The sequence below is a fragment of the Caretta caretta genome, chromosome 5 (assembly GCF_965140235.1).
Source record: "Caretta caretta isolate rCarCar2 chromosome 5, rCarCar1.hap1, whole genome shotgun sequence".
Lineage (NCBI taxonomy): Eukaryota > Metazoa > Chordata > Testudines > Cheloniidae > Caretta > Caretta caretta.
Genome location: NC_134210.1, coordinates 69,691,372 through 70,844,804, shown reverse-complemented (window position 1 = coordinate 70,844,804; position 1,153,433 = coordinate 69,691,372). Strand labels below are relative to the sequence as shown.

General features: G+C 41.7%; 5 protein-coding genes, 2 long non-coding RNA genes and 1 other non-coding gene across 19 annotated transcripts; 5 read left to right on the top strand and 3 right to left on the bottom strand.

The window, feature by feature from the left end:
• Positions 1-81,439: 81,439 nt before the first annotated feature.
• On the bottom strand, positions 81,440-83,307 carry LOC125636893 (uncharacterized). Its single transcript, XM_048850684.2, has 2 exons — positions 82,423-83,307; positions 81,440-82,035 (listed from the first exon to the last, which is right to left on the bottom strand). Exons 1-2 carry the CDS (start codon positions 83,000-83,002, stop codon positions 81,515-81,517), a joined length of 1,101 nt encoding a protein of 366 aa, XP_048706641.2. The 5' UTR covers positions 83,003-83,307; the 3' UTR covers positions 81,440-81,514.
• Positions 83,308-137,118: 53,811 nt separating this feature from the next.
• On the bottom strand, positions 137,119-350,879 carry MAN2A1 (mannosidase alpha class 2A member 1). The gene is made up of 22 exons (XM_048849432.2): positions 350,172-350,879; positions 337,218-337,478; positions 314,303-314,447; positions 279,651-279,822; positions 270,160-270,287; positions 268,554-268,727; positions 263,925-264,111; positions 260,884-261,061; positions 251,314-251,516; positions 226,862-227,047; positions 222,831-222,945; positions 219,398-219,465; positions 194,771-194,936; positions 186,480-186,716; positions 186,235-186,357; positions 177,943-178,057; positions 172,375-172,508; positions 170,313-170,454; positions 167,590-167,723; positions 153,491-153,685; positions 141,654-141,764; positions 137,119-140,227 (listed from the first exon to the last, which is right to left on the bottom strand). Exons 1-22 carry the CDS (start codon positions 350,304-350,306, stop codon positions 140,075-140,077), a joined length of 3,462 nt encoding a protein of 1,153 aa, XP_048705389.2. The 5' UTR covers positions 350,307-350,879; the 3' UTR covers positions 137,119-140,074.
• Positions 350,880-360,648: 9,769 nt separating this feature from the next.
• LOC125636420 (uncharacterized) lies at positions 360,649-373,151 on the top strand. Its single transcript, XM_048849435.2, has 3 exons — positions 360,649-366,809; positions 367,464-367,663; positions 372,083-373,151. The coding sequence occupies exons 1-3, from the start codon at positions 366,407-366,409 to the stop codon at positions 372,089-372,091; spliced, it is 612 nt and encodes a 203-aa protein (XP_048705392.2). The 5' UTR covers positions 360,649-366,406; the 3' UTR covers positions 372,092-373,151.
• A 16,505-nt stretch (positions 373,152-389,656) lies between these two features.
• On the top strand, positions 389,657-389,821 carry LOC125637484 (U1 spliceosomal RNA). Its single transcript, XR_007356964.1, has one exon. It is a non-coding gene; the product is annotated as a U1 spliceosomal RNA (small nuclear RNA).
• Positions 389,822-505,640: 115,819 nt separating this feature from the next.
• On the top strand, positions 505,641-609,571 carry PJA2 (praja ring finger ubiquitin ligase 2). Of its 5 annotated transcripts, none has more exons than XM_075128603.1 (11): positions 505,641-505,775; positions 551,157-551,357; positions 555,522-556,590; positions 573,062-573,247; positions 582,325-582,510; positions 584,489-584,600; positions 598,229-598,303; positions 603,209-603,250; positions 607,596-607,710; positions 608,033-608,154; positions 608,903-609,571. In XM_075128603.1, the coding sequence occupies exons 2-11, from the start codon at positions 551,159-551,161 to the stop codon at positions 609,026-609,028; spliced, it is 2,232 nt and encodes a 743-aa protein (XP_074984704.1). In that variant the 5' UTR covers positions 505,641-505,775; positions 551,157-551,158; the 3' UTR covers positions 609,029-609,571. The 5 variants fall into 5 exon arrangements, with proteins under 5 accessions (XP_074984704.1, XP_048705969.2, XP_048705970.2 ...); XM_048850012.2 differs by having other exon boundaries at positions 505,662-505,796; XM_048850013.2 differs by lacking the exon at positions 603,209-603,250 and having other exon boundaries at positions 505,664-505,796.
• On the top strand, positions 563,999-570,547 carry LOC142072151 (uncharacterized). Its single transcript, XR_012668486.1, has 2 exons — positions 563,999-568,298; positions 569,957-570,547. It is a non-coding gene; the product is annotated as an uncharacterized LOC142072151 (long non-coding RNA).
• A 52,925-nt stretch (positions 609,572-662,496) lies between the features above and the next one.
• On the top strand, positions 662,497-738,145 carry LOC125636441 (uncharacterized). 2 transcript variants are annotated; one of them, XR_007356598.2, is made up of 5 exons: positions 662,497-662,540; positions 727,886-728,044; positions 728,330-728,394; positions 735,002-735,145; positions 735,317-738,145. It is a non-coding gene; the product is annotated as an uncharacterized LOC125636441 (long non-coding RNA). The 2 variants fall into 2 exon arrangements; XR_012668485.1 differs by having other exon boundaries at positions 734,932-735,145.
• On the bottom strand, positions 715,275-1,151,653 carry FER (FER tyrosine kinase). Of its 7 annotated transcripts, XM_048849501.2 has the most exons (21): positions 1,151,593-1,151,653; positions 1,116,593-1,116,724; positions 1,115,781-1,115,861; positions 1,097,399-1,097,663; positions 1,091,308-1,091,481; positions 1,085,263-1,085,362; positions 1,050,556-1,050,739; positions 1,042,676-1,042,813; positions 1,041,697-1,041,816; positions 1,029,059-1,029,181; positions 1,019,877-1,020,066; positions 966,658-966,750; positions 957,425-957,628; positions 949,511-949,633; positions 886,534-886,590; positions 876,847-876,962; positions 875,274-875,368; positions 816,353-816,476; positions 739,706-739,860; positions 727,844-727,966; positions 715,275-726,250 (listed from the first exon to the last, which is right to left on the bottom strand). In XM_048849501.2, the coding sequence occupies exons 4-21, from the start codon at positions 1,097,603-1,097,605 to the stop codon at positions 726,108-726,110; spliced, it is 2,469 nt and encodes an 822-aa protein (XP_048705458.1). In that variant the 5' UTR covers positions 1,097,606-1,097,663; positions 1,115,781-1,115,861; positions 1,116,593-1,116,724; positions 1,151,593-1,151,653; the 3' UTR covers positions 715,275-726,107. The 7 variants fall into 7 exon arrangements, 5 of the variants coding, with proteins under 5 accessions (XP_048705458.1, XP_048705456.1, XP_048705459.1 ...); XM_048849499.2 differs by lacking the exon at positions 1,115,781-1,115,861; XM_048849502.2 differs by lacking the exons at positions 886,534-886,590; positions 1,115,781-1,115,861.
• Positions 1,151,654-1,153,433: the final 1,780 nt, after the last annotated feature.

Below are 1,153,433 nucleotides of genomic sequence, written 5' to 3'. Positions count from 1 at the left end.
AGCCTGCAGATTCACCATCCCATCTGTGGCTCTGAGATACCACAAATTATTTTCTAGCACTTAATGAAATAGGCAGGGAACCTCTGGTCCTTGCTATCAGTTGCCCGTGCTAATAGGGAGTTGACTGTGTCAGCCCCAGTGCTATGTTAAGAAAATATCTGTCACTGAATTGAACAGGTAAAGCAGGTTTGCATTGCATAAACAAGACTATTACTCAGATCTCATTTTAAATTATAAGAATGCACGAAAACCATTCAACAGACATTTGTGCATATTAGCCTAATATACATTAAAAGCAGGAAGGAAATTAATTGTAAAAGAATGTACATTTCTGATTAATGTTTAATATGCTGTCTCCTGCGCCCTTCTAGTTGGCACCAAAAAAAAAAAATAATCAAAGGTATTCATTTTCTCATAAAATATGTATTGTTTTTTATTTTAAAAGAAAGAGGCAGATCAATTTTAGTTTGAAAGGCACATTAAAAATGTAAGCTCAAGAGCATGGGATACATTTCACAGAAGATTGCAACTGCTAACAGTTTTTTCTCATCTACCAGAAGAAATCAAATGAAGCCAGTTTGCCTCTGGGGTTTTAAACATCATTACAATTCATCTTAATAATGAAGTTAAAATTAACTGAAAGAAGACTAAATTAAAGGGAAAAAACCCTCTCTTTTTCTCTCTGCCAACATATGGGTTTATTCATGGAAAATGGATAAAAGTAACGTCCTCTGGAGATATTTAAAGAATATGTCAAGATATCTGGGATATAGGTCACAGTGGATCCAGACTGTACAACAGTCTCTCTATATTTACAAAAGTAATAAATTTGTGTTCCCCAAACAATACATAGAGAATACAAAATACAGCAAATAAGCAATGCTGTAACTCCACTGCTAATAAGGCTCATAATTAAGTTCAGGAGCATAATTCTGTAATAGATACCTTTCCAAGACAACCTTTCTTTAATTTCTCCCCTGGAGAATGAAAGCCATGGTGTACAGGTCAGTGAGAGCATCTAATCTAGACAAGCCCCCTACTAATTGACTTTGCTTGCATTCTCCGGGCTTGAACCTGAAAAGTGCTGAATGCCCTCCACTACGTCTATACTGGCCTACATACTTGAGTACTGGATCATGTACATGCTTACACATGCTCCCTCCACCCATGCCAAGTGTCCACATTATGCTGTGCTGGACATGGGTATAACACTGTTTACCTGCATATGCCCATGCCCACACCTTCACTGTATTATGTGACGTTAGCGCTACCATTTCAGGAACAGTATGCCACAGTTCTGTGCATCTCAAGGAAACACTCTAGGAACCACAGTGCTGTGTGTTGTTGGTACTGTCCCCTGCCTTCACACATTTGCCAATGGCTGTTCCTAATCACATCACCCCTCACTGTTATTTCCTGCCAAAGTGAGTAGAAAATATGGAGCAATGGAATGGTGATCTGGTTCTGCTCCTTACTGCAGGACAAATGACTATGCAGTAGGGTAGGCAACTAGTGAGACGCTGGAAGGAATTTGGGCAGAACTTTCTGGCACGTCGAAGATGCTGACCTTGACAGTCAATGAGAATTCTTCAGCTCGCATGGTACAGATACGGTAAAGTCTGGTATTGTCAAAGGATGTTCAGGAGTGGACCATCACTTCTGGTTAAGAAAACCAGCATGGTGTGGTGGGATCACACTGTTCTGGAAACCTGGGGTGACCATCAGTGGCTTCAGAACTTCCAAATGAGGAAACAGACCTTCATGGAGCTGCGTGAGGGGCTTGCACTAAACCTCCAGCTCCAGAACACTTGATTCAGGGGAGGCAGACCCGTTCAGAAGCAGATTGCTATTGCCTCACGGAAGCTGGCAACACCGGACAGCTATAGGTCTATTGCAAACCACTTTGGCGTTGGAAAGGTTTGGGAGGCAATTAACACTGTGATCTACCCATGTGTGGTTGCCATAAGAGAGTTCAAAAAATAATAGCTGGATTTCAGAGGATGGGACTTCCAAACTGTAACGGGACCATCAACAGCACCCATATGCCAATACAGTACTTGGCCCACCACAAAGGAAAGTGAGTATGTGAACTGAAACCGTTACCATGACAATTCTTAGCGGTGCCCAGGGTTGTGAGACACCTTGCCACCACCTGCCCCTACCATGAGGAAGTCTTGTCTGTGCCTGTTAGAAGTCAGAACCTTGGCATTACCAGCCACAGGCAGCACAAGCATTCCCCTCTCAGCCTACGTGGGCTCCATTATTCATCTGCAGGTTAGTAATAGGCATATTCCCACCCACCCAAGCCCCCAACCAAGCTTCCCTCTGTGATGTACAGCTCTGTTCTACTGGGCACACAGAATTCCCAAAGCCTCCACTCCCAAAGGAACAGTACACCACAGTACCTGTTATACTATAGAACACAGCTGCACTTAATGCACAGCACTTAGCTTTGTTCATAGCAAAAGCAAATATGTTTATTTAACAATCACAACTTCAAATGACAGCAAGCAGAAATATTGGCAACAAAGGGTTACATAACATTCATTCTAGAGTCTAGACTTAATTAACAAGATAAACTTCATTAGAGAGGAAGGTATCTGACCCAAAGTTCTTCTCCCACCATTTACCACCCTGGTTGGCTGTGATCCTTTTTTCAAGAAGAAAACTTCCTAGGTGAAGAATGCAGAGTCAGTCTCTGTACCTACATTTGTAGTCCAAAAATCTATGCCTCCACTTGTACACAGGACTCTCTCCTGCTGGTTTATTTTCTTCCATAAATTCACTCTCGCTGAAGATTTCACAGTTGTTTCATTAGTATTTGGCTCACACTGTAAATGGGCATCCATTGTGAACCATACAATACTCAACTTACATAGAGACAGACTGCTGAATAACATCTTCTGAAAGTAACTGAACAACTTCTGGTGACTGACCCCCAATTTACAGACCTTAAATATACAATTTTTCAGTATGTATATAAGCATAAATCCTCACATATTATCTGCACATACATCTCTTAATGATTACGATGACCCATGTAACATGAACTTTCAGTAGAGATCTTACACAACACTCTTTGGTGAACTAGTATGTAAATACCAGAACTTTATGCACCATTTGCCCTCTGCCAGTTGGTATCAAGAGGTCTCTGGGCTACAGTTACTATTTACTTGTTCTGCAACGCTTAGTGGACCCCAGAGGCAGATGAATGGGAAACCCTGGAAAGGTTCATGATGCCAGACTGCTAAGGAGCTCAGGATTATACATGAAGGGGGATGAAGGGACTTTATTTCCCAGAAATGATATTGTTCTGTACTGTATGTCTGTGTCAACTGGTATTTTGGTGGGGCCCACATACCTGCTCCTAAGTGGTCTCATGAAACTGTATCCCAGCATCAATGACCCTGGCAAAAAGTAATTAAATTACAAGCTTAGCAGATGCAGAAGGATCATGGAGTTTGCATATGGTAGACTGCAATTTCATTGGTGCTGCCTATACACCTGTCTGGATGCCAATGTGGCAAATGCCATTCATAAAATCATTGCCGGCTGCACATTCCATAATGTTTGTAAGGGTAAAGGGGAATATTTCCATCCCAAGTTGGTTCAGGACAAGTCTGGTTTACAAATTCTATAACAGGCAGCCAGATCCTACCCACATGCACATTGGTCCTGGTTCCCAGCAGGCAAGGGGAAAGGAGGGATGCCATATGCACACACAACTTGGCACAGCAGGGAGGCACAGGGTGCCATCTGCCTGTGCCAGTGAACACCTTCACATCCTGTATAGCTGCTGGAAATGCCCATGAGGGAACACTGGCACACATTTGTGGGACTACATAACTTTGTGAGGGTTTTGTTCCTCTGTAGCTGAAGGTCATTAGCCATTCGTTCCTTCACACATTAAAAACAATTATAACAGGGCACCTTCCACTGGGTTATCATCGTTGGGTTGGGTTGTGCTGTGGAGCATGGCAGCCAAGTTGTAATGAGATCATTGTGCAATGTTTTTGTTTTCACTGTTCATACTTGTTTACAAACTTCTTATCAGGCGCACTCAGTCTCTCGCAAGGACCTTCTGAAAATTTGTTTGGGGTTGGTATGTAACCATTCTCTTTTTAACCATTCATTGTCAGCATTACTAACTGTTTTAGAGCAATAATCACTACTCTGGGAAACAGGTTAATGTTTAAGGGACAAGAGTAGGGGAGCACAGACTGTTTATGCACAGGGTAATGGCAGATGCTGTCATTGCTTGTATTGTTACTGGAATTGTGTTTCCATTTTCTACATGTGAACTAAGCCATAAAGGTGTTTATCTACCCCTTTTCTTTGTTTTAGGCTTCTGCTGCATTGCAAAATAATAGTGCTTTCTGTGAGCACTTAATACTAACTGCCCTGTCTCCATTCCTCTGGGGTATCCTTGTGACTTCAGATATTTCTCAAGTTGGAGGGGATGGGACACAGAGAGAAAAGTGTTTGCAGTATCATGGTGCCAGATAGTTATACAACATTCAGTTTCATGTGCAGAGAACCCTAGGGCCCAATCCTAAACCTTGAAATAGCTTCAGTTCATTTTAGGAAGGAGCGGGGGTCTCACACAAGTTAAGGAAAGTATAAAATTTATTAAAAGTGCTAGATGGAATGTATAATTGAAATATTTTTACAAAGAAAGGTCAACCAAAATATTTAAAAAAATCCCCTCCAACTTGAGAAATATCTGAAGTCACAAGGATACCCCAGAGGAATGGAGACAGGGCAGTTAGTATTAAGTGCTCACAGAAAGCACTATTATTTTGCAATGCAGCAGAAGCCTAAAACAAAGAAAAGGGGTAGATAAACACCTTTATGGCTTAGTTCACATGTAGAAAATGGAAACACAATTCCAGTAACAATACAACCTGGAACACCAGCCAAATGTTATTGTCTCTGCACCCTTCTCCCTGCCCTCCTCCTGACAAGGGGGGAATGATGAGCAAAATTAATTTTTGAGGAAAACAGGGGATGTCTCCTGCATGGAGTTGGGCATTTGGTGGGATTCTGGAAGGCCTCTGTGGGCTTATAGTCCTTCACTTGGATACTTTGGCGGGGTGGGGAGGTGTCTGCCTGAGAGGAGTTTCGGGTGCTGGTGGAGGGTGAAGTCCTGGAAGTCCTGTAGGCTCCACATTCTACTCCTGGTCACTTGGGGTGTGCTTGAAACAGGATCCTCTGATTCAGTAAAACCCTGCGTGACAGCTGAATGAGGTGGTGGTTCATGGATAGGCTCTGTGGCCTCAGAAGCGGACGGACCCCAAACTTGTTTGGCCACCATTTCGATGAGCCTCTCCACTAGGGAAAGCTCCTGTTCCCTATAGCGTGCCTCCTGCTTCATGAACTGTTTCATCAAAGTCTCTTGCTGCTGAAGAGCTCAATCCTCCCATGCCCTAAGGAATTCGAACTGCTCCTGGTTTCTCCTGTCAATTCCTATGGGCAGCTCTTCCAAGGTACTTCTCAGTCTGCCTCAGCTGTCTCTGTGCTGCTCCAACCTTCCTTGCGAAATCGTTTCCCACTCAGGAGCTGAAAGTCCTGCCAATTCAAAGAGAAGGGGTAGTATTATTTCCCCCACACATAGCCCCACCCATGCTCCACCCTGAGGCTCCACCCTCTCTCTGCCTCTTACCCTTAGGCAGCCCCACAACACACTGCTTGCTCCTCTCCACCGCAGAGAGGAGTGAGCGGCCAGCCAGCAGACAGGCCTCAGGGGAAGAGGTGGAGAGGAATGAGCAAGTGGCAGGCAGGTAGACAGGCCTAGAGGGAAGACACAAAGAGGAGCGGGTGGGAGGGCTGGGGGAAGAGGCAGAGATGAGCAGGCAGGGGAAGCGAGGTGGGGGAGCAAGCAGAGCGCAGGTAGGGGGGCCTAGAGGTGGACAGGAGTGAGTGGAGGGGAAGAGCAGATGTAGGAAGATGAGGAACGAGGGCGGGGCCTCAGGGGGAGAGACAGAGTGGAGGTAGCCCTGGAGGGGGACAAGTTGGAGGAATTTGAAAAGAGGAGGGGGCAACACAATGTCATGGTTTCAACAGTGCAGTTCAAACTCAGAGACACAGCAATACATGGCATATTATCCAGGGAAGAAATGGCAGTGCTCAGAACTTCAAATGCCCTAAATCTTAAAAATTAAAAATTTAGCACTAGAACAAGAGGGGATATTGGTGGTGGCGGGGAATCCATTGCAAAACTTACCAGCCTGAGGTTTCCAGTCCCTGCTGTGGCTCGGAGTCCTCCTCAGGTTCAACAGGGGAGCTTTCTCCGCTTGCTTGTCTGGACAGAGGTGTAGAATCACATTTTTCTCATCCTCTGGGGCTTTTGGGGCATCCTCCATAGTTCCTGCTGCCTCCTTGCCCTGGCCCTCATCACATCCCACCAGGCAATGAGTGGATCATGAGCCATTTGAGGCTCTATCCTAGGAGCCCTTGATGGCAACTGGTCCAACTTGTTGTTGAAGGCAGATGTATGAAGAGCCCTCCTGGAGCAACTGTTGGTACAGGAGCCTCAAGTGCTTGATGTGTTCCTAGCCCTGGGCTGGAGTCCACTCAATGCCTGCCTACTCCAGCCCCTGTGCAATTTCCCAGTACAGTAATATGTTCCTACCACTCCAGGAGATGTCATGGAGGAGAGTGTACTCCAACCACATATTGATCAGAACCAACAAATCATTGCGGGCCAGGCAACTGCTCTTGGAGCAGGATTCATGTTCACCTGTACTGATTAAAAGAGTGCAGCAGAAAACTTTTCTGATGCCATCAGCACAGCTCGCTACTACTAGTGAAAACAAGGGGACAGGGTCCTTTGTAGACTGGATAAGGTCAGGAAGAAAAGGGTTCATTGAATTCTGGTACTGGGGGAAGAGGTCTTCTGAAACTCGAGACCTGGTACACCCTTATCCCCATCCATACTAGCATGAGTATGCAGCCATGCCTGAGTCCGAGGACTGTACTTACCTGCACCCTTCAGGCATGCTAGCTTACTTGCCCTCTGCTCACCTTCAGACACGTGCTTCTGGGGTTTAGGTGTGAACAATGGGAGGGTGCTCACACAGCCATGTGTATGAACCTGTGTACAGTCACTAGTGTGGACGTACTGTGAGAATGAAAGATGCTCGGCATCAGTTATAGCGCCTCACAGGATTTCCATCTTCCATCTCTTCATTAAAGATTAAGAAAATATACACTAAGCTTATTGGAAATTTTACAAATTAGAAATGTTCACAAATAAATCCTTTAGGGAAAATAGGGTTCTTATCCCCCAGATAGAGCAATGTTGCTGACAATAATGGATTGTGCCTAAAGTTCCAGAAAGGAGAAGACAACTGCAGTTGGCAGGAAAGATCCCTGTTCTATTTACCTTCTACACTCTGACCAGCAGCATAATTAGCAGCATAATTTCTCTCATTTTAAAAACCTCTTTGGCCATTTTAAATGTCTTTCATATTTAGCCCAGATCTGTGGAAAAATCTGCACGTTGTGCGTTTTGTAGCAGAGACAGAGAATGGACAGGAGAGATGATCTGGGGAAGAATTTTAAACCACGCTTTTGTCTTGATGTTTTGGAGAAATCTTTGAACAACAACAAAAATAGAGAAAGGATGAAAAAGAGAAAGAAGTAGATTCACGACAGGGAATTTGCCCCCTGACAAGTTTCTTCTCAGATTCTTCTAATCTAAGAACTGCAACAAAGTAGCTAAGACAGCAGGAGCTAAACCTAAAGCTCCTGGCGCCAGAAGGGGCACAGCAGCTGAGAGATGCCGAGAGCATTCACTGTAGCTGCAGTCTTCCCCCTCCCCCTCGCTGTTAAAACGCCTTATGACTTTACCGGTGTGTTCACTGGGCCTCAGTTTTAACCACAGTGATAGCATATAGAGTTCCACGACGCTATGCACATAGTCTGTGTAAATACACACTCTTATTATTGCTACCCCCTCCTCCCTTTTTTCCCTCCTAGGCTCTGAGTACCCCAGAGGATTGAACCATTGGTAATTGGGGTCAACCTTTAACACTCTTTAGTCTGGTTTCAGAGTAACGGCCGTGTTAGTCTGTATTCGCAAAAAGAAAAGGAGTACTTGTGGCACCTTAGAGACTAACCAATTGATTTGAGCATAAGCTTTCGTGAGCTACAGCTCACTTCATCGGATGCATTCAGTGGAAAGTTTAGAAGATCTTATTATATACACACAAAGCATGAAAAAATACCTCCTCCCACCCCACTCTCCTGCTGGTAATAGCTTACCTAAAGTGATCACTCTCCTTACAATGTGTATGATAATCAAGGTGGGCCATTTCCAGCACAAATCCAGGGTTTAACAAGAACGTCTGGGGGACGGGGGGTAGGAAAAAACAAGGGGAAATAGGCTACCTTGCATAATGACTAAGCCACTCCCAGTCTCTATTCAAGCCTAAGTTAATTGTATCCAATTTGCAAATGAATTCCAATTCAGCAGTTTCTCGCTGGAGTCTGGATTTGAAGTTTTTTTTGTTGTAAAATAGCGACTTTCATGTCTGTAATCGCGTGACCAGAGAGATTGAAGTGTTCTCCGACTGGTTTATGAATGATTTAATTCTTGACATCTGATTTGTGTCCATTTACTCTTTTACATAGAGACTGTCCAGTTTGACCAATGTACATGGCAGAGGGGCATTGCTGGCACATGATGGCATATATCATATTGGTGGATGTGCAGGTGAACGAGCCTCTGATAGTGTGGCTGATGTTATTAGGCCCTGTGATGGTGTCCCCTGAATAGATAAGTGGGCACAGTTGGCAACGGGCTTTGTTGCAAGGATAGGTTCCTGGGTTAGTGGTTCTGTTGTGTGGTATGTGGTTGCTGGTGAGTATTTGCTTCAGGTTGGGGGGCTGTGTGTAGGCAAGGACTGGCCTGTCTTCCCAAGATTTGTGAGAGTGTTGGGTCATCCTTCAGGATAGGCTGTAGATCCTTAATAATGCGTTGGAGGGGTTTTAGTTGGGGGCTGAAGGTGACGGCTAGTGGCGTTCTGTTATTTTCTTTGTTAGGCCTGTCCTGTAGTAGGTGACTTCTGGGAACTCTTCTGGCTCTATCAATCTGTTTCTTCACTTCCGCAGGTGGGTATTGTAGTTGTAAGAATGCTTGATAGAGATCTTGTAGGTGTCTCTCTCTGTCTGAGGGGTTGGAGCAAATGCGGTTGTATCTCAGAGCTTGGCTGTAGACGATGGATCGTGTGGTGTGGTCAGGGTGAAAGCTGGAGATATGTAGGTAGGAATAGCGATCAGTAGGTTTCCGGTATAGGGTGGTGTTTATGTGACCATCGTTTATTAGCACTGTAGTGTCCAGGAAGTGGATCTCTTGTGTGGACTGGACCAGGCTGAGGTTGATGGTGGGATGGAAATTGTTGAAATCATGGTGGAATTCCTCAAGGGCTTCTTTTCCATGGGTCCAGATGATGAAGATGTCATCAATATAGCGCAAGTAGAGTAGGGGCGTTCGGGGACAAGAGCTGAGGAAGCGTTGTTCTAAATCAGCCATAAAAATGTTGGCATGCTGTGGGGCCATGCTGGTACCCATAGCAGTGCTGCTGATCTGAAGGTATACATTGTCCCCAAATGTAAAATAGTTATGGGTAAGGACAAAGTCACAAAGTTCAGCCACCAGGTTAGCCGTGACATTATCGGGGATAGTGTTCTTGACAGCTTGTAGTCCATCTTTGTGTGGAACGTTGGTGTAGAGGGCTTCTACATCCATAGTGGCCAGGATGGTGTTATCAGGAAGATCACCAATGGATTGTAGTTTCCTCAGGAAGTCAGTGGTGTCTCGAAGGTAGCTGGGAGTGCTGGTAGCGTAGGACCTGAGGAGGGAGTCTACATAGCCAGACAGTCCTGCTGTCAGGGTGCCAATGTCTGAGATGATGGGGTGCCCAGGATTTCCAGGTTTATGGATCTTGGGTAGTAGATAGAATATCCCAGGTCGGGGTTCCAGGGGTGTGTCTGTGCGGATTTGATCTTGTGCTTTTTCAGGGAGTTTCTTGAGCAAATGCTGTAGTTGCTTTTGGTAACTCTCAGTGGGATCAGAGGGTAATGGCTTGTAGAAAGTGGTGTTGGAGAGCTGCCGAGCAGCCTCTTGTTCATATTCCGACCTATTCATGATGACAACAGCACCTCCTTTGTCAGTCTTTTTGATTATGATGTCAGAGTTGTTTCTGAGGCTGTGGATGGCATTGTGTTCCGCATGGCTGAGGTTATGGGGCAAGTGATGCTGCTTTTCCTTAAGTCTGCTTCAGCCATGCCACCCCATATGCATGGAGCAAGCTCCCCAAAAAAGTCCATAGAGCTAGTACTCTGTCCACCTTCAAATCCCTTCTTAACACTCACGTCTGATGCCTACCAGCTGCTAATGGTGGAAACCTGCTGATTTTCACTTTCAGACCTGACAAAGTGAGACTACTGCTACTGATCAAAAGTAAACCTAACAAAGCAGAAGCTCTGGGGTGCAAACTGTGTACATAACTAGTCTAAGCCAAACAGATTTGTGTTACTGTTATCCTACCTTCCCGCCTCATTTGTTTTTTCACCCACATGTTATGTCTTGTCGTTAAGATGGTAAGCTTTTCATGGCAGAGTTTGTATTTCATCATCGGCCTGCATCTAGAGCAAGAGGATCCTGACCTAGTTGTGACCTCTTGGCACCACTGCAGTACAAGCAATATGTAAGAGTCAGGCTGTGGCTTTTTGTGTAGCTATGTGATGTATTACCCTCTTCCTTAGGATTTTCCTTTAAAGTAAAACAAACATAAATCAGTACCTGAACTACCTTAGCTTCCCTCTCAATGCATGTGAAGAAGCTGGTAGGCTTCTCCCTTAAGGAGGTCCTGTCATCCTAATTCTCTACCCTATTTATGAATCTCTTAAGATTTCAATGGTCTGGCTAACTGGGTGAGTGAGCAGAATAGCTCTGCAAATCCGTACAGCATCCTAGAGCCTGACACTGTTAGTTTTAAAAAAGGGAAACTAATATTTCTTTTTCCATCTTTAAAAAGGCGATTGCCAAGTAATGTGAATTTTTCAAAAGGAAACTGAAATCTGGTTTTGTTCTAATCATTTTTAAATTCTGTTTCTTCAGTCCACATTGCCTGTAGCAAACTCTCAGCTTGAGGATGTGAAGAGTCATAGCAGAGAAGATATTGACTGAGCTGAAAGCTAGAGGAGTGGGTCTCAATGGACTTGAGGTGTTGGGCTTTAATGGCATTAAGTGCAATGAGTGGCTATTTTTCTGGCGCTCAGTAAGTATTCACTTGCACAGTATGTCCAGCCTTGGTAATCAATAAATCTGGTGAGGTTCCTAGAACTGTTGGATAAACTTGCAAAAGTATCAGCATTCCGTTGTAACTCAGCCAAAAGAGACCTGTTTGAAACATCCTGGCAAGAGTGCTTCTGATAACCACAAGTAAATGCCTCCTCAGATTGGCTAATGCTTGATGGATTGATCAATGTGATGCTGTCATTGCTTTCCACCAACTCCATTCATATATTTGGAATAGTCTGGAAGAAATAAAAGGCTGGAAAATACCAAGAGATGCAAAAATAATCAGCCTCTAGCCTTTCAAGAGAATTTATTCCTTTTATTCAGCTTTTTTGAGGCAGCTTTGTGTGACACACAAAGGTGGGATTCATAGGGGGACTTAGGTATTGCAGTGTTTGGCATTGCAGAACCTAACGCTTAAGTGCCCTGATGCCTAGTGGAATTCACAACCCTGAGTTAGGCATCCAGGCTCCTTACACAATACAGGGGAGAGTTAGATGCCTAAGAATGAGATCCACAAAAGCCAGCATGCTGATCAGGGAGCTGCCTAATACCAAATACCAATGGGAAAGGCCAAGGAGAGGTGTATGGCCTAAGCCCTGCCCCTCAAAGGGATTTAGGCACCTACCTCCAGGTCAGAGGGAGGCCCCAGTGTCCACATGGAATTTGCAGCTGTGAATCTTCATCTGGATTAGGTGCCTAAGGCAGGTCAATGATTTTTCAGGAAAAATGACAGTGATTGTGGTTTTATGAACTTTAGCCCATTCACTACAGGATGTTAGAGACCCAGGCTCAAATCCTGGATCAGGGACTTGAACTTTCACCCCATTCCTGGTGAGTGGCCTAACCACTGGCCGATAGGGTATTTCTGGGTGATCTTTCTTATTCTCTCCTGTTGAAGCTGTTGCACTGTATATAAATCATTAAATATTCATTGGCACAAAGGGACTGGAACGAAGGTCTCCCACAGCTGTGCCCTAACTACTAAGCTATAGACACAGTCTCAACTGCACTCTCTCTGGATCAGTATTGTTACCGAAACATTGATTTCAATGTGACCCAGTGTTCTCTCACACTATCCATGGATTGTATGCAGTGCTGTTTTAGCTGCATCAGTCCCAGGATATTAGAGACACAAGAATTTGGTTCAATAAAAATATTACAGTATCCACCTTGTCTCTAACATCCACATATTGCTAGTTTTGTAAGCTCATTGGAGCAGTATCTATCTCTCAGTTTTTTTATACTGAGTTTAGCACAACAAGGCAACAGTCCTAATTGGGATGGGTGGGTGCCAAAGTAATATAAATATCTAATAGTAATAAAATAACTAATAACTACGGATATTTTCTAGTCTACCTAGGACTATGGCTTCTAAAGGAATGTTCTTTTTCTACTTTTGCTTCTCTGAGAAACTGCTGATGCACTGGACTGACTGAGGACCATCTAAATGCACTAGCGCTGTTTATTCTTTTAAAGCTGACCCAAGACACTAAAACTGGTAGAAAATACAATTCATTTCTTTCTAAAACAAGGATCTTAAAGATTATTACTTGTGTAAAACATTACAAATAGTGCAATTCACTTTTTTTCATACAGATATCATAAATCTGCCTAATACTCATTTATATAATGTTGTTTATTTGCATCTTGGACTACCACATTGCAAAATCCAAGGTCCACTGTTAGACTACAACTAAATCAAACTGTAAGGAAAGGTCTACAAGAGAAACCAGGGTAGCCTGAATGATTATAGTCTATCTGAGCGGCAAAGAGTCCTGTGGCACCTTATAGCTTAACAGACATATTGGAGCATAAGCTTTCGTGGGTGAATACCCACTTCATCAGATGCATAGTCTATTTGATTATCTGGAATTCTGAGAAGAGATTTTACATTTCTACAATTGAACTGTTGAAAGGCTGGAGCCTATGGACATGTACTGAATTGGAACAAATGAATTGGTCCGACTATGTGTGGGAGTGGCTAATTCTGAGAAACTTGTGCTGGTGCACAGTGACATTTCTGCTGTTTCAAACTGTCAACAAATTATGTAAACCCCCATTCCAAACATAGTCTAATAAGTTGTTTTACATGGGGAGTTATCTTTATTTTCCATTGTACAGAGTGTAAAACTGACACTGAAAACAACACCTCTGTCTTCAATACTCTAAGCCCATAACTTACATTTAGAAAACATAATAATATATCAGTGCCAGTGGGGGAGTAAAAATGGTGTTTAGTTTCCTACACACAAATGATTCTTACACCAAAAACTCTATAAATTGTTTCTGATTTTTCATTTGTTGGTAGGAATAGTTGAGCTTCTCTCCACATTGTTAGCTTCAGTCTCAGCAGAAAGACAAAAATAAATTACTGAAGTTTATCAGACTTACAAATCTGAGGTATTTTCAAGTGAAATATATTTGCCTTTAACTTATGTTGTGTGTAAGTGTAGGGTGTTCTTCAGTGAGGGTATGTCTACAGTACGAAATTAGGTCGAATTTATAGAAGTCGATTTTTATAGAAGCAATTTTACACAGTCAATTGTGTGTGTCCCCACTAAGCGCATTAAGTCGGCGGAGTGCATCCTCACTACCGTGGCTAGCATCGACTTACGGAGCATTGCACTGTGGGTAGCTATCCCACAGTTCCCGCAGTCTCCGCCGCCCATTGGAATTCTGGGTTAAGCTCCCAGTGCCTGATGGGGCAAAAACATTGTTGCGGGTGGTTTTGGGTACATGTTGTCAGCTGCCCCTCCCTCCATGAAAGCAATGGCAGACAATTGTTTCATGCCTTTTTTCCGTACGGATGCCATACTACTTTCAGCAGATGGTGCAGTAGGACTGCTAACTGTCATCATCAAACCACCGCTTCCGCTGCCACTCTGCTCTCCTGCTCTTGTTTTGATAGCAAATTTCTCCATGTTGGCTGTCATGGGCTCTGGCTTCAACTCTGCTCTCCTAAATCCACCTCACAGGTCATCAGCCTCTGCTTCTGCTGCAACTCTGCTTTCCTGCTGTCCTGCAGACACCATACCACGGCAAGCCTGGAGCCCGCTCAGATCACCGCGGCAGTTATAAGCACTGGAAACACCTCACACATTATCCTGCAGTATGTTCAGAACAAGAACCTGCAAAACCAGGCAAGGAGGCGATGGCAGCGCAATGACGAGATTAATGAGGACACGGACACAGACTTCTCTCAAAGTACGGGCACCAGCAATTTGGACATCCTGGTGGCAATGGGGCAGGCTCATGGAGTGGAACGCTGATTCTGGGCCCGGTAAACAAGCACAGACTGCTGGGACCACATAGTCTTGCAGGTACGGGATGATTCCCAGTGGCTGAGAAACTTTCACATGCATAAGGGCACTTTCATGGAACTTTGTGACTTGCTTTCCCCTGCTCTGAAGTGCAAGAATACCAAGATGAGAGCAGCCCTCACAGTTCACTAGCGAGTGGCGATAGCCCTCTGGAAGCTTGTGTCGCCAGACAGCTACCAGTCAGCCGGGAATCAATTTGGAGTGGGCAAATCTACTGTGGGGGCTGCTGTGATCCAAGTAGCCAATGCAATCACTGAGCTGCTGCTATCAAGGCTAGTGACTCTGGGAAATGTGCAGGTCATAGTGGATGGTTTTGCTGCAATGGGATTCCCTAACTGTGGTGGGGCGACAGACGGAATGCATATCCCTATCTTGGGACCGGACCACCTTGGCAGCCGGTACGTAAACTGAAAGGGGTACTTTTCAATGGTGCTGCAAGCACTGGTGGATCACAAGGGACGTTTCACCAACATCAACATGGGATGGCCAGGAAAGGTACATGACGCTTGCATCTTCAGCAACTCTGGTCTGTTTGAACAGCTGCAGGAAGGGACTTACTTTCCAGACCATAAAAGAACCGTTGGGGATGTTGAAATGCCTACAGTTATCCTTGGGGACCCAGCCTACCCCTTAATGCCATGGCTCATGAAGCCATACACAGGCACTCTGGACAGTAGTCAGGAGCTATTCAACTATAGGCTGAGCAAGTGCAGAATGGTGGTAGAATGTGCATTTGGGCTTTTAAAAGCACGCTGGCAGAGTTTACTGATTTGGTTAGACCTCAGCAAAACCAATATTCCCATTGTTATTACTGCTTGCTGTGTGCTCCATAATATCTGTGAGAGTAAGGGGGAGATGTTTATGGCAGAGTGGGAGGTGAGGCAAATCGGCTGGCCGCTAATTATGTTCAGCAAGACACCAGGGTGGTTAGAAGAGCACATCAGGGCATACTGTGCATCAGAGAAGCTTTGAAAACCAGTTTCATGACTGGCCAGGCTACGATGTGACAGTTCTGTTTGTTCCTCCTTGATGAAAACCCGCCCCATTGGTTCACTCTACTTTTCTGTAAGCCAACCGCCCTCCCCCATTTGATCACCACTTGCAGAGGCAATAAAGTCATTGTTGTTTCAAATTCATGCATTCTTTATTAATCCGTCACACAAATAGGGGGATAACTGCAAAGGTAGCCCAGGAAGGGTGGGGGAGGAGGGAAGCACCGGGTGGAGTGGGGAAGGAGGGAAGGACAAGGCCACACTGCACTTCAAAAATTATTAAATACCAGCCTTCTATTGCTTGGGCAGTCCTCTGGGGTGGAATGGTTGGGTGAGGAGGCTTGGGCATAAGAAACATCCACTAAAATAACCACACAAAGAAGTAGGGCACTGAAAACGCTGAGTAGAAGGTGAAACCCACCTGGGTCCATTCTAGCTATAACGTGACAAAAGCAAAGAATATACCACCCAAAATTACACTTTTTAATATATGTCTACACTACGAAATTAGGTTGATTTTATAGAAGTCAATCTTTAGAAAGCGATTTTATACAGTCAATTGTGTATGTCCCCACTAAGCGCAGTAGGTCGGCGGAGTGCTTTATGTATTGTATAAAGTTGAAGATTAGTGATGTAGCTTCATCTGAAAAGAGAGTGGGAGGAAAAACCATATTTGATGTCCCTTGACCTTTTAAATCAGTTAACATCTTTTTAAGTTACTTCACAAATTAGTCAAGCCACATTTATTATTTGGAAAATATCATTTTCCCATTATCCTCAGCATACCCTTTATAAACACAATTGTTATGATCCTTTCATTTAATTTGAATTTATAAAGTTTTGTAGAATTTTTTTAATTGTATTCTTGGAGTGGGAATTGTAACTCCTATTCAACAAATAGAGGGCATTTGAGAATTTGATGCTGAATCTAAAAATCCCTTTTAGCCCCGAATCAGGAAAGCATCCCTTTTCAGGACAGTTTAAGCATGTTCTTCACTTTCAACATGTGCTGAAGTGCTGTACTCAGTAGGCATGTACATAGGCAAGTGCTTAGGTATTTTCCTGGAGTCTTTATTATCCTTTATCTCTTTTTTAAATGTCTTGTTTTAGGTTTCAAAGCAATAAAATCAGTTAAAACTACCCTAAACTATTTTTCATAGTTCACTTTTCTGAAAATAACAAGTAGTACTGTAGCTATTTTAAATTGCAGAGAGGAAGGGTTTGTTTTTCCTACTTTTCTGTTGGATGATGTCCTCTGGTATATCACAACATTATACATCTAGAGATGGAGAGCGCTACATAATGCACTTTTGCAGCTTATGGGTTTGCTTATGCTAAGCAGGAGAACATTCTTTGAATTGAAAATTGTACCTGGGAGAAAAGTGTGGATTTATGCCAGGGAACTTATTTTTAAAATTTTAACAAATATATATTAAAATACAAATCTTCCAAGGAAGTTATAATTTGCATAAAATAAATACTAAATTTCAGAAAAAAACTGAAAACTCAACACCTTGCAGGATCAGGTCTTTAGATGTTTTTGTCATCGAAGTCATGGCTGTAATAAATATGCAGCTGTACCTATGATCTGAGTTTGAACTCAGTTCTCCTTAGCCAAAATACTAATCTATTAACCTTTTAAACAATACAGGTCTTAGCAACATCAGAATCATTTTTATCGACAACTGTCCTTACAGCTGCGATCCAAATCACACAGAACCACCATAACACCTGCAACTGTGCTTTAAGTTTTGAGTTTAAATTTCTGGTTACACTGCTGAGAAATTGCTAAATATCTTTCAGCTAGACAATATGCCTCTTCCAGGTTATATCTCTTGCTTAGATCAGGCACACCACTATTCTTAATGTTCTTAGGATGACGTGGAATGCAAGTTATTTCCCCCCACACTTTTTCCTCACTCCTTTGGCCCAAACTAATACTGGATATTAGGGCTGTCGATTAATGGCAGTTAACTCATGTGATTAAATAAAAAAATTAACTGATTAAAAAAATTAATCACAATTAATTGCACTGTTAAACAATAGAATACCAATTGAAATTTATTAGATGTTTTTCTACATTTTTAAATATATTGATTTCTATTACAACACAGAATACAAAGTTACAGTGCTCACTTTACATTATTATTTTTTATTACAAATATTTGCACTGTAAAAATGATAAAAAATAGTATTTTTCAATTCACCTCATACAAGTACTGTAGTGCAATTTCTTTATCATGAAATTGTAAGTTACAAATGTAGATTTTTTTTGTTATATAACTGCACTCAAAACCAAAACAATGTAAAAATTCAGAATCTACAAGTCCACTCAGTCCTATTTCTTGTTCAGCCAATCGCTAAGACAAACAAGTTTGTTTACATTTATGGGAGATAATGCTGACTGCTTCTTATTTACAGTGTCACCTGAAAGTGAGAACAGGCGTTTGCATAGCACTTTTGTAACCAGTGTTACAAAGTATTTATGTACCAGATATGCTAAACATTCATATGCCCCTTCATGCTTCAGCCACCATTCCAGAGGACATGCTTCCATGTTGATAATGCTTATTAAAAAAAATGCATTAATTAAATTTGCGACTGAACTCCTTGGGGGGGGGGGAATTGTATGTCTCCTGTTATGTTTTACCCACATTCTACCATATATTTCATTTTATAGCAGCCTTAGATGATGACTCAGCACAGTGGTGGGCAACCTGTACATTCACGGCCGGCTGCAGCTCCAAGTGGTCATGGTTTGCCGTTCCCAGCCAACAGGAGCTGTGGGAAGTGGCACGGGCTGCAGGGACATGCTGGCCGCCGCTTCCTGCAGCTCCCATTGGCCAGAAATGACAAACTGCAGCCAGTGGGAGCTGCGGGCGGCTGTGCCTGCAGACAGTCAATGTAAACAAACTGTCTTGTGGCCTGCCAGCGGATTAGAGGAAAGTGATCAGGAACAGCCAGCATGGATTCACCAAGGGAAGGTCATGCCTGACTAATCTAATCGCCTTCTATGATGAGATTACTGGTTCTGTGGATGAAGGGAAAGCAGTGGATGTATTGTTTCTTGACTTTAGCAAAGCTTTTGACACGGTCTCCCACAGTATTCTTGTCAGCAAGTTAAGGAAGTATGGGCTGGATGAATGCACTACAAGGTGGGTAGAAAGCTGGCTAGATTGTCGGGCTCAACGGGTAGTTATCAATGGCTCCATGTCTAGTTGGCAGCCGGTATCAAGTGGAGTGCCCCAAGGGTCGGTCCTGGGGCCGGTTTTGTTCAATATCTTCATAAATGATCTGGAGGATGGTGTGGATTGCACTCTCAGCAAATTTGCGGATGATACTAAACTGGGAGGAGTGGTAGATACGCTGGAGGGGAGGGATAGGATACAGAAGGACCTAGACAAATTGGAGGATTGGGCCAAAAGAAATCTGATGAGGTTCAATAAGGATAAGTGCAGGGTCCTGCACTTAGGACGGAAGAACCCAATGCACAGCTACAGACTAGGGACCGAATGGCTAGGCAGCAGTTCTGCGGAAAAGGACCTAGGGGTGACAGTGGACGAGAAGCTGGATATGAGTCAGCAGTGTGCCCTTGTTGCCAAGAAGGCCAATGGCATTTTGGGATGCATAAGTAGGGGCATAGCGAGCAGATCGAGGGACGTGATCGTTCCCCTCTATTCGACATTGGTGAGGCCTCATCTGGAGTACTGTGTCCAGTTTTGGGCCCCACACTTCAAGAAGGATGTGGATAAATTGGAGAGAGTCCAGCGAAGGGCAACAAAAATGATTAGGGGTCTGGAACACATGACTTATGAGGAGAGGCTGAGGGAGCTGGGATTGTTTAGCCTGCAGAAGAGAAGAATGAGGGGGGATTTGATAGCTGCTTTCAACTACCTGAAAGGGGGTTCCAAAGAGGATGGCTCTAGACTGTTCTCAATGGTATCAGATGACAGAACGAGGAGTAATGGTCTCAAGCTGCAGTGGGGGAGGTTTAGATTGGATATTAGGAAAAACTTTTTCACTAAGAGGGTGGTGAAACACTGGAATGCGTTACCTAGGGAGGTGGTAGAATCTCCTTCCTTAGAGGTTTTTAAGGTCAGGCTTGACAAAGCCCTGGCTGGGATGATTTAACTGGGAATTGGTCCTGCTTCGAGCAGGGGGTTGGACTAGATGACCTTCTAGGGTCCCTTCCAACCCTTATATTCTATGATTCTATGATTCTACCCTGACAGGCTGCATGAGGCCCGTGTGCTGCAGGTTGCCCACCACTGACCCAGCACATGTTCGTTTTAAGAACATTTTCACAGCAGATTTGACAAAATGCAAAGCAGGTACCAATGTGAGATTTCTAAGGATAGATATAGCACTTATCCCTAGGTTTAAGAATCTGAAGTCCCTCTCAGATTCTGGAAGGCACAAGGTGTGGAGCATGCTTACAGAAGTCTTAAAATAGCAACACTCAGATGTGGAAACTATAGAACCCGAACCACCAAAAAAGAAAATCAGCGTTCTGCTGGTGGCATCTGACTCAGATGATGAAAATGAACATGCGTCGGTCTGCTCTGCTTTGGATCATTATCGATCAGAACCTGTCATCAGCATGGATGCATGTCCCCTGGAATGGTGGTTTAAACATTAAGGGACATAGGAATCTTTAGCGCATCTGGCATGTAAATGTCTTGCAACACTGGCTACAACAGTGCCATGAGAATGTCCGTTCTCACCTTCAGGGGACATTGTAAGCAAGAAGCATTATCTCCTGCAAATTGTAACCAAACTTGTTTGTCTGAGCGATTGGCTGAAGTAGGACTGAGTGGACTTGTAGGCTCTAAAGTTTTACATTGTTTTATTTTTGAATGCAGTTAATTTTTGTACATAATTCTACATTTGTAAGTTCAACTTTCATGATACAAGTACTGTCGTGCAATCTGGTGAATTATTAGGTGAATTGAAATATACTATTTATTTTATTATTTTTACAGTACAAATATTTTTAATCAAAAATATAAAGTAAGCACTGTACACTTTGTATTCAGTGTTGTAATTGAAATCAATATATTTTAAAATGTAGAAAACATCCAAAATATTTAAATAAATGATATTCTATTATTGTTTAATAGTGTGATTAATCGCGCAATTAATTTTTTTAATCACACAATTAATCATGATTAATTTTTTTTAATCGCTTGACAGCCCTACTAGATATTCTGTTCCTGCAAGCTTTGTTTTCTTCTTAGGAGATGCAGACTTTTTTTAAAAAACATGTTTACCCAAATCATGTGTCATAACTTCCAATCTGGTACATAAAAATCTTCCCATTAGTAATTCAGCAAGAACACATTTGTAGAACTATATGGTGGTGGTGTTTGATAAGAGACCAGGAAAGAAGCTATTTTCTGATTTATAGATAGTGTATCTTCTTTGACAGTTTTCATGTTCATTCAAAAATCCTAACTAAATGTTAGCTGCCCCAGTAGAACTCAAATTATAAGTTATATATACATATTAACCTGCAAAAAGTTATTTAACTTTCACTATGTTCCCTGGGGTCAATTATCAGAAATAATTATTTTTGGTAACCCATAAGTCACAAAAATGAAGCATAACACCTTAATGGTACCATCTTGCATTGCACTGAGCACATACAGATAACTTCTAGCCATGTTGATTCTGAATCAGTTGTATGTCAGAAATCTTTCATTCAATAAAGGTCCACTAAAATCTATATGAACTGGTGGTCTTGGACATGATTGCTATTTCCAGAAATTTGCTGGTGCATAATAAGACTTCAGTTGTGCAAACTGATTCTTCAGTATCCCTGTCCATATCCAGGTACCGAGCATTTAGTCTGACTAAGGCTTCCATAGAAACCACACCACATTGTTTTCCTAAAGTTTTTTTTAAAACCCAAGGAGGACACTTTTCAAAAACTAGAGCAGGATGAATAAAAAAATGTCAATTAGTTTTGCCTCTTTTTCTATTCCTAATTATCTGGGAACAGATCACAATTTTCTTTAATTAATTTGGAATTATTCACTATGCAATAAGTGTCTCAAGATGAATGATGGTCTCCTCAGATGGTCGTTACTGTTCACGTGACCACACCAGGCTCACTTCACAACAATCCTCTGAATAGGGTGACCAGATGTCCAGATTTTATAGGGACAGTCCCGATTTTTGGGTCTTTTTTTTGTATAGGCTCCTACTACTCCCCATCCCTGTCCTGATTTTTCACATTTGCTGCCTGGTCACCCTACCTCTGAAACATCTGGCACACAGGTGATACATTTCCAATTATATGTGGTCTAAATCTATCATCTCACAAGGATTATTTCAGTACTTGTTAGATAAGTACGTACTTTACTGATTTTTATACATTTACCGAGGTTATACATTAATCTTTAAGCTACTCTGTGCCTGTGGCCACAAAGAAGTTTTACGCTGGCATACAACAAAATAGTTCATAAACCAGTGGGAGACCTGTAAAGTATAGAAATTGGGTAGTATCCATTTAAATAGTTTGCCAGCCTTCTGATACTGTTCACTGTGTTCTGTGTTTTAGAAGCTGCCAAAACCACCAAAGCAACAGTGTAAATAAGTAGCTAGGCCTTGCATGTTGTGTATATTCAGTAAATATAGTTAAAGAAATTTGGAATCTGTGCCCATGTGGTGCCGTCATATTATTATTATGTTGTAAAAGGCACAACGAAGTTCTGACCTTAAATTGGGATCCATTTTCTGTTTTGACTTTGTTGAGAATATCAGAGATCATGAATGCTTTGCCTAATGCAGGCAACATGGCATTCTTAGGGTGAAATCTTGCCTCCCTTTGAGGTCAATAGGAATTTTTCCATTGACTTCTATGGATTTCAACCTTAATGTTTTGTATTCTACGATAAGATATTTTACTAATTCATCTGTAACAATGAATACTAATTGGCCAGCAGGCAACAGGCCACAAAAGTCTATTAAGAGAAATGTGCAGATGTACCTTTGCAGTTCTGACATTAGTAATGGCTCAGATTTGCTTGCATTTAATGCCAATTGACAGTCATGGCATGTTTGTGGTTTATCGCAAGCTAATCAATTAATGGGAACTGGGGTTCTGGATTAGGGATGTGGTCAGAGAAAAGGGGACATAGCCAGGTTGTCCCTATGCTGTGTGGTTCCCCAGTAATAGTTTCAGTGCTTTGTGGCCTTAGCAGCTAGTGCTAGCCAGAACACGCCTCAGACAGCTCTAATTTAGTACCTGGGGACTGTGCCTGTACACAGTAGCCTCAGAATTTGGAGAATGCAAACTGACCTTTACACACACATCCTCAAATGGCCAAATAAACAAAGGGCACAAATAGCAATGTTTTTAAAAGTGGTCTACATAAATTTCTTCCCACTGAGTGATGCTGAATGGAACAGTAACTTTTCTAACTAAATGTTAATTACAGCATAAAAGCACATTCTCCCCTTGATTTTTGTAGCAACATCCTTTGACCTCTAAACATTTCTAACGTTACATCTGAGTCTTGCAATATCTCTCACAGAAGTGCCCTCTGAAAATGGCCCAAACTGGTAACATTCTGCCCTTTTTAGCTTTGCTATAAATTGTACCATGGATTCACATTTTTCTACCTCTAATGAAATTAAAAATTTTCAACTGTTGCAAATGGCTTTGATGCTAGATGCTACAGCGATGAGCATGACATTAATGCCTAGATAGAAAAAAAACGCTGACCAATGCACACTTATTTCCCATAGCTTTTTGATGTCAGAACATTTGGGGATACTAACATCTTAATCACACTATGTGTTTTTCCTACCCACACACACACAGAGGCAAAGGAATACCTTTTCCCCCCTCATAATCGTCTTTTTTATCATTTACTTCAAACCATGGTCTAGCCCAGGTGTTCTCAACCTTTTCCTTTCTGAGGCCTATCCCAATACGCTATAAAAACTCCACAGCCCACTTGTGCGACAAAAACTGGTTTTCTCCATATAAAAGTCAGGGACAGTGTTAGGGGGTAGCAAGCAGGGCAATTGCGTGGGGCCCCATGCCACAGGGGCCCGCACAAAGCTACATTGCTCAGGCTTTGGCTTCAGACCCAGGTGGCAGGGATCAGGGTTCCAGGCTTCAGACCCATGCAGTGGGGCTTTGGCTTTCTGCCCTGGGCCCCAGTGAGTCTAATGCTGGCCCTGCTTGGCAGACCCCCTGAATAGGTTTGCCAGGTGTCCAGGTTTCAACTGGAATGTCCCATTGAAAAGGGACCCAGGCAAGTCTAGTCGGCACCACTGACTGGGCTGTTAAAAGTCCAGTCGGCAGCACAGCAGGGGTCCAGGGCTAAGGCAGGTTCCTAAGGATGAAGGAACACCTTGAAAAGGCAAGACTACAAAAGGCATGTGGACAAACAGACAGCAGGGCTGCACCTACTTGGCAGGATGAAAGATATGGCTTTCAACAGAACACCTCTGCAGGGCCGGACCTTCCTGAAAACTAGACTATCAGGTCCGTGGCCCATACCACATTCAGAAACAAATCAACCCATTCACCTTCAAGCTTCAGCTCCCTCAATCCCTTAGAGACCACCCCATGTTCTACATCTCATTCCTAAACTATACACCAAAAACATATTTCCTCAAAGTGCCTAATCACCATCCCCACTGGTGCAAATATATGGTCAGGAAAAATACACTGTTCACAAAGTCCTTGACTAAGATCAAATGGGGCATGTTATGGATTGATTGGGAAGGTTACGGCCCAGGGGAATGCACTTGGGGGAGCCATCTGAAAATGTTCACACGCCTGCTCTGAATGGGGCCTTTCATAGGAGTCACCCTGAAAAACCTGGACTCACATCCCCAGAGGGCACCCCTATGGGCGGGGACGATGCTACAATCCACAGCTCTTAACCCGGCTCTCAAACCCCGGCCCACAGGATTCCTGGGAGCAGCCACACTTCAACCTTTCACCTGGTAGCCTGCTGACAATGGCTTACCAGAGACCAATGAAGCTGAGTCCCAGTGTGAAGCTCTGCCCTGAGGTCCAGTTGGCAGCCGGACCGGCTCTAGGCACCAGCAAAGCAAGTACGTGCTTGGGAGGGCACATTTCCAGGGGCGGCATCATTCCGGCCAGCCTTTTTTTTTCAGAAAAATCCACCAATGTACAAAAAAAAAAATACATGAAGATCAAAAAAATCTCCAGTAGTGCGATAGGAGCTGTCAGGGCTCCCTCCCCACTATGAACTCTAGGGTACAGATGTGGGGACCCGCATGAAAGACCCCCTAAACTTATTTCAACCAGCTTCGGTTAAAACTTCCCCAAGGCACAATTTCTTTGCCCTTGGAGGGTACGCTGCCACCACCAAGCGATTTAACAAAGAATCAGGGAAAGGACCCCTTGGAGTTCCTATTCCCCCAAAATATCCCCCCAAGCCCTCATACCACCTTTCCTGAGGAGGCTTGAGAATAATATCCTAACCAACTGGTTACAAAGTGATCACAAACCCAAACCCCTGGGTCTTAGAACAATAGAGAAATCAGTCAGGTTCTTAAAAGAAGATTTTTTTTTTAAATAAAGTAAAAATCACTTCTGTAAAATCAGGATGGAAAATAACTTTACAGGATAACAAAAGATTCAAAAACACAGCAGAACTTCCTCTAGGCTTAGTTTCAAAGTTACAAAAAACAGGAATAAACCTCCCTCCAGCAAAGGAAAAATTCACAAGCTGAACAAAAGAATCTAACATGCCTTGCCTGGCTTTTACTTACAATTTTTGTAATATGAGAGACTTTTAGGATGGTTTATAGGAGAAGGAGTTTTCTGACCTGATGCTTCTCTGCTTTCCAAGAGAACACACAAAGCAAAACCTTCTTCCCACACGATTTGAAAGTATCCTCTTTCCCCATTGGTCCTTTTGATCAGGTGCCAACCACGTTATTTGAGCTTCTTAACCCCTTACAGGTAAGGAGGAATTCTAGGCTGCCCTTAGCTGTATGGTTATGACAGGAGCATGACATGAAAAATATCGTGTCATGTTGTGACACGGTCACTCAATGTGAACGTGCGTAAATGTGTAAACATTAACGGTTCTTGATTAATTAACTCAGGAATCACGCTTACTTGTGTGTACTGTGCCGCCCTATTGGCGCCATTCGCACCAATTTCAGTGTTGTTTCAGTGCCAGTGGTTATAGGGCTAAAATGCCGGGACAAAAATGAAAACGACTCAGTGAAATGAAAATTTCTTACTAACTACAAATTCTCTGTTTTCATTTTTTAAAATTTTTAAACAGTAAAACAAAACAAAAACATCGCAAAGTGCAAACATGTGAAAACCAAAAAAAAAAAAGAGGGGCCGCCAAAATTTTTTTTTGCTTGTGGCAACAAAAAACCTAGAGCTGGCCCTGATTGGCAGCGTCCCAGAGCAACTAACTGGCATCTCACTTGTGGTTCTTAACTTCCAGGTTGGCTCCTGCCTCTGTCACTCTGGTATCCTGACCCAGCCTGGCTCCTGTTCCCAACTCCTGATTCTGATCTCCTGGTATCCTGATCCAAATGACTCTTGCCTCCTGTCCCATGACTGCAGACTTTGTATCTGACACCTAGATCTGGCTGCTCACAACCCAGCCATGACAACAGGATGGGTTCACTCTACAACCCCCAGACCCATTTCTATTACTTTTTCATTTTTTTCCTGCACCTCTGCCATGAAATTTACTAAAAGTTGTCATGCCAAAACCATATCCTGAGGATTAATAAAAATTTAGAGGCGCATGGGCCTGTAAATTAATCTTTCCTTTAGAATGATGGGGGAATTTGTTTTTATTGTTCTGTTTAAGACATTCATGGCCTTAATAGTGAGATTTGCAAATATTGCCAATGGAAACATTTATAACATGTGTAAAAATTCATCACAGACCCTAATGGAGCACACAATACATTCTGCACCATTTAACCCCAACAGACTGTGCAGGGGTCACTAATAGAATGGCCAGAAAGGGACCCCGGCACTTCTGCATGCTGCAGAGGGGATCACATAGGCTGCAGTTGGGAGCATGCTGATAGAGAAACTATAGCATCAGCAATAAACAGATCCTATGATCCTAACACACTGTTCCAATGCTTTGGGGCCAGTATTCCTGCCAGTTTGCTGGAGGAGCAGCAGCAGCCATGTAGAAACTGCCCTGAAGCTACTACTCTTAAGAAAGGGAGATGGAGTGGCTTTTGCCCTTTGTATTTCCCTCACACTTCACCGTGATGATCACTTAGGCTTCATGAGGGTGAAGTGATGATGGTGGGGGAGAAAAGGATGAAGAATGGAGATAGAGGGAAGGAGAAGAGGAGAAAGAGTCGAATGTTTTTGGTTGTTAAAATTAAATTTTCTGCAGTTTTAAAACCCCCTTTCTTTTCTTTTGTGTTTGGGTAGTTTAATTCCCCCCTTTAATTCCCCCACTTAAAATTACAGAATAATTAAAAATTATCAGCATAACAACAACAGGCAGGTGTTTCCTGTAAACCTGATAGCCACCATATCCTGGCCTCTTAAAATTCCTCTCTTATCTGCCTAGGAGTTTATAGCATATAGAGCTTAGAGTTTATTCACACCAGGGCACAGTTACTTTTGTAAAGGAAGAAGCATCCTGCAATTATCCTTAGGACAATGTTTATCAGTCAAAAGCAGTAGGTTTTATCATGATAGGCACAAGTTAAGATATTTCTTCACTTTTTTCCTGGCAGTTGAAATTTAACCAAAATGAAAACAACAATAGTTTTTTGGTCTCTGATGTCATTAATTAAAAGAACATATTTTTTTTGACATCTTTAAATCTAGACTCAAAATGACAAACCCGGAAATATAAAACCCGGCGTGTTCCCATGGCTCTCTGCCTCATTCTAAAGGCAGACTTGATCAAATGTATTCAGAATTTCTAAGCGTCAAGCTCTAGGGAGGCCTGCCTTTTGCTGCATACATATGTGTAGCATTATCAATTTTGAGGCAATAACTCCATCCAGTAATAAAGGGGAGACAAAGGTGTAGCAAAAAACATCATTAGAATTGGTTTCTTGAGACTGCTGAGGTGCCTTTTCTGACCTAAACTATTGTAGTAAGAAGGGTCACTTTCCTCAGTAACTGCATTAGTGGCTTAAAAGAAACAATGCTTAGTATTCTGCTCTATCCATCTATGTACGTGACTGCTAATATGAAACCATGGGGAAATCCTGCAGCTGTAAACCAGCGGTGGACTATAACCTGTAGTTAACAGTGTCAGGCTGAGAGACAGACAATAGAATGAAGGCTAATGAAGGTCCCCCTTCAATTAAAAGGCAAACCTAAAACAAAAGAAAAGAGGGGAAGAAATCAATTTGCTGTATTTCCTGTGCTTCTGGATCATTGCCATAAAAAACATCTGCAGGATTTGTTTTGACCCTATCAACCAGATCCCATCCTTTTCCATGCCATCGTGTTCACACAAAGAAGTCACAATTTGCCATGAGTATATGTACTTGTCCAATGTAGCCTAACTCCTTTTCTGATGAGACCATGGGCAGGGGAGAAAATGCATTGATCGAAGGGGCACTGATCACAAGTTGAAAGAATGTAGTTCTACATTTCCAAAGGCTGTACAAAAAGGTTTGTACCTTCTAATGTTATTTTTATACAAATAGGAAAGATGCATGCAAGGGAAGGCTCCTCCACAAAACAGGTTGAGTGAAGGGGTTTCATCATTTTTCCTCCAGCTATTCAGTTGTTGTTCTGCCTCAGCATGCACATGCATCAGAAAGAGCTACAATCCATTTCTGCTGGGAAAAAGGCATACCATTACAAGAAGCACTTCAGAAGGTGAGTGAATCTATTACCCAAGATCTAGATTAAGGAAAGTTTACAAGAAATAAGTTTCCCAAACATCATCATCATTTACAGCTGGAACAACTTAGATTCATATTCAGAAGAGAATAAGTAAGATTCTTTCCAGCCTGGGGGGAAATGGCAAACCTATGAGGCTCTTATTCAGGGGATTTTATCCTGTAGCTTTTTGTTTCAGTCCATTTCTCTTTCTTTGGCCCCATTTTGTTAACCTCTATAAAGGACAAGAACTTCCACTTTTGGGGGGAAAACAAACTAAACCTGGAGTGGTGGGCAAACAAGAGCATAAAAATTAGAACTGTTGCAAAGCTAAAGCCCAGACAAAGAATCTGACCCTTTTTGAAGGTTTGGATGAATCCTCTAGTTCTTTATCCAATATCCAAAGTATTTTCTGCTTCAGTGGGCCACCTCTTACCTTTTCGGATATCTCCAAAAAAGTCCATGGCGTTCCCAGCTGGTCTGGCAGCATAGTGATTAATGCACAAGCTATGTTTATTTTTAATGCACTCCCCAGTTCCCCTGCACACAATGAAGCCCGGGGCAAACTCTGCAAGGGGGGAAGTCAGCAGCCCATCCAGCAGAGAATGCCAGATTTAATGAAACTTCAATGCTGTTTCAGATAGTCAAAGAATGAGAACATTGGTGGGGCGGGGTGAGAGGGGAACAAACAAAAATGAAACAAAAAACCATAAAAATGTGCATACGTTCAATTAGAGTGGTAGGTGCAGAGGTCCCTCAGCCCACGGAGACTTCCCAGACCACTGAAACCCACTCCAAGGGAGAGGAGCTAGAAGCCCCTGTACAGCTGCCAAATTTCTTCAGTTCTGATTTATGTAACTAGAGAGGGCATTGCAGCAGATCCTGGCTCCTCTTCCCCTAAGTGAAGGTGGTGGTGGGGGGGGTCATACTCCCATCTTCGCCTCTTTCAGTCATATTGACCTTCATATTATAAAATGGTGGAAGAATAGGAGGGAAATGGTCTAGGTAGAAAAACAGGGAGACTCTGAATAGGGATAGTAAAGAATGGATATGGGGAAAAGAGGCAAGAGGATTTTAAATGAGACTGATTGAGGAGGGAGAGAGAAAGAGGGGGGGAAAAAACTCCAAAACATTCCCCCACCAGAATAATAAATACTTCCCTGCAACCACCCCAGTTAATTCTAGCCCAAGTTAATTTGCCAGCCCCTTGGCAGACCCCTCAATATATTGCCCTGTACCCCCCCCCCCCGACACCCCACACACAATGCATGTGTGACACACACAACCCCTACCCAACGACTTCATCTCCTATACCCATCTCAGACCTCAATACCGATTTCTGTTACAAACCTTTAGAAAGCTTATAATTTACCGACACTAAAACTTATTTTAAAAAAAATTGGTATCCAAAGCCTCAGCCCAAGAGAACATTCTCTAAAACAATTTTAAAAGAAAATGGGTTTGAATGCTCCTTTGGTATAGAAATACGTGCTGTGTAATTTTCCTTTATGACAGGCTATAATGGATCATGCTTAATGTGTTTTTTTGTTAATTCCACACACTTTTGTGACATGAATTTTTAAACTTAGAAACTAAACTGTTCATGTGCAGAGAAGAGTATATTGAAATAAAGAGAGCCTGCTACATCACCATATTGCCTGTAAGCAGTGCCACTATCCATCCAACTCTGAGCGGAGACCCAGCAGCTGCTGCCTCCTTTCCCGTCCATGCCTAAGACAGCAGCCTGGGCAGCCCCACAGCTGCAGAGCACGACCCTCACAGAAGGTAATAGGCTGAGGTACCTGCATCCCCACCCTATGGTGGAGCTGCTAGCAGAGTACTGGTGCTGCAGGATGGGAGGGAACTCGAGATCCTGACACTTCCCCAATTCTTCATTGCCCCCACACAGGCACCCTACTAGAGAGGGGTCATCTTCGTGGGCCCTCTCCTTAGGAAATTTCTGGTTGGGCCCCTGCCTGTAAGTATACAAAGGCCTGACATTCAAAGATATTTAAAGCACCTAAAAATGTAGACAGGTGCCTAGTGGGATTCTCAAAAGTGCTTGTGGCACCTTAGAGACTAACCAATTTGAGCATAAGCTTTCGTGAGCTACAGCTCACTTCATCGGATGCATACTGTGGAAAATGCAGAAGATGTTTGTTTTTATACACACGAATCATGAAAAAAATGGGTGTTTATCACTACAAAAGGTTTTCTCTCCTCCCACCCCACTCTCCTGCTGGTAATAGCTTATGTAAACACCCATTTTTTCATGATTTGTGTGTATAAAAACAAACATCTTCTGTATTTTCCACAGTATGCATCCGATGAAGTGAGCTGTAGCTCACGAAAGCTTATGCTCAAATCAATTGGTTAGTCTCCAAGGTGCCACAAGTACTCCTTTTCTTTTTGCGAATACAGACTAACACGGCTGTTACTCTGAAACCTGTCAAAAGTGCTTAAGCACCTCACCACCATTTCAGTAAATAAGAGTTAAGGGCCTAACCTAACCTGCTTAGGCACTTCTTGAAAAATCCCACTAGGTGCCTATCTGGCTTTTAGACTCCTAAATACCTTTGAATATCTAGTCCTAAATCTCTAACCTGGCAATGACTTCATAAGCTAGCCCAAACCTGCAACTCGTACTAGCTGCACTTATGCTAACAGTCCTTATTCACAGAGGTATTCCCATTGAAGTCAAAGGGACTCTCTATGTGAGTCAGGATTACTCATGTGAGTAAGAATTACTTACTTATTTAGTAGCATTGTTCCTTGGCACAGAAAAATAGAAATAAAGCACTTTTTCTGAAGTATCACCATAATTAGTGTCAGAATGCAGCCTACCTGAAGAGAAATGATGGATACATAACTCATGCCTGTTGTGAAGATCATTCATTGTCCAAAATACCTTTTTTTCCTTCTATTTTCTCTAAGCTTAAGCATTGCTGCAGGTTGATATGACTTTCCTTATTACCAAAACACACTTCAAAGCAATGTCAGATTGTTGTAGAGAAACTGATTTACAAGCTACCAGCAGAGCACGGTGTAAACAAGATAATAGGCATTTGTACTCAACAGGTCAATTAGTATTCAGTTATTCTGAATAATGACTGACTCTGTACTTGGAAATTTTAAAAAGTGCATGTTGCTTAAAATAAATGTCCTCCCCATTTCTGCTCTGTTCAGTATTCAAGAGGCTCAGATTGTTTTAGAAGCACTACGCTGTGAAATATATTTGAAAATTTCAGGTATATCAGAGTTTCCGGTAAAAATGTTGTCATTAAATACTAATAAAAATTTTCATCTTGCTAAAAAAAATGAATGTTTTAACATGCAAGAGTGTTATGCAAATCCGCATCAAATATTAATAATCAAAATATTTTAATATTCAAATATTGAGTATTTAAATTAAATGTTTAATTTTTCAGTATTAAAGGTTATATACTATGTGTGGAGCTGGTAGTTAAGGGTACACAACACTTTTTAATTTTAAGACCCTGTTTCCAGCTGCTTATAACTGCCAAGCCTAATTCACAGGAGTTGAAATTTTCCAATGCCAAGCGTCGGTCTCAGGCTGACATTTTGAAAAATATAATCTATAACCATGTGGTCAGTGTGATTATTGAAAAACACATTGTTTTGCCAATGTTAAAATGATGCCTACAAACGTTTCATCAAAAAGCTTTGGAGCAAGGATTTGAAATTTGGCAGGGAGGTGGCTTTTGTATTAAGAATGTGTCTTTTGCTGTTCCTGTGGAAAACATCCACATTTGGCCAAGTTGCAAGCCTTTGAAGGATCTCAGCTGGCACATGTTCAGTAGAGACTTGTTAGAGTTTAGCAACTAAATTCTCTGAAGATTCCATCTGTATTGGGCACGTTCCAGCCCAGAGATGCAGTGGCTGAGCAGGACTTTCCCTGCCATTTCCACCCCTGCCTGCCAGGGACTGCTATGGTGCCAAGCACCAGAACTGAGACTAGGGAGACAGTCTCCTCTGTGCTCTCAATGCCTCCCCTACTGGCTCCCAGGCAGCACAGAGGAGAAGGAAGCAAACTGTTTCAAATGCAGAGAGGATAAGAGTTGGATCTTGGGCCAGAGTGAGTAGATTGGGACAAAGAGCTTGTGGGATAGAGACTGGGAAATGATGCAGGGAGACAGAACTGTCTGGGCAAGGAGGTTAGAACTAGAATCCTACAAGATTTGGGACTGGGGACAAGGAAGGCATAGGAGGAGACAGTGGGGGGCTGAGATTGGGCAAAGAACATGGGGAGCAGAAGTGGGGAGACTGGGACCAGCTGGGCAAGGAAACTAGGACAAGGATCTGGGGGGGGGGGATGAGGGAAAGCCTAAGATTGGATGTGGGACCACAGAGGATGAGACTGGGACTGGCTGGACAAGGAATCTGGGGACAAAGAACCTGGGAGGGGCAACTGGGATGAGGAACCTGGGTAGGAGAAAGACTGGGACCCTAATCCAAAGCCTAGGAGTGACCACTGGGAGGGGGAAAAGACAGGGTGTCAGGACAACCAGTTGTGAATTGAGCAGGAGCAGGCATAGGATGAAGCAGGCTAGATGCAGGAGTAGAGTGTCAAAACTACAGATCACAGGGAGCATCTCCAACAAAATAGTGACACTGAGCAGACTGGAGTGGTTGCTTTCATTAGAAGCCTATATACCTGCCTTGGGTTAGGCTCTTGCTTGTGGCTTGGGTTGGCCCTTAGGACTCACAGGTAATGATCTCAAATGACTCATCAGGCTCAGAAAAGTCACCACACAGGGATAAGGAACTAAGGGTGAAGAGACAGGAGTGTGACAGGCAGAAGCTGGAGAAGGCACCCTCCTCCCCCTGTTCCTTGTCCAATCTCAGTCTTCCTCTCCACCACCACTGTTTCCTATGCCTTCCCTGCCACTATTCCCAACTCCTGTCAGATTCCAGTCCCAGTCTTCTTGCTCAGACAGGAGCCAGGGTGGGGGAAAGACTGGGACTCTGACCCAGAGCCTGGAGGGGAAGATGCGGGCTGGATGGATAGAGACAGTGATGAGGAACAGGGGATGGAGAGAAAGCACAGGGTCAGAGACTGGCTGGAGATGCCAAGGAATAAAAGAGTTCAGCCTTGGGGGAAATAGTAGAATAACCAGATTGATACCCAATGTTCCTAAAACTCACCATTCCTCTGCTATCAGAAATATCTGTGATACCCAATGGCAAAAAGGTAACTCAGCCCTCTAGTGTCTGTCCCACATGGAGGATGGCACCCACTATTGCCACCAGTTACTCTCTTAGCTCAAGTGGCAGAGATCTCAGTGGTAGATCTAAAGGTTCTAACCTTGCAGATGTTTTTTCAGTTTGCTTTCTTTTAAATATAGAAAATTAAAAGAACTATGTTAAGAGAATGTTAAGGTTGCTAAGTGAAGCACTCAAAAGTGAGGAAATGCTAAAAGTAAGATGTTCTGTGCAATATTAATTCACTCCCTATGTGTGTACACATTATAATATCATCTTTGATCACATGATCATACAGAATACTGTTTTTTTCCATAGGACTCCTGCCTCATTCAATGCGCAGGATGGACCTGCTCTGGAGACAAATCAGGGTTGTGTAGTGAAGGAGGCTGTCTTCTGTAGCACCCTGCTTCATTTGTTGCAGAAGTTGGAAGGTGGGTAGTGAATGATTCACTCATGAAGGGAACAATTGGAAATAAAAAGTGACAATGGAAAAAAGGAGATGTAGATAGCAATCAATATAAATTAGAAGTGATGAAGTGTAGAAAAATCAATAAAGGGAGCAAAAGATATCAGGGAAAAATCTATTGCTAGCAGTGGTAAGGACAATAAGCATAAAAGGCAGATGTGTTTCTGTTGTGTATTTGGAAAGGAGCAGGATGATGTACTTGTATCACATAAGGATGATGTAGTACTAAGGAGGATTTTAAAAAACATTTATTAAGGATAAACATTTTTAAATCAGCACACCTGGATAACCTACACCCAAGTGGAAAGAGTTGGATGAGATCTCTGGCCTTCCGGCGGAAATTTTTAATAAATCTTGAAATTCCAAAAGACTGGAAGAGTGCAAGTGTTATGCCAATATTCAAAAAGAATAAGTGGGATGACTTGGGTAATCATAGGCCAGTTAGTCTAATATCAATCCTGGGTAGAATAATGGAAAAGCTGATACAGGATTCAGTGAATAAAGAATAGGAATATAAGTAATGCCAGTCAACTTGGGTTTATGGAAAATAGGTCTGGTCAAACAAACCTGATTTCATTTTTTGATGAGATTACACATTTGGTTGAAAAGGCAACTGTGTAGACATTATATACTTAGATGTCTCTGAAGTGTTTGAATCATTACCACATGATATTTTCATTAAATATGAACACTATACAATATCAATAAAGCAGCTGTTAAATGGATTAAAAACTGGCTAACATGTCAAAAAGTAGTTGTTGATGGAGCATCAGCATCACATGGGGGTGATTTTAGTGAGGTTCGCTAGGGACTGGTACTAGATCCATTACTGTGCAACATTTTATCAATGATCTGAAAATAAGTATAAAATCATTGCTGATGAAATTTGCAGATGACACAAAGATTGGTGGAGTGGTAAATAATTATGAGGATTGGGCAGTCATGCAGAGCAAGCTGCATCATTCTGGTAAAATGTGTTTTAATACAAACAACTGCAAAGTCATATACATCTATGAACAAAGAATGCATGCCATGCCTACAGAATGGGGACTTTCTCCTGGAAAGCATCAGAGGGGTAGTTGTGTTAGTCTGGATATGTAAAAGCGACAAAGAGTCCTATGGCACCTTATAGACTAACAGACGTATTGGAGCATAAGCTTTCATGGGTGAATAAAAGGATTTGGGGTCATACTGGAGAAACAATTCATCATGAGCTTCAGTGTGATGCTGTAAAACAAAGGGCTCATGCAATCTTTGGGTTTATAAACAGGTGAGAAGTGAGTAGGAGTAGGGTAGTGATTTGTATAGGACATTGGGTGAGACCAATACCAGAATACTATCCACAGTTCTGCATACAGTTCATTTTTAAAACGGTGTTGAAAAAGTGGAGAGGGTGAAGAAAGAAGCCACAAAAAGTCATTCCAGGGCTAGAGAAAATGCCTTATCATGAGATTTAAAGAACTCAATCTGTTTAGTTTATTAAAAGACAACTGAGAGGTGACTTGATTAAATGCATCCATACCTTCATGGAGAGAAAATACTGGGTACTGAAGGGCTCTTTAATGTAGTGGAGAAAGTCTATAACAAGAACCAATAGTTGGAAGCTGAAGACAGGCAAATTTAAATTAGATATAAGGTAAAACATTATAACTGAGGGCAACTAACCATTGAAGCAAATTATCAAGGGAAGTGATGGACTGTCCATTTGTTGAGGTCTTCAGATCAAGACTGGCTGCCTTTCTGGAAGATAGAGTTTAGTCAAATACAAGTTATTGGGCTCACTACAAAAGTTACTGGGTAAAATGTAATGGCCCACAACATACATGAGGTCAGACCTGATGATTAATGGTCCCTTCTGGCCTTAAAATCTATCTGTGCAAAGGCAGTTGAGTGCTGCCCTGAAGAACTGCGTTCTCTCCCTGCTTCTGCCACAGAGTTCCTAGGTGATGTTCGACAGGTCACTTTAACCAAACTTTTCACAGGTGGCCACTATTTTGTTTGTTCTTCATTTCCTGGGTGCTCATCTTGAGATCCATGGGACTGATGGGCAGAAGTTCTGAGCACTCACAGCTGCAGCTGAAGTCATTAGGAGCAGTGCTTGGAGCATAGAAAGTTCTATATAATGCTAAGCACTGTAGGTATTTCAAATTGGGCAACCAAAACTAAGGTCAAAAGTGTCCGCGAATCTCTCTGTGCCCCTATTCCCCATCAGTAAAATGAGGATTATAGCACACACACCCCACTTCCTAGAGGTATTGTGAAGATAAACTTATTTATATGCACGAAGCAGACAGATACTGTAATGTTAAGTGCCATAGAAAAGCCCATGAGGAAATCAAGAATTCTATATTCAGAGCAGGGTTTGAATAATATGTAATTCTGGGTCAAACCTGACCTACCAGTGGTTATTTAACATTCTTGAGCCAATAAAATGTGTTTACAAATTGGCTGGAAGGTTTAACTCCATATCTATGGGGCTACGGTGAAACTTCACTTGGTAAGAAATCATCCGTCCAGAAGAGCTTTATCTTCACATAGCATGTGTATTGTGACAAAGTCCCGAGCCTGTATTGGTGGGTCCCATGCTTCTGGGAGGTTTCAGTGTAGAAACTCGAAAGGCCCCAATGTGATCTCCCTTTCTCAGTGTAGTGGCAAGAGTCACAGCCTATTGAGCTACTTCCATCACCGGCCAGTATGGGAGATGAGAAGGGGGAATACCCCCCAGTCTCTGTTGCTCCATAGAGCTCAGTAGGCGCAGTTCGGCCTCCTGCCTGGACCAAGTCCTGCTTCCCTTCTCCAAGGGATCTCTGTAGAGTATGGTGGGGGGAGGGACCCAGGTTCCAGCCCAGAGACCCTAATGGTAGCAGCTGTTGGTGGCTTTCCCTTCACCACTGACACTGCTTTGATTCCCTGGGCCACTTCCCCCGTGGACCCCTTTTCCTAGCTTCACCCTTACCTCAGGATTCAGCAATGCTTCCTCTCCTCCAGCTCCTTTCACCTCAGCCCCCTAGAGGGCACTGGAAGGAGAGCTTTTAAACAGTATAAGTGGGACCTTGATTGGTTCCAGCTGTCTCCATTAGCCTAACAGCCTTAACTGGTTAATTGGCATCAGGTGTCTTAATTGGCCTGGAGTAGCCTTTGTTTGGCTATCAAGGGAACAAGGGCCAGCTCATTCTAAAGGCTGATATACCTACCTTCCAGAACTCTCTTACATTCTTCTGGTCTGAATCTGTCACGATATGTATCCTATCCTATATGCACACTTTAAGTTCATTGATTTTTCTCAGCTCTTACATAAAGGTTAATTTGTTAAAAATTTGATTTAATCTGGTACTTAAAATGTGCAGTTAGGCAAAACCCTTGATTGTTGCAGCTGAATAAAAATATCAAAAGCCTGCACCCAGTGTTTTCTGAAATTTATTTCAAAGCCCTTTTAGTGTGTCTTTCCCTCTCCTCTTCAACTAGGTTTCATTATCACCATTGCAGCAGGAAGCTGGATTATTAAATGGTGAATCTGTAGGTAAATTAAACAATTGCTTTTTCATCCAAATAATATTCTAATTTTAATACTTATATTTTAGGAACTTTTTTTTTTATAAAAGCAAATCAGAACATACAGTACTCTGTCTTGGGCCAGGTCTCCAGAGCTACCCCATCTACTACTAGCTTCTGCCCACAGCACCAGATTATGTGGTCCTGGACAGGTTTCGAGTTCCTTTCCACATTTGATTATGCTCCCCTTCCTCTTTGCAGAGGGGACAGTCAGGTGCAGTCCTGGACTTTTTAACTTTACTGTTTAAGGCACTGACCCTTTTCTAAAGCATCTGGCCTTTACTGGTATCACAGCTTTTCATGGCTCAACTACCCTATCTGCAGAGCACTGTGGCTTGTAGTGTTCATGTGAAGTGGGTATGATTAGCAATAAATATAGCTTTAGAACCTTTCTGAAAACAGCATAGCATCTCTTCCCACATCATGGCATGCTCTAAAAGGAGACCATGTGTGCACAGCAGAGCTGAGTTCACTCAGCATTTCCTTCCTTTGTTGATTTCCGTCTCTTCTATAAAAGTATTTTAACCTCATTTGTTGTGGTTAATTATGTGTGTATGTTAATAATGAACACCCCAGGATTCTTTCCAAGCACCACAGAAAATGCAACGTGTGTGGAGAGGCTATTTAAGATTTCAAAAGAAGAATTTCCCCCAACCCTTCAATCCCCAGGAATACAAAATCTTGAGAAGATGATGTGAATGTGCCTGGCTACACATTTCTACAGCACACACCTTTGAACACATAAAAAGAATGTCTAGACAATGATGTATCTAGAAAGTACAAAAGAAAATGAGATTTACCAACCATCTGGGTACCACAGGAACTTCCCCTCTCTCCTCCTCCCACTTCTCCTATGCCAAAGCAATGCATATTCTGTCTTATCAATTAAAACAGCCCATAATCATTGACTCACACTCCTTTGGTCTCTGTTAAAATACAACAAACTAAGGCAATAATGCCAGCTGATCTCAATCAAATTGCAGTCTGCTCTCTTCTGCTGTGGCTTTTGTCATTATTCCTTCCACCCTTCCTTTCCTTTTATTTCCTCACATCAGGTGTCTTGTGCTTTATCAGCTCTTATAGGCGTAAACTGCAAGATGACAGGAATGCAAGGTTTCAAAATCAAACATTAAAGACATTATGTAAGAGACTCTGTAACGCATGACAATTTTTCCTAGCAACAGCACACATGCTCTTTTTACATTACTCATCCCTCCAAATGATTTTTGCTGGATACTGTAATGTTTCTCCCTTTCTTCCCCTGGTTTTATAGCTTAAAATAGCTTAAAACTGCCCTTTAAATCACTTTTCTTCCTTACCCAGCTACAAAATGGCATCAGGCCGCAGAGGGAGAGATGGGAAACAAAATGAAAGATCTGGTAATAAGTGGCCACAGTTTTCTGACAATCATAATTTTCACTTTCATGGTGGATTCAATTCAATAGCTGAAAGTGAAATCTGAGAGAACTAAGTTCTTTATTAAAGGCTCTAGTGAGACTTAACCACATTAGGCAGCATCTAAGTACAGGCACGGTGGGCTTATTTAATATATGTAACAGGCAACACAAAAACATGGGGAAATAATGAAGCTCTAGTGTCCCTTCTTGCTTCTTAGGTTGTTATAGCCTTGATGTGATTAAAAAACACTTGTGTGTGAATTAAATACATAATCTTATTATAAGAAATAACATCTGGTTTGCCTTATTCACATGCCCCAGAGGGTTAATTTGTTTGTCTTTGTTCAGAAATGGAAGACAGACCTGCCTTTGAAGAGGCAGCTGGAAAATTATCTTAGATAGCTACAGAACTAACAACACTGAGAAATCACAGAAAAAGCCATGTTTCTAAGACCTCAGTGTGCATGGATATCTCTATCTGCCAACAAACAGTGACAGGCTGTAAATGGACTTGGCTTGAGACCTACCTCTCAAGAGCACAAGTCTTAGTATATTTCTTTCACATATATCGGGTTTTACTTTTGAGTCCTTGTCATGTTACATTGTGTACATAACCCCAGGATAGTAAAGACATGCCCTGGGGGACCAGACAATTCAAAGGAGGATCTTTAAAAAAATATTTCCAAAGGTGCAAATTCTTGTCTATTTCTAAATCAGAGATCCACTGGAATTCAATTTTTTGTTTGTAAAGACATGGCTGCAAGTGCTGTGATACCAATATTGTTATAGACCTAGATACAGGGAGCAAAGAAGAATCTAACTGTCATACCATCTGGAGTAGCTCACAGCTGTGAATGCCTATCTCAGGGCAGACTGTCAGAAAACTAGGACAGATACCCCAAACTGGTGGTGTGTTCTACAATTAGATTTGACCAAGCCACAAACAAATGTGAACTCTTGGATCACTATACCCTTACCATGGAGTCACCTTAGACTCTCCAGCCTATCATGCCACCCAGATAGATCGAACTTTGTGATAAAAGGTCACTTAAAATCACACCACATCAGGTTTCTACTAGTCCCAAGAGACCAGTCACTTATCCCAGATGAATTGGTACTCCAGATCTTACACCAAAAGCAACACTGGCAGATAATTCTATAATAAACTAACCACAGTTTTATTAGCTAAGAAAGAGAATGCGAGTTATGGAGAGGTTAAAGCAGGTAAAATATAATAAGGGGTGAGTCACAGTTTGTAATTCCAAATGGTGGCCATGATGTAATAAACTGCCAGTTTCCCAAAAGTCTTTCAGGGTACCCAGATTGTCTTTGGGGATCTCCGCTTTGCATCTGGTACATTTCCCTGTAAGCATCCCAACAGTTCAGAGATAAAAGGTCTTTCTTTGAATTCATATTTATAGTATCTTCACACAGAAAAAAGAAAAGGAGTACTTGTGGCACCTTAGAGACCAACCAATTTATTGAGCATAAGCTTTCGTGAGCTACAGCTCACTTCATCGGATACATACTGTGGAAAGTGTAGAAGATCTTTTTATACACACAAAGCATGAAAAAATACCTCCCCCCACCCCACTCTCCTGCTGGTAATAGCTTATCTAAAGTGATCACTCTCCTTACAATGTGTATGATAATCAAGTTGGGCCATTTCCAGCACGAATCCAGGGTTTAACAAGAACGTCTTGGGGGGGGGGGTAGGAAAAAACAAGGGGAAATAGGTTACCTTGCATAATGACTTAGTCACTCCCAGTCTCTACGTAAAAGAATAAATGGACACAAATCAGATGTCAAGAATTATAACATTCATAAACCAGTCAGAGAACACTTCAATCTCTCTGGTCACGCGATTACAGCTATGAAAGTTGCAATTCTTCAACAAAAAAACTTCAAATCCAGACTCCAGCGAGAAACTGTTGAATTGGAATTAATTTGCAAATTGGATACCATTAACTTAGGCTTGAATAGAGACTGGGAGTGGCTAAGTCATTATGCAAGGTAACCTATTTCCCCTTGTTTTTTCCTACGCCTCCCCAGACGTTCTTGTTAAACCCTGGATTTGTGCTGGAAATGGCCCACCTTGATTATCATACACATAGTAAGGAGAGTGGTCACTTTAGATAAGCTATTACCAGCAGGAGAGTGGGTTTGTGGGGGGGTGAGGGGGGGGGAGAAAACCTGGATTTGTGCTGGAAATGGCCCAACTTGATTATCACACACATTGTAAGGAGCGTGATCACTTTAGATAAGCTATTACCAGCAGGAGAGTGGGGTGGGGGGAGGTATTTTTTCATGCTTTGTGTGTATAAAAAGATCTTCTACACTTTCCACAGTATGCATCCGATGAAGTGAGCTGTAGCTCATGAAAGCTTATGCTCAAATAAATTGGTTAGTCTCTAAGGTGCCACAAGTACTCCTTTTCTTTTTGCGAATACAGACTAACACGGCTGTTACTCTGAAACCTCTTCACACAGAAAGCAAGCTGATAGTGTCTCTACTCATGTGGCCTTTTCCTTTTATGATGATGGGTGAGGAATGCACATTGAATCTCTGACCTCAGGTCATCACACACAATGGCCATTTGCACTGGATTTAGCACCTTTGCTGATAAAGTCCTTAATTAGAATTCCCCAAGGCTTCTTTGATGTCTGATGAGTTATTTAGTTACAGGGGTATTTACAATGCAAATTTCAGAGGAACAGCCGTGTTAGTCTGTATTCGCAAAAAGAAAAGGAGTACTTGTGGCACCTTAGAGACTAACCAATTTATTTGAGCATGAGCTTTCGTGAGCTACAGCTCACTTCATCAGATGTATACCGTGGAAACTGCAGCAGACTTTATATACACACAGAGAATATGAAACAATACCTCCTCCCACCCCACTGTCCTGCTGGTAATAGCTTATCTAAAGTGATCAACAGGTGGGCCATTTCCAGCACAAATCCAGGTTTTCTCACCCTCCACCCCCCCCACACAAATTCACTCTCCTCCTGGTGCTAGCCCATCCAAAGTGACAACTCTTTACATAATCAAGTCGGGCTATTTCCTGCATAGATCCAGGTTTTCTCACATCCCCCCCACCCCCATACACACACAAACTCACTCTCCTGCTGGTAATAGCTCATCTAAACTGACCACTCTCCAAGTTTAAATCCAAGTTAAACCAGAACATCTGGGGGGGGTGGGGGGGTAGGAAAAAACAAGAGGAAACAGGCTACCTTGCATAATGACTTAGCCACTCCCAGTCTCTATTTAAGCCTAAATTAATAGTATCCAATTTGCAAATGAATTCCAATTCAGCAGTTTCTCGCTGGAGTCTGGATTTGAAGTTTTTTTGTTTTAAGATAGCAACCTTCATGTCTGTGATTGCGTGACCAGAGAGATTGAAGTGTTCTCCGACTGGTTTATGAATGTTATAATTCTTGACATCTGATTTGTGTCCATTTATTCTTTTACGTAGAGACTGTCCAGTTTGACCAATGTACATGGCAGAGGGGCATTGCTGGCACATGATGGCATATATCACATTGGTGGATGTGCAGGTGAACGAGCCTCTGATAGTGTGGCTGATGTTATTAGGCCCTGTGATGGTGTCCCCTGAATAGATATGTGGGCACAATTGGCAACGGGCTTTGTTGCAAGGATAAGTTCCTGGGTTAGTGGTTCTGTTGTGTGGTATGTGGTTGTTGGTGAGTATTTGCTTCAGGTTGCGGGGCTGTCTGTAGGCAAGGACTGGCCTGTCTCCCAAGACTTGTGAGAGTGTTGGGTCATCCTTTAGGATAGGTTGTAGATCCTTAATAATGCGTTGGAGGGGTTTTAGTTGGGGGCTGAAGGTGACCGCTAGTGGCGTTCTGTTATTTTCTTTGTTAGGCCTGTCCTGTAGTAGGTAACTTCTGGGAACTCTTCTGGCTCTATCAATCTGTTTCTTTACTTCTGCAGGTGGGTATTGTAGTTGTAAGAAAGCTTGACAGAGATCTTGTAGTTGTTTGTCTCTGTCTGAGGGGCTGGAAATGGCCCACCTGTTGATCACTTTAGATAAGCTATTACCAGCAGGACAGTGGGGTGGGAGGAGGTATTGTTTCATATTCTCTGTGTGTATATAAAGTCTGCTGCAGTTTCCACGGTATACATCTGATGAAGTGAGCTGTAGCTCACGAAAGCTCATGCTCAAATAAATTGGTTAGTCTCTAAGGTGCCACAAGTACTCCTTTTCTTTTTACAATGCAAATGTTTGCTAGTACATTATAACAGGAACAGATAAGTGAAAACAATGCATGCAACCTCCCTTTAGTTTTATGAAGTTTAAACACCAAAAATACAAACTTTGTTTGGAATGTTGGCAGGGAGCAGAGCCTTTTTGCTTTGGCATCACATGGCTGCTTGTAGATGGGAAATATCTTAGAACACAATCAGTTTGTCAGGTCTAGGGTAACCAGATAGCAAATGTGAAAAATCGGGACAGGGGGTGGGGGGTAATAGGAGCCTATATAAGAAAAAGACCCAAAAATCGGGACTGTCCCTATAAAATTGGGACATCTGGTCACCCTACTCAGGTCCCAGAGGTGAAGAGGCCCAGTGAACTGCCATGGGCTAAGAGTCAGAAGTGAAAACGTGAGCTGTGTAGAACCTCTAGATAGTAAGTATTCCACTTCATCTGCTTCCACACCCCACAAATTTTAAGAACTACACATAAAGGGACATTTTAAAGTAATTTATGTACACAGTTTAACCTATTTTAAAATTGTTTTCCCATATGCAATAGCCTCTAATTTATTTATTTTTTATTTAAGTGAAAGTGCTCCTCTCTAATCAAATGAAAATAAAAATAATGCAGAGGTTTAGGGTGAATGTAATTATAGGAATACGGTAATATCCCTTTAAATATTTTGTGAGCCTTCTAGCGCCAATCATTGTGTTCTGTGTTTTAGAAGCTGCCAGAAACCAGTACATGAGCAGTACATCTGTACCTACATCTTTTACGTTTGTGAATACTTAGTAAATATGGTTATTTGGGACTTAGCTGTGCCTGGGTGGTTTCTTTATATTATTTTTGTTGTATAATGAGCAAAATACACAACAGTAGCCCTACACAAACATACTACTTTGTGTTCCCCGGGCTGGCTGGCTTTGCAGCAGTAGCAAAGTGGATTTAAACACTATTCCTGCAGTTGTACCGATGTCGTGTCATAGGTGCTCCTAATAAGCAAGGAAAGACATACAATCATGTTAATTTTAAGCTTTACTAGAAATAGGGGGATGACATGTGCTCTGCGATTGGGGGTGGGGGACACACTAGAGTAGCAATGTTAGCCAAATGGAAAATTGATAAAACTGACCAAGTATAGTCTAATGTTGTTCTGAGACTATTACAAAAACAGCGTTTTAAATATTTTGACAAGTCTGGGGTTTTTTTTTAAATTAAAGCTATAAAAATCTGTCTGTCTTTTTGATGCATTGAGTCATCACAAAATCATTTCCAAAAATGTCTTCCAAGTTGCATGTGTGCCCCAGCTTGCTCTGGCCCTTTGAACTCCTTTCATATGTTGTTAAGGCTGGGAAAGCAGCAGACATAGGGCATGACTTTTAGTGAAACAAAAGCTATCCCCAAGACTATTCAAGAAAGTGGGCAGAGTTTTAGATCAATGCAATGAAATTTCAGGGCTTACAGCAATTCTTCAGCAGGAAACACAGGCTAGAGAACAAACAGGAAGAATAGTTAACATATTCCTAAGGCACTCTCAGAAAGGGGAAGAAGAAAAAGAGGCGTTCCAACAACTGATCTCTGGTGATTCATTTTCATTGTGCCATCATTTCTGTTTTATGTTAACAATGGTCTTGATACAGTGTCATGTTACCCAGCACAATAATAACCAGCCTAATTTCAAGATGTGGGATTTTTTTCTTTATACAGGGCATCAAACAATGTAATTATGGCTATAATATCTGCTGCAACAAGCTAATTAAAATGTAACCCTCCCATTCTCACATACCAAAAAAAAAAAAAAAAGAAAAAAAGACACAAAGCCTTATTTTTCTATTGTGGAAATGTAACTAAACAGGCACATTTCTGTACAGGAACCCAGCCCACATGTTTTACTCAGCTGCAATGAATCCAGAGCACAGACTCTTAATGGGCTTTGAAGAGTTTGGATCTGATAGCGGGTTCTCAGCACTGAATACTCCCATTGAATGAATGTCCAGGGTATACATGTGAGAGATTCAGTTATTGTCTCTGTTGTAGATGTGTTACCCCCACTAAATACAGTAAATTGCTAAACTGGGTAACATGCTGCCCCGATTACACTTTCTACTGGATCTTGCTTTCTTTACATTTTTGATATAATCTCCTTCTCCTAATGCAGGTTTGTGTCATAATGGACATTTAAGTGGACAGCTCTGTTTCCAGCAAGCAGCAAGAAAAAAAAACCCCAAACAAACAAACAAAAACCAGTGTACCGCAGAAAAGGAGAAAAATTGTGACTAGAAAGGTACAAAGAACCACATACCTCATTCCCTTGCTACATGGCAGCTTTACAAAGCTTTTCAGTAGGTATAAGTTGCTATTCTATTTCAGAACTCTGTGTCAGTCCTCACAAAAATAGTGCTCCCCACCCCAAATAGGTCTTGTAGCCTTTTTCTGAGACCTGAACAAACACTCACAAATACCTGAATCCTTCTTGTGCTGTCAAATGTCACTTAGGGCATGAACAAGACTTTGCTGTTCCAATCCATCCTGGGTTACTCTTTTCATGTCCTCTGTGTTGTTAAGTCCCATAAATGTTTGCCTCTATAGATACAGTTTGATGGAGGGATATGTTCTGTGGGCCCCTTTCTCGATCTGCCCAATGGCAAACTCGCAGATGCTCTGGCTTCATTCTTAATACATGTCCCAGATATTTCCATCTTCTTTTCTGGATAACTTTAGCAAAAAGGAGTTGTAGAACTCTCATGCATGTTAGGCATTTGTGCTAAATTCATTCAATTTAATTCCTAGTCATTTCCTTTAGACCTCTGTTATTTTCTTCTCCACTCATTTGCATTTTACTGCCAAGGTATGTGAAGTGACTCACCTCTTGTATTCCTTTACCTTTCAATGAAATTCTTGAGTACAAAGTTGAATAAACACACACAAATACACGTACATAAAAAACACATCCTGTAGTTCAAGGCTGGTAGTGTGGTGTATGTAACTGTTACAGCTTTACTTTCTCTGTACTATATTGACAAGTTACGAAGGAGTTCTGACACTCCCCAGGGTAAAATCTGGACTGTTGAACATCTGTGTCCCCTCAATTCTCCAACCTGGAGTGCCTTTTCTACTGCTCCACTGGGACAGCAGCCACTCCTGGACTGTTCACATACCGCCTCTACCATGAAAAATCGTTCTATGAGGTGAGTGCTCTAACCAGTCACTCCTGAATTATATTGCAGAGTGACACCAGCAAATTCCCAGTCCCAGATTTGTCCCCAGAAATGCACATCTTGTACTGTCCAGCACCCTCCTGGACAATACAAGCTCCTAGAAAGTCTGTCATTTCATTAACAGAAAATGATATGCATATCCTTGATGAGTGCCTGCTGACTTACTCTGATGGCGGGCTACCAGCTCTTTACGTGGCTGACGACTAGGCTATCAAATGGCTCGGCACACTGCATACTCAGAGATATGCACAAACTCTGTTATCTCTAATGGAGGTTTCCAAACACTTCAATCCAAACACACACTGGTTTAGATAAAATAATAAAACAAGTTTATTAACTACAGAGTTTTTAAATGATAAGTAATAAGGCATACAAATCAGAATTGGTTACAATTGGTTTATAAAGGTAAAAAGTAAACTAATACCTAACTTAACAAGGTAACTGAATTTAAAGCAAAAGCTTTCTCTCACAATATGTTTACAGCAATCTGTCTGGATTTCTCAGCTGGGACCTTTCCCCCAGTTCAGTGGTGCTTCTTTTGTCTTTTAAATGTTGTTGATGCTATGAGTAGAGATGAGGTGATTTTTGTCATCTGCTCATCATTTTTGTATCTTTTCCTCCTCTTTGAGAATCATCTCCTGCTGGGGTTCAGGCAACAGCAAGTCTATCTGCCAAGGTGTAAATTTCTTGCTCTTCCTGCCAAAGAATGACCACTTAACCAGGTGATAGTCCATTTGATTACACTGACCCCTGGCTGAGGTATCAGTTTGCCTTTTGTCTGTAAGGAACTGGTCTGTGCCTGCTTTTCTAAACTTGGAACGTGTCTCAATAATGTCATACAGTAGGATCTTATAACTTTACATACTATATTCACACACACACACACACATATTTTTTACCAGGACAATAATGATCAGCAGATTATGAGTTTTCAAATGAAATCTCACAAGGCTCACTTTGTACAAAATTTTTCATAGTTTTGTAAAAGTGGTGAACATAAGGGTACAGTCTGTCACAGGAGTCATATATCTGTGATGCTAGCAGCTGCCATTTTATGAGGTAGATTTGATGAATCACGTTGCAATGGAGATATACACTGTATTCTCATAGATACTCTACTTTTGTTCTTTTCTGCTTTGTTTTTTCTCATAATCCAAAATTAATATTATGAAGACAAAGTGTTTGCATGTTCTTTGTGTGGAAAAAATATAAGGGCTAGTAGTTAAGTACTGCAATTCTACGGGAAGGATATGTATGCATTTTCACATAAAACCTATCACTAGCTCCATCAAGGATCTCCTACATTTTTGAGGGGAAAATACATATCGGATAAGCAATCATATCATGTGTCATGGCAAATCAGTGGACCCAATGTTCTTCACCAACACCGGGAGTTTGTCTACACATGAAAATTAATCCAGAATAAGGTAGAACATGGATGTAAAGTGGATTAACTATTCCTGATTAATAGCAAGGGGGACACTTTAATTCTGGAATAAGAGTGCCTTATTCTAAATTAGTTTAATCCACTGGATGAAAGTTGGGATAAGATGAATTGAGAATGTAAAGAGTAAATCATACATGGACAGTGTGCTGGACAGAGCATGTTGTACAGGGATCAGTTCATGGAAAGCAATCAAGCCAATCCCAAAACATGTGATTCAATGTATAGTAAATGGAAGGTAATGTGGAAATGTATATGAAGGAACAGAGTTTTTGTGTAACTTAGGATGTGTGGTATATCCTGCACCCACCTTGATCCTGATCCGTTCAAGTTTAGTTTGATCATATGCCAAAAAAGAAACCTCAGTCACGAGTCTGGAGTTGAACTGATTTCTTGCATTCCGAAAAACTAGATAAAGAGTTCTTCCAGAACTGGGCATGGTGTTCTGGATATACCAAGTGGAAAAGATTTCAGAGGAAACCCCAACATCCTCATATGAAGTTAATAAGGAATAACTATCCATGTAAACAGCCCTAACATAACTGAGGGTATAGACATGGTTCGTAATAATCAACAGTATGGATAACATGTATCATATAGAGGAGAACATGAAAAGAAATACTGCAACCAAAAGAAATAGAAATAAAAAAATAAGGTGGCTGAAATTTTTGCCTCTAAAAGTCTTAAGAAAATTATTTTCTGCTCATCTAAATTCACTGTGTAATTTAAACTGGATACAGTGTTTTTTGCTTCTTGTCCTAAACTGCTGTGTAGCCCTGAGGTGCTCTGTTAAGTATCTGCTATATACCACCCCAGAGATGACTACACCGTAATGGTGGGTAAGTGATTCCTGACCCATATATTTTCTTTGTAAAATACCTTGAGATTCTTCAGGATGAAAGGCACAATATAAATTTATTTATATGGTGCCACATATATGCATGGCACACTATGGGTAAAAATAAAATGACAAGACCCGTACTTGAGGAGTTCAAATAGGATAGGACACTACAAGAGAAGGCAAAGGCCAGTTCAGGGTGCACAGTGAGCTGGAAGTAGAAGCTGCCTGCAACTTGATCTTCCATTATCTATGTGATATTATCATCACTGATCTGTGGCTGGCAACACCTCTCCCGCAAGGCCTCTCTCCAACTACGAACAGAGCAGGTAGAGAACTTAACATGTTTTGTAAGCACTCTCCAGCTACAATATCTCCAGTGAAATATTATTGCTATGAAGCAGCCATCCTGGGTTTGAGGTTCTAACCATCGCAGATGTTCTGTTCTGTTCTGTGGCCGAGATCCAAGGGTAACCTATGTCCACAGATTTCAGAGTAACAGCCGTGTTAGTCTGTATTCGCAAAAAGAAAAGGAGTACTTGTGGCACCTTAGAGACTAACCAATTTATTTGAGCATGAGCTTTCGTGAGCTACAACTCACTTCATCGGATGTCCACAGACATTAGATTCTCAAGTGGAGAATAATGCAGACTAGTGTGGTAAGTGTGCAAAGCTCTTAATCTAAAATAAAGGAAGTTTTCATTAAAAAATAATGGCATTAGCAAATCCAACATTGTTCAACAGCTTCCTCTTTCCAGAATGCTGCACTGACAGGAAATCTACTGCTGTCACTGTAATCAGAGAACTGACCTGTCAGTTAAATCCTTTAGCCTTGAACGTGACACTTTGCAGTTCAAAAGCCATTTGGATCTGGAGTGGGTGGGGTAGATAGTGAATCACAGGGGATGTCTGGAGGCTGTTTGGTATGTTTGGATTTTTTTCAGAAAGGGAAGCACATTCCAGTCTTGATCATGAATCCAGAGAATTGGTTTGATGATCAAATGCCATTTTATTCCGTACGTTCCAATTCCTTATACTCATTAGATCAGTAATTATTATTTGTCATACAGCATTACAGGTAACGATTGCTAAACAAGATCATGTAAGTGAAATAGAATTGATTAAGTGTTTAATCACAGACAGTTTGACTCATTAATATATTTGTATTGTATTCACATTAGGCTCAGAAAAAGAAAAATAACAGTTAAGAAGGTCTGAGCAAATTAAAGGCAAGGCTGTTTTAAACCACCTAAACTTGATGGTTGTGAAGGAGGGAAATGGATTTAATCCTTGTTTAAATTCTAATTTCCATTTTCAACTACTCAGGAGCATTTGGTGATGGTCGGTTATAATCACCACTCATAGGGTGACTTTACCTTTTTAAGCCTCCCAAAAAAGACAGACTTTGAGCCAGAAACAAACCTGTAGTGGGTCATCTATGGGTGTGTTTGGTGTTGATAGATTTAGAACAGATGATTTGAGTTCTGCTTTGACTTTAGGTTAGTTGGAAGATTTTGAGTCAGAAAGAAATCAGTTGCTTGGACCTATAGTCCTTTCTCAGCAAAACTCCCAATGAAAGCAGTGAGCATTTTCCTTGAACGTGGAGGTAATTTATTAGAGGCGCAATAGCACCTCTGTAGATGGGTTCAGGCTCAGGTTTTCACTCAAAGCAGTTCAATCTCTTTGTAGTATATGAAGAATAGATAATCTTTACCAGATTCACAGCATATAATATAAAGGTTAAAAACTGAATTTCCTGATGATTTTCAAGTATTTCTGGTAGTGAAGCTGAGATAAAAGAAATTGAAAATAGGTCCTGTAAGATGGATTTTTCTGAGTATCTCCTTTTTCCAAATCCCTCTGACTAACAAATTGCTGGTTTGTTAACAGTCACACTTTCACAGGACTTAAATTTTCATAGAGTATTTCCCGCAGCCCCCTCTCCACGCTCCCACTTGGCACTCCAGGCTCCAGCTATGGGTGGGGAGGTTTCAGGGCTTTAGCCGCTCGACGCTTCTGTCCCACAGGTTCGAAAATATTTACCAGAGCTTTGCTCCAGCAGCTCTGGCTGAATTTAAGTCCTGCATTTTCATATACTTAAAACTCACTAAAAACCATGAGACAAATGTACACCTGAAGAAAACAGGCTGTAATTAGGCTAATTTCCAATTATTTTATCTAAGTGTTGTCCACAATTTCCCCTTTTCAAAATGGCTGCCATTTCCTGTAATTTATAATGAAATAGAAGCCACAGACAAGCCTGCAGCTAGAAAAGATGCGTGATCAGGTTTGTCAGTCTCTGCTTGGCTAAAGCTGGGTGCTGTCTTTAAATTTTGCACATTCACAAGAATTTCCACATATGTAAGATCTGAAGATAGCAGCCAGCTTGATCAAAGCGGATTCTGTCAGATCTAAGGGAATTTGGTGGGATATAGGCAAAGGTGGGAGGGGCTGGTGGGGGCAGAATCAATTCTAGATCAGGTTGTACCAGGAGAGTGCTCCTTATCTGAACCAAGAAAAACAGTTTGGGTTCTGTTTTGTGCATGGGCCTAGTTTCATGTGATTGGGGGAAGGTGGTATTATTTCCAAACCCATTTTTCCATCTGTTGTAAAGCTGTTAATTTGGCAGGACACGAACTAGAAGAACCGTAGAAGGGTTTGAAATAGTGAAAGTGCTTGACTATCTTCAGGAAGAATGCTCAAGTGGATTAGAGCATCTTCCGCACCACTTATCGTGTATTTGTGTTCTTTACTAAATGGCAGCAGTTCATTATCAGAGGTATTACAGAAACTCAAAAGCTAGAACACAGTTGTTTCTTCCCATCCCTAAAGCTCAATAGAATTTATATTTGCAAAATTCTAGTATTTGTGCTAAAATATATTGAATTATGCATGATAAAAAATAAAAACTTGCTATAAATAACAAATCACATTTTTTACAATGATTCAGTTAATATTTATAAGGGATCCCATAGCTTTCCATAATAAAAGCTCAGGAAAAGCAATGACAACTCCAAAGTAGCATTCAGTTTGCTGCAATCAGACAGCTATTTGGTGCTGCTTCTGAACAAAATATTTAAGAAACCCACACACTAGAACCAGGCAATTCAAATGGTCCTAGCACTCCTATGCTTTGCAATGTGCTAGAGCTGCAGAGTTTTATTTTTTTTCTGTTTAAAAAGATGAATAATAGCATCACAATGATAAAAAATACTCTCAAAAATTATGAGAGATTGTATGGGATTAGTCACTGTCCATAAAACACTGACAAGCTTCAGCTATTGAACTTTACCCCAGCAAATATCAGGAACCTCTTCACTGCTATGCAGTCCAGAATGAGAGGTGAGAAAGTGCTCGCAGTCCAGGACTCCAGTCTAAGTTAGGCAAACTTTTTTTTAAATTGAAAAGTGCAGATTCAGGTTGACCAAAACATTTTGCAAATTCATGTTGATTTCAGCAAATTGTTTTGGTTGAAACACCACCTCCATCGTCTCCTCCTTATGAATATTGCCCATTATTTTGTTTGCTTGGTCATAATCCAGGGAAACACATTCTAATTATTTGTTCTTTTGTTGATTAAGAAGTGTCCTGATCAAATGCTTGGTCAGAGTTTTTCAGTTGCAAACTCTTGCATTAGTGAGAATGTTCACAGCACTTCAGCTAATGATTACTGAGACCTGTGATAGCAGAAAGGAGAGAAGCTTTCAGTATAAAGATCTGGAGTCCTGCTTGGTGATGTAGCCCGAATATATTCTTGCTCCATTTATTAGAGGTAATAGTGCTACTCGTCTTTCAAAGACATGTGCTGTCTTGCCAGTAATCAAATATCACATCTTCCAAATTCTCTCTTGCCTTTAGTCAATGCACAGAGTGGTTTAGTCAAAGGCTCTGGTTTCCTCAGAGCATCAGGCAAGTTCTGTGAGAGGACTGTAGAGGCATCACCTCCCACCCTTCACTCCAGCTCAAAAAACATGTGCAACATTGAAAAAAGTCAATCAAATCATTAGCTCTTAGAAAAGAAGTTAATTTCCATTTTTATCATCCATATCATCCTATTGGATTGAAGAAGGTTTGGGTTTAAGTGATTGATAAGCAAAATGTCATTCTGGATTTTGGACTGATGACCTTTTCGTTATCTCAGCTGTTGAAACATGTTATTGATGGATTCCTCACAGGCAGCTCTCTAAGTCAACAGAAGAGATAGTATTGCTTAATTAACACGTCATATACAGCAACACTACACACGCTGTTGAATCAGACAATCATGTAATTATGGAATTGTTGTGGGTTCTGTATTTGGGATTCAGTGCACAGAACCTTGTCTGCGCATGGACTAGAAGTAGACAGCACAAAGCAACACCAATTAAAATTGATGCTGCCTACATGACCTCATCAGTGATAAAGCAACTGATATAGCCTGCATCTCAGAGACCTGGCTGGAAAACACTATGAGCACTGTGCTTCCCTCCTAGTTTCCGCCTGCTGCCCAGGATTTTTGGCCCGTCACAGATCCAGACAGGACAGGAAGGCAGGTGGCACAAACATCAATTCCAAAAGAGATGCTTCAGGTAAGACAAATTCATTCAAACTCATTCATCTGACAATAGAAACCAAAGCCAACGATAGCAGCTCACTAATACCTTGTTGGTATTAGGGTGAAATACCCAGACTTGTCATCCAGGGATAATTCAGCCTGTCCCAAAATTTATCTTCTCACTGGCATCCCTAGGACTTGCACTGTAATCTCTGGTCCAATGCGCACAGCCAGTCATACCCGAGACCTGATCTTTGGCCTAGATGTTGAGATTGAGGAACCTCACAACACTGACTTCAACAGACCATCATCTCATTAAGGCAGTGGTCAGAGCTCTTCCAGCTCCCAAACAAGACCGACCCATGACCCTGATTTAACCAGGAAGGTGCCTGGACCCCACCAAATTCCCGTAAAGAACAGCAGCATTCCACCAACAAGACAAGGAGTTGAGGACCTGTTGAATCATTATCGTGGTACACTAACCTCAACAACTGATACAGTGGGCCCAAAAAAGCCTTCCTCACCTTATCACCCATGCAGATTTCCTTTGTTTGACACCCTGAGCCAGATGAAGAGAGGAAGTGGAAACAAGTGCTGATGGTAGAAAATGAAGACTGCTACAGACAAAACATACATTCCTCCAAGCCTATGCTGAGGCTGTATTACAGACCAAAAGAATCTTCCCTTCTACCTTAAAAAACACAGAATAGTGTGACCAACAATGAAGAAACCCACGTTGGTCACATCAGTTCTAGCCAAGTACTGCGCAGTGTCAAACTTTCTATGCTGAGCAAGCTCATGGAGAAGCTAAAATGCCAACTACAAGCTCATCTAACTGAAACAAATATTCTAGATGCAGCACAATCCAATTCAGGCCAGGCTATAGAACTGAAACTGCCTTAGTGGCACTGACGGATGATTTCCTCCCGTCAGTGGATAAAGAGCAGACATTCATTCTCATCCGCCTGGACCTCTTTGCAGCATTCAAGACTGCGTACCATCAGATACTGTCTAACCTGAGAGAGGCAGCAGGGGTCCAAGGTAACGTGCTACACTGATCTGAGTCCTTTCTGAAGGAATGCATCCAATAAGTAGTGATAGGAAACTGCACCTCCACCACTAGATCCCTCACTTGTGGAGTCCAACAGGGATCAGTGCTCTTGTTGGTCCTATTCAACATCTACATGAAGCCACTATGTAAAAAGGTCAGACAACAGGAACTCAAGTGCCAGCAATACGCAGTTAGCACACAGCTCTCTACTTGTCCTTCACCGCAAATGACCATATCACTACCAGCAAGATGACTAGTGTTCGGACAAGATCAGCTCATGGATGATGAACAGCTGGTTGAATCTGTACCTGAGCAACACAAAAGTTATACTGGTGGGCAGAGGAAATCATTCTGAAGAATTGCTTCCTTTGGTTGAAGGCATGTGCCCACAATTGGTCTATTCAGTCCATAGCTTAGGAGTTCTCCTGGATTCCTCATTGACACTAAACTGTCACATAGCAGCATCCATGAGTAACACTTGCTACCATCTCCGGTTGGTTAGGAGACTCCATCCCATCCTTACGGGCAATGACCTTGCCTTGGTTATTTATGCCTTTGTCACCTCTCAGCTGGACTACAACAATGCAATATCCCTGGATACGAAATCTTCAGGATTTGGGAAATGTCAACTAGTACAGAAGATTGCAATGCATTTCCTTTGCAGCACTGGCTACCACAAGCATAACAGACCTATCCTATGCTGACTTCCCATGAAACATTGAATCAAGTTCAAGGTCTTGGTTCTTATCTTCAAGGTGCTCAGTGGTCCATGCTGAGTAGTCCATGCTCAGTAAAGCTCTGGGATGCAGACTACAGTTGACAACTATGTTCACCAGGTACAATGGAACTCTCTACCACATGGGTGAAGCTTTTCTGTGCAAGTGACAGCTTTCTTGGGGAGCCAGTCCAAGACTGTGGAATGAACTCCCTCAGAAACTAAGAACCATCACAAACCTCCGCCCACTCCTAGTGCAAGATGTATTCCTTTGACCTGCTTTCTCCTACATAAATGCAAAGTAAAAGATATATTATATTTAAAAAAACCAAACAAACAAAAAACAGCAAAACAAAACACTCCACATACTTCTCCCCCAAGGGACAGGATGAGAGTGCTGACAACGTGTGAGAGTTGTTAGTCATGTGACTATTCCACAGCTGGAAGGTGCTCAGATACTACATGATAGCTTGTATGAGAACCTATATAGAACAGAATAAATGTGAAAACTCATATCTTCTGTTCAGCAAGGTCAAATCTAAATAAAGCATCAGCCTGCTCTCGCTAGTGTAACTAATTAGCCCCCCCAACAAATGCTGACATATTCAAAGAGCAGGATTCATATTTGACAAAGGGAAGGTTAGTACTTTATAAAATTGTTTCTCATACGTTTGCTGAATCTTTCAAAACAGAGAGCAATGCTGAATTATCTCTGTGCTGAGCTGCAAGCTAGTGAAAGGGACAAATAGACATTTGTACTCCAACATGATAAGAGAGGAAGAGCAATGGGAAAGAAAGATAAAAGGATGGCAATACAGCAGAGACAAAACAAACAGTGTTCCAGCTGCATAGGGAGGGAGAGGGAGAAACCGAAAACGTCATTCATTTTATTTCTAAATGTCAGTCACGCACACTGGTTCACAATGTGCTGCCCGTTTACAACACATACTCTACAGTGCACATCCATTAACTATTCAATACCAATGTGAACATAATTTAATAATTATTTTTGTATGAGGAGTAATAGGCCCAAGGTGCCAGGTTTGGATCCACATCTAGGCTCTCTCACTGCTTTGGCATGTTCAGATGACTATAAAAACATGAATCAGCCCTAACATTTACTTCCAAACTGTCCCACAGTTCAGGGGAATTTAAGTCAAACTCAGTTTTTCAGCCCCATGTGCCACAGAGTATAGCACAATGCATTTATACATGTGAAAGGACAGTGTCCCTATTCCAATCAAGAACAAAGGTCAGTCACAAGACTGAGGTCAAACTGCACTGGAAAGAACATGTCTATTAGAAGGCTCTTAGCACAGAATTGGCACTTTAAAAATAACAAGGACTAAGGAAGTGGGCATTAAGGAAGGATCTGAAGGTAAATAGAATGGTAAGGAGGAACACAGGCAGAGGAAGGCTGAAAACACAACAATTTTGTTTTATTCACAGTGTTCCATTCTCACAATAAGCAAGAGCTCACAGAGTGAAGCTCTGGATAAACCTCTTTACTGCAATTAACTCAGGTTATCAGAATCTAGGTTAGCTTAGCCCAAAGATGAACAGCCACGCTGCAAAGCCATAACCAAGTTAGTGTGTCCTCAATGGCATGTATGTCGTTAGTAGAGCTGATTGGGAATTTTTTGACAAAATTGATTCCTCAGAAAATGCTGATTCATCAAACATGAAACTTTTCTCAGGAATGTGTTGGTTTTGACTAAACTTTTGTTGGGAACGTTTCTCAGGTCCAGACTGTAATTTCTTGTTAAAATGAGGGGGAAAGACAGAGAGATCCGCCCCAGAATAGCCAATAGCCCAGTGGTTAAGCTCTCCTGGGATGTGGGAAATCCAAGTTCAAGTCCCAGCTCTGACTAATTCAAAACAGGGACTTGAGTCTGGGTCTTCACACACCAGGTGAGTGGCCTAACCATTGGGCTAATTGACTATTCTGGGGTAGGTCTCCTTTAGTCTATCCTCTTTCAGCTATGCTAGGTGCAACTCAGTCTGTGCCCTCGCCTTTCTGGTTTTGTGCCCAGATGTTTGTGCTATTGTTTTATTCATCCCTTGCAATTTGTCCATGTTTCCACTTTTTGTAGGATTCCTTTTTGATTTTCAGGTCATTAAAGAGCTGCTCATGCAGCCATACTGGCATCATACTATTCTTCCTATCTTTCCTTTACAATGGGATAGTCTGCTGTTGTGCCTTAAATTTTGTCTTTTTGAGAAATTGCCAGCTTTCCTGAACTCCTTTTTCCCATAAATTTTCTTCCCATGGGACCTCATCTACCAGTTCTCTGAGTTTGTTAAAGTCGGCTTTCTTTAAGTCTATTGTCCTTATTCTGCTGCTCTCCTTCCTTTCCTTAGAATCATATCTAATAAGATCTTCAGAGGTGCTCAGCACCCACAGTTCACATTGACAGAGGCCTACCGCCTCTGAAATGACTCCTCATCAGGAACCAAAGATTCACACAAGCCAATCCATCGAAAGGAGGTTTACAAAAGAAAAAGAGGAGGAGAATGCTTGTCTAAAACCAACAGGCCTACATTATCCAGACAAAACAAATTAAAACCAAAGTGTACTATGGGAGATAACATTGTTTTGCTTACCAGATATGCAATGCAATAATAACGCTACTTTCATTTCTATAGACCATCCTGCACAGTTCAACGGAATAAAAACAATTCTAAGCATATACTAAAATATCATTTAAAAAAAAAACATTATAATTAAAGTGTGGAAAAAGATGTGAGGGGGGGAAAAACAGTAAAAAGGAAATATAATGGAGGGCCACCCATAGTTATTCTAACATACACATACACAACAAAGGCTTTTATCTGCTTTTCAGCGTGAGATAGACTATAGATTTCAGGAGGAAAGGAGCTCTTCATCCTAGGACCAAGCCAGCAAGGGCCCAGTCATCTGCTCACAAAAGGTATGTATGTGAGAGAGTACAGATTGCCATCAGGAATCAAGGAGGGGGCCTCAAATACAGAGACAGCCTACTCCATCAAAGGCTTTTAAAACCCACAGTGCCAGTTTAAAGTCAATCTGCCACTTTAAAAGCAGTCAAAGTAAAGCAGGGCATGCATAATATGCACACAATTGCTTAAGCCAGGAAGCAAACATACTACGCTATTGTGAACAAGTTCTAAGTGATGTAGACACAATGCTTAGAGCTCTTCTAAGACAGAATTACAAAAAGTGAGCCTCATTGTCAAGAGATCAAGTCTTGTTTTGTAAGGTTTTTATGGGCTCAGTAAGGATATAGCTTGCACACAATGCACAAATGAAAAAAAAACACATCACACAGGTTTTTACTTGAAAAGAGCACGGTCAAAAGTGTCACCAAGATTCTTAAATGGACTCACTATCTCCAACTTATGAAGTTGAGGATAAAAGGATAAGTGAGCCTCTCAGTTTAGAAAACCTACATCTTGCAGTAAGACACACTTTCCCAGGGTTGATACTGAGGTAGAGGGACTGCACCTAAAATACAGTTCGGTTTCTGTGAGCTGCATTTCCTGCCCATTTCTCCCCCCATCAACCAGCATGTCTGTTCACAGTTGTATAAGAATAAACCAAGAAAGATTGATGCCATCCTTCTTTTAATTCTCTGCTAGTACCAAGCTTCTCACCAAGCAGTAGCATGAATTCCACCCTGATTAGCTAGGTATGCTGCATGAACTCTTTCAGAAACCAGCTTCTGTCATGTACACCTTGTAGATGATAGGTTGCAGGTCTGCTACTAGCCAGTCTGGCTCTTGTACCAGATATGGAGTAGCTACAGAACTTCCTTCCCCAGAGAAATACACCCCAGACGTGTTCACTTTAAGATACTGCCCTGAATGGCTGTTTTGCACTTTAGTTAAGGTGTGTTACGCATTGTCATAAATATAAAGGGAACGGTAATTACCTTTAAAATCCCTCCTGGCCAGAGGAAAAATCCTTTCACCTGTAAAGGGTTAAGAAGCTAGGATAACCTCGCTGGCACCTGACCAAAATGACCAATGAGGAGACAAAATACTTTCAAAAGCTGGGAAGAGGGAGAAAAACAAAGGGTCTGTGTCCGTCTGTGTGATGCTTTTGCCAGGGACAGAACAGGAATGGAGTCTTAGAACTTAGTAAGTAATCTAGCTAGGTATGTGTTAGATTATGATTTCTTTAAATGGCTGAGAAAATAGCTGTGCTGAATAGAATGAATATTCCTGTCTGTGTGTCTTTTTGTAACCTAAGGTTTTGCCTAGACGGATTCTCTATGTTTTTAATCTAATTACCCTGTAAGGTATTTACCATCCTGATTTTACAGAGGTGATTCTTTTTTACTTCTATTAAAAGTCTTCTTGTAAAGAAAACTGAATGCTTTTTCATTGTCCTTAAGATCCAAGGATTTGGGTCTGTGGTCACCTATGCAAATTGGTGAGGTTTTTTTTCCAAACCTTCCCCAGGAAGTAGGGGGCAAGGGGTGGGAGAATTTTGGGGGGAAAGACGTTTCTAAACCACGTTTTCCCAATAACCCAGATAAAAGTTTGGTGGTGGCAGTGGAAGTCCAAGGGCAAAGGGTAAAATAGTTTGTACCTTGGGGAAGTGTTAACCTAAGCTGGTAAAAGTAAGCTTGGGGGGTTTTCATGCAGGTCCCCACATCTGTACCCTAGAGTTCAGAGTGGGGAAGGAACCTTGACACACATGGTACCACCTAGTAGCTGAGAATACAATTTAGCATTCCATTATAGCCTCCTTGAGCCCACTGCTGGGGCTGTATCTGGGTAAGCACAGAAACTCTACAGAGAATATTAGGAGATTCACACCTATATAGGGGTAAATTGGAGGGGTAGAGGGTCTGGCTGAATACGTGTGGAAGTATCATTCAAGCATCCCTCTAGAGTAGAGAGCAACACTTAAGAGTCCATAGGGAAAAGAGATACACCATTGCACATTATCATCATACTGTGATACTGTACCCCAAGTTTAGAAGTGGCCTTGCCATGAAGTCTCCAAGCAGCTTGGAAGGATGAGACACACTGTACGTCATTTCCAAGTGATTTGGGATAGGCATCCAGTGGGGGTGGGATGTAAATATATTTGTACATGCAAACAGAGACACAATGATACAGGAGGCAACCACAAGCACCACTCTTTTAAAGTGTTGTTGCTTGTTAGTCAGCGCAAATGGCTTCAACCCATTGTGATTGTGTCTTTCTGCCAGGCTCCACATACAGCATAAATAAAGGGTGGAGCCTCCCTGGGTCTGGGAAAGGAAGGCTGATATGCAGGGGCAAGTAGCCCACTGCCCAGTGGCCTGAGCTGATCAGATGAACCACAAGTTCCCCTTCTTCTCCTGAGAAGAGAAGCAGAATAGAAGGAAGAACCTTGCCTTGGCCAGAAAGGGTAAATAAAGAGCTCTAAAGGAAATAAAAGTCACTGTTCGCCCTCCCTCCCCATCTAAGCACTTGACTTTTGGGGAGAGGGAGAAAAGACTATGCCCAGGAGACACTGGTTCCTGGGTGTATGTGTGGAAAGAGAGAAATTGGTTGGGGGAGGGGGGAGAAAGTGTGTGATGAGGGTATGGAAGAGTGAACAGGCTGTTCTGAGGGGGACAGGAAAGACGGAGAGAGCTTGATAGAGAACACAAGGGAAAAAGAGAAATGTGACATGAAAAGGAAGAGGGGAAAAAAGGAAAGTGACAAACTTGAGCCTGAAAGGAAACACAATGGAAGAGGGAAGAAAAGGCACTTGTGTTAGGAAAGCAAAAATAGATCAAAGGGAATGAAAAAAAGGAAAACAAAGGAGACAAGCAAAATAGTGTTACTTTTAAAGGAAATTTTGAAGCTAATTTATTAAAAAAAATAGATGTTTCCATTAGCTCAAATGGCAGAGGTCTGTGCTTTTTGGAAGTGAAATGGTCCAGCTTTATCTCTGTGGACAACTACTGCCTACTTTTCTGGTACCACCATATATTGCATTTAACATGGATGTGAAACATGGCTCTCTGCAGAAAACCAACAAAAAGCTAGTTAGACCAATAGGGGAAAACACACAGAGGTTGATCAGAACCTGATTTAAAAAGACAAGCAAACAAGGAAAGTGGAAAAAAGGGTGAGAAAAGTATGGGGAGTTGAAAAGTCCTGGGCCACATGCACTCAGTGGCATGATAAGAAACACACTAACCATCAGAAGTTACCCTGGATACTTCTATCGGTGTATATTTATTTACAGATTTCTCTGCAGTGCAAGAATATATTTTATCTTTTGGTTTTTTTATGCAGCAGAAATCTCTATTTCCTGGTGGACAGAAATTTATTGGATGCCACAAGTAACACCCAGATGCACAGATGACCTGACAATGTGTTTAATTAAGGCTTTTGAGGTTTCAAATCCTCATGAGAATTTGTTTGGCTGGCAGCAGGAAGATGCCAGCATTGCTAAACTGTGTTAAAGTGACTAGTGCTCAGATTTTACTGAAATTAGGAAAAGGACTCTGGCCCATGGTTGACATGACAGAAGCACAAGTGCTGTCAAACATGATAATAAATCACCTGTCACAGAAGGAAGAACAAGAAATGTTTCATGCAAACAGAGGCTTCTGTGATTGATATGCAGCCCCAATCACAGCCAAGAAATACAGTGAATGGACAAACAATGTTAAGTTTGCTGTCTCCAGAGGAGGTAATACATATCCTGCAATTATGAATGAGGCAATTAGACTATCTGTTGAACACACATTTATGAATAGTGGTACTTTACAAATATTGGCGGAATTAATGCTCTTTGGAATGACAGATCTATTTCCTCTTGCGCTGTATGTACAAACAGGATAATTTTTAAAATAGTGTGAACATTTATTTTTGCATTATTTATTATTTTTCTATTGCTTCTAACATCTGCCTTTTAAAAAGATGAAACAAAAATGCAAAGATTAATGCAAAAAAACTATACCAACTGTCGTCTCGATCAGGGTGTGCGCGTGCACACAGACACACAAACACACACACAATATAAAACAAAACTTTTCAATGATTCAAGACCATCAACCTAGTCGCATAGCTAGCCTACTTAAACATGAAAATTATTACTGTTACTCATCTCCTCTTCTCCTGCTCTCCTGTTATTTTTCACACTCACTTATCATGTTTTGTCTCATCTTAGATTGTAAAAATAACTTTTGAAAATAGGACTTAGGCACTTTTGAAAATTTTTCTCATGTCTTTCCATGTGTCTGTACAGTGCCAGATAAATGGGCTCCTGGATCCTAGCTTTGAACCAGGATACACAGGTGCCACTGAAATAATAAAAATAACTGAATATGTACTATGGCAAGCCACCTCCTCCCTCTTGCTGGGCTCAGCACTTCCCCCCCTGGTGGTGTGGAGGGGAGCCTGGAGAAAGTCAGCCGCATCCCAGACAATGTTTATTTTCCCACTTGGAAATATTTTCCAAGTAGGACTCGGGGCAGGCCCAAGGAGTATTCCTCTGCCAAACAAACAAACAAAAAAATTCACAACACAAAACAAAGGGAAATACCTTTGTCTACCAGGGGGTGAGACCTTGTTATTGGCCCCAGGGTGCCAGTCCTTCCTTTAAGCAATCAGTCAGTTAGGTAGTTTCCCCTTTAGGGAGAAGAGCAGCTTTCCACCCTGGAGACGCCTTTCTCCCTGCTGCCACCAGCCCTACAGCAGCTTGTCTCTCCTCCTCTTTCATCAGAGGAAAGGTTTTTAAAGATCTCAGGCAGCCCTTAATTTGACTCAGGTGTCCCTAGGTGACCTGAGGTAGCCCTTTCTCAGCTTCTAGGGGAAAAAGACCTTTATCATTCTAGGGCTAATATACCTGTCTTCCACAACTCTCTTGAAGCTGTCCAGCCTGACTAGGTGGCAGTGCTAATTCCACTCCCTTCACACCCTTGATTAATACCACATCCAAAAACCCAATGCAACAGTAGACAGATGAGCTGTGGAACTGGATGCACAGTCTGGATAGTTCAGAGGGTCAAATTCAGCCCGGTACTGTGGTAACCACAAATCATTAACACCAGATGGCTATTCAGTGGCCTACCTGAAATGGGTTGACTGTTTCAGTCCATTTCCAAGCAACCAAGTCTCCACATCACACAAAAATACACTATGACAAATTTCAGAGGAACAGCCGTGTTAGTCTGTATTCGCAAAAAGAAAAGGAGTACTTGTGGCACCTTAGAGACTAACCAATTTATTTGAGCATGAGCTTTCGTGAGCCACAGCTCACTTCATCAGATGTGTACCGTGGAAACTGCAGCAGACTTTATATACACACAGAGAATATGAAACAATACCTCCTCCCACCCCACTGTCCTGCTGGTAATAGCTTATCTAAAGTGATCAACAGGTGGGCCATTTCCAGCACAAATCCAGGTTTTCTCACCCTCCACCCCCCCACACAAATTCACTCTCCTGCTGGTGCTAGCCCATCCAAAGTGACAACTCTTTACATAATCAAGTCGGGCTATTTCCTGCATAGATCCAGGTTTTCTCACTTCCCCCCCACCCCCATACACACACAAACTCACTCTCCTGCTGGTAATAGCTCATCTAAACTGACCACTCTCCAAGTTTAAATCCAAGTTAAACCAGAATATCTGGGGGGGGGGGGGGGGGGGTTAGGAAAAAACAAGAGGAAACAGGCTACCTTGCATAATGAAGTTATGCAAGGTAGCCTGTTTCCTCTTGTTTTTTCCTAACCCCCCCCCCCAGATATTCTGGTTTAACTTGGATTTAAACTTGGAGAGTGGTCAGTTTAGATGAGCTATTACCAGCAGGAGAGTGAGTTTGTGTGTGTATGGGGGTGGGGGGGAAGTGAGAAAACCTGGATCTATGCAGGAAATAGCCCGACTTGATTATGTAAAGAGTTGTCACTTTGGATGGGCTAGCACCAGCAGGAGAGTGAATTTGTGTGGGGGGGTGGAGGGTGAGAAAACCTGGATTTGTGCTGGAAATGGCCCACCTGTTGATCACTTTAGATAAGCTATTACCAGCAGGACAGTGGGGTGGGAGGAGGTATTGTTTCATATTCTCTGTGTGTATATAAAGTCTGCTGCAGTTTCCACGGTACACATCTGATGAAGTGAGCTGTGGCTCACGAAAGCTCATGCTCAAATAAATTGGTTAGTCTCTAAGGTGCCACAAGTACTCCTTTTCTTACTATGACAAATGATACCCTCCTTAATACTCTCAGCATAGAGCCAAAAACTAAATGAGCATACACCTTGAACCACTCTGACATCTAGAGATTGTCATTCTAAGCTTATATCTGTATTACCACTTACCCTGGTATAACTTATGTCGCTCAGGGGTGTGAAAAACGCCATCCTTCTGAGCCACCTAAGTTACACTGACCTAAGTGCCAGGTGTGGACAGTACTTTGTCAGTGGGAGAGCTTCTCCCGTCAACAAGGCTACCACTGCTTGTGCAGACTGGAGTAATTAAACTGACAGGAGAGCTCTCTAATGTAGCCATAGCTTTAACCATTGCTTAGACATATGTAGAGGCCATAGGGTCGTACAAGGAAGTTTGAACGGTCACTACCGCATGCTGTCCGTGTGCTGTGAATAAACAGAAAGCTCCAGTCTCTGGAGATTTCAGTCTTTTCACAAGCACTAAATTCATTTTAAAAAAAGAAGGTGTTAGAGCCTTTTCACTGGGGATGTCTATGCAAGGTTGTGGTAATCAAAGAACACTAAGTTTGGAAAATGAAGTTGCATCTTGATGCATACATGATCAGTTACCTACCTAAATCCCCATTCATTCAGCAAGATGAGAACAAAGTCTACAATGCATAAACCTTCTATAGCAAAACCAATAGGGAAAAAATAACCATATTGAAATAAATATCTGAAATGAAGCTTCTCACAGAAGGATTAAACATAAGGACCATTGCAGGAGATCTTGATCATGTTTGATTTTACTAAGGTTAATAACTCTGAGTTAGATGATCTTCTCAGTTACACAAGAACAAGTTTAGAGTAACTCCACTGAACGCTTTATCCTGATGTATCTGAGGCCAGAATCTGCCCCTCCCCACCAGTTATAGCCAGCTTTTTAATAAGAAGTCCAGCTTTGATACCCGCTCTTCAAACTTTGCCAAAAATGGAACAATAGCCTGAAATTTTGTATCCAGGATCCTAGATCACAGTATAATATTTTTGAAACATTTGGGGCATGTGAGACAGGTCAGTTAAAATTTATTATGGAAGAAATATTGTGATAATTTGTTACCAGGATTATTGTTGTTAATAATATTTGGATTGTTGTATCGCAAACACAACTCAGCTTGGAAACTTCAAATTTGTTTTAATCTGTTGGTTTTGGAGAAATCAGCTGCCTTTGACTAGTCATTTTGTGGGGCTAGCGATAACACAGACTAGCTTTTTAACTTCAAAATTTTAAATTACATTGATATTATGGCATAGTTTCACTCTGAAGAATAACTGTATAAATGGCACCTTTTTACTTAACAGATTTGGTCTCTGTGCCTATCCACCAGCATGGGGACAAAGCACACAGCCATACCCAACTCTGTTTTTGCCTCCTCTTTTATTCTTCTGCCACATAAATGCAAACAAAACAAAAGTAACAAAAGGGATAATCCTGACCTGGACTGATAACCCTGAATCCTCTCTCCCATAATAGCTCCCCCTTAGCCTCAGAGATACCACAGTGTTTACCTGCCCTGTTGCAGCCTCCACCTTCTTCTCCAGAAAGTGTTTGTTTGTCCTGTCCCTCCTTCTCTAACAGAGCTGGATAAGTATCTTCCAGCAGGGAATCAGAGCCCATCATTAGCTTCTGCTTAGCTAGATCTGCTGGCTCCAACAGAAGTTAGTGGGTTTGCATAAATATCACTAAAGACAGTACTCAAAGACAATGGGGTTGCCCAGAAGTAACTGAGAGCTTAATTTTCTTTGGAATAAGCAAGGTGGAAAAAAAAAATCTAACCTGCCTTTCAGTCTGGTTTATGAATTTGCATGGTTGTCAATTAAGAATAAACATTATTTCATTTATAAACTGAACACATTTGCTGCAGAAATAACTGAGACCAATACGGAACCACATGTTGCCCTTGTCAGAAAAGAACTGTACGCTAATGTATGATTTTAGTAACTTTTACTGATAAAGCTCTTATTTCACACACTTAAGGTTTACACATGCCCTGGACGCAGTCCATATAAAACATGAGGCAGGCCTTATTAAATATTACATTGTACACCCCCTACACTACTAAGAAATGGGCACATGTATCAAATAAGACATTTCATGCAAAGATCACTCTTAAAAAGTTTATTCGGGTTTTGGAGGTTTTATCAATTCCAGGGGTATACCCCACTTTTAAATATAAAGAATCACTGTCAAACCAGCAGAAGCTTCCAAAGAGAATGAACTTTTAGTATAACCACTGTATGTCAAATCAGCCACCTTTCAGTGAATTACTATAAATGCACCAGCTATTGAATCAAAGTTATCACCTCGTAAATCATATCAGTATCAAGTCAATGTCAGACACAGTGCATGGTTGAATAGATATATCCCCCTGTAAATTAAAAACCTGATATCTACAGCAGCTAACATTTACAAAAGCAATTACACTCAAAACTAAACTGGGAGTTTAACTTCCTGGGAAACTCTTGATATATTAACTTTCTGGGAGGACTTCAGTACAACCAGAGAGAAGTTACAAACAGTAGTAGATTTTTACATGGCCCCAGATGTAATATAGACTTTTGGAGATTTATCATGCTATTTTAGAGCAAATTACTTGATAACACTGTGTCAAATATTGCATTTTTACTTTATCTGTGCAATTATATGAATGTAAGAGATTATTGTTTGTTAAATAGACTGATTAGCAACATGTTTTCTGAGGCTTAATAATTATACCTGATATTACAAATAATAATATTTTCAAATTTTCATAGAACGTTTAATAATATCTGTTCATATCCAAATATATTAGGATGCACAGTGGTTGCCATTAAAATCTCTATAACTGCTGTTTTCAAATAATATTATTGCTATATTCATAGCAAACAGTAATGTTAACTAACTAAAATGTGTAATTTAAACAGTTATTTAATGTTTTATAATTTTATCTACACACATTAAAATTAAGATAATAGAGCGGATGAAAATTTTCTGATGGAACCTTTTTCCATTGCAAAAATGTCAATTCATTGAAATCAAAATGTTCCATGGAAAAATTTCTTTTGAAAAAATTTGAAATAATGTATTTTGATAAGGTCAAAATGTTCTATTGTGACCTTAGCAGAATGGAATGTTCTGATTTTTTGTTTCAAAATGACTTTTTGCTTAGAAATTTATTTTATTTTATAGTCTATTATAATAGAAAATAGAACATTAAAATCAAAATGAAACATTTTGATTTTATTGAAAAGAAACATTTCAATTAACTGTAAACGATTTTTCCCAAAAAATTTCATTTTGCAGAAAATTTCAAAATTTGATGTTTTGTTCTGATTTGGAATGAAAACAAATTTCAGAATTGTGGAAATGGGACTGAGTGTGATCTCAAATGAAAGAGAAGAAAGAGCAGATAGCGTGTGTAAGTGTCTGTGTGAGAGAGAGAGAGAAAATGAACAGGATAATGTTCAATTTCTTCTATTACTGTTAGCTCCTGATTATATGGATGAATCAAGAGAACAGTGACACATGAACAAAGTAGTAAAATTCTTATATGGACTAAGCATATTTTCTACAAGAGGAAATCTTTCTTTCAGAAGGGAATCTGTAAGCTACCAGAATTTACTAGGAAAACATCCAAAAAGTTTTACAATGGTGTTACATGTGAAAAAGAAAAAGAAACCAATTTTCAGATACATTAAAACTCCACTTTTAGGCACATCACAGGACTCCAGGTTTTGGTAAAGTTTTTATTTTTCCTGGCTCACTTTGAAGATTACTACTTCAGAATGACAGGTTTCAGAGTAGCAGCCGTGTTAGTCTGTATTCGCAAAAAGAACCAGAGTACTTGTGGCACCTTAGAGACTAACAAATTTATTTGAGCATAAGCTTTCATGAGCTACAGCCCACTTCATCGGATGCATTCAGTGGAAAATATAGTATTTTCTACGGAACGCATCCGATGAAGTGAGCTGTAGCTCATGAAAGCTTATGCTCAAATAAATTTGTTAGTCTCTAAGGTGCAAAAAGTACTCCTGTTCTTTTTACTTCAGAATGATATTTCAGTATAAAACAGGATGAACTCAGAGTCCTCCATGCAGGCCATGAAAAGTTTGAGGATATGGCAGTTCCTCTGTTAAATGTTTTATAATGTCGACAATTAGAGGGGATAGCTGGCATCCTAGAAAATGCTAAAAATTTAATTATTTAGGCTGAAAGCATTTGCTACAACAACTAGATACTCATTTCTGGTTAGCAGGGCCATGAGACGACCAGTTCAAATGGCTCCACTATGTTCAAATGGCTCCAGTAGAACTGTGTCCAGGCCCTCCTCCCCCCCCTTTTTTTTAAATTTCTCCCTCCTTCCTTCCACTGTGGGGCCTTAGCCTTCTCTGTAACTTTTCCCTTCACCTCAATTAACCTTATCTGCATTCTTGAGCTCTGTCTCATTAGTTTCACCTGAGATAGCGCTGAGTTTCTCAGAGATATTATGACTTTTCACCTGATTTCTCTAAGATATTAGTTAGATCTTTCACTCGCTAGTGCAACCATTCCAAACCTAGCAATTCATTAGTGAAGAACTCGTGGGTGAATTCTTATGGTCAACTGTGATTTCCACCCTGAATACCTATTAACAGAAGAGCGGTACTCAAAAATGCAATCCGTAGTAGGCCTATGAAAAAGATAATCAGAAAAGTGCAAGCGGCCTACAAAATATCTTGAAATGTGCAAAGTTTGACCATGTTGCTGGTGAACAATCTGCAGAAATGCTATAAATGCATTTCTGACCCTTCCTTAGCTAGTGAGGACATCAATTTGTGTTTGTCAGGCTTGTTCAGTTCTGGAGTCTCTGATTCCAGCTCAAAACTTGGCATTGGCTTGTTGAGTCCCAGAGTCTCTGATTTTCAGGAGAAAGATGCCCATTGGTTGCTAGTGCAACTGTTATGGACATGGACTCTGAAAGTGGTTTGGTTATTGGAAGCAGGGGGCAGAATTTTGACTTTGCAAGGGAGATCTGGCTACTCAGCCATATGTGACAGATTATGTTGACTTTTTTTTTTGGGGGGGGGTAGAAAATGGTCCCGTTGTTAATTTAAAACAAGACTTTTTGCCTAGCAAATGCAAATGAAGGCAAGTATTAAAATTGTGGTTCTTTGTCAAAACTCCTAATGGGGAGTTGCACCAGTGATCTGGGTTGCTATGCAATTTGACTCTTGCCTTCTTGTTCTGTTTCATTTGTTTGCTTTTCCAGCCAAATTCCTCATCTTCCTTTGCAAACTGTAAAACTGGGTCCACAAACTTTTTCCACTTTAGCAAGGGATTATGTCTACATGAATGTTCAAAAGAACACTTAGTGACAATCACTCTCTGGATGAACTTGCAGAATGGCTGGAAAAGGATTGCACAACTGAAAAAGATATACAAATCTGCTATCAGATACAGGAGGACATATGATGCAATATTTTGCATTACTCAGGTGAGAGATGTTTAGCTTTGCAAGATTTAGATGAGAAATTAGACAGTCATCACAGTAGGTTTTTGTGTTTACTTTCATTGTTTGCATGCTATGATAGCGTGTTGTGAGCTCATGTTGAAATTATTGTGGCCAGAGCAGTACCTCAAAGATGATGTACTTATCAAACAAAATTCAAAATGAATTTATCAGTAGAATAGCAAGGAAAAATATGTAGACTATTGTTGACAAGTTTAGGAAAGTAAAATACTTCTTAATTATGTTTGATTGCATTCCAGACCTCTTCCAAATGGAACAAATGTTTCAGGTGTTGAGGTTTTGAAAGACTGAGCAAAGGTTGATGACAGCTGTGTAGATTACATTGATATTCACACCAAAACAGGGGACAGTATGACAGAGGTTATTTTAGAGACGCTGGAAAAAGATCATTTAGATATGGTTAACAGGAGAGGACAAACCTATGACAACACAGCTAACGTGGCTGCAGCATACAAAGATGTTCAAAATCAAATTCAGCAGATAAATCAGAATGCATCTTTTGTCCCATGCTGCCCACTCACTGAATCTTTTTGGAGAAGCTGCTGCAATGGTTTTTCCCAAAGTTGTTCTGTATTTTGGAATTATTCAAAGATTGTACTTCACTTCTACTAGTTGTTGGAATGTGTTGAAAATCATATTAGAATTACATTAAAATACCAAAGCACAACAAAATTGTCAACAAGGTTAGAGGCAATCTGTCCACTATGAAATTAGATTGAGGGGATTCATAAGAATGGCCATATTGGGCCCATCTAGCCCAGTACCCTGACTTCTGACAGTGGCCGGTGCCAGACACTTCAGAGGGAATGAACAGAACAGGACAATTTTCAGTGCTCCATCCCGTCATCCAATTCCGGTTTCTGCCAATCAGTGGCCTAGGGACACCCAGAGCATAGGGTTGTCTCTCTGACCATCTTGACTAAAGGCCTTTGATAGACTTATTCTCCAGGAACTTATCTAATTCTTTTTTTGGAATCCAGATATACTTTTGGCCTCCACAACATCCCATAGCACTGAGTTCCACAGATTGTCTGTGCACTGAGTGAAGAAGTACTTCCTTATTTTTGTTTTAAACCTGCGGCTTATTAATATCATTGGGTGACCACTGGTTCTTTTGTTATTGAAGGTTCTTTTCCCTAACACAGAAATAAAACTTCTTTATTCACTTTCTCCACACTGTTCATGATTTTATAGACCTCTATCATATCCCCCTTAATCATTTCTTTCCTAAAGCTGAAAAAGCCCAATCTTGTTTATTTCTCCTCAGATGGAAACTGTTCCAAATACTTAATCATTTTCGTCGTCCCTTGTCTGTACTTTTTCCAATTCTAATACATCTTCTTTTGAGATAGGGTGACCAAAACTTCATGCAGTATTCAAAGTATGGGGGATACTGTCAATTTATATTGTGGCATTATGATATTTGGTGCTTTATTATCTATCCCTTTCCTCTCCTCTTTAATAGGATATAGAGAACCCCCTTTAATAAATCTTCCCTCTGTGAGACGTCTCTGTCCTTGATGCTTGTTCTTGAGGCTTTAGATGAGATCAAGGCGACACCCAATCATACTCCAGCCCTTAAGTGAGAACCTAACAGCTTGCAAATAAAAGTTTCAGAATTTTCATTTCTTGTTTTGGCCAAGATGTGGTGTACTGGACCTCAGCGGCTCCCTGGGGGCTGAATTCGGGAAAGGAGGGAGACCTGTCCTGTCTCTGGTCCTGTGCCCTCAAGGCCTCAAGACTAGAAAAGAGGATCAGCTGCTGCTGGAAGTGATGCAAGGAGTGCCAGGAGCTGGGAATACTGGTGCCACGGATAAAGACCCCGGACCACACCATCATCACCCCGACTGCCAGAACGATGCTGGAAAGGACCCTGAAAGACGCCATCTGCTGCCACTATGCCAAGAACCTCAAGCAGAAGCCAGACCAGGGCAAGATGTTAGAAGTGTCCAGCAAGTGGGACGCCAGCAACCACTTCCTCCCTGGGGGGAGCTTCACCAGGTTTGCTGACTGGCAGTTCATCCACCGGGCTGGACTCAACTGCATTTCTCTCAACAGAGACATCTGCCACAGCAACCAGGACAAGAACTGCAGGAAGTGCGGCTATGCCAACGAGACCCTGTCCCATGTCCTGTGTGGATGCAAACAAAACTCCGGAGCCTGGCGGCACCACCACAATGCCATCCAGAACCAGCTGGCCAAAGCCATCCCGCCGTCCCTGGGGAAGATCACCGTCGACTCCGCCATCCCCAGGACAGACAGTCAACTGCGACCCAACATTGTCGTGACCGACGCAACAAAGAAGAAGGTCCTCATGGTAGACATCATGGTGCAATTTGAAAACAGACCACAGGCCTTCCATGAGGCCCGAGCAGGGAAGGTGTTGAAGTACACCCCACTGGCCAACACCCTGAGAGCCCAGGGCTATGAGGTCCAGATCCACACCTTGGTCATGGGAGCCCTGGGCACATGGGATCCCCACAATGAGCCAGTACTGAGAGTCAGTCGACACTATGCCAGGCTCGTGAGAGTATCCAACACCATCAGGTGGTCCAGAGACATCCACATGGAACACATCACACGACACTGCCAGTACCAGGTCAAGTAACTGAGAACGCCAACCAGGGAAATAACCCACTTCCTACCCTGACGAACCGAGGGACACACCCCACCCATGTACTTATTCTCTACACCAGTACTGACTTGGACTCTTAATATATTCCATGGGTGGCGTACCCGAGCCCATCTATCCACTGATGCTTTAAAAACTCCCACACCCCATCTGGATGTACACTGGTTATGTGATATGTATGTACCTTGTGAACCTTGTAACCCATACTTGCAATCCCCCGTAACCCAAGCCCAAGCCCAACCCCAGATGTACAGTACCTTCCGCCTTAATTTGTGTAAATTTGATTTTAAATGTTAACTTTAATAAAAATTTTGTTATCAGAAATTAACATTGTGAGCGAAATCTTGCAGAGTCCAGATCTTGACATTCAGATAGTTCATGGTTTGCTTGGTGGCCTTCAATCCACTTTGTTAGAATTATGGCTGGTATCAGAATTACAGGCTGAAACATTAGAAATACCCATGCAGTTCAAAAAGAAACAATCCTGAAGGGGGAAAGTAATGCCAGACAAACTTGCAAAGGATGAAGGGTCATCAGATCCTCAAAAAGTTTCCGAATGAGAGGTTTTCAACCCCATCTTAAACACAATATTAACACATTGGGCAATAAGATGAGTGAGTACGATGGAATCGGAGAAAGGTTTGCTTTTTTGACAGGTGAGAAACTGAAAAGTCTCAGCTGCAAAGAGGCATACTCAAACCATAGCATGTAGCTACCCTGAGGATTTAAACTCGGGAGTTCTGGAGACAAGATTGAGCCCTTCACCTTTTCTGCAAGCGAATCTTTAAGGAAATGAAAGTGCCAACTGATTTCCTTAGCTATATTCCCAAAAGGTCTTTAGATGCCAGTTTCCCTAACACAGAAATAACACTAAGTATTTTTTTATTTTTATTTTGCTGTTGTCTTGTAACAAAGGCTGCTAATGAAAGGAGTTTCAGCAAGCTAAAATTAATCAAGACCTATCTAAGAACATCCATGAGCCAGGAAAGGTTAAGCGATCGGGCAGTTATTTCTGTAGAGACTCTGAAGCAAGGCAGATAGACTGGAATGAGTTAGTTAATGAGATTGCTTAAGAGAAGGCTAGGAAGGTCCCTTTGTAAAAGTACTTAGCGGTGATTGAATTTTATTTATTTATTGAGAGGGGGCATAGAATAACCTTGGCACGGCATTGCTGGTTAGTATGTGATTAATCCTGCTATTTAACTAAAATTACAATTGAGGAGATGCTAACCCTATAGTATATGAAATAATACTTGAAAAAAGAGCCTTAAAGAATGTATGGATTTTCGAAGGGCAGATTTCTTAAATCCAGCTCTACATACATGAAGAGCAGAGCAAACAATTCATAACACACAATTTGACAAATTTCTTCTCTTTTGCTTGCAAATTATCTGCTAACAAACTGTTCCATTTTCAGATTTATTTATTATTCATGATTATTTTTTAATTCAATCAGTTAATAATTCTTGAGCTGCGGATTGGTCAAGACACTTCATTGTAAATTCTCAAAAAAATGAAATCCACACTATGTTGGGTAGGTACATGCCTGACATTGTACTGTCTCTGTGCCCCGGCAGGATGACATATGTAACTAAATATTAGCAGTGTGAATTTTGAATTGCATATCTGTGTGTTAAAAATGCACAATAGTTTTGCATCATTTATGCAAAGTGAATTTCACTTTTGAAGAATATTCAAGTTTAAAATGCAGTTTTCGCAAGTATTTGTGCTGGTAAAGCTACTTCACTAGAACTGCAGAAAGCAAAACATAAAAGGGGCTCAAACAAATCCAAGATTAATTCATTTAAAAATGCAAATTCATCTTTTTTGTTAGTGTTTTTGGTATTCAGCTAGGTCTATCTATAAGGAGGGACACAGAAAGCCATTCTTCCTAGTTAGGATCATTAGTTCTACAACTGATCTTTTAGAATGTAAGGCAGAACAGTCTGTGTTCTGAAATATACTTACAAAGAGACATTTTCCCTCTACACAAGGGAGGAAAATTAGTACAAATTATTCTAGAGATATGTTCATAAATTGAAAAATTAAAGCTTAATGAACTTGGAAAAACTATGGTTATATTTCTCTCCTGAGCATGAAAGCAGTGAAAACTAAAACATTTTAATGATCCTTTAATAAAAAGAAACAAAAGATTAGAGTGAATATTTACTGTACATAGTTAATTTATCTCTTGCTTTTTAATAAATCAGTTTAGAAAAGACTATTGGTGTAATAATCTGGGAGATAAATTGTCTTTTGATTTTCTGGAGCCTAGTTTCTCAATACACAATCTTTTGTGAAATTTTCTTCTACAGAGCCCACCCCACTGACTACAACACTGCAATGGGAAATCTAGACCTGTAATGTTCTTATAACTTAAATACAAAGTGCATAGATGGTTGATATCACTCTGTTTCTCTTATTTGACTATATTAAGAATAGGAATTTCCCACTGAAATGTTTTTTTCAATAGAAAATGTGGCTTCTGCCAAATCAAAATTTTCCATGGGAAAGTGTCAATTTTGTAAAAATGTGCTATCAGGAAAATTAAGATCAATGTTTTGTTTTGGGTTGAATTCAGTCAAATCCTTATTGATCTGTTGAACTAAATTGAACCATTTTGTTTTGAGTCAGGCTGACATTAATTTGCATCTTCTGCTGTGCAGCCGACCAAAGTCATTCAATATCAAACCAAGCTAAAACTAAATAATTCAACATTTCAGAATAAAATTATTTTGGAACTTTTCACTCTGTGAGAAGTTTTGATACTTCAACTTTTCCTCCCATTTCCAGGTGAATATAAATATCAAAATATCAGGATTTCCTGTTGGATGGAAAAGCCAATTTTCAATAAGCTCTACTTAAAAACATTGATAAGTATAAGGATAGCCATTGTGTTACCAATATAGATGAGCATAATAGCAGCTATATTAAACCTGATCCAAGCTAGCATGTTCCAGCTAGTATGTCTAGAAGACATTAAATAAATGGATTTAAGCTGCAACACTAAATAATTCTGGAACAGAACAGAACAGAGAAGGGAATATAGTGAAAAGCATGAAAATGGGCTTGAGATCAATCAAAAAGGCAGGTTTGTTGGCCAATTTTTTTGATCAAATATTTTTTATGTTCATATGTATTATAAACACACAAGGATTGGAGCCTCTGTGTCCCACATTGTAAACAATTCTAACACTGTTAGAATTCTGTATACTTTTTGGACAATGTCATTTAAAAGTGTGTTTGTGTGCATAATTCAGAGCCCCTGAGCTTCAGATGATACATAATTAATTACAAGTGCTAATGAATTACTATATTTTTACCTGTATCCTTTCCAGGTTGTACACATTTAGATAAATGAAAGAAGGACTTTGACTAAACTACCTTCAACCTGAGAACAACATTCCAATTCTTATCATAGGCAAGGCTATGTCTACACAGGAGTTACTGCACAGCAAGCCAGCATGTGAATTTACAGAGCACCAGCTAGTTGCACAGTAACGTCTCATGTGTACCATGCTACAATGCAGTGAAAATCCCAGAGTGCAGTTTAGTGACTATGCTTTCAAACAGTAGTATACTAACTGTACTCTGGGGCTTTCACTGTGTTATAGCAGCATGTATATGGTGAATTAATAGATTGCCAGCTGGTGCACTGTAGATTCACACGCTGGTTGGCTGCCAATGGCATACCATCTATGTATGCATTGCATGCCTGGCTGGCTGTGTGTTCAACTGGCAGCCTGCAGGCTGGATCCGGTCCAGCGCTGACTCCATCTGGCCCACATGCAGGATGCCATTTTGTGCACAGCTTGACCTTGCACAAACCGTACAGGTGAAGTCACACCGTACACCATTTTGGCCCACCTAAGGCATGCAAGTGGGCTATTGCATGCCTTACTAGAACTAGAACAGCATGCCGCTGCTTTCTGCAGAGTAACTTGCTGTGTAAATGAGCCCTTATTAACATTCCTGTGAGAGAACATACCCATGTCCATGCTCTACACACTATTGTAAAAATCTTTGTACAAAGTATGCCTTGTGAGGTATCATTTGAAAACTCATAATTTGCTGGTTTCAGAGTAGCAGCCGTGTTAGTCTGTATTCGCAAAAAGAAAAGGAGGACTTGTGGCAGCTTAGAGACTAACCAATTTATTTGAGCATAAGCTTTCGTGACCTACAGCTCACTTCATCGGATGCATAATTTGCTGGTTATTATTGTCCTGATAAAATGTGTGTGGCAACATTGGATGTGAAGTTATAAGATTCCACTGTACGGTGTTCTTAACACGTGTTTCAAACTGAGGTTGCCAAACAGGTCTGTCTCAAAGAAAGAGATGTGTGCTCTGCTTAATTTGTATTTAAGAAGTAAACAGAAAGAAAAGGAGTACTTGTGGCACCTTAGAGACTAACCAATTTATCTGAGCATAAGCTTTCCTGAGCTACAGCTCACTTCATTGGATGCATACTGTGGAAAATACAGAAGACATTTTTATACACACAAACCATGAAAAAATGGGTGTTTATCACTACAAAAGGTTTCCCCCCCCCCCCCCCCACTCTCCTGCTGGTAACAGATTATCTAAAGTGATCACTCTCCTTACAATGTGTATGATAATCAAGGTGGGCCATTTCCAGCACAAATCCAGGGTTTAACAAGAACGTCTGGGGGGGGGGAGGTTGGAAAAAACAAGGGGAAATAGGTTACCTTGCATAATGACTTAGCCACTCCCAGTCTCTATTCAAGCCTAAGTTAATTGTATCCAATTTGCAAATTAATTCCAATTCAGCAGTCTCTTGCTGGAGTCTGGATTTGAAGTTTTTCTGTTGTAATATCGCAACTTTCATGTCTGTAATCGCGTGACCAAAGAGATTGAAGTGTTCTCCGACTGGTTTATGAATGTTATAATTCTTGACATCTGATTTGTGTCCATTTATTCTTTTACGTAGAGACTGTCCAGTTTGACCAATGTACATGGCAGAGGGGCATTGCTGGCACATGACAGCATATATCACATTGGTAGATGTGCAGGTGAACGAGCCTCTGATAGTGTGGCTGATGTTATTAGGCCCTGTGATGGTGTCCCCTGAATAGATATGTGGGCACAGTTGGCAACGGGCTTTGTTGCAAGGATAGGTTTCTGGGTTAGTGGTTCTGTTGTGTGGTATGTGGTTGCTGGTGAGTATTTGCTTCAGGTTGGGGGGCTGTCTGTAGGCAAGGACTGGCCTGTCTCCCAGGATTTGAGAGTGTGTTGGGTCATCCTTCAGGATAGGTTGTAGATCCTTAATAATGCATTAGAGGGGTTTTAGTTGGGGGCTGAAGGTGACAGCTAGTGGCGTTCTGTTATTTTCTTTGTTAGGCCTGTCCTGTAGTAGGTGACTTCTGGGAACTCTTCTGGCTCTATCAATCTGTTTCTTCACTTCCGCAGGTGGGTATTGTAGTTGTAAGAATGCTTGATAGAGATCTTGTAGGTGTTTGTCTCTGTCTGAGGGGTTGGAGCAAATGCAGTTGTATCGCAGAGCTTGGCTGTAGACGATGGATCGTGTGGTGTGGTCAGGGTGAAAGCTGGAGGCATGTAGGTAAGAATAGCGGTCAGTAGGTTTCCGGTATAGGGTGGTGTTTATGTGACCATAATTTATTAGCACTGTAGTGTCCAGGAAGTGGATCTCTTGTGTGGACTGGACCAGGCTGAGGTTGATGGTGGGATGGAAATTGTTGAAATCATGGTGGAATTCCTCAAGGGCTTCTTTTCCATGGGTCCAGATGATGAAGATGAAATCAATATAGCGCAAGTAGAGTAGGGGTGTTAGGGGACGAGAGCTGAGGAAGCTTAGATGTCTATTAAAAAAACCCACAAGAAACTCTTGTACAATGCCCCCTAAATGTTTCCCATCCTCCAGTTCTGAGAAAACAAATCTACACAGTTTCTTGGCATGGTCTTCCGGAGTCCCAGACTTAAAGTACCTTAGAGGTCTGTGTACAGATCTATAATAAAATTGAATAATTTGCAGTTAGAACATCTTTCATCTGAGGATATCAAAGCCCTTTGCTTATAACTACACCTCACAACACCTCTGTAAAATAGGTACAATGTATATCCACTTCACAGATAGCAAAGTGGGGTATATGAAGATTAAATGACTTTTCAAAGTGAGTCAGTGGCAGGACCAGCAATAGAACGCAGGAGTCTTGGCTTCCACTCCTGTGCTCTGACTACTAGACATATTTCTCCCTAAAACTAATCATATTACAGAAAAAAAATCATTATCCTTAAAAGGGTTTAACACAGGGCAGTTGAGTTTTGCCTGATTAAGGGTATGTCTACACTACGGAATAAGGTCGAATTTATAGAAGTCGGTTTTTTAGAAATCGGTTTTATAAATTCGAGTGTGTGTGTCCCCACAGAAAATGCTCTAAGTGCATTAAGTGCATTAACTCGGCGGAGCGCTTCCACAGTACCGAGGCAAGCGTCGACTTCCGGAGCGTTGCACTGTGGGTAGCTATCCCACAGTTCCCGCAGTCTCCGCTGCCCATTGGAATTCTGGGTTGAGATCCCAATGCCTGATGGGGCTAAAACATTGTCGCGGGTGGTTCTGGGTACATATCGTCAGCCCCCCGTTCCCTCCCTCCCCCCGTGAAAGCAAGGGCAGACAATCATTTCGCGCCTTTTTTCCTGAGTTACCTGTGCAGACGCCATACCACAGCAAGCATGGAGCCCACTCAGGTAACCGTCACCCTATGTCTCCTGGGTGCTGGCAGACGCGGTACGGCTTTGCTGCACAGTAGCAGCAACCCCTTGCCTTCTGGCAGCAGACGGTGCAATACGATTAGTAGTTGTCCTCATCGTGTCCGAGGTGCTCCTGGCCGCGTCGGCTGGGAGCGCCTGGGCAGACATGGGCGCAGGGACTAAATTTGGAGTGACTTGACCAGGTCATTCTCTTTAGTCCTGCAGTCAGTCCTATTGAACCGTCTTATGGTGAGCGGGCAGGCGATACGGACTGCTAGCAGTCGTACTGTACCATCTTCTGCCAGGCAGGCAAGAGATGGGGATGGCTAGCAGTCGTACTGTACCATCTTCTGCCGAGCAGCCATGAGATGTGGATGGCATGCAGTCCTTCTGCACTGTCTGCTGCCAGCCAAAGATGTAAAAGATAGATGGAGTGGGTCAAAACAAGAAATAGACCAGATTTGTTTTGTACTCATTTGCCTCCTCCCCTGTCTAGGGGACTCATTCCTCTAGGTCACACTGCAGTCACTCACAGAGAAGGTGCAGCGAGGTAAATCTAGCCATGTATCAATCAGAGGCCAGGCTAACCTCCTTTTTCCAATAACAACGATAACTTAGGTGCACCATTTCTTATTGGAACCCTCCGTGCAGTCCTGCCTGAAATACTCCTTGATGTACAGGCACCCCCTTTGTTGATTTTAGCTCCCTGAAGCCAACCCTGTAAGCCGTGTCGTCAGTCGCCCCTCCCTCCGTCAGAGCAACGGCAGACAATCGTTCCGCGCCTTTTTTCTGTGCGGACGCCATACCACGGCAAGCATGGAGCCCGCTCAGCTCACTTTGGCAATTAGGAGCACATTAACCACCACACGCATTATTCAGCAGTATATGCAGCACCAGAACATGGCAACGCGATACCGGGCGAGGAGGCGACGTCAGCGCGGTCCCGTGAGTGATCAGGACATGGACACAGATTTCTCTGAAAGCATGGGCCCTGACAATGCATGCATCATGGTGCTAATGGGGCAGGTTCATGCTGTGGAACGCCGATTCTGGGCTCGGGAAACAAGCACAGACTGGTGGGACCGCATAGTGTTGCAGGTCTGGGACGATTCCCAGTGGCTACGAAACTTTCGCATGCGTAAGGGCACTTTCATGGAACTTTGTGACTTGCTTTCCCCTGCCCTGAAGCGCATGAATACCAAGATGAGAGCAGCCCTCACAGTTGAGAAGCGAGTGGCGATAGCCCTGTGGAAGCTTGCAACGCCAGACAGCTACCGGTCAGTTGGGAATCAATTTGGAGTGGGCAAATCTACTGTGGGGGCTGCTGTGATGCAAGTAGCCCACGCAATCAAAGATCTGCTGATATCAAGGGTAGTGACCCTGGGAAATGTGCAGGTCATAGTGGATGGCTTTGCTGCAATGGGATTCCCTAACTGTGGTGGGGCTATAGACGGAACCCATATCCCTATCTTGGCACCGGAGCACCAAGCCGCCGAGTACATAAACCGCAAGGGGTACTTTTCGATAGTGCTGCAAGCTCTGGTGGATCACAAGGGACGTTTCACCAACATCAACGTGGGATGACCGGGAAAGGTGCATGATGCTCGCATCTTCAGGAACTCTGGTCTGTTTCAAAAGCTGCAGGAAGGGACTTTATTCCCAGACCAGAAAATAACTGTTGGGGATGTTGAAATGCCTATATGTATCCTTGGGGACCCAGCCTACCCCTTAATGCCATGGCTCATGAAGCCATACACAGGCAGCCTGGACAGTGGTCAGGAGCTGTTCAACTACAGGCTGAGCAAGTGCAGAATGGTGGTAGAATGTGCATTTGGACGTTTAAAGGCGCGCTGGCGCAGTTTACTGACTCGCTTAGACCTCAGCGAAACCAATATTCCCACTGTTATTACTGCTTGCTGTGTGCTCCACAATATCTGTGAGAGTAAGGGGGAGACGTTTATGGCGGGGTGGGAGGTTGAGGCAAATCGCCTGGCTGCTGTTTACGCGCAGCCAGACACCAGGGCGGTTAGAAGAGCACAGGAGGGCGCGGTACGCATCAGAGAAGCTTTGAAAAACAGTTTCATGACTGGCCAGGCTACGGTGTGAAAGTTCTGTTTGTTTCTCCTTGATGAACCCCCCCGCCCCTTGGTTCACTCTACTTCCCTGTAAGCTAACCACCCTCCCCTCCTCCCTTTAATCATTGCTTGCAGAGCCAATAAAGTCATTGTTGCTTCACATTCATGCATTCGTTATTCATTCATCACACAAATAGGGGGATGACTACCAAGGTATCCCAGGAGGGGTGGTGGAGGAGGGAAGGAAAATGCCACACAGCACTTTAAGCACAGCACTTTAAAAGTTTACAACTTTAAAATTTATTGAATGACAGCCTTCTTTTTTTTGGGCAATCCTCTGTGGTGGAGTGGCTGGTTGGCCGGAGGCCCCCCCACCGCGTTCTTGGGCATCTGGGTGTGGAGGCTATGGAACTTGGGGAGGAGGGCGGTTGGTTACAGAGGGGCTGCAGTGGCAGTCTGTGCTCCAGCTGCCTTTGCTGCAGCTCAACCATACACTGGAGCATACTGGTTTGGTCCTGCAGCAGCCTCAGCATTGAATCCTGCCTCCTCTCATCACGCTGCCGCCACCTTTGAGCTTCAGCCCTGTCTTCAGCCCGCCACTTACTCTCTTCAGCCCTCCACCTCTCCTCCCGGTCATTTTGTGCTTTCCTGCACTCTGACATTATTTGCCTCCACGCATTCGTCTGTGCTCTGTCTGTGTGGGAGGACAGCATGAGCTCGGAGAACATTTCATCACGAGTGCGTTTTTTTTTCTTTCTAAGCTTCACTAGCCTCTGGGAAGGAGAAGATCCTGTGATCATTGAAACACATGCAGCTGGTGGAGAAAAAAAAAGGGACAGCGGTATTTAAAAAGACACATTTTATAAAACAGTGGCTACACTCTTTCAGGGTAAACCTTGCTGTTAACATTACATACATAGCACATGTGCTTTCGTTACAAGGTCGCATTTTGCCTCCTCCCACCGCGTGAACGGATTTTGGTTGAATGCCAGCAAACATACACGGCAATGCTTTGTTCTACAGTGATTCCCCAGTACGTGTTGCTGGCCTGGAGTGGTAAAGTGTCCTACCATGAAGGACGAAATAAGGCTGCCCTCCCCAGAAACCTTTTGCAAAGGCAGAACCGCAAATGCCAGAGCAAAGTAATCCTTTCACATGCTTGCTTTTAAACCATGTATAGCATTTTAAAAGGTACACTCACCAGAGGTCCCTTCTCCGCCTGCTGAGTCCAGGAGGCAGCCTTGGGTGGGTTCGGGGGGTACTGGCTCCAGGTCTAGGGTGAGAAACAGTTCCTGGCTGTCGGGAAAACCGGTTTCTCCGCTTGCTTGCTGTGAGCTATCTACAACCTCCTCATCATCATCTTCTTTGTCCCCAAAACCTACTTCCGTATTGCCTCCATCTCCATTGAAGGAGTCAAACAACACGGCTGGGGTAGTGGTGGCTGAACCCCCTAAAATGGCATGCAGCTCATCATAGAAGCGGCATGTTTGGGGCTCTGACCCAGAGCGGCTGTTCGCCTCTCTGGTTTTCTGGTAGGCTTGCCTCAGCTCCTTCAGTTTCACGCGGCACTGCTTCGGGTCCCTGTTATGGCCTCTGTCCTTCATGCCCTGGGAGATTTTCAGAAAGGTTTTGGCATTTCGAAAACTGGAACGGAGTTCTGATAGCACGGATTCCTCTCCCCAAACAGCGATCAGATCCCGTACCTCCCGTTCGGTCCGTGCTGGAGCTCTTTTGCGATTCTGGGACTCCATCATGGTCACCTGTGCTGATGAGCTCTGCATGGTCACCTGCAGCTTGCCACGCTGGCCAAACAGGAAATGAGATTCAAAAGTTCGCGGTTCTTTTCCTGTCTACCTGGCCAGTGCATCTGAGTTGAGAGCGCTGTCCAGAGCGGTCAGAATGGAGCACTCTGGGATAGCTCCCGGAGGCCAATACCATTGAATTGTGTCCACAGTACCCCAAATTCGAGCCGGCAACGTCGATTTAAGCGCTAATCCACTTGTCAGGGGTGGAGTAAGGAAATCGATTTTAAGAGCCCTTTAAGTCGAAATAAAGGGCTTCATTGTGTGGACGGGTGCAGGTTTAAATCGATTTAACGCTGCTAAATTCGACCTAAAGTCCTAGTGTAGACCAGGGCTAAGACACTTAAAAAAATTTTTTTTGGTTTTGGCTCTGTTATTGTAAGAGCTCTACCATGAGCTGTCTGCAACATTCTTGAATATGCTATTTTGCTGATCTGCTGTTATGGTGTTAGCTGTTTGGGGTGAAATTTGCTTTCAGGAGTGTTCATTTGTAACCCTTAGAAAAAGAAAACCTTGTAATGCTCAAATTGTATTTGTAATCCGTCAGGACTCTGTTTTGTAACTCACCATATTTAGCATCCACATCACCATTCTGAGCTGCTATTAAGCAGTTTTATCTATGTTGTCACTGTGCCACAGATAATATCTAGATTTACACATTTCTTCCCCCTGACCCTGAGAGAGCTGTCTTTGTGCTGGAATGTGGTAGCTGGAAATACAATTCTGGATGGTTAGAAATTAGTTGTGCCTTGGCAGACTGAACAAGAGGAATTTGTTTTCCTACATAACAATAATATTTTAATACAGTGAATGGGATATTCCAAGATTCAGGGAACAAATTATTTCCAAGATTGCAACTGGTAGTGTGAAAAGTTCAAACTGAAAATAAAATAACACCATTCCCCTTATTTACATACGTATTATTATTTATATAGTGTTCAGTGTGTGCTAGGTGCTTTATAAACAAATAATAGATGCACTATGCAAAGGGATGAAAAAAGTACTGATGAATACATATGGAACACCAATACAATATACATGGACTACAGTAAATGAGATAAAGAAGCTTTCATATACCATACTTAAAGCAGTAGTCAGTAGTGTCTCTTCCTGTGCTCTTGATGTTTGGAATGAAAGTCTTGACATGATGGCTCACAGTGGGTGGGTGTTCAGAATCTTTGATTTCCTAGGACAAACCCCCCGCCCCACCTCCCCACCCCCTTGACCTACTTGTTCCATGAGTATCTTATTTTACTTGCCAATTTTCTCCACATTTTCCTTTATCTGACCTATTGTTCCATGTCTTTTCTGTTTTATTACAATCTGTTTGTGGTAGGGACAACATCTTTCTCTGTTGTTGTAGTAAATCACCACGTAAATGTATTCAGCTATATTTTTATTATTAACAGATAACTAGCTTTTCTGGAATTGTGCTTTGGTGTTCAGAGAGTGACTAGAAAATAAGTATTCAAAAGAATAAATGAATAATTCCTTTGGGGTACTTGAATCTTGAAATTTTCTGGTGAATTAATTTCCTTCAGACAAAAAGTACGAAACATCCAAATCAGAAACTCTTCCTCCCCACTCCCACTTATTATCCAGTTTCCTTCATGGATTTCCCAAATAAAAACAGACTTCTTGGCTCAGACAATTCTCATTAGGAGTATTTTATGAAAAAAAATATAGGTACTGTTTGTATAAATTAGATTTCCTAGACAGAAAACCCATTAGACAGCCCTTTCATCTTCTTTTCTTTCATCTTTCTTTTGGAAAAGAAAGTTGACAACTATTTCAGAATATAGCTTTTTATGCATCTCAGAGACGTTTTAATTGACTTCATTCAGTCATTCATAGGGAAGGGACAGAAACATTAATTAGGGTTCCTGCCTCCTCCCCCTAGCATTTTTGTAGGCTAGCTACAGCTGTTCTAAAGGACTGGTGTATTGTTCTCTCTTTTTTGATAAATGCCCCAGTTTGACAAATGTTATATGTGACCTTTATTATTGTTATTTATATTGCAGTAGAATCTAGAGGCTTCAGCTAAAATCAGGGTCCCGTTGTTCCAGGCTGTCAGGGTTCCCTCCCCACTCTGAACTCTGGGGTACAGATGTGGGAACCCGCATGAAAGACCCCCTAAGCTTATTTCTACCAGCTTAAGTTAAAACTTCCCCAAAGCACAAATCCCTTCTTGTCCGTGGATGGTATTCGCTGCCACCACCAAGTGAGTTAGACAAAGATTCAAGGAAAAGAACCACTTGGAGTTTCTGTTCCCCCAAATTTTACCCCCAAACCCCTTCACCCCCTTTCCTGGGGAGGCTTAAGAATATTATCCTCACCACTTGGTACAGGTGAGCACAGACCATATCCCTGGGTTTTTAGGACACTAACAACCAATCAGATTCTTAAAAAAAACAGAACTTTATTATAAAAGAAAAAAAGGTAAAAGAAGCACCTCTGTAAAATCAGGATGGAAGGTAATTTTACAGGGTAATCAGATTCAAAACACAGAGGATTCCCCTCTAGGCAAAACTTTAAAGTTACAAAAAACTGGGATAAACCTCCCTCTAAGCATAGGAAAAAGTCACAAGCTAAAACAAAAGATACTGTAATGCATTTCCTTGATATTACTTACTATTCCTGTAATTTTAGATGTATCATTCAGTAGGAGCTGGCTTGGTCTCTCTCTTTGTCTCCAGAGAGAACACACACAGAGCACAAAAACAAAGCCTTCTCCACCTCCCCCCAGATTTGAAAATACCTTCTTTCCCCGTCGGTCCTTCTGGTCTGGTGCAAACTAGGTTAATTGAACTGATTAACCCCTTACAGGTAAGGGGATGGGGGGAGGGATAGCTCAGTGATTTGAGCATTGGCCTGCTAAACCCAGGGTTGAGAGTTCAATCCTTGAGGGGGCCATTTAGGGATGTGGGGCAAAAATTGGGGATTGGTCCTGCTTTGAGCAGGGGGTTGGACTAGATGACCTCCTGAGGTCTCTTCCAACCCTAATATTCTATGATTCTATGATACCTCTGGCCAAGAGGAATTTTATATTACTGCATACAAAAGGTTGTGACCCTTCCCTTTATATTTACGACACACACAGGCACCGCAAATACATAGTAAGGGCCTGCTCCTCCCCTGAAGAGTTTACATGCTAAATAGAGAAGACAGACCAAAGTTGGGAGGGAGGGTGGGCAGAGGTGCTGAGAGGTGGAGTGACCTGCCCACAGTCACACACAAGGCCATTAGCAGAGCCAGGTCTTGGGAATCCCAGTGTTCTAGCCACTGCTCTGTACTGCAGGTTTGACTGACAGTTGTGATCCTCTGTAGCACGTTTTAGGTTATGACTTTAGATTTATTGCCAAGTGTCACAGGGTCACCAAAAGCTTCCTCCCTCTTGAACCTGCACCCTGTGTTTAGGCTGGTATAATAAAGAATCTTCCACACCTTCTTTTGCTGGATCACCCAACAACCTTTATTTACAGTGTTCATGCAGTTCCCAGATCCCCCAACAGCTAGTGCCCCACAGACCCTCCCCAGGGTCCCCTGGCTTTTGAGGCTTTCTTCTTTGATAAGGAGACAGCGATACCACCCTCCTGTCTCCTCCCAAGCTAGCCTCCCCACTGAGGTTTGCCCAGGGCTTTTATAGCCCTCTCATGCCTCAGCCCAGCTGTCAGTACTTAGTTGAGCATGTGCCTCTGAGCCAGCCCCCAGTAGGGCTTGTAGCTGGGCTCCCTGTTGAATAGCTGTGTGTCTACCCCGGCTTCCTGGCCAGAGAGCAGGCTGCAGCCAGCATTTTGGCAGGGACTTAAAGGGGTTTACCCCTGCCCTGCCACATCAAGATAAATATTCTAGTCAAGTGCTCTTGCCCCTCAGCCATGCATTTACCATACACGATCTTGACTGTTACAGTGCCCTTCATAGCTGTCTTTCTTCAACTGCTTCTGTCCACTGGAGTGGCTCCAACACCGCTCCCCATTCCCTGTGCTGTATTGGCTACCACATCACCAATACACTCACTAGACAGATATCTTGAATCCTTGACCTCTGTTTCTTTGTGCCCTGAAGCCTAGTCTCCAATCTGCTGTTGGTAAGGTGATACATATGTCATGTTGTACGGGTTATTATACTGCTTATGATTCCAGCCAAATAATGCTACAAAGTGAGCAACAACCTTCATGGTTTCAGAGGAACAGCCGTGTTAGTCTGTATTCACAAAAAGAAAAGGAGTACTTGTGGCACCTTAGAGACTAACCAATTTATTGGAGCATGAGCTTTCGTGAGCTACAGCTCACTTCATCAGATGTATACCGTGGAAACTGCAGCAGACTTTATATATACACAGAGAATATGAAACAATACCTCCTCCCACCCCACTGTCCTGCTGGTAATAGCTTATCTAAAGTGATCAACAGGTGGGCCATTTCCAGCACAAATCCAGGTTTTCTCACCCTCCACCCCCCCACACAAATTCACTCTCCTGCTGGTGCTAGCCCATCCAAAGTGACAACTCTTTACATAATCAAGTCGGGCTATTTCCTGCATAGATCCAGGTTTTCTCACATCCCCCCCACCCCCATACACACACAAACTCACTCTCCTGCTGGTAATAGCTCATCTAAACTGACCACTCTCCAAGTTTAAATCCAAGTTAAACCAGAACATCTGGGGGGGGTGGGGGGGTAGGAAAAAACAAGAGGAAACAGGCTACCTTGCATAATGACTTAGCCACTCCCAGTCTCTATTTAAGCCTAAATTAATAGTATCCAATTTGCAAATGAATTCCAATTCAGCAGTTTCTCGCTGGAGTCTGGATTTGAAGTTTTTTTGTTTTAAGATAGCGACCTTCATGTCTGTGATTGCGTGACCAGAGAGATTGAAGTGTTCTCCGACTGGTTTATGAATGTTATAATTCTTGACATCTGATTTGTGTCCATTTATTCTTTTACGTAGAGACTGTCCAGTTTGACCAATGTACATGGCAGAGGGGCATTGCTGGCACATGATGGCATATATCACATTGGTGGATGCGCAGGTGAACGAGCCTCTGATAGTGTGGCTGATGTTATTAGGCCCTATGATGGCTAAGTCATTATGCAAGGTAGCCTGTTTCCTCTTGTTTTTTCCTACCCCCCCCCCCAGATGTTCTGGTTTAACTTGGATTTAAACTTGGAGAGTGGTCAGTTTAGATGAGCTATTACCAGCAGGAGAGTGAGTTTGTGTGTGTATGGGGGTGGGGGGGATGTGAGAAAACCTGGATCTATGCAGGAAATAGCCCGACTTGATTATGTAAAGAGTTGTCACTTTGGATGGGCTAGCACCAGCAGGAGAGTGAATTTGTGTGGGGGGGTGGAGGGTGAGAAAACCTGGATTTGTGCTGGAAATGGCCCACCTGTTGATCACTTTAGATAAGCTATTACCAGCAGGACAGTGGGGTGGGAGGAGGTATTGTTTCATATTCTCTGTGTGTATATAAAGTCTGCTGCAATTTCCACGGTATGCATCTGATGAAGTGAGCTATAGCTCACAAAAGCTCATGCTCAAATAAATTGGTTAGTCTCTAAGGTGCCACAAGTACTCCTTTTCTTTTTGCGAACCTTCATGGTGATTTTGTAGGACATTTTCAAGTCCTCTCTCTCCATGTTGACAGAAAGATGGGATTTCCTGCTTGATCAGAAACTTGCTGGAGTTGAATGATTATGGTTGTGCTGTTCTGCTGGTTGTGAGAGCTTATAATGGAGATTAATGCTGGAAAAAATAGAACAAAATTTGTTGCAGAAGTCAAGGTATCCTTTGTTCAGAGGAAAGTTCAATAAAAAAGTGGTTTTTTGTGGCCAACTTTTGAAGTGAATTTGTTTAGCTGAATTTTAAGTCAATTCTTCTGTAAACTGAGAGATTTATTAGGCTACAGGTAGTGCTGAGGGGGTGTGTGTATGTAAGGAGGAGAGAGAGAGAGGTGACAATCTGTGTCTGTGCTATTTCAGTGAATATTTTATCCTTTCAGATGTTTAAAGGTCATGTGTAAAGTACATTTAGTCATTTGAGTTTTAAGAAAGTGGATTTTCGTGAGTTATGTATTGAATTCCCCTGTAAATACTTGGGATTTCACCCAGTGCTGCTTACATATGAAGAAACTGTAATTTACCAACTCATTTGATAGGTTGGATTCAACACTGTGTTTTTGATGGCTTCTGCTGGTGTAACCCAGAGTACAGAACTCTAGCAGCTGAAAGTCCACTTGGACGGCTGTTGTGGTCATGAAAGGTGACCACAACTCCTATTCTTCTGGGGCACCCACAGACAGTCAGTACAGCCTAGAAGTCCCCCTCAGAATCAGAATCCTTGTGCTGGGTGGGCTGGTTCTGTGAACATTGCTGCTAGAAGAAAGGAATTTTTGGGATATGTTAAGTTCTTGTTCTTCTTCTTCACAAGCAAAAGATCCATTAAAATTTGCCGTCCAATAGCAGTGCGTTTCAATGGAGGGAACCAAAAGACGCTTGAGGTGATGGATGTCTTTTTTAAAAAATAATACATTATAGATGGGTCTGGTAGCACTGCCTATTATTAATGTTGCCCAACACTTCCCATTATAAAACCTTGTTTTAAGTTGCTTATAACCATGTCAGATGTCTGCCTCAGGCTGATTTTTTATAATTGCAGCCAAAATGGCTCATCCATGTTAAAAAAAAAAATCTGGCAACCTTTTCTTTGAGAGGCTCATCACCAAATGAGCTTATCTCAATTTTTCAGAGGAAGACAAATTTTCTGTTCCCTACAGGCATCCCGCTCTAGCAAGGGAATACTACGCAAAGAACTTCATGTGCGAACAGCTGCTGCTCCGCTTCATTCTGAATGAGGAATCATAACTCTTTTAATAGCCCTTTGGATGCTCTGTGTGTGTGTGTATTACACACACACACACACACAAATAAGCATTCATGTCATGCTAGTCTGGAAAAATGTCAGTATTCTAAAGAGTTAATCAAGAAAATGCTCTTTCATTACATTCTAATAATTTATTACTCCAACCATTATTAAACCAGCTGATCTTCCCATAGCAGCTGCCATTTCTCCTCCACTGGAACCACTTTACTATTCATTAAAACTGTATCAGTATTTACATTTAATTAATAAATGGCCGAGCAAAGTGCCAGTGATGGGGCTGAATATCCAGGGTTTCCAAGAGTGCTCAGAGAGTTTTTTTCATCTCCTGGACCATGGCTCTCAGGTGCATTAGAAAAATGACTTCTTTGATGCTTAGGAGGGAGGAGTGACCGATTCTCAATTCACACATGCCTCTAGCTGATTAATTCTTGGAATGGGACTGGCTCTGACAATACACTAGGTATTTAATCCAACAAAACCATTAATGCAATATCAGCAGCTCCAGGAAATAACAGAACAATTAAAAGGCCAATATTCTGCTTCAGATCAGCGCAGCAGATCTTGACTGGGAGTTTTGCATATGTGTCAGGCAGAATATTGTAGTAGAGATACCCATGGGGATCTGAAAGGACTGTGCCAAAACCATGACAATGTAACTATTAAACATCCACAGTGGTGGTCACATTGTGAAGGCAAAATAAGGATGGGTTATTTAAAAGGTTATTGCATCTGCTATTGGGTGCATATTTATCACAATTGTGTATACAAAATAAGTAAGTGTATGTACAAATGGCCAGCTACTGTAAATAATAATAAATATTCTGAATGTGCCTACAAGCCCTATCCAGCATCAAGTCCCCATTGTGTTAGATACTGTACAAATGCAAAGTAATGGACAGTCCCTGCCCCCAATCCCTGACAGCATAAACAGGCAAGACAGACGTAGAGTTGGAAACAGGAATATAATATACAAGTGGAGTAAACAGAATTACCATGACTATGCAAGTGTCATGTTATTTCATAATATTGTTTGGGGTAAGTTTTATTTTTAATAATTTTGGGTGGGATTTTATTTATGGCAGGGTGGGTGAGGAGGAAAGGTAGGAAGGGATTAACTAAAAGGAAAAACAAAGGTAGGGAGGTGGGAGATTGAGAAGGGAAGAATGGTGAAGAGACAGGAGGGCAGGTGGAGTGAGACTGAAGTGAAGGGACTGTGAGAGAGGGGAGAGGAAGGTGCCAGAGCAAACAGCCAATCACCAGGGGGAGAGAATGTTCAGAGCAAAAACTGCAGAAAGATGCCTGATGACAGAATCTGCTGAAACTGCTTCAGCTGCGGCTCCTACTGGTTTGAGTTTTTGCTCCCAGGCAGACTGCGCTGGACTCAGTTGACGTCAGTATAATGAGAGATGCAGGATGCTCAGCAAATTTTGAAAATCAGACCACTTATTTAGGAGCCTAACTTTAGGCACTTATTTTTTTAATGTGGCCTAAATGTTTGTTAAGAGATAGCGTGTCTGCCACGTTTTCTGCTTTGATTGTGGATTAGTAAATTGAGAAGGAGTGAAGTTCTACTCTAGTAATGTATATTTCTAGTATATTTCATCTGAGGATTTAAAAACACATAACAAATATTAGTTAATTAAGCATTATGGGTCATTTGTCAGGTTGGTAAACCATTGTTTGGGACTGAAAACTGAGTTCCTATTATCCCATTCACATCACTGAAGCTCAAATATTGGATGAAACTCAAGTATTTTCATGTTCTAAACCTTGACTAAAAGTCATAAAAATCAGGATAGTGACAATGGGACCCGTAGGCTCCCACTCCTAGTTAACTTCCACAGACTCCTTTCCAAACTCAGTCTCTTCTCCCTTCCTTGTTCCTTGCCTGATCCCAGTCTTTCCCAGCCAGTTGTAATTCTCCCTTGCATTTCCCTCCTTGACAGGTCTGTCTCCCTTGTTCTCCTCACTTGTTCCTAGTCCCAGTCTCTCTTTGTCCAGCCAGTCCAAGTCTCCCCACAGTTCCTCATCCAATCTCAGTGTTCTCCCCACAACCAATTGGCTTCCAGTCAAATGAATGCTTCCCTTGCCACTTCAGGCGTCATGAATGTGATGGACCGGGATAGAGGGGTGTACTGGGGTGTTTGTCCATTTATTTTATATTGTCAGTCCTCTTCTTGAAAAAGATTTCCCAGCTGAGACTCAGGAGTCAGAATCTATAGAAAAGGATGTCCCTGACTGCTTTTCCTCACCTGTTAGAACTTCTTTTGTTCCCTTTCCTGCTTGATGACTCTGTACAAGAGGCTGCTCGGCAGCTCTCCAACACCACTTTCTACAAGCCATTACCCTCTGATCCCACTGAGAGTTACCAAAAGAAACTACAGCATTTGCTCAAGAAACTCCCTGAAAAAGCACAAGATCAAATCCGCACAGACACACCCCTGGAACCCCGACCTGGGATATTCTATCTACTACCCAAGATCCATAAACCTGGAAATCCTGGGCGCCCCATCATCTCAGGCATTGGCACCCTGACAGCAAGATTGTCTGGAAAAGAAGCCCTTGAGGAATTCCACCATGATTTCAACAATTTCCATCCCACCATCAACCTCAGCCTGGTCCAGTCCACACAAGAGATCCACTTCCTGGACACTACAGTGCTAATAAATTATGGTCACATAAACACCACCCTATACCGGAAACCTACTGACCGCTATTCTTACCTACATGCCTCCAGCTTTCACCCTGACCACACCACACGATCCATCGTCTACAGCCAAGCTCTGCGATACAACCGCATTTGCTCCAACCCCTCAGACAGAGACAAACACCTACAAGATCTCTATCAAGCATTCTTACAACTACAATACCCACCTGCGGAAGTGAAGAAACAGATTGATAGAGCCAGAAGAGTTCCCAGAAGTCACCTACTACAGGACAGGCCTAACAAAGAAAATAACAGAACGCCACTAGCTGTCACCTTCAGCCCCCAACTAAAACCCCTCCAACGCATTATTAAGGATCTACAACCTATCCTGAAGGATGACCCAACACTCTCACAAATCCTGGGAGACAGGCCAGTTCTTGCCTACAGACAGCCCTCCAACCTGAAGCAAATACTCACCAGCAACCACATACCACACAACAGAACCACTAACCCAGGAACCTATCCTTGCAACAAAGCCCGTTGCCAACTGTGCCCACATATCTATTCAGGGGACACCATCACAGGGCCTAATAACATCAGCCACACTATCAGAGGCTCGTTCACCTGCACATCTACCAATGTGATATATGCTGTCATGTGCCAGCAATGCCCCTCTGCCATGTACATTGGTCAAACTGGACAGTCTCTACGTAAAAGAATAAATGGACACAAATCAGATGTCAAGAATTATAACATTCATAAACCAGTCGGAGAACACTTCAATCTCTCTGGTCACGCGATTACAGACATGAAAGTTGCAATTCTTCAACAAAAAAACTTCAAATCCAGACTCCAGCGAGAAACTGTTGAATTGGAATTAATTTGCAAATTGGATACAATTAACTTAGGCTTGAATAGAGACTGGGAGTGGCTAAGTCATTATGCAAGGTAACCTATTTCCCCTTGTTTTTTCCTAACACCCACCCCCCCAGACGTTCTTGTTAAACCTTGGATTTGTGCTGGAAATGGCCCACCTTGATTGTCATAAACATTGTAAGGAGAGTGGTCACTTTAGATAAGCTATTACCAGCAGGAGAGTGGGTTTGTGTGGGGGGTGAGAAAACCTGGATTTATGCTGGAAATGGCCCAACTTGATTATCATACACGTTGTAAGGAGAGTGATCACTTTAGATAAGCTATTACCAGCAGGAGAGTGGGGTGGGGGGAGAGAAAACCTTTTGAAGTGATAAACACCCATTTTTTCATGGTCTGTGTGTATAAAACATCCTCACTGCATTTTCCACTTTATGCATCCAATGAAGTGAGCTGTTGCTCACGAAAGCTTATGCTCAAATAAATTGGTTAGTCTCTAAGGTGCCACAAGTACTCCTTTTCTTTTTCCTCTGTTTGGGTTTCTTTTCTCAGTTTTTTTCTCATCATTCCAGCTTCCCACAGCTTGTATTCACAGATATTCTTTAATTAGAATTTCAATTCTTTTGCAGAAATAGCCGTGCTCTGTAGACAATTGCTCTTAGAATTGTGACAAGGAGTTTAGTCCTTTGGGCCCTTACCCATGCACTTGTATTTCTTGCTCTGTCATTCTTTCACATTTCCCCCTTTATGCTATTTTAACTATGGACGTCAGCATTGCCTAGTATGTAATTTGTATTTATGACCCAAATCAATAAAAACTCCTGCCAAACTAGATGCAGCCCATTCCATCTGGATAGTTGATATACTGATTATAATAACCTCTGACGTAATAGGTTTGATTGAATAATATAGTGCAATGGACACTGAAGACAGGAAGAAATAAACATGAAATGGCTTTAATTTCATATTTTCAGGCTTCCTAGTCCACTGAAATATCACAATTAATGAGCATACTCATTAATATGCTTAAACATTGCTAAGAGGATTGTCACTGCTTATCCACATTCTGGTGTGCACATCAATATGGTGAAGAGGAAAAAACCATCCAGAATCTCTGAGCACACCTGAAAGATGTATCTGGGAGTGAAAGTGGGTATAAAGTAGAAAGCGAGTAATAGGGTCATTCCCATTTCTCTTCCTTTGTTTTTTGTCACAGCAAACATCCTGTATTTGATCTGCATTTTGTAAAGCTTCTTTGACATCTTGGATGTGAATACTTGCTGTGACTGTCACAGCTGCACTAAAGACAGAAATGAACACCCTCAAGGTCAGGCAGCTGTGAGAAAGAATCACATTTTTCTGTCACCACTTACCTGCCCCGTAGCCCAGCAAAAACTCTATTCTCCACGTGCTGTATGTAGGCAAGTCATTTTAATTTCCCTTCCTCACCATTTCCTATACAAGATCGCAACTTAAAAACTGCCTAGATCAGTGAAGGATTTTCAGTCATTCTGGCCATGCTCAGAACCAGGTCCCCAGGCTGAACAGCTGCAGAACTTAATCTAGCTTCCCAGTAATGAATTCATTCAGCTCATTCATATGCAAGTCATGTATAAGATCACAACTTTAAAGTAAGACCAATCTTTTTAAATGGAGTGAATGTACAGTAGGCCTAGACTGCAGAGACTTGTATAGAATTCATAAAGTATTGGCTGTGTTAATCGAGGAAGCAGCACACTTTGCTGTTGGATACCTTTCTCTCTGTGGTACTATTTAATTTTTTCTCTTACTTACAAATGATGCCAGCCATTGATGCATCTTAACTCCATCTGAGAGACAGGAACATGAGACCATCTTGCACCCCAGAGCATGGATGAGCAACGTTATAGACCAAGTACACCTTATCTCTGATGTGCCTGGTGCACACTAGTCTGGGTGTGGAAGCAAACAGCCAGCTCCTCAGCAGGGTTCTGAATGGAAAGGTATTTTCAGGTGCCCACTAGTGGGTAAACAGAACTATTGTATGAGAAATATGAAGTTTCTGCAGTCCCTGGGGCTGCCCCCCCACACTGCCCCCGCCCCCAGCACTGTCCCCGCAGCTCCCATTGGCCGATTCCAGGCCAATGGCAGCTACAGGGGTGTCGCTTGCGGGCATGGGCAGCACATGGAGACACTCTGTCCTTCTCCCCCCAGGGGTCCCAGAGACGTGCTACCAGGTGGCCACTTCCGGGAGAAGCTTGGGGCTATGGCAGCCAGTCTGCTTGAGCCCTGTTGCGTGGCCAGCCAGGAGCTGCCTGTTGTAAGCACCTCCCACCCGGAGTATGCACCTCGCACCCCCTTATCCACCCCAACCCCCTGCCCCAGATCAGAATCCCCCTCCTGCACCTAAACTCCCTCCCAGACCCCACACTCCCATCCCCAGCCCCCTTCGGCACCAAACTCCCTCCCAGGAAAAAGACTTGTATACAGAGGCCCCACAATATCTAATTGCCCCAGGCCCACAGGAGAGTTAATCCATTCCAGCTGGAAACGGAACAATATGGTAGTAATACCTGGCCCCAATCAGAACTCCTCAATGCCTCCTATCTATGGCTGTGGCCTCGCAAAGCACTTACAAAGGTGCTTAATTTTAAACACATGGGTAGTCCCATGGACTTTAAAGGACGACTCATATACCTAATGGAAAGTTCATACTGAAGTACTTTGCTGGATCAGGGCATTTATGTCAAGTTGTAATCATCTGGTCATTTCAGAGCAACTTCCACAGCATGCGATAATTTAAAACTCCTGATGTTAGTGAGGGAAAGCATGTTATTTGCCACAAGTGAAAACAGAACAGAAGACATGTGGACTGAAGAAAGAGGAGCAGGGAATGGAATATGAAAGAAAATTTTGTGTTAGAATTGAAGAGCAGGGAAAGGGATACAGAGAGGCTGCATTATCTGAAGTAGGCATGGGAGTAGAACTCAAGAACCCACATTCTAATCCCAGTTCTGACAGTGACACATTCTGTGGCCTTGCGCAATGTTCTTATCCTCTGTGACTCAATTTCCCCATTCATTAAATACAGATAGTACCATAGCACTTGCCTAACTCACAGGGGTTTTGTGTGGATTAATATTTGTGTAGAGCTTTCACGATGTTAAGCAGTATTATACAGAATTATGTGCACTAAGCTTTGCTTTGCTAGAGATTCCATTTGAATCCTTTCTACATGGTTATATCTACTTTAGGCTTATCTACACTACAGAGACTACATTGGCACAGCTAGGTGCTGCAGCTGTAGTTCCATAGTGGAGACACTAGCTATAGTGATGGAAGGGTTTTTTCCAATCACTCTACTAATCCAGGTTTCAGAGTAACAGCCGTGTTAGTCTGTATTCGCAAAAAGAAAAGGAGTACTTGTGGTACCTTAGAGACTAACCAATTTATTTGAGCATAAGCTTTCGTGAGCTACAGCTCTTTTCATCGGATGCATACATAAATTGGTTAGTCTCTAAGGTGCCACAAGTACTCCTTTTCTTTCTACTAATCCACCCCCTCATGTGGCAGTTGCTAGGTCGATGGAAGAATTCTTCTGTCAATCTAGCAGTGTCTTTACTGGAACATCCCCAATGGTGTGAATTTTTCTCACCCCAGAGCAACATAGTTAGGTTGACCTAAGTTTTAGGTCTAGACTGGGCTTTAGTACCACTATGACGGGATCCCCGGGGTGCAGCCTGAGACTGTGCCCTTAACTCTCCAGCCTGGGCTGTCTCTCACAATGCTTTGCTAGTGACAAGCAGCAAACTCCTCCAGGTGCTGTTATCACTCAGCACAACCACATGTGGAGCCCCCACATCCAGCTAGATTGCATGAATGCTCCCAGAGCCACTCATGAATCACACAGAGAAAGGCCAAGCATGGGTCCGCTGTGTTCTGTTTTATATCTTTAGTCCATGTGCTTGGAGAACACAAGTCCAGGCAAGGGTGAGCAATGCCCCTGGTGTGGCCTTATGCAAGTGAGTTATTGCATTGTAGCTCCCTTGCTGGACAGTGGCTGTTGATGGTTGTTTGACACACACCTGGGCATTGGTTAGCTCCCTTGTCCCTGGGGATCTAATATCTAGGCGATTTCCCAACTCACAGCATATTTTAGTGACAACCGTACAACACATTCTCATAACTTCATATGCATTAATGATATACATATTTAGATGGAACAGTGGGTTTCAGTAGATTATAACCTTTCCCACGATACCTCACATAGCATGCTTTATATGAAATATCACAATTGTATACAAATGATGAATATGGGGCTACAGGGTGCTCCTCCGAGGTATAGCATGTCACAAGCACATTAGGTCCAAGTATATCTCCAAATGCCCAAGGTGAAGAGATGCTTGTTTCCTAAAAATGCATCTCAGAGGCTCAGCTTCAGCTTTTGTGCTAGATCCTTTTCCCAGGGCAGCCAAACCAGGCTGCTGACAGTAAGAAGGAGAAAAGGAGTCTACTGCTAAGGTTTTGGCTACACTAGGAATTGTTTTCTGTCTGCTACTGCGCTATTAGCGCCCCTCCTCTGTGGTAGGAGTGCGAGTGTTGACCCACATTATTTACATCAGAAATAACTGACGCTGAAGCTGTTGCTCTAACTGTGTTAGTCCAAGGCTATTAGAGAGACAAGGTGCGTTAGATAATATATTTTATTGGATCAGCTTCTGCTGGTAAAAGAGACGAACTTTCGAGCCGCAGAGCTCTTCTTCAGGAGCAAGCTGGGAAGCGTGTCTTTTTCACCACCTGAAGTTGGTCCAATAAAAGGTATTAGATATTAAAAGATATTACCTCATCCACCTCATCTCTGAAACTGAAAAGTTAGTTAGTAATGGTCTCCTGAATCCCAGATCTTTTTACGTATCCTGCATGAATAATTTTTGTCCCCATCAGTTTCAGTCTGTGTCACACCTAGGACCTCACAGTGGGCCAGGCTGAGAGGTCTGAGGTTTCAATCTCATTTGCCTGGCCTGGGTAGTAGACTAGGTATAACCATTCTATAATAGCATTTAAAACCCACGTTCAAGACGGAAAAAGTTCAGCTAACAGGGTTTCATCCACAGTGTATTGCTGAAGAGTGGATTACTTTTCTTTAAATGTCTCTTTTCTAAAAGATGTACCCTCTTGACCACATAAGAATCTCATTCTGCCATTAGAATTCTGTGCTTGGCTGAAGCTACCCAGTTCAGAGATCCTTGAACTACAGTCACTAACCTGCAATTAGGAAAAACACATTCATCTAGTCCATTAGTCATTTGTAAGTACTGAGCTATTGTATGTTGCCAATTGCTCAAAACTGACAAGGCTAATTACCATCCTTTCATTAGGGTTTGCCCTATTTTCAGCCAAACCTTTAGCATTTCACTGTTTAAAAACAACACTTTACGCAAATTCTTCGACAGAACTGTCATAATTCTGATGGGATTCAGCAGGCAGCGTGTCTGTAGGGATTTGTTTGTCTGAAATACTGTTGCCAGGATACTGTGGTGGCAGATGTCAAAAGACAACAAACTGAAAGGACAGACTAGAGAGACTAGCCAGAAATCTGCCCCTCGCATACTGATAAACATAGGGCCTGATCCTGTCCCCATTGACATCAGTGAGAACAAGATCAGGCTGTTAGTTTCACTCAGGGATGTGCTACAGGCTCTTGGAAGCTCTCCTGAGCTTTTGTTAAATTTCTAACACCAAATTGAAGGTGATTTCCCTGCTGCTAGTGAAGTTCACCCTCTCTCTGGATGCTAAATCATTCCTGCCAGAAAAGACTTATCCCTGGAGCTCCTAAAACTGCGTCTGGAGAGCAAACTATATGCCTTTGGAGTGAACCACACAGCCCAAAGCAAAACAGGACCCTGGGGAAAGTATCCCTTAACAGTTCTTGTAGGTGATCAGATACCACGGTTATGAGCTCAATATAAAAACCGTACACTTTAATCATGCAATCTAACCTGCCTGGGCAGATCCATTGAAGTCAGTGGGGCTCCATACATGTGCAGGAGTCTGCCCAACATCCTGTGGCTGGAAGATTAAGTTAGACAAATTCAGACCGGAAGCATGGCTCACATTTCTAATAGTGAAGGCAATTAACCATTGGAACAATTTACCAAGGAATGTGAAGGATTCTCCATCACTTGAAGTCTTCAGATCCATATTGGAGGCCTCTCTAGAAGATGAGCCCCGACTCAGCCAGAAGTTATGAGCCTGATGCAGAAATCACTTTCTGAAATTTTGTGGCCTGTGTTATGTAGGAGGTCAGATTAGATCATCATATTGTTCTCTTCTATCCTTAAAATCTATGCATCTATGTGGAACAGATTGCAAAATGAGGGAGTCTAAGATCTTTTCACTGTACTCATCCCCATGCTTACTGAACCACTTACATGCTCTCCATCTCTAGACTCCGCTTTAAGTTATAGGTATAAACACTGTGCTATCAAGGTACTCAGGTACAAGGTACAGCTATCAAGGTACTCAGAATAGTTTCAAATATTTATACAAAATACAAAACATTACCAAGTGCATTTAAGATATGTTTGTTTAGCTGCAAGAGAAAACAGATACATTACCCAGTCCTTCATCCATCCTCATCTTTTATGCAGCACATGCACCCTGGGACAGAGTTTATCACAGACTGCATGCAAACATTTTTGGGGAGCCCATTGTTAAAATATTGCCAGCACAACTGTACTTTCACTTTGTGCTGTTTATAGCCAGTATAATAAATATACTTCAGTTAAACTCTCTTCAGGGAGCCACAATCACTAAGGAAAGCAATAAATAGTTAACCTTCCCCCTCTCTTTTAATATAACACTAACATGAAAAAGGGCATCTTCTGTGATTCATTAATACATGACTCTGATTCATTAAAAGCACGAATTCGCAGGTCACGAAAATACATGTTGTCACAGAAACACATCCAAATCCCTTTGAAATCAGGGGCATAATACGGTGTTTTAGACTGTATGATTTGATATATCTTGCCTTTTTCTTTTGTTTTGCTATTTTATGGACCATCCCTTTTCATCACGAAAGAGAGTATATATGTTGTACAAGACAGACGGTATTCGCCCCAGGCTTTCTTTCACTATGAAATTCACCAGGGTTTTTTACCAGCTACATTTATGAAAAGTTTGAGAGTTTCAGTTGCTGAACAAGTGCTTAATGTGATGCGAAGTACTGAGGTCTACAGGATGTATTGTGTGGTATGTTTTAAAAGATCCCCCGGCTCATGTCTTATTTAGCTTCATAAAAACATGTGCCCATTGCCTAAGTCTGAGTCTACGCATAGTATATATGACTAAATAATAACTGATACTAAAAATAAATATATTGCCAGCAATCCTTATCAAAAATATGATAGTGATTGCCATACTGGCTGGTAGAATCACCAGCATCAAACAAAGTGTTTGGGACCAGAACTGTAGTACTTGTTATAAAGGAAATGGCAACATCAGAGCAGTCCCCAAAATTATTTCAGCTCTGCTATAAAACCTAAAACAACCACTCTCCTAGATTCCTAAGCCAATACATTAAATGATCATTCTTAACATCTACATTGCTTCAGGGTAATGGCCTGAGCAAACAGATGGACCTTTTGCAGTGGCCTGAATGCAGTGTCAACAAATTTGGGAGTCACAGCTGGAGCCCCAGAGTGGAAGGCCAGTGACTATCTCATTATATGACGGGTACATAGACATCCGTTATGTAAATGAAACAACCTGGCTAAAGAGTCACTCTTCTATTTTGTGAGGGCTCTCAATAAGGGTATGACATGACCATACTGTCTAAACTTGCCCATCAGAGCACTGCATGGATTAATCACTGTTCAACATGCAGTGAAGTCTGTCTTACATGACCATTCAACAGAACAACAGACGTGGCCTCCTAATGACAGTAGAGCAGAATTGTAGTCAGGACATTTCCAGTTGCCCAATTAGGGTGCTGTCTTGTACAGGTTTCACTGTACTACTTCACAGTTTGTTACATTTGTTACCAGGTTATCTGCCCCTTGCCAAGCTACATGTCAGCACTTGCGGAAGCAGAAGGTGCAGGAGACAGCACTGTTGTTATAAATGCTAACTTAGCAAGACAACAAAGACAGGAAGAGCTTTGAAATCAACAATCTTGAAATGTCTTGAAGAGACTGCAAAAAATAAAATAAAATCATAGTTCAACCACTGTACTCTGGAAATTATTTTAGTTAGAACTAATGAGTCACAACCTTATTTCTTGAAGTCCACGCTGTGTTTATAAATGAAAAATGGAGATAAAAGGTTTTTTGTGCTTTTGTTAAGTTTACTAAAAGCAATAATTCCCTTATAGCACCTGAAATGGAAAATATAAAATCTGACTCTCTTGTGAAAATGTTAGTCTATGAAGAGGAGTACTGTGCTAATTCTTGCAAAGCCAGACAACATTATTAGCATGCTAAATTTACAGCATGTTTGTTGTTCAGTGAATTGATTATGATATCCCATGGAAAAATGATCAATAGCAGGTGACTGCAACAGAAGAGAGCAAGAAAAAATGGGCCCAATTAACAGAATGACTTTTATGCAACTCCATTTCTTTATTTTATTTATTTTTGTAACTTACAGTGAAATAGTACCTTGTCACATGGAGTGCATCACACATAAAAGCAAACACCAATTTCTAACTACCTACAATGGGAAGCAATCCTACAGCCATGTCCACCAACCAGAAAAGAACTCAGAAGAGCAGGAAAACAAAGGATCTTAGCTTAAAGTCTTCCAGCAAAAGCTTAATCCGAAAGCAAGTCTATGCTGGGCTCTGAAGGTTAACGAACCTGGTTTTGGATGGATTGGCAGTAGAAGAATGTTCCAGTGTTTGGCACCCTCTATGAAGATCACCCTTCTCTCAACCTCAAGAGCATACATTAACACTCTACTAAATTCAATGTATCCATCCCTGAGTGAGAGATCTCCAAAAAGAAAAAATAAGCAGAGAACAAGAGTGTGATTTTTTGTTTTATTTTTATCTATCTGTATTTAAAATACTGACCAGGAGAAAATTCCTTGTAGCATGTAAAGGATGGCTAAGTATCATGTTCTGTACTAAGTATCAGGAGACCAAAGAGAGTTTTTGGAATATAGTAAAACGCCAAGAAAGAATGGATATGATATTTTAAGAAAGAGGATATTTTAAATGGTGTAGAACAGACCATCAGAAAAAAAGCCCACTCACAATGGACATCCACTTCTAATTGTATTTTCTCTTTATGGTATATTTGATTAATTATTTTTTTAGTTTATGTATTTCCAAAGCATTATATTGTTTCCCCATGTGGGATATAGAATCGTAGGTAAGAGGCAATTAATAAGCTTAGCAGGTATGGATGAAGCATCATTAATAGCTGTTAGGTGATTTGTTGCCAGTTCCAATAGCACCTAAATTTTGAGATAAATATTTTCCAAGGCTTAGTTATCCCAAGAGATAACCTGTATCATTTTTCTTTCATTAACAATGGAGCAGCAACAGCAACATATTTATTTATATGCACATTTCCAGGCCTAAAAGCTTGTCCTTTTAAAATTGCTAGCACTAAATTCTCATCAGCCCTTGATGAAAGGAGGCATTATGAATCAGCAGCAGCCCTGCTAACATCTGTGCACAATGCATATTAAAAAGAAATACAAACAGCAAAGAAGGTCCTGTAGAATATATCAGTTTCTACTCCAAGAGGCTTATGGAATAAAATGTGCAAAATTACTTACTGTTCTTAATCATACCAATCACAAGTATTAGTAATGAACTGGACCTAGATCATCTTAGTCGTGTTGGGATACCAATGTATTTAGTAATGTGCAGTTGACCCCTTAATGATGAACATCAGGAAATCAATGCTTCAGCATCATGTAACACATTAGCAACCTCCACCTTATATATCTGTAAAGGTAAGCCTCGCTCTGAGTGTGTCCATCCCTTATTCAGTCCTTCATTTTCAATCTACCAGTCTAGATATTTATTTACAACGTATGGTTTAAAAGTAAATTACTTAATCCTCTAAATTATTGCAGTCCTAGTAGTGGTAGAAACTTTTAACTTCTTTGAGTACGTCAGTGTAGACGTGCAAGTGCCACAGGTGTGTGAGCTCAGAATCTATATAGCCAAGCCCACTGGGGCCAAATATTTGCCCTGTACTTCCTCATGCTCTCTGACAAGGGCGTAGCAGCCTTAACCTTCCCTCAGTTCCCTTTTGCCAACTACAATAAAGCAACAGAACCTGGATTGTGTCTGACCCACTTTGGTGTTTTGTCTGAGTCTCAAAACCTACATTGTATGAAGAGATATTCTTCACTTGCTTAGTTCTAGTTGAGGAGAGAGAGAGAGAGAGAGAGAGAAAGTTCCAGGGGGGGGCCCAGGGACTGTGAAGTGAAGTTGCATAACCTTTGGAAATGGAGGAGTCTAAGTGCTCTGAGGATTTAAACCCTGTGCTTGGTGCAATGGTTTGCTGACCCTGATAGACAAGCACAATAGATGTCTTCTGCCTCAGAGAAAGACACATCTCTGATAAATGCTCTATTTCACACTCCTCCTCCAGCACCTGGACGGATGCAAGGCTCAAACCGCACCTCTTGCAGCAATCCATGAAAGTAGCCTCCAACCCTGGGGAGAAGATGACATTTAAATGAAGGAGACATTCCTCAGCAGGTGCTTCAGCAATGATACAAGGTCAAAACCAACGCCTAAATCAGCACCAGCACTGGGATCCCCTGCATCACCAGGCATCTCCTCACCACCAAAGACATCAGTACCAATATTCTTGGTGCTGACTTAATCCAGAACATTCTATGTCAGATGCAGAGCAGCACACACACCAGCACAGATCTGAGTGGGCATCACATCCATCCTGGAAGGAGGACTCTAAGGACAAGACATTGATGGCCCTCGTTTGAAGGATGGTAGCAAGGCACTGCTGATGAAGAATGCCAGGGAGGCTACAGTACTAATACCGACATAGACACCGAGTTGGTACACTGGTACCAACCTTGGCAGCAACCTTGGAGCCTCTGGACCAGGGGCCAAGGTTCACACTGAAGATCCACCGTCACCTCCCTTCCAGCATAGATCATGGCACCCGCTCTGACATCAGCACTAGAACCACTCTTGACAATGCCACTGTTGCCAGAGGAATTCGTCTCCTCCTCCTCTTCCTCTGATTCCAGCAGGGAGACAGCCCTCAGCTATGAGGCTGGAACACTAAGTGGTTATCCTAGGAGTACCCAATACCAAGGACTGCTACAGGAGTGTCAATGAGCAGGCTACCCATACTCCAGCCAATACCAATACAATCTCCCACAATCGCCCTACCAGAAGCACCATCCTGCCAGTCCTGGAGTGATGCCCCATTACACAAAGTGGAGGAGGTCCTGGTTGCCTACAGTGTCCTTAGCTAGAGCCTTGGAACCAGAAGAGCGTCTGTGCAAGTTGGTGGAATGGTCCAGGAGATGCTCCGGCTACCTTCCCCACCTAAGGAATCCTCTTCCTCCCCTGACAAAGCTGCACCAGCTGGGGATGACTTTTGTTTTGGCTGAGAAATAGGTACTTGAAACTGTTGCCATGTCTACTCCATCCAATTCCTTTCCTTACCCCCACCTGCCCCCTTTCTCCATCCCCCATTTGGAAGTACAGACATTCCTCAAGAATTCAGGGGCAAGAGTTTCTACTCCCTTTATTTATCATTCCAAAGCAGAAAGGGGGTCTTTGGCCTATCCCAGAACTGAGGAGGCTGAAGAAATACATATGGCATAACACTTACCTCCATTATTCTATAGCTTCAGGCTCAGGACTGCTTTGTGGTTCCTTGCTTGCAGGATGCATATTTCCACCCACATTTCCATCCATCCAGTGCACGGGAAGTAAGTCAGATTTACAGTAGGGCCAAACCATTATCAATACAAGGTACTTTCCTTTGGACTCCTCTCAGCATCGAGAAGCTTCACCAACTGCCCAGCCTTTGTAGCTACAGAAAAAAACGGTTTTCATGTCTACTCTTATCTGGAAGATCGGCTGTTATCGGGAAACTCTGACAAACATCAAATGAGTTTGGTCTCTTGTTCAGTTGGGCCTCATGGTGAACCAACAGAAATCATCTCTCAGTCCAGTGTGGCCAACAAGGGTTAAGGAGAGACTCTGATGGCACGGGCATACTCACCTCATTAATAAATGGGGTAACTGCACTGCCCACCCAAGCATGACAGTGCAGACTTGCCTCAATGCATTATGAGGCCATATGTAATTAATATACAGAAATGCTTAAAAGTGACTAAATTCTAAACCAAAACCTTAATCCTGGGTACTGCTGGCTGCCAAGGCTTTTCAGGAAGCTTTGTCAGAAAGTGAGGGTGGAAGTGAAAGATCAGAGCAAACCCAACTTTTCTAGATTGAATTTCTCAATCACCAGTATAACAGAATTACTGGTCAAACCACTATCCAGTCACCGTGGCCTGGGCATTTACTATGGGAAGGGTGCCAATAACATTCCAAAGAGACATCCTTATCATCCATGAATGCATGGGCAAGACCAAGGAAAACAGTTCAAATGGTGAACATGGAAAAAATAAATGATCTGGTTGCATGTCTGTAGAGTGGCTGTGACCAATAGCAGCATAAGTGCTAGTGCAATATTTACATTTTGTTCTTTTGAATGCAAGTATAAAATAAATCTTTTGTTCTTTGCTGTGCTCTAAGATACCAGATAAATCAATTTATCACTGAAGAAAGGTGCACTTAATAAAATTAATATCCCAACAAAGAACAATAAATCATGTTTAAACATAAGGCCTTCTATTCAGTGGCACTCCATACCCTGAATAATTGTTTGCAGGAACAGGCTCAACCTCCAAATGTCGCTCAAGAGTCTCATACCTATATTAAGTTAGCAGAGGCATAAGAAGTCTCTTTGTGCAGCTTGACATTTTATCCTTGTAGCTTTAAACGAGATAAAATTCTTGTTACTTTTCTGAACTCTAATCATTAATTAATTCCTCTGATACAGCCACTCTAGTCTTCCATTCAGCCCAAACATTTGGCACACAGCCCTGGATCTGCTTTAGGAACTTGCTGCCACTGAATCTCCTGTGACTGGCGCTCAGGCAATGACTGCATCACTCTTTGTTGAACCTTTTTAACTTATTTATTAGGACTATTTTAAAAAGCTTGCCAAGACAAATTAGGGCTAAAGCTCAACTAGAAACTACAAAGCCATTTAAGTATTAGGCACTATGTAATTACTTTTGACAGAGAGAAACCGAGCAATTCCTTGTCAGATAGACAGGACACTGAATCTAAATGAGTGCCTTGTTTTGGAAAGGTAACGACAACAATACAGCCTGCTGGATGTCCTTGCAGCAACATATTTACTAATTTCCATTACATTCTTGCGAGCTGAGCCCTCCACGAATCCTTGACAAGTACATTGATTGATATGTCTAGTTTATTACACATGCAATATGCATTTCAGAATGTCTTCTGAAACCCTTGTATATTAATAATTCATTCTGTGCACTTTTAGGCGCCTCTCCCATCTGAGTTTCTCAAAACCCTTAAACACAAATTAAGACTCCAAATCCAGTAAGGTAGGGGAAATATTACAATCGAGGAGACTGATGCAAGAAAAGGTTAAGTGACTTCACCATGGCCACACAGGAAGTCATTGGCAGAGTCAGGACTAGAATCCATATCTTCTGACTCCCAGTCCTGTGGCTTGATAGCTCAACCATCCTTTTTTCAATGGAAATATGATTATTGGCCATTCTGAATCCCCTGAGATTTCAAATTCTACTCTTTCACGGATTAGATCTTACTCTAATTCCATCTGAACAATTTCATTATTGGCAGAATCTCACAGAAAGCAAAGGATATGCAGATATTTTCAAACACTGATTAATTCAGATGAAATTCATTCCTTACAAATAAGCAGAGAATCCTAGGAACAAAGAAGAAGAAGAAAGAACAAAATGCTAGAAAACCCTCCTGAGACACCAGAACGGTCATTGCTATCAGTCTGGAGACATTAATTTGTTTCATCATCTCCTTGCAGGAAAGAGAATCCAGTTTCAAAGAACTTTTTGTTTCCCACAATTCTTCTTTCCCTTTGAAATAGCATCATCCCCAACCCAAATGTAATAGGGCAGTTATTTTCACTTTAGAAAGATATCCTAAAGTAAGAAATTTTCAGAGTATCCTGTTCTCTGTGTGCAAATCCACACCTTTGTAATGGTAAGACTGTTGCAAGAGAAATGCCTGTTATCAGGTTTATGTGATATCAAATTTGGTCATTATCTTGGAAGACAAATATCTCATGTTGACAAAAATCCCTTAGAGTTCACTGTGGAGAACTTCTAATTTCCACATCGAAATGAGGTTTGAATTTGACCAAGCATCAATTAAATGCTGTGCATTCTGACAATTACCTGAGATTGAGATAACAGGTTGACATAGCACTGCATCATGATGCATGTTCACTTTAGGTTTTTGGTTTCCTTCCAGAATTAGAATCAAAAGTCTTAGGCCTTGAAAGATGGCCCTGGTTCAGTTGTTCAATAATAGAATAGCTAATACACCAATTCAGCAATCTCTCTTTGGAGTCTGTTTCTGAAGTTTTTCTGTTGTAATATCGCAACTTTCATGTCTGTAATCGCGTGACCAGAGAGATTGAAGTGTTCTCTGACTGGTTTATGAACGTTATACTTCTTGACATCTGATTTGTGTCCATTTATTCTTTTACGTAGAGACTGTCCAGTTTGACCAATGTACATGGCAGAGGAGCATTGCTGGCACATGATGGCATATATCACATTGGTGGATGTGCAGGTGAACGAACCTCTGATAGCGTGGCTGATGTGATTAGGCCCTGTGATGGTGTCCCCTGAATAGATATGTAGGCACAGTTGGCAACGGGCTTTGTTGCAAGGATAGGTTCCTGGGTTAGTGCTTCTGTTGTGCAGTGTGTGGTTGCTGGTGAGTATTTGCTTCAGGTTGGGTGGCTGTCTGTAGGCAAGGACTGGCCTGTCTCCCAAGATCTGTGAGAGTGATGGGTCGTCCTTCAGGATAGGTTGTAGATCCTTAATAATGCATTAGAGGGGTTTTAGTTGGGGGCTGAAGGTGACAGCTAGTGGCGTTCTGTTATTTTCTTTGTTAGGCCTGTCCTGTAGTAGGTGACTTCTGGGAACTCTTCTGGCTCTATCAATCTGTTTCTTCACTTCCGCAGGTGGGTATTGTAGTTGTAAGAATGCTTGATAGAGATCTTGTAGGTGTTTGTCTCTGTCTGAGGGCTTGGAGCAAATGCGGTTGTATCGCAGAGCTTGGCTGTAGACAATGGATTGTGTGGTGTGGTCAGGGTGAAAGCTGGAGGCATGTAGGTAGGAATAGTGTTCAGTAGGCTTCCGGTATAGAGTGATGTTTATGTGACCATCGTTTATTAGCACTGTAGTGTCCAGGAAGTGGATCTCTTGTGTGGACTGGACCAGGCTGAGGTTGATGGTGGGATGGAAATTGTTGAAATCATGGTGGAATTCTTCAAGGGCTTCTTTTCCATGGGTCCAGATGATAAAGATGTCATCAATATAGCGCGAGTAGGGGCGTTAGGGGACGAGAGCTGAGGAAGTGTTGTTCTAAGTCAGCCATAAAAATGTTGGCATACTGTGGGGCCATGCGGGTACCCATAGCAGTGCCGCTGATTTGAAGGTATACATTGTCCCCAAATGTGAAATAGTTATGGGTGAGGACAAAGTCACAATGTGCAGCCACCAGGTTTGCCGTGACATTATCGGGGATAGTGTTCTTGACAGCTTGTAGTCCATCTTTGTGTGGAATGTTGGTGTAGAGGGCTTCTACATCCATAGTGGCCAGGATGGTGTTATCAGGAAGATCACCGATGGATTGTAGTTTCCTCAGGAAGTCAGTGGTGTCTCGAAGGTAGCTGGGAGTGCTGGTAGCGTAGGGCCTGAGGAGGGAGTCTACATAGCCAGACAATCCTGCTGTCACTTTAGATAAGCTATTACCAGCAGGAGAGTGGGGTGGGGGGAGAGAAAACCTTTTGTAGTGATAAACACCCATTTTTTCATGGTCTGTGTGTATAAAAACATCTTCTGCATTTTCCACTTTATGCATCCGATGAAGTGAGCTGTAGCTCACGAAAGCTTATGCTCAAATAAATTGGTTAGTCTCTAAGGTGCCACAAGTACTCCTTTTCTTTTTGCGAATACAGACTAACACGGCTGTTACTCTGAAACCTGTCAGTAGTAACATTGTGATTCAATGACTGCCACAGTATATACTGGATAACTTTTAAATGTACAGCAATGCATCCTTATTCTTATATTGGGGTAAAAAGACCTATCTTGTTTTCATAACCACTTTTATCATTATGTACAGCAAAGTGTATAATGCAACAATAAGCCAGAGCAAGCTTGCACCCTGCCAGCCTCCACAATGGGCTTAGTGCCTAGTAGTGTACTGTTGTTCTATTTTGATCCAAGCTGTGATTGATTCTCTCTCTCTCTACCAGTTTTTTGCCTGCTCTGCCTTGCCCCCCCTCCAGTCACACAGATCTGGTCACAATACCCAGTCAAGCCCTATGCTAGTTTCTGGGCAGACTCTATTAAGCCCTCTTTTAGAAGTGGCCCCTTAATTATTTCTTACAACTATATTGAGCAAAGGGTGTATTCACACATCAGTTTTAATAAGGCTTTAATTCAACCCATAACAAGCTTTCACCCAGCTCATAACAATCCAAAGGGTTCCTCTGAATGCTTCTCTTTTTTTTTTAAACCCTTAGACTAACCCTGTAATTTCCAAGTGGACATATGGATATATCTAAGTGGATGTATAAACCTGGGTGTGTTAAAAGAGGTTGAAGGTTGGAATTCGGCTTTTCAGAAAGGGAGTGGTAGCAGATGAGTACTTCAGCTGAGAAAGGACAGTTGTCAGGATAGATAACTTGGAGAAAGTGTTAAATGAGGATTTGGTCAGATAGGTTGTCTACAGTAATCGATGTAGGAGGGTTTGACAAATGGGAAGGGGACTTTCGTCTGGGAAGGGAGTTTGCTGAGGGTTCAGCATGTGCCAGGGATGGGACCAACAGTAGGCATTTGTGAGAGTCAGAATCAGGCACTTATGAGGTAGGTTTGACAGCTTGAAGTGAGTTTGGGTTGAGGCATTTATGGCAGCGGGGCAGCAGATGGGGGAAAAAGATCAACAAGTAGGAGGCAGGATCTGAGTGGAGAGGGTAGCGATGGACAGTTTTGCCAGTTAAAAATTAAGAGAAAAGTTTGGAACTGTATGTTTGTCATACATGGTAAGTGTTAGCGGAAGGACAAGTATACGTGTTATCCAAAGCAACGGGCTGAGAATTAGGAGATCCAAGTTTTGTTCCTAACTCTTCCATAGACCTTGCAATTTGTACCATGCTTATTGTTATGTTCACAGCATACACACTGAAGTTAAATAAGAACATGAATACTTTTGGCGGATGGTTTATTTCTTAGAATTCAGAATGATAAATGAGAACCCCAAAAAATCTAGACACACATCAGGCTGCTCCCAAAAATAGAGAGGCACAAGTCCCCACCCTCCTTACTCTAAGCTGTTTTTCTGCAGACTGACTGCTGCTAGGCCCAGATTACATGCTTACTTACAGAGTCCCCAAGACTGCAAGTGAGATCTGGAAAACTCCCTAAAATGTGAAGTGACAGCCTACAATTTTAACACCATTTTCAACACACCACCAATTATCGCTGTAGTAACTGAGTGCTGTGTGACTTTGGACAGCTCAGGCAACCTTGTGTGTCCCTCTGTTATAATACTTCCCTACCTCACAAAAATATTGTAAGGCCTTTGAAAACTTTGGATGAAAGGCACTATAGAAATGAATATTTATCATTACTACTACCCCAGTACAATTTCAGACAATCAGTATACCTGCTCTTGATGTCCTAAAGGTTCAATGTAAATTTTTACTACCGTTTTGTAGATATGCAAAGCACATGGCCATATAAAGAAAATTCAGTGTAATAAAGATAATAATAATAGATCATACTTAAGTGCTTTGTATCTTCAAAGTACCCTACAAACACCAACTGATTAATCAAATAAACACAATTAGACAAGTATGCTTATTTTCCAGGATACTAACCCTGCTGTTACTGATTTTATAGTAAGCAATTTAAACAGCTTAAACAAGCAATCAGATCACATTTGTGTCCTACATCTAGATCCATCATAGTCAAAAATTAAGATCTTGGGAAAAGCTGCCTGCCCTGGGAATATAGGATAGCATTAGAACACTAATTACTGGCAACATAGGGCAGGGAGGGAGAGACAGGAATATACTGTGCACAATTCTAAATATTTATTACATAATATTACCACTAATGGAATCCAATGTGCTGTGTTTTCAGATTTCTCAAGAGAGGGGCAGTTTGGATGTTGATTCTGTATGCTTAATGTTGTTTTATTCTCAATATTTTGCTATGAAGAAGATTCTGAACATGTATTAAACTGAATTAAAAGCAGCAACATTGGTTCTTAACTAGCTTTTAAATTTGTCTTTTTTTCTGACCTTCAATGTCAAAGTGAAAAACGTAACTTGTACGGACATTTCTGAGCACCATTTATGCCTGTTTAGTCTTCACATGAACATTTCAGTTTAAACTATCCCAAGATTTTAACAGATCTGGTTAATACTGGAATGATCTTCTGAAACTTGTCTTTTCCTTCTTGGTATCTCCATTGCCATTTTTACAGATGCAGAGCTTACTCATTTCCCCTCTATGTTACCAGCACATAGATGTGTCTGTGTGCTATTATACCAAGGTATTTTTCGAATCTCCTCTGTTTATTTAGATAGGATATTACTTCATGAATATTTTTAAACTATATAACTAGCTAAATCATTTGGAATGTCTAGTGTTTGACATGTTTACAGTTTTAGCTCTATTTGTCTAAGATATTATTAGCAGTGTCTCATGCAGAATGCCCATCTAAACAAATAGGTAGATAACCAGTGGCCCATGAAATAAAGGGTTAGTTTGCCACCTGTTCCACCAAATGGCAGCTGGGGCAATGCCATGTAGTACAACTCACTGTTGTACTGATATTCATCTCCTGAAATAGTGCCTCAGAGGTGGTCCTTTTGGAAATGAGATTGCAGAATGGCAGGTTAGTGGGTAAGTACAGGTACAGTACCTACACGGAGGGGTATCTTACTATCTGTATTGCCCTCCAAGCTCTGTTCCATGTAGGGTAGGAGGTGGAAAAGGGACATCAGAAAACAGCAATGACTCCCTGATCCTGTTACAGACAGGTTGCTGCACCAGTTTGAGCAGCCTAGGAACCAACCAACATCTGAAGGAAGGACCAAGTTCCAGATCTGAGAGATTGGCCATTGAGGGGAGGGAACCAATAACAGCTAAAGAATTGTCAGACACACAAAGTTTACCTGTTGGCCAGAGCCTGCTGGCTTTAGGCTAAGCCAAGTTATAGACTCTCATAATTGTAGGATTGGAAGGGGCCCTGAGAGGACATCTAGTCCAGTCCTAGAGTGACCAGATGTCCTGATTTTATAGGGACAGTCCTGATATTCGGGGCTTTTCCTTATATAGATTGGTGCCTATTACCCTCCACTCCCATCCAGATTTTTCACATTTTCTGTCTGGTCACCCTATCCAGTGTCCTGCACTCATGGCAGGACTAAGTATTAACTAGACCATCCCTCACAGGTGTTTGTCTAACCTGCTCTTAAAAATCTTCAGTAATGGAGATTCCACAACCTCCCTGGGCAATTTATTCCAGTCCTTAACCAACCTGACAGGATGTTTTTCTTAATGTCCAACCTAAACCTCCCTTACTGTAATTTAAGCCCATTGCTTCTTGTCCTATCCGCAGAAATTAAGGAGAATAATTTTTCTCCCACATTCTTGTAACAACCTTTTATATATTGGAAAACTCTTATGTCCCCCCCCCCCCCTCAGTCTTCTCTTTTCCAGACACCCTCAGCCATTTCTCCATCTGCAGTACCAGCTTTTCCCAGGGTCCACAAGACAGAGAACTTTGAAGAATTTGCAAACAACCTCTTGGTCATAAAGCATCAAAACCTTCTTCTTCATTAGTTCTGATTACACAACCTTAGTGTGTGTAGTACTATTGCTCTTTTCAAAGAGGAACCCAGTAATCATATACAAATGACAAGAAGTCCACTGGTGTATGTCCCCATCTGCTCAGGAGAGTGGCTTTTAGGTAGATAGTGACATGGAAACAGTGTCAAAGGGACAGTGGTTATTTTCTCAGAACAGCTTTAAGATGAGTAGATATAATGTCTTCTTTAAGAAGTCATATATATTTATATTATATAGGTCAAAATTCTGAGAAACTGGTGGGCTGTTACCTAAGATTGGATGTTGGTTAATTCTAAGGAGGTCTATCATAAATTATGTTGATAATATCTGTTGTCTCCCCCAATTATGTGCTGTGGAGGAGAGATTAATGTGCACATAACTGTAAACTGGGAAGAAATCTTAATTAATTGCAATTGGAAAAGCAGCTCAAATGTTAGTGACCCTGAACTTGGAATTGATTTGTCCCTTCCTGTATGAAAACCTTTTGAGTGGTGTATCGGGTTAGTGACAACTGGGACTGATAAAATCTTTTGATATGAGAACTGAAACAAGAGGGGGCTGACATCTCACGTCATTTTAGAGATAGGATTCACATTACGATTATTTTTTTCATTTAACATTAATCTGATTATTTGATAACTGGTTGAACATATTCTTTTTGATGGTTTTCTTTTTGAACAAACAGGAATGGCAGTGGTAGCTAGCTGAAGATATATTTTGTAATTTTTTTATTTTATTAAATGGTAGGGGGGAACTAACAAAGCTCATAAAGTGGGAAAGTCACCTCAAATCTATTTATTTAGTTTAAACAAGGAGATTCCACTCAAACCATCATGTGGAGGTAAAATAGAACTAACCACCCTTGACTATTGAGTATGGCTTTGTCTACTCTACAAATACTTTGCTGGCATAGTTATAATGGTATAGCTATACTGTCAGGGTCCATCTGTATAGATTCAGTGGATATGGATAGAAGGAGTTTTTCTATCAGCATAGTAACACATCCAGCCAAACGTTATCAGAATAGTTGCACCTATGCTGGAGTTTTTGCTGGTATAGCTATATTGACTGGGGTGTGTGTAATTTTTCATATAAATGACTGACGTAACTATGAGGACAAAACTTTGTAGTGTAGACCTGGCCTGTTTTCTCTAACTGTTCTCCCAAAATAAGTCACTTGTAAAAACTGAGCTTTGCCCAACTCCTGATGCTTGGCAAAAAAAATCTGTTTGAAAACAAATGATGTGCTAACTCAATAACTGAAAACATTATTCAAAACATGTTCTTGAGTTTTAACTTAAACAGTTTACACTACTAGCAAAATAAAATTTTCAGTATGCTGAGCAATTGTAAAACAACACATTTTGAGCTATCTTGAAACAATTAAATAAAACTCACCCTGAAGTATGAGAGCAAGCTTAACTCATCTTAACTACTTATTTCATTAGCAAAGAGTGAAGCTGAATGCAGGTTAAGTTAGACAAGTGGAACTTAATTAAACCCTGTTCACAGCTCTGTCCATGTAACTGTGTTGCTTCCAGTCCAGCTCCATACATTTATTGTTTTCTGGGGTCCTGTCAATAACAGTCCCTCCAGGGAACATGTTCCCACTGACTCCAGTTCCACTGATCATGATGCACCACTGATGTTATTTTACTGCTACACCTTATCTTTGACAAGGCACCTGAGGTGTATGAAACAAAATCAGAAGACTGCTATGTGCTGTAGAAATTTAACATTTCCCCCCCCCACAAACTTCCTCAAGTAAATATCCTTAATATGTAGGACAAACAACATGTTGAATTTTAGGTTGCCTGCAGCTTATCAGTATTTAGTAGTTTTTTGCTTCACTGCCCTGAATTAATTTCTAAAAAGTGCAGGGCTTTACAGACATGGTTAACTGCTTATCCTAGGCAAATTAAATTAAGCCTCTGGCATATGATGAAAAGTTTGCTTCACCTAATTGAGCATCTAATGGGTATGGATGAATTTGAGCTACACATAGAAATATTGTTTTCAAAGCTTTTTTGATTAACATCCATTCAAATGGGTTAAGAAACACATCACATTTATTCTTATGTTTTTGCAAGAAAGCTTAAAATAAGTTATTGAGCCCTTCAGAAGGCTTCACACCACTCTTATGTCCTGCGTCAATACCTGTGGTATTCACATATTACTGCAGACATTCCCCACACCCCACTTTTCCTGTTGAATATACAATTGCCTCTTGGTTCTTTCACTGAGCTTTTCCATACAACAAAGGGCACTATCATTAAAAGATTATGCTATTCAGAAGCTTTTAATTATCCTGATCAAATTCAGAATCTTAACTTTTTCCTCTATAGATTATGCACCTGGCAACCAGATGCAACTTCCTTGCCTCCTCAATACAAAATACTAGGCAGGTGGGTGAGTGAAGTGCTGGTGATGAATCAACCTGAAGGTTCTTTTGAGATTTCAGAAAGGTTTATATTCTTGAACTCGTAACTCTTCTCTGAATTCATCTTAATAGTATGGAATTTGTACAAAAAAATAGAGGTGGGCTCTTGATTCCTTTGCTCATCATTGCACGTCAGTAAAACCCAAGAGTATGTTTAGTCTTTGAGTCCTGGATAAACAAAGAAACAATCTCTAATGGACAAAAGCCACATTTAGATTTTTATCCCAGAAACATCTTTCCGTTTTAAGGAAATCCACATGCTTTTAGTGTGGATTTTAAATGAAGTGTGTGTGAAAAAAGTTCAGCCATTTTTCTCACACTGTACAGCTTGGTCACCAGTCCCTTTACTAAGGACTCTCATGGTAAGCTACAATTGTTTTCTAGGTTTCAGTTAAAAAACCTCCTTTACAAATCATTCCTCATTTGACCACATAGCTTCCCTTTCTGAAGGTTAGCACCAACCTTCCCCCTCTTATAAATTTTGTTCTAGCTTCACCTCACTTTCAAATTACTTAATTATTGTGCTCCTGCCTACATCTCTACCTTAATCTCCTCCTATAACCATTCTGCGCCCCCCTTTCTTTTTAATTCAATCCTCCTTTCTTATTGTGTCCTTCATTTCTTTTTCTTACTCTTGACTAGGTGCCTCCATTCATGCCTTTCCTTGGGCCCAGAACACTTTCTCATTCAATATGTATCATGCAAACTCCTTTTCCTTCTTCAAAAAGCTTCCATAAAAAGAACATGACACTGTGGTCTTGGTTACATGATGGAATGATGCACACTATGGGTGTGTTATATCTAAAGCGCATTAAGTTAAAGTGCACTAGAGAACATTTAGTGCATACCAGCAGGATCTACATGGACCAATTCATTCACAACAGACTAGTGCACTTTAGAAGTCACACCTCCTCGGAGCAGATTACCCCACCACGTAGACAAACCCTGTTTTTGACTGGCTTGTTACTTTATTTCTCTCTTACATCATTTAACACAGCTGTTCAAATATGAAAATTGTTAACAATTCTCCCCTGGACACAAAGAGCTTATATTCAAACACTAAAAGAGATCCCAAGAAGATTATCTCCTTAAATTAAATGCCAAGAGATTAAAACGGGTCTCATTCCCAAAGAACTTTAAAAATGTAAATGAAAAGTCAGTGAAATTTGGCCAAGAATACCACAATTCCTCATTATCTATACACCTTTTGGGAGTTCTTGATACTTTTCATGTAATCCATGTATGTGACAGAACAGAACTTGATCGCAGATGTCCTTAGTGAATCATTTACCTGGTATTAAAAACAATCACCTTTGTGAAATGGGAATGATTTAGATGTTTCGGTAAGTTTATCTGTTGATAATCCATAGAAAAGTTGCCACAGTCTAGCCTTTATTTATACTTACAGTTTTCTTGGGCAGTACCTACTCTCCACTTTTTGGTCAAATTATTTGCTTTAATTTTTGCTGCTAGTATGAAAATAAACAAGCAAAGGCATTATCTAAGTTTTCAATTTTGCCAGCTATCCTGGATACTGCAACCATATTTGCCTTTGAAAAGCAAATTTTAATATAATAGTTGGGCAGAGTCTTTATTTAGACCTAGAGCATGTGTGATTATTAAATTACAGTACTTTTCCCTCACAAAATAATGGGTAGAACTTTTTTTTTTTTTTAAAGGGTTGACATCAAGAGTTTATTGTCTGAACAGGGGCAGAACCTAAAGTGCTTTTGCTGTTGAACTCCTGGAAGAACAAATTCAAAAAGCTTTTATAAGTTAGCCCAACAACTAGAGAGAGGACTATGTAAGTTTGTAGAAAACGGACTCATCTCTTAGATTTGATGAAAAATGTATCGAGGATATCTGCTATTAAATCCTATTGGCCTCCGGATGAACTGCAGTTTGACTACTAGGTAGCCAGTGCTGATTTTTGCCTTCTACGAACTAGCTAAAGATTGCATACAATCCATATAGGTTTTAGCATCCTCCAAGATATTCTTTTCACCAGATTTCCAATTCAAGACAACTGTATTTTGCACTCTGATGGAGTCTATGTCCCCTTCAATCCAATACTGGAAGATTGCCCCACTCCCAATTTTCACTGCCCTACTTTTAGAACAAAAAGTAAAACTGCAGATCTCATTTTAGGTGGCTTTAAAAAGACAATACACAGTAGAGCTGTTTTTCAACTACTTCTCTATATAGTTACAAATATTTATCATTCAATTTTTTTAGAAAGTCATTCGTTATTACACCTGCATGAAACTTGGATTGCATCTACTCACTCTTTATTAAACGAATGACAAAAACGTGAATGCCAGTGGATAGGAAAGTCAATATAAAGACTAATCAGTTTCCTTTTTTTGTATAACTTCCATTTCAAGGTCTTCCTTTCTCCAATTAGTTTCCCCAAATGGATTGTTTAATGCGTAACTAATCTTGAACTTGCTCTCTCTCTCTTGCTGATGGAAAAATTACAGTTCATTTTGTTCAAGCCATGGTGCTTATGTTGCACATTTATCAAATGGTGATATTTTAAAAAGCTGCATGACAGCTGTTTTGCTTTTCCTCAGTGGAAATATTAGAGTCAATTGCATTGATAAATATGCAAAGCTCTCCTTTGGTATATAAAAGAAAAAGAAAATTACTTTTTTCTGTCAGTTCAGAATCTTCCCTGCATGATCCTGGGAGTTATATGCCCATGTACCGTGTTATTGGAATCATATTACAGCTTCAGGTGGGAAGTGTGGCCTGTTGGCAGAAAGGGATAAAAGTTATTTTCTCCAGGCTAGCCAAAAAAGTAGACATGGAAGTTTGAATCACATCTATCATTTCTGCCACACCAGATAGATCTGAACTACAGTGAAACAACACATATAAGTCATATGCTTTCACTGAAAATGGGTCTGAATCAAAGTCCCAACTCCAAAGCCCCTTGCAACACTTGTTTTCACTCTTTTTTGCCACTGAAGCAAATCATTTTGCAAATTCTTTTTGCAACACAAAATTCAGAGTGCAGCATAAAGGTAAGTCTGCTGGAACTGTAAAGTAAAATGCATTACAAAGGAATACAGTGAAGGTAAAATATACATAGGATTAAGACGTCATTATTAGAAAACCACAGAAGGCTGGGAGGTGGATCAGAATCCCTCCCCCTCAAAATGGATATAAGGTGTAAGGCACTTGCACAGCCCGATCATGGCTGCTACTACCATCTGTAGGAAGTAGAACCAATCATTACCTTCTGAGAGGAAGTAGTTCTGTATTGTGCATGAAACCCACTGTCCAGACCAGGGTGGGCAAACTTTTTGGCCCAAGGGCCACATCTGGGTGGGGAAATTGCATGCAGGGCCATGAATGTAGGGCTGGGGCATGGGTTTGGGATGTGGGAGGGAGTGCGGTGTGCAGGAAGGGGATCAGGCCAGGGGATTGGAGTGCAGGAGGGGTGTGGGGTGCGGCAGGAGGCTCGGTGCAGGCTCCGGCCCCACTTACCTTGAGCGGTTCCGGGATGGCAGTAGTGTGCTGTGGGGCTATGGCAGGCTCCCTGCCTGCCCTGGCCCCGCGCTGCTCCCAGAAGCAGCCAGTACCATGTCCCTGCAGCCCCTGCGGGAGGGGGAGAAAGAGGGCTCCGTGATCTGCCCTCACCTGCGGGTACCTGCCCCCAATCTCCCATTGGCCGCGATTCCCCATTCCTGGCCAATGGGAGCTGTGGGGGGGGTGGTGTCTGCAGGCAAGGGCAGTGCGTGGAACCTTCTGCCTCCCTCTCCCGCAGGGGCTGCAGAGACATGGTACCGGCTGCTTCTGGGAGCAGTGCAGGGCCAGGGCAGGCAGGGAGCCTGCCTTAGCCCTGCTGCGCCATGGGGCTGGCAATCCCACAGGCCAGATCCAAAGCCCTGATGGGCCAGATCCAGTCCACGGGCTGTAATTTGCCCACCCCTGGTCCAGACCCTTGTATCGTTCCCACAGTCCACCTACAATCCATCTGACAATACTTCTGCACAGACAGCAGCTATGGATTTTGGTCTCACAGGCCACAGAAGGGGCTGGAATCTCTGTTTCATGCCCCTGATGAGGAAGAAATTTTTGCCGTGTGTGTTGGCAGAACAGGCCAGAGGACTTGATCATAAGAGCCCAACTATAAATGTTTACTAAGTCCCTAGAGACTGAAGAAATCTCATTTCTCTGCACTTGTCAGAATCTCTTTTCCCTCACACTAGGGATGCTGATCTCTCTTCTCTTCTGGAAGCTTCTCTCCCTTTTTTGCCAGAGGATATTGGATTGATTAATTAGCTTGACCCTCACAATCAAAGCTACACACAGCAGTCATTTACTTCATAGCACTTCTGTTAAACATGAGGAAATACATGCTTTTGAATCTACTAACACGCAAAGTTTCACACAGGAAGAAACCTGACAGCTTTGAGTTTTAGGAATAATCAATATTTTCTGTTAGGTTTTCATTAAATCTAAAACATCTAAAGTCTTTTAAAAAGTACTGTTACAAAAAATGAGAGAGTATGATATTCACACACTTTTAAGTAAAAAAGTAAAGTGTCACAGCTGTATATTTATTTTTAAATGCATGTAATTAAAGATCTCTATGCAAACATCACTTCAGAAGTTTCCACATAAAGACTTATATAGTGCCCTCTGCATTACTGTATCATGTTTAATTGGGAATTACTCTTAAGGTGGATGAAACTGTCCACTGAGAATCGCTATTAAGAGGATTCTATTATTTGTATGTTATGTTATTGATATGTACTGTAACACAGAGTGCTGAATTGCAAAAGCTGTGCCAAACAAGTAACAGAGTCCTTACACTGAAGTGTTACAAAGGCAGGGAAATAATGTATAAAAAATACATATGTCACTCAACAGTACTAAAAATAGAGAAGAAAACATATCTATAATTAAGGGTATGGACCCACCCACTAGGGCAGACAGGCAGCATACTTCTTAAAAGTATACTATAGGAAGTGCCCAAGTAACTCTCAACATTTTATTAGAACTTAACTATAGTAATGCTGTTGTAAGCTGTACCATGTCAAACTGTTACTAACTCACATTGACTTCAGTGGGTCCAGGATGTAACAGGATTGTGGTCTTCAATTTCCGACACAAATATTTGTCCCACTGCAGGTATTTCTACAGTATAATTTTATATAGTGTCTCTGTGACAGGTTGGGTCACAGAAACCTCTTGGGAATGCCACCTGATGTGCCTAGACTACCTCAGAGCCCATTTTTCCTGCCAGCTTGGGACTTCAGTACCTTGCCTATTTGAGCCAGACATGTTTGCCTGCTGCAAACACACATCCAAGTCTGAATCACGTCCTGCACAAGCTGCAGGCTTAACTGAAAACAGCTTAAGAAGTGCACCTGTCTCTAGCACTTAGATACCAAGCTCCCAATGGGGTCCAAACCCCAAATAAATAGGTTTTACCCTGTATAAAGCTTATACAGGGTAAACTCAAATTGTTCGCCCTCTATAACACTGATAGAGAGATTGCACAGCTGTTTGCTCCCCCAGATATTAATACTTACTCTGGGTTAATTAAAAAGTCATTTTATTAAATACAAAAAGTAGGATTTAAGTGGTTCCAAGTAATAACAGACAGAACAAGGTGAATTACCAAGCAAAATAAAACACACAAGTCTAAGCCTAATATAGTAAGAAAACTGAAAAAAGATAAAATCTCACCCTCAGAGATGTTTCAATAATCTTGAAACATCCACCCCCTTATATATCTTTTGCGCAAGGCGGGAATCCTGTGTCCCTCTCTGGGTCCCCACCCCTCCTTCTAAATGGAAAAGCACCAGGTTAAAGATGGATTCCAGTTCAGGTGACATGATCACGTCATTGTAAGACTTTATTAGCCACTTGCCAGCACACAGGTATACAGGAAGACTTACAAGTAAACAGAATCATTTACAACCAATTGTCCTGGTTAATGGGAGCCAAGCCACCATTAATGGCCCATACTTTACATAACCACAGTAGGAACTCAGAGTTATATTTCATATTTTTAGTTTCAGATACAAGAATGATACATTTATACAAATAAGATGAACACACTCAGTAGATTATAAGGTTTGTAATGATACCTTACAAGAGACCTTTTGCATGAAGCATATTCCAGTTACATTATATTTATGCTCATGAGCATATTTTCATAAAAGCATACAGAGTGCAAAGTCAGTCTCCTATAGATATTTATAGAAAGTAAATAACAGGTTAAGTAATGAGTCTGAATAAAGGCACTGCTGTATCAAATGTCAAATGATTTAAGCATTTAAATTTGAAAGACTTCAGAGAACAACGAACTGTGAAAATGTTAAAGAGCAGCTCAATCTCTAACAGGGAAAGACAAGTCTGGTGGTATAGTGCAGAGAAACAAGAACTACAGGTAAGATCCCCTCCCCGCCATTCTTTCCATAGCTTCAGGAGAGTCAGTCCAGAAGGATTTGACAAGCAATCACCAAAAGAGCTAGCGCCAAACTGGGCAGGTGAGAGAACAGATATTTTGCAATTGTCACTGACTCCATGTATTGGCCATCAAAAACTAATGAAAAAAAACTACAATGAAAGTAATGAACAAATCCATACTCACTCTCTCCTCAAAATCCACTTCTGCCAAGATGCTCACCAAAAAAAAAAAAAAAAAAAAAAAGGCCAGCATGTGTTGGTTAAATTATGGGATAGTCGAAGACAGCTGATATTTATTTATAGGTAAAAAGAAAAATTGCCAAGAATTCAGAAATCCTCGGTCATGCCTGTGATGGAATGGAGCTACTCTATAGTAATATTGTATGCTGCCCTGGTTATTGGGATGTTTAGTGTATGAATATATTGGGTTAGTTTGGGGGGTGGGGGATTAAGGAAAACAAGCAACAAGGAAGAAGATAGCTTCTAGATTAACACTTATGGGTTGTTAAGAGACACTGTCATGCACAGGAAAAGACATGGGAACCAGAAGATCAAAAAGACTATGGACATTTCAGACAACACTCTCTCTCCAGCAAAGAGGGCTGCTGTTCAGGGAGACCAGGATGACACACAGGCACCTGTTAGGAATATCTGAAGATGTGATGCCTGTCTAGATGGTAAGCCCCTAGGTAAGATAGATATGAATTTTGACTTATTTTAAATCCCCTTTCCTCCATAGCCTTTGTTCCTCATAGACTTTAAAGTCAGAGAGGACCATCATGATCATCTAGTCTAATCTCCTGCACATACAGGCCACAGAACATCACCCACCCACTCCTGTAATATACCCTCAACCTCTGGCTGAGTTACCAAAGTCCTCAAATCACGATTTAAAGACTTAAAGTTACAGAGAATTCACCATTTACTCTAGTTTAAACATGCAAGTGACCCATGCCCTATGCCCCAGAGGAAGGTGAAAAAACCCCTAGCATCTTTGCCAATCTTACCTGGGAAAGAATTCCCTGTAGTAACTCTGAGCCCTTCCCATTTAGTGTCCCATCTCCAGCTGTTGGGGATTTTTGCTTCTGGTAATTGCTGATGGGCCCCAGGCAATTGTATGCAGTCCCATCTTACCATCCCCTCCATAAATTTACCAAGCTCAGTCTTAAAGCCAGTTAGGTTTTCCCCCTACTGTTAAAACAAACACCACATTGGTTTTTAGAAAGATGTTTGGTCAATACATACACCTCTCCTTTGTCAGACTCCTGTCAGAAAGAATTGCAGCCTCCAAACCCAGTCAGACCTGCTGGGTGAGCACAGTTGGTACACAGGGCATCACAGATCATGGCCCAGTCTTTGTGGGGGAAAAGGAGAGGTAAAGGACTGAGACTGGCAGGGTACATATGATGCTTCCCAGCGGTGCCCAGTGTTGTGAGGCACCTCAGTATCACCTGCCTTTAGCATGAGGAAGTCTTGTCTGTGCCTGCTGTGGGTCAGCTTCATGACTCCACCACTCTGGCAACACAAGCACTGCCTTCCAGGCCTTCGCAGATCTCACTTTCTCTTTACAGGTTCGTGATAGGCACATACCAACCCCAGTCCTCCAAGCATCCTTCTGGAGTGCTCAGCTCCTGTTCCACTGAAAACTCTCAGAGTCACTACTCCCAAAAGAATAGTACACACCAGCTTACAGGGATTCCACTCAGGATCAGCACTCCACTTAACACATAGAGAGAGAAAGATAAAACAAGAACAAGTTTATTATCAATAACAGACTTAGCCTTTAAGAAGCTACATGGTCAGCACCAGATGTTCTAAAATGTGGTAGAGGTACTAGGCCTTCGTGATGGTGAACAGAAGGAAGGCAGAAGGAATGAGGGAAGGAAGGCAGAGATACTAAAGGTAGGAGGCGAAATTCTGATTTAGCAGCTAAAAAATTAACAAAATATGGGTGAAAGAACAAGCAACATAATATTGGAAAAATTGTATCATCATGGCATTGCTGAAAAAGATCACTTTTAGTGCACAAACTCTGGAGGTATTGTTCTGCTACCAACCCAGGGAAAAGTATTGGCTACCATTCATGCTGAATAGAATGAAGACAGCAGTGGATGGAAATATTACAAGAAGGGCAGGCTGAGTTCTTTCTAGGTAGATCATGTTGTGAATAGGTATTCACTCTTCAACAGATTATCAAAAAAGCAACTGCTTGGCAAAACACCATCTTAATCAACTTTACCGGCTTGAAGAAAGCATTTAACAGTGTCCAGAGAGACCCTGTGAAATATTACTAGAAGCTATGGGATGCCAGGTAAGCTGATAAACATAATAAGGAGTTTATATGATGGGAGGAGAAGTGCGCAAGATCAGATGCAGTCCTGGGGGAGTGGTTCAATATTGTTTCTAGAGTTAGACAAGGGTGCGTATTATAACCAGTCCTCTTTGCATTAGCAACAGACTGGATGATGAAGCAGGCAACAAAAGGCATTGACGATGGTATAAAATGGGTTACCCATGACAAGTTACACGATCTTGACTTTGACAATATTGTTTTACTAAGGACGACGGGGAATGCAATGATTGCCCTTGCATCACAGGTAGATCAGGAAACAGCAAAAATTGGACTGAAAGTAAATGCAGAGAAAACCAAGATTATGAAGGTAGGAAACTAGACAACAGGGTAGTGAGAGAAAGGTAGCTAGGAAACTAAGGCAGTTAGCCCACTGAATTGACCAGCAGACGAAGGCAGGAAAGTAGGGTTGTGGGGTTCCCCCTGCCCGTTTCCTTAACTTATAGGTACTCTACAAGGAAGAAATCACAATACGATGACAATGGCATGTTACCAACACCACTGCTAGCTGGCCACCTAAGGCAGTAGAATGTTTTCCATACCCCACCCAGGTCCCCGTCCATCACAGTCAAGAACTGGTACACTATACTGGCAACAGGAGGTGAGGAACAGACGCCAATGGCGGAGGAGTAGAAGCCACCTACTTCCAAGGCTTGGAGGCTCATGACCTCCACACCCAAGAGAAGACATACGGTGCTGGTGATTGTCTCCCTCAGAAGGGAGTCCCCGAGGCATCCATCTGCCAACATGACAGAGAGGTGCACTGAGAGGTGCGCTGCCTGCCAAAGCCCACATCTGAGATGTTACAGAAAGGTTGCTGAGGTGCATTCCTCCCTTTGACCACTACCCCATGCTGCTCACCCATGTGGGCACTAATGATACTGCTAGGTCTGACCCTGAGCAGATTAGCAGTGACCACAGGGCACTGGGAGCAAGGGTGAAGTAGTAAAGGACACAGGTTGTGTTCTCATCCATCCTCCTGGTTGAGGATAAGGGTCCAGACAGAGACGTGTGATTTCTGGAGATGAATGCATAGCTGCACAGATGGTGTTGATGGGAAGGCTTCAGCTTCCTCAACTATGGGATGCTATTCTGGGAAGGAGGACTGCTAGGAAGAGATGGACAAGAAAGGGAAGAGCATCTTCACACACTGACTTGCCAATCAAGTAAGAAGAGCTTTAAACTAAATCCAGGCACTACTAAAATAAATGGGAATTTTGTCATTGACTTCAAAGGTCCAGGATTTTACCCAAGGTTATTTACTCCTTTTTGACTCTTTAAAACATTCTCTGGAGAAAAACATCACAGCTGACTTGCCATTAAAGTGAAAACCTAAGTGAATTACTGTAGCTTTCACACACAATCCCCACCCCCACCCCTCTTCCCCCAATCTAAATACTGGCCTGAGGCACAGAACAGGCAATATTCTGACCTGAACTATGAAAAGCATAAGGTCTACTATCTAGCAATCCATCATGACTAGACATGGATCATTTAACCAGTAGGAAGAGGAGGCACCAGGCTTTCCAATGGCTACATTTGCTTGTAGCTCTGGAGAGTTCCAAGTTAATGAACTTTTGAAATTGTGACACTTTTTAAAAGAGAAAAACTGACCTAAGTGGAAGTTCCAAAAATGTATTACTTAGATTTTTCCCTCTCCCTCTGAGGTCTGTATACGTGAACTCTTGGTAAAGTATTCTGACTGTACAGGTGAATTGATATAAAAATCCCAATAAATTTTTGGAAAAAGTCTCTAAAATATACCAAAAATAGCTTTTCTGTAAATGATATAGCATACACAGTCCAATACATGATGTGACAAAGATTTTATTAGCATTCATAGAATCATAGGGTTAGAAGGGACAGCAAGGGTCATCTAGTCTAACCTCCCCCCAAGAGGCATGATTTGTTGCGTCTAAACCATCCAAGACAGATGGCTATCCAGCCTTCTTTTGAAAACCTCCTAGGGTCTGTTCCATTGTCCTACTGTTCTTACAGTTACGAAGTTCACTTATTAGCATTCATTCATTTCATGCTACAGTGCCCCCCTCTTTAGGGGACAAGATGGCAGAACTCTTTGGAGGTAACTTGAGAAACATTGGGGAAAACATCCAAACATACCTCCCACTCTCTCTTTTGGACAGATTCCCTGTTGGCCACCATCATAATGAAGTAATATTTTCCCATAGCATGGCAAAGCTGTTTGAAGTGGATTGAGAAGTGAATTTTGGGCTTGTGCAAAGAGACCCCTAATTGGATGGATTTGCAGAGGGACCCAGCTTTGTTTGAACCAGCTTTACTTTATTTTAGTGGAAATGTTTATGATACTATCTATCTGTTATCTGTACAGCCAAAGAGTGAGATCCACTAACATAATCTAGGAGTCAGAGTCTGCTCCACAGAACATTTTAAGCAGATGTGAGTAGAGGAATTAGGAACTTTGCTTTTCTAATATGTATTCCATGCACACTGATACAGATCAAGCAGGGCATATTGTGTTTGCGATAGCCACAAGCTGTATGGAAAATAAATACTATATTTTAGAGTGTTTGGCCAGGAAGCATTTGTATGAGAATTCACACAGGGAATTTTTGACATAGGTAGCCAACCCTGGACAATGTTCTCAGGAAAGCTTATCAAGTAATAGTGAAAGACTGCAAGGGGCAATAAGTGCTCCTCTAGGCCTATTTGGTGAAAACCATGATGAGGTACCCAAGGGCAGATTGCATAAACTTAAATAAAAAAAGGGACCAACATGATGAGTGGTTTGGACTGCATCTACACAGGGAAATTTATAACTTGTAATTCACTACCATGGAATTGCAAGAGTGGTAGAGGATATTCAGAGGGCCCAGGAATTATTTACCAGTGTAATTAACTCTGTTTAGAGCTAAATGAGACAGTGGTAAAAATGCATAAGTCCTGTCTATACTACAACCTCCATCACTACCACGAGTGCAGCTGCAATGATGGTTGACTACAAGTCCTAAATTTGCCATTGGGAGTGGCTGGAAGTGGGGAATCATAGCTGCTGCTTTGGCTGATTGCTCACTCCACTGAACAGAAGTGTTGAAATAATGTACAAAATATGAGTTGAGTTGGCACAGGAGTGAAGAACACCTTGCAGTCTTTGTTGTCTGAAGATTCATCAACACTCATCAGTGGGATACTGTCTTATAGAGGTCCATCGGTATAAAATGAGAGCAGAACTTGGCAGAGCTGAAACACATCTCATTTCAAAGTACAAAGAAATCATCATGATCCTTGCTAATTTATACCACTTTTTCTACAAAAGCAGAAATGTCCTGACAGGCCTGGTCACTTGCAGACCTACAGTTTAAGCTATTCTACATTCACATGTCATCATTTTTATTTGAAGACTTAGTTATCAGTCATGTTTTCTTATCTTGTTTGCTGTTAGTCTTCTATTAACTTTATCTTATCTTTCCTTTTTGTAAGGTATTTGGAGCAAGAACAAGCTGAGCATCAAGCTCTGAGGAAGAAGAGCAAGTGCAGAATAAATGCTAAGCATGAAACAGAGACCAGAGCCATTGTCATGGCAATGAGGATCAGATGTGAATGGTTCAGCTCCCACTATGCTAGTGGGTGGGTGAAAATCCTTACTTCCGGACTCATTGCTGAAATCTTTGGTTAAACATATCAGCTCTCTAAAATCTGCAACCTAATTCACAGAAATTCCAAATTAGAAGATCTGGAAAAAGAACATTTGGGTATAAACTAAACCCAAAACAGATTATTATTGTAGAACATGGATTATTAAAACTGTTATAGAGGGCCAAATTATCAGAGGTGCTGAGCACCTTTCAAGATTTGTCCCTTAGCATTTTAAAGGAATTGTTACAGTGTTCCAAACAACTAAGTGGCTCCTAATGGAATATCCTTAAATATTTGTTTCCCCAAAGTCTAAATACAAACAGAATTTTTATAGTGAGTACAACATGTATGGGCCTGAACACTACACAGAAAAAAGACATGATCGCTTGTCACATGGGGTAAACAATATAAACAAATGAATGATTTCTAGAAAGTATTCTATTTACCTTTATTTTTTTGCTGAAAAGATCATGTGTGTTTGATACAGCCTCTCAACTAGCACGGATCTATTCTCCCTGCATTCCCAAAGTTCAGTACATTAACTACTTAAAAAGAAGTACTGGACACGCTGATGGAGTCTTGACGCAAGACCTGTGAATCCAGCCCATGCTTTTCCTGGCTGGTGAAAATGCCATGAGAAACTGCCACTCATGGCTGAAATAGACAATACTTCATTCAGAGAAGAAATCTCTCTCTTCCTCCTTTAAACATGCAACAGTGCAACCAACACAGAATAAGCCCACCCTAAATACATCAATTATAGCCAATTATTGCCCAGTATCAAATCTACTGTTCCTGAGCAAGCTCAGAGAAACTACCCAAAGATCAACTACAAACACATGTAATTGAAGCCAACATTCTACTACAGTGATGATATAGAAAATATGGAGCTTAATAACAATAATGCCAGACATGCACATTACACCAGAATCTTGGCATAATTTAGGCCTAAGCCTTCAAAACATGTCGAACAACAGATGCTGTTTTTCTATGTTTCACCCAGAGGAGATGTAGGCTGAGTCACTACAACAGCTCACTAGCTAAGCTTAACCACAAACGCTTGCTAAGTTGTGAAGTAACTTCCTTTTTTACTCCTTTTCTTCTATTTTATACGTTTTATGCCTATAAAGTTATAACAGAGATACCATACCAAATAACATAGCTTTATCTACTGTATCCTAAGGTATATACCTTTATTACCAGATAAATCTTTAAATTTAAAAAAAAAAAGTAAGAAACAATATCAGAATATTAAAGCTACCTAAAGGCATTCTGAAACAGACCCCCTTCAGTTTGAGGTTTTTTCATTGCTTAGGCAACCTCATCACAAAGTATGGCAAATAGTGCAGGCCATGCTGTCTATTTTAAATAGAAATGGATTAATAAGAAATATATGACTGATCCTTAAAGTTATATAAACAAGATTTTTTTTTAATTAAAGAAGCTGATACATTAAAATGGTATGCTGAGAAGCCCATGTGAAGTGAAAATCTAAGGTGAACCAACCAAAATGGTGTAAGACCTAAATGATCATAAGGCCTGATCAGCTGTGATTGGCAGTTGCACAGAAAGACTTTCACATATGAAGCAAACCTACTAAAACTTTATCACTATGGTGTAGGGAATTATCAAGTACTGGTACAGAGGGGTATATGGTTGTTTTGTGTTATTTCATTGATTATAATATCCTACTAGTGATGGAACAAGCAAAAGGGTTATATAACTTTATATTGCTGCATCATGAACTACTTAATGCCAGAAACATCAAGGAGTGTGAAGAGAGAAACTTTACATAAAGACTTTGTTCTAACTTCAAAACGAACTTTCCTGCAGACAGCAGAGTGCAGAAGGAAAGAGCATGGAATCACGAAAATTGGCAAAGGATCATAGTTCCAAGGGCTCCCCCAAAATACGTTAGAGATGGGAGTTAGGCCAGTAGATGCTCAGTGTGTGATCTAACATGTATTACATAAATTGGTATGACACAAGATGTTTTACATGAAGACAACAGAATTTTCCACACAACACTGCAAGAAACCATAAGGGAGACACCTCGTTTTCTCACTGGATGAGAAGAGGAGACATAACTTGTTGGACATTTCAAATCTTTGCCAGAAACATGGGTCACTCTGATTGTCTCACATCACCTTTGTCAAGCAGAGGAACCAGGTCATGCCACCTAGGAGAAAACATATAAAATGCCCCGTGTTGTTCAACACATTACTCCTTGAAGCTGAAACATCTGGATGAGGGAGCAGGAAAGGACTGATGTGAGCAGGACAGTTATCACTGGCCAGCGAGAGCACCCCCAGCTTGGTAACAACTTAAGTCTTGTCTCGGATAAGCATCCTGTTGACTCTCTTTCACACTCCTATATAGGGACATCACTGTGAAATCCACAAAGTGAATAGAGTTTGCTGCCATAACCATTGTATTCCTATCTTGAAAAACCAGTCATTGCAACTGTGAAACTGAACTGGAAAACCAACCTTCATTCCAGTTCTAACTGATAAGTAGAAAAATAAATTGTGTGTGTATTGTTTACCCAAGTGACAACCTGGTTACATTAAGCTAAATGCTTCTCAGAAAGTATGTGCGTTAGTTAAAATTCTAAGACTGATTAAAATGTATGATGTGTACTTGTCTTTTACTAAAAAGGTTAGCCTTAGTTGTCTAGAAGTTATGCTAAATCAAGAAGTAATTGAGAACATTGAGGCTGGATAAACTCATTACAGTAGTTAAATTTAGTATTGATTGTAATAGGAAATTGTGCAAAAGTTAGCTCTGACTACAACTGAGTGTTTCAAAGAGTTCAACCCAAAAATTACACAATTTATGGTCAAGACCTTCTTCAACAAAAGCAGCAGCTTTGGCTTTTAAGCTTTTACCATGATTTGAAACTTTAGTTAAAGTGGCATACGAGCTTACAGCTCTAGTGAAATTCCTGAGAAGTTAGAGTAGCTGCAAAATAATTACTTAACTATGTTTTGGGTTTAATGTGTGATAGTCTTGTGTGTGTACAAGTGGCAAAGCTGGGCTATGAGTAAAACCTGGTAAGGTAATGTTGAACTGAATTAACATTTTTTAATAAAAAAATAGCTTGTCTAAATTTGTATATCTGCTTTAGAATGGTTTTGGTTGAACTGACATGAGCAGTCCCATAATTACATTGGCATATAAACTAGAAGATAAGGATCGGTACTGAAGGATCCATAGTTCCACCATGATACCAAAATTACCTACCCAGACTTGTACAGAACTAGGAACTCATCTTTGTAATAAGAGCATGATAAGACCTTGAATTGATTGAACAGATTTATTATCTCTTACAAACTGTAACATCCCATGTTGAATTTAATTTCGACATTGTAAACACAATCATATAACCATCTTTATTTTTCTTTCTGTAATTCTTTTTTTTAATTAAAAGCTATTTTGGCTAATAAAACTCAAATTTATAGTAATCTGAGTTTCTACTTTAGCTAAGGAACACAGAACTAAAGAACAAAATGCAGTACAAGGTAACTGGTTAATTAAGTTATTTAATCACTGCATGTTTTATAATGAAGACACTTCATTTTCAATTTTTATTTTGTTTAAAATTTCCTAGGAATTTACCAATGTTTATAAAAATTTAAAAACAGGTGAAAATCATTGCAAAAAATTAACTTGTTTTCTGAGTAAATATTCTCCATCTTGTTTTTGTTTTAAACTTAAAAAAAACTTACATTCTAAAACAGTTAGATACAGTTTTTGGTTTTTGACTCATATTAGTTCACTAATTTTAATTTGCCTAGAATGCTGATAATTATCCAAAATATCTGTAAAAGCTGGTAATGTGTATATCATAGACTTGGGATTGTCTACAATACGGACACCAGTGCTTGAGTCATTCTGGCTCAGCTTTTGGCCCAGCACCCTGTTTCAGAAGAAAGATAGCAGCTTGGTAGTCTGGGCTACCCCAGTTACTGAGGCACCATCTCTCCTGAAGTGGGCCTGGAAGAAAAACAGGTGGAGAAGACAGCATGAGAAGATGGCAGCTTCGCCTTCTCCACCCTCTTCCACTTCTGGGTCTGCTCTGGAAGGAGAGATGGTGGCTCAGTGACCTGGGCATCCCAGGGTAACCAAAATTTTGTCGCGGTTATTTTTAATAAAAGCCACGGACAGGTCGAGGGCAACAAAGAAAAATTCACGTAAGCCTGCAACCTGCCTGACATTTACTAAAAATTATGGGGGGGGGGGGTTCAAAGGGCAGGCGACTAAAGCCTGAGCTCCGCTGTGTGTGTGTGTGGGGGGGGGGGATGCTGCCAACCACCACTGCTCACAGCTCTGGGGCCCACACTGCACCCCGGCAGCTCAGAGCTCCAGGACCCACTAGCTGACAGCTCCAGCTCACTGCCGTGAGACATGGGGATGAAGCTTTCACAGACATCTCAAAATCATGGAATCCGTGACCTCAGTGACAAAATATTATCCTTACTCATGAACCTGAAGCTCTGAAATGGGTGATCATGAAACATTAGTATAACTTTTACTTTTTTGGGCAGCACAAGCTATAGAGGTCATATTCAGTAGAGAAATAGTCCTTTGTTGTGTTATATTCTCATTAACCTGTGTTATTAAATAATTCATATGGAGAAGGGAAAGTACAATAATCTAAATAATATATTATTGATACAATGTAATCTAACCTTTTGTATTTCAAACACCAAATCCAATAGTATAGTATATATGATAAATACTAAGTAGTTCATAAAATGTAGATATTAAAGAGGATGACAATTAGACCCAGAATCTAAGAATACAATCTGTGTAATGTTTAAAGTGTTGCTGTGAAAAGTTCCTAAAAAGGAAGAGGAATGGGAACCAATAAAGCAAACACCTTTACACCTCAAGAGTTCCCCAATATGAACTATGTCTAGGGTCCTCTGTTAAGTTTATGTTTTGTATATATCTTTTCAAGGAGATAAATTGATACCATTTATCAAAACTTTTATGCTATTTGTTTCTTAAATCCATATAGCCAAATACCACAAGGATAAAGGAATTGTGCCAAATTATACAACAGACTGAGTTTGATCTATATAGTTTCTCTTACCATATGCAGTTAGCTGCCACTCAAAGCCATTCACCATAAGTCAGGGGAATTTGTTTAATCCCCTTTACAAGGCTGCACATTTTAGAGTATGACAACAGAAATCAAAGTAGTTATCTAAAGACAGCTATTTCTTTGGAAATTATACCAGCAGGCCAAGTGTGAAATATACTGGACAGTACTTTCACGGTATCTTTAAAAATATGTACACACCTTTTTCACATACATGTCTCCAATATGGAGATATGAAGCACCCATATTTGCAGATTTTGATGGATTCTAAAATATAATATGTTGACTTTACTGTCAACTATGATGTTTCAGAAAGGGAAAGGAAGGTTACTCACCTGTAACTGGAATTTTCAGAGTATATTCTCTGTGCACTCACCCATTTTGGATGTGAGTTCCCCTTTGTTTTGTAGATGGTTGAGTTCGCTGATGCTCTTTATTGGCATGTCACCTTACAGATTCAGATGTTTGACATGCTGCTATAAAGAGATCCTGCTATCTAATCTACTGTCTAGTCCTGCAAACTACTAATATAGAGCTAATGAAAAAACTGTCCCCTTGGAGATGCTGCTGCTCCTCCTTATATTGCTCTTCTCCATTTTAGTGTCAGAAAGGACCTTCTACTCCCCTCTTAAAATCCTGCTTCTTTTTGAGTTCAGCTCATATCCCTAACTAAACAGGAGATGCTCTCTCAGACCATGAACTGAATCAAGTTATCCAATTGATCAAGATGGGATTCTAAAAAACTGACCCACTGCAACCAACTACCATGATACACCAACCCCCTCTAGGTGTCTAGGAGATGTGCTCTGAGCACCATAAGCTTGAATGCAAGCACTTGCACACACTGAACACTAGGCTGTGCGGGCTCTATAATTGGGTAGCTCACCATTAATAGAGTCCAGATAATAGTATTTACTTTACTAGGGCTCCCAGAAAATAAAAGGTGCAAGCAACCTAGGTATAATTACTTTTACTGCTACCATACTCATCAACTTATGCTAGCTCCTTGGGCAGTCCAGGACCTGGGTATAAAGATCCATGAGGAACTTCAGGCTCAGTGCCAGGGATAGTTCTTATCCTTTCCTCTCACAAAGGAATGAAACAATGGCCTGCAGACCCAAGTGGTTAGAGCTCAATTCTTCTGTCCAGTCTTGTTGGCCCATCTGCACGGTCTTGGTGTCCACACACTAAGTTAACACTTCTGCCTGCAGGCCACTATGCTGTATCCTGTTGCTGTGACTCCTGCCAACAACAGGCTGGTTTACTGTTCAGCTCTCAGTTTCTCAGTCACAGCTCCAAGGCTGTTGCCTGCCCAGCCTTGTCTCTGACAGCTAACACCTCGGCTAGAATTCATGTGCAGCTTCTTGTTCTCTGCCAAGCCTGATCCCTTGTGACCTCTTTCCTATTCTCTTGGCATTGTGGAGGTCTCTACTGACCAGGTTTTGAAATAGGTAACAGTCCTTTCCCTTAGTTCACTCTGGATGGTTAGAAAGCATCCAGTAACGAGCCAGCAAGATCAGTATGCTATAATCCTCACCAAAAGAAGAGATTAGTTTAACATGGTTCAAAGTCTGCAGCTTAAAACTGACAAGAAGGAAGGATGGGTGGAAGTATGATCCCTTTCTTGTTTCATGGTCATCCTGTGCTCCAGCACCAGCAGACAACCAGCCAGCTCTCCATGAATCAATAGCAAGTGGTCCATGACCACATTTTGGAGTCCATTGCTTTAAATCCTACTACTAAATGCTTTATTTGTAAGTGGCATCCATGTGAGCTCCCACATTACTTTCCTGATGGTGCTGAACAAAAACAAATAATTTTGAAAGGAGAAAACATTATTTGCTCCATCACTGGTAAACTATCTGTAACCAATTATGATTCCACAGTAAGGTGATCTTAAAAAGGGTGCTTTGGTACTCCACAATCAATCAGCATGTGCCCAGTGTAGTGCATGCCACACACTGCAGCGTACACCGTTAATTTTGTTCTTTATTCTCTAACTTCTAGTTTAAAATCCTGGAGCTTGGAATTTTATATTTTCTTACCACCTGGTTAAACATCAGTTAACCTCTTGGCTCTGGCTGAATGTGTCCCCCATTAAGACAATGGCATGCTAATTCTGTCTCATATAAACAGCATCCATTGCTATTCACTATCATTAAGCTAAATCAGCTCCTTGGGAGACGTCCTAATAAAGCAAGCATCTGTGCCAATTAAAGGTGTCACAAATAAGTGGTGTATGCTGTAGTTAGCTTTAGAAAATGCAAGACATTCATAATCATTTTAATGAAAAAATATAATCCAGTTAGTGTACTGTCATTTTGACTGCATTTTCCAACAGTCTGCACTTGTTAATTTACTTAATGAAGTTGCTGAAGTAAATTGGGAGTAGTCTCCACTTTATCACTCTCAAATGCATAAAAACAGAACTGAGTTGAATTCTTCTTTTAAATCTTATTAGAAAACAACTCTAAAATATTTTGAAGATGCTCTCATTCTGTTACTTGTTACAGCATTTTCCTTTTTGATTTTTACAGAGTATCTCCTTTTGAATTAAGTCTTTTCCTCATTTTCTTTGGTCAGAAGTCACATATGTTTAGTTTTCTGAAATTAGTATCTATCCTTTATTTACTTGGTACCAGAGAATACTGAATGAGACATCCTCTTCAAGGCCCTTCATTTTCAGTTTTTATTTATTTTTACCATTTTTATTCCCAGTTTTCACAAAAGCCATTATGGGGTTGTTGATTTTTTTTGTTTGTTTTGTTTTTTTTTTGTTTTGTTTTTTTTAACTGATTTTCATTGTATTTTGGAAGTGCCGGAACTCCCTAGACCCATCTCCCTGCTCCAGAAGGAGGCATGGATGCTTGGCAGCCTGGGCCACCCAGGGTACTGAGCTGCCAACTCTCCCCCTGGAGTGGACCCCGAAGGAGAAGAGGTGTGGGAGACAAGGGCACCATCTCCTCATGCTGCCTCCTCCACCTCTTCCACTTCCAGGCCCGCTCCAAGAGAGATGACTCTGTAACCAAGTTACTGAAATGCCATCTCTCTTTCCAAAAGAGGGTGTTGGCTCAGAAGTACCAGAAAGACTCGAACATTGGGGTCCATATTGCTGTCAATCCCAAGTCCACCACATACATATTACCAGCTTTATAGATAGCAAGGACAGTTATCAGCATGGAAAGCAAATTTAAGTTAGTGAATTACTTTTCATGTTAAAATGGGTCAAAAAACAAAAAAATCTTCTGATGTTTTACAACTTTTTTTTTTTTTTTTGGAAAAAGTTAAAAAAAAAAATCAGGAGAAGAGAGTAATATTTACCCAGAAAACTGTAAAGTTAGTTTTCACACTGATTTTCCAGTGTTTTTAATTTTTGTAACAAACACCGATACATTCCTGGGAAATTTTAAACAAAATAAAAAATAAAAATGAAGGGCTTTAGGCGTCCTTCACTAGCAACGCATTTCACAACAGAAAATCCTTATACCCATCAAATGTTACTGAAGCCTCAACCATTTAAAATCACCTCTATTTTCTGTTTTTAATCAACTGTGGTCAAGGCATTGATGACACAGACAGCATATCACCATAAGGTTATCTTTTATTAGAGATCTTATATTCCATTTCCCCAAAAAGATATAAAACCTTCCCAGAGAAAATATCAAAAACCTTCCATTTAAATCAGTTTGTTTCAGAGACAGGATGAACAAGAAAAATCAAAGACATTTAAGATACGGGAATGTAAAAAAATCTCAGGACAGGTACAACTCTGGTCTGGAAAATAATTACAATGTTTGAAACCATATCTTGAACAGCATTTTCTTTAAATCCATATTTGTGGGAAATAAGGATACTTGGGTCTCTTAACCACCAGTGTAGCTATGAAAATTAGAAAAAATGTAAAAGAATATGATTAATTGGATGGTGTATGCACAGGGAATGCACAGAAAACCAAAAATGTCACCAAAACTGCAATAATACAATTAACGTATTGAGTAACCATTCACAGGAGGTATGGAAAGAAGGCAAGAGCCCAATCTTGAATTGATCACCTAAGCAAAATCTCTGCTTGCTGACTTTGGTGGAAGTTTTGATTGAGGTAAGGAGTTCAACACTGGGCCCCAAATTGACTCTCAAGTCATAACTTACCATAACTTATAACTTAAACAGAAGGCATTTAAGGTTTTCCCCCAATAAAAAAAATTAAAATTACTAGAACAAAGCAGAAGTCTGCTGGTAAAGGAGTATTCAGGCATTATGATTGTACAGCTGGTGACAAATGAAAAACTGATACAATACATTGTTTAATTATATTGAAACAGATCCTTTGGAAACAAGTCCAATAGGCAAGAATACTTTAAAATGTATTGCATCAAAACTTTAATTTTCTGCTTAACAGAATTTAAGATATTATTTTGAATATCCTCTTTGCACTGAATGCACAAAGTGCTCTGAAGATTTCTCACCTACGTATGCAACAAAAATAGAAAATCTTACCACAGTTTTCTGCTGGCAAGTCTAAAGATTGTAAATTTCAACTAAAAAGGGGGAAAAAATCAAATACTGTAACCAAGAAAATTTACAGTACATGTTTACTGCACGAAAATATCAATTTACTGTTCTATATACCCTCAAATATAATTCTCACTTTTTATAAACGGTTAGTGGTCAATATATCCTTGACATAATTCACACCAGATTCTACTAAATATTCTATTCTTAAGTACAAAATATTTAGCAGATTGAACTAATTATGAATTATGCAATCATGATAAAGAGAGATCCAAACCATGACAGTACATACAAAAAAAAAAAAAGGTAAAAATTTAATTTTATGTTTGAAGTTGGATGTATGGCTACAAGATATAAACTGATATACCACAGCACCAAAATTATCTAATTAAAATAGTACAGCAGTCAATTTTAGAGTTAGCAGATAGTATGTCTTTTCCAGTTACAAGGGTTTATCATCTATTAATATTAAGAAAATCACTGATAAATGCATAAATAAAGCCTAAGCAAAATGAAGTCAGAGGAACAAAGATTAAGGAGGATCAGTAAAGGGAATAATACTCAGACGCAAATTAGTATATTTTAATTGTAAACAGTAGCTGTATTCAGGGAAAAAGAATTTTCATACTCACATGGCTTCAGCACTCAATGCAAAATACTTGATATGGTGAAAATGAAGTGAGAGGAGTAAGAAGCTATTCCTCAATAAGGTACACATTGACAGCATATGTAAGCATGAGTATTAGGTTTGAAGAGTGGCATTTTTAAAATATAGGCACGTGATTTTCAATGCACCGTTTACTACAATCTGTGAAATGCAAATACATTGTATGATGGGTTTTGCAAACTATGTCTTACACACTATCAATTCTCTGCATCAAGTTGCAGTTTCCTTGACAGTGGCTGAATTAGAATATTGCAATATTCCTTAGTCTTCCAATATTTTGTTTTATGACATCATTTCAGTACATTCAAATAGTCAAAATGTTCAGAAAAACACAGCACAAATTTGGTGCCGGAGGACATAGATCAGAGTGTGGCCAGCATGGTCAAATAGAAGACACACAGTTTAAGTATTATATAAACTACCCTTTTCCCCAAAACAGTGATGTGAACAGTAAAATAGTAACGGGACACATTAAAAAATAAGGCACATTTATCTTGATATGATAATCTTGATACAGAAAACCCATTTCAGAGAACATCAGTATCCAAATGAGTTTTGTAAAAAATCTTGTATTCATGATTATTACAGATTTACTTTTTTATTGTATATGATAATGGAATAATTGCACATATCCCAATGTGTCAAGTAACAAAATGGGACTTTTATTAAATATTTCTATAATTTTCCATTGCAGGATTAATTTGAAATTCTATCTTTTCTTAAGCTATGAAATTCACAAAGTGATGGTAAGGCAAAAAGTGTTAAAATCTACCATCGCTTACAATACGAAGTCTGCTGTCTTTCACTTTACCACAGAATTCAAGTCTCCATCCCATTGAATAAATTGAAATTCAATATGGAATAAACTGAGATTACTGTCACTTGTATAAATGATTTCAAATATTTGGACATTAGCTATTACAGAAGAGCTTTTTATTCCATTTCAGTTCCAAGCTGTATTAGGGATTTCAACATTGCAATTATTTGTACATAAATTAATCAAGGATCAGCAAAAAAAGTCATTTAAGTCCCACTTCCCCTCCCTTCAAAAACAAAAAACCCCAGAAACCATTAATTAGCATTTAACCTGAGATTCAATTTGTTGTCGAGAGGTTAACAACCTTAGAAATTTCTTCAGGTGTTGCATTAACTTATACTGATGTTGGTATTTTATGTAAAAACAAAAAAGTTGTTTGCAACATGGCTATTCACTGTGTTGGTCAAAAAAATAATTCTAGAATGCATGTTTTCTCACAGTATCCAGAAGCTGGAATAACAATGTGCTTCTTTATTGCACGTCAAACTTAGAGGAAATATAACTGCAGATTCCTCTTCACTATATGAATATTAAAGCCAGGTTTCATCTCAGTCGAATCCGGAATGTGTTTATCTCCATAGAACTTATACTGATCTCACTAATATTTCTGGCATCTGGAGGCGAATGCATCAAAGATAAAGATGTAGGTATAAGACTTTCAACGATTAGCTTATTAAAGAGTTTGTGCACCTTTATCTGAAAAATACAAAATTAAATAAAAGTCAATGATATTTAGAAAATCTAATACAAGTTTGAAAGCCAATTTTAAAGTAACTAAGGGCTTGTCTACATGATATAGCAATGCGCACTATTGCTCTATAAATTCTAATGCACACGATTACTGCACACTAACTGGCCTGTGTTGACCCTGCTGGTGTGCATTACAAGTTCCCCACTACGCATTAATGTAGTGCTGTTTGAAACAGTACTACGTGAATGTGCACTAAGGAACTTTTAGTATGCACCAGCAAGGTTAACACAGACCAGTCAGTGTGCAACACCCTAGTGTGCATTGCCGCATCATGTAGACAAGCCCTTAGTTACTTTAAAATTGGCTTTCAAACTTGTATTGCAATTGCAATTACTGCACACTGCAGAACCGTGTAGACAAGCCCTAAGTTAACTTAATTTTAAACCTTTATAATGATCATTATGTCACATCTCATTACAGGCAACAGCATGCATGACAGGGAATCATAACACCAAAGTCATTGAAAATTCCTAACTGACCATATTTAAAATGTTATAAATTATGCTAGAAAGAACCCATTTAGACAGTAGTCACTTTGTGTCACATTTGAAAGCAACTAATTAAAATGTATCAATACACAGGAGGTTTGATTATAAGTATTATGTTTGGCAATATTGTAATGAAAATTTTAATCAAGAAAACATTAAATCTTGCCCCACTAACCTTCCAGACAACCCTTCAGTAAACTACTTCCAGATTGGATTAAACCTACTCTGTGAATTTTATGGATTCATTGCCACCAGACAAAGTTCTATGACCCCCCCGCCACCCAACCTGATTACATAATCAAAGAATCAGAGATGGTAAATTAATTAATGTTTGTGAAGTGTTCGTATACCACAGAGATGTGGGCCATACAAGTACCTAGATACACAGAGCAGTTGATAGAAATGCTTAGGTTGCTGTGATGTTTGCTGCAACCTTCAAGGCAGCATTCACATGGGAGAATTCATATTTATGTTAACTAATCATATGTGAAGACGACAAATATATTATGTAGTTTTAAATGTAAGTATTTCTGTAGTAAAATCATTTCAAATAGTAGCTTTTTGTTTAAAATCATATTTACAGAAAGTTAATAAGACTGAACTCTAACCTGGAAGTTTATGGCAATGTTTTACAAGGGTGTTTTTACTTGCCAATGCCAAATTAACCTACACACATCAGAATCTTCATATAATTGTCAATACAGAACATGTCACTTGGCTTTCAAAACACATTAAATCGCAAGCATCCTGAAAACATGACATTTTAAACAAACAAATAAATGTTCAACCAGAATTCATAAGTAACTGTTCTAAAACATTTTAAATTAAGCATGTATGCAAAAATTATCTTATAAGTTAAAAATCTTCTAATATTTCAACATACCTTTCCCTGAGTAGTAGAGCATAATAGCCCTGTGTCTTTGTTTGAATATTTACAGTCAAATCCTTTTCTGTGAAGGATCAAGGCTGCTTCATCAGATGGCCCAGAATCTGCCTGCAAACAAACAAAATGTAAGTGTACCTTAGAAACTAAATGCTACGAACAGGAGACTTTTAGAACCTCAGACTAATCATTAGGATTTGACCTCTGAGCCACTTATGTTATGAATACCATTCTCCCTAAACCAACAGAACACATTTCATGTAACAGCTGTAAAAAAGACTGAATGTGCAAGAATTGGCAGCAAGATGATTTTTAAAAATGTTCTTTATTTTTCAAATATCTGAAAAACCTGGTCCCAAATTTAAATGTAGTGGTAATAGCTGTATTGACAGGCTTCCCAGAATAAGCAAGGAAGTAAAGGCTTCATAATTATGCAACCACGCCTCCAGGTTTAATTACTGACCATGACTTTGGTCCCTGCCAAGCTTTAACACTTTAGGCTTAGAAACCTAACTACTAATCGGTTACAAAGCGTACTAGAAACTATGACCAATAATGTACAACTATGAGATTAACTGTGCAGATTGGTACATGAGCCCAGAACCCACAAGAGGGAATATGCGAGAATTCAGGTACTCATTGAAACTCAGTTGTGTTTGATCTAATATATAAAGCCTCTTCAAGTAATAATCACCACAATTATTATTACTAATTGCTTATATTACAGTAGCATAAAAAAAGCCTCAATCAGAACCCGGCTTACTAGGGACTCTGCAAAAACAAAGAAAGACAGTACAGCTGTCTGGGAAATAATTCCCAAATTGGAATGAAAAGCCAAAACTCCAAAATTTTTCATAGAAGTGAACTTCTGTAATATTTTGTTTCAGAAATGAAATATGCTCCCAGTGCTCCCCAGGAGCCTGGCTGGCTGCAGAGGAGCCAGGCGACCAAGCTGACAAAGTACACAGCTGGAAACTGAAGGACACCTGCCTGGTTTTCATCACAAGTTTCATAGACATTAACACATTTCCACAGAACATTTTGATTTCAACGAATTGGTGTTTACTGAAGGAAAAAACTTTGCACTGGAAAATTCCTGACCAGCTTTAGCAGAGTGTACCTGCTTTAAAGAGCTTATAAACTCAGATGACAAATCATGCAGGAAAGGGCAAAAGACAGGAAAACACCAAAACATGCAATTTTTATGTACAAATATACTTTTTTTTGGCCACTGAGCCTAAGCATTTGGGACTATGGAGTATTGGCACAATTTTAGAGCTAATCAGAAATTTTCTGAAAAAACACTTTTTCATTGGAAGATGCAGATTTGTTGACAATTAACTTTTCTATGGAAATGTGTAGATTTTGGGGAAACTTTCAATGGAAATCAGGCAGGCAATGGAAACCCACCTAATTTCTGCCAGGTCAACCTTCCTCTCACCTTCACAGCCCACCAAGTGAGTTACCACAGAATTATGGTGCACAGGCTTCCTGGCTCTGCCTTTTAGGGGCAAAAGATTTTTTCAAAAATTGGACATTGGAAAGGGAGGGAATGAATAAAGATAACTTGTCCTTCAATTGAACAGAAAGGTATCTGATAAGACCCTTCCATTTTTTGCCATTTGAACACAAAATGTGGTATTAATATATTATTGACCAAAATAATAAGAATAAATGGGATAAAATAATTATCAATATTGAGTTTCTAACTATGAAATACCACACTTAGTGTTAGTTCAAAACGTAATTTCAAAGTTAATTAAATTACACTCAGAAAACTAGACAAAACATTTTTGTTTTGCACACAAAATAACAATGTCTGTGTAAAGAGCAGGTTCGAGAAACATTATTTAAAATTCATGGTGCAGAAGCCTGACTTCCTATAGGGGTGACGTGATGCTAGAAATGACAAGCCAGCCATCCAGTGGACTTATCTTGTAGTCATCTGCATAACACATGATGGTATGGATATTTCAACTTCATTTTAAATTAAAAATTATCCTAATTAAGAATTTGAATCTATTAAAATAGAAACATATTAATAAAAACAATTACATGTTAATGAATGGACTTCAAGTAAAGTATAGGCATGTCTATGACTTAGTAATCATACAGGCTATGCCTACGCTGCAGAACACTTGCTTCAGCATGTAGGAAAGGTGTAGCAAGACACCGCAGCAAATGCAGGCTACATCCACACTGCAGTGTATAGCTACATAATGCAGTAAAGGTCTCTTGCAGGAAGGAGGCAGAAGGAAAAGGTTCTGGTAACAGGCAGCTGCTAGAGCCTTTCGCTGAAGCCTCCATCCTAACAGAGTCTTGCATTGCAGTGGGAGACAGGGACAGGCACTGCTTAGGCATGTAGAGAGCTGTGATACATGCATCCTTCCTCACTTAAGCAGTGCCTCACCATCTACATGGCTATTTATACCTGTGCTAGGGGAAGAGGGGATGTGCAATGTATGTACTCTAGAAGCTGCTGCAAGGACTGTGCAGTGCAGACATACCCTTACCTAGAACTATTTGTATATACTCATTCTACCAATGGGTAAAGGAGTCTAAGTAGGTCTAATTTATACAATGGGATGATGTAAAAGTTGCCTTCCCTCTACTTTAATCTATACCTCCTTACTCCACCTCAGCATGTAAATTACACTGAGCGTAATTAGGTCTAGGGGAGTGACTGAGTATAACGGAATCAAACTTACAACATCCCATACATCACTTATGAATTTGGCTTGCTATGATTAATGTATGAAAATCTACTTTCCTCTTCTCAGCCTTCAATAAAAATTAAATATTTTCAATCCTGTAAAATTTTACACATTACTATGGGACAAAAACTGCTAAGCTACTGCACTATCAAATCTCCCAACTTTTCTGTACAGCTGCCAACCCTTCAACATGGATTTAATTTTGAACCCTCAACAGTTTAACACTGTCAGGTTCTTGGCTGAAAAAAACAAAAACGCCCTGTGCCATGAATTCTCATACGCAGTAACCCAGGGCAACACTGCTAAGATTTTGATCTGAGTGAAGGAGAAGAGCCATTTAAACAATTTTCAAGTGATTACCATAAGACTTATAGTCATTTATTGGAAAGTTTAAGCAACACTATAAAGATACATATTTTCTCTAAAGGAATATTTAAAAACAGTTTTTAATGTTGAAAACCAATTTATTTATAGTATATCATCTTACATCAATACACTTTTTTTTTTTTTTTTTAAAGAAATGTTCCATATCCCTGAAGCAGTATGACAGGAAGGTTGATGTTTTACAATATTAGGAATTACCATTTTTTCCTTAGAGGAAAAAAATTTAAAATTGAAACATTTTATCATAGGATTTTTCTCACTTGTTCTTTCATGGACTTATTTTGATTTCTGTTGTCTTAAATCTAAATAATGCTTTCCTTGTAATTTTGTAATTGAAGGCTCTTTTTAATATGTAAAATTGTAATACACTATAACTTCTCTAAAATATTCATTGACAGCTAGAGTGGTGTAGAAGAATTTATAATTGCAGATAAATATGTTTTGTAGGTGAGCTAATAAGTCATGGCATTTATCATTTTCACTTTGAATTTTCTGAAAAAAAAGGAAAGGCTGCTTCTTTGTGCAAGAAATTCATTTCACTGGGTAATGCAGTTTTTGCTGTGGAAAAAGAAGGTTTCATACCTACAACTGTTATTCACTTCGCATACTGCCTCTGCAGATTTACACTTTGCAAGTGCCGTATCATTACTGCCCTGGAGCCCTCTACAAAGCACTGTTTGAACACATGCACCTTTGTGGTTACACAAGGGATCACAACCCCAACCAACACATTCAAGCTCCGGATCAGCAGTGGCACCTGGAGACCAGTTACAGATAGGAAAATAGAGAATTCCCTCTGCAGATGTTCACAGATGGGAGTAAAAACCTCTTGAAGGAGGGCTGTAGCACAAAAATGAGGCTAGCAAATTGCTCTCCTGAAAGGAGCATCTGCTTTGGCCTCTAAGGGTATGTCTACACTGCAATTAAAAACCCGTGGCAGGCCTGTGCCAGTTGACTCGGGCTTGCAGGCTCGGGCTATGGGGCTGTTTAATTCTAGTACAGACATTCAGCCTTGGATTGAATCCAGGCTCTAGGATCCTGTGAGATGTGAGGGTCTCAAGGCTCAGGCTGCAGCCTGCGCCCCAACATCTACACCACAATTAAACAGCCCCTCAGCCTAAGCCCCGAGCGCCAAAGTCAGCTGGCACAGTACAGCCACAACTTTTTAACTGCAGTGGAGACATATCCAGAATCACAAAATTAGTGCTAAGTAAATTTATGAATTGAGCTGTTGTAAATGACATTGTCAAAATAAATCTGAGGGAACAGTGGCTTGAAAGAGTAGATCCTGGAGTTGTCAGTTATAAATTTAACTCCCAAGAAGGTGGTGGGTCCTGCACCAAAGGGCTGATGTGGGCTGGGCTCATGTATCCACCTCACATTCTGGTGAACACTTACCCCCGCATCCTAAGTCCCTGAGGCTCATGTGAGGGGAACAAAGTCTTTGAACTAGAAGATAACAGGTTGCTATTGATTCCACATATCCTGTTGAACATCATGGTAGCTTGTTAATATTAAAATCACTAAATAGCCCTATATAGGAAAGGATGTGGACAGAAGGGGAAGACATGGGCCCCCTCACATTAAAGATAGTATTACTTGTTTTAGAGTTATTGATAGTTCAGAAAGACAGAACCTGTAATGCTTATATATCAACGTACTGTCTGATAAATCACAAAAAGGGGCACAGGTGCGGTTTGCTGTGCAAATCAGATGAGGAAACAGGACAAGCAGCACATTCAACATCTATCTAGAATATGTAGAAAAAACTATGGGGGATTTCAATCAAGGACACACATGCTGGAGGTCTCATGCTGGTGTAGAAATATCCTGGGAATTTCTAAAAATTATAGATAACTTAACTTAAACATTGCAACCATCTCCAGATAATTCTATATTAGATTTCATTCTCATGGATAAAGATGTAAGATCACTGAATTAAAACTGATGGCTGCCTTGATTCAAGTGATCATAATCTAATTTCATTTGCTATGTGCAAACAAAATACACTCCTGACCAGTAATATATACACTGGTTGCTTTAAAAAGGGACCATTTCCAAAGCTAAAAACAATTATGAGCAAAACTAAGTTGGAGGAAATATTAAAGCATAAAATATGAAGGATAATTGGGAATTGTTTACAAAGGCTTTATTAGATGCCAATCTCTACCCACCCATTCCGCAGTCAGGAAAGAGGTCTTCTTCAGTTAAAAAAATCATGGTTAAGAGGGTAGGTGAAAGCAGCAATACAAAAACAAAAACCCAATATGTAACTAATGGAAAAAGAAGCAAGTCAATAGTAAAGAGTACACATCAGCAGTTAGGAATTACAGACAATTATAAACAAATCTAAAAGTATCAGTGAAAAATCAATGGCAAGTAGGGTGAAAAAACAATTATATTTTAAAAAATATATCAGGAACAAATTAAATTCTTACAGTGGTACAGATCTGCTACTAGACAATGATGGTAAAATTAACCATCATGATGCAGAAAAGGGAGACATTCAATAATATTTCTGTTCTGTATTCAGAAAGAAGCAGAATGGCTGTATCCATATCTTACAGGAGTAAGAAAATACTTTTTTCCCCATCAGTAATTAGGGAGGGTATTAAACGGCAACTATAAAAAATTAGTGGGACCATATAACTTGCATCAAAAAGTATTAAAATAATTGGCTGAGGAGCTATCTGAAGCATTAATATTGACTTTTAACAAAACTTGGAACACTGAAAGTTTCAGAGGACTAGAGAAAAAGCCAATACTTTGCCAGTATTTAAAACATATGGAAAAACAGGATGACACATGAAACTATTGGCTGGTTAGCCTAACATCAATTCCAGCTATATCATGGAGAAGCTGATATAGGATGCAATCAGTAAAGATTTAAAAGATTGAAACATAATTAATGCCAACCAATTTGTTTTTAAATGGGAAATAAGTAAAAAAAATCTTTGTTTCTTTTTACTCAAATCAAAAGTTTGGTTGAGACAGGTAACTGTGTTGGCATAATATACATACTTCTGTAAGGCATCTGTTTTAGAATCATAGAAGATTCTATTGGAATCTTGGAAGGGTCGGAAGAGACCTCAGGAGGTCATCTAGTCCAACGCCCTGCTTAAAGCAGTACTTAAATCCTGAGTGACATTCTAATAAAAAATTGCGCTATAAAAAGTCAATGCAGCCATTTTAAATGGATTAAAAACTGGCTAGCTAATAGATCTCAAGAAGTATTTATAAATGCAGAATTGTTGTCCAACGATCTAGTGGGATCCTGCAGGAATCTGCTATTAGCCCAACATTCTTCAAAAATCTGGAGATGACAAAAAATCTGGAGTAGCAAATAACTACAAGATCAGGTGACCAGTTATATAGACCACCCTAGATCTCTTGGTACACTGGTCTCATTTGAATACCACGTGTTTTAACACAGCCAAATGCAAGATCATGCATTTAGCAATAAAGAATGAAGGAAACTAAGAGGGGGTGTGTGATTGTACAGAAACAGTGACTGTGAAAAAGGGCTGAAGAGTTCTTGGGGATTAGCAAATAGTGGGGTTAGAAACTCTTTCTTCAGTGTGCTTGTGGCACCTCTTCTATGACCCACTATAGATGGAGGAAATCTTCCTCCAACACGTCTCTCTCATGAGATGGGTCCCCAAAGAGGAAGGAAGAAAGGAAAGGAAAGTGAAGTGGCCTGGTGCAGAACTGTATGGAACAACCTTTGCAGGTGTGTTTAGTACTCAACAGTTGGAAGTAATACTGCACCAGGCACTGGTAAAGGAGAAGACATAAGGTCCAAAGGATGGAGGCAATGGTGTGTAGTTTTCAATCATCCCACCAAAAAGCTGTTGATTGCAAGACAAAGTTCATCTGATGAGCAGTGAGGAATCCTCCTTCTATATGGACATCTTTTATTAGAAGCAGGCTTAGTCAAGGAAGCAGACTTGCACCATCTCTGAGGCTGCATCTCCCTGTTCTTGCAGAAAGGGAAACTTTCGGAAGCTGAATATTAGATTCAAATGTTTCCTTCTTAAAGCGGACAGACTTAGTAAGCTCTAAGGATTGGGCAGCAACCTGTGTTGTTCTGATCTTTTCCAAAGGCCTCGGCCTTCAAAGGACAGTCTTTGATGTTCTTTTATGACTCAGAAGAAAGGCCAGAGGATCTTAACCAGAACCATCTGGGCTCTTCATTCTTGACCCTACAGGTCACTACAGGACCCAAGGAGGATGGCTTCGCTACCCGCCGGAGGCTGCGTAGAGACTTACGAGAGTCTCTATGCAAAAGAATAAATGAACACAAATCAGACGTCAAGAATTATAACATTCAAAAACCAGTTGGAGAACACTTCAATCTCTCTGGACACTCAACAACAGACTTAAAAGTGGCCATTTTTCAACAAAAAAACTTCAAAAACAGACTCCAACAAGAAATTGCAGAACTGGAATTCATTTGCAAACTGTACGCCATCAAATTAGGCCTGAATAAAGAATACAAAAACTAGTTTCCCCATACTAATTTTCCCGTACTGTTACTCACACCTTCTTGTCAACTGTTTGAAATGGGCCATCCTGATTACATTGGCCTCATTACCACTACAAATGTGATTTTTCCTCCCTTGGTATTCTACTGTTGAGAATACCCCACTTCCACTTTAATTGAATTGTCTCGTTAGCACTGATCCCCCACTTGGTAAGGCAACTCCCATCTTTTCACATACTGTGAAAAGTACTGCCTACTATATTTTCCATTCTATGCATCTGATGAAGTGGGTTTTAGCCTGTGAAAACTTATGCCCAAATAAATTTGTTAGTCTCTAAGGTGCCACAAAGTACTCCTTGCTATTTTTGCTGATACAGACTAACATGGTACCACTCTAAAATCTGCAATATCAAGTATTTTCTTCTTGAAGAAAGGCTCAGGTAGACCAAAGATTTAGTTGCTAACTTGCTCCCTTAAGTTTTAAGAGTTTCATCATCTTCTTGCGAAATAGGTCTGAACCTTCAAAAGGCAGTTTAAAAATTTGGATTTGAGGGATAGGGTGGAGGTCCCGAACTTAACAGCCATTGTATTGATCTTGTGGCAGCTCCCAATGAATAGCTGAATCAAAGTAAAAACTGATCTGGTCATCAATGACCGATAATTAGTGGTGTGGAGAGCAGTAGAAAATTTTAACTTTGACCCACATAACCTAACCTCCTAGACACTCTTCTGAGGTAACCAAAAAGATTTACTCCACTACATTACGTGGATCAAACCTACACATCTCATTGAACCACTTTCTTCAGGCTGAAGTTCTCTCTTCACTCTCCAAAGGCATTTGGACCACAGCCACTGCACTTCAAAAGGACCAGAAACACAGATGGGCAGGATTGAAGAGGAAGTTACTCACCTTGTGCAGTAATAATGGTTCTTTGAGATGTGTCCCCCTATGGATGCTCCACTATAGGTATATCTGTGCCCCTGTGCCTCTAATCGGAGATTTTAGGTAGCAGTGTCCGTTCGGCCTGTACATGCGCTCTCCCTGCCTTGTGATCTGCCTCGGGGCTATCTAGTGCCATGCAGGCGAACCCCCCCTCAGTTAGATAGCCCTGAGGCAGACCACAAGAGATGGAGAATGTATGAGCTGAATGGACACTTACATAAAATCTCCGATTAGAGGTGCAGGGGCGCAGATACACCTACTGTGAAGCACCCATAGGGACACTACTCGAAGAAGAAGTAAAAGCTCATGCTAGACTGGTCAAGAGCAACTGAGCTCCTTCCTCCCTATCTGCTGCCTCTCCTGGCCAGCTTTCAAGAGGTAACTCTTTCCCAGACTTTCTCCCCACCTTGCTGTTGGTACTGTGGATACTGAGCACTCCAGGAACAGAATTAGGAGAGTGGCTTCTTCTCTCCACCCCTCAATTTCATGTTGGTCCAACAAACCCAGCCACAGGGAACAGTCATCTATTCAACTCCCACCCCTCAATGACCACTGCTGAGCCCGCAGTACCAGCTCCCAGAGGTGGTGGTGAGTTAAAAGATGGAGGAGGGGCCAACTGCCCAAGGGGGGAATTGAGAGAGGAAAAATTGACAAGGGGGTAGCCACGTACTAATAAAGGATAATTTTGCCCTCAATACAGAATGAATTCATAGAATCATAGAATATCAGGGTTGAAAGGGACCTAAGGAGGTCATCTAGCCCAACCCCCTGCTCAAAGCAGGACCAATCCCCAATTAAATCATCCCAGCCAGGGCTTTGTCAAGCCTGACCTTAAAAACTTCTAAGGAGGGAGATTCTACCACCTCCCTAGGTAACGCATTCCAGTGTTTCACCACCCTCCTAGTGAAAAAGTTTTTCCTAATATCCAATCTAAACCTCTCCCACTGCAACTTGAGACCATTACTCCTTGTCTTGTCCTCTTCTACCACTGAGAATAGTCTAGAACCATCCTCTCTGGAACCACCTCTCAGGTAGTCGAAAGCAGCTATCAAATCCCCCCTCATTCTTCTCTTCCGCAGACTAAACAATCCCAGTTCCCTCAGCCTCTCCTCATAACTCATGTGTTCCAGACCCCTAATCATTTTTGTTGCCCTTCGCTGGACTCTCTCCAATTTATCCGCATTCTTCTTGTAGTGTGGGGCCCAAAACTGGACACAGTACTCCAGATCAGGCCTCACCAATGTCGAATAGAGGGGGACGATCACGTCCCTCGATCTGCTCGCTATGCCCCTACTTATACATCCCAAAATGCTATTGGCCTTCTTGGCAACAAGGGCACACTGCTGACTCATATCCAGCTTCTCGTCCACTGTCACCCCTAGGTCCTTTTCCGCAGAACTGCTCCCTAGCCATTCGGTCCCTAGTCTGTAGCTGTGCATTGGGTTCTTCCATCCTAAGTGCAGGACTCTGCACTTATCCTTACTGAACCTCATCAGATTTCTTTTGGCCTAATCCTCCAATTTGTCTAGGTCCCTCTGTATCCTATCCCTGCCCTCCAGCGTATCTACCACTCCTCCCAGTTTAGTATCATCTGCAAATTTGCTGAGAGTGCAAACCACACCATCCTCCAGATCATTTATGAAGACGTTGAACAAAACCGGCCCCAGGGGCACTCCACTTGACACCGGCTGCCAACTAGACATGGAGCCATTGATCACTACCCGTTGAGCCCGACAATCTAGCCAACTTTCTACCCACCTTATAGTGCATTCATCCAGCCCATACTTCTTTAACTTGCTGACAAGAATACTGTGGGAGACCGTGTCAAAAGCTTTGCTAAAGTCAAGAAACAATACATCCACTGCTTTCCCTTCATCCACAGAACCAGTAATCTTATCATAGAAGGCGATTAGATTAGTCAGGCAAGACCTTCCCTTGGTGAATCCATGCTGACTGTTCCTGATCACTTTCCTCTCATGTAAGTGCTTCAGGATTGATTCTTTGAGGACCTGCTCCATGATTTTTCCGGGGACTGAACTGAGGCTGACTGGCCTGTAGTTCCCAGGATCCTCCTTCTTCCCTTTTTAAAAGATTGGCACTACATTAGCCTTTTTCCAGTCATCTGGGACTTCCCCCGTTCGCCACGAGTTTTCAAAGATAATGGCCAATGGCTCTGCAATCACAGCCGCCAATTCCTTTAGCACTCTCGGATGCAACTCGTCCGGCCCCATGGACTTGTGCACGTCCAGCTTTTCTAAATAGTGCCTAACCACCTCTTTCTCCACAGAGGGCTGGCCATCTATTCCCCATGTTGTGATGCCCAGCACAGCAGTCTGGGAGCTGACCTTGTTAGTGAAGACAGAGGCAAAAAAAGCATCGAGTACATTAGCTTTGTCCACATCCTCTGTCACTAGGTTGCCTCCCTCATTCATTAAGGGGCCCACACTTTCCTTGGCTTTTTTCTTGTTGCCAACATACCTGAAGAAACCCTTCTTGTTACTCTTGACATCTCTCGCTAGCTGCAGGTCCAGGTGTGATTTGGCCCTCCTGATTTCATTCCTACATGCCCGAGCAATATTTTTATACTCTTCCCTGGTCATATGTCCAACCTTCCACTTCTTGTAAGCTTTTTTTTTATGTTTAAGATCCGCTAGGATTTCACCGTTAAGCCAAGCTGGTCGCCTGTCATATTTACTATTCTTTCGACACATAGGGATGGTTTGTCCCTGTAACCTCAACAGGGGTTCCTTGAAATACAGCCAGCTCTCCTGGACTCCTTTCCCCTTCATGTTAGTCCCCCAGGGGATCCTACCCATCCGTTCCCTGAGGGAGTCGAAGTCTGCTTTCCTGAAGTCCAGGGTCTGTATCCTGCTGCTTACCTTTCTTCCCTGTGTCAGGATCCTGAACTCAACCAACTCATGGTCACTGCCTCCCAGATTCCCATCCACTTTTGCTTCCCCTACTAATTCTTCCCGGACACTCCTGCACTATATCTTTATGATGATGTTGCAAACTAAAGTATTCTTAAAATAAATTGACACAAGAAATATTCTGAGTTCTCTGACCACTGCTGGAAGCAGGATGAACTTAATATACATATATGTGATGTGGAATGTCAAATCCTATGTTTGTATGATGTTTCAGAAATAGTGACTGGTGAGAAGATGGAAATCCTTCAGCTGTTGCGGAAGAAAGATCTGGTGACTACATCTTATGTGGATTCATAATTTACTTTTATAGAATGAAATATTTTCCAGAATATAACATTAGTTATATCATATATTTGTTCATAACAATAATATTTTGAACATACCTTTGATTGTATTGTCCTTAGATTGACCACATGCATGTCACAAGGCATGGATGAAGTGAGTGGAGAAAAGACATTCAAAATCTGTTGGACATCAGATTCCGCATATGTAGTCATTGGAATTACAGGATGATTTAAGAAAGAAGAAGTTATATGGCTCAGAAGAGAGGGGAAACTGACTGATGACTTCTCTTCTTTCTATTAAAAAAGATAAAACCACTTTGCATTAAGTTTTTATATGGCTGCCTTAATTAAATGTAAATTTGTAAATTAAGACATATTAATTATTTTTTAGAAACAACAAAGACAGAACTTCTCAATCAGCTACTCATCTGCTTCTCTAATAATAAAAAATGGTTACATACTGGTTCGGTAACTGTTCTTCAAGATGTGCTGCATATGTCCTTTCCATTTTAGGTGTGTTGAGTGCCCGTGCACCGAAGCCAGAGAACTTTTTCCAATAGTGGTACCCATTCATGTGGAGCATGTGCCCTCTGCACATTTGTTCAACTAACTGAAGTTATGAAGGGGCGGAGCCTCCCTGACCCCATTCAGTTCCTTTGCCCAGGGAGCCAGAGTTTGCTGTTGCTCCAATGTAGAGAGCAAGGAGGATGGATCGTGGAATGGACATGTGCACACATCTTAAAGAACAGTAGTTTCTGAACAGGTAACTAACATTTCTTCAAGTATCAGGGGGTAGCTGTGTTAGTCTGTAGCCACAAAAACAAGGAGTCTAGTGGCACCTTAAGACCAACAGATTTATTTGGGCATAAGCTTTCATGGGTAAAAAGCCATTTCTTCAGATGCATCTTCTTCAAGTGCTTGCACATGTCCATTCCACTTTAGGCGACTAACAATTCCAGATGGAGGAGAAAATTGGTGTCTACCTAAACAAGGACTACAACACTACTCTTCCAAACATATCATTGTCTCCTAGGGCATAGGAGAGAGCATAACGAGCAGTGAATATATGAACAGAAGACCAAGTCATAGCTCTGCAAACATCACTGATGGGAACATGACCTAGGAAAGCAGCTGATGCTGCTTATGCTCTCATAGTGTGCTAAAACTCTTTGAGGTCATGGAGCATTATCATAGCACTGATGAATACAAGAGGAGATCCAGGAAGAAATCATCTGTCAAGAGACAGGATGCTCTTTCATCCTGTCAGCAAAGCACATGAACAAGAATTTAGGGTGGAGATGCCATAAAAACTCTTTAATTCTGTTCAGATAAAAGGCCAAATCTTATGAATGCCCAAAGTATGAAGGTTTTCCCTATCTCTGTTGGTGTGAGGTTTTGGAAAAAAGTTAGTAAGTATGTAGAATGATTTAGATGAAAATCTGACACCACTTTAGTAAGAAATTTGGGGTGTGGATGCCAACTAATGTTACCTTTATAAAACAATATCTAAGAAGGGTCAGCTACCAAGGCCTGAAGTTCTGCTACCTCCTGGCCAAAATAATGGCCATTAGGAATGCTATCTTCATTGAGAGATGAGAGGGGGGTGTAGCTATAGGTTCGAATGGTGGCCATGTTAAAATGGAAAGAACCAAACTCAGATCGCAGGATGGTGTGGGATCCCTAACAGGAGGCAAGGTCTGTCCAAACCTTTCAAGAAGCTAATGTCACAGGCAACACTGCTGAAACCGTGGCCTCATCTCTGTTCTTCCTCTTTCCCCATGTCCATGTCCCTGCTCCTTCTCTTCTTCCCCCCTCCAGGAGGCACCACCCCCAGGCCAGCCCAGATCTTGGAGCCGGGCCATGCTAAGAGCCACTCAGGGAGCCCAGGCTGATATGGGGAGACCCCTGCCCAAGAGCAGCCCTCGGCTCCACCCACCACGGTGCACTGGCCAGGGCAGGTAGAGGGTCCAGGGCTCCCCACAGCGGTCCTGAATCCCTGGGAGGCTCTTATTACAGCTCAGCTCTGACTTCTGGCCAGGCCAGGGGATAGGGTCTTGGAGGGAAAGAGAAGAGGGGCAGGCCACGGAGAGGGTCCGGGCCTCAAGACAAGGGGGACTAAGGTCCTCTTCAGTCCCCCCACTGGAAAGAGGCTGGAACTGCCGGCAGGGGCTGCACTTCACAGTGGGGGAGCTGATCACCTTATCAGCTCCCCTGCCACAAAGCACAGGTACTGCCACTCCGCGCCCCCGAACTACGTCCATGTTAAAAAGTGGGTGGACAGTACAACGTAAGATGCCAGAGTCTATAACTCTACATTGCTAGAATGTGGCACTGGGAAGCACCTTGCAGGAGTTATCTTAACTATAACTAACTTCGGTACTGGTCATTTTATGTGAGTGTGTTGAGGACTTAGCCCTCAAAGAAGAAGAGGGCTTCTTCCGGCCAGAAGAGGTCAAAGGGCTGGACTTCTGACTCCTGCATGGCACTATAGGTGGAGAGTGGTGTCGTCTCGCCAGCTCTCTTCAACTCTCTTCCAAGTCTGGTGGTGCACTCGAAGATGGAGTTGAGTCCAAATCCCTGCATATTGAGCACCTGGGTTCCAAATGAGAGCACAAAAGCTGCTTTGACCAGGATGTCTTGAAGTTGAACTTCCCTCAACGTCCTACTCCTCGTTTTAAACACCTTACAAATAGGGCAGTTATTATACCTGATGTGTCCTTCTCTCAAACACTTATCATTGGGAGTGAGGATCACTGACTGGCCTAAATTTGTTATAGCCAGAACAGTACTTAAATCTTGGGGACTTGGACATGCCTGGGAACTGAGCCAAAAACAAGTACCACTATCTAAACTACAACTATACTAAACTACTTACAATAAAAGATCTCTAGAAAGTTTTCTTAAAGGGAAATACGGGAAAGACCATAAGAAGCCACATACACTCCGACTACCAACCATGGGTGTGAGAAGGAACTGAGGAGGATTGGGACGGCTCTAACGCTTTATACTTTCAGCTAGCAGCATGTACTGCCCCAACAAGTACCACTATGGGGAAAAGTTCTCCAGCTTCAGTGCACTGGTGTGTACACATCTAAAATGGAACGCAAGCACTCAAAGAATAATAATAATATATAGCTCTTATACGGATACTCCGTAGCTTTCTCAAAAAGCTTTGCAAAGGAGGTATCGTTAACACTTCTGTGCTTTTCTTCAATGCCAACCATCAAACCTCCTGTAAAATCTGTAAAGTCTCTTCATCCTCCTTCAAGTACCTCCTTAAGACTTACCAGTGCTGTAATGCCTACAAAACACTCCAGATGATAATGGCTATACAGTTAGCAAAAAGACTATGGTCTCATAGGAAAATGTATTATTTACTGTTATCTTGTCTTGCCACCCCACTTGTCTATTTCATCTACCTACTCTGTCTTGTCATACACCTAGACTGTAAACTGTGGAGCAAGGATTAAATTGTACAGCATTAATCTCAGTGGAGTCCTGATCATTTACTGTAATACAAATAATTAATTGTGCCAGCAAATTAAAATTAAAGCAAGCTACAGAATTCCATACAATTTAAATGCAAATGTTTTGTATATTTGATTAGTTCTCAACAGATAAGATACATGCTAACTTTTGAAGGAAGAAATGAATGTTGCTTTTCCTCCTCTTGGTTAGCAGCACAACACATTTTTTAATTATTTTTTTGTGTGTGGGTACAACAAACAGCAAACATCTGATATGTGATTCAGCTGAGAACTAAACAAGTAAACATACATCTAAATCACAAACAGGTTGTTCAATCTTAATTATAGGCAATGGTATAAACATTTCAAGTATATTATTTCATATATTTTACTGAAGATTTGCTGCACGTGTCAAAGGAAGACAGAGGATTCTGGAAGTGAATCACTAGCTAGGTAAGTGGTGTAGGGCTCTGGTTTTGTGAAATATTGGTCCACCTTCTACAGGGGAGAGGAGGCTATATTGTTTGGCCAGTCACCACTTCAGCAGAAGGGGGACCAATCTTCTTGAGGACAGGCTGGCTAGAGTAGTCAGGAGAGCGTTAAATTAATAGCATAAGGGGAGGGTAAAAAGAGGGAAGGTATCAGCACTCAGCACAAAATCAAGATATCGAGAACAAAATTTATCAAGGAATCAAAGGACATGAACAGGAGAAATTCTTTAATTACCTATACATCAGTGCTAAGAGCCTGACCAACAACCAAGAGGAACTGGAATTGGTCATCTAGGAGCATAAATTCAATCTACAGTAGAAGCTCAGAGTTACGAAGCTCGGGAATGGAGGTTGCTCATAACTCTGAACAAAACATTATGGTTGTTCTTTCAAACGTTTAGAACTTAATACACCTTGGAAACTTTACTATGCAGAAGAAAAATGCTACTTTTAACCATCTTAATTTAAATGAAACAAGCACAGAGACAGTTTACTTACCTTATCAATTTTTTTTAAACTTTCCTTTTTTTTTTTTTTTTAATTAAAAGTAGTTTACATTTAACACAGTACTTTTCTGTAGAGTACATGGAATTTTTGGTCTCTGCTGCCTGATTGCATACTTCCAGTTTCAAACGTGCTTCAAATTTGTAAACATTATAGATGAGAATTTCCTAACTCAAAATATGTTGCAGCCAGCATGGAGGAATTCTATATTAGACCTTGTTCCAAAAGATAAAGAACTGACCATAGGACTAAAAGTAATGTATATACTTGCTGCTTTAATAGGGCCAATTTCACAAAGCTGAAAACAAGCATGAGCCAAATAAGCTGTGGAAAATAATTTAATCAGAAAAACTTGAACTATTAATGGGACTCACTTAGCACCTTACTAAATGCCCCAAAAGCCTCAATCCCACAAATGAGGAAGAAGGCTGTGCTGGTTAAAAAAACCAAACTGTTTAGAGAGCAAGTGAAGGCAGCTTTAAAATATAAAATATACAAATAATATATAACAAATGGAAGAAAGAGAAAGTTAACATTAATGAATAAGTCAGAAGTTAGCAGTTGCAGAAAATTGATAAGGGACACAAAAGGAGAAAAATGTATGGCAAGCAGAGTTACGGACAGTAGTAGAGTTTTTAAAACACACTAGGAACAAAAAAGAATTCTGACAATGGTATTGGTCCATTACTAAATGGAAATGGTAGAATTATCAATAATAATAATACAGAAAAGGTGTTCAATAAGTATTTCTGTTCTGTATTTGGGGAGGAAAAAAAAGATGATACAGTCTCATCATATGGCGATAACGACGTTCTTTCCATTCCACTAGTGTCTCTGGAGGATGTTGAACAGAAGCTACTAAAGTCAGAAATTTTAAAATAAACAGATCCAGATAACTTGCATCCAAAGAGTTTCAAAAGACTGGCTGAGGAGCTTGCTGATTCTCAATAAGTTTTGGAGCACTGGGAAAGTTTCAGAAGACTGGAAGAAAGCTAATGTTGTGCCAATTTTTAAAAAGGGAGCGGAATGACCCAGGTAATTATAGGCCTGTCAGCCTGACATCAATCCCAGGCAAGATAATGGAATAGCTGATACAGGACTCAATTAATAAAGAACTAAAGGAGGAGAATGTAACTGACACAAATCAACATGAGTTTATGGGAAATAGATCCTGTCAAACTAACTTGATATCTTTTTTTCAGTGAGATCACAAGTTTGGTTGATAAAGGTATTAGCATTAATGTAATAAACTTAGACTTCTGGAAGGTGTCTGACTTGGTCCCGCACAGCACTTGGATTAAAAAATCAGAATGATATAACATTAACATGGCATACATTAAATTGATTAAAAACTGGCTAACTGATAGGTCTCAAAATGTAACTATACAGAGAGAATCATTATTGAACTGGTCTGTCTTCAGTAGGGTCCTGCTGTGATTGGTACTTGGAGCTAAACTAGCATCTTTATCAATGACCTGGAAGAAAACAAAATCATCATAGATTAAAGTTTGCAAATGACAAAAATTAGGGGAGTGGTAAACAATGAAGAGGACACTGATTCTGAATTGCTTGATAAACTAGATGCAATATGCATTTTAAATATGGTTAAAGGTAAACGTATACATCTGGGAAGAAAGCGTATAGGCCAAATTTACAGAATGGGAGATTCTATTCTAGGATGCAGTGACTGAAAAAAATTTGAGGTCATGGTGGATAATCAGCTGAACATGAGCTCTCAGCATGACTTTATGGCCAAAAGAGCTAATGTGATCCTGGAATGCATAAACAGGGGAATCTCAAATAGCGTAGAGAGGTTACTTTATCTCTGTATTTGGAACGATGTGACCACTGCTGGAATAGCGTGTCCAGTTCTGGTGCCCACAATTCAAGAACCTTGTTGATAAATTAGTGAGGGTTCAGCGAAGAGCCACAAGAATGACTGAAGGATTAGAAAACATGCCTAATAAACATGCCTCAAGGAGCTCAATCTATTTAGCTTGACAAAGAGAAGTGTAAAGGGAAAGAAGCTGTAAAACAGTTGACATCAAATGCGATATCTCGAACCACAGGATGGCTGGTCCACATCCCACTATATGCTCTTGTAGAGGAGCACAAAGAGCTTTTCTGTGCAGGTGTGGGTCCACAATCGCTGCTTTACAAACTCCAGTTAAGAGTGCATAGGCACATGCACATTCTGTGGTGGAGCCCCCACAGGGACATATACTTGAAAAATGCAGCAACTCCACTGAATAGTTCTGCACGGTTCTTTCATACAGTACTACTGTCTGTATTTGAAACAATTTTTCTAAAAATGTTTTCAATCACAAGTAGGACTTTTAAAAACTAATCTAAGTACTCAGTTCTATACTTAAACATTTAGTATAATAGCAAACAGCTCTAGATATTCAACTAAATACCTCCCAGCACAAGCTTAGTTTTCACCTAAATATTTCTAAAACATATTTCTAATATTTCACCTAAACTTAAAATCCCTGATCTAGGATCTCCTAAATTTATAAACACATGCAGGCAATGTTTATAGTGTTGCTTATCACAGAGTGCTCCGGAATTATCTCCAACATATGTTTCATAAGACACCAGCATAAAACTAAAATAATGAATTCTGTCAAACTGAAAAGGTATTTGAAACATTTATTTACTTCTTGTCTTATACCACCAGCACAATACTATGATAAGATAAATATCTCTTGAATCAGAGGGGTAGCCGTGTTAGTCTGGATCTGTAAAAGCAGCAGAGAGTCCTGTGGCACCTTACAGACTAACAGACGTATCTCTTGATTGTGAAAGTTATCCTATCATTCTAAACATCTTTATAAATTATGTTGAACACCACTCTTGCCAATTCTGTTATTCAAGACAGACTGAGGAAATCTCTCAACTCCAAAATATTAAATCTTTTCATTATTTAAAGTTTGAAAAATTCATGACTTGTTAATTGTTATAAAATTATATTTAATATTCTTCCTTTTGTTAACACTCCTTATCCCCCATTTAAACCTTTCCCCTGCATAATGCCATTATTTAGGAGTAAATACGTGTTTTTGAATAATTGATGAATATACAACATGCTGCTAGAAGTAAGGAAATATACACTACATCCTGTAATGACCAAACAATACTATTGGTTAAGAAAGCATTACATGACTAATGACAATTTACCATTATTACCCCCATAACTAGTCAATGTCTGAATAGTCACAGTCACAGTTAGTCTTGCCTTCTGAACATTTCCCTGTTCTTTTTCTGCATAATCTCTCCCATCCCATCTAATTCCTCATAGAATTCTCATGTCCTACTTCTCCATTTTTATTTGACTTCCGCTCAGAATTAAGGGTTCTGGAAGCAACACCAGCTAGTGCCATCTTTGTTTTGGTCTAACAAGTATATCCACCAGTTGTGTTTTAGGCTATGGCAGCAGCCACTATCAAATGCTCCAAGATCTATATCACAGCAGTTGCAATGTTTAAAAGGAGCTGCCAAAGCAGTACCAAGGATCCCGATATGCGTTTAAAGACGTATACATTTGCACTGGCTGTTACAGCTCCCTGGAAACCCGCTTTTAAGGAGAAAGCATATAAGTACAAGTGAAGAAAACTGGGACAATATTTTTCTTTTTTTTTTAATTTAAAGGCAGAAGGAAAGATGCCATGAGCAAGAGGTTGGTAAAATGTGGGTCGAACTATTTCTGCTTTCCATTTTTTTAGGAGGGGTGTGTGTGTGTGTTTATATGTATATTTATATATGTATATGTGTATATATATAAGCTTAAGTCATTTATTTAAAACAAAAATTATTGCTTTTTGTGTTTAAATACAACCTCCCTTATGCAAGAGCATTCACAGTCAAATGTCTGAAAGCACAATATCCAGGGCTACACTCGATCTAAATTTGCATTTGATAGTAGGTTGAAAACCACACAGAAGTATGAAATAAATGGAAGAGATTCAAATCAAAGTTTTATTTGATCAGTTCCATACTATTAAAATCAATGAAATTCCAGATTTTAATAAACATTTCTTTTTACCTCATGCAGTTACAGAAATGCCAATTTGTCTGGGAATTTAGCAACTGAAGTTGGAGGAAGGAGGGATCACAGCAGTTTGATACATGGGGAGAGGAAAAGCTAAAAGCTTTGTCATTGGGATGTGGACAGGATTTTAAAGAATTGAGCACCACCTCTACCTTCTTCCACTCAATTTTTAAAATAACTTTCCAAGTGGTGACATGGGAATATTTATTAGTAAATACTAATACTCTGCAGAGGATTTCAAAAACCTTTACAAAAGGTGTGAAAACATCAACTGACTAATGGGGAAAATGGAGCGGATGGTATGCTGAGACTGTCTACAATGTTATACAGCCTATCTGCGACAGCTAGTAGCAAATATCCCCAACGGCTAGTGATGGGACACTAGATGGGGAGAGCTCTGAGTTACTACACAATTCTTTCCTGATGTCTGGCAGTTGCGTCTTGATGAAAAGCTCAGGGTTGGGAAGGAGTTTTCCCCAGGGTCAGGCTGGCAGAGACCCTGAGGTTTTTTTTGCCTTCCTCTGCAGCATGGGGCACAGGTCATTTGCAGGTTTAAACTAGTGTAAATGGTGCATTCTCTGTAACTTGAAGGCTCTAAATCATGATTTGAGGACTTCAGTAACTCAGCCACAAGTTATGGGTCTATTACAGGAGTAGGTGGGCAAGGTTTTGTGGCCTGCAACATGCAAGTCAAACTAGATTACCATGATCATCCCTTCAGACCTTACAGTCCACGAGTCTATGAGGCTTACATTGAGGCGTAAAACAGTGGGGTGGCCGGCTGTTGACAAGAGTTGTTGGGATGGGAGAAAACTCATCAAAAAGTTTCAAATGACTGCTGCATTCAGATTCTCTCCATGACAAAGTAAGAGTGTCCTGGAAAACTCCAGCAGCTCCTGGGTGCTGGAGCCTTTCCCTGCTACGGTCTCACCCTTGCCAAAGCCTTTCACTGCCCCATGTAGCTACACACCAGAATGTGGATGCAGCCTGCAGTGTGTAGCTGCACATAATCTACTTGTCACTGCAAGAAGTCTGCAGTGTAGACATAGCCTTAATGGCTTCATTCATGGATTTAATAACAGAGTCCCACATATGAAATTTTGCAGACCATTTCATGTGTACTATTGCATTTAGGCTCTTTGAATACAAAAGTGAAAGAGTGGATCTGCCCCCTTTTATACATTTCCATGATTATACTAGGTAAAGTTTATTATGGCAACTTCTTGATTTTTCATTTGATAGCCATTTTAATCTAAATTCATTTTTGAAAAGTTTAATTAGTCAATTAAGACCCAAAGTACCACTCAAAGTTGATAAATATCTGCCTCAAATACTGCTAATATAAAATAATTCAAAGAAATGGCAATAAGAAAATATTTAGCAGGATGACAAGTATGACTAGAAAGGCTGTCAGGAGCAAATTAAAATATAATTCACTATTCCACACAAAGAAAGTGGAGTATGGTAACACTGTAGTCACAAATACTTTAAAATGGCCCATCAGTATATTTTATCACCAGATTTTCTTTATTCTCTTCCCTTTCATTTTCTATAAAATGAGCTGATAGCTTGCACCTGACAATGATTTTAAAACAAGCTCATGTTAAACTGAACAGTCATAAAAATTATTAGGTTGCAGTAATAGAATATACTCATCTTATTATAAGATTTAAAACCTAAGAAGGTGCCTGATTGTAGGAAAGTGTCCCAGGGACCAGCAAAACCACTCAGCCACTATAGTGCAGCCTTCTGACAAATGATGCACACTCCTGGCTAGGAGGACTGCCACTGGTCAAACTCAGTGAGCTATAGGTTCTGCAATGACACATGCCACTCAGCCTGCAGTAAGCCTCATTAAAATCTGCCTTCCTCCCATGCATGAAGATTGTAGTGAAGGAAGAGAGTAAGCATGAGTCCAGTCACCTCAACCTGTTTATGGTACAGTGAATGTTCTTACTTCCTCACTTAGTCCAACTCCAGCTCCTTCCACTGCCCTTTCGTTGGTACTGTTATGTGCATGTCAGCTGCTGCCTAGTGCAGTACCTGTATACCACCTTTCTTTATACAGATTTCTTGAATTTTTTGCCTAACTTTCTCTTTCCCTCCATTTTCCTTTTTCAATTTGATTGCGTCATATGTTGCTCATCTCATAGATCAGGGTCCCTAGAGCAGCAAAGAGATACTTGGTGATGCATATGGCTGGTATACTCAAGAACAACTACTTACTGCTATCAGTGTTGTTCCGCTAGATGACTGCTGGATGGATACGTATCCTGGGTGATCAGTGCACATCTGGACACATGAGCGCAGATGTTCCTGGCTAAAAGAGTTCATTGAGACTGTACATGTACACCTAAACAACCTCAACTTTTTATGCTTCCAGCCAACCATTTCATCTCGTATACTCATTGGGCCTTGCATTTAGGAAGGAAACATTCTGATGAAGAACTTCTGGATAAAGAGACTTTAAAGTTTATACTTCTAAGATCCTATGTATTTTTGTATATATGGGTTCATGATAGACAGAGTTTAAGGCCAGAAGGGACCATCATGATCATCTAGTCTGATTTCCTGCAGATTGCAGGCCCATAGAACCTCACCCGGCCACTCCAATAGTAGGTCCCTAACCTCTGGCAGAGTTACTGAAGTACTCAAATCTATATGTAAATCTATATATAAGTGTGATTGCCTATCGTTCTACACCATTGTTGTGTAAGGTTATCTAATTTTGGTCCAATCGTCACAGCAGGGTCTTAACCAGAGAAACTATTATACAAATAGATAGCTATCTATGCTAATTCTCACAGTATGGCAATGTTTTTACGTATGAAACCCCCCACACTCTTGCCAATCTGACCTACACAATGGTTCTGATTGTGAGTATTTTTTCTGGCAACTTCATATGGTCTTAAAGAAGGTGGGAGTAGTTTGCTGTAAAGACAGGTGTACTTCAGTAATGCTAGAGTAGTGTAGAAATAAGAGAAAGGTTTAATAACTAATGATTTTTGAGTGGATGCTGCTCCCTGCTATGCAAAACAGGTATTAACCTTTCATATCCTTGACTTGTGTCATGTGACTGGAGCCAGGAAATAAAGATCACACTCTGACCAGTCACATCTATTACGTAGTATCAGAAGAAAACTGAATCTTTGACCAGAAAAAAGAGCAAACGAAGACACTTGTATCCCTCAGTCTGAAAAGCAAAATGGAAGAGAATTGGAGGCGGTAGCAGAACTTCCAAATTTTCCTGGAAGCAGGTGGTATTGCAGAGAAACTGGAGATGGTGAAATTTCTTCACAATGCTACAAGTGGCAGCCCCAGAGGCTTTGGAGATCTATAATGCAATCCAGTAGAAGCAAAAAAATGACTAAACAGCTAACCAAAATTTCAAGAATACTATGAGCCATGCAAAAATGTCACTTATGTTGGCACATTTTCTTTACTAGGAAGCAGTTGCCAGGTGTGTCATTGAGCCTTATGTTAAAGAGCTATGTATTAGACCTAAATCATATCAATCTGAACTGTTAACTAGATGAAGCAATTGAAGACCAAATTATTTGTGGTATAACTGATAAACAAGTCAAAGCAAAGTTATATTATGAAAAATTGAAATTAGTGAAAGAATTGATGTTCGTCTCATTAAAAATACATACCAAGGCATAAAAAAGTAAACAAACAGCAGAGACCATATATATTTGTAAGAAACGCAGAGGCAATCATCACACAAAGATTTCCAGCACAAGGAGTGCAGTGTCATGCATGCAATAAAAGAAATTAAGTAGGTTACTCTCAACACAAATTGCAAGGAAATATAAAATATATTCAAGCAAAATATATTAATAAACATATAGCTGGAGGACAAAGCCCTGTGACACAGTTCTTTTTTGGTTCTCAATAAATTTGCAAAGCAATTTCCCACAAAAAGATTGATGTGTGGCATGAGAAAAATTAAAAATTTAAAATTAACTTTTGAAGAATGTGGTGAGATGTTTAATGGACTGGGATGCATTAAGTATGTGACATCACACAGAGAGATCCCTGAAATACTTTCCAGCTTCCTAAGTTACATCTTTAATGCACTTACCATCAACTTACCTTTTTGATTATATCTATTGATATAATTCTACATTTGTAGATCTGTGATTTACGTTTATACAAATGTAATTCTACATTTTTATTTTATCTATAGATATAAGCTCAAGAATCTCCTTTCTTATGTAACGGTGCTAGCAGACAATCAATAGGTGATAGCCTTTTTATTTGGAAGCAGATTAACAGGTAACACCGAATATTTGAGCGATTGATGTGAATGTCGCAATGTCATCGGGAAACAGTCCAGGTAAGGCGAATTCATCCACTTCGATACATTTATGAAACTTTTTACAAGTAGGTGAATGTGTTACAGCCTGAGGATGAGATTTTCAAAGCAGTAAAGGTGATTTACACGTCTTCCTTTGAAACTGGAAGATGTGTGGCTAAGTCCCCTGCAGTGCTCTGAAAATCTCAACTCTAGTTTTCACTTTTGTTTTTGTGAAGTCAAAATGAGGTTTCTCCAGCTTACCTGTGAAAACTGATTACAAACATATAGTATTTGAAATGTGGCTGGATTCAAGTTATGGGAATCTTACTTTTTGCACTACCGATCTTTAGTTTTAAAAGCCTTAGTGTTGCATTTAATTTAAATATGTCGAGTGTTTGTGCAAAAAGTCTCAACTTTTATGTTACAGACTTAAGAAGATCACCTATTTAGCTTATCAGAGAAGCTGAAGAGGTGACTACATCACAGTCCATAAGTACCTATGCGAGGAGAAGATTTCTGATGGTAGATGCCTCTCTAAACTATCTGACAAAGAGATAAGATTCGATGGCTGGACGTTGGAGCTAGAAAATTAACAATGGAAATAAGGCACAATTTTATTTTTTTAACACTGAAGTTAATACTTGGAACAACTTACCAAGGGATGCAAGCGATTCTCCACTCTCTGAAGTCTTTAAATCAAGAACAGATATCTTTCTAAAATATATGTTCCTGCTCAACGAGATGTTATGGGCTTAATGCGGGAATTATGGAGTAAAATTTTATGGCCTGTTATATAAAGGAGGATGTCGACTAGAGGATCACAATAGCTTTTGGCATTAAAAAAAATAATCTATGAATCAAATGAACACTGGAATTTAACTTTAAGTGGTATATTGTAAGTATCCTCATCACTGCAGTGGTTGCTATCACCCATATAAAAAAAATTAATTCCAGCTCCTTTGTATATTACAAGTTCATACACAATTCCTCATCTTTATAAACTGCCTTCTGATTTTAAATCCACTCAGTTTTGTAGCTTCTCTCACCAGTCTCTACTTTTGCAATATGATACTCCTTCCCAAACCTTTTTCCCCGCAGTGATGGAAAAACAAAGGAGAGAAGAGAAAAAAAAACCCTGAGGGAATAAGAGGGGACATACAAGGGTAAATATTTGTAAAAGGAAGAGTGAATCAAACTGACCAATACTATTATTGCATACAACATTCTCATATCTTCCTGGCTTACATAAAGAGAGACAATTTAGATAGGTCAGATACCTACACGTCAGGTACTTTTGCTTAAATATATCTGTACAGAAGTATCAAATATTTGTATCTTCGGTTTTATTGAAAATACAGCAGACAAACCCATGTAATTATTCCTACCTCATCTACTCCATTTCTTCTCTCCAGCAGAAGTCGGAACAGATTAGCTGTGATCTTGTTATCTTGGAGACCCTGTCCAAGGCCACGGTTGTCATCCTGCATAAGTCGACGGTCCATGATGACTTCTAACTGTCCTGAAAAATAAATATTGAGGTTATGTTGATGATAGTAGTTTGTGCTGCTTTTATTAACCACATGAACTGCAAACAGCAATGGTAAAAATAATCCAGACAATATTTCTTACAGTTGGAGAGTTTGTGATATCTATGGTACTGGGAGGGTTGAATCAGCATTTTCATATTGCCCTGGCTTTGGTTGCTTATAATATTTTCAAATTTTTACCTATCAGGCTAAAATTTTCAAGCACTGGTGTCATAAATATAAAGGGAAGGGTAAACCCCTTTGAAATCCCTCCTGGCCAGGGGAAAGCTCCTCTCACCTGTAAAGGGTTAAGAAGCTAAAGGTAACCTCGCTGGCACCTGACCAAAATGACCAATGAGGAGACAAGATACTTTCAAAAGCTGGGAGGAGGGAGAGAAACAAAGGGGTCTGTGTCTGTCTGTAGTCGTCTTGGCCGGGGATAGACCAGGAATGGAGTCTTAGAACTTTTAGTAAGTAATCTAGCTAGGTATGTGTTAGATTATGATTTCTTTAAATGGCTGAGAAAAGCATTGTGCTGAATAGAATAACTATTTCTGTCTGTGTATCTTTTTTGTAACTTAAGGTTTTGCCTAGAGGGATTCTCTATGTTTTTGAATCTAATTACCCTGTAAGATATCTACCATCCTGATTTTACAGGGGGGATTTCTTTATTTCTATTTACTTCTATTTTTTATTAAAAGTCTTCTTGTAAAAAACTGAATGCTTTTTCATTGTTCTCAGATCCAAGGGTTTGGGTCTGTGGTCACCTATGCAAATTGGTGAGGCTTTTTATCCAACATTTCCCAGGAAAGGGGGGGTGCAAGTGTTGGGAGGATTGTTCATTGTTCTTAAGATCCAAGGGTCTGGGTCTGTAGTCACCTAGGCAAATTGGTGAGGCTTTTTACCAAACCTTGTCCAGGAAGTGGGGTGCAGGGTTTTGGGAAGTATTTTGGGGGGAAAGACGCGTCCAAACAGCTCTTCCCCAGTAACCAGTATTAGTTTGGTGGTGGTAGCGGCCAGTCCAAGGACAACGGGGGGGGAATATTTTGTACCTTGGGGAAGTTTTGACCTAAGCTGGTAAAGATAAGCTTAGGAGATTTTTACATGCAGGTCCCCACATCTGTACCCTAGAGTTCAGAGTGGGGGAGGAACCTTGACAACTGGTCTCTGGATAAGACTGTTTTCCCCCCCAAATTTAGACAAAAGTTTGTAAGATGTTTGAGCTGCAGGAGAATGAAAAATACTTTCCCTATTATAAAAGAAATTCCAGAAATTTCTATTTGAACAGCTCTAGCCCTACAACAAGGGTACGTGAAAGCTGAAATTTTACAGGAAAAGAGGTTACTTAGGAGTAACTCTTGTTCTTCAAGAATTGCCTCTGTGCATTTACACTTATGAGATATGTCTCTGGAAACAGGCTGCTAAACTGACTTGAAAAGCTTGTGCCCAGGGGTTGCATGAGAGATCTCATGTGAGCGTGATGTCATTGGCCTATTCCCTTTAACGTAGTGCACCTCCAATATTTCTTCTTTCTAACTACAAATGTTACACAGAACTTTGATGTAGAGAAGATGGCCAGATAAACTCTATGAAACTAACACCAAAAGGGAATATTAGATTGTCTAGCCTGACCTGTATATTTCACCCCATACCCCTACATTAAGCCCAAATACTTTATTTAGACTAAAGCTTTTCAGTCCTCAGGAGATTAAGCTATTTTGTGTCACACTGAGAAAGCAGACAGAGCACTAGATAACTATCAATAAAAGAAAAAAGAAAAAGAAAAAAGATAGTACATAAAGATCTACTGAGATTGCACCTAGAGTACTGTACACACATCTTTCAGCACCACTTCATATGCTTCAACAGTAGTTATTCATGAACGCTTTTTATGCATAAAAGTAAACAATAAAAACTAGTTTTATGAACTGGGTTGGTAGATAGGAAACTTCTATTCACCTTCTCTTACAATGCAAGAATAAGGGAATTTTTCAATGAAATCAAAAGGTAGAAAATTCAAAACTGATTAAAGAACATACTTTTTCACACAACACAAAATTAGATGGTGTAACTCACTACAATAAGGTATCACTGAAGCCAGAAGCTTAGCAGGATTCAAAAACAACACTTTTAGAAATTAAACAAGACTATCCAGAATTATAAAAGTAAACATTAAAAAACAAAACAAAACAAGAGCAATGGATTAGACATAATCCCATCTCCTTAAGGACATAAAACAACCTCTAACTAATGGGAGTTAGGAAGAGACTTTCCCTGGGAGTAAATCTCATATCTGCCTACTGCATGGCTTCCTCTTAGCAACTAGTGCTCGTCACCGTTGGAGATAGGATACTAGAGTAGCGGGACATCAGTATTCTGATTCAGAATGATCACTCCCATGCTCCTAATATATTCCTCACAAACTATCATGTTTTAGATGTAGTAAAAATGCTTCCTTTTTCTTTACATTCTCAAGGAAGAGATATGACAGAGCATAGTAATCTGTGAAACAACCCTCTGAATACTTGACATGATTTAATATGTAGGTCAGACTTTGAAAACCTTTCCCATACTGTACTTACCACTTTTCAAGCTTGTAACACCTAGAGACTGAGCAGAATGTAGAGTCAAACGAATGGCATCATCCTGGATATAAGTCATTGTAGTCACTGGATAGATATTTGCTTGAAGAGGCAATTTGTTCATTGTCACTCTGGGCTGAATCTACAATATCAAAATTAACGTCAGTATATTCCATTGATATTTAAATATGTAAAAAAAAGCAAAATATCTTTCTAGGCATTTATCTTATATGCTTTGGGATCAACAACTGATAGACACCAAAGCAAGTCCCTCCACCATATCATTCAGCTTTTCAGGGACTTATGGCCAACATTACTTCAGAAGTGGTGTAACTTACACATACTTGTAGTTCAAAGTAGTTTTCAAAAAAATGAAAGGTTCTTCAAGGGAATTTGCATAAAGAATTGTAATGGCTCTTAGGATAAGGAGCAGTATTTTTGAGAGATTTTTTTTTCTTCTTCTTTAGAAAGTAGATTGTGAATTAGCTCAAAGTAGTGTAAGTTATTCCTAGGATTTCTAGCACAGATATAATTAATAGAAATCTACAGACATTTCTTGCCATCTGTATAGATAAATGTATAGTACTATTAAATATTCTTTACTACTTTAAAACTTCACTTTATTATTTTTTATTTAAGAGCAGTACTACTTTGAAATAATTAAATAAAATGGCAATTTCTTACTCAACAGATCTGGGTCCCTATGTACTCAGAATTATACCTGCTGAGAATAGTGAAACTAAAGTTTTTACTTCTGCAAACACCACAGAGCCAACACAGCTAAGAAAAATGACGTGAATTCTTTTGCATCAGGTGCATCACCAATACTATGGCTTACTGTGTTCCAATCAATTATTGTATAATTTATATGCATCACAGTAGCTGCTAGAGGTCCCAGATAAGATCAGGGCCTGCTAGGCACAGTGCAAACATGTAGTAAGATTCATGCTCCAAATATCTTAAAAATCTAAATAGACAAGACAGAAAAGGAAAGGAATACAACATATCAATAGTGTGTCTGACGGTCTGTTAGTGACCTTTTAGTTCAATTTATTTTTATGCTTTGACCCTGAGAACTAAAACAAAGATTTTTCAGGTCAATACAATGTGGACTGAGAAAAATTTGTGGTTGCCAGAAATATTCTTGACACAACTGATGTAGCTTTGAAGTCCATTTTAAGGGTGGCTTCTACTTTCCTGTTTGCAGGGGTTTGGTCCTTTGCTGGGGTTAGTTGGTTGTTTTGCTTTTTGAAAAGAAGGCACCTTCCTCAGGAAACATCATGCCCTTTGCCACGGATGCTACCACTTTATCAATGATGGGGAGAATGAAAAAGGAATGTTTGGGTTCTTAGATTCTGCAGAATTTCATGGCCTCCTGACAGAGCAGATGCCAAATTACAAACCCTTAGAAGTTATTTAAATCTTAAAATTTCCTTGAAATGGAACAGACATTTCTCTTTGAAAGTCTCTCCAGTAATTGTAACATGCTAACTTCCACAATGACGAACATCTACTTTAGTACCTTATGTAGACTGAAGTTTGAGACAAAAATCTATTTCATCTACATATTCTGCAGCACGCAGAATGCTGATGGCACTCAAAAACAATGAAAAATGAAATACTTAATTTTTAAGCATATCTCCTCCTCCTTCAATATTCATGCACAGGAGATTATTTTTTAAGAAGTCTACAGCACCATACAAAATTAAAATAATAATAATAATAATAGTCTATAAACAAAGGATATATTAGTACCATCATATTGTTATAACTAAACACAGTTTTTGTATATAAGATAGGCTGATTTGTCATAACAGACATAAAATAAACATTCTTGAATCTTGGAAAAGCTATTCATAGCATTTAAGTGGTTCTAAGTCATGTAAAAAAAATAGTATATATTTAAACTAATGCCCACTTTCAAAATAATTAACATTCTCATACTAAACTATTATTTGCTTGAGTAAATAAGACCAAAAAAAACAATTAAAATCAAGTATTAAGCCATGATGATTCTAAATTGTCATAGTTACTATATTCAGAATTAACAGATGGTAATTACCTGATATCCATTAAGGTCAGTGTAAAACCTGTTTTGGCTGTTTATGTCAGATGAAATTCTCATTGCAATCTCACGATTGTATTCTCCTCTAATGTCCACAATATTGGACAGCTCAAGAGACTCGCCTTCCAACCCTAAATTTAAAAGTACATTTACAATTTCTGATTATTAAAAAATAAAAACCAAGTTCTATAGAGCTCGCCGCATAGCATAACAATGTTCCAATTTCCCTCAATCAAATTTCCTTTCACACTAATGTCTACCCTGATAGAGAGGAGTAAGCTTTGAACCCAGAGCATGTATCACTATTATAGAATTGCATAGCAGAGACTCTCTATACCATTGCTACCTACCAGATTAGCCATATAATTTTGAAAGGTTTCAGAGTAACAGCCGTGTTAGTCTGTATTCGCAAAAAGAAAAGGAGTACTTGTAGCTCACGAAATCTCATGCTCAAATAAATTGGTTAGTCTCTAAGGTGCTACAAGTACTCCTATAATTTTGAAAGCTTCATTAATGTGGAGTAGAAAAACTATGTGGATTATTAATATCTGCAGATTACTAATAGCCCAAACCAGTATAGAAGTCAGCACACCTCCTGCAGGCAATGGAGTGTGCAACGTTATTGCTGGGTCCTGCCCCTGAGCACTAGCTAATGCTCTGGAACAGGGCCGGGCCATTTACTGTCTGGAGTTGATGCTGCTCCTCCACCTTAAATTGTTGGTGCTTGCTACTGCTGCTCCTTTTGGGTGTAGGTGTGCTGTTGCTAGTCTCCTACCACTCCTATGGCAACTCTGTTACAATCACAGGAGTGAAGAGAAAGTACAGAACCATTTTAATACGAGTAAATAGGGCTTCCAAGGGCAGAGAATTTGAAGACTTTGTTTTGATGTGACTGGGAACACAAAGTATGTCTTTTGGGCGATGGAGGGGGGAGGGACGAGGGCCAGATTTTAGAAGTTAATTAGGTACACATAACGACCTATGAGGAGTTTCAAAATGGAGCTTACAGGTTAATTTTTTATATGATAGTATACCACATCTCGGCCAAAACAAGAAAAGAAAATTATGAAATGTTTGTTTGCAAGCTATAAGCTTCAGACTTAAATTCTGCAGTAAGATTGTGTACAGCCTTGATCTCATCAAAGCATCAAGAAAATCCTCAACTTAATTTTGAATGGATTACCTCTACCCTGGTTGACCATCTTGTCATGCTTTGGCTTTCTAATGTAATTTAATATGTTTTCCAACATATTTCAACAACTAGTAGAAGAGGAAAACAGGGTATACAATCTTTGAACAACTCCAAAATTTAGAATAACTTGTGGAAAAAACATTACAGCTGGTTCACCTACAAGATTTAGTGAGTCAGCAGCACAGGGGACAAAAGATGCATACTGACTTATCTGCTGAATTTGATTCTGAACACCTTTGTATGCTGGAGCCATGTTAGCTCCTTGTCATAGTTTTGTCCCCTCCAATTAGCCATATCTAAACAGTACTTTTTTCAGCATCTCTAAACCTGGCATATCCTTCCCTGTTTTGGTGTGAATATCAATGAAATCTACAAAGCAGTCATCAACCTTTTCTCCATCTTTTGATACTTCAATATACCTTAGCACCTGAGACATTTGTTCCATTTGGAAGAGTTTGGAATGCAAATACAATGGAGAAGTATTTAAACTTTCCTGAATCTGTCCAAAAAAAGGTCTACCATGCTTTTTATAGTACTGCCCTTAATAGCTTCTATACGATCTCACAACATGCTACCATGCCCTGCAAGCAATTCAAATAATCACCAAAATTTACCATTATGACAACTTTCTAATTTCTCATCTGAACCCCTCAAAACTAAATCTCTCACCTAAGCTCCGCAAAATATTGTATCGTGATAGCAGATTTGCATATCTTCGTCAATTGTGCAACCCTTTACCAACCATTCAGCGAGCGATTGCCTCCACCTGTTCTTTGAACATTCACATAGGCATAATCCATTGCTAAAGTGGAAAAAATTTGTGAACCCAGTTTTACAAGTTCACAAAGGAAGATGAGGAGTTTGGCTGGAAAAGCAAACAAATGAAACAGTACAAGAAGGCAAGAGTCAAACTGCATATCAACCAAAATCACTGGTGCAACTTCCCATTAGAAATTTTGACAAGGAACCACAATTTTAATACTTGCCTTTATTTGAATTCAGTAAGCAAACAGGCTCGTTCTAATTTAACTCTGGGACCATTTTCTACCAAAAAATGGTAAACAGAATCTGTCACTTTTGTGGCCAAGCAGCCAGATCTCGCTTGAAGTCAAAATTCTGCCCCATGCTTCCAATAAAAAAACTTCTTTCAGAGTCCACATCCGTAACAGTTGTGCTAGTAACCAATGGGCAACATTCTGCTGAAAATCAGATTTTGGGACCCAACAATTCGATGTCAAGTTTTGTGCTGGAATCAGATACTCCAGAATGGAACACGCCTGACAAACCCAAATCAACGTCCTCACTAGCTAAGGAAGGGTAAGAAATGCAAGTAACAGAACTGTCTGCAGACTGTTTACCAGCAATATGGTCAAATATTTCAAGATATTTGGTAGACCACTCACACTTTTCTGATCATCTTTTTCATGGGCCTGCTACAGCTTGCATTTTTGAGCACCACTCTTGCACTTGTAGGTATTCATGGCGGAAATCACAGCTGACCATAAGAATTCACCCACCATGCTCTTTATGAATGAATTGCTATGTTTGGAATGACTGCGCTAGAAAGTCTAACTAAACTTAGGGAAATCAGGTAAGAGACCATAATATCTTTGTGAAACTCAGAGCTGTATCAGGTAAAACTAATGAAAAAGGAGCTCAGGAATGCAGATAAGTTTAATTTAGGTCTAGTGATGGGAACAGTTACAGAGCAGGCTAGGGCCCCAAAACGGAAGAAAAGAGCAAAAGGTTAAAGAAAGGGGAGCAAGGCCCGGTTTCACTTAAACCATTTGAACTGCCCTTTACATGGCCATTTGGAGCAGGTGGTCCCGAGCTCTATTCCTACTTATAAACCATGAGGTTCACACAGTTTAAAATTTTTATAGTGGATATAGTTCATCATTTGTATTCCCAAATCACAACTAATTAACAGGTTTCAGATCCAACTTGAGTGGCAAGTAATGATGGGGACAGGTCAGGTGTACAGACCAATCTGGACTACTTGGTAAGATGCCATTGTGTGTTTTAACAAAGCCAATTGTGAGGTCATACATAAAAAACAAAGAATGTAGGTCACGCACTTACAATATGCATGCCTGAATCCTGGAATTCAGTGACATTGAAAAGAATTTAAGGTCATGGTAGGTAACCAGTTGAACATGAGCTTCCTGTGCAATACTGTACAGGGTGGATGCAATCCATGGATGCAAAATTGAGGAGGAGTAGAGAAGTGGTATTACCTCTAATACTGCACTAGTGAAACTATTATGGAATATGTGTCCCCACTTAAAAAAGGATAGGGGAAAAACTGGAAAGGGATCAGAGAAGATCCAAGAATGATTCAAGGTTTTGAAAGCACATAGTGAGAGACTAGAGCTATGTAGTTTATCCCAGAGAAGATTTAGAGGTGCCTTGATCAGAGTCTGCAAGTACTTACATAGGTGGGACCGAGTATGCCCCTGTATCCACAACCTACACAGTATTGTAATAAATCTTTGTAACAAAGTATGCCTTGGAAACTCATTTTTCTGATCAGTATTGTCCTAGCAAAATATGTATGGCAACATTGTATGTAAAGTTATAAGATTTTCCTATATGATGTTATTAACACATGTTCCAAACTCCACGGCACTGCCCAAACAGAAGTAAGCAAACAGATCTCTCCTAGACAAAGGAATGTGTGTGTGCCTTTATTTGCATTTAAGCAGTAAACAGAATCATCAAGTAGGGAGGGAAACAAAGAAAGCTCAAACAATTGAGAAAAAGCCAGCAAGAACATCCTTCCATATTGACTCTGTCTCCTCGTTCCCAGCTGGAAATGTTTTTCAAAAGGGGGACTGAAACTATAAAAAGGAGGAACACACACCCCAACGCACCTCTCACTCTCCCTGCCCATCACATCCACTGCGCCTGAACTGACAAAGGAAGCATTAGTTGGACTCTGGGGGAGGGGTCCTGACTCTACTGAGTTTGGTCAGTAAGACTGCTGAAAGCACGTGGTGAGAAGCTTTGCTTGAATCTGATTAGTTTAAGTTAGGCATTAGTAAAAGTTTTATCCTTATTTTCCTTGTAACCATTTCTGACTTTTATATTTCATTACTTGTACTCACTTAAAATTTCTCTCTCTTTGTAGTTAATAAACTTGTTTTACTGTGTTATCTAATCCAGGGTGTTTAAACAGAAGTGTCAGAAGAACTATCTGAGATAATAAAATGGCATATTCCCTTTAAGGAATAATGAACCTAAAATATTTTGTACTGTCCAAGAAAGTATAGGACATACATTTCTGAAGGAAAATCTAAGACTAGGGGTGTGTTGGGGTCACCCTGCAGTATAACCCAGGCTGGTGAGAGCCAGAGTGTAACCCAAGTGTGGCAGGCAGGCTGCAGTTACACACAGACTTTGCATGCTGGAAGGCTGTTTGTGAGTGGCCCAGGTGGAAGATATTTCAGCAAGGCATTGTAAGACATCTGAGGTTGCAGGGCAGGGTGACAGCTGCTCAGTAGTCTGGATTGTATCCTGGTATATCACAATACAGAAGAGATTTCTGACAGCAGATGGTTTGTTTAATCTAGCAGAAAAAGGCCTACTGAGATCCAATGACTGGAAGCTGAAACTAGACAAATTCGTATTAGAAATAAAATACAGATTTTTAACAGTGACGGTAATAAAACCTTTGGAACAATTTATCTAGGGATGTAGTGGATTCTCCATCATTTGAAGCCTTTAAAACAGGAGTAGGGTCTCAAAATATTACAATTCTCCCTCCCTCATTTTAGCGATCGTTACTAACAATTTATTATTTCTACAGTATAGTAGCCAAAGGCCCCATTCAGGATTGCGTACCCATTAAATGCTGCATACAGCTGAGATGGATATAGGGAGACACAAAGGAGCCATTTACATTTCTCATTCCTGGGGCTGGTTTTACAATGCCTTGGTCCTCAGCACAGGTGCAGCCTCAAGGCCACTCTAATCTACAACAGCCGCACAGTGCCAGAGCAACAGAAATCCCCAGCCACACCACTGCTACATCCGTTAACCCAGGAATGCCACCTGTACTGGGTGTTGAGTGGTGTAGGAACCACTGTGGCAGCCCTACACCATAAGAGGATTTCCCAATGTTGAGGGAGTCGTCCACCAGGAAAATCTGTTGCATTTAAGTCTGCCTTTAGTTGAGTGACTGCTGCAAGACTCAAGAATAAAGCATTTGTCCTTAAACTTAGTGAATGCTGCAATCAGAAAGCAATTCCTAAACCAGCACTGTACTAATCATAAGTTATGTAAGCACTGGAAAGCCTACGTAAGGCCAAAACTAAACAAAATTATCAAGAAAATACAAAGACATATATAACTGCAGTTTTAAAACCTCTTACCCTGAACTTTGTAGAGTCGCACTGTGTGTGTCAGATGATGGAAAAAACAAGTAACTTCTGAGAAAATCTTTCCATGAGTAACTCTTATGGTAGGTGGATCCGTGAAAACATAAGGCTGCAAAAACAAAGTTAAAACAATGGCATGAAAACTGTTTGCAGCATAAAAAAATCCGGTAATAGCTCATCTTAAGTGATCACTCTCCTTACAATGTGTATGATAACAACCATTTTTTCATGTTCTGTGTGTATATAAATCTCCTCACTGTATTTTCCACTGAATGCATCCGATGAAGTGAGCTGTAGCTCACGAAAGCTTATGCTCAAATAAATTGGTTAGTCTCTAAGGTGTCACTAGTACTCCTTTTCTTTTTGCGAATACAGACTAACACGGCTGCTACTCTGAAACCTGTCATTATGCAAGGCACTGCATTTAGCTGTATGGAGTGGAAATCTATCAACTGCATGAAAAAACTCGTACAGATACAGACAGACATCTTCCTTTCCAAATGCAAACAGATGGACATCATACCAAAGGACTAAAGGTAAAAAATGCATTACAATCTACATACCATACAGACTATGCTGACAGCTTGTGCCACACGCTCTCAAAGAAACTGCGGAACCACCTGATCAACATTCTCTACGAGCAAACGGGAAAGACTAAGAATGAGCTCTCAAAAATGGATACTCTCATAAAAAACCAACCTTCCACACAAACTTCCTCGTGGCTGGACTTTACAAAAACTAGACAAGCCATTTACAATACACACTTTGCTTCTCTACAAAAGAAAAAGGACACTAAACTATCTAAACTACTACATGCCACAAGAGGCCACAGTAATGGTTCCCTTAACCCACCCAGCAATATTGTCAATATATCCAACTATACTCTTAGCCCAGCAGAAGAATCTGTCCTATCTCGGGGCCTCTCCTTCTGCCCCTCCACCCACAAGAACATGATACAGTTCTGTGGTGACCTAGAATCCTATTTTTGACGTCTCCGACTCAAGGAATATTTCCAACACACCTCTGAACAACATACTAATCCACAGAGACCTTCCTACCAACACTACAAAAAGAAGGATTCTAGGTGGACTCCTCCTGAGGGTCAAAACAACAGACTGGACTTCTACATAGAGTGCTTCCAACATGCCCGCGCTGAAATTGTGGAAAAGCAGCATCACTTGCCTCATAACCTCAGCTGTGCAGAGCACAATGCCATCCACAGCCTCAGAAACAACTCTGACATCATAATCAAAAAGACTAACAAAGGAGGTGCTGTCGTCATCATGAATAGGTCAGAATATGAACAAGAGGCTGCTAAGCAGCTCTCCAACACCACTTTCTACAAGCCATTACCCTCTGATCCCACTGAGGGTTACCAAAAGAAACTACAGCATTTGCTCAAGAAACTCCCTGAAAAAGCACAAGAACAAATCCGCACACACACACCCCTGGAACCCTGACCTGGGGCATTCTATCTGCTACCCAAGATCCATAAATCTGGAAATCCTGGACGCCCCATCATCTTAGGCATTGGCACCCTGACAGTAGGATTGTCTGGCTATGTAGACTCTCTCCTCAGGCCCTACGCTACCAGCACTCCCAGCTATCTTTGAGACACCACTGACTTCCTGAGGAAACTACAATCCATCGGTGACCTTCCCGAAAACACCATTCTGGCCACTATGGATGTAGAAGCCCTCTACACCAACATTCCACACAAAGATGGACTACAAGCCGTCAGGAACAGTATCCCCGATAATGTCACGGCAAAACTGGTGGCTGAAATTTGTGACTTTGTCCTCACCCATAACTATTTTACATTTGGGGACAATGTATACCTTCAAATCAGCAGCACTGCTATGGGTACCCGCATGGCCCCACAGTATGCCAACATTTTTATGGCTGACTTAGAATAACGCTTCCTCAGCTCTCGTTCCCTAATGCCCCTACTCTACTTGCGCTACACTGATGACATCTTCAGCATCTGGACCGATGGAAAAGAAGCCCTTGAGGAATTCCAACATGATTTCAACAATTTCCATCCCACCATCAACCTCAGCCTGGTCCAGTCCACACAAGAGATCCACTTCCTGGACACTACGGTGCTAATAAGCGATGGTCACATACACACCACCCTATACCGGAAACCTACTGACCGCTATTCCTACCTACATGCCTCCAGCTTTCACCCTGACCACACCACACGATCCATTGTCTACAGCCAAGCTCTACACTACATCCGTATTTGCTCCAACCCCTCAGGCAGAGACAAACACCTACAAGATCTCTATCAAGCATTCTTACAACTACAATACCCTCTGCTGAAGTGAAGAAACAAACTGACAGAGCCAGAAGAGTACCCAGAAGTCACCTACTACAGGACAGGCCTAACAAAGAAAATAACAGAAGGCCACTAGCCATCACCTTCAGCCCCCAACTAAAACCTCTCCAACGCATCATCAAGGATCTACAACCTATCCTAAAGGACGACCCATCGCTCTCACAAATCTTGTGAGACAGGCCAGTCCTTGCCTACAGACAGCCCCCCAACTTGAAGCAAATACTCACCTGCAACCACATATCACACAACAGAACCACTACCCCAGGAACCTACCCTTGCAACAAAGCCCGTTGCCAACTGCGTCCACATATCTATTCAGGGGACACCATCATAGGGCCTAATCACATCAGCCACACTATCAGAGGCTCGTTCACCTGCACATTTACCAATGTGATATATGCTATCATGTGCCAGCAATGCCCCTCTGCCATGTACACTGGTCAAACTGGACAGTCTCTATGTAAAAGAATAAATGGACACAAGTCAGATGTCAAGAAGTATAACGTTCATAAACCAGTCGGAGAACACTTCAATCTCTCTGGTCACTCGATTACAGACCTAAAGGTTGCAATATTACAACAAAAAGATTTCAAAAACAGACTCCAACAAGAGACTGCTGAATTGGAATTAATTTGCAAACTGGATACAATTAACTTAGGCTTCAATAGAGACTGGGATTGGATGTGTCATTACACAAAGTAAAACTATTTCCCCATGTTTATGTCCCCCCCCCCCCAGCCCACTGTTCTTCAGATGTTCTTGTCAACTGCTGGCAATGGCCCACCTTGATTATCACTACAAAAGGTTTTCTCCCCACTCCCCCACCCTCCTGCTGGTAATAACTTATCTTAAGTGATCACTCTCCTTACAATGTGTATGATAACACCCATTTTTTCATGTTCTGTGTGTATATAAATCTCCTCACTGTATTTTCCACTGAATGCATCCGATGAAGTGAGCTGTAGCTCACAAAAGCTTATGCTCAAATAAATTGGTTAGTCTCTAAGGTGCCACTAGTACTCCTTTTCTTTTCGCGAATACAGACTAAGACGGCTGCTACTCTGAAGCACAACATATCAGTTATTAAAATAGGTTTAAATCCCAATTTAAAACCCCCTCCAAAAATAACTTTTCATCTATAGTAGATGAGTGTAGGTCTGGTAATCTGAACACAAGACTGGGATCTGGGAATATATAATCCCTACTTTTACATTGACTTTCTTTGTGGTCTTGGGAAATTTTCTTAACCCTACTCTGTCTTAAAATGAGGATAATCTTCATTACATACCTCATGGGTATGTTGTGAGAATTACTGATTTAATATTTGTGAAGCATTTTGGAGATGAGAGTAACGTAAGTGTTAAGTAACGTATTACTATGATTACATATATATTAGGTTCAATATTAGGGAAGTGGCAGCCAGCAAATTCCTCGGTCCATGCCACTTCCCACAGCCCCCATTAGCCTGGAATGGCGAACCACGGCCAGTGGGAGCTGCGATTGGCTGAACCTGCGGATACTGCAGGTAAACAAACTGGCCCACCAGCGGATTTCCCTGATTGGCCTGGTGCCAAAGACTGCCGATCCCTGCACAACAAACTTAGCTGAACCATTAACTGCACTCCTGACAAAGCTTTAGTACTAGCTCAGCTTTGCCCCATCCCAGGAGGACCACTAGGTCCAGGAGCTGAAGCTGTCTCAGGAGCACAATTGCCTTTCAAACTGCCAACTCCTAGCCCTGGTTTGCTGATCTAGAGTGGGTTTGTGAGACTGGGACTACTGGTAGGAAGGCTGAGGATAGGAGCCAAATTCCTTCTTCTGACTGCCCAGTTAATACTCTCTGAGTTGTTTGAGTGGGTCAGCAGAGGAGGAGCTCCTGTGCATGAAAGGCTATTAGTAGTAGCAGATCTCAAACTCATTGATCTCCAGCAATGACTCCAACCAATGAATCATCTGTACTTTTCTGACTAAGATTTTCTATGCTGGGTGCTCAAGGAATTTGTCCAAGAAAAAAGGATGACTGTCTCATGAGACAGATTCAGGGACAAGTCCTCTCTCCCTCCTCTTGGAAGTAGAAAATGGGGGAAACTTGTCCCTGAGGCTGTCACAGGAGCTGGTTTTCAGCCCCACTTCTCAGACAACTTTTCCCCATCTCTTGATTGCCATGAGGGAAAGTAAGTCTGATGAGCCAAAGGACTACTTTTTGAAGTTGAAACAGACCATATTTTATATTGAGAACTCAGAGTAGAGTTAGATGGCACAAAGACTTTTTTGGTTTGTCTTTTTGCCATCCAACTTTGCTAGGAGCTCTTGCAACCAAATAATATAATCTGTTTCAACTTCAAAAAGTAGTCCTCTGGCTCATCAGATTGATACTTCCCCTCCTAGCTATCACAGGAACAGAGCAGTTCAAAATGAGCAGTTCATCAGCTTTGTCAGGACATTAACATCCCATACCACAAAGGGCTTTCTTAATGGTGCACAAATTGGATGACAAGTTGCTGAAAAGACACTGGTCTACCTTCAATCAGTTCACAATAAACCACGAGTACTGTCAAATGTATCTGGATGCTGTTACTCTAAATTAGACCCAGGCAGGTGAAGAGGATAGTTAAGTAGTTTGTGTATGAGGCAAGTAATGGAGTCCATGGGGTTTGTTTGCACTGCACTAAAAGATTTTTCCACTTGGACTTGTATGTCTTTCTGCTAAATGTGCTTTTAGCACCTCAGAAGTCAAGAAACACCCGCTCAAATACACCATGCACATGGATCTCTATGTCAGAAGGCAAGCTCTTTGGGAGAAGGATTCCCATATTGTGACGAAGCAGATATTGTGGTTCTGACTGATGATCTAAGACCAGACTCAACAACATGAATCATACTGGCTATGGCCATTTGCAACAAAGTAAAGAACCACACTTGTCTAGAGCAATAAGAGCTACTATCTTCAAACCATTGTCTCTTCTGAAATTTGGCAGTACATTTACAACAACAGAGTTTAGTATAAAGCCATGTAACAGCCTCTTTACAGAGTGTCACGTTAACTATGATCTTTTTGGTACCATGATGAGAAGCAGAGATTTTTGTTCGTGTGATTTATGACACGATCCACTGATGGTGTCTTGTTAGTAGAGGAAAATCTGATCTGCCAGTTTGTAATTCAGAGACCATTTGTGAAGATCTGTTTCAGCTCAGCCCTATCTGTGATTGTGTTCCCCCCCCCACCCCCGTCAGACACATGGTGACAAGGCTCATCTTGTAGGACACACAATATTCCCACACCTGCACTGTTTCTCAAAATAGGGAGCACAACCTGGTGTCTCCCTCCATGTTTATGTAAAAAACGGTTGCCTAGCTGTCCATTTTAAAGAGGACAATTTTTTAGGATACTGAGTCTCTTAAGGTCCTTCGTACATACAACACTGAGGTAAAAATGCTATTACTATTGAGACCAAGGTCTTTTGATAGAACAGAAAGCAGACCAACAGGCTTCCAAACTTGGGGCAAAGATTGTTTCATTGTCTCACCTGAAAATGTTGCCCAAACCTGAAGCCAGGCCAGGTCTACACTCTCACAGACTTTAAGCATCCAGGGTGGAGGCCTTTTTCCATAGTTCCACCTGACCTATGGCTCACAGTTCACAATGTGAAGTGTAGCAGTCATGAACTGGTAAACTTTTTGCTCAATTCATTATCAGCACCACCGCTTAATTTTTGGGAAGGCAGTACCATAATTGTGTTTAACCTTCCCTCTAGTTATGGCTCTGTCTCCACCTACCCCCAAGCTCCCATAGGGAGCTGAGACACCATACATCCTTGGGGAGAATATATTTTTTCCTCACTGTCTTGAAGGTTGGGATAGCAATGTGAGGTTTTTGCCACACTTTCTTCAGCAGCTGGTTCACAGTGCAAGGTTGTGGCATCTCTACCTGATAAGGGTTCCTGACCCAGGTTAATAACTATTGTAGCTCCTGTAAAGTCCTGTACTAATTGTCTTTCAAAATCAGGAGTTCTTGGAAAGAAATATCTGGCATCAGAAGAGTTCCCTGTCAAAGAATGAAATTAAATTGGTTTGGCATGACTTGTTCTTGACAAATCCATGCTGGCTATTACTTTTGACTCTATTATCCTCTAGGTGCTAACAAGCTTATTGTTCAATAATTTGCTCCAGTATCTTTTCAGGTATTGAAGTTAGGCTGATTGGTCTAAAATTCTCTAGGGCCTCTTTGCTCCCCCTTTTAAAGAGAGGTAGTATGCTTGCCCTTCTCCAGTCCTCTGGAACCTCACCCTTCCTCCAGGAATTCTGAAAGATAATTGCTAACTGTTCTGAGATTGCTTCAGCTAGTTCCATAAGTACCCTAGGATAAATTTCATCAGGCCCTGCCTGTATTCCCAACTTGAATACATCTAGCTTATCTAAATATTCTTTAACTTGTTCTTTCCCTATGTTGGGTTGCATTCCTACCCCCGTTGTTAATATTGATTGTGTTAAAATATTGGGTCACAATTTACCTTTTTCGAGAAGACTGAAGCAAAATAGTCATTAAACTCCTCAGCCCCCTTTTTTGTCATATGTTATTAGCTCTCCTTCCCTGTTAAGTGGAGGGCCTCCATTTTCCTTTATCTTTCTCTTGCTCCTAATATATTTTTAAAAACCTCTTCTTATTACCTCCTTTGCTCAGTATAACTCATTTTTGTGCCTTAGCTTTCTGATTTTGTCCCTACATGCTTGTGCTACTCTTTTGTACTCATCCTCAGCAATCTGTCCATATTTCCACTGGGGCTCTTAAGAATACTGAGATGTGTAATTATGTCAACCTGACTGATAAATTGTTTAGAGTTCATTGTTGGCTTTACCAGGAGCTTTGTGTACGAGGCAGCATGTTGGTTCAGTTCCCCAGGAAACTGACTATGACTCAGTCACAGTCTGCCTTTCAGTTCCTCTGTCCTTTCTTCTGTAGTGGAAGTGGAGGGGAGGGTGGGATATATCCTGTGTGAGCCTTATATACCCCCAAAGCTAAGGTGGTGGGAAGCAGCAAGACTACAAAAGTTGCTCCACCCACAGTATGGCTGGCCAGTACAAGGGACTGTAAACATGTTATATGCCCTTTCTTCCTTGTGCGAACACACAGGAAGGGCTTCAATCTGACCCTACATCAGCAATTAAAGTTCCTCTGAGGGAAAACTGGGACTGGAAGAATGAAGAGAAATATTAAGGTGCATGCTATCATTTACCTTTATAAAACTGTTTCACTAATATGAATATACATGGTAACAAGTACAGATACACTGCATGTTTCTGAATTTCCAAGGAAGTTGAAACTAAACACAAGTTAACTGAAAAGAATATGTGATTTTTAAAAATAATTGCTGAACAAAAATAATGCCTGTTTGTAGTAGATGATGGCTAAATTAGACAGCCACTTGCTCTTCTTTTTATGTTTATCATCATCATTTATGCTGCAGTAGCGCTGAACATCTCAATGAAAGTTGGGCTGCATCATGCTAGGCACTGTATAAACACATCATAACAACAGCCCATCCCACAAAGAGCTTACAGTCTTAAAAAAGTTTAGCATATTCACTCTATTATTCCATGTATAAATTTAGTATATCCAAACTCAGACTAAAGGGCGAAAAGAGAAATAGGGAGAAAGAAAAGCTGGAAAAAATGAATGAATATCTGCAATACACTTTTAACGTAAGACACGAAAATGAGGTCTTGGCCACTTGTGGTCATTGAAAATCTCATGGCACTTTCTGCCAGGATTGTCAGTGTCCCCTGTTAAAATTCCAACATGCATAATTTGAACACAGTGCTTCACAACAGATGTAGCTATATTTCAATGGTGGGTCAACCACTGCTTCTAGACGTAGTTTGCAAAGTGTTCTGGGATCTTTCAGGATGGAAAGCCTTTATTACAAATATAATATGAGTACTATTACCTTGGCCTCTCCATCTGGTAAGAAGAGATAAGCCCCGCTCTTATCTCTGTTACTTGTAGTTCCATACCACGCAAACTCCACTTTTATTTGATGATTTTTGCCATCTTCTTTTGTGTTAATTTTCTAAAGATAAATAATCACAATTTGAGAGGGTGACACATTTAGTTTTTACGCATCAGAATCTTTTATGCATCAATATTCTTATGAATAAGAAATACAATATTTCATATTGTGAGCCAACATACCTTCAGAAGCCCTGAGATCCCAGAAAACCATAGTTTCATATAGGAGTTCTCTAAGGTAATATCATCTGCAGAATTTTGCATCTCCTTGATCTTGAAAACCTCATCTGAGTTCACCTGCACATTATTTCCTCCACTAGTATATATATTATAATCAGCCAAGACCATTTCTGAACTCAGAACCTCCAAAAGCTGATAAACTCCCAGACCCAAAGGCGGTAGGTGCACCATGAAAGAGATCTGTTGGAGCAAGAAGAAAACATATTAAAAATGTACTGTTATCATTAAAATAAATTTCTGAACATACTGCACCAAATTCATGCCTGCTGAATTTCTATTCATCTCAATAGTTACACAGCATTGATTTTTGCCCAATTTCCAAGAATGCAAATTAATATTAGATTATTAATAAGAATATTTCAAATTATTAAGTCAAATGTTCTAATATTTCATCACAAATAAAAACGTTGCTGCTATTCATCTGATTAGCAATATTTCAGAAGGGCATGATCATTGTTTACAAAGATGAACAACAGTTAAAATTTTTAGTCTATTGCTATAAAGAAATATGATCTGTAATCTTGAGTTGAGCATATTGCCACACATTAAGGAGATGAGCATAAAATTGGTGCCACAGGTCAGAAATATTCTAGAAAGCGGAGAATGTTGGAGCACAACATTAACAGATCATTATGGATCTGAACAGGAGCATATAATGGAATGTGGCCCAAACTGCCATTGATTCTTTGCTGCTTACTTAGGCCTTGTCTACACTATGAAATTAGGTTGAATTTATAGAAGTCGTTTTTGTAGAAAGCATTTTTATACAGTCAATTGTGTGTGTCCCCACACAAATGCTCTAAGTGCATGTAGTCGGCGGAGTGTGTCCACAGTACCGAGGCAGCCATCAACTTCCAGAGTGTTAACACTGTGGGTAGCTATCCCACAGTTCCTGCAGTCTCCACCGCCCATTTGAATTCTGGGTAGAAATCCCAGTGCCTGATGGGGCTAAAACACTGTTGCGGGTGGTTCTGGGTACATATCGTCAGGTCCCCGTTCCCTCCCTCCCTCTGTGAAAGCAAGGGCAGACAATCGTTTTGCGCCTTTTTTCTTGAGTTACCTGTGCAGACCATACCACGGCAAGCATGCAGCCCGCTCAGCTAACCGTCACCGTATGTCTCCTGGGTGCTGGCAGACACAGTACTGCATTGTTACACAGCAACAGTTTATTGCCTTTTGGCAGCAGACAGTGCAGTATGACTGGTAGCAGTCATTGACGTAGTCCAGGGTGCTCTTTTAACCAACCTCGATGAGGTCAGGGGTGCCTGGGCAAACATGGGAGTGACTCAGCCAAGTCATTTCCCTTTTAAGTTTCGTCTCATGGAGATTCAGTCCTACCGGCAGTGCACTGTCTTTTAATCTGCAGCCAGCAGAAGACAATGGCCAGCAGTCATACTGCACCGTCTTCTGCCGAGCACACAGGTGATGATGATGGCTAGCGGATGTACTGCACAGTCTGCTGCCAGCAAGATGTATAAAGATAGATGAAGTAGATCAAAACAAGAAATAGATCAGATTTGTTTTGTATTCATTTTTTCCTCCCTCCCTCCGTGAAATCAACGGCCTGCTAAACCCAGTTTTAGTTCTATCCTTGAGGGGGCCATTCTGTTTCTCGCAAACCCACCCCCTTTGTTGATTTTAATTCTCTGTAAGCCAACCCTGTAAGCCATGTTGTCAGTCGCCCCTCCGTCCGCCAGAGCAACGGCAAACAATTGTTTCGCGCCCTTTTCCCTGGATTGCCCGAGAAGGAGCAGACGCCACAGTACAACAAGCATGGAGCCCGTTCAGCTCACCACAGCAGTTATGACCATTGTAAAGACCTCATGCATTATCGTGCAGTGTATGTAGAACCAGCACCTGAAAAACAAGGCAAGGAGGAGACGGCAGCACAGTGATGAGGACATGAACACACTTTTCTCTAAAACCGCATTCCCCTGCAATTTGGAGATCATGGTGTTAATGGGGCAGGCTCATGCCATGGAACGCTGATTCTAGGCCGGGGAAACAAGCACAGACTGGTGGGACCGCATAGCGTTGTGGGTCTGGGATGATTCCCAGTGGCTCCAAAACTTTTGTATGCGTAAGGGCACTTTCGTGGAACTTTGTGACTTGTTTTCCCCTGCCCTGAAGCACAAGAATACCAAGATGAGAGCAGCCCTCACAGTTCAAAAGCGAATGGCAATAGCCCTGTGGAAGCTTGCAACGCCAGACAGCTACCAGTCAGTCGGGAATCAATTTGGAGTGGGCAAATCTACTGTGGGGGTTGCTGTGATGCAAGTAGCCAACGCAATCACTGAGCTGCTGCTATCAAAGGTAGTGACTCTGGGAAATCTGCAGGTCATAGTAGATGTCTTTCCTGCAATGGGATTCCCTAACTGTGGTGGGGCTATAGACAGAACGCATATCCCTATTTTTGGACCGGACTACAAGGGCAGCCAGTACATAAATCGCAAGGGGTACTTTTCAATGGTGCTGCAAGCACTGGTGGATCACAAGGGACGTTTCACCACCATCAATGTGTGATGGCCGGGAAAGGTTCAAGACGCTCGCGCCTTCAGGAACTCTGGTCTGTTTAAACGGCTGCAGGAAGGGATTTACTTCCCAGACCAGAAAATAACTGTTGGGGATGTTGAAATGCCAATAGTTATCCTTGGGGACCCAGCCTACCCCTTAATGCCCTGGACAGTAGTCAGGAGCTGTTCAACTATAGGCTGAGCAAGTGCAGAATGGTGGTAGTGTGTGCATTTGGACGTTTAAAGGGTCGCTGGTGCAGTTTACTGACTCGCTCAGACCTCAGCGAAACCAATATTCCCATTGTTATTGTTGCTTGTTGTGTGCTCTGTCAATCTCTGTGACAGTAAGGAGGAGACGTTTATGGCGGGGTGGGAGGTTGATGCAAATCGCCTGGTCACTGAATACACACAGCCAGACACCAGGGCGGTTAGAAGAGCACAGCAGGAAGCGGTGCGCATCAGAGAACCTTTGAAAAATAGTTTCATGACTGGCCAGGGTAGCGTGACAGTTCTGTTTGTTCCTCCTTGATGAAAACCAACCCCCTTGGTTGACTCTAATTCCCTGTAAGCCACCCGCCTTCCCGCCTTCGATCACAGCTTGCTTGCAAAGGAAATAAAGTCACTATCGTTTAAAAAACATGTTTTCTTTATTAATTGATTATAAAAATAGGGAGATAACTCACAAGCTAGCCCAGGTGGGGTGTGGGAGGAGGGTAGGAGGGAAGGAAAAGGCCACTTTAAAACTTGTTCAATGCCAACCTTCTGTTGCTTGGGCTGTCCACTGGGGTGGAGTGGTTGGGTGCCCGGAGCCTCCCACCCCGCGTTCTTGGGCATCTGGGTGAGGAGGCAATGAAACTTGGGGAGGAGAGAGGGCGGTTAAGCAGGGGCTGCAACAGTGGTCTGTGATCCTGCTGCCATTCATGAACCTCCACCAGATGCTGGAGCATGTCCGTTTGATCCTGCAGTATCCCCAGCGTTTCCTCATGCCTCCTCTGATCTGCCTGCCGCCACCTCTCCTCACGTTCATCAGCCACCGTCCTGTACTCTGCTATTGTGTCCCTCCACACAGCTCTGTCAGTGCCGGACAACTGCATGAGCTCAGAGAACATGTCATCGCACGCTTGTTTTTTTCGCCGCCTTATCTGAGATAGCCTCTGGGATGGAGGCTTGAAACATTTGCAGCTGCTGGAGGAAAAAAGGGGAGTGAAGTATTTAAAAAGATACATTTTACAGAACAATGGCTATACTCTTTCACAGTGAACAACACTATTCACATCACATGGCACATGTGATTTTGGTACAAGGTCGAATTTTGCATCTTATGTTGAGTGCCTGCGGCTTTGGTGTTAGAGATCACACATGTAGGGCCGGGCAACGGAATTCGGCTTGCAGGTGGCCATGGTAAGCCATAGTCTTTCGGCTTCTGAAACCTTCAAAACAGCAGCCCCCTCCTTTTCCGTACCAAGCAAAGCCCGTTGAGTTGGCCATTTAATGCTGCAGTTTTCCTGTTAACGTGCAGCAGCAGAAACCAAACTAACCCCCTCCCATCAACCAATTCTCTGGGATGATCGCCTTTTCCCCTCCCCCCACCACCTGGCTGGTATCAGGGAAGATCCCTGCTAGCCAAACGCGAACAGCTCAGCACCAATGGCCCCCCCTCCCACTGTGTGGCTAACTGTGGGGAGGATTTATTTTCAGCCACAGGCAAACAGCCCAGTAGGAACGGCCACCTTAATCAAATTCCCCTATTTCAATCAGGTTACCATGAACGATATCACTCTCCTGAGGATAACACAGAGAGATAAAGAACGGATGTTGCTTGAATGCCAACAAACACCGGGACCATATGCTGCCAGGCTTTGTCATACAATGATACCAGATTACTTGCTACTAGCATGGCGTGGTGAAGTGTCCTACCATGGAGGATGAAATAAGGCTGCTCTCCCCAGAAACCTTCTGCAAAGGCTTTTAGAGTACCTCCAGGAGAGCTTCATGGAGATATTCCTGGAAGATTTCCGCTCCATCCCCAGACACGTTAACAGACTTTTCCAGTAGCAGTACTGGCCACGAATGCATCCCAAGTCCTCAGGGCTACTTAATCATTAAAAAATGCTTGCTTTTATAACAACATGTATTATATTTAAAAAGATACACTCACCAGAGGTCCCTTTTCCGGCTTTGTTGGGTTGGGAGGGTATTTCAGTTAGGGTGATAAAAAGATCCTGGCTTTCGGGGAAAATGATGTGCTGTGCGCTCTCCCCAAGCTCGTCGTCCTCCTCATCTTCCCCTTCTGCAAAATCCTCAGGCATGGTGGAGAGTACCCCATCCTCGGAGCCCACAGACAGGGGTGGGGTAGTGGTGGCGGCCCCCCCTAGAATTGCATGCAGCTCAGCATAGAAGCGGCATGTCTGGGGCTCTGTCCAGGAGCGTCTGTTTGATTCTCTGGTTTTCTGGTATGCTTGTCTGAGCTCCTTAAATTTCACGCGGCACTGTGTTGCGTCCCTGATGTAGCCTCTGTCCCTCATGGCCTCTGAGATTTTTGAAATGTTTTGGCATTTCGTCTTTTGGAACATAGTACTGATAGTACGGATTCCTCTCCCCATACAGCCATCAGATCCAGTACCTCCTGTTCCGTCCATGCTGGAGCTCTTTTTCGATTCTGGGACTGCATGGTCACCTGTGTTCATGAGCTTGCCTGGCCAAACAGGAAATGAGATTCAAAAGTTCCCGGGGCTTTTCCTGTACACCTGGCTAGTGCATCCGAGTTCAGAGTGCTGTCCAGAATGGTCACAATGGTGCACTGTGGGATAGCTCCTGGAGGCCAATACCTTCAAAATGCGTCCACACTAACCCAAATTCGAAACGGCGATGTCAATTTCAGCGCTAATCCCCTCGTTGGAGAGGAGTACAGAAATCGGTTTTAAGAGCCCTTTATGTCGAAAAAATGGCTTCATTGTGTGGACGGGTGCAGGGTTAATTCGGATTTAATGCTGCTAAATTTGACATAAACTCATAGTGTAGACCAGGCCTTAGAAGCCATATAAAGCTCTTCACAGCAGAGAAATATTTCTGGGTGGATCTCCAGAAACAATGTGCCCAAAGCTCCATATGTAAACTTTCCTTTCTCCTTCTAGAACAGCCACTGCAGAGCCTCACGCTTGAGATTTATTAGCAGTAATTAGCCCATTAGAAGAGGGCTGAAAAGAATATACATTGTAGGAAAATGATTCTGAAATGGGAACTCAACCTGGCTTCCAGATCAAAAGAGTAATGTTAAATAAACATCTGAACAGAGTTCCATGTAACATTGTTTGGTTTTGGTTTTTTTTGACAAATCTCAGTGAGACATTCACAGTAGAACAGAACTACAAGCACATGAAGATTGAGAAGAATCTCTATGATGCAGTACGGTTTGAAATTTCCCAGAATTATCAGACAGAACCAAAAGCAGGCATTGGCTCCAAGGCAAGGATCAGGCTTGAGAACAGAGAAATGGAGACTACATCAGAGTCCAGACCCAGAGGACTAGGGATCCAAGACCCTACAGCTCAAGTCTTGGATCTGAAGGTCTACTTAACTCAAATGTCATCTCAGGTCCTCCTCTGATAATGTTTTTATAGCCAAACACCCTCCGCCCCCTTAGTCAATAGAGTGGTGGAAACTATGCTTTTTCTTTCACTTCAGGATAGCAGATGATAGATCTGACTGTACCTGAATTTCACCTCTACATTATTCTTTGAAGTCCACATTTCCCAGAGCTTTTTCTATCTGAGGTGAAGATCAGACAGAGGAGCCACACTGGAACTCTTAAACTTTTCAATTTTGCTTTTTGCTACTAGATACCATTACCACTATATTTGTGACATTCCTTAAACTTCCTTACACTAAGGAATAGTGTGATAATGTTGTTCATTTACAATTGAAATTATTTTAAATAACTTATTTACAGAATTTTTAACAATCCTAATTCTGAAATACAGTATTTATGAATCAAAATCTATGTCTACAATAACCCAACAATCCAAACTAATGTGTTTAAGTCCTATAGCATACAAATTTTAGCCTTCCAGTTTAACATTCTTGTAAGTTTAAAGTGTCCCTATTTTCTTACGATTCAGCTGTATATTACGTATACCCTGCCAGTATGAGATCTTCTAAGAATGTAACGACTACTATCAACATTTCTTTCAATAACAAGTATTTTTAAAAAATTTATTCTTAGCACACTAATATACTATTATATTCATATATTCCTATAAGTATATTTCTTTGTCTGCTCTGCTAGGTATGAAATTGCTGTGTTGAGTTCTCCACTACAATCATTCCCCGCCCCCCTCCCCCTTTTCTTTTCCTATCAAGAAGGAGTAAGGGGAGTGTTTTTCTCTCTTCTGAACCTCTCATAACAGAAGTTATGATATTAAGGCTGTGTACTCCAAAAAGCTAATTCATTAAAATGGTAAACAAAGAAGACAAACAATGGATTCTTAAAATGTACATCATATGTTATTTTTAAAAAAAATGTGTTCTAATACGTTAGTTCAATAGTTCTGTGATACTCACTTTCACACAATGCGTAAATGTGCACTTCTCTCACAACACTCCCTCCAACAGAGAGCATTGCATATTTTGGAAAAAAAACATTTTTTGTTTGTTGGAATGATAGTACTATCACCACCACTGTAGACTTTTTTTTTTTTTTTTTTTTAAAGAAGAGCTCTTCATATCTGAGCCACTTTACTTAATAAGAAAGGGGCCCTATTTCCTTGGCTTGAGTCTTTGATCCTTCTTGCATAAGGAGGAGCTCAAGTCTGTTTTTAATAAAAACAGTTTCCTTTAAGCAAAATACATTTAATAGTATGGCCTGATACAAAGCACACTATAAAAAACAGGCTTCCAAAGGATGGGAGTTTTCATTCCACTGCTCTGTGAAGCTTTTAGAGACTAAGATTTGAATCTGTGATATTGTTGTTATTTTGGGGTAACGGAAAAATCCTTGTAATAAAGACTATTTATTAAAAATGAAAAGCTATAAAAATCATCACTTGAAACACTTCAAAATTGGCCTCAGGGCTCTCCTTGTAACCAGGGCATCGAATTCAAGGACATACATCCCCACAGAAATGCAGTGAAATGGCTATAACATCCCTGTGATGTCTAATTGCCATTTAAATTAATGAGGATAAAGCAGCAAAGTATCTTAACATGTATACACAGCAGCTGCTATGCAAACAATTTTCAACAACTTTCAAACAAATATTTCGACGTATCCACTTTTTTGACTCAAACATGGATAAACAGAAATGTAAACAGGATACAGAGATCAATGCACTTGTAGAAAAGTTGGGGGGGGGAGGGGGAGAATTCTATTTAAACACATATACTCTAAGTTTCAACCCAAAGCAATTTTAAATGATACCAAATAATAAATTCCCCAAAACGAGGCTCATTATTGAAACACTTAATCCAGTATTAAGCTTTGCTAATATCACAAAAAGTAATGAAGTTTAGAAAGTTGATGCTATTTCTTAGACCTAAATGAAGACAGAAATGATTTAATATTCCTTCCCTCTCTTACACAGAATCTTCTTTATAAAATTGATACAAGATTAATGTATCTGAAGTCTAGTTTTCTTTATTTTATTTTCTCCTCTAATGTGAAGCTATAGTACATATCTAAGTGCAAATCAGTATAACTTACACTTTTTATTTCAAGTGACATACCTGATATGCTTCATGTGATACTGTAGTTGTGCCATCCCATACTCCACTAACCTGGACCATAACAGGTTTTCCCGAAGGAGATAATACTTTAATTTTGGGTGAACTCACATAGATTGAAACCACTGAGAACCGCTCCTGTTCTGTAGGATTATAAACCACAAGGTACCTGCAAAAATATTTTTGCCATATTATCTTTACGAAAATCATTTTTTCTTTTCAAGTTATTGTATTATTTTACACTAATTATGTTCGTGGAATAATTAAACCTATTATATATGTATACAATGAAAATATATGAAAACTATAAACAGGAAAAACAATGGACATCTTTCTTAATGCTACTTTTTCTCACAGGCTTTAGACAGAAAGAGGTAATTTATGGTACTCACAAAAATTCGAATACGTTTAGCAAATGAGATGCTTAGGAATTTTCTTTAGCTATTACAAATACAGTCTTAATGCAAAAATTGTTCTTAATGTCAATGTTCTTTAAAAGACTGAATTATTGAACACTAAGAATAAAAGGCTGTTCACTGTTCAATTCTGCATTACGTTTATTTGTAAATCACGTAAAATAAGAATGATAGCTTCCTATTGGGTTCAGTGTAAATGGCAAAAGAATCAAAAGGCAAACTGTAAAGATTTTGAAACATTTTAGTAAGAATTTGTTAAGACCTTTGTTTTTGAAATACCCACTGCTGAGGCTGAAAGTTTTGAAGGGAAAAAAACAGTGATAGGAAAAATAATAGCCTTTAAAACTTATTGAAATCTGGTTATAACTAGATTGGATATACATTCTTTTTCCATATGATCATATGAATGCAGTTTAAAGTATCAATACTCATTTATGTCTTCAAAGTTACATGCTTAACTATTGCAGGATAATACTGTATGGAAATATTTCCAGGAACTTTGTGTCTATTTGCAAAACATGTTTGTGTGTATGTAATTTTTCCACATAGCATATTCATATGAAAAGTGCAAAATACCATAAATTGGATTGATAAATGTGTTCACCAGAAAATACAGACCAGACAACGTATAAGTTGACAGGCTTCTTATAGCCCAAGTTATACGAGTATTTCCTTGCTAGTTGGACATAGACAACATGGCATGTGAAGTTAAGTATACAGAATACTAAAATCTCTGAGGCATGATATAACCGCATAACTCTGATTATTTTCCTCAATATGTGTTTGTGTGTCAGGGAAGTGGAAGAAAGAATAAGTTTAGAGTTACAGAATAAGAAGATGAAGGTAGTAATAACTGCTGGGCAAGTTCCTAAGCACAGGACAGATTTGGATGACAACAAGGAGTTGTGGTAAACCAGAAAGATGAGGCAGAAAGGACAGCTGGAAAAAAGTGATGAAGTAGAAAGGCAAGAAAGATGAGAGGAGAAGGAGTGAGAGACAGCATGGAGAAGACCAGGAGCAACAGGGTAATTATAAATGGCCACTGGCCAGCTAGTCAGTTTACAACCTATGGCTTTGCTAACTAGTTTAGAAAAGGTACAGCCTCATACCAGGCATCATGGAACATGCCACTTGCCAGCTGACAGTGAGGGAAAGATTAGGTGATAAAGTTTCAGAGACCAGCTGAAGAAGTCCCACTGAATAAATAAAGGATTTCACCACTCTGAGTATATACCAACTTTTTTTCCAGACAGATGTTAACCTTTAAAACCATGTTTCATAGAGAAGAATTTAGTATTAGCTTTATTGAATACTTGTTTTATATTTCACATTTAGATTCTCCTTTTGAATAGAAAGGTGTGAAAACTAAAATCACAATTCAGAATGTAGACATTTCATTTGATGGAGCTACAGTTAATTATGGAAGAGTTAACTTAATGGGGAAAGTTGTCACAGAAGAAAAACACGATTATATCAATATATGTTGTATTTTCTTGTGCATGGATGTTTAATATTTTTTCATATTCTACTTCAGTAGAACTGAAGAATTCATTCTCAGTATGTATGACATAATTAAGTTATGCACATACAACAGTGGCTAAAAATAGTTGCATACCATTTTAAAATGTCATTGAACTCCTACCCTCAAATCACACACCCAGTATCATTAACTGCAAAAAAAATTTCTAGATTAATTATGAGACATCACATTGGTATAGGACTTACTTCCCCTATACAATATCTTGCAGAACGATATCCACCAATATACAATTGCTGGGTATATCCTGCCTACATCAAACATGGAGGTAGTTTGGCACCATCTAAAGGTTTTATAATCTGAATTTAAAGGTAAAAACTACCTCCATTTCAGAGGCAGTTCGCAGTTACGCTACTCTCACCATTCAGAGCACTTTTGTGGTACTGCCTCAGGGTAAAATAAGTAATATCTATGACGGGTTTGGTCACCGAGACCCCTTTGGGACCATCACCTGACATACTGGAATTACCTCTGAGCTAGTTTGGGACTCCAGAACCCTGCCTAGTTGAGCCAGACACGGTAGCCTGCTTCAACACAGACCCAGGTCTGGTCCAAGCCCCCAAAGCTGCAGACTAACCAAAAACTGCTCAGCAGGTCACCTATCTCCAGCACCCAGACACCCAGTTCCCAATGGGATCCAAACCCCAAACAAATCCGTTTTACTCTGTATAAAGCTTACACAGGATAAACTCATAAATTGTCTGCCCTCTATAACACTGATAGAGAGAGATGCACAGCTGTTTGCTCCCCCAGGTATTAATCACTTACTCTGGGTTTACTAACAAACAAAAATGATTTTATTAAGTACAAAAAGTAGGATTTAAGTGGTTTCAAGTAATAACAGACAGAACAAAGTAAGTCATCAAGCAAAATAAAGCAAAAACACAAAAGTCTAAGCCTAATATATTAAGAAATTGTTTACAGGTAAAATCTCACCCTCAGAGATTTTCCAATAAGCCTCTTTCACAGACTAGACTGCTTCCTAGTCCGGGCCCAATCCTTTCCCCTGGTGCAGTCCTTGTTAGTTCCAGCTCAGGTTCCACCCCCTTTTATAGCTTAGGCACAAGGCGGGAATCTTTTGTCTCTCTGGGTCCCCACCCCTCCTCCTAAAAGGAAAAGTACCAGATTTAAGATGGATTCCAGTATCATGTGACATGGTCACATGTCCTGTGAGACCTCATTCTTCATTAACCATGGACTGGCCCACATGCACACAGGAAGGCTTGCAGGTAAACAGAGCCATTACAAGTCTTTGATTCTGAAGCACCTTTAATGGCTTTCACTTAATGGGTTTACATCAGTAATACAAGTTTATATCTTATTCTCCTAACTTCAGACATAGAAATAACACATGCAAACAAATAGGATGAACACACTCAGTAGACCTTAAGCTTTGTAATACCTTACAAGAGACCTTTCACAAGAAGCATATTCCAGTTACATTATATTCACACTCAATCATATTTCCATAAAACATTACGGAGTGCAATGTCACAATATCTTCCTTCAAGAAATTAAAAATTCTCTCCTGTCTCGATTGGCCAGTAAGACCCTGAAGAAAAAAGTCTGCAGTCAGAACATTTTACCTCAGAAGTATCAGTGAGGTGTGGCCTAATGCACTGTTAATAAAATACTCTTAGAAACTCCTCCTCCAGAACAAGACAGTGCACTGTTGCTTAGATTTCCCCCTAGGTTCATCATTGTGTTTGATTCTTCAATTAAAAAAAAAAAGATTCATGGATAAAGATCTTGTCTCTTACTGGGAGTATGTACCGTGCCTAGTAAATACAGGCTGTGGTTTTGGTCTCGCCCTCTAAGTGTTCCTATAATACAAATAAATAAATAAATAATGAAGTGGTCATCATTAAAATCTTCACTAGTACTGTTTGCAAGTACTTAACATTACCACAGTACTCCTTATAACCAGACAAGGTACTATCATGAACATTGCAGGAATGTTATTTATGCAAATGCAAAGTTGTAGAGATTCTAAAGTGATCACTATAATTACTCACATATATAGTGAAAGTTTCTAAGTTGTTTTAAGACAACTGACCTTTTTTCAAATAATACAATTTAACAATTGGCAAGACCAACTGTTAAATTAAATAAAAATTAAAGAGGGGAAAATTACTCACCTCTAAATCTGCTTCTTTGAAGAGACCTTCACTCGTGTCTTGAGCTACCAACATGAAGGCAAAACTAACCTAGCCTATACGCTTTTTGGCCTTTACAGGAAATTGTAGCAGCAGGCATCATACAGATTTTCTGACTCCCTGACCAATATACGCCAACAGCTGCCTCTACAACCTTCCAGACAATTCCTGCTCCTAACACATAACGAACTGAAATGTCTCTTATATGAACTAATGAAACAAAAATTTGTCAGGATAAAAACTACAATGTTCAACAGTACATCAATTCAAAAACATCCTCTAATTCGGTGCCGGATTGAGGAATGTGAATCCTGCATACCTTCAAAGAAGGAGAATTACAGTCAAGCAATTCTCCCTTCTTATAAATAATTAGTATACTCTTGGGCTAAGTTCTTTATGGAACATTGTAAAATAAAAAAAACCAAACAAATCATTGCAACAGGTAATCATAAAAACAGATCAATACCCAACGGATAAGAAGCTAACAAGAATCTATTTTTTCTATAAAAGGGAAAGAATGAGGCCTCCAAACAAACATGACTCGAACAAACAGCACCTCTAGGATATATCCTCATAAAAATAAACCTTTCAAAATTTTGGCCAGCTCAAGTAAGGATAATCTCAAAACAGGGGTCAGGAAAATGCAGGCACCCCTTCTTTAGAAGCAGCTCTATGGAACAGAGAGAAGTCTCTACGTTGGAAGGTAAATACAAGAAATCGTTTCTTGAAAAAAAGTATGTAGTGAACGCTGTGTCGTAAAAACATGACTGAAATATTCTTGAGGCTTGCAAGAAGCTGCTCTGCCTCAGATAGCATGACCCAATGAGACCCAACTGCTGGCTAGCCAAGAAATGGCAATAAGAGATACAAGCCAATAGTCATTTAATCTACTGAGATTGTTGGCAAGAACATTTACCAAAAGAAAAAAAAAACAGCTGAGAGGACCCTGAGGTCTTCACTTCCTTTCAAATAAAGCCACGTGGACCATACTATGGCAAACTTGTGATGAACCCCACCTCACTGGAATGGGCAGACACGCTGGTCCTGGAAAATATGCTATGGGGGTGGGAAATCAATCAATTAGGAGCCCAAAGTACACCCACACTGCTAATTCATTGCCATCGGAAAATGGCCTTCCTGTGAAAGAAAATTAAGGTCTTAGGATCTAATTTTTCTAAAGGGAGCTTTCATCAGTTCTGTCAAGACTACTTCAACATCTCACGACATAGGGCTTTTTAACAGGAGAGTGTCAACAGTATCAAGCCCCATATAAACCTGATGACAAATGTCTTAAGAGACACTATTTTCAACTAGTTAATAAGTCAAAATAGCAACCAAATATAATTAGAGTGTATCAATCTATGTTAGACTCTGGGAGATGAGGTAAAGCAAAGCAGTTTGTGTGTGGAGCAATTAAAGGGATCCACATGGGTTTGCTTTGACCACATTACAAACTTCTTCCACTTACAATTGTAAATTCTTCTGAGAGACCAAGAGGGAAATAAGCGACCTGTTTAAAAGCTGCCATATCTATGAATCTCTACCACATGAGGAACCAAGATGCCAGGGAAAGGAGCTCGAGCTGGGATGAATCCGTTTGCCCTCTTTCCCAGGAAGGCTTAGATTTACTGCCACATCTCTTCCTTATATAAAAAAATGCTTTATTGCATTTTTGGGGATGTGATGCAACATAAAGGTTACTCGCCTGTAACCAGAGTTCTTCAAGATGGACTCCGCATATTCACACTCAAGGAAGGCATTGACCAGGATTGTACAGCTTACACAATGGAACTCTAACTAGCAATGCCTGCTGGAGCACTCACACACCCCTTCCCTCAATTTTTCTGAGCATTCTGAAGGCATGGCTACAGAAGGGGCATGGTGCTTCAGGTGCCTCAGCATCTTCCACTGCATCCTCAGGCCCTGTATGGTAATCAGGGCTTCAAGGAAGAGGGGAAGGTGGGCAGTGAGTATGAATATGCAAAGTTCATCTTGAAGAGCTCATGTTGCAGTTGAGTAAACTTAATTTTTTCACATGTTCTCTGCATATTCCCACATTTGGAATAGTTTAGCTACTAGCACTCCCACCAAGGAAGGAAAGACAGGGAGTCCTAATTAAGTGAGGATTGAAGAACCACCCTGACAAGTTTAACGTCCAATCTGGATGCTAGATCCACAGAGTAAAATTTGGTAAACATGTCAATAGAACTCTTTTTTGCTACTCTGCATATTTCAATATGTGGGATATGTCTGTGAAAAGCCAGAGATGCTGCTTTGGCTCTAATAAAGTGGGACTTAATCCCTTCAGGGAGAGAGACAGATGATGTCTTATAGGCTTCTTGGATACATAATCTAACCCACTTGAATAGTGTTCAGATTGTAACAGCCTGATTTTTAATCCTTTCTGCATTAAGTTAAGAGATTATCTAAACTCCTCAATTCTGTTCAGGATAGCCAATAAGCTAACAACCTTTGCACATCCTCATGCACAGTCTTGCACAACTTCTAATGCTTCTATTGGGAAATACCTAGCCAGGTCCTAAGTCACCTTTTGCAGTTCAACAGTTTATGTTTGGTTGTCCATACTGAGTAAACTAACAGTTGCATAATGATAAATCCATCTATCAGATGAAACCCAGGGTTCTGGGACAGAGTAACGTTTTGGCTAGACTTTCCTCTAGCCATGGCTGTTTCTGCCAATTGTCATGAAGGGGTTGGAAAACATTTTCTACTGCATTAGGAGATCTGATAAGCCATATACACTTTTATCATTAATTCACCAAGAACAGGCCACTGAAACCTCTGCATCTTCAATACCATCTACCATAGGATTACCACTTCCACTCAAGCAGTTTACTACATTTCACTAATATGTAGGACCATTAGCACTGACTTGACAAATGAGGTTTCTGACTGCTCCTAGACCCTCATCATCAAGATCATCAAGACCAGTGATCCTGCTGATACAGCCAACTCTCTAAGTTAGGCATCAACATTAGTGAAAAGAGCACAACTCTTGCACAAGAATTCTGACAGACTTTGATGAAGGATCTTCCAGCTATGTGCTGAGGATGAGACTGTTGCCAAGGCAGCCTTAAAAACAAAGCTGATGAATCTAACTAGGTCTGAAATCATACACTGCCCCAGAAGTTCCCTGAATCTGTTTCCAATTCCTGTCTTGTGTTTCAACAGTAGCACAGTAAAAGACAACTGGCTCTCACTCCACACCAGCTGTTGAGATTTCTTCTCAAGAACCAGAGCTAATTTACCACCAATTTGAGGCAGCATCAATGCCACCTCTTCAAGATACCTGAACTTATGATGCTGTCAGTGCACATTGCTTTGAGGCAACCTGGGGGGTTGGATCTGTATCAACACCAAGTCCTGGTGCTCAGTGAAAGAGCCTGATTTGCGTTTTTGTTTCAGGGATTGATCCTTTGAAGCAATGTAAGTCTGATCCGAAACAGACTTACTGGAGTCTTCTGGGGAGCTTCCAGGAGGAATTTCTTATTTCCCACAAAATGTGACTACTCTGAATGACGTTTCCAGACAGATCTGCTCAATTACAATGCAACGGACACAGTTGTAATGTTCATCCATGACCAAAACTTTTCTACCATAGATACATTGCTTGAAGCCGCTGAGCTTCTTTCCTTGAGATGCAGGAAGAAAGCCTAAAAAAAGAAAGCATCACTGAAAGAAATGCATCCAAGGTTGACAAGAGATGCAGCCAAGAATCTAGAGTGTGCACCAAACAACAAATAACCCTGTGCAGAAAGGAAAAAAAGGGATGACAAAAAAAGAGCCAATAAAGTGTGAACACAGAAAAAGCACTGAAAGGGCAGTGTACATATTTTAGTGACTTACTCTTCTTTATTATATTTCATTATAAACCCAGTTGTAATGGATCATAGAGCAAGTGCCCATGAGAGAGAAAATGATTGTATACCAAAGGAAAGCTAGGAGTCTAGAGAATCAACCTATAAGATTTGAAAAATAATTACAGATTACATACAGATTTGTGGTAATCTTGGAAAACAGCATCTTAATCTGTACATCATGTTACACAGTGAACTAATGCGCTATTACGAGTTTATGAATATTTCTTCTGTAGTCTAAACATATTATAACTGGGACAAGGTTAAACATCCTTATTAAATGCTAGATGCTACAGTATGTGATGCGTACAGGCCAAATAAATCAGCCATCTTGCTAAGTGGCAGATGCTTATGGAGAAAATGTAGAGATAAGCAATTTTTAACCTTCACATATAGAAATGCATTGCACAGAATATCCATTTGTCCACTCGAGGCCAGAAACTAGAATTTCCTGTGTGAAATGCCTTGCCCATGGTACAATAAAAATATTTACATTCCAAGTTCACAGACAAATGTATTAATAAGGATCTATCATGGTTAATATTAAAATTCAAGTCAAATATTTATCAACAAATAAACAATTCTTAGTCATTTAAATCCCAGTGCCATCTATGCAGATTTTTCAGGACATGGCTGAATTCTAACTACAATGCAAAAGGTGTATGTGGGTTTTTTTCATTGCATTACAAGATATACTGCACTTGTGACAAAGGTGTGTGAAAACTTCTCACACTATGATTTCCTAAATAAAAGTATGTGAGGAAGATAAGCCTACATAGGAAAACTGAACTCTTAATCATGATTTTTAAGAGTACATAGATTTACTCTGAAAGTGCTAGTCCAATGATTTATTCAGATTTTGTTAATCACAAATCATGTTCAAAATTGAGTTATTCATGGATAATGAGTACCAAAATATAAAAAAGGGAAGTTAACTACCTGTCTATGGAACAGAAGAACAATTGCTTAGTCTTAAGAACAAGGAAACTTGTGTGCACGACTGTGTGTGAATGACTTTTCTATTATTTCGCTTCAAACCTTTTGCTAGTTTTTTTTTCCGTGCCCTCCCCCAAAATTGGGAGTTTTAGTTAGAATTTTTATAGGATGGTTGGTATACTTCGTGATCAATAGAAGCTGATGTCAACTTCTCCAATAAGTGGACTCAGAATGTCAACCCCCTGAAGTATGTTGAAGACTTTCCAGGATTGAAGGGAAGGATCTTTGTTTGCATACATTGACCTAATCAAACCCCACTGGATGATGCCAATGACTTTTAAAAGGGATAGTACCCTTGTCTGATTCACCAAGAAACTCTTAGGAAAATTAAAAGGAATAGGAACCAATCAGGCCATCATCTTCACAACTTGACATACAAGGAGAAACCAACTGCTTGCTTCTGGCTTTGGCTTCCAGATGCCACCATGCTCTGGACAAGAAGGCCTGTGCTTCCCCCACCCTTGCAGCTGGGCACCAAGGAGTAGGAATCCAGCAAGATGCGGCATCTAAGATCTGGCATCTACAAGCAAGTAACCTCTAGCCAGCCAGCAAACCTGTCAGCATTAACCAACTGAGCCAAGAAAACCACTGACCAATCTTTTCAACCACATACTATCTTCTAGAAATTGAATAAAAAACACAAGAGTTACATCCTGTCGAATATCATCTCTTTTGCTTTTCAATTTTTATTAGTAGAAAGATGTTTCTACTTTAGCATTCTAGCACTTAAAAAAAATCTTCAGCAGGTAACTGGTAGTAAAAATGTGTGCGCACACGGGCATGCAGGATCCACTGTCTGCACATGGGGAGTGGGTAGAGATTGGGCACCCATTCCACACTTATGCACACACACACACACACACACTTTCACTACCAGTCACCTACTGAAGGGTTTTTTTTTCCTTTTTTTAAATAAAATATGCACATCTGATCTTTTAGATAATGAGATTATTTAACATAAGGCTGTTTGAGAAGCTAAGTGCAATTCTCAAATTCTGCTTTAATAACGTATACCATATAGACCAGGGAACCAGAATCTATGATCCAAAGACCATAAATTCTCTGTTATAAAAACCAAATTACCAAACAAGTTAATAAAAGATTCCATCCATAAATAATAATTGGGATAACAAGAATTCAGTCGTCTTCTTAGCGTATGCGCAACATGCTAATTGGCACGTGACCAGGATTCATCACTGAATTTGGTTCACTGGTTGGTTCATTAACTTTCCCGGCTTAGGCCACGTATTGACAGGGAGTGAGAGGTGAATACTGATCCATTCCCCCCAAGAATTCAGTGATTCAGAAGGACAGAAAATTGAAGCAGGATGAAGCTGACATTTTACGATTAAACTGATTTTTCTTTTAGCCATCAGTAAAGAAGGGGCAGAATGATTAATTTAGAAGTAGATCTAAATATTAAAGGTTAAGAAATAAATTGGCATTACCTCCAAAAGCAGTATTGACTGTCAGAATTCTGTGTAATGTATAACAAGGGTGCTTAAAAACAGTGATTTTGTGGACAAGAAAGAAAATGTTTCATTGACATTTAAAATTTCTCACCATTCAAGCAAAGCGCCTCCTAACAAGGTCTCAGATCATGCCCCCTAGATCTGTGCACAGCAGGAAGTGGGGTTCAGCCACCTCCACATCAGTCTTCTCCCTCAGACTCCATAAGATCTGAGGTGTGTGTGTGTGTTGCACAGGTGGAAACTGGGCAGGCAACAGGTACACTGTTTCTCCCTTTAGCCTTATGGACACACTCTGGTGACAATAGCACAAACTTGAGTAGTTCTCCCCAGAGCAAGCAGCTGGCAGGAGGAATTCAACAGAACTGCACCACCAGGGAACAGAGCCAGTTAAGAGATACAGGACCTCTGAAGAGAGAGCAGTAACCTTCTGCTGATTCTATAGAATCTGCACAGATCCTCATGGATCTGCCAAATTTGGAGGTGGATCCGATGGCCTTTTCTTAGGATGACAAATATGAGGACATCTCCACGAGGGAATAGTTTGAGAGTTCCTCCCCACAGAGTCCCCTCCCAAGAGTTAATGATCAGGGCCAAGAAGAACAGACACATTTTCAAAGTGCCAACTATTCACTTTTGCATTTCAGAAATTCTGCTGTTAGTGAAAGAACATAGGTGTAGCGTAGATTGAAAAATATAAATATCAGAGGAGATTCTTATTTACTCACTTTAAAAGAGTTAACTATTTGCCCTTTGACACATGCCATGGAAACAGAAATAGATTTGGGCCCTGTGATTCAACAATGTTATGTGACCTTACTTGAACAATATCACTCTATACAAGCAAGATGACATTATAAGAAGAAATTTAGAAAATGTATTAGATATAACAAATTCTCATTCTTCTGTTGAGGCCTATCCTCCACATTAGTCAACTACTTCAGCCAATTATCAGATATGGAACACCCTCAAGAAAACAGCACTCACAGTGAACACAGACACAATGGCACAATAAATAAGAATGATGAATTTTCAGAGAAAATACAAAAAGCCAACACCAACCTAAGACAACACTTTCTATAAATGTTATGTACCTACTAGATATTCCAAATACAGGTACTTCCTGTGATTCTGACACAGTCCTAGCGGCATTTATATCCTATTCTAGAGCACAAAACTACTCTCTCATTAAGGATTAAATCCAAAGGCACTATTTTAAATTTTTCTTTTACCACAAAGTTGTGAAGTGTTCTGAAGTCCAAGATGGGCTTGAAGCCCCCTGACTTTTTCAGGATCAGGAAGTACCTTCACTAAAATCCTTTCCTTGTTCCTCTTGTAGTGCAGGCTTTATTAATCTGTATTTAGAAGGGAAAAAAAATCTGATTCAGAAGAAAAGAAGATTTGAAATATGCCATATCACTTCAGTCTGTGCCCTGACAGCCCTGGACTAACTACAATGTTGCTTTAAGCAACACCAGAAGAAAGGCTGAAGGAGAAGACCAAACATTGCAGCTAAGAAACAGTATACAGACATCCTGAGATACTGAAAGGGAATATTCTCTACTTCCAAAAAATACTTTAAAATACATGCATATGGTCCACAAGGTTCCATTTTTCGTAACTCTTGGCTAGGATAGTTATTTTATCTACGAAGAGCTCATTCAAGTTAAAGTAGTGGTACTGCAGTTCACAAGCCATTTCCATAATAAACCCAACTCAACTTATTTGCAATGGGTACCAAAAAGTTGTTCCTAAGAAGATGCAGCATTCCTCATTTTTGATATTATGGTCTTTGCCATGGCAAGTGAGATATCATTTGTGAGTGTCTGAAAATGACACCTTCATAATGCAATGACTGCACTATTGTTGCAATCAGAAATAAGATAAGCTACAAAACTGTTAAAATCATAGAATCATAGAAGTGTAGGACTGCAAGGGACCTCAAGAAGTCATCAAGTCCAGCCCCCTGCAACGTGGCAGGACCAAGTTAACCCAGACCCTCCCTGACAGGTTTGTTCAGCCAACCTGTTCTCAAAACCCTCCAATGGTAAGGATTCCACAATCTCCCTTAGAAATCTATTCCAGAGTTTAATTATTCTTATAGGTAGAAAGTTCTTCCTAATATTTAACCTAAATCTCCCTTGCTGCAGATTAAGCCAGTTACCTTCTTGTCCCAACCATCCTCTTTATAATAGCCCTTAACATATTTGAAGACTTATTAGGTCATCCCTCAGTTTTCTTTTATCAGGATTAAACATGCCCCATTTTTTTAATCTGTCATCATAGGTGAGGTTTTTAACATCTTCCTTCAATTTTGTTACTCTCTTCCGGACTCTCTCCAATTTGTCCACATCTCCCCTAACATGTGGCGCCCAGAACTGGATATATACTTCATCTGGGGCCTCACCAGTGTTAAGTACAGCAGGACAATTACCTCCTGTATCTTATATACAACACTCCTGTTAATACACTCCAGAATGATATTACTCTTTTTCACCCCTTCATAACATTGTTGACTCATGTTCAATTTGTGTTCCACTATAATCCCCAAATCCTTTCAGCAGTACTATTATCTAGCCAGTTATTCCCAACTGTGTAGTTTTGCACTTGATTTTTCCTTCCCAAGTGAAGTATTTTCCATTTGTCTTTACTGAATTTCATTGTTAAATTCAAACCAATTCTCCAATTTGTCAAGGTCGTTTTGAATTCGAAACACTACATACAAAATCTTAAATTTCAATTCAATTGTAAAAAGTTGCAAAGTTAAACAATTTAAAACAATGCATAAACTAGTTTCTGCAGTGTAATTTTGAAATTGTAACCACAGCAGAAAGACTATTGCAAAGAAACTAAGCAAATTAAGTATTCAGAACAGACTATCACTACTGCATCAAAAATAATAAGAAACCAATAACTAAAGGACAAGTATAATTATATACAACCATTTCATGTAATAATGGTTTATGATAAAGATTTGAAAACTTTTAGAATGTATTATAGTACTTGAATTCAAACAAAGGGATGCACAGGCAAAATTGAATATTCATAGAGAAATAAGAATGCTTTGGAGTGCAATGAGTCACTAAAGAATAGATAGGCTTTCCTGTGGAAAAACCAGTATCAACTCTGTTTCTCAAAAATGAACCAAAAGCGAGTCTTCACAGTGATTATCTTTCTTGTCTTTATAGGTCAAAATACGTAACTTTCCTCTCTATTAAGTGAACTGTTTTCGGACTTTTGATTTTGGTTGGTTTCAACAAACAAGACTGCCCCCTCAAAACAAAATGCACATACATACCCTGATCTTATTTATCACTTAGTTTCAGTATTCCAAATAAGCTGTTAATAAAATGACAGTTACTTATGCAAATTACATTGAACCAACACGGAGGTCATGGGGTAGAGTTTATTAAAAAAATTAGCAGATATGTTCATACAGTAAAAAGTACTCTTCTTATCGAAGACTTTTTTTTTTTTAAACACTGAAGACAACCACCTTTGGTTTTGTTCATTTTCAACTACCATTTCTGAGAGAGCTTTTGGTGTAAAAAAAAAAAGCCTAATTTCACGCTTACGTGCTTGAATATAAACTATCAAAATCAATACATAACATGAGCTGTCCATCAATTTCAGTGTTATAGGAAGAAGCGAAGTTGATTATGTCAGAGAAATTAAAAATGCAACTATTTAATCACGGTAATTATGCTCATAAAATTCCATGATTGTCTTAATCCCTAAAATATTTGAACTATTCTGATGTGATCATTTAGTCCAAACCTATAACTAAATTGTCATAAAAATGCAAATACTTTTTTTGGAAAAACATACTTCTAATGGTCCCTCTATCCCGCTTGTCTGAGGATAAAATAAAAGCAATAAAAGTCAGTGAGAAGTTCTACTTTAAAACAGCTGGCAGGATATAATCCTTTTTGCAACTGTTACTACAATTTTATCCAAAGCAAAACTCCAGCAATATTTCTAGCAAAATTCAATTCTAAACTAGTTTGTTATACTAAGGAAGAAAATTATAACATTTTAATTATAAAATTACTTTGCAAAAATATTTACAAACTCATAGATGACCGGTGAGGTCCCAGAAGACTGGAGAAGGGCTAATGCAATGCCCATCTTTAAAAAAGAGAAAAAAGGAGGAGGCGGGGAACTACAGACCAGTCAGCCTGACTTTGATACCAGGAAGCTATGAGAGCAATGCATAAAATTTTCAATTTGGAATACCTGGAGGATGAAGGGGTAAACACTAGCAACCAGCATGGATTTATCAAGAACAAATCATGCCAAACCAGCTTGATTTCCTTCTTTGACAGGGTAACTAGTTTGGTGCATAGGGGGAATGCAATGGACGTAATATACCTGGACTTCAACAAGGTTTTCGACATAGTCCCACATGACATTCTAATAAGTAAGCTGGAGAAATGCAGGCTCGACAAAACTAACATTAAGTGGATACATAATGGGTGAAACAACCACAAACAAAGAGTAACAATTAATGGAATGATGTCAGTTGGAGGGAGGTCTCAAATAGGATTCCACAGGGATCTGTTCTAGGTCCAGTGTTGTTCAATATCTTTATTAATGATCTGGATGTAGGAATAGAGAGCATACTCAACACATTTGCAGACAACACAAAGCTAGGGAGGATAAGTGCCAGCACTTTGGAGGATTGAGCTAAGATTCAGAGAAATGTTCATAAATTGGAGAACTGGACTATAGACAACAAAATGAAATTCAACAAAGACAATTGTAAGGTGCTACACTTGGGGGGAAAAAACAAACACACAAAAACAGCATAGAGGATAACTGGCTTGGTAGCAGCACTGCTGAGAAGGATCTGGGAGTTGTGGTGGATCACAACCTCAACATGAGTTAGCAATGCAATGCTGTTGCAAGTAAGTAAGTAAATAAATAAATAAATAACCAAATGCCATTTTAGGTTGCATTAACCAGAGGCATAGCATGCAAGTCACAGGAAGTGATAGTACTGCTCTACTTGATGCTGGTTAGGCCTCACTGGAGTACTGTGTCCAATTGTGGTCACCAATGAAAGGATATGGAGAAACTGGAAAGGATCCAGTGGCGAGTGACAAAGATGATCAAAGGGATGGAATGCAAACCATACAAACAAAAACTAAAGGAATTGGATACAGTTAGTTTGGAAGAGAGGAGATTGATGGGGTCTTCAAATACTTGAAAGGCTGCCTTAAAAAGATGGGAAAAGTTGTTCTCTCTTGCCACAAACAGCAGGACAAGAAGCAATAAGTCCAAACTACAGCATAGCAGATTTCGATTAAATCTCAGGAAAAACTTCATAACTGTAAGAACAGTAGGACAATGGAACAGACTGCCTAGGGAGCTTGTGGAAGTTCCTTCTCTGGAGGTTTTCTAAAGGAGGATGTCTTGGAAGGCTTAAGACACAACAAATCCTGCATCTTGACCAGGGGTTACACCAGATGACCCTTGTGGTCCCTTCTAACCCTGTGATTCTATGAAATTCTTTGCAATTTATTAACTCTGTATAGTTTATATACAACACTAGTATTCTTTTTTAATACTCATATTTTACATGCTAGAATATCACAATAATTAAGGAAGTCAAATGTTATTTTTATTATGCTAGTCCAAGGAATTATTCCTATACAGTTTATTTTATTTGTATGTAGTTATAACTATCATTTTATCACTTATCTCAGGTTCCATGTAAAAAGATTACAACATCTATATGGTGATCAAAATACACTCTTATTCAGAACTCTATATCCTTATAAACCACTTAGGAGACTCATGTAAACTTATTCTATACCTGAAAGATGGGCAACACAAACAGGACTTGAAATTAGACTTGCCAGGTTCTAAGATTATTATGCCTCTGGGTGATGTTTTAATCTTTGTAGTTCAGCAAGACACCCAATTTTCCTATAGCACTTCCCACCACAGCTTTCTCAACTTTGGCTCAAGTCCTCAGCCCAGGCTTTCCTTCCTGTCATTTCACACTACAAGTCTCCTTTACAACCAAGTTACACTTCTTGTGCATATATTCCTTACCACATATTATATGGATAATGTATCCTTAGCATACATTACAATTCTGTATTCTGACAACAGTAGCAAAAGAATCTTGTCAAGTGCTTTCTTGAAAAGGTAACAGCAACTTCACACTGACATTTTTTCCAGAGATAATTAGTGAGGTTGATTGGCTGACCTACTGTCCAAATGAGATCAGAGTGGAGATGAGAACTGATTGGCTGAGTATCAGTGTGAAAGATGACTGATGTAATATTTGAGGGCTGGGGCGAACAAAGAATCAATTTCCTCAAATGAAAGTATGTCCACCATTTATTACTCAGGTTTGGAAAATGAACTTCTGTTGTGTCTTTATTTGCTGCTAGATACTGAGATAGGAGCCATAACCAAGGGTATTTTTTTCAATTTGGTCTTGGCAAGACAACTGACCTTGCATTTCAAGAAACAGACCTCACTGTAGTTATGCATGGCTTCGTCACCTTGAGTATTTTCTAATACAATGTGTTCTACATAAGACTAAACTTTAAGACAACTTGAAAAATTCAGTTAACACAGAACGTTGGCCTGCTTATTAAGAAATATGTCTCAAAAATATTACATCTATGCTCCATGACTTGCAGTTATCCATTTCATTTCTGGATAAATTTTAAAAAGTTTGGTTTGATCCTAGAAAACCTTGCTATTTGAGAGCTAGATATGTTAGAGACTACCTCTCTTCCTGTGATATTCTGACAACTTCAATGAGATAGAGTGCCTGAGCTGACGTCCCTTTGATTTCAATTAGACGAACAGAGGTTCCAACCTACCTGAAGACCAGTGATGGTTGACCTCCTGCCATCCTAGTAGCAGGCTCCTACATGAGAGTCCCCTGTTACCACTACCACAGGCAGAGGTTGCACTGTGGGACAGGGTTTCCCCCTGTGGGTTGTGGCTCAGGCTGCAATAGCCCAATCCTGTTTTTCTCTATTGTTAAGAAGCCCTGTGATAAAGGTCAGATGATGCAGATCCTCATTTGCTAGGCCTTGTGAATCCTGGAACTACTTCAGAACAGTATATGATTGGTCCTACATGTACTTTGATATATGCACATAAGATTGTTACTTTAGTATATACTACTTTACATGAATGCTTGGCAGTTATGAGAGCTGAACTGACCTCTGTTTTTCCCAGAGTTATCACTACTCATGCTAAGCTACATCTCACAATACCCTACAGTAGCACAAATGAGCATTTGGCTTAAGCCGATAGGAAACTAGTCACAATCAAAATACCTTTGTTCTATATCTTAGTACAAGCCAAGGAGGTACCTTCAAAGGCCAATACCTGGAATGCTAGTATCCAAAATAAAGATAAGGAACAGAAGAGAACAAAAAGGAAAAGAATTAAGACAAACTAATGGCTTGGGATGTGGTCACAATGTGACATTATCCTTAAAAAAGACTGTGAACCCCCCTTCCCCCCCCCAACTCTGAGCAGAAGTAATGGCTATGAGAAAGGCTGTTTTCATAGACAAATGTAGAAGGGAGCAGGTAACCACAGGTTCAAAAGGGGGGCTTCATAAGGCATCTAAGTACCAAGTGGAGGTCGCAAGTGAGCGTAGGGCATCTGATTTGTGGAAAGTTTCTCAAGGGATTGGGGAATCCTCATCATTGTAGCATGAGCGAAGATGGAAAAACCCTCTGCTATATGATGGAAGGTTGTAATAGCTGTCATGTGTACTCTAATTCTTCTTAGAGACAATCTTGTCATTTTTAGCTCTAGGATGTATCTGATAACAGAGAGGATGTAGGTGAAAGATGTCTGAGGCCACACCAGTGATTGAATCTCTCCCACTTTTACAGGTAGGTATTAGGAGTGGATTTTCTTCTGTGCAAAAGCACTCTCTTTACACATCCTCAGAACAAGTTGTTTTTAACTCTGCAAACCATCCATCTGCCGTGCCTTGAGTTGAGGAATCTTGAGGTTGAAGGATCTGAACTCCAACAAAAGTGAAGGCATCCCCCATGGAGTAATGATCCAGACTGCCTCTAGAGAAGAACTGGGAGCACTACTTGTTCTCGGCTGTGGAAAACAAGCTTATCTGCACGACACCCCAATAACGAAACAGGTGGTGGAGTGTAATGGGATCTAACTCACTGCTTCAATGCAGAGGGAGGATGATCTCATTCTCCCTGGATGGTGGTTATAAATATGCATGACAAGTTTTCTGTCATGATCTTCTAGTATTTGCCCCTGATTAGTGGAAGAAAATGGAGACAAGCATTTCAGACTGCTCTGAGTTCCATTAAGTTGATGTGCAGAGTGGACTCATGAGGTGACCACTTGCCATCAGCAGTGTGCAGGTCTATATGAGCTCCCCATCCCAGTAGGGATGCATCTGTTATTACTGACATTGGAGATGGTTGTGCAAAGGCAACCCCTGTGCAAATATTGTGAGGGTCCTTCCACCAGTCGAAGGAATTCCATGATCGAAGGCATTGAGAGTAATTTGTTCAAACTGTGTTTGCTTGGCAAATAAACAGTTCTGAACCACCCCTGAAGGCAGTACATGTGAAGTCGGGTGTGTTTTATTGAGCAGGCAATCACTGAAGTATGGGAATATCAGAATTCCTTGTTTGTGAAGATGAGCAGAACCCTGTATTGCAAATGCTCTTGACCCAGAGTGAAGTATAAGAATTTTCTGCTGGAGGGGTGGATTGCTATATGAAAGTAAGTATCTTGCAGGTCGAGGGCCAAGAACTAATCCCATCAGTCCAATGATGGAATTGTTGCTGCAAGAGTTATCTCCAAAATCCACCTGTCCATAGAGATATGTCCCATTCCTGACAGAAATGAGAAAGGAGGTTGCCAAAGCAAGGGAGACATGTAGATTGTTGCAGCAAATAAGTGAGGATGGTAACTCAGCACCTTGACCACCCCATAAAAATTGATGTTTCAAAGTTGTAGGTTGTGAGCTTGATGCCCGAGAGGTAGATGGTCTCCTCTTCTGGAACCGTTGTCTCTTACGCTGGGAATTCATAATGTCTCTGGGAGAAAGAAAGCTGAGTGGGAAGAGATGTCTGCACCATCTGGGACTCACTAAAATTTCTTTTTTGTGCAGGGGTGTAAATTCCCAGCGAAAAGAAGATGGTCCTAGAGTCTTAAATTATGCAGGGACTCGTCAGTTTTTTCAGCAAATAGCTTCCATCTGTCAAAAGGAAGGTAATCAACTTTGGACTTCCCTCAGAAACCCTGAGAGCTAAAGCCCTCCTTATGACTGGGATCGCCTCACAGCATGAAAGGCAGTGTTTAAAATTTGGAGGACTGGGCATGCCCTCCCAGCATTTAAGTTCTCCTAAGGTGAGAAAATAAAGAGGAGAGGACAACGGTCCTTACACTAAAACTATAACAATATATATGTATATATGAATAAAAAATTAAATATTTTAATTTTGTTTTAAGTTATAGAATTACTACAACTAACTAATACAAAGCCAACACTAAAGTACTAACACTAAACTAGCTAGTTAGATCAGAGAAAAAAAATACAGTTGAGGTAAGCTCAACTCAGACACTGCTGAGGCTCCATCTCAGGGCAAGGCAGTTGAGAGGAGAGATAGGGTGGTTTGCCCACAGCTCTTTATAGCCACTGTACAGAGCAAAAGACTCCATGGGGTGCATGTGTGGGCTGAACAGGCACTGCTACCTAAAATCTCCGACCAAAGGCACATAAAGTGCATGCGCACCTAGAGTGGAGCACCCATAGGGACACTCATCTTGAAGAACAACAAGATGCTCCTAACCAAGTTTACATCACATGTGGTCCCAACTCCTTTCTTTCCTGCCTGCACAATAGATCTCTGGCCATTGTTCACTGTCAGCAGACTTTTAGATAATTTAACACTATTTACAAAAATTACATTTTAGTTTTTCATTTAGATCATTATTTATTGTTAGTATTATTGTTGAGAAAATAGTATTTGGTCTCTCCTCGGGTATCTGCCTTTTGTCTGATCTGGAGAGGAAGCCAAGATGTCAGCTACAGATAAATATTGTTGTTTGTTTTAAATGGATGTTCTGCTAAAGAGTGCACACCCTCTGCTGCTTACTAAAAAACAGTTCCTTGGAGAACTGTTCCTCATCTCTTTCAAAGGAAGTAAAATAAAACCTTTGCACACAAGCCATGTCACTAATCATACAATGTCAGGTGTTTATATAAATTACTTTAATAAATTATAGTAAGTTGAGGCCTTAACATAGGTTGTCATAATTTCAAATTCAAGTTTAAATAGGTTTATTTAAAAAAATAAAAATGTACCTAATTTAAAATTTAAAAATCTTGTATTTTTTCTTAATCCTTGATTTTTATCCACCCTGCCTGGCACCATCAGTGCCTGAAAAACTAGGATTTCCTCAAAGCTTTGATCACAGAACTAACAACCATCCTTTATACCAAGGGCTTTTGTATCAAGGCAGCTTTCAGCACTAATAAATCTCACCAAAGAAGCTAGTGAGCCAATGAAGAATTCAGTCTTAGCCAACAAGTACTGTGTTTACAAAAAATCAGTGTATACAGCTGCTGTAAGGGCTTACTGCAGATTGATTCCAAACAAAGATATCTCACCTCCACCTGAGAATAATGTGTTCTTTCCTTTTGGTAGAATGGTTTAAGGACAAGAACAATGAAAGCCCATGGATTGGTAGTTCAACTCTTATTATAGATCTATGAAAAAGGGTTCTGGTTTATCACGATAATGTTTCTCTCACATGACAAGTGTGCCTCCTCTCCCATCCCACTCATATACATGCCATTATTCCCCTTCTTTAAAGGTCTATTTGGATATGGATTTCTTTTTTGATTGTGAAGTTTTGAACGCCTTTGGGGTTTCTCGCTGGACTTCTCCTTCAGTACTATGACACAACGAATGAATGATATTGGTCATATGTCTTTTGAGACCTGTCTTGTTTGTTTACTCATTTATTTAGATAAAAAGCACGTATTCCAAGATCTAAGCACCTGCACATCATTTCAAAATCCATACAGAAATTCTAATTTATCAGTATCTATTCAACTCCACAACCACAATAAAAAGCTCTTACCTGCTCAGCATATTCATACCATCAAACTATTCTATAAAAGAAATCCTGAGAAAATAGAAAGGCTTTACAGTGTGACCTCAAGTTCAAACCATGACTCTGAAAAAGGGAGTGAAGTCCAGAGCTGAATTATATACTAGACTACACTTTCATACAACTTTCCTTAAACAGGAAATCCTTTTTGTATAGAAGAAAAAAAAATCTCTTCTGGAAATTAGGCCTGACTATTTTAGAGTGCCAATACAAAGAAAAGTATCTTCAAAGGCCCTCAGCTCCCGTATCTGCTTTCTAAAAAAAAAGAGTTCACACCACAAAAAAAGCAAGCAGAAGTACATACATATGAAGTATTCCTTCAGGGAATGGAGAGTAGTTCTCTCTGTGCAGCAGCAGCCCCCTTCCTAGGAGATTGTACTCTTTATATGTTCCTTCAGAAAACTGGATGCCACAATCCCGCCTCATTCCCTTGAACTCCTGTGGGTTCTAGCTTTCCACTCCCCATGTAAATGGCTTCCTAAGAATGGGGGAGAACACAACTACAAGGGCATCCTCTTGGACTCCATAGAATCTGTGCAATCAGTCACAAGCCTTTCAGTGCCAACAGCCTGCTACCAGCCCAATGCTACTGAAATCTGGGTGTGTCATTCCAACCGTTGTGGCATCACAAAATAAGAGAGATGACCTTTTACACATTACTGATATATAGAAATAGCTATGGAAGGAAAGTACAAAAAGGTAGGTTCATTGAAAAATGAGAGAGAACTAACTAATAATTCAAATGACAGATTTTGAATTCTTTTTAAAGAATTCTAGCTGAATTATAAGCTTAGGTATTATCTGTAACTATGATAATGATTCGAGAAAAATTCTATTTTTCAATATACCAGTTTTGTGTATAGTCAGCTTTCCTGGCTCTCCTAGTTAGTTTTCCTTGTTGTTTGTGTGCATCTTTTACAGGCAACAAGGATGAGAAAACACATTTTTAAAAATCAGTTTTAGTACCTGAAATTACATTTAGCTCATTTTAGAAACTGACTAGACTTCTAGTTGACACTTTTATATCTGTATTAAATAAGAAAAATAAAAAGTTGGTAAGGAATAAAGAATCAGTATCAATCATCATTCATTACAAGCAGATACAAGAATGCTTTAAAATTTTGAACATATAAATTTATTAGCTCGTCTGGATGAATCCTAAGGTTTAAAAAAAATACACTGAATGCTAACTATTTTTAACATAATCATGCGCCACACAGAGGCACTGGAAGACCAGAGAAAACCAAATATAGTGCCAGTTTTCCATTAGGGAAAAGAACAATGAATCTATCTTTGCTAAAATATTGGAACACATATGAAAAGAAAAAAATGTACTAAACATCTACAGGATAACAGACCGTGAATAAACAGTACATATTTATAATTAATACATTATTGATCAATTATAAAGCATCTGGTAACAGTCAAGAGATGTAACACAACTGAATTTTACTAAACCTCTGATATCAAGTCTTGTGTTAGAGGACGTCATATTATACATGACTTTGAAACTGATATGGAAACAAAAAAGGGCCAGAGATGTAGCTTGTCAAACAACAGGATGGCAACACTCCTCTTTAAACTCTTCTCCTTCACTTCTACACCTCTATTTTCTTGCCTCTTCATTACCTCATGAGTAATTTAGATTGCATGCTCTTCGGAGCAGGGGGCATGTCTTGTGTCTCTATGGCATCTAGCACATTTTTGAATGGCCAATGAAAAACTAACATTAACCCCTTTGACCAGGGGGTTGGACTAGATGACCTCCTGAGGTTCCTTCCAACCGTGATATTCTACGATATTCTATGAACACAGAGCTATAGTACAGCTAGCTGATATTACTTCTATTCTGGACAACTACCAGTAAGATATCTTTCTAACTGGTTAGAGGGAGTTCAAAGAAGAGCAACAAAACACTGGGCTAGTGGAACTGATTTAAGAATTAATACTAAAAAGAAGTAAACAGGTATATCTTGGCTAATACACAACTGTGGCTGGAGACATGAGTAGTTCAAATATTTGAAATGTGCAAATATCAAGGAGGGAGAAATTATTTAGAATGGTATACACAGGAATAACTAGGAGTAACATGAGGAAATTAAGTGGAGTAAAATGTAAGATGTATATACGGAAAAATTTCCTCTGAGAACTTACCTAGTTCATGGCAAGCTGGGGTTCAAATCTACCTACATTAGCCTACTGCACACTATGTGTCTGTGTGGACCCTGCCACTGCTCACTAGAAGTTACAGAGTGCACTTTAATCTACTCCACTTTGAAATGGGAGTGGATTAAAACGTACCAGGGAAGTTTTACCGAGCAGGAGAAGGGTCCACACAGATTAAACTAGAGTGTAACCCATTTGGAGCATGGATGGGACTCACAACATGTGTCTGTACAGCATCCATCACAATGGGACTCCAATCCTGATCAAGTATAATAATAAATAATAATAATGATAAATGTAGATTTTTTAAAAAAATAATGTTAATATGTTAGAAAGATGCAGTAATAAAAGAAAACATTCCAGCTTTGCAGTTGAAATTTTAAGGATATGAAATTCAGCATTTAGCTATTGTGTTTCTCCCACAATGCTAACTTAGCCACTTTGCACATACATATTATTTTCTATTCTTATTTTCCTTTTTAGATGGAAACTCAGGTACTGTTGTGCTATAAATGCATGTTATATTGTATAATTACTAGGCTAGCTGTAGCTGAAATAGTAGTATGAGAGAAATATTTAAATCTTGGAATTTTTCTACTTGAATGCTTTATTTTGCAATCTTAGCATTCCATTCATGCTAATTTTTAGCATGAATAAAGTGGGAAACTCCCATTGTGCAATTAAAAATGGGTAATATTTTTAATTTTGGAAAATTCAACATGAACTAAAATTTTACCAAAACTAATTATTTTAGAACAAAATAAATTGTACAAAAGTTAAAAACACTAAAGAAAATAAGTGATTAGCAGAAGAGACATTGCTATATGGAAACTTTCAAATACTGCGTATTAATGCATTATTTACCTTGGCTGTATACTCAGCTTTATAACTGTCTTGCGTGGCAGAGAATCTTGTGAGGACTGAACATCATCCTACAGGGAAAAAAAAACTTTGAATTTATATAGATATACATAGATCAAACTAAAAATCATACATTTCAGTTTTAGAAGAACCAACACTTAAAAATGCGCTATCTACATCACACCAATAGCGACTTCCAATGAAACCTAATTTACCACAATATGCAGGAAGACACTAGTCACCACTTCACCAGATAATCATCTCCAAACCTGTACTTAACAAGAAGATTATGAACATACGTGTCTAAATAGATTTTAATAGAAAGGAAAAATGTATACTTATTCATCCAATTTGAAATCATTGTTCCCATTAAGTCATTTATTGTTATACCCAACCTTCACACTCACTGACACCTATACACGTTTCTACAACTGTGTACTAGACATTCTAATCACTAATATAGCTGGTGTGGTTTACAAACAATTTCAGTACGTTGAAATTAACTTTCTATTGCTGGAGGTTCACCCTCTCAAGCACTATAGTCCTACAGTTTAGTTGCAGAAGCCATAGGTTTACTCTTTGTTAGAATTCAACAAACTATTCTCTCCCTGCTCCACCACCCAAGTATACACACACACACACACACACAAAAGAAGAGAAGGGAGGATTGTGTGGGCATCCAGATAAATTAAGGTTTGGGGTTTTTTTAAACGAGGTGTTGGTTCATCAGCAGGCCAGTATATGTCAGTAACAGTGTAAGTTTATGCAGTAAGCACCTTCAAAAACAGGTTTATTTCCTAAACTCTAGAGTCTCTCTATAAAATGCTAAGACTGTTTGCCTGTCCTTGCACAAGGAGTCTTTATATAGCTACCCTCTACCATGGGTACAACTCCCCCTTATGATCTAGTCACCCTCTAACGGTCACAGCCTAAAGAAGGTAAGTTTTTGTACTACTACATAAGCAGTAACTTTTGTGTTACTGCTAGTAAATCATTAAGGGTTGTGGCCTACAGCTCTCCATTTTGTCTAAAAATGTGAATGAATATAATAAAATAAACAAAACACACCTCTTCTAACACTGACTTGATAAGTTCACACCTATAGGTTATTTATACTGGGAGTAGCAGCCATTATACTTAAAAATAGTAAAATAGCTTTCATTAGAACTCTCTAATTTCAATTACTCAGAATATTCTCAAAAATTCACCTCTATGGCTGAAATTGTCCATGTCTGGTTTTTACCCAAAGTTATTTTCTTAAAGGTCTGAGTAAGAAATGCTTGGAAGAGATGCTCAGCTAGGATCTGTGACAACCTCTCTTTTTGCATCCATCCACTGGCTCCCCCTTCTCTATCTCACCAAATTTAAATGTCCTCATTTTGAAAGCTCTCCGTAGCATATCCCCACCCTACCTATCATTTCTCATTTACTATCAAAATGTTGACTCCCACCTCCATAACTCACATTTGTTACATTTTCAAAGAAGCACCCTTGTGCTTTTTGCCATGCTGCCCCTCATGCTTCAGAGAAGCTCCCATAAAACATCCACACAGCTACCTTATTATCCTCCTTCAAATCACTCCTTAAAACTCTGAATTTCCGTGATGTCTACAAAAGAAATTTGACAACGGTTATGCCACTGGTGTGGAGAGACTATTGCCTACCACACTGACCAATACAGACTCATTGTTTCCTTGTACTCCTTGTGTCTCTGTATCCATCAGTTGTCCCTTGTCTGATAAGATTGTAAGGGGGGGAAACCATCTTTCTGCGCTATGTTTGTACAGTGCCTAGCACAATGGGGCTCTGGTCCATGACTAGGACTCTTATGTGTTATGGTAATAAACATACTCCTATTATACTACATGACTATAGAAGAGTAATACTGAAAACTCAGCATGAAGCATGAGCACAGCACAACTGCCCTGAAATATAATTCAGGGGAGGAAGCAATTGCCTGAAGTATATGTAACAATTAACTGTTAAAATGTAATCTGGAAGTGCATTCAGGGATTTACTTTCCAGCCAGCAAAAAGCTTAATACATAAGTAATGATTTTGGGAAATCTGTGTGCACAATTTGTGAATCCTGGGTTAGATAATAAACTCTGTATGTATCTTTACCAAGTTGCAAACTTCATTTCAAATGTGCAGTACTTTTTGCCTTCTCTATGGTCTGTTTGCCCCCATCTTGGACTGGAATTCCACAGGTGGGTGGCAAAGGTCTAGTAAAAGAGAGTTGTTACGTGCACAACCATTGAAATGTAATCGCTCTTGAGAAAAGACTGGCTCCCAACCAGGAGAGCTGGTTTATCAGGGGAGAGGTTACCTAGCTCCAACGCGAGCCCAGATGATTACATTGAAATTGTAAAGCCCTGTAGCCCAAGCCCTCCAAGCCCAAGTCAGTTGACAAGGGCCAGCTGTGTTTGATTGCACTGTGGACTTGCCCTCAGGGATCTAGAAGCTGGATTCCTCTCTCAGCAGAGTAATGAGTGCCCCATGAGGATGCTCTTGATTGGATCTGTGATGACATAGATACTGACCAAATTAATATGTGCCTTAAAAAGTTCAAGTAATTAAAGATATGTGAAAATAAAACTGTGTAAGTATATATGAATGAAAAAATATTTCAAGATGTTACTTATGCACATTGCTGATTGTAGAAACATTTTCATGTATTATATTAAATTATTTAAGCGTCATATGACCATGTAACTAGAGACTGCATTGTAACACTTATGTGCAAAGGCACAGACTTAAGATGGATTTTGGTATGGAATAATATAGTTTGTTAAAAGAGATGGACTAAAAAAATTATAGTATTTGCTTTTTTTAAATTAAATATATTCCTTTAGTGTGTTTCTCTTCTGAAAAGTGACTTCAAAAATGGCTTGCAGGAACTTTGAGCTCATTTTTCCTCAGTGGATTCCCATATCAAATTCTCTCAATTTACAAATAAAAATATGTCTGTTCTATATTCCAATTCTGCAGATTCAACCTGGGCTCAGATTCAGAATGGGCTCTTTCTTTCCCCTTCATCATCATAAGTAATTATGACCTACAAGTCAAGTTAGGCCTACAGTTACACTTGTGCAACCTCACTATCATCAATTTTCACAAGCAACAGGTATAGATAATTGGATAATAGATAAATTCTGTTGATGATGCACATGAAACAGAGTCCAGTACACTCACTTTCAGCTATGTAGGTTCTGCAGGGCCAACTGCAATAAGTAGTAAAATCTATTTTTGCTGTCAACACCACCTGTAATTCTAACTACATACAGAGACCAGATCTGTTGAGTAAGAAGGGACAATCTTTACATAGTTAATTTTCAGAGTAGAAGTTGAACTTCTCCACATCATTCATCATTAGTCTTAAAAGATTATTCATATAACTTTTAAAAAATACAAAAACGATAAGTAGGACAACTCACCATCTTAAGGAACGGAGTTGATGGGTTATAGATGTAGGTATCTTTGTCTTTTAGGATAAGAATATGAGCAGAGTCAATGATCACCCTCTTCAAATTCATTAATGAGTGGAAAAGCCTGTTGATAAAATTTTCAATTGTTACTAGTTTTGAGATTATATGTTTATAAAAAGCCATTATAAGACCCTTGGAAAAAAAGGATATAGAAATATTATTAACTATTAAAAGTATTGCTTTAGCTGAGTCTAATTTTTTTATTCTGACCTAAATTTCCAACAATGACCAGTTATTTTGGGTGCCCAACTTGAGATACCTTGAAAGACCCTAATTTTGAGGAAATACTGAGCACTTGTCTCCTGAAAATTAGACCCTTACTTTACCCTGTCTCAATTTGGGCACCCAAAAATCATCACCATCCTTGCCACACTATCAGAAGCATATGGAAGAAGGCAAATGGCCCCAATCATCCCTACCCTGGGCTCTTGTGTCTAGCTCTTTCATATTTAGCTGCAATAATGCTGCTTCAGCCATTATTGTACTACAGAGCATGCCTTTAGGTCAACTTCTCCATCTCCATTAAATAAATTTCAGTTTACTTAGCATGTTACTAGTCATTCTTAAAAGATGTCCAAAATATGTCCAACTTTCTTAGGTACTACTTGCCTTTTATGTAGGTGTGTCCATTCTAAGCCATCTTTCATTACATAATAAGTTCATTTTACTTTGGATAGTCTATGCAGACAACTGCACTGAAAGCTGTGTCAAATTTGCATGGGATAGAATTACTTTTCCAGGACTCTGCTCCATAGAAGATGATACTTAAGATCTTTATAAGCAGTCAGTGTGATGTTTTTGCTAATCACACTGGACTTCCATACTGCATAAAGTTTTTTAAATACAGCACTTGTGTTACCTATTCTGGGCTTCATATCGAACACGTAATCAGCAGTATCGTGAATGACGCTACCCAGATAAGCTTTTTGTTGGGTTTCCCAGCTTCACCTTCCCTATGGGTGCTCCACTGTAGGTGACTCCACAGCAGTACCGCTGATGGAGGAATGGGGCTTCAGATTCAAATCTATAACTGATGCTAATACTGTGGAGCCAAATATGGCATGGGATGATGAGCATGGATAATATTTTAAAAACATATGGGCAGATGCCCAAGTTTCTGCCCTGCATATTTCTGATGAAGGCTACAGAAGTGGAAACATCTCATGAAAGGAGTTTGGACTCCAGACAGGGATTGAAGATTGTGGGCATTATAGCAGTAGTTAATACAGTTTGATATCCATTTGGAGAGTCTCTGATTTGATATTGCGGATCCCTTGGATCTCTCTGCAATTGAGAGGAACAGTTTAGGATAGTGGTTTTCAACCTGTGGATTGCCGACCACTGGGAATCCGCAGACTATGTCTAAGATTTTCAAAGGGGTCTAACACCTCCATTCTAAATTTTTTAGGAGTCCTCAAATGAAAAAAGATTGAAAACCGCTGTTTTAGGAGATTCCTAAAGTCTTCTGTTCTATCCAAATAAAATGTCAAAGCTCTCCTGACACTGATTCTCTGTTGTCACGGTGAGGCTTTGGGAAGAAAATATAAGCCTCAATTTGCTCTATTAATGTTTTTTTGATAGAAGTAACTGCTTGTCTTTATCCGACAACTATTCAGTCATCATTTTCTAAGGCTGTCCATGCACTTTGACTCTTGAATATTTTGATGTGGCTATTAATTGTTTAGCCTGGGTATTCACTTTTCAGTACCTCATGATCTTGCATTACGTTAGATGTCATAACTCCTACTGTAAGGCAGAGAGAATGCAGAATAGCACAGATACAAATATGATGCTGGAGCTGATTTTTTGTAGAATTCATTTGATCCTCTTCTCCTTTGCACTGAAGAACTTCAGAATTTATCATGCCATGATAGGATGGCTTGGGAAAAGTCTGTAGAAGCTGCAAAAAGTCTTTAATGCTGCAGACAAATCATCATCACGTATCATGCTGGAGGACTGCTTCTTTATGCTAACCATTTGAAGCAGGAAGCATGCACCCAAAGATGTCAACACTGCATTTATTATGGAGACTCAAGATACTTCCATTTTGGGAACCATACAAAATCTTAGCTCTTTGGACAGTGTAAAGTTAATGAATTTGCCTATTTTGGTATCATAATTTCTTTTGGCACTTATTTGCTCTCTATCATCTTCCACAGTGAAGGGGAAGGCATACTTCCTACCTGCAATACAACACAAAATATTTGCATGGTCTTACTGTTCCCTCACTCTTGTCTGTCTAGTTCTAGCTTTATCTTCTTCTGGTTATCTCACTGAACTGTTGAGGTCCCCTTTGGATTATGCTCTGGAGAAAACAGTCTTTCTTGGGTTTATTCTTTGTATCAGAGCCTTCCCAATTCCTCAATCAATTACATGCTGGAAGCAAAAAGAAAAGGAGTACTTGTGACACCTTAGAGACAAAAATTTATTTGAGCATAAGCTTTCGTGAGCTACAGATCTTTCTAGCCTTGTTAGATTTTCTTTTTTAATTTGAGATTTCTACTGTTTATCTTTTCCTCATCTCACGGAATAAAGAGCTATTTTCATTTTGATTTCTTATTTTTCATTACTAGGGCAATGTCCATTTATTTTAGTCTGTCTCAGAGTAACCCCATAACTGATGGATCAAGATTATCCAAGCTTGTCAATCAGACTTTTTTGCTTTGCCTTTTTCTAGTAGATCTACATATGTGAGAAGATTAAGCCAAGATTTTCAAGCATAGGTACCGCAAGTTAAATTTCTAAATCTGCATTAAGGCATCTAAAGAACTGGCCTGATTTACAAGAGTGCTGAACACCCAGCAGCTCCCATTGACTTTAATGCAATTACAAGAAATGCCAGAACCTAGTTATAGCCTAAAGGAACAAGTGATGTTCTAATTAGAATGCCCATAATCCCTTTGACAATCAGTGAAGAATTAATTTATAGGCATCCATAGCAAATCAAGTGATACTGATAACACCAAGAATTTGAATTCAAGTGATCTCTTAGAAGGGTGCCTCATTTTTCTTATATTATAAATAGAGATAAAAGGAAGTATATAATTTATATAATATTGAACTCTTTCACATTCCATGCTTTGGAGAATTAATGCTAAATTGGGACTGATCCAGCTTTCCCTACCTTCCAAATGGCACAGATACACATGGAGAGCAGATAGGAAAGTTTGGAGGATTTTTTTTTAAATATACTCTCTGAATGTAATAGTCAGAAACAGAAGAGTGTTTTAAGGGCATTATTTCAAGCATTGGCTTATTTAATATAGTATTCTCTCTCTATCAATAAGACATCCATTCAGCAAGTTCACCAGTACCTACTTTTCATATTTTCTGTACATAAACATGTTCTGAATGAATCATTCATTCATATAGCTATAGGTGTGTGTGTGGTAGGGGTGTTTTAAAAGCAATATCTCTACTTTGCAACTACTTAAGAGAATATTATAAATTATTCTATCAAAATATAGAGAAAGTTATTCACTTCCAAACTTGACAAAGAATCAATCTACAAATGAGCTAATAAGCATAGTAATAAGAAAATGATGTCCCAGGTTGAAGATAGGAAGTTATATAGTGGGAAAGACTAAGATAATCACATAATACCTAGTCAACATCAAGTTTCTTGATCAGTGCTTAACAGTGGCAGAGACTTAATGCAGCAGTATCTAGTTTTGCTTTGAATGATAGCCCTGTGGTTAAGGCACAAGCTGCAGGCTTTATCTTCAACCTTCCTTTAAAACCCCTGTGCACATTGTAGCCTCTATGTGCCTCAATTTCTTACTCTACAAAATTGGGGAACTACTTCCCTACTTTATATGGATACGCTGAGATAGAAGAGAATATATAAAATACAAAGTAGCAGTAATATTTTCTCAGTGGTATATATTTTGGTAGCTATATTAAAAATACAGTATATTCATAACAAAAACACAGGAGAAAATAAATGTAAATATTTAAATGTACTCATTAAATTATATTACCTAGTTCCATAATCCACAACTACCCAATCTTTAGATGTTCCTGTGATGGCATCATGGTGCTGAAAGAGTCCTAGGTTCCTCCTAGCCTCCGTCAGCAATTTATAATTTTCCACTGAAGGAAATGCATTCATCTTTTCATATTTTTTGGACTCTACTAGTGCAAAAGAATAAAGGATCTCAGCAGCTCTGGAAAATCAAAGAAAAAAATGAATGGAGCTACTTGTTTACACACAAACATGCACACACAAAGCCAAACACACACTTTAAGAGATGAACCACAGCGCTTTCACAGCTTCCCCTAAAAGTGGTCCTCTAGGTTCTTTAAACTAAAAGTTAAATTTTGTCAATTACAATATAATTCACTATTTACAAATAAAGCAATAAAGAAGTTCATTTGCACAAATTTGTAATGATCAGTGATCATACCTTAGATGGATGCATTCAGGATACCTTCTGTCACAGAAGAAAAATTAAACTTTCAAGAACACACAACTTGTTTAACCAACAGAATTACTCCTCTCAAAAGGTACATACTGTATATATTGCATGCAGTATTCATGAACTCTTATTTAATTTTTAAGACCTCTGTTTGGGTCTTAGTTTGGTCATTGAGAACCCAAACTAATTTCTTCCTAAATAACACAACAGTCAAAGTAAAAGATTATGACAACACATCCAAACTGTCTGAGCCCTGGTCTACACTACAGGGTTAGGTCAAATTTAGCCACGTGAGGTCGATTTTATAATGAATGTGTCTACACAAACAACCCTGTTCCATTGACCTAAAGGGCTCTTAAAATCGACTTCTGTACTCCTCCCCGGCGAGGGGAGTAGCGCTAAAATCGACCTTTCTGGGTCAAATTTGAGGTAGTACAGATGCAAATCGACTTTATTGACCTCTGGGAACTATCCCAGAGTGCTCCAATGTGACCACTCTGGACAGCACTTTCAACTCCGATGCACTAGCCAGGTACACAGGAAAAGCCCTGGGAACTTTTGAATTTCATTTCCAGCATGGTGAGCTCAGCAGACCATGCAGTCCCCCAAGAATCGCAAACGAGCTCCAGCATGGAGCGAATGGGAGACACTGGATCTGATTGCTGTATGGGGAGAAGAATCTGTGCAGGCAGAACTCCTATCAAAAAGGAAGAAATGCTAATATATGTGCCAAAATCACACAGGGCATGATAGACAGAGGCTACAACTGGGACACACAGCAGTGCCGCGTGAAAGTCAAGGAGCTCAGGCAAGCCTACCAAAAGACAAAGGAGGCAAATGGTCGCTCTGGGTCAGAGCCCCATACATACTGTTTTTATGATCAGCTGCATGGCATTCTAGAGGGGGACCCTACCACTACCCCACCACTGTCCGTGGACACCTGCAACATGGAGGAGGATTTTGTGGATGAGGAAGAGGAGGAGGAGGAGAATGCGCAGCAGGCAACTGGTGAATCTGTTCTCCCTGGCAGCCAGGACCTTTTCATCACCCTAGAGCCAATACCCTCCCAAGGCGGGATCCCCGACCCTGAAGCCGGAGAAGGCACCTCTGGTGAGGGCACATTTGTAACTACAGTACGGGGTTTAAAAGCAACGTTTAATGTTTGATTTGCCCTGAAGACTTGGGATGCATTTGCGGCCAGTACAGCTACTGGAACAGTCTGTTAACGTGTCTGGGGATGGAGCAGGAATCCTCCAGGGACATCTCCATGAAGCTCTCCTGGAGGTACTCTGAAATCCTTTGCAGAAGGTTTCTGGGAGGGCTGCCTTATTTCGTTCTCCACAGTAGGACACTTTACCACGCCAAGCCAGTAGCAAGTATTCTGGAATCATTGCAGCACAAAGCATGGCAGCAAACGGTCCTGGGTTTTGGTCACACTGAAGAAACATTCGGTCTTTATCTTTCTGTGTTAGCCCCAGGAGAATGATATCATTCATGGTCACCTGGTTGAAATAGGAGAATTTTTGCAAGGAAACAGTAAAAGGACCCCATTCATGCTGGGCTGTTTGCGCTTGGCTAAAAGGGATCAACCCTGAGAATAGCCACGCAGAGGGATGGGGGGGAGGTGTGTGCTGCACATCCACCCGAAAACCGCAGCCCCTCCTTTTAAATGGCAAACCCAACCAGCATTGCTTGCTATGGGATAGGAGAACGCTGCAGTTTGAAAACATTCCCACATGTTATGAAGGTGTTAGAAGCCAAACCCGCGTAAGCCTTTGGTTTACCATGGCTGCCTGGAAACCAAATTCTGTTGCCCAGCCATGTGTGATGTGTCACCATACCGGCAGGCGCTCAATATAAAAGACACAATGTGACCTTGTACCTAAAGCACATGTGCTGTCTGCTGTGATTTGCTTGATTCACTGTGAAAGAGTCTCCCTTCTATTCTCAGAAATGTATCATTTTAAATTTTACTCTCCCTTTTTATCCCTCTGCAGGTCCAAATGTTTTTATGCTCCCGCTATCATCTCCGTCCCTGAGGCTATCGCAGATTAGAAGGTGAAAAAAACGCACTTTCGATGACATGTTTTCCGAGCTCATGCAGTCCTCCACACTGATAGGGCACAGCTGAATGCATGGTGGCATTCAATGGCAGAGACCAGAAAAGCATTAAGTGAGCGTGATGAGAAGAGGCAGGATGCAATGCTGAGGCTAATGGGGGAGCAAACAGACATGCTTAAGCGTCTGGTGGAGCTGCAGGAAAGCCAACAAGAGCACAGACCGCCACTGCATCCACTATACAACCGCCTGCCCTCCTCCCCAAGTTCCACATCCTCCTCACCCAGACGCCCAATGCCACTGGGGGGAGGCTCCAGGCACCCAGCCACTCCACTCCAGAGGATGGCCCAAGCAAAAGAAGGCTGTCATTCAAACAGTTTTGATTTGTTGTGTGGCTACAATAAGCAATGTGCCCTTGTCCTTCCCTCCTCCCCCACCGCATCCTACCCCACCCGGGCTACCTTATCAGTTATCTCCCTTTTTTATTTTTAATTAATAAAGAAAGAATGCATGGTTTCAAAACAACAGTGACTTTATTTCCTTTGCCAACCATAATCGAAGGGGAGAGGGTGGTTGGCTTACAGGGAATTAAAATCAACAGAGGGGGCGGATTTGCATCAAGGAGAAACAAACACAACTGTCACACTGTAGCCTGGCCAGTCATGAAACTGGTTTTCAAAGCCTCTCTGATGCGCAGTGCTCCTACCTGTGCTCTTCTAATTGCCCTGGTGTCTGTCTCTTCAAAATTGGCAGTCAGGCAATTTGCCTCAACCTCCCACCCCGCCATAAACGTCTCCCCCTTACTCTCACAGATATTATGGAGCACACAGCAAGCAGTAATAACACTGGGAATATTGGTTACACTGAGGTCTAACCTAGTCAGCAAACAGTACCAGCGAGCTTTTAAAAGTCCAAAGGCACATTCTACCACCATTCTGCACTTACTCAGCCTACAGTTGAACTGCTCCTTACTACTGTCCAGGCTGCCTATGTATGGCTTCATGAGCCATGGGAGCAAGGGGTAGGCTGGGTCTCCAAGGAGAACTATTGGCATTTCAACATCCCCAACAGTAATTTTCTAGTCCAGGAAGTAAGTCCCTTCTTGCAGCTGCTCAAACAGCCCAGAGCTCCTGAAGATTTGAGCGTCATGCACCTTTCCCGGCCATCCCACATTGATGTCAGTGAAACATCCCTTGTGATCCACCAGTGCTTGCAGCACTATTTAGAAGTACCCCTTGCAGTTTATGTACTGGTTGGCAAGGTGGTCCGGTGCCTAGATAGAGATATGCGTTCCATCTATCGCCCCACCACAGCGAGGGAAACCCATTGCAACAAAGCCATCCACTATGACCTGCACATTTCCCAGAGTCACTACCCTTGATAGCAGAACATCAGTGATTGCACTGGCTACTTGAATCACAGCAGTCCCCACAGTAGATTTGACCACTCCAAATAGATTCCTGACTGACCGGTAGCAGTCAGGCATTGCAAGCTTCCACAGGGCTATCGCCACTTGCTTCTCAACTGTCAGGGCAGCTCTCATCTTGGTATTCCTGCACTTCAGGGCGGGGGAAAGCAACTCACAGAGTTCCAGGAAAGTGGGCTTACGCATACGAAAGTTTCGCAGCCACTGGGAATCATCCCGTACCTGCAAGACTATGCGGTCCCACCAGTCTATGCTTGTTTGCTGGGCCCAGAATTGGCATTCCACTGTATCAACCAGTCCCACTGCCACCATGATGTCCCAATTGTCACATCCTGTGCTTTCAGGAACGTCTGTGTCCTCCTCACAATTGTCCTCGTGCTGCCGTCTCTTAGCCAGGTTCTGCACATACTGCAGTGTAATGTGCAAGGTGTTTACAATGCTCGCAACAGCAGCGGTGTGCTGAGGGGGCTCCATGCTTGCTGTGCTGTGTCATCTGCACAGGTAACCCAGGGAAAAAAGTGATTGTCTGCAGTTGCTTTCATGGAGGGAGGGAGGGAGGGGAGACTGACGGTATGTACCCAAAACCACCCGCAACAATGTTTTTGCCCATTGGGAGCTTAACGCAGAATTCCAATGGGCAGCAGACTGCGGGAACTGTGGGATAGCTTCCCACAGTGCACCACTCCGTGAGTCGATGCTAGCCACGGTAGTGAGGACGCACTCTGCCGACATAATGCGCTTAGTGGGGACATACACAATCAATTTCTAAAAATCGACTTTTATAAAATCGACCTAATTTCGTAATGGAGACATACCGAGGAAGGGATCCACCAACTGACCACCAGTACCAGACAAGACCAAATACCTCAAGACCCTGTATCTTAGACAAAGTACAGGAGTTCACCATACTACAACTGGGTGCTCTCCTGGACCCTGAGTACAAAGTCCATCTACTCTCTGGACAGCTCAGGGGTACCTGGGGAACTTTGGAGGCACCAACCACAGAGGACATTGAGAATGACCTAGAGTGAGTGCCATCTACAGCCACAGTGTCCTCTAAGTGGAGCAGAGCAGATGCTCTCCATAGGGGGCCACAGCCACTTGGACCACACTCAGGACTCCACGGCAGAATGAGAAAAGAAGGAAGTGGCAGCTGAAACAGCATCACCTCAGCCATGTAAAGACTTGATTCATGATTGTTATGGTTAGGGGAGACATGACATAAGGACCTCATCAGTGCCTCTGTAGAGCCAATCTATATCGACTTTAAAAATGTCACTTTGTATCGTCCCTTCAGGGCATAGGAAACACTATTCTCCACTCTCTTCCAGCATCCTGAAGGCAGGTTTCAGCAACTGCTGGGAATGGGAAATAGCCATCACATCACATCCTCTCCATTTATGCTGTTTGTATGTTCCCTTCTGAGTGTGAACCATCTTCCCCTCCCCCCATCTCCATTCCTCTCCTTTGGCACCCAGATGGCAGGATTTGGGTAATGCTGTTTGCTGTTTCAACATTTCCTGCTGGACATGGGAACCAGCATTACCCCATCACCCTTAGTCTCCACTATCAGTCCCCTCCCTGGCATCCACATGGGACTGAAGAGGGATTCCAAGGGGGGCAGGGGATTTAAATACTGTAACTGAGGTTTATTGTAAAACACACTGCTGCACACATGGTCACCTACTCAAAAGGCTACTGACAGTCAGCACTAAGACCCAGAACCAGAGAAGAAGAAGAAAGAGGAGGGCACTGGGACATCCTTCTGATGAAAACGCACGGTGACCGGCAGACAGTATGGCCACCTCTTTGAGCTTGAAAGGGAGAAGCTGAAGCAGGAACAGCAACGAAGAGGGGATGAGTATATGGTGGCTATGTACATCCGCCATGACCCTGCCAGGAGAGATCAAGATCTCCAACACCAATGTGAGGTGAGGCAGCAGCAAATGTTTCTGTGAGTGCTGAGACTGCCATACAGAGGAAAGGATATTTAACACATTCTTTTTCCAGTATCACCATCAAAATAAATGTACTTTCAGAGGCAGCTTTCTTATGCACAAATGCAAATACAGAGCCCACCAGTGATACCTACCCCTCCAAGCTGGGAAGGAGAACTAGGAGCTGCATGGAGAATAAAAGATTGAGCCACCTGTGCTTCTAGCCTCACAACAGCTGCCTCAGCAAGCTGGGCAGGGGAGACTAGGAGATGAGCAGGGAAAAGCAATGGATCCTACTTCATCATTCAGAGCAAGATCCATGGCTTTCCACCAGAATGCAGGTAACAAACACAAGTCGAAGTGGAATATTGTAATAAGCTGCTGGGGGAAGTCCACTTCCACCCATGTGACCAGAACAGACAAACATTTTACCAAAATAAACTGCAAGAGTTTGGAAGGAGTGGCTCGATACTGCAACACTAAGAACTAAGGGAAATGCCCCTAGAAAGCAAGCATCTCACTTGGGTCATTATTGCAACAGTGTACATACAGTTACTCAAGGATAACTTGAGATAACCTTTGCAGTGTGCCCACTCTGCCTTCAGCTACACTAGCTTCAGTGGAGTACCTAAAGGAAATTAACTCAGGCTAATAAGACAATGAAGTATATGTGGGGAAAAACAAGAAACAGCAGAGGTGTATGTTTTATAAAACAGAAGAAAACACAAAAAAGGGGAAAAAAAGAAAAGAAAAGAAATCAGCATGAGGGTAAATACTGATGAAGATGAAATAGGGAATAGGAATGCCAAAATGGCTGGAAAGAAAGTCATAAAACAGGAAAAAGGAGATACATATATGGAGAGAAGATTAATTTCTTAAGTTTAATAGTTATTGCCACAACATACAGTAAAATACACAACGCATATTTGAGTTTCTATTTGTAACCTTTATGTTGAAATGCTCCCAACTAATATTAAGCTGTTAAAGACAAGGATGCTATAAAATCCAACTAAATTTTCAGGTTTGAGCCTATAGGTTGGTTACAGAAAATGTATTTAATAGAAGAGCACTGGGCAACACTTTGAAAGATCCAGCCAAACTTTATTTAAAAAGAAAAATGATAAGTTAAGCAAACAGCCATGCAATTACTCCTTACACAAATGCTACTATTATACTCACTCTCAAAGATGAAATGGTGTATCAGTGGGAAATCAGTCCACTGACAACAGTGCGAAGTACAGCCTTAAAATCCTGGAACCTAACAGTACACTTTTGATGTTAGTTGGAGCTATCCCTGAATTTAGCTAAACTACTCCTTATATACTCTGTTATACTAATAATTAACATTAAAATTGCCTTAATCATAATTGTAGCTCTGCTACCTTCTTATTCACTCTTTACATTACACATTATTTACATTAACATATGCACCAATGTCCTTCCCACACTCTAGACAGCATTTTAATAAAACATTCACAATTCACAAAAACACGTTAAAAACTTTGCTCAATCGATTATAACCAAAACATAATAACAACAACCCTGGGTCATGTCCTTGCTAACTCTTACTTTCTCATAACACTCTGTCTCCTATTTATTTTGGACTTCTCACAATAGCTGCTTCAATATCTCATACTTCTCTACCCTTAGGCTAACCTAGGCCCAAAACCTAACTTTTATTTATTTATTAACCCAAACTATTCTATGGACTACATATTAAAATATCTTATGAGCAGCCCATATTATTTTACTAACACTCCTCTCAATTTACTACAATACACACACACACACACACACACACACTCACTCTTCTGGTAAATCGATGGGTGTTAAGTTCCTGTGTTGTGGGTTGCTCTAGAGACAGTGACCAGAATACTCTCGTCCTTCAATCCAGCCCTGGTTTTGGGTGTTTGTTGTGTTGCAGAGGTTTGCTTTTTAGGTTTGTTTGTTTCCAGTGTTGTCCCAGTATATTAGAGACACAAGGTGGGGGAGGTAACAGAAGTTGGTCCAGTAACAGATGTTACCTCACCCACATTGTATCTCTGTTTATTTTTGGTTGTGAGGAGACTGGGGGGCAGGGGAGGGAGGGCAATGGGCATAGGAGTCAAGTGATCTAGTAAGGTTAATGAGTCCCTGTGTGACACTGAAGAAGGGATTTTTCTTCCTCCATCCTGAATTGTGAGCTCCTTCTTTCCCCATGACCACCAGCATCTTCAGTCACAGTAGCTTGTCCCTAAACTCCATGTTTTCCCAACTAATGGGCCACCCCAGTTCATATATCCAGTGGGCCCTTATTCTTAAATCCACTCAAGGTACTATAATAGATCCAAATTCTTAGTTCACACAGCTTCTGAAGTAAGCAGGGGAACTACAGGCCAGTCAGCCTCACCTTAGTCCCTGGGAAAATCATGGAGAAGGTCCTCAAGGAATCAATTTTGAAGCATTCAGAGGAGAGGAAAGCGATCAGGAACAGTCAGCATGGATTCACCAAGGGCAAGTCATGACTGACTAATCTAATTGCCTTCTATGACGAGATAACTGGCTCTGTGGATGAGGGGAAAGCGGTGGACATGTTGTTCCTTGATTTTAGCAAAGCTTTTGACACGGTCTCCCACAGTATTCTTGCCAGCAAGTTCAAGTAGTATGGGCTGGATGAATGGACTATAAGGTGGACAGAAAGCTGGCTAGATCATCAGGCTCAACGGGTAGTGATCAATGGCTCCATGTCTAGTTGGCAGCCGGTATCAAGTGGAGTGCCCCAAAGGTCAGTCCTCGGGCCGGTTTTGTTCAGTATCTTCATAAATGATCTGGAGGATGGTGTGGACGGCACCCTCAGCAAGTTTGCAGATGACACTAAACCGGGAGAAGAAGTAGATACGCTGGAGGGTAGGGATAGGATACAGAGGGACCTAGACAAATTAGAGGATTGGGCCAAAGGAAATCTGAGGAGGTTCAACAAGGACAAGGGCAGAGTCCTGCACTTAGGACGGAAGAATCCCATGCACAGCTACAGACTAGGGACCGAATGGCCAGCAGTTCTGCAGAAAAGGACCTAGGGGTTACAGTGGACAAGAAGCTGGATATGAGTCAACAGTGTGCCATTGTTGCCAAGAAGGCCAATGGCCTTTTGGGATGTATAAGTAGGAGCATTACCAGCAGATCGAGGGACATGATCGTTCCCTTCTATTCAGCATTGGTGAGGCCTCATTTGGAGTACTGTGTCCAGTTTTGGGCCCCACACTACAAGATGATGTGGAAAAATTGAAAAGAGTTCAGCAGAGGACAACAAAAATGTTTAGGGGAGTGGAACACATGATTTATGAGGAGAGGCTGAAGGAACTGGGATTATTTAGTCTGCAGAAGAGAAGAATGAGGGGGGATTTGATAGCTGCTTTCAAATACCTGAAAGGGGGTTCCAAAGAGGATGGATCTAGACTGTTCTCAGCGGTAGCAGATGACAGAACAAGGAGTAAGTTGCAGTTGGTCTCAACTTGCAGTGAGGGAGTTTTAGGTTGGATATTAGGAAAAATTTTTTCACTAGGAGGATGGTGGAGCACTAGAATAGATTACCTAGGGACATGGTGGAATCTCCTTCCTTGGAGGTTTTTAAGGTCAGGATGGGATGATTTAGTTGGGGATTGGTTCTGCTTTGTGCCAGGGGTTGAACTAGATGACCTCCGAGGTCCCTTCCAACCCTGCTATTCTATGATTCTATCACATTAGGTGAATTAATTTATCACTTAGAGCAGTTTAAGGCTTTTGTTTTCCACTCCAAAAAATAGGTGACTGATTGCGTTTTACTGCAATCTCTTAAAACCATGATTTCCTTTTAAACCTCAACCCTGTTCTAAATTTTAAAGTGGATCAAATCCCTAAGGATAAATGAACTGAATGTATGAAAAACTACATTATTTCTGAGAAATTTAAACTTCAGGAAAGCAATTTTCTTGTCTCTAACTTAATCTCAGTCTAGGAAAGCTAGCAGAAAGTCTCTTTACAGAATCAATACACCACATCCCCTACCATCAACGAAAACTCCAGTAGTGAGAAAAATATCCGATACAAGGGATCTTAAAAATAAAGAAAATTAATAATGTCATAGAAAGACAAATCATATCTAACCAAAATAAAATTCTTCTTGCTTTATGTATTTCAACAGAGAACTATAAATAATCAATCCATAATTTATCCCGAAGCACTTTCATAAAATTAGCTAAAAGTAGGACCTGAGAAATCCCAAAAGCCGTTGAACATTGGGCAACAACTTTGAAATGAGCCGCTTTTGTTACTTATGCTTGCAACTTTTGGTCCCTCATTGTTACAACCTGTCTCAAGACAGTAATTTTTGGCATGAAGTTATAGCATGGAAAGAAGACCATAGTGCACCCTACTAATCTCATTTGACAGGTCTGATTTAACTAACGCTGTGCAGCTGCTCTAATGATCTGTGACAACTAAGAACTCTGTCCTACAGGTCTTGAAATAGAAATATTTTGCATAGTAAATTCAGCAGCTTTTTGAAAAATGAAAATAATTAGTTGTAAAATTTTAAAAATTAAGTAGACAGCCTGAACAATGGAATTCATTTTAATTTCAAAATTGTGCAAGTCAAAAAATGAAAAACGAATGTAAAATTCTCTCAAGGCTCCTCATTTGACTTCTGAAATTTTCTAATGGGTATTGGACAAATTCAAATTTACTCTCCTATTCAAATAAGTACCACACTATTTTGTTTCTTTGTTTTTAAAGCTTAAACTAATTTAACAATATTGCAAATTTTTGTTATAAGTTTTAGCCTGTGCAAGTTGTTTACTTACAATAAGCCAGAGTATTGTAGCTACCTTGGTCTTGTTTTCCACCCTCTAGTAACACAAAACTACTCCTCTAATTATTTTTCAGTTAAATTTAAAGCTCCTGAGTACAGCAGAGCTATACCTTGTAAATGAAGTGCTTGGTGTTGAACTTGCCATTGGTGTGTATGAGGACAGTTTGCAGAAAAAATCCAGGGTGATGGAACCCTGGACTGAATTGAGATACAGGTTATTTAAAATCACTATTTCCCTTCTCTCACTTTCTTTCCTCAACAAAGTTTTGGCAGCATGGCAAAATAATAAACACAAATATTTTAAAGCCAGACTAATCCTGCTGCTTTGCCACCACTGTACTCGAATGCCTTGGAACTATAGGAAGGAGGAAGTGGGAGTAGCTGGGCTTCTCCCTACTCTGAGACAGTACATGGCCCGTAACACACTGCCCTCCCTAGACTCAGCACCTAGACCCAACAATTCATCCTCCCTTTGGGGATAACAGCTTTCTGCTGCCAGAAAACATTGTTAGTCCTATAGCTCAAGTGGTAATGGTCTGTGTTACAATAATATACATTCACAGTTCAAATGATGGACAGTTTTGAGGTACACAACTGAATTTGTTTTTACCTTTTCCTTTTTAAAAAAACTAGGAAGTTGCATACAGAAAAATTCATGTTAAAAATACTATTTAGGCTGCAACTCAAGCTCTCAAAAGTTAGGAAATGCCAGATTACAGTTGTTCACACAACCTTAACATGACCCATTGTGCATACGCATTATAATATATAGTCTTTAACTCTATAATCACATCCCCCCCCCCACCCTCCTCACACACACAAATCCAGATTTATTCATTGCACAGGGTGGGCATACAAGGGGCAAGATTAAGGTTACATGACCAAACAAATCACAGCACTGCTCTATACTTTCAATGGAGAGATGTGCTCTCTTAAATGATGGAGGCTCACCAGCACTTCTCCTTCCTAACTGCACTCTATGGCTCTGCATGGAAGGGACTACAATCTATCAGTCTCCCTTTCTCTCATTCCCACCCCTTGCTACTCTCTCCACTGTAGTGCTGGCAAAACAGAAGCACCAGACAACTACCACAAAGGACTGTCTGTTTAAAGAATTAAACAAATGGGATTTAACAGGCAATACTTGTGTATCCTATGTAGTCCCCCCATTACCAACAGCACAAGGTTCCTGGGCACATGCAAATGAGTGACAGATTTCCCTGCCTCTCAATCTATAACCCTTGATATCATTAAGCCATTGTTGCAAGGCTGACTTATTCCTATATCTTAAAAATGTTTCTGAAAAGCAATTTATTTACATATATCTGAAATTGTGCTTTGGAATGCACCAGGCTACACTAAATAGCAAGCACTTTTATTATAAACTCAGATAGGATCGCCCCTGAATCAGGGTGGATAAAAATCAATGATTTTTTTAAAAAAATCAAAAAATCAGATTTTTTATTTAAATTGGATTTTTTGATAAAATGCTTTTTGAGGAAAAACCGATCTAAAGATCGTTTTAATTAAGATACATTATAGCTCAAAGATATCTCATCATGGAATAGGGATTATAAATTCTAATTCTATAGTATGAGACAATACATTCATGTAATGTTTAAAAAAAGTTTTGTAAATGAGTTCCAATAGTTCGTGGATTAGGGACCCAATCTTATGGGATTCCAGGGGCTTCTGTATAGATTATTTAGGTTAATCTTTCTATCTACCAATGGGACTCAGTGCTCAGTCTAGAAGACGGCAGCAGCTGCTCTGAAAAAAGTGGAAGGAACCAAGCTAACTCTCCCACAAGACGTGTGATGGAACTCAGAGTAGTGGACTGTTTTGAGCACTATATCAACAACTGGCTTCATCTGATGACAGTTTGTGAACAAAACTGTGAAAAAATAAATGGCACTGTCACAGCCAAAGTTCTCAACATTGGGTTTAAGAGAAATGTTGAACACATGCTGAGTACCCTGAAGCCTATTTCTGTAGCCTTGAACAAAATGCAGGGAAATAGGTGTTTTATTGCTGACGCTGTTGAAATTTGGAAGGAACTGAGTGAGGTCTTACAAAGAGAAATATGCAATGACAGAGTTAAATTACAAGCATTAAAAAACAAATGGGACAAGCACTATCTCCAGTTCATTTTCTTGCAAATATTCTCAATACTCGGTACCAGGGTCAAACCTTAACTGCTGAAGAAGAGGAGGTGGCTATGACATGGACATCCAGCAATCAGCCCTCATTAATGCTAACTGTAATAAACTTCAGGGTTGAAGGTGAACCATTCAAGAAATGTATGTTTGCTGATGATGTTTTAAAGAAAGTCATACCAGTGAACTGGTGGAAGTCACTTAAGCACTTGGATTCAGAGACTTGTTGAAGTGATAATCTCACTTTTAACAGCAGTAGCTTCTGCCGCTGTAGAAAATATTTTTTTCCTTTGAACTAATTCATTACCAATTGAAAAACTGTTTGGAACCTGAAAAAGCAGGAAAGGTTGTTTTTCTTTTCCAGATTACGAACAAACAGGAAAATTAAAATGAAGACGACCGAGTTAGCTGCAGAAGCCAATATATTAAGCTTCTCATGTTGACCTGGCTGACACAGTCAATTTAATTTTTTTTTTAATATTTCATTTAACTATTTTAGTTCAAAACAATGTTAACAAAAACAAATCTGATTTTAAAAAACTTGAATGTTTAACTAAATTCAAAAATGCATATGGTTGTTTGTTAAAATATTATATGTTTGCTGTTGAAGAAAAAAATCCAGACTACCTAACGTTGTTTTAGCTAAAAAAACAATTTAAATGTCTGTCTGGTGATGCTCTGCTCCTAATACAGCATGGCAAGAAAATCCTCACAATATTAATGATTAAACTCTTGAATTGGAGATATTTATGAAACCATTGGGAGGTGAATTATCTGCTTCCATTACCTTTGGTAAATGAAATAATCAAACAATCATTCATTTTCTGATATAGCTGTAAAACTAATCTGAAAAGTTTTCAAAATAAATCACTTTAAAAATGTATAGTGTGTGCCTTCTAAAAATGAAACCTACATCTGAGTTGTGAAGAATATGTATTAAGGTTATAACAACCAACAAGAATGCTCTTCTATGTCACAATCTGTGATTAAATCGAGTCTTCCTGACTAGTGATTTAAATCAATTTGATTTAAATCATGAATCCACCCTGCCCTGAATCCCATCTAAAATATTCTTTCCATGCTGCAAAGTAGTTATCTCAGAGGTTTTTCATAAGCCTTATCTATTTTGCAGCTGCCAACACTCTATGTTCCTTTCAAAAATAAAAAAAGGCCAGCCATAGAACAAATTGTCACAACACCAGAAACATACAGGGTTTATTACAACTGTTAATTTATTTAGATTTGTAAATACACATATCATAACCATAAAGCTAAGGGCAGCCTAGAATTCCTCCTTACCTGTAAGGGGTTAAGAAGCTCAAATAACGTGGTTGGCACCTGACCAAAAGAACCAATGGGGAAAGAAGATACTTTCAAATCTTGGAGTGGGGGGAGGCTTTGTTTTGCATGTTCTCTTGAGAAGCAGAGAAGCATCAGGTCAGAAAAACCCTCCTCCTATAAACTATCCTAAAAGTCTCTCATATTACAAAAATTGTAAGTAAAAGCCAGGCAAGGCGTGTTAGATTATCTTTTGTTCTGCTTGTGAATTTTTCCTTTGCTGGAGGGAGGTTTATTCCTGTTTTTTGTAACTTTGAAACTAAGCCTAGAGAAAGTTCTCCTGTGTTTTTTAATCTGTTGTTACCCTGTAAAGTTATTTTCCATCCTGATTTTACAGAGGTGATTTTTACTTTTTTTAAAAATAAAATCCTTCTTTTAAGAACCTGACTGATTTCTCTATTATGCTAAGACCCAGGGGTTTGGGTCTGTGATCACTTTGTAACCAAGTGGTTAGGATAGTATTCTCAAGCCTGTCCAGGAAAGAGGGTGTAAGGGCTTGGGGTGATACTTTGGGGGAATAGGAACTCCAAGTGGTCCTTTCCCTGATTCTTTGTTAAATCACTTTGTGGTGGCAGCGTACCCTCCAAGGGCAAAGAATTTGTGCTTTGGGGAAGTTTTAGCATAAGCTGGAAAAAATAAACTTAGGGGGTCTTTCATGTGGGTCCCCACATCTGTACCCTAGAGTTCAGAGTGGGGAGGGAACCCTGACAACACACAAAAGAAATCTATTCCAGGTTCTGATGGCAAAGGTGTACTAATTCAAAATTGAACCAAACAGGAAAGACTAAGCCAACAACTACGAATCATCCCAAAACCACAGGAGAATTAAACCAAGTGTTAAAATCAACTCAACCAACATCCCCTTTGCTTCAGAACAGCAGCCCTTGTTGCGGTCCTTTATCCCCAAAAGCCTGTGTAAATGAAAGATGGAACTTTCAGCACACTCTGACGGTGAACAGTTTCAGACTATTTTGGACCAAGTGGTAGAACACTACATGTTCCAGAATGAAGGGCCCTTTGCACTCAGTGAAGGTGCTTAAACTAGAACAACCTGGACATAAGGAGGTGACCTCTTGGTGAATTTACTGCAGACAGTCCCCCCTCATATCCAGATGGTTCCATCTTAAGCATCTCTATCACCATAACCATTGTTGAGGAAGAAAGATAGTCTCTCAAGGAGACAGATCTCATGTAATTTACATACAGCTTTATTGGTCAAAACCAATACCTTAAACCTCTGCCCCGAAACAATAAGCAGTCAATGTCAAACCCTGATCATTTGCGGCATGTACTCTCAATGAGATACATCACATAATATGCAGACGGCCACATTCTGTGAAGAATTCTGTTTGGGGGTTTTTATTTAAGATGTAGGTTGATGTACAGCATGTTGCAGTAATCTAACGTGACAGATATGGACGGCAGTAACAGCTCCTCATCCAAAAGAAATAGTTTTAATCTCTTTGCCGGACAGACGGAAAAAGGCCTTCCTAGAAACTGCTACTATATGATTGTGGCACCTTAGAGACTAAAGGAAAAGGAGTACTTGTGGCACCTTAGAGACTAACCAATTTATTTGAGCATAAGCTTTCGTCAGCTACAGCTCACTTCATCAGATGCATGTAGTGGAAAATGCAGTGGGGAGATTTATATACAGAGAGAACATGAAACAATAGGTGTTACCATACACACTGTAACAAGAGTGATCAGGTAAGGTGAGCTATTATGCATCATCAAGGATCTACAACCTATCCTCAAGGACGACCCATCACTCTCACAGATCTTTGGAGACAGGCCAGTCCTTGCTTACAGACAGCCTGCCAACCTGAAGCAAATACTCACCAGCAACCACACACCTCACAACAGAACCACTAACCCAGGAAACTATCCTTGCAACAAAGCCCGTTGCCAACTGTGTCCACATATCTATTCAGGGGACACCATCATAGGGCCTAATTACATCAGCCACACTATCAGAGGCTCGTTCACCTGCACATCTACCAATGTGATATATGCCATCATGTGCCAGCAATGCCCCTCTGCCATGTACATTGGTCAAACTGGACAGTCTCTACATAAAAGAATAAATGGACACAAATCAGACGTCAAGAATTATAACATTCAAAAACCAGTCGGAGAACACTTTAATCTCTTTGTCAGGTTTCAGAGTAACAGCCGTGTTAGTCTGTCTTTGCAAAAAGAAAAGGAGTACTTGTGGCACCTTAGAGACTAACCAATTTATTTGAGCATGAGCTTTCGTGAGCTATGCATCTGATGAAGTGAACTGTAGCTCACGAAAGCTCATGCTCAAATAAATTGGTTAGTCTCTAAGGTGCCACAAGTACTCCTTTTCTTTTTTCAAGCTCTTTGGTCACTTGATTAGAGACCTGAAAGTGGCAATTCTTCAACAAAAAAACTTCAAAAACAGACTCCAACGAGAGACTGCTGAATTGGAATTAATTTGCAATACAATTAACTTAGGCTTGAATAAAGACTGGGAGTGGATGTGTCATTACTAAAAAAGTAAAACTATTTCCCCACGTTTATTCCCCCCCCCACACAGACACACACACTGTCCTCAGACGTTCTTGTCAACTGCTGGAAATGGCCCACCTTGATTATCACTACAAAAGCCCCCCCCCCCCCCCCCACCACCCCAGCTCTCCTGCTGGTAATAGCTCACCTTACCTGATCATTCTTGTTATAGTGTGTACTGTAACACCCATTGTTTCATGTTCTCTGTGTATATAAATCTCCCCACTGTATTTTCCACTGAATGCATCCAATGAAGTGAGCTGTAGCTCACGAAAGCTTATGCTCAAATAAACTGGTTAGTCTCTAAGGTGCCACAAGTACTCCTTTTCTTTTTGCAGATACAGACTAACACGGCTGCTGCTCTAAAACTTAGAGACTAAAAAATTTATTAGAGCATAAACTTTCATGGGCTACAGCCCACTTCATCGGATGCATAGAATGGAACATATAGTAAGATATATAGATAGACAGATAGATGGATCTAGCTATCCACACACACACACACACACACACACACAGAGATAAGTTGGAAGTTACCATAAATTGTGAGAGGCTAATTAGTTAAGATGAGCTATTATCAGCAGGAGAAAAAATGTATGTAACGATAATCAAGATTGCTCATTTAGATGTCTAAATGGGCCATCTTGATTATCACTACAAAAGTTTTTTTCTCCTGCTGATAATAGCTCATCTTAACTCATTAGCCTCTCACAATTTATGGTAACTTCCAACTTAACTGTATATGTGTATATATCTTACTATACGTTCCATTCTATGCATCCGATGAAGTGAGTTGTAGCCCAAGAAAGCTTATGCTCTAATAAATTTGTTAGTCTCTAAGGTGTCACAAGTACTCCTGTTCTTTTTACGGATACAGACTAACACTGCTGCTACTCTGAAACCTGTTATTATGTGATTGTGTTACATAGGAACCAATAAAACGTTCAGACTGCAAACAAAAAGATACAGTCCTGGCTGAATATCTTCTGGCTGCCTCCCAACAACATTCCAGCATTCCTTTAATCTAACCTGGATTGATCTTCAGACATCTTGAGCTTATCCATGCCACAATCTCAGACACCTTGAGAAAGGTTTTCAACAGCACATACAGGGTCAGATGAGACAGAGAGCTGCATGTCATTGTAACGTTTTGGGATTTCACCCAGACCAGGAAGGGGGTTGTGTCACTGCCTGCCCTGTAACCCCGGGTGCTTCTGTGCAGTGCAGAGCCCTAACAGCAGCAACTTGCTTACAACACAGTATCCTCTCCCTGGGTTCCAACAGCCTGGTTACTCCTTACTGGGTAACACCAACAGCCCTTCCAGTCTGTAGTCTCCCCAAAATCATCTCCCCTGCTGTGTCCAGTCCTTTTGAGTCTATATGCACAGAAGTTATCAAGTTAACTGCCCCCAAAGAGACAGAGCACATACCAGTTTGTTAATTTAGCTAAGGACTTCACTCTTCAGTTTAATACCCAACATGGAGATGATTTTGTAATACAACAAAAATAAGTTCATTAACGAAGAACAGATATTTACGTGACACTAAGAAAACAGAATGCACAGATATAGTTACAAGTAAAACAAAATAAAACATACTTTCTAGTGACAAACAATTTCAGCAAGTTAGAACCTTTGTCTAAGCAGGTTTCTCACTTACAGTTGGATCTAGCTACTCGTAGTTTTCAAGCCAAGAGGATCCACTTTTCATTAGCTGAAAAGGCTCTGCTCTCCCTTTGTCCCCTAGCTGATAGAGATGACTGATATCAGTTTTTAACCTTACAGTGAGTTAAAAGTCCAAACACAACTGAGTAGCTCAGAAAGATTAGCAGTATGTATATCAGAATTGAGCTCCAAATGTTCACTCTAAAGGTCAGGACTAATTATTAATGCAATCTTACACTCAAATTTTGAAGGCATGTTTTTTTAATTCTAAATTCAAATGGCTATTATGTCACCTATGCAGTGGACAAAAAGTTGTATATCTCGTGAACCTCTGCTTTTTAATAAATATTTTCTACACTAATTCCTACTACATTATAACAAATGGTGACTACTAATATTTTCACAAATAAGGACTGGCTTCAATAAATTCTGCATAATCTATATATTATATTTGCATATAATCATAATTGTACTTTTAATTTGCATAAAACTATGCTAAAAGAAAATTAACATTACAAAGTAAAGAACTCGAGTTAAAAAATGTTAATGTTACCAAGTCAAGCCCACAAAAGAATTTAAAATTAGGATTAACACCACCCGCAGCAGCAGCAGGTCTCCATTTTTTCTGTTTTGTGTTGCATACCGAATGAGATAGCTGGGGAGCATTCAGCAATATTAGCACCAAATCTCTAGCAAAGCTCTACTGAGCATAACACAGGTTGCAAATGGTCTTTATAACTCCTTATAACTTGGCCAATCCTGAAAAGATTTTCATGGCAACTGCAAAAGGTACCTCCCAGCCCCCAGGCCTATCTATTTTCCCCTTCTCCCCCCAACTAATTACAGATCCTGCTACAAACCAGGGAGGCATTAGGCAGGGGGAAGGTTTCATTAAGTATCTTAAAACAACAGTTCAAAAAGTTTCTACAGTAGGAACTATTAGTATAGGAGTTGCTACCACTCCCTCTATATTTCTTTAAAGAGTATTCCTAATTCTCTTGTTTACCCAAACAAGGTATCTATGATTCAAAATGTATTTAGTAACTATTTGTTTCTAGAATTTGACATCTGAATGGTCATTTAAATTGAAAGGTATTTTTCTCTCATGAAGACTAAGGTCCAACACCCTATATTTTAATTACCAAATTCTTAGGAATATCCTATACTTATAACGGATTCCTTTAAGGAGCAGGAAAGCCTTTCCCAATCTGTTCTAATGAAAACATCAAGAATATAAACATGTTTTTTGTTCACTTTGTAGAGGCTGGTAGGGGGCAGTGTCCTGTGAGAGAAGCTGAGTCCTGATTAGGGGCAGGGCTTCCCTGATTAGGGGGCCTATAAAGGCAGCCAAACAGTCAGCCAGTGGCACAGGAGCAGCAAGCAGAGCTGTAAACAGGAGAGTTTGAGTGGGAATTCATAAAGGGAATTTGAAGTAAGGAATGTGGTGTTCTGTGTTTGTTTGGATCTTTGTTTTTCTTTTACCCTTGACAGGAATTTAGGTGGGAAGGCTATGACAGGTACAATAATTCCTTGCTTAACATTGTAGTTACGTTCCTTAAAAATGCTACTTTAAGCAAAACAATGTTAAGCGAATCCAATTTCCCCATAAGAATTAATGTAAATAGGGGAGGTTAGGTTCCAGAGAATTTTTTTTCACTAGACAAAAGACTATATATACACACACACACATATATATATACACACACACACACACACAGTATAAGTTTTAAACAAACAATTTAATACTGTACACAGCAATGATGACTGTGTAGCTTGGTTGAGGCGGTGAAGTCAGATGGTGGAAGAGGGTAGGATATTTCCTAGGGAATGGCTCACTGCTAAATGAGGAACTAGCGCTTGGCCAAGCCCTCAAGGGTTAACACACTGTTGTTAACGTAGCTTCACACTCTAAAAGGCAGCACAAATGGAGGGAGGGGAGACAGCACAGCAGAGAGAGACAGACACACACACCATGTGTATTATGAGAGACGTGCATTGCCCCTTTAAGTACTCTAACCCCACTCTAAGTACATTGCCTTTTTAAGTAGATCGGCAAGTTGAGACAGCTGCTGCTGCCAGCAAGCTCCCTCCGTCCTGAGCCCTGTCGTGTCCCATCCCTGCTCTATGGAGGTAAGGTACAGGAGCGGGGGACAGGATGGGGGGGAGGAGGACACCCTGACATTAGCACCCCTCCTCCCCCGGCTCTGCACAGCAAGCAGGAGGCTCCTGGAGCAGCTCCAAGGCAGAGGGCAGGAGAAGCACACGGCAGTGGAGGGAGGTAGAGTAGAACTTCCGGCAATTGATAGCCTGCTGGGCAGCTGCTGCACAGGGAACTTAGGGGAGCTGATAGGGAGGTTGCTGGTCCACCCTGGTTCCAAGCCCCCACTAGCTAGCTCCAATGGGCTGCTCTTTCTGCAAGCAGTGGACAAAGCAGATGGCTGTCAAACAACGTTATAAGGGAGCATTGCGCACCTTTAAACGAGCATGTTCTCTAACTGATCAGCAACGTAACAATGAAAAAACCTTAACCGGGACGACTAAGTGAGGACTTACTGTACAAAGGCAGCAGTGGAACTGGCCAAAGCCATGGAAGAGACAATGAAGATGACCGGATGTGGAAGCTGAGGGATGTACATAACCCTAGAGCAGGTACCTAAGAAGAGCTTCATTTGTATGACATGCTACTTGATAGAGCTGATGGAAGAGAAGATCCGAGGGTTGGAGATGCAGGTGGAAACTATGGTTGACTTTTGAAGGGGGTTCGAGCAGATGATGGAGCAAAGGCAAGAGAAGGCTGAAGGGAAAAGCCAAGACTTGCAGATGCAAGCTGGACTGAAGAACTCGGTTGGGTATGGAAAGTGGTCAGTGGAAGCATGTGACTACAAGAACCAGGCATAGGAAAAGACCAGCTAGTGAAGGAGAAATAGAGCTCAAGAACAGGTTTACTGAGTTGGAAAATGAAGGGGCATAGCAAACTGTAACTGAAGGAGGGGGGGCAAGGAAGACAAGAAGAGCAGCTAGTCCTGTAAGAAGAGACGAGCCAATGGAGATACCCAGAGTTCAGAGCCCCAGGAGGCTACAGAATGACTTGAGAAGATTGTAAGGGAGAACAAAAGACAGGAGGACTCACAGCCAAAAAGAACAGGAAGAAGGCCAGAGAATCACACCATCATGAGGAAAAGGCAGGTCTACGTGATTGGGGACTAACTACTAAGAAAAAGAGACAGGCCTATCACCAGAGCTGATCCAGAGAACAGAAGGGTGTGTTGTCTTCTGGGAGCTAAGATACGGGACATGGACCTGAGGCTGAAGAGGATCCTAATGGGAGCAGAAAAGAATTCACTGATTATCCTTCATGTGGGAACAAATGACACAGCTAGATTCTCGATGGAACGTATCTAGGGAGACCATGCCAGCTGGGAAACACGTAAGGAAGGCTCAGGTGATCTTCAGTGGGATTCTGCCTGTCCCTAGAGGAGGAGAACGAAGGCAAGACAAGATTATGATGATCAACAGATGGCTCAGGCAATGGTGCTATAAGGAGGGCTTTGGGATGTTTGTCTACTGGGAAGCGTTCATGGACAGAGGACAGTTCTCATGGGATGGACTCCACATGAGTAGGGAGGGGAACAGACTTCTGGGATGGAGGTTGGCACAACTTATTAAAAGAGCTTTAAACTAGGAACTCAGGGGAGACTGTTGGGAGATGCTCATGTAATCTCTACGCCTGATTTTAACATTGAGAGGGAGGAAAATCAAGTAAGAAAGGATATAGAAATGGAGAAAGGAACAGCACTGGTTAGAAGAATTGACATTAAGAGGAAGGATAGTGCTGATGCCCATCAGAGAGGAGACACTGGCAGTAGAATGACTGTAGCCAATCGAGTGAGGAATGTGAATGAAGCCAAACAGCAACAGTTATGATGACTGTACACCAATGCAAGGAGCCTGGATAACAAAATGGAGGAACTAGAACTACAGGTGCAGGGAGTGAAACCAGATATTATAGGGATAACAAATATGGTGGAACAGTAGTCATGACTAGAGTATAGGTATTGAAGGGTAAGTTCTGTTCAGAAAAGACAGAAATAAAGGCAAAGGTGGTGGAGTAGTATTGCATATTAATGATGAGGTATACTGTAAGAAAAATGGAGTGGGTGATGTTCTGTGGCCTGCAATATGCAGGACATCAGACTACATGATCACAATGATCCCTTCTGGCCTTAAAGTCTATGAGTCTATTAATTCAAACCTTATCAAGCCAGGTTGCTTCCAGGGTTCCTGCATCAGGATTGTTGAGCCAAACATTCTAAACTGCAAAGGCTTGGTTCCTGAGAATGATGGGAAAATTCTACCTTGGAACAAATGGCACCCCTTCTGGAAGAGAAGGGCACTTTCCTCTGCAATACTGTTTACATCATCATCAAGATGTTCCTTCTGAACGTGGCATCAGCCATTACAATCTGAAAAGCCCTGTGAGATGCTTCCTTCAAGGTGGCCAAGATCACCCCCCATTATGCAAGTTCTTCTCTATTCAGAAGTGGTCTAGTTGAGATCCTGAAACCCTTGAAAGGTAACCCCCAAAATGGCCCTTCTAAAAGCCAAGATGTCTTCTGAGCAGTAGTCCTTTTGGAAGCCAGCTTCAGGTTAAAGCCAACAGGATTCAGAAGGTATGTGCCAATCCAAGAAACAATCCTTTCAGAGCCTGCGATGGGGTCCACAGGTGGCAGCTCCCCCTGGTCGCTCTGGGGATTAACTCTTTTAAGGTGCTGAGCCCTCCTCTCACAGACTCTTCACCTGTCCTTACCCCAAAGGCCGCTCTCACCCCAGGAGCTGCAGCTTCCTCTTTGTGACTTGGCTCTTCAGTCAGGTCACTATGATCCTCCCTTTCCAGGGTACCAAAGTTTTTCAAAGTCTCTCTCCACACTAGCAGTCTCAGGCAGTTTTCACCCCATGGTGCCACTCCCACAGTGGCTGGCAGAGGAACCTGGGAGCACCCTCTACTCCGGGACCGTCTAAGTCAGCAGCCAAGGTCTGTTCCCTTCTAGACTTTATTGCCTTTCCCTGAGCCCTTTCCTTACTATCTGGCAATCCCTGCACAACCCAAGTTTGCCAGCCTCCCAACTGCCTCCAGCCAGTGAGTAACTATAGCCTACATGTCTCTGCAGCCTCTCAACACTCCTCCCTTCTCCCAGGGAGCAACTGCAGACTTTCCCAGCAGTCCCCCTCTGCTTCCAGTTTCTTGGCTTCATAAATCCAGCTCAGCTTCTTGCTCCTCAGCTGGGCTCCCTTCACTGGGCTCCTAATCATGGGATTACTTAGCCACCTGATTTCCCCTCAGCACTGGTCTATCATACTAATTAGCCACCTTCTCAACCTGCATTAACTTTTTTTAGAGCAAGTGTGGAGTAAACACCCCATCACAGAGCCCTAATTGCAAATAGTTCTGCTTTCAGTACCTCTTGTAGCTATTGGGAACAGCCAAGTAACTGCCAAGGAGAAGTACCTGACTAATGATACAGGTCCTCAAGTAATCCCTGCCTCATTTTAAGTAGATTCCAAAGAGCTCTCATAACTTCACTGGGCACACAAATACTCCCGACTACTTCTGATTTGCCACAATATTCCGGCAAAATTCATTCTTTTTATCTCCCTGTCCAAAAAGCCATATCATTCCAGAAAATGATAGATCATTTGACAGCAATCAACACAATTATTCAAGTCCCATCTACAGAGACAAGGATCAAGAATACATTTGCTAGTTTCATGGTATCCAAAGTGACTGGTAACTTCCATAGTATCTTAAAACAATTAAGATATAGGTGGAACTTTAAAAAAAAAAAACTGTTTAGATTGACAAATATCCCATATATTTGTAATTCCATTAAAATGCCACAGCCATATTTCTTCTTCTACATAGATTTTGACAAAGTCCAAATTTTGATGTCAGTTATGAACCTTTTCTATAGTATAATGAAAATAAGCTTCAGAATTTATTTGAAAATGACATTTGATATCTCTGCAGTATTAGATATAAACATTTACACAATACACGTATGAGATGACTATACCTACCTTAAATAGGATTCCAGAACTCTATCTAGCCTTTTGTAGAAGGGTCGTGATGTAAAGTATCCACTCCAATAATGATTATCTCTGTCTGCATATGTGAAGAAATCTCCACTCAGAACAGGAAAAACTGAATTGCTGTTCTTTTCCTCCAAATGACCTGCTTTGCGCAGAGCTTCAAAATAATCTGATAAAGTCCCAAACTGGGCCTGAAATAAAATTATAAGAACTGCTTATGTGACTGACAGATTTCCATTTTATTAGTTTAGAAATTTAGGGTTGAAGTGTATAAACATGGTGGCTTTAAATACGTACTTCAGTACACCTTCTGCAAGAAAGGTCATCACAGAAATATTGCTTTAAATAAAGAAGCTTAAAAATTTCCCTTGACACCTTTGATTCAGGGTTGACATATATATCCCATGAGAAACTATTTCCAACTCACAAAATTAAAACTACCCTTTGTGTTTCCGAGTATAAATACATTCTCTGTAAAGCAGCAGCAGTTTAATCAAGTCAGATGAACAAAATAAGTTTTTCATTTCTCTCTTATAGGCACATATCAGGGACTTGATCAAATCTAGGCTTCAGCTGTAAGAAAACTGTCCTACATTTCTCCTCTCTCTCAAAAAGCTGTCTATTGGAGTTTAGTAACCCAGCATCCAGTAATCCAGTTTATGGAGATGTCTGAAGAGATTACCTCTCATATAATGAAACAAAAGCACCATTTTTAACTTGATTCATTATTTTCAGCTTTATTAGCTCTACTGTGTCACAGCAAAGTTTCTGTTATGCTTTCAAAGCTATTTATAGATCGTGAATAAAACCGACATACATCTGCTTTCAAAGGCCTTCTGCATTTTTCTTCAAAAGTCTGCTTACAAACAACAGTTACATTTTTATTCAAACTTAGTGTTGGAAACAGGAAACTGAAAATAAGTCTACAACCCTTACATTTAGTTTTAAGCGTAGTTGTTTTAAAGAGATGATAGTTGAGCAAACTGGAGTTTGAATCAGACAAAAATATTATGATTACAAATGGAGAGGGAACAGCATGAAGACATAAGAAAAGCGATGTCCCTGTGATCAACTGAGAATTTATACACTTGAAATAATACAGTAATTAAAAAGGCAGTATTACACAAATAAGAAGCTTTATAAATCAATGCTTTCATAATGTTTATATTAAATATTGAAACAAATAAGACTTTTTCACAACCTTAAGTTAATTGGCAATTAAGGTGTACTGTTGTGAAAATATTGGTGTCCAGTTTGGGCGTTTTGAAAAAGGTATTTGCAAATGAGTGATTTTGAATTTGTCTTCTTACACTAACGTCTTTTGTGTTATAAGCTTACTTGTTTTAGGATATGTACTTCAGTAAATTCACACTGGAAAAAGATAAAATCTCTTAGAAGTACAGTATTTCCATGTGGACATTTCTGGGGACTCTGGCCTTTTACTTTTAATTTCTTTGTTATTCAACGCAATTAACAAACACCTAAAAAGCTTTCACTGTGTGAATTACACATCCTTTAATTTATGATTTACCTTCTTTTTTTAGGTTTAGGAGTGACAATACAGTTATGAAATTAGGCTAAATCAAGATTCATTGTCAACTCCCAGAACCCAATATATGCCTGATCCTGCACCACTAAAAGCAACAGGAGTTTTACTATTGACATCAATGGACACAAAATCAAGCCCATTACATGTAAGCAAATAAACAGTCCAACTAACTATAGGGAGGATCAGCCACCTCGGACACTTTCATGTGCATTGATAGTGCTTCCAGCACACCACAGGATTTAAAGACATCACATAGCTCAGTGTGATTTTGCTATGTTGCCCATTAAGAAAGATATGGTAAGGATTACTAATTAATGTTTATTTTACTATGTGTACTTGCCAGAAAATTATGCTAGTACAATTTATCTTTCTGTAGGCATATCACTTGTTCACAAATGTAATACATGTTTAAGTTTTAGCCTGCTCAACTATTAGTTTCCAAGATATAAAATCTCAGTTTAAAAAAAAAAATCAATACTTAAAGGAAAGCAGGAATACCAAATATTTTCAAAACATTAAACACCTATACTCACTTTCAAAGTGCCATACACAGCTTTTATTTGAGAAACTATATAGAACTTATATTAATTGACGAAGAATAGCTGAAATAGTTCAGAGTAGGGTCAGTTACAGATGACAATACTTTGGAGCCAAAGATTGAATCGGAGGCAGAGTCCCCATTGATCGCATAATGTTCTGTGAAGGTACGGACTGACGCCCAAGTCGTCGTCCTACAAATTTCTGAGATAAGGACATTCTTGAGGAAGATGACGGATAAGGAGATTGACTTCATGGAGTGTGCGCGAATACCAGCTGCAGATGTTATGTTGCAAACCTGATAACATTGCTTAATGCTGCTCAAGACCCATTTGGACAGCCTCTGGGCTGATATTGCTGAGCCCTTGGATCTTTCTGAAATAGAAAGGAAAAGCTTGGGAGATTTCCTAAGAGCCTTCGTCCTATCCAGATAAAAGGTCAGAGCTCTCCTAATGCCTAGCACATGTAGTATAGCTTTCCTGTAATCACTGTTCCCGAGTAACAGCCGTGTTAGTCTGTATTCGCAAAAAGAAAAAGGAGTACTAGTGGCACCTTAGAGACTAACCAATTTATTTGAGCATAAGCTTTCGTGAGCTACAGCTCACTTCATCGGATGCATACTGTGGAAAGTGTAGAAGATCTTTTTATACACACAAAGCATGAAAAAAATACCCCCCCCCACCCTGGATTTGTGCTGGAAATGGCCCAACTTGATTATCATACACATTGTAAGGAGAGTGATCACTTTACATAAGCTATTACCAGCAGGAGAGTGGGGTGGGGGGAGGTATTTTTTCATGCTTTGTCTGTATAAAAAGATCTTCTACACTTTCCACAGTATGCATCTGATGAAGTGAGCTGTAGCTCACGAAAGCTTATGCTCAAATAAATTGGTTAGTCTCTAAGTTGCCACACACTCCTTTTCTTTTTGTAATCACTGTGAAGCTTAGGGTAAAAATTCAAAAGGTGGATCAGATGGTCCATGTGAAAAGGAGAAGTCAGCTTGGGGCTGAACTTCGGGTGTGGTCTGAGTGTGACCTTGTCTCAAAAGAATACTGTGTAGGGGGGGGATGTGCCATCAGAACCGCTATTTGCCCTATTCTCCTAGCCGAGGTGATTGACACCAGCAAGGCAGTTTTCACTGACATGTACATAAGCGAACACGTCACCCTGGGTTCACAGGGATGTCTAATCAGGCTTTTCAACACTAGATTTAGATCCCACGTAGGGGTGGTATGTTGGGGTGTGGAAAAAGGTTTACTATACCCCTAGGGAAACATTTTGTGGTTAGGTTTGATAGCACTGAGTATCTGCCTACTTGTAGGTGAAAGGCTGCTATGGCCAGTAGGTGGACCATGAGTGAACTGAAAGATTGTCCCAATTTTTAAGAGTCCATACATAGTATAGGATCTTCGGAAGGGTAGCCGATGTCAGAGAAATTTGTTGGGAATTACATCAAGTTTGAAACCTGGAACACTTTTACAGGTATATACGGTGTGTCATGGATTTTCTACTGTGTAGTAATTCCTCTTGTACCTCCTCCGAGCAGGAGCTTTCTGTGTATGGGAACCATGAAGTAGACAAGCCTTGAGGTGGAGAATCCCCAGGTTGGGATAAGTGCATCCTTTGTTCTGCAAGAGGAGGTATGGAGTGGATTGGAGAGAGATAGTCAAGCACATCGTGAGTTGTGCCAGATAAGTCTGTCTCGGCCAGGTGGGAGCAATCAGTATGACATGTGCTCCTTCTCTTTTTATTTTCAATAGGACTTTTGACAGTAGGGGAAATGGGGAAAAGGCATAGAGAAGGTCCTTGTCTCACGGAAGGAAACAGTCACCCAGAGAGTGCTGTATTATCCCTGCTTTGGAGAAGTAGTGTGGACATTTCCTGCTCAGGGAAGTGGTGAACAGGTTTGTGGTCAGTGTCCCCCATTACCTGAATATGTCATGAAGCACTGCTGGGTTTATCTCCCATTCATGGTCATGTAGGAACTTGTGACAGACTGTCCGCCATCATGTTTTGTATGCCAGGAAGGTAGGCTGTTGACCATGTAATGTTATGTGAGATGCATCTGTTGCATAACTTTAGTGCTTCTGCACAGAGGGACAGTGACCTGGCTCCTCCTCATTGATTTTTGTAATACATACAAGCTATGTTGTCTGTTAGGACTCTTGTGTGTATTCCCTTGATCAGCAAGAGAAATAGGTGCAGGCACTCCTGACAGCCTTGAGCAAGAGGAGGCCAATGTGGAGGGATGCCTTGTATTGTAAGGTCATTTAGGGATGCATCAGCAGTGAGAAGTAATGACAGGGAAGTCTGCGAAAAGGGGATTCCTTTGCAAACATTTGCTGGGTTTTTCCACCAGTCCAGGGAGCTTTTGACCTTGGTGGGCAGCGACAGATATTTGTCTAGTCTATCTCTGTTTGGTCAGTAGATCGAGCTGAACAACATCTGGAGACACCATATGTGAAGCCTGGCATGAGGTATCCCCGCTGCACCAGCTGCCATATGCCCCAAGAGTTGAAGGCAGTGGCTGGCTGATATCTGGGGGCTGTTTTGTACTGTCTCTATAAGCGCGGACAAGTAGAGGAACTTGTGGTGGGGTAGAAGCGCTTTGGCCTATAACAACTCAAAGTCAGCCTGTAGCGGAGCAATTGCCCCACTCCTGAAAAAAGGTAGGCTCATTGAGTGTGGCTGCAGCTGTGCCCGCTTCGCCAATCAGGCCACAGCTGGCCCTGATAAAAGGGCTGAGGGCGGAGCTGGGTCACAGTCTCTCGCTCTCTCTGGAGAGAGAAGGACCTAGCTGCCTGAAGGAGCAAGGATACCTGAGGCTGAGCAGTGCTGGGGAAGGGCAAAGGAGCTGGGGAGCTTCAGCCTGGCAATTCCCCAGGCTGAGGCCTTGGTTTAAGTCTAAGAAGGTACTGGGGCTGCAGAGGGGGCAGCCCAGGGATAGGCAGAGGCAGCTGGTCCAACTCTCTTGCCAATGATGAGTGGCCATTACGGACTGCAGTTTGCCCTAGTGAGAGGGGGCTAGATGACGACTGGCAGTAGCCACTGAGGCAAGGTGGGTGTAGAGGATTGGGGGTTCCCCTGGAGGAGAGACCCAGAGTGTGGGTAGTACTGCAGTGGGGAGAACCCCAGGGTAAGGGGCACTGGGAGGGACACGGGAACAAGAGATAATTCCCAAGATGACCAGCAGGAGGCGCTGCACCAGTGAGTCTTCGGTCCACTACACAGCTCCTATGAATTCCAGGCGTTGTACTAGGGTAAGAGCTGATTTATGGCTGTTGATCTATAGGCCCAGTTCTGTGAACAAATCTATTGTGGTTTTGGTAACCCAGTGAGCCTCGTTGAAGGAGCGGGCTCTGAGGAGGAAATCATCCAGGTAGGGATAGACCATGAACCCCTGGGACGACAGGTGTGTGGCCACTATTGACAGAATCTTGGAGAATACCCTCAGAGTCGATGATAGCCCAGTTTCATATTCCAATGCTGGAATAATCATTGCTAGAGTAACCATCTTGAATTTTTGAGCTGTGACAAACTTGTTGAGTGCTCAGAGATCTAGTATGGGTCTCCAACCTCCCTTCTTCTTGGGCATTAGGAAATAGTGACAGTAAAAAAGCTTTGCCTCATAGATGTTGAAGTACAGGAGCCATGGCTCCTAACTGTAGTATGCAATCTCTCTCGTCCTAGTAAACTCTCGTAAGAAGAGTCCCTAAAGAGGGACAAGGAAGGATGTTGAGTAGGGGAGAGGTAAAGTAAAAAAAATCTCCAAGACCCATCAGTCTGACGTTATGTGTTCCCAGGTGCTACAGAACGTGGCAAGGCGATAGCCAAATGGATGGGATAGGATGGTCACTGTAGTGATTGAGGGGAGTGGTCTGTCAACACCTCAGCCAACATGTCAAAATTGGTGTTTTGAGGTGGAACGTTGCGACATGGAAGACTGTGGACCTGATGGTTTGCATTTGGAGAACCTAGATTTCTTTCTTTGAGGTTCATAAAAGCATTGAGTCAGGTAGTGAGATGTACGGAATTTATGTTGCCGCAGCGGACTAAATCTTCTCTTTGTTACGGTTGTTTACATCCCTAATGAGCACAGAGGTGCCCTGGAATCCCTAACAGTATGGAGGGATGCGTCAGTCTTTTCAGCAAACAACTTGGTGCCTTCAAAATAAAGGTCTTCAGCAGTTCTTTGCATCGCTTTAGAGAAGCCCAAAAGGTGTAACCATGACACATGTCATATAACCACTGCCGTGGAAATGGACTGGGATGCTGTATCGGCTACATCAAGGGCTGACTGGAGCATTGTTTTGACTACTAGTTGTCCTTCCTGGACAATAGCTCAGAACTGGTCGTGCTTTGACTGGGAGCTGATCAATAAAGCTGTTGAGTTTTGAATAGTAAATGTTGTCATACTTGGTCATTAAGACTTGATAATTTGTTATTCAAAACTGCAAAGTGGCGGAGGAGTAGGCCTTTCTCCTGAAGCGGTCCACGCATTTCCAATCCCTATCATAGAGGGATGGATCTCATTTGGTGCTGGCGGCTGCAGGATTTTACCATGTCCACAACGATGGAGTTGGGCGGAGGGTGAGAAAGAAGATATTCCACCTCCCTAGGCAGGATGCAATATTTTTTATCGACCCATTTATAAGTAGGCATCGCCAATCCTGGGATTTGCCATACAGTTTTTGTGGGGTCCAGGAGGGCTCACTGATGGGGAGGAATATTCTGGAGGAGGAGGAAGAGTATAGGAGGTTCAAGGAGTTTGTGGTGAGTGTCCTTGACATCCTCCAGGGGTTCTGCAACCCTTTGGCCAAGTCCTGGAAGAGCCAGAAATCAGCAGCTAAGAATGACTGTCTCATCTGGAGGAAAATATATTGGTTCTTGGAGTAACCTCTTCCTCCATTCCACCCTCCTGTTCCTCCATAATCTCCTCTGGAGGTTCCAAGATTCTGGATACCATAGCCAAGGGAGAATGTCTCAGGGGCTCACGGGTGAGGCTGACAGTCCAAGGAGTATGGGAGCAATACGCCGCCCAGGAATCCCAGTAGGGCCACTGAAACGGTGGGATAGATCCCAGTGGTGGTGCCCATGGCTGGTCGTATTATGTGAGTGGTAGGGGCAGGCTGAGGGTATACCCGAGGAGCCCCTTGATAACAGGCATCATAGGGACAATGGGAGGAGTGATTGGAGATGACTTTCTCTGGCTCGCTGTCTGATTTGCTACTAGAAAGTGGAGGTGCATGGCAGGGTACCAGAGAAGACTCCCACACTTGGAGAAGACTTGGTATTGAATTCCCAATGCCAAGAGGAGGAGACTCTGGTATATCAGATAGCCTGAATTCTCCTGAGTGCTGGAATTCCAGAGGTGCCACTGGTGGTACGGAGAGAGTCGGGGATCTCGCTCACACCAAATGCTCCGGTGCTGGATGGGGCACTGATGACAGTGCCAAAAGTACAGCATGTACTGGCAGCGTTTTCTTACTGGAGCACTCTCTGCTCCAATCTTTTTCCACTGGGTACCGTTGGCTTGGTGCATGTGCCCATCAGAATCTTAGGTGCATCTACAATACCTGCTACTCTAGATCTTCTTAAGCCATGGGTACCAGGTTTGAACTGTCTCAGTGCCAATGATACCGACCATGCAGGAGATCTTTTACGGATAGCTCAGGGCTCACTCTGGGGACTCAACACTCTCTTTTTTGATGACTTATGAGAGGGGTCTGCAGCTGGTTTCTTTGACCCACAGTCCTCTGATTTTGAGGGCTGTGTAGAAAACCTGCACTTTCTGGGTGACTCCTGGCATGGATCCAGAGAAGGTTGGAGGGCTGCCTCCATGAAGATGATCTTCTGTCTTAACTCCCTGTCCTTTCAAGACCTGGCTCTGAGTTGCTGGAAGAGACCACACTTCTGGGCAATGTGGCCTTCCCCAAGGCAGCATATGCAGCAAGAGTGTTTGTCTGGCACAGGGACAGCCTCTTTGCAAGACAGGCACTTCTTGAAGTCCGATGAGCCAGGCATATCCTGCTGGGGGAAGGGGTTCCCAACAAAAAAAAAAGAAAAGGTTTTTTTTGTTTGTTTTCTGAAGAGAAAATAAAGAGAAAAAACTACATCTAAGATGAAGGATACTAACTACTAGAAATGCTAAAGAAAGCTAATGATCGCAAATGGACTGCTAAGGGCTTTATCTCTAGCAGGAGCAGCTGACAAGGAACTGAGGGGCGTTAGCCCACCCTTGCTGGTTAGCCTCGTGGCAGGGCACAAGGAGGGACAGAACCTGTGCAGGCCTAATGGACACTGCTGCCAAAGTTCTCCAATCTGCAACGCAGAGATACAAGCACACCTATAGTGGAGCACCCATAGAGACACGACTCAGAGAACAACTGGAAGCTACTCAAAGCAACAAGAGAAGAAAGAAACTTCCTTAAACTTAAAGGCTATTGTTTAAAGTAAACCACTATGGCCATTGTTTATATTTCTTATAGAATAATTTCAAGCCTTGGAAGGAAAAAAATAAAGTTAGTCTGGCTTGTCATTAACCTCAAGTACATTCAAAATCATCCATCAGTTGAACTACACATTTTTATTTTAAGGACTTACTTCTATTTTTAATTTTATTTTTACAGTTGTGGGATGAGTGGGTAGTGCTAACAGCAGGTCTGCCAGGGCCCAAGACACCAGGGGACAAGGTGCAGGGGAGGCAGTGATCATCCTGGTTAGGCGAAGCAGAAGCCACTGGCCAGGACTGTAAGAAAGAGGATGAACCCCGAGCTGTATGGGAGGCCAACCCACTGCTGAACAGTTCCTGCCCAAGGACAGCTCCCATGTGCCTGGCTGGTGGTGAGTGAGTGACTGAGCAGAGCCGTGACAGCAAAGTTGCAGAAGTCTCCCCGCACTGCCACAGGAGCCACTCAGCAATATGGTGGTCTCCCCGTGGCAGAAAGCTCACCCTCTTCCTTCTGCAAGTCATGACCAGAGGTCTCTGTGCTGCCTCACCAGGATAGCAGTCTTCCTCTGAACCTTGCGCCTCCAGGGATCGAGTGTCACCAATCCTGAAGCAGTGCAATTAGCCCTCTGTAGAACCACTGTTATGGACCTGCTCACTCTCTGCCCTGACAGGAAAGCTGCAGATGGCTGCCAAGGCCAGTGACAATCATCCATGCAGGCATGCCAACTGTTAGAGATTTTTCTTCCATTTACTGACAGTTATCGATTAAAATCAAATCCTGCCAAGCCTAACTATAAAACTTGATCAGTACTACCTTCCTTACTAACCAAGAGTTTCAGTTAAGCTATAGTAGTATTTAGCTAGCTTTCTCCATGATGCAAAACAAATTCATACAAAAATCTCAGTATATCAGAAGGTGTTAAAGAGTGAAACAGGAGTACATAAAAAGTTTAAATTAGGGCTCATTGATGTTAGAACAGGACTACAACTATTTGAAAAAAATAAATATGCAGTTTACCTTAACATGTAACTCAGGATGAGAGTTCATAAAATCAAAAAGCTTTTGATAATTCTGGTACTGCTGATCCCATTCTGAGCTCTCACTGTAGCGGAAATCATCCCCTAGTGGAGCCAACAGAACTTTAGTACGGAAAAGCTTTGACTTCTTTCTGTACTGATCTAAAATCATCCAAGCCCTTGGAAGAAAAAAAAATTATAAAATTTAGAATATAGAAAAGTAATCACTTGACAAGATGACAAATGTCTAAAATATGTTCTATACAACACCTTACAACTAGCCTTGCAAAATTCTACTTGTCCATTTACTTGTGATAATTAAAAAGGTAGGTTTTTTCCTCCCTAATAGCAACATATTAAATAGTGGGTTAAAAACTTTAGCACCTGAGCTAGTGAAAGTGTTCATAAAATTTTGTACGGCTTCTCTGAATAACCATGATTGCCATTAAAATCTTTTCAGTACTATTTTTTTCTAATTAAAGTTACTTAGGTACATTTAATATAAGAAATACTGTCAATACTGCAGTTACGTTAGTTACATGCCAAAGATTTTACAGAAACTATAAATCTAAAGATTTCTAAAACAACAACTTACCTACTTTTAATGCATATTCTCAAAGAGGTTGCAGCATGTACACATTTAGAATGGTTTCCAAACCATTAATGCTTAAAATTTGGGAAGGGGGGGGTTAAATGTTGTATGTGAAAGTTTTTATGAGTTACAAATATTTTTTGCAATATATCCAAAATCTGTAAAAATTTTAATAAGATGTTTCGTTTTTTTAAGCTATATAAACTGCTTTTACTTAGAATAAGTTTTCTGTTAGCATTCTCATTAATAGGTAGTTTTAAATCTTGGATGAATAAACTGCAGACATTGAGTTACGTGGTCTGCTCAGACAAACATAACCCACCTAGTATCATCAATGTTTTCTTGCCGGCAGTCCATTTTATAGTTTGTCATTAGCCATTCTCAAAGCGTTGAACTGCCTTGACTGAAGCAATACCCCTTGTGAGGTCAGAAAGACTACTCTGAATCTAGGGTACGTGAAGTCCTCCCCTCAGAGAAATAGGTATGCTATCACTTACAAACTACAGCAACTGGCAGTATAGAAGAAGAGGAGTTCCAAAAGAAGCTCATTTGTGGTTCAAATTTTACACGTGCACTCTGAGACCAGACAACAGTTTGTCCATATTCGTGATCATTTGCCCAAAGTTACTTGTGTGATATGGAAAAAAAGGTTAGTAAGTGAGGTATTTTCCCTTGGCACCTCTTCTTTCCTGTCTTCCCTCTCCAATTTCTTTCTCAATCAGTTGCACAGTTTGTCAATGGGTTTCTATAGCATAGGGAGGATGGAATACCCATACTCAGAAGAATAATCAGGGCAAAACACACCAGATCTCAGATCTGTTGGACACGAGAAACATCTCTGTAATGAAACCATACCTCACCCCACCTCTGCGGCCCCCCACCTCTACCCCTTCTGGCTCCCTGGCAGCACAGTACCAAATGTGCACTTCCATACGTTCATGTGTTGATTTCGGTTACATTTGCCTGAACTCTGAATTCTGTTTTTTCTAATCTTTTGTTTTTATAAACACTCAATTTTTTTCAGCTTACATTATTGATATGTACTATCAGCATAACTATTTCAAACATTTTTTATGGGACTATTTAGTTTTGTTTTCAATTAATTGGATTAGATGTGGGAGTCATATGCAAAGATACAGTGTATGCTCCCACTACTCTCCCTCAGAGGGTATATCTGCACTTCAATGAAAAACCCATAGTGCTCAGCCTCAGAACCCGGGTCATTTGACTCAGGCTCATACGACTAAAAGTAACAGTGTAGACATATGGGCTTGGGCTCCGGCCTGAACTGCGAGACCTTCCTCTCTCACAGAGTTTCCGAGCCCGAACAGCTACCCTGTTGTTTTAGCCCCATAAGCCTGGGTCAATTGACCCAGGCTCTGAGACTCAGTGTCACTGGTCTTTTGTTGGAGTGTAGACAAACCCAGAGAGATCCTGATGCCATCCCCGTGCCTGACAGTACAGAATCTGGAAAAAGTCTGACAAGCAAATTGTTTGTACCTCTTCCTGGTACTCATAAAATGTAACTGACCCAAGAGTTGTAGACTTGTTTATTAGGAACTGGGGAATTAACACATTAACTCAGTGTATTAATTTTAGTTTCTCTTACAGTTACCACTTTCATAAATTGTACTAGCAACTGTTTTGGGAATTGACACACATACAGTGCATATGTAATAGAAATTATTTCTCCTAGGACAGGGGTTGGCAAACTTCTTGGCCCGAGGGCCACATCGGGGTGCAAAACTGTATGGAGGGCCAGGTAGGGAAGGCTATTTCTCCCCAAACAGCCTGGCCCCAGCCCCCATCTGCCCCCTCCCACTTCCCGTCCCCCTCAGAACCTCACACCCATCCAACCCCACCCTGCTCCTTGTCCCCAGACCACCCCCTCCGAGGACCCCCACCCCTAACCACCCCCTAGGTCTCCTCCCCCATTTAACCCCCACCGCTCCCCGTCCCCTGACTGCCCCCCGCCCAAGAACCTCTGCCCTATACAACTGCCCCCTGGTCCCCGTCCCCTGACCACCTCCCTCCACCCCCCGCCGGGACCCCACCCCATCCAACTGCCCCCTGCTCCCTGACTGCCCCCCAGGAGCCCCTGCCCCTTAAACAACCCCCCCGGCCCCGTTACCATGCCGTTCAGAGCAGCATGTCTGGGAGCCGCACAGGAGCCAGACACGCTGCTGTGCTGCCCTGCATGAGCGCGCGGCGGTGTAAGTGCGGGGAAGGGGGGACAGCAGGGGAGGGGCCGGGGGCTAGCCTCCTGGGCCAGGAGCTCAGCGGCTGGGCAGGACAGTCCCGGACGCCGGATGTGGCCCGCGGGCCATAGTTTGCCCATCTCTGTCCTAGAGGATCGTCTTTTTTAAATACTAAAACAAGCAAGTTGTGATGTTAGTATCGCCTTCAGCAAGTACAAATTACTGAATTCCACAATACTTTCAGTACTGTACCTGTGCTGAACATTCCCAGCATGAATGGCCTCAGGAGGAACTCTCCAGGGACAACTTACTCTTCCCCCAGGAAGACGCTTAAAATCAAACTGGCAACAGATTTTAGGATCTGGACCACATGTATGAGGAACGTCATAGCTGTAGAAAGGCATCATGTGGCAAAGGATATCTGTATTGGATCCCAAATCTAAAAGTACATGAACAGAATATATCTATAAAATAAAGCCATATTTCATTGTCTAAACTAAATTAACTAACTGTCTGGGCCTAATCCAGGAGTGCTTTTAATATGCTATCTTAAAATACAGTGCCATTTTGGAGATCTGAGCCCTGACACTGCACCATTTAAGTCACCGGGCGTTTTGCCATTGACTTTAATTAATGTAGGATCAAGTCTCTAATGATTAAGTTACCTTAAAGACAATACCTCAATGAATAATGAATTGTACCTGAATTTTCCTAAATTCCGTAAAGACAAAATCCATTCTTCTATGTGTTTTTATAATTCAATTTTTCAGTGGTGCTTACTCAAAACAATTCCCACTGATTAATTTGCATGGAGAAATCATTTATTTATTTAGCTCAACATCAGCAACAACTCTGTACTGAACTAAACAATTATCTCACTGAAATAAGACAAAAGGTACATTTTTCAACAGGTCAGATTCTCTTTTAAAAGAAGAATTTAAAATTTTAGTGGGCATCAGGGTTTTCTCTTAAAGAGGTTCTAAGTAAAACAGCATCAGGAAATTACTATGAGAAGATACTGATAAAAAGTAAATTAAACAAGAATTACTATCATGATTTTCTTACATTTACAACCCTTTGATTAGATATTAAATACTAGGATTGTGTTTGGGAGTTGGGTATAATGTAAGTCAACCAGAAATTTTGGCATCTGCAGAATCTGCATGCAATGTGAGCTTAATCATAGGAAGCAACAAGTAGAGCAGATTGCTGACTGTATTGCCCACCTATCTTTGTGTACCATCTATTTACATCCTTTGCTTTCAATATACCTGTAAACTTCCAAACACAAGAACTCACCAGATGATTTTACACCAGAGTTTGGAGCTTCCCACTCATTCCCACTTTAAATATATGAATAATTCAGTAGAGAGAACAGGAAGAGGGGTGTGGTCCTGCAGCTAAGAATAAAGGCTGCTGTAACATGAAGTGCTGTACTGTAGGAAGAGGGATACTGTAGAGAGTGGAGACGATGCGTGAAGGGGGAGGGGAAGCCAACCAAACAGCAACCCAGCTGGGGCCTGGTTTTCAATTTAACCTGACAAGAGAAAGACACTCTTATCCACTCAAAACTGACTCTAGTAAATCAAAACATCAGATCACTATGCATGAGAAGTGGAGTTGGAGGAGTTCTACACTGAAACCCAAAAAGAAAACATCTGAAAGGAGTGTTAAATTATTTGAATTAAAATATACAGCCTCAAGGTCCTTACCTTGCAAACACATATGCATGTGCTTAAAGCAACACATGAGACTACTGCTAAGCAAATGAACGGGACCATTCACTTCAATGGGTCTAACTCCCACATACCTCTTAAATGTTGCACATTCTGCTTAGAACATCCTTCCCAAACCCATTTGCCAAACCACCTCCCGCACCTCATTCAAGCTCTCCTAAATATTCAGTTCTGCCATTTTGTCTATTAAAAGCAAGGGGAAAGAAAGAAATATAAATATCAAAAATTTCAAGATTTTTAGGGGGATGGGGGGAAATAAAAATCTTAATTGTCACCCTTCTTTCAAATCTCCCCTTTATTACACTTTACACTTGCCAGTCCTGAAGAATTTAATTTGTAAACTTAAGGACAGGGACCATGTCTCCACTTGTTTTGAGAGACAAATCTTTTTTTTAAATCATCACTAAAAACATAATAATTGAAAGAGCAAACCACAACGCAGTTGGCTCTCCCATGGCCCTTTACCCATCTATCAAATAAGCAATACCCGCTTGGCTGGGATTACGATAATGGTATAAAAATCAATGCTGATGATAGTCATCTATGGTAGGTACACATTACAGATTTAGATTTCTATTTATCATCAGGTGGAAGGCGCTATAATTACACTACATACTAATGCTATGCTTTTAATACTTCTGCATTATTACACTGTAAACTGATTGGGGCTGGAGTCATGTTTCTCAGCATACTACTACAATGGGGTCCCGATCTTGATCAGTAAACAAACATGAACACCCTAGGTCCTCCGCCAACTTTTGGTCGTCAATTTATGTAAAACTAAAACAAGCTCTAAAGTTAACATGTAAATAATTTTTAATAATGTTTAATATTTCATAGGATTTTACCAGGAAATATGCTTAATAGATTATGTACTAGATTGTTAATTCCCTAGTAGTCTCGAGTCAGTTAGCTACTTTTTCATGGTGAATTTGTTCAGTCTTAATTTCAAATTTGTTGAGACCTTACGACCTCTTAGCCACTCAAATCTAATTTCACACTCTCCAGGCGATTCATATCACTTCAGGATATCTAATATTAGGCAAGGATGATCTACTAATACTTTTAAGTCTGCAGGTGATCAGCTTTTTAGGTGAGCTGCAAAATGGGGGTGGGAATTGGCTTTTTACTTCTTTATGGATGTTAAAAAAGCCCTAAAAGTTTTCTTTTAAAAATGTTTGATTTTTACCTTCAGGTCTTGGTTACACTTGAAAACTACTGGAGAGTTAATGAAGTTACGACAACACAAGAGACTGAAAACTGAGCAAGTGAGATAAGAGATTTTGATTTTTGCAGCTGGGGTCTTCTTAGTACCTATTTAACTCCAATGCCTGACAAAAAGATATGACACCTTCAGTTGAGATCCTGGTATTCACAATACATATACTCAGATATCCCCAATAAATCCTTTGCAATTCTAGGGAAGAAAATATACAACATTCCTGATGTTCTTAAGATAAAACAGCAAAAATAAGACAAAATCAAAACACAACAACACAACACTTTTCTGGCTTTTTTTATCTATCAAACAAAAAAGGCCAAAACCATTTTAAAAAAATCATTTACAAGAAGAATTAAAGGTGACTTCAGTTCTGAAATACTAGAATACTCTGATGTGAACCCAAACCCCAGGACACTAACTTTATCATTGGTGTTTATTTTGACTACCATTTAGAAAAGCTAATGTCAAGTTAGAAATTGAGCCGCATACACAAAAAATAAGTTTAACAACAAAAATTACTCCAGGATGAAGTCTGTGTGTAACAACTTCACTCCTCTGGCACAATGGAACTTTCAACAATAAAGGTAAAGCTAGCTCATGCAGCAGACGGAACTTTCTCTGGAGCCAAGCCGAACCAAAACTCCGGAATAAACTCCCACAGGAACTAATGAATATTACAAACCTCGCCAGCCAACGTTTCAAGTGAAAGACACATTATTTTGACGAGGTCTTCTCTAAAACTGACAAATAGCAATGTTAATTATTTTTTAAAATTCTGAAACAAAAACATTCTACTGCACGCACTTCTCCCCCTGGGGAAAGAATGAACAAACTAATACATGACAGATTTTAGTCATGCTGCTTAATGCGCTACTGGAAAGCACTCTGACACGATGGTAATGAGCATGGTGTAAATACATTTACAAAACAGAATATACATTTCCAGCCCATATCCATCTGCTGACATTTATTTACTATACTGGATACTTTAAACCTGATCTATATCTTGCTTGTATTTTTGAATAGGGTTTGTTTGGCTAGAGCTGTTAATGAGACTACAGTTTTGTTTTTTTTACTAAAGCGGACCTGAATACTCAGTTAACAATTCTGATGTACTAGATTAAACTTTATCCTTTGCATTCTAATTCTACCACCCCAACTGTCTGAGAATATTAATTGCTCTGAAGAATCCTGCTTAGTAAAATTCTGTTTGAGAAGATTAATTATTCTGAAGTCTTGCTTGATAAAATTAAAAACAAATGGAAATCATATCACATTCTACACCTTTAAATCACAGCAAAATACCTGAAAAATGTTGTTGAAATTTTTGTTGTAAGAAAAATGTCTCTCTCTGCACCCTTACTCCACTCTTCCCTCTTTTCCCTTTTTTTTCCTCCCCCAACTGAAAAAAGTAAGAGGAGAAAACAAAATAGTGGGAGAAAGAGGGAAAAAATAGTTTCCCGCTTTTTACTTCTTCCTGCCCACTGAAGAAGTGGGGAAAACATTTGTTTTGTTTTAAAATGTGAGAGAAAGTAACTTAAAAAAAAACACTTTTCCCCACCCAACTTTCCAGTGAAGACAGAAAGAACGTAGACAAATAAGAAAGAAGAAAAAACAAAATTAATATTTTCAATTCAAAATTAAATGACATTTTTCTTTTTCTCATTTTTGTCAGAAAAGAAAATTCTGAAAAAAATCAAAATTTTGAATACAACGAAATGTGTTCCTTTCTTTAAAAATGTTTTTTGCACCAGTAAAATATTAAAAATTTTGACCAGCCCTACTTTTATTTACTTCATACATTCTGCACCAGGTCATCTGTTTACTGTAGAGGTTTTCACAACTGTTTATTTAATGCCTATTTCCAGTTCTCAGGAGGTATAAAGCAACAAATGACAGAGATACCAAGAAAACAATACATACCCCAGTTCTGTCTCCAAAAAAATTCTAGTGTCTTCTGGGTTGCAAAATATTTTTTAACCGAGTAATGAACTCTCTGTATAAGCATGCTGGAAAATCCTGAACGTTTCAGAAGGTAAGTCATTGTTGGCGAATGCCCAAAGGGATCGATGGCCCAACCAGACTTCGGTTTTACTCCTGTTGAGCAGCAGAATGTGTCAGAAGTTTGTGTCTTTCTTACTTATTTCTCATTTCAAAGAAAGCTACACCCATACTATTCAACCCAGTGTTCAGAAAAGTCAAGTGGTGCAAAGCACTTAGTTTAAGAACACAAGAATGGCCATACTGGGTCAGACCGAAGGTCCATCTAGCCCGTATCCGGTCTTCCAACAGTGGTCAATGCCAGGTACTTCAGAGGGAATGAACATAACAGGTAATCATCAAGTGATCCATCCCCTGTTGTCCATTCCCAGTTTCTGGCAAACAGAGGCTGCAGACACTTCAGAGCATGGTTTTGCATCCCTGTCCACCCTGGCTAATAGCCATTGATGGACCTATCCTCCATGAACTTATCTAGTTCTTTTTTGAACTCTGTTATAGTCTTGGCCTTCACAACACCCTCTGGCAAACAGTTTAAGTAGATAAATGAAAGATAAAGAAAACAAGTCTGCTTAAGACACTTTATCATTACAAAGTCCAAATAAAAAAAAAAGTATAAATATAAATAAAGCATATACATATATAATTACAAGTAGGCCAATCTCTTGCCCCTCATAAAAACCTGTACAATAGAATCTGTAGTATTTCCACTGTTGCTGTGTCCTGCAATTTTGTTATGTCACAATATTTCATATTTTACTTAAAACCCCATGAATCAATTACAATTATACAAAAAATCTCAGCTTTCATTGAAAAAGTAGTAGTAAGCATCTGGCCCCCAATTCTAGAGAGAAAAGGTGGAAAATGTGAATGCTCTAAGCTCCAAAACAAGATGGCAAATAAAAAGGACCGACGCTTATTATTTTGAAAATCTCGTGATATTTTCATATCATATTTTGGACCGGATTCATGAATTTTGAAAAGTTGGTAGACAATACTGGTGCTGCCCAATTCCTTCATGAAACCACAGGTTCACAGGTGCTATATTAAAGCAAATTTTATTCCTCATGTATTATGCGTAAGTAATATAAGTTTCTTCCACAGATCAAGACAGAAAAAATAATACAATGGAAAATAATTTAATTGCTCTTACCCTAAGAACCTATGTTTGCAAACTAGCATCACAAATACAGGTGCCAATCCTGCAATTTACAATGTAAAGGCAGACCACTACACCCACACAGTGTCACTGACTGCCACTTCAGAAATTGTGAATCAGGTCCAAAGTCACTTTTCACTTAGAGTAGACATGAACAATATTCCTCACGTCTAGGCATTCAGAATCACAAAATCTGCAAAAACGTAACTATCTTTGCACAGATTTGTTTCTTTGAAAATAGTTTAGCTTGCAATGATGCCTACTTATAGTCAATCATCAAAACATTGTACAACACTTGCTGACTGACTTAGCTCTTTGTCAGTTTTTAAGTTTAAAACATCAAATTAGGGGACAAAAATTACACATATATACCTAGAGTCTTCTCCAGCCACTGATGTCCTTCTATCAGCTGGTCAATCAAAGCAAAGTAATGAGGCGAAGCTTCATCAGGCATGACCCATCCTCCTGTTACTATTTCAAACTGGCCATCTTCTATTAATCTAAGAGAAAAATATTTAGTGAACTTGTGTCCAGAAGTGCAAATCTGATTTAACAAAAGAATGCATCTATAAAGTAAAAATCCATAAAATGTAGTGTTCACAGTAATAGCATTGATAATGTAAAAATTGAACTTCTATACCTTAAAAGGGAATATACTGTAGCTCTTATAGAATCCATTAATTTATTGCAATAGATGTTCACATGGGAATAGTGTCAAAAAACTCTAAATTTAACTATTTCACTGGAAACCATTTTAGCAGAAAAATTCATTTAATGAGCTTATCCCACAATCTCAATCCCTTTCCCATAACCAACCTACCTATGTGACAAAGCCACAAAATGCCCTCCACACTATCAAACCTTCAGCTTCCCGTATCTTAATTTCCTTTATACAATTATGCACTGTCAATGCAAAAATCTCACACATGCAAATATTGAAAGTCTAGGTTACTGTAAATTACGATGAATTTAGCAGAACACCACAGGGGATGCTGTATCAATTATGTTCTTTAATTTCAAGTGTAATTCAATAAAAGCCTCCATTTTAGAAAATTAATGAAACTTGTAAGATTACCTATCTGCCACACAAACCAGGTATTGTGTCACAGAATTTAGATCCAATTTAATGCAGAGTACGCAGGGACTTGCTTACAGCAGTCACTGCCACTCCCACTATAAAAAAGAGCCAAGACTATAAGGGCTGCTCAGCACTAACAAAAATGGACACTAAAATCAACCCTAAACATCAGATAAACCATATTTTGATACTATTTTGACCAAACATTTCTATATTCACACCCTAAGCACTACTGTAATAATCTTTGTACAAAATATGCCTTGGGAGGTATCATTTGAAAACTAATAACTCACTGGTCAATATCACCATGAAATGAATGTCGCAACACTGAGTAAAGTTATGAAATTTCCCCGTATGATGTTAAAGGCACGTATTCAAACTCACATAGCCTCAATTAGGTAGAACTGGTCAAATTAGCCTGTCTTAACCAAGGGATGTATGTTTACACAATTTGCATACAAGATGTAAACAGAATCCTCAGACACAAGAGTGTGAAAAAAGAAGAAAAAAATCTGTATTTCATTATGCACTGGTGAAAAGAAACAGCATAACACCTCTTCCCCCATCAGACTCCATGTATCCTTTTTCTCAGTTGGAAATAACTTTATCTAAGAATCACTCTCAGGAAAATACATTTCAAAAGGTGACTGAATTATAAAAGTGAGGGAACAAAAACACCCAGTTTCTCTCTCCCTGTCTCTCTCTCTTTTCACCTAAGGCGACAAAAGAAACAGCCACTGGACCTTGTGAGCAGATCCTGGTCTGAGAATTTGGTCAGCAATGCACCGAAAATCTGTGAAAAGAACTTCAGCTTAAACCAAGTCTAATTTATTAAGTTTAGTACTAGGAAACATTTCATCTTTATTCTTCTTGTAACCATTTCTGATCTTAATGACTTAATACTTGTACTCACTTAAAATCTCTCTCTTTGTAGTTAAACAAACTTTTTTTGTTCTTTAAATCAAAATTCATCCAGTGTTGTGAACTGTTTTGGGTAGCTCCATTTAAGAAGGCAAGTTGTTGTATATTGTTCCCTTTCAGAAACAACAAATCTAAAACATCTGAACAGTCCTGGAGAAAGCTGGGAATTACAGAACACACATTTTTAGGGGAAAATTCAGGACTGGGAGTGTGTTTGGATCACCCTGCAATTAATAACCCAGGCTGGTGGAAGTAAGAGTGTGGCTGGTGTTTGCTGACAGGCTGCTGGGATCATAGTGCCTGAACAAGGACTGTGGCCATTCACGGACACTCAGGGTGTGACAGGCATGCTGTTTGTGAGTGGTACAGGTGGGAGCTACAGCAACAAGGCATTGTGAAGCACCCAAGGTTGTAGGGCAGAGGTGACATAGCCCCTCATTGGTCTGAATTGCTCCCCAAAATGTCATCGCTATAAGAGAAGGCCGTCTTTAAGGTAAACTGTTGCACCACAGAGACCCTAGATAGTTGTTAGCAATCTAACAAACAATCTTAGTATAGACTGACTTTACTACAGATCAAGTACAATAAAAGTGACTCTGCACTTTACAAGCACTAGAAAAATAGTTTTTAAACACTATATACAAATATATAAATAGCAAGACCTAAAAAAGTAGATAGTCTCAAAGCACTCCGATCATTTTAAACTTTCATAGCTAATTCTCGCTACTTTTAAGCCATTCAGATCAGTGCTGAACAATTCATACATAACATGGGTACTGAGTTCCACTAGTAATATAGTACAATTCCTTTCAAAGGGTAAAGAATTAATTGTATATCAGATTGTGTTGGGTTTTTATTAACCAGAACAAGACAAGGTTGATTTGTTCCTCTTTGCGGAGATACAGCAATAGATTTCACACAGTAATTTGGTTTTTGCTTGCCATCCTGCTTTTTATATATTTTTTGTCAAGATTTAGTGAGGCTGATAATACTACCGAGCTCTGCAGAAGCTTGAAAGCTTGTTTCTTTCACCTATAGAAGTTGGTCCAATAAAAGATATCTCACCAACTTTGTCTCTCTAACATCCCAGGAACAACACAGCTAAAACACTGCAAAAACAAATGCAACTGACCAATGTGACTGGTTTATAAAACTGGTAAAATCATTCTTCGCCCAAAAATTATCTCAGTGACCACTACTGTAATAATTATTTAAAAGGCAGAGTAAAAGAGAAAACATCAAAACAAGTCCTAGAAAAACGTGATCTCTAAGTATTAAATATCAAGGTATTAAATAAGGATCTTTCTAAACAGAGCCAGAAAGAAAGAAGCTTGATACCTCTGCAACCCACTGCCGAACAGCTATTAGTAAGGCAAGAAGATGGTTATCAGGAGATCACCTCTAATAAGTTGGCAATTTCAGCAGTACTTAAAAGGTTCCCATTAGCTTGTTTTACCATGTAAAACAAAGGGATAGATATGTAATTATGCACATATTCTAGGACTAACCCCCTTACTTCAGACTTTTGTAGATGAAATATCTAAAAGGAGACTACGGAATCTTGGACACAAGCTTTTCTTCTCTCCTTGTAAACATAAATGTTGAATTTTTTAGTATGTTACATTATTCCAAATGGCTTTATCAGTGGGGATTTTAGATTACTTGGTGAATGGACTTTAAATTGTAGGGCCAAATTTTGCCACCTTTATTCACCTGGAGTTGTTCTGTACTCTGTAAAAAAAAATCCATTGATTCAGAAGCCATTTGCACAGTAAGGTTCTAAGCGGCCAGATTTTAAAAGGTATTTAGGAAACTAAAAATGCAGATAGGTGAAATAATTGAAATCAACCTATGTGTTTTTGAAAATTCCACTAAATCCCTATCTGCATCTTTAGATACTTAAAATACATTTTAAAAATTTGCCCCGGTCACTAGGAATAGAGGTGGCAAAATTGGGTAGTTTCTGAACTTCTGTATATTGAGTATCATGGCAGTGGAGGCCACGACCATGGCAAAGTCCTGGACAAGTGGAGAGTCCAGAACAGATTGACAAAGTAAATCTGCTGCCTGATATGCCACCAGCATGGAGACTCTCAGTGCTGGTGTTGATGTAATCAGTACTGCACTCAACAGATGCCCCCAGGCCAGAATCGGTATCAATGGTACAGTGTCCTGGAAGTTTCAGTGTGATATCGGGGAGTGGTTTGACAGACCTGCTCCATCCCACAGCCTGGAAGTGGTATGGTGGTGGTCTGTACTCTTTAGAGGAGGAAGAAGAGTTCCCATGAGCACTGCGATGGTCCCAGTCAGTTTTATGGGACTTTTTCCTTGGCGCCCCTGAGGAGGGTGAAAGACCCCTCCTTCTCTTGGGGGAGATGGCAGCACTGGAACACAGAGCAGCCTCATTCACCGAGTCTGAAGGAGACAGCCAGACACAGGGCTTTGCACCAAAACAGGCCTCATGGCATGCTCAAGGTGGTGTTGCTTCAAGCGTAATTCACTGACCACCTGGGTTCTTTTGGTGAACAACCTAAAGATAAGAGCACCGCTCCCTAGTACGCCCCTTCCCTAAACACAGCAAGCACCTCATGTGAGGATCAGTATTAGAAATCGCTCCCCCCCACACACACACACACACTCTACTGGTAGTACTTGAACCCTATTGAGGTCATCACACAGGGCAATAAGTATCCTAACACTAACACTGCATAAAAACTATATACATTGAAGGATAATTCTCAGAAAACAGATAAGTGAACGTGAAGTGATAACCACTGAGCTCCAACTCCAGTTATGGGTGGTAAGAAGGAACTAACGGGGGTTGGGGTGGCACCGCCTCGTATAGCCAGGGGGCGGGCTACACCCACAAGGCATGAATGCTTTCTCTAAATTTACTGCTAGCCAAAATTCTCCAGCTCTTGTGTGGAATACACAGCTGCATCTACTTGAAGAAACAACATTAATTAAGATGATTGGCAGCGGTCTCAGCACAAGAATGGCCTAACAGTTAACCTTCTAGAGGTTTTACAGAAGAGTTTTAAAAGAGGGGTTTTGAAGGAGGATAGTAAAGTAGTTGTGCAGATATTTACAAGAAGCTCTGCCCAAGCATGAAGGTCAGCATGAGTGAAATCACAAAGGTGCTTATTTGAAAATTTAACAAGTGGCCGATGGAGGCAGGAGTCAACATATCATTAGAGAATGTGAGATGATAGGTAGGGTGGAGATAAGCTGTGAAGGGCCTTGAAAGTGAAGACAAGTAGATTATGTTTGATATGATAGAGGGGGCAAGCCAGTAGACGGGTGAGAGGAGAATGACATGGTCAAAGCAAAAAGCTAGGAAAATCATTTTTGCAGCAGCATTCTGAATGGATATGAGCAGGTCAAGATTGCATTTGTCAAGGCCAAAGAAAAGGATACTGCAGTAACAGACATGAGATGATGAAAACTGGAACAACAGTTTTAGCTGGATGGTTGGATAGGAAAAGCTGTATCTTAGAAATGTTATGCAGAAAGAATCAGCAAGATTTAGACAGTCTGAACATGAGGATCCAAATGAGAGTTCCAAGTCATAAACAACACGCAAATTACAGCCCTGAGTAGCAAGTAGGATGTTGGTGCTGTCCAGCAACAGAGAGGAGGTAGCAGGGAGGACTTGCAGGGGAAGATTAAGAGCTCTGTTTTAGACTTGTTGAGCTTAAGATGCGTGCTAGAAATCTACTAGGACATGTCAGAAACACAGGTCAAGATTTTAGTTTGAATAGAAGTACACAGGTTTGGAGTAAAGCGGTCGCACTCTAAGTTGTCAGCAATGGACGGTAGTTGAATGTGCGTTTGTAAATGAGATTACTTAAAATTAAGGTGTAGAGGAAGAAGAGAAGGGGACCAATGACAGAGGCCTGTGGAAACCCCACAGAAAGTTGGAGGGGAATGAGGATCATTCAAAGAACATTTTTAAGGAGTGATTAGAGAATTAGGAGGAGAACCAGGAAAGAATAGTCATGGAAGTCAAGAGGACAAGATTTCAAAAAGAGCATGGTCAACATTATTGAAGTCAGCTGACAGGTCAAGGAGGCGGAGGATGGAGTACCAGTGAGTTTTGACTAGGAAGAGATCATTGAGGATTTTGGCAGTGGAGCACAAGCAGTGGAAGCCAGACTGAAAAAAGGTCTAGAATAGAACTGGAGGAGAGGAACTACAGACAGCACCTGTAAGCAGCTCATTCAACAATCTCAGAAATCAAAGGGAGAAGGGGCGAAAGCAAGAAAGACAAGTGAGGTCAAGGATGGGTTGTTTTATTTATTTTTTTAAGATGGGCAATACAAAGCATGCTTTTATTGTGAAAGAAAAGATTCAGAGCAGAGTGAGAGATTAAAGAAAGAGAAGAGTAAAGTAGGAGATGCGAGTGGGCATGAGGGAAATCAGAAGATGGGATGGGGTGTGGTCACTGGGGAAAAAAGAGGATGGGTTAGAGATAGAGAAAAGGTGAGAAACTTATCTAAGAGAAGCAGGAGACAGTTGTAGAAGGGAAAGGAAAAGCAAGCTGAGGGGAAAGGTCATTTAATAGTTTGTGTTTTCTCTTGCAGGAAATCAGTGAGATCCTGTATGGAGGGAGAAGTGATGGCAAGAAGAGCAGAGGGAGCGTCAAGTGCGTAAAGGGTTCAGAAAAGATGGCTGGGATTGAGGTCATGGGATTCACTCAAGTTAGAAACAGTGTTGCTCAGCTCAGAAGATGGCTGAACTGAAATAAGAGTGAATGAATTTGTAGCGGAGGAAGCCAGCCTGGTCACAGAATTTCCATCAGAGAAGCACCGTGGAGCAAGAGCAGGAGCAGAAGAGGCCCAAAAAAGCCCAGGGTGGAGGAGAGTGAAGCACAGAGAGAATCAACAACCATATAAATGGAAGAAAGGGCAGAGGGTGGGGAGGATAGGGCTGAGAGCAGATCAGAAGTCTACAATGCAGAGGAACTGGAAGTCATGGACAGGCTGAGTGACAGGTCCAAGGAGGGGGTTGATGGGAAAGGGTGAAAGAGACCGAACAATGGTCAAAGATGGAGCATACAGCAACAGAGAAATTAGAGAGAGTGCTGTGTTTGGTGAAGACCAAATCAACTAAATGGCCCTTTTGGTGAGTGGGACAGTTGAATCATGGCTTCAGGTCAAATGAAGAGGTGAGGACAAGGAAACATGCATCTAAGGGATCAGATGGGTCATCAGCATGGAAGCTGAAGGATTAACGTGGGAGACTGTGAGGAGAGGAAGAGAGCCACGAGTCTAAATCAAAGAGGAAAACTGATGGAGAAGGAGTTGTGTGGACAACAGATAACAGGAACATGGAGGAAGAAAGGAGAGGAGAATCAGATTCACTACTGTTCAAAAGAGGAGAAAGTCTGGTCCAGAGAATAGAATGTAAGAGAAGGTGATGCCTCCACAAAAGAGGGTAGTTGCATAGGTAGGGTCAGATAAAGGGCTCCAGGTCTCTCCATAGCCAAGAGCTGGAAAGAGAGAGATATGAAGTGGTCATGAACAGATCTGGGTGTCTTTTTTTGGTTTGTTTGTTTAAACAGATATAGAATGGGCATTCCACGCAAAACAAGAGAAGAGAAGGAAGGAATGGGGAGTGAGCTTAGGAATGGCACAAGAGGGGTGGAGATGGGCCACTCATCACTACCACTCCCTAAATTTCATCTGGCCTCATCTGGAGTACTGAGTCCAGTTTTGGGCCCCACACTACAAGAAGGATGTGGAAAAATTGGAAAGAGTGCAGCGGAGGGCAACAAAAATGATTAGGGGAGTGGAACACATGACTTATGAGGAGAGGCTGAGGGAACTGGGGATGTTTAGTCTACGGAAGAAAAGAATGAGGGGGGATTTGACAGCTGCTTTCAACTACCTGAAAGGGGGTTCCAAAGAGGATGAATCTAGACTGTTCTCAGTGGTAAGCAGATAACAGAACAAGGAGAAATGGTCTCAAGTTGCAGTGGGGGAGATTTAGGTTGGATATTAGGAAAAACTTCTTCACTAGGAGGGTGGTGAAACACTGGAATGCATTACCTAGGGAGGTGGTGGAATCTCCTTCCTTAGAAGTTTTTACCGTCAGGCTTGACAAAGCCCTGGCTGGAATGATTTAATTGGGGATCGGTCCTGCTTTGAACAGGGGGTTGGACTAGATGACCTCCTGAGATCCCTTCCAACCCTGATATTCTGTGATTCTGTGATTTCCAAAGGCTGTAATGTCTGAATCATAAATTAATTCCATAAAAACCCATTGAACAAGTCAAGTCAGAAATTGCTTAGGTAAAACTGCCTGGGCAAATTCAGTACTAACATTAAACCAGATGCAGTGACTAAGGCAAGAATATGCAGTGAATGGATATAGAGAAAATATTTGTAATGCTAATTTAAGAGACTACTATAATACTGAAATAGGTAAATCTCTTACTTCTGCAGCTCCCATTGCTATTTTACTCACTTTCCTCTCTTTCTCTGCTTCCACCCTACCACATAATCCGTCATCACCATCCATACCCCCCCTACTAAGTCCCACATATTGTTAGGATTTGTGTTGTGGAATTCTCACAGACCTAATAAGATCCATAGGAAGTCAGCATCTTGGGAGTTCTATATGAGGGTTTAGCTGGAGACTAGGGGTAAGAAACACAACAGTGTGAGGTGGCATCTTCCAGCCCATCCCCTGGTTCACATCCCACCATGAAGTACATAACTAAGGTTTCCAACTCTTGTGATTTTAATGCGTGTCTTGATATTTGTTCTTTTTATCAGAGTCCCAGCTCTTGGAGTTTTATGATTAAATGAGAATCTCAGATTTATTTAAGTTTCTAGCACACATCTTTGGAAAGAAGTTTGAAAATGTGAAAAATGCACCTTTACACGTTAAAAAACAGAAGACAAATACCTCCCCCTTTTTTTTAGCCTCATGATTTTTAAACCAACCATAATTTTGGAGGAGAACTTGACATGCTTTTTGATCACTTTGGGTAGGCAATAATGGGGAAATCTCAAACTTAATCTGTATTCATCTTCTACTCTACATTCGCAAGATAGATGGAGCAAACCAGCTTTAATTTTGGTGGAAAATACTTATTCTACTTAGAAGCCCCACAAGCGATCAGTTTACATTTTGAGGACTATCCCCACAAGTTAAATGGAGAGAGGCTTGCTTCCATCCCCCACCTTTTCTTTTTTTAAGGGTAGCTTAAGATCACTGTAAGAGATTATCCTATTGTCATTAATAAAAATGTTGATACTTTCTCTAAATTTGATTGTACTCAAATAAAAAAGTCCTTGAACTTCCTTCAGCGAAGGAAGACAATTATTCTTTTATTGCTACAGAGTGTTGTCAAAAGGATTTTTTTTTAATCTGATGAACCCCTCAATTCCTAAATGTCCTAATCAAGGAACCCATTATCATATGCACATATTTTACAGAAAGATTCTACCTTAGCTTCAGGCCCAACTTATCAATGTTGAAGCCAACATAATTTTTTTGTGTGTTGGGGATGGGAAGTATAAGTTAGGCTTAAAATGAAAACTCAATTGCAACTTCAACTATGGAGCAGCTACAACTTGATCCAATATATGTACACAGATATTTTTATTTGGTTCTTTGCCAAATACAGTTGTCTTATACGCAGCCTGCCTCCAATTCCCTGAAAAAAACCTTATTAAAAATTATGAAAAAATGAAAGTATAACAATCATCCAGAATAATATTAAAAATAAGATAACTTTAAGAACTGTATACTTTTATCAACGAAGCTCTAAGTTTATATATATTTAAGCACATCATTAAGAGTTACAAAACTCTACAATATGGTATACAGCAGCAAATAATACAGATGTTCAAACCTTTTAACAGCATCCTTTTTTTGGCTATCTATTCCATCCCACCACTTTGAAAAGTAAGAGATTTCCGACCACATGAACTTCCTCCTGTTGTCTTCTTGCAATTTTACCACCATGTTGTTTAGGATATGTTGTGTCTGATCTCTGAAGTAGTCATCAAAAGTCTTCAACCAACCTGAGTTAAAAATAAGAATACATTGCATAAAATTTAAGTTTAAATGGTCCTACCTAAAGATTTTACCCCATCAGAAAAAGGGTTAGTTTTAAATGTTATTGTGTATCTCGCATTTAAACGCTCAAACCTTTCATACCATGGGCTATTTTGCAGTGATAGACTTTATAAGTCTGTCTCTGTTTTTTGGTTTTGGTTTTACAACTTTTATATCTTTTTTTTTCTTTAAAAAAACATACTCAACTTAAAAACGTAACATTCCAGCCTGTAGTACCCTACTTACAAAAAGATAAATTGTCAAACAGCTCAGTTACAAAAGAGTCTTGTAGTTTTAGCATAATCCATGATGAAGTAATTGCTAGGGTAAGGAGTTTGGTTATAGCGGCGGGGGAACAGAGAAAAAAAATTGGAAGGAAACACAGAAAGAAAAGGTTTAAACAGAGAAGGTCTGAAGCTTAATATTTGAAGCAGAAATGACCACTTAAAAAAATGTAAGCACCACAAAGAAAGAATTTAAACTACTGACCCTGTAGCTTCCTCTGCCTAGAAACCTGCAGCTACTGCCTCTTTTTGGTGGGATACCATCACCAGGGAAACACACCAAAATGCACTGCAGGCATTGATTCTGGGAAAGGAAATAAGTTGCCTGGACCCTAGGCAGTGTGATTCCTCCCACCAGCTCAGTGTTCAAGCCCTCCCTGACCACTCCCCCATCAAGGCTGAAAGGACAGTGGGTGGAAGTGACCATGAGATGGTCGAGTTCAGGATCCTGACACAGGGAAGAAAGGAGAGCAGCAGAATACGGAGCCTGGACTTCAGAAAAGCAGACTTTGACAACCTCAGAGAACCGATGGGCAGGATCCCCTGGGAGAATAACATGAGGGGGAAAGGAGTCCAGGAGAGCTGGCTGTATTTTAAAGAATCCTGATTGAGGTTATAGGGACAAACCATCCCGATGTGTAGAAAGAACAGGAAATGTGGCAGGCGACCAGCTTGGCTTAACAGTGAAATCCTTGCTGATCTTAAACACAAAAAAGAAGCTTACAAGAAGTGGAAGATTGGACAAATGACCAGGGAAGAGTATAAAAATATTGCTCGGGCATGTAGGAGTGAAATCAGGAAGGCCAAATCACACCTGGAGTTGCAGCTAGCAAGAGATGTTAAGAGTAACAAGAAGGGTTTCTTCAGGTATGTTAGCTACAAGAAGAAAGTCAAGGAAAGTGTGGGCCCCTTACTGAATGAGGGAGGCAACCTAGTGACAGACGATGTGGAAAAAGCTAATGTACTCAATGCTTCTTTTGCCTCTGTCTTCACAAACAAGGTCAGCTCCCAGACTACTGCACTGGGCAGCACAGCACGGGGAGGAGGTGACCAGCCTTCTGTGGAGAAAGAAGTGGTTCGGAACTATTTAGAAAAGCTGGACGAGCACAAGTCCATGGGGCCAGATGCGTTGCATCTGAGAGTGCTAAAGGAGTCGGTGGATGTGATTGCAGAGCCACTGGCCATAATCTTTAAAAACTCATGGCAATCCGGGGAAGTCCCGGAGGACTGGAAAAAGGCTAATGTAGTGCCCATCTTTAAAAAAAGGGAAGAAGGAGGATCCGGAGAACTACAGGCCAGTCAGCCTCACCTCAGTCCCTGGAAAAATCATGGAGCAGGTCCTCAAGGAATCAATTCTGAAGCACTCAGAGGAGAGGAAAGTGATCAGGAACAGTCAGCATGGATTCACCAAGGGCAAGTCATGCCTGACTAATCTAATTGCCTTCTATGACGAGATAACTGGCTCTGTGGATGAGGGGAAAGCGGTGGACGTGTTGTTCCTTGACTTTAGCAAAGCATTTGACACGGTCTCCCACAGTATTCTTGCCAGCAAATTAAAGAAGCATGGGCTGGATGAATGGACTACAAGGTGGATAGAAAGCTGGCTAGATTGTCGGGCTCAACGGGTAGTTATCAATGGCTCCATGTCTAGTTGGCAGCCGGTATCAAGCGGAGTGCCCCAAGGGTCGGTCCTTGGGCCCGTTTTGTTCAATATCTTCATAAATGATCTGGAGGATGGTGTGGATTGCACCCTCAGCAAGTCTGCAGATGACACTAAACTGGGAGGAGAGATAGATATGCTGGAGGGTAGGGATAGGATACAGAGGGACCTAGACAAATTAGAGGATTGGGCCAAAGGAAATCTGAGGAGGTTCAACAAGGACAAGTGCAGAGTCCTGCACTTAGGATGGAAGAATCCCATGCACCGCTACAGTCTAGGGACCGAATGGCTCGGCAGCAGTTCTGCAGAAAAGGACCTAGGGGTTACAGTGGACGAGAAGCTGGATATGAGTCAACAGTGTGCCCTTGTTGCCAAGAAGGCCAATGGCATTTTGGGATGTATATGTACGGGCATTGCCAGCAGATCAAGGGACGTGATCGTTCCCCTCTATTCGACATTGGTGAGGCCTCATCTGGAGTACTGTGTCCAGTTTTGGGCCCCACACTACAAGAAGGATGTGGAAAACTTGGAAAAGGTCCAGCGGAGGGCAACAAAAATGATTAGGGGACTGGAACACATGACTTATGAGGAGAGGCTGAGAGAACTGGGATTATTTAGTCTGCAGAAGAGAAGAATGAGGGGGGATTTGACAGCTGCTTTCAACTACCTGAAAGGGAGTTCTAAAGAGGATGGATCTAGACTATTCTCAGTGGTAGCTGATGACAGAACGAGGAGTAATGGTCTCAAGTTGCAGTGGGGGAGGTTTAGGTTGGGTATTAGGAAAAACTTTTTCACTAGGAGGGTGGTGAAACACTGGAATGAGTTACCTAGGGAGGTGGTGGAATCTCCTTCCTTAGAAGTTTTTAAGGTCAGGCTTGACAAAGCCCTGGCTGGAATGATTTAGTTGGGGACTGGTCTTGCTTTGAGCAGAGGGGTGGACTAGATGACCCCCTGAGGTCCCTTCCAACCCTGATATTCTATGATTTTATGACAGGGAAGAAGTTTCCAATAGCTCACCTGTCAGGTTTGCAGAGAGGGGATCTGAAAAAAACCCAGTAGGCCACACTCCTTCCCTCCCTCCACACACACAATCCTAATGCTTAAGAAGGGAGGTGAAGTACACTCAAAACCCTCCTCTTCTCTAAAAGATGCGAGAGGGGCTGGATTAAAGATGCCCCAGCTTCGCTCTACATCCATGGCTGGAGAGGAAGGTGAAGAGCCATGTGTTTTTCCCTAGAAGAAGGACGAAGAGGAATATAGCCAAGTAACAGTGACCTATGTTATATGGCTTTTAAAAGAAGCTAAAACACAGGTACTGAGAGAAAGGATTTATTGCTAAGGGTAATTGGGGATGGAAGATGTGCTTTGTGGATGCATATCAATTCTACCGGCGTAAAACACGAAGTGGAGAGTGAGGAAAAAGGGTGCTCTGCAGGATCTTAACTACCTGCCTATGCCTCAAGTAGGGCTGTGAACAGTCAAGACATGCATTATTTAAATAGAAAATTGCCTGTCCCATACTAAATCAGTACGGGACATCTTTTATCCCGTATTTCAACATATTAAAAATATCATTATGAAAATCCAGTTTTTATTGTTACCTTACCTTACCTTCCAATGATACAAAGTTTGCAAAATTAGACAATTTAGTAATGCAGAATCAGTCCCATGATTTACTGAACCAATGTACCTATAGTGCAGGGAAATGGAAGGTTATACCTCACAAGTACTGACCCCCCTGCCAAACAGAGCCCCTTCCTGACCCTGGCCCTTCAGCACAGCTCCAGGGCACACAGCCCCATCTACTTACCCTGCCAGACGGAGCCAGCACAGGGACAGCAGACAGGGAGACATTTAAGGACTGGAGTCAGCAGGGAGCCCTATCCAGCAGGGGACCTTTACTCTCAGATGCATCTTCCAATCACTCCCCTCCCAATCCTGCCCCTTCAGTGCTCTCTTGTTCAATTCCGGAGCTGGGCCCCAGCAGCCAACAGTCTGATTGCTTCACGATGCAGAAGGTTTCCTCAACTGCCACATGGTTAGTTCCCCCCCACACACCCTTCGTGGTTCTGGGCATCCCACCCCTGGCCCCCATGGGTACAGAGTACTCCTCCCCCATCAGGGTACTAAGAAAACAGTCCCGTACTTTTGAAATACGATTTTGGCAACCCTAGAAGGGAGGACATCTTGCCGTGAGATTCTTAACCCCCTCCCCAAAGACCCTATAAAAGTACACAGGGAAATATTTCATTCCTCTCTCTTTCACAGGCCCTGCTGGGAGCATTGTTTCTTCACCCCCTTCCCCAGGGGTGTACAAGGAAGGGAGATGATCTCTATCTACCTAGAACACAAGTAGTCTCTTCCTGTTCCAGATGTCTGTAGCTGCAACTCATATTGCTGTTTAATGATGACAAAGGGAGGCAACAGGTGGCTTTGGAGTGAAAGCAGCAGCTGCAGAGCACCCGTCAAGAGTAAGCAACAGATAAGTAACTTGCCTCTGTAAAGTTTAAACACTAAAGGGGATTTTTCATCAACAACCCCATAACTCAACACAGTAGTCCAATACAGCTCTGGCAATAACTAGCATTAAATATTGCTTCAAGGCCAGCAGATTAATACAAAACAGTATTTTAGTGTGTGAAAACAAACAGAAAACCAACTATCCAAAAAAAGCTTCCTTTTTACTAAACAGAACTGCTCTGTCCAGGTATTTAGATCCTATGTACTTATCTTAGTGACTCAAATATTTTTTTTTAACTAAAGTTTTACTTCTATTAGTATTGCGGAGCCAATACATTTTGGCAAAAACAAGCTAATTCTTTTCCAGCTCACACATCCAAATTGTTGACTAAGTTTCAAATGCAAAACTTTTATTATTGGTGATGTATGATAGCCACAAAGAATAAACCTTGACTTTCAGGTTTCAGATTAAGTTTGCAGAGCTGGCAGTTAGGGGGGGAAAAAGATCTTTTTACTCATAAATTGAGTAAAATAGATTTTTTAAGTCACAGAAGAAAAACGGAACCACCCTCAGTGCCAGTTTTCAGAGTGTAATAGCACTTTTTTCCTTATGCAGCAGCATCTCTTTTAAGCCTCAACTATGATTATAGCTAAAGCTTTTTTTAATCATATGTAAAATCTAGAGGAATCACCTCACAATTCTATCCCAGATATCCCAGACAGATTTAGTAGTAAGGGGCCTAAGCTGTTTGACAGGGTTCCTCAGCGGAGGGAAAGTACATCTTACAAGGAAAAAGTAATTAAAATCAGATTGCTTAAAAACTAAATATAACGTACAAATTGTTTGAGATTACAACAGGTTAACAAAACTAGACAATGAATTATTATATGCAGTAGTTTCAAGGAGACTGAAAAAGGAAAAGCAACAAACCAGAAAAATTTCTTATTTTCTCTAACTTGCTATTTTTATCAGAGCTATAACTTGCTGTGAACTACATCCATTCCAGGGAATGTTTTGTTGTGGAAGTTTTCATGCATTAGGAAGTGGGTTCAGAATTATTAATTCATTTTCCTTTCGCCTTTCAACAGTCAAAGACAAATATTTCAAAGATATTTATGTGAACCAGCATACCAGTAGAGGACTGAATTATGAACTGTTTACACCATGAAGTTCTTCTGGAATAGTTACAAATATTGCCTAGATGACCTCTCAAGGTCCCTTCTAGTCCTATGATTACCATATTATCACACAATTAATATAGAATGAATTGAAAGATAGCTTGTTACACTTTTTCCTATACACAGTAAAACAGGCACAATATAACAGTAAATTAGCTTTTATAGATGCTATACAATAGAGTAATCAAGAAGTTTTTTAAGTTGAATGATATTTTATATATTAATGCAAAATTTAATATATTAATATGAGACCAACTATAAAACCAAACAAGTGGTATATTTAGCAAAAGAGGCTGCATGTCAGGTATTACAGTGGAACAGCAGCAACCCTGAAAGCATTGTGTAAACCATCTGGCTTTAACTAGCCCTTAAACCCTCTCTTTAGCTCCCAAAACTAAAAATTCAAAAGCCCCTAAAAACAGAACTAGAAATACTCCCCTTGAATTTTTGATAGTACTGGGAATACTGACAAGCACTCCTAGACTTAGACTTTAGAAACACGTCTTACGATTTTTGGTATCCTGTAGTTAACTAATCTTTGCCCCTACAATGTCCACCCACCACCGGGCCCCATGGGTAACATAGGGGACACATACAAAATTTAGTACTATTTTAACCTGTTCACTTTCCAGTTCTGTCCTGGAGTCTCCAGGAATTAAAGATTAATCTAATTAAAAATTATGTCATGTGATGAAACCCTCCAGGAATACATCCAATCAAAAACTGGCAACCCTAGCAGTAACTGCAGTTCTTTGAGATGTGTATCTCTATGGGTACTCCATTTCAGGTGTGCATGTGCCCCACCCGCCTTTGATCAGAGATTTTCATTAGCAGTGTCAGTTTGGTCCGTGCACGCACAGCTGATATCCTTGTGTCCCGCACCGAGGTTACACCAGGCTGTGCAGGTAAACTACCCTCAGTTCCTTCTCCACCGCCAAGTCTCAGAAGAAAACTCCAAATCAGAAGGAAAAGAGGGCTAGTAGAGGTGTCTCTCCCTATGGGAACTCCACTAAGAAATACAATTACTGCACAGGATAAGTAACTGTTTTTCTTCTTTGAGTAGTGTCCCTATGGATGCTCCACATTTTTAATTAAAGCCATAGATGTAGACCAGGGATCGGCAACCTTTGGCACGCAGCCCCTCAGGGAAATCCATTGGCAGGCCGGGATGGTTTGTTTACCTGCAGCGTCCACAGGTTCAGCCGATCGCAGCTCCCACTGGCTGCGGTTTGCCAGGCCAATCGGGGCTGCAGGAAGTGGTGCAGACTGAGGGATGTGCTGGCCGTGTACTGGGAGAGCAGCTGAGGAGTGACTGGAAGATTTGGTTGGTGTTGGTTGGAGGAAGAGAACTCCAACCCCTAAATTGCCATGAACCTTCCACAAGTCTATGGAGTGTTCCACCTATTGAGGAACTGAAACCTGTTTGTCTAGGCTTTGTTTGTGTGATGAGTAAACTGATCTGAGCCAGCGCTGGAAACAGCAAAGTCTGTTGTTCTGTCGCAAAAGTTCAAGCCGCTATCTGACCTAGAGGTTGAAGACAGTTTCTGACTCCAGTCTGGAGGCTCTCTTGACTAGTTCTGACAAGGTTTGATAGTGTTATGAATATGTCCATGCCGAGGAATTCAGGGATACCAATATAAATTGTATAGTCTGTACGGAAGTCACTGTGGATTTTCAACTGAAGACCCAAGTCCAAGAACACAGAAAGTGCTTTCTGCATGATGGTCAACACCTATTGGTAAGATCAACCCTTGAACAACCAATCATGGGAATACTATGATCACCTGATGATGTAGGTAGGAAGCCACTACAGACAGAACCTTTGAACACACTCAGACCTGAGGAGAGACCTAATGAGAGTACCCAGTACTGAAAATGATCCTGACCTATGACAACACACAGAAACCTTCTGTGGGACAGGTGTATCGCCATATGGAAAGAGGTGTCTTTAAGGTCAAGAGTAAAAAACCCATCCCCTGAATTGAGAGCAGGAATTATAGCTATCAGAGTCACCATCATGAACTTCTAAGACCTCATAAATTTGTTCAGGAGTCTTAAATCTAAGATTGGTCTCCATCCCCTGCATTTTTCTTTGGCCTGAGATAGAAACTCAAGTAGAAGCCCCTTCCCTTGTGCTGAGCAGGGGACAGCTCTATCACACCTATATGAAGGAAGTTAATTTCCAGCCTTAGTCAGAACTCGTGAAAGGGGTCCCTGAGGGAGAACGGGGAAGGTGGGTGAGAAGAACGGAGGTAAAATGGATGGTGTAACGCAATTATATTATTTGCAGCCCCCGTTTCTTGAGATGATATGCTCCCATGCTTACCAGAAATGAGAGACTTGGTTTCCACATGAGGAAGGCAGGCCTATCGTGGCAGCTGGCAGGCTAAAGAGAGGGGAGGATCTGAACCCTTGACCATTCAGTCAAAACTGGCACTTTGAAGATGAAACTTGAAGCAAACTTTTGTTGGGTTAGAGGATCTTTCTCTGGAACCCATGTCCCTTTCTTGGAGATTCCAACAATCTCTAAACTCCAGAGAATTGCACTGCAGGTGGGGGATCTTTGAGCCTGTGATCTACTAACTTTTTGTTTGTTCACAGGAGTGCAGATACCTAATGAAAATAACATGAACCTGGAGTCTTTCAGTGCATGCAGTGGGAGAAAGGGTGGCATCCAGGGCTGCTTCACCAAGAGCAATCAGATCCCTGGACTTCTTCCCTGTCTCTTCAAGACTGATGAAACTGAAGGGAAGTTTCCATCACTGTTCTCTTCTTCCTTTAACGAAAGAGCTCCAACCAAAAAGGGAGGTGGATTAAACAGTACGGGTGATGTATAAGAGTCTGAAGGCAATGTGGTTCTTGATATCAAGAAATGGTAAATTATGCAAGCAACAGAGACTCTGGTGCAGCAATCTCGGAAAGTTCTTCAGGTACCTAAAGCTTTGTGGTATCAAGCAGACTTGTGGTACTGAATGGAGTTGCAGCACTGAGTAATGTTGTGACACCACAGACAGTTATGATCATCCCTGCAGGATGGTACCAAGGGTTTTGAACACTTCACAGACATTGCTGACATGGATAGAGGCTTAGTCTTACATGGTTCCAAACAGCCCAATAGGGGTACTGGGAGAGAAGTAAAGGCTGACAGTACTGATCTTTTGTGCTTGCTCTGACCATTTCTGATAGACTGTACATATCAGGGCCTTCTCAGAGCCATGCTTACTTTTCAAAGAGCTACAAGATTTTCCCGCCTTGGTGGTACCAGAGGAGCCCTTCACCTCTACAATACCAAGTCTTGAGGTCAAAGTCTCTGAATCTGCTGACCTGCTCAGAGAGCAAGGTCTTTTTTAGGTGGATTCCTTAAGAGGTGAGTTAGAGCTCCGAGACTTATCTCTTTCTAGAAAAGTGTTGTGCCAAGGTCAAAGGGATGCCAGAGACCCCGGGAGACTGGTCTACAGGGAGGTTTTCCTGACCTTGCTCCCAAACAGGAACAAGGGAGTGCTCCATGATTAACAGTTGCAGCTTGTTTTCCTGGTTCTTCCGTGTCGTGAATTTGAGGGCTACACAGAAGTCACACTTCTGTGGGACACGCAACTCCCCTAGGCAGCAAATGCACTTAGTGTCCTTTGCTGATTGGGATAGTCTCTGTACATTTGAGGCAGCGTTTAAATCCTGGTGAACCAGGCATGCCCCTCAAAGGGATATTTCCCCAGAGGAAATAATACTCTTCAAGTAACTAACAAACTAACCTAACTAACTAATAACCAATACCTAAACTAAGCTAGTCCAAAGTCAGCAAGCAGCCGAGGTGCGGATACACTAAGCTCCATCTCTGACTAAGGTGGCTGAGAAGGAACTGAGGTTGAAATGCCCAAGCAGCCTGATGTGTCCTTGTGCTCCATGCCAAGGCTATGAGCAGTGCATGAGTGGACTGAAAGAACACTGCTAATGAAAATCTCTGATCCAAAGCATATGTGGCACACCTAAAGTGCAGCACCCATTGGGACACTAATCAAACAACATCATTGGGGAACTATGCCAAGACAAGACCAGGTTTACACCAGAAAAGGTTTGCTAGTATTCCTCCTACTGTAGGTGGGAGTTATGCCAGGAAACCAAAAAAAAAAAAGTTTTTATTGATTGAGCTTATTCCAGTTTCCAGAGCAAAGAAAGCTATACCAGCAAAAACACTTTTTTTGCCAGTATAATTGTGTTTACACTTGGGCTTTCGACAGTATAAAAATATAGCAAAAAAGAGAGTAACACCTCTAAACAACATTACCTTCCCAGTAAAAGTTTTTAGTGTAGACCTGGTCTTGGCCTGCATTGCTGTACCAGCTCCTTCCCATTTGTACCAAAAGGGTATGTGGATCTGTACTGTTAAATTGCTTAATGGATAATTGTGTTGCTTTTGTGGTTTTGTGTCAGGTGAAGTATGTGGTAACCTTAAACTTCTTAAACAATTCAAACATTTTTTTCTGGAAAGTACCCTCAACATACCCCTGCACAAGCCTACACCTCCCAACTTGCCCCAACTTTCAATCAAATCCAGGCCTGGAGGATATTCAGCAGAGATAGCCCAAGCATCAGGTTAAAGTGCGCTTCATAAGGAATATAAAGTTTTACCATAGCAGATATTGTTTCTACTATTCCAGTTTTCCCATTCCTGCTCTCTGGTCAGTTCCTCTCAAGATTGTAACCCAGTCTCCATCTCCTACTTCAAGTCAGAAATAGTAAACGAGAAAAAATTGCCTAACATCCACTGCTCTGCCCATTTTTCATCTTATAAACTAAATCCTAGGTCAAAATCTAAGCATAGGTTACTTTCTCATTTTCATGATGTTTGTTTATTACCACTGGTAGTCAAACGTGTTTCTAGCTACATCACAAGCAACATCAAATATTTTTATCATATAATATTTTTGGTGATGAATTGATGCTTCAGAAGCTTAGCTTTCATTTTAAAAGAACGCAGTGTTCCTAACCTTTTAAATGTGAATCCACCATGAGCTACTGTCTGCATGAGTCTGCACAGAGCTTAAAAAAAGTGTTCACTGCCTCCTTCATTTAACTGAATGGTTAATATGAAACCAAAATATGGCCATTTAAAACAATATTAACTTTTTCATTGATTGTTTTAGCAGAAACATCCAATTACATTGTGTGGGCAGCATGCACGGGGTAAGGGAAAAGGCGATCATGCAAGAGGCTTGTCATTCCTAATCTTAATAATAAAACTTGCTTCAAAGAAAAGGTTGACATTATGCATAACTTGAGTACTTTATCATTTATCAGACTAATGCACTCAAGACACTTATCCATCTAATGGGTTGCCCATTTCTTACTTTTTTAGCTCTTTAAAGTCATTCAAATTCAATTTCAGTGAACCTGAGAGTTCAAACATAACAGTACTAACAGCTTCCATTGATCAAACTAATTTGTACATGTAGTTTTTTTATAACCTTGTACTTGTATAGAATAATAATAAAAGCATACTTTTGAATTTCACTTAGAGGACAACAACTTCCCTAAAATTAAGACAGCTTACCTCCTCAGAAATGTGGAAATATTCTCTGTCAAATACTTCAAACTAAAAAGTGTACCACTAAATTTATCAACAATCCACAGCATGTAATCTTTCTGTAAAGTTATCTTTATAGTCCCCTGGATAAGACTAAACTACCACCAACTCTTAGTAGAATACATAACCATTAAATATACTTGACAGTCAGAAAAGCCAAAGAGGCCAAGATTAGGGACTAAAAGGGAGAGGTCTCAGTTTCTGGTAACTACATTAATGCTTCAAGATGAATGTGAAAGTCTCAGATACAACGGTCCTCAAAAAATGACTAATAATGAGTTCTTATCATGCTCCCCATGAAATGCTCAACACTAGATCCTTGTCCATACTCCCATATAAACAGTCTGGAGCATGGTTGCCTAGCTGATCAGATTTTGTACACACTAATAAGAATAATCATCATAAATGTAGTAAGCAGTTCAAGTAAGATGACCTCCTGAAGGTGGAAACATATCTACATTACCACAGAACAAAGTTTAATGTTTCAGTTTGCATAGATAAAATGACAAGACTGGACCATTCAACATCAGCACCTGTGTTATTTAATCAAAGGGAAAGGTCCCCCTTTCCTGAAAGTTTCAAAACTTGGGCACAAATGTTCTGCCCTACTTTTGATGTCCCATAACATTATCATCTTTGCATTTCATATAAACTTGCAGCAACATAGTCAAAGTAGGTAAAACTGTGCCAGATAAAACAAACTAGCTACTATTTTACAAATAGTTTCTGATAGCATCAAACATTTGTTTTGTAAAGGATGGCTGTTGGCCCTTATTTTATGAGTCAACAGAATCAAGTGATTCAGTGGCCAGGAAACTGGATTTCACTGTTGCATCTGAAGAACCACTGGCTGCAATGACACAACCTAGAGAAAACAGTAAGATTACCACTCATGAGGCTAGCCTATGGTAAAATAAATAAATAAAAATTAAAAGATTCTGGCAAGAGCTTTACCTTCCAGTTTATACTCTGTCAATGAGGAAAATGGAAGCAAAGGAGAAAATTAATTGGAACATCACTGCGGTCCAGTATTAGTTGTAGTAAGCTGGAAACGGGATGTTTTGGTAGACCACTTCAAGCTCCTCTAGAAAATATCTTGGAAGTAATGCCTACTAGTTAGGAGGAAAAACACTCCTGTTGAAAGAGTATGACATCAAATTTAACTTTCTGGACAGGTGGTATGCCCTAACTTATTAAAAAAATAAAAAACTGATTAGCAGAACAAGAGAATCATTGCATAGTTTACCTGTTACGGTTGTGTGTTCTGCTAAGAGTTGGTGATAGTTTAGTCTTACCCAATGGACTAAGAAGATAACATTACAAAAAGATTACATGTCATGGATTATTGATAAATTTAGTGGTACACTTTTTAGTTTGAAGTATTTGACAGAGAAAAGTGCCACATTTCTGAGGATGTAAGATGTACTCCGCTTCAAATGTGTATCTAGGCATTCAGTGACCAGGTATTTAACCAAAAGCAAAATCTCTGTTGTAAAGTGAGAAGGGCTAGAGAGATTTCTTTCTAGAATTTATGTGGTAGATTTATGGGCCTTTGGTCATGGCAAATGAAAACCCATACAAACCCTGCAGAATTAGAGATTTGTATTTCCAAGAAGAAACAGCTTGTCTAGTTTCCAAATAGATTCTCACCCTTGTTCCACCAAAGAAACATGGTCACTAATAAGGGAATTCTGATCCTGAGTATTATAGATTTTAAAGAAAAAGAACGCTTTTGAAGGATTCCATTCAGCAGCCACTTCACACTACTGAGTCTAGAGCTGCAAGCAGAAGCTTTCCTTCCCGAGTTTACTGCAGCAGGAGCAATTAGCTAGGGACTTTGGTATTGATTTTATGTAGCAATAACTCAGATGATGTACCAATGGGATGTAGTATAAAACTGATGAGAGATTAGACAGAATGCTAACGTTCACAATGGTAGACCTTGTCTCTATTTTGTTACTTCAGATTAGGGAGAAGTTTAAAAAAAAAGCAGAAACACAGAACAGCATAACAATGGCACTATCAAGAGGTCCGTGGAAACTTAGGGAACAATGGAAGTAACATATGCTATACCGAAAAGAGTCACGTTTGTTCTGGAATAATGTCTCCACACTAGGAGTTATTCCAGCATAGTTAGAGTGTTAAAATTATATTGCTGTATAGTATAGTTTACATGTAGACAAGTGCTACGCTGCTTAAAGGCAAGACAAATTGCATTTCTATAATCTTGTTTTTTTAAAGCATGGTGGAGGAACAGACACACAACCTGCAGTTTATATCAGAAATGATAAGTAAAATCTTGATGGAATTAAATTCTCATTTCTGTGCAACTGTGTTATTTATTATATATAGATTCTCAGTGACCCCATACTGAGATGACTGACATCTGACAGCCAAAACTCAAATATAGCACATGAAAATAAAGGCAGAAAACAGAAGTGTGGAATTCTGTTTTCTGTAGTCTGAATTTTTCAATTCAGCTTTTGCTATAAATAACTTCCAATACAAAAAGTGAACACCTGGTATATATATGACAAAAGTTTTGGTCTAAAATTAAAGATGTCCTCCAGAATGAGCAACAATTGAAAGTCATGAAGTCTTTTGCAGACTGGAAGGCAAAAAAATTAAAGAATCAATTTTGGACAAAGAAAATGCGCTGAATTCTACTAGATCCCCTTTGTTCTATAAACCAGAAAATCAACTAGCTAGAAAGTTTTTCTCCTCCAAAATGGAGGTCAACTTCACCTCCACTACTCCCAACGTAAGTTAAGGAGCAGGGTATTGGATATTTACAAGGAACACCATCAGAGCTGCTGACCTCTCTCAAAATTTATAATTTTTTTTTGTTTTAAAAAGAGAGAGATTACCTTGATAAATCTTATCTAGAAAATCTAAATATTGCCTGGGAATGATTAAGAGACACAGTTTAAGTTATCAAGGGAAGCCTCTTATGCTTTGTCAACACTAGACTTTGCCAGCAAAATTTCATCAGTCAGGATGCAAAAACACCCACCTCTCTGATCAACATATGTTTCACATACAAAAATGCCAGCATGGACAGAGCTATGTCGGCAGGAGAGTGTCTCCTGCCAACATAGCTACCACAGCTCATTGGGGGTGGTTTAATTACAGAGCAGGCACACAGGAGACTTTAGAGCTGCAGAGGGTAGTACAGACACAGGCTAAGTGAACTGTATCTTTGGAGACCTTAAACAAGATTAATTGTCATCCGTGCTAAAGGAATCAGCCAAATTTTTAAATGCTTAAATCAAGACTCTGGTGTAAGACAGCAATTGTTAACACCTGTGTCCCTCAAGTAAGTATGTGAATTAGAAAATTTGTATTTTATCATGAATTGAAAGTGTGTTCCTTGAGACAGTTCTGCAATTTTTCAAGGGCTCGAATCAGCCTCATCACAAATAGAGGGAGTGGCAAGGGGAGCTGCCAGATACGTTCCGCCAGTTTACATGCGGCCCTAGGGCCGATTCTGATGTGAGTCATGAGCACTAAAAATAAGTTTACACTGTTCAAGGTTGAAACAATACTGAAGAATTTCATAGTCGCTGTCTGATTCTAAATCTCCACGCCTTCCTGCCCCATCACCCTCCAAGTTATACAGAAGAGCAATCAAATATCCACTCTTCAATTTATTTTCTTTATCTAGTCTTCACATGCTATCCTCTCTTTTCAGGAAAATTAAATATTGCAGATGTTTATGTAGTAGGCAGCAGGGACTTATGGTTATAGATACAAAGGTGCTATAATTGTGTTTTAGTCATCCTATTAAATGTGAAATGAAAACATACCACCCAACCATCTTTCAATTTCATGGTTGGTGGTCTGAAATTTTAAAAGGTAATATTAACCAAGTTATTAACATTATTCCTAATAGCAGTTTTTCTTTTTTGCTTTAATTTTACGTAAGCTATGAAGTCTTGTCTATGCTATCATACTCATGTCCTACCAGACTTCTACAGGAAATGTGGAAATCAAGGACAATGTTTAAAATTAGCAGTGGCCCACTAAACTGAAGGTAATAAACCACCTAAGAAGCCATTTTAAAATTACCCTCTGCAATGGGCCAATAGAAAACAAACCAAAGAACATAGCAAATATTACCAAATTCTGTAAGCATACACACTTCGTATTCTATGGTATTACGATCAAATTTAAGATTTTTACAAACCTGCATAAGTTTCCTTTTGAGGAAATTGTTTCAATATTGAAACAGGGCCACTCACACATTAAACTAGTTTTAGATTTTAAAGTGTCACATTTAAACCTGAAATTAGACCACCTCCACTATAGCTAAGGTTGAGAAGCCCTTAGAAAACACACAGGAACCATATGTCTTAGGGGAGAGAACAGACTGGGACTCAGAAAACCTGGACTCTATTTCTGGCTCTGCCATTGGCCTAGTAGGTGACATTAACTAAATCACTTCACCTCTCTGTTCCTCAGTTTCCCCTCTGTACAATGGGGATGATGATCCTAAACAAATTAGGGAAATACAGCCTAGATGGAGCTACTATAAGGTAGGTGCATAACTGTTTGGATATTTGTTCTCTCTACAGAGAGTAGTTATCAGTGGTTCACAGTCAAGCTGGAAGGGTATAACAAGTAGGTTCCCACAGGGATCGGTCCTGGGTCCATTTCTGTTCAATATCTTCATAAAATGATTTTGATAATGGCATAGAGAATACACACAAAGTTTGCAGATGATACCAAGCTGGGAGGGCTGCAAATGCTTTGGGGATAGGATTAAAATTCAAAGTGATCTGGACAAACTGGAGAAATGGACTAAAGTAAATAGAAGGAAATTCAATAAGGACAAATGCAAAGTACTCCACTTCAGAAAGAGCAATCAATTGCACACATACAAAATGGGAAATAATTGCCTATGAAGGAGTAGTACTTCAAAAAGAGATCTGGGGGTTATAGTAGATCACAAGCTAAACATGAGTCAACAGCGTAAGACTCTTGCAAAAAAGCAAACATCATTCTGGGATGCATTAGCAGGAATGTTATAAGCAAGACAAGAGAAGTAATTCTTCCACTCTATTCCATGCTTATATGGCCTCAACTGGAATAGTGTGTCCAGTTCAGGGTGCCACGTTTTAGGAAAGATGTGCAAAAACTGGAGAAAGTTCAGAGGAGAGCAACAAAAATTATTAAAGGTCTAGAACAGTTGTGCTCAAACTGTGGGTTGGGACCCCAAAGTGGGATGCAACCCCATTTTTATGGGGTCGCCAGGGTTGGCTTAGACTTGCTGGGGCCCAGGGCCAAAGCCCGAGCCCCACCACCTGAGGCTGAAGCCTGAGGGTTTCAGCCCTGCATGTTGGGACTCAGGTTACAGGCCCCCTGCCTGGGTCTGAAGCCCTTGGGCTTCAGCTTTGTCCCTCTCCCACCCCCCCTCCAGCCCAGGTCAGTGGGGCTTGGGCGGGCTCAGGCTTCAGTCCCCCCTCTTGAAGTCATGTAATTTTTACTATCAGAAGGGGGTTGCAGTGCAATGAAATTTGAGAACCCGTGGTCTAGAAAACATCACCTATGAGGAAATAGTGAAAAAAATGGGTTTGTTTAGTCTGGAGAAGGGAAGACTGACGGCGGGGGGGGACATGATAACAGTGTTCAAGTACATAAAAGGTTGTTACAAGGAGGAGGGAGAAAAAATTTTCTTGGTCACATCTGAGGATAGGACAAGAAGCAATGGGCTAAAATTGCAGCAGGAGAGGTTTAGGTTGGACATTAGGAAAAACTTCCTGTCAGGGTAGTTAAGCACTGGACCAAATTACCTAGGGAGGTTGTGGAATCTCCATCACTGGAGGGTTTTAAGAGCAAGTTAGACAAACACCTATCAAGGGTGGTCTAGACTCTGATAATATTTAGTCCCATCTTGAGTGCAAGAGACTGGACTAGAAGACCTCTCAAGATCCCTTCCAGTCCTACACTTTTATGATTCTAAGTTTTGTACCTTGGTAAATTGCCTTGAGCTCTACTGATGAAAAGTGCTATGTATAGCTAAAAGAAAAGGAGTACTTGTGGCACCTTAGAGACTAACCAATTTATTTGAGCATAAGCTTTCGTGAGCTACAGCTCACTTCATCGGAAGCTTATGCTCAAATAAATTGGTCAGTCTCTAAGGTGCCACAAGTACTCCTTTTCTTTTTGCGAATACAGACTAACACAGCTGCTACTCTGAAACCTATGTATAGCTAGGTATTCTTATCAGTTCACAGTAATGTCTCAACAGCAAATGTACATTACAACTGCCTAAGTGACAACTAACTCCTATCCACATTTATCTTTCTGTTAAAAACAACTAGGAAATTCACTGACAAAACAACTTTGCTAATGCAAAATGAAGGTTGCCTGGTAGCATATTGTCCCTTTCCAAAATGCTGAGTGCAGAAAAACTCAAACTTCTGAAAACCAGGAAATACAGATTAGCATATGCAAGGTTGGGCAACTGACCAGTCACACAACATTAAAAATGGTCAAATATTCTAAAGCAGTAATTTATTAGAACAACAACAAAAAGACAGACAGACTAGGGTCTCAAATAGGCTTAGCCTTAGATAGGTACTTATGCCTAATTACAAAAACAAAGTTACTTAGCAATTATTTTAACTCAAAAAATGCAAAACAATTAAATTAAGTTTTTAAAAGTGGAAGATTAATTACTCTTTAGCTATGTTAAGTCAGCATGTAAATGCATTATTCAAGACTGAACAGTTACAAAAGAAAGAAAATTACACAGAAAAAAAACACGTTGCCATTATAAAAGAAAAGGTCATTTTTAAATGCACTTAATGCTAGGCACACAGGAGGCCAACTCTTCAAGGAGCTTAATGGTTGTGAACCCTCCTCTCCAACCCTCCACATTCACACCCTTCTGAGTTAATTTCAGTGTTTGTCTAGGTCAGTTTAGACGGTAAACTCTTTCAGGCAGGAACTGAGTCTTTTAAACTTGTTTAACGTGCTTTGTAAACCACTGTGTATATAGATGACCTGGTATACAAAAAGATATAAATACACAGTGTTAGTTCTAGAAATTTCCAGCCAATCAAGATGCTCAGCTTTCAATTAGTTGAGCATTTTCCCAAAAGGTGTCATTAGCATATAGAAAAGTGAGCGATCAAGACATTTAGGTAGGCTTGCTAACACATGGCACCATGATGCAATTTAAACCACCTAAATTTGGGCATTCTTGCTGGAATAGTTGCCAGTACTGGACAGTCGTCAAAAATAGGCAGTGAATTGACATTATTTGGCTGGTCAATTGACCGTACTGGCAAGCCTACATACATGCCCACAGAACATTAACTCTGCCTTCTGAACCATGTCCTAGTATATCCATAACACACAGTCACATTCTGCCTTTACACTGTGCTGAACAGGAACTACCTATAGATGCTTTCTATTCAAACACTTAGTCTATTCCACATCTGCAAAGTTTTTATAACCTCTTTACCCCACTTTACAATCACTTTACCTAGGGTTGCTAGGTGTCCAGTTTTTGACCGGAGAGCCTGATTTTAAGGGGACCTGTAGAGTCTCCCTTCAGAAGTAAGGACCAGACACCAAAAGTCCAGTTACCACAAGGCCATAACTAGGGCGGAGCAAGAGGAGCAGCTTCCCCAGCTGTAGAGGCAGCATCAGCACCCAATCCCTCGCAGGGCTGGGCCAAGCAGCATCAGCCAGAGCCCAGGGCAGAGCAGCACCTGCCAGGCAGGAGCGGTGAACACTGGGAGGGGCTGGCCTGCCCCCAGCCAGGGGCCCTTTTGGTTCTGCTCTACTCTGGCCCCTGAGCATGGCTGGCTTAGCTGCTGCAATGGACCCAAAGGAGCCACCCATTAGGTAAGAGAGCAGAGCCTGGCCCTTTGCTGGCAGCTGGGCAGGGAAGGATCCCTGGGGGGAGCTGAGCCCACACAATTTTGACCATAGCTGTAGTGCAGGGGCACTAGAATGGGGGGGAAGGAACCATGGTCCCAGCACTTTTTACCTATCTTAAGGGAAAGCAGGCAGGGGAGAGGGGAGGCACCGGGTCATCAACCTGCACCGAGGCCACCTCCTACCTGCATCTCATGGGCAGGCAGGCTGTATGTCAGATTGCAGATCCCAGCCCTGGCTCCGTGGGTGGCAAATGAGTAGTCCCCTTCAAAGCAGAGGGAGCACACCTGGAGGAGGTTGGGAATGGGAGAGGATCGGGCAATGGGGAAGGGGGAGAAGAGAAGGGGGAAGAGTAGTGAGCGGGGACGGGGCCTCGGGGGAAAGAGGCAGAGTAGGGGAGGTTCCGGTGGCTTGTGCTGGACTGTCCAGTTTTAAGAAATTGAAAAAGTTGGAAACTATCTTTATCCTCATGTACACAAAGCCAACTAACAGTATACTTTCACTTACCCTTCATTACACTCACAGTGCACACTCACCTCCCACCTAGTGCTGACAATTCTCATAGCAAAACCACTCCTATGCCCAGATACTGACACAAGCTACATAATACAGTACCGAAATGAGGCATACTGAATCTCTCAAGGTACACATGCATTTCTTTCCTTTGATCACATACATTGGGGGTGGAGGGGTGTCACACAGAAGGGCGCATATATTCCTAGAAGGGCAGAACTCCCCCCCGAGATCACCTCATAACACAGTCATAGCTCTATACAACCCTTCCATTCAATACAGCTACACAAAGTGAATGCAGCTGGAGTGCATGCAGATAATTCCAAGTTGTTATTGCCCGCTCCAGGAGAGCAGAGTTAAGGTTGCATGGCTGTGTACCTTAATTCTGTTTTTCCTGGTTCTCAGATGTTTGAGTTTTGCTGAATTTGGCACTCTGGATGGGCACGAGATATCATCAGGCAACCTTAACTCTGTGTTAATAAAGTGTTCTTTGTCAATGAATACCTAGGTATATTCATGTACTAAAGCAAAAAACTTGTGAAAAAACTGAAGGCTAATTTTTCATTTGAATTTAATCTAATTTCTACATTAATAATCATCTTGGGCTTTGTTCTTCACAACTACCAATATACACAATAGATTACGCAGCTCTAAAAGATTCCAGTCTAGTACACATTGATAGTAGAAAACAAACTTGCAAGTCAATCTGCTAGTGGAGAAAAATGAAATTGCAATTATCAAGATCCTGGGGGCCAGTTGAGGAACATTAGATGTGTTGACATTTAATATAGGCTAAATAATATTTTAAGGTTTGCCTGGTAGCAAGACTCCCAGGATGTTTTGCCATTAAGATGAAGCTAACTGTAGATAGTGGAATTTTATCAAGCAGTAACACTTAGCATGTGTTGAAAGCTGTTGTAGGAGAAGTCTCAGTATTGTAATAACCACAAGATATGAAACAAATAAATGTCTTAAAAAAGGCTTATGTGACTAACCAACAGGTGCTGAAATGGTTGGAAACTTGCAATGGAACAGAGAACCCTGGAAATAGCCTGTTATAACAATGGTGTACCAAAACGAAGGAATAGATATGGACCAGAATGATACAGAGGAAGAGTGACAAAGACATAACTGCCCCTAAATCATAGGAAAAGTAAGACCATCTGCAGACTGGATGCAGGCTGTCACAGAACTCAACAGACTTATTTTCCATAGCTATTGGTAACTGTATGCCTCTCTGTATGTGCTGCCTTTTCTAATTGTTAAATCAATAAATCCAAACAAAGCTCAGGTTTGTTTTTATTAACTAATCCATACTTAAAAGAACTCCTCATTAAACATATAATCACATTTAACAATATTAACCATTACTGGTTATCTAATTGGTTGATTACTGACAAATTACTGATAATCACTCTCTCTTCAGGTTTACCCAGGAGGTGAAAGGGAGATGGAGAAAGGTGACTTAAAGCAATCTTTGCACTCCTCCAGTCCTGGGGCAGGTCAGCATTGAGCCAGTCCCCAGGCCCAAATTAAAGCATCTTGAGGACTGCTCTAATTGCCACCAGCTGCCACCACCAGAAAACTACCATTATGACAACTAGTGATTAGATGGAGGAAAGGAATCCCTGATCACACCTTTTTCCCCAGCCATGCCCCATGTTCCAGTCAGAGGGAGAAGGGGCAACACAGGGAGCCCATGTTCCTCCTAATTAGTAGAATTCACTTAGGGCTAGTTAACTTGGAATTAGGACAGTTTTGTAAAAGAGCAGCACAAAGCCAATGTACCAGAGGACCTGACCCCCAAATTTCTAACAATGTTAAAATGGAGCAATACTAAAGATATGAAAGTGACAGAACCTTATTTATCTTCTTCAGTTTCCAGACACAAGGCCTGTTTTTTATACAGGATAGTACTACTGTTACTGAAGAATATTTTTACAACAATCAGAATCATTATACTACAGTGTTTTGTACCCTATGTAACTAGTTAAGAGTCTTGTTCCAGGATTGCATATCAAGACATTCCAAGGCCTGTAACTCAAACACAGGCTGACCTATTCTCAAACTCTGCAGAAAACATATCCCCCACTTTCAGAGCAATCCAATTTCACTAACCAAAGTTATAAGAGGGTTAAAAAATAAGCCTTAAAATAGAACCTAGCTTTTAACATTAAATATGGAGACTATGGCCAAGACCTTCAAAAATGGATGCCCAAAGTCAGACTCCTAAATCCTTAGGACCCCCCTCCTTTTTTTTTTAAATAAAGTTGGAGCCTTTTAAAAGAAATTAAATAGATGTTAAACACACATAGTCTGAAGGTAATAGCAACACAATAATTTGAAGATTCATGTGATAACTTGCATTTACCGCACATTTTCAAATGCCTCTACCACATTCTCCCCCACTAAACCATCTTCTTTAGGACTACTAAAATTCCATAGTTTCCTTTCCCCATCATATTGAACTTTCACTCTCATGGCACTTCCCTAAGACAGGCAACATTCAAGTTCTAGGGGATTCACAGGTTGAAGATCTGCTATTTCACGATCCTTCAAGACTAAAAATGCACAGTTTATACCACTGAAAAGAGGAGATTCTCAGCTTTCCACCAGATCCCCAGCATTTGTTTCTAGTCCTGAAAAGTCTGTACATATGAAACGTAAAGTAAACAGATACAAATGTAATGAATTATTTATCTCTCTCTCAGAAGTCTATACATTTAGATTCATAGTGCTAACAAAGTCAGGTTTATAGGTAGAGGAATTTAAAGAAATTATGACAATTTTTTAAACAAATCAGCTTTTCTTAACTAATTTTCCTATAAAATATGTGGTGGATAAGGACTATATAATGTGTGACCTAAAAGTCTCATCAGCACTCATTTACCATTACACGCATGGACAAAATAAACTCAGGTTTCGAGTGAGCTGTAGCTCACGAAAGCTCATGCTCAAATAAATTGGTTAGTCTCCAAGGTGCCACAAGTACTCCTTTTCTTTTTGCAAAATAAACTCAGGAGAGAGAAACTAGGATGAGAATTTAAGGCTTCTGCAAGTAAAACTGAGTATAACTTCTTTAGCCACACACTATTTCCACTAGTTCCAGCAAAGAAAGTCAGTTGTAGGATCTTGCCACTGGACAAATCTACGTTTTGTAATGGCCCAGCTAGTGTTGTCAAGTCAACTGCATGCTGCATACTTAACGAAGAGAGGGAAGAGCATCTTCGCGAGCAGGCTGGCTAACCTAGTGAGGAGGGCTTTAAACTAGGTTCACCGGGGGAAGGAGACCAAAGCCCTGAGGTAAGTGGGAAAGCGGGATACCGGGAGGAAGCACAGGCAGGAATGTCTGTGAGGGGAGGGCTCCTGCCTCATACTGGGAATGAGGGGCGATCAACAGGTTATCTCAAGTGCTTATATACAAATGCACAAAGCCTTGGAAACAAGCAGGGAGAACTGGAGGTCCTGGTGATGTCAAAGAACTATGACGTGATCAGAATAACAGAGACTTGGTGGGATAACTCACATGACTGGAGTACTGTCATGGATGGTGTCACGGAGTTCCTGGGCGATGCTCTGGAACTGCTCCCCATGAAGTCAGTCAGGACTCTGGGGTAGTCGCCTTTCTGTGAGCAGCCTGTCTTCAGGACACACAGCTCACACAGCTTCCACCTTCCTGGGTCTGACCTCGGAGCATTCAGCATCCTCTGCCTCTCCGTGCGCTTCCCACAGCGAGTCCGCTCAGGCGGTGCTCCTGGGGAAGCCAGAGGGTCCTGCACCCCAACTTCGCAGTCAGACGTGACTCTCAGCCAGCCAGTAAAACAGAAGGTTTATTAGACGACAGGAACATGGTCTAAAACAGAGCTTGCAGGTGCAGAGAACGGGACCCCTCAGCTGGGTCCATTCTGGGGGGCAGTGAGCCAGACAACCACGTCTGCACTTCACTCCATGTCCCAGCCAGCCCCAAACTGAAAAACCCCTCCAGCCCCTCCTCCTCTGGACTTTGTTCCTTTCCCGGGCCAGGAGGTCACCTGATTCCTTTGTTCTCCAACCCTTCAGCTCCCACCTTGCAGGGGGGGAAGGGCCCAGGCCATCAGTTGCCAGGAAACAGGGTGTCGGCCATTCTCTGTGTCCAGACTCCTGCACACACATGCCCTCTAGGGCACTGCAATGATCATACACCCTTACCCCACCACCTAGATACTTAAGAACTGCCTAGGGGAAACTGAGGCACCCCCACACTATTCAGAGGAAACATTAAGAACAGTCCCACTTCGTCACAGATGGTTATAAACTGTTCAGGAAGGACAGGCAGGGCAGAAAAGGTGGGGGAGTAGCACTGTATGTAAGGGAGCAGTATGACTGCTCAGAGCTCCGGTACGAAACTGCAGAAAAACCTGAGTGTCTCTGGATTAAGTTTAGAAGTGTGTGCAACAAGAGTGATGTAGTGGTGGGAGTCTGCTATAGACCACCGGACCAGGGAGATGAGGTAGATGAGGCTTTCTTCCGGCAGCTCACGGAAGCTACTGGATCGCATGCCCTGATTCTCATGCGTGACTTTAATTTTCCTGATATCTGCTGGGAGAGCAATACAGCGGTGCATAGACAATCCAGGAAGTTTTCGGAAAGCGTAGGGGACAATTTCCTGGCGCAAGTGCTAGAGGAGCCAACTAGGGGGGGCGCTTTTCTTGACCTGCTGCTCACAAACCGGGTAGAATTAGTGGGGGAAGCAAAAGTGGACGGGAATCTGGGAGGCAGTGACCATGAGTTGGTTGAGTTCAGGATCCTGACACAGGGAAGAAAGGTAAGCAGCACAATACGGACCCTGGACTTCAGGAAAGCAGACTTCGACTCCCTCAGTAGCGAGCAGATCGAGGGAACGGATGGCCAGGATCCCCTGGGGGACTAACATGAAGGGGAAAGGAGTCCAGGAGAGCTGGCTGTATTTCAAGGAATCCCTGTTGAGGTTACAGGGACAAACCATCCCAATGAGTCGAAAGAATAGTAAATATGGCAGGCGACCAGCTTGGCTTAATGGTGAAATCTTAAACATAAAAAAGAAGCTTACAAGAAGTGGAAGGTTGGACATATGACCAGGGAAGAGTATAAAAATATTGCTCGGGCATGTAGGAATGTTATCAGGAGGGCCAAATCGCACCTGGAGCTGCAGCTAGCCAGAGATGTCAAGAGTAACAAGAAGGGTTTCTTCAGGTATGTTGGCAACAAGAAGAAAGCCAAGGAATGTGTGGGTCCCTTACTGAATGAGGGAGGCAAACTAGTGACAGAGGATGTGGAAAAAGCTAATGTACTCAATGCTTTTTTTGCCTCTGTTTTCACTAACAAGGTCAGCTCCCAGACTGCTACGCTGGGCATCACAAAATGGGGAAGAGATGGACAGCCCTCTGTGGAGATAGAGGTGGTTAGGGACTATTTAGAAAAGCTGGACGTGCACAAGTCCATGGGGCCGGACGAGTTGCATCCGAGAGTGCTGAAGGAACTGGCGGCTGTGATTGCAGAGCCATTGGCCATTATCTTTGAAAACTCGTGGCGAACCGGGGAAGTCCCGGATGACTGGAAAAAGGCTAATGTAGTGCCAATCTTTAAAAAAGGGAAGAAGGAGGATCCTGGGAACTACAGGCCAGTCAGCCTCACTTCAGTCCCTGGAAAAATCATGGAGCAGGTCCTCAAAGAATCAATCCTGAAGCACTTGCATGAGAGGAAAGTGATCAGGAACAGCCAGCATGGATTCACCAAGGGAAGGTCATGCCTGACTAATCTAATCGCCTTCTATGATGAGATTACTGGTTCTGTGGATGAAGGGAAAGCAGTGGATGTATTGTTCCTTGACTTTAGCAAAGCTTTTGACATGGTCTCCCACAGTATTCTTGTCAGCAAGTTAAGGAAGTATGGGCTGGATGAATGCACTATAAGGTGGGTAGAAAGCTGGCTAGATTGTCGGGCTCAGCGGGTAGTTATCAATGGCTCCATGTCTAGTTGGCAGCCGGTATCAAGTGGAGTGCCCCAAGGGTCGGTCCTGGGGCCGGTTTTGTTCAATATCTTCATAAATGATCTGGAGGATGGTGTGGATTGCACTCTCAGCAAATTTGCGGATGATACTAAACTGGGAGGAGTGGTAGATACGCTGGAGGGGAAGGATAGGATACAGAAGGACCTAGACAAATTGGAGGATTGGGCCAAAAGAAATCTGATGAGGTTCAATAAGGATAAGTGCAGGGTCCTGCACTTAGGACGGAAGAACCCAATGCACAGCTACAGACTAGGGACCGAATGGCTAGGCAGCAGTTCTGCGGAAAAGGACCTAGGGGTGACAGTGGACGAGAAGCGGGATATGAGTCAGCAGTGTGCCCTTGTTGCCAAGAAGGCCAATGGCATTTTGGGATGTATAAGTAGGGGCATAGCGAGCAGATCGAGGGACGTGATCGTTCCCCTCTATTCGACATTGGTGAGGCCTCATCTGGAGTACTGTGTCCAGTTTTGGGCCCCACACTTCAAGAAGGATGTGGATAAATTGGAGAGAGTCCAGCGAAGGGCAACGAAAATGATTAGGGGTCTGGAACACATGAGTTATGAGGAGAGGCTGAGGGAGCTGGGATTGTTTAGCCTGCAGAAGAGAAGAATGAGGGGGGATTTGATAGCTGCTTTCAACTACCTGAAAGGGGGTTCCAAAGAGGATGGCTCTAGACTGTTCTCAATGGTATCAGATGACAGAACGAGGAGTAATGGTCTCAAGCTGCAGTGGGGGAGGTTTAGATTGGATATTAGGAAAAACTTTTTCACTAAGAGGGTGGTGAAACACTGGAATGCGTTACCTAGGGAGGTGGTAGAATCTCCTTCCTTAGAGGTTTTTAAGGTCAGGCTTGACAAAGCCCTGGCTGGGATGATTTAACTGGGAATTGGTCCTGCTTCGAGTAGGGGGTTGGACTAGATGACCTTCTGGGGTCCCTTCCAACCCTTATATTCTATGATTCATGACCCACCTCTTTCCCTCTCTGTGAATTACTGGGGGAGAGGGTAGGAAGTATGACAGCTAGAATTTGAAGGTCACTCAAATGCAGATATAATTTTGTGATGTTTCTGATCTGGCTCCTCAGTTCTCTCAGAGTCTGAAGCATGATGAAATGGCTCCAAGTTTCCTTTATGCACTCAAGCCTACCGATTTCCAATCATTCTGAATTAATACTTTGACCTTGTTGTGTATGGTTGAGCATTCATACTCCACCTTTAGAATGAAGTCTTCAGTTTATGTGCCCAAAGACGTCAGGAAGGTAAGTTAAGTATACCACCAAGATCAATTACTGAAGACATAAGCAAAAGGCAATCACTAACCATTCATGAAAACCTGCACTCCTGCTCTTAATTAAATGAGTCAAGATAGTACTTTACTTCATGCATAGTCTAATTTCAGCATAAAAAATAGTTGACAGTTACAGAAACCCACATAATCACAAATCATTTCAAAAGTGTCATGAATGCACAGCAACAGACACTGATTGCTCTTGAACACCTTTAGAACCTTTGAAGCCATATCTATTATGCAGGGAAGAATACGACTATTCTGTGGTACATGTCCTGTAAGTACATTGTGCAAAATAAGACATCTGAAAAAGATCATGTTGACATTGGGAGTTTGAGTAACCAAATCTTGACGAGTTTTGGAGGTTTAAAGTTTTCACTGAAAAACGTCTTCAGGTTTACCTTTCACTGATAGATGTCCAGTTTCTAGATGCTGAAATAACGCTGAAGGCTTTACTTTTGGCATGCAGCACTTTAGGATGCCCTATATTTTAACAATATGAAAATGCTTTCCCATTTTCTCTTTCAGCCACTGTTGGAGCAAGCTGACACTGTCCTTTTCCACAAAAGGATCTCTTTCCAAATCAATGAGCTGCAGCAAAAACGAGCAGATGCAATGTGTTCATATAAGGCTCAGTGGTGCCCTCAGGCATCTTAAAGTTTACAGCAGGCATATCTGATGTTCTAATTCAGGGACACATTTTGCCACAATCTATACGCTTTGTGTTGTACATAATAAACATTTGAATAGGGCATGTTCTCTTGTATAAGGCAGATCTTGTGGGGCATGTAGCATTTTTTTGCAGTGCGCTTACACAGAGCTTAGCACAATGAGATCTAGTCCCTGACGCATTACCCCAATAAATAATACTGTTATTAGCAGAAGTTGTAGCAACCTGCTGCACACACTCATATCCTTTACTGAACTACTAGCAGGGGTTCTCAAAATACAATAATTTGGTGCCCTTATAGTGAAACACTATTAGTGGGCTATATGCATTTTCCCCTCCATCTTACTTTTTTGCATGAACTCCCACAAAACCCTATAAACCCTCTGTGACCTGCAATCCATAATGTGGGAAAGTTCTGAGACCTACAGATATAAACACACTATAAGAACTAAGAATTTTTATTATTCTTATAATAGTGTAAGGCTCATCTAGTCACCAAGAGGCAAATTAGTTTACAGTACTGCACGAAAAGTTAATATAAACTCAGAGAGTGTGGCACTAGCTCATAGTATCTGATTTGTTAGTAACAGTTACCATACTAGCGCTGGTTTTCACTGCTAAAAAAGGGTGGATTTTCAGCAAGATAACTAAACCAGGTTCGCTATTGCACTATAAAATCCTAGTGGAGACAAAACATAGTTGGGGTGCCATAGTGTTGACCTCTTTCAGCAACCCCGTGGTAAAATTAGTGTGTCCTGTCCCCCCTAGGATTTTACAAAGCAATAGCTAACCGACATTTACCTATCCCACTGGGAAAAAGAAACCACATCTTTTTTGCAGTGAAGACATAGCCTAGGATTTATTGCACAAACTGAAATTTTAGAGTGTGAGAAATGAGCAGTAGGACATTTAGTCAAGTGAAAAGCCTGGGCTAAGATAAAAAGGACATATGGCTGATAGATGGCCTTTTAATGACTCAGTGCTTCATTCCCTATGGAGCAGTCCAAAGAAACTCTTTTCTAGACAATAGGTCCCAGATACTGAAAAGCCAGAAAACTGCCTCAATTGTTCAGTACTCTTGGACAGTTCTAAGTATCAATAATGGCACCTGAGGGAAACCTTTGTTCTGAATTTTTTTGATGTAATCTCTTCCAACTCTTTAAATCCTGAACTCTGCCAGAAAGTTACAGGCCCAAGCTTTCATTACACAGACACACACACAATTTAAAATGCACCTATTGTTGACACTAATAGTCATCAGTGAGCATTTTTGCAGTCTAGACAAAAGTTTATAACCACTGCTAGACTCAAATGCTATGTTGATGAGAATTATTAAAGATACTTGAAAAAAGAAAAGGAGTACTTGTGGCACCTTAGAGACTAACCAATTTATTTGAGCATGAGCTTTCGTGAGCTACAGCTCACTTCATCAGATGTTACTCTGATGAAGCTGTAGCTCACGAAAGCTCATGCTCAAATAAATTGGTTAGTCTCTAAGGTGCCACAAGTACTCCTTTTCTTTTTGCGAATACAGACTAACACGGCTGTTCCTCTGAAACCTAAAGATACTTGTTATGCAGCATTTATGGTGGTCACAGTTATAGCTGACACAGGCAAGAGATGTAATTACCTAGAGCCTCAAATATTGTTATTTTGATGGTCAAATGAGATGGCCTGACCTTTAGTCAGTATAGCAAGAAACAACCATGGAGCCACCTTGAATAGTTGGGTTCTGTTGAAGTAATAAAACAAGGCCCTGGAAAAATCAAGTGTGCGCAACTGCTTCTTCTCCCGGAGCAGAGTGTGACTTAGGAAAGGAAACTGGCCCTAGTAGTTTGCTGGAGGAAGAAGCAGTAGACATGATATATCTTGATTTTAATAAGGCTTTTGACAATCGCACATGACATTCACATAAACAAACTAGGGAAATGTGATCGATCTGAAATTACTATAAGGTGAGTGCAAAACTGGTTGCAAGTCTGTACTCAAAGAGTAGTTATCAATAGTCTGCTTCTAACTGGGAAGGTGTATCTACTGTAGTCCCACAAGACACAGTCATGGGCTCAGTACAATTCAATATTTTCATTTATGACTTGGATAACAGGGTGGAGAGCATGCTTATAAAATTTGTAGATGACCACCATCACCTAAGTAAAATATATATAATATATATTTATATTTATTTTAACCAAAACTATTTGGCAAATGTGTCTCAAATCCATCAACAGTTTCAGGCATTTATTTACCTTTTTGGCAAATAAATTATTTGTCTGAAAAATTTCACCCTGCTCTTGTAATAGATGCTGGCTTTTATTGCTTGGGGTGCTGGCTTCAGGCTGTTAGTGCCAAAGGATTTCATTAATGCCAAAGATTTCAGTGTCAAAGTTGCTAGTGCCAGCTTCATCAGCATCCTCTTAGCCTTCCTTTCATTGCCCAATCCCGGGGGTCTGGAGTGTGCTCGAGGGAGTGCTAGCCAATGCTGTCTTTTCCAGACTCACTCTGGTAGTTATCACTTCAGGGTCTGAAGTGACCCACATGAACTGCTCTAGCAGAAACAGGAGCCAAGCAACCTTGGTTTTGCAGGTCCTTGAGAAGAAGGACTTTTACATAGAGCACCTATCAGGCATGTGGCACTCTTGCAGGTAGAAGAGGTATCAATTACGTCCATCTTTGATGGGATTCAGTCCGTCGCAAGACAGGCATTGTTTGACTCCTAATGATTTGATTGATTTAGTTGGTGTCGGTCCTGCTTTGAGCAAGGGACTGGACTAGATGACCTCCAGAGGTCTCTTCCAACCCTAATATTCTATGATTCTATGATTTAGAGTCTGCCAAGAGGCGTGGCCACTGGCATGCAGCATCTTCCACCATTGTACACAGGAATGCACAAAGCGATAGCTGATAGGACCTTCCAAAGAAAAGAAAACTGAGGAAAAGAGAAGTGTGAAGATGAAGTTTGTTTCACACAGACGAGTTGAAAAACTGAAATGAAGTCTTTCAGGTCAGATATTCACTAAGTTTCACATCGTTGCCATGGGTGGTAAGAAAAAACCAAGGGAGGGTCACGGCTGCTCTACCCTTTATGCCTTCACACTGGAGCATGAGGCAGTGCCAACAGACAATTATTCAAAAGATTCTGATCTCACATGAATGTGCAGCACATTGGGATCCACACTGACACATACTCAAAGCAATAAGGCTTTTCCAGACTAAAACTTTATTAAGACAAAGTTAAGGATGAAAATATATTATTGTCTTTTAAAACAAAATAAAACATCACTGAGTCAGGACATCTACTGTTAAGTTACCAGCCCCCACACAAATAACTTAACTTTGTTTAATTCCTAGCATTTCATTTGGGTTTTGTTGTGAGTTTTATTGTTTTGTCGGTTTTTCTTTAAAATATATAATATTAGCTTTGTTTTCAAAAAGGGCAGAAATCAACTGATTCTTGATTAATCTATGTCTAGAATCTAAGAATAGTTAGATAGTCTTGTGTGACTTGTTAATGTACCAAAGCTAGGGATCTCTTAATTATCTAGATCATGCTCCCCATAAGAAGGTCTAACACAGCTCATTTATGGGCAACAGAGCCCAGAACTTGAAGAGGCAGAGAGGAAATCTGTTTTAGAATTTAACTAAAAGTTGAACTAATTTTTTTCAGAACTGTGGCTAATTAACTGCATGTAGGTGAAAGATTAAGTTAAATCATTTCCCCAAGAATGTGATAACTCAAAATGTGTGTACTGAACACCTTCTTTTCAAAAAAGTCCTTTTAGGTATGCATTTGATGATCAAGGAAATGAAACACCTTCATTTAACTTCAAAAAATACAGAAAGATATTTTAAAAACTCAGAAACCAAGTACTGGCAAGGAGCCATCAAGCATACGGCTCAAACAGGCAGCTCCAGAAATATTCATTAGTAGCAAAGAAGGACAGAGGCTTCTGACCAGAAACATCAGTTCCTTTTTATTAGCTTTTGAATATTGTACCTTTTTCAAAACTTAATTCTAGAAATAGTCAGAACAGCAATTGGTTAAGAAATGTAAATAGGGCAGTTAAGTATTAAAATCATTTCCATTTCTTGTAATCTTTAAACTGTAATTAATTTTTATTCCTGTATATATCATTGTGTTATTTAAACAGACTATAAAAGGAATGAGTTATTTATGTCTGACAATTTTTGAAAAAAATCCTACCAAATCCTACCATGGGAAAGTGTTACATTTTGCCTGTCCTCTTAGGGCTTTTCTACGTGGTGCATCAGTACTCGCTACATGGGGCATGATTTCTAAAGCACACTAACTTGCTGAGCATTAATTGGTCCACATAGACCCTACTGATGCATACTACAGGTGTGCTTTAATGTAATGCAGGCTACTCTTTACTTTAGTATGTCTGGGAAAGTTTAATAAAGTACAATGGGGTACTGAGCAAAAAGACAGACAAGAAGGGGCTGCTCATAATATGTTATATTGGATCATTTATATCACATACAGTGTGCTTAGTGTTTGTTTTTGGGACACTTCTATCAAAAATGTATTATGCAATGCCAAATAAAAAGATTTATTTTCTGCTATTTCTTGATGTCTGATAATTTCAAAATGCGTCATGCTGTAGACTGCTGATATATATTTCAGTCTGATCCATAGTACTACAAATATTAAAAAGCTATTTAGAATGAATTCATCAATGAAATTATACTTGGAAAGAATCATAGCAGGAAAGACTTAATTATTTAAATTGTAAGATTCAAATTGTTATAATTAGTGCTAAGTAGATTCTCCTCCCCTCATCAACTGAAGTCTTGTGTGTGTTTACAAACCAATGAGTAGGGCTAACCTTCTCATGATTTGTCTACATGGGAAAGTGTTACAGTTATACTGGTATAGACTCCCTGTATGGGCACATTCTGGATTAAGAGTAGCTTTTGTTCCCGCCCCACCACTTATTTTTTTAAAACATTAGTTTACACCCCTTCCAAAGCAACTTAAGCAAAACTGAAAAACTCTTATTCCAGAATAACTATTCACACAGGGGGTTACACCGGTAGAACTATATTCGTTTAAATTCACATCTTAGTTTATACCAGTATAAAAATATTCCATGTAGACAAAGCCTCAGCTTGCCCCTTTCCACACTACAAATGCTTTTCAAAAAATGCCACAGTTGCTAACACTGGTTCAGCCCCATCACTATTAGCAGCATCACGAGAGTGTATAGCATACACAGCCTGCCTGCCAACTGTTATGTTTTAAGCACCACAATGTCTAGTACAGTGGCTCTCAACCTTTCAGGACTACATACCCCTTTTAGGAGTCTGATTTTGTCTTGCGTACCCCCAAGTTTCACCTCACTTAAAAACTACTTGCTTACTAAATCAGACAAAAATACAGAAAAGTGTCACAGCACACTATTACTGAAAAACTGCTTATTTTCTCATTGTTGCCATATCATTATAAAATAAATCATTTTCAATATAATAGTGTATTTCAGTAAGGAGTATATAGAGCAGTATAAAGAAGTCATTGTCTATATGAAATTTTAGTTTGTACTGACTTCCCTAGTGATTTTTATGTAGTCTGATGTAAAACTAGGCAAATAACTAGATGAATTGATGTACTCCCTGGAAGACCTCTGTGTACCCCCAGGGATACACGTACACCTGTTTGAGAACCACCTGCCTAGTATGCTTAGTTGATACAATGTTTAAAATGGTAGTGGCAGATGGTGGGGATTCTACACTAAAACCATCCCTAGATGTTGCAGACACTGAGGACTGGAGCTGGGTTCCCTCCCAATTCACCAAGAAACAGTGTTCTTGAAAACAGACCTTTGTTCCCTCAGTCCTAGGTCATCTAAAGATGGCCACATACATCCCTTTCTCCCTCAGAGGAACACTAGGTATCTGACTTTAAGCTACTTCTTCCCCTCTCCCCACTCAGGTACACGGAATGTAGATTTGCTGAAGAGAAATCTGAATTGTGACAGGCAATTTACCTGAATTTTAGTTTTATGTACCAAACAGGTTGCCTTTTGCACTCATTGCTCTGTTATATAAACTTTATAGGTCTGTGGCACTTTTAACCTCACATAGTCATTAGAAACTAACTCATCTTGGGGGGATAAGGGAGATTACATTTGCTAACCACTTTAAGTATGAGCAATGAAGACGAAAACCACAGAAATTTAGATTCCCCAGTATCACATCTTCCGAAGATACAAGCCTATTAATCATTACTGGGAGCTTGCACTAAAAATAGTTAAACAACGATCAAAGTTGACATTTTTCTTCTTCTACATGCTGGTAAAAAAATCTTATTAAAATGAACTTATTTAATGCAGTAATGTGTAGTTCCATTTGACTTAACAGTGGTGAGCATCTAGAAATTCCATACTACGCTCCAATGCAAAGTGCCACCATTACGGCTCTGATCCAGCTAATAATTAATCACATGAGTTGTTCCAGTGAAGTCAATGGGCTAAACTAAAACGTGCTCAAATGCTTTGGTGAATCGACACCTAATACACTAGGCAGCATGATTCAGGAAAGCCCAAACCCTAACACCAAAAGAAGGTCTCCAGGTCCTTGGGTTACTTTTGGATATTAGGAAAAACTTTTTCACTAAGAGGGTGGTGAAACACTGGAATGCGTTACCTAGGGAGGTGGTAGAATCTCCTTCCTTAGAGGTTTTTAAGGTCAGGCTTGACAAAGCCCTGGCTGGGATGATTTAACTGGGAATTGGTCCTGCTTCGAGCAGGGGGTTGGACTAGATGACCTTCTGGGGTCCCTTCCAACCCTTATATTCTATGATTCTAAGGCTGCAGTCCTATATATCTTAACTCAAGTTGCTAAATACTCAGATTTCAAATCCATATGGCAGTGTATTACCTGGATCATTATGTGAGTGAGGCACAACAAACACTTGAAGAGGTTCATCATCCCATTCATTTTCATTGTACGTGATATCAAATCCTTGTTTCCAAACTCCACCATCTGGATTATCGAAAGGAAGAATGTCATAGACATCCAACATCTAAAAAGAGTAAAAGGAATGTACAGCATGAATTCATAGAACGGATATAGTGCACAATTCCATTACTGAAAAAAACACTGCTGTGTTCATTAAAATCCAGCATTAAATGCTGGCTGTTGCTCTTAAAAAAATATATTTTTTAATGGGTAACTGAAGACCAATCTAACTTACAGCAGCACAATTCATGCTTAGTGTGATAATGACTGGGGACCAACCAAGATCAAGGGTTAATTGTATTGAGCACTGTTCATATACACAGCAATAGACAGTCCCTGCTCCAAGAACTTACAATCTAAACTGCAAAGACAAAGAGTAGGGGAAAGGGATATATAAATACAAGCAAATCGACCAGCATGATGGTGGCATATGAGATATCTAGTTGCACAATTTTTTTCTGGCAGGAGGGTGGACTGTTAGGAATGGATTAATGAAATGGAAAGTCAAGAGAACAGAGAAGGTGAGGGGACAAAACAAGTGAGAAGAGAGAGAAGAGGAAGGTCTGAGGGCAGGCGTGATGTGAAGCTGAGATAAAGAGACTACAAAGACAGCAGACACAAGTGGGATGGAACAAACAGCCAAAGTCTAGTCAAAACTATAGGAAACATCTTTGTTGGCTGATATGTTTAAGGCTGCTTCCGTAGGTGCTCTCTTCCTTAATAAAATACTTGTTCAAGTCAAACAAGAGATATGAAGTTTATTCAGATAACGGAGGTCTCAGTAAATGAAGCTCTCCAAAATGAGATGCCTGCAGAATTCAGACACTAATGGACAATTTTATATGGAGAAAATCTTGTGTTGAAGTCATACTTCAGGAATTACATCTGACTTTGCTAGTTAGAGTTTGGAGAACCATGTTTCTACATTTTTACTCTCTAACCAATTTCAAAAACGCTGTTACCCACTTATTTTGTTAGAAATTAACTTTATATGCTCCATATTACTGAAGGAAAAAGATCTAGGAAGAGCAAATATCACATTGTCTGAACATATAACTTTATGGTTTCAAATTCTGAAAAAAATAAGTTATTTCCATTTCCAAAGAGAGCTCAGCTGGATCCCCATACTTCGCAATGAAATCAAAGTTTTTTAAAATTTTATGTAGTTAATCAAGTCTATATCAGTAATGCACTCTGTGAAAGCATCATTATCTGTAAAATCTCAAATGGTTTTATATTGTTGCCAGAGTACCAAAACAGTTAACAGAACATTAAAAGGATGATTCAAAAATCATATACAAAAGATTAACCTTCTGTTAACTTTTGGCCAAGTCTCCAGGTCCTTGGGTTACGCAAAATGCCATTAAAGCATAGGCAGTCACCAGGTAATCTTATCCTTAGGCAACCGAAAATGTAATGAACAAAAACCGAGCAAGGATCTCAGGTTTTGGCACTAACACTAATTTATAGAGATCAAACTACTTTAAACCCTCTTTATAGCAATATGCTAATGTGTCTAAGGGCACATCAAGTCAATTTTCTTTTTCTAGCTCACAGATTTAACTTTCTTTACACACTCAAAATTAGAGAAATAAACCACAATGGAATGTTGCAGTTATATTTTCTGATCCGAGTCATATCCCACCTCAGAAAAAGGTTATAGAATGAATGTTTACATAGCACAGTGAGAATTTATCTGACTAAACAGCAACACTCATGGAAAGAGGGTATCAATTTAGAGAAAACTGACTTGTCACTAATGAATCAGAGATAGCACACAATTTCATAAATTGACACCTACATGGGGCCAGGCTTTCATCTGTAGAGATCTGTTGACAGTAAGATCGCGATCACTCAAAAGGTTTATTCTTTTGTTTTAAGTAAGACAAAACAAATTAAAGATAGCTCAGTTTGTGCTTATCACAGCTAATTTCTCATTTTATATATTACAGCATATTATGTAATTTATGGACAACAGCAAGAGTATAGAGACCAGTCGAGTGGCTTGGTTTAGACTGCCACAAAGCTTTGTCTGCACTGGACTCACCTTTCCTGAAACTTCACAATACTGATACTAGAGATGCAATTCAACTAGTAATTGTTGCTGCGGACACTCTGTATTGTAAGGTTTCAGAGGAACAGCCGTGTTAGTCTGTATTCGCAAAAAGAAAAGGAGTACTTGTGGCACCTTAGAGACTAACCAATTTATTTGAGCATGAGCTTTCGTGATGAAGTGAGCTGTAGCTCACGAAAGCTCATGCTCAAATAAATTGGTTAGTCTCTAAGGTGCCACAAGTACTCCTTTTCTGTATTGTAAATGAACTAACACCCTAAAAGCTACTGAGGGAAGGTCCAAGACACGAAGGTCCAATGTACCTTGGTGCTGATGCACACAGGTGGCTTCTATTTCACAAGGGTATTGTGTGAATAAAATTCACTGATTGTGAGGCACTCAATATACTGTTGAGGACCACATAAGCACTCAGAGACTGAACATTCCTCAGCATAAAGCAAAGACCACGTAGCCTCACATCTAAGGCTTACAACATTTATACTGATCATTCAGTCCCTTCTCACAAAAACAAATACAACCTGACCTAATCTAAAACAAAAGCTCACTTATCTATAGTAACTTATTTTACAACTGGTTTGCATCCAGGCATACACTGCAGGAGTCACTTGCCTAAAGCCATGCAGGCACAAGCATAAATACCACATACCACCTAAGAGATCTTCCATGCTCTCTACAAGCAGAAGCCCTTCTGTTAGATGAGCCCCTAAATAAGAAGCGGAGACAGTAAGTGTGGCTTCAGGTGGCAATACAGTTTGAGAACAAGAGTCACCACAGGTAAGTAACCACTTGTTCCTTCTACATGGAGTTGCCCCCACAAAGCCCCAAGGTAGCAATGACCTCCTTGAGAAGGTGATCTGAGGACCTCCAATAACTCAAACTGAATCACTGTCTTCCCAAAACTCCTATCTGCCCTTCATGCATTGTCAAGAAGATACAATTAAAGTAGATATGACTCAAATGCCACACAGAACCCTAAAGATTTCAGTTAAGGGTACACAGCAACTACATTCTTTTAAGTCTGTCATCCCTTTAGATAAATAAGCCCTAAGGCATTCAGGCACAGAAGCATCAATAGGGTCAAAAGGATCAAGTTAGTTCATAACAGGACTAGATGCGGAGTCTTCTCCACTTACACAGATTGAGCCAAGATAGCTTGACCATTACATTTTTCTATAAAGGCCACAAAATAGTCTGATTAGCTATTACTTAGTACAAGGCCACTTAGAAAGCCAAAGTTGTTCTGACATAAAAGGCAAGTACTTTTGCCTCTCCAGGACAGTATGGGGTTATGGGAAAGAGGAAAAAGACAGGCTGTGATATTAGCTTATTCAGATGAAAGTCAAATATCACTTTTGTCAGATAGTGGTGTGAGGGGCAAGTACCACCTTCTCTTTATGAAATATGGTTTAAGATTCATGAGGCTGTCTGTGACTGCATCTCTAAGACCCTCCTGTCAAAGGTAACGGACACCAATTTTAATGAGTAGGAGGAAGAAAGTCTTAAGATCCATAAAATACTATTTCACCAGAACTCTGTCTGTCCTTCACAGCAATACGACAGGCAAAAATAGCGCTTAATAAATCTCTACAATTGCCAGGGACAGTAGAATAGAAGGATGGTCCAGCAGGCAGGGTCTTAGCCTAGGACTTGAGAGATGCAGGTTCAATTCCTTACTCCGATGTTTCCCAAACTTGGGATGCCGCTTGTTCAGGGAAAGCCCCTGGCGGGCCAGGCCAGTTTGTTTACCTGCCACATCCGCAGGTTCGGCCAATCGCAGCTCCCACTGGCTGTGGTTAGCCACTCCAGGCCAACGGGGCTGCGGGAAGCGGAGGTCGGTATGTCCCTTGGCCCGCGCCACTTCCTGCAGCCCCCATTGGCCTGCGGCAGCGAACCATAGCCAGTGGGAGCTGCGACCGGAGGAGCCTGCAGACACGCAGGTAAACAAACTGGCCCGGCCCGCCAGGGGCTTTCCCTGAACAAGCGGCATCCCAAGTTTGGGAAACACTGCCTTACTCTATCACATATTTCCTGTGTGACCTTGGTAAGTCACTTAGTCTCTGTTCTGTTCAATTCCTTATCTGTAAAATGGGGGATAGCTACCTCAGAGTGTTTCGAAAATAAATACATTAAATTACTTAAAAATTGTGACACACTCAGATATTATGATAGTAGTAGTCATATCTTTTACTTTCTCCTTCTGTTAATGCTAACTGGAACCAAATAGGAAATCAAGTCAAGAGCTCAGCTTTGAACAAATTACTTAATAATTGCATTTGATCAGCACAACACTTAATGAAAGCCCTTCTGCACTACAATAGAACTATCTTGGTTTCCTCACAAGACCAGGACATTTTGCATAGGAATCCAAAAACCATGTTGTTAGAATAAGTGACTTGAGATGCAGACACATGACTCTGCCAGACTACTGGGTCAGGGGAGCTGACTTAAAGGGGAAAACGAATGGCTATTCTCTGGACAGAGCCAGCAGCTCTTATAAACAGCCTGCAGTGGTCAAGCAAGTGTGTCTGAGCTCACTCGGGCTTAATCTTGCCCAATTTTCTTCAATATTCTGGTGGAAAGAGGAAATTGAGGAAAGACATAAAAGGAACCCAACATGCCTTAACATAAAAGAAAGGTGTTGGTATGCACCAAGGGTCCTTACCCACTCTCAGGCAGGACCCCAAATACCAGCTGCTCTGATTCATATCAAAAAAGTTTGTATCCGAAGGAGCCCCATTCCAAATATCAGAACAAACACATTGGGTTTGAGCCATCACTCAACCAGATCCACAATCTTCCAATTCAGATCATCAACAATGGTATGTTGAGAGGTGGGCAGGTTGTTGTTCTGCAGGAAGCTGCAGAAAGCAAACAAGACACTTCATTTCAGAAGCCTCATTCCTGGAGAGATGGCCAAGCATGACATGTGTTCAAGCAATATATTTTAACCATGCTGTCTGACAAACTGCACTAGATGTCATATGATCTATGGAGGAAAAAAAAAAAATTAGAGCAGCCTGCTGGCCCTAGCTCTAACAAATTTATACAAAGTCTAGACTCCTGAGGTAACTGAAGACCACAAATGGTGGGGGCTCACAGATGCGTTCCTGAACACATCTGTGCCTGTCCTTATCTGAGAAGTAGACAAGAAGAAAGGCACCCATCTTTTCAAAACACACTCTCTAGTTGAGCCCACCACAGTAGAGAATCTCAGTCCTATCAGGAGATGAGTACTTGATTTGTGAACCACATTTATCCACACTGGCAAGCGTTGTATCGGTAGACTTGCAAAGAAGGTGACAAGGGTGCAATATGCTATCAGACTGAATACCCTCTGGAAAATCTCACCGGGACTTTTAACATGGAACTGATGAAGGCCTAAATGACAACAGAGGCCGTGAAAGCAGCTGAACTCACCAAGCAGAGACAGTGAACTGGAGTTGCAAAGGGCTGGAAATACAATGCTCTTTTGCCCAACCTGCTGCAAGTCTGGAGATTGCAAAGTAAAAAAACGTTCAAGCATAGAAGCATCTAGCTGAAGCAGGAAGGATTAAGGGTTATGGTTAAACAGCCCACACAGAGCAAAAGGGAAAGAATTAAGATTGTTTGCGTTATCCTACATGTGAATTTCCATTGTTTAAATGTTTATTTTTGAACTTTTGCTTTAAATACTAATCTTATTTTTGGGCAAACAGAAGCAGGTTATCATGGGAGTTTCTAAGAAGATACAGATCCTGTGCTTGGAAGGAAGAACCTAGGTATGCAGAGATTTTGGTCTATTTGTTGCAATTCTGGACATGCTGTGTGAATGGAATTTTTGTCTCACATCAGACGGGATGTTGGAAGTCTGAGTATTAATCTCTCCCTGTTAATGAGGGGCCATGCTGACCAGGTGCAAGGTGAACTCCTGATTATGCTATCAGAGCAGTTCGAGAGAGTTTTTAGATGGGAATTCAGGAATTCTCTTTCTACGTACATTTGTGCTTCAGAAACCATTATAATGGAAGTTTATTGTGACCCAGAAGGAATATACTATGTTTCTTGCCGAAACACAAGAGAGGCTTCCTCTGCATGAAGTGCAAGTTGATAGCCATATTGGAAAAAAAGAACTATGGTCTTTAAGGACAGCTATTTACACTATGTAGCATTAGAAAGGCTGAAGAGTACTTGGACAACTGGATTTGGACATCGCTACTGCAGATGTCACAAGAGAAGGAATTGGCTATGAATAAACAAACAGGAGGGAACTGAGGAGATTTTGATCATGCAAGGAAAAGAGAAGCAGGAGGCATTCTAAGCATGCTGAGGTCTCCAACTGCTATAAGTACTCAGAGTAGCAGCTGCAAAAAATTTCTCCGATCATCAGTGGAAGGGTGAGAATTCTGCGCAGGACATACCCAACGCAACCTACAAGGATGTCAAGCATGCCCACGAGACATCAGACCATCCAAAGTCAACAATCGTCACTGAGGACTGGAAGTTGAGATTATCTAACATTCTACAAAGGACAGAAGGATGATATCCTGTCTTCCTGAAGCAAAAACAAGGCAGTCAGATGCCACCAACAGAAGGTTGATTTTCCTTTTTGGTGGTTTGGGTTCTGTAGTTTCTGCATCAGAGTGTTGCTCTTAAGATTTCTGAAAGCATACTCCATGCCTCGCCCCTCTCAGATTTTGAAAGGCACTTCAGATGCTTAAACCTTGGGTTGAATGCTATAGCTACCTTTTGAAATCTGCTATTGGAACCTTCTTTGTTTTGTCAAATCTGCAGTGAAAGTGTTCTTAAATCAAACTTATGCTGGCCTAGTCATCTGAGACTACCATAACAAAACAATATATGGCAGGAGGCAGATAAAACCATGGTGCAGGAGACATACAAATTCTCTTCCCAGAAGTTCAGTCACAAATTTAATTAATGCTTTTTTTTTTTTTTTTTAAAAGCATCAGCATGGAAGCATGTCCTCTGGAATGGTGGTCAAAGCATGAAGAGGCATATGAATGTTTAGCATATCTGGCATGTAAATACCTTGCAATGCTGGCTACAAAAGTGCCATGTGAATGCCTGTTCCCACTTTCAGGTGACATTGTAAATAAGAAGCAGACAGCATTTATCTCCTATAAATGTAAACAAAACTTGTTTCTCTTAGAGTGGTAGCCGTGTTTGTCCGTATTAGCAAAAAGAAACTTGTGGCACCTTAGAAACTAACAAATTTATTTGAGCATAAGCTTTCATGGGCTAAAACCCACTTCATTGGATGCATGCAGTGGAAAATACAGTAGGAAGATATAGATTATATATATTTTTTCTCAGAGAACATGAAAAAACCGAGAGTAATCAGTTAAGGTGAGCTATTATCAGCGAGAGAAAAATAAATCCTTTGTAGTGATAATCAGGATGGCCCATTTCCAACAGTTGACAAGAAGGTGTGAGTAAAAGTAGGGGGGAAAAATAAGCATGGGGAAATAGTTTTTTGTTTGTGTAATGACCCATCCACTCCCAGTCTTTATTCAAGCCTAATTTAATGGTATCCAGTTTGCAAATTAATTCCAATTCAGCAGTTTCTCATTGGAGTCTGTTTTTGAAGTTTTTTTGTTGTAGTATTGCGACTTTTAGGTCTGTAATCAAGTGACCAAAGAGAGTGAAGTGTTCTCCGACTGGTTTTTGAATGTTATCATTCTTGATATCTGATTTGTGTCCATTTATTCTTTTACATAGAGACTGTCCGGTTTGGCCAATGTACATGGTAGAGGGGCATTGCTGACAGATGATGGCATATATTACATTGGTAGATGTGCAGGTGAACGAGCCTCTGATAGTGTGGCTGATGTGATTAGGCCCTATGACTATGTCCCCTGAATAGATATGTGGACACAGTTGGCAACGGGCTTGTAAGGATAGGTTCCTGGGTTAGTGGTTCTGTTGTGTGGTAGCTGGTGAGTATTTGCTTCAGGTTGGGGGGCTGTCTGTAAGCAAGGACTGGCCTATCTCCCAAGACCTGTAACAGTGAGGGATCGTCCTTCAGGATAGGTTGTAGATCCTTGATGATGCACTGGAGAGGTTTTAGTTGGGGGCTGAAGATGACTGTTAGTGGCTTTCTGTTACTTTCTTTGTTGGGCTTGTCCTGTAGTAGGTGACTTCTGGGTACTCTTCTGGCTCTGTCAACCTGTTTCTTCACTTCAGCAGATGGGTATTGTAGTTTTAAGAATGCTTGATAGAGATCTTGTAGGTGTTTGTCTCTGTCTGAGGGGTTGGAGCAAATGCGGTTGTATTGTAGAGCTTGGCTGTAGACAATGGATCATGTGGTGTGGTCTGGATGAAAGCTAGAGGCATGTAGGTAAGTATAGTGGTCAGTAGGTTTCCGGTATAGGGTGGTGTTTATGTGACCATCGCTTATTAGCACTGTAGTGTCCAGGAAGTGGATCTCTTGTGTGGACACATCCAGGCTGAGGTTGATGGTGGGATGGAAATTGTTGAAATCATGGTGGAATTCCTCAAGGGTTTCTTTTCCATGGGTCCAGATGATGAAGATGTCATCAATGTAGCGCAAGCAGAGTAGGGGCATAAGGAGACGAGAGCTGAGGAAGCGTTGTTCTAAGTCAGCCATAAAAATGTTAGCATACTGTGGGGCCATGCGGGTACCCATAGCAGTGCTGCTGACTTGAAGGTATACATTGTCCCCAGATGTGAAATAGTTGTGGGTGAGGACAAAGTCACAAATTTCAGCCACCAGGTTTGCCGTGACATTATCGGGGATACTGTTCCTGATGGCTTGTAGTCCATCTTTGTGTGGAATGTTGGTGTAGAGGGCTTCTACATCCATAATGGCCAGTATGGTGTTTTTAGGAAGATCACCAATGGATTGTAGTTTCCTCAGGAAGTCAGTGGCATCTCGAAGATAGCTAGGAGTGCTGGTAGAGGAGGGCCTGAGGAGGGAGTCTAAACAGCCAGAAATCCTGGATGCCCCATCATCTCAGGCATCGGCACCCTGACAGCAGGATTGTCTGGCTATGTAGACTGTTACACCTTCTTGTCAACTGTTGGAAATGGGCCATTCTGATTATTACTACTGTCAAAGTTTGACTCAGACTCACAATTTATCAGACCACTCTGTTTTATTAGCAAAGCTGCTCTGCTAATACATTTAGAAGTGAGCCCCCCGAGTGGGGCTTGTGTCTTTTCATTTATACAGTTTTTTGGAGAACAAGTTACAGAGAAGTTACAGACAAAAGAAGAAAAAGATTTTAGTCACCACCCTTCGAGATCCCTGAGACCAATCATGTATCTTCAATTACCTGCCACCCTTAACAATCTCCTTTAACAGCTTCCAGTTAATTTAACTAATTGCCCTTCACACCTTCCATTCTGATGCCTGCTTCTTAGACATGCTGGCTCTATCTTAATTGCTTCTCCATTCAAAAGCTAACTGTCCCTACGTGTGCTCCCTCAGATACTTTGTAACATGTTTTGGCATGCCCTCTCATATACAATGTATCCAGCATGTCCCCTTATACAATGTTATACTTATACAATGTTATACTTCCACAATCCCCCCTTTTGGTCAAGGCTACGCCCATGACCAATGACTTACTGGATTCCATACATCAATCATTCTTTTTCATTACTTTCAGTGGTGACATTTAACAACATTAGATTAGCACTCTGGTTAGGGGTAACCTGATGGTGTGTCTTGTGCAGTTTTGGATACAACAAGAATCAATTGAAAACACACAAAGATTATTAGAATTCCAAATAGGATAGTCAGGATTCCTTGAAACAACCAGTTTCCCAGACTAGAGAAATTGAATAAGTTACTTATCCATTTCCACAAGGAACTTGGTTCTTCGTGGGGAAGGTATGCAATTTGCTCCAGATGGCTAGCACGATTTATTACCTCATTAGTATTATCAGGTATGTATACACAGCATTCTGTTCCAATTAGAGCACAGGTCCCTCCTTTGGCTGCCAGTATTATATCTAATGCCCGACGGTTTTGGAGGGCCAGTTGTCGGACCGCTCCTGCTTCTTTAGCTAGAGCTTTTAAGCTCTCTCCTGTTTCATTGGCCATGATCTCAACCACCGCTTGTAACCTTAAAAGCCTTTTTGCATGGTGGATTACCCCCCCTACTGGGACTAAAGAAATGCCAACAGCTTCTTCCCAAGTTAGGGGGCTTATGTTATCCACATACCGTTTAGCATCTGGCAAGTCCCTCCTTTTTCACCTGAAATTACGGAGGCGATTTCGTGGGAGGGATTGAAGCACCCGGAATTGTGGGAAAAGCTGAGCAGGATAACAGATACCTGACCAATTTGCTGGTAACACAGTGTAAGCATTTTCCCCACAAACCCAATGATGTCCCATTAAAGCTGGGAAGGGTTGACTGCAACCCTTTGACATGTAAGAATTTACAAAGGAGGAATAGTATCCCACAAAGGGCACAGGATGATTTTCACTGGGAGAAGAGGTAGCATTCGCATGACATTTGTAGATGGTGCTGTTTTTCTCAGGGAGGCTGTAGGGGGAGCAAGAGATTGAATCTTTGGTTTGATCCCAGGTTGAGAGGAAGTTTATCTTTCCATACCCGGTTCGCCATTCTCCAACCTTGTTTGAATAGTCCCATACACCATGGGACACGATGTACTGGAGACAGCTGCTCCTCCCTAGATTCAGCCCTGTCCCATTACACACCCAGCACCAGTGGCCCTTTCCTTTCACCACACTTATAAGTTTAGGAACATATGTTTTTCCCAGCCCCCAAGTGTCATTTTCCTTCCATGTCCTCTTAAGTGGATAGGGTTCTCCAGCAAGCTCTGAGGAATTCAAAGGGATTGCCATGGTGGGGATACTAGCTTGTGAGTGAGCTGGGATGTGGCTGCAGACCCAGCAATTAGAAATATTCAGGATCTGGGCTATCTGCACCTGTTGTTGGATGAAAGAATTGTCACTGTCACTCTGGATTCCCCAGACCCTTAGGACACAGTAGCTGAGGATTAAGCTTCTCAAAGGACACATGTTGGAAGCAGGAGCCTTTCTGGTTCCGACAACCCCTTTCGAGGGAACCGCAGTCACAGTTTTACGTCCACCAGGCAGCAGGCGCTAGGCTCGCTACTGCTTCTTGTTTGTTGGGTCCTGCTGTCTGCTTACCCTCTGCTTCTGGCAACCCTTACGAGAGCGCAGATTGTAAGGTATTGCAGGCTGTTCCTCTTTGTCTTCTGGGGTTGAAGCTGGTTCTGCATGGTCTTGCAGAGGTGCTTGGTCCCCTTGAGGTGGCGCTGGCTTACACTGTGAGGCGTGGATCCATGCAGCGATGCCGGATAATTTCACTGCTGTCTGGGTGGTGAGCAGTACCTGGTATGGATCCTTCCACCGGGGTTCCAAGGCGTGTTTCCGAAGGTGGTGCCGCAGGTAGACCCAATCACCAGGCTCAAGAGTGTGACAGGCAGCAGAGGTGGGTTCCGTCGGCCAAGCTGCTCGCACCTGCGAATGGGAGGAGCTCACAGCTTGCATTAACCCTTTGCAGTACTGGAGGAGCGTGCTGAGAGTTAGGTTTAGGTCTGGGGCTGGGGTAATAGTAGCCATTGTTCGCATAGGGCATCCCATGATGATTTCAAATGGACTCAATTTGTGTCTCTGGGATGGGGATGACCGAATTTCCATAAGGGAGCTGGCCAGTTTAACCCTGTGGAACTACAGATTTTTGCCAGCTTATTTTTAAGCACACCATTTCGCCTTTCAACTGCCCCTGCACTCTGTGGATGGTAAGGGCAGTGCAACAGGTGGGCGACATGTAATACCTGGTTTAGATGTTGAACAATTTTTCCAGTAAAATGTGTTCCCCGGTCATTAGACAAAGTGGCAGGAATTCCCTTGGTAGGGATAATGTGGTTTAACAGACTTTTTGCAACGGACAATGAATCAGCTTTGCGACATGGAAAGGCTTCAATCCAACCCGAAAACAGACATATTATAACTAAAATGAATTCATATTTCTGACACTTTGGCATTTGTACAAAATCAAGTTGCCAGTGTAAGAAAGGTGCTTGAGGCAAACCCCGGAACCCTTGTGTTACTTTTACAGATTTGCCTACATTGTGGCTTTGACAAGTAACACAAGCGGCACAGTGGCGGGTTGCAAAGGAGCTGAAATGGGGAGCCCACCACCCCGCCTTACTTATAGCAGAGACCATCCCCTCCTTGCCGACATGCGAAACACCATGTAGCAGGGCGGCTAGAGACGGGTAGAGTGAGAGGGGGGCTACAAAGGTACCAGTGGGCGATCGCCAAAGGGAATCAGAATGCAAAGAGCAACCCAAAGCACTCCAGGAGTCTCTCTCTGTTTCTGGGGCAGAATCCTGGAGCTGAGCGAGATGAGACAGGGATGGTGGCGTTACAGAGACAGAGAGGGGACCAAGAAACGCTTCTGGTGAAGGTTTTATAGTGGCGGCATGTTTTGCAGCAGCATCAGCAAGTGCATTACCTTTTGGCACCTCGGTGTCTGCCGCTGAGTGGCCAGTACACTTAACAATTGCTAAGGCAGACGGTAGTAAAACTGCATACAGGAGGGCGGCAATGTAGGGGCCATTCTTGATAGGGGTACCAGTAGAGGTAAGAAAACCTCGAGCCTGCCAGAGGGCGCCAAAGTCATGCACAACCCCAAAGGCATACACAGAATCAGTAAAAATAGTGGCAGAGAGCCCCTCGGCTAGAAAGCAGGCACGGGTTAGAGCAATCAGTTCAGCCACCTGGGCAGAGGTCACAGAGGGTAAGGGCGCAGCTTCTATGATCTCAGAGAGAGAGACCACAGCGTACCCTGCAAGAAGGTGGCCTTGGTCATTTCTGTAACAGGACCCATCAGTGAATAATACCAGGTCAGAGTTAGGGAGAGGTACATCTGAAAGGTCGTGATGCGGGACAGTGATAGCGGAGACAGTTGTAAGGCAGTCATGGGGTTCACCATCACTAGGTAAAGGAAGGAGGGTAGCAGGGTTTAACCGGGAGCAGCGCTTAATAGTGATATGTGAGGCTGAAAGCAGCAAAAGTTCATACCTAGTGAGGCAAGCAGAGGAGAGGTGAGCAGTGTTGCGTTGCAGAAGGAGAGTTTTCACAGAATGGGGAACCATGAGAGTGAGAGGAGAGCGGAGGACAAGGGACTCAGACATCTCGACCAGGCGCTCTGCAGCAGCTACAGCGCGCAGGCAAGGGGGTAAACCCTGGGCTACAGGGTCCAAGGTTGCAGAAAAATAAGCCACCGGGCAATTTCTGTCACCGTGCTCCTGAGTAAGAACCCCGAGGGCACAAGCAGATTGTTCGTGACAGAAAAGGGTAAAAGGCTTGTCATAATTAGGTAACCCTAAGGCAGGGGCAGAGGCTAAATTCTGCTTAAGGGAGATGAAAGCAGCATTTGCTTCAAGTGGCCATGGCATGGGGTTAGGTATAGAGAATCGAGTGAGTTCTTGGAGTGGTTTAGCCAGAGAAGCATATTGGGGAATCCATTGCCTACAGAACCCTGTCATGCCTAAGAATTTTCTGACCTGGTGTGGAGAGCAAGGCTGGGGAAAGCTAAGGATGGCTTGTACCCAGGCTGGAGAGAGTGTACGGGAGCCCTGGGAGAGAAGGAAGCCTAGGTATGTGACAGAGGTTTGGCAGAGCTGCAATTTTGTGCGAGAAGCCTTATGACCCTTGTTCGCTAAAGCTGTGAGAAGTGTTAGTGAATCAGTTTCTGAGGCAGACAGAGAGGGGGAGCACAGGAGTAAGTCATCCATATATTGGATCAGTGTGGTTCCTGATGGGAAAACCAGATTAGCAAGATCCCTGGCTAGGGCTTGAGAAAAATAGGATGGACTCTCTGTATACCCCTGGGGAAGGGTAGCCCATGTATAGTGCTGACCCTTGTAGGGGAAGGCAAAGAGATACTGGGATTCAGAGTGAACTGGGACAGAGAAGAAAGCGGAGCATAAATCTACAACAGTAAAGCGGGTTGCATTTGGAGGAATAGACGCTAGTATTGTAGCAGGGTTAGGAACCACTGGAAAAGAAGGTATGACAATACGGTTAATAGCTCGAAGGTCTTGAACAAATCGCCACGATTTGCCATCAGCCTTTTGAACTGGGAGGATAGGGGTGTTACAGGGGCTGGAACAAGGGACAATAATTCCTTGTTCTTTTAATGCAGATATAACTGGAGCAATCCCAGCCTCTGCCTCAGGATTCAAAGGATACTGAGACAGGTGAGGCAGAGGTTTGGAATTGTCTACAGTAATCCGAACTGGGTCAGTATTTAATCGGCCCACTTCAGATGGGTGAGATGGCCATAGGGAGGAAGGAACCTGAGAGATTAGGTGCTCTAGGGACGGAGTTAAGGGACAGCAAGGGACCGGAGTGGAGAGGGAAGTTTCAGACAGCAGGGAGGCTACAGAATCACATAAGGAAGACTGAGGGATTTGCAGATAGACACCATCTGAGGAGCAGTAAATAGAACAGCCAAGTTTGCATAGCAAGTACCGTCCCAGAAGGTTTGCAGGGGTGGAATCAGAGAGGAGGAATGCATGCTCCTCAGAGAGGGGACCGACCTGAGCAGACAAAGGTTTTGAGAGGGGAAAAGAGGTAGGGATCCCTGTAATGCCAACAGCAGACACAGATTTTCCAGATCGGGGAACCTCAGGCAAGTCAGTGGTGTGGATTGTAGAAAGAGAAGCTCCAGTATCAACAAGGAAAGGGAGAGAGAGAGATCATTTACAGTCAGGACACATTCTCCAGTAGGGGACAGAGGTAATAAGGGAGCTAAAACTTTGTGAGGTTCCCCAGCATCCCATCATTGTTGGGGTGAAAAATAGGGTTGGGGATCAGCTGGAGGAACCAGCGGGGGGTTCACTTGATTTCCCATACAATTATTAGGTCGTCTTGGACACTCTTTTTTCCAGTGTCCAGGCTGTTTACAGTAGTTACAAACCCCAGTTAATCCAGCCCCCCGCCCCCTTCCGCAACCCCGTCCCTGTCCCCGGTGCGGTCTGCTTAGTCCTGAATAATGCTGTATCTGCAGAGCCATTAACTTTTGGGAGGACTGTTCCTCCTTTCCTTTTAAAGTGCGGTGGCAATGCTCTGCTACTGCCAGCAATTTGTCCCTGGTTTCAGTCTCCCATCCCACACCTATTCGTTTTAACATGCTGCCTGTGGCAGGGAGAAGACCATCAACAAATGCATGTGCCAAGGCCCCCTGCCCATTTACATCTTGTATTCCTTGTAATCCTCTTGTATTCCTGAATGTTGTAGGAAAATATCAGTTAGCTGGGACCTATAGTTGCCTGGGCTTTCTCCTTGCCCTTGCTTACAGCAACGTATTGCTGTCCAGTTTGTTTTAGGAGACCACACTTTGGGAATGGCTTGATGCAGGCGCTTCCAAAGAGCCATACACCGGTCTCGGTATGCCGAATCTGGGCCAGTACTTTTTATGGTTGCAGTGGCATGCCTCAGCTGGCCAGTCTGCAGCAGCCAACCATTGTTCATAATAACTGGCAGGAGCTAACAATTTACACAGTTGGAGGAGATCTGTCTCAGAGGGTTCATAGGTTTCACAGATTAACAGAAACTCCTCAGCAAATTTGACAGAGTTTTCCTGTGGTTTGGGAAAACTTTTAACTATAGATAGAAGTTCTGTACGAGTCCAGTGCTTATAATCCCATATGGACTCACTTTCTCCAATCTTAAGGACTCGTAAGGGTGCCACAACAGTTTGATCAGAGTCTCTCATTAACCTCCCATCAGGTTCTCTTTTCCAAGAAGAGATGTCAAGAGAATCTTTGCAGTCTGCTTTGGATTTCTTCTTCATAATATTTTGCAGAGCTGCGAGGCCAATGAGGGTATCTTCTTCACTTTCATTATCTGTAGTCACTGAAGATTTTTCCTTTTCTGATTTATTTGCGCAGGAGTATGGTGGGGGTCGGGTTTGATCCGGATCATTGCACAGGACTGGGCAAAGGGGAGCGCTCGGACTAGTGGTGGGAGAGACTGCATCCAATTGAACTGTTAGTTTTTTGATAGAATTTTTAAGAGAGGTGAGTTTTGACTCAGTCCATCTACGATTTGCCTCTTCCCACCACTGCATGAAGCAGTCTACTTCTCCTCTCTCCAATTTGGTTTTTGGGAGGACGAGTTTGCTTTTTAAAGCGTCCACTCGATCCTTGTCCCAAGAACCTAACAGTGGCCACTGTAATTTGGGGTACTCTAGAGCTAATTTGGACCATTTTTCAAGAAACCTACAAGAGTCTGGACCCCTCCTAAAGTAATAAAATAAGCTGGAGTTCCCTTAGGGAACTGTTCTACCTTAGACTTCTGATTACCCATCCAGGAGGACTTCACACAGCACTCACACAAGAAGGAAATTCGGGCTCAGCAGAGCGGTACCCGGTGCAACACACAGAAAGGAGCCCACAGGCTACTGCCTCAACTGCCCTTGCTTTCACACCAGGGGTTATACCCAAGGCGTGGTGCGGCTGCAGCTGTGCAGATTCCACTTATTCAGACCGTGGGACGGGGACCCCTTGGTCAGCCAGTCTCTGGACAGAGATGGCTCCCAGATTCACACACACACCACGGGGAAGACGGATAGACACAAAGACAAGACAGTCCTCAAACCGGTTAAAGCACAAAAATAATAATTACCTGAGACGTCTGATTCCAAAAGCTGGATCCAAAGACCCCTACCCGAACAGAGTGGGAACCAACAAGTTCAATGGCGTAGACTGCGCTGCTGCTGTGTACCTTTCTGTCTTGTGGAGGATCGCTTGGACTAAGCGTCCAGGCACCGGCTGCCACGATCGTCCTGCAAGGCAGTCAGGGATCACACAGCCTCAGTGAAGCCGCTTGCCATCTCGGTGGGACCTCCAAATTGTCAAAGTTTGACTCAGACTCACAATTTATCAGACCACTCTGTTTTATTAGCAAAGCTGCTCTGCTAATACATTTAGAAGTGAGCCCCCCGAGTGGGGCTTGTGTCTTTTCATTTATACAGTTTTTTGGAGAACAAGTTACAGAGAAGTTACAACAAAAGAAGAAAAAGATTTTAGTCACCACCCTTTGAGATCCCTGAGACCAGTCACATATCTTCAATTACCTGCTACCCTTAACAATCTCCTTTAACAGCTTCCAGCTAACTTAACTAATTGCCCTTCACACCTTCCATTCTGATGCCTGCTTCTTCGATGTGCTGGCTCTATCTTAATTGCTTCTCCATTCAAAAGCTAATTGTCCCTACGTGTGCTCCCTCAGATACTTTGTAACATGTTTTGGCATGCCCTCTCATATACAGTGTATCCAGCAGGTCCCCTTATACAAGGTTATACTTCCACACTACAAAAGGTTTTTTTTTCCTCCTGCTGATAATAGCTCACCTTAACTGATTACTCTCGTTACAGTTTGTATAGCACCACCCATTTTTTCATGTTCTCTGTGTATGTATTGTGACAAAGTTCCTCCTCTGTCTTGACGAGTCCTGAGCTTATTGGCAGATTTGCTTGCCTCACTTTTCCTAGTGGCTCAAACCTGCCAACCTTCCCCTCTGGTGGGACTCACAGTCCAGGTCAACTCCTCCTGTATCCAATAGGGAGTTGGAGTTATGGGGGGAACTCAGGCCCACCCTCTACTCCGGGTTCCAGCCCAGGGCCCTGTGGATCACAGCTGTCTATAGTGGTTTGTGTAACAACTGTGTGACAGCTACAACTCCCTGGGCTACTTCCCCATGGCCTCCTCCCAACACCTTCTGTATCCTCACCACAGGACCTTCCTCCTGATGCTAGATAGCATTTGTACTCCTTACTCCTCCAGCAGCACCCCCTCTCACTCTCAGCTCCTTGCGCACCCCACACTGACTGAAGTGAGGTCCTTTTTAAACCATGTGCCCTGAATAGTCTGCCTTAATTGATTCTAGCAGCTTAATTGGCTCCAGGTGTCCTAATTAGCCTGTCTGCCTTAATTGGTTCCAGCAAGTTCCTGATTGTTCTGGAACTGCCCTTTACCTTATCCAGGGAAAAGGGACCTGCTTTACCTGGGGCTAATATATCTGCCTTCGATCACTCTCCTGTCGCCATCTGGCCCGACCCTGTCACAATATATATCTTTCTACCATATTTTCCACTGCATGCAGCTGATGAAGTGGGTTTTAGCCCACGAAAGCTTATGCCCAAATAAATTTGTTAGTTTCTAAGGTGCCACAAGTACTCCTTGTTCTTTTTACCTTTTTTAGTTAATTGCGTGAGTTAACTGAGATCAATCAACAGCCCTAGTTGTAACTAAGGGTACGAACACAATTCCTCTGTGTAAAAGCAAGGAAATACTGAGCAGGAATAAGTGAGATGGTACTATCTCTGTAAACAGCATTAGTGAGACCATTTTGTCCAGTTCTGCTGCCCACACTTCAAAAATATATATATATGTAAAAACTGAAGGGGTTCAGAAAACAGCTACATGAATGATTTGAGACTTGGAAAACATGCCTTACAGTGAGAGACTAAGTAGCTTAATCTTTTATCTTATCCAAGAGATGATTAAAGGGTAATCTTTAAATCAAGATGTGACTGGAATCCTAGGGGAGCCAGCTGAGGTCAGGCAATCCCCAAAGCTGGTGAATATTCCAATACTTAGATTTACCACACCAGCACAAAACAGCTTCTAGTATACCCACTCAAGTCAAAATTATGAGGATTAATGAAAACCTTATTCATCATATAAAAAAGGTTCTGCCAATCCCAGAGGACTGGACACACAACCTCCCAGGTCAATGAATATTCCAGATCTTACCAAAAAACAGACACTTATAGCCCATTCTTATCAACTAAACTAAAATTTATTTAAAAAGAAAAGAGTGTTGGTTAAAACAAAAATCAGTGTACACAGACAAAAGTACAATCTTGAGATTCAGATTCATACCAGAGATGCTGAGCTCTGTAGATGCAAAGAGTTCTTTCAGAAATAGTCCATAGGTTACAGTCCAATGCTTATATTCAGAGCGGTCATCGGAACTGGGATCTCTGTCCTTATGGCTTAGGCTTCCCCTGCATGAAACCTCAAGCAGACCTGAGGTGACAGGATCAAGACCCAAGCCAATTTTTATATAGTTTCAGGTCTTCTTTGACAGATTGGAGTCCCTCTGTGAACAACAGGCACTCATTTCCTAAGCATCTCTGGTAATTATTCACACAGATTAACAAAAGGAAACTGCCTATTTTTCCACCATTTGCAGGTGGTTTGCTATACATTTTAAAGAGATGAATACAGCAATATCCTAGGTTTACAGTTCATTTAAATGTTAAGATGTTCTTTTGGTCTCTGAATTAACAGAATACAGTACAGACAGGGGCTGTTTGACTACACTGTTGACCATTACCAATATATATGTAAATATACAAAAATACAAACATTATCTATCCATATGTTTTTAAGGGTTGAATTTGTGTTATTTATCCTGAAGGATGCTTAACCCTTTCTGGTCATGCGTCACACAAGGCAACGTCTCTCTAAAAGGTATGATTTAGTTCAACCAGAACTTGGGCTAAATTCTCCAACCTGTCTAATGCAGAAGCCTAGATTAGATTATTGTGACAAACAGGGCAATTTCCAGCCATATCCTTGAAAAAAATCTTATTGAATTACATTTAAGTATCTTTGGACTCTATTGTATCAATTGAAAAACGTATACATTATTGTGAGATTGGATGTAACTTCTCTAGTGGGGAAATGTGGCCAATGTAAACCTTGGAAAATGTTACGAGCTTCAAAGGGAACTATTTTAAACAATGTGCCAGGCAAGAAGTAATTTTTGGACAAACAAAATTAAGTGGGTTTCCTAGGAAATTCCTGGGGGGTGAATGCTAATACCCACCACCAGACCCAACTTTGGAAGCTATACCCTGAGGAGACATACAAGAGAGACTTGATTTATTCATGAGTGTGCTTGTTCTGAGCTGCTATGAACTTGTAACCATAGAAAACTAGGAGTTGCCCACTTTCTGATTACAGAAAAACAAACACCCTTGCCCCACCCCCTGCCCTGACCACTCACTCCATCTCCCCTCCCTCCATCACTAGCTCTCCCCCACCCTCACTCACTCATTTTCACTGGGCTGGGGCAGGGGATTTGGGTGTGGGAGGGGGTGAGAGCTCCAACTGGGGGTGTGGGCTCCGGGGTGGGGCCAAGGATGAGGGGTTTGGGGTGCATGGGGGACTCCAGGCTGGGGGAGGGGGTTGGGTGTAAGGGTGGTTTGAGGGCTCCAGCTGAGGGTTCGGGCTCTGGGGTGGGGCTGGGGATGAGGTGTTTGGGCTGCAGGAGGGGATGCGGGCTCCAGGAGGAAGTTTGGATGTGGGAGGGGGCAGGGGTGCAGGCTCCAGGTAGCACTTACCTAAGGCAGCTCCTGGAAGCAGCCGCGACGTATCTCCAGCTTCTAGGCGCAGAGGTGGCCGGGAACTCCGCAAATGCCACCCCTGCACCTCCCATCAGCCATCAGTTCCCAGCCAATGGTGCTCGGGGTGGCAACCACGCCACAAGCAGAGGCAGCGCACGGAACCCACCTAGCTGCCCCAGTGCCTAGGAGCCTGAAGGACAAGCCAGCTGCTTCCAAGAGCCACGTGGAGTTGGCCACTACGGCTAACCAGACTTTTAGTGGCCCGGTCAGCTGTGCTGACCAGAGTCACCAGGGTCCCTTTTCGACCAGGCATTCCGGTCAAAAACTGGCAACCTGGCAACCCTATAGAAAACCCCCATGGTAAGGTTTGAAGGACTGACTCCTGCCAGAGCCCCTGCTGGAGTTGGGGAGGAAGGGTGATCTCTGGGAAGCTTATCTGCATGCTTGGAGGTTCTTTTATTGTTTTTGGTATGTTTTCTCTGTAACGCTTTCACCTTAAGAAGAATTCTTATAAGCTACCAAACAGCTCTTTAGAACTGTGGGTAATCGTAACAGAACATAGCCTCTGAGGAGAAAGCAAAGTGCAGGAGCAGGCCTGTTTAGGTAGTCTGGCCTGCTGGTGAACAACACAGACAGTATAGGAAAGGAACAGGGCAGCCTGGAAAAACCTTGGTTCTGAAGCAGAGAGATAAGGGAGCCAGAAGCCTAAAAGTGATTGCCTTAAAAAAGTGATTACACAGAGTGGAACTGCAAGTGTAGTTGAGCCGAACTGTGACAATTATCAAAATGATTCTATTAATGTTTCCAGTTTTGACAACTTTTCTAAAACTGCAGTGCTCTTAAAACTTTTCCCCCTACCCTCTGCTACCAGTGTTGATGTATATTTATAACCTTATTACTAGCTTAATTAAGTTTTTTGTCTGATAACCTTAGAATGTATTATACTTGTGTAGATTACTGATTTTAAACTATGAATATATTTCTCTCTATAGGTGAAGCATTAGTATAGTATGAACTACTACCAGGATCCCGGAGGGGTTTATAAGTATTGTAATAGGTACAGCAGCAATTACAGATGTTGTTATGCCTACATTTAGTTATCCAGAGTCAAGTGTTTCTTGGACATTGTTGCTGTAAAGAGACTGATTTCTAGATGCTTCTCTGGGATACAGACTTCACAAAATTTAATCTTTGCATACAGGATCTACAGCCGCATCAGACGTCCAAAATAACACAGCGTTCAGAACTGAATAATCCAGAGTAGGCCTCAGGTTCTCCTGCTCTTTAAAAGTAACCACACAATTTTTCCAAAAAGTAGCTAAAGATCCCATTCCTCACTGATAACTAAAATAAACTTAACTTGTAGGATATGACTTTAAAAGATGCTGAACACCCAGAGCCCACAATAAAATAAACCAAACAAGTGGGTATTAATCACTTTTGAAAGGTCAAGCCCCAGTTTCTAGGCCAATTTTTGAGACATAAATATTCCAAAAAAACAAACAGTTCTCAAAAAAAGATACAGTATCCAAGATTTATTTTCTTCTTCAAAATTCCACCTCTTACACATGCACTGTCTCCCCTCAAAAAAAATCTCACCTCTGCCATTCATCTCTAAAAGCAGCATACAGGAGAAGTTTCCATAATTCCATTCAAGTGGTTCAATTTCAGAAAAGTTTGAGAGTAGGATGGAAGGAGAGTAAAAAAAAAATCAACCAACCCAACACACACCTGTAGAGCCTACTATATTTCCAAAGTATAATCAGTTAGAGCTTAACCCGACAGGACCTGACCACAAGTACCAGGTTTGGGTCAGGTCACGTCTAAAAACAATCTGGCCCTCTTGGGCTCAGGTCATCTCTGATCATCTTCCGTTGCCTGCGTGTTTGGTGCAGCAGCAGCAGCTGCGTGCCTCACTCCTGCCAATACCAACTCAGAAGTCGCAGCGCCTCTCATTTCATAGCGCAGCAAGGCAGCAACGACCATCAGGAGCAGGGCACACAGCTGCCACCACACCAACTCCACCAGCAGAAGGCATCCAGAGATGGATCATGGGCATGGGGAGCGGAAAATCCCATCAGGCCAAGCCTGAGGACCAAGAGGCAGTGGCAGCACTGACACAGGTTCAGGGAGAAGTGTCAGGTTTCGGTCAGGTCTGAAATGGACTTGACACGCTCGAGTCAGGCTTTAAAAATAGGCCCGAGCAGACCTAAATAATCTGTATTAATGTTTGATAATAAATTATCAGAATTTAAGCACCTAGATGGTAGATTTTGTGACCTAGTAGTAGTGTTCTGCAGTGCCAGGTGGTATATCAGGGTTAGATTTCTTGTCAGTAGGAATGTTAATATTTATTTACATGCTGCTTACCTGTACGTTTGAATCTTGACTTCCACTTTTTGAAGCAAATGAGCAATCCTCAGGATCAACTGTGAGGGATACTAGAGCAGATGGCAGAAGCTCGGAAAAAGATCCTTGACTGAAATTTATGGCCTCTGGGTTTCTTTGACCATCCTTCACAGATTCACTCAGATTGATCACAGAATCTCTTATGTTCGAAATAATCTCATTATTTTCTGCCAACAAACGTTCTAAGTGGTCTATTTTCTCTTGTAATATTGAAAGTTGGCCCTGTATTGAAAGAAATTTAAAATTCTATTAGTCCTCAGATAATTTCCTTGCAAATCTAAATATTTGGAATTCAATTTTCAATTCTGCTAAAGTGGTATTTTCTGACAAAAACATTTTATTGAATACACCATTATTTTGTGTTCACTTCGAGAAACAGAACTAATTATGGAAAAGGGTTCCTAACTATCTTGTATTCCTACATGGAAACTTCAGCACCTGAAAGAAAAACAAAGCAACAAAACATGTCCTATACTTTGCTATAAACTTGAACTCATGCGACAACGTTTAACCAACAATATAAAGGATATTCAACAATGACAAAATAGCTACATTGTGTTTCAAATACCAAATTAATCATGGTAGATAATTACAAGTTAGTCAGGAATTTCAAATTTAAAACTTTCCTTCATGCCTATCAAAATTTTCCAAAAAACCTGGCCTTTGCATATACTACCATGTCTTTATCTGAAGAAAAAATCTGTTTTCAATACAGTCAGTTGCATTCTGTAATGGGCTAATCCTTCCTCCAGGAAGACAGGGTGAGTGGAAACCAGACAAAACAGAAGGACGACAATACATTTATCCATACCTATCAGCCAATAATCTTAGACTGGCTGGTGGGAGCTGAAGCAAAAGGTGCTGTGATTCCTACCAAGGTGCTAACCCTTGGACCACTCTGCCCCTTCCCTTAATCTCAAATCAGTTCCAGCTAGCAAGTAGGCAGTACATTTTTAAGCTCCAATAATTTTTGGAGAAGATGTTTTATACAATCACAAGAGGCTAGATGGATTCATTTGGGTTTTTCACATTTGGATATTTTTGCTCACTAAATTTTTTCCCCCAAGTTTTATCTCTACCCTAGTATTTTGGGTCCACAGGTTCCACGATCAATAAGAAAGGTTGAGGGACAGAGGGACTTTAAACAAATTCTTAAATAAAGCCTTGACCTATCCCAAAAGTATAGAATTCATGAGTCATTTTTGACAAAAACCTTTCTCCACATCAAAAAAATAGTACAGGTCAAGATTTCTGCCTAAACTTTGTTCATTATGTTCAGCACATAGCTAATACTGTCACAGAGCAACTGCCCTTTAATTAATCTTTTTAGTGATCTGCCTGTTTTAGCAGAGTTTATAACTTAATGCTCAAATTTTTGCTGGTACCTTTTGTTTCTATTTTATAAAACAGAAATTGTCAAAGGGATTCTTACTTGAACTATACAAGCATTCATTTTTAAGATGAGTCAATGTCCTACGAACAGCATCAGGGCCTTCAGTGGCAGAAAGGACAGACAATCCTCAAAATCAATGATAGAACTCCAAATAGAATGTTTGCTCTTGCCATTCACCTGAAACATGCTCCTCCATATCCCTTTGAAGGCCCAAATTGTTTCCTTAACATGAAAAAACAGTGCAAAGATCTATACTTCAATTTGAGGAGGCTTAGGCTATGTCTACATTGCACACCTTACAACAGTATGGCTGTGCTGCTGTAGCCATGCCGTTGTAAGGTGCACTGTGTAGCCACTCTTTATTGCTGGGAGAGAGCTCTCCCGGTGACAAAATAAAACCACCTCCAATGAGGGGCAGTAGCTTTGTTGCCGGGAGCGCAGCTATCCACACCAGTGCTTCTCGTCATTAAAACTTTTGTCAATAAGGGGTGTGTTTTTTCACACCCCTGAGCAACAAAAGTTTTAACGGCTAAAGTGCCAGTGTAGACAAAGTCTTAAATTTTTTCCAACTATTGCACTAAGCCATAGGTCTCTTGTTTAAATTCTGAGGCAGAGTGTCTTTTTTGTAATTCCCTGACTTCTGTTTACTTTCAATGAGTTTGTACCATGAGGACCATCCCTCATCCAAATAAGACAAAATGGCCTTTTTGACTACCCTGTATAGGCATTTTCATTACTTTTAAACCTTACAATAGCAGTTCTTTGCAATCATGTGGAAGACTTGTTTCATGATTTTATAAGCTTTTCCAGTTTGCCTCTTCATTTTTTGGACTACGTCGTTTCTTTTGAAATAGAATGTGTTCATTCAGCCTGTTTAAGTTAACCTTCTCTGAATACTAAATTTTAAAATGTAACTTTCTTAGCAGAATACTTTTTTTTCTACTCACTGCTTCACAAACATACAACATTGCTGTTGCCCTGCCAATATTCCACTTTTTTTTATCATGTTTACAAAATGTATCGTGACGATGACCAAATTTCCATCCTTCCATATATTACAGATTGATTAACCAAACAGGGATACAGGCCTACCCCACCAAAACAGTATCCTGGATATCTGTAAAGGTTATGACTCCCAAACAAACAGAAAATCGATACGTATATGACAAGAGTACTGTTCAGAAAAATAAGTGTAGTCCCATGCCCTCTGGTGGTACAAAAGACAAACATCTGAGGACAAAATCTCTGCCGGGTTAGAGCCTGCTTTAAAGCAAAATCCAGACTAATTTATACCTCAAGACAGGAAACATGCCCAGATTCAAAGCATATACAAATCCGGGCAAAAGGTTTGTGCTAAACCCCCAGTAAAGCACAGGTTAACTCTGCAGTGAAGTCATACCCTGAGAACCCCGAATTGCAGAACAAGGATCTTGATTTTTCTTCTATAGTTTCACCTTAAAATGGACATCCATATTTTAAGATAAAGCAGAAGGCAAAAATAAACCTATCAAAAGGTGAAACACGTAAGAAAGCAACAAATAGAGAAATTATTTTTAATATATTACTCTTTAGAGTTCTAAATTTAATGTAGATTCTATAACAAAATGTTTCTTATTTTTGCTGTTGACTAGTGCAACACTGCAAGATTCTACTTTGCCTCTCACCTAACGCATTTTTGGGGGGAGACAGGGCAGACAAAAACAATATTATTGCTCTATATTAAAGCAGATATAGCAGCCACCACTATAGATAAGTCTGGATGATTGCTTCCATTCTCATCTTCATAATTTCTGAAATTTTCACTTTTCAAGCTATTTTCCAGGCTCAGTTTCTACCTGATAGATGTTATTTTTAAGTGTGAGCAAATATGGTCCAACCATTTTTTTTTATTACAACTTTTAGGAACTTGAGTACTTTTTAAAAGCTGTCTAGTTGAAATGGCTTGGAGTAGACAGTTGAAGTTTGGCACGGAAATAGCTCTAATTGGGAATTTTCAGTGTTCTAGTGATGTTTATTTATTTGACCAAGTTATGACTTTTTAAAAATCATATGTACAAAATGTACTTATGTACATCATTTTTCACTAAGCCCATAAACAGTGTAGCTACTGAAAGCTATGCTGCCCATACTTGGCTAATTTTCCTCTATAATCGAAAAAGTTTACTTGAAGCGTGCATGAGCATGAGACATGAGCTCAGTCCCTGTGGTGAAGGTATTATAGATAGGCATTATAGATAGTTACTTCACTTTAGTGAGATTTGAAATGGACTATGAGTTCCACAACTCCAAAGATTTGCAAAAGAGAGACTCCTTCCTGTACAGCATTTTAGGCATATGTGCAAGCGACTCCTGTGATACTCATTTGAAGAGTTTCACATTATGGAATTTGTAAGTGCTGTTGCCAATTTTCGGGGTGGAAGAGGGGGCTGTTTTTTGGTGCAATCCAGCAGAGTTTCAAAGCTCTAGCAAATTAAGACCCTTTTTGTGGTCTTCTTCACTCTTAAAGCCTCGAGTATACCACACCAAAATGTGATTATGCTTGCACATTTCAGCACTCAAAAGTCAAGAAATGACAATGTTAAGGTTAACAAATTTATTTGAGCATAAGCTTTCATGAGCCACAGCTCACTTCATCGGATGCATGTGCTCAAATAAATTGGTTAGTCTCTAAGGTGCCACAAGTACTCTTTTTCTTTTTGCAAATACAGACTAACACGGCTGCTACTCTGAAACCTGAAATGTTAAGATTATATGCACCAACCACCTTAACTCAGCTCTCTTGGGAACACATGTTATACACTAAAGTTTGGTATTCAAACTGTTTCTCAAATACAGAATCATACAATTTTTCTACATCCTTTCACACAGACATGTACCATTTTGTAGCACTGTATAATACTTTGTATACCAGAAAGCTCATTGAAAACCTAAACCCTAAACCACACTTAGACAGCATACTACTGTAACAGATCTGTAACAGACTCCAGACTGCTGTGAGGAAAGCCAAAACCTGAATCCCACATGCCCTTAGCTTATTGGAAGCTGGGAAGAGTTTAGGCACTGTCCCTGGCTTTGGACCTCCTGGTAAGCACTCAGGTGCAGACTTCGTGTCTGACATCTCTTGGCTGTGGGTACCCCATGGTACAATATCTAGGTCCTGAAACTAGTACTGTTTCCCCGAACCCTCCCTAAAAGCTCTTAAACGTTCCCCAGAATTCCACTGAAGGCCTAAACTTTCTGGGTTACAGTTTAGTTCTTCAGGGCTACACAGTAGCAAAAAGAAAACAGATTTTGCACAGAATTCTAGAGCACCATTACTAATTACTTAGCATAAGAAATATACAGATCTAAACAAAATAAACAAACCTATATGCATTTTCCCTGCTTCCGTTTCCTAACCACTCCAAATCGTAATTTGGGCATATGCCAGAGTCCTCTAAGGACCTTCCTATGGCCCCTGCCCTCCTTCATGTGACTTCTCATCCAGAATATGGAATCTCTGGTCTCTTCTCTCTACCATGGCTACTAAGAGATGCTCTCTCTTACAACCTTCAGCTTCCCTTGTCAGGTGGCTCCTAATCGGCCTCAACAGGTGACTACCCTTAGCAAGTAACTTCATTTCCTGGCAACCTCTCCCCTGCTAAATCAATTCTAAAGGGTAGGAGCCAGCCTTTTCTCTCAAGGTGTTTCCACCATAATAGAGGTCCAACAACCAATCCATTGTCCCTGGTCTGGTAAGGATATTGTATGTGGTCTGCAAAATGGCAGATTCCACAGAAAGGCATTCCATGACAACAATTTCATAAGTGGTACACAGACTCCTGGGATCATCACAATCATGACAGTGAACATGTACTAATTAATACAGGCCATTTAACTTCAAAACTAAGTTAACAGTGAACTTAGGTACAATTCAGTGCTGAGACAAGCAACATAAGCTGTGCTGATGGTTGAAGAGTATAGTACATGGGTGCTGACAAAATTACTAAAATACATACCTAAAAAAGAATAAAAAGTTTAAGTCAAAAGAGATTAATTTCATTATGGGCCAGTAATTAAAAAAATACTGAAAAATGCTACATGTGCATCTAAGGTTACAGAAATGTATACCATACCATTTTTGAGAGTGTACAGGAACATATAATTAAGTGCATATGCAGGATGGATCAGAACTCAGATTACTTGTGAAATCTTAGCTCTTGCATTTTCTCACAGGAGTACTTAACTGGTTCTGTGGATGAAGGGAAAGCAGTGGACGTGGTGTTCCTTGACTTCAGCAAAGCTTTTGACGCTGTCTCCCACAGTATTCTTGTCAGCAAGTTAAAGAAGTATGGGCTGGATGAATGCATTATAAGGTGGGTACAAAATTGGCTAGATTGTCGGGCTCAACGGGTAGTGATCAATGGCTCCATGTCTAGTTGGCAGCCGGTATCAAGCGGAGTGCCCCAAGGGTCAGTCCTGGGGCCGGTTTTGTTCAATATCTTCATTAATGATCTGGAGGATGGTGTGGATTGCACCCTCAGCAAGTCTGCAGATGACACTAAACTGGGAGGAGTGGTAGATACGCTGGAGGGTACGGATAGGATACAGGGGGACCTAGACAAATTGGAGAACTGGGCCAAAAGAAATCTGATGAGGTTCAACAAGGACAAGTGCAAAGTCCTGCACATAGGACGGAAGAATCCAATGCACAGCTACAGACTAGGGACCAAATGGCTAGGCAGCAGTTCTGCAGAAAAGGACCTAGGGGTTACAGTGGACGAGAAGCTGGATATGAGTCAACAGTGTGCCCTTGTTGCTAAGAAGACCAATGGCATTTTGGGATGTATAAGTAGGGGCACTGCCAGCAGATCGAGGGATGTGATTGTTCCCCTCTATTCGACATTGGTGAGGCCTCATCTGGAGTACTGTGTCCAGTTTTGGGCCCCACACTACAAGAATCATAGAATATCAGGGTTGGAAGGGACCTCAGGAGGTCATCTAGTCCAACCCCCTGCTCAAAGCAGGATCAATCCCCAATTAAATCATCCCAGCCAGGGCTTTGTCAAGCCTGACCTTAAAAACTTCTAAGGAAGGAGATTCTACCACCTCCCTAGGTAACGCATTCTAGTGTTTCACCACCCTCTTAGTGAAAGTTTTTCCTAATATCCAACCTAAACCTCCCCCACTGCAACTTGAGACCATTACTCCTTGTCCTGTCCTCTTCTACCACTGAAAATAGTCTAGAACCATCCTCTCTGGAACCACCTCTCAGGTAGTTGAAAGCAGCTATCAAATCCCCCCTCATTTTTCTCTTCTGCAGACTAAACAATCCCAGTTCCCTCAGCCTCTCCTCATAACTCATGTGTTCCAGACCCCTAATCATTTTTGTTGCCCTTCGCTGGACTCTCTCCAATTTATCCACATCCTTCTTGCAGTGTGGGGATGTGGAAAAATTGGAAAAGGTCTACCGGAGGGCAACAAAAATGATTAGGGGAGTGGAACACATGACTTACGAGAGGCTGAGGGAACTGGGATTGTTTAGTCTACAGAAGAGAAGAATGAGTTGAGATTTGATAGCTGCTAGACTAGACTATTCTCAGTGGTAGCGGATGACAGGACAAGGAGTAATGGTCTCAAGTTGCAGTGGGGGAGATTTAGGTTGGATATTAGGAAAAACTTTTTCACTAGGAGGGTGGTGAAACACTGGAATGCGTTACCTAGGGAGGTGGTGGAATCTCCTTCCTTAGAAGTTTTAAGGTCAGGCTTGACAAAGCCCTGGCTGGGATGATTTAATTGGGGATCGCTCCTGATTTGAGCAGGGGGTTGGACTAGATGGCCTCCTGAGGTCCCTTCCAATCCTGATATTCTATGATTCTATGAACTGTGCAGCTTTAATATTTTCTTAACAACGCTTTTTATATAAAATAATCATGCTAAGAGCAGATTTTGGGTCAGGACTGAAACTTTCATGATGACTTTTCAGTAGCCAGTCAGGCACAAGAATATACATTTTAAAGGGATTATATATATATATATATATATATATATATAGTATTGCAATAAGTATCTCTTATTTTGTCTTTCCTCTTGCCATAGGTCTGAGGTTTTTGTAGCTGAATATATACTCAGAAAATCATGCCTTTTACCAACTCAGTCACTTTAGGGCACTTCCAATACTGGAAGTCAATGCAGAGTTCATAGGTATATCCAAGGATTGTATAGTTCATGTGGTGTGGCTTACTGATTCCATACTGACTAAGATGAAAGATTCACTGAATGATTTGTTTTCTTTAGACTTTCTGCCACTATACAATGGTGAGCAGAGAGTGTTGGCCTAAATTTGACTAAGACAGCATGATGAACAATTCTCACATAACTATGCCTGTGAGAGGAACCTTGCCCTATTATTTAGCAGGGAGAGAGAGAGAAACAGACAGACAAACACATTCCTTGGATATACACACTACTGCAGCACTCCAGCCCTTGCCTACAGTTTAACAAACTAACCTTAAATCAAGATAGAAACCTGTACAAGAGAGCTTAAAATTTAGTCTCTAGAGAGTGAATCCCTAGCTGCATTATCTGGAAAGACACTATAGCAGCCATAAAGCAACTTGGAGAGAGGAGAAACCTAGAGAGGCTGACCATGGAACCCTGCAAGGTGGGAGTGTCCCAGACCCTGGGCTGCAGCCTGAGCCTGTTTGTCGACACTGCAATTAAACAGCCCCGCAGCCTGAGGCAGCCCAAGCCCCATGAGCTGGAGTCAGCTAGCCCGGGCCAGATTAAGGCTTTTAATTATCCCTGACTTCAAGCTACCTGGAAATGACAACTAACTGCAGATTAAAGCACTAAAAAGGGAGGAGTTCTGAATCCTAGGACCAGAAAGGCTAAACTTTAGACAGGCCTGGGAAAGAAGAGGCCAAAAAAATAGTAATATGGTGTAAAAATAATATGCTTACCTTAAAGCCTACTGAACAAAACCTAAACTAGTCCACTTGGAGTCAGTATTCTGGGATTGGTGTGTTATGCTTGTGCCACTTTATTTTCTTTGGTGATCTAACTGCTTTGGCGTGCAATTCAAACACTTGGGGCCCAAATTTTGGTTTTCAACTGCCTTTCCATAGTGCTCCTGCAGCACGAGAGGGGTTACAAACCACACAGAAGCACCACCCAGAGAAAGGCCCCAGCATAAAGGGGGCTCACAAGCCAATGAAAAGCTTCCAGGACAGCTTTACTCTCCCCCTCTCCCCTGCTCCCAGCATAGGGAACATGCTAGAGAGGAGGAGCACCTTTGCACTCTGGCTATTCTCAGCAGGTGGACAGCTCATGGAAGCAAAGTATAACATCTACTAGGAGCCAGGCCAAGAATACCACGACATGCAAAGATGCAGCCACCTTTGTCATCCTATATTCCTGCAACTAGCTCAGTTTGGCAGAACCAGAACTGAGGCTATAATCTTTAAAACCTCCATTTAATCCACCACACACATCCAATCCTCACGAGCCTGTTACTTACTTCATGTTAGTCATTGTAACAGGGCAGCAATTTAAGCATCAGACTGTCATTAGGACCATCTTGTTCACAAGACAATTTTAACTAATTATTATCAGTAATAAATATTTATTTTATGGAAGTGCCAAATGACCTCAAATTGGGATTGGGGCTCCATTGTGCTGGGTGCCATACAAACACAGAAAAGAGAATGTCTGCCCTGAAGATTTACAACTTAAGTAAACAAAGGCCATTCCTACACTTAGAAAAAAGGGATATTTTAACTTATACTAACAAACATATTAATCACTTTTCCGTAAAGACGACAAAGTCCTTGTCTTCACTAGGAAGAAAACGCATTTTTAGCATGTGTTAGCTAACGTGTTAACTAACATTAAAATTTTAGTGTAGATAAGGCAAGTTGAAGTTTTAACAGGTAAACATGCTGAGGTAAACATGGGGAAGGGAGGATATGGATACTGAGGGAGTTTCGGGTTTACATGTCAGCCAACCTATTTAGACGTAGAGATGATTTAATATAGGTGAAGAGGTCATATAGAGTTCAAAAAAATACAATGAAAATCTGCTTTATGGTAATTCTAGTTTCTAGAACACAGAAACAACCAAATCTGTTCAAGAGATTACCTGCAAAGATCTCAGTTTCTCTACCTAGACAACAGCCTCAGCCATACGGGGTTGGAGAAGGAAATGTCACAATTCACAACCCTGAGGGCATGAAACTTGAAGCATCCATACTATTTCTGGCCACTGTGCAGGGCTGGACACAGGGCTGGAAAAGTTAATTCACCACTGGTGAGTAGGAAGCAAATAGAGAGATCTAAGCCATCAATTTCTGCAGCAGCTTTTGGTTTTTATAAAAATTAATTATCTAACATCTGTGAAGATAAACTTCCAAACGTTAATAAAATACTGTGTGTTATGTCCCTGAGCCCGGCCCTAAACAGTATACTGCTATTTCTTGCTTTTCAAAACTGCAGCAGCAGCATGAAATTGACAAGACACTGGTCAGTTTAACAGATGCTATTCTGAACCCTGACAGCAACAGTGAACTGACAAAATCAAGTCAGTTGAGGTGCCACTAGGACTGTTGTCCTTAAATCTTGCTGGTGGCTTTTGCCTCACATCCTCAACTTTCATATCAACCTCAAGCTAACATATCACTGGGATTAACGGGTGCCTGATAAGTGTCATAGCTTTCCCAAATTGTAATAAAGTGCAAAACTACTAGTCTTTTCAGTTTTCACTGCTACTACTCAGAACCCTGTGGGCAGCAAAAAAAAAAAAAAATGTTTGACAAAAACAACATCAGTTTCATCTGTAACTGCTTGGGGAAATAAAATATAAGCAGCAGAAACAAGAACTGAAGCTTTCCACTCAGAAGGACCCAAACTACAGGATGGGTGGGGATACTATAGTAAGAGAGAACCACCCTAGATGCTATTAGCAAGAGTAGCAAAAACACTGTCTCCTCCTCCCCCACAGCAAACAAGATATTGGAGGCCGGGGGGCCTAGTAGGGAGAAGAGAAGTACTCTCTCTTTTAGGAACCAGAATAGGTTGGTGGGGGAGGCAACTATAAATTTACATATCTGCTATCCAAATGCTAAAATAAGTGAGATACAGCACACTGGCAGGAATCCCAACACCAAGGTATTGATTGTGGACAATGAGAATCCCCGCCAAATCTTTCATATTCACTTACATGTCCTAATTTTTTTCAGGCCCTGAAATTACTGTATGACGATATAAAAGAAAATGAACAAACATGTTCCTTTTCTGGCATTTTTTCTGGACTTTAGCCGTTTACTTCGCAGTATCTGCATCCTTCTCTCCTCTCTCCCTTCCTTCCAGAAAAGTTTGTGGTCAGACTCTAATCCATAACTTAAATTTAGAACAGGGATTGGCAACCTTTAGCATGCAGCCCGTCAGGGAAATCTACTGATGGGCCAGGATGGTTTGTTTACCTGCAGCGTCGGCCAATCACAGCTCCCACGTGTACAGTTCACCATTCCAGGCCACTGGGGGCTGCGGGAAGCGGCGCAGGCTAAGGGATGTGCTGGCAGATTTCCCTGACAGGCCACATGTCAAAGGTTGCTGATCCCTGATTTAGAGAGACTATAGCAGGTCTCTTTCACACCCTTCTTTCAAACCCAAGTGGTGTCACTGTTTTGCTTTTTACCCCCCTGTTCTTTTTAGTTTGTTACTACTATTATTTTAGCAGTAACTGAACAGTTAAGACATTGTACTCAAGAAATAAGGCATTTTATTTTTTTTAAATAAAACATTTGAAGATTTATCTGTTTACTTCAACTTTCTTGGGGTCTTAAAGGAAATTTTTGGTTTGTTTCTGAAAATAAGGGAAAATATAAAAATGCCGTGCCTTTTGCTTGACCTTTTGTACTTTATCTTGACAGATTACTGAAAAGGCAACAGGGATTTTATCTTTCCGCAGACATATGATGTCAGTATTCTGCTGTTTTACAAAAGAGTGAGGGGAGGTGGTTATTTTGTTTTAAGTGGCAGTTTGCAAAGCACACCACCTTATTTGAAAAGCACTGTTCCTTTTAGTTACATCAAAAAGAAATATGAATATGTATTTCAGGACTCTATACTGGTTGTAACATTTAAAAATTTTGCATATTAAAGCAACAGAAATACACAAATTCTCAATCACTCATTTACCAGTTTGGATTCTTTTTGTTGGTTTAGGTTGTTTTTTTTTTAAACTGAACTGCAAGCCACAATTTTTCCTTTCTAGATAAATATCTCCTAGATCAACAGTAACACAATGTAAATAGCGTTTAAATTTCTCTCCCACACAAAAAGCAAGAAAAAGTGAAGGGCTACAAATGCCTTTCTGTACTTTATAATTCTCATGTAACATGCAATGCTGTTATGAATAATAGCCAGTAAACAGCCCAAAGTAACTCTTAGGGGGCAAAAAAAAAAAAAAAAAAAAAAAAAGACCAATACAAAATCAATTTTTCTTTAGAATAGACCTACCTGTTGATCCAGATAGCTGAACTCAAGGATAAAAATTAACAAACAAATAATAATGTCTTTAACAATTATCTGAACTTCTGGATTCTGAGAACTAGCACTTAAGAATAAACCTTACATCTTTGGTTCTACTTACTAACTTTACAGAACATGAGTTAAGCTGTTAGATCATAGAAAAGTCTTGTTTGCACAGTTAAGATGAACAGCACATAATTGAGCACCACACAGCTAACCTAGGAAGTATGACGTTTTACATTACCTCAGTTACATATCTGCTGCAAACAAAATCAACATTTAGAAGACACTATGGCATTAGGTCCTCCTCTCAAACAGGTGGTTTGCACCTAAACTAACCCCTATAACAACAAAACTTAACAGGTTCATTTTCCTACACAACGGTTAACAGCAGACAGGACGACATCTCCACTGACAAACTGTTTTAATTTCATTGATACAGAAAGCCTCTCGGGAATGAAGACTGGGGTTTTTATGTTCCCTTAACTCCTTATTTACCAGCTGCCCACGCCGACATAAACCGATAAAGTCAACCACAGGTCAGATGTGTGCCTGCACTCAGCAGGGGCAGCAGCAGAGACACTGCTGGTCCTGCGCCAATGCCACAACTGCAGTTTCAAATGCACGTTTGTAAACCTAGAGTGGGTAGTTCTCATTGCACCGATCTCTTCCCTACTCCGCGCATGAACGACACAAATACGGGAACTCAGCCCAGCCCCGCACCCCCTACCCTGACCGTCCGCCAGTCCCAGCACCCAGCTGGCGCTAAGGTTTCACGAGACGGGACTGATGCCCCAAAGGCAGAACACCTCCTCCACAGCGCTCAGGAAGCTGCTAGACCTAACCTGCCCCCCGGGCACCTGGAGGGGAGGCGGCTGTCGCACCTCCAGCCAGCAGCACTGGGGGAAAAGGAAAGTCGAGTAACTCGCCACCCACCCTTTAAAACCGCTGCCCGGAACTCGCCCCCTTCCGCCGGCAGCAGCGCCCTCCCCGGTGCCCTCTGCCCCGCTCACCTTGGGGAAGGTGCCCTCCCGGCGGGGGCTTTTTGGATGGTCGAAGTGGCCCCTGTCCAGCATCAGGTAGAGGGAGAAAATCACGACGCAGAAGATCGCGCTGCCGAACACCGTGAACTGCCTGCTCAGCTTCATGTCCGCAGGCAGCGGGGCCCCGCCGCCCAGCAGCTCCCCGGCCGGGGCTCGGACAGCGCTCGTTCAACTTCTGGGGGCGCTCGCTGGCTCCACCGGGCCCGCTGCCTGCCGCGGCTCACAGGGAAAAGTTTCCTCCGGCCGGGAAGCTGCTGCGGGTGTCCTCACGCGACAGCCCCAAATCCCCGAAGTTCCCCCGCTCTGGCTGCGCTCAGGCCCCTGCGCCACCTGCCCGAGAGACGCCGAGAGTTTCCGGGAGCGGAGCAGGCTTCCCCCCACCTCCGCGCAGAGGAGTTATCTCCGAGCAGAGGAGTGAGGGGCGGCGCTGCGGGACCAACCCCCGCAGCGCCCCAGCTGCGCTGCTCCGCTCCCCCGGGCTGCCTCTGAGCGGCGCCGAAGTCCGCCGCCGCCTCCGCCTCCTGGCAAGAGCGCCGCTGCCCCGCGCCACAGACCTGGCAACAGGGACGGCGCCGCGCGCAAGCTGAGCTCTGAGAGCGCGGAGCCCGCGACCGGCCAGCACCGGCCCCTGCTGCTGCCGCCAGAGAGCAACGCGCTCCGCCCCCCGCACGCACCGAGACCGGGCGGGGCCTGCGCGTGACACACCGCCGCAGCAGGGCCGCCCCCAGCGCTCAGAGACAGGGGATGGGCCCTGAACCCAGGGGTGGGAGGAGAAGCGACTGCCCCTCTGACCGTTGGGGGCGCGGCCGTTGCTGGTGCTGCCACCCCCTCCGCTCCGCGGAACGTACTTGAGAGCGCGGCGGTTGCTGTAGGCCGCGCGGAAGCACGAGCAGCTGGTACCGCTGCGGCTGCTGCTGCCGCCTCTCGCCCCCACCCCGCAGCACGGAGCAGCCGGCACAAGACTGTTCCCGCTTCCCCGTTGGCCCTACGGAGTGACAGGAAGCAGAGCAGCGGCTCGCGCTGCCTTGACTCCAGCTGCGGCGCTCTCAAAAGCTGGGGCCAGGACAGGGCCTGGGCGGGGCCTGAGCCGCTGTTTCTTGGTAATTTAGAGTGGTGAAAGTAAGAAAATGCCGGGCTCTGCCTGCGCTCAGCTGCTGGGCCCCCGCTGGCCTGTTCCAGCGCAACAGGCCCCGACCAGGATTTCCCCTGCAGGGACCCCTGTACTGATGATGGCAGCCAGCCTGGCTCCCTGCGTGCTCAGGGCCCTACTGAGGCAGGCGGTGGGGAGCTTGGGAAGGGAGAAGAGAGGGAACGCAGGAGCTGTCATTTTTCCGGACCTTGAATCCCCCCATCTGTTCTCGCGCCTTGAGCCCCTGTTCACCTGGATACATTGGCTGGTCCTGCTGCAGTTTCAATTTAGATAAATCTTTTCACAGTCTGGATAAGCCACTAAAACAAGCTCTTCCACCTCACTGAAGTGGGACCACAGTGAGACGGTGAAGATAGGGCTGCCCATTATTAGGTCGCCACCCTCTCCCATTTCTCCTTATAAGACTTTGGTTTCAGTGGCTTATGACTTTGCCCAACTTAAACTGTTCAGCCTAAATTTCTCCATGCTAGTAGGCTGCCTCATGCTGATATTTTGGGGGGAAGGTTCAGCTATTGGAGTTAAGCCATTTCTGAGAATGTTAGGAGGTGGAAAACACACTGAATTGTCCATGTAGAATTTTTTTTTTTTAACTAACAGTTTTAGTGAGAAACTCTAATGCCTCCATGCTTTGGAGTAGGGATTTGAAATTTGGCAGAAGGGTCGCTCCGTCATCAAGCCTATGCCTTTTGTTGTTGTTGTGAAAATTCTCTCTCATTATAAGCCTCCGAAAAACCTCATGTTCTGGAGAGCATGGTTAGAGTTTGGTAGCTAAGTTCTCCAAAGATTCTATCTACCCTGAGCATGCTCCAGTAGCTCACCGTTCCTTCCTGCCAACTGGAGCACACATAAGAACGGCCATACTGGGTCAGACCAAAGGTCCATCAAGCCCAGTATCCTGTTCTCTGATAGTGGCCAATGGCAGGTACCCCAAAGGGAATGAACAGACAGGTTATCGTCAAGTGATCCATGCCCTGTCACCAAATGCCAGTTTCTGGCAAACAAAGGCTAAGGACACCATTCCTGCCCTTCCTGGCTAATAGCCATTGATGGACCTGTCTTCCATGAATCTATCTAGCTCCCTTTTGAACCCTGTTATAGTGTTGGTCTTCACAACACTCTCTGGCAAGGAGTTCCAGAGGTTGACAGTGTGTTGCATGAAAAAAAACTTTCTTGTGTTTGTTTTAAACCTATTAATTTCATTTGGTGGCCCCTTGTTCTTGTATTATGAGAAGGAGTAAATAACACTTCCTTCCTTACTTTCTCTATACCACTCATGATTTTATAGACCTCTATATCCTCCTTTAGTTGTCTCTTTTCCAAGCTGAAAAGTCCCAGTCTTATTAATCTCTCCTCATACAGAAGCCGTTCTATACCCCTAATAATTTTTGTTGACCTTTTCTGAACCTTTTCCAATTCCAATATATCTTTTTTGAGATGGGGCGACCACATCTGCACACAGTATTCAAGGTGTGGGCGTATTATGGATTTATATAGAGGCAATATTATATTTTCTGTCTTCTTATCTGTCCCTTTCTTGATATCCCTTTCTTATTATCTATCCCTTTCCCAACATTCTGTTTGCTTTTTTCACTGCCTCTGCACATTGAGTGGATGATTTCAAAGAACTATCCACAATGACTCCAAGATCTCTTTCTTGAGTGGTAACAGCTAATTTAGACCCCATCATTGTATATGTATAGTTAGGATTATGTTTTCCAATGTCCATTACTTTGCATTGATCAACATTAAATTTCATCTGCCATTTTGTTGCCTAGTCACATACACCATCCTCATAGAGCAGGGGTCTCAAACACATGGGCCACATGAGGCCCACAGGGTTATTTTCTGTGGCCCGCCAGCTCCCCGCAGCCCCCCAGCATTTACCTAGAGCGGCTCCAGCCTGGCCCTGCCCTGCGCTGCTCCAGGAAGCAGCCGGGACCTGGGGGAGGGAGGCATAGGGGTCTGTGTGTTGCCCTGGCCGCACCTCCAGGTACTTCCCCCGAAGCTCCCATTGGCCGCGGTTTCCCGTTCCCACAGACCCCGTGCCCCCACCATCCCCCAAGGTTCCAGCCGCTTCCCGGAGCGGCCCGGGGGCAGGGCAGGCAGGCAGGGAAGGGGTTGGAATGGGGGCAGAGAAGAGGTGGGGCAGGGGCAGGGCCTCGTGGAGTGGGGGCGGGGCCAGAGCAGCGGGGGCGGGGGTCAGTGATGCGGCTTTTGGGCCAATGTACTAGTCCTCATGTGGCCCTCGTGATCATTTGAGTTTGAGATCCCTGTCATAGAGCAACTGAGCATGCTTCATCCCAGAGCTCAAGGGGCTGTGCAGCCCTTTTCTTAAAATTGTTGCTTCCTAGCTGCTGCAGGCTGCTGTTGTGCTAGAGAGACTGTCGCTCCTGGGCACTCTGTTTTGCTAACTGCCTGTGGGCAGAATGGAGGAGAAGGAAAAGGCTGTCTGACTTGAATGCAGAGGAATGAGGAACCGTGGATGGGATAGAGCAAAGAAATGCTGAGCAAATGTACACAAATAGGAGCTGGAGGGGAGGAGATTAGGAAGTGGGAGCAGAAGACTGGGGTGAGGAATAGGAAGAAGTGGGGAAGTAAGAACAGAGAGAGAGGCAGGAGGATAAGAGCAGTGGGAATGGGGAAGGAGCAACGGGAGGAGACAACGATGGTTTGTGACCACGATAACACACCCACACCTACAGAACCTGGAATTGAACTCAGGCATCTTGAATGTTTTCCAAATAGCTATGAAACTCTGGCAAAGCATATCTCCATCCCCTTCTAGTTGCAGAGTCACATAGACAATAATAAGCCTACTACTGCTGTCGCTCACTCTGTTAGCTCAGGCGATAAAGGCAGTTGCTTTGGATTGAAAGATTCCAGCCCTGCTGGAGGTGCATGTGGAAGAGGCCATTGTAGTTCCACATGCTGAAATTTTTGTTCTTTCAATTTTTTTTAAAAAAGCTTATGAAATTACATATAACTATTGGCTGGTCTACACTACACAATGTAAGGCAGATTACCTCAACCTAATTGCCAGTGTCTACACAACAGCCTTGCTCTCGCTGATGTAAGTGCCCTACTACACCAACTTAATAACGCCACCTCCATGAGGGGTGTAGGGCTTATGTCAGTGTAGTTAGGGTGATGCAGTGTCTGAGTAGATGGTGTGTTACTTACATCTGCAGTTGGCTGTCTTGTCAGTTTCACGGCAGGAGCCATGAAATTGACAAGAAAGCCAGGAGCTAGAGCCCAGCTGCCCCTGGCTCCTCTGGAGAGCTTGGGTGGCTGGACACCACTCCAGTCTGGGAGCCAGGGCAAGAAGCTTGGGCAGCTTCCCATCCACTTCCTGGAAGGAGCTGGGGTGAAAAGCCCTGCAGCTGGACCCTGTAGGGAGACAGACTGAGAAGCCTGGACTACTTCTCCCCCTGCCAGGAGCCAGGGTGAGAAGTCTGGGTGGCTCTTCCCCACCCCCTCCACACAAACACTCTCTCAGCTGGAAGAAGGGGCAAGAAACTGTGAAATTGACTAGGCTGGACAGATTTCAGCAGGGAGTGGGCGGGGGAGGGGGGTCCAAGAAGCTCTGGGCAACTTTCTCCCACACGGGCAATGTGGATGTGAGGATCCCTAAGTGGCTTCCCTCTCCCCTGCTCCCAGAAGGGAACGGGGAGGCAAGAAGACCTGGGTGGCTACCCCTGCTCCCAGCGGGGAATGAGGAGCAGCAGCCCACCAGGAGCCCAGGAGGCTGTGGGGCAGCCAGGCTCCCAGCAGGGAGCTGCCAGAGGAGCTGAGAGCCCAGTCTTAAGTCAGTGGAAGTGCTCCTGGTGAGGACATGCACCACCGACCCAAGGAGAGTAGTGTGAACATGCACTACCGCAGTAATTACTATTACTATAGTAGGTTGACTTAGGTTTCTAGTGTAGATATACCCTCAGTTAAAAGACAATTAAAGTTGCAGAATCAAGCATTCAAGAGTTGGGAAAGGCCATAATGAAGGTTGCCCATGTGACCTTAATTAACCCTCTCGTGCATGTGCATTATTATACAGTCTTTAATTACACAGTTACATTCTACTTTTTCCCCATGTCACCCGTGCCTCATTCAGTGTACAGGACAGACTGTGCCTTAGGAATAAGTCGGGAATGTGTAATGAATGAGGCTGATGTCTGTTAGATTTCTGCCTCATGTTGAGGAAGTTGGAAGGGTATGTTGTGAATGAGGCCAGAAAGTACAGGAATTAAACAAGATGGTCTTATAATTAAGGTAGTGAAATGCCACCTTGAAGATTTAGATTCTGTCCCTATTTCTATCACGGAGGCCCACTATTGCACTGGAACCGCAATTTTCAGATGACCACTGTGTATTTGTTTTCTGCACGTCCAACTTGAGAACCCGCCGTCTGATTTGCAGAAGTCCTGAGCACTTGTATTTGCAAATTAAGTCATTGAGAACCTAGTTTTAAACATACAATAGTACATCAGCGTTATGAACTCCTTAGGAACAGAGGATGTTCGTAACGCTGATATGTTCGTAACTCTGAACAAAATGTTGTGGTTGTTCTTCCAAAAGTTTACAATTGAACATTGACTTAGTATAGCTTGGAAACTTGCAGAAGGAAAACGATGATTTTAACCATCTTAATTTAAATGAAAGAAGCAGAGACAGTATCCTTGTCAATTTTTTTAAAAAATTTCCCTTTATTTTTTAATAGCTTATGTTTAACATAGTACTATACTGTATTTGCGCTTTTTTTTGTCTCTGCTGTTGCCTGATTGTGTACTTCCAGTAAGTTCATAACTCTGGTGTTCGTAACTCTGAGGTTCTACTGTATACGTACTCTGAGGGCTTGTACACACTAGTGCTTACTTCGGTATAATTTAAGTCATTCAACGGTGTGAAAAAGCCACCCCCGAGTGACATAAATTACACTGACCTATGTGTGGACAACGCTATGTTGGCGGGAGAAGCTCTCCCATCAACATAGCTACTGCCGCTCGGGGACGTGGAGTAATCATACTGATGGGAGAGCTCTCTCCTGTCGGCACAGAGCGTCTGCATTAGCAGCGTTACAGCGGCAGAGTTACATCGGCACAGATGCGCCGCTGTAGTGCTTCTAGTGTAGATTAGCCCTGAGAAAATCAGGTCCAAGTCTTCCCAAATTGGGCAGCCAAAGTTAGTTGACATTCTTTACTTTAATCAGTGTCTTAGTTCCACTGTGTGCAGATAAGGTCATTAAAGTTTGTAAAAAGAAAAGGAGTACTTGTGGCACCTTAGAGACTAACCAATTTATTTGAGCACTGTAGCTCACTTATACTCAAATAAATTGGTTAGTCTCTAAGGTGCCACAAGTACTCCTTTTCTTTTTGCAAATACAGACTAACACGGCTGTTACTCTGAAACCTAAAGTTTGTCAGTAAGTAAGAAAAGATGGGATCATAGAAAAACACATGAGAAAACTGACAATTCAGTGTGGATTTTGGATAGTGTGCAGTAAATAATGCATGTGATACTAAATGACATATTAACTAGTCACCCATTCAGTGAGCACCATCTGTCCGGCTCATTGAAGGAGGTAAGGGTCCTGTGAAAAAAAGACATCTGTGATCATGTAATTAAAGAATGTATCATAATGCATATACATAAGGGAGATGAACTAAGATTGCACAGATTGGAGAGACCTGTGAAATGCAGGATTATATATGCATGCTCAAATCTGTATTATTCTAAAGATTTATTAACAAACAGTGAAAAGCAGTTTATCCATAGTGTTCTTACTGACCAGTGTGATATCTAAAGTTATAGTTTCTAGAGACTAGTGGGAAATGTATCTGTAGCTATTAAGAAACTGTTCAAGGGCTTATCTGCACTGCAGTATACACTCCTGAGGGCTATTCTGTGTCAAAAAATTAAAAATTCTGCTCACAATATTTTACAATTCTGCATAATTCTGCAAATTTTATTTGTGACATAAATGTGGAGGCTCCAGCATGGCACTGGGGAGCACAGGCCACTGGCTACACAAGAGGTGGGGGATCACTGTGCAGCTCTCCCGGCTCCTCGTGAAACACAGACTCAGTGGTGAGGCTGCACCCAACCCTGACACAGCAGAAGGATCGGTCCTGCCCAAGAAACACTCTAGGGCCTTGCCCCTTCATGCCAGGTGCAGCAGGTGCAGGCCGGCAGGCTCCACAAGGCAGGATCCAAGTGTGGAGGGGTTTAGTGCGGAGGGATCCAGGTGTGGGTTGAGAGGGTTCTCTGTGGGGTAATCTGGGTGCAGGCAGCTCAGTGGGGGATCTGGGTGCAACAGTAATGGAACTCTGCAGGGGGGTTCAGGTGAAGGTGGTTGGGGCTCAGCAGGGGGGTCTGGGGATAGAGTTCATCGGGTGGGGTCTAAGTGTGGGAGGGATAGAGCTTGTGAGGGGCGGTCTAGGTGGGGGGCTAAGTTAGGGATCCAGGTGCTGGGGGAGTAGGGCTCAGTGGGGTGGGGATGCAGGTGCAGCTGGTTGGGGCTCAGTGGGGTGGAGATCTGGGTGCAGGGTGAGTGGGGTGGTCCAGATGCAGGGTGAGTGGGGCTCATCGGGGGGGTTCTGAATGCGGGGGGGTGATGCTTGGTGGAAGGAACTGGGTATGAGAGTCTCAGGGGGTGAGGCTTGGAGGAAGGATCTGGGTGTGAGGGGGTCTTGGATGCCTGGGGTTGGGCAGATGGGGGAGCAGCTTCCTGTACAGGGAGCCCTCCCCCTGCAGCTGAGGAGTGATGGGTGCAGGAAGAGGGCTGTGGGGAGGATTTTCAGAGCTTCCTGCATCTGGGGAGAAATCTAGAGGTGGGTCTGATCTGGCCTTGGATGCCGTGCAGGGGAAGAGGAAGTCCCATCCTCCCCAACCCCGCCGGGACTAGCAGCTGAGCTTGCACAGAATAGGAGCCATGAGCCAGGCCTTCCCCAGTCACACCCCCTGCCCCTTGGTGATTTACCTCTCTGCCAGCTGCCCTGGGCACCTGAAACATACTGCTGGAGAGGGTTGCATGACCGCTCTTGTGGATTCCCTTTGCTTCCCTGTCAAAAAGTCATTTTTCTGCGGGGAAGCAAGGAAATCTGCAGGGGACATAAATTTCTGCGCATGTGCAGTGGTGCAGAATTCACCCAGGAGTAACTATAGTGTGGACTGCAAAGTGCACCAAAGTGTTTTACTCTAACTGCCCCCATGTGGAAGCTGCTGATGCAAACTAAAAGGTAGCTAGTTCATGTTAAAGCAAACTGGGCACCTTTTTGTTCATGCCAGCAGCATCCACACTGGGCAGTTAGAGCAAAACACTTTGGTGGCTTTGCAATTCACACACTTGCTGTCCGCACTGTAGTGCAGTGTATCCATAGCCTAAATAATGTATATACCTGAGGGAAGTTATCATCCAAGCGAGGTAGGATGGAGGAGAAAAAATACACAATAAAATACCTGAGTGGGTTATACAAGAGAATATAGCATTGTAAGTATTGTGGATAGTAGCATGGTATAAACAAAAGTTATTAAGAAGCACCTACCACCAAATTCCAAAAATCTGTTTCCACTGTGCTAATGTAAGTCCCATTAAAGGGCACCAGTAAAGCAACAGTTTCCATGTGGTAAGATGCATAAGCCTTCTTTTACAGCATCTGAGTGGTTATATGAACAGATTGCCTCAGTCTTTAGCCAGGATGCTGTGGTATAAGCATAGGCCATTACTGCCAAGCTACATAAATAATGACCCATGGCTGCTTATTTGAAAATCATAACTGCCTTCAAAGATCTTACATTAACCTGGCAACAATTCTCATTCATCTTCACTCCTCTTCCTGTTTCTTGTATTAAACATTTATAATTAACACTTACCCTGCCTTCTTAAGACCAATTTTACAATAAGCAGAAGAGAGAAATTCCATCCACTACAAAACATTAAGTGTGTTTGATGGTTAGTTAATTGCATGACTAGCGAGGTGAGGGACAGAATTTCTAGTTTGCATAGGATCTGTTCCAAGAGTTGGTACTATACATTCTTTTATTGTTTTGGACACATGAACAAAAATGCCTTTCTGAGGTTTCTTTGAATACTGATTTAGTTTTTTGAAAGTATTTGATAAATGCAAAGGTAACCAAGTGAAGAGCGGCACAGAAGATTACATTGAAAATTTAAATAAGATATGGAGAGGTGCATCATGGGGAAATTCTGAGAGATGGCATGATTATAGATAATCAATTCTGTACACTTAAACAGATAATTACAAAACATTCATTAGAAGAATTCACATCAGTTATAAAACACTTTCCAGATTGCAGGTCCCTTTGGCCCTAACATGTTTTGATCTTATTTAAGCATGTCCAGTCTTGGAAAGTGGACTGGATATAAGATGGGGTAGAAAGGGGTTATTGTTTGAAATAAAATTATTTTAGGCTGTTTTCCCTCAGCAAGTCTTCACATTTCATGCCGGACTAGTTTATTTTCAATGCATCAATTATTTTTTTCTGTTACAACTGAATAGTATTTAAGGTGTTTGGCAGCTACTCTTCAACAGTTTACTGGTGATGGTTTCTGGTGTTACTGTGATGTGTTCTCAATTAGATTAAATATATAGGCACATTAGGCTGCTTCACAAAAATTGAGCTACAAGGATTCCTGAGGAGAAACTTTCTAACAGGCCGTGTATGAGTCTGGCTGGTTTTCTTTAGCTTGCAATACAAGCTTTACAAATTATCCTCACTCTAATACCAATTTCCAAAAAGTAGTCTTTCCAAAAATACTTAAAACCTATTTCCTAAATGTTAGTCAGATAAATCACTTATTTGAATCCAAATGAAAACTGTGACACTGATAGACCAGGTGCCAGCTCATGTCAAGGCTCCTAGGCCTCACTGAACACTGACAAATGCATAGTTGGAAACCAGTCTGGCTCACCTGTGTGTTAGCATTGTTAAAATAGATGTTAAGTCTATAAGAACGTGTTTAGTCTTTATGAAATGCTTGTAGGATGCTGCATGTATTGATCTCACTTATAACATGTATTCCATGTATTACATTGAGAATTTGCATTGTAAACCTCTGTAACTGTGTAACTCGAACAGAAAAGAAGCATTAATTAATGTAAAATGCTGATCCTGCAACAAGCCTGGTGCCAAGATAGACTGGAGTACCCAAAGGAGACTGTCTGTGACTCCACAGTTAGGCTGCTACAGTGCATGAGGATTAAGAAAAATAAATGATTTATTTACAAGGTTAAGGCCTTAACCTTGTAAATAAATCATTTATTTTTCTTAATTGATACATCTTTAGTTAGTTTGTTGCAGGATTGGCTACAAACATTGTCTTTGCTGTGAAAACTGAGATACAGTTTTCCTTTGGTAAGTAACTGGTCCTTTGGTAACCTGATTATTGTTGTGATTTTTTTATGTAAGGGACCATGGATCACAAATGTAAGTTTGCCTGGTGCCAAGATAGACTGGAGTACCTAAAGGAGACTGCCTGTGACTCCACAGTTAGGCTGCTATAGTGCCTGAGGAATTCACACTTGTTACTTGGTTGGTGAAATCTAAGTATAGAACTCACAACCAATTTGGGGTTTGTGCCCTGGTTTGTAACAGTCTGTCCTGAGGCTGGAACTCAAGTTTGTGAGCCACTCCAGATGGCTTGACAAAAACAGACAGACATATATACATATACCCCACACACCCAGGAAACAGCTTAAGCAGTGCCACATTGCCCACTGCTAACATCACATAAAAATACTTAACCTACGTTGCATTTGTTGCTAAGTAGATTAAGGTATACAGTTTCAAGCTGGAGCAATTCACTTTCTAAGCACTCAGGTCCGGTCTGCTCTAGAATGCTAGTAGGTGGCCAAGCGAAGCAAGGCCCTACAGGCAACTTCATGGCATTTCCCTGTTTGCTTGTGTGTAATGAGATACTTTGGAACACTGCATCCAGGCACTTCCAGAGTTGCAGGGAATGTTCAGGGCATCAATAGGCAGAACCTATTGATTTTGCTGAAAATGGGGGGAAACTGGAAAAGCCCGACTCAGAGGAAAATCTAAGCCTCCAGACTAATCAGTGCTGGAGGCTCTCTAGGCTCTCCCTGCTGCTGCCTACAAATATCAGAGGGAGCAGAATAACTTGCTGAGTGGGAAGATTGAACTCAAGGCTATAGTCAACAGAAATAAGAAGGTCTAACAGAAAGGTTTTTTTAAGGGAAAGTGGGTTCTAGGGTGGAGGTGTGGGGGAGAAGAGACCAGAAGTGGGGAGGAAGCAGGGGCCCCATGGAAGGAAGGAAAATAGTGGTCATGGGGGAAGTGGAGTTGGAGGGGAATGTAGGGAAGCAGGGACCCAGAGTGGAGATGGAGGCAAAAGCAGGGACCCAATGCAAGGGAGAGCAGGAACTGTTTAACAAACCTTAGTTTTTCTGCTCAACCTCTGCAGTTATTGACTCTGACAGAAGAGTCCCATGTAGAGGAGATTCCTAGCCAGGGCTTGAGGGGGAAAGAAGGGTTCTATTGGGAGAAGGGTGTGAACTTCTGGGATCAGGAGGGAAGAGGATGGGGGCTCCAGGTCACTGGAGGGTAAAGGACAAAGCAAGTCGAGTATAGGAGCTAAGGAATATCTTTAACTCCACCCATGCCCCCCATCATCTCCATTTTTCCTCCCACTCCCGACATCCTCTCCCTCACTAAGTTGCTGCAGACAGTGGAATCTCTGTGGTGCCCCTTGCTGATGCCTACACACATCACAGGTGGAAATAGCTCACTTTCGCATAGGTTGTACAGCTAGGCCTACAGAAGGAACAAAATGTGTGACCGTCAAGTTACACTGTTGTGAAATGGAATGCTGTATGGCCATCTCTAGCATTTTTCTGCGGAGAAACAGGTTTTCAGGGGGTGCTGGAGCTAGTGTCATGATGATACTAGAATCTTGGCCGCCTCACGAAGTTCATCCCTGCCTGAAGCCAGCAAAGTATCTCCCTTTCGTTCACTATTCTCAGAGCAGGGAAGGGAGGAGGAGGAAGCAGAGAGCCCAGCATAGATCCACTCCCTCCTGAAAGAAAGAATGACAGAACAGCACTTCTTCTCCTCCCACATTCTGCTATGGCAGACACTCAGAATGTTTCAGTCTTTCCACATTCAAAACATTTAAGCAGGTCCTTAATCTGGGTCCCTTCCCTCCCATGCTGCTGTCTTTTCTTATGCTCATACTGCCTTCTGTTGCACTCAAATCTTCTGTGCACCAGAAACACACATGAAAACAACAGTGGTTTCCCAACCAGTGCTGCTGCGTCCCAAATCTCACCATCTCTCCTTTTCTGCTGCATGGCCCACTGTTCCTTTTGCTGCTGCCACTGCTACTCCAGCAAAAAAATTGCCCACAACCACTGTTGCTGTTAGAACAGTAAAAGAAAACATCCTCTATTCTCTACTATGCCTTGATGAGAAGGGGTCCACAGGATCCTGCCAACTACACCAATTTCTAACTAGCCAGCCACCACTGCCTCATGGCCAGTCATGGCTATATGGTACCCTGCCTGTTTGCCCTTTTCAGGGCCTTTTAAGAACTCCACACAGTGCCTGGGGCTGGTTTAATAACCAACACACCACTCCTGTCTGGGGCTGGTTTAACAACCAAAACAATCCTTAAGGTCCCAAAATAAAGTCCATCACCACAACACAAAAATTCATACTCAGCTCTGGCTTCTTCTAACATACACAGAGCTCTTCTTCTGTCCCAGCATGCTCTTCATAAACTCACTTATTTCAGTCCTTCCTAGGTGGAGCTCAGCCTTCGACTCTGTCTTTCAGGCACAAACCCTTCTCCCAGTCAGTAGTCTTCTGTAGGGACCTCCTATACACTACAGCTCTATACCACAAATTCCTCGCCCAGGTTCCTGTTCCCCTCTGACTCTTTAGAAACCAGCTGTCCTCTGTCAGATCTCATCAAGAGACTGTTAATGGTCCCATTCCACCCTGTGACAGTGAGCAATGCTCACACACACACACAGAGGATGGGTAGGGGAAATTCAAAAATCAAGAGACCATAACCACAATATTATCTTTTTTTTATCTCAATTTTCGGGGGCACTCATCATTTTGGGAGGTCCAACGCATGATTTTTGATCTCTTGAGATTGGCAATATTGGGAATAGTCTCCGACAATCAGAGCCTTGTGAAGTTACTAACTCACAACTCTGTGATTGTCATTAACTATACAGCCTGCAGATATCTGCACTAAGATTGGCTGAAGACATTAGTAGCTAGTCAGAGCACAGAGCAGCTAGGCAAAGTGTTCTCTAAGTCAGTGTAAGAAAACAGGCAATGAAGCAGGATCCAGAATAGTGTCAGCTCATCAGGATAGGCAAATCCTACCTAATTTTGTGGCAGTTGAACACTTTTTAAGTACAGACAGTTGTTTTTATTGTTCTTTCTTAAGAGGTTCACATTACTGCTTGACCCATTGTTGATTTCATCCAGAATGTTCTAGCCCAGAAGTTTTCAAACTTTGGGATACCTTTTCAAGCCAAGGGGGGGGGGAAATCCCTGGTTTTATTACATTAAGACTGATGAAGAAGTAGATCTAATTGCTGCTCCTTCAAGGTCAAAGCTTGAGGTGTGGCCCCTACCTGGCTCCTGGAAAAGGAGGTACTAATAACCCTCCTGCCTGTAGGAATGGCCATTTCTCTGTGAAGAGAAACTAACAAGTAGTATGAAAGTTATTCTATTCTCTCTTCCCCACAGAAAAGAGGATTAGGGGGGTTTCCTTTTCTCTCCACCCACATGAGCATAGTCAGCGACGAGTGTCTCACAACTCCTTACCTCTCTCTCCTCAATTTCTTTGGCTCCTGAGAATTATGCCTCATTTCTCACATACTGGTTACAGAGCACAGTGCAGCTCTCAGGAACCATTGAAGTAGATCAGTCAGGGAGAACAGAAGCTTCCTATTTCTTACAACAGCAACACAATTTTGAAAAATAGAAATGATTAGAGAGAGGATCCTCCCTATTGAAGCCTCTTGTTTACAAACTGAAAACAGGCCACACATTTGTTTATTATGCAGTAAATATAATGGCGACACACTTTCCACCATGTAGATCAGAGAATAGCAAAAAATGCTCCAGAGATCCTAACTCAGGGGTTATAGTTGGTCTGAGGGAGCGTTTTCTGTACAGAAGTGAGATGGGGAAGGGGGAGGCAGTGCCAAGCAGCCACACAAATGTTCTTGGCCCTCTGATTTATCCATGTTCAATGCATATCTTGGAGTTTCTGTGCACTTGGGAAATTAAACCTTTTGCCAGTTCCATAATAAACCCCATCTCATGCTCAGACAGAACAATTCCAAGAATACATCACAAGTAGATAGAGTTTTGTTGTTCTTATGTGAGCGAATCTATGTAGGGATAGCATGTGGCTTAAAGTGTGTAGCAACTCATGCTAATAGCTAATCATGGCTCTGTGTCTCTCTTGCTGTAAATATCAGATCCGATGACTGGCTTTTACTATTTTTGTTCTATGGCAGACAAGGCTTACAAATCAGCTGCTGACTCCCATAGCCGCCTCCCTCCTTCACAATTCACTGAACCACAATATGAGGTTACTGTACATATTGTAAGTAGGGACATGAAAGAACTATGTGTAGCACAGTGATCTGAAATGAAAACAATAAGGTCAAGAGTGTAGGCAAGCAGCTTCAGTTTAATTTCAAATCTCCCGATACTTAGCACGGAACAGCTGTATCCTGAAGATAGTACATTTGGCCTATAGATAGGAATAAGAAAGGATTTACCAGCAAGAAGATAAGTATAAGTGTGTGCCAATATATTATTGTAGGAGGTAGCTCTCTATAAAACTAATATAAGTTACCGTGATATAAACGAAAATAGGTATGTTGTTTTTATGATGTAAGAGGGTCCCAGCCACATGAAGCAAAACCTGTAAATAACTTTTGAGGATTTCTGGCAAAATAGAGCTACTGTCCTAGAGGTCAGATCAGAATTGGACACCTAATCAAATAGAAGTATATCCTCTGAGTTTGGGTGATGTGCCCTAAGAGCCTGATCTAAAGCTTACTGAGGTAAAGGAAAAGACGCCATTTGACATCAGTGGACATTGGATGACCCTGTCTTCCTCAATTGTGGAAAGAAAATAAGAAATGGGCTAGACTTTCCCAGTAAGAGAAACTGAGCTCCCACAATAGACAGCTTCTCTTTACAGTGTATCTGAGAGAAGACAGGATAAGGAAGGATAAGGAAGTTGAGTGCCTAACTACCATTTGTAATTTTTGAACATCACCCCCTGGGTCTTCCCAGTGTGTCCACAAAGACAACCAGAGACAATCAGAGCACCACATTCAAGGACAAGAAAATCTAAGAATCTTAACTCTGTATATCTTGCACCTTCTTCCAGTGCTCTCACCCTGCAGCTGTATCAGTTAAGTCTTCTCTAGATTCACACCCAGTTACCAATGTATAATTTGCTTCTCTCCTACAAACCTTTATACATTACCTGTGAATTTGGCTCACTAGGCCCTGGTCTATAGGAGTTGAGGTCGAATATAGCAGTGTTAAATCGATTTAAATCTGCACCCGTCCACACAACGAAGCCCCTTTTTTCAACTTAAAGGGCTCTTAAAATCGATTTCTTTACTCCACCCCCGACAAGGGGATTAGCGCTGAAATCGGCCTTGCCTGGTCGAATTTGGGGTAGTGTGGATGCAACTCGGCAGTATTGGCCTCCGGAAGCTATCCCAGAGTGCTCCATTGTGACCGCTCTGGACAGCACTCTCAACTCAGATGCACTGGCCAGGTAAACAGGAAAAGGCCTGTGAACTTTTGAATCTCATTTCCTGTTTGGCCAGCGTGGCAAGCTGCAGGTGACCATGCAGAGCTCATCAGCAGAGGTGACCATGATGGAGTCCCAGAATCACAAAAGAGCTTCAGATGGACCGAATGGGAGGTACGGGATCTGATCGCTGTATGGGGAAAGGAATCCGTGCTATCAGAACTCCATTCCAGATTTTGAAATGCCAAAACATTTGTCAAAATCTCCCAGGGCATGAAGGACAGAGGCCATAACAGGGACCCGAAGCAGTGCCATGTGAAACTTAAGGAGCTGAGGCAAGCCGACCAGAAAACCAGAGAGGCAAACGGCCGCTCTGGGTCAGAGCCCCAAACATGCCACTTTTATGATGAGCTGCATGCTGTTTTAGGGTGTTCAGCCACCACTACCCCAACCGTCTGCTTTGACTCCGTCAATGGAGAGGGAGGCAACACGGAAGCAGGTTTTGGAGACAAGGAAGATGATGATGAGGAGGTTGTAGATAGCTCACAGCAAGCAAGTGGAGAAACCGGTTTTCCTGACAGCCAGGAACTGTTTCTCACCCTGGACCTGGAGCCAGTACCCCCCGAACCCACCCAAGGCTGCCTCCCAGACCCGCCAGGCGGAGAAGGGACCTCTGGTGAGTGTACCTTTTTAAATAGTATACATGGTTTAAAACAAAGCGTGTTTAATGATTAATTTGCCCTGGCATTCGCGGCCAGTACAGCTACTGGAAAAGTCTGTTAAAGTGTCTGGGGATGGAGCGGAAATCCTCCAGGGACATCTCCATAAAGCTCTCCTCGATGTACTCCCAAAGCCTTTGCAAAAGGTTTCTGGGCAGGGCAGCCTTATTCCGTCCACCATGGTAGGACACATTACCATGCCAGGCCAGTAGCACGTAGTCGGGAATCATTCCAGAACAAAGCATTGCAGCGTATGTTTGCTGGCATTCAAACAACATCCGTTTTTTATCTCTCTGTGTTATCCTCAGGAGAGTGATATCACCCTGGTTGAAATAGGGTGCTTTTCCTAAGGGGACATTCAGAGGTGCCCGTTCCTCCTGGGCTGTTTGCCTGTGGCTGAACAGAAATGTTCCCCGCTGTTAGCCATGCAGTGTGGGGAGGGGGGAGGGGTGAGCCACACGGTGGGGGGAGGTAAAATGCGACCTTGTAACAAAAGCACATGTGCTATGTATGTAATGTTAACAGCAAGGTTTACCGTGAAAGAGTGTACCCATTGTTCTATAAAATATGTCTTTTTAAATACCACTGTCCCTTTTTTTTTTCTCCACCAGCTGCGTGTGTTTCAGGATCTTCTCCTTCCCAGAGGCTAGCGAAGATTAGAAGGCAAAAAACGGCACTCGCAATGAAATGTTCTCTGACCTCATGCTGTCCTCCCACACTGACAGAGCACAGACGAATACGTGGAGGCAGACAATGTCAGAGTGCAGGAAAGCACAAAATGAACACGAGGAGAAGTGGCGGGCTGAAGAGAGTAAGTGGCGGGCTGAAAATGACAGGTGGCAGCAGCTTGATGAGCGGAGGCAGGATCAATGCTGAGGCTGTGAGGAATACAGTTTATTAAATTAGGTTTAGTAAAGGACTCTTTCAGTGAATTTTTAAGTGATCTTATTGAATTTCTGATCCCTTACACAAAGATTATTTAAATTTTCATAACGACTTTGTGTTTCACTATTGTCCTTAATTTTTTAATTTGTAAAGCATGATTACTTTCACATTAAACTGCACTGGGCTACTGTAGCTCTTCAAACGCTGGAAACCAGATGTGAGCAGTAGGGAATGACAAAGCCTCTCAGACTTCACTTGAAAACAAAATAGGAAAAGTATAAATATTCATGTTGCCTTAAAACTTGTGCAAAATTAAAGATTTTTTAAACAATACCCAAATAATAAGATATATTGAAAAAATAAATTTAGGTTTGGTATCATCCCCAATAAACTCTTGTAACATCCAACTTTTCTTCTGAAAACTTTCTCAAAATCCATTTGCAGGGTTCATAAATTTTATTGGAGAAATTTAGCATCAGTGTTGGCATCCACTTGTCAACAAGGATCTTGGAGAAAAATTGGAAGGGGGCACCTATTATCTTTTTACATCATAGATTCCCAGGGCCCATTCAGTGGTAGCAGAGTTTAGTAAATATAGTTTTCATGATGATGTGGTCTGTCTGACAGACCATTTCAGCGTTTACAGGGGATCCTGTGTGATGTTGGATTGGCTCTGGGGTTTCTTCATCAGTTTTTTGAATGAATTACTGCATGAATTTTATTGTCAGAATTATTTATATTTCACAAATTTTAGAGATGTTTCATACAATAAAACTAGTTTCCCATTTCTTCTGGATTGCAAGAATTTTCTTAAAATTGTGCTTTACAGAATCCAGTTTTTATCTAACAAGATGATATTGTTTGAAGGAAAGTTCCTGGGGTATTGTTTCTTCTGTGGAAAGAAAGCAGACTTTTTAATTCTAAAGCTTTGTCATCATCATACATGTTAAACTGAATCATTGAAGGCTAACAATTAATTGGTTCTATTCTAGTATCCTGACAAATTAAGTGAGTCTGTTTGCACAAGTGGTTATAAATTGCTGTATGATTCACAGGGGTCAATTAAGATTATGCTAGGCCTATCTCCACTAAAGTTTTGGACACTTTCTCATCGCTCTCTTTGCCCCCCGCCTCCACCAAATAAATAAAAATGTTGGCTTCCCTAGATAGCAGTGTGAACTATTTTTGCTGACCAAGGCTACGTCTACGCTGCAATCAATAGATGTTATTTGCAGCTTGGGTAGGCATATATGTGCTAGTTTTAATCTAGTTTGCATGGTTAAAAATAGCAGTGCAGATGTGGTGGCACAGGCTTCAGTAGAAGCTTGCCCAGTTCCTCTGGGTACATACATAGGTAGCCCGTGCTATGGCCTATACCACTACATCTTCACTGCTATTTTTAGTGTGCTAACTAGATTAAAAGTAGCGCAGGTAAACCTACCCAAACTGCAAATCAGCCTAAGTCCGATCTATATGACTTCCAGCTGTTACCTTACCCCTCTTCCTCGCTTTTCCATGAATCACATAACATTTCATGACCAAACAATGGATGGGGGTACCATTAACATAGAATTCATCTTCTTTTCCTAGTTGGTGGCCTGTTTCTATCAGAAAAGGAGTACTTGTGGCACCTTAGAGACTAACCAATTTATTTGAGCATAAGCTTTCGTGAGCTACAGCTGACTTCATCGGATGCATAGCTGTACAGTATGCCAGCTGTTGCCCAATATCTGTACCGGTTCCCTCTTTCACCATTAAGTCTAGAACGTAAAGCTCCTGCCTTAATCCTCCCTGGACTGACTCAGCACATCTGAATTCTTGGGGTCAAATAACTTCACATCAAATGGTAATTTAATGAGCAGGACATGGAAAAAAAGCAGCATGTTTGGCTTCAAAGCTGTGTTGAGATCTGAAAGTAATCCATGACAGGCCATATATCTGAAAGTCTTGATGAATGTGTATTAACCCCTATGAAAGCTTACTGTAGTTTATACAGAGTAATAGTAAATCATGCGTATAACAAAGATCACCCAGCACAAAATGCCAAAAGGGGAAAAGAATATTTGGAAATGGCTTAACCAGCTCATCTGATGATGGATCAAAACTTACAGTGCATACTAAGATGTTTTTACAAAATGTCTCCAGTTCATGTTTCTTTATTGAATTCTATCAGGTATTTCTTTTTTTAATTGTGTACTGACAACATGGAATTTCATTTTGCAGATGTTTTGTAACAAGCATTTCTGCTTTAGTTAAAAAGGAAAAATCTATGAACAGCAGAAAAGTAACCTCTAGCTTCAGAATAGAAGCTGATACTTACCAGTGCTTGTTACGGGGGAGAGAGCACAAAAGAGACAAAAGCCAGTTGAAGGGGAGATAGAGAAGACAGAAATGATGGGAGTGGGAGCCAAAAGGATATGACATGAGAGCAAAGAATGAAGCAGCTCTTGAGTTTTTGCATGAGTATTGAGCTCTGAGGAGGAACAGTGATCAGAGCTGTGCAACTGGAGGAATGCCTCCAAAACAACAGCAACCAACTTCCTGCACCCAGGGCCGTCCCTAGCAATTCTGGGGCCCTTCGCAGACTCCCACCCCCATGGGCTTGGGGGTCAGGGGAAACCACCCCCCAGAACTCACCGGCGGCATGGCTGGGGCTAGGTTGCTGCACTTCCCACAGCCGGTGAGAGCAGGCCCAGACCCCCTGCACTCCTCAGGGGAATGGGGGGGGGCTGGGGCAGAGCAGGGGCAGGGGCAGGAAGAGAGGGAGCAGGGGCTGGTGCAGCAGAGGGCACCAGGAAATTTGGTGCCCCAAATTTCCTGGTGCCCTACAGAGCTGCGTACTTTGTTTTTAGGGGTGCAGGCAGGGCCGTTCTTACCCATATGCAAAGTCCCATCCCTAACAAGCACAGCATACTTAATGAAATGTAGAGAACACCATATTTACTGTTGATTAAGCTGAAGTGCATGGGACACATAACAGAGTGTTGGATGGTAGAATGTGTATGAATTAGCAATAGCCTTCTTGGGTACACAATGGAATAAAGAAAATCAGTTGACACAGAGGAGCATTTCTTTCTAATATGTTGATAAAGAAACAATTCAAAGAGTTGTCTTACAGCTGAGAAACAATTCTGGGAACTGCAAATTTTTACACAACCATTATTTAAGTGGGGGGGGGGGGGGCATGACAATGAATGGGTGTGGATAAAGTTGCCTATTTGGACATAATCAAAGTAAAGTACAATGATCAAAATACATTGTAGATAATCAGATAAAATATCAGTTTAGGTTTTTTAAACTAACATTTAATGAATACAAAAGAAAACAAATAGCAACAAAAATATTCAACAGAGCATTAAACATGGTAATTGTCATGTTAAAAGCACAAGCTACAAACAGAACTGTGAAGTTAATAGCACTACTCCAATCAGTTTTATCATTAGGAGTCAAATAGCTGAGAAATATTTTAAACTGATCCTAGCTTACCTTTTCTTGGGAATTTTTCTATTATAAAATACAACCATAGTTCTCTGACTTACCCCTGCAATACAACTAATGGACCTAATGCTAAATAGGCATCCACACTCATGTAAGGCTTAAATGGAGTGGAAATGTAGATCACTGCCACACAGAGTGACTCAGGAGCCCTGCCCCTCTTCCAGGACTGTGGAGTAAGTTTTCATGATGCCTTTTCATTTGGAGCAAAAGCATGAATATTTGGAGAGCATTACTAGTGGATCACACACTGAATCCACAAGGTTTAAACCACATGCTAGAAGGGAGCAGTAAACCATATTCACAATTCCATCTCTCAGCATACAGTAGCCGACACTGTGTGCATGATGGTCCTGAGTCACATGTTGGAACCAAAGATTCAGCCCTGCCATGCTTCAGAATATTTTCCTTGAAGCACTGTCCTTTAGCTTGGGCTATCTATTTAACAATTTTTAGCTTTACTGTGTGAATAGTCATTACACATTGTTCCATGGTTCACCTTGGTAGAAAATAACTTCACCTATATTTGGATCTTCATTTCTGTTGGTGTGTTAGATTGGCATTCCTACTTTATAGAAAAAATAATAATTCTTTGTAACTTCAAAATGCAAATATTCCTGAGAATGTGTCAGATGTTTTAACGTATGGTACACAAACTAATTAAATCCCATATGTCTAAGAATTTGCTGTTCCTGGAATAATTTTGACAGTATGGAACACAATTTGCATTTGTTTATACCTGCTGTTGCTTACTGCCTATGGAAATATAATGTCTTAGCATTGTAAGGCTATATTATGGTAGATTTTCAGATTATATTCTGTGTGATATTTCTTTTGATCTCTCTTTCAGTGCAACTGAAATATACTTTCTGGAGAGGATATTACAGATCAGCTTCACTTTGTAAGGAACTCCCTCTTCTCATTTACTGCCTTTAACTGTAAAACAACGTATAGAGGAGAAGCTTGTGAAAATCTGTTTTACTTGTACCAGGCCTAGAGTAGAATTGCTTTCTTACAATGCATATTCATATGTACAATTATTATTTATTACAGTAGTGCCTAGAGGTTCCAGTCATGATGGAAGATCTATCATTATGCTAAAGCACAGAGTAAAAAACAGTCCTTGCTCTAAAGAACTTGCAATCCAAACAAAGAAAACAAAGAAAAAAAGTTACCAACAGCTCAAAAATACATAGAATGTTGATCACATTTCCCCGAACCAGCCTTTCCTGTATTCTATGTATATGCCACAACCAACCCATAGTGGCCACCTCTCACCAGGCCCACCCCAAAAAAATTGCTAAAACTTAATCTGAGCGAATAAAACAAAGAGAGTCAGAAAATCAGACTGGTGAAAAGTGTCTCAGAGCCTGCTTCTGGTTCCCATCTTCTCTGCTCCATGTGGAAGGACCTGGGGGTAGCTCCTGGCAAGGTGTCATAAATATAAAGGGAAGGGTAAACCCCTTTGAAATCCCTCCTGGCCAGAGGAAAAACTCCTCTCACCTGTAAAGGGTTAAGAAGCTAAAGGTAACCTCGCTGGCACCTGACCCAAATGACCAATGAGGAGACAAGATACTTTCAAAAGCTGGGAGGAGGGAGAGAAACAAAGGGTCTGTGTGTCTGTCTGCTGTTTCTGCCGGGGATAGACCAGGAATGGAGTCTTATTACTTTTAGTAAGTAATCTAGCTAGGTATGTGTTAGATTATGATTTCTTTAAATAGCTGAGAAAAGAATTGTGCTGAATAGAATAACTATTTCTGTCTGTGTATCTTTTTTTGTAACTTAAGGTTTTGCCTAGAGGGGTTCTCTATGTTTTGAATCTAATTACCCTGTAAGGTATCTACCATCCTGATTTTACAGAGGTGATTTCTTTACTTCTATTTACTTCTATTTCTATTAAAAGTCTTCTTGTAAGAAAACTGAATGCTTTTTCATTGTTCTCAGATCCAAGGGTTTGGGTCTGTAGTCACCTATGCAAATTGGTGAGGCTTTTTATCCAACATTTCCCAGGAAAGGGGGGGTGCAAGTGTTGTTGGGAGGATTGTTCTTAAGATCCAAGGGTCTGGGTCTGTAGTCACCTAGGCAAATTGGTGGGGCTTTTTACCAAACCTTGTCCAGGAAGTGGGGTGCAAGGTTTTGGAAAGTATTTTGGGGGGGAAAGATGTTTCCAAACAGCTCTTCCCCAGTAACCAATATTTGTTTGGTGGTGGTAGCGGCCAATCCAAGGACAAAGGGTGGAATATTTAGTACCTTGGGGAAGTTTTGACCTAGGAGGTTTTTCATGCAGGTCTCCACATCTGTACCCTAGCGTTCAGAGTGGGGAAGGAACCTTGACACAAGGTCTTCTGGGAGAGAGTGCCAACATAGCCCATTCCTCCCCCTGCAGTCACTGGCAAGCAGCTCCAGGCTACTTGTCAGCTCCCTGTGTTGGGGAAGATGGAGAGAAGAAAAGGAGTTCCTGGTGTCGTCTCATGAAGCAATATTCAGAGTTTTTCCATTTGAAAGCCAATCCCCCCCCCCCCCCCGAAAAAAAAACAAACATCCCCTTTGTTTAGGACAGACCCATTTGCCAATTTCTGCTTTGGCAGAGCTGTGGGGTTATAAATATGTGTTAATAGTATCATACAGGGGAATTTTACAGCTTCACATACAATGTTACACATTTTATCAGGACAAGACTGATCAGCAAATTATGTGTTTTCAAAATGATGTCTTACATGGCATACCTTGAACAACAGTATTGTGGTGGAATGCTTGTAAGCATGAACGCTCAGTAAAGGAATATGAAGATAGACCACTTCTGGTCAGGGGTTACAGCACAGGAAGATGGCAAGGTAGTATACAGGAATGGGTGCCCAGTGAGCTTACAGGAAGGGATGTAAAGATCGTATCTTGATTTTTGTGGCTGCACATTTATATTGCATTAACCTTGAAAACACATTAAAAAAAGCTACCTCATGCTCTGCCCTATAGCTCAGAGCATGGTGGCTGCTGCGCTGTGTAGCACTGATAGAGGCATATGGATGTGTGAATGCCTACTATGTTAAAGGGGTGGTGGGAGAGGGGGAAGATAAAGGTTGAGCATGATGTTAGCATGCAGAGAAGACAAGACCTCTATCTCTTGCTCTAATTCTCCTTCTGAAGGGTAAAGGGTTTCCTGGTCTGTTTCCTAACTCTCGATAGATGAGGAAGGTCTCCTTTCTCTCTCTCTCCCTTCCTTTGCTTCCTGTAGATGAGGAGAGGAAGGGAACTCTCCCCTCTGCTTCTCTATGAACTTGATGGGGAGGAGTCTCTCCCCCCCTACTTTTGGTGATTGAAGGAGTCTCCTCCTTCTGGATTTCTGATAGGAAGGTGTCAAACTGAGAAGGGGATGGTCATGCCTAATGGTTAGAGCATTGGTGATTGGGCCTAGAGATCAGGCTGGGACTCTAGCTAAGTGTCAGAGCAGAAATGAAGAATAGAATTGGAACAAGGAACAGTCTGTCTGAACCACCAAGTGGCAGGAATTACTCCCAGCAAAGTAGTGATGTTGAGCAGATTGAAGTGGCTGCTGTCAATGGGAGCCAATATTCCTGGCCTTGGAGGTCACCTAGTTAGACCTTCACTTGTTGATTGTCAATCAACCAGGGCTCAGCCATAGAATCCTCAGGTAATCAGGCTCAGAGATGACTAAAATTAAAGATTTTTGTCAATTCACTGAAGCCTGCAACCTGTTTGACTTTTACTAAAAATAGCCAAGGGGTGGGGGAGGAAGAGAGATCAACAGTGGGAGCTCCACAGGGGGCTGACCACTGGCTGCTGCTCCAGCCCTGCTGCTGCTGCTCCTGTGGCAGGGGCTGACTCAGCCCAGACACTGTTCCAGCCCCAGGCCGCTGCTCTGCCAGCCGCAGCAGCAAACCTGGCCCTAGCCACTGCTCCCATGGCTGACTGCTGCTCTAGTCCTGACGCGGCTCCTGGGCAGGAGCTAGCAGCTTCTCCAGCCCTGCCACTGCGGCGGGCTGAAGCCAAAGAAATCATGGAGGTCTGATAAAAATCAGAGAATCCATTACTTCAGTGACAGAATCATATCCTTACAGAGGACTCATTACTGGATGATACATTCCCCACCCCCCATGAGGAGCTGGGACAGCAAATGTCAGGATATTGGGATTGCTCCCCGTACACAAATGGAAAAGAGATAGAAGGACCTTCTCTGCCTCCTTACAATGAGTGACTATGGTGCCACCTTTCTCCTCTTATTCACTCAACCTTGCAGTAACAGTGACATGCAAGTTGAAGAGCTTGCAGTCTTGCAAAGCAAGTATCTTACAACTTGAGCATGTGTGATAGAGTATATCAGCTCTGTACTGAAACCAGGAAAATCATCTGGTAATCACAATAAAACAATTGACAAAAGAGGTAGTGTTGGGTATATTTACATACCATTTATAATGACCTTATTACAATTCTTTACATGAACATAAAATGGCTTGCACAACAAGACTGATCATCTGTATTAGTTTTACATTAATGTATTCCTTTTAGTTTATAATTTAACTTTGACTCAATTTTGCACTTGTGAAAAATGATGGCTAAAGAGCCCAGCACCCTGAAGCCTGACATCCAAGATGGGGTAGCACAGGCAGCAGCATGGTAACATTCCCCCTACAAGCCGGAGCCACTCTGTCTCAATCTTGCTCTGACAGGCCCATTCAGTCCTGAGGCAACAAGGACACCAATTGGTGGTAGAGATTTGTGACTTAGACATTTGGAAGTCGCTGAGGCTATTAACTCATTTCATGTAAGGTACTAAACAGTCATCTGCTGTTCCAGAAATGCAGCCACTACCAATTTAAACTGAATTTGAACTGGTAGATTAAGGTGAAAAGATCCATATCTGATTACTAACATCTTGAGCCAAATCGTACGACTCTGTTAACTATTGTGTATATATATGTGTCTTTCTGTTAATAAACTGAATACTAATTAATCCCCTAAATTAAAGTATTAATTACAAAAAGTTTGTATCATAACTAACACCCAAAGTTCAATAATTAGTGTGAAAAGCGGAAATGTCATCTGCCCTTCAAAATGGCTTTGTAATTAGCTGAAAAATCTGGGCCTGCAATCCAATCCAATAGGTGCTGATCAGTGCCGCTCCTGTTTGTCCTTGACTCTACGCTCATTAACAGAGCTGAAATCCAAACAGGCTATATATGATATAAATTTGGAGGGTCTTCTATAGCTCCCTCTTATCCTATGACTATTGTCCACCTCCAGGCACTCAACACTAGTCTCCATCATGACTGACATGTGTGACAACCACTTCAGCATACAAGCTTCATCTTCACCTGTCTTCTAGGCTCCCTGGCCGCTGATGACACCATGCATGAAATCTAAGAGTATGGAGCTGAAGTACAACTTTCCAGACAGTGAGCAGATGTACTGTTAGAGACTTCAGTATCTGCCATGGCCCTCTCCTGGGAGATGGGATATTCAGAAATTGATGGCTGTCGGCTAGTTGGATGTGTGCAATTACAAGGTCCTTTGAGGCTCCGGAGATCTAAGGCATATGGTGATCAACATAATTATGGCCAATTTCTTTAGAGTGGAGAAAACCCTCTGCTACTGTAAAGTTTGGACCAAAATTCAAAAGTTGTATCTGCTAATTTCAAAGTCTTGAAGATCAGCAAAATTGTAAACAAGGAAAGAATTTTGATAATTTGAGAAGATTCTGTCCTTATGTATCAATGAATCATTTAGAAGAATAACACCCCATTTAGTTTTCTACAATCCTCACATTTCATGACAAAATATTAATGAAGTTGCTTTTAAAAGAAATGGCTGCAAATATTTAATCTTTCTCATCTGAAAGAAGTATAAAATATGACTCAAAGCATGAGAGCCCTTACACATCAGTTGATTAACTCCTGGTGGTTTTAAATGGAGCTTCTTGTTATGTCACCTAAGGTCATAAGTGTTCTTAGTTATATCAGCCGTGAACTAAAAAAATTGAAACCTCTGTTCTTTGTATCTTTGAAAAAAAAAAAAAACAGATTTCTATTTTTAGAAGCCAGGAACACTCCCTTTTTTTTTTTTTTTTGCTAAAACCAGAATTGCATAGCGGTAATCTTTAATCCAATATGACCTAATGTTTCTTCCAGGAAAAAAAGGAGCTTTAGCAACAAGTTCATGCTGCATGGAATACTTAATTTTCATGACATTTGCTAAGTTTTTTAAAAAAAATAAAAGTTTAGAACACAAGACAGGCATGTGGACTATTTGTAATAGAATTCAAAGGGGTTGAAGTTCATCCTACAGAGCAGAGGAAGCCTTTCTGCAGACTATTTTAGATAGAGTTTGTTGTTCTAAGAAATACAAATATAGCTTCATTCCAAGTTTATGTTTGTACTTTTAGCAGGGCCAGAAAGTTCTCAGCAAAGTCCTGTTCACAGGGAAAATATTCTTTCCATGTTTCCTAAAATTTTCACTTTCTCTTTATGTATTTTATTTCTGTCTTTGTGAATGCTGCCATTATGCCAACTGACACGTAAGGCCTGAGTCACCACTCTTTTACATCAATGTTATCTTTAACTTCAATAAGGTATACCGGCGTACAGTTGGTGTGAGAGAGGGGAGAATCAGGCCCCGAGTTTGCAAAGTGTTTTAATTGGCAAAGGAAGCAGTAATGTCTATTAACTGTATTAACCAAAGGGTGTAATTATCTGGATTTTGGGTGTGTCTAGATAGTTTGTCACAATTGAACATGCAAGACAGAACTTTATTACTAAATTCTAATTTGTGGAGTTATGACAATTCATTAAATGCCATAACTCTTTTTTTCCTTCCCCTCTATCCTACCTCTGCAGAACTGAGCTAATTTCTCTGCAGGCCAAAGCACTTGGGACCACTTCTCCTGTCACTGTGAAGGAAACACTGATTATTATTTCAAACTGACATAATAGCTGAACCTAGCAATATATTTCTAGAACCACATTATTCCATTCAAAGACTGGAGAGCTTCCAGAATAAGTTGAAGGAAGTAGAATATCGCACCAGATGACAGCATAGTTCTGATCACACAGAATGCATCTGTGTATAATTTAAAACTCATTTGTCTAGCTACCAGAACTTTAGAGAACCTAGATAAATCTCAGTGGAGTTATATTATCTAACTTGAAAATAGCTGGAATTTCACAGAGGTCAAATGGAAAGAATTTCAATAGAAGAAATTCACAAAATCTTCTGGTACGAGTAATTGGAGCAGATACTTTCAGTCACAGCACAGAATTTGAAAGGGTGCCTGCAGACCTTGGCCCCAGCCCAAGTGTAGAAGAGATACCTAAGATGATTGTTCTGAAGCTACTGCACTTTTAAGAGATGAGAATTTTGTACCAGGCCAGGAAAAAACAGGCAGAGATACCCTCGAAAGACTTTTTTTTTTTTTTTAAATTTACCCACACATCATTGTAGAATACAATGGACAATTAATAGACTTAAAAAGTGGGTTTGCCGCTTCTGAAGATAAAGCGATGGTCATAATACTGTTCACCCGATACATATACTAATTCCTCATTGTGATTTAAAAAGTTTCAACGTAGGAGGCTGAATTTTTCTCTTGTTCTTTCCCTTATCCGATCAACTGGGGTCAGGTCATTGTACAAGCATCCACCATCTTCATTTGTCTGAAGTGGCACTAAGGTCCACTTGCTTTCCATGTTCTTTGATACAATCCAACCATCGCTTCCTCAGTGTCTTTTTCCTTTCATCTTCTCCTGGAATACTGTCAGCACCATGTCCCCTTCATTAATCCTCTGCATGTGTCAGAGCCAGCACCGTCATGCTTCCTGGATTTTCTCAGCCACACTACAGACTTGGACTTCCATCCTAATATTTTCATTTCTAAATCTGTCTCTCTGTGTAACTCCTCTCATGGCAAGGCAACATCTCCGACACCTGTAGGCATTGAACCTGCAGCCTCTATTGCCCATGCTCCTGCACCATACATCATTGCAGGGCGCACCAAGATTCTATATCGCTGAGCTTTTAGTCTTAGTGGCATACACTTGTCATATACAATCCCTGAGATGTTATTCTACACTCTTCCAGCATTCCCCAAGCTGGACTGTACCTCCTATTCAAGTTTGTAGTCTTCTGTAACCGAGACACCAACGTACTTGAACTGATCAGTCTGGGTTAGTCTCACTCCATTAATCTCTGATGCACATGACCTCAGTCGTAGTCATGCTTATTTTCATCCTATGCCAGGTCACTGGTAATACCTCTGGTTTACCAGTTCCTCTAGGCCTTTTTTTGAGGATGCCGTTATTGCTATATCTGCGGATAGCAGCTTCTCAACATTTCCCATTGGGATCTTCCTGCTGACATAGTCCATCAATATAATAAACAGCAGTGGACTTATGTATTGGGACCAAGATAGATTTGCACTAGTCCTAGGGAAATTCTCTTGTCTTGCCATATGGCTTTAAGCACTCTGCTCATCCATTTTCAGCCTCTCTCACTCAGGACTTTCACTGGGTCCACTGTCATTTCATCAGGTCCTACTGCCTTACTGTTAATTTCCTGGATTGGATTTCTCACCTCCTTCTCTGTTGTTATGTCAGACTCAGGCACAGCACTAGGATCATATGTTTGCAATTCTGCCCCAGCAGGATTTGCCTCATTTAAGATTCTCTCAAAGTATTGTTTCCACTTCTCCTTCCTTTGTTCAGGTGTTACTAGCAGTCTCCCATGATCATCATTTACAATACCATCCTTCTCTGAGTGTCATTTTTGCAATGCTATAGATCTTTTTGCCAGCTTGTTTACAAGTTCAGTATATAAGTCACCTAAGGCACTTTTTGGCCATTTTCACTCCCCTCTTGGAAGTTCACTTTGCTTCTTTGTATTAGTTTTGATTTCATTTACTCTCATTGGATTCATTTTTCTCTTTATGCACCATTTTCTTCTTTCAGATTCCTACTTGCACTTTATTGGTCCACTACCTCTCCTCTCTTTCCCTTGGTTTTCCCCATCTACAAACCTCTTCTACCACCATGATCCATATTTGCCAGAGGATCTTGTGAAGGCCAAGACTATAACAGAGTTCAAAAAAGAACTAGATACATTCATGGATGATAGGTCCATCAATGGCTATTAGCCAGGATGGGCAGGGATGCAAAACCATGTTCTGAAGCATCCCTAGCCTCTGTTTGCCAGAAGCTGGGAATGGGCAACAGGGGATGGATCACTTGATGATTACCTATTCTGTTCATTCCCTCTGAAGTACTTTGTATTGGCCACTTTCAGAAGATAAAATACTGGGCTAGACAGACCTTTGGTCTGACCCAGTATGGCCATTCTTATGTTCTTTTAAGGTGGTGCCACTCCTCTTCAGTGGATGTCAAATCAGTTTCCAGACACTTATCCTGCACTGCTTCCACAAACTTCTCAGCCGCCCTTCCCATTAATTTTCCATACTTTCAGGGGCATGCACAAGGGGAGCAAACAGGGACAACCCCCTTCCCAATGATCAGCAGGGCACAGAACTACTCCAGCCCCAGGGCCGCAATGGGGAGAGTGAGCTCCTCCGGTCCCCGGGTCCATTGTGTGGCACAGAACATGCCCCTCCAAAAGCAAGGAAATTAAAATTCCTGTCCACACCCCTACATACTTTAATCTTGTTTCTTTTGAGCTTAGTTCTCTCCTTTCCCAACACTACCACAATCTCTTGATAGTCCATAACTATGCTCCTCTGAGATTTCCTCACCAACATCACATCAATCTGGTTTTTGTTTTCACCAGTGATGTAGGCAATGAAATTACTCACCCTCTTCTGGAACCATATATCAGCTGTTATCCATTGTTTGACAACACACGTCTAGTAGTGCTTTCCCTTCCTCATTCATGCAGCCTAGACTGCATTTTCCCCAAAACATTTCATAATCTCTTCTATTTTTGCATGTGAGTGGATTCAGATTACCTATATCACCAACAGCTGATCAGGGTTGCTGTGTCCACTAGTGCCTGCAAATCTTGGTGGAAACTCTCCATCACATCCTGGCTGAGGTGCATACACTGATATCACAAACATGATGTACTTTTTAACTAGGGCTCAGTATAGCTATCAGTCTTTCACTTACCCTTAGCTTCAAACACCATCTTCCTCAGCTCTCCTCTCCCTGCCACCCAGACTCCAGTATGCCCCTTTTTGTCACCTGCATAGGAGAGTTTACAATCTAAGCTCAACTCCTTCATTATGTTCCCCATCCATCATCTTTCCTGTAGACACAGAACATTGATACCTCTCCTTAACATTGCATCAGCTACTTCTATACCTTTACCAATGAAACTGGATACATTCAGTTTTGCTACTTTTATAATATGGGGCTTTTTTGGCTGTGCAGGTCACTCCTTTAAGTCTGATTCTCTGCTCTGACCACCTCTCCCCTGACCCTTTATAGGGCAGTTCAGACACTGGCCACCGGCCACCAGAAATCCTGTTGGGCTGGTGCTGCCAGCCTTAGGGTGGGCAAACTGCTTGCATAGGGCTGAAATCCCCTCCCATTGTTAGTGGTAGTCCCTAGCAGAGAACCATAAAGGCCGGTCTCACCCCTCCTCATAATGAGTGTCAACTACAGCCTTTCGGTAACTTGCCACAAGAAGAAGAAAAAATCTGCTTGCACTGACAGTCACTTTGTGCCAATAAGAACTCTAGTGTATCACTGACATCCCCTATATCCACCACACTGCGAGAGTCTTTCTCCAGTTAGGCTAAATACATGCCTACTCTTCCCCCACCTTGTTAGGATTGACTTGGTGAACCATCAACAGGAAGTGCTGGTGCCACCATTATCCAACACCAGGCTGCTTTTAACCCAAGGACCGGGAGTTGAGATCAGGCTTTGCCTTATCCTAGATAGGCTGTCCTCCTGGGCTAAAGGGTTCTATCTGTCCTGAACTAATGCTTATTTTAAAAGCACCTGATACCCACCTTTCACACTCCTAATTTCAGTGAAAACATCTGTGGCACCTGAAGGCAAGTGAAGAGGAGTTTTGCTGTCAGAGGCTATCATAGATGCCAGCCCTTTATAGATGGTGGGGGCTCATCCTCACCCCAGAAGGATAAACAAGCCTTTTGGGAAGCTGAATTCTTTTGAAACTTCATAAACTGAAACTATTCTGCAATGATAGCATGAACGTCTCATGCTTCTAGAAATATTTTTAAAGTGACTTTGTAAAGGGTATCTGTGACGGGGTGGAGCAGCCCCGCACTGGTACCGCAGGGGTTAACCTTTCCTTCCTTGCAGAGGAAGCCACACCCCTGAGGCTCTGCTGGGCATTCTCCAACTTGAGAACAGGTATAAAAGCCTGCAGAGCTGCTCTGTCTGGGTTGACTGCTGGATGGGAAGAAGGAACACTGCCAGCTCCTGAGGAGTGACAGCCTCTGCTCCAGAAGCCAGCCAAGCCAGGATGCGCCCCGATGTCCAGATGGAGCATGTCACAGCAGGGGAACAAAGCAAAGGACCCTTCGACACAGAGGACCCAGAGGTTATGGTAGGAAGTGACCCAGGGGTACTTTAGAGGAAAATGCTGTTAGAGCCACACAAAGGCTTGGTGTGTTTCGGGTGGATCCCCGCCGAGCTGGTGGCAAGGAGAACTTGCCACTACCAGGGCCCTGGGTCAGGATCCAGTGCAGAGGGTGGGCCCGGGTCCCCCTATCCCTCCCCAGCCACGCACCCTCCCCTTCCAGGTCAGGGAGGGTGGCCCAGCACGGAAATCAAATGGACTCCAGCCGCTAGGCCTAACTACCCTGCCTGAGGGGGTGATTATATGGATGTCTGGCCACACTGCGTGGGCGCTGGGGTGACTTCCCTGGACTCAGGCCATGGACTCCAGTAGCTAGGCTGCACTACCCCGCTTGCAATGGGGATTATATGGATTCTGGCCATTGGGCCACACTGCCCTGACACCTAAGGCGAGCCACATGGACTCCAGCCACTAGGTTGCACTACCCTGCCTGCCAGGTGGGGGGTTATATGGACTCTGGCCACTGGACCACATCACTCTGACACTGGGAGCGATTTATATGGACTCCGGCTGTTAGGGTACAATAAGGGGTGATTGTGTGGAGAGAAGCCATTAGGCTTCATCAGGCCACCCACAGAGAGGTGAGCATGTGAACTTGGAGTGGCAAGGTTCCCCAAGGGGCAGTAAGGTGCCAGGCCTGTCACTGTATTAAAGATTATTCATAGTAATACTAGGACCCAAGTAGTGCCTCCCTTCCCTCCCCCCCCCCCCCCCCCCCCCACATGTGGCCTTTGGAAAAAATGGCAGAGGAGCCAGCCTCAGACTCCAGCCAGTAGTAATAGAAGCATCCAAAGCAGGGACTTCTAGACACTCAAGAAACATTGTACAGTTTTGACAGGACAGGAGCCCTGTGCTGATCAGCTGTTTGTTAGGGAGAAGTGAAAGGGTAGGAGCACTCTCTTCACCTCGGTTTTGTGCCACACTTGCCCCTCTTACTCTCTTCTCCCCTGTCCATTTCACACCTTTCCTCCCCTCTTTCAATTTAGTTGATGCTCCTCTTAACTAAACCCACTCTCCCACACCCCCCCAAAAAGAATTATGGAGCTAACATGCCCTTTGCTGCCATCGCATTGTTCACTCTGCTTGTGTGGTATTCCCCTTCCTCATGTGGTATCTGTCTTGCCTACTGAGACTGTAAATTCTTCAGTGCAGGGACTATCTGTTACTGTGTTTGTACAATGCTTAGCACAATAGGGCCCCATTTTTGGTTGGCCTTTAGGCACTGCCAAAATAATAATGTGGAGACCAGAAAACATTTAAATATAAAATTAAAGTGTACTTTAGAATAGCTGATTGTTACAATTTTTGTTGTACTAGGTGTAGCAGAAGAAGGCTCTTTAAGTGAACGTTAAGAGATTGGAGAAAAAAATGAGACCTGAATGACTGAGAAGATTATTAATAAAGTGGATTTTGGTGCTTTTTAGCACTAGATTGTGACCCAAGATGGATTCAGATTAGCAAAAATCACAGCCACCTGAAGTCTCTCCAGTGCCCATTTTACATTAGTTTGTGGTCTTAAGCCAAATCCACAAAGAAAAAAACAAACCTAAAATGCAACAAATGTCTTAGCACATTTGGAAGTCTCAACAGAGAGACCAAGGTTTGAATGGTTATGAAATCTGAACAATATTCTCCCCAATAAGTGATGCCTTCAGCCTGATGTATACTATGAAGTTTTACCAGCAAAGCAGGCCTTTTGTCAGCAGAACCTTGAATGCATCCATTCTGGATTTTAAATCCTGCTGCCAAAATCTTCAACTTTAGCTGGCAAAGTTAAACCAGTTCCTCAAACTTAAACCAGTTCCTTGAGTGACATAAGCACTCAACTGGCAACTTTTAAACTGGCACAATGCCTGTATGGATGCAGAAGTACCCATGCTAGTACAATAGGTCATCCAGCAACAAGCTTACAATACAACTGTCTCCACAGCAGTGACCACTCAGGCCTTTTTGTTTGGTTTTTAAGTCTCTCCTGCCCAGGGTCACAGTGACTGGAGGCACCCCCTCTCCAATAGAAAAATTAAAGTCCTCAGCCTATTTTGGAAATACCTCCTTTTCTGCTAACCCACGTTTGCACTTTGCACCATCTGTTCAGGCACTTTACCCTCATGGTATTACTTGCTCTGGGAAATAGGTCCTAGATTTCCTCAACCTGTGTGGGGAGGAATATGTGCAGGCACAACTGTGGAATTCCTTCAAGAAGAATAAAGATGTACGCTTGGAAATTGCATAGAGGCCCAGGGGTACAGAAGGGACAAGGGTCAGTGCCAGGCATAGGGAAAGGAACTGTAGAAGTCTTACTAAAAGATATGCCCCTATGATGAGCTGCTCAGTACCATACTGAACCAGAACCCCACCACCTTCTCGCCAACAACAGTGGACATCTTGTGACCTGCACTGAAGGGCACCCTGGAAGTGGTGATGAAGGGAGATACCACTGAAGACATTGACATGGATGATACCAGAACCAAGAGCCAGGTGCTCTTTGAGACCCAGCTGGATGCATTGGAAGGGGACTCCAGTGTAATTTAATAGGGCTGGCCCATTAATACAGACCATTTTGTTTATTTTCTCCAGTCTCTGAAGCATCATCACCATTCTTTTCTTCCCTCCCACCTCTCTCCATGGTGGCCATTCACATGTGGGGAGAAAGGAATTCTGTTTTGAACTAGCTGAACTATTTTAAGAGCATGAAATGAAATTAGCAGGCAATAGGCCACGATAGGAATACAAAAATAGGAACACAAATTTTGCAGCAAAGACAAAACATACAAAGTATTGTTTTTAAACTACAGTGAATCCAGTAAGTGAGCACTCTAAATACATATAGTCTTACAGAATGATTTCTTTGAACCAATAAAATGCAAAATAGTAACAAAATAAAAGCACTGGCAATGCTTTTTAAAGCACTATGCCATGCAAAAGCACTTCTTGGCTACCGTGAAACTGATGAGTGAACTTCTTCAGTACATAATCTTACAGAACATGCTTTCTTCAAACCATCCAAACAAATAAAATGCAACATCACTGGAACAAATAGAACTAATAAAATGCAATATGGCAGTAAATAAAAGGATCTAGAATGTTTTTTAGTCTACACTTTCATGCACTGAATTCAGGAAAGAGGGAGAAACAGTGATTAAACTCCTGACATATGTTAAGCCAGGACTCCCCACTGCTTGTGAAGGCCATTGATCTTAATACACACAGCTTTGGACTGTGCTGGTAAAATTTCACAGAACTTTTCTAGAAAGTAGTATTTAATCTTTGCCTGGACGTTTCTAATCAGAATTGTCTTGTTTCTCCTGCCATAATAGGACACTTTCCCATGCCATTCTGTAAGGTCTTCAAGGATCATCATTTTGAAGAGGCTGGCAGTAAACAGCCTCAGCCCGCTAACCCTTTCAAGCAGCTTCCTTCTCTGGCCCTTGGAGACCCACCTCATTATATCCTCAAGGACCATGATTATCTGTAATGAGTAACTTTTTGGCATAGAATGGTAATGACTACTAAACTTAAGCCCCCATGCCCAGCCAGCCCTCACAGCTGCAAGGGTTAAAAAAACTCCCCTGTACTCCCCATGCTGCATGCTCTTAAAGGCTTGTGAAGCAATGGGGATTGTGAGACATAGTAGTTTTATACACCTGAGATGGGAAAATGTAGACAGTTATAGTCTGGCACCCCCCTCCTCAAACACACACCCTTAACAATGGCTTTCTGTTTATCAGTAACTTCAGCTGGGGTACCCTTTAGGAGTATCCCTTCTACACATACTGATCAACTCAGCCTGAGGAGGAGAGAGAGAAACAGACAAGAGAAGACATGGTTTTCAAATTGATCCAGACTACCTAGCCCAGAGTCAGATTCAAAAATGGTGGGAGCATATGCTTGAGAAGACAGAAAGATTGAGAGGTGCCCCAAGACATCCTGCAGCACTTGAAGTGAGGTGTTAGAGCATATTATTGATCAAAGCACCCAAAGGACAGCATCCCAACAGCCACTCCATAGCTTGGAGAAAAATTCCTTCTGGCTGTGGTGGTCAGAGCAGGAGAAAGGACCTAGTGCTCAGAGTAGGAGTCCTTAGCCAGGGGCCAGAGCCAAGGGTCACAGCTGGAATGAAGAACCAGGAGTCAGAGCCCAGGATCAGAACTAGAGTCAGAGGCCAGAACCAAGGGTCAAAGTCAGTCAGGAATCGGAGCTGAGGGTCAAAATCAGGAAAAGCAGAAGCAGGACTGGAATGGACCAAGATGGTACAAGGCTAGGAACAAAGAATTATCCCAATCATGGGCAAAATGCTTCAAGCAGCCAGCAGCTTCTCATTTTAAGAGCAGGTCTGCGAATCCTCTCAGCCAACTGGGCAGTTTGGCCAATCAGGTGACTGAAATGGGGCCCAGCTGCATTCATTAGACTGCCTGGGTTAACCTAGCAGGTAAGCAGGCTAGCTGTGGGTCCTTACTCCTGACAGGGCCATGAAGTCCTTTCTTCTGTAGAGTCTCCAATCTTTCCTGCAGCAGTATCCCTGGCATTCAGCCCCAGTGAACAATAATGAGAACTACTGTGAACACACCTACTGCCTGATGTGATGTAGCTGCATACACCTTGCTCTTTCTTTTTCTATATATTTATAAAATTCTATTTCATGAAAACAATTTTATTTTATTTACAATGCAGAGATGAAAATCCCCCAAAGCAATGACCCTTCCTCCCCATTAAAAACACAATTGATAAACCAGTTACTGTATTTGCATAAGCCCAAAGTAACATGCTGGCTCCTGCTTACTGTCAAACTGTGCTCTTAACGCTTCTCTAAACCACACAGCACCTGTAGTGGTACAAGTCTTGTCTCAGGCTGCTCCAAATCAGCAGACAGCCTGGCAACCTCACTCCTCTACCCTGGCAGTAGTGTTTCCCCTCTAGCTTCACCAATGTTATGCAGTACACAACATGCAACAATAATGTCAAGAGTATTTTCCAGCCTTGTCATGAGACACCTCCACCTGCCCTATAGTCTTCCAAAGGCACATTCTACAACCATCTTTCACCAGTCCAGGTGATGTTTAAATCTGTCCTTCTGTCCAGGCACTTGTATGGTTTGTGGCTTCATGAGCTAGAGAAACAAAATGCAGTGTCCCTGAGTATCACAATTGGCATGGCAACCTCATTAATGACAATAAGACAGTCTGGGTAAAGTGTCCTTGCTTTCAGCTTTGCAGAAAGTCCTGTATTCCTGAGATGTGAGCATCATGAACATTCTCTATTCAGACAACATTAATATCAGTAAATCATCCTTAATGCTTGCATTGCCGTAGGGATGTACCGTTTCTGCTTATATACTCAGAGGCAAGGCAGTGGGGAGGGGCATGCAGATTTGGGATATGAGTCCCATCTATTGCCGTACCACAGATCAGGAAGCCCATTGCATCACATCCATCTATCACTCCTTCAATATTGCCCAGCATGAAACCCTGTGCAACAAAATATGTTTAATCACCTTGCACACGTGGATGACAACTGGCCCCAAACTGATTGCCCATTGACCATTAGCAATCTGGGGTTGCAAGCTTCCAGACAGCAACTGCCACCCATTTCTCCACTGTCAGAGCAGATGGTCTCTGTGCACTGTAGAACTAGGGTGAGCTCAGCACACAACCTTATCATGTGGCCATCTGTATCTGAAAATTCTGCAACCACTGCTGATTGTCCCAGGTTTGCATCACAATCCAATCCTCATAGTATGGGCCCCAAACCACTACTCCGCTGTGTGCAGTTGGTTAGTGAATACTTGACAGCATTCCAGCTTCCTTTTCTGCTTTGCACTCAGGCTCAGTATCCTTGCTGTGTGTCTAAACACTTTGGTTCCCCAGACACAAAATAATCTCTTGCTCTGTCCTTAAAATGGACAAGACAGCTCCACTGATCAGTAAAGCATCCATGTTTCTGATGGCAAGAAAGAAAAATGGCATAACAGAGAGTAGAGTATGGGATGGAACGAGGGATTTACGGAAATTTTACCTCAAACTTCCATAATTCCCTAGGAGGGTTGATGCTGTCCCCAATACCTAGCAACAGGATCACAAAACACTGCAAACATTTTCTACAAGGTAGTGTGCCAGACAATGGCATGGGGGACACTGGGATGTCTTCCCAAAATGCCCTGTCTTTTGCGCATATAACCTGTTTCTGTGAGGACATGCTGCACCAGCAAAGGCAGCCCAATGTGATTGCACTCTGTCAAATGAAGCATGTTGGTTGCAGTATGCTGGCAGAACTTCTGTCAATAAAACTTTCTAGTGTGGACATGGCCTTCATCAGGGTTGAAATACATTGGCGAGGCAGTGTAGGGAAGTTACAGAGCTAGTAAACCTGTTCTGCTGAGAGAGGACTTCATTCTCCAGGACACCCAATCTGTCACCCTTCACCAGCATTAAAATCAGTTGCCAACAATTACGAGAAACATAAAATGATAAAGGGGGAAATATTAACTTCTTGATAAATTTCCTTCTTTTTTCACTCTTGGTTTGTAAGGCTGATTCTGTGAAAATGCCAGTGAATCTTACTGTCTCGTGAATCCTAGCTATTCATTGGCTTGCATTGCATAGATGTCATTCTGTTAAAAGCCAACCAAATCACACAATTACTTCATGCCTAAAGCAAGCTTTTAAAGAGATGTTCATTTGCATACATAGTCTTCTGCTGGACTGGAATGTCAAACTGACAAAAATGTCATTTAAGGAAAGTCTAGTGTTAAAAGGAGAAGGAATATACTGGCATTTAGAGTTTGGACCTGGGGTCATGGAAGGAACGTTAACAAAAGGAATGTCTGCTACATTTGCATTCATAGTCTAATCATAATCCAATGTCAACCTGGCAGAGGAGATACCATAATCACGAAGGTGGTTTTCCCAGAGCGAGGCTCATCCATTGTACTGCAGGTGTGCTGACCCCTGCGATTTCCCCAAATGTGGGAAACTTGACTGCATAAATTTGTGGTCGTGGGGGACTGCGTTCACACTTTCTCCTGGCAAAAAAACCCTATCTTCTTAAATGCAATGGAGTGGTTAAGTTTTGAGATGAAACTTTTGAATGCAATTCTGCAAACTGAACAATGAGTTTCAAAAGGTCAACAGAAGCAGTAATGGCTTGTAATTTGTATGTAATCCAGATACATTACTTTATTACACGATAAATAATGTATTAACATACTGCATAGATCTGTGTTAGCTTTGTGTGTTTTCTATTTCTTGCCTAATGACTTGCATTTATCTTGCTCATCTGTTTTGTTTTCTTTCTTTCATCATCAAGAACAGTACACCAAGAAAGTAGATATTAAAGAAAGGCCCATTCAGTACTTTCTAGAAAAACTGAGTTTACACAAACAGAGGCCTAAACAGGAAAGGTCAAGTCTTCCACTAAAATTTTGTAGAACTAAATTAAAAGCAGAAAAAACAGCTGCTCTGCAGTCTTTCATTTCTATCAGCTCTTCTCTGCTCAATAAGAAAATGACAATGAAAAAATAAAGAATTTAGCAATGCTCAAACACTGGCCCCGTACTCTATGTTGGCTGAAGTTATATTCAGGACAATCATAGATGCAATACTCCATATAATAGTAAGAAAGGAAAAAAGAGAAGAGGTGAAAAATTGGAGGAGATTGAAGCAGAGGGAAGGATTGTGTGTGAGAGAGTGGGGAAGGTGGAAAAGATTTATAGATTACCTGAAAAAGAAAAAATATCATGTAGGAAACCATTTTTGCTTTTTTATAACATTGTAATGGGGTCTACAGGCATCAAGTTGAGGAGTAGAGCAATAGTGGGCTATAGAGTCCTGAACCCCTCAATAGGAGCAAGGCATGTTCCCAGTGGAGGAACAGTTTAAAAGGGCACTGATCGTCCAGGAGAAGGGGGAAATGAGCTAGCCTGCATATGGCATCAGGAAGCAAGGCTGATGTGGAGAGCTGTGCCAAGAGTGGCAACAGCTTTAAAAAGGCTGTTTTATAGCAAGGGTGTGGTTTTCCCACTCCCCACCCCCACTTCTTTAGGAGTTAACAGCTAGTTAGTGTACAGGACACTAAAAGACTGAGGCCTGGTCTACACTGGGGCGGGAGATCGATCTAAGTTACGCAATTTCAACTACGTGAATAAGGTAGCTGAAGTCGACGTACTTAGACCTACTCACTGTGGTGTCTTCAGTGCAGTGAGTCGACTGCTGCCACTCCCCCGTCGACTCTGCCTGCACCTCTCGTGGCGGTGGAGTACAGGAGTCGACAGGAAAGTGCTCGGGGGGGGGGTCGATTTATTGCATCTAAATTAGACTTGATAAATCGACCCCAGCTGGATTGATTGCTGCTCGCCGATCCAGCAGGTAGTATAAACATACCCTAGACCAGTCTGCTAAGCCAGTGACCATGCCCCAAACTGAGGAGTTCCAGATTAGTAAAAAGTGACTCGGGGGAAAACATAATATAGGGTAGCTCAGTAACTGGGCTGGACTCTTTGATAAACCCCTAGGACTCTGGTTTAGGACCTGGTGGATTGGGTGGGCCTGCATCCCCGAACCTTGCTTCCCCCCACCCCCACTTGTTTGTAGTGACTGAACTCTAGGGAAGCAATCAGAGTACGAGGGAGTGACTGCGGCTGCATCCAGGGCCCTTCTGGGCTGACTAGACTGGCAGAAATTGTAAGGCCATGAGCTGACCACTAGGTCAGCTGCTCATCAGACATTCCTGCTACAAATATATAAGGAGGCCTGAAAGGTTTTTTTCTAAAAAGCAAAAGAGAGATAGAAAGAGGGATTTTGTGTTTTGTTTGATTATATCACCAATAATGAGCCTCAGTCTTACCTTCCCTTTTTTGCTGGAGAACTCCATGGGGAACCAAAGAACTGGGACCTTCCTCAGTCATTAATTGAAAGAGCATGACTTTTAACAAAATCTTTCCTCCCATTTGTGTATCAGGTGGTTTAGTTAAATAGGTATAAATCAAAAAAATAAAAACAAAGTTTTAACCTTTCAGAGGGCAAAAAATGCCTTCCTCTGTTACCTCTTCAATAAATGTAATGTCATAATATTTCCAGTCATCGCTAGCCTCTAGTTGTCCAAGAAAAAAAAAAAAAGACGATAAGACCTGAATTTCTAATGGCGTAAAGAGGGGGGGACCCCCACATCTCTACTTTCAGGCTTTTTTTATATTTCATAATAAAAATGGCACAGGTTCTTTTTTTCTTTAAAAATTATATGTATTTCTTTAAAATGTTATAGAGTAAAATACTCAAATGATAACGACATGTATGCGTGCATATATTGTATATTTTCTTTTCACTGGATCTATTGTGGGTGACACTAATGTTTGTTCTATGTATATAAACATAAAACTACACAGTTACTCTTGGTCCTAACGTTGGCCTTATCATAACCCTTGTCTGACACCTATTGTCTGGTTATAGAAGAATACCTGCATTGCTCTGAAATGTGAGAGGACATGCATTTAATATACTAAACCTGAAGGCTTGTCCACAGAGGGACACTCAGGAAAGTTGATCTGAATTAACCAGAAGGTGTGCATTTAATACGTTAAATTTATGTGCACTTTAACATAAGTTTGAGTTAAACTGCCTGAAACCGTTGTTTAGATACACTCATTCAGAATTAAAGTGGCCTTAGTTTGGTCTAGTTTCTACTAAACCATGTAAACAACCCAGTCCTGCAGAACTTAAGAGAAATCTTTCACTGAAATTAACAGATGTTTTACATAGTAAGGTCTGCAGGAAGAGGCTCTTAAGTTTTTATATAACTGGCAGTCAGCTTAGTGAATCAGATTTCCTTTATCTCCTCCTTTAAGTTTTGATCCAAAGCCCAATCAAGGGAATGAGAATCTTTCTGTTGACTTCAATGAGCTTTAGATCAGGCCCTCATCCCACTTTCTCCTTCCTCCCCTTCTTTCGCTGTATTCTATCCTTATTATAGGCACAGATCAAGACCAAGTTATGGACTAATTTTTTTATTTACCAGTAATGACCATGAATTTACCAAGCCTGGAGCCCAAGGATAAAGAAACTTTAGACAGACATCAACAGAGGAGGCAGAAACGTAGAGAACTAGTTTTAATCTAAAAGCTAATAAAGCTCCTGCCCCACATGAGTATACAATCCACTTTCACAAGATACTTAAAGATCAGCTATTCCCCATATGACAGTGTGCAAAGCTTTTAATTTTGTGATTGAACAACAATAAGGTAAAAGAAAATTAAGTTGGCATTTATTTCAGTATTTTAAAATGCAGGAAGGGACTCTTGAGGCTACCAATTTTACAGACCAATCTTATCATTCAGTGCAGGCTAAAAATATTAATCAAAACATCAGTATAATGCCAGATATCCTACTTCCCCAGGTGATGTAGGCAGGCTTTACAACATACCACTATCTCTCAGATGTTTCCTATAGTCTCTTATCTACCCTTGAAAGCTCAGACCCAGAAGGCCTGCCAGAAGTTATCTTGATGATGGACATAGAAAAAGCAGTCAACATGATGAAACAGAGCTTTCTGTTTGCAGTGCTGGGAAGATTTGGTTTAGGCAGCCCTTTTGTTAGATGGGTGATCATAAGCCTTGGCAACAGCCTTTTCCAACTGCATAGTGGCACCCAGCACGGTTGTCTTTTGTCACTTTATTGTCTTCTTTGTTTCTATATCCTTTAGCTATAACTCAGTCTGAGACAGAGGCTATAGAAAGGGGATCTAACCCTGTTTCTCTTTACATGCCAAGGATATTTTACTTTGTCAGGAATTCTGACTCAACCTTACCAATTTTTAAAGATGCATTATCATTTTTGACATGATAGGCTGTAAAATTAAATTATCTAATAATTATCTAATTACTAAATTAGATAGAGTCTAGTGCCACTGAAATCTCAAAATGAAAGGTAAATACTCAGTGAACTGTATGCTATGAAGAGAACACCTTGCTTATCAAATATCATGGTGTTAAAATCTGACTGATATTATTCTATTCTCCAATTTAAATTACACAGCAAGGATTGAGGAGACAGATGAAATGATCTGCCTAGATGGAATCATGTTCCATTGTTCATAATGGGTAAAACTGAAGGTGTTATAATAAATGTTCTACCCAGTTCTTTAATGTTATTTCAACCCCTTTATGTTATCACATGTAATTGAGAGGCTAACATTTCTGGCAGCATAAACAATAGTTAAAAATACCTAAACTAACTGAACTATGCAAAGTGCAGCTTCACCTGAATTTAAATTTAACTACTGGGCATTCAGCTTGTGAGGAAGCCTTTTTGAATACTTGGATATTCCAAGTTGTTTTTCTTCTTAACGTACAAAAATACCATCCTCTGCATCTGATGTTATAGCCATGCAAAAACTTGGGATTAATGCATTGTTCAAGTGGAGAAGTCAAACATGCGCCAGTCAGGAAATACAGACATAAGGTTGACAGCAGTGCCCCCATTATCCTCTCAATTTTTAGATAGCCTTAAGTGGAAATTATCTCCTATTTGAGATAGCCTGAAGATTGAGGTGAACCTGCATTTCAGATGGATCACAGATGTAAACATCCCAGTGGTCTAACCACAATCACTTTGAATTGCTTTAAACAAAAGAATGGAAAAGCTTCAACATTTCCAGGAAAACAGGACTATTAAAAAGTTCATAATGTTAAAATGACTGAATTGATTTTTCTCAAAAATTTGGCTTGCTTGGGATGACCTTAACTCTCAGAGTCTCTTATTTGGGAGATATCTGTATAATAAAAATACTTGGCACTTAATTATTAGAGCTAGTGGAAACCATTTCTGTTCCACAGGAAATTCTGGCATTTCCCCCCAAAATTGTTCTGAATCAGAATGAAAAGTCTAAAATTTCCCATCAAATGAAACTTCCACAATATTTAGTTTCAAGTCAATAAAAATGTTTTGCTTTGATTTTCACTTTAAATTTTTATTTTTTAATTTTATATGGCTATATTATGTTATTTTATAAAATAATATAATAAAGCAATATAATAAAAAGGGTAACATTCCATTCCAATCAGGTTGAAATTGGATGTTTCAACCTTATCAAGATGCTGTTTCAACTTTTTTTTTTCCTTTCTAAACAAAAATTCTAAAAATAGTACTAAGTACTTGTATGACACCTTTCATATGATTATCTCAAAATACATTTCAAATATTAATAATTTAATTAATCATTACAGTCTCACATTGATTAGGCTGCCAACAAATGTGTCTAGTTGGTATGGTATACACCAAGTGTCCTACCTCTTACAGGGGTTTTACAGTAGTGTAATCCATTGATTTATTTAGTGGAGTTACTCATGATTTGCACCAGGGTATTGGAATTATAGGCATGTATTAAGAATTAGTTAAACTGATATGAAATAAACCTGGTTTAAATAGAAATTGGAGCATCCATACAGGGGTTTCTACCAGTTTAACTAACTTGGTTTAAAATAAAACCTTTAGTTAAACTGGTAGAATTTTTTTATCTGGTCAAGGCATAAGCAAGAGGAAAATGAGACTTGTTCTTTTTTGTTTTGTTTTTCTTAGGGCTGTCGATCAATCACAGTTAACTTACACAATTATCTCAAAAAATTAATCATGATTTAAAAAAAATTGCGATTAATTGCACTGTTAAACACTAGAATAGCAATTGACATTTATTAAATATTTTGGATTTTTCTACATTTTCAAATATATTTCTCTTACAACACAGAATACAAAGTGTACAGTGCTCAGTTTATTTTTTTATACAAATATTTGCACTGTAAAAATGATAAGAAATACAGTAGTATTTTTCAATTCAAAAGTACTGTAGTGCAGCCTCTTTATCGTAAAAGTGTAACTTACAAATGTAGATTTTTTTTGTTAGAGCACTGCATTCAAAAACAAATCAGTGTAAAACTTTAGAGCCTACAAGTCCACTCAGTCCTACTTCTGGTTCAGACAATCTCTAAGACAAACAAGTGCAAATATTTGTAATCAAAAATAAATGTAAAGTGAGCAATGAACACGTTGTATTTTGTGTTGTAATTGAAATCAATATATTTGAAAATGTAGGAAACATACAAAAATATTTAAATAAATGGCATTGTATTAACAGCGCGATTAATCAAGTGATTAATTGCTATTAATTTTTATAATTGCGCAATTGATCACAATTTTTTTAACCACTTGACAGCCCTAGTTTTTTTCCCTTTCACTCTTTCCTTTTATTAATCTATTCAGTGGAAAACTACTATTGAACATGAACAGCCAACCTCAGAAAATATGTAATATCTAACAATTTTGATGCTTCAGTGCTTATACAAAATCTTTGATTAGCAGTTCGATATGGTATAGCGTTCTTAGATTATATTTAAGATTTACATTTGATCGCTCCACATCTTTTGCATGCTTAGTGGAGGTGTGAGGAACTTCCCACTGGATCCCCTTCCCCAAATCTTGAAGCCCTGTATCACTGTAATTATCTTTCTAACCAAAGATAATTCAACAGAACTCCATTCAGATGTCCCTCTTTAATTTAAGGAGTCTGAAATCTTAAAAATACCCAAAGATTATTTTTAAATATTTGCCTGTCCTACATAGATTGTGAGAGGTTGTTTCTCCCCATCCCAATCCTTTAAGGGAATAAATGGCTGAATGTTGTGACAAACAAGTCCATTTCTGACATCATACAATGGTTAGTAGAATTATAGATCATCTCCACTCATTTTTAAACACATTAATTTTTAGGCCCAAATTTTCAAAAGTGCAAGTGTAATTTTATTACACTCAACTTTGGCACATGCCAGTACATGATGTGTGTATGCAAACTGAGGTTGCTTACACACTGTTGGGTTTTTTCCCAGGCTGTAGGATGTTTTACACTAACCCTTGTGCCACAGTTATAAGGTAGCCAATGATCAGTATTTGTAGCTACTTTCTGTAGTTCCATTAAGATGACTCATGGTTATTGCACTAGGGAATGAAAGACATTTATCTTTTTTCTGTTAAAGCTAGCTATCCTATTTGCAATTTAATGTGCTGCAAAACTGTTTCTCAAAAGGTTTCAATTCTATTTTTGTTCAAAATGTGGGGAAAAAAAGTTGGTTGTATTTATTTTCCAAAATGCACAAATTACAAACTTTTAATACTGGGAAGCTGAAATGGCAAATGTCACTAGCTTATTCATAGCATTGACAGTGATGTAAAATACAAGCCAACAAGAACAGCTGAAGAGCTCTGTAACTGCAGTTCACTTTTAACAATTTATTTTTCCCCATGTATGGGAGAATTAAAGTTCAGTGAGTCTTCTATCTTAGGCTCTTATCTGGCCCCCATTAACACAGTATTTAAACCCCTCACAATTTTTAATATAGTTATCCTCAACACCCTTGAGAGGCAGGGAAGTACTATTAACCCCATTTTACAGATGGGGAACTGAGGCACAGAAAGGGTAGGTCACACAGGAAGTCTTTAGCAGAGCAGGTAATTGAATCTAGGGTCTCCCAAATTCTAATCTAGGGACCTAGCCACTGGACCATCCTTCCTCCGGGCTTAAGCACAAACACACACCTTGTGAGATAGAGATAATTCTAAAGATACTACCTGAAAAAGTGCAGTAAAGTGGTATGTTTTTGCTGGACTATTTCCTTAACTTCCAGCCATTCCTTGACTTTTATAGCGCTTTAGAAAGACTCATCATGTAAACCTTTTTCTTTTAACTATTGTAAGGTGCTCAGACAGGGAGGGAACAAGTACCATAATAAAATTATAAACAATACAGCTAAATAAATAATGAATAATTTAGGCCTGATCCTGCAATGTGCTCTGTGCAGTTGCAGGGGTTCCCCAGTGCACCTTAAAGGCTCAAAAACTAGAAGGCAAATAAGAACCTAAACTGTTTTGGGGGTTTTTTTTAATCTTCTGATTTAAGTAAATCTCATGTTTTTTTGGATCCTGACTCACGATATTTGACTGTTTTGTGCTGGCAATACTGCAAATACTCTGCTGTAGAAATATTGAGGGGTGAGATGTTGTTCAAAACAGAACTATCTGCCAGGGAGTAAAGGGATTGGCTCATTGGGCAAAAGATCCTACTCTTGTCTGCAATCTAATCACAAGGAGAGTGACAGATCTTCCACTCACCCCAAGGTACCTTATATTCAAACTATTTTAATTTTCCATACAATACAATAATACAATGCAGCTTCAAACTGTAGTAATCCAAAATACACAATTAGCACACCTGAAAGATCAATCTACTTGAAGTACCTCTGAATGATCAAGTCTTTACACTGGTTTGAAAGTTGAATAAACCTCTCAGTGTTGTTGGAACAGATTATGCAGTTTAAAAGGAATCTGGAGACTGTTGCAGCAAGTGAAAGTTCTGCCCAATCTGAAACAAAAGGAAGTGGATATCTAGAAGTCCTTGTACCTGATTTTCCTGCGCATATCTAGTCTTTGCTCCTTACACTTATCAGGAGAAACATTTGTTGATTTTGAGCCCCATCCTTCTTCTGTTTGTTTACAAGAACTTGAGAAAACTGAAGATGTTGTGGTGGGTTTTGTACCTTGTTGACCCCTTTGATTCCGGAGGGGGGGAGGGAGGAGGTTAACCCCGCCTCCTATGCTGGTTCTACAACCTCCCCGGTAGTCAGGGCTGTATGGGATAGCGCAGCCTAGCGGCCAGAGTCCCTATAGCGTGCTCCTAAAGCAGCATCGCCTGAGGGCCAGAGTCCCTCTAAGTCCTCTTCCCCTCGTAGGATAGTGCGGCCCAGCGGCCAGAGTTCATCTATCTCCTTTGAGGTCAGAGAGAGGTTGGTGAACTATGTTGTCACAAAAAGGGGGGGGTTAGAGACCCCCGGTAGGGGAGCCCGGGCCCACCCACCTTTACCAGGCTCCAATCCAAGGCCCTGTCATTGATGGCATGATCCGCCCCAGGTCAGCGGGAAATCCTACCGCAACACGCTGCTCTCAGAGTGGTGGGAGATACCACTCCCTTCCCTTTCCTGGGTCACTTCCTACCAGTTCTCGAAACGTAGCAGTCCCTGTGGCATCAGGGTCTTCAGGTTCCTCATCCCCTGAGGCTCCCTGGGATTCCCACAGCTGCCAGTCCCTGGTCCCACTTCCTGGCCCTTCGGCTCCCTCCTGTACGAGTCACCACAGCTCCTGGGCTGGAGCCTCCACTGGGTGTCCTCCTTCCTCTGCTTCCAGCCCCGACTGAGCAGCTCTGCAGGCTTTTATACTTGACTCTCTGTTGGAACATGCCCAGCAGAGCCTCAGGGGCATGGCATCCTCTGCCAGCAGAGAAGGGTTGACCCTCTCATTCCCAGTGCGGGGCCAGTCCGCCCCGTCACAATGTATATAAATAAGGCAAAAGTACAGCCTTAATTATCCTCAATCACCACTATGTTTTTGTGATCTGAATCGTGCAACATTTTAGCCCATAGTAGGTATGATTATTTTTAGTGCCTTGTCTCATTATCTTACATTCTGTATGCTGAACTGCATGAGCTACTTTATCAGCCTCTATGCCTAATCTATTCAAATAGTTTTCAGGTGATTGGTTCTCTTCTTTATCTACTGGTCCATCCCAATTTGGTATTATCAGCAAAGTAAGCTACTGTTGAAATTACATCCTCCCTTCAGTATCTTGTATATCCACAAAGAAACCAAAGTAAAATTGTAATAAAAAAGAGAAAGGAAGCAGGACTGGGGAATTCTGAGGGGAGACTGGGTGAGGAAAGTGGTCAGTGGAAGCATGTGACTAAAAGAACCAGGCAGAGGAAAAGACGGGCTAGTGAAGGAGAAATAGAGCTTAAGAATAGGTATGCAGAGTTGGAAAATGAAGAAGGGGCTCAGCAGGTAGTCACTGAAGGTGGAAGGGCAAGGAAGAAGAGGAGAGCGGCTAGTCCTATAGAAAAAGGGGAAGAGCTAATGGAGATTACACCAAATATGAGCCCCAGGAGGATACAGGATGGGTTAAAGAGGATTATAAGGGAGAATAGGAATGGAAAGAACTTGTAGCCAGAGGGAACAGGGGATAGACTGGAGAATAGCACCATCACTAGGAAAAGACAGGTCTATGTGATTGGGGACTCTTTACTGAGAAGAATAGATAGGCCTGTAACCAGAGCTGATCTGGAAAATAGGAGGGTGTGCTGTCTTCCAGGTGCTAAGATATGGGATGTAGACCTGAGGTTGAAAAGGATTCTAAAGGGAGCGGGAAAGAATCCCCTAATTATCCTTCATGTGGGAACAAATGATACGGCTAGATTCTCGCTGGAAAGTATTAAGGGAGACTATGCTAGGCTGGGGAAGACGCTTAAGGAAATTGAGGCTCAGGTGATCTTTAGTGGGATTCTGCCTGTTCCTAGAGAAGGGCAACAAAGGTGTGACAAGATTATGACTATCAACAGATGGCTTAGGCAGTGGTGCTATAAATAGATGCCATACATATAGATGTATGGCCACTGGGAGGCATTCATGGATAGAGGATAGTTCTCTCGGGATGGACTTCATCTGAGTAGGGAAGGAAATAGACTTCTAGGATGGAGGCTGGCACAACTGATTAAGAGAGCTTTAAACTAGAAATTAGGGGGAGATGCTTGGGAGATGTCCAGGTAATCTCCACGCCAGAATTTAGCATTGAGAGGAAAGAAAATGAAGTAAGAGTGGATACAGCCGTGGGTAGGAGGAAGGGCAGTGTAGATACAAGTCTAATAGTTTATACTGGTAGTAAAATGACTGTGCCTAATAGGGTACAGAATGTGAGTGAGGCCAAACAGCAAAAATTAAGATGTTTGTACACTAATGCGAGGAGCCTAGATAACAAAATGGAGGAACTAAAGCTACTGGTGCAGGAAGTGAAACCAGATATTATAGGGATAACAGAAACATGGTGGAATAGTAGTCATGACTGGGCTACAGGTATTGAAGGGTATGTGCTGTTTAGGAAAGACCGAAATAAAGGCAAAGGTGGTGGAGTAGCACTGTATATCAATGATGAGATAGAATGTAAAGAAATAAGAAGCGATGAAATGGATATGACTGAGTCCGTCTGGGCAAAAATTAAATTGGGGAAGAAAACTATTAGAGCCTCCCCTGGGATAGTGCTTGGGGTGTGCTATAGACCGCCGGGATCTAATTTGGATATGAATAGAGCCCTTTTTAATGTTTTTAATAAAGTAAATACTAATGGAAACTGTGTGATCATGGGAGACTTTAACTTCCCAGATATAGACTGGAGGATGAGTGCTAGAAATAATAATAGGGCTTAGATTTTCCTAGATGCGATAGCTGATGGATTCCTTCAGCAAGTAGTTGCTGAACTGACTAGAGGGGATGCCATTTTAGAGTTGGTTTTGGTGAGAAGTGAGGACCTCATAGAAGAAATGGTTGTAGGGGATAATCTTGACTCACGTGATCATGAGCTAATTCAGTTCAAACTGAATGGAAGGATTAATAAAAATAAATCTGCAGCTAGGGTTTTTGATTTCAAAAGGGCTGACTTTCAAAAATTAAAAGGAAATTAGTTAGGGAAGTGGATTGGACTGAAGAATTTATGGATCTAAAGGTAGGAGGCAGCCTGGGATTATTTTAAATCAAAGCTGCAGAAGCTATCGGAAGCCTGCATCCCAAGTAAGGGGAAAAAAAAATCATAGGCAGGAGTTGTAGACCAAGCTGGATGAGCAAGCATCTCAGAGAGGTGATTAAGAAAAAGCAGAAAGCATATAGGGAGTGGAAGAAGGGAGGGATCAGCAAGGAAAGCTACCTTATTGAGGTCAGAACATGTAGGGATAAAGTGAGACCAGCTAAAAGACAAGTAGAGTTGGACCTTGCAAAGGGAATTAAAACCAATAGTAAAAGGTTCTATAGACATATAAATAAGAAGAAAACAAAGAAAGAAGAAGTGGGACCGCTAAACACTGAGGATGGAGTGGAGGTCAAGGATAATCTAGGCATGGCCCAATATCTAAACGAATACTTTGCCTCAGTCTTTAATAAGACTAAAGAGGATCTTAGGGATAATGGTAGCATGACAAATGGGAATGAGGATATGGAGGTAGACATCACCATATTTGAGGCAGAAGCGAAACCCAAACAGCTTAATGGGACTAAATCGGGCAGCCCAGATAATCTTCATCCAAGAATATTAAAGGAATTGGCACAAAAAATTGCAAACCCATTAGCGAGAATTTTTAATGAATCTGTAAACTCAGGGGTTATACCGTATGATTGGAGAATTGCTAACATAGTTCCTATTTTTAAGAAAGGGAAAAAAGTGATCCGGGTAATTATAGGCCTGTTAGTTTGACATCTGTAGTATGCAAGGTCTTGGAAAAAATTTTGAAGGAGAAGGTAGTTAAGGACATTGAAGTCAATGGTAAATGGGACAAAATACAACATGGTTTTACAAAAGGTAGATCATGCCAAACCAACCTGATCTCCTTCTTTGAGAAAGGAGCAGATTTTTTAGACAAAGGAAACGCAGTGGATCTAATTTACCTAGATTTTTGTAAGGCATTTGATACCGTGCCACATGGGGAATTATTCGTTAAATTGGATAAGATGGGGATCAATAGGAAAATTGAAAGGTGGATAAGGAATTGGTTAAAGGGGCGACTACAACGGGTCCTACTGAAAGGTGACCTGTCAGGCTGGAGGGAGGTTACCAGTGGAGTTCCTCAAGGATCGGTTTTGGGAACAATCTTGTTATTACTGACCTTGGCACAAAGAGTGGGAGTGTGCTAATAAAGTTTGCGGATGATACAAAGCTGGGAGGTATTGCCAATTTAGAGAAGGACAGGGATACCCTACAGGAGGATCTGGATGACCTTGTAAACTGGAGTAATAGTAATAGGATGAAATTTAATAGTGAGAAGTGTAAAGTCATGCATTTAGGAATTAATAAGAATTTTAGTTATAAGCTAGGGACGCATCAATTAGAAGTAATGGAGGAGGAAAAGGACCTTGGAGTATTGGTTGATCATGGGATGACTATGAGCCGCCAATGTGATATGGCTGTGAAAAAAGCTAATGCGGTCTTGGGATGCATCAAGAGAGGTATTTCCAGTAGGGATAAGGAGGTTTTAGTACTGTTACACAAGGCACTAGTGAGACATCACCTGGAATACTGTGTGCAGTTCTGGTCTCCCATGTTTAAGAAGGATGAATTCAAACTGGAACAGGTACAGAGAAGGGCTACTAGGATGATCCGAGGAATGGAAAACTTGTCTTATGAAAGGAGACTCAAGGAGCGTGGTTTGTTTGGCCTAACTAAAAGAAGGTTGAGGGGAGATATGATTGCTCTCTATAAATATATCAGAGGGATAAATAATGGAGAGGGAGAGGCATTATTTGAGCTCAGTACCAATGTGGACACAAGAACAAATGGATATAAACTGGCCACTAGGAAATTTAGACTAGAAATTAGACGAAGGTTTTTAACCATCAGAGGAGTGAAGTTTTGGAATAGCCTTCCAAGGGAAGCAGTGGGGGCAAAAGATCTATCTGGCTTTAAGATTAAACTTGAGAAGTTTATGGTGGAGATGGTATGATGGGATAACATGGTTTTGGTAATTAAATATTCATAAATAGGCCCAATGGCCTGTGATGGGCTATTAGATGGGGTGAGATCCAAGTTACCCAGGAAAGAATTTTCTGTAGTATCTGGCTGATGAATCTTGCCCATATGCTCAGGGTTTAGCTGATAGCCATATTTGGGGTCGGGAAGGAATTTTCCTCCAGGGCAGATTGGAAGAGGCCCTGGAGGTTTTTCGCCTTCCTCTGTAGCATGTGGCACGGGTCGCTTGCTGGAGGATTCTCTGCTACTTGAAGTCTTTAAACTACGATTTGAGGACTTCAGTAGCACAGATATAGGTGTGAGGGCTTTTTTTTGTAGGAGTGGTGGGTGAAATTCTGTGGCCTGCATTGTGCAGGAGGTCAGACTAGATGATCATAATGGTCCCTTCTGACCTAAATATCTATGAATCTAGTGTAGCTACAGTGTATTAAATTCCTTGCTTGACTGGTTTTAAAGCAAAAGCATGTTTTACTGGAGAAGCTGATATTATCACCATCGAAGAACACTGGGAAGATCCAATTAGGTAGGTTTCTTTAACTGGCCTTAAAGAAGTTCAACTCTTGGGGAAAAAAAACAAACACATAATGTCCATGATTGTCCCCTCTCCACAATCCATGCCCAGAGAAGAACCCCCATCCACATGAAAGAGTGAAGGTCAATCACCTGCTCACCACTCTTCCTCCAGATCCTGTGGCAGGTGCTTTGCAGGCCTGTGCTGTGGGAGGGGGTGGAGACTGGGGAGGCTAAGGGCAGAAGTAGGCTGTCTGAAGACAAGTCCAGGGAGATTAACATCATTATCTACCTCTTACCCCACAGCACACAGGCAAAAGAGATAATACACAAAAAGCAACAATCTCTTTTCACTGCCACGATGTCCAACAAGAGTCTCTGGTAATGCAGCTCCAGTGGAGCATTTTCTGGAGGTCAGAGAAGCTGTAGAGGCAGAGAGCCTTTAGATAGATGTCCCTAACTTCCTGCAAACCCTGGAGTGGGAGCATGTTAGGTTTGGGAGTGGGTTCAGTGTCCTATTCTGCAGAAGGTCACTTCCTCACAGGACAGGTTATTGCACCGATAGGGGTGGTCCAGGCGGTGCTTGTTAAAACTGGCTATTGTATCAGACACTTGTTAAAATGTTGAGTACAGGGTAGTATCCAAACCAACCCATTTTCTTAAATATAAAAACAAATTCAGGTCAAACACTGAGAATCTCCTCTTGTAGTCTCCTCTTGAAACAAAGGTTTACACATGAAGATTAGCCAGCACTGAATAAAAGCTTTCCCTAAGCATCTACCCTATTTTGCCTTTTAAACGTTCAGTTTAAAAAAAAAAGGGGGGGGGGGAAGAGAAATGTCACAAAATAATAAAAAATGAACCCTCCCTCTTTTAATTCTTAATTTTTTACAATATATATAAAAATGCTCTGCCAAACTTTCCCACCTGTACATTTTTTGCTGCATTTTAAACCTCTGCAAATTTAAAATTATGGTGGAAATACTGGCAGATCATTAGCTACAGTTTAATGCTGCACATGTGATGATATAATACAATACAAGTTAAACTGAGGTGGTTCTACCCTGAAGGGGTAACTCTCCCCACCCAAATCTGTTCATCATCACATTCCCAGCCACATCTCTCTGCCAGGGGGCTACCTAGTCCACTGCGCCCACAAATGTGTTTTCTTCCATACCATCCCAGTATCTGCAATAGGCATCCTCTCCTCCTTCAAAATTTCTGTGATATCCATTTTGCTGTGATGCCAACAAGAAATAAACCAACTAATGATGGATTTTTGAGCAGCAGTCATGTAACTACTTGATCTTCATTACCTTAATACTCTTTAGCACTCTCTCCCTGTTCCCTCCTATTTGCTACATTCACTTACTACACCTTATTTCAAATTAGGTCTTGATCTTGCAAATGGATCCATCTGAGTGTAGGGGTTTGTCCAAACAAATCTAACTGTAGAATCAGCCTAGTCAGGGACTGTGTGTTCATATGACAGGTTTCAGAGTAACAGCTGTGTTAGTCGGTATTCACAAAAAGAAAAGGAGTACTTGTGGCACCTTAGAGACTAACCAATTTATTTGAGCATAAGCTTTCGTGAGCTACAGCTCACTTCATCAGATGCATACTGTGGAAAGTGTAGAAGATCTTTTTATACACACAAAGCATGAAAAAATACCTCCCACCCCACTCTCCGGCTGGTAATAGCTTCTCTAAAGTGATCACTCTCCTTACAATGTGTATGATAATCAAGGTGGGCCATTTCCAGCTCAAATCCAGGGTTTCACAAGAACGTTGGGGGGGGGGTAGGAAAAAACAAGGGGAAATAGGCTTGAATAGAGACTGGGAGTGGCTAAGTCATTATGCAAGGTAACCTAAGTTAATTGTATCCAATTTGCAAATAATTCCAATTCAACAGTTTCTCGCTGGAGTCTGGATTTGAAGTTTTTTTGTTGTAATATAGCAACTTTCATGTCTGTAATCGCGTGACCAGAGAGATTGAAGTGTTCTCCGACTGGTTTATGAATGTTATAATTCTTGACATCTGATTTGTGTCCATTTATTCTTTTACATAGAGGCTGTCCAGTTTGACCAATGTACATGGCAGAGGGGCATTGCTGGCACATGATGGTATATATCACACTGGTAGATGTGCAGGTGAACGAGCCTCTGATAGTGTGGCTGATATTATTAGGCCCTGTGATGGTGTCCCCTGAATAGATATGTGGGCACAGTTGGCAACAGGCTTTGTTGCAAGGATAGGTTCCTGGGTTAGTGGTTCTGTTGTGTGGTATGTGGTTGCTGGTGAGTATTTGCTTCAGGTTGGGGGGTGTCTGTAGGCAAGGACTGGCCTGTCTCCCAGGATTTGAGAGAGTGTTGGGTCATCCTTCAGGATAGGTTGTAGATCCTTAATAATGCATTGGAGGGGTTTTAGTTGGGGGCTGAAGGTGACGGCTAGTGGCGTTCTGTTATTTTCTTTGTTAGGCCTGTCCTGTAGTAGGTGACTTCTGGGAACTCTTCTGGCTCTATCAATCTGTTTCTTCACTTCTGCAGGTGGGCATTGTAGTTGTAAGAATGCTTGATAGAGATCTTGTAGGTGTTTGTCTCTGTCTGAGGGGTTGGAGCAAATGCGGTTGTATCGCAGAGCTTGGCTGCAGACAATGGATCATGTGGTGTGGTCAGGGTGAAAGCTGAAAGCATGTAGGTAGGAATAGCGGTCCGTAGGTTTCCGGTATAGGGTGGTGTTTATGTGACCATCGTTTATTAGCACTGTAGTGTCCAGGAAGTGGATCTCGTGTGTGGACTGGACCAGGCTGAGGTTGATGGTGGGATGGAAATTGTTGAAATCATGCTGGAATTCCTCAAGGGCTTCTTTTCCATAGGTCCAGATGATGAAGATGTCATCAATATAGCGCAAATAGAGTAGGGGCGTTAGGGGACGAGAGCTGAGGAAGCATTGTTCTAAGTCAGCCATAAAAATGTTGGCATACTTTGGGGGCATGCGGGTACCCATAGCAGTGCCGCTGATCTGAAGGTATACATTGTACCCAAATGTAAAATAGTTATGGGTAAGGACAAAGTCACAAAGTTCAGCCACCAGGTTAGCCGTGACATTATCAGGGATAGTGTTCTTGATGGCTTGTAGTCCATCTTTGTGTGGAACGTTGGTGTAGAGGGCTTCTACATCCATAGTGGCCAGGATGGTGTTATCAGGAAGATCACCGATGGATTGTAGTTTCCTCAGGAAGTCAGTGGTGTCTCGAAGGTAGCTGGGAGTGCTGGTAGCGTAGGACCTGAGGAGGGAGTCTACATAGCCAGACAATCCTGCTGTCAGGGTGCCAATGCCTGAGATGATAGGGTGCCCAGGATTTCCAGGTTTATGGATCTTGGGTAGTAGATAGAATATCCCAGGTCGGGGTTCCAGGGGTGTGTCTGTGCGGATTTGATCTTGTGCTTTTTCAGGGAGTTTCTTGAGCAAATGCTGTAGTTGCTTTTGGTAACTCTCAGTGGGATCAGAGGGTAATGGCTTGTAGAAATTGGTGTTGGAGAGCTGCCGAGCAGCCTCTTGTTCACATTCCGACCTATTCATGATGACAACAGCACCTCCTTTGTCAGCCTTTTTGATTATGATGTCAGAGTTGTTTCCGAGGCTGTGGATGGCATTGTGTTCCGCACAGCTGAGGTTATGGGGCAAGTGATGCTGCTTTTCCACAATTTCAGCCCATGCACGTCGGCGAAAGCATTCTATGTAGAAGTCCAGACTGCTGTTTCGACCTTCAGGAGGAGTCCATCTAGAATCCTTTTTGTAGCGTTGGTAGGGAGGTCTCTGTGGATTAGTATGTTGTTCAGGGGTATGTTGGAAATATTCCTTGAGTCGGAGAATAGGATTCTAGGTCATCACAGAACTGTATCATGTTCGTGGGGGTGGAGGGGCAGAAGGAGAGGCCCTGAGATAGGACAGCTGCTTCTGCTGGGCTGAGAGTATAGTTGGATAGGTTAACAATATTGCTGGGTGGGTTGAGGGAACCACTGCTGTGGCCCCTTGTGGCATGTAGTAGTTTAGAAAGTTTAGTGTCCTTTTTCTTTTGTAGACAAGCAAAGTGTGTGTTGTAAATGGCTTGTCTAGTTTTTGTAAAGTCCAGCCACGAGGAAGTTTGTGTGGAAGGTTGGTTTTTTATCAGAGTATCCATTTTTGAGAGCTCATTCTTAATCTTTCCCTGTTTGCTGTAGAGTATGTTGATCAGGTGATTCCGCAGTTTCTTTGAGAGCGTGTGGCACAAGCTGTCAGCATAGTCTATATGGTATGTAGATTGTAATGGATTTTTTACCTTCAGTCCTTTTGGTACAATGTCCATCTGTTTGCATTTGGAAAGGAAGATGATGTCTGTCTGTATCTGTACAAGTTTTTTTCATGCAGTTGATAGATTTCCACTCCGTATGGCTAAATGCAGTGCCTTGCATAATGATAGATTTCAGAGTAACAGCCATGTTAGTCTGTATTCACAAAAAGAAAAGGAGTACTTGTGGCACCTTAGAGACTAACCAATTTATTTGAGCATAAGCTTTCGTGAGCTACAGCTCACTTCATTGGATGCATACTGTGGAAAGTGTAGAAGATCTTTTTATACAAACAAAGCATGAAAAAATACCTCCTCCCACCCCACTCTCCTGCTGGTAATAGCTTATCTAAAGTGATCACTCTCCTTACAATGTGTATGATAATCAAGGTGGGCCATTTCCAGCACAAATCCAGGGTTTAACAAGAACGTCTGGGGCGGGGGGGGGATTAGGAAAAAACAAGGGGAAATAGGTTACCTTGCATAATGATTTAGCCACTCCCAGTCTCTATTCAAGCCTAAGTTAATTGTATCCATTTGCAAATGAATTCCAATTCAACAGTTTCTCGCTAGAGTCTGGATTTGAAGTTTTTTTCTTGTAATATAGCAACTTTCACGTCTGTAATCGCGTACCAGAGAGATTGAAGTGTTCTCCGACTGGTTTATGAATGTTATAGAGTGGGTTTGTGGGGGGGGGGGGGTTAGGAAACCTAGATTTGTGCTGGAAATGGCCCAACTTGATCATCATACACATTGTAAGGAGAGTGATCACTTTAGATAAGCTATTACCAGCAGGAGAGTGGGGTGGCAGGAGGTATTTTTTCATGCTGTGTGTGTATAAAAAGATCTTCTACACTTTTCACAGTATGCATCCAATGAAGTGAGCTGTAGCTCACGAAAGCTTCTGCTCAAATAAATTGGTTAGTCTCTAAGGTGCCACAAGTACTCCTTTTCTTTTTGTGTTCATAAGAGTTTCCAAAGCACTGAGCATAATGAGATTCTGATCCAAGTTTGTCTTTTGCATGAAATCACAATACTACTGCTGCTACTCTACCTGAGGACTGTAGCAAGGAGGCATGGCCTCCCTCAGACAGTGACAGGGAGGGACCACAACACCCCCCCTGGTGGGCCGAACCAGGAGAGCCACGTCCATCCCGCCAGAAGCAGAAGGGCAGGACGGGAAGGGGAAGTACAAAAGGCAGGTCCTGCAGCTCAGTTGGGCTAGAGCCACCATAGGAGATGGACACATCCCACCAGCTCCTGGATCTGTGGAGAAGCTGCCAGGGCTTCCTCCTGAGGACTGGCCAGAGCTCCCAGGACCACTGGCCGACCGAGACACTGAGGAGCCGCTGGGGATGCCACCTGTGGACTGGCCAGAGCTCCCTGAGATGACACATGCAGGCACCCCGAGGGGGAGAGTAGGAAGGAGCCCAGGGAAACCAGGAAAGTCTGGTTGAGAGCTGGCCTGACACAAGGTCAGTGTGTTGCAGTCAGATCCCTGCTGACCCAGTGGTGGACCACTCTGCCACTGTTAGGGCCCTGGGCTGGGATGCAGTGAAGTTGGGTGGGCCCTTGCCATCCCACCCTTAGGGTGGCTGTATTCCCCCTCCAGGCCTAAGGAGGGGGCCATTACATTTGAAAGAATCCCACTGAAGTCAATGGGACTCCACACAGACATTAGAATTTGCGTGAGTTCATCTGTGTGCAGGATTCAAGCTTTTCACACAATGGAGCTTTATACATGGTCATTGTTGTTGGTGTTTTAACTAAAAATGAAGTCAAGCCTGCAGATATGTAGATTATAAAACCTTCATGGTTTAAATAAATATAGGAACTATATCAGCCCACCTCCAGCTCTTTGCTATAGTACTTTCTCACTATGCTCAACATTAAACTATTCTACTCTATTCAAACAGCATGTCCTCCTATGGGTCTGGGATAGCCTGGGTGACATAGGAGAAAACTTTGAAAAACAACTGTAAGAATTATGAATGTATTGCCCAGGTTCGAGAAATCTGCATTTGGACAGTTCCCATGGAACTGATGGGACAGTCCCACCAAAAGCCACTAACACACTGGCCCTGCCCTTTCCTAAAATGCAGAACCCAAATAGCTTCCACAGGGTCACAAAGAAGAAATGTTGCTCCAGATGTGACTCTACTTCCCCTGTCGGCTGGTACCAGCTTATTTTTGTCCCCTCCACCCACAGAGGCAGAAGAGATGATTTGGCCCTTAAAGAGTGTCTTAACGTTGAACTCAGCAAATCCTAAGATATCACTTCACTTGACTAAATAAATATCATACGTGTTAATGACTTAATTTACATCATATAAAGTATGCCCAGATGCCACGGTGATGGGTGCCATACAACTGCACATAGAGGTAATAATTGTAATTAAAATGTATTGAAGATGTGGTCTGTAGACACAAATATAATAGTCTATTTCTTCTGTATTCAACCCCAGCTATGTAGTATAAATGTATTTCAACGAAAAAGAGAGGCTCTTGAAAGGGATTGCTCAAGTTTTCCTATTGATTTCCCCAAAGATGGATTTCCAACACATCTACTATCTCTTGCTAAGACTGTCAAAGTGGATTCTCTAGTAGCAAATTCTAAAGAAAATATTAGGAACTAGAGGCAATCATAAATTCCATGCAGAAACAATTTGCTAACAAAGTTTGGACCCGTGGGTGAATATATAACAGTCTTCAGTATGTATTAGAAAATCTTTAAAGGAAATGTTTTTCTAATTAATATTGCTATTCTTCTAGTGTAGTGGTTCCCAGTCTTGTTCCGCCGCTTGTGCAGGGAAAGCCCCTGGCAGGCCAGGCCGGTTTGTTTACCTGCCGCGTCCGCAGGTTCAGCCGATCGCGGCTCCCAGTGGCCATGGTTCGCTGCTCCAGGCCAATGGAGCAGCGAACCGTGGCCACTGGGAGCCGCGATAGGCCGAACCTGCGGACGCAGCAGGTAAACAAACCTGCCTGGCCTGCCAGGGGCTTTCCCTGCACAAGCGGCGGAACAAGTTTGGGAACCACTGTTCTAGTGGCTTAGGTAAAACGAGAATATTTTAAAACGCACTAAATCCATATTAGTTTCCCATTCTTTTATTCAGATGGGGCCTAATCCTGCAAACACTTATGCATATGAATAATTACTACACTCACAAAGTAACAAATGGATAAGTGCATTAATTTACCAGATTAGGCCTTTATTGTTAAATGTTAAATGTACTTTCCCTGTCATTAACCAAAAATTATACAAAAAATAGTGAAGTACTTAACCTTAGGGAAAGAAATTTGCAAGTTTGGTAGCAAGCATTTTTAACAAACCTATTAAATCAGGGGTGGTGCTGTATGCCTAGAGAATAATAAAGATGGTACCTGTATTTACAAAAAAGAAAAAAGTGATCCAGGAATCCACAGACCTGTGAGAATGACCCCATTAGCATGCCAGGTTTTAGAACAAATTGTGAAGGAAAGAATAATTAAAGAACTCGCGGTAAATGGAAAATGGTACAAAAAACATGAGTTTAACAAATGCAGATTACGCCAGACCAACTTGATATCTTTCTTCACTACCTGGAAAGATGCTGGAACAATCAGTTTGTGAGCACCTAGAGGATAATGGGATGATAAGGAATAGCCAATATGAATTTGTCAACTAATCATGCCAAACCAACCTAATTTCCTTTTTGGACAGGATTAATGGCCTAGTCAATAGGGGGAAAGCAGTAGACAGGATATCTTGATTTTAATAAAGATTTGACACAGCCCCACACAGCATTCTCATAAGCAAACTAGAGAAATGTGGTCTTGAGGAAATTATAATAAAGTGAATGCAGAACTGGTTGAAAACCATGCATCCGATGAAGTAAGCTGTAGCTCACGAAAACTTATGCTCAAATAAATTGGTTAGTCTCTAAGGTGCCACAAGTACTCCTTTTCTTTTTGTACTCAAAGTAGTTATCAAAAGATCATTGTCACACTGGGAGGATATATCTAGTGGGGTCGTACAGGGGACCTATTCTGGGTCTGGTACTAGTCAATATTTTCATGCATGACTTGGGGATAATAGGGTGCAGAGTATGCTTATAAAATGTGTGGATGATACCAAGCTGTGAGGGGTTGCAAGCACTCTGGGGACAGGATTAAAATTCATGAGAACCTTGACAAATTAGAAAACTAGCCTAAAATTAACAAGATGAAATTCAGTAAAGAAAAGTTGGAAGTCCAACCTTAAGAAGGAAAAATTAAATGTACAAATACAAAATGGGGAATATCTGGCTAGGTGGTAGTACTGCTGAAAAGGATCTGGGGTTATAGTGGATCACAAATTGAATCTGAGCCAGCAATGTGATGGAGTAGCAAAAAAAGAGGCTAATATTCTGGGGTGTATTGACAGGAGTGCCGTACGGAAGGCACAGGAGGTATTTGTCCCACTCTACTTGGCAGTGATGAGGCCTCAGCTGGAGTACTATGACCAGTTTTAGACGCCACACTCTAAGAAAGATGTGAACAAATTGAAGAGAGTCCAGAGGAGAGTAACAAAAATGCTAAAAGGTCTAGAAAACCTGACCTATGAAGAAAGGTTAAAAAAATGGGCATGTCAATCTTGAGGAAAAACGACCTGATAAGTCTTCACATATGTTAAGGGCTGTTATAAAGAGGACAGTGATCAATTGTTCTCCATGGCTACTGAAAGTAGGACAAGACGTAAACGGCTTAATTAGAAGCCAGGGAGATTTAGGTAGATATTAGAAAAAAAAAAAACTTTCCAACTCTCAGGATAGTTAAGCACTGAAATAGGTTACCAAGGGAGGTTGTGGAATCCTTGTCACTGGGGACTTTTCAGAACAGGTTGGACAAACACCTGCCAGGGTTGGTCTAGGTATATTTGATCCTGCCTCAGCACAGTGGGACAGGCTAGATGATCTCATGACTTCTAGGGGTCCCTTCCCGAGCTAAATTTCTATGATAAGAACTGATTCTCTAGAAAAGGATAATGCAGCAGATCTAATCTCTCTGGACTTCTGTCAAGCATATGATATAGTGCCACATGGGAATGTATTTGTTAAACTGAAGAATATGGGGATTAGTACAAGAGTTGTAAGGTGGGTAAGGACCTATCAACAGAAGAAAAGACAAAAGGTTTTGCTGAAAGGTGAACTATCAGGATGGAGGGAGGTTACTTGTGAAGCTCCTCAAGTATCGGTCTTGGAACGGATATTATTTGGTATTTTCATCCGTGACCTTGGCCCAAAAAGTAGAAGTGTGTTAATGAAGTTTGCTGATGACACAGAGTAGGGAGACATTATCAATACAGAGGAGGACTAGAATATCATACAGGAACAACTGGAAGACCTTGAGGGCCAAAGAGAGGGACACAGATTGCATCACCACCTCTCTCAGCCCCAGCTGAGTCCCAAACACTGCCTAGGGTGAAACAAGATTAGATTTTAACAATAGCAGCATCTCCAGCCCATCTCCATTAAATTCTTCTCTTTTCTCCAACCGGACAGTTAGTAACATCTTTGATACCATCTAAGAAACTGTCCAACAAGGGAGTTTTTCCTTCTAAAATCTCTCTCCAGCTAAAGGGGACAAGGCATGTAGTTAAAAGGAAAGCCTTACTTAATAATTTACATTTCAAAAGCTCTGTTTCTTTCTTTTCTAGATATGTAATAAAAGGTTAAAATGATTTTGGATGATGTTTGCGCCCTGGTATGAAGCAGGCTGAGGTCTCTGTATACCAAAATCCTAGACCTTGTTTAACACTGTTCAATACTGGACAGCGACTGGGTTATGTTAACACCATTAGCTCATATATTCCCTCTAAAATGAATACATCACCCATACTCAAGAAAGATTTATTCAAGCTGGAACATGTGCAAAGACAGGTTACTAGGATGATAAGTAATGGAGAGCCTGTCTTACAAGAAGATACTAGAAAACCTTGGCTTGTTTAGCCTAGCAAAATGAAGACTGAGAGGGTATGAGATTGCTCTCTATAAATACACCAGGGGAGTAAATTCCAGGAAAGGAGAAGAGCATTGCTCTTTAGTTTAAATAGCAATGCATAAGAACAAATAGGTATAAATAGGCCATGAATAAATTTAGTCTGGAAATTAGAAGATTTCTAAACATCAGAGGAGTGAGGTTCTCGAACAGCAGCCCCACAGAAGTAGTGGAAGAAAGTAAAGCTAACTGGTTTTACGATAGAGCTTGATCAGTTTACAACTAGTATTATATGATGGGTTCCCTGCGATAGCAGGGGTCCGGACTCACTTACCCAGGAGATCCCTTCCAGTCCTGTGTTCTTGGGTTGGTTGAGTTCCTCAGCAAAAAAGTACACCAACCTTAATACACTTGTGCTAAATGAAGGGGAGGGACGTAGCTCCCTTTTATGAGCCCCCAGCCAGCCAGCTTGCTATAAAATCCATTAGTAGCTGTTCTCTACTTGCTTTGCCTTTAAAGGGTTAAAAAGGCCCATAGGTAAAAGGAAGGGAGTGGACACCTGACCAAAAGAGCCAATGGGAGAGCTAGAACTTTTTAAAATTGGGGGAAAAAAAACTTTCCCTTTGTCTGTTATTCTCCAGAGAGGGGACAGAGCAGAGACAGGGCTGGGACTATGCTGTAAGAGCTTTGAGCCAGGTATGGAAAATCATCACATCATACCTAGAACTACTCATTTGAACCCCAGATATGTAAGTACATCAGGAAATGTCTAGGAAGATGCAATTAGGTTTATCTCTTATTGGCTTGTGGTCTCCTCTGTGCTAATCCAGGTGCTTTTGTTTCGCTTGTAACCATTCTTGATGATTATTATATTTTCTCTTTTTAAATCTAGCAATAGCTTAAGTTCCAGATGTGTTTGTTTTTAATAAAGTTTACCTTTTTAAGAACAGAATTGGGTTTGTGTCCCAAGAGGTTTGTGCATATGTTGTTTAATTAGCTGGTGGCAACAGCTCGATTTCCTTTGTTTTCTTTCTCAGCTCTCCCCTGGAGAGGGGTGGGGGTGAGTGCGTGTGGGTGTGTGTAAGGGCTTGAGGGTACCCCACAGGGAGGAATTCCCAAGTGTGCCTTCCTGGGTTAAAAGGGTTTTTTGCATTTGGGTGGTGGCAGCATCTACCCATCTAAGGTCAGAGAAAAGCTGTAACCTTGGGAGTTTAATACCAGCCTGGGGTGGCCAGTATTAATGTTTAGAATCCTTGTGGGCCCCCACCTTCTGCACTCAAAGTGCCAGAGTGGGGAATCAGCCTTGACAACACTAATATAATTGTCACTAACATTGCATAATTAGCAAGATGGAAAATACAATAATCCTAAAAAGTATGCAGCAATGACAGTATCATGTTTATCCCTCTGACCTATCTCACACACTGCAAAAATCTCTCTACTATCCACACTTTAAAATTCAACAATTATTGCTTCTAAGAAGGTCACTAAATAGATCTGTATTAAACATTAACCTATACACCACTTCTCTGTAACCTTCAATTACTCAGGTTATTCATATCGATTTTCTAAATTATTCAGTTTGTCCCTATGTACATTAATCTCTTGAATCAATTTATGCTTGATTTCCTATTACAGTCCTCTAGGACTTGTGTGTTGCTCTGCCTCTGTGGTATTGACTCTATTCAAATGTTTCTGGATTTTCTAATATATCACTTTTAACATGATCAAATTCCCCCCCCCCCCCAGCTCCTTATTTCCTTTCTTCACATCTTAGGAGACTTATTTCAGTCTCCAAATATTTTCTTCATTGTGTCTGATGCTGTTGAATCGGCTGCCTGTGAGTGCGTGGGAGAATCTGATTGCTCTCAGTTTATAGAATTGTCATGCTTTTGTTGCCTTTTCCTTAGTCAGCTTCATCTTTCTAGCTTGATATATAGTGCAGGAGCCATTTTCTGTCATACAAAGTATTCTCTTAATTGTACAGCTGACTATTATAAATTCTTCATTCTGATGGGCTATAGAAGGAAGGGAAAGAGCTTTTAGAACCCCATCATAAGCCCCCTCACATTTCAGGTCACAGGCTACCCCTAAAACGCCACAAAATTTCTCTTTTTATTGAGCTTTTCTGCCTATTGAAAATCTGCCTAAACACAAGAACAGCATTCCTGAGATTTCCTGCTCCTCAGTTACCCCAAACTCAACACACACACACTTGCAGAGCCATTATTATACAGAAGAGTCTCTTCTGGTGTCCAAGCAGGTTCAGAAGAAAGTGAAGCAGAGACCACATTTAGAGTGGGCCCTATCTCCACAGCCTTGCCACCCACTTGGCCCTGTTGCCCACCTGCACCATTTAGCAGATGGAAGCAGGTGGTCCTCCATTTTTAAAACTTCTTCTCAGTTTTTCATTGTTTCCTCTGAACAACATGGAATACTGGGACCATTAAAAAGAATTCCTTAAATACAAGTTGTCATGAAAAGAATATAAATTTTTTCAAGAATCCAAAGTGCTGATCCTGAATTCCCTTGACATACAAAAATCCAATGGCAGTTTTCATGCTCAAGGAAGATAGGATTGGGCCCCAGATGTTATTTGAAATGGACAGCCTGCACAGAGATGAGCACTGATTGCAACCTATAAAGTATTCATAAACTCATTGAGAGAGCATGTCATTACGGTATTTTTTCCCTTCTTTTCATTTTTAATTGAACACTTAGTATCTTCAAAGAGCTTTACAGTCATTAACTAATTAATCCTCACAGTCCCCCTGTGCATCTCTCTGCTAGGTAATTATTATTATCCCCATTTTACAGGTGAGGAAAAACAGATTCTATCCATATGGGCTTGTGATTCTTGAAACTATTTATTTATTTGCATTTATAAAACAAGAAGTTACTACCTCAAATAGGGTTGCCAGGCGTTTGGTTTTCAACCGGAACACCCGGTCGAAAAAGGACCTTGCTGGCTCCGGTCAACACCACCGACTGGGACCTTAAAAGTCCAGTCAGCGGCCGAGCAGGGGCCCAGGGCTAAGGCAGGCTCCTTGCCTGCCCTAGCTCCACACGGCTCCTGGAAGTGGCCGCCAGGTCCTTGTGGACCCTAAATGTATGAGCGGCCGGGGGGCTCCACACGCTGCCCCCACCCTGAGGTCCGACTCAGTAGCTCCCATTGGCTGGGAACTGCGACCAATAGGAGCTGCAGGGGCGATGCCTGTGGGAGCGAGGGCAACATGCAAAGCCTCCCTGGCCCCCATGCATTTGTGGGCTGCAGGGACATGGCAGCCGCTTCCTGGGAGCTGTGGTAAGTGCCACCAGGACCCCGAACCCTCTCCCATACCCCAACTCCCTGCCCCAGCCCAGAGTCCTCTCCTGCACCCAAATTCCCTCCCAGAGCCTGCACCTCCCACAACACCCTGTCCCAGCCTCCTCCTGCACCCCAACCCCCTCATTTCTGACCCCACACCAGAATCCACATCCCTAGCCTGAGCCCTCACCCACCCCAGCATTCCAACCTCCCCACCCCAACCTCCTGCCCCAGCCCACTGGGGGTGAGTGAGGGTGGGGGAGAGTGAGTGACAGAGGGAGGGGGATGGAATGAGCAGGGGTGGGGCCTCAAATAAGGGGTGGGGCAGAGGTGTTCGGTTTTGTGTGATTAGAAAATTTGGCAAGCCTAATCTCAAACTGTAGATACATCTGACCGATCACTAAAACAATACATCAATATGAAAAGAAAACAAAGAACTCCTCAAAATTTAACAACCAAGTTTCTGAATAACTGTTGCAGGGCAAGCACTCCCCATCCCCTCTTGGGGTGATGGTAACTACTTCCCTGTGGCCACATCTTTATGACCACTCCTTGCCTTGGGGTAGCATGGCCTAGTGGTAAAAGTCAATATCACCATTCTCTCTCTCTGGGTTATGTGGCCCAATGGCCAGGGTCAGGGTAACGGCCCCTTTCCACAGGACCGTGGACCCAATGGCCCAAGTCACTATGACTACCCATTTTGACCAATGTGTATGGCCTACTGGTCAAAATCAGTGTTGCCGCCTGTCTCAGCAAGGCTGTGTGGCCTAGTGGCAAAAGTCAGTAGGGCTGCCCCCTCTCTCAGGGCTGTGTGGCCCAATGGCCAGAGTCAGTCCAACTACCCACTTCAGGAAGGCTGTATGGCCTAGCAGCCAGAGTCAGTATGACTGCCCGTTCTCAGGGCTTCACAGCCCAATTACCAGAGTCAGTTCACCTGCTCTCTTTCAGGGCAGCAGGTCCCAATGCCCAGAGTCAGCATAACGGCTATCCTGTTCCACAGGGCTGTTTGGCCTGGTGGCTGGTAAGGGGGGTGGGCAGCCACTTGGGTGTGGGGGCAGCCAGGTAGGGAGAGCCAGGCCCTCCCTGCTCCGCTAAGTCCTAGCTCAGGGCCTGGACAGTGGCAAGTATGCTCACCACTGGGTCAGCAGGGAATCCACCCAAAACATCACTCCATAAGATGCCTAGTCCCCCTGAGCTACTTCCTTCCCTGTCCCTGGTGAAGTGGTCCTTGCATTTCCAAAGTCTGTAGGCTCCTCAACTTGTGTGGCTCCCAGGAGCCCATCACTCCTTGAGTGTCTGCAGGGGCTAGGGCATTTGCCTGGGTCTTGGTGTCTCTGGCTTCGCTGTCGCCGTACCTTCTGCTGTGGCATCAACAGCTCCCAGGCTAGAGCTTGCAAATATGCATCCTCCCTCTTCAGCAGCCAGCCCTCAATCAGCTGAGCTGCTCCCTTTTATACTTAGTCTCCAGACAGCGCATGCCCAGCAAGGCCGAGGGGGCATGGCCTCCTTGGCTCAAAGAGTAGAGTTAACCCTAGCAGTACCAGTGTGGGGCAAGTGCGTCCAATCACAATAACCAAGTTTTGTAAGTAGTAACAGTCTCAGAGGCTCTGTCTAGACTAGATAACTGAGCTGTTGGTAATTGAACTGTCTGAATAGCTCCAATTTAAGCACCAGTGGTATTGGATGTCTACACTAGCCATGTTGTTATGGATACAAGCCAATCTCAGTTTTTTCTCATGTCCACATTAGTACTGTTGCAGTTGCACTGCCCCCCCATACCTATTCTACAATTCTCAGAGGTTGCTGAAGGAGTGGCTTATAGGAAGTTTTGTTTGATCTAGTGAGAGCTTTTGAAAAACTCAGAGGAATTGCAAAAGAAAAAGTCAAACTCCAATAATTCCTGAGTAACTCCCATAATTCCCCAGCAAAATCCCATAAAACGACAGGTGTCAGTACTTAGCCCATCTCTCAAAATGGAAGGCAGAGTGAAGAACAAGTATCTATACAGAACCAGAAACCAAAATAAGCAGTTGATGGTGGTCTTGATACCAAAGTTGAGTACCCACTATAACCTAAATAAATGGCTGCATGCTGTACCCAAAGAAGTTCTTCATTGTGTGGAATGCCATTTTCTGGGCCTGGACCACACACACAAAAACAAAGATGGGGAGATCAAGTTGTTCTCGACACCTAAGAGGAGCAGCAGTGGCTGCATGAAGGGGACTTTTCTGTGCTTCTGAGGTGAGCTAGTCCCAGCACTGTATTTTTTTTCCATCCTGAGGTGAACAGATTGTTATTGTCTCAGACCTTATTATATTGGACCTTCAGTTTCTTTATTTTCTGCTAGCATAGCTTGCTGGTTTTGATGAAGACCGTCTCTGCCAGTCACTCAGTTACTAGGTTATATACTAATAATGTGACAATATGTCCCACTTGTACCAGTCTGCAGTGTAATTGTAGTCATGTTGATCCGAGGATATTAGGGAGACAAGGTGGGTGAGGTAATATCTTTTACTGGATCAACTCGGTTTTGGCGGGAGAGACAATCTTTTGAGCCACACAGAGCTCTTCTTCAGGTACCTTTTCCAGGCCTGAAGTAGAGCTCTGTGTGGTTCAAAAGCTTGTCTCTCTCACCCACACAAGTTAGTCCAATAAAAGATATTGCCTCCCCCACCTCTCCACTTTTACCAGAACAGTCCTGTTTTTTCATTTTGTCAGTCAAAATGTTTGGGGAATTTTATAACTACAAAATTTTTGTTTGAAATGAATTGCTGTGCTGAATAGAATTTGTTCTGTGTTTACCAGGAATGAATAACCCAGTGGAACAAGTGTTCAGTGTGATGAAATGTTTGGAGAGAAAAGTTGAATGAGTTTACACATTATCAAAGCTGTTATTTTGCTCAAAAGAACATTGATGACACTTGTTCAGTGTTTTCAGATAAGCTCGTTCATAGGGGAAAAGTCTGTCCTCTGAGAAATATGCATGTGACTCTGTTCAATCAGAAGCTGGCAACAGTGAGCAGCACACATTGTAAAAACTGCATACTTTTGTCTCTTGAATGACTACTTTACAACCCTAAAAAGTGTAGCCACAAAAGTCTCCCACTTTTAAACACCACTTAGCACCTAATGTAGACAAAGATAGGCATGTTTAAAAATGTAATTACAATATTATTAGTACCACATGAACCACTACCACTGACATTTGTTTGTGTGAGAATGCCTAGTGCCCCAGGATGCAGTTACAAAGGCTACTGTTATAGCTGTTATATACTGTTATAGCTGTTATATATATATATATATATATATATACTGTTACAACAATAAAGAATGTTGTCCTTTAATCAAATTATTATTTGTTCGTCTCTAGAAATCATTTAGCTTCTTTCTGTTTGCAGGATTCAAAGAGGAATTTTTATTATATAGATTGATGGTGAATATTCAACATTCAGGCTGCTTCGCTTAGTAGTGATTGATCACATACGTTGCATGCTATTGTTCGCATGAAAGTTTAAAATCTGGGTTTCTGCAAAGACTTGTACAATCTCCTTCAAATTTTGCTTTCTGTAAGTACATAAGTGAGAAAACTCGATTATTTGTTCATGGAAAATGAGCATGAAAGGAGTGTGAACAAGTCCAAAGTGAATTTATTTATATATTCAGACAAATATTTAAAAAAAAAACATTGAATAATTTACCCAGTTTTTTAAATTCCAGTATGACTTGTATTAAAATTCAGAATGTTTCATGGAAATTTGAATGATAATTTAGTTCTCAACATGGTATAGTATATTTTCAGTTTCTAAGTGTGAAGAACTTTAATTAAAATATCATTTTATCTATCTATATATAGTAGATGCTATTTTTAGCTCTTCCAAAGTAATAATGCATATTATATTTATTATTTATATTGTGTAACAGACAGACCCTGCCCAGAGGAATTTACACTCTACATTCTCTCAGATATGGGCTTCAAAGAATTTTTCTGACCATGCTCAGACAAGACCCCTAACTTCATTATCATTTATAGTAACAGGGAACCCCAGAGCTGCATGTTTTGTTTCTGCATGATAAAATTGAAGTAGGCTGTATGGGTGTTTCATGGAATGTGTTTTAATGCTGTTGGATCAGGTATATGCTCTGTAGAACTAAATTTCTGCTGAATAGAGACTTTAAAATCTGACTTCTTGACATACAGTCTTGAGTAATTATTTTGGATGGTATTTTCACATATAGAATTGATGTTTAAAATAGGATAAAACAAGCACTTATTCTGAAATTATGTTGATTCTGATTTTTTTTAAATGTCATCAATTAGAGGCAGGCATTAGTGATTAGAATTCTTATTCATAAAGTAATGTACCATAAGAGAAAATGTAATAGAAAGATAACACATTTTCATACAAAACTTAAAAGACAAATGCACAGAATTGCACTAGATGAATTAACTTCATGTAGAATTTAATATGACTTTTGTGGCTTATAATCCTTTTTAAGAGTCAATCTGGAAAATTGCTCTGGAACTATGAAAGCACAAAATCAAATCATGTTGAAGACTAATGGAGAAAGCGTATAATAGCAGTAAACATGTTGTCTTCTACTCTATATTCACAGGCAGGGCATATTTGTTATATTTTTCTTCAAGCACATAAAAGGTGCAAGACTGCAACATAAAATGTGTATCTGCTTTTTATTTTTTAAATATCTTTCAAGATATGAAAATACTAAAAAATGCAAAGCAGAAAATTAATCACTTACAATATAAGATTACTGGGAGTTCAACCATTTATCATTTGGTATATAGTATTTCATTTTGGTGATAGCACTCTCACAATTTAAGCACAACCACATAACCAGTACAACCGTATAAATCACTATTGTCCTTGAGAATGTTATATACCTTGATGAAACTTCTATGCTTAATGAAATTAAAACATTTGATCATCTTCATATCTACCTAGTTCCCCTCCTCTGTATTTAACTATTAATTTAGTGTGATGGTGTGAGTAACTGGACTGGTGTCAATGTGATTTAGGGGCCTGTTTATACTGCCATCTCAGCTGGATTTGTCTGGAATAATTTATTTTAACAGCTTTTGCCGGGGCCTATTGCACTAATGGTTCAACTGCATACAGAATGCCAGGCCAATCAAATGTTTAATGACAATAAACATCAGCTGACAACAATGCACAAGTAAAACATATTGACTAATCAGATAGCAAAGGGAATTAATACAATGAAGAATTAAACACATAATGAGAGAACCAGACAATCCTCAATACTCTAAATAAACAGAAGTAGGGAAAAAGCGATGCCCTTACTTACAACCCATGAAGCTCCACTGAAGTCAATGTGATTGCATGTAGTATCAAGTTAGAACTTTTGGACATTTCTGTGAAATGAAGAGTTAACATCTAGAGCAGTATCTGCACTGTCTAGTGTCTTCCTGACTTAAATTTTAACTTTTGAATCAAGAGGAAAGAAAGATTTTTTTTTTAAATAAAATGTATGGGCATGATAGTTAAATAGAACTTGCAGCATAGTCTTTACTGTATTTAGAAAGAGCTAAACATGTTTTTCCTGCCTTTATATTTATGAAGAAGACTGATTAACAATCTTTTCATTATTTTTTTTTCTGTGATTTCTCTTTGCTTCACGCATGGGTCATGTGTGAATATTTGCAAATAATAGTGTTATAAAGATATTCCCAGTTTTTATCTCTGTGTTGTCCATATTTAAACTTGGTTGTCATCCATCAACTAAAGGGAAAAATTAACCTAAATTCACTGCTGGGGTAAATCCATTGAAGTTAGTGGCTTCCATCAGCATTAATTTGTCCCATTCTATGTGTAAGACGTCTTGGACATGAAGTTTAAGATCCTACACTTTGCTTCAGCCTCCTCATTAGATGAAAGCATTTATAATCCAGGGTGTACGAGTTGAATATTTAAAGGGTAAGGCCTTGATTATACAAAAGCCTTTTACCAGGCCTCTAATTAGTTAAAGTTGCAGTTGGCTAAAAGCAAAGTTTGTGTCCACACAGCATACATTTATTAATCAGTCAATTACTGGCAAATCTAACCAGGAATTGCAATGGCTAGCTGCCTAGTCTGGCACACAGATTAGTTCCTGTAACCAGTTAGACACATGCATTTTATTTATGGGTGGAAGGGCACCTTTAATTTTGCCAATGCAATCTGTAAATCTAGTTCCCTCTCTGCCGCTAGAACTCTGTGCAGTTAGATTTCTCACATTTTACATTCCAACACAATGAAGGTGTCACTGTGCCTGATCTCTAGGAGTCCCTGGGCATAAACTATAACGATCAACTTTCCTTGCTACACCTGGAACCCAATGGCTGATGTGATGAATCTGTTAAGCAGGAAAAGAATTATTATTCCCATCAATCCTTTTACTACTAACCTACAGCAGACCCAGGCCCTTCTTCTGGCCAGCGGGGAAAGCGTGTGTGTGTGTGGGTGGGGGCAATGGGAGCTCGCCACCACTTCCCATAGCTCCCATTGGCCATTGGGAACAGTGAATCGCGGCCACTGGGAGCTGCGAGCAGCCATACCTGTGGAAGCTCAGGTAAACAATGTGTCTCGCAGCCCGCCAGGGGCTTACCCTGAACAAGCCACAAACCAAATTTGGGAACCCCTGCTCTAGATACTATGGAGGGGAGGGGCTGCAGTGTTGCCTTGTGGTTGGGGTTGCAGTGGGCTTACATTGTTGGGGAAGGGGTAAGTGCCGGGTTTTTTGCATTTCAAAGGTGGTAATCTAGGGTGGACTGGAGAGGGACCTTTTATGAACTCTTAAGGTACAAAGCCCAGGGCTGTTCTTAAAGGACAGAAACCTGAAGAAGGCCATTACAACCTAAATACCCCAGGCACAAGAGATTAGCCTGGGATGTGATTAGTGTTGGACCCAAAGAGAAGGGCTAGTCTCCTTGAGAAGAAAGATTATATACCACAAACAACTAGGGCGACGGAGTGGCTGTAGCCTAATTGCCATGCCATTTGCAGGAGCCTGCTAGCAGGATCTGTACAAGAAGAGCTGCCGCAATAGCAAATGTAAGCAGCTGCTGAAAATATTTGTTGGGAGGGCTGAGCCCATCCCTCACTCACCCTGCAGCCGTGGCTCCTCTCCCACAGGCCTGAACTCTGCTGCCGCTGCCTGTTCCACCCATTGGCTCTTGCTGCTCGCAGATTTGGAGGAGCCTGCCACAGTGTCAGTTGACTTGTATGTCTGCTCACAGGTAATGCCCTCCCCTGCAATGTCCCACCCACCCCTTGCTGACCAGGGGCTGCTGTGAAGAGCATGGTTCGGGCGGGGTGGGGGAGAAGGGTGCTGGTGGGACAGGAGAGGATAATAGGAACCAGAGAGCCTGAGGCCCAGACCAGAGACCAGTTGCCCACAGCCAGTCATCAGGAGTTGGAGTCCCAACAAGCTACCTGTGGCAAGGAGCTTAGACACCCTGATGACAAATGGACCCCAGCTTCAGGATTCACAGTAGGAAGTGGCCAAGGGGGGGGTGAAGTGAGTGGTACCTTGTACCCGAGGAAAGTCAGCATGTTGCAGTAGGAGCCCCGCTGACTGGGTGGTGACCATGCTCACTACTGACAGGGCCCTGGGCCGGGACCCCATCCCCCTATCCACCTGCTGCCACCCATCCCTCGGTGGTGGCCCATTTCTCTGACTTTGGCCATTAGGCCACACTGCCCTGACCCCAAGGGATGTTGTATTGACTCTGACCATTAGGATGGACAGCCCTGAACCCAAGGCCCCGGTACTGAGGCTGGCCACTAGGACTCACTGCCCTAAACCCAAGGGCCACCCTTTTGAATCTGACCATTGTGCCTTATTGTGGCGAGACCCGAGACAGTCAGGTAGACTGTAACCGTGGTGTCAGCACACCCATCATCAACTTCAACAGGCAATTGGGCGTGCATATAACGCCAAAGATCCAAAGGACTGCTGTACAGTGTTACAAAACAATCAGGTTAAACAGTTGACCAAGGTCTCCAGAAACCAGCAGACAGTTGATCTGATAGCAGATACGCCTTATTTTGAGGAAGTGGATTGGGCTCTTACAACCAAATTGACCACAGACCCAGTTAATCTCATGGACAGTGAAGAATCTAAACAAGATGAGCTGCTGAAGCATGACGGGAAGCAGGGTGAATAGGCATCTGATTCAAATATTATGCAAGGTCTTTTTACTTTGTTGGTGATGTTGCCGGCACCCAGTGCCGAGAGGCTGAACAACAGCTTGAGTGGTTCGTTACCCGGTGTGCTACACCCAATAATCACAACAGGGTGGAGAAGCAGAAGAGTTTATTTGAAGCTTCAAATAGGTACAGGGAGATTTGAATCTCAAATCCTGTACCCAGAGCAGGAAGTTACACAGGCTTTTATACATCCTTTTTCCCAGCATACTTATCCAATAGCAAGCTGCCCCAAGTATCCATATAGCCAGCCAATCCAGTTCCCAGCTAGTTCCCTGGTTCTCTGTATCATTTGTTAAACTATACATAAAGCTGCTTTATTCAGCATTGTTCTTCCATATCTGCCCTGTGTGGCCTTGCTTAGTTTCAGGCAGCCTGACTCTGCAGCATATTGTTGCAGATCCTCAGCATAACTGCTGTGTGTGCCTCCAGGCGGGGGGGCCAAGGACACCTGGGCCTAGTGTGAGGGGGCTTCATCGACACTCGTGGTCTTCCATCCCCTCGAGTTACCTAGTGGCCATGCCCCAGTGTTCTCAACAGTGGCATGGATGGAGCCAGAGGTAGCATGATAACAGATCCATAGCTCACAATCCATCCATTTTTTTTATTTTTGTGCTGACAGAGCTAACCTCCTGTGAGGGAGACAATCATCTTCCTGCTATGGACCAGCTCCAGAAGCCTCTTTGTCTAGCTGCAGCCTGTATTTGCCTGTTGTCCAAGCAACAATTAGTAATTTTAAGAGTGAAATACAGCAACACACCCAGACTCTTTCCAGCAAGCCACATCGAATTCCAACATTGAATACTCATCACCTATGGCTCCCCATGTTTGTGGTGGCCAAAGAACAGTTTGGTGAAGGCAGAAATTGAGTGATTTTTCCATTTAGTACCACTGGTTTACCAGTTCTATCTCCCCATAATGGCTAACAGATGCCATACATTTCAAACATGTGAAAAACAAGTCACTCAATTAACCAGTTTATTTAGGTAACTGAGTTGGGATGCCAGGACTACACCACCCCTTTGTTTGAATCTTGGTGATCTAACCAATGTAAGGCATTATATTAGTTTGTACCTTTGTTGATCTTTTTCTAAGTTCATGGAGAACTTTCCAAACAATTTTCTATTTTCTAGCTTATACACCAGATAGCTTTTGTAAAAGGAAATCATGCCTAACCAATCTATTAGAATTCTTTGAGGGGGGTCAACAAACATGCGGACAAAGGTGATCCAGTGGATATAGTATGCTTGGACTTTTAGAAAGCCTTTGATAGGTTTGCTTACCAAAGGTTCTTAAGTAAAGTTAGGAGTCATGAGATAAGAGGAAAGGTCCTCTCATGGATCAATAACTGATTAAAAGATGGGAAGCAAAGGGTAGGAATAAATGGTCAGTTTTCACAGCAGAGAGAGGTAAACAGTGGGGTCCCCAAAGGATCTGTACTGGGACCTTTACCGTTTAACATTTTCATAAATGATCTGGAAAAGAGGGTGAACAGTGAGGTGGCAAAGTTTGTAGACAATACAAAATTATTCAAGATAGTTAAGTCCAAAGCTGACTGTGAAGAGTTACACAGGGATCTAACAAAACTGGGTGACTGGGTGTACCAACCCCGCACTACTTCAGCAGGGGTTAAGCACAATCTGTAGGCCAAGGAAGCCATGCCCCCTCACCCCTACTGGGCATGCTCCAACTGGGACCAGGATATGAAAGGGAGTAGCTCAGCTCAGTCTGGGCTGGCCATTGATGAGAGAAGATATGTGTTGTAGGGTCCTGCCAGGAGAGTCTCAGAGCTCCAGAACATAGACGCCCAGCTGGGCTGAGACTCCAGCAGACCCCCAGCCAACTGCTGATGTAAGAAAGACAGCAGAGGCCATAAGATTACAAACAGGGCAGGTTGGGACACAAGCCCTTACTGGTCTGGCTTGAACCCCAAAGCATCACAGAGGGATCTGCAAAGTTGAGTACGGAAAGGAGAGGTCTCAGATGTCTAATTCTGGCCTTGATAATCAACTGTGCTATGGAGCAGTGCAGTCAGCCAGCAAAGAATGCATACTGTACAAGAGATGACATAATCACCCTCCACAGACACAAGACACAGAGATAAGAAGGCTGGGAATATTTTCAAAGCTCATTAGTGGGGAGCAGAGACTCCTAAGTCCCATTTTTCAAGGAATGTTTCTCCTTTATTGCTGTTGGATGCAACTCCATTGCCATCATATTGGGAAGATCTCCTCCAGTTAGAGTTCAAAGGGGCCTTCTTAGAGAGATGGGGTAACTGTAAGCCAAATGGTCCTGTTGTCTGGCACATCTCACCTGACCGAGCTCTGGAACACAGCTGCTATGTGAGGAAAATCTATTGTCTTGGGACCATGGCTCCGTTAGCATTCTTGTTTGGTTGATACACATTCATTAAGACTGGGAAGAATTTGAAAACATGAACATTCGGAGGTACATTCAGTTCAGTATGTCCCCTGACACTGTTTTCATGAATCAAGCTAGACAGAATCACAGATTGTCACTTTAGGAGAGACCAGTTATAGACAGTGTAATAGCAGTGTACGGGCATCAAACTTTGCTGCTATAGTCCTATAGTGTAGACACTTTGTACAGCATCAGAGGGAGTTTTTCCATCAGTTTAGGATCTCCACTTCCCTCAGCAATGGTAGATAGGTCAATGCAAGTATTCTTCCACCAACCTAGCTGGATGGAAGGTTAGGTTGACATAGCTATGGCACTCAAGGGTGTGAATTTTTAAGTGCAGACCAGACCAGAGATGGAAAGCTCACAGCTAGGGAGAGAAGCAGAGTGAGCATGGCTCTGAGAGGAAGCAGAAAGAGAGAGAAAGAAAGAAAGAAAGAAAGAAAGAAAGAAAGAAAGAAAGAAAGAGCGCAAGCTTCTTTGGGGCACAGAATTTGTTGAAAAGCCAGACTTGGGTTTCTAAGCAAGGAAACTGCCTCCTGTTTTGTTTCTTCAGTGATCAGGGAAACAGAACTTTGTGTACATGCTTTGTAAATAAACAGGATTGCACCAAAGAAATACCAGATTCAGATAATCTACTTCTCTTTCTAATGGAAACAACCTAGCAATTCCCCAAATACTAGCAAACCACTCAGGCCAAAAGGACAACAATACAGGATATAGCTCCTTGTTGGCATCAAAAGCAGACCCTGTGCTTCTGAGGGCTAGTAGCCACTCAAGCTTAGGACCTGCTTCTATTAAGGTTACAGCCATGTTAGGGGAAACTGTTTACACTATTTTTATACTTTAACTTGATCTCAGCGATGGCTCACAAGTGTAATGAAGATTGGACCTTAATCGGGTCTTATAACTTGTTAAAATTGATCCTATTTAGTATATAACTTGGTTGTTGAAAACAAAAAAAAGATACATAAAATGATGGCTGAGATTTTGGTAATTAAAGGGTTTATCTTCATTCGCTTGGGATTACATTGTGAGTAATAAAGCCATGCCAAACTCAGACTACATCACCCAATCATTTATTGTCTATAAATATTTAACAATAATGTGATAAGTGGTATCAGGTATTTTAAAAAATGTTACATTTAAAATTTCAGAAAGCCCAAAGTTAAAAGGTCATTTAATAAACTACATGAGAATACACGCATGGTTTATACCTAGCTCCATTTCGGGAGATAGTGACTGCTGGAACTGACAACTGCAGGATGAGTGGGGATCTCCTCACCCCTTTCACATCTAGATTCACAAATATGGATTTCAGTTGCTAAAATAATTGGATTCTACTACTTATGACATGCAGCGTTTCCTTCCTTCCTCCTTCATGTCAAATTTCTGTGCATAGCTCCCTCAAAGAATAGGGATTTCCTGATATCTAGAAAATGATGAACCTGAAATATGATTGCTCTTATGCATTCTTATTGAGCTTATGCTCAAATAAATTTGTTAGTCTCTAAGGTTACACAAGTACTCCTTTTCTTACGCATTATATTAGAGTTGAATACTGCTGGATAACGTTTTGATGCTTATGCATATGGAAGTGTGGTGGTTTTGTTGATAATTACGATTGGTTTTGGTTGATCGCTTTTTTCCTGAATCTCCCTCTTACTCTTTTACGAGCGTATTATGTGGAGTTTTTGATCTCTCATTCTCTTAATATTTCCCATTACTTTCACCAGTATTTCTCCAATTGAATCAAAATTTAGTGCACATCCAGTTTTTAAACAAGAAAATATTTTCCTCTCAATAAGAAAAAGACTACTTGTGGCACCTTAGAGACTAACCAATTTATTTGAGCATAAGCTTTCGTGAGCTACAGCTCACTTCAATGACCTTCATAACCTGCCTCCCTTTCTCTGGTTTCCAGTGTGAGTGCCGCAGATTTAAACTTCTGTTTCAAGATCTCTTTGTTCCCCTCTGTTACTTTTTAAACTCTAAAAGGGCGGAACCATGGGACTTGGTCCTGGTGCTTTGGAATGGTGACATGGGTACTCCAGAAGAAAGTCACTGGATCCATTCAGTGGGAGAAGATCTGCTAGGCTGCCCTTTCTGAAGTAGGAATGTGGACCTGAAGATAAGGGTAATGTGATAAGGGTAGAGTGAGACTCTCAGGGTTACCACACCTCAATAGGTGAGATCACAGCTCCAGGTAGCAGAACACTTAGGTACATCTACACTGCAATAAAAGTGTAGATGTTTGGACTGGGGCTGGAGCCCACACTCTGAAATTCCAAGAAGGGAGACTTGCTGCCATGGAATTTTTATTGCAGTGTATATGTACCCTATGCGCCCTCCTTTCTCCAGAATAATTACCATCACAGAAGAAGTGGGTGAGGCAAGGATAAAGGGTTAGTACTGAGACATCTTACTCTCTGAATATATGCACAAGGATGGGGGAACAGCAAGGACAGAGTTAGTCTGTCTCTTCAGCTCAAGTTATAGGGACGCATACTTTTACATCTTACATCTGTACCTGGTAAATTGGTTTCTATGATGATTAAAAATAAAATAATAAAACACATGGTAGATCATGGTAGGTCTAACCAATGCAGTTTCTGCAAAGATGTCTCACTAATCTATTAGAATTCTTTGACCATGTCAGTAAAGTAGTGGATAAAGGAGAACCAACTGACAATTCAGAGGGGTAGCCGTGTTAGTCTGGATCTGTAAAAGCAGCAAAGAGTCCTGTGGCACCTTATAGACTAACAGACGTATTGGAGCATAAGCTTTCATGGGTGAATACCCACTTCTTCAGATGCATTTATTTAGACTTTTAAAAGGCCTTTAACAAGTCCCTCACAAGAAACTATTAAAGAAACTACGTAGCTATATAAGAGATGCAAGATATTGACATGGATCAAAAACTGGCTAGGAGACAGGTAACGGGAGGAATAAATGCTCAATCAACTTTCATCATGGCAATATTTAAAAGCAGGCTTCCTTGAGGTTCTGTATTGGGTCTGGTGGTATTTAATAAATGGGTGTTGAGCAGTATAGTAGCAAAATTTGCAGACTGTGAGGAACTTCAGAAGGAACTCCCTAAGGTGAATGGACAACACTAGGGTAGATGGAGTTATATGGCAATAATGAACACTGGAGGGGGAGGGAATGAGCTACTAAGACCCCTTACTTACAGAGTTCTAAATTAACTGTCAGCTCAGGAAAGGGACTGAGGTGTGATTGTAGACAGATCAATGAAGATCGCTGTTCAATGAGTAACTGCAGTCAAACAAGATGTTTGGATGTCTGAGGAATGGGATGGAGAATATAGAGAGAATATAACAATGCCTTTATAAAAATAATGATGCAGCCTCAATTGTAATACCATGTGCAGCATTGGTCATCCTATCTCAAAGGGGATATTGCAGAATGGGAAGGGATTCAGAGAAAGTTGATGAGAATGATTAGGGGCATGCAAAAACTCTCATATTAATAGAGATCAAAAAGATGGGAATTTTTTACCCTAAAAAGGAGATATAACAGGGGACATGACAAAAGTATATAAAATACTGAATGGTATACAGAAGATAGATGGGGAGCTTCTGTTCTCCCCATTTCATAACAGCAATGAGCTATTCAGTGACATTGAAAGATGGAAAATCCAACATGAAAAAAAATTATACAATATATGGTTACACTGTGGAAATCACTGCCAAAGGACATTGTTGAGGCCCAGAATTTAGCAAGATGCAAAAAAGGATTGGACATTTATATGGATAAGAATATCCAGTGTTATAACAGTAAATGGTAACAAATTTTGGAAAGATACAAAATCTCATGCTTCAGGGTTTAAACCAGTCTCTGACTATAAAGAATTAGGATGAGACGTTCATGGAAATTAGATTATGCTGCATCTGCCTATTGGGGAGTTTCTTGTACCAACTTCTAAAACACTGGAGACAGGATACTGGACTAGATGAACTACAGGCCCAGTATGATATTGGTATGAAGAGCTAGCCACATTTTACATTTTTTAATCTTGACAAATTCAGAATTTGAAGGATGACTGAAGGCTCAGTACACAGCAGGTAAAAATGGTGAAATCTTTCACCAAATTCCTGAAATTTTGAAAAAATTTCCAACCAGCTCTTTTTAAGGGACAGTCTTTTATTTCTTCCTTGAATCAGTGTACCAGTCTTTAATGAAAACCAATTGATTCACTGATGTTTGTATCTTGTATTCTTTGTCACTCAGAAGAAGATGGCATAAGTATCAATATCACAATGGAGTGAGTTTCATGAGACAGTTTGTTTTGTTCTCTTGGGTGTCTTGTACTTTGTCTACCCGTTCGCCTTTCTCCTCTTAAACTGGAAAGGAAGTGCAAAGAAGGAGAGGAATAGCCAAAGAGTGGAGGAAAATAGAATTAAAAGGTCACGGCAGTGTGGAACGCTATTTTAATTCGTAAAATGTGAGGCAGTCTAAATGCTTCCTGGCACCTCATTCTACTGACAAATACTGTAATAAGAAGCACAAATGGCACAAATTATTCCATTCACTTGACAAAGATTATGATGAGAGTAGGAAATGGTGCAAAAATTAATCAGTTCCTTTTGTATTTTATTCTTTGGCTTGTCTTTAGATGTGTTATTTAAAATTACCAAGTAACAGAGGTATAGCAGCCATTTACTATGATAACAAAAGAGTAAATGGGCAGTGGCTTTCTTTAAATTAATAACCTGAGATTTTAAATAAAAGTCATCAAGAAACTGAACTACTCTTCCATCCTTTTCTCTTCACAACTACATAACTTGTTCTGCCATAATGTGTTGTATTAACTTTCCTCCTCTTTCCAGGAAATGCTCCATTGGAGGAAGAATCACATTTTTTACATGAGGGCAAAATTGATAAAAACCCATTAATAGGCTTCTTATTATCCTTGCTGAAGTGCTGCAACACTATTTTTTAGTCTATTAAATATACTGTTTTAAAGGGTGTATGTAGCATGATTTTTTTGCTATATGGATGTAAGCAGAGTCAGGATGAGCTCCACCCTGACATCTGGTGGTGAGGTGTGGAAAGTTGTGGAAAAGAACTTCAGGGGCTGATCTCATTTGCATAGGCACACCCACCCCCCCTAGAATGAGGCCATAACTGCCCAAATGGTCACTTTGGCTGTTGTGGGATCCCCAGTGTCTCTGTTATTGGGGTGGGAAGAATAAATTGTTATTACCCTGATTATGGGAACTGTGCTTGGAACTGTACTTGGCCTTTTGTTATGATGGAGGGACTCACCATCAACTAAGTAGCACTCGCTAGGCAAGGGACATGGGTTCCAAAACTCTGTGAATGGAGAGAGGCTTGAGACAAGTATTTGTACCTGGTGGTGTGGGCCCCTTTGTGAGGGCCTGAAACACCAATTGCACCTCTGTCTCTCTCCACTGTGGAATGTCAGAGTTAATTTTGGGTCTATTAAGAGTCTTGCTACAGGTACTGTGCTGAATTCACTTTGGCCTTATGGTGCACCAGCACTAAGGCTCCCCCTACTATGAGCTGGAATCACTGAGCACTGTGTCAAGTAGTGGGGAGCCGAAAAAACTAGAGTGCAGTGGTGCTGTTCGTGGATAGGCTGGCGGAGTGTTCGTGAGATGGCGAGGCGAGCTGTGCAGGGCGGAGCCGTTCGTGAGACAGCGGCATGTTCGTGAGACGGCGAGCTGAGCAGAGCTGTTCGTGAGACGGCAAGCTATGCAGAGCGGAGCCGGTCGTGGTGGAGCGGAGCCGTTCGTGAGACAGCAGAGCAGAGCCCTGTGGGGCAGTCAGCTTCAGGACACGTAAGGTGCCCCTAACCTCTTTCCCCCCACACACAGGCACATTTTAGCCAGACTGGGGAGCAACACTCCGCAGATGAACTTTTGAACTCTGGGGCTGGACTTTGTGAACTTTGGGTGATTTGTGGATTGCTGGACTCAAGAGACGTTTGGGTTCTGGGACTCAAGAATTCGAGGGAAAGGATGTGGCCCAATTTTCTGGGGTGGGTCTTTGCTCATGGTTTGGTTAATGAACACTAGTCGTGGTGTTTCCCCAATTTAATGCTGATGTCGTTTACCTCATGTTATTAAAGATTCTCTGCTACACCAAGACTCTGTGCTTGCGAGAGGGGAAGTATTGCCTCTTTGAGGCGCCCAGGGGGTGTGTAAGATTTTCCCAGGTCACTGGGTGGGGGCTCGAGCCAGTTTTGCATTTGCTTTGATGAGAGGGAACCCCTGTGTACTGAACCCGGCCCTTGCTGCTGTCAACTTGGCCTGGCAGAAGGGTTACATAAAGATGCTATTTTCAATGTGTTGCTTGTAGGAGGGGACAGTTGAACTAGTACAGCACATGGTAAACAGAGGGTATGTGGTCTAATCAAGCAAATTCCTCTGCAACTGCTGCTGGGATTGAACAAGGAGATACTACCCAATATCATAGTTAGAGGTTACTGTAGACACTTACTCTGTGCTTAACCGTACAGCAGGATCTCTGTGCCTGCCTTGTCTCTATTAGCTTCTGGCTGTGCAAAAACTTCCTACTACAGGATATTTCAAGTTACTGTCACTTTTCCTAGTTCTCAAGACAGAAATTTTGGAATTCTTCTTTGAGTGATTGTATATGTATTCTACGGCTTGTGTACATTCATATTATTCGTATCATTTTTGGCCAGCAGGCTCCATTGGTGCTGTGCCCGTGCCCAAGGACATGAAGGATATGTCTGCACTGCAGGTCGGAGCATGCCTCCCAGGCCCCAGTTAGACAGACATGCACTAGCTCCCCTCAGCTAATATGCAAAAAATAGCAGTGTTGATGTTGCCACATGGGCAGTGGTGTGGTAAATTGATGGTTCCTGTCTTAATGCAGCTCAGCTATAAATCTCTAAATTTCAGGGAGTTTATAACATTATATCCTGGTCCCTCTTGCTCCAGAAAACAGGACTATATCACCCCTATTCTCATGGCCTTGGGGGATTCCTGTCCCTAATTCAATCAAATGCATCTATCCTGCCTCTCCTATCTCATTTCCAACTGTTCCTGTTGGCCCTCTCTTGATCTCCTCTCTTTCTTAAGCCCACGGTTGTATATAGCTATGGGCTGCCCTTTCACTTGTGATGCCCCATAACAGTAGAACTGTCCCCTTTTCTTCTTTTAATTTAGCCTTAAAATTTCTGTTTAACATTAGCCTCTGAGTAACACTAACCCACAATCACCTTTTCCCCTTCCCACACTGAAACTACCGCAAAAGTACTCATTTGCATTTTTACCACTTTCAATTTGCAACTTTCTTCATTTGCTCCACCCCCTATATTACTGCCACTTTCTAACCAAAGTCACTGCAACCAGTTCTGCAAGGCTCTCTCTCTCTATTATTTTTGTCTCTGTAAAGTGCTGTATGTTACTTTGTATAAAGGCCATTATACAAAAAAATAAATTGAATTGTTATATTTTATTGTGCAAACCTGTGTGAATGTACTTTCTGGAGAAACCATATCTACATTTTATAAATATTGTCTTAGTAAGAGCACGGTTTTAATAAAAAAACAGATGTTACACGGAGCTCACAATAGACAAGCTCAAATATAACTTCTGGAAGAATATAGTCATAAAATATTGCTGAACAATACAACTGGAATAATAGAATTTAAGGTAGAAAGAATCCAAATCAGTGGCACTTATTTGAGGGCAGGATCCCAGTGCTTACACCCCCCTAGAACTCTTGTCTCTTGCCAACTGCCCTCCTCTCTAGGAAGTGACTGCAAAGCTCCTCCCTGCAGCAGCCTCTTACTCTCTACTTCCTGGTTTTATTCTCGCTCAGCCTGCCCAGCTGGGCTTCATCATCAATTAGAGTTTATCAGCCCTGACTCTCCTCCAGGTGCAGCCTGTCACAAGGTTAATTGGCCCTTTTTACTCACTGAGGCCTTGTGAGGGGTAGACACCCTGTCAGAGTTAAATATGACAGAAATGAACCAGGCACATTCTTAGGGTTTTTTTTTTAATCTGTTGTGCCACAAGCCAGTGTGCTTCAAGGTGCTGGCATAATAAAACTGAACGTGCTCATGACACTGTTATACGAATACAAAAAGGTAGGGTGGGAAGGAAGATAAAACACACAGCAACTACAGAAGAATCCAAGTGTAATGGAGAATTAAATATTATGGGCAAAACTTTCACAGGTGGGAGCTTAAAGTTAGACACCTTAGGCTCAGTCCTGCAAACACAGGCATGAAATGTGTCAGAGGAAAAGATACAGCTATACAGAAGTATAGGAGGAAGAGCAAGGCTGCGCAGTGAGTGTCAAAGATTTGCAGGAGAGCACAGGGATGGGAATTCACATAAAAATGACAATGATCCATGTGAATAACTATCAATGTTGATAAATCTTTATTTAAAAGACAGGAGATTATGCCAAACAAAACTTGGTTAAACAGTCAGGGTTGCTTATGTGCATATACCAATAACACAACCATAAAACTCTCCAAGGAGATCATTAGTTAAGTCCTTGTACAAGAATGATTTCACTTCCCCACATTACCTCTTCCACTTCTACCACTATGTGCCACTTTCCTCCATCTCCACACAAAACATGCAATTTGAACTATGAATATCAACTACTGAAGAAAACCAAAACACTATACCTTACTTCCTCATTATGTCACCTAAATCACATTACTCCAGACATTACACACCCTAACCTCTCAGAATGATAAACATTGTTACACATTACTTCTGTTTAAAAGCAAACACTTAAACATCACCATCCACTAACAATTTACACTTACACATTAACCATTTTCTTTAACAACATAACAATTTAGCATTCCAACCCTTTAGAAAATATACTATATGCTTTGAGTTAAAGGGTAAGGGCTTCATTCTCCACTTCATCCTAACTACACTCAGATGGAGAGCTGATTTGCTGCTCCCTCATTTTGGGCTACCCTGTACAAATTAGGGCTGCTCGGGGCAACCCCTCCCACCACCGATCTATACCACTGGAGTATCATGCATTGTGCAGCTCTGCTCCAATGTGTCCCATCCCCAGAATTCTCTGATATACTCCCTCTTACGTCAGAGATGAGAGAGTGGATGGCATAGGAGACAAGAAAGCCACCACCATTGCCAGCTTTGTAGCAGCAAGCGTTCCTATGCACAGGGGGGATTCTTCTCTGACCTTCTCTGGCCAGTGCCAAATGGTGCAAAGTGGCCTTAATGGACTGGAGAATTTAGCCCTATATGTTTTATGTGGATCTGGAGCAAAGAGCCACATGTGTTGTGAACTAGATAAAATAATGCAGAGAGAATGATTTAAGTTGGAAGGGTATGGCAAGGACCTAACTAGTGGTTTTGCTTTTTCTTTCATTATCATATTTTTTGGGAAGTAGCTTTCTAAAACCTCAGAACATTTCACCGTTTTCTCCTTAGCCTGCCTCCTGTGTGAACAAAAGATGGGCATTGATTGCAGCTTATCATGTCTTTACAGACTAGATGGGTCACATAAAGAAGTCTGCTCGCTGCAGGTGCACCTCCTTGGGGTTGGGTCTGGGAATTAGCGTTTGCCCCATCCTGTCCCCCGCTCCATCAGTTGCTCATGCTACAGCCCTTCTCTTTCCATTACTTGGCCCTCCAGTAAAGTCATTATGTAGTCCCCCACCTTCTGGGTTAAAAAAGTCCCACCAGATAAGCTACTTTTATGCTGTCTCAGGAAGTCTTCTGTTCCAACTCCAGTTCCTGTACCACTTTGCCAGTGGTGGATAGAGGACCCTGGGCCCACCTGCTGCTTTGGGTTCCTACTTAGGGACCCTCTGCCCAACAACAATGCTCTGCTCAGTCTCAAACCCTGTTGCTATTTCCCTGAGCTTCTTATTCCCCCTCCCTCTAGTCAATCTGGTTGTCTGTTTCTGGGTTTACTTCTGGAGATTCCTCTGCTCCCCATGGCTACTTCACCCCTTTCATTCTCTTGCCAGATCCCTAATCCAGGGCATGACCCCAGAGTTTATTCCTCCCCTGGATTTCCACCTGGTCCCTGGCTAACTCCTTTTCCCTCTAAGAAATGACTGTATACCTCCTTCCTAGTCTTACTTCCAGGTTTTATAATCCTAGTCCAGCTCCTCCACCAGTTGTGCTTTCTCTGCAATTAGGCCTAATCAAGACCTGGCTTCCCTCCAGAAGCAGCATATCAGGTTAGTTGCCCCCTTCTGCCCCACATTCACACCACACAAGCTCCGAGTGTGTTAACACCCCCACCACAGATCAGGTTTGCTCAGTTGGTGTTTGTGATGGCGGTAGGTGGTAGGATGTGTTTGCATTGCACTACTATTAGGACATTCCTTGCCAGTTACAGCTTACCATTTTTGGGCTACCAAAGAATGACAGAAACCTGAAATGGGTGGGAGCAACTGCAGAATGTCCTCCTTATTCTCAATAGCAGAGAGTGATGCGGAGGTGTGTAGCACAGAGACTTCTGTCTGTCTGGCACCAGAACTAGAGACGTGATGGGGATGGCCTGTAAGTAGTAGAGTTGGGAATTGACTGCAAGGCCCAAGCAAGCCTATTGCTTTGCTTTATGTCAAATCAAAGAGCAGCAGAGAAGGCCACCTGTGCATTCAGAGCTGGCCTTACCATGAGGCAAACTGAGGCAGCCACCTCAGGTGCCAAACTGTGGGGTGGGCGCCACTAGGACCCAGAGTGTAGAAAATTGTGTCTACTACTGGTGCATGTGTATTCTCTCTGCTCTAGATGCACCAAGGTGGTGGAGTGCTGTGCTGGAGGAAGGACGGAACAAGAGACATAACAGGCAGGCAGGAGAAAAGGTGAGAGCGAATAACAGAAAGCAGCAGGAGCTGCAGGGAGAAAAAGGAGGAAGAGCCTCTTATGTACCTCTCTAGCACCCCCAGGAGCCTGGACTGATTAACACCAGCTTCTCGGGGAGCTCCCTGTTTCCTGCTGCTTCCCTGAAGCCACTTGAGAGGAACAGGCAGTCAACTGAAGTAGTAGGAGCCAGTTAGGCCCTTAAGACACTGATATCTTCCCTCACTCAGGCCCTGCTTCCAGACTGATTATTTGTCTCCTTCAATTGAGTGTTGAGAGCCACTATAGCTGGCACAGAACAGCAGTCCTGAGTGAAAGAAGAAAATGCCCCTCTGGGGCAGCATTCAGAAAAAGAAAGCAAGCAAAGGAAGCTTTTCTATCTAAGCAGGAAGGAGCTCTCCTGAGATACATAGACACAAGTGTTCACGGTGAGCCTTCTGGCCCCAGTGAGGATGTGAGTGGTGAAGAGATGCCTGATCTTCTAGTTAGTCAGAGTGCAGGTGACCTGGCAGCTACTGCAGCATCCATATCTCCATCCCAAATGGAAGTAACCATGCCCATTCCTGAAGAAAAATGTAGATCAGAGAAGAGTGTGGTGGAGGCACAAGAAACAGCTGCTGCTGAGTTTAGTTCCTTAAGTCTAGATGGTCCAGGACTGTGGACCCACTTGAGTAGCAGCCTCAGGGACTTCCTTGTACTGCATGGGCCACAGCAAGTGAAAAACTTCATGTTCCCCAAAGACAATGAAAATAGAAGTTTCCATCCAACACATTACTGGCGTGAAATCCCCAATGGTGACAAAGTGGAGAGGCCATGGCTTATGTACTCAAAAACCCAGAATGCTGTATACTGTTCTTGTTGCAAACTCTTCCAGTCTAATGTTCCAGCCACATTGGGTTCTACAGGAACAAAGGACAGGAAAAATCTGGCTAGAAATCTGGCATGCCATGAGAAGGCAGCAAATCACCAGAGACTATTCCATAGGTGGAAAGAGCTTGAGATGAGACGAAGGTTAACAGCCACCATAGATGATCAGCATCAAGAGAAGATTGCATGAGAGTCTCTTTACTGGCAAAATGTTCTGAAAAGGCTCATTGCCATTGTGAGAATGCTTGCTACTCAAAACCTAGCACTACATGGCACTTCAGATCAGCTGTATGTGCCAAACAATGGAAACTTCCTTAAAATTGTGGAGCTGATAGCTGTTTGATGCTGTGCTCCGGGAGCATTTAAGAAGAGTCACCAACCAAGAAATGTACACACACCACTACCTTGGAAACCAGGTGCTAGAAATTTGCACTTGAAGAACGTTTCATGCAGCTCAAGGAACACAGCAGTATATTTGGGATGTTGTATGATATTCCAAAACTCCTCAATATACCCGAAGAAGACCTACACCAGCAATTCAGGGCACTAGAGACAGTGTTGACACATGATGACATGCGCGATATTGATGTGAGTGATTTAGGTGATGAACTGAAAGCCCTTTCAAGATACATTTCAGCAGGATCAACTCCAAAGGCTGTTCTGGAATATATGTGCACAAATAAGATGACCACCCTCTTTCCAAACGCTTTTGTTGCTCTGAGCATACTTCTAACACTTCCTGTAACAGTTGCTAGTTTATTAACTTCACTTCTCCAAGCTGAAGTTAATAAAAACACATCTACACTCCACAATGACACAGGAGAGGCTGGTCAGCCTTGCATCCATTTCAATAGAGCATGAGTTGGCCCAGACTGTGGACCTTCAGGAAGCAGTTAAAATCTTTGCAACCAAGAAGGCACGGAAAGCACTACTTTGATTATTCAAACAGATAAAAATGCCAGTGTTTACTATGCAGACAAGAAAAGTTACATTTGCTGTTCAGGCGTTTGAAAGTTAAGTGTTACTTAAAATTTTTGAACAAGGCATTTTAAGTTGTTGGTTCTCCTTTATTGGAGTAGGTAGCAGAGCAGTACCATGAGAGGAGTAGAACAGGAAGAAGGCAGAATTGAGACCTTTCAAAGTTTTGGCCCAAGTGAGGGGGTATGGGAGTGTCATTTGAGCTCCCCGCCTCAGGTGCCAAAATGTTGTGGGCCAGCCCTGTGTGCCTTATCTTCTCAGCTTTGCTATATTGGAAGCTGGTGTTAGTCTCTAAGAAGAAAATACAGAAACAGGCCACATTAAAGGAATTGATAATTGACTGGTAGGGTTTGTAGGAAAGTGAGCATCATCCTCAAGATGTTTACAATGAACTCATCTTGAAGTCAGATATTTCTCAAAAGTATTTGCTTTAAATTGGATATTGTGGGGATACTCAGTTGTTAGGTGAAAGGGGCTATAGAAGTACCCAGATAGATCCTAAAATCAACTATTTTTAGAAGTATTAAAATCCTAATCTCCAGAGTCAAATCCTGTTAGTTTTTCCTGTTGGAAAAAAAATTGGATGCTTCCTTCAAGAGTACAGCACAGAATAATTTTTACACTTTTGAGTCAGTGGCAGAAAAGATTTGTTGACTGCTAAACATTTCAGTGGGTAGAACAGAATTTTTTCTCTAACTGAAATGACCAGTTGCTTAAATGTACTTTTCAGATGACACAAAAAAGAAGAAAAGGGAACAACTGTAAACAATCAAAAAGTGACATATTTCTGTAAGGTATCGTTATGTGACTACCTGTCTTCTCTGTGGTAGTGACCCAAATATCATAGACCATCTGTATGCATAAAATATTTCTATCAACCTGAAATGATGCTTTGACAATCCTATGTGGACTTCTTTCTGTTTTGAAATGTAAATATGGTCTAACTGCTGTGCCTTTCCTTTAAATTTAGTAGATCTCTTGTTGTGAGTGACTTGAGTTCACCATCAGTTCTTCCAAGCAAACATGTTGAAAGAAGTATGCTCTTGTAAGTTCATAAAAACAACAAACAGGGTGGTTACAGTTTCTGTGCACTCCAGCTGTTTTGTAAATTGATAATTATGAGAGTGGTGGCTATTCTTAGCTTAGTTCCTGTATATGTCAACTTGTAAATAAAAACCTCCACAGTCTGTTTTGCTAATGAATTCCACTTCATAATGTAATGCAGATGGCTCTCTTATCTCTTGAAAAGATGTTCTCACCAAGGCTTGATCCTGCTTCCCCTGAAATCAATGGGAATTTTTGCATGGATTCCAGAGAAGCAAGAGAAGTGTGATGACCCCTTCTTACTGGACCCAGACAGCAATTATTTCATGCATTTAAATAAGCCTGTTTTTTTTTCAGTGGTTAATGCCAGCACAGGGAATCTGTCCGCTCACTGGCTGATATTCAGGATAGAACTGGATAATGTTCCTGTTGAGAACACTTAGAAAGAAGAAATTTCTTTTGAACTGTTAGACAAGAAGAAAGATTTTGCAGCAAACAGCACATATATGTCAGCAGCTGCAAAGTAATTGGAATGAAAGATACATTAGATATGTGTGCACATTTACTAGCATTCAGGATCAACAGTAAACATGTTTGTAAGAAACAAGAGAGAAGCTACTGTAGGAACTAGCTAATGTGAATTGCTACTTTGAACACAGTCTTTAAGATTTTAAGTGTCAGACAGATACAGGAGCAGAATACAGGTCTGTTCAGCATTGCTGCCTGCTCTATAATCACTCGACTGTCTCAAAGTACTTCTTAAAAAGAAAAGGAGGACTTGTGGCACCTTACAGACTAACCAATTTATTTGAGCATGAGCTTTTGAAAGCTTATGCTCAAATAAATTGGTTCGTCTCTAAGGTGCCTCAAGTCCTCCTTTTCTTTTTGCGAATACAGACTAACACGGCTGATAATCTGAAAAAAGTACTTCTTGTTTCCTTTGCACTGGGTGGAGCTACAAGTAGACACACAGGATTTCAGGTAATAAAACTGGAAGATTTTTTTAAAAAAATCTAACGTACATATAATTGTTTATGCTGCTTGTTTAATTTCTGAACTTTTTGCAGCTTGGATAATGAAAGTACTAGTAACTATTTTGCTAATAGCTTCTAATAAAGTACACCTTCACAGTCTTGTGCACTAGCACAATGCTGGAGTAACTGGAATGCAAATGTAAGAGTATGTGCATTTGTTTAGAAAATGTTTCCATTGCAATTAAAAAAAAATCATTGGAGCATGTTTTCTAGTCTAAATTCTTGTAAAAATGTAATTTTACAAAGCATTAATTTTTAAGCAAAATTTGATCTGACAATGTCTGTTTGAGTTCAGGCATGCTACATTCACATAAAAAGAAAACAGATCTAGCCACATGCTTAGAAGGGGCTCTCATGCCTCACAGAATGTATAAGGCTTAGACAGGCTTCAGGTTTATGTTGTGGGAGTATACACAGGGGCATAGTTAACTTTATTTCTAGATCTAGACCCTCTCTGCCCCACACCATTTCTGTTGCTCTGCCTGACGGGGAAGAAGCATGAAGTGCAAGGTTTTCTTTTAAAAGGCCAGTTCACTATGCCCTGTGATCATTACACATTCCAGAATAAGGAGCAAGAGGACAAGTCGGAAGTGGAGAGTTCAGCAGTAATTCTGTAGGCCAGGATTTCTGATCCTGTGAAATAAAAGTCAAGGGCTACATTTTAAATAAGTAGATTCAGATGCCAAAAAATTAACATGAAATTACAGCATTGCACACACAAATCAAATACCTAACTAGCCTTTTGGATCTGCCATTACCTGATTTGCAAAAACTATTGCATGTATATTTTTGCACATGTATTTTTTCTGCACAGACTGGTCCACAGTTTTTAATGGTACCCAAAGGGACATTACCCATGAAGATTGGTTCATTTTCAACAAAAGCATATAAGCTGAAATGAAAATCCAAATCTACAATGCCTAAGCAGACCTCTCAGACTGAGCAAAAGCAAAATATACAGTATTGCCTCAAGATCCACCACTCCTGCAATGCCTAGACTTGGTCAGCCAATTTATGATGTCAGGTCAGGATAGTTGGAACTTACTTTATTAATTTTTTGGCAAATGTCTATGTTTAGAACAACTGTATATACTTGATTTTATCCTCTATGGACACACTTCATGCAATACTTATCATTCTAGGGCTGGAGTGGTGCTTTTATGCACAATGAGGCCTACCTTACTCCACAAGCAGACCCAGTGACTTCAGTGGGACTTCCAGTGGTGAAAGGTTCTATACAACTTCAGCAAGGATACATCACATTTTGACAGTTACACTGTAAAGCAGGGGTGAGCAAACTTTTCGGTCCAAGGACCACATCGGGGTGCGAAACTGTATGGAGGGCCAGGTAGAACCCCCTCCCAGTCGCTCCCTGTCCCCTGACTGCCCCCCGGGACTCCCTGCCCTTTACCCAACCCTCCACCCCCTTACCCTGCTGCTCAGAACAGCATGTCTAGCAGCCGCTCTGCCTGGCCAGAGATAGACACGCTGCCACTCTGCGCTGCAGGAGTGTGCAGCCCTGCCACCCAGAGCACTGCCCGCGCGGCGCCATGGCTGCGGGAGAGGGGGGGACAGCAGGGGAGGGGCCAGGGGCTAGCCTCCCTGGCCAGGAGCTCAGGGGCCGGGCAGGACGGTCTCGTGGGCCGCAGTTTGCCCACCTCTGCTGTAAAGTGTCGGGGGCAGGGGCTCTCTTCATATATGTTTGTCTCTAACACAGTGGAGCCATGATTGAGTCCTATGGGAACTACTGTAATATAAATATGAATAAGAATGTAGTAAGAATATTACAAAATGTGTATGGTTTTCAGAGATATAATCATACAGTTGCATGTAGAGAGAGCTAAGAAATTATGATACATTTTGGCTCTGTACTACACTTTTTAGTGGTCCTGTTACACATTGGGGGCCAGATTCTCCAGCCCGGTAGATGTAAATTGGCCAGAAATGGCCAGTGGCCCTTCCATCTGTGCAGAGAAGCTATCACTGGCAGAAAGGTGGTGAAGAGGACACAGATCCATCCTTTAATGATGGGGCAAGATAGGGAGGAGCAGCAGTGGGACGGGCCATGATATAGTGGAGCTCCACTATAATCCTCTACTGATGAAAAGTCTCAATGGCCTAAGTAAGAAATATTCCTCAACAGTCCTAACATCCCCGAAGGCCAGGTGATGCAGAACAAATAACTGCAGCTGCCTCCCTGTAGCTCTACCTCTCTGCGGTGCTGAGGTGAGATCAGGTAGAGTAAAGAATCTAGCCACTAGTGTTCAGGAAGGTGAAAGGTATGTGTCCAAATGCAACAGAACAAAATGTATTATTACATAGACATATGTCAATTTTTATTTAAGCTTTTAATTATTTTTACAAAAGAGAGTAATACAAATGTACAGGATTAATTTTCTTATACTTATCAGCATAAACTATTGGCAGTCTGCATTTTCTCCCTTATTTGACATTCATTTCTTGTTTAACAATCAAAAGCAATGTTGTGTGTGCAAATTACCACTTGAAGACCTGGATTTGTATGCTTAATTGCTCATGTAAATCATAGCTTTAGACAGAGTGAGCCAAATTCATCCCCAATGTTACTCCATTGAAATCCCAGAGATGAATTCAGCCAACAAGTGTAGTCTTTAGAAAATGTTGACCAAAGCACAATTGTTTTATGTTGACTGTCATATTTAAGTCATTTAGCTATTGAGAAGTTCACAATTTCCTGACTCCAAGGTACAGTACAGCTATCATTTTAGACCTTTCATTGGACAATTCACATAAGAAAAGATTTGCAGGATCAGGTTCTAATATTTTTTAAATGTGTTTTTATCAAGGTAGTCAGGTGCTAAAAAGTGTTAGAGATTTTGTTTTGTTTGTTTTTGGTTGCTTGTGTAACTTGAAAATAAACTGCTTGATTTTCATTCAGCAAATATCTGAATTCAGGCTGACATCTTTTATGTCAAATTACTGCTTAATAAACTTTTGGCCCAAATTATGATATATTATTTAAAACAGGGGTTTATGAACAGGCACAAACCAAGAGAATTAAAGGGCACCAGATATAAATATATAAAATTTGGGTGGGTATTTCATCTCCTTATTTAAGTGATGTGTGATCTGTTCCTAAAGCAATAGTAGCTCAGCTTTCTGTCAGAGTACCAGAAGCTGAGCAAGAATACTGAACATGGTGTTGCTTCTTCCTCCTTTTTTCCAAAGCTTCTAGAGGCATCTACTAACAATTACTGTAACTTCAGATGTCCTTGTTAGTCCTGTCTCCCTTCCTCCTCTCAAAACTCAAGAATTGTTACTAGAAAGCATAATTATCTGTACAACTAAAAATTATTAATTTTCTTCTGGGAATTAGTTGTAGCAATTTCAAATACCATTGTGAATCTATAACATCCCCTAATCATCACTGAGAGACTTGTGTTTTAAATGCTAGCAGGACTATTCAAAGCAGAGCATAAATTCATGAACTAATGACTAATACAGCATTGTCTGGCAGAGTGTAACCTTTACTGTTACTAGCATATTGTTTCTAATATCACAGTCTACAAATTTAACACCAAGTAAGGAGAATAATCAAGTGCAATATAGTTTTCCTTGACTATGCTTAAGAAAAGCATTTCTGTTACAACAGAAAACATCTATATCATTAAATAACCGATTCACAAAATAAGACATGGAAAAGCTGTTTGGTTGATTACTATCCGAAGTTCACGCAGCCATGCATATTGCCCAGACTTTTTATGATCTGTGAAGAAAAGAAAATGTATTTTATAGGATTTGAGCATATGAGAATATTTCAGTGACTGAAGTAATCCTGCCAAATCCCTCTACAACCTGATCTCCCCACACCACGACCCACCCTTCCTCCCTATCTCTCCTCCCACTCACCCGTCCCCCGCACACACACAAAAGAAGGAACTCATATTCTGGGCATCATTTAACAAAGTAGCTTTGGGAACAGCATCATAAGATTGCCAGGAATGTGTCATGACTCATTATAGCAAGGTTCCCTCTGACTACCAGAGGGAAAATTAGTTGTCACAGGATGGGGATATCACTTGCAGGGATTTAGCCTGGAGGTATTGTAAGATGTTAGAAATGTGTCATTCCTCATTATAGCAATGTTGTCAGTCTGCAGTATATAAAATACCATGTCACAGTTACTGTCTGAAATCTGTGCTGTTGATCACTTCTGTTCATATAGTCATTAGTTCACTATCCTGACAGATCACACTACTCTGAAATTTTGCACCTTAAAACATCATGCTTCAGAAACACCAATGCTATTTAACACCAAGAGGATTTATACCAGTAGCTATAAAGCTAAGTTCCACAGACCACATGGGGTCAGTCATTGGAGAGCTAGTTGGTCACATGATGTTGCTTCCTCCTCCTTGTTTCCAGAGCTTCTAGAGGCATCCACACACTCTAGTGCAAAGAAAGGCTTAGGCACCTGTAGAAGCAGCTAGAAAATGGGCAAGTCTGGCTGCCTCCACTAGGGACAGCTGAAGTGTGAAAGGAAATAAGACCAGCCCTCAGGAAGTAGAACTGTCAGTCACCCGTTTGAGCTGCTAAGAGGAGTAGAACCAAAAGCTTACAGTGTGGAAGGGATGTCCAGAGGAGAAGGGAACGTGAGTGTGGAGCAGTATGGCCAGGGGAGGAGTAGAGAGGAGCAAGTAGTTGGGCAGTATATCCAAGGGGAGAAGAAAAGCAGGCAGAAGGAAGCATACTGTATGCAGGACTAAATAGGAGAGTGTGACCGTGCAGCAGAGAAGCATGGGCAGCCGAAGCAGTGGAAGAGAAAGGGAACAGCATGTGGGAGAGGCAAAGGGGAGATGACATAAATAACCTTTTTCTAAAAGGACAAAACACAGTTAAACATACATCTCCGTTTTCCTAATATTACTTTCCACACCAACTATTGCTGTTGTTGCCACAGGGATGTTCCACACTTAGGAATGTGGGATTGTGATTGGATGCTTTGGAGTGGGGATAGTCTGCAAGAAAATGTGTCTGTTTAAAAACTGGTCCTCAGGCATTCAGAGTCTATCTTAGATTTTATTACAACTTTAAGAAGATATTCTGCCAATTTTTTCTTGTTTAAATTGACTTTTCACTTTCCTGCAAAAAATGGGTATTTGGGGCAATTTTCTAGTTATGTTCAGTGTATGAACATTTTTGAAGGGGGTTACAAACACAAAAATAAGTCCAGCTTTCCCAAAAGAACCAATTATGGACCCCTGTCTCTGAAGTTTTTGAATAAATGTCAAAAATTGTCTGTAGGTTACAGCTACCACTTTCATAGATCAAGATCTGGAAAAGTGAGTATAATAATTGGTGACCAAATTGTGTATCCCAATTTGCATGGACAGTTACTGGATTTTACAATTTTACAGTTACTATTTAGCATATATTTTTGTTTGGAAGACTTAGGCATCCCATTTTCAAACTTCTCAAGTGTCCTGCAATTAAGTGTTATGATCAACATAGGAAGTTGTAAGAGCAGAAGTAGCTCTTAGTCCCAAAGAAGTAAAAGGCAAGTAGAAAAAGAAGTGAAAGGCAAGGCACAAGACCTAAAAGAATCATGACAACAGCTAAAACCGCAGAAAATTAGAGTCACAGCCCTAAATGACTAATCATAGAATCATAGAATATCAGGTTTGGAAGGGACCTCAGGAGGTCATCTAGTCCAACCCCCTGCTCAAAGCAAGACCAATCCCCAACTAAATCATCCCAGCCAGGGCTTTGTCAAGCCTGACCTTAAAAACCTCTAAGGAAAGAGAGTCTACCACCTCCCACCACTCTCTTTGAGTGTTCCAGTTTTCATTTAAATTAATACTGAGTTACAAGGTGCATAAGGAGAGCCATTAATGGCAGGCACATGGAATTCGATCTTACACTAAAAAAAGTGGAAAGTAAGAATTGTGAACCACGATCTTCTGCTGTATGTAATTGGTAAACTCCATGCGGCACTAAATTCTTCTTATAGTACGTACAGGGGCGTACCCAGTTTGTTTTGACATTCAAAGCAAGAACTCGGCATGAGTGAATGCACCTACTGGACTATGGTATGATGACTACTTTTTCATTTGATTATTGTGTTTTTAATTAAATTAATTTTTATCGATTAGCTCTTCTATATCATGATGTTTGTCGATGAATATTTTAATGGAGAATACTTTTCACATCAGATGGATTCTTCAGAATCTCAGGTTTCATTTACAATAATTATGTTTCTAGCCCTTATTTAGTGAAGGAAACCTTAAAATTGTGAACTGAGTATAATCAATGCAGTATTGTCTACTTGCGTCTGTCATTTCTTGTGTTTCATGGTACACATATCATTGAAGAATAATATACTAAGAAATTTTTGTTCGAAGTATTTTAGTTCTGACCTACATCGTCCAATAGATTTATTAATAACGTTCTCAGCCAATTTTTTAACGTTTCCAAATATGGTGAGTTGACAGAGTTGTGCTGCCCATGAGAATATTAATGTTTGGGCTCATTTAAGTCATTTCAAAAAGTTTCCTAGTCTTTCTGTCAGTCCAGGTAATTTCTGCAATATGATGGTTCTGTAAACAGAACAGTGAAAATGTCCATGTGTGTCCTAGACTTGCAGATCAACAAGTTTATTATGGTTGGTTTTCAAGCCATCATGGGCTAAATTGATCCATTCGGGTCAGCCCAGATTGGGGCAACAGGTATCTGTACTATCCCAGGAGGGTAGAATTCCTGTCATGTTTCCTCCTTGGTTTAGGGCAGTGGCCCCCTAACTTTTCAGGGTCACACCCCCTGATTCATGTCTGCATTCCCTCTCCCTCCAAGTCAGGGCTGGGAGCAGGGGCCACATCTCCTGGGGGGCGGGACGCAGACTGGGGTACGGGGGCTGAGGCTGGGGGCAGATCTGGGGCCAGAAACAGAGCTGTGGCCGGAGGCTGGGGCTTGGACCGGGTGCAAAGCCACGGCTGGGCCGCACTCAGGGTCTGTGGCTGGGAGGTGGAAATGGAGCAGAGCTGAGAGCAGAGCAGGGCTTGTGGTGCTTCCTCCCTGCCCCCTGTGGGGGCTGTCCCAGGCCCTGCTGCACCCCGCCGAACATTCCTCCAAGTGCGCCCCACAGTTTGGGGACCTCTGGTTTAGGGGGTAATATATTACAATTAACTTCATATCAAGGTGTACATTACCCCCCACGCTCACACTCAGCCAACTGTTCTTGGTGGGGAATGGAGGAGTTGGGGGTGGGGAGGTCCAACGCTCTTCCCGCCTGCCATCTTTCTCTGCTCCATTAGCTCACAATGGGCAGTTTGGGGTGAGCAGCCCCTGTTCTTTCCCCTATGACCACATCCACAGTCTGAGCAGCCCTTAGTCAGCTTAGCATGAATCAAGAGGGTTGGGGGCTTTACTCCTCTTACTCCGCTCCTCAGCAAAGCAAGTACTAGGGACAGTCTAGCCCAGTGTGGCTACCTGTGCTGTCCTTGATGATGACAGACACTGACAACCCATTACAACTGATGACCTAAAAAAGGATGATCATCATCAATGATCAACATCATTTTTGAGGTAAATCTTTTTCATTTTTTATTGAAATTTGTAATTTTGTCCATGTCCTATCAATGTTTCAAATTTCAGTATTTTCTTAGCAGCTCTAGTTTTGTACAATGCAATGTTTAACTTGGGATTTCCTTGTTTGTACTGTTTGTGTTGCTTGTATGCTCACTTGAGCAACCTTAACTCAATTTCAGTGAAATTTTTGCAGGAGGATAGAAGATATACTGGGTGTAAGCCTGCATGGCCACCCCTCCTGGTCTATCTCTGAGGGAGGCCACGCCTCCTCACTGTTGTGCCTTTAGTACTGCAATCAATTAGGGGGGAATTAGCAGCCTTTAAAGCTGAGGCCACTTGATCCGAGCTAAGCAATAGCGAGTCTGTGAAGCCCAGCCCTCAGGCAGAGCAGGGCCACAAACAGTTAGGGGCTCTGGCCTGCAGTCAGGGCAGAGCTAAACAAGGGTCTAGCATCCTATCTCAGGGGACGGTAGGCTAGCACAGGCCTATTGCCATACACTGGGGAGGCTGCCATCCCAGGGCTGGTGTGGCAGGGGGAGCTGGGCCAACCTGACTCCACCAGGTCCCAGCCCAGGGCCCTAACAGTGGCATTGTGTTCCGCCACTGGGTTCAGGGGGGACTCCAGCCGCAACATGCTGACCTATCTGCAGGCAGCCACGCAGCCAGACTACATTTGGCTGCCCCGAGCTACTTCCTACATTCCCAGGGTTTAGTTCCGCCATGCTGTGGGAGTCCTCCATCTCTCAGGGGTTGGTTGTCAGTGGCAGCCCCAGCAGCTCATCAGTGTCTCAGTTGTCCAGCAGCCCTGGAAGCCCTGGCCATTCCTCAGGGCAGCAGCGGTCCCCCTCTGCATCCCATTCCGGCAGCAGGGGAAAAGCATCACTCAGCAGCTCCCACCCAACTGAGCTGCAGGGCCCGCCTTTTATACTTCCACTTCCTGTCCCACCCCTCAGCTTCCAGAGTGGTGGGCAGGACTTTCCTGGCTCTACAGCCCCAGAAGCAGATTGTGGTCCCTCCTAGTCTATCTCTGAGGGAGGCCACACTTCCTCGCTACACTGAGAAAATTAAAAATATGTCAGGTTTCAGAGTAACAGCTGTGTTAGTCTGTATACGCAAAAAGAAAAGGAGTACTTGTGGCATCTTAGAGACTAACCAATTTATTTGAGCATAAGCTTTCGTGAGCTACATTCTTTTTTTAAAAAAATATGTGGAAGTATAAACAAGTCAGAACAAAATCCAAAGTATTCAAGCCCTGATCCTACAAAACCTTCCAATTCAGCAAAGCACTTGAACACAAGTTTAAATTTAAGCACATATTTAAATTCCATTTACTTCAATGAGACTTAAGCATCTGCTCAAGTGCTTTGTTGGATTAGGGCCAGAATGTTCTGCATCTTGCAGAATCGTGCTCCAAAACAGAACAATTGAAAAAAAATTAAGAAACCAAAATATGGGATCCTGATAACAGTCAAGGTGCTTCATATATTCAAAAAAGAAATCATGAAATAAGATGTTCTGTTGAAGATAAATGACGAGCTTGAATGGCCCCAAAGAAACTGAAAATTTCCTAACAGTTTATTGCATTACCACTATGAAATTCTACAGGTAGAAAAAAATAATTACTAGTCTTTTGAAGAGTACATCACCAGATGTCCTTTATCAGCTCTATCGTATCCACATGGCAGGATGCCTTCAGTGCAAATGTGTTTCTTCATGTATGAACAGCAAACACAATGGGTTTCATCGGCTGTTGCAACATGAAAGAAAAATAAATGCACTCTTTTAAATGTTTCCTTCTCTTTAAGTTTGGTGCCTCAAAATCAGCAAAGATACTCTCAAATATATACTCACAGGCTGCCTCCGCAAACTTTAATGATCAGTACTCTGGAATCATTGTTGTAAACAAAACCTAAAGGCCAATATAACCTATTGAGTTGCAAAAGGGAATTTATGATGTAGTGTATACCATATCTAAACAGAGGCTTATTCCCTGAGTAGCATAATATTGGAGAGTTTTCTGATGTCTTAGTTTCAGCTGGCTCTAGATTTGATCAAAAGTCTATAACACAATGGCTAAGTTACATTAAATATATGTATATAATCTATTGGGCATCCTAAACAGATGGAATATTTTGCCCTCAGCTAGGTATGACTGGGAATAACAAAGCCCAATGCAACTATTTATGTTAATACATTCATGAACATCAGAAACATGAGGGGATGCTATATTAATACTGAGTTACTGTGCAGGTACATATCTCACTGAGTATTTGACAGACAAGGTAAGGTGAGGTAATATCTTTTATTGGACCAACTTCTGCTGGTGAAAGAGACACGCTTTCAAGCTACACAGAGCTCTTCTTCATGTCTTCTTCATGTCTGGCAATGGTACTCAAAGTGTCACAGCTAAATACAAGATGGAACAGATTGTTTAGCATTAGTTAACACATATTGTAAGAGACCATTCAAAGTGAAGTGGACTCTTAAATAAGAAATGCAAGTATTGTTGAACTTTTCTACACAAATAGCTGTCAATTTTATCTAAAACTCTTTTATGCATGTGACTTGGCCCAAGCTTTTGCCTAGTTGCATGTAATGGTCCATATTCTGTCCATATTCAGATTCTTGTGTGCAACTCCCTTTTGAGTCATCTTGAATTGCGTGCATGAATATGAGAACAGAACTTGATCTACTGACTTTTAATAAACAGTGTGATGTTAGTTCAGAAAGGAACGTAAAGCTAGTGATGTCATGGTGACATCTGTAAAATGCTGCGTGACTGTTTTGGTGACTTACAGAACATTCTTTGCCCAGTTCATACAGCTAGTACAGTAATCACTCAGTATGTTTTAAAACTGTATTTTCATCATAAATCAACAAATAGCACAAGATGGAGCAAACAAAGCAGAATCCATGGGTGATTACACAGACCCAACTCTCACACCCATGTAATATGTCTCCTCTACACTGTATTGGTGCTGTAATAGTATTTAGGTAGAAAACACACATTTGGTAGCCATTATCCAGTAACTTACAGACTGAAGGCACCATGGACAGCACTGCACAAAAAGTTCAGCAAATGAGACAAGGACCAAGGGCCCACTTTGTCTAGGGTCCTAAAAACATTTTTTCTGCTATAATAATTCTCACAGATGTTTGGGAAACAAAGATATTCCAGATATTGTGAATGACAGCTGAGCGAGTGACTACTGGCTTGGATCAGACATTTGCAATGTGCAGCTTCACAGAGTATTAGCTACATTTATCTGAAGTTCACCCATTCAGCACCAAAGCTTCTGTGGAAAATTAGTGTATATAACTCCAGATCATCTGTGACACTGCTGGTCAGTCTCCAAACACTCAATTTTGGGAGGAGCATTAACAACTGTCTATATAAAGACAACCCCAATCTCCAGTAACGTATAATGGTGACTTTCACAGGAAAAGGGCTACACAGATATCCTATGCTGAATGAAGCGGCAATGTCAATAGAATAGTAAAAACCAGTAAGGACAACAGCACAATTCACAAATGAATGTGATCCTCTGGTAGAACAGATGATCTACAATAGACATAAAATTGAAGTGAAAGTAGTATATGTCTAGAGTGACCAGAGGTCCTGTTTTTAAAGAGACAGACCCAGCCTGCAGGGGTCCTGACTTTTTCTTTAAAACGGACAAACTGTCCTGTATTTTCTGTCCCATGTCCATACCTCCCCCCCCACCGCCCATCTGTACTGGCGGGTCCTGCTGCTGGCTGGATCCCTGGTCACCACCCACCCTCCCACCTGTGGTGAGTGGGGGGGTCCAGTGGCTGACGATGGGGGTGGGTGCAAGGCTAGTGTCAGGGCGAAGTTGCAGTTTGCGGGGCTGGCCGCTCTCCCTGCCAGCCTGTCAGTGCAGTCCTCACTGCATGCTGGCTTTCGGCTAGCAGGGCCCCACCCCCTGCCTTGTTTCCGGCTGGCACTGGCTGCACGCTGTGGCGGCTGCTGAGTGTGGGCAGGTGCCAAGCGGTGACCGGTTACGTGTTGCTTCTTCTGTGTTGCATCGGCCCTTTACGTGCTCCCCTCTCGCTGTGCTTTCCCTGCTTTGCCCCTTCACTCCCCTGCCCTGCTGCTCCTCCATACCTCTCCCCTCCCCCCGGGGTACGTCCCACTGTGAACGGTGTGTGGAGAACCAGCCCCTGATCGGAGCACTCAGCTCACCAACAGCCTGACTGGCAGGCTCCTTCCTTCTCTCGCTGCCTCTGGCTGGGCCGGTGCCCCAGGAAAGCCCCAAACCCTCTGGCCCGAGGTACGGGCCAGGAGGAGCCATGCCCTGCATGTGCCAAAGACACACACAGCGCTGGCACGGGAAGCCTCTCCACTCCTCAGGTGGAGGGTGGTAAATGATTCCCAGCCTGTTCATGCCCCAGCCCTGCAGGCTCCACGTCAGCCCCCTGGGCAGGGGCTTAGCACCCTCTCCATCTGCCCCCCGACCCTGGGTCCTACCCCAAAGGAGCACGGGGCTGCTGCATCCCCTAGGCACCCTCCCCTGCTGAGCCACCTCTCTGGCCAGGTTTTCTGAAGTCCCTGCAGTCAGATTCCTTGGACCCTGGTGCACAATGCATCTTTAGGGCTTAACCCCTTCCTGCCCACGCTGTAGCCAGGGGACAGGAGGCGGCTGGGTTATGTTGGTGGCCAGCAGCAGCCTGGAGGTGTTAGCTGCCTACTGACACTGTGCGGGCAGGAAGGGACAAAGACACAGGCAAAGTCATCCCTTCCCCCAGCTCCCTTGTGGCTGGAAGCAACTCCCGTCCCTTCTCTCCCGCACAGTGCCAAAAGGCTGCTGCTGGCCACATTCTGGTGTGAACCCTGACAGAAATATGGGGAGTGGGGCATCTGACCCTGCATGCCCCCCGACATGTTGCCTGGGGAAGACATGGTGCCAGATACCAGGAAAGGCAGGTCCATCCTGGAGATCCAGCCAGGCATGGTGGCAGGCGGAGAGCACTGGACAGGGAGGGTTGAGTCAGTCACCCTCCCTGTGTGAGAGAGGTGTACAGAGTATGTGTGTGTCTCTCACCTCTCCCTGTGTGAACCCTAAAGTTTTAAAGATAAGAAGATAACTAAAAATAATCCAACTATGCAGTATTTCTTTTTAATAAGGGCTCAGTCAGCTTGATGTTAATTTGAACGTTTGTACTGCATAGTTCTGACTGATTGCTTCAATACAAGTAATTTTACCAGGGATGTCCTATATTCAGTATAGGGAAATATGGTCACCCGATATATGTTAATATGGAAAGTGCTGTAATTATTGTGAATGACAATTCATGTTTGGATGTTTCTAGGGTGTTTAACTGAATAATTGTTTTGTAATGATTATTGGAAACATAGTGTAGGTTTGTCATTAAATATTGTTGATGATAATATGCACTGGAGAGAGAGAGAGAGAAATCCAGAGAGGGCAAGCTAAAAAGATTCATTACAGTGTAGCAGTGTGCTGGTTAGAAATCGGACACCAGCGCACACTGACCTATACTCTGATTTTGCTATTATTTTAAAACTAATAATGATAGAAGAGCAAAACGAACATTTTGATAAGTGAACAATTGTCTGTTTTTCAATCAGCATGCTTTTAGCATAATGACAAGCCACGCGGAATGGAAATTAGCCAATGGATTTCATCACAGTCTATACCCATAATAATATTTATGTTAAATTATTGTGTCTCAGCCTAGCGGATAAATGCACTTTGGAGGAGAAAAAAGATTTGAAATTTTGACTGTTCTCAGAATCTGTAGACAAGAAGGCAGGGCAAGGCATTGGCCACCAAGAATAAAGCATCGCTGTACATTGTAGTGCAGAAAACTACTTCATGAATAGAAACTTATCTAAAACCTGATCTCTACATTTCAGCAAAACTGATATATTTTTTTCAAATTAGATTACTTTTCAGACAACCAATGAAGTCATAAATAAAACTCTCTGTGTTATTCCTGCTGGCAGTAGATTCTGCAAGGGGAGGAAATGAAAATCACAGTAGAAGATAGTTACGTAAAATTATTTTAACTTATAGTTTAATTAAGACATTAAAAACTATTTTTTTAATAATTTATGTACAAAAAATGCATTAGAATGCAGTATGAGAATAAATAATGAAAAAGAAGATATTATAATGTCTAATAGATGTGCAGTGTTTGCACTGAGAAACTAATTTTCATAGATAGTAAGTAACAATTTAAAAATAATTGCACTGTAAATTATGGTACATAGTTCTGGGAAACTTTTTTCATTACAAAGATAAGCTTTTTTTTTAGTTTGAACGTTGTCAATATAATCTCTAAAAAAAAACATCTGCTTACAGTCTAATGGAAACCAGGGACTTTTGATGTCATACCATCAAGATTCCTTGGAAAGAGCTTTTACTAGATGAACATTGGTGTCTGCAGGCTTGGGGTCAATGTTGTACCTGTATATCACATGAGCAGTAGAACTGAAGAATGCCTGCTTTTGAGCTCACAAAAATTCTAATTTTGTGGAGTGAATTCTTTTCCTTCACCACCATTAAAGGATGATTGGGGGGTTGGGGGGAAACACATTTATTTGTCACACATTTTTTGCAAACAGCAAATTGAATTGGTTGACTTTGATTGGTCACATAAGTCACTAAGTATTTGGTTTTGGTGCTCTATCTGGGCTGGAAAGTTAGCAGAAGAAGCTATTCTGACTCATTTTCTAAGATGTATTTGCTCTTTGAGCCAGTCAGGATATAAATGGTTGGCATCAGAGAGAAATGTATAGGGAAAATGTTTCTTATCCTTGATTAATTATCACCCTCATCCCTAAAGGTCCGGTTAGGATTTACCAGGGGTAGTGCCTCCATCTGGCAAAGATACTAGGAAAAAAGCCGTCTAGCCACCAACAGTGCAAGAGGGGTTGTAGAAGACCTCCAGTCTTCCTCGGAAAAGGAATATAGGGGGACTGTGTGAGGGAGGACTTAGAGTTGGTTGGAAAAATGAAAATATTTTCACAAAAGAACTGTAGATTGCTTTTTCCTGATTTGTCAAAATGTAATGGACAAAAAAATAGAATAGTTTCTGACTAACTCTGGTGAGCAGTGTGGCCGGGTGTGGTCCTCAGAGTTTCAGATAGGTTTCAAATAAACATCAAAAGTTTCAAAGTGTATTTGTAGATTTCCCCATCTCTAGGATTATTTGGTTGGCACCCTTTAAACATTTACTTTTACATAAGGTATTCATGATACTAGCAGTATTCTCCATTCTAATTGCTCATACATAGAGCCCTGCAAATCCATGGGTATCTGCTTTGTATCCGCAGATGTCCGCATCTGCAGATGCGCAATGTCCGCAGACCATTTTTGCAGATCGCAGCGTGGCTGCAGATACAAATTTTATATCCGCACAGGGGTCCACCGTGCACACTCAAATGGAGTAACTGTCACCTAGCCTGCAGGCTGCATCTCAGCTCTCTGACCGCAACAGTGTGCTGGGCATTCTGGGAGTTGTAGTCCCCAGCTTGCTTTGAGGGAGGAGGTAAACTACAACCCCCAGAAGGGAGTGAGCCAAGCACCATTTTGAAGGTGGGGCTGTTCTTTAAATGAGCAGGTGGCAATGGCTGTGTGCGTGAGAACTGCTGCAACTGCATAGGGGTGCCTGAGCTCCCCAGGGGGAGGGCAGTACTGCATAGAAGGACCCAGAATTGTAGACTTCCTGCCCAGAGTGGGGAAGGAGGTACGGCAGAAGTGGAGCAGGCAGCAGGTCTCTGGGGAGAAGTGGGGCTGAGGGGGTGGTTGGGGGCTGTGCAGTGAGCTGTGGAGCTGTTTAGAGCCATGCAAATTCATGGATGCAGATATCTGCAGATAATTTTTGCGGATCGCATGGCGATACACCTTTTTGTGTCTGTGAAGGGCTCCACTCATACCACTAATACTGTATTGAATGGTAATAAAAAGTTTAAATGAATTTAAGGTGTTCAAACTACATAGTCTAACTATGTTAAGGCTGGTTTACTGTCAGCATTTCATTGGTTTTGGTTCTCTGATTGGCAAAACCTACTCTATATGGGCTGGAAAGTTAGCAGAAGCTTTTCTGACTCACTTTCTAAGAAGGATTTGCTCTTTGAACCAGTCAGGAAATAAATGGTTGGCATTAGAGAGAAATCTGCAGGGAGAAGGGTTGCTTATCACAGTCTGGCTATGTCAAGTGCCAGGGTTTGAATGATTATTTCATTCACCTTGTAGGCATCATGCACAAGTTATAGAAATCAGTAACTTTTTAGGTGCATTGTGTGTTCCCTCTGAGAAAGAGGCTAGCACAGGTGTTGACAGACAGTAATGATTAATATACCTGCTGCCTCAGACTCACTTCCCTGGTTCCACGTGGCCAAAGTCCTACTTTAAAAGTATGTATCCTTGTCCTCGGTCACCTCACGGGTCGTCAGATGAACTGAAGGAAATGGAAGAGAAGCTTTCAGTGGTAGGACAAGAAGAAGAGCCCACTACTGGTAAAGCTGTAACTGAGACACTTTCTGGGGGGTGGCCAGGACTGTGAGTCACCTTGTTACCCCCACCCCCGCCTCAGGAAGAGAGAGACTTGCTTATGCTTAATTGGATATTAGGCCCTGGACCTTCCAGCCAGTTAGCCACCCAAAAAAATCTCTTCAGGCCTCTGCCTGCCTTTAAGGGGGCTTGGCTTTTCAAAGTAAAGAGTGTTCCTCATTCACTGTCCAGCCCTCAACCACTGGACACTCACAGAAATTACCAGATAAGCTGTCCCCAAATGACTGGTGCACACAGCAACTTGCTTAGTTCAGCTGAGGATCAGCTCTACTACAACATCTCAGCACTGAGATACATTTATATTGAAAAGAATCACAAGTTAAATATTAAAAGATTTATGAGATAGTAAATAAGGATAATGGAAACAAATGGTTACATATAAAACAAAACAAAAATGCAAACCTGGGTCTACACATATCAATGGTTACCTTTGCTATTTAATAAAGTAGATTTCTCCCCGCTCCCCCCCAAGGATTAAAAACCACGATCCAAGCATTCATGATCATCCCTATTCTTGTCTATGTTAAAGGATAACAAAATGTCTTTTTGCTTCTCTTTATATTTCTCCAAACCAATTGTTTTTGTCCCCAGAGTCAGGATGACTCTCCATGGCTCCCTTCCTGGTGTCCTGGCTCCAAGTTGCTTTCACATCCTTGTGTTGACTCCATGTGCAAATTGAGGCTTCCATTGTGTTGGCTTATAATGCTTAATCTACACATGAACCAAGGCAGACAGGTGAATCTACATCCCTTTGTCTGGCAAAACCTGTTTGTCCGCAGATTTTTAAAATCTTTTCAGTGCACAACTCTTTAAATATCATCTGTATATACATCTCACAACATTTATGAGAAACAGTATGACAAGCTTTTACGAGATCTCACTTCTCTCTCTTTGGAGAAATACTATGAAAGCAATATGTTATTGCTGACATACTCACTATATCCATCAGGAGTTACTGTTATAGAACAATGAACCTTTTACCAGTTGGCATGGAGGAGTTCTTAGGGTCACCAATATGTTTCCTTGTCCTCAGTCACTTCTGGGGTCATCACATGACCTGAAGGGAAGAAAAGCTTGTAGCAGCAGGACAAGAGGAAGAGTCCACTACTGGTAACACAGTAGGGTAAGCACCTACATTGCCTGCCTCCAATTCCATAGCACCCTGGCCATCACCCTTGTGTGGTTAGGTTCATCAGCTTTCTAACTGCAAAATGGTGGGATGGGTCTCTGATTCCTCTTGGGAAGCCAGGGGCTATTCATGGTCCTTTAGTATGGAAGCCCCCATGAAAAGCTGCTGCTTCACCTCTGAGCCCCATCACACAGAGTTTTGTTGGCCTGGAAGGCCTAGTCTACTTTTTCCCTGCTGGTGAGAATTTCACATTTGTTAGTGGCACAGAAGCCAAAGGCTGGGAGCTAGAAAAGCTAGTGGTTCAGCTGGGAAAGCTTGAGGGGAAAAGAAAAGAAAATCACGTCTCTCCAGACTCAAACTAACATTAATTAGAGACAATATACAACTAAGGGCATGTCTTCACTAGCCATGTTAAAGCGCTGCTGCGGCAGCACTTTAATGTGGCTGTGTAGTCATGGCACCAGCGCTGAGAGAGCTCTCTCCCAGTGCTGTAAAAAACAAAACAAAAACCAAAAACCCCACATCTCTATGAGGGGAGTGGCTCCCACCACTGGTGCACTGTCTACACTGCCACTTTACAGTGCTGAAATTTGCAGCGCTCCGGGGGGTGTCTTTTCACACCCCTGAGCGAAAAAGTTGCAGCGCTGTAAAGTGGCAGTTTAGACAAGGCCTATGAAGAAAGATGGAGCATTTGCTGAAGTGCAGACATTAATAATTTACAGTTAATGAATTTCCCAAGAGTTTTAGGGAGTGACTCTACAGAGGCTTTCAAGCTGTTTACGTACTATTAGATATCTTTGAAATCTCTGAAAACAGCTGTTTGGAAACCTTCACGATTTAATGTTTTTGATAAAGAAGGTGGGACAATTGCAAGTGATTTGTCTCCACCTAAGGTTACAAAAGATCAAGACCTACAGTAAATGTCAATTTGATAAAAGGCAAAAGGGAATTAAGGGCTGGATGTATCCTATTTGTGACATTTCTGTTTCAGACCCATTGGGACAAGATTAAGTGCCTTGCTAGTCATGGAAAAATTGTACTTTTTTAACAGCTAGAAATTAATTTTTCCTTAACTTTACAGCAGCACCTTGTAAAAGAAAATTGAAAACTTATGTGAAGAAATAAGGCTAACCTGCAAAGTTTGGGGTCCAGCAACTACTAGTTCATGAAAAGCAGCACTGGCTAATGTTGGTAAACCAGATTTTGAGGGATGTTACAATAAATCACTGTCTAGGTAAGACAAGAGACAGATGCCATGTTAATACACAGCCACAAAAAGGCATAAAAAAATTCTTTCCCACTGTTTGCAATTTTGTGATATCATGCATATATATAAATAAAACAGTAAAGACAAACAATGTGCTTTTGGGACAGTCAGTTTGAGGATCTGCAGAAATATGGAGAAACAGATGAAGTCAACATTTTCCGTAGATGTTCAGGTGCTTTTCTAAAATTAACTTTATATATAAACACAAATCAGTGTTTATCTGCCAGATGGTTAATGAGGGCCAGCCAGGCAACTTCTATAATTCACAATAATGAGTATGGTAATGAGCCTGAATTATAAACTGAAGTGCCGAATGATACATAGTACCTACTTCAACCAACAAAGCCTTTGGAGTGTTTGATATTAAGAAGAGAAACATTGAATCTCCTTAAAGAAATATTGGAAGTAAAATTGAAAGATTCAGTTAAACCCTAATTTGATTGAAAGAATGCTCAAAGTTTGTTATAAATGTTTTCAACGTTATATCTTTATAAATGTAGTCAACATAGTAAACCAGACTAGAATCAAACCAAAAGGTAAGGTATTTAAAGCACAAAACAAGTGCAGTTTATATGTCTCCAACAACGAATTTTTCTATACCAGTATCTTCTGTTACCCTTTGCTTACATAAAGGCAACATAACAGGCACATAAGAATGGTTATACTGGGTTAGACCAAAAATCCATCTAGGCAAGTATCTTGTCTTCCGACAGTGGCCAATGCCAGGTGCCCCAGAGGGAATGAACAGAACAGGTAATCATCATGTGATCCATCCCCTGACGCCCATTCCCAGCTTCTGGGAAACAGAGGCTAGGAACACCAGCCCTGACCTATCCTCTATGAACTTATCCAGTTCTTTTCTGAACCCTGTTATAGTCTTGGCCTTCACAACATACTCTGGCAAAGAATTCCACAGGTGTACTGCGTTGTTTGAAGAAATACTTCCTTTTGTTTGTTTTAAACCTGCTGCCTATTAATTTCATTTGGTGATCCCTAATTCTTGTTTATGAGGAGTAAATAACACATATTTACTTTCTTCACACCAGACTGCTGCTAATTACATTGATTTAGTTTCATAAAATTAGATATGCAAATACCATAATTGGGCATCTAGTACTTTTGTGTACTAATAACATGGGTCTAATAAGCCATTTGGGTGTGTGATTTTGGTACTGATACATGCAAAATAGGCATACCGTTTAAAAAAAAATCAATCCCAATGTGTCTCAGACAGTCGTGCATTCCAAAGAGAATAGAGAAAAATTCCTGTTCTCTGTAGCACTCAGGGGTCAGCTTGGCAAGCTCACGATGGCTCAGTGTGGTGGGGTGCAGAAGGGAAAGGAATGGGAAGAGACTACACTGAGGCACTATATACATAAATTAAGACAAACACATTTCCTGCATATTCATCTGATAGCTGGTGGCTCATAAAGGTGGTGGCCATGAATCCATGAATGGGTTCAGGCATCATGGACTGCAAGCACCATACTCTCCTGCTGGGCATGAGAAAACCTGGGCAAAGGGTCCCATCTCTACCCACTGCCTGATCAGCTACCTCCACATTTCATAGAATCATAGAATATCAGGGTTGGAAGGGACCTCAGGAGGTCATCTAGTCCAACCCCCTTGTACCCTCATGAAGTGCCCTTCTCTTTTCTTGATGTTCTCCAAGATGCCTCCTTTGGCCTCCCAAAGCATTCATGTTATCCAGCACATCTGTTCAATCTCTCCTTCAGAGTGACCTCCGTTGTTGGCATATGGTCTCCGAAAGAAGAAAATCTCAAATAGGACCTTCCTCTTCTTCTTAGTTTCTGACAGGCTGGCTAACTGAGATCCACCTGTAGGAGCAAGTGAAGTCACAATAGGAGCAGCTGATGCCCCATCAGCTGAGTGTCATCTAACAACTTTTACTTATTATTTATCCATAGCTCATTACAATATGCTAATGACCCTGGATCCATACAGCTGTTCTGGACAACTACCCACTCTGTCCCCATTACCTTGGATTGGATCTGTTTGGCTTATGTGCAGCCTTAAAGAAGCATGCAGTTTGAAAAAATCTCTTTGAAAATAAAACTTCTCATTAGCTTTAATGCAAGACTGAGCCCTGTATGTGGGCCATGGAGTGGTATTGCTGCACAAAACTCCCACTGGTTTCAGCTTAGACTTTCCTTTATCTACATACACATTCCAGGACTGTTTGAAGTTCTTAATTTCCCTCCAAAAAATTCTTGGCCCTTCATCTTCTAGATCTCAGCCAAAGCTTTCTAAGCTAATCACTTTATCATTTTGATGCAACTGCTTTGTAAATTCTAAGGGCTTGATTGGTCACTACCATACACCTTATGCAGTCACCTTAATCCTGGGCAACCTGCTGGTTTTCCTGTGGTCCTGGATGCTGGGAAATGTGCCAGCTTAACACTGACTGACTGGAGGAAAGTTCATTGTTTTGAAAATAAAATGCTAGCACTCTGCTCCCCCCTGCAGGTGTTTCACTTTCCACCTTCTCTTCTCACTCTTTTACTATATCTCCTGATGCTCAAAAAATGTGCCAGTGTAAGTAAAACACATTACTAAGCCTCCACTATAAAGATGGAGGGATGCTATGTGGCCAACAGAAAGCAGTTAAGAAGGTGTCTGCGTATTAATTCACACATGTGCAAAGTGGGTATATAATGCAACCAAATCAGAATGCGAGTGTTTGATGTTCCTTTTGTCCTCTCTTTGCAGAGCTGTAGATTATTATAGTCTCATAGACTCTTGGACTTTAAATTAGAAGGGATGATCTAGTCTGACTTCCTGCATATTGCAGGCCACAGAACCTCACCCATTCAATTCTGTAATCGACCCCCAACCTCTGGCTGAGTTACTCAAGTCCTCAAATCATGATTTAAAGATTTAAAGTTACAGAGAATTCACTATTTACACTAATTTAAACCTGCAAGTGACCCAGACCCCATGCTTCAGAGGAAGGCAAAAAAATCCCAGGGTCTCTGCTGATCGGACCCAGGCGAAAATTCCTTCCCAACCCCAAATATGGTGGTCAGTCAGATCCTGAGCATGTGGGCAAGACCCACCAGCCGGACACGTGGGAAAGAATTCTCTGTGGTAACTCAGAGCCCTCCTGTAATGGGGTTCACTCACCACTGTGGTGCCTCCTGCTGGCTGTCTTGGGAATTAGCCAACATCCTCTTCAGGTGGTGTCTCACCACCATCACTCCTGCTCTAGGACCCACGTCTCTCCAAGGACCACAGCGTCCTCTTCAGCAACACAGCCCTCTGGCTGTGCCACGCTCTATGCTCCTGCCTTCCGGGGCCTGCAGTCTGCTGTTCAGCCACTTCCCTTAGTGGCAACTGCAGCAAATTGTCCGGCCACTTCCTCGTGGCCCCAGCATCCTCTTGCCCTTGCCTCAGGGCCTCAGCCTGCAAAACCCCAGCAGCCAGCCAGGAGCTGTCTCTCACTCCCCACCTCCATCCCTGCTAGCAGCACTGCTCTGTCCAGGGTGCTGGCAGTTCTCTCAGCCCTCCAGAGAGGCTGTCTGTGTCTGTGTCTGTCCTTCCCCCCTCCCTGGGATCCCAGCAGAGAACTACCTTCCTATGCCCTTTAGCTCCCTTTTTATATGGGCCTGCTTGGCTGCTCCCTTCAGCCTGTCTCTGATTGGCTGCCTCCTGTGCAGCCTCCCTAGGGCTCTGTTAACCCCTTAGAGCCCAGTGTGGGGCAGACACCCCCTCACATCTCCCCATCTAGGGTCCCATCAGTGGCCATTGGAGATATTTGCCACTAGCAGTCACAGATCAGCTACATGACATTGTACGTACCATCTCCTACATTAACTTATCAAGTTCAGTCTTGAAGCCAGTTAGGTTTTTTGCCCCCACTGTTCCCCTTGGAAGGCTATTCCAAAACTTCATTTCTCTGATGGTTTGAAACCTTTGTCTAATTTCAAGCCTAGCCTTGTTGATGGCCAGTTTATATCCATTTGGTCTTGTGTCCACATTGGCGCTCATCTTAAATAAATCCTCTCCCTCCCTGGTATTTATCCTTCTGATGTATTTATAGAGAACAATCATATCTCCCCCTAGCCTTCTTTTGTTTAGGCTAAACAAGCCAAGCTCTTTGAGTCTCATCTCATAAGGTAGGTTTTCTATTCCTCTGACCATCCTAGTAGCCCTTCTCTGCACCTTTTCCAGTTTGAATTTATCTTTCTTGAACATGGGAGGCCAGAACTGCACACACTATTCCAGATGAGGTCTCACCAATATCTTGTACAATAGTACTAACACTTCCTGTCTCTACTGGAAATACCTTTCCTGATGCATCCTAGGACTGCATTAGCCTTTTTCACAGCCGCATCGAAGTGGTGGCTCATAGTCATCCTGTGATCAACCAATATACCCAGGTCTTTCTCTCCTCTGTCACGTCCAACTGGTAAATCCTCATCTTACAGCAAAAATTCTTGTTGCTATTCCCTAAGAGTGTGACCTTGCTCTTTGCACAACTAATAAGATGCATTATCTTCAGTGGGAGTTTTGCCCAAGTAAAGACAATAAGTTCAGGGGGTTGGGATAACATTTTTGCTTTTGGCCTCACTATGCTTTCATTTTCTTCCCCTCTTTTATTTATCTTTAATAAGCACTTCAGGATCCAATTCTAACTGCCTTGTTATGCCTTTCTTTTGTTCCATTCCCTAACTCAGTCATTTTCCATACATTATCCTGTGCTGTTTGTATTTGCTTGTTCTGCACAGTATGCCTTCCATTATCCAGTTTGTTTTTCTTTTTGTTTCAAACCATGTGGATTCCCTGCCTTCTTTCTGGCTGTTAGTTGCTTTGTTGTTTTTCAGCACTTTGATATGACTCACTTCATTGCTGCTTTTGATTTGTTGCTCTGATTTGGTATATACTTTAGACATGCAGTATATGCAAAATGTTCAGAATTCTGTTCTAAAAAGAATCACTGGCCTTTATAATTATTAAAAATATTTCAATTTGCCAAATCAATTTGGAACACTAGCAACATAAACAAAGTCTGATTGAATGTTTTTTTTATTCTGCCATTGCATTACCTGACTTTGGAATTGTTTTCAGTGTCCCCCAAATGTAAACTATTTAAGTAGGATGAATCAAACTTGATGAAGATAAGACTTTTATGATTTTTTTATAGATAAAGTAATACTACTCTTCTATGGGAGGAAAAAACAAATAGGTACCAGACACTCACCAATCACTCAGACAACCCTGAAAGATCTACAAAAAACTAGGAGAGATAATAATCTGTAAGGTTTCAATAACTCTCTGAGAAAAGGTCACACAGGAAGGAAAATGAACTACCCCTGAGATTTTTCCAGGGAAAACTCAGTTAGAAACAATTATCCTTACTACAGAATTGTTTTTGGCATCACTCTCTTCATAACATGCTCATATATGCTGCTTTTTTTCTGTCATTTCTGTCATTATCTACTTTTCTTTTTCTTTAAATTTTCTTCTCTTCTCCTGCTCCTTCACTGCTCTTCCTTCCTTCCTCTGTATTCACTATTCTGATCTGTCTTTAGTTTTCCACAGTTTTTTATTTTATTTCCTTTTTTAGCACAAGAAGAAATTGAAAATAAATAAATCCTACCAGGATAGGCTGATAACTTCCATTTACATCTGGAGATAGCACCTGGAATCATGTTCTAGGAATATGGACACCCAAGGCTAGATTGGGATAGGGATTTAGGTACTTAACTGCCACTTTAGGCACCTGTGTCCAAAATGTAGATCCTCAAAACCCCTGCTCATCTGCCACCTAGCAATGTCAGTGCCTAAGTTCCCAAGGAACCTAAGTTTCCACAGGTGAAGTCCCTATGGTACCTAAATTCCTGCTGTGTAAGTAAATTCCAATACCTAAATTCCAATGCCGCTGAGCTACTCAGTGTTCATGTCCCAGCGGGATCCTCAAACTAGGCATTTCCCTATTTTCCCGCAGAGCCTGATCCAACAGGTGTGCTCAGAGGTTGCCTACCAGATTCAGCCCTGCATAAAACAGATAAGATGGTGGTGCTACCTCTTAGCTTATAGCCCAGTGGTTAAAGCACTCACCCACAATGTGGGAGGACCCAGGTCCAAATCCCCACTCTGCCTGATGTGGCTTAAGGACTCCTGCTGAATGCATTAATCACTGAGCTATAGGATATTCTGGGATGAATTTCTCTAAATCTCTCCTACTGAAGCTGTTCCACTTTGTATGAAATACTTAAATAGTTATTGGGACAGAGAGAGTGAGTGAGAATGACTCTACATCCCAGTAGTTAAGGCACTCACCTGGGAGACCCAGGTTCCAATTCCTGCTCCAATGACTATTTAAGTATTTCATGTACAGTGGAACAGCATCAACCAGAGATATTATGAGAACTAGAGGTGCAGGGACCTCACTGGGGAGGTTGGCGACCTAGGGTCAAGTCCCTGCTCCACATCAGGCAGCGTGGAGCTTTGAATCTGTATCTCCCACAGCCTAGATGAGTGTTCTAACTACTCGCTACCTCCTTCTCTGTCCTTTATGATAAAGCATCGACCTGGCATAGGCATCTAATTCCAGGAGAGGCTTCACAACTGTGAATCCTAAGTGGAGATAGGTGCCTCCCTCTGCCATAGACTTAGAGACCTAACTCCGTTTGAGGGGCAGGGACAATCCCCACCCTTCTCAGTATTTTTACTGGCTAGTTTAGCCAGCTCTCTGCTCAGCATTTTGACATTTGTGAATCCCATTCTTAGGCATCTAGCTCTCTCCATTGAATTGTCCTGGGTACCTAACTCAGGCTGTGGATTTCAGTAGGTAAGCTATCCAAAACTAGCCTTTAAATGCTGAGCATAAGTCCTCTTTGTGGACTCTAGCCTCCAGACTCTAAGTACTCTGAATTATTCTCAGCCTCCTAATTCTTTTCAATAATATCACTAAACTTACAAAATACCTGCAAAATTTGCTAGCACACTGATTTCCATATGCAAAATCTGTATTTCTCCATATAAATAGAACAAATTATTAGTTATTACATTATTTGTGAAACAGTAGTGCCTAGAAGTCAGGATCCCATTGTGCTACGTCAGTGGTTCTCAACTGTGGTCTACCATTTGTTCAGGGAAAGCCCCTGGCACGCCGGGCCAGTTTGTTTACCTGCCGTGTCCACAGGTTCCGCCAATCGCGGCTCCCACTGGCCGCGGTTCACTGCTCCAGGCCAATGGGGGCTGCAGGAAGGTCGGCCAGCACATCCCTCGGCCCGCACCGCTTCCCGCACCCCCCATTGGCCTGGAGCGGCGAACTGTGGCCAGTGGGAGCCGCGATCGGCCGAACCTGTGGACACGGCAGGTAAACAAACTGGCCTGGTGCGCCAGGGGCTTACCCTGAACAAATGGTGGACCACAGTTGAGAACCACTGTGCTAGGTACTGTACAGTCATATGGCAAAGAACCAGTCCCTGCTCTGAAAAGTTTACAGTATAAGTAATGTCATGCATAAATACACATTTGGGTGCACAGTAATCCTGGATCCACATACAAATGAGTGTAAATATTTACAATTGTAAATGTAAATATGGGAGGCCCATTTTAAAATCTCACTAGAAATTTGAGCTAGGATTTTCAAAGGGAGTTAGGCATCCAGGTCAATTGAAATGCAATGGGATTTGGGACCCTGATTCTCTTAGACTTAGATTATGCTTTAAGAATCAGGATAATTACTGCTGAGCCATCCTAGCCACCAGTCAGCATATAAAGGGAGTGGGCATACCTCTTTGAGCAAAGAGGAAGACTGAGGAGCATCTGAGTTTCGGGAGACATGATCAGATGACAGGTTTCAGAGTAGCAGCTGTGTTAGTCTGTATTCGCAAAAAGAAAAGGAGTACTTGTGGCACCTTAGAGACTAACCAATTTATTTTAGCATAAGCTTTCGTGAGCTACAGCTCACTTCACTGGCTGCATCCGATGAAGTGAGCTGTAGCTCACGAAAGCTTATGCTAAAATAAATTGGTTAGTCTCTAAGGTGCCACAAGTACTCCTTTTCTTTTTATGATCAGATGAGTTTATGTTAGAGGTGTTGTTTCTGCTGAATCCCAGATTCTGAGTGAGTTTGGCCTCTCAGGGGCCGAAACCCACTGATATCAGAAGTAATTTTTCTGTTGACCTCAATGGACTTTGGCACAGACCTTAACTCTGTGAGAAAGGGGTAAGGACTCAATCAATTTATATAATAAAAAAAAGTGTTGTTTTTTCCCAATGGCAGTATTTATTTAATGCTTGGAAGAGTCTTAAAACCACTTACCAAGCTAAAAACAAATAATTTTATGCATTATTTGGATTGTGAGGCTTTTGTTACTTTAAATGTTCCAGCAGACTCAAGTTCATAGTGAAACCAAAGTTCTTGATACCCCACCAAAAAGTTAACTATTAATTTATAATATAGGTTTTGCTTGGTGCAAAATTCATTGTAGAGATTAGCACAAAAATAATAATTTAGATTCACAATTATCACATAAAAATTCTCTAATAGCATTTTTGTGTCTGTTCTGCAGGGTGCTGGGGCAGGTGGGGGGCGGGAGCAAAGCAGGAAAGATTGTTTTCTACTGACATAAAAGTTGTCCCATAATGGTTAGATTAACAGCAAGAATAATTAGCAGCTCAGTGGGTAGGTTGCTACAGTTGTTTTTTCAGCTTTGGCAGATTGCACATACATACCTGTTGAGTTTTGCTACCATGTAAAAATCTAATAAATTATATTGAGGGCACATTGTGATGCATATTCTTTCCTATGATGGATTTATGTTTCTGTTTTTAAAGTCTGAGCCTTAACTAATAGTTGCAGCACAAATTAACAATAACAAAGTATGTATGGAAATTATGAGTGCATTTTCCCAGTTAATTCCAAAATAAGCTTGTTATCTACATGAAATACAACTGTGACTCCATGAATAATTCTTAATAAACTCGAATGTAAGCTGAAAGCCAACCATGATAAATACCAGTGAAATAATTCTGCTATTTCCACATCTCCTATTCAGGAGTTTGTTCATATGAGATTATTACTGTTATCAACTATTTATTCAGGAAAAATTTAGCATAAAACCTAAGAGTTTTGTAAACTTGGTACAGAGTGAATTCATCAGTATTCACAAGTATATTATTTTATCAGAAATTCTTTGATGTGCATTGCATTCCTTGTCAACATATTCTTGCTGACATATATATTTTAACAGAAAATGCTTTTTTAAAGAATCTGATTCAACTGCTTATTGAGTTGGTGTCAGGGATATGAATGACCAACCCAGCGTAGACTAACATAAAGGACCAAATTCTGATTTTAGTTATACTAGTGTAAAGCTGAAGAAAATCCCCTGAATTAGGCTTTTAAAGTCAAATAGATTACGTGAATACAAACTAGGTCTGATACATATGTTTGAGCTGAGCCATATCCTTCCCTATAGGGGAGAAACCCATGTAGGGGCCAGGAAACTCTGAGAGTTTGAACTGATGAAGATTCCTTTAGCTTCTATCACAGGACCAGGATTTGTCCATATATGGAATCGGGAGGGGGTGAAACCCATTAATTCTGAAATTATCCTGAGATCCATAGAATGTTCCTATGGCTCTCAAGATACCCCCAAAAAGAGAGATGCTTACGTAGAGACCTGGCGCCTGTTTGTTGTTTCCCAGGATCCTTCTCTTCCATAGCAACATGTCTTTCCCTGCAGTGATACTCGCATGCACTTCTCAGCTCCCAATTGTGGGGTAGGGAGACTTTTTAATATGTGGAGGGGGGAATTTTCAGAAGTTAGTTTGACATATGTCAGCCTTATTTTCCACAGGGAAATCCCCACAGATTGGAGTGGAGAATGATGCTTATGAAGGCATCCATTGTTAGGCCCACCCTGCCTTCTTCCATTCCATTCCAGGTATCTGCATATATTTAATATTTTTGCTATGCCATAAAATCACTCAAACACTTTTAACTAGTGCAATCCGTAAGGAAACAAAAACAATTTCTTACTAACGTGTACAGTATAACATAGATTTTATGAGCTGTCATTTAATGCTTATTTCAAAGGAGAATAAAAACTAGGGGCCTGATTTTCCTCTCATTGACACCAGCTTTAAACCAGGCCCAGACATGCCACTTGGTATTTTTCTATTATTTCAGTTTGGTTTTGACTGTAATGAATGCAGCACTGTATCTGCCCTGGTCAGGCTGAAACAAAGCTTAAGACTTTAGAGACACTCAGTTTACAAATCACCAGGCTCTATCTTCATCTGAATGGTGGGGAGTGAATATGTTTGCGTGGGATTAAGAGCTCTCTCTCTCTCCCCCTGCAAAAGCTCACAGTGCTGCAGGCAAAAGAGATGGGTGGCGGTGGGGGGGAAGGTAGGCAAAAAACCTCTTCAGCAGATCATCCCCTCTTGAGCAAAGGTGAACAAGGTAAAAAGATACTAAAATAATAATGTTTAAGCTGTCTTCTATCAACTCACGAAATCTGTGCAAATTTGCAACCAGTGAATGTGGCTGTATTGAAGGTGGATGTTCCATTTAAGATAAAGGCCATGTCTAGCTAAATGCCGGAAAGGTATTTGTGGCTCTTTCAGGCCAAGAACGAAGCAGATCGCCTGCAACCATAACTACTAGCTGCTGTTAGATGCAGAGGAATGTGGTTGCTGATGCAGCTTTGTTACTATGCTTGGAGCACCAATGTCAGCTGTACTAGCGGACAGTGCAGCATGTTAATTCAGGAGACCTTGATAAGAAAAACAACAGGCTCAGTTCAGTGGTGAAGGCATGCACCTAGGTGTATTATTGTTGAAGCATGGTCCTAGTGCCCCATAGGAACTACAGGTACACTAACACATGTAGGCCTATGACAGTGGACCCGCTCAGTCAGCTGCGGGAGTTTCTGATGTCCCTCGGCTGGACAAAGGTGCCCCTCCTATGACTTCCTCTTTTATACATTGATAAAAACAATTTACATATTACAGTCCTGACGTGGTTAGTTACCACCCTTATTCTTGTACCTGCTAGTTCAAACAAAACATCCCCATCCATTGTCTGTCATCCCATCCTAATTGTACTTGGGGTCGGTGTATTACTGTACCTTCTCCTAGGAATGTGTTTACACCATTACTTGAGAACTCTAGGTGTTCCTGTACCATCCTCTCAAGTCATGAATGTGCTTACTTGGTGTTAGCTAATACCTAGTATATTGTTATTTTGCCAAGACCAGGCTTACTCTGGTTCACAGCCTTTGTTTCACACTGTTACTTATGCCCAAGGCTCCAGCAAAGCCTACAACTAGTTCACAGGTGACAAAAGGTGTCTCAGGTGTTCCAGAGATACATAAGAATGGTCACACTGGGTCAGACCCAGGTCCATCTAGCCCAGTATCCTGTCTTCCAACAGCGGCCAATGCCAGGCTCCCCAGAGGAAATGAACAGAACAGGCAATCATCAAGTGATCCATTCCCTGTCGCCCAGCTTCTGGCAAACAGAGGCCAGGGACACCATCCCTGCCCTGCCTGTCTAATAGACATTCATGGACCTATCCTCCGTGAATTAATCTAGTTCTTTTTTTAACCCTGTTATAGTCTTGGTCTTCACAACATCCCCTGGCAAAGAGTTCCACAGGTTGATTGTGCATTGTGTGAAGAAATACTTTTGTTTGTTTTAAACCTGCTGCCTGTTAATTTCATTTGGCAACCCCTCGTTCTTGTGTTATGAGAAGGAATAAATAACACTTCCTTATCTACTTTCTCCATGCCAGTCATGATTTTATAGACCTCTATCATATATCCCCCCTTAGTCATCTCTTTTCTAAGCTGGAACGTCCCAGTTTTATTAATCTCTCCTCATATGGAAGCTCTTCCATACCCCTAATAATTTTTGTTGCCCTTTTCTGTACCTTTTACAATTCTAGTATACCTTTTTTTGAGATGGGATGCCAACATCTGCATGCAGTATTCAAGATGTGAGCGTACCATGGATTTATATAGAGGCAATATGATATTTTCTGTCTTATTATCTATTCCTTTCTTAATGAATCCCAACATTCTGTTCGCTTTTTTGACTACCACTGTACATTGAGTGGATGTTTTCAGAGAACTATCCACAATGACTCCAAGATCTCTTTCTTGAGTGGTAACAGCTAATTTAGACCCCATCATTTTATATGTATAGTTGGGATTATGTTGTCCAATGTCCATTACTTTGCATTTATCAACACTGAACTTCATCTGCCGTTTTGTTGCCCAGTCACCCAGTTTCAAGAGATGCTTTTGTAACTCTTTGAAGTCTGCTTGGGACTTAACTATCTTGAGTAGTTTTGTATCATCTTCAAATTTTGCCATCTCACTGTTTACCTCTTTTTCCAAATCATTTATGAATATGTTGAACAGCATTGGTCCCAGTACAGACCCCCGTGGGACACCACAATTTACCTCTCTACATTCTGAAAACTGACCATTTATTATTACCCTTCGTTTCCCATCTTTTAACCATTTACTGATCTATGAGAGGACCTTTCTTCTTATCTCATCACAGCTTACTTTCCTTAAGAGCCTTTGGTGAGGGACCATGCCAAAGGCTTTCTGAAGATCCAAGTACATTATATCCACTGGATCACCCTTTTCCACATGTCTGTTGATTCTCTCAAAGAATTCTAGTAGATCGGTGAGGCATGATTTCGCTTTACAAAAACCATGTTGACTCTTCCCCAACAAATCATGTTCATCTATGTGTCTGATAATTCCGTTCTTTGCTATAGTTTCAGCGAGTTTGCCTGGTAGTAAAGTTAGGCTTACCAGTCTGTAATTGTCTAGAGCCTTTTTAAAAAACTGGTTTCACATTAGCCATCCTCCAGTCATCTTGTACAGAAGCTGATTTAAATGACAGGTTACATACCACAGTTAGTAGTTCCACAATTTCACGTTTTAGTTCCTTCAGAACTCTTGAGTGAATACCAGCTGGTCCTGGTGACTTATTACTGTTTAGTTTTTAAATTTGTTTCAAAATCTCCTCTAATGACACCTCAATCTGGGATAGTTCCTCATATTTGTCACCTAAAAAATGGTTGTATAGTAGGCTCTCTGCTTCTGAAGTACTTTAAAAAGTTTTTGTTATTACTTTTTTGAGTCTTTGGCTAACTGTTCTTCAAATTCTTTTTTGGCATTTCTAATTATATTTTTACACTTCACTTGCCAGAGTAGTGGCTGCTAACAGGCAATACAAGTGTGGATGGTGAGAATGCAGTCCCAAGTCCAAAGAGAGAACCTACAACAATTGAGGTGAGACAGTGGTGCGAGAGAACAAATGTTCAGTTGACTCTTGTATGAAAGTTTGTGCTGCTACATAACAGTGCTGCAGTAACAGTGCTACATCTAACTGTGCTGCAAATACAGTATTATTTGTGCTGTACTTACCTAATGCTAACAGCTGTGGAATGCATAGTTCTCATTTTATGCCTATATTGATGGATATGCAGTGTATGGTTATATTCAGTCAAAACTCTTCAGCAGCATAGTCAAATGAAAAGGTTTAATATCGATAACAGATATTTTATCTGATGTGTTCAGAGACAAATCAGTAACAGAGACAGTGATTCCATACCCAGTAGGATAAAATGAGCATCAGATGCCATACATCATAGCTGCATAAAGAATCCACTGTCCGCATAATCAATATGCTAAGCAATATGACCTTCTTGTAGCAAATAGATCAATATGGTAGCTGTAGCAGGTACCCAGTCTCCCACTGACTAGTGATACATCAGCACCAGTATCTGCTGTGGCCCTAGGGGCAGAGTGGCAAAGATGCAAGAGAAGCATGCTTTGAGCAGGTTTAACTTGTTCCCTTTTTTATGCTGCTTTTTGGATGAGATAATACTAAGTAAGGAATCTGACCACATCTCTCTCTCTCTCTCTCTGTCTTTTAAATCCTTTCCTATGTCTACAGCTCACCTCTAAATGAGAAAGTCCTAGGTAAGAGTATTGTACTGTTTCTTTCAGTCTGTAACAGGAAGCCAGGCAGGAGTGGGGAAGAGAAAAATTCTAGGCAGATTCTGCAGTGAAACAGATGCAGAGATAAAATAGCTCAATATTGGGTTGCTGGGTTTTTTTCATTCTAATAAAGGTCCTTGTTCAATGTAAATTACTTTTTTAACATTGTTACACTGACATCCTGTGCACTGAGTGAGTGCTCCCCTTGCTCATTTAGGATTATATGCTAATATATCTTGTGTGTATGCATGAATAATTTACATACTTTTAAAGATTAGTCATATCTTGCATCCTTTTTATCAAGTGTATGCCATATGCCAGATGGAATAGTCTAGCCCCTTTTCTGAAGGACTCTTTCAAACAAAGGCCCAAAGGGCTTTTACCTGACGACAGAAAACAAAGGATTCAAAAATGTGAAAAAGCAGTAAAAATATTATTTTATTTTGCCAGGGTTGTTATTGTTACATGACTTCTGGGCTTAAGCAGCCATTCTGTCTTGGCTTCTGCTGGACTCAAAAATTATTTAATTTCACAGACTGCATTTATAGCAGAGTCACATGTGCTCAGTCTGTGTACATGCACCCACGCACACAGCTTTGCTTCATATAGGAAATACTGGAAGTGCCATGCTGAATCAGACCAGTGGCCCATATAATCCAGATGTGCGTTCTGGGTCTGACAGTAGCCAGTACTAGATACTTCAAGAAAAGATGCAAGCAAGCTGGCAGCAGATAGTTTCTTCTAAATCCCATTTATTTTTGAAAATATGGAAGAATGTGGGGGAACAAAGTCAGCATGCTGGATGTTTATAGCTTTAGTTTGCAACAAGAAGGTGTATAGCACACAGCGCAATTTGTAGTTAGGGACATTTGACAAACATAACATTTCAAAAACCACCTGTAAGCTGATGGGGCAAATCAACGGTTCCGAAAAATTACATGCACATTTTAGACAATTTTATTCCTCCAGGTTTTATTCTTGGAAGATTTTAAAGTGTATTGATTAGAAGAGACACAAACCAAGGTGAATTCACATAAAGAAAATAACCAAACAACTCTCTCAGCCTGGAGCCAACAGGCCTGTGACAAGGTGTGAAGTTAGTCAAAGACCTCCTAATGGGGACATGCATGAGGGGGGCAAGAAGGAGCATGCCCCCCCCCATCTTCATGTGCCCCTGCAACCTGAGGAGGGAAGAAGCAGCAGGGTGGCTGGCTGCCAGCTGAGCTCGTCCTCCCACCACCTCTACAGCTGCTGCTTCTCCTTCCCCGCTGCTGGAGTCCCACCCGTTACCTCTGCCTCCATCCCCTGACTCACCTCAGTGGGCGGTCTGCAAAGAAGGCAGCAGCACTGGGACTCTAGCAGCAGGGAAGGAGAAGCAGCAGCTATAGGGCCGCCCTGCTGCTTCCTCCCTCCCCCGGCTGCCTCCTGGCTCCTGGGTGTCCCCACCGCTGATCTTCTGAGAAATCGGGGAGGGAGAGTGTCACACGAACCTTTTATTTGTGTGTGTTTAAGATGCCCCTCCAAAAGCAGTCAGATTTAAATTCCTGTGCATGCCCCTGCCTCCTAACTACCAAGTGTTATTTTCCTTTATTCCCCAAGGGACTGAATGGGGGCTGCTTAGGCGTACAGGTCCCAGCCTGTACACCTGTTTGAGGTCTAAGCAGGAGTTCACCCCCTGCTTGCTGGGAAATTAGCAGGATCTCTGGAAGCTGTCACATTATCAAAATGATATGGTCACTGGACTCGTTCACCTATCATCTTTTTTGGGCGGGGATGATGTCCCTCGTCTTTGTTTACAAGAAGCTGGGAATGGGCGACACGGGATGGATCACTTGATGATTATCTGTTCTGCTCAGTCGCTCTGAAGCACCTGACATTGGCCATTGGTGGAAGACAGGATACTGGGGTAGATGGACCAATGGTCTGACCCAGTATGGCCATTCTTATGCTTATCTTTGTGGGTTTCTATACCTCAAAGCAGTCTCATCACCAACCAGTCTTCACTGAGAATAATGGAACAAAATAAATTTAGTGGCTAGGCGCTCTTGAGAATGGGTTGATAAGAGAAAGTTATGGAAAAGTGAACAGCCCTAATATTTTAAGTTTTCATATCTTCCAATTGCTTTGCCTGATTAAATTAAATTCAAACTTCAAAATATTTCTCCTTTGGTGGGAAAAAAACTGGTTTATTTTATAGCCAATTTAGCAGTCAAATTTGGGCTTTAAATAGAAATGTACTCACAGCCTGAACTATAATTTCTGTATATCTTGTGAAGTTTTGATAATTTCCTTTGCAAGTCACTTTTAAAAAAAGGTTTAGGTTCTGTTTGGATTAGCAGTTGGACAAAAGGTTGCATCTTTTTATTTGTCCTAAACAAATTTGATTATTTCTAATACATACAGTAGTGCTTCATATACTCCTTATAGTTTCTTATTGATTTCCTGCATAACAGTGTGGTGTCAAATATGTAAGTAACACTTTCCATTTGATGCAGGTACTGAATCCTGGATGCACATTCTCAGAAACAAACAACTTGCACATAATGTCAGTATTCTGCTTCACCACTTACTTCTCTTTTGCTGTCCTGTGCAAAGCAAGCAAATCATGAAACAAACTGAGCACAAATCCTGAAACAAGTCACGTTAAAAATGTCACATTAACAAATACAATGGTCCATACACCAGAACTGATGCCAACAGCAAGAGCCATAAAATCATTCGCTGTCTATATGTGAAGTTGAGACTATGGATAGCCTATTAACTTGGGCCCTGTGTCTTTTTCCCTGAATAAGGCATTTATCATCCAAATACACTTAATCTGTAACTATATCAGTAAAAGGATATTTCCATGAAGAAAAGAATACAGACGTCAGAAAAGATCTTTTCACATATTGGGAACTGAGAAATTGGCTGTGGATGGCTCTGATAGCAGATTAAATGAGTAATATTGTACATGAGCATGGATTCACAATGGTGTGCTTTCACTGAAATTTGAGCACAGCATCTAACAGTGGGCTACTACATTGTAACATGAAACAATGCCAAAATATAAAGGGAACATACATAGCTTATAATACTAATCTATTTTATACAGCCTGCCCATACAAACCGTGTACCAAAACTTAGTGCCTTCCCTTCCTACATAAAGATGTATAGAAAAGGACTTACTCTAGAAGGATTGGTACAGCCTCATGTAGGGAAAAAACTGTTTTAGCACCCTGGCTGGACACAGTATTGGTGGGAATCTGTGGCCAAAGGGATGCATGGAGACTGAGTATCCATGGAGAAAATCAGGGACAAACCACTTAGACTTCAGAGCAGCTATGTGCTGCCTTCCTGACTCTGCTTAACTCCTGTGTCCTTTGTCCAGCACTGGCAGCACATTTTGCAGAGGGGGATTACTGCTGTGCCAAGTAGCAGAAATGTATGCTATGTAATATGTCCCTATTGGAGACGAGTCCATGTGGTGCACAGCAGCCGTTACTTGACCCCTGCTCCCAGCAGCCAGACCAGATATCCTTTTGAGATGCCAGAGTGGCATTTAGGGGCTGCTAATGACGAACGTAGTGAGTAGGCACATACCGCATAGCCAATTTATAGCTACGTCTGCAAAGCTCCTTAGCCACTCCACCCACTTTTCCTGTGTTTAACATGCTTTTGTTTCCCTCCACCCTAGGCTTTGGATGAAGAAGGGGTTTCTTACAGAACAAAGTAATACAAGACAGTGAATATAATATGATATATATTTCAGAAACAAGGATATAAAGACATTGTACGGTGAATAAATCAAAGCATTCCATCACAAAGCCAATAGCGGAGGAAGAAAGCAAGTAGGAGCATAGGCAAGGGAGAAAAGATAAGTTTTAAGATGAGATTTGAAAGGAGATGGGGAGTTAAAAAGTCAGGGAAACACAGATGGCAGGAAATGCAAAGAAAAAATATCTGGCACCAACAGCTTGGAGATTGTAGGAATAGAATATAAGAGGAAGTAGTTTAAAAAAATAGAGGGAGGGTAGAGGGAAAGAGGGAGGAACACAGTCCAAAAGTAAGCTGCAGTAAATCCAGATTCTTTTTTTGAAAGGAGACAGTTTTGAACTGGATCCTGAGATGAATTTGGAATGAAGTGGCAGAATCTCAGGATAGGGGTGATGCGTTTCCACTTCTTTGTCAAAGTAATAATGTGGGTAGCAACATTCTGCACATAGAAGGCAAGGAGATGGGTAGATGATAGAAATGTGAGTTAAGGGGTGAAGAAAGGGATGTAGAGATGAGGATTTCAGCAGAGCAAGACTCCAGGCGATTGAACAGCTGCAGAGGTGACAGGGAGATTTGCAGACCTAGGAGATGGCAGTGGAAGGAGAAGGAGAGTTCAGGATCAAGAATGATGCCAAGGTTACGGATAGTGGAATCACAGGGAGTTCAGAGATGAGTAAAATGATGGCATTATATTCCCAGGTGCTTCTCTTATTGTTACGTGATGGAATATCTATTGGTATTTGTTCCAAAATGAAGCCAGGAAAACAAACAGTGAAGAAAAGGCAAGTAAATTTTGAAATTATCCACATGCCTGCTGACAGTGGATGGATTCTGTATTAACTAGAAATGCGTACATTTAAGTTCAAGTTATTGTTTAGCAGGCTGTCACATCTCTAATTTAAAGACATATTGAGAAATGACACAGTGGATGAAAAGCCTCTTTTTAAATTATCATTTAATATTACACTCTTCCTTATTTTGTTAGAGTAAACTCAATAGTTCTGAGCTGAGATTTTTTTAATCACATGCGTGAGTCCCATGAAGCCAAGAGTCCAGAAATCCCCCAAAGTCAATTAGCCAGAAAGCTGACAGGAGGAAAAGTATTCAGTGGTTTAGAGAAGAGAGAGTTAATGTCCTGTTGCTAGGCAATAGGTTTCTAGGCCCTTCTCAAAAGCCCAGACTAGTGTGGTGTTTAGTAAAGTACACTTCATTGCATAAACAAATCAGAACAACTGCACACACAGAAATTGCTCTGATTTTTAAAAGAAGAGATTGAAATTTCAAAATAAAAAGCCTCAAATTGGTCCTTTAAGAAGACACATTAGGTCCCCCTCCCTTCTCAGAAACAAAGGATATTTGCTCTTCTTTTAGCTTTCTGGCTTAGTAACTTCTCAACATGTTGACTTCTTGGCCTTTCAGCCATATGTCTGTTGACCTTATGGATTGTTGCCTTTATGAGATGCAACCATATGTCTGGATCCCATGCTCAGAGCAGCAGTTCCCAGTAGTGAATTATTGCAGCAGCCTTAGAGAGAAGAGCTGACACAGCTCCCTATTGTTTCAATAGCCTTTGCAAGCTCAGCAATACAATTAAACTCTCATACTTCATGGATTTCCTCTCCCTACTGTGCACCAATAGTTTCAGAAGTGACCTATTTGGAAGTCATATACTATCCAAATATTTACTCCCCCAATAGCAGTTTTAATTCTAATATAAGTTGCTTGTGTTAAATATGTTTGTGGTATATGGATAGCAGTAATCTCTCCATATGTAATCCTCTTTATGTAGTATGTGAGTTGATACCTTATTCCCCACTCCAGAAAAAATGGCAGTGAAATTGTTGTCATGAAATTCAGATGATGTATGTTATTAATTTAGATATGCTCTTTCTGTACTGGTTTATAGTAACCAAAATAAAGTGGGCTTTACAGATCTTTCACTTGAAGGATATAATTTAAAGTGATCGTATTTAAATACATCAGAAAATTGATTATCTACACATTTCTGGTGTACTACGCACCATAGCCTCCCTGGACCATGTTTAGAGAAACATATATGTAAATAAATACCTGCTCCACGTGTATCATGGCCTCCCCATGCCTTTTACTGCTCTTCCACCCAAACGCAATATTCTTCTTAACTGAGTTACCCTTGAAATGTGGTACCCAGAAACTGAAGTTTTATTATCAATACAACACTGTTTACGGCATTTTACCAGAATCAAGTACTTCCTAAAATTATGTTACAAAACAGCAAGGGGAAATTTCACCACCACAAGTAGGAAATGACTCAGCAACAAATTATTCTCTTTTCCCTTAGCAAAGAGGCAAAACCTCCCAGTTCCCTAAATGTTTACCAAGATTCCTGCAACATCCCTTAACTATCTAAGCACTTTTATCACATCCATTTACCCTTAGGATAGGGTTTTAATCTTTTTTTAAAACTGCTCTAGTTAATTTTAGTGCTTCTGAAAAGTGCTGTACTGATAGCCCAGAGAGGGAAGTTCTCTGTTTACTCACATAACAAGTACAGTACTGCAAACTTCAGCAAAAATGGAAGTTGTTACAGATTCACACTCTTGGGTCTTAAGCTTCAAGAACATGCATTGGCAACTCCCAAAACTAAAGATTTTGAGTTGTGCCCCCATCTTCACCCACATAACAGATGGTATATACACCCTGCTCTCTGAGCTCACAGCCTTATAGTGTTTCAACTGTCAGTTCCTTTTCAAAAGCTGCTGGCAGAAGAGCTCCCGGTGATGGCTACTCCTTCTGTTGTTTATTGTTGGTTAAAATAAATTATTTGGGTATTTTCTGGAGTTTTACCCTCCTTTTCAGTAAGGTAAAAGTAAATAGAGAGGAAAGTGCTATCATGCCATGTGTTATTTTTCTTATTTGTGCTTTCATAAGTTGATAGCGATTAGTATCTCTTCCTCTTTTTCTATCAAGGACATCAACATAATTGAATCACTTGGGGCTGGATTCATGAAGGGGTCTTTGACACCTAGCTGCCATTTCAGGCATCTAAGGTCAACTTTTAGGTATCGCTGGTATTCACAAAACAAACAACCACTTAGCTGCCACCTTATCCTTTAGGTGCCTCAAGTCCCCTAAATGTCTGTTGTTGGATATGCACAAAGGTGTTTAAGTCCTGAAGCCACTGCTCAGCACTTAACTCATGCCTAAGCCCCAGGGGGATTCACAAGCTTGGTGTTCATTTATTGGGTCCAATCTGTTAGGGCTGCTCAGACATTGCCTAACCTTCACAAAACATAACTGGGGCAAGTGCCCAGTGGTTAGAGCACTCACCCAGGATGCAGGAGACCCAAATTCAAGTCACCACTCTGTGATTCAGAGCAGAGACCTGAATCTGGGTGTCCCACCTGATATATCACGGCTCTAAATACTGGGCTATAGGAAGATATTCTGGGGTGGGAATCCCTCCTGTTGAAAGTGTCCCACTTTGTATGAAATACTTACCATCACTCAAACAGCAAGAGGAGACTGAGTATAGTCTACTGGTTAGGGCCCTTATGTGGGAAATGGGAGACTTGGAATCAAATCCCTGTTCTGAATCAGGCAGGGTGGGACTTAGAACCCAGGTTCTCCACAGCCTGGGTAAGTATGCTAACAATTGGGTTTAAGGGGCAGTTCTACCCCCCACCTTCTTTTCCTCTGTTTTTCTTTGAGAAAAGGGCTGACTTCGTTTAGACGCTTAATTTCAGGTGTGGGTTCATAGCTGTGAATCTGGAGCAGAGTTAGGCCCCTCCCTCTAGCCCAAAGTTAGTGCCTAACTCCCTTTGCAGGGCATGGTTTTGGTCACATCACTGTTCTTGGCATTTCTTATTGGCTAATTTAGACAAGCTGGCTTTTCAGAATCTGTTTTTTTAGGCACATACTGCTCCCTATGCATTGTATAGGGACTCTGGGCACCTAACTTGGGCTTGAGAATTCCACGAGGTGGCAAGGCACCAAAAATATCTAAACTCCCCTGTGAATCTAGCCCTTAGAAGCTTTTTCAGTTCCACTGCCTCCTTTGGTATTTTAATTCTCTTGTCTGGCATATCCATGAACAGAGACTAGTAGATTATACTCAATTACTACTTCATTGTGTCACTCAGGATCTGAGCAATAGGCAGAAGCCTTACCTCATTCAGAGGTGTAAGGCAGTTAAAATCTTTCCCTCCAGGTATTAAGACAACAGTAAAGAGTCACCTACTGCAAGGTATTGATGAAATTTTAATGCTTTGATTGGAGCTTCAAGACATTGGTACCGCACCTCCTATGAGAAGCACTAGCTCAGAATCACCGTGATTCACTATTGTTTAAAGAGTAGCTGGTCATGTATTGTGACTCGTCTTCTAGAACTTTCAGGGAATTGAAACTCTCAAGCCTCTGTACATCCAGTTATGCTGCCTCCTGAGTCTGAGACGTTGACAGATATGGGCCTTTGGGTCCATACTTGGGACAGATATCAAAGCATCCCCTTTGTAGGCTCTGAGGCTTCAACACAGCATCATCTTCTAAAGCCTGTCATTTCCACACACTTTTGTTTCTAAGCATAGAGGCCTTGGTGCAGTCACCTCCTGGGACAAATGTGTAGGCAAGGCTTTGTATCTTTGACTCCAAATATTTAGGCTTCTATGCAATGATGAAGCCCTGATGCAGCCCTGGAGTGAGGTACAGATGGATCTTTATTTCTAAGTTTGAAAGCTCCAATGTGCCCTTACTGCTTGAAGCCAAAGCTCCAGTCCATCTTCCCTTCTTGGTATACACACACATACATCATTGCTTCCTTTCTGAGGCAGCGATGCACTTTGGTTTGTGGTCCTTAAAGCTCCAGAGAATTGTAGCTTCTTGACTCCAGTGCACTTTCCTTAATTTGCTGTCTGATAATGAAGTCTGATATAGGTTCTACAGTCTAGAACCAAGACACATGCATCATTCATGCACTTAAACTCCAGAATAGCATTAGTCCTGAAACTAAAGCACAGATACTCTGGTGTCCAATGAGAGAGACTGTAAATGGTGCTGGTTACAGAAATCGAAGCACTAATGTTTTTTGTCCCAGATACTGTGGATCAGACATAGTGTAACCTCTGACCACCAAGATGCCAGCCAATGTTATCTTCTGGCATTGTGCTTATGTGATGACATTGGCTCAGGAGGTCATGGCATTCCACACAGCTTGGTCTCCAGTAAGGCATACAGTGTTATCCCCAAAGGTCATACCCCATGTAACTTGCTTGAGTCAAGACTGCAATATTTATCCCCTCCTCTTACACTTGTAGTGCATACATCATGTCTAGGTGGGTTTCAGTTTAAAGGGACATACCCTTACAAGGTTTGGTTCATATACAGCTAATGGTTCAGCACTTACGGATAAAGGATTGAGGTCCTAGCTTCTCAGATATGTGGCATTTGCGGGGCGAGGGGGGGTTGGGGGGGGTGAAAGACATCCATAGAAGGCCTTAAGCACAAGAAATTCAAGAAACTATCTGGGGAGAGTCACAGGGACCTTCCTAAGCTGTACTGTGAGCGGTGCTGCCTAGCTGTTTTCATGGTTTCCTAGTCACAAACACAGATAGCCTGTTTCTTTTTTACCACATATATCTTTAATCCTCAGTTACCAAATTTGCAAGATATAGTACAGATATGGTCCATGTGCAGACTTCTAACTCATGTAACTATTCAATATTTAGCATTTTTTAAAATTAGGCCACTCATTTAGGTACCTAAATATAGGTGTAGGAGCCTAAATTTAGCCATTTAAAAAAATCTTTTTCTTAGTCTGTATTTTATGAAGATCTGCCTACATTTTATGTATTTCATAGTGGAGAGTTTGCAGAAGAGAAGCGTCTGTGCAGGGATCTGTAGCAATATAGGCTCCTGTCACAGTTTCAGTGTAACTACCTTTATTCTCTCTCTGTGGTCCCCCAAAGGCCCAGCAAAGAAAATAACAGAACGTCACTAGCCATCACCTTCAGCCCCCAACTAAAACCTCTCCAACGCATCATCAAGGATCTACAAACTATCCTGAAGGACGACCCATCACTCTTACAGATCTTGGGAGACAGGCCAGTCCTTGCTTACAGACAGCCCGCCAACCTGAAGCAAATACTCATCAGCAACCACACATCACACAACAGAACCACTAACCCAGGAACCTATCCTTGCAACAAAGCCCGTTGCCAACTGTGTCCACATATCTATTCAGGGGACACCATCACAGGGCCTAATCACATCGGCAACACTATCAGAGGCTCGTTCACCTGCACATCTACCAATGTGATATATGCCATCATGTGCCAGCAATGCCCCTCTGCCATGTACATTGGTCAAACTGGACAGTCTCTACGTAAAAGAATAAATGGACACAAATCAGACGTCAAGAATTATAACATTCAAAAACCAGTCGGAGAACACTTCAATCTCTTTGGTCACTTGACTACAGACCTAAAAGTTGCAATTCTTCAACAAAAAAACTTCAAAAACAGACTCCAACGAGAGACTGCTGAATTGGAATTAATTTGCAAACTGGATACAATTAACTTAGGTTTGAATAGAGACTGGGAGTGGATGGGTCATTACACAAAGTAATTGTAAAGTAATAGTACACAAACTATTTCCCCTTGTTTATTCCTCCCTCCACCTCTTTCCCCACTGTTCCTCAGACATTCTTGTCAACCTCTGGAAATGGCCCACCTTGATTATCATTACAAAAGGTTCCCCAACCCCCAGCTCCCCTGCTGGTAATAGCTCACCTTAAGTGATCACGCTCATTACAGTGTGTATGGTAACACCCATCGTTGCATGTTCTCTGTGTATATAAAATCTCCCCACTATATTTTCCACTGTATGCATCCGATGAAGTGAGCTGTAGCTCACGAAAGCTTATGCTCAAATAAATTTGTTAGTCTCTAAGGTGCCACAAGTACTCCTCTACTTACAGTTTCAGGCTCTCAGCTGTCAAGATGACTTGTGCCTCCTTATAGTAGGGGGGCACAAGCTAAAGGGGAGTACATATGACCACCTCATGTGTCTCCCCTGCCCAGTGATCCCTCCCGCCTTGCGCCCAGCCTGGAGCCGCAGTGTTCTCCCCGCCCCATGTTAAATGCAGGGAGGGGCTCTCTGTCCTTCTCTCCCTGTGCCTCCCTCTCGCAGGTTGGGTCGCTCTCCCTGGCAGCTGGGCGGGGAGCAAGATGCAGCTGCTTCTGCCTGAGAGAGCCTGGCTAGTGCTAGAGAAGTGCCAGAGACAGCGTCCAAACATGCTGGGAGAGAGGAGCGAGGAGAGAAGAACAGAGCCCCTCTCCTTCTGAGCCACTGGAATTTGGAAAGGGGATCCTGTTATTCTCTGAATGGTCAGGAGTTTATCAGGGATAATTCTTGAGGGATCTACTACCTCCAGGCTTGCAAGTGGTACTTGGGTCCTAGTGTCCCTCCACCGCAGGGCCTTTTCCCATCCACTCCCACTTGGAAAAATGTTTTGTTGATTCTCCTTTTGGTTCTGAAATGGTCAGGTTTACTGAGTCAGGGATGTTAGGATATAGATATTCAGGCCTGTCTGTAAAGGCCTATACTCTAAGAATTTAGGTGTATTCTTATCACTTGGCTAGTGATAGAGGTATAAAAGAAAGAATCAAAACCACTGTCTGCCAGTGTAAGGGCCTTCTCTTACTGTGACAGTTTGTGGCCCTGTGCTTAGGCTCAGGCCTTTGGCTAAGCAGCAGAGGCAGCCATAAGCTGGGAAGCGAACGGTCACATCCTCACATTCCAAACTAGTCACATTGAAATAAGGTGCTATTGGGCTGTTAGGCACTATCAGGACAGGATTGTATTCCTATCACCTCCAGAGAAAGGGAAGTGCCTAGAAAATGTAAAAGGAAACTTAGTTTGATAGCATCCTGTCTGGCAAGAACTCACTTATCAATAGCTGGGATGTGAAATCCTCACTTCTGTATTGTTTTGTCATTATAGTTCCCACTTTGCTGTTGTTTGTCTGTATAATCTCTGTCTGGTTCTGTGATTGTTCCTGTCTGCTGTATAAATAATTTTGCTGGGTGTAAACTAATTGAGGTGGTGGGATATAATTGGTAACATAATCATGTTACAATATGTTAGGATTGGTTAGTTAAATTTCAGGAAAATGATTGGTTAAGGTATAGCTAAGCAGAACTCAAGTTTTACTATATAATCTGTAGTCAATGAGGAAGTGACTGGGGTGTGGGTGGGTGTGGGCATGTGGGTGTGTGAGATGGGAACAGGGAATGGGGGTAAGAAAATTGGAATCATGTTTTGCTAAAGGGGGAAATGGGAACAGGGAATGGGAGTAAGGAAGTTGGAATCATGTTTGGCTAAGGGCAGGAATGGGAACAGGGACACAGGTGTAAGGCTTTGTGGTGTCAGAGCTGGGAAGGAGGATACTAAGGAAGGAAACTGGAATCATGCTTGCTGGAAGTTCACCCCAATAAACATCGAATTGTTTGCACCTTTGGACTTCGGGTATTGTTGCTCTCTGTTCATGCGAGAAGGACCAGGGAAGTAAGTGGGTGAAGGAATAAGCCCCCTAACAAGGGAAAGATCTGTTTCAGCCATGGGTGGGACTATTACCACCTAGACCCACTGTGGTTTACCACTGGCCCCTTGTCCCCCCAGACCTGGGTAATATGTTACTTTATCTGGATAGAAATGGGGAGCCAACCTGGCATATCATGCCCCTAGTATTATCTTGCCACATAGGACAGAATCTTCACCACCAATACACCCTTCCAAAGCTAACCCATAAAAGGCCCCAAGTCCCTCAAGAGGCAAGATAATGTGCAGAATGACAACAATGTGAACAGATCTTCACACTCTGACACCCACAGAATTAATTTAGCAAATTATTCATCTGCAGGAGAACGGGGATTAGTCAGAGAGAACAGACAGAGTGGACAACTAAAGGGGAGATAGGCTAGCCCTTGCAATGACAACGGATGCAGAATAGTAAGGGGGGGAAGTAATAGGTAAGATTTAATTAAACAAGAAAGGGAAAAAAGTGAAGTTAACTAATAGATGAAAGGTGAATATAAGAATTAGTGCTGAAGGGGAGAACTAGTAACAAAACCAATAAAATATAAAAATACAAAATAGTGTGATAAAACGTTATGAAAAATAGCACATTGAGAACTTAACAAAAATGAGAACGTAGGCTAGAGTTTGTCATAAAAAACAGAGGTTAACAGATAAGAGTTAATAAATAATAAAGGCAACCAGGCTTCAATGGGTTTTGAATCATGCCCTTATTGCATAGTAAATCATGTGTTTCAGTTTTCATGGGTTAGAAGTTAATCTGCCTGAGGAGTTCTCTCTTGTTCCACAATTAAGATATAAACGATGCCATTTACACATATACAGTCATTTCTTTTAATTAAGACTGACATCTTTGTCAAAGCTATTATTATGTTTACATAAGTGTTGTATAAGAAACATTGTCAAATGTTTAAAAAGCTTAATCACAATTAATTGCGAGATTAAAAAAAATAGTCACAATTAATCGATGTTTTAATATCACTGTTAAACAATAGTAGAATACAATTTATTTAAATATTTTTGGGTGTTTTCTAGATTTTCAAATATATTGATTCCATTTACAACACAGAATACAAAGTATGCAGTGCTCACTTGGTATTATTATTTTTATTACAAATATTTGCACTGTAAAAAAGATAAGCAAAATAAATAGTATTTTTCAGTTCACCTCATACAGGTACTGTAGCACAAGCTATTTATCCTGAAAGTGCAACTTACAAATGTAGAATTATTTTTTTACATAACTGCACTCAAAAATAAAACAACGTAAAATTTAGAGCCTACACGTCCACTCAGTACTATTATTCCATATTCTGTATTCCACTCAGTATTATTCCAAACAAAGCTGGTGATTTGAGACATCTTTGAAGATTGAGAACAAGTTTTATCAATCAGCTACTTATAGTAGTTGAATAAAAGGTCACTTTTCAACTTTATGGATAATAGTAACTTAGAGCTGAACTTGTCTCTGTATGAATAACACAGTATGTTTAGCTCTCACTTGTCTATGACCGTATGTCTTTCTTAACATATACTATAGTTTTCTCTCTTTCTCCAAAATGCAGTGCATTTCTCTGCCTGCCTCTGTACACATAGTTCAGTGCATGGAATACTTTTTCTCTCCACATTCTTGTACCAGGCCCAACACAAGTCTCTCAGTCATTCTCTCTCTCTACCTGTTTCTGTATGCACTATACAGTGTACATCTTTTGTGCGCTCCGTCTCTCCGTCTCTCTCTCCACAGAACAGTGTGTGCCACTTTGCCTATGTATCTCTACACTGCAATGTAGAAGTTCTTTCTGCCAGTCTCTCCGACCAGTGCAACTACCCTCAAATGGAAGATGAAAAATTACCAGCCCAGGCCCAAAATCTTTTCTACTTGCCCTTTACCATGATTGTTATAATGATGAAAAACTAACTACAGTTTATTCAATAAACCAATAAACAACTCAAAAAGAAAAAAAAACTCACTCTAGGTGAGATGTCACATCAGTTCAGTTGAATTCAATAATCCTTTCTGGGCATGACAGGCTACAAGTGTTGGCAAACTGTAAAAGAGACAGAAACCTCACATGTCTGTCAGAGATAGATGCAAACTCCATGGTTAGGGCTGTAGGGAGTGCCTCTCTGCCTGTCACTCCCCATAGGGTTGCCAAATTCCTAGTCGCACAAAATCGAACACCCGAGCCCCACCCCTTCCCCGAGGCCCCACCCCTGCTCCACCGCTTCCTCGAGGCCCTGCGCCCCACTCACTATATTCCCCCTCCCTCGGTGGCTTGCTCTCCCCCACCTCATTGACTTTCACTGGGCTGGGACAGGGGGTTGGGGAGTGGGAGTGGATGAGGGCTCTAACTGGGGGTGTGGGCTCTGGGGTGGGGCCAGAAATGAGGGGTTCAGGAAGGGACTCCGGGCTGGGGCAGGGAGTTGGGCTGTGGGAGGGGGTGAGGGCTCCAGCTGGGGTGGGTAGGCTCTGGTGTGGGGATGAGGGGTTTGAGATGCAGGAGGGGGCACCAGGGTGCGGGGTGGGGCCGAGGGATTTGGAGTGCAGGAGGGGGTTGCAGGTGGAGGCAGGGGTTGGGGTGCAGGGGGGTGAGGGCTCTGGGCTGGGGGTGCTGGCTCTGGGGCGGGGCTGTGGATGAAAGGTTTGGGGTGAAGGAGGGGGCTCCAGACTGGGGGGTGTGGCCAAGGGATTCAGAATGTGGGAGGGGGCTGTGGGTTGAGGCAGAGGGTTGGGGTGTGAGAGGTGAGAGGGCTCTGGGGTGGGGGTACTGGCTCTGGGGTGGGACCTGGGATGAGGGGTTTGGGGTTCAGGAGGGGGTTCCAGGCTGGGGTGTGGCTAAAGCAGGCTGCCTGCCTGTCCTGGCTCCATACTGCGCATTCCCCAGAAGCAGCCAGCATGTCCAGGTCCTAGGAGGAGGGGGCCAGGAGACTCCACGTGCCATTCTCGCCTGCAGGCACTGCCCCCACCCCCTCCAGCTCCCATTGGCTGGGAACCGGCCAATGGGAGTGTGGAGCCAGTGCTCGGGGCGGGGGCAGCATTCAGAGCCCATTGCCCGTGTCAAGGTTCCTCCCCCACTCTGAACTCTAGGGTGGAGATGTGGGGACCTGCATGAAAAACCTCCTAAGCTTATCTTTACCAGCTTAGGTCAAAACTTCCCCAAGGTACAAAATATTCCACCCGTTGTCCTTGGACTGGCCGCTACCACCACCAAACTAATACTGGTTACTGGGGAAGAGCTGTTTGGACGCGTCCTTCCCCCCAAAATACTTCCCAAAACCTTGCACCCCACTTCCTGGACAAGGTTTGGTAAAAGCCTCACCAATTTGCCTAGGTGACTACAGACCCAGACCCTTGGATCTTAAGAACAATGAACAATCCTCCCAACACTTGCACCCCCCCTTTCCTGGGAAATGTTGGATAAAAAGCCTCACCAATTTGCATAGGTGACCACAGACCCAAACCCTTGGATCTGAAAACAATGAAAAAGCATTCAGTTTTCTTACAAGAAGACTTTTAATAAAAATAGAAGTAAATAGAAATGAAGAAATCCCCCCTGTAAAATCAGGATGGTAGATATCTTACAGGGGAATTAGATTCAAAAACATAGAGAACCCCTCTAGGCAAAACCTTAAGTTACAAAAAAGATACACAGACAGAAATAGTTATTCTATTCAGCACAATTCTTTTCTCAGCCATTTAAAGAAATCATAATCTAACACATACCTAGCTAGATTACTTACTAAAAGTTCTAAGACTCCATTCCTGTTCTGTCCCTGGCCAAGACCCAGCATACAGACAGACACAGACCCTTTGTTTCTCTCCCTCCTCCCAGCTTTTGAAAGTATCTTGTCTCCTCATTGGTCATTTTGGTCAGGTGCCAGCGAGGTTACCTTTAGCTTCTTAACCCTTTACAGGTGAGAGGAGCTTTCCCCTGGCCAGGAGGGATTTCAAAGGGGTTTACCCTTCCCTTTATATTTATGACAGCCCCCACCCGCCCCACTTAGAAGCTGGACCTGCTGGTGCCCCAGGACTGGTAGGGACTAACCTGCCTTAACGCTGAAGCACCGCTGTCATAAATATAAGGGGAAGGGTAAACCGCTTTGAAATCCCTCCTGGCTAGGGGAAAGCTCCTCTCACCTGTAAAGGGTTAAGAAGCTAAAGGTAACCTCGCTGGCACCTGACCAAAATGACCAATGAGGAGACAAGATACTTTCAAAAGCTGGGAGGAGGGAGCGAAACAAAGGGTCTGTGTGTCTGTCTATATGCTGGTATTTACCGGGGATAGACCAGGAATGGAGTCTTAGAACTTTTAGTAAGTAATCTAGCTAGGTATGTGTTAGATTATGATTTCTTTAAATGGCTGAGAAAAGAATTGTGCTGAATAGAATAACTATTTCTGTCTGTGTTTCTTTTTTGTAACTTAAGGTTTTGCCTAGAGGGGTTCTCTATGTTTTTGAATCTAATTACCCTGTAAGGTTTCTACCATCCTGATTTTACAGGGGGGATTTCTTTATTTCTATTTACTTCTATTTTTATTAAAAGTCTTCTTGTAAGAAAACTGAATGCTTTTTCATTGTTTTCAGATCCAAGGGTTTGGGTCTGTGGTCACCTATGCAAATTGGTGAGGCTTTTTATCCAACATTTCCCAGGAAAGGGGGGGTGCAAGTGTTGGGAGGATTGTTCTTAAGATCCAAGGGTCTGGGTCTGTAGTCACCTAGGCAAATTGGTGAGGCTTTTTACCAAACCTTGTCCAGGAAGTGGGGTGCAAGGTTTTGGGAAGTATTTTGGGGGGAAGGACGTGTCCAAACAGCTCTTCCCCAGTAACCAGTATTAGTTTGGTGGTGGTAGCGGCCAGTCCAAGGACAACGGGTGGAATATTTTGTACCTTGGGGAAGTTTTGACCTAAGCTGGTAAAGATAAGCTTAGGAGGTTTTTCATGCAGGTCCCCACATCTGTACCCTAGAGTTCAGAGTCGGGGAGGAACCTTGACATGGTGGCATAGTGGTGGGATTAACCTGAAATCATTTTGAGATCCAGTTGAGATTTTTTGAACTAGAAATACAGATTTTAAAAAGGAAATTTTTTTTTTCCTTTGAAAAGGAAGTCCAGAAAGCAGCTGAAACTGAAAGCAGCTTGTTTTTTCTCTGCTTTGTGGCCAAGCAGAGACAAAAAGGGATTATCTTTGTGAATTGCAGGTTTTCTTTGCCTGGAGGCAGGGTACTTAACTCCTGCAGGGAAATTCACAGTCTTCCAACCCAGAGTTGTTTTTTTTTCTTTTCTTCCTAAAAGTAAATAGGGGGTGTGTGTTCTACCCATTTGCTTTTTCTTTGGGCTGGGTAAGCAGGTTTCCAAGTAGTTGGAGGTTTTTTGCTTTAATTTGGGCCCAGAGCAGAGACAAGGGAATTGTCTTTTTCTGTAGGCTGACAATCACTATCAGAGAATAGGTATTCTATTCCAGCACAGCAAAATTTTACAGCCAAGTTTTGTTTGTTTATTTCTAAACCTCGGGTGTAAAGTTAGTTAAAAACAGAGAGGTTAGAATGACCAAATCCACAGCTCGACTACAGCTGGAATTAGCCAAATTTCAGGCTGAGGAAAAACAAAGGGAACATGAAAGACAGATAGAACTCATGCGGCTGGAGAAGGAGGTACAGGAGGCTGCCCACAAGAGGGAAATGGAGGCAAGGAAGCATGTGGAGGAGGAGAAGGAAAAAGAGAGGAAGCATGTGGAGGAGGTGGAGAGGATAAAGGCCCAGCAGAATATACCAACAAACCCTAGCAATCCTTCTCCAGGTACCACTTCCCATCCCAGAAAGTTCCCCACCTACAAGGCAGGTGATGATACTGAGGCCTTCTTAGAAAACTTCGAAAGGGCCTGCCTTGGGTACAACATCTCTACTGACCAATACATGGTAGAGCCGAGGCCGCAGCTCAGTGGACCCTTAGCTGAGGTGGCAGCTGAAATGCCTAAAGAACACATGAACAAGTATGAACTGTTTAAATCCAAGGCGAGAGTCAGAATGGGGATAACACCCGAGCAGTCTCGTCGGAGGTTCCGAGCCCTAAGGTGGAAACCAGACATGTCATTTACCCGACATGCCTACCACATTGTGAAACATTGGGATGCCTGGATATCAGGAGCAAGTGTTGAATCTCCAGTAAATTTGCCCTTCCTAATGCAAATGGAACAATTCTTAGAGGGTGTTCCTGAGGAAATAGAAAGATACATCCTAGATGGGAAACCCAAAACTGTAATTGAGGCAGGAGAGATTGGAGCCAGATGGGTGGAGGTGGCAGAGAAGAAGAAAACTGGTTGCAGTTGGAGCGGAGACCAGAAAGGACCACCCCAGACCACACCCTATTACTGGGGGCCGCCCAAAGCCCCACCTACCTCCCAAAGAACCCTCCAGACCCCTTATCGTCACGCTACCCCGTTCTCCAGCAACCCTCCTCGCCCCAGTGACCCGTCAGCTGGACGATGTTTTAAATGTAATGAGCTGGGGCATGTAAAGGCCAACTGCCCCAAGAACCCCAACAGATTACAGTTCATTGCACCGGAATCACACCAGAGGTCCACAGGCCCAGATACCTCCCAGATACCCTTGGAGCGGAGGGAAACTGTGAGTGTGGGCGGGAAGAAGGTCACCGCGTGGAGGGACACCGGAGCACAAGTGTCAGCTATCCATGCTTCCTTAGTGGACCCCACTTTAATCAACCTAGAGATCCAAGTGACGATTCAACCCTTCAAGTCCAACTCTTTCAATTTGCCTACAGCCAAGTTGCCTGTCCAGTACAAGGGCTGGTCAGGAATGTGGACTTTTGCAGTCTATGATGATTATCCCATCCCCATGCTGTTGGGGGAAGACTTGGCCACTCATGTGAAGCAGGCCAAGAGGGTGGGAATGGTCACCCGCAGCCAAGCTAAACAAGCCGTGAGGCCTAGCTCTGTTCCGGAAACTTCTATCAGGACCCGGTCAGAGGTGATGGACCCGGACCCCAGGCCAATGTCTGCAACAGCAGTAGTGGATCCAGTCCCAGAGACCCAGACGGAACCAGTCCCAGAACCGGAACCAGCCGAACAACCAACACCAGACCCCGTGTCAGCACTAAATCCAGTACTTGTAACCTCAACACCAGAGGGCCCCACCGAACCTGAACTGGCAACAGCCGATAACCCTACACAAGAGGCTCAGCCGGAGCCTGAATCCCAACATAGTGCACCAGCGGAGAGCGGTTCACAGTCAACAGAAACAGCTCCATCCCCTATATCGCTTCCAGAGGGACCAAGCCTAGGTCCCCAATCCAATGAGGGACTGATGTCTCCAGCATCAAGAGAACAGTTCCAGACCGAACAGGAAGCAGATGAAAGCCTCCAGAGAGCTTGGACGGCAGCACGGAGCAACCCACCGCCTCTCAGCTCTTCTAATCGATCCAGGTTTGTTGTAGAAAGAGGACTTTTATACAAGGAAACTCTTTCTGGTGGACACCAGGAAGACTGGCATCCTCAGAGACAGTTGGTAGTTCCAACTAAATACCGGGCCAAGCTCTTGAGCTTAGCCCACGATCACCCTAGTGGCCATGCTGGGGTGAACAGGACCAAAGACCGTTTGGGGGGGTCATTCCACTGGGAGGGAATGGGCAAGGATGTTTCTACCTATGTCCAGTCTTGTGAGGTGTGCCAAAGAGTGGGAAAACCCCAAGACCAGGTCAAAGCCCCTCTCCAGCCACTCCCCATCATTGAAGTTCCATTTCAGCGAGTAGCTGTGGATATTCTGGGTCCTTTTCCGAAAAAGATAGCCAGAGGAAAGCAGTACAAACTGACTTTCATGGATTTTGCCACCCGATGGCCGGAAGCAGTAGCTCTAAGCAACACCAGGGCTAAAAGTGTATGCCAGGCACTAGCAGACATTTTTGCCAGGGTAGGTTGGCCCTCCGACATCCTCACAGATGCAGGGACTAATTTCCTGGCAGGAACTATGAAAAACCTTTAGGAAGCTCATGGGGTAAATCACTTGGTTGCCACTCCTTACCACCATCAAACAAATGGCATGGTGGAGAAGTTTAATGGAACTTTGGGGGCCATGATACGTAAATTCGTAAATGAGCACTCCAATGATTGGGACCTAGTGTTGCAGCAGTTGCTTTTTGCCTACAGAGCTGTACCACATCCCAGTTTAGGGTTCTCCCCATTTGAACTTGTATATGGCTGTGAGGTTAAGGGGCCATTGCAGTTGGTGAAGCAGCAATGGGAGGGATTTACACCTTCTCCAGGAACTAACATTCTGGACTTTGTAGCCAACCTACAAAACACCCTCCGAACCTCTTTAGCCCTTGCTAGAGAACTTACAGGATGCTCAAAAAGAGCAAAAAGCCTGGTATGATAAACATGCCAGAGAGCGTTCCTTCAAAGTAGGAGACCAGGTCATGGTCTTAAGGGTGCTCCAGGCCCATAAAATGGAAGCATTGTGGGAAGGGCCATTCACGGTCCAGGAGCGCCTGGGAGCTGTTAATTAGCTCATAGCATTCCCCACCTCCAACCAAAAGCCTAAGGTGTACCATATTAATTCTCTAAAGCCCTTTTATTCCAGAGAATTAAAGGTTTGTCAGTTTACAGCCCAGGGAGGAGACGACGCTGAGTGGCCCGAAGGTGTCTACTACGAAGGGAAATGTGGTGGTGGTGTGGAAGAGGTGAACCTCTCCATGACCCTTGGGCATATGCAGCGACAGCAGATCCAGGAGCTGTGCACTAGCTACGCGCCAACGTTCTCAGCCACCCCAGGCCTGACTGAACGGGCATACCACTCCATTGACACAGGTAATGCTCACCCAATTAGGGTCCACCCTTACCGGATGTCTCCTCAAGCTAAAACTGCTATAGAACGGGAGATCCAGGATATGTTACAGATGGGTGTAATCCGCCCCTCTGAAAGTGCATGGGCATCTCCAGTGGTTCTAGTTCCCAAACCAGATGGGGAAATACGTTTTTGCGTGGACTACCGTAAGCTAAATGCTGTAACTCGCCCAGACAACTATCCAATGCCACGCACAGATGAACTATTAGAGAAACTGGGACGGGCCCAGTTCATCTCTACCTTGGACTTAACCAAGGGGTACTGGCAGGTACCGCTAGATGAATCTGCCAAGGAAAGGTCAGCCTTCACCACACATCTCGGGCTGTATGAATTTAATGTACTTCCTTTTGGGCTGCGAAATGCACCCGCCACTTTCCAAAGACTTGTAGATGGTCTCCTAGCGGGATTAGGAGAATATGCAGTCGCCTACCTTGACGATGTGGCCATATTTTCGGATTCCTGGGCAGACCACCTGGAACATCTACACAAAGTCCTTGAGCGCATAAGGGAGGCAGGACTAACTGTTAAGGCTAAGAAGTGTCAAATAGGCCTAAACAGAGTGACTTACCTTGGACACCAGGTGGGTCAAGGAACTATCAGCCCCCTACAGGCCAAAGTGGATGCTATCCAAAAGTGGCCTGTCCCAAAGTCAAAGAAACAGGTACAATCCTTCTTAGGCTTGGCCGGTTATTACAGACGATTTGTACCGCACTACAGCCAAATCGCTGCCCCACTGACAGACCTAACCAAAAGGAAACAGCCAAATGCTGTTCAGTGGACCGAAAAGTGTCAGAAGGCCTTTAACAAGCTTAAAGCGACACTCATGTCTGACCCTGTACTAAGGGCCCCAGACTTTGACAAACCGTTCCTAGTAACCACAGATGCGTCCGAGCGTGGTGTGGGAGCAGTTTTAATGCAGAAAGGCCCTGATCAAGAATTCCACCCTGTAGTGTTTCTCAGCAAAAAACTGTCTGAGAGGGAAAGCAACTGGTCAGTCACTGAAAAAGAATGTTACGCCATTGTCTACGCTCTGGAAAAGCTACGCCCATATGTTTGGGGACGGCGTTTCCACTTGCAAACCGACCATGCTGCACTGAAGTGGCTTCTCACCGTCAAGGAAACTAACAAAAAACTTCTTCGGTGGAGTTTAGCTCTCCAAGATTTTGATTTCGACATCCAACACATCTCAGAAGCTTCTAACAAAGTGGCTGATGCACTCTCCCGTGAAAGTTTCCCAGAATCAACTGGTTCGGTGGTTCCACATCGTCCTTGAGATGTGGAAAATATTGTTAGTCTTTATGTACTTGGTAGTATATTTAGAGATGCATGTGTCTTATTAACTCTGTTTTTCCTAGAGCTCCAGGAAGAAATCCCAGCCAGTGTTTCACCCTAGCTGAGATTTGGGGGGCGTGTCATAAATATAAAGGGAAGGGTAAACCCCTTTGAAATCCCTCCTGGCCAGGGGAAAGCTCCTCTCACCTGTAAAGGGTTAAGAAGCTAAAGGTAACCTCGCTGGCACCTGACCAAAATGACCAATGAGGAGACAAGATACTTTCAAAAGCTGGGAGGAGGGAGCGAAACAAAGGGTCTGTGTGTCTGTCTATATGCTGGTCTTTACCGGGGATAGACCAGGAATGGAGTCGTAGAACTTTTAGTAAGTAATCTAGCTAGGTATGTGTTAGATTATGATTTCTTTAAATGGCTGAGAAAAGAATTGTGCTGAATAGAATAACTATTTCTGTCTGTGTATCTTTTTTGTAACTTAAGGTTTTGCCTAGAGGGGTTCTCTGTTTTTGAATCTAATTACCCTGTAAGGTTTCTACCATCCTGATTTTACAGGGGGGATTTCTTTATTTCTATTTACTTCTATTTTTATTAAAAGTCTTCTTGTAAGAAAACTGAATGCTTTTTCATTGTTTTCAGATCCAAGGGTTTGGGTCTGTGGTCACCTATGCAAATTGGTGAGGCTTTTTATCCAACATTTCCCAGGAAAGGGGGGGTGCAAGTGTTGGGAGGATTGTTCATTGTTCTTAAGATCCAAGGGTCTGGGTCTGTAGTCACCTAGGCAAATTGGTGAGGCTTTTTACCAAACCTTGTCCAGGAAGTGGGGTGCAAGGTTTTGGGAAGTATTTTGGGGGGAAGGACGTGTCCAAACAGCTCTTCCCCAGTAACCAGTATTAGTTTGGTGGTGGTAGCGGCCAGTCCAAGGACAACGGGTGGAATATTTTGTACCTTGGGGAAGTTTTGACCTAAGCTGGTAAAGATAAGCTTAGGAGGTTTTTCATGCAGGTCCCCACATCTGTACCCTAGAGTTCAGAGTGGGGGAGGAACCTTGACAACCGCTGACTGCGCTTTTAATGGCCCGGTCAGCAGTGGTGACTGGAGCTGCCAGAGTCCCTTTTTGACCAGGTGTTCCAGTTGAAAACCGGACATGTGGTCACCCCATCTCCCTACGGTGAAGTGTAGTGCAGTACTTTGTGTGTGTGTCTGTGCATGTGTGTGTGTGTACCCCATTTGTGTGTTTTCACTGGGTGCATATTCTGTGTAGCCTGGTTGTGATATTGGGTTTATGTATGGTACCTTGCATGTGGTTCTGGGTATAGTTTCCAATCCCAAGCATTTAATAATCACAAAACTGGCTTTACATTTTTCATTTTCACTTTTCACGTTTTCAGGCTTTTCTCCAAGAGAGCTAGAAACTTTCCTTTGAAAACTGAAAGTTGAGATTCTCTCCTAGTCATTAGACTTCAGGAACTGGGGCTTAAGTACAGTAAACACACCAAACATTGCAAAAGTTATCAACACTATGTATACTACTGTATGTGTCTGTCTGCCAGTTCTGGCGGGGCCAGGGAGGGATGCAACTGTGTATGTCTCTGAGGAGGGGTGGATCTCTGTCTGTGTGTCTCTGTGGAGGGTTGTAGCTCTGTGTCTGTGTGCAGCACTAAGGGGAGGAGTATAGCTAGGTAGAACTGTGTGTGTCTCGTTGGAGGGGTGTAACTGTGCATAGCTTTGGGGGAGGGTGTAGCTGTGTGTGTGTATAATTTGGGGGGGACGTAGCTGTGTGGGTGGCTTTGGAGAGGCGTATAGCTCTGTGCAGAGGGGAATCTAGTGTAGCTCAGTGTGTAGCTCTTGGGGAGGAATGTAGCACTGTGCATCTATGTCTAGGGAGAGGTGTAGCACTGTATGTGTGTGGTTCTACGCAGGGGTGTATCTCTGGTGCATAGCTCTGGGGGAGGAGGGTAGCTCTGTGTGTGCGTGTTGCTCTAGAGAGTGGTGTAGCTCTGTGTGTGTGGTTCTAAGGAGCATTGTAACTCCATGTGTGTGGTTCTAGGGAGGGGTGTAGCTTTGTGTGTGAGTGTGACTCTAGGAAGGGGAGTAGATCTCTCCTTGTGTGTAGCTCTGTCTCTGGGGAGGTGGGTAGCTCTGGGTTTTTCTACACTTAAAACGCTGCAATGGCACACCTCCTTTGCTGCATTGCTGTAGCACTTCAGTGAAGACACTACCTATGCTGACAGCAGGAGTGCAAGTAGGACGGTACCCTCCAGTACGCAGTACTGGCAAGAGATTTTTAGCGGGTACAGAGTACTGGAAAGACTTTGGCCTAGCCCCCTGCCCACAACTCCAGGGGTGGGGAGGAGCTGTGCTCTGCTCCTTAAAGGAGCAGAACGAGGCTAGGGAGGCCATTCATTCTTTAAATGGCTTTAACAGCACAATACATATGCTAACAAACTTAAACAAAGGTTTCAGAGCATATGTATTGTGCTGTTACCTTGGTCAGGAGTCCTCAAGAGGGGAGGGATTGGAGGGGACAGAAGGAGTTTAAACAGTGTTTTTGATACTGTTTCTCCCCATTGGTCTGAATTATCCATGACATCCATACTGCATCACATCAAGTCTAAATCATTAGAGGAATGCCTCTGCTTGCACTGACCAGAGGATGTTTGGATTCTGATGTCAGCCCAGTTCTGCAGCCTGATGGGAATCATGAGTTGTCCCCAGTGTAGATATAATTCTTCTTTGCAGCCAAACTAGTCTACCATGCATTTTGTTAACTGGAACTGGAGCAGCAAAACAAATGTCTCATTTTCCAGCTTTGTGGGTGAGAGAACTATAAATGAAGATTATAATGCCGAACATTGATGGCCTTAAACCAGCTGCCTCAGGAATCTGCCAAGAACTTTGCTGAAAAATATGTTCCTCATCTTAGCAATGGAGCTAACACTTATCACATATCTGCCCACCTTTATCTGAATTACATGCCTTCTGATCTGACAGCTCAGGCATTGTCAGTTTTATCCAGAACAATTTACAAACTTGGAACCTAATCCTGTAAACTCTTAATCATTTGATCAATCCCATTGAACACAATGGGACTATTTGCATATCTGTGGATCACTTCTGTGGACTGGTAAGAGTTTCAGGAGTCTGTTCCTATAAAGGAAGTTGAAGCCTGCATTGAAATGCAATGTTTGGGTATAATGCCATAATGCAGTTTAGGATACAGTTCTACTTAAAATTTGTCTTTTAATAAGTCATACATATGCTGAAATGGCTCCTCACCCAACTCCCATATTCCATATAAACAGACTGAATACTACATATTTGGGAGGAAAGTGAGTAGTTAAGCATGTTGATGTTTCTATATACAAAGGGAGGTGTCAGAGGGGACGGGAAGAGCGTGGGGGCCCCGGGCTGGGTGCAGGGCAGGGAGGAGTCATATGGAGGGTCATGTGAGGAGGTCACATGCCCCCCTTGGGTCCCTCCCATGAGTGCAGTACTGGCAAGAAAAATGATTTCTACTTGCACCACTGGCTGACAGGAAGACTTGTCCCATTGGCATAGGTAATCCACCTCCACAGGAGGTGGCAGCTAGGTTGACAGGAGAATTCTCCCATTGACCTAGTGCTCTCTACACCAGGGGTTAGGCTGGTTTAATTGTGTCGCTCAGGGACATGGATGTTTCACACCCCTGAGCGATGTAATTATATTGACCTTACTTCTTAGTGCAGATCAGGCCTCTGTGTGAGAGAGGTTCTAAGGATGGGTGTAGTTCTTTGTGTGTGCATAGCTCTGGGGTAGAAGTGTAGCTCCCTGTGTGTCTCTAGGGAGAAGTGTAGCTCTATATCTGTGGCTCTAGGGAAGGGCGTAGCTTTGTGTGTATCTCTAGGGTAGAGTCTAACTGTGTGTGTGTGGCTGTGGTTCTAGAGGGGTTGTAGCTCTGAATGGGCATAGGGAGGAATGTATGTAGCTCTGTGTGTATCTTTGGGATGAAGTGTAGCTCTGTGTGTGGGTGGCTCTAGAGAGGGTATAGTTGTGTGTGCATGGTTCGAGGAAAAAGTGTAGCTCTGTATGTATCTCTAGAGAAGGGTGTAGCTAGGGGTGATAGGAACAATTTTTATAGTGGGGGTGCTGAGAGCCATTGAACCAAACTGTAAACGCTGTGTATAATGGAAATCACTTCAAGCCAGGGGGTGCTGCAGCATCTGTTGGTGTAGTTTCTCTCTGTGGCTCCAGGCAGGAATGTAGTTCTGTGTGTGTGGTTCTAGGGAACAGTGTAGCTCTGCGTGTGTCTCTAGAGAGGACTGTAGCTCTCTCTGTGTGTGGCTCTTGGGATGAGGGTGGCTCTGGGTGGGCGCGTGTGGCCGTAGGGAGAGCCATAGCTGTATGTCAGGTTTCAGAGGAACAGCCGTGTTAGTCTGTATTCGCAAAAAGAAAAGGAGTACTTGTGGCACCTTAGAGACTAACCAATTTATTTGAGCATGAGCTTTCGTGAGCTACAGCTCACTTCATCAGATGTTTACCGTGGAAACTGCAGCAGACTTTATATACACACAGAGAATATGAAACAATACCTCCTCCCACCCCACTGTCCTGCTGGTAATAGCTTATCTAAAATGATCAACAGGTGGGCCATTTCCAGCACAAATCCAGGTTTTCTCACCCTCCACCCCCCCACACAAATTCACTCTCCTGCTGGTGCTAGCCCATCCAAAGTGACAACTCTTTACATAATCAAGTCGGGCTATTTCCTGCATAGATCAAGGTTTTCTCACATCCCCCCCACCCCCATACACACATAAACTCACTCTCCTGCTGGTAATAGCTCATCTAAACTGACCACTCTCCAAGTTTAAATCCAAGTTAAACCAGAACATCTGGGGGGGGGGGGGTTGGAAAAAACAAGAGGAAACAGGCTACCTTGCATAATGACTTAGCCACTCCCAGTCTCTATTTAAGCCTAAATTAATAGTATCCAATTTGCAAATGAATTCCAATTCAGCAGTTTCTCGCTGGAGTCTGGATTTGAAGTTTTTTTGTTTTAAGATAGCGACCTTCATGTCTGTGATTGCGTGACCAGAGAGATTGAAGTGTTCTCCGACTGGTTTATGAATGTTATAATTCTTGACATCTGATTTGTGTCCATTTATTCTTTTACGTAGAGACTGTCCAGTTTGACCAATGTACATGGCAGAGGGGCATTGCTGGCACATGATGGCATATATCACATTGGTGGATGTGCAGGTGAACGAGCCTCTGATAGTGTGGCTGATGTTATTAGGCCCTGTGATGGTGTCCCCTGAATAGATATGTGGGCACAATTGGCAACGGGCTTTGTTGCAAGGAATAGTTCCTGGGTTAGTGGTTCTGTTGTGTGGTATGTGGTTGTTGGTGAGTATTTGCTTCAGGTTGCGGGGCTGTCTGTAGGCAAGGACTGGCCTGTCTCCCAAGACTTGTGAGAGTGTTGGGTCATCCTTTAGGATAGGTTGTAGATCCTTAATAATGTGTTGGAGGGGTTTTAGTTGGGGGCTGAAGGTGACCGCTAGTGGCGTTCTGTTATTTTCTTTGTTAGGCCTGTCCTGTAGTAGGTAACTTCTGGGAACTCTTCTGGCTCTATCAATCTGTCTCTTTACTTCTGCAGGTGGGTATTGTAGTTGTAAGAAAGCTTGACATAGATCTTGTAGGTGTTTGTCTCTGTCTGAGGGGTTGGAGCAAATGCGGTTGTATCGCAGAGCTTGGCTGTAGACGATGGATCGTGTGGTGTGGTCAGGGTGAAAGCTGGAGGCATGCAGGTAGGAATAGCGGTCAGTAGGTTTCCGGTATAGGGTGGTGTTTATGTGGCCATTGTTTATTAGCACTGTAGTGTCCAGGAAGTGGATCTCTTGTGTGGACTGGACCAGGCTGAGGTTGGTGGTGGGATGGAAATTGTTGAAATCATGGTGGAATTCCTCAAGGGCTTCTTTTCCATGGGTCCAGATGATGAAGATGTCATCAATATAGCGCAAGTAGAGTAAGGGCTTTAGGGGACGAGAGCTGAGGAAGCGTTGTTCTAAATCAGCCATAAAAATGTTGGCATACTGTGGGGCCATGCGGGTACCCATAGCAGTGCCGCTGATCTGAAGGTATACATTGTCCCCAAATGTGAAATAGTTATGGGTAAGGACAATTTCCATCCCACCACCAACCTCAGCCTGGTCCAGTCCACACAAGAGATCCACTTCCTGGACACTACAGTGCTAATAAACAATGGCCACATAAACACCACCCTATACCGGAAACCTACTGACCGCTATTCCTACCTGCATGCCTCCAGCTTTCACCCTGACCACACCACACGATCCATCGTCTACAGCCAAGCTCTGCGATACAACCGCATTTGCTCCAACCCCTCAGACAGAGACAAACACCTACAAGATCTATGTCAAGCTTTCTTACAACTACAATACCCACCTGCAGAAGTAAAGAGACAGATTGATAGAGCCAGAAGAGTTCCCAGAAGTTACCTACTACAGGACAGGCCTAACAAAGAAAATAACAGAACGCCACTAGCGGTCACCTTCAGCCCCCAACTAAAACCCCTCCAACACATTATTAAGGATCTACAACCTATCCTAAAGGATGACCCAACACTCTCACAAGTCTTGGGAGACAGGCCAGTCCTTGCCTACAGACAGCCCCGCAACCTGAAGCAAATACTCACCAACAACCACATACCACACAACAGAACCACTAACCCAGGAACTTTTCCTTGCAACAAAGCCCGTTGCCAATTGTGCCCACATATCTATTCAGGGGACACCATCACAGGGCCTAATAACATCAGCCACACTATCAGAGGCTCGTTCACCTGCACATCCACCAATGTGATATATGCCATCATGTGCCAGCAATGCCCCTCTGCCATGTACATTGGTCAAACTGGACAGTCTCTACGTAAAAGAATAAATGGACACAAATCAGATGTCAAGAATTATAACATTCATAAACCAGTCGGAGAACACTTCAATCTCTCTGGTCACGCAATCACAGACATGAAGGTCGCTATCTTAAAACAAAAAAACTTCAAATCCAGACTCCAGCGAGAAACTGCTGAATTGGAATTCATTTGCAAATTGGATACTATTAATTTAGGCTTAAATAGAGACTGGGAGTGGCTAAGTCATTATGCAAGGTAGCCTGTTTCCTCTTGTTTTTTCCTACCCCCCCCCCCCCAGATGTTCTGGTTTAACTTGGATTTAAACTTGGAGAGTGGTCAGTTTAGATGAGCTATTACCAGCAGGAGAGTGAGTTTATGTGTGTATGGGGGTGGGGGGGATGTGAGAAAACCTTGATCTATGCAGGAAATAGCCCGACTTGATTATGTAAAGAGTTGTCACTTTGGATGGGCTAGCACCAGCAGGAGAGTGAATTTGTGTGGGGGGGTGGAGGGTGAGAAAACCTGGATTTGTGCTGGAAATGGCCCACCTGTTGATCATTTTAGATAAGCTATTACCAGCAGGACAGTGGGGTGGGAGGAGGTATTGTTTCATATTCTCTGTGTGTATATAAAGTCTGCTGCAGTTTCCACGGTAAACATCCGATGAAGTGAGCTGTAGCTCACGAAAGCTCATGCTCAAATAAATTGGTTAGTGTCTAAGGTGCCACAAGTACTCCTTTTCTTATAGCTGTATGTGTAGCTTAGTTCAGTCATTTCCTTCCCCTGAAACCTACAGCAGCAGTAGCGGGCGGACCCATGGGTTCCCATCCTCTCCCCATCTCTGCAAGGATTGGCTGGTATCTCCGCAGTGCGGCCCGGGATTGGCTGGCTCTGGCGGTGTAGCGGGCCGGGATTGGCCCGGCTGGCTCTCGCTGAGGCTGTGTCGGGGCCCAGGCTTTGGTGCCGGGACCCGGCCTGGAGGAGGCGGGTGAGTCGGGACCGGGGAGGGGTGAGTGCAGGGGCCGGCCTGGCCGGCGGGCTCGGGGGAATGGCCCCCGTTGCGCGGTAGCATGGCTGGCTCGGGAGGATCCCGGGCGATTGGGCCCGGCCGCTCCGTGCCGCGGCCTGTCACGGGGGGAGCCCCGGCCCCCGGGCTGTCGCGGGCGCGACCCGTCCCTTCTTGGTTTCCCCGGGGGTCTGACCCCTTTGCCCGGGTGCCCGGTGCGGGGCAGGAGCGGCGCAGCCCGGGCCTGAGGGGAGCGCCTGGGCCGGAACCGCCGCCTCGGTACAGGCCGCCTCCCCCGGGCTTGACGACGGGTCTCGGCTCCACGCCTGTCCAGGCTTGTGCAGGCCCGGGTGGGGGATCGGCCAGCGCTGCTGGCAGCAGGGACTGGGAGGCGCGAGGGGGTAGGAGGAGCTGCGGGGTGGGGCTGGGCATGGTCTAGTCAGTAGGGGTGGGGTGCCTGGGGGATGTGGTGGCCACCGGGGCAGCTGTGACCCATAGAGTGGGAAATAGGTGGGGGTGGGGGGCGCCTAGGGAGGGTAGTGGGGAGCAGGGTACATGTGGGTGGGGCTGCTACTCTGAAACCTGTCAGGATTTAGTGTGTGTCAAGGCTGAGCCCTGGAAGCTGGAGGCTTGGCAATTCATAGCCCCGGCACCTCTGGGCTTGCTGCATCAGTTATAAATGTAAAAAAAATTACTTGAGTCTCAGTACCGAATTGCTTGAGGCCTGACACCTTTTTCATTACCAGTTAAGTTCTATGGGGCACTGGGTTGTGGAGTCCTGGCCACAGTCAGTGAACACATCTGGGCCTCCATGCTGCAAACCCTTCCCCTGTGTGCATAACTTCACGTGTGTGAAGAGTCACTTTAATCAAATGGGACTGCTTGTGCAAGTAATGTAAAATATAGAACCATAGATACGTAGGGCTAGAAGGGGCTCGCAGTTCATCCCGCACATTGAGTATACCTGGGCGCCTGCAGGATTGGGGCCATAAGTAGAAGCACATTCATAAATGTGAAGGCTGGTATTGCTTCTATATAAATCCATAGTATGCCCACATGTTGAATACTGTGTGCAGATGTGGTCACCCCATCTCAAAAAAGATATTTTGGAAAAGTTACAGAAAAGGGCAACAGAAGTGATTAGGGGTATGGAACAACTTCCATATGAAGAGAGATTAATAAGACTGGGGTCTTCCAGCTTAGGAAAGACACAACTAAGGGGGGAGATCTATAAAATCACAATTGGTGTGGAGAAAGTAAACAAGGAAGTTTTAGTTACTCTTCCTGATAATACAATAACTAGGGATCACCAAATGAAATTAAGAGGCAATAGGTTTAAAACAAACAAAAGGAAGTATTTCTTCACACAGTGCATAGTCAACCTGTGGAACTGTTTGCCAGAGGATGTTGTGAAGGCCAAGAAACTGACAGGGTTAAAAAAAGAACTAGATAAGTTAATGGAGGATGGGTCTATCAATGGCTATTAGCCAGGATGGACAGGGATGCAAAACCATGCTCTGAAGTGTTCTTAGCCTCCGTTTGCTAGAAGGCAGGAATGGGTGACAGGAGATGGATCAGTTGATGATTACTTGTTCTGTTCATTCCCTGTGAAGTACCTGGTATTGGCCACTGTCGGAAGATAGGATACTGGCTAGATGGACCATTGATCTGACTCCATATGGCCATTCTTATATTCTTACGATAACAGTCTGTACGTACTTAGGCTATGTCTATGCCAAAAGGGGTGGCCAAACTGTGGCTTGCGAGCCACATGCGTCTCTCTTACTGTTAAAGTGCAGCTCACAGCCCCCCCCCCCCCCGCCATGCCCTGCCCCATTTTCCACCTACCAGACTGTGTGGGGCGGGGGGGGGGGGGAGCTTGGGACCTCTGACTTGCAGTAGGGTGGTGGTGTAGGGGTTTCTGCCCAGTGGGGTAGGCGTTCTCAGGGTTGAATTCAGGGGTGTGAATTTTTTGTAGACTTCAGGTCTCTGGCTCTAGGATCTTGCAGGATGGATCCAGCCCAAGCTCTAGGACCCTCTCAGGGCCCTGGAGCCTGAGTTCTAGCCTAAGACTGGAAGTCTCCACAGCAGTGAAACAGCCCTGTGGACTGAGCCTCCCAGGCCTGAGTTGGCTGGCAGAGGCCAGCTATGTGATTTTTCTTTGCTGTGTAGACATACCCTAAGTGACCTAATTATAGTGGAATTAACGATATTTTAAAATAAAGAACATTTTGAACACTTGCATAGTATCCGACCAGATACCACTGAAAGTGATTTCACAGACATGAGTTATACATTCATATAAATACACATATATTGCACAATCTCTGCATATTCAAAGGATGAAAACAATGTTTAAAAAAATTCAAAATTGTAAACTAAACAGGGTCATATATGTGATACTATATAGTTCGCAGAGGAGCCAGGTCTCTCAGGCTTACTGACTTGGGTGGGTTTAAGGTGCTGCTTTGTGTTTTTAATGTCTCTGTAGAGACCAGTTTTCTGGTATGAATCTTGAACTGTGTTATATACGCTTATCCCTCTAAACTGTGCTACCTTTGGGGCTGAAATTGTGCTGCATGTGAATTTCTTTTGTTATATTTGATAAAATTCCATTTGACCATCTTGGGGGGTGGGGAGGAAGGGGGCCTCCCAGCAGTAAAGAGAACTTTCAAATTTTATTTTTGTGCTCTGATGGCTTTTTAAAACTTCTGTACTTCATGGACTTGATGTTCATTTAAGACTAGTGGCATGATTGAAAAAAATGGTTTAAAAATAAGCTGTGTAAATATTTATGTATCTGTGATGCAGTACACCAGATATAAACCATTTTGTTTACTTGATTATACAAGTATATATTTGCATCAGAGATTGTATAGAAGTTATTTTCCCTAAAACTGTTAATGTAAGATAAATGTTTAAAAATCAACACACATGAATCAAGAAAGTAAATTGTTTACTGTAGCCATATTGCAGAGGTAATAAGGCAAATGCAAATGGTGTACAAGTGATAGAGATGACTACACATGTGCAATGTGGTCAAGCTATTGTTGCTGTAGGAAACGTAACTTTTACATTTCTTGACTTAAAAAGTCAAGCTTAACATTGTATAAATAGTGCTCTTTCACAGGTATTGATTTTTGTCTATTTTGCTAATTCAGTGCATAAGCAGTGCAGTGAAGAAAGTGTCATTATTTTGCAAATCAAATCAACATCAAAACAAGGCACATTTTTGACCCAGTTTTATTGTGCTGGGTCAGTTGTGGAGTTTTTCCATGAAAAGGACCTGTTCCCCCCAAAGAATTCAGTATATTAACTGAAAAGTGTTTAATCTAGTGTACTGGGTTAACCCAGAGAATGCTGTGATGGGTATTAGTAGCAACAGTTCAGGATGGCACCATCATCGCTTTGTATAAATACACTATTTTGCATGGAATCAGAAGTACTCATTGGCTTGTGGGTCTGGTTGTTTTTTTTTGGTGGGAGGGTTGGGGTTTTTTTTGGTGATTCTTGGTCCCTTTTGCTTTGGCCTGGCGTAGTCTTGAAATAGATGAATCTTATTACTTTATTTTGTACTGTGATAGGGCCTAGAGGCCAGGGCTCCATTGTGCTAAGCACAGTATAAACATATAAGAGAGACTGTCTGTGATGATTCCTAGCAGTACCCAGAATTATGAGGCACCTCGCTACCATCCACCCTTAGCATGAGAAAGCCGTCTCTGCGCCTGCAGAGTGTTAGCTCCTTGACTTCACTGACCACGGGCAGCATTACTTTACGCAGGCTCTGTTATCCATCTGCAGGTTAGCAAAATGCACGCTCCAACACCTGAATCTTCTGAGTGTCCCCTTGGATTGTCCAGCCGCTGGTTCACTGGACACGTAGAGTTCAGAGATTCACTGCTTCCAAAGGAACGGTACCCCCCAGTTTACCAGCTACACCTCAGAGCAGCACTCCATTTAACACACAGCATTTCACTTTTTTTCACACCTGTAAAAATGTATTTGACAACATACAGAGATTTGAGAAGTAGCAAATAAAAGGTTTGGAAACAAGTGGTTACTTGTGAAATAAAAAACATAACACACATTCTAGAGCCTGGACTTAATTAACAAGATATTCTCCTGTCTAATGAAGCTTAGTTCACCCAAACTCTCTGTAGCATTTTCAGAGCAAAACTATGCTCTGAAGTGTCCCTAGCCTCTGTTTGCCAGAAGCTGGGAATGGTTGACGGGGGATGGACCACTTAATGATTACCTGTTCTAGTCATTCCCTCTGAAGCACCTGGCATTTTCGGCACCATTGGAAGACAGGATACTGGGTTAGATGGATCATTGGTCTGACCCAATATGGTCATTTTTATGTTCTAGCTAAGTTAGCTGTGACCCTCCTTTCTTAAAACAGAACACGTTGACAGTATCCTCGGTGAAGGATCCAGGGTGTACCTCAGGACCTCCAGTTGTACCCCAAAAATCCATTGTCTTTATGTGTAAACAAGATACCTCTCTGCTGAAAGTGTTTCCTGCAGTTTTTTCTCTTGAAGATGTCACAAACTCTTGATTATCGTTCTGATCTGTCTGTGGAGGGACCTCCATTGTGAAGCAGACAATATCACACATGTGACCAGCCAGAGTGAGAAGGGTCTCTTCCCTCCTACTTAAAAGAAGCATGTTTATCACCTTCTGGTGACCGGCCTTAACTTACATACCTTAAAACCATAATTTCTGGTTTAGATACTTAACTTCTTAAATATTATCCATACATACATTTTGAAATGATTGATAATCAGTGGGATACTGTCTTTCAGTAGAGACTTCACATGTCACACTTTGGTGAATTATTGTATGTATACTTGACACAGAGGATCCCAATAAAACTCTATACCTTCCCCGTTCAGGCCCTCTACCAGTTGGCACAAAGATATTCCTGGGTCACAGTTCCTTTACCTGAAGAGCTTATAATATAGGTAGATTGTTATTTACAATGCAAGATAACTGGAGCTGTGAACATATGATTTACATTTTAATAAAGTTTTGTTGCAATACTTCTGAAAAATGGTAATGTTTGATATAAAATAGAACCATAGGGAATGTGTGTGCACTACTTTATTTATTAGAATGCTCATAAAAACCCTTCTGTCTTTTTCTGAACAGATTAAGGGCTGAGAAAATCTGTAATACAGTCCATATGCCAGTATTGGCACAAACTTCACCAGCTTTATTACTTGCTGTGTTCCAGCATCATAGTAAAACAGTCCCTGGAGTTCAGTTTAGGATCTGCTTTTTATTAGTAGGTGAGCAAAATGTATTTGAAAGAAACAAATCTAAGTTATATTGAAACAACTTTTAAATTATTACATGTACAACTTTCAACATGTCAAAACAAGGCAACTCAAAGATGGAGGTAGGGATAGGAACTCCACAACTTCTGCATTCCATTCTAGGCTCATGCTTTGCCATGGTGTTTCTTATCTTTTCAAAAGGTGCAGCAGCATGACTTAAGGATGGAACTTTTTGGTTTTGTTTGAATCTTCTTCCTTTTGGTGGTTCCAACAGCCTTAACTTTATTGACAGATCTGGTGTGTTGTCTGTCAAAGAAATGACCAGAAACGTTTGCAGTAATGCATTGCTCAGCTGATACAAGGACAGTTATTGGAACTAATTCAACAGTGAATCATAGACTATCCGGGCCGGAAGGGACCTCAGGAGGTCATCTAGTCCAACCCCCAAAGGAACAGGTTCCACTGAGTGTCAGTCATATGCTGACCCTGTAGCAGTGAAGATGAGCGGCTCCTACCAGAAGCTTTGCCTTGGCAAAGAGAAGACTAGGCAGTCAGGGTGGTTGTTTTTGTCTGATTCTTTTAGTCAGTTTCTTTCAGTTAATAGCAATAATTTCTAAACAAATGTTACTTGATATTAGTGGTTAGAGCTTTGTTTTATGCTCTAAGAAAGCACTCAAAAGTTGTAGCTGCTGACACAGCATACAAGTTGTATTTTAGCATAGCTAAGTAAAAGAAAACTCTGAAGACCTAGAAGACGTGGTCCAGAGAACTCTAGATCTAAACCACAGGTACAGGGTGGGAACAAACAATGAGTGTAGGTAACTCACAGCTTGTTAAATATCAGGAACACAGGCATGTAAGTGCTAAAATGTCCTCATCTTTTACTAATTAATTTAACATACTTCAAAGGTATGGCAGAACCAGAGTGCCACGTGAAGTATTAAGATGAGTGTTCATGACAGTGGGGAGAAATGTAACAATCTTCTCCTGCTGAAATTAACTGTTCTAAATCAGTGTTAGCATCTAAGAGGATTGTTCAAATGTGAGAAACTTAAGATGGATATTAGACACCTTATCTGAGGCCTCAGGTGTCTGACTTAATCAAATTATATGAATTCAAAGTACATGAGTTCAGTTCAAATGAGAAAAAGTAGCAAGTTTTAAGAAAAGCTCTGTGCAGCAGCCCCTTACCACCTCCAATTCCCATAAACGCAGAAGGAAAAATGTAGCAATAAGAAATACAAAAGAAAGTCTAAGAACTCTGTTAATATTTTATTAATGTATACATACAATCACGTGATCGTATCTTGTAACTTAATCAAAATTATATTATGCATTATTGGACTCAGCAGTCTTATACTCGTAATAGCTGGGTTACTTTTATTTTGAGCTCTGACTTCTAAAAAATAAATAGATATGCTCAAGAATAAAGAGATTTTTATGCCCTTTGGATATTGATTTTGGAGGGTTTTCCCTTCAAATTTTAACTTTTGATAGGGAAAGTTCAACAATTTTCATGAAAATTCTTCTACATAGGACCTTGATCCGCACCAAGTTCACATGAAATGTCAAATGAAACATTCATTTGGCAAAAATATGCAAGGTTGTTCCAGTTTTTAGATTTGTTCTTTTCTGTATGCATCTGAAAGAAAGTTATAGGTGCTTGGATCGCACTGGCTATGTATGTATACCCACAGACGTTTGTACTTGCTTATTTTCAGATATTCTGTCGTGTATACAGCTTTTGTGACTCAACATCTTTAAATATTTTTAAAAATAAACAGGGTTTTTGAAAAGCAAAAATATAAATTGATTATTTTATACCAGTAATTCATCTGTTTCAGTCAGAATTGGAACTGTCAGTCCGGGTTACAGAGTAGTAGAGGCTTTTTCCTTCTGAATATTTTGTCTTAGTGGGGGAAGTAAGTACTTCAGAGTTCCAAATGAAATATCGGCACATGTAAAGAAAAGGAAAATAGCCTCTTACCTCATTAAATGAAACAAACAGCAGAAGCCATAAAAGGAGAGTAGACGCTACCCCAACAAGGGTCATGCTGTAGGTTACCAGGCTATAAAGCTCTGGGCATGTCTACACTAGAAATGCAAGTCGACCTATGTTAGGTTATCTCACAACCACTGCAGTAATTACAGTGCAGTTCATATCCACGCTACTCTCCTTCTGTTGGTGGTGCGCGTCCTCACTAGGAGCACTCCCATTGACTTAAGAGGAGCAGTATGGGGTGCTGAGAGACTGGGAGCTCACAACTGGGACCCCGGCTCTGGTGGGGAGCTGACAGTTGGGGGGGCAGCACCCATGGGGTGCCAGGAACCTCTGAGCAGCAGCTGAGTGGGGAGCACAGGCAGCAGTTGGGCATGCTGCACGAAGCTGGGAGGCAGCTGGGCTCTGGGGAGCAGGGCGAGTGCAGCCCGGCTTAGAGCAGTAAGCCCGGGAGCAGCCATGCTTTAGCTGGAGCCATCCACCCTCCTCTGTGACAGCCCAGCTTTCTTGTCAATTTCAGGGCTCCAATGAACAGCTAGTATAAGTAATGCAATCGCCCTAACTACACCGACATAAGCCCTACACTTCTTGTGGAGGTATGTTGGTGTAGTAGGGCACTTGCATCCCGAGGAGCATGTGTACATTGACATAATTAGGTCAACATAAGATGCCTTATGTTGACCTAACTCTGTAGACCAAGCCTTGAACAGTGAGCAGACTTCACAGTGGAAATCTGTGAGGTAACCTCCTTTCTGATTAAACTGTCATCCAGTGGTCTCTTTGTGGGAAAGCAAGGAAAGGAGATGCCCCAGATAGTTTTCTCAGGTGCTATTGCAAGATTTCAATCAACTTTTCAGCTTTTGCGTGTTTTGCTGTAGCTAAAGGACAGTTTTACCTAACAGACTCAAGCATCACCACGATGCTGCTTTTTGGACTTGTATGTTTTTATGCTGTCAGACATCACTATAGTAACTGAGCACCTTCCACATGAAATCGATAACAATGGCACTATCCTTAGTGGGCGACTTCTTCTTTTGGGGGGTAAAAATTCTGCTTGTGGTGGAGGCTGTTGTAGGTCTTTTTTGGAAGTGGGTAGAAGGTTGGTGTCGGTGTTGTATCATAATGGAAAATATTTTGAAAAGTTGGTAAAAGAGCATGCAGAAAAGATTGTCTGACCTCCGTCAAAGACGTATAAAGGCACACAGCATCTGAAGACCATTTTTCTTTTTGTTCCTATGGATATAGAAAGAACTCTGCTTATATCGGAAAGAGGTCTTGTAACAGAAATAGTAAGTAGAGGAACACACATGTCAAGACTTGGGAAAATACAGTTAAATCCAATAGAGAACTAGGTAAGACACCCCAGGTCAAAAAGAGCTTCAGGTATGGGGCAGAATATCATTTTTAGACTCTCTAGATAAAACTTATTGCAGACTGATGGGTCACAGAAGAAATTTCCTAAGGTACTCCACAGAATTCATGATGAGTACACAGAATGTGTTTTACCCCCTAAACTCCTTGAGATTTAAAAAAAAGAAAGAGAAGAATAAGAAGATGTTGACCTCTGTACTACTACCTTGAAAGAGATGCAATAAGACTGTATCAGTGGCATTTTCTGTTGTCTTGTGACTCATAAAAGAAAATGCTATAAATACATGCTGTGTTGGAACACAAGAATGTAAACAAGCTGAGGTTTTTAGTTGTTTGTATTGCAGTAGCACCTAGAGGTCCCAGTTGTGCACCCGGACCCCATTGTGGTAGATATTAAAAAAACTAAAAGTCAGTCCCTGCCCTAAAGAGCTTACTATCTAAGACAAGAAACTACATGTATATACAACAGATAGGTGGAGAATAAGGAAACACTGCGATAATACAGGTTAGCATGATAGTCAGTGGTCTCGTAGTGTCCCCAAAAGATTTGATGACAGTTTGTTTTAGTAGTGTGTATCTTTCTAGTTACAGTTGACTACCTCTCATGGATTTATGAAATGCTGTTGCCAGATGGTGTTCAAATTCTCAAATCTCTAGAATTCTTTCCAAGATTCTGGTAGCATCTTCTTTGAGGATAGGGATATCACCTTTCACCCTTCCTTGAAAATATTCTATGAGAACCAGTGGCATGGGACTCAACAAGCATAGCAGCTCAGATATCAACAATATCAAAACTCAAGTTCAGGCTATTTGTAATCAATATATCTTCTCAAATAGATACGAGGCTCTTATTAGAACTCCTTTCAATAGTAACCTCTCATCCATTTGAAGATAGGGCAGCTAGCAAGGACAATTACTGTTCTAGGAAAAGAAGTTTTATCAAGTGACAAGTTCCAGAAGATGAGATACAGCATGAACTAACTCCGTATGCAAGAAAGTATGAACAAGCACCTTCATTTGTCTGCTTGAGATAAGTTTCACATCTAGACATTGTGCAATACGCTAGCTGCAACATGTGAAGAATCTAGTGCCCATCTTTAAAAAAGGGAAGAAGGAGGATCCTGGGAACTACAGGCCAGTCAGCCTCACCTCAGTCCTTGGAAAAATCATGGAGCAGGTCCTCAAGGAATCAATTCTGCAGCACTTAGAGGAGAGGAAAGTGATCAGGAACAGTCAGCATGGATTCACCAAGGGCAAGTCATGCCTGACTAATCTAATTGCCTTCTATGATGAGATAACTGGCTTTGTGGATGAGGGGAAAGCAGTGGACGTGTTGTTCCTTGACTTTAGCAAAGCTTTTGACATGGTCTCCCACAGTATTCTTGCCAGCAAGTTAAGGAAGTATGGGCTGGATGAATGGACTATAAGGTGGATAGAAAGTTGGCTAGATTGTCGGGCTCAACGGGTAGTAATCAATGGCTCCATGTCTAGTTGGCAGCCAGTATCAAGTGGAGTGCCCCAAGGGTCGGTCCTGGGGCCAGTTTTGTTCAATATCTTCATTAATGATCTGGAGGATGGTGTGGACTGCACCCTCAGCAAGTTTGCAGATGACACTAAACTGGGAGGAGAGGTAGATACGCTGGAGGATAGGGATAGGATACAGAGGGACCTAGACAAATTAGAGGATTGGTCCAAAAGAAATCTGATGAGGTTCAACAAGGACAAGTGCAGAGTCCTGCACTTAGGATGGAAGAATCCAATCCACCGCTACGGACTAGGGACCGAATGGCTAGGCTGCAGTTCTGCAGAAAAGGACTTAGGGGTTACAGTGGACTAGAAGCTGGATATAAATCAAAAGGGTGTGCCCTTGTTGCCAAGAAGGCCAATGGGATTTTGGGCTGTATAAGTAGGAGCATTGCCAGCAGATTGAGGGACGTGATCGTTCCCCTCTATTCGACATTGGTGAGGCCTCATCTGGAGTACTGTGTCCAGTTTTGGGCCCCACACTACAAGAAGGATGTGGAAAAATTGGAAAGAGTCCAGCGGAGGGCAACAAAAATGATTAGGGGACTGGAACACATGACTTATGAGGAGAGGCTGAGGGAACTGGGATTGTTTAGTCTGAGGAAGAGAAGAATGAGAGGGGATTTGATAGCTGCTTTCAACTACCTGAAAAGGGTTTCAAAGAGGATGGCTCTAGACTGTTCTCAGTGGTAGCAGATGACAGAACGAGGAGTAATGATCTCAAGTTGCAGTGGGGGAGGTTTAGGTTAGATATTAAGAAAAACCTTTTCACTAGGAGGGTGGTGAAACACTGGAATGCGTTACCTAGGGAGGTGGTGGAATCTCCTTCCTTAGATATTTTTAAGGTCAGGCTTGACAAAGCCCTGGCTGGGATGATTTAGTTGGGGATTGGTCCTGCTTTGAGCAGGGGGTTGGACTAGAAGACCTCCTGAGGTCCCTTCCAACCCTGATATTCTATGATTCTATGAAAGTATGTGTTCAGCTAGTTGTGGGAACACCAGCATCTACTAGAGTGCAATGTTGCCGTGATGTTGGAGGAAAAGTATTCCAGACAGTTGTCATTTTGAAAGGATAGGTAAACTTAGTGGACGCATGGAAACACTACAAAGCAACACAGATTTTCTGGAACTGTGAGTGGCAAGATTATCTTTGACTTCTTTAAAAGGGGCCTTCAGTGTCAGAGTCCTGCAAGACATTACTATAGTTGGAACAAGCAGGTAGGTATGAGAAGCTGTGTTTTTCATCAGGAAGTGATCAAGACTTGCGTGTTTGTGTGACGCCCAGCAAAATAGGACCCTAACTTGACAGCAGCCTCTGGGTGGTAGTGTTATACAAATAATCATTAAGCTGGGCAAATACAAAAGCAGATCAGTTCAATAGGAGCATTGGAACTGGAACTTGGAAACATGCAAGTGTGTTCCCAGGAACAGCTGCAATGTACTCATCTCATGACTTATAGTGAGGAAGGCATACAGTGGGGTGTTTGTCAATTGTACTCTCCAGAGCTCTTGAAGAAAAGAGCGTCGGGGGGCATCCTTCTAATGGGCCCCAAATTAGCTCAGCAGAAAATGATTTTAAAACGACATATTTTCCAAAAAATGTACTGTATTTGTTTCTTGAGATCAGTAATAAAACCCAAATCTATAAATACTAATCTAATAGCTTGGCGTTTCAAAGTTTACTGTTAAACCAAAACAAATTTTTTTTATATTCGAAGGTAGATTTTTACAATTCCAGATGCTACCAGCGCTAATAGATGTGAGACTGAATTAACAATTTAATCTTCAGAGGTTAGTTTAGCAAACAGCTTGGGGAACCTGCTGGCCTACAATGTAAGAACAGATGAATAGTTACTTAAAGTAACGTTTTTAAAGGCATTTTAAAAAAAAATTAGATTAAGAACTACCCTGCAGTTCTCTGTGATGCATACGTTCCTATGCACCTTCAAACTTCTTAAGGAAATTTTATTTTTTTTTTAAATAGCATTTCTTAGCAAATACATTTTCTCAGAGAAAATCAGAGGAGGCAGTCTTGTTCTTGCTATAAAGTTGAAATAATTATCAGGCCTTCTCTTGCATTCATACCAAGACTTATTTATTTAGTTCAGAGGTCACAGGAATTAAAAACTGGTAGAACTGTGCTTAAAATGTGGAAGAGAACTAAAGAATTAAGGCTAAACTATGTCCATATTTTCCACTTAGACTCCAGAGCAATAGAGATTCAAAGTTGTTATAGAAAGTGGGGATGTAAAATATTAACTGGTAAGCATTAGTCTTACCAGTTAACCTGCCTTAACTATTAACCCCTGGGCTGGCCCACCAGTCCCAGCAGCCCCCGCGCCGGCCGAACGTGACCTGAGCCCTGGGCCTGCCGGAGCAGCTCCAACCCCTCTCCCTTTAATCGGTTAACCGTTTAAACAATATAATTTTAATCTCTGTCACAGAAGATGAATGATTAGCAGCATGCTAATTTAAACATAATATAGTCAGTACTTGGCATAAGACAAAAGAGAAATTATGCAGAAATACGTCTCAGGATATGATCTTTGTGCTGAGTTGTGGCTTTCTGTCATGTAAGACCATGCTTACATTATGGAGCCGATGCCAGCATAATTTTTTTTTTCATGTAGTCCTAACCAACATAGTTGTACTGGAATAATTGTGTAGGGTAGATCAGGCCTTCGATTTTCAGAAATCTGAAATTCTACTTTGGAACCGTAGGTTTCAGAGTAGCAGCTGTGTTAGTCTGTATTCGCAAAAAGAAAAGGAGTACTTGTGGCACCTTAGAGACTAACAAATTTATCAACACCCATTGTTTCATGTTCTCTATGTATATAAATCTCCCCACCATATTTTCCAGTGAATGCATCCAATGAAGTCAGCTGTAGGTCATGAAAGCTTATGCTCAAATAAATTTGTTAGTCTCTAAGGGGCCACAAGTTCTTTTCTTTTTAGAACAATAGAATCACTTAGACAAACACTTTATAGTATTTGTCAAAGTGAGGGTGTAGCTTTTTGAACTGTCAGGTCCCCTTGAGAGAGAATATGTAATCTTATGATGGGAGTAGCAAGACTAAGGGTATGTCTACACTATGAAATTAAGTTGAATTTATAGAAGTCGTTTTTTTAGAAATTGTTTTTATATAGTTGATTGTGTGTGTCCCCACACAAAATGCTCTAAGTGCATTAAGTGCATTAACTCGGCGGAGTGCTTCCATAGTACCGAGGCTAGCGTCGACTTCTGGAGCGTTGCACTGTGGGTAGCTATCCCACAGTTCCCGCAGTCTCCGCCTCCCATTGGAATTCTGGGTTGAGATCCCAATGCCTAATGGGGCAAAAACATTGTCGCGGGTGGTTCTGGGTACATGTCATCAGGCCTGCCCCCCTCCCTCCGTGAGAGCAACAGCAGACAATCGTTGGCGCCTTTTTTCCTGAGTTTCTTGTGTAGACACCATACCACAGCAAGCATGGAGCCTGCTCAGCTCACTGTCACCGTATGTCTCCTGGGTGCTGGCAGACGCGGTACTGCATTGCTACACAGCAGCAGCTCATTGCCTTTTGGCAACAGATGGTGCAATAGGCCTGCTAACAATTGTCCTCATGTCCGAGGTGCTCTTGCCTGCCTTGGTAAGGTCGGTCAGGAGCTCCTGGGCAGACATGGGTGCAGGGACTAAAATAGGAATGACTTGACCAGGTCATTCTCTTTAGTCCTGCCGGCAGTCCTATTGCACTGTCTTCTGGTGAGCAGCCAGGAGATGAGGATGGCTAGCAGTCCTACTGTACCGTCTGCTGCCAGCCAAAGATGTAAAAGATAGATGGAGTGGATCAAAACAAGAAATAGACCAGATTTGTTTTGTATTCATTTGCTCCCCTCTCCCTCCCTCCGTTAAATCAATGGCCGATAATTGTTTCGGTGAGGTCTGTCAGGGGCACCTTGAAAAGTTTAATGGAGATTCAGTCCTGCCTGGAATACCGGGGGGAGGGATAGCTCAGTGGGTTGAGCATTGGCCTGCCAAACCCAAGGTTTTGAGTTCAATCCTTGAGGGGCCCATTCTGTGTGACAGTTGTTCTTGTTTCTCCTTGATGTAAAGCCACCCCCTTTGTTGATTTTAGTTCCCTGCAAGCCAACCCTGTAAGCCATGTCGTCAGTCGCCCCTCCCTCCGTCAGAGCAATGGCAGACAATCGTTCCGCGGCTTTTTTCCGTGCAGAAGCCATACCACGGCAAGCATGGAGCCTGCTCAGATCACTTTGGCAATTATGAGCTCATTAAACACCACGCGCATTATTCAGCAGCATATGGATCACTAGAACCTGCCAAAGTGAAACCGGGCAAGTAGGCGACGTCAGCGCGGTGACAAGAGTGATGAGGACATGGACGCAGACTTCTCTTAAAGCACGGGCCCTGGTAATGTGGGCATCATGGTGCGAATGGGGTAGGTTCATGCCATGGAACACCGATTCTGGGCCTGGGAAACAAGTACAGACTGGTGGGACCGCATAGTGTTGCAGTCTGGGACGATTCCCAGTGGCTGCGAAACTTTCGCATGTGTAAGGGCTCTTTCATGGAACTTTGTGACTTGCTTTCCCCTGCCCTGAAGCGCCAGAATACGAAGATGAGAGCAGCCCTCACAGTTGAGAAGCGAGTGGCAATAGCCCTGTGGAAGCTTTCAATGCCAGACAGCTACCGGTCAGTCCGGAATCAGTTTGGAGTGGGCACATCTACTGTGGGGGCTGCTGTGATGCAAGTAGCCAACGCAATCAAAGATCTGCTGATATCAAGGGTAGTGACCCTGGGAAATGTGCAGGTCATAGTGGATGGCTTTGCTGCAATGGGATTCCCTAACTGTGGTGGGGCCATAGACAGAACCCATATCCCTATCTTGGCACCGGAGCACGAAGCCGGAGAGTACATAAACCGCAAGGGGTACTTTTCAATAGTGCTGCAAGCACTGGTGGATCACAAGGGACGTTTCACCAACATCAACGTGGGATGGCCGGGAAAGGTACATGACGCTCGCATCTTCAGGAACTCTGGTCTGTTTCAAAAGCTGCAGGAAGGGACTTTTCTTCCCAGACCAGAAAATAACTGTTGGGGATGTTGAAATGCCTATAGTTATCCTTGGGGACCCAGCCTACCCCTTAATGCCATGGCTCATGAAGCCGTACACAGGCAGCCTGGACAGTAGTCAGGAGCTGTTCAACTACAGGCTGAGCAAGTGCATAATGGTCGTAGAATGTGCATTTGGACGTTTAAAAGTGCGCTGGTGCAGTTTACTGACTCGGTTAGACCTCAGCAAAACCAATATTCCCACTGTTATTACTGCTTGCTGTGCGCTCCACAATATCTGTGAGAGTAAGGGGCAGACGTTTATGGTAGGGTGGGAGGTAGAGGCAAATCGCCTGGCTGCTGGTCACGCACAGCCAGACACCAGGGCGGTTAGAAGAGCACAGGAGGGCGCGGTGTGCATCAGAGAAGCTTTGAAAACCAGTTAGACTGGCCAGGCTACGGTGTGAAAGTTCTGTTTGTTTCTTCTTGATGAACACCGCCCCCCCTTGATTCACTCTACTTCCCTGTAAGCTAACTACCCTCCCCTCCCCCCTTTGATCACAGCTTGCAGAGGCAATAAAGTCATTGTTGTCTCAGATTCATGCATTTTTTATTTATTCATCACACAAACAGGGGGATAACTGCCAAGGTAGCCTGGGTGGGGTGGTGGAGGAGGGAAGGACAAGGCCACACAGCACTTTAAAACTTATTGAATGCCAGCCTTCTGTTGCTTGGGCAATCCTCTGTGGTGGAGTGGCTGGGTGGCCGGAGAGCCCCCCACCACGTTCTTGGGCGTCTGGGTGAGGAGGCTATGGAACTTGGGGAGGAGGGTGGTTGGTTACATAGGGGCTGTAGCGGTGGTCTGTGCTCCTGCCTTTCCTGCAGCTCAACCATATGCTGGAGTATGTTAGTTTGATCCTCCAGCAGCCTCATCATTGAATCCTGCCTCCTCTCATCATGCTGCCGCCACCTATCAGCTTCAGCCCTCTCTTCAGCCCGCCACCTTTCCTCCCAGTTATTTTGTGCTTTCCTGCACTCTGACATTGTCTGCCTCCACGCATTCATCTGTGCTCTGTCGGTGTGGGAGGACAGCATGAGGTCAGAGAACATTTAATTGCGAGTGCGTTTTTTTCGCCTTCTAATCTTTGCTAGCCTCTGGGAAGGAGAATCATAGAATATCAGGGTTGGAAGGGACCCCAGAAGGTCATCTAGTCCAACCCCCTGCTCGAAGCAGGACCAATTCCCAGTTAAATCATCCCAGCCAGGGCTTTGTCAAGCCTGACCTTAAAAACCTCAAAGGAAGGAGATTCTACCACCTTCCTAGGTAACGCATTCCAGTGTTTCATAGAATCATAGAATATAAGGGTTGGAAGGGACCCCAGAAGGTCATCTAGTCCAACCCCCTGCTCGAAGCAGGACCAATTCCCAGTTAAATCATCCCAGCCAGGGCTTTGTCAAGCCTGACCTTAAAAACCTCTAAGGAAGGAGATTCTACCACCTCCCTAGGTAACGCATTCCAGTGTTTCACCACCCTCTTAGTGAAAAAGTTTTTCCTAATATCCAATCTAAACCTCCCCCACTGCAGCTTGAGACCATTACTCCTCGTTCTGTCATCTGATACCATTGAGAACAGTCTAGAGCCATCCTCTTTGGAACCCCCTTTCAGGTAGTTGAAAGCAGCTATCAAATCCCCCCTCATTCTTCTCTTCTGCAGGCTAAACAATCCCAGCTCCCTCAGCCTCTCCTCATAAGTCATGTGTTCCAGACCCCTAATCATTTTTGTTGCCCTTCGCTGGACTCTCTCCAATTTATCCACATCCTTCTTGAAGTGTGGGGCCCAAACCTGGACACAGTACTCCAGATGAGTCCTCACCAATGTTGAATAGAGGGGAACGATCACGTCCCTCGATCTGCTCGCTATGCCCCTACTTATACATCCCAAAATGCCATTGGCCTTCTTGGCAACAAGGGCACACTGCTGACTCATATCCAGCTTCTCGTCCACTGTCACCCCTAGGTCCTTTTCCGCAGAACTGCTGCCTAGCCGTTCGGCCCCCTAGTCTGTAGCGGTGCATTGGATTCTTCCGTCCTAAGTGCAGGACCCTGCACTTATCCTTATTGAACCTCATCAGATTTCTTTTGGCCCAATCCTCCAATTTGTCTAGGTCCTTCTGCATCCTATCCCTCCCCTCCAGCGTATCTACCACTCCTCCCAGTTTAGTATCATCCGCAAATTTGCTGAGAGTGCAATATACGCCATCCTCCAGATCATTTGTGAAGATATTGAACAAAACCGGTCCCAGGACCGACCCCTGGGGCACTCCACTTGACACCGGCTGCCAACTGGACATGGAGCCATTGATCACTACCCGTTGAGCCCGACAATCTAGCTAGCTTTCTACCCACCTTATAGTGCATTCATCCAGCCCATACTTCTTTAACTTGCTGACAAGAATACTGTGGGAGACGGTGTCAAAAGCTTTGCTAAAGTCAAGAAACAATACATCCACTGCTTTCCCTTCATCCACAGAACCAGTAATCTCCTCATAAAAGGCTATTAGATTAGTCAGGCATGACCTTCCCTTGGTGAATCCATGCTGGCTGTTCCTGATCACTTTCCTCTCATGTAAGTGCTTCAGGATTGATTCCTTGAGGACCTGCTCCATGATTTTTCCAGGGACTGAGGTGAGGCTGACTGGCCTGTAGTTCCCAGGATCCTCCTCCTTCCCTTTTTTAAAGATTGGCACTACATTAGCCTTTTTCCAGTCATCCGGGACTTCCCCGGTTCGCCACAAGTTTTCAAAGATAATGGCCAATGGCTCTGCAATCACAGCTGCCAATTCCTTCAGCACTCTCGGATGCAACTCGTCCGGCCCCATGGACTTGTGCACGTCCAGCTTTTCTAAATAGTCCCTAACCACCTCTATCTCCACAGAGGGCTGGCCATCTATTCCCCATGTTGTGATGCCCAGCGCAGCAGTCTGGGAGCTGACCTTGTTCGTGAAGACAGAGGCAAAAAAAGCATTGAGTACATTAGCTTTTTCCACATCCTCTGTCACTAGGTTGCCTCCCTCATTCATTAAGGGGCCCACACTTTCCTTGGCTTTCTTCTTGTTGCCAACATACCTGAAGAAACCCTTCTTGTTACTCTTGACATCTCTTGCTAGCTGCAGCTCCAGGTGCGATTTGGCCCTCCTGATATCATTCCTACATGCCCGAGCAATATTTTTATACTCTTCCCTGGTCATATGTCCAACCTTCCATTTCTTGTAAGCTTCTTTTTTATGTTTAAGATCCTGTGATCCTTGAAACACATGCAGCTGGTGGAGGGAAAAAAAAGGACAGTGGTATTCAAAAAGACACATTTTATAGAACAATGGGTACAGTCTTTCACGGTAAACCTTGCTGTTCGGGGGGTACTGGCTCCAGGTTCAGGGTGAGAAACAGTTCCTGGCTGTCGGGAAAACTGGTTTCTCCGCTTGCTTGCTGTGAGCTATCTACAACCTCATCATCATCATCTTCCTCGTCCCCAAAACCTGCTTCCATGTTGCCTCCCTCTCCATTGAAGGAGTCAAAGCACATGGTTGGGGTAGTGGTGGCTGAACCCCCTAAAATAGCATGCAGCTCATCATAGAAGCGGCATGTTTGGGGCTCTGACCCGGAGCGGCCGTTTGCCTCTCTGGTTTTCTGGTAGGCTTGCCTTAGCTCCTTCAGTTTCACACGGCACTGCTTTGGGTCCCTGTTATGGCCTCTGTCCTTCGTGCCCTGGGAGATTTTGACAAATGTTTTGGCATTTGGAAAACTGGAACAGAGTTCTGATAGCATGAATTCCTCTCCCCATACAGTGATCAGATCCCGTACCTCCCGTTTGATCCATTCTGGAGCTCTTTTGCGATTCTGGGACTCCATTATGGTTACCTCTGCTGATGAGCTCTGCACTCACCTGCAGCTTGCCACGCTGGCCAAAGAGGAAATTAGATTCAGAAGTTCGCGGGCCTTTTCCTATCTACCTGGCCAGTGCATCTGAGTTGAGTGTGCTGTCCAGCGCAGTCACAATGGAGCACTCTGGGATAGCTCCCAGACGCCAGTACCGTCGAAGTGTGTCCACAGTACCCCAAATTCGACCAGGCAAGGCCGATTTCAGCGCTAATCCCCTTGTCGGGGATGGAGTAAAGAAATTGATTTTAAGAGCCCTTTAAGTGTAAAAAAAAAAAGGGGGGGGGGCTTCGTCATGTGGACAGGTGCAGGTTTAAATCGATTTAACGCTGCTAAATTCGACCTCAACTCCAAGTGTAGACCAATGTTGGGTGTAATTAATGATCTGAGTTACAATATATAAACTAACCTTTCCTGTACCCATTTCCTTCCTCAGACTGTGCTGCAGAAAGATGGGAGAGGGCCACTTTAGGTACAGGGAAGGCCAAATGATCTGAAAGGTAGTGGGAGGGAAATATCACCCAACCTTTAATTCATGTCTTCACCTGGATCCTGTAGGTGTCTCCCAAAATGTATTGAATGCGATACAGCCTTTTTCAACATACCTTCGTTGTGGGAGAACAACTCTGTCCAGGCCCTTTGACAGAGTCTGAGTGGATGGCTCAATCCCACAAAATCTTTATCGCTTCCTTTGAGGTGGTAGGTTACTTTTCTTTTTGGTGACACTGACTGAAACAGCACACCACAGTAGAATTTCTTAAAATGAGGCTTATTAAAAACGGAAAATTAATTTAAAACAAATTGTTAATATATCTAGATCTACACTTTTGATAAACAAGATAATGCCTTCTTAATGTAGGTAAGAGAAGAAAATCTAACGTGTTCCAAGAGCAAGTCCTGTCTCTGACCTCTCGTATGAAAGTTCTTTCCCCACGTTCAGATTTTTCCCATCCCAAAGCCAGGTTACTTCCACCCTTACGACTTTCCCTATTTCCAAACCCAAAATATAGCACTTCCCAGCTTGTTCTGTAAGTATCTGCCTACCCCATGAAGTTGATTGGTTTCTGATGGGCCTACCCTTTGTTCCTGAGGATGGTAGTTCCATGTGGCTGCATGGAGTTGTTTGTCGGGCTTGCTTGTCTACGCTTAAAACACTGTGCTGCTGTAGTGCTTCAGTATAGAAGATACCTAGGCTGATGGGTGGGATTCTTCCATCAGTATAGGTAATCCACTTCCCCAAGAGGTGGTAGCTAGGTGGATATAAGAATTCTTCCATCAACCTAGTGCTGTCTGTGTGGGAACTTAGGTTGGCTTAACTACGCAACTCAGTGGTGTGCATTTATCATACTCCTGGCCTACATAGTTGAACGAACCTTATTTTGTAGTGTAGACCAGGCCTGTGTCTAAAACTTGCCTACTTAGATATGAAATATTAATTTACTGACTGACTATAATCTGTCACACAGACTATTTCAATAGAAGAAATGTTATTTAATTGTTAAATAATACTAATGTGTAAGGCCCTACCAAATTCACTGACCATTTTGGTCAATTTCAGGGTCATAGGATTTTAAAAATCATAAATTTCATGATTTCAGCTATTTAAACCTGAAATTTCACGGTGTTGTAATTGTAGAGGTTCTGACCCAAAAAGGAGTTGTGGGGGGGTTGCAAGATTATTATAGGGTGGGGTTGCGGTACTGCTACCTTTACTTCTGGGATGCATCTGAAGGCAGAGCCGCTGCCAGTAGCAGCGCAGAAGTAAGCGTGGCCTGGTATGGTATTGCCACCCTTACTTCTGCACTGCTACTGGCAGGGTCCTGCCTTCAGAGCAGGGCCCCTGGCCAACAGCTGCTGCTCTCCAGCTGTCCAACTCTGAAGGCGGTGCAGAAGTAAGGGTGGCAGTACCGCAACCCCCCTAAAATAACCTTGTGCCCCCCCCCCCCACAATATCCTTTTGGTTCAGGACCCCTCCTTTGAGAAATGCTGGTCTCCCCCGTGAAATCTGTATATTCCAGGGTAAAAGCGCACACAAGACAAGATTCCACAGGGGGAGACCAGATTTCACAGTCCGTGACGCATTTTTCATGGTTGTGAATTTGGTAGGGCCCTATTAATGTGGTGGTACCTAGAGGCTTCAACTATGATCAGGGTCCCATTATGTTAGGCACAACATACAAACACAGTACAAACATGTAGTGAGAGACAATTCCTACCCCAAAGAGCTTATAGTCTAAATAGACAAGACAGACAGGGCGAGAGTAGAAATGGGCACAGAAAGGGGAAGTGACTTGTCCAAGGTCACAAAAGAGGTCAGTGACAGAGCCAGGAATAGAATCCAGGTCTCCTGAGTCCTGGTTCAATATATTAATAAATAGTATAGAACATCATCACTCTACATGGTCTTGTCTAGATTTAAAAAAGACACAGTCCCTTCTCCAAAGAGCTTATGATCAAAATTACACTCAAATTGCATGTTGTTTAACAGACAAAGGAATGATAGGGAAAGGAGAGAGGACAGTTAAAAACACATCATTTTACATACAGGAGTCTGGTTTTGTTTGTTTGTTTTTTTTCAGACAGAGAGCACATCCATCAATTTCAGTCCTTCTGTAGGTAAAACTGTACCTTTCAGTTGCAAAGCAACACTAAGGAATTACTAGTTTAGTACACTTTATTAGTTTAGTTTTAATCTTTTGTCTATAAAAGAATTCTTCTACCAGAATTAGCGAAAGGAGCAAATCACCCAAGGCTTAGCCAATGATAGAGAGCTCTCATGGCTGTCTTCATATTAGCAAAATGCACAACTCTTCTGTGGTGACTGCTGTGTAACCCACACTACATTTTTTTTTCCTTTTTAGGTTTTTTGAACTATAAGATGTAGATTTTTCTTCATCAGAAAACCAGTCTATTTTCTACCAGTCTGGTAGGAAATTTGATTACAGGAATATTCTTTTTCTAAAAGTGTAAATAAGGGGAACTTTGTATTACAATAGTAAATCTTCTTTGTCTTAAAGAAAGAAGGTTAATCCTTTCTGGTCAAACCATATCAAGGAAAACATAGTTCTGCCCGCTAGCAAGGAAGCAAGTCTACTCTATTTTTACACTTCAACTCCTTTTCTTTCTTGCTAATAAAAGTATAATAGTGGACTTTTTTGGGGAGAAGTACTTCAACAAGGAAATGTTCTTTCCCATCTCACTGCATTTAATGGCAAAACCCTGAATTATGAACCTTACCCAGAGCCCAGTGAAATCTATGAGAATCTTTCCATTGACTTCAGTGGCCTCTGGATTGGGCCTTGTATACTTCTGGAGAAGATGCAGAAGGAATATTGCAATTTGTTAGTAAACTAACTGAAAATAAAAACAATATAGTCTTGGTTAGACTGTAGAAAATGTAACACTAAAAATTACGTAGTGATAATTGGCAGTGGCAAACAGTGAATGCAGCTTCTTTATTTTGGACATAAAACACTTAGCCCCAAATTATATGAAGCATTTAGATTATCTTCTGAATGCTACTGTTGTTTGTATTATTGTAGTGCCTATGAGCCTCAGTCATGGATCAGAACCCAGTTGAGGTAGGTGCTGTATAAACACAGAGCAAAATCCTCCACAAAAGCTTACAATCGAAGTAATAAGACAAAAGGAAACAGATGGATATGGACAGACAGGAGAATACAAAGAATAAGACAATTGTTGCCTAATCATTGTTAATTTTTTTTGTAGGCATCATAGAAAAGGAGAGATTTGAAAGAGGATAATGAGGTAGCTTTGCAGATCTTTATGGGAAGCGCATCCCAAGAATGAGGGGCACCATGCAAGAAAGTTCAAAGGTGCTTGTTTGAAAATTTAAAAGTGGGCTAAGGAGGCTGGCATCATGGGCTATCACACTGACTGTGAATGAGAGGTGACAGGTAGGATGAGGATAGGTTGTGAAGGGCATTTGAAGTGAAGACAAGCAGCATATGTTTGATAACGATAGAGAAGGGGGAGCTAAGATTGGGATGAAAGGACAGGGCTGACATGGCCAAAGTGACGGGCTAGGAAAATGATATTTGTAACAGCAGGCTGATTGATGTGAGTAGGGCAAGATTGTATTTGCTCCAGAGAGAGACTGGAGCATGAGAACAGGAGTGGATGAAGTGCATGTTGCAGGTGAGCAAGGGCTTGGGGGTTGGCAGACTGGATCTTGCAATGGGAAAGAGGGACAGAGAGGCAAGGGTGGAGGAGAGTGAAACGTGGAGAGAATCAACCACAATAGCAATGAAAGAAAGAAATGAATGAGAAGCAAGTGGAGTTAGTATAAGACAAGGATAATGTGCATTTGCTCACATTAGTGAAAAAGTTGTTGTTACTGAACAATTTAGCAAATGTAGTCTGAGAGAGTCCCTGACCGCCTTCCCATGGGCCTCCTCTTAACCTAGAGGGTCTTCCCTATTTTCTACTGCAGGAACCATCCCTCTGGTAGCTATATATGGAAGCTTAAAGATTCCAGAAGAGAATACCATATAGCAACAGAAGAGAGTTCCCGTCCCTTGAGATTGAGCATACTACTTGTGTCTGGTTCTTCTAGATGGGTGGCAAAAGATCAAGTAGTCTCCAACTCCGCTCTCCACACCCACATCAGTGCACTGCACTGCAAAGCTTACACTGAATATACTCAGGAAAGAGGAGTGGTGGCCACGAGCAGGAAATTAGTTTGTGCTAACACAGCACTTACCACCTCCCTCCTCTTACCTGTGCCATCACTCTGGAGGGCTGGAACTGGATTCTCCCCTTCTTCCAGTTCTGCCTATGCGGTCTGGGAGCATAACAAAGTAAAATCTCATTCTGTGGTCAAGTTAGTGATAGACAGGTAAGGGAGGTTTCATTTGACTAATTAAAATCTACAGAATCATAATTTCAATGGTATTGCATGGCAAAGGGGATGTGCTGCTCCCAGCTCTAAGTTCTCAGGTTGATGGAAATTTTGATACTAGTAATTTTGATAATAATAAGTGTCATGGGAAATGGGTCAAGTTGAGTATCGTTGGAAAGCCCTGTCTCCCATGAACACAATGGTACCAAACATGACAAAGCTAGAACAGTTATGTAGATACATATTTGAGAAAATGTTTAAAAATCAACATTTTTAATTATACAATGCATTGCTTACAGGAAAAAAAGACATTGATCTTGGGTAACCATAAGGTAATCTCCCCCCATTTAAATTTTTTTCAGTACTTTCAAAAAAATTGGTAGTGCTCTGTTATGAAAGTTATTAAAAATAAACAAGTTTCTTTCATGACAAGTGTGTACATGGAAAATCTCCAGGTATTAACACCTTTAATTACATCACAGACATTTTCATACAGTGCCACCGCCTGCTCCCTTTGAATTCCATGGGATAATTCCCTATGGTTTGAATGGAGATGTGATATATCTGATTATAGTATAGTATTAATTGAAAGCAAATGCATATAAATGCTGATTCAAATATGAATGTTCCTTCTTACTTTTCAGCTGATTATTGACTACCACCTCTTGATAACCTGGATTAATTCCTTCTTGAAAAGTTTAGCCTTCTCGGTGTTTCTGTGTCTCCATGGTTATAGATGCTTGAGCTCTTTTATTCTCATTCTTATAACAGCTTAGAATTATTTTTATGGGGACAAAATCCACACACAAACACTGTTAGGGAAGTCACAACTCCTTAAATCTGCAGATAAATGCTAAAATTTTAGCTCTAATCTAAGTAAAAGAAGGTTGATTATCATTTTAAATGTTTCACTATTTTATTATTCTCCCCTCCTTGGAATTCGGGAAGAGATGGGTGTAAATACGTGCAGATATTTTTGTGCAATCAGATGCTCTATTGAGGGGAGATGAATTTGCGCAATGCTCTATTTTTAAAAGTATTTTTACCCATCTTACATGTATTTAAAAACAAAACCAAAACTTCTTGCTTATTTAGGGTTGTTTGATGGAACAGGTATCGTTTTGGTGAGGATCCAAAAGGACAGTTGCCAAATTACAACAGCATATTTCAGTTACATTACCATATAAACAGTATGCTGCTGGATTCTATTTAAAATAGTAGTCTGCATTCACAAGTATGGAGTGATAATTTACATTAGCAATGATAAAAGAGAAAAAGTTTCTAATAGAGTAGGTAGCTTGGGGCTTGTTCTAATAGAGTAGGTAAACTATTTTAGTTGCTTCAGCCTTACATACCCATCTCCTAAAGTAATTGTTGACTCTGGGTATTTCAAAGTTGATAGACTGGGTGAAGCCAGTAGCCACTTGCTCTCTACGTCTGATAAGTGAGTATAAACATGTTAAAGCCAAGTTACAAATGTACGTATACGATATGGTATACTGTTTGGTTTGGAGTGACTTAGCTAACTAAGTTGATTATAGAGGACCCAGTCATGTATCTTCTGCAAACTTATAAAGTTTGTGGATGATACTAAATTGGGAGGCCTTGAAGTTGCTTTGGAGGACAGAATTACAATTAAAAATTATTTGGACAAACTGGAAGTGTGGTCTGAAATAAATAGGATGAAATTCAGTAACGACAAATTCAGAGTACTCCACTTAGGAAGGAATAATCAATTGCACAAATACCAAATGGGAAATGACTACGTAGGACTGCCTAGGAAGGAGTACTGCAGAAAAGGATCTGGGGGTTATAGACGATCACAAGAAAAAGCACAAGAACAAATCCGCACAGACACACCCCTGGAACCCTGACCAGGGGTATTCTATCTGCTACCCAAGATCCATAAACCTGGAAATCCTGGATGCCCCAACATCTCAGGCATTGGCACCCTTACAGCAGGATTGTCTGGCTATGTAGACTGCCTCCTCAGACCCTACGCTACCAGCACTCCCAGCTATCTTCGAGACACCACTGACTTCCTGAGGAAACTACAATCCATCGGTGATCTTCCTGAAAACACCATCCTAGTCACTATGGATGTAGAAGTCCTCTACACCAACATTCCACACAAAGATGGACTACAAGTCGTCAAGAACAGTATCCCCGATAATGTCACGGCAAACCTGGTGGTTGAACTTTGTGACTTTGTCCTCAGCCATAACTATTTCACATCTGGGGACAATGTATACCTTCAAATCAGCGGCACTGCTGTGGGTACCCGCATGACCCCACAGTATGCCAACATTTTTATGGCTGACTTTAGAACAACACTTCCTCAGCTCTCATCTCCTAATGCCCCTATTCTACTTGCGCTACATTGATGACATCTTCTTCATCTGGACCCATGGAAAAGAAGCCCTTGAGGAATTCCAGCATGATTTCAACAATTTCCATCCCAACATCAACCTCAGCCTGGATGTCTCCACACAAGAGATCCACTTCCTGGACACTACAGTGCTAATAAGCGATGGTCACATAAAGACCACCCTATACCGGAAACCTACTGACTGTCATACTTACCTACATGCCTCCAGCTTTCACCCAGGCCACACCACACGATCCATTGTCTACAGCCAAGCTGTACAATACAACCGCATTTGCTCCAACCCCGCAGACAGAGACAAACACCTACAAGATCTCTATCAAGCGTTTTTACAACTACAATACCCACCTGCTGAAGTGAAGAAACAGATTGACAGAGCCAAAAGAGTACCCAGAAGTTACCTACTACAGGACAGGCCCAACAAAGAAAATAACAGAACGCCACTAGCCATCACCTTCAGCCCCCAACTAAAACCTCTCCAACGCATCATCAAGGATCTACAACCTATCCTGAAGGACGACCCATCACTCTCACAGATCTTGGGAGACAGGCCAGTCCTTGTTTACAGACAGCCCCCCAAACTGAAGCAAATACTCACCAGCAACCACACACCACATAACAGAACCACTAACCCAGGAACCTATCCTTGCAGCAAAGCCCGTTGCCAACTGTGTCCACATATCTATTCAGGGGACACCATCATAGGGCCTAATCACATCGGCCACACTATCAGAGGCTCGTTCACCTGCACACCTACCAATGTGATATCTGCCATCATGTGCCAGCAATGCCCCTCTGCCATGTACATTGGCCAATTGGACAGTCTCTACATAAAAGAATAAATGGACACAAATCAGACGTCAAGAATTATAACATTCAAAAACCAGTCGGAGAACACTTCATTCTCTTTGGTCACTCCATTAGAGACCTAAAAGTGGCAATTCTTCAATAAAAAAACTTCAAATCCAGACTCCAACGAGAGACTGCTGAATTGGAATTAATTTGCAAACTGGATACAATTAACTTAGGCTTGAATAAAGACTGGGACTGGATGGGTCATTACACAAAGTAAAACTATTTTCCCATGTTTATTCCGCCCCTCCCCCCCCCACTGTTCCTCAGACATTGTTGACTGCTGGAAATGGCCCACCTTGATTATCACTACAAAAGGTTTTTTTCTTTCTTGTTGGTAATAGCTCACCTTAGGTGATCACTCTTGTTACAGTGTGTATGGTAACACCCATTGTTTCATGTTCTCTATGTATATAAATCTCCCCGCTATATTTTCCACAGAATGCATCCGATGAAGTGAGCTGTAGCTCACGAAAGCTTATGCTCAAATAAATTGGTTAGTCTATAAGGTGCCACAAGTACTCCTTTTCTTTTTGCGGACACAGACTAACACGGCTGCTATTCTGACACAAGCTAAATATGAGTCATCAATGTAATAATGTTGCAAAAACCCCACAAATGAACATTGGTTTTTTGATGTATTAGCGGGAGAGTTATAAGCAAGGTACAAGAAGTAATTCTTTCACTCTGCTCAATACTGATAAGACCTCAAGTGGAGTATTGTGTCCAGTTCTGGGTACCACATTTTGGGAAAGATGTGGACAAATTGGAGAAAGTCCAGAGGAGAGCAACAAACATGGTTAAAGAGGAAAGTCATGACCTATGAGGAAAAGATTTTTTTAAAATTGGGTTTTTTCAGTCTGGAGAAGAGAAGACTGAGGGGATACATAAGTCTTCAGGTATGTAAAAGGTTATGATAAAGAGAAGGGTGATAAATTATTCCCCTTGACCTCTGAGGACAGGACAAAAAATACTGTGCTTAAATTGCAGCAATGGAGATTTAGGTTAGACATTAGGAGAAACTTCCTAACAGTAAGCGTAGGTAAGCACTGCAATAAATTACCTATGGAGGTGGTGGAATCTCTGTCATTGAAGGTTTTTAAGAACAAGTTAGACAAACATCTGTCAGGGATGGTGTAGCAAATATTTGGTCCTGCCTTGAGTGCAGGAGACTGGACTACAGGGCCTGTTAAGGGCCCTTCCAGTCCTACATGGCTATTATTTTTGTTATTCTTTGTGCTTGATATTCACAAAGTCAAAAGTCACTCTGTTAAATATTTTCAAAGTATGCATTAGCACACCAAATAATTTTAAATATAAATTAATCCCCATAGTCCAGAATGGGCCAGGTACTGCTGAACAACCTGCTTCTTCACAAAGTATTTCACACTTCTTAAATTATCTGTACAGTGCTTCTGAACTTTGATCTACTTTGGAGGAAATACTGGCTTGTTGAAAGGAGGGATTCCTGATGCTTAAATGCCACAAGACATCACCATCTGCTGTTTCAGTCATTAATGACTGAAATCATGACTGTAATTTGGGAGGTGAACCAAAAATCATGGTTTTCATTTAATTTAAAGTCAACCCAGTGGAGAGCTGGCTGCCATCTTATTAATATCAGACTACAGGCTGCTTTCAACCTGGGGTAAAGATAGCTGTAATAAAAGGTTGACAAAAAGAAAAAAATTAAGGCCTAAGAATAATCCCTGAAGCACCCACATTTGTTAACATCTTTGTATCTGAAATAACACTGCTTATGGAAACAACCAATGTACATTTCTCAAGTAACCTACAAAACAGTTTTGAGTTGCTCTAAAGCATAATACTCTTGAGACTTTGAAAAGTAACTTGCAGCTAATAAAAATCAAATGCCTTAAGTACATTTTAAATATTTTCCTACAGCATGGTCCTCCATTGCTTTAGGTAAATCCCAGGTGGCTAAAGATGGTGGAATGTCCTAACACTGTAAGTTAACTGTTTTACCAGTGCACATAGTGTGAAATCTGTAAACTTAGAAACTAACATTAACCACAACCAACTTCAAGAACGTTTGTCACAAGTACTTGATTTGGGAATGGCCACATTGCGGTGCAGTGGTATGTCTCTTCACCACTCTACGGTATTTATTTGCTCATTCGTTTTCTCCGTATTTTTCCTTTTTTCATCTGCAGCAGTGAGTCGTGGAATAACCTCCCAACCAATTTGAGCCCTGGCCAGCAAAACTGAAATAACTCTTTACTGATTCAAATCTATGTTATTTCATACATTCTTTCATGCTTTCAAATATATCTTCTGGAAAGAAACAATAACATTAAATATCAGTTACTACCTTAATTATTGATGGCACAGGCAGTTTAAGGAACTTGAGGACTAGAACTTTTATTTGGAATTATGAGATAGTGTTTTAATAACTTCTCAAAAGTAATTGCCCAAAATAGAGAGCATGACGAATGCAATTTACCAAAAACTTTTGCACTTAATAGAGGTTGCTAAATTGTTATAATCTAAGATAGTTAAAACGTCTCAAAAGTACTCATTTTGGTAGTTCTCTTCAGTTATATTGATGTGCCATATAATTTTTGGGAAGGAAAGAAACTTGGGGAACTAATGTTGAGACCACCACTGTTGGTTTTTACCTTTTCCTTACCTCCATTCCCTTTTCTCCTTTTCTGCATCTGTTACAGTTCTTCTGTGTGCTCTTTTTTCTCTTTGTCTGCTCAAGTGTATTTTCTCCCCATTTTTGGTTTTCCCTGAAATTGATTCATTTTGAGTTATTTTCTGAATTACCAGCAGTGATACATTTTACATAAAAGATCCCATAGGAAAACTGATTAGTATTGTACATTGCTAGGTTGCAGTCCTGCAAACACTTTTGCATGTTTATAACATTAAGCACGTTAATATATCCATTAACTTGTCTGTTGCTTAAAGTTACACACTTGTGTAAAGTGTTTGCAGGATCAGAATCCTAGTTAGCTTCTTTTTGCTGTTTTAGAGCATTGCTGTGGCTGTCTGCTTGCACAACCACTGCCTAAGGTGCACCAAGGCTTGTGGTGGGCAAAACAGTGAAGCAGCTCTGCAAAGTATGAATGATTCAGAGGAAACGTAATACCCTGCAGCTGTTCTTTATAATTTACAGTTTGATCTTTACCTGGTAGCTTGCATACTTTGAGTCTGTCTTTAAGTGACAAATGGAGCTCAATCCAGCATGTTATTTCTGATGCCTTCTAAGCCACATGGGCCTTAGAAGGCTGTGAACTCTGTGATAAATTCTTAGTCTGCTGAAACAGTCTACCTAAGGATGAAAGATCCTATGTTGTAAACTAGTTGAATTTCATAGGGGATGATAACATGAAGATGAGCTTCACAATCCACTTCTCTTGTGATCCATAATTCTGGATTTTCCATTCTGTTCATCTCTCTATCCTAGGTTAACAGTAATTCTGTACTGTGTGTAATAGTGTTAGGGGAAATGGGTCTTGTCAAACAAACCTGTTTTCATTCTTTGAGATTACAAACTTGATTGATAAAAGTAACTGCAGAGGTGTAATATACTTAAATTTTTATAAGGTGTTTGATTTAGTACCACATAATATTCTGGTTTCGAAAATTAGCACTGCACAATATCAATAAAATATATACTTTTAATGGATTAAGAATTGTCTAATTGACAGATCTCAAAGAACAGTTGTCCATGGGAATCATCATAAAATGGGAGTGTAACCACAGGGATTGGTAATAAGCCTGATATTCAACATTTTCATAAATGATCTGGAAGCAAACATAAAATCATTCCTGGTAAAATTTGTAGATGACACAAAGATAGGTGGAATAGTAAATAATGATTTGGAGAGGGCAGTTATACAGATCTTGCTTGTTAATCTGGGCCTATTAAAATAAAATGTGTTTTAATAGAGTCAAGCGCAGAGTTCATACACGTAGGAATTAGGAAAGCAGGCCACATCTAGAGAATGAGAGATTACCCTGGAAAGCAGTAACTTTGAGAAGGGCTTATGGGTCATAGTGGACAAGCAACTGAACATGAGCTTCCAATATGATGCTACGGGAAAGAGGGCTAATAAGATCCTTGGATGTATAAATAGGAGAGTAGTGGAGGAAGGTGATTTTATTTCTGTATATGGCATTGGTGAGAAGTAAATTAGAATACTGTGTACAGTTCTGGTGTCAATATATTTAAAGGAGTGGTGAAAAATTGGACAAGGTATAGAAAAGAACCACACAAAAATGATTTTAGGACTGGAGAAAATGCCTTGTAGTGAGAGACTTAAAGTTCAATCTTTTTAGTTTATCAGAAAGAATATTGAGAGGTGACTTGTCTACAGTGTAACCAAGGGGAGAAAATACTGGCTACTACAGGGTTTGTAAATCTATTAGAGAAAGGCATAACAAGAACCAGTGGCTTGAAGTTGATGTCAGACAAATGCAAACTACTTGCCTCAATGGGTGGGAAACTTTATGGGGCCAGCAATGATAGGGGCAGCCCCAATTGAATGGAAAGGACATGATAAACACACTGAGGGGAAGCTGTGTAAAAGACCTGAGATTTTGCTGATGGGCTTTGTGCTCATAGATTCATGGATATTTAGGTCAGAAGGGACCATTATGATCATCTAGTCTGACCTCCTGCACAACGCAGGCCACAGAATTTCACCCACCACTCCTGCGAAAGACCTCTCACCTATGTCTGAGCTGCCTTGTATAATGGTACTAAAACCTCCTTATCCCTACTGGAAATACCTGAGACCATTACTCCTCGTTCTGTCATCTGCTACCACTGAGAACAGTCTAGATCCATCCTCTTTGGAACCCCTTTTCAGGTAGTTGAAAGCAGCTATCAAATCCCCTCTCATTCTTCTCTTCCTCAGACTAAACAATCCCAGTTCCCTCAGCCTCTCCTCATAAGTCATGTGTTCCACTCCCCTAATCATTTTTGTTGCCCTCCGCTGGACCTTTTCCAATTTTTCCACATCCTTCTTATAGTGCGGGGCCCAAAACTGGACACAGTACTCCAGATGAGGCCTCACCAATGTCGAATAGAGGGGAACGATCACGTCCCTCGATCTGCTGGCAATGTTCCTACTTATACAGCCCAAAATGCCGTTAGCCTTCTTGGCAACAAGGGCACACCCTGTTGACTCATATCCAGCTTCTCGTCCACTGTAACCCCTAAGTCCTTTTCTGCAATTAGGGGAAGACATTGTGGGTTTCACAGGCCGAGGTCTCCCCTCTTTAATACTCTTTGTGTGCCCCCCTTCTTTGAGGGGAAGTGGTAGGATTCAAACGAGGTGACTGCCTGATCTATCAATCATGGAATACTTTAGTGGTCATCTCATACTAATACTTGTGGGAGTTCCCCCAGTCACAAGTGAACTTTGGGAGAACCTCTTTTGATCTTTCTCCTTCCTTTTTGTTTTCTAATATATATAAATATATAAAATAAAACATAAGAATATTAGGATTATTTGTTCCTTGGTTATATGTGTTATGTCACATGACTATGTCATTGGCTCTTTAATTATGGGGGATTTATTTTATTTATTGTTGGAACAAACATTTTGGGTGCAATGGTAAAAAGTTATAGTACATTTTTTTGTGATAGCACACTATTTTAATATTATAAATAGATTATAACCACCATTATTATAATGGTAGTTCAATTCCTTTTTGCAAATGCTACTCATAAATTAGGTATATTTGCCTGCATAAACAATTTAACCCAGACGGTTTCTATATTAATCAAACTTTTTGTTCAAACTGTTGTTAATTTTGATATGGGATTTGTCAAGCAATGTAGCCAGATGTTTGGGAAAACCCAGGTTAAAATATATAAATTCATTGAAAACAAACCATGGCAATATTAATATAGATTAATAGCTATGCATGTAATAGCTAAAATGTTTTATAATGTAACTGTATATTTTTGGCTACTGGTGCCATAAATGATTAAACATAATCAGTTTAATGCAAATATAAAAATCAAGTCTCAGCTAAGTAATATGGTATTAGGCACAAAGGTGCACCCTAAATTTGACTTTGAGAGCTTTATCTTAGATCACACTCTGATTGGTATGTGATTGAGTCAACTAATGGTGATTAAAGTTGATGCAGAAAGTCCACATTCTGCAAAATATATTCTTCACAATACACCAAATTGGTGAAAGTGTGATGAATGGAAGGAGACAGGATATATACAGGCTATCACACATTTGTGAGTCAGCTGGTCACTCCTGTCCAATTTCTTCAATTAAGGGAATTCGGGGTAAGGTTGGGGCGGGAAGGTGGATTAAAAAAAATCTACCATGCTAACCATTTAAAGCTGTACCAGAAAAAAGACATTGCAAATTTAGGTATTCCTGTAAAGACCAACCTCTGTCCTTCAAGAAGGAAATGTGGAATTGATCCTTTTGGAATTTGGGGGAGTGTAACAGGTTTACTTGGAACAGGAATATCAATTTGGAACTTGGTGGCTTTTGAAAGAATTAGAAGGCAAATTAACTGTATGGCTCAGGAAAAAGCCAACAAGGTAGTTAACCCAATATTAAAAGGCGATACAAGTTTTAGCAATAGAAGAAAGATTTACAATTTTTGACATGTATGAGATAACAAGATTGTTTGAGACAGACTAAAATTAATCAATTAATAGAACACGACGATCAGGGAAGAAATCAATATATGGGGAAGGAATTATCTCTTCTGCATATGGTGACTGTAGTAAATATTATTGCAAGCACCTTACAATTTTTAGAATTGGGAAAAGTGCCCGACCTTAATTAAGAATGGACATATCTTAAATTGGTATTGTCCCAAATTCATTCAAAGAAATGGAGGAGAGAAAGCAAAATGCCTGACTAAATGTCAAGTGATATTATGTGGTGCAATTAAAAACCTAGGATTTGGGACACCACATCCTAATCATAACTCATGTTACTTATTTAAGTAAAATATGTTGCAACTCAAAATCTTTGCATATCTTGTTCATGCTGTGTTTGACCCAGATAAGGATGTATTTGGTCAACTAGCTGCTATTTACTCCATAGGTTGCCTAGAAGACAACATTATTAAGGAAGGACTGAAATTACCCCTCCTGGTGGTTTATCATCAAGAAACTTAGGCCTGGTCCATACTAGACAGGTTGGTTTAACTATGTCAGGGGTGTGAAAAATCCACATTCCTGAGCGGCATTTGTTAGATCAGCTTAAGTCCCTGTGTTGAGCTAGCTACCATCTCTCGGGGAGGTGGATTACCTGCACCGATGTGAGAACCACTCCCATCAACGCAGGTAGTGTCTACACTGAAGCACTACTTAATTGGTGCAGATGTGCTGCTGTAGCATTTTAAATCCAGACATGGCAAGTCCCGCAGACCTCCCGTTACTTTCAAAAGGAGCGTCAGTGGGTCTGTAGGTGTAATGTATTTGAGGTAACAACCCCACTGTGTGGCCAGGCAGAAGGGTACCTATGGAACCTACTGAAAGCTAACTCAACAAGTGTCATGTGCAGTGCAACTGACCAAATGGAAATCTCCCATGGAGCAGGAGACCTACAATGGAAAGGGGCAATATTGTGTCTAACAAGTGAAAAAGATTTGTTTATAATAGTAAAATTAGACAATATTGTGTCTAACAAGTGAAAAAGATTTGTTTATAATAGTAAAATTAGGTGTCAGGTCACAATTCCAAATTTCTGTTTTAAGCCAAAACTACATATGATTATTGGGCATACAGCAGTCTCCTTTGTACCTGTGTTTGAAAATGAAATTGTTATCCTTTGTAACCTAGATTATCAAGAGCTAACAAGGCAGAGTATCCCCAGTCTTTCTTGCATCCAAACAACTGTTAGATTTACAGCTAAACTAATTGTTAGAAAGAAGAATGTGCATTTAATTGACATTAGTAATGACATGGACTAAGCGGAGCAAATACTGAATAAATTATTAGATGGAACAGATGACTTATTACCAAGCCCTTTATGAATGAAAATTGGATTAAAAGGAAGAATTGTCCAAGGAAGTATGATAATGATGTATGGGAGGAAGGATTATAACATTGTCGGGATATCGAGAAATACCAAGAAGTCAACCTCAATTGATCAATACTATCCCCATTCCTTCTCAACCATGGTTGCTCCAACAATCCATCGCCACTGTAAAGATCACCCCATGTTATGGATATGTAAACATGAGCAGAATAAAGCCTTAGCAAGTACCAGAACATCCATATATTTCCATCCACTGGTAACAGCCAGTAAAAACAGCTTACCAACCATGAGAAACTCCATTTAAAAAAAAAAAAAAAAAAAGCAACCATCCCTAATTTAGGTATTAATAATGTTTGCTGTGTAGTAACATATATAACTATGTTGCATGTAGAGCTAATGTAATCATCTGTGTGATGGGGTTCTTATTCATTCTTATTTAGAATCACCCCATTAAAGGGGGAGACTTGTAGCCAAGAATAAAATATATTAAGTATATAGAGGTGAAATATAGGTATTAATAAATGTTGTAATACAGGTGGTATAAGCCCGAGGCCTATAAGGCATTCAGTTTAGCCACACTAGGTGTTATGCCTCAACCAAGTTGGTGTGACTAGGTGACCGAAAGACAACCCTGTACCAGTAAAGTGTAAGATTACAGTAAAAGATATGCTAAGTGCTGCTGATCTGGAAACTACATGACAATGGACTAGGAAATGTGCTGCAATGTATCAGTAAATATCACAAGATGACGGATGATAACGTTTTGGGGGATTCTGTAGTAACTTGAACGTGCTATGGTAACATATTGACATAAATGTTATACTCCTGGGGGAATTCTGTGCCAAAAATTAAAAATTCTGCACAGAATGTTGTAAAATTCTGCAAATTTTGGGTATCAAAATAACACTATATAATCACATCAGTTTCAATTATTTTGGTAATTTATTTCAAAATACCTGTCAGCAACTATGTGTAACAATTCAGACACACAAATATTCCCCAAGGAAAGAAACCTCTACAACAACCCAGTTCCTGCTTCTCTGCCCCTCTCCTCCAGAGTCCAGTTGGGGATTCAGATACTCACCCCGCTCCCGAGCCCAGCCGTGGGCCTTTCCCAAGCCCAGACATTCAAAACCCCTATCCCCCAGAGCCCAGCCGCAGCCCACACCCTGGTCCAGAAACTCACAACCTCTACCCCTCAGAGGTGATCTGCAGGGGGGCCCCAGCCCAGACACCCACATCCCCTGTCCCTCAGAGCCCAGCCAAGTTGCCCCTCCTAGCCTGGACACACACACTTCCTACCCTCTTAGAGCCTAGGGATACAGAGGGAGAAACAGCCTGATGCTGGGTCCTAGGCTTGCACAGAGTTTCCTGCTTGGTGCCGCCTCCTTCCTTCAGAACATGCTGGGAACTGCAGCTGCTGGGAACATTCCAGTTCCCTCCCCTTCCCTCTGGCCTTGCCTTTTATTTGTGAGCTGGGCTCTGCTGAAGCCAGCGGCCCCTAGGGGAGGCCAACATCTCTGCAGGCCCTTTCTGTGGGGGAAAAATGGAAATTCTGTGCACACAACATTAATTTCTGCAAAATTCTGCGTTGCACAGTGGCACAGATTTCCCCCAGGAGTAATGTTAATGAGAATTAAGGGAACTAAGAGGGTAGCCAGTGAGAAATGGGGTGCCCCTAATTAGTGGGGTTTGGAAATACGGATAAGGAAAAACAGGTTGGAACCTTTGAGCCTTAAAAGGTGGAATCATAACTCAGGATAAAAAGGTGTTGCCTGGCCAGTGTGCTGATGGAAGGGGAATGCACAATCATGGATGATGATAATGATAATGACTAACCCTTTAGGGTCCCCAGCAGGTGATATGAAATGTGAGATTTAAGTGGTGCCAGTCTTAGGGCTAAACATTTTGCACTGTCTTTCTATCTACTGTTGTATTTTAGTGTAATTGTTTATCTACGTAGTGGATTTGTTAATAAAGGGACTTGTGATATATTGCTTCTAGGGTCTGTTATTCTATGATATTCCTGATTCTGTAGCGCTTGGGAGACCAAACCTTTCTTGACCACTGTGGTCTCAAAGATTGGTTAATATTAATTAATCAGTCAATCAATCACCAATACATCATTAAGGCTACATTAGAGCCTCTTGACATCTTTTCCAGTTGTGAATGAGCCTGTCACAGAATATCTTATTTTGTATTTCATGGTTACAGATGAGGAAATAAGTCTTTCTTTGCCCCTAAAATGTACAGTTAGCACGGCAGAGCCCAGGAAACTCTTCAACTGTATCTGTAAAGATTATTTTTCTGTGAATTTTCGCTTTAAAACTATATTTCTCAATTATGTTAACATTTTTCCACAGTATCTGTGTTATATATTAAAATATGTGTATTTATTCAGTTTAGTATTGTTATTTGTAAGTCAATAAGGGAAAAGTAAATATTTAAGCCACTGGAAGGTGGGGAGGGAACTTGCTATACCTTCAGAATGGATGGAAACACTAAAGGCAGAATACAGACTAACACGGCTGTTACTCTGAAAACTAAAAGCAGTTTAAATTTAGATTTGTTTAAAATGTACATTTGAATTTATACCCATTCATCAAAAGAATGAAGCTAACTATAAATTTGTATTTAAACTGATTCAACATACCAAACTGAATATTTCTCCCAACATCACTGTGACGGGTTAGGTCACAGAGACCCACTTGGAACTGTCACCTGATGTGCTGAAACTACCTCTGAGCCTGTTTTCCCTGGTTGCGTGGGACTTCAGAGCCCTATCTTGTTGAGCCAGACATGCTAGCCTGCTGCAACACAGACCCAGGGTCTGAACCATGCTCCCAAAGCTGCAGACTAAACTGAAAACAGTTCAGCAAGTACTCCTGTCTTCAGCACCCAGACACCCAGATCCCGGTAGGATCCACACCCCAAATAAATCTGCTTTACTCTGTATAAAGCAGGGGTGGCCAACTTGAGTCTGAGAAGGAGCCAGAATTTACCAATGTACATTTCCAAAGAGCCACAGCAATACATCAGCAGCTCCCACCCCATTTCCAGCGCCTTCCACCCAGTGGCAGCCCTGCCAATCAGTGCCTTCCCCTCCCTCCCTGCACCTCCTAATCAGCTGTTTCATGGTGTGCAGGAGGCTCGGGGGGGAGGGGGCGGGGGAGCGAGGGCATGGCAGTCTCAGAGGAGGGTGTGGGAAGGGGTGGAGAGGGGGCAGGGCCTGTGGCAGAGCCAGGAGTTGAGCAGTGAGCACCCCCCCGCACACTGGGAAGTTGGTGCCTGTAGCTCCAGCCCCGGAGTCGGTGCCTGTACAAGGAGCCGCATGTTAACTTCTGAAGAGCCGCATGTGGCTCCGGAGCCACAGATTGGCCACCCCTGGTATAAAGATTATACAGGGTAAACTCATAAATGGTCCACCCTCTATAACGCTGATAGAGAGATATGTACAGCTGTTTGTTCCCCCAGGTATTAATCACTTACCCTGGGTTCATTAATAAACAAAAGTGATTTTATTAAGTATAAAAAGTAGGATTTAAGTGGTTTCAAGTAATAACAGACAGAACAAAGTTAGTTAACAAGCAAAATAAAATGAAACTCACAATTCTAAGCCTAATACATTAAGAAACTAATACAGGTAAGTCTCACCCTCAGAGATGTTCTAATAAGCTTCTTTCACAGACTACACTCCTTCCTAGTCTGGCCCAATCCTTTCCCTTGGTACAGTCCTTGTTAATTCCATCTCAGATGGTAACTAGGGAATTTCTCCTGACTGGCAGCCCCCTTTGTTCTGTTCCACCCACTTCTATAGCTTTGGCCCAAGGTGGGAATCTTTTGTCTCTTTGGGTCCCCACCCTTCCTTCTAAATGGAAAAACACGAGTTTTAAGATGGATTCCAGTATCATGTGACATGGTCACATGTCACTGTAAGAACTTATTCTTCATTACCCACATACACAGGAAAGCTTGCAGGTAAATAGACCCATTCAGAACCAATTGTCCTAGTCAATGGGAGCAATCAAGATTCCAAGCCACCATTAAAGCCACTTTGCATAATTACAATAGGACTTCAGAGTAATACTTCATATTTCTAGCTTCAGATACAAGAATGATACATTCATACAAATAGGTTGAACACACTCAGTAGATTATAAGCTTTGTAATGATTACAAGAGACCTTTTGCATAAAGCATATTCCAGTTACTTTATATTCACACTCATAAGCATATTTCCATAAACATATGGAGTATAACGTCACAATCACATATTGCATCTTAGTCTAGTCATCACTGCACTAAGATTAGTAGGACCAGGGTGGATAAAAATCAATGATTTTTTTTATTTAAATCTGATTTTTTTCATAAAATGCTTTTTGAGGGAAAAAAGATAGATACATTATAGCTCAAAGATATCTCATCATGGAATAAGGATTATAAATTCTAATTCTATAGTATGAGATAATATATTCATGTAACATTTAAGACAAGTTTTGTAAATGAGTTCGAATAGTTCATGGATTAGGGAACCAATCTTATGGGGTTCCAGGGACTTCTGTGTAAATTGTTTAGGTTAATCTTTCTATCTACCCAATGGGACTCAGTGCTCAGTCTAGAAGGTACCATCAGAGATGCTTAGTTTTGCAGTTCTCAAACTGTGTATTTGTCTCTCCAGAGATTCAACATGCTTGTTAACAGTAAAAATGTTTTAAAATAATACACAGAGGTGAGAAATAACAGATCCTAACTTTATTGTCTCTCTGCAAATTTGTGCACACAGAGTCAATCCCTTACTTCTCTCTAAAAGTGCAAAGTTTCAAAAAGTTCAATGAACAGAAGATTGTTGGGGGCGGAATAGATCTGGACAAGGAGAAGTCTGGAGATGAATGTGAGAAGGGAGGGACAGGCGATAAAACAATAGTGAAACAGTTTGAGCAGCATATTCCAGGAGTCTTGAGGTCTTTCCGAGTGTAGCCTTCATTGATTTGAGGTCTACCATACCATTCTCTCACTAGAAGGGAAACCTATAACGGCAGCAGGCCGTAAAAGACACCCAGTTTGGGAATAAGAACCATTCAAGAAAATATGTTTGCTGATGATGTTTTAAAGAAAGTCACATCAGTGAACTGGTAGAAGTCACTTAAGCACTTGGATTCAGAGACTGTTGAAGTGATAATCTCACTTTTAACAGCAGTAGCTTCTTCTGCCACTGTAGAAAATAAGTATTTCCTTTAGACTAATTCATTACAAATTGAGAAATTGTTTGGGACCTGAAAAAGCAGGAAAGCTTGTTTTTCTTTTCCAGATTATGAACAAACAGTAAAATGAAAGTGAAGTTGACTGAGTTAGCTGCAGAAGCCAATATTTTAAGTTTCTCATGTTGGTCTCTGGCTGACATAGTCCGTTTAATTTTTTAAAAAATATTTAATTTAACTATTTTAGTTTAAAACAATTTTAACAAAAACAAACCTGATTTTAAAAAACTTGAATGTTTAACTAAATTCAAAAATTCAGATGCTTGTTTTGTTAAGATATTATATGTTTGCTGTTGAAGAAAAAAATCCAGACTACATAAATGTTGTTGTTTTAGTTAAAACAATTTAAACGTCTGTCTGGTGATGTTCTCTTCCTAATACAGCATGGCAAGAAAATTCTCCAAATATTAATGATTAACTTGTTGAATTGGAGATAGTTTACCTCCCAGTGACTTCATAAATATCTGTTTCAGTTACCTTTGATAAATGAAATAACCAATCATTCATTCATTTTCTGATATAGCAGTAAAACTAATCTGAAAAGTTTTCAAAATAAATCACTTAAAAATGTATAGTGTGTGCCTTCTAAAAATGAAACCTCCATCTATCTCTGAGTTATGAAGAATATGTATTAAGGTTATAACAACCAACAAGAATGCACTTTTATGTAGAAACCATGATTAAATGGAGTCTTCCTGACTAGTGATTTAAATCACTAGCCCGCTGCCGGTCTGGGGTTCTGGCTGCCAGCCCCTTGCCAGCCGGGGTCCCGGCCGCAGGTCCTGCTCAGCCTGCTGCCAGCCTAGGTGAATGGAACCCCAGGCTGGCAGCGGGCTGAGAGGGCTGGCAGCGTAAGATCAGCATTTTAATTTAATTTTAAATGAAGCTTCTTAAACATTTTGAAAACCTTGTTTACATACGACAATAGTTTAGTTATATAATATATAGACCTTTCGAGAGACACCTTCCAAAAACGTTAAAATGTATTACTGGCACACAAAACCTTAAATTAAAGTGAATAAATGAAGACTCAGCACACCACTTCTGAAAGGTTGCCAACCCCTGGTGTAGGTACTCCACTTCCCCGAAAGGTGGTAGATATGTCAGCTGGAGGGCACTGTCTACGCCAAGAGTTAGATCAGTAACTATGTTATATTTACATAAGTTGCTAGAGTAGAACAAGCCTTAGAGTGGCTGAAAATATGGCAGGTAATGGGAAAAAATGAAATTTTAGCTTGAATAATTGTAAAATATTGTAGATCAAAATAGTTAGTGGAAGAGAAACATTTGAAAAAGTGACATAGGTTTGATAGCTGACAGCAAGTTGTCACCTCTGGCAGGGCTTTGCAATATTATATGGCAGTAAGAAAGACCAGTGCAATTTTGGGCTGTGTAGACAGTGATGTCACAGAAGAAGGATGTGATAGTCCAGCACTATAAAGGTCTGAGCTTTCACCTGAAATACTGCATTCTGTTCTGGAATCATCCATATTAGCAAGCTAAAGCTATATGGGAGGGAGTCCAGGAAATGGCAATGAAAGTGACTTAAAGTGGCAGGAGAGACTAAAATTACTAAATGTTTCTTGCTTTAGTGACTGCTAAAAGTAGTAGGTCAGAGGAGAGAATATATACCAGGAAAGAGGATTTATTTAGAGTGATTTAAGGGGATGAAATTAAGTAAGGGAAATCTTAAGCAGAGTATCTGGAAAAATGTCCAGAGCAGAAGATCATTTGGACTGTGGAATAGTCTTTCAAAGGAAGTGGAGGAAACTTAATTGCTTGATGTTTAAAAACAGGATTGGAGGAAGTGTAGTATAGGAAATTTTGCTCTCCCACTGTCCATGCTGTACATCATGGGATAAATAGAGGACCTCAGCTTCCATGATTATTGATTTAGTACCTTTCTTGAGTGCTAAAGTTACTCCAACTCTGAAATATAAAAGGGGGGAAATGTGATCCTGAAAGTCTTTCTCTAAGCTTTCAGGAATTCCTGTAAATCTCATGAAACTTGATGTGCATTTAATGTATAGATTAAAGTATATGTAAGTTAAAATACTGCTCCAAAATGAGAAGAGGTCACCCGTAATGGCTATCCATATCTTCAATAATGAAGCATAAATAATAAAATGATTCCTTGTTTAAATAATTTATTTAAGATGCTATTTGCGTTTGAATAACTTCTCAGAAAAAGCATAAGTAACAAGATCCAGACTCACATAGTGCCTTTTCTTAGTGATGAAGTTCAAGCACAAGGGAAGTCCTTAAATTGAGAGAGAATCTCCCAGGAACTTCCAGATTTGTATCTTTCCCAACTTGACATGAATAATAACTTATATTTATCAATCTGTAATTGAGACACAACCTGATTCTCCTTTAAGGTGCTTTATAGATGCTTTGTAACTGAGTTCCTAAAACTTATGTGAAATTATTCCATTAATGTTTACCTTGCACGCATTTTTCTTTGTGTTCACCAGCCAGAAATTCTCCAGATTTGCCTTTTAATACTGAAAACAATATAACCATTGTCTTCCTCAGAAAAAGTCTAGTACCCAGATTACACGTTAAAATCATGACAGTTACAGTTCTTTAAACTTTTCTTTGAGAATATTGACATACCTGCAGCCCAAATGGCTTCTGCTGGAAGCCCTTAGGTTGTAATAAGTAGCCCTCCTACATCCATTTCTTCAGTTGAAGTTTTTAAAGGGTGGTATCTTAACTGAGAGAAGCTCCAGGAAAAAAAAAATCCTTTTTTCTCTCAAAATTTTTTTCTTAGGACTGGCTCTGGCTTCATCCTGCTTGGAACAAAAAATTGCCTCCTTTGGTGTGTCTGTGTTGGCATAATTAATACATGCTTCAGCAGTGGTGTAGGTTTTTAAGAGAGGTAAAAACACCAGCACCCCATCTACTCTTAATATTTATACTGTTACCACCTGTGCAGTTGCACCATTCTTGGCAGTTGACCTAATATAGGTACTAACTTCGGTAGTAGAAAAAGTGCTTGAGTGCACATGAGGAAATCTCCTGATCATTGGCATCATATGTCTAAACAAACAACTTTATCCTGCTTGTCTCCACTGAACTGAGCATGGTTCTTAAAGAAAGAATATTTGTAACAGCTGGGAAAAATAGAACTTCCATTTGAACTCCAAATATATTTGCTGTCTTTGAATGTGGGCTCTCAGAGAAACTAAACTCCCTCTTGTCCTTGCCCCATCCATTTCGGTGGCTGTCAAGGTTACAAAAGCTAAAGTGTTAATTGAATATCCAACAAAGTTAAAGATGGCCGATTGACTGGAAAAATTACTTATATGTAAGAAAGCTGCTGAACTTCTGAAGTATAGTTCTTTTAATTACAGTAATTGGGGAAATTATGCAACATGAGCACTTCTAAATCAGGCAGACTGCAACTGGAATTAACATTGCACCAGAAACTTTTATAATATCTAGTATATCAGCATTTTTTCCTATTCAAGTTTTCTTATACCTTTGACTGTATCTTCTTGGTAAAGTCAGTAGGATCCATTTAGCCTGGATCTTATTACCATAATAAGATCCCACATGAGTTATTACTTTGTATGGCTACTCTTAATAAAGTTACCTAATGTAAAGAATCCATCACTACCCCTTGTGACCTGGAATGTTTATTCTAGAAGATGTGCTCTGACTACCAATATTTTTCCCCGCCCCAGAGAGAGACTAACTGGAGCCAGCTAACTTTTGTGTTGTTACTGTTAGGCTTATTTTCAACAGTACTTAAGTTTGTGATAAAACTTCTTATGGTCGTGTAAAATGTCAGACCCATTAGCAGGAATGCATGTCATTTAAGGAAGAGCAATCAAGTGTTCTATGTTCTTTATTTGTAAATTTTTGCATATATAAGGAAAAAGCCTAATCACAAAAAACAGATAGTGTTTGTAGTGAAGATTTGAATTTGAGATATGATCTATTGACCTCACAGGGTGGATTGTGCAATGTTCAGTTCTGACCTTTTAAAGTTGTTGCTTTACGTGGCTCAAACAAGTGAAATTTTTTCTTTGAAGCAGCAATTCTTAAATCAGCACTTCTTAAGAAATACTGGATGTGAGCTACAGTTGTTCTTAACTCTTTTCTTAATCATGTTTTTGTAGCATATATTATGCCTTTATGACAAAATGCTAAGTTTATATAAAGTGTCAATATACTTTTCTTTTGCTTAGTGGACTACTGTAACTTCTGAACACTTTTTTTTTTGTAGCATGCATTTAATAAAAGTAGATTGTTCTTTCAGCAAACCCTTTACGTAGATTGTTCTGAAAAACAAGTAGTTCATAGTTGTGTTTGGGATGGTTTATCAAATAACGAAATCCTAATTTTGCAGTGCTGAGTGTTCCAGATTGAGACATTTGTGTCACTCAGAAATATGAAAGGGATGAGAAATGATAAAAATCAGGAATAGAGCAAAATTTACTGTGTCAAACTAGTTCCTGATTTCAGTTGAGCTACATTAGGGATGAGTTAGGCCCAGTGTTTGTTTTTAAGCCTTTATTTACTGCAGAGTTTTATCCTGACAGGATAAAAATTAAATATTATTTAAAACAAGGACAAAAGTCTGGTCAAGTGTACTTTTATATGCCATTAGCATCAAAAGAACTAAAATTTAAGCTGGTAGTGTTTACTGATTATATATAGATTTTAAAAAAATGTTCATGCCAATGCAGCTCAACGCTTTAAAGAGGAAAAATGGGAAATTTATTGTGGAAAATGATTCCCTGCTCAAACAAATCAAACCGTAAGGGGAAGGTGAGGAATGGATTTTTGTTTTCCCTCCCTCTTATCTAATGTATTCAGTTTTTCCTGTTTTGTTTCTTGCAGCAATGGGTCAAGAAGCTGGCAAACCTGCTTGGCCCAAACCAGCAGGAGGCTATCAGACCATTACAGGGAGAAGATATGGAAGAAGACACGCGTATGTCAGTTTTAGACCATCTTTGATGAATCAAGACAGAAATTCAAGTCAACAAAATGGAGAATGTGAAGGATTAGAATTAGACGATGTTCAAAAAGAGAAGTCTTTATGTGCGTTCTCTGTAATTTCAAACTGAGACACATTTTCTTTGGGAGGGAACGGAGATGGAAATGTATAGAATGTTGAAAGTCATATGAACAAACTTCAGGTCATATGTTCTGCATCAAAAACTCAATGTGAAGTTTAATGAACATTAGTATTTATCTTGAAATGTTTTAATTTACTTCATAAAATAAAGTAGAGCAACACTGAAAGATTTAAATTTCATAAAATTTCACAAAACATATAATTGTAACCATGAATATGTCATAGAAATCTTATCTTACCCCAGAACCAGATTCTTGAATAATTCCCATGTAAGAGGAAAATACATCATGTTTATTTGCTGCCTCAAATAGAGCTAGAAAACAAAATACTTTACATTTCATGAGCCAAATTCTTCCATCATGTAAGTCCATTGACTTAGCAGAGTTACACCAGAAGTTAATTCGACTATTTGTAAATAATTACAAGAAAAATATGAGAGCGAAAAAGAAATACTGAAATAGCAGATAGACATTATTTTCCTCTTTCATGAATATTCAGTTTTCTTTGGTTTGCTAATTTTAAACTTCATCCATAATTCATGAGTTTAAAGTAGCATTCAGTTAGAATAATTGAATCTAGAAATTCAAAATGACCTATTAGATCATATGTATAGTCCCTCTTCTTTTGAGTCTATTATATATTCGTAAATGTTTTTGCAGTCTAGTCTTAAATGTGCCAATTAATATTTGTAAAAAGAAAAGGAGTACTTGTGGCACCTTAGAGACTAACCAATTTATTTGAGCATGAGCTTTCGTGAGCTACAGCTCACTTCATCGGATGCATACTTTGGAAACTGCAGAAGATGCAGAAGATGCATCCGATGAAGTGAGCTGTAGCTCACGAAAGCTCATGCTCAAATAAATTGGTTAGTCTCTAAGGTGCCACAAGTACTCCTTTTCTTTTTGCGAATACAGACTAACACGGCTGTTACTCTGAAACCTGTCAGATTTAATTATGCAAGTAATATTTACCACTCTTTCACTTAAGAGACTATTCCAAAAGCCAGAAGATCTCACTTTTTTGGAAACTCTTCACATAATTTCATTTCATTATTCTTGAAAGCTTTTTTTATTGTGCTAAGAAATTCCTGTTCCCCTTTTTTGTTTACATCTTACAAATGTTCAGAGTGAGTTGTATGCAAATATTTACCTTATTTGCATCTTCGTTTTCTGGTAGATCAGTGCTAACCCCATGACTTTTTTTTTGCTTTTTTTGGTCTGAACTTCCTGTAGTTTGTCACTATCTTTTTAGATAATGAAGTGCCAACATTGAACATATTGTTTCAGGTGTTCAGAGGAGGTAAATGGTGAAAGGAATATTACTTCTCTGTTCCGTGATATGACTCCTCTACAGATGTAGCTCAAACTTTCATTGACTTTTTGCTGCTATATTTCCTTGTAAACTTATGACTAATAGTAATTATGTGCTCTATAACCCTTAAGTCTCTTCTTGGCATTTCTACTTTCCATATTTTTCCCTGTCATTTAATATTTGTGTTTTGGATTATTTTATTCCCAGATGTATGAGCTTGCATGTTTCCAAGCTGATTCTCATTTTATACTGAGAGTACTGACCAAAACACAGGAGTTATCCCCTGCTAAATTCCATGCCATCTTCAATATCTACTTAAACAACCACAAGAGATAGATAGAAGGGACCTCACTATAATGTTTCATCAAAGGCAGCACCTCTAACAGTGCAGTATCCTTTTAGTTTTGCAGTGACAGCATGCCATGTAAGCCCAAATTCTAGTGTGGGAAACCACAACCCGCATCATTGTGTTCCAGAAATGAAAGTGCTATCAACTCACCCTTCTGACATGCCATATCTTTTTTCAGATAAGACTGAAGAGATAAATAAAAATGTTGGGCTACCATAATTAGAGGTGACACTATCTGTGCCACTTATAATTCAAGGTTCTGCAGAAATCTGAGTTTGTATGATACAAGTGTCTCAAGCAGCCATCTGGATTCTAATCGTAGAAATGTAGGGCTGGAAGGGAACTTGAGAAGTCATCAAGTCCAGCCACTTGTGCTGTGGGAGGACCAAGTAAACCTAGGCCATCCCTGACAGGTGTTTGTCCAACTTCTTTTAAAAGCTTCCAATAATGGGGACTCCACGACCTCCTCTGGAAGCCTGTTCCAGAGCTTAACTACCCCTATTGTTAGAAAGTTTTTCCTAATATCTAACCTAAATCTCCCTTGCTGCAGATTAAATCCATTACTACTTGTCTTACCTCCAGTGGACATGTCCTACCTTCAGTGGACATGGAGAACAATTGATCACCTTCCTCTTTATAACAGCCCTTAACATATTGGAAAACTGTTATCAGGTTGCCCATGGGTCTTCTTTTCTCAAGACTAAACATGCCCACTTTTTTCAAACTTTCCTCACAGGTGAGGTTTTCTAAACCTTTTATCATTTTTGTTGCTGTCCTATGGATTCTTTCCAGTTTGTCCCTGTCTTGCCTAAATTGTGGTGTCTAGAATTGGGGTCTCATCAGTGCCTAGTAGAGCAGGATAGTTATCTCCTGTGTCTTACATACCGCACTCTGATTAATATACCTCAGAATCATATCAGCCTTTTTTGCATCACATTGATGACTCGTATTCAGTTTGTGGTCCATAATAATCTTGAGCTCCTTTTCTGCAGTACTACCATCTAGACAATTATTCCCTGTTTTGTATTTGTGCATTTGATTTTTTTCCTTCCTCAAGTGAGGTACTTTGCACTTGTCTTTATTGAATTTCATCTTGTTGAATTCAAACCAATTCAACTTGCCACGGTCATTTTGAATTTTAAACCTGTTGTCCCAAGTGCTTGCAACCCCTCCCGGCCTGGTGTCATCTGCGGATTTTTTCTGCATACTCTCTACTTCATTACCAAGTCATTAATGAAAATATTGAATCGTACTGGACCCAGGACTGACCCCTGCAGGATTCCGCTAGGTATGCCCTTCCAATGTAACAGCAAACCATTGATAAGTACTCTTTGAGTACAGTCTTTCAATCAGTTGTGCACCTACCTTATAGTAATTTAATCTAGACCACATTTCCCTAGTTTGCTTATGTATTTGAATAATGTATAACATTTTTAATTAGATCTTTTCTTTTTCTTTTTTTTTTTTTAAAGAATATACTTGGGTACATCTATTTAACCATGCATATTTCATTCTTCTTTATTCAAAACCCTTTTCTCAGATGTATACAAGCTTTCTGTGCTTCTAACAGGGGTTTAAATTTCATAAGTGCGTGCACTGAGTTATGCGTGCAACTTGAGGTTTCCATGCAAACTTGAATATAAACGTTCCAACCCTGATTTGCATGTGCACCAGTCAGAGGTATGAAAGAATGTACACGCTTTTGAAGATTTGGGTCACTGTTCACTTCAAAGCTGATTGGATGCTATACTTATTTAACCTGTTTCTAACTTTTTCCACTCCGTTTTCAAAGTCTGCCATTCTTGATGTTCATTGTCATGTCACCATCAGAGGAGTCTGCCCTCAGTTTTACTATCAAACCTAATTGCAGTGAAATCATTGTTGCTAATTGGAGCCTTTACATTTACTTTCCTTGTTAATTTCTCCTTGTAAGTCAAGAATAGCATTCTTGCTTGCAAGTACAAAATAGGCCTATTTAAAATCCCATTTATGGTACCAATAAATGGCTTCTTCAGATTCTTGCAGAATGTGCATTTTTGCCCATTAATGTATGGGTAGTCTAATTATTAGCAGTATTATTATTAGCAGCAAATTTTTCAGTTTCCTTAACTTTTGAAACATACTAAATTCCTATAATTCTCATTTCAAACTTCTATTGTCTGAAAGCAATTTAAAAGAGGCTGCCTGCAAATGTGTTTTTGTTTATAGGGCTCTTACGTATTTCTGCTGTCATGAGTGAAGCTGAAATTGTATCATTTAAGTTTGTTTGTTTAGACTTAGTTTAATAAATGGAACCAAAGATATATTAGCTGCACATAAGCACACATGTGATAAACGTACCTGATCATTCAATTGCACTGTTGTTCCAGTCAACTGCCGGCTTTTTCATGAGCAAGCATTGTTAATGAGAAACTTTATATCCAGTTTGATCACTCCAATGTATTCTTTCTTGCGATTTTCTATGAAGGTCCCAATCCATTGGTTCAAGTTTGTTCTGCTTTATCAGATGAATCTTCGTTACAGAATGGTGGATCTGAAGTTCCTGTTGGTAGAACTGAATTGAGGCGAACTGTCGAGACCGACACATCACCATTTTTTCCAGTATGCTATAATCAGGAAGGCAATCAAACCTCAAGGAGCAGTATGAATCCTGATAAAATTCCTGAGGACTGTGCAGAATATACTTCTGGCAAGTGTAGTGATCTGAATGGTCAGAATGGAATTGCTTTTGTAAACATTGACTCCTATGAACCAGATAGCAGTGATGGAGAGGATGATGGTGCACAAGTTGATCTTTCCTTAGCAAAAGAAGAAGCAGGCTTATTTCAAGAAACGCTGGATCACATGCTTTCTGAGTTGGAGAAAGAGGTGGAGTCCTTCAGTGGCATACAGTCACGATTGTCTACTTTTAATCATAATGCTTCCAGAGAAGTTTTTGAAGAACTAGGACCAGTGCCTTCAATGAGATATTATAACATAGACTCAGATCTTGGCCATCGAAATAATAGGACATTTAAAAAATCATCTGCTGAAGACGAAGCTAGAGGAAAAAATAGCTTAAGTGGTAATGCCAGTTGTGAAACACAACAGAGAAAGATGATAGCTGATGTTGCGGTCAGGACCCCTGTAGGGCTTTGTAATGAACTGAATACCAGCGATGGCAAGACTGATCATGGAAATTCACCTGAACTGGTAGTGAGACCTAAAGTTAGAAAACAAAATGCTGCAAACCCATTGGATAGAAAAAAGCTTACTAGTGATGACGAAGCAAAAAGCAGTACTAGGAGGAGGAGTGAAATTTTTGAAGCCCAGCAAGGCAGTGCAGAACATGTCTTGAGAAATAGCAAAGAAAAAATGAATTCCAGTGTGTTCTTTGACCCAAGAGACTATGAAGATGCTCAAAAGAAAACAGAAAATGATCTAAAAACTAATGTAACCATCCAAGAAAGAACAGCTGTAGTAGATGATAGAGCTTTCTGGGATGAATTTGAAGATTGCAGCAGGCATTTACCTGGTTCCAACAAGGATGAAGACAGGTAAGATTTAATATATACATTATTGTAGCATCTTAAATTTGTAAAAATAATGCACTAATCTGAATAACTTTAGCAACTATTATGAGGTAGTAGTGGTTTAAAAAAGACAGAGTATCTTGGGAATGAATATATAAAATGGCAAAACAAAAAATTGCTCTCTAAATTGTTTGTGACCTTGTCATGAGTTGCCATCTTTCTCCTCCTCAAATTGCTGTGCAATATTAATACCTGTTGCTGTACCGAAAGCCAGAAATGCATCATTGAAGATAGGGTTTTTTAATTTTAAAATATTAACCAGCCCGTTTTTCATTCTACTAATATGTAAGGTATTTGTGCTTCAGTAGGAATTGATAATTTAAAACCGCATTGAATTATAATTTTCTGCATACAGCTATTTGTAGAGAAAGATTACTGAAATAATGACCAGTAAATACTATCTGTAATTTCTTGCTGTAGAAGCATTTCTTTTAAAAGATGTGCACGGTATGGTAGAGAGACTTAGCTGCTACAGTTGTGTATTATACTAGGAGGGTTTAGATTTCTGAAACACTGACCTTCCTGCTATGCTTCAGTGTCTCCATTCTGTATTCAGCCCAAAGTGTACTGTAAGCTAAAGCCCTCCACATACCATGGAACTCTTAGGGCATGTCTACACTTGCCTCCAGAGCGATCGATCCAGCAGGGGTTGATTTATGGCGTCTAGTGAAAATGCAATAAATCGACCGCTCTCCTGTCGACTCCAGTACTCCACCAGAGTAAGACGTGTAGGCGGAGTCGACGGGAGCGGACACAGTCAACCTACCGCAGTGAAGACACCACGGTAAGTAGCTCTAAGTACATTGACTTCAGCTACGCTATTTTCGTAGCTGAAGATGTGTAACTTAGACCGACTTAGCTCGTGCCCACTCCCCCTTCTCCTCCCAGTGTAGACCAGGCCTTAGTCTCTGTCAGAAACATAGATTATCATCCTGCATTCCAAAACAAAATATTTTGGAGATTGGTTAGTGGAAATGCAGTTGGATGAAGTAAGCGTTTTGTTTTTGAAAGCTTATTTAAACTAATATAAAGAGAAATTTTGGAAGTCCTCTGTAGTAGCCTACATAACAGGGGTGACCAAACTGTGGCTTGTGAGCCACATGCGACTCTTTACCATTGACGTGCGGCTCGTGGAGCCCCCATTCTCCACCTACCAGAAAGTGGTGGGGGAGGAGTTTAGGACCTCTGCCTTGCAGTGGGGTGGTGGGGTAGGGGCTTCTGCCCAGTGTGTGGGGGGGTCTCTGGACTTCTGCTTAATAGGGAGGAGGGTCTTGGGGCTTTAGCCCCACAGGGTGCACCTGCTGGGGCTTGGGGCTTTAACAGGAGTGGGTCTGAAGCCCCGAGCTGCAGCAGGTGTCTCCCATGGGGCTGAAGCCTTGAGCCCCGGCAGGTGTGCCCTAGCTTTCGAACTTTTGAAGACTGTTGTATGTGGCTCAGAGGGTCAGTAAGTTTGGCCACCCCTGCTATATAACTTTTAGAAGACTTCTCCTTCTTCCCATAGCTTCTGACTAGTTTCACTGACAATCAGTGTAGCCAGCTGTAGAGTGAAATTGATGAGTATCTTGCATGTTGCACTTTCATCTTCACTCTTTAGTTTGCCTTGTGTACCCCATGACAGCAGCAACCTAGTGGTTCGGGTAACTTGGCAAATATCCAGCAAATCCACCATGCATAAGCGTCTCATGCTGTGAGTAAATCTTAAATATTATAAAATGTAATTTCTGTATTTGAGAATGACATGTAGTATTCGCTCTTTAATTTACTCATGTAAGAAAGACCAACTGCTGATATAATCCTCATTGAAGTTTTAACGATCATACTGATCTGCAAAAACTATAAATAGAAGAAATATCCATAGCTAGATAAAAACATAGGTGTAATACCCAAAGGAAGAATTATTCTAAAAGGATTATTAAATTGTTGAGATCTTAAAATCTTTTAAAAATACGTCTTCAACTTGTTGCTGTATTTTTTTGTTATAAAGATACTAACTACCGAAACGACATTAATGGAACATTGGGCTTGCCTCCTTGTGTTAACTTTAAAGACAGAGTTAAGTTTCACAGGCCATCCATAATCATGCTTTATGTAGCACTTTCTAGCCTAAAGATCCCATGGCAACTTTTTAAAACTACTACCAAATCTTACAAGCGTAGGTGCCTAAATTAGATCCCTAAATAAGTGGCCAAGGGGTGTGTGTATGTTAAGAGGTGCAGAGCACCCTAGCTACCACTGAGGACTGTCACTTTTACTGGTAGGAATAGAGGAAAAAGGGGCAAGTTGTTATTCACCTGTGTAATTTGGTAATTTCTTTTAAACACTTCACCCTGGTTGGTCAGGAAGTTAAAGGTCCTTTGCTGTGAGGGAATTCTTGAACTCTCTTTGTGTGTTGTTCAGGGTGGATTTGATTTAAATCACGATTTAAATCACTAGTCAGGAAGACTTGATTTAATCATGGATTTCTACATAAAAGTGCGTTCTTGTTGGTTGTTATAATCTTAATACATATTCTTCATAACTCAGAGATAGATGGAGGTTTCATTTTTAGAAGGCACACACTATACATTTGTAAGTGATTTATTTTGAAAACTTTTCAGTTTGGTTTGGTTGTTTGGTTATTTCATTTACCAAAGTTTAATTAAAGCAGATATTTATGAAGTCATTGGGAGGTGAACTATCTCCAATTCAACAGATTAATCATTAATATTTGGAGGATTTTCTTGCTATGCTGTATTAGGAGGAGAACATCACCAGACAGACGTTTAAATTGTTTTATTTAACTAAAACAACAACGTTATGTAGTCTGGATTTTTTCTTCAACAGCAAACGTATAATATTTTAACAAAACAAGCATCTGAATTTTTGAATTTAGTTAAACGTTCAAGTTTTCTAAAATCAGGTTTGTTTTTGTTAAATTGTTTTTAACTAAAATAATTAAATGGCATTTAAAAAAAAAATAAATCAACTATGTCAGCCAGGTCAACATGAGAAACTTAAAATATTGGCTTCTGCAGCTAAGTATTGTCTTCCCCTTCATTTTCCTGTTTGTTCATAATCTGGAAAAGAAAAACAAGCTTTCCTGCTTTTTCAAGTCCCAAACGATTTTTCAATTTGTAATGAATTAGTCCAAAGGAAGAAAATATTTTTTCTACACCAGCAGAAGAAGGTACTGCTGTGAAAAATGAGATTATCACTTCAGCCGTCTCTGAATCCAAGGTCTTAAGTGACTTCCTCCAGTTCTCTGGTGTGCCTTTCTTTAGAACATCATCAGCAAACATATATTTCTTGAATGGTTCTTATTCCCAAACTGGGTGTCTTTTACGGCCTGCTGCCGTTATAGGTTTTCCCTTCTAGTGAGAGAACGGTATGGTAGATCTCAAATCAATGAAGGCTACACTCAGAAAGACCTCAAGACTTCTGGAATATGCTGCTCAAACAGTTTCACTTTTGTTTCTACTGCCTGTACCTCCCTTCTCACATTGATCTCCAAACTTTTCCTTGTCCAGATCTATTCCACCCCCAACAATCTGCTATTCATTGAACTTTTTGAAACTCTGCACTTTTAGAGAGAGATAAGGGATTGACTCTGTGTGCACAAATTTGCAGAGGGACAGTAGGGTTGATGTCTGTTGTTTCTCTCCTCTATATATTTATTTATTTAAAAACATTTTTGCTGTTAACAAGCATGTTATCTCTGGAGAGACAAATCCACAGTTTGAGAACTACAAAACTAAGCATCTTTGATTGTATCTTTTATACTGAGCACTGAGTCCCATTGGGTAGATAGAAAGATTAACTTAAATAATCTAGACAGAAGCCCCTGGAACTCCATAAAATTGGTTCCCTAATCCATGAACTATTGGAACTCATTTACAAAACTTGTCTTAAACATTACCTGAATATATTGTCTCATACTATAGAATTAGAATTTATAATCCTTATTCTATGATGAGATATCTTTGAGCTGTAATGTATCTTAATTAAAACTATCTTTAGATAGGTTTTTTCCTCAAAAAGCATTTTATCAAAATAATCCTATTTAAAAAAATTTTTTTTAAATCATTGCTTTTTATTCCCCCTCCTGTTGTTATGCTTGGAACTTGTATGATATTCTCAATCAAAGTCTCACTTTCATGTCTTCCAAGAAAAATATATATTTCCCTCTTTGCGCCTTACCAATTTCCTTTGTCTTTTACAAGCTGTTATAGCTAGTAACAGTTCTCTATTATAACAGTTATGCCTTAAATAATAGTGAACAAGAGTGACAAGCGCTAGGTGACTGATGACCAAGGACATCTGTGGCCGCATTCATACTCGCATAACCTTTTTTTGGCTGCCTTTTGGGCGGAGAAAATAAATTTTTTGGGGGGGGCCCACTTGTACTACTCATATGTTGATGAGCAGTTATTCACACAAGGAGTCCCATTGAAATCAGTAGGATGCTATGTGAGCACTTAGTCAGTGTGAGTAAGGGTTGCACAACTGAACCCCCTTAGTGAGGGCTGCCAGCTGAAACCATTATTCAACATCTGTTAATTAATTCTCTAACCATCCATGCTCAATGCAGCATTGTTCCCTTGGGAGTCTATTATTTATTATTATTGTTGATTTATATTGCGGTATCATCGAGGAGCCCCAGTCATAGATCAGGACACTGTTATGCTAGCCACCGTAAAAAGACAGTCCCTGCCCCAAAGAGCTTACAATCTAAGTAGTCTTAGTATCCTGCAAGCCATCTTTCATGTGTTCTGTTCTTTAAAAATACTGTTTTTTACATAGTTCTTTTGCAGTAACTTCACTTCTCCCTGCTTATCTGCTAGTGCTTGATGCACCCTGGTAGTTGACTAGGTTTGACTGATTTTACTTTACTGAGAAAGGGACAGCTTTGTCATATCTATCAGCTAGCCTCATATTATGTATCTGTCAATGTGGAGCTTCTGTCCTTTAGTTGTGCATGTGTTTTTCCTCTTGTGGATGATGATCCCTCACGCTAATCTTTGGGAGGTGATGGCATCAGTCAGCATCTCTATATATGGCTTCTGATTGCCACAAAAGATAAATCATTCTATTTCTAAAATACCTGTGTTATCACCATGTTGCTTCCACTAGAGATTTCTTCACCAGATATGAAGTACTAACTGACAAAGTGGGGAAGAGAGAGAACATAAAAAAAAATCAGCCAAACCGTCATCTTCCTTCTTATATTGAAGAATGACATCTTAAAGCCTATACATTTTTTAAAAAATGACATTCATTGCTCTTAACAGGTGAGCATCTCATAAACACTATGGTATACTTCTGATTATCCAAATAGTATGGATAACATGGATTTTCTTTGGATAATCAGGAGCTCTGATAATCAAGAGGGCAGGAGCCATTCAGCAGCTTGGTGGACTCTTCCCACAGCTGGGGACTTGTCATCGTCATCCTCCTGGCAGTCCTCGACGGGGTCTCTGCTCTGCCCCATTTGCTCATTCCCATGACAGTGGGCTGCAGAAGTCTCCTTGCACTTCCATAAGGCAGGTGACACCCTATCCCTGTAGGTGCAAGGGTGCAGTGGGGAGCCTGTGGTCCTGGTGAGACAAGAGCAGAGATCCCTGGCTAGGACTCTGTTCTGCTCTGCTCTGCCACAACCAGAGCCTTCCCTGCAGCTTGTCCTTGCACGGATTGGATGTCACTGACTGCAGAAGTTCAAGGAGCCCTTTCAAGGTTCCTTCCCCACTCTGAACTCTACGTTACAGATGTGGGGACCTGCATGAAAGACCCCCTAAACTTATTCTTACCAGCTTAGGTTAAAACTTCCCCAAGGTACAAACTTTTACCTTTTGTCCCTGGACCTTATGCTGCCACCACCAAGGTGTCTAACAAAAATAACAGGGGAAGTGCCCACTTGGAAACGTCTCCCCCACAATATATCCCCCCAAGCACTACACCCCCTTTCCTTGGGAAGGCTTGATTAAAAATCCTCACCAATTTGCATAGGTGAACACAGACCCATACCCTTGGATCTTAAGAACAATGAAAAAGCAATCATGTTCTTGAAAGAAGAATTTTAATTAAAGAAAAAGTAAAAGAATCACCTCTGTAAAATCAGGATGGTAAATACCTTACAGGATAATCAGATTTTAAACATAGAGAATCCCTCTAGGCAAAACCTTAAGTTAGCAAAAGATACAAAAACAGGAATATACATTCCATTCAGCACAACTTATTTTATGAGCCATTTAAACAAAACAGAATCTAACACATATCTAACTAGATTGCTTACTAACTCTTTACAGGAGTTGTGACCTGCATTCCTGCTCTGGTCCCGGCAAAAGCAGCACACAGACAGAGAGGACCCTTTGTGTCCCTCGTCCGTCCCCCCCCGCCCGCCTCCAGCTTTGAAAGTATCTTGTCTCCTCATTGGTCATTTTGGTCAGGTGCCAGCGAGGTCATCTTAGCTTCTTAACCCTTTACAGGTGAAAGGATTTTTCCTCTGGCCAGGAGGGATTTAAAGGTGGTTAGCCTTCCCTTTATATTTATGACAAGCCCTCTGCAGCTCTGGTGTCACACCCCCATTCACTCCTATGACAAGAGGGCTTTCAGAGGGTTCCCTGCACTGCTGAAGGAGCCATTTAGCCACAGGGTGGCTTCCCTCACAGCCGGGGGTTCATCCTCCTCTTCACAGTGTTGGTGGGACGGGGGAGGTGGCTCTGTTCTATTATCTGAAGCTCTTGATTATCCAAATTCCTTCCTTGTGCCCTAATATGATATACATGACCTCTGCATCATATATCTCATGCCGGGGGACAAGGAAGAGATCTGAATAATGCAAAGGTTTGGGTAATAGTGTTTTGGATACATGGGCGTATGCTGTAATTGAGTTTCATAACACCTTGTAAGTTAGGGAAGTAGTATTCTCATCTTGCAGTTAAGGAGTTAAGTCACTAAGGGTAACATTTTCAAAAGCACTTAAGTCCCATTGAAAGTTAGTGGGACTTAAGTGCTTTTGAAAATGTTACCCAAATAACATGTTACCCAAAGAAGCATGGCCAAAATGACATAAGTCTTTGGCAGAGCTGGAAATAGAAATCAGATCTCTGGCGGTCCAATTTTCAGTGCATTTAACCATAGATCTAATCTTCTCTCTTGATATATAATTGGCCTTGTCTTTTTTTTTTTTTACTACTTTATGCTCCTTGGCCAGACCCATTTACCAGTTCACATTTTTACCATTTATGGGGGATTTACAGTATGAAAAATTGTCTGCATAAACTCTTGTAACAAAAATATTGCAGGAAGCTCTGACTGAACAAAAGAATGAAATCTTCAAGGCCTTGTAAATGGATTCAAAAGGTCAAGCCTTTTATTTAATGCCTTTGGGTGGACTTTTGAGGAATACTAACATGAGGGAGGATGGGAATAACCTGTAACAGTTCTTCTTCTTCTATATGTTAGTGCAGATCCCATTCTAGGTACAGATGTGCCTCATGCACGCAAAACTGGAGGTGTTTTAATATCATCCATTAGGGCTGTGCATGTGTCCTCTGCTGCCTCATGCAGCAAGGGCATAAAGGGTGGGGGCAGTCGCTGTACGTGGCAGCAAGATAGAACTTAGCTGATGGCTGACTCACTGGGCTTTAGTTCTGGCTAAATTTCTCTAATGCTTCTTCAAGCACTCTGAAATGCCTCAGAACTGTCTTTATTCTGTATTACCTAGATTGTTCTAGCATTTGTCAAACAGAAGTTGCTTGCAGACCCTCCTGTACAACCACTTTCCCATACATAGCTTTTTTTTTTTTTTATGGGCTCTTAGAATGGTTGGCTCGAAACTTGCAGGCTAGTAGTTGGCTAGTTCCACTGAAAGACAGGTACAGCAGGTGCCTATTCTTGGGAGAGTCTTGCATTAAAGCAGGTGCTTTGTCTGCCTTTCGTTTTCTGAAAGAACCTGAAAGTTTAGGGACATGCGAGGCTGACGCTGCATCTTCTGGAGCAGTCTCAGAGTGGGACTGGATCCAGAAGAGCCAAGCTTGAACATCCTTCTGATAGTCAAGCCCACATCTTCTAGCCCTCCATCTGTTAGCCTGCGACTCCAGAAATCTCTGCAGAGAAAGTGGCATCAAAGCCCAAGTTGGATTGACATTGGCATTAGTATTGACCCTGACTTAAAAATTGACACCTCAGATATTGGAGCAAAGTGTTGCAAGTGGGAACTCAAAGCACTTGGACAGGAGCTCTAGAAGGAGTTCTGTGTGCTCTCTTATAAAGAGGGACACTGGAATACATCACGAGACAACCCAACCAAATCATTCACTGAATTGATGACAGGGCAGAAAGGAGCAGACTGTGCTTCAAGAGTTCAGAGCTGTTTAGTGAATGGATAGTGATCTATGTTCACTGAAAAATTTCAGTGTCCCTATCCTCTCTGGGGAGCTACATTCCCCCACCCTGTCAAAAACCCTTCAGTCATCATACCAGCGGACACTGTGTACCCTCCTACCAGAGACAGAGTACCAGGCCAGGGAATGCACAGGTGTAACATGGGGTGTTAGTCTTCCATGACCTTGTCCCTGGACTTCTCCGCAGCAACCCGCCAGCATTTGATGGGATGGTTGAGAGTTGCATAGAAATCAGTGCACAGAGCATGACCTTTGGAAGCTGCATCACCCCATTCCCCCAGGTGTGATCTGTTGATAACATCAGACAGGTGCGTATGGGAGATCATAGCCTATGGCTACCCTATACAATCCATTGCTTACTCCCTTCCCCATTCCTCTTTAGGGATCCTTCTCACGAAAGTCTATTACAAACAGGAGTGGCCAGATTGCTTCACCTAGCAGCTATAGGGGAGGTTCCTCAAGAATACAAGGGAGGAGATGTCTGCTCCCACTATAACCTTATACCAAAGGGGGTCTTTGTCCTGTCCCAGACCTGAGGAGACTCAAGATATACACGTCATCTCAGGTTCAGGATTGTAATACTTGCTTCTATCATGTCATCACTCCAAGCCCAAGACTGGTGCATGGTTCTTTACTTGTACATAAAGATGCATACTTCCACATTGCCATCCACTTGGTCCATAGGACATATCTAAGATTCACAGTGAGGCAAACCATTGCTAGTACAGAGTTCCACCCTTTGGACTCTCCACGCCATTAAGAGTGTTTGCTCAGTGTTGAGCTGTAGTGGCAGTGCACCTATGGAAACAAGAATGTTTTCCTGTGTCTGGATTGGCTGGTCTGAGACAGGTTCTAAGAGGAGGCTGAAGCAGCCCTGAGTCACATCCTCTTCTTTCTCTCACAGATGGGACTCCTGGTGAACTATGAGAAGCTGTCTCTTAGATGCTAAGATGGTGCAGATGCTAAGAGTTCCAAAGAGTGCGACTTCACGTAAGTGAAAGCCTTCCTTTCAGAGGATGGATCCAGTCCTTGCTGTAGGTAGTGTGCAAGCTACAGACAAGACCAGTTCCCACAGTGCATATGTCCACATGCACATACATGACCTTGCTTGCCAGATTTTGTTTGCTGCCTCGTCAACACTGCTCCCCATCTGGATGTCTTATGATGAAAGGAGTCTCAGGGACAAGTTGGTGTGCCACATGGACCCCCTGCAAGTGCAAGGGTCCAGGTCTCAGAACAATCTAAAACTACATATGAATGTCTTGAAACTGAGAGTCATCCTACTGGCTTATAAGGTGGTCCTAACAGTCCTTTGAAAGGCGGTGGTGCAGATCATTAGAGACAGCATATCAGCTACACACTGTATAAACAAGCGGAAGTCACTCAATCATTCCCTCTCTGCCTGGAGGTCATTGAGTCTGGAAATGGTGCTATCAGCATGGGGTGACTCTAATAGTTCTCCATCTACCAGAGGTTAGCAATGACCTGGCTGACTTCTAGAGTAAGAATGTGGTGACCAGCCATGAATGGTCAGTGCAGAATCAATCCTGGAATTGTTATTCCACCAGTGGAGAACTTGCACTATAGATCTTTTCACCATGGTGGACAACACCAACCATAAGGAGATGTGAACTCCAGTTCCCTTCTTGTTGCTTTTCTACTTTGATGGTTTCAAGTACAACTGTATGCCTTTCCAGCAATCCCCGGGATCATTATCTAAGATCAGATTGGGCAGAGCTATGGTCATTATCATACCCCCTGCCTGTCTGAGGCAGTTGTGGCTGTCAGATCTCCAGCATCTGACCTCCAGCTTCCCCCTGCCCCAGTGTCTGCCCAGAAACAGTCTGGCAGAAGTAGAGTCAAATATTGTACCTGGACCCATAGCTGGTGCATCTGAGAGCCTGGCTTTTGGGTGGTTGAGAAGGACTGAGAGAGACTGTTCATTGTAAGACAAGGAGATCCTTCTACAGTCAGAAACCCTCCATCAGGAAGACATATTCTTTAAAGTGGAAAGATTTTCCATATGGGCAGTGCCAAATGATGTGAACCAAGTTAAAGTCCTGATAGCCAAGATTCTGGACTACAGTACTGCTCCTGAAGCAAGGAGTAGCAGCCTTTAGCTCCCTTAAAGTCTATCTGGAAGCAATATACAGAGAGCCACACTCCAATACAATCACACTTGGTCTTTCATGCCCTGTGGTGTCTAGATTCCTCAAGAGATTTCTTCATACCTGCCCTCTAGTTTCAGACCCTGCTACCATCTGGGAGCTTTATGTTGTTCTCCTACAACTCATTTGAACTATTGGTGGAATGCTTGTTATATTATCTCCACCATCAGGACTGTCTTCTTCATAGCTACTACATCAGCATGAAGAGCCAGTGAACTGCAAGTTCTCATTCTGCTATTCTTTCACATGGGCCAAGTGGTGATGAGACCATACTCTAAATTAATCCCTAAAATGGTCTCTCAGAATTCCACCTGAACTAGTCCATCACCTTGCCAGTCTTCTTCCCAAAGCTGCACTTGTTGCCAGGAGGAAAGAAGCTTTGTACTCTGGATGTATCTAAGGCCCTGCTTTATTACATCAACAGGACCAAAGATGCCCCCCTCAACTTTCTCCACACCTCTTTGTGTTGACCAAATGTGGTGCGTAAAAAGGTCAAACTGTCTTATCTCAGAATCTCTGTGTGGATTTCAAAATGCATTTTTACCTGCTACAGGTTGTCCAGCAAGCCTCTGCCTCTAAATATCAAGGCACACTCCACCAGGGCACAGGCAGTGTCTCTGGCCTATTTCAGAAATATGCTGATCTTTGAGATCTGTCAGGCAGCCATGTGGAGCAACCCTGGAGACTTTTGGGAAACATTATGCACTTGATGAGGCTACATGACTGCCAGGACAGACGACAAGTTTGCAAAAGCAGTACTTGAATCTCTCTTTGATACAGCTGAAACCCTGACTCTTGCCATCTAGGGTGGAATCCACAGTGACACATACTCAAAGAAAATACAGTGACTTTCCCTTCGGTAGCTATATGGTTCTTTGAGATGATGTATTTAGTGTGGATTCCATGACCCACCCTCCATCCCAGTTTTTCTGAGCCCTCAGCTATACAGGCTTTGAATTGCGAGGGCATTGTGGGAGGGTTGTGACTGTCCCACTCATGAGGCACATTCAAGGCCCTGACAGACATGGCTATTCAAAAAATCCAGACTGGTGTGTGTGTTGCTCATGTACAGCTGGAGTGGGATCTGCACTGACTACATGATCTTGAACCACAGTTATTGTAGGTAAGTAACTGTATTTTACTTTCAAGGTTATATTATTGCATAACCTTCCTTTCCACAGTGCTGCTACTATAGATGTGGGGAGGAACTACATTTGTATAACTTAAGCATTGCCTCCCAGGAGACAATCTGTCTCTTTGCTGTAGAATGATAGGGAGGAAAAAAATATATAGACCACATGCTTATGAATATTGTCTTAGTGATCATGGTAGTAAATGACCCATTAAATAGTGAGCTCAGGTGTTTTAAACTACAAATACAACTCGCTATCTCTTCACTTCGTTTCAGCTCTGCTGTTGCTGTTACTGGTAAGCATCCCCTCATAGGGCTTGGGGAAGGCCACACACCATCAACAAAATAGTGTAACTGACTCCCTATGCCATGGTGTCAAACATGTAAAACAAACCACATGAAAGAGAGTTTTGGTTTTGCTATAGTAACTTGCACTTGTGACAGTAATGGATACAAACTTTTCAGATGGGAATGCAGTTTTGTTTCAAGTTGACATTTCCCCATTAAAACAGTGGGTTTCTACCACCGTAAGTCAGCTTTTGTCCCAAGTGGATTTCTCCATACAGGGAGATACTACTATGAATTTTTTTTGTTTTTAATGGTGTGACCTTTTTCTTGGTGCCCTAACTTAGCTAGGTCTCAGATGTTTGCCCTTAATCTTTGGATTTGGACTCTGGCTATTATTATAAGAAATCATGCCAGAATCTTTCATATGGCTGAATGGGTAGAAGAGCAGAGTTATCCTAGAAAAGCACACAGTAAATCCCTGTAAAGCAAACAGTTCAAAAATAACTCAAAATCCTTTGTGATGGAGAACTCATACATACTAGAAGTAAAGGTGTGTGTAAGCTGTTACAGCTGACAGTGGTTTAACCTAGGTATCGGGGCAGGCATCAGGCCTCGTGGTCAGAGTGGTCCTTAGAAACTAAGGACTAGGGTCAGAGCAAGAATCAGTATTGAGAAGCTGGAGTGAAGGATCAAGCCAGAATCAGTAGTAAAAGTTAAAGCCAAGGGTTAAACCGGAGGCTAGGAACTGGATACCAGAGCTGAGGGGCAAGCTGGAGACAGTAGTCATTAGTCAAAGATCCATGGTCAAGCTGGAGGTCAGAAACTGGAGTGAGCAGGGTAAGAGGCAAGGAAGGGCAGGGACAGGACAGAGGCAGGGGTGGGAGTCAGGCAGGAGTAGCAGGAACAAGGTAATACAGGAGCAGGCATTATGGTGGGTGTTGAGTAGCCAGCCTGCAGCTGCTGCTGACTTAAGAGCCAGCCTGCTGGCCCCTTCAGCCAGTCAGATGGCAAGGACAAATCAGGCAGCCTGCTGCTGCAGGCCAGCTGTACTGTTGGGGCAGTTTGGAGATTAGCTGTGCTACAGGCCTGATTCCTGAGAGAGTCAGGATCAGGTTGTCCTTAACCATGGTGAAAACACTGTTCCATTATGTTCTGTAGATGGGGCTTTAACCTTGTCACTATTAAACTTTGGAATACCAGTGCTATTGGTTTGGGTATATGCTACTGACACACAAAGGGAAAATAATTTATATTATGCAGTGAAAAGATGAATATAGATGTCTGACTGTGGAAGCAATAATTAGTTGATTTCACTCGTGGTAACTTGATGTATTCATTTTTAATGTAACTTGTCTTTACAGCATTCTCTCATGGACTTCTCAGATTTCTTTTGCAAATGGGATATTGTTGAACTTCTAACTGCTGTTTTACTGGAGACTCTTGAAGACAGCTTGAATTGACATTCCAGTTTTATGGAACTATTTCCTCTGGGGAATAACTATTCATAGATCAGATGGACAGTTAGATGTATTTATGGGACTGCTCCTGAGGGACATCTAACTTTACTGGACACTTACTGGATAGCTTTTATTTACCATTGTAGGTTCAGCATGCATGACCAGAGCCAGTATAAAACTGTGGATGTCTCTTTTGGTGGGGAAGTGGGGATAAATAAACGTACAGATCCTGCAACATTTTTCCCTCAGCTTGCATTTATCATGTGTAGCTTCCAGTGTACTGTGCTATTTGGTTAAACACGTTCTTCAGCAAATTCTGTCAGCATGGGTATGTACTATTAGAAGGAAACTTTCTCCATTTTCCCAAATAAGTTTGAAGGTAGGAAGAAGGTAAAATTTCAAATGTCAACTTCATAATGACTACCAGATTAAATTCTGATCTGCAGCTGTCCCAGGACTGCTTGTGTCTTAAATAAAAAGAGATTTTCTCCATCAGATTACAGACTCTCTGCTTCCCTACTCATTATAATTTTCTGTAACTTTTTATTGAATGACATACTCCATTATCTCTGCTTTGATCTAAGCAGGTGTTCTCTGTCCCTGGGGGCAAAAGATCCAAGAGCTATGCAAATTGTTTTACAGAAGGTGCTGTTTGACAAGTTATGTAGACTGCTTCTGGAGATTCAGCAAATGCCTCTACAATGTTAATGCTATTATAAGCCATGAGAGTAACATCCAGTCAGATATCATCTACTGTGCTCCTTTACTGCACTATGTTGTGGGTGAAAGTTAAACTTCCTCAATCTTTACCCTTTTCTTAGGAAAAACATCTCTGCCATTGGTTCTTTTAGACCGGGGTGGGCAAACTTTTTGGCCCGAGGTCAACATCTGGGTATGGAAATTGTATGGCAGGCCACAAATGCTCACAAAATTGGGGGTTGGGGTGCGGTAGGGGGTGAGTGCTCCGGCTGGGGATGTGGGCTCTGGGGTGGGGCCAGAAATGAGGAGATCAGGGTGCGGGAGGGGGCTCCGGTCTGGGGCAGGGGCTTGGTGGGGGGGAGGGAGGAAGACTCTGGCTGGGGGTGCAAGCTCTGGGTTGGGGTTGGGGATGAGGGGTTTGGGGTGAAGGAGGGTGCTCTGGGCTGGGATTGAGTGGTTCAGAGGGCAGGAGGGGTATCAGGGCTGGGGCGGGGGTTGGGGCACAGGAAAACCTCCTAAGCTTATCTTTACCAGCTTAGGTCAAAACTTCCCCAAGGTACAAAATATTCCACCCGTTGTCCTTGGATTGGCCGCTACCACCACCAAACTAATACTGGTTACTGGGGAAGAGCTGTTTGGACACGTCTTTCCCCCCAAAATACTTCCCAAAACCTTGCACCCCACTTCCTGGACAAGGTTTGGTAAAAAGCCTCACCAATTTGCCTAGGTGACTACAGACCCAGACCCTTGGATCTTAAGAACAATGAACAATCCTCCCAACACTTGCACCCCCCCTTTCTTGGGAAATGTTGGATAAAAAGCCTCACCAATTTGCATAGGTGACCACAGACCCAAACCCTTGGATCTGAGAACAATGAAAAAGCATTCAGTTTTCTTACAAGAAGTCTTTTAATAAAAATAGAAGTAAATAGAAATAAAGAAATCCCTCCTGTAAAATCAGGATGGTAGATACCTCACAGGTAATTAGATTCAAAACATAGAGAACTCCTCTCGGCAAAACCTTAAGTTACAAAAAGATACACAGACAGAAATAGTTATTCTATTCAGCACAGTTCTTTTCTCAGCCATTTAAAGAAATCATAATCTAACACGTACCTAGCTAGATTACTTACTAAAAGTTCTAAGACTCCATTCCTGGTCTATCCCCGGCAAAGACAGAATATAGACAGACACACAGACCCTTTGTTTCTCTCCCTCTTCCCAGCTTTTGAAAGTATCTTGTCTCCTCATTGGTCATTTTGGTCAGGTGCCAGCGAGGTTACCTTTAGCTCTGGGTGCAGGCTCTGGGTGGCGCTTACCTCAAGCAGCTCCCAGAAACAGTGGCATGTCCCTGCTCCGGCTCCTATGCAGAGGTGCAGCCAGGCGGCTCTGCACGCTGCCCTATCTGCAAGCACCACCCCTGCAGCTCCCGTTGGCTGCAGTTCCTGGCTAATGGGAGCTGTGGGGGCAGCGCTTGGGGCAGGGGCAGCATGCGGAGTCCCCTGATTGCCCCTACACGTAGGAGCCAGAGTGGGGACATGCCGCTGCTTCTGGGAGCTGCGTGGAGTAGGGCAAGCCCCCACCCTGCTCCCTGGCTGGAGTGCCAGAGTGGGGCAAGCGCCAGACCCTGCTTCCCAGCGGAAACTTGAGGGCCAAATTAAAACGTCTGGAGGGCCTAATGCAGCCCCCGGGCCATAGTTTGCCCACCCCTGTTTCAGTAGTTAATCAGTTTTTTTCTCCTGTTCCTTCAATTTAGATGTCAAATTCACATATAAAGAGATTTTTTTTTTTTTTAAGTACCAAATAGTGTTTAGAAGTGGAGGATCAATGTCCGGGTGTGAAGTCTTGCATGCCATGGGAATGAGGCCATTGCCACACACTTGTATCCTCCTGGCTCCTCTCAAGGGTCTTGCCATCCTTTTCTTTTCCCAAGGCAGCAAGAGAAAGGGTTCTTATATAGTATCTGGAGTGAATATTTTGAAGGTATTTCATGGACTCTGCAAACATGGATGGAGGAGGGAAAAATGAAAAATTGTGCCAAATAATATGGACATGATTTTTAAAAATCATAGTTATAAGAAGATAAACCCTCCTCTTTATAAAGAAACAACAGCTTTTATTCATAATGGTAAGATATATGAATGGTACAAAATTAATGTATTTCAGAAATATTGTTTCTATTTAGAAACAGTTCTCTACCCTTTTCATGAAATAGCTAATAATGAATTTTAACTTTGGCTTTTTTTTAATTTATTTACTTATGAACCTGTCAATACTTTAAACACAACATTGGCTTGTCTCAAATTGCAGTTCTGAATGCAGTGATGGGGAGTGGTCTGCATGTTTGCCCTCCTATTTTGCTGCTACAGAAAAAGACCAATCCTCCAGTGATGAAAGCTGGGAGACTTTACCAGGCAGGGAGGAACGTGAACCTGAAGTGCAGAGCAACAGCAGTGGCCTAGAAGAGGAAAACACAGACTTCTGTTTCCAAGGCGGGTATGTATTTTTGTATTTCAGAAAGTGATTTCTACTAATAAGTGAGAATTAATAATACGATATGTACTCAAAAGTATATTTAATTATTGCCATTTTTAATAAATCTTAATTTACCATCAATTACCTCGGTTGCATCAGAAAGAATGCAGTATTTGCCTACATTTAGAACAGGAAATAACTCTGATGTTTCATACAGACCCACTGTTGGTAATTCTTGACTTCTGAATGATAGCTGTAGTAATACTGTAATGCTATTGAGAAATACTGATGATTGCGCAAGCAACAAAAGAGACTTACTAGACTAAAACAGTCAGAGTGGATTCTGTATTATCTTTGTCCAAATTCGTTGTAATAAACACTCTTCTTCTTCACATATATTTACTTTTTATGTTAACTTTTCAGATACCTCCTCCTACAAATCTACTTCCATGTTTTTCTGTCTGATTCTTCTCTTTACCTGGTTGCTCCTCTTCCTCTGGTCATGGAATTTGCCATCATCAGTTCTTTGTCTATTCAGTCATGTGTGTCAATGACCATAGCAACTTTGTTCTTCAAAGCAAACTGTGGAGGCTTCCAGCTGAGAACTAGATAAAACTCTCCTCTGAGCCAGTCCGTATTGTTTCTTAATTGACTAGAGAGTTCTTCCTTGAGCAACAGTAGTCACTCCCAGTTTTTCTGCTCTTCTGAACTCTCAGATCCTGCTTGCTTTGGGAAATCGCTACCACTAGGCTATCTCTGTTCTGGCCTTCATAAATTTCAGGTGTAATGAATTAGCACAGACTTGCAAAAATACTGTTAAAAACTTACCAGTCCAGACACAAGATCTTTCCAGCCTTTGCAACATTGATGGTGGGAGAACCTAACATTTTATTCACCTGTCAAATAAATTACTCGCCCTGGGAGATTACACATTTGAAAGGTTATTCAGTGTATATTTTTGGGTGAAAGTGTGTAGCTTTCCATTACTCTTTTTACCCTGTAAATAATATTATATGTCAAGAATTGTGAATGAGTGCCTAAATTTGGTTACTTATATCTGTTCGTAGGCATCTAAATCACAATGGCCTGATTTCACAGACTTCGAGGGTTGCAAGTGTTCAACACTTCAAAAAATAATAATTTAGATGATTTAGATGTCTAAATATGGGTATAGGTGACCAAATATAGGCACTGATGTTTGAAAATGTTGATCTTCATACTTTTTTTAAAATAATTGGTACAGCTTATATAGTGCTGCTATATTAGTGACAATAATAATGTGGTGAATAATTTTCTAAATCACCACTTCTCAAACTGATCTGCAGAGCTGTTTCGGTCACAATGGTTATTGTATTCTAGAAATTTCATTTATCTGGAAAAGTCTTCAGAGTTCACAGGGTCTGTTTTGTTCCTGTGGGAGATTCCTTGTATGGCTCTGTGTCCAGGTTGCTGTGCAGGATTTTGCCTATTAATTAGTCTTTGAGTGTTTTTTCTGGTGTAAATTCAACTCTGATCAAATTTATTGACAAAAAATAAATTGTAAAACTTAAACAGAGTAACACTCCATGAGGCAATTTGGAGAGATTAGACCAGAGTGAGATGTAGGGATATTTGGTACTAATAAATATTGGCTCTAAATCCAGAAAGAGGAAGTAAATAGCAGAGATACTGTATCAGATTAGGAACATATGTTCACTTTAATTCTATTTAGTTATTTTATTTTCATCCCCTAATGGTGTTATAGGATGTTTTCTATAAATTGGATGTGATATATCTTGACTTTAGCAAAGTGTTTGATACGGTCTACCACAGTATTCTTGCCAGCAAGTTAAAGAAGTATGGATTGGATGAATGGACTATAAAGTGGGTAGAAAGCTGGCTAGATTGTCAGGCTCAACGAGTAGTGGTCAACAGCTCGATGTCTAGTTGGCAGCTGGTATCAAGCGGAGTACCCCAGGGTTGGTCCTGGGGCCAGTTTTGTTCAACATCTTTATCACTCATCTGGATGATGGGATTAATTGCATCCTCAGCAAGTTCGCAGATGACACTAAGATGTGGGGAGAGGTAGATATGCTGGAGGGCAGGGATAGGGTCAAGAGTGATCTAGACGAATTGGAGGATTGGGCCAAAAGAAATCTGATGAGGTTCAACAAGGACAAATGCAGAGTTCTGCACTTAGGAAGAAAGAATCCCATGCACCGCTACAGGCTGGGGACAGACTGGCTAAACAGCAGTTCTGCAGAAAAGGACCTAGGGGTTCCAGTGGATGAGAAGCTGGATATGAGTCAGCAGTGTGCTCTTGTTACCAAGAAGGCCAATGGCATTTTGGGATGTGTAAGTAGGATCATTGCCAGCCGATTGAGGGAAGTGCTTGTTCCCCTCTATTTGGCACGGTGAGGCCACACCTGGAGTATTGCTTCCAGTTTGGTCCCCCGACTACAGAAGGGGTGTGGCCAAATTGGAGAGAGCCCAGGGGAGGGCAACGAAAATGATTAGGGGGATGGGGCACATGATTTATGAGGAGAGACTGAGGGGTTATTTAGTCTTCAGAAGAGAAGAGTGAGGGGGGATTTGATAGCAGCCTTCAACTACCTGAAGGAGGGTTCCAAAGAGGATGGAGCTTGGCTGTTCTCAGTGGTGGCAGATGGCAGAAAAAGAAACAATGGTCTCAAGTTGCAGTGGGGGAGGTCTAGGTTGGATATTAGTAAACACTATTTCACTAGGAGGGTGGTGAAGCACTGGAATGGGTTACCTAGGCTTGACAAAGTCTTGGCTGCGATGATTTAGTTGGTATTGGTCCTGCTTTGAGCAGGGGATTAGACTAGATGACCTCCCGAGGTCTCTTCCAACCCGAATATTCTGTTATTCTATGAATCAAGAACTAAGGGTATTGAAAGTATGTGAGATTTGAAAGTTGCAAGGGAAGTGTACCCTAGGGTGGATATTTAGCTTAAGGAGGAGTCTACAATATACGATCTCTTAAATAAAGCTGTGATTTTTCTCTTTGGGGTTATTGGTGGCCTGGGCAGGGAGAGAAAAGGTTTTTTTGATAAAAACACAAATATCTCATGAATGACAACGAAACTATCTTTTATGTTCTATGCAGGGCAGGGCATTTCTTGTGTATTTGTCTAAAATATGTTAAATCTGGATCGAAAACCAAAACAAAATTTGAGCATTTACTGTTCTTTTTCTTTTAACTTACAAAGTCTGGCCAAAAATATAGAATGTTGTCTTCCCAATGTGCCATAGGCTTTCTTCGGGTTGTCATAATTGGAAGATCAGTAAGCATTCAAGGCAGTGCTAGAAAGGTCATTCACTATGAAATGCAGAAGGAAATGGATTAAAGAAAAACTAGGTAATTTTACCTAGGACATTCACTGTAGTGTGCATTCAATTACCTTGTTGACCAAAAAGCTGCACAAGACTTTCTCTGGGTTTTTTTTTCTGTCATTCAAGCCATTCAAATTGCAATCTTGAGGTCAGTGGCATCAACAGACTGATTGAATTATGATCGTGTATTCCCTTGGGTGGTACATTTTTTCTGTATTTGCTATATGAAATAGAAGAATCATCTGAATATACCCAATCTTTTAAAAATAGCTTTCCTTTCTGACAAGCACTAGAGTTCCATTGCTGTGTTGCAAAAGATGGCTTGTGACCAGCACAGTGCAAGCACTCTGGCATGGCAAATTTACCACCTGAATTTTGCTTTTCATCAAAGCAGTGTCTGTGGCTTGTCATGTTGGTCAACAGTGTTGTGTACAACACCCACACAATACCCATAGTCCTATTATTAGAGGTGGTCTCTTCAAGGCCTTTGCCTTCACACTTGGTGAATGAATAAAAGTGTTGCTTAACTAGTATCGGAGCAGTGGTAGTAACCTGTTGCAAACAACTGCTGAGATTTAGTGTGATTCATCCTCTTCATATGTTGGATTTTTTTCTAAATTGGAATAAAAATATAGACATAAGGGCTTTTATCCTTTCTGTCTGAACCATAAAACAATTGAAAAAGATATTTTTGCATTCTCTTCAGAAATCACGCAATTCTGCATTACATAGCCAAGAAGCTGAGACTCTTGCAGTGTGTCAGAAGTGAAAATCGTATTTTCTAAGGACAGTATACAGTACAGTCTTTACAGGGCAGTCACCCTCAATAATTCCCTGATCTGCATTACACACAAAAAAGTGGGTCAGGGCCAGTGTGGCTGACACTTTATTTAAAAAAAAAGGGGGGGGGGCAAACCATGGGATTGAAGGGCCCCTAAAATCACCTAATTGCAGCGGGAGAAAGCACATCTGCTGCCCCTATAGGGGAAGTCCATATAGGTCTGTGAGCAGCAATTGAAGAACAGCAGAGGGCAGGTTTACACTCCCAAATACTTGAAACCCTGTATTGCTGGGAGACAGCGTACGCAAAATATACTGAGTAATGAGGGGAAAAGGGAGGGGCACCTGCAGCAATATTTCTCGTCTGCCCTCTTCCCTCTTGCCCAGTGGTTCTCAAACTTTTGTATTGGTGACTCCTTTCACACAGCAAGCCTCTGAGTGCGACTCCCCCTAATAAATTAAAAACACTTTTTAATATATTTAACACCATTATAAATGCTGGAGGCAAAGCGGGGTTTGGGGGTGGAGGCTGGCAGCTCACGACCCCATGAGGGTCCCTACCCCCAGTTTGAGAACCCCTGCTCTTGCCAGACATCTCACTGGGAACTAACCACTCTGTCAGAATGTTATAGCCTCTGCAAGATTATGGAGAGCTGCAGCCTACCAGATACATGAATTTGAACATGAACTGCTCTCTCTCTCTTCTGCTACAAACACGGTTACCCCAGTTTTTCACTGCAGTGGGGCAGCCTGTTTGAAGTGTAGTGTGTGGTGAGCAAAGCTATAGGCTGTATTTACCCAGCATTCCTTGCCTATCCCTGCTTCTGTCAGACATGGATTTAGCATCACCACCATTTTGAGAGGGAGTATAACTGAGGTTGGAGAAGCTGTTTTATCTCACTCTGCCTTCTACAGTTGAAAGGGACCACTAGATTGCAGTGAGAAGTCAGGATAACCCTGAGTGCAATAGGAGGGAGGGAATGGAGAAAATCAGATCACGGATGATTATCCTGGGCAGAGCTAGTCCTTTCCACATGATGTAACTTGTTCATTTCTTTATAAGTTCTTATACTGCCGTCATCTCTGTAGTATATGAGAGGAGTTAGTGCCCAGTGTGGGGAAGGGGACTATAGGCAGGTGACATCTCAGGGGTTTTGTTGGTGCCTGTTCTCTCCTATTCAGGTACTTGTATTGAGCCCATCATAGCGATATTGGAGTATCTTCCTGCCCCTACCCCAGTAATGTAGCATACTGAGTCCTATTCAACCTCTGATAGTTGCCGAGATTGCAGGAGAGGCATAACAATTGCAGCAGTTGAGTTGTCTCCTGCTGTCTGTCCTCTGCTGCAGATAGACAGGCTCCTTCTATGTTCTTGCAAGGAATCAGGGTTATTTCTGATTTCTGGGGATGGGGACTCGGTGAGGCCCATAACCTCAATTTTCCATTACAGCAGCACCTTAAAATGCCCGTTAATGGCAATTACAGACCTTGACCCTCACTGACTGGCAAAGTGAGCAGTCTAGAGCCAAACACTAACTTTTTAATTAAATTTCTTTAAATGCTATTAAAGACTATCTTACCTGAAAAAACAGTAACATGGGTGATGTCAATATATTAGTTCAACTTTATTCTCAGTTAGGGACCCAGTAATTTATCAAATTTAATCCTGGTGTCTCTTTCAGTGAAAAATTAATTGAAAACTTACAATTCTTTTAAAAAAGTGAGCAAGAGTTTAGGTGTTCTCTGAACTAAGCAAAAGCTTAAACTAAACAAAGCATCTTTCAATTGAGTTAGTTCAAATTTATTGAAAAACTCATTTAACACCAGTGTAGACACAGTTTTACACCTTTTAACTCAACTTCACCTATCATTCAACCTGCTAAAATCAAGCTGAAGGAGTGTGTATATTCATGTTACATGGAGTTTTCAGTTGAACTAACTTGGTTTAAGAAGGCACCTATTTCTCTTCTCTAAGCAAGGCCTTAAAGGCCATTAGGGATAGCTCTGTGGTTACAATTGGCAAATGTTAACTCTTGTTAGCGTCTTCTGTAACTCCACCTGTTGTGCATCTCCTGCTCTCAACACCACATTGTACCCAATATTATGTGTACTAGTTATGTATTGTTCAGCCTAGTACCTGTTGTCCTAAGTTGCAGGGTTTCCACCACTTATCTTGTGAGATTATTGCACAGTTTAAATTTTAATGTAAAAAAGCTTTTCCTGAGATTCAGCCTAAAATTTGCTTTGTTGATTTCACCTCTTAGTCTTGGCTATATACCTGTGTACTATCCTAATTAAATAATTCCTGATCATTCATGTTGATTTTTCTCTGAACTTCCTCCAAATTGTCACTATCTTTCAAATAAAAAAATCAGGAATCAGTATGATGTTCAAGGTGCAGTCACTCCAGAACTTAAAATGCAATGTTTAGCCATCTTGTAGCAGATAAAACAGTATCAGGAGACCTGTAATTGACACCTGTTAGCTCACGTAGCTATATGCTTGTGGCAAAAAATGAGGGTGAGCAGATGCTAAACCCAATGCTTTTCCTTTTACTTTGTGCCAAACTATGATGAGATGTGTGCCAGCTGTTAATTGGGCTTGCTTCTAGCAGTTGGAGCTGCTACTTTTCCTTTAGTGGCCCCATCTTGATTTCCAGAATCTAAGCTTTCATTTAACAAAAGTTTAGCTTCTCCACTCTAAAGGCTAGAGACTTAATCTTGAAAATGAGTGTAACCCATGCAGTTTTGCCTCCCTAGGTCTCTAGGCAGCCTGAAACAATAGCACTGAGAATTCTGAAAAAAGAAAAGGAGTACTTTGTGGCACCTTAGAGACGAACAAATTTATTTGAGCATAAGCTATCATGAGCTACAAGCTGTAGCTCACGAAAGCTTATGCTCAAATAAATTTGTCCGTCTCTAAGGTGCCACAAGTCCTCCTTTTCTTTTTGCGGATACAGACTAACACGGCTGTTACTCTGAAACCTGAGAATTCTGAGTATCCTTTCTTCATCTGGTGTGCTAACTCTGGGGCTGCTTGATTTAAATGTTAGTTTAAGTATTTCATTAGTGATGAAAACATGCCAGAAAGAAGGATGGTCCTCTTATGGTCATCTTCTCAATTTACTATGTGAAGCATCTAATTTTGGCAACAAGAGTGTGTAGTTCTTGGGTTGATGGTGGATGGAGCTTGGAGAGTACCATCTCCTTCTGCTCTCCATCTGACTTCTACTTAATATTTGGATTCCAGAATCATTTAAATGTATTGTCTGTTTTCGCAAGTGACTTGCCAATGGAACAGCTATAGTATACTGATATTCTAGTATATTAATATCTATAGCTAGTAGGTTTTGCATGTCCACCAAAGTAGATTTCAGTTCTACAAGGATAAGCACCTTATTCAATCAGGTTATGGATTGAAATATAGGAAGAGAAACACCATCAACAATTGTAAAAATAGGAATGAAAATGTATTTAAAAGATAAACCAAAAGTGAGCATGACACACAGACTGTATTAGATGCTGAAAAAACTAAAATGTATTTGTATCTTAAATGACTCAGTATCCAACTCTGTGTGAAATAAAACTTCACTCTCCTATACCAATTTTGATCTGAAAGCACTTTAAAAATATCCCAAATTAATTTCATAATATCCCTGCTAAGGGTAGGCAGGTTTTAATCCCAGGTGAAGGATGTCTGAGGCATAGAGACAAAAAAAAAAAAGTTTGCTCATGGTCATGCAGTAAGTCCAGTTGCAAAGCCAGGTAGACTCCTAACTCCAGTCCAGTATACCAATGACTGGATATATGTACTTTGTTGGGCAGTGCAATTTTAATTTTTTTGTTTAAAACATATATTATGCTGACTAGACTTCACACAATCAGTCCAAAAGGGTTATGATCAGAGTACCCCTTTTTTCCCCCATTGTTGATCCAGTACAAAAGTACAAATCTTGGGGCAACAATCAAAGTGTAAATTTAAAATATTAATTTCAGATTTTCCCTGAGAGCATAAGAATTTTCCTATGATTTTTCCCCAGATTCCTATTATATACAACAACATATACAAATCTGCCAGTGAGAAAATGGAGTGCCTCTCTCTGCCTGCCTTATATGAACAGTAGCAAAGGAAATGGAACTGTTTAGTGCTATTCTCCAGACAGGCCAGTTGGCCAGTCTACAATTTTGGCTTTCCAGCTCCACTGTTGCAAGCTGGACTCCTGTTCTTGGTCACCAATCCCTTGCTTGCTGGTTCCATGGAACATTTCAAAGAGATTGCACTGTAATCCAGTTAACTGCCCTCTTGTAGGGAAAGATGGATAGCAAAATTCAGCAGGAAACTGGGCCCTAGCTGGACAGTGAGACAAATGCCTGATTCTGGCTGCAACAAAATAGCAAGTTCTGCAGTAAAAATGCTGATTTCTGTGGCATCTTGGGGAAAAGCCAAATTCCATGACCACAGAATTATGGCTGTCACGGAGCTCTGATTTTTGGTGAATGGGTCAGGTGATACCTCTCGGAGCTATTGTCTTAGGATCTTGGCAGATGACATTGGATTCAGAGTCTAGTTCTTCTGAGCCTTGGTCTACACCGAGGGGGGGTCCAATCTAAGTTACGCAACTTTGGCTACATGAATAATATAGCTGAATTTGACGTACTTAGATCGACTTACTGTGGTGTCTCCACCACAGTGAGTCAACCGCTGCCACTCCCCCATCGACTCTGCTTGCGCCTCTCGCGGTGCTGGAGTACAGGAGTCGACGGGAGAGTGCTTAGGGGTCGATTTATTGCGTCTGGACCAGACACGATAAATCGATCCCTGCTGGATCGATTGCTGCCCACCGATCTGGCGGGTAGTGAAGATATACCCTCAGTCTGAGAGCTGCATTTACAGCCCTTAAGCATAAAAGAAGTATCCTCCATTATTTACATTTACTTTAGAACTTATTTTGTTTAAGTTACAGCTTTTCTAATATTTGTTTGTAGGGAACAGACCTCTTTGGAGGAGGGAGAGATTCCTTGGCTGCAGTACCATGAAGAAATTGAAAGTAGCAGTGATGAGGAAAATGATCCAGTTAGCCATTTTGTGCATCCAGGATTTTTCATGTTGGATGGGAACAACAACCTTGAGGATGACTCCAGTATGAGTGAAGACCTAGACATGGAGTGGAGGTATGCACCTGTGCATAAAAGTGATGGGTTCTCTGTGTGAGATGATATTAATAGTTAGTTTTTCTGTCATCTTGCACTTTGTGCTATATTTAGGAGGCCACAAATTGAGCATTGTTCTACTGCTTAAACAAGCCGATGATACTGGATTTTCAGGGTTAACTTGCAATAAGTGCTGTTTCTTCCAACAAGAAGACTAAGACGTGTCATATTGCTCAGGTTCAAATTTTAAGATAGTTCTGATGTACCACGTAGTTATTTCAAATTGGAGATCCTGTGGATGTAATTTTGGATTCATTTCCAGGTTGATAAGTGCCTCTATATAAATGTTGTTATACACATTTTTGATTACATAAGAATATTCATCTAATTGAATGTTGACGTATATATGATCTTGGTAAAGGTTTTTATTTTGTAGTTACTCCTCTGCAATTATAGGGATTTAGATCTGCATTATAAACCTTGTCTTATTTCTCTTTTCAGTGCTATGCACATAGAAATCATTTTTACATGTTTCTTTCCATTTCAGTGTTAAGATTACTTAGAAATATTGCAAAATATCAAGATAATTACAATAGGAGTAGGGAGATGACTTTGCCTCCATATGCCATTCATAAGACCATTACTAGAATATTGCATACAGTCTGGTATCCACATTTTAAAAAGAAAGTTGAAAAATTAGAGAGTGCAGAAAAGAGCCTCAAAAATAATTTGAGGGTTGGAGAAAATGCCTTAGAATGAGAGACTTAAGGAGTTCAATCTGTTTAGTTTATCCAAAAGGAGAGTAACAGGTGACTTGATGACTGTGTATTAGTAGCTTTATGGGGATAAAACAGAGGGTGCCAAAGAGCTGTTTAATCTAGCAGAGAAAGGCTTTATAAGAACCAACGGTTTTCATTTCATTTTTTTTTTAACCTTAGGAATATCAAGGCTGGTTTTCCAAGTACAGTGTTAACTTTCAGCCCTTAATTGAAAAGGTGGGATGTTGAATTTTTAAAATAGTCTACATTCAAAATTTTTAGGTGTTTAAGTTCAAAAGTGTGACCAAAAACAGTTTTAAGCAGCCTAATTACAAATCCTACCTTTACAATAGTTCACCTTTCACTTTTATTGTTGTGGTGACATCACAGTCTCTTCCAGGCTAGACAGGACCTGAGTTCCTAATGTAGAAAAATAAGCAGGAAATAAACTTTTTTGTTGGGAGAGGAGCAAGAGCTTTCAGAGTGTGGCTTAGCATCATGAAGACCTAAAAGGCACAACCCGAAGTCTTGTTTCAATTTTTTGGAAAACAAAAATTGGTAATATCTTTTAGGGTTGATAAGAAAACAGAAAGCATATCCCTTATACCTAGCAAATGCTGATACCTGCATCTTGCAATATCTGCTCATCTCAAAGCCTTGTCACTAAATTATACTGATGAATTTATAAAAAGTATCTCTAAAATAAATTGCTTTTATTTTTCATGTGCATAATATAGAAAAGCATCAGATACAAGGTCAGAAATTGTGTCAGAAGCCTTGTATGGGTTTGTTCCATTGCAGAGTGTACAACTTTACTTAAAATAGATGTAAATGTTTTTGAAAAAGTATAGACACACAGTGTTTAGTCTATCTGAACATCTGTGTGCAGAGACATGAAGCACAAAATTTTCAAATGGGCATACTCCTGACTGATTCACAAACATCCTCTAATTGACATATACAAACCCAGCTTTTATGCACTCCTTAGGATTTGTATGCAGTATAGTTGTAGCTGTGTCAGTCCCAGATATTAGAGAGCCAAAGAAGGTGAGGCAATATTTTTTTATTGAACCAATATCTTTGGTTTAGTAAAAAGATATTACCTCACACACCTTGTCTCTCTCATTAGGATTTGCCTGGTTTTTGTCTGACAGATCAAGTAATTTTTCAATTGAATATTGTTAAAGCTGCACTTAAAATGGAGGCTCTTTTTCCTAATATTGCATTTTTGGTGTTTTCAGACTACTTGATGAATTTGGTGATGGCCTAGGAGTTGCTCAAGCCATTTCTTATGTGGATCCTCAGTTTCTCACATATATGGCACTGGAGGAGCGTTTGGCACAGGCCATGGAGGTATTGAAATACGATTTCTGACTTCTGTGTAAAAATAAAAACGGAACACATTAAAATGACTTAAAACCATGTCACCAGACTAGCTTAAAGGAGCCTAAAGATGATAGTTTTTGTTTTGTTTTGAGTAGTAATGCACCAGTGTGTTCCGCATATATGGTCCCTGTGTGTATTAATTCATATCCGCTCACTTTTTAATGACATGCATTTTTACTACTTTTTATACTTGTAAGCTCTGCTGATCTAAACAAGTATGAAACAGTGAGCTAGATGCACTTGCTAGTGTGTTATCATTTCCTAGTGCATCAGTCACTTAGGTGAAAGTAATCATAAAATGACAATTTCATGATCCAATGGAAAGGAAGGATGGAGAGCAGCAGAATAAGGCTAATGGACTTCAAAAAAGAATACTTGAAGAAAATCAGAGAATTAGTGGGTAAGGTTCCATTGGGAAAAAAAATCTAAGGGAAAAAGGAGTTCACAGGAGCTGGCAGTTTCTCAAACAGTATTTAAGGGTGTTGAGGGGCAGTTAACCTGCTCCAGTGGAAAAAGGCTAGGGTGACTGGGGAAGCAGCCACAGCTGGGGCTATGCCCTATCAGGCCACAGCGGACTTATAAAAGGGCTGTCAGTCAGGAGCTGAAGGACCTAGCTGCCTGGGAGAAAAGGGTACCTGAAGCAGAGCAGGGCTGAGGAAAGGCAAGAGGAGCTGGGGAGCTCCAGTCTGACCTTGTTAGGGGCCCAAGGCAGGTACTGGGGCTAAAGAGGCGTAGCCCGGGGATAGGCAGAGGCAGCTGGTCCAACCCCCTTATCGATGATGAGTGGCCATTACAGACTGCAGTTTGCCCCAGTGAGAGGGGGCTAGATGACGACTGGCAGAAGCCACGGAGGCAAGATGGTCTTAGAGGGTTGGGGATTCCCCTGGGAAGAGAGACCCAGAGTGTGAGGGTACAGCTGGGGCAGAACCCAAGTTAAAGGGGCACTGGGGTCCAGGAGGGACACAGGGGCCTGAGGCAGGTGAGCCACCAGCTGGCAGAGGGTGCTCCAAGGCTGGAAAAGAGCTAATTCCCAGGACAACCAGCAGGATGTGCCGTGCTGATGAGTCATCGCTCTGCTACGAAGGCACAACAGCAAACTGTCCTGATGCAAAGGAAAGATAAGAAGAAGAATAGTAAGAGGCCTGTATGGCTCCATCATGAGCTCTTTACTGACCTGAAAATCAAAAAGGAATCCTACAAAAGGTGGAAACATAGCCAGATTGCTAAGGATGAATATAAATGAATACCACAAGCATATAGGGACAAAATCACAAAGGCTAAGGCACAAAATGAGTTACACCTAGCAAGGGTCATGAGACAGTAAGAAGAGGTTCTATAAATACCTTGGGAGCAAAGAAAGACACAGGAAAGTGTAAGTCTGCTACTTAGCAGGGAAGGAGAACTAATACTAGATGGCACCAAGAAGACTGAAGTGTTTAATGCCCGTGTTACCTCAGTCTGCAATTAAAAAGGGGTGAATGGTGACCAGATGTTTAACATAATTAATATTAACAAAGACTAGGAAGGAATACAAGTCAGAATCGAGGAAGTACTGGTTGAAGAATATTCAGATAGCTTAGATGTATTCAAGTCAGCAGGGCCTTACAAAATTCATGATAGGGTACTAAAGCAATCTTTGAACCATTAGCAATTATCTTTGAGAACTTACTGAGGATGGGTGATGTGCAGGAGGATTGGAAGGGGCGTATAGTACATGTTTTTTATAAAGGGAAACTTCAATATCTGGAAAGATACTGCAACAAAGTATTAAACAATCCATTTGTAAGCATCTAGAGGATAATTGAGTGATAAGTAATGGCCAATATGGATTTGTCAAGAATAAATAAAGCCAGACAAACCTAATTACTTTCTTTGACATGTTTACTGGCCTAGTGGTTGGGGGTGAAGCAAGTAGATATGAGATATCTTGATTTAGTAAAGCTTTTGGTTTAGTCCCATATGTTCCCCTAGGTCCCATAGGGAAATGTTGCCAAGATGAAGTTATCATAGAATCATAGAATATGAGGGTTGGAAGGGAGCTCAGGAGGTCATCTAGTCCAACTCCCTGCTCAAAGCAGGGCCGATCCCCGACTAAATCATCCCAGCCAGGGCTTTGTCAAGCCTGACCTTAAAAACTTCTAGGGAAGGAGATTCCACCACCACCCTAGGTAACTCATTCCAGTGTTTCACCACCCTCGTAGTGAAAAAGTTTTTCCTAATATCCAACCTAAATCTCCCCCACTGCAACTTGAGACCATTACTCCTTGTTCTGTCATCTGCTACCACTGAGAACAGTCTAGAGCCATCCTCTTTGGAACCCCCTTTCAGCTAGTTGAAAGCAGCTACCATATCCCTCCTCATTCTTCTCTTCTGAAGACTAAACATCCCCAGTTCCCTCAGCCTCTCCTCATAACACATGTGTTCCAGTCCCCTAATCATTTTTGTTGCCCTCCACTGGACTCTTTCCAATTTTTCCACATCCTCCTTGTAGTGTGGGGCCCAAAACTGGACACAGTATTCCATATGAGGCCTCGCCAATGTCGAATAGAGGGGAACGATCACGTCCCTCGATCTGCTGGCAATGCCCCTACTTATACATCCCAAAATGTCATTGGCCTTCTTGGCAACCAGGGCACACTGTTGACTCATATCCAACTTCTCGTCCACTGTGACCCCTAGGTCCTTTTCTGCAGAACTGCTGCCGAGCCATTCGGTCCCTAGTCTGTAGTGGTGCATTGGATTCTTCCGTCCTAAGTGCAGGACTCTGCACTTGTCCTTGTTGAACCTATCAGATTTCTTTTGGCCCAATCCTCCAATTTGTCTAGGTCCCTCTGTATCCTATCCCTACCCTTCAGCGTATCTACCACTCCTCCCAGTTTAGTGTCATCTGCAAACTTGCTGAGGGTGCAATCCATGCCATCCTCCAGATCATTTATGAAGATATTGAACAAAACCGGCCCCAGGACCAACCCCTGGGACACTCCACTTGATTCCGCCTGCCAACTAAACATGGAGCCATTGATCACTACCCGTTGAGTCTGACAATCTAGCCAGCTTTCTATCCACCTTATAGTCCATTCATCCAGCCCATACTTCTTTAACCTGCTGGCAAGAATACTGTGGGAGACCGTGTCAAAAGCTTTGCTAAAGTCAAGGAACAACATGTGCACTGCTTTCCCTTCATCCATAGTTACTATAAGGTGGATATGCAACTGGTTGAAAAACTGCACTCAAAGAATAGTTATCAATGGCTAGCTGTCAAACTAGGAAGACCTATCTCATGCGGTCATGCAGGGTTCTGTCCTGAGTCTGGTACTAGTCAATATTTTCATTAAAGACTTGGATAATGGAGTAGAGACTACTCTTATAAAATTTGCACTTGACACCAAACTGTTAGGGATTGCAAGCACTTTGCAGGACAGGATTAGAAATCAAAAGACCTTGACAAATTGAAGAATTGGTCTGAAATCAACAGGATGAAATTCAATAAAGTAAAGTTAAATGTACTACATGTAAGAAGGAAAAATCCCATGCATAAATACAAAATGGGTGAATAACTGGCTAGGTGATAGTACTGCTGGGTGTTGTAGAGGACCACAAATTGCATATGAGCCAGCAATGTGAGGCAGTTGCAAAAGAGACTAATATCATTGTGGGGTGTATTAACAGGAGTGTCATATGTAAGACACAAGGGGCAATTGTTTTGTTCCGCTTGGCATTGTGGAGGACCCATCTGCAGTGTTGATTCCAGTTTTGGATGCTCAAACATAAAGAAAAATGTGGACAAATGGGAGAGGCTCCAGAGGAGAGCAGCAAAAATTATAACAGGTTTAGAAAACCTGACCTATGAGGAAAGGTTTAAAAAAATAACCCAAAAAACTGGGTATGTTCAGTCTTGAGAAAAAGATTGAAGAGGGACATGATGAGTCTTCAAATGTGCTGTTATAAAAAGGATAGTGATCAGTGGTCCTACTGCAAGTAGGACAAGAAGTAATCAGCTTAATCTGCAGCAAGGAAGATTTAGGTTAGATATTAGGAAAAACTTTCTAAATCTAAGAAAACAACAAGGAGTCTGGTGGCACCTTAAAGACTAACAGATTTGTTTGGGCATAAGCTTTCGTGGGTAAAACACCACTTCTTCAGATGCACTTTCTAAATCTAAGAATAGTTAAGTATTGGAATAGGCTACCAAGGGAGGTTGTAGAATTCCTGTTATTGGAGGTTTTTCTTCGTGTTTGCATCCATGTGTTCAACTCAGGTATGTACCCACCCAGCACACCAAAGCCAGAGAACTTTGCTAAGCAGTATCTATACAGGCGGTGCTCCTACCCATACCTGCATCAGTTCCTTCTCACTGCCCAGAGCTTGAGTAAGAGTGCTCGTTGTGGTTTTTACCTCAAGCCTTGTTTCACGGTGCTGTCTGTGGTTTTCCCCCCCATGTATAGTTGTTAGTTGTCGTTCGTATAGTAGTACCCTTAGGTTTAGTTTACTAATAGTTAGGATTTTGCCTGGTGTGATGCCCTCACTGTTGTGTGGTGTAGCGAACCCTTATAGTGACCCTCAGACTTGTTGGGGGAAGGGCACGTTAAAGAAATCTGCAAGTCATTCAGAAGAGAAAGGCAAAGAAATGCAGATGGCCAGAAGCTTTCACTTGAAGCAGTACCTTCTGGAGCAGACCATGAGGTTTGCTTCAGCACTAGGGAACTCCAAAGATTGCCAGACCCCTTAGTGGTATCTCAGCCAGCATGGGCTGTTGTTTGGCCAGGTTTGGATTCCTCTTCCAGGAGGAAGAGAGACTGTCTCCCTTCCTCTGGTCCTCCTAGACAAAGATCTCATAAAATGGACCAGGGCTAGGAGAGGTTTCTTCTCCCCTTCTAAGAGGAGTGCAAACCAAGACCATGATTCATCTGGTACATGAGATAGAGCAGGGATGTCTACCTGTACTCTGGTACCAACGTGTGAACTCTGTACTATTGACTCTGGTACTCTGGCGTATTGGGCAGTATCAGACTTGTTTTGCCTGTCTGTTCCTGACTGTCCACTAATTGAGGAATGTTCAGGTGTGGTGGCTTCTTCTTCAGTGTCCTTTGTGCCATGTGAACTTATTACAGACATGACGTTGTTGACACCTTCTTCTGCACCTCTTCCAATTTAGGGCGCAGAGTTGAGGTTGCCCACCTGTTTGGTACTGAGGGGCTTGTCAGGGGCTGAGGGGCTAGATCAGATACAAACTTTGGGAAGGCAGTTCTGCAGTTTTCTATAAGTAGTCTCTGATCTCACCTCCTACTCATTCGCTTGTGAGTCACCTGATCTCAACCACTTGAAGAAGAAAAGACAGTTACTTGGTATCTCATGACATATTGATTAAGAAACTGGAATAATATAAAATTAACATGGCACACATTAAATGGATTAATAACTGGCTAACTGTTAGGTCTCAAAATGTAACTGTAAATGGGGAATCATCATCAAGCATGTCTGTTTCCACTGGGGTCCCACAGGAATCAGTTCTTGGTCCCATGCTATTTAACATTTTTATCAACGACCTGGAAGAAAACATAAAATAATCACTGATAAAGTTTGCAGATGACACACAAATTGGGGGGAGTGGTGAAGAATGAAGAGGACAAGTTACTGGTACAGAGCAACCTGAATCACTTGGTAAAATGGACACCAGCAAACAATATGTGTTTTAATGGGACTAAGTATAAATATATATGTCTAGGAACAAAGAATGTAAGGCATACTTACAAGATGGGGTACTCTATCCATGGAAGTAGTGACTCTGAAAAAGATTTGGGAGTCATGGTGGATAATCAGCGGAACATGAGTTCCCAGTGTGACACTGTGACCAAAAGAGCTAATGTGATCCTGGGATGCATAAACAGGAAAATCTTGAGTAGAAGTAGAGAGGTATTATTTTACTTGGCACCCAGTGTGACTGCTGCTGGAATACTGAGTCCAGTCCTGGTGTCCACAGTTCCAGAAGGCAGCTGATAAATTAGATAGGGGAAGAGCCACAAGAATGATTGAAGGATTAAAAAACAGTGATACTCAAGGAGTTCAATCTGTTTAGCTTAACATGTTATGGGATGACTTGATGCCAGTCTGTAAGTATCCACATAGGGAATAAATATTTTTTAAATAAAAAGAAAAGGAGTACTTGTGGCACCTTAGAGACTAACCAATTTATTTGAGAATAAGCTTTCATGAGCTACAGCTCACTTCATCGGATGCATACTGTGGAAAATACAGAAGATGTTTTTATACACACAAACCATGAAAAAATGGGTGTTTATCACTACAAAAGGTTTTCTCTCCCCCCACCCCACTCTCCTGCTGGTAATAGCTTATCTAAAGTGATCACTCTCCTTACAATGTGTGTGATAATCAAGGTGGGCCATTTCCAGCACAAATCCAGGGTTTAACAAGAACGTCTGAGAAACGGGGCGGGAGGGGGGGGTAGGAAAAAACAAGGGGAAATAGGTTACCTTGCATAGTGACTTAGCCACTCCCAGTCTCTATTCAAGCCTAAGTTAATTGTATCCAATTTGCAAATGAATTCCAATTCAGCAGTCCCTCGCTGGAATCTGGTTTTGAAGTTTTTCTGTTGTAATGTCGCAACTTTCTTGTCTGTAATCGCGTGACCAGAGAGATTGAAGTGTTCTCCGACTGGTTTATGGATGTTATAATTCTTGACATCTGATTTGTGTCCATTTATTCTTTTACGTAGAGACTGTCCAGTTTGACCAATGTACGTGGCAGAGGGGCATTGCTGTCACATGATGGCATATATCACATTGGTAGATGTGCAGGTGAACGAGCCTCTGATAGTGTGGCTGATGTTGTTAGGCCCTGTGATGGTGTCCCCTGAATAGATATGTGGACACAGTTGGCAACAATAGGTTCCTGGGTTAGTGGTTCTGTTGTGTGGTATGTGGTTGCTGGTGAGTATTTGCTTCAGGTTGGGGGGCTGTCTGTAGGCAAGGACTGGACAAATCTCCCAAGATTTGTGAGAGTATTGGGTCATCCTTCAGGATATGTTGTAGATCCCTGATAATGCTTTGGAGGGGTTTTAGTTGGGGGCTGAAGGTGACAGCTAGTGGCGTTCTGTTATTTTCTTTGTTAGGCCTATCCTGTAGTAGGTGACTTCTGGGAACTCTTCTGGCTCTATCAATCTGTTTCTTCACTTCCACAGGTGGGTATTGTAGTTGTAAGAATACTTAATAGATATCTTGTAGGTGTTTGTCTGAGGGGTTGGAGCAAATGCGGTTGTATCGCAGAGCTTGGCTGTAGACAATGGATCGTGTGGTGTGGTCTCGGTGAAAGCTGGAGGCATGTAGGTAGGAATAGCGTTCAGTAGATTTCCGGTATAGGGTGGTGTTTATGTGACAACCGTTTATTAGCACTGTAGTGTCCAGGAAGTGGATCTCTTCTGTGGACTGGACCAGGCTGAGGTTGATGGTGGGATGGAAATTGTTGAAATCATGGTGGGATTCCTCAAGGGCTTCTTTTCCATGGGTCCAGATCATAGAATCCTAGAATATCAGGGTTGGAAGGGACCTCAGAGGTCATCTAGTCCAAAGCCCTGCTCAAAGCAGGACCAATCCCCAATTAAATCATCCTAGCCAGGGCTTTGTCAAGCCTGACCTTAAAAACTTCTAAGGAAGGAGATTCTACCATCTCCCTAGGTAACGCATTCCAGTGTTTCACCACCCTCATAGTGAAAAAGTTTTTCCTAATATCCAACCTAAACCTTCCCCACTGCAACCTGAGACCATTACTCCTTGTCCTGTCCTCTTCTACCACTGAGAATAGTCTAGAACCATCTTCTCTGGAACCACCTCTCAGGTAGTTGAAAGCAGCTATCAAATCCCCCCTCATTCTTCTCTTCTGCAGACTAAACAATCCCAGTTCCCTCAGCCTCTCCTCATAAGTCATGTGTTCCAGACCCCTAATCATTTTTGTTGCCCTTCGCTGGACTCTCTCCAATTTATCCACATCCTTCTTGTAGTGTGGGGCCCAAAACTGGACACAGGACATTGGTGAGGCCTCATCTGGAGTAGAATAGAGGGGGACGATCACGTCCCTCGATCTGCTCGCTATGCCCCTACTTATACATCCCAAAATGCCATTGGCCTTCTTGGGAACAAGGGCACACTGCTGACTCATATCCAGCTTCTCCCCTAGGTCCTTTTCCACAGAACTGCTGCCTAGCCATTCGGTCCCTAGTCTGTAGCTGTGCATTGGGTTCTTCCGTCCTAAGTGCAGGACCCTGCACTTATCCTTATTGAACCTCATCAGATTTCTTTTGGCCCAATCCTCCAATTTGTCTAGGTCCCTCTGTATCCTGTCCCTACCCTTCAGCGTATCTACCACTCCTCCCAGTTTAGTATCATCCGCAAATTTGCTGAGAGTGCAATCCACACCATCCTCCAGATCATTTATGAAGATATTGAACAAAACCAGCCCCAGAACTGACTCCTGGGGCACTCCACTTGACACCGGCTGCCAACTAGACATGGAGCCATTGATCACTACCCGTTGAGCCCGACAATCTAGCCAGCTTTCTACCCACCTGATAGTGCATTCATCCAGCCCATACTTCTTTAACTTGCTGACAAGAATACTGTGGGAGACCGTGTCAAAAACTTTGCTAAAGTCAAGAAACAATACATCCACTGCTTTCCCTTCATCCACAGAACCAGTAATCTCATCATAGAAGGCAATTAGATTAGTCAGGCATGACCTTCCCTTGGTGAATCCATGCTGACTGTTCCTGATCACTTTCCTCTCATGTAAGTGCTTCAGGATTGATTCTTTGAGGACCTGCTCCATGATTTTTCCAGGGACTGAGGTGAGGCTGACTGGCCTGTAGTTCCCAGGATCCTCCTTCTTCCCTTTTTTAAAGATTGGCACTACATTAGCCTTTTTCCAGTCATCCGGGACTTCCCCCATTCGCCACAAGTTTTCAAAGATAATGGCCAATGGCTCTGCAATCACAGCCACCAATTCCTTTAGCACTCTCGGTTGCAACTCGTCTGGCCCCATGGACTTGTGCTCATCCAGCTTTTCTAAATAGTCCCTAACCACCTCTTTCTCCACAGAGGGCTGGCCATCTATTCCCCATGTTGTGATGCCCAGCGCAGCAGTCTGGGAGCTGACCTTGTTCGTGAAGACAGAGGCAAAAAAAGCATTGTGTACATTAGCTTTTTCCACATCCTCTGTCACTAGGTTGCCTCCCTCATTCATTAAGGGGCCCACACTTTCCTTGGCTTTCTTCTTGTTGCCAACATACCTGAAGAAACCCTTCTTGTTACTCTTAACATCTCTCGCTAGCTGCAGCTCCAGGTGCGATTTGGCCCTCCTGATTTCATTCCTACATGCCTGAGCAATATTTTTAAACTCTTCCCTGGTCATATGTCCAACCTTCCACTTCTTGTAAGCTTCTTTTTTATATTTAAGATCCACTAGGATTTCACCGTTAAGCCAAGCTGGTCGCCTGCCATATTTACTATTCTTTCGACACATCGGGATGGTTTGTCCCTGTAACCTCAACAGGGATTCCTTGAAGTACAGCCAGCTCTCCTGGACTCCTTTCCCCTTCATGTTAGTCCCCCAGGGGATCCTGGCCATCCGTTCCCTGAGGGAGTCAAAGTCTGCTTTCCTGAAGTCCAGGGTCCGTATCCTGCTGCTTACTTTTCTTCCCTGTGTCAGGATCCTGAACTCAACCAACTCATGGTCACTGCCTCCCAGATTCCCATCCACTTTTGCTTCCCCCACTAATTCTTCCCGGTTTGTGAGCAGCAGGTCAAGAAAAGCTCCCCCCCTAGTTGGCTCCTCTAGCACTTGCACCAGGAAATTGTCCCTTACACTTTCCAAAAACTTCCTGGATTGTTTATGCACCGCTGTATTGCTCTCCCAGCAGATATCAGGAAAATTAAAGTCACCCATGATGACAGATGATGAAGATGTCATCAATATAGCGCAAGTAGAGTAGGAGCGTTAGGGGACGAGAACTGAGGAAGCGTTGTTCTAAGTCAACCATAAAAATGTTGGCATACTGTGGGGCCATGCGGGTACCCATAGCAGTGCCGCTGATTTGAAGGTATACATTTTCCCCAAATGTAAAATAGTTATGGATAAGGACAAAGTCACAAAGTTCAGCCACCAGGTTAGCCGTGACATTATCGGGGATAGTGTTCTTGACGGCTTGTAGTCCATCTTTGTGTGGAATGTTGGTGTATAATCCATAGTGGCCAGGATGGTGTTATCAGGAAGATCACCGATGGATTGTAGTTTCCTCAGGAAGTCAGTAGTGTCTCGAAGGTAGCTGGGAGTGCTGATAGCGTAGGGCCTGAGGAGAGAGTCTACATAGCCAGATAATCCTGCTGTCAGGGTGCCAATGCCTGAGATCATGGGGCACCCAGGATTTCCAGGTTTATGGATCTTGAGTAGTAGATAGAATATCCCAGGTCGGAGTTCCAGGGGTGTGTCTGTGCGGATTTGATCTTGTGCTTTTTCAGGGAGTTTCTTGAGCAAATGCTGTAGTTTCTTTTGGTAACTCTCAGTGGGATCAGAGGGTAATGGCTTGTAGAAAGTGGTGCTGGAGAGCTGCCGAGCAGCCTCTTGTTCATATTCCGACCTATTCATGATGACAACAGCACCTCCTTTGTCAGCCTTTTTGATTATGTTGTCAGAGTTGTTTCTGAGGCTCTGGATGGCATTGTGTTCTGCACGGCTGAGGTTGTGGGGCAAGTGATGCTGCTTTTCCACAATTTCAGCCCGTGAACTCTTAAAATTACTTTGTTGTTCCTCATTAAGAGAAGTTAATCTCCAACAATGAAATAACAATAATGATAGCCATCATGCATTCATATACATACAGTTCAAACTGTTCTAGGAATATTGGCAATTTCTCTATATTTACAATCTGAATATGGAACATCCAGTAATGGTACGATTCATGCCCAGAAATTATTTCTGCTTAACCCTAATTCTAAATTCCTTTTTTCCTCTTTTTGCCCTTTGATCCCACAGTGGTGCAGGATATATTTCTGCTGTAGATTTGGCTCAGGTCCATTTTAAGAAAAGGTGGCGATTTTTCCAGTCTTAATTACCTTGCTCTGGTAGACAACAGATGACCTCTTCTCTGTAGCATCATACAGAGCATTGCTCTAAACTTTTAGCAGTTGGCCTTCTCATGTCAAAACTAAAATTCAACAGTGTAGCCCAGTTTGATATTCCTGTCGAAATAAGATTTTGAGGTCTCATGTGGTTTAATTGAGAATCTGGAGAGGGGAGTGCTTGGGGAGGTAAGTAGATAACACAAAGTGATGTAGGTTAGTCAGGAGCATAGGGGACTGTGAGGAATTTCAGAGAGACCTAAATAAGCGAAGTGAAAAGACAACAAAACGGCAAACAAAAGTCATTGTCAATAAATGCAATGTAATGCGCATTGGAAAGAAAAAACTAAACAACTTATAAACCTGTCAATTGTATCAAATCAAGGAAGCGACCTGGCCTCCATTATAGATAATTCAGTGAAGAGTTCTTGATGTGCAGCTGTAGTTTAAAAAAAAATGTTAGGGTGCATAAGAAAAAGGTTTGAGAATAGTGCAAACAATATTAAATGCTCTTATATAAAGCAGTGATGCAACCTCATCTGGAATAGTGTGTGCAGTCCTGTCTCCCCATCTCAAGAAGAATATTACAAAACTGGGGGGGGGGGAAGGGGGGTTCAGAGAAAAGCAAGAGTGATGAAGGGAAGGGAAAAATTCTCATATGAAGGGAGATTGAAAAGTTTGAGAGAATAAGAGGAGACATGAAAAATATGTAAAATAATGAATGGTCTAGAGAAGGTGAATTAGGGACTTTTCTCCTATCTCATAACACAAGAACAAGGGAACATTTGATTAAATTAAAAGATGAGAAATTCAAAATAGATAAAAATAAATTTTTTACTCGATCTGTAATTAAACTGTGGAATTTGCTGCTATGGGATATCGTTGAGGCCAATAATTTAACAAAATGTCAAAAGGAATTGGATAATCTATATATCAGAATAATTAGTCAGAATTATAATGCATGATCATAAAAGATTTGGAAGAGATTGAGATTGGCTAAGGATCAAATGTTAGAGGTCAGGGTGAGACCTAATGTGAGGTGCAGATTATCCCACACTTGCCTGCTGTGGGGTTCTTCACCTTTTTTTGGACATCTGATGCTGGTCACTGTTAGGATACTGAACTATATGGACCATGGGTCTGACCCAGTCTGGCAATTCCCATGTTCCCAGACACCTCAATCTTAGGTTGCATTGTACAAAAGAAGTGCTAAATGGTGCTTTTAGATGTGTAATGTACTGTTGTAAAGTAATTGCTGCAGTGAGTACCTGGTATGTGATCCTGTAAATGCAGGAGCAACATCATTCGACTACCAGTCCATTAGTTCAAAAGGGTAAATTCAATAGACTCATTTGTTGTAGTACACATGGAGAATTTTTTAAATCTCTGTCTATAGCTCACTCCCTTAATATATTGGTCATGGGCCTCTTCAGTCCTCTCCTGGTAATAGCCGTGGGAGGAGATCTGGGAGATGAAAAACCCCATGAGGATCCCTTCACATTTTTCTTCATTTAATCATTCAATCAGGGGACAGGGGTTGTAGCATCAGCAGTGATTCTGTTCCCATGCCACCTAGGTCCCCTAAGACCCACGAGAAGTCAGGGCCATCCAAAAAAAGTCATACCTCTGCATCTGCGCTAGGCTCTATACCACTCAGCTCTACCCAGATCCTTAATAGCACGTCTCAACTGGAGACAAATTGCTTTACTTCTGCTAGTCCTTTACTGAGTCACAGGTTTTCATTCAGGGTGGATTTGATTTAAATCATGTTTTAAATCACTAGTAAGGAAGACTTGATTTAATCATGGATTTCTACATAAAAGTGCTTTCTTGTTGGTTGTTATAACCTTAATACATATTCTTCACAACTCAGAGGTAGATGGAGGTTTAATTTTTAGAAGGTACACACTATACATTTTAAGTGATTTATTTTGAAAACTTTTCAGATTAGTTATACAGCAATATCAGAAAATGAATGATTGTTTAATTATTTCATTTACCAAAGGTAATTGAAGCAGATAGTTCACCTCCCAGTGACTTCAAAAATATCTCCAGTTCAACAGGTTAATCGTCATTAATATTGTGAGGATTTTCTTGCCATGCTGTATTAGGAGAACATCACCAGACAGACATTTAAATTGTTTTATTTAGTTAAAACAACAACGTTATGTAGTCTGGATTTTTTTCTTCAACAGTAAACATATAATATTTTAACAAAACAAGCATCTAAATTTTTAAATTTAGTTAAACGTTCAAGTTTTTTAAAATCAGATTTGTTTTTGTTAAAATTGTTTTTAATTAAAATAGTTAAATGGCATTTTTTAAAAAAATAAATAAATTGACTATGTCAGCCAGGTCAACATGAGAAACTCTAAAATATTGGCTTCTGCAGGTAAGTATTGTCTTCCCCTTCATTTTCCTGTTTGTTCATAATCTGGAAAAGAAAAACAAGCTTTCCTGCTTTTTCAGGTTCCAAACGATTTCTCAATTTGGAATGAATTAGTCCAAAGGAAGAAAATATTTTTTCTACATCAGCAGAAGAAGGTACTGCTGTTAAAAGTGAGATTATCACTTCAACAGTCTTGTCTGAATCCAAGGTCTTAAGTGACTTCCTCCAGTTCTCTGGTGTGCCTTTCTTTAAAACATCATCAGCAAACATATATTTCTTGAATGGTTCTTATTCCTAAACTGGGTGTCTTTCACGGCCTGCTGCCATTATAGGTTTTCCCTTCTAGTGAGAGAACGGTATGGTAGATCTCAAATCAATGAAGGCTACACTCAGAAAGACTTCTGGAATATGCTGCTCAAACAGTTTCACTTTTGTTTCTACTGGCTGTCCCCCACTCCTCACATTTGTCTCCAGACTACTTCTCCTTGTCCAGATCTATTCCACCCCCAACAATCTGCTATTCATTGAACTTTTTGAAACTTTGCACTTTTAGAGAGAGGTAAGGAATTGACTCTGTGTACACAATTTGCAGAGGGACAGTAGGGTTGAGGTCTGTTATTTCTCTCCTCTATATATTATTTATTTATTTATTTAAAATATTTTGGCTGGTAACAAGTATGTTATTTCTGGAGAGACAAACCCACATTTTGAGAACTGAAAAACTAAACATCTCTGATGGTATCTTCTAGACTGAGCACTGAGTCCCATTGGGTAGATAGAAAGATTAACCTAAATAATCTAGACAGAAGCCCTGGAACTCCATAAAATTGGTTCCCTAATCCATGAACTATTGGAACTCATTTACAGAACTTGTCTTGAACATTATATGAATACATTGTCTCATACTATAAAATTAGAATTTTTTCTCAAAAAGCATTTTATCAAAAAAATCTGATTTAAATTTAAAAAAATCTATTTTTTTATTTTTTTTTACATTTTAAATCATTGATTTTTATCCACCCAGTTTTTTTCCCCTGGGGGGACTGTGGTAACTGAGTGGCTTCTCTGCACAAGAATAGGGGAGCCTGCATGGAGAGGGCAAATCCTTTATGTTTGTTATATTTACCAGATAATCTTGTCCTATTTGTGTTCATATTCATATGTTTATACCTGACCCAGAAGTCTTGGGGTGTTGAGCCTGCAAGAAGTTTGTCTATATTGCTAGTATGCAACAGACATAAGCTCTTCTATCGGAAGAAAAGCATGAGCCCCTGTTTAATTCCATCTGTAATGGCAGTCCTTGGGGGCTGTATGCCCGATTGACTGAGAGAGCTGCTGTAAGGGTGGTAGTATGGTTGGGAGCTGTTGAGCATTCTATCCATTTAGTAATTCGTGGATGACCGTAAACAAGTTCTTATTTAGTCTTTGAGAGTGACACAAGTCATAGAATCATAGAATATCAGGGTTGGAAGGGACCCCAGAAGGTCATCTAGTCCAACCCCCTGCTCGAAGCAGGACCAAATCGCAGTTAAATCATCCCAGCCAGGGCTTTGTCAAGCCTGACCTTAAAAACCTCTAAGGAAGGAGATTCTACCACCTCCCTAGGTAACGCATTCCAGTGTTTCACCACCCTCTTAGTGAAAAAGTTTTTCCTAATATCCAATCTAAACCTCCCCCACTGCAACTTGTCCTATCCAGTCAGTCCTATCCAGTCAGTTTTTATATCAGACCAGGAGGGAAGACGATTCCCTTAGAACAGTGGGTCTCAACCTATTTACTGTTGTGGATCTCCTATGCAGCTCTCTCTGTTTATGTGGGCCACATCCACACAATATATATACTATTTGTATGGCCCTGAGTATGTCACAAGGGACTCAGCTGAGTGCTGATTGGGCCGCCAATTGAGAACCACTGACTTGGACTATATACCAGTGTTTAAAATTAGGTCTTAGTTGTCTGAAGCGTTATGGAAAGCAAAAGAGCTTGATATAATTGATTTTTGTCAGCAGTACATAAATGCCCAATAGGATGTTTCAAAGCATCTTATATGGCTTTAATAACTGGTTGACACTTATGATACCTGGTACATACATCACTTCTCTACGCTTCCTGGAAAACCCCATTGTGGGATAGTATCATTCTCATTTGTAAATTCAAGTAATTCTTTAAAGGTATGGACTCTATGCTTTTGGCTAAACAAATTTAGCAATTCTGTATTGTGTTGCGAATGTTGACACAATGTATTTGTTGATACAGGTTGAATCTAATACCATATTCACTGAGCCTCTGTGAAAGTCAGGATTCAGATCCGCTCTCATTAAAATCTCAACCTTTTTCTGGTTTTATGTCATTATCAAGGGCATCGGGATGGCTCTGCATCTACAAGCAAGACTGGAGCTAATGTAAATACAGGTTTCAGAGTAACAGCCGTGTTAGTCTGTATTCGCAAAAAGAAAAGGAGTACTTGTGGCACCTTAGAGACTAACCTATTTATTTGAGCATAAGCTTTCGTGAGCATAAGCTGTAGCTCACGAAAGCTTAGGCTCAAATAAATTGGTTAGTCTCTAAGGTGCCACAAGTACTCCTTTTCTTTTAATGTAAATACAGCTTCTTTAGGGAGAAAAGATAGCTCATAGGCTATTAAATAGCTTATAGGGAGCAGATGAGTTTTAAACTTGCATGCTGTTCTATCTATTGCACTGTCTCCAGTCAGTGTCCTCTTTATTGTTACCAGAATACTTCTAGGTGTTCCTGTATTCATGATTCTTTACCTTTTTTAGGTGAACAGTCATTCCATGCACCTGTCCTAATTTTATTAATGCCAAGAATCAACCTGTTAAATTCTCGACCTTCTACTGTCTAGCTATACTGGGAAGATTTCTGATCAATAGAGCATCCTATATATTTTTGCATACTTACTACATTCAGAGGTACAGAATATTTTCTAGGCTGTTCAGCTGTTTTCAGACATGGTTTAAAGTGGTGAGGAGACTTTCAAAATTTTATTAATGCCAAGAATCAACCCTACATGTGTAATATGTGCTTTCCAGGCTGGAGGGGAATTGGCTTTCACAATATGAAGGAAGCAAACTTTCACACATAATTAACATCAGTACAGAAACCCTGATTTATTATAATAGTGGCTACAACTTCCTAATACAATAATTTCAGCATTTTGATTAATAACCGAGCCTAATGAAAATGAGTAATTTGAGGATTTTGAGTTCTAATATACACGTACACCTTTGCATTAAACATTTTATGATGTAAAGAATAGCTACCCATGTGAACCACTGGTAAAAACCTATTGGCATATCCGTCTAAAATTTGCATTTCCAGTAATCATGAGGGGGAGACCATAGGTGTCATGTTTTAGTAGATCTCTTCCTTAGATTCTATAACTTGACCCAACTCTGTTCTTCTAAGAGCTTCTTCCTTTTAATATGGCTAATGTCAATGCCTCTTCCTCTCCAAACTTAAATCCATGAAGCAATTTGAAAAATGGATATTGCCTGTTTCTGATTTGATTATCAGTTGTATCTGCTTCTTTTATTGAATTGAAAATCTGGCATATGTCAAGTGTTGTCGTTTGCTACTCCCTTGTCCAAAAGAACAGACTTACTGCATTGGTTTACTGAATGTAGGAAATGTTTAATCTCTGATCATGTTATCTTTAGATATGTTAAATTCCCTACCCTCTACTATCTAGCTATACTGGGAAGATTTCTGATCAATAGAGCATCCTATATATTTTTGCACACTTACTACATTCAGAGGTACAGAATATTTTCTAGGCTGATCAACTGTTTTCAGAAATGGTTTAAAGTGGTGAGGAGACTTTCAAAATAGCAAAAAAACTACATCTATATCATTTGATTATACCAGAAACAACAGGAATTTTGAGAAGATCTCAAGATATGTACTCCAAATCAGAATTCTATAGATGGCTCACCTCTACTCCGAGCTTCAAGATAGTTACAAAAATTGGCCAGAAAACAGCAAGAATTATCCAACATATGGCTTGGTTTCCTTTGGGAGAACTTTGTATGTACCTTCTGGAACTTGAAAAGGAAACTGACTGAAAATCTGTGCTACCCAGAGGACTGTGTGTTCGGCTGTCATCTGGATTTTGATCTACTAAGGTCCCATGTTTGATGAGCATAGCCTGATTTAGAAACAGGACATACTGTTTTAAATTCTCTTACAAAAGGTTCTAGAACCGTAGTGGGCAACCTGTGGATGGTCAACATCAACATGTCTTGCGGCCCGCAGTCAGCCAACCTGTGGATGGTCAACTGGGGCCATGCCTGTGGATGGTCAACGTCAACATGTCTTGTGGCCCGCAGTCAGCTTACCCTGATGGGCCCACAGGTTGCCCACCACTGTTCTAGAAGCAGGGGCAGGTCTACCAATTTTGCCACCCCAAGCAGTCGCCACTGAATTGCCGCCATAGCGGGAAGAGCGGCGGGGGTGCCGCCAAATTGCCGCCGCGGGACACGGACTACCGCCCCATTCTGAATGCTGCCTTGGAATGCCTACTTGGAAAGCTGGTGCCTGGAGCTGGCCCTGTCTAGAAGATGGAGTTTAACATGATTTGGCTGGCTAGTGTTAGCCTAAATTAAGGCAAGCTACCTAGTGTAGGACACTGTGGAAAAGGTGCAGCACCATCCCACATTGGTTAGGCACACAGTGCTAGAAATTAATGTTCCTGATACTGTTTTCAAACCAAGTTTAAATGATTCCTTCTCTTGCTTTTAGGTCCTTGTAGATAGAGCCTTTAAATGGTGCACCATGCAATTGGAAAATCTAAAATCGATGTGAAGCAAGTAAAATAAAATAAAAATCTTGGAACAGAGAACGTCTTACATTTCTCAGAATACTGGCATAATGGTACGAAGGTTTTCTCTCCTATTTAGTACCACTGTCATAATGCCCACAAACATTCCAGCCCTGGAATTACATTTTTCAGAAAAATAATCTTTTAAGCTAGCTTGTTCTGGGGTACAAACAGTTAAGAATCCTGCACTCTCCTTCACTAACCTGAGTCTTTTCAAATTCAGGTAACAAGCATGTTCATGGAAATGACTTATCACCATCTACAGGTATCGGCAATTTCTGATTATCTACATATACGGAGTGTAGGAAATGTGGTGAATATGGGATAGTAAATAGCATTTTGTTCTGTAGCTTAAAAAGAAGACTGGCTGCTCCCTGTCAAATACAATGAGGTGGCCAGGAGTATCACAGTTTGGCAACATTTTGCATGTGGGGTTAAGGGTGTTCTCAAAGTCTAACCCAAGGGTCAGCAACTTTTCAGAAGTGGTGTGCCGAGTCTTCATTTTTTCACTCTAATTTAAGGTTTCGTGTGTCTGTAATACATTTTAACATTTTTAGAAGGTCTCTTTCTATAAATCTCTAATATATAACTAAACTATTGTTGTATGTAAAGTAAATAAGGTTTTAAAAATGTTTAAGAAGCTTCATTTAAAATTAAATTAAAATGCAGAGCCCCCCGGACCGGTGGCCAGGACCCGGGAAGCGTGAGTGCCACTGAAAATCAGCTCCCATGCCGCCTTTGGCATGCGTGCCATAGGTTGCCGACCCCTGGTCTAACCACTGACTTGAAATATTATGTACAATTTTTTGATATTTGAGGAACTGGTAGGGTTGATTTTAATGATATCATCAAGAAAATCCTATCTGTCTTGTGACAGTGCAATTCATTCTTTCAGAGGTACTAATTTATTTAAACCCCCTTCCCCAATCTTCCCAAAATTTCTAATGTTCCTTATCTGAACTAGCAAATTCATTTGCTAGATACCTTTCCCCGTGACAACCTAACTTTCATCTGAGGCTATTATAGCTCAGAAGTTATTGAGAAAATCTCTCTACCTAGCAAAACCAATTTGCTGTAGCTAAGGAGCACTTGAAAGGGAGGGAAAACTGTAGTATTGCAAAAATTCAAGTTTATCTTACTCTGGGAAAGGGAGAGACTGAGCTGTCACAATTAAGCATGACCCTATCCATTTTTCTCCCGTCTAATTGGTAGATTAGCCAATTGTTTATTCATAGATTCCAGAATCTTACTGAATGTCAAAGAAAGCTCCGCTTCTGTGTCCAGCAAACTTAATCTTATAAACCATTTGTGATAATTTTCCACCTGTTCTAATTAAGCTATAGAACAAGTGCTGGTATATCTTTCAACTTATTTCAGAGTACAAGATGGGCTGTAGGCCCAAATAGGAGGATGAGAGTGGAAACCTGGCTGGAAGTCTATAGACAGGAGGTGCAAAAAAACCTTTAAAATAAGCAATAATTAGGAAATGTGTCATTCGGGGAAGAAGTAAAGGCCTGAGGTTGATTCCCAGGTGTTCTCATTAACTGTTTTTAATAACATACACTACTATATTTTGTAGCTTCAGGATAGCCATTTCTTTGGACTACTTTGATATTTAGGCTTGGGGAAAAGCATCAAATGAATTATTATCCCCTCCTCCCCTCCCCCATGCCACCCTTCAGATTTTTTTTTTCATGGTTTCCCAAATTTCTTGTCCATTTCTTGCTTTTGATGTTTTTTTCATGTTAAAACTAAGTTATGTAATACTGCATTTAAAGATTTAAATATTTTTTAAGATTAACACTCAAAGATAATATCTTATACAGGAACATAAATTAAACCAATTCTAACCCTTTAGAATGTTGGACTTGGTTCTGTAAACTTTCTCCCTATTTAAAGATTGAGATGGACACACTCAAAGTAAATCCAGATATAATCCAACATAGTAGTCCCTTAGTTTAGTGTATTGAGTGCTTTCCCCTTTTGTATTTTATGTTAATTAGTAATTAATTGGCTGCTGTAGATCTCAGTAACATTTTCTGTAAATATTACTATTAGAGATTATTCAAACCTAATAAGTTTTGTGTCCATTAAAATAAATAAATTGGATGCTGACTCTCCCCTCCCCCCCAAAAATCCATGCCTGTATTAAAGTGGCATCTTAGCTGTTCAATTTCAATTGCTATTGTTCTACTGTAAGACTATTGTTAGGTACATCCTAAATTGAAATCTGTAAAATTTGGTTCAGAGCAAGTTGGGGGGTGTAGGGGGGTTGTACTATGTCTCTTCTTATCATCTAGTGTGCACCTTGGGGAATAATAGATGTTAGTTCGCTTTAATCTGCTGAAGTGCCTTAGAAATTTGAAGAATTTGCAGTTTGACCTAAGTACGTTCTTATGCAAATCTAAAGTAGTTCTTCTGGTTTTACTGGATTTTGAAACTTTTTAAATTGAGGCCTCATCTCAGTCTCAGACTTCTTATTTTAAACACTAGGGACCTGAGTTGCCAAGTATTCAGTCAGAGTCCACATTAGATATGCATATTCCAATATCTTTCTGATGAACCTCAACTTTGAAACTTGGGAACCTGTTCAAATGTCATTTATTAGTTTAGTGTGCTGTTCTTAAAAGTAAAATGTATTTTTATGAATAGCTTGTGCTTATCTCTTTGGTGAGAAGATGGATGGCTTGTTAGTGATGAAGTATGTGTCTCTGGGTGGAAGAATGAAGGAGAGACAGTGTAAAATGGCTTAACTTGTTTTGTTTCGTTGTATTTGAACGTTTGTCACATGTTACGTGTACAGAAATATATGTTTGTGTTAATATATATTGATAAATATTTATTTATTTCCCAATAAGAATCTCTTTTTAAAGAAAGAGTATCATAATTATTGACGATACTAGGCATTAAGAGCCATGTGGTGCCAGTTTAATAAAATATTTATGTCCAGATTCACTCTCCTGCTCAGTCAGCCTTGTGCTATACCAGCTACTTGAAAAGAGGTGTATGAGTTCCTGCACAATCCCACTTTCCCTTGGTCCCAGCATAAGGAACATGAGATGGGAGCGTGCTATATCTTTGTGATCCTCAGCTGCCAGAATAGGTTTTTGGGGCCAATGGTAACTAGCAAGTGAGAGCATAGCCAAAAAGTTGCTGTCATTTATGTGAGGTCTAGGATTGGGGACCCTCAAAAGTGGCTTTAATGCCATCCTTGTTTCCGCCGCCCTCTCTGGATTTGTGCTGAGCGGAATTCAGCTGGTCCAGTGAATATGGGCTTCTGACTCTAAAATCTGTTTTTCCAGACTTGCAAGGTCTGGTTTGCATGTGATCCATTATTCCAGTATTCTTGGCTTTCTAGCTTGATTTAAGTTTTTTTTTTTTTAAAGGATTTTGTATCTTTAAGATGTAAAATCTATTTAACATGTCATCCACGCCATATAATATCTCAGTATTATGTTCATTTGCTTCAGCTTTCCATGTTGTAAGTGCAATAAATGTTCTTTAAGTTGGGAAATATGAAAATAATAATAAATATACCAGTACATTTCTACAGTACCTTTCATCCAGGAATTGTAAAATACTTTACAAACAATTGGTTAAGGCTCTCAACATCATTATAAGGTAAGTAAATAAAATGGGGTCCGCTTCTCTGTGCACTGAAAAGCAGCTACACATTAGATGGAACATGTTTTACGTTATGCCACATAAGTTGTCAGAAAATAAAGAATACTGTATCTAGTTGAAACTGAAGTATGAATTTTAGTTGGACAGAATGTGACTAATCATGTCGTATTTGGTCAGGGACACCAGTGTTAACTCCTTACTCTTAGAAAAAGTGATCTTTAATGACCTTGTATTGGTCAAGATCTTAAGTTGTAAGTGTTAACCAAGAAATGGCTCCTCAAAGAGTACAGTGCTTCTCCACTCACCACTATACATCCGTTGAGTAGCGAGCCACAGGGAAGAGTACCATCTACTGAAATATCCCTACTCCTTGCATTATTTGAGTCTTCGTGAAATGTCACTCATTCGCATAATGACCTCGATGGATTCTGCTTTCCTCCTAAAAACTAGTATTGCTGCTGATCCATAGTCAAGCCCACTACAATTAGCCTTAATTTCTCGTTTATAGTTTTGGGCTATGTTGTAGTTGAAACTGGGAAATCTGTTAACATGAAGCCATTGGCACTGCTTTCAGAAGGTGACAACAGCAGTGTGTTACGAAGGAAACAGTCAATTCTGACCTCCTGCATCCTCTAAGTCATTCCTGAAAAGACATTTTCATGCCATTTTGTTCAGCCACTTTATAATATGAGTAAATATTTATTAGGGAGTAGCTTGAGACCATAACTCTCTTTGCTAATAACCTAACTGATATTTGAAACCAGGGATCCAGAAATAAGTAGCCAGTCAATTAAGTTTCTGTTCCATTTGACCTGTAAAAATCTAGCAGTAATGCTGCTCTACATAACTTGCATAATCCTTTTGCTTAATAAAGCAACACAATAGCTATATTAATTTTTTTTTGTCTGGTGGGTTTTTTACATGTGAAGTATCTCTGTCATGAATAAGGAAACGTAACTTTTTTAAAACAAAAACTTCCTTTTTAGACTGCATTGGCACATCTGGAGTCTCTTGCCGTTGATGTTGAGCAAGCTCATCCACCAGCCAGCAAAGAAAGCATAGACTGTCTGCCACAGATTATTATTACAGAAAATCACAATGGTATGGAAAAAGCAGCTCACTAAAAATTTTAATTCCTGCAAAATGTATCTAAGCTTAAATTTGTTATAGTGTGGTAGTGTACATACAGTATTTAAAGGAAACTGACGCTCTGTTACGCAGCACAATACTGAGTGGTAAATTCAGAAATTATCTGTTCACTCTGAGTAGAACATAAGGGCACTTTGGAAAATGACTTGCTTAGTCTGGTAAACTGTATCATATTATGATTAGCCACTGATATCTTCTTAACATATTTCACTTGATTTTTAATTAAACTTAAATTTTAAAATTTGTGATGTGTCTTTGTTTTTTCCCCCTCAAGCTGTTGGTCAGGAGCAGTGCTGTGCTATCTGTTGCAGTGAGTATGTGAAAGAAGAAATAATAACTGAGCTGCCCTGTCATCATTTCTTTCACAAACCCTGTGTAACACTTTGGTTACAGAAGGTGAGTTCTCCTTTGCTTGCTTGCGGGACTAGTGGTGAGTTTGTGCTCTGTCAGTTAGAACAACATGCATCTTTTTCTGAAAACTTATTACGAGATTATTTCACAAAATAATTAATTGGATTATTTTAATATTTTAAGAAACAATTTTGTTGGTGGTGAAAAGAAATCCCTAGGAGTATGCAAAGAGCAAAGTTGGTTAGTCTTGACCATTTAACGTATACAGGACCCATAAACAATTTAGACATTGCTTGCAATGTGTGTACAGCCCTAATGTTGAACTGCAGCCGTGATGGTACCAATATTTTTTAGAATGACCAACCCCCAGAACACCATACTGTGCTTCTCATTACTAGGAGGAAAAAAGAAAATTTAAATGGATTAGATAAAAAAATTATTCTTGGATTGGAGAAATTGACTTAAACTTGTTTAATTTTATTTTTTTCTTCATAACTTGCCTAGGAAGAGAGAATAGCAAACTACAGGAGTGAAGAGTGCAACATCACTAAAGATGAGGAATTGTTTAAGGTGGTTCAGAGCAATTTAACTAGAAGTAATAATGTTAAATTGCACTGGAAAATTTAGACTGAGGTCTGTTTGGTTGTGGAATTGTCTCCTTAGCACAGGGATGAAAACCTCAGTGGTTGAGACATTTAAAAGACAGGTGAATAAAGCAGTTGAGAATTGCTATTGGAAAACATGTAAAGTCACGCACACTTTGCAATTAACCTGTTTCTTTTGTCTCTTCTAGTCAGGAACATGCCCGGTGTGTCGTCATGTGCTTGCACCTGTACTCCCTGAAGCAGCAGCTGCTGCTACTTCCTTTCTCTCTGATCATGATTCCCCTCCAGTCCACAGTGCTGCAGGAACACAATAAAAGTAACCTCTGGTATGAGATGTTGCCCCAGCAAACTAAAAATGTAAATTTCTTCTGTTTTAATTACAATGTGAAAACAATTATATATAAAATATATTATATATAAAGGCTATATATATTATATATTTTAGTTTAGAAAGAGAATGTAAGACTTTCTAAACTGTTTAGATTTACAATAATAGCTAAAATTTTCAAACTGAAAGTTAGAAAAATTTGCATCAGTTTTCTGCTGTAGAACATCTTGCTGTCAACCGTAATATCTAAAGCTTGTATTACGTTAAATTTGTCAAAAAAATGATCATTAATGTGGCACTTTATGTGTTCAAGTTCTTGCAACTGCAGTGCAGTTGGATCTTATTAAAGTTATGCTTATAAACTGTTTTACATAATATAACTGAACAATGTGTTTTTTGTTTTTGTCAAAGATAGTTGCACCAAGTGACTTTGTAATTGATCTCTCATATTTGCATCAAATGTGAAGACGTTCTGTGATCACAGCCATAGTAAAATTTGGTTTCACTGGAAATAAACTGCATAATAGTACACTTTTTTTATCTTATGACTTTTTCCATAATATTCTTTTTCCCATATATGTGAACTATTGCTTATCTGTTATGGATACCACAATGTGGAGATTTTAGAAATATTTGCACTAGTCTTGAGCATATGATCTGGCTTTTAAATAAATAAATAAATAGGTGGGGTATGAAACTTAATGCTGGGATTTTCAAAGGAGTCTAAAGAGTTAAGTCAATGGGAGTCAGATGCCTAATTCCTTTAATCTCTTTTGCAAATCCCATGCTAAATATTTCAGTCTTGAGTTTTAGGGGGCTGGGGTGATGTTTGCTCACTTTGTGCAAACATGTTCAAAATAGTTTCTTGTGTCTGGGAATCTTTGTCTGAAAACTGGAGTGAGGACTCTTAAGACTGAATTGAGAAAAACCAGGTATACTGTAGGTTTCAGAGGAACAGCCGTGTTAGTCTGTATTCGCAAAAAGAAAAGGAGTACTTGTGGCACCTTAGAGACTAACCAATTTATTTGAGCATGAGCTTTCGTGAGCTACAGCTCACTTCATCAGATGTATACCGTGGAAACTGCAGCAGACTTTATATACACACAGAGAATATGAAACAATACAGGTATACTGTAGTAACCACAGAGGCAAAGGATGGAATATAGCAATGGAATAAGCTGTTCAGTGAGATAATTATGACAGAGTCATTACTGGTAGTATAAAGATATGGTTAGACTTCCAGTATTTCTGCTGGCTGCAATCAATTGCACTAGATTTTATATTCTAAAGCAAAAGCCAACCAAGAAACTGAAAGGACTGTAAGAAACGTCTCAGACTGTACTATATTTCCTCAATAACCCTTCATCATCTTCTTTTTGCATTCATAGAAAGCAAAGCGGACATGGCAGGAATGTTGGGCTCAAGGAATTGTACGTTCCCTCTAACAACCAACTCTCAAAAACTTCCATGGGTATGGGTTAGATACATGTTTCTTACAATGTGATTCCATGGGAGCAATATATCTGGCGTCCAGTTCAGCTCCCACTAAAATCAGTGGCAGTTTTTTCCATTTACTTTAATGGAACTGGGCTGGGTCCTTGGAGAAGAGTTACTCTTGGAAAATAACTGCTTTTTCATACAAATTCTGGTCTCATTCTTCAGCTACTCAGAAATATTCCTGATTATGGCCTCCAATACAGTAAAAATGTGATCATCTTACAAACATTAACATATTTTCACAACACTACTCTGAGGCAAAGTATTATTCTCATTTTTCAGGAGAACAGTGAAATAAGGTGACTTGTCCAAAGGTCATACATGAAATATGAAAGATTACTTTTTAAAATCTGTATTTGTAGGTCTTCCTTGTATACCTTTCAAAATCCTGGTCCTTAATTGAGGGATAACATACAAAATCTCTCTCTAACTAGTGGTTGAATCAATAAATACTTGATCATAATAAAAGATTACCAGTTGAATTATATCTGACACAAAAAAGAGGAAGAGTCAAATGATGAACTGTTCTCCAAATGTTATAGCTATTGTTTTGGTCATTATGGAAGCAGTACCCTATGGACATGCAAGTTTCCGCTTTGAATATAAAAATATATCTGGCCAAAATAGCTCCTGTATGGGTGTAAGTGTTCTGAAAAGCACTATATTCTGTCCATAATCAGTTCAAAGAGACTTTTGTAGGCTATAACTTTGTTCCCAGAGAATAGTCCACTCATCATCTTATAAAGGAACTCTGATCAATCACCAGACGAAATACTTCTATTCTTCCCTGTTACATAAAACAAAACTTTCAAGCTCTTACTTATTTACCCATGTAGACAGATTAACGTGACAAGTTACGCTCATTTATTTAAAAGTACTTATTCTTGGTCTTCTGTGCGTACAGCAATATATTGCAGTCTCCTTAAAAAAAGACCACAAAAATGCAGCACCAAAACAAACTACCCCATTTTGAATGTTTTTGTTATTAATACAATATTCATTCTCCAAAAGCAGTTAAATATATGATATAAACTGACTGCACTTAATATTGTAATAAAACACCTCTAGTTCCAAAATTAGAATGCAGATTTTTGTTAGTGAAAAATATAGTATTACTCACTTTGCTTTCCCCTCCTCCCTTTCTCCTTCTTCCTCCCCTTCCCACTCCTCCCCCATATACGTTGAAAGAAAGAGACTTTGGTTGGAAAAGACAGCCGAAGAAAGTAAGTTCTCTATTTGTGAACAAAGTAGATCTGGCTGGAATAGTGGAAGCTTTCTGGGATAGCCATTATTAAATGAAAGAAACCTCCTCAAGGGGCAAGAGGGTAGTTCAATCCAGTTTTCATGTCTATTCAGACTCCTCTCTGCTGGGAACTTCAGTGAGACCACCAATTTGTTTAATGTGTCCTTCTTTTTAAAAAGAAATTTAATTTTGCCGTTGCTTAAACTCCTGAAAGATGCTTTTAGATTGAGATTTCTGTTTACTACACAGGTTCGTTATATGTGCCAAGACTGCCTTTTGAGAAATATGTATGTTGTAAATAAATCACTTGGAGTATTTTTATCCTGAAGAAATTACATTCCAGGTATCACAGTTGAAATGGCAGCCATTGAGAAAGTGGCATTGTGCTCTTTAGAATTTTTAATTTAATTTTTAGAAATTTTAGCACGCACACACAATCCTGCAATATTAATATCTCATAACTGCCAAAACAGGTTGTCCAAGCCCAGCCAATCTACCTGAACATCAAGATACCAAAATTCAAAACTGAAGTTTCAGGTAGAAAAACAAAATAATGAAAACCATTGATTTGGGTAACTGCTTCTGTCTAATACATATGAGGGATAGTTAGGTTCATATCTCAGTTTATCAAGCTCTGAGAAAACTATATGATAACAATTGTTACCCAGACCAATAGGTTGTTTGTTATTTTGTTTTACCCTATTTGATGCCCTCCAGAGGAAACTCAGTTTTTCTCTTAAATGATTTCATGCCATATTCATGGCAACTTTTTGATCCTTTTTATTAATTCTCATATGTACTTAATAGGTTAAATCAGTTATTGTACATATATTTCTGTCCAGGCCAGTCTCCTTTCAAGCCAAATAAACTATTTACATAAAAAATTGTTTTAACAGGAATTTTAGTGTAGCACTGCTAAAAACTTTATATTGTATTACACTTCAAGCTATTGCATGGCATTGCTGTCATTGAAGGGTCACGGTCATTGAAGGTTTTTTAAAATATTTTCTACATGGAGGCAGACTCTAACAACATGAGTTTACATGGTGTGGTTAGATGTTGATAGATGTTTAGCTGCTTGTGTGTGTTCCCCCTGTGTGCTGCCCCAGCCCTGCGCAGACAGCTTGCATGGCAGACCTTGAGTGAACTGCCCAGTGACTACAAGATCCATTAAGGGACGAAGGCACCCAGCCAGGTTTATTGTCGACGAAGTACGGTACTAGTATCCCGCAGACTCTACTGGACCACTAATACATGTATGCCCGTAACAATGGACCAGCTCAGTGAATGGCGGGAATTTCCGTTCTTCCCTAGGCCAGACAAAGATACTCTCTCTGAAATACATCTTTTATATCCCTATACAAACAAGTTAGTACTGTCCATCTGACATAGTTACTGCCCCCTGACATGGCTAGTTATTACCCATCACATTATACACATTGGTTTCTATTACGTACTGTTATCCTGACCTTATCTTTTGGGAGGGGTCAGCGTGTTCCTGTTATCCCTGGGGAACGTTTTTTCACCATCCTTGATATTGGGATGTTCTGGTACCACTTGAAATCAGGATGTGTTTGTGAGAGTACTAGCACTTCTTAGGAATGTGTATTTTTGTAATATTAGCCCTTTTCTTGCCAGATTCTGAGAGTAGGTTCTGCCTCAGACCAGGCCTCTAATACAAGGGCTTGTGTTTCAGGCTGTTTTCCTACTACACTGGGAATAGTTTTGTGCAAAGAGATCATATTTCTACTTTTGGGTCCAGCTCCCTAGTGCGATACAGGATGGAGCTTCTCTACCTATCAAATTTCGTTAGCCCTTTGAGGCGCTGGTGAGTCAACCTCATTCTAAGACCAACTGTCAATATCTCTGTGCCCTCTCGAAGACTCTCATCCAGTTCTATACTGACTGTGCTTGGCTAGGGAGTTCCCTGTTTGATCTGCAGTAATGTACGCTTATTTCTTCAGTTTCTTGATCTCTTTGATTTTTTTCTATCCAGCCTCAAGTGGCTTCTCTGTGGTATTGGTTGTCTTTGGTTTTCGTTGTGGACCTGCCATTGTCTTTCAGCTGGTGGTACCCCTTTGAGACTGTCATAAATATAAAGGGAAGGGTAAACACCTTTAAAATCCCTCTTGGCCAGAGGAAAAACCCTTTCACCTGTAAAGGGTTAAGAAGCTAGGATAGCCTCGCTGGCACCTGACCAAAATGACCAATAAGGAGACAAGATACTTTGAAAAGCTGGGGGGAGGGAGAGACAAAGCCTCTCTCTCCGTCTGTGTGATGCTTTTGCCGGGGACAGAACAGGAATGGAATCTTAGAACTTAGTAAGTAATCCAGCTAGATTTGCGTTAGATTCTGATTTCTTTAAATGGCTGAGAAAATAAGCTGTGCTGAATGGAATGTAGATTCCTATTTTTGTGTCTTTTTGTAACTTAAGGTTTTGCCTCGAGGGATTCTCTATGTTTTGAATCTGATTACCCTGTAAGGTATTTACCATCCTGATTTTACAGAGGTGATTCTTTTTACTTTTTCTTCTATTAAAATTCTTCTTTTAAGAATCTGAATGCTTTTTCATTGTTCTTAAGATCCAAGGGTTTGGGTCTGTGTTCACCTATGCAAATTGGTGAGGATTTTTATCAAACCTTCCCCAAGAAAGGGGGTGTAAGGGTTGTGAGGATTTTGAGGGGAAAGACGTTTCCAAACAGGCTCTTTCCCAATTATATACCTGTTAGACGTTTGGTGGTGGCAGTGATAAAGTCCAAGGGCAAAAGGTAAAATAGTTTGTACCTTGGGGAAGTTTTAACCTAAGCTGGTAAGAATAAGTTTAGGGGGTCTTTCATGCAGGTCCCCACATCTGTACCGTAGAGTTCAGAGGAAGGAACCTTGACAGAGACAACGAGAGTTTTTCAGCTGCCCCAGTTCACTGTTGACTATTGTGGCCCACTCTGGGTCACTCACTTCATCATTTCCTTTATGTGTCCTTTGGTGCTTGATGCATCAGGAGCTTCCATTCTTTATTGGTAGCATCACCTTCTTACCATGTTATGCTTCTGTGGGTACAACACTTGCCCTAAAATTTCATATACCCCATCTAAATTTACTGGACTTGGCTCCTTGGTGTATGGTATTGATGCACAGTTCCCTCTCACAATACAAAGTCTATGCACAAGTGTTGTTGGTGCAGAATTCTAACTACACATTCATTCTAGGCTTGAAATAGTTGATCAGGAAACTGATGCATGCACTGCTCAGAGTCTGACTTTGTTCACTCAAGACTGTACAGGAAGTAACTAGTTGTATATAATTCAAATAAATATTTTTCTTGTCTGCATTCTTATAAAAGCACTTAGCATGGAAGTTCAGTGTATAACACCTTATTTCTAGTCTTCTCTCGGTATTACAGAACACAGGGACCAATTCTGTGCAGTAAACCCATTCTAAATATTTTATCTTCTGTCTTTAATTTGTTGCATAAGGTCGATACTTACATCTTGTAAACAGAGCTCTTTAGCTTCCAGGAGTCTGTATGCAGCACTACTTTTATACAGAGTGGTTATATTACTCACTTACTGGATCTGTAATTGTTCTCTGAAGATATTTTCTTGCATCCGTCAACACCTGTTCCATTCAGTTTGCATCAAGAGTTGCCATGTTACCTTGAGCCTGCAGTGGGGATATACAGCAACCTAATTTTTACAAAAACTCTCACAAAACTAGCAAGGTACTGTGTGATTACGGTAGCCTAGAATTCAGTATTTTATCTTAATGGACAGTGCTGTCACCAGTTTTAAAAAGCTGTTGTGCATGTATTTCTTTTTGTAGAACAAAAGAAGGGGGGCAAGTTAAATATGGGTGGACCCTGTAAAGGGTGTTTGAAGTAAGAAAAGTGAATGATGAAGCTTTTTAAGAAAGAGGGGAAATGAAATGAACTGTTAAAGGATGCAACCGGAACTATTAACTCTGTTTGGGTTGGTATCATCCGACTGTATTGAAACACACTTTCAACCTTAATTCTTCTTTACATGTTTGTTTGGGAATTACTACAATGTGTAATTTCAATTGCCTGAAAATGTTTGGTTGGTTGTTGTGTTATTTCTTTGCCTTAAGGAAACTATTGGGCCTGGTATGTTTACATGTGTGAACTTTTTTATATATTATCACACACTAATGGATAGTTGATACGGGAAAGTTCCAGAATAGACTTCTTATCTGAAGAGTGTATTTATTTCTATTTGCCACACTCAGGATAAGAATAATCCAGTTTAACAAGATTTTATTCTAACCTTTCTGAAGAGACAGAATGCACAAATAATTGGCTTGTTTATTAACTGAATATATGGAAATATGAATGGACAGATGCTTTCAGCATTTTGTAAATAAAAAAATAAAGGAATTACGGTTTGCTTGATAGAAAATCAACAACTGAAAACAGTTCTAGAACCTATGGATAGTTTCATAATAGGTAGGATCACAGTAATCAAAGATTGAAAAGACTTGACTGAAATGGGATGAATTACATATTATTTATACTACCTCCTATCTTAGCTAAAAGAGAAGGAAGAAACCAAAAAGGCCAAAATGAAGAGCTTTTCTCTTTGATTGCATGGTTGTTCCTGCACCTTGGAGCTACCTGTATGACGCCTTTCTTGTGGATTCAGTTTTAATGAGATTATGCAGAGTATTGAGGATCTCCACAAGGTGCACCTCCTCGGAATCAAGACTGTGGATGTCTTTCTAAAAAATACACTGTAACTCAACCAGAAGAATACAGAAATTAGTGGGTGGGGTTCTGTGGCCTCTGTTATCAAGATCATAACGATCTCCCTCTGGCCTTAATAAGTATGAAACTATATCAGAGATTAGGAGCAATGAGTGAAATGTTCAAAAGTCCCTAGTTCACACTGTTTGAAAATCCCATCCAAACTAATTGAAACAAAAATTGGTCCCCGTTTTGACCTTGTTCTTCTTCTGAACCATACCCACATTTTTAGAGGTCACATTTTGATGGATTTAAAATTATTACTTTTTACATTTCATTTTACTTTGATTTATTTAAAACAGATAATAGAAGTACCCATTCCAAGATGTGATTGCTTTTTACAAAAAATAAAATTCACAACAGTAAAAAGTAAGTAAATTAAACTATTTAAATACACTTCCAGCGCCTCTCTTATACCCTGCCCCCCACCAAATCATAAGAGGAACCAGCTCCAAAATCAAATTAACTAGAGCAAAATGTAAACAATCAGAGGTTTTGTAGCTATGACGGGGACTGTTGCTATTGAAGGAAAAGGCTGTGAGCAGACTGATGTGGGAGGGTGTAATATGCAAATCTACCAAAGTAACCAGGCATGCTTGCTCACTAAATGACTTTTTTTTTTTTGACATCTCGAAGCCTCTTCCTTTCAGGGATGCTGCTTTATTGATTGTCTTGTCTGCTAAATATACCTTTATGAGTGCAGCATCTGTAATTGGAATTTGCAATGTACTTTATACTGCATGCAAAGACTTCCTTTTTCACAACTATATTATAGGCCATGATCCTTCTAACATGCAAATGCTTACGTTTAAAGTGCTTAATTTTAAAGTTAAGAATACGTATAAGTGTTTGGAGGATCAGAGTCATAATGTATGATCCAAAGTGCATGCCTGCACTCCAAAATTTCTAACTTAAAGAAACAAGAAATTTTCTCTTTCTGTCATCTGTCCTTGTCTGATTATAAGATATTCTTTAGTCTTGCAGCAATATTATTGCTTCCTTTGTGTTGGGGGAAAGGTTGCCTGTTAACTATTCAATGCAGAGACAACTGTCTCACAAAAACTATTTCAGATTATGTTCATTAGTTTAAAAAACAAACAGTATTTAACAAATCAGGTGACAACATACTAGACACTGATAAGAGAGTGGAATATTTGTGCCTGTTGGACTTTCTGGAAAGAACCGTAAAAGTTCTCTCATCGTGCCCATTTTTGCAATAACTGACTTTCTGGGAGCTGCCCTAATTTTTTTTAATATTATTTTCTATTAGAAATATGTAAATTATTTTTGGAGGGGTTGTGATCATTTGGATGCATCTCTTCTTTTATAGTGAATGATGGGGATTTTCAAAAAAGCTCAACTCCTACTGACTTTCAGTGAGAATTGCACAGCTCTCTCTCCTTTAGGCACTTCTGAAAATCCTGACCAGCATGACACTTTTTACCAGTGCTTTGGGCAACTAAATACAGATCCAGAATTTGACTTGTGTCTTATGCACTTGTTCCATGACACATTATTTTATTGATGGGCCATAGGAAGAACTGCCATCTTTCTCCACAAAAACAAAATTATTCATTTTCTAGTGGATTCGCCTGGCCCACCTCAGCTTGTTTTTTTTTTTTATTTTTTATGTGGAAATAATTGTATAATAAAATTTTGAACCCCACTTATAATTTTTGGCTTTATCCAGTCCAGGACATGGTGTCATTTCCTTGTACTGTACTGATAGTGAGCCTCCATCAAAAGTCTGATCCATCTGAAATTATTTGGAAGCCCTCTTTCCACTTCCTTAAGCACTGTTCGGTATAGTATGGTGGGATATTCAGTCCCAATACAATCGTTGGTTGTGTGTATATATCAAACGCAATGATGTGCATTATCTATCAGCGTTGTTTGAATACACCCTGCCAGTTCCTTTCTTGTTCAGCAGGTTTTTATTTCTCCCTTGTTTTACTTCCTGATAATTGATATTCATTTTAAATACCATGCTTGGAGACTTTCACCAGATGGTGAAAGGAATTTCACCAGAGGAATGAGGAATTTCACCAGATGGTATCTGTATTCCTTTCTTTTTCTAGTACAATAAAAACACAGAAAAAGAAATAATATGTATTTGCAAATTTTGTTTTCATGCTGAAACTCCATATAGGAAATTAAGTGATTTTTTTTAAACTATTAGCTTTAAACATTTCAGTAGGTGTATTTTCGAGGTAGAGGTCCTTGATATCATTACTGTGTAAGAAGCATTGGTTTAATGGTGTCTCATACATTAAAGGCTAAAACATAAGGGGCTAGATTCTCATTTACACTAAAGTCCTGCACAGGGGTGGCAACATAAAACTGCATTAAAGTGGATGTAAAAGTAATTTATGCTGCCACAGCAGTATGAAGGGACCTTTATGTAAATGAGAATCAGGCCCAATGTTTCTTAAACAGCCTTTAAACAAAGGTAAAAATAGAATTGGCGGGCACAGTTTTCAGCTGTTAAACAGAACCATATTTCACCTATTCAGACAGAAGTTTTCCCAAAGGCTTCAAAGAAAGTCAATTACACTTTATTGTAGGAGCAAGGTAATTTTTTAAAAGTTTAAGGTTGGGTACTTTGCACCAGGTTCTTTTATTAAAGAAAACAAAAGATGAAATGTTTAGTATTTTAACAATACCTTGAATAGTCCCTGTTAACTACTTATGCTAAACCAGGGGTTGGCAACCTTTCAGAAGTGGTGTGCCAGGTCTTCATTTATTCACTCTAATTTAAGGTTTCACGGGCCAGTAATACATTTTAACGTTTTTAGAAGGTCTCTTTCTATAAGTCTATACTATATAACTAAACTATTGTTGTATGTAAAGTAAATAAGGTTTTTAAAATGTTTAAGAAGCTTCATTCAAAATTAAATTAAAATGCAGAGCCCCCCGGACCGGTGGCCAGGACCCGGGCAGTGTGAGTGCCACTGAAAATCACCTCACCTGCCGCCTTTGGCATGCATGCCATAGGTTGCCTACCCCTGTGCTAAACAATCTGGTGTTCCATCCTGTATTTATCTGCAACATTAAGTTTCCCAGAGCTTAACAAGAGCTCTGTGTAAGCTCAAAAGCTTCTCTCTCTCACCCAGTAGAAGTTGGTCCAATAAACGATATTACCTCACCTACGTTCTTTCTCTAACACTGATTAAGAACAGCTAGGCACTAGTGGCTGCTTGATAGCCCGAAATAGGAAAACCACATGAGTTTTTTAAAAAGTACAAAAAGGAGTATTTTTGTCTTGTAAATTGAATAACAGTATTCTACTATGACCTGTTAATGTGTAAGATGATTCTGTAAAAGTGGAGTTAAGCTTCACTGCATATGAGCAGAATTCTCGTTACAAAAATCTGAAGTTAGGGTGTGTTTTTCTAATGCTTCTTGAAAATTATAGTATAAAGATACTAGCTGCAACAATATTTGCATAGATTTGAAATAAATATATTTACTTATGCCAGTCAATTCCTTATAAAACAAATTCTGTCTAAAATGGACATTTTGATTACATTTGCTAGTTTAGGAAGATGCCACTGTGAGACGTATTGGAAGTAGGTTGCCCCTTCAGATCACCACGGTGGACTGCATTACAGGTGGGCTAGAGCCATTCATGTATTTCTGATTGTACCTGTTTTAGCGAGACAAAGTGGATGAGGTAATATCTTGTACTGAACCACCTTCTGCAGGTGAAAGAGACAAGCTTTCGAGCTACACAGACTACTTCTTCTGTTATTTTACAAACTTGAAGCACAAAATTAGCTCAGGAAAGGGAGTTGGGAATGTTTGCTGATTAAATCATAAAAATGGGACCTAGTCATTCAAATGAAGTAATGTAATGTTAACCTGGGGAGACTCTCCTCTGGGTTTTAAATAACTAGTTAAAAATGCACCAGTCCTTAGCTTGAAAGCTTTGAGAGAGGCTCTGCAGCAGAGAAGTACAAATGGATGGGAATGAGAGGAGCCATTTCAGTGAACGATGGTTAAAGAGGTGAGTTCTGTACAGAGTGCAAAGCACTATTCTGTTTTGTAAATCTACTTTTATAATCAGTAGTAACAATGTAAATTTATAAACCAAATTATTTTTTAAAATGCAAAGTCATTGAGATGTGTATGATTAACCAAAGCAACCACATGAACTTGTTATTTCTGACTTTGTCTCAGGTTTCACTTTGTCATCACACGTTTTGTGTTTTGTCAAAATTTAGGCCCACACTTGCACAGGAGCATAACTTTACTCCTGTGAGTAAAGCTCACTTGAGTGGAACTACTTGCAATACCTGAAGTTAATTCATCTGGAAAGTACAAAAATAATAATCAGAACTACTGAGGGTCAGATTTAACCCAACATGTGTTCAGTTTAGTCATTACGCAGGTTTTACAATGCTTACAATGAGATAGGTGGACTTTTTTTGGGGGGGGGGAGTTAAATGTGGGAAAGGGAACATGGAATAAGAGACATCAAAAGAAGGTGCATTTACTAAAGGTAAGATCCTAAATTGAGGGGGCTCAGAGACTCCCCTTCTATAAATCTTTTGGAAAAATAGATCTCTCTCAACATTTTGATGCCAAAAGAAATGTCAACACTCTGTCTCTATTTCTCTCTCTATTTTCACTTTGATGTTTGTTTTTCATAGCTTAGGTCAGATTATTTTCTCACTCTTGGATCTTCCCAATGTGTAATTCTGCCATACTGCATGTAACATGTCCTATCTGTTATTACCTGGGGCAGTATTTCTAGAAAGATGAACGTTTGCCTCTTTACTTTGACTTCTGTTTTCTTCCCGGAATTTTCTGGTTCCTCCTGTCTTTTCCTTTTCTCTGTTTTTTGATTTTTAGTCTTCCCTTCTGTCTTCCCCCGCAATCACTTGCTTCCATTTGTACAAATGAGAGTCCCATTTGTACATACATAAAATATGCATATTCCGACTCGCTACCTAGGAAACCCACTTGTGTGTAAACCATGTGCTGATAGGGAACTGGATTTTATGCGGGCAATTTCTCTACTTTCTGTGCTAACCTAAATCACTATTTTAAAATTTGGCCCTTAAATTGATTTTAATTCATGACACACAATTAAAAGCTAATTGTGTCAATCTCAGCTCTGTGAGAGATAGGAAAAGGCTCAACCATAACAGCAAGTATAGAAAATTTGAGAAATTCCTTACAGAAAGATCAGAACTTAAACAATGAATTTCTTACTGAATTGAGTAACTTGGGATAATGGTGAGTGGCCAAACTTCTAAAACAGTAATTGCCTGAGCAGAGGAATAATTCAAATAGCAAATGAACATTCAATAATATTTACCTACAGACAAATGTATATACTCAAATTTATATGGCAAAACCAGCATTGAAATAATAGGCTGCTAGTGTGTTGTTTTTTCCTTTGTTGTGTAAGAGAATAGGAAAACATTTATTACTGTTTACATTTCAATGTTGGATCAATTGGCATGTCTAGGCAAAAGAATGAAGCACCAATGAATATTAAAAATATTTTCTATTGCTTTACAGAAGACATACTGGTGAATTACAGGATTTGAGGTGTTAGGAGATGAAATATAAAAGGCATAATATTATCTGTATAGTCATTATATTCATGAGAAACTGTCATTTTGCATGAAGGTGCAGAAAGTTACTACTTTCCCACCCATATACCAGTGGGTGAAGACATTTCTATTTATGTAGAAGTAACTCCAGACCTTAGTATTCAAAGGCAGCTTGCAGATGTTTCATCTTGACAGCTGGCAAACGTTTATTATCAGAAAAGTCAATTAACAGTAATCAGGTTTCTAAATAATTATAGTTTCTTTGTCCTTTGTTTTGGGTTGCTGTTTGCTTTTCTTGCCCAGTGAATGCCACTCACCCTCTGTATTTTTAAGCTGTCACCTACTTGGTAAGTGTAAGGATCAGACTGTCTAGATTTAGTGCCAGTCTTCCCCTTCCATGAGAGTTTGTCTAGAATAGGATTAAGAAGCTTTTTTTATCTAACATGTTCTAAAACTGGAGTCTAAACACAGCAAATTTAGTAATGTTTAGCTGGGTGAGTTGAACCCTAGAAAAGAGCTTGTGTAACTAGATTTGTGTGGGCAGTCCTCTAGCTAAAGGAGAGCCTAGGCTTCAGCTCAGTTTAACACATGCTAAGTACTACTTGGCTTATCTACACTGTGATTTTCATTAGACCATTCTAACTAATGCATACGATAAACATTTTTACTCTAGTCTAGACCTACCCAAACTGATAGAAGGTGCCAGAATAAGGAGTGGAACAACCTAACTCATCAATGGGACACTAGACAATATTTCCAGAAGCAGACAGTGGAGCCCAGTAGGCTGTGATGACTACTAGGTTGGCAGAGCTCAGCCTTTACAGATTTTCAACACTCACCAGAAATCCTTCTGAATACTCTAACATGTGAAAATAGCACCTGCCCAGATTTAAATGTCTGAATAATATTTGTGACTCCACAAATAACTTGCCCTTTAAGCAAGATTTTCATTTATGCACTGCAATACAGTACAATTCCTAATTTTTGTTTTAAAGCCTTGAAGATGTTATAAATCTTAGGAGGGTTTATGTGATTGGGAAGAAAGTGCTTTTGAGGTTCAACAAGTTTATTGAAAAATAGCAAGCTGATATTACAGCAGGTAAAAAGAAGGGCTAATTTTGTTAAAGTATTATTTTCAGTGAGAAGTGACCTAATGCAAATTTGAGCTAACATTAGATAGTCCTTAACAAAACTGATTTGTTCATGTACATTTTGTATCCACATAGGAACCGAGCTTTGGTAAGGATCTAATGCTCCAAAATTCCTGTCACTCTTTTAATGAATCAAATTAGTATTTATTCACAATCCCAAATGCAAAAGGCCATTGCAGTGAGCGATGCAGAACCTCTTCCATCCCAGTGGTCTTGGTGTTGAAATAGAGCACTGGTAGAGTAAAAAAGATGCAGAGCCTTTGTCTTTATCTTTAAATTAGTAAGCCTTTTGTTTTTTTCTTAGACTTAATGACTAATTTTGTGGAATATCAATAAATGACTTATAATGGGATTGCTTGCTGGATAACATTGTGAAAGTTGAGTTTAAATCTTAAAATAAAATTAATTGCAAAGAGGCTTATGGGCTTGCAAGCATTTCCGTTTTTATCTGTACAACTTAAGGGTATCGCTAGACTGTATACTTCTTACAGTGGCGTGTAGAGTATATATGCCACCTGTCGCCCTAGCACAGATATAAAGAGCAGTGTGGATGGTGAGGCACTGATGTTAGGGGGCTTATTCCTTCACCCACTTACTTCCCTGGTCCTTCTCGCATGAATAGAGAGCAACAATACCCGAAGTCCAAAGGTGCAAACAATTCGATGTTTATTGGGGTGAACTTTCAGCAAGCATGATTCCAGTTTCCTTCCTTAGTATCCTCCTTCCCAGCTCTGACACCACAGAGCCTTACACCTGTGTCCCTGTTCCCATTCCTACCCTTAGCCAAACATGATTCCAACTTCCTTACTCCCATTTCCCCCTTTAGCAAAACATGATTCCAATTTTCTTACCCCCATTCCCTGTTCCTATCTCCCTCCCCCCCACACACCCACCCCCTCCCACCCACACCCACTCCCACTTCCTCATTGACTACAGATAATATAGTAAAACTTGAGTTCTGCTTAGCTATACCTTAACCAATCATTTTCCTGAAATTTAACTAACCAATCCTAACATATTGTAACATGATTATGTAACCAATTATATCCCACCACCTTAATTAGTTTACACCCAGCAAAATTAATTATACAGCAGACAGGAACAATCACAGAACCAGACAGAGATTATACAGACAAACAATAGCAAAGTGGGAACTATAATGACAAGACAATACAGAAGTGAGGATTTCACATCCCAGCTATTGATAAGTGAGTTCTTGCCAGACAGGATGCTATCAAACTAAGTTTCCTTTTACATTTTCTAGGCACTTCCCTTTCTCTGGAGGTGATAGGAATACAATTCTGTCCTGATAGTGCCTAACAGCCCAATAGCACCTTATTTCAATGTGACTAGTTTGGAATGTGAGGATGTGACTGTTCACTTCCTAGCTTATGGCTGCCTCTGCTGCTTAGCCAAAGGCCTTAGCCTAAGAACAGGGCCTCAGACTGTCACAGTAAGAGAAGGCCCTTACACTGGCAGACAGTGGTTTTGATTCTTTCTTTTATACCTCTAGAACTAGCCAAGTGATAAGAATACACCTAAATTCTTAAAGTACAAGCCTTTGCAGACAGGCCTGAATATCTTTATCCTAACAACTGATTTGGCGAGTAAAGATACACCAGAACCTCAGAGTATGTACCCTAAAGAGTTCTTTATGTGCCAGTGACATTCTGCATTGGTGATGTCTAGACCGGTGATCTGCTAGGCCTCTGTAATCCTTGACTCTGGGAGCCAGCCTTACCCTGCACTGCTGTGAGAACCCCCACTCCCAGGCTGTTCACGCACAACCTCTGGCATGTAAGCTGCTCCTAGCTACTTGCAAGTGAATGACACTGGCTAGTATCTCCGGTCCCAGAAGCAACCCTAGGAACCTCCATCTTGCAGTGCCCAGTTATGCTCACTGGACACTGCAAGCTTATATAAATTCATCAATTTAACAAAGGAATTTATATGTACCAGGCTTGTTCTCCCAAGGGGAGTTTCTGAAACACTGCAAACCAAATGCACTGCTTCAGGTAGAATAAACAAACAGATATATTAACTATAAAGGTAGATTTAAGTGAGTATAAGTCAAAGCATAACAAGTCAGATTTGGTCAAATGAAATAAAAGCAAAACGCATTCTAAACTGATCTTAACACTTTCAATGTCCTTATAAACTTAGATGCCTTTCACCACAGGCTGGCTCTTCAGCCAGGCTCTCCCCTTTGATCAGTGGTTCAGTCGCTTGGTGGTGGTGGTGGTGGTGTCTGTAGATGTAGGTGGAAGAGAGAGAGCATGGTAAAATGTCTTTCCCTTTTATCATGTCCTTTCTTCCCTCCTGGCTTTGCTTCCTCTCTCTTGTCATCCCTCCTTCCCCCCCCCCCCCCCCCCCCCCCCCCCCCGAGGTGAGCATTACCTCATCGCAGTCCCAAACTGCCCAAAGGAAGGGGGTGACTCCCGAGGGTCTAACAGCTTCTTTTGTTGCTTGGCAAAACCAGTGTCCATTGTTCTTGTGAGGCTGGGCTGGGGTTGTCCCATCCATGCCCTGATGAGGTGTGAACTGCCTCTCTGTTCTTGGAGAGTTTTTGCATGGGCTTGCTTTAGGCCATGAGGATACATTTTCAGCCTCATAACTATATACATGAAATTATAACCTGTAACAATTATGATAACATCACTATAACAACCATACTCAGTGCATTATGAGCCTTCTGACGACACCCAATATGACCAACTTTGCATTGGATACCACACAATCATTTTATAAAGATGAACATGGGGTGTAGGGTGTTCCCCCGAGGTACAGCGTGTCACAGTGCCCAAGCAGTGCCCTCCTCACCACCACCACCATCTACGTTGCTATTTTTAGCAGAGTAGTGACTTCCTGCTGCCTCCCTGCTGCCAGAGCCTTTTCCCACTGAAAGGAAAGGCTCTGGCAGTTGAGGAAAAGCCCTGGTATCTCCCTGCTATAAAGGCCTTTCCCTGCTGCAGGGATCTGCTACAGTCTTTCCCTGCTGCAGGAAAAGACTCCAGCAACGGGAAAAGGCTCTGGCAGGGGGAGGCAGCACAGATAGAGTCCAGTAACTCTGCTGATGAAGCCTTTCCCACTGCCTCCCACCTGCCAGAGCCTTCCATTGTCCTGTGGCAGTGTGGACGCAGCCTGCTTTTCACTGTGGAATATAACTACACATGCCATACATGCCACTGCCAGTAGTGTACAGTGCAGACATACCTTGAGGGAAGGAGACAAGTGTTTGTCTACCAGTGTTAACCTAAACTCAAAATACTTTGTCATATTTTCCAAAGGTGACAAGTACATTTCAGATTGAGAGTCTAGTTATAATGAAAACAAATCACTAACTTGTCACTGTGGTGAGAGCATGAAACTCCATCACTGGTTAGAAAGGATTATGATCCATTAGTTACATCTATTCCAACTGTATTGTAATTAATTAGTTGCTTCTCAGCCAGAGGAGCAGGACTAAGTAAGAGGCATGAGGTGATAGCTTAATGGACACTTGGGCCTCATAAAAAGGGAGAGAGTTCAGACTGAGAAGAGGAACTATAAGGAACAGAGGGGCTCCTGTGAAGAGGCCTTTGCCAGTGTCTGCAGGAGAACAGACACCTAAGGAAGACTCAGTCTGAGGAGCCAGTACTCAGTACTGGAGTAACTGAGAAAGGAGATTGGAGGAGAGGAATGCTGATTTGATGAGACACATTGGACCTTAGTTTGCATTTGATGAAGGGATTTGAACTAGGCACCTTCTCGGACAGAGAACTGAATTGCACACAGAGGCAGATGCTGTGGGGGGGTGCTGGAGACAAAGGCTCCGGTATCATTGTGCCCTGACATAATGAGGCATTGTGGTGGTGAGTGTGTGCACCATAAGTCACTTATAATAAAGATAAAATTTCAATAATTTATTCCTACATAGTTTACTTTTTGAATATTATATATTAATACATTCAAACACAAATCTTTTGTTGTCCACCCCTTCATTTTACATATGATTGGTCTTTTAAAATACTGCATTATGTTGACTTTGAAATAAAGTTTCAATATGAAGTTTGTTGAAGAAAATCTCTCTTTTGTTAGTGTAGTGAGGTGATGTGGCCTCTCTTCAAGCCAGAGGGGGAGAAACCACTCTCTCTCCCCGGGTGGGCGGAGTCAGGCTGGGCTCGGCCCTCCCACTGGCAGTTGAGAGGTGGGGCAGGAAGTACAAAAAGTGGAGCCCCTAGCTCAGTTGGAATAGAGCCAGGGAAGGAGACAGATGTGCTCATAAGCTCTCCTCTGCCTGAGGGTTAGAGCTCATAGAGTGCTCTTGCGCAGCTCAATCACAGGCCTGAGTCTACAGCAGGCATTCTCAAACTGGGGGTTGGGACCCCTCAGGGGGTCACGAGCTTATTACATGTGGGGTCGTGAGCTGCCAGCCTCCACCCCAAAATGCTTCACCGTCAGCATTTATAATGGTGTTAAATATATTAAAAAGTGTTTTTAATTTATAAGGGGGGGTCACACTCAGAGACTTGCTATATGAAAGGGGTCAGCAGTACAAAAGTTTGAGAACCACTGGTCTACAGACTGCTCATTAGCTCTATATTACCCAGGGCCGGCTCTAAGATTTTTGCCACCCCAAGTGAAAAAATTTTTGGCCGCACCTGTTTTTTTTTCGTGCCCCCCCCCCCGGCTCCACCCCTTCCCCAATCCCTGGCCACGCATCTTTCCCCGGGCGTGCCGCATTCCCCCCCATTGCTTCCTGCGGCTCCCTCCCCCTCCCCCCCCGCAACCCCCTGCCCTAGCTCACCGTCGCTCCGCCTGCTCCCCGAACAGGCCGCTGCTCCGCTTCTCCCCCCTCCCTCTCAGGCGAGGGAGAGGCAGCGCGTTCAGGGGAGCAGGCGGAACGGAGGTGAGTGAGGGTGCGGGGGAGCGCAGGAAGTAACGGGGGGGTAGAGGAACCGCTCGCCGCCCCAGCTCACCTCCACTCCACCACCGCGCCTCCCCCAAGTGTGCCGCTGCTCGGCTTCTCCCTCCCTCCCTCCCAGGCTTGCTGTGTGAAACAGCTGTTTTGTGCGCGGTGAGCCTGGGAGGGAGGGGGGAGAAGTGGAGTGGCAGCGGTGCGCTCAGGGGAGCAGGCGGAGGTGGAGCGGAGGCGAGCTGGAGTGGTGGGGGCACATGTCTAGGGTCGGCATGGTCGGTGCTAGAATGCTGCCCCTAGAAATGGGCGGCCCCAAGCACTTGCTTGTTTTGCTGGTGCCTAGAGCCGGCCCTGATCCTGCCTTAGGGATAGAGCTGATGGACTGCTAGTTAACCTAGCCCTGCCTGAGGGACTAGGGCCTATTGGCTATTGAGGGTTCCACCATGTTGCAAAGGGCTAGGACACTAACACCTACTCTGCTAATTTCCCTGACAGTAGGCCACACTCCCAGTGATGTAGTGAGGTGGTGTGGCCTCTCTCCAATCCAGAGGGTGAGGGATGACTGAGGCACCACTACAGTTAGAAACTAATTTATGAGTATAGAATGTCACCTAATTTTATCTACACAAACGATATATTTTTTATACATATACCAGTTTTGTTGCCTGAGTACACAATTTGGAAAAAATTAACCATTCTGTTTTAAATATTTCAGTTTTAAATGCCTTATAGTAGTGGTATTTCAAATGAAATTTTTGCAAGTGAATTTTGCACTGTTTTTGTGCAGAGTACTTAAGGTTGTCAAAATTCAATAGTATAAAGAATTGTGATGCACAAAAGGTCCACTCCAGTACATAAAAGCCCATTTTGTTTGAAGATCTGCTAGGCAAGCTCATTTATACTGGTATTGTAGGATAGTGTACACTAAATAAGAAATAGAAAATACAATGGAATTACCAATATCCTACCTCTATCAGTTTCCTGTACAATCTGGCCATTGTCCTCTCAAAATGAAATAGCACATAATGCTCTTAGCCATTTGAACAATGTTATGACTGAAGGTAGAGAGTGGGAGGATTCTGCTAGCAATTATCAAGAATGCTGAAGCATTCAATGTGATTATCCTTATCTTTACTGTTATCTTAGTATAATCTTCTACTTTGTGATCTCACCTGTCCTTCCTCTATAGCTTGTAGTGAGGAACTGCCAAATCTTATCAATTTTAATACCTATTATGCCTCTTTCTTTCTTGCTTCTATACACACACTCTAGCTTTTGGATGTTTAAAGTCCCAGTAGATCATGTGACATTGATCTCACTAGCCCATTTTCTCACCTGAACAAACACACAAAACTCACTGGACAATGCTAATCAGCTAGCAGTAAGCCTTTGGACTTTGAATAAAAATGGAAACCCTTTTCAGTGGTCTTGGAATAATGTATTGATAGGGCCTATGTCAAACACTGTGTGACAGTATTTTTATTTTCGTTGCAGCAGAGTTCAAAAATACATGTTGTAGTAGAAGGTTTGCCCAAAACAAAGTCAGGATTCAACACCAACATGGGTCAGAACATAAATATACAAATGTAGCCACAGACTCTGATGCAAACTGAGATTTTATCTGACAGACTTATCAGTGAGCCTAGAACAGCACCCAAAGGGCCTCCGAAGGTTGGAATGTGCCAAAATGTTACAGACCTGTCTCTGGTACTAACTCTGGTACTTGCTGTTGTCCCAACAACTGTGACATCCACTGCTAAAGCTTTTTTGTTAAAGTGGTGCTGGATTCCCACCACTAGAATGCACTGTTGTGGAGAAAGCAGGAGGCTCTGTGGTAACATCTACCCTCTCTCTGCTACTCCTCACTATTTCCCTGCCCATTGGGGGTTGCAGAATGAGAGGGAAGTGGGAGAAGCTGGTGACTGCCCCCTGCTCTTTAAGCACAGCTACAGCACCTTTAAATTATCACCACGTGGAATTACAGGGTGAGTGAGACATTGAGGAAGGCTTTATTCTCCCACCCGCAATGCATAACACACACTGAGGGAGGAAGAGGGAGATTGCCTCCTGGAGTTGTTGAATGACTGATATCATCCATGCAATCCTACCCTGAAGGACCTGCTGTCCTCTGAACACACTGGATGTGGGTGACAGGCCTTTGCATCCCTCATCTCCCAGGAAGACAGGTACAGATTGTGGAGAGTCTGTGGAAGGCTGCTTTGGGTTGTGAGACCTGATGGTTAAATTAAGTATCCAGATATCAAGCTGCTTCGTTGAACCCTAAGCCTTTTGAGGGTCAGGTATTTTTACAGCATCACATAGAGATTTTAATGTGGGGCTGTTATGTTTTAAGCTTCTGCTAATTGTTTCCTGTTTGAAAGTAGCCTTAAATTCACCAGAATGTGCACACAGCCTTTCGCCCTCCCCCCAGTTAGTAGAAGGGATCTGGGACAAATGTTTAAATGCTCTCCATGTTTTATACCATGTTTATAACTTTCCAGTAACTTAAAATACTAATGTCTGAAAAGTCAAGAAATTGGAAGGGTGTATTTTTAAAAATTGCAGCAACAACAAAATGTAGGTACCAGAAAGCATGGAAATACTAGTTAAGGTTCCAGGTGCAATATTAACTCTGCTCTTTTGTAGCTAATCTCAATTTCCCATATAGATTTCTGTTATAAGTCTCAAAACCACAACTATTGCATTGACTAGGCTAAAAGGGAAAGTTCCTAGACCTAGCCATTTCTCAGATATAAAATGAGAAAAAAAAGTTAGGCTTTTCCAAGAACAAAATTCAAATCCATTTGGAAGTTGCCTAGCATGACGGCTAGGTTGGTCCACCTTAAATTTTGCAAAGTAATTAATTATTCCCTGGCAGTTGAAAATTTAAACAGAATTTCTGATGAAAAGGAACTTATTTTTTGGTGGAAACATTTATGGCTTTACACTGCAAAATGTATTCTTACTATACTGTGGTTACATGATTAAGAAGAGCAAAGACTAAATGAAGAGCCTGAGGAATAATGGTAAATACAACACAATGATGTTTGTTAATTTGATGGTTTATGTTTCTAGAAACAAAGCTAACGAAATTATGCTGTTAAATTACTAAAATGGTGCTTGAAAAGGTGTTGCTTAATTCACTGTAGATTGTATGTTAAAATTTGTACTGAAAAGGTAGCCATCACTTTGACATTATCACACTTGGATAATGATTTGCCCTAAGGTATAGGGAGTGGAAAGAGATTAAAGATTTTTTTTTTCCTCTGTCAAAATGTGGATACTGCAGTGTAGCTCCAAGTCTCCAGTTAGGAGTTCTGGTTTAGAATGTCTATAAATTGACAGTTTCTGTGGGACGCAAGGATATGTGCAGATCACTGTCCATGAAGCTTTGTGCCAACAGTCATGGAGATTAGGTTGTCAGGTTTTTTTTTCAGAATCAGCATTGCTTTTTGGGGGGAGAAATATTGTAGATTTTCATTCATAAATAATTCTGCTCATTTAATGAAATCACTGGAAGATAGTTTTGTGTTTCAAAGGATTATGTAAAAGTGGGTACTTTTAATGCATGTAAACTTCTGTTTGAGAAAGCGTTACAAAATTGTTGGTTTATACAGATATTCAGGTAATGAAGAATCTGTTTAGAAAATGTACTGTCTCAGAGGAATGAGTTTTAAAAAAATAGGAAAGAACTGGCCGGCAATTAGCCAGTAACTGAAAAATAACTCAAATGGGGCAGTCTTGCAGCCCTTACTCTGGCAAAATTCCCATTGAAACCAATGTACTAAAACCCATAAATAATATTTGAAAAGTACTCTTGCTTTGCTTTCTTCACATCAATATCATATAATCTAGAAACATAGCTCTTAGTTGAATTAATAGAAACATTTAGTATTTGCCATTAACCCCAAGGCATTTGCAGTCTGTTTTCCTTAATTGTTAGTCATCCTATATTATTATTTTTTAAATTATTAGTTGTATTACCGTAATTCCTAGAGGTCCTTGTCAAGAATTAGGGCCACATTATGCATGAACAAATTAAAAGAAAAAAAAATATGAAAAAGAAATGGTTGCTAGCCTAAGGTGCACACAATCTAAGATTATGAGAAAATGCAGTAGGTGGAAGAAACATACAATAGCGTGGGAGAGAGGGATGAGAGAATGAGATGATGGTAAAAAAGCATGTTTTGCATAAATATTTAGTCTTTGCTTGCCACCTGCCTAACCATTATCAGATTGCAATGTTAGTCATCATGGCAGAGGGTTAAGGAGGGATTTGAAGGGGAGTGCATGATAGTAGCTTTATAGATTGACAAGTGACTGGACTTGCTTTTACATTTTTAAAAATTCCTGTCTCAGTGGAAATTCTGAGTCAGGACAGTAGAATTAGCTGCTATGGCCCAAATGTTTTCTCTGGTTCCCACACTGAAGAGCGAGGCTGTGCATGAGGGTATATCGCAGGAGGAGAAAAAAGCTCCTCAGGCTACAGTGTAGCAAAGCAGATGCTCGTAGTTACTACTATAACATTAGGGCTGCAGTAGTCCCTATGACATTGGTCTCCTGAGCCCTTATGTGGGGGAAATGGTCATTGGGTCTGGACAACAGTACATCCATTTGGTCCTTCAACTGCCATGTCTTCAAATGCCTCGTGCAATCTGGTACACGTGGGGATACACAGATGAGTTCCGTGGTGCCTAGAGGCTTTGTGTTACATGTGTGCTCTCTAGATTTGCCCTCCTGTAGAGCAGAAGTACTTATTTTGCCCAGGCAGGAAGAGGCAGAGTTTGTACCTTGGTGTTCAAAAAGGGAATCAAGCCAACACTGTTAAAACCAGTTTTGTGACTTAATGCAAAACATTCATGCTCTTCTGTATATTTTAGAACAACTATTGTTAATGGAAGGCTGAAAGAGTTGTTTTGTTGTTTGTTCATTCTGTTGTCATCTTTGAAAAAGTCTCCTAAGTTATGATCTGTCACCTTAGGTAACATAAAAGAGATGGCTTAATGTTTAGATTTGTCTACTTAAAAATCAGTGTAATACTACGATGGTTATTCAGACAATATAATCTTAGAATAATTAAATACAATCTGTTACATTTTATATGTGCAATTGAAGTTATAGCATCTGCTTGCACTGTCTGTTATTAATATACAATGTGCATCCATGCATGTAGGTATATATGAGAGAACAGTGGAAATGTCAATATTAAGATGAGAAGGCAGTGGAAACAGATGGCACGTTCACTTAAAAATGTTCTGTTGTCAACTTTGGTAGAACAAATGTTCTTAATGTACTTTCATTTGTAATAGTGTGTGTGTATATATAATGTATGTGTGTCATACACAAAATATTACGTGCTTATGTAATAAACACACACACTATTACAAATGAAAGTATATCGAGAGCATTATATATAAACTAGCCCTGAATATTTGTAATCTGGAGGCTTTATTCACTGAGTGCACGTCTTAAGAAAGAAAGCATCTTCCAAAATTGCATATTATTTTTCGTAGTGATGTATGTAATATATTTTTAAAGTAAAAACAAGGATACCATTTTTAATATTCAATATTTTATTTGACAGCTATACTAAAACCCTTGAATACATTGATCTTCTAGGTGCATATTTAAATGTGTATGGTTCAAGATATACATAAGCCTTGATCCTTGAATTTGCATGTAATTTCTATATGCACATTTTTAATAGTTGATAAAAATATAGAGATGGTATTATTAGTTAGGTTTGTTTGTTTTTGAAACCTGATTTATATATGCTTGATCCTCAACTTTGTGGCTTCTGCTTTCATCACAAGGGGCGATATTCATCTACAAATGGCTGCAGGGTCTTGAATCATTTATGCTCATGGAAGGCACAGAAAGTCGCAGATCTGCTTTTAGCTTTTCCTATGCCACCACGAACCTGGCCACTTTTCCATTTTTCTCTGGGGTACTTATCACTGTGGTATCTAAGCAACACAAACAAGTTATGAAGAAGCATAAGACTCCAGATAGGTGGGTTTTTTCCCCCCTTTTTTGTTCCTCCAGGTGCCAATGTGTGTGTGTTTTTTGTGTTCAAGGACTCTTTTAAATTAAGGGGGATAAATCCTCTCCCCTTAAAGGGGAAAGGATTTATCTGATGGTGTGCCTTGTATTTTGATTTGAATACAGTCGGGCTTCATTGTTTCAATTGAGATCTTTTCTGGCAAGGAGTTCCATGGTCTGGGTCAGGCTGCTGGGAAAGTTCTGTTCAGTGCTTATCGTCTCTATCTGGCTTATCACTGTGGAGTTTAGCTTTCAGAGGATATGTCTACAATCCAATAAAACACCCATTGCTGGCCCATGTCAGCTGGCCTGGGCTCACGGGACATAGGCTGCAGGACTACAAAATTGCACTGTAAACATTTGGGATCAGGCTTGAGCCTGAGCTCTTGGACCCCTCGGGTTCACGAAAGTTCACACAGCAATTTTATAGCTCCACAGCCAAAGTCCCATGAGTGTGAGGCAGCTGACATGGGCCAACTGCGGGTATTGTATTGCAGTGTAGACACACCAGAGTCTCAGAGACCCCTGTTTGGAAATGAATGTGGAGTCAATGGAGTATGTAAGGCTGAGGCATGATATGTTCTCACTCACCTTTGTTGCTATGCTTGCTGTAATCTGAGGGAGGGGAAAAAAGCATAGATCACTCTAAGAGACGGTCTTCATCTTAGAGGAAAGGATGTAATTTTCAGGACAGTCAGAGTTGAAAAAATATACTCCTTGCCACTGCCTCTGTGGAGAGGCAATCAAGTGTAGGAGGCTTCGTGTACTATAATTGGTTGTGTTTATCTCATTCAACTACTAAGTCTGATTCAAAAGGCTGTTATGACATCTTTTTTTTAAATGCAGAGTCCCTACAAAATATCCCCTTTATGTTATTTGTTATACTGCAGTTACCTGCCTCCCTTCCTGGCAGAGATGGTGGGCAGAATACTTTAGCATCACAGACAGACACTAGTCTCTTCATTAAGGATGAAGTTAACCTTCTGTTATAAACCCAGTTTTTACCCACCCATCCTTAACTTTGCCAATACTAAACCTTCCTTCCTGAAATGTCACAGGTGATCTTATGCTGGGATAGCAATCTTTCTGCAAACTTTACGACAAATTAGTCAAAACATTTGGGAGTTACAAGGGGTCAATTTCTGCAGTGATCTCATATTTTTATTTTATCTGAAATTTGTTTTGGCTCACAACCAACTTTAAAATGGTTAGACCTATAAACTCCAACTGTGTTTGAGGCTTTGTGAGTACTGGAGCCTTTGACTGACCTAGTGGGTGTGAGGGGAGCAGATTTACTTGGCTATTAAAATCAATTCCACAAGCTTAGAACTCCCCAACATTACAAATGGGCATGAGCAGAGGGAGCTGCAGGCTGGGGAACAAGAGTGGTACAGAAGGATAGGAGGTGAGACAGACTCTCCTATGGGGAGTTGAGGGCTGGTCCCAGGGGAAATGAGAAAACCACTTGGTGGGAGCTTCTTCTGTCAGTGTAGGTACTCTACCGCCCCCGAGAGGCAGTAGCTATGTCAACGCGAGAAGCCCTCCCATCGACACAGTGCTGCCTACACCAGGGCTTAGGTTGGTTATAACTACATTGCTCAGGAGGTGTGGATTTTCCACACCCCTGAACAACGTAGCTATACCATCATAAGTAACTAGTGTAGACCAAGCCTTGGTAGACTAGAAACTGCTTTGCAAATGAACTCCTGTAGGCTATATTTTCAAAAGAGCTAAGACCTGATTTTCAGGTACTCTGCTGCGTTAGACACCTAAGTCGGAGCCACATTTTCAAAAATGCTCAGCTCCCAGTGTGACACTTATGATCATGTTTTCAAAAGAGCTCATGTGGAGTGATCACACTTACATATGACACATACAAAACTGTACTCCGGAATTCCTCTATCTATAGGCAAATCACACACAGTAGCCTGAGAGGTCTGTAGTCATAGACTGAATTTCTTATAGTAATTCTAAAATCCTTATGCATCTTACACAGAACGTGTGATAGGTACTCACTGTGAAAGACCCCCCAACACAGGGACACAGTTAATAGTTTCTGGATGACTTTCCACAAGTGCATTGTGGAAATGCATAGGATAAAGAGGCACTGTTCAGCTTTGTAACTAAACAAGTAGTTTTCCCTACATGTTTGAAGCCCAGGTCACCCTTTGTCTCAAAATTATTTTCATTATAAATTCTGAAATAGTTTCCATTTACTACTGAGAAAAGTGTAGATGAAAGATCTTTTACAAAGTGATACTAACATCTGTGTTAACCCCTAATTTTGTTACAATCAGTCCTGGTTCTGATTTGAAATAGGGGAAAAATAACTTTCCTCAGTAAGTAAGATCTGATATTTGTATACCATAACACTTTTCACTCCTGAAAGATTCTAAAAGTGCTTTTTTGATAAACAAATTATATGCAGGAATCACTTCATCTATCCTACGCACTTTTAGATCAAGTCAGTGTGTTTTATTTGATATTGTACAGTACTGGTAGTCAGTACTTCTATGTTATGTGCCCACATCTTTAAAAAAACAAAAAAAAAACCCCAACCTTATTCACTGTGTAACCTTGGGCCAAGTCACTTAATCTCTGTGTTTCATTTTACCATCTTTAACATGGAGTTAATGATACTTAACCACTTTGTAAAATTCTTTGAAATCTATGGATATGAAGGAGTAAGTGTTATGAGTAATCACTTTAGAGTGTAGCAAGAGTATAACCGTGCTAGCAACATCAGTTTAATAGGCAAGAGAAGACCCTCAGCTGCTTTTTAATAAGCTTAGGACAAAATGTTCTAACTAAAATTAGGCACTTAAATCTATAATTGGGTTTCTAAGTTAGCTGTCTGATTTTTGTCTGAGGGGCTGAGCACCCACTTCTTCATGTGTCTTCAGTCCAGTCACTTGTAGATTTCAGGCACTCAAATTTGTAAATATTGTCCTAGGACATGTCAGGAACAGCACCATATCATGTAAATCCTAATATCTGGTTGACAAAAGTGATGTGGTGGAGGAGATTCTTGGGATCTTCCCCTCCTTCTGATGGCAGAATTTCAACAATGGAAGTTTTTGTCACGTGACAATGGTAAAGAATGAGAGTTACTTTCTTTTAACACGGAACTGCTTGCCTGAATCTTTGCTGCAGATTTGAAGAAACCATATGCACATCCTCACAGGTTGGATGATTTCTTTGCCTCTAACAAAGATTAACACGTCCTATGTACAGTTTACTCGTCCCTATCGAAGAGATCTCTGAGGCTCTTTAAATATTTCTGAAGAACAATATTTGTGTTTGCATCAATAGCATTTTCCAAACATCTCCAGAGGATACCCAGGATTACCCAGTTCCTCACTCCCCTTCTCTGCAACACCACTCCCCTTCTTTATGGGATTTTTCATATGCTAAGAGGGGGAAATTCTGTAGGATTCCTTTTGTTTAAAACACTGGCGGCTCACCACTGGTCTGGTAGTTTGTACCCTTGTGCCTGGAAAAGTGTCATCTTTGCCAGTGATCTGCTGTTTGCTTGGGCATAGCACCTTAACCTTTCTGTCTGTTTCTGTATCTATACATTTGGGATAATAATGTTTGTGGACTTGAACACCTAGCAGAATATTGACCCTAGATAAATAATAGCTCACAGGAGTGTTGAGATGATTAATAATTAGACTCTTGTACAGTGTTCTGAAGATGTGTAGACAGATTTAATTCTGGGATATGCCAACAGAAACAGGATCCCCAGCACTAGAAAGACTGCCTGGAAGAATGTATAGCAAGGTGCCTACAATCTCTGCTCCACTGGGAAGCTTGCAGCTGGCTAGTGCAAGTTTTAAATCTGTAGCCTGGATACTATTGTCTAGGGAAGGGGCAGAGCCTTGTGCAGAAACAGCATATGCTGATTCAGAGGCTCTCAGGACAGCTTTTTGCTGTGGTTGCAATTTTATTCTGACACCACCTCCTCCTTAGGTTTGGGTAATGAAGACAATCCTTGACCCACAGCTATACACACCAAGTCAGGAGGTGTAGGTTGGATCTCTCAGTGCAGAATCAATGTATACAAAAATTCCTTTCCATGTATAATATAAAATTTCCTGTCCTGATTTTCAGGAGTCTAACATAGAAGCTCCAATGTCATTTCCTTATAGCACTCACAGGACTTAAAATATTATAAAAAGTAGAATATTGAAGCATTGAGCCATTGGATACATCTAAATGAAATGACAGGTCATCTTCAGCAAAAGCAGGGGTTGGCAACCTTTTAGAAGTGGTGCGCCGAGTCTTCATTTATTCACTTTAATTTAAAGTTTCGCTTGCCAATAATACATTTTAATGTTTTTTAGAAGGTCTCGCTCTATAAGTCTATATATTATATAACTAAACTTGTCGTATGTAAACAAGGTTTTCAAAATGTTTAAGAAGCTTAATTTAAAATTTAAATTAAAATGCTGATCTTACACCGTCGGCCTGCTCAGCCCGTTGCTGGCCTGGGGTTCCATCCACGTTCACCTAGGGGCCCCAGCTGGCAAGGGGCCGGCAGCCAGAACCCCAGACTGGCAGTGGGCTGAATGGGGCCAGCGCCCGGGACCCCAGACCAGCAGTGGGCTGAGCGGCTCAGCCCGCTGCTGCTCAGTCCGCTGCTGGTCTTGGGGTCCGTCCACGAGCTCCTGCCAGCCAGGGTCCCTGCTGCCAGCTCCGCTCAGCCCACTGCTGGTCTGGGGTCCCGGCCCTGTCCATATAGAGTAGGTACCTACCTTCTCCCTGGTTCTAGCCATTCTTTTCCTCTCTCTGCACTGAGATGAGGGTGGGAGTGCACTGAGACCAGGGCTGGGGGTGAAGGAGCAGGTTGGGGTGCAGGGTCTGGCCTGGAGCCAGAATGAGGGAGGGGACTCAGGGTTGGAGCAGGAGGTTTGGATGCGGAGCGCTTACCTGGGCAGCTCCCATTTGGTGTGAGAGGTGCAGGTGGGAATGTGTGTGTGTGTGTGTGTGTGTGTGTGTGCAGGAGCTCCCGTTTGGTGCTCAGGGCAGGGGGCTGGATATGTGTGGGGGGTGCCAGAGTCAGGGCTGGGGTTGTGGGGAGGTGCAGGGGTCAGAGCACGGGGCTGGGGTTGTGGGGGGGGTGCGGGGTTCAGGGCACGGGGCTGGGGTGTGTGTGTGTGGGGGGGTCAGGGCTGCTGGTGTGGGTTGGGGTTGTGGGGGTGCTCCCTGCCCTGAGCGGCTCACGGCAGGGGGCTGGGGAGGATATGCCCTGATTCCACCGCCCTCCCCAAGGTCCTCGGAGCAGAGAGCTTGCTGCGGTTCTGCTTTTCCCTCTCCCACTACATAGCAAGGGCTGTCAGCTGATCGGCCGCAGGGAGGGAGAGAAGGAGGGGCAGGAACCCAGCATGCTGGGGGAAGAGGTGGGGGAGGGGGAAGCTTGCCTGCCCTGCAAGGAGAGAGCGGTGGGCAGAAAAGAGTGGGCCGGGCAGGGGTCTGGCAGACAGCAGCGTGCCATTAAAATTTGGCTTGTGTGCCGTCTTTGGCACGCATGCCATAGGTTGCCGACCCCTGAGCTAAAGTTAAATAGCTGAGGAAAAGGCTGCTTGTGTAACATATTCTTAATATCTTTTGAGATCTGTGACTAATATTATGACAAACTACTCGAAACTGTTTCTGAAAGCCATTTCCAAGTTAACATTATTTCAATTGATTTTCCTCATCTCTGGAAGTTTTTCTTTTCAAAAAGATCAATTGCATCTGTTCGACCCTTAATTTAATTTAAAAAAAAGAAAAGGAAAAAAAAAAAAAAGGCATCACCTCAAAGGCAAACATTTACAGAGGCATAAATTAGTTCCCTAACAGAGAACGCTACTCAATGGCACCTCTAATCCTGGTTTAGAAAAGCAGAGCCGCTCTGAAAAAACACATTTGGATGATCCTGCTAGTCTTTCTGTGTTCTCAAGCATTTTTATTTTCTGACTGGTTTAAAACCAGGAATTTCTGTTGGACCCTAATCAGATTTCTGGTACTAATTTTGATGTTATCAAGACAAATTCACTTGGTAATTGGACTTTTCAGTTGAGTTTCTCAGTTATTTTTATTTCCTGCTATTGCTTAATTTAAAGTGATGAGCACCAGATATATGCAGAAGCAAATCAACCTTATTATTTGCAAGTTACCAAGCAACCACTGGGCCCTGCAAAGGATGGAGCCTACCATTCTGGTCCCAGGGCTGGAATCCATCTCCCCCCTACCACGGCGTAACCAGAGGGAGGAAAAAAAGCCTGGCTCAGATTTCCAGATCTGATGTTGAACTGCACAAGCCCCTAGCAGAACAGGGCTCTGAGTGGCCTTATGCTTTGTTTGTGTCTAAGGCTGATCCTGTAGACAGTCGCTTCTGCATTTCCTCATTTTTTTGGAATTGGAAGCTAAGTCCAGTGTCACCCAAAATAATTAAAAGAAAATGGCTCTGAGAATATGATTGTAAACTCTGGGTTTGCTATGATGTGTCTGCTTAAAGTATTTGTCTGAAATGTGATGTTTTGTGCTGATCCTGTTTGAAGGCCCACTACTGAGATAAGAATGACTGTAAATACCTCTTGTGTGGCATCCTGGAACTATGTAGCTTGTCATCTGGAGAGTGGCAACCTCAGAAGAGCTGGCTAAGAAACTTTTCTTTGTTCTGGTACAGGCCTGGAAATATTGATAACAAGTCTTTTTCATATGAGATTTCCAGTAATTCTTGGGCTTTTCCAGACAGGAAAAGCAATCACAATACCTTTTATTCTGGGTTATTTATTAAACACCAATAATGTGCTTGGTGCTGTACAAGACAAAATTACTAAGACACGCCCTGTGTTATGGTGTAGGAAACAAAGAGAAGATGCACGGAGAGCTCCAGAGGGAGGAGTTACTTTATTCTCCCTTTTCCCTCAGGTTAATATAACATTTTACAATTTTTTTTTTTTTTATTTTCACTCAGGGAGAAATCAGAATTTAGGAGTTGTTTTGAATGAGGAACAGGCAGGCTCTGGTGCTCTTGAGTCTGAGAGATGGTCTCATGCATAGCAGGTAGCATGAAAGAAGGCACAAACCTGGGAGTAGAGAAGCTTTTCTTACAATATACTTTCACTTCCATTTCTGGAAGAGTTGTACAAAAATTAAAATAAAAGCACCAAAAAAGTAGCAACGCCTTTTTTAAATATCAGATTTCAGTTTGATTGATTGGCGTTTTTACTTCCATTCTTACTTTATTCAAGCCAGTTTGTCCATCTTCCCTGCCAAAAGGAAAAGTCAAGATCTGGAGGAGATGTAGGATGTTTGGTCTTCCCCTTAGTGTGGCTTCACAAGAGGACAGGTCTACACTATGAAATTAGGTCTATTTTCAAAAAAATTGACTTCTATAAATCGATTTTATAGTCGATTGTGTATGACCCCACTAACCGCATTATGTCAGCGGAGTGCGTCCTCACTACTGTGACAGCATTGACTCATGGAGTGGTGCATTGTGGGAAGCTATCCACAGTTGGTATTCTGGGTTAAGCTCCCAATGCCTGATGGGGCAAAAACATTGTTGTGGGTGGTTTTGGGTACATCATCAGTCTCCCTTCCCTCCATGAAAGCAACTGCAGACAATCATTTCGCCCCTTTTTTCCTGGGTTACCCGTACAGACGTCATAGCACGGCAAGCATGGAGCCCACTCAGCTCACCATTGCTGTTGCGAGCATTGTAAACACCTTGCGCATTATACTGCAGTATGTGCAGTACCTGGCTAAGAGACGGTAGCACGAGGAGGACATGGACACAGACTTTCCTGAAAGCACGGATGTGGCAATTGTGACATCATGGCGGCAGTGGAGCTGGTTGATACAGTGGAATGCCGATTCTGGGGCCCGGCAAACAAGCACAGACTGGTGGGACTGCATAGTGTTGCAGGTATGGGATGATTCCCAGTGGCTGCGAAACTTTCACATGCGTAAGGCCACTTTCCTGGAACTCTGAGTTGCTTTCCCCTGCCCTGAAGCAAAGGAATACCAAGATGAGAGCTGCCCTGACATCTGAGAAGCAAGTGGTGATAGCCCTGTGGAAGCTTGCAATGCCTGACTGCTATTGGTCAGTCCGGAATCAATTTGGAGTGGTCAAATCTACTGTGGGGACTGCTGTGATTCAAAAAGTAGCCAATGCAATCACTGACGTTCAGCTATCAAGGGTAGTGACTCTGGGAAATGTGCAGGTCATAGTGGATGGCTTTGCTGCAATGGGGTTCCCTAACTGTAGTGGGGCGATAGATGGAACACATATCCCTATCTTGGCACCGGACCACCTTGCCAACCAGTACATAAACTGCAAGGGGTACTTCTCAATGGTGCTGCAAGCACTGGTGGATCAGAAAGGACGTTTCACTGACATCAACGTGGGATGGCCGGGAAAGGTGTATGACGCTCGCATCTTTAGGAACTCTGGGCTGTTTGAGCAGCTGCAAGAATGGCTTTCTTCCCAGACCAGAAAATTACTGTTGGGAATGTTGAAATGCCAATAGTTCTCCTTGGAGACCCAGCCTACCCCTTGCTCCCATGGCTCATGAAGCCATACAGGCAGCCTGGATAGTAGTAAGGAGCAGTTCAACTATAGGCTGAGCAAGTGCAGAATGGTGGTAGAATGTGCCTGGAGGTTTAAAAGCTTGCTGGTGCTGTTTGCTGACTAGGTTAGACCTCAGCACAACCAGTATTCCCAGTGTTATTACTGCTTGCTGTGTGCTCCATAATATCTGTGAGAGTAAGGGGGAGATATTTATGGCGGGGTGGGAGGTTGAGGCAAATTGCCTGACTGCCAGTTTTGAAGAGCCAGACACCAGGGCAATTAGAAGAGCACAGATAGGCACACTGTGCATCAGAGATGCTTTGAAAACCATTTTCATGACTGGCCAGGCTACAGTGTGACAGTTGTGTGTGTTTTTCCTTGATGCAAACCCAACCCCTTTGTTGATTTTAATTCCCTGTAAGCCAACCATTCCCCCCCCCCCCCCGTTTGATCACCGCTGGCAAAGGAAATAAAGTCACTATTGTTTTGAAACCATGCATTCTTTCTTTGTTAATTTAAAAAAAAAAAAGAAAAAAGGGGGAGAACTCATAAGGTAGCCCGGATGGGGTAGGGTGGGATAGGGAAGGACAAGGGCACATCTCTTATTGTAGCCACACTATAAATCAAAACTGTTTGTTTGAATGACAGCCTTCTGTTGCTTGGGCCATCCTCTGGAGTGGAGTGGCTGGGTGTCCGGAGCCTCCCCCATCGCGTTCTTGGGCAACTGGGTGAGGAGGATATGGAACTTGGGGAGGAGGGCAGGTGGTTGTACAGTGGATGCAGTGGTGGTCTGTGCTCTAGTTGGCTTTCCTGCAGCTCCACCAGACACCTGAGCATATCTGTTTGCTCCCCCATTAGCCTCAGCGTTGCATCCTGCCTCTTCTCATCGCGCTCACTTAGTGCTTTCCTGGCCTCTTGCCACTAAATGCCTCCATGCATTCAGCTGTGCCCTATCAGTGCAGAAGGACTGCATGAGCTCGGGAAAACATGTAATCGCGAGTGCGTTTTTTTTTTCCATCTTCTAATCTACAATAACCTCAGGGACGGAAATGATAGCGGGAGGATAGAAACATTTGCACCTGCAGGGGGATAAAAAGGGAGAGTAAAATTTAAGATGGTGCATTTCTGAGAACAAAAGGGAGACTCTTTCACAGTGAATCAAGCAAGCACAGCAGACAGCACATGTGCTTTAGGTACAAGGTCGTATTTTTCCTTTTATATTGAGCGCCTGCCAGTATGGTGACACATCACACATGGATGGGCAACAGAATTTGGTTTCCATGCAGCCATGGTAAGCCAAAGGGTATGCGGGTTTGGCTTCTAACACCTTCAGAACATGTGGGAATGTTTTTTTCAAACTGCAGCGTTCTCCTATCCCATAGCAAGCAATGCTGGTTGGGTTTGCCATTTAAAAGGAGGGGCTTCAGTTTTCAGGTGGATATGCAGCACACACCTTCCCCCCCGCCCCGCCACGTGGCTATTTGGGATGATCCCTTCACCCCTCCCCCCAGCGCATGGCTATGGGATGATCCCTTTTAGCCAAGCACAAACAGCCCAGCATGAACGGGGTCCTTTTACTTTTCCCTTACAAAAATTCCCCTATTTCAACCAGGTGACCATGAATGATATCACTCTCCTGAGGCTAACCAGAAAGATAAAGACCGAATGTTGCTTCAATGCGACCAAAACCCAGGACCATTTGCTGCCATGCTTTGTGCTCCAATGATTCCAGACTACTTGCTGCTGGCTTGGCGTGGTAAAGTGTCCTACCGTGGAGGATGAAATAAGGAAACCCTCCCCAGAAACCTTCTGCAAAGGCTTTCAGAGTACCTCCAGGAGAGCTTCATGGAGATGTCCCTGGAGGATTCCCGCTCCATCCCCAGACACGTTGATAGACTTTTCCCAGGGCTTTTCCTGTGTAGCTGGCTAGTGCATCGGAGTTCAAAATGCTGTCCAGAGCGGTCCCATTGGAGCACTCTGGGATAGCTCCCAGAGGCCAATAATGTCAACAGTGTGCCCTTGTTGCCAAGAAGGCCAATGGCATTTTGGGATGTATAAGTAGGGGCATTGCCAGCAGATCGAGGGATGTGATCGTTCCCCTCTATTTGACATTGGTGAGGCCTCCTTTGGAGTACTGTGTCCAGTTTTGGGCCCCACACTACAAGAAGGATGTGGAAAAATTGGAGAGAGTCCAGCGAAGGGCAACAAAAATGATTAGGGGTCTGGAACACATGTGTTATGAGGAGAGGCTGAGGGAACTGGGATCGTTTAGTCTACGGAAGAGAAGAATGAGGGGGGATTTGATAACTGCTTTTAACTACCTGAAAGGTGGATCCAAAGAGGATGGATCTAGACTATTCTCAGTGATAGCAGATGACAGGACAAGGAGTAATGGTCTCAAGTTGCAGTGGGGGAGATTTAGGTTGGATATTAGGAAAAACTTTTTCACTAGGGCGGTGGTGAAACACTGGAATGCGTTACCTAGAGAGGTGGTGGAATCCCCTTCCTTAGAAGTTTTTAAGGTCAGGCTTGACAAAGCCCTGGCTGGGATGATTTAGTTGGGGATTGGTCCTGCTCTGGGCACGGGGTTTGTCATAAATATAAAGGGAAGGCTAAACCCCTTTGAAATCCTTCCTGGCCAGGGGAAAGCTCCTCTCACCTGTAAAGGGTTAAGAAGCTAAAGGTAACCTCGCTGGCACCTGACCAAAATGACCAATGAGGAGACAAGATACTTTCAAAAGCTGGGAGGAGGGAGAGAAACAAAGGGTCTGTGTGTCTGTCTATATGCTGGTCTTTACCGGGGATAGACCAGGAATGGAGTCTTAGAACTTTTAGTAAGTAATCTAGCTAGGTATGTGTTAGATTATGATTTCTTTAAATGGCTGAGAAAAGAATTGTGTTGAATAGAATAACTATTTCTGTCTGTGTATCTTTTTTGTAACTTAAGGTTTTGCCTAGAGGGGTTCTCTATGTTTTTGAATCTAATTACCCTGTAAGATATCTACCATCCTGATTTTACAGGGGGGATTTCTTTATTTCTATTTACTTCTATTTTTATTAAAAGTCTTCTTGTAAGAAAACTGAATGCTTTTTCATTGTTCTCAGATCCAAGGGTTTGGGTCTGTGGTCACCTATGCAAATTGGTGAGGCTTTTTATCCAACTTTTCCCAGGAAAGGGGGGGTGCAAGTGTTGGGAGGATTGTTCATTGTTCTTAAGATCCAAGGGTCTGGGTCTGTAGTCACCTAGGCAAATTGGTGAGGCTTTTTACCAAACCTTGTCCAGGAAGTGGGGTGCAAGGTTTTGGGAAGTATTTTGGGGGGAAGGACGCGTCCAAACAGCTCTTCCCCAGTAACCAGTATTAGTTTAGTGGTGGTAGCGGCCAGTCCAAGGACAACGGGTGGAATATTTTGTACCTTGGGGAAGTTTTGACCTAAGCTGGTAAAGATAAGCTTAGGAGGTTTTTCATGCAGATCCCAACATCTGTACCCTAGAGTTCAGAGTGGGGGAGGAACCTTGACAGGGTTGGACTAGATGACCTCCAGAGGTCCCTTCCAACTCTGATATTCTATGATTCTATGATCGTCTATTTGCATCTGCACTATCCCAAATTCAACCCAGCAAGGTTGATTTTAGTGCTACTTCCCTCACCATGGAGGAGTACAGAAATCGATTTTAAGACCTATTTAGGTCGACGGAATGGGGTTGCTTGCTTATAGAATTGACCTAACGCAGCTAAATTTGACCTGACCCTGTAGTGTAGATCAGGGCATACTTTCTGGGTGCTCCATGTTGATGGAAATTTCCTTTGTGGTACTCGGTAGATAACTTCTAACCTGACTATTGATTTTCTTTTCTGGACAGATGATGTACAGTAACCCTACTCCCAACATCCTGGGAAAGAGTAGAAAGCTGTGCCAGTGGTTGCTAGCAGGGAAATGTCAAGACGATTAAAAAAAGCTCATATAAGCTGCAATACAATTTCATCCTGATATGAGGCAATTTGGAAGCAGTTTGTGGAATTTAAAATGATGATGGGGTATAAGTGCATCCCACATACTAGTATATGTCTTTGAAAATTGTGCGTCTCACACTGTGTGATTATGTGTATGTATCACCTAACTATATATATATATGAATGAAATGTGTATTTGTTCAGAGACTACAATTACATTTCTCACTTCTGTTATTTCTTAGTAACTATAATGTTCTGTTCATTATACCTGAGCTCAGTGTTGCTGGTTATATGTCCAAGTGCAATATTGTTTAAAATGAAATAATTTTTCCAAATAGAACAAACAGCCATGTACATTGTTTTTTATTGGCTGAGTAACTGAATCCATTTTATTTTCTGTTGGGAGTCTTTGTATTTGCTAATGTGTTGGTTTAAAAAATAACAGGACCTCAAAGTAATAAACTACTCTTACATTTTAAATGAATACTCTTAAGACATTGGGCCACATTCACCCATGTGGTAACTGCATTGAATTCAGTAGGTTTACCAGGTTCAATTTGGTTCATTGTGTCTAGCTTTGTAAAGCACCATGTATTTATACACTTAACAGATAAGTTTCCTTGCAGATCAAGAAGAGATTACACTCTCCTCTGAATAGCTCCAGCAGCAAAAAGAAAACTTCATTGCAGTGAAACCCGTAAAGTGCTTTCACTGTATATAAGTAAAATGAAGGAAGACTATACACATTTTTCTTTTACAGAAAAGAAATACTACAATTTGTTTTAACTGCTTTTATAGGTCCCTTGGTTTTCATCATCTTACAGAGCACTAGTCAGACATGAGTAGGAAAACTATTTCTAAACTGAAGGAGTAGCATACTTGTCTCTGAGGAGAAGTGAGGAAAGGGTTATAGAGTGAGTGTGTGTTGGCCATGAAGATAGGGATAGGTGTGTGTTTGTGTTTGTTTTTTGTTTGTTTTTTGCTTTTCACCTTCCTCTCTGCGTTTACACCCTCTGTCTGTCTCTTCCCCCATCCCCATCAGAATTGAACAATGAGGCAGATTTCAGTGATGGACTTACTTGTAAATTCTTAGAAATTTCATTCTGCACTCAGTGAGTGCTGTGAGTCTGGGGAAGAGACTATATTTTTCACACGTAACACAGAGGTTGAATCCCTGTTTGAAGTGCAAAATGGAACTGAACCTTAGTTTTGGAATCATGACTGGCAGCATTCACAGTAAAAGTCAAGGAGGAAGGAAGCTGGGTTGTGTTTGCAGTGTCAGCCCTGCGTTATATTTTCTACTCTATTCCTGCAGAAGTTTTCCACATCTGACCTGATATGTAGCTCCCTTCTTTCTACCTGTGTAGTCTGTCGTTCTAAGTTTTCTGTGCTTTTGTTGTGTCCTTTTTCTCAGCTTTTTCTTTACTCAACAGTCTCTTTTTCTGTTTGCAGCCTGTCAGTCCCTGCCCTTCCCCAGTATGCTTTCTCTCCTCCTGCTTGAATGTTTTCCCCCCAGGGTAGTCAGGGCATCTCTGGTCCAAAGAAGAGCAGCAGGGCTGGACTGAACAGAAGATGAAACTACAAGATGCTTGTGAGAATGCATGTCTTAACTGCTCCCAATTGGTTAGCTGAGATGTGGCGTACAGGAGGAAGGAGGGAATCTTATGCATTGCAATGGGGGTCCAGCATGCACTATGTCCAAGGAGCCTATTGAAACTTGACAAAGCCATGGTTTCCCTAGGACTGTCTATCTCTTGGGGAATGACCTTAAAAATCAAGGCAGTCATGTTAAAAACACAATGTCTCTCACCCCTGGTCTTGGAAGCTAACCGATTAGGTGGTTCTTCGTCCACATAAACTTGCTATACAACTGTCACCAAGAAAATAACTATCACTCCATTTAATAGTTAGCAGGTTTAAAACTAATAAAAGGAAGTGATTCTTCACACAATGCAGGTTTCAGAGTAACAGCCGTGTTAGTCTGTATTCGCAAAAAGAAAAGGAGTACTTGTGGCACCTTAGAGACTAACCAATTTATCTGAGCATAAGCTTTCGTGAGCTACAGCTCACGAAAGCTTATGCTCAGATAAATTGGTTTGTCTCTAAGGTGCCACAAGTACACAATGCAGTGTCACTCTGTGGAACTCATTGTTAAGGAATGCTGTAAAGGCTCAAAAGTATAAATGGGTTCAAAAGAGGATTAGATAAGTTCATGGAGGATAGATCCATCAATGGCTATTAGCTAAGATGGTCAGGGATGCAACTCCATGCTTCAGGTATCACTAAACCTCCAGTTGCCAGAAGCTGGGACTGGCCACTGTCAGAGTCAGGCTACTGGGTTATTTGGACCATTGGTCTGATTCAGTATGGCTGTTCTTAGTATGTCAGTTGTTAGTAAATTACTGCATGCTACTGGGTTTCTGCATTTAAATGACTAACCAAGTAGCGCAATCCAAAATGTAGCTACATTTCAATCAATAGATGCATCACAAAAACTGTGACTAAAACAGCTACGCTTCCTGCTAGAAAGAACAAAGGAAGCAGTTGCATTTGCCAACAATCTCAGTTTTCTTAGTGCCCTGGTTGTCTGTGGTGTATCATGGCTCCTCTCTCTGTCTTGGGCAGCTGGGAGTGAAATTAAATATTTTGGTTATTGTTGTCAGGGTCCACTGCTCCAAATATAGTTGAACTGCCAAAAGCTGCTTCCGTTCCTGCTCCTCTTACTAGCTGCTTTACTCCCCTTGTGCCTCAGGGTACATTAGCACAGGAATTGGAGGGTATAATTTCCAGCTCAAGGAGACATACCTGTGCTAGCTCTGACCAAGTTAGCGTGCTATAAATAGAAGTGTAGCCAGAACAGTGCAAGCAGTGGAAAAGGCTAGTCGCCCTGAGTATGGTCCTGTCCAAGACTCTGCATATGTACGAGGGGCAGCTAGCCTCTAGTGCTGCTGGGTCTACACTTCTGTTTTTAGCACGCTAGCTCAATCAGAACTAATGCAGATATGTTTCCTTGAACTGGAAATTACACATTCCAGCTGCAGTGTAGGTATACCATCATAGGTCGGCATTAGGGAGAGAAGGGAAATAGACTCACATTTTCTAAGCAGGGGGAGCAAAATTAGCCCTATTCAGGGAAGAAGAGAGAATACTGGGGGAGAAAAGGAGAACTCTACTGGAGGCACCTGTGGAATGGGACAGAAAAGGTGGTGTCCTGGAAGAGAGGAAAGGATGGTGTGTGGAGCAGCTGTAACTGTTGTGTAAAGGTACCAGGTGTGGCTATAGAGGCCAAAGGTCATCCTCTATCTTGGAAGGTGAGCCTCCGAACTACAGAGAAGTGCAAACAGGCTCTAGTTACTGTGTTCTGTGATGTTAAATGCAAATTCAGTTGCTAAATACAAGCTTTCCATGCCTTACTGAGAAGACCAATGTAGAGAAGGAGGATTCTGCAGATGGAAAGGAGAAGCCTGATGTGGGTGGGGGAAGAAGTGTGGTACAGGAAGAGGAGCAGACCTGCCATGTGACCCCTGGGACATGGAGATGCAAGTGACCCTATTGTATTGATGATCCCAATCGCACTGTAGTGAAGAAGCACCTGCCCAGGCCTCCTCACAAGAAGAGGCAGCTAGGAGCCAAGATTTGTTCAGTGGGGAACAGTGGTTGCATGGAGGAGGGTTCTGGGGCCTAGAGGCTGTTTAAAACTTTGCTTAGCTGGGTAACACGTTACCCAGCTACAGCCAAAACACCTTGCACTCTGGCCACAGCCCCATTTCCTCCTTGATGTGCTCCTATGCTGGGGGATGGCACTTTTGTAGCTGGCATTGCAAGGTATTTACTGTGCCAGATATGCTTAACATTCATATGCCCCTTCGTGCTTCGGCCACCATTCCAGAGGACATGCTTCCATGCTGATGACGCTTGTTAAAAATAAATGCGTTGGTTAAATTTGTGACTGAACTCCATGGTGGTGAATTGTATGTCTCCTACTCTCTTTTATCCGCATTCTGCCATAATTTAATGTTATAGTAGTCTCGGATGATGACCCAGCACCTGCTGGTGGCATCTGACTCAGATAATGAAAATGAACATGCATCGGTCTGCACTGCTTTGGATTGTTATCGAGCAGAACCTGGCATCAACATGGATCCATGTTCCCTGGAATGGCTGTTGAAGCATGAAGGGACGTATGAATCTTTAGCACTCTGGCATGTAAATATCTACAACAGTGCCATGCGAACGCCTGTTCTCACTTTTAGGTGACATTGTAAACAAGAAGTGGGCAGCATTATCTCCTGCAAATGTAAACAACCTTGTTTGTCTGAGCGATTGGCTAAACAAGATGTAGGACTGAATGGACTTGCAGGCTCTAAAATTTTACATTGTTTTATTTTTAATGCAGGTTTTTTTGGTACATAATTCTATATTTGTTCAACTTTCATGATAAAGAGATTGCACAACAGTATTTGTATTTGGTGAATTGAAAAATATGATTTCTTGTTTTTTTACAGTGCAAATACTTGTAAACAAAAATAAATATAAAGTGAGCACTGTACGCTTTGTATTCTGTGTTGTAACTGAAATCAATTTGAAATTGTAGAAAACATCCAAATATGTTTGTTTAAATGGTATTCTATTGTTTAACAGTGCGATTAATCATATTAACTTTTTTAATTACACGACTAATCGTGATTAATTTTTGTGATGGCTTGATGGCCCCAATAGTAAGCTTTTCTGTGTGTTGAACTATTTAAGTAATGGTACTTAAAGGGGAAATAAAGCTGATTTATGTGTGGTGTTGTTTTTTTTTAAAAGTAACTTGAAGCTGAAATTTAGTAATTTTTGTCCTTATCAAACAAAGGTCTCTGCTTTTGGTTTTGGGAGTTTAGTGCATGTAAGAATTTAGTATAAATTGTTGTTATACTTACTGTGTATGCTGTATGTAGTATTTTTTTGTCTTGCTGGGTGCATGCACTCAGTGTCAATTATTCTGCAGATACAGAGTACAAGCTGTAGAGTTTGTAATGTGTGGGAACAGTCTCCAAGCCAGGTGCTCCCTATAAAAGGTTGGAATATGGCATTTATCTAAAAATACCTGAACAGGGGGTGGTGCAGAGCTGTGGAGGAGAGGAGACGGAGGCAGCATGGTTACTAACACACAGAGTTCTCTGGGGTTGGGGATGGGGTGCCTTTTCCACCCTTGGGCAGAGCAGAACACATCTGTAAACGGATAAATGCCAAGGCCATAGTTTCCTTAAGGAAGGAAGTCCAATGGTATGTTTCCCAGAAGACTAATCTTATGTAAGTGACCTTTTGCACCCAAAATAGGGGCATGACTGTTGGGAGCACTCAAGACATGGTGTGCCTAGGATCATAAATTACTTTAATCCAGCCCTGCATAAACAATTAGAGGGTCTCAATTTAGAGGTTTAGAGAGATTAGTTAAAGCACACACACCATTTATGCAGTGTTGCCTATCTTGGAGACTCAAAAATCCTTTGACAAACCAAAAAAATTATGGTGTTTTTTTTTTGTTTTTGTTTTTAAACTCTCATTGCTTGTTGGTTAGTTTCCTGATTTCTAAACTAAAAAAAAAAAAATGTATACACAGATTCGGAGACCTCTTACTCCTTATAGATAATTGGACACTTCCCCTACCACACTAAGCACTGTATTCTGCCCCTTGCAGCCTCCTCCCTCCATTGGGTGCTGATGCATTAGTTTGGATGCATATAGTTTGTACTATAGGTGTTAATGTGACCCAATCACTGTTCAGTATTCAACAGTGTTAAACAAGATCTGGGGCTTGGTATACAGAGCAACACTCCAATGCGGAAACTACAGAACTCAAGCCCATGCTTAGCACCATGACAAACACATCATTAAACATCCTTTTAATCTTTTATTTGAGGTACAGAAAAGAGAGGAAAAACACAGCATTGGGAAAGTAAAGCCCTAAATGTGGCTTTCATTTTAACATTGTGTGTTCCCTGTCCATTTAGATGTAGACCAGTTTTTAGAAGGAGAAATAAATAAATTAAAATATATATAAGGCGTTTTTGACAGTCTCTTAGATAGTATCAAAGATGTTAACTTCTTTTCTCCAAAGAATAGTTATTATTTGGGATGGGATGGAGCTGCCTTTGCTGCAGTATAAAGTCCAATCTTAGAAGGAAAAGCCCCCTTGTTTGACTGTCTCTTACACTATGTCTACACTACGGAATAAGGTCGAATTTATAGAAGTCGGTTTTTTAGAAATCGGTTTTATAAATTCGAGTGTGTGTGTCCCCACAGAAAATGCTCTAAGTGCATTAAGTGCATTAACTCGGCGGAGCGCTTCCACAGTACCGAGGCAAGCGTCGACTTCCGGAGCGTTGCACTGTGGGTAGCTATCCCACAGTTCCCGCAGTCTCCGCTGCCCATTGGAATTCTGGGTTGAGATCCCAATGCCTGATGGGGCTAAAACATTGTCGCGGGTGGTTCTGGGTACATATCGTCAGCCTCCCGTTCCCTCCCTCCCCCCGTGAAAGCAAGGGCAGACAATCATTTCGCGCCTTTTTTCCTGAGTTACCTGTGCAGACGCCATACCACAGCAAGCATGGAGCCCGCTCAGGTAACCATCACCCTATGTCTCCTGGGTGCTGGCAGACGCGGTACGGCTTTGCTGCACAGTAGCAGCAACCCCTTGCCTTCTGGCAGCAGACGGTGCAATACGACTGGTAGTCGTCCTCATCGTGTCCGAGGTGCTCCTGGCCGCGTCGGCTGGGAGCGCCTGGGCAGACATGGGCGCAGGGACTAAATTTGGAGTGACTTGACCAGGTCATTCTCTTTAGTCCTGCAGTCAGTCCTATTGAACCGTCTTATGGTGAGCAGGCAGGCGATACGGACTGCTAGCAGTCGTACTGTACCATCTTCTGCCAGGCAGGCAAGAGATGAGGATTGCTAGCAGTCGTATTGCACCATCTTCTGCCAGGCAGGCAAGAGATGGGGATGGCTAGCAGGCGTACTGTACCATCTTCTGCCGAGCAGCCATGAGATGTGGATGGCATGCAGTCCTTCTGCACCCTCTGCTGCCAGCCAAAGATGTAAAAGATAGATGGAGTGGGTCAAAACAAGAAATAGACCAGATTTGTTTTGTACTCATTTGCCTCCTCCCCTGTCTAGGGGACTCATTCCTCTAGGTCACACTGCAGTCACTCACAGAGAAGGTGCAGCGAGGTAAATCTAGCCATGTATCAATCAGAGGCCAGGCTAACCTCCTTGTTCCAATAACAACGATAACTTAGGTGCACCATTTCTTATTGGAACCCTCCGTGCAGTCCTGCCTGAAATACTCCTTGATGTACAGGCACCCCCTTTGTTGATTTTAGCTCCCTGAAGCCAACCCTGTAAGCCGTGTCGTCAGTCGCCCCTCCCTCCGTCAGAGCAACGGCAGACATTCGTTCCGCGCCTTTTTTCTGTGCGGACGCCATACCACGGCAAGCATGGAGCCCGCTCAGCTCACTTTGGCAATTAGGAGCACATTAACCACCACACGCATTATTCAGCAGTATATGCAGCACCAGAACATGGCAACGCGATACCGGGCGAGGAGGCGACGTCAGCGCGGTCCCGTGAGTGATCAGGACATGGACACAGATTTCTCTGAAAGCATGGGCCCTGACAATGCATGCATCATGGTGCTAATGGGGCAGGTTCATGCTGTGGAACGCCGATTCTGGGCTCGGGAAACAAGCACAGACTGGTGGGACCGCATAGTGTTGCAGGTCTGGGACGATTCCCAGTGGCTACGAAACTTTCGCATGCGTAAGGGCACTTTCATGGAACTTTGTGACTTGCTTTCCCCTGTCCTGAAGCGCATGAATACCAAGATGAGAGCAGCCCTCACAGTTGAGAAGCGAGTGGCGATAGCCCTGTGGAAGCTTGCAACGCCAGACAGCTACCGGTCAGTTGGGAATCAATTTGGAGTGGGCAAATCTACTGTGGGGGCTGCTGTGATGCAAGTAGCCCACGCAATCAAAGATCTGCTGATATCAAGGGTAGTGACCCTGGGAAATGTGCAGGTCATAGTGGATGGCTTTGCTGCAATGGGATTCCCTAACTGTGGTGGGGCTATAGATGGAACCCATATCCCTATCTTGGCACCGGAGCACCAAGCCGCCGAGTACATAAACCGCAAGGGGTACTTTTCGATAGTGCTGCAAGCTCTGGTGGATCACAAGGGACGTTTCACCAACATCAACGTGGGATGGCCGGGAAAGGTGCATGATGCTCGCATCTTCAGGAACTCTGGTCTGTTTCAAAAGCTGCAGGAAGGGACTTTATTCCCAGACCAGAAAATAACTGTTGGGGATGTTGAAATGCCTATATGTATCCTTGGGGACCCAGCCTACCCCTTAATGCCATGGCTCATGAAGCCGTACACAGGCAGCCTGGACAGTGGTCAGGAGCTGTTCAACTACAGGCTGAGCAAGTGCAGAATGGTGGTAGAATGTGCATTTGGACGTTTAAAGGCGCGCTGGCGCAGTTTATTGACTCGCTTAGACCTCAGCGAAACCAATATTCCCACTGTTATTACTGCTTGCTGTGTGCTCCACAATATCTGTGAGAGTAAGGGGGAGACGTTTATGGCGGGGTGGGAGGTTGAGGCAAATCGCCTGGCTGCTGGTTACGCGCAGCCAGACACCAGGGCGGTTAGAAGAGCACAGGAGGGTGCGGTACGCATCAGAGAAGCTTTGAAAACCAGTTTCATGACTGGCCAGGCTACGGTGTGAAAGTTCTGTTTGTTTCTCCTTGATGAACCCCCCCACCCCTTGGTTCACTCTACTTCCCTGTAAGCTAACCACCCTCCCCTCCTCCCTTTAATCATTGCTTGCAGAGCCAATAAAGTCATTGCTGCTTCACAGGCATGCATTCGTTATTCATTCATCACACAAATAGGGGGATGACTACCAAGGTATCCCAGGAGGGGTGGTGGAGGAGGGAAGGAAAATGCCACACAGCACTTTAAGCACAGCACTTTAAAAGTTTACAACTTTAAAATTTATTGAATGACAGCCTTCTTTTTTTTGGGCAATCCTCTGTGGGGGAGTGGCTGGTTGGCCGGAGGCCTCCCCACCGCGTTCTTGGGCGTCTGGGTGTGGAGGCTATGGAACTTGGGGAGGAGGGCGGTTGGTTACAGAGGGGCTGCAGTGGCAGTCTGTGCTCCAGCTGCCTTTGCTGCAGCTCAACCATACACTGGAGCATACTGGTTTGGTCCTGCAGCAGCCTCAGCATTGAATCCTGCCTCCTCTCATCACGCTGCCGCCACCTTTGAGCTTCAGCCCTGTCTTCAGCCCGCCACTTACTCTCTTCAGCCCGCCACTTACTCTCTTCAGCCCTCCACCTCTCCTCCCGGTCATTTTGTGCTTTCCTGCACTCTGACATTATTTGCCTCCACGCATTCGTCTGTGCTCTGTCAGTGTGGGAGGACAGCATGAGCTCGGAGAACATTTCATCGCGAGTGCGTTTTTTTTTCTTTCTAAGCTTCACTAGCCTCTGGGAAGGAGAAGATCCTGTGATCATTGAAACACATGCAGCTGGTGGAGAAAAAAAAGGGACAGCGGTATTTAAAAAGACACATTTTATAAAACAGTGGCTACACTCTTTCAGGGTAAACCTTGCTGTTAACATTACATACATAGCACATGTGCTTTCGTTACAAGGTCGCATTTTGCCTCCTCCCACCGCGTGATTTTGGTTGAATGCCAGCAAACATACACTGCAATGCTTTGTTCTACAGTGATTCCCCAGTACGTGTTGCTGGCCTGGAGTGGTAAAGTGTCCTACCATGAAGGACGAAATAAGGCTGCCCTCCCCAGAAACCTTTTGCAAAGGCAGAACCGCAAATGCCAGGGCAAAGTAATCCTTTCACATGCTTGCTTTTAAACCATGTATAGCATTTTAAAAGGTACACTCACCAGAGGTCCCTTCTCCGCCTGCTGAGTCCAGGAGGCAGCCTTGGGTGGGTTCGGGGGGTACTGGCTCCAGGTCTAGGGTGAGAAACAGTTCCTGGCTGTCGGGAAAACCGGTTTCTCCGCTTGCTTGCTGTGAGCTATCTACAACCTCCTCATCATCATCTTCTTCGTCCCCAAAACCTACTTCTGTATTGCCTCCATCTCCATTGAAGGAGTCAAACAACACGGCTGGGGTAGTGGTGGCTGAACCCCCTAAAATGGCATGCAGCTCATCATAGAAGCGGCATGTTTGGGGCTCTGACCCAGAGCGGCTGTTCGCCTCTCTGGTTTTCTGGTAGGCTTGCCTCAGCTCCTTCAGTTTCACGCGGCACTGCTTCGGGTCCCTGTTATGGCCTCTGTCCTTCATGCCCTGGGAGATTTTCAGAAAGGTTTTGGCATTTCGAAAACTGGAACGGAGTTCTGATAGCACGGATTCCTCTCCCCAAACAGCGATCAGATCCCGTACCTCCCGTTCAGTCCATGCTGGAGCTCTTTTGCGATTCTGGGACTCCATCATGGTCACCTCTGCTGATGAGCTCTGCATGGTCACCTGCAGCTTGCCACGCTGGCCAAACAGGAAATGAGATTCAAAAGTTCGCGGTTCTTTTCCTGTCTACCTGGCCAGTGCATCTGAGTTGAGAGCGCTCTCCAGAGCGGTCAGAATGGAGCACTCTGGGATAGCTCCCGGAGGCCAATACCATCGAATTGTGTCCACAGTACCCCAAATTCGAGCCGGCAACGTCGATTTAAGCGCTAATCCACTTGTCAGGGGTGGAGTAAGGAAATCGATTTTAAGAGCCCTTTAAGTCGAAATAAAGGGCTTCATTGTGTGGACGGGTGCAGGTTTAAATCGATTTAACGCTGCTAAATTCGACCTAAAGTCCTAGTGTAGACCAGGGCTTAGATGGTAACAGCTATCCACCTAGGCAATGGTTTGGATTCAGCTGGAGCTAGTAGGGATGGCAATGTCATCTAGGTCCCCCTCTCTCTGGCCCATTTTGGCCAGGACACTACCTGGGATCAGGACAATGGAGGCCCAGGGTAATGAAAACACTCCTAGTGAAAGTACTATTAGTAGTGTTGCCACATAAGAGCAATAAATAAATAAATATAAAAATAATATATATGGAAAGGGAAGCTTACGGGTATGGTAACTCCATTAAGGATATTGGTGAAAATAGTGTGTGGAAAAACGGGTATTGAGAAAGAAGACCTTTGATACACGGATTCAACCACCAAAATACCCTGCCTGGAGGATGTGGAAGAGAATGAATTAATCCACAAAGGCAAGGTATTTTTTTTTCCTGAATTTTTTTTTAAATACTATTGAAATTTGCTTATGTTACAAGGTAGAAGGAAAGGAAAGACTGTCTACTTTTATATTGTGTTCCTAATTTTTGATGTATTGGTCTGGTATTGCTGAATAGGACTAATACTTGCTACATGGTGTGAGGGCAGATTGTCGTATATAGTATAAGTAAGGTGTAGTAGCCATTAAGGACCCAATCCAGCAAAGTATATAAGCACTTTGCTGGATCAAGGCCTATTAGGTATACAACGATCTTATTGAAGAATTATTATGAAAAACAGCAAGTACAATACTTATCAACAAAAATGATAAGATACATTCTATGTTTTAAATTGCAGATCTCAAATGTTTATTCTATTGAAATTAAATACAAATGTTGCTGTCAGTAATGGTACACCTACAAAATGATTATATTTCTAATGTATCTTCCTCGTACCATTTTTAATGCAACTATTTAAACTGTGTAGGTTGAATAACTAAATATTGCACTTATTGAAATACATAGACTATGAAAAGGACAAAGAGATCCTGGTTGTGTAAACTGTCAACCTCCAGCCATGCAAACAGCATTATAAATTTGTTCTCTCAACACCACCTTGCATGGTTTTGCTGTCCCGCCAGTGACATATAGATGCTAAGGAGGTGGTAGGGCATGCAGGAATGCCTCTAATCCTCTGTTCGCTTCTGGATTCCCAAGTCCAGACTAAATCTAATTAGCAAAAATAATAAATCAAACAGTATGTAAAGAACAGCAGATATTATGCAGTTTTGGATAATTAAATTGTGTTTTAACTTTCAAATTGAATTTTTTCCCTCACGAGCATGTGAGACATAGGCATCTGCATCTCTTCTTCGAAAAAGACCAGAGTTTACAGTCCTGCATACCAAGAAGAGAGAGACATTAAATATGTTTAGTACAGCAGTATCCTAAGATTTGTAAAAATGTAGATAAAAAAAGATGAAGATTTTAAAACATTTTCAGGTTTAGGGATGAGGAGGCTGCTAACATCTCAACTTGACTGTGCCTTGTCTCTGGCCTTTGACAGGCTTTTCCTCCCTCCTTTCTTTTCCTCGCCTCCAAGAAATGCCATCTCCATGGTAAGCTTGTCAGTCACTGCCCCTAGCTACATCTCCCAGCTAGAATGATGTTTCCTGTTTAGCTTCAACAAGGAAATCTAGCAAATGTGTCCGTATTGGTATGATTCTCATAGCCATTATTGTTCCTTTCTTCTATCTACCAACATAGTGTACATGTTTTACATTGAGAAACGTGCGATCCTCTTGCTACTACTGCTTTGGTAGCCAAAACTGGGGTTTTACCAAGGAGGGAGCTGCTGTATGGCTTGCTCTGAGACACAATCCTACTTGTATGAGCATATCTTTCACCAAAGAGAGTCTTAAATTGCCTCCCTTTTCAGTCCTCACAAACATCAAAGTCTACCAAGTTGCATATATCAAGTCAAATACAAATATCTATTCGTTGCCTTTTCCACTTACTACTTTCTGGGTGACACTCTCAGATTTAGAGTCAACTTGGCCTTTCTCCATGGCATGTGTCATCCTTTCTCATGAGGATAATGTGTCCTTCGGCTCCTATATTTAATTCTTCACCTGAGCCTGTAGTTCTGCCAGGCTGGCTGCTAGCTTCACCATATGGCTCTTATTGGCAGAGATGGTCCAATATTTCACTTCTTTTTCCTGCCAACTACTGCCATGGAACACTGTTCCCATTGCAGTTGCTCCTCCAAAGCATGCTTAGACTTCTCTAGTTCTATCCTCTGCTCTCTGGCTTCCTCCAAAGCTCAGTCAGGGGGAGGGCCTATTTCTCCTGCTCTTGTACATATGCATCCATGTAATTCCACTCTTTTGAGTACTGAGCAGAGTAGCTTTTCTCCTCACCTAACAGCTACTTTTTCCAGGTTGGAGTCTCTTCCGCTGGTGATCTAGTTACATAAGTAGTATCTCTCTCTTTTCCTGGTACAGGAAGCTTTGCCTTGGCACTCAACTTAATTGTTTGAGTCTGCAGCTGGGAGCAGGTAGGCAGACACGTACTAGATTTTATCAAGCTAGCATGCTAAAAGTAGCAATCTAGCAAGGGGTGTCATAGCGGCAGCTTGGGCTAGCCACCTCAGTACAGCCCCACCTGGACTCTCTAGGTACATACTTGAGCAGCTAGTCCAATCTACCGCCTGGGCTACCCCTGGCTACACTTCTATTTTTATCACACTAGCACAAGCAGAGCTAGCATGGGCCTGTCTGCTCGAGCCAGGAAGCACACTCCCAGATGCAGTGTAAATGTAAGTGCAGTACAGAACTCTCAGTTTACGGCATTGGGGTGGCTCTGGCAACTTGAAGCCACCTCTTGCACTCTCTCAATCTTGAGCTGCTGGTGGGTGGAGCAGCCCCAGTTGTGACTTGGACAGCCCTGAGGCACCACTCAGGCAAGCTGCTCAAGTATGTACCCAGGGGGGTCAAGTGGGATTGAACGCAGAGAGGCTAGCCCAAACTGCCACCTTTGCCGCTGTGAACACACTGCTATTTTTAAGTGCTAGCTATGCTCGAGCCATGTCTACACAAGCTGGGAATCAAACCTCCAAGCTCACATGTAGAGAGACTCTTTGTTACAGCAGCCTCCTGGTGCTGCACAGTCCAGAATCTCTGGAGCACTGTTTGCTGCAGCCGTGCCTTGACATACCCCTCCCACTCTCAGCATGGCCCTCGTGCCAGGGCTTGCGAGGTAGTCCTTGGAAGATAGTCATAGGGATGTCTTCCACAGTGCCTACACCAGGGGATTTCTCACCCATCTGGAACCAGAGCTTTTAGGGCTCCTTCATACTGTTCTGATCCTTTGTATGCAGCATAAAGTGGTGGGAGCAGGGCTTAGGATCTCAAAGGCACTGAACATTTTTTTTAATAAAGCATTATGAAATAACCGTAATATATCAAATGCAAATTCTTCAAAAAGGCACCACCCATAAATGTTAAGAAGTATGTGCAAATGAAAACCATCCCTTAACACTGCAGCCGCAACACCCCAATATTGAATTGCTGGAATTTTTGATTGGTTTTTCCTTTAAGCTAATGTGTAGTACAAGTGATTTGTGTTGTTGCTAATATGCATATAATTAAATGCATTACTTATTTAAAATAAGAAACCGAAATCACACTTGATAAAATTTGATTTTTCTGACAATTTCATAACTGGTAGTTGCACATAAATTAATTTTCCTTTTCTTCTCTTTCAAGCTTGAAGTTAAGATTGACAGACAGTAGGTAACTTCTAATTACAGAAAAAGAAAAAAAAATATAGAAAGCCTTTAACTTGTTCATCTAATCCCCAAGGACAGAGTGATTGCTATGTAAGATTAAGTGGTGGTCCACTTCCATTTTAATTAAAAAGATCTTGCCCTCTGCAGGAAATTGATTAAATATATTAATACAGAAGTGTTAAGACAAATGATTTTTTTAAATGTTTCTATAGGTGTAGTAACTTGAACAATGATTTTTCCTAGTTTCCTTTCTTAGCTTTTATTCAGGACTCATCATCTCTTCACTCTAAGGGCATGTCTACACTTGTCATTTAAAGCAGAAAAAGTCCCTTTTTTGCGCAAAAAACATGGGCGTGTCTACACTTGCCAATGACTTTTTGTGGTGAAAGAAGTTTCACCACAAAAATAAAATCACCTCCATGAGAGGCGTACAGTTCTTACTGGTGATGCTTTTTCAGCGATGTGCAAGTGAAGACCCGTTCTTCCTGTTTATAGAGCTTTTAGCCTCCGGAGGATATTCCACTCTGGCCAGCAGGTCTGCTACTCTGACGCCAGGTAAACAGACATTCACCCCTCCCCCTGTAAAGCCCCGGGCACTTTGAAACTTGTTGTTCTTGTTTTCTTGGCAAGTGCTCACTTATCATCTGGCCAGGTGACATTGGCTGCTCCACAAAGCAAATGATCTCCTGCTTGGAGCAATGCTGAGCTACTAGAGCTGATCAGTGTTTGGGGAGAGGGGGCTGTGCAGGGACCCAGGATGCCCCACGATCACCCCCCCCCCCCTTCCCACAAGACCTATTGTCAAAATGGAGAGAGCCGCACTGTGGGATAGTGCCCTAAAGCGCTGCTCTCATTGGGGATGGAAGTGCTGCAAATGTAAACACTTCCACAGGTGTCGGAGTAAGTGAGTACACAAACCAGCGCTTTTCTTTCGCCGGTTCGCTATCACCGTTGAAACTGACAGCGCAAAAACTCTGCAAGTGGAGACATAGCCTGAATATGTGCCTCCCCTTTTATGCTCCTGTTCCTTGTTTTCATTCTAGCAGCCCAATAAAGTCTGTGGTCTACATCCAAGACTTCCTCCTTGAGCCTCATGACAGGAAAGTGGTGCCTGAGCAGATGACTACACCTCTACCCCGCTATAACGCGATTGGATATAAGGCGGTAAAGCATTTCTCCTCCTCCCCCCTCCCTCCCCGGCTTGCGCAAGCCGGGGAGGGAGGGGGGAGGGGCGGAGCGGCGGCGCACTCAGGGGAGAAGAGGAGGTGAGCTGGGGCAGGGCGGGGAGCTCCTGGTGGGTGCTCTGCACCCACCAATTTTTCTCCCTGGGTGCTCTAGCCCCAGAGCACCCACAGCGTTGGCACATATGGCGGCAGCATGTCTGGCTCCGACAGGCTGCTCTGAGTGGCGTGTTAAGGGGGCTGGGCTGGGGGGTTGGATAACGGGCAGAGGGTCTCGGGGGGTGGTCAGGGCATAGGGAGCGGGGGGGTTGGATGGGTTGGGGGTTCTGAGGGGTCAGTCAGGGGGTGGGGCCAGGCTGTTTGGGGAGACACAGCCTTCCCCACCCGGCCCTCCATAGCAAGTTCCATATAACACGGTTTCAGCTATAACGTGGTAAGATTTTTTTTGGCTCCCGAGGACCGCGTTATATGGCGGTAGAGGTGTATTAGGAATTCTCCCTTTTCATCCAGTGATGATGGGTCCTAGGGTATGGAACATACAGTGTTCAGTGTTCATAATGATGTTGGCCCTTTGCTGAGGGGCAGCGAACTCTGGCTTTTGCAGTTGTTTTCTATTTGGAGCAGTAATTGTTGACAAGGAATTGGATATTTTCGTGGTGTAACTCGTTTATTTACAAAAAGTACATGCATCCTGTGTCTCTGATCCGTGTTGGTAACAGACATCACACACGCAGTTAACTGCCTGTTGCAGAAATCTCAGGGAAGACACCTTTGTCTTGGGAGCTGCGCTACCAGTGCTGGGAACTATTCCCCTCCTGGCGGTGGGAGAGAGCTCTCCCAGCGCTATGCCGCCAGCACACAAGCCACGTTAAAATGCTGCCACTGAAGACGTGCCCCAAGGCTGCTCGCTGAGGTCACATGGCCTGGGCGGGTGGGCCTGGGCAACTACCTTTCTTGTGTTGCAGAGCAGCTGCACAAAAAGGAAGCTCAGAGTTTCACCTGCCAAACAAATGTCCACACAGTGCCCTTATTAATGCCGAGTATATTAATTATTAAGTGTATTAATTAGTTATTAATTACACAGTCACACTGAATGCTTACATATCAATGACGCCGAATGTGCATGCTGTTAGCACCTTTTGCCATGTAATTGTGTATGCATATTGTTGGAACAGTGTGTTGGTTATGTAATTAGGTCTCTCAATGCCCTTCTGAATAGCCCTAATAGGCAAGGGGAAATCAAGTCAAAGCTGAAGTGACTTCCCCAGCGGTGCACATTGAATGAGTGATGGAAACAGAATTAAGATTTCCTGATTCTCAAAAGCTTTCAGTTCATTTTTAAAATGACCACTATTGTCCCGATACTACTTCTTCCCTTTTCCCCCATTTTTTTGCAGCTTGAACCAACTCTTATATATTTTCCAAATCTAGATCCACAGGTGAGCTGTGCTTCAAACTTCAAATTGTGATTTGACATCACATTGTTTACTATCACCCATTTTAACTGATAGGACAAAGTAAATATATGAAAACCTGAATCAAATTGATGCAGCTGCAAGTGTGGGGAGAAGAAAGAAGTTCATCCAAATTAGTCTGAACTTCACCATACCTATAGCATGCCCTTTAGGTTGTATTTATTCCTAAATTAAACCCTTTTCTTTTTCTGAAATCAAAGCTATTCCCATTCTAACTTTCCCATGCCATTTCATCTTATTTTCAGAAGAGCCCAGAAAGCAAAAATGACTCAAATGTTTTGCTCTACTGTCACTTACTAGTGTGATAGACCCAGGCCAGTTGGGTACAGCAGAGTAGCCTTATTGGGATCCAGGAAGTGGGCGGGCTTTGCCCGCCTACTGCTAAAGGATCCCCCCCCCAGCCCAAGGGGGAGGGGGGTCCACAGGACCTGGAAAACTAAATAATTACGAGGGACAACTAATGAACAACAGGGACAGGAGTGCGGTCAAAGGGTCAAATGAAGGGAACCTGACGGGGACACCGAGCAGAGAACCCCGGACAGCGCCCACCGCTCCTCAGAGGCGTCAAGGGAGTCAGTGGACGCCGCTTAGAGGAACTCTGCCCGGAGGTGTGAACAGACAGAGGATCGGAAATAGGCCCCACAGTCACAGGAGACTCCATCGGCCAACCTCCTCACCCTGGTTTTATAGATGGCCACTTTAGCCAGGGCCAGGAGGAGGCTGACCAGGAGGTCCCGCGACTTAGTGGGGCTACGGACAGGGAGTGCATAGATAAGGAGGTGCAGGGAAAAGTGCAACCAAAATCTTAACAAAATATTCGTGAGGAGCCGGAATAGGGGCTGCAGCCTGGCGCACTCCAGGTAGACGTGCTCCAGGGTTTCCCTCACGCTGCAAAAGGGGCAGGTGTCCGGGATTGGGGTGAACCGTGCCAAGTACATGCCCGTGCTCGCGGCCCCGTGAAGGAGCCGCCAACTGATATCCCCGGCAGGCCTTGGTACTAAGGTGGAATATAGGCTGGCCCACCGGGGCTCCTCACTCTCTAGAGGTGGCAGAAGGTCCCGCCACTTTGCGTCAGGGCGGGACACGAGGGTGAGGACGTGAAGGGTGTGGCACACGAGCATGTAGAGATGTTTCCTTGGCGCGGTCTGGAACCGGACTGGCTGCAGCTCACATAGCCAGCTCACGGTGAAGGGGCAGGGGGGTCGGTCGGGCCCACGGGGCAGGGGCCCGAGGAAAAGGTCCGGAGGGCCTGGGGTGGAGGGTGGATGGGGCATGTCCTCTCGTAGGACCTGGTCGAGATAAACCTGAGCAGCGGGCGGCAAAGTGGCCCTCACCTCCTGAAGTATGCGCAGGGGAGTACGAGATCTGGAGAGCCCCATGTGCTGAGCGAGCATCAGGGGATCTAGCCAGTCTACCCGGTCGTAGTCCAGGAGGTCTCCGACTCTGGTAACTTCCGCCAGGACCAAACTCTGGCGCAGAAGGCAGATATACTGGCCACTGGATTAAGTTTTCTGTTCCATGACTGACCAGAGCAGGGGCTGTTCCATGCTAATGAGAACACCTGACTCCAATTAACCTGCAAAGAGTCAGGTGAGGCCATTAAGCTAATGTGGCCACTTGACTCTAATTAAGGCCCTTCTAATACTATAAAAGGACTCATTCAAGTCAGGCAGAGAAGAGGAAGTGTAGCTGAAGGGCTGGTTAATGAAGACACTCTCAAGTCATTGGTAAGGGACCCTTAAGTTAAGGGTGAAGAAGGGAGAAGCAAGAGAGCTGTGGGGAAGTGGCCCAGGGAAAAGTAGCAACTCTGGCAGTGAAAGGTTGGCTGCTAACAGCTACTATCCTTAGGGTCCCTGGTCCAGAACCCAGAGTAGAGGGCAAGCCTAGGTTCCCCCAAGCCACCACTACAGAAACACCTCCTGGGGGGGGGAAAACAGGCCCCTCTCAGGGCAGGAGGCTAAACTGTGTTGGTATGAGGCCGTAAGAGCAACAGAGACTGTGGGAGTTCTCTCACCAACTTACTTGCTGGCTTATGATGAAAAGAGCTCAGTAGACTGTGTCCCTGGCCCTAGAGAGAGAGAGAGAGGCTACGTGGAGGGTTGCAGTGAGCCTCTGAAGCTAGCATAAACCGCCTGAAATCACGGGGACAAGGTCGGAGCTCTGCTACACTAGATACTGGCCGTGCTTTCAGAGGCTGTGTTTCACTTGATGGAAGTACATTACACCAAAAAGGTTATGAGGAAAATTGGTATGATTTATATTTCTCTTACAAATCTCTCTCTCTCTCTCTGTCCTTTTTAACATTTTTCGTTCTTGTCAGCTGTAGTTGGTGTGGAAGGAACCTGTAATCCTAACAGCATAATACCTGAGGACTTTTAATGTGGAAGTACTAAAAATAAAAAAGTTTGAACTGATTTAACATGTTTTACTTTTGAAACTTGTATGCAACCTATCGGCCCCAGCGCAGCTCTTTCCATTCATACACCTTCATGGTGACGCATCTTGCTATAAGTGACTCCGGTGGGTATCTCAGGAAATAAAACTACATCTGGCATTTTTTGCTGTTAGACATTTTGATCAAATGAAGGAAAAAATGTGATCTACAAAACTTTGTAGTTTCCCAAAGGTGTAATTGAGGTGAACTTTGATCAATGAAAAGTGTCAACATGTCTCAGGAAACCAAGTCTGTGATTAAAGGGTGGTTAATTGGCTACACCTTTTGTTAGAGAGAGAAGCTAGCTACATATATTGATTGCAAAGATTCGTATGGCTTGATTAACAAAACCTCTCAGCATCAATAAACTAATTGCTGGTTTTAAATTCTCAGTTTCACCCCAGTTATGTAAGTTGACATAAATAGCTTTGAAATGAGATAGGAAGAGGGTGGTGTGTGTGCGCACGCACGTGTGAAGGAGAAACTGCATATAAATGGAGGTCCGTTTTTTGTCTTGGACTGACCTGGTAAGGCCTAACCCTGTCCTTGCACTGAAAGGGCAAAACTAAGGGAGTTAAGATTTATTCTACTGGAGAAAATCCCAGGAACATTAAACTCTGGGGAAAATTAGATATTGGACAAGAGCTTGTAGAAATCTCAGGAAGTGGGCAAAAGTCTATTCTTACTTTGTGGGAAGGGTAATACTTACCTGAAGAAGGTATTTGTAGGCAGAAGAATTGAAGACATTGACACAGGAAGTAAGACTTGCCTTATTAAAACTGGAATTCTAAAGGAATCTGCAGTAGTAGTTTGTATCCTAGTGCAGGACAGAGGACCTAATCGGAAGCTGGACACTTCTGTGCTAGCTGTTGTACAGTCCCTGTCCTGAACAGTACCGTCTAACGTCCATTTCTGTCCTCTCTCTGTTAAATAATTTTCTATTCTTCCAGAATTCCCACTAGCAAGGATGGGACTACTTGAGAAGAAAGGTATGACTTGGCCTGAGTAAAGACAGCAGAATCTGGGCCTAAATAGACAACAGATGAAGCATCGGGGTGGCTTCAGCCTCGTCTCGGTGCAGGGAAGAGAGTGGGGAGACTGAGGTGGGCTAGACAGAAAATCAGAGGGGGGGGGGCTCCGTTATACATCTTGTGGGCACGCATACTTATTTATCTTTTTAACAATATGCACTTAAATGTGTTTGTATATATTTTTATTCTTTTTTTTGAGGAAAACAGACCTGTATTAAACTTCATCTAGGACAGGTCACTGGTCCAACATTGTATTCACAGAAAATAAATAGGAAAAAAACCTAAGTCAATAAACAAACAAATAACAAACAGAACATTTCTGGAAAATAATTACTGGTTAAATAATACTAATAGCTAGCTACTTTAAATCGGAGAATGTACTGTATTATATTTTAAAATTAGCCATTTGCACATGGCAAAGTAGGATATTTTTAAGATTTGGAGACTCGGAGCCATAATACAACAACTCATACTGCGCCATTTTAGATATTGGGGAGGGGGGCAACTTACACACCTGAGAAAACTAGTCTCTTTGCAGATAGTAATTTAGAAATTAGCTGACCGGAGCACTGTATCTAATTCCTATATAAAGAAAGAAAAAAGTATACAAACACCAATTAAGGCCATATTTTAAGTTTATATGTAAATTTAGAACAATTAAGAAACAATACATCAAAATATTCCCAATCCCAAGCCTTGAGGTATCAGTTTTGGAGCCTTAACACAGGTATCAGAAACACAAATTTGATACTGTGTACACTATCCTTAGTAGAGATAAATAAAATCTGTTTACTTTCTCTAACAGACACACACTGTTACTGCCATTATCTACTCTATTTTAGTCAATTGTTTTCAAATCCACTAAAAATGTATTTACTTAATTTTAACAATTTTTTTCTCCCATTAGGAATGGGAATTAATTTTTCTAATTATTTTGGCATTTATGTTTTCCAGTCACAATCATGTATGTGACTCACCAGCATTTGACTCCATCATTACTAGTATCAGACTTGGAACCGCATTTATTTTTGTGCAAATTTTAAGTTATTTTACAGATATAATTAAAAATACAGTCTGAAAATAAGCAACCTTCATGTGCACAGTGTCTAAAATTGTGTTTAGCTAATGTTGTTTTTTTTTTAACTGGCACTGCTAAGGTGAGTACAAGCTAAATTAACATTCTGGAAGGTGTGACCGGAATCCCAGGAAAGCCATGCTGAGGAGGTCACTCAATTAGGGTGAACTGCAAAGAATGGGGCAGACCATTCCCAAAGCTGGTGGACATTCCAATACTTAGATTTACCAAGCTAGCACAAAACAGCTTCTGTAATACCTCACTGGTTACCCAGAAGCCAACAACACAGTTCCCTTAAAGCAACCCAGCGCCAGGCCTCCAGCCAGACACCCAAGTCAAATATGATGAGGATTATTGAAAATCTTAATCATCATATAAGAAAGTTCTACCAATCCCAAAGGATCGGACACATTACCTCCCAAGTTAAGGAATATTCCAGATCTTACCCAAATACACGGTTACAGCCAATTCTTTTCTTTTAAAATAAATTTTAGTTTGGTTAATAAGAGAGCATATTGGTTAAAAGATCAATATACATACAGACATGAGTACAGTTCTGAGATCAGATTCATAGTAGAGATGGTGAATTTTGTAATTGCAAAGAGTTTTCAGAATTAGTGAATAGGTTATAGTCTAATGTCCATATTCAGGGTGATCCAGACAGGACTGTGGAGATCTCAGCCTTATGGCTTAACCTTCCTCTGCATGAAGCGTCAAGCAGATCTGAGATAAAAAGGATCAGGACCCAAGGGATCTTTATACAGTTCCAGGTCTTCTCTTGACAGGTCGGAGTCCTTAGGCGAACAATAGGCAATCATGGAGACTTTGAAGTAGACCTATTTCCTAAGCATTGCTAGTAATTAGCTACACAGATTAACATAGGGCAATTGCCTGTTTTCCACAATTCACAGGTGGTTTGCTATACATCTCAAAGAGAGGAATACAGTGATATTACTATGTTTACAGTTTATTTAAATGTTAAGATGTCCTTTTGATCTCTGAATTAACACAATACAACGTAATGGGGACTGTTTGATTACATTGTTAACCTCTAACAATATATATGTGTAAACACAAACATTATCTACCAAAATGTCTCTAAGGACTGAATTTGGGTCAGTTAGCCTGCAAGCGGCTTAACCCTTTCTGGCCATGTGTCACACTTTGTATAAGATTTGTTGCAATTATATAACAGTGGTATCAACAATGATTTGCATGGTCATATTTTAATTAGATAATGTCACAGAAGGATACAATTATTTGATTGTGCCACTTTAAATAATTAATGACAAAGCACAATATGGTAATAAAAGTAATAGTGATAATTACTCCAACCAGAATAGGTTAGGCATTTTAGAACTACTACTCAAATAATTCAATTTAAGCATAAGAGAGAAATCAAATTATGAAAAGCACAGACTAGTCAAAAAACATAACAGTACTGTAATCCTTAACAAACTTTGAAAGAATAAAATTACAGAAAATGTGTGCATTGCTCATTTCAATAGGAAGTACCGGTAAGTAACAGCAACAACACCTCTAATACTAGAAGTGTGTGTGTGTGTGTGTGTGTGTTTTGGGGGGAGTGTATGAGGGAGATGGTGTTGGGGGAGAGTGTGTGTGTGTGGAGTCTCTGTGCATGCCTGAGTGAGCGTGTCAATACAGTCTCTTTAAGCCGAGCTTGCAGGAGGCTGAACGCTTGTTCAGTGCACCTGCAGCGCCCACTTCTGAGTTAGAGGCACCAGCATAGACAGTCCCCCCGCACCCTAGCTCAGCAGAGATCCCTCTGCAGAGACTCGGGCCCAGTCACCTCTAGCATCGGGCGAGTTTCCCCCAGCGCCAAGCTAGCCATGGGTTAGCTTCCCAAAGAAGGGCAGACTGCTGCAGCAGGAGCTGGGTGGCTAGAGAGCAGCATTTGCTGGTCGGATGCCCAGCTTTGGGAGGGATGCATGGCGGCGGGTGAATCATAGGCTCAGGAGGCCAGTCCCTGGCCTGGGCCAACCCCTGGCCTGGCCCTGCTCCTCCCGCTGAAGCCTGCCCCCCCCCCAGCTCTGGGCTGCCCCCCCACACCCTGCAGTGCACCAGGTAGGCGGTGTGGCCCCTCTCCCCCAGCCCTGGAGTGTCGGGTGGGAGAGTGGCATGGCCCCTCCCAGAGCGCTGTGTGGTTGGGAGGGTGGTGCGCTCCCCATCCCCTGCACACCGGAAAGATGGCGTTGCTCCCCTCCCCTAGCCCCGGAGTGCTGAGGGGTGGGGTGCCTGCCTTAGCTACCCACCAACCATGGAGGGATGGCTATGAGAGGGCTAAGGCAAATTTTGGGGTAGCTATAGCCTGCACCAGAGCCCCCCCCAGTGCCACTCCTGGGAAGCATCCGGAAAAAGGATACGATATACAAGCTGAATTCGCAATATGTGTAATATGTTACAGCAGTCAAGTCTCAAACTGGGACCTCTTTGGATCAAAGGCACACGTCCCCACAGAGCATAAAGAGCACTGACTTTCTGAAGTGCAAGCTGGAGATGTGCTAAACTTGTCTCAGGGAAAAAGATGCTTGTTGCATTTCTCACAGCTGTCTTTAAGGAGTAGGGTTAGTTTTTGGAATAAACATTCAGAAGTCTGTTTCCTAGTAGTTAACCTAAATTACTCAAGGAATTTTTTGCTTCCCCAGTGAGTTCCAATCAGCATTGTAGGTCTGTGATTATTCACTGATACTGTGATTTGAAGTTAAGCTAGGTGCTGTTAGTTGTTTCAGATTACCTTGGAATGATTGAGGGCATTCTTACAACAGAAATTCTTCCATGTAGCCAGCAAGCTAGATGCTATTTTATTTCAACAGATTGTTGTTTCTGATTAATGATAAAATTGTCTTCGTCTTAGGAGAAGCTGACAAAGTCAATTTAAAAAAAGAAGCAAGACAATGAACAATTGAGATACTTGGAGAAGAAGTTTCTGAAATGACATGGCAAACTGTAGGGGATGATAGTATCAGAAACCTTAATTTGCCATTTAAGACACATGTCATTGTGTGATGTAAATGCACCAAAGAAGGCTGTTTTACTATTCTTCTACAATCTTGGATCGATGGCAAACAAGAACTGAGGACATCCATCAGCAGAGAAACTAACAGTACTTTATGAGAGAGGAAAAAGTGCAGGAATGATTCCAATAAATATCCTTAGAAGATGGCAGTAATTTATTTGGCTCCTGTACTAGCTTATGCTGGTAACAGTAAAGAACATCCATATTCAGTACTAGGTTAATCAGTCCTGCCCTCAGACAAATGGACATTTATGTATGTCCTATAGTAACAATGGTGTTTGCATGTGGGCAGAGATGACCTGTGCCTGCCGACAGTGGAGGGGCAGAGTGAAGGCATCTAGCTTTGCAGTGTTATTGTAACAAGCCAAGCAACAAATCTCGGGGGGTGACCTCCTACATTTCCCCCCCCCTCCACCCCCCTTCCCACACACACATTGCTTTTGCACGTGGGTAGTGACATAGGAGGGGCAAGAGTTACAAGGCTGTGTGGCTGTGACATGAGGACATGTCTAGGTTCCTAGCTGGCTAGCATGCCTGTTCTGGAATGCAGGCCACGTGAAATGAGAAGAGCCTACTGCTCCTTTTTACAAGAGCATGCACCCCATTTTGAGGTGTAGTGGTCTGAGCAGGTTTAGGTGACACTGTGTTAAATGCCTGGTCTCTGACTGGAGTAGCACTAACACTGCTGGAATTGCAACTGTGGGAGATTTTGAGGAAAATTGGTAGTGTAAAGGCTTGCAAAGAAAAGGGTATGCTTTTAATTCAAAATGTACTTGGACCATCAAAATTCTAGTAGTATTAAACTCTGATCTAAAAAATACTTAGGAAACGGTGTTCACATTCTGAGCTCCCTCTCTCCCTAACTTTTCCAGCATTGGCTCTTTGCTACATCCAGTCCCTAAGGCAAGAATTTCTTCTTTAGCTGTGTAACAGGAGGCAGTGCTTTCCTTTCTCTCCCCACCTCACTTTCTCTTTTAGGCAGTTAGCTTTTTATGTACCACTTAACTACTGCCATAAGATCGGCCCATATTGGCTCATGTCTTCACAGATGAGCCACAAAGGTAAAATGAAAGTTGACTCCAGATTTGTGTGGCTGCTCCTGCTAAGCAGGTGCTGGTGACAATCAGCAGAGAAATACTTTGAGAACCAGCTTTTAATGGCTGGTTGGGCCGCACGTTCAGAGGCTTCTGCTTCTCTTCTTGGGACCACTGTTGTAAGCATGAAATTTATGAATTTTGCAAGGTGCCAGTTGGATTTTAAAGCTGAAATGTTGTCATATGTTGACATAACTTATGTCGCACAGGGGTGTGAATAAACCATCTGCCCTGAGTGTCATATGTACACCAACATAAGCACCAGTGCGGACAGCATTATGTTGGTGGGAGAGCTTCTCCTGCCCACATAGCTTCTGCCACTCAGAGAGGTGGTTTTATTTTGCCAATGGGAGAGCTCTCTCCCGTTGGCATTAGAGCATCTTCACCAGATGCGCTGCTTCAGCACAGTTGCAGTGCTGTATGTGTAGGCATGCCCTGGCAGAATGCAATAGGATAACCCCCTTTTTATTGAGTCCTAGGAGTGTTAGCTTAATGCTGGGTTCTTTTCAGGTCAACTTTTAACTTGAATAGTATTTCTCAGATCAGAACTCTTACTTATTCTTAACCAACTAACAATTTATTAATTCAGCCAGAACTACATTAATATATATAATCAACAGTTCAGCAGTCAGATGCAGACACAACCAATTGTGTGTACTCCACACACAGTAAAGTCTTGCACAAAGTTATCACAGACTAGAGTCTCAACAGTTCTATCAAGGAATAATGCAAATTACCAAGATTTCTTATTACATTTACTTATGATTATCAGTTCTCTGGTACCTAGCACGTTTATCACAATTCCGAGGGTGCACTGGTCCTTAAGGCTTTTTGAAGAGTGTGATTACTACTTTGACTAGACTGGTCCAAAAGCTGTTGGTGTTTGTTTTCAAGCTGTCTTAGGCCAATTTGCTTAGATATATAAAGGAGTTAGACTCTAAAATATGGGGTTCCTTGAGGTCTCATTAATCAGTGTAGACTCAGAAAGATAACCTGTAGTTTATTTATGTTAAAGAAAAGAAGGGAAAATACAATCTATGTAATGAAATCTCACCATTTCCTCTTATCCTCATAACCATGAGGTTGGGGAGTGGCCTTTCCACACAGCTGGTCTGGATGTCAGTTATACTTATGATTCTGCAGATTCTGGTGATGGGCTCAATGCACTCTCTTGAGCACCTGGTGATCTCAGTTTTATATGCCCTAGTTTCAGGACTTGTTGGAGAGATTGGTTGTGGTTTGTTTGATTGCTGTTGTACACTTACCAAATGGGTGTTCGGATTTCAGCTCTTAGTCTCTCTGCTGCTTCCAGTAGTATCCAATAGATGATGACTGTGTATACCAAATTTTTGTAATCCTTTTCTTGTTGGAGGCTTTTTTACATTTGATTCATTTAAAGAACTATATTTCATTGTTAGCCCCTACAATCAGTTAGGATCCCCTCTTTTAAGCAATTTCTCTTAATACCCCAAAGTTATATCTTGGTTTATATCTTTTAACATTTCTTCTTCCTTGTACCAGACAATTCCTATTATTTCTAAAGTGCCAGTTATTACAATGAAAACCAACAAAATACTTAAAACCTTCTAAATTTGGAGGACATGCTCCATACTTTGATTTATACATAAGAATTTCACGTCCTTTAGGACTTACAAGAGACATTATCCATGTATAGAAGGATGTAGATTCAAGGCAAACAAATGTGCAGATTATAATTTGGGGTGAGAGTTGGCTTATTTATGGTATATTCGATTTATAAAGACAGCAGTCTATAGTTTATACTTTTGGGGTGAAAACTTGTGGCTTGGATTTCTTGGAGCAATGGTAGTTTGTCCAGTTTGAACTTTGATCTTACTACCACATTTCTAATTTGCTTAACTTGCATCTTCTGCACCCATGTCTGCATCCGTTCAGAATGTGCAGTGGATCACTGTATAAGAAAGCAAGGTGTCACCCTTACTGGGTAACTTTTTAGCTATGTTGGAGGAGAGAGAGAGGTGTTATCCATATGCAAATTGAGAGATTCTTGCCTAGGTGATTGACAGTACTATCACTTGGTCTTTTTAGTTTCTATTCTTGGGGAGAGGCACTTTGGCTGATCTGTGGGTCCTTAGACAAAGCATCTCACGTGATGTAAGGCATTTTCTTACTGTCTTTACTTCTTAGGTTGATCCTATTTTGGGGATAACCAGAGAAGGATAGCTTTTCTAATTTTTGAAGACCAGAAGGAACCATTAGTCATTACTCATTCACGGCGTATGTGTTTCTCATAGCCCATATACTATCACTAATCAGATTCCATGGCAAGCTGCTGCATTGCCTCTTTGCAGTGTTCAGCAGCTTACTACCTGATGAGTGATCCCATGATTTTGGGGGAAGGATGGATGTTGTTTCTGCTCATCACTGGAACACTTCATTGTTGGCAAGTGAGGGGGCAGCCTAGTTTTCAGGTAGCAATCAGCTTAGGAAGAGGAGAGGATCTCCTACCAATTTCAGAAGCAGGGATGAGCAGGGAGTGCACGTGGCTAGGGAAGGAAGCATGGAGAAGCATAGGCAGCAGGAATGGGCTGGCAAGTATCTTTTGAGCAATTTGCAAATTGAGTAATCGCAGGTAGAGGGGTGGAGGAAAGGGGAAGGGAAGTCTTTAAAGAGGTTGAGGGTCAGTGGCATCATCCCCTCCCTTAGGGAGGGACACTTTTGGGAAGAAGAGTACATGCAAAACCTGATGCATTCCCAGGGCTAAACTTGCGCTCATAATTGTCATGAACTAGGGATAAAAGTAAGGGATGGTTTAGCATAAACTCAGAGAGGGCTTAATTCCATTAAAGCCAGAAGAAATCCCTGCCCACTTCATCCCTGCTTACTGTTCTAGCATTTGCAGGCAGTCAAAATGATAGTTAAAATGACGGCAACTTAACCACCACAGTTCTCTCCGGAAGTGTTTTACCTCAGTACAAGTGACACCCAAGATGACTATAACCAAAAGATTAGAGACAAGTGTATCTTTTTGTCACTTTATTTGCTTTGTGCATTTGATGGGTTTGCATATAGTCAGTTTTTCTTCTCCCCTGTTTGTGTGGATTATTATTAATTTATATTACTATAGCTATGACAAGGACTCCATTGAACTAGGCACGGTACAGACAAAACAAATAAGTGCCTGCTGCAAAGAGTGTACATTTTAAGTGTTAAACTGTAGACACTGATGGATAAAACAAACAATGGGGAGCACAAGGGAAACAATGAGAATATACTGGTCAAGTAAAGAAATCGGTTGCAAGAAACCAGCTGCCTAGCCATTTGACACCAAGAGGGGAGAGACTGATACCATTTTTTAAAAAGAGGAAAATGGAAAATCACAATGAGCAGAGGGATAAAGAGCAGGTGTCGTACATGAAACTGTCTTCTACTTCATGTTTTGAAACTGACTAGATTTTAGTTTGATGCCATTTCTTTAAGGTTGAATTCTAGCTTTCATTATCACCTGTCTCTTTTGGTTGCTCATACTTTTCTCAGACAAATTCCTGTTAGGTTAGATTCATGTTCTGTGCTTGTTCTTTGCTCAGAGGTTACTGCTTTGTTTTGTTTTCTTGAAGCTGTAGCAATATCCCTTCAGCAGTTGTTTTGTTTTTAATGACAATGTATAAGATTGTACACAATTCCGAGATTGTGGGTCCATAAGTCAACATCCCCTAAACCAACTTTCTTCCCCCTGGGCTGTTCATGAAGAAATTCAGTTCAGTAGCCTTTGCAACATGGATGCTCAGTTTTCTTATACTTGTGCAGTAAGGTGATTCTTTTTTTACATTTCAGTCAAAACCATATATGTTGGGGTTGGAGAAGAATGTGCCCAATCATTTGTGTCTTATTGCTCTGGGAATTCAGAACAGCTGGGATCTTCGAAGTTTTCCATCTTATCTTGTGGAGTTTCCTAACTTTTGAAAGCTTGATTTCTTAATAAGAAAAGGAGTACTAGTGGCACCTTGGAGACTAACTAATTTATTTGAGCATAAGCTTTCGTGAGCTACAGCTCACTTCATTGGTTAGTCTCTAAGGTGCCACAAGTTCTCCTTTTCTTTTTGCGAATACAAACTAACACGGCTGCTACTCTGAAACCTGATTTCTTAATGTTGATTAATACTAATATTTTGCATGAAATTTTATATTTGTATATATTTAGGTATAACATTTTTGGCACTTATTGAACAAATGGGACTCACTATAACTCTTTATTCTTTTCCATCTTTTCATTCTTCATTCCACTTTTCATTTGTCTTCCTCTTTTAGTCTTTTTTTCCCCCTCTTCCTTTTCGTGTCCTTTACCTGAATTGCATTCTCTCCTTTTTCCTTTGTGCTTTCAATATCTCTTCCCCCCTCATCTCTCCTTTTATCTCTTCATTATCTTCCATCTTCCTTTCTCACCTATTTCTTACCCTTTCTTGACGCATCTCTAAAATCTCTCAAATCAGCTGAATATGAGCTCCTGGTGAGACACTGTGTCCAAAAGGGCTAATGTGATCTTTGGAAGCATAAACAGTAGGAGTAAGGAGGTTATGTTGCCTGTGAATTTGGCACTGGTGCGATCACTACCGGAATAGAGTCTCCCATTCTGGTGTCTACAATGCAAAAAGATGTTGATAAATTGTAGAGGTGTCAGAAAAGGACCATCAGAATGATTAAAGGCCTGAAAAACATGCCTTGTAGTGAGACTCCAGGAGCTCAATATATTTAGCTTAACAAAGAGATTATTAAGGGGTGACTTGATCAGTCTATAAAAACCTAAATGGGTAACAAAAATTGGTAATTGAGAGCTTTTCAATCTAGCAAACAAAGGTGTAACAAGTTCCATTGGATCTTCCTGATTGGAAGTTGAAGCTAGACAAATTCAAACTCAAAATAAGGTGCACAAATTTAACAGTGAGGATAATTAGCCATTATAACAGTTCACATATGTTGTGGTGAATTCTCCATCACTGGAAATGTTTAAATCTAAGACTCAATCTTTTTCTTATATATTTACTCTAGTTTAAACAGGAATTAATTTAGGGAAGTTCTATGGTCTGTATTTATACAAGAGGTCTGACCAGATGATCACAGTGATCTTTTCTTGCTTTATCATCTCTGAATCTGTGAAAAAATTAGTAGGAATGGATCATTGGTTGCTTATTGCATGGCGCTTTCCTCGCTGCCTATAGTGGGTTGGGAATCCTTTTCTTTCTCCCTCCCCAGATTGAGCTGCTGAAGCTAGGTGGTGGAATCACTGGGGCTGAACAGTCTGTATCTCAGGAATGAGGCCTGCCAGAGCAGGAGGAGAAAATTATTGCTACATAACTTGGAAGGTGAATACCAACACCCTTTACAAATGATAAAGCTACTAATCTACCTCTGTTCCACTGAATTACAGAGGGTTATCCTGGAGGACAAACCTGGCCTGGCAGGAGTTTGGACTGATGACTTGAATAGTTTGATTCTGTGATGATGAAGTAAATGCAGAATTAATGATTGTAGCCAAACATTTCTGGAACTGTGCTATTTTGTGTCTGGAATTCCTGAGAACCTGACACTGTACCAAATGTGTACAAAGGTATAATATACGTAGAAGGGGTGACAGCTACTTGCCATGTGTTTATCCATTAAAGGGAAGCATCACGTGCCTAAAGCAGTTTAATACTTTTGCCCTTTTTAGTTGGCCAAAAGTTGCTCGTGCCAAAAATGGACAGACTAATAATTGGGTGAACAGTGTCACCCAATCTGCTTCAAGAAACTTTGTAAATATTTCCCAACCCAAGAAACAAAGTGGGCCCTCCCTCCTCTTTGCCTCTTGTTTTTGGTAGCTATAATGCACCTCCTTCACTGTGGGTATGTCCACATTGCAATAAAAGACCCTCACAGCATGGTTGCAACTGGCTGTCAGCTGACTCAGGCTCACAGGGTTCGAGGTGCAGGAATATAAAATTGTAGTATAAATGTCTAGGCTCTGACACCCCATGAGGGGTCCAACCTGAGTCCAAATGTCTACACTGCTATTTTTTGCCCCGTAGTCCAAGCCTCCCAGACCTGAGCCAGCTGACCCAGTCTCTGGGATTCAGTGCTTCAGGTGTTTCATTGCAGTCTAGACATACCCTATATGCAAGCTCCATTGGGAACCTGTGTGTGGCTCTCATCCCCTAAGCTGTGTCAGCCGGTATCTTTAGAGCTTTGATATGACCTAAGAGCTCCACTGGTATCCATGATGGTTCAAAGGAGATCAGCTGTTGCTAGCAAATAGAATCCTGCAATGAATCTCCTTCCTTAGAGGTTTTTAAGGTCAGGCTTGACACAGCCCTGGCTGGGATGATTTAACTGGGAATTGGTCCTGCTTTGAGCAGGGGGTTGGACTAGATGACCTTCTGGGGTCCCTTATGTGTTAACAAGTGCTAAGCTGGATGCTACAGGGCAGAGATGGGTGGCTGCCTTGGCTAGCTATGAGTTCAGCATTCAGTACCGATCAGGGAGAAGCAATGTAGATGCAGATGCATTGTCCAGGCGTCCGCAGGCTCCAGAAGTTGCTGTGATACCCACAGATGGAGTGAGAGCTATTTGCAGTGTGAGTCGCCGAGAGCCAGAGGCCCGTGAGGGCCTTCAGGGATGTGTTGCAGAAGCTTTGGGCCTGCCCCCTGAATGCATGCCTTCTGCTTCAGTGAACTATATTGCATTAGACCAATCTCCTTTGCCCATGCTCAATGCGGCTGACTGGCAAGAAGCCCAGCGGCAAGATATTGACATTTGTGATACACTACTTGCCAAAAGGGAGGGGCGAAGCCCAGCTGCGGTTGTCCCACCTAACCCGGAGGGTAAACTACTATTGAGAGAATGGACCAAACTAAAACTGATTCAGGGAGTGCTACACCGAATGACCACTGACCCTTTACAAAAACAACGAGCACAACTAGTACTGCCAAAAAAGTACAGAGCCCTGGCCATGAGGGCCCTGCATGATGACTTTGGGCATTTAGGGATGGAGAGGACCCTGGAACTTATTCGTAGTAGGTTCTATTGGCCCCGAATGGCTGAAGATGTTCGCAGGAAATGTGAGACTTGCGCTCGATGTGTTCAAAGGAAAACTCTGCCCACGAGGGCTGCATATCTCAAGAACATCACCAGCAACAAACCTTTGGAGTTGGTATGCATTGATTTCTTGTCTGTAGAGGTAGACAAGAGGAATGTTGGAAACATTCTAGTAGTGACTGACCATTTTACACGGTATGCACAAGCATATCCCACACGTGATCAGAGGGCCACCACCGTTGCTCGAGTATTGTGGGACAAATATTTCTCAGTCTATGGATTCCCGGCTCGGATACACTCTGATCAGGGGCGGGATTTTGAGAGTCACCTTCTGAAGGAGGTGCTGAAGATAGCAGGAATTAAAAAGTCTAGGACAACGCCTTATCACCCCCAAGGTGATCCTCAGCCAGAGAGGTTCAATCGAACCCTATTAGATATGTTGGGAACTTTGCGACCAGAGCAGAAGGCAACCTGGAGTCAGCATGTCGCATTTCTGGTGCATGCCTACAATGCCACAAAGAACGATGCTACGGGAGTCACCCCATATCTCTTGATGTTTGGGCGAGAACCAAGATTACCCATAGACTTGTGCTTTGGTGTATCAGAGGATGGAGATAGCTATGAAACTCATCAGCAATATGTATCCCGACTAAGAGAAAAGCTGCGGGATGCTTATCACTTAGCTACCGCTGCGGCTCGGAAGAACGCAGACCGCAACAAACATCGATATGATGCTAGAGTGCGTTCGCAGGAGCTCCAGCCGGGGGACAGAGTCCTGCTGCGAAATTTGGGTATTGCTGGCAAACACAAGATAGCTGACAGATGGAAGGCAATACCTTACCTGGTGATGGAAAAGCTGGGAGATCTGCCGGTCTACAAGATCAAACCTGAAGACGGTCCAGGGCAAATAAAGACGGTGCATAGAAACTTTTTGCTCCCTGTGGGGGAATTGGTAAGCACCCCTTGTGAGATGGGCCTCGGCAGGGCCGCCGGGCAGAACAGAGGTGCTAGACCAAAGCCGCTATCCAACACAGACAGTGGGCCCCCTGCAGCTAACTTACCCCTATTCTGCACATCTGAGAGTGAGTCTGAGGAGGAAGACACAACCCTGGTGTATCCTGGGATGGAGACAAGATTTCAGTCTTGATCAGCTGAACCAAACGAGAGTTTTCCCTCTTCCGCCCTAAACCCAATGGCGGAACTATTTAGGCCCCTTTCTGATACCCCGGTGCTGCTGATGAGACCCCCCTGTGATGACACACACAGGTTATTGGACAATGGGGACAGACAGGTAGAGGATGTCCTGGGCACCTTGGACCCTCCAGCGTTAGAACTAGGAGTGCAGGGGCCTACGCCAGTAGCCGAGGGACCCTCCAGGGAAGCCTCTCCATCCGTCACTCAAGAGGATGTTCCCCCTACCTCGGCAACAGAGATTCTCAATAGACGAGACAGGGTGATAAGACCAGTGAAATGGTTAACTTATGATGCACCTGGGGTGACTAGTGAGGAGCCAATACATTTAGCACACAGGCTTGTGGAAGCTAAAGTGGGCTTCCTGAGGCCCTTTGGAGGAAACCAATGAGTTGGTATAAAGGGAGTGTGATTTGTCGGGACGACAAAGTCTCGGCTGGGGGGAGGATGTAAGCAGTGTCAGGATGAGCTCCACCCTGACATCTGGTGGTGAGGTGTGGCAAGTTGTGGAAAAGAACTTCAGGGGCTGATCTCATTTGCATAGGCACACCCACCCCGCCTAGAATGAGACCATAGCTGCCCAAATGGTCACTTTAGCTGCTGTGGGATCCCCAGTGTCTCTGTTATTGGGGCAGGAAGAATAAATTGTTATTACCCTGATTATGGGAACTGTGCTTGGAACTGTACGTGGCCTTTTGTTATGATGGAGGGATTCACCATCAACTAAGTAGCACTCGCTAGGCAAGGGTCATGGGTTCCAAAACTGTGTGAATGGAGAGAGGCTGGGGACAAGTACTAATACTTGGTGGCATGGGCCCCTTGGTGAGGGCCTTACATGCTAATTGCACTTCCTCCTCTCTCCACTGTGGAATATCAGAGCTAATTTTGATTTCATTAGAAGTCTAGTTATAGGCTGCTGAGCTCACTTTGGGCTGACAGTGCACCAGCACTGGGGCTCCCCTACTACAAGCTGAATTCACCTAAGAGCTGAAATCACTGAGTGTTGTGTTAAGTAGTGGGGGAGCCTGAAGATATATTGTGGAGCAGTGTGTGGATGGCAGGAGCTGCTTGTGGGCCGTGGAGCTGAGCGAAGGAGTTCGTGGGGCGGCTGGCGGAGCGCAGCTGAGCGAAGGAGTTTGTGGGGCGGCTGGTGGAGCGGAGCGCCGCTATGGGGCGGACAGCTTCAGATCACGTAAGGTGCCTCTTACCCCCGTCCCATTTCCACCCAGGTTGGGAGGTAAAGCTCCGCAGATAAACTTTCGAACTCTGAGGCTGCCCTGACCAGGGACAGAGACTTTTGGGGCATTGGACTTTTGGGACTTTGGGTGATTTGGGGTTGCTGGACTCAAGAACCAAAGGGAAAAGGGCATGCCCCAATTTGCCTGGGGTGGGTTTTTTGTTGCTCATGGGTTGTGTTATAAATCCTGTTGGTGGTGTTTCCCCAACATAATGCCACATTGTTTCTCTCTGTTATTAAAAGGCTTTTGCTACACTTAGACTATGTGCTTGCGAGAGGGGAAGTATTGCCTCTTGGAGGCGCCCAGCGGGGGTGGTATATATTTGTCCCAGGTCACTGGGTGGGGGCTCGAGCCGGTTTGCATTGTGTTATTGGAATGGAACCCCTAGATATTGAACCCGGCCCTTGTTGCTGCCAACTCTGACGGGCAGAAGGGTAACACTAGCAAAGGCTAAAGCAGGAATCTTAGAAAAAGATATATGTCTGAGTGGGGTTTTGTGTGAGAAACAGGCTCTGGCAGTTCTATCTTGGGAGAGGAAGAGTAGATTAGAAGAGTTGATCATACATTTAAATGGCACTTTTCATCATGTGTATGTATTCAGGATAAGAAGTGCAGAATATCATGATCAACTGAAGCAGGAAGTTGGAAGGATGTGTGTAGGCAGGCTGTATGTAACAGAATAAAATTTAGTTAGGGCTTCAGGACTAATCCCACTTTTGCAGGATGTTTAAAACAGGGGAATTAGAGTCAGGAGAGAGGGGTTATTTCCCCCACTTCGCCAGACTTGCTATATAACTACAGGCAGTCAGTTAATCACTCTGGGCCTCAGTTTTCTCATGTAAATACTCACCCACCTGTGTAAAATGCTTTAAGATCCTCTCATAAAAGGCATCCTGTAAGTGAAAATTATTATTTTCAGGGATTCAGGTTCACATCTCATCTAAAGGGTGGCACCTTGCACAGCACATGAACACCAAGCTATAGATTTGATTTAGCTTTCAAGAATACTTTTCTAATGAGCCATCAGCACCCATAGCTGCGTAGTTTTTACTGTAGAGAGCTGCTTTTCAAGTACTGAGGATCAATCCTGTTAGTTTTTGAGATCTGTCAAGAACACAGGCTGGGGTGGTATGACTGAAAATATGTTCAGTAAGGGGAAATGGGCAAAATAACTCTTGGTTAAGTTTGTGTGTATAATTGCTTCTATGTTGGTGTCCTGAGCATTGCTTTTAGCCCACTGTTTTCTATTTCATCTCTTCTTCTGAAGGTTTTTAGGAGTTCAGCCTCAGGGGGTGCCATGTAGAGTGATGACCCCCCTCCATCAAACTTAATTGCTGCCCTTTTTAATCTTAGCAGTCACCAGCTTAGCAGCTAATAGCTAAAATGAAAAGTCTTGGAAATGTTATCTAATATTTAATCAATAATCCCTTCCATCAGTCTGCATTGAAAATCCTAGAAAAGCTATGAAAGGGGGAAAAATAGCCATGAAGTGAAAAAGACAGCTTAAATACCCTCCAGCATTCCCAGAGAAGAGATATGCCTCATCGCACAATAGTTGGATACGGACACCAGCTGTCTGTAACCCCCCCCCCGGCAGCACAATTTAGAATGCAATTTGTCAAGTTTATCTCTCTTGATTATAATTCTAACAAGAACTGTGCTTTTTTTATTATTGTTATCAAGAAAAATTACATTCTTTTGCACTTGCCCTCTATTTGAAGACTGATTGCAAGGATTGTGGAATAATCTTCACTAATGCATAATTAATACACACTGATTTAATTTGACAATCAGCCCCCCCTTTTTGTTGTTGAGCAAATAATTTACATTTATATTAAAGTAGAGAAACAATTAAGGAAGAAACTGTTACATATTCCAATTGTATTGTTTGCAGCTGGAAATTGACATAACAACATAGATCGGAGACTTCTTTCTTTTTAAAAGGAACCCCAGAAAAGCTATCAGCCAGGTCAGGAAATGAAGTACTTTTTACAGTCAGTCAGAATTTCCACTGATTCATGGGGAAATTAAGGAAGGAAAGAGCTGATCACAGAATCAGGCATACTTTTGAACAGGTGAGAAGACATAATATTGACAAAAGCATTCTCCCTTTATGGTTTTCTATGAAGAACCAAGGCCAGCTGTGCCAATCATTATTGCAACACTCTGTGCATAAAACATGCATCCTGGCAACAGTATTGAGGAGGGATTTGAAGGAGGCTATTGAAATAGCTTTATGGATGTATACGAGGCGCACTTACCAAGTGTGTGGGACAGCATAGGAAAAAACATAAAGGTGCTTGTTGAAAATTTTACCTGTGGGCAATAGAGACTGGAATCGTGGGCTGATCAGAGGTGAAAATCATCTGCTCAGCACCAAATGAGAGAGTGGCCATGAAGGGCTTTGAAAGTGAATATGCATGTTCTCAGAGAGCTTGGTCTCATGGCTAGATTTTTTTGGAACATACTATTTGCCAAATTCCAGCAAAGTGTATTCATTTCTGAGCTATTTGGATAATTGAGCTGATCCATCTCTTTGTAGAGCCCAAGGTCATCTTAAAACTGTCCACATTTTCAAATGTTGACACCTGTTTTGCTCTGCAAAGTGGAGGGAGCAGGGGGGCCACAGCGGGCGGGTGAGGATGGGGTCAGGCAAACAAGTTATCATTCATATGTACTGGCTTGTTTTTTCACATAAAATATGTAAAGTAAAATCTCTCACATTTGAAAGTTTAGGATCCTTTTTGTAATTGTATTTTATGGCACTAATTTATGTATTCTATTCTATGATTCTAAAGGTAGAGTATGGAAAAGACAGGCATAAATACATTGATAACATTGACTGCTGTCCAGTGTAGAAGGTATACTCTGATATTCCTTTAATTTAAATAGGAGGCAGTTGTGCAGGAACTGGAGGAGGACCAGTCCCAGAGCTTCTCACTGTTGATTGCCCACATAACTAGTGAGGATTATTGATGACAGTTGAGCTTTTCATGCACAGTGAGGAATGGAAGAGTGGCCCTATCTGCAGCAGAAGCCCCTGTTGGTCAATAGGGTGGAATAGGGCACTCGCCCAGTCCTCAGCCAGTGAATAATTGTATCCACTCTTTGAGAACTCATACCTTCCCTGTCCCTCATCCCTGCTGAGTCTGAGATCTCCTCCCCATGGCAGTGCTGCTGTTTCCTTTTCCAAGTCACTGTTACATGATTTAATTTGAAGGGCATATTCGCATCAACCTCTTGTTGTTTTTCCATTTGACTATCTATGCTGTATTCTGTCTGTTCTGAGCAACAACAACAAAATAATACTTTTTCAAATGTGTTTACAGAAATACAAATTGGTCTTCTCTTTCAAAAAGGAAGGATACAAACAACAGTTTGCTTGCTTCATATTGAATGTCACTGCCACGTAAATAACCTAATGCTCTCTTCAGACAAAGATTATGCAACATTTCTCCAGAGGATCAGTGAAATACATAAGATCAGGCTTATTCCCAGTGAGACTAGGGGGGTTTTATTTGGGGGGGGGGGGGAGGAAATTAAGGAAGATGAGAAGGTCTTAGCAGCAAAACAGATTTTTTTTTTTTAAACTGGTTGCGGACAAAAATCTAATTTAAGAATGATCACCATTTGTAGGAGTTGAGAGAACTCGCTAAGTTTTAAAAGGAAACTTTTGCATTTGTTTGAGAAATTCTTTTGTGAAACCTAGATATTAATAAATTGTAAGTAACTAGGGAAGAGAAGACAAGCAAGATGAAAAGGTTGCAGTCTAAGTAGGAGATATAGCAATCTAAACAAAACAAATATATTGGAAAACAACAGTAAAAAAAACTTGTGCCAAAACATTTCAGTTACTATGCCACTGCAGAAATTCTGGGTGTAGGGGAACACAGGAGTGGCTTCAACCTAGCCTCCATTTTTGTGGAAATAAGTAGTGTTGCTTCAAATTATAATGCATAGACATGTAACACTCGGATTTCCAGGTGCAATCAGGTAGTTCAATGTCTAAATGCTATAGCAAATACCCAAAGTCAAAGATGGAACATAGCCAAACTCCAGCCTGGCCTCCTTATTCCTATGCCAGTGGATTCTCTGCGAGGGGATATATAATCGAAATACTGGCATGGCCACCTCAGCTGTCGGATTGTATGTGCTCTTGTTGTGCTCCTGCAAGAGCCACCGAGAATTGCTATTCCCTTCTGGGTGTGATTGGTAAAGGTCAGATTTCACTACCACATGGACCTAATTGGTGACTTTCTTCCCCCGGCCCCCATTTTTTGCCAACCCCCAGCGCATGCCACTGTAGGAAGGTCCTAGAGCCCTGCAGAGTTTGTACTGGTAAAAGCTATATTGTTGTTTGTATTACAGTAGCTCATGTCCCAAAAGGACAAATTTCTCTTCCCATTAATTGCTTTCCAGGATGTGGAACCTACATTTCTGCTAGTGTGCATGTGCACTGCCTCCATCCCTACCCTAGCACCTAACTCCCAGCTATGTCCTGGCAACATTCACAAACTTAGTGCATCAGGCCCCACACAAAACACAGCTAGGTCAGTCTTTTACTCAATAGCCCAGTGGTTAGAGCACTCATGCTTGATATGGGAGATGCAAGTTCAAATCCCCCTCTTCCTGATGTGGGGCAGGGACTTGAAAGCAAGTTTCCACTCTTCCAAGTGGCTGCCCTAACCACCAAGCTATAGAGTCATTCTTGTTATAGTTCTCTGGCTCAATTAATGTGTAATTATTTTATAAAAAGTATAACAGCTTCAACAGGAGAAATTGAGAGAGACTCGCCCTAACTAGCCTATAGCCCAGGAGTTAGGGCACTCCTTTAGAGGTGGGATACTCGTTCAAATTCCCGAATACAAATCAGGCAGAGTTAGGATGTGAATCCAGGTCTCCCATAGCTCGGGTGGCAAGCACTGGATGTTCAGAGAGAGATTCTAGGCTGTGAGTTGGATTTTATGCAGCCGTATCTATGCTTATTTCATTTTCCTCTTTTAAAAGCAGGCCCACAGTGACATCACTAGGTGTGGGATTCGGGAGTTCAGCACATGTAGAATCTGATGCCCACTGCACAGCACGGCAAGCTCAGAGCCCGAAGTCTAATGGTGTTACTATGCACTTCTTCAGTTGCACTTCTGCTCATTAGCCAGCTATTTCCAGTCACTGCTGCTGAACATACATACCCCACCCCCCATTCAGCACAGCCTCTGTGACTACTGCTTCAACTATCTCATGAAAGAAACAGACATCTCAAGTACAAAGAGACAGCTTAGTTCTTCTCTCTGTCAGCTCTGGCAATGGTGCTGCTTTAATTTCCCTGTCTATTGTCTTTCGTCTTTTACGTCTATTTTGTAAATATTTTCCCAGCCAGAAGATATCCAAACATGAATGTCATTGAATCTGAACAGTGACCCGTAGAATCTGAGAAACATTTGGAGGCTTTATGAAGGAGGTGGGGAAAATTTGATAATTAGGGTCTTTCCTGAATATTTGTCAAAGGAAATGTCATATGTTTGAATCTATATATGCAGGAAAAATGTTAGGGTTATCTTTCATATCTACATTTTTCTCCTTTTCCCAGTTCCCACTTCTTTTTCTAGCAGCCACAAGCAGAGCATAAAAACGGCCATACTGGGTCAGACCAAAGGTCTGTCTAGCCCAGTATCCTGTCTCTGATAGTGGCCAGTGCCAGATGGTTGAGAGGGAATGAACAGCCAGGGCAGTTTATTGAATGATTCATCCCCTGTTATCTAGTCCCAGCTTCTGGCAGTTGGAGGTTTAAGGACACCTAGAGCATGGGGTTGCATCCCTGTCCATCTTGGCTAATAGCCATTTATGGACCTATCCTCCAGTAATTTTTCTCTTTCTTTTTTTTTTTAAATCCAGTTGTAGATTTGGCCTTCATAACATCTGCTGGCAATGAGTTCCACAGGTTGACTGTGTATTATGTGAAACAGTACTTCATTTTGTTTGGCTTAAATTGGCTATTAATTTCATTGGGTGACCCCTAGTTCTTGTAAACAACACTTCCCTATTCACTTTCTCAATACCATTTTTTTTATAGACCTCTATCATATCCCCCCTTAGTCATCTCTTTTCTAAAGTAAGCAATCTCCGTTTTTTTAAATCGCTCCTTGTATGGAAGCTGTTCCATACCTCAAATCATTTATGGTGTCCTTCTCTGCACCATTTCCAATTCTAATGTATCTTTTTCGAGAAGAGGCAACTGAACGGCAGGCATTATTCAAGATGTGGGCGTACTATGGATTTATATAGTGGCATTATTGTTATACCAATAAAATAAAAACCAGCGGGATCTTATTAAAGGGGATAAGACAAAATGTTACATTCTTTATGAATACAAAAAGAACCATAGCAGGCAGTCAGTTATAGTTATAACATTTCATTCAGTTTCACATTCATTCACACATTTGTTCATACACACACTTGTTTCACATTCATTCACACATTTGTTCATTCTGCAGCTGTTGTATAGTTACCAGTCCTGAATGTAGCTTGAGTTCATGGCTTGGGTTCGTAGCTTGTGGCGGCTAACTGGCCGGGAAAGCCGAGCACAAGGAAGAGCTGGGTCTCTGTTGGGCATGCACCGATGCCCTTCCATGTTGGCAGCAGAATGTTACCCCCTCAAAGTCTTCCATCTCACCCATCCTTTTTGTATCCTTTAGGTTGAATCCAGAGTCTATAGGTCTTGCTGTGTCACGCTGCCTCTGGGTTCAGTGTGATTGATCACCCGTCAATTGCAGACATGACTTTCAGCCTAGGACCTGGCTTTGATGTTTCTTCAATTGTACTTTTGTTCTTTCCTTTTGAGGGTGGACTCCTCTTACTTTGTCAGGGCTGTTGTCTGCATCTTCAGCTGTTGGGTGTTTACACTTTATTTCATCAGGACGGGCTGGGGCTGGAGGTTGATTCCATCATCCATACATACCTCATTCACACATCTAAACTAATAAGATTACAGCAGGGTTTTGCAAAAATGAAGGTTGCAGCAAGTTTTTACAAGGTGGAATGAGCATTTTAAAATGGAGTTTGGGACAAGTTAAAATGGAGTTTGAGTTACAATACGGACAAGTGTAAGGAATGGCAAACAGGGAACAGAAGTTACAATGTTGAAACAATGTAAGTTTCAGCGATTTAAGCAGCAATTGGATTGAAAGTGAAACTCAATTAGCCAGTTATTGGGGTAATTGGTTTTATGAATGAATGTTGTTTCATTCATAGAACTTTGCTTTTGAAGTTATTGTTTTTAATTGTTCACTTTATTAATATTTCATTGATCATTTCTACATTATATTTTCTGTTTTATTATTAATTCCTTTCCTAATAATTCTTAATAGTCTGTTAGCTTTTTTGTTTGTCCATGCACGTGTTTTCAGAGGACTACCCACCATAACTCCAAGATCTTTCTTAAGTGGTAACAGCTAATCTAGACCCCCCCCCATTTTGTATGTATAGTTGGGATTATGTGTTCAATGTGCCTTACTTTGCATTTATCAACATAGAATTTCATCTGCCATTTTGTTGCCCAATCACCCTGTTTTTTCAGATCTCTTTGTAACTCTCTGCAGTCAGCTTTGGATTTAAGTATCTTGAGTAATTTTGTATCATCGGCAAATTTTGCCACCTTACTGTTTACCCCCTTTTGAATGTTAATTAGCAGAGGTCCCTGTGCCAATCTTTGGAGGACCCCACTCCTTACTTCTCTCAATTATGAAAACTGATGATTTATTCCTACCTTTTGTTTCATATCTTTTAGCCAGTTACTGATCCATGAGAAAACCTACCCACCAAGCAAACTAAGCAGTCCTGGGATAAGAGCCTTTGGTGATGACCTTGTCAAAGGCTTTCTGAAAGTCCAAGCACACGGTGTCAACTGGATCAGCCTTCTCAACAAGCTCGTGGAGATTAGTGTGGCATGATTTCCCTTTACAAAAGCCATATTGACTCTTCCCCAACATACTGTGTTTAGCTAGGTCTATTATAATTTTGTTCTTTACTATAGTTTCAGCCAGTTTGCCTGGTACTGAAGTTAGTTTTACCAGCCTGTAATTGCCAGGATAGTCTCTGGAGCCCCTTTTAAAAAAGCAGTGTCACATTAGCTACCCTCCTGTCCTCCGGTTCAGAGGCTGATTTAAGCAATAGATTACATACCACAGATATGAAATTGCAGAACTATTTGAGCTCCTTCCGCACTCTTGGGTGAATACCCATCTGGTCCTGGTGACTTATTACTGTTTAATTTATCAATTTGTTCCAAAACCACTTCTATTGATACCTCAGTTTGGTACAGTTCCTCAGATTTCTCACCTAAAAAGAATGGGGTTGGTATCTCCCCCAGATCCTCGGCAGTGATGACCGATGCAAAGTATTCATTTAGCTCAGTGGTTCTCAAACTGTGGGTCAGGACCCTAAAGTGGGTCACAATCCCGTTTTAATGGGGTTGCCAGGGCTGGCTTAGACTTGCCAGGGTCTGGGGCTGAAGTTGAAGCCTGAGGGCTTCAGTGCTGGGCAGTGGAGCTCAAGTTACAGGCTCCCCAGCCTGGGCTGAAGCCCTTGGGCTTTGGCTTCCTCTCCCTCCCCCCCTCCGCCTGGGGCGGTGGGGCTCGGGGAGGCTCAGACTTTGGTCCCCCATTCTGGGGTCATATAGTAGTTTTTGTTAGAAGAGGGTCATGCTGCAATGAAGTTTGAGAACGCATAGCTTTTCCACAATGGCCTTGTCTTCCTTCAGTATTTGGATTGTCCAGTGACCCCACTGACTATTTGGCTGGCTTCCTGCTTCTGATGTACTTAAAAGAATTTTTGTTGTTAATTGTTGTGTCCTTAGCTAGTTGCTCTTCACATTCTTTCTTGACCTGTCTAATTATACTTTTACACTTGACTTGCTAGAGTTCATGATCCTTTCTATTTTTCTCACTAGGATTTGACTTTCAATTTTGAAAGGATGCCATTTTTGAAAGGATGCCACAATGACCTCTTGTACTCCGCTGTTTAGCCATGATGACATTGTTGGGTCCTCTTACAGTTTTTGGTTTAATTTGAACTGCTGTTGTGGCCTTTTTAAATAGTCTTCATGCAGTTAGTATGCATTATATCCTTTGATTGTTCCTTTTTAATTTCCATTTAACTACCTTCCTCATTTTTGAGTACTTCCCCTTTTTGAAGTTAAATGCTACTATGGTGGGTTTCTCTGGTATTTTTTTTTCCCTACCAGAAAGTTAAATGTAATTATACTATGGTTGCTGTTGTTGAGTGGTTCAGCTTTATTTCCCTCTTGGACCACATCCTGTGCTCCACATAGGGCTAAATCAACAATTGCCTCTCCCCATGGACAAGATGCTCCAAGAAGAAGTCATTTATGGTGTATAGACATTTCAGTGCTGCATCCCTTTCTGAGGTGACGTGTACCAGTCGGTGTGAGGATAGGTGAAATCCTCCATTATTGTTTTTCTGCTTTTGTAGCCTCTCTGATCTCACTGAGCATTTCACAATCGTCATCACCATCCTGGTCAGGTGGTCAATAGTATATTCCTACTGCTATCCTCGTATTATTCATGCATAGACTTTCTATCCACAGAGATTCTATGATACTGTTTGATAAGATCTTTACTTTATTTGACTCTTTTATGCTTTCTTTCACGCATACTGCTGACTATGCAACCTACTTTTTCATTCCTATGTATTTTGTACCCTGCAATTACTGTGTCCCATTGATTATCCTCATTACGCCAAGTTTCTGTGATGTCTATTGTAGCAATATCATCATTTAATGCCAGAGGCTCTAGTTCACCAATATTAGTATTTAGACTTCTAACATTTTGTATATAAACACTTGTACATTTTGTCAGTATTCAGTTGATTGCCTTCTTGTGTTGTATTTATGTTTGACTGTTCCTCGCTAGTTTCTACCTACACTATACCAACTTCTTTCCTATCCTCTTTACTAGGGTAGAGTTCCTCCTTTAATAAATTCATCCCTAAGGAATGTTCCACGCAAACCACATGCTCCTGCACACTTTGGCTTTCCCACAACCTGTAGTTTAAAAACTCCTCTACAACCATTTTTAATTTTAAATGCCACTAGTCTGGTTCCATTTGGGTTTAGATGGAGCCCATCCTGTGTATATAGGCTCTTCCTTTCCAAAAAGATCCCCCTTGCTGCTAATAAACTAAAACTGTCCTCCCCACACAATAGTCTTATCCATGCATTGAGATCCTGCTGTTCTGCCTGTCTTTCTGGTATGGTGCATGGAACTGGAAGCATATCCGAGAATGCTACTGTGGAGATTCTGGAATTTAATATCTTTCTTAGCAGCCTAAATTTGTCCTCGAGGACTTCTCTCTGATCTTTCCCTATATCATCGTTGCCTACATGTACCACGCCCATTGGCTTCTCCAGCACTGCACATAAGTCTGTCTAGATGTCTCATGAAATTTGCAACCTTCACACCCAGTAGGCAATTGACCATGCAGTTCTCCTGGTCATCACAAACCCAACTGCATAGAACTTCATTTATCTGACCACCCATTATCTGACTGCCTGTGTTAACTGGACAACCAGCATGTACAGGTCCAGAAGGGGGTGATCTCTCCTGTGGCCACTAGATGGCAGTGCAGTGTTGCACTTTCCTATTTATCTGTTTATTGGTTTATCTGGATTTTTGATTATCCAGTCTGGCCCCGGTCCAAATTAGATCGGATAAATGGGATTCTGCTGTGTTTATATTTCTAATAATCAAATCCCTCATTACTATTACCTGGCTCTTCCTAGTAACAGGATTCCCTCTCCAGGAGTTGTGTCCTCAGTGCAAGAGGATATCAAGACATCTTCTGAATGGAGTGTCCCAACTATGTTTCCTTCCACTCCAGCTTGATGTTCCCCTTTCCCGAGACTTTCATCCTCAACTGCACAGAGACTGTCAGATTGGGTGGGACCTCTCTATTGTGTCCCTGCAAGTCTCCTCTGTGTACTTCTGTGTTTCCCATAACTCCTCCAGTTCAGCCACTCTGGTCTCACGAGCCCGTACAATGTCTCTGAGGGCCATGAGCCGCTTACCCTGTATGTATACATATGCCACCTGCCCATGGGGCTGGCAATTTTACATTCTGCATTCAATGCAATAAGCTGGATAGCCCCCACTCTGCTGTTAGACTTCTACCTTCATTATTTATACTCTTGCAGGGGGTTTTTTGGTGGGGGCAGGGGAAAGGGCAGTGTTTGTTAGGTTATCTGTCTTTTGCACTCCCTTACAAAACTCTCCTGTTTGCTGCTCCTCTGGTTGCTTAGGAGCTAGCTTTTTAAACTCCTGTTCTCCCTGAGTTAGCCCTGCCCCCTTGTCAAGGGATTCTAGGGGAATAGGTTTGATCTCACGAAAGCTTATGCTCAAATAAATTTGTTAGTCTCTAAGGTACCACAAGTCCTCCTTTTCTTTTTGTGGATATAGACTAACACGGCTGCTACTCTGAAACATGTAGACACTGGGTTACTTACATGGGCTGTTGGCTAAAATTCTTGTCAATTTCACGGCTCCCTTTAGGAGCCATGAAATTTGACTAGAAAGGCTAGTAAGTTCACAGCTGTGAACCCTGTGCCTGGCTCACAGCTTGGGCTGTCACCACACTGCCTTCTGGCCCCCAGTGGGCTGCAGCCTGGGCTCTCCTCTGGGAGCCTTACTGCTCCCTGCTCCCAGCTGGGCTGCTGCCTGGGCTCTCTGCTCCAAGCACGGCTGACAGGTGCCCGGGCTCCCAGCTCCCCACAGAACTTGCAGAGTTGTCAGAGTGCAGCTGCTCTGAGCAGAGACAGTAGCAGTATGAAATTGAGAAGCATGCCAATTTCATTGCTACTAGGCTCTGTGCTGTGAAATTGAGCCTGTATGGGGCTCCCAGCTGGGGCTGTCACCCCAGGGCGGATGAGGGAGCTCCAGCTGTGTGAGCCCTGCGTTGCTCATTGCCCCCAAACTCAGCTGTCCATGCTCCACTTCAGTCTGTGCAAGCGCTCCTATTGAGGATACGTTCCACCGACAGAAGGAGGGTAGTATGGACACCAACAGCTGATTGAATTACTGCGGTGGCTGAAGGTCAACCTAAATTAAGTCGACCTAATTTTGTAATGTAGACAAGCCCTTAGGAATCAAGAATAAGACACATGAGCATGACCTATACATGCCTATTTAGAGCATTGTGGTATCCTTTCTAGACTCAAAAGACTGTAGCAGAACAGGTTTCCCCCGAGGATATGTAATTGTTGCGTTCTTCTCAATGAGAAGATAAATCACAAATGATTTCCACACAGAAACCTAAGAAATAATATTCCTGAGTAAAAGGACACTGGAGATTCAACAAAATGCTCTGGGGCCAAACAGAGTTTTGTCCTGGATCACAGAGATCACTAAGTTTGAAAGAAACAAAAGTGGCATTGGTGCTTGGATACTCTCAGCCAGACCAGATGGATTCATTTTGTCTTGAACTTAGTGGTCTTTATGATTCAGGACTGCTGAGGGTAAGGCAGAACAGGACAAAACTTCAGCCTCATGGATGAAGAATGGTAACTAACCCAGGCTGCGTGGGATTCAGCCAGACTTCAGTCCATTACCTGACTCAGAATAATTTGTCATCTGACCATTGTCTAACTGTGGCTGTTACATACAGACTTGTTTTCTTTATTGCCCTAAAGCAATGCCCCAAAGACTTGGTGCCACATGCAGCTGAGTGTATTGGGTGGTCATCAGGCTTTGTTTGTTTTTAATGGGGAAAGTTGTATGATTCATTTTAAATAGTTTCTAAGAGGAACGACCAGTCCTCCTCTTCATGTATAACACATGCCATTTATTATTTAGAGTGCCTCTTACTGTGAGAACCAGCTACTGCATCAGATAAATGATTGGGGGTAGCTCCTTTCAAGGAGCAGTGACTGAACAGGGGTATGTATGCCTAGATAGATAAAAAGCTTCTGGCTGTGGTATTTGGAGTGGAGTGATTCCATCAGTACACCTATGACCACCCAGTAATAGAGTAATGGTAAGGTGGAATCATCTGCGAAAACAACCAAGAGTCTGTTACACAAAGCTGCTTCTTGTGGTTCACATCCCTTGTTCGAATTTTTGGCACACATGAATACCCCATCACAGAGATGCCACTGATGGTTTGAACTTGGACTTTCTAACATGCCCAGTGCCCCTTCCTTATTTCCTTGCTCCTCTTCTGAATGGGCAGGTCTAAACTGGGAAAATAGGCAGCGTTTAAAAATGTGTTTGCTAACATGCTTGAACTATCACGTTTTTTGATACAACTTATTTCCTAGTCTAGACAGGGTGGGTCAGTTTCATATCCCCACATTCCATTTTTCCCTCAAGTATAGGCTTTAAAGGGGGAAATTGTTCTATTGCAGTGGTTTTCAAACTTTTTTTCTGGCGACCCAATTGAAGAAGATAGATGATGCCCGTGACCCAACGGAGCTGGGGATGAGAGGTTTGGGTTGTGGGAGGGGCTCAGGGCTGGGGCAGAGGGGTGGGGTGAAGGCTGCGGGATGGGGCCAGGAATGAGGGGTTCAGGGCTCTGGGCTGGGGCACAGGCTCTGGAGTGGGGCCGGGAATGATGGGTTTGGGATGCAGGAGGGGGCTCCAGATTTGGGTGGGGGGCTCAGAGCTCAGGCTGGGGGTTGGGGGTGAAGGAGGGGGTCAGGGCTCTGGGCTGGAGGTGTAGACTCTGGGTGGGGCTGGGGATGAGGGGTTTGGAGTGCAGGAGGGGGCTCTGGGTTTGAGGGGGGCTCAGGGCTGGGGCAGGGGATTGGAGTGTGGGGTTATCTCTGGTAGCTCCTGGTCAGTGGCGCAGCTAGGGTGCAGAGGCAGACTTCCTGCCTGTCCTGGCAGCACGGACCGCGCTGCGCCCTGGAAGCGGCCAGCAGCAGGTCTGGTTCCCCACTCTTGCCTGCAGGCATGGCCCTCCCCCAGTGCAGAGCCAGTGCTCAGGGTGGGGGCAGCGTGCGGAGCCCTGTGGTCCCTCCCGTCTAGGAGCCGGACCTGCTGCTGGCTGCTTCCGGGGCACAGTGCGGTGTTGGAACAGGTAGGGACTAGCCTGCCTTAGCCAGGTAGCACCGCCGACGGGACTTTTAACGGCCCGGTTGGCAGTGCTGACCAGAGCCACTGTGACCTAAGTTTGAAAACCACTGCTCTAGTGTATAGTAAGCAGGGCTGTGGATGTGTTGTCCAGCAATGTGTCTTTTGGTTTTCATTATTCACCCTCTCTCATAGCCCTGAGAAAAGGCAGTTGCTGAGTCTAGGTGCCAGTAAGAACCAAAAACCCCTCTCCTGTTCTTGCTGGGAGTGTGATTTGTATCTAATTCTGGAAGAGCTGTACAGCATGTTTAGTTGATGGCCTCCTTTCATGCTATGCCTTTAGCAGCACATTCCCAGGTGGCACCTCATTTCATATGTAAAGTCTTTTGATTGAAGAAGTTTGGACAGGTCAGGTGGTTTATTTGCATTAGCACGCTGGTTTCTGTAGGTCTACAGCGTATGCACCCTATTCCCATAGTAGCATTTTGGTGGTCTTGCTATGTAACAAGAGAGCCACTTTCAGCTCGCATTGGAAATACAGAAAGTAGCATTGATGGCAATGTTTTCACTGCAAAGAGTTTGCCAAGAAAGGATAAGGACAAAGTGTTAGCTGCTCTTTCCCACCAGGTACAAAGTACACAACAGATGTGTAGTGATCCTGAGTGTCACCTTACTGCACCCATCCCTGCAGTGGCTGAGTGTTACATGGATAGATACAACAATATTATTTCTATTACAATACGTGGATAACTAATAGGAGTTTATAAGTTACAAACTCTGAAAATTCTGTAAACAGAGTGGGGTATTAGAAGGTATGCTGTATTGTATACAGGGGTGGGTTGGAAGGTGTGGGGTATTGGAAGGTATGCTGTACTGTATTGTGTACAGTAAGGTACTGAAAGGTATGGCATATTGTTGCACTTTGAAAGCTAGGGGTATAATTAATCAGTTGTAATTCCACTGACACCAGTGAAATTACACCAAGGGTAAAATTGGCCTAGTAGATTTAATTCTTTTTCTGTACTGCTGCAAAAATATCTTATTGCGTACATTGTTCCAGAAATCCTCAGCAAACATACAGTTTAGTTTGTTCCATGCACTTTAGTGTAACAAAAACTAAAATGGAAAGAAAAATTTAAGGCATAAGCCATGAAGCAAGCAGGTCAACTGTATAACTGAAGTGACTGAGCAACGCAATAGGTGTGCAAAAGCTGGGCTGCCAAGGAGAACCTGGTGTCCGGTGGAGAGATGTAATGGATCTGCTCTGCTCCCAAAGCCAAACAGAAAGTAGCCAGTCCGTGAGATAGAGGAGGTAAATCTGGTCTAAGATGATCACACCGTTGTCCATCCCTGGTATTACAGACCGAAGGCTCAGCTCTCTGCTTATACAGCACAGGGTGAATGTGAAACAGCCAAAGGAATCTCCCCAGGGGCAGTGATGGTTCTGCTGCCTTCTGCACTTGCCATCTACTGCGCTGGAACCCACTGTGTGGCATAAGGGAAAGCAAAGGCTTCTCAGAGGCAAGGAGGAAACGGAGCATGTGAGGAAAGGGGAGGAGGCAGAGAGAGGCTCTGATATACCCAGTTCTCAGCTGGCTTAAGGTCATTAAGGGATCTTTCCACTTGGGCACAGTGGAGAATTAAGCCCAAATCTCTGAGGAGACCAGAGTAATGGATCACTGAAATAAGCATCTTGGCCTAGTATCCCCAATTATATAGCTGTTGTTCCAGGAAATCAGTCTCTTACATTTTTAGCCCATGGCTGGACTTTTAAAATATGTAATACAGAATTAAAGTTGGATCAGCTGTCTCATTGGTTTGATGGGGTTATAGCAGCTCAAGGCCATAAAATTCTCATTCACTTTAGTAGGGTTCAAAGCCAGCTAGATAGAAAATCAATGACACATTTTTGTGTACTGTCTGAACTGAGCAAGACCTTGCTAACTTGCTTCTAAGTCCCAATTCTGTTGCCCAATTTGCTGGGCACTCTCCCCGGACAAACTCTGCCTAGCTGTGTACTTCGCTGCTTGCTTGCACTCTGCGCAACAGTGCATGTCTCTTGGCAGCCATCTTCCATTGAATTTCGCTAAACCACAAAGTGCAGGTAGAACGACTGTATCTCTGAGCAGCTGCAGGAATTTTTCTGGGAAATGTAAACTCCTTGGAGGGCTAAGCTACTTCCGTTATTCAGAGCTTTCATGCCAATGGCAACGCTTGCATTCCATGCCGTTTAGCGGTCTGCTTGCATCTTTGCCACTAGAATCAGGAAAATTCCTTGACACATCACTGCCTATGAAATTAATATGGATCTAGTGTGTTAATATAAATCATTTGTTATCTTAGTGCTTGGGAATGTGAACGAGGGACAGGACTTCACTCCAGTGTTTTTAGAAAAATAATCCATCATTATTTTTATCAAAACCTCACTTGGTTTGGTTGTAATTATAAAGCTGTATGCAGTTGTGTCGGGGTAAATAAATATAACCCCAAGACTCATTCTGGCACTTTATTCTAAGGTAGCAGTAAGCACACCAAGGAAGCAAATGACAGAATGCTTAAGAATTTCTGTGAGCGCCAGCAACCTACAAATTGGCCTTAATGCTAGCCATATGTTAGAACAACTTTCTTAAGATTCCTAATGCACGTACGAAGCACACAATCCCAGTTTTCTTCATGTGTAGCTCTCTTTTAGAACAGTCTCCACCTTTATTACATAGTATTGTAAAACATAACATCAAAAGTAGCGCCAGAAACCAAAACTTTTGTCTCATGAGTACCTGCCTTAAACCCTGCTGCATACCACCATAATCTTTAAATTGTGCCCCCTTACTAACAGCAGTTACTAGTCGCCTATGAATATGAGTAGTTGGGCTGGAAGAAATGCAGCTCCATGGACAGACGAGTACACCAGGCAAATAAAGTTCCTTTTGTTCAACTTCACCAATATTCAGTTTTACTCTTTACTAATGGAAGGAAAGTTGCAAGAACACTCCAAAAAGTCTTAATATTGATGGCAGAGTAGGGCATCTTTATTGTAAAGAAAGTAGTTACTCTTACGCTTCTTAAAATTTTTTGCTGCCACCATAAACCTCTCAGTTTTCAGGGCTTGCACTCAGCTCTAAGCTAAGCAGCGGACCATAGTCAAACAATAGTGCATTTCAGATCGTGAACCAAAGGGTGGAGTCCAGCAATGGATATAATCCCCTATCCATGGGCCTAATTTAAAACCCATGTATGTCAATGAGTAAATCGTTGAATTCAACAGGCTTTAGATCAGGCTTGTAGAGACCTTGACTAGCTCTTATTTTACTGTAGTATGGAAATAATAGTTTTTAAAATGAGAATTTATGAACTGGCAACCATTAGATTGTGGCTTCCCTCATGGTTTTTATACCAATTGGAAAGTGCTCTGGAAGTTGTGTGTGTTGAAGAAATAACATAATTTGAGAGTGCTTATATTGAGTACTATATCAAATACTTAGGTTTCGTTTTTGCCTTATTATTTTAAAGCCTCTTCTGTGCAGCAGTCCCTTGTGTATTGTTCACAATAGACTAGTTAGTAATGGTAGTAGCTAGGGTTTAATCACTGCCGTGTTAGTGTTGCCCACCGTATCCCCTCCCTAGCATGGTATGGCTGGGCATATATGCACATTTTGGCTTTTCTACAACAGTTTGGGACATGGGTTTTAATCTGGCCTTAATGAACTAGTATAAAAGCTTCTGTAGGCTATTAGAGGTTAACATCATGCTCTAGGGCAAGGGTGGGCAAACTATGGCCTGCAGGCCAGATCTGGTCTCTCAGGGCTTTGGATCTGTCCCGCAGGATTGCCACCTCCATGGCGCTGCAGGCCCTGTGCTGGGTAGTGGCCGGCACCACGTCACTGTGTCCCCTGGGAGAAGGGAGGCTGAGGGCTCTGCACGCTGCTCTTGCCTGTGGGTACCTCCCCCGAAGCTCCCATTGGCTGGGAATGGGGAACTGCGCGCTCAGCCCTCTGCCCCTCCTCCCCCAGGGGCTGCAGGGATGTGGTGCCGGCCGCTTCCAGGAGCAGCGTGGGGCCAAGGCAGGCTCCCTGCCTGCCCTGGTGCGCACCGCTACCACTCCAGGTAAGCAGTGCTTGGCTGGAGCCTGCACCCTGAACCCCTCCTGCACCCCAACTCCCTGCCCTGAGCCCCATGGCTGCATCCCACACCCCTTCTGCACCCCAACCTCCTTTCCTGAGCCCTCTCGTACACTCCGCACCCATCCACTGCCCCAACCCCTTGCCCTGAGCCCCTTCCTGCACACCACACCCCCTCCCACACCCTGCACCCCAAACCCCTGCCCCAGCCCTACATTCATGGCCCTGCATACAATTTCCTCACCCAGATGCGGCCCTCGGGCCAAAAAGTTTGCCCACCCCTGCTCTAGGGCACAGATATCGTTTATTTGTTTTGAATAGATGTAAACTGCAGAAGTCCAGTTACCTGAAAAATCTCTTTTCCCTTCACCATTTTCATACCACCTGCAGATAGCAAGAAGTAACTAATCTTGTAATTAGAGGATCCCTGACAATGGACCTTGTAATCTGTGCATGGTTGAATGACATATATAAATACTGCATGTGTTGAATGATGTCAGCTCTGGCGTCTGACTTGGGAAACATGTCATGGTATCACTTTCAAGGTTGTCCATCTTTTAATTCAGAAAAAGGAGAGTGTAAGGGTAAACTGTATTTCATGAGATTCCTTACCATCGAATTTCTGCTTAGTGCCATTCTTATAAGTGTTGGAACAATGAGGCAATGAATTCAATAGCTTTCTGTATATAGTAATGCCAGTTCAGGAAGCCTGGTAATTGGTTTCCATCTTAAATGGAATGCTTGTCAGGATGCATTTGTTGTCCTAGGAGTCTCATCTAAATAGCTTTATGAAGAATGAATCTGACTGGATCCAAAGTTCAATGGAACTTATTTTCTCTCCAGAAAGCTTACCAAATCTATTTTCTTTTAAAGTAAAAGTGGAAATGAAACATCTTAGCTTGTACAAATTACAGTTCAAATTGATTGTTCAAGACTATCAAAAGCATCTCTTCTATCTCAGCCATCATAACCATGTGAGAAAAGGAAACTGATTGACAGCCTCTTCAAAGCAGGCCGACTACTTCTAATATCATTATTTCCCCATAGTTTTCCTTTTCAAGCATGATCACTGATAATTTTTATCAGTGTTCAAGGACTGTGCCTGCGGAGTATGAGGGAGAGTTGGCTGAAGTAAAACCAGGGCAGGAGTCCAGCGGAATAGATTGTAGGAAGGCAGCACAAACACTCTCTCTCACACCAAAGTAGACATCATGCCTGCACAAAGCCGTGGCCCAGCGACAGAAAGGATGGGGAGCTTCCTCCATAACAAGCACAAAGGCAGACTAGCCCATTTCCACCTCAACTACTCACCCCCAGAACTGAGACTGTATCAAATCAGTAGCTTTTTGTGATAACTCAGTAAAGCTGTGAGATTATTTCCATTGCACCTCTGAGCAAGTGTTTTTTGAAAGAGAGCACACCCCATGTATGTTTCCTTGCATTTACTGATGCGCTTCCCAAAGTTTTCATCAGTTACATCATGGTAAGGAAACATTTGTTAATAACTTTCCATGAAGTTTACACTTTTATTTGCTTTTCAATTAGCTATTCAATATTCTTCCCCCACCCCCTTAATTTCATTACAGACTATTTGGTACCATTTTTCTAAAGGGGGGGGAGAAGCATATATTCTTTTGTGAAGTACGTTGGATTTAATAAGGAGCTAACTACTGTACAAAACAACCCCCCTGAAAAAGCATTAACCATCTAAATGGGCAACAAGATACAGTCAGAGCTAAAATGTTTCCTGTCATTCATCCTGGGCACCCACTATGTAGGGATTTATTGGATAAACCAATTTCTCTTAACGTATCTTTAAAAAAATATTATAAAAATACCTATTTCTCCAAATAGCTTTTATTGGGTATAACATAAACAGACAGTTTATAACAGACAGTATACACTGTATTCTTTTTCCTTCTTGAAAATATATTGTGTAGAATTATAGAGAGAATTTAAGGTTTGCAGCACTCCTCCTGTTACTCTATATTTTGTTAATATTATTACTACAGTAGTGTTAGAGAAATTCAGGACATTTAATCCATTCAACTGGTAATCTGTAATGTCAAGGCTGCTGGCTTATTCTGCACTTTTTCACTGTCAAGTTATTACAAGGAAAACACTTAATAGAAGAAGAAAATCTTTTCTGAACTAGTATCATAATTTGTCACCCAGAGAAGTGTCAGGATTAGTTCAAGGTGATGCATGATTTATTTTAAATGTAGTTTTTGAATGCAACAGAACCTTGAATTCAGTAGAGGAAATAACACGTTACCTTGTTCACATCAAGACACAACAAACCTGACTTTTATTATGTTTTGACTTTGTCTAATTCCTGCCAATGAGACTTTAGGAAAGGAAAGCATTGCTTTCATAACATGACTGATGATCAGTAATATGGATTTAACAGTAAGCGATAGTCATATCCAGAAACAAATCTTCAGTATTAATTATGTTGGTCAGCATTTCTATTTTACACATGTAAATATTGGCATAGTCAATGCCCCAAAGCCATGAAGGTCAGGCTGGTAGCTCCTTGTTCTCTGATCTTTGCTGGTCTTTTAACTAAAGTTGTACCCAGATTTGGCTTTGAGAATCACTTCAGACAACGCTCCAAATGTGCAGCCAAAAGCAGTCTCCTCCTGTTGCAATGACAGTAGGATGTTCAGTACTTATGCTCCAGTGCTGTTCATTTTACTGAACACTTGTTTTTAGTATCATAAGGGACATTTAAAAAAAAATTCTACCTGTACTGTAGCTTTTTCCTAACATGTTGTGAAGATAAAATGGGGAAATGCCTATTTGACTAATATATATTGTGAGGTTATCAAGTTAGCTAATTATTGGCACTGGCCAAACTTCTCAAAAACGGGAGCCTAACTTCAGGCTCCCAAAGTCTTTTTTATGCACCAAATGGTGGGATTTTTAAGTGTCTGAATCATAGATGTGTAGGACTGGAAGGGATCTCAATAGCTCATCTAGTCCAGTCCCCTGCACTCAAGTAATAGACTATTCCTGACAGGTGTTTGTCTAACCTGCTCTTAAAAACCTCCAACAGAGATTCCACAACCTCCCTAGGCAATTTGGTCCAGTACTTAACTCCCCTGATGGTTGGGAAGTTTTTCCTAATGTCCAACCTAAACTTCACTTGCTGCAATTGCCCATTGCTTCTTGTCCTAACCTCGGAGTTAAAGGAGAACAATTTTTCATCCTCTTCCTTGTAACAACCTTTGATATACTTGAACACTGTTAGAGCCTCCCTCAGTCTTCTCTTTTCCAGACTAAACAAATCAATTTTTTTTCAATCTTTCCTCATAGCTCATGTTTTCTAGATCTTTAATCATTTTTGTTGCTCCCCTCTGGCTTTCCTCCAATTTGTCCATATCTTTCCTAAAATGTTTCATTAAACAATTCAGTATAATATGAGGCTTTATGGTTTATGGCCATGTCTGGTAGTTGGTTGTAAATTAATACTATTGCCCTTATTTGATGATCAGTGCACCCACATTTAACCATTAGAAAACTAACCAGTTATTAAGATTTTGCAGATAAAACCATTAGGAGAGTTAATCCAGATTAGGGAGAAATTCTGCAGAGATGAAACATGCTCCATTCAAGAGTCCCAAACCAGCAAACCTATCCCATCTCCCCTGCCAGAAGACTCCCCTAATCCACGCAAGTGATTCCAACACAACCAGCCTCCCTCTATTTCATTCTTGAACTAATGGAAAGTGTATACATAAGAATGAGGGAACAGGCAGGGAGCCAAAGTGACCAGAAGTGGGGAGATAGGGAGCTAATAAAATGTCTGTACATGGGTTGTGCAGTTCTTTGTGTGGGAGGGCAAAGAAACTGGGAGGGGGGAAAAGAAGGGATGAGAACTTGAGCATGCGAATAGTCTTTATTTCCTTATGGACATTGAAGACATCTACAACTAGGCTTGATAAAGTGATGAGAGGCAGGAGCAATAGCTCGAAGCCTCCTCCCTTGGGGAGCAACAGAGACAGGGGTACCCTCTCCTCCCCCAGAGAGGCAGGGATGGAAGAAGAAGGGGTCCCCTAGTACTCTATCTCTGCGTTTGGAGGGAGTTCTGGGCCCAATATACACTTCTCTTCCTGCCCTACACAGAATCCTTTGCTAGGAGGGTCACAGTGGAGCCCCCAGAACAGTGGAGGCTTGAGAGTAACACCCCACTGATAATGAAGCAGTTCATGCCTCCAAGAGGTATTGTTTCAAGCTGTCTGCAGACTCAGGGAGACATTATCGCATCACACTGGGCCATGTTCTCAAGCTTTTAACCACAGCCACCAGCCATGAGGTATAAAAAACTTACATCAGAATCTCAGCTTTCATTTAAAAAAAATAAAATAAATGATCACACTGCCAGTGTCTGATATTACCATCCCTACATGCTCACTAATGATTAGTCAGACTCCCAGACATCATGAATCTGTTGTCTTTAATAATATATTCTGAATCTTTTTTATTTGCCTTTTGGGTTTTAAGCCTCTGGGGTGCACTAACTTCACATTTTAAATCTTTTTTTCTGCCACCATGAGGGGGTATTGATCAGAATTGATCCCGTATCTCCTGTGTCCCAGGCTAGTTAAAATAAGGGGGCCAAATATTTGCTCTTCTAACTCCTGTGGCTCCTTTGTTTGCTCTTTTTTGTAGGTGCTACAATAGGATGGGCTTTCTTAGCTGCTGCTTGTACTTCCTAATTTTTAGCTGAAGGATTAGCCTTCTTGCCCTTCTCTGTGCTTTCTCCCTCATGCAATCCCCATTAAATGTGTTACCTGAAGGAAACATGCAAGTCTTTCACCTTTTCATCTCTCCAATCACACAGTCTCAGAAATTCCTTAAAACAGTAGGAACTAGACCCAAGGCAACTGGCAAAAGACAAATGGACCCTGAGCCCAAAACTATCTGCACTAGAATATTGTCCCCAGCATTAATGCACAGTCAGTGTTAGGCTAGTCTCTTGAGATTTCAGGCCAACATTTGGTTAATATTACACACCTCTCCCATTTTTGTGGCGGATAGAAATGTGGTTGCAGAGTATTAGGACAGCACAGGCTATTAACCTGCAGTTGCTAGAAAAACTAGCCGCAAGCTTGTGATAACTTTCCTACCATGGCATTGTGTTGCCTCTTTATTTCAGTTGCATTTTAGAGGCTAGCATTAAACAGTAGCACTTCTAGAGCAACAGGCTTTTAGGGAATTAGTGGGTGGAGAAGCTAGTAGCAAAATAATATACATGAAGACATAGAATCATAGAATATCAGGGTTGAAAGGGACCTCAGGAGGTCATCTTGTCCAACCCCCTGCTCAAAGCAGGACCAATCCCCAACTAAATCATCCCAGCCAAGGCTTTGTCAAACCTGACCTTGAAAACCTCTAAGGAAGGAGATTCCACCACCTCCCTAGGTAATGCATTCCAGTGCTTCACCACCTTCCTAGTGAAAAAGTTTTCAAAACTGGACACAGTACTCCAGATGAGGCCTCATCAATGCCGAATAGAGGGGAATGATCACGTCCCTCAATCTACTGGTAATGCTCCTACTTATACAGCCCAAAATGCCGTTAGCCTTCTTGACAACAAGGGCACACCCTTTTGACTCATATCCAGCTTCTCGTCCACTGTAACCCCTAGGTCCTTTTCTGCAGAACGGCTGCCTAGCCACTTGGGCCCTAGTCTATAGCGGTGCATAGGATTCTTCCGTCCTAAGTGCACTTGTCCTTGTTGAACTTCATCAGATTTCTTTTGGCCCAATCCTCTAATTTGTCTAGGTCCCTCTGTATCCTATCCCTACCCTCCAGAGTATCTACCACTCCTCCCAGTTTAGTGTCATGTGCAAACTTGTTGAGGGTGCAATCCATGCCATCCTCCAGATCATTAATGAAGATATTGAACAAAACCGGCCCCATGACCGACCCTTGGGGCACTCCACTTGATACCGGCTGCCAACTATACATGGAGCCATTGATCGCTACCCGTTGAGCCCGACGATCTAGCCAGCTTTCTATCCACCTTATAGTCCATTCATCCAGCCCATATGACTTGAACTTGCTGGCAAGAATACTGTGGGAGACCGTATCAAAAGCTTTGCTAAAGTCAAGGAATAATACATCCACTGCTTTCTCCTCATCCATAGAGCCAGTTATCTTGTCACAGAAGGTGATTATGTTAGTCAGGCATGACTTGCCCTTGGTGAATCCATGCTGACTGTTTCTGATCACTTTCTTCTCCTTCTTAGTGCTTCAGAACTGATTCCTTGAGGACCTGCTCCATGATTTTTCCAGGGACTGAGGTGAGGCTGACTGGCCTGTAGTTCCCTGCATCCTCCTCCTTCCCTTTTTTAAAGATGGGCACTACATTAGCCTTTTTCCAGCCATCTGGGACCTCTCCTGATAGCCATGAGTTTTCAAAGATAATGGCCAATGGCTCTGCAATCACATCCGCCAACTCCTTTAGCACTCTCGGATGCAGCGCATCCGGCCCCATGGACTTGTGCTTGTCCAGCTTTTCTAAGTAGTCCTGAACCACTTTTTTCTCCACAGAGGGCTGGTCACCTCCTCCCCATGCTGTGCTGCCCACACAGTAGTCCTTGTTCGTGAAGACAGAGTATATTAGCTTTTTCCACATCCTCTGTCACTAGATTGACTGCCCCATTCAGTAAGTGGCCCACACTTTCTTTGACCACCTTCTTGTTGCTAATATACCTAAAGAATCCTTTCTTGTTACTCTTAACATCTCTTGCTAGCTGCAACTCCAGGTGTGATTTGGCCTTCCTGATTTCACTCCTCCATGCCTGAGCAATATGTTTATATTCCTCCCTGGTCAGTTGTCCAATCTTCCACTTCTTGTAGGCTTCTCTTTTGTGTTTAAGATCAGCAAGGATTTCACTGTTAAGCCAAGCTGGTCGCCTGCCATATTTACTATTCTTTCTACACATCGGGATGGTTTGTCCCTGTAACCTCAATAAGGATTCCTTAAAATACAGCCAGCTCTCATGGATTCCTTTTCCCCTCATGTTATTCTCCCAGAGGATCCTGCCCATCAGTTCCCTGAGGGAGTCAAAGTCTGATTTTCTGAAGTCCAGGGTCCGTATTCTGCTGCTCTCCTTTCTTCCTTGTATCAGGATCCTGAACTTGACTGTCTCATGGTCACTGCCTCCCAAGTTCCCATCCACTTTTACTTCCCCTACTAATTCTTCCCAGTTTGTGAGCAGCAGGTTAAGAAGAGCTCTGCCCCTAGTTGGTTCCTCCAGCACTTGCACCAGGAAATTGTCCCCTACCCTTTCCAAAAACTTCCTGGATTGTCTGTGCATTGCTGTATTGCTCTCCCAGCAGATATCGGGGTGACCGAAGTCCCCAATGAGAACCAGGGCCTGTGATCTAATAACTTCTGTTAGTTGCCTGAAGAAAGCCTCATCCACCTCATGCCCCTGGTCTGGTGGTCTATAGCAGACTCCCACCACTACATCACCCTTGTTGCTCACACTTCTAAACTTAATCCAGAGAAACTCAGATTCTTCTACAGTTTCATACTGGAGCTCACATGGCAGGGTGCAGTTTCCATGGTGTCCGCATTCATTCTGAAGAACTAAACAATCTCTGGACCAACGTGTGGTACTTCATCTGGGACAGGAAATATACAGCTCCCAACTTAGGCCAGGCCTGTTGCATTTGCACATTTCTTACACATTTACAAAATAGCTGGAATGAGAGTTGCAATTTGATGGCAAAGCATTTCTAATGAACACACGTGGTGAGGCAGACAGCCTTGTCATAAAGCCTCTGATTACACCTTATCCAAACTTGGTTTTACTAAAACTTCACATTAGAACACCACTTTTACAAGCTGAATTTATTAAATTCCTTTCAATCTGAAATATCTTTATGGCCTTCTGTCCCTGTTGGTGTTCCTAGCCTCTTTGCCAGAAGCTGGGAAAGGGTGATAAGGGTGGATTGAAGAATGGTATTGTTGCAAGTTATCCTTAATTTTATCAAGGCTTTGGTAACTCCTGAGACAGGATTTAAATTTACCAATTTCTGTAATATGGGTGTTGTATCAAATAATAACAGTACAGTATGTATAAGGCATGAGACTTTTAATTTCCCTTAAGTCCCCACTCACTGTTCAGTTTCTTCTCCCATCCCATCTCTTTTCTTCCATAGCCTCCTTGCTAATTAGCAGGAGCAGAGCTTCAAAAGAGGCCACTGCTACTGACCCTGTGCTATGCATCAGTTGGCGGTAGCAAGTTTTCAAAGAACAAACATGTCTTCATTCTCCTGAGGCCTGCCATCATCGAGCAGCTGAGCAGAACAGGGCTGGTTGCAGCAGCTGCTTTTAAAATTCTGTTACTGATAATTAGAGACTCTTTTAATTGGATAAACTGTCAGGATGATTTTCCCAGAGTTTAGCATGCAAGACTGCACTGGAAGTGAAGTGGGAGCCAAAGTCACTGTCCTAAGCTTAATGGTCAAAGCCTTCAATAGGTCTGGACACATCTATATAAGAGGCTACTTGTCTCATGTTTGACCCTGCCTCAGAGATAGCTGTGGCCCTTTGAGAAAATGCAGCTGACAAAGCTTGTGAGAGCCTGAGAAAAAACATTTTCAGTCATGATGAATTTGATGAATTCGCTACCAAAGGAGATAAGACTTGTTCAGAGCCGATCTGTGTCCAGAGCGTGCTCTCATGCACACTTGTTATGGTAGCAAGGCTATGTAAAATGAGTGGTCCTTTACAAGAGCCAGTTGAATCTGTCTTAAAAAAAACAGCAGGTTTTTACAAAAAAAGCCCCGAAACTTTTCTGTCGAAGAATAATTTTTCTCAATTTAATTTTTTTCATAAAACTTGGAAATAAAAAAATTGACAAAATATGAAAATTTCCAAAATCTTCATTTTGAAAGTGTATAAACCTCCCTATTTCTTTGTCTCCATTTTTTTTACTCTTTCTCCCCCCCCTTTTTTCTCCCCAATTGAAAAAACTTAAAAGTAATGCAAATTTAGTCAATTTAGAACCAAATGTTCATTCTAGGTGCCCTAATATGAAAATCAGGCTCAAACTATCACAACTTGGGCAATGAAAAATTGAGAGTCCCAAAGAGTCAGTGACTGCTTCTGATGCACGGGGTCTAAATCTCCCTGTGACTCTGTTTTTTCATTTATAAAATGGGAGCATCAGATCACCTGCCTCATGGAGATGATGTGAGGCTTAGTTCATTAATGTTTGCAGAGCATTTTGGAGTTGTTCAACTTACTGTCCCTATGTGTGCTCCACTGCAGGATATATGTGGGCCTGTGCACTCTCGAATGGGAATTGTAATTAGTAATGGCTGTGGGCCTGTGCCTGGGTACTATACATCCTCATGCTCTGGTGTAAGGGTATATTAGGGGAGGGGTGCAGACCTGCACCTGCCACCATTCCAGTTCCTTGTCAACTGCCCTCAGCTTGAGATGGAGCATTCTGTTGTCCACTGCTAGCTTCTCAGCGTCTTCCTTCCTTAAGTATTTTATTTATTAGCTTATCTTATTTTATTCACTTTTTAATTTAGTTTTCACACAGGCTTGTGTTTTTGAGCTCCTCTTACTCCCTGCTGAACAGTACCCAAGCTCTCCTGTACTGTCCAGGTTCCTCACTCACAAAGACGACCTGGTTCCGGAGGAACCAGAATTTCCTATGCTAAGGGATACTGAGAGAGATTCCTCCCTGGGACTGCTGGACTCTTGAGAGCTGGAGCCTTTATCCCTATGTGAGACCGAAAGAGGTCCACACTTCACAAAGCAGCACACTCCTCAACAGTGACCTCCTATTCTGCACCTTCTTCCAAACTGCCATTTTGACAGATTTGTTGAGGGTTGTGAACCACCCTCAAGGGTCTTTCAGCCATACTGAGGGTCTTTACAAAGGTCCCCTCTGTCATCACAGCTCACTTGCATCAGTGGGAAATAACCATCATTCCCTATCTGTATGATTGGCTCCTCAAGGGTCACTCCCTCTTCAAGGTCCACTGAGCAGCCAACAAAGACCTAATCGTATTTCACTCCCAGGACCTTTGTCTAAATGTGGAGAAGTCTGCCCTAAAACCAGTAAAGTGCACAGACATCATCATTTTTTGACACGGTCTCCCACAGTATTCTTGTCAGCAAGTTAAGGAAGTATGGGCTGGAAGAATGCACTATAAGGTGGGTAGAAAGCTGGCTAGATTGTCGGGCTCAACGGGTAGTTATCAATGGTTCCATGTCTAGTTGGCAGCCGGTATCAAGTGGAGTGCCCCAAGGGTCGGTCCTGGGGCCGGTTTTGTTCAATATCTTCATAAATGATCTGGAGGATGGTGTGGATTGCACTCTCAGCAAATTTGCGGATGATACTAAACTGGGAGGAGTGGTAGATACGCTGGAGGGCAGGGATAGGATACAGAAGGACCTAGACAAATTGGAGGATTGGGCCAAAAGAAATCTGAAGAGGTTCAATAAGGATAAGTGCAGGGTCCTGCACTTAGGACGGAAGAACCCAATGCACAGCTACAGACTAGGGGCCGAATGGCTAGGCAGCAGTTCTGCGGAAAAGGACCTAGGGGTGACAGTGGACGAGAAGCTGGATATGAGTCAGCAGTGTGCCCTTGTTGCCAAGAAGGCCAATGGCATTTTGGGATGTATAAGTAGGGGCATAGTGAGCAGATCGACGGACGTGATCGTTCCCCTCTATTCGACATTGGTGAGGCCTCATCTGGAGTACTGTGTCCAGTTTTGGGCCCCACACTTCAAGAAGGATGTGGATAAATTGGAGAGAGTCCAGCGAAGGGCAACAAAAATGATTAGGGGTCTGGAACACATGACTTATGAGGAGAGGCTGAGGGAGCTAGGATTGTTTAGCCTGCAGAAGAGAAGGATGAGGGGGGATTTGATAGCTGCTTTCAACTACCTGAAAGGGGGTTCCAAAGAGGATGGCTCTAGACTGTTCTCAATGGTAGCAGATGACAGAACGAGGAGTAATGGTCTCAAGTTGCAGTGGGGGAGGTTTAGATTGGATATTAGGAAAAACTTTTTCACTAAGAGGGTGGTGAAACACTGGAATGCGTTACCTAGGGAGGTGGTAGAGTCTCCTTCCTTAGAGGTTTTTAAGGTCAGGCTCGACAAAGCCCTGGCTGGGATGATTTACCTGGGATTTGGTCCTGCTTCGAGCAGGGGGTTGGACTAGATGACCTTCTGGGGTCCCTTCCAACCCTTATATTCTATGATAGGGCCACTCTGGACTCCTCAACTACTAGAGCCTACCTACTTATCAGCAGACAGTTTCACTGTTATACTAGTCTCATCGCCACACTATAACTGAGCCCATAATCCACAGCAAGGGCTTTCCTGCAGCTCTTAGGCGACATGCTGGCATGCATGTGTGTAATGCCTCACCGAAGACTACACCTTTGATGCCTTTGGACCTGTCTCAGGGCTATTTACATCCTCAACCGTCTTTTTCCAAATGAGTGACCATTGCTCCCAGTGTTCTCAACTCCATTAATATGTAGAAGGATCTTCTCAAAGTCTGTGTGGAAGTTCTGTTGTCATGTCCACCCCACCTCAAGGGTTACCACCACTGTTCCTCCTTGAGATGCTTCTCTAACTCATCAACATTCTCTTACTCAGGGCAGATCACTACATGGGCAAATATTTCCTTTGAAACATCAAGGGCTGCCCAGACAATACACTGGACAACAGAGCAACAGTGTACTGTATCAACTATCAAGGTGTAGCAAGGTCCCAATATTTATACACAGAATCACTAAGACTGTGAATATCCTACTGCATAGAAATCTCAGTGGTCTACTTTTCTGGGCCTGCAGAATAACGTAGCAGATACTCTGAGCAGGCATTTTCAATTGAACCATAAATGAAAACTCAATAACTTGGTCTTTTAGAATAGTGTTTCTCAATGACCGATCCATGGACTGGCACTGGCCCCTGAGATCTCCCTGACAGTTTAGGAAGGTAGCTAGCCGATCCCTGGTATCAAAAAGGTTGAGAAACACTGTCCTAGAGTGATTGACTGGCCATTTCACTGGGGCCCAATACTCCTCAATAGCTCTTCTTAGAGACATACCCATCTTGGACATCTGCAGGGCAGCAACCTGATCCTCCATTCACATGTTCTCGAGGAACTATTGCTTTCTACATGCTTTCAGGGCAGATATGGCCTTTGCTGACACAGTCTTCAGAACTCAGTAGTAGCCATGTTAGTCTGAATCAGCAAAAACAACAAGGAGTCCTTGTGGCACCTTAGAGACTAAAAAATTTATTTGGGCATAAGCTTTCATGGTCTAGAACCCACTTCATCAGATGCATGGAGTGGAAAATACAGTAGCAGATATAAATACACAGCACATGAAAGGATGGGAGTTGCCTTACCAAGTGGGAGGTCAGTCTAATGAGACAATTCAATTAACAGTAGGATACCAAGGGAGGAAAAATCACTTTTGTAATGGTAATGAGAGTGGCCCATTTCAAACAATTGACAAGAAGGTGTGAGTAACCGTAGGGGGAACTTAGTATGGGGAAAATTAGGTTTAGGTTTTGTAATGACCCAACCACTCCCCGTCTTTATTCAGGCCTAATTTGATGGTGTCCACTTTGCAAATTAATTCCAGATCTGCAGTTTCACGTTGGAGTCTGTTTTTGAAGTTTTTTGTTGTTGAAGAATTGCCGCTTTTAGGTCTGTTTGTTGAGTGACCATGGAGGTTGAAGTGTTCTGCTACTGGCTTTTGAATGTTATAATTCCTGATGTCAGATCCGCCTCCATCTTGAGATACTGTTTGGAAGTTTCCAACAGTGGAGCACCCATAGGGACAATACCTCAAAGTAGAAGGTGAAATCACTTACCCATACAGGAACAGGGCTTTGCAGTAAAAAGGAACTGGAGTGGCTGCAGATCTGCCCCTCCTATATACCCTTGCACTGGAGCATGAGGATCTGTAATGCGCAAGCATGTACCTGCGGGCACTGCTGACTTAAACTCTCTGATCAAAAGTGCAAGGCACACGCACACCCTATGATGGAAGGCCCATAGGGAGAAAACATCTCAAAGAACTCCACTTACCGTACAGGTAAATAACCTCTCCACCTTCAGCAGGAAGACACTATATAAAGAGCAAGATCTCGTATTGTAAGAAGATCGGTGTGCCTTTTAAAGCAAATGAAATCAGTGGGCTCAGTGGAGGGATGACTAAGTCATGCTACAATGAATGGGGGAGGAAAGGTGGGCTGGTCAGCCATCTCAAGACTAGAGATGGGGAAGTAGGTTACGAAGCCACCTCTGAAGAGGAAATCCACTACCTGAGGGAGTAGAAGAATGTCTCATGCCTGCCTTCAAAGAGGACCTACTGAAGGCCAGTGGCTGGGAGGCCTTAAATAAACCTATCCAAGCTTTTACAACACCTTAGTTTGTGTTTGGTTACTATTCAGCTCTTATTTTAACTAACTAGTTCGCCCGGCCCTAATATTTTCAGTCTCAATCTTACCAATTTTTGTTCTGGAAAAATCCCTTGGGATTTTACATAATTAGCTAAACTGACAGTGGGCTTCATAGATAGTGAATAAGGTATATGACATAAGAAAGCAAATAAAGCTTCAACTGTAACAGGTATTTAAGGAGGTTTGCAAATCTACTGACAGGAATATGTAATGGAGAGAATTTCATAAAGTAATAAACACCTTATTGCTCATAGATTTGAACCATGAATTAATTTAAAAGAGTAAATTATTGTAAATTAGCACACACGTGCTAGCGGTGTGTGATAAAGGTGAAGTCTTAAGGTGTTTGTAAGCATCTCCAAATAAGTAATTAAAAAATAAGGCAAATAATACAGTAGGTCACTGGAAATGTCCTAAAACTGAATACAGTTCAGAGATGTCTGTTTGCCTTCAGGATTATTTTTGCTGAGCGCAATCAGATGAGCCTTCACCTTAACTGGAGACTTTTTGGAAGTATAGCTTCAAATGCAGGTGGGGAGGATTTGAGCCTTCATTCTTTCAAGGTAAATATATTGAGTTCCATGCATTTTATTGTGTGTGTGCATGCACGTGCATGTCAATCTTTTTGACAAATCCTTTAAAAAGAGAAACTCTCTGCTTTGAGTGGGCATTAAAGAGACCATATTTCTTCTGAAAATAGAGGACTGCTTTGGTGTCTGTGACTACGACGGGTGCTACCCACACTGGTGCAGTGAGTGGTGGCTTGTTGTCCTCTGGTCCAGAGATGATACACACAAATTTATTTTGGGATAAAAAGCAATAGATATTTCATATAAAATATTTGTGACAAACAGTAAAGCTCATGTAAACACTCTCTATGCTGCACACTCTTGTGAAACATGATGCCATTGGTAGAGTTAAACTGGTGTAAGGTAAAAGTAACCAGATTAAATCACATCACAGATGCCATCACAGAGGCGTCTGTGCCAAATACTCTGTGCAAATGACAGAAAACCTTTTTTAGAAAGATTATTGATTTGCAGAATGGAGGGTAAACAGACAGACAAAAGGTGAGGCTGTTCCCTACTATCAATTGAAAAAAGAAAACATGCTCAAGTTACCAGAGTTAATTGTTCTAGTTTCAAAGTCATTTTGATTTCTGCCATGGTTTTTATCCTTGTGCTCATTTTTGGCAGTATTATAATGAATGAGGAACTCATAATAATAAATATTGGCAAATGGCTGCCACATGCTAAAATACGACACCTGAACTCTGGCAGGTAAGGTCTAAGGCAAGGCAGCAGGGATTGGCTCTATAAGCAGCAGTCCCAGAGACTGCACTCAGAACTCATATAAACTTAATTACCACAAAGTGGATATATATTATGCATTGTATTTGTATCATCTCTAGGACAGAGGTTACTATGGAGATAGCCCTTTGTTTTCAGTGTACAATATATTTATTTATAACAGGAAGGGAAGACATATAAACATTGATATTTAAATGAAGTCAAAACACAACCTGATACAAATATTTTACATTTATTGGAAGAATACAGTAAAAAGGGGGACTGCAGACTCAGTGGTAATTGGTCCATCAGAAGAGACAAGAAGCTATTAAAACAAACCAAAACTGTCTGCAGTTTACAAGATCATTGAACGCCTATTTTGTAACAGACTAGGAAAAAATGTTAGCTTAAGTTCAAAAGTGTAACTTCTATGTATATAAAAATTGGCAAATAAATAAGAGTTAAAATTGCAGATCTGTGTTTAAATTTATAAAGGAGAGACAATTAAACTGTATTACACAGCTATCATTTTGAGACATTCTTAAAAACCAGATAAACCTACATAAGCCCCCCACCCCGCTTTTTTTTTTTTTTTTACACATGTACTTTTGGGAAGAAGCACCCATTTCCAGTGTTACGTGTTATCAATCCGTTTCACAAATATATTATTTTTAAACAACAATGAGCATAAAAGGTGTTTTACCGGATATTAAATTTGCTGGTGCATTCATTGGCACAAAATGGAAAAAAAAAATCTAAATACATTTAAAAATTGTAAACTACATCAGTGCCTTGCTACTCAAGGCTACAGGTGTCAAAAGTCTGCGATGGTATGTCTGACTCTTTCTACCCCCCAGTTTCACCATGCAGTTATCCAAAAGAAAAATAAACACACGTATAATTGGAAAGACAGGGCCCCTACAACTGTCAGCTCAAGTGTCCTTTCTGGAAACCCCTTGATTACACATGACTGTGCAATTGCTACAGGGATGGCAACTAAATGATACAAAATGTATGTTTTGGTTTTCAATCCTTTTGCAGGATGTTTTTAGAATAATTAGGTCAGATTAGCTCTTTGGACTGTTATTTTTTGGATCATGTCCTTTGTGGTAACACAATGCCCAAGCCTAGACCCTGAGTCCTCTCTTACTATATTTTTCTGTTTTCTTCAGCTTTTAGGGAGCTAACATCTAATAATCAGATGGGGAAACTCCCTGTAGGAAATATGTTCATTAACAATTATTATGCTGACAGAACAATGGAAGTTTTAATTGGATGCATTTCATCTGGTTGGCACTCCTATGGAGGGATTAGTTCAATCTCTTGCACAGTGGATATGCAGGAAGCCTCATCTACACCTTCTCCCTTGTGCACCTGTATAGCATCCAGACAAAAGGCTGTCACCAGCACTCCCTGGGCACTGGGGTTGTCCACCCACAGCTGCAAGCTGGCCTGGGTAAGGCATAAGGGGGCATGGCCAGGTTTCTACTACTTGTGCATCAGTTAGCAATTGGCAGCGGGTGCTGGGGGGAGCACACACTGCACATTTTACTAATGCTATAGAGAGTGCTCCCAGCAGCAGGGCTCTGAGGCATCCTGGCTGCATAAGCACCTCTATTTGGCTGCTACAGTTCTGCACACCCCTTCCCTAGCACTCCAGAGAGGAGCTGGGGCACAATTTTAACCCTTATGTGGAGCACCATTAAAATAAATAACATTAGTGACTAAAAAAAAAAAGGCATGTACCTGTTAGGGGGAAATTGCATGCAAGACACACTGATATATGTAAATTTTTTTTTACCAACTCAGCTGTGATTGATTATGACACTACTGGTGTTTGATCTACCTGCTGAGGAAAAATCTATAAAGCTTTATTCAATTGGTCACCTAAAAATCAGTCATTTAATCACATATTAAATGTCCTGCAAAAAACTATATATTTAGTGGACTAAAAAGCCGTGAGTTTTTAGTCTGCAAGTCTGACCTTGAGCAGTACAGTATCTGCAGAGCTAAAGGTTACGCGGTGTAAGCAAGGAAACCAGGCCTCTAAAAATAAAATGGATGACAATAAGAATGATGATGATTTAAGAATGCAGAATATGTTTGGAGTTCTGAAACGGGCTAAAAGGAGAACACGTTTCCTTATTGAGGTTCAGTGGAAACTGTGGCATCACAATACTCTCTTTATTCAGTTGGAACTGGTCTGTTGACTGCAACTGAAATAGGGTAATTCTCTCTGCGGGTGGACAGTGTTAATTACACATTGTTCCTCAAAGATGAGGAATAGAATGCTGTGTGTTGCAAAGAAAATGTCAACAGCAGAATTTCACATACTGTAATATGAGGAATGTAAGTCAGCTTTCTTGAAGAAGTCTTTAGTTGGATGAAACAGTAATTCGAATGTGGACTAGGCAGTCACCTTTACCTTACAGTTACTTTGGGCTGTCATACCTACAGTAGTATTTTTGAGACTCCGGAAATAGTTGATGTTGGGCCAAATGAAACCAGAGATGAAGCTGGAACTTTGTCTCTGAAGAGCAACTCACAGCATAATGTGAAATGGAAGTATGTGAGGGATATGGAGGCATCTCATTCAGATGTCCGAGAAGACCTGAAGAAGAAAATACTAAGGGCCATACTGTCCTCTCTCTCTCTCTCTCTCTCAAAGAAAAAAAAGTCTTGGAGTGAAATTTAGCTGGCTTCATAGATAGCAGTGCAACTCTGTTAAAGTCAATTGAATTGACTGCTCCTAGCATGAGAGCAGAATTTGTCCCGCAGAGACTGATCTTTCTGAAAATCCAAACACAATAATTAGAGGTGTATTTTACTCTGCGTATCCCATAATTGTGGTTACATTCATTTTTTTGTCGATGGTAATCTCTAGTTTTGTTCTTCTTCTGCTTTATTTAATTGAATACATCTTTTTACCGGTATTCAGCAGAATGATTTTGTTTTCTTCTTTATTTCTTGGTACATTTTAGCAAGACTGATCGGATACGTGCATACTGGCTGTCCAATAAGTTAAATTTTAGTTGTGACATGGAGAATGCTCCCTCTGTAAACTAATACTCCAGGACTGACCTTTCTCTCTCTTGTTTGACATGCTGTTTTTCTTTTCACAAATCTCCTTAGCTTGGATTGTTGATGGTTTTTGGTGCTTGTGTGTGCTTTTATGTCTACTCTTACTACACAGAGTCCAAGTTTGATGAAGTGGAATGCTCTGCATGTTTAAAACCAGTTCTAAAATTATAGCAGGACTGTAAACACAGCTATGGTGGTAATTTAGGATTATTCTTCTAGGTACCATTTTCTAGTGGCTGTTCATGCTTTGTGAAGTCATGCGACTTCATTGTCCTCCAGGCTAGCCTGCAGGCATTTTCAGAATGAGTGGCAGTCTCTTGAGTTCACAGTTGCATGTAAAACTGTCCCCTAAGGTTTGTGATCTAAAACATAAACATTTGTTTGTAAGGTGATTGCTCCTAAAGATACACTGTGGCATTCATTTTTTGAAAAACAAATGAACATAAGAATAAAGATGATCTAGTGCAGTTTTTTCACTTTTTGGGTTTGTGGTTTCAGCCTAGTCGAATTTTTTGTCCATATTATTAAACCACTGCATAATTGAATGTGACCGGTAGTCTCTGATCAGGAGAGAAAGTACAGTGATAGCAAGAGATCTGCAAGTCAAGAGTGAAGTACACTGATCGTGACGCGGGGAAGCATCAAAGCAGCTGCATGCCCTTTATGCCTGGCTCTAGCCATTGTGAATTAGTCCTTAGGAACTCTTTTAAAACCTTTAAGGTAAGTGCTCTCCTGTTAGAAAGTTCAAAAGGTTCTGCCTTAGTGAAGTGATAATGCATGTGAAAGAAGAAGTCTTCAAACATGGCCAGTAATAAGAAATTAAAACTGAGGCCCCAATCCTGAACTCTCTCTGCACAGAACTACACTATACTTCAGTAGGAGTTCCATGGAAGGAGGGATTTCAGAAAGTTAGTAAGAGAATTGCTTTCTTTACGTATACATGCAATTTTCTCTTCTTAATAACCATTTTAAATGTAGGTTTTCAGATTACTGGGGAAATCATGTTTTTCTTTTTAAGCAATTATTTCCCTTGTTCAAGGTCAAACCAACAAATTTGCTTTTCTGGGGTCGAACCCACACGGAGGATTTAAAAAGTATGCTACCTTGAGTAAGACCTAAATCAAAGGTGAAATCTCTAACTTCCCCTTCCTCCCCAACTGCAATGCTATATTACCTAAGGATTGTATCCTATAGTCTCAATCATCTACTAGTCAGGAATCACATTTGTCACATCAAAGGAGAAACACATCTTACGTAATAATTAATAATTGATGAAGTTTAGCAAAGTAGTTCAATGGGATCTAGCTCGGGATCCAGTGATTGCTGAGAGAGATTAAGGGGAGCAGAAACGAGTAGAATTTGAAGAGAATTGTTCTTTCTGGAAAAGCACACTGATGATCTGAAAACTCAGCTTCCCTTCCACGCCCCCTAAACGCTTGCTGAACATTTTGCTACCATAAGTGAAGAGAGATTTTCAGATAACATGTACTGGAAAATATTATGCCCACTTCTTTTTTGTTGTTTTCTTACCATTCTCAGGCCAGGCCTCCATTACGTGAACAGAGGTATAACTATGTTGCTCAGGGGTGTGAAAAATCCACACCTGTGAGCAATGCAGTTATGCTGACCTAACCCCCGGTGCAGAGAGCGCTATGTTGAAAGGAGGAATTCTCCCATTGACATAGGTACCACCTGGATTAACTATGCTGAGAGGAGAAGCTCTCCTATTGGCGTAATAGTGTCTTCACTGAAGACCTGCTCTCAGCCTCTTTCCCACACAACAGCAGCACTTCAGTCGTTGTTAGTACCTATTCTACTTTTTTTGTGCAATTCCTCTTACCCTCTGTCCATTTTTTTTCCTATTCTCCCCTCCATCTTTTTCTTTCTAAAGGAAATGTTGCTGGTTGCATACAGCAGAGCTATTGTCATACTTAACTGTCCGTAAGATACCCTGCCCAGACATACCACCTGCCTGAGGGAGGGAGAATACTACTACTTTACCTGAGCCTAGGGAGCTGTACTCCTCTGCAGTTTTGCTGACTTTCTAAATCAGAAGATAAGAATGTGAGAGAGGAAAGTACGATGCTGGGCCTCAGCCCAGTCAGGTTATATTTTAGGTTTTCAAAAAACAGGAACCGACAGCCCCAAAGGGAAATGAGTTCAGATCGGGGAAGGGACAGACCACACGTCATGAAAGTAACACTGACAAAATCTGAAGACAAAAATCAGCACCTTTATTTTCTAGAAAATGCTGTACTATGTGAAGGATAAATAAGGTGTTCGGCAACAAGTCACTTTTTAACACATTGTAAGGCTAATCATGAAATGCTCCACATGGTGCTTGGGTGATAAACACAATGAATTGAAGCTGGCATTTAAATCTGCTTTTGGTTTTCATGTCTGAGCATGCGGTATGGTTTTACCTGAAGTACTGTCCTGCTTTCTCATCAAAGCTGACAAATTGTTTGCTTTAGGACTGCACTAAATTGCTACAGTGAAAGTTCAGCTTGCAATCACTACACCCCATCAGCTTCAGAAAGGAAAGATATTGGCAAGTGAGTGGTAGAAGAAAGGATTTCAGCAAACTTTACAGGAAGAGGAACTTGCGATTTTAATCGGCTTTCCTTTTTAGTTGTTTCAGTGCCTCGAGTGTCAGAAATAGACATTATGCTGGGATATTCTAATTTCTGGCTCAAAAGCCTTATGATGTGTCCTCTGAGTTGTAAATAGTCCTTAATTAAATGATTATTTGTCCTCTCCTTGGGAAACCTGGGCAATTTTCTTATCAGCAAACATGTTTTAACCTGTATTTTTCATCCCTATAGTTTAAGTGAAGCAAAACATTGAGAAATGATGTTATCGTATCCTTATTAGGCAACCAGCAGCCAGTCAGTAATGTCTTTCTATAGGAGACAAATCTCTAATCTTCCTGCCCTGACACAAAGAAGTGACTGGGTCTGAAAGACAACACTGTCCATCCCAGCCTCACTTGGGTTAAGGTTTATATGAGGACAATAGAAAAAGAGATCTTAAGATATAAACATTCTGCGAGAACATCCTTTCCTTTAATGGAAACTATGTTTGGGACATTTATTCTTGAAACCCTTCTTGTACTTTCTTTCTACAGGGTTATTCTGTTTCCAAGGACCTTGAATTTAGTACAAGGACCTTAACCAGGCAAGCATGTGTCTTCCCCTCCTGCAGTAGTGTGTGTCAGGACTGTCTGAATCTGAAGAGGGAAGGTGCCCTGCCAGTCGGGGTGGGGTGGACACAATCTGTGCCCTGTACACCCCCAGAGCAATCCTGGCTCAGTCAGTCAGTCAGAATGTTTCCAAGGATTGCCACTAGAGCCTGAGTTCTCTGTACCCTACTACAGTGTATACTGATAATCATAAAATGGCGTTAACCAAGTCTAATAAAACAACTCAAGTACTTTAGGAAAGTAAGTAACTGGAAAAGGTGACCTCTTTATTTCAATAGCAAACTTTCATGCTTACCTAAACAGGTAATGACACTAACAAACAAATGCCTTTTCCAGTGCTAATGAATAAGATTATTCTTATGGAAAGAGGATCCTTCCTCTTTAATCCATCTCTCTCTCTTCTTGCTCCTTTACATTGTATGCCATTACTGTCTGTGACATCCAGCCATTCTAACAAGCACCAGCTATAATGTCAGATTAAGATCTCTTAAAACCACAGAGATCATTTACATGATCTCTTGTTTACACATGCCTTTCTCCTGAAATATTTCCGAGGTACTGCTAGCGTAGACCCCGGTGTTGTCCAGCGCTAGGCCAGAAGTTACGATGGTAAGAATGCTGGCAGCCAGCCTACATTTGTGCTACCACTGGTGGAACTGCATTGGTAGGAAACCGCTCAGAAAAAAAGGCCAGTATAGACAAGGGTAAAGCATCTTATGAATGAGGAGAAAGAGAAAGCAGAGACCGGCCTAAACTTCAGATCTGAACAACTCCAAGCTTTAGATCCAGCTAGAAATGTTGTGGCTAAGGCTCTAACTTTGAGGGGGGGGGGGGGAAAAACACCTGCTTGCTCATATTTTTGATTTACAGTCGTAGTAAAAATGCCATAAATAATGTGTATGACTTTCCACTGATGTGTATCTGCAGCATTTGAATAAGTCAAAGTTCAGCATAAACAAACATGGGTGGGTGAAAAACCAAGGGAAAAACAGTGAGGTACAGTAACCTCATGTTTCCTTAAATTGCTTTCTGCCCAAGAAAGTCTGAGGTTTATTTTGTAAATGGCACTGTACTTCCTGACACAGACAGCATATAAAGTGGTGGTAAGCCATCAAAAGCAACACTACAAAATAGTCACAGATTTTGTGACAGTTACAAAATGCACATCAAGATCTGAAACAAAAATGCAAAATGATTGCAGTTGCTAAAAGCTGTTGTTTACTTTTTCATTTGAGATTAAAAATCTAAAACAATTTTGTGAAATGCAGACCGAAGAAAAAGATTACACAGCTGCTGAGGACACAGGTCTCTGTCTTGTTTTCAAACATGTTGTTTCTCAATATTGCACTTTCTATAAAGCCATGAACTCCATACATTTGGGAATCTTAACCAGGATGATGATTTCAAAACTAAACACTGAGGTTAGTTTTAAATGCTCAGTTTCAGTTGTTTACAACTGAAACTGTACACTCATTATTGGCTTTCATTGGGCTTTAAAATAATCTCAAAATTATAAATGACAGTAGCACTTTTAATTTCCTTATAATGCCTTGAAAAGGAGGAAAATAATTGGTAACAACTAGAGAAATCACTCTCCATCTCCTATAATATACTTAGAGGTTTTGATTTTTAGGGTACTATTGTTACATGAATTTTAAGACAGGAGTATTTCCTGGATATATAATCATCTGAACATTTCCAAAACCTATTAGAACCCCATAAAATGGGAAAGAGTAGATGTCAAAGCCTATTAAATATACTGAATTTCCAAAAGAGGACACTTCATTTTGCTGTATCTTAAACAAAATGTACAAAACACTGTAGAAAAACATTAAATAGCCAATATCTGCTTAATTCATTAACAATGCTAAGATTTTAACCCTCTGTTCATTTAAAAGACATCAAGACTACAGAGAAGGCAGAGCGCTACAGCTTTGGTTCTTGAATGCTATACCTGCTTTTCCATTCATTAAATTACAGGCTTTTTCTTTGTACATTTTTGTAGTCTCCCCTGCCATAAGCTTGCAAAGTTAAGAAAAGTATTTATACACATGTATCTGATATTGACTTAACTTCCTAAAGTACATAATTCCAATAATTACATGTGACAGATGGGACAAATAAATTATGCAAAGTGTTGTCTTGTCTCGCATTAGTTCAGTTGTGTTTGTGGCATAAGTTTTTGTGAAAACACATATGCCTATATTAAATGTATTCTATACCAATGAACTCATCCTGACAGTCTCCCAAAGGGTTATTAATCATGAATTGAATTTCTATCTGCTTTAGGACAAAGAATACAACATACTCTATGTGCTGCAGGTATTCCATGCTTTGAAAAGCCTTTTCAGTTTAAACAGAAGTATGATATGAATTGCAAAATGTTAACTGCTCAGATAAGTGAAAAATGAATACAGTTGATGTCCTTTTACCTCTGTACATAAGAATCAGAATTGTGTGTCCTGCTTATCAAATTAAGACAAAAAGAACTGTTCTATTTTCTTGTTGAAAGGTTGGATATATGCATCCTTTGGAATAGTATAGTCTCTTTCATTCACTTAAAAAAAAGTGTGTTAATCTAAATAAAAGTGAATACATTCTTGTCCTTACTTTTAAACATTAGCGAGTGCATAGATGAGGACCTGTAGTTGGGTGATTTATTGATTTGGGACATGGATTCTTCCCAGAGTTATCGTTGCATATTTCTGGCATTTTCATGCACTTTTATTCACACAAGCACGCCAGCTCATTAAGGCACGCTGTTTGTGTAACATTTAGTATCAATGTTAACTGACTAAACAACGTTTCTTACTGGTTTTGAGACAAGTATCTTTGGACCAAGTGTGAGCATAGTGATAATTAAATGTACGCAGTATTTACATAAAGAAATAATAATGATAAAGGGATGACACTAATTTGTCCTTTTATTTTCAGTTTCTACTCCATTTTCCCAGTGTGTTTGTTTCCTTTGCCCCAGAACAAACCCAGATTGCTAACAAGTCCACCTACAATGAAAAAAGTGTTCTCTAGCATGCCGCTTCACTGTTCGTTTGGACGCTAAATTTAATGTAATAGATACTGGTCGAAACACTCATAGCCTACAAATACTTTAGTCACACATATCCCTTTCAATACTACCATAAATATATTTTAAAAAGCAGAAATTGCATTCTGGACAATAGAAAAGTCACCACAATAGAAATAAAATATAATGCAGCCACAAATGAAAGTTTCTCTTTCATTCCTCTGGCAGTTAATTCCTTGTTAACACACCTTGATAATGATTAGAAATAGGCCTAAATCAAAACCATAGGTCTCCCAGATCATAACTTTGTTTCTAAAGTCACAGGTCTCTATGGTAGTCAGGAATTCTTATCAAGGCCTTTTGTAGCGATAGGTCCAAGCCACAAACTATTTGCATCCCCACCCCTGGACTGATTAGCTTTTATTCTTCTTATAAGAATACTATTTTTATACCAATCTTTTCCTCCTTGACAGTGTGAGTATGCAAACCTACTTTTGAAACTGAGAACAAATCTAGATGCAACTTAAAGACAGTTCTGTAGATTAATATTTCTACTCTATGCCTTGTTCAGCCTTTCAGAGGTTTGAAACAGGTAGCATTTCTTTCTGCAATGGAGATGTAACCATTTTCTTTGGACAATACGCATGGAACGTGGTTTTAAACATGTCCTTTTGGTGACTCCAACTGCATGCAGAAAAGGCATATCAATTATTTGAAATGTGAAAAAAAAATATTCAGAAAGGTATCAGAGAACCTCCAAAAGCCAATTTGGCAGTTCACTTTCTTTTACTCATCTAAAATCAGTGCTACCAGTTACCTTCATTACTTGCTACTCTCGTTCTCAAACGTGCTTCCTCCTGGCTGCTTTTCTACAAGTGTACATTCAAAACCAACAGTTTTCTTCTTCTGCTTGTACTTTGAAAGGCAGATGATTTGGAGTATTTCCCGACAGACAGGTATCACACAAGACTGGATGTTGGCCTTTTAGAAAAAACCTAGCCCATCAAAGGAGATTTGTGCATAAAGATTCCTGATAAACTACTAAATTTTTCACAGGAAAAAAGCAGCAAGTAATGTCCAAAGTTGAACATATTTACTATGATGGAAGCAACTGTAAGAAATCTAAGGACGTGTTTGTAAATGATGTGAATATTATTCTACAAAAAAATTATGGATTTCTTTGTTTAAAAAGAATACATGGACATCCAGAATCTTAACTGATGTTCTTTCTTAAAGCAACATATCATTTAAAATATCAGTTGCAGAAATGATTTAAAAAAAATATAAAGTTCCTAATTGAAATACTATTCAAAAATTGTGGTCCTCAGATTTAAGGTCTTCAGAAACATGGCATAGCCACCATTTTTAGTGCCACTGGTGTTGATATCTGCATCTGGGATAGCAAATTAAGAATGCAGCATAAAGTAGAAAACCTTTGGGAAATGTCACGAGCAGTTTATCACTGTAAAATAGATAGGAGTCACAGTCCCTTAAATCTGTAGTGTGTGATGTTCTATTTACATGTATCCTAAATGACTAGATATATAACATTTGGCAGAATCGTTTCTTTTTAATGTATGCTTAGACATTTTCCAAGATGGTGTGCGTGTGGACGCACATATATAAAAAAGAGTTAATTTTAAAAAAGTAACCCTAGAAGAATATTGCAGATAATGTGGTATAAACGCACAGTGTTTGAGGGAAAAATATTACTTTGTTGAAAAACAGAGTCCTGTAGGTTGAGTTTGGCACTACTTTATCACTATGTCACTTTCTTTTTGACTGAAGATAGTTCTTTCTGAATCTCGCTGAATTTTGGTCGGTTTTCTGGTTTGTAGTCCCAGCACCTCTGCATTATTTTATATATTTCCTCTGGGCACTTTTGAGGTGCTGACATTCGATATCCTGACATGCAAAGATAAAAAGGGAAAAAGTTTAGTATACAAAAGTAAAATAAATTGAACAAATGTTTAAAAAATAAAAAATAAGGACTTATAATTAAAAATGAATGAGCAAAGTTCCCTGAGGTTACTACATACAAAACTTTAAAAGGTCAGATTTATGCATCTCCTAGGTATAAATTAGATGATTTTCACATTATGCTAAGGTGCTTGACTAGCAAACTAAACACTGCTCAGATTGGGAAAGGTAAATTGTCAGTATGCTCCTCCTGCCTCTTAGGGCTGCAATCTGCCTAAAAATTCACTCTCCCCATCCTAGGAAAATGACTGGCCCCTCTTCTTCCTGTCAAGTCCAATCTTTATGTCATGAAAATCCAAAAAAAAACAAACAAAAAACCAGGAATACTAACAAATTAAAACACACTTACCTTAAGGTTGTGTGTGAATTTCTCTGCTGCCCCTTTTCCCCCTGTTTCTTTATTCCTTCCATCTCCCACTTTTTCCATTTTGATTTCCCTTGCCTCTCCTTTTTATATTAAAGAAATAAGCCCCCTTTTCACTGTCTCTTTTGTCCCTCCTTACTCTAATCCCTTGTCCATGTCTCCTCCTCAATTCTGTTGTCTGCCCGCTTTTCTGCTCTTCCACTTGGCAAATTTCTTTTGTTTCCTCCCTGCTTCCATATTGTGACCAAATAAATGAAGTCTCTGGCTTCTTGGCGTGCAGTCAGCAAAGCAAGTCAACAACTGCTCATGCACTAGACATAAAAGAGCAACCCTGGTTCTGGCCTTGTTAACACACACTAGATAAAATAATACATTTTACAAATTTAAAACAACATAAAATCCATGTTATGTATATGACTCCTATGGCTGTCTATATAGGTTGTGGGCACAGATTGGGGGAAGGACAGTGTGATGGAGACATCACTATGGAAGATGAACAAGGAATGCACTCAGATACCAAATATCTTAATCAGCATTATCTACTTTTGAATACTTTGTGAAAGAAAAGCTGGGGTTCGCTAGTTAAACCAATTCAAATGGAGCTGTTTACTATTTTTGTTCTTAAACTTTGCTCCAAAGGCAAAAGCTTTAACAAAAAAAACTGCAGACAAATAGTGTTTTCGGTATTTCCAGCAGCTTGGGATGTTAGCACGGAGAGTAGGAGCAATTTACTTAACAAGAGCATCTTCTGGTTTAACCTTTGTGCTGCCCAAACCAAGCAACTAACCACCCCCTTTATGTTCACCTCCCACTCTAACCTTCATGCCTTCTTCCATAAAGCCCGACACGGTACCTCAACCTTTCGCAGATTCAATCCATTATGCCTCTATTCTCTCATCCTTCAAGATCCCACTCTTCTTCCAGGAGGCCTATAAACCCTAATCGTCTTCACAGGGAGCTCTTAGCAAGTGATTTAAAGAAGATCAGACAACAAACTTGTGGAACTAACATGACATTTGCTAAAGTTGCTTTATCATACTGTCACTTCCCATTTGCACACTATCTATTTTGTTAAGCGCATGGACCTTTTCTTCCTACAGATCTATGAAGTATATCTTGCACATGGCTGTACCCTATAAATAACAACAATTAACCTTTCTCCACTTGTTCCCGTGCTTGTTGGTTGGTCATTCCAGGGTATGGACATACACCTAGACTGAAGGTCTCCCAAAGAAGAATCCCAAAGCTCCATACATCACTTTCAGAAGTGTATCTCCCTGAAGAAGGAGAGAAAGTGGATAATATAAATTAAAAGAATATTTCTGAGATGTACTGTATGCTACCCTGAACCAATGGTAAGAATGTTATTTAAATAATGACAGCACATTCCCGGTACCGTTGCCAAGGTGAAATTAAAGCATTATAACTGAACACTAACTCTTAATGGATACTCTTAACATACCGATGATCTCATTTTTCAAGTGATTAACTAACAATCAATTATCTTAGATCAAGGCAAATATTTAAAATTTTGTGATTCAATGGGCAGACTTGTTATGCTAGTAAAGATGCAAATTTACCCAGGGCCAAGAGACTGAAAAGATTTTCATGAGCTGGATTTCTGCTATTTTGTTTTCCAGCTGAACTGAGGTCTCCTTCTCCATTCTCCTGTCCAGCAAACTTTGAAAGAAAATACATTTAAAAGGTGAGGGACAGCGAACTTTTAAAATTCTTCCTTGTTCGCAATTCCTCTTACAAGGTACTGTATTTTCCTAACCAGCTGTTCTTTTTCAATCCCCCAACCTGCCATGGCAATTAGTGTTCTGAAAAGAGCTAAAATTGACATGATTGTTGTTAACAACTTCTGCTACTCTGAAATTTGATATTGCAAAGCACACTATCATATCAAAGTGCCTTTGTGATCCAGCAGCATTGAATTATATCAGCACAGCTCATGGAATAGTGCTTTTATAGGGTTTACTGGTAGCTTTTTAATATAAACAAAAAAAAAACCCCCTTCTCCATATACCCCATCCTCACGTTTTTGGGGTGGTGGGTTTTTTTGGACAATGGGTGATATATTGTTCAGAGAATACAAAACAATTTCTCTCATCAACCCTGGAATTAAGAATCTAAAGGACTTTATCCATTAAACTATGTCAACTTTAGAGACCCTGTTTTCCCCATTACATGTTAATAAAAAAAAAGGCCAAAATTTTCCAAAGTGCTTTTGGGTACTCATCTTGAGCTACCATGAAAGGGGCCTGGATTTTAGCAGTGCTGAGCACCGACCATCTGAAAGTCAGACTCCTTTATAATATTTGAAGCTGGCCATCTAAAAACTGAAGCAGCCCAAATCACTAGTCAGTCTGAAAATTTCAGCCTATAGTTTTTACTAATAAAACTCAAACTCTGCTTTTGAACATAAAATTTCAAAATTAAATGATGTCTGTTTCTACAGCCCATCTTAATCTGATGAAAGGCAGGCACTGTGGATAAGAGCGATGAGGCTATGTGGAGAAGGCAAGAGCTCTTAAGAGTTAGGCGCCTCAGTCCCTGTAGGCATGACTGACATTCACCAAACTCCTGCTCAGCTGCCACTTAACACTGTAGGCCCTGCACACCTGGGTGACTCAAATTCAAATTTCTGCTCTGCCTGATTTTGGAGCAGGGATTTGAAATCAAGTCTCCCTCTTCCCAGATGAGTGCCCTAACCCCTGAGTTATAGGATACAGGGAGGCAGGGCTTACTTTCTTTGTGAGAAAGGGCTGACTTGGCTTCAGGCCTAACTCCAGGAGAGGGTTCACCAGTGAGACACGTGCCTCACTCCAGCCTGTCAGTCTGGCGCCTAAGGCCCAGATCAAAGGGGAGTTAGGCACCTCCGTACACCTTTGAGGATCTGGGCCCTATGCCTCCCTGCATTTCATTCCTGACTAGCTTAGGTGGCTCCCCATTCAGCTTGCTGACTTCTGAAAATCTTTCTTAGGCACCTAACTCTCCCTATACAATGCAGGGGGAGCCTGGCACCTACCTCAGGGCTGTGAATTCCACAGGGCAGCAGGGTTCCGCAACACTCGGTGTTGCAATACCTATAGTCCCCTTGTGAATTTTACCCTTAAAGACAGTAGCTCACCACAGTGGACATAGGGTATAACTCTATTCTCCAGGTTTGAACCTCCTTTCTAAGGGTATGTCTACATAGTAGGTGGAGGTGTGATTCCCAGCTCAGGTAGACACATACATGCTAGCGCTGCTCAAGTTAGCATGCTAAAAATAGCAGTGTGGCTTTAGTAATATAGACGTTGCCTGAGTACAACACTGTCCTAAGTATGCACTTGGGCAGCTAGCCCAAGCTGCTGTAGCCACACTTCTATTTTTAGCATGGTAGCTCAAGCAGAACTAGTATGTATGTCTACCCAAGCTGGGAATCACGCCTGCCAGCTTCTGCGCCTAAGAAGCCAGTTCAGTGAAGTGAAGTGAAACGTAGGGGCTCTGAAAATATCATCTTAAACAGTACATTTGATTCTGTCCTTTCACAAGCAGACCTGTCCTTTTAGTATTAAGAACGTTACTACAGAGGCCTACAGGAACGAGAAAATCCATTTAACACATCTTTGCATCAGTTATCTCTGAGCTTTAAAATAAAACATTTCTCCTTTATGTATCTTCTGCCCCATTTCCAACACTGCCATTTTGCCAGTATCATGCTGCTGATGTTTGAGTGCTAAATATTCAGCTAATCATTTTAAACCTAGGATATGTTTTTTTCCCCCTTTCTTTTTTCCCAGCCTAAATGAAGTACATGTAAATGATAATGACAGTTGGGGCCATCTGACGTCAGAAAGTTCAGTTTGCACTTAAACTAAATTTCATTTCCAGCTGTGTTAAATTAGCTTGCCTGCTTAGAAGATAGCAATTATGGACATTCACCGTGCTGCTGGGGGTAAGATTAGTTTTCTTGTCTGTATATCAACTCTCTTCAGAGTTTGGCATCCAGTAATTTAACACTTTTCATTAAAGTCATTCAGTGGAAACAAGTTAAAAGTAATTAGTTTCTTAAGAAAGCACAAGTTATGCAGAGTCAATTACCTATCTCAGTATGATAATAGCTGGGCTGAGAAAAGGCATGCTGTTTATATATACACGATTATTTATTAGCATTCGAAGAACTGAAGAAATTATAGTGGAAGATCACAAACAAATATACACATTTTACTTTTTAAGAACACGTGTGTAATAGCTTTTAGTACGAGCACAAGTATCGTACAGGAATTTTCATATGAATGGCAAATGATAAACCACACCTTTGTAAACGTGCATTTGAACAATGTGGGGAAAAATCCCAATCAGGAAGTGAGGAAACTTCCTCACATACTCTTGCAACGAGGAATGCCTCTCCCTTCCCCCAGGCCCGCAGAAGCACCTCTACAGCTCAGGGATGCGGTGGAATTGTGCTGAGTTGGGCTGTGGAGCAAGCACTTTGATAGATGAAAATGAATAACATTGCTAGAGTTTTTGCCAAAAGCCAATGTTGCTAAAAGCCAAGTCATTGCCCTATCCACTGATGGACTGGTATTCAGAGGTGTTAAGTTCACAACTGCAACAGCATCCAGCAAAACCTGTTGTTGCTTAGCACCTCAGGCCATAATTCATTCATATCTTGTAAATTCAATGAAACAAAGTCTTGTTAATCATTTCCTCACCCAATCGCTGATTTTCCCTAGCAATGTTTTACCAGAAAAAAGAGTCATTGCAGTAATTTTTACTGTGCCTTGTTAGGATATAGATATTCAGGCCTGTCTGCAAAGGCCTATACTCTAAGAATTTAGGTGTATTCTTATCACTTGGCTAGTGATAGAGGTATAAAAGAAAGAATCAAAACCACTGTCTGCCAGTGTAAGGGCCTTCTCTTACTGTGACAGTTTGTGGCCTGTGCTTAGGCTCAGGCCTTTGGCTAAGCAGCAGAGGCAGCCATAAGCTGGGAAGCGAACGGTCACATCCTCACATTCCAAACTAGTCACATTGAAATAAGGTGCTATTGGGCTGTTAGGCACTATCAGGACAGGATTGTATTCCTATCACCTCCAGAGAAAGGGAAGTGCCTAGAAAATGTAAAAGGAAACTTAGTTTGATAGCATCCTGTCTGGCAAGAACTCACTTATCAATAGCTGGGATGTGAAATCCTCACTTCTGTATTGTTTTGTCATTATAGTTCCCACTTTGCTGTTGTTTGTCTGTATAATCTCTGTCTGGTTCTGTGATTGTTCCTGTCTGCTGTATAATTAATTTTGCTGGGTGTAAACTAATTGAGGTGGTGGGATATAATTGGTTACATAATCATGTTACAATATGTTTGGATTGGTTAGTTAAATTTCAGGAAAATGATTGGTTAAGGTATAGCTAAGCAGAACTCAAGTTTTACTATATAATCTGTACTCAATGAGGAAGTGACTGGGTGTGGGTGGGGGTGGGCATGTGGGTGTGTGAGATGGGAACAGGGAATGGGGGTAAGAAAATTGGAATCATGTTTTGCTAAAGGGGGAGATGGGAACAGGGAATGGGGGTAAGAAAATTGGAATCATGTTTTGCTAAAGGGGGAAATGGGAACAGGGAATGGGAGTAAGGAAGTTGGAATCATGTTTGGCTAAGGGTAGGAATGGGAACAGGGACACACGTGTAAGGCTCTGTGGTGTCAGAGCTGGGAAGGAGGATACTAAGGAAGGAAACTGGAATCATGCTTGCTGGAAGTTCACCCCAATAAACATCGAATTGTTTGCACCTTTGGACTTCGGGTATTGTTGCTCTCTGTTCATGCGAGAAGGACCAGGGAAGTAAGTGGGTGAAGGAATAAGCCCCCTAACATGCCTAACCACGGTCACTTCATTTTTAAAAAACTATTTCTTGTTAGTCAGTTGAAGGTTATATTCCTGTTCCCCAGGCTGCCAGCTTTTTTTCAGCTAGTGTAGCAATGATTTTATATTTTATTATCTACTTAACTGTAAACACTTATTGAAATAATAAAAAGACCAAACTTTCCAGATCTGAATGAACAAATAAAGCACAAACAATACTGCAAGCTAAACGTTAGAATAGATACTGACCAGTGGTGGATTCACTCTAGCAGCAAATATTACAGATTTTCCAGAGGGAAAGCTTTTATTCTCACAATGTAAAATTCACCCCTTTACAAGGCCCACAAGACTTATTTAAATCCTATTGTGTGGGTTTATGCAGCATTTAATAGTGATGCAAAAACCCCTCTCAAAGGAGTGAATTTCACTTATGGGGACTGTAGTATAATCAAAGAATGAGAGCTTCCAATACATTTTCTTTATCAAAAAATGTAACAGGAGAAATGTTTACATAAAGCTCAGTTGTAAGATTTAATAGTTTAATTTTTCACTTAAAATATTAAACATAAAACTGGTTTACAGACATGTTATTCAAGAGTTGTCCATAAGAATTTGGAAGGAAGAAGCTTTGATCAGTGGTAGAAATGCCTTCCAAGCTAGTTGTACCAATCTCAGTTCTAGCACACATGTGTAACTTGGAATCCTATAAGACTACAGGCTGAGTCTGACCCTGATCTATATGTGCTCCATAACTGCTCTTGGATGCACCTGATATTAGAGTTGTGAGCTGTATTGGAGCAGCAAACGGTAGTCCATTTTTTCCAAGAGTTTCAATTTTGATTTGGAATAGTCACCCTCTGTGACATGTCATAAATTTTCAGTTTGTAGATTGACTTGATCTAAGCTTGGAAGAGTCTGAATCATAGACTGGGAAATGAAGTCACAAAAGTACATGATGCCCTATGGCCTAGCAGTTTGAGACACATCTTTACTGTTTTCTGAGGGCAATTGTGAAGGTGGAGAATCAGTTGCCGTCTTGTCTGAAATCTGTCTGATGGAAGGAATGCACTTGCTGCTACTGTATCTAGTTAATCCCCAATAAATTATATCAACTGGGATGGAATCAGATTTGATTTTTTCAATTTGATTCTCAAACCTAGGGATGAAAACAGCAGAAGCACCTTCTTTGCTGATATAGTCCCATGATTTTCTTCGTACAAGCCAATAGTCTAGATAAGGGTAAACATGCAATCCTTGTCTGTGTAGATGAGCTGCTACTACAGACAGGCACTTGAACACCTGCGAAGCCAAAGAAACTCCAAAGGATAGTACTTGGAATTGACAATGGTTTCCTAAAGCTACAAATCAAAGAGACTTCTTCCGTGCAGGGTGCATTGACACGTGAAAATAAGTGTCCTGCAAGTCAAGGGTAATGAACAAATCCATGGGATCTAGAGTGGGAATAATTGAAGTGTGTGTAACATACAAAAACCTGATGCACCAAATGTATTTGTTTAGATTCTTGAGTGGTAGAATCAGATGCCAACCTCTTTTTTAGTTTTGGAATGACATAGAAGCCCCACAAATTCTTGATGTACCAGTTATATTGCTACTAGATTGATTAGGTCATCTATTTCTTGATGTATAGCATTCTCATGAGAATGGTTCCTGAAAAGGAACTGCAAAGGGGTATGGGTGGGAGACAGAGACTGAAATTGAATGACAACCTGAATGACCCATTGATCTGTGGTGATTGCCATCCATGCCTCGTCAAAAAAGCACAGGTGGGAACCAGAGGGAGGGAGGAAGGGCAAACTAAGTTAAGACATGCAGACAATCATGACATATGTCTCATAATAATAGCTGTAGCTATTGAACTGACACCACTATCAGCTGCGTCCAGAGCAGCTTGAAAAGAAATGTTAGCACTCAGCAGACGTTCTTGGCAAATTGATCTGAACTCATTTCTAATTTCTGTAGGTAGTTTGTCCTTAAAGTCAGACACACTCTCCCATTGTAGATAATCATATTTAGTTATCTTAACTTGACAATTAACTACCCTAACTTGAAGTCAAACTGAAGAATAAGTTTTCCTTCTGAAAGTGTCTCGTCTTTCTTTGGTAGTTGACTTTCCCAATTGTTTCAATTTTTCATTTGCAACAGTAATAACCAGTGAAGATGAAGATGGGTAAGTATACAAATACACAGAGCCTTTGGACAGTACTGGATATCTACAATCAGCAACTTTTAAACTTGCTGAAGCTGAGCAGGGGTAGCTGAAAGATCTTCTGCCATTTCTAAAACTCCTTTATTTATAGTAAGAGCTACTCTACCTTGAGATTGTAAAATATCAAATAATTTCTATGCCTTTTCCTATACCATTTCTAAAGGGACTGCCAATGTTTCTGCCGTGTGCTTCAATAATTCCTGAAAGGCTTTTAAAATCATCAATTGCTGCAGGCACAGTGGATGAAATAAGCTCCAAAAGTGAAGAACAGCAACAATGTGGAGGTCCAGGAATCTCTTCATCACTAGAATTATGCTGATCCTGTTTCCATAATCTGAAGAGGAGAATGATGCAACACGCCTGAGAACCTGAATTAGGTGATTTATGTGTATATCCCATGTACTGTGGGGGTAACTTGCCTTGAATGCTGCAGATATTGTGACCATGAGGCAATGCAGGGGATCAATGCAGGGGATACAATGGAAAGTAATTAGGATTTAAATCTTTAAATTTATGAGGTTTCCTTTGTATTGTCTCTTTGTCTGCAGACTGGCTCTTTTAGAAGGAGGGTTCCTGCTGGAGTCAGAAGACAGAATCCTTCTACCGATGGGACAACAACAGGAGATTTAAAAATTTGAATAGCGCTTCTATTCTCAACCCTGTTATGTTGATAAAGAGAAACCTTCAACACAGGCACGCTTCATTCTTTGTGAGGATGAGATTTAGACAGTGAAGAACTAGAAATGCCTGTAACAGTGGTGACCCAGGCTCCGGAGTTATTCTGATATCCATGGAAAATATAAATGAATCATTTGATGCTGTGGAATCCCCTTCAGAAGACATAGAGAGTGGAGGTAGCTTGTCTCATATAGCTGCTTTGAAGGCTCCAAAGAAACTGAAACTGCTGGAAACAAGTGAGATGCTCTCATCAAAGATGGTGCTGGGGCAGATCACAACTGATACACCAGTACCAAGAGGGATAGTGCCGGAAAGTCCTGAACAACAGTCTTAAGACCTTGATCCACACACCCTCTGCTGCCAGTGTCCTCTGTCAATGTGAGCTCCAGCACTGGCTTCTCTGGTACCCACTTCATCAAGTCCTTTAAAGGAGACTTTCTCCCATCAAGCAATGGAAATAGAGCATGGTGCCAAATAATGGATTTAGAGTCTCTCACTTTTCGGACAGGAGGGATATCTGACTGCTCTGAAAGCACAGGCAAAGCCTCTTTAGAGCCTCCTTATCTCTTGAGATCAAAGTCACATCCCTGGTGACTGGAGCATTGAAGAACTTTCCTGAGCATTTTTCTTCTCAGACTCCAAGAGTGTTCTCATGTCTTTTCCAAGAGAAAGAGCTTTAACCTGGACTTTTTCTCTTTCTATGTGCGCTTCTTAAAAGAGTTACAGATTGTACACTGAGCAACAATATGCTCTTCACCCAGGCAATAAAGATACTAATTACGCATAAAGTGTAATTGTAAGCCTGTCAGTCCCAGGATATTAAAGAGAGGAGGTAATATCTTTTATTGGACCAAATTCTGTTGGAGAGAGAGACAAACTTTCCAGCTACACAGAGCTCTTCTATTCCTGGTCTTATTGATCGATAACAAGACAGAAAATATCCTATTGCCCCTATATAAATCCATGGTATGCTCACATTTTGAATATTGTGTCCGGATGTGGCCGCCCCATCTCAAAAAAGATATAGTGGAATTGGAAAAGGTTCAGAAAAGGGCAACAAAAATGATTAGGGGTATGAAAGAGCTTCATATGAGGAGAGATCAATAAGACCGGGACTTTTCAGCCTGGAAAAGAGACGACTCGGGGGGATAGGATAGAGATTTATAATTGGTATGGAGAAAGTAAGTAAGTGTTATTTATTCCTTCTGATAACACAAGAACTAGGGATCACCAAATGAAATTAATAGGCAGTAGCTTTAAAACAAACAAAAGGAAATATTTCTTCACCCAACGCACAGTCAACCTGTGGAACTCTGCCAGAGGATGTTGTGAAGGCCAACACTATAACAGGGTTCAAAAAGGAACTCCATAAATTCATGGAGGATAGATCCATCAATGGCTATTAGATAGGATGAGGAGGGATGGTGTCCCTAGCCTGTTTGCCAGAAGCTAGGAATGGATGACAGGGGATGGATCACTTGATGATTACCTGTTCTGTTCATTCCCTCTGAAGCACCTGGCATTGACCACTGTTGGAAGACAGGATACTAGACTAGATGGACCTTTGTCTGACACAGTATGGCCGTTCTTACAAAAGCATGTTTCTCACCAACAGAAGATAGAAGATATTATCTCACCCATCTTGTCTCACTAATTATGTATGTCCATTAGAGGAACAGCCTGTTCCCCCACCCTCCACAACAGGGTTATAATTTGAAGTCTGGGGATCTCAATTCTGCCATATCCTAACTAAAATCTCAATATACAAACTACAAACAGAAAAATAAAGTTAAACTGAAACTCTCTTCATACATGTGTGTTTTACTGGAGGTAACAGTAACTAACAAGAAACTACAAAAGAGACTGTCATAAATATAAAGGGAAGGGTAAACACCTTTAAAATCCCTCCTGGCCAGAGGAAAAACCCTTTCACCTGTAAAGGGTTAAAAAGATAGGATAACCGTGCTGGCACCTGACCAAAATGACCAATGAGGAGACAAGATACTTTCAAAGCTGGAGGCGGGGAGAAACAAAGGTTCTCTCTGTCTCTGTGTGAGGCTTTTGCCAGGAACAGAAAAGAGTCTTAGAACTTAGTAAGTAATCTAGCTAGATATGAGTTAGATTCTGTTTTGTTTAATTTGCAAATTAGATACAATTAACTTAGGCTTGAATAGAGACTGGGAGTGGTTGAGTCATTATAAAAAGTAACCTATTTCCCCTTGTTTATTCCTTCCACCACCCCCGCCCCCCACTGTTCCTCAGACGTTCTTGTTAAACCCTGGATTTGTGCTGGAAATGGCCCATCTTGATTATCTTACACATTGTAAGGAGAGGGATCACTTTAGATAAGCTATTACCAGCAGGAGAGTGGGGTGGGGAGAGAGAAAACCTTTTGTAGTGATAAACACCCATTTTTTCCATGGTCTGTGTGTATAAAAATATCCTCACTGCATTTTCCACTTTATGCATCCGATGAAGTGAGCTGTAGCTCACGAAAGCTTATGCTCAAATAAATTGTTTAGTCTCTAAGGTGCCACAAGTACTCCTTTTGTTTTGCTTAAATGGCCCATAAAATAAGTTGTGCTGAATGGAATGTATATTCCTGTTTCTGTGTCTTTTTGTAACTTAAGGTTTTGCCTAGAGGGATTCTCTATGTTTTGAATCTGATTACCCTGTAAGCTATTTACCATCCTGATTTTACAGAGGTGATTCTTTTACTTTTTCTTCAATTAAAATTCTTCTTTTAAGAACCTGATTGCTTTTTCATTGTTCTTAAGATCCAAGGGTTTGGGTCTGTGTTCACCTATGCAAATTGATGAGGTTTTTTTATCAAGCCTTCCCCAGGAAAGGGGGTGTAGGGTTTGGGAGGATTTTTGGGGGGAAGACATTTCCAAGTGGGCTCTTTCCTGGTTATATATTTGTTAGACGCTTGGTGGTGGCAGCAATGAAGTCCAAGTGCAAAAGGTAAAATAGTTTGTACCTTGGGGAAGTTTTAACCTAAGCTGGTAAAAATAAGCTTAGGGTTTTTTTCATGCAGGTCCCCACATCTGTACCCTTGAGTTCAGAGTGGGGAAGGAACCTTGACAGGGACACTAAATGTTCTTCTGTTTTTCCTATGGAAATCTGAAGGAACTGAATGGCAGTTGGGATTGCTGTGCTCTTTATGACCCCAGGAAGGGAACATGAGGATATAAAGGACACGAGCATGACACTATTAGTGAAAAAGTTCCAAGTGGGGTGCCCACACATCAGAAATGGGAGCCAGATATGCAGTAGATGAAGAGGAAAGCCTAGTTTGAGGGTCCCACCAGGACATAGGTACGCATGCTCATGGGCAGATTTTTAGGCGCCTACAGGACTTTATGGACAGAAACTTAGGCACTTACAGGGTTAGGCAGCAGCTGAGCACGGACTTTGAGGATCTAAATTGTGTAGTTAGGTGATTAAAGCAGCAGTTATGCACCTAAATTCCTTTGTAGATCTAGCCCATATACTACAACATTCATCAATGCCGCAGCTCACATGCTGCTTTTTAACTACCTTTTTCCTAATTAGAGCTTACTTTCTAATTTCACTTTAACTCTCCCCCTCCCTCCAATCTGGCTTTTTCTATTTTTGTTCTCAAGCTATAACCCATCATGTTATGGGCCATTTCCCCCTACCCACAAATAGGGCTGTTTTATTTATTTTCACTGACAACAGCAGAATGATGCATAAAATTGCAGGTTACAAGAACTACAAGTTTTAAAATATATATAATCAATTACCATCCTGTCCTCTTCTACAAGGATTTATGTAATGTTTTCTCAGGTGTTAAAAGTATCTCTAGTTTTCATAATAAAAGGCTAAATCAATCATCACCATAATTTTGAGGAACTTGCCTACTCATTTTGCTAATGATTATCATCTGGATGAATGACTAGGTAGTCTACTGTAATGTTCTAGCTCCAGAGCAGTATTATGCAAGCATTTTAATTGTTAAATCAGCAGCATTTAAGTACTTTGACTTTTTCTCCTTGGATGTTCTTGTTTTTTTTGTGAAGAAAGGGGAATCTTACATTATGAAGTAAAAGACATAACCTTAATAGGGCTGAATTGTTAATTTATTTAAATTGAAAGGTTTTACATGTTTGTTAGTCTAAACAGACCATAAGGAAGACCATATATTTGTGTACAGACCACAGTGTATTTCCTCTATACCTTCTTATCTTACATAGTACATTTTCTACAATAAAAAGTTAAGGATAATATCTCCTTACCATAGTTGAGTGCCTCTGGAGCAGTCCATTTGATAGGAATCTGCTTTAAGCCTGAAGATGAATATACCCCATCATCCTCTTGACGAGACATTCCAAAGTCACTGATTTTCAGAACATTATTTTCACCTACCAGGCAGTTCCTTGCAGCAAGGTCCCTGAGTTAGATTGAGATACAGAAAACATCCCTTTAAAAATTAAAAGCATTGTTTTTATGTTCATAATGTATTTATACTGAGATGTGAATCAACACACGGTCAACAATTTCCCACATATTTTCTATTACAACTGAATCTATCCATCAGTGATGCATGCAAGGCTCCTGGCGCACAAATATTTTAATTTAAATGACAAAATAAACATATACAAGGCAATAATATACTGTGCCCATATTGCCCGTCAGGCATGTCTGTACTACACTACATGCCAACAGACCAAATTTGATGCAGAATGTAACACAGTTCAAAGACGAAGCTGGAAAGCTTTTTCCTACGACCATAAAAAGAACTAGAGAGGCTGGAAAACTATTTCTACCACAGCTGGGTCAACACCATGGGTTCAATTAAAAAAAATTAAAGCTGATCTATACTACCTGATCACTGCCAATGGAAGAAAGGTCAAGTAAAAGCCCTCTCCACAGAAACAAAGGTTCTTTTCCGTTCAAAAATCTGAGCAGCATAATTTCAGGCCTTGTATTGTAAATTCTATGAGCACAGCCTTCAGCCAATATTTTTTTAAAGAGAAAAATACTAAAATTTATTTGAAAACAGATCTTTAATATAGAAAACTACAAACCGGGGCATCGACAATAATTCCTTATAAAGCTGTCTTTACCAACAATTTATGAGATTTGTTTTCATCTTAGACAGATCATAGGATAACAAACAGGTTGCTATACATAATAATCAATCGTTTCTTTGAAGATAATTAATACTCTAAATTATAATTTGCTTTTAAATCTATCGTTATGTTATTCCTATGAAGCTGGACAACCAGTAGGAGGTTTGAAACATTCATGCATCCCTGGGCCTGATCCTATTAATCTCTCACTGGTGTAAATTAGGAGAAACTCCCCTGATGTCAATGAAGTTACACTAGTTTTAAAACTGGTTCATTATCAGAATCAGATCCCATCTCAGCAAATATGCAGCTTTGTTTATAAAGTATGAAATACACAGTGACTGAGGCATCTCAAGTTGTATAAGAGTGTATTGTGATTGGTATGGGCGGGAGAATTGCAAAGCAAAAAAATCAAGAGATTCTAGTTCCTACAGCCAATTCCATAAGAAGTATACCAAAGAGCCTCAAGAGTGGAGGGGTGAAATCCCAGCCTCATTAAAGGCATAGGAATATTGCTATTGTCTTCAGCAGGGCCAGGATTCCACATGAGGTGAAAGCAGGGAGTGAAACAAATCAACGTGGCAATCTCTGGAAGGAAGTCTGAAATGCTGATTGACTGAGGCATAATACTTATGTTTTTGCCTGATGTTTGGTCTTCCTATCTCTAAATATCTGAAATAGATCCTAATTACAAAAATTACTACTATTTTATACTTACAATCCGGGCACATAATTTGTATGTTTTCTATGTAATAGCTGGTTCTTTTAAATTACTCAGAAATAAAAAGAAAGGTATAATCTCTGCTGAAAATCTAGGAGTCCATTTTCATGAAAATTAAAGTTAGTGTGTCATTTTGAAGAGGTTGCATATGACTACTATAGTTTAGCTAAGCATGTCTAAATTAATAAGGTTCTTCAACAGACAAATGTATGAAGCTGTTGCTTTGCAAAGTATTCTCTTCTACATCATCAAATCCATTATAAGATTTGGAGTTCAAAAGCTCTTGTAACACCCTTGGACTATGTAAACAATGGAGGCCTGCAGTGTCTCCACTGATCTTGATTTCTTCAAATTGAGAGTGGGACCAAAATTTTTGCTGGTGCAGCTCCAATTCTCATCCAGCCAAGAAGCTAATTTTGCTTTAATTTGCCACAAGCACAAGGCCATTTCAAGCTTTCAGATCCCTTAAATTTGCTGCTGAATCCACTACTAGATCTTCATTAAGATGCTCCTCAGTAGGATGTAGTGGTAGGGGAAACAACTTCATTCTCAGCATTACCACCACCAAACATTGGTAGCTCTGTAACCATGTCTGTTGTGGACATCTTTCTTGGTTTTTCTGGTTCTTTTTTCACTGATTATCACCTCCACCTACTTTGAGGCTCTGCATAAAGTCCTTTTTTCTGATGTTCCTGGCATTTAGCGCCTTAAGCTGGGCACATTTTCCATGAATGTTGGGTAGTCTTGCTAAATTTTCCACATGTCATTTTCCCTTTGTTTCCTGTCCTCAGAGTTTTTTGTTGAGAGCTGCCAGGTTTTCTTATTTGTGTGTCTCTGTGGGAGAGGGAGAACAATCAGATGGGAGTAGCTTTTTTGTTGAGCCTCATGAAATTGAAATTTACATCTTCACGTTTTCCTTTCTTGCTCTGTGGGGGGCTGTTCCGGTCTTTTCATGAAATATATACCAAACAGTTTCTTCACTATTTCACAGACATTCTTCTAATCTGGAATTAGGCCTGATGCCATCAGCATGTCATCTGCCTCATCTCCCATATTAGAGATGATATTTACTGGGTATTCATCACTCTTATTGACAAGTCTTGATGCCATATAAAACTAATTTATCAGTAAACTTAAAGCTGACACCCCACAAAAGTAGGAATTCTGGGAAATATTAGTTCCATTGCCTTTGAAATACTGCTTTGATGATTTTAGAGCATTTAAAAAAAAATCTTTCACTGTTCCTGTGTAGATTATTTTCTTCCTTTCTACTACTGTGCGATATAGACCTCTTTGCTACAGCTACTGTTTTGGACCTGTAGCCCCATTTCACATCAGAGGTCCCTTGTTTAGGAATTTACTTTTCTCTTTGCCTGTCCCTTTGAAATGGTATTTACTTGGCCTGTTTCAGAGCACTTAGCTGCTCTCTCTTCTCTTTCAGTTCTTCTGGAGGCTGTTTCACTGCTTGGACTGAGGAACACAAATCTTCTTTCCTACTCTGCACAGGGGTCTCAGATGCTCTCTCTTCTCTTCATTCCTTTCCCTTGTTTTCTCCTGTCTCTGGAAGTGGGTTCTAAAACCATGTTGGAGGCTGGTGCAGGCAGACTCAAGGAGCAGAAAGACTGAGGAGTGGCACAAGAGAGAATCAGAATTAATCCTGGATGTATTGAGATCTATATGGTAGCAAGTCTTCCAGCACACTATCTACATCCTATCCATCTAATTCTCTAAAGCTGGGTCAGAGATTGTTTTATTCAAATTAAATGTGTATTAGGTAGCATAATCCTACCTGTTTCCACGCTGAACACTTACTGCATATTGTTTGTTATAACAGTTTTTGGCTGTTTACTATTTACTATTACCAGGAAAGAGGAAGAAACTACTTAGTGGCCATTAGTGTTCTTTAATAGCATGATTGATTTCCTCCGTGAGGCAGCGTGTACTAATAGTAGGTTGTTCTTCACGGGTAGGTTTTAATAGGTGGACTGCCATTTGTTTCATTCCAAAATCTCTTAGAAGTGTTTTTGTGAGCTCCAAGTCCTCTGTGGCAGGGATTAATCCAAAGAGAGGGTGAACTTCCAAAGGAAAGAAATCTCCCCCAACTTCTCTTCAATTTGGTGATAGAATTTTAACAAGGGACTTCTGAGAGCCCCACAACGGCTCCAGCACACTCATGGTATAATAGTGTTATGTCATCAATACTGTATTTGTGGTTGGAATGAATTTTAGAGCCATAGTTAAAATAATGAGGGTTCTTTTTTCCTTATGTTAACTCCTTGATCGTGGAAGGTGTGCGTGTGTGTGTGAGAGAGTTTGTATCGTTATGTGTATCTAATACCTGAACTTGGGAGTTCCATGACCCTAGTACCAACAAATCAGGAATATATGATTTCTTTCCCACCAATGCAGCTACTCTATAGTGGCTCAGTATAATCTGTGCCCAACCTAAATAGCTTTCACAACAGCAAAGTAAACATTATTTACTTCTTTTCTATGTCAAAGATAAATATTGACTTCATGAAATCACTGGAGCCAAGTAGTAAATACAGTATGAAAAGAAAAAAAAAAATCTCTGCCCAATCCATAGTGAAAGAATACTGAGTCTTCTGTAAAATCATTTCTGGGATTCACTAGGGTATTTGCTGCAATATTCAGATCAGCCACTGAAAAAGAAGAAGCCAGACCATTTCAGGGGGGAAATGAAGAGAAAACACACAGAATACTAAATCTGTTCAACTAATCATAAGTATATACAATGTCTTCATTTTAAAAGTATGGTGAGCTGCTACAAAACATTTAGCAAGGCATCTGTAAAGCTCTATATGAATTAAACCCCTGTGCTTTTCTGTGGATAGCACTGAGTATTTATGATTTATTTTACGTTTTCACTCATACATTCAGATATTCATCCATGCACAGAGCTAGCTGAAATCTTTGGGAGATAGCATTTTGCCCCAAACACAGACATCTTCCTTCCATCCAAACTAAAAAAAAAACCCACTAAATACTTTTCAGAAACAAATACTTTTTAAGAAGTGATTCAAAAGCTTTTAACATGTTATAAAAGTGTGTTTGTTTCTATTATCTTTCCTTCCAATACCCTGGACAAAACATTGTCTGGCACCTAGTCATAGAAAATCCCAGGGGAAAGGAAGTTTATTAGTCCCATCTATCTCTTCCTCATTCCCATTCTAATCACCCAGAGTCATCAGTCCAAGTAATACTAGTGGTATGTGAGTACTTAAATGCCCACCATTGTAAGTGACAGACAGATAGTGTTTAGGGGTGAACTTTCCAAATGAGCTTGGCCCATTTCCACTCCTGAGAACTCATGGGCTGTTAAATAAAGATATCAAGCTTGACCCTAGCAACTACAAAATGGGAAACTTAAGTCTTCTAATTTGTAATTTATAATGCATTCTGGGAACATAATTACTGTTCCTTACAAGACATTTGCCGTAAGACCCATCTAACTTATAACTCATCTAAGTGGCCTGATAATAGAAGTAAATGGAAATTAATGAACACATGGCTTGTAGTATACACTAATACAAGCACTGATAAAATAAACCTTCACTTCATTTGCAGACACAGCAATTGTAATTTAAACAGAGAATATACACAATATGTATACCTCTTTAGTATTTGCATATATATTGTATGGTAAGAGATATGAATATCTGCACATATATGAATACCTGTTTACTGAAAAACAAGTGCCATGTTCTATGGAGAACAAATCTCTTGTAAAAAATCACCGAAGCTGTAACAGTTTACAGTGCATTGTTGATAATGTTCAGAAGATGTGTAGCTAGATCTGAGTTAGATTGCTTTTGCAGTAGAACTGTAATCCTGCTGTCAGAAGCCAGGCATTTTGGATGCCACAGCAAAGTCTAACTTATAAAAAATTTGACTTAGTTGAGGAGTGAAGAATAATGCCATTATTTCCGAAGTAGTGTTGTAAATGAAGGCTTATGAATGAACGATTTATCATAGCAGAAATTGAGACACAAGAGCATGATGTAGTCAACAGCTGCCACATACTAGAGATAAGAAAGACCTGATGTGATCATGTAGAATTTTCAGTGTTATATCCTGAATTTTAGTGCTCGGTACTTGCAGGAACAGATTTTCAAACTTACAGTGCATTATGTTACACTGAATTCAGGTCAGCGAATAAGTCAAGATTTACTTTCTCCACTTGTATACACAGAATCAGAGGACTGGAAAGGACCTCAAGAGGACATCTAGTCCAGTCCCCTGCACTCATGGTGGGACTACGTATTATCTAGACCAGTGCTTCTCAAGCTATCTGACGTGGGGGACCATCAATTTTTTTTTCCAATGTGCACACAGACCGGCATCAGTCCACGGACCACCACTTTGAGTAGCACTGATCTAGACCATTCCTGACAGGTGTTCGTCTAACCTGCCTCCCTAGCAGGTTATTCCAGTGCTTAACTACCTTGACAGTTAGGAAGTTTTTCCTAATGTCCAACCTAAACTGACATTTGCTGCCATTTAAGCCCATCACTTCTTATTGTTGTCCTTAACATCCGAGGACACGACTTTTCTCCCTCCTCCTTGTAACAACTTTGTGTGTGTTTGAAAACTGTTATGTCTCAGTCTTCTCTTCTCCAGACTAAAACAAGCCCAATTTTTCCGATCATCCCTCATAGGCCAATGTTTTCTAGACCTTTAATAATTTTTGTTGCCCTTCTCTGGACTTTCTCCAATTTGTCCGCATCTTTCCTGAAATCTGACGCCCAGAACTGTTGACTCATATTTAGTTTGTGATCCTCTACGATCCCCAGATCCCTTTCTGGAGTTCTCCTTCCTAAGCAGTCATTTCCCATTTTGTATGTGTGCAACTGATTGTTCCTTCCTAAGTGGAGTACTTTGCATTTGTCCTTATTGAATTTCATCCTATTTACTTCAGACCATATCTCCAGTTTGTCCAGATCATTTTGAATTTTAATCCTATCCTCCAAAGCATTTGCAACCCTCCCAGCTTTCGTCTGCAAATTTTGAGCATATTCTCTATGCCATTATCAAAATCATTTTATGCAACTATTGAACAGAATTGGACCCAGAATTGATCCCTGCAGGGCCCCATTTGATATGCCCTTCCAGCTTGACTGTGAACCACTGATAACTACTCTCTAGGAATGGTTTTCACAATTGATAATCTGCCGCCAGTTTTGTCTAAACTTTGTAATACTAAAAACCACCTTCTTCAACCAGTGAAACTGTTGCATGGGAGGATTAGTGCTAATGGGTTACATACACTTCCTCTGTGCAACAATTGCTGGCAACTTCCAAAGGATTGCTAACTTGATAAATCAAAGCACTCCTGTACCAGATATCTCCTGCTGTTTATCCGTTTACAAAACACATCATGTGTTAGCTGTTTACTTCGAATAGATTGGAAATATGAATATTAGAGAGTCTACAGCACAGTTCAGAAACCTTTCTTTCCCAGTCTTCTCCTTTCACCTCCTTCCATTGTGCTTCATGGTTCGTTTTCACCTTCATACTATGGTAGTTACCCATAAAATGAATACCAATGAGACAACATTGCATGCAACTCCAAGCAGTTCTTTTAGAGTAATTTCTTTGAATAACTAGCGCTAATCCTCATTTTCTCAGGTAAAAGTGGGCTGGGTTACTAAAATACATGAGTATTTTGGTAGTACCCTCATGTGGTACAGTGCTTGGACACTATAGAAAAAATCTAAGTTAATTGACTCTCAGAACCTGTATCTTGACTCTGCCACTGACGGTCCATATGGCCATGCCAGGAAGTCACGTAAGTTCTCTGTGTCTTCATTTTTCCCCAACTGTAAAATGGGCAGAATATCACCTACCTCACAGGGCAGTATTAAGGTCTAATTATTGTTTGTAAAGTGCTTTGAGATTATCAGATGAAAGGAGTGTCATAAGAGCAAAGTACTAAATTAGTTGTGTAAAACTGATTCTAAAAATCAAAATTTGTTATCTTCAGCAAACAACATAAAAAATAGCCTCATCATAAATGCACCCCAAAAAACTACTCTGTTTCATTGTGATTAAGCTGGCAATTTTATACTTTTATGAAATCTATAGTGTCCATTAGTAGGATAAAATGTATATTGTGTTTGGGTAGCATTCAGCATTCCAGTCAAGGGCTATCCTGTGATATACAGCATCTCAGTGAATCTATCCTTGTGCACAAAAAGTTTTAAGAAAATAATGGTAAAAAGGCAAACCTTATAAATAAATAATACATAGATCAAAAAGAACAAAGTGGAAAAATACACAAAACTTATGAAGCCTAAATTTTTAAATTACTTTAATTTACACAATAGTCAAATCTAACTAGAAACTTGAATTAGTAAATAACAAAATGAGACTCCATTTTTAAAAACTATATTGTAATTCTAAACAGAAATCTGAAGACACAACACAAGCCCGTGGTACAGTAGACACTCACTGTTCCAAATAACATCAATACTAAAACTAGTGTTTTCTCCTACTATTTTTCAATACTTTGATTACAAAAACCTCCCTATCTAGTTCTCAGCAGAATGGAATTGAGAAAAGTTGTTTTGCCTTAAAACAGTACAGAATTTAAGAGAACAAGTATTGTATTAAAGTACAGTAAGACCTATGAATTTTTTTAAAAAAATGAAAGTTAAGCACCTTATCTACTAAAAAGTCATTTTCCTTGGGTTATAATGTTTAATTATACCTTTTAGATTTATCTATCATGTTACAGTGTTCCTGTCAATCATCTGGACTGGGAACAATCAAACTGTTTTCCTTAAAAAAAAAAGTACTATACATGTAAAAATGAACAACAAAAAACAAAGAATAGAATTAAACAGCTTCATTGCTCTGTGTAGTACATACTGCATTCACTATATATTAGGAAGAGGATTTTAAGTACTTATCAAATGACCCAAATAATAAAAATAAATATAACATCATGTTTAACATCACAAATGGTGAATAAATGTATGTGTGCAATTGTGTACACCAAATTTAAAATTCTAATCCTGTATGTACATGTACATTTGTAATCTTTTCCCCTGCTTCATCCCTCCTACAAAACTTACTTTTGACTATCATTTTGTTCCTGATTCTCTCTTCCTCTATAAATGCCTTACTGCATATAAGATAAATTGTGCTATTTATGCCATGCATCTTGAGTAGGAGGCAATGTGAAACTACATTCCCCCAGAAAGAACTGCAGAGACATTATACAATCTCTCCAGGGCTGCTCTGCGCACATAGTGCAAAAGGTGATCTGTCTACCCCTTTGGTATGGAGCAGATTGCTTCAGTTGATGCTCTACCTGTTGTGTGGGCTGATGCAGAATGGAGGCAGGGAGGGCACCTGAAGCCCTGCACCTACATTTTTAGCAAGTTGTTCCTGGGGAGGAGCCTGGGCTTCCCAGAGCGAAGGGACTGTACTGTGGGAGACTCTTGCACAGCCACATCAGAGGCTACTTGCAGTCCACCGCATCTGTGTGTGACCAAGCAAGAGCCTCTCACAATTTGGGACTATAGGTTTATGGTATTCAAGTGTCTCATATTCTAGAGCCACCCTTTCATAGAATCATGGAATATTAGGGGTGGAAGAGACCTCAAGAGGTCATCTAGTCCCACCCCCTCCTCAAAGCAGGACCAATCCCAACTAAATCATCCCAGCCAGGGCTTTGTCAAGCTGGGCCTTAAAAACCTCTAAGGATGGAAATCCCACCACCTCCCAAGGTAACCCATTACAGTGCTTCACCACCCTCCTAATGAAACAGTTTTTCCTAATACCCAAACTAGACCTCCCCAACTGCAACTTGAGACCACTGCTCCTTGTTCTGTCATCTGCCACCACTGAAAACAGCCTAGCTCCATCCTCTTTGGTACCCCCCTTCAGTTAGTTGAAGGCTACTATCAAATCCTCACTCACTCTTCTTTTCTGCAGACTAAATAAGCCCAGTTCCCTCAGCCTCCCCTCATAAGTCTTTGTGCAAATGCTAACTGTTAAATTGTACAAGTACAATATAAATGAAATAAAAAAGTTTACTTAACTACTGTATAAAAAGAGGAATAAAACACTTTCTCTATAATAGTTTATTATAGCCCATGCTTTTATAGACACATAGATTTGGACCTAAATTAAGAAATAAAAAGTGCATACAGGTTTATATCAGCAGTGCACAATAGTTTCTATTCATTTACTGCTGTAATAAGACACAGGATTGTGTTAATTTTTATAGTCTGAAGAATGCTCAGATGCTAATGAACAAACATAATTACAGTAGAATATACCTATATTTACAAAGATCTTGTGATGGAGAATGGATACATTACTCAATTGTATGTGCAGCCATGGTGCTGATCTTAGGACTTTAGAGGCCCCCCCATATAACTCTCATATCCCTTTTGTGCTCCAGAGCCCAACTCTCTTTCTTCCCTCCCCAGATCCTCCTCACAGAATATGAATAACCCCAACTGATTTCCAAGAGGCAAAAGTTGTGTCCCGGAAGTGCCAGGTGGAAGTAGGAGCTCTATCAGTATAGTGTTTGCCAAATTCATAATTTTGTTGCAACTCTCGTGCTATTTGGTATTTTACATAGAGCCCCAGCTCCTGAAGTCAAATGTTTACGTGAGAATCTCAGTTTTCATTTTAAAAATAGTTTCTAGCCTAGATGTTTGTGGAGAAAAGCCTGAGCATGACCTGAGAGTAACTTTCATACTACAAAAGGAACGATTACTCACCTTGTAGTAATTTTTGAGATGTGCTTTCCCTGTGTGTAGTGGACTTTTTGATCAGAAGGCCATAAGATGGGATCCAAGGTAGCGGTGAGAAGGAACTGAAGCAGCAGCAGTTTGGCAGCCCCCTTTAGTGTGGAGCATGAGTAGAGTCAAGGTACATGCATGCACTGAATGGACACTGCTAGGAAGAATTCTCTAGTCCTGGTTGCATGCAGAACCTGAAGTGCACTACACACTGGGACAAGCACTGGAACAATGTAAAATAAGATGCCCCCATATTTATTATTAGTTCTTAAAAGTTTCACAGTTTTTAAGACAATCTCATAATTTTTGGAGTGCCTGACTCAACACCTGAGGTTGGCAATACTACGTACAAGAAGGTAAAGGATGATTCTACTCTTGTTGTAAAAGATGGGCAGTGGGGAGTTGCTCCTAAGAGCCTCACTAGGAAGAAGGTGGGTTCTTACTACGTGTTAGCACAAGGAAATTGACAAGGTAAAATCACAATGAGGACAAGGCACTTGTAAATTTTAACCTGTGCTAGCAGCAATGTTGGATTAAAGAATGTTGGGGTCCTGTGCACTATGGAAATTGCCCCTTCCTCCCCCATGATTGGCTCTGTGACTTGGTGCATGTGCCGTAGCACCATTCCAACTTTTTTCCCCTCAGTGATCAAGGGCCCCCTGAGATGGGAGCCAGTGCAAGTGCACCAAGTCCACATTTGTTAATCTGGGACTGATTAGCAGGACTAGGCTCTGCTTCTATTCTTTACTTTGACCTACAAGCATGTTAAAATTACACATCACCTTATTTTTACCAGGATTTTACCTCATGTTAGTTGGCATGTTTTAGCTCATTTTTTTCCCCTAGTGAAGACTATATCTCTGTCAGAGCTGTGCTGAGAGGCACAGGAGTAGCAGGGCCAGTTAGAGTAGGGCTGAGAGGACAGGCAGTCACAAGGATAATAATGCTAGAGAAGCAAACTGTGATGCTGCAAGTACATCAGAACCAGCAGAGCAAGAAAGTTGCAGTGCACAGGACTTGCTCCCCTACACAAAGCCCCTTGCAACAGCAGGGTTTTCATGTCAACTAGGACCATCCCTAGCAGTAGTAGCTGTATGTAAATCATTCTACTCTCCAATATTTGTAAAAATGGCAAAGATGTGGTGGTTGCTTTGTGTGTATCTAAACAGTTATTTTCATGTTCTTTTGATTAAATTTTCATCACTCCCATTTCAATCTATAATGTGGTTTTCTTTGTTTATATATACACACAGCGATATCCCTGTTGACTTCATAATAAATTTCCTGTGCTCTTATGATTGCTTTCACTGTGCTGAAACAAAATATAAGACTAAGTTATGAATACAGGTCTTTTTCCCTATAATTCATTTATATCTTGAAACAAAGGTCTGCAATTCAATTTCTTTTCTGTCTTGACATATTTCCTTTCTGTAGACAGGAAAGCTTGCCTTATCTTTGTCCAATTTCAATAATTCAGCAGTGTGTTTGATAAGACTTTATTTTCTATGGTATGATATTAAGATGCAATTTTATCTATGTGGCTGGTTTTTCCTTTCTGCAGTCATGTGAGTTGAAAAGTTTTTGTTTATTTGATAAGTTCACTACTAAACTCCCCATGTCCTTATGCCTTTCATTCATTTAGCTCTCTCACTATTTTATATAAACCACACAATCTACATATTATATCCATGAAAAATCATCTCATGTTAAACTGTGATTGTGAATGAACTAACCAACCTTCATCCTTCCAATGCATTAACAGTTTTTTCATTAATGTTCTAATTTTCAGACCACAAAGAGCTAATTTATATCTGTACAGATCTTTTTATCCCTAAGGATACAAACAAATATACACAATGTGGGCTAAATTATCCTATTCTGCAGAATGGGATGGAAAATTATGTTATTCCATCGTGTGAACTTCCTGGCTCATTATCAGTTTGGGAAAGGAGTGAATCTTGAGAAGACGACAACAGATGTGGATGTTGCATGAGTTGCAGTGAAACCCCACAGAGTTCAGGGCATCTGCAAGGAGGGGCATCTCCTGTGTGCCTCTTCCAAAACATGTCAGTATGACTCACTCAGGAACTATACTGACAATGGCTCCCCTCATGTTCCTACATACTACCCTTCAACTCTGAGGACAACAGAAGATGCCAAATAATGGCTATTGAGAAAACTATCAGCATTAACACCCACCGGCATCCCCAAGTTAATTCCATACTTTTGCCATGGAGCAGCTGTTTTCCAGCTACAGCTAGAGGGCAGTGATGCATGTTCAGCTCTTCCTCTCCACTTACCAGCCAGATTGGGCTGGAATTTGTGTGAATTTTATTCTCTCTGTGCCTAGCAGCAAAGAGGATGACATGTCTCTCTATCAATAAAACACTTCATCCAACATTGAAGTGCAGCCACCTCTAGGCATCTGTTTAGCAAGCTCAAAGCAGCACTATGGAACACTTAAGGACATGACCCGAAGAAGTGTATCATATCCAACTGAAATTACATGGGGAATTAAGAAAAGGAGTACTTGTGGCACCTTAGAGACTAACCAATTTATTTGAGCATGAGCTTTCGTGAGCTACAGCTCACTTCATCGGATGCACACCGTGGAAACTGCAGCAGACTTTATATACACACAGAGAATATGAAACAATACCTCCTCCCACCCCACTGTCCTGTCCTGTGGGGTGGGAGGAGGTATTGTTTCATATTCTCTGTGTGTATATAAAGTCTGCTGCAGTTTCCACGGTGTGCATCCGATGAAGTGAGCTGTAGCTCACGAAAGCTTATGCTCAAATAAATTGGTTAGTCTCTAAGGTGCCACAAGTACTCCTTTTCTTTTTGCGAATACAGACTAACACGGCTGTTACTCTGAAACATGGGGAATTAAGTGATTGAAATGTAATTACTCAACATGGAATCTGGCCAGGACACTGCAGTTAATACTCTTACTCTCAAGAAAAGTAAGATGGGAATTTTGGTGATCACGAGTGGTTAAGACCTCAGTTTTATATCTCCTCCAAAAGACAGCAATACTTGATAGCATTACTTGGTTACGCTGTTAGGATAGCTTCATGGAATAGTAACTAGCTACCACAGCCACTGTCCTTGAGCTTTCACAAATGCAAGCCTATACTTTTCATTTTACTTTCAGTGGTAATGCCGATGACTTAACTTTTAATTAGGGTTCTGTGTCCTTTGTTTATTCTGTTCTGCAGCACACTGAAGTGTCTGTCACAGCATCATTGATTTCTATACATTATCATTAAATACCAGTTTAACGTTGTTCACAGAACTGATAACATCTGAACAGGTAGTCCACCTCCATGATGACAAAAACATTCACTCAGACATAAAATCAATGAAACCAAAGCTTGGACGCTGAATTTAAAAGAAAACATTAATAAGGAAAAAGGCATTTTTAACACTCAGACTTTCTGCTGGTTAGTAATTTTTGTTTTGTTTTTAAAGTGGGTTTGTTATACTGAGTTAAAGCACTGTCGTATTCCTGGTTTTGTACTAGTATGAGTCAATAAAATAGGAGTTTAACAACCGTTCAAAGTAGAATCTAGAGTGAGGAAACACACTAGGGACAGATGGAAGATACTGGAAACACCTTAAAAGGAGGCCAAGTATTCATAACTATCATAATGCAAGTTGCTTGTTCTGTCATTTCCACCCCCACGAAAATAAAAGTATATATTTCAAGCAGGGAACAGAATCATACTGTTGAGCAATGCAGTTCTTCCCTGAAACTCAGCCATTTTTAAAGTTTTCACCATTCCTCCTGCAAGTTAGTATAATTTATTGTGGCTAGAATTGCTTTTAGATCAGCTTTACAACAGGAGCTAAGAATGTTGTAGAGAGAGAGGCACAAAGCTCATCCCCTGGGACAGGGACAAGAAGAAAAAGAAGGGAATGCCTTGTTCCCTCACTAGCTAATTCTCTGATGCCTCCTGGAACAGTGCTGATGGGCTCCAGGAGGATTCCAGTCCATCTCCTCTCTGCTGGAAAGAGGATGGAATTTGCACAGTCCTTGAGGGTGAAATGTATACAACAGTGACAAGCAAACCTCAAGCAGGAACGATCAGATCAGATCAGATCACAACAATGGTTCATCTAGTCCTGTAACCTGTACCAGCTACATCAAAGGAAGGCCCAAGAAACCCCTGGACAATTATGGAATAACTTGCCTACAGGGAATGTTTCTTCCTAACCCTGGCCACTTAGAGGTTGGTCACTGCCCTGACACATGAGAGTTTAAATACACCTATAAAGAATTTTTGAAAAAATTCTAATTGTGGATGTTCTGATTATTCTTATGAATGTCTAATCCTTTTGTTAACAGTATTAAAACTCTTGCTCTCAGTCTAGTGGCTATGAGATAAAAGCAAACAGTTTGGATAACCACCCAAAAGAGTGGATGCTCTCAGAGTCTCTGTGTGGGAAATTATAATTAAAATTTTCTTAGAGCAGGGTTTCTTGGAAGATTCAGTATGTCATGCTTCTGGATAGACAAGAAAGAGTGCAAAACAGCTTCCACACCTGCTTTCAGTCCCAGCTAGAACCCAGAAGTGTAGAGATGATAAAAATGAAATGTAATTTAAAAAAAAACAACACACAATAAAGAGATATGATGTTATAGTTACACTGTATTCCACAGAAACAAATTACACACAGGTAACACACATCCTGTTTAGCCATGGAAGATTATGAACACTAATTCTTCACAGATGATATCTTTGGAGGTGATCTTCACATAGATACTTTGGCGAAACTGAGTGAAAAGAATTATGCTAGAGTATTGGATTCACAGAACACTGCAATGTAACACAAAGCTAATTTAGCTGAGTCTCCATGTGAGTAGACTGGGTACCATCCCCCTTGGTTATAAGTTGACAGGTCTTCCTAAGTGGTCTTTAAACTACATAGGAAGGAAATCTCTATCTTCATTATATTAGGAAGGGACAATCTGTCAGTCTTATAATGGAGCATGTCTCAATTTTTAGACCAGAGTCAAACAAATAAAACAAAAAAAAAATCTTGAGGACTCAAGATAGGCTATAACAATGACAAATTGATATCCACACATCATTTTAGAAGTAGAGTTTTTGCTTAGTTAAAAACATCTAGTGTATGAAGCACTTCCAGTATGAACAGAAAGAAAGACAATGGAGATGTTCTACAAAAGGTGACTAAAAAGAGGTATTACTACTCTGAAGGGTTTATGAATGCATGCAAGGGATAGTATAGCTATGGTGTAGTGTACAAAGCAAGGAGCATTTTAAACAAAAGCAAGATGATAAAAAAAAGTCATTGCATACTGGATAGTTTAATATAATGGCATAACTAAAACTGAGGGCTTGTCTACACTACCGCATGGGGTTGATCTAAGATATGCAACTTCAGCTACGTGAATAGCCGAGCTGAAGTTGACGTACGTAGATCTACTTACAGCAGTGTCTTTACTGTGATAAGTCAACAGCTGATGCTCTCCCGTCGACTCCGCTTGTGCTCCTCATTCTGGAGGAGTACCGGAGTAGACGGGAGAGCGCTCAGAGGTTGATTTATCGCATTAAATCGACCCCCGCTGGATCAATTGCTGCCCGCTCATCTGGCAGGTAGTGCAGACAAGCCCTCATAGTGGAAGGTGGCACACAACTAGAATATTCATGCTGAGGGATAGGAAGGACAGAAAATTAGGAAGAGTTGGAAGGGTAGACATTTAAAATAATCCTGGACCATGTACTGAAGATTTTGAAGCCACAAGAGTGCATCTGTACTCATGGGAGCGTCAAAGAGTTTTCTGAGTTGCATATGATAAAGGACAGTTTTCTGATCCAAGAAGAGAAGAATTTAAAAAGAAGGGAAATCATTCTAAATCTACCCCCATTCCTACCACTAAAAGGGTACTGATTAAGAAAGAGGGTAACAGGGAGAGTTGAGGCTAATGACCATGGATTCATCAGAATAATCAGTGAATGAATGCTAGATTTCAAGACAGTCTATGTAGCGTGGGTATGGTACAAAAAGAGGAAGCTTTTAAATCTTTTGAGTGTAGTAGATTGCAAAATCCTGAAAAGTCACTATATTTAAGGTGCAACAGACTACAAATGCAGTGAAAAAATATGTAACCAGTGTGGCCTTATGAAGGACTGTTTAATGATGAGAGAGGAAAAAAAGTACCTGTACTGAAAATAGAGAAATAATTCACGTCAGTTAAAGCTTGCAGCAAAAAGATAAGGGCAGTGAAGAAGCAGAATGAACTAATGGCTAGCCAGAGGGATTATGTAGACTAAGAAGAACTTTTACAAATATCTTAGGAGAATAAAACGCTCGAGAGAAAGTAAGACAAACAAAGACAAAACGAACAATGATTCTAAAATGACTGAATTAGTAATCTGCTTTTGTCACTTATTAATGAGAAAAATAAGGTAAAGGGTTATGGATGACAGGGAGGTAACATAGGCGAGGTCAACATTGCAGTCAATGAAAACTAGGTAAGGGGCTACAGTAGAACTTCGCTAATTCATGCCTCATTAATCAGTATACTGATAATTTATAAACAAAATCTGATAATCTCTCCTTACGTCTTGGAAGACTCTCAGTCACATCCTGAATTGTAGCTCCAGGCTTCCAGAGCTCCAGCTCTGGATTCCCAGTCCAGATGGCAGATGGATGGTTCTGTCCCCCTTAGGAGGGAGTCCCCGACCACCACCACCCTTCTCCTCCCTCTCGGGAGTGGCGTCGTGGAACCCCCATCCCTAGGACAATTCACCCCATACCTTCTGGTCAATGGCATCCCCTGATCCCTTCCCTAAGATGACTCTTCCAAGGCATTTTCAGCAGCAGTACCTACGCAGAGAGCCTGAAAACAGTTGCTTACCTCTATCTGCATTGGGGGTATAGTGGTTCTCCTCCTTCTTCTGGAGGACACATGCTGCCAACTTCCTTACTTGTTCTTCAGCCCCCCCCCCCCCCCCGCACTGCCTTCTCCGATTCTTTGGCACTCTGTGCCCGCAGTACCAAATCCAGACTTCTATCTAGGAAGTCTTCATTTTCTCTGATGCAACACAGGGTCATTTACTTGGGTCTCTAGTCCTTAGCCTTTTCTTCCAGTACAGAGACCAGCTTGCACTTTGTACAAGCACAGTCACTTCTATCCTCTGGGAGAAAGACAAACATGGCACATTCCATGCAGGTCACAACAGCTGATCCCTCAATATCCATATTTCCTACTTTGTAATGTATTAAGAGCCTCTTCAGATGATGTATTTACTGCTTGCAGTAGCTGGAAAGGCAAAACCTTGTATGGCTTCTCCCTCTAGGCAAGCACACTCTGTTTGCAGCTATATGCATGTCCACCAGGGAAGCATACATGGGAATGGCGCAAGAGTGTAGGGACAAAAACAGGAAAGTGAAGGCAAAGAATGAGTTACAGCTAGCAAGAAATGTTAGCCACAACAGGAAAGAGTCTTCAAATATTTCAGACAAAAAAGATGATACGAAGGCAGAGCTGCTCAATGCCCACTTTGCTTCAGTCTTCTCACAAAAAATAACATGTGACTGGACAACTAGCGAAGTTACCATAGACAATAACAGGGAAGGGATGCAGACTGGGATAAGTAAAAAAATATGTCACAGATCTTCTGACCAATTCGAGTGAATTCAAATCAGTAGGGCTGGATGCTATTCACCCAAGGGTACTGAAAAAATTAGCTGTAGAAATCTTGAGGAGTCCCCAGCAATAATATTCACAAACTCATGAATGACAGGAGGGATCCCAGAAGACTGCAGAAAAGCTAACGTAGTGCCCATCTTTAAAAAGGGGGAAAAGGAGGAGATGGGAAACTATAGATCAAAAAACATTCAATTTGCAAATACCTGGAGGATGAAGGGGTAATCACTAGCAGCCAGCGTGGATTTCCCAAGAACAAATCAAGTCAAACCAGCTTGATTTCCTTCTTTGACAGGGTAACTGATTTGGTGGATAGAGGGAATGCGGTGGACATAATATACCTGGAGTTCACCAAGGCTTCTGACACATTCCCACATGACATTCTGATATGTAAGCTCGAGAAATGCAAGCTCATCAGAACTACCATTAAATGGACACATACATGGTTAAACAATTGCAAACAAGGAGTAACAATTAATGGAATTATATCAGATTGGAGGGAGGTATCAAGTGGGGTTCCACAGGGATCTATTCTGGGTCCAATGTTGTTTAATATCTTTATTAATGAACTGGATGTAGGTATAGAGAGCGTACTGATCAAGTCTGCAGAGGACACAAAAAAAGGGGGAGTTTGCCAATACTTTGGAGGATAGAGCTAAAATTCAGCGGGATCTTGACAAACTGGAGGACTGGGCTAGACAACAAAATGAACTTCAAGAAAGACAACTGTAAGGTGCTATACTTAGGGAAGAAAAACCAAATGCACAAATACAGAATGGTGTGGGGGAGGGGGGAGATGGCTTGGCAGCAGCACTGCTGAAAAGGATCTGGGAGTTCTGGTGGATCACAGTCTTAACCTGAGTCAGCAATGTGATGCTATTGCTAGAAAAGGAAAAGCAATTTTAGGTTGCATTAACAGAGGCATAGCATGCAAGTCATAGGAGGTGATAGTACCGCTCTAACTTGGCACTGGTTCAGCCTCAGCTGGACTAGTGTGTCCAATTTTGGTCATCAATGTATAAAAAGGATGTAGACAAATTGGAAAGGATTCAGAAGTGAGCGAGAAAGATGATTAAAGGGATGGAATGCAAGCTTACAAGCAAAGGCTGAAGGAACTGGATATATTTAGTTTGGAAAAGAGGAGATTAAAGGGGGGGGGGAATATGATAGGGATCTTCAGATAATTGAAAGGCTGCCACAAAGAGATGGAGAAAAGTTGCTCTCTTTTGCCACAGAAGCAGGACAAGAGGCAGTGGGTTCAAACTACAGCATAGGAGATTTAGATTAAATCTCAGGAAAAAACTTCCTAACTCTAAGAACAGTAGGACAATGGAACAGACTGTCTTGGGAGGTTGTGGAAGCTTCTTCCCCAGCAGTTTTCAAAAGGAGACTGGATAGCCATCTGTCTTGGATGGTTTAGGCACAACAAATCCTGCATCTTGGCATGTCCCTTGCGGTCCCTTCTAACCCTATGATTCTCAGCAAAGAATTATCAGAATGCTTGAGTGAGGACTTGCAAGTTAAGACTTCATAGTATATCAGTAATGTTCTGTAGTTTATTTGGTAAAAGTCATGAAACATTACCAATGAAAGCTAAACTGCAGTGAAGGTGATGAATAATTTACCAATTTCCTTGAAAAACTAAATAATATCTGCAGTTAGCTAATCTCACTAGTCAAGGTATTTCTTGTGATAAGTACTGTATAGGGAACTGTAAAGAGATACTGCAGAGTGTAATAATTACCATATCTATTTACTGTTGGTAAAGCTGGTAACATTTTCTGTACCATCACAGTGCACCTATAAAACAATTGGACAAATAAGTTTTGAGATAAACTAACAAAAATCAAAGCTAATGTATTTACTTGCTAATCCACAATGGGTTTCATAGTCATTAATTGGAATTAGCAAAAATCTACTGTCACTGGAAAAAATGGAGCCACAGAAAGTTTTACATATTTTGGGTCACAGCAGATAGAAGAGGGAGGGTAGGGGATATTGGCAATTTGTGCTGGGAGCCTTGGCCTAGGAGGCTATGGATGATCTGACAACGGATCTGAGGGTGGGGATCAATTGGGATTTTTTTTATTGTTATAACTGATGTGATGAGATTGCAAGAAAGTTCAGAAGCAGGGCGGGGGTCACATGCAAAGTGTGAATGTGGGAGGATCTTGCAGTTAGGAAGGGATAAGGGTGCACATTTGTCACCATCTGGGCCCTTCATTTATAAATCACTGGCATTCCAGTCTCTATTTCCCTGCGTACTGCAAACCCACACAACCTCCCCAGACCCATGTATCACCCGGACCTCTTTCCCTTGAAAACACCACGAATTTAAACATAATAGAATTATGAATTGCCCCTGTTGCCTGCTTCTCTGTTGAATCATGTGCTCACTGGTGCATAACTAAATCATGATTGCCTGGGATTCAGAATGCCCCTGACACCTCTGGAAACACAGTTAATTAGGGGTGCAGGAAACTATTCCCTAAACTTAGTATGATGTAAGGATGGGAACCAAACCACTACTATGAAACTGGGACAAATCCCTGGTTTAGATGGCAATGGCACTGAGATACTTCCACACAAATGACATTCCCAGGAACCAAGCACATCTAGTTATCCTACAGATAAACATGATAATATTTTTTACTACAGGAAAAGGTGATATAGTAAAATGTTTGAACTTTAGTAAAGCATTTGACACAACACCTCAAAATCCTTCTAGAAAAATTAATTAAAAAAACTTGGCTCTGAGTACTGGGTTTGAAAAGAGGTTTACGGCTCATAAAGAAGGCAGTGATAAATGCCAAAGTACTGAACTGGGGGGAGGTGTCCAGGAGGTGCCTGTTTTAGGCCTATTTTCATTTAGCAGCTTTATTAATGGTCCAGAGGAAGAGGCAAATAGCACATTAATTAAATTCACAGCCAATACCAAATTAAGAGGTACTGCAAACACCAGTGCGGGCAAAGTAACACCACCACAAAGGAATCAAGGGAGGCAGAAATATGGGCAAGAAATAACAAAATGAGATTCAACCTGAAAAACACAAGCCAGCATGCCTGTGGAAAAATAAGCCAAAATACTAATATTAAGTGGGAGGGGAATACTTGGAGAGCAGTCATGCTGAAAGAAAGGGAATTCAAAAGAAAAACAGAAATGATTAAGGAGCTAAAGGAATTGACTACGTATAAATAGGAGTAATGGGATTAAATTGAGCATCAGGAAATAAAAGATGATAGTTTCTTAAGGCATGTCGACTCCGGCAAAGTTACAGCGCCGGCAGTTACAGAGCTGCTCAGAGAGCGCCGAAGGAAAACTGCTGTTGTGTGTTCACACTGATAGCTGCCTGCGCAATAGCGTGTTCACACTTGTGGCGCTATTCAGAGCGGTGCACTCTGGGTTGCTATTCCACAGAGCACCTCTTTCTCTTTTGCCACTAAGACTTGTGGAAAGGTGGAAGGGGTTGTGGGGCATCCTGGGTCCTGTCCCAATGCCCTGTGATGCATTGCTTCACATCCCAGCAATCCACGTGCTTCTGTCTGCATTGGCACCATCTTTCAACCATTTGTGTACTGCGTGCCCTGCCCTGCCTTTTTCTGGCTGCAGAAATGGATCCCGAGCTGTTGACAAGAATGCTGTTCGCACTGACCAACACATCACGAGTGGCAGTGGAGTTATTCCTTAAACTACAAAGGCAAGAGAAGTGTGACACTGATCTCGCCACACGCAGTAGTTATGACATGAGAATGCTTGTGGCATTCACAGAGGTGCTGACCGCAGTGGAACGCCACTTTTGGGCTTGGGAAACGAGCACCGAGTGGTGGGATCACATTGTGATGCATATCTGGGATGACGAGCAATGGTTGCAGAACTTTCGCATGAGGAAAGCCACATTCATGTGACTGTGCGATGAGCTCGCACCAACCCTGCGTCGCTAGGACATGAGAATGAGAGCTACCCTGTCACTGGAGAAGCATGTGGTGATTGCACTGTGGAAGCTGGCTACTCCAGACTGCTATCGATCGGTCGCTAACCAGTTCGGAGTGGGAAAGTCGACCACTGGAATCGTATCAATGCAAGTGTGCAGGGCCATTAATCACATCCTGGTCCGAAAGACCATGACTCTGGGCAACGTGCGTGAGATTGTGGATGGCTCTGCACAAATAGGCTTCCCTAACTGTGGAGGGGCGACAGATGGCATGCACATTCCAATTCTGACACCAAACCACCTAGCCACGGAGTACATTAATCGGAAGGGGTATTTCTCAATGGTTCTCCAGGTGCTTGTGGATCACTGTGGGCATTTCACAGACATTAATGCAGGCTGGTCTGGAGAAGTGCATGATGCATGCGTCTTTCGGAACACTGGCCTGTTAAAGAAGCTGCAAGCAGGGACTTTCTTCCTGGACCAGAAGATCACCATAGAGGAAGTTGAAATGCCCAGTATGCATTTGGCCGTTTAAAAACCCGCTGGTGATGCCTGTATGGGAAGCTGGACATGGCCGATGACAATATTCCTATGCTTATAGTCGTGTGCTGTACGCGCCATAATATTTGTGAAGGGAAGGGTGAAAGCTTCACTCAGGGCTGGACTGCAGAGGCTCAGTGCCTGGAGGCTGACTTTGAACAGCCGGAGACCAGGGCTATTAGAGGGGCGCAGCATGGGGCTATAAGGATCAGAGATGCTTTGAGGCAGCAATCTGAAGCTGAAAGCCACTAATATTTGTTGCTATGCTCAGGATTTCAGTGTTTGTAATGCATACTCCTGACACTAACTGGCTGACCCTAGGCAAGCACACATAAGCCACAAGACCCTCAAAATGGTGAGTAGCCATAGGGGCAGGGTAAATCACTGTTCCTGGAACCTGCTGTACACTGGGCACGTGGCTCTTGGGCACTTGGGGAAAGACAGCACTGTAGGGGGGTCCTGATAATCATTCCCGTCCCCACACTGTCCACAGGAGGTGATCATTATGGAAGATATCTTGCTGCTAAGGGTGAGCAGGGACTCAAGGGAGGGTCTTCTCCAAGCCTGCGGCTTCCACCCTGGCCCCTGTGCGGCTAGCCTGTGTGCAGCTCTGGTCACTCCCATGATGGCACAATGGCATGGGAAAGTTACCATTAATGGGGAAAAAAACAAAGCAGCTCTGCCGAGGAACCTGGCAGGAGCGGATTTCCCAGTATCTCCACGAAAGTTGCCTGGAGATCTCTGAGGGAGATTCATGTGAAGTGAAGTGAGGGAGCGTATCAACAGCCTGTTCCACCGCTCAAACTAGGCATGAGTTGGGAGCGAAGCCTGCTTTCTGCAACCCTCCTGCCCCCAACAACTTGCTTCAGCAATTCCCAAAATCAGATCCACTTACCAGGGGCCTCCTCTCCTGTTTGTGCTTCGCCAACTGGCAAGGCTCCTCCGGGGTAGAAAAGAGCTCTTGTCTGCATGCATTTCTAGCCTCCGAGTCATCCTCTGCCTCTGGTTCACCCTCTCCCTCTTCATCCAAGATTGCCTCCTCCTGGCTCGGTCCACTCTCGACTGGCAACGAAGCCAACGAAGTATCCACAGGGGACTTCACAGTGGAGGTGGGGTCACCACCGAGTATCACATCCAGCTCTTTGTAGAACCATCAGCTCATGGGCGCAGTACTGGAGTGGCAGTTTGCCTCCCATGCCTTGTGGTAGGCGTTCCACATCTCCTTCACTTTGACCCTGCACTGCAATGTGTCCCGGTCATGGCCCTTTTCTATCATGCATCTAGAAGTCTGTCCATAGATATAATAATTCTGACAGCTGGAGCGCAGCTGTGACTGCACTGCCTCCTCTTTCCAAATACCGATGAGATCCAGCAGCTCGGCACTGCTCCAAGCGGGGGATCACCTGGTGCGTGGAGCAGGCATGGCCACCTGGAAAGATGCGCTGTGACCACTGTAAGCAAGTGAACACGAAGGGGACTTTCAAATTTGCAAAGGAATGTATGGGGTGGTCACCTGAGGCAGGGCAGCAGAGTTGAAACCGATGACCAGAGAGGTGAGAACAGGCATTGTGGGACACTTGCTGTAGGCCAATCACCGCGCTGTAATCACCACAGTGTCTACACTGGCACCGCAGCACTGTAGCCACGGCGCAGAAAGCTCCACGCCTCTCGTTGAGGTGGTTTTTTTAGAGTGCTGCATCTGCGCAGTTTCTGTGCACTAAGTGGCTTGGCCGTGTGTACACCTCAGGAGTTACTGCACTCAAAGCTGCTTTACTGCGCACAAACTTGCCAGTGTAGATGGGGCCTTAGATTGTGGAAAAGTCTCCCTAGATAAAAGGCAGAAGTACTTTCTTAAGTAATTTAAAAAATAAAACTGGAAAAAGAACCTGAGAATATATTGTAAAGAATGACCTACATTGGCATGAGGATGAACAAATTAAACTAATAGAACTTTCCCCTCCTTGATTTTATGTGAAACTTTGTAATGGTCATATGTGTTTGTACTGTAGTATTGTGCTACTGTTTATACACTATAGACTCATTAGTGAAATCAAGTATGCCCCAGGAACCATTTTCATTTTCTGAAGGGTTCATTAATTCACTTTACTCTACATGAGCAGATAAGCTTGTCAGTTAGTCATATATGCATATTCTAAACAGAGCGTTGTCTGTATCTCATATAAAGATCTGGAAGGATAATTACTGTTACTTAGGATAAGAATTCCTAACACTGCACAACAAAACAATCCTAACGTTTACACATTTATTTCAAAGTAAGTAGAATACATTGTACTAAATAGATTATCTTGACTAAATTAAATTGCAATTTTGGTCTATTTTATAAAGTACATTGGATTATAAATAATTGGCCCAATGACACCCTAAACAGAGAATAATAGTTTATTCACACACCTTTGTAAGCATATTACAGGACAATTACACAATCTGGAAAAATCTTTAATTTAAACACTAACAATGTTGTTTCTTGAGTAAAACAAAATAATGGTAGGTGTATTCAGTAGTGCCTCATTTGTGTGCAAACACATTAAATCTTAAATGTTACCAACTGTGCACAAGGAAATACCCATAAAATCAGATGTGAAGACTCAAAATCAGGCACTAAAAATCTACACATTATTTTACAGTAAAATCTGCATTCACTGCACAAAGCCCAAGTAAATAGGCTGTGAGGAGGTAGGACCAGTTGCTGCTGATAGCTATAAATTGAGCCCTTTGGAAGCCTGCACCCTGGTCACTTAGAACACCCAGGACAGTAGGTGTACTTAGATAGAAGGGACTTAAGCAGCCTGGGTTTGGAGGATAGAAGGGATCACTTGCACCTGTAGGGAGTAAGATGAGCGAATGAGCTCACCAATTGGATAGCTCTGAGAAGAAATCAAGCAGTATAATCAAGCAGTGTAATCGCATGACCAGAGAGATTTAAGTGTTCTCTGACTGGTTTATGAATGTTATAATCACCTGCACATCTACCAATGTGATATATGCCATCATGTGCCAGCAATGCCCCTCTGCCAGGTACATTGGTCAAACTGGACAGTCTCTACGTAAAAGAATAAATGGACACAAATCAGATGTCGAGAATTATAACATTCAGAAACCAGTCGGAGAACACTTCAATCTCTCTGGTCACATGATTACAGACATGCAAGTTGCGATATTACAAAAGAAAAACTTCAGATCCAGACTCCTGCGAGAGACTGTTGAATTGGAATTCATTTGCAAATTGGATACAACTAACTTAGGCTTGAATAGAGACTAGGAGTGGCTAAGTCATTATGCAAGGTAACCTATTTCCCCATGTTTTTTCCTACCCCCCCACCGCCCCCCCCTTCCTCAGACATTCTTGTTAAACCCTGGATTTGTGCTGGAAATGGCCCACCTTGATCATCATACACATTGTAAGGAGACTCATCACTTTAGATAAGCTATTAACAACAGGAGGGTGGGTTTGTGTGTGTGTTTTGGGGGTGGGGAGAAAACCTAGATTTGTACTGGAAATGGCCCACCTTGATTATCATACACATTGTAAGGAGAGTGATCACTTTAGATAAGCTATTACCAACAGGAGAGTGGTTTTTTTTGGGGAGGGGGTGTTGGGGGGGGAGAAAACCTGGATTTGTGCTGGAAATGGCCCACCTTGATTATCATACACATTGTAAGGAGAGTGATCACTTTACATGAGCTATTACCAGCAGGAGAGTGGGGTGGAGGGAGAGAAAACCTTTTGTAGTGATAATCACCTATTTTTTCATGGTTTGTGTGTATAAAAACGTTTTCTGTACCTTCCACAGTATGCATCCGATGAAGGGAGTTGTAGCTCACGAAAGCGTATGCTCAAATCAATTGGTTAGTCTCTAAGGTGCCACAAGTACTCCTTTTCTTTTTGCAAATACAGACTAACAGGGCTGTTACTGTGAAACCAGTGATATGCAAATTAGTTTCAATTATGCAAATTAACCCACTGTTTACTTTGCATGAGATCTCCCAAATGGAGCTGGCAAGCTGCACAAAACTTAGCAGCTGTATAACCCCAACTTCTCCTCATCTGCTCTCAAACAACATGCTATCACAAAAGCAAACTCCATATCACAACAAGGGACTTCAAGGTCCTTCCGCACAACTGCTCCACATCCTGATCCCACATCTGGGGAACCACTCTGGCATGGCAGGAGAGCAGGAGGGGAAAAATGGGGAGTGAAAGAGACAGGTTGTCACTAGAATAACTTTGGATCTTGAATATTTTTATTTTATTAAAATACATTTATGTTGTTCTTTAATGAATGGGCCAAGTTTTAAAAGGTCATTGCTGTCACAGAGCATGAAAGGCACTTTTGCACTGGGGTAAGGTATATAATTTAATCTGTTCCCTCCCTTCCCTCCAATATTACAATACAATGAATTTCCATAAGAGAATTTAAGAACTAACCCTTCTTTCCTGTCTGCTTACGTAACACTTGGGGGTAATCTTTCAGCACATTTTAACTGCAGTATAGTGCCCTTTCATGTTAACTACAAAATAAGTCAGTCTCACAGGGTCAGTTCACTCTCCTCTCTGCAGCTGCTGACACACTATTCATACAAAATCTTGATACACACCTTTTGGAGGGCTAATTTTTGCTTTCACTTCCATAAGGGAGATTATACTGATACACTGGAGTAGCGCAGAGAGAGCATCTCTGAGGCATGATTTCCTGCCTTCTGTCCCCTTGCTGAAAGGAGGTAGTAATTGCCTACTGTCCTCACTTCCCCTTTGCCTCCTCAGACTGGTTGAGCTGTGCTGCTTATCCATGTGGGAAGAAGCCAAGGATCCACCCCTCTGCCCAGGCTGGCTGTGTAAGAGCATAAGAGGGGTTCTTACTCCCCCTTGTATTTCTACACCCCTGTGCAGTCAATGCCACAATAATCACAGCAGCCACAATTATTTTCCTAGGTTTGTGTTATATTGTACAACTCTGACCCAGGAATCTAATTTAGCTACTGTTCAGTTACTGTTGCCCATAGTTCTGTGTACAGTGCACACAGTTTTTGGCTTCTCACAACAAAAAAATTGACAAATTAGAATTCAAAAACAGGATTTAAGATGATAAAAGGACTGGAGAACAACCCAAGAAGAGAGATTAAGGGACATGAATAAATACAGTTTAGAGCAGAGGTCGGCAAACTATGGCCCGTGGGACTGTCCTGCCTGGCCCCTGAGCTCCCAGCTGAGGGGTGGGGCTAGCCCCTGGGCCCTCCCCCGCAGCTCCGCTGCTCCTACCGGGCAGCGCGGGCAGCGCAGCTGGCTGTGGCAGGGCTGCGAGCTCCTGCTGCTCTGAACAGCATGGTAAGGGGTCGGGGGGTTCTGGGGGGCAGTCAGGGAGCAGGGGGTGGAGGTTCGGGGGGGCAGTCAGGGGACGGGGAACAGGGAAGGTTGGGAGTGGAGTCCCAGGGGGCCTGTCAGGGGGCGGGGGTGTGGATAGGGGGCCGGGCAAACAGGGGACAGGGAGCGGGGGGGGGGGTGGTTGGCTAGGGGGTGGGAGTCCCGGGGGGGCCTGTCAGGGGGCGGGGGTGTAGATAAGGATCAGGGGGGCAGTCAGGGAGTCAGGGGACAGGGAGGGTGGGATCCCAGGGGACAGTTGGGGGGGGGGGAGCGTCCCGGGAGGGGGCAGTCAGGAGACGAGGAGCAGAGGGCGGTTGTCCTGGGGGGCTGTCAGTTTCCAATGGTAAGGTCAGCTATACTACACTATAGAATATTACACAAAGAGAAATCATCAACTATAAAGATCTAAGATTAAACTAGAAGAAAACAATGAGTTTATGGCAGAGATCATATTATATTCGTACAAGGAGACAAATGAGATAATCCAGAAGGTACTTGCAACCTTATCATTTATGATTTTTCACTATTTATCTTTGTCTGCTTTGGAGGGAAAAGTCAAAGTCAGATTGAGTAAGTAAAACATATTTATAGAACTATTCTATTCAGATCATTATAGTTGGAAGGTGTATATCCAAAATTCCATACCTAATAATCCACACATTTTAGAAGAAAATATGAATGACAGGTAATGTATCTAAGCCATACAGTTAAAATGGCTACTGTTGGGAAACTTATTTCCCATCAAGGTGTGCTACAAATACATTTTGTAATATTCAATAAAAATAATTCATTTTGCCAACTGAACAATGAAAGGGAAGAGTATAAAATAAGTGAGTGTTAGGTTATTTAAAGAGTAAGTTAAACATTGACAAAGTCTAGGAGTGAGTCAAAGAAAAGTCAATTATGGTAAAACAGCAAAAATTTCTGTGAAAACAAGAAAGGCAGCAAAGGGAAGAATAAAAAAAGGCTTATTTTGTACAGTTTGTCCTTGCACTTATCACGTTAACAGCAATGTAATACACACAGGGAGGCTTATTAGAGATGAAGAGGACTGCTGAAAATGGTCAGCACCAGTAGAAAAACAGTACCAAAACCCAGTACTAGTGATCAAATAAAAAATAACTACTATGTACACTCCAAGAGAAAGTGCCTACAAGCAGATAAATAATTTACAGAAATTATAATCAAGGCGTACCACATAAAATGGAGTTTAGAACAGAGAAAATTCTACAGCTTTTTCATTTTGCTGAAATAGTTTCCACAGCAGGAAACTATTTAAAATATTTAACATAAATATTGTTGTCAAGAAAATCGCTATCTTATACTAAACTGCCAGGAAATTTAGAGGGTGAACAGCAGCTCTCAGCCAGGGGTGCTGGAACAATCTGTATAGTGGGAGTACTGAGAGCCACTGAACCAAACTGTATAACTCTGTATATAATGGAAATGACTTCAAGCCAGGAGGTGCAGCAGCACCCCCAGTTCTAGCATCTATGCTCTCAGCAGCTAATAAAGCTCAGATTTAGTCTTCTATCTGCATACATATATTTCCATTTGATAGGAAATTAAATACATAGGGAGAAGGGGATTGGAAATTGATGTGGAGCCAGATTCGGACTCTGAAGTAGGTCAGTAAAGACCCTGAAAATCATAAGACATCTGATTGGCGGTATACAAGAGGTAAGTCACAGAGAGGTCAAAGACTCAATGGACCACAGGGCCCGAACTATCCTTTTACAATTAAGAGAGGCCTCCAAGTAAGACTTCAGGCATGTTGGTGGAGAAGTGAGCAAAAGTTTGCTGTGCTGATTCCTGGGCTACAGCCTTCTGGAAATAAATGATTTTCAAGCTGAACCCTTAGGTTCATTAAGGCTGCTTTGCACTGCCTCTACCTAACTGGCCAATTGAGAATTCCCGGGTGGTACAGAGAAATCCTCTGTTGGGATAGTGCTGCCATAACAGCTCTTACACCAACCTCTGCACAGGCTCCTGGAACAAACCAACCAACCCACCCAAGTTTAAATATCTCAATTTTGTTTTTTCATCATAGTAACTTCCTAAAATAGAAGTTAGTTTCTACATTTTAAAAACTGAGAAAACAGATAATGTTTATTTTTAACAAAAGCTTCAACTAGAAAAGTATGTCATAGCAGGAAAGTTGCCAAAATCATCATCATTTTCTGTTCAGTAAAGCTGTTTTCAAACAATTTATCACTTTTTAGAAGGAATGGAATAGCAGCAATTTAGGCACAGTTTTTCAATCCATTTGTTTGCATGTCTGTAATTAATACTTTTAAGTTTGTCACTTATTTCTTGCACAATACTAAGAAGGTCTGAATACTCTATACCGGTTTCTTTCCAAAATTATATGTAAGATAGGGTGCACTGTTGTTTAACTTATGAAGAATTTTAATGAAAGGTTGAGACTCCTTTCTTCTTATCCCAAAATCAGGTATTACAGTGATAGATGCTATAAAATTTCCTATAATATAAGGTAGACCAGAACTGTTAAAACCGTGCTATGCACTGGTTCTCAGTTTAAAGTGGTATAAATGAGTAGCTTGTCTTTCTAACATAAAAAATGCTAAAATCCTCATGCATTCTTTTTTCATTAATTTTATGTTTAAATATATACACACTTGTTCAAAAAGCACACATGGAAATACTGAGGTGTAATATGCCACTTGCTGTTTCATATAATGCAAAAGTAAGTTTCTGGATAACCTAAACAAGGTGCTTTCTGCATTATATCCACAGCCAGGACATCTTTGGTTTATTACAGTGGTTCTCCAGCTGTGATGTGTGGAAAGTCTGAAAGTGCTCTGATAAGCTTATTTTGTCACAATGGTGAAGCATCTGTCTGTATACGAACAGTGATGTTCCCAATCCAGAACTTTACACCCACACGCCACAGCTACTTCATGCCTTTCTTTGTCAGACATTTCTTTGGGGGTAAATTTGATCATGACCAGAATCGTGGATGACACCAAAATCAGAGGGGCAGCAAACACACAAGATAAAATTGTAAAGTGACCTGGCCTAATTAGATCAGTGGGGGCTACAGGCAATGAGGAGACGTTTAGTACTAATAAAATCGGACAGAGAGAATATGAACATAAACAGCACAGTAAAATGGAGAACGTTACCAAGGAGCTGCACCTTTCTCATTAAGGCAAGTTTATGTTATGTGCACAGTATGCACACGTAACCAAGCAGTCAATATGCCTCAGCAGGAAATGTTTGGGATTGAGAGCTGAAAGGAGAGGTTGTTCATTTAGAATGCTTTTTATGTACTTCTTAATCTTTTTATTGGTTATAGATTATTTTTCTCTCTCTCCCCCTCCACTATTTTTGTAAATTGACAGTTTAGTTGACTTACAGTTCTGCTAAACTTTCCGGTTTTCCCTCCTATTTGCACAGATTCCTTTAAATGTAGGTATTAGGATTTTGTCAAACTGACCCAACTGATTGTTGCAATAGTGACTTTTACTTCCATAGCACAGCAGAACCTCAGAGTTACAACACCTCGGGAATGGAGGTTGTTCATAGCTCTGAATTGTTCATAATTCTGAACAAAATGTTATGGTTGTTCTTTTAAAATTTTACAACTGAACATTTACTTAATACAGCTTTGAAACTTTACCATGCAGAAGAAAAATGCTGCTTTTAACCATCTTAATTCAAATGAAATGCACAGAAAGTTTCCTTATCTTGGCAAATTTTTTTTTCTTTTTTTAAACCCCCCCCCGTTTTTTTTTTTTTTTGGTGTGTATGTAGTTTATGATTAACACAGTACTGTACAGTATTTTTTGGGGGTGGGGTGGGGGGGCAGGAGTGTGTGTCTGCTGCCTGACTGCATACTTCTGGTTTCAAAGCAGGTGTGTGGTTGACTGGTCAGTTCGTAATTCTGATATTTGTAATTCCGAGGTTCTACTGTAATTTTAATACCACTTCAGTTGTCTTCTTTTCCTGGTATTTGAACGTGAACACTGAAGTTCTTCTTTTCAGGATTTCTTAGGGCCTGATCCAATGACCAGTGAAGTCAGTGGGATCCTGTACATTGACTTTAATGGCCATTGCATCAGGCCTTTAATCTTCACCAGACTAGGACATGGTTTCACTGTGGTTTTTGCCGTTGTTGGTATTTTCAGATTTTATTCCTTTATGTTTGAGTAGCTTTGTAAATTTTTCTTTGCTTACTTTCATCACAGTGCTTTTTGCTGTATCCCATTGGGCCACCTCAATTAATCTCCCTTGTTTGTATTCATACCATACAAATTCAGGTAGGTATTTCACTAATTTTTGTTGCTCTTTTCTGAATTCCCACCATTTTGTTCATATCGCATTTATGCTCTCCTAATCTCTCTGGCTGAAGCCATTCCACTGTGTACAAATACTTAAATATAAATTGGGCCAGAGAGTAAGACTGACATAGTAGGGCATTCATCGGGGAGTTAGGAGACCCGGGGAGGTTCCAGTCATCCTGCTCCACTGAATATGTAAAAAGTGGAACAGCTTTGACGTGAGAGAGAGAGATACCTGGCCGAGAATACCCCATATCCCAGTGGTTAGAGCATACCCTGGAAGGGTGAGACACCTCCTCTGCTCGTTGTGTGTGGGTTTAGGCATGCTCTGAGCATGCTCACTGGATCAGGCCCTGAAAGCAAGATAGGTAGGGGAATGCCTACTTTTTGAACCCTGCTGAGGTTTACTCATCAACTAGATATTGAGGTGTGGGGCAGTGTCTGGACTAAGGCAGCTGTGTATGTGCCCATTCATTGATATTTAGGCACCCTGGATACTTAATGGCAGAAACTGTGTGTTTTACAATTTGCAGCGGCGAGTCTCAGAGCCCAGCTCTATAGAATTGGGCTTGTGCTACAGAGCTAAAACAGCAGCAAAGAAGTTGTGGCTTGGGGTGAGCTTGGGCTCTTATAAGCCCATCCTCCTCCTCAGACTTCAGAGCCTGAACTCCAGCCCAGGTCTGAACATCTACACTGCTGCTTTTAGTGCAGTAGAGCAAGCCTCATGATCCCAAGTCTGTTATACCTGGGCACTGGGACTCGCTTCCACAGGTTTTAAAACACAGTGTAGATGTACCCTCTGGCACTTAGGGACTTGAGGGGCCTACAGAGTTAGGCAGAAGCTGAGTGGGGTTTTATGAAGGCAGCGGCACCCAAATGTGGGACTTATGTGCCCAAGTTTTCCTTGTGAATCCCAGTCTCAGTGCCTTATGGATATCTGTCCCCTCTGGTCCATCTATTTAGCAGTAGATGTCAAAATCATAATCTTTAGTTCCTTCTTTGCAATGTATTCATGTTTCATAAGACATGAATATGTTATTAGCGTACACATGGAAATACTCTGATTTATTAAAGTAAATAGATAAAAGAGGCATCTGATTGACTAAAGAGGCTGAAGAGTTGTGTATCTAGCCCAGAAATTCTATAGAAATATTTGAAAGAAGTTTTCTCTCCTTTTTTTTGTTAATTTAAGTGTGATATCGGTAGCTTCAATCAATTACCTAGTTGAAGTGGATCTGCCTTTGCCTACAGAACCTTTGTGATGGACTGAAGATCAAAGCATGAGTAGAAATGATCTGAATGGTTTTAAAATATAGATTAAAAATATACTAGAAGGAATGCAACAAAAATATGTGGCTTACTAGCCGACATGTCTATTTCAGAGCCAAGCAGCAGACTCATTCCACTAGCTGCTATAAAAGACTCTGAAGAAAGAGGCTGAAACACTTCAATGTAAAATGTCTGTTTCCTGATGAAACACAAACATTACATTTAAAAATTCTTAAAGTGTGTTTTATGCATTTTGATTAGGTTTTTATAAAAAATTGTTTTTAGAACTTTAAAATATATTTCTAAGAGCTCCCTCTGCCTGCCTGTTTCTGATATTTATAAAGTGCTCATGGTGGTAAAGAATGATTTCATTATAAAAGCAATCAATATGATGCAAGAGTCAAGCCAAAGTCCAGTCAAAGTCCAGTCGCATTGCAGAATGGAAGGAGGTGGGGGGGTCATGCTTACACACCGAGAGATTAATCAAACAGATGCAAGTTAAAGAAGAGTAAACAACCAAAATAAACTAAAATATTTGCACCCATAGCAGTATTATTTCACAACTGTGAATTTAACTTAAGTCGTTCACTATCAAACTTGGGAGTTTTCCAAACTGTGGTCCATGTTTCAGAGCACTTGTTTGTTGGTCATAATTTCAGAGCCTCTTCCTAGCCCTACCTGTTTACCTGTCCCTCTTCAGGGTCCCCTTTCACAACAAACCATTAATAGATGTGGGCTTACTTCTAAATCTTAGAGAAATAGAAGAAGTGCCTCTAGAGTTAAGAAGGAAGGGGGTTTGCTCACATTTTCTAGACCCAAAGAAGAAGGGGGGCTGGTGTCCAATTCTGGATTTGAAACTTGTCAGCATCTTCGTCCACTGCTTCTTACTGAGGATGTTAACCCTAGCCTTTATAATCCTATCCCTAGATTTCCCAAAACTGGATTGTGGCTCTTGATCTCCAGCATGTTTTCAGATATCAGTCCACCTGGCACACAGAAAATACCTGAATTTCCAAGTGGGAAGTTCCCACTGTCAGTACAGAGTTTTTGACAGCCCTAAAAGTATTAACCAAGTGCTTCGCAGTCATAGTAGCTCACCTGAGAAAGCAAGGGATCCAAGAATTCTCATTCCATGACAATTGCCTTATTTGAGGAAGAGCTCCACAACAGAAAAATGACTCCCTTTACATGATAAGAACATAAGAATGGCCATACTGAGTCAGACCAGTGGTCTATCTAGCCCAGTATGCTATCTTCTGACAATGACCAGTGCCCAATGCTTCAGAAAGAATGAACAGAATAGGGTAATTATCAAGTGATCCACCTCCTATTGTCGAGTCCCAGCTTCTAGCAGTCAGTGGTTTAGAGATACCCACAGCATGGTGTTGCATCCCTGACCATCTTAGGTCCATCAGTGATTATTAGCCATCTTCCATGAATTTATCTAATTTTTTTTTAAACCAGTTATACTTTTGGCCTTCACAACATCCCCTGGCAATGTGTTCCACAGGTTGACTGTGCGTTGGGTGAAGACCCTGGGTTTCAGAGTTGGAAAGGAAAGTCTACACTCCTACCTATCTAAAGAATAGTGTTGATAGTGGCAATGCTGGATTCCACAACAGCAAGAGCTTATCTGCCACTAGATAGATTCATTACCATAATAGACCTCATCAGCAAGCTGCACGCTCATCCTCAAACATCTGTAAGAGTCTGTCTCAGACTTCTTCTCTGTCACATGGCCTTCTACTCAGATATCACACAGCATGCCAAACATCACCTACATCTCATGCAAGGGCAGTTGAAATCTGTATACCTACCAAACATCTTAATAGCTAGTTATCTCATTAACACATCCTCTCCCATTCACTATCATGTGAACCAATTTTCCCTCCCTTTTGCTATGATATGGACCAATCTCTGTTTCCATTCACTGTCAAACAGACTACCCTTCCCTCCCATACTGGTTGTGGACTAACCTCTCCCATGCATGACTGTCTGGACTAGATCCCTCCATCCTGGTCACAATGGCATGGACTGGTTCACATCATGGACCACCTCCCCCTTCCTATTTACTATTGTGTTGATCAACAGTCCTCCCATTCATGTTCCCAAAAGATCCCTGTGGCAGCTACAATAACTACTTATATGAAAAAACAACATTAGGTAAGTGTTTAATATATCTTTAGCTTGAAATGGACAGTCAGCACCATGTAACCAAAAAGTAGTATGCAAGTCTTTCAGGGAGTGCAGCTCTTCACTGGCCTTGATGCGAAAAGAGGTCATAGTCTTCAAATGGGAGGTGCCCAATAGTAATAGTTGGTATTCCTGAAAACTGCAACCATGATGGATGGCAGGCAGTGGATGTGGTATATATCTTGCTGCTTTGTCCAACATATCAAACACTGCCTGCAAAGAAGGGCTATTAGCTGACCTTCAGTGATATGGATTTTAATTCTTTTCTGCTGTCCTGGAGAAATTTATCAATAAAAAGACATACTTTGCCCCGATTTAAGTCGCTATTTTTGCTAAGTGGGGCTGATAATTAGCAATATGCACTTGTAAATTTGGGAAAGAGCAGTTCTTCCTACTGAATAAATAGTTTTGCAGGATCTTTATCCCTTGCTGTTGCTTTTGGTGGCACTTGCTGCCTAGATTGCTCGTGAATAGCAGCTACTGTCAAGCATCCTAGCACTAGATGAGCGTAGAAGTATTTGAACCCAATTGAAGACACCTGATATCACTAGTCTGCCTTTTTGGAGGTGTTAGCTATAAATACTGCTGGATTTAATAGCCCCTCATTAATAAGCAAGGTCAATCTTCCTAGGCACTGTCAAATAGTTTGTGTGATTTTTCCTGTATAATTTCAGCTGAGATCTCCAAAGTATCTGCCATTTGGGGTAACAGTTCCTGGAAAGTCTTATAATCACCAATCTGGGTAGAAGTGGTGGGCACTACTGCCTCATCAGGGAGAGGACAAGCAAATGGCTGGAATTAGCTGTTCCTCAGTCTGAATGTATTCTTTGTTACTTTTTCACTCGATCTTGTTGAGCAGTTTGAATAAGTGTCTTCTGAGTTACCCTGAATGATTTTTACAGAGGAGAGAGATTTAGCTTTTGAAGGGGCAGTAAAGGTTGGGTCACTGCTTAATTTGTGCCAGGGCTGAGCCCAGCACCTCTAGGCTTGGCAGCTCATAGCCCTGGCACCTCTGGGCTTGCCACATCAGTTATTAAAGTAAAAAAAAAATGCTTGAGCAATTTCTTTCTTTCCTTACAAATTAACTGAGTTGGGTTCATCATTGGCTGCATGCCCCATGATTAAGGCTATGTTTATGTCATGGAAGTCACAGAGACTGCCATGACATTCTCTGCTTCAGCCCCAGGGACTTCAGGACTCTGGAGCTGGCAGCCAGCGGGGCCCTGGCAGGGTTCCAGTGACACGCAACAGCAGCGACAGGGAGCCCCCTGCAATTGTAGCCAGAGTGGATGATATCTAGTATCCACTTGTCCATTGTTATTGTCTTCCAGTTATGGAGGAAGTATGCTAGGCAGCCACCAAATGTTCAGAGGGGAGAGGAGAAGGAAGGTAGGGGATGGCATCATCAATTCTCAAGGGAAAACATTTCCCCTTAAGAACCTGATCCTGCTCCAGCTAACATCAATGAGACTTTTGCCATTTATTTTAATAGTGACAGATCAGACCTGATACACCTTTACACACACTGCACCAGTTTTAAAGTATCTCTTGCAATAATCTATTTTAGACTTTGCTCTAATTACTGGTCTGCAGATTCAGTCTTTCATTACAATTCAACAGCCGAAATTTCATTATGATGGTGCTAAACCACTGTTGAGACTTAAAGATTCAATATCAGAAATCCAATATTAAAAGCAGCTTCATTCATTTATATTTTACTGGATTATAAAAAAGACTATCTTGTCAAAAAAGTGCGGTGTATTATTGACTAAACATTCAGTTTTGGTGTGAGAGCATGCTACTTGGTCAGTAGTATGAGGACTTAGTTTGAATGCTGGTTTCCTTTTCCTATGAAATCTCCCAACACTGATTCAGGATTCATGTCTCACTGCTTTCTCTCCTTTATTATTATTTTATTATTAATAAAACTACAATGTAGCACAAATTGCTTTGAAAGAAATAAAAGATAAATATAAGATCTCTCAGAATTAAAGCTTTGGGGAAAAACAAAAGGAATAGATTGTTTTTCCCAAAAGAGATGAGAAACTGGATAATGTAGCCACCAGCAAGATCACAGATGTAAATTGGTTAAGTCTGTCAGCATTAGAGAAAATCTGTCTATATGGAAGAGAGTGGGGAATTTAAGAATGGCCAACAACGATTTTCTCTTACCCGAGGGAACCAAGCTGTAAAATCTAGCAAACTTTGTCAGGATATTTTTTAAATGACATGTTGGAATTAGACTTTTGGCTGATGTTCAAAAGTACTAGGCACCTAAAACTCCAATTCAAGTTGTGACGTTATTGACTTGAACTGGGACCATATAGAACATTGTTGCAACCATATAGAACATTGTTGCAAGGTCCTGTAGTGGCACCAAATCTTGTATAAAGGGGGTCAAATAAGATGTCTCAGGCAAGGCTATGGTTTGCTGGTTATGATTATGCTGTCTATATGTGTGTATCATTTTTGTAGTTAAAGTTATGAATATTGTGTCTATATTGTCTGTAGTTCAAACTTGTGCGATGCTTCTGGGTGACACCCCAGGCAAGTTGGTGTGGGCTCTGCCTAGCCTGCTTGATGGCCCATTAAGGACCATCAGCTATACAACTGACCCATTGAGAGAAGGCAGACACGCCTTGTGACTCAGCAAGGTATGCAGGGACATGCCTATGGACAGAACTCTGAGGTTTTTCCATGCCATGTGATGGACAGCTTGTCTTTGGAACAAAGAAAAAAAGACCACATGGCAAGAGAATATAAAAAGCTACTGCAGCTCCTCCATCTTGTCTTCAGTCCTGCTTCATACCTCTGAAGGGACTTTGCTACACTGAAGCTTTGAACCAAGGACTGAAAAACCCATCTCAGCTGCGGATGTACTCCAGAGACTTGATTTGAACCTGCAGTTTATTCTATCACTGCTGCAAACCTGAACCAAGAACTTTGCCATTACTGTATGTAATTGATTCTATTTAACCAATTCTAGCTCTCATCTATATCTTTTTCCTTTTATGAATAAACGTTTAGATTCTAAAGGACTGACAACAGCGTGCTTTGTGAGTAAGATCTGATTTGTATATTGACCTGGGTCTAGGGCTTGGTCCTTTGGGATCGAGACAACCTTTTTTTCTTTTACTGGGGTATTGGTTTTCATAACCATCTGGTGGTGATACTGGGAAACTGGAGTGTCTAAGCGAATTGCGGTTAGCCAGTGGGGTAAAACCAGTCTTCTCTGTTTGGCTGGTTTGGTTTGCCTTGGTGTGCACAAAAACCCCAGCCTTGGGCTGTAACTGCCCTGCTTTAAGCAATTTTTCCTGAATTGGCACTCTCAGTTGGGTCCCACCAGAACCAGCATTGTTACACAAGTCAATGGGAGCAAACAGTGCTCAGCAACTCTGAAAATCAGATTCTGAGGAATAAAAAAGAAAAGTTATCAGAGCTAAATGAAAAACACATTCAGAAAATGGCCAAACATTTCAGAATACAGGAGCTGAATAAGAGACTGCTTCAAAAAAGTCTACGAAAGGGACAGCATTTTCTCTATTGTTGAATAAATGGGGTATATCTCAAAATGATTCTGGGTTTCGCATTTTTCTTAATCTTTCTTGTATAATACAAGACAGAAAGAAACATATGAATTTAAGACCTATATTTTTTTCTTTATCTAATGCAGAGATAGTACATGCCATTAAAATTTTGAGATTTACCATGTGCAGAAGTTAAATTTACTCCAGTAAGATTCCCAACCACAAGTAAAGAAAATACTATGAATACCATGGTGCAGAAAGCACCAAGAATTTATTGGCAGCCCCTTTAGCGTCCTCTTGATTTTAACTAAAGATAATTTTTACTGTGATTTTAGCAGTAAATTGTTCCTTGCCTCAATAGGTATGAAAAATATTAATCACCAATTATATCACTTACAGTTTCACTTTCTATTTCCTTTATTTTTTAAAATTAAGGAGCAGTTCTCTCTCGCTCTTAAACTGCGAAAGGCTTTGTAGTCTTACTCTAGATATTTTTCATTTTTAGTAGCAGGTTACGATATTGTCTTCTGTTGTAAATGTATCTGTACTCTAACATAGGAAGGAAAATTTAAAATCAATTAACATAACATTGAATATTCCAAATAATATAAAAACAACACACAAAATTCCATATGTAGATTTTTTTGTATGTATTGTGAAAATGTTGACTGCTTAAAATATATTGATGAGGCTGCTTGGATCTGTCAGTGCGAAAACAGAAGAACTGTCTACCATATATGAATAGGTTTCCAGGAATTATCGAGAAATGTTTATTATTATTCAACAAACTGAATTCCTTGTGCAACAGTTGTAAATTTGTAAATATTTAGAAATGAACACCTCTTGTCCTCTCTATAACTCTGTTCTTGGTTGATTGTCTTCCCTGCTGCATTATGTCTGAATTAGACTATAAGCTCCTTACTGTGAAAATATTTGACTAAAACTATAATAGATCATATTTATATAAAATATATTTTAAAAGCTAATATGAACACAAAGTATTCTGTTGTGTGCCTTCTGATCCAGGGTTGAACAATGGGATTTACAAGAGCTCCACACCTCAGAAAAATCAAACCATCCACAGTAAAACTTTGTTATCCAGCGTCTTAGCGTAGTAGTACTGCACTGCAGAGTGGTTGGTTTCTTAAAGCACTGAGGTGTATACAGGTAAAGTTTTCTACACAGTAGATTATGTTATGACACTACATATCACTATGGGCAGCACATGGTGTGCATCCAGATCACTAAAAATACACTTAACACAAACTATACTGAACATAATTTAATCTTTCTTTGATGATTCAGAAGGCACTTCCAGATCTTGCAGTGCTTCAAGGTCATCATTATCAACATCAAGTATCACTGTGGATGTAGAAGGTGTAGGAAATTTGGTTGAATCTGTAATGACCCTATGACATACCCTGGAAGCTGCTTTTTTGAATAAATCCCTAATATCAGCTTGCTTATTTGTCTTCTGCCTCTTTTGCATAAAAGTAGAGTGCAAAATGTGAAAATGCATAGATAGCCTCCTGGGCAGTATCCTTGTCCCGGTTACTAGACTTAGATCTGGTCTTTCCATAAAATGCTTATGATTTTGAATTATGTTGTTTTAAGTAGAAATACTCTTAATGGTCCCACATAAAGAAAAAGTGTTGTAAACTGCATTTTGTGAATTAATGTCTTAGCCAGTTATAAGAAGTGACAATTAGATGGGACAGTGACAACTGTAAGGAGGGAGCAGTAGTTGCAGAAAGAGGCAGGTTTGAATTGAACCCATGCAAGAGATGTATTATATATATAATTTTCAAAAAAATATCTTCAATTACAAAGCCTTGCTATCTTTTTATCTGGGGTTTCTGGCAACTAAAACTGAAGTTTTGTTTGCATAGTGATGTCACTCATAATGTCATTAGAATCACATATTGCATTACACACTCAGCAATTCAGTTACCTGATATTTAATTTACACACACACAAACACACTTTTGTATAGCCATTATATAAAACAGAAAGTAAATGCACCTAACATCTAACTTTATATAGTGGCACTTTGCCGGCTAGCCACATATTATTTTAATAGAATAGGGCCTGAAAATTCTGAAAAAACAACAATGGCTGTTGAGATTTTTAAAAATCACCCTGTCAAAAGAAGACCCATACAACGTGTCATTAAGGATTAAATTTAATATGGCAATATTATTAGCAGATAATAGCACAATTCTATTCTTGTTCTAATGGATTGATTTTATCAAGGCTTGGTTGTATTACAAAGAAGAAGAAATGAATAGTATTGATTTTGCTATACAAAAGCGATTATCAGATGAAAGGTTTCAGAGTAACAGCCGTGTTAGTCTGTATTCGCAAAAAGAAAAGGAGTACTTGTGGCACCTTAGAGACTAACCAATTTATTTGAGCATAAGCTTTCGTGAGCTACAGCTCACTTCATCGGATGCATACCGATGGAAACAGTTTCCACGGTATGCATCCGATGAAGTGAGCTGTAGCTCACAAAAGCTCATGCTCAAATAAATTGGTTAGTCTCTAAGGTGCCACAAGTACTCCTTTTCTTTTTATCAGATGAAACTCTCCCATATTTGAATTTCTAGAAAGGCTTTCTAGAAAGGATTTTCTAGAAAGGATTTCTATATTTAAGCAGCTATAGAATTTCAACAAAAATAATCTGTTATCACTATATTTAAAAGAGAGAAGATAGAGAAAAGATAAAAATTGCCTTTATGCTTCTGCAGGGAACAAAAGGCCGCTGAACACAAGATTCTCTCTCATTCACCTGTTCAAACTATGGTACATACCAAAAGAGCCATGTTATCCCAAAAGAAACGGACAGTATCTTCATTAAAATCAATGGAGCTACAACAACTTACACCATCTGAGCAATGTGTCTGGAATGGACAAATAATATATAGTTTTCTCACATCATTACTCTTTGCTTTCTGTTTTTCTCAGACGGGCATACTCCCTGCATATGCATCAGCATTTGTATCATATCACATCTATACAACTAAGAGACCGAACGAGTTTCTCTGAAACTGTACTACTCCTCTAAGGTAGCCCTAAGAGAGGTTTCTCAATGTCCTGCCTGCTGCCACCCTGCTGATTAGCTTGAGAATTAACTCCATTTTGCTGTTAGTCCCAAATAGCATGAGGGGTTAGGGCCCTGGGAAAGCATATTTAAGAACACACATGCAGACTGTATGCTTCTTAGCACCACTTGCACCATCAGAACTGTTATTTTTGTGGCCAGTGATTTATGGTATTGGACATTGTCTTTGCCACAGAACTGTAAGTCCACATACAAACTCTACAGCACTGTACTTGAAAAAATCATCTCTTCATATCATTTCAAGCAGTAATACTGATTTACTGGAAAAAAATTGTACAGTAAAAGCTGTGCTATCAAAGCCGGCACTTTATCAACCAGAAAGCTCTATTAACCGGCATGTCTGATATCTCCCAAAACGAATCTTCAGTCTAATAACCAGGACTTGTATATTGCCCAGGAGGCTATGCAATTGCACATTCTGCACTCTACTTTTATGCAAAAGAGGCAGAAAACAAGAAAGAAAGCTGATATCAAGGATTTATTCAAAAAAGCAGCTTCTAGGGTGTGTCATAGGATCACTACAGAATCAGCCCAATCTCCTACACCTTCTAAATCTACAACGATAATTGATGTTGATAATTATTACCATGAGGCACTGCAAGATCTGGAAGTGCCTTCTGAACCATCAAAGAAAGATTAAATTATGATCAGTATAGTTTTAGTGTTAAGTGTATTTTTAGTGATCTGAGTGTATGCCATGCGCTGCCCATAGTCATATGTAGTGTCATAATATAATCGACTGTGTAGAAAACTTTACCTGTATACACCTCAGTGCTTTAAGAAACCACCACTCTGCAATGCAGTACTACTACTGAATTGGTGAGTATCTGTATACTATTTTATACTTTATTCATTTTATTGTATTCTAATTCTTTGAAAATTGGTATTCCATTGGTAAGTATAATTCTGAGTTAACCAGAATTTTTGACTAACGGGCACCCTCCATTCCCCCAACATGCCGGATAACAAAGTTGTACTGTACTGAAATCTCAGAAGTCAAAAATAAACTGGATCTTCTCCTTTGCTTCAGAAACTATGGTTGTTATATGACAGTACAAAATGATGCCATTCAGACATGGATCAACAGTAGGAAAAATGATCATATTTAATTATACATCTACATTCCTCAGATCTCCAGTTTAATAGACTCTTTAAAACATTAGCGTAAAGGAAACACATTTATTAAACAAACTGGATGGCCTCTCATTCCATTCATATACTGAACACTGTGTACTCACTAGATACAAGACAAAACTTAATGGTAACTTTACTAAACAGGATGAAATTTTACCATCTCTTTTTAAAAACAACGAGGAGTCCTTGTGGCACCTTACAGACTAACAAATTTATTTGGGCATAAGCTTTTGTGGGATATAACCCACATCATCAGATGCATGGAGTGGAAAATACAGTAAGCCGGTATAAATATACAGCACATGAAAAGATGGGAGTTGCCCTACCAACTGCGGGGTCAGTGCTAACAAGGCCAATTCAGTTAGGGTGGATGTAGCCCATTCTCAACAGTTGACAAGAAGGGGTTAATATCAACAGAGGGGAAATGACTTTTTGTAGTGCTTACAAGGCCAATTCAATCTAAGTGGATGTGGTCTATTCCCAGCAGTTAACACAAAGGTATGAGTATCAATAGAGGGAAAATTATTTTCTGTAGTTTGCACATCTGAGCGTTGCTCTTTTAAGACTTCGGAAAGCACGCTCCACACCTCATTCCCTCTCGGATTTTGGATGGCACTTCAGAGTCTTAAACCTTGGGTCGAGTGCTGTAGCTATTTTAAAAAATCTCAAATTGGTACTTTCTTTGTGTTTTGTCAAATCTGCTATGAAAGTGTTCTTAAAACGAACATGTGCTGGGTCATAATCCAAAACTGCTATAAAGTGAAATATATGGCAGAATGCGGGTAAAACAGAACAGGAGACATACAATTCTCTCCCAAGAAGTCCAGTCACAAATTTAATTAACGCATTATTTTTTTAACAAGCATCATCAACATGGAACCATGTCCTTTGGAACGGTAGCATGAAGGGGCATATGAATGTTGAGCATATCTGGCACATAAATACCTTGCAACGCCAGCTACAAAAGTGTCATGCGAATGCCTGTTCTCACTTTCAGGTGACGTTGTAAATAAGAATCAGGCAGCAGTATCTCCCGTAAATGTAAACAAACTTGTTTGGACTATAAGGTGGATAGAAAGCTGGCTAGATTGTCGGACTCAATGGGTAGTGATCAATGGCTCCATGTCTAATTGCCAGCCGGTATCAAGTGGAGTGCCCCAAGGGCTGGTCCTGGGGCCGGTTTTGTTCAATATCTTCATAAATGATCTGAAGGATGGTGTTGATTGCACCCTCAGCAAGTTTGCAGATGACACTAAACTGGGAGGAGAGGTAGATACGCTGGAGGGTAGGGATAGGATACAGAGGGACCTAGACAAATTGGAGGATTGCGCCAAAAGAAATCTGATGAGGGTCAACAAGGACAAGTGCAGAGTCCTGCACTTAGGACGGAAGAATCCAATGCACCGCGACAGACTAGGGACCGAATGGCTAGGCAGCAGTTCTGCAGAAAAGGACCTAGGGGTTACAGTGGACAAGAAGCTGGATATGAGTCAACAGTGTGCCCTTGTTGCCAAGAAGGCCAATGGCATTTTGGGATGTGTAAGTAGGGGCATTGCCAGTAGATCGAGGGACATGATCATTCCCCTCTGTTCGACACTGGTGAGGCCTCATCTGGAGTACTGTGTCCAGTTTTGGGCCCCGCACTACAAGAAGGATGTGGAAAAATTGGAAAGAGTCCAGCGGAGGGCAACAAAAATGATTAGGGGACTGGAACACATGACTTATGAGGAGAGGCTGAGGGAACTGGGGATGTTTAGTCTACGAAAGAGAAGAATGAGGGGGGATTTGATAGCTGCTTTCAACTACTTGAAAGGGGGTTCCAAAGAGGTTGGCTCTAGACTGTTCTCAGTGGTAGCAGATGACAGAACAAGGAGTAATGGTCTCAAGTTGCAGTGGGGGAGATTTAGGTTGGAAAAACTTTTTCACTAGGAGGGTGGTGAAACACTGGAATGCGTTACCTAGGGAGGTGGTGGAATCTCCTTCCTTAGAAGTTTTTAAGGTCAGGCTTGACAAAGCCCTGGCTGGGATGATTTAATTGGGGATTAGTCCTGCTTTGAGCAGGGGGTTGGACTAGATGACCTCCTGAGGTCCCTTCCAACCCTGATATTCTATGATTCTATGATTGTCTTAGCTGAATCGGCTGAACAAGAAGTAGGACTGAATGGACTTGTAGGCTCTGAAGTTTTACATTGTTTTGTTTTTGAATGCAGTTATGTAACAGAAAATATCTAAGTTTGTAGTTAAAGAGATTGCACTACAGTACTCATATGAGGTGAACTGAAAAATACTATTTATTTTATCATTTTTATAGTGCAAATATTTGTAATAAAAATAATATAAAATGAGCACTGTACACTTTGTATTGTATTCTGTGTTGTAATTGAAATCAATATATTTGAAAAAGTAGAACATCCAAAAATATTTAATAAATTTCAATTGGTATTTCATTGTTTAACAGTGTGATTAATCACAATTACTTTTTTTAATCATGATTAATTTTTTTGAGTTAATCACGTGAGTTAACTGCAATTAATCGACAGCCCTATTTTCAATAACTTTACTGTTATGATTTTTTTCTCTGAAAAAAAGTTTGTTTTCATTTTTAACTAAAGATTTAGTAAACCAAAAAACATTCAAGTTCAGTCCAGAAACACAGTAAGTGTTTCAGATATTCTTCTATGACCCAGTTGTCACAGCAGCATATGGAAGTGCAAAAACAATTCTTTAGTGCATTACCCATTGTAATGCTGGTTCTGTAACTCATACCTCATTTTCTCTAATTTGTCATTATGATTAATCTTATAAAATACATTCACCATACAAATTTTGACACAGTAGAGAATAACAAACAGCAGAGAACGTGTTTTCTAATATAGAAGGGTGGTTTTCACAATAATGAAAACAATGTGAATTTACAAGATGACATGCTTCTGCTCTATAAGCTTTTTGTACATATAACAAATAAGTGATGGGACCACTGGATCCTAATTTCTCTTCTTTTGCAGCAAGCCAAAAATATTAAAAGATATTTATTTACACAAAAAATCTTATCAGTTTGATCATATCAAGATGCTCAAAATTCATACTACTCTTTTTTTCCTTTTCCTCTTAAAAGAAATAATGACAGTGTTTATGAAAGCTGTATACAGAGCTGTGGAAATCGATACCATCAATTCATTAACATGGGATGCAGAAGGTGAATACTTTCCTCCACTGCTCCTCATCCCACTACTGGACGGAGCAGAGGTCAGTTTATCCAGTGCCTATTCAATCCTTGGTTTTCAGTCTGAACTGCTAACAAGGGTGCTAATTAAAGACATGTCTGATGTGGACATCTGTCCACAAGAAACTGAGACCACAGCAGTCTAAAACTAGATATTAATTTTATATTAGCCACCAAACTGCTGTCAGATGGTAATGACTTTCCATTCAATACTAGCATGGCCAAAGTACATTGAATTGCAGAGACTGATGGAGTCATAGATCTAAACAACTGATCTAAACTGATTGACCACTTTTCCAATGTACCTCCACACCTCAAACTCAAGGCAATAGTCTATTGCTAATAAATAACTATGTTAAAAGAACATTTTTAAGGTTGCAAAATCAAGCAATTGAAATTTAGGAAATGCAAAAATTAAAGTTGCCCTTGGTTCAACTGTCTTAACCATGAGATCATCCTTTCTCTTCCTGCTGTCTCCTGTCTCATTCACTGCACACCTTGCAACTTCTGCAACAAAGGAGACAGCGTTCTTTACTACACAACCCTGATTCATCCTGTGTGCTGAATGAGGCAGGAGACCTGTGGAAAAAATAGTAAGTAATGATGAAATTAAAGACTATCATAATTGGAGATGACTAGAAATTTTTGAAGAAAACTTAAGTTTGGAAAATGTGAATTCAGTGAAGTGATACATTTCACCAAATCTATCAGAATTTCAAGAACAATGTTGTCAAAATACAGGCAGATTTTGCTGCATCCCTGCCAGCTCTGGGGGACGGAGAGGCAGAGCTCTGACTACCTGCCTCTCCCCCGAACTCTGAGGGACAGAAAGATACAGTACTGGGGCTCTGTCTCCCCACCTACCCCTAGTTCCATGGGATAGAAAATCATAGTACTGGAGGTTCTGCTTCCCCCCCACCAGCTCTGGAGGATGGGAAGCACCTCTTTGGCTCCTGGAGCTGGGGAGTTCACAGGGACTCTTCTGCTCATTCCCCCCAAACTTGACACTTACTGCCCCATCCTCTCCAACCTGTTCCTGTCCCAAGTCCTTTCCCACCCCTGGCTCCTTGTCTCAGTTCCATTTTCCTTGCCTACCCAGATCCAGTCTCCACGCCCAGCCAGTCCTAAACTCTCCCTCTGGGCTTGCTGTCCAAGTCCCACTCCCCGGACCCCAGTGTTCTGTACCCACCATATCCAGTCCAGTCTAGTCCCCTTGCCAACCAATCTGAGTTCCCATCTAATGGCTTGTTGTCTCATCTGTCTCTGCCATTCCACCCCATTGGCTTGCAACCCTAATCTCTCTTCACCAGATGCCTCATCAAATCTCCATCTTCCTCGCACCTTTTCCCCAGGTCCTTGCAATGTTGCCTAGCTAATCCCACTTCTCCTTCATACCCCAGCCCCTTATCAAATATTTCCTCTCACCTGCTGCCCCTTCGGGTTGCCAGCTTTCTAATTGAACAAAACTGAACACCCTTGCCCTGCCCCCTCCCAGAGGCCCTGCCCCACCCCTTCTGAATCCCCACCCCCTGCCTCTGTCGCTTGCTCTCTCCCACCCTCATTCATGTTCACTGGGGCAAGGGGGTGGGGTGTGGGAGGGGGTGAGAGTGAGGGTTCCAGCTAGGGGTGCGGGCTCTGGGTTGGGGCCAGAAATGAGGGGTTCAGGGTGTGGGAGTGGACTCCAGGCTGGGCCGGGGGGGGGGGGGGTTAGGGTGCACAGAGCCGGCTGGCTGCACCTCTGCATAGGAGCTGGAGGGGGAACATGCCACTGCTTCCGGGAGCTGCTTGAGGTAAGCTCTGCCCAGAGCCTGCACCCTTGATCCCCAACCCGCTGCCCCAGCCCTGATCCCCCTCACACCCTCTGAATCCCTTGATCCCAGCCCAAAGCACTTCCTGTACCCCTCATCCCCAGCCCCACCTGAGCCCTCACCTCCTCTGCCGGAGCCCTCACCTCCCACGCCCTCTCCTGCACCCCAAATCCCTCATCCCTGGCCCCAGACCAGAACCCACACCCCCAGCTGGAGTCCTCAATCCCCATGTACCCCAAACTCCTGCCCCATCCTGGAGCCCCGTCCCACACCCTAAACCCCTCAGCCCCAGCCCAGAGCCCCCTCTTGCACCCCAAATCCCTCATCCCTGGCCCCACCCCAGAGCATGCACCCCCCACCAGAGTCCTTACTCCCCCTTCCCCAGCTCAACCACCTGCCCCAGCCCAAAGCCCCCACCACACTCTGAACCCCTCATTTCTGGCCCCATCCCAGAGACCGCACTCACAGCCCTCACCCTCACCCTCTCCCGCATTCCAACCCCTGGAGCCAGCCCAATGAAAATGAGCCAATGAGCGAGGGTGGAGAGTGAGAGTGACAGAGGGAGGGGGGGTGGAGTGAGTGAGACAGCACCTCAAAGAAAAGGAGGGGCAGGGCCTCAGAGGAGAGGCGGGGCAGGGGTGGGGCAAGGACGTTCGGTTTTGTGCAAGTAGAAGGTTGGCAATGCTACCCACGCCCGAAGGCCCCCGTTGACCACAGTTACCAGCCAATGGGAGCTGCAGAGCCAGTACTGGGGGCAGCACACAGAGCCTCTCTGATCATCCCAGTGCCTAGAGGCTGCATGGACATGCCAGCCTCCTCTGGGGAGCTGCGCAGAGCCAGGGCAGGCAGGAAGCCTGCCTTAGCCCCACTGACTGGACTTTTAATGGCCCGGGCAGCGGTGCTGACCGGAGCTGCCAAGGTCCCTTTTCCGGGCATTCCGGTCGAAAACTGGACGCCTGGCAACCACACACCCCATTCCCTCCCATAATGGTTCCTACTCTCAGTTTCCTTGTACAGTCAGCCCCAGTTCCCCTCTCCCACCCAAAGACAACAGGCCATCTGGCTCTGAGTTCCCCCACCCCAGGTTTTCCCCACCAGCCTCAAGTCCTAGTCTCTTTACCCAACTAGTTTCATACTCCCCTCCGACTGGCTCCCAGCCTCCTTGCCCAACCACTCCCAGATCATTCCTCCCACAGCTCTTCGTCTCCTTGCTGTCCCACTCTTGCCCTCCACTGCCCTGATTCTTAGTCCCAGCTTCCTCTCTACCCACCTCCGAGGTCCCAGACCCAATGCGATTGTCCAGCTAGCCTGAGTCCCAGTTTCTCTCCCCTGCCTTCAGTTCCAGTCTCACAGTCGCCTTGTCACAATCCATTTCCTTCCTGCCCGCCGGTCCAGTTTCTGTCCCCTCTGCATTTTAATCAGATTGCTCCTTCTCCATGCTGCTCAGACACCAGCAAGCTGATCATTCAGAGAACAGGAGAGAGACATGCACTATAGTTCAGGACTATTTAGAAAAGCTGGATGAGCACAAGTCCATGGGGTTGGATGCACTGCATCCAAGGGTGCTAAAGGAGCTGGCAGATGTGATTGCAGAGTCATTGGCCATTATCTTTGAAAACTCATGGCGATCAGGGGAGGTCCCGGACGACTGGAAAAAGGCTAATGTCGTGCCCATCTTTTAAAAAGGGAAGGAGGATGATCCAGGGAACTACAGGCCAGTCAGCCTCACCTCAGTCCCTGGAAAAATCATGGAACAGGTCCTCAAGGAATCAATTCTGAAGCACTAAGGAGGAGAGGAAAGTGATCGGAAACAGTCAGCATGGATTCACCAAGGGCAAGTCATGCCTGACTAATCTAATTGCCTTCCATGACAAGATAACTGGCTCTGTGAATGAGGGGAAAGCAATGGACGTGTTATTCCTTGCCTTTAGCAAAGCTTTTGATACGGTCTCCCACAGTATTCTTCCCAGCAAGTTAAAGAAGTATGGGCTGTATGAATGGACTATAAGATGGATAGAAAGCTGGCTAGATCATCAGGCTCAACGGGTAGTGATCAATGGCTCCATGTCTAGCTGGCAGCCAGTATCAAGCAGAGTGCCCAAAGGGTCGGTCCTGGGGCCGGTTTTGTTCAATATCTTCATTAATGATCTGGAGGATGGCATGGATTGCACCCTCAGCAAGTCTGCACATGACACTAAACTGGGAGGAGTGGTAGATACTCTGGAGGGTAGGGATAGGATACAGAGGGACCTAGACAAATTAGAGGATTGGGCCAAAAGAAATCTGATGAGGTTCAACAAGGACAAGTGCAGAGTCCTGCACTTAGGTTGGAAGAATCCCATGCACTGCTATAGACTAGGGCCCGAGTGGGTAGGCAGCAGTTCTGCAGAAAAGGACCTAGAGGTTACAGGGGACGAGAAGCTAGATATGAGTCAACAGTGTGCCCTTGTTGCCAAAAAGGCTAATGGCATTTTGGGTTGTATAAGTAGGAGCATTGCCAGCAGATCGAGGGACGTGATCATTCCCCCTCTATTCGGCATTGGTGAGGCCTCATCTGGAGTACTGTGTCCAGTTTTGGGCCCCACACTACAAGAAGGATGTGGAAAAATTGGAAAGAGTCCAGTGGAGGGCAACAAAAATGATTAGGAGACTGGAACACATGACTTATGAGGAGAGGCTGAGGGAACTGGGATTATTTAGTTTGCGGAAGAGAAGAATGAGGGGGGATTTGATAGCTGCTTTCAACTACTTGAAAGGGGGTTCCAAAGAGGATGGCTCTAGAGTGTTCTCAGTGGTAGCAGATGACAGAACGAGGAGTAATGGTCTCAAATTGCAGTGCGGGAGGTTTAGGTTGGATATTAGGAAAAGCTTTTTCACTAGGAGAGTGGTGAAGCACTGTAATGGGTTACCTAGGGAGGTGGTGGAATCTCCTTCCTTAGAGGTTTTTAAGGTCCAGCTTGACAAAGCCTTGGCTGGGATGATTTAGTTGGGGATTGGTCCTGCTTTGAGCAGGGGGTTGGACTAGATGACCTCCTGAGGTCCCTTCCAACCCTGATATTCTATGATTCTATGCCCCACACTAGAGCAGCTGGGAGCAGCCATTACAGAGAAAGCAAGGCTTTACCCCTGTAGCCTGGGGCATGCTCAGTCACTCTGGCGGGACAGCACATGAACAATCTGGTCAACATAAGGCGCTGTCAGTGGATGAAGTATGCTCAGGGAACATGGAATCTTCTGAGATTTTACCTGCTAAAACTGAAGGAGTCTCGACTAAGCATGTGCAAACTGATTTTTCAAAGGCTTTTAACTTGGCGAAATTTGGGCAGATTTTTACAGGGACGGCTTTCTCTGAAACAAAGCTGCCTGTCAAATTTCAAGTGCCTGCTCCAAAGCATGGGGGTGCTAGAGATGTTCAGAAAATGGTCACCAGAATTTAACATGGGCAAAACAACGTATTTTTTCTTAACCTTATTCTGGGATATGGCTGAACTGTTTTGGCTGAACATTTTCAAAAAAATTCAGCCTGAGATAGAGGCCCTGCACGTAAATTTCTATCCCAAATGGTTAATGTTTGGCAAAGGTAAAAGCTACTGAAATAGGGTCTTATAATGAGAAGTGTTGGGCAACCTTAATGTATTATAGGCAGGGCAAGTAGTACTGCCCATAACAAAATTCTTAGCTATTTGTATATGGCTGTTAAAGAAGTTAATGTAGTTGAGAACATGAATAAAGACCCTTCAGGACAGGCTGAAAAGGTCATCTATAAATAATAACCCCCCTAATCCCTAGACTCCTGTGGGACTGAAGGTATCTAATGGAATATTGCAGCGCTTGCTCTTAGGTTTGGCATTATTTAACAACTTCATTAATTATCTGGGAGAGGAAGTAAATAGCATTCAGAGTGTGCTCAAAAGGGAGGATCAGTGAATGTAATGAAGACAGCGAAATACTATGAGGGCTAGAGATACTAGGTCAAAAAATAACTAAATGAGAATCAACTTTGAAAAATTCAAATTATTTGATCTGGATGAAAATAAACAGAAATATTGACAGTCAGTGGAAGGGAGAGAGACTGTCATAAATATAAAGGGAAGGGTAAACACCTTTAAATCCCTCCTGGCCAGAGGAAAAACCCTTTCACCTGTAAAGGGTTAAGAAGCTAAAATAACCTCGCTGGCCCCTGACCAAAATGACCAATGAGGAGACAAGATACTTTCAAAGCGGGGGGGTGTGGGTGTGTGTGAGACGGACGACAAAGGTTCTCTCTCTCTGTGTGATGCTTTTGCCGGGACCAGAGCAGGAATGCAGATCAGAACTCCTGCATCCGATGAAGTGAGCTGTAGCTCACGAAAGCTTATGCTCAAATAAATTGGTTAGTCTCTAAGGTGCCACAAGTACTCCTTTTCTTTTTGTGAATACAGACTAACACGGCTGCTACTCTGAAACCTGTAAAGAGTTAGTAAGCAATCTAGTTAGAAATACGTTAGATTCTGTTTTGTTTAAATGGCTGATAAAATAAGTTGTGCTGAATGGGATGTATATTCCTGTTTTTGCATCTTTTTGTAACTTAAGATTTTGCCTCGAGGGATTCTCTATGTTTTGAATCTGATTACCCTGTAAGGTATTTACCATCCTGATTTTACAGAAGTGATTCTTTTACTTTCTCTTTAATTAAAATCCTTCTTTTAAGAACCTGATTGCTTTTTCATTGTTCTTAAGATCCAAGCGTTTGGGTCCGTGTTCACCTATGCAAATTGATGAGGTTTTTTTATCAAGCCTTCCCCAGGAAAGGGGAGGTAGGGTTTGGGGGGATATTTTGGTGGTGGGGGGGAGGGGAGAGATGTTTCCAAAGTGGGCACTTCCCCTCTTATTATTGTTAGACACTTCGGTGGTGGCAGCTTTTAACCTAAGCTGATAAGAACTGCTCCCAGAAACAAAATGGAGATAAGAGAAACTGTGGGAAGTCCTATTATCACGAAGAGTCTGAGGCAAGGGTCAAACTTTTGGGTTAGGAATCTTATAGGGGTGAGTGAGAGACTGGGGAGGTTTTGATCTTGTTTTGTTGAGAAGACTTGAAATAAAAGAAAAGAAACCATAACAACTTATCTGGATGGAAATTGCCTTCCCCGGACTCTCTGAGAAGGTTCCAGGCAGAATTCCCCCAGGGAGGCAGCTGGCTTAGCAAGAGCAATCCTGTGTCCAGCTGGAAGAGGGGGCTATAAAACAAGCCACAATCCTTTACAGGGTGGATCTCAAATTGAATATGAGTCAACAATGTGATAAAGTTGCAAAAACAATTATCATCATTCTGGGATGTATTAACAGGAGCTTCATATCTAAGACACAGGAGAAAATTGTCTCTCTTTACTCTGCACTAGTGAGGCATCAGCAGGGGTAGTACGTCCAATTCTGGGTGCCAAACTTGAGGAAAGATATAAATTGGAGAGATTCCAGAGGAAAACAAAAAAATGATAAAAGGTTTAGAAAACCTGACCTATGAGGAAAGATTAAAAAAAAAAGGCATGTTTAGCACTGAGAAAAGACGACTGAGGGGGAACCTGACTGTTAAGAGCTGTTATAAGGAGGACAGTGATTAATTGTTCTCCATATCCACCGAGAATAGGAAAGAAGTAATGAGCTTAATCTGCAGCACTCGAGCTTTATCTTAGGTATTAGGAAAAACTCTCTAACTTTAAGGGTAGCTAAATTCTAGGATTGGCTGCCAAGGGAGGGTGTGGAATCATCATGATTGGAGATTAAGGACAGGTTAGAAAAACGCGTGTCAAGGATGCTCTAGGTTTACTTGGTCTTGCCTCAGTGCAGGGGACTGGACTTGAACTCTTGAGGTCCCATCCAGTCCTACATTTCTTCGATTCTATGGTCCACCAATCCTGGAGCAGAGCCTGGTCATCAAAGCTTCAAGGTAGCAATTCCTTCTTTCAGTAATCACCAATCAACACCAATGCCCAGTTCCCAGAAAGCAACTCTGCCTCATGAACTAACTCCAGTCAGAGACCAAGGCAAAAAGAATGTTTTCCTGAAACTCATTACAGCTCTCTCCAGAAGTTGCCTCTACATAGAACCTTGCATAACCAAAACCAACACCACACAGCATGTCTTCCCAAGTTGAAACTTTGTCTTGTCATGTAAGCAAATAATCTGGAAGACTATGTAACAACATCACTTGATGACACCTGCCATAACATGATATAATAACAAAAATGCCAGAGCAATATGGGTTGCATATGCAGAAACATCGTGTAATACAACAGGGAGGTGAAACGGCTTATTATGAGATCTGGTGTAACCATATCTGGAATATTATAGTTGGTTCCAGTCATATTGGTGCTAGAAAAATGTAGACAAAGTAAAAGCTGAGCAAAAGAAATAAATAAGGGTCTGCAGGGGCTGACAGGAGGAAATATTTAAAACAAGGTAAACACGTATATTTTGGCTAAGGGACAGCTAAGTCAGGGTCTGACAGCAATACACAAATATCTGAAAGATATCAACACCAAAGGAGGACAGGAATGATTTTCTGGAGGTTATCAGTAGAAAGAATTAAATAAAATTAAAATCTTCCTGATAGCGAGATCCATTACGCTGTAGAATAATCTCCCACATAAAGTATTGGAAGTCCTAGTGTTTGAGAAATTTAAAAATAATTGAGCACTGCATTATCATTATGTATGTATTGTACGGAAAGATCCTGCATTTTCACATAGTGAATCTGAAAGACATTTACCTGCTTCGTTTTCTATGATTCTCTACAGTAACATTCAGCAAGTCAGGGACAAAGGAATGCACAGAGCTGCAGATTGCTGAACTGCACAAGTTCTTCAGTTGTTTTCTTGTTTCCAATAAACAGGAAGGCAACCTTGTCTGGCTTAGTTCTGCACTTCTTTGTAACCATAAGAACATCTCTGCACTGCACAGGACCTTTATTTTAACTTGGGGAGATGGCTTTCTTTCCTCCTAGACAGTTATTTTTTAGAGATACTGAATAACAAAGATATCAAGATTCTAAATTATTCCAAAACTTCAAAATGACTATAATGGAAATTCCGTGGCATGCAGGATAATTAGGTTCAGGTTTCCATTTCAAACCAACATTTAATTGAAATGCACAGGACCATAAATTACACAAGAAGATAAAAATAATGTACTGAAATACCGATTCAATATAGACCATTTCTCTGCCAAAGTAAGATTATTCCCTACAGCATATTGTCAAGTGATTTGTCCATTCATCTTTAAAGTAACTCAAACTAAGGTTTACTCATTAGCAAATGAAAAATAATAAATATTTTAAATACATAAATAAGAAGAGCAGAAAAACTCATGAACTAATAAGATACAGTAGGAGGAGGTTAAAAGGAAAAAAATATAACTGAATTGATGTTTAGAAAGAAAACTGGAGGTCACAAGCAAAAAAATGGACAAAGTTTCTAGGGGAAGGATAGATGACAGAGCGAGGAAGGGAAGGAATATTAACAACAATAACAAATAGTATTAATAATGATATTCAGATTCACTGATGACAGATAAAGGTTCTGTTAAAAAGAGTAAAAAGATTGATCATATGGAAGAACCAACAGAGGCTAGTGGGGGAAGTCTGGATACCAGTCAATAAAAGGGAAACAATTCTTCGCTCTCCTTTGATAGAAAGGCCAACTTCTCCCTCTGACATTTGACTAAATGACAATGTAAATGACTTGCTAATTCACAGACTCAGCTGCGGTCTTCTACACAGACAGGATCTCAGTGTTACCAATTCCTTGAATTTGTTTGCAAGTGATGACATTGTGGGTAGGGTTGCAGCCAGACTCATGATAATGCAAGAAGCTCCAGCCCTGCATGAGGAACGCCCCCCCCCCCCCCTTTGACTACTTGGCTTCCCTGTGTGCCCACATCCCAAAGAATAGCAGACAGTCAGGCCTGCCATGCGGGCAGGAAGCAGGCACAGCTCTCCTCCCACCCCTTAGGAGTCAAAAGGACTTTTTGGCTAGGGGATGGGAAGACGGAACAGGCAACACCATTTTCTCAGGAGGGATGGAGAGGAGGAGGGAGCAGAAAGAATCCAGCAGCTCAGGGCAGCTCCACACCCTCCTTCCCCTTTGGGTCGACCTGCTCTCTGCACCTCCTTCCCCCATTTCCATCCCTGCAAAAGACCCGGGAAGAGGGAGGTGGCTTAAGAACCCCTGGGGCTTCCTCCCCAGGCTTGAGAAGGGGAAGAAGGGGATCCCACTGCAGCTGCCCCCCCACCCAGGCCTGGGAGAGAGAAGTGAAGAACCCCTACAGACGCAGGAGCAGAGGTGAGGCTGTGGGGCAGTACTGATGGGGATGCTGTAGGACAGGCAGATGTAGGTAGATGTAGGTGTTGGGTAGCCAGAATGCTGAGCTCTGATCAAAAGACCGTGCAACTTGGCATTCCTAGGGAACGGTTTGCTTCTCCAGGACAATGCATTACCCAACACATCATAGGTTGTAATGATCACAGCCACAATATATGGCTTTCAACTACTTCCTCATCCATTCTATTCATCAGATTCTGCTCCCTTAGACTTCTACCTGTTCCCAAGTTGAAGGAAGACCTTAATGAGAAGAGGTTCAAATATGATAATGATGTGATTGTAAGCTACACCTGCATGGGATCAAGTCCATTGATGTCTAAGGGGATATATTGAAAAATAAATAATTGAATGCAAATTATATATTTTCCTTTGTCATGCTAGAAACTTTCTTTTGAATGCCCTCCTATGTTGTGGGGGTAACACTAAAAGGAATTCATATTGTTTTGGGAGATTGGGGAAACACTGCCCCAGGAAAAGAGGTAGTTTAATTTCTGTCGAAGAAAAAAAATTTTTTTGTGTTTAGTTGACAACCATGTATTTCTCAGTTATTTTCAGTGTACATGGCAAGAGTTGGTACCTGGTTTGCCAGCGTCACAGTCAAGTCTTTAGGCCTCTGCCAAGCACTGATGAATCCATTGCTGGAAACCAGTCTATTTCAACTATGTGTTAGTATGGTTAAGATGAGTACTGAAATTACATTAATGGGTTTAGTGTTTAGATTTGAGGATTTGTAAGTTGCTGCATGCATTAATCTCACTTAGAAGCTTTAGCACATGCTATAAAGTAATAATTAAGTTTTTGCTTTACAACTGTAAAAAATGATGGCTCTGGAACTGTGAACCTGCCAAGAGAGATTGTCTCTTGCTCATCAAGAAGGCTAACAAAACTAAATGGGCCACTGTGAGACACCACAATACAAAGACTTTGTTAATTGCCCTTTCACAACCATGAAGAGGCTATGTGCAAAAGGGTTCATCCCATCAGCTTGAGTTGTGGGAAAAGGAAATAAAGGTAGCTGACAAGAAAATTTTTCAAGTTTTTTTGCTCTTTGGACTCTGAGAGGGCTGGAGCTACGAAACAGAAGCAGAGATCCCCAGGGTCACCATGGGTTAGCCCTAAAAGACATTCAGTGCTGACACATTACTACAACTTTTTTGAACTATAGATTGTAACATTTGAATATATATGTTTGCCTTCTTTAACCTGTCAACCGCTCTCATTTCTTTTTCCTAGTTAATAAATCCTTACTTAGTTTACTATAGGATGTGCTACAAGCTTTGTCTTTGGTGTGAGATTGGCAGTACACATTGAGGTGGGGTAAGTAACTGGTCTCTTGGGACTGGGAAGCAACCTGAACCTTTTGTGATCTTTGGTGTAAAGCAACTAACTATCAATAATCCAGCTTCTCTGGGTGGCAAGACAGACTGGAATGCCTCATGGGACTGTCTGTGGTGCCGGGGTAAGACTGTTATAGTGCTTCAGGAGTTCATGTTTGATAGTGGGTTGGTGAAATCTATTTATGGAACATATAACCAGTTTGAGGTGTCTGCCCTGAGGGTGGCGCACACACGCGTGAACCACTCAAACTTTCTGAAGTTTGAAGTTTCTTCATGGGTTGTGGGAGTAACGCTACAAGGGATTCAGATTGTTCTGGGAGACTGGGGAAGCACTGTCCCTGAAAAAGAAGGGGTTACATTTCCTTCAAAGAAAGAAAAAGTAAATGTTGGTGTTTAGTGGACAATCATGTATTTTTCAGTTGTTTTCAATGTGCTTTAGAAGACAAGTCCAGGAATTCATTTTCTACTATTATCAGATCTTTTGTACTAATAAGCAGAAATATAATCAACTTGAATGATTAATATATTAGCAATTGGGCTCAAGTTAAGAAAGGTGGGTTAGTAAGCAGGTAATAAATTTATCGTTTTCTGATTATTGTAACTGGTAGAGTACTGCACATATTACTAAACAGCCCCTGTAAAAATAGGGCACACAGTTACACAAACGTGTTTTCATGATCTATTTATTTGAAAAGAGAGATTAGATCCAACATCTGTCAAGAATTTCTTTTTATAGTGACAAATTGATAAAAGAAATTTAAAAAAATGGTCACATCCAAGCTCTGTCTGTTCAACACAGTTGGAGAACAGCTGCATTCAGCCAGAGGGGCAGAATTAGCTCCTATAGAAAAGAACGCTGAATCACCATACTTAGTTTAAAAAAAAAAATATCAGGACTTTTGACATACTGCTGATGACAGGAAGTCTGGGGGAAAACCCTGAGAGGTAATTAGGAGTCAATGGTCAAGTGGTCTTCCTATCCAATGATACTCCTAAATGAAGACTCCTTTATGTAAATGTTAATGAAATCTCACCCTGATATATTAATGGACACTTATAACTGAAAGATGCATAGATGGCCAGAATGGGTATGTCTGGACATACAAGCTGATCTAGACGAGAAACTTGAAAAATGGGTCCTAGTGATAGGAGAGAGGGAGATGCTATCTATACAGCAAGCAATAACAACAAATTAACCAGAAAGATCAGTGAGGGAGGACTGATTTCAAGAGATGTAAGCTTTTTACTTTTCTTTTTTTTACTGAAAATGCCTTATCTTCTTTACCTTATGAGAGGATTAAATTTAAATATGTTAGGCAAACAATTTCTTTTTTTTTTTATTCAACTCCTCTGTTTTAAATAAGTCTTTGTTAAGATTATTGTTGTACGGGGAATTTCACACAGATGTACACAAGGAGAACGGAAAACTAAATTCTCAAGATGACACACTAAAACAGGGGTGGGCAAACTTTTTGGCCCAAGGGCCACATCTGGCTGGGGAAATTGTATGAAGGGCCATAAATGTAGGGCTGGGGCAGGGGTGCAGGAGGAGGTGCGGAGTGCAAGAGGGGACTCAGGGCAGGGGTTTGGGGTATGGGGTGCAGGAGGGGCTCGGGGTGGCAGCAGTGTGCAGCAGGGCTGAGGCAGGCTCCCTGCCTGTCCTGGCCCTGCGCTGCTCCCAGAAGTGGCCAGTATGTCCGGCAGTGGCTCCTGGGGGTGGGGTGGTACAGGCGGCTCCATCACGTGCTGCCCGCATCTGCAGATACCACCCCTGAAGCTCCCATTGGCTGCAGTTCCTCATTCCCAGCCAGTGGGAGCTGTGGAGGGCAGTTCTGCCGGTAAGAGCAGCACACAGAGCCCTCTGCCCCCTCTCCCCCAGGGGCCGCAGGGACGTGTTGCTGGCCGCTTCCAGGAGCGGCGCAGGGCCAGGAGCCTGCCTTAGCCCTGCTGTGCCATGGGGCTGGCAATCCCACGGGCTGTATTGAAAGCCCTGATGGGCCGGACCTGGCCCACGGGCAGTAGTTTGCCTGCACCTGCACTAAAGGGGCCAGACCACTCTACTCAGTTTCAGTCAAGGGACCTGGAGACATGCTTTGTTCCTAGAGTTGTGTTGTATTGCCATTAGGCTGCATTGAGTGAACATAATGAGAAAGAAGAACCAAGCAGGAGATGGTGTTGGTCACAATGTGCTTTCCACCTTTATTACAATTTTATCCTGAAAGGAAAAGATTTGGAGTTGCTTCAGTTAGATTGTATGGGATTAATGTACTTTCTTTGGGAAGAAATCAAGACAGTGCCAAGTTACGTGTCTTAAATTGAAGATAAAGTTTATGTAAAAGATCAGTTTAAAATCAGAAAGCCTGGACAAACTGTCTCACATTAGACTCTCTTCTATGAGCCCTGACATTTATCATGTTGCAAAGCAAGTAAATCTTTTATCACAAACCTAGGGATTCCATCTACCTTCTGCACTATGATCTTTTCAAAAACATGATCATATATCGATGTATTTCTTATTATTCATTTTAATTTAGTCTGCTTCTTTAACAGAGGAATATATTTTAATAAGGAAGAGAAATGGAAAATAATAATATGCTCAGGTGTGTCATTTGTCTTTACCCAAACTCTGTGCGTGTCTTCACTCACAGAAAGTATCATCCAAAAGGCAAAATGCAATGCAGTTTTTTTTCCTATGTGTAAGTAGTCATACTGTATCAATAACAATTATCTTGAAATATAGTGGCAGCCGACAAACAAGGACATCAGCATGCGTGTAGAATGTGTAATGCCCATTTGTTGTCTTTACATAAAGCAAAACTGTTCTCTTCATACAAGGCAAAACTTCAACATAATTTAGTAAGTGAACTGAAATAAATATTTAGTCAGTTCTACTGTTCACATATTTTATATCTACTAAGCTTTTCTTGTTTTTCTGCAGATCAAAAAGTTATCTTCTGCATCAGAATACGTTTCTTGAGATGGGCACACAGAAATTTCCTGGGAAATGCATCCCCATACTGTTCTAGCAAAATCATCTTCCTAACCAATGCCAAGTCATATGTTTAAGTGGTCAAACACTCCTATGTCTTTAATTATTCCTTCTTTCAAAAATTTGTTCTAAGTCCTTGCATACAACTGATGTCAAATTAATGGGCCTGTAGTTTCCCAGATCACTTTCCTTTTCCCTTTCTTAAATATAAGTACTGTATTTGCAATTCTCCAGCCATAGGTCCATGAGTTTATGGATTTATTAAAAATCCTTGCTATTGGGCTTGCAATTTTATATGCCAGTTTCTTCCTTACTTTTGGATGGATATTAGCCTGCCCCCGTGATTTGGCCTTCTTAAACTGCTTGAGTTTGGCTTCCACCTCAGATGTGATTATTTCTACTTCAATATTCTCGTTACCATTAGCCATTCTGCTGCTGCCCCAAACTTCCTCATTATACTTATTAAAAACTGAGGCGAAGTATTCATTTAGGTGTTGGGCCATACTGAGATTACATGCAATCTCCACATCATCCTCCATGCATAGTGGTCCCACTTCTTTCTTTGCTTTATTTTTATTTATATAGGTAAAGAACCTTTTACTATTGATTTTAACTTCCTCTGAAAGGTCCAGGTCAGCTTGGCTTTTGGCAATTCTCATTTTTTCCCTACACTTTCTGACCTCGAAGAAGTAGCTTGCATTCCTGATCCATCCTTTTTTTCATGCTTTGTAGGCTTCCTGCTTTCCCTTAATAACCTGTTTGAGTCAGTTTTGTCTGCAACCCTTCCCTACGATTTTCCCCCTTGCTTGAGATGCAGGCACCAAATAGTTTCTGCAACTTCAATTTCAAGTAATTCCAATATCTTCCATGCTTTAATTTTGCTTCCTCAGCAAAAAACAAAACAAAAACAAACAAAAAAAACCCCACCCCTTTTTTTGAGGGGTGTGTGTATGTGGTTGAGGGGGAAAAGTTAAAAAGGGATTTTGTTAACTCCCTGACTTCATGGACTATAAAAATCAAGATTTATTCTCCCTTTTTTCATTTGTAACATTCCAGCATGCATTAAGCTTATAAAATCGCATCTACCATGAGTCCCAACCTTAGTCCGTAGACTACTTCCAGAAGTAAAAGCGAATTGAAATTTTCTCCAATGTTGTAAATTAAATGGTGAAGCGATCTTGTCTTCCTACTTGTTCATAAAGTGTCTAGCACACTTTTAGCATTATATTTGTAAAGACATTCAAAAATATGATAAAGGAACATTATTGTTGCAGAGTCAATCTCTCAAAAGTTAGAAAATGCTAGAATTAACATTCCATTCACACAACCTTAATTCAGCCCCTTTGGGCATATCGATTATGATTCAATCTTTAACTACATGATCAGATACCAGTTTTCCACAGGACTCCTGCCTCATTCACAGAATGGGTAGTTTTTCAATATTTCTTTTTATCCTCTATTCTCAGTATGTGCCTCCTGTCCCTATTTAACACACACCATTCAACCCCCACACTGAATAAAGAAGTATTAATTTCCTCATGGGGTCTCAGTACATAACTGAGTGCTTCACAAACATTAAAGAATTTACCTTCACAATATCTGAGAGTTTAGGTGGTATTACTGTCCCATTTTACAAGTGGTGAACTAAGGCACAGAGATAGTAAGGCCAAAATTGCCAAATGTGTCCACTAATTTTGGGTGCCCAGCTTGAAAAATGTAGGGCCTGATTTTTCAGAGTACATTCCATTCTTATAGCTCTTTATATAGTCAAAGCACAGCTCCAGCTGATGTCAGTTGCAGATGAGCGTGGTCAGCATTTCTGCAAATCTTGCCCCGGACATCTAACGTTGGGCATCCAGAAAATAAAAAACACACCACTAGTGGCCAACTGTGAAAACTGTGTTTTAAGCATCTTGCCCAGCATCATATAGGACCTGTGCAGCAGAGGCAGACACAGAAAAATTTAATTCTGGCATTTCTTACCTTTTTAGTTCTTTCAATGTACACAAACATATAATTTCTTAGTTGTTTTTTTAAACAAAACCCCCAGAAATTCTGTCTTACGGAACTGAATACTGCCCTTGAACTTTGGTCATCAGGATCCAGAGCTTTATACTCTACGGTGTAACTGATAAACTGTGTTGTACTCTTCCTTTGGAAATACAGGATCTAGGAATTCTGTGAGGGTCCAGTGGATCAGGGGCTGGGCACTCCAAGGAAATACTTGGAGAAGTTTGCGGTTGGAGTTAACCTGTAAAGAGAGAGCGAAGCTTGCAGAGGCCTGGAAAGGCAGTGCTTGTGTTGGGGAACTGACCTACAGCAGGTACAGACAAAGTTTCCTCATGCTAAGGGCAAGTGGTAGCGAGGTGCCTCACAACCCTGGGTACCCCTGGGAAGCATCACACCAGCTTAACTGGTGACAAACTAAATTTTTCTGATAAGCAGAGTTGTTTTATAAGAATACACAGGAATTTTTTCAAATACTGTAAAGAAATAGAAAAACTTTTACCAAACAGATATAATAAAAAGAATAGCAGAAAATGAAAATGCTCTCACATTTATAAAGCATCTTTCATCCAAAGGAACAGGAACTTGGGAAGTGCCATACTGGATCAGATGAATGAAGTGAGCTGTGGCTCACGAAAGCTCATGCTCAAATAAATTGGTTAGTCTCTAAGGTGCCACAAGTACTCCTTTTCTTTTTGCGAATACAGACTAACACGGCTGTTCCTCTGAAATGGATCAGATCAGTGGTTCATCTGATCCAATATACCATCTCAGACACTGGTTATTTCCAGATGCTTTAGAGGAAGAAACCCTGCAGAAGGAAATTATGGGATATCTGCTCTCCAGGGAAAATTTCCTCCCAATCCCATACCAAGCATTTAGGACACAAAGTGAAGAATACCACATTCAACTGCTATTGAACTTAAAAAATTCAATTAAGCAGAAAATTCCAGAAATGTTTTAAGGACTTGGGTTAACACTCTCGTACAGGAAGTGCTACGTGTCATTGAATAATCACAAATGGCACAGACATCAGTTTTACATATCTTCTGAAATATGGTACCTCAAGCACCACAGCATCGTCTTGCTGGGGTAATGGCTCAATAGCAACAGTGAAAGGTGAACTACTGAATAACAAACACTATGTTTGAGAACCTTTGTTTAGACTACCGTTTTAGATTTATATAATTATGGAAGGTGCTCAGATGCTACATTGGTAAGCAAAGGATAAATAGATGGGAGAGAAAGAAAATGAAATAAAAACTCATCAGGTAAGCATGGATTACTTTGCAAACTTTGCTTTAATTTCTGAAGACCATATCGTTTAGAGTTGAAAATAAAACTGAGTTTGGTTAAACAGATTTTGCCCTCATTGGATGTTTGACTATATAACAAGAAGTGACTACTTACTATGCTTAGGAAAGGCTAAAGTTCCCCCATTTCAAATGGAGGAGTTGTTCTTTATAGCCCAATCTAAAATTGTTGCATTTTGTTGTTGATGCACAATAACTACATGTTCCATTACAGAAAGACCTACGTTTCAGTAAAAGTGAAGTGATTTCCTGTATTTTATATAAATTTCATCGTTTGTAAAGTGCTATGGGTTCCTTCAAGATAAAAAGTGCTACATAATGTAATTTATTGTTAAAAAATTGCAATGGTCAAGACAGAAATTCACAAATTGAATTATATGGGAAAACTCACACAATGCATAAGCAGTGGCTTCAGTCTGTGATTATGAATCTCTGTTCACTTAAACTAAATTCACCCAAAACTTAATGATAACAATGTAGCTTAGTACTAGAATCTCGAAACATTTAGTAAAAATAGCACTTTCCTTTAATTTTATAAGCAGTGCATGTATTTCAGAGATCATGATGCATTTCAAAGATTCATGTCACTACATAATGTATGAAGCAGGAAAAATGTTCGTAAGATATTTATGTACCAAACATGTTTTATTCAGCCACAGATCTGCTTTATGGTTTTGTGCTGCCAAAGGGTTTATAAATGCCTCAAATGGCAGATATGATAATAGCAGTTTTGTCTGTTCATGAAATTTATATAAGAAATGAAGTCCGTATATTCAAGAAAGAATTAAGGGAGGGGGAAACTTTTACACCAAGGGATTAAATATTCATTAAATGATCAAGAACTACCCAACCCAGTATCTTAAATGAGGAGGAACTAAATACACTGGAACTATATAAACAGAAGAATAACTCCATCACATATTACTTACATAGATGAAAGACATAGCAAGGAGAAAGGGGATGGGGGGAGACACTAAATGAAATGTTTGGCTTATTGAGCAATTCTCTAAAAACCAAAAGTTTACCACCAAAGTTATTTTTAACCACGTTAAATATTCATCTTTTCTAGATACGTACAGCAATTTTTATAAAGCTTGAAGCACGGTTTGCCATACTCCAATGTCAATGTAACAAATAACCACAGTTACATGACAAATGGAATGAAACAAGATAGCATTCACCTGTCTGTGACCCTGAGAACATGACAGCACTCTGAAAACGGCACCACTGTTAGTCATTCTTTTGCTTGGTAATACCACCCTGCAAAACACAAGTGACAGACTGAAAACTAACAATTAAATAATACCTTGGAGCACTGTGAGGTGGTGCCACACCTACATAGTCTAGTTCTTCTTGAAATACACTCTGAGTACCAGAATGTGGCTTTTCTAGCCACTGCCACATTAGGGACATATTCGGAAAGGCACTGCATCAGCAAGCTGTGTCTGGAGGCATTCTGCCTTTGGAAAACACAAGCAGGCTGAATACCTCCAGGTGCATTGCGGTAGCATAACAATAACAGCAACTGCTACACCATTTACAAAGGAGCCACATATATTCCCTCTCAGCACCAACTCTTCCTGGACTGCTGAGTGTGATTGGCGGGACTAATAACTGCTCTACCTCTTTTCACTTTGGGAGGGTACGCAGAAAGATCCTGCCTGCCCAATGCACACAGGTGAGGGAAAACGGGTTCCTTCAGCCATCTTCTCCACTACACTCTTACAAGATCAGGTCATCACTGTACTTAAAGAGGCAATCTTAAGAACATGACAATGCTTGAAGGATTTTTTTTTTAACAAAGAAATACTAACCAATTGAAGAACAGTCCAATACAAAATAGCAGTTCTCTCATCAAGCTTTTAGTGATAAGATTTTACTATTTCTGTAACAGAGCTGATGATATTTTGAAACATACTCCTTTATTTTAGAGCAGAGACTTCATCTAACAGGAAAACAAAATTCAAATGTATGACAATTGATTCCTTTTTTGCACCGTTTCAGTTCTGTTGCTGACACCAACTCTCTAAAGGAAAAAATCTTGTTTGCTCATGCATGATCAAACAGCATTATTAATCACCAACACTACAAAACTATTTGCGTCAGTAGTAAATAATTAAAAGTGTTCTCTATTCATGAAGCAGGAGGCCACAAAAATGGTATTATGCAAACTCATTTAATTTTACCTAAACAATTTTAAACCAATTGTAAGAAGATGGTTAGCAATGGCAATGATTGTACAATAAAGCACAAACACACTTTTCTAAAGACATATAAAACTTAATACATCTCTAGTTGAAACAGTAAAAATACAATTGAGACCCTAAGATTGTTATTCATTCCAAATGACAGAAGGCATAAGGCTTTCTTTTATTTTAAAATGGAAATAAAGCCTCCTGAGATTTTCTTCAGAATTTTTGTAATCCTTATAGTCAAGAATGCTAAAAAACAGAGAGCAGCATATAAAACAAAAACTAAACATGAAGAATGTATGTAAGAAACAAGCAAAATCAACTGAACAGAATTTACAGATACTCTAATAAAGAGGAAGAAAAAATTGTCTGGTTATATTTCCTTTATTAGATTTCTTTTAACATATGAAAATGGGAATATGTTATTTTAAAATTAACAGAACATTGGGGCAAACATCTACTGTGCTGTAATGAAGAACAGCAAATAGCTTAGTGACCATGGCTGATCAAACCTCATCATTTAATTTTATCCAAATGAAGACTGGTTTAAAGGTAAACACCCAGATATTTTCAACCAAATAGTCTACATAGATATGACACCTTAATTATAAGTCACTTCAGAGTGTTTTTCAGTCAGAACATTTGACTCATTAAACAATCCAAAGCTTTCAGACATAAGGTAATAAAATTGTTCCAAGGTTACTCTTAGTAGAATTATGATAGAGTAACACTTCATGAAGAATTCTTGATTGCAAAACAAAATTTAGTGGGTCTATCCAGTTGACAGAAATATTAATGAATGAACCTTTACAAACTTTAAAAAAATGTACACCACACACAAACTATATTAAAATATTAAATTATAAAGTCGTGTATGACCTTCTCTGACCCAATATGGTAAAGTGCACTGTATGTAGAGCATACTACATGTCAAATGTATTCTAAGAAGAGAACAATTTTCTTTCCATAGATACCACAAGTAAAAAAAAGTTGTAAAACATTTTAGGTATGTCAATATTCAAAATCCACTAGTGTCATTCGGATATTTGTTCAGCAAGTTGCACCTTTCAGGGGCTACTGTAACTAGTGCCTCTGATTGTTTTGCAAACGTATTTTGGTCGTGAGCCAGCTTGTCATTTCAACTACCTTTCCCTTATTCTTGTTCAGCTTGTCTATTTGTTAGACAAGGCTACTGATGTACACTTTCTTGATAGCTGCCTATGTCATGTACATTACACAGTAAAGGGATAATCTGCATTTTTCTATGTAATTTATGCAAAACAAAATGTATGTGGTGCATATTTATTTCAGTTATGTAATCTTAAAGACTCTAGGGCAGGGGTGGGCAAACTATGGCTCGGTGGCCGCATCCGGTTCTCCAGACGTTTTAATCTGGCCCTTGAGCTCCCGCCAGGGAGTAGGGTCAGGGGCTTGCCCCATTCCACGCAACTCCTGGAAGCAGCGGCATATCCCCACTCTGGCTCCCACATGTAGGGACAGCCAGGGGGCTCTGCACACTGCTCCTGCCCCAACTGCTGCCCCCGCAGCTCCAATTGGCCAGGAACTGTGGCCAATGGGAGCTACGGGGTGGCGCCTGTGGACAAGGCAGTGCGCAGAGCGGCCTGGTTGTGCCTCCGTGTGGGAGCTGGAGGAGTGACATGCTGCTGCTTTGGGGAGCTCCTTGAGGTAAGCGCCGCCCGGAACCTGCACCCCTGACTCTCTCCTGTGCTCCACCCCTCTGTTCCAGCCCTGATCCCCCTCCCGCCCTCTGAACCCCTCAGTCCCAGCCCAGAGCACCCTCCTGCACCCCAACCCGTCATCGCCAGCCCCACACCCCCAGCCGGAGCCCTCACCCCCCCACTCTGAACTCCCCCTTCCCGAGTCCGGAGCCACCTCCCACACCCTGAACTCCCCATTTCTGGCCCCCTCCAGAGCCTGCACCCCCAGCCAGAGCCCTTGCCTCAACCCCCAATTTTCTGAGCATTCATGGCCCGCCATACAATTTCCATACCCAGATGTGGCCCTCGGGCAAAAAAGTTTGCTCACCCCTGCTCTAGGCAAAATTCTGTCCACTTTGAAATCAACAGGAGTTTTGCTACTGACTTCTGTTGGAACAGGATTTCACCCTATGGGCCTAACTCAGTCACTGTCAAACTTTGGTGATTGTACAAGCTGCAAAAATAGAATTAAAATGTACTGTATTTGGACTTGGACGAAGTTAAGGAGAGCCCCCCATTCTGAAGCAGGAGTAATCTGATTAACACTCAGAATAGTGATTCTGATTAACACTCAGAATTGACTTTAGCAAAGCTTTTGATACAGTCTCCCACAATATTCTTGTCAGCAAGTTAAAGAAGTATGGGCTGGATGAATGCACTATAAGGTGGGTAGGAAGTTGGCTAGATTGTCGGGCTCAATGGGTAGTGATCAATGGCTCCATGTCTAGTTGGCAGCCGGTGTCAAGTGGAGTGCCCCAGGGGTCGGTCCTGGGGCCGGTTTTGTTCAATATCTTCATAAATGATCTGGAGGATGGTGTGGACTGCACTCTCAGCAAATTTGCGGATGATACTAAACTGGGAGGAGTGGTAGATACGCTGGAGGGCAGGGATAGGATACAGAGGGACCTAGACAAATTGGAGGATTGGGCCAAAAGAAATCTGATGAGGTTCAATCAGGATAAGTGCAGGGTCCTGCACTTAGGACGGAAGAACCCAATGCACAGCTACAGACTAGGGACCGAATGGCTAGGCAGCAGCTCTGCGGAAAAGGACCTAGGGGTGACAGTGGACGAGAAGCTGGATATGAGTCAGCAGTGTGCCCTTGTTGCCAAGAAGGCCAATGGCATTTTGGGATGTATAAGTAGGGGCATACCGAGCAGATCGAGGGACGTGATCGTCCCCCTCTATTCGACATTGGTGAGGCCTCATCTGGAGTACTGTGTCCAGTTTTGGGCCCCGCACTTCAAGAAGGATGTGGATAAATTGGAAAGAGTCCAGCGAAGGGCAACAAAAATGATTGGGGTCTGGAATACATGACTTATGAGGAGAGGCTGAGGGAACTGGGATTGTTTAGTCTGCAGAAGAGAAGAATGAGGGGGGATTTGATAGCTGCTTTCAACTACCTGAGAGGTGGTTCCAGAGAGGATGGTTCTAGACTATTCTCAGTGGTAGAAGAGGACAGGACAAGGAGTAATGGTCTCAAGTTGCAGTGGGGGAGGTTTAGGTTGGATATTAGGAAAAACTTTTTCACTAGGAGGGTGGTGAAACACTGGAATGCGTTGTCTAGGGAGGTGGTGGAATCTCCTTCCTTAGAAGTTTTTAAGGTCAGGCTTGACAAAGCCCTGGCTGGGATGATTTAATTGGGGATTGGTCCTGCTTTTGAGCAGGAGGTTGGACTAGATGACCCCCTGAGGTCCCTTCCAGCCCTGATATTCTATGATTCTATGAATAGCTAGAACAGGAAGCATTTTGACCTAACCCTTGAAGGCATGTGCTCTAGGTCTGTTTATGAAAGACTTCCAGAATATTTACTTGATTGTTTTCGGGGAGACTGGAATAAGGAACATTACTTCATTTGTTCTTGGCCATACCTTTTCTCATATACTGTATGTATATGGAAAAGAGGTGGCTTGAATTTGGCACTAAGTGTAAGCTACATATTTAGAATCATAGAATATTAGGGTTGGAAGGGACCTCAGGAGGTCATCTAGTCCAACCCCCTGCTCAAAGCAGGACCAATCCCCAACTAAATCATCCCAGCCAGGGCTTTGTCAAGCTGGGCCTTAAAAACCTCTGAGCAAGGAGATTCCACCACCTCCCTAGGTAACCCATTCCAGTGAAAAAGTTTTTCCTAATATCCAACCTAAGCCTACCCCACTGCAACTTGAGACCATTACTCCTTGTTCTGTCATCTGCTACCACTGAAAACAGCCGAGCTCCATCCTCTTTTGAACCCCCTTCCAGGTAGTTGAAAGCAGCTATCAAATCCCCCCTCATTCTTCTCTTCCGCAGACTAAATAATCCCAGTTCCCGCAACCTCTCCTCATAAATCATGTGTTCCAGTCCCCATATCATTTTTGTTTTCCTCCGCTGGACACTTTCCAATTTTTCCACATCCTTCTTGTAGTGTGGGGCCCAAAAAGATTAGTTTCTTATTGGCAAATGTCGATTTCACTTTACATATATAAACCAATGAAAAAAATATTTGCACTGATGATAATCCAAATTTACAGATAGGCAAAGTAAGAAAAATGTTGCTTGAGAATGTAAGATTGTTTTCAATATATTTACTTTGCATATTTTGACATGTGAAGTTGACAATACAGTTGTAACTTTATAAAGCTTTAAGTTTTTGAATCTCAAGCACCTCACTGAATCTCATTAAATAATTGTCTGACTCCACCACATTGCCTGACCCGTCCGATAATTTCCCACAACTGTGAAAATTTAAACAAACATAGGGGGAAAAAACTTATAAATAAATATTGACATCTGTTGAAATTGTAAACAAATATAAATCTAATTCTGTCAAGCCTATATATATTGCAGATGTATAGTTCATGGTTTATAGTTAATGATTTTGAAAAGAAACGGGCATCAATCTTTTTAAAATGGACTGATTTTTAAAATGCCAGCTTCTGATAAACTACTCTACACATAGCACTTCCTGAATTTTTTTTAAAAAATAGTTTCTTCTCCTCTGTTGCTATTTGTAAAGGTCTTCCAGCAATGGTGAAGCCAACCTACGTATCAGGAAAAACACCGAAACTGATTCTGCACAAAGTGGTGCCACATGAACAAAATAGACAAATTGAAAAAAGAAAAAATTTGGTGTTGTAATCTTAGGTATTGTAACTATTGTTGGCACAAAATTTCAGATGAAAATGTGATTTTCAAGTTCAGAGTGTCCCAATGACAAATGGTCATACTATGCTATTAATGAAAAAGATGAAAGGAATCCAAAAGATATTAGTTTAAATCAGTCTTAATATGAAATTAAATTTATCTAAGTTCTCCTAATCATGATTTCTATTACTCTCAATTAGGAAAAAATAGGGGGTGGAGGAAGGAAAAGTACAGAAAAAATATATATACTGTAGGCATCGTCTCTGAACCAGGTATTCAAACAAGATTGGTTTGGAAGCTAAAAATAAAATTACAGTTAAATGTATTCAATAAATGCAATCCAATATTGGAAGAGAAAAGTCAGTCATAATGCTTATCCAGCCAACTGAGATGATCCACATCTCTATGCTAATCTTGTATTTTTAATTAACAGATAAAATGGTAAAATCTAAACAATAGCATGAAATAAAAAATGAAAAGCAAGAAACAACTTTTCACGCTCAAGTTAATTAACAGAGATATAACAACTGTGTACTGCTGTATTTGTGCAACTGCTGTAAAAAAAACAAACCACCTCCTCATGCAAAAATGTTTTATTTCAGCCCACTGACTTCTGCTCTGTCTTCTGGTTCAAGATCCGAAAACTTCAAATCTTTGGAATTTAGATGAGCTCAGCATATGAATTAAACTATCACTCATATGCATTAAGCATTCTAATCCTAGCCCACTTAATCTACACACATACACACTCACTACGAAATACACAGGAGCACAACAGGAAAACATAAAACAATGGCTGGGCTGCTATTGCACTAACCAAACTGTTAAATGACCATGCAAACATATGAATCAAACAGTGAGTTTCATACAACAAGATAAATAACTTTTAAATATAAGCTCCTAACCGGCTAAATTCCAGGAACAGACAATATAGTTCAGTGGTGGGCAACCTGCAGCCCATCAGAGTAATCTGATTGTGGGCTGCGAGACGTTTTGCTCATGTTGACCGCAAACCGCGGCCACTGGGAGCTGCAGGGGGCAGTGCCTCCAGACGGTCAACATCAGCAAAATGTCTTGCGGTCCGCAATCAGATTACCCTGATGGGCTGCATGCGGCCTGCGGGTTGCCCACCACTGGTATAATTACTCCAACAGTAGTATGTTAATGGTAGTGTAGACTCAGATGCTGAGCAATCTTCAGTTTCATAATAAAAACTCAAACGCACAGTCTCAAAAGAATAGCAAAATAAATACAGTAACTGAAAAAATATGCTAGGGCCTTGAGAAGATCTTTAGCATAATACACAGAGAAAAATAGCACCGCAGAAAGAGCAGAGTATGGGAGCAGAATATTTTCCTTTTTTGTTGCAATCCACAGAACAGAAACTGTTCCGAATTATATGTTATTTTTATTTTTTGACGAAAGCAGTAATAATAAACCATTCTGCAGTATATTTTAAACAAAATAGAAGATATTCTGCTGTCAGATCCATTTTTATCTATAGTTAGTTTCCCCCCCCAACTCCCTCCCTTTTTTTTTAACCTAGCAGATTAATTTTCAATCCCATGTATTTTCTCAAATTCTTGTTATTTTTCATAAGGCCAATGCCTGATCATACAATTAATTTCGTTTCGCCATTACAATAAAACATTTCTCAGCAATCAACTTACCTAACACGAAACTATGTCCTTGTTTTATAGTAACGCAGGACAGTAGGAAGGTACAAGATCTCCCATATTCTTTGTACAGCCCACATACGGGCACGCATGCATCCTTGGTGTTCGGAGAAACACAAGGACTGCAATCACAGGGGCTTTAACCAGGAGGAGAGTAGATGGAGCCATGGCTCTGCCACACATACACACCAGCTAACAAAGATGGCAGGCTGCATGGCACAGGTGTGTATGCACACACATGCATTCAGGTTATGATGTGCCTCACAAAAAGATGCTGTAAATTACTCCACTGCCACCACAGTTCAACTAAGGAGTACAGGGAGATACAGTGGCTCAATGAAGTTGAATCTCTCCAGAGCTCCCCACTGGAACAGTTTGGGTTCTTCACCATCCCCCTTGCTTCAGATTGTGACTAAATGACACAAATTTAGTCTTTAGTAAACATATATACAAATCTGATAATCTGTCTTTCAGGCCATACTAGTTCCTGAGCTATGCTAACACGGAGAAAAAAGTAGCTATATAATACCTAAAAATGTACACTGAAACCACTAAATATATATATATATTTGAGGTCCTGATCCACAATTTTTCATCCTCTGATTATCTGCCAAATTCAGCATCATCAACTCACAGACCCTAATACATTCACATTATGTGCCACCATCTAGTCAGATATTTTGCTAAGAGCTCAGAACATAGTATAATAAAGTACTACTAAAATATTATGAAAGCTGAAATATATAGCTTTTTGATATAAAGTTTACTGTCCTCCATATTTCATACCAGTAGTGTTGAATAGCTAATTTAATTGCTTGATTAAATTATAAAACTGTAGTTATTTTCTTCACCGTGTGTTTACAGGAAAAGAATATAGACACTATATCCTTTTAATAAACCATTCTGTTTTTGTCAATCAAATAATGTGGGAATTCTGAAGTTAAAGAATGACCAATTATGAAATAGGAAATTCACACATCCACCCTCCCTGTGCACAGATACCACATACTGTGTGTGATCCAGCACAGATTTCTGTATTTCACAAACCATTTCTAACTACTGTCTAAATTGAACATATTTTAAACATATGGATGCCGCAAAGCTCCACCCACACTAATAAATCATTGTTTCCATAGTAACTAATGTGACAAAAGCAAAGGGAAACTAAAAATAGTACAAAGCGAACAAAATTTCACTAATCTCTGGCATTAACAAAATGTGAGATGATGCAATGTATTACAAAGTTTTTATCACCCTTGTTTGAGAAGACCTGCATAACTCATAGCTTTGCCACTGCTGATTAATACATGCATCCCAAACTCGTGACAATCAAAACTTTATATCCCTCATACCGCCCTCTCTCTCTATACAATGTAGACTGTGAGCCAGTCTGTATCCATATATATACTTTTCAAAAAGCTTCCCAAAAATACGGGTTCAAGAAAAAGATAATTAACAATTACAAAAATTAAACAAATGCTACTGCAAATCATCTAATTAAAACCACTAGAAGATCAACCCTAAGACCACCTGGCCACAAAATTAGTCTGATTTGGGAGATAACATGTAGAGTGGCACCAAGTAAGAAGAAATACTAAGCAGGTAATATAAGAACAATTGAATGAGTATACAGGTTTAAAAAATTCACTGTAAATGAAATTGTATCCCCCAAAATACAATGGTATATGATTGCATCTGAAAAAGCCCAGTCTCCCTTTCACAGATAACAAAAGGCAATCCCCGGATGTACAGCAAATAGCAATGGTTCCAATTAAGCTGAATGATCCAGGAAATCTTTCACCAGAGTTTGAAGAAAAGGACGGGGCACGTCTCCAAAAGTAAACCATTTCTTTCTGCAATTATTTGTTTGCATTTTGCAGCTGTCATGTTTTTATGTAATGAAAAATTGCTTTGCTCTTTTTTCAATAACCAGCATTAGAGAACACAAGTTGCTTACAAAGCTACAAAATACCATTTAGTTATTTATTTTTCCCCTTTTTTATTTTCTGGAAATCCTGAAGATCTGAGCAGGCACTTTTCAGCTAACAGTGAGTAGGCCCAGGAACAAAATTAAGGGATACAAATTTATAAGGACATTTAAAAGCACTTCAATTTTATGATTTTGATTTGATTTAAATTTTGGTTATATTTTCTGAAATGAAAATACCACACTTGGATGCATTTTAATGCGTTAGAATGCTGGGTTTTGAATCCTGTTGTTTCCCCATATCGTTTGTAATACCTCCCTAAGATTTTCAGTGTTGGATACTTTACATTTAGACTTTTTTTTTGTTTCTCTGTTTCTTATGTAGCACAAGCTATCATTAGTGTTTTGTTAATTCACTGATAATGTTAGTACAATTTTGGGCACAGAGTTTGATAGCTAATAGTAATTCCTCAAGTGGATATAAAGTAAAGCACAAAATATGGGGACATCTACATTAATAATGTCAACATTAATAACGCTTACAGAATTTTGTGAAGTATATGGTGGATTTTTTTCTAACTACATTTTTTAGAATTTATAAAACATTCCTGTAATCCAGAATAAGATAAACATTTAACTTGACCTATCTGATAGTGGGACAAATTCATACCTGAAGTAAGTAAGGGAAATATCAATCAGGTCTCTAAAAATCTGACTTCAGTGGAGTTGTACTAGGTATGAAATTAGACCATTAAAATAGGTCAAGCAGCCCAAATCTTAGTTGAAAACTTTTTTTTAAACTGTAGTTTAAGCCATATCAACATTGCAAACAAAATCTTTTCTCCATTATGTTCCTGTCATCTTCCACCCTCATAGTGATTCATATATGCCATACTAAAAAGCTACACATTGGGATATTTGGGAACACAAATATGGGGGTAAACTCTCTAATTTCCATTGAAATACAGAAAGCTCCACAGTGGGACTGAGTTGGGAAAAATGGCAAATATTTTACTAGAAACTGTATTAGGGACTGTTTGGAAAGTTGGCATGAGTGAACAATTAATACTGTTCTGATGCACAGAACTTCTGCTGTATACAACTTCTGCTGTTAGCCCATCTCCATGATTTTATATATCAATGAGTTTCCCTAAAATGGGAAATGTCAGCATATTAACATGTTTCTTCTGGCTATGCATGTTTCTCTTAGCTTCAGACATGACTCTAGCTGGTTAATTAGTTTCTTTAATTGTGCCATAATCTTTTTCTGCCATATCAGCCATGTTCTTCTTGACTCAAATTCTCTCTCAGTGAGACATTCATTGCATGTTTAACTTGTCTTTCCTGTCTTAATGGTTGAACAACAGAATAGCTTGGAACCAGAGTTACTAATAATTGAATTCAAAACATAGACACAGAATCAGATCTTTTAAAAAAATGTAGCCCGTTTTACAGTTTAAAGATCCATCCAGTTTATATTAAGCACTACACGTTTACTCTATTATCTAGCCATTAAAGTGGCCAAAACTGTAGTATGGAAAATAAATATCTTCCTTACCTGTGTATACAGTTTTTAGATTCGAGATACGCCATACCAGCAGCAGCATCTAATGAAAATTTCACTAACTGTTTGGTTTTTAGCTCATCCTTCTTCTTTCTTAAAAAGGAGAGGAAATCGCCTCCTAGAGAAATAGACAGATGGACAATGAGATGACAGCAATGATGCTCACATTTCTCTCTTATTGGTGACGCTTGACTGAACAAAAAGTATTATACTATCAGCCATGCTTGTCAACCAATTTGTATGAGGCTAAGATAAAAAAGAAAATGGAAAGAATACATTCCCACCAGTATGTGGCCTCCTTAAGCTGCCCTGAATATTGCTCTAATTGCTTCCAGGTGAAAGCTGTATAAAGAATGAAAAAAATTAATCAAGTCCATATTTTTACCACACTGTACATCATATTTCTCTATGTATATTCAATATATATTTGCATAACTATGACTTATGGAGTAAAGAATCTATGGATAATAGGTTGTGATAAAAAGTCGCTTTAATCACATCTTTCAGCCGCAATGGTCTATTTAAAACTGAATATTGCAATAGATGACGAGTTTGTATTTGCAGATTTATAACAGTTAAGTAATGTCTCTGCGATTGATGATTAGGGCAAAAGTAAACAAGGGAGAAAGATTACGGGAAGCCATGCACCGCTACATGCTGATGGTTAGAAACTTGAATTAAAGTATAAAATATGCCTCATTGCAGCAGGCAGTGCCAGAAGTCATAGTATAGCTTTTTCAAGTCTAAAGATTTACATGTTATTATATAGAGAGCCATTTCTCTAGCCTTCATTCCATTTTACTGTGTACTGAACTGATTCTGGTGATCCTCTCTCAACTAATGCCCCATGACAGTTTTCATATACTTTCTTGGCACTGAAAAGAGGCATTACCATATGTTAAAAGTTTCAGCAGGGATTTTCTTAGAAGGAAATATCTATTTATATTTCACATTATAAGAGATAAATTGAGGGGTTATTAGAGAAGGGTTTTATTAACAGCAGACATTTTCTCCTTCTAGCTCTATGGCTCTCAAATATTAAGCTGGAGTGTTTGTTAAAGGAATTAGCATCTTAATTGTCAACTCCTGCACTTTTTTACCCACTTTACCAAGAATTTGTGCTCCTTTCGATACAAAAACTCTAGAGGTGATGGCTTATTGAGTTGGTTCCTTAATGAAAGCTTCCAGGAAGCTTAACCTACAGCTAAAACTCTGCTGCTTTACCCCCTTTGATTATCCACGGGGCACCGCAAATATTTTGGAAACAAATATGTTTTCCTTTAATATGATTTCTGATTAACTTTTTTGTGTCAGGCGAATGTGACAAGAGAAGGTGAATAATATTTTATCATCCTTTATGTATCTTTTATTATTTAAACAGTTCTCAGGAAAAAAAGGCCCAGGACACTACAGGAAGCCTGCATATGGTCTCTATGACAAGAGTAGTGTTCTGGACTGACTTGGTCCCAGTGAAGGCCCTAACTGCTGAAGTCTCAATAAGCTGAAAACATCTGGTCAGTTTAAAAAAGTCCAGAAAACCATGGCACAAGTTTGAGCTTTGCTGTTCTTGAAAAAGGAATTAATGTTGCCAAATAAACTTTGGAGAGAAACGGGCACACTCCAGTAACAGTCCTAAAATGATGAAAATAATATTTAATGATGTTTTTATTGTGTTCCAACATGGTTACCCCACAATTCAAGAGTCTGAAGAAACACACACATATGGGGGACCCCTCAAGATGCAAAATTATAGATGGTATAAAATGTAGCAATCATTTTGGGAATTTCAGTTCGATCAGTGTTTAATCTGGGGGGAATTCGTTGACATTTATAAATTCACAGGTGAAAGCCATCAGCTAATGTTCAGTCTCTGAAAAGATCCAAATATTTCACTTAACTGCACTAAGATACGATAAACCTAAAAACTGAGTCAGCCAAAATGTAAATATTAAACAAGCTAAATTGGAGCACTTAGAGAATCTCAATACTATCCAAAAATTGATTCAATAGAACATATTAATTAAATTAAATATGTTTAGAAAAACAGGATATAAACCACTCCAGTGGACCTTTCCGAACAAACTGATGAAACTCTAACTAAAATTGCTTATAGAAGCTAGCTGCACAGAGATTTAAAAGTAGTACAGTAAGTGTGAAATGTGAGAAAAATATACAGTGAGAAGATGATAGTTACAGACTCTGGCCACAGCTGACATTTCAATGTTAATAATTACCTCATTATTGTAATCTTCATCCTCCCTTTCCCTTATTGTCCCCCCTTTTGGTTGTCTCTCTAATGAGGCATCTCTAAAATTAGATTGCAAACCCTTCTGGTAGGTACTGTGGCTTTTATTCTGTAAAGCGTCATGAACACTTTTGGATACTGTACAAAGATAAAAGTAATAATAAAATGCTACTATATTTTGGCAGTGCAACTTTCTTCTCCAGCCCCTTTGAGAAAACTAAATTAGAAATTGGATTATAATCAACAAAATCATTGTGGGTGTAGTTGTGCACTTATCTATGTTTGAAAAAATGTCCACTACTTGAAAAGGAACAAGAAAACAACCAAAGCAGTTTAGTTCACAGTTTTGTTAAAAACAAACAACAAAAGTCCAGTATTCACCAACAAATGACCCATGCAGGCCAAGAATTAAATATATATAGGAGAAAATGACAAAAGAACAGACATAGAAGAGAAACGTCTATGCAGGTCGGAGAAGGTGACCAAAGTACAAGAGTCTAAAGAGGAAACTATTCAATAGGAAACAATAATCATATGTGTTATTTGTATTACTAAAATAGGATGAAGCTAAAGAAAGCAAGAATTCAATAATTGAGTTAGCACTGCATATCACAAGGATTCAAAATCTCTTCTGGGAACTCCAACAAAGCAATTGGCATATTCCTTCCATGAAAAATTAACTCAGGATAAAATATGGAGTGTGCCACAATCAGAGTCTTCTTTTATATTGCTCAAAATAAATTTTCTAGCTCAGATTAGCTTTTAAGGGGAACTCCTTGTATATGATTGCCCTAAGAGCCTTGTTAAGAAACAACAGGATTATCTATCTGAAGTGGACAACGCAATATCTGCTATTTTAACCCCCAATCCTGCTGGGTCTAATAAACAGCAGGGACTAAACTTCACTGCAGCAGAAAGGATGAAAAGACCAAGGCAGAAGGGGGGGGAACCTGCACAAATCACAAAGATTTCAAAACTGAACATTCAAAATTAGCAGTGGGAGAGACATAAGTGAACGTCAAATATGTTTCTAATTATGAATAAGCTCAAATATAAATGTGAACAAGAGTTGAAAGATCCAAAAAAAAAAGGGGGGGAGGGGGCGAATAATGCATGAAAAGATCTGTATAGATCAAAACGAATACAAAAATTACCCATACAAGTGAGTTATTGTTCTCCACAATTGATATGGAACAAAACTCTGCTACCTCCTGTAACAAGCTACTAAAGAGAATTAGATGTCAAAAGTAAATAATTATAATAAGATATTCATCTGAAGAAAAAGAAAAGCTAGCCAAAACTGTACACACAATTGGGAATTATAAATCAAGGCCAGAACACTTCTCTTTCCACATTGGCAGATGACATGTCTAAAAATATAAGCTACAGTGTTCTGCAGAATTTCCCCATTAATAAGCCACAACTTTAGATTCCTTAGAGTCTTTTTTAGGAAACTACCTCAAAATACTGTTTACTTTACAGCTATTAAATATTTTAATCAGCATTGTCAAGGTCATCATTGCATTAGTAACCAGAATTTTTGGAGGTATTTACAAGGAAGAAACTTGGAGATATTTTAAAAAAATCAGATTCCAAAATTGAATGTATTCTGCACAATCAACAAGACCTCTTTACGAACAGTTTCTCTGGCACCAAGTAAAAGCAAATTTCTAAAGTCGGTCTTTCAACCCCAGCAAGGTGCTCTGAAACACAGTATGCTGAAGAGAAGGTTACTCACTTTGTGCAGTAAGTGAGGTTCTTCGAGATGTGCCCCCCTGTGGGTACTCCACTCCAGGTGTTGGGGCATCCCTGTGCCTTTGCTCAGAGAATTTTCGTAGCAGTGCCCATCCGGGTCACGCATGTGTGGTGCCTGCTTTGACGCGCCGCTGGCGCTTCATCTAGTATGTGCGCAACATGTACCCCTCAGTTCCTTCTCTACCGCAGAATCTACCATTTGAACTCCGAAGTAGAGGGGAGTAGGGTGGATAATGGAGCACTCAAAGGGACACACATTTCAAAGAACGCCAGGTACTGCACAAGGTGAGTAACCTTCTCTTCTTCAAATGATGTCCCTGTGGGTGCTCCACTCCAGGTGACTGTAGAGTGGGAGGGATTTCAGAGTCGGTAGGTTTTGAGCGAAGATAACAAATCTCGGCCCAGCCGTCTATCTGCCTCTAAGCCTTATGTCAGGTTTCAGAGTAACAGCCGTGTTAGTCTGTATTCGCAAAAAGAAAAGGAGTACTTGTGGTACCTTAGAGACTAACCAATTTATTGAGAATAAGCTTTCGTGAGCTACAGCTCACTTCATCGGATGCATACTGAAGATGTTTTTATACACACAAACCAAGAAAAAATGGGTGTTTATCACTACAAAAGGTTTTCTCTCCCCCCCCACACCCTACTCTCCTGCTGGTAATAGATTATCTAAAGTGATCACTCTCCTTACAATGTGTATGATAATCAAGGTGGGCCATTTCCAGCACAGATCCAGGGTTTAACAAGAACGTCTGAGGAACGGAGGGGTGGGGTGGGGGGGAATATGACTCAACCATTCCCAGTCTCTATTCAAGCCTAAGTTAATTGTATCCAATTTGCAAATTAATTCCAATTCAGCAGTCTCTCGTTGGAGTCTGTTTTCGAAGTTTTTTTGTTGAAGGATAGTCACTTTGAGATCAGAAATCGAGTGACCAGAGAGATTGAAGTGTTCTCTGTCTGGTTTTTGAATGTTATAATTCTTGACATCTGATTTGTGTCCATTTATTCTTTTACGTAGAGACTGTCCAGTTTGAACAATGTACATGGCAGAGGGGCATTGCTGGCACATGATGGCATATATCACATTGGTGGATGTGCAGGTGAACGAGCCTTTGATAGTGTGGCTGATGTGATTAGGCCCTGTGATGGTGTCCCCTGAATAGATATGTGGGCACAGTTGACAACGGGCTTATGTGACTCCATAATGTTTAGCAAAGGTGTGTTCAGACGCCACGGTGGCAGCTTTACATATGTCTATAAGGGGGACATTGTTTAGAACTGCTGACGATGATATTGATCTGGTAGAGTGCGTTCTGATGCCTACTGGAGATTGTATGCCCTTTAGCATAGGTGAATACATCCAGATCCCATTTGGAGAGCCTCTGTGTAGATATGGCAGCACCTTTGGACCATTCTGTGATGGATATGAATAGTTTCGGTGACGCTCTAAATGGTTTGGCTCTCTCCAAATAGAACGCTAATGCTCGTCTAACGTCTAGGGTGTGCACTGTAGCTTCAAGTGCGTTCTCATGTGGTTTGGGAAACAATGCTGGAAGATGTATTGGTTGATAATATGGAAGGATGAGGGTATCTTGGGGAGGAATTTAGGATGGGTCCTTTATGTAACTTCATCTTTAAAAAAGATTGTGTATGGGGAGTCTGCCATGAGAGCCCCTATTTCTCCCACGTGTCAAGCTGATGTGACTCCTTTTAGAAATACAACCTTCATGGATAAGTGTAGTAGGGAACAGGTCGCATGGGGTTCGAACAGTTTTCAGGTGAGACCCATTAAGACCAAGTTTAGGTCCCATGGCTGTGTGGGAAGTCTTACTTCTGGAAAGACGGTTTGAATGCCCTTGAGAAATCTTTTAGTGATTGGGTGAGCAAATATTGTGGTGTCGTTAATTTGTTGGTGAAAGCCATCAATAGCCACTAGCCATACTTTTGTTGAACTGAGACACAAGACGGAATGTTTTAATTCAAGAGTGTAATCTAATAGAAGTGGCATGGGGTGCCGATACCACAGCGATTTGCTTAGTGGTGCAACATTCAGTAAATCTCTTCCATTTTTGTAGGTCGGTCTCACATGTAGTATATTTTCTACTGTGGAGCAGCACTTGTTTGACCTGTTCTGAGCAACCTGGTTCATCATTAAAGAATCATAGAGGAGCCATGCTTTCAGATGTAGCATCTCTATCTTCGGATGATGAACCTGAGCCTCGCATTGTGTTAACAGGTCCATCCAACGTGGGAGAGTGATTGGAGCACATGTGTTATGGATGGATACCACACTTTTCTTGGCCATGTGGGGGCTATTAGGATGACCCTTGTTTTGTCGGTACTTATTTTCTGTATTACTCTGAATAGTAATGGCATGGGTGGGAATGCATACAGGAGAGATGTGTCCTATCTGGTTAGAAATGCATCCCCCATTGATTGTGTTCCCAGACCTGCTCTCGAGAAGAATCTTGGGCATTTGCTGTTCTGGGCCGTCGCGACTAGGTCTATCTCCGGGTGACTCTATTTTTGGAATATGTGCTCATCGTTCATCCCCCACTCACGATTGTAGGGAAATTGCCTGAGCTCATCTGCCAAGGTGTTCTGATATCAGATAGGTGAGAGGCAGAGATGTGAATATTGTATTGGATGCACCAGCTCCAGAGTCTCATAGCCTCAGTGCACGAGTGTGATCGGGGCCTCCCCTGGCCTGTTTATGTAGAAGATGTAAGCAATGTTGTCGGTCATTACCCTTATGTTCTGATTCCTTATGAACGGTACGAAGTGAAGGCAGGCTTTGCGGACAGCACAGAGTTCTAGCAGATTTATGTGTAGTCTTGTCTTGACTGGGACTGTAGCCCCTGAAGTGTGCGGTGTTGCATGTGTGCTCCCCACCCTATGAGGGAGGCATCTGTTGTGATAATCAGTGATGGAGGATCCTGTATGAATGGGATCCCCAAGCACATGTTGTGTGGTTGAGTCCACCATGTTAGCGATTTCTTGACTTTGGGTGGCATCGTTAATTGTCTGTTTAATCCAGGTTTGTTTGGTATGTAGACAGTTCCTAGCCATCCCTGCAGGCAGCGCATATGTAAACGTGCATGTTTCACCACAAATGTGCATGCTGCCATGTGGCCCAGAAATTGGAGACATGGGCGGGCTACAATCTGTGGGCTGTTCCTTACTGTGGATATGAGAGCATTTATTGTGTCGAATCTGTTTTGTGGTTGTGATGCTTTTGCTATCACTGAGTCAAGGTAGGCCCCGATGAATTCTAATTGTTGAACTGGTTCTACTGTTGACTGTTTTTTGTTATTTGTAGACCCAGACTCTGAAAGAAGTTTATTGTCAGTTGGGTAGCCTGGAAGGTGTCTAATCGAGTGTGTGACTTCAGAAGACAGTTGTCCAGGTAAGAGAATACTATCTCTTGTTTTCTCAGGTGCGCCACTACTACCACGAGAATTTTTGAAAAAACTCAAGGTGCATTGATAAGTCAAGAGGTAGAACCTTGTATTCATAGTGGTCTTTGCCTAAAGTAAATCTCAGGAACCACCTGTGGGCAGGATGTATTGTAATATGAAAATAAGTGTCCTGCAGGTCGAGGGCTGAAAACCAGTCTCCCGTTCCAGTGTTGGTATTATTGTTGTTAATGTGACCATTCTGAACCTTTGTTTTCTCATGAACTTGTTCAGTTGTCTGAGATACAAGATTGGTTGCCACCCCCCATTTTTCTTCTGTTTTAAAAAATAGTGGGAACAGAAACACCTCCCCCTACGTTGGATGGGAACTGCTTCCACTGCCCCTAGTCAGAGGAAGTGATCTACCTCTTGTCGAAGCAGACGTTTGTGAGAGGGGTCCCTTTAAAGGGAAAGTAGTATTTTTTGTCTGCTCTTTTGCAGGTAGGAGATATGGTGGCTGGAGTTTGCCATACCGTTTTAGCGGGTTCCATTATCACCCTATTAATTGGCAATGCTATCTTGGGTGAGGAAGATGTCTCTAAGATGTCCAGTAATTCATGTTGAGTTTCTAATACTTTTTTCAGAAGAATTTTGAGCTTATCAGTCACCCTTCTGAATAAGTCCCAGAAGTAGTTGAAGTTATCAGTGGTGGTTTAGGGTGGGGGCATTACTGCCTTATCTAGTGAGGAGAATGAATTAATGTTGTTTGGCGAGTTACCAAGAGCAATGCCCTCTTCCTGTTCTGCCATGGGTTCTTCTCCTGTCTCAGTAGTTACAGTCTCTGAGGGTGGAAATGGGTATCTAGAGTCTTACCTACAAGGGCTGGGGAGTCTGCTTAGTGTCTTCTGTAAGATCCCCATGGATCCAAATATGGCCAGTGCCCAGGGAAGGCCATGGGTGGTCCCACCCCTGGGGGTCCATGACATAGTGGCATGTCGTGCGCACATGTAGCCCTTGATCGTAGTGGTCAAGTTGCCACAGGTGTTCTGATCGGAGAGAAGTGGTGAGGGGAGAACACCCCTTCAACCTTGCCGTCCTCACCACTTAAGAGTGGGGGCTATCAGAGATAATGGTTGCTTCGGTACCGCTGGCATCAGTGAGCCATTGGTGCCCAAAGGAGGTGACTCTGGAGTTGAGGAGACCAACAGGTCCTTCTGGTGCAGAAAGCGGTGTGGTGCCATGAACTTCAGTTCCGAAGAGTGCGGTGCCGATTGTATCGAGGGTGCAGCATGCAGAGCCAATGCTGGTGCAGTCTGTGTCAGCGCCATTGAACTAGCAATATTAGGCAGCGGCGTAGTTGGCGGAGCAGCTGTCCGTGCTGTCTCCTCCAGCGCTGTCTATGGTGCTGTGGTGGAGGAGGGAGGTTTAGAGCAACTCAACTCCGCACTGGAACACCACATTCTGGCAGCAGCCAACGCATGGGCAGTGCTGGAGGTTCTTGGAGTGTCGTGAGTACTGAGCTGCATTGTGATCAGCACCGATGAAAGCCATTTGATCAGAGACCGTTTTCTGGTAGTCTGCTCTCTATGAGGCAAAGAGGACATGTTTCCTCACAGATTTTTGGGACTTTGGGCATCTTGGTGGAGAAGAGACTGGCGATCTGTGCCAGGAAGAGGTTTCCTGCCCTCGGTTGGATGTTGGTTTTAACGATTTTTCCATCAAAATAAGTTTCAGTCTCAGGTCTCTTTCTCTGTGTGCCTTGGCTTTCAGTTGGTTACAATGGGCACATTTCTGAGGAATGTGTGCTTCCCCTAGGCAATGGAAAAATTGTGTCCATCTGACACCAGCACTGCTTCTCTGTACGTTGTGAATCGTTTAAATCCTGGTGAACCAGGCATTCTTTTTCGGTTTATATCTAATCCTGAGTGTACTAAAAGAGAGGAAATAATGTATTTATTTATTTATTATTTTGGAAAAGTTTGTTAGTATCTAAGGGTATGTCTACACTACAAAATTTGGTCAATATTATAGAAGTCGATTTTTAGAAATCAATTTTATACAGTCAGTACCGTATGTCCACACTAAGCGCATTAACTCGCCGGAGTGCATCCTCACTACTGTGGCTAGCATCGCATTATGGAGCGGTGCACTGTGGGTAGCTATCCCACAGTTCCCACAGTCTCCGCCGCCCATTGGAATTCTGGGTTAAGCTCCCAATGCCAAATGGGGCAAAAACATTGTTGCGGTGGTTTTGGGTACATGTCGTCAGTCACCCCTCCCTCCGTGAAAGCAATGGCAGACAATCGTTTTGTGCCTTTTTTCCGTGCGGATGCCATACTGCTTTCAGCAGATGGTGCAGTAGTACTGCTAACCGTCGTCATCCACCGCTTCCATTGCAACTCTGCTCTGCTGCTGTCTCAATAGCAAATTTCTCTATGGTGTCTGTCACGGGCTCCCAGGTACATGTGTTCTTCCTCGGGAAATGTGCGCGATGCTTATCATCGTCCTCCACCGCTTCTGCTGCAACTCTGCTCTCCTGCAGACTCCATACCTTGGCAAGCATGGAGCCCACTCAGATAACCATGGCAGTTATGAGCATTGTAAACACTTTGCGCATTATCCTGCAGTATGTGCAGAACCAGAACCTGCAAAAGCAGGTGAGGAGGCGACAGCAGTGCGGTGACGAGGACATGGACACAGACTTCTCTCAAAGTACGGACCCTGGCAATTTGGACATCCTGGTGGCAATGGGGCAGGCTCATGCCATGGAATGACAATTCTGGGCCCGGGAAAGAAGCACAGACTGGTGGGACTGCACAGTGTTGCGGGTCTCAAATGATTCCCAGTGGCTGCAAAACTTTCACATGCGTAAAGGCACTTTCATGGAACTTTGTGACTTGTTTTCCCCTGCCCTGAAGCTCAACCCCTTAATGCCATGGCTCATGAAGCCATACACAGGCACCCTAGACAGTAGTAAGGAGCTGTTCAACTATAGGCTGAGCAAGTGCAGAATGGTGTAGAACGTGCTTTTGGATATTTAAAAGCACGCTGGGGCAGTTTACTGACTCGGTTAGACCTCAGTGAAACCAATATTCCCATTCTTATTGCTGCTTGCTGTCTGCTCCACAATATCTGTGAGGGTAAGGGGGAGACGTTTATGGCGGGGTGGGAGGTTGAGGCAAATTGCCTGGCTGCTGATTATGCGTAGCCAGACACCAGGGCGATTAGAAGAGCACAGCACGGTGCGCCTCACATCAGAGAAGCTTTGAAAACCAGTTTCATGACTGGCCAGGCTACGATGTGACAGTTCTGCTTGTTTCTCCTTGCTGAAAATCCGCCCCCTTGGTTCACTCTACTTCTCTGTAAGCCAATCGGCCTCCCCGCTTCAATCACCGCTTGCAGAGGCAATAAAGTCATTGTTGTTTCAGAATCATGCATTCTTTATTAATTCATCACACAAATAAGGGGATAACTGCCAAGGTAGCCCAGGAGGGGTGGGGGAGGAGGGAAGCACTGGGTGGGGTGGTGGATGTGGGGAAGAGGGAAGAACAAGGCCACACTGCACTTCAAAATTTATTGCTGCCTTCTGTTGCTTGGGCAGTCCTCTGAGGTGGAGTGGTTGGGTGTCCGAATTCCCCCCACTGCATTCTTGGGCATCTGGGTGAGGAGGCTATGGAACTTGGGGAGGACGGCGGGCGGTTACACAGGGGCTGCAGCGGCGGTCTGCACTTCTGCTGCCTGCAGCTCCACCAGATGCCGGAACATATCAGTTTGATCCCCCAGTAGCCTCAGCATTGCATCCTGCCTCCTCTCATTATGCTGCCACCACCTCTCCTCTTGCTACCGCAACCTCACATCTTGCTCGTCCCTCCTGCCCTTGTGTTCATTTTCTGCTTTGGACTCTGCCATTGTTTGCCTTTACGCATTCTGCTGAGGTCTTTCAGTGTGGGAGGACTGCATGAGCTCAGAGAACATTTTATCGCAAACGCATTTTTTTCACCTTCTTATCTGCGCTAGCCTCTGGGACGGAGATGATATGGGGAACGTTGAAACATTTGCAGCTGCGGGAGGAAAAAAAGGGAGAGTAGTATTTAAAAAGACATTTTAGAGAACAACGGGTAGACTCTTTCACAGTGAACCAAGCTGTTAACATTACATAGCACATGTGCTTTCGGTACAAGGGCGCATTTTGCCTCTTATATTGAGGGCCTGCCGGTTTGGTGTGAGAGATCACACACGCAGGGCCGGGCAACAGAATTCGGCTTGCAGGAAGCCATGATAAGCCACACTCTTTCGGGTTCTTCAACCTTTATAACATGTGGGAATGGTTTCACACAACTCAACTCCCCACAATTCTCTGGGATGATCGCTTCACCCCTCCTCCCACTGCGTGACTAGTATCAGGGAAGATCCCTGCCAGCCACATGCGAACAGCTCAGCGTGAACACCCCCGCCCCGACCCCACCACGTGGTTAAAAGCAGGGATGATTTCTTTTCAGTCACAGGCAAACAGCCCAACAGGAATGGCCACCTCTAAATGTCCCCTTAATAATGTCCCTGGAGGATTTCTGCTCCATCCCCAGACACTTAACAGACTTTTCCAGTAGCTGTACTGGCCATGAATGCATTCCAAGTCTTCAAGGCAAATTAATCATTAAACACACTTGCTTTTAAACCATATATTACGTTTACAAAGGTACACTCACCAGAGGTGCCTTCTCTGCCTTCAAGTTCCAGGAGCCTGCCTTGGGAGGGTTGGGAGGGTACTGGCTCCAGGGTGATAAACAGTTCCTGGCTGCTGGGGAGAATGGTTTCATCCTCCTCCTCCTCAACTTGCTCGTCCCCAAAACCCTCATCCCTGTTGCGTGAGACTCCCCCCTTGCAGGAGTCCACGTACAGGGATGGGGTAGTGGTACGGGCACCACCTAGAATTGCATGCAGCTCATCATAGAAGCAGCATGTCTGGGGGTCTGACCCGGAGCAGCCATTTGCCTCTTTGGATTTTTGGTAGGCTTGCCTGAGCTCCTTAAGTTTCATGCGGCACTGCTGCGGGTCCCTGTTATAGCCTCTGTCCTTCATGCCCTTGGAGATTTTTTCAAATATTTTGGCATTTCGTCTTTTGGAATGGAGTTCTGATAGCATGGATTCATCTCCCCATACAACAATCAGATCTAGTATCTCCCGTTTGGTCCATGCTGGAGCTCTTCTGCGATTCTGGGACTGCATGGTCACCTGTGCTGATGTGCTCTGTATGATCACCTCTGCTGATGACCTCACCAAACTGGCCAAACAGGAAATGAAATTCAAAAGTTCCCGGTGCTTTTTCTGTGTACCTGGCTAGTGCATCGGAGTTGAAAGTGCTGTCCAGAGTTGTCACAATGGAGCACTCTGGGATAGCTCCCGGAGGCCGATACTGTTGAATGGCATCCATACAACCCCAAATTCGACCCGGCGATGTCGATTTCAGCGCTAGTCCCCTCGTCGGGGAGGAGTACAGAAAAAGATTTTTAAGCGCCCTTTACGTCGACAAAAATGGCTTTGTCGTGTGGATGGAAGCAGGGTTAAATCTATCTAACACTGCTAAATATGACCTAAACTCATACTGTAGACCAGGGCTAAGCTATCTTAACTATCTCACAGCAGCAAAATGAATGCTTTTAATGGGACTGCTGGGAGCTCCATCTCAGGCTGGGGACAGTTGAGAAGGAACTGAGGGATCCGGGTTGCATGGGTAGGCTAGATGAAGTGCCAACGGTGCCATGAGGCAGGCACTGCACATGTGCAACCTGTATGGGCACTGCTATTAAAACTCGCTGAGAAAAGGCACAGTGATGCACTCGCACCTGGAGTGGAGCACCCACTGGGACATCACTCGAAGAAGAACTCAACCATTCTCACTGGATTAGAATTAAGAAAGTGACTCAACCAGCACAATAGCTGGGACAACTACAAACACCATTTAAACCCAACATTTAAAAAAAGTAGTTACCTACCTTTTCGTAACTGTTGTTCTTCGAGATGTGTTGCTCATGTCCATTCCATTTTAGGTGTGCGCGCACCCACGTGCGCGGTCATCAGAGATTTTTGCCTTAGCGGTATCCTTAGGGTAAGCTGTGGCGCCCCCTTGAGTGCCATGCTCTTGTGTCAGTATATCAGGTGCTGCCGGCCCTACACCCTCTCAGTTCCTTCTTGCCCTCCTGCAACTCAATTAGAGGGCAGGAGGGTGGGTAATGCAATGGACATGAGCAACACATCTCAAAGAACAACAGTTATGAAAAGGTATGTAACTGTTTTTTCTTCTTTGAGTGCTTGCTCATGTCGATTCCACTCTAGGTGGGCTCAGAGTTCATGGTCGTGCAGATTGCAGCATTGCTCTGCCAAAGCCAGTGTTGTCTTGAGCTTGCTGGTAAGTGCATAATGAGACGAGACCATGTGGACAGATGACCAGCTAGCAGCCCTACAGATCTCTTAGATTGGTACCTGTGCCAGTAAGACCACTGATGATGCTTGTGCCCTAGCAGAGTGTGTCGTCACAATTGCTGGCAGAGGCACTCTTGCCAGGTCATAGCAGTAGTGGATGCAGGCAGTGATCCAGGACAAAATCCTTTGAGCAGACATTGGGTGACATTTCATTCTGTCTGCCACCGCCACGAACAACTGCATCAACTTACGGAACAGCTTTGTGCTATCTATGTAGGAGGTCAGCACCCTCCTGACATCCAGGGCATGCAGCCTGCATTCCTCATCTGATGTATGAGGCTTTGGAAAGAAGACAGGTAAGTATATGTCCTGCCAAGTATGAAACTGGGAAACTGCCTTGGACAGAAACAGATGTGGTCACAGCTGGACTTTATCCTTATAGAATACCAAATAGGGCAGTTCTGAAGTAAGTGCCCTGATCTCAGACACCCTGTGGGCCAACGTTATTGTAACCAGGAACGAAAACTTCCAGGAGAGGAGCAGAAAAGAGCAAGAAGCCAGAGGCTCGAAGGAAGGCCCCATGAGACTCAACAGCACAAGATTCAGTCCCAGGGAGGGACGGGATCCCGGATTTGCAGGTAGAGATGATCCAGACCTTCCAAAAAATGGGCCATCATGTCGTGAGTGAAGACTGACTTGCTTTGGAACGGAGGGTGGAAAGCCGAAATAGTGACCATGTCTGATCAATGACAGGGACAAAATTGTCAGACGCATCCCTGGAGTTTGAGGTGCAGAAGATAATCCAGGATCTCCTATAGCGAGGCCTGCTCGGCCCGGATGCACCATTCCGAGGCCCAGCACGTGAATCTTTTCTACTTGCCTATAGAATAACCTTTGCCCTATCCTTTTGACCTTCATGAGAACTGTATGAATCAACAGCACTGGCGGGAAGGCATACATCAGAGCCCCTGACCATGGGAGGAGAAACGCAGCTGACAGGGAGCCCCTGTCCATCCCCCAGATCGAACAGAACACGTGGCATTTCCTGTTCTGCCTGGACGTGAACAGGTCCACCTGGGGAGTCCCCCATCTCTGGGGGATTGCACTGACTGACTGTGGATGGAATGACCACTCGTGGTGAGATGAGAAGGTCCTGCTGAAGTGATCTACTAATACGTTCCTGGTCCCGGGCAGGTGTGCGGCTACCAGATGAATGGCATGGCGCACACAAAAGTCCCAAAGGCTGAGAGCTTCTTGGCAAAGGACCAACAACCTGACTCTGCCCTACCTGTTGATGTAATATATTGCGGCATTATTGTCCATCAGGACCTGCACCACCTTGCCCTTCAGGTACGGCAAGAAAGTCTGGCGGGCCAGGCGAACCACTCTGAGCTCCCTGACAATCAAATGGAGGGCCAGATTGCCCCGCAACCAGCAGCCCTGTGTGCTGAGCTCACCCAGGTGTGCTCCCCAGCCGAGGTCCAAAGCATCGGAGACGAGGGTCAGAGACGGAGACAGGACTGTGAAAGCAACGTCCTCCAATACCGACCCAGGGTCCAACCATCAATCCAGAGAGAACCGGATGCGATCCGGCACCCTGACTACCCAGTCTAGGTCGTGTCTGCTGGGAATGTAAACCCATGCCAGCCACACTTGCAGAAGCCTGAGATGGAGCTGGGCATGACTGATGACGTACGTACATGCAACCATGTGGCCCAACAACCAGAGGCAGGTGCGAGCCGTGGTGAGTGGGTGGTTTTTCACATGGGAGATCACGTCCAACATGGCCTGCAAGCACGCGTTTGGGAGGAAGGATCTGGCCCATGTGGAGTTAAGAACCACTCCCACTTTACTTGTTGCACAGGCCTTCAGGTTGAATTTTTTGTCATTTATCAACAGGCCCAGGTCACGGCAGGTGAAGCACACCAGATCAAGGCGCATTTGTTCCAGAGATCTGCCCTTCATGAGCCAATTGTCAAGATACGGGAAGACCTGGACCCCTCGATGTCTCCATACATTTTGTGAAGACACTTGGGGCTGATGAGAGGCCAAAGGGCAGTGCCGTGAACTGAAAATGGCACCTGTCCAGTACGAAACGGAGAAAACATCTATGATCTTGAAATATGGAAATAAACGTCCTTTAGGTCGAGGGTGGCGTACCAGTCTCCCGGATCCAGAGAGAGGATGACGGAGGCCAAGGAGACCATGCGAAACTTCAACTTCATGAATGACTTGAGGTGTTGCAGGTCTAGAATAGGCCTTAGGCTCCCTTTTGCTTTCGGGATTAGGAACTAGTGGTAGTAGGTCCCCTTTCCCTCCATGTTCTGAGGGAACTCCTCCAACGCCCCCAGGTGCAGTAGGTTCTCAATCTCCTGAACAAGGAGTTGCTCATGAAAAGGGTCCCTGAAGAGGGATGGGAAAGAGGGGGGTGCGAGGGAGGGGCGGCCAAGAATTGCAGGGTACAGCCTCAAAATACTATCTCTAGCACCAAGTGGTCCGAACTGAATGGTAGGAACCAGGTTGAATGGTAGGAATGGAGACGGTTAAGGAAAGAACCAGGTGGATCAGGCATCTCTCTCGAGCACACCCTCAAACGAGCACTTCTGGCCTCCTGGATGCTTTGCCAGACCGGGCTGTGTGGGTGAGTGGGAGAAGAAAGGGCGGCGATGACTAAAGCTCATGTCTCTATCCCTTTGCAGACCCCTGTTGAGGCTGCCAAGGCCTTGGTGGTGGTGGTGGGGCAGACCTGCTTCCTTGCAAACTGCAGCGTATGCATACCGAGCTAGTGAAAGGTGGCTCAAGTGGCCTTCAAACCACGCAGAATCCCATCCGTCTGCTCTGCAAAGAGTCCATTCCCATCAAACTGGAGGTCCTGGATTGAGGTCTGCATTTCTTGGGACAGGCCAGTGGTCTGAAGCCAGGAACCACGCCTCATGACCACCACCAATGTGACCACCCAAGCAACCGAGTCAGCCATGCCCCATGCCATTTGAAGGGAGCACCTTGCTGCCGCGGTACGCTCCTGCTCCAGGGTGCCAAATTCCTCAGCCAAATCTTGGGGAGGGACTCCTTGAACTTATGGAGAGAGTCCCATAAGCGGAAATCGTACCTGCCCAAGAGAGCCTGGTGATTCGCCATCTGGAATTGCAGGCTGACAGTAGAATAAATTTTCCTCCAGAAAAGGTCAAATCTTTTGGCCTCTTTATTTTTGGGGGTTGAACTGGTGTGCCCCTGCTTGTCCTTTTCATTGGCCGCAGAGATGACCAGCGAGTCAGGAGGTGGGTGGGTATATATGTACCCAACCTGTTTGGCTGGGACAAAGTACTTCTTTTCAACCCTTTCGGACATGGGAGGGATGACCAACGGGGCTTGCCAGAGGACCTTGGCAAATTTCAGGACCTCATCATGCACTGGCAGTGCAACAAGGGCAGGGGTAGAGGCCAAGAGCACACTGAACAAGATGTCTGCCTGCTCAGCCATCTCCTCCACCTCTAGGCCCAAGTTCTCGGCCACCCGTCGAAGCAGGGCCAGGTGCTCTTTAAAATCATCTGGCAGGCTAGCCTTCGAGAGTCACACCACCACCTTTTCTGGGGATGAGGATGATGATTGTGCAGAGGAGACCCCAGAGTATCACCCCCATGGGCACCTATTCCTCTACCCTGACCTCCGAATGCGTTTCCCGCACCGAGACCAGTGCCGCCAACTGTTGCTCTGAGGCGGTGGCTGACGAGTGATGCGAAGGGGGCATCAGCATCATAGGCACACCCTACGCACTCCAACAGGGCCACTGTGCTGGCCACTGGCTGTGCTGCCAAGGCGATATCATAGAAGTCGATGCAGTCTCCGGTGTCCAATTGCACTGGGGATGCCTGGGTGAGGGGCTAAATTGCCCTTCTGTGCTGGAGAAATCCCCTTCTGGTGACCATGGTGGAGTCGTCGATGCCTGCATTTGTCAGCTGACTGTCACCACTGGAGACTGGCACTTCGAATAGGAGGACTAGTGTCGGGGCCAGGAGGACCGGTACCGCGACGGAGATCATGCCCATGGAGTGGGTGACTGAGACCTGCACTGAGACGACAATTGGCAGGAGGGTGAATGGTGCCGGTAATACAGAGACCAGCACCTACCCCTAGGTGACCCATGTCAAGAGGGCAGAGACCGTGAACATGGTGCTGGTGATCTAGAGCGTGCTCCTGAGGATCTGGGCTGAGAAGTCAGAGATCTGCGGCATGGACTCGGAGACTGCTGCCTTGGCTCAGGAGATCAGTTGCACTCAACTGCCCTCTGGGAGGTCTTGGTGGCTGGTTTGCCCTCGTAGGGAGCCTTTGCTGCTTTCTGCGGCACACACAGTGCCAGTGGTGCTGATAGAGGCCTCTGCTCTATAGGTGCCGGGAGAGCCTGGGAAGGTGTTGATCCTGCCACAAGTCTTTGTTCCCTACCACTCCCAGGAGTCAGTGGTGGATCCTTTGGGGCGCTAAGGGCCCCAACTGGGGAGGCACATCCATGTGGTTCCGGCATGCTCTTTCTGGGTCCTGGGTCAAAAGTTTTTAGATACGACACTTGTCCTTCACATGTGATTCCCCCAAGCACTTGAGATAGCTGCTGTAGGGGTCACTGACAGGCATAGGCCTGTTACAGTCCGTGCAGGGCTGAAACCCCAGAGACCAGGGCATACCCCGCCTGGGGCAAAGTCTTCGATGGGACTCTAACTTCTAACTACACTTAACAACTAACTACTATAAACAAACTATTTACCAGGCCTAAGCTCAAAGTGAGAAAAGATGAAACCGCTAGTCCTTGCTATACAAAGAAAGGTGCTTCGACTAACCACCATGGGCAGTAAGAAGGAAATGAGAGGGCATAGGGCCAGCAGTGCCTGATACACCGATGCATGAGCGTGGCACTCAGGGGGGTGACATAGAGAACCCTATGGATACCGCTAAGGCAAAAATCTCCAACAACAGTGCACGTGGGCACACGCACACCTAGAATGAAATCGACATGAACAAGCACTCGAAGAAGAACTAAATATCAAAACAGGAACACTCAGCAAGAGCCCATAGAGGCAGCCCCACCATCTTGTCTTAGAGTACAATTCATGCGCATTTTTGTGATGATTAAGCTGTTTTTGTCTTCAGTTTCAGTTTGCGAAGTTTCTGTTCTGTTAATGTTACACAGTTCCTGCTTGCAAAGAGATATCCTGGCATTCAAAGGCCTGGTGATATCACTGACACAACGAGTAAGCCCTAATGTGGGAAATCTTCTCATGGGGAAAAGGTCAATCAGATTTTCTTCTATCCTGAGTAGATCTGTATCGTCTTGTCTCAGTATTCTTATTTTAAATCAAATAGGACAAATTAAGAATATTAGTATTCTTACTTGATGTTAAACAAGATAGAAATGTCAGTAATTTAAAAGGAAAGAATAAATGATCGACTCAAAGTGGAAGATTTTTTTTTTTTTTAAACAAAACACTCTGCCTACTCCAGTGCTGACCAATAGCAATACTGATGGTACCATCCCAGTGCAGGTTGGGAAGAATCCATCTGAGTTGGAAAGGAAGTACTTGCAATACTGATTAAAGCCATGTGATTTAATTCTGAGGGTTTTAATGTTTTGCTCTGTTAAAGGTGGAGCGTGATCCATTTTAATATGAACAAGGAATTTTCAGTAGTGTTTACTTCATTTCTTTTTTCTGCTTTACAATTACTCTTCTAGCATAACAAAGATAATCATTTTAGTGGAATTTTGTTAACATTTCTTGATCCTCATCTAACAAATCAGATTAAAAGAACTTTCATATTCTTCAAGAAGAAAATATGTCAACCCTCCACAGGACATATGCCAGTCCACAAATCCCTGGAAATCTGCACATGAGCTAAGTACCACATGGCTGAAATTATACAATTCAATAATCCTTGTTTTAACTTTTGCTTACATCGTCACTAGAAAAAATATAATGATACACAGTTTCCTATATGAACTGAATGTTTTTGGCATTCTGTAAATGTTGGTTCTGAATGTACAATATATTGGCTTTATATCTCTTTCAACACCTTTACAATAACAATAGGTGGTTGGTATTAAACTGAGATTGAATGATTTTAAAAAAACATGTTTTTCCTCATAAATTTAAGCAGTCAGATGAAAATCACCATTTTCATTAGTTCATCGTTAAAAAGGATGGATACTTGTTTACAGTCTCTTACATTAGTCTCTCACGCTGCAACTTTCACACATTTTGCTACTGTTCAGCAAGAGTAACATCCTCAGTTGGAGGCTTAGAAAGACGAACATATTTTCAGTGCTTGGCATGAATTACTTCTGAACTATAAAAACTTTAAGTTGTTTGAACAAAAAGGAAGCAGTATTCCTTTAAAAAGTATACAGCACATGTTATGGCTATTATTAAAACAAAATTCTATGAAAGCTATATTAATACCGAAAAGTCATAACAGGAAAAACAAATTTCAGGAGTTTTTCCCCCTAAGATAAAATTTTGGAATCAGGACTATAGAAAATGTTTGTTACTTATTCTGCTCAACTCTGATTGGATATATCTGCTGCATAGAAAATAAAACAAAGGCATTTACATCCCTAAAGCATTCTGTACAAAATACTGCATGTCATTTCATATTAAATCCTGATTATTTTCATCACTGTGACATGAATACAAGCTTAACTGTCTATCCTTTAACAGACAGAGGATTATTCTACTAGTAAATTCAGATTTTTACAATTCACGGTGGCAAATGTTCTAGCTATCCATCTTCACAAGAAACGGTCCAGGTGAATATAATCAAAGCTGAGCTTAGAGGCTTTCATTGCAGTCTTTTCAGTTTAGAACTCTAGCTATGTGATTTTGTTACTTACTTCTTAAAACAAGTTTTAATATCAATATATTAACAACTTTATTTAGGACATATTTGAAAATATCATCTACAAGATAACAGTTGTTGGTAAAAATTAAGTAGTCTATTTAAATGGAATATGAAAGTACTCTATGGAACAACTGAAATAAAACTAAATAACTTGATAAGAAAATAATGCCATCTCTCATACATGGAATTCAATGGTTTGCATTCTACATGGCTAGATATAATTTCAGTTAATGGGACACAACACAACTAGAAAAATGAGTTCTCCTCCAACAGCTATAAGCACTACAGAAATAATTGGACCATTATAGTGTTATCATCAAGCAGAAATCAACTGCTTGGTTTACGTTTACAAAAACAAACAAACATAAACATAAACATTTCCTCTGTAGCATGGGGCATGGGTCTCTTGCTGGAGGATTCTCTGCTCCTTGAAGTCTTTAAACCACGATTTGAGGACTTGAATAGCTCAGACATAGGTGAGAGGTTTTTCGCAGGAGTAGGTGGATGAGATTCTATGGCCTGCATTGTGCAGGAGGTCAGACTAGATGAACATAATGGTCCCTTCTGACCTTAGTATCAATGAATAGGCCTAGACTGGGCTGCATAATATGAACAAATAGATGCCAACTTCCGGTACAACTAGCATGGCGCCCCATTATATCAACCTGCTGTACTTGGCATAATCCAAAAATAGCCTTTTATATATTTCACTGGGATACATGTGCTCTCTCTCTCTCTCATATACATATGGAGGTGGTAATGGAGTACTCACAGCACCATATGTCAGCACTTCTGGGGGATGACTTACTTGAAAAGATGGAAGTAATACTGTGTGGCTATGAAACTACATGTTTGATCTATTGATGCAAGTGGAAGGAAGTTGTGGTTTTCCAAAATGACAACAACTATGGAAAGAAACTAAAAAAGTAGAAAGTAACAGTTAAATATGGTAAAGCTGTTCAGTTTTACTAAATGCAATATTATACTCATATCTGGGACATGCTGAGAGAAATTCAGCTATTTAGTCTACCGCAAAGAAGCTATTATTGATGTATGTAACAAGGGATTCTGTCTTTCTTCTGTCAAATGATAGAAGATGGTCTTGTCTGCCACTGCTCTGCAGATTTATTTAGTTCCAGCAGCATTTTGCGTACATTTACAAAGTTCTGAAGGTAAAACACCCCCAGCTTTAAGTCTGCAAAATTGTCCAGTCTCCTTAGATAACAAGTGCCAAAATAGAAGAGAATATTTATTTGGATTAATAAACATTGTTAAGGCCTTCATTCAGCAAAGCATTTAAGCAGGTACTTAACTTTAATGGGACCTAAAAAGGGGGCTCCTATCCATATGTTCTAAGCATCCTTGGAATTACTCAAAAACCAACAAAACTGGTACCCCGACATTAGGAAAATATGAAGGGAAACATACCATGTGTGGGAGATGTGAAATATATAAACTATATTTCTTAGAAAAAGTAAAAAAACTTGTAAAAGCTAGCACTAGTATACTTCAGTCATTGTCTTGGAAATAGGTACCAGAGTTTGAGGCATTCCCTGGTCCAATATTCTTTAAACAATTTCTAAAGATTGTCAAATACTAAAAATTACTTGTTAATTTTCATGGAAAGCCTAACAATTTTAGAGGTTTTAGTGGCCCCAAGTCTTTTGATTGCCTAATGGAACCCTAATCATATTACCTTTTTTGCCTACCATCAGTCCTGTATTTGTTATCAGAAGAATAAATACATATTTTTAACTGTGAATTATTTAAATGCATGTTTAAGGTGCTTAAAATGTGTTTATTATAATGCTAGGAAAATGAAATTTCTAAGATATTTAAAAGTATCTATCTGTCCAATATTCAAAGGCATAATTTTAGAGGTGGTCAAGAGATTGCTTTCATCAAAATTGTATGCTCTTTCATTTCTCTAGTATTGATTTATTGGCTAGTTTTACAGCAGGCTGTAATGCAATACACTATCCAGTGAGATTATGTGTGCATAAATATAAGAAAATAAAAAGCAACACTGTTAACTGGAAAAATAGCTCAGGTTTCTCATATACATATTCCTATTAAAATAAACGGTATCGCTACTGAAACATCCAGTTTATTGAGATTATTTTACCTTGTTAAGGACAGCAAAGAATAAATGATTGTAAAAGACAGTTACCTTTTCCATAACTGGTGTTTTTCGAGATGTGCTGCTCATGTCTATTCCACAATAGGTGTGAGTGCTCGCCACGTGCACTGGTACCGGAAGCTTTTCCCCTAGCAGTACCCATAGAGGGAGCGCCCCAGCAACCCCTGGAGTGGAGCCTTCATGGCGCGGTATAAGGGGAGGTGCGTGCTCCCCCCACCCCCAGTTCCTTCTTGCCAGACAACTCCGACAGAGGGGAAGGAAGGCGGGATGTGGAATAGACATGAGCAACATATCTCGAAGAATACCAGTTACGGGAAAGGTAACTGTCTTTTCTTCTTCGAGTGATTGCGCACGTGTATTCTACAATAGGTGATTCCAAGCTATATCTGTTGGAGGTGGGTAGGAGTTCACAAGTTCTCAGGATGGAGGACAGCCCTGCCGAACCCGGCGTCATCCCTGATTTGGGAGACGATCGCGTAGTGCGAGGTGAATGTGTGAACCGAAGACCACGTAGCAGCTCTACAAATATCCTGGATGGGGACGTGGGCCAGGAAGGCAGCCGACGAGACCTGCGCCCGAGATGAGTGCGCCTTCACAATCAGTGGCGGGGGAACACCCACCAGATCATAACAGGTGCGGATGCACAAAGTGATCCAGTTGGAGAGACGCTGAGTGGAGATTGACCGACACCTCATGTGCTGAGCTGGGGCGACAAACAGTTGCGAGGACTTCCTGAATGGCTTAGTCCGCTCAAGGTAGAAAGCCAGAGCCCTTCGCACGTCAAGTGTGTGGAGGCGGCGTTTCTCACTGGACACATGAGGCTTGGGGCAGAGGACCGGCAGGAAAATGTCTTGGCCCATGTGATAAGTGGAGACCACCTATTAGGGAGGAATGCAGGGTGTGGGCAGAGCTGAACTTTGTCCTTATGAAAAACTGTGCACGGAGGCTTGGAGGTCAGGGTCCTGAGCTCTGAGACCCGCCTGGCCAACATGATAGCGACCAAGAAGGCCATCTTCCACGAGAGGTGAGACCAGGAACACATGGCTAGTCGCTCAAACGGGGGCCCCTTGAGACGAGACAACACCATGTTCAGGTCCCACTGCAGGACCAGGGCCTAGCACCCAGGAAAGATGGTCCAACCTCTTGGGGAACCGGCCAGTCATAGCATGGGGGAATACCATGTGCCCCTGCACCAGCGGATGGAAGGCTGATATGGCCGCCAGGTGCCCCTTGACTGATGAGGGCGCCAGGCCCTGGGCTCTAAGGTGGAGAAGGTAGTCCAGGATAAGAGGGATCAGGGCGGCCACAGGGGAGACACCCCATTCAGCTGCCTATCTGGAGAACCAGGACCATTTTGCAAGTAGGCACGGCGTGGAGTGCCATCTGCTTTTCATGAGGATGTGCTGGACCCTTTCTGAGCATGTTCTTTTCCCTCTAGCTAACTACGGATCAGCCACGCCATGAGGTAAAAAGCTGCTAGGTTGGGTAGAGGAGGCAGCCCCAGTCCTGGGAGAGCAACCGCCAGGCCCGTGAGGATCCCGTACCAATGTAGCCTGGGCACGCTAGGGCAATCAGGAGGACCCGTGCCTTGTCCGTCTTTATTTTTTCCAGGACCCTGCTGATCAGTGGGAACCGGGGGGAAGGGATAGAGAAAACTGGCCTGACCAGGACAGGTGGAAGGCATCGGAGATAGTGCCCCGTCCCAGTTCCCTCCCTGGAGCAGAACCGGGGACAGCAACAGCCTTGCCTGTTGATATAGAACATTGAGGCCATGTTGTCCGTGAGTTCCTTGACGTTTACGTGTAGGGACAGATCCTGCACCGACCACAGACCTTCGGTCTGAACGTTCCCCACATGGGCCCCCAACCCAGGTCTGATGCATCGGACACCAGCTCCAGCAACGGGATCCTGTCCCAGAATGGGACCCTTTGGAGCATGTTGCTTGGGGTGGACCACCACTGCAGTGTGGCGATCACCGAGTCAGGAACGGTGAGGACCTTGTCCATCCTGTCCCTGGCTTGGGAGAACTCCGAGGCCAGCCAGAGCTGGAGGGGCTCCATTCGGAGTCTGGCATGGCGGACCACGTACGTGAACGCCGACATGTGACAGAAGAGCTGGAGGCACACTCTGGCAGTAGTCACCAAGAACCTTGTGACTGTGTCAATGAGCCCTTGTAGGGTCTCGAACCTGTCCGGTGGGAGGTAGGCTGTGGTCGATGAGTTGTCCAGGACCGCCCCAATAAACTCTATGCATTGGACCGGGATTAACGTGGGCTTGGTGTCATTTACCATCAGGTCCAGGGCAGGGTACGTGGACAGTAGAAGCGTCACATGATCCCTCACCTGTGACCAGGAGCTGCCCCTGACCAGCCAGTCATCCATATACTGAAAGATCTGGACCCCCTGGCACCTGAAGTAGGCGGCAATCACTGACATACATTTTGTAAATACCCTGGGGGCAGTGGATAGGCCAAACAGGAGGGCCGTTAACGGATAGTGATTCTGCCCACCAGGAAACGGAGGAATTGTCTGTACCCCTCAGAAATGTGAAAGTACGCGTCCTGCAGATCGAGGGCAGCGTACCAGTCCCCAGGGTCCAGGGAGAGGATGATGGAGGCCAGTGAGACCATGCACAACTTGAGCCTCACCATGAACTGGTTTAGATCCCGCAGGTCCAGGATGGGCCTGAGTCCTCCTTTGGCCTTTCAGCCGTCACCACTCCGGGAGGAAAGTATACAACCAATTGTAGAAGGGAGCTTCTTGGGGGGGTGGCGGGGGGGGGGGGGTAATCCCTGGAGAGAACTGCCAGGGTGCCCCTGAGCGTCCTGTCAAAACCGCCTTTTTCCCGCCTGTTTGCCTTTGGAGGACCCAGGTTATGGGGCAGGCCGCAACTGCCTCTGAGGGCACCTTTTATAGACCCTCAACTTGTTATAAGCAGCTTCCTACTTTGGCCAGGTGGCCTAAGCGGGAGCCTGCTGCAGCCGAAACTTAGATTTGGCCAGAGCCGGGACATAGAGACCCAGAGTCTGCAGGGTCATGCGGGGGTCCTTCACGCCATACAGCTTTGTGTCAGTTTGCTCCACAAACAGAGCTTTGCCATCAAACGGGAGATCCTGCATGGCAGCCTGCGCTCCACCGGACAGCAGGAGCCACGACGCCCTTCTAATGGACACTGCCGAGGCCATGGACTGTGCTGCCGTGTCAGCCGCATCCGAAGCCGCTTGCAGGGATGCTCTGGCAGCTGCTGTACCCTCCTCCACCAGTCCTGAATTCTTTCTTATCGCACTCCTGGAGGGAATCCTCAAACTTGGGCAGGGAACCCCACAAATTGAATTCATACCTGCCCAGTAGCGCCTGGTGGTTTGCCACCCATAACTGAAAACTCAAGGGAGAATAAAGCCTTCTCCCAAAAGAGTCCGGCCTCCGCGAATCTTTATTTTTCAGGTAGGGGCTGGTTGGCCCTGCTGCTCCCCGTGGTTGATGACTTAACCGCCGGGTGGGTGTAGAGGTACTCGTGCCCCTTGGCAAGTACAAAGTACTTGCAGTCCGCCTTCTTAGAGATGGGGGCCAGTGACCTGTGTTTGCCACAAGGCAATTGAAATTTTTGCCACCCCTTCATGGAAGGGCAAAGCTACCCTACCCGGTGCCAAAGAGGACAGCACGTTGAACAGGGAGTCCAAGGATTCCTCCAACTCCTCTACCTGGAGGTGGAAGCTTTATGCCTCCCTTTTAAAAAGTTTTTGATGGGCCCTAAAGTCCTCCTGCTGAACGAAGGGGAGTGGGGCCATTACTGCCTCATCCAGGGAGGGCGACGAGGCCGGCACGGTGCTCTGGGTGTCCGCCGGCCCTGGAGGATGCACCACTTGGTCAGACTCAGGGCATGGTGCCAAGGACGTATATCCCACCGACCCCCTCCTCGGCGGTCTGGAAAGGGAGGCCGACGGTGCCTCTGAGGCTCTGGCTACCGGCCGGGCCCCCACCGGGGGCTGAGTCAGGGCCACAGTGCCCACTGGTACCATTGGGCAGGCCATGGGGCCTGGGGCCACTGCACTGGCTGCGTCACCGACGAGCCCTGGTTGTTCGGCCTGGCTGGCCTGTCCCATGGAAGGGTGACTACAAGTGGAGACCTGGCTGACGAATAACCTGCCGCTGTCTCGGGACTGGGAGGAATGGCGGTGCTGGGAGCTACGTCGCCCATGGGACCGCGACCTTGATGCGGAGGACCGGTACTGTCTGTAGCTGCTGCTACGTGATTGGCTCCGATGGGCGGACCCGCGACTGCGAGGTGCCAGTGATCGACTGGGCTGCAGAGGCGATGCCTTGGTGGAGCCTTGGAGCAGGATTCCGAGCGGGAACAGCGTTGACGTCCATGCCATGACTCGCCGCGGCAATCCCTATGAGACGAGGACCTCTGGCAACGTCTGCCTTGGTTCCGTCGGTACTCACTCCGTGACGTGGAGCAGTGCCGAAAGTGTCGGTCGGACAGCACCCAACCAGACAGTCTGGTGGGAGTTGAGGGCGATCCACGTGGACTATGCCCTGAACTGTCACTGGGTGGCGAACGGCATTGGGAATGTTCTCTGGACTGAGACCGGTGCCGAGCTGGGAGTGACTGTGGAGAACCCAGCAGTGGCTTGCACCTGGAGCCTGGTGCCGACATCGGCGGCGCTCCTGGTACTGGCATGGACTTGACATCCTGGGCTGCCTGCAGGGCCTCCAGCGTTTCCGAAGCAGCCGGGCTACTCCGCTCTACATGAGTCAGAGGTCTAGAGGCCAGAGGGGATCGAGGACTGCCCAACACGGGTCTAGTCTCTGCCCCTGGATTCCCTCGGTGCCACTGTGAAGAAGGTGTTTTCTTTGCCTTCTTGTGCCCTGTAGACGGGGATCGGTGCCAACTGGTCGAAGATGTCAGACGGTCGCCACATACTGATGCCGTGGTGCCCGGTGCCAACTCGGAGCGGTGCACCAGAGTCAGGGTCAGCGCCGACTCCATCAGAATAGCCCAGAGCCTAATCTCTCAGTCCAAGTTTAAACGACTTGCAAATCTTGCAACCATCACTGATATGGGTTTCTCCCAAACAGTCTGTGTGTAAACAGTCTGCGTGCGGGTCACTCCTTGGCACAGATCGCCTACCAGTGTCGCATGACTTAAAACCCGGCACTCTAACTGAACAGCTAACTAACTACAGGTACTAATACTGAACGAACAAAAAGTTCTGGGGACGAGCTACAGCAAAGCTGGAGCAGAGTAGTTCTGATGCACCTTCACTGGGGCAAGAAGGAACTGAGGGTGGTGGGAGCACGCAGCTCCCCTTATACAACGCCATGGAGGCACCACTCCAAGGGTCGCTGAGGCATTCCCCCTATGGATACTGCTAGGGGAAAAACTTCCGGCACCGATGCACGTGGCGAGCACACCTATTGTGGAATACACATGAGCCATCACTCGAAGAACTAGAGTGTTTTAAGGCCGATACACTGCGAGCGATTTAGGATAAGAAAGCAGGAGATTATCCAAATAGAACTTCATCTTATAAACCTTTCACTCATTTTGTCTAAATGATGATGAACATGGCTCTTTAAATGGTGAACACTTGTTAAAAGCCAGAAATACCATTTTTGTTTAGAAATGGTTGTAAGTCAATTCTACAAAACAAAAACAGATAGTATGTAGGGTTGCCAACTTTGTAATCCCTAAAAACCGAACACCCCAGCCCTGCCCCTTCCCCAAAACCTCATCCCCGTCCCAGCTGTTCTTCTGAGGCCCCGACCCTGCCCCCCCTCCATCCTCCACTCTCCCATCCCTGGGGCTCACCTGCTGCCTGCAGAGCCAGTTTAGGAGGAGCTGATGTGGAGTCTGTCTGCCTGCCCAATCAGTGGTAGTGAATATTTTGACTCAAGGTTTTATGAGAGGTGATGAACCTGTCTCACCCCTTAATTTTTTCCAGTACCTCAAAGTCCAAGACACAGACTATGAAGAAGCGGAAGTGCCGGATGGGTAGTGTGGATCTGTGCAAGAAATCATCTCAAAACACTCCAGCTACAGGTAACCTTTTCTTTGATCTTTGTCTGAACAGATCCACATTCGACAGACACACAGGAGCCTCTCAGTACTAATTGTGTCTCCCTTCCATACTCTCTCAGACATTTGGAATCAGTCTTGTCTTCAGGACTAAAGAAACTGTGACCTTTTCCTTCTCTTTTGGATCAGAAGAGGTGACATATGGTATTAAATCACTAAGTAGTGGGCTCTTTTTGTCCTTTTGGATTGGATACATTTTATGATCTGGACTCTGACTTGGCATTAAGCAAAGAAGAAGGGTCGGGGCTAACTCTGATGTGAAGTCAATTTGAGGTGCTCTGTCTGTTCCATGAAAAACTAACAAAGTTTGGATTCCCAGTCCTTGTGAGCCTTCTGAGGGCATATCTACACAGGGACACTGAGGATAGTTAAGCTAAATTCACACCTTCAATTAATTCAAAGTGCATTTGTTAAAACGCATTAAACCCGTGTGGATGATCCCGCTAAAAGTAAAGTAGCCTTAGCTAAAGCAAATTAAAACCACTTTACTTTTGAATGGAAGCATCCACACAGGGGTTTAATGCACTTCAACAAATGTGCTTTAAATTAATACTTTCAATTAATTCATAATTTCATAACATTTAATGCCAGAAGGGATCATGAGAACACCCAGTCTGGCTTTCTGTATATCAAGGGCCATTACATTTCATCCGGATACCCCTATCTTAAGCACAATGACTTTAGTTAGATTAAACCATTTCGGTCCTCAGAAGACTAAACTGTGTGCCACAGGCAGAATATAGGAGAGAATGAGTTGCCATCCCTGCCTGATGTCCCTGCAACTACAAGGAACTGATTAGGTGAGATATGCCCCGATGACCCTAACAGGTGATCCATGCCCCATGCTCTAAAACAAGGTTGGAAACCTTCAGAGTTCCTGCTAATCTGCCCTGGGGGGAAATTCCTACCAAACTCCAAATCTGATGTGCAGTAGGAACCTGAGTATGTGAGCAAGACACACCAGCCAGGTATCTAGAAAGAAGATTCTCTGTATCACCGCAGAGCACTGGTCCACCTTGTTCGGTGTCCCATTTTTCAGCAGTGGCCAATCTCTCTTGTGCTTCAGAGGAAGGTGCCCCTGACCTACTGTGAATACATCTGTGCATCGGGGGAATTGTGCACTGGGGAGAAAATAATTTTCCTGTAGGCGACTGACAGAAGCCCTGAAGCATGAGATTTGATTATGGTAGTTGTCTTAACACAGAGTTGCAAGTGTTATGAACATGTTGAGGACATGAGAGTGAAATCCCATTCTCCTCATGTCCAATGGAGGAAGATATAAATAATGGGACTCATACGGTACATCTACACAGCAGGGTAAGCCTGGGCTTGACTAATCCCCCTTATATCCACACACCAACTGCATTAACCTAGGGCTCAAACATAGGATCCCAGGTCCCTGCAGGGCTGGAGGATCCAAGTATGTGTTAAGCTAGGATCTAGGGTCTGAGCCCTGTTGCTTTCCTGTGTGCACACGGCCCCAGCTTGACTCAGACGACTGAAGTCTCCAGATGTATCCTACTGGTTGTCTACACACCAACGTAAGCCTAGGGTTAGTGGGACTCAAATCAGCTGACCCATGTCAGGGAACCCGGGGCTTGAGCGTCTACATTGCATTTTTACCCTAGGTTAAGGATTATTTGACCCATGCTTGAACCTAGGACTCTGGCATCAACATTGCAGTGCACAGACGAATGTCAAAGTAAACCTATCCCAGAGTGCCCCCGACGTGTTGACACTACTACGTGTTGCACTGTGGGAAAAACTCCACTGCCTACCCTGTTTCCTAACTGTGATGGTGCTACTAATGGGACTCGGGTGCCCAAGAGCACGAGTACATAAACTGCGTAATTAGTACATAAACTCCACTGGTAGTTGTCTCAGTAAAATGACTGTAGTTTGAGAAGGCTTTATACTGAACTACCATCTGATCAGAGAATTGGGCTCTCCACCTCTAGGCTGAATGACGTTGGCAGGACAATTAGGACATCAGTCTCCAGGGCTGTCAAATTTTTAGAATGAAACTTGGCAATTCATAATTTTTAAAATGGGGATGTTCAATGAAGGTGTTTGGTTGTTTTTTTATTTATTGTCTGTTTTGAAGTTTGACATAAAATGTAGGTTTCAGAGGAAAAACACACACAACTCCAGCCTGGCTGATGCCAGCAGCAAAGAGAAGTGCATCCCCAAGGCTTGCAGTGCAGTGTGCTCAAGGGATCCCCAGGGGGGAATGCTAATCTCTGTGCTATGCACTTGGGGACAGGGTTACTTTGACCTGGGTCTGTGCACCGCAGTGTGGATACCAGAGCCCTAAGTTCACGCACGAGTCAGAAAATCCTTAACCTAGGGTTTAAATGCAGTGTAGAAGCTCAAACCCACTTAAGTTCCCTGAAACAGGTTCACTGCCTTCAGTCCCCTAACCCTAGGCTTACACTGATGTGTAGATATACCCCTAGACTCTCAGATTCCAAGGCCAGAAGAAGCCACCACAACTATCCAGTCTGACCCCGTGCATACACAGACTATGGAATTTCTCTCAGAAGCTGACCAAGCTTTTAAAACTTTAAAGATCTAAAAAGGTATCTAATTTGTGTTGAGGACTCCAAGCAATAGTGAGTTCACCACCTCTCCCAGTAAACTGTTCCAATGTTTAATTATGCTCATAACTAGGAAATTGCATCTTACTTCAAGTTTGAATTTGTCAAACTTCAACTTCAACAATATCCAATCAGCAAAATTGAAAATCCCCCCACTCTCAGATTTTTTTTTAATGTGTAAGTACCCACACACAATGATCAGGTCACCTCTCAACCTTGTCTTTGATAAGTTCTGTAAGCTTCACATCATAACACTTGCTTTCCAGGCCCTGGATCATTTTTATAGCCTCCTTTGAAACTTTTTTAGTATTTCCACCTCTTTATTGTAGCGTGGATACCAGAACTGAACCCAGTATTCTAACAGTGGTTTAACCAATGCTGTGTACAGAGGTAAGATCACTTCTATCTCTCCCTGATATTTCCCTTTTTATACATCTAAGGACTGCATTAGCCCTTTTTGCCACAGCAATGCACTGAGAACTCATGCTTAGTCAATTAGATAATGATCCATAAATCCTGCTCTGAGTTCGTCTCCCATCCTGCAAGTATAACCTGCATTCTTGGTTCCCAGATGCATTACTTTGTATTTGGCTGTATTAAAGCACATTCTGTTTGATTGTGAATATTTAACAAAATGATTCAGATTCTTCTGTAACAATAATCTTCCCTCCTCATTATTTACTACCCCACCAATCTTTGTGTCATCTGAAACTTTACCAGCAAAGATTTTATATCATTGTCTAAACTGCTGATAAAAATAATAAATAGCATTTAGAACAAGGAAAAATACATTGTTTTGCCCATATTAAAAAAATATTTAAAAAATTTTATAGGAACCTCTACCACCTTCATTCTTTGGAGCAGGGGAGGTCACTCTGGTAATTATGTCCTTTTGCTGTCCTTGTGAAAAACTGCCTAAATCTGCCCAATTTACATGCATCGGAAAAATCTCATCTGACATATGCTCAGTAGTCAATTTAGAATTTGGCAGCTTAACTATACGAAAAGCATGCTCTAGCTGTAGGGGCTGAACAGGACTTTCCATGCAATTGCTGTTCACGACTGCTGCTGCGGGCCTCTGTGACACCAGGACTAAGAGAAGGGAAACACTCGCTCCAGTTCTCTCTATGTCTCCACTGCTGGCACCTAGGCAGCACAGAGGAGGAGGAGGGCACAGACACATTGGACTGCAGAAAGGTAAGGAATAAAGAGTGATGTGGCAGGCACCAGTGATTGTGGAGGAACAGAAGAGGAGGATGGGCAGGAGCTGGAAGGAGCTGAACAGGGAGAGCTTTATGTGAACAGAAACAATGGGTGGGGAGTGGGTTAGAAGCAGAGAGGGGTAGCTTGCAGAAGGGGTGAGCGCTGGAGGTTGAACAGAAGCGGAGCATGTGAGAGACAGGAACTGAAATGTTGCACAAGAACAGAGGGGGAAGAAGGAAAGGAGCCAAGGGTGTGATGAAGGTTGGACAGGAGCAGAGGAGAAGGGAAGCAAGAGCTGGGGATGTGTGCCCCGCTTGTAGCGGACTGTATAGGAGCAGACAGGGAAGGAAGTAGGACCTGGGTTGGGAGGTGGTTGGATCGCAGAAAGGGAGTATAGGAGGAGGCAGGAGCTGGGATGGGAAGTGATAGATGTAAGGAGAAGGGGATGGGGGGAGGTTTGGATAGCAGCAGAGTGTCAGGGAGCAGCATATGGGCCCTCTGACATAGTGATTAAAGCCAGAGCTCCACCTAGTGTTTAGAGCCATGAACAGGAACTGGGAGTCAGAGCCAAGGGTCAGAGCCGGATTCAGAAGCTGGCCAAGGGAGCAGAACTGGAACAGACTGGAGCAGGACAGGAACAAAGCCAGAACAGGACTGGAGCAAGGCCGGAGATCACAGATGCTGGCATAAGCTTTGAGCAGCCAGTGATCTGCCGCTGCTGCTAAGCATAAATGCAGACCTGTCGGAGACTTGCAGCCAACTGGGCAAGCCAGCCAGTCAGGAGATTCTGCCACAGCCCAGCAGGGCTCATTAACCAGCCTGAAGACTGAGCCAGCTAGTCCCAGGCGCCAGCTGAGGGAACTCAAGCCCATAGTTCCTGACACACACGGACAGAAGCAGAATGGTCTATAACCGTTAAAGCACATTCCCCACCGAAACTGTAATAGAATCCAGAAGTCTTGAGTCTCTACATTCCTCTGCTGTTAGCTACCCATTGGCAAAGTGCCTTATTCCCCCCTCTAGTGACTGGTGCACATGGACAACAACAGCCTAATACTGGTACCAGTTCCCACCAGAAACTTGACAATTTATGCCTTAATCTCTCTGCGCTTCAGTTCAGCAGATATAAAATGAGGATACCACCACCACCACTTAATCTCACAAGGATGTTGTAAAGATAAATGCATTAATGTTTGTGAAGCATTTGATACTATGGTGAGATTACCACAGAAATGCCCATGAGGAAATTAATAATATTGTATTCAGTGCAGGGTATGGAAGTTGTACATTAAAGAGTATAAAATAAATATTGAATAACTACTTATTCACTTAATGAGGCAGGGGTCCTGTGGAAAAAATGTGCTCATGTAATTAAAGACAGTATCATAATGCATACACACAAGTGGGATGAATTAAGTTTGTGCAGACAACCTTAATTCTAGTATTACCTATACTCTGAATGCTTGACTTAACAACCTTAACATTCTTTTAACTTTTTTTAAATGTAATCCAAGAAACAATTAAAGTGTTTAACTACAAGAAAACTTCAGACAACAGAAAAGCAGATGGAAGGAAGTTGTTTTTGTCCAAACATTCTGGCAGATGGAAGGAACTGAGGGTGAGGCTATAGCTTCTTCTACAGCCTTGGATCTGATTGACAGAGCCAGAAGAGTACCCAGAAGTCACCTACTACAGGACAGGCTCAACAAAGAAAATAACAGAACGCCACTAGCCATCACCTTCAGCCCCCAACTAAAACCTCTCCAATGCATCATCAAGGATCTACAACCTATCCTGAAGGACGACCCATCACTCTCACAGATCTTGGGAGACAGGCCAGTCCTTGCTTACAGACAGCCCCCCAACCTGAAGCAAATACTCACCAGCAACCACACACCACACAACAGAACCACTAACCCAGGAACCTATCCTTGCCACAAAGCCCCTTGCCAACTGTGTCCACATATCTATTCAGGGGACACCATCATAGGGCCTAATCACATCAGCCACACTATCAGAGGCTCGTTCACCTGCACATCTACCAATGTGATATATGCCATCATGTGCCAGCAATGCCCCTCTGCCATGTACATTGGTCAAACTGGACAGTCTCTACGTAAAAGAATAAATGGACACAAATCAGATGTCAAGAATTATAACATTCAAAAACCAGTCGGAGAACACTTCAATCTCTTTGGTCACTCAATTACAGACCTAAAAGTTGCAATTCTTCAACAAAAAACCTTCAAAAACAGACTCCAATGAGAGACTGCTGAATTGGAATTAATTTGCAAACTGGATACAATTAACTTAGGCTTGAATAGAGACTGGGAGTGGATGGGTCATTACACAAAGTAAAACTATTCCCCCCCCCCCCGCCCCCCACTGTTCCTCAGACGTTCTTGTCAATTGCTGGAAATGGCCCACCTTGATTATCACTACAAAAGGTTTTCTCCCCCCCCCCCCCCCGCTCTCCTGCTGGTAATAGCTCACCTTAAGTGATCACTCTCGTTACAGTGTGTATGGTAACACCCATTGTTTCATGTTCCCTATGTATATAAATCTCCCAACTGTATTTTCCACTGAATGCATCCGATGAAGTGAGCTGTAGCTCGCGAAAGCTTATGCTCAAATAAATTTGTTAGTCTCTAAGGTGCCACAAGTACTCTTTTTCTTTCGCCTTGGATCTGAACATGATCATGAGGGATTATTCAAGCGACCTCAACAGACAAAGCTTTTTAGAAGGCATTAAAGTTTGAAATCTTACTTAAGTTTGGATCTGCGCAGAGAATACTTGTAGAAGAAAACGGGGTTTTTCAGTTTTACAGCAATACACTGCATGACCTTGCATGAAGTGGTGATTGCAAAAGACTGCACAGCTCCCTGAGTGTATGCATGTACTCAAAAATTCTTCATCAGAAGTAGTACATCTGTGCATTATATAATTCAGCTGAACATCATATTTTCCTCTAACGTTGAGTCCCTACTGTTACTTCAGATTCTTCATCTCATCAAGGAGCACCACATTTCATCCTGAGTGATGGGTGAATGTGTGTACAGTGTCCTGGCAAATGGTACTGTTATATATAGCATATTATTGCGCCTAGCTATCCCATATAACCTTGTATATGGAACAAAGAAAAATGTCTCAGCAAATGATCTGGAGTCCTGTTCTTGTATACTTCCTGACCATTATTTTCTTTTAATACAATACACAGAATCTCTCTCTCACAAGGATTACACATTTGTCTTCAGATAGGAATATGAACAGCTGCTATGTAGTCCCTGAATGATTTATTGCAATTTAGTTATATACTTAACTGGGGGAATAGTAAGATTACTTTGTGTCTTTTGTCTTATTTTGATGGCAGTTTTGTTTTTCAGATGAATAACTTCTCCTCCGTGTGAATATGAAAAATGTTGTATGTTAGTGGTTTATGATCATAGAAGCACACATTACAAATACACTTGGGTGAAATTTCCAACACCTAATGATCTGATATTTTCCATTGCATGAAAAATGTAGGTACATTCTTCAGGATAAATACAAATATACATAAGTAATAATAATAATTACCTTTGCCTGCAAATGTCTGTGTGTTTGTATTTTGTTTCTCTAGCAAACTATGGCATCCAAAGATCCTACTCTGAACTAGATTCAGGATCTGGTATAACTTCTAGGCGGGTGACCCCCAATTGTACATATCTGTTCACTTTTTCTGTAAGACCTCAGTTCACTTCATCTATTTTAATACCTTCAAACACTTAAATCTTCCTCTTGGGTAAATGGCTGTCTTTGTTACAAACTGTTAACTATGCTATCACTGTGCCCAACTGAGATCCTAACTTTGCTCATAACGGCAGTAGTCTGACCCCAAAATTTTCTTTTCCCTCTCACACAAAAGGAGTAAATGAGATTATCTTCAATAGCTTGACAGAAGAGCATCTGATTCCAGTATGCCTACATTTGTCTGTGTGAGAAAAAATATATCTGTGGGTCTGCCCATGTGCTAATCACATTCCACCTCAACTACTGCTCGGGCACACCTGAAGATATGGCCCTTCATACATACATATCTTAATGTTTCTGTTTCAGCATGCCTCTTACATTCTACTTTCCAGGTGCAGCTGGTCTTTAGGGGCTAACAGGGCAGACTGTTTAGTGTTACTGATATACTGTTAGGTACAGCACTACCTGCTGACACAGGAGACTCTCGGTGGGACTGGAGCTGTCTTCCAGTATTGAATGTTGCACTACCCATGGCTGCCACCTGACCCTGCAGTATATGGACTTCAGGCAGCGTGATCAGGAGGTGACAGAGAGCAGAGAATAGAGGTTTCCGAGAAGCTATTTCAGTTCTGCTCTCTAAAGAAAGGGAATAGGTCTGTCTGCATATGCTCCCTGCTGACTCAAGCCCCTAAATCACATTCACTACATGGGCTACAAGCAACAGCATGAGAAGGCATAGAAAAGGCTTCTAAAAGAGATTTCAGATCAGATGCATATGCTTCTTGCTACCTCTGCTCCTGCTAGGACCAGCTCTAGGCACCAGCAAAGCAAGCATGTGCTTGGGCGGCACAATTCCAGGGGTGGCATTCCGACCACCCCCCCGCGGCCCCCTCCTTTTTTTTTTTTACACTTGGGCAGTTGCGCTCTCGGAACTTGGGGTGGCAAATTTTTTGCTTGGGGCAGCAAAAAACCTAGAGCCGGCCCTGGCTCCTGCTTTGCTGTACACAACAAGTAGAAATGCAACAATAAAACAAAACACATTAATATACTTTGGGTGAGTTGTCTACTGTAGTGGCATGTTTTGTTCTATTTCTCCATGTTTAAAAAATTATAAAAGGGGTTTCTAGACAGGGCTGGGGTGTGTCAGAGCTATAGCGGGTGAGAGCGAAGAGTGTCTCTTGCACCTTGTGGCGGTGGATTGTAGGTAGGAAAGGGAAGAGTTCTGAGCCTGGAAGGTTGTGTGTGTGTGTGTGTGGGTTTACCCTGAGAATTGGGGTGCTGGGTGAAAGGAAGTTCAGAGCTTAGCTGGTGGTTTTCACCTGTGGAAAAGTTAGGTTGTAAGAGGAGGTTTCTCAGCCTGGGAAGTTAGGCGTGGATGTCACAATGCATACATGTGCAGTGTGTTCTTGAGCAGGTGAGGGTTGGGTGGGAGGATGGATTGTTTTGGTAGGGTTGAGGGCAGGAGGAAATGAAGTCAATTAGTCATGAGAGTTTGGATAAATTGATGGTCTGTGTGTGTGGAGTAGAGCTAAGACTGGAGGGGCAAAGGTTGAGACTAGAAAAGGCAAGAGGTGTCAGTGAGATGATGTTGTTCCCCTCCCTGCTTTCTACTGTAAAATGTCCCAGTTCTTCATTCTGAAAGAAGGGGGTAGGAAAGGGGACATGCCCCCTTTTCTTCCCACTTCTGCACCAACCTCCCTTATCCCACAAGATAATACTTCCCTGTAACCCTCGCTGACCCCCATGTCCCAGTTTGTCACTTAGAAAGTATGATTCTCCTATGAAAAACTGCTAACTGTAGTCCCACTAGTTATTCTGGGCACCAACTACCAATGCTAAATTTTATTTATTATTATTGGTAACTTGTGCAGCATCTAGACATACTCTGGGCCTTTAACAACAGAGCGCCTACTTAGGGGTATTCTCTCCTAAAGAATAGTTATACTAGTGAGTCTTTTTAAAAGTAATTTAATTTTTCTTTTTACATGTTATTTCTCCATTTCTTATGTTTACACTATACTGCAGTTTCTCTGTACAGCAATTTTAGTTTATAAAACAGAAAACAATAGGATGGGGCCTGATTGTGCTAGATGCTGTACCAACACGTATGAACAAACAGTTCCAGACCAAAATGCTTAAACCTAGGAAAATAAGGCTCAAGGTCTGTTGCAGGACTTCACTCCTAATGAGTCTAGGAACCCCAGATGGCAGTCCTCTTCCTGTGCTACATGTCTTACAAGCCTTGCAGGAGGTGAACTCCACTCCTGCACTTCTCAGGCATTTCAAATGGAAGCTACCTTCGCCATTTTTGCCAACTATTTGTGAAGGAAGGCCAGATTGAGCAGGTTGCACTCATTCCTGTTCCTGTTGTTTGCTTTTCTGAATCTCAAAAGGAACTCCCTACCATTACCCTCCCCTCTATACTTTTAAAGGCAACAGCTTGGGATGACGCACAGGAAACCCATGGCAGAAAAGAAACACAAAGAAAACAGAACAGTGAATGGACAAATAAAGGTGGAAAATGGGAATAAAATAAACACTGCTGTGGACCTATATGGCTTCTTAGCAACAAATTAAGTTATATGGCTGTTTATATAGCAGTATAATTGTATTATACACTGAGACCTACCCATACCTCACGTATACGTCACGTCTGTGAAATCCACCCTTTTCACAGATCATATGGCACGATACTAGTGACATGCAGTATTACACAATATGTACCACTCACCTAACCACTCTAACCTGCCGCCATGCTTAAGAATAGTCCTATGTTTGATGTAACACTGTCACCAGCCTAGTGTATGCCAGTGAACCAAGACCAATGAATGCAGAAGAAACTTGTGATCTGTAGCAGATCTGAATGCTGCAGCATCTGAAAGAGAGAATCTAAAGAATGTGCCATTATGAACCTAAGTGTAAGGGTAAATGTGCCAATCTAAAGCAATGCTCCTTCCAGGCTGGCAAGTGAAGACAGTCAGCACATCTTTCCATATCTGGTGAAAGTAAATACAAGACAAGCTATAAAATAATTGTACCTATCCCTTGCAATATCTTCTTCTATTTTCAATTATATATTCAGCAAGCAATGCAGCTGTGTTCTTTGGAAAGGTGAACATAGCACATATTTGAAAATTCAGCTCTATCACTGAATCAATATGACATATCACACAGACATTTTTATTTATATCTACTGTTTAGATATAAGTTGTCATGGGATAAGAGGGAAGATCCTTTCATGGACTGAGAACTGGTTAAAAGACAGGGAACAAAGGGTAGGAATAAATGGTAAATTTTCAGAATGCAGATGGGTAACTAGTGATGTTCCCCAAGGGTCAGTCCTAATACCAATCCTGTTCAACTTATTCATAAATGACCTGGAGAAAGGGGTAAACAGTGAGGTGGCAAAGTTTGCAGACGATACTAAACTGCTCAAGATAGTTAAGACCAAAGCAGACTGTGAAGAACTTCAAAAAGATCTCACAAAACTAAGTGATTGGGCAACAAAATGGCAAATGAAATTTAAGGTGGATAAAGTAATGCACATTGGAAAAAATAACCCCAACTATACATACAATATGATGGGGGCTAATTTAGCTACAACTAATCAGGAGAAAGATTTTGGAGTCATTGTGGATAGTTCTCTGAAGACGTCGACGCAATGTGCAGCGGCAGTCAAAAAAGCAAACAGGATGTTATGAATCATTAAAAAAGGGATAGAGAATAAGACAGAGAAAATCTTATTGCCCTTATATAAATCCATGGTACGCCCACATCTTGAATACTGCGTACGGATGTGGCCCCCCATCTCAAAAATGATACACTAGCATTAGAAAAGGGCAACTAAAATGATTAGGGGTTTGGAATGGGTCCCATATGACAAGAGATTAAAGAAGTTAGGACTTTTCAGCTTGGAAAAGAGGAGACTAAGGGCAGATATGATAGAGGTATATAAAATCAAGAGTGGTGTGGAGAAAGTGAATAAGGACAAGTTACTTACTTGTTCCCATAATATAAGAACTAGGGGCAACCAAATGAAATTAAAGGGCAGCAGGTTTAAAACAAATAAAAGGAAGTTCTTCACACAGCGCACAGTCAACCTGTGGAACTCCTTGCCTGAGGAGGTTGTGAAAGCTAGAACTAGAACACGGTTTAAAAGAGAACTGGATAAATTCATGGAGGTTAAGTCCATTAATGGCTATTAGCCAGGATGGGTAAGGAAAGGTGTCCCTAGCCTCTGTTTGTCAGAGGGTTGAGATGAATGGCAGGAGAGAGATCACTTGATCATTACCTGTTAGATTCACTCCCTCTGGGGCACCTGGCATTGTCCACTGGGCTGGATGGACCTTTGATTGGACCCAGTATGGCCATTCTTATGTTCTTATACAGAAAGCAATATTACAAGTATTTTTCATATACCTTTTTGTTAAACATATTGTGAACAATACGGGTCCGCCTACACTGCAACTGAACACCTACAGCTGGTCTGTGTCAACTGACAGGGGCTTGCGGGGTTCAGGTTATCGGGCTGTAAAATGGGACTTTAAAATTGTGGCATATACACTCAGCCCCCGCAAGGGGGGAGAGGGAGATTCCAGATCCCCAGCTCCAGTCCGAGCCCAAAGGTCTACATCAAAATTTTACAACCCTGCAGCCCAAGCCCCATGAGCCTGAGTCTGCTGTCAGACATACCCATAATGTTTAATAGAAGTTTGTTGGAGCCCTAAACACCTTTTCTTAAACTAAAAACAGCATTCAGCATGGGCACAGTCCCACTGAAGGCCTAATTCAAAATGTCATATGCTTGCCCACATTTTTCATGGCCTCACTCCCCAGCACATCTCTAACTATATAGCCTCCTCACTCAGTCATCCACTTAGCTCCGCTAGGCTTCTTCTCAACACAACTGGGGGTTTCTCTTTGACTTGGGCTATCTGTCAGGAAATCTCACCCTATGAGTTTACTTTTCCTGTTTACAACTCACATGAATTTATTTCTCTCTTTAGGATACAGCTGACTTTGTAAAATACTTTGTGATATCCTGAATGAATGGTGCTGTATAAAAAAATTATTGTATCATCTTCTTTGGCCCCATGGCATTTCTGGATTTGAAAATGTCAGAAAAAGAATCAGTCACGATTTTCTTGATACTGAAGGATAGCTAACTGCTTATCAGACACTGCTCCGTCTATCCGGTCAAAGAAACTTACTGTAAATACTTTGATATACAGTATACTCCAATTAATCTGAAACCCTATTCTCCAAATTCTTTCCTTGTCGCCCAGCATGATATACCTGTCCTTTGCAGCATGTACCTCATGTATCTCCCTCTGGGAGATAAGGAAAGGATACGGATACTGTGACGCTTTGGACAATAGAGCAGAGACCCCTGGCCAGGACTGCAAGGAGGAAGAGCAGCCGCTGCTGGGGAGGCCACCCTGCTGCTGAATGGCTCCTGGCCGTGCAGGGATCCCTCTGCAGCCCAGCTGTCATTGAAATGAGTGGAGCCATGGCAGCAGAGCTGCAGAAGGTTTCTTGCACTGCCACAGGGCCAGTAACACCTGCCCACTGCAGGCGAAAGGAGGAACACTGCAGTCCTGGTGTAGCTACAGTCCCTAGCCAGGACTGAGAGGAGAAAGAGGGGGAAACCCCAACTTGGGGGAGCACACCCTGCTGCTAAATGGCTCCTGCCTTCTCAATTATTTGAACTCCTGATAATCCAAATAAAATCCATGTCCCCCATGCTATTCAGATAATCGGGAGTATACTGTGTTACTGTGTTATATACAGGGTTACTTACTTATTTGAGAAAATAATTTAAGGTCATCTTATGTGAATACCAGAGATTTGATAATGATGACAAGTTTTGACAGATTGGGAGGCTTCTGGTCTTGAAGTTTTGAACAGTGTGGAAATTTGACAAATCTATACTAACTGAAAAACTGTGTTCTGCTCAGTTTCTTATTTTCCTTACAGCTATTCCAGAATTACCGATCATTAGGATTTTTAAAAGGAGGCATATCACCAAAGAGGTGGAGCTAGAAATGGAGAATCCAATAGCTACTGCTTAAAGAAACAGAAGTCTTGAATTTTTAGCCTAGCCCCAGAAAACAGCCTTTAAAAATTCTGATGTGCCTTAGATTCCTAATTTTTAAAATAAACCCTTATAGTCTCTTTATATCTGTAGTTGGTCTTTTTTTAAAAAAATGAACAGTGAGGGGTAAAATCTGATCTCTTCCATTGTTGTCGGTAGTGCTGTAGCTATGTTGGTCCCAAGATATGAGACACACAGTAGGTGATGTTATATGTTTTATTAGACCAACTTCTGTTGATGGAAGGGACAAGCTTTCAATCTTCACAGAGCTCTTCCTCAGGTCTGGAGAAAGTAACCCAAGCATCTGAACTAAATACAGGGCGGGACAGATTGTTAACAAAAGGGCTGCAGACATGCTGTAAGAAACCACTTAAAATGAAGTGGGCAATAGGGGTTAGCAGGCAGGCGGGTGTGTTGCAAATTGTTTTAATGAGCCCAAAAAAACCAGTGTCGGTGTTAAGTACATGGTTTTTAGTGTCCAGCAGACTTATGAATTTAAGTTCCCAGGCTCATCTTTTGAAGGTATTGTGCAGATTTCCTTTGAGAACGAGGACTCTTAATGCTTAAATATCTCCCCCACCATGTATTTAGCTCACATGCTCTTGTTACTTTCCCCAGGACAAAGGAAGAACTCTGTGAAGCTCAAAAGCTTGTCCTTTCCACCAACAAAAGTTGGTCCAATAAAAGATATTATCTCATGGATTTGTCAAGAACAAATCATGTCAAACCAACCAGATAGCTTTCTTTGACAGGGTAACAAGCCTTGTGGATAGGGAGGAAGCGGTAGATGTGGTATATCTTGACTTTGATATGGTCTCACATGACCTTCTCATAAGCAAACTAGGGAAATGCAACCTAGATGGAACTACTATAAGGTGGGTGCATAACTGGTTGGAAAACCATTCCCACAGTAGTTAACAGTGGTTCACAGTCATGCTGGAAGGGCATGAGTGGGGTTCCACAGGGATCAGTTCTGGGTTTGGTTTGGTTCAATATCTTCATCAACGATTTAGATAATCGCATACAGAGTACACTTATGAAGTTTGTGGACCATACCAAGCCAGGACGGGTTACAAGTGCTTTGGAGGATAGAATTAGAATTCAAAATGACCTGGATAAACTGGAGAAATGGTCTAAAGTAAACAGGATGAAATTCAATACGGACAAATGTAAATTACTCCGCTCAGGAAGGAACCATCAGTTGCACACATACAAAATGGGAAATGACTGCCTTGGAAGGAGTACTGCAGAAAGAGATCTGGGACTCATAGTGGACCACAAGCTAATTATGAGTCAACAATGTAACGCTGGTGCAAAAAAAGTAATCATCATTCTGGGATGTATTAGCAGAAGTGTTGTAAGCAAGACATGAAAAGTAATTTTTCCGCTCTACTCTGCGCTGATTAGGCCTCAACTGGAGTAGTGTGTCCAGTTGTGGGCACCACATTTCAGGAAAGATTTGGACAAATTGGAGAGAGTCCAGAGAAAAGGGACAAAAATGATTAAAGGTCTAGAAAATATGACCTATGAGGGAAAATTGAAAAAAAAATGGGTTTGTTTAGTCTGGAAAAGAGAAGACTGAGAGGGGCATGATAACAGTTTTCAAGTTCATAAAAGGTTGTTACAAGGGATAGGGAGAAAAATTGTTGTTCTTAACCACTGAGGATAGGACAAGAAGGAATGGGCTTAAATTGCAACGAGGGAGGTTTAGGTTGGACATTAGGGACTAAAGCATGATCATATGCTGAACTAAAGCAAAAGTTAGCCAAACTTCATGAAAGCAGCATTAGCCTGGGAATGGAGACATACTTGTTTATAATTTTCAGCACAGTGAACATCTGGTTCTTGCAGGGGGAACATCTGCCTTCCCTCTCTTCCCCCATAGAAACGATTTTTGGGAAAGCTTCCAGAGGGTTCCATACAGACATTTCCTTTCTTGAGGTTTTCTTAGGGAGGAGATGATTATGCCCCCCCTTTCCTTTGAAATGAATGATACACTTACTTGGAGAATTCTTTGGAACTTTCCATATTTCTTGTCCAATTTTATATATTTGCTAGATATCACCACTCCATTCATGTACTCTTTTTCTAATAAATCATTCAAAAATTTCTGAAGTTTGCTGTATGAAAACTGTGAATACATTTACTTGTGACTACTTGGTAAAGACATAGAACTGATGCTATGAAAATCATATAATGGAAGGAATGATCTTCCTTCCCAAAGGAAACAAATACACACCTTAAAAAAAACTGTGCCTTCTACCAAGTGTGAAATAAGAAAATCTTCTCAACCCTACCAAACAGAATAAAGAAACAAAGCATTTAACAGCCTCTCAGTTTGTAATAAAAAAATAAGTTATTTATTGTTTCATGGTATAAGTACCCATGAAGAGAAACTTCTTTAAATTTAATGTGCTAACATAACTGGAAGACCAGATGAAGTATTTTAAATATATAAATATTTTGTTCAGCACTATTGCCAGTTGTATTATGGTTTGTCCTCTAGTGCAGCACACTTTGTTTGGATTTCTAGGGAAATTGTAGTCACTTATATTCTTCTGAGAAAAACTTCTAAAATAACACAGCTTATTTAAATATGTTTTGTGAGTTGTTTTGTAGAAGTGCTGAAATCTCTGTTCTTACTGGTCATTGAGAGAGAGAGAATCATAGAATTATAGGACTGGAAGGGACCTTGAGAGGTCATCTAGAGCTGCAATTACTCAGCACCTTTGGAAATTTGGAAACATTTAGGGGCCTACATTTAGAAGTCTCATTTTGAAAGTTTTGGCCTTAATTTGTATCTCCTTTTGTTTTTCAGAAGAAGGAAGACCACCATCACAAACTGATTCACTAAATATTAACTTTTCCCCTACGTCTAAGATGAAACTTTAAGCACCTGCTCTGAAACAAAGGCCAAGGGAACTTTCACCAACTTTCACTGCTAAGGTAAAAATGCTAGTTTCCAAATGAAAAACACCTTTATAGTAAAAACTGAAGGGTGGTTTTTGTCAACTCTCTCCACTACCTGTTTTAATGCGTCCATTTCCATCACCAACCTTTCTAGGTTACTTTTATAGCCCCCATTACCATAGTACCTGAGTGCCTATGACAAAAGTCTTTGGCAAAATCCAAGGATTCTCTGGCAGAGGGTTATTGGCTGTACCCTACACCAATTAACATGTAAGCAAGACCAGGAACAGTTTTAGCTACGGAAGAGAGACACACAAATAATTCTCTATGACGAGAAACTTCTCATTGTACAGTGATACAAAAAGAAGTATTCTGTGTTTCAAAATAAACAATTATTAGCGACCAAATCTTTTGTCCTATTCTATTAGCCATAAGTTACATTATGTGCATTACTTGAAGCTGGTGTGCCACTAGGCTGGTTAAACATACGGGAAAAATACACCAATGGCCTAGGAATGCAAACCCTGTAGTGGCTCACAGCCCACACATTCAGCTGTCAACAATGCAACTTCAACCCTGATGAAGCTTGGAAAGCCAAAGGGAGTTCACAAGACGTGAAACGTCATGAAAGACCCGACACAGAAGATCCCTGGCTTCGATCTCCCATGAAGCTTATGGGCAACCCTAAACCGTATCTGCGCAAACCATAGCAGATGTGGATACTTGCTGCACAAATGGAGAATTAAAGACTCTCCTGTGTGCGACTATGGTCGCCCAGAACAGACCATAGAACATAATAACAACTCAATGCCCATTTCACAAATATGAAGGAGGCATCACACCAATACATGCAGCTACTCCTGTTGCAATTATGTGGCTTAATCATCTAAATATAACATGATTAGTTGTTGCTCTACATTTACATCAGCCATACAAAGATGAAGATTGCTTTGTTTAGGATTCATATAAGTACTCATTTGCTCATGAGAGGAGGAAATTCTTATTTCATCTCTTTTTAAACTATGGAAGATACAGGAATGATTCTGTAATGGTTGTAATAAATTCTGCTTTATGTCTAATAACCCTTTCCAGGATTAATGCTTTGTTAGTTAAGCCTTTTACTTCAGCCTCTAGAGAAGAATAAGGATTATTGGAATGTAATGGTCTATCCAAAAGACAATAAGAAAAATGCCAGTACAGTGTCTATGCAATATGTCAACAGGTAATAAACTTTTGTAATGTACAAATTAATGGAAGCAATTCTACTTTCAAACAATTAATATGCTTTCATTGTCTTGGTAAGTGGTAATCTTAAACTATCCCATCCTCATTTGTTTTTGGATATTAGGCACCAAATGAAACAGAGCAATCACACAACAGCCTGCTGCATTATGAAGTATCACTTTAAAATATCCATTGCTCCCAAATGTTGGTTCAGAAATATTTTGATGGATGAAATCAGAAATATAAGCTTTGATATAATACAGTAATGAAAAAGTACATTGGCATGAATATAGTGGTTAAAAAACTATACATTAACAGCAAAAACCAACCAGGTCAATAAATTAGTTTGAAATTCATGAAATTCATAAAAAGAGTTACACGAAACTAGTACATTTAACAACAACAGAAAAGAAAGGCTAGACTGTGCTTTTTTCACTTATCCCTGAGTAAGGAGTGGCATTACAGCTGCATTGTCCCAGAAAAAGCATCAGAAGGGAATGAGACTCAGGGCTAGTCTACACTCACAATGCTGCAGCAGCACCATTGTAGCGCTTAGTGAAGACGCTACCTATGCCAACAGAAGAGCTTCTCCTGTTGGCTTAGGTACTCCATCTCCCTGAGAAGTGGTAGCTATGTCAATGGGAGAAGCTCTCCTGTCAACATAGCGCTGTCTACATCGGGTGTTCAGTCGGTATAACTGCATCGCTCAGGGATGTTTATTTTTCACACCCCTGAGCCAGGTAGTTATACTAACATAGGTTTGTTGTGTAGACAGAGCTAAGTGTCACAATTTGTCCTGACTCCCCTGCACGGTCAGGTTAAAGCTAGTCACTACAATGTAGATCTATATCCTTAAAGAGAAAAGGTATGCTTGAAAATATATTTCACCCCAAAAGATTTCTAATTAAAAGTTTACAAAGCTTTCATTTCCATTCATTTGAAACAAAAAGAAGAGAGAGAGAAGAAACAACATACAAAGTACCAGATTTTATACTCAAACTAATGTCATGTTATTGTTCCTTTCCTTTCCCTTCCTCATCCTCACCTTTCTCCTTTTATAATTTTTTGTTTCTTTTCCCTTCCTTCCCTTTCTTGCTATGCAGAGCTTTGAATTCGCAGTGCAGTCATGGAGCTTTACAAAAACTAACAGCAATTTTTTTTAAAGTACATCAGAAGCAGGAAGCCTGCCAACAATCAGTCAGTGGGGCCACTGCATGAATGAGGTGCTAAAGGAGCACTCAAGGAAGACAAGGCCATTGCAGAGAAGCTAAATGAGTTCTTTGCATCAGATGCATTCTTGCATCTTCTTCACCTCAGAGGAAGTGAGGAAGATTCTTGAGCCATTCTTTTTAGGTGACAAATGTGATAAAACTGTCCCAAACTGAAGTGCCAATAGAAGAGATTTTGGAACAAACTGATAAATTAAACAGTAAAAAGTCACCAGGACCAGATGGTATTCACCCAAGAGTTCAGAAAGAACTCAAATATGATACGGCAAAACTACTAACAGTGCTATGCACCCTATCACTTAAATCAGCTTCTGTACCAGATGACTGGAGGATAGCTAATGTGACACCAGTTTTTTAAAAAGGCTCCAGAGGCAATCCTGGCAATTACAGCCTGGGTAAGCCTAAACAATCTATTAGAATTCTTTGAGGGAGTCACCAAATGTGTTCCAGGCTGATCTGGTGGTTAGAGTGTACCTTGACTTTCAGAAAGCCTTTCACAAGGTCCCTCACCAAAGGCTCTTATGCAAAGTAAGCAGTTACGGGTAGATCCTCTCATGCACCAGTAACTGGTTAAAAGACAGAAAACAAAGAGTATAAATAAATGGGCAGTTTTCACAATGGAGAACGGTAAATATTGGTGTCCTCCAGGGATATGTACTGGGACCAGTGTTGTTCATCATATTCCTAAGTGATCTGGAAAATGGGGTAAACAGAGAGGTGGCAAAATTTGAAGACAATACTAAATTACACAAAATTGTTTAGTCCAAAGCACACTGTGAAGTGTTACAAAGGGATCTCAAGCAACTGCGTGACTGGGCAACAAAATGGCAGATAAAATTCATAGATTCATAGATTCATAGATATTTAGGCCAGAAGGGACCATTATGATCATCTAGTCTGACCTCCTGCACAATGCAGGCCACAGAATTTCACCCACCACTCCTAAAAAAGACCTCACATCTATATCTGTGCTATTGAAGTCCCCAAATTGTAGTTTGAAGACCTCAAGGAGCAGAGAATCCTCCAGCAAGTGACCCGTGCCCCATGCTACAGAGGAAGGCGAAAAACCTCCAGGGCCTTCCAATCTGCCCTGGAGGAAAATTCCTTCCCGACCCCAAATATGGCGATCAGCTAAACCCTGAGCATATGGGCAAGATTCATCAGCCAGATACTACAGAAAATTCCTTCCCGGGTAACTTGGATCTTACCCCATCTAAAAACCCATCACAGGCCATTGGGCCTATTTACCATGAATATTTAATTACCAAAACCATGTTAACCCATCATACCATCTCCTCCATAAACTTATCGAGTTTAATCTTAAAGCAAGATAGATCTTTTGTCCCCACTACTTCCCTCGGAAGGCTATTCCAAAACTTCACTCCTCTGATGGTTAGAAACCTTCGTCTAATTTCTAATCTAAATTTCCTAGTGGCCAGTTTATATCCATTTGTTCTTGTGTCCACATTGGTACTGAGTTTAAATAATTCCTCTCCCTCTCTGGTATTTATCCCTCTGATAATTCAATGCTGACAAATGCCAAGTAATGCACATTGGAAAATATAATCCCAACTATACATACAAAATGATGGGATCTCAATTAGCTGTTTCCACTCAAGAAAGATCTTGGACTCATTGTGGATAGTTCTCTGAAAACATCCGATCAATGTGCAGCAGCAGTTAAAAAAACCTAACAGAATGTTAGGAACTATTAGGAAAGGGTTAGATAAGAAGACAGAAAATATTGTAATGCTACTATATAAATCCATGGTATGCCCACACCTTGAATCCTGTGTGCAGTTCTGGTTGCCCCACCTCAATAAAGATTTATTAGAATTGGAAAAGGTACGAAGAAGGGCAACAAAAATTATTAAAGGTATGGAACAGCTTCCATATGAGGACAGATTAAAAAGATTGGGACTTTTCAGCTTGGAAAAGAGACAACTAAGCGGAGAATATGATAGATGTCTATAAAATTATGAATAGCGTGGAGGAAGTTATTAAGAAATGTTATTCACTCCTTCGCATAACAGGAATCAGGGATTGCCCAATGAAATTAAGAGGCAGCCAGTTTAAAACAAACAATACCAAGTACTTCTTCATAGTCAATTGGTGGAACTCATTGCCAGGGGATGTTGTGAAGGCCAAAACTACAACTGGGTTCAAAAAAGAACTCAATAAGTTCATTGAGGATAGGTCCATCAATGGTTATTAGCCAAGATGGTCAGGGATGCAACCCCATACTCCAGGTGTCCCTAGCCTCTGACAGCCAGAAGCTGAGTGTGGACGAGAGGGGGATGGGATCACTTGATAATTGCCCTGTTCTGTTCATTTCCTCTGAAGCATCTGGCATTGACCACTATTGGAAGATAGGATATTTGGCTAGATGGACCATTTGTCTGACCCAAGATGGCTGTTCTTATGTTGTTTATATATTTACAAGTAACCAAAACCTATAGTATTATAGGAGAAATAGGGAGTTGGGACTAGCAGGTAAGAAAGGAAAATAGTCAATGAGAAGATCTTCATTTTAACCAATGGTTCAAAATGCAAGAGAGTTTGAGAAATCCTGATACACAATCCTTTTTCAAATTGTTTTGTATTTTTATTCTCAATTCGGCATCTTATCTTCTTAAAGAAATCACATGCAAAAAACCTTCTCTGCAGTAATTATTATTACACAAGAGTCAGGAAATGTTGATTTAGGCCCATAAAGCCGAGTCCTTGCAAGAATTTGTGGGGCATTTCTCCACCAAATTATTTCCTTGTACCATTTGTCCAGTTCTCTACTGCACATTTATGATTTCAGTGAGTTCATATTATCTGAGCAGGACAGGATAAAATTAAATCTTTTTAATAATATTTTCAAGGCTGTTGGCAAATTAGGCATTATGCAGTCACAAAACATATTAAACCTTCTGCTTCACTAAATCTCTCTTTCACAGCAGTCAATTAGCATTAACAAGTACCTCAAATAAGAGTATTTCCATTTTCCATAAAACCCTAGTCACTTATCTCCAACAAAAAATGCATATGGTCAACAGATTATAGAAAAAGGACTTGAATGGTTATCTTAGCAATGTGTTTCAAACTGCTGAGTTTTTAAAAACTTCCTAGATATTTTATTCTCATTTTAAATTTTTGAATAGACTGTACATTCAGATCTTTTTTACAAATAACTAGATCGCCTCTTCAATACATCTGAAGGATATAGAGTTGATCTTGATTTAGAAGTAAAACTGGTTTATTAATGGGTAATAATAGGAAATCTAAATTATTTTGTAATAAAATATAAATAAATTACTAAGTATTTTACATACAGCCAGAAAAGTATGCTTTTTAAAAGATACCCTGGAGAGTCCTTTTTAGTAATGATACCAATGTTATTTTATTGAGACATTTATACATGGTATCTGTGGCATGGCTAATATATGAAATATGAACCAGTTGGCAAAATCCCCTCTTTTTTATCCGAAGACCTAATTACTGCTGCTTCTTCATTATGGAAGATGTCTGGTTTGACTGGAAAGCAACAGAACACAACCCTTCTTAGAAAGTGACTATAATATTAGCCTTTTTAAATTAAGACAGAAAACTGTGTTTGTAAACATAGGGGTGTATTGTTGCTTTTAAAAACATAATGAAAGGGTGTAGTTATTTTTAAAACCTTGACATGTTTGAGTAAAATGATCCCATTTCTAAATTAAACTACAATTTGGATTCTAGAAAATAATGCTTTAATCGTCTAGGTAAATACGAAAGACAGATGCTACTGTAACTAGATGAAAATCTTGCAATGAGTTATCCAACAGCTATCTAAATCAAATTGTAAACGTAAAATAAAAAATGTTAAAAGATGTTTCTCTTGCAATTGCCAAGCTTTCAAACAACTACAAAAGTAAAAGTATAAAAACTGCAGATGGGCAGAGGATATTTTACATAGAATGTTATTTTCAAATGTTTTTCTTGTTAACATTTTTTTCTGGTCTTTGTAGCACTTTGTATCTTCTAGATGTTTTGATTCCTCATGTCAAATCTGGTTTTCATGGTGTAAGAATCCTCTATATACATATCTTTTTTATTTCTCTCACTGTTTTCAGAAAACAGAACTACTTAAACTCAGTTATGCTCACAAATGCTTTGATCATAAAAATGTACAGGGTGAACAAGTAGCCAAATTTAATCTTATTCTCAATATTTTAACCACCCCCCTATTCCCTCTCTCACTTCTGTCTGTTTTCAGATAGAAATCCCCCTTCATCTTCTCGGGAGAAGGGGAGGAGCAGAAGGAACAGCAGCTATTTCAAAGAGCAGTAATCCTCAGAAACCAGGGAACCATGGCTCCTATCCCTGGAAATGATAGTAGTAAAACATGGCAGTTTTGGGGAGGAACACACCATCTGCCCCCCAAAGGGAGAGGGTGGGGGAAGACTGGACAGGAGCAGCTGTGCCACCCCCTCTATTTCCAATAAGCCAGGGTAGTTTGGTGAATACGGGAAGGAATATTTACCGCCTACCCTTGCAATGGGAGGAACAGAATTAGAAACATAAATAATAAGATATGGGATGTGGACCTGAGGCTGAAGAGGATCCTAACAGGAGCGGGAAAGAATCCATTCATTATCTTTCATGTGGGAACAAATGATATGGCTAGATTCTCACTGGAACATATCAAGGGAGACTATCCCAGGATGGGGAAGATGCTAAAAGAAATTGAGGCTCAGGTGATCTTCAGTGGGATTCTGCCTATTCCTAGAGAAGGGCAACAAAGGCATGACAAGATTATGATGCTCAACAGATGGCTCAGGCAGTGGTGCTATAAGGAGGGCTTTGGGATGTATGGCCACTGGGAACCATTCATGGACAGGGGACTGTTCTCTCAGGATGGACTTCACCTGAGTAAGAAGGGAAATAGACTTCTAGGATGGAGGCTGGCACAAGTGATCAAGAGAGCTTTAAACTAGGAATCTGGGGGAGATGTCCAGGTAATCTCCACGCCAGTTATTCTCTTTGAGAGGGAAGAAAACGAAGTAAGAAAGGATATTGCTGTGGGTAGGAGAATGGACATAAGGGTAGGTACATACCAATCTAATAGGTAATATTGGCGATAGAATGTCTGTGCCCAATGGAGTAAAGAATGTGAGTGAATTCAAATGGCAAAAATTAAGATGTTTGTACACTAATGCGAAGAGCCTAGGTAATAAAATGGAGGAACTAGAGCTACTGGTGCAGGAAGTGAAACCAGATATTATAGGGATAACAGAAACATGGTATAGTAGTCATAACTAGACTATGGATATTGAAGGGTATATGCTGTTTAAGAAAGACAGAAATAAAGGCAAAGGTGGTGGAGTAGCATTGTATATCAATGATGAGGTAGACTGTAAAGAAATAAGAAGTGATGGAATGGATAAGACAGAGTCTGTCTGTGCAAAAATCACATTGGGGAAGAAAGCTACTAGAGCCTGCCCTGGGATAGTGCTTGGGGTGTGCTATAGAACACCAGGATCCGATATGGATATGGATAGAGACCTCTTTAATGTTTTTAAATAAGTAAATACTAGTAATAATAATAGGGCTCAGATTTTCCTGGATGCGATAGCTGATGGATTCCTTCACCAAGTAGTTGCTGAACCAACAAGAGAGAATGCCATTTTAGATTTGGTTTTGGTGAGCAGTGAGGACCTCATAGAAGAAATGATTGTAGGGGACAACCTTGGTTCGAGCGACCATGAGCTAATTCAGTTCAAACTAAATGGAAGGATAAACAAAAATAGATCTGTGACTAGGGTTTTTGATTTCAAAAAGACTAACTTAAAAAAATTAAGGAAATTAGTTAGGGAAGTGGATTGGATTGAAAAACTTGTGAATCTAAAGGCGGAGGAGGCCTGGAATTATTTCAAGTCAAAGTTGCAGAAACTATTGGAAGCCTGCATCCCAAGAAAGGGGAAAAAATTCAAAGGCAGGAGTTGTAGACCAAGCTGGATGAGCAAACATCTCAGAGAGGTGATTAAGAAAAAGCAGAAAGCCTACAAGGAGTGGAAGATGGGAGGGATTAGCAAGGAAAGCTACCTTATTGAGGTCAGAATATGTAGGGGTAAAGTGAGAAAGGCCAAAAGCCATGTAGAGTTGGACCTTGCAAAGGGAATTAAAAACAATAGTAAAAGGTTCTATAGCCATATAAATAAGAGGAAAACATAAAGAAGAAGTGGGACCGCTTAACACTGAGGATGGAGTGGAGGTTAAAGGATAATCTAGGCATGGCCCAATATCTAAACAAATATTTTGTCTCAGTCTTTAACGAGGCTAATGGGGAGCTTAGGGATAATCGTGGGATGACAAATGGGAATGAGGATATGGAGGTAGATATTACCACGTCCGAGGTAGAAGCCAAACTCGAACAGCTTAATGGGACTAAATCGGGGGGCCCGGATAATCTTCATCCAAGAATATTAAAGGAACTGGCACATGAACTTGCAAGCCCGTTAGCAAGAATTTTTAATCAATCTGTAAACTCAGGGGTTGTACCGTATGACTGGAGTTCCTATTTTTAAGAAAGGTTAAAAAAAAGCGATCCGGATAACTACAGTCCTGTTAGTTTGACATCTGTAGTATGCAAGGTCTTGGAAAAAAATTTGAAGGAGAAAGTAGTTAAGGACTTTGAGGTTAATGGTAATTGGGACAAAATACAACATGGCTTTACAAAAGGTAGATTGTCTCAAACCAACCTGATCTCCTTCTTTGAGAAGGTAACAGATTTTTTAGACAAAGGGAACACAGTAGATCTAATTTACCTCGATTTCAGTAAGGCATTTGATATGGTTCCACATGGAGAATTATTAGCTAAATTGGAAAAGATGAGGATCAGTATGAAAATTGAAAGGTGGATAAGGAACTGGTTAAAGGGGAGACTACAGCAGTGTATTCCCCTCTCAGAAGTCATCTGTTCTACCACTGGGAGAAAAGGGAGAGGAACCTGCACCTCAGAGACTTTCAAGCCACAGAGCAGGAGATTTGTCCAACCTAGCCAACAGAGAGGGGTCCGAGAGAGAGAGAGCACGCAAGAGAGCGCAATTACATAATTGTTTGTTTTTCAGTCGTGGGTCCCTAAGCAAACAGAAATGATATATTTTGTGGAAAAAAACCCTAAATTTGGCTTTTAGTTCAGAGACCTTCACTTCTATGTAATGCAATAGCCAGGAATAAATTAATAAAGTCACTTTAATAAGCTATTGTAGGTTTATGTTGTGGGTTGAAGACTGCTGGCTTGAGGTGACTGGTTGCATTGACTGGCAGAAGAAAATGTTGAAACTAGGTGACAGTTTGCTCTCATTACCATGCATGGCTCTTTTTGTGACCTTCACTCACTCACTATCTCATGGCTGTATTTCTGAAGTGTGTTCTTTTATTTATTTATTCTGTGGAATATATCATTGCTCTATAGGCTTTTTTGAATTTTCCTATCACAGTGTTCATTTCTGTGGGAGGTGTGTCATTTCTTATGCTCTGTAAGAAAGGTTTTCACTTAAAGATGTTTGTGTTTCAAACATGTTATATTCTTTGGCTATGTGTATAGCAACATCTGGGTTGTTTCCCTGTGGCCAACAGTGATTGTATGCTTGTTTAACTGTGAGTCTGCCACCCTTCTTTTGAGTCCTAACATTAGCTACTTTATCCTGAGATATATTTTCTTTTCCAGTTTCCAAAATACAGGACAGTCATGAAAATGATCTGACTCTGCAATTGGAACTAGAAAGAGCCACAAATAAAGCACTAAAAAAAGGAGCACTTGTGGCACCTTAGAGACTAGCACTGAAACCCAAATCACAGCAATCTCAAAAGAGAACAAACAGCACATATCCCACACATAGGAGGTATACAAGGGAACAAAAATATACTTCACAAATAAGGAATCAGAACAGGAATCTATAGGAAAGGGCAAACTATATGCAAAAAAATGAGCAAACATAATGGGTGAAATCCCACCACAGTATGTAGCCAAATGTTTCTATTGTATTCCCTGGAGAGACTACAATGTAGCCCTATAAACCAGAGTCTTCTACAGTTCTGCTTTTCACAGTGTGATACAATTTTATACAATTAAATTTTCTGTTTTGAACTAATTTTCTTAAATTGAGTTGCAGGATTATATAGTTTAAAGATCCTCAAGTGTACTCACTAGGATTGCCAACTCTGTAATATTTAAAAAACAGACACTCCAGCAGGAGTGCCGGGGACTGCTCCTGCCTGCCTCTTCCCACAAGGTCCAACCCCTGACCCACCCCTTCCCAAGGCCCTGCTCCTGCCTCTCCCCACCCACCAAGGCCCCGCCCTCTATTTGCTCCTCTTTCCCCCTCCACCGTTCTGTCATTCTCTGCTTTTCCCCTCCTCTTCCTTCTGCCCAGAAGGGACTTGCCTTCAGAGCTGGGATCTGCTGCTGCCCAACACAGGTAGGAGGTGGCCCCAACTGAGTAGGGGCTGGCATAGGTAATGACCAGGCACCTCCCTGCCTCCCCCACCTGCAGTAACCGGATACTGTCAAGTCCCCTTTCTGACCGGACTTTCCAGTCGAAAACCAGACACATGTCCATCCTAGTATCTGCATTTGTTATTTTATTTGCAGAGAGAAAATATAAAGAGAGATAAACAATAAACACACACGGAGAAAACTGGGCCAGGTGATGCAGGGAGTGAAAGCACTAGTGTTTCACCTATGAAGATCCAAGTTCAAGTTCTAGGTCTGATCACAAGTGAAACTTATTTTAGGTAGTCTCATCCAAATTTGCCATCAGGGAGGTGAAAACCAGTAGTGGTAATATTCTGCGCACAGCCATCACTCCTCTAATATAAAGCTAGTACCCAGCCCTTCCTCCGTCTGCCCCATTCACCAGCACCAGAATTCCTAACTTCTCTAGTTGGGTTGGTCCTGTTCCTGGTGTGCTGGCCATTTTTAACTCTCGAAAAGGCTTGGTACTAGGTGTGAAAGATTGTAAATACTACAAAGGCTACTGAGGCATTGTAGCGGGGTGGTCACCCCGCTCCGGCCATGAAGGGGTTAAAACAGCCCTGGGAGAGGGCTCCCTGGGGGAGCCAATAGTAAAAGCAGCCCTGGAGAGGGCTTCAGCTGGGAAAAGCTAGGCTGATAGGGGGAAGCGGCCACAACTGGGGCCATGCCCCAATCGGGCCACAGCTGGCCCTGTAAGAGGGCTGAGGGCCAGGAGCTGTAAGATTCTCACTTTAGCCTGGGAGCGGGAAGGGCTAGCTGCCTGGGAGCAAGGTACATGAAGCAGAGCAGTGCTGGGGAAAAGGACAAAGGGAGCTGGGGAGCTCCAGCCTGGTAAACCCCAGGCTGCAGGCCTTGTTGGGGGCCTACAAAGGTACTGGGGCTACAGAGGTGCAGCCTGGGAATAGGCAGAGGCAGCTTATCCAACCTCCTTGCCAACGATGAGCAGTCATGACAGACTGCAGTCTGCCCCTGTGAGCGGGGGCTACATGATGACTGGCAGTAGCCACTGAGGCAAGGTGGGGATAGAGGGTTGGGGGCTCCCCTGGGAGGGAAAACACAGAGTAAGGGGTACTGCTGGGGGCAGAACCCTGAGGTAAAGTGGCACTGGGGTCTCAGAGGGACACGGTGTCTGAGGCAGACAAGACACCGGCCAGTAGAGGGCGCTCTGGAGTTGGAAAGAGCTATTTCCCAGGACGACCAGCACTGGTGAGTCATCGCATCACTACAATTATGCAAGCATGGAAGCTAGCCAGAATACCCAGAGCACAACAAAGCACACCAGGATCAGAGTTAGGAAGTTTCTTGCAGATCTGAAGCCAGGAGGGGGGAAAAAACAACTTTTAGGTGGGTGTGAAGGTAGAAATGGTCACAGGTGAAAGATTTAAAATCTCATTCACTGATTTCCCCACATACCACTCTACCAGAGGCCTGCTTTTTCATCTTGTCCTGGGCCCTGTGAATCCTGGACCAAAATGGCAGAAGTGTCTCAGGCCAGGATATAAGAACATTGGCAGAGATGTCTGTGGAAGCCTTCACAAAGCATGGACAGAATAAGCCTGGCTCAAGACAATGCTATTAGTCTCCCATTTTCATAAACAATAAAAGTCAGTCACATATACAACAAAATCTCATTGAGAAAGACAGTAAATCATAATGGGACTAAGATTTCACTGTTGCATCTGTGCTTCTGTTAATACTCAAGTATTATAAACAATAAACTACACCCAGACTTTCAATGAAAATATAGGCTATTTCTTTGTGAATGGAATGGTTCTTGTTACATTCCAGAATATAATTTTGAAGTCATTTTTTTTTAAAACTCATCACCTATATTAACTGTGCTGCATAGTAAGGAACACCAGTGGTTACCAAGAACACAGCTTTTCTTGCTACAGACAGATTCAAAGTGGGAATAAAGTGCCTAGCAGCTGCTGTTATCCTAACAGTTGGAAACTGTCTCCATCAGCTGGCAAAATACAAACACAGCAGTCCAAAAGTGGTACAATGCTATCAGAAAAAGAAAGAATACGATTTTCCTAAATAACCTATTTTCATACTTTTTAATGGAAGAGATATACATAAAACACAAAAGAAACTTCAGTGGATAGGGCATATTATAGATCATTACTCATCTGTACCAAAGATTTACAGAAGTTGAATGTCAAATTTAAACTCAGTTAACTCATCAATAGCAAAGACATCAATAACATAGGCAACACATGGAAAAAAGGGGTATTTTGTTCTACACTGGAGTGAGAAAAATTAAGACTATTCCTGCACTAAACAAATGTGTAGTGGTACTTTCTAACAACTTGTGATGTTTGGGTTGGTTATAGAGAAACTCACATCAGACCTGCACAGCATCATGGCTAGCATAAACCAAGCTCTCTAAAAAGTTTATAAATGTAGAACTGTTGGGATAGATCATGATAACGCTAATAAAGGCAATTAAGACATCATAAACTAAGGGCTATATGTTATAAAAACGCAAAAAAGAAATTTACCTGGAATAAGTTCCATAACTATATAAATAGGCTGCCTTTGAGTGCAAACTCCTATTAGCTTGACAATATTGGGATGGTCATATTGCTTGAGTATTCTGCATAGGGTGCAAAAATTTTGATTACGTTAGTATATTTCATTATGCAAGCTGATTAAAATAAATATCAGCAGAAAGTATCTTAAACCTCTAACATTATTTTAAAGCAAAATTTTCCTTGTTATATTATCCAAAATAAAAACCAGTTGCTTTCAATGCATCAAACATACCACTCTGTGGAATTACAATCATACCACTCTGATGAGAAAATTAAAAACTAGTGAATACATTAACTAGTTTACAAGTCAAGATCTACTTAAGTATTCTCATAGTGATCCCACCATTTGTACACATCATAAAACAACTATATAATTTGACATGACAAGGCAGTCATACCTCATGAGGCCCAGAATTTAACTGAAAGATCAGAACTGGGCAGTGCTGGGAGAGTTCAGTCAAAAACCTTGCAAAGCATCTGTTTGCACAGCTCAATCACCAACTCATTTTCCTGAGCATTAAATACAGTAAAAATAATTTAAACTGAAAACAAAAAATTAAGGATAATGATTCCAATTTAGGAAGCTAAAACAATAAAACTTGCATCTGCTCAAGTAAGGCTATGATGAGAATATTTACAGACAGAAGAATATGCCATGATTTATAAATGAAAAGGAGGGCTGGTGAGAATTCTAGAGAGACATCATAGCTTCTGAAAGTTTGCTGCCTACTAATTAACTTGAACCACCTCTTGTAAAAGAAAATGGAAAGCTTTAGTATGCTTGAATGCCATCTCAGTAAGGAATAATGTATTTCATTTTAATTTCAATATAAAATTATTTCTTGAGTTGCAGGCTGCTTAGCAAGTGAAGCAATTCCTTGGTAGCCAGCCAGGCTATTAGCATGAAATCAAAGCCATTTTCAAGGAATTATATAGTTCAGATATCCAGTAAGTTATTTGTATATAGCTAATGTTTTCTACCTTTCTATCTCCTTAAAACTCAGTTATTTATCTAACAATGAAACTATGTTAAACTCTAGCGTGAGGACAGCAAGATAACTTAAAACATTTTACAATATTGTGGTACACTCCCTTACCCTGAGAATTTAAAGGCCATGTACTTGTGTTCTCATGTATCAGCTCACATACTTGGGCTTAGCAGGCTTTTCACCAATGTTTTATAATATAATTGCTATTTCAACCTCATTTTTCCCCACTATCAGGAATATCCTTTGCCTGTCTGGCACAGCCCAGTTCTTCCAGAAGGCCTGTTTCTTCCCAAGAAAGATTAGTTAATGAGGTCAACATTTACATGTTTTATGACTACCACTACTACTCTAAAGTCTTGCTTGAGTCTATGATAAGGTCAGAACTTTGGGAAAAAAAGCTCTTAACTGGCTGGCAATGTTAGTTTCAGGGCTTATTTATGATTGCTGGACTGGTCACTAAAGATACCCAAAATCTTTAATTTTCAAAATTAAAATTTCAATTAAAAAAAATTCAAGGTAAGCATATATCTAATTACATGTAGAGAACTCACCTGGCCTCTGATAAAAATTTTATTTTCAGTTCCTGAGGAAGATCTTCTTTACAAGTTTTTACAGCAACAGGAGTTTTATCCTTTAATGTTCCCTTATATACTTCACCAAAATTACCCTGAAATTGCAAATATATATATTCATTGTGCTGAGTAAACACATGATTTTTAACTCTTCAGAAAAATAAGAAACAGATACCTCATATCAAAGAATTTTCATTAGGATCTATGTTTTAAAGATGCTTTTATAAAATCATACTAACTTCAAAGGAAAATTGTTTTATTTTCTTGCTCTTACTCTAACATCATCCAGTTCATAATCCATTTTTATATTTGATCATATCTAACATACAGAATCTGACAAGATATTCTACTGTAACTTTAAAATATTTTCTGAACAAACGAAATAAGTTGGTCTTCAAATCCTTTTTTTAGTCAGTGGAACTTCATTAACTTCTAAAATCTGGGTTACATGTTGAAAATATTACTTTCTTCCTTCTCTTCGATATTAACTCCACATCTCCAGATAAGAAAATGGAGAATTGTTTATTCCCTACTTTGAGATGCAGAATTTTTGTTATCTGATATGATCTTTGATGGGGCATGACATAGGCAACTGTACTGATTACAGTATAATCAACTATTGTTACAGCCAGTTCTCATCCGTGTTGTTACATTACTGTGCACAACGAGGAGTCCTTGTGGCTCCTAAGAGACTAGCAAATTTATTTGGGCATAAGCTTTCGTGGGCTAAAACCCACTTCATCAGATGCATGGAGTGAAAAATACAGTAAGCAGAATATATATTCTAGCACATGAAAAGATGGGAGTTGCCTTACCAAGTGGGGGGCCAGTGCTAACGAGCCGATTCAATTAATTCACTTTCACCTTAATTGAATCGGCTTGTTAGCACTGGCCTCCCACTTGGTAAGGCAACTCCCATCTTTTCATGTGCTAGAATGTATATTCTGCTTACCGTATTTTTCACTCCATGCATCTGATGAAGTGGGTTTTAGCCCACGAAAGCTTATGCCCAAATAAATTTGTTAGTCTCTAAGGAGCCACAAGAACTCCTCGTTGTTTTTGCTGATACAGACTAACACGGCTACAACTCTGAAACCTATTACTATCTACATATAAATTGGGCAGGGAGGCCAAAGGCTCTCCATATACAGGAAGGTTTTCCTCTCCCATTTTCAAAATTTTACGCTCTACACAAAGGTGAGGTTTGAGGCCCCACATTTTGCCAATAAGTGGATTTAAAAAGTAACTTGTTCTATATTCAGATTTCTGAGATGCCAAGCAAGAGCTTTTCAGTGAAAGACATATTTTTTAAATTGGCCTTTACACCAGGATAATATGGAATAATTAGGCAGGAGAGTAGAATGAAGACAACTAAAAAGTAATTTAAGCTTACCATAAAGTTGCTGATTATCTAAACAATAACTATGATTGAGATATGGGAACTAATTAGTTCAAGACCGAAGGCGCAGCAAATCAAAAGAAACTATTGCAGGCCCAAGGGTGCTCTCAGTTTCTGCCTTTTCACTACTTAGGCTTAAGAAACTAGGAAAGATTATACTCATGCAAAGGAGCAGACCATGCACAGGAGCACAAAACTGAAGGGCATATTTCCTTTATCTGTGCTTGTTGGTTTTCTTTTTTTCTTCCCCCCCTGTAAGAACAGATATGGCTAAATCTTAAAGCTATCCCTGGTTTATCTCTACACAGATCTCTTTCCTTATGTGTGCCTCTGTTTGGAGTTTTGTGACTTCAGTAAGCATAGCCAGAATTTGCAGGAAGTGGTTTCCTTGTTTTTCTGAGTAAATAAGGTTTTTTTTAAATAATCACCACACATATATGTACATGAGCACACATACTAATGTGAAAAGCAAAAAAAAAAGGGGGGGAAGAGATACAAACGGTAAGGAGAAAGAGATAAAACTCAGGCGGATGATAGCAATGCTGTTATAGTTACAAGGTACTTCTATTCTAAATCCCTATTTATAAACACAACTTTGAAAAATCATCTTACATGAAAAACACCGATATAAAACAATTTTTAAAAAATATTTAAGTCTGTACTTATATAATATTCCCTTCATAAAACTGAACTGTAGAATTATTACTTCCTCTACTATCTCAAGCCTCTGTTAATTTGTCTAAACTAAGATAAAAGGTATATTTCTAAAACTTGTGGGTGAAAACATTTTCAATCTTTTTAAAACCCTAATTGTATTTGAACATGTTAGCTGAGGTGAACCAGAGTTCACTACATAAAGTACACCTATAACCCTAGTTTAGACAAGCCCGATGTCATGGTGATCTTCTTTGGGCAAGAAAGTGCTAGCTGAAAATCCCTTTCAAGTCGGTTAGTATCACCATTACATTACTGCCGGGGGAATAAAAAAAAAAAAAAAGCATGCAGAGACACAAAGTTCTCTATGAGCCAAGCCTGCTACTTGTACAGTGCTTCCTAGTAGTGTCAGCCCAGGGAATGAGATAGTAAATATTGATCTCATCACCATAAGACTATTAAGCTGGTCCATAAAAACGTTTAAAGAAAGTCTTTCACACTGGAGAAAATTTGGAGAAGAGAACAGATTCAAGAAACAACCAATTTTCAGAGCAACTTCACTGCAGGAGCAAGCAAGAGAAGCTGATGGGCTGGGAGCAAACTCTTTTAAAAAAAAAGGCTTGCAAAATGGTATGGAACAGTATGAAAACCTCATGTCAGAGAACTAGCTCAATTAAAAATATATATGATAGTTTTCTACAGTCAGAAGTCTTCCTTTTGGACTGTCTTCTACCCTAGATCTTTGTGCAGAAATCCCAATGGTATCAGTGGTGGTTCTACATGCAAAATGAGGGTAGACTATGGCTTATTAAGTATTCTAAAATTCTCTTATGCCATTAATAATAGCAATGAGAAGTTCCAAGGGGTGCCCATGCTGGGAAAACTGTGGAGCATTCACAGAAACCGGGTGCTTTTAACCATAAAACATTACTAAAATCACTTTGCAGCTCCTTCTTTGCTTAAATGATGGTGTTTTAGGAACTTTTTGACAGAAAATGCTCTTAAGTCATTTATTTAGATATTTTAAGTTAAGTACTTTTATTTTTTTATTATTCATAATGTTCCCTCTGAAGTTTGAAATTAATTTTTAATTTCCCTTCAAGTTTGTATTTACAGCTCCAATCAGGATTGCTAATTTAAATAAAGAGGCAAAACTAGAAACAGACCTGTGGCTATTGAAAATACATTTTTCTTCTAGGAGATAAAGAAAAATGGATTCTTTGTAACCCTTCTTGCATAGATAGTGGTTCTCACAGAACGTAGGCTACACACGGCATTGCTTTTATGGAACAAACAGAAACTGCAGCAATTTTTTTTTAATTACCTGGCACTGCAAAGATGACTATTAACAAAATTAAATATACATGGGTCAAGGTAATGTAGATATATTTCAAACCTAAAATACTTGACAATACACTTTGTAATTTCACAGTTTTATAAAGCTGTGTTTATTATATGGTTGAGCTTGCTAGTTCTTTAAACAGGGTTTCTTTTCTCCTCTCAGCCATTAGTAAGTAGCTTATACTTGGAAATCCAAACTTCAGATAGGACATCTTTGAACCACAGTATTACTCTCACTCAGCAAGGGCTGCAGATGCTCCTATGTTTTGAAAAAGGAAATGGAGCATAATGATAGTTCATTGTACTCTATCCTGGTTAATTTTATTTTATTCCTTGTGAAGGGAGACCGCAGGTAAGTTAATATAAGCAATCTCCATTCATTCTGGGGCAGACACTGCTCGCCCATTTATTCTCAACCTGTTCTTCAATCTGGTGACCGCTATTTAGAAACTTTTAATAGAGCTAGAGGTGGTGGGATGGAATGTGAGTTATCTATATGACTTGGCTGGTGTCTTCTGAAGTACTGCTAGTACTGCTCCATGCAGCTGGAAACAGAAAAGTCTGAATAGTGTAGCAATCAGCATCTTCCTCCCTCTTTTAATTCGGAGTAATCACAGCACATTTTTAAAGTGCCTTGCCAAGGCAAGATATATTTACAGATTCATAGATTTTAAGGCAAAAGGGACTATTAAATCTTTTACTCTGACCTCCTAAATAAGTAGGGACCTACCAAATTCATGGTCCATTTTGGTCAATTTCACAGTCATAGGATTTTAAAAATTTAGCTATTTAAATCTGAAATTTCATGGTATTGTAACTGCAGGGGTCCTAACCCAAAAAGGTGTTGGCGGGGTGTGTCACGAGGTTATTGTGGGGGGTGTTGCGGTACTGCTACCCTTACTTCTGCACTGCAGCTTGCAGCAGCGCTTCCTTCAGAGCTGGGCAGCTGGAGAGCCTTGGTTGCTGGCTTGAAGCTCAGCTCTGAAGGCAGAGCCACCGCTAGCAGCAGCTCAGAAGTAAGGATGGCATGGTATGGGATTGCCACTCTTCTGCACTGCTGCCTGCAGAGCTGGGCCCTCAGTAAGCAGTCACCACTGTTTGGCCGCCCAGCTCTGAAGGTAGCAGCACAGAAGTAAGGGTGGCATGCTATGGGTATGGTATTGCCACCCTTACTTCTGCGCTGCTGCTGGTTTGCTGCCTTCAGAGCTGGGCACCCAGCCAACAGCTGCCGTTCTCTGGCCACCCAGCTCTGAAGGCAGTGCAGAAGTAAGGGTGCCAATACTGTGAGCCCCCTAAAATAACCTTGCAAACCCCCCACCCTGCAACTCTCACTTGGGTCAGGACCCCTAATTTGAGAAATGCTGGTCTCCCCCATGAAAGCTGCATAGTATAGGGTAAAAGCACACAAAAGACCAGATTTCATGGTCCGTGACGCGTTTTTCATCGCCGTGCATTTGACAGGACCCTATGTATAACACATACCATGGAATCTCATCCAGATACTTCTGTAATGAGCCCAATAATTTGTGTTTGACAAAAACATACCTTCCAGGAAGGCCTCCAGTCCTGATCTGAAGACTTCAAGAGAAGGAGAATCCACCACTTTCCATGGTAGTTTGTTTCAATGTCTAATCACCCTCACTATTAAAAATTTGAGCCCTTATTACTCAGTATTTTCTCCCCATGAAGCTACTTATAACCATACTCAAATCATTCTTGAACTTCATTTTGATAAACTAAACAGATTGAGTTCTTTAAGGGCTTGTCCACACGAACCCTTAGTTCGTGGCAAGCTGGGGTGTAAATCTATCCTACACTAACCTGTTGAGCATCAAGTGTCCATGTGGACTCCGCTGCCATGCAGTAAAATTTCCCTAGTATGCTTTAATCTACTTGTTTCAGAGTAACAGCCATGTTAGTCTGTATTCGCAAAAAGAAAAGGAGTACTTGTGGCACCTTAGAGACTAACCAATTTATTTGAGCATAAGCTTTCATGAGCTACAGCTCACTTCATCGGATGTATACTGTGGAAAGTACAGAAGATCTTTTTATACACATAAACCATGAAAAAATGGGTGTTTACCACTACAAAAGGTTTTCTCTCCCCCCACCCCACTCTCCTGCTGGTAATAGCTTATCTAAAGTGATCACTCTCCTTACAATGTGTATGATAATCAAGGTGGGCCATCTCCAGCACAAATCCAGGGTTTAACAAGAACGTCTGGGGGGGGGGGTGTAGGAAAAAACAAGGGGAAATAGGTTACCTTGCATAATGACTTAGCCACTCCCAGTCTCTATTCAAGCCTGAGTTAATAGTATCCAATTTGCAAATGAATTCCAATTCAACAGTTTCTCGCTGGAGTCTGGTTTTGAAGTTTTTCTGTTGTAATATCACAACTTTCATGTTTGTAATTGCGTGACTAGAAAGACTGAAGTGTTCTCCGACTGGTTTATGAAGGTTATAATTCTTGACATCTGATTTGTGTCCATTTATTCTTTTACATAGAGACTGTCCAGTTTGAACAACGTACATGGCAGAGGGGCATTGCTGGCACATGATGGCATATATCACATTGGTGGATGTGCAGGTGAACGAGCCTCTGATAGTGTGGCTGATGTTATTAGGCTCTGTGATGGTGTCCACTGAATAGATATGTGGGCACAGTTGGCAACGGGCTTTGTTGCAAGGATAGGTTCCTGGGTTAGTGGTTCTGTTGTGTGGTATGTGGTTGCTGGTGAGTATTTGCTTCAGGTTGGGGGGCTGTCTGTAGGCAAGGACTGGCCTGTCTCCCAAGATTTGTGAAAGTGTTGGGTCATCCTTCAGGATAGGTTGTAGATCCTTAATAATGCGCTGCAGGGGTTTTAGTTGGGGGCTGAAGGTGACGGCTAGTGGCGTTCTGTTATTTTCTTTGTTAGGCCTGTCCTGTAGTAGGTGACTTCTGGGAACTCTTCTGGCTCTATCAATCTGTTTCTTCACTTCCGCAGGTGGGTATTGTAGTTGTAAGAATGCTTGATAGAGATCTTGTAGGTGTCTCTCTCTGTCTGAGGGGTTGGAGCAAATGCGGTTGTATCGCAGAGCTTGGCTGTAGACGATGGATCGTGTGGTGTGGTCAGGGTGAAAGCTGGAGGCATGTAGGTAGGAATAGCGGTCAGTAGGTTTCCGGAATAGGGTGGTGTTTATGTGACCATTGTTTATTAGCACTGTAGTGTCCAGGAAGTGGATCTCTTGTGTGGACTGGACCAGGCTGAGGTTGATGGTGGGATGGAAATTGTTGAAATCATGCTGGAATACCTCAAGGGCTTCTTTTCTATGGGTCCAGATGATGAAGATGTCATCAATATAGCGCAAGTAGAGTAGGGGCGTTAGGGGACGAGAGCTGAGGAAGCGTTGTTCTAAGTCAGCCACAAAAATGTTGGCATACTGTGGGGCCATGCGGGTACCCACAGCAGTGCCGCTTATTTGAAGGTATACGTTGTCCCCAAATGTAAAATAGTTATGGGTAAGGACAAAGTCACAAAGTTCAGCCACCAGGTCAGCCGTGACATTATCGGGGATAGTGTTCTTGACGGCTTGTAGTCCATCTTTGTGTGGAATGTTGATGTAGAGAGCTTCTACATCCACTCCTATTTCAAAGCGCGCAGCAGGCTAGTGCAAAATAGAGTTACACCCTAGCTTCCCCCCAAACTAAGCATTGGTGTAGACATTGTTTCCTGCACACATAATTTTTGTGTCTTTTTTCAGGACCTCCATATGTCTAACATCCTTTTAAAAATGTGGACATCAGAAAAGGAGGCAATATTTCAGTAGTGGTCTCACTAATGCTGTATATGGGGGGAAGTCACCTCCCTACTCCTATTTACTACTCCCCTGTTTATACATCCAAGGATTGCATTAGCCTTTTTTGCCACAGCATCACTCTGGAAGTTCATGTTCCAGCATTTGTGTGCTATGATCCCTAAATCCTTTTTAAAGTCACTACTTTACAGGATACAGCCCCCCGTTCCGTAGGAGTGGCCTGAATTTTGTTCCTAGATGCATAACCTCACAGTTAACTGTATTAAAATACATTTTGTTTGAATGGGCCCATCTTATCAAGCGATCCAAATCACTTTGTATTACTGCCCAGTCCTCATTATTTACCATTTCTCTAATCTTCGTGTCATCTGCAAATTTTATCAGCAATGATTTTATAATTACTTGATAAAAATGTTAAACATGGGGCCCAGAACAGATACCTGCAGAACCCCATTGGAAACACTTGCATTCAACAATGTCACACTGACAGCTGATTTTTTGAGATCTGCTAGTTAGCCCATTCTTAATGCATTTAACATATGATGTATTGATATTGTCTAGTACTCATTTTTAAATGAGAACGTCATGTGGTACTGAGTCAAATGCCTTATAAAAGTCTAAGTACATTACATCTGCGTAACCTTTATCAAACAAACATGAAATCATATTAAAAAAATCACGTTTGTTTGACAAGACCTATTCTTCCATAAAACCATGTTAATTTGCATTAAGTATAATCCAGCCCTTTAATTCTTTATTGATTGAATCCTGTATCAGCTTTTATGTTATTTTGCCTAGGACTGATGGTAGGCTAACTGGTCTATAATTAGCTGTGTCATTCATTCAGCTTGACCTTTTTGAATATTGGCATGAATTAGTCTTTTTCCATTCTTCTGCAATTTCCTCAGTATTCCAAGATTTATTAAAAAACAACATCAGGGGATCAAGGACATTTTATGCCAACTCTTTTACAATTCTTGGGTGTAAGTTAACTGGGCCTGCTGATTTATCCCTACTAGGTACTGTTTCAAATCCTTCTTAATTAGTAATTGACTGGAAAGTAGTTCACCATCTTCATGTGATATGAGTACATCATCCTACTCCTTTCCAAATATAGAAATGAAATATTTATTGAACGTTTCTGCCTTTTCAGCTTGTCATTACTCCTGAATCAGTTTTTACATAACAGCAACATACATGCATAATTGAGGCAATTTTCTTTCACAAGAAGTAATTCTTCAGTTATAGGATGTTCTGTAAATTTTTCTGTCAAACCATATCTTGATATAATCATAACTTATTTTACCATGCACATAACTTATTTTACTTAATATTGAAATGTATTACTTTTATTCAATGACTCATTGTGTCTGTCTTGCTCACCTAGGGGTAATTAATGTTTATTTTTGTGAGAAGGCCTTGATTGATGCCAGAAATGTGTCTCTTTTCCAGCATGCTGCTTTTCCATTTTCTTCAGTAGAACTGGCATTATAATTGTGTGGCATTTTTAGTGGACATAATTCTCTGTTTATCTAGTGGCAGTTTGTGTTTTTGTTTCCTTAATCTGTCAAAGAGATTTTATCCTGTGCAGCAGAATGCTTTGACAGAATTTTCCCCTCCTGTTCTTTGAATGGTTCGTCAATTCTTACAGTATAAGAAACATACACATTTTACGCTAAGCCAACTGTCTTTATGTGTTTCTTTTGATTTAAAGCATTTTTCAGGTTTTGTGGCATAGTCTAGAGCATTAGAGGCAGCCTAGTATAGTGGATTAAACACAAGTTTGAGAGCTAGGAATTCTTGAACATTAATTTCAGTACTTGTACTAACTCACGATGGGGTTTGGCATCAGTTTCACCAAATGTAAAGTGGGCCATAGGACTAGTTACTTACCGAATTTATAGAAGTGTTCTAAAGGTTTATGTTCGTAAAAGACTTTGACGATGTAAACTGCTATGTAAGTGCTAAGTATTATTTTGACTAATGCAGCGATTGTTGTGATGTTACCTACACGACTATTTTACTTGCCTTCTAACACTGAGCAGGTCATACAAAGTCAGTTCAGTCCACATAAACCATCTGATTTTTATCAGCTCACTAATTTATGTAAGCACCTTTACTACTTTGCAGAAACATTCCTCACTGCTTGTATTTATACAACACATAAAATTAGATTATTAAAATCAGTATGTATATGTAAATATATGAAATATGCAAGCTGCTCTTAAAACACTTATACCAATCAACAAAAGACAGAGAACATTTATTATTTACTTGTAAACGTGGTGTACTTTTATGTATGCTGAAATTCAGTGCTATTTGCAATGCATTAAACTATATGAATTACTAAAGAAATTTTGTTTACTAGAAAAATAAGAGCTCCAAAAATAAGAAACTACAGACTTCACAGTCAATATATACTTGGAACTCATAGGCTAAGGAATTTTTTTTTCATTTAGTTCTGTTGATTACTTACTTTGCCCAGTAATTCTCCCAGTGTGACATCTTCATGATTGAGAACCCATTTCTTATCCTACAGCAAGGAAAAAACCAGTTGCTTAGTCCACACAATAGTATATTTCCTATAAGACGTATTTGAGCTAGTAGAAATAGACCTAAAGGAATATTTCATTCAGACCATTCAATCAACAGCATGCCAAGACATAACCTCAAGAGGCTATAAAACAGATTTAAGAAATGTTGCTGCACAATAGAATATTAAAATCTACATTATAGCAAATTTCTATCAGAAAATTAAGCCTTCAGCATGATACTATACATGTAAATAGAGCACAACAGGCACTATTTTCATAGAACTCAGGATCTGTTATCTACTATTGCTGATTTTAAAAATGACTTTAGTCAAAGTAAGGAGATAAGGATAAGGAGACTTCCTTTTGCAATACAAAAAAAACCCCCAATAAACCTAATTCTGACTTGATCCAACAAAATGGTTTCCCTTCCAGTACGTTGTAAAAAGAACCAGTTTTTCTACAGATGAACTGGCCATGTGTTAGCATTTATTAAACCTACTGTGTGCAGTTTCACATATTTCTCAAGTAATATCCCATAGTATAATAAAAAAAAACCAATCATCAATTATAGTGTCAGTACAGTACTGAAGACCAGTCATGCAAACATTCTATTACAAAACAGCATATGCATTAAATGGCTGCAAAAGCTGCTGACCGCACTGGGACACATTTGGATTGGTACAAACATGTTTTGTTGAAACATTTCCAGAGCTGTATTTTAATACTAATAGGTATGGTCACGTAGAGGAATTATTTATTTCTGTTTATTTCTTTAGATTCTTCCAGCATATGATATTCTAGGCACCATACAAATACCATCAACAACAATATCTTATATGAAAATTTATCATCATCACATTTACACCATGCATCTGTCCATTACTAATGAAACAAACCCAAATCTAAACCAGTCTGTTGCCATCCCATCAATCCATTTTCTCCCTGAATCTCAGAGTAAAAGGTGGGTTTTGTAGCATGCCTGGTAAAATAGCAAATCTAGCCTTAATGCACCAACTGAAAGCAAATTCCAAAGTCAAGGACCCCCTTACCTATTTCCTCCCTCAAATAGAGAGGTCAAGTTTGAGCAGCAGCACTAATCACAGCTGCAACAGAGAAAGTAAGGTGGTCTTTCAGGTAAGCAAATCTCAAAATCTTCAGGGTTGCAAACATATTGACAACCAGTGCAGACTACAGATTAGTGGTATAATGTGCTAATTTTTTGTATTGCACTCCTTAATAATCAAGTGGCTGCACTGAGCATTAACTTCAGTTTTATAATGGTCATACTGTGTAATCCATGTAGAACAGTCTAATCTAGAGGTGACAGCAACATCAATAACTGACCAGAATTAAACTGAATTGATTTAAATTCTTTCAGATTCTCTTTTTTCTGATATTTAGTGTTGATTTAAAGGCTCCTTTGTGCCACCAAGGTTAACCTAAAATTAAGAGCTTCAATGAATTGTAAATTCACCTTTAGTTGGTCATGGATTAATTGAGAACAAGTTCCGCTTTCTAAGAAGTTCTTTTTTTTTAAAACAAGTTTACTCCCAGCCAAAATCCAAAACCTGATCTGATTTTGCTAAATTCAAAAATGTATACTGGCTGTATTACAATTTACAATCAATTTAGTAGACTTATTTAGCATTTCAAAGTGAATACTTTTTTTCACTTTTCTTAAATTAGATATATTTTTAAATCTGAACCTCTACATTTTCTCATCTGGACAGAGGGAAAAAATAGGAAGCTTTTCTTTTATCAAATGGATTGAGGGGGATAGTTAAAAATATTATTTCTCAATCTGCTGCAGACTTTCCCACCCTTTCTTTTGACTGTACTGTCCCCTTTGCTTCCATAAGTGGGGGAGGCGGGGGCCGCGAGGGTAGGAGCCTGTAGCAGAGTAAATACAACCACTATTTTGCAGTCTGTTAAAGGCAAAAAGATATTAAAATAATTTTTATGGCTGAGACACAAACTAAGAAAAGAGAAGACATTTTAACACTTTCATTTGTATGTTACAACACAGACTGTTTCACTATGTTCTTGTACCTAACAGAGTGCTTTGCTTTTGTCAGTTTGCTTCATGTGCAGTTTGCTTCATGTGCTTGACAACATTTAAGATCATCCTGAACATATTCTGTCTGTTTTCATTTCTCTCTTTTAATTTTGCAGCTGAGGTTTGTTTGTTTTTTTAAAGTGATGGAGTATGTGAAAAATATTCAATTTTAGATTCTTTTGGACCGATCTGATTCCTAAAGAATTATCAGATTTGTTCTAATCAGATAGTAAAATCTCTTCTGTATTGATCAGTGATTGGGACATCATTTGGGGACCCCCATCAGAGAATCAGAGAAAGGTCGGGCTAGAAGGGACCTTGGGAGGTCAGTCTAGTCTCCCCACCCTCCACGAAGGCAGGACCAAGTATACCTTGACCATCCCTGACCGGTGTTTGTCTAACCTGTGCTTAAAAACCTACAATGATGGGAATTTCACAATCTCCCTTAGAAGTCTATTTCATATCTTAACTACCCTTAAAGTTAGAAAGATTTTCCTAGTATTGAACCTAAACTTCTCTGACTGCAGATTAAGCACATTACTTCTTGTCCTACCTTCAATGGACATGCAGAACAACTGATTACTGACCTCTCTGTAACAGCCCTCAAAGTATTTGAAGACTTATAAGGTCCCCCGTCAGTCTTCTTTTCTCAAGACTAAACATGCCCACTTTTTTTTTTTTTTTTTTTAAAAAACCTTTCCTCATAGGTCAGGGTTTCTAAACCTTTTATCATTTTTGGTGCTCTCCCCTGTCCACATCTTCCTTGAAACATGGTACCCAAAACCGGGACACAATACTCCAGCTGAGACCTCAATAGAGTGGGACAATTACCTCCTGTGTCTTAGGGTACATCTACACTTCCAATAGCGAGTAGAGTACAGACACTGCATGCCCAGCTAGCATAGGTATACACAGCAGTATGGATGATGAGGCACTGCTTAGGCAAGCAATGTACAGACATGTCAGAACTGTAGATTATATACCCTACACAGCTCTCTATATACCCCAAAAGTGCCACCCACATCTACACTGCTATTTTAAGCAGTTTAATATTTCACTGCCGGAGCCTGTCCCTACTGCTGAGAAATGCTCTGGCAGCAAAAAAAGGCTCTGGCAGGAAAGAGGCAGAGGGGAAAAGGCTCTGACAAGGAGGAGGCATCAGGAAAAGGAACAGCCAAAGCCTTTCCCTGCTGTGTGCCTTGTGCCAAAGCCTTTCACTGCCACGTGTAGCTACACACTCCAGCATGGATGCAGCCTGCCTTTCACTGCCACATGTTGTTACGTGAACCCTACATGTTGCTGTAAACGTAGACACAGCCTTATATAGGGCACTCCTGTTAATATACCCCAGAATATTAGCTTTTTTGCAACTGCATCAAACTGATGACTCTCAATTTGTGATCTACAATAGCCCCTAGATCATTTTCAATACTACTGCTTAGCCAGTTATTCTCCATTTTGTAAATGGGCATTTGATATTTTTCTTCCCAAAAGTAATACTTTGCACTTGTCTTTACTGAATTTCATCTTGTTGATTTCAGATCAATTCTTCAATTTGCCACGGTCATTTTAAATTCCAATTCTGTCCTGAGAATGTCATGGGGGACTGTATCAAAAGCCTTACTAAAAATCAAGATATATCATGTCTACAGCTTCCCCACTATCCACTTGGCCAGTGACCCTGTTAAAGAAGGAAATTAGGTTGGTTTGGCATAATTTGTTCTTGACAAATCCATGCTGGCTCTTCTTAATAACTCTTATCCTCTAGGTGCTGACAAACTGATTGCTTAATAATTTGTTCCAGTATTTTCCAGATATCGAAGTTAGGCTGACTGGTCCAAAATTCCCCCCTTTGTTCTCATCATTTTATTGTGCGACCACTTCTTAAAAGGTAGAGATGTCCTTATGGACTAGCTCCCCTCCAGTATCCTTGTGTTTGGTTCTTAAAATGTTTCATCTGTGGACCATAGTACATACATGGATCACAACTTGAGAACTACTGCATTACTTTATAAGGCAAAAATCCATAGATGTTATGTAATGCATTTATGCCTAAAATCGTACGTCAAAATTTATCTTGCACTGCAAATCTGCTAATCTCAGCAAGACACACACTGCTAGAAGGATTTAAAGAAAAAACAACAACAACTTGTCCTGTTTAACCATTCTCTGCTCGTTTCCCATGTACATGATGCGCTGTGTTGAAGAAGACTAGCTGAATGTTGTGGGTAGAGCTTTGAAGAGTACATCATGTTTTTCCTCCCTTGTTTAGCCCCTGACTGATTACCATAAAGCACACTTAAATTCATGAACAAATTTGTGTACTTTAGCTCCTCAAGCTAACTGGGAACATCAAAGCAGCAAACTTCTACACCTTTGGCAGAGGGGACAGATAAGAGGAGAGGTCCGGTGTGCAGAAAGAACCAGCACTAATTGTGCTTTATTAGTGTTAATTACAGGATACAAGTGCATTCTTGGTGACTACTGTCTTCCTACAGGGAAGAGAAATATTTTGTATCTCACTGCCACTTCCTTCAACCATCTAGTTTTACTCCAGAGGCTCTGTGTGGTCCAGTGGTTACAACAGAAGCCTAGGAGCCCAGAAGAACTGGTTGCCCTAAGCAAGAAGATTGTATAGGAGACAGTGCAGCTCAGATTAAAAAGTATCCCACTCATTTATTAATTTTCTGTGCTTGAACAGATGGAAAAAACCTTTGGTACAAATCTCTGCCTGTTTCAAACTGATAAACAGACCCTGCAGATGTGATAATATTGCTGCTGCTCTTAAATTTTGGCATTAGATAATTTGACAGGTGAAGAAAAAAGTAATCTCGGTATGATCCATCTGATAAAGACATTCAAGGGGAAATGCTTGTGCAAACTTTATTTTTGCTTTGAAGATCTTTTGTGCTATCACAACTTCAAAACTATGTACTACTGAAGTTCATTTCATGCAGCCATCCTTTATGAAAAGGAAATAAATTAAGTCTTAAACTGAAAGACGTTATTGTGCTAAATTTGGAACTTCCCATACTAAAATAACAAAACAAAAAATTTTTGACTTACATATACAACTACTTTGGCAAATAATGAGACGTGATATCGAAGTTTTACAAAAACACACGTCTATCCCTTCCCTCCTGTCATAAATATAAAGGGAAGGGTAAACCGCTTTGAAATCCCTCCTGGCCAGGGGAAAGCTCCTCTCACCTGTAAAGGGTTAAGAAGCTAAAGGTAACCTCGCTGGGACCTGACCAAAATGACCAATGAGGAGACAAGATACTTTCCAAAGCTGGGAGGAGGGAGAGAAACAAAGGGTCTGTGTGTCTGTCTATAGGCTGGTCTTTGTCGGGGATAGACCAGGAATGGAGTCTTAGAACTTTTAGTAAGTAATCTAGCTAGGTATGTGTTAGATTATGATTTCTTTAAATGGCTGAGAAAAGAATTGTGCTGAATAGAATAACTATTTCTGTCTGTGTATCTTTTTTGTAACTTAAGGTTTTGCCTAGAGGGGTTCTCTATGTTTTTGAATCTAATTACCCTGTAAGATATCTACCATCCTGATTTTACAGGGGGATTTCTTCATTTCTATTTACTTCTATTTTTATTAAAAGTCTTCTTGTAAGAAACTGAATGCTTTTTCATTGTTCTCAGATCCAAGGGTTTGGGTCTGTGGTCACCTTTGCAAATTGGTGAGGCTTTTTATCCAACATTTCCCAGGAAAGGGGGGGGTGCAAGTGTTGGGAGGATTGTTCATTGTTCTTAAGATCCAAGGGTCTGGGTCTGTAGTCACCTAGGCAAATTGGTGAGGCTTTTTACCAAACCTTGTCCAGGAAGTGGGGTGCAAGGTTTTGGGAAGTATTTTGGGGGGAAGGACGCGTCCAAACAGCTCTCCCCCAGTAACCAGTATTAGTTTGGTGGTGGTAGCGGCCAGTCCAAGGACAACGGGTGGAATATTTTGTACCTTGGGGAAGTTTTGACCTAAGCTGGTAAAGATAAGCTTAGGAGGTTTTTCATGCAGGTCCCCACATCTGTACCCTAGAGTTCAGAGTGGGGGAGGAACCTTGACACCTCCCACTCTAAGATGTTCATGTCAGCAATTGCTAGAATACACCAAATAATCTGTTGCTGCAGCAATCACATAGTGTATACTACAAAGACAATTGTGTATAAATGTTGAGAAGCTAATGAAAAACAAATGATATTATAGGAAGAGTCTGTCACACAACACACTCTCTTATAAATCATTAAATGCCTAACAGTTCATAGCGAAGTTGTAAATAAATGATTTACTGATTTTAATGGTCTGCTTAAAAAAATGCAAACATTTATTCCAGTTCCTATAGTATGCTTGATTAGGTTCTTCTTGGCTAAAATTGCATCATGTGACCCTTTATATCATGAAGAGTTTCTTAGGGAAAAAAAATAAAGATTTAAAGAAACAAAATCAGGAAACATCAGTATACATTGAAAGACATGGTGGGCTTTCAAAAAAACAAAGCAGCCTACACTGCTTACATGTCCTGTTTAAAAAAAATGCACCCAAAGAAAGATTTACATCACTTTTATTAAATAAACAAATGGCTAGAAAAAATATATTAACTTTATCTGAAAGGTGATATAATTTTATCTGATTGTAAAAGAACATTTTAGCCTCGGACATCATTTCAGCCTTGATAATTTCACCACCCTTCAAGCAATATGTCATTGGCCTCAAAAACTAGTCTCTATTTAAAAAAGTTTATAAAAATATGAATATATATAACAGATACAGCAAGTAAATATATTTTTCAGTTACAGCAAACAGGAAATACTCCACTCAATATGCTGACTATGCTTCCACATAAGGGTAATGGATGAATTCTTTAGTTGAAATAAAAGACCGAGTAGAGATTATGCTATATTAAAAATGCAGACAGATATATCTGTTATCTCAAAAATAAAATTTTAGAGAAAATTGCACTCAGAAAACTCAGTGTGGGCTATTAGAATGCTTAAATCACATATGAAGGCAGGTGATTTCTCCCAGAATCCAGTTTTACAGGGAGAGCTGGTTGTGACTCATGTATTTAGGCAGACTAACACTTTCCATTATACAGGATTTTTGCAACCCTCTTTTACAAAGCTATAATACTTACACTATTTTTTTGAAATTCAGCATGGGGAAAGACCTGGGGCAAAAGAAGTTCCTTTGCTTTGCTCCAGGATAGTCTATTCAGGTTTAGTTCATATATAAAAATTGTCATTTCTCCTTTCTCACTTGCATTCTTCAGGAAGATTTTGCTAACATGACCAAATAATAACTGAACATAACATTCCCTCAGCCATCCCTGCCCCTAGCAAATAGCCTCAATGGCCCATCCCCCATTTTGGGGCAATACATAGGATTGGAGTTTCCCCAACTCCCATGGAGGGGAAGAGGGTTGGGTCAGGCTTCCCTCAGCCACACTGTGGACCCACCAGTCTATTACCCATTGCATTGGGATAAAAGCCTTCTCCTGCTGCCAGTTAATATAACTAGTCTGTAGTTCAAGCGGTAGAGGTCTATGTTGCTGGTGATGCATGATGAGGGGAGAGAGTTATTGCAGTTGTAAGTAACAGAATTTGATTTTATCTTTTTCTTTAAAAAATGGAAATTACAAAATATGCATTTGAAAGAGTGTAATTTAGGTTACACAGTAAAGGAAATGCCTGTGCAACTTTAATTCTGCCCGCTTACACTTATGCATTAAGATACAGTCTTTAATTACATTATCACATCCTATTTTTTCCAGAGAGCCCCTGCCTTATTCAGAGTGCAGGATGAATGCACAGTGAGGCAGAATTAAAGTTGCACAGAGAACCTTATATCTGGCATTTCCTAACTTTCAGTTATTTGACTGTGCAACCTAAATAATGTTCCTTCAATGTCATTTTTGAAGGCTTTTTTTATATATGACTTTATCAAGGGATCCACTCAGAGAGGTGATAAGTGCCCACAACTCTTAAAGAAATAATGGGGAACTGTGGCATCAAGACACCTGGCAGGAGACATTCAGTTCTTCACAGGACTGGGCCCAAATGCATATTTACAGTATTTATTTTTGTTTGCAGTTAAAAATAAAATAAAATTACTAGGACTATTAAACAGAATAAAATGCCCAAGTATCAGAGCTGATCAAATACATCAATAAATATTTTTGCCATAAATAATAGCAGAGTTCACAATTATTCATGAGGTCATTAGTCATTGTTTGCAAATATCTGGGCAGCTGCTGAAAATCATGAAAATGTTTGTGAATCCTGAACATTTCAAGAATTTTAGGACAAATGATTATTTGTCTGAAAATTTATATTAATTACATTGACAGAGCCATGGCACGCACACAATTGCACTGTGCTCATACTGTCAATGGCTGTAGCCAGTAATATCAGTCTTTTGCTTTCATGAGCATGCATTTCTCTAAAACATAAATATCTTAACTATCTTATGGACCAATCTCAGCACCTACAAAATAATCTGGCTAAAATTTGTGCATTTGACTGGCACTCAAGCATTAGTCAAAATACTACAGAGCTTTAATCTTAAATTCTAAATGATAAAAGTTGATGCTTATGAAACAATGATCTTTACAAGATATTGCAGCAAGGCACCTCCTTCGTCTCGCCAGATTTAGCACTTCCCCTCTGGCGGTGGCAGGCTTGGGGTAAATCAGTCTCACTCTGAGCAGTGTTTGCCTTCTCCCTTCTGTGCTCCTTTGGTTGTATTTTCAGGGTAGGTCTCAGGGGTGATCCTCCATCAAAAAGGAAACAGTCTCACAAACACAAAAAGAAAGGGGGATACCTTTCCCTGCCGCCTCGCAGAGGCAGGGTGTTGTCCTGTTGTTTGTCCCAGGGTGTTAGTCCTTTTCCTAGCAGACATTTAGGTTTGGCTGTTTCCCTTATGGGAAGGAGCACAGCTTCTCATCCTGGAGAAGCTTATTTCCCTGCTGTCACTAGCTTGGCAGCAACTTGTCTCTCTCGCTCCCCCACTTTTCTCTCACCAGAAGAGAGGTTTTAAAAGGTTTCAGGCATCCCTTAATTGGATTCAGGTATCCCTAATTGACCTCAGGTAACCCCTTCTCAGCTTGCAGGCAAAAGGGTCTTTAATATGCTAGGGCTGACATATTGGCCTTCCAGAAGCCTCTTGCAGCTGTCCGGCCTGACTTTGTCGCAATATTATAAACTTCATCTCCCACAGTTTAACTACATTGCTCTACTCAAATGTATTTCATGCAGACCAATTACAGAACCCTATTGATACGCTGAAGATACTCATTTACTTTGTTATTTCAATTACATTTTGGAGATTTTTTTTATCTCTGTGTAACCACCATACTAATACACAAGACATGTGATTTTTTCCATCTTTGAAGAAAAAGCCTTTCTAAAATATTCCTATATATTATGAATTCCATTAACTTCTACATAAGTCAGCAGTTTCATCACAGATACGACGCTCAAAATTTGTTTTTAACTAACACACTATAGGCTTATTGGGCCAAAACCTCAGAGGTTTTCCCTTTAAATTCATAGTTTGTTCTGGCATTTTGTATTAATAATTACATTTTTCATGCATAGGTGCTCAGAAATACCTCAATCAACGCTAGAGAATAGCAACATATCCCACTTCTTGTTATTGTGTAATGTTAATGGTCTCTATCCAATATGCACAGGCTCAAGTCACGTTTTCAGATGAGTCTCAGAACTAGATCTGACCCATCACCTTCCAGACCATTTCAGGTGAAGACAGCTGCCAATTTTTATACATGAAATTATTTTATCATCAAATATTTTCTCTCTCTTCAGTGGGAATACCATAGCCACATAAACATCAGAATGTGACCCAGAGACACAATGCAGCATATGCCCCACAACCCCATGTAGCCAGTGAGCTCTGCCGTCAAACACATAAAGGGCAGGGTGGAGTCTTGGTTCCATTTATTTTGTGCTCCTTTTGGCAGGCTGCTCCTGTGGGAAGCAACTCACTAGCAGGTCCTGAGCTCTCCTGAGCAGAAGAGTTGCAATTCCCTTTGGGGGGGAGGGAAGGGGGATTGGGGTAGGGGAGAAGGGAAGAGGGAGGAATATGCTTCACTATGTAATTAGAAAAAAGAAAAGGAGTACTTGTGGCACCTTAGAGACTAACCAATTTATTTGAGCATAAGCTTTTGTGAGCTACAGCTCACTTCATCGGATGCATACTGTAGAAACTGCAGAAGACATTATATACACAGAGACCATGAAACAATACCTCCTCCCACCCCACTCTCCTGCTGGTAACAGCTTATCTAAAGTGATCACTCTCCTTACAATGTGTATGATAATATGTAATTAGAGGGGTTGCTTATTCCCTCTTTCCCCACTGTTTTGTCACATAAGGATGGCCATGATTTAGTCCCCAGGAAACTAGCACTAAAGAAATTGAAGGAAAAAGGAAAAGCTGGTTTCTATAATTATTTTGTTATATGCAATACTACAGGGCCACACACTTGGTTGCTTCTATAGGCTGCGTGCATTGCACACACTAGGGGCTTCTTCAGTTACTCCATTCACCCCCACAAGCTCCCCATCTGCCATCCTCCCATCCACCTCTGAATGCCCCCCCATTCTCTCCTTTTCCTCCACCATCCCATGTCTTCATCCCCCTAACATTGTCTCCCATTCTCCCACCATGCCAGGAGCTCTCTGCGTCCCCCTCAAAACCCCATACCTCAACATGACAGGAGCTCTAGGTACCCCTCCCCATACCTCTCTCTACTACGTGCCAGGGGATGTATGTGTTCCCCATGCCCCCCATATCATTGTCCTCCATTCTCTACTCCCATGTCAGGGTCTGTGTGTGCCCCTCATTTCCCCGTCCCGGAACACCAGGGTCTCCCAGTTCCCCTCCCACCAATGCCAGGGGCTTTCTGTTCCCTCCCATTCCCCTCCACCATTATTATTTCCTTTCTTTCTGTCTGGGAGATAAGTCATTCAGGGTGTCAACATTTTAAACTCTATCAGGAGAATGGACAGAGCTGAGAGGGGATTGTTATTGTGCTGGAAGGGGTTAATGGATGCCGTGGACTGACTGCTCCATCTACAGACAATTACAGATCTAGCTGAAGCTGCTGGGTCTGCTAACCAGATGGAAGTGGCTACGTGTCCCCCTTATGTCCCTTTCTGGTTTTTTTTATTTTCACCAAAATAAATAGCCTTCTGTTCACTGAAGTCTAGAACATTGAGTTCAGACTAAGGCCTTGCTTTGCTCACCCAATAAATCTAAGGCAAAAAGGAAAATATGATGGCTTCTTGGAAAAGAAAATTTTAAAGTACTTAATTTAATGAGCTTCTGAATTAAAAATAAAATATTGCAAGAGGCAAAAAAAAAAAAACAACCCCAAAACAACAAAAACTAAAACCGAAGTTAAGGGATTTTTATCTATTACTTTCCCAAGATTTAATCCTTCAATAAATGACACTTTGAAAATATTGACAAGACGACGACATTTCAAAGGCTTGTCTATGAAGAAGAAATCATTCAGAGGAATAATTAAACAAAATGGCACTATAAGCTGCAATCAAATTATCTGTCAGACGATGTATTGCCACTATTAATATTAGTGCATTAATCACTACCTGTATTTTTCCTTTTAATGCAAGCTTTCAGTCAGCCTGCTTTATTATATACGAGTTTAACACATATGTTCCATTCAAAATCTCAGTACTAGCAGATTTTTCAGAGATAAAGGACTATTCAAAATTTGATCAGCTTTGTCAGTGAAGTTCTCATGGCTGCTTTAGAAAAAATTTCTTTATTGATAAGTATATGCAAATTGTCTTGCTTTGTTAGAATCGGTTTCACAAGCAGTCAGTAATTGAACACTTGTTTAAATGGTCTATAAATTAGTCCAAGTTGTCTTGAATAAGATTATGTCTATTTATGAAGGATTTGTTTTTATCAGCAGATACACATTTCATTCCCTTTGGGTACATAAACTATGTTTGTCTAGTTTTTCCTTCCACAGAAAATGTTAACTGTTCTGATTCTTTAAAGCAGGTCTGCTGTGCTTGGTGGTACAGCAATTTCTTTTCCCCATTTAAAAGGGCTACCTTTTAAGTACAAAGAGCTTCAAAAATAACTAATTACATATTCACAAATACAAGGCTTCGGAGAGATTTATCTTTGGAATCAGTTTCATTCCTTCTCACCTGGTAAGTCATAACTGTTTTACAGGTTTTTTGTTTTTAAACTACTACATAATTATAGTACACTATAATAACAGGACACTAATCCAGACCCCAAATTGACCCTGACAACTTCTTATTCAAAGAGAAAATTACCCCTCTGGTAGTAGCCAGACATCATGCTAGTTCGGGCATTTTGAATTGTCCTAGATCGCTCCTTCTCCACTGTCACAGATATATGGCAACATGACTCAGTGAGCCACAGACAAAGAAATGACCTAAAGTCCTGAGTAGATTCCCCCTGGCTGACAGCTATTCTTGTCATCTCCATTTTAATTTTCCTCTATATATCCAAGCACTCAGTGCTAGGATAAAGGGATTTTTTTTTTAACCAAGATTCAAAAGTTAGTCAAAAAGGAATTTATTAATTCAAACCTATTTTAGGGGCTGGGAGAGGGTCATTCCCTATCAATCTTTATATTACACAGTCCTTTGTTTATTTAAAAGTGCTTGACTATAAACAGAAATGAAATCCTGAGCTATTACAGTATAAGTGGCTATTCCTGAACTCTTGCAAATTCTAGTCCAGAGGTCATGGAATTCTCTCTCAACACGGTTTTTTCCCATCAGGATGTGAAACATGGAGGTGAGCAGAGAAATAAAAGTGATGTACTAGGCAAGGCAGGTTTTTTCTTTTTTTTAGTGTTGAAAAGGGCATGGGAGATCAGGGAAGTTCATATATAAATATTAATATTACATAATATATGGTGAAGGTATGGCACAGCTTGCAACCTATTCTTGGAACAATATCTCTCTTTTTGTACGACAAGTGTTTTGCCTTTCCTCCTTCCAATATTTCCTGAAAATCCACTTTGTCTGCCCTGTTTTTCATAGTTAATTTACTACAATGCTGCTGGCTTTTACTCTCCATCTTCCTTTCATTTAAGTAAACAACTTTTTTTTCCTTCGACCCTTCCTTCCCATTACACGTTAAAATGGACTGGGTAGTAAGGCCCCCACCCATGTACCACAAGACCAGGTGCCCTGCTGGAGGTTTCCACTATTTACCGTTTTTTTCTTTCTCTTGTCATCACATTTTTTTTCTTCTCTCTCTTTTTCAACCTACCAGCACTTAAATGGATCCATGCTGGAGGGAGTAGCTAGCTCAGAGGTGGGCAAACTACAGCCCATGGGACTGTCCTGCCTGGCCCTTAAGCTCCTGGCCGGGGAGGCTAGCCCCCGGACCCTCCCCCACTGTCTCCCCTCCCCCGCAGCCACGCCGGCAGCGCGGCTGGTTCCAGCTGGGCTGAGAGCTCCTTCTGCTCTGATCTGCATGGTAAGGGGGCAGGGAGTTGGATAAGGGGCAGGAGGTCCCGGGGGAGCAGTTGGATGAGGGGCAGGAGTGTGGATAGGGGTCTGGGGGGCGCAGTCAGGGGACAGGGAGCAGGGGGATACGGTTTGGGGTGTGGGGTCCCTGGAGGGGGTGGTCAGGGGACAAGGAGCGGGGGGGCAGGGTTTGGATGGGTCAGAGGTTCTGAGAGGGGCAGTGAGGGGGCAGAGGCCAGACTGTTTGGGGAGGCACAGCCTTCCCTACCCAGCCCTCCACACAGTTTCGCATCCTGATGTGGCCCTCGGGCCAAAAAGTTTGCCCACCCCTGAGCTAGCTGAAGGCTCTGTTCCCCTACATGCTTCCACAGGAACACGAATGAGGAGAACTAAGCAGAAAAGTGGCGATATAATCTCCTCACACATGCTGTGCCTGCAACTGGATGCTCCAAGAGAACTAAAAGAAGGCAGGTGGGGCTTAAGAGGATATAACAGCTATTCTCTCTGGTCCTGGCAGGGACCTCCTCAAAACTGCTCCTTTTCTCCTCTTCCCACCAGCAACTGCAGCTACTCCACTCACCCTCTCCCCACCTCAGAGTAGCCATCCAGGGATTATAGTGCACCTCAGATGTAGCACCTTATTTTTGTTATTACGTATACATTAGGATTCTAGCAAATTCTGGTATTATGATTCTGATCCCAAGAAAATATGGAGTGACTCATTTAACTTAGTCATTTGGTATTACTCCACAATACACACATACTTGAATGGACATTTCTATAATACATAGGCAAAATACAGTGTGTTAAAGATGACAAGTCTGCTTTTGGCTTTGTCACTGCATACTTTCTAAAATATATCACTATCCTTGTACATACTGTTGAAGTACACTGATTCTATAAGATGCTGAATGCACCCATGTGTGTTCATAAATCACAGTGCAAAAGCTCAAGCCAAGATTTTCAAAAATAAATACCCAAATTTAGGCTCCTAAATCCATATTTGTAACATAAGTTGCCTGATCTTCAAAACATAAGTATTTACTTAGGAGCCTAACTTTAAACACCCATTTTTTTTTTTTTAAATCTTGGCCTTCATCTTTACCTCACTCTGTTTTGCCTAATTATTACTGCACCCAAGGTGAAGAACTGTCCACTAAGAATGTGGAAAAGAACGTCCCTTTTGTCTCAAGAGGCATACAGCCTGGTCCTTCAAGGGCTATGCTGCATGTCTTGCTCCCCTGACTGAAACTAATGGGGTGAAGAGTGTTTGGCTGATGACAGGATTGGGCCAGAGTAAATTACTGAGTCACTTAAACTGCAGGTGATCACTTTACAATATACCATTGGTCAAGGTCAGTGGCTGAGGAAGAAATTTTTGCCTGGATGCCCAAAACTCACTAGGAATAATTAACTGCTATGGGGAAAATACCGTAGCACCCACTAAACCAACTGTACTCAGTGCTTTTTTGAAGAATGATCACTAATTATTAAAATGGACTTCCACTGGGAGTTCATCATTCCAAATTCTCAGGGCCACCATCAAAAATTTATACTTGCCTCGCTACTTACGGCAAACTGGAAGTTCTAGCAACAGATGGTGTGTCAGCAACTAACAGGAAGAGACATATTTACAGTAACACTGGCAGGACAAAACTTGAAGTTTAGTTTTTCAATGTAATGTACTAAAAGCCACTATTTAAATGCTGAATTTTGAAAATGAAGCTGGAGTACTTGTGGCACCTTAGAGACTAACAAATTTATTGGAGCATAAGCTTTCGTGGGCTACAGCCTACTTCATCAGATGCATAGAATGGAACATATAGTAAGATAGATAGATATATACATACAGATAAGTTGGAAGTTACCATTCAAACTGTGAGAGGCTAATTCGTTAAGATGAGCTATTATCAGCAGGAGAAAAAAACTTTTGTAGTGATAATCAGGAGAGTCCATTTAGATGGTTGACAAGAAGGTGTGAGGATACTTAACTTAAGGAAATAGATTCAATATGTGTAATGACCGAGCCACTCCCAGTCTCTACTCAAACCCAAGTTAATGGTATCTAGTTTGCATATTAATTCAAGCTCAGCAGTTTCTCGTTGGAGTCTGTTTTTGAAGCTTTTCTGTTACAAAATTGCCACCCTTAAATCTTTTACTGAGTGGCCAGAGAGATTGAAGTGTTCTCCTACCAGTTTTTGAATGTTATAATTCTTGATGTTTGATTTGGGTCCATTTATTCTTTTACGTAGAGACTGTCTGGTTTGACCAATGTACATGGCAGAGGGGCATTGCTGGCACATGATGACATATATCACATTAGTAGATGTGCAGGTGAATGAGCCCCTGATTGCGTGGCTGATGTGATTAGGCCCTATGATGGTGTCCGCTGAATAGATATGTGGACACAGTTGGCTGTGGGCTTTGTTGCAAGGATAGGTTCCTGGGTATTGTTTTTGTTGTGTGGTTGCTGGTGAGTATTTGCTTCAGGTTGGGGGGCTGTCTCCCAAGATCTGTGAGAGTGATGGGTCATCCTTCAGGATAGGCTGTAGATCCTTGATGATGCATTGGAGAGGTTTTAGTTGGGGGCTGAAGGTGATGGCTAGTGGCGTTATTTTCTTTGTTGGGCCTGTCCTAGAGTAGGTAACTTCTGGGTACTCTTCTGGCTCTGTCAATCTATTTCCCCATGTTTATTCCCCCTCCACACCCTATCCCTCACCACACACACACACACAGTTCCTCACACATTCTTGTCAACTGCTGGAAATGGCCCACCTTGATTATCACTACAAAAGGTTTTTCTTCTCTCCTGCTGGTAATAGCTCACCTTACCTGATCACTCTTGTTACACTGTGTATGGTAACACCCATTGTTTCATGTTCTCTGTGTATATAAAATCTCCCCACTGTATTTTCCATAGCATGCATCCGATGAAGTGAGCTGTAGCTCACGAAAGCTTATGCTCAAATAAATTGGTTAGTCTCTAAGGTACCACAAGTACTCCTTTTCTTTTTCCAAGAAGTATCCATTACAGTATTCATGTGCCCCCTCCTACCACTTCCCTCAGCACTTCCAAAGGTTCTGAGGGTGAGACTATATAAAGGGGCGGAGAGCCCTCTACCACCTAATTTCCTTCCACTGCAAACCCACAGACCCTGTGTTTATGAAAAGACGTAAATGGGAAGTAATTCACTCACTCTTCTGGCTGACATAATGAAGGCTGTTTTAAGAGATTAAAAATACAAAGAACACTCAACCAAGGTTTCAAAGCATGGTTTCACAAGTGTACATTGTGACACTGCACCCCATAATGCTTTATAGAAATATGCTTATGAGTGTAAATAGGACATAACTGGAATACTTTTTATGCTAGATATGCCATGTAACATATGTTTGCAACAGTTACGTTCTTCTGCATGTATTCATCCTATTCATATGCATGTATCATTTTTATGTCTGAAGTTATGATCATTGGTTCTATGCTTGTGTTTAAAGTGTTTGCTGTAGAAAGCACCTAAGGCAGATTTGGTCAACGTAGTGTGAAGGGGTTATTCAAGTAATTGGGAGTACTTGGCTACCAATGGATCTTGACAGATGCCAATCCACATCTGAGCTTTCCTGGGAACATCCTGTAGAAAACAGAGTCATGCGTGGACATGTGACTTGCCCATGTGACTCCAAAACTCCATTTTGTAGCTGGATTCTACATAGGGGGAGAGAGGGGTTTCCACCCACAAAAGAGAGACTATATATGCCCCTGGGAAAACCTCTCCATATTCGTCTTCAGATGGCTCAAGAGATAGCCTCTCCACCCCAAGGAGATGCCTGAAAGAAACTGGAACAAAGGACAGTAACTATATGGGTGAAAGTGATTGCTGGACCCACACTAGAAGGAGGCTAGTCTGTCAAAGCAGCTTTTTAGAACGTCTCTGGGGGTCAGATTTACCTGTATTTAGTTTCCTACTGTATTAGGCATAGACTTTTGTGTTTTATTTTATTTTGCTTGGCAATTCATTTTCTTCTGTCTGTTATTACTTGGAACCACTTAAATCCTACTTTTTGTATTTAATAAAATCACTTTTTTACTTATTAATTAACCCAGAGTATGTATTAATACCTGGGGTGGAAAGCTGTGCATATCTCTCCATCAGTGTTATAGAGGGAGAACAATTTATGGGTTTGCCCTGTATAACCTTTATACAAGGTAAAACGGATTTATTTGGGGTTGGGACCCCATTGGGAGTTTGGTATCTGAGTGCTGGAGACAGGAACACTTCTTAAGCTGTTTTCAGTTAAGCCTGCAGCTTGTGGGGGACGTGGTTCAGACTTGGATCTGTGTTTGCAGCAGGCAAGCGTGTCTGGCTCAAACAAGGCAAGGTTCTGAAGTCCCAAGCTGGCAGGGAAAACAGGCTCGGAGGTAGTCTAGGCATATCAGGTGGCATTCCCAAGGGGGTTTCTGTGATCCATTCCATCACATACATAAAACTAAATTAAGATCCCAAGAAAAAACAGGATTTCTCAAAGGGGGATACATATAACATAACCTCCTCACAAACTTCGATGTACCATCAACCAAAACACGATAAGCCAAGATAGCTGTCAAATAAACTTTCAAAGATGAGTTAGAGAACCCCTCAGTTTTTAAGTGCATTAAATAATCCAAACTACAAATTATGGAAGCAGAGATAGGAGAATCAGATTTTCCCCGCATCCAAGCCACAGACCTGGACCACTTCCATTAACAACACTTCTTAGGAGACAGCATTCTAGTATTAAGCAGTACATTCTGCACCATGCAGAACATGATTATTCAAGAATAGACAGAGTCAGAGTCCAATCACCCAAGCTGTCAGGTGAAGGGACTGCAGATTCGGATAAAGAATCCTGCCCTATTACTTAGGCACAAGATCCAGAGACAAAGGAATACGTATAAAGACCCTGCTGGACAGCAGGAGCAGATCCGTAAACCACTGCTGACATGGCCAATCAAAATTATCTTTGCCCTGTCCTGACACATCTTCCTTGTCACTTTCTGGGTCAATGGGAAGGGTGGGGGGAAACAAACATATAGAAGTCCCCTTCCCCAGTGCAGAATGAAAGCATCTGAGATGGACTGATGTCGTGCTCTTGAACAGAAGATAAGATGCTTTCTGATGAGCTTTGTAGTGAACAAGTCCACATCTGGTTGACACCAGCTGGAAAAGAGGCTCTCAATCAACTGATCCTTCAGGGACCATTTGTGCATTTGAGAAGTGTCCCTGTAGAGACTATCTGCGATCACATTGCTCTCTCCTGCTAAACGTAGGGCCACAGGGTGAATATCATGGAGAATGCACTAGTCTAATAATCTGATCACTTCTGCACATAACTGAGTGGCATAAACACCCCTCTTTGTTGACGTAATACATAGCACATGTATGGTCCATTACTACTTGAACAACCATCCTGTGTTTGAGGAGAAATGACTTGCAGGCCAGATGAATGACTTAACACCAGCAAATTAATGTGCAAGACTCTCCCTTGAGAAGCCCAGTGACCTCAAACCGTAAGATGACTCAGATGTGCCATTCCCACCAACATTGTTTCATGCATCTGAAGTTTCAATCCTTTACCATTGGTGAGGGTACTAGATACCCCTGAGAACATTTTCTTTTACTGACCACCATGTCAGTAAGTTCCGAATGTCTCAAGGCATGCTCATATTTGAAGATTGTCCAGATTTGACCTATAGACTTGAGCTATCCAGTATTACACTGGCCTCATTCTGAGACATTCAAATAGAGTCACATAAGAAGTAGCTGCCATGAAACCTAGAAAGAAAATTACTTTCCGAATCTGACATCTTAAATCTCCTAAAACCTCCTCAATAGCCCCTATCAGAAGAAATTTCTACACTTCTGAAAGTAGAATAGCCTTGTGAGAAGGTTCCCTGAAAAGGAAAGGGTAGGGGGGAATTAAAAGGGGGTAGTTGCACAAACTGAATGGCAACGCCCTTCTCTATAATTTCTAGGACCCATTGGTCCAGGGAAATAAACCCCCGCTTGCTGATAAAACAGGCTAGCCTTTCTTGAAAAAAAAAAAAAAGGAAAGAAAGGATCCTCACCGATTGCTTCTCAACTTTTGATCTTCACATCAACTCTAAGGCTTAATGTTGGACAAATACAATGGAGGGTTCAGCTTGATTAGCTTCAGGCCACAATTTTACAGATCTCTTCTTGTATCAGCTCTGAAAAGGTGTAGCCTGCTGATGCTGTTGTTGACATCTTTGATTTGATGAAAAATAAGCCAAGGAAGACAGCAGATAATACTATCTGATAACAGAGAGAAGTATAAGGTCTCTTCCTAGAAAAAGGAAGCCCTGAGAGCCAGCCATCTATCTCATCAGTCTTTTCATTTAAAAGACCATCCCCCTCAAATGAGATATCTTCCACTTTCAGTCTAGTATACAGATACAGAGAAGAAGAGTAAAGCCAACCATGTCTTCTCAGAAAAACGGCAGGAGCCAACACTGGCAAAAGAGTCTGAGAGCAGTTTGCCACATTGTAACTCTCCATTAGGACTGCATTTGTCAATCGCCTTTTGTCATCTGGCGAATACTACATAAACAATGCCATCTTTTTCCACAAGTGGAACAGATAGCAGGCCAGAACTGATTGATAATTTGCCACCCTGATACGAAGAGAGGTTGAAGAGAACACCCTTCTCTCTAGGGAATCAATCTTGTTTCCTTCTCTATCAGCAAAAGTGGAATTGCCTGCCCAGACCTCAACCTGCTACTGGCAGCAGCCACCACCAGCAAACTAGGTACAGGCTGTGTGAGAAAATATGAAAACCCCTTTGAGATATTTGATATAATTTGTCTGCCTTCTTGGAAATATGCAGGAGTGGAGTCTTAGCAGGCTGCAGGAAACCATCGAGAATTGGTAACAACTTCCGATTCTTAGAGATCACCCCAAGGATAGCAAACACCATATGGAAGGTTTCCACTACTCCTATGGAAGATCAATTCAATATGGATGCCATGTGATCCATCAGGTCACAAAACTACAGAGCATCCTCACAAGGCGAAAGAGGCAGAAGTCATGCCCACATGCTAATCTGATGACATATTAGGATTGTAGTCTATGTCACCATGCTCTTGTACAAAAAGAAGAGCTATCTCCTCAACATCATCTTCAGACCAAGTATCAGGTACCACTGCCTGAGATGCAAATATATCTGGTGGAACTAGATCCAAGGATTTCTCCACCACCAGATCCTTTAAAAATGAAACATCACCTTTCCGCTCATAAGGTGGGCAACTGAAAAATTCCTGTGGAGACTCCCAGTAAGACCAGTATCTCCAGTTCCTGGTATTCAGGAACAAACTCGGAGGACCACAAAAAGGAGGCACAAACTGGGTGGAAACCGGTCTCTCTATCCTTCCTCTGTCCTCCTCTAGATACGGATCTGGCCTTGGTGATGGACTGCACCAGAAACAGCAACAGACCTAGAGGGTAGAAAGAAACAAATGCAGAGAAAGCTCTTTGTGGAAACTCTGTACAAGTCTTGGGAGGAGAAGGTATAGACAGATCAGGAGAAAGGCTAATAATCTCCTCTGCTCTTCTCTATTTTCAGGTGAAGGTGATGCAGACCTTGGAACCAGCAAAGCATTGCACAAGACCCTCTGTTTCCTCACTCAGACCCAAGAAATGCTTAGAACTCGAATGGTGCACATCAGCCACCAAAGTAAGAGCCCTCTTCAAATCCAAAGATGAACCTCCAGAAGGGGTCCAGGCCAGAGCCAAAGACTTGGACAGCTGAGGACCCAGTGAAATACTCAAAATCTACTCCCGGATTATCGAAGCTAGCACCCGAACAAGTCTTGGTTTTGGAGCTGTAGAGACTCTGTCAGAATCAGACAGACATGACAAATCTGACATTGGCCACTGTTACCAGTGCCAGATCCCAGTTTTCCCCTTGCCTTATTCTTGTTTGGAACTGACACAGCCAAAGCAAACAACATGGCTCTTGTTTCCGTAATAGGCCCTAATCCATCAGCAGTACCTTCAAAGATCTAACTGCTTTGAGCAGCAAGATCCAGAGCAAGACCCGATAAGGGTTCCAATTTTCTGGAATCTTTAAGCAGCCTTGACTTGCTGAAGTAAGTCACAGGAGCCCAAATTGGCTTCTTAGACCTTGGATCTGACAAATGCATGGATCTGGAGTGTCTAGCCTCTAGGGCAGGAGTCAGCAAATGTTCAGAAGTGGTGTGCCAAGTCTTCATTTATTCACTGTAATTTAAGGTTTTGCGTGCCATTAATACATTTTACATTTACAGGGGCTGGCAGCCGGAACTCCTGGGGGGTCCTGGTTGCTGGTCCTGCTCAGCCCGCTGCCAGCCCAAGGTTCCATCCATCCAGGCCGGCAGCGGGTTGAGCGAGGCCGGTGGACGGAATCCCAGGCCGGCAGCAGAGTGCCACTGTAAATCAGCTCGCTTGCCACCTTTGCCGACCCCTGTTCTAGGGCCTCCTTAAGAAGACGCATCTGTAGCATATTTTGCCTTGCCTTGCGAGCTCTGGGCATGAAAGTCTGGCAGATGGAATGCCCAGAGGAAGAGTGGCCCTCTCCCGAGCACTTTAGGCACCTAATGTTGTCTTTGGCTGCTAGCAAGACAGCTGGGTACGCAGCACGTCTCTTGAATCCTGGCTTCTTATTTTTCTTCAGTTCCACCATAACCTGGAATTGAGCTACTACCATAACTTCCTATACTTATCACTAAACTAAACAATTAACAAGATACTAGGAATATATCCGAACAGACCAGAGTGGTTCTCTTCCATCTTTGGCATGCGGTTGGAAGGAATTGAGGTGGTAGAGCGCTATACGGAACCTTATACAGCCTCACCCTCAGAACATCCAGCAGGAGATGCTGAGGAAAGGGAAAGGAGGGGACACACAAATGCTGTAATGGACACTGCTTGGAGAAGGTTCTACAGTTAGGCACAACTAGGCAATGCAATACCCATCAGTGGGAACATGCATAGCCGCTCAAAGGAAAACAAAAGTTCACCCTGAAGCGGTTTGGTACAAATCATCACCTTGACCCAGCATACTACAAAGTGATTAGTATTTCAAGGTGAACAATGGCACAGGAGAGTCCACTTATGCTTCCACTGGAAGAATATACCCTCACGAATATTCAACTCACTGCAATTTGAATGGAGCATGTGATCAGTCAGATCTTTATTCTAACAATATTCCTGCACACCTGCCAACAATTAAATATATTAATTATACACACCAAGGAAAGGATGTACATTAGCATAAAATAAATCTGGAATCGAAACGTCATTTGTCTTTTCTTGTATCTGATCATGAGCTGCATAATTTTGTGTGTGCGTGCGCACACATTTTTGGTTATGAACAGAATATAAAATAAGTATCTAATCAATATATAATATAAGTGTACTCCACATACAAAGGTAACAAATTAAAGGTGAATAACAGCATAGTTATGAAAAAAGCCTTAACTTAGTGATGGATAGATAATATAATGCCCTTCATTCTACGAGAGTAATAAAAAGTCTCATTTCATCAGGATTGCTCCTAAATCAAACAGAATAAATTCACTACGTTCTTGTATCTAATCATACCATAATCAAAACTGGCGAGAAGGTCACAACTCTTTGAGATCATTATGTCTAATACCATTCTCCAGAAAAAGAAAAGTGGGCTAAGGTGACCCTTTGCTTAGCAACCTTGCAATAAATCCTTCTCTAGGCTTCTTTACTTCGTATCCATTCAGATTTATATTTTTACTTTTTGGATTACATGCATACAAAGGACACAAAGTCAGGTAGAGAAACTGACCCTGGGACTTAACTGCTGTTCATCAATTGATATATCATTCCCGTATATTCAAACCACAGATCTAAAGTAAGCACAGGGATGATTTTCAACAAGCCTACTTAAATAACCCAGAAGTTCAATCATATGCTACACATTCTTTATCTCCACAGGCAACCACAGCCACCAAGACATTACACTTCAAGTAGTATATGAAGGGAGCCTAAACTGAGTCACACAAATGTTCAGTTTTCCTCTTCTGCTTTATCAAACTCATTTGGCTGACACCTTGTCAAGTAATTCAGCCCTTCTCTGTAGGGTACTGCTATTCAGCATTTTCTACTCCATGTTTTACTAACACAAAGTAAAACTGAAAGCTGGTGGTTTTGGTTTGGTGGATTTGGAAACTTTAGTTTCCAATACATATAAAATATAGGATTTCCACATATACAGATTTCTGCTCTATCTTATTTAGTTTAAGTATATATTCTAGTTTAAACTAATGAAACATTTGAAACAAAATTTATTGTTTCAGCCTTGTAAAAAATTTCTGCATCTCATCCTAGATAGCTGTACAGAATTCTACTTTGTATTGGTGAAGATGTACATTCTGAAGTGGCTTTACAGTAATTAAAATCAGAAAATAATTTTATATTATGCTGACTTACAAAACATTTGGTTTTAGTTCCTTAGATCGCTCTGTTTGAAAGTTTAAGCATAATTGAAGTAGAATTTTCTGTGTAATTTGAGGATGAAAAATTCACCATGAACTGAGAAAGAGGATTATACAGCAAATAACCAGATGCGCCTGCTATCTTTTTATTTCCTGAGAAAAGTTGTGGGATTCAGAACTGGGAAGATTTTAGACATAGACAGACTGAAAAGGGAACAGAGGAAACTCTTGGGAACTGGAACATCACAGTCTATGTTCTTTCTTGATTGAGCTACAGGGAATTATGAATCAATCCATTCTGGAGAGTTAGAGATTGCAGTTGCTGGAATTGCATATGTATGACGAGGTTCAGACATACAATCTCTTATCTAGGAGTCTGACATGATTATTTTTACTTTCAACTCTTTACCAAATACTAAAGTTCAAGTCTGAGGTAGAGAATTCCTTATACGTATTTGTTTTTATTAACAAAGCATAACGGTGCTCATGTTATCTGCACAGGGTTGTTTAGCATAACCAGTTAGCATATATTGTAAGGGACCATTCAAGGTAGAGTGAGCCCTTAACACCTCTGCAGTTCTAAGACAAAAAGAGGAGGCTAATGGGTTACAGCTTATTGTTGTAATAAGCCACAAACTCAGTGTCTCTGTTCAGTTCATGATTTTTAGTATGTAGCATAGTAATGAATTTAAGCTCATCTTTTGAAAGTTTTGTGCAGGTTTACTTTGAGAATGGGGACTGATAGGTCAGATATGGAGCGACTGCTTTGCAAAAAGGATTCATCCACAGATGACAGGGTGTTTTTGCCTTATTTTCCTCTGTGAATTCATTCAATAGTGTAGTGATTGTCTGGTTTGTTACTGGGGCATTTAGTGCACCTGATGAGGTACATAGCACATGCTGTGATAACCATGTGTAGGATCCATGGATCTTGAAAGCTGTGTTGTGGGAGGTATTGATTACAGTAGCAGTGGAGATATGTTTTCAGGTTTTGCATTTGTTGTTCTGGCAGAATCTAGTGCTGCTTTGAGTTGCTGTGTCCTGGTCTATGGGGAACTTGCAGCACAACATTTTGAAAAGACAACCCTGGGAGCTTAAATTCATTACTATGCTACACACTAAAAATCATGGATGGAACACAGATACCGAATGTGTGGCTTATTACAACAATCTGTAAACCATTACAGACCCATTACAATTTATCTGTAACCTGGGGGACTTGTTCTGAACAGACCAGCTCCACCAGACTCAACTATTGGGCTTCCATGCAGTCAGCTGGAGGACCTTGAGGTTCGAGCAAACTGCCATGATCTTGCGAGTTCAGGTCTGGGAGTGGCAGCAGCATCACTGACATATCCAGTAGTGTGCCGAACCAGTGTTGGCGCAACCAAGCTGGGGCTATAAGAATAACCTTTGCTTTGTCTCATTTGACTTTCGGAAGGACTTCATGTACCAGAGGAATGGGGGGAAAGGCACAGAACAGGAGCTTTGTTCAGGGGAGGGGAAGAAATCAGAGAGCCTGGGTTGTGACCACGCAGCAAGCACAACTGCTGACACGCAGCAAGCAGAACTGCTGGTTCTTTGGGGATGAAGGACCCACTCGTGATGAGAAAAGGAATTGAGGTGATCTGACAGAGTGTTCTGAGTTCCCAGAAGGTGGGAAGCTTCGAGGTGAATAGAGTGTTTCATGAAGAAGTCCCACAGGCGAATGGCCTCTTGACACAGAGTAGACAAGCACGGTCCTCCCTGTCTATTGGTGTAAACCATGGCTGTCGTGTTGTCCATGAGCACTCGTACAACTTTGCCCATGATCTCAGGTAGCAACACCTGGCACGCTAAGCAGACTGCTCTGAGCTCTCTGATGTTTATGTGCAATGAGAGCTCTTCTTGGGACCACAGGCCTTGAGTCCTGAGGTGCTCAAAGTAAGCCCCCCCAGCCTAGATCGGACATATCCAAATTTAGGGATTCTGATGGTTGGGGGACAACAAAGGGAACACCTGCACCCACTGATTGGGGATCTCTCCACCAGTCAAGGGAGGCAAGGACTGAGGTGGGAACTGTGACCTAAAAGTTTGAGGTAAAAATGGACTGTCGTGATGGGGTGGGTCTTGACCTTGGATATCAGAGCTGATGTTGTCTGGAAGCAAACCTCTGGCAGAAGGCTCTGGCCTTGGTAGAATCAAGCACTGCACCAATAAACTTTATCCTCTGGACAGGGACAAGCATTGACTTTTGCTCATTTATCAGTAGGCCCAGGGCACAGAAGGTAGATTGGACCAGGTTAGACCAATAGGCCGAGGGCCTCAGAGTAGCCCTTGATCAGCTAGTCATTGAGGTAAGGGTAGACTTGAATGCCTTGTCTTCTGAGGAAGGCCACCACCACTGCCATCCATTTTGTGAAAATCCAAGGGGCTGCCAACAGGCCAAAAGGGAGAACCATGAACTGGTAGTGGATGTTGTTTACAATGAATCTGAGGAATCTTCTGTGGCTTGGAAGATAGAGATGTGAAAATAGATGTCTTTCAAGTCAATGGCGGTCTACCAGTTCCTAGGATCAAGGGAGGGAATAACAGAAGCCAGGGAGACCATGTGGAACCTCATATTCTTGAGATAACTGTTGAGGTGACGCATGTCTAGGATATGACAAAGACCCCCTGTGGCCTTTGGGATTAGAAAACAGCGGTAGTAAAATCCCTTCCCTCTCAAATTCTGAGGCACCTCCTCCACAGCTTCTAACTTCAGGAAGGCTTGCACCTCCAGGACTAGATGTTGCTTGTAAGAAGGGTCCCTGAAGAGGGACAAGGATGGAAGGTGCAAAGAAGTGGACAAAGAAAAATGAAGGGTGTAACCTTCCTCCACCGTACTTAGCACCCAAAAGTCCTAGGTGACGAGGGATCGTGCCGGGTTGAAGTAGGAGACATGGTCTAAAAACAAAAGGGGGGGCAGGATCTGGTATGTGAACTGATATAATGTCCTCAGGCACCCATCCAAAAGTTCTGCTTGGGGCCTCCTGGATATCTGTGCAAGCCCAGTAGTAAGACTGAAGTGTAAGGGGGCAGCTGCCTGCGCTTATAACCCGTTCCATATTTTAAACAGGTCTTGGTGAGGTGGTGGAGTCGAGAAGCGGAGTAGTTGCTGAGGTCTGAAATGCTTCCTCAAAGGAGCTGAGGAGTAGAGGCCCAGGTATCTGAGGGTAGCCCTGGGAATCTTTCAAGCCATGGAGTTCTATATACATCTGCTCAAAGAGGGAGGTTCCCTTGAATGGAAGATGTTGGATGGGTTGCTGAACCTTCAGTGGCAGCCCCAAGGATTGGAGCCAGGTGCACCTTCTCACGACTAATGATGATGTCGTTGTTCTGGCCACCATGTCCACTGCATCTAGGGCCACCTAGAGGGAGGCCCTGGCTATGGTCTTCCCTTTCTCCATCAGAGCAGAGAACTCTTGCCTGGACTTCTGGTGCAATTAATCCTTACATTTTGCCATGGAATCCAAGACATTATAGTCATACCTCCCAAGCACGACCTGCTGGATGGAGATGCAGAGCTGCAATCCACCAGCAGAATAAATCTGTCTACCAAACAGATCCATCTTCTTCGAGTCCTTTGGCTTGGGGGTGGGGGGGAGTCACCACACTTTGCAACCCCCTTGCCTACCTCTTTCATTAGCTGCTGTGACCAACAGGGACCTGGGAGGGAGGTGGGAATATAGGTGTTCATACACCTTGGCAGGAACATAGTACTTCTCTGCTCTTTTTGAGGCAGAGGTCAGAGAGGATGGGGATCTACCAAAAGGACCCGACTAGACCTATAATGGCCTTGTTGAGGAATAGGGCCACCTTTGATGGGGCCACTGTGGCCAAGATGTTAATTAGACTGTGTAAAGACTCTTTAAGCACCTCCATGGCTAGCCCCAGGTTAGAATCCACCCTTTTCAATAGCTCCTGGCGACCTCTGAAGTAGTCCTGTGGGGCTGAGCCACTTGATCCTGACACAGCTTTGTCTGGGAAGGAGGAGGAGGAGGACGCCTGCACTGGCAGGGACTGTCATCCTCTTCCTCTGCACCGACCATGTTGCACGGGCCTAAGTCCTGACTGTTGGTACTGGACTCAGTACCAGAGTCTGGGTTGGGTGCCGGATGGTGTGGCGGAGGAGCCCTTCTCTTAGATACCACTGAGTACAAATGGCTGGAAGGCAATCCTGGTACCAGGGAAAAAGTCCACAGATTTCAAAATGGCCACTGGACCTGCATAGGCCACTGTCCTCTGGGTCAGGTGCCTGGGGGGAGCGGAGGGGAACTCCGCACCAAGATCCAGTGGAATGTATGTCAGGTACTGGTAATGGCCTCTTGACTGGGTGTCAGACTCCACCTCCAACTTTAAAAACTAGTTAGCTTGGGGAGATCATGGAGTGCAGTACTCCTCACTTCTGCTGGCTGGTGCCGAAGGTTGAGGAATCAGTGCCAGAGTGGAGAAGTTTTCACCACCATTAGCAGAGTCAGTTTCCCCTCTGGTTAGTACCAGAGAACCCAGTGCTAGATAGGAGCTCAGGGTAACAATGCTCCTGTCTACTCAATGATCTTGCTGATGCCAAAAGTTGCCCCGCCGTACTTCCCTGGCCACTGGCACCACCATGTCCTGCTGGTGTCAGTGGATGGTCCTGCACCTGACTCACCAGCACCTGCATGCAGGGTGGGACTGACAGTGCCACTTGCGGAACAGGGGTGGAGGAGTAGCCTGACATAGGTCACACTCCACTGCACTCCCCTGGTCCTTCCTCAGTTTGGGGGAACTTCCCCTCTCAGACCAGTATTTCTTGTGTTTCTTTCTTGGTACCAGTGAAAGGGAATGGTGCTGACAAACCCATGCTGCTGGAGGAGCACCCCACACAGAAGCCAAGATACTCAGTCCCAAGTCCAACCAGCTTGGCTCAGATGCCCATCTGAGTGAAGCTTCCATAAGTATGGCCATTAGTCTATCCTCCCCATCCTTTTTTTTTTTTATAAGGCTTGAACTCAGGCAGATCCGGGGGTGGAGAACGCCCCTTTAAGCTAAATGTGGGGAGTGTTTAACTGTATACACTACTACTATATAAACTAATGCTAGAGAATAAACTGAAATAACTGAACTTGAGAAAGAAAAGAGGAAATAACAGAACCGCCGATTGAACGCCTTGCTGAAGCAAAAGAAGTTGTTCCAATAACTGTTATGTGCGGTAAGAAGGAACAGAGAGGGTGCAGGGCAGGCTGGGCCCCTTATACCTGTGCATGAGTATGTGACACCAAGGGGCGCTAGAGCCAGCCCAATGGATACCACTGAGGTAAAAATCTCTGGCAACTGTGCCTGCGACGCGTGCGTACCAAATGTGGGATGGACATGAGCAAGCACTCAAAGAAGAGCTTTGATTCAGATCCACACTGTGCAGGTTGGGACTACCTCACATCTAGCTTTAGACAGCCTTGTTAATAGTGTCCACATATCAGATTGTAAGCTTGTGAGTTGGTTCAGCAGAAGTAAAACAGAAGTCAGTAGGACTTTTCAGTGGACAAGCACAAAGAATCAGCAAAATGCAAACCCAATTACCCTAAGCAAAACATACATAACAGGAAAATTACCCAACCCAGAATTGGGTCCTCAGGACCTGGGTGTGTCTTCCCACAGGCATGAGGAGATGAGAAAAAGAACTGGGAAATAAAATGGAGCTTTTTTGAGACAGGTAAATATTGGGAAAAATAAGGAGATTCACACACAAGAACAAAGATAAAGTTAAACAATGCCATTGTGATACCCACATTGTTATATACTGCTGAAACCTGGCAAATGCTAGAAGACCATAACAGGAAACTTAAAGTGTTCCATCTGAGATGCTTGTGTAGTATATCCAGTGTCCTCTGGAGGGATAAATTTCAGAGTAACAGCCGTGTTAGTCTGTATTCGCAAAAAGAAAAGGAGTACTTGTGGCACCTTAGAGACTAACCAATTTATTTGAGCATGAGCTTTCGTGAGCTACAGCTCACTTCATCGGATGCATCCGATGAAGTGAGCTGTAGCTCACGAATATCCGATGAAGTGAGCTGTAGCTCACGAAAGCTCATGCTCAAATAAATTGGTTAGTCTCTAAGGTGCCACAAGTACTCCTTTTCTTTTTGGAGGGATAAAGTAACTAATGCTGATGTGTGTTGCCAACAGACCGTAGAGACAAGGAAGCAAGAACGACAGATAAAGTGATTTGCACATGTATGAATGTCAAAAAAAAATGTTCCTAGACAACCCCTTGCCTCGAGACCATGTGGTGGAAGACAGAAATGAGGACAACAAATGACGTATTAAAAAGCACTGAGAAAGATGTCTCTGCCATGGAAACAGACTAACGGAATAAGAAATGTGGCACTAGAGAGATGGCCAGTGGAAATACTGAGTTACCTCATGTGTCACGAGGTACACAAGCATTTATTAATCTAACCTAATCCACAAGCATTTACCTGTCTTTCTTCAGCAACCCTTCTTACTGCCCTTCCCTTAGAGCACCTGTGCAATAGAAGAGGAAAGTGAAGCTGGAGTTAACCCCCTCTGAACTGGGTGTCAGGTGATGTCTCTCCACATCATCATGGGTATGTTTAAATACATGACAATTTTATAATTATGTTTAATATATTATGCCTAGTTTTTCTTCTTCATATAATAATGCAAAAATTACTTCAGAGAAATACTTTTGAGAGATACACTTCTCCCACCACACACAAAATGGAAAGTAGCAATAGTGTAAACTACTGCAAGCAAAGAGAAACTTTTCCATAATTTTTCCATTTTCAGTACTGGGGACAACAACAGGTGATTTTTTTTTAATGAATATCAAAATAATCACTGCACACCATTTTTCATCAAAAGTGGGCACTCAAGTATCATTCGTCAAAATTTGCTGAAGCAGAGAAAGAAATGAAGGTGAATAACAGATGTGTACCTTTTGATTCAGTCTGCTGCTGTGGAAATGAGAAATGATCTTGTTAGGGAAACTACTTTTTGAAGCCACCTACAGTGGTACATCTATAACGTGCATATGATTTTCATGAATCAAACTGTGTCTGAGGTCCTTCTGATGAAGTACAGAAATAAAGGTAGCTAGTGGAAAAGATTTTTCATGAAAATGAATGTGCTTTACGAGAGCAGTTTTAAAAAAAGTCTGACTTCATCTTAAAAGTGCTTACAAAATAAAGATTCATGAGCAGTAGAAACGGTTCTGCATTATCATCAACATCAAGCCAATACAGAATATCTTAGTAATCCCAGTAATACAAATGGCAACCATAGTGCAGGTTATGTATTTTGCTAGAGATAGTCAGGCTATTTCTTTCCAATTATTATTCTGTAACATAGGCTGTGAACCTCAACCTTTTTTCTGAATCAAACTCATATGGTACACTGGCCGCAAACCCTACTGCAGGGATACACAGAGGCTTATAACTGCTACTACAATATATTAACTATAGTAATGACCACAGACCAACTGTACAGGTTTACTGCACTCTTTCCATCCCCAGCCACATAGAGGTCACCTGTTTTCCTGAACTTTTCTTGGATTATATGAATTTCATCAAAATTAATTTTAGCAATATCTTACAAAACCTTGTATTTTCTTACTTCATTCCTAAAGCAATGCGAAGTCTCAGCAGGTCAGACATGGTGCCTGACCAGCCCATATTCTTGCTGAAGTACAGTGATAAGAGCGAAGGAGGAATTCTATATCATGCTACCAGTGATGCTAGCTAGCAATGGGTGTTTGCTTATGGTGAGCCTGTTAGCAGAAACTCTAGAAGGGGTTTCTTTTCAGGGCTCTTGGTCAGAGAACAGCCAGAAAGAAATGTGAGATTCTGATTTTTAGTATAGGAAGGAAGGGGTGAGGACTGAGTCAACAGCAGAGTGAGTGACAGTGCGTGTTTGTGTAAGTGAAGCCTTCAATACCCCATTGTCCTTTTGTACTAGCCTATTTGTTCTTCATTAGTTTTCCCACCTGAAAGGCTCCTGTTCTCATGCAAGTGCAAAGCAAGGAGAAGCTACATGAAGAGGATGACATAGGGAAAATAGGATTAATAGGTATGATTTTACATTTAAGTGTCTACTATTCCTTAAAAATCAGAGAAGAGTAAAAGTTCGATCAGGTTATTCGACAAGAAATAACATTTTTAATTATATCACTGAAGTATGCTTAGATGTTTTCTTTAACATGTATATTTAAATTTTGTACATTAAATGAGTGTTCGTGTATTACTGGGTTTGACTACTCAATGAGGGACTGCATAGGGATTTTTTTTTAAAATACCCAAGAGATTCTTCCAGTAGTATGCACGATTAAATTATGCAGCCAAAAATTGTTACCCTAGCTTCAGCCTCAAATTATCAAGATGTTTTTTGTTGGATGTAATTCATTCTGTTGACAAACTCCACATACTTATTTATATTCACCTTGTGCACACTCCTTTACCCAGCCTGCAATCTTTCCAAGATTATCTCCTAATTTCAAAATACTCTAACTGCATAAAATTGAAATAACACATTTTGTGACCTTCTTACATAAATAAAGCCAAAAATACTATTTGGGTGGCACAAAAGAGCTAACCTTTCAGATTAAGGTCCTACCAGCTTTTCACACATTAAAAAGCCCATAGAACTTCTTATAAAAGATGGAGTTGCCCCAGGATCTGGGGCAAACATTTTCCACGTGCCCACTATTGGGCAGTATACTATATGCCAGCTCACTATCGCACTCCAGAGGAGGCTGGATTTCAATGATGTGCATATGTAGGCTATGAATGGCTCCAGCACCCTTTTGCACGAATGGCACTATTAAACATGTAATACAATATTGAGGCAATTGCAAGTAATGCATGCTGAGAGACAACAGCCTGACCAGCAAGCTCAGATGGGCTAACAACTCTAATTCCTATAATTCACAAGAAAAATTAACTCCAAAAGGACTATTAAAGTCTAAAAGAAAAAACATGGAGCAATTTGCTCAATTCAAAAAAGATCGTGTTATGAGAAATTTTTAGGATAAATGAGAGAAAAATACATTCTTACAGCATAGGCAAAAATGTAGAATTTTCTCCAGTAATATTACACTGAGCAGCCATCAAATCAGACGTTGTTTTAAATAATTATTTTAACTTCTCCATAGGGGAATCTGAAATGAAAATTCAAGACCTTTATGTGCCTTCTGTTCTGGCATAGCCTTTTAGAATTTTTTCCCCTCTTGCGGGGATTTAAGTACATTTAATAGTGAAATATTTTAAGTTGGCAAACTCTCTGCCTTTACCAATTCCTTGTAAATTAAATACACCTCTACCCCAATATAACATGACCCGATATAACACGGATTTGGATATAATGCGGTAAAGCAGCACTTGGGGAGTGGGGCGGGGCTGTGCGCTCCAGCGGATCAGTGCATCAGCATGTCTGGCTCCGACACACTGCTCTGAGCGGCGTGTTAAGGGTGCCGGGCCAGGGCCAAGGGGTTGCAAAGGGGCAAAGGATCTCGGGCGGGGCGGGCGGGGGGGTTGGATGGTTCGGAGGTTCTGGGGGCAGGGCTGTCAGGGGTGTGGGAGTCCCGGGGGGGCCTGTCAGGGAGTAGGGGTGTGGATAGGAGTTGGGCAGTCAGGGGACAGGGAGCAGAGGATAGATGGGTCGGGGATTCTGAGGGGTCAGTCAGGTGGCGGAAAGTGACTATTAATAATGGAAATGCTTGAGGCCAAAGCAAGTTCGATATAACACAGTTTCACCTATAATGCAGTAAGATTTTTTTGGCTCCCAAGGACTGCGTTATATCAGGGTAGAGGTGTACTCAAAATGCAGTTTGTGTAGAAATGTTAAATAATAGATTTCTTCTAGGTGTGTAAAAACACCAGAGTTCTTGAGCACTGCATGTAAACATGGGTTAAAGTCAAACACAAAGCAAATGTAATGTTGAAAGTCTCCGGTCATTGGCGGGCAAGATCGAACCTGGGACTTCTGAAGCTTAATCATGAGCTTCTACTTCATGAGCTAAAAGCCACATAACTCTTAGCCAAGGCTGTAGCAAACTCATCAATCACCAAATGGTCTCGGTGCCACTAGAGGAAGACAGAGCACCACACCAAGAAGGCAAGGGTTACACAGACACATTCACAAAGAAACTAATGTATCGTCAGAAGCATTTTCATTTTATCTAGTCTCTCATTGTCTAAGGTTGCAACTCAGAAGGATAGAGAGTTAAGTATTTGCCATACTTTGGCCGTGCTATGTCATCAAGAACTAAGATGAACACCCTATTGGGCTATTTGAGACTTTCTAAGGGTATTCAATATTTTAAATGCTGTACCCTAGGTTAGCAAAGGAATAACAAGGAAAATGATGAGTTATTAGAATGCATGGTGTGAAACATTATTTTAAAGTGCGCAACGTGTTTTTATTTTTAGTAAAATACTTTACTACTTTCCCAGACAGCAAAATTATTGCCACACAGAGCATAAATAGTTTCTTTTCCCATGAAATGGCTTTGTCAGATATTCTGTTCTGATAAAATTGGTAGAAGAAGAACCACCAAATATTAAAGAAAACTTAAAAATACTGGGCCAAATTCACATCCTGAAGTAGCTCCACAAACTAATTTAGGTTAATTCTCCAGTTCTGTAATGAATAAGTAGTGTGTGAAATATTTCTAAACGTAAGGGAAACATCTATTAACATTAAGTTTCTTACATCTACATATACTTAAATAATAGGTTTATTAATTACTGTATTTTAGCTCATAGTATTTTCTTTCAGAGAAAGATTCTCTGACCCAAAGGTAAAACAGTTAATCTTCACCCAGTCTTTAAAGGAACATTTTGTGCGCTTTTGCACATTTGTGGAATTAGAAGCAAATTTCAGAAAACAGACTGAACAAAAGCACTTTAGTGAAATTACTGATTCAAAATAAATTGATCATATTCATCACTTATGAACTGTCTGATCTATGATACAGTAAAACTATCCACGTTAATTTTGGTGTAATTTACTTCCCGTTTCAATCTGCCCAGAGAAGTGTGCCCTCTTGAGGAAGTTCTTATCACTCATTACATTTAGTGAAATTTAAAAGCTCTCCAGTAGTGACACAAAAGTTACTGTAACTAAAATCAACGAGGAGTCCTTGTGGCACCTTAGAGACTAACAAATTTATTTGGGCATATGCTTCTATGGCCAAATAAATTTGTTAGTCTCTAAAGTGCCACAAGGACTCCTCGTTGTTTTTGCTGATACAGACTAACACGGCTACCACTCTGAAACCTGTAACTAAAATGAATACACATTCTGTGCTTCATTGATTGTTTTTATTTTGTTTGTCGAATAAATGATTATGATAAACTGCATTATTTTGATTGCCTCAGTCATGGTATCCCTTACAATGTTCAAAAAGCCTTTGTGTGACAAACAATGCAGTAATACCCTTTAACTTTAATTATGACACACTTATAATGGATTTCTGCTTCTCCATACTATGGGCCAAATCCTGAAGTCCTTGCTCAGACAAAGACTACTCTTCAAATCAGCAACACTTTTGTTTAAGGGTTTCAGGCAGTGATCATGTATACTTCGGTAATTTTTCAATAAAGTTATTACCACCACTTCCTACTCCCTGCTTCTCCAGCTGTGGTTTGTGGGGGGCCCAATCTGATATACATGCTCTAAGGAGACCTCTCAGCACACCTACTGGATCAGGCCTGATTTAGGCACGTAATTCCAGGAGAAGGCTCACCACAGTGATTCCCAAGTTAAGATAGGCACCTCTCTCCAGCCCCCAGAGTTAGGAGCCAAACATTCTTTGAGTGTGGGGCTTACGCCACACCCCTCTCCTCAGCATTTCCTATTGGCTAGTTTAGGTGGCTCCCTCCTCAGCATGGTGGATTTTGTGAATCCCATTCTTAGGTACTATCTTCCCCTAAGCATTTTATAGGGAGCCTGGGTGCCTAACTTGGGGCTGAGGATACCACTAAGTAGGAGGGTGCCAAAAGTTAGGCACTGTAACTTTGAGCCTAAGTCCTCTTTGTGGATCTAGCCCTAAGTGTCTTAACTCTGAATTCTCTTGTTTTGTCAGTTTAGCTATGTTGTCCCTTTGATTTAATGGTAATATTAAAATGTATAGTATAAATGCAAAACAGTTATATTTTTAAAATTTATTGTAATCCACATCAGGAAACGTCAAAGATGTCTGGCGCTATATCGTAATTTCAGAGGCTTGGCACTCCTCCTCCTATCTGCAGAGCATAAGGCATTAGAATGGCTGCCAATTTACAGCTTTACTGTAAAGATACAAAAATAATATTAAACTTTACTGCTCATTCAGAGTAATTAATTTCCAATTCAACCACTGAAAAATGAACAGGAAGACTTAGCCTACAGTAAAGATCAGTTGTTCAAAAATTCAATTTTAAAACATGTGGTGTTAAAATTATATTCAGTTTCTTACAAACATAAGTCAGATTACTGAGAATTAAAGCTGAGACTCTTCCTCAATGCACCACGTTGTTTCTGAATAAACGGACATCTTTACCCAATACATATAAATTAATGATCAAGTACAAATATATTTATTAATTAGCTAATGTATATTTGACTTAAGACTGAAACACAACAAGCTCAGTTAAGGATGGAATGCATGCTTTTACTTCCATTTGTCTTGGTTTTGTTAGTTTTAAAGGACTGTGAAGGTTTGCATTTTCTCCTCTGCTTTTCTTTTTAATACTTACTTTTCCATTGTTTGCAAGACACACACAAATTTAATAAACCTAAAAATAAATATCCCTCTTCACTCCTGCCCTAATAGGTTTTTCCCTTATTTAGCCAGGATTGATTTTTTTAAATAATTTTATTTAGAATGGAATTCTAATTAACTTGACTTTTCAGCAGTTTCAACCTTTGTATAACACCTTATGGACTGTCACCACTGTTATTGGCATGAATATAGTAGTACTATTAGCTAAATGCTACTCCTGAACCATTACAAGGAGCACAAAACTTTTATCGGACCCTTAAAACAGTAACTTAAAATTATATTTTTGCAGTTAAACATTTGTAATTTGAAATCAAAAGTTTTTTTTTTTATCATGAGACTACTACAACTTTAAGGCATTTTGAATCTAAAATACTTGAATATATGCCTTTAAATTAAACCTAAAATATTATTTTAATGGATTATTTTAGTATTTATTTCCTTTTTTTTACTATGTATAGTAATTTATATATGAGACAAATGCTCCCTTTAGAACTTTTTCCATACAGTGGGATAATGCAGCCCTAACTTTTAATAAACTCCCATTGATACTGCAGTGGCTCTGTGCAAGTTTAGGAGACACTTGTGCTAGGCAAGAAAACACCTACCAGTCTTCCATTAGTTAGCAGAGTCATTTTGAAGTTAGGGCAGTTATTGGAGTTAACTCAATAAAATTACCACTTGTGGTTGGAGGATGAAGATGGAGTCTGTTCAGTTTGATACCTCCCACTCAGATTTCTGTAACAGCTGCATTTTGGGGCTATTGGTCAGAAGCTCCTACTTAAGCTAGCCCTTTTGAAGTTCCCAGCGGCCTATAGTTTGGAAGACTACAACCTCCTTCACTCTGCACTCACCTGTGAGAAGGCATTCAGCAAAATATTGCCTTCTCTAGATAATTCCTGGTTTCAGAGTAACAGCCGCGTTAGTCTGTATTTGCAAAAAGAAAAGGAGTACTTGTGGCACCTTAGAGACTAACCAATTTATTTTAGCATAAGCTTTCATGAGCTACAGCTCACTTCATCGGATGCATCCGATGAAGTGAGCTATAGCTCACAAAAGCTTATGCTCAAATAAATTGGTTAGTCTCTAAGGTGCCACAAGTACTCCTTTTCTTTTTAGATAATTTCTGTCACTCAGTTGGCACAAAGCCATGGACCCCATTCCCGAACTAGGTATTACTATTCAGAAGCATCTTTTCTTCTTCTCTTTACTTTTTTTTTTGGGTAGGGCTCAAGGGTGGGCAAGAGAAAATCAGCCTATCAGTAAAAAGTCACCAAGGCTTCCTGACACAGAGGTCGTAATTGTAAGATTTGGCCTAAAGGATATTTTTCTTAGTCATATACTGCACATAACCCCAAATAGTGTCATGAGAACAGTACACTATGTACATACATATGCTGATTAGGTAATAGAACCTTAAGAGCAATAAAAATTTCAGTTATCAATATAAAACAAATTGATATCCATCCCTTCACCCCCAAAGCGTGCCACCTTGAAGAAAAGATTCAACTTCAAAATCTTACAACCTCCAAAGCAGGGTTTACAGCAAAAATGAACAACTTATCTTTCATAATAAGCAAGCTAGTGGGTGCTACTTTAACTACTATCAGGACAGACCCTGAAACTGGCATTTTTCAGTCACTGAACAATGAAAAACCAAAAGCTTGTGATTCTCATATGTGACATTCAGAAGTAGTAAAAAGCTCCTTTGGTGGTAATATTCATCTTAGCTATCCTCTTCTTTGTCATTATCTTAATGCCACAAAGCATCCTTTTCAATTAAGCAAGGTGTTTATTTGAGTCATAACACTTTAATCAGAGGTTCATTTTCTTTGCTGCCTCTGTGTATATATATTTGTAACTCTAATTCCTGCCTTTCATTCTATTGTCAAAGGTAAAGACCCTTCCCAAAATGTAATGATACTATGCTGAGAGTTTTGTCTGCTGTTATTATAACTTATTCCTATGATTAATGAATGAGAAAATATTATTTCAAAAACATCATCCACTCATCAATTTCAGTCTGAGCTATAAATACAGAATTTATCTGTAAACCTAAAAATTTAACAACTTATTTGCAGTTGTATTTAACAAATATACTGTTAATCAACTTTATAAACAACCTCCTTTATAGAATAACTAACTACAGGTGGCTCAAAAGGGCAATAGCACCATATTTACCTGGTATTCAGCAATCAATGCTTAAAAATAAACAATACTTTAATTTCTAGAACAAAGAAGTTCTGAAAGGGAATGTTTATATGCAAAACGGGGAAACAACACATATCCATACACAATACCAGTACTGGCCTTACCTCTTAAATATCTAAATATGGACACCAAACAGTCTAGACCAAAAAAATCACTAAGTTCCAGGGTAGTTCTAAAAGTCTGACAAGTAAACAATTTTGATAAATACTTTTGAAACTCAAAGTCTATGCAAATGTATGTATGCAAATGATGCTAAATGTCAATTTGCATGTAAAAAAAGCTCAAGTTGTGCATACAATTACTGTACTATTATACATATCACACTAAATTATCATCATCATCAACCTGGTTTATGACATGATGATTCTTCCAGGCTTCTGGAATGAGCCCTCAAAGCCCCAACTCCAAAAAGCACCAAAGCATGCCCTTAATGTTTAGCACATGCTTAACTTCCTTTGACTTCAATGGAATTTATGCACATGTTAAGTGTTTTTTTAATTAGGGATGTTTTCCTGGATGTGAGATAGATGGGACAGATCGTAGGGAAGATGGGAGAGGTTGGTGATCAGATGAGGGAGCCATAGCAGCCCAAGCTCTGCCAGTGCACCCCAAGTCTCCTGCACCCTGAGCTCTGCCAGTTCAACCCAACCACCCTGAACTCCAACCTTCCTACATCCTCCTTTCTGCCACTGCGAGCCAGTCCCTCTGGTACCCCACAGCTCTGCCAGAGGGCCCCAATATTGCATTAAAGCTACCAATAAGTGCTGGAATATTATTAATTGGAGGGCTTGTGGCTGACTGAAAAAAATATGTACTCTATGGCACAGGATACAAGCTCTGACACCTCAGAGTTTCTCAGTGATAGAATACATCTATTAGATAAGGATGAGAGCCTCTTTTTTTTCCAAACGTACAACTGTCAGTATTTTGAACAGAAACCTGTCTGTAATTTCTTTTGCCAACCCTGCCAAAACTCCAATACACTCATTGTGAAACATGACCAGGAACATTATTCCACTGTAACATAGGGAAGGTCTACACTACAAATTTACATCATTGCAGCTGCATTGATGCAGCTGTGCCACTGCTGTGTGCCTCGTGAACATGCTCTAAGTTGACAAGAGAGAGCTCTTCCGTCAGCTTAATAACTCCACCTCTGCAAGATGTGGTAGCTATGTTGGCGGGAGAAGCTCTCCCACTGACATAGCACTGTCTACATGAAAGGTTATGGTTGGTCTAACTATGTCACTCGGGGGTGCGGATTTTTCACACCTGAGTGACGTAGTTATACCGAAGTAAGTATGTAGCGTAGGCCAAGCAATAGTTGTCCTTCGCTCCAGGCATTGCATGAGAGCTGGATTATAGGAGGGGGGAAGTAATAGCACTAAAACATTTGTATACCAGGGAATGAAGACTTCAGGGAAATATGCTTGTGGTGGGGAAGCCTGGCTACTGTAGTAGGGAGGAGCCAGTTTGGAGAGGGAGACCAGGGTACAGTAGTGGGGAAGGGCCAGGTGTCAGAGGCATGGCTGATGAATACCAAAGTATGGCTGATGGGATGCAGCTGATGTACAGGGGGACGGGGGGGAAGCTGGCTCAGTAGGTTAACTGTGCAATTTTATATGTACAACTGCATAAATGACCCTTAACAACAACAAATCTGTTCCTGTTAAAAAACAAACAAACAAAAAACCAACAACCTAGGAAGCTCAATGGCAAAAAACTAACTCAGAGTTAAGGTTGCTTGGTGGTATGTCGTTCCCTTGCAGAAAGCTGAGCAAAACTCAAACTTCTGAAAACCAGGAAATGTACAGTTAAGGTTGCTCAGACAACCTTATCTCTGCTCTATTTCAGCAATGCCACAATATGTCTTGTTAACACATACACACCTTTACTTTGCCAGCCCACAGTTGCTGAAATATACAAGCTTTTCCTTCTTCTTTTACCATCCATTCACTCTCACCAACAGTATTCCCTCTAACACTATTAAAGGAGACAAAGAGTCCTGTGGCACCTTATAGACTAACAGACGTATTGGAGCATAAGCTTTTCCACTACATGCATCTGACGAAGTGAGTATTCAACCACGAAAGCTTATGCTCCAATACGTCTGTTAGTCTATAAGGTGCCACAGGACTCTTTGCCGCTTTTACAGATCCAGACTAACACGGCTACCCCTCTGATACTATTAAAGGACAAAACAGGCTGGGGGGGGATTGCTTACTCCATGAAATCCTGTGGGTGAAAGTGAATGGGTTTTAAAAGGAGGTGGAGGGTGTGTGTATTTCAGAAACTGTGGGGTTGGCAGAGTAAAAGGTATGTGTGTTAACGGGGAATAACTGAAAAAGGGTTTATAGAAGTTTCCCAATTTTTCAAAAGTCTGAGTTTTGCTCTGCTAAGGGATTACAAACCTCTAAGCAACCTTAACTTTACCATATAGTTTTTTGTCCCTCAGTTACAATTATTGCCCTCTCTTATAATGGTCTTTTTTGTGAAGCATTCCAAAGATAAATTATATTAGTTTTAAGCTATCACTTAATTTTTGCTCTTACAGGAACCTTCCCTTCACTTTAGTAGATATTTGACTAAAAGTTTAAACCGTTCACCTTTTTCTAAGATGAATAAAAAATAATTGATACTGCACTAGACAGCTAACACTAGTTCAAGATGGGGTGTACTGAGACAATGAAACAATTAATTTAATAACTTTATGGATCATAAAAAGGCTGCTGGGTGGAAAAAAGACAAAAACGTTCCAACATTAAATCTGCTTAATTTTAACAATGTTTTGGTCTTTCTTCATTTTGAGCTTACACAGGAAAATGATAGAACTCAAAAACACCATATTATCTGTGGGTGAACATTTTTCACAAAGTGACCACTCTGTACCTGACCTATCTGTCCACATCCTCAAAGGAAACCTGCGCGACACTTTCAAAAGATGAGCCTGGAAGCTTAAATTCATAACTTTGCTAGACACTAAAAATCATGGACTAAGCAGACACTGAATTTATGGCTTATTACAACAAATCTGTAACCCACTAACAACTCCCCCCCTCACTTTTCCCCCTTCTCCTTTCCTTTCCTCCCTGTGATTGGAGGAATGTTAACAGACCACTTCACCTTGAATGGTCCCTTGAAATACGTATTAACTACTTGTGCTAAACAATCTCTTCTTCCTTATAGTTGGCTGAGATACTCTGAGAATGTTTTCCAGATGTGAAGAAGAGCTCTGTATAAGGTTGAAAGCTTGTCTCTCCCACCAACAGAAGTTGGTCCAATAAAATATATTACCTCTTCCACCTTGTCTCTCTGATATCCTGGCACCAGACACAGCTACACCACCACTGCATACAAGAATGTTATTCATGAGACAAATAACTGTCACACTTACTGAAAAATCTGAAATATGTCAGAATTTTAGCCAATGTGTTTTTGTTCTCTATACATCATTTTATCATTTGAGAAAGTGTGGTTAGAGTTCTTTTCTTCTGGAAAATAAGAAAGCAGTATTGTGCGCTCTTACAAGAGCTAATTTGCTTGTACATGAGTCTAGAAAAAATATTTGTTGGCTCCACTATAAAACTTACAGTTGGTCTGACTTTACTCTCTGAGCTGTGGGTCATTAATAGCCAATGTATGTTCCTTTTCCTGGTTCTCTAAGACACTGCACAACTGATTAAAACCAAGTGTTGGTTAGGCTCAAACAAAAAAAATGTCATAGAATGTTTCACAAGCATTTATGGTCAATAGCTGCAATCTTGCAAAGTGATCTGCAAGCATGGATCTTTACTCCTAGCTTACGCTTTATGTTTGTGGACCCCTGGGCCTTGATCTACATTACAAAAATAGGTACACTGGTCAGAGGTGCGAATAATTCACACTTCTGAGTGACGGAGTTATACCGACCTAAGTGCTGGCATAGACAGCACTATGTTGGTGAGAGAGCTTCTCCTGCTGACAGAGCTACCACCTCTCGTGGAGGTGGAATTAAACCAACAGTAGACCTCTCTCCCATCTGCTTAGAGCCTCTTCACCAGATGCACTACAGTAGCGCCACTGCATCTGTGCAGCTGTACTGATGTAAATTTTTAGTGTAGACCTCCTCTCAGACTCTAAACAGGAGTAAGGGTTTACAGCTGTAGACTATGGTCTAGGACTGACAATACACATAAAAGTCCTTAATTTTATAACATTTGTATCATATAAGATGCATAGACCGATGTAGTAAGGGCAGGAAGGAAGAGGAATACAATGAGCAGGTTTCAGGGAATATGATTGAGAAAAGGAAACTTGCAGTGCAGGATTTGACTTTTTAAATAATTATTAGAAACAATTAACAGTGGTAAATCAGGGGAAAGAGATGACATCTGCAAAGAATTAGGAAGTCACATATGCAGAAAAGCTGTTTGACACAGTTAAACTCATTGTGCTATAGTCTGGCTCTGGATACACATACACAGCTTGCAGTGGAATAATTGAAAGGCCCCATGCAAAGGCCCTATTTTGATAGCTATTTTATAATGGGCATATTAAAGGTCTGACTTATACAAAAACACAACAGAAATTCAGTTTTGCACATTAAAATTCTAACTTAAAAGACCCAATCCTATGATATGTATGCGTGTACAATGTATATTATACATTAAAATCATCTGGCTGGCTAACTGCTCTTTGTCAAAGCCTTTTTTTTTTTTAATTGAAATAACTTATTTCATTATAAGTTTTTAGTTAGTGATTTTCTTCCAATTCTCAAAACCTTTTGTTTTTCTAATTGTTTAATACTTTATTGATCTTAACCACCCATATATTTTATCTTATTGAAAAAACCTAATTTCCATCTCTCTCTACACATACTTTGCTCACTTTCCCTCCTCTCAGATTGCCTTCGAAAAAGAGCTCAGTCAAAACACATCTAATATGTGTTAAAATATGCTTCTTGTTCCACACTTGGACGGAAGCTGATTCTGAAATCCTCTAAGAATGATATCTTCTCTTAACCATTTTTATCATAAATCTGATATGGAAAGGTGTATGTGAAGAGAGGACAACAGGTTTCTAATGAAAAGGTCACACCAAGAGTTACAACCATAACTTGCCAAAAAATAACTGGATATAATACATTTCTTGCTGCTTATTGTTAAGATATTGTAACATTTTAAGTGTCTCTGACATTACAAACCATTTCCAAAGACTCAGAGAAGTCTCCTCAGATTTTTAAAAAAGGCAGCAGCCATCAACGTCTCAATCAATTTCACAAAAATAAACTGGGCACAGACAAAGGGCACCTGCAGTTTCTCATTCCCACATAAAAACACAAAGAATTAAAGCTACAAGCTGCCATTATCTTCAGGGCACTTCTCTCATAACCTGCAGAAATCACTGGAGTTGATCAATGTTATAAGGCTGAACTGAACCCCTGGATTTGAACAACTCTGAATTATGAGAAAGTTAGGATAGAAAAGTAAACATTGTAGCCCAGATCCATCTCTACTACTAATATAATAAACAGGGCTGGATACAGGATCCCATTATTGCGGAAGTGGGGGAAATGTGGATAGTTTAGGGCTCCTGGATATGGCTATTGCAAAAAAAACAAACACCTTCCAGGAATACAGGGGTTAGTCAGACCCTTGGAAAATTGTGGATTTTAAGAGTTTTTAAGAAAGTAATATTTGGCTACTGTGTCAGTATTTTGCTGTGATTTGTAATTTTTATAAAGGATGAATTGTGTACATATTTTGGCCTTTCTGACAATGAGGGGGGGGCTCTTAAAGATAATTTGGGAGTCAAACATCCTCTTCCCCCCACCACCAAGGTAGTCAGGGTCTGGTAATAAACTAAGGCATCAAAGACCAATAGTCACGGACTTATATTCAGAGTCCAGGATTAAACTGGTGAACATGTTGATAATATGCCTATCCTATACTGGTATCAGATTTTTACAAAAACCATACAGTCACATTTATGGCAGATAAAACCCTGCTCTACTGGCAAACGACACTGCATGGAACAACAAATTAGATGGCAAAAGACCGACTTAAGAGACTTTTGTTAAGCTCATGGGTAGATAATATATGTTTGTCCTTTCCATTAACATAATATCTTAGGTATTAAAATTTCCCACCCTCCAGTGGACAAATAATTCCCTTAAAGGAGATAAGAGGTAAATTTTAAAATCCATATGCATTCACATAACAGGTATTTATTATGTTTTGAGAGAATCAGAGAATTTTGTGTGGGAAAAGGACATCTTGTACACATCAATGGGTTTTTATTTATTTGTTTTTAAAAAGGATCTGCCAAGACCCAGGTAAATCAAAATCAGAGAAAAGAGATTCATAAATTCCCAGGCCAGAAAGAATAATTGTGCTCATCTAATCTGACCTCCTACATAACAGGTCATACAACTTCCCCAAAATAATTGCAGAGCATATTTTTTAGAAATCTAATCTCAATTTTAAAATTGCCAGTAATGGAGAATCCACCATGACCCTCGGTAAATTGTTCCAATGGTTAACTTCCCTGAATGATTTTTAAAAAGAAAAGAATATCTTCGTTCCAGTCTGAATTTGTCTAAATTCAACTTCCGTCCACTGGATCTTTTTATACTCTTGTCTGCTAGATTGAAGACCCCATTATCAAATATTTTTTCTCCATGTAGGTACTTAGAAACTGAAATCAAGTCACCTCTTCACCTTCTCTTTGTTAAGCTAAACTGAATGAGCTCCTGGAGTTTTCACTATAAGGCATGTTTTCTAATCCTCTCATCATTCTTGTGGCTCTTCTCTGAACCCTCTCAAATTTATCACCGTTGTTCTTGACTTGTAGACACCATAAATGCACATAGAATTCCAGTAGCACATGTGCCAAACAATGAGATAAAATAATCTCTCTACTCCTACTCGAGGTACCAAGTCAAATACCTAACATAAGTCAAAATATATTACGTCAACTTTTATTTGCCTTTATTAACTAACTTTTAATCTTACCGAAAAAGATATCATGTTTGTTTGATCAGATCTATTTCCCATAAACCCATGTTGACTAGCATTAATTATATTAACCTCCTATAATTCTTTATTAATCAAGTCCCCTCTCAGGCACTCCATTATCTTGCCTGGTATCTGAATATCAGGCTAACATACTTATGACTCCAGTCATCCTGTTTACCCTTTTAACATATTGGAAGATTAGCTTTCTTCCTGTCTTCTCAAACTTCCTCAGTATACCAACAATTATTGAAAAATCAACATTAAGGGTCCTGCAACTTCCTCAGCTAGCTCTTTTAAAACTCAGACATTTTAAAATCAGCATGTCCAAATCCAACTTTACTAGCTGCTGTTTAACCTCCTTCTGAGGCCCTAGTGGAATGGAAAAACTGTTATCATCATCATAGGATATGACCACATCATCTGGTTTTTTCCCCCCAAATACAGAACAGAAATATTTACAGAAGACTTCTGCATTAGTATTGATAATTCTACCACTGTACCAATACCCTTGTTTGCTTCTTTTTTGTTCCAAATATACTTTTAAAAACTTCTTACTATCCTTAACTCTGCTAACCATCGATTTCTTATTGTTTTCATTTCCGTCCCTTTTCAATTTTCAAAAATACCCAGTGGAAACTGTGACGAAGTGGGCCTGTTCTTAATGTTTCCTCTGAATATTGTGGGGGTGCCTCAGTTTCCCCTATGCAGTTCTTAAGTATCTAGGGGGTGGGGTAAGGGTGTATGATCATTGCAGAGCCCTAGAGGGCAGGTGTGTGCAGGGGTCTGGACACAGAGAATGGCCGACACCCTGTTTCCTGGCAACTGATGGCCTGGGCCCTTCCCCCCTGCAAGGTGAGAGCTAAAGGGTTGGAGAACAAAGGAATCAGGTGACCACCTGGCCCGGGAAAGGGACAAAGCCCAGAGGAGGAGGGGCTGGGGGGAGTTTCAGTTTGGGGCTGGCTGGGACATGGAGTGAAGTGCAGACGTGGTTGTCTGGCTCACTGCCCCCCAAAATGGACCCAGCTGAGGGGTCCCGTTCTCTGCACCTGCAAGCTCTGTTTTAGACCATGTTCCTGTCGTCTAATAAACCTTCTGTTTTACTGGCTGGCTGAGAGTCCCGTCTGACTGCGAAGTTGGGGTGCAGGAACCTCTGGCTTCCCCAGGAGCCCCGCCTGAGCGGACTCGCTGTGGGAAGCGCATGGAGGGGCAGAGGATGCTGAATGCTCCGAGGTCAGACCCAGGAAGGTGGAAGCTGTGTGAGCTGCGTGTCCTGAAGACAGGCTGCTCACAGAAAGGCGACTGCCCCAGAGTCCTGACTGGCTTCATGGGGAGCAGTTCCAGAGCATCGCCCAGGGACTCCGTGACAGAAACTAACAAAAATGTACTAAACGTTAAGTGTATGTTATCTGCTATGTAAAGTAATAACTATTTACAAAACGTTAATTCTGCTGTTAGAACACAATAAGGTAGAGAACTGTTTCGGTGACAACTACCAGGCAGAAAGAGAAGAACCGAAAAACGCTTTGAGTAGGCTGGCTACTTATGCCCTCAGTCTTAGAATGCTGAACTCAAAGGTACGCACTTGGCTCTCATCAACTACTGTTCAAAAAACACTCAGATGCTGCAAGACTAGGCACACATCTCCCACAAGTGGGCCCTATAGAGACAATGTCACAAGGCAAATCTGATTCACATCTCTCAACTTCTCATTTTCTTTTACTTTTATCTTCATTGTCTTATTACTTAATCTTATTTTATTTTCACATGCCTAAATCACTGATATTCTTGTATTAGTTTATTCATATTTATTACTAACTTAGGCTCCTATCTTGCAATTGGCTCCTTGCAAGATGGTGGACCACTGACCCCATATCGAACCCCAACACCAACTGCAGGATCAGAGCCTTATTCATTAACATCCTGATTGTTACTGCAAGATGGCTGCATGCTGTTTCTAATGTTTTCTTTGACATCCAAAAGTATTTTAGCATCAGTATTCTTTACATTTCTATGGCAATTTCCACAAGCTCAGAAAGTTTTCAATGCCACTGTGAAGTTTTGTCAGTCAATACCAAACAGGCTAATATATTACCATCAATATTACCTTTGTAAAATTTTTCAGTAGTAACCATCAACAGCAAATACATAATTTAATTCAGTTTACAAAAAAAAGTATAGTTAACTGCAGTCGTGACCACTGAACTCAAATTCTGTTTTCTAGGGAGCAAATAGCTTATTTTTTATTTCTGATTTCCTTGGTGGTATTATTCTCTACACACCACACCTAGAGAACATCCACGTCTTCACACAGATCTATTATTATTAGTCTACATAAATCTCTCTCAGCAAACTTCAAAAACTCATGAATAAGAGGTCAAAGATTTTAGAAAGTTAAAATACACTGTGTGGTTAAAAAGGCCTTTTCATTATTTAAGCCCTTGGATATGTATTCTCTGAGGTTACTCGGAGGCCTTTTACATACTCCAGTTGTTGCACCAATAATAAATTGAAGAACATAAAGTGCAGTTTTCTCAAAACATGAGAAATAAATATAAATGAGGAGCTTTTCCATTTCAAAAAAATCACTCACAGATATCTTTTTAATGCCTTTGGTCTTTCTAATTTATATTCTATTATTTCTATGTCATCATAATTCTGAGCATGTAGTTAGTCTACATAAAACTGGACGTGGGACAGGTCTTTTGTGGCACAAATAAAATTGTTCCCTTCAAGGACAATGTAACAGAAGGTGAACACTAATTTAGCTGATTTGGCAAAGGAGGACAAACACTTGTGAAAAAAAATAGTAAGAACAAAATATTATAGCATGATTTTCTTTTGTTATGCTTTCTCTGGTATTCAACTTTCACTTTCTAAATGGGTTATTACATGGACAGCAATTTACATAAAAAGATTAAAGATTACATAAATGTCTAAGATTGCTTCACTGCTCTAAGGGAAAGACTGGAGAGGAATTCTGTCAAGATGTCAAATGAATTTTAAGGAAATGATCAAATGTACTTTGCAGAGGTTGCACAATGCAGAGTACACCATCCAACAGTTCGTGTCCGAGTACTCGTGCTGTTTCCTAAAATAAGCATGCTTGAAGCTTCTTCACTGTCCCATAATGGTATGAAACCCAGGTCATAGCTCCAAAATGATTAAAGGAAAAAGGAGAGCACACAAAGAAAAGTGACTACTTTTACTAATTCTGAAGCTTTACAATTCTTTTTTTCATAATTGATTTTGATCCTGCAACTAAGTTTTGATTAGAATCGGAGGGGAGGATGGGGAAGTTATGTAGAGCCAATATATCTGCAATTATTTTTTAATGCATTAAAATACTCTGTATACTCATTAACAGTTTTGTTCAACATTTACTACAGTATTGTCTTCCTGTCTGGACATGCTGAACTGGAAGTACTTTAAAAAATGTATTAAAAGTTGTCTAGTTTCACAAAGTTTTTGTAACTCTCGGTGGCTAAGAAACCACTTTCTAAATTCTTGCAATCATACACATCAATGAACCACAATATATATAGCACATGCCTTCTACATCAACAGTGCACTAGACGAGCTATTTATCATTGTGACACTGGCAGACCAGGTACCAGCTCATGCCAAAGTCCCCATGCCTCAAACGAATATTGACAAATACTCAACTGAAATCAGTCTGGCTCACTTGTGTGTTAGTATTGTTAGAACAGGTATTAGAATTACAAGAATGTGTTTAGACTTGATTGACTTCTTGTAAGTTGCTACATGCATTAATCTCACTTTAAGGTAAAATTTCAACATTGGTATTAGAGTAGCAGCCGTGTTAGTCTGTATTTGCAAAAAGAAAAAGAGTACTTGTGGCACCTTAGAGACTAACAAATTTATTTGAGCATAAGCTTTCGTGAGCTACTGCTCACTTCATCGGATGCATTCAGTGGAAAATACAGTGTGGAGATTTATATACACACAGAACATGAAAAAATGGGTGTTATCATACACACTGTAAGGAGAGTGATCACTTAAGATGCGCTATTACCAGCAGGAGAGCCGGGGCGGGGGGGGGGGGGGGAAACCTTTTGTAGTGATAATCAAGGTGGGCCATTTCCAGCAGTTAACAAGAATGTCTGAGGAACGGCGGTGACGGGGGTGGGGTGGGGTGGGGAATAAACATGGGGAAATAGTTTTACTTTGTGTAATGACCCATCCACTCCCAGTCTCTAGTCAAGCCTGAGTTAACTGTATCCAGTTTGCAAATGAATTCCAATTCAGCAGTCTCTCGGAGTCTGGTTTTGAAGTCCTTTTGTTGTAATATTGCGACTTTTAGGTCAGAGATCAAGTGACCAGAGAGACTGAAGTGTTCTCCGACTGGTTTATGAATGTTATAATTCTTGACATCTGATTTGTGTCCATTTATTCTTTTATGTAGAGACTGTCCAGTTTGAACAATGTACATGGCAGAGGGGCATTGCTGGCACATGATGGCATATATCACACTGGTAGATGTGCAGGTGAACGAGCCTCTGACAGTGTGGCTGATGTGATTAGGCCCTATGATGGTGTCCCCTGAATAGATATATGGATACAGTTGGCAATGGGCTTTGTTGCAAGGATAGGTTCCTGGGTTAGTGGTTTTTTGGTGTCGTATGTAGTTGCTGGTGAGTATTTGCTTCAGGTTGGGGGGCTGTCTGTAGGCAAGGACTGGCCTGTCTCCCAAGATTTGTGAGAGTGATGGGTCGTCCTTCAGGATAGGTTATAGATCCTTGATGATGCATTGGAGAGGTTTTAGTTGGCGGCTGAAGGTGATGGCTAGTGGCGTTCTGTTATTTTCTTTGTTGGGCCTGTCCTGTAGTAGGTGACTTCTGGGAAGTCTTCTGGCTCTGTCAGTCTGTTTCCTCACTTCAGCAGGTGGGTATTGTAGTTGTAAGAATGCTTGATAGAGATCTTGTAGGTGTTTGTTTCTGTCTGAGGGGTTGGAGCAAATGCGGTTGTATCGTAGAGCTTGGCTGTAGACAATGGATCATGTGGTGTTGTCTCGGTGAAAGCTGGAGGCATGTAGGTAGGAATAGCGGTCAGTAGGTTTCCGGTATAGGGTGGTGTTTTTGTGACCACTGTTTATTAGCACCGTAGTGTCCATGAAGTGGATCTCTTGTGTGGACTGGAAATTGTTGAAATCATGGTGGAATTCCTCAAGGGCTTCTTTTCCATGGGTCCAGATGATAAAGATGTCATCAATATAGCGCAATTAGAGTAGGGGCGTTAGGGGACAAGAGCTGAGGAAGCGTTGTTCTAAGTCAACCATAAAAATGTTGGCATACTGTGGAGCCATGCGGGTACCCATAGCAGTGCCGCTGATTTGAAGGTGTACATTGACCCCAAATGTGAAATAGTTATGGGTAAGGACAAAGTCACAAAGTTCAGCCACCAGGTTTGCTGTGACATTATCGGGGATACTGTTCCTGACGGCTTGTAGTCCATCTTTGTGTGGAATGTTGGTGTAGAGGGCTTCTACATCCATAGTGGCCAGGATGGTGTTTTCAGGAAGATCACTGATGGATTGTAGTTTCCTCAGGAAGTCAGTGGTGTCTCGAAGATAGCTGGGAGTGCTGGTAGCGTAGGGCCTGAGGAGGGAGTCTACATAGCCAGACAATCCTGCTGTCAGGGTGCCAATGCCTGAGATGATGGGGCATCCAGGATTTCCAGGTTTATGCATCTTGGGTAGCAGACAGAATACCCCAGGTTGGGGTTCCAGGGGTGTGTGTGCACATTTGTTCTTGTGCTTTTTCACGGAGTTTCTTGAGCAAATGCTGTAGTTTCTTTTGGTAACCCTCAGTGGGATCAGAGGGTAATGGTATTGTAAGCTTCTGTAACTATAAAAGTCACCACACAAGAGAGACTAACTACTGTGAAGTGTCCATCTGCAACCAAAAGCGTTATGTCCTGCCCAACAGGGAAGGCCTTTTACACTAGATAGACTACTGTGGGATGTTAAAGAGAACAATACCCCCTCTACCCGCTCACCCCATGGAGAGGAGTCATGCAAGTGGATTCTTCGCATCAGTTGAGCTTGCAGCTCAGAGCACATGGAAGGAGGGGATTAAAAAAACCTCTAAAAAGAAGGAACTGGATTTCTGTGCTGCTTGGACTCTGGGGGTCAAGGTTTCTAGGCATAAGCAAAAGATTCCCAGCTGCTTAGCCCTAAGGACAGAGAGCTTGCTTATTACAGAAGCTTTGATTACTCTTTGAAACTTAAGATTGTAACTCATTTATGTATCTATGTTTACCTGCTTTAACCTTGTAACTAACTCTCTCATTTCTATTTCCTATTTAATAAATTTGTACATAGTTTATTACAGAATAGGCTATGAACACTGTCTTTGGTGTGAGATCTAAGGTGCAACTGACCTGGGACAAGTGACTGATCCTTTGGGACTGGGAGTAACCTGAATATTGCTGTGATTCTTGGATGGAAGGATCATCCATCGCTAAGGTAGGTTCACCTGGGTGGCGAGACTGATCAGAATATCACAGGAGGCTGTCTGTGACTTCATATAACAATATAACACATATTAAGGCTGTTATAGTGCCTAAGGAGTTTATACTTGGTAATTGGTTGGTGAAATCGAACTCTCAGAACTCACAGCCAAGTTGGGGTTTGTGTCCTAGTTCTTAACAGTCTGCCCTCAGATTGGTACTCAAGCTCCTCAGTAACACCAGGTGACTTGACAATCATCTTTTTCCAGCAGTGGCTACGCAGCTGTGTCAGAAAAGGGTGTGTTGTGGCAAGATTATAAATCCCCTGTGAACTGATATCAACATCAGCTGGTATAATACTGCATTTTTTGTAAACTGAAAGATGTTTAAGAAATGTCTATGAAAAAACTGCAAAGTTCCTAGTCACTTCAGACTGTCTTCAAAATTTTAAAAATATTTTCTTATTGTTTAAAGCATTAAAGTTGTATTGTCTGCCAGGACACAACCCACCATTAAAAACAAAATAAACTTTTATAGCCCATCTGATGACTTGCAGCTCTAAAAATTTTATATACAGTTTGGTTTCGTAAAAAGTTCCATTGACAATTAATTGCTAAATCTCAGAAAAGAGTCCCTTAATCATATATTGGACTACTATTGGTAAACAGTACTTCATGTCCCCTCGATTATGGAATTATGAGAGAACTGCTAACTTTTGTATGAGTATTCAGAAGTGCTCTAATGTCATCTATGTTTGGAGTGTAATTTGCTGATAGATAGTAACATCCTTCTTCAACTGTGGCATCAGAACTGGACACGGTATTCCAGTAGCACCAGTGCCAAACGCAACAGTAAAATAACCTCTCCTCTCAATTGAGATTACTGTTTACGCATCCCAGGATCACATTAGCTCTTTTGGCCACAATGTCCCATTGGGAGCTAATGTTCAACCGATTATTCACTATGACCCCTAAATCATTTTCAGAGTCATTGCTTTCCATGACAGAGTCCTCCATCCTCTAATACAGCCTACAGAGTTTGTTCCTCGATGTATACATTTACACTTAGCCACATGAAAACACATATTGTTGGCTTGTACCCAATTTACTACACAATCCAGATTGTGCTGAATCAGTGACCTGTCCTCTTCATTATTTACCACTCCCTCAATTTGTGTGTCATCTGCAAACTTTATCAGTAATGACGGTTTTCTTCCAGGTCAATGATAAAAATGTAAAATAGCGTAGACCAAAAACCAATCCTTGCAGGACCCCACTGGAAACACACCCACTTGATAACAATTCCCTATTTACAATTATATTTCAAAACCTATCAGGCAGCCAGTTGTTAATACATTTAATGTGTGCCATGTTAATTTTATATCTTTCTAGATTTTTTATCAAAATGTCCAGCGGTACCAAGTCAAACACCTTACAGAAGTATACTATGTCAATACTATAATGTTTATCACCCAAATTTATAATTTCATTTAAAACAAGATATCAAATTAGTTTGACAGGATCTATTTTCCATAAACCCATGTTGATTTGCATTAATTACACTACCCTACTTTAATTCTTCATTAATCAGAACTCTTATCAGCTGCTCCGTTATCTTGCCTGGCACATCCTGAGGTCCCTTTTTAAAAACTGGCACAACATTAGCTTTCTTTCAGTCTCCTAGACTTTCCCGAGTGTTACAAGAATTATTGAAAATTTACATTAACAGTCCTCCAAGCTCCTCATCCAGCTCTTTTAAAACTCTTAGATGCAAGTTATCCAGACCTGCTGATTTAAAAATGTAAATTGTAAATTGTAGTTTCTTTTTAAACATCCTCCAGAGATATCAGTGAATGGAAAGAGTGTCGTCAACACCATATGATGAGACTATACAATCTGTTTTTCCCCAAATACCAGTACAGAAATATTTACTGAACACCTTTTCCGCATTATTACTGATAATTCTACCATGTTCCTCTAGTAATGGACCAATACCATTGTCAAGATTCTTTGTGTTCTTAATATATTTTTAGAACTCCTTCTTATTGCTTTTAACTCTATCAGCCATAGATGTCTCATGGTGTAACTTGCTTCCCTTATCAACATTCCACAATTCCTAACTTCTGATTTACATTTATTATTACCAACTTTCCCTTTCTTCAATTAGTTTTTTATCTCACACACACAGATATTACATGCAGTGTATCTGTGCGCGTGATCTGCCATCATGACTAGTAAACATCTGGGGAATAATCTGAGTGCTACAAAAGGGCCAGAAGGCAAGAATTTGCATAGGTAGTGGCTCTTATCAATGAAGAAACAAGGATATATTTAGTTAGCCAGTCTGATATTGCTGGATGGAGTAAAGCGATCAATACCAAAACCCTTCAAGACTTCTCTTGAACCTCATTAATTATTGGAAAAACCAGGAGTCAGGTATCTGAAGAAATAATGAAATCTTTGCTGAAGCTACCATCCTCTGCCTTCTTGGTGCCAGCAGGTACTGATGCTTAGATTAGCCACATCTTTCTAGCAGAATGCAACAAGCTCCACTGATGAATAAGGTTATCTTCCCCTTCTCCTGGGTCTCCAAAATAGAAAAAGAGACAATAAGTCTTTCCTGAACTATGGCACTCTTCAGTTCGAAAAACTCCGCTATTTGAACTACCAACTTCTGAAACGATCTACAATCATCAGGAAGCTACACCAATGCAGATATTAAGGACACCAGCGGAAGATACTGTACTTTCCTTAACAGTAGCAAAAGACTGGTTGATATCATCCTCTGCTTCATGCCTATCTACCTTGGATAAGTAATTATGAATGCTATCCAACAGCAAAGAAAGATGGACAGTTTAAGAACCAAAGAGGAACTGACACCATGTACTAGATGGAAGCAAATCAGAACAAAGGAAGTCACATTTTCATCACAAGAGACCTGATAGGTACAAGGGACCTGGGACTGCCTTTGTGACCACCGAGTAATCAAAAACCAAGTCCTCCAAGAATAGGTCAGTAGGTCTCTGAAAAAGAAACTAGCACCATGAAAATCCCTGCCACCAAAATTGCCTTGGTAGCAACAGACGCAAGCAACAAAGTCATCTTTTTTGACACTGGAAATACAGGACAGAGTGTTCCACTGACTTTGCACTGAATGATGGTAACAGACCCTGCACCAAAAGTTTCTGCTCTCTCATGTTAGGAAGCTCAGAGTTTGAAAACAGCCAACTTTATGCCTTCACAGGAGTAGGCCCTTGACTTGAGTACAGATCTAAGGGCCTAGCTTTCAGTCATTCTGATATTAGGAAAGACTGCAGTCAAGCGTGCTTGTCTTTTGGTGTCTGAGGCATAATAAATTAAACACAAGGAAAAATGACTGAATAATGGCTGTCACCAAGGCACACCAGACAATGTGTAAGTGCATCCATCTCCAGGAAGGCTAAGGGGTATGAGATATACTGCTTAAATTGTTTCACTGCACACTGGTCTGTGGGATTCAGACCAGATATGATGAACCGAGAACATGCAGGAGCTGATTTGGGAATGCAACTGTACAACAGCACAGAAACTAGACAACAACTTTTTAAACAATATACAATTACTAGTAAGAACTAGAACATTTACTAACACTACTAAAATATACTACTACTACAAGAAAACAAACCAAGACTCCAGGAACAGAAGGAAGTTGCCTATGCCCACAGCTAGCCACACAAAAGGAGGAACTGAGATGACTGGGGACTGCACAAACCTTTATAATCTCAAAGAAGAATTTTAATTATTCTTCAGTGTGTACTCACAAACAGTAGAGCTTTTTATTGTAGGATTGCTCACAAAGTGTAACAGCTGTCATAGCTCTTTTCCAATTCAAAAGTGCGTAGATACAATGATGAGTACAATACAAAACCAGAAAATACAGAAAATATACAAGCATTAAATATCTGAAACAAATAGATAAAGAATTACAACAATGATCTCGCAAACATTGAAGAAAAAAAGATATAATTTTGGGCTCTTCAGTCTTAACAATACCCCTTTAAACCAAGCAGGTCAGCCTGAACACAATTACTTAAACTTCTAAAATGAAATAATAAGCTTTGTCATGTAATTTAGATTTTATGTACATTACAATACTCTTCAATTCTGCAAACACTAAGAACAGTTCCCTAGAACATTTTGTATTGTTTTCTTCCTACTTGCACCAGTCGTTTCTAAAACCTTAATTTCTAAATTTAAAGCACTCTCTGAAACAGGCTAAACAAGTACGTCAAGAAGAAGAGAAGGAACCTCTATTTACATAGCAACTTCAATAAATGTTGAAATTACTTAGGAGTTAAATAGAACAGACACATGACTTCACATCTAAACTAGACAGTGCAACTGAGGTCAAGTGTTAATGTGTTTTCAATAATTTTAGATCCATTCTACTGAGCAGTTATAAAAGAAGGTAAAATTATAATCATACATGTGTCTTTGTCTTGAACTATACCTTTCTCTAAGGTTCCTTCCCCACTCTGAACTCTAGGGTACAGATGTGGGGACCTGCATGAAAAACCCCCTAAGCTTATTTTTACCAGCTTAGGTTAAACATTCCCCAAGGTACAAACTATTTTAACTTTGGCCCTGGACTTTATTGCTGCCACCACCAAGCATCTAACAAACATAACAGGGAAAGAGCCCACTTGGAAATGTCTTTCCCCCCAAAATCCCCCCAAGCCCTACACCCCCTTTCCTGGGGAAGGCTTGATAAAAATCCTCACCAAAAATCCTCAGTTTTTCTAGAAGGCCTGTCTTTTAATTATGACTTGACCTAAGTCTGCCATATAAATTCACAAATGCCTAAACCACTGAATCTTCATAAGAGAAATCAAGAGTGTATTCATCTAGAACAGGAATGAGTAGCAATATGCATTTAAGACTGCAAGTTGTGACAGAAAGAAAGGCTCCCAACACAAAATTTAACCCATCCCTTCAAATTTTTTCAGCGCACACAGGCAAATATAAAAAATAAATTCTTGTTGCGAGCAAAAACAGAAAAATGCTTTACTTTCTTACGACTGGTATGGCAAAATATCTGAGATTATGGTTTAGGAAAGTGATCCTGAATTATACATTGTTATGATTTCTATACGTTTTGTAAAATGACAAAGTTGCTTTCCAAATGTCTGAAACGGATTATTTTTCTGACTAAGCACAATTGGCTACTTCAGAACTACGTTAAGAGTTGAAATGGAAAGATTTAGTTCTTAATTATACAGGGCTGGTTGATGTGTGGATATGAAAGACTAGCTACTGGAAGGAAATATGGAGATTGTTAGCTCTCTCATATTGTGCTTAGCTGATAAGGTCTCAGCTGGAGTATTTGTCCCCTCTTCTGGGTGCCACATTCCAGGCAAGAGGTAGACAAATTGGAGAAAGTCCAGAGGAGAGCAACAAAAATGATTAAAGGTTTAGAAAACATGACCTATGAGGAAAGATTGAAAAAAACTGGGTTTAGTTAGTGTGGAAAAGACTGAAAGGGGACATAACACTTTTCAAGTACATAAAAGGTTGTTACAAGGAGGAGGGTGAAAAATTGTTCTCGTTAACCTCCGAGGACACGACAATAAGCAAGGAACTTAAACTGAAACAAGGGAGGTTTAGGTTAGACATTCAGGAAATTTTTCCTGACTGTCAGGATAGTTAGGCACTGGAATAAATTCGCTAGGGAGGTTGAAGAACCTCCATCATGGAAGGTTTTTAAGAACAAGTTAGACAAACACCTGTCAGGAATGGTCTAGTTATTATATAGTCCTACCATGAGTACAGGAGACTGGACCAGATGACATCTTGAGGTCTCTTCCAGTCTACACGTCTATGATTCTATGACTATGTAGGCCTTTTCTTGTATGTATAGTGCTTTATGAGGTTTCTTGTTTCCTTCTATTCAACAATGGTTTCTTGACTATAAGGTGAAGTTCAATTTCAAATTTTGATTGAAATAATGTTGCATTTAAGACTGGAGAAAGGAAGAAATACTTAGATCTGGTTTTCAATGTGCATCAGTGTCTTCAAGTTATAAACAGGAATAATTACCATTAAAACAGTTCTTGTTGGAAGAACAGGCTGACCCAGAGGCAGATTTGAGTAGATGGGCTTCCTTATTACGGTACTTGTTCCCCTGGACCCAATCGTCCAGTAAGCACTGGATTAGTTACATCATGCTCTTTTTATCTACATTAGTACGTAAATTTCTACATTTATTACAACACCCCCAAAACCCTTATGGAGTAATATGGACGCCCATACAATGAATATTAATAACCCTCTACTGAATATAATTATCCCCGCCCGATTACTATTTACCTCATTAGCATATTCTACCGATAAGTTTTACTTTGAAGATACACCTCTTTGCTACAATTGCAGTCATGAACTCCTTGGATCAGCAGTTTGCAGGGAAGGGAGAAAGGGGCCATGACCCCAAACTTGCCTGTGCAGCTGGGCTATTATGGCCGCCCGAATCGAATCAACAGACCGCCTACCCGATTCAATGGTTACCCCTAGGAAGGTTACTGAGGGTAGGACCAGCTGAACTTTTCTTCCATTCACCTTTAGTACTGCTTCCCCAAGACCCCTAACTACTTCTCAGATAGCCGCAGCCACCTCCTCCTTTCCCATCCCCAAATGAGAATGTCATTCACATACTGAATACATCGCTGGCTTATGGGCCCCAATGCATCCAGAACCCACTTGAGCTCCTGGTGAAACAGGGTGGGGGCATTACTGTACCCTTGGGGCAGAACCCGCCATTGGAATTGAGACCCTTGCCAAGTGAAGGCAGTCTTCCGCGGCTGTCCTGGGCCAGAGGAATGGACCAGAATCCATTGGACACATCTAGCACAGAAAACCACTGATCCCCTGATTGAATTCGGGCAATCATTTCGGGCAGGCATGCCACTAGTGGTGCGAGGAGCGGGGTGACTCGGTTTACTTCCCAGTAATCAATGGTTAGCCTCCAGGACTCATCTGGTTTACGTACAGGCCATAAGGGGGCATTAGCTTTAAATGCTCCGTTGTAATGGAGAGATCCTGAATAGCCGCTTGAGGAATGGGGTACTGCTTTACTGCTGGAGGAGCTCCCCCGTCTATACTCACTAAAGTTTGGAGCTGCCCAGCATCCAGACTGTCCATTTCCCATCCCGGCAGGTCCTCCCAACTCAAGTGAATGATTCCCGGTTCTGGCCCTTTTGCTACACTGCTTACCAACCCGAGGGGGATCACCTGACCATTCCCGTTAGGAATGGACCACAGTTGGCGGTTACACAGATCAATGACCACATGCTTTAAAACTGGGTACCCCTATGATATTGAGATGGACATTGGGGCCAACCACCCAGGGAGCGGAATCAAAAGGCTCTGCCTCGGACAGCCAGAGTATCCCGTCCTGTTCAATTCCCCAATTTTGGCCTCTCATGGCGTCTCCAAACAATATTTCCTGGCCCCGTTCCTGGGCAGGACCATGTGCCAGATTTAAGCTTGATCCGGAATCAAAAAGGTAGGTCCCTTCAGGCCCACCATTCAGCTGCCCCTGGATTACCGGGCAGCTGAACTGGTCCACGGAGAGAGACCAGCTCTGAGGACTGGCCTGAGGGCTCCCCTCGTCAATGGCCACCACCGCACAGCCCAGGCATGCCTGCATTTAAAGCATGTCTCCCTCTGGGCGAAATTATTGGCTTGGCAACCGGAGCAGGGCCAGTCTCCTTTCCTTGCTACAGGGCTGGGCTTAGAGCCTGAGGAAGTTGGGCGACCGGGCTGGGACCTTTGGCCCACGCTCCCTGAGGAGGGCATCAAGGCCCCCCTCCAAGGGCCGGATCTGGGCAGAGGTATCCTTACCCGTGGGTCCATTTTGAGATGTAAGGGTTTCTCAGGCCATATTCTGCCGTGCGTACGGAGAGGCCCTTTCCACTAATGCAGGCAGGATGGCTGCCTGGAAGGGTCCTGCCTGCAACTCCAGCCAATTGTGGAGTTGGGGGCTAAGGCACTGCAGCCAAGCATCGAGAAGGGCTGCTCCCCGACCAGCCCCAAGGGGTAATAACCATTTGTCTTCAAGGTCCCCAAATACCCGAACCCAGACCTGGATGCGGGAGATGGCAGCGTGCAGGTGTTCCCCGGTATAGGGTTTAACTTAACCAAGCCCGCTGTTAGGGAATACACCCCGAAAAGAATACGGGCTGTGTCCAGGACAATCATTCAACAATCCTTACCCTGGAGGCCCACAGCCGCTGCCAAGGGGCCCAACAGCATCTCCCAGGCTAAAATCAAATCACTACCAGAATACTGGTACAGCTGGCTTTCTATTCGCTCTAGCCATTGCAGGAAAGCATTCCATTCTTGGGGCGGGGGGCCCAATTCTCGGTATAGGCTCTCCCTGTCTCCTTCGGACATGGAGGTGATGGTAACCTCTTGCCGGACAGTGGGCCCACCGTCCCCCGCATTTAGAGCCTGGGGTGGTACTTGAATACCGGACCGGCGCAGGAGTTCTGTCACTTCATCTTTTGCAGCCTGGTCCTCCTTTGCCATCCTGATCCATAGTTTGTGTCATGACAGGGTAGATGGAATTTATTGAGGAATTGGGATCTTCATAGGCAGGAGGGGCGGAGGGTGCAGGAGGGGCAGAAAGGGTGGTGGGGGGTAAATAGGGGCCGGGGGAAAAGAATTCTGCTTTAAGGCATCTACTTGTCCCTTCAGGGCCAGGTTCTCAGACTTAAGATGATTAAGATCATCCATGCAATTCTCAGCCATTCTGACTGCTAGCACACTGTGATGATTTACCATGCGCTGCTGTAGAGTTTCCACTTTGCAGTATCCATGGTATGCATCCGATGAAGTGAGCTGTAGCTCACGAAAGCTCATGCTCAAATAAATTGGTTAGTCTCTAAGGTGCCACAAGTACTCCTTTTCTTTTTGCGAATACAGACAGTAACACGGCTGTTACTCTGAAACCTGTCACTTTGCTTTTAAGATCCTTAACCTCCTCCCATAAACCTGACAGACCCTCACACACAGCCTGCAACAAAACAACCTTTTTCTTATCCTGGGAGCATTTGGACGCTAGGGCAGCTTCCACCCACCCCTGGATGGCTAGCCAATCCTGATGGGCCGCATAAGGACCCCCCCATTTCCCTACCAATTTATTAATAAATTCCTTAACCAGGGCTGCAGTAAAGGGCCCATTAAACTTACTCATCGAATCCATGGTGAGACGTGGTGATCAGGCACAATTCTCCCCTGGGATCCTGTTCGTGACGCCAGATGTATGAGCGTTCATATTACTCCATAAGGGTTTTGGGGATGTTGTAATAAATGTAGAAATTTACATACTAATGTAGATAAAGAGAATGATGTAACTAATCTAGTACTTACTGGACAATTGGGTCCAGGGGAACAAGTACCGAAATAAAGAAGCCCATCTACTCAAATCCCCCTCTGGGTCAGCCTGTTCTTCTTCCAACAGTTCTCCCAAACTTTGTAAAGATACTATTGTTTAAAAGAACGCTCTTTTCCTTCCGAACACTTTTATATGCAACACAGCTTCATGGAGAAGGAAACCAATGTCATGGTCTATGGCAGGGATCGGCAACCTTTGGCACGCGGCCCGCTAGGGTAAGCCCCCTGGCTGGCCGGCCAGTTTGTTTACCCGCAGCGTCTGCAGGTTCTGCCGATCACGGCTCCCACTGGCTATGGTTCGCTGCTCCAGGCCAATGGGTGCTGCGGGAAGCAGCGTGGGCCAAGGGATGTGCTGGCCGCCGCTTCCCACAGCGCCCATTGGCCTGTAGCAGTGAACCACGGCCAGTGGGAGCCCTATCGGCCGAACCTGCGGACGCAGCAGGTAAACAAACTGGCTGGCCAGCCAGGGGGCTTACCCTAGCGGGCCGCGTGCCAAAGGTTGCCAATCCCTGCTCTATGGGTTACTGAGCCAGAAACAGATTCTACCTGGATGGTCCAAAAAAAAAGAGGGAAGAGAAGAATGAAGTATAAGAAAGCTTTGTCAGACTCAGAATGACATCCTTCCAGAAGGATGGTATGTGGGTACTTGTGATGCAGACCCTTGAGAGTGAGGAGAGTGTGTTAATTGGGATGAATTTTCAGCGCTCAAACAAAAAGACTGTAAACAGCTCAGGAAGCTGCAGAGTAATGAGCAATAATGAGTTAATAGTTAAGTGTTTCGGAAGCTGGAGTAATCACTTAAGAGGAACAGAGGAGTCTGCTATCTTGAAGCACTAACTGAATGAGATAGTTCTGATTAACCTACAAACTGCTTAACATTTCATTCGTAATTGCAAAAATCATGGTTTAAAAGGTTAAATGAAATGCAGCAAAATCTTCTACTTAACAAAATACATAGGATATATGCATACCTTAACAACAGGATTCAGCAGAACTACACCTGATTTCTTAGTAATTACTTGTTTTGTTGTGTAATGATGGTCTATAAGCTGAGGAATAGTTGGAAACCCAGTTCCTTCAAATCGGTACTGATTCTGTAAGGGGGAAAAAAAATTCAGTTTCAGAACAGCTCCAATGAGGAAATGCAAAAGACGCAATTAGCAACAATTATCCACGAATAACTAGAAACAGAAAAGTTTAATTTCATAGGATTAAATCTTGGTCTCATCCAAATCAATCCAAAAACTTCCAGCGACTTCAATGGGACCATGATGTGGGTCATAATAACTAGAAAAAATATCTATTCATTCAATTAGTGTATCATAATAAAATAAACAGATCTCAATTCTTAAATCAAAACTAGAAAGAAGGAAGTCCTTGTGATTCAACAGATGGCACAGTAACAGTGACTTTGAGACATATTAAATATGAAAAGGATATGCAATAAAATATTACCAACTTAAAGAACAAAAACCATTTATTTTAAGACAACACCGAAACATGTAAAATAAGGATGTACTGCAAAAAAATATCTTTGAAAATCTAGTAAACACAGGGTAAATTTCAGCTCTCTAGCGCAGAAACAAAGCTTGAGGAACAGGGGCCAAATCTTAATTCACCATGTAATGTAGTCCCAGGCAATGTGTGATAAAAGTGATGAATGATTCACTGGCACACACAGAATAAAAATTTTGGTGGGTCTTAAATAAATAAATAAATAAATAAATAATAATGTGTGACCAGCAATCTTCAATAGTACTTAGGATAAAAACCCAGCCATCTCCATACTTCAGAAATGCTGAGTGAGATGAAAGGCATTTTTGCCTCCCTGCACTTCCATCCCTCTCTTTTTTTATCTGTCTCTTTTTCATTTTAAATATTAAAAAAGTCCCTGCTGTGGCTACTGTAACTCTCTTGCCATCATGCAGGAACTGTGTAGACTCTTTTACAAGCTGTACTTCCTATCACAGAACGTCAGGAAGCATTGTATCTGTAGGTGCGGAGAAAGAATGCAAGTGACATAGGTACACTAGTGGCTGGAAGGGCAGTGACAAAAGATTTAGAAAATTCTTTGGGAAAAAACCTGTACTGCTCAGTTCAGCCTCTTACAGTCCTGAATTCTGTACAGGATTTCAGTGACTAGTATATGGGTTAGGCTATTTGTGCCCATATAAATGCATGTTTACCTTCATTTATTCCCTACTCAGCTCTTTCTACAGCACAAACATTGCCATAAACAATGTGGCCATAAACATTTAGTACAAGTAAAGCCAAGGACTGGAATAGTAAAAGTGATCTAAATTGAGATTCAGGTTCAGGGCAAAGAAAATTAAATAATACTGCTAAAGAATTGTTTTTAATTTACAATATTTTGCAAGTGCACTCAGTATACTAGGGCTCTTATGGAAAATGACTTTTTGGGAACTACAATAACTGCCTGCCAAGTTGTTATTTTTTAGGCAAGGAAAGATAACAGGCCAGTTTGAACATATGAACACTCTCTTTGTATCTGTCCACTGCTCCCTGCCGCTCATCAAACATAAGCTGCTTGTCTTTATTTTCAAGGCCCTTCATGGTGTACCCACCCCCTATGTATCATCTCTCATTCACTGTCAAAATGTTGATGCTGGTCATCCCATGATGTCCACCTCTGTTGCCCATTTCTAAATTTTCAAGCAAGCACCTTCATGCTTTTTCCTATGCCGCCCTCACACTTGGTAAGTGCTAAACAGCCACTATTTTCCTTCAAATCCCTCCTGAAAACTCACTTCATGTGATGCTTACGGATAAACAGTTAGGCTGCTGGTATGCAGAAATCACTGCCTCGTATGCTGACCAATATTGTTGTATTGTTTCTTTGTTACTCCTGCCAATCTTTCTATTCGTAACTGTGTGTTTTTTCCTATCTTATACGGAGGTTGTAAGCTCTTTGGGGCAGGAACCATTTTTAATTCTGTTGGTACAGTGCCTGCCACATTGGGGTCCTGGTCCATTACTAGGGCTCCTAAGCGCTACAGTAATACAAATAATTGAGAATAATTTGAAAACTGATTAACACTGAATGACAGCAATGGATTTAGATGCTTAATAATAGTAATTCTTATTCATATTCACAGGGTTAAACTGATGACCAAATTTGGACTCAGGAAGGAATTTTTCACCAAGACTTAATGGAAAGAAACTTGAACTTCCTTTATGCAAGTATCATGGAACAGGCAACATTAATTACAACTAGGAGGTATATTCCCAGATCCATCAATTTCTTTATCAGAAATTTAGTCATCAGCACTTTTGAGCATTGGAACCGTTTTTCTATTATTATTATTTACTATTCGTATTGCAGTAGCTCCTAGGAGACCCATTCATGGACCACTGTGAAAACATGTAACAAAAACTGCACTGTAAAAATATGTAACAAAAACTGGCCCTGCCCCAAAGTGCTTACAATAACTTAATTGCTTAAATGGATTTAAGAATTTAAACTCAGACACCAAAGTCTGAAAGTTTTCGGTATAAAATATTAATTTTTATAAGAAGTTTGCACCCATTAGCCAAAAGAGGTGCTCCTATATTAACAGGTTATTCTAAGAGCATATCATCCACTGAGGAGGATAAATGGCCTCTGTAATTAACTGCAATACATTCTCTGTTTTCCATACTTTAAAAAATATATATATTTTGGACCCTATATATTCAACATTGTTTTCTTCAGGAAATATTTAAATTTATAAAAAATGTACACACATTTTTCTTAAATGTTCAGTTTTAGTTAAAAACAAATGAGCAATTCTTATTTGTTTTTCACAGATTGCCTGACAAAATTGATTAGTCAACTGCTGCATCTGACTAGTTCAACATTTCAAAACATTGGTCAAATCAAACAGGCTATTTAAACAGCTGGACCACTGTCACAACAGCTGTACACTGCACTACTATTCTAGAGGCTTGGAATCAGAGGAAAATTCACATCAATGGAGACCAGGCTTGTCAATGATATGAGACAATCGTGATGTTGGTTACACAATGGGATGGAGGTTTCAGCCTCATGCTTTTATTCATGTGTAGTCGCAACTGGGGAGTCTAAGAATCAAATCTGACAGCTGTCCCTGAAGAGACATACCCCAGGCCCTTCCACTGAGAAACAATACCACACAGAAACAACTATTCCAGTAAGGGATGGCAGGTGAAACTGGAGTGAAAATGCAAGGAGATAGTCTTATCCACGAATAAATAAATAGGAAATAACTTAGATCTCTGGGGATTGTGCACACAAAACTAGGAAAATCCATGTAGTTTTGAAAATGTCTTGTGCTTATTTTTTTTAATCTATCATTTGAAATGTATGTTACCAAAGAGAAGCAAAATAAAAAAAACAGTTTGTGTCATGCTCATTTGTATCCTATTTGTGAAACCAGACATATGAATATATATGTAACAAGTGATCACATGCCCTTTTCTGATAGGAAACATCAAGAAAACTGGCACTGGAACAATACACGAGTCCTAGAAAAAGAGACACTGAAAAAGTGAAAATGACAGGATTGTGATATTGATGCAAGGCAAAATATTTTTCTCATTTGTGTTGCTTCCACTGTTTTGTAAGTTTCTGAAATTTCTTCAGGCAATGTATCTCTATACTTGTGTGGTATTAAGTATTTAAGTTTGGGGTAGTGGGGAGAGAACATGAAAGTGAGAGATGCTGTGCAGTATTCTCTACATCTATAAAACTGGTAAAAGCCAGGAAATTTTATGTGAGTGCATCCAACAGTTAAATAATTCTTTGTAAAGGAATCTGGTGGAGTTGGCAGCTAAAATATAACTACCCTGCTATATATCATTGCAAGACTTTCAACAGCATATTTTTGGATGGTTTTTTATGGAACTATCTTTTACCAAGTCCAGCTCTGATGCAAAACTCGGTCAATAAAAACTTCTCTGGATTTTCCCAGTAGCCATTATACTTTTCTATTCTCTTTAATACCCATGCCTTATTAGATGGAGGACTTAGTAGCACTCTGTCTTCCAATAGAAGAGTGTGGCTAGCTTCTTCTGAGACCAACACTAAGCCAAAATTGTCAATGAAACAAAAACCAGGAGATCCTGAAACAGAGTCAACCCAATCCATAAACAAGCCAATGTTTGGTCACAGCCTTGGGAGTGAGAGCCTTGAAACCAAATCTCCATCTTGACAACAATTATCAGCTTAACTCCAGTACAGAACAAAGTTATGAGAGTAATTGTTTTAACTTTTGGTTAAAAGACGACATTTTTCTTTTCCAATCTATCATATTCTATAACGTGACATTTACCTAAATTTGTACAATAAATTCACTGGTTACAATTTAGTGTATGTTCCACATAAAGGCCAACACTAGTAGATACAAATTTACTGACATGAGAAAAAGGTCAACTCATCCTTGGTCTAAATTTAGAGATTACAGTTTGAGAAAACATCTCATGACTTTCCCCAAGCCTACAGAGACTGGCTGTGAAACATTTAAAACTAAAAGATTTTAACTAAAAATTTAGCATCTCAAACACCACTTGGTTGTAGCCCTGGGATGAAATCCTAACCCTGCTGAAGTCAAAGGGGCCAAGGTTTCACCCCAGAGTCTAACAGAAATCATGATAAACTACTAGCCATCTAGCTGAAATAACTGTATTATGAATACTAAAAATAAGTTATTTTGATATAGAACTTATTTTAATGCAAGACAGCATCTGGCTTATAGCGTCTTATGTAAAGGTTTCATATTGCAGCTATAATATTTGCGGTTACTGCAAGAAGGCTCAAAAATACCAGTTAAAAATATTTATTTTCAAATACTTTTCAGAGTACATATAAGTGATTGTCACTGTATTAACTTTCACTTTGCTGTACGAATTATTTCTAAAGCAAAATAGTGTTAAACTGGAAAGATCTGCAAGGGACTATGAAAATTATTTAGTGCAAGTATATGGCTGACCTCTTTTATTACGGCATTATCCCCAAATGAAGAATTAGATGAGGTCCACTGACTTTCTGTGGATCATATGAAGGTTTCTGAGTCATTGTTGCCACAGTCTCTGTTTATATAGGGTCAGTTAATTGTTTAGCTGAAGCTACAGCTGGGATTTCAGAACAAAACAAAACAAAAAAAGATTTCTGTCCTATTCCCAAAGGCCCAAATTAATCTCAGGCGGTATCATCTAATTCCAGGCTTATGAACGTAACATGCTATAAGAAAAGACAAAAACAGAAGTCCTGGAACATGGAAAGTTTGGCACTGTGCAATGAACACTGAGGAATAGTCACTCAATACAAAATACCTTATTTGCCCAAAAATTGCCTGCTACATTAACTTTCTACATTCCTTGATTATTTCAACAGCTGACCAGCCCACACTCTCATTGCTGTAAGGTGCACATTTGAAAGTGTGTGTTACGCAGCTTAATATATTTCAATCTATCATTGAACTCTAGGGGAAAGCTTGAATCCTATAGTGCATGTTGTGCAGCCCTCCCTAGTGCTAACTATCTGCACCTAGTTCCTCCCCTGTGGTGCAAAATCAAGTTTCTTTTCTGTACTTCTTGGGAAAGCTCTATTTACTTACCTCCTTTGTAAAGTGCTTTAAGATCTACTGGTGAAAAACACTACAAGATCTAGGTAATAGTATTATTTATGTATAAGGGGTCAGATGATTTTTGACTGGTGGATACATGCTAATTTCAAGCTATTTACTATGATCAGAGCAATATTTATTACACATAACTTATAAACTGCATGTGCACACAAGAATACAAATTCATATTTCTCTCTCTCTCAGTCTACTGGTTCCAGAGTCCTGTTCAGCCCTGGTCTACAGTAAGGGGGGGCAGAGATCGATCTAAGTTACGCATCTTCAGCTACATGAATAACGTAGCTGAAGTCAACGTACTTAGACCTACTCACCGTGGTGTCTTCACTATGGTGAGTCTGCTGCTGCTCCCCCGTCGTCTCTGCCTGAGCCTCTCGTGGTGGTGAGTACAGGAGTCGACGGGAGAATGCTCAGGGGTTGATTTATTGTGTCTAAACTACCCGCCGATCCAGCAGGTAGCGTAGACATACCCTCAGATTCTTTAAGGCCTAGTCTACACTGTGAAATTAGGTCAGTATAACTACGCTGCTCATGTGTGTGAAAAATCCACATCCCTGATACCGTTGCCAATTTTGGTTGGACATATTCCTGGAACTTTCATCAATTATATAATCTTTAATTAAAGATTAATCTTTAATTCCTGGAGACTTCAATGCAATCCTGGAGGGTTATCAACCCTAATCCCTGAGCAACACAGTTAATCCGACCTAACCCCCGGTGTAGACAGTGCTAGGTCAAAGAGAGAAGTCTCCTGTCAACCTAGCTACGACCTCTCAGGGAGGTAAATTAGGTCAATAGGAGATAGTGTCTTTACTGCAGTGTTTTGAGTGTAGACAATCCCTAAATTACATCATTTTTAAGTCCTAGTGGAGTATCATCTGAGATCTCAAGAAACTATAAAGCAACCCTAGAGCAAAGGGTTTAGCACATGCTTAATACTGATGGGTCAGGGCCAGGGTGCTCAGCACCTTTGGGATTAAGCACACCTTCTTTATATAGAGGTATGCTCAGTTTTAAAGCATTTATTTTCTTATTTAGGACTTGAAAACACACTCCAGAATATCACTGGCTATATCAAATTATGGTAAAGTAGAATTAATGTTTGTGACCAGATTTCCTCCTACTGAAAAAATCCTTGTATAGATATATTAATAACCAAAATGACACCTTCCCAATAAGTGATCTTCCACAACCTCTCCTACCTTTAGATGGGTCTAATGAAATTATTGAGCCCATTAAAATAGACATAACTTAACAAATTGGGGAGTGCAACAGGTAAAAAAAAATTCTAAAGAAAGAAAAGAAATGCATTAGCTAAACTGATTTTTATGACAAACTGCTCAAATTCGCCATTTTTTCCATAAATAATATTCATATAAGAATAATGGAAGAAATCTTGTCCTTTCCTCCCCAACAGCTCCCTCCTACAGAACTTTTGTGGTTCTGCTCAGCTAAAGAGAACAGGATTCCTGTGTCTATGTAGGGTGTGTGCGGCTCCTAGGCAGCACGGATCTCAATTCACAGCAGCACATAGGAGACCGAACAAATCTTTTGCTATGTAAACTTTCCCATCCACGGGGAGGCTACTGTGGGCCTGGAGTTTATTTAACCTTCTCTTATGGTTTGTTAGGCTGTTTTTGTTTATGGAAATTGCCTTAGCTATTTCTGAGTTTGAAAAGGGAAAAATAAACTGTACAAAAAATTCGTCTTAGAGCAGAGATCAACTACGTAAAATTTCAGCCCCAAGAGTGAATGTTTCAGAAAATTATGACCATGTGAAAAGAGGGGGTTACATTGATATTGCTTTGGAACCTGAGCTATCATAGCACTATCAAGCACCAACTCTAAAAAAAGGAGTGGGAGAATAAAAAAAGATAAATTGTACATATATAATACATTTAAATAATTAGTAACTTCAGAAATTTAAACATTTATAGAAGTAATTTTCTGCTTTCTAACAAAGAATAAAAACCATGGAATAACCTCATATCTTTCTTTTATTCTTAAAAGTATTTGACTAACATTGTTTTTTAAAATTTCAGCATCTAACTCAACACGGGAAATCAGAGATTACCATTTTTTTTTTAACAGATTTCATACTGGCCTTTCCATATGAGAAGACTAAAAACCTACTTCATAGTAATTCTCATAGTTTTATCCATAATAATGAATGCCTTTTAATCTGAACTACTTATCTAAAATAATTCTTCAGTTAAATACAAGCTGCCTGACATGAAATAAACATTCAGTACTACATCAGAGACGTACATCAGCATATTGTATGATAAAGTGTCTCCGTTGTCCATCTGAAAACACAGAAAGGACATATTCACCAGGTTTCCCGTGGCTCTCTCGCACCAAGAAGTCTCCTTGCTGCTTTAACAGCTCCTGGGCTTCTATTCTTGGAATTGCACCATGATACCAATCTTGCTCTGCCAATGGTTTCTCGCTGGTTGATATTACATCAAAGAACTTTAAAAAATATAAAGGAAAAGAAGTTAGCATACTGTAACCCATTTTCTGTTTTGTCTTTTCATGAAATCCATGATAGACTCTGACAAACACTTTCACGCTTCTCTTCAATTGTCTGTTTTCATTAGACAATTGAAGTGATACATCTATTCTCAGAATCAAAGTAACTGAACACTTTTTTTAACTATGCTTTTTTAAAAATAGAGGCATATGTATATATGAAAGCTCAGTACAGATTTCTGAAAATACAGACAAAAGGAATATCAATAGTACTATCAAGACAATTTCATTTTTACTTTTAAAAAAACCTCTTTCTTGGCTGAATTATCTTTCTCACTCTCAAACTTCCTTGAAATGGTGTTAAGCTTTGAAATGAAATATTTCCTTACTCACTGAGAAAGGGGTTAGGAATTTATGAGACATTATGGGTGGAATTTTCAAAAGCACTTGCATTGACTGAGCTCTAGGTTCACTGATTTTGAATTACCCCCCACAAAAGCCTGTAAACAAGTAGCAGCATTGGGAACCAAGTTTTTCCAGCAGTCTCTCAGCGTATGTCCAGTGTGACCAGCCATTTGATAGCATCGTCATCAGCCAGGTGAAGAGCCGGTAGTTATTTAGTATTTGTATTGCAATTGAACACTGAGGCCTCGCCCCATTGTACTTGTGAATTTAATCAGGAATTCTGAGGTAAGACACAAGAATTATTTTTTATAGGTTGCAACTGGAGTATGACTTGAGCTTTTTAAAAATTTATCTTTGTAATTTATGTATTTATTTATTTAGTATGTGCTAGAATAGGTTGTTGTTGGTTTTACAATAAAGTCTAGTTTTCAATAATCAGGTCAGACCTATTTGTTAAGGCAAAACTGTGCAACTCCATGCTGGTGAGCACTTACACGAGCAGTCCCAATTAAATCATGCAAGTGCTTGCTATTACAAGGTGGACTGTTCGTTTTAAATTAGGAACTCCGTTTTGTTTTGTGTGTGGAACATATGTCTAAACTTGCCAAGGAAAGCCCTGCTCAGGAAAGGTGTTTGACACCTTGTTGAAAGACCATCTAGACCTATTAAGTCTGAAAGTCTCAACTACTGGCCCATGAGCATGGAACAATGATTTTTCTACACACAGAGCTACAGGAAGGACATGCAGGACTGGGGAAGGGGCCTGGATCAACCCAGTGGAGCATATGGCAAGGAGCGAGCACCTCCACTTAAGAGGGGGCACTGCTCTGTGCAGGATGCCAACTATCCCCACATGTAAAGAGATCTTGCTGGAGACAGAGGGTGGGCAGGAGGGACTATCAGCCTGAAATGCTGACAAACATCAAACTCACAGAAGGGGCAAGATCAGACATGGGAAGGGTGCATTCTTAGGGATTTTTGTTGTTTTCAAAAATGTGCAATTTTAAAGTAATCTTAAAGTAAAATTTCTGCAGCTAAGAAATAAAGTCCTTTGCTATGCACGTGTTCCCTTGCCTTCCTGACATGTCCCAAAAAGGGTTAAACTAGAAGTCCAGAATGCCCACAACCTAGGTGGAATTCTAGGGAAGTGTGTGTAAGCGACTGTGAAGGCTTGAAAGGCTCAGAAACTAATCTTGGGATCTAGGGCGGCTGCAGATACAGAGCCCCAGAAGGTCTGAGCTCTGGGAATATATCCTATAGACCCAGAGCTAGAAACAATTACTAGATTCTACCCAGACAGTTTAGAAGGATGTGGGACCCAGCAATTAGGTCCATTCACAAGAGATTGGAGATTGTAGAGAGGGGAAGGTAGCCAGGTTGTAACACTTACCACATGAGTAAGGGTGACATAATCTAGCCTTTAGTGAATAGAGAATGAATTCGTCACCCGATTCTTTTGTAAAGGACCCATTAGCAAACAAAGAAAAATACAGAAATACCTCCCAGGAGATCATATTTTCGTCCTTATTTTTAATATTTCCATTCGAAAGCAGTTAAAACCCAAGATCAAATTTCTCCATCATTATTAAAATTCAATAACACCAAAGTTATTCTCCTTTGAAATTACCTACATATAAAATAAACTTTTCAAATTACTAAGAAAAAAATTCGTATAAAAGGTTAAATTAGTTCAGTTTTTGTGAAAGATGCTGGGATTGACTGCCCAAAAGAGTGAGACAGCACTGAATGTTCACAGAAAAGCTGCAGAATACTGTCAAGGCAGCAAAATCTTATGCACACTACCTCAGTGCTACTCTGGAGAGAACTTCGAGTGGTATTAGATCGAGAGGTTTCGATACATAATCACTTCTTGGCCTTCCTGTTGAAATGTACAATAAAAGGTGTCATTTGTGATGGACTCTGTAATGTGGACACTAGTTCACTAAGAAGGAAACAAACAGACTAAGCCCCACAGCTTAGTTTACAGAACACAAACAAGCAAGTCTTCAGATGGTAACAGTTTCTCACTTCCAACTTGCGTCATGTCTGAATCAATGTCCATGACTGTATCATTACCTGTCCCCAGCATAAAATAGCTTAAGAGTACTTTTTTGACATAGAGAAGATTTAGGGGAAAGAAAATGGGAACAGGTTAAGCTTTTTTTTTTTTTCTTTTCTTTTTCTTTCTAAGAACTTGCATTGTACTTAGATAACATTTGGAAAAAAACTGTTTAAATTTTTGTCGGGTGTTTGTCGGGTTTGAAGGCTTTGTCGGGTGTTTCTCTCAAATTTCACATAATGTTTTAGTATTCATTCTGTGGTCATTTTAGCTGAAGCATGAATTATCAATTAAGTATTTCTTCACAGAAAATAAATGAAATCTAAATCAATAAATGATGGTGCTTTTTATGTTATATAAATTATATAACTTCTGCATGAACAAACCCCCCCACTCAATTTTATTGTATAAATTAATTAAAGTACTATGTTTTAAATAAACAGGATATATGATCATATGCACTTCAAAATTGCTATTGAGGGGAATATGGTTACAGCCAAGAAAGAGTATTTAAGAAAGATGTATTGTCATTTTGACATTCATTGCAAATGAATTTATCACTCTAATCACTAAAACACTACATTTCTACTACCACTTTAGAGTTAGAAGAAAATTTTGCAGGATTTAATATGAACAGTTTAAACACAAAATATTGCCCTTTTAAAGACGGTAATTTCCTTTTCACTGTTTTACAATTCCCATATGTTTTTCTTAAACAATGTTTACTGTAAAGTGAGACTTCAAGAAACATTCAATTGCTTGATAATACAAATTAGAGACTGCAAGATACTTACATTCTAGGACTCAGATTTTATTTTATTTTCAGGGATGAAGATGTCTCTCTGTCTATCTGACACGGACATATATAGTTTTTCTCCCCCTCTCTCTATCTAATGGAGGAATTCAAATATTTAAATAGGAAGGTTTTATTTTTAAGTTTCTTTTACTAACCAAATTAACAATCACCATAAAATTAAATGGTATTTGAAATATTTATTTCTATTTATTATTCTCTCTTTGTCTCTCTCTCTCTCTCCTTTCTTCCCTTCAGGGATTTCTGTGGTTCACCATACCTTATCTTGGGCCTTTGGGGGGGTTCCCTCAGATTCCCCTTCACTCTCCCCTTATATGTCGACCAATCTCCCCTTCCTCCCTTGTGGATCCTCCCCTCCCTTCCACTTTCATCTGAATTTAATAAGTTGAAATAAGTTTTACTTTAACAGCTCTCATTAATTGGCTCTCAAGCAGCTGCTCTTATTGAAATGTAGAGCAAAAGGTTTCTGACTCAGCATTTTTTTAAAATGGAGATTTCCCAACCCCATTATCTGTGAAGAGACTGAGCAACAAGTTGTCTCTGAAACAAAACAAAACCTTACCCCCGGACTTTCAGTGTAACACCACATTAAGATGGTTGATAAATGTGTGCTCTTATACACACAGCAACCCGCCACCCACACACATACCTCAATGATACTCTATTACTTAATAATGAATATTTGTTCTATTTTCTGACATATAATTAGCTGAAACTTGTTGTATTGCTTTATTCTGTGGTCTTTAAGCAATGAGATTTTTTTTAATCGGGAAGATATTTTAATTCTCCCCCAGAGAAAAGGAAGGGCATACTCTTGGATTAGTAGAAAGACAGAAATAAATTTAGGTTGATCCTTTTAGAATTTTCCCTCTAGCACTTTCCATAACCGAAACAGCGTAATTCTTACACTGCCATTAGACACATTCAAATGTAATTTGCTAGTTCTTTTGCAGGGCAATATGATATATGAAACCAATAGCTACTTCAGGACAAGGGAACCATAAATGCAAAGAAGCTACAGCATTTTACAAAACACTACATATTAAAGCAAAAGTATATAAACCACAAAAAGATAACAGTGATGGAAACAAAATTTAAAAAATATTTTATAACCCGAAATGGCTGAATTTGGTAAGGACAACCACCCATTGTATAAACGCTATTACCAAGTTCATTTAAAAAAAAAAAAAAGGTAAGGAACCAGGAAACACCATTACTATCATCACAACTGTCAGATATCTGCAAAAAGTACAAAATTTTTCAGGGGAAAAAAAGAGTGCATTGAATCTGAGGAGCAGCAGAGCCTATTTCAAGGTACAGTTCATTCACATACTGGTCCAAATAGGACAGTGTCCTCCCAGTGACTAAAACATGGCGTCAAAATGTGAGAAGTAAGGGTTTATCTACTAATTTTTGTTTTCCTACCTCAGATCATTAAACTTTATATTACTGCTCTTTACACTTATGGATACCTGACTTGGTTTTAGTCTGACAAAAGCCATTAACTCTGTTGGGATTTTGGGGTTTTCTTGAGTCTCTATCTCTTCTCTTTTCCATCTTCTCTGTCTTACTCTTCCTACTTCATTGGACTTTGAGCTTTTCTCTCTGTTTTTCTTTCACCCTCTCTACACTCTGCCCCTATACTACATCTCTATCCTTCCCTCGTCCTTTTCTTATCCATCTCCCAAAGGTACTAGAGCACTACACGAGAAAAGCTGCAAAGTTCTGGCTTTGGTTACATAAGAGTTGCCTGGTCACACAATGGTGACTCTCCTTTCTTCCAGCTGCTAAATTCCTTTAAAAACAACTAAGAAAAATACATTAAATGCTTTTCTAATACTGGAGGAACTATTGCTGTTGTCACAGTTATGTGCTTACAAATGGGTAGGGGAAGTGGTCTGTATGACAGTAAATGGCAGGGGAGCTATCCAGCAGACAGCAGCCCGTGCAATGAAAAACTATGAGAATCTCTACATTAGATTCTGGCAGCAGATCTACAGTTGAAACCTCAGCTGCATCCAGTAAGTTGTTTGTGGCTCCTCTATTCTGGGGCTATTCCAGCATTCGTATCTTCACCACAGTTTGGAAAAGTCTTCAAGCTCTCTAAGGTACATTAGGATTGAAAGAGTATGTCTACGCTGCATCCAGGAGGTGTGATTCCCGGTGTGGATAGACAGACACGTGCTAGCTCTGTTCAAGTTGGCGTGCAACATCCTCGCTGATATTTCAATGCACTAATTTGAGCAATGCTAGCGTGAGTCTGTCTACCCATGCTAGGAATTACACCTCCCAACTGCAGTGTAGACATATCCTAACTCCAAGAGGCTATTACACTGACTGAGTTTTCTGGAATACAGAACAATCTGACCAAGGCCCAAAATACTTGCTATACTGCTGTGCCAGGAGAAATAGGAAAGAGTTGCAAAGGGCTTATACACCATCTCTACACAAGCCAAGAATTACCCCATACTGAAAGAATCCTCAGTTGCCTACTTAAAGCAGCTTTCTGGCCTCTTTGCAATACCATCACTCAGAGTCTCATTCTGAACGGTATCATTTCTTTTCTCTGTTGGTAGCAGCACTACTAGCAGTTCCCAAATGTTCTGAGATAAAAGCTCAGCCAAGCATCCCTTAAGGCTTCAGAGTAGAGTACTAAATAAGACACTGACTTTTTAATCACCTGTATCCCCTCCTATCAGAGACTAGGCAAACCCCATGGATAAAGACCTTGAAAACGGTAAGACAGCTACATACTAACAAATGCATGATAATTAACCTGAGCTTTACTAAACTCCTGGGTGTTTGAGGAAGTACAAGGTTTCTCTGCTACTTTCTCCGAAGGGCACTAAAAAAAAATAAAAGGTTTTCTTTGGTTATGCATGACAGTAACTATATTTCCCCCTCACTAACTGTGGACATTTACTGTTATGATAATACTGCATTTAAACCAAGGTATGTCTATTTATTTATTTATTTTTGCTTATAGCTTGTCGAAACAATGAAAATATATACTCGGAAAGCAAGCAGCTAAAATGATGTGTTCTATAATGAAATCAACACCATTGTTCTTCCAATTTTACTTCTACATGCTATGATTTAAAAATATTTGTATGGCTTTTAGTTTAAAAATATTATATTATATTGTTGTATAACACATCTGGCATATTATATACCATAATATACTTGACTGATTCGTAATATACCTGGAATACTGGGAAAAATGCACATTGAGTTTGAAATGCCAATGTTCTAACAGTTAATCTTCACATCAAGAAGCAGTGCCACATACAGGGCAGCAAGAAAAATATTAATGGCCAATAACTAGTTATTGTGGCAGTTAGCTACAAAATCAAAAAGGAAACTGTACCCATGCATGTATATGGTAACCATTACTAAAAGGTTGCATTAAATCATTAACTCACCACAACACATGACAAAAATACTTAAAGAGCGCAGCTGAAAGGATATGTTCTAATTTAGTAGGTCACTTGTGCAATGAGACACAGAACCTATACTAGGATACTATCCTTCTCTGGAGTGTTGTTAAGTTTCTTCATAGAGCTGCCCTTCTCTACTCCTCTCCCTACTCACTCACCAAGCATCATCATCTTCTCTGTCCATTCACACAATATTGTCACTAATTGGAACAAGAGCCTTCTCTGCAGCTCCAGCCATTTGGAACTGACTTCCTGTACCTCCCTGCTTCAATGGGCCTGATTCTGATCTCACACCAACATAATTCAACTGACATAAGCGTCGTTACTCCTGATTTACAGTGATAAAGGTCAGAATCAAGTCCATAGACTCTTAGTAAAATCCTGACTCCACTGAAACCAACAGAAGTTTTGCCATTAACTTCAATGGAGACCGGTTTCACTCTCAATTTCACTTCAAAATGCATCTACAATCTTAGTTTCTCTTTCGCCCTTTTTATTTATTATTTAGTAATTTTATTTAGTAATTTAGTAATAATTATTTATTATTTAGTAATCATTCTCTAAAATGGTTTGGGATACACTTTTTATGGAACATGCCATAAAAAATAAAGTTGTATTGAATAATACTGATACGAACGAGGCAAAGGTAGTGGCATAACTATACAAAGGCTGGAGGGAAATACACATGCTCCAGAGTATCTTACTGTAATTATGAACATATGAAAAATATTGTATTGTTATGCCAATTACAACAGCTTTATATCTTAAAAACATGATTAATCATATAATGTAGAAACTTCATCTCTTTCTGGTAAAGATTTGTTCCCTTTAAGTGTAGTGCTGATCCAGTTCAGCTTTAGATGTGTCAAGCAATGCAACTTCCACCATTTTCCTGGGGAAATTATCCCACAAGCTAATATATCTAAAGGCTTGTCTACATGACAGATTATGTTGGTATAATTTATGTCACCCAGGGTATGAATAAGCCACCCCCGTGAGCGACATAATTTACACCGACCTAAGCCCCAATGTGGACAATGCTGTGGTGGCAGAAAAGCTGTGTCCCGCCAGCACAAAGCATCTTCACCAGATGCACTACAGCAGCGCAGCTGTGCCGCTATAGTGCTTCTAGCGTAGACTAAGCCCTCACTTTCAAGAAGTTTTTTCCACTATTGAACCTAAAAATTCCCTATCTTAATTTCATCCCATTACTGCTATTTACAGCCTTGTTTGGACCACCCTAAATAATTCCTCCTCTCTTTATGATTTATACTCTTCAAATACATATAGACATTTTGCCTCCTCTCCCCCACATCTATTTCAATTATTTTTAGCTTAACTACACCTTTCATGGTTGCTTGGTAATGATACAATACTGACTATTGAGAAGGCCCATTCATACCACACCCCTCTTTCGTAAGAAGTTTCCTTTTGGGCTGAAACTTCAGGTGACAGACCTCACCCCGAAGATGAATTTTTTTTGTAAGTTCTAGTGAGCTTTATTTGGACCTTATTTGAGTTTTTGGAGCAATAACTTACTCTTCGCTCAGCTAAGTTTTGGAAGGGAAATGTTTTTAAAATAAAGTTAGACATTAAGTGAAATAGAGAAAATGCTAAATTGCATACAAGTTTTTTAGCATATGCTTCAAAATAGATCAGCAAGCGTCACACAATTTGTTTTTCTTTTCGTCCTCTTATTTTTATTTTTTAAACTGTCTTAATGCATCCACGCCTCAGAAAACTTCCTTTGCTGCTTAGGGGCCTGCTCCAAAGCCTATTAAACAAATGCGAAGGCACCCATTGACTTAAACGGACTTTGGATCAGGCACTAGAACACCAGATGTCCCAAAGAGTGCCTCAAAAATCAATACATAAGTCAAAGAGCTCCTTCATGTATCAATATCCCTAATAACTGTTTTTAGTAAGGGGTGCAAATGCATTGAGGTGGCATACAAGGAATGCACAATACCACCAGGTTCACCAGGGAATACCACAATGCACCAGACCGTCAATCAGTCGATAAATTAATGCTTTACAAAAATGAACTTTTTCCGGTGTGACAATGACCCCGGAGCAATGGAAGAGACATTTGATACATCTTTTGTAAGAGTGCACTAAATAAAAGTCGTTCTGACTCATACTGTTATTTCATGGTATTATCATGTCTACTGACCAGTCAGAATTTAGGATTTTTAATGCTATTTTAATATAATATTTTCCATGTAGGTTGAAGTGTGTTGTAGTGTTAAAAAAAAATCCTATCCGGGTTGCAAAAAGCGGGACAATGTAACACCCCATTGTCAATACTACTTACTGATGAAGAGCCCAGCATGGATTTTGGAGATCTTATCATTCCAGCTATGGAGTGACGAATAGTATCAAACCTGGACACCTTATCCTTCTTATCCTAGGTTGGGGGGGAGAAAAAGAATATCAGCAACAAAAATAAACTATACAACACCGATTTCTGAGTATATATAATCTGACGTACTTTTTCTGTTTTGGTTAAATATAAACAGATATAAACTAGCATAGCTGCACAAACTTCAGAGTTATGCCATTTTATGTCAGCTGAGGATCTAGCCCACATTTTATAATATCAAATACTAAAGTTTTGAGTAATTATTTAAAAATAAAATTACTGTCAACCATGTAACAGATCTGAAATTCTGTAATAGTACAGTCAGGTCTCCCCTAGTTCTTTAGCTGCCCTAGAGTACGTAATTTTTAATAGGACAATTTTTTAAAAAAAAGAGTAGAACACCAAACTCTGCAAGTAGCTTTTTTGTATGTATCTCACTCAATTTTTACCTCCGCTGTCCTTCCTTTATTAACCTTTCCTGCTCTGTATACACTGAGTGCAGCCTGAGGTGCACACAGAACAAAGATGTAGAATATACAAAATTCTACAAAATCCCAAAAATGGGAACAAAAAGTGAGACAAATGCGGGAGGGGGATGTGGGAAATGGGTGGAGTGTGTCCATCCAGTACACTGAATGAAGTATGAGTCCTGTAGAAAAGTGGCTCTCAACCTTTCCAGACTACTGTACCCCTTGCAGGAGTCTTATTTGTCTTGCGTACCTCAAGTTTCACCTCACTTAAAAATTACTTGCTTACAAAATCAGACATAAAAATACACAAGTGTCACAGCACACTATTGCTGAAAAATTGCTGACTTTCTCATTTTTACCATATAATTATAAAATAAATTAACTGGAATATGAATATTGTACTTATATTTCATAATATATAGAGCAGTATAAACAAGTCATTGTCTGTATGAAATTTTAGTTTTTTTATGTAGCCCGTTGTAAAACAAAGCAAATATCGAAATGAGTTGTTGCACCCCCTGGAAGACCTCTGTGTACCCCCTGCTGTAGAACAAGTAATATACCGTAATGTAAGTAAAGACCTTATGATAATGCATATGCAGAAGGGGACCCAATTAAGGTAACATGGACTGTTTTAATCTGGCATTTCCTAACTTCTGAGTGCTTGACTTTTCAACTTTAATGTTTTTTTAAGGTAGAAAACATCATACAGAAAAACCCAATTCTTTTAAAAGAAAACTGGAAAAAAAGAAATTCCATCATATAGAACCATACTAATCAGCACATCAGCAGAGTCTGAATCTAGGAACTTTAAATCTCAACACAGAGCTCCATCACTTGAGCTAAAGGAGTAAATGATAGCAGAAGCATGGATGGAGATTTGGGGAGGGGGGCATAGAAGAGCATTGTACCCCCCAAAACTGTTTATCAGATATTTTCAAACTGTGGGGTGTGCCCACCTAGGGGGGTGCAGAAGAACAGGTGCCAGGTGGCTTGGGCCAGCCCGACACAGCGGGGCTCAGGGAGAGAACGCCATCTCCACCCCAACTCACTCATTAACTACACTGTAATTTAAGTATCACTAACAATCAGTAAACCCAGAAGTTAGGCCTATACTTAATAATAATAATAGTAAGTTCCATGACCTCCCCAAATATAGAAGTGAAACTACACCTATGAGCAGAAGTAGGCTATTATTGTCTCTATCAACCAATCACTAGAGAGGGATGTGATGCACACTTTGCTGGCAGCATACACAACTATTTGCTCGACAACAGTGAAACATCAAGATCATGGGTGGAGAGTAAAAAAATCGTTTGGAGGGGCTGGGTCCGGCTCTATCCCGGCCCAGCGTTGAGGGGAGATCCGAGGGAGGGAGGGTTTGGAGAGCAAGACAGTCCCACATGAACCCCGGACAGCAATGGCTCCTGTCTCACAGAGGTTGCAGACTGAGCCTGCCTGTCCCCACATAGACCCCGAGCAGTGGCAGATCCTGTCCAGGATTTGAAAAATAAGTCTGCCCAGCTCTGCACTCATTTCAAGCAGCAGTGGCTCTGCTCCTGTCCTCTGGGTCTGGGCCAGTGAGGTTGGAGGGTGAACCTGCCCAGCCCCACACTCACTCTGGCTCCGTCCTGCCGCACAGTGCTGGGTCGAGGGTTGGAGAGTGAGCCCAGGCAGTGGTGGCTCCATTCTGTCCCTTGGTGCTTCTCTGGGCCCAGCATCCCACTCTGGCCACTAGGAAGAGGCTCAAAGAGCTCACCACAGCATGTGGCACATGCCAAGGCTTTGGCTTTGCATGCAAAGGCAAGTGTGCGCACCAAGGAATGGGGGCAGTTCAGCAACTGCTGAGCTAGCAGGTAGATAAATTTGATGGGGGGTAGAGGTCTGAGCCCCCTGTAGAACTTAGCCCTAACCACTCGGCAACTATAATTAGGAGTCAGGACCCTTGCGTTCTGTTACTGATTCTGGTGTTGATAGGGGTCTAGTAGTTACAGAAAGAGCAACCAAGTACACAGATTTTGCACATTTATTATGAAGGGCTGCGCAGTTGTGGATGCCACTTATGTCTGACATGTTAGAGGCCTGGGTTCGGATTCTTGTGCAGACTTTCAGTTACCCTGTCTGTTAAATGGATGGAGTGATACTGATTGCCTCCGAAGTTTAGGCCTTGCTCAATAAGCAATAATTTAAAGTGCACAAAAATCTGAATTCTCGTCAGTGCAAGAGCTGGGACTAGAATTCACGGTCCATCCTTGGCTCCTTCCATAAGCCAGAATGGCAACTGCACTTGTTCTGTCTGGAGCTCAATCTCTGTTGGGCCAAGGAGAATACTCAGTGCAGATGGACTATTCACCAAGCCAATAAAAAGCTTTAACAGATTACATGCTAATAGAAAAGTTTAGATATTTAAAACCCGGCTAAATTTGAGTGGACTTTCAAGAGGCCCACAAAAGCACTTCTCTATTCCCAGAACTACTGTCAAATTTCAAATTCTTGCACCATAGAGCAGAGGCACTACAGTGCTTCAAAGATTTTTCCTTATCTACACTCTGGGAAATAACTAAGCTGGTCTGATTAATCTTTTCTTTCTTATTATATTGAATTTTTTGGTTCTTCCCCAAAAACAGGGAGAACCAAAAGGACAAAAGAACAAAAAAGTAAAGGCAAGGGAAAGAATGGAAAAAAGAAAGAGAAAGGAAATAGAGCCACACCTCAGTTTCTGTCAGTCAGGAATTAATCAAAGGTTTCCACAAACTTAGATCAAATCTTTTCAAATTTGTCTGAAGTTCCTCTTCCCTTAAACATTACCCCTCTCTTTAGCTGCTAGGTCAGCCAAGTCACTGAACCAAGTTTCTATCCCGGAGGCAGTTTGCTCTTCCATCTAAGCAATATGAATCATTTGGCTATTGCTGATTTTTTTTTAAATAATTTAATTTAAGACAGAAAGCAAGCATGGAAAATTTCAGCCCAAACCGTTAAAATCTGGCAAAGTTACAACGAACTAATATAAGAGGCTTATAAACAAAAGTGTGAGGCAACCCTAATTTCAGCACTGCTTAGCATCCCCACACGATGTCAGTAATACCCCCAAATTTGTCATGGTCCATCTTTTCTCCCTGGCCTCTTAAACAGGGATGATAGGTTGGGCTGGTAGAAGAATACGTGGGACTCGGGTGAGGATTCTTTGGAGGAATTTTAATTAAATTGTATTATATCAATGTATTGGATCTTGAAGTAACAGGTCTATTAGGGTTTTTTGAAATTGTCTCAGAGATTTGGAACTGTAGAAGTTAAAAATTGACATAACTGAATAAATACATAAACAGTTATGCAACTTTAGCTTTTGCTGAAAGAGTTTTCTAAATGGTCAACAAAATGTAAAACCGGTAAGTAAGGTTAAGATTCTGTCTTGGGTATTTTTAGTAAATGTCAGGAACAGGTTGCAGTCAATAGACAAAAATTCACGGACGCCCATGACCTATCTATGACTTTTACTGAAAATACCCTGGGGAGGAGGAGGAAAATAGTTTTGCTGGGGTTTGAAGCAGCTCCAGCACCACCACTGCTTGTGCAGAGAAGGCTGACCACAGCTGCTCCAGGCACAGGGGGATGACCCAACCCCAGCTGGTGCTCTGGCGGGTTAGGAACTGCTGCCAGTCATCTGTTCCAGCTGCCCCAGGACTCACCACCAAGAAAGCTGTTCCAGTCGCTGCCCCTCGGTGGCCTCAGGGCTGACTGCCTGTCAGTTGTTCCCGTGGCCACCCGCCTGGCCACTGTTCAGTCAGCCCTGGGACTGGCCGACAGTCAGCTATTCCGGTGGCAGCTGCTCCAGTAGCCCTGGGGTTGAGCTGCTCCAGCCCTGTCGCAGACACAGTCATGGAGGTCCTGGAAAGTCACCAAATCCATGACCTCCATGACAGAATTGTATCCTTACCAATATGTAAATATTATCTACAGTGTATACCCACCATGGAAACTAAGGTACTACTGCAATTCAGCAAGTAAGCAATGCCTATTCTATTTGCTAGTTAAAATAAACAGTTATTCTTTTAACAACATTCTGCAACGTGTCCACAGTTTGCATTATAGCTGCATAAAAGCAGAATATCACCAAAAAGAAAAGGTGAAAGTTAAATAATCATGAGAATAATCATGAGGCAGATGGGGAACTTATAAAACAATGTAACTAACAGTTGTTCACCATGTTCCCAGTTACTCACAAACTGAGTGACTTTTCATTCCTTTTACCAGTCTCAAGTATACACAATACTGCACGTCATTTTAAGTTACAATCTGATAATACAACAGGCTGCCTTGAGTCCCTGGCAGGTCAATTCTATATCAATGGATTAAATGGCTACTTTAAAAAAATGCTCACTGCATTACCCTGGACACACTTAATTTTGTACTTAATTTTGCTTCCATGCTTGCCAGGGCTCGGAATGATCAGCTCATTTCAAGCACCTTAGGTAATGACACGATAAAGGGTCTTCTTCTGATAAACGAGTCATGGGGATTAGCAGTAGCTAAATGACTGCTTCTCATATCACAGAGGGGAAAAAACTGCAGAGAACAATGTGTACATTCTGATAAGTTTCCCACAAATAAATTCAAATAAACCCTTAATTCTACACTTACAGCAGATTTTCTAAAGACAACAACTAGAAAAGCCCTGGCAACATTAAGCTACAAGTAAGGTTCTATCTTTCACTAATGGCTTTCTCTTTGTTCTAAACTCTTTTTGCCAGGGGACCCGAATAAGGCTGATCTTATTTCCATAGGGGTATTAAATACACCAGATTCAGTGCAAACAGATGATGACACGTAAAAGTCAAAATGGGAGCAGAGACCTATAGGATCTCTGCCTAATGCACAGCAGTCAGTGACTATGCCATCTGGACTTCAGAACCTGACATCACCATAGAACCTACATAAGAAACATAAAGAAACAATGCATTTCAGAGTAAGAAACTCCTATTAGATAACACAGATATTAAAATGTAAACTTAAAACAGATAATTTGCTCACATTTGATAAACTGGAGAGGGTTCAGAGAAGAGCTACAAGAATGAATAAAGGATAAGAAAACACGCTTTATAGTGATGGATTCAAAGAGATCAATCTACTGAGTTTAACAAAGAGAAGATTAAGGGATGACTTGATTACAGTTTGCATGTATCTACATGTGCAACAAATATTTAATAATGGACTATTCAATCAAGCAGGAAAAATTATAACATGATCCAATGACTGGAACTTGAAGCTATACAATTTAGACTGCTAATAAGGTGTATATCTTTAACGGTGAAGATAATCAATCATTGGAACAATTCACCAAGGGTCAGGATACACACTCCATCACAGACCATTTTTAGATCACGATCGGATGTTTTTGCTCTAGGAATTATTTTGGGCAAGTTCTATGGCCTCTGTTATATAGTAAATCAGACTAGATCAGTAGACCTCTGCACGGACACAAAATTTAACAGATATTCCGGACCTCAGAGCTCTACCAGGAACAGCAGTGGTGAAAGAAGCAGCATGTCGGGCTACTGCTCACAGGAGCCAGCGCCCAGCCCGGGCAGCTCCTCCAGAGTGACTGTGCGACCCCCAGCCTTGTCCACTGGGCAGGCACAAGGCTCACCGGGGGCTGTCCCTGGTGAGGCTAGTGTGTGAAAGCAGCTCGCACACTGCCAGACAGGAGTCCCTTCCACACCACAGTCCGTGTCTCCTGTCTGGCAGCGTGCAAGCCACTTGCACACACTAGCATCACCAGCGAGCCTGGTGCCTGCCTTTCCAGCCAAACTTTCCATCCATTCCTTTCAATATAAGTCAATATGTTGACTTCTTCAGATTTCTGAGATAGTCTAAACTGGAAACAAAGGTTTTGAGGCTGTGCTATGACTTTTCCATCCGCCTGTAACCTACTTTCAGAACTGCAGAAATTCTTAACTATGTACATTGGATTAAAGTTTGCTAGAGGAAGGTCTTTGCAGAATAGGAACTCCATACCTTTATTTCGATAAGACTTTTTCCCTCCTCGTAATGTAAGATATTGTGGTTTTCCAACTAACCTAAGAGGTGCTTGTTTTAGAGATAAATTTCTAATTCCAGTAGCATTAGCCTCACTGGTCTCAACTCCTGCAAGGTTATGCTAGTGGAGCTTTCTGCCCCAGGGACAATCTTCCACAAAGGTGGATTAAGGAACTGATAGTGTTATGGTGCCTCCATAGGAAACGTGGAGTTCTGACACGGTTTCCGATTGTATAAACCTCAGCCAGACTCCTCCCTTCAGTTTTCTTTGCTTCCTCATCTCAAAAGCATGGAAGTTTCGCCTCAGCTCTCTCACTTTTACTTTCCTTATTCCTCTCTCCTGCCTGAAGACACAAAGAGGAGAGGAAAAGCAAGGAAAAGGGCAAGAAGCCTGAGGAGAGAACATAAAAGTTATGGTCTCTCTTCCCCGGAGGATCCTGCACATTCTTCTAGCAGTTTGTGGCTCTCTGGGCTAGTGAGATTTACAAAGATATGCTTCTGCATTTTATTGTACCCTTTTCTGGATTTTGCTGTTGTGAGTATAGAGCCTTTATGTGTTTTCTTTGTTTTGTTTTTTATCTTTTTTTTTCACGCTGGTTCTCAGTCATGGCTGTGACTCTCCTGCACACTTTCTCAAACTGGTCCAGGATAGAAAAAAATCGTTATTTTTCTGATTGCTCTATGTGGTCAGATTCTGTAGGCTCTCCTTCCTAGTGATAAAGCTGGAGGAAGAAGGGGATCTGGAGGATTTGATTGACTTCTTTTTGTGCTTCCTTTTTTAAAAATGGTTTCTTGTTCACAGCTTCATTTTGAACCAACACCATATGCAAGAGTTTTACCCCATACATAAAGCCAACAGCTATTCGAGCACTATTTGTTTGAACTGGGAAGACCTGGGAAAACCATCAACATCCAGCTCTGTTTGCTAGGGATAGTGAGATATGATGACAAAATTTGAAAGAAAAAAATTGCATTTGATTGATGAATTCTTTTGTATTCCCAGGCAACAGCTTGGAGAAATGAAAGTAGGAGAAAATAAAATGAAAACTAAAAACAAAGCTTCAAAGAAATACAGTCTTCCATACCAGCATAGGCCAAGAACGTAACCCCTTAGTAATCAAACTGCCATTCTTAACAAAAATACAAGATAAACACACCCCATAGGCTACAGATATGGTTAGTGATGAGCTGACAAAATCTTAACAGGTTCCCTCCTCACCCTACGAGAGGGTCGTTGCTCACCCCCGCCCCCCGACACTCCTGCCCCATCCAACCTGCTGCATTCCTTGACGCCACCCCCCCCCAGGACTCTGCCCCATCAACCCCCCTCCCCTGTCTGCCCCCACAACCGGGCAGGAGGGTCTCGTGGACCACTGTAGTGGGTGTCCACCCCACCCTAAGAGCCAGAGGGACCTGCCGGGGGCAGAGGTGGGGAGTCCCAGTGGTGCTAACCTGGGGCAGCTCCCAGGAAGCATCCAGCAGGTCCTCTGGCTCCTAGGGGCGGGGTAGTGTAGCTAGGGGGGGAGCAGGGGGAACAGCTGCCCCCCCCATTGATCATGTCAAAAGCGGCACCTTAGGCGCTGGAGCAACCACAGTGAAAATTTGGTGGGTGCAGAGCACCCACCGGCAGCACCCCGCCCACACCCGGCCCCAGCTCACCTCACCTCCGCTCCGCCCCTCAACGCACTGCCCCGCTCTGCTTCTCCGTGTCCCCCACCCCTGCTTCCCGCGAATCAGCTGTTCAGTGGGAAGCCAGGGAGGGCTGAGAAGGAGGCGGTGGCTTCCCACTCAGACCAAGGGTGACGAATGGTGATCTGGGATGGGGAGCAGTTCTCCTGTGTGCCCCCCACCCCGGGTTACCTGCTGCAGCGTGGGCGGCCCTCCTCGCACCCCCCCCGCCTCAGCTCACCTCCGCCTCCCTGGGCCTGAGTGTGAAGCCACTGCCTACTTCTCAGCCAGCCCCGGCTTCCCGCGCAAACATCTAGGGGTGCACAAGTGATAACATGCTAGCAGAGCCAAAGCTGTAGTTGTGGCTATGAAGTAGCTCTCTTGTAACTCTTTGGCCTGTGAAGTGGGGGTGCTAGGAAAAAAAAGCTACCTCCTTCATCAAACAAGGGATTATAATGTCATTTATCTGGAGCTAAATCCTGAAGATCTTTTGCAGTTATTATATTCAGGCAAACTACCACACACTTTAGCAAAAGTTCTGTCTGAATAAAACAAAAATGAGAAAGATTTCAGAGTTTAACCCTTCAGTGACTTTTTTTCTAGTGCCCATCACCATAACAATTGTATAGAAAATTACAACATTTTAATTAGACTACCAAGGGAATTTTTTTCAAATTAAGAGCATTGTCAGCCAAATGTCACCTTTGACTTTGAAATTATCAAAAATTTGAGACCAACCCCCCTAAATTTGTTTGATCTTTTTAGATTTAAGGCGGTAATAGCAACTTTTAAGGTGATGTGCCAAAGATTTTTTTAAAATTGTGTTTTGCCTTGTTTTGTTTCTTATTATATATAATATATAAAAAAAAATTAAAGGGTAGGTTTTTTTTTAAATTAAATGAGCATTACCGGAGACTAGATAATGTCAAGTCTGATCTTCTCTGATTTTATTGGAAAACTTCTCAAAGGGAGAGGGTATTTGTGAGCTATCACCTCTTAACTAAACGAAGACACCTTGGCCAACATCCTTGGCCTCCATCTGCTGCTTTACAGTACTCAGGAAGCATAAAGCAGCCAGAAAGCTGCCTTAAGTGGGGTACTGGGGATTCACCTTGGAATTCACTAAGAAATCCCTGCTTGACATAAACCTGGCATAGTCAACTCCATGTCACCTGTTCCCATTGTCCCTCCTGCCTCCAGACACACACACGCAAGCAAAGGGGTGTTTCCAATGAGGGTGGAGCAATTTAAATCAATGCAATCTAAAGAACTGATTTAAATCAGGTTGAGGCTTTGTAAAACTAATTTGAAATTTGTGCTACTGCAAATTCAGATTAAAATTTACAATGATACACTTTAAATTATTAATGATATTTTCTTAAATGCCACTGAATTTACCTGAATTTTATGAAACTACTATAGGCAAAACACAAAATATTTAGGTGTTTTTGAATATCCCACTCTTAGGTGCCTAAATAAGCCCTTATTTTGGCATCTAAGGGTGGGATATTCAAAAACACCTAAATAACTTAGTAGAACAAGTCCCGTTGACTTCAGACTGCCATTCTGATGACATCTCTATCGCTGAATGCATTTCAAGCTGTCAGTGTGTCAAAGCTTAATATATTGAAAGGTGGTTTTGGTTACAAATATAACACAAGCTGTTTGCATACCACTTTTATCTTGAGTTTGTAATGTCATCACAGTAAAGACAGTAATGAGGCCCCAGACTTGTCTTTTTCAGCCCAGGTGAACATTTTAAGTATGAAATTTCTTTTTAGATCAATCTCTATGTAAAAAACAAATTCTATTAGAAATTAAGAAAATAAAGAGACAAGTTATAAAGCATCCAATTTAGCAATTTAAAACTAAAAATTGGAAAGAAAGAACTAAACACATAAAAAATCTTATTTAATTAAAAACATTTTTTAATCATTTAAATAGAATACTGAAAATATATATATATATATATATATATATATATACTTAAAGTTGGTCTATATTGCAAAAGACAAACCAGAAAAAAACCGTTAAAAACCCCAACCCTGCAGTAGAGAGTCTTTGATGGGATCCCCAGATACAGCCTGGAACTCACTGTGCTTCTTTAACTCTCTAGCCTGGGTTGTGTCACACAAACATATTATAATCATATCACAGTAGTGAATATAGGGGTTCCAGTGCACTCTTTTGAGATACAGAGTGTCGCAGAGTCTCAGAGCCAAAGTAAACTGACTCAGGCTAGCACTATGAAGCTAAAAATAGCAGTGTAAATGTTTCCACTTGGGCTGGAGCCTGGGCTGTGAAACCCATCTAGGGGGGTGGGTCTTAAAGCATGGTTCCAGCCTGAGCGGGAACATCTACCCTGCTACTTGAATTTAAAGTAGTGGAGAAAGCAAGCGAAATGGATGAATTCAAAAAGAAAATGCAAGAGGTTGTTCTTATGTTCTCACTTCTCTGGCTTCCCACACAGCATTACATCAAATTTAAGGTCTCACGCCTTATATTCAAATCACTCAATGATGCAGTCCCAGAATACCTAAAAGATCGCTGTAGCATTTAATTTCAGAAAGGGGAATTACACAAAAATGAGAAGGTTAGTTAAACAGAAATTAAAGGTTAATTGCCAAAAGTGAAATCTCTGCAAGCTGCGTGGAAACTTTTTAAAGACATCATAATAGAGGCTCAACAACCAGTGGGGCCACCGGATGATCAAGGTGCAAAAGGAGCACTCAAGGACGATAAGGCCATTGCGGAGAAACTAAATGAATTCTTTGCATCTGTCTTCACGGCTGAGGATGTGAGGGAGATTCCCAAACCTGAGCCATTCTTTTTAGGTGACAGTTCTGAGAAACTGTCCCAGATTGAGGTATCATTACAAGAGGTTTTGGAACAAATTGATAAATTAAACAGTAATAAATCAACAGGACCCGATGGTATTCACCCAAGAGTTCTGAAGGAACTCAAATGTGAAATTGCAGAACTACTAACTGTAGTCTGTAACCTATCATTTAAATCAGCTTCTGTACCAGATCACTGGAGGATAGCTAATGTGACACCAATTTTTAAATAGGGCTCCAGAGGTGATCCTGGCAATTACAGGCCTGCAAGCCTGACTTCAGTATTGGGCAAACTGGTTGAAACTATAATAAAGAACAATATTGTCAGATATATAGATTAACATAATTTGTTAAGGAAGAGTCAACATGGTTTTAGTAAAGGTAAATCATGCCTCCCCAATCTACTAGATTTCTTTGAGGGGGTCAACAAGCATGTGGACCAAGGGGATCCAGTGGATACAGTGTACTTAGATTTTCAGAAAGCCTTTGACGAGGTCCCTCACCAAAGGCTCTTAACCAAAGTAAGCTGCCACGGGATAAAAGGGAAGACGCTCTCATGGACTGGTAACTGGCTAAAAGACAGGAAACCAAGGGCAAGTATAACGGTCAGTTTCCAGAATGGATAGAGGTGAATAGTGGTGTCCCCAAGGGTCTGTTCTGGGACCAGTCCTATTCAACATATTCATAAATGATCTAGAAAAGGGGGTAAACAGCGAGGTTGCAAAATTGGCAGATGATACAAAATTACTAAAGATAGTTAAGTCCCAGGCAGACTGTGAAGAGCTACAAAAGGATCTCTCAAAACTGGGTGACTGTGCAAGAAAATGGCAGATGAAATTTAATGTTGATAAATGCAAAGTAATGCACATTGGAAAGCATAATCCCAACTATACATATAAAATGATGGGGTCTAAATTAGTTGTTACCACTCAAGAGAGAGATCTTGGAGTCATTGTGGATAGTTCTCTGAAAAAATCCACTCCATGTGCAGCAGCAGTCAAAAAAGCAAACAGAATATTGGGAATCATTAAGAAACGGATAGATAACAACACAGAAAATATCATGTTGCCTCTATATAAATCTATGGTACGCCCACATCTTGAATACTCTGTGCAGATGATGTCACCCCATCTCAAAAAAGATATATTGGAATCGGAAAAGGTTCAGAAAAGGGAAACAAAAATGAGTAGGGGTATGGAATGGCTTCCATATGAGGAGAGATTAATAAGACTGAAACTTTTCAGCTTGGAAAAGAGACAGCTCAGGGGAGATAGGATTGAGGTCTATAAAATCATGACTGGTGTAGAGAAATTAGATAAGGAAATGTTGTTTACTACTTCTCATAACACAAGAACTAGAGGTCACCAAATGAAATTAATAGCCAGCAGGTTTAAAACAAATAAAAGGAAGTATTTCTTCACACAATGCACACTCAACCTGTGGAACTCTTTGCCAGAGGATGTTGTAAAGGCCAAGACCATAACAGGGTTCAAAAAAGAACTAGATTAATGAATGGAGGATAGGTCCATCAATGGCTATTAGCCAGGATGGGCAGGAATGGTGTCCCTAGTCTCTGTTTGCCAGAAGCTGGGAATGAGCAACAGGGGATGGATCACTTGATGATTACTTGTTCTGTTCATTCCCTCTAAGGCACCTGGCACTGGCCACTGTCGGAAGACAGGATACTGGGCTAGATGGACCTTTGGTCTGACCCAGTAGGGCCATTCTTATGTTCTTCTGTTAAATACCTAAGACCAGAAGGTTTCTTTGCATTATTTTTATTTTAGCGGGGAGGCTGTTTAAAAAGAAGATTTTACAAAACTAAAATGAATTATAAAAGAATTATGAAAACATTTTTAATTTCAGTGAAAACCTCTTATTTATATATTCCTCTCCAGTACTGAAAGCGGAAGTACAACCAGCAGTGTACAAGTTACAACAGACTTATTGTAAATTTTTTTTTACAAGAACAGACCAGACTGGGACAGTAGAGAGATGCAACAACATGCATGTAAGGTCCCACAGTTACAATCAAACCCACTGGCACAGTTGTCATTTTAAGTACTGAAGCCTTCATTTTGGGGGAATATTTTTTTAGACTAGATAGCTATATATATGTTGACTTTGTAATTTTTCCTTTGCCAAAGCGTACAAAACTAGTAATGAAATTCCTGGTAATGTATACTAAGAAATGGGTTACTTGCCATACATAAATACCATATCATCTTAGTGATATTCTGAGAATGCTCCTTTTTATTTGGTTCCATCTCTTTAGAATAATAGATAATCAAAATGAATCTACAGTAGAACATGGCTTCCATTTACCACCCCTTTGACACACTGCACTTCATTTCCTAATCACAGCACAGCAGTCTTACCTCAGATCGTGAGGTGGACACCTAACTAGGAGGGCATATTTCTACAACCCCTATATTAATGAAAACATACTTGAGTCGTCCTATTAAATTCAGTGGGACTGTTTGTGTGAGTATGTACTACGGAATGTCAGCGAAAGCTGAAGAATCTAGCCTCATTTAACTTCTTAAAAATCAAATAAAAATAAAAGTTGACCCCTAAACTCCTCAAATGCTTTATTGTATCCAGACTGTACTATTTATGCTACTTTCAGACTGTTTAATTTATTATTAACAGTGTCTGTAGAACCTTCTAGTAATAAAATGCAAAATCATAAATTATATAAAACTGACCATAGTGTGCAACATTACAGAAGCACAGTACAATTTCCAAAAATATCAGCAGCTACGATGTCATTTTGTCAGAAGGAAAAAAAAAAAAGGACAAAAACTAAACCAAACTAAGATGTCTTGCACCATGCTCTGAAGTTTGCTACACTCAAGTCCTGGCAGACCAGTAAGTATAATGAATTCAAAAGCTAAGAAATTCATGAGTTAAATCCCCAACCTTGATCAGCAAGTGACTCCCAACTGATCTTAACCGCTATAAATGGTTATAGTGCAAGTCTATGCATTCTACTATATATCTTTATACTCTGGAAGAAGTAGTTACCTTGTGCAGTAACGATGTTTCTTCGAGATGTGTTCCTCCATGGGTGTGCCACTGTAAATGTGTTTGCATCCCTGCACTGCTGATTTAAGAATTTTGGTAGCAGTGTCCGTTTGTCCCACACATGCATTACCCCCCTTCTCGTGCTCTGCCACAAGGCTAACCAACGCTGTGTAAGCAAACCTTCTTAAGTTCCTTCTCTACTGCAGAGTTATGATGAGAACTTGGAAGTAGAGGGAGGAAAGGTGAGCCATGGAGCACCCATAGGGACACACATCTTGAAGAACCATCGTTATTGCTCAAGATGAGTAACTTCTTCTAGTAGCATCCCTACGGGGCTCTACTGTAGGTGACTCCTGAGCAGTATCCCTCACTAGAGGCTGGGGCTTCGGAGTTGAGTCTATTATGGATGATGGTATCGTGGCGCTGAATCTGGCATCTGCAGCAGAGTCCCCGAGGATGGCATAGTGTTCTGCAAAGGTATGTGCCAATGCCCAGGTAGCTACTTTGCAGTTTTCTAATATAGGCATACTCTTGGAGAAGGCGAAGGATGAGGAAACCAATCTCGTAGAATGTGTGTGGACTGCACATGGAGGTGCTAAATTGTGAATCTGATAACAGAGTTTGAAACTGTTCAAGACCCATTTAGAGAGTCTTTGAGCTGAAACTGCTGTGCCTTTGGACCTGTCTGTGATGGAGAGGAAGTGTCTCGGAGATATTCTAAAAACTCTTGTTCTGTCCAAATAAAAGGCCACGGCTCTCCTTACATCAAGCATATGAAGGATGGCTTCCCTATTATCCTCATGAGGCTTAGGATAAAAGGTTGGAAGGTGATTGAGTTGGTTCACGTGAAATGCTGAAGTCACTGTGAAGTGAACTTTGGATGTCATTTAAGCATGACTTTGTCAGGGAAAGTTAACAGGGAATGTGCCATCAGGGCTGCTATCTCCCCTGTCCTTCTTGCGGAGGTAATGGTGAATTTCAGGAATGCTGTCTTCATGGAAAAGTGAATTAAAGAACAAGTGGCCATGGGTTCAAAGGGCAGTCTAGTCAGTCCTTTTAACACTAGACTGAGGTCTCACTGTGGGGTAGGAAGTTTGGATTGGGAAAAGAGGTTTGCTATGCCTTTAAGAAACCTCTTTATAGTTTGTTGGGAAAGGTACCCTGCTACCTGCTGGTGGAAGGTCGTTACTGCTGTTAAGTGTGCTTTTAACAAGCTAATAGAGTGTTCCATAAGAACTGAACCACGATTGGAGGCATCTCATGTGAAGTCTGACATGAGGTATCGCAGATGTGCCACAGCTGGTGCCCCAGAAGCTGAAGACAATGTCTGGCTGATATTTGGGGGCTGGACTGCACTGTTTCCATAAGAATGGAGACTGAGGAATATGTGATGTGGGGGGAGCACTCTCACTTAGACAGAGTTCAGGTCTGCTCCTATATATTCTAGTCTCTGTACTGGTATTAATGGCAATATTTGTGCATTGATTTGCAAGCCCAGATTCTTGAGTAGGTCCAAAGTTGTCTGGGTAACTCGCTGGGCTTCGGCAAAGGAACATGCCCTGAGGAGGCAATCGTCCAGGTAAAGGTAAATCATAATGTCCTGGGACTGTAAGTGGGCCGCCATCACCAAGAGGACCTTAGAGGGAGTATTCTGCACTGGTAGTGGTCTTGGCTTAGTGTGAATCTGAGGTATCACTGGTGACTCAGTATGATCAAAAAGTGGAAGTAAGCATCTTGAAGGTTGAGGGCACAAGAACCAGTCTCCCTTTCTAACGCTGGGATAATCACCGCCAATGTGACCAGACCGAACTTCTGACCCTTGACAAATTTGTTGAGCACTTCGAGGTCTAGCATGGGTATCCAATGTCCCTTTTTCTTGAGCATCAGGTAGTAGCGAGAGTAAAAGGCTTTGCTTCTTAGATGTATGGACACTGGCTCTATGGCTCCTATGCTGAGGAGATGGTCTACCTCTTGTCATAGAAAGCTCTCGTGAGAAGGGTACCCGAAGAGGGACGAGAAGGGCATGGGGCGGGGGGAGGGGTTGGAGGTTACTCATTCCCAAGTGCTGCGGAATGGGTGAGATAGCCTCCATAGGGATGAGAGAGGTTTTCCAGCATCAGACAGCATTGAGGAGAGTGGTCTGCAGGCATCTCGACCAACCTATCAAAACTGTCATTTTGAGGTGAATGGTTGTTGAGAGCCCAAGTATGTTGAGAGCCCGGTGGTTTGTTTGGGGAACCTGGACTGCTTTCTCTGGGGCTCATACAATCTTTGAGATGAATATTGTGACAACTGGGGTATGAATGAATGCTGAGGACTATATTTTCTCTTCTGCCCAGGCATGTAGATTCCGAGCGATTGAAGACTAGCCCTGGAGTGTTTGAAAGCGTGGAGGAAAGTGTCTGTTTTCTCCGTGAACAGTGTTGTGCGTTCAAAAAGACGGTCCTCCACAGCAGTTTACACCTCTTTTGGGAAACCAGGTAAGTGCAGCCAAGGTGCTCCTCTCATCACTACGGCAGTAGAGATGGAGTATGCTGCCATGCCAGCTGCGTTGAGTATGGACTGGAGTGATGTCTTTGCCACCCCAGTTGGCCTTCATTAATGATGGCTTTAAATTGTTCCTTGTGCAAATCTGGGAATTGCTCAATACAGGAATAGAGTTTTGAGTAGTTTAAGCAATCTTATTTTACCATTAAGGCATGACAGTTCGCAATACGAAACTGAAGAGTAGCTGATGAATATGTTTTACTCCCAAAAAGATCTAAGCACTTCCAGTCCCAGACATAGGGGGTGGATTTGAGATGTTGTTGGCAGCCTCTTGAGTTCACCGTGTCCACAATGATAGAATTGGGAGGTGGATGGGAGAAGAGAAATTCTGTCTCTTTTGCTGGCATATAATAATTCCTGTTGGCCTATTTGCATGTTGGTGGACCGATGCAGGAGTCTGCCATATGAGTTTGGCAGGGTGCAAGAGGGCCTCGTTAAAAGGGAGGGCTACTCTGGATGAGATAGAAGAATGTAAAATGTCCACTAGTTTGTGGTGTGACTCCGTCAACTCCTGTAGTGGTATCTGCAGTGCCTTGCCATCAGCTGGGCCTCTCCTGAAAAAGCTTAAAGTCATCTGCCAATGATGGTGGAGAGGCCATCCACATCTTGTCTGGTGATGACTTCCTCCTCCACTCCATCCTCTTGTTCCTCTCAGTTATTCAGGAGGTTTAGATGCCTCGACGTGGGCCGAGGGACATACCAGCAGCTGCTTCCTACAGCCCCACTGGCCTGGAGCAGCGAACTGTGGCCAGTGGAAGCCGCGATAGGCCGAACCTGTGGACGCAACAGGTAAACAAACTGCCCCGGCCCGCCAGGGGCTTTCCCTGAACAAGCGGCGTCCCAAGTTTGAGAAACACTGCTTTAAAGCACAGCGCAGAATAAGGAGCAGTTCTCTAGGGATAGCACCAGAAGCGATTCTGCCTCAGGAAGGCATGTGTCTCTGTACTCTATAACACGTAAGGCGAGTATCTGCTGCCGTTCATTAATAGAATGCAGCCTGTTCCCTCTGCAGGTTGGTGTGGAAAGCAGGGTTGGTACCCCCTCCACCTCTTTTGGGAACCATGCATCTGTGGAGGAGTAAGGATGTACTCCCCGTACTGCTGAGTATAAAGACTGAAACCATGCATGGTCCTTACATGGGCTAGTGACTGCTGTGGAACTGATATACTCATTATTATATGAATACTGATTTGTAATAACAACTGTACCATTGCAAAAGATTTTCAGGGGCTCACAATAAATAATGCGATAATGAGGTTTTACAAATGCATGGAGTTTTTTAATAACGTGTGATATAAGTGCCTTTTAAGACATAAGTGTTGTAAAATAACATGATTCAGTTAATTTTTTTTTAGAAAACTATTTACAGGTATCATTAAACCACCAACACATTCAATATACAGTAGAATACCAGTAGTGAAATTTTTGTCATATAAGCAGTGAAACAAGTATATTCTAAAACTTTTTTTAAAAATAAATCATTTTGATACTTTTGCAATCTCTATGCCTTCAAGCTACTTAGAATACGACTGTGTGACCTGAGATTTTAGCACCTCAACTTTCAAAAGCAACAAGAAAAGGAGTACTTGTGGCACCTTAGAGACTAACCAATTTATTTGAGCATGAGCGCTCAAATAAATTGGTTAGTCTCTAAGGTGCCACAAGTACTCCTTTTCTTTTTGCGAATACAGACTAACACGGCTGTTCCTCTGAAACCTGTCATTATGCAAGGAAAAGCAACAAGGTTATTTAAAATTATTCAATATGGATAACTGGTAACTGTACCCCGCTTCAAAATGCACGTTGAAAGACACTGCAAATTCTTTATCATAGTAAAACAGAAGACTGATGGAATTAACTTTGATCAGCTTTAATAAGACAGGGAAGAAAATATGGTCTTAACCAGTATAGCTTTCACATTAACCATATTAAAGGATAAAGTGACACTTTCAGAAACTGAGACAGAGATATACAATCTAAGTAGATAAATGGAAATAGCCAAATGGATTTTAAACAGACAGTACAAGTTAGAATTTTACACTTCCATCTGGTTTCAACAAGTCTGTCAGTTTATTAGCAAAATCAATGTGTGCATTAATGTCAGATATGGCAATTTCATGAAAGCTGCAACATGCAATTCCCTTAACAAGAGATCTGAGACAGATTTAAACGAGGAACCTGTGTGGGATGCTTGTCTGTAATTACTTAAATTGACAGTTAACAAAAATTCCACTATTCCTGTATCTGTATGATTAGATTTTAAAAAAGTAATTTAGAGCAAATATTTGGGGAACAGAAATTCAATAATTATATACTATTTCAAATTAAATACTTGTCTAAATAGCAAATCTTTCCAAACATATGCAATTAACATGCAGTAAAAAAATGATCATGTATGCAGGCATACTGCACATAGGTGGTTTCCACCTTGCTTTGAACAGAATCTACACACCTAAATTTAGTTCTACTTGCATCCCATATTGGGCTTGGCTTTACATATAAATCAAATAAAAAGTGTCAACCTAAGATTTCTCTCCACATGTATCTGTTCATGGAGTTATGTAGAGTTTCACCTTTGCTAGACCCAAGTTCCCTCTGGCTAGAGAGAAAACTCATCTCCCCTCTATCCAAGGTAAAGTTAACAAGCTGTACTTGCACAGTGAGTCAAAATGAATCTGTCAGCATCTCCCTGCAGAATTTCAACACTGGCTATACCTGGGTGGGTCAACAGACAAACTCTTCCATCCTGCTATATTTATTATACCCAAATTATTATTTCTGGTTCATCTGGGATAGTGCTAGAGAAAAACTCTGTATAAAACAAATGAATGTGGGAAAGACAGGCTGACTTGGGTCACAATGCAACCACACAATGGTACTGGTAAATCATCTAAAAGTACAAATACTAAAAACTGCAAAACAAGCTGCCCTCCATTTTTTATTTCTATAAATTTGGCAGCATCAGCATTAGACATGGGATTAGCAATAGAAACATTTAATATGTACAAACACTGCTTAAAACTAACCTAGCTCCATCAGGTAAAGTGATCTTGGCAGTATGTAAATAAATCACTAAGCAGGGAAGTTAGAGACTGTTCACCATTTTATCCTGAGGGAATCCACAAGTCCTGGCAGATCGCGTAAGTACTCAGATAAGCAAAAGTCCCCTCCATCATGTTGTTCTCCTTAAAAGTAAGCAGTACGGTAAGTAACTCATACAGACTGCTGATCAGAGGAGCTACAAGCTGAAGGAGTTTCAGTGGCACCTGCAGAAGGACCCAACTGATGACAATAAAAAAGAGCATGAACAGACATCGAAACTAGGCAGAGACAGAAGGCTCACTCTAAGAAGGAATCAAGCGAAGCAGACAGTGTCCCCCCAGGATAAAAGACATGCAGACACCAAAGCAGAGAAGATTGGGGAATACTAAGGGTGGCATAAAGGCAAACTTACAGGACAGACTGAGTTCCAAGATTGGAAACCAGAGTGTATGAAAGTAAGGACACACAATGCCACAAATCCCACTGTATGCAGCTCCTAGTCCTACATTAACCAAACCTTCTTTCTGTGGAGTTTACAAGCATCACAGGAGCCAAGTCTTTTTCTACCTCAAGAGGGCTAGTCCTTGATATCGAAACACCAGTAAAACCATGTGGCTCCACCAGAGGAGAGCTGAAGCATGAAGAAGAGACCTTCACCCTCTCTGGTGAGCAGGTCATCCATGGCCCCATTATGAGGCATAGTTTTACACACAACCAATCCACAACTTTTGCCTGGTGACATCAGAATGGTCCTTCCAGTACCTACTAGGAAAGCAAAGAAACTGCAGCTTCATAATTCACAATTGTGCTCTCAATAACTGCGCATATACACCTGTGTGCTGCATTGTGCACCTCCTCGGTTGGTACTTACGGATGGGAAAAGAGTGTCAATAAATAGAGAAGAAGCTAGTAGTCACCTGGGAAACAACACAGTATACATCATGTCAGATTGAGAAAGTGTTCCAATTATCTTTTTTTTTTTTAAATATACAGGTGCATCATGCAAGTTGTCTGCAGGCTGCAGTGTCATACACAAGTCAGCAAGAGAGACTGCACTACTGCAGAAAAGGGTGCACCTCATAATGCTGTGGCTGGTTCTTGTCATGATAACTGTGATATCACCCTTAGGACATGTCTACACTGCAATCTGAAGTCGACCTGTGTTAGGTCAATTTATAGCCACTGCAGTCATTACTGCAATGGCTGATGTCCACATTACCCTCCTTCTGTCGGTGGTGCGCATCCTTACCAGGAGCTCCGCACAGCTCTCCGTCGGGAGCCCAGCTATCCTCCAGGCTTCTTGCCTCCCTGCGCTCAGCTGGAGCAGGGAGCCCAGGCAACAGCCCAAGCTGGGAGCCTGGGTGGCAGCCTGGCTTGGAGCAGAAGCCCAGTAGTAGCCCAGCTAGAGAGCCGGGAGCTGGCTTTCTTGCTAGAACCGTTAGATTGACAAAACGGTCAACAGACAATGTACACAGTGTCTACACAGACACTGAGTCACCCTAACTACACCAACATAAGCCCTACGCCTCTCATGGGTGTAGTAGGGCACTTACATCCATCGGAGCAAGTTTGTAATGTAGACACTGACATAGATCGACATAACCTGCAATGTAGACCAAGCCTTAGTGATGTATTTTACCACATTTTAAACACCAAAGGTATAATCTTGAAGGGAGTTAGTATGGAGACTGTTAGCATGACTTTACTTCTATTTTTCTGTAGATTCATAGTTTAAGACCAGATGGGACCATCTGTGCAGGGCAGACTAGATGGTACTTGCTATCCCTCTCAGCAGCCGAGTAACATCTGTTTAACTAAAGCATAACTCGTGTTTTCAGGAAGATATACTTAGCCAGAAGGCATCCAGTAGACATCAAGAGACAGAGAATCCACCAGTTCCCTTGGGAGTTTTTTGCAATGGTTAAATACCTTATTGAAAAACTGCACCTTATTTCTAATCTGAATTTGTCTGGCTTCAGCTTCCAACTATTTGTTCTTGGTATACCTTTCTCTGCTAGATGAGAGAGCCCTTTAATATCTAGTATATCTCCTCATGGAGATGCTTATGCACTAACCAAGTCGCCTCTCAATCTTCTTTTTGATAAGCACAACATATTGAGCTCTTTAAAGCTCATGTTGTAAGGTATTTTCTCCTCTAATCATTTTTGTGGTTCTCTTCTGTACCCTCTCCAGTTTTTCTATATCCTTTTTAAACTGTGCACATTATAGCTTTTCCACTTGGCTCAAACTGTAAGATTACATGTAGTACCACACCCCTTAAAGAAAGGGTAAGCTGCAAGCAAGAAGTGTAATGAGGTGTCCTCCCCTCACAAGGCATGAACAGGTTAAAAATGACCAGCTAATCTTATAGGCAGCAATTGGAAGAGAGCCAGCGAAAGATAAAGTTTAACGGAAGATGAAGAACTGCTGGGCAGGAGCAGGCTGGGCTTGTATAAAGCCCGGAAGTTGAGAGCACAAGGGGGCTGCGGGGGAGGGGGGGGAGCTTTGCAGTCACTAGATGAAAGAAAGGAAGCTAGCTATGGACAAGGAGACGTTTTATGGGGAGAGTAAACTCTGGATCCTGCCCTGGACTATAGAGTCTGGAAAGAAGCCAGAGGTGCTTTAAGTATTTGGACTGTGAATAAATTATTGGAAGATCTAGGAGGAAACTGATGGTAAGATGCCGGCAAAGCCATGCCATGAGGGGGTGTGCTCTGGGTAGCACTCTGCCACAGAGTGATTGGCTTCACATGGATTTCCTGAGATTGGGAAGCTACCAAGCTTGTGATATATCTAACACGATAAAATATACTGAATAAAATGGCATTATGTAGCAATAATAGGATTCTTTCATAGTGCCACTGATGACAGTATTGAACCTAAGTGCTATACTGTGATACAGCAGGGCCAGAGGGCAGCAGGAGAGTGATTGATGGGAGGTATAAGCCCCAGGATGATCAGAGCCTTATTGCCTGTGGAGTGAGAGGTTACTACAGGTTAATAAGAGCACATGGAGCCAATTAAGGCCCCATCTGAAACTTAATAAAAACTCCTGCTTCAATCAGACAAGAGAGAGGAAGGAGTTTGGAGGTGTAGTGGTGTTGACCAGAGAATCAGAGTATCGGGGAAGGGATATCCTGCCCAAGCAGAACAGAGGGACTCCTCCAGTACAGAAGACAGAGAGAAACCCTGCCCAAGGGGAAAGAAAGTAAGAAGTCTGTGAAGCTGAAGGGGCTGAGACCGAAGTACGGGGTGGATCACGGACCCTTTCCCGCTCCCCTGCTCTTCCCCTTCAGGGCACTAGCAGGGCCCAAAAATAAGGGCAAGGATGAAACACTGACCCACCACACCAATGAAAAGCACAGGACGCACCACAAAAGCCTTGGCCATTTGCCACACTACTAAAGCACGGCAATTCCATCTCACTATTGTGGAAGCTTCCTTGTTCACTTTAGCACAATTTGCTATTGCTGGTAAATACTATTTAAAAGAGAAGGGCAAGGGTTTAGTTTGGACATTCATTGTACATAAACAAAATTACTTCAAAGAAAATATCTGACACACACCAACTTCTCCTCCTAACTGTAACAACCTGATCTGTACAGTAGTCCCAAAGGTTTCTCTCATTTGATGCCAATGCCGACAACCTGTGCAACAATAATCACAGCTCAACAGCACCAAGCTCATTCAATTTTTCTCCCTGTGGCTCTTAACTAACCTACAGGGCAACTACTTGAGCACTGACTTAAAATTTTATTTGCTTTGCTAACATTTACTAGAATATCAACTAACAAGTTTCTGCTCATTATTGGTCCCTACAAATAAGATATCTTTACAGATGTACAGGAAGAACAGAAAATACAAAATAGACAAATATAGTGGGTGAAACTGATGACCTTTTTGGCAAAAATTCATGACTTTTTTCACCACTTTGTTTCATATTATTGTGGACTACTCCATGTTTAGATTTTTTTTTTTAACACAAATTTCAGGGTACTGAAAAACATTCACAGTCATTCTTGACTGATTAGTAGAGTTGGCACCACTTGACTACTGGATGCAGTACACTTCCTCTGAATTAAATCTTGGCTAAGAGGTGTAAGTGTAGCTGGTAGTTGCCTGCTAAGTGTGTGGACTGAGCTCAGAATCGCATAGCTCTTTGATCCACACTTTGTCCTTGATGGTAACATCATGGGCCTATACTCCCACTAAGTGAACCATCATATTTCCTGGAAAAATATCTTTATTTTTGCAAAGTCCTTTAATAAAAGTTGCTATCTGGCAATGCTAGATTTTGAGGCAGCCAATTTTTTCTTGGCTGCTCCCTACCGAACAGTCTTTCTAAATTATACAAATCTACCTTCTGGCAACCACACAGTGAAAATCCCTTGCCTTCTGGGATTCAGGGCTTTGGAAAAATAAAGGCAAAACAATGTCTTGCTTCCAACAAAATTTTGTATTCATTTTCAGAATGAACTTGTGTCTAATAAACAGAATAATCCAGTCCCTATGAATTGGAAAGTTATTCACTTAAAAAAACCAACAGATAAATGCTCAAACACCACTTTGAAAATAAAGCAAAAAAGAAAAGACTTTTGATCATTAGTTGAAAGAAAGAAAGAAACTGTTCTAAACACCACTTTTGTAAGAGCTTAAAGAATAAAATTTTATTTCTAGGGTCTGATACTCTGGATTTTTCTCTTCGGAATAGAGTACCTGTCATTTTCAGAAACTTCAGGTCACCATGTATCATACTAGTGACATATTTTGTTATTTTTCTTAGATTGTCCCAATGACTGCTTCTCAAATAAAATGTATGTTCCTTCCAGGGCTTTGTCTAGTCACTTCTGAAACCTCTTCTAGAATGGTCTTTCTGACTCACACTCAGACTTGACAGCAGGCTTTAAAGGTGGTCTTCTACCCTGCTTGTAGTAACAAGACAAAAACCTATTGAAAGTAGCCTTCATTTTGAGGGGTGAAAAGGCTGTAGTTTGGAATGCTGGATGAGATGCTGGTGAAAGAAGAGTTTCTAATATTGCTATCTTTCAGTGGAAACAGTACCGAGAAACTGGGCTTCATGCTAGATACAGTTTAAGTGAGGTCACTCAAATATGGCTGTATGTAGACTCCATCCAATAATAATCTCACTCGTACCACCACCAGTATATTCTGTGAATACTCAAGATGCTGATAAGGTGTTGAATAACGCTGATGAATCTCTGGAATTTTTTTTTTAATCAGTATGCTGGTGTGATTTGTTTAAACCTATGAAGATTAATTCCTTGGGCTGGATCACCAGGGATACAGCAAATATTTTTATCCAATAACGAGACTTTTCTAGGGAGAGATTTCATTTTCTTCAGAACCAAGACTGTTTGAATTTTCCTGTTTTTTGAGGAAGTAGAAAGATGATGGAATACAAACATATATCTCTTTATTTTGTTGGTGTTACACAGATGGTTTCTAGCTCTATATTTGTTAGGACTTCAGATAAAAATGGTTACTTAACCTAATCTTCTAGATTTTTGTCCACATGGATCCCACTCTGGGTACACATGCACCCTATGCAAGTGAAATTGGATTATTTTACCCAACAGCATCTGTAGGAGCCGAACCTGCGCCTACAAGACTTAAGCCGCCCCCCCACCCCCAACTGGAGGGCATAAAAGACAACTTGGGTTCAACTTTCCCTCAGTACTGTAACCAATACAGAATCCCAGAAGAGTAGGCCTTCACAGTAATGTAGAAGGAGGGCAGAAAATGGGATCCATGTGGACAATCTTCTCAAAGAAGAACAGTTTACAGTAAGGTAAGTAATTGTTCTTCCTCCTTTGAGTATTTTTCCACATGGGTCCCAATCCCAGCGACTGACAAGCAGCTAGATGTTTGCTCAGCAGTGGGTACTAGGAGTCCTAATTAAAAAGGGGCTGTAGGATAGTCCTACAAAAACAGGCATTTGATCTAGAAACCTCCACTAAAGGTTGTATAAGTATGGACCAAACTTCACATAGCTGTCTTACAAATTTCAGAAACAGGGACATTCTTCAAACCAGCAGATGAGGCTGCCTGAGCTCTAGTGCAGAGATTCCCAAACTTTTCTTTTTGCATACTCCCAGATCTATAAGCTGCCGAGTATCCCAACCCTTCTAATCACCGATACTTTGTATTCTTCTTAACACTACATATCCTTAGCTATCTGTCCATATTTCACTGCTACATACAGGTATAATTATAGTGTGATGTGTACAACTGAAAAAGAAACCCTGTACAAGACCCAAGGTAGATCCCTGTAGGACCCCACCAGATGTGCCCTTCAAGCTTGACTGTGAACCATTCATAATTACACTCTGAGCAGTGTTCCCTCTAATTTTCCCCACCCATGTGCAGAATAAATTTTGTTAGGTGCACCAATATGAAGGTGATGTATGACACATCAACTTCATATTGGTACACAACAAAATTTATGTGGTGGGGGTGGGGCCGAGGAATTCTTGTGGGAGGGGGCTCAGGGCTGGGGCAGGGGTGCAGGGATGTGAGGGCTCCAGCTGGTGGTACGGGCTCTGGGGTAGGGCTGGGGATGAGGGGCTCTCAGGGCTGGGGCAGAGGGTGAGGGCTCTGGCTGGGGGTGCAGGTTCTGGGGTGGGGCCGGGGAGGAAGGGCTCAGGGTTGGGGCAGAGGGTTGGGTGCAGGCTCTGGCTGGGGGTGCAGCCTCTGGGGTGGGGCCAGGGATGAGGGGCTTGGGGTACAGGCAGGTGCTCTGGGGCTACAGTGGGGGAGAGAGGACTCCCCACAGCACTCTCCCCCCGCAGCAGCACCTCGGCTGGGGAGGGAGGGGGTAGAGGCACCTGTCCCTTGTGCAGGAGCACTGGGGCTGGGGCTGCAGAATAGCCGCCCCTCCCCCAGCCCCAGCAGGTCTCGGGCACGGGAGGGCCACCTGGGCCGCCCCTGGGTCTGGTCCACTCCACAGTGCCCCGTCTATGGCTGGGTCTGGGCTGCTCCGCAGTCAGGCCGCGCAGCACCGCGCCAGCCGTACCTGGGGCCAGCCTGGGCCCGATCCAGCCATAGCTGGGTCCAGGGCACAGGGTGAATTGAGGCCAGGGGAAGGATGCCCCTCCCCCGGCAGGTCCCCGGGTGGCTTCCCTAAGATCTTCCACAGCACTAAATAGGCTGCTGCATGGCCATGCTGCCACGCAGCTTACAGGGAACTTAGTCTCTGAGTACACTTTTCCAACTAGCTGCACACCTATCTTATAGTAGGTTCATCTAGGCTATATTTCTCCAGTTTATGAGAACGTAATGTGAGACAGTATCCAAAGCCCTACAAAAGTTAAGATACGTCATATCTACTGCCTCCCGCCTTCCACAAGGTTTTTTACCCTGTCAAAGAAGGATATAAGGTTGGTTTGACATCATTTGTCCTTGACAAATCCATGTTGACAATTACTTATTATCTTGTTTTCTTCTAAGCGTTTACAAACTCATTATTTGTTCCATCATCTTTCCAGGTATCAAAGTTAAGACGACTGGTCTATCATTCCTGGGTTAGTAAGTAGTCCAATAGCACTGAAAGGGATGTTGTCCAGGGAGACAGCTGGTGCTGAAATGCCAAAATAGAATACTTTTCACTTAGGTTTATAAGTCAGTCTTTCCTGCTTTGGAACAGAATGTTCTGAACTTCAGCTCAACAGTTTCCTTCAGTGGATGTTAGCCAGTTAGTACCCAGACTGTCTGATGTAATGATGATAGGAAAAGGAGCAGGAGATGACCTTTTTTCTGAGAGACTATGTCAGACAAAGCAGGTAAGGCGATATAGGGCTGTGGTGAGATGGTTTACCATCTCTAATTACAAGAACTGTGCAGACCATCCTGGGTCTATCATAATCATCAATTCTACACTTTCCATCAGCTTTCTCAGGACCTTGGTATCATGGGGATTGGCAGGAAGGCATACATCAGTCCTGGTGACAAGGGTTGAGAAAGACATTTGACAGGAAGCTCAAATTGTCTGAATCTGATCTTATCCACGCAGGCAAATAATTGAAGAATGAGCTTTTCATTGAAAGGGGATTCTATAGAAAAGTCTTGGTAGAGCATCAAGAAGGATTTGATCAAATAAGACGCATACAGCTTCAGTGATGTATGTACTGGTCATAAACAGAGATGGATCATTTGTGATGAAATTTGAGGATGCCGCCTCCAAGGGCAGCAGGTTCTTGCATCTGGTGAATGCCAGAGATTTTTATGGAAATAGGAAATGATAGAGGGGTGTCCCAATGCCTGTTACCTGCTACTCTGCAAAGACCGGGACTGAGAAGAACAAAACTTCAAACTCTCTCTTCTCTCTCTGTACTACTTGTTGTTTCAATCATTCCTTTAGCATAAAAAATTATTACATCTTTGATTCTCCTGGGAGAAGGGGTATTTTAAAGGAGGCAAGCAGGATAGGTGAGCACTTTTTTAAAGAAAAGGTGACCAAAAAATGAAAGAAAATACAAAAAAAGAAGAAATAAGTAAGATGGAAGAAGATCAGAAAGGACAGGACCTATAGTCGGTGGAACACATTCAGCTACAAAATTATGTAACAATATTTAAATGAGACTAAACAAAATGTGTATTTTGATCACCCATTATTTTAACAATAAAGCAACTTGTTTTTTCTATTAACTATTTTAAAATGCTTTGGAACAAAGGGGAAGAACGTTTTTTTAAATCTCAAGGAAGATTCTTCCCCTAGAGCTCTTAATGAAATAGTATTCTATCTTTGATCCACTGACATTTTATTTCCAATTTTTCCTAAAATCCTGAGGAAAAATACTGCTTCACATATATTTACAATGAAAAGAAATAATAAATCCAACCAATGAGATTGTAATGGGTAAAAATATTTAAAATGGCTTGATAAACTAGTGCAGTGCTTTGAAATATGAGAGACATGGGTTAGATTGCCATTCCCCATTTCTCACTCACTGGAGGGATGGGGGTCTAAGATAAATCAAACTCAGGTCTCCTGAATGGCAGAACAAGGCAGAAAACACCGCCTAGGCCACCAAACTAGGCCAAAAATGAGAGTTTTGATTAATAAAATGAGTTTACAGCCTATGATTTTGCCATAGATCCTTCGTATGACACAGGAAGAGGTCAAGAAGGATGTTGTATGTCAGATTTTAAAACTTTTGGAAGCATATGTAAATAAATTTCTTCAATTACTTTTAAACAGGGTTGATTTTTAAACAGGCTGCTTCAAAAACCATAGACATCAGACTGCCATCATTATGAAGGACTTTTACCCTGATGGCTGCAGGAAATTCATTTGACCTGAAGCCTATTACTGTGACAAAAATTTTAAGAATTCAGCATAGCAAGTGATGATTGTTTAGAAAGTATCACGACTTTTTCTTCCCCTGACCAAACACTTAAATATGTTTGAAGGCAACATATGTTTTCTGTTCAAATGGTTCTCAAGGACCTTTTTACTGGAATGATTGTTTTGCAGCCAATTCCTAAGACAGCAGCATTCACTAGATAAACAATGGCTTTTTCCTCTGGGAACTTGAAAAGCTCTTCAAGTGTCTTTAGATTCACTCACTACTTATACACTATTACTGCACTAGAAATACTTTCAAGAGCTCTGAAACCTACTCTCATCTGGTCACCTCTCAGCACTGAAAGAGCTTGTACATGCTCCAGTTTCAGGCAAATAACTACTCTTTTTATTTCTAATAATATTCCCTGGTCTCAGTACCTTGTCATTTAAATCCTCCTTATTGCTCATTTCCCCTTTCCTTGAGCAGGACTGGAACACTATAGGGATTTTTCTAATAAAGTATGCTGGTTTTAGGAAGTTTAAAGCCTTTGACCTTGGTTCTATTGGAAGAATCCTGTAGGTATTTCAAAAACTGCCAGGCATTTTCCTCACGGGAAGAGGCACAAAAAGACTGATATGATTTATTATAATTTGTGAATTCTAGCCCAGTGGCTTGACATCCAGCTGGGGTAGGGTATGATTGGGCTTCTCTCTCTTACCTTATCATTTGAGGACCTTCTTTCCTCTGATGTGTGTCCAGTAGGCAAGGAGGATTTGGAAGAAGTAGAGACGGAGGCCAGAGCATACTCGCTCTTATTACAAGAAGTGCAAAGTTCATTCTCCATACTTGGTGGAAGTAACTGACATTTGGAGCATTTTTGCTCCATGGTGGTTTTGACAGTGAACCAAAAACATACACCTCTGCTGGTAAACTGGAAAAGTAGTCCCAAAGCAAGATACCAATTAGATGAACTTTATCTGTCTGGGAATGCCGCCAACAGAACAGTAGTTATAATTCCCAAATCTGCAAATTAACATATGCAGTTTCTATAACTCTGCTTCCACTGCTGAGATGAAAACAAGATAGAGACGGCACCAAAGCCACACCAACCTGATCCACAGTTTCTTTCAGTTCCCCCTCTGGCAGGAAAGTTTACTCTAGAACCCTGAATTACTGGAAAGAAATGTTACAGGAACACAGTCATTTATATTATATATTTATAAGGGCTCCCCTGCCTCTCTCTGGTAAGTGCTCTCATGCACTGTTAGGTCGATAAACAGATACCATGAACCAACAAGTTAGTGGTTATTTAATCCCAGAGACAGAGAAACAAGGGAGCCCCTGGATAATATATTACAAAGCACCAAAGTACTTTCATTTTTCTCAACAAGCAACAAGAAATAGTTATTTTACTCTCCACCCTCAGAATTGTTGTTACTGCTGTAATGGAACATCCCAGAAGCTGACAGTTTCCCTGTGCATCTCTTTGAATGTGAAAATTCTACAGCATGAGGCAATACTGGAAAAAGAGGCACTTAAAACACTGGCGATCCTCTCCTGTAATGGCATATATTAAAGAAAAATACATACTTAAGGAGTCATATTTATCAAAGGAGTCACTGATCTCATTATTTCAGTGCATTTTAAAAAGACATATACCTGACTTTGGGAATTTTTGATTGTGGCTAGGGCAATATGATAGTTCAATCAATTGAACTAGAATCTGCCAAGTTAAAACCTGGACTGCATGGGAAGCTAAGAACAGTGACTCAAGTGAAAGCTAGAGGTCTGTAAGCAGTGGTGAGCTGGAGCCGGTTTGCACCGGTTCACGAGAACCAGTTGTTAAATTTAGAAGACCTCTTAGAACCAGTTGTTCCACAAGGGACAACCAGTTCTAAAAGGGCTTCTAAATTTAACCAGCCAAAAGTGGCGCCTTAGGAGCCCTGGAGCACCCATGGGGAAAATTTGGTGGGTGCAGAGCACCCACTCGCAGCTCCCCGCCCCACCCCAGCTTGCCTCCGCCTCCTCCCCTGAACGCGCCGCCCTGTTCTGCTTCTCTAGCCCCCCAGGCTTCCCGTGAAGCAGCTGTTCACGCAGGAAGCTGGGGCAGGCTGAGAAGCAGGCCGAGAAGCAGGCCGCAGCTTTCTGCTCAGGACCAGGGAGGCGGAGGTGAGCTGGGGCAGGGGGGCACGAAGAGGGCCGCCCGTGCCACAGCAGGCAACATGAGGGGGGCCCTGCAGGGGAACCGCTCCCCACCCCAGCTCACCTCCGCCACCCTCAGCCTGAGCAGGAAGCCACCGCCTGCTTCTCAGCCCTCACCAGCTTCCCGCTGAACAGCTGATTTGCGGGAAGCCAGGGGAGGGGGCGGAGAAGCAGAACGGGGTGGTGCGTTCAGGGGAGGAGGCAGAGCGAAGGTGAGGTGAGCTGGGGCCGGGCTGGGCGTGGGCGGGGAGCTGCCGGTGAGGGCTCTGCACCCACCAAATTTTTCCCGTGGGTGCTCCAGCCCCGGAGCACCCAGGGAGTCGGCGCCTAAGGCACCACTTTTGATGTGATCAGTGGGGGAGCAGCCACTCCCCCAAGCTACGCTCCCCTGCCCCTAGGAGCCAGAGGGACCTGCCGGAGGCTTCCTGGGAGCTGCCCCAGGTAAGAACCTCCGGGACTCCCCACCTCGTCCCCCAGCAGGTACCTCTGGCTCTTAGGGGTGGGGTGGGCACCCACTACGGTGGCCCACGAGACCCTCCTGCCCAGTTCTGGGGGCAGTCAGGGAACAGGGGGTGGATGGGGCAGGGGTGGGCAACGACCCCCTCGTGGGGTGAGGAGGGAACCCGTTAAGATTTTGGCAGCTCATCACTGTCTGTAAGTCACACTATTATGAGGACAATAGGGTAATGGATGCCAGGGACCTGGGATGGGATTCCAGAGCTAAAATGTCAGCAGCCAGAAGAGTATTTTAAATGTTTGTAAATTGTTTTTAAAAGTATCACAAACATTTTATGCTTTCAAAAATCAAACTAAAGTATATTTTAATTAAAACGTGACTATCTGTATTTTCCCAACCTCAATGTAGGATTCCACCCACGACCACTGTGTACCATTTTTTGCATAAATTTACCATGATGAACCACTAGCCATAAATATTTGATTTACCTGGCCAACTGTTTTTGCAGTTAGTCTCATTTCTTACTCAATCTGTTTATGCAAATTTAATCCTGAATATGTTAAAAGGGAATGTCAAATATTAAAACGAATTGTGAAAGCAGTCAGTCTTCGCCAAAGATTGATACTTTTAAAGTTGTTCTGTAAATATGTCAACAACTGGTACTAAGTTTCTTCAGTAATTTCTACTATAATAACAAAGGTGACAGAAATTTTCAAGTGTAAGTGATCTCATTTGAACATTTAATTCTCTGTTATACCACTGTGTACAACTCAAGTAATGGAACCCTATTATGGATGAAATGTAGGAGTTAAATCTATGCACAGAACCAGGAGCTAGTAAAATGGCAGTTATGAAGCTTTTCCTCTGGCTTTCATACCACAGCTGCTATTCCAATGTCAGCCCCTCTGTGGCATTTGTATGTGGTCCTGGAATCTTTAGATCCATAAAACCACAGACCTTGCAACCCTTCCCCTGGTTTACTCTTATCAGCACCTTAAGATCCTGATATATGCAGGCGGCATCACAGATCCCTTATGTAACATTTACAGAGTAACATTTCCCCGGATCTAGTCCGGTTGCACAGTTCTTATGCAGGGCTTACATGGTAGAGAAGGACCTCGTGCTAGTCCTCTTTACTATAGGTGATTTTCAGTCTGTACATACATAGCAAAGAATGACTCAGGTGAGTTTGGATGATACAAAATGAAAATATTCTGTCTTTTGCATACATGTCTGTACTTTATGATTAGCAATCTTTGTTCTAAAAGCATATGGTGATGACGAATACTGTTTTTCTGGCACTTATATTTGAAAAATTTGCCGGAAGGTGAAGCTAAGAGATTTTCTACACCAATATTCAGTTTATCAGTACCTCCAGTGTAATCCTGCAGTATGCAAGATAAAACTCCTACAGCCACGTGGCAATGCTCAGATAACCAAACAATCTGAGTATGTTCTAAAGTGGACCTAAAGAAGTGCAGTCATCTTACCACAGCATATTGCCCTGATGTGTTCTGTTTTGTTTTTAAAAGGTTACATTCTTAAAACAACACAATTTAAAAAATGCTTTTAAAATATTGTTGCACTTAATATATTTTTTCATATTAATATTCAAAGAACTAAAAATATTTTTAAATGACTGTTTCTATTAAGTTTAAATCTAAATGGAGATTTCATTATTCCTCAAATAAAAGGAAAATTGTGTACTGTAGAGTTTAGCTTCCAGATTCTCCTTAGGTAATTTATTTTAAAACCAATTAGAGCAAAAAGCAGTCTGTGCTGAAAACTGGTTTGTCTTTGGTCCTGATACTGCATGGGTTGGCTTCAAGACTGCTCCTGTTGTTAGACCTAGCAGTGTTTGCAGAGATCCCTAGTTCCTAACATTAAGCAAAGCCTATCACAACACATACAAAGCTTTGTTTATATTATGACATAATATGAGCAATGAATGGCTGCTTTTTAATAAACTGGTAACCTATACACTTAAAGCTCAGATCTGCCTATTGATTACTACAATTTCCTTTTACATTTTATTTTTTTAAAAGATCACATAACTATCTATATACCATCCATTGAATTTTGACAAATATATTATGGTATTAGGCAATTTTAAAAAAAATAGTATTTCACTTATTTCTATTTTCTAAATTATTATTTTCCTATGATTTTGATGTTACTACACTTTAATGGAAGCCCACTATGAGTCTTCCGATTGTAAAAGAATACACTATTGCATAATTGTACAGTTCTAAGAACAGAGGTTTGAAATTGTAATGCTGGAAAATGCTTCAAATTCAAAACATTGCTTCATTATTTCATTTTAAATTTACATCCTGGGAACTAATTTCTAAAACTATAAAATATAATTACTTTTCTACATGTAAAGCTAAAATTCTGTAATCACATTACACTCAGAGGAGGGCAAAAATGGATTTAAGTAAGACTACTCAAATTTCATTTTGCCATGCAACCATGTGTGAACATGAAAAAGTTATCTAGCAATTTCCTTTTCCCATAAAACACTTGCATTGGAGACTAACAGACAACAAATACTTTATAAGTAATAAGCCAAAACAGCTCAACACCAGAAAGTGGGAATATTTGATATGATGAAAAGGAATATTTAGAGACCTTCTGACAGTCAGTAAAGGCACAAGGAAAGGAATATGGGCAAATTTTATAAACCTACAGGAAGATGTATAACTAACATAATCCATTCCTTGAAAAGTCTCTCAGACCACACTACACAAAATACCAGGCACCTTTTAACAATGTCTTACAGAACTCTTTTTCCCCCCACCTTTAACATGATGATGGCAAAAACCACAATACTAAAAGCTTTTGACCTATTCCTTTGATTAAGGATTGTGTTATATAGCGAGCTTCCAAGCAGGTACTTCAGATAAAACAAATCATGCAATTTTAGTAAGAAATAAAGTTGTTTGTGTATCATGTTGTGCTGAAGTTCAAAGAGCAAGGACAAAAAAGCTTGTGGGTAAACATATTAAAGTTTACTCTATATGCAAAGACACACACTTACAATGCAAGGTGATTAAAAATGATGTCCTTAAGAAGGCAACTAGTAAAACAAGTCCTTATAATGAATTTTTCAAGTTGAATAAATAGCTAAATTGAAAACATTTGGGCTGACCTGTTCTAAGATGAAGACAACAGACGTAAATGGGTTTATAACTGAAGAAATAGTGATCTTCCTGAATGATTAACACAATAGATATGTCAAGTAATTTAAAGATGACTGGCAGAGCTACAACTAAGAGATAAAAGTCCATTATTGATTACTCATCATCTGCATAATTTAAGAAGTTTTATCATAGAAATCCTGTTAATTATTATGACAGATTGTCCATTTATCTAAATAAATACTTTGTCTAATCTCTTTCCTCCTCCTTTAGACTGACTAAACATTATAGTCTCAATGCACAGGATATCTGAAGTGGTTTGGATTACATTAGATCAGAACAGACTGAAATGTTTTTACCAATGCCCATTTTGGCAGTTTTGCTAATACTGAATTGACTTTTAACAGTGTTGGCAGTTTATGAAAAAATTGCATCTTTAAACCAGAGAGCCACCAAATACGATATAAAAATAAAAATTAAATTCCACTTAAAATTTTTCGTATTACAAGTTCTTCAAACTTACTAATCAGAGCCGGTAAATTTCCCTCCTGTGATGAGGTCTCACCCAATGCCTTTTATACCACCTAAGCTTTGCAAATCCATGAGGAGGAGGGAAGAAGGCTGCACAATACCTTCCACTCCCTCTGAGCGCTAAGGAAAAAGAGCTCTTTGCTGACTCCAAGACAGACAGCACTTTGGAAAACAGATCGAGGACTAGCTATTTGATCTGCGCTCAAAAAGAACATGTTTGGGGTACATCAGGCAGCAGTTGCGACTCCAGAGTTGAATGCAGAATTGCAGCTAAGAAAAGTTTATTGAACCCCTATTCCCGCCCCACAGCTTGAGGGAAGGAGCATGAATTCCATTTTAGTTTCCAACTTAAAGCCTATTTTCATTGTCTCTGTGGCTGAGCCCTGGTCTACACTTGGAGTAGAGGTCGAATTTAGCAGCGTTAAATCGATTTAACCCTGCACCTGTCCACACAACGAAGCCTTTTTTTCCCAACTTAAAGGGCTCTTAAAATCTATGTCCTTACTCCACCCCTGATAAGGGGATTAGCGCTTAAAACGGCCTTGCCGGGTCGAATTTGGGGTACTGTGGATGCAATTAGACGGTATTGGCCTCCGGGAGCTATCCCAGAGTGCTCCATTGTAACCGCTCTGGACAGCACTCTCAACTCAGATGCACTGGCCAGGTAGACAAGAAAAGGCCCGCAAACTTTTTAATTTCAATTTCCTGTTTGGCCAGCGTGGCAAGCTGCAGGTGACCATGAAGAGCTCATCAGCAGAGGTGACCATGCAGAGCTCATCAACAGAGGTGACCATGATGGAGTCCCAGAATCGCAAAAGAGCTCCAGCATGGACCAAACGGGAGGTACAGAATCTGATCGCTGTATGGGGAGAGGAATCCGTGCTATCAGAACTACGTTCCAGTTTTCGAAATGCCAAAACATTTGTCAAAATCTCCCAGGGCATGAAGGACAGAGGCCATAACAGGGACCCGAAGCAGTGCCACGTGAAACTTAAGGAGCTGAGGCAAGCCTACCAGAAAACCAAAGAGGCGAATGGCCGCTCCGGGTCAGAGCCCAAAACATGCCGCTTCTATGATGAGCTAGATGTCATTTTAGGGGGATCAGCCACCGCTACCCCAGCCGTGTTGTTTGACTCCTTCAATGGAGATGGAGGCAACACGGAAGCAAGTTTTGGGGACGAGGAAGATGATGAGGAGGAGGTTGTAGATAGCTCACAGCAAGCAAGTGGAGAAACCGGTTTTCCTGACAGCCAGGAACTGTTTCTCACCCTGGACCTGGAGCCAGTACCCCCCCCGAACCCACCCAAGGCTGCCTCCCGGACCCGCCAGGCAGAGAAGGGACCTCTGGTGAGTGTACCTTTTAAAATATTATACATGGTTTAAAAGCAAGCATGTTTAATGATTAATTTGCCCTGGCGTTCGTGGCTCTCCTGGATACACTCCCAAAACCTTTGCAAAAGGTTTCTGGGGAGGGCAGCCTTATTCCATCCACCATGGTAGGACACTTTACCACTCCAGGCCAGTAGCACGAACTCGGGAATCATTGTAGAACAAAGCATTGCAGTGTATGTTTGCTGGCGTTCAAACGACATCCGTATTTTATCTCTCTGTGTTATCCTCAGGAGAGGGATATCATTCATGGTCACCTGGTTGAAACTGAGTGCTTTTCTTAAGGGGACATTCAGAGGTGCCCATTCCTGCTGGGCTGTTTGCCTGTGGCTGAACAGAAATGTTCCCCGCTGTTAGCCACGGGGAGGGGAGAGGGGCTAGCCATGCGCTGGGGGGAGGCAAAATGCAACCTTGGAATGAAAGCATATGTGCTATGTATGTAATGTTAACAGCAAGGTTTACCGTGAAAGAGTGTACCCATTGTTCCATAAAATGTGTCTTTTTAAATACCACTGTCCCTTTTTTTTTCTCCACCAGCTGCATGTGTTTCAAGAATCACAGGATCTTCTCCTTCCCAGAGGCGAGCGAAGATTAGAAGGCGAAAAAAATGCACTCATGATGAAATATTCTCTGAGCTCATGATGTCCTCCCACAGTGACAGAGCACAGACGAATGCGTGGAGGCAGACAATGTCAGAGTGCAGGAAAGCACAAAATGACCGGGAGGAGAGGTGATGGGCTGAAGAAAGTAAGTGGCGGGCTGAAGAGAGGGCTGAAGCTGAAAGGTGGCAGCAGCATGATGAGAGGAAGCAGGATTCAATGCTGAGGCTGCTGAAGGATCAAACTAATATGGCTCCAGCGTATGGTTGAGCTGCAGGAAAGGCAGCAGGAGCAGAGACCGCCGCTACAGCCCCTGTGTAACCAACCGCCCTCCTCCCCAACTTCCATAGCCTCCTCACCCAGACGCCCAAGAACGCGGTGGGGGGGCCTCTCCACCCCAGAGGATTGCCCAAGCAACAAAAGAATGGCATTCAATAAGTTTTAAAGTTTTAAACTTTTAAAGTGCTGTGTGGTCTTGTCCTTCCCTCCTGCACTACCCCTCCTGGTGCTTCTCTCCTCCACCACCCCTCCTGGACTATCTTGGTACTTATCCCCCTACTTGTGTGATGAATTAATAAAGAATGCATGAATGTGATGCAACAATGACTTTATTGCCTCTACAAGCGGTGATTGAAGGGAGGAGGGGAGGGTGGTTAGCTTACAGAGAAGTAGAGTGAACCAAGGGGCGGGAGGTTTCATCAAGGAGAAACAAACAGAACTTTCACACCATAGCCTGGCCAGTCACGAAACTGGTTTTCAAAGCTTCTCTGATGCGCACCACGCCCTCCTGTGCTCTTCTAACCGCCCTGGTGTCTGGCTGTGCGTAACCAGCAGCCAGGCGATTTGCCTCAACCTCCCACCCCGCCATAAACCTCTCCCCCTTACTCTCACAGATATTGTGGCGTGCACAGCAAGCAGTAATAACAATGGGAATATTGGTTTCGCTGAGGTCTAAGCGAGTCAGTAAACTGCGCCAGCGCCCTTTTAAACGTCCAAATGCACATTCTACCACCATTCTGCACTTGCTCAGCCTGTAGTTGAACAGCTCCTGACTACTGTCCAGGGTGCCTGTGTATGGCTTCATGAGCCATGGCATTAAGGGGCAGGCTGGGTCCCCAAGGATAGCTATAGGCATTTCAACATCCCCAACAGTTATTTTCTGGTCTGGGAATAAAGTCCCTTCCTGCAGCTTTGAAACAGACCAGAGTTCCTGAAGATGCGAGAGTCATGTACCTTTCCCGGCCATCCCACATTGATGTTGGTGAAACGTCCCTTGTGATCCACCAGTGCTTACAGCACTATTGAAAAGTACCCCTTGCAGTTTATGTACTCACCAGCTTGGGGTTCCGGTGCCAAGATAGGGATATGGGTTCCGTCTATGGTCCCACCACAGTTAGGGAATCCCACTGCAGCAAAGCCATCCACAATGACCTGCACATTTCCCAGAGTCACTACCCTTGATAGCAGCAGATCTTTGATTGAATTGGCTACTTGCATCACAGCAACCCCCACAGTAGATTTGCCCACTCCAAATTGATTCCCAATTGACCGCTAGCTGTCTGGCTTTGCAAGCTTCCACACGGCTACTGCCACTCGCTTCTCAACTGTGAGGGCTGCTCTCATCTTGGTATTCTTGCGCCTCAGTGCAGGGGAAAACACACCACAAAGTTCCATGAAAGTGCCCTTACGCAAGCGAAAGTTTCGCAGCCACTGGGAATCGTCCCAGACCTGCAACACTATGCGGTCCCACCAGTCTGTGCTTGTTTCCTGGGCTCAGAATCGGTGTTCCACTGCATGAGCCTGTCCCATTAGCACCATGATGTCCACATTGCCAGGGCCCGTGCTTTGAGAGAAGTCTGTGTCCATGTCCTCATCACTCTCGTCACCTCGCTGATGTCGCCTACTCGCCCGGTTTCGCTTTGTCAGGTTCTGGTGCTGCATATACTGCTGGATAATGCGTGTGGTGTTTAATGTGCTCCTAATTGCCAAAGTGATCTGAGCGGGCTCCTTGCTCGCCGTGGTATGGCATCTGCACAAAAAAAAGGTGTGGAACGATTGTCTGCCTTTGCCCTGACGGAGGGAGGGGCGATTGACGACATGGCTTACAGGGTTGGCTTAAAATCAACAAAGGGGGTGGCTTTGCGAGAAACTGAATGGCCCCCTCAAGGATAGAACTCAAAACCTCAAGGATAGAACTCACAACTGGGTTTAGCAGGCCGTTGATTTCACAGAGGGAGGGAGGGAGGAGAAAATGAATATAAAACAAATCTGGTCTATTTCTTGTTTTGAGCCACTTCATCTATCTTTATACATCTTGCTGGCAGCAGACTGTGCAGTACGACCGCAAGCCATCGTCATCTCCTGGGTGCTCGGCAGAAGACGGTGCAATATGGCCATCATCTTCTGCTAGCTGCAGATTAAAAGACAGTGCACGGCCGGTAGGACTCAACTGCCATGAGACAAAACAAGCGAAATGACCTGGCTGAGTCACTCCCATGTTTGCCCAGGCGCCCGGTTAAAAGAGCACCCAGGACTACGTCGACGATGGCTACCAGTCATACTGCACTGTCTGCTGCCAAAAGGCAATAAACTGCTGCTGTGTAGCAATGCAGTACCACGTCTGCCAGCACCCAGGAGACATACGGTGACGGTTAGCTGAGCGGGCTCCATGCTTGCCATGGTATGGTGTCTGCACAGGTAACTCAAGAAAAAAGGCGCAAAACAATTGTCTGCCCTTGCTTTCACGGAGGGAGGGAGGGAAGGAACGGGGACCTGATGATAGGTACCCAGAACCACCCGTGACAATGTTTTAGCCCCATCAGGCACTGGGATTTCTACCCAGAATTCAAATGGAGACTGCGGGAACTGTGGGATATCTTTGAAGAAAAATTAATTTGTATTTTTATTACACAGAAGTGATGTATGCAAAACTTTAAACTCTAATTCTGGTTTTTTAATAGGAAGTCATCAAAACGGAGTCATAACAAAAGGTTACCATTAACTGTCACTGTGTTCTTGTTTCAGCAAAAAGACAAAAAGGAACATTTCTTTACTTTTGATTCAAAAACATTCAGAGATAGTCAACATTCTGCACCATACAATCAACACACATGCATGGAGTATTTACTCCCAGATATTCAAAGCAGATATAAGGACATTTTAACAACTTCCCCGCCATTCCAATTGGTAACTAAGCTTTGGAAACTGGAGGGAGGGGACAGTGGTGTCACACTCCAGTCCAGTCTTCCATCACTCACTTCCACTGATTCCTTAATAGACTTCACCCTCTAATTTACCTGTGTTACACTATATGAAAGAACTAACAAGACCATTTGAAAGATCAAGAGATACTCCTTTTGGAACACTGTTGGTATTTTGGTCCTTCCCATTCTCCCCTCCCTCATTTTTTGGTTATGTTGTATCTAATTTACATGTAAGCCTCTTAGGACAGACACACATCTGTTCATTTGTAAAACATCACTTACATCTTTGGTGCTGTGTAAATAATAAATAATAGTAATAGAAGGAAGAGACAACAACTGGTAGGCTATAAAGGGGGAATGGAGAGGAAGAAGGGAGGGGAGTTGGTACTCAGAATAAAGAAAACAACTCATTATGTCGTATGTCATTTTCCTGTGCTGCTGCCATACTTGGAAGACAAAGAAATTTTGAAGCTCAACATTAAAAAAAATTCACATCCATCTTCCTACGTGTGCAAAACCCAATCCATAAAAGCAAATATAAGTGCCAATACCCTTGACAAACTAACATTATGCATAACTTATGCATATGGCCTTATTGTTCTGTGTTGCAGCTGCATACATTTGGGGAAAGAGAGGCACACAACAAACTGGTTAAGTGGAGAACTTATTACAGATGGGACACTGATAACATACCCATACCAATCAAATATCATCATCATTCTTAACTCTGTGATTTTCCAATATTTGGTGGAGTGGGATTTTTTCTTTATTGGGAGAAAAGTTATCTTATTTTACTTATGCACATGTAAATTACACTGTGGATTCTCTGGTAGAATGTAAAGAGTTTATATGAAATGTAAAGAGCATGTAAAAGTTTAGCAAACACATTGCAAAGGAATGGGTGTTTGTGAATAGATGTTTCAAAGAGAAAGAGCTGAGATTAAAGTCAATTATTTTAAACTTGTTCTTAATGATGTGATATGCTGTAGTGATTTCAATATTTTTATGCTAATTTCAGATCTATGCCTTTTACCATACTTCACCAACTCAGCTAAAGAAACCAAGGCTGATTACTGAAGGTTACTCAGTAGAATGTAGCTTATTATTCAAATAATCTATTTAATTGATTACAAAAGGAAAAAACCCAGTTACCTACCCTTCATAACTGTTCTTCAAGAACATGTCCATGTTCCATTGTAGGTGTGCGCGCGCCCATATGCACAGTTGTCAGAGATTTTTGACTTAGCAGCATCTGTAGGGTCGGCTGTGACACCCTCTGGAGTGCTGCGCTCACGCAGTGGTATATCAGCCACCGCCAGCCCTAGGCCCTCTCACTTCCTTCTTGCCAGCAACTCCGACAGAGGGGTAGAAGGGTGGGTAATGCAATGAACATGAGCAACACACCTCAAAGAACAACAGTTATGAAAGGTAGGTAACCATTTTTCTTCTTCGAGTGCTTGCTCACGTCGATTCCATTCTAGATGTCTCAAGCAGCATCCACGGAGGTGGGCTCGGAGTTCACAGTTGGGCGGTGTGCAGCACTACTCTACCGAAGCCAATCTCATCTCATGCTTGCTGAGACATGAACATGTGAACAGATGACCAGGTAGCGGCTCTACAGACAGCTTGAATTGGAACGTAGGCCAGGAAGGCCGCCGAGGAGTGGGCAGTTACAATCAAGTGGGCAGTTACAATCGCAGGTGAAGACAATTTCACCTGCTCATAGAAAAACCAGATATAGGGCGGCAATCCATGATGAAATCCTCTGGATGGACACCGATTGATCTTTTATTCTGTCCGCCACCGCGACGAATAGCTATGTTGACTTACTGAATGACTTGGTCCTTCCAATATAAAAGGCTAGCACTCTCCTGACATCCAGAGAGTGCAATCTAAGCTCCTCCTCAGACTGATGAGAGTTTGGGAAGACGACAGGCAAGTATATATGTCCTGGCTTATGTGAGACAACCTTGGGCAGGAAGGCTGGGTGCAGTCATACCTGGACCTTGTCCTTGAAAAACACTGTATAAGGTGGCTCCGAGGTAAGTGCCCTAATCTCAGAGACCCAACGGGCAGATTTTATCGCCACCAGGAAGGACACCTTCCAGGAGAGTAGAAGCAGGTAACAGGAAGCCCATGGCTTGAAGGGGGCCACCATGAGCTGTGCCAGCACTAGATTCAGGTCCCAAGGAGGGACTGTCATGTCATGAGCGAAGACTGACCTACCCTGGAATGCAGGGTGAAAGACTGATATAGCACCCAAGTGGACCTTAACTGATAAAAAGGGACAAGCCCTGGAGCCGGAGATGCAGAAGGTAGTCCAGGATTCACTGCAGCGAGGCCTGTTCAGGCTTAATACCCCGGTCCAAGACCCAGCATGTGAACTGTCTCCATCTGGCCAGGTAGGTGGCCCTAATAGAGGGGCTTCCTGCTGTCCAACAGGATCTGTTGGACACAGGCCAAGCACTCCTCCCCATCTGCATTTAACCATGCAGCAGCCAAGCAGTAAGGTGCAGCGTTGCCAGGTTCAGGTGCAGGAGACCGCCGTGGTTCTGGGACAGCAGATCCATCCAGAGAGGCAGCTGCAGTGCGGCCACCACCAAGAGGTCCACAAATGTTGGCGAGGCCAAACCAGGGCTATCAGGATTACCTTTGCCCTGTCCTGTTTGATCTTTATGAGGATGTTGTGGATTAATGGCACTGGTGGGAAGGCATACATCAGAGAGCCCCAACGGGACTAAGAAGGCGTCTGACAGGGAGCCTCTGTCAAGCCCCCGAATTGAACAGAACACATGGCATTTCCTTTTCTAATGGGTCACGAACAACTCCACTTGGGTAATTCCCCACCTTTGGAGGATCACTCTGACCACCTTGGCAAGATGACCATTCGTGGCAAGATGAGAAGGTACTGCTGAGGCGATCTGCTAGTACATTCCTGGTCCCTGGAAGGTGTGTGGCCACAAGACGAATGGCATACTGCACACAGAAGACCCAGAACCAGAGAGCTTTCTGGCAAAGGGCTGACAACCTGGCCCCGCCCTGCTTGTTCAGATAAAACATTGCAAGAGTGTTGTCCATCTGGACTTGTACCACCCTGCCCTCCAGGTGGGACCGGAAAGCCAGGCAGACCATGCGAACAGCTTTGAGCTCCCTGACATTTATGTAGAGGGAGCGATCGTCCCATGACCCAGCAGCCTTGTGTGCTGAAGTCACCCAGATAGGCTTCCTAGACCAGGTCCGAGGCATCAGAAACCAGGGTCAGCGATAGGGACAGGGCCACAAAGGGAACTCCCTCCAACAGTGAACTGGGGTTCAACCACCATTAAAGTGACGACCAGATGGAGTCTGGTACTCTGACTACCAGGTCAAGATCATGCCTTGTGGGGATGTAGAGCGATGCCAGCCACGCTTGCAGAGGCTGGAAATGAAGCCAGGCACGACGGACCACATAAGTGCAAGCTGCCATATGGCCTAATAACCTCAGGCAGGTGCAGGCGGTAATGAGCGGGTGGCCCTGTACGAGTCTGACATGGCTTGAAAACAGGTCTCCAAAAGGAAGGCTCAGAAGAGACCAGCCTGTAGTAGAGGACAGCCCCTAGGAATTCTATTTATTGCACTGGTATAAGGGTTGATTTCTTTTTGTTTACTAACAGGCCCAGGTTGAGACAGGTGGAGTGCACCAGATCGAGATTCCTCTGCACTAGATCCCACGATCTGTCCTTGATGAGCCAATCATCGAGATAAGGATAGACCTGGACCCCTCAATGTCTCAGATAAGCAGCTCCCAAGGCCATGGATTTTGTGAATACCCGCGGGGCCAACGAGAAACCAAAGGGTAGCGCCGTAAATTGCAAGTGGTGCTAGCCCACCACAAAACTGAGGAACCGTCTGTGTCTGTGAAAGATGGAAATAAGAAAATAAGCATCCTTGAGTTTGAGAGCGGCATACCAGTCTCCCAGATCCAGGGAGGGAATGATGGAGGCCAGGGAGACCATGAGTAACTTCAACTTCTTGAGATATACCGGACCCTCGTTAGAACACACGTCTATATAACGCTAATTCGGATATAACGTGGTCGTGGCCGTGGATCCCAAATTTAAGTACTGTACAGTATAATTTTTTTTTTTTTTTAGTATAGATGCAATAAAACAATCGCTTAGCGCTCTCCTGTTGACTCTAGTACTCCATCAGCTTGAGGAGCGAAAGCACAGTCCACAGGAAAGCATCAGCTGTTCACGTAGCTGAAGTTGCATATCTTCGATCTACCCCGATCTAGTAGTGTAGACAAGCCCTAAGACAACTGCTGTAGGCCTAGAACACCATGCAAATGTAATGTAATAAAAATTTACAGGTATAGTATTGATCTTTAGAAAGATGTCAAAAATGTTGGGCAAAAGGAAAGCTTACTAGGTGCAGGAGAAAATGGACACTATCGAATGACTTAGAAATGGCGAAACCCAGGCAAAGATCAGCCACGATATTGGCATTAATGAGTCCACCTTTCGTGGATGGCTAAAGAATGCTGACAAGCTCGGAACTTACATTCATAACCTGGATGAAAAGCATGGCCTTCAAAGAAAACGAGCCTGTTTAGCAAATGATGCAGATCTTGATTCTGTGGTGTACATTTGGTTTGTGCAAGAACAGCAGAAAGGCATTCCAATCTGTGGTCCGCTTATAGCCATACAAGCAGAAAAATTCGACCGGGAACTTAATGGCGAATTCAGCTATTTTAAGGCGAGTTCAGGTTGGCTATGGCAATTTCAGAAAAGACACAATCTCTCAGATTGCAGTTTCGGGAGAAAAATGCTCTGCTGACAACCATGACATGCAATTGTATCCTGTGAAGCTGAGGGAAATTTTATAGGCAAAGGGTTACTCGGTGGAACAGGTTTACAATGCAGACGAAACAGGAAATTATAATACAATGTTGCCTGATAAAACCCTGACTGTTAGAACAGGTGAACGTAAGAAAGGGGGATATAAACAGGCAAAAGATCACTTTACTTTATTGTTTTGTGTGAACGCAACAGGCAAGCATAAATTAAAACCATTGTGCATTGGAAAGTCTCACATGCCTCGGTGCTTTAAATGTGAATTGCCCACCATTTTCATACAAGAACTCCAAAAATTGCTAGATGACAAGAGAGATTTTTGAACAACGGTTCTTCACCGCATTTGTCCCTTCTGTGCGACAGCATTTGCGGGCAAAACGCTTAGAAGAAAAGGCTGTTCTTTTGCTAGACAACTGTCCAGCACATCATCCGGCCGAAAGACTCAGAACCCGTGACAGTAAAATATGGGTTGAATACTTACCTAAAAACACAACTTCCAAAATCCAGCCGCTTGATCAAAGTGTTATCGCCATTTTTAAGCAGCACTATCGGTGGAACAAATGGACAAATGATAGAAAGCAAGTTGTCTGTCACCGATTTTCTGAAGAAGCTGACTACAAAAAAAACTTTTTACATTGGTGGCGATTCCTGGAATTTATTACGCGCTGAAATGATAAACCGCTATTGGATGGTGAGACTGAGAGAGTTGTTTGGCCACCCGCTCCTGGAAGAAAATGAAGAAAGCAGATCACAGTCTGATGAGGAATTCAACTTTGAGGGATTTACAGAGGAGAAAGTTGAAGAACAGACATGGAGTAGATGGAGGAGCTGTGCCAGCAACTGTCCAGGCTCTGTGTTACTGTTCTGCCACAAAATATCGAGTCCTGGGTAAGAGGCAACAATGAAGCAGAAGAATATTGTCCCATTGCTGAAAGTTTAACAGATGACCAAATACTTCAGGCAGTACAACCAAACAACATTCCAGAAGCTGAAGAATTGGTCTTCGCCGTGGAAGAAGAAGAGGAAGATGAAGTGGACGTCATCTGCGACTATAGCCAGCTTAGAGATTACTTTGAGATGGTTTGAGACCCAAGACGTTGAGCCTGTAAAAATTATGCAGCTACATAGTCTTTTGCAGTCTGCTAAGCGGAAGCAGCACAGCAGCAAGAAGCAGAAGCAACTCAGCGACTTTTTAAAGAAAAACTAGACTAGCTTATTGTAACGTCTACTTTAAATCTCTAATAAAGCAACACTTTTTTTCTCGTTTATTGTTTCCTTCAAGTAGGAGTTTATTTTCTAAGGTTTTCTATACTTTATGGATGTGACATTTACAGTATACAGTTGTCATAAATATAAAGGGAAGGGTAAACCCCTTTAAAATCCCTCCTGGCCAGAGGAAAAATCCTCTCACCTGTAAAGGGTTAAGAAGCTAAAGGTAACCTCGCTGGCACCTGACCAAAATGACCAATGAGGAGACAAGATACTTTCAAAAGCTGGGAGGAGGGAGAGAAACAAAGGGTCTGTGTGTCTGTCTATATTCTGTCTTGGCCGGGGATAGACCAGGAATGGAGTCTTAGAACTTTTAGTAAGTAATCTAGCTAGGTATGTGTTAGATTATGATTTCTTTAAATGGCTGAGAAAAGAACTGTGCTGAATAGAATGACTATTTCTGTCTGTGTGTCTTTTTTGTAACTTAAGGTTTTGCCTATGTTTTGAATCTAATTACCCTGTAAGGTATCTACCATCCTGATTTTACAGAGGTGATTCCTTTACTTCTGTTTACTTCTATTTCTATTAAAAGTCTTCTTGTAAGAAAACTGAATGCTTTTTCATTGTTCTCAGATCCAAGGGTTTGGGTCTGTGGTCACCTATGCAAATTGGTGAGGCTTTTTACCAAACCTTTCCCAGGAAGTGGGGTGCAAGGGTTGGGAGGATTTTGGGGGGAAAGGCGTGTCCAAACTACGTTTCCCAGTAAACCCAGTTAGAGTTTGGTGGTGGCAGTGGATATTCCAAGGACAAAGGATAAAATTAATTTGTACCTTGGGGAAGTTTTAACCTAAGCTGGTAAAAGTAAGCTTAGGAGGTTTTCATGCAGGTCCCCACATCTGTACCCTAGAGTTCAGAGTGGGGGAGGAACCTTGACAACAGTAATTTCATTTTAATGCGGTCCCTGCTATAACGCGGTACTTGGCATGGATCCCAAATCCCGCCTTCTAGCGAGGGTCCGGTGTATTTGTTGAGTTGCTGCAGGTCCAGAATGGGTCTTAGGCCCCCTTTTGCTTTCAGGATTAGAAAGTAGCAGGAATAGAACCCTTTTCCACCTCATTTCCCGAGGGACCTCTCCACCATCCCCAGCTGCAGAAGATTTTCGACCTCCTGAATGAGGAGTTGCTCATGAGAAAGGTCCCTGAAGAGGGACGGGGAACAGGAATGGGAAGGAGGGTATAGCCAAGAATTGTAGGGTGTAGCCCAGATCTATTATTCCTAAATCCAGCAGTCTGATGTGACTTGCAACCAGGCCAGATGGAAGAGATGTAAACAGTCGAGAAAGGGGTAAGGTGGATCCATATTAATTGGGGTGTTGCTCTTGAGTGCACCATCAAAACAAGCACTTCTGGCCCCCCAGGTGTTCTGCAGGGCCAGGCTGAGCTAGTGAGCAGGAGGTGGATGGACAGCGACGACTGAAACTTGTGTTTCTGTCCCTTCTCCTAGCGGAGCCCTGCTAAGATGGCCAAGGCCTGGGAGGTGGGGGAAGCCTGAATTGTTTCCTCGCCAACTGTGGTATATGCATGCCCAGCAAACAGAGGGTGGCCAGTGGGGCTTTAAGCCCATGCAGCCTCACATTCGTCTGTTCTACAAAGAGTTCATTCCCATCAGATGGGAGGTCCTGAATGGAGGACTGCATCTCCTGGGACAGGCCCGCGTTTGAAGTCATGAATTGCGCCTCAATCATGGCCAATGCGACCACCTTGGCCGCCGAGTCAACTGCGTCCCAGGCCATCTGGAGGGAACATCTGGCCGCTGTCGTGCCCTCCTCTACCAGAGCTACAAACTCTCGGGACAAATCCAGGAGCAGAGAATCCTTAAGTTTCCTGAGGGAGTCACGCAGATTAAAGTTTTATCTCCCCGCTACCACCTGGTGGTTTGCCACCCTGAATTGAAGGCTGGCCGTTGAATAAATCTTCCTCCCCAAAAGGTTCAGTCTTTTGACTTCTTTATTCTTTGGGGTAGAACTGGTTTGCCTCTGCCTGTCCTTCTCATTGGCCGCAGACAACCAGCGTACCTGGGGGCGGATGAGTATATAAGTATTAAAACCCCTTGGCCAAGACAAAATACTTCTTTTCAGCCTTTCTGGAGGTGGGAGGGATGGAGGACGGAATTTGGCAGAAGGCTTTAGCTATTTTTAGGACACACTCATGTACTGGCAGCGCAACTTGAGAGGGGGCTGCTGCAGAGAGCATATCAAACAAGGTGTTCAACTGCTCCGACATCTCCACCTCCAAGCTCAAGTTCATGACCACCCTTCGGAACAGAGCTTGATACTCTTTGAAATTATCAGGTGGATTAGCGCGAGATGGTCCAGCCACTGCCTCATCAGGCGACAAAGAGGATGACTGAACCACCAGGGGAGGGCCTGGAACATCATTCCCCATGGAGGAAGGGACTTTAGGGATGGGTATTCACTCCTTTGCCCCAGTGTCCTATTCCGCTCCATGCACCGAGCCCAGTGCCATAGGCTGTTTTTCTGAAGTGGCCACTGAAGAGTGGTGAGAGAAGGGCATCAGCAACTGGCATGCCCAACGCATTCCAGTAAGACCACTGACCCGGCCACTGACCCAGCTGCCAGGTCAGCATCGTGAAGGCTGATGCGGTCTCTGATGCCCAAGCGGGCCACTACTGCCTCAGCAAGGAGCTGAACTCCTGATCTGACCCGGAGGAATCCCCTTCCAAAGACCATGGAGGGGCCGTCGATGCCGGAGTTTGATGTCTAACTGTCGCCGTAGTGAGCAGTGCATAGGAACGTATTCCTGGGGATCAGTGCTGGGAACAGGAAGATTGGTACTGCCCCAGAGATCTGGGAGACAGGGATCTGCGCCATGGAGTTGGTGGATGTGAGGTCGATTGGTGCCAGATGTACAGTGTCCAACATCTCCCTCTGAGCAACTTGTGTCTAGTTGATGGAGATCGCAAACGCGGTGCCAGCCAACCAGAGCCCTCCACTGCAGAGACAGGGAACTCCGCCTCAGCTTCAAGGACCGATGGCATTCACTAGCCCTCTGGGAGGCTCTTATAGTTGGCTTGCCCCCATAGGGAGCCTTCGCCGGATCCAACGTCATGGAGGCTCCATGGCAGCCCATTAGTGAGTCTCTATCCCCTGCCACTCCCAGGAGTCAGCGGCAGATCTCTGGGGGACCTAGTGGGTCCAATCAGAGAGGCACCCTATTCAACTCTGGTGTGGGTGGTGGCCCGAATTAGGTCCTTTGCCTGATGTCACTTCACCTTTTTTGCTCGGGCCCGGGAGTCCTGTTTTTTTGACCCTTTCTGGGCCTTGGCGAGGGGAAGCGGTGCCGGGCCAATCCCGGTGCCAGGGGTGCACTACGAACTAAGGACTACATGCTGGGCATAGAGTCTTGCTGGTAGGGCTCAGACGCTGGGTGAAGTGCAGCCTCTAAGCCTCAAACAAATATCACAATCCTTCTGGGTTCTTGGACCAAAGTTTTTACAAATCTGACACCTGACCTTTAAATGTAATTCCCCCAAGCACTTCAGACAGCTGCTATGGGGGTCACTCACAGGCAGAGGCCTGTGGCAGGCAGAACAGAGGTTAAAACACAGAGACCGGGGCATGCCACACCTGGGACAAAGTCCCCGCTGGGATTAACTCCCTAACTACACTACTTAACAACTATTTATTAAGTAACTGTAAACAAACTATTTACAGGGCACTGAGAAACGAAGTACAGGAAGAACCGCTATCCACTTGCTAGGCAAGGGGAAGGCGCACCGACCAACCATAAGAGGTGGTAAGAAGGAACTGAGAGGGTGTAGGGTGGCGGTGCCTGATATGCCAACACATGACCACGGCACTCCAGAGGGTGCCAGAGCCGATCCTACGGATACCACAAAGGCAAAAACCTCTGACAACTGTACACGTGGGTATGCACACACCTAGAATGGAACCGACATGAGTAAGCACTCAAAGAAGAATGTTCATTACAAAAAATGTAATCAAGTATTTGGATGAGAATCCATGTTGCATGGCTAGAAAAAGACACAGAGATTTGTGCAGGCTAGGAGGGAGAGAAGGGGATGAGGGAAAAAATAGTTCAAAATACAGAAAAAAAAAGTCTTCTGAAGCCTTGGACTGGCTACACAGCACCAGTTTTTATAAATACTTTAGTATCACTGCCTGGTTAGAACATTAAGAAAATCTCTTCCAACCTTGACTTCTGAAGTTAGTTCTTCCAAAGCCCACATATAACACAAACTTAATAGTGTTTACAATAGCATTTTATTTTGGATATTTTACTGAAATTAATTCTGTTCAAAAACATTAGCTAGTGTAATTTCTATTTCTTTATATCTGCAGTCATTTAGTGGGTGAAGTGGGGCTTCTGTGTGGGATCATTAGAAAGCCTAGAAACTAAGGGCTTGTCTACACTACCACTTACTTTCATATAATTTACATTGCTCAGAGGTGTGAATAATCCATACCCCTGAGCGACAGAAATTACACCTAAGCACCGGTGTAGACAGCACTATGTCAGAGGGAGAGCTTCTCCTGCTGACATAACTACCACCTCTCATGGAGATGGAGTTATTATGGCGACGGGAGAGCTCTCTCCAGTTGGCCTAGAGTATCTTCACCAGATGTACTACAACAGCACAGCTGAGCTACCATAGCACTTCTAGTGTAGACTAGCCCTAAGCCTTCCAATTATGCCAAGTTCCTGCTAACAGTCCAAGTGGTTCCAGATATATAAACACACACACACACACGTCATCTGATCATTTAAAAAAAGTTGGATGGTTTATTTCAGACCTTTCCATGAGGTCCAAAGCCATAACCCAATTTTTAAGTATCTTGTCTGCTAGCGGCTAATATTCAAATTGCTATAATGGTGCGTGTGCAGCCAAGAACAAAAGTGAAGCACAGTGTGTGCACTCATATAACCATGTACAAAATTAGAGTGTGAGACAGAGTCACACTGTGTCCCTCACCTCTGATGCCCCAGAAACTGCTCAGACCCACTTTCATCTTGCATGCAGGCTGTATTTTATTCTAAAACCTGTCCACTAACAGTAGTACAGTGCAACACCACAGTTTTAACCTCTACTTCTTTCAGCCTGCATTGACTAGGGCCCTAGGAGGAAAGGCAGTCTCCCTCTCTCTAGGGAGCTCCTTCATTCCAGGCTCAGCTAGCCCTGTCCTCCTCTCTCTGAAACATTTCCTTAAGGCTTTTTTATCAGGATGGTGAGCTGAGGGCTAATTAGTTTCTTACTCCCCACACTCTCCTTCTGATTAGCTAATGACTCAATCAGCCATTATCAGGGGTTGGGGGACACTAATTGAGGTTATGTTGATCAGAGTGCTGACCCACATGTCAGATCTCAGCACTCAGTCATGACAGATACAGATACAGAGAGTATTTTGAAAGTGGCAGCACAAAAGCTGACCTGCACCATATAGAAGGAACACAGGACACTGACTAAAAAAATTCATGTAGTTATGATTTCTAATATTTTTGTTGATTAGCCTGAGACAAAATAGGAAATTTCAGCTTTGCCAACACAACAAACTATAATATAAAGGGTGGGGAAGTCTAAAAACTGAGAACTAAGTTGTAATTTAATGAACATCTTACTTAAATCAATCATTTTTGATAAGAGTTTTTAATTTTAACATTAAGATTTGGAGCAGACAGTTTTATGTACATCTGCCTAAAGTCCTCTTGGGTTTCATGAACATAAACCAAATGATAAAGTTTGTCCAAAGGTCACTGAGGGTAGGGTTTCTACAAACTCCAAAATCCAAGCCAACTCACTAGTTTCATAATGAAGCTAGAACATTTAACCGTATTTTCTCACACACCCTCTCGTGCCAAAGAAATCTAGAAACATCCTGGCTTGTTGCCATTTTCTTACATGGTTTGGCATGCAAATCTCTCTCCTCCCACATTACTGAAGCAGTTAGTTAGCTTACCACATCTTCCTGACTTTACAGGTAGCTGACAAGGAAAGACTAACATTACTTGCCTCCCCAACATAAACAGAATCTCTTCAGCATAGAGGTCTGTGAAGTACTCCTGCTTGTCTAACTGCTGTAATTACCCTCTTCCAGCATATGAAGCAAGCAATGCTCAAGAATACACTACTGGAGCAGTCTATTATTTTGACCAATAGCCCAACAAAAGACAACTTACAATGATTTATTAAATTATTCTCAAAAAATCACATTATAGGTGTACAGATATTTGCAGTTCTTCATTACTGACTAATGGGAACTCCCTAAAACAGTGATACACTCTGCTACATCTCTGCTCTAGAATGATTTTATGGGCAGTAATTGCAATAGAACAAGCAATTGTATTTACAGTCCCCTACCTGCTGTTAAGTGGAAAGACAGTCCACCCTCTCCCCTGAATACATTCTCTGAATATGAGGCAAAGGTAGTTTTCACCATCCCCTCAAAAGTTCACAGATGGAGAAAGACCCAGCCAATCAATAGAGTTGGCTGGTCCCTCTAGATGGTACTATGACTCCCTCTCAGTTGGCTGCCTGCAACTATACGATGTTCTTTGCTAAGCAGTCAGGCCTCTGACCCCAAAGATGAGCAATTCAACAGCATGAGTGGCTGCATGGTTCAGTATAAGCACGGGACTTACCATAGAAGTGACTGATCTGTCATCTTCTTCATAATTTACTACTGGAGGTGGCTCTTTCCCATCATTCTCCTGAACTTTTTGTTCTAGAAGTTCTTTCTGGGCTGACAATTTTGCCTCAGTGCATCTTAATTGCTGAACTGTTTGCTTGAGTTCCTCCAGTGCTTGCTTCTGGCTCAGCAAAAGCACAATGCTGAAGAGAAAAAGGAGAAGCACAAATTAAAGACTGATTATTTTAAAATGAGTTTTTCTTATCAAAACAATATTGGGGAAAACATTTTTGTAATTGGTAATTTGGTTTCCCTTTTCTACCTTTCCCACCCACTTATCTCAACTGGAGGATACCCAAGTTACTGCTTCTTTGAAAAACAGGAAGAGATCTCACTTATGTTAACTGCTCTAAGTCCTTCAATGCATGAACAAGTCAAATATCAGAAAGCTTTCAAAACCAAGAGGAGAATAAAAACAAAGTGCAGCAAGCTTATATGTTGTCGCCTCCCCTTCTTTCTCAAAGGAACTACACAGTTAGTAAAAACAGTTTTCTTTAAACTTTTCCATTAGTAAAATGGAATTGAGGAAATGCCTGTTCTTTTTTCATCCTTTAAAATTCACCAAATCAAGTACATTATTTCTAGTCTTGAGCAGCATACAGAGAAAAAAGGCATACTCAATTATGGAAATCCTAGAATGTGCATTCTAAATTTAGGCAAGTACCAAAGATTTTATTATCCCTTTTTCTGAAATGTCTTCATTTTGTGTGAGCTGGGCTCAGGTGACACACAGACGTATGTACATGGGAGAAGGAAAATCCTGAGGGAGGGTTGTTTTGGTTTTGTATTTAAGATTTTAAGATCCCTGGATAGAGATTTTAATCTATGTTTCTACAGTATTTAGTATGTAATTAATAAATAATAAAAAACACATATAATAAGAAAAGAGGTGAAAACACTGAATTTAAAGCCGTGTAGATAAAATAACACTATTTTAACTCTTCAGACATTCTGTTAAGAGCCTGTGATTAAAATAAAAAATAGTAAGAAGGATTCACCCAGGTTCACTAGAAGTGCAAGCATCTCATTAGCTAATTGTGTGGAATTTAGCTAACTGGAAATTATCTAATTAGCATAGTGAAAAATAACGGAAAAAAGGCAAACTTCTAAAGCTTTTGGTATTTTTTCAATAGTATTTAATGCATTAAGAAGAAGATGACTGCCTTCAGCCCTCTCAAAGCTCATACTAACTTATGTGTTCATTGTTTTATTCATTAAGATATTATTTAAGCTATTATGCACCAGTTCACTGTTATTGGAAAGTAATGGTATCCACCTGTCATGGGGTCAATTAAATCTTGACTGAGGGTGGAAACAATGGGGTGGGGGGGTAAGAGGAACTAAGTGCAACCCCAATTCTATTTATCAGTTCTTATAACTTCAGTTTCAAGATAGAGGCTAGAAGCTCGATAATCAGAGCTGGAAAAAAGTTTAATCATAGAATCATAGAAGATTAGGGTTGGAAGAAACCTCAGGAGGTCATCTAGTCCAATCCCCTCCTCAAAGCAGGATCAACACCAACTAAATCATCCCAGTCAGGGCTTTGTCAATCAAGGCCTTAAAAAACCGCTAAGGATGGAGATTCCATCACCTCCCTAGTTAACCCATTCCAGTGCTTCACCACCCTCCTAGTGAAATACTGTTTCCTAATATCCAACCTAGACCTTCCCCACTGCAACTTGAGACCATTGCTCCTTGTTCTGTCATCTGCCACCACTGAGAACAGCCGAGCTCCATCCTCCTTGGAACCCCCCTTCAGGTAGTTGAAGGCTGCTATCAAATCCACCCTCACTCTTCTCTTCTGCAGACTAAACAAGCCCAGTTCCCTCAGCCTCTCCTCATAAGTCATGTGCTCCAGTCCCCTGATCATTTTCGTTGCCCTCCGCTGGACTCTCTCCAATTTGTCCACATCCTTTCTGTAGTGGGGGGCACAAACCTGGATGCAATACTCCAGATGTGGCCTGACCAGTGCCAAATAGAGGGGAATAATTACTTCGATCTGCTGGCAATGTTCCTACTAATGCAGCCTAATATGCTGTTAGCCTTCTGGGCAACAAGGACACACTGCTGACTCATATCCAACTTCTCATCCACTGCAATCCTGTAACCACTGTAATGTAAGCTGATGACTCCATTCAGCATAACACACAAAAACTGTGATTTTTTTGTAACGCATAGAGGATCAGCAGCCAGAGCATATAACTGGGTCACCCACGTCACAGACTTTTTGGCCACCAAAAAGGCTATCTTTACAGACAGATGTAACAAAGAAGTGGTGGCCATCAGCTTCAAACATGGATCCATGAGTGTAGATTGTGACACTCTATACTTTGTGGGAGCATTCTGTAACCTTCTTATTCCTTATTTATATATAATTGAGATATTGCATATTAAACAGGCCATGTGAGGTATCAGGGGGAAAGATTATGATCTACTGAGAGTCACTGTTTTATCAAAATATGTATATCATGAATGCATATGAAGTTATGAGAATTATGTTGTATGGTGTCACTAAAATATGCTGTGGGTTTGGGAAGCTCCCAGATACTAGCTCTCCAGACAATGCCAAGGAAAATAACCAATGCCCGGGCAGGTGTCAAACAACCCATCAACAGCCACTGTTCAGCAAGGAAGCTACAATTCAATGACTCACCTGCATAAGGCCACACCAGGGAAATTACTCAACCTTGCCTGGGGCCTCAGCAATGTCCACCAGACATGCCTGGACTTGTGTTCTCCAAGCACGTGAGGCTGAGGGTATAAAACAGAACTCAGAGGTTCCATGCTTAGCCTTTTCTCCTGTCCCCACCTGTGCTGCAAGCAACAGACACACTCAGAAAAAGACTGAAGACTCCAACAGGAGACTGGCCGAAGGGTGAAACCTGTGCACTATGAACTGCAATATCCAGTGGGGTGAGAAAAACTGCTTAATCTAGATGTTGCCCAGTCTAATAGGGTTGAGACTTTAGACTGCGTGCTTATATTTTATTTTATTTTGCTAATCACTCTGATTTTTTGCCTATCACTTATAAACACTTAAAATCTATCTTTTGTAGTCAACAGATTTGTTTAACTGTTTATCTTTACCAGTGAGTCTGCCTGAAGTGTGTGGTAAATCTGCTCAGGTTTGTAAAGGCTGGTGTATATCCACTTTCCATTGATGAAGTGGTGAACCAATTAATAAATATGCACTGCTCATCCTGAACAGAGCAAGACGGTATATTCCTGAGGTACAAGGCTGGGAGCTGGAGGGATTTGGCTGGTGCCTTTCTCTGTGTGATTCATGAGTGGCTCTGGGAGCATTCATGCAATCCAGCTGGGTGTGGGGCTCCACATATAGCTGTGCTGAGTGATCGCAGCACCTGGAGGAGTTTGCTGCTTGTCATGAGCAAAGCATTGTGAGAGACAGCCCAGGCTGGAGAGTTAAGGGGGCAAAGCAGTCCCAGGCTGCGCCCTGGGGATCCTGTCACATAGACAGTACCAAATTCAAGTCCCATGGGAGAATGGGATCTCCTATATAAGGGTACAGCCTGTCCACACCGGAAATAACTTAATGGTTTTAGGATTAGAAAACATGTATCTACCACAGATTGGTGGGTGGAATATGGAGATAGCTGCCAGGTAAACGCTGACAGAATTTACAGAGAGGTCTTGATGTTTCCAGTGAAGCAAATAATCCAGGATATGCTGGATAGAAGACAGGATCAGAAAAATAAACTTCTACTGAGACCAGTTGGACAAACTCTTCCACTTCATCAGGTAAGCATATTTAGCGGATAACTTCCTACTGTTTATAAGAATGTTTTGCACATCCACAGAACACTCAGCCTCTTGAGATGTTAACCATTGAGCGTCCACACCTTATGACGAAGGGTGCATGGGTTGGGATGCATCTTCCAACTGTGGTTCTGTGATAGGTCAGGTTCCTGAGGTTGCGATATTCAACTTGATAGAAATTTAGCAGACTGAAGAACCAATACTGACAACGCTAGGCTGGCTTTATAAGGATCATGAGAGTTCAGTCCTGCTTGAGCTTGCATAACACTTTGTGGGGCACAGGAATAGAAGAATAGACATATAGTACCTTTGCTTTCCATGAGAGAAGGAAAGAATTTGTTAAGGAGCCCAGACCGTGCCACGCCCTACAAGAAAACAAGTTGCATTTTCTGTTCAAATAATGAACAGGTCTATCTCTGGGACCCTCTAAGACTGAAGGATGAATCTCTCAATCTCTGGTTTGAAAGACCATTTGTGGTCTTTCCTGAATGTTCATCTTAGAAAATCTGCCAAGCTATTCTGAACACCAGGAAGTTGGGGGACTATGAGATATACTGCACTGCTGATACAAAAGTCCTATAGATCTATCACTTCTTGACAGAGATGATCAGATCTGGCATCTCCCTGTCTGTTCACGCACAACATCGCCACAATATCGTCTGTGAGGATTTGTAAGGTAGCCTCCTTGATATGAAGGATGAACACCTGACACTCCAGACAAATTGCCTGCCAACTCTGATACATTTATGTGTAGGGTGAGATCTTGATCCATCCACAGACCTTGGGTATGCAGGCTCCCTAAGTGAGCCTCTCAACCAAGATATGAAGCATCCATAATTATAGTTGTGGACAGAGAGGAAAAGGGAACTCCCATACACATGATGGTAGGATCCTTCCACCAATCTAGTGAGGTTACGACTTCTGTAGGTATGCGAATCAGCATGTCCAACAGATGATGAGATGAGGAATAAACTGACTTTGTCCAGCCCTGCAACATTCTGAGGTGAAGTCTGGCATGCTGGTTCATGTACATGCAGGAAGCCATCTGCCCCAAAAGTCTTAAACAGCTTCTTACTATTGTGGGCAGAGGGGCTTTTAAGCGACACACAAATATATAGTATTATCTAGAACCTGGCTTGTGGCAAGAATATTCTGGCCAATGTAGAGTCGAGGATCACCACTATAAATGCTGTTCTCTGAACTGGAAGGAAAAAAACAACAGTTTGTCCTCACTAATCAATGGGCTCAATTACTGGAAAAGGGATTGCATCTGGTGAAACCAACTTCTACTTTGTGCTTGAAACAATCCCAAGATAGCCACTTGTCCAGATAGGGGAATATCTGTAGCAGACAGGCATGGCCTCCCTCGGAGATTGACAGTGAGGATTGGCCAGACCCCCCCGGTGGGCGGAACCAGGAAAGCCATACCCGCCATGCCAGAAGCAGAGGCGTAGGACAGCAAGAGGAAATATAAAAGGCAGGCCCTGTAGCTCATTTGGGGGGAAGCCACTGAGGGAAGCAGAAGCTTCCACCCTGCTTCTGAAGCCTGAGCCTGCTGAGGACTTCTGATGCCCTGAAGACTCATCTGAACTGCCTGAGCTACCAGACATGCCCGATGCTGAGGAGCAGCTGGGATTACCACTTGCAGTTTAGCGCGGGGCGACGGAGGACAACCCAGAGATCCAGATACACCCCGAAGGAAGGGTGGGAAGTTTTCCAGGGACAGACGACTACGATCCGGCTGGGTTGCTGCCTGAGTCAGGTTCAGCATATTGCAGCTGGATCCCCGCTGACCCAACAGCACACCACTCAACCACTGTTAGGGCCCTGGACTGGGATGTAGTGGAGTCAGGTGGGCCTGCATCCCCCTATCTCCTGCCACCCCACCCAATGGAGGTGGCAGGAACACAGATCTTCGGAACTTTCTGTGACTCTGATGGATAGTCATGTGAAAATATGCATTACTCAAGTCAAGGAAAGTGTACCAGTGGGGGCTAGAGAGAGAATAATGGCAGCCAGGGTGACCACAAAATATTTTTTTTAACTATGTATTTGTTTAAATCTCACAAGTCCAAAATGGGCCTGAGACCTCCTTTTCCCTTTGGAATCAGAAAATGGAGAGAATAGAACCCTTCCCTCAAGGGAGAGGAGACTACCTCCTCTATGGCTCCCACTGGTAAAAGAGACTGTACATCTTGAAGAGAAAATGGTCCCTGAAGAAGGACAAGGGAGGGAAGTGGGAAGGAAGAACAGAAATAAACTGCAGGATGTATTCCAGTTCTATGGGGCTTAGAACCCATTGAGCAGTGGCAATGAGGGCTCAAGTTTGTAGGAAGTGGGATAACCTATTGAAAAAAATAGGGGTGGGAGAAACTATAACATGGTGAGCAAGTACCCTTGTCTTCAACAAAGCTGTCAAATAGTCTGCCCAGAGGCCACACCCTGACTTGAGAAATCTGCTTTAGGACGAGCAGGTGATGGTCTTCTCTTGAGTGTCTTGCCCCATTTTCTGAACTGATAGGGATACTTATGCAGAGACTAAGGTCAGAATTACTCTCTTTTAGGAAGAGGTGTGTAAATACCCACGGCTTTCAATATGGCCCTGGAATCCTTGAAACTATGCAACACCACATCAGTCTTTTGAGAGAAGGGGGTATGACATTCAAAGGGAAGGTCCTGGCTTGTTTGCTGAACTTCTGATGAGAGACGAGATGACTGCAGCCAGGAACATCTGTGCCTAGGACAGACACCATGACTCTATAGCTGCCATCCAAGGTTGCCTGCAGTGAATTTCGAGCCACTAGATTCCTCTACCATGACCTGAAAGTCACACCTAGTCTCCTCTGGCAACTTGTCCGAGAACTTCAGCATGCTGTTCCAGTGTGAGAAATCGTATCTAGCCAATAAGGATCGGTGAATGGAGATATGATATTGAAGACCAGATATTGAATAAGCCTTTCTACCAAAAAGGACTAGCTTCTTTTCTTTTTGGCCCTTTGGGGCAGCAGAAACTCAACTCTGATACCACTAAGGAACCTGGGGGAGGTGCCTGTAAAAATGCTCATATCATTGAGAAGGGACATGACACTGCAGTTAAAAACCCATGGCTGGGCTGTGCTATCTGACTCAGGTTCACAGAGCTCGGGCTAAGGGGCTGTTTAATTGTGGTGTAGACATTTAGGTTCGGGCTGGAGCCTAGGCTCTAGGAAACTTCAAGGTGGGAGGGTCCTAAAGCTCAGGCTGCAGCCTGAGCCTGAAAGTCAATAGTACAACTAAACAGCCTTGCAAGCCCAAGCCCGACTGGCCCAGCCCAGTCATCCATGTCTAATTACAGTACAGACATACACTTGGTTCTCGTGTGTGTCTGGGGCAGAGAAGCCAGTGTCTGCCAGAAGGACTTTGTAAGATACAAAATGGCTGGAATTCCGAAAGGCCCAGCAGAACTGAGTATGTCAACCAGTCTGTGGGAGCATTCCTGAACTACCTCATCTTGAATATCAAAAGATCTAGCGTCTCTCTTACATTTCATGATATCCTGTGAAGCTGTCAAAGAAAGAAGAGGAATCCCCAGATACCATAATCTTATCCAGTGACAAGGAGGATTAATTCAAAAGGTTTAAGTTTGAACTTCCGGTAATGGTGAGGCTACTGGTACCAGAGTTTAGATGAGCCTGTGTTTCTTACTCACTACCAATATCGGTATCAGAGACAGAAGCCTGAATAGCTTCAGAGGATCTAGCTTACTATCTGCTAGGTGACTACAGGACAAGGAACTGGGGATGACCATGAAGTAGCAGGTATGCCCCAGAGCTAGCAGTGTGGCACAGGACACCAGCCATAACCGCTCCCTATGTCTCAGTCTCTGGAACAACTTCCAAAAATCAGACAGGTGCTTGGATGGTAATTCTCCTGATGACAGCAAGGGCCCTTCCATCCCAGGAAAATGGTGCACAAGAGCTAACCTTAGACTTAAACAGAATCTGGAGGATCTGGTGCCATGCCTCTTGGTACCTGAGACAGAGAACATCTGCTGGATGATGTCAGTACCAGGGACAACATATTAGGTTTACTCCTGGATTGGACAGTATGAGAAAGAGTTAGGCGTTTCAAGAACTTGACCATCAACGGTACTGTGATCTGCTGCCCCTGCCTTGAAGTAACTTGGGACTCTTCTGCTGGCAGCGAGCATGCCAGAGCCTGGAGAAGGACCTGTAACTGTAGATTTACCTTCTACCCAAATGGAAAATCCAGCATCTTGAGACAGACCAAGTCTCTTTCTGTTGCATAAGCCTCAGGATTTGTTAGCACCGCAAGACCTTCTTGATCTATTTTGTACCTGCACTGAGGGCAGTAAAAGTCAGCCTCAACAGCCCGGAAGCCACTGCCAGATTGAACAATTCTTACAAGGGTGAGGCAGAGGCTGGTACTGGGCACAGTCACTTATCCACTGTTCTGCTGGTAGATAACGCCAGGGATCTTAATCTCCTCTCAAGACTGCATCTACCCATCTTACAGGAACAGTGCTGACCAGATCTCTTGTGCTTTCTCCTCAGTACCAGAGAAAAAGATAGGTGCTTTCCTTCCAACAATCTTCTCTGGGGTGGAAACAGCAATGTCTGGAGAGACACTCCTTGTTGAAAAGGAAGCACACTGCATCGCACTAAGCACGAAGGCTCTGATGCAAGACAGCCTCCATAAGAATATGGAATCTCACGTCCCTGTTTTTTATACAACACTTTAAATCTCTATAGATCTGGCCCCGGTCTTGAATGTGGACCTCACCCAGACATTTGGAGCAAGGGTCACTCACCAAGAGATTCTTGCAACTGGCACAAGACTTAAAGCCTGAGCTAAAAGGCATCCCCCACTACTGAGCATAAACATTTGCACTAAGAATGTCTCTGTTGGAAAACCAAGAAAAAAAAAATGAAGAAAACCTAGACTCAGTACAATGATGAGTGCCACTAAACAACAAGAATGCCTTCCCCCGCCCCCCAAACATATATACTACTTAACCATATACAAATAGACTGAAAACCAATGATAGTGTGGGGAAACTTGGATAAACAAGTTGACATGCTCCAACTACAGATCACAGCTAATAAGGAGGAATGGGGGGAGAGAGAGAGAGGGTCATGACAGCTCCGCCCTTTATATAATCAATCCATAGGACGAGTGTGCTGAAAGCAAATGCGCCACCCTGACGGATACCACTACGGGAAAAAATGGGGCACTGGGAACGCACAAACTTGAAGTGGAACAGACATGTGCAAATCACTCAAAGAAGAACTGCATATTACAATACAAACAACTTTTTTCTTTAAAACTTTCACCTTCCAATATCTTTGCCACACTTACTCTGATTTTTTTTCACAGGTCTTAGAAGATTCTTCTATTTTCTTTTCTAGTTCCAACAAAAGCTCCTCTTTGTTCAAAAGCGTCTGCTGTGTCTGAATCAATTCTTCTACTACTGTTTTCAACCTAGAATACAGGTCAGTTGTACAAATCAAAAATATGCATTTACTACATACATACAATACAAACTGTGCACATGTGTATGTGTTGCTTTGTATATCTAAAAAAAAGCTGAAAATAAAAGCAGTAATCCTTAAAATAGTTTCTAGTTCGACACTTTCCCTTTCTTGGTAATATGTTTATTAAATTGCTTATTTTGTGAATGTACCTTATTATATGGGTACACTCTAGATCTGGGTGCGCACTGTTGGGAGCGAAGGCACATTTTAGGCCTGATAAAAGTCTGCTGTGATTTTTAAGAGTCTGTTTGGATAATTTTTAACAGCTTAAAACTTAAGTAGAACCACCCATGTGTAAGAAAATGAAGAGTAATCACATTTGTGAGGAAAACAAAAAGATAAAGCATCCATAAAGCTAGAAAAAATTGGTTTGAGTTAGCACAAAACTTGTACCAACAGAGGTGGAGAACTGATATGAAACAGAAACTAATGCATATTCATAAGAAAAAACAACAAAAGTTATAAATAGTTATTCTAAACAAAGGGAAGCTGAAGATGTGTATTTGTCTGGTATTGGAGACGTCTGTGTGGTGACTGTCCGGATGAGCCTCCCACTTGTCTGTAATTGATCACTACTTACTCAGCTGATAAAGGCTTCATTCTTTGATGTAGTAGCACTTAAAATGCTTCTTACGCATTTTAATTTTTTTAAAAACTTGAAGCAGTTCTAGGCCAAGAGCATACACAGTAATATATAAAAGAATCAATTCCTTCCCAGCATTCATCCAGTTATTAATTCATTAATAGAGATATTCCAGGCAACAATGACATAACACAGTTAACAAAAAGGATTGGATTTACTGTTTTGGAGCTTTTCTCCTAATGGTCTACTACTGCCCACACTTTTTCAATTGGAAGAAGAGTCAAATGAGTCAAATCAAGCAGGCTTTAGCTATCAGGGAATTGTATTCCAGACACACTAAAATAAGATTAATCTGCATTTGATCCTGTGATATATATTAATGATTTATCTCCTATGTAAACTCATTGTCTATTTTACAATCCCAGATTTAAGCTTGCAACACTTCAATTAACATACACATAATTACCTGTACAAATTCCTCATTATATATTAATCTCAAATTTAATATTAATTACAAATCCTTTCCCTTTAAAACCTTGATTAAGAATGTTTATTTGCTGACCCTACATGTGACTGTAAATATTTCTTTCACAACTTTCAAAAATTCATTGACCTAACTCATTTTATAGAGATTAGGCACTGTATTTAACTATCAACTATTAACATATAGAAATTTATTTCCAAATTAATATTATCATTCGTCTCTAAAGCATATAATTACTTTCAGACAGCATTAACATTTTAATGTGCCCTACAATTTTTTTTAAAAAAAGTGTATGCAGTGTAGTAGTAGCCATGTCCGTCCCAGGATATTAGAAAGACAAGATGGGTGAGATATCATCTTCTACTGGACCTTCTGTTCGTGAGAGAGACAAACTTTCGAGCCATAGAGCTCTTCTTCAGGACTTGAAGTTCCGTGTGGCTTCATAGCTTGTCTCTCTCACCAACAGAAGTAGGTCCAATAAAACGTATTACTTCACCCACCTTGTCTCTTTAATTTAAAAAATTCTGATTTAAAATCAGAGCACCAAGTTGGAATAGGAAATTGATATAGCTCTTCCCAATACTTCTGAACTCTGTGAGAAAGTTTGGACTTATCTTTGAGCAAGAGAAGACAAGTTAGTTGTTTTAATCTTCCTTTTTGTTCTAAATAACCATCTGAAGTTTGAACACCCTTTAGGACTGGCTAGAGCTGGTATCTCAAACTATCACCCTGGTTACAATTTGTCACAGGATATTTCACCATGGACCCACATCTGTCTTCTGGACAAAAGTAGTTCAGAAAAAGACTATTACTAACTCCTCAGTCACTCTAATCATAACTAGCTTTCATAATAATACATTTCCAAATTATTCATCTTTACATTGAACCTGGACATATCAAACCATTATGAAACCTTCCATATGCTGGGCTTACAAATTATCTTAATGATCTATCTGGAAGAGCTACTTGGGAATTTTTCTTGATCACTGATTTAGCAGTCTCAAATATTAATAAATATGAATACATATTTGTACAAAATAGCTATTGGAAGATTTGTTTCACTCATATGGGTACTGATTCACATTCCCACTCACCCTTTTACTAGCTTAACAGACATTCTCTACCAGTCATATTATTTGCTCTTTTAATTCATCCCACTATCTTCTAAATATAATATTTTATCACAGTATTCTATTTTGTTTGCATATGTTAATGCAGTAGCTTCCATTAAACCATCAACACTTATCAGCAAATACCAAAGTTTCTCTTTGTACTTAGAGGAGAACCACTGGTAAATGCTGACACAGAGACCACTATGTGTATACTATGATTCTTTATTGGATTATTTACTTAGCTTTACGCTATTTTTAAACATAAAACTGATCCAATTTTCCACACAATGTATTTTATAATGGAGATAACGGTTTAACTAAACTTAACCCAATAACATAATGTAGGAAAATACATATTCGGTTTAAATCAAATACAGGGATTTTAGCAGCCAAGGGAAGGCTTAAATAAAAAATGTAACTAGCAAGTTAAGTTGTAAAAGTGATATGCTCAAATTATAGCTGGTAAGAGAAGAGAAGCCCTGAATTATCAAAACTGATTCTGACAAAGAAAAATTATTTTGTGATGTAATACACTTATCATGACATTTAACATACCAGTGTCAACTTGAAGAAAGGGGCCAAATCATAAAATCTTGTCTACTCAAAGCCAGGAAAGGGGTCATTTCCAAACTGCTCAAAACTGGTTCTTAGCTCAAGTGAACAATTGGCTCTGACATCACTTGTTTGTTAAAGTCTATAAAAAAAAGTGAGCTCGTAAAGGGTTCATTACTAGTGTCTGCCTGTGCAAGCTGGAGACAACCATCGTGGGTTTGAGCACTCCTGGGCCTAGTCCTTTGATAAGCACCTGATCATTATTTATAACTGTATTTTATGAGGACATGATGACTGCTTACACATCTAAGGCACATTTGAAGCAACTGTATAAATACCATTTGACCTTTGAATTTAATAAAAGAATTATAGCTAAATCAATATTTGGTGGTATCCTGCATAAACAATAATATCCATAACCTTCTCCACCAGAGCTATAGCAGCTGGCTACTGATTTTTTTTTCATACACCCTATTTCAGAATCTGGCAGTCTGAATTACTACAAATTATCACTATGTTGGGAATAATTACAAAAATAATTCATTACAGACACAAATCTTATGATAGATAATCAACTTATAGTATGTTTCCTGATAAAGGGACACATTGCCGTCAGCACAGTGCGGGTGCACAGGGGATGAGGGACACAAAGAACCTTTCCCTTGGACAGCCTGTGCAAGAATAAGACACTTGCAATCCCTGACCTCTGGAGAAAAATTTATCTGAAGAGCAAAGAAAATACTCCCTTCATATACCACCAAAGGCGACAAGAAGAAAAGTAGTGGCATTGCTTTGATCCTTTCCACAATCAGGCTATGGGAGTATGCTGTACCATCCTTCAGGATGATAGAGAACACACTCTTCATCTGTACACCAAGAAAAAGAGGAACTCCCCACAGCTTCCCTGGGACAGTGCAGCTTCATACGAGCTCATACTGGGGACTTGAGGCTAAATGTCACAATCTAGCCCACAGATACTTTTTTGGGGAAAGGTAGCAAACAACAGTGAGATTTAAAAGAATTACATTACATGCTATTCTATATTTGCTTTCTATTTATTAAACATTTTGTTTAATTATTAAATTCACTACAATTAGGACATATATAAGAACACAACCAACTCTGCATTAATCATGGACTCATGCATGTAAATGTACATTGCAAAAAGCACTGATTTTCACTTAAGCAGTCTATTCCTTCAATATAGATGTGCATATTTCCCATTGCCATCAGCAACAATCACACACACACGCATCAGAAGAAGAGTAGATTACCCTAATTTAATTGCGCTATGTTCATAAGCATGCTTGAATTCTTGCTGAACAGTCAACTAGGTAAGAATCCCCAACCCAAAAAGTTTATAACCTGACCATGAATGCCTCTTTGTGTGGATTTGCAGACTGTGGCCTGCATTTTTCCACATTTGGTGTGGAACTTGGTGTGGATTTGCAGAGACTGTGGCCTGCATTTCCCCTCTCAGAAAGCCAGGCTGGGGGGACCATCCGGTGTGAAAGGTGTCTGCTGGTGGAATCCCTCGGGAAGCAGGTGAGAACTACAGGAGGAGGTGTGTAGGCTAAGGCACATCCAAGCCCACAATGAATTCATTGAGAGTATTCCTATGGAGACGTCCAAGGGCAATGGTGGTGGCTTACCAAATAGACTTTAGTACTTTTCTAAGTACAGCAGCATGGAAGAAAGTATCTGTGAAAGCAGACAAAGTGGGTGTCCAGGCTGACACTGATGATGGAGCAGATGGTGTGAGTGGCTTAAACAAGAAGAGAGACCAGCGGTCAGAGATGCAGGCAGGTGCTGAGTGTTGAAGGCCTTTTAGCCAAGGACAAGAAGTTTGAACTTAATGCACAGGACTATGGGGAGCCAGTAGAGGTCCTTAAATAGGAAAGTGACTGGTCACAGCAGCGAGCAAGAAAGGTTTTGGCTCTGGCATTTCAGATGTATTTAGCTTTGGCTAAAGATACTGCTAATATCGTCAACATTTCTCAGTCAGGCTTCAGGCCATGTCACTGAACAAAGATGGCACGAGATAATCTTGAGCCAGGGCAAAGGCCACACATTCATATTTATACAGTTACACTTCTCTGCAGCATTTGATATTGCTGACCATGGAATCCTGGAATGCCTTGGAAATGTAGCAGGATCATTCCAAGTCATTTCTCTCAAACTGGAGAGTCACATGGGCTCCTCCTCCAGAACTCTCAACCCATGGAGTCCCATATAGAGCCGTCCTCTCCTCCTTGTTCAACACTGTATATGTAACCACTTGATGAGACTGAAACAATACAAACTAAATTGTCAGCAACAAATGCAAGACGCTCGCTCTACATCACCATCACATCAGATGCAAATAGCACCATTTCTCAGTTATCCCATGGCTTGGCTGAAATCAGTAACCAGTTGAAAAGCTAAAACGAGACCTTTCAACTGGAAAGTGATGCTTCTGAGGGAAAATGAAGCACTTTAAAAGCTCATTGCCTCCACAGCATCACCTGCAGATGGTCAAGACAGTCCTCAGAATCAATCTTAATCTTGACTTCTCACTGCTTCTAGACACCCAAATAGATAGAGCTGTGAAAAATAATCTTTTCTAGCTATGACTAGAAAGAACACTTCACTCCTCATATCACATCCAGACTTCAACAATGATCCATGAAGTAATGACCTGCTGGCTTGATTGCTGTAGTTCTCTGTACCTAGGTATGACTCCACTCACCCCCCACCCCCGCCACCAATAAAACAAGTATCCAGTTGCTCAATAACACAGGGTACCAAGAGCACATCACCCCACTGCTCTCTTCATTGGCTCCTTGTGGATTATGAGGTCAAAATCAGGGTTTAAATCTTCAAAACCCTGCATAAAGTCATCCTAAATTCTCCAGAGGTTCACCTCATTCTGTGTGATTATACCTTATTACAACAGCTCTAAGCTTCTTCCCAGGCTCTTCCATAACCTCTCCAGGCTTTGGCCTGTACCAACCCAATAGTACAATCTATTCCTTTCAGGTCTCTCACTGTTCTGAAAAATGTGATGTGTCAAACCTTTTTGAAACATCTTCCTGTGCCTACAGTTTTCCAGATTCTCTAGACTACAACCCACAGATAGTTTCCACTTTTTGTATATTGATCCTATCAAGTACAAATATCTCTAAGCTTTCACAAGATAGATAATGTTTTTAGTCATACTGTCCATTAATTGAAGTCAAAGGAATATATCCTGTCATGGAATAAAAAGAATATTTCAAAGAACCCATCAGATAGTAATCTAGTTAAACAATGACATCCTATTCATGTAAGCAAGAGTTGCAGGACTGGGCACTAACTCTTAAGGGTCTAAGTCTGAAGTTAGTCCATAAATAACTGGAATCAGTCCAGCATCTGCTATAAAATAGAAAACTATATTCTCTACCAGCATGCAAGTAGTGGAGTGCCACGTGGTGATGCTAGTATAACTTAATCTTGATATTTAAAGGATAATGTCTTTACCAATAAAATTTATGAGTTAGAACATAGATAAAAGTGGTAGAACAGTTGACTCTCCAGGAAGTATTAACAAGTGAATCAACTTGCTTTTTTTTTTGGCAGATGTCAAAAGAGGCTCTTACACTGGGATGGTTCAGTTGGCTTCATTATTTTAACTGTTTCCCAGAATTTGTGTGTGTGAAAATCTGTCTGCCTCTATTCCAAATACACCTCTAATTTTATGAAAGCCTATTTCCATTAGGAAAGATACTGATAAAGAGGAAGTTACTTACCTGTAACTGGAGGTTCTTAGAGACATATGGTCCCCATTTGGATTCCAAATGTGAGTGCACATGAATGCCATGATCCAGAGCTAGACAAGTTGTACAGCAAAGTCTGTTGACCAACACGTGCGTCATCCTCACATCCACAGCTAAGGTTATAAGAGGCCATGTGGGTTGACGCTACTCTAGTTCCCTTGCCACTAAGCAGCGTAGTCCATAGTAGAGGGGATGGAGAGCAGGTATTGGAATCTAAACAGGGACCACACATCTCAAAGAACCTCTAATTACAGGTAAGTAACCTCCTTTTCTTCTTTGAGTGATGGTCCCCATATGGATTCCAAATGTCGGTGAGTAGTGAGCAATCATCAACATGGAGGTGGGTGCAAAGCCTCACAGGAAGTGATAGTCTGCAGCATGGCACAGCCAATGGCCGCATCCCCTGCTACTGCTGGGGCAATGGAGTAGTAAGAGGTAAAAGTGTGGACAGAGCTCAACATGGCTGCTTGGCAACATTCTGCCATGGCACGTATGCAAGGTAGGCCTTTGTAAAGGTTTGTGCCTGCATGGAGTGAGCTGTGACTCCAGGAGGTGGAGGTATCTGGGAGAGTATAGCATTCGGAGATCCATTTGGAGATAAGCTGCAAGGAGAGGGTTTGTCCTTTGCAACGGCAATGAAGACCCTGGGTAAAATGCAGAAGGCATGAGTGGACGTAGAAGGCCACTGCACGGCCGACGTCAAGAGTGTTCAGTGTTTTACCTCTGCTGGAGGCATGGGATTTGGGATAGAAGACCGGGAGGTGGATGTACTAGTTGAGGCGGAATGTGAACACCATCTTAGGGATGAATTTGGGGTCCAGGCATAAGGAGACCTTGTCCTTATGGAATCTGGGGTGTGTGTTGACCAAGGGGGAGGAGAGGTCGGCCATCATGGCTGCCAACTCGCTAACATGTCACACCGACGTGATGGTGACTAAGAAGATCACCTTCATTGAGAGGTAGGAAAGACAGCACATCATGAGGCTTGATCAGGGCAGAGTGACATTAAGGTCCCAGGAAGGGGATGGCTTGCAGTGGTGGAAGGGCACTGAGTAGACCTTTGGGGAAACAAACAGTGGTTGGATGACTGAACAAAGTGGAACTGTCTACCAGAGGGAGGAAGGAAGGCACTGTGCGCTGTCAGGTAGATCCAAATGGAACTGTGGACAAGGCCCAACAGCTTGAGTTGGAGAAGGTAGTCAAGGACGAGAGAGATGGATATGAAGTCTAGCGGGAAATGGTGGCAGTGAGCCCAGATGGTGAACCGTTTCCATTTCACTTGATAGCAGGCCCTGGAGGACAGCCTCCTGCTGTGCATGAGGACAAGCACTGGGATAGAGCATGACCTGTGTACTCATGAGATCCACCCAAACACCAACCCGTGAGGCAGAACGGGCACGAGTTGGGGTGCCGGAGTCATCCATACATCTGTGAAAGGAGATCCGGGTGTGCACGGAGGCAGAGCGGGAGATGAGCAGAGAGGCGGAGGAGGTCTGTGAACCAATACTGACGAGGCCAAATGGGGCTATCAGTCTGACTGCTACTCAATACCGGTAAAACCTTGAGCAGAACTTGTGGGAGCAGGGGAATGGGTGGTAAGGCATAGCAGAGATTGCCAGTTCAGTGGAGGAGAAGGCCACTGCCACAGGATTCTGCCCCCACAACCCTGCCCACACGACCCCCCTGGAGCAATAAGAGGGAAGTTCGCAGTTCTCTCTGACCACAAAGAGGTCCCAGAGCAGGGTGCTCCACCTGCGGAAACCAAAGCATAGGGTAGGATTCTGAGGCTCCCACTTGTGCTTTGCGTAGAAGGACTTGCTGAGCATGTCCACAAGGGAGTTATGGGCACTCAGGAGATATACACCTGGAGTGTAACACTGTGTTTGATGCACCAGTTCCAGAAGTGGACAGCCTCCACACAGAAGGAGGGAGACTTGGTGCTGCCTTACTTGATGACAGACTACCACAGCCATGTTGTTAGAGAGCAGTTGAATGTGACAAGATTGTATGAGGGGGAGGAAGGTCTGACAGGTGAGGCAGGCAGCACACAATTCCAGGATGTTGATATGCATCCTGGAGAGGTCCAGAGACTGCAACCAGGTGGATGCCCCAGCCAACGAGGGAGGTATCCGTGGTCAGAGTGGCATAGGGGAGTGGGAGCTGTAAAGGGGGTGCCAACCAGGACCTTCGTTGGGTTGGTTCACCATGCAAGGGATGCCAGGACAACAGTGGGAGGCAGGACAAGTTTGTCCAAGCAGCCTGTCTGCAGCTTGTAGATAGAGAGGAGCCACACCTGAAGGCAGTGTATGTGTAGGTGGCATGAGGCATCACAGAGGTACAGGCCATCATGTGGCCGAGGAGGGAAAGTCAATGGTGGATGGAGGTGCGTGGAGTGCAGCGCCAGGTGGTAATGATAGAAGCAAGGGCTGCAAAGCAGTCGACCAGAAGGAAAACTTGGGCTGCGATGGAGTCCAGACGAGCACCAACAAAGGTGATCTGGTGGGTAGGTACGAGAACTGACTTCTCCTCATTGATGCAAATCCCAAGAGTGGCAAGGGGCCCGCAAAGAGCCACAGTGGCTGGTAAGAAGCACCTGCGGGATGGTGCAACGAGGAGCCAGTCATCCAGATAGGAGAATACCAAAAGGCCTACACAGAGCAATTGCAATATCAAAAGGGAGGACATGGAACTGATAATGGGAGTAACTAACCATAAATCGGAGAAACTTCTGGGGATGACTGTCGATGTGGAAATAGGCATCTTTCATATCAAAAGCACAAACCAGGCTTCCTGAGAAACGGAACGAATAATCAAAGGGAGTGTCACCATCCGGAACTTGAATTTCTTTATAAACCTGTTAGGCAGCCAGAGGTCCAGGATAAAGAGGAGGAAGTATGGGGAACAGAAGCCGAAGCTTCTGAAACTAGTAGCTGAAAGCCTATGCTGTGACATGGGTGTAATTCATAAAGTCATGTGTGTAAAAAAACCTAAAAACAGCTGAGAACTTAAAACCTGGATGGTAACAGACCACAAATCTCAGTGATCATAGAATCATAGACACATAGGACTGGAAGGGACCTTAAAAAGTCTTCTAGTCCAGTCCCCTGCACTCAAAGAAGGACTAAGTATTACCTACTGTCAAGGTTCCTCCCCCACTCTGAACTCTAGGGTACAGATGTGGGGACCTGCATGAAAAAACCCCCTAAGCTTATCTTTACCAGCTTAGGTCAAAACTTCCCCAAGGTACAAAATATTACACCCGTTATCCTTGGAATGGCCGCTACCACCACCAAACTAATACTGGTTACTGGGGAAGAGCTGTTTGGACGCGTCTTTCCCCCCAAAATACTTCCCAAAACCTTGCACCCCACTTCCTGGACAAGGTTTGGTAAAAAGCCTCACCAATTTGCCTAGGTGACTACAGACCCAGACCCTTGGATCTTAAGAACAATGAACAATCCTCCCAACACTTGCACCCCCCCTTTCCTGGGAAATGTTGGATAAAAAGCCTCACCAATTTGCATAGGTGACCACAGACCCAAACCCTTGGATCTGAGAACAATGAAAAGCATTCAGTTTTTACAAGAAGACTTTTAATAAAAAATAGAAGTAAATAGAAATAAAGAAATCCCCCCCTGTAAAATCAGGATGGTAGATATCTTACAGGGTAATTAGATTCAAAAACATAGAGAACCCCTCTAGGCAAAACCTTAAGTTACAAAAAAGATGCACAGACAGAAATAGTTATTCTATTCAGCACAATGCTTTTCTCAGCCATTTAAAGGAATCATAATCTAACACATACCTAGCTAGATTACTTACTAAAAGTTCTAAGACTCCATTCCTGTTCTGTCTCTGGCAAGAGCAGCATACAGACAGACCCAGACCCTTTGTTCCTCTCCCTCCTCCCAGCTTTTGAAAGTATCTTGTCTCCTCATTGGTCATTTTGGTCAGGTGCCAGCGAGGTTACCTTTAGCTTCTTAACCCTTTACAGGTGAGAGGAGCTTTCCCCTGGCCAGGAGGGATTTCAAAGGGGTTTACCCTTCCCTTTATATTTATGACACCTACCATCCCCGATAGGTATTCATCATTGGAGTGTTTTAAGAGCAGATCATACAGAGATTCCACAACCTCCATAGGCAATTTATTCCAGTACTTAACTATCCTGACAATTAGGAAGTTTTTCTTAATGTCCAACCTCAATCACCCCTGCTGAAATATAAGCCTATTGCTTTTTCTCCTATCCTCAGAGGTTAAAGAGAACAATGTTTCTCCCACCTCCTTATAACAACCTTTTATGTCCCCTCTCAGTCTCCTCCAGATTAAACAAACCTAATTTTTTCAATCTTCCCTCATAGGTCATGTTTTCTAGACCTTTAATCATTTTTGTTGCTCTTCTTTGGACTTTCTCCAATTTGTCCACAACTTTCCTGAAATATGGCACCCAGAACTGGACACAATACTCCAGTTGAGGCCTAACCAGGGCAGAGTAGAGCAGAAGAACTGTTTCTTGTGTCTTGCTTACAACACTCCTCTTAATACATCCCAGAATGATGATTGCTTTTTCTGCAACAGTGTTACACTGTTGACTCATATTTAGCTTCTGATTCACTCTGAGCCCAGATCCCTTTTTGCAGGACTTCTTCCTAGGTACTCATTTCCCATTTTGCATGTGTGCAACTGATTGTTCTTTCCTAAGTGGAGTAGTTTGCATTTGTCCTTATTGAATTTCATCCGATTTACTTGAGACCAGTCTGTCCAGATCATTTTGAATTTTAATACTATCTTCCAAAGCACTTTCAACGCCTCCCAGCTTGGTATCATCCACAAACTTAATGGTATAGAGTGTGTACGCTTATAGTCTAAATCATCAATGAAGATATTGAACACAACCGGACCCAGGACTGATCCCTGCACGACCCCACTTGATATGCCCTTCCAGCTTGACTGTGAACCATTGATGAATACTGTCCTGCAACAGTTTTCGAACCAGTGTGCATCCACCTTACAGTAGCTCCATCCAGGTTGCATTTCCTAGTTTGTTTATGGAGGTCACACAAAACAGTATCAAAAGCCTTACTCAAGTCAAGCTATGCCACATCTGCCGCTTCCCCCTTATCCACAAGGCTTGTTACTCTGTCAAAGAAAGCTGCTAGGTTGGTTTGATATGATTTGTTCTTGACAAATCCATGCTATTACTTATCACCTTAGTATCTTCTAGATGAAGATTTAACCTGATTATAATCCAAATAAAAAGAGCTCTCAAGTCATGCTTGTAGCTGTCTCCATCGCTTCACAGTAACTTAACGGACATTTTAGGCTTCACAGTGATGTTATGGGTGATTGTCTGTGCTGCTTGTGTTGATTTGTGTCTGGAGGAAATATCCTGGAAAATGTGTGTTAATTTGTGAAGGTGGCAAATGAGTGTGCGTGCTGCAGTGATGGGCTATGTGTGTTTGGGGTTAATGTGTATAAATAATGGTTGTGTGTGTAGGTGTTATTGTGCTGGGAGAATTATATGAGCTGCTCCAGTGTGGCATCTGAGCCAAATAATCCATTCTCCCTCATACAACCGATGAAATTGTTGTATGCAAATTAGCTGTAGAGTAATTGGTTGAGTTACCTCTAATATTACAATGGTTTAGGACTCTTGGGATAGTATAGATACATGCCTTACTGTAGCTGTATACCGCACAGGTGTAATTCATAAAGTCAAAATAGTTAAGAAGTTAAAAACTGGACAGTAACAGACTGCGAAACCCAGTGATGATGCAATCTGGTGATATTTTGAACAAAAAACTCTCAGCCATGCTTGTAGCTGTTTCCATCACTTCACAATGACTCAGACATTCCAGGCTTCACAGTGACACAAAGTGTCATTTCTGGAATCTTATTATACAGTCAAAAAGGATGCCACATTTTTTGAGACATACTTACATTCCTTGCAAGCTTTCTGCTGTTAAGTTATTCCACATTATCTCATTAGCTTGAAGATTTTCGTTTTCTTCCAGTAAAGATATATCAAACACTATTTCTTGTTCTACATTCTCTGGTGACCTGTTAAGTATACAAAATAATTTAAGATTTATATTACACAGTATATACACACACAGAGACGCTAAGTGTAGCTCAGAAGCTAACTATTTGTTCCTTTCCAAAATGATTATGTCAATAAAAAGCATATTTTAATCATACGGAAAACAAAAGCAGATTGAAGACAGGCAACATGATAGCTTTCCTTCAAAATAAGAGTGCAGTTTTAAAAAACACAACAAAACACAAAATGGAAGACATTTCCTTGGATTAAGGTTATTACATAACTAAGGCTTTTAATGGACCACCATATGGGTGTATGGATACATAATAACTGATCCAGTTGCAAGTTTAGGACTAACTAATAATATGAATATTAATCTATATATTAGTAACTGAGATAAAAATGCATGCACATAATTCCAAGAACTCACTGGGACTACTTATCCGAGTGACAAATGTGCAAGATCAGACCCATAAAGAACAAATAAAACTTATTCTTAAAACAAACTTTGCTTGAAATTACATAGCACATAGCTAATGCTGTGACTCAGAATTTCTAGGTCCCACAATTGTATCTGCCTACATATCTTTATCAGTAATTATCAGAGTTTAGTATTTTCTTTTTTAAAAATCTTATTGCTGAGTTTAAGACTTGTTTATTATTTAACGAAGTCCTTGGACAGTTTACAAAGATGGAGATAAACAGGTCAGACAATCTTACAAATAAGGATGAAGCATTACAGTCAAGTAACAATTTAAAGGAACCCAACTGAAAACAAACTAAGCATATACCAATTTTCAGTATTAAGGCTTAACACAGAATATAATTTCTTCTTGCGAGGTAAAAATGAATAAAAGGACTAGAATGGAAAGCTTATACCTGTGAGCTTCTATGAAGCTATTGTACTCTGAGTTAGGGTCTATCTGTTCAACAGAAGTCTGGATCTCTTTATGGACATTCACTATCTCTTCTGTTACAAGACTGGTGATCTGACTGTATTCATCAAGGATTCCTTTTCTGTGGGGGAAAAAATACAATAATTCATAGATTCAAAGGCCCGAAGGGACCATTATGATCATCTAGTCTAACCCCCTGCGTAACACAGGCCATAGAAGTCCTCCAAAATAATTCCAAAAGCATACCTAATGTACAACATGTTTTCATGAATATATATTTCAGAAAATCTTAATTTACAAACTAAAAGAACAAACAAATTCAGATAATTTCTTATTTTTTCTAGACCTTTAGTGTAAATCTTCATAATACTTGGCAGTCTTTAATACACTAAAGCACTTAGTTTTAAGAATTTTAACCCCGAACTCAACAAAAAGGGGAAAACTTTTTTGTTCTTGTTCCTAGTTTTCATTCTTCATACAACGATTTTACTAATATTTCAAAACTCTGTATATTGTTAATATTCTTATTCTGTTCTGCTACTACATTTTTAAGTTACATCTCTGTAGTAACAGATGTAAAATTAAACTATGATAACAAACAGAGTTGAATGCCTTGCAATTAGTTGTTCCTACAAATGGCTGCTCCAGCTGGCTAAAGAGAGAGAGAAAAGGAGTACTTGTGCCACCTTAGAGACTAACAAATTTATTTGAGCATAAGCTTTCGTGAGCTACAGCTCACTTCATCGGATGCATGCAGTGGAAAATACAGTGAGAAGATTTTATATACACAGAGAACATGAAACAATGGGTATTACCATACACACTTTAACGAGAGTGAACAGGTAAGGTGAGCTATTACCAGCAGGAGAGGGGGAAAAAAAAAGAAAACCTTTTGTAGTGATAATCAAGGTGGGTTATTTCCAGCAGTTGACAAGAACTTATGAGGAAGGTGGGGGGGGAAATAAACATTGGGAAATAATTTTACTTTCTGTAATGACAGATCCACTCCCAGTCTTTATTCAAGCCTAATGTAACGGTGTCCAGTTTGCAAATTAATTCCAATTCAGCAGTCTCTCGGAGTCCGTTTTTGAAGTTTTTTTGCTGAAGAATTGCCACTTTTAGGTCTATAATCGAGCGACTAGAGAGACTGAAGTGTTCCCCGACTGGTTTTTGAATGTTATAATTCTTGACATCTGATTTGTGTCCATTTATTCTTCTATGTAGAGACTGTCCAGTTTGATCAATGTGAGAGAGAGGAATCAGACTGTACATTATTGGAAAAAATAAAGAACCAAATTATGGTCCCTCCATCAAAGGGATTCTGCGAGAGGGAGGGCTCTGGGAGCATATTCCCTACCACCACCGCCGTGCCTCCAAACAGATAACTGACAAATTAAGGAACAACTAACACAGGCAGCACCATTAGTTACTCATGACACCATATATCACTACCAAGGAACAATTGCAGCAGTACTTCATCTGAACCCCCCACTGATAATTTTAACATCAAAATGTAGAGCTGCAACACTGACTCATTAGTTTAATAAAGAATGAGCTACTTTAATCTAAGATAACAAATTAGTGTACAGTTAGTCTCCATATTACAGGCCAGTGTGCATGTGACCCATGGGACCTTTTGCTCTCTATCATTTTAACTAATCAAATAATCTGCTCTCTGAATACTCTACGCACCAGAAGAAGCACACGTATGCTCATGTCACATTCAACATATATACAACAGTAAATAAGGAAGTGTTATTTACTTCTTCTCATAACACATGAACTAGGGGGTCACCAAATGAAATTAATAGGCAGCAGGTTTAAAACAAACAAAATGAAGTATTTCTCCACACAGCGCACAGTCAAGCTGTGGAACTCTTTGCCAGAGGATGTTGTGAAGGTCAAGACAACAACAGGGTTCATAAAAGAACTAGATAAGTTCAAGGAAGATAGGTCCATCAATGGCCAGAAGCTGAGAATGAGTGACAGGGAATGGATCACTTGATGATTATCTGTTCTGTTCATTCCCATGGCACACCCGGCATTGGCCACTGTCGGAAGATTGGATACTGGGCTAGATGGACCTTTGGTCTGACCCAATATGGCTGTTCTTATATGTACCAACCAAAAAACCCAACAGCAGGAATATTTAATTTTTGGCATTCCTTAGCCATTTTCTATTTTCTATTTTACCTTTTTACACTTTCAATATTAACTTCAGCTATCTCATTGTGTTCTGAAAGAAGACAAAAAAATTTTTTAATATTGATCACTATTGACCAACCAGAGTAGAGTGCACATTAGAGTAGAAGGAACATTAATCTATTTTCCTTGTAATCATTTTTCAAGTAGATGCTTAATGAACCCCAAAAATGTTGCTTGCCCGGATTTCCTCGCTATTTGAGTAAACAGTGGAGGCAAGAAAAAAATTAAAGCTCAATCTAACATTGGAATATAGTCGAAAAAATTTTAAAATACAAGGTACATGATTTGAGATTAATGTAAAAAGAAGTGGGCATTCAGGAAAGCAAATATTTATACATGTCTTAAAAAATTATATTTGTAGAATGGGTTAATTGCCTATTTTCTATACTAGTTTCTGTGATACAAATTTTCTTCCCTTCAGTTCTAGGCATTTTCTTCCATTCTGTTATCAAGTTGGAGCTATACTACATTTTACCAATTCACTACAGGGCTACCAGTCCATAAAACCAGGATTGTTCAACCATACCTCATGAAGGTGTCCCATCTCCCCCACACTAAAACCACCCAGATCCTAGCCTGAAATTCCCTGAAACATCAGCTTTGGTTCTATCTTAGATTCAATGTTATCCAATAGTAGCAGTGTTCCAGTGAAAAGCCACTTTACAAAGAGTATTCTACTAATAAGGTGATAATTTATAAATGGCACCTTTTTACTTAAGAGAGCTGATCCTGTGTATATTCAGATATCCAGGTCCACTTAGTGACAAAACTACATTTTTATTGCTTTATACTCTTGTTGGTCCTGCAGATCAGAGAAAATGTTGGATTCTATTCCAACTTGTGCATCAATAGAACTATTTATTAAAATTGCAGAGATGAAGTGGGTGAGGTAATATCTTTTATCGGTCCAACTTCTGTTGGGGAGAGACACAAAGCTTTCAAGCTTACACAGAACTCTTCTTCAGGTCTTGAAAGCTTCTCTTCCAACAAATGAAGTTGACCAATAAATGATATTACCTCACCCATCTTGTCTCTCTAATATCATGGGACCAACCCAACTAAAACAACACTGCAAACAACAATATTAAATTACAATCATTTACAGCTATGGACCTCCACTGATGCGACTGGGACTACGCACTGGTGTAACTAAGGGCCTAAAGTGGCCCAAACACTCTATTACTGGTGATGATTAAGTTAAGAACTTGGCCTGATTCTCAAAAACTCTATAGAGATTGTGTCTGCAGGGCTGGCAATTAGAAAATCCAACTTGTGTACATGTAAATTATGCACACTTTGGGAGGGATTTTCAAAAGCACTCAATGTTGGTCTTATTCTCAATGGGAGCAGAGGTAGGCCAATACTCAGTGCTTCTGAAAATCCCACATTTGATATGGAGTTACTGATAGAATCAACATGAAACCCTGCAGTGTCATTTTTAGATTAACTTTTCCTAATAGTATCTCAATTGGGGTAAGTACATATTTTACCCACTACTGAACTTTTCAATTCTCAGGTCTCTAAAGAAAGAACCCCAATCAGGGATTTTTTTAAAACTTGAAATGTACATGGTACGTGTTGTTTCTCAGCACTTGCCTCCATTACCTGATTGAGTGCAAAAACTGATGACAGAGTGTCACAACAGAAGGCATCTGAAACACTAGGATAACTAAGAAAACGATTTCTCCATGGTCTCTGTAGATAAATCCTGAGCAGCCAGGTGGAAGAAACTCCCAGCAGCTGATGGAGAAGTACAACTCAAACAGTAGCTAGCTAATTTGGGTCAGATGGCTAACCTTCCCACAAGACCCAGGGAGAGAAAGGAGCAGGTATGCCCCCACTGCAATTAGACACTGGCAGCTGGCCCATGTCAGCTGACTCAGGCTCACAGGGCTCAGGCTGCAGGGCTGTTTAATTGCAATGTAGACTTCTGAGCCTGGCCTGCAGCCTGAGCCCTGGGACCCTCCTACTTTGCAGGGTCCTAGAGCCTGGGCTCCAGTCTGAGCCTTTGTCTACACCACAGGTAAACAGCCCAAGTCAGCTGGCATGGGCCAGCCACTGGTGTCTAACTGCAGTGTAGACATACCCCAAACGGCCCCAGGCTGGTACCACTGACAAGAATTGGATTTTTCCTGCCTCCTTTCCTACAGAGATCATAGAATTCTATTGTACCAAGTTAAGGAAGCAGCAATTTGCCCTCACCTATTCCTCTCTTTCTAGTCAGACATTAGCAAGGAATAGGAAAGATGATGATCAAGGAGCAAGTTGTTTCGTGCAAGCAGTTTAAGCTCAGAACTTGTCAAGAATTAAAGGTTTCAGAGGAACAGCCGTGTTAGTCTGTATTCGCAAAAAGAAAAGGAGTACTTGTGGCACCTTAGAGACAAATAAATTCGTTAGTCTCTAAGGTGCCACAAGTACTCCTTTTCTTTTTTCAAGAATTAAAGGATCCCACAGTGTCCTCTCCATGGTCCTTGAGAACAGGTACTTTTTTCAGGTGGCTTCTTCCTTCTTTTGCTATTCTATTAGCTGCTCTCCTCGCTAACCCCAACACCAAATTCCTCAAACTTGTCCTTGTGACTCACCCCACCAGCTGTTAGTTGTTTTTTTGTTTTTGCCAAACAAAACAAACACACTATAAGCACCAGTGAGAATGGCTTCCGGGCCAGGATCAAAGAAGTCAATGGGAAAAAGTTTTGGGCGGAATTTTACATTTAAAGGAATTTATATACTACTTGTTACACTAACCAGTGCGTCCAGACCAAGTCTATTGCATCCCAGGAACCTAGGGGCATACCAGGAGGCATAAGGGCTAGAGAAAAGATTCTCATCAGAATCTGGTGTCCTGCAGGTCAAGCCTCTTTCTGAAAAGAGAAAGAGGCTCAGGAGAGCTGGCTGTATTTCAAGGAATCCCTGTTGAGGTTACAGGGACAAACCATCCCGATGAGTCGAAAGAATAGTAAATATGGCAGGCGACCAGCTTGGCTTAATGGTGAAATCTTAGCGGATCTTAAACATAAAAAAGAAGCTTACAAGAAGTGGAAGGTTGGACATATGACCAGGGAAGAGTATAAAAATATTGCTAGGGCATGTAGGAATGTTATTAGGAGGGCCAAATCGCACCTGGAGCTGCAGCTAGCCAGAGATGTCAAGAGTAACAAGAAGGGTTTCTTCAGGTATGTTGGCAACAAGAAGAAAGCCAAGGAATGTGTGGGCCCCTTACTGAATGAGGGAGGCAAACTAGTGACAGAGGATGTGGAAAAAGCTAATGTACTCAATGCTTTTTTTGCCTCTGTTTTCACTAACAAGGTCAGCTCCCAGACTGCTATGCTGGGCATCACAAAATGGGGAAGAGATGGCCAGCCCTCTGTGGAGATAGAGGTGGTTAGGGACTTTTTAGAAAAGCTGGATGTGCACAAGTCCATGGGGCCGGACGAGTTGCATCCGAGAGTGCTGAAGGAACTGGCGGCTGTGATTGCAGAGCCATTGGCCATTATCTTTGAAAACTCGTGGCGAACCGGGGAAGTCCCGGATGACTGGAAAAAGGCTAATGTAGTGCCAATCTTTAAAAAAGGGAAGAAGGAGGATCCTGGGAACTACAGGCCAGTCAGCCTCACTTCAGTCCCTGGAAAAATCATGGAGCAGGTCCTCAAAGAATCAATCCTGAAGCACTTGCATGAAAGGAAAGTGATCAGGAACAGCCAGCATGGATTCACCAAGGGAAGGTCATGCCTGACTAATCTAATCGCCTTCTATGATGAGATTACTGGTTCTGTGGATGAAGGGAAAGCAGTGGATGTATTGTTTCTTGACTTTAGCAAAGCTTTTGACACGGTCTCCCACAGTATTCTTGTCAGCAAGTTAAGGAAGTATGGGCTGGATGAATGCACTACAAGGTGGGTAGAAAGCTGGCTAGATTGTCGGGCTCAACGGGTAGTTATCAATGGCTCCATGTCTAGTTGGCAGCCGGTATCAAGTGGAGTGCCCCAAGGGTCGGTCCTGGGGCCGGTTTTGTTCAATATCTTCATAAATGATCTGGAGGATGGTGTGGATTGCACTCTCAGCAAATTTGCGGATGATACTAAACTGGGAGGAGTGGTAGATACACTGGAGGGGAGGGATAGGATACAGAAGGACCTAGACAAATTGGAGGATTGGGCCAAAAGAAATCTGATGAGGTTCAATAAGGATAAGTGCAGGGTCCTGCACTTAGGACGGAAGAACCCAATGCACAGCTACAGACTAGGGACTGAATGGCTAGGCAGCAGTTCTGCAGAAAAGGACCTAGGGGTGACAGTGGACGAGAAGCTGGATATGAGTCAGCAGTGTGCCCTTGTTGCCAAGAAGGCCAATGGCATTTTGGGATGTATAAGTAGGGGCATAGCGAGCAGATCGAGGGACGTGATCGTTCCCCTCTATTCAACATTGGTGAGGCCTCATCTGGAGTACTGTGTCCAGTTTTGGGCCCCACACTTCAAGAAGGATGTGGATAAATTGGAGAGAGTCCAGCGAAGGGCAACAAAAATGATTAGGGGTCTGGAACACATGAGTTATGAGGAGAGGCTGAGGGAGCTGGGATTGTTTAGCCTGCAGAAGAGAAGAATGAGGGGGGATTTGATAGCTGTTTTCAACTACCTGAAAGGGGGTTCCAAAGAGGATGGCTCTAGACTGTTCTCAATGGTATCAGATGACAGAACGAGGAGTAATGGTCTCAAGCTGCAGTGGGGGAGGTTTAGATTGGATATTAGGAAAAACTTTTTCACTATGAGGGTGGTGAAACACTGGAATGCGTTACCTAGGGAGGTGGTAGAATCTCCTTCCTTAGAGGTTTTTAAGGTCAGGCTTGACAAAGCCCTGGCTGGGATGATTTAACTGGGAATTGGTCCTGCTTTGAGCAGGGGGTTGGACTAGATGACCTTCTGGGGTCCCTTCCAACCCTTATATTCTATGATTCTATGAAAACTGGAGCAGAAGTCCCTAGGGAACCAGACGTGTCACTTTCTCATTGCTCAGAGTCCATGGAGGTTGAACAAGACTGTCTCACATAAGTTGAAATGAGTGAGGCCTAACATCTGGGGTATATTTTGCCTTTCTATTGCTCATTTGAGCAGATGTAAACTGACTGAATTAAAGAACCACTCCTACTTCATGTGATCCCAGATGAGATCGAGAGAAATCTGGGCAGCGATGAAGTAGATAGAAACAGTACATAGACATCAAATCACTGTGCTCAGCAATTGACACTGCTGTCTGTGACTAAGATGAAAAGGGAAAAATCACAAAACAAAATTAGGGTCATCTGCAGGATTAGCAAATATGAGTTTAAATTAAATGATTCATTTCAAAGTTTTAAAAATGAAGATTGAGAATTTACTCAAACCAACTAATAATGTTAGAAGTTTATAGGAGGAAATGCCCTGTCTTTGACATGTCCACATAGTCCCTTAAGCCTGAAAAACATGAAGTCCCATTTATTTGAATGGACTTTCTATAGAAAACTGCCACCAGAACAAATGACGACTTTTCTTGGCCATTCCATTTGGTAATAAATAACATTGGTTTATTATTTTCTAACAGGACTAAAATAAAAATTAAATGGGATATTAAATAAAATTGACATCATATTACAAAGCAAAAGCAAAAAGGAAAAGATTATCTCACAGTGCTTTAACCATTTCTTCTTGCATCTTCTGTAATGAATCAAGTAACAGAGGAAGCGTAGTGTCATAGTACTGGTGCTGATGTGACTGTGCTCCCTTCAGTGCCAACACATACTGATTATGCAGCATGTGAAGTTTCATAGTGGCTTTATCATAACGATCTTTGGCTTTTTCAGTCTCCTTTCCTGAAGGAAAAGAAAAAGGGAAAATTCATACAGTGATTTAACAGCACACTGTAAGATCACTGCTTGTTAATAATACCAGAAATTAAGTATTCACAATTGCATTTTAGATCAATGACAAATTCACCCCTTTTTGCACCACTAAAACTTTAGGCAGATAGTTAAAAAAAGACTAACCCTGAGAATTCTTTTAATTCTTACATCGGGCCAAATTCTGCTCTTCTTACTGATGATCAAATATGGCAAAAACTCCAAATGACTTTAGTGGGCTTTTGTGTGAATAAGTCTTGATTAAGAACTGCAAGATTTGGCTGATTGCTTTTCAAAGGTATAGCCTAACAGGAGTATATGAAAACTTAGCAGCTGCTGCCTTCTAATATGTGGGAAAAATTACAATAATTTGATGGCATATAACAAAAGTATACAAACACGACAAATCTATGCACACAATGTTCAATCTGCTTCACCACTTCCTACTACAATATTCAATACCTACAAAGTCTCCCAAATCACTTTTCCTCCACATTATCTTCTTTTGAAGCTGGAGATTAACTTTCCTTCACACTAGAAAAATCCAACTGAAAATGATCTAACCAAAGACTCCGGTTTACAGATCTGAATTCTTTATTCAAATCTCCCCTAAAGACCCTTTAAACTAACTATAGTGGGCACTTTCCTGTGCATCTCCAGTGTTCCGTCTTATGTGTCTTTCTTTCAGGCCAAGATGCTGCAATAAGCTCCATGAAAGCAGAGAGCTTCACCCATACAGTGTTTATTTCAAGATCAGAGCTTTAGAATATAACCTCTCCAAGGCAGCAAGTGTTTTGATACTTGTGACACTCCCTTTATAATAGTAGTGTCTTGTACAGAGGCAAGCATACTATCAATACTTAAGTAAATGATAATTAATCTCTAAGAGTCAACTACTATGGTTGCATAATTCAAAGTACTTAAAAAACCCACAAAACAACATTTGCATTTCTAGCAGTTTGAGGTTGTAATATTTTTAAACAGTTTCTGAAAATTATTTTGCCACTTAAAGTTCAATGGTCATGACCATTATAATGCATTTTTTTAAAGCACTATCTTACGGATAAACAAAGCTTGTGCTAAAGCTATCAATAAAACCCTTCGCCTCCAACCAGAAAAATTCAGACTGTGGAAACACATTTCCCAGCTTTGCAAAGACAGCAATTGTGCACAACTGTTTTAGAAGATCATTTGTTTTCAGGTAATAAAACAAATTTTCCAATTACTTACCTATTTTTTCCATGTAGGAGGAACAGAGTTCTCAGGCTATAAAGTGATCAAGATGAACCCTTTGCATTCTGTGTACCAAACAGAAATCATGTACATCTCCACACCCTCACTAGTCAACTCTTTATCTTAGACACCTATGCTAACTACTTCACCTTCTACATCAGGATCAAATGAATTGCTACTCTCCAAAAATTAAATTGTTCGAGTTACACTTTGCATAGAACTCCTACTCTGCAGAGTCCACATTCTTAACTGAATACCTCTGTAGTACTTTTCTCAGGGTCACAATCGTTAGATGCTGTGTTTGTCGAAAGTAGCAGCAGCACCTTGGTACTTAAATTAGGTCAGCATAACTATGTCAGTCAGGGGTACTAAAAATCCCACAGCCCTGAGCTTCTTATCTATTTTGAACTAACCCCAGTGTAGAGGCAAGTTTATCGATGAAAGAATGCTTCTGTCAACATAAAAAGAAAAGGAGTACTTGTGGCACCTTAGAGACTAACCAATTTATTTGAGCATAAGCTTTCGTGAGCTACAGCTCACTTCATCGGATGCATACTGTGGAAAGTGTACGGCTGTTACTCTGAAATCTGTCAACATAGGTATCATTACACAGGGAGGCAGTGTTCCAAAACCAATGGAAAAATATCTTGGGTCAATATAGGCTGCATCTGCGCTATGGGATTATGCCAGCATAGCTATGGCAGCCGACCTATGCCAGTAAAGCCTCCATAGCACAGACATACTCTTATGCTTCAACCAGAGAATGACTGTATTCCGCTGGCAACATAAAACCAGAAGGCATTTGTTTTTAATTTTTGTAACTGTTATATTCACTGTATATAACATCTCTTGGAAAAGGAGAACACCTTCGCAAAACAACATAGAAATCAAAATACCTAACATTCTTTTGATAGTTTCCATATACAGAACTGCCACACTACCAATATTTTGCTATATGCAAATTATATATACATGCGCAGCTATCAACCCAATGCACCATGACAACCAAAAGCACACAGTTGAACATATTTGTGTTAATCATCACAACCACATTGCTGCAGAGACCCTCAGTACTAAAACACCCTCAAACACTACTACAAAGGACAAATTTATTCCTTTCATCTCTAACTCAAATATGTAATTGTTTTCCATAAATTATACCTCTATGACACATCACAACTCATTTCAGAATAAATCACACTATTAGTATGCGCCCTCAACTTTTAACTAACAGCTTTTGGACTCACTATTAATATGAAGAACTTAACTAAAACACTATATCTAGATTGAATTTCTTTTACCAATAGAATTCAGTGAAGCAACATGCACAGTTGATCAACTTGTCAATTAGCAGTGAGGAAAACATCCAAGTTCTCTTTATCAGTATAATTAATTTCATAAACAGATCTAATTACAATTCTATTGCCATCACTTGTTGACAAATCTGTTTAATGTTTATAGTAATAAACTGCATATACAATATGTTGTGCTATAAACATTATAATAAAGCTGGCAAAATTCAATTATGCAAGTTTGACATTTGCATGAGAATCTGGAGTGCTTGTTAAACTATTCTAGGAAGTCAATTATTTCAGTTTTGATTATGAACTTTTCAAGTGTTTATTACATATGGTATAAACCGCATACTGTACAACATGGTAGTCCACTATTTTTAAAAAGTATTTTATTTCAAAAATTAAAGATGGCAAATGGTCTCAGCATCATTCCAGTCCTTACACCTATACATTCTGTGGTCCTATGCCTTCTAGAGCATAATATTTACTCTGAATAAAACAGCAGAGAAACTGAATTAAATTTCTTTACAACCATTAACATATTCAGCTCACTTTCAAAATGTACACTTGAGTTTTACATTAAGTCAAAAAGCAAACAGTTCAGAGAACCTGAGTCTCAGAAAATAAACTATGTGAAAAATTTTGTTCTAGTTCTGTATTTGCAGACATACCATATCAGCAAGTGTATGTTAATATGCAAGAAAGTGACTCAGATTCTCCTGTTTCTCTTTTGTTTCCTATAACTTTTTATACTTCACCGAAAGCTAGAAGTTAAAGCTCAAATTTGGAGAGGTGCTAAGTACCTGCACCTACCACTGCCAAGAAAAGAATTCATGTGTACAGCATTTCTCCAGATTTGGACTATTTGGTTCATATGGCAAAATCCTGAATTCATGTAAGTCGTTGACAAAACTCCCATTGACATCAATGGGGCAAGGAATTCAGTCCTACACTCTGCAGTGCGATGTGTTACATAAAGTTAAATATACAAATCAAAAAGTGACAAGTACTTACATAATATGGTGATGGATGCTACAGAAAACCTTTAGAAGAACAGACAAGTTCTGTCACTTATACCATTTCCGCAGCTAATTAAAATGTTATGAAACTGTCACTTCTATTTTCAATTCAGCTACATGATGATGTACATCGGACTAATACTTGAGGCTTATATACCCTTTGTTGTTACAAAGTTCAGGTACAATTAAGCTTTCAGTTACAGAAACTTTTTCTCTTTAGCAAAATGTATATCATGTGTATGCAGTATCATGCAACAATGAACAGATAAAACTTTACCATTAATGCGGCACTTACACACAAAATCTCCAATCTAACTACTCTGCAATATAATCTTGAGAGGATGGATAGATTTAAATCAAAACTATTTAAACATTGCAGACAGCCTAGAAAAGTAAAGACTGGAGAGGAGAAAGGCCCAGGACAGAGAGGGAGATGCACCAGGACATAATGGGGTTTCTCAGGCAGCAAACACAGACAATGCAGACTCTTGTGGGTCTACAGGTTCACCAGGCTCCCTCTGCAGCCCACTGAGAACTCTTTTCCGGACTTCTCCACACACACCCCTAACATTCCCTATGGCATTGGGCCACGGCATTACCCTACTACTGCACCCCAGGGGATATTAAAGACAATCATAGCTTCACATATATCAACTATGGCTTTCAAAGGCCAGTGTATGTGTAGCTGAAATGGATATCAATGTACTTTCCCCTTCATCAGTTGTATTAATGTATTTGTTGTAAAATTGCACAATTATTTTGGCACTGAATATTTTTACAAAAAAAACGCTATAATTTGGAACATAATTCATCTTTATTAATTCACAACATATTCTGCCAAGTGCTTAGCAGATCTGAAAGCAACCAATTACCTATTAATACACAGTGTCACACAACTCATAGATAGGACCACTCTCAAACAAAATTAAATAGGTGCACTGACAGTTTTATATTCAGACATGTACATCAAGCACCACATAACTCCTACCAGGCCCCAAAGAACAGCAGGGCCAGGTAGAGCACTTTACAACAAAAAACACATTACCATGGCTCACTGTTAAAGCAGCATGTCAAAGACTCCATGCATTGTATATCTCCGCGTTGAGCGCTTTTAATTGCCCTCATGTCTGGCTGTTCAAACTCAGCAGGCAGCTGCTCCACCATCACCCCAACAGACACTTATCCCTTTGCTTACCAAATATTACGCAGGACACAGCAGTTATAACCACTAGAATATTTTTCTCACTGAGGTCAAATCTTGTGAGTAAACAACCCCAGCATCCCTCCAATCGACCTGAAGCACATTCAACTGGCACTCTACATCTTCTGAGCCAGTAGCTGAATCTCTCCTGAGTGCTGTCGAAGTGGCCAGTGTATGGCTTCATGCACTAAGGTAGCAACAGCAGGCTGGGCCCTCCAGGATCACTACTGGCATTTCAACATTCCCAATGGTAATCCAACAGTTGACAAAGACCCTGCTGGTAGCTTTCTGAAAAGTCCCGTATTCTTAAAGATGCGAGAGTCATGCATCTTCCCTGACCAGCCCACACTCATGTCAATGATGCACCAATGCTTGCATCACGATAGAAAAGTAGCCCTTTCTGCTGCTGTACTCTGTGGCAAGGTGGTTTGGTGCCAAAATAGGAATATGTGTGCAGTCTGTCAATCCATCGCAGTTCAGAAATCCCATTGCTGCAAATCCATCTACTACGTCCTGCACGTTGCAAGAGATGCAGGAGACGATTAATGACTCCCATACACTTGTTTGACAACAGTACTTACAGTGGATTTTCCAACTCCAAATAGATTTCCTAATGACTAGTAGCAATTTGGCATTGCAAGTTTCCACAGTGTCATTGCCACTTGCTTCTCCACTGTCAATACAGCTCTCACATTACTGTCCCTGAACTCATAGGCACTGACTCCGTAGGTGCTCTGGGGCTGGAGCACCCACAGGGAAAAAACGGTAGGTACTGAGCACCCACCAGCAGCCCCCCTATGAGTTCCCCTAGCGCCTCCCAGTGGGCCCCATGGATCAGCACCTCCTCCTCCCTCCCCGCACCTCCTGCCCACCACAATCGTGCAGCGGCATGCAGGAGACTGGGAGTGGAGATCGGAGGAGCTAGGACGTGGTACGCTCGAGGGAGGAGGCAAAACTGGGCAGGAAGAGGTGGGGCAAGGGTGGAGCAGGAGCAGGCAGGGTGAGGCCTTGGGGGAAGGAGTGAGTGGGGTGAAGCCTGGGGCAGAGCCGGTGATCAAGAACCCCCCAGCACTTTGGAAAGTCATCTCCTGTGCCTGAGCTGAGAGACTGGACGATGCTCAGTGCACAGATGCAAGAAAGTGACCTTCTGGATCTGAGAGTTCTGCAGCCGCTGATGGTCATCCCAAGCCTGCATTGTAATCAATCCATATTTGATCTGTCAGTCCTCATCTCCAAAGAAAACCTGCACAACACTTTCAAAAGACAAGCCTGAGAGCTTCAATTCATAACTTTGCTGGACACTAAAAATCATGAATTGGAGAGAGAGAGAGACACGAAATTTATGGCTTATTTACAACAATCTCTAACCCACTAACAACTCCTACCAGCTGCCTCCCCCATCCCTTCCTTTCCTCCCTATGACTGGAAGGGTGTTAATGGGCCTCTTCACCTTGAATGGTCCCTTGAAATGTGTTAACAACTCATGCTAAACTATCTGCTCCACACTGGATTTAGCTGTAACACTGAATATGTTTCCCAGACCTGAAGAAGAACTCTAGGTGAACACGAAAGCTAGTCTCGCTCACCAACTGAAGTTGTTCCAATAAAAGATTGCTTCACACACTTCGGGCTTGTCTGCACTGGCTAGTTTTTTCACCAAAAGCCAGTTTTTGGCGACAAAATGGTGGTAACGTACACACTGCAATGTGACTTTTTCGAAAAAAATGCCTAGTTTTGGCAACAAAAAACTTCCACCCCGTGAGAGACTTTTTTCTTTTCCCCTCTCTTTATTGTCGACAAACATGCAGCGTAGACACCACAGGGTTTTTTTTCCAATTTTACTGGCCTCCAGAAAGTAACCCACAATTCCCATGCTGCTGCTCTGGTCAGCAGTTTGAACTCTGCTGCCCTGCAGCCAACCCGCTCCTCCCCCTTGCAAGCCCAAGGAATTTTAAATCTCATTTCCTGCTTGCTGGCTTCCCAGATGAGCATGGCTGGCTGTCGCACCAAACGCGCTCCCACTTGGAACCACCACTGAGTTGTTGGATCTGATCAGTATATCGGGAAAGGAGTCTGTTCAGTCGCAGCTACGAGTGACCCGCAGGAATCGGGACACGTATGGGCAAATTTCTCGAGGCTTGTGCGAAAAGTGCTATGATCGGGACACGCAGCAGTGCAGAGCGAAGATAAAGGAGCTGAGGCAGGCGTACCTTAAGGTGTGGGAGGTGAACCATCGCTCCAATGCTGCACATAAGACCTGCCGCTTCTATAAGTAGCTGAATGCTATCCTCGGTGGTGACCCCACCTCCATCGCCAATAGCCCCGTGGATACTTCGCAGGCAGCAGAAAGAGGGGGTAACCCGCAGACTGAAATTCTGGATGAAGAAGTTGAGCTAGAAGAGGATGTGGTTCTCACAGCAGTGTCGCCCGGTGGGGCAGACAGCCAGGAACTTTTCTCCACTCCAGAAGTGCTCAACAGGGAGCAGGAAGCAGATGTGACGCAGGGTAAGTTGCTGTGGCTTGTGTAGGAAATTGAAACGTGGGAGGCAGGTAGTGTTTTCTGTGAGCTGGACATTGTCCTGTGTAGCTAATCTGCATGGCCAAGCAGGGTGTCGACAGACATAGAGACCTGCAGGGAATCCTCCAGAGAAAGACTCTGGAAAGTTTTGAAGAGGTAATTGTTAATCCTCTGTCGCAGGTTCCAAGGGATTGCAACCTTGTTAGTTCCCCCATTGTAGGAAACTGTACCATGCCATTTAGCAATCACTGGAGCTGGGATCAAAGAGGCACATAGTTGAGCTGTATATAGACCAGGGTGAAAGCTGCAAGCATTCAGCATCTGTGCCCTGGTTTCTCTGGTCACCCGCAGCAGCGAAATGTCAGCCAGCAGGTTGGCCGCCTGTGAAAAAGTGTGGGATAATTTTAGAATGACTTCCCTGCACAACTGCCCTGCAAGCCGTAACCTTTTGTCCATAAGCACAACTGTCTTCCCCCCATTCCTGACACTCACAATGATTGGGGTGCTCGTGAAGCTGCGTGCCTCCCTAGAGTCTGAGAAAAAGTGATTTCTACTACCAAAATGCCCTTTTTACTAAAACGTTTCAATCATTCACTGGAATATAACAATCCCTCTTCTGTTCTGCACAGACCTTTAAGAACACGCCACACACCCCCGCGGACCGGCTTTGGCAAATAACAAAAAACCTTAGGCGCAGCAAAGACGATATATTCCGGGAGGTGCTGCAGCGCGATGAAAGACAGACCAGGGAACGCAAAGAGTGCTGGGAAGCCAAAAAAGAGAATGCTGCTTTGCTAGGCAAGCGACAGAGCAGATGATAAAAGTTATGGAGGATCAGACAGAGATGCTCAAGTCTTTGATACCGCAGCAGACTGTGCAGATCCGTGGTCGACCTCCACTTCAGCACATGCAGATGCGCAATTCTTTGCCAACCCCCACCCCCCTCCATGCCCACACATTCCTTTTCACTTCACAGCCCTCTTGAGTTTCCCCATCACTCCACTCCCCTCACAGCTTGGAGCTACACACAGTTGTGAGGTTTTACCCTTTTTAACAACAAATAAAGGCTAAGGTATTAATGGTACAGCGTTTTTATTCTGTGTTCTACAAAAGCATATAGCAATCAATTCACTCTGGGAACAGGCTTCTAAAGCATTGGGCCCCAAAATTGTACATGGATGCAGCAGGGAAGCAACTCCAAAGCAGATGTGTTACTGCCCCCATTGTCAAAATAGTTCCTCAAAGCCTCTCTGATGTTAATAGCAGCCCTCTGGGCTCCTCTGACAGCCCTAGAATCTGGCTGTTCAAACTGTGCAACCAAGTGCTCTGTCACAGTGCTCTACACCTGAGCAAACATTTCATCCTTAGATTCACACAGATTATGCAAAGTGCAGCACGCAGTTATGACCACGAGAATATTATTCTCGGTAAGGTCTAGCCACTGAGACACCTCCAGTGAGCTTTCAAACGGCCAAAGGTACACTCGACCACCATGCATCTGCTCAGCCTGTTGTTAAAACGCTCCTTACTGCTGTCCAGGTGCCCTGTGTAAAGTTTCATGAGCCCAGGCTGTAAGGGGTAAGCTGGGTCTCCCAGGATTACTATGGGCATTTCCACATACCCCACTGTGAACTTATGGTCTTGAAAGAAAGTACCCGCCTGCAACTTTCTGTACAGGCCACAATTCCTGAAGATGCGTGCATCATGCACCTTTACAGACCAGCCTGTACGGATGTCCGTGAAATGTCCTCAGTGATCCACAAGCATCTGCAACACTGTGGGGAAGTATCCCTTCCTATTGATGGATTCAAAGGCAAGGTGGTCTGGCGCTAAAATTGGAATGTGTGCGCCATCAATCGCCCCACCACAGTTAGGGAAACCCATCTCTGCAAAGCCATTCACTATTTCATGCACATTTCCCAGAGACATGGTCCTATGCAGCAGAATGCGATTTACTGCCCTGCCGCAGCAGTGGACTTCACTACTCCAAATTGATTTGCAACTGACCGGTAGCAGTCTAGATTCACCAGTTTCCACACAGTGATTGCAACTCGCTTCTCTACAGAAAGGGCAGCTCTCAATCTGGTGTCCTTGCACTGCAGTTCGGAAGATAGCTCCATGAAGGTTGCTTTACACATCCTAAAGTTTTGTACCTATTGGTCATCATCCCACACCTGCACGACAATGCAATCCCACCAATCAGTGCTTGTTTCCCTAGCCCAAAAGTGACGGTCTGCCTTATGCAGCTGCCCTGTGAATGCACAAAGCACTGATAAGCTACTACCGTCAATATCACACTCAGGTGTCTACAATTCATCCTCTGCTAACTTTGCGATTAACTGAGTAACTGTGCTGCCATGCGCGATGTCCTCACGACAGCTAACAGCACATAGGAGAGAAGTGCAGGATCCATCTTCTCTCGCTGCAGATGCTGGCGGGCACTACGAAAGACTGACAGTTGGAAAAATGGCACAAAAGGAAGCCAGAAACCTTTGGAAGGGTGAGACAAAGCGGTGCATGATGGTACATTTTGCACATCCCAGGATGCGCCGCACTCCATTTCCGCATTCCCACAACACCTAGCAACAGATGGTCACAGTGCATTCCTCTCACTGTCAACAAAGGTGCCCCGAATGTGGACATGATCTGTCAGAGGGAGCAAATGTAGACACTTTGGCAACTTTCCTTTTGTCGATTTTTCCTTGTCGACATTAGTTTCATCAACAAAACTTGCCAGTGTAGACAAGCTCTTTGTCTCTCTAATATCCTGGCAATTCGCTCTTTTTATAGCATAACATTTACAAAACACTACTTTATTTCTGTGTGAATAACTGTATACGTATCATGTATTACATTTTTTTTCAGCCCTTGCATATTCCATAGAGTCACTGCACTCTAGCTCAAAATTATTAAGATATCTTGGGTCCCAAAAATAAATTATTGGCAGCAGTAGCTAAGAGAAATAATTTCTAGAATAAACTGAAAATATTATGCAATGCTTTTCCGTATTAGGTTTGCTAATGGGAGCCAGCAACTGACGATTCAAGTGTCACGATACGGGTAATCTGAAAAAATATTAGGGTGAGCTCAACAAAATAAGCTAACAACAAGGTATTAATGCTATACCAGTGAAGACTCTCACACTGTTTAATACACAAGACCAAGGAGTATATTGTAATCACATTGTTGGCATGGACTGACAAGAGTTCTTTGAAAAGCAGATATTGATCTTAAGGGGTAATCTTAAACTATTTCAAATACAAAAGTCAGGAAAAAATGCAATTTCTCATTTGGTGTTCTTTTAACCTTAGTGCAAAAGTGTACGGCTTTCTCTCGTTAGTTTCAAATAAAATCAAAAGTTTGTGTCAAAAATATTTTAGGCTGTTTACTTTTTTAATATTATCCTAAGCATGTTAAGTTAGACTTATTCAAGGGAACATGAATCCCAAAACCTGAAGAGGGTCCTCTATAACTAACAGTACTCTCTTGAGAAAAGATTGTTCCTTCTCATATGCTATGTTTTTCCACACTGCTCCCCACCTTTGAGAGAAATCTCCTGATTCCCAAGTGCCTAAAATCCTTTATCTCCATTTTCAAATTTCTCTTTATAATTCACTTATTTCACCTAGCTTTCCACCATTGGCTGAGAACAAAGTCATAGTCAACCCTGTGCCTCATTTTGTAATTGTACTACAGCCATTCAATTTATCCTAGAAGCTCCTTGGCATAGGAATCTGTTTAAACTAAGTCTTTTGTAAAGTGTTATGCACATCTAAGTGATACTATATAATTTATCTCTTTGACAATTCATATATTCTCCTGAGAAAATGCTAGTACATGACCCAAAGAGGCACTGTGTTTTAAACACATTTGGTTCCCAAGTTGAGTTCAGCTTCACTGGGCTTCCACAAGGACAGAACTCAAGAGACTTTAAAAAAAATATTTTTTACTGATATACAAAGCAATTCACATCCGAACAATCTTAACTGAACTAGAACCGTAAACCTTATAAAAGTTGGTGACAAGGGGTGAACTCTGTGGAAGTTACTGATCAGCCTCCATCATCAAGATTCTGCAGTTAGATATAAAATAAAAAAATGCAAGAGCACTGCAGTTTAATTGACATCACTTTCACTAGGCCAACAAAAAAAAACAAAAAGAAAAGGAGTACTTGTGGCACCTTAGAGACTAACCAATTTGAGCACGAGCTTTCGTGAGCTACAGCTCACTTCATCGGATGCATACTGTGGAAACTGCAGAAGACATTATATACACAGGGACCATGAAACAATACCTCCTCCCACCCCACTCTCCTGCTGGTAATAGCTTATCTAAAGTGATCATCAAGTTGGGCCATTTCCAGCACAAATCCAGGTTTTCTCACCCTCCCCCCCACCCCACACAAACTCACCCTCCTGCTGGTAATAGCCCATCCAAAGTGACCACTCTCTTTAAAATGTGTATGATAATCAAGGTGGGCCATTTCCAGCACAAATCCAGGTTTTCTCACCCCCCCATCCCCCTCCAAAAACCACACACACAAACTCACTCTCCTGCTGGTAATAGCTTATCCAAAGTGACCACTCTCCTCACAATGTGTATGAAAATCAAGGTGGGCCATTTCCAGCACAAATACAGGTTCTCTCACACACACACCCCCACAAACTCACTCTCCTGCTGGCAATAGCTCATCCAAACTGATCACTCTCCTTACAATGTGCATGATAATCAAGTTGGGCCATTTCCAGCATAAATCCAAGTTTAACCAGAACGTCGGGGGGGGGGGGAGGGGGGGATAGAAAAAAACAAGGGGAAATAGGCTACCTTGCATAATGACTTAGCCACTCCCAATCTCTATTTAAGCCTAAATTAAGTGTCCAATTTGCAAATGAATTCCAATTCACATCGTCTACAACCAAGCTCTGCGATACAATCGCATTTGCTCCGACCCCTCAGACAGAGACAAACACCTACAAGATCTCTATCAAGCATTCTTACAAATACAATACCCACCTGCGGAAGTGAAGAAACAGATTGATAGAGCCAGAAGAGTTCCCAGAAGTCACCTACTACAGGACAGGCCTAACAAAGAAAATAACAGAATGCCACTAGCCGTCACCTTCAGCCCCCAACTAAAATCCCTCCAACGCATTATTAAGGATCTACAACCTATCCTGAAGGATGCCCCAACACTCTCACAAATCTTGGGAGACAGGCCAGTCCTTGCCTACAGACAGCCCCGCAACCTGAAGCAAATACTCACCAGCAACCACATACCACACAACAGAACCACTAACCCAGGAACCTATCCTTGCAACAAAGCCCGTTGCCAGCTGTGCCCACATATCTATTCAGGGGACACCATCATAGGGCCTAATAACATCAGCCACACTATCAGAGGCTCATTCACCTGCACATCCACCAATGTGATATATGCCATCATGTGCCAGCAATGCCCCTCTGCCATGTACATTGGTCAAACTGGACAGTCTCTACGTAAAAGAATAAATGGACACAAATCAGACGTCAAGAATTATAACATTCATAAACCAGTCGGAGAACACTTCAATCTCTCTGGTCACGCAATCACAGACATGAAGGTCGCTACCTTAGAACAAAAAAACTTCAAATCCAGACTCCAGTGAGAAACTGCTGAATTGGAATTCATTTGCAAATTGGACACTATTAATTTAGGCTTAAATAGAGACTGGGAGTGGCTAAGTCATTATGCAAGGTAGCCTATTTCCCCTTGTTTTTTTCTATCCCCCCACCCCCACCCCACGACGTTCTAGTTAAACTTGGATTTATGCTGGAAATGGCCCACCTTGATTATCATGCACATTGTAAGGAGAGTGGTCAGTTTGGATGAGCTATTGCCAGCAGGAGAGTGAGTTGGGGGGGGGGGGGGGGGGGGACCTGGATTTGTGCTGGAAATGGCCCACCTTGATTATCATGCACATTGTAGGGAGAGTGGTCACTTTCGATAAGCTATTACCAGCAGGAGAGAGAGGTTTTGTGTGTGTGTTTTTTTGAAAAAAAAGGGGTGGGGGGGTGAGAAAACCTGGATTTGTGCTGGAAATGGCCCACCTTGATTATCATGCACATTGTAGGGAGAGTGATCAGTTTGGATGAGCTACTGCCAGCAGGAGAGTGAGTTTGTGGGGGGGGGGAGGTGAGAAAACCTGGATTTGTGCTGGAAATGGCCCACCTTGATTACCATACACATTTTAAAGAGTGCGCTCACTTTGGATGGGCTATTACCAGCAGGAGAGTGAGTTTGTGTGGGGGTGGGCGGAGGGTGAGAAAACCTGGATTTGAGCTGGAAATGGCCCAACTTGGTGATCACTTTAGATAAGCTATTACCAGCAGGAGAGTGGGGTGGGAGGAGGTATTGTTTCATGGTCTCTGTGTATATAATGTCTTCTGCAGTTTCCACAGTATGCATCCGATGAAGTGAGCTGCAGCTCACGAAAGCTCATGCTCCAATAAATTGGTTAGTCTCTAAGGTGCCACAAGTACTCCTTTTCTTTTTGCGAATACAGACTAACACGGCTGTTACTCTGGAAAAAAAACAAAACCCAGCAAGTAAAGTATAAACAGGAGTGAGTTTATTGCCTCTTTACCTATAAATCTCTCACACAAGAAATCAGAAAACAAGCCAACCATTAAATGCATATTTAATTGTTCCCCACAGAATTTTTTTTACTGTTCCTGCCAAACAAACATGATAAAAAGTTTTCCTCAAGGTCTATGTAAGAATATTTACTATATCTTCATGACTGCAACAGACAATAGTGATAATAAGACAAAAGTAACTGAAATGCCTCAAATTTCCGAGGTTCGGAACTTACAGGATCTGACTGTCTTCCCAGTGTGTAACAGCAGTTAAAATAAGCAACATCCTGGTACATTAAAAGGACAGAGAAACAATACTGAAACTATTTATATATGTAATGTATGTAAGAAATCTTTATATAAAACAATGGTACTTTATTATCTAGTGTAATAGGTCTAATTTTGGTTGCTTCATCCCAAGAACAAGGGATTATGATTAAAGGTTTCAGAGTAGCAGCTGTGTTAGTCTGTATTAGCAAAAAGAAAAGGAGTACTTGCGGCACCTTAGAGACTAACTAATTTATTTGAGCATAAGCTTTCGTGAGCTATAGCTCACGTCATCGGATGCATTCAATGGAAAATACAGTGGGGAAATTTATATACATAGAGAACATGAAACAATGTGTGTTTCCATACACACTGTAACCAGAGTGATCACTTAAGGAGAGCTATTACCAGCAGGAGAGCGGGGGAAAAAACTTTTGTAGTGATAATCAAGGTGGGCCATTGCCAGCAGTTGACAAGAACGTCTGAAGAACAGTGGGGTGGGGGGAAATAAACATGGGGAAATAGTTTTACTTTGTGTAATGATCCATCCACTCCCAGTCTCTATTCAAGCCTAAGTTAATTGTATCCAGTTTGCAAATTAATTCCAATTCAGCAGTCTCTCGTTGGAGTCTGTTTTTGAAGGTTTTTTGTTGTAATATTGCAAACTTTAGGTCTGTAATCGAGTCACCAGAGAGATTGAAGTGTTCTCCAACTGGTTTTTGAATGTTATAATTCTTGACGTCTGATTTGTGTCCATTTATTCTTTTATGTAGACACTGTCCAGTTTGAACAATGTACATGGCAGAGGGGCATTGCTGGCACATGATGGCATATATCACACTGGTAGATGTGCAGGTGAACGAGCCTCTGACAGTGTGGCTGATGTTATTAGGCCCTATGATGGTGTCCCCTGAATAGATATGTGGACACAGTTGGCAACGGGCTTTGTTACAAGGATAGGTTCCTGGGTTAGTGGTTCTGTTGTGTGGTGTGTGGTTGCTGGTGAGTATTTGCTTCAGGTTGGGGGGCTGTCTGTAAGCAAGGACTGGCCTGTCTCCCAAGATCTGTGAGAGTGATGGGTCGTCCCTCAGGATAGGTTGTAGATCCTTGACGATGCGTTGGAGAAGTTTTAGTTGGGGGCTGAAGGTGATGGCTAGTGGCATTCTGTTATTTTCGTTGTTGGGCCTGTCCTGTAGTAGGTGACTTCTGGGTACTCTCCTGGCTCTGTCAATCTAAAAGTTGCAATTCTTCAACCAAAAAAACTTCAAAAACAGACTCCAACGAGAGACTGCTGAATTGGAATTAATTTGCAAACTGGATACAATTAAGTTAGGCTTGAATAGAGACTGGGAGTAGATGGGTCATTACACAAAGTAAAACTATTTCCCCATGATTATTTCTCCCCACCACCCCCCACTGTTCCTCAGATGTTCTTGTCAACTGCTGGAAATAGCCCACCTTGATTATCACAACAAAAGGCTCCCCTCTCCCCCCCCCCCCCCCCCCCCGCCCTGCTGATAATAGCTCACCTTAAGTGATCACTCTGGTTACAGTGTGTATGGTAACACCCATTGTTTCATGTTCTCTGTGTATATAAATCTCCCCACTGTATTTTCCACTGAATGCATCCGATGAAGTGAGCAGTAGCTCACGAAAGCTTATGCTCAAATAAATTTGTTAGTCTCTAAGGTGCTACAAGTACTCCTTTTCTTTTTATGATTAAAGGGTTATATATTTGAGGCATTTCCTTCTGCCACTGGATTTCCATGCCACAGCTGGTCATTAGGACACTTTGAGGCTGGATCTGAACAACTGGCTAATATCTTGAAAGCTAATAAAGTGTACATTTTCAAGGGGTATGATGGAAGCCAGATTACTGGGATTTTTTTTTTTTAAACAGGTTAGAAAATGCACTTCAAGAATGAATTGATATGAGGGTGTAGATAACCTTTTCCATATCTAATTTCCTGTGATTTCTAGGTCTCTCTCTACTTAAGTCAAAAAGGCAACAAACCAAAGGCTGAAACACCTTGAGTTTGTAATGCCTGTACAATAACTTGGGTCCATACTGAAGAACTATAATACAATAAACACTGGTAGTATCCACTGTTTACAGTGCTTGGAATGAGTTGTTCAGCTTAGCTGCAGCTAACCTAGTGAAGTCTATAGCATCATCTTCACAATATGGATGCGAAGCCAAAGACAGAGAAGCTATGCCAATTTACCCAGTCCTCCTAATTCCATCCCATAATGCAGCGCCTCATGTTTAGAATTAACCTAAAAGACCTGGCTTCCAGCACCAGTTCAGGGAATTATGTTATGAGTCCTTCAGGAGTCCCAGAACCATGGATATAAGAGGTGCTGCATGTGGATGCACCAAACTAACGATTGAGGGTAACACTGCTACGTGGACACACTAAGCCCTTCCAAGGACAACCAGGACAATCATCTAATTTAATTAATGTTTGTGCAATAGTTTCCTTCTTAACAAAGACATACCTTATGTTTCTGTAGTTGCTATGATATGGAGCCACAAAATTTAAGATATCTAGGTACTAAGTTTATGTCCTGAAGTATTAGATTTCATCAACCTCAGGGTCTAGGAAAGGACTTTTCCAATCTGTAAAGCATTACACAATTCACTAGGTGCATTATGGATATTTTCACTTTCTTCTGAGTCATCATATAATGGTCATTACCAGAGCACAGCAACTGGTCTGGAGACATCTCCTACAACAATCTTTATGTTCCAATGACTCCACAGATTTGAACCAACAGAGTAAGATACAGATTTCAGAAAGAATGCATTTTCTGCCTATACAGTACAGGTTTTTTCTGGTTTCCGTTCAGTCACAAAGATATGTTCCAAGGTAGTCAAACATTGACTTTATGCAGAAATTACCAATACAAGAGTCTACCACAAAACATGCTCTTTCAAAAAAAAAAAAAAAGTTACAGCTAACTCAAATAAAAACAAATATTTCATATTTTAACTGCTAGATAACATAAAAACCTTCATTAAAACAAGATAATGTTTTGAAGCATGTTTTGCAACTAACTTTAAACGTATAGTATAGTAAACGTATAGTTTAAACGTATAAATTGAAAAAATCTAAATCTGAAAAAGATGCTTGGAGGTGTAAATATATTATTTCTGTCCTTTAATATTCACCACACACCTATTTGGCTGCTTTTAAAAAGTAGTGTATCGTAATAAGAGGAAAGACAAAACTGTCAGAAACCACTGAAAGCATATTATTAATCTCAATTGAATTTCAATGCAACAGCAACAGTAATATTTGAGGAAATGGCAAAATTCAGTGGAAGCAGATCAAGTTACCCATGCAATAAAAAAAAATTCAAACTCTAATCAGGTAACATTCTTAATGTCAACAACTCTTTCATAGTTTTCAAAATTTTTTTTCTAATTTAGAAGCTTTGAAAATAAACCCAGTTTTCCTGCCAAATTTATCCGCTTCTTGACAAACATTTAATTTTGATTAGGGCTGTCGATTAATCACAGTTAACTCACATGATTAACTCAAAAAAATTAATCGTGAATTTTAAAAAATCGCGATTAATCGCAGTTTTAATTGCACTGTTAAACAATAGAATACCAACTGAAATTTATTAAATATTTTGGATGTTTTTCTACATTTTCATATATATTCTATTCTGTGTTGTAACTGAAACCGAAGTGTATATTTTTATTACAAATATTTGCACTGTAAAAATAATAAAAGAAATACTATTTTTCAATTCACATCATGCAAGTATTGTAGTGCAATCGCTTTGTCGTGAAAGTGCAACTTAAAATGTAGATTTTTTTTTGTTACATAACTGCACTCAAAAACAAAACAATGTAAAACGTGAGAGACTACAATTCCACTCAGTCCTACTTCTTGCTCAGCCAACAGCTAAGACAAACAAGTTTGTGTACATTTACAGGAGATAATGCTGCCCTCTTCCTATTTACGTCACCAGATAGTGAGAACAGGCATTTGCATGGCACTTTTGTAGCTGGCATTACAATGTTTTTAAGTACCAGATATGCTAAACATTCGTATGCCCCTTTATGCTTCGGCCACCATTCCACAGGACATTCTTCCATGCCGATGAAACTCGCCAAAAAAAAATGTGTTAATTAAATTTGTGACTGAACTCCTTGGGGGAGAATTGTATGCCCCATGCTCTGTTTTACCTGCATTCTGCCACATATTTCATGTTCATAGCAGTCTTGGATGATGACCCAGCACATGTTGTTCCTTTTAAGAACACTTGCACTGAAGATTTAACAAAACGCAAAGCAAGTACCAATGTGAGATTTCTAAAGATAGCTACAGCACTCGACCCAAGGTTTAAGAATCTGAAATGCCATCCAAAATCTGAGAGGGACAAGGTTAGGAGCATGCTTTCAGAAGTCTTTAAAGAGCAACACTCCAATGAGGAAACTACAGAACTCAAACCACGACAAAAGGAAATCAACCTTCTGCTGGTGGCATCTGACTCAGATAATGAAAATGAGCATACATCGGTCTGTACTGCTTTGGATTGTTATCGAGCAGAACCCATCATCAGCATGGACACGTCCCTTAGCACAGTGGTGAAACATATAAGGACATGAATCTTTAGTGCATCTGGCATGGAAATATCTTGCGATGCCGGCTACAACAGTGCCATGAGAATGCCTGCTCTCACTTTCAGGTGACTTTATAAAGAAGAAGCAGGCAGCATCATCTCCTTTAAATGTAAACAAACTTGTTTGTCTGAGCGATTGGCTGAACAAGAAATAGGACTGAGTGGACTTGCAGACTAAAATTTTACATGGTTTTATTTTTAATGCAGTTTTTTTGTACGTAATTCTACATTTGTAAGTTCAACTTTCATGATAAATTGATTGCATTACAGTACTTGTATTAGGTGTATTGAAAAATGCTATTTCTTTTGTTTTATTACAGTGAAAATACTTGTAATCAAAAATATAAAGTGAGTACTGTATACTTTGTATTATGTGTTGTAATTGCAATCAATATATTTGAAAATGTAGAAAACATTTAAATAAACGGTATCCTATTATTGTTTAATCACGATTTTTTTAATCACTTGACAGCCCTAATTTTGATGTGCTTCTATAAAACAGCATAAGCTAACATGTCTCATTTTATTTACTCTGCTACTCAGCAGCATCAATGTCAGCATAGCAGGCTAGTGTACAGTTCTAGGAAAAGTATTAGTTGACCGACTGCTGCTGCAGAATGGCAGGGAAAGTTTACACAGTTTTCCTCAGTAAATCATAGCAAAACAATTTTGGGGGATTTTTGTCTAACACCTCTTTCCGGCTGACACAGTTGTGGATTTCAATTCTAGAAGACAGTCTAATAGCATCATATTCTTTACATTTCATCCAAAATATCCCAGGAATCATCAAACTATGGCCCCATTTCGGCAAAGGAATAGACCAGTGTTGACCCTTACTCTCAAGTGATACATTTTAAGGCCAGAATGGACCAATATGATCATCTAGGTTGCACTCCTACGTAACATAAGCCTTTCACCAAGTAATTCTTGCATGGAACCCAATAAGATTTAGTCGAAACTAAACCATCTCTTTTAGCAAGACATCCAGTCTTGATTTCAATTGTTTAACTGAGGGAGAATCAACAACTTGCTATAGTTCATTACCTTTTATTATTAAGAAGCTGCACCTTATTTCTGGTTTAACTTTGTTAAGCTATAACTTCACTGATTTTATAATGCCTTTACCTTCTAGATTAGAAATCCCTCTATCATCTGTTGACCCTCCTCATACAGGTAATTCTAGACAGTGATCAAATCACCACTTAATTTTCCCTGTGATAAACAAAACAGACTGAGCTTCTTGGGTCTCTACATGTAAGACATTTTCCAGCCCTCAAGTTATTCCTGCAACTCTTCTCCTACTTCTCTCCACTTTATCAACACCCTCTTTGAAGAGGGGACACCAGAACTGGACACCATATTCCACAAGTCATCTTACCAGTCTAGTATTAGATTTAGGGCTGATAGCACTACCTAGTACTAGATACCTGACCCTTCCAATTATAAGATCCTATTTCAGTTGCTTATAAGTTTACCAGACTCTAACTATTTGGATTGAAATTTTCCATGTCAGGTGCCTAACCGAGGCTGCTTTTTTAAAATTTCAGCCAAAACAGTTCAGCTGTTTTAAAGAATAAAGCTAGGTAAATATATGTTGTTTTGCCCATTTTAAAAAAAAATTGAGACCTTTACTTTGAACAGCCCTAGCACCCCTATGCTTTGAGGGAGGAACTTAAAATTTGGCAGGAGGAGGGCTTTTTATCAAGGTTGTACCTTTTGCTGTTGCTATGAAATTCTGCCTAAATTTAGCTAAGTTATAAACCTTTTTAACAAGCTGCAGCTGGCACATGCTCAGTAGAGACTTCTTAAATGTTAGCTACTAAGATTTCCAAAGATTCCATCCTCACTGAGCATGCTCACGCCTCTCACAGCTCATAGCGAAGACCAGACTGCACATGCACCATTCCAACAGAACTGAGTATGCTCCAGTTCCAAGGATGAAGCCAGACTTTCCCTATAATGGCTGCTCCCAGCTGGGGCCAGGCCAGGCACTGGAACTGTGCCCTCAATGACCGCCATGCTGGCACGCAGGCAGTGTAGAAGAGGAAGCTGTCAGATTCAAATTCAGAGCGGACAACAGGTGAAGCCCCAGGGCTGGGAAAGGGCAGGCTGGCATTGTGGAAGAAGGAGACGGGGAGATGGGAGGCAGAAGGAAGAAGTTGGGACTAGTTGGTCAAGGAGACTTAAACTGGTATAAGAAGCCTGATAACTGGAGAGTGGAACTGAGTGAAGAAAGAAGATGAGACTGAAACAACGAGGCATGGGTGGGAACAGACAGGACTGGGACAGGTTAAAGGGTAAAAAGGAATGGGATATAAGAAGTCGAGCTGGGGGGGGGAAAGGACATAAGAGTCTATGCCCACTACAGCACAATATCTTTCAGAGCCTTGAATCTCACCGTTTGTCTGCTGTCAGCAAATATCTCTGAAAGGACCTAGTGAAGTGTCTGTCTCGGCCCCATCTACTGATGGTCCACATGGAGGGCGACAACCCCCTCTGCTACCAGTTACTCCCTTAGAGCAAGGGCCAGAGATCTACGCAGTGTATCTAAAGGATCCAACCCTGCTGTGAATCACGATGAGGGCCCTACCAAATTCACAACCATGAAAAACACATCACAGACGCTGAAATCTGGTCACCCTCCATGAAATTTGGTCTTTTGTGTACTTTTACCCTATACTATACAGATTTCAAAGGGGAGACCAGCATTTCTCAAATTGGGGGTCCTGACCCAAAAGGGAGTTGCAGGGGCAGGGGGGTGTCACAGGCTTATTTTAGGGGGGATGCAGTATTGCCACCCCTTACTTTTGTACTGCCTTCCGAGCTGGCCAGCAGGAGAGCCAGGACTGTTGGCCAAGCACCCAGCTTTGAAGGCAGCGCCCTGCCAGCAGCAGTGCAGAAGGAAGGGTGGCAATACCACGGTCAAAACCCAATGGCCCCCTCCCTCAGGGTGTGTCTCCTGGGGAGGCAGATCAGCATTGTATGTTGCTAACACTGTTGCAGGCATCGCAAGGCATTTTGGGAAGGGTTAAAGGTGTGAGTGTGGAGTGGAAGATTCCTTTGCAGGATGCAAGAGGCCAAAGAGGGAGGAAGAGAGCAGAGAACGGGGTAACTTGACGCTTCGGCTAGCTCAGTCCAAAGATAAGATGCTGGCCCCAATCCAAGGTCAAAGCACTCAACAAGAAGTCTGCAGCTGCGTTCATATCTTACCCAACCCCAGTCAGCCATGAGAAAGGAGAACTAAGCTAAACAGGACTGTAGAGATTGCAAAAACTAGTGAGACGGCGAAGGCCTGCGAGGGGGGAAACAAAGTCTCGCATCCCTGGAGCCAGTGTGTTTTGGGAAAGCTGAGGAGGCCACAAAAAGCCGGTTTGGACCGGTACAAAGAGCATGGGGAACAGAGGTCCCTGAATGAAACGCCCCCAAAAGAATCCAGGACTTAAAACCCTCCTGAGAACCGAAGCAAGTTGGAGATCAACAGCAGACCCTGGACAGCTTGTGCACAAGACAGAACTCTTGTGCACTCTTCTCCCTCTTCTTCTGACATTACACCCAGGCTTGGCCAGCCTCAGGTCATGCATGTGAGTATGAAAGTGGGTTAGGGCTGGGGCACTAACGCGTTCTTCCTTTCTCTGAGTGACGAGGCAGCGTTCCCAGCACTCACCGCTGTTATTTTATTTTATTTTATTAATAAAGCTTTAAAACTTAGACCCTTGGTGTGCTCCTTCTTCTCCTCCCATAACAATCCTGTGGCCTCAGCCTGATCACCTGACGCCTCAGGCAGATTGGTAACAGAAATCTGTCTTACCTTCTGCTCTGCTGCCTTCAGAATTGGGCAGCCAGAGAGCGGCTGCTGCATACTGAGGGCCCAGCTCTGCAGGAGTAGCACAGAAGTAAGGGTGGCAATACCATACCATGCCATTCTTACTTCTATGCTGCTGCTGGCAGCGGTTCTGCCCTCAGATCTGGGCTCCCGGCCAGCAGCCGCCACTCTCCAGCTGCCCAGCTCCGAAGACAGCATCACCGCCAGCAGCAGCGCAGAAGTAAGGGTCGCAGTACCAGAACTCCCCCCTACAATAGCCTTGTGACCCCGCCACCCCACCCCCAACTCCTTTTTGGGTCAGGACCCCTACAATTACAAAACCATGAAATTTCATATTTAAATACCTGAAATCATGAAATTTATTATTTTTAAATTCCTATGATGGTGAAATTGACCAAAACGGACTGTGAAATTGGGAGGGCCATAATCATGACAATATGTTATTAAATGATGTTATTCAACACTTGTTTTTACTGTTCGCTTTTTTTTAAACTCAGGAAATTTTACACACCCACACAGTCCTCTATTTGTAAAGTTGCAAAGTCAAGTAGCTAAAAAATCCCAGAAATACTAGAATATACAGCAGGGGTGGGCAAAACTTTTGGTCCAAGGGCCACATCTGGGTATGGAAATTGTATGGCGGGCCATGAATGCTCACGAAATTGGAGTGTGGGAGGGGGTAAGGGCTCTGGCTGGGGGGTGTGGGCTCTGGAATACAGCCAGAAATGAGGAGTTCAGGGTGCGGGATGGGGCTCCGAACAGAGGGTTAGGATGCAAGGAGAGGGTGTGAGGGCTCCAGTTGGGAGTGCATGCTCTGGGGTTGGGCTGGGGATGAGGGGTTTTGGGTGCAGGAGGGTGATCAGGTCTGGGGCAGTGGGTTGGGGCACAAGAGGGGATCAGGGGTGCAGGCTCCAGGCAGCACTTACCTCAAGCATCTCCCGGAAGCAGCGGCATGGCCACCCTCCAGCTCCTATGTGGAGGTGCGGCCAGGCGGCTCCGCACACTGCCCTGTCTGCAGGTGCCGCCCCTGCAGCTCCCTTTGGCCGCAGTTCCCGGCCAATGGAAGCTGTGGGGGCGGCTCTTGGGGCAGAGGCAGTGTGCGGAGTTCCCTGGCTGCCCCTACATGTAGGAGCCAGAAGATGGACATGCCACTGCTTCTGGGAGCGGCGTGAAGCCATGCCATGCACGGAGCAGGGCAAGCCCCCGACCTCGCTCCCTGGCTGGAGTGGAGCAAGCCCCAGACCACATGCTCCCCAGCAGGAGATCGAGGGCTGGATTAAAACATCTGAAGGGCCGAATGCGGCTCCTGGGCCGTAGTTTGCCCACCCCGATGTTTAGGCAACTTTAATTCAGCCCCCTTGTGTGCACGCATTATTATAACAGTCTCTAATTACATAAACTATTTTTTCGTAGGACCCCTGCCTCATTCAATACACAGGATGGACCAACACTGGATATAGATCGGGGTTATGTCATAAAAGAGACTGTTGTCTCTCAGACTTCTAAGGTCCTAGGTATCTCAAAACTGGCATCCAGAATTAGTGGAAACTTTTTACTTAATGTCTCTATGCCTCAGTTCCCTATCTATAAAATGGTGATTATACACACACACACACCCCGAAACCTCACAGGAATGTTAGGAAAATTGATGGTTTCTGGAGCACCCAGATAGTGTAGAGATAAGCGCCACAGAAAAAGTCATGAGGAAATTAATAATTCTGCCTTCAGAGTACACTTTGAATAGCATGCAGTAAATATTGTACGCCACACATTGAACAGTGGAGACAAAACAAAATATAGAATAGCTGCTCTTTAAGTGAGCACAGTCAACCCTATAGCCTGAATGAGGCAGGGGTCTGCGGAAAAATCTCAGTCCCTTGTATGATCGGGTCCTGATCCATGACTACAACTCCCAGTCACTCTGCTCACACAAATCAAGAACAAGAACAATAGAAATAAAGACCGTGTCATAATGTAAACTGCACAAGGGGGCTTACCTACGGTTTTGCAGGTAACTAATTCTGGCATTTCCAAACTTGAGGTCTCAACTTTGCAACCTTAATAATGTTTTTTTAACAGCTATTTTGTGTGCAATACAGAGATCATCTCCCTCCCTATTCTTATTCAACATGCCTTTTTTTTATATATTCAAGGACTGCATTAACCCTTCTGGCAACAGCACTGCATGGGGCGCTCGTGGTCATCTGGTTATTCACCATCACTTCAAACTCCTTAGGCCACAGCTTTCCAGAATGCAATTCCCCATCCTATATGTATGGCTTACCATCTTAGTTCCTAGATATACGTTTTATTTGGCTTTATCAAACTGATATGTGTTTGTGAACAGTTTACCAGGCAATCCAGATGCTCTCTGTAAGTGACCTTTTCTTACACTATTTACCACTCCACCAATTTTTATCAAGAAATCTGTAAACGTTATAATCAATGATTTTATACTGTTTTCAAGTTAACTGAAGAAAATATTAACTAGTGTTGGGACAAGAACCAATTCCTGCAGGACACAGATGGAAACGCATCAAATTGATGATGATTCCCCATTAAATATTACATTTTGAGATTCATCCATTAGTTTTTATATGGTTGTGACACAGGCAGACCAGCCAAACTGCATATGACCCATAACAACTTAACAAGAAGCATTACGATTGTAACAAGACAATTCACTTGTATGTGAATTTCAAAGATGTACTAGACCAGCAATCATTAACCCATTCATTTGTAGTAACAGAAATCTAGGGTAAAGGCTAAATATATCTGCCTGTGTTTACATATATATCCTATTAGAAGTTTACCAGTGTAACCAAATTAGCTTTTGGATGCTAAATCCTTTCCATGTCTTAATTGCCTTCACAGACAACTTTGTTCAGTTAACCTTAGGATCAAAGATGTGAGACACTGCAAGAAATTAATATACTGTCTTCAGTTTATCTGTCTCTGTTATAATGAAGGACCGGCTAATTACCTTATGCAAATGAGTAACTAGATTACCTGTGTATGCATAGGAAATTTAATGTTAACTTCAAAGATTTGGTTTCAGAGTAGCAGCCGTGTTAGTCTGTATCCGTAAAAAAGAAAATGAGTACTTGTGGCACCTTAGAGACTAACAAATTTATCAGAGCATAAGCTTTCGTGAGCTATAGCTCACTTCATCGGATGCATCAAAGATGTAGGTCGTGTGCTCAACAAAGAAGAGTCACCTGCTGTGCTCAGAGCACTTGAAAACCCTGCTTCAGCTCTAAAGAGAAACCTCAGGACTGATCCTTTCATCTCTAGTCTTCTTAACTTGAAACAGGAAAAGTTTAAGCCCTGGAACTGAGATCTTCCAAGCAGTTTTTTGGAATAGTCTTTTCACGCATTTTTCAGTTAACAGACTTTACATCCATGCTGCATTTGAATTCTAACCTTTGAGGATGATTCCAGAGAGACTTTTGCAAGCCAGCAGACTCGTTCATCACTGCTACAAATCTGATATAAGGACGTTACAGGCATCTGTAATGTATATAAACTTTTAACCATTCAGTAACTTTTATTTAATTAATAAATCTTCAGTTTATTAAGGATTGGCTGACAGCATGGTATTAAGGTAAGATCTGAGAACATATTGATCTGAAGTTAAGTGTCTGATCTTTAGGGATTAATACGAACCTCACATATGGGTGAATTAGGTTTTCAATAACCCCTCATTGTATTACACCCGTTTGCCTGAATAGGAGTCATGAACTGGAATGCTTAAAGGGGACTGTGTCTGGCTTCTTGTTAACCAGTGTGGTACTACAGAAGCTCTTTTGTTATTAGCTTGGTGACTAATTACAGAATAAACCACCAGTTTGGGGGGATTGTCTGCCCTGTTTCTTGCAGTCTGCCTTAAGTGTGGCATTCCATCCCAGCACCCGGTCACAATAGTATGTTGATATTTTACTATGCTAATACTTTAATCAGAATGTCGCTCCTAAAGAGAAGCCCAGGTGCATTGCATCAATATAGTCAACAACATCAAACATATTTGTAAACCATAGATTCCATGCCTGCCAACCTTACACAGTGTGAGGAAGTGAAATTTTCACTAAGCATCCTAAGACAAAAACCTCCCCCCTAAAAAAGTGTGTTGTGGGATCTTTAACATTCCCATATTGTAAGCGTCAGTTTTTTAAAATGTCATCTAACAGAACTGCACACAGTAAATGCAACAGAACTCAATTTATCTATATTAGAAAAATGAGGGACTGAGTTAGAATTTAAACTCCTTATCCCAGCTATTCTAGGTGTTTCAAACCTGAAGACTTCTTTAAAATCTTGCAGTAAAGCAAAAATATAAAGTTAGAACTTGTACACTTAATACTAGCTTATTAAGCACCAATATAAAAAAACTCAACTATTATAACTCAGTTGTGCATTTTAAAAGATACGTTATAATAGTACTTCAAAAAATATTTATATAATCTGTATCTGTTTATACATATTGCATAATTAATGATACCTGAAACATGAAAACATGCTTAATAATTAATACAACTGCAAAATATTTTGAAGATAAACAGGAAATAATATGGAGGGGTTGAAAACAACTGAGGGACAGTTATGTGCCAAACATTCCCCTTCTCCTCATTTTTTTACTATCCTGTTGCTGTCTGTGTGCAGGGCAGCAGGACTTATGCATTTTCACCCAAGTTTTTAAAAGGGGTTTGCAGCACTTATAAAATAAAGAGAAAGAAAAAACCACCTTCTTTTGTTTATTAAATTCCAGTATCAGCTTTAGTTTTTCTATAGGAAGTACTAGAGTATTTCTTCAACATTTCTAAAAGAAAAACATACTGTACCCACTTTGCTGAACCCAGCAATCTTTCTGGACATAAGTCCTCCCCATAATGCTTTTTTTTTAAACGCAAGTTTTTATTAAGTGATATTATGGAAGTAAATGAAAAAAAATAAATGGAGCCATTAATAACTATGCAAAAAGACTCATGCCCAATAACTTTCTACAAGCAAATAGGAATCAAATGCAGGACTGTCTAGGTTTTTAGAATTCTGAATATCTCAAGAATTAAGAACACTCAAACATCCATTGTAGAAATGTTGAGATGCTTGCTGATTTCTTGGTATTAAGTAAATAATGTGATATACAAGTGTGCCAACGGATTTTAATTTCTAGCAAATGGAAACTTCCCTATATAATCATAGGCATGTCCCAGACCATAAAAAGTTCAGAAGAGTCACTGACACAAGCAATGGGCTGAGGCCTAGAATCATAGAATTGGAAGGGACCTCAAGAGGTCATCTAGTCCAGTCCCCTGCACTCAAGGCAGGACTAAATATTATCTAGACCATCTCTGACAGGTGTTTGTCCAATCTGATCTTAAAAATCCCCAATGATGGAGATTCTACAACCGCCCTAAGCAATTTATTCCAGTGCTTAACCACTCTGACAGTTAGGACGTTTTTCCTGATGTCCAATCTAAACCACCCTTGCTGCAATTTAAGCCCATTGCTTCTTGTCCTATCCTCAGAAGTTAAGAAGAACAATTTATCTCCCTCTTCCTTGTAACAACCTTTTATGTACTTGAAAACTTATTATGTCCCCTCTCAGTCTTCTCTTTTCCAGACTAAACAAACCCAATTTTTTCTATCTTCCCTCGTAGGTCATGTTTTCTAGACCTTTAATCATTTTTGTTGCTCTTCTCTGGACTTTCTCCAATTTGTCCACATTTCTCCTGAAAAGTGGCACCCAGAACTGGACAAAATACTCCAGCTGAGACCTAATCAGCACAGAGTAGAGCGGAAAAATTACTTCTTGTGTCTTGCTTACAATGCTTCTGCCAATACATCCCATAATGATGTTTAGCTTTTTTTGCAACAGCATTACACGGTTGACTCATTTAGCTTGTGATCCACTATGACCCCCAGGTCCCTTTCTGCAGTACTCCTGCCTAGGCAGTCATTTCCCATTTTGTGTGCAACTGATTGTTCCTTCCTAAGTGGAGTACTTTGCATTTGTCCTTATTGAATTTCATCCTATTTACTTCAGAACATTTCTCCAGTTTGTCCAGATCCAGTTGAATTTTAATCCTGTCCTCCAAAACACTTGCAACCGCTCCCAGCTTGGTATATAACTTTGTAAGTGTATTCTCTATGCCATTAGCCAAATTATTGATGAAGATATTGAACAGAACTGGACCCAGAACTGATCCCTGTGGGACTCCATTTGTTATGCCCTTCCAGCATGACTGTGAACCACTGATAACTTTCTGGGAATGATTTTCCAGCCAATTATTCACCTACCTCGTAGTAGCTCCACTAGGTTGTATTTCCTTTTTACGAGAAGGTTATGTGAAACAGTATCAAAAGCCTTACTAAAGTCAAGATATACCACATCTATCGTTTCTCCTTTATCTATGGGGCTTGTTACCCTGTCAAAGAAAGCTATCAGGTTGGTTTGACATGATTTATTCTTGACAATTCCATGCTGTTATTTATCATCTTATTATCTTTTACGTGTTTGCAAAATTGATTGCTTAATTATTTGCTCCATTATCTTTCCGGGTACAGAAGTTAAGCTGACTGGTCTGTCCTTATTTCCCTTTTTACAGATGGGCACTATATTTCCCCTTTTCCAGTCTTTTGAAATGTCTCCCATCTTCCATGACTTTTCAAGGATAATTGCTAATGGCTAAGGTATCTCCTCAGTCAGCTCCTTGAGCATTCTAGGATGCATTTCATCAGGGCCTTGGTGATTTGAAAACATCTAACTTGTCTCAGTAATTTTTCACTTGTTCTTTCCCAAGTTTAAACTCTGATCCTACCTCATTTTCACTGGCATTCACTATGTTAGATGTCCAGTCGCCATCAACCTTCTTGGTGAAAACTGAAACAAACAAGTCATGAAGCACCTCTGCTGTTTCCACATTTTCTGTTATTGTCTTTCCCCCCTGATTGAGTAACAGGCCTACTCTGTCCTTGGTCTTCCTCTTGCTTCTGATGTATTCGTAGAATGTTTTCTTCTTTCCTTTTATGCAGTGATGAGCTGCCAAAATCTTAACAACCGGTTCCCTCCTCACCCCACGAGGGGGTCATGGACCGCCCCCGCCCCGGGGACTCCTGCCCCATCCAACCCCGTGTTCCTTGACACCCCCCCCCAGACTCCTTCCCCATCCACCCCTGTCCCCGACTGTCCCCAGAATGGGGCAGGAGGGTCTCGTGGGCCACCGTAGTAGGTGCCCACGCCACGAGCCAGAGGGACCTGCCGGGGGACGAGGTGGGGAGTCCCGGCGGTGCTTACCTGGGGCAGCTCCCAGGAAGCATCCAGCAAGTCCCTCTGGCTCCTAGGGGCAGGGTAGCGTAGCTGGGGGGGGAGCAGCCGCTCCCCCCACTGATCACACCAAAAGTGGCACCTTAGGCACCAACTTCGTGGGTGCTCCGGGGCTGGAGCACCCACGGGGAAAATTTGGTGGGTGCATAGCACCCACCGGCAGCTCCCCGCCCGGCCCCAGCTCACCTCACCTCTCCTCCACCTCCTCCCCTGAACGCACCACCCCGCTCTGTTTCTCCGCCCTCCGGCTTCCCGCAAATCAGCTGTTCACACAGGAAGCCTGGGAGAGCTGAGAAGCAAGCGGCGGCTTCGCGCTCAGCCCCAGGGAGGTGGAGGTGAGCTGGGGCAGGGAGTGGTTCCCCTGCATGGCCCCCCGGGGTTACCTACTGCGGCGCGGGCAGCCCTCCTCGTGCCCCCCCGCCCCAGCTCACCTCCGCTCCGCCTCCCTGGGCCTTAGTGCAAAGCCGCCACCTGCTTCTCAGCCCTCCCAGGCTTCCCACGCGAACAGTTGATTCGCAGGAAACCGGGGTGGGGGGGGTGGATGAAGCAGAGGAGGGTAGCGTGTTCAGGGGAGGAGGCGGCGGCAGAGTGGAGGTGAGCTGGGGCTCGGTGCGGGCCGGGACACTGCCGGTGGGTGCTCTGCACCCCCCAAATTTTCCCCATGGGTGCTCCAGCTCCGGAGCACCCACGGAGTCAGCACCTAAGGCGCCACTTTTGGCCGGTTATCAAATTTAGAAGCCCTTTTAGAACCAGTTGTCCCGTGATTCTAAAAGGGCTTCTAAATTTAACAACCGGCTCCAGCAAACCGGTGCGAACTGGCTCCAGCTCACCACTGCTTTTATGTCCCTAGCTAGTCTGATCTTGTTTTGTGCCTTGGCTTTTCTAATTTTGTCCCTACATACTTGCATTTGTTTATATTCATCCTTTGTCATTTGAACAAGTTTCCACTTTTTGTAGTATTTTTTTTTCGAGTTTTAGATCACTGAAGATCTTCTGGTTAAGCCAAGGTGGTCACTTGCCATACTTCCTATCTTTCCTACACAGTGCGATAGTTTGATATTGTGCCCTTAATGTCTCTTTGAAAAACTGCCAACTGTCTTCAATTGTTTTTCCCCTTAGACTTGCTTCCCATGGGATTTTACCTACCAACTCCCTGCATTTGCTAAAGTCTGACTTCTTGAAATCCACTGTCTTTATTGTGCTGTTCTCCCTCCTAGCATTCCTTAGAATCATGAACTCTACCATTTCATGGTCACTTTCACCCAAGTTGCCTTCCACTTTCAAATTTTCAACCAGTTCTTCCCTATTTGTCAAAATCAAATCTAGAACAGCCTCTCCCCTAGTAGCTTTCTCCACCTTCTGAAATAAAAAGTTGTCTCAAATAAATTCCAAGAACTTGTTGGATAATCTGTGCCCTGCTGTGTTATTTTCCCAACACTTGTTTGGACAGTTGAAGTCCCCCATCACCACCAAGTCCTGTGATTTGGATGATTTTGTTAGTTGTTTAAAAAAAGCCTCATCCACCTCTTCTTCCTGCTTTGGTGGTCTATAATAGACCCCTACCATGACATCACTCTTGGTTTTTTACCCCTTTTATCCTTACCCAGAGACTTTCAACAAGTCTGTCTCTTATTTCTACCTCAACCTCAACCTCAGTCCAAGTGTATACATTTTTAATATACAAGTCAACACCTCCTCCCCTTTTTTCCCCTGCCTGTCCTTCCTGAGCAAGCTGTATCCTTCTATAACAATATTCCAGTCATGCACATTTGACTGATTAGGGAAATAAACACTCTTCTCTCCAATCTATTACGAAATGAATTGTGCTTTATCTGATTTTAGAGTTAATTTTCCATGGATTCTTAGAGCATCTCATGTTTGACCTCAGACTTTGGCTTCATGGTAATTTCAGTAGTCTTATAATGCCTAGTTTTAGGAAGGGTACTTCCACTAGTACTTGGAATAATGAAATAATGATTGCAAATTATTCCCCCTTATTCTATGTCACACTCCTGGGCTAATATTTATTTAGAACACGAAATTTCACAACATTGGGCCAAGTTCAGCAAATCTACACCTTCCTAAATTGGCTACATTCATGGTGCCAAGCTTCTGCATGGCAGCCCAAGTTCTTCTTTGGTCAGTCGGTCTCTCTCACACACACACACATCGTAAGTGTTTTTAATATGGGTTACTCTAGTTATGAGGTGATCGTTTCTTCATGTTTATTTTGTAAGTAGCAGAAAGTACCAAAGACATGGCTTTCTTTATGTTAAGGGTGACAGAAACTAGAGTGCTGCAACTCAGTAGAGCCATTCTGGGGTTTACATATTTACATTCTTAGGCTTTGTCTACACTAGTACACTGATAGTACACTATAGTACAGATCTTACATCGGTACAGCTATACCTCTGCAGCTGCACTGCTGTAAGGTCTCCCATGTAGTCGCTCTATGTCAGCTGGAGGGAGCTCTCCCGCTGGCATAATAAACCACTCCTCATGAGCAGTGGCAGCTATGTCAACAGGCGAGCGTCTCCTGTCAACATCGCACTGTCCACACCAGTGCTTCTGTTGGTGAAACTTTTATCGGTCGGGAGGTGTTTTTTCACACCTCTCACTGACAAAAGTCCTAGTGTACACAAAGCCTTAGTCCGGGTAGATTATCCCCTTGATGAAGTTCTCCCCCTGCTTTCTCACTAGACACTACACAATTAGAGCAGCTTTGTCTACCAGAGCACAAGAATTACATCTATTTTAATTGGGTACTAATTTTGTTGTAACATTGGAAAATTTCCTTTTTAAAAACCTTGATAAATTGCATGCTGTATCACTTATAGAGAACCCTATGACCCCTATTCAGGGTCATAACCCAAAGTTTAGAAATGCTGTCACACATTAAACTGGTGTGCGAAGACTGTATTAATTGAATAAAAATGTGCTACAAGAACATACAAAATGAAGCTGGGGGTGAGGCAAACAGTGGTAGGACAGGTAAATCAGTCCAAACAAAAATAATTTTATTTTCGTTTGTAGCACTCAGAGGTTTTGGGAAATGCTAATTTCAAATACTCAGAAGATCAGTAACACAACAGCCTCAATCCTAATTACTTTTGACCCCAAAATTCTAATGGACTTGAATGGGAATTTTGGATTCACAAGAAATGCAGAATCAGATCCCCAGTGAGCAGAAGAGAAAGGAATAAAAGATAGAGCATACTGATATTACAAAACCTTTTCCATTTCCAAAATAGCCAGTAATGCCTGTACTTTCTTGGGAACGATCACAGAAACTTGTATAAAGAAAAGGAGTACTTGTGGCACCTTAGAGACTAACCAATTTATTTGAGCATGAGCTTTCGATGAAGTGAGCTGTAGCTCACGAAAGCTCATGCTCAAATAAATTGGTTAGTCTCTAAGGTGCCACAAGTACTCCTTTTCTTTTTGCGAATACAGACTAACACGGCTGTTACTCAGAAACTTGTATATAACTTTGGAAACCAGATGGAATGATAAAGTAGTGACAGATATTTTTATTTTTTTAAAATAAATCTGATGACCATTAAGTACAGCGAAGCCCAACTATGTGTAATTGTTACCTAAGCCTCCCAACTCACTCCTACCTCAATTATCTGTTGCATCCACCTGTTGTTTATTGTCTGAAATATAGAATTTTCCTGAGTAAGTTTCCTGAGGCAGGAATTGTTTTGTTAGTTATCAGTGCAGTGCCGAGCACAATGGGGCTCTGATCCTTGATTAAGATTATAGGTGCTAATGTAAAATAAATACTAAATATGAAGAAAAAGTAAAAAGTTGGGTTAGAGCATGTTGTATTCACACTCCAGTATTAACTGAATCTGATTTATTTCAAAGGTTAAAAATGTTTAGAAACATACAGAGAAAAATATTTAAGATCTCAAACAATTAACAAATATACACATAGGCTTTAAGATAGGGACTTCCAAAGGACTCTGAGTAACGTAGGCATTCACCTTCCTACTGAATTTCAAAGTAATTTGGATACTTAGCTCCCTCAGACACCTTTGAAAATCCCAGTCTAAAACTACAAATACATACTTAAACAGAATAGTTTATGATCAGTTTCTCTTCTATTTAAATATCAAGAGCCAAGTTAAGTCCCTCAGGGTCTGAGTTTTCCCTGCTACAGTTGCTCTAACCAGTATTTAGAGCATAATAAGATGTAGTGAGATCACAGCTGGAACTCCACATTATCAATGACATTCGCTACTACAGCACCACTACAGTCAACCTGTTTTATCTATTTTATGATCTGAATAAACCTAATGAAAGGATGAAAGTTTAAAAGAAAGGGCCATCACATACCCCATGAATTCTTTAGAAAACTGTACTATCAAGAAATGTGTAAATATATATTATTACAATTAATCTGTCTTATTTCAGCTTTGTGATATTTCATCAACTGAGCTGCTTGAAACAGAAATGTCACTTTGTTTTATTATAACTATTTTCAGGCAATAATAATTATTAAAGGCAATAATAAAAAGAGCTAAAATGACCACTATTTATTAGTCAGTAGTAAAATACCTTTAGCCACAGCTTCTTTATACTTCTCTTTGGCAGAGTTAACTTCTTTTATTAATTGTCTGTAATTAGATTTTAATTTCTCCAGTTCTGACTTTGTAACCTATGAATAAAGCAGAAATAGGAAAGTTACTAAAACACTTACCTTTAGGAGTTAAAGGCTTCTTAACATTAGGAAAAAATAATTACAGGATTTAATTTCAAAGATATTAAGGATGTATGCTTTTTTCATTATTTCAGAGATGCTCTTGAATATATTGTCATATGCTATCATTAAAAGAAAAAAAAGTCTGGTGTGTAAGGGGGCCCTGCTGTCATCACAAATGTGTGGTGGAGCACATCAGGACATCTAACTTATTATTACTGTGATAATGCCCAAAGATCACAATAAAATCTTGCTAGAAAAAAAAGCAGGATTTTAATTAGCTACTGTTTACGCTTATCTGATTCCTTGTTACACGAAAAGAATTTCTTCCAAAGCCTAAAACAGAAAAGTGACAAAAGAGCTTCTGGATTTTAAAAATCTCTCAAAAGCCCCTAAAGGTGCCTTTGGATAGAAGAGTTAATCTCTTGTGAGTCAGGCCAACAACTATGAGGTCTAGAGGAGCAACTGGCTCCTACAAAGAGATTGAGAATGGGGATCAGAGAAACATTCTTTCCATAGACAACTGGACCAGCTCCGTGAACCAGGACATTTTTGGCAAAGGAGCTACAAGAATAGCATTGCCTTTTACAGTTCTAATATTTAGCACATTGTGGAGGAAAGGAAGTGAGCAGCAAGTACAAAAGACCACTGTAGTATGGGACTGAGAAGACATCTGACAACCCAATGGGCTCTGGTATCAAAAACAAATCCTGAAGAGCTGTCCTTGACAAGAGAGGCAAAAGAGATTCTTTGATAGAGTGACCTCAAACATTCATGGACTAAGAGAGATCACTTGTGCTCAGTCAACCTGAGAGAACACTTAGCTTTTCTGCAAAATGGACTGGTCTTAGGCCAATACATTTTTTATCCAGTATGAGGAATGTGAAGATTGGGACAGTTGGGGTTCATGATTCTCTTTTGCTAGGTCACATAAGCCTCAGCTACTGAATTGTTTTACAAAACTAGCAATTGGTTACCTGTCAGAACTCCACAAAAAGCAACCAAAGCACTTCTTTCAATTCTTAGCTCGAGTCTAAACCAGTTATGAGGCAGTTTAAGTCAGAGCAGGACCATTTCTTATGTTATCCTGCTCCCACAAGCATGCATGCATGCACATACTCAAACAGTCAGATTTCCATGTGTTGTTAAAATAGTCCAATAGACACTGGACAGGAAAGGACTTTTTGACAGACTAGACCAAAGATGGGCAAAGTACGGCCCACGGGCCACATCCAGCCTACAGGACCCTCCTGCCCAGCCCCTGAGCTCCTGGCCTGGGAGGCTAGCTCCCGGCCCCTCCCCCGCTGTTGCCCCTCCCCCACAGCCTCAGCACACCATGCTGCCAGTGTAGTGTATTAAACTGCTCCGCATAGGAATGTGCTACTGTTGGCAGTTACGGAGAGCAATTTACTACACTACACTGGTGCAATGCTCCGGGCAGCACAGCTATAGCACCGCCAACCACCGGTGCTCTGTGCTGCGCGTTAAGAGGGCAGGGAGCAGCGGGGGGTTGGATAGAGGGCAGGAGAGTTCAGTGTGGAGGTCAGGGGACGGGGGCGCGGATGGGGTCGGGGCGGTGAGAGGGCAGGAAATGAGGGGGATTGAATGGGGGCAGGGGTCCGGGGGCAGTCAGGAAAGAGGGGGGTTTAATGGGGCAGTGGGGGCAGTCAGAGGCAGGGGTTCCGGGGGTGGTCAGGGGACAGGGGGGTTGGATGGGGCAGGAGTCCTGGGGGGTGGGGCATCAGGGGGCAAGAAGCAAGCGGGGGCAGATAGGGGGCGGGGGCACAGCCTCCCCTAACCAGCCCTCCATACAATTTCCGAAACCCGATGTGGCCCTCAGGCCAAAAAGTCTGTCCGGCCCTGGACTAGACCTACAGGTTCCCAAGGAAGAAACTGAAATACAGTTGGAGCTGTGAAGCAATTGGTTTCTACAGATAAATATCCCAGGGTACTGGCTAGAAGAATGAATCAAACAGACTCCATTTTGAAGTTCTGAAAGGATGGTAAATCAGTGAAACCAAAGTAAATAAATGGAATTGGACTCTTAAATGCCTCGGGTACTGATGTTAGTCATCCCATAATTAGGTGCTGAGCACAATTACAAACTGGTCCTTTTACAGAAGAGTGGAGAACAAACACAGGGAAATGAGATTAGTTAGGAGAAATCTTTATATTTTAACTGTGAAATGGATCTGACTCACCTGTCTCAATATGCTCTTCTGTCAGTGATGAAAACAAAGCCAGAAACTCCCTATCTAGATAAATCTAAGAGGATTAAAGTAGTCAAAATTATCTTTGGTTTATCTACATGGTGCCTCAGTCCACACCAGAGGGGTGTGCATTCTAATGCAGACCAGAGTGTCGCACACCAAGTGTCTTGTGTGGACCCTGCTGGTGCACACTAACATTCCCTAGTACATGTCAATGTAGTCATATTTCAAACAATAGTATATTAATCAATGCCAGTTACTGCACAACCTGCTTGTGTGCATCAGAATTAACACTCCTGCTGGTGTGGATTACGGTATTGTATAGACCAGTGGTTCTCAAAGCCGGTCCGCCACTTGCTCGGGAAAAGCCCCTGGCACGCCAGACCGGTTTGTTTACCTGCCACGTCCACAGGTTCGGCCGATCGCGGCTCCCACTGGCCGCGGTTCGCTGCTCCAGGCCAATGGAGGCCGTGGGAAGGGCGGTCAGCACATCCCTTGGCCCGCGCCGCTTCCCGCAGCCCCCATGGGCCTGAAGCGGCAAACTGCGGCCAGTGGGAGCCGCAATCGGCCGAACCTGCGGACGCAGCAGGTAAACAAACCAGTCCGGTGTGCCAGGGGGTTTCCCTGAACAAGTGGTGGACTGGCTTTGAGAACCACTGGTGTAAACAATCCCTAAAGTGGGTACCTACTAGCATCCAGGGCTGTGATGTGTATCTGATATTTTTGTCTTAGTAACATCATATGCCCCTCTTTTTCTCCAATTTGTACAGAAAGAAGAATATCTGAAATTCGCAATGGGATTGGAATAAACCTCAAGGTAGAGTCTTCACCACCGACATGTGAAGAAAGCATGATTTTTGTTTTCAAGTAAGTCCTTAGGGATGTATCAAGGAATACCTCAAACAAGGATTCTCTGGAATACGAAATGACCACGTTTTTATTTTGCTTTAATTACTCCTCTAGGGCAAGATTTTATCCAGTGTGTCCTATGGACTCCAATCAGCACAGCTGATAATCTTGTTAAATATTGGATAGTGTCCTAGGGGGCTATGGGTAGTTTGTTATTCTATCTAACAAGGCAGAAATTCTGCTGTGTACTATGGAAGAGGTCTTATGTGGACAAGTAAGTAGCTCAATGAGCCATTCAGTAAGTGCTCCAAAGGCACAAAACCACTGGACAGACAACAGCAGGTAGGACTATAAGAATACACAGTATCTCATCAGAAATCAATCCATACACTTGTCTAGAAGACCTCAGGAAGGGCTTGAAAAACTCAATACCTAGAAGACAACAGTCTACTGGCCAGGGTAAAAAATACCTGTGTGACCTTGCTCCAAAACCATGATCTGCTTCAGCTAAAAAGTAGGCCTCGTAAGGCTCATCATGCACTGTAGTTAATTGTAATTTACTGTAAAAAAAATTAAAAATACATATATGTATGTTACTAGGGTTGGTTGATCAGCAGAATTTTTCTTGTCAAATATAAGGGTGATGTTACACTCCATATTTTATGAAAATATGATGGTATGAATAGGACATAACTGAGATATACTTTATGCAAGATGGATCATGTAAGATATGATTTACTGAATGCAATTATCCGATTTGTATGCATGTATCACTTCCTTATCTAAAGTTAGGAAGATTATTTAACTATTACAGCTGTGTGTATTTGGAAGACACCCACCAGACAACTGGCCATCACAGCCCTGATGGCCCATTCGGAAGAAACAACAAAACTGTGAAGATACTAATCGCTCTCCTTCCTGAGAGTCCTCCAGTGACTAGTGTCACTAGCTGTGACACTACTCGGTCAGGTGGTCCTGCCATATGGTACTAAACATTATCTTGGACTTCTAGTAATTTTCCACTCACAGGAGGGGGAGGTCAAGTTTGGGAAACAAAACGCTTCCCACCTCATGTAAATTCTATTTAAGGCTGGGAGGGAAGGCATTCCAGACTCTCCTTCATTGCCTACCCAAGAAGAAAGATTGCTGAAGGTACTTGTAAAGGACAAAAAAAAACAACCTGAAGGGAAAGGCAGGGGTAAGTCCAGACAGACAGGGGTCCAGTCTGTAAGAAAAATAACTGGAACTCTGAGCTACAGAAACTCTGAATCCTGCCTAAATTCAACATCTGGGGTGAGAAATTACATTTTGTAACCTGTTTCTTTAGTGAATCAAGCTTAGTTTGCGTGTTTTGTTTTATTTGCTCAGTAATCTGCTTTGTTCTGTTTGCTACCCCTTTAACAACTTAAAATCTGCCTTTTATAGTTAATAACATTTGTTTTGTTATTAAACCCAGTTTCTGTAACCTCTAATGGGGGTGTGGGGGGCAAGAAGTTGTGCATATCTTCCTCATTGAGGGAGGGAATGGATTTCACTAGACCTTTGGGTCTGCACTCCAAGTGAGGTGGGCACCTGAGAGCTGGGGCAAGTCCCTTAAGCTGAGTCTTCCCGCAGCGGGCTGGCCCTGCCTGTGTCTGTGCTAGAGGAGGCCTAGGAGCCTGGCTCAGCAGGACAGGCTAAAGGGGGCCCATGCTGGCAGAACAGGCGGGTTCATTGGTATCTCAGCACATCAGGTCCAGGTGGCATCTTGAAGGGGGGCAACCCATCACACTATTATCATATAAATGTTATCTTTTTTTCTGTCCTCTAGCAGAACATGGTATAGTACAGAGTTCTCTACAGTGTTCTTCCACCACCACCTCCTCCATTTTTTCCCTTTCTCTAAATTGTTTTCTACCCATCCTAGATTTTGTCTCTCCTTTTTTCCCTTCCCCTTGTCCCTTCACTCACTCATTCTCTCTTGCTCCATATTTTGTACTTTTTCTTCCCAACTTATTCCATCAATCTTTCCCACCACCCCAGAATATTTGATACACCCAAAAGCACATCCATTCATAGGCCCACACATAGGACTTGGAAGTTTTAACAGGCACCCAATAGTTTGACTTTTCAGCCTATTAACCCCAGAATAATGAGGACAACACCCATGTGACATGTCAATCTCCCACCAGCTTCTGGGAAAGCAGAGGTTGCTGGGATTCCTAATAGGAAGCTGCCCCCCTAAATTTCAGTAGTAATATTGTACCCAATGAAGTTAATCCAAGGGATGATTATTGCTCATTGAAAACTTGTTGTCATACTTGTTTGGGGGCTCCATTATTCATATCAGCCTCAGGATCCTAGGTATCAGATACATTTGAAGTCCACCTCAAAACCCACTATGTCTGCTGAAAGGGAGAATTTTTTTTAAACACAAGCTTAGATACCTCAGAAACTTACAGCACTCATCAAGAAAAGCTTTTACTTGCCTTAGATTAGTGGATTTTTCAAGCCCTGACCCCAGGAATGCCTAGAGGAGACAGGAGAAGGGATTCACACAGTCACGCTCTACTGGAAGGAGAAAATTTCCAGAGCGGTTAGCCTAACTGAACTCACTTGCAGGACAGTTTCCCACCTCTGTCTTTTCAGCTAATAACTTGCAGAAAACATGGAGGAACTGGGTTAAACAAGAGGAAAATGCAATCCAATTATAATACATTTGTATTTATTTGTACTGCAAGATGAAGAGGAATGGTGGCACCTGCAGTATTCATGTGAATATTTATATGAAATAATTCTATATACTACTTTAGAAAGCTTTAGTAATTTAGTAAATTTTTTAAAAAATCATGTTTAATAAGGTACCTTGAACATCTCTGCCTCAATTTGCTGATGAACACCTATGTAACTCTTCTTTACTTGTTGCTTGTCTTTGATCATCATTGTAAGTCTATGTAGTGGCCCAGAGTTAAGATCTTCTGCATGTGTCTTCATTATCCTGCTAAGTTGCTCTGTCTGCTGTACCATAAGCAGCCAAGACTGGAAGAAGGAAAAGGGAGAAAAGAACTTATCTGCTATTGCACTATCAAAAGAAACTGTTGGAAAAGTACATCGTCATTTAAAGGGGTTTTAGAAAGAATATTTTTGAACATTTGCCTGAATGCACAGTTTAAATATAGTAACCATGTCTTTAACCCACCCACGAAAGGGAGTTAGAGATGTATTAATGATGTATCATAGTCACATTTCAGCATCACGCCAAAGTCTGGGTCTGTCATGAAAACCATTAACCCTCACTTGAGTGATCACCCAAATTCCTTTACTTTGACAGACATGCTCCCAATGTCCTTTCTTCTTCCCTTTCCTGTATGTGTTTCCTGGCAGATTTTTCCTTTTATTTAAATCCATGTCAATTACATTACTAATTCTCTTGGCCATAGCCGTGGTAATTTTTAGTAGAGTAAATGATGTTACACGCAGGGCCAGAACCTCAGCTGGAGAAAACTGACATTGCTCCATTAACTTCACTGGAGCTACACTAATGTACATAAGCTGTTGACATGAGCCTCAAACTAGCATTTAACTTGAATAAAAGTATTTGATAGCCCATGGAACCTCATCCAGTTCTGCTAAAGAGAATAGAATGGGGTTCACTGGGCATTCAACTTCACGATAGTAGAATTTTTGTACTTCAGCACTGCTATGAATTACCATGTCCCAGTTGAAATTACAGAATTTAGATGGATACAATATATAGTTATCAGTGTCAGAATACGGCCAGCACACCCAGATCAATGCCTTGGTCTAATAAAATGTAGGGTTTTTTTTATGTTTTTTCATTACCACAATTGACTGTGTTCTCCCTTTTTACATCTCATCTGAAAAAAGACACTTCCATCTGTGCATGCCCCCTTAACACCAGACTAGACTGAGTTTAACAGAAACCTAAATGGAAGACCCCAAACCTATTAAATTATCCATAGCATTTCTTACAGTACTTAAGTGTTCTCTGGAATTCGCTCATCAAGGTACTGAAATAGTCCTATTACATTGTACTTAAACAATGGGATCTAAAAGCTGAAAAATAAAATTAAGGAACTGACTACTTACAATCATATAGGAAAAGTTATTTTTTCTTATCCAAGAGAGAAAAGAATATACTATTCTCAACTTTGTTGTCTAAAAAACTGTTGTATGGCATTGCTAGCACAGAATAGCTACTGCATTTCACCCCCTCAGAAATGCCAGCATTTTAGGTATAGCAATCACTCCAGCACTAAACATGCACAGTATTTTATACCGTAATATTTGGGATTCTATGGTATAAAAAAATACACTTATTTGGTGGGAAATATTGAGTTCTAGTGTGAAGTATAACTGTGTAAAAAACAAGATAAAAATATTAGACTCCCATGGTGTTTAAACTGAAAATCATTCTCTTAGTTAGACAAAATTAGAGCAAATAAGAAACAGAAATGACAAATATTGTAATAAATAGTAACTGACGTTTACAATAACTGAAGTAAAAGAAATGTTCAAAATACACTGACAAAGTGGCTGAATGGAAAAAAGGATGGGGACACTATAATGAAAAGAGAATTCTTTTGGGAGGGAAATCATATTGTTTATAGACTATATGGCCAGAAGTGAACATTTTAATTGTTTTATCTGATGTCCTGTATAACACAGGCCATAGGACTTGCCTGAACCAACTCCAATATTCATTTAAAAACTTCCTGTGATGGGAAATCCACCACAACCCTCGGTAATTAACCTCACTATTAAAAATTTGTGCCTTATTTCTAATCTAAACTTGTCTAACTTCACCTTCCAACCACTGAATCTTGTTATACCTTTGTCTGCTAGATTGAAGAGCCCTCTAGTATCAAACTTCTGTTCCCCAAGTAAGTTGTTATAGATTATAATCAAGCCACACCTTAACTCTTTCTTTGTTAAACTAAACAGATAGAGCTCCTTGAGTCTTCAACTATAAAAAACAAACAGTTACCTACCTTTCATAAACGTTGTTCAAGATGTGCTGCTCGCGTCCATTCCATGTTAGGTCTGGGCATGCCCACATGCATGGCTGCTGGACATTTTTCCCCTAGTGGTATCCGTAGAAAGTGACCATCACAGGTGGTAAGAAGGAACAGAGGGCTCAGGGCCAACAGCACTCCATATACCAGCACATTAGCACACAACTCCAGAGGGCACCAGAGCCAGCCCTATGGATACCACTAAGGGAAAAATCTCCAACAGCCGTGCACGTGGGTGTGCACAGATCTAACATGGAATCAACAGGAGCAAGCACTCAAAGATGATAACATGTTTTCTAATTCTTTAATCGTTCACCTGACTCTTCTCTGAACCCCCTCCAACTTATCAACATCCTTGAACTGTGGGCATCAGAATTGGACACAGCATTCCTGTAGCAGTCACACCAGTGCCCAATACACAGATAATATAATCTCCTTACTCCTACTCAGGATTCTCCTGTTTATACAACCAAAGATCACATTAGCCCTTTGGCCTCACTGTTGCACAGGTAGTTCATGTTCAGCTGATAATCCACCTTAACCCCCTCATCAGAGTCACTGCTTCCCAAGACAAAATCTCCCCTCTCCCAAATATGGCCTACATTTTTTGTTCCTAGATGTATTGACTTTCATACTAAATTGCATATTATTTGCCTGCACCCAGTTTATTAAGCAATCCAGATCACTGTGAATCAGTGACCTGTCCGCTTCATTATTCACCACTTCCTCAATGTTTATATCCTCTGCAACTTTATCAGTAACAGTTTTATATTTTCTTCCAGGTCACTGATAAAAATCTTTAGTATAGGGCCAACAACCAATCCCTGTGAAATCCCACTAGAAACACCTGCGCAGTGGTGAATCCCATTAACACTTACATTGAGACATACGAATTAGCCAGTTTTTATACATTTATGTGTGCCATGTTGAATTTGCATTGTTCTAGTTCCTTAATCAAAATGTCCCATGCAGTCCCAAGTCAAATATCTTACAAAAACTTATTACATTAACACTTCCTTTATCACCCAAACTTGTAATCTCAACAAAATAGGCTATCAAGCTAATTTGATAGGATCCATTTTCCACAAACCTGTGTTGATTGGCTTTACCTATATTACTCTCCCTTAATTCTTTATTGATCAAATCCTATATGAGCCATTCCATTATTTTGCCCAGGATCAAGGTCAAGCTAACAGGCCTATAACTACCCAGGTTGTCCCATTTACCCTTTTAAAATATTGGCATAATATTTGATTTGTTCCAGTTTTCTGGAACTTCCCTAGACTTAATATTAATATTAACCAGTCCTGAGAGCTTCTTGGCCAGCTCTTTAAAACTCTCAGATGCAAGTTATCCAGACATGCTGATTTTAAAAAAAAAAAGTCTTGCTTTTGTAGCTGCTGTTCAATGGACAGGGAGTTGTGTAACCACACCCCTCTATAATCTTGGCTCTCTGCACACGGATGTCTAATTGTAGCAGCTGCATCAACCCCCTCAGTTTCTGTTCGAACGGAAAGTATTTCATATGTAGCAGTATCATATGATAGCAGTCCGGCTTTTTGCCGAACAGAGCAGAAATATTTATTGTACACTTCTGCCTTTTCTGTATTATTGACAAGTCTATCATTTCCATCTAGTAATGGACCAATATCATTTTTAGAATTTCTTTTGTTCCTAACGTACTCGGAAAAACGCCTTCTTTCTGTCCTTAACTCTGATGGCCACAGATTTTTCTCCTTCCCTTTTTGCTTCCCTTATCAATTTGCTATAATTTCTAGCTTCCTATTTACATTGAAGACACTGTGTAAACACCATTAATTTTTCCAACAACAGAGAAGTGGAAGCACAAACTGGGCTAATTCAGCTGCTAAATCATAGAACTGGGCTAATTTTGCTGCTCACAGCAGGAGGAGGTGTCCCACCCGATGGCAACCAGCCATCCAAGAATCTTTAGAACCTTTATAAATATTAAGGTTTGTAAAGAATGAGACATGACAACCCTATTACTGTTTTATTATTAATAAGCATATAGTATTTTGTTTTCTTGCTCATAAGTAAGGCTCCGTGTTTGTCACGGAGGTCACGGATTCCATGACTTTTTGTTACCTCCTGACTTCTGCAGAGGCTGGTGTCCCTGGCCCAGGGGCCACCTGAGCAGCTCGGGCAGTGCCTGGGGCAGTCTCGGTCCCCCCTGTTTCCCAGGAGCAGGAGTTTGGGTGAGAGGGGACACCCAGAGCTGGGGTGCAAGACGGTACTTATCTGGGCCCCCCCCCTTCCCCGGGAGGATGACAGGAACCCCCCTCCCTCAGCTCCTAGATCCACATGCTGCCTCCACCCGCAGGCACTGCCCCCGCAGCTCCCATTGGCCACAGTTCCCAGCCAATGGGAGCTGCAGAACCGGGGCTCGGGGCATAGCAGAGGCATGTGGAGCTAGGAGCTGGCGTTGCTGCTTTCCAAGAGTCTGGTAGGGAGCCTGCCCCAATCCCACCAACCTCCTCACCCCAGCACTTGCAGTGCCCCCCCGGGCCATGTCTCCCCACTCCCCAGCACCCGCGGCAGTCCTGGGCCATCCCCCACAGCACCTGCAGGGCCCCCTGGGCCGCCCTCCCAAGCCGCCTCCCCCTCCGCCAAGTTTTAGTCATGGGTTTATAGTAAAAGTCATGGACAGGTCACAGGCCATGAATTTTTGTTTACTGCCTCTGACCTGGTCCATGACTTTTATTAAAAACACCAGTGACTAAAACATAGCCTTACTCATAAGTTAAGGTGTCATGAACTTTTTTTTTTTTTTGGAGGGGGGTTGTTTCCATTAGTCAGTTGTTTCCATTAGTGCCTCGAAAGAGGGGAGGTTTACCCACTCTTTTTCTATCATGTGTGATTCAAGGATAGATAAAGGATAAGAAGCCTCTTGGTCACTTGTTCCAGTCCAATTCAGATTAAAAGTGATTTGGTGCCCACTGTGAAATAAGTGAGTTGCTCCAGTCCAGCGTTTTCAGCAGCGAGGCCAAGAACTGAAGAAGCCATTAAGACAGAGAATAGACCTCTCACTACCAAAGCAATCATAAGTCAGGCCTAGCTTATTAACAGGTGAAATGGGGACGCTTGCTTTGCCACTGCCGTTGCTGTACCTGTTTTGTATCTATTCAGTACATAAGGTATTGTTTTTTAACCTTTCATAAAAGTTTTTTTTTCATTTTAAACTGTATACAAAATACTATATTTAACAATATTACAATTATGAGAAGAAGTCTGAGAAACTTTGGCCTTAATTAATGCTTTGTTTTTACAACTACACACCATGGTGTGAATAATGGTCAGAATGTCAGCCTTAGCTCTGAATTTCCTGGCTTTTTTCTATTTTTATCACAACCTGTACATTGTAAAAACAATAGTTTCTGTTTAACTCTTTAAAAAAAAAATCTTACTACAACACACTATAATCACAAAACCCCTAAACATAAGAATAGGTGGGTCAGCCCAGGGACTACAATACCAGAGCTCAAAATTAGGGATTCTAGCTTGGTCCACCTTTTTCAGTCCAAAAGGAGAATTTGCATGATACACATTCCGCCCAGGAACTGCCGCACCTCACTTCAAACTCTTTACTAAAACTAACTCTCAAGAAGCTGCATTAGTGGAGTCCAGTGGGCACATGGTTCACGTAGAATTATAGCTGGTCCTAACCCAGAAGGAAAATTGGAAAGGTGGGAGAATAAAGTAGATGAAACACAAGGCTCAGAGTGGCTTAAGCGATCCACCCACAAAGGGACAAAAATACCACAGGACAATGACACACTTTTCAAGTTCATCTTTTAAGTTTACTTTATAACTAAGAAAAAAGGAGTTAACAGCCGACTACCTTTTCTATATAATTAAAACAATGACTCCCCAATTTCAGCTTCTAAATAATGTTCTCTTACCTTGGATACATTGCTAATATAATCCAGTTGGGAAGTACTCTCTTTATCAACTTGATTACAAAGATTCTGTAACGTGGATGCATATTCTTTGTCACTTTTTACTCGCATGGCCATAAATTTCTTCACAGTTTCCAGTAGTCGTAACTCCCAATCTTGCAATTTTAACAAAGCATCATGAGAATACTTCAGGTCACTTCCAAACCCCATCTTTATAAGGCACTATATGCGCTATGGGCAACAATAGAGGTTCTTCTAGTCACCACATCTGCAGACAGAAAATTAATGAGAAATATATTGAAAGAGGAACCTGTAAAATGTAATGATCACAAAATTATGACACATATTGAAATTTAAAGCAAGAAGCAACTATTTTAATTTAACCACTCATCTCTGAACTAATATAGTCAGTCAGCCACAATTTTCAACAGCAAGACTCAGCTCTGTCTTGCACATTAACCACTTAGAAAACTGCTAGCAGAGGGGAAAGGCGGTCCTGGGGTTAAAGCACTAACCTAGGACTTGGGAGATCCAGATTCAATTCGCTATTCCATCACAGACTTCCTGTATGAATTTGAGCAAACTGCTCAGTCTCTCTTATGCAGTCTTCTCCATCTGCATAAAGTACTACCGTAACAGTACTTCCCTATCTCATAGGACTGTTTGTGAAGATAAATATACTAAAAATTGTGAAGTTCTTCGATAATATGGCAAGAGGTCCATACAAGTACACAAGATATATTAAATTCCCAAACTAAATAGATTGATTTGATTAAATAGTTGAGACAAAGATCAATGGAAACAGACATATTACAAGACAAAAATCCCAGATTATCCTGCCTGACTCCTAATAACCACAGAGCCTCCTTTCTTCACAGTACAGTGCTCCTGATAATCCACAAAATTCCTAATAATTAGTCAATTGTCAGGTGTTAACACTTTGCGAATCAGTTTCCAGAAGGCTAACAGCCATATATAAACCCCCAAACACAATGTAAAAAGACTAATAAGGTTTCAAAATCAAGTGCTCAAAAGTTCAGAAATGCCACCAGTGCAACCTTAATTCAGCCCCTTTGTGAATATACATTATGATACAGTCTTAGATTCAGGGGCAGCAGAGCCTTCCGAAAAGTGGGGGGTCCAGGGCCTGGCCCCATAAGGCCCTACCCCTCCTCTTTCCAACAGGGTCCTGCCTCACCCCTTCCCCCTGAGGCCCCTCCTCTTCCCTGTAAGGCCATGCCCCTACCCCACACCTTCCCCCAAGGCCTGCCCCCACACCCCTTCTTTCTCCAGAGGCTATGCCCCCAGCCAAGCCAGAGCAAGGCCATGGAGCCCACCGCCCACCCAAGCAGGTGGGAGGGACCCAGGCTCCCCACTGTTGTCCATGCGGCTCTTATCCGGCCAGGGGGCGGGGCTTTGGAGCTGCAGCCTGGCCATGGTAAGAGGCATGTGGGAAGCTATGGGGAGCCACAGCACAGATCCTCCACCTGCCCTGGACAGGGACACAGGCCGGGGGCTGCTCTTGGACCCCCCCAGCACTGCCGGCAGGTGGAGCGTCCACACAGCTTCCACAACTGCCCAGGATCCCTGGCCTGGCTCCACCAGCTTCCTCGGGGAAGATGGGAAGAGGCTAGATTCGCCATGGCAAAGAGTTGGAGGGCCACAGCTCCCTGCACCCCCCGAACCACCAACGTTCTGACACCACTGATTTGATTATATGATCACATACTATATTTTTTCTCCACAGGATTCCTTGCTCATTCAGAAGGGATGGTGCTCACCGGATGGGTAAGAACTCAATATTTCTTTTATCCTAATCAATTTACTGCACGCCATCCAAACTATGCACAGAATAAAGAATTAGTCAAGGTGGATAAAAATCAATGATTTTTTTTAAAAATGGATTTTTTCTTTATTTAAATTGGATTTTTTTGATAAAATGCTTTTTGAGGAAAAAACCTATCTAAAGATAGCTTTAATTAAGATACATTATAGCTCAAAGATATCTCACTGTTGAATAGGGATTATACATTTTAATTCTATAATATGAGATAATATTCATGTAACATTTAATAAAAGTTTTGGAAATGAGTTCCAGTAGTTCATGAATTAGGGACCCAATCTTATGGAGTTCCAAGGGCTTCTGTATAGATTATTTAGCTTAATCTTTCTATCTACCCAATGGGACTCAGTGCTCAATCTAGAAGATACCATCAGAGATGCTTAGTTTTGCAGTTCTCAAACTGTGGATTTATGGCTCCAGAGATAACATGTTTGTTAACAGCAAAAATGTTTTTAAATAGTATAATATAATATAATATATAGAGATGAGAAATAACAGACCTCAACCGTATTGTCCCTCTGCAAATTTGTATACACAGAGCCAATCCCTTACCTCTCTCTCTAAGTGCAAAGTTTCAAAAAGTTCAATGAATAGAAGATTGTTTGTGCCAGAATAGATCTGGACAAGGAGAAGAAGTCTGGAGATAAATGTGAGAAGGGAGGGACAGGCAGTAGAAACAAAAGTGAAACTTTTTGAGCAGCATATTCCAGAAATCTTGAGGTCTTTCTGAGTGTACCCTTCATTGATTTGAGATATACCAAACCATTCTCTCACTAGAAGGGAAAACCTATAATGGCAGCAAGCCATAAGAGATTCCCAATTTTGGAATATTTTAATGAAGTTCCTCTACCTGTGGGTAAGACAGGCATGCCTACAAAATGCAAACAGTGCCACAAAGAAATGCAAAGCCTGGTTTCCTGAACGAAACAACATCAAGAGAAGTGTTTCTTCTCAGGAGGAAGCTGCGTTGAAGATGATGAAAGGAACAAGTCTGAACATGCAGGATCTTCAGGTTGGTAAATTTTTTTATTTCAAACTTCTTTCTTAAGGACTGCTGGTCTTCCTACTGGACTATTCTTGAATTCTCATATTTGAGAAAAAAATATAGTTTTTACTCTATGGTACTATCATTTTAGATGCAGTTGTGACAAAAAAAATAAATAGCTGTACTAGGCACATCTTCCTTTTACAATTTCACCTTTAAAGTAGTACTGAGTGTCAGTGAATGCAGTAAGTAACAATGAACAGTATGCTAATAAAAATTAAATAACTGCATTGACTTATTTTGTTTAGGAGAACCTATCCTCAACATACAGGATTCTGAAGACTATCCACCTTCAAGATCACCATAATTTTCTATAGTTTCAGAGTTATCTGCCAATGATAGTGTTTCAGTCACATCATGTATGGCACGCAGCCACAGTATATCACCTGTAGCAAAAAGAAAAAAAAAAATCTCCATCATCCAGAAACAATCATAGATAAGTTTGTGATACGAACCAGCAGATTACAAAAAGAGGTAATTGATGAAAAAATTGTCGGGTTTGTTTATGCAACAAACTCTCCTTTTCGTATGATTGAGAACTTACACTTCATTAACATGGTTTAGTCATTAAGATCAGGATACAGTCCACCCAAAAGAGCAGACGTTGCAAGCAAATGGCTGGATAAAGTGTATGAAAGAGAAATTGAGCAGTGTGCAAAAGGTCTAGAGAGTGAAATTGTTAACCTGAGTCTTGATAGGTGGAGCAATGTCCACACAATCCTTTTGTATGTGCTTGTGTGACAACAGAAGAAGGGAGTATCTTCCTTACAGAAACAATTGATACATCAGGAAATGCACACACAAGAGAACACTTATAAGTAGCAGCAGTAAAAGCTATAACAAACTGTGGGAAAAAAAATTCAAATCCCTGGTACGCAGCTTGGTCACAGACAATGCTACAAATGTATCCAAGATGAGAAGAAATTTAGGAGAGAGTTAAGAGAGTCCCAAGCTCACAACATACGGTTGCAGTGTTCATTTGATACACCTCCTAGCCAAAGACTTCAGTGATCCAGAAATAAAGGCTAATGTTGTGAAATTGCAAAATATTTCCATAACAACCACTTTGCAGCAGCTGCTCTGAAAAAAATTGGAAGGAACCAAGCTAACTCTCCCACAAGACATGCGATGGAACTCAGTAGTGGACTGTTTTGAGCATATATCAAGAACTGGCCTAATCTGAGGACAGTTTGTGAACAGAATCGTGAAAAATCAGATGGCACTGTCACAGCCAAAGTTCTCAACATTGGGCTTAAGAGAAATGTTGACCACATGCTGAGTACCCTGAAGCCTATTTCTGTAGCCTTGAACAAAATGCAGGGGGGAAATAGGTGTTTTATTGTTGACGCTGTTGAAATTTGAAAGGAACTGAATGAGATCTTAAAAAGAGAAATATGCAATGACAGAGTTAAATTACAAGCATTAAAAAAAACCAATGGGGCAAGCACTATCTCCAACTCATTTTCTTGCAAATATTCTCAATACCTGGTACCAGGGTGAAACCTTAAATGCTGAAGAAGAGGAGGTGGCTATGACATGGACATCCAGCAATCATCCCTCCATAATGCCAACTACAATAAACTTCAGAGCTAAGGGTGAATGATTGAAGAAATATATGTTTGTTGATGATGTTTTAAAGAAATTCACACAAGTGAACTGGTGGAAGTCACTTAAGCACTTGGATTCAGAGACTGTTGAAGTGATAATCTCACTTTTATCAGCCGTAGCTTCTTCTGCCGGTGTAGAAAGAATATTTTCTTCCTTTGGACTGATTCATTCCAAATTGAGAAATCGTTTGGGACCTGAAAAAATAGGAAAGCTTGTTTTTCTTTTCCAGATTATGAACAAACAGGAAAATGAAGGTGAAGATGACTGAGTTAGCTGCAGAAGCCAATATTTTAAATTTCTCATATTGACCTGGCTGACATAGTCAATTTAATTTTTGTGGGGTTTTGTTTTGTTTTTTTAATATTTTATTTAACTATTTTAATTAAAAACAATTTTAACACAAACAAACCTTATTTTAAAAAACTTGAATGTTTAAATTCAAAAAATCATATGCTTGTTTTGTTACAATATTATATGTTTGCTGTTGAAGAAAAAAATCCAGAATACATAACGTTGTTGTTTTAGTTAAATAAAACAATTTAAATGTCTGTCTGGTGATGTTCTCCTCCTAATACAGCATGGCAAGAAAATCCTCCAAATATTAATGATTAACCTGTCGAATTGGAGATAGTTCACCCCCCAATGACTTCATACATATCTGCTTCAACTATCTTTGGAAAACGAAATAACCAAACAATCATTCATTTTCTGATACAGCTGTAAAACTAATCTGAGAAGTTTTCAAAATAGATCACTTTAAAAATGTATACTGTGTATCTTCTAAAAATGAAATCTACATCTATCTCTGAGTTGTGAAGAATATTAAGGTTCTATTAAGGTTATAGCCACCAACAAGAATGTACTTTTATGTAGAAATCCATGATTAAATCGAGTCTTCCTGACTAGTGATTTAAATCAATTTGATTTAAATCAAATCCACCCTGGGACTTGGATCTCCGAAACCCTCCTGGCCGAAGCACGTTGCTAGCGGCTTGAAGGGTGGGCCTGTCAGCTTTGCTAGGATGACATTTAGGTCCCAAGGAGGGTTCGGTTCCTTTATCTGAGGGAACATCCTCTCCAGGCCTTTGAGAAAACCAATTACAATTTCATACGAAAAGACCAATCTATTGTTAATCTTAGGGCAGATGGTTGAAATGGCCACCAGGTGGACCTTAACTGAAGAAAAGGGCCAGATCTTGTTGTTTCAAAAGCAGAGGGTTCTACAAAATAAATTGCAATGAGGACTGTGCAGGTGGTACTCCGAGTTGGGAAGACCAGGTAGAGAATCATTTCCCTCTACCAGGTAAATTGCCTTGGTGTAGGCTTTTCTACTGCTTAATAGGATTCTACGAACCTGCTCCGAGCAAGCTTGCTCTTCAGGATTCAGCCATGAAGCTTCCAGCCCGACAAATGAAAAGAACTGAAGTTCAAGTGGAGCAGCTGACCATGGTCCTGGGTGATCAGATCAGGGTGCAGTGGGAGACTGATTGGGGGCTCCACTGGAAAGCTTCAGAGGGTGGTGAACCAGTGCTGTCTGGGCGACGCCAGGGTTATAAGGATGATCTTCCTGCTTGATCTTTGACAGAACCTTGTGAATTAATAGAATTGGGGAAAGGCAATAATAGAGGCGAGTTATCCAGGCCAACGGGTAAGGCATCCATTAGAGACCCCAGTCTGTGGCCCTGCAGGGAGCAAAACTGATGGTATTTCCTGTTGTTCTGGGTAGCAAACTGGTCTATAAGGGGAGTCCCCCACTTCTGGAAGATGATGTCCCTTGCCATGTCCAGTCGAAGGGACCATTTGTGGTGAGTGGAAAAGGACCTGCTGAGGCAATCCACAAGTTGGTTCTGTGTACCTGGCACATAAGATGCCTCTAGGTAGATGAAGTGTGTAATGCAGAACTCCCACAGTCAGACTGCCTCCTGGCACAGGGGGAAGAATGTGCTTCTCCCTGCCTGTTGATGTAGTACATGGCGATTATATTGTCCATGAGAACTGAGACTGCCTTGTCTGTAATGTGGATTAAAAATGCCTTGGCAGGCCAGGCAGACTGCCCTGAGTTCTCAGATATTGATATGGATTGAGAGCTCAGCTTGAGACAACAGGTCACCCACGCAGATTATGCCTTGATTCAACCACCAAGTCAGTGAGTTGAGGGGAACATAAGTATCATGTCCAGATGATGTTGCGAGGGTGAATATACAGCGACCAACTAGGCCTGGGAAGATCTGAGATGTACTCTCGCAGTTGTACTACATATGTGCACAATGCCATGTGACCCAGAAGGCTCATGCATATTCGGACTGTCGTGGTCAGATGTGCCTGAGGGGAGCTTATCAGAGTCAAGATTGAGCGAAAACGATCCCGTACAGGCAAAGACCCTTCTTCTGGAGGAATCCAAAACCACCCCTATGAACTATATTCTTTGTACAGGGCTCTGGGTAGACTTCTGGTTGTTTATTAATAGGCCCAACACCTGGAAGGTCGACTGGATGAAATGGATGTCAGATTCCACATGAGTTCTGGACCGGCCCTTGATTAACCAGTCGTCGAGATATGGGAAAATGTGAACTACCTTTCTCCTGAGGAAGGCCGCTACTACTGCCAGACATTTGGTGAAGACCTATGGGGCGGCTGACAGCCCGAATGGCAGAACTTCCAATTGCTAATGAGTCTGGTTCACGACAACTCTTAGGAACCTTCTGTGCTTTGGAAAATCTATATGTGGAAGTATGCTTCTTTTAGGTCGAGGGCAGCACACCAATCCCCCGGATCTGGCAAAGGAATGATGAAAACCAAGAAGACCATGCACAACTTTAATCTCTTTAGATCTCGTTGATTCACTATCCAGAGCTCCAGCCCACCCGTCAAGTAGGCTTTCCTCCCAACAAGTCCCGCTTCTTGGGGTCCTTCGCCTTGGGTGTGAGCCCTGCTTGACGCTCACAGTCCTTCTCACTGGTGGTTGCCACCCTTAGAAGACTGCGTGAAAGAGGATGTGAGAATAGAAATTCGTACCATTTAGCTGGCATGAAGTATTTTCGCTCCGTCCATTTAGCTGTAGGCAGGAGGGAACCAGACGTCCGCAAGAGCACCTTAACTGAGTCCACGATCACCTTGTTAAGAGAGAGAGCCACTCTTGAGGGACCCGCCGCTGACAAGATGACTAATAGGCCGTGAATCACCTCTTTGACCACCTAGCCTTGGGTACCCAAGTTCGAGGCCATGCACTTTAATAAGTCCTGGTGAGCCTTGTGGTCATTTTAGGATGGTGCTACACTGATAGCCGCTAGTGCCTCATCTGGAGAAGAGGAGGAGGAGAAAGCTAAAGCCGGTTGCAAGGCCTCTGCCCCTTCATTCTATCTCCACTGAGACCTGTGAAACCTGCCCTTGAGGTTCAGCAGCAGGCTCGGCACCGGAGTCTGGGTCTGGCATCTCACAGCACAGTACCGGAGGCACTCCACTTTCCGAGTCCATCAAGTATGAATGCCTCGAGATGGTGCCCTGGCCCAGGGGAAACCCCCATGGGTTCCAGAAAGGCCATTGCATGGTTGCTGGTCCCCATGGTCCCACAGACAGAGTGCTCAGCAGCACCATAGCACCAGATGTCCCAGCAGAATAGGAAGAGAAGTAGCTTGTGCGGTCACAGCAGCGTGGAGAGTGGGACTCCAACGAGGAAAACGAGCTGCAGCAAGGAGACCATGGCAGTGCCAACCCTCTCAGTGCTGGTGACTGGTGCCGAGGAAAAACCCAAGGCCAGGCTATCAAAGGGGGTTTTCCCCTAGAGTGTGATCACAGTGTCACGCAAAACCTGGGAGAGGGTTCTCTGATGCTCATTGAAACCAGCGCTATCGAGTCCTGGATCTCTGAGGCAGTGTGAGCAGGTTTCTAGCAGCCACAAATGCCTCTGCAGTGGACAGTATCACGAATTGCCCAGTATGCTGCCTGCCTGAACTGACTTGACAGACACCACTAAGGGAAAAAATTTCAGCAAGAGTGCTCGGGGCATGCACACATCTACACTGGAATGGACATGTGCAAGTACTTGAACAATATCCTTCCTGGAATTCCGGGCCTCATTCACAACACAAATAAAAGTTAAGAACTGCCAGAGTTAAGGAGGAGTGCTTGACTTTGCAACCTTAGCATAATACTTTTACCATAGCTTTTGAGGATTTTATTTCCCAAGCTTTTTAAAAAGCAAACTCAAAAAGCAAAAATTTCATTGTGAGGAACCACACTGACCCCGACTTGAGTCATCAGCCGCATTGGGCTCTTTAGAACAATAGAACAGTCCTCTGCTGCTTGAGCTGAGTAACAGGTAACAGTAGAAGGTTGTTCTCCTTTATGTAGACCTGCCACTAGAGAGAGGGATGGGACACATACTTTGCCATTGGGTTTTCAGAGGTTTCAAGCCTCTCTCCAGTTCTTGCACATCTCTCTCTGCTGCTGCTAACCTCCTCGGCTCTGTCCCATCTCCCACCTGCTTCTATCCTCCCTCTCTGGTTCCTCCCCCTGCTCCGATCCTTCTCGCCTGCGCTTTTCCTTACCACCCCTCCTGCTACCCCCTCAAGCCTCCCCATTTCCCCCGCCCACCCCCCCATTACAGTCTTGGACAGTTCCTGGCCTTGTCATCTCCCACTCACCCACATACTCCTATCAAGTCCCCCAACCCCTGGCTCCTATCCTCTCCATTTCCCTGGATCCTGCCCTTCTTCCACCCCCCTGCTCCTATCTTTCTGCTCCCTCTACTCTTGCCCCTGCCCCCCCAACTTCTATTCCTTCCCCCCTGAACTCTTGCCCGTCGCCCCATCCTGTCTTGCATCTCTTCCCCAGTTGTTCACTTCTCTACATTCTAACCAAGCAGCTTCCTCCTTCTCCTCCATGAGCACAAGAAAGAGTCTCCCTGCTCTTCCTTCATACGCTCAGCACCAGGGTGGTCCACAGAAGCCAGGAGGTGCAATTTCAAGACAAGTCCAGCTCAGCCTCTACAACCCTGGGCTGAAGCAGGCGTAGTCATTGCACATGTGCAATTCGGTCAGCACACAGGAACTATTGGGGAGGGAGAAATTGATCATGCTCAGTATAGATGAAATCCTCAGAGAATTTAGTCACCAAAACCCTAGCAAAACTCTGCTGAGCACATGTGGACTAACATTTGTCAAAGGCTTATAATTCGGCCAAATCTCGGCAAATTATCACAGGGACAGCAAAAGGCACTTTCCTGAGATCAGAGCGACCTCCCAGCCAAATTTTATGTCAAAGCATAGAGAAGCTAGTGTTTCACAGTGAAACAGTTCTAACAATTGTTTTAACGTAGGCAAAACAACGTATTTCTCCATAACTACATTCTCAGTAACAGCTGAACTGTTTTAGCCAAAAGTTTCCACACACAAACAAATCATCAGCCTGAGGGAGACACACAGCATGGAAAATTTCAGCCCAAATCGTTTAAGTCTGGAAAAAGTTATGAGCAACTGAAAACAGCGACTTAAAATGGAACATGTCAGAAAACCATTAACTACAAACATTGGTACCTCCATGGCCTATAATTACTAATCATATTACCCTTATATCACATATAAAGACAGACACCTGCAACAGGGTAACAGACTGACAATTTCCATGTTCTCAATGTGAAAGACTTAAATGGAAGCTATGGGGATTTGAAATTTGACATTCCTGTCAGTCGTCACCAAAAGGCACAACAAACCATTTTTAAAATTTATATTCATTTCTTCTATGAAGCTGTCATGTCAGGTATGAGCCCTCCAGTTTGGAGAAGTTAAGGACATAAGTCACCAGGTCTATTTGGCAAATTTTAGCTAAGAACATTGTTGATGGTGAGGGACTATGCCACAGGCAGCAACACTAATGACATGTCCATCTAATGGTAGAGTCTTTAAAATAATATTCATAATTAGGCTTGGCAGAACTCCATTTTTATTTTTAAGCACGTTTCTAAACTTATTGGCAAATTTTCACAGTTTTAGTAAAGTATTGGAGGGGTCAAACAATTATTTAATGATATTTACCACAGATTCAAAAAGTTAAGGCTTTATAACTGTTAAAAACACAAATTCTCAACATCACATCAAAAATATCCTTAAATCTAATAATTTATTAAGGAGGACTTCTCCTACTTTGCCGATCTATAAATTTTGATTATTAATGGAAACAGTTTTTAATTAGTTGGTGCATGTATGGTGAAATTAATGTTTTTTGACATTTAATGATAAAAATTTAATCCTTCCAAGCCTATTCATAATCATCTTCATTTTCATATTTTTACACAGAAAGGTTGAGAAGTATGAAACCTCTAACCTTTTAAAAACCCAGGAGTTTTATTAACATGTATGAAAGGGAATGAAAACCTTTAGCCATCTAGTTATTAGGAAGACTGATAGCTCCATTTTTTATTCTGAGTACCCTTTAAACCTATATATATACTTATGCAGGCTAGGCTCTTAGCTGGAGTATCTTTTCTCTACCACAATCACAAAAGATGAGGCTGGATGTTGAAGTTCAGGTTGAAAGCTGTTCTACATTCTTTTTTGTATATTTTTCTAGCAGAACTCCGCCTTTTTCCAAAAAAGTTCTTGCTGTCATGGTAGGTCAGCAGGCTTCTGCTGAGCCTCCTAATGGAGACCTAAAAGTTTGCAAATGAGTAGGCCAAAAGCCTGATAAGAGTAGGGTGGAGTAGGACAGAAGTCTCCTTGCTAAAGCATTACTAGTTTGAATTGTTCAAAAATACAACCCCTGCCCCCATCATGCAGAGGTCTGGGCACAAGCATATGAATTAAAATATACATACATACATATTTTGGACTCTGGTCTCTGTTTTAGATCATCCTGAGCCTTCCACTCCAGAAAAAGATGAAGAAATATCAATTACTTTTTCAGAAATCATCAAATTCCATTCTGAAAGCCTAACAGGGAAAACAGGTTCCAAAGTGGAAGATTCTTAATTCAGACAGCCCTGCCTCCAGACCCCTCCCAATTAAATTAAGGGGCTGTTAGGATCAGCTGAAGTGCTTAGTATTAACTGCTGAAGGATTGCAAGGGCCCAGATGCAGTCAGTCAATGAGGATACCCATGTCCTAAACCCATGTCCCAAACCTAACCTGTAGGACTTTACAGGTTAAAACCCATACATTTTATTGCACAGGAAAACAAACTGGAGCAAGTGCAGATCATGGAGCAGTAGTATGATGTGAGAAGAGCTGTCAAACAAATGAATCGCCACATTCTGCAGAAGCTGAAGTTCCTGGATGGTGGTAAGGCGTAGCCCCAAATAAAGAGCATTATAGTAACACAGCGTTCAAGGAGACAATACCAGGGGTAGTTATATACAAAACTCTTTTTTTCAAGTTTGGTATTCCCCTGCTCAGGGTGCCACAAATGATTACATCATTTCTAATGCTTCATTCAATGCCCCTGAACTTTGTTTAATAAAAACTCACTAACATCAATGACTTGAGAAACATACAGAATACCAGAGTTTGTGAAACAGAGAATAAGCAAAATAACTATTTCCTTCAAAATAAATAAACAAAAACAAAATAAGGATATCAATAGTTAACATTACATTTGTAAAAATAAATAAATTATAGAACAATGTTTTGAGATAATATGTAAGAATACCTAAAGTATGCTGATGATCTGGTCATAGTGTCGCCTATGGAAACTTTCTAAAATATATGTGCCCTATTGATCAACCTTGTAAAGACAAACCTTGATTTCAGAAAGAGACCCAAAACAACCAAAACAGAGTAAAATGAAGACTTAACAAATACCTGAGGATCGTAATAAACGCATAAAATAACATGACACTGGCTATAAAAGCACTTCAAGAAAAAGCATTGTGATGGGCCTTTAACACCAAAAAGGAACCAATACCACTACTGTCACACAACCATGACAGTTCAAACCAATCCATTCTACTTTATGGGAGTGAAGTCTGAGATCCAACCTTAACTGACTCCCAACACACACACTTATGTGCACAGGAACCCCAGCAACAACACTGCAATAAAGGCAGAGCAGAATTCCCCTCCTAATAAACATAAAGAAAAGAATATTGAATTTCTGGTTTCATATCAACCAGGGCAGCAAACTCTACTCTACTCCAAAGCACCAGAGAATCAAAAATTAGATCAAAATGAAAGCCTGATCCACTCATATAGATCTCTGGTCTCAGGGCTCAACAACTCTAACTTCCTGACCACTGGAGCAAAGAATGCTACCCAAAAGCAAAAAATGCTCAAGTGCTAGACCAGCACCTAAAACACTAATATAAAAGTTATTGGGAAGAACAAATTTAAAAAAAAAAAAACACACAGCAACAAGCTCGAGGAGAATTATCATGATAGCAGAGTAGCACACAACAGTGAAATGTTGCAAAACTAAACGCATATTCCCACCAAATGCAGAACCAGCGACAAACTAGAGGTAGAAATTGAGAGGCACAAAGCACAGTGTAAATCCAGAAAGGAATGACTGTATGGCCAATGTAACAGAGGGAAGATTGAGACCGGAAGGCACTCTCTATTCCAAATTGTAGAATATGAAAAAATTCAACAAAAATTTGTCCTCAGGTTATCAGAAATCATAAAAGACTTTGCCTCAAAAAGTGATGACAAAAAACTGTCTGACCTTGGGAGAAAAAAGAGAAATGGCAAAGATGGCATTACGCTACATACAATCCGATTAAGAATGGACAATAATGACAAATGGACACAGGAATATTCTCTTCCATTAATGTCTAACTTGGAAATTCCACCCCATCCAGTCACATTCAAATTTGGTCATGATTCAGGACCTCAAAGCCTAAATATTGCTATGTACTTACCCAGAGATGAGACCACCAGCCCTAAGAAAGCTCTAATGGATGCACACCATTTTATGGTTGTTATACATATTCTGGTAGTGCCCAAATGTGATTTAGAAGTTTCCAGACACAGAGAACCATAATAGTGGTGTGAAAGACAAACATGGGCCCTGGTTCAGATCCAGTATATCAATAGCTATCTAATATGATATTCTGTCTCTGACAGTGGCCAATGCCAGATGCTTTAGAGAAAGGTGAAAGAAACCCACAGTAAGAAGATATGGGATAATCTGAGCCCATCCTCATAGATCTCATCCTAATCCTCTAATAGGCATTGTCTTCAGACCTAAAGCAAGAGGTTTAATATCCCTTCCAAAGTTTGTCATCATTGCTATAACAACTCTGAATATTCCCTATATCTATCTAGATATCAGATCCATTCATGAATTTTGATAAATTCTTAGCCCCAATTATTTACCATGGCAATGAGTTCCACACTTTAATCCCACATTGGGTGAAAAGTATATCCTATTCTCAGTTTTGAACTTCCCACCTTTTAATTGCACTGAATATCGCTGTGATATTCAAGGCCCTCCTGCTGGAGGCCTCAGGGTTCTGCCACACCCATCCCAGGAAAGGAGCAGTGCAGAGGTGGTTGTGAGGAAGCAACCAAAGGGGCTGCTGGAACGGTCGATCAGGGGCCAGGAGAACCCTATAAAAAGGAGCTACAGAACAGAGCAGCAGTTAGTTGCAGCCTGGAGCTGGAGAAGAAAGGACTGCAGGCTTGGCTGCCTGGAAGAGCAGGAGGGCCACGGACAGATCAGTCTGCTGGCAGGGACCGGGGGAGTGAGAGGCTCATGCAGGGTGGATTTGATTTAAAACATGATTTAAATCACAAGCCAGGAAGACTCAATTTAATCATGGATTTCTACATAAAAGTGCATTCTTGTTGGTTGTTACAACTTTAATACATATTCTTCACAACTCAGAGATAGAGGAGACCCAAACTGGATCTCATCTACGGCCTGCTGCCATTATAGGTTTTCCCTTCTAGTGAGAGAATAGTATGGTAGATCTCAAATCAATGAAGGGTACACACTCAGAAAGACCTCAAGACTTCTGGAATATGCGGCTCAAAGAGTTTCACTTTTGTTTCTACTGCCTGTCCCTTCCTCTCACATTTATCTCCAGACTTCTTCTCCTTGTCCAGATCTATTCTGGCACAAACAATCAATCTTCTATTCATTCAACTTTTTGAAACTTTGCACTTTTAGAGAGAGGTAAGGGATTGACTCTGTGTACACACATTTGCAGAGGGACAACAGAGTCTCTTATTTCTCACCTCTATATACTATTTATGTATGTATTTGCTGTTAACAAAAATGTTGTCTCTGGAGACACAAACCCACAGCTTGAGAACAGCAAAACTAAACATCTCTGATGGTATCTTCTAGATTGAGCACTGAGTTCCATTAGGTAGACAGAAAGATTAACCTAAATAATCTATACAGAAGCCCCTGGAATTCCATAAGATTAGGTCCCTAATCCATGAACTATTGGAACTCATTTACAAAACTTTTCTTAAACATTACATGAATATATTGTCTCATACTATAAAATTAGAATTTAAATTCCCTATTCCACGATGAGATATCTTTGAGCTATAATGTAGCTTAATTAAAACTATCTTTAGATGGGTTTTTTCCTCAAAAAGCATTTTACCAAAAAAATCCAATTTCAATAAAAAAATCCAATTTTTTTTAAATCATTGATTTTTATCCACCCTGGGCTCATGGCTGGCTGCTAGGAAGGAGCCAAGGACAGTCTGCTGGTGTGGAGCATTGAGGGAGCTCCTGGCTGTCTGCAGGAACTGAGCCTGGGGAGGATCACAGGAAGATAGCGTTTCCAGGGAGGAAGCTCTGGGAATGTGGCCCCATACCAGGGCTGGACTGGCTTAAAGACTATGCACATACCCAACCAGGATGGCTGACCCAATTACAGTCCCCTTGTTCTTAGGTTTGGGGTGGGAGAGGGAAAAAACAGAAAAGCCCAATCTACCTTCTCTATGCTATTCATTATTTATATACTTTTATCAACTCCCTTCTTATTCATCTCCTTTCTAAAATACACAATCCTGATCTTTTCAAGCTCTTTTCATACAAGAGTTTTTCCATGCCCTTGATCATGCTCATAGCTCTTTTCTAAACCCACTCCAGTTCTAAAATATCCTTTCTGAGATCAGACAGCCAGTATTGCATGAAATATTCAAGATGGGGCCACATCACTGATTTATATAATAGTATCAGTATTAATTATTCTCCAGTCCATTCCTTATGCATACTAAAATAGCTTGTTGGCTTTATGACTGCAGCTGTCCATTGAGATGTCCATGACAACATCCCAGTATTTACAGCAACACCACATACAAATGATAGCACTTTAGGCTTCAAGTTCAAGGCTTTGGTACTGATCCTCACAACCATCCACAGGAGCTATACAATTTACTTGAGGCAAAATCTACTGACCACTATACTTACCTACATGCCTCCAGCTTCCATCCAGGATACATCACACGATCCATTGTATCTTAGGGCTTGGCTGTAGACAACCACATTTGCTCCAATCCCTCAGACAGAGACAAACACCTACAAGATCTGTATCAAGCATTCTTAAAACCACAATACCCACCTGGGAAATGAGGAAACAGACAGACAGAGCAAGACGGGTACCCAGAAGTCACCAACTACAGAACAGTTCCAACAAAGAAAATAACAGAACACCACTGGCCATCACGTACAGCCCCCAGCTAAAACCTCTTCAGCGCATCATCAACGATCTACAACCTATCCTGGAAAACGATCCCCCACTCTCACAGGCCTTGGAAAGCAAGCCAATCCTTGCTAACAGACAGCCCCCCAACCTGAAGCAAATACTCACCAGCAACTACACACCACACAACAGAAACACTAACCCAGGAACCAATCCCTATAACAAACCTTGTTACCTTTTCTGTCCCCATATCTACTCTAGCGACATCATCATAGGACCCAACCACACCAGCCACACCATCAGAGGCTCATTCACCCGTACATCTACTAATGTGATATATGCCATCATGAGCCAGCAATGCCCCTCTGCCATATACATTGGCCAAACCAGACAGTCTCTACATAAAAGGATAAATCGACACAAATCAAACATCAGGAATGCTAACATACAAAAGCCAGTAGGAGAATATTTCAATCTCCCTGGACACTCAATAGATTTAAAAATAGCCATTCTTCAACAAAAAAAACTTCAAAAACAGACTTCAAAGAGAAACTGCAGAGCTACAATTCATTTGCAAACTTAACACCATCAATTTGGGCTTGAATAGGAAGTAGGTGTGGCTGGCTCACTACAAAAGAAATTTTCCCTCTCTTGGTATTGACACCTCCTAATCAATTACTGGAGTGGACCACATCCACCCGGAATCAATTGTCTTCAACACTGGTTCTCCACTTGTAAGGTAACTCCCATATCTTCATGTGCCAATATATATTTATGCCTGTATCTGTAATTTTCACTCCACACATTTGAAGTGGGTTTTTTACCCACAAAAGCTTATGCCGAAATAAATCTGTTAGTCTTTAAGGTGCCACCGGACTCCTTGTTGTTTTTCCACTAAAACAATGTAACTGATGATCGAAAACGTGAAACTAGTAAGGGAGGGAAGGAAGGAGGGAGACTTTTCTCACTTTCTGGCCCACAACTATGAACTTCACTCCCACAACACTTTAGAATGATCATGAAACTGCTGGAATGTAGGACACACTCCTTTAACTCTGCTTTTCCACAATAACCACATTCAAAACGTTATCTGTATTATACAGAAAAAAAATTCCAATTGTAAATAACAAACATTTGCCTAACTTTTGACTGTGCCCTTTTTTCCTTAGCTTTCCTGTCACTTGTAATCTTAAAAGAGTAAGCTCCTCTGGGCAGGGACCATTTCACATTATATATTTGTGCAGCACCTATCACAAAGGGACCACGATCCTGTTCAGGGCCCTCTAAGAGTTGCCAACTTTCTAGTCGCACAAAATCAAACACCCTAGCCCCGCCCCTTCCCTGAGACCCTGACCCCCCGCTCACTACACTCCCCCTCCCTTAGTGGCTCACTGTCCCCCACCCTCACTCACTTTCACTGGGCGGGGGTAGGAGTGTGGGAGGGTTTTGGGTGCTGGCTCTGGGAATGAGGAGTTTGGAGTGTAGGAGGCAGTCCAGGCTGGGGGGGTGGGGCTGAGGGATTAGGAGTGCGGGAGGGGGCTGCAGGTTGAGGCAGAGAGTTGGGGTGCAGGAAGGTGTACGGGCTCTGGGGTGGGACCAGAAATGAGGGGTTTGGAGTGTAGGAGGGGGTTCCAGTTGGGGGTGGGGTGGGGGGAGGGTTGTGGTAGGCTTACCTCAGGTTCCCAGTCAGCAGCACAGCAAGATTAAGGTAGGCTCCCTGCCTGTCCTGGCTGCATGCACCCCAGAAGCAACCAGCAGGTCCAGCTCCTAAGCAGTGAGGCCAGGAGGCTCCACACTCCGCTCTTGCCCGCAGGCACTGCCCCACCCAGTTCCCATTGGCCGGGAGTATGGAGCCGGTGCTCAGGACAGGGACAGAGTGCAGAGCTCCGTGCCCCGCCCGCCTTGGAGCCGGACCTGCTGGCCGCTTCCGGGGCGCAGCGGTGCACCAGCCAGGACAGGTAGGGACTAGCCTGCCTTAGTGCCTCAGCACCACCAACAGGACTTTTAATGGCCCACTCAGTAGTGCTGACCGGAGCCAGCAGGGTCCCTTTTCGACCAGTTGTTCCAGTCAAAAACCGAACACCTGGTCAGCCTAGGCCCTCTAGGAGCCACTGTAATACAAACATTCTAAAAACAAAATAAAATAAGAAATTCCTTCCACTTGGGAGATGGACAAAAAAGAATCCCATATGTTTCTTTTTAGAAAAGTACTACATTGTACCATTGTCATAAATATAAAGGGAAGGGTAAACCCCATTAAAATCCCTCCTGGCCAGAGGAAAAATCCTCTTACCTGTAAAGGGTTAAGAAGCTAGGATAACATCGCTGGCACCTGACCAAAACGACCAATGAGGAGACAAGATACTTTCAAAAGCTGGGGGAGGGAAAAACAAAGAGTCTGTCTGTGTGATGCTTTTGCTGGGGACAGAATAGGAATGGAGTCTTAGAATTTAGTAAGTAATCTAGCTAGATGTGTGTTAGATTATGATTTCTTTAAATGGCTGAGAAATTAAGCTGTGCTGAATAGAATGGATATTCCTGTCTGTGTGTCTTTTTGTAACTTAAGGTTTTGCCTAGTGGGATTCTCTATGGTTTGAATCTAATTACCCCGTAAGGTACTTACCATCTTGAGTTTACAGAGGTGATTCTTTTTTACTTTTTCTTCTATTAACATCCTTTTCAGAAACTGAATGCTTTTTCATTGTTCTTAAGATCCAAGGGTTTGGGTCTGTGGTCACCTGTGCAAGCGGGGTGCAAGGGTTGGGAGGATTTTGGGGGGAAAGACGTTTCCAAACAAAGCTTTCCTAATAAATAAACCCAGATAAACGTTTGGTGGTGGCAGTGGAAGTCCAAGGGCAAAGGGTAAAATAAATAGTTTGTACCTTGGGGAATTTTTAACTTAAGCTGGTAAAAGTAAGCTTAGGTGTTTTTTTCATGCAGGTCCCCACATCTGTACCCTAGAGTTCAGAGTGGGGAAGGAACCTTGACAACCATAAACTGGAATGGTGGAAAATTATGAGATGACAAATTTTACGATGACTAAGAGTAAAGTGACCCGCTGACTTTCAGCTCAGGCTTACTAGCAGAAGGTAAAAGTTCACATACCTTTTTAAGTTTTGATGTTCTACGGAGATATCCTTAATCCTCTGGTCCAGTGTTCAAATCTTCTAACTGTTCCTTTTTTCCACCTCTCCTCTTTTTTTTTTTTTTAAATGTTCTTTAAATTCCCAAGGAACTCTGTGTAAAAACAGACATTTATTTTTTCATCTATTTTACTGCACTCTTTAGTCCTTTAGAATAATTTAAACTTCAACCAGATCCTTTACATTTTCAGATTGTTTCATGTCTTCAACTGATAAAGGGCTTGGAGGAAATAGAAGGAGCAAAGATTTTTGTAATGACCAGGACCCATATTCTGCCACCGGTTTCTATACAGAACTCCAAATGAAGAAAACAGTTTTGCTTTTATATTTATATATATAATGTCACAGAATGGTTAAAATAGCTAGACTGTCTGAATTTACTGGAAGTAGAGAAGCTTATTTACATTTTTGGGGGGCATTTACATTCATTAATTTACAATAGAAGTGTGCAAAGAGCAACTCCTTATCCCATCCTCAACAATATACACAGGATGTATATATATACACACTTCCATGCTGCTCTGGCTTTACAGTAACTCATACACTGTAACACAAACACTTAAGGCTAAATTTCCTTCTCAAGATTGGAGTTTCCCTCCATAACCTCCTCTCTCCTAATGCCCTCTGCTAAGAGACAGCATTCCACCTCCTTCATTTCCTGATAAGCCAATTCACCAACATGAATCTCCAGAAATTACCCTGAACAGAGTTTTAGCATTCAGCAGAAGAGCCCTGCATTCCTACATAGGGTCTTAGAATTTGCCACTCTACTAAAGACAGACCACTTATTTAGCATACACACACCACAGTAATTGACAGAAAATTATGTATATAGATTTGTATAATTTTGAGTGTGTTTACAAACTGCATGGGACAGACATATTCAAACGGCGTGTGTCAAATATATATTACATACTTTAAGTGTTGCATAATATCACAATTATACCAAAACAAAGATAAATCTAGACTAGGATTTTCAAAGGAGCCTAAGGTTCTTATGTACCCAGCTCCCAAGTCTCCTTGGCAATCCCAGCCTAAGTGCATTTCCTATTGCTAGTTCTAGTTTAGCCATTAATTACCATCATCCAATATTTGCATTACAGAAGCACCAAAGATCAGGGACGCACAGTGCTGCTGCCTCATGCTGCTGTGCAATGGTATAAAGAGCAGAGCCGCCCCTCCTCTACTCAGTTCCTTCTTACTGGATAGACTCCAATATAGAGGGGAAGGAGGGTCATGGAATGGACATGTGCGTGTAGCACATGTCCATTCCACTGCAGGGGTCTCACAAGCAGTTTGATCGGAGTCTATCTGAATAACGATTGAAGGACTAGATGTCCAAAACTGGCATCACCTCTAGACTGTTGGGAGATGGCATATGTACTGAATATCAAACTGTGGTTCCACGAATGTCCAGAATAGTCACATGGGCTAGAAAGGCTGTAGAGGCTGCCTGCAATCTGATTGACCATGCTAGCATCCTATTCAGTGTAGTTATATTAGGCATGCCATAGCACAAATGTATACAGGAGGAAATCCACAATAAGATTCTTTGAAAAGAAACTGGAAAGGCCCTTAATTTTGTCTGCAATTGCTAAGAACAACTGCAAAGAGGGTCTAAATAGTTTAGTCCTGTCCAAGTAAAATGTTAACACCTTCCTAACATCTAATATGTGGAGTCTCTCCTCACCCTTAGAGTCTCTCTTCATCCTTGTGAGCACGAGGCTTAGGGAAGAAAGTCATCGCTCTGGCAGCATAATCCACAACACCTAATGTGGCCTAAAATTAGGTCCTGACCACCACCTTTCCCACAGCCACCACAGTCCGAAACTTGTTTCCCCTCTTCTGGCAACTTGTCCGTGCACTTTAAAACAGGGGTTCTCAAGCTGGGGGTCACGAATTATTGCATGGGGGAGGTCACGAGCTGTCAGCCTCCACCCCAAACCCCACTTTGCCTCCAGCATTTATAATGGTGTTAAATATATAAAAAGGTGTTTTTAATTTATAAGCGGTGGGTGTTGAACTCAGGGCACATCTACACTGGCAAAGTTACAGCGCAGGCAGTTACAGCGCCACTCAGAGAATGCCGAAGGAAAACCGCTGTTGTGTGTTCACACTGACAGCTGCTTGCGCAATACCATGTTCACAGTTGCAGCGCTATTTGGAACGGTGCACTATGGGTTGCTTTCCCACAGAGCACCTCTTTCTCTTCTGCTCCAAAGACTTGTGGGAAGGCGGAAGGCACTGCAGGGCATCCTGGGTCCTGTCCCAATGCCTGTGATGCATTGTTTCGCATCCCAGCAACCCCTGCGCTTCCATCCACATTTGGCACCATCTTTCAACTGTTCGTTTACTGTGCGCCCTGCCCTGCCTCTTTCTGGCTGCAGGAATGGATCCCATGCTGTTGACAAGAACGCTGTTTGCACTGACCAGCACATCACGAGTCGCAGTGGAGTTATTCCTTAAACAAAGGCAAGAGGAGTGCGACACGGATCTCACCACGCGTAGTAGCTACGACAGGAGATTTCTTGTGGCATTCACAGAGGTGTAGACCACAGTGGAATGCCACTTTTGGGCTTGGGAAACAATCACTGAGTGGTGGGATCACATCATGACACACGTCTGGGATGACGAGCAGTGGCTGCAGAACTTGCACATGAGGAAAGCCACATTCATGGGACCATGTGATGAGCTCGCACCAGCCCTGCGGCACAAGGACACAAGAATGAGAGCTGTGAAGAAGCGCTGGAGAAGCGCATGGCGATTGCACCATGGAAGCTGGCTACTCCAGACTGCTCCTTATCAGTTGCTAACGAGTTCGGAGTGGGAAAATTGACCGTTGGAGTCGTGTTGAGGCAAGTGTGCAGGACCGTTAATCACATCCTGCTCTGAAACACCGTGACTCTGAGCAACATGCATGAGATTGTGGATGGCTTTGCACAAATGGGCTTCCCTAACTGTGGAGGGGCGATAGATGGCGCACACATTCCAATTCTGGCACCAGACCACCTAGCCAGAGAGTACATTCATTACAAGGGGTATTTCTCAATGGTTCTCCAGGTGTTTGTGGATCACCGTGGGCGTTTCACAGACATTAACACAGGCTGGTCCAGAAAGGTGCATGATGCACGGATCTTTCAGGAACACTGGCCTGTTCAAGAAGCTGCAAGCAGGGACTTTCTTCCCAGACCAGAAGATCACCATGGGGAAAGTCGAAATGCCCACTGTGATCCTGGGATACCCTGCCTACCCCTTAATGCCGTGGCTCATGAAGCCAAACACAGGGCAACTTGACAGCAGCAAGGAGCGGTTCAACAATAGGCTGAGCAAGTGCAGAATGACTGTGGAGTGTGCATTCAGATGTTTAAAAGTCCGCAGGCGATGCCTGTATGGGAAGCTAGACATGGCCGATGACAATACTCCTATGCTTATAGCTGCTGTGTGCTCCATAATATTTGTGAAGGGAAGGGTGAAAGGTTCACTCATGGCTGGACCACAGACGCTCAGCGCCTGGAGGCTGAGTTTTGGAACAGCCGGAGACTAGGGCTATTAGCGGGGCTCAGCGTGGGGCCATAAGGATCAGGGATGCTTTGAGGCAGCAATTTGAAGCTGAAAGCTACTAATATTTGTTGCTATGCTCAGGATTTCAGTGCTTGTAATGCTAGGAGGTGATTGGTGCACAAGATGTAAGAAGGGGCCTTAACATAGCTGTATGTTTGACCTTGTGCTTGACCATGCATTAGGGCTGCACTAGGGATGCTGTGTTGGTGAGTATCTGAGTGTCTGTTGTGGGGACAGTTTGTCCGTGTGCTTGATTGGTTGTTTGAAAAGTGTGAATTGGGAGTGCTTTGTTCCAGGTGAGCCTTGAATGGCCCTGACTGTTATAAAAAGCAAGGCAGCTGCGAACCAGCTGAGCAGCAAACAGCAGAGAGGCTAACAGAGGGAGTTTGCCCGGGATCTCTCTGAGGGCTAAGGGCTGCATTAGGGAGGCTGTGTTGGTGAGTATCTGAGTGTCTGTTGTGGGGACAGATTGACAGTTTGACCGTGTGCTTGACTGCTTGTTTGAATACAGTCAAACACGTGGCTCTGAGAAGAAGGATAAAGGAGTTTCAAGAAAAGGAGTACTTGTGGCACCTTAGAGACTAACCAATTTATCATGAAAGCTTATGCTCAAATAAATTGGTTAGTCTCTAAGATGCCACAAGTACTCCTTTTCTTTTTGCGAATACAGACTAACATGGCTGTTACTCTGAAAGGAGTTTGAGGCGCAAGTGGTGTTCTCGTCCATCCTCCCCGTGCAAGGAAAAGGCCTGGGTAGAGACTGTCGAATCGTGGAAGTCAATGAATGGCTATGAAGGTGGTGCCGGAGAGAAAGCTTTGGATTCTTTGACCATGGGATGGTGTTCCAAAAAGGAGGAGTGCTAAGCAGAGACAGGCTCCACCTAACGAAGAGAGGGAAGAGCATCTTCGCAAGCAGGCTGGCTAACCTAGTGAGGAGGCCTTTAAACTAGGTTCACTGGGGGAAGGAGACCAAAGCCCTGAGGTAAGTGGGGAAGTGGGATACTGGGAGGAAGCACGAGCAGGAGAACTTGAAAGGGGAGGGCTCCTGCCTCATACTAAGACAGCAGGACAAACAGCAAATTATCTCAAGTGCCTATACACAAATGCATGAAGCCTGGGAAACAAGCAGGGAGAACTGGAAGTCCTGGCAAAGTCAAGGAATTATGATGTGATTGGAATAACAGAGACTTGGCGGGATAACTCACATGACTGGAGTACTGTCATGGATGGATATAAACGGTTCAGGAAGGACAGGCAGGGCAGAAAAGGCGGGGGAGTTGCACTGTATGTAAGAGAGCAGTATGACTGCTCTGAGCTCAAGTATGAAACTGCAGAAAAACCTGAGTGTCTCCGGATTAAGTATAGAAGTGCGAGCAACAAGGGTGATGTCGTGGGAGTCTCCTATAGATCACCGGATCAGGGGATGAGGCGGACGAGGCTTTCTTCCGGCAACTCACGGAAGTTACTAGATCGCATGCCCTGATTCTCATGGGTGACTTTAATTTTCTTATGGGAGACTTCAATCACCCTGATATCTGCTGGGAGAGCAAAACAGCAGTGCACAGACAATCCAGGAAGTTTTTGGAAAGGGTAGGGGACAATTCCTGGTGCAAGTGCTGGAGGAACCAACTAGGGGCAGAGCTCTTCTTGACCTGCTGCTCACAAACTGGGAAGAATTAGTAGGGGAAGCAAAAGTGGATGGGAACCTGGAGGCAGTGACCATGAGATGGTCGAGTTCAGGATCCTGACACAGGGAAGGAAGGAGAGCAGCGGAATACGGACCCTGGACTTCAAAAAAAGCAGACTTTGACTCTGTCAGGGAACTGATGGGCAGGATCCCCTGGGAGAATAACATGAGGGTGAAAGGAGTTCAGGAGTGCTGGCTGTATTTTAAAGAATCCTTATTGAGGTTACAGGGACAAAGCATTCCAATGTGTAGAAAGAATAGTAAATATGGCAGGCAACCAGCTTGGCTTAACAGTGAAATCCTTGCTGATCTTAAACACAAAAAAGAAGCTTACAAAAAGTGGAAGATTGGACAAATGACCAGGGAAGAGTATAAAAATATTGCTTGGGCATGCAGGAGTGAAATCAGGAAGGCCAAATCACACCCGGAGTTGCAGCTAGCAAGAGATATTAAGAGTAACAAGAACAGTTTCTTCAGGTATGTTAGCAACAAGAAGAAAGTCAAGGAAAGTGTGGGCCCCTTATTGAATGAGGGAGGCAACCTAGTGACAGAGGATGTGGAAAAAGCTAATGTACTCAATGCTTTTTTTGTCTCTGTCTTCACTAACAAGGTCAGCTCCCAGACTGCTGCACTGGGCAGCACAGCATGGGGAGGAGGTGACCAGCCCTCTGTGGAGAAAGAAGTGGTTCGGGACTATTTAGAAAAGCTGGACGAGCATAAGTCCATGGGGCTGCATGCGCTGCATCCGAGACTGCTAAAGGAGTTGGCGGATGTGATTGCAGAGCCATTGGCCATTATCTTTGAAAACTCATGGCGATCGGGGGAGGTTCCGGACGACTGGAAAAAGGCTAATGCAGTGCCCATCTTTAAAAAAGGGAAGGAGGAGGATCCTGGGAACTACAGGCCAGTCAGCCTCACCTCAGTCCCTGGAAAAATCACAGAGCAGGTCCTCAAGGAATCAATTCTGAACCACTTAGAGGAGAGGAAAATGATCAGGAACAGTCAGCATGGATTCACCAACGGCAAGTCATGCCTGACTAATCTAATTGCTTTCTATGACGAGATAACTGACTCTGTGGATGAAGGGAAAGCAGTAGACGTGTTGTTCCTTGCCTTTAGCAAAGCTTTTGACACTGTCTCCCACATATTATTGCCAGCAAGTTAAATAAGTATGGGCTGGATGAATACACTATAAAGGTGGATAGAAAGCTGGCTAGATTGTCGGGCTCAAAAGGTAGCGATCAATGGCTCCATGTCTAGTTGGCAGCCGGTATCAAGTGGAGTGCCCCAACGGTCGGTCTTCGGGCCGGTTTTGTTCAATATCTTCATAAATGATCTGGAGAATGGCATGGACTGCAACCTCAGCAAGTTTGCAGGTGACGCTAAACTGGGAGGAGAGGTAGATATGCTGGAGGGTAGGCAGAGGATACAGAGGGACCTAGACAAATTGGAGGATTGGGCCAAAAGAAATCTGATGAGGTTCAACAAGGACAAGTGCAGAGTCCTGCACTTAGGAAGGAAGAATCCAATGCACCGCTACAGACTAGGGACCGAATGGCTAGGCAGCAGTTCTGCAGAAAAGGACCTAGGGGTTACAGTGGAAGAGAAGCTGGATATGAGTCAACAGTGTGCCCTTGTTGCCAAGAAGGCCAATGGCATTTTGGGATGTATAAGTAGGGGCATTGCCAGCAGATCGAGGGACGTGATTGTTCCCCTCTATTCGACATTGGTGAGGCCTCATCTGGAGGAGTGTGCCCAGTTTTGGGCCCCACACTAAAAGAAGGATGCGGAAAAATTGGGAAACGTCCAGCGGAGGGCAACAAAAATGATTAGGGGACTGGAACACATGACTTATGAGGAGAGGATGAGGGAACTGGGATTGTTTCGTCTACGGAAGAGAAGAATGAGAGGGGATTTGATAACGGCTTTCAACTACCTGAAAGGGGGTTCCAAAGAGGATGGATCTAGACTGTTCTCAGTAGTAGCAGATGACAGAACAAGGAGTAATGATCTCAAGTTGCCGTGGGGGAGCTTTAGGTTGGATATTAGAAAAAACTTTTCCACTAGGGGGTGGTGAAACACTGGAATGCATTACCTAGGGAGGTGGTGGAATCTCCTTCCTTACAAGTTTTTAAGGTCAGGCTTGACAAAGCCCTGGCTAGGATGATTTCGTTTGGGATTGGTCCTGCTTTGGGCAGGGGGTTGGACTAGATGATCTCCTGAGGTCCCTTCCAAACCTGATATTCTATGATTCTATGTAAGTTGCTTTCCAATGCTCTTTTTGCTTTATGTAATAGAATAAAGATTGCCTTCAAACACACACACACACTTTTTTATTGAAAGACAACAACCAGAGGAGAGAGTCAAACAAAAAAATTCATCAGGAGAGGAGGAGGATGGTGGGGGGGGGAATAGAGAGTCTCAAGAGGAGGAAGGGTCCCAGGACAGCTACAGATTTGTGTATGTCAAGGGGTCATCCCCAACCTTCTCCTTTGAAATACGATGCAGTGGGTGCTGTACTTCAGCAGGGCCAAAGTGCAGATGGATGGGTGAGTGCAGTGGGTATTGGGAGTCCACATTGCTGGACTTTGAAGAGGGAGAAGTGGAATGCTGAGGATAGTGTGTGGAGCCAGGAGGTTGATAAGAGTGCGTTGGCGGGGTGTGGGAGGCACATGGGAAAGAGTTTTGCGAAAGCGGCTGCTTCATAACCTCATGCATAAAGTCCTCCTTAGTTTGTCTTGGACACTTTCTAGTTCTTCGTAACTATTCTGCCACCAATAAAGAGGGAGGCGATGCTCCCCAGGTCATCTCTGTGAAGTTTAAATGCAACATTTTACAGATGCAGTATTATTTGCAACACAACCCTGTTTCAGTGCTTTAAAACACAGCCAGTACTCACACACCTGACACTAACTGGCTGACTCTGGGCATGCACACATAAGCCACAAGACCCCCAAAATGGTAAGTAGCCGCAGTGGCAGGGTAAATCACTGCTCCCACTGTGTGGGGTAGGGGGGCTGATAATGATTCCTGTCCCCACACTTTCCACAGGAGGTGATCATTTTGGAAGGTATCTCGCTGCTGAGGGTGAGCAGGGAATCAAGGGAGGGTTTTCTCCAAGCCTGCGGCTTCCACCTTGGCCCCTATGCAGCTAGCCTGTGCACAGCTACAGTCCCCGCCCCCCGTGACAGCGCCGTGGGAAAGTTACCGTTCATGGGGCAAGAAACAAAGCAGCTCTGCCGAGGAACCTGCAGGAGCAGATCACCAAGTATCTCAACAAGAATTTCCTGGAGATGTCTGAGGGAGATTCCTGTGAAGTGAGAGAGTGTATCAACAGCCTGTTCCACCGCTCAAACTAGGCATGAATTGGGAGCGAAGCCTGCTTTCTGCAACCCTCCTGCCACCACCAACTCACTTCAACAATTCACAAAATCAGATCCTCTTACCAAGGGCCTCCTCTCCTGTTTGTGCTTTGCCTAGATCCACCTGCTATGAATGGCTAGGCTCCTCCAGGGTAGAAAAGAGCTCCTGACTGCATGCATCTCTGGCCTCCGAGTCATCCTCTGCCTCTGGTTCACCCTCCCCCTCTTCATCCAAGATTGCCTCCTCCTGGCTCGGCCCACTCTCGACTGGCAATGAAGCCAACGAAGTATCCACAGGGGACTTCGCAGTGGAGGTGGGGTCACCACTAAGTATCACGTCCAGCTCTTTGTAAAACCGGCAGCTCTTGGGCGCAACACCAGAGCGGCGGTATGCCTCCCATGCCTTGTGGTAGGCGTTCCCCAGCTCCTTCACTTTGACCCTGCACTGCAATGTGTCCCAGTCATGGCCCTTTTCTATTATCCATCTAGAAATCTTTCCATAGGTGGTATAATTCCGACTGCTGGAGAGCAGCTGTGACTGCACTGTCTCCTCTCCCCAAATACCGATGAGGTCCAGCAGCTCGGCATTTCTCCAAGCGGGCGATCACTGGGTGCACGGAGCAGGCATGGCCACCTGGAAAGATGCGCTGAAACCACTGCACGCATCACTGAGCCAACAGGAAGGGGACTTTCAAATTTGCAAAGGAATGTATGGGGTGGGGCTGACTGTTGGTCACCTGAGGGCAGGGCAGTAGAGTTCAAACTGTTGACCAGAGAGGTGAGAACAGGCATTGTGGGACACTTGCTGTAGGCCAATCACCGCGCTGTAATCACCACGGTGTCTACAATGGCACCGCAGTGCTGTACCCACAGCGCAGAAAGCTCCACACCTCTCGTTGAGGTGGTTTTTTTACAGCGCTGCAACTATACAGTTTCTGCGCACTAAGTGGCTTGGCCGTGTGTACACCTCAGGAGTTACTGCGCTCAAAGCTGCTTTACTGCGCACACCTCAGGAGTTACTGCGTTCAAAGCTGCTTTACTGCGCACAAACTTGCCAGCGTAGACAAACCCTCAGAAGTTTGCTATGTGAAAGGGGTCACCAATACAAAAGTTTGAGAACCACTGCTTTAAAACATTGTCCCAGAAGGAGAAATCATAACGTCGCAGCAAAGCCTGCTGATTAGTCATCTGGGGGTGTACTTCAGCACTTGAATAAAGTTTCCTTCCAAAAAGATCAGGCTTTCATCCTTTTATTTTAAAGCAGATGCTTGCTGATACTCTTATTGACAGCTGAAACCACCTGTCAAGGTTCCTTCCCCACTCTGAACTCTAGGGTACAGATGTGGGGTCCTGCATGAAAGACCCCCTAAGCTTATTCTTACCAGCTTAGGTTAAAAAATTCCCCAAGGTACAAACTTTGCCTTGTCCTTGAACCCTATGCTGCCACCACCAAGCATGTTAAACAAAGAACAGGGCAAGAGCCCACTTGGAGACATCTTCCCCCCAAAATATCCCCCCCAAGCACTGCACCCCCTTTCCTGGGGAAGGCTTGATAAAAATCCTCACCCATTTGCATAGGTGAACACAGACCCAAACCCTTGGATCTTAAGAACAATGAAAAAGAAATCAGGTTCTTAAGAAAAGGATTTTAATTAAAGAAAAGGTAAAAGTATCACCTCTGTAAAATCAGGATGGTAAATACCTTACAGGGTAATCAGGTTCAAACATAGAGAATCCCCCTAGGCAAAACCTTAAGCTACAAAAAGATACAAAAACAGGAATATACATCCCATTCAGCACAACTTATTTTATCAGCCACTTAAACAAAAGGAAATCTCATGCATTTCTAGCTAGATTACCTGCTAACAAGTTCTAATACTCCATTCCTGTTCTGGTCCCAGCAAAAGCATCACACAGACAGACAGACCCTTTGTCCCCCCCCCCCCCCCCACCTCCAGCTTTGAAATTATCTTGTTTCCTCATTGGTCATTTTGGTCAGGTGCCAGCGAGGTTATCTTAGCTTCTTAACCCTTTAAAGGTACCAAGATTTTATAGTTCTATATACAGAAAGGTGGTTACCCTTCCCTTTATATTTATGACACCACCTAAGACCCCAGGGGAGAAGGCATGAAATGTTCAAACCCCTGCAAAGGAACATAATACCCACTCATTTCTTTCAGCTGTAGGTGACAGGAAAAATGCAGTTTGACACAGCATTTTAGTGGGCTCCAGAATAATTTCACTTATTGAAAGTGCAGCTTGAGAAGTTCCCACTGATCCCAAGTTATCACCTAATCTGTGAGTCCTCTCTTGAACCCCTTCCACCTGAATATCTAAGGCAAAAGCCACCCTCTTTAGAAGGTCCTGGTGGCTCTATAATCAGACAGTGGAGGTACAGAACCCTTTGACACAACAGTCTCATCTGGTAATGAGGAAGAAGCCAAGGCAGTCTGAGATGGAATTCCCTCCAATTCTTCCAAGGGGGATTTTACAGAAACAGATAGCTCCTGTTTGGCACTGAGCCCGGTACTGGGAGCAACTTCTTGCAGGTCTTGACAACACCTACTGGAGGATGTAGAGCGAGGAGATGGCAAAGATGATCTAGAAGCAGGAGGAAACTCCCAAGGGTTCCAATATAACCATTGATATGGCCCCAAAACCATTTTCTTTCTAACATAAGAACAGCCGTACTGGGTCAGACCAAAGGTCCAACAAGCCCAGTATCCTGTCCTCTGACAGTGGCCAATGGCAGGTGCCCCGGAGGGAATGAACAGACAGCTTATCATCCAGTGATCCATGCCCTGTTACCCAATCCCAGCTTCTGGCAAACAGAGGCTAGGGACAACATTCCTGCCCATCCTGGTTAACAGCCATTGATGGACCTATCTTCCTAACCAAGAGTGTCTACCAGCTGGTCATCATGGAGCTTCCACTGGATATCAGGGTGGAAACTCTTCAGAGGAAAGTGGTGGCTTACATGGCATGACCATGACACATATGAACCCACTTATAAATTAGATAATGAACCAGAATCATCCAACCAGGGAAGTGCAGCTTCTGTTGGTGTCTGGAATCCAGGGAAGATGGCATCAGTGAAATCATTGACTGTTTACCTATCAACAGCAGCATACAATGGAGGCACCACAGTAACTGCTGGTGCCCGCTGAACCATAGATTTTCTCCAGTAGCCAGAGAATCCTCATGAGTACCAAGCAAGAAGACTCCTGTATTGCCAGTGAAGTCAGCACCAAGAGGCTCAGCAGACCATGTGTTGCAGCATATGCTTCAGGTGTTGTCAGCATCGGTACAGACTCCTGCTGCTGCTGAGGCAACAAAGACAGCACCACAGAGCTAGGTGGTGCTGCCCTAGAGGTTGATCTCAATGGCACAGCATCAGACTCAATGACCTTGTCTGAGGACCTGCATGCACCAGGGCATAACTCAGCCTTACGTGCACTCTACCCTTTTTCTCCACATGCTTACTGGATTTCGGTGCTGTGGACCTCGATCTCTTAGACACGGAATCTTTTGATGTTGTCTTCTGACAACAGACGTGCTCCGTACACACTGATGGTGGACACATGGCTGCCTCCCTTAGAAGGTCTTTTAATCTGAGCTCCTGGTCTCTTCTAGTTCTGGGCTTAAAGTTCCTTCAGGTTTGGCACCTCTCTCTGACGTGAGCTTCACCTCAGCACATCAAGCACCTGAAATACAGGTCACTAACTGGTATCGGAATCTTGCAAGCACCACAGGGCTGGAAGCCTGGGAAAGGAGGAATGTCCTAGCACCGGACTCTGGTACCCAAACAGCAGGAATCACAGAGTACAAAAAATACAGCAGAAAAAGGAAACTTCATTTATCCTATTACTAAAACTATCATCAAGTACAACTATATACACAACACTAACAATAAGAGAAAACTTGCAATAGCAAGGAACAACTCCCCAAGAACCACCATGGACAGTAAAAAAGAACTGAAGAGGTCTGGGAACGGCTCTACTCTTTTTACCATTGAACAACAGCATGAGGCAGCACAGTACGCATACACAACTCCAGCAAGTATCTCTGAGGGAAAAATCTCCCACTGAACATGCACACACCTGAAGTGGAATGGACTCGTGGTATCATTCAAAGAAGATTACCTTCTTAGCAGCAGCATTTTAATGGACTTAAGGGAAAGAAGGTTGCAGGTAGCAAAACCAGAGAACAGGAATACATGGAATCATAGGGTTAGAAGGAACCGCAAGGGTCATCTAGTCTAACCCTCTGCCAAGATACAAGAAAAAAAATTAAGAATTGTGAGGCACATAGATACTGTGGTAATGGAGCCCATGTAAGTACTTAGAATAGCTAATTAGAGGAGGTTGCAGGAGTTAAAATACAAGATAAGGTCCTAGACCACAGCTTAAGTGGAGTGGGAAGTGATGCTGGTTCTTACAAATATTATGTATGAAAAAGAGACAAGACTTGGACATAGCCTGGTGCATAGGTGTAGATGCAAGCTAAACTGATGTGCTATATTTAGACGGATATGAAAGTGTCCACTTAAAGTTTTACCAGTTTAACATTATACTTTTAGTTAAATTGGTTGAACTTTATTGTTTAGACAGCTGGTGTGAATGGGAGGAGAAAGTGTTGTACATTGTGCCAGAGAGAGGGTGAACAGACTGTTTTACAGTTCTGTGCAGATTCTTTTTAGAAAACTAATAGTAGAGATGCACCTCATTTGAAAATCGTTAGGACACAAAGGGCTATAGGACAGGAGCTGAGATCTAAATAGACAATATTCAATAATCCTTTCAGGTAACACTGTTACACTACAGCAACTAAACACCATTTTATTGTGGAAAAAGTGTGGAACTCCCATTTCTAACTGACCAAAAATAGAAAACACTCTAGAAATGATACTTATTTTACAGGCATAATGGAGTACTAGCAGCTGTACAACACATAAGGAAAAGAATATATAGGCAAAGGTTGTGAGCATTACAAAAGTCGCCACCACTGGAACGGGCATCTACTCTGGATGCAGACGCCCTTGCTAGAAGCCCCAACTGCAACTGAGACCCCACTGTGGCAGGCACGGTACAGACACACACAGAGTAAGAGACAGTCTGTGCACCCAAGAGTTTACAAACACGAGTTTGTTTCCAGCTCCCACATCACAAATATATTTCATATATTTCAAAAAAAGCCACCAAACCACGATTAGACGAGAAAAAAAAGTTACTTACCTGTACAGTAACTGTTGTTCTTTGAGATGTGTTAAAGGATGGGGCCACCCTGATCCCCTTTCAGTTCCTTCACACAGGAATCTTGATGCCATTAGACTCTGAAACAGCAGGGAAGTAGGGTGGTTCATGGAATATATACTAGCACAACACATCCAAAGAACAGTTACTGTACAGGTAAGTAACCTGTTCTCTCTCCTTCCAGCAATTGCACACATATATATTCCACTTCAGGTGATTTCCAAGCAGTACTCCTTAGGTGGCAGGAAATTCAGAGTTTATTTGGTTGGACAAGGAACGAAATACAGATTCCCCAAAGTCTGCATCAGCTCTGGAAGCTACTCTGAGGGCATAATGTCTAGCAAAAGCACTTCAAATGTCCACGTTTTGGATGTTATTCAAAAAGGCCACAGAGACACCTTGAGCTCTGATGGAATGAGCAATTTTCTCTCAAGAGGTGATACATTAGTCAGACTGTAACAAGACTTGATACAGATCAAAATTATATGTGCATAAACTGCTTGGTCTCTCATTCTTTCTGCATATACAATATAAAAAATTGACAGAGAAATCATTTGCTTCAGATGGATTTTAGTTAAAAATGGAGTGTGGGGTCTCAAAAAACTCTCTTTGTGAAAGACTGCATAAGAAGTCTGAGTTTAAGCCAGAAGTGACCACAAGATCTAATCTGACCTCCTAAATATCACAGGCCACCACCATCACCCACCCACAAACTAAACCCGACAACTGAAATTAGACTAATGCATTACAGCCCACAAGAAACTAAACGATTATCTGCCACAGGCAGAGAATAGGAGGACCTGAGGTGCATCAGTGCTCGAGGCCCGCGTAATGGCAGGGAAATGATTAACATATCTGACATAGATCCAGATAATCCTGGCAAATAACCCATATACATATGCTCCAAAGGCAGGCAAAAAAACTCAAAGTCTCGGGGAAAATTCCTTCCCAACCCCACATATAGCGATGAGTTAGACCATGAGCATGTGAGCAAGAACCATGCAGCCAAGCACCTGAGAGAAAGAACGCTTGACGCGACCTCGGAGGTTGACCCTCCCCACCCACTATCCTATCTCCAGCTGTGGCCATCCCTGACGCTCCAGAGAAAGCACGAAAAAACCCCTCCCAGAATGCAGGAGTGAGAGGAGGGGATTCCTTCCTGATGCTGCCAGTGAAGCATGAGCTTTAGGGACATAAACCGGAAGTGAGCCCCATAGCATCACAAACAACCCTATCATCCAATCACACTCAAACTGGTCCACCTGTCTCTTACAACTAATTAAGTTGTTTGCCCCCACAACTCCTATTGGGAGGCTGTTCCAGAAGAACATCCCTCTGATGGTTAGAAACTGTCATCTAATTTCCAGCCTGAATCTGTCATGGTCACCATAAGAGCTCGTAGCTCTCCTGCTCTCTTCTCTGATGTTATTGCTACCATCTTAGCAGACAGTGAAATAGAAGAAAGATCAACCATTCAAATGGGTGACTCATGAATCTTGTCAAAACTAGGTTTGGTACTAGTAGGAAGGGATGACTTCACAAATAGGGAAGTTAATCCTCATTAAACCCCTTAAATATCTCCCAACCATGAGATATAAGAAAAATCAATAATCTTTTAACAGGATTAGGCTCATTTCAAGGGCTATTAAGCATAATGATGGGGGAAAAATGGAAACAAAATACATTTTTCATTCTTCTCCTTAATATCTTCACTAATAGGAAACAAGCAAATAGCAACAAACATAAGGAAAATGAGACTCAGGAGCAAAATTAAAAATAATTCTGAACCTTTATTTTACCACTGACAGTGGCACCCTCACCCCAATTAGGCATCTGAAGATGTCTAATGGTTCAGTTTATATGTAGTGAGTGAGGGGAGTGATCACAAGAAAGATCCTTTTGCAAATATCTTTCACTTAAGGAGATGTGCTCTCTGTTCAGGAAATAGCAATGTTGTGAAAAAAGCCTCATTATCCTCAAGATACCATTTTACCTAATGCTTCACAATCCTCTAAGATAGATCTCATCCACTCTGACACACATTTTCCATAACTTTCTCTTTCCTTTTCAAATGGAAGGAACCACAGTGGTCTTCTAGCTTTGTCATGTTTCAAGTGCTCTTTTATGCAGGTGTCTTGGACTTACACACAACAAGAAATTCACTTTTGAGACTTGTCAATGGAAGTGTCTAACTTTGGGAATAAACTCTGATGCTGTTTTAAAGACCATTTTATCATCATGAAACACACTGTGAGGCTCTTCCACAGCAGGGCCATAAGTTCTGAAAATCATCTAGCAGATATCTTTGTGACGAAGAAACAGGTTTCAATAGACTGAAAATAAGAATATTACCAGAAGCTTCTTCCAGAAGCTTTTGTTTTTGGGAGGGTTTTTTGTCTCTTTGTTTTGTCTAAGATCAGTGGTAGAGTGTGTTCCAGTAACTGGCATTTGGTTGGGATAGAGAGTCCATTTTTGAAGAGACAAGCATTTGAATCACTTCCTCCAAGCACACAACCTGGGCTAGAATTTTCCTCTCAACTGCCAAGCAATTAGATTTAGAGAACTGACATTAGGTTGTAATACTTGATCCTAAGACACAAAGTTTGGTCTCTTTAGGAGAGAAACAACAGATCCTACTCCCTGAAAAAACGTAGCTATGGTTTGGTGTTTTGCCAGTTTGTAAAAAGATCTGCTAATAGCAAGTCCAGAAGATTTAGCAACACCTCACTATGAAGAAAACATTCTTTTTTGACATGGACATGGTGACCAACAAGATATTCCATATGTATTCTCTGCCCCAACATGTCCATTGTGTTTATTCTTATTTTTCCCAGATAGGCTCGGGTATTCCCCACCATTAGTTTGAGCCTCCTGGAGCACGAGAGGAAATGATTGTACTGGGAACCTGCACTCCACAAGCAAGGTTCAAGGTGGTGCACGTTCAGGTGCATAACATCAACTGCTGTACACTTTTGGTATGCCCATTTCAAAGATGGTATTACAATGCATGAAACCCAGGAGAAGCTGAAAAAAGTATAATCATGACAATCCTATTTTTGGATAGCTGGTCAATCCTTGTTTGAATTTTGTCACACCTTTCAACTCTCAGCAAAGTTCCTGTCAATGAGATATTATTTCTACTTCCAGGTGAGAGTTACATGATGGGCATAGTGAACACTATACAAGTTCAAAATTTATACTTAGATTTTTGAGCTCTTTTTATATTACTTCTCAGCTTCCTAGAATAATGATGCTCAGATAAGAATGAAGGCGTAAATATAGGTTGTCATGGTTACCAGGCAAGCTGCACAGTTGTCCCTTCTTGGGCTATCGCCAAGTGCATCAACCAGGTGTCAGGCCTCAGACCTTTAGCTCTCCTTGGGAGGAATTCTGCAAATTCATCCCCTCTTACTGCAGGACCTGAGTTCAGCCCCCCGAATATCAACACTGGCTACCTCAGCAGGGCTAACAGCATTTGGACCTGTTTTTTCTCCAAGCCAAGATATAAAAAAACAAAACCAGAGTCGTACACAATTTCCTTACCTGAGCTTAAACCTATTTATAGGTCTGGTGGGTCTGTCTTATTCCTCATTTCTGACTTAGGAGAAAGAGCCTGAACTGCTTGCAGCCTTATCACTTTGTCTCTGACTGAGGGCTTGTCTTCACTGCCAGGGTAAATCAACCTAAATTGCCCTAATCCAGCTACGTTATTCACGTAGTTGGCATCATCATACCTTAGGTTGACTTACCCTGCTGTGTACGCTGCATTGCACCGACGGGAGACGCTCTCTGGTCGACTTACCTTACTCTTCTGAGGGAGCTGGAGTACCGGAGTCGATCAGAGAATGCTCTGCCATTGATTTAGTGGGTCTTCACTAGATCCACTAAATCGACACCCACTGCATCGATTGCAGCAGTGTCCGTCTCCCCAGTTGCAAAGACAACCCGAGTCTTCTGAGCTTGCCAGTTACTTCACTGACACACCCAAGGCCACCTCTCCCAGCTCACTCAAAACCCCCTCCTTTTCTAGGTTCTTTTAGATTTTAGAACTCCTTTGATCCCAAGCTTAGGCTTGGAAAGAGTAAAGCCTCCTAATCTGGATGGATCCAGAATTTCTCCCTCCCCCCACAAACGGATGGCCCAGCTATCATTACCTTTGGAGCGGAGTACCTGAGGCTGACTAACCTGAACAGTTACTGACTTTAAATGGGTCATTGGTTTCCTTTTCCTTCTCGGTTCTGTAACCCTTTATAGCCTCCTCTGACTTTATGTATTCAAACAACTGAACAGAGAAACAGTCATACATATTTATAAAAAATACAGGCATTTTTCCAATTGGCAACATAGGTGTCCTACACTACCACCATGGGGCAGGAGTGAGGAAAGGAAGACAGTGACGTTTCAAATAGGCAAGCTTCAGTTGTGAATGGTCTTGATAGGGTTATGTACATAAAACTCAGCCTAATCTACTGAAATTACAAGATCTCCAGAGCACATTACAGCACGAATTGAGGCTGTCTCCATCCTGAAGTTTGTCATTTTTGTGAACACACTTGGATTGTTTCAGATCTAAAACTGCTCAGCCTCTACTTCTTTTATTCAATGGAAGAAAATGAAACAGAATACTTGACACAGGAGAAGGGAGTGGAAGATGTGGCCTCATAAACCAAACTGGATGATCAGGGTGAGATTTTGAGAAGAGAAGCTGCACAAGTATCTGATAACTGTTTTCTTCTGTAGCTTTGGTTCCAGTATTTATTGCACTTATAAAGTTGCACCTCTCTGGGTACACAACTGTTGTAGCTAGAACAAAAGGACAGCTACAATGTCAACTGAGGGTTTGAACTCTCTTTTGCCTGCCCTATAAGGAAGTGTTAAACAGCATTTTTGGATTTGTTGGACTTGTACACTACTACCTTCACCAACACAGTTGTATTCCTGTGAACTTGGAGGAACAAAAGATCTGCACAAAGTGTGTGTCTGAATTCCAGAGCACAGCCACCAGTGACAGTGTCACAGAACTGGCAGGCATGCCTTGAACAATAGGGCACATATAGAATATCAGGGTTTGAAGGGACCCCTGAAGGTCATCTAGTCCAACCCCCTGCTCGAAGCAGGACCAATTCCCAGTTAAATCATCCCAGCCAGGGCTTTGTCAAGCCTGACCTTAAAAACCTCTAAGGAAGGAGATTCTACCACCTCCCTAGGTAACGCATTCCAGTGTTTCACCACCCTCTTAGTGAAAAAGTTTTTCCTAATATCCAATCTAAACCTCCCCCACTGCAACTTGAGTTGCATCACAAAAGTACCCTCCATTAAAGAGGAAGCCATGAAACTCGTTGTTTGTGGGGTCAATGGTCTTCAAGACATCACACTAGTTCATGGGTGCTCTAGCCACTGGCGGCTGTTGTAGAGTCTCCGAGTGCAACTGCACCCACAGAAATCAGGCCCAGATGTGCACAACTCACATGGCTGAGAGCACAGCTGGCACCAAGGTCCCACTCTGCCTGCCAAACTCATGACAGCTCCTCTCAACATCATGGACCAACAGAGAGCCAGGAACCAACAAGGAGGAGCAATGCAAGCTGGCTCTCCTTGTCTGACCTGGAACAGAGCTACTGAGTGGCGGCAGGGAGAGGAAGATGGGGTTGGGAGCCTGTTACACTGCCCCTGAGTCAGGGGTACCTAGTCCTTCTGCTCCTGCCCATTCTGTGCTCCAATGCCAACTTTCTCCTGGGGATCCCAGGGGAAGAGGCAAGAAAGGCTAGATGTGGAGCACAGAGAGGAAGACCATAAAATCCTTTCCCCCCAAGGAAGCCTCCAAACAACAGGGAGAAGTAAGGAGCAAGGGGATCAGGGAAGCATTGCAGGGACCCATCGGAGCGGATAAGGGGGGTCCCTCAAGAACTGAAGTTCCTGGGAGCAGGTGGGTGTAGGGGTTCATATGGGGAAGGTAGGGGCTGCTGCTTTTCTGAGTTTCTGTTATAATCGTAATTAAACCTTTTAACGCAGAACTGCATACATGTGCTGTACAAGAGTTTTGCATAATCAGTCTCTTGTACAGTAGCATATGTATACAATTATAGCAGCACAGCAGGAGTAAGTCCAGTGTAAGGAGACTTGATTATGATTACTGTTTATTATGTCTCTACCTGTCTACACAGTAAAGATTTACTGCACCAATGATACTGCCAAGAATGACCTTGAGCAGATCACTGCAGACTACGTGGCTCTGGGAAGAAGGATAAAGGAGTTTGAGGCGCAAGTGGTGTTCTCGTCCATCCTCCCCGTGCAAGGAAAAGGCCTGGGTAGAGACTGTTGAATCATGGAAGTCAACGAATGGCTATGCAGGTGGAGTCGGAAAGAAGGCTTTGGATTCCTTGACCATGGGATGGTGTTCCAAGGAGGAGGAGTGCTAGGCAGAGACAGGCTCCACCTAACGAAGAGAGGGAAGAGCATCTTCGCAAGCAGGCTGGCTAACCTAGTGAGGAGGCCTTTAAACTAGGTTCACTGGGGGAAGGAGACCAAAGCCCTGAGGTAAGTGGAGAAGTGGGATACCGGGAGGAAGCACAAGCAGGAGCGCATGAGAGAGGAAGGCTCCTGCCTCATACTGAGAAAGCAGGACAATCAGCGACTTATCTCAAGTGCCTATACACAAATGCATGAAGCCTGGGAAACAAGCAGGGAGAACTGGAAGTCCTGGCAAAGTCAAGGAATTATGATGTGATTGGAATAACAGAGACTTGGCGGGATAACTCACATGACTGGAGTACTGTCATGGATGGATATAAGCTGTTTAGGAAGGACAGGCAGGGCAGAAAAGGTGGGGGAGTTGCACTGTATGTAAGAGAGCAGTATGACTGCTCAGAGCTCAAGTATGAAACCGCAGAAAAACCTGAGAGTCTCTGGATTAAGTTTAGAAGTGTGAGCAACAAGGGTGATGTGGTGGAAGTCTACTATCGACCACCGGATCAGGGGATGAGGTGGACGAGGCTTTCTTCCGGCAACTCGCAGAAGTTACTAGATCGCATGCCCTGGTTCTCATGGGAGACTTCAATCACCCTGATATCTGCTGGGAGAGCAATACAGCGAACTACAGCCCAGTCAGCCTCACTTCAGTCCCTGGAAAAATCATGGAGCAGGTCCTCAAGGAATCAATTCTGAACCACTTAGAGGAGAGGAAAATGATCAGGAACAGTCAGCATGGATTCACCAACGGCAAGTCATGCCTGACTAATCTAATTGCCTTCTATGACGAGATAACTGGCTCTGTGGATGAAGGGAAAGCAGTGGATGTGTTGTTCCTTACCTTTAGCAAAGCTTTTGACACTGTCTCCCACAGTATTCTTGCCAGCAAGTTAAAGAAGCATGGGCTGGATGAATGCACTGTAAGGTGGACAGAAAGATGGCTAGATTGTCGGGCTCATCGGGTCGTGATCAATGGCTCCATGTCTAATTGCCAGCCGGTATCAAGTGGAGTGTCCCAAGGGTTGGTCCTCGGGCCGGTTTTGTTCAGTATCTTCATTAATGATCTGGAGGATGGCATGGATTGCACCCTCAGCAAGTTTGCAGATGACACTAAACTGGGAGGAGAGGTAGATATGCTGGAGGGTAGGGATAGGATACAGAGGGACCTAGACAAATTGGAGGATTGGGCCAAAAGAAATCTGATGAGGTTCAACAAGGACAAGTGCAGAGTCCTGCACTTAGGACGGAAAAATCCAATGCACAGCTACAGACTAGGGACCGAATGGCTAGGCAGCAGTTCTGCAGAAAAGAGCCTACGGGTTACAGTGGAAGAGAAGCTGGATATGAGTCAACAGTGTGCACTTGTTGCCAAGAAGGCCAATGGCATTTTGGGATGTATAAGTAGGGGCACTGCCAGCAGATTGAGGGATGTGTCCGTTCCCCTCTATTCGACATTGGTGAGGCCTCATCTGGAGTACTGTTTCCAGTTTTGGGCCCCACACTAAAAGAAGGATGTGGAAAAATTGGAAAGAGTCCAGCAGAGGGCAACAAAAATGATTAGGGGACTGGAACACATGACTTATGAGGAGAGACTGAGGGAACTGGGATTGTTTCGTCTACGGAAGAGAAGAATGAGGGGAGATTTGATAGCTGCTTTCAACTATCAAATATAGCTGCTTTCAACTATGACCTCCTGAGGTCCCTTCCAACCCTGATATTCTATGATTTCATAGCCGCTTTAAGTGTTCATCAGCTAATGCAAAATTACAGTTTAATACCAGGTAGAAGTACCCTGGAGCTACCAGACTGGGCCCTCTCTGTCTCCTCACACCCCATCCCTGTGCAGAAGGCAGCAATTTCACAGGTTTGGACCCTCTCTGACACACCCCATCCCCTGCCTATTTATTCTTCATTATGAAAACAGGCCTACACTACACCATCTAGATGTCATTATAATCAACTGGCATTTAAAAAATTCCTGGAATTACTTTGATATATGTCTCTTAAATAAAAGGAGATGAAAAAACCTTTGCTCATGAAACCTGAATCATCTTTATTACTAAATAAAATTGGGACATATAGTGAGGAAGGTATATTGGCTTCAAAGTCAGTTGTATCATCTATGCCAGATTAGCAGTTACTAGGTACTAGTGTTCATACATAGACTTCAAAAGAACTGAGAGTATAAATGACAGACCCTTAGACGAGAGGATTAGAATACAGTCTCACTGACAGTTAGAACCTCAAGCAAGGGGATGTTGGGGAAAAGACAGAGCCCATAATAGAAAGACAGACACAGAATGCTTGAACTATCATCTCCAATTTACTAATACTAGAACTACAAAGGTTTAACCTACCTACCTTGGGTGTTGCCTACCCTGTACACTAGATATGATATTATTCCATTTGCCTTGGATTTAATTCAATTTACTAATAAAATACAATTTACTAATAAACTTTAAAACTTCGTAATCTGAGTGGCACTGTGATCCTATGTGCCAGGCCACAATACATGATCAGGGAGCCAGGCTCAGAAGCCACTGCTGCAGACAGTGGGACAGAAGCCACTGCTGCAGCGTAAATTCTCTCTCAAGTATCCTCCCCTTCCCACCAGCCTGGGATTATGCACTTGCATGAGAGGAAAGTGATCAGGAACAGCCAGCATGGATTCACCAAGGGAAGGTCATGCCTGACTAATCTAATCGCCTTTTATGATGAGATTACTGGTTCTGTGGATGAAGGGAAAGCAGTGGATGTATTGTTTCTTGACTTTAGCAAAGCTTTTGACACGGTCTCCCACAGTATTCTTGTCAGCAAGTTAAGGAAGTATGGGCTGGATGAATGCACTATAAGGTGGGTAGAAAGCTGGCTAGATTGTCGGGCTCAACAGGTAGTGATCAATGGCTCCATGTCTAGTTGGCAGCCGGTATCAAGTGGAGTGCCCCAAGGGTCGGTCCTGGGGCCGGTTTTGTTCAATATCTTCATAAATGATCTGGAGGATGGTGTGGATTGCACTCTCAGCAAATTTGCGGATGATACTAAACTGGGAGGAGTGGTAGATAAGCTGGAGGGGAGGGATAGGATACAGAAGGACCTAGACAAATTGGAGGATTGGGCCAAAAGAAATCTGATGAGGTTCAATAAGGATAAGTGCAGGGTCCTGCACTTAGGACGGAAGAACCCAATGCACAGCTACAGACTAGGGACCGAATGGCTAGGCAGCAGTTCTGCGGAAAAGGACCTAGGGGTGACAGTGGACGAGAAGCTGGATATGAGTCAGCAGTGTGCCCTTGTTGCCAAGAAGGCCAATGGCATTTTGGGATGTATAAGTAGGGGCATAGCGAGCAGATCGAGGGACGTGATCGTTCCCCTCTATTCAACATTGGTGAGGCCTCATCTGGAGTACTGTGTCCAGTTTTGGGCCCCACACTACAAGAAGGATGTGGATAAATTGGAGAGAGTCCAGCGAAGGGCAACAAAAATGATTAGGGGTCTGGAACACATGATTTATGAGGAGAGGCTGAGGGAGCTGGGATTGTTTAGCCTGCGGAAGAGAAGAATGAGGGGGGATTTGATAGCTGCTTTCAACTACCTGAAAGGGGGTTCCAAAGAGGATGGATCTAGACTGTTCTCAATGGTAGCAGATGACAGAACGAAGAGTAATGGCCTCAAGTTGCAGTGGGGGAGGTTTAGGTTGGATATTAGGAAAAACTTTTTCACTAAGAGGGTGGTGAAACACTGGAATGCGTTACCTAGGGAGGTGGTAGAATCTCCTTCCTTAGAGGTTTTTAAGGTCAGGCTTGACAAAGCCCTGGCTGGGATGATTTAACTGGGAATTGGTCCTGCTTCGAGCAGGGGGTTGGACTAGATGACCTTCTGGGGTCGCTTCCAACCCTGATATTCTATGATTCTATGGTTGCAGTAATGAGGCAAAGGGTGCTGCTGCAAGTGGTTGGTGCCCTTGGGCAATACATGTAGGAATAGGCAGTGGCAGAGTGCACCCACTGAACTGGGAGCCTGCATCATCCCCTGTTGCTATAAAGTCCCTGTTCAGGGACTTTTCTACTTTTCTGTTCATTAGGACTTCTGAGGAAGAATGCCACTAACAATATCTTTAATCAGTGAACCCATCTTAGCATCACCCTTACAAAAAATTAATATGAAATCCTTAATCTCCTGAATTTAAATATTAAAGATCAGTTGTTTAATCTTTTGCCCTTGTCTTGGAATCCTTTTCTAGATCAAGTGAAGAACAGAGTAAGAACTCCTGCTTATCTTCAAAGGAGAGGTATCTCGTGGGGTCTTTAAATTTGCATTTGCTTGTACGGGTTACATAGGCTGGACACCAATGATACTTGGTTACTTTCCTTTTCGTGGCTTCACATCCATCTCGAGGAAAGACCCTTCCCATATGCAATGGTCAGTGTTCCTAATCAGACTTTAATATTTCACCCTCCACAAGACGCAGGACAAGGGAGACTTTATGCAGAGGTTGCTCTAATGGAAACATTTTTATTCAATCTTAAAATACTGACAGTGTCTCATTAATGAAAAAATTACTTAAAGAAGTTTAGCATTATTAAATCCAATTTACTTTTTATTTATATTTGCTTTCATTGTCAAAGTTGAGAGAATTTTTTTAAAAATAACTGTCCTTTTCATTTGACTAGTCATTTCTGACTCTGTATATGGGCCCTACTAAATTCATGGTCCATTTTGGTCAATTTCACGGTCATAGAACTTTTAAAATTGTGAATTTCATGATTTCAGCTATTTAAATCTGAAATTTCACGTGTTGTAATTGTAAGGGTCCTGACCCAGAAAGGAGTTGGGGGGGGAGGTCGCAAATTGTAGGGGGTGTTGCAGTACTACTACCCTTACTTCTGCGCTGCTGATGGTGACAGCGCTGCCTTCGGAGCTGGGCAGCTGGAGAGCGGTGGCTGCTGGCCAGGAGCCCAGTTCTGAAGGCAGAGCCACCATCAGCAGCAGTGCAGAAGTCAGGATGGCATGGTATGATATTGCCACCTTTACTTCTGCACTGCTGCCTGCAGAGCTGGGCCCTCATTAAACAGCTGCCACTCTCCGGCCATCCAGCTCCCAGCAGTGCAGGAGTAAGGGTGGCATGGTATGGTATCGTCACCATTACTTCTGCACTGCTGCTGGCGGGGCACTGCCTTCAGAGCTGGCCACCCGGCCAACAGCCACCGCTCTCCAGCCGCCCAGCCAGAGAGAAAAAGTGGCAATACCGCAACCCCCCTAAAATAACCCGCAACTCCCTGCAACTCCTTTCTGGGTCAGGACCCCCAATTTGAAAAATGTTGGTCATCCTGGTGAAATCTGTATAGTATAGGGTAAAAACACACAAAAGACCAAATTTCACAGTCCGTGATGTGTTTTTCGTGGCCATGAATTTGGTAGGGCCCTGCTCATTTGTTTCAGAAGTTACAAGGTGTGTAGTGAACGAGACAGTTGAATGTTACCCTGGAGAAGTGGATTCTACGCCTCTGCAATAGAATTCCTATATGATGTTGGGTAAGTCATTTACACCCAACTTTTCACAGGTGGTCACTAGTTGTGTGTTCCCTCTGGCATCTGATTTGCAAATGAGCTGAACACTCACATATGAAGTGCTATATAATGCTAAGTATTCTGAGAATTCTAGTCTTGGGCATCTCAAAATGGAAATCCAAAAAATGGTGCATATTTTTATCTTAATGTATCCTTGCCTCAGTTCCCCATCAGTAAAATGTGGATACTACCCTCTCTTCACAGGTGTGTTGTAAAATAAATAAATGTTTTTAAGCAATCAGATAGTATAGCAATGAAAATCATGGAAAAGCCCATAAGAAAATTAACTGTTCTGTATCCAGACAAGGGTTTGAACAGTTTGTAGGAAAAAAGGCATATACCACTTTTTAATAATGAGAACAAAATATTGAATTTCTACTCACTAAGCAAGCACCGTCCATCCTATGTACAGACTGAAGCAGGGGCCCTAAGCAAAAAATAGTATTTAATTACAGGATCACATACTATCATTATGCATAAGCACATGGAGCCAAATTAAGGCCAATCTTTATGTTCTTTTTACATAGCTTTTTGGTATATTAAATAATGCAAGGCAGAATCCTTCTGCTATACATCATGATATAGTCTCCTCCCCCTCCTGCCCCTCCACAAAGAAAATAACCACAAAATTTGGCACTAGCATTTCTTTTCACCCCAGAAAGGATTAGCAAAGATGTTACATGAAGAAACTGAGGTACAATTCTATACGGCTCAAGCCAGTACAGTAGTCCCCCAGTTTTGTGAACACAAAATTAACCCACAAAAAATTAAGTTTTTCGTGATTAGATTAAAAATTTCAAGGCCAGAAAGGAATATTATGGCCATCTATGATGACCTCCTGTATAATGTAAAGCTGATCACCATAACCCTAAGACATTCCCATGGCAACTATGAAGAATTTCCTGGCACACAGTGAAAAATAGGTCTGATGCACCTTTATTTGCATAAGTTGGCTAGTGACAGGTTCAACTATTAGAAAGCAGTTAGAAATTAGAATGGTTGGATTCTGCCTTCAGTGTGACAAAGGAGTACTGAAAAAGGAAGTGGAGACCTGCATAGCATACAGCAAATACAAAATCTAATGAGGTAAGAAGCATCCTGCAGAATACTTAGTTTGAACAACAGTTTGAATGTCCAGGTTAGCAATGGTACAAGCCTAGACATGTATGCTGAAGCGTAGAAAAATGTCATTTTTATCATTAGTTTTAAGTTAAAAACATAAGAATGGCCATATTGGGTCAGACTATCTCACCCAGTATCCTGTCTTCCAATAGAGGGTGATCCCTTGGTTCTTGTGTTATGTGAAGGAGTAAACAACACTTCCTTATTCACTTTCTCCACACCATTCAAGATTTTATACACCTCTATCATATCTGCCAGAATTGCCTCTGGAGCCTTTTTAAAAAGTCAGCATTACATTAGCTATCCTCCAGTCATCTGGTACGGAGGCTGACGAAAGTGATGGATTACATACCAGTTAGTAGTTCTGCAACTTCATATATGAATTCCTTCAGAATTCTTGGGTGAATATCATTTGGTCCTAGTAACTTATTACTGCTTGATTTAACTATTTGTTTTTTATCTTTCAGATGAAATATATATAGTAGGTGAGGAGGAGTGAGTTACAACCTCACTAATTAATTACACTTTTACTGGATCATATATAGCTTTCTCCCACTGTCGAGCAACTATAATTGAACATGGTGGAAATTCTATGTTTCATCATTTTTCCATTTTAAAAATATAGAAAATTACAAAATATTTTAAAAGTTGAGATTTTACAGCAAGCCATTCAAATGTCATGATGTTAGAAACTTAAGGTTGACAGTGCAACCTTACATATATCTCCTTATGTACAATCAAGATAGATGGTATGATAACTTAAGACTTTTTTCTATAGGACCCCTGCCTCATCAGTACAGAAGTTTAATAATGCTCAGTGAACAAGACTGCTGTTCAGTATTTTTCTCCATGCTCTGTGAACCACCATATACATCATTTACCATTCCAACACTGGATCAAATAGAGTTTGGGGGGTTGCTTGTTTTAACTCTTTCATTAGAGATTTCTGTATGGTACCTCACCTGAATTTTTCTGATATCCTGGTGAGAGTAGGAATTTGCATTATCCCCATTTCACTTATATAAAGCTAAGGCACAGAGAAACAGTCTGCAGATTAGGCAAAAACAGAACACTGAGCTTCTTTGGGGTGATCCATAACACCATTCATCCTATTTCAAGAGACCTATTACATTCATTATATACACCATATGGTTTTTACAATGATTGAAGAGAGGCTGTTACAGCTACCAGCTTCACTGAACATACAACTGCATTAAGTGAGGCCACAGATCAATTCACTACGCAGGCTTGCCTCATTCCCTGTCAAACAATCTGACTGAAACGGATTGTCCTATGGTTATAAAACAAAGTATGTGGATATAAAGTAAAAAACATAATACTCAAGAAAAAGGGGGCAGAGTCAAAGCTACAGACAGCTTTCATTTTCTGAAGAGTGCTTCACAGTGAAACCTTACCATTCTTTTAATGTAGGTTTATCTTGTATGAAACTGCATATACATGCTTTGCTTCTTTGTCATGGTCTGTAAATAAACCACACTTGTTCTGGATTATCCAATAAAGTATTGTTTATAAATCAAGACGATAAAAAGCCTAAACCAGCTTGCCCTCACAATACAATACATTCAAGCCAGAAAGGCACGGGAAAGAATATAATCTGAATTTCACTCCGTCCTGAAAAGTAATTGTGACATCAGGAAAAGGAAATCCTACCACCTAGGCTTGAGAAAGTCTACTTGCCCAAGACAAACAGGAAAAGTTAAATTGCAAAAGCAAGCAGGAATTTGGAGTAGGTGAAGAGACTGCAGGGAAGGGAGAGCCAGCGAACAATAGGGGCATATGATTTTAAGAGTGTAGGTAAGCAATTTAGATATTGAAATAATGCTGAACATTAAGTGGTTTGATATATACTGAACAACATTCATATATGACAGTGAGATTAGACCAGTAATACTTAAGACTGAGGTTCAAGAGCCGCAAGCAGCTCTTTAATGCATCTCCCCCAGTTCTTTGCGACACATAATATTGAAACACTGTGCGATTTAATTAACCAATCTAAAATATTAACTAATCAGGATGCTTTTCCTATGTTATCAGCCAATTGTAGAATACTTGGTCAGTCATTTTGCTGTGAGAATAACTATATATAAAGAAAGAGTAAATGAAACAATGAATTCACACTACTATGGCTCCTTTAGGTAATGCTGATTGCTAATCTGGCTCCTGAAGCACTGAGGTCTTGAGTATCACTAGATTAGACCAACATGCAAAATACTCATTACTGCAAGGACCATATAGGAAAATATTTTTAGAATTAGTTTTTTATGCCATGTAAGAATTATTATCCCGCACCATAGAGATATTCTATTTTCATACCTTTAAAAGAAAACTTCCAAAGACAAGAAAGAAAGGGTGGAATAATAAAACCAGCACTCTGCACTGGCCTAACTCAGCTTCCATTCGCCACTGAAGTCAATGGTAAAACTTCCAAATATGGGAAGATTTTCAAAATGCAATTCACTTCTGAAAAGTGCTTCAGTAGAAATGGCAGTGGGATTCCAGATCTAGTCTCTAACTTCGAGATTCACTGATTCATCAAGAGCTTTTTTTAAAAACTTTTTTTCTCATAACTGCCAGTTCCACAAATAGTCCGCTATAAACTGGGATCTTTCTAGATCAGGCATCACTAGAAATAAAGATTACAGAGCCCAATATCTCTATAAACATCCAAGAACAGAATTTGGTCCTGCAATGGCAAAATAATTAATAATTCCAATGATGTGCAATCCAGAAAAATCCAACTGAATTAAAATGTATTAAATATGACAGTACATAGGAGTATCAGATCTGTTGATTAACAAATACCATATTCAGTTCCATTTCTGATCATAATCAAATTAAGCAGGGGGGAAGCGAATGTTTATCTCTGAAAATATTTCTACTTTCACTCCTCTATGTCAGGTTTCAGAGTAACAGCCGTGTCAGTCTGTATTCGCAAAAAGAAAAGGAATACTTGTGGCACCTTAGAGACTAACCAATTTATTTGAGCATAAGCTTTCGTGAGCTACAGCTCACTTCATCAGATGCATCCGATGAAGTGAGCTGTAGCTCACGAAAGCTTATGCTCAAATAAATTGGTTAGTCTCTAAGGTGCCACAAGTACTCCTTTTCTTCCTCTATGTCAGACTTTAAGCAACCTTTTAAATGTTTTTCTTGAATATATATTGAAAAATCACAATCACAAAAATCATAATTATGCATCTTGCTTGTATGAAGTCTCCCTTAGAATTAATCAGAGGCAGGACAGTTGTAAAAAACCAATGTTTTATATAATATTTTTGGACTTCAAGATATAGATACATTTCTAATGGCTTATAGATTATTAAAATTATTTACTCAGCAGTAGAATTGTCAAAGGAAAATTTATTATACAACGTAACAAACTGAAGACCTAAGAATAAGAAAAATCTTTTAGTTTGTAATCAGTACTCCAGTAACTGGAGCTGATTTCACATCGCATTAGGGGAGCATTGCGAGCATGAAGCAGCAATGAAGCCATTGCAAGTGACCACAGGTGGCTCATCCCAGGGACAGGAAATCCACTCACAGCATAGTAGGTCCTACTACCACAATCATCCCTAGAGCTTGCCTAAGGGGCATGGCCAGGATTTTCTTTTGCCCTGGTGTTCAAAATCGATTATAACAGCTCTTTGGCTATTGGCAAATGGTGCAATCTAGAGCAAGCGTTCTCAAACCGAGGGTCGGGACCTCTCAGGGGGTTGCAAGGTTATTACATGGGGGGGTCGCAAGCTGTCAGCCTCCACCCCAAACCCCACTTTGCCTCCAGCATTTATAATGGTGTTAAAGTGTTAGGGGTCGCACTCAGAGGCTTGCTATGTGAAAGGGGTCAGGAGTACAAGTTTGAGAACCACTGATCTAGAGAAATCCTTAGGAACTAATTTAGAAATGGAGACAGAACAAGCAGCAAAACAGCACACACAGAGAATGAGAAAAACACAAAGTGGTTGAAGGCTCCCTCTTGCCTCCAAGTCAAGTGGTTGACTACAGGCAGGCAGCCCATCTGAATGAGAGTTTCTAAACCGGCACAAAACTCTTAAACCAAACCAGCTGCTCTGCCTTCTTATATTTGGTCTGATAGAAAGGAAATGCCCTGCAGGAAAGGACAACACAAGATATCAAAGAGCCTGGTTTTTCCACTTCATTCTTTTAAGCTTAAGTGTTATGCTGACAGCAAATTAGAATAGTGATGATGGTCCTAAAAGCTCTCTTGTTCAAAATCCTTTCTATAAATTGTGTGCTGTAGCTCCAGTATGGAACTATGTTTAAAAAAGGAATTTATCTTGAGCCAAAATAAAGTGTTATCGTTATTTTTTGCAAGCCTTTACTAACAAGTTTATACTTTGAGGCTAATGTTGCATGGATATTAATATTCACCTCAAAGAAATCTCTGAACCAAATTTAAAAACAATTTTTTTTTATTTTCATGAATATTTAGTCTTTAAAAACAAAACCATTTGCAACAGCAACTGTAATAATAAAAATCTAGTGTAGAAACTATACTATGTTAATTTAAATATAAATTATTTTAAGTCCTCTCGCTGTTTAAAAATGTATTCCATATGCACATTTTTGTAGAACAGAGAGCTTTCTATTATGATTTGAGACGGTGAACACTTTGTTTTATTTGTCTTAATTCTCTCCTCCATTTTTAAGAAAACTGTGAGTACAATGTAGTTTGTATACAACTCCTAAATAAGTACATCAGAACAATTTATAATTAAGTTAGTGTTTAGTGTTGAGTAATAAAAAAAGAGGCTTTAAACTCTCTCCTTCTCCCACCTACCAGTCAGTAAAAGGAACCCCTTTCCCTTCTCTAAGCCCACTTCCCACAAGCTAACAGACTCCTCCCTGTAAACAGATGACCTCATGCAACTAGGCTACCTCCCTTCATGAAGTAGCTCTGTCTGGGCTTTCCGCCAGTTTTTCCGTGCCCCCAGCATGACTGGGAAACGTACCTTACTTCACCCTGTTGGTTCCCAGTTCAAACACGAGGTGAGCGTCTGACAGCAAGCAGAAAAGGCAATGTAGAGAGTAACATGAGATTCAGCATGGGGGAAAACAGGATCAATCTATACTTCCCCAAGGCAAGAATCCTGTGTCAACCCACCTCCCACTAGCAAGACACCGTTCCTCCTCATGCTACAAAATAATATGCTAAATTAAAGAAGTCCGTGAAAGGTACAGGCATACATTTTGAAGTTTGTATGAATTCAGTGGGCGCTATATTATCCACTTCTGGTCCAGTTTAGTAAGTTAGCTCTCTCTTTCCTTTTGCATAAAGTCTGAGCTTCTAAAAATTCCACCCTTACCTACACTTTACTTTCTACATCTCTCACAGAATGCTCACTTTTTTATCAGCTACCTTTTCCTCTTTCTAATCTCTCATTAAAATTAATTTATTCTATGACATTAACATTAAGTCAGCAGTATAGAGTGAAAGATCACACCACTTTAAGCTTGGACCTTGCTGTATATATCGCCATAAATAGATGAGAAACAAAACGATCAGAGTAGAGGCTTGAGGGAAAGAGTTGTACACTCACAGCACTGAACCAATGTCCAATATTCAAATTAACATGGGATACTCCAGCAGGAGAAGCTATATAAGCAAATCAAGGACAGAATTTGCACTGGAACAAGTAAATCATAGCATTCCTCAACACAGGGGCTGTCACTGCCTTCCACCTACATTTCCTTCCTTCCCCCTCCTTGTTTTAGGGAATTACAACTACCTCCCTTTTCTAAATGGGATCATGGGTCCTGAAATTTGTGGGAAAGAGAATTTCTTGTTGTAACATAGGGTCTTCATATGGGAGAGCTTGAGAACCACGGATCTAAATCCTCCTTCCCGCATTTAACACACATCCTGCCTCCCCCTTCTCTTCAACTAATTGTTACACCCACTTTTTACTTCCAGTTTTATTTAGACTGTAAATTCTTCATGACAGGAACCTTGAGTACCCAAGCTTGTCCAGCATCTTTTCATAATAGGATCCTCAATCCTGACTGCAATCTCCAGGCACTATCATAATACAAATAAAATAGATGTAGGATTGAATCTATAAGATCAGAGTTTTGGAGACAGTGACTTCTAATACAAGAAACAGAAAATAATTTTGTACATAAATTACCTAAAATCTTGTAATCTAATAATCTTTAATTTGCTATTTTGTATATACTATATAATATTTAATTTAGATTAAGCAAAGGCATTGGGGTTTTTTTTAAATTAATCTAATGTTTAAGAGATGACCTCTGAAAGTACTGTTGCTGACCCTACACAATCACACAAATTTGCTCTTCTAGTCCAAAGATCTCCTCAAAGGTCACTTCTTTCATGTTAGCCTTCCAGCAATAACCTCCACCCATAAATTCATTGTAGACAATATGTTCAAGTTGACTACACAGAGAACAAAAAGGAGAAATTTACCAGATGCATATGTTACTATATGTTTACTCCGTGATCATTCACTATTGCAACTCAGCCTCTCCATACCTCTCTCCTTGTTTATCACATGCTTTAATTCTAAACTGCTCAAGGCAGGGACCTTTCACTTATTATTTAAAAGCACCATGTACCTTGATTGCGCTATGCCAATAATAAATCTAATCTTCTGGAGAACACATCTTTGTTTCTTAATAAGGTTCCACGAATATTCCTCTTGAAAATATTCACTGTTTTTTAGTTTGAAACAAATTTTATTCTAATCTAAACAAAATGCATCTGCCCAACTTTGTCAGTAGCTATTGTTTGAATCTATCTTACATGGACATAATTTCTCTGCCTTTGTTTTCACTACAGTGCCATTTATTTTATTTTAACATAAACTCAGACTGACAACATCTAAAGCACTTCATGTAGGTTTGTGATAAAAATTTGAGTTTGAAGACAATTATCAAGAGTAAGCTGCAGGTGGGTTTTTGCAGTGTTCATCCACAGGAATTCATCAAGGTCCAGACTTTTTAGTGCGTTAGGAGCAGCTAGATTTGTTCTCTATTTTGATTGTAACAGTTAGGAGCCTGGGGTCAAAAATCAGCAGGCTCCAACTTTTCCCTTTTCCTTTGCAAAGAACTTTCTCAGGCTCATCCCCACACCCTATCCCCGTCCCCACTCAGAACCCTAGGCCTATTACTACTGTTTATTAAAACAGTGCCCAAGATCCAATCTAGAATGGAGTCCCATTGTGCTGGGCACTGCACAAGCAGGAGTAGCCAGTCCCTGCTCCAAAGAGCCTACAGTCTGAACAACCAGGGTTGTAGCACACCAGCAGCGCGAACAAAGCAAGGGTACAACTAATGGCACATGAGCTCCACAACTGGGGGGGCGGGTTTCGCTAAGCGGAAAGGGGAGGGGAAGGGGGCCGTGCACTAAAGGGGGCGAAGGAGCAGCTGTGGCGTGAAGCACCTTGGCAAAAGATGAAGGCTGAAGCAAATACACAAGCACCCCCCACAGCTGACACCCAGCAACGCCTCACCCTCGTGCGCAGACCCCCGGCCAGCGCGCAGCGACGCCCGCACCCCGCGCTGTGCCGCCGCCGCTCAGGCCAGGAGTGGGGGCGACACTGACGAGGCTGGAAAGGGCGGGGCACACAGCGACCCTCGCTACGGGAGAAGCCGCGTCGGGCGTCGCTCGCTGGACACGGGCTGACAAGCGGCACCGGGTGCTCGCAGGCGCCCCACGGGCCAGGGGACCCGGCTGCCGCCGCCGCCCCTGCCCGGCTGCAAGTAACTCAGCGAGCTGGGCCTAGCCGCCCCCCATCCTGCCCCGCAACAGCCCCGCAGACGAGGCCCAGGCGGGAACAGAGGCCACCTCTCCGGTCCCCCTCCCACCCCGCTGCCCCACCCAAGCCCCGCTGCCGGGATACGGGGCCGCCGAACGGCGCCGCGCGCGGCACCTTCCTACCTGACAAGCCGAGCCCCTCTACCACAGCGCGACGTCACAGCCCCGCCAGCGTCCCGTGAGCGCCGCCAACGAATCAGCGCGGACCTCTCGCCACTCGACAGCCAATCTACATGAACCCCGCCCCCTTGCGACACTGTTGGTCCAGCAACCAATTCCGTAGAGAGGAATGGCCTGTCGTTCCCGCCCCTGCTCCAAAGGAAGCAAGGCGATTGGCAGAGGAGTCTACTGGGTGGAACACCGGAAGACTTGAGGCGGGCGTGGCCTCTGTCTGCGCTGGCCGCTGTAAGCGGTGCGCTCTGCAGGTTGGCGACGGCGTTGGTCTAGGGGTTGGTGCGGGACAGTCATCCGGGTTCTAATCCCGCAGAGGTGGCGGTCCTCCTCCTCCTCCTCCTCCTCCTCCTGCTGGGTGGCCTGAAACTAGGACTCACCCGCCTGCTTGGTGGTGCGGGCGCACGCTGTTACTGTTGCGGTGGTTCTTTACTGACAAGAGCACCCCTTCTGTGGCACCACGGAGACCAAGCTGCCTTGTCAAGTGCCCAGCCTGTTCCACCTGCATATGGTTCCCCAGCAGGGGCTAGGTCATGCAGTCAGTAGCTGCCCGAGGCAGGGTGACCAGATACCAAGTGTGAAAACTGGAGAGGGGGTGAAGGGTAATAAGTGCCCATATAAAGCAAAGCCCCAAATATCAGGACTGTTCCCATAAAATCAGGATATCTGGTCACCCTAGCTCCAGGCCTTTCAAGATGTGCCTTGTCAGGGTTGTTCCTTTCCTGTGCATTCAGGAAAAATGTAAAGCGTTAAAAACTTTCACTGCCACTCAGGTGAACTGGGATGTGAATCCTTTACCTCAGGGAGCCTGCATTTAAAGAAAAACACCCAACAGCTTGGGACAAAGAGAAGTAGACTGGAGATAGAGTTGTGAGAGTCAGCCACAGAACAAAGCATGCTGCGCAAGGAATGCCAGGATATCTCATGCACAGAAGATAGTCTTTACTGCATACTGTAATCAAAAGTAAGGGTAGGTCTACACTTAAAATGTTGCACTGGAGCAGCTGCACCACTACCACTTAAGTGAAGATGCTCCTATGCTGACAGAAGAGTTTCTGCCATTGGTGGTTAGTCCACTGCCTCAAGAGGCGGTGACTATGTCAAAGCGAGAAGCTCTCTCACCAACATAGCACTGGCTACACTGGGGGTTAGGCTGGTATAACTATGTGACTCAGCCCTGGTCTACACTGGGGGGAGGGGGATCGATCTAAGTTATGCAATTTCAGCTATGTGAATAACATAGCTGAAGTCGATGTACTTAGAACAACTTAACATGGTGTCTCCACCGCAGTGAGTCGACTGCTGTCACTCCCCTGTTGACTCTGCCTGCACCTCTCGCAGCGCTGGAGTACAGGAGTTGACGGGAGAGCGCTCGGGGGTGGATTTATCGTGTCTAGACTAGATGTGATAAATCAGTCCCCACTGGATCGATCACTGCCTGCCAATCTGACGGTAGTGAAGACATACCCTCAGGGGTATGGATTTTTCACACCTCGAGTAACATAATTATACTGCTATGCTGGGTCGACTCTACAGGTTTATAAGAGGAAAAGTCTTGATTTTTACTTTTACAGGAAATGGTTCTTGTGTCCTACTCACAGCTGAGATGACTAGAACTCTCATTCGTGATGGGAGAGTCAGAGTGACAGGCACAGTTACTTTACACTCTCTTGGAGGGAAGTGCAGGGGTGTTCAAAGATGGTGAAGGAGAGGCTTGCACATTCATCTTTTCCTCAAGTTCATCGTAGGCTAACTTCTCCGAGCTTCCCTTCTCTCTCACTATAATGTCCTTC

Coding starts and splice junctions, on each gene's coding strand:
- LOC125636420 (XM_048849435.2), top strand. CDS start 366,407: ATGAAGGACAGAGGCCATAACAGGGACCCGAAGCAGTGCCATGTGAAA. Junction 366,810..367,463: donor AGGCGGAGAAGGGACCTCTG/GTGAGTGTACCT, acceptor TTTCTCCACCAG/CTGCGTGTGTTTCAGGATCT.
- MAN2A1 (XM_048849432.2), bottom strand. CDS start 350,306: ATGAAGCTGAGCAGGCAGTTCACGGTGTTCGGCAGCGCGATCTTCTGC. Junction 227,048..251,313: donor GTTCTGGAATCCTATTTAAG/GTAGGTATAGTC, acceptor TTGATTTTCCAG/AGCTGCTGAGATCCTTTATT. Junction 178,058..186,234: donor TACCAGATGGAGAGGCCAAG/GTAATAGTACTC, acceptor TTGTTTTTGCAG/CCTTATGTTTTCACGGATCC.
- LOC125636893 (XM_048850684.2), bottom strand. CDS start 83,002: ATGCAGAGCTCATCAGCACAGGTGACCATGATGGAGTCCCAGAATCGC. Junction 82,036..82,422: donor AGGCGGAGAAGGGACCTCTG/GTGAGTGTACCT, acceptor TTTCTCCACCAG/CTGCATGTGTTTCAATGATC.
- PJA2 (XM_075128603.1), top strand. CDS start 551,159: ATGGGTCAAGAAGCTGGCAAACCTGCTTGGCCCAAACCAGCAGGAGGC. Junction 598,304..603,208: donor TTCTACATCAGCAGAAGAAG/GTACTGCTGTTA, acceptor TTTCAAATTCAG/GTAACAAGCATGTTCATGGA. Junction 608,155..608,902: donor TAACACTTTGGTTACAGAAG/GTGAGTTCTCCT, acceptor TGTCTCTTCTAG/TCAGGAACATGCCCGGTGTG.
- FER (XM_048849501.2), bottom strand. CDS start 1,097,605: ATGGGGTTTGGAAGTGACCTGAAGTATTCTCATGATGCTTTGTTAAAA. Junction 875,369..876,846: donor AAATTTTTATCAGAGGCCAG/GTGAGTTCTCTA, acceptor CACCCTATGCAG/AATACTCAAGCAATATGACC. Junction 726,251..727,843: donor ACGGGAACAAGTGGAGAAAG/GTTAATTGTTGT, acceptor TTTGCATGTCAG/GATATCGAATGTCAGCACCT.